This window comes from Panthera leo, chromosome C1 (genome assembly GCF_018350215.1).
Source record: "Panthera leo isolate Ple1 chromosome C1, P.leo_Ple1_pat1.1, whole genome shotgun sequence".
Classification (NCBI taxonomy): Eukaryota; Metazoa; Chordata; class Mammalia; order Carnivora; family Felidae; genus Panthera; species Panthera leo.
In genome coordinates this window covers 147626232-148756386 of record NC_056686.1, presented here as the reverse complement: position 1 = coordinate 148756386, position 1130155 = coordinate 147626232, and the positions used below count along the sequence as shown (strand labels likewise).

The following is a 1130155-nucleotide window of genomic DNA, read 5'->3' as shown; positions in this document are numbered from 1 at the left end:
GCTTCTGTGAACCCTCCCAAATGGCAAAGGGCAGCCCCCAAAGCAAACCAGCGTCTTCTGATTTGCTCTCTCCTTCACCTCTCTACACCCAGTCCTTCAAGTACTCCCAGTATTAGAGAAGCAAACCTGCCAATAACATTCTTTGGCTCTAGGAGAAGGCTGACCTCTCAAAAGAGTAAATGTATTTAAATGTTAGGGATTCAAAACAATTTTGTGTCATCTTCATTTTATAAATATCTAAATGGGGAAAACATTCCCTATTCAGAGGAATTGAATGACATGTGATAAATAGAAATTCTCCCTTCTGTTAAATGTCATCATTCTGCAATGGACTCAAGTAAACGCAACTAAAAAGCATGGCAATTTAAGTTCAGGACTTCACAGTGGCTCTTTTAATAGGTCAGTTGGGTCTGAATACTCTGGTAGTAAGTGAGAGAAGTTCTGGATGATGCTTCTGCAGCCAGGAGGGTGAGCAGCAGCCAAATAGTTCCACAGCTTGGGCCAAGGCCTTAATTCTCTGGTTTGTGGACCACAGTGGGGTTATATGCTATCTCCCTGTGCCTTGGAGACATCCAAATGTGAATCAGAACTTCACCTTCTGTTCTCTTGTATTTGGTTGCACAACCAGCAAAGAGAGAACAGCTCAGGCATCCCAGGAGTTTCTCATCTTGTAACCCTGTCTCAGAGGTAGACCCTGGGCACTACCAGTCACTTCCAGAGACTGGGCTCTGGAAAGCACAGATTTGACCCAAACACACTCTTTGGTGTCATTATCAACTTCAAGACTTCAGAAATCCCATGGAACTTTAAATTCAGTTTGAAATTTCAATCTGATCTTTGTAATATCTAGGTATGTGTTTTATGAGGAAACTTACTGCTCAAATAGTTTTGTTTTTTCAGCCTGAAATGTATTTACATTCATGGTCCTTGCATAGCAGCCAATCTTGTTTCAGGTCAACATCTAAAGATGGTACATCATGAAACTCCCTTATTTGTCAATAACTGATTGGGGAAAAAGTCACTAGGTTAATTTTTTCATCCAGTTGGCTTTGCTATACCTAATACAGGGGTGTGTGTGTGTATTAAAAAACAACTTCCTATTAAATAATTTTTATTTGTGTGTGTGTGTGTGTGTGTGTATATATACACACACACATATAGTACATATATAAATACAAACACACATATTTCCTTCTTATTTTAATAGATATATCTACTAGATTTATTTGTATATATTGCTTATTGTTTATATCTATTGCTATTTAAGATGTATCTATTGTTTCCAATTTTAATAGAGGTGTCTTATTATCATGAAATAGTTTGCACTGTTAATAAAAATAAGTAACCCCTACTGTTCAAGGACTTTATATATGCTAACTTATTCAGAGCTCACAACCACCCAATGGGATGTTATTATTAGCTTCTCCTATTTTATAAATGAGGAAACTGAGGCACAGGATCAGAAGTAGCATAAACACTGCAGTGACATCATGAAAATTTAAATTAAGCTGTTACATGTATTTTATAGAGTGTTAGTGTATTGAATGTCTATCGCATTGATTTCAAGAAATGTTTCATATTTTTGAAACTTTTTTATTAAGAAGATGGAATTGGAGAAGAAAAAGATAAATAAGATTTAAAACGCTGAGCATAATAAAATATATGAATCTGTCATAGAGGCAGAAAAGAAAATGTAAAATGTTTTTCTCTGGGGCTTTTTTGATCATGTTCACTCATTGTTTGATTTAATCAAATCTATTCATTTTAAGAGATAACTAATTCATGCTTTAATAGAATTCTATGATTCATTCAAAAATCTGAAAATGACTTCAGTTCCAGATGGACACAAGAAAGCACACATTATCATTTTTATCCTTTCTTAGCACACAAAGCCACCATTTAATATCCCAGGCTTAGATTTAGGCACCAACAGGATGTGAATATTTGTGTCTTAACTTTACCTGCTGAGAAGTTCATAGGGAAGAGATAACAATCTGATAGATACTCCTGTCTTCAACCTGGTTCTGTGTTGTAAATTTAGTACTTATATTCCCCGTATTTTCTAGGGTTCTTGTGAGAATTAAATGAAATAACATATTAAAAAGTTTGACATATTTGCTTAATAAATGTTCAGTAAATGGTAGTTGTTTTTCATTAACTGAGTTCTGCCATCCAATAACTGCCCACTTAGTAAAAGAGCAGAGTATCCAAGGTTGGGGTCTAGATATGACTGGAACACTAAAGACAAATTTCAAGGAAGAACCATGAAGTTATGAAGAAGAATAACAAAGAAAGTCCTCTGATATCATGAGTTAGAATAAGAATAACCCAGAATAAGGGTCAAATCATAAGAGGAGAATGCTATTTCTGGGTATATGTGGTAACAGCTTCTTAGCCCTTAAAAGAATTCTATAGAAACTGAAGTCTAAACCTGTTAAACTCTTGGGGCCCAGGCCATTCTATTGTGGTGCTGTGAAAGAGTGGAACACAGAAGAGAGGAGCTGCTTGCAAATGGCAAAGAAATATGGGCTCTGAAGGCAGAGCCTAAGGCTCTCGAGTAGAGGTGAGTGACAGCAACTGAGCAGGTACCTGCCAGGGCTGTAGGTTGAGCAGAAGCCTAGAGATAGGCAGCAGCAGGGAACTTAGTGGGTGACAGGAGCCTCAGGTGGGGCCTGGAGGCAGATGCTCCGCTCAGGCAGTGGAATGTGAAGTGTTCTGGGCCAAGGCATGGTTCCACGGAAACACCAAGTTGCCATAGGGTATGTAAGGCACCCCCTAAAGATTCCCAGATACCAGACATGAGTTTAAACCTCCTAAATGGTTCTTTAAGTCTTCCAGGTACCATAGTGAGGAATCTAGCCAACAAAATTTAGGTCTAAATGTTAAAAAGACTTACTCATACCTTCTGGGTGCTAACATTTCACAAGTGTTAAGTGTTAACACTCAAAGGATAGACATATTTGATAAGGATGTAGATGAAAGAAAAGCCACTTGAAGCAACATTTCTCAAGTTAACATTTGTGGCCCTTAGAGGACATTACTCAGTTCTAAGAATAATTTCACAATAATGTATCTTAGTCCTTTCCCTAACCCATCCTCCCAGAGGGATAGCCCATAAAAACAAATCACAGGCTTTTCTTAGAAATAGGAAAGTGGTGGGAAAACTGGGGGAAGGAGTGGAAGAATAATGTAGGTCATGAGGACCTCCAGGCAAAATTAACAATATTAATGGAAATAAGGCCACAACTATTTATGGCAAACAACAAACACACAAGTGACAGATTTCAGATTTTGTTTTTAAGAAACTTGAGCTAACAAGCTAAGACCAGCTCAGATTTGGGCCCAGCCTTTTTTGAAAATAATTGCTCTTACTAACAAGCAGGAATTTGCCTGAATAGAAATTGCAAGTCAAAACATAGGAAGATCTAGTAAAAAGAGATGCACAGGTTTTCTGCATCTCACATAGGTTAGTCACACAATCCCTCAGGGAATACAATTAAAGTCAAAGGACTAGGGAAAATCCAGGAGGATTTTCATCAAGTGGGAAGGAGTAGTATGGTATACAAAGTATGGCCATGCCACCTGGGTGATCCAGTTTAAGCACAGCATACCTTTAGTCAGCCCATAGACAGGAAGCGTGCCATCCCCAGAGTTGAAAATTAAATAGCTCTGAAAATGAAACTAGTAAAAATCAGCACAAATGGAGATGATTAACCCCTTGTAAAAAAATAATCCAAACGACTATCATGAAATAAATGATTTAGGAAGATGTGAATATCTACAAATAGAAGTGAGACAACTAGAATAGGGCTGGCATGTGATTTCTGTAAAAAAGCCATAAGATGACATTTGATGGTATTTTCTACTGTATGGTGTGAGGAAAGACAGTGTTAATGGAAACAACGATCATCATGGAGTCTAGGAACAGAAAGGTGAAGGAAAGACCCAGTCACTGTTTTTCTTATATTGCCTAAAATGAATAGGAAGCTTCGAACACAGGTGTGCCCTGCCCTGGAAATGGATAGCTGCTGGAGTGCAGAGATTGCTAAACAAGATTCTCAGTGAGAATGCCTAGTCAAATATCTTTTCTGTGCATTTGGATTAACACCTTATATCCCATTGTTAGAATCATTTATAATGTAAGAGTGTGGGTCTGAAGTATTCTTCTCAACTAAAACACAGACATTTTAGCCCAGAGACTTCAGTAACATGCTTCTAAGATTTTGTATCTAATTTGGCTACTCAGATTTGATTTGTTTTTTAAGTTTACTTTTTGGTTCTGAAATGTGGTCTAGCTAAATATGAAATGTATTTATGTACTAACAGTACACACACACACACAAACACACACACCACAAACACTCCTTGGGAAAAACCAAGCAGAGTCATGGGCTACTGAAAAAAGTGTTACAGTACAAATTTCCAGAGTTCCTTATGCTTCTTCCCTTTCCTCATCAAAAGCAAGTTTGGAGATAAAATGCAGATGTGATTAAAAAAAATCCCTAAAAAATGAATAGGAGATTTCTGCTTCCAAAAAAGATGAAATAATAGGAACCAAATTTGTTCCCCCACCTGTAACAACAACACAAACAAACAAACAAAATACATAGAACAATAGTTTTCAAGACACTGGACATCAGGCATTAAAGGACAGTCATCCCTGAGACACAGAAAACAAAAAGGTGAGTCCTACATAGTCCCAGCTTATCTAATTGACAGTTGTAGAACATTCTACCCAACAATGGCAAAAGCGATTATCTTTTCAAGGACATACGAAATATTTAGCAAAATAGGCCATGCTCCAGGCCAATAAAACAGATCCCAATGCATTTAGAAAACCTCAAGTCATACAGAGTATATTCTTTGACCATAATGGAATTTTATTAGAAATCAATAGCAAAAAGATATCTGGTCAATTCCCAAATATTTGGAAACTAAATAACACACTTCTAAGTAACCCATAGGTCAAAGAAGAACTCAAAATGAAAATCAGAAAACATTTAAAACTGAATAAAAGCACAATACATCAGAATATGAGAGATGCCACTAAAGCAGTACATAGGGGTAAATTTGTAGCAATAAATGCCTATGTTAGAAAACAAGAAAAGTCACAAATCAATGACCTCAGCTTCTACTTTAAGACACCAGAAAAAGAGGAGAAAAAAAAAAACCTCCAAGTAAGTAGAAGAAATAAATAATAAAGATCAAAGTAGAAATCAATGATAAAGAATACAGAAAAACAAAAGAGAAGATCAATGACACCCAAATTTTCTTTAAGGTAAATACAATAGGTAAACCTTTAGTCAGACTGACCAGCAAAAGAAAAATAGAAAACACAAGTTATCAATATCAGGAATGAGACAGGTGACATTACTATAGAGTCTACAGATATTAAATAGATAAATAAGGGAATATTATGAACAACTTTATGCCTATAAGTTTGAAAACCTATATGAAATGGACAAATTCCTGGAAAGACAAAAGAAATTGTTCAAAAAAATAGGTAATCTGAATTTTCCTATATCTGCAAAAGAAACTGAAGCATAGTGAAAAACCTTCCCACAAAGAAAACCTCAGGCCCAGATCGCTTCAGAGATAAATTCTATCAAATGCTTAATGAAGAAATAATACCTACAAATTCTACATAAACTCTTGCAGGAAAGTGAAAAAGGCATACTTCCCAATGCAATGTTTGAGGCCAGCATCAAGCTAACAAAACAAAAGACATTACAAGAAAACTAAAGACCAAAATCCCTCATGAAAACATAGATGGAAAAATTTTTAAACAAAACATTAGCAAGTCAAATCCAATGCATAAAAGGAAAATACATCATAGCTAAATGGGGTTTATCCCAGTAATGCAGAGTTCATCTAATATACAAAAATCAATGAAGTTATCCACCACATAAACAAACTACAAAGAAAATCATGATCACCTCATAAATGCAGAAAAAATGTTTGACTAAATGCAACACCCATTTCTGATAAAACCTTTCATCAAATTGAAAATAGAAGAGATCCTCCTTAAGCTGATAAAACCCCTACAAAACCCCTATATTTAACATGAAACTTAATGGTAAAAGACTGAATGCTTTCCACTCATAACATTTCTATTAAACATATACTTTTAGTGTATGTCTTTATTCACAAATGACATCATTATCTATGCAGAAAAATCTATGGAATGTATGAAAAGTTAGTAGAGCCAATAAATGAGCTTAGCAAGGTTGCAGGATACAAGATCAATATACAAAACCAATTGTAATTTTATATACTGGCAAAAAACAATTACAGATTGAAAAATAATTTTAAATGCTATTTACAACAGCATCAAAAATATGAAACATTTAGGGATGAATCTGATGAAAGATGTAAAAGAACTTTACATTAAAAGCTATAAAACATTGCTGAGGAAAATTAAAGATCTAAATAAATGAATAGATATTGATTGTTCATGAGTCATAAGACTCTGTATTATTATGATGTCTATTCTCCCCAAATTGACTTATAGATTCAATGCAATCTCAGTTAAAATCCCAGCAGGATTTTTGTAGAAGTTAAAAATCTATTTTCAAAATCCAAACAAGAATGCAAAGTATCGAGAGTACTCAAAATAACTGAAAAAGAAGGACAAAATTGGAAGGTTAAAATACCTGATTTCAATACTTATAACACTACCATAATTAAAACAGCGTGGAGGTACTGGTGTCAATATAAACAAATAATTAAATGGAACAAAAGAGAAAGTCTACAAATAGACATAATGTAGAAAACTCATTTTTGACCAAGGTGCAAAGGCAATTTAGTGGAGAAAGGATAATCTGTTCAATAAATGTGCTGGGAAAATTGATTATTCACACATTAAAAAAATGAACCTCCCAGTTTAAACAAATTTTAACTCAAAATGAGCCATAGACCTAAAAGTAAAATCTTAAAATATGAAGCGTTTAGAAGAAAACATAGACTATCATTGTAACCTTGAGTTAGGAAAAGATTTCTAGATTTCAAAAGCATAATCCATAAAAGAACAAATTGATAAAGTAGACTTCACCAAAATCTAAAACTTCTGCTCTTCAAAAGACAGTATTAACACAATGAAAAAATAAGCTACAGACTGGGAGAGTAAATTTGCAAATTATATATCTGATAAGAAATTTGTATACAGAATATATAAAGAACTCTCAAAACTCAGTAATAATAGAACAGTTTTTAATTTTCAAAAATTTTTAAAAAGTTTATTTATTTTTTTAAGAGACAGAGAGAGAGAGTGTGTGCGCACAAGCAGGAGATGGGCAGAGAGCAGACAGAATCCAAAGCAGACTCCACACCATCAGCACAGAGCCTGATGTGGGGCTTGAACTTATGAACTATGAGATCATGACCTGAACCGAGATCAACAGTCAGATGCTCAACCAACTGAGCCATCCAGGTGCCCCAAAACAGTCAATTGTTTTAAATGAACAAAAGATTTAAACAGATACTTCACCAAAGAAGATATATGGATATCAGGCAAGTACATGATGATTTTCAATACCATTAGTCATTAGAGAAAAGTAAATTTATTTATTTTTCTTTTTTTGGTGAAGTATAATTGATGAAATTATATCTATTTTAAGTACACAACATGATGTTTTTATATACATATATATTGTGAAATGACTTGCATAATCAAATTAACTCACACAGCCAACACCTTATAGTTGCATTTTTTTTCTTTTCTTTTTTTCCTTTGATAAAAATACTTAAGATCTACTCTTAGGAAATTTCAAGTATACAATACATATACTTATTAATTATAGCCACCGTGCTGTATGAAAAATGCACATTTAAACCACAATAGAATACCACTATACACTATTAAGAATGACTAAAGTTTAAAAGACTGTCCCCACCAAGTGTTGGCCAATATATTAGTTTCCTAGGGCATCCAGAACAAAGTACCATAAAGTAGGTGGCTTGAACAACAGTAATTTAATGTCTCACAGTTCTGAAAACTAGGAGTCCAAAATCAGTGTCAGAAGGGTTGATTGGCTCCTTCTGAGGGCCGAAAGGGAGAATCTCTTCCATGCTTCTCTCCTGAGTTGTGGTGATTTGCTGGAAATCTTTGGCATTCTTCGGCTTATAGATGCATCACTTCAGTCTCTGTCCTCTTTTTCATATGGTGTTTTCCCTGTCTGTGTGTCTGTCTCTGTGTCCCAATGTCCACTTTTCATAAAGGCACCAGTCACGACAACCTCATCTTAATTTGATTGTCTGCAAATACCTTGTTTCCAAATAAGGTCACATTCACAAGTACTGAGGGTTAGAACTTCGAGATCTTTGGGGGATCTTTGAGGGAGAGAATACAATTCCAACCATAATGAGATCTGGAGGAACTGAAATTCTCACATATGACTGGTGGGAATGTCAAGTGGTACAACCACTGTAGAAAACAATTTGGTAGTTTCTTTAAAAGCGAAACATATAACTACAATATCATCCAGTTATTCTACTTAGAGATATTTACCCAAGAAAAATGAAAAGATTTGCCCACACAGGGATTTGTACACAAATGTTCATAGCAATTTTATTTACAATAGCATAAAATTGGAAACAACCCAAATGTCCATCAACAGGTAAATGGATAAACATATTATCGTATAGCTGTGCAATGGAAAATTACTCAGCATTTTTTAAAATGAACTATTAATGCGTGCAACCACACGGCAGTATTTCAAAATAATTATTCTGAGTGAAAGAAGCCAGACAAGAAAAGAGCATATACTGTACGATTTCATTTATATAAATGCTGGGAATTTCAAACTAATCTATCATGACAGAAAGCAGAGCAGTAGCTGATTGGGGTCTGGGATGAGGAAGCATGGCAAAGAAGGCTTACCAAGGAACACAGTGAAATTTGTAGGGATTATAGATATGTTCACTACCTTGATTATAACAACGGTTTCATGGATATACAGATATGTCAAAAATTCTCAAATTGCACATTTTAAATTTATGCAGTTTATTGTTTTTCAATTTTATTTCAATGAAAGTACAGCAAAGGCCTTTTATAATTTTATAACTGGGGTATTCACTAGGAATGTATTTAAAATGTTATTTAACCCATCAGTCTTAGGTTTCTGGCCTTGTATTAATAAATTGCTCTTTTCAAGTAACAGAATGCCAATAAACTCATTATGCAAGAATACAACTATATGTTGATTTATAAATAAATGCAGGAAAAAATTAAGGTATATCATGGATTCCTGGTCATTTAACATCCATATCTTTCCTGGTTACAAAAATCCATACATTTAACAACACTATGATTCCTGTTTCAAGCTAGAAAAGTAGTTAAGCTATGGAAAAGTCAAGTAGCATGCTTCGGATGACTCCTAGAAGAACTAGCAAGATCAGATTTTTCAATTTCCTAGTGTTCTATTCACTGAGCTTTTCAGGCTTTCTTCTTTGAAAGTTGCACTAAAGTCTAATATTTAAGCAATTAAACCTAAAAAGGGTAGGTGAAGACCTTTGTCAACAAGTTTATTTTCATAGCCCCATGACTATATCCTGTCTAATCCCAATGATCTTGTCTTTTCTACCCTGAGGTTTAGCATTTTAAATTGGCTTAGAAATAAAACTTGACGATCTCCAACCCTATGCGTGTACATGATAGGGCAAGTATGAACATACCAGAGACTTCTTTGTCCCTGATCCATTAGGATCATTTTCCCCACCTCAGAATGCCTGCTGTGGCTATACTTCCGGAGGCCCTGTTGTGCCTGGCACTTGGCTCACATTCTCATTACAATCCTGTAAGGTAGGTTTTTATTGTTCCACATTTAGGGACGAAACTCAGCAAGATTATGTAATTTGACCAAAGTAACACAACCAAGAAATAATGGAAGAAGGATTTTTAACCCATCAGTTCCACCCTGCTCTCTAGCTGCCTCCTTCTCCCCTTACCTACTCTTTCAGGATGAGAACACACTCACAGACTCTGCCTGGATTTATCTGGGGAGTCTTTGGATAAAATTAAAAGGTGCAGCAACCCTCTTTTTGTTATTATCTTTGTTTAAAAGGAGCATTGGTGATGACAAAAACTATCTTATATACATTTCAGAATATCTAAATTACCAGAAAATGATTAATAGATGTTAAATAAACATTGATCACTCATCAGCCTTTCTGCCAAAGTTCTAGGAAAGTTATAGCCCACAGGGTGACAACCAGAGCTTCAAGGCTTTGAGAAAGTCCTTCGGTAGTTCTGGTTCCCAAATGGGAGCTCCTAGGGTCAGGAAGTAAAATTCCCCATTCTCACATGACAGCCAGGCCATATCTGCTAAAGCTTCCTCATGCCTTGCTCCTCCCTTCCTTTGATTACAATTGGAAATTTTACCTTCAAAACCAGCCTCTTCTCCCCCAGCTGAGAAGTTTATTATAGATTTCGCTTCCTTTTTGTATCCCAAACATTACCTCCTGCCCTCCTCCATTCAGAACCCAACAGCAGTTTAGAACATAAACCCAGAAGTTCTCTACCCTAGCTGCACAATACAAAAACTTGGGAACTTAAAAACAAACAAACAAACAAACAAACAAACAAAATAGATGTTGTGGTCCCACCGCAGACCACTTGTATCAGAATCTCTAGGGACGGGGCCTGCATATTGGTTTTTAAAAACTCTAGGGGTGCCTAAGTGGCTCAGTTGGTTAAGTATCATACTTTGACTCAGGTCATGATCTCCCAGTTCATGAGTTCAAGCCCCGCTTCAGGCTCTGTGCTGACAGCTCAGAGCCTGGAGCCTACTTCGGATTCTGTCTCCCTTTCTCTCTGCCCCTCCCCTGCTCGTGCTCTGTCTCTCTCTCTCTCTCTCAAAAATAAATTTAAAATGTTAACAATTTTAAAACAACAACAACTCTCTAGGTGGCCCTGACCACCATGAGAACTGAGCACTCCTGGACAAGCTAGGTTGCAGAAAACATGTGCTGCTCGTGAACATTCTTTCTAGAGGGTTCTCCTCCTGTTTCTACGAATGTACATCCCTTTGCCTGCTTTCTCTGCACATCCTCTCCAAGGTTACATGCAGGAGGCAGAAGGAAAGCATGAGCATGCAGAAACCAGGCTATGCACTGATAGGGCAGATTTCAGACACCCTGTGCAGACCCCATGGAGACGGACACTCAGCGGAAACTTCCACACGAGTGGAACTTCCTTTCTGGCTAAATACCACACACTGGGAAAGCCATTAATTGAATTAAATTGATACAAATTGTTGCCTGGACTAAGGTGAAAAACTAGTTCATTAACTCACTCCTGAAATTGGCCCTTAGCCCAGTGAATTTTCACTTATTTTCCCCCCTTAGTACTCCAGCCACTGCGCATGTTATTAGTTAAAATACCATGCTGCTGCTAAATCACAACATAAAGTGATATTTTGGACACATCCAGAAGACTTTAATAAATAACTCAGGGAAAGCTGCTAAAAATATATATTAAATAAGGTTAGAAAACTTCTGCCTTATATAAACCGATATTCCCTTTCATCCACAGTATGGTTTCCTCTAAATGAGATAGGGTCTCACATGAAGTTAATGAGTAGCTCAGGGTAGGGCTTTAACAATAAGTCACTTAAACTCAGTGTCCTCATCTGTATATAATGACCATAATAATGGCTACCTTGTGATGTAACTGTTGTGGGTATTATCTAATAATTGTAGTTACATTTTATGAGGATTCATTATTTGCTAGATTATGGGTGCTTTCCACATATTAGGTTATGGAGTGGACACTCTTATGACCTTATTTTACAGAAAAGACACAGAGGCTGGGTGAGGCACAATGACTTGGCATAGTCACAGAGCAGATTTCCACACAGGCAATGTGACCTCTCAACTATGACACCCCAAGCAAAACCTGGCACGTAGAAAACACGCCAGAAAGGACAGCTACTAAGAAGAAAGAAGGACAAGAATATGGCTCTTCTCTCCACCCAGCACGAAACCGAATTAATACTCATTCTTGGCCCAAAAATATCTTTTATTTGTTTCGAGTAACAGTAATTAATAATAAAAATGACTTTGCTGGGTACTCTGTGACAGTCATTGTTCTAAGCACTTTTCAGGTATTAACTCATTTAATCTCTTGATAAGCCAATGATATGGTACTCTTTTTATGCCAATTGTGCAGATGAGGTAACTAAGGCATGTAGAGTTCATCAAAGCCAGAATCCGAAACTAACAGTCTAGCCCCAGAATCGCTCCTGCATACCTCTGCTTGCCCATCATGAAGCCGAGTCCTGTGTGACCCCACCAGCATCATCAACCTTTCTCTTGCCAATGTCTTCAACTCCGTTGTATGCAACATCCTAATTGAGTAGCATCACTCTAGATGAAGCCCAGGGCCCACCTTCTCTCTGCATGTACCTAGGCTGCTGAGCATTGTTACGAAAATACATGGTCCACTATAAATTCATGGTCCTTGGCCACATCTAGGTCCCTGGCGATGCCCAGATTTCCAGATATCTTTCCACAGCAGCTCTCTCTGTGGACACCAGAACTAGCCCCACCTACTTTCTCTGACTTGAGCTCTCTCCTCATTCTCACAGATGAATTCCCCTACTACATCACAGAGAAACTAGAACCTAGCAGATGAGAGATCTCTCTACCCTCAGCTTTCAGACTTCAGACTTAACCTGTGTCTACAACTTAACCTGTGTCTACAACCAATTTCCGCTATGATGGGAGGCATTGCCTTACTTTTTAAAGTGAATCCTTTTACTTTTTGTTCTGGAAACTTCTGCCTTCTCAGGGACCTCACTCTGACTTTTTCCAACAGTAGGTATCTTTGACTTCTCCCTCTCTACTGGATCCCTCCCACTAGCATTCAGACATGCTCAAGTCTCTCACCTAAAAACCAACATAATAATAACAACAATAACAACCACATTTGCTCTCATCCCCGAGCATGTATCCATAGTCCATGCAGTTATCTCTCCTTCACCCAACAACCACAAACTGCTTGAAAGAATTGTCTATACTTGGTGTCTCTGTTCCTAGGGATCCCCAAACCACTAATGTGTCTTCTAGCTTCAACCACTAGAAGCACTCTCCCCAGGGTCATAACTTACCTCCTTATACATAAATCAGGTGGACTTTTCTGTCCTTGCATCCTCTGACCTATCCAGAGCACATGAAGCTGTTGATGGTTCTCTCAGTGAAATACTCCTCCCCAGCTTCTAGACACCTAAGTCCTTCTCAGTCTGCTTCTGTAGCTGACCCTTAAATTAAATGTTCTTGTTCCCTGTGATTCTTTTCTGGCATCTCCACTTCTATCCCAATCTCCAACAATCGTATCTATGCCCATGGCTTTAATTATCAACCACAGATAACCTCTAAATCTATGTTCCCATCCTATTCCTGACTTTAATACACATATTTGCAACTGCCCCCTGGACATTTCCACATGGGTTTCCCATAAGCCTCTCAACATATTGCAAACTGAAATCCTATTCCTTCCCTAAATTGGTTTCTCACTGGATTGAGCCAGCAGATTGGTCATGCCAGAATTGGGACTTCATTCTTGATAATTCCTCTTTCTCCCCAGTACACCTGGTCTTGATGATTCTTCCTCTTAAATATCTTGCAACATGTGTTCACTTCTCTCAATCTTCTACTATCTCCTTTCTAGTCCAGACAAGAGCCATCTCTTTATCCAGACTCCTGCAGCAGCCTCCTCATCCTTATAAAGCACACTCATGTCCAATCCATTCTCCATTCTATAGCAGGGATGTTCTCTCTAAAATATAACACATGAATCTGGTCACAGTGAAACCCCTTAATAGCTTCCTGTTGGCTTTAGCATAAAGGTTTTTAACATGACTTTGGACCTAGCCTCAGCTTTCCTATTTAGCCCCAATGATTCCAGAACCTCCCATCTCCATACCCAATCCCTCTGCTCCACAATTTTCTCAAGTACTTTATGTCCACTCTTACCTCTATTCCTTCTGTCTAGAATACTTGTCCATTCCCTTTTAGCTCAGCTAAATATCTCTCACTAACCCCCTATTTCCATTCCCATCTCCAGACAATCACTAATCTGCTTTTTGCCACCACAGATCAGTTTGCATTTTCCAGAATTTTATAAATCCAATGATGGATGTCCTTATAAGAAGTCCATACAAAGACACAGAGACATACACAGGAAAGAAGGCAATGGGACAATGGATGTAGACTTTACACTCATGCGGCTATAAGCCAAGTATGCCAAGGGTTGTCAGCAACCACCAGAGGCTAGGAAAGAGGCCTGGAAGCAATGCTCCTTCATACCCAAGAAACAACCAACCTTGCCAATACCTTGATTTTAGACTTCGAGCCTAAAAAACTGGGAGAGAATAATGCCTGCTGTTTTAAGCCATCTAATTGTGGCAATTTGTTATGGTAGCTCTAGGAAACTAAGTAGTTATGCATTTTTTAAGACTGCCAAACTATTTTCCAAAGTGATTGCACCATTTTACAGTCCTATCAGCAGTGTGTAAGAGTTCCAGTTTCTCATTATCCTTGCTGACACTTAGTATGGTCAGCCTTTTTAACTTTCACCACTCTAACAGGTATAGTAGTACCGCATTGTGGTATATATTTTCATTTCCCTAATGTCTAATGGTCTTGAAAATCATTTCATATATTTATTTACTGTCTGTATATCTTCTTGGGTGCAGTGTCTGTTTAAAGCTTTTGCCTATTTGTTATTTAAGTTGTTTGTTCCCTTGTTATTGAGGGTGACGGCTCTCTATATGTTCTAGATACAAGTTCTTTATAAGATATATGATTTGCCGTGTTCAAAAAATATTTTTTAATTTTGACTTTCACTGTAACGCAAACATTAAGTGAGTTTTAAATCCCTGAATCTTCTCCCATGTTTTCATTCAACACAATTCAAGTTCTAATATTTTTCTTGAGTTTCAAATGACTCCAAAAGCTATATTCCTTTCAATCTCATTCCTACTTCCCTTCATTCATTCACTCATTCGGTGAAAACTTTTTGAGAACTTACTAAATGCCAGGACATGTGCTGCCCTGCAGATTCACAGAGAAGGAAAATATAGTCAACCCCCCAAGGAACTCACATTCAAGTGAGAGATATAATCAAATAGCTAATTCTTTCTTTTTAAAAAAATTTTTTAAAGTTTGTTTATTTTTGAGAGAGAGGAGACAGAGTGTGGGTGGGGGAGGGCCAGAGAGAGAGGGAGACACAGAATCCGAAGCAGGCTCCAGGCTCCGAGCTGTCAGCACAGAGTCCAACATGGGGCTCAAACCCACGAACCGGGAGATCATGACTTGAGCTGAAGTCAGATGCTTAACTGACTGAGCCACCCAGCACCCCTCAAGTAACTAATTCTAATTCTAAATGATAAATTGAGCAATGGGAAGATGTACAAAGGCCTGCAGGCACAGAGCTCCAGCCACCCCATTCCTAGCTGGGGTCAGGACACAGGATTTTATATCATTACAACAGGATTGACTCTCCCACAAACAAACATTCTCAGGATGCCAGACTCTGTGCTAAGCACTGTACATACTTAGCTCATTAAATACAGCAACACTATGAGGCAAACATGACCATCTGCATTGTACACAGAAGAAAACTGAAGCTAAAGAAGGCTAAGTAACCTGCTGGTAAGTGGCAGAGCACCTTTTAACCATTACATTACCCTGTCTCATAGATCTAAACCACACACAAGACTTGACTATGGGAAAGAATACTTTTCTCAAGGCTAAAAAGCTCTTTGCCACAGATTTCCACCTCAAAGCCACAATACTTCAGGAAGAGATGAAAAACTAGCTCTTTTCTGAGTCTTCTAATTGTTGAATAGGAAATGTGGTGTTGGTAGGCCAGGAAGCTGTCATCACCATTCTTCATTACACTAATTGCCCTTAGATGAAATATGGCTTATTTCCTCTCTGTATCCTGCTCCCTCCCATTCATAGCTCTGCTACTTTGGAATATTGTCTGTGTTGGGTCAGGGAAGGCTTTCTCCTTTTTTCATCACACAGAGGGTATAACTGAAGTCCATGGCGGGTCACTCTCTCACCTGGATCCCACAGCCAGTGGGGGGTAGCCCAATGTCCCAGTGACTGACCTCATTTGCCACAGTGCCCCGGGAGCTGCCCTTTGCCCCACCCAGGCCCACCTACTCACTGTTGCTAATGCAAGCATTTCTCACTCAAACCTTTGTATGTTCTCTCATTACTTCTTTCAGTCCTGGCACAGCCTCTTGCGCCATATCAAACCCTGTACAATCGCTCTAGCTCCTCCTGGTCTCTCTTCCGTTTAATCTCCCTGCACTGCCCTTCACCAAAGATTGACATCGGTGTTGCACTTTGATACCTGATTATGCATGTGGATTGCACTTGACTGCTGCAGGAGATGCCAGCCCACTCAGGCCTGAATCATCTACTTTGGAGATATTCCCATAGCACACAATGTAGTCCTGAGGCCACAGAAGAAATACTTCATGATAAAAGTCTCTATAGTCAGTATGTTGAAAGCATCCCTCTTCTGCATGTTTTCAGGCAGAGATGCTAACTTTTACATATAATGATATGCTATTGACTCAGTACACACATTGGAACCTCTCACATTCTCTCAGCCTCACCTCACCCCAACTGCCTCTGCAGCAGCCAGCCCTGCCCAGGCTTCCTCCAGGTTCCTTGTGGGGCAATCTGACAGCGCCTCACCTCTAGCCATGCCATGCACCTGCTGCTGCCCACCCCTGGGCCTCTTAGATGCCTCAGCATAGGACTGTGCTTAAAGCTCACCACTGCCAAGCAATTGTGCAGGGGAATTAATAACCCCAGAATCACCACAACCAGAGGGAGCCTACAGATAAATGCTTTCTTCTTTTCCCCAGGACAAACAGATTGGAGACCTTCTGAGGTTCCTGCAGGACTGAACACATGTTGCTACTGCAGTTCCCTATTTCACTCTGGTCTTTAATCCCATTTCCTGCCAGGGATCTCATCCCAGGTTCTGCTTTCTGGGGAACCAGGCTAAAACAGTTTATTAGTCTAGTTGTGCCACAAGAACAAAACGTCATAGACTGGGTGGTTTAAACAAGAGATACTTATTTCTCACAGTTCTGGAGGCTAGAAAGTCCAAGATCAAGGTCCAAAATTTCAATTTTTGATGAGGATTCTCTTCCTGGCTTGCACATGGTTACATTCTTGCTGTGTCCTCAAGTGGCCTTTCCTACGTCACTACAGGTGGAGAGATGGCTCCCTCTTCTTCTAAGACCACTGATCCTATCTAGGACCCCACCCTTAAGACCTCATTAAACTTAATTAACTCTTAAAAGCCCTATCTTCAAATACAATCACATTGAGATTTGGGGCTTCAACATATGAACTGGGGGAGGGGGATACAATTCAGTCTATAGCAGACACCGTTACTCAAAAATATTGGTTTGGTCTTTGTCAATAGACAGCTGAGAAAGGACCTCCAAGATCCCACCACCTTCCTTTTTTTTTTTTTTTTTTTTTTTTTAAGCTCCCTCCCACCCTCCCTTCCCTTCTTATTTTTTAATGAGGAAGGTCAAGGTCCTATTTAGGAACCATCTTATGTTAGCTTGTTCTCACGGATATTAAATGTTTCTAGTGTTCTGCTGGTTATTTGAAAGACTACAGTTAGGAGAACTACATTCTAGGCTTTTCCTACTTACTAATTTAGCTAGATTAAGGGGTGACCTAGAGCAAATAATTTTGCCTTTCCCGACGGTTTTTCTCAGCTATAAAGTGGGATAACCCAGCTATTTTGCTGGGCTAGGGGATCCAAGGAGAAGGAAAGTGGGGGGTGGCATTTTAAAAAGGAAAGGAGCTCAACAATGGAAGAACCTTGAGGTACTTGGAGGGAAGAGCCGGGCGCACCCCAGAGACCTCCAATGGTTAACATTCCAGAGGAGAGGAGGTCCAGCGTGCTCCCAAAGCGCCTGGGTTCACAGCACAGCTCGATTTATTCTAAGCTGCTAGCTGCCAAACCCGTGGTGTTTACCAGAATCCGGGTGGTTTGCAAACCCAGATGTCAGACTTCCTGTCCCAGGGATTCTCAACTGCTCACCCCCAACTCCTATTCGGCCTCCCCCAGGAAAGAGAGAGGCTGCTGGAAGCAGGAGGAGCGTGCACGGGGTAGCCTCACCCCTCCTCTCTCCCCACCCCAAAGGCAGGAATTTCTGGGATGGGCAGATGGTCCACCTCCTCTTCCTCCTCCTTGCCCTAGCCCGAGTGGGTAGGGCGGGGAAAACCTCTGCAACTTCCCTGTCTCCGGCCCAGAGCCCCGACCTCCCGCATACGGTCGCGGCAGGGTCGACGGAGTGGGTCGCCGGGACGCAGGGGCAGCGAGGCCCCCGGAGGGGTGGAGCACTTGGGGGGTGGGGGTTGCGGTCCCGCCCCCAGCGCCGCATCCCCGCGCTCCCGCTGTGGAGCTGGCCGCCGCGACCGTCACCCCGGGCGCCCGGCGAGTCCAGTGGTTAGGGATGCTGTTGCTGCGGTCGCTGCCGCTGCTGCTTCTGCTGGGGGCGCCACGGAGCTTCACCGAGGGCGCGGCGACGGCACTTAACCCCGACCCGGTCCTCGAGTGGCAGGGTGAGTGTCCCCAGGGCCGGTGGGACCAGATCGGCACATCGGGGGGTGGGGTGGTTAAGGCAGAGGAGGGAGGGGTGAAGCTGGGGGCAGGGAGGCGTGAGCTGCTAAGGAGCTAAGGCGGCCGGATTTACACGGTAGCCGCGTCTCCGTAGTCCCGAGAAAGCCGTGTGGATGGGCCAGTCCTGCGGCCGGACGGGCTTTGCACCCCACTCTCGCCGCCCCACACCCCCCCTCCTCTAGCCCCCGCATCCTCCTGGCGTTAGCGGGCGGCGAGGCAAGGGGCCTGGCCTGGGCTCTCGGCAAAACTTGACTCAGCTCTGTCCCGGGACAGGCCGGGCACAGAGGGGTAGCAGATGTTTCAAAATGTAGTCTCCGAGAGTTGTTTATTTGAAAGGGTCACCTCTCAGATAAATGATGGCAGAAAGATGTCTCATTTCATCTCCTCCCAAAGCAAGCTTTCTGGATGTGTGCCACCACTTGCCCAGTGGCCCTAAGCCAAGGCCTCTACCCCACTGCGTCTGGGGAAAAGAATACTAAAGTCTTTTCTATTAATACCTTGCAGACCAAATGGGGGAGTGGAGCCTCTGTAGCCCCCATGGACCTTGTAAGCTGAGCAAATAACCCTCTTGGCTTCTCAGTTCCTCTCATCAGAGAAATGGGGTCTGTGATATCCAGAGGACCACCAAGGATTAAATGAGATAGCTTGTAAGGCATTTGGTGTGCCAGTGAGCCAGAGTTCCTTCAAAGTCACCACCCCACCCCCCACCGCCCCGCCAGCACAAGTGCACACTGGATCAATTCACCAAACATTTATTCAGCACCTAATATACATACGACTCATAAAAGATGTGTAAAGAGTCATGAGGAGAGGTTGTCCTGCAGGGAGGCCTACTCTGGAGAATAACTGCATGGGTGCTTCTGAGGCAGAGGGAAGCTAGTGTCCAAAAGTGGAAGCCCCTGTGTGAAAGGAGGCAGGCAGGGCGATAAATAAACCAGGAGAAGCCTCCAGACAGCCTCCATCCTCTCTGCCTTTGGCAGTAAATTTGGAAAGGAGATAAAACAAGGTGTGGTCAATGCCTGTGTTTTTTGTTTTTTGTTTTTTTCTTTCTCAACATACTTTGCATACGTTTTTGAGATAATCTCACCTGGACTGTATTCTCTTGTACTCCCACAAGGCTTTATCTGGGACAGATTGAGTAATTCTTATTCTAAAATGGCCAAAGATCAGAGACCTCTTAACCCTCTTGGGAAGTTCAAAAGAAATGGTCCTGTGGATGTATATCTGACCCCAGGTATGACCCATCTCCACGAAGAGTTTACCATACAGTGCTTATTACTTTATGTTTAAAATGTGCCTAGTGATAGGTATCTAGAACAGGGCAGTAGCCCATAGGACAGAAGCTGGACCCAAGCCACACAGAGAAAATGCACTGGTGATCCTCTGAGCCAGCGTTAGCACTAATGAGCTAATCCCTACTATATGTAGCAGACCCAAATCCTGGCCTGAGATAGTTTCTAATCAGTGCCTTCTTTTTAGTGGTCAAGGGCACTCTGAAGTTAAAACTATCTGCTACCTCCTGGACACTCCAAGTGACAGTTTGCATATCTGAAGGCCTTTGACATAGTTGGCAGAGAGATTCTTCAGATATGAAAACGCTGCTACTGGTGTTCATGGAATGTGGGTCTTGGAGACTGTGTGGCAATGAATGTACCAAACCTTGCACAGGCTCCCCTCCCTGACTTCAATCCCCCACATCAGTGACATTTCAAGTATAATCGGGATCGGTTTGAAATCAAGTGTTTCCTGTTTATACAAAGATGGAAAAACAAAATTTTAGCATTGGAAGGGACCTGAGACATTGTCTACTCCAGCTTTCCATTTTTCAGATGTGGAAGCTTTTTTTTTTAAAAATTTTTTTTTTTAACGTTTATTTATTTTTGAGACAGAGAGAGACAGAGCATGAATGGGGGAGGGTCAGAGAGAGAGGGAGGCACAGAATCTGAAACGGGCTCCAGGCTCTGAGCTGTCAGCACAGAGCCCGACGCGGGGCTCGAACTCACGGACCGTGAGATCATGACCTGAGCCGAAGTCAGACGCTTAACCGACTGAGCCACCCAGGTGCCCCCAGATGTGGAAGCTTTTACACCCTTTTTTAAATCATGTTTTGGAGGTGCCTCGGTTTACTGTTGTGTTCCACACGTGCACCAACCACACTGACTACTTCTAGCTATGATTGGTATCCACAAAGCAGCCAGGAGAAATATGCATGCATTTCAGTTTTATATTCACTAATAAGGGGTATGTAATAATGCAAGGCAGATTGCACATGTAGTACTTTTTCATCTGAGTTGTTTAATATGTATTACTGGTTGATCTGATATGTATTATAAGCATCTCAGCCTTGGGAGGCTATTGTATTGACTTTTCAATCATTTATCAAGAATTTTGTGTTCAAAAATCAGTAGATATAGTGTCATATAATAGTTAAGTTCATGGTCTCTATGCCAAATGGTATGGGTCCAAATCCTGTCTGTACCACTGTCACCTTGGGCAAATTACTTAACCTCTCTGTGCCTCAGTTTCCTCATATATAAAAATGGAGGTAATAATAGTACTCACTTACGTGTTTTCCTTTGGTTTCAATATCACCACAACACCATCATCTCTGGCCAATCCAGACTACTTTGACAGGTTGATAGTCCTTTAACAATTATATACTGCCCTGCACATGGCACTGTACTTGGCATGTCTGTGTTGGCTGTAACACAGGCTTCACTGTGGTTCTAGAATCTGAGCTCTTCTAGTAAGTGCTGTGACTTGGTAACTTCATTCACTCAAGTACCCCCAATACTGGGAGGGCAGGTGGGAGAATGAAGAAGGGAGTAGGCACTCTGGGGAAAGGTGGACATAGTCTCTGTAGAGGTTGCTAAAGGAAATGAATGGGGGCAATAAAAGAATTTTAAAGCTATGTCGAGAGCTGAAAATTATGTGAAATGGCCCCAACCAACCTAATAATAGGAGAGTTTCGTTGGCAGCACTTATCTTCCCAAGGACTGGAGGGGGCCCACAGCTGTGTTAGTCCTTGAGGATGGTCAGGGTAGGCTATTCTGAATGACCGGTGACCAGGGGAAGTGGGGGTGCTGTTGAGCCTGAGGTCAAAGTTCATGACCATGGGGCCTATTTGGAAGAAGGATGGGAACTGGGATAGAGGGGTAGGGTCAACTCTTGAAATCCTGTGCCAACAGGAAGAGGGGTAAGGTGCTGAAGGCTTCACCTGCTCATTCACTATTTGTCAAGCACTGTATGCTTTATCTCCCTTCCTGGTTTGGGTTCACCTGGAAGCAATCCCTGAAGCATGTATTTATCTCAATGTAAGTAGTTTATTTGGGAGGTGATTGTAGAAGACATGATGAAGGAGTGAGGAAGTGAGACAGGGAAGGGAAGAAAACCATTATAGGCAACTGGGGCTCGATTTCACAGGAGCTCTTCTGAGTGACTGTGGAGAATGCAGTGGACCCACTGAGGGGAAGGAAACCGAGGTATTTCTTCTCCACCCTCCACCCCTTACTGATGGAAGGTCCTTCCTGGGGGACTAATCTCCTCGTCTTTGGCCTGCATGGAGCAATGTCAGGGTAGGTGGTGTGGGTAGGGAACCAATGGAATCTGCTACTCACCTCCTGACTGGGGAGATAAAAATATGAGTAGGATATGTCCCCAAGAGGCTGAGAGTCCAGAGACAGATACAGAAACACAAACAATTATAAACCAGTGCAGTAGATGTTAAAATAATAAGGAAGGAGCAAAATTCTAAAGGGATACAGTGAAAGGACTGGCTTGAGGAGCTGCAGACTCACAAGAGGGCATTTATTTTCCTAAAGGATAAGTAGGTAGTTGCCTCGTGGGAAAAAGGAGATAGAGTATTCTGGAGAAAAGTACAGAATGTGTGCAAAGGCAGTAAGCTAAAAGTTCTTTCTTGGGCTTTTTTGGATGGAGGAAAAAGGGCCCACTGAAGGTCACTCAGGCAAGTGTGAGGCTCAGGCCTCTGGCAACTGAGAACTGACCACTGAAATGAAGCAACTACTTTCTCTGTTTCTCTCTCAAGAGCTGCTTGCTGGTCCTGTTTGGTTCTCTTTCTGTGGACTGTTTTCTTCTGCTTCAACCTGCAGGACCTTTCATGTATGGCTCCCACAGCTTTTTTGGAAGAGTTGCCTAATTTTCTAGGAGAGGGATCTGTCCACATTCATCATAGCATGCTGGCCAGTCCCTGTGTTCTGCTCTTGAATTAGAGGCCTTCCCATGGTTAGTAGGATGTGATAGTGGTGTGAGATGCACACAGGGATCTGCCCTTCAAGGGCTGTGGATGGAGCAGATCCCCAGAATAGGGGTGTGGCAAGACAAGAAGCTGTGACATATCTGTATTTGGATGCATGCAAGAGATGAGGAAATGAAGAGTTTGGTTAGAGGCACTCTGCTGAAAGAAAATAAATTCTGGTTGGGTGAGTTGGTTGAGCAAATTCTCTGCTGAGAAGAGCCTCATGAGTCTGGACAAAGAGAATCAGGTCGCACTTTTACGTTTAGGAATGACATGGTCAGTTTGGGACTTGAAGAGGGCAATTCTGGAGGGTAGCAGGGAGACCATCTGAGAGGTTAAAGTGATTGCCCATGAAGGAAGACATTGATGACCTGAGCTAAGTCAGTGGCAGCAAGAATGCTGAGGATGAAAAAGTTTGGATTCAAGAAATACAGGCTAAAAAGGAAGAAAAATAAAATTCATAAGCTTAGCAAAAGACACGAGAGAAATGGAAGAATAGGAGGGGCAGTGGTTATACAATGGGAATAACAAGTTTTGGAGATGGATCCATTCTTGGTATGACCAGGTCCATGGTCTGGTTGTAGGAGCAGTCGCTAAAGTGGAGAACAGGTGAGAGAAGGTTCTTGGAGCAGAGGAAGTTTAGGAACCCAGCATCCATGGCAGTACAGACATATGTGTCTGAAACAAAAGTTTAATTAAAAAAAAATACCATTACCTAATACAACGTGCTGCTACTCATCTACTCAGTTCCATTCCATTTCATTTTGTAATGTGGGTTATGACACACTACGTTGATATCATGACCCATTAATGAGCCATGATCTGTGGAGAAAACACTGGGTCAGAGTGTTGGAGCATCTGTATGGAAATTAAAAGCATTGAGGTGGAGAGGACAATGGGGAGACCACTGGCATCAAAGTCATAGCAAATGCAAGGAAGAGATTCAGGGGGTGCACCCTGGTGTTGAGGAAGGGAAGATGGAGTGCTATGTGAGAGAGACTTCTGAAAGAGGATGATGAGAAGAGCCACCACCTAGAGACAGCAGTGGGGAGACACTGTGACCCTGAGATTTCCCCCATAGCTTTAATTTCTGATACAAAGGTAACAATGGCCCCCTTGACAACTCCTAATAGTATCTTACATTTGGAGAGTGACTACTGTGTGCTATTTTACATACCTTAGCACACTGAACCTTCACCATAGTGAGGTAGGTACTAATACCCTTACTATTACCCTTACTATTACCCAACTATTCTAGGCAAATGTTCTAGGCAATTCCTACACCCCTGGGCAATGAGCCATTCTTCTAATCTGGAGATTTGGAATTTACATAAAAGCCTGATCAGATACTGGTTTAGCTGTCCTTCCCAGCCATCAGTCACTCCAACCCTCTGACTCCGTTTACCCATCTTCACTGTCTTCTCTCAGAATCTTTTCCACTTCATAGTTTTCTCATTCTAGCTTCTCTGACTGGCTGTTTTCCTTACTAGTCTTTGAGAGTCAACATAGACTTCCAGTTTTCCTGGTGCTTTACTTTTTCTCAGTAAGCTTCTAACAACCTGTTGCCATTCTTGGTTTCACAGTAACTGATATCACACAATGCAAGTTCCAAGCCAATGACCAGAACAGTTGAGTTGTGGAGAGCTCAGATATCTCATTTCCCCTTCTTTTATCTAACAATTTGCTTATTTATATCCAGTTTTCTGAAGAAATGATTCCTTTGTTTTGCCTCTTTTAAACTCATCCCTGTGCAATGAATCTTCATATAATCTATCAAAGTAATATAGTTGAGACATTTATAGATGCTTGCCTCCATTTTCTTTTAGTAATTATCCTTGAGGCACCTGGGTGGCTCAGTCAGTTTAAGTGTCCGACTTGACTCTTGATTTTTGCTCAGGTCATGATCTCACAGTTTATGAGTTTGAGCCCTGAGTCAGGCTCTATGCTGACAGAGTGGAGCCTGCTTGGGAGTCTGTCTCTCCCTCTCTTTCTGCCCCTCCCTTGTGTATGCTCTCTATCTCTCTCATTTTCAGAAATAAATAAATAAACATTAAAAAAAAAAGAAGAAGAAATTATCTTTGAAAGCCTTTTAGGAGATGTTCCAATTCAAAGCTAGGAACATAAATTATATTTCTTTAATTATTCAGAGTGAAAGGACATACAGTTCATAAAAGAAACAAAAGAATGAATGCCTTATAAATACTGTATTAAGTCATTTAGGGAAAAATATTTTATAAAGCTGTTCAAGAAAAATGGAGGAATATTATTAAAATTTCTGTAAATTCAGTCTGTGATACAGAGCTAAACAAAACAAACAAGAAGTTTCTGCTTTCGTGTGTGGCTACGTGATTTTTAAATTTATGATACTTTCCAGGCTACCACAGTTCCAAAGAAATATGTTAGCATGCAAAGCGAAATAAGTGAGTCAGAGAAAGACAAATACTGTATGATTTCATTCATATGTAGAATTTAAGGAACAAAACAAATAAGCACAGGGAGAAAGAGAGAGAGAGGCAAGAAACAGATTCTTAATTATAGAGTACAAACTGATGGTTACTAGAGAGGAGGTGGGGGGTGGGTATGGGTGAAGTAGGTGATGAGGATTCAGCAGGGCCCATGTCGTGATGAGCACTGGGTGTTGAATATAAGTATCGAATCACTAAATTGTACACCAGAAACTAATATTACACAGTATGTTAACTAACTGGAATTTAAATGAAAACTTAATTAGGAAAAAAAAAGTAAATGATTCACCTAAAAACATATTCAGCCTCCCAGGTAATAAACTAAACACACACACACACACACACACACACACACACACACACACAAAACAAGAAATATGCTAGTAAAAATGTTTTACTATTTCTGGCTTTTGGCATTCTGTTCTTGAGAACTTCCTTTTAATTATGAAAACATAAAGAGGAAATTCAGAGTGGTTATCTAACTGACAACATTGTCTTATTTGGCACTATCTGTGCTCAACGTCAAGATTTGCTTTGCTTTCCTTAGCATTTAGAAAGTGATCATAGTGACTGCGGTAATCCGTATCAGGATCCTATGAAGCCAGTGCTATTATTACACCCATTGTACAGATGGCACTTTAGCTTCAAGCAGTTCTACCCTAAAAGAAATGCTCTGTAGTTTGCCAAAGTCTTTCCCTCATGGTGTCAGCGTTGTTCAAGTAAGAACAGGGTGGGCTTCATAGGCAAGTAGCCAGTGAAGACACAGAGCCCCATGTTCAGCAGAGCAACATGGAGTTCAATGTTCTGTGGCTTGGGGTCTTGGAATTCTTAATAATTTTAACCTTTGAATTTGTGCTTTGGGCCTGAAGTCTCATGGGACAGTAGAGCATGAGCCAGAAGCTAGAAGCCTCAGCTTAGGCTCAGTTCCACCTGTGTCACCTCCCTAGATCCCCTGGATGGGTTCTAAGCTGCCTGCACACTCCTACCCTCCACCCACTGTGCCAACCAGATTGTGTTTGGGTGACAGGAGGCCCAGGGATTGGTAGTGAACAGCCAGTATCATCTCAGGGAAGGGCAAGGCAGCAGCTGTCCCCACTGGGCTGACAGCACCCGGCGAGGACTGAGAGTGGAGATTGACTTGACTTCCTTGCCCCAGGCAAGGCCCCACATTGTTATTTTACTCTTGGCCCTGCAAAGTAGGTAGTCAGCCTGAATCAGAAGCATGGGGACTACTATGGTTTTAATTGTATATTTTGAAAATTTGTATGTTGAAGTCCTAACCCCCATTACCTCAGAATGAGACATTATTTGCAGACAGGGCCTTTACAGAGGTAATTAAGTTAAAATGAGGTGATTAGAGTAGACCCTAATTTAATATGACGGTAACCTCATAAGAAGGGGAAATTGGGACACAGAAATATGCCCAGAGAGTAGATGATATGAAGAGGCACAGGGAGAAGACACCCATCTATAAGACGGAGAGACCTTGGACCAGATCCTTCTCTCACAGACTCAGAGGGAGCCATTCCTGCTGACACTTTGATTTTTTACTTATAGCCTCCAAATCTATGAGCCAATAAATTTCTATTAAGTCACTCAGTTTGTGGTACTTTGTTATCACAGCCCTAGTAAACGAGTACAGGGACTAACAGTATATCTACCATTAAAAGTTCCTTTTGTTTTTGTGTTAATTTCTGTCTCCCAGTTAAGTAAATGTATTTTTTTCCCCTAAATGGGTGTATTCTTAAAGCACCTAAGATGGAAATGCTTCTGATTCAGTAATGCCACATCATTTCCAGGGTTGTTTTGATTGTTGGTGGAGTTGTTTTCTGTTTCTGTTTGTTCTGATGACCTAGTCTTTGAATCATATCCCCAGGGCTTCAACATGCAGGCCTTTTTTTTTTTTTTTTTTAACATGTATTTATTATTGAGAGACCAAGAGAAACAGGGCATGAGCATGGGGAGGGTCAGAGAGAGGGGGAGACACAGAATCTGAAGCAGGTTCCAGGCTCTGAGCTGTCAGCACAGAGCCCGACGTGGGGCTCAAACTCACAAACCGGGAGATCATGACCTGAGCCAAAGTCGGATGCTTAACCGACTGAGTCACCCAGGTGCCCCAAAATGCAGGATTTTTTGAGGAAAGTTTAACTATGTTCTTACTGTGTCTTGCCTTAACCTGCTCTTTGTAGTGAGGCTCCCCAGTTACTGAGGTGGTATATTTTCAACACAGTATATAAGATGATAACAGAGCTGCTGTGAATAAGGATTTTTATACCAGCAACGTCTGTTAGGTACTTTTGAGTTAAAGACAAAACGATGGAGGAATAGACTAAAAGCTAAAAAGAAAAAAAAATGTTTTCAATTCAGTTGAAAAACTCATTGGTAACATACAGAGAGATACAGCGAAGAACTTCAGAAGAGATGAGATTTTTCTGTAAGGGTCAGCTACAGTTAGAGGAAGGGGCAGGAGGGAACCAGGGGAAGCAGGGAGTGGCAAAGACAATCTAAAAGGGTTAATCCACTTCACACAGGGGTTGGTAACAGGCAATTTGAATCCCTACAAAACTGGAGCCAAGCCAGCGGAGCTGATTAGCAGAGTTTCATGTTTCCCACATGTGAGAAAGTGTATTATGTGCCCCATGGAACGGGAAGTGGTGATTTGGGAAGATTAGAGAGAAAGGGGGAGAGGACAAGTAAAAAGATTTAGGAAGTGGGATCCCATGGGCCTGTGGAGGTGGTGATTATCCAGGTTCAGAAGCTGCAGGAGAAATAAAGAACGCTGAAAATCAAGGACAGTGCTAGGGCAGAGAAAGAGACAGAAGTTCTGAGACAGGATAAGGCGATATTTTAAAGTACATTTTACCTTTTAGTTGATTAATAGAAGGCAATTGAGAGGTAGCTACAGGCTTTGTTAGGTGCTGTCAGATTAAGAGACAAACACCAAATCTCAGATGATTTGGGATAAAATGCAATGTGCATGCAGAGAGAGCCAGGAAGGGCAGACACACCTTTAACTTTGTTCTCTGGGACTCTTTTTTCAAGTACAATGCACATGCTGCAAGCATCAGAAATTCCTTGCTTATTGGTTTGCAAAGTCATATTAAGAATCCAGATTTTCTGCACCATTCAGCCATGAACAGGACTGGATTCAGCTGCTTACCACATCCTTTCGTGCTACAGAGTAATCTAAGTAAGGAACATAATCAGATCTGAATCCATTGTTCACTGGACAGGACAAACCCATATTTGTGTAGCTGGAAAAGGTCAATACATCTCAAGAGAGAAGATGCTTACCTTCAGATTGGTTACAGGGGAGGAATGCCCTCCCCACTACCTTCTGGACCCCTTCCATGTCCAAACTGAAATAGAATAGGCCCCCTCTTATTCACGGGGGATACATTCCGAGACCCCCAATGGATGCCTGAAACTGCAGATAGTACCAAACCCTATATATATTATGGTTTTCCCTATACATATTTATGATAAAATTTAACTTATAAATTAGGCACAGTAAGAGATTAACCACAATAATAATAAAATAAAACAATTATAATAAACTATAATAAAAGTTATGTGAATGTGGTTTCTCTCTCAAAATACCTCATTGTGCTGTACTTACCCTTCTTCTTGTGGTGATGTGAGATGACAAAATAACCTGTGTGATGAGATGAAATGAGGTGAATGTCGTGGGTATTACAACACAGTGTTAGGCTACCTGTGACCTTCTGTTGATACCTCAGAAGGAGGATCGTCTGTTGCCTGGGCACGGTTGAGCTTGGGTAAATTGAAACTGCGGAAAGCAAAATGGAAGATAAGGGAGGAGGGGGGCTGCTGTACTGTCAGAAAAGAAAGGGACTAAACAGATTCAAGAGATGATACAGGGCAGGGAGTGCATGAGCCCGGCACCAGCTGTGTGGGTGGATACAGCAGAAGAGCTTTAAACCCAGGGAAATGGGGTGGGAGATTGAAACTGGATTGCATTTGGCAAGCTGTGGCTTCCCAATAGCTAGTTGTCAGCATTGCACTTGATGTGAACCATGTATGTGAACTTTTCCTTCCAGTTCCCTTGACATGGAGGAGCATTGAAACCAACTTTCTATGTGTAGTTGGATTAGGTGACCGCTATCATGGTGGGCTTTATTGAATACCAGAAAGCCCTTTGCTTGCCTAAAATCCACCAGAAAAAGAGCTTCATTTTAGGAATTGTTGTTTTATTGTTTGTTTCAAGTGTTTTTGTGTGAAAAGTACAGAAGCCTCACGAAGTCTTAACACTTCAAACCTTATCTTATTCACGTACTACTTCAAACCTTCAGCCATTTCTAAGAGCTGTCTAAAGCCAAAGGGGCACCACAAGGCAGGTGGAGGTCACGGGAAGGGGTGCTGAAAATGAAGTGGGGGGCCTCAAGAGAAATGTCCTACAGGTACCCTCAATCAGCACCGTTCAAACAGACAGATCAGATTATAATAGTAGCCCCAGGCTGTAGACTCCAACCTCATAGTGTCATAGAAATTGGCAGGCCTCTGCCAGCCACCTGAACACCTGAGCTAGAAAACAAGTCATTGCAACTACCTTTTCCAGAATCCTCCCATTCCATCGATCGCCAAATCTTGTCATTTCTTCCCTCCTTGAATTAGTTTTATAGTGACTGGAGTCTCACTACTCCCTCCTTTCCATTCTCACCACAACCAGCTGAATTGACGCCTCGGTCCCCTTGCTGGATCATAGCAAAAGTCCCCAGATTGTGCACTGGTTCCATTCATGGACTGTCTCGTCCCACCTACAGGAGAACTCCTCCAGGCCAGGAATTTGGACATTTGCCTCACACCTATATTCTTAGCACCTGAAACAAGGCTGGGTACACAGTAAATGCTCAATAAGTGTTTTTGCTGAATGATTCACCATGCTAATTCATCTACACCACAGCCTCAGTCATGCTTTCTATTATTCCCAATGCTCCCTCTCATCTGAAGAATAAAAGACAAATTTTTGAATAAAATTCAAGTTCTTCATAAAATGACCCCAAACCACCTCTTTCCAACTTTATATTCTATAACCACCAAATTCTTTTATATAGGTAGGCTCTCATCACCCTAGAGCTGATTATTTTTGTCACTTCTGAACTTTGGTGACATTCGCTCTGTGCCCCTTTGTCCCACTTAACCAGCTGTGCATCTATAGACCTCCTCCACTATTTAGAACTTTTTGTCTCTGCAGTGAGAACAGGTTACCATGTCTGGCCAGTTCACCAAGGTACCTCCGTGTGTGACAAATGTTACGTCCCTAATAAATGACTGGTGAATGAAAATGCGTGTGTGTGTGTGTGTGTGTGTGTGTGTGTGTGAGAGAGAGAGAGAGACAGAGAGACAGAGAGACAGAGAGAGAAATTGAGAGAGAGAGAGAGAGAGGGAGAGGGAGAGGGAGAGAGAGAGAGAGAGAGAGAGAGAGAGAGAGAGAGAGAGAGATTGAAAGAGATTTCTCTGATAGGCCAAACCTATCCCTTCTAGCTCTGGCTTCCATGTCATTGTGCTTATCTATACCTCTGATATCAAAATATATCTTGACATTGTTATAGTTCTTTCCGTATATTTCAAGATGTACTCCCGGGGATTACAGCAACTCCTTGAGGGCAAACACTATGACATTTATACCCTTTTTTCTGCAGGCTTCCTAACACATACCATACTAGGGACTGAAAAAAATGTTTGTTTGAAACTTTAAGTTTTCTACCTCAAATTGTTTGGCAACAATCTGCAGCAGTTTATTTTCTCCTTTATAGGTTATAAATTAATGTATGTAAATAAAGCTAGGCCTAGACCTATATGGTCCTCACTATGCATATGGATATTAAACTAAGACAAAATACATTTGGAAAAAAATGTAAAAGAATGATTTGATTACATAACCCTTTCAGTCCCAGCCAGCCTTAAAGTTCATGATTCTGGGTTTATGGATAGTCAGTCTCCTCCAGGGGGTGCTGAGTGGCTCAGTCGGTTGAGTGTCCGAATTCAGCTCAGGTCATGATCTCACATTTGTGGGTTTGAGCCCCATATTGGGCTCTGTGCTGACAGCTCAGAGCCTGGAGCCTGCTTCAGATTCTGTGTGTGTGTGTGTCTCTCTCTGCCCCTCCCTTGCTCATGTTATGTCTCTCTCAAAAGTTAAAATAAAATAAAATAAAATAAAATAAAATAAAATAAAATAAAATAAAATAAGAAAATTTAGTCTCCTCCAAATGGCCTCATTCCTTCCGGTGTTGTTCTCAGTCTCCTCCCTGGAAAAGGGGCAAGTGTGTGCAAACACACACACTCTCCCCACTCAGAATGATCTGATGACACTGAGGAGTCATGCCCACCTTACACATGACAATAGTTGAGGATCCAGTCAAGTATTCTGAATTCTGGGCTATTTTCTTGTTCTTATTTTTCACCACTTGCTTTAAAGGGCTATTTTTTTTTTAATTTGAGAGAGAGAGAGAGAGAGAGAGCACGAATGGGAGAGAGGGGCAGAGGGAGAGACAGAGGGAATCTTTAGCAGGCTCCACACTCAGCGGGGAGCCCAACACAGAGCTCTATCCCACAACCCTGGGATCAAGACCTGAACTGAAATCAAGAGTCAGATGCTCAATTGACTGAGCCATCTAGGTGCCCCAGGGCTATCTTAAATGTGATTACAATGTTTTCTTTGGCACTGATGGAACCTCCTTCTTTTCATTAACTAGGAGTATTCTCATGATTTCAGAAGAAATAGGTATACTTTTAAGGGACAGATACTTAGGCAAATAATTTCTCCCTCTATCTCTAGTGCCCTACACAGTGCCTACCACCCAATGAATGCTTGTGGAATGAAGTAATTTTCTATATGCAGTCAAAAAAGGATTACCTTAAACTTAAATTCCACACTTGATCAAGGAAGCATTCTCCTCCCATTCCTTTGAAAAGTACATGTTATCCTGTGGGGCAAAGGGTGGGTCTAAAATGATCTCCTCTTCAGAGGAACCCAGAAGTAGAAAGTAGAACTGTCTTCCATGGATTTTATTCCATGGAATAAAAAAGAATGAATATTAGCTTGTAAGTTACTTCTAGTAAATCAATCCTTTTTCTCCTCTTAAACTTATAATTATGAAGGGAAGTATAATAACATTTTACTGCAAAGAGATTTAGTAATTCTGGCAGTACTTCATTAATCACTTAATCAGTGTTCAAGCAGAACTGATGTCCTTGACATATATAATCAATCTTGATTCCTCCCACATTTGATTTTCATACTTTTTAAAACCTGACTATAGACGCTAAGGATTGGTGGCTTTTTTCACATTATGTGTTTGTTACAGACAGCCTATATATGCATATAATAATGATCAGAATATTGATACCCATATTGGGTCTCCTCAGAGTTTATTTGAAGGCAATTGTTTTCTCTTCAGTGAATTTATGGAGATTAATGGTGCCAAGACCAGATTCTATTATAGTTTAATGGGAAAATGGGATTGGGTCATTTTTTAGCTTAGTGTGGCATAGTATTCTTTTGGGGATGGCATATTTATTGTTATTGGTAAGCCAGAGCTACTTGTTTATGATACATTCTGAGGAACTTTTCCAAAGCTACATTCTAAAGGCAGCTGGGCATGAAAACATAATAACACCCCAAAAGTGAACAGCATGGGATTAGGTGTGTCTAATATCTTCTGCTTCAGGAAGGTATTTTTATGATCACTAGTGTAACTACAGAAGTTCCGATTACACCACTCCTTTTCTCTTAACACTTAATAATTTGAACATTTAAAAATATTTATTCATCCAAAATGTTAGTAATATATAATGTCCATGTTGACTTAAAGACCATCCATTTGCCTATCCATACACTGCTTGTCAACATTATGTGTTTTTCTCTTTCTTATAAGAGAACTGCAGTATAGACTTTACAGGTAGATACTAGTTTGGAAGATGAACAGATGGAGACTCTTAATTCATGATTGCACATATATTTGAACAAACAAGAAAAATATTTTGTTATCTTGATTTTGAAGAGTATTTTCCCTCCATAAAAGGTGATCTCAGGATCATTTAACACTAAAAAGTCTACACACACTGTGCTACAGAAGCTAGAGTAAAATGCATTTTTCTGCTAATGACAGAAGTCTTTGGGGGATGCTCATATTAGCACTCTTCAGGTGTTCAACCAGATCTGCAGTTGCATTTGCAGACCAAGAATCAGGAAGCCAGAGGGATAATAGTAACAATAATAATACTAACAACTTGCTGAAGTCTTCCCATGCCAAAGTGGTGTGTGATGTGCTTTGCATGGGTTATTTAATGGAATGCCCTTAACATCCCTATGAGATCAGTATCACACATGCTCCCAGTTCAAAAAGGAAAGGTGAGGCTTACTGAGATTAAAAAACTTGCCCAAAGTTCCAGACTGATCTGCCTGATTTGAGAGCCCTCAAACACTCGCCAGGTAGGCTGTCTACCCATCTTAGGTATATAAACTGAGGCCCAGAGAGCTGAGGTCTAGCCAGTAAGTAGGTGGATATATTTGAACAAGTAAATGAGATAGAAGCTAAACTCCAGAACAGTTATAGTAAAATGATTATCCTTTAGTAAAAAATTAATGAAACTCTGAGCTAGCTAGAAAGTAATTAGGAGATTACAACAGAAATTAAGGTTAACGTTCTACCCAGGCGTGAAAAGGTGAAAACAAGAGTTGGAGAGAAGGTTAATTATCAGAGTCTACATCACATTGGCAAGGGGCAGATTTGATCTTGAATGACTATTACTAATAACCATACAGACATGGTCTTCATTAGGAAAACAAATTTCCTGATCTAAATGAAATCTCCCTAAAACCATTCATTCTCTTCCCCCGCCCAAACACACACTCCCTTCTCTTTTGCTCTGATATATGATGATCAAAGCAATTTTCTGACAACTAATTCAACTCCTCAAATATATGGTTATAAGTAAGGTTATCAATTATTAAATGAGGTATAGCTTTCATTAATACATTGACATTCTTTTTTTTAACAATGTCTTAAGTGATTTTGGTTACTGTAAATCAATTCTCAGCCTAAGTAACTTAGGAAAAAACAAAAGAACTTTCCCCTTGTCCCCATGCACAAGGAAGCCCGTTCCATGCTGTTCCAAATCCCTAGAAGGCCTCTGCCTGTCACTTCTATACCCCTGCCATAGGACACGACTTGCCCTGAATCACAGTCATTTTAAAGGGAAGTTGAGGAGGTGGTTCCGGAAGATGGCGGCGTAGGAGGACGCGGGGCTCACAGCGCGTCCTGCCGATCACTTAGATTCCACCTACACCTGCCTAAAGAACCCAGAAAACCGCCAGAGGATTAGCAGAAGGGAGTCTCCGGAGTCAAGCGCAGACTAGAGGCCCACGGAAGAGGGTAGGAAGGGCGGCGAGGCGGTGCGCGCTCCACGGACTGGCGGGAGGGAGCAGGGGCGGAGGGGCGGCTCGCCGGCCAAGCAGAGCCCCCGAGTCTGGCTGGCAAAAGCGGAGGGGCCGGACGGACTGTGTTCCGACAGCAAGCGCGACTTAGCGTCTGGGAGGTCATAAGTTAACAGCTCTGCTCGGAAAGCGGGAAGGCTGGAGGACAAAGGGAGGGAGAGCTGCTGAGCCCCCGGACGGCAGAGCTCAGCTTGGCGGGGAACAAAGGCGCCAGCGCCATCTCCCCCGCCCATCCCCCAGCCAAAATCCCAAAGGGAACCAGTTCCTGCCAGGGAACTTGCTCGCTCCGCGCAAACACCCAACTCTGTGCTTCTGCGGAGCCAAACCTCCGGCAGCGGATCTGACTCCCTCCCGCTGCCACAGGGCCCCTCCTGAAGTGGATCACCTAAGGAGAAGCGAGCTAAGCCTGCCCCTCCAGCCCCCCGTGCACCTTGCCTACCCACCCCAGCTAATACGCCAGATCCCCAGCAACACAAGCCTGGCAGTGTGCAAGTAGCCCAGACGGGACACGCCACCCCACAGTGAATCCCGCCCCTAGGAGAGGGGAAGAGAAGGCACACACCAGTCTGACTGTGGCCCCAGCAGTGGGCTGGGGGCAGACATCGGGTCGGACTGCGGCCCCGCCCACTAACTCCAGTTATACACCACAGCACAGGGGAAGTGCACTGCAGGTCCTCACCACGCAAGGGACTCTCCAAAATGACCAAACGGAAGAATTCCCCTCAGAAGAATCTCCAGGAAATAACAACAGCTAATGAACTGATCAAAAAGGATTTAAATAATATAACAGAAAGTGAATTTAGAATAATAGTCATAAAATTAATCGCTGGGCTTGAAAACAGTATACAGGACAGCAGAGAATCTCTTGCCACAAAGATCGAGGGACTAAGGAACAGTCACGAGGAGTTGAAAAATGCTTTAAACGAATTGCAAAACAAAATGGAATCCACGATGGCTCGGCTTGAAGAGGCAGAGGAGAGAATAGGTGAACTAGAAGATAAAGTTATGGAGAAAGAGGAAGCTGAAAGAAAGAGAGATAAAAAAATCCAGGAGTATGAGGGGAAAATTAGAGAACTAAGTGATACACTAAAAAAAAATAATATACGCATAATTGGTATCCCAGAGGAGGAAGAGAGAGGGAAGGGTGCTGAAGGGGTACTTGAACAAATTATAGCTGAGAACTTCCCTGAACTGGGGAAGGAAAAAGGCATTGAAATCCAAGAGGCACAGAGAACTCCCTTCAGACGTAACTTGAATCGATCTTCTGCACGACATATCATAGTGAAACTGGCAAAATACAAGGATAAAGAGAAAATTCTGAAAGCAGCAAGGGATAAACGTGCCCTCACATATAAAGGGAGACCTATAAGACTCGTGACTGATCTCTCCTTTGAAACTTGGCAGGCCAGAAAGGCTTGGCACGATATCTACAGTGTGCTAAACAGAAAAAATATGCAGCCGAGAATCCTTTATCCAGCAAGTCTGTCATTTAGAATAGAAGGAGAGATAAAGGTCTTCCCAAACAAACAAAAACTGAAGGAATTTGTCACCACGAAACCAGCTCTACAAGAGATCCTAAGGGGGATCCTGTGAGACAAAGTACCAGAGACATCACTACAAGCATAAAACATACAGACATCACAATGACTCTAAACCCATATCTTTCTATAATAACACTGAATGTAAATGGATTAAATGCGCCAACTAAAAGACATAGGGTATCAGAATGGATAAAAAAACAAGACCCATCTATTTGCTGTCTACAAGAGACTCATTTTAGATCTGAGGACACCTTTAGATTGAGAGTGAGGGGATGGAGAACTATTTATCATGCTCCTGGAAGCCAAAAGAAAGCTGGAGTAGCCATACTTATATCAGACAAACTAGACTTTAAATTAAAGGCTGTAACAAGAGATGAAGAAGGGCATTATATAATAATCACAGGGTCTATCCACCAGGAAGAGCTAACTATTATAAATGTCTATGCGCCAAATACCCGAGCCCCCAGATATATAAAACAATTACTCATAAACATAAGCAACCTTATTGATAAGAATGTGGTCATTGCAGGGGACTTTAACACCCCACTTACAGAAATGGATAGATCATCTAGACACACAGTCAATAAAGAAACAAGGGCCCTGAATGATACATTGGATCAGATGGACTTGACAGATATATTTAGAACTCTGCATCCCAAAGCAACAGAATATACTTTCTTCTCGAGTGCACATGGAACATTCTCCAAGATAGATCATATACTGGGTCACAAAACAGCCCTTCATAAGTTTACAAGAATTGAAATTATACCATGCATACTTTCAGACCACAATGCTATGAAGCTTGAAATCCACCACAGGAAAAAGTCTGGAAAACCTCCAAAAGCATGGAGGTTAAAGAACACCCTACTAACGAATGAGTGGGTCAACCAGGCAATTAGAGAAGAAATTAAAACATATATGGAAACAAACGAAAATGAAAATACAACAATCCAAACGCTTTGGGATGCAGCGAAGGCAGTCCTGAGAGGAAAATACATTGCAATCCAGGCCTATCTCAAGAAACAAGAAAAATCCCAAATACAAAATCTAACAGCACACCTAAAGGAAATAGAAGCAGAACAGCAAAGGCAGCCTAAACCCAGCAGAAGAAGAGAAATAATAAAGATCAGAGCAGAAATAAACAATATAGAATCTAAAAAAACTGTAGAGCAGATCAACGAAACCAAGAGTTGGTTTTTTGAAAAAATAAACAAAATTGACAAACCTCTAGCCAGGCTTCTCAAAAAGAAAAGGGAGATGACCCAAATAGATAAAATCATGAATGAAAATGGAATGATTACAACCAATCCCTCAGAGATACAAACAATTATCAGGGAATACTATGAAAAATTATATGCCAGCAAATTGGACAACCTGGAAGAAATGGACAAATTTCTAAACACCCACACTCTTCCAAAACTCAATCAGGAGGAAATAGAAAGCTTGAACAGACCCATAACCAGCGAAGAAATTGAATCGGTTATCAAAAATCTCCCAACAAATAAGAGTCCAGGACCAGATGGCTTCCCAGGGGAGTTCTACCAGACGTTTAAAGCAGAGATAATACCTATCCTTCTCAAGCTATTCCAAGAAATAGAAAGGGAAGGAAAACTTCCAGACTCATTCTATGAAGCCAGTATTACTTTGATTCCTAAACCAGACAGAGACCCAGTAAAAAAAGAGAACTACAGGCCAATATCCCTGATGAATATGGATGCAAAAATTCTTAATAAGATACTAGCAAATCGAATTCAACAGCATATAAAAAGAATTATTCACCATGATCAAGTGGGATTCATTCCTGGGATGCAGGGCTGGTTCAACATTCGCAAATCGATCAACGTGATACATCACATTAACAAAAAAAAAGAGAAGAACCATATGATCCTGTCAATCGATGCAGAAAAGGCCTTTGACAAAATCCAGCACCCTTTCTTAATAAAAACCCTTGAGAAAGTCGGGATAGAAGGAACATACTTAAAGATCATAAAGGCCATTTATGAAAAGCCCACAGCTAACATCATCCTCAACGGGGAAAAACTGAGAGCTTTTTCCCTGAGATCAGGAACACGACAGGGATGCCCACTGTCACCGCTGCTGTTTAATATAGTGCTGGAAGTTCTAGCATCAGCAATCAGACAACAAAAGGAAATCAAAGGCATCAAAATTGGCAAAAATGAAGTCAAGCTTTCGCTTTTTGCAGATGACATGATATTATACATGGAAAATCCGATAGACTCCACCAAAAGTCTGCTAGAACTGATACATGAATTCAGCAAAGTTGCAGGATACAAAATCAATGTGCAGAAATCAGTTGCATTCTTATACACTAACAATGAAGCAACAGAAAGACAAATGAAGAAACTGATCCCATTCACAATTGCACCAAGAAGCATAAAATACCTAGGAATAAATCTAACCAAAGATGTAAAAGATCTGTATGCTGAAAACTATAGAAAGCTTATGCAGGTAATTGAAGAAGATATAAAGAAATGGAAAGACATTCCCTGCTCATGGATTGGAAGAATAAATATTGTCAAAATGTCAATACTACCCAAAGCTATCTACACATTCAATGCAATCCCAATCAAAATTGCACCAGCATTCTTCTCGAAACTAGAACAAGCAATCCTAAAATTCATATGGAACCACAAAAGGCCCCGAATAGCCAAAGTAATTTTGAAGAAGAAGACCAAAGCAGGAGGCATCACAATCCCAGACTTTAGCCTCTACTACAAAGCTGTCATCATCAAGACAGCATGGTATTGGCATAAAAACAGACACATAGACCAATGGAATAGAATAGAAACCCCAGAACTAGACCCACAAACGTATGGCCAACTCATCTTTGACAAAGCAGGAAAGAACATCCAATGGAAAAAAGACAGTCTCTTTAACAAATGGTGCTGGGAGAACTGGACAGCAACATGCAGAAGGTTGAAACTAGACCACTTTCTCACACCATTCACAAAAATAAACTCAAAATGGATAAAGGACCTGAATGTGAGACAGGAAACCATCAAAACCTTAGAGGAGAAAGCAGGAAAAGACCTCTCTGACCTCAGCCGTAGCAATCTCTTACTCGGCACATCCCCAAAGGCAAGGGAATTAAAAGCAAAAGTGAATTACTGGGACCTTATGAAGATAAAAAGCTTCTGCACAGCAAAGGAAACAACCAACAAAACTAAAAGGCAACCAACGGAATGGGAAAAGATATTTGCAAATGACACATCGGACAAAGGGCTAGTATCCAAAATCTATAAAGAGCTCATCAAACTCCACACCCGAAAAACAAATAACCCAGTGAAGAAATGGGCAGAAAACATGAATAGACACTTCTCTAAAGAAGACATCTGGATGGCCAACAGGCACATGAAAAGATGTTCAACGTCGCTCCTTATCAGGGAAATACAAATCAAAACCACACTCAGATACCACCTCATGCCAGTCAGAGTGGCCAAAATGAACAAATCAGGAGACTATAGATGCTGGAGAGGATGTGGAGAAACAGGAACCCTCTTGCACTGTTGGTGGGAATGCAAATTGGTGCAGCCGCTCTGGAAAGCAGTGTGGAGGTTCCTCAGAAAATTAAAAATAGACCTACCCTATGACCCAGCAATAGCACTGCTAGGAATTTATCCAAGGGATACAGGAGTACTGATGCATAGGGGCACCTGTACCCCAATGTTTATAGCGGCACTCTCAACAATAGCCAAATTATGGAAAGAGCCTAAATGTCCATCAACTGATGAATGGATAAAGAAATTGTGGTTTATATACACAATGGAATACTACGTGGCAATGAGAAAAAATGAAATATGGCCTTTTGTAGCAACATGGATGGAACTGGAGAGTGTGATGCTAAGTGAAATAAGCCATACAGAGAAAGACAGATACCATATGGTTTCACTCTTATGTGGATCCTGAGAAACATAACAGAAACCCATGGGGGAGGGGAAGGAAAAAAAAAAAAAAAAAAAAAAAAGAGGTTAGAGTGGGAGAGAGCCAAAGCATTAGAGACTGTTAAAAACTGAGAACAAACTGAGGGTTGATGGGGGGTGGGAGGGAGGGCAGGGTGGGTGATGGGTATTGAGGAGGGCACCTTTTGGGATGAGCACTGGGTGTTGTATGGAAACCAATTTGACAGTAAATTTCATATATTAAAAAAGAAAAAAAAAAAAATAAAGGGAAGTTGATAATGTCCCTTCAGATTTTTAAAGAATGGACAGGAGGTAAACTACAAGAAGACAGAATAAAAGAACTCTTGGGCCTGACCAGACATTCTGAGCTGGGTAACTCAGGAAGCCTAGGCCTACCTGCCTACACAGGCAGACCTGTACAGCTGCTAGCACATCTAATCAACGCCAAGCATTTACTCAACTTCTAAAACATGTTCAGTACACTCTGTGCTTAGACTGAAGAAAGTAGATGTGATTTCTACCTTCAGAAAACCTATGAGAGAACAAGTTCATAATTGTATAACCGGTATCTTCCAGGCCAGTGATGAGGTATAGTCAGATGGCAGGCAGGTAGCTAATACCAATTCCCTGGCTGGGCCCTTCCAGTTTTTCCACAGAAAATTCACCCAAATATCTTCAGGGCGTTAGAGGTTCAGAGGTGCATCACAAAAGCCTACTCTCTCCATATCTCCCTGTGGCCTGTGTGGTTTTGCCACTGCCATGGTGCTCTAGTACCTCCCATGTGAAAATACACATGATGCGGGGCCCGAGCGGGGGTCTTGGGCATCCACTTGCTGCTGGTACCACTTAACAAGGCTTCTCTAGTGAATAGGCCATCCCCACAGCAAATGTCCCCACTTTTTTACTCCACCTGGACTCAGCACAGAGAGCAAATTGGAGAAGCTTTTCTTCCCCACCAGCTTTACACCTTGTATCAAGACATAAAGCAACACTTTGCTTCTATCCTTTCGGTTTTCTGTAGGAATTTGATGGTAGAAGTTTTCATTTCAGTGGCCCTTGATTTGGCTGCCGTGTTACTAATATTCAGGCGCTTGTCTAAAGAAAACCAAAAGATCCCCATACCTCTGGGCATGCAATGTCCCTCCCATTTAGCCCTGAGTATTATTACCAATCCTTGCTCTCTCTCCAGTTGTGGTGAGCTCCTTCACCATAGTACCTCTCCCCTGTGGATTGATAGGCAGCCTTTGCTACTGGCCATGGAGGTCTTAGATCACTTTCTCATTAGTTCCAACAAGTCCATTTATATTTCCTAAGAAACGCTTCTGTTTTGTGCAAATAAAGCCCTTCTGGTGGACCCATCCATCACCTCAGATCTGTTCAAAATGGCTGTAAATTGTCACATACAACATCTTAGACATGCACACCAGGATCCTCATGACACTAGTTAATGATAAATGAAAGTTCCATGCCACGTTTCCTATTTTGTTGTTTCAGATAAAGGAATATTCGTTATCCAGAGTGAGAGCCTCAAGAAATGCATTCAAGCAGGCAAATCTTCACTGACCCTGGAGAACTGCAAACCAGCAAACAAGCACATGCTGTGGAAGTGGGTTTCAAACCACCGCCTTTTTAACATAGGAGGCAGTGGTTGCCTGGGTCTGAATTTATCGAATCCAGAGCAGCTACTAAGCATATATGAGTGTGATTCCACTCACGTTTCCTTGAGATGGCGCTGTAACAGGAACATGATCACCGGCCCTCTCCAGTACACGGTCCAGGTGAATCACAACAACGTGCTTGTGGCCTCATGGAAATATCTTCATAAGTGGATTTCCTACATGTCAGGTGGTGGAAGCATTTGTGAATATCTGCACAAAGGTAAAAAATAATTTAAATGAAAGTACTTATGAAATCATGTATTTAGAAAACTTATGCCTAAGTAAAGATGTGTAAATTATATGACAGCACCCAGAGCCTCAAGGGACTTCTGCTAAATACATTTTAGTTGCTACTTGCTTATCATAAAAGGATTATTGGAATCTTAGAATGAACTTGCTAAATTCAGCTAATGAAGCAAACTCAGAATTTAAAGGTTTTAGAGGAGAAAACACTTAAGTAACTCAATGGAAAGGGGACGAAAGAACAGAAGTATAGGAGACAAAGAGAAAATAAAGGTGGAAGATAAAGTCTGTGAAGTAAAGACTTGTCAGGATGAATAGAAGAACCTCTCCTGCCACGGTTTCTATTATTGTAGAAACTCAGCCCCAGGTATGAGCATGTCTACGGAGCACCTCAATGCCTCCTCATGCCTGCCTGGCATCCATGTGATGGTCACGTACAAGGCATTGAAAGATAAACCACACATGACTGTCAGGAACAATTGGCGAGTGTCAAGCGGTGGGAAGAATGGTTTCAGGAGTGGGGGCTTTCATCCTCCGTAGTTCTATAATACTTGACATGTTAAGCAGGAAAAAAAAAACATAAAATGGCATAAATTCTGAAACTGCAAACCTGTCTCTTAGATTCTGTTCTGTAGCTTTCCTCATTCATTCATCCATCCATCACATATTTATTGAGCAGTGACGGTTTCTCTGGTGTAGGGCTGGGCATTTAATTTATAAAAGCCAACAAGACAGATGTGGCTCCTGACCTCATGGTGCTCTGTAGAATTATGCCTTAACAAGAGCATAGTCCTGTTGAGTCATGCGTAAGGCCAAGGATGCCCCAACTCTAGGAAGGAGAGCAAGGAACTCCTACGATCCAAAGCAGGACTTTCTCCTATACCTACGAGAAAAGAATAAAGAGAGACAGAGCCAAGAGCAGGCCACTGGCAGGACTCACTACGATAAGCAAGGGCTGCAGGCCAGCACTCTGAATAGTCTACAGTCCTAAGGAAGAACTTAATATTTTGCTTTGTGTTAATTTTTTAGGCAGATACTCATATTCCTATGCACTCAAGTGAAGACTGAGCAGAATTCAGAGGACTGGAACAAGGGGATGTGTCCTGAAACACCTGTAATTCCTCAACAGCCCAAACTTCTAGGGCCAATGATGTGGGGTGCTCTTGGTCTAGCCCCTTGCCAATTGTGGGGAAGGAGTGGGAATCTCCACAGCTGGCCCTTCCACTCCAGGACCTGTTAACTTAATCGAAGGCAGTCCTTATCCCCCTCACCATTGAAAGCCCCTGCTGAGTCATGCTTAAGGCCAAGGATGCCCGATTATTGTAATACTCTGAGAAGGCAGCCAACAGGCCACCTCTTCACACTCCTCTCTCCTTGACTATGATAGAGGTCTCCTAGCTAGTCATCCCATTTTCCCCTCTTGCCATGTAGGTTCTGTTTGCTACCCTGCACCCTGAGTTAGTCTTTAAAAATGGAAATCTGATCATGTCATTTTCCCATTCAAAACTCACTTAGTGACTTCCCACTACCCTCAGGGTAAAGGCCAAAATCCATAATGTGGCAGAGCTGGCCATTTGTGAGCTGACGCTCCAGTACTTCCCCAGTTGCACTTCCTCTTGCACCTGCTTGCTCTTTCCATTCGCCCCACACATGTTCTCATTACAGGCCCTTTGTATCTGCTGTTCCTCCCACCAGAACAACTCTTCTGCAAAGACCTGCACCCTCACCTCCCCCAGTTCTTACTCAGAGAGGTCTTCACTCACAACCCTATCCAAAATAGGGCCCCTCCACCCTTCAAACACACACACAGTCATTCTGTCTTCCTACCCTGCTTTGTTTTTCTTCATGACACTTACTGCTACCTGGAATTATGTGTTTACTTGTGTATTTGCTTTCTCTTTGTCTCTCCCCAGTAGAACAGAAGCTTCATATGAAAGGGAACATCTGCAGGTTTGCTCATTAGTACATCCCCAGCGCTGGGCACATTAAATGCTCAATAAATATCTATTGAATGAAAAAAAGTAATAGGTGCCTATAAAACTCCTGAGGTTCAGATGCTGATCTCTGATGTATTTGGGGAGTGGAAGGTATTGTAAAGTAAAACTCAGGGCGGCTCAGTGGATTGAGCATCTGACTATTGATTTTGGGTCAGGTCATGATCTCATTATTGTGGGATTGAGCCCCAGGTCGGGCTCTGCGCTGAGTGTTGAGCCTGCTTGGGATTCTCTCCCTGCCCCTCTCTAGCTCATGTGCTCTCTCGCTGGCTCTCTCTCAAAATAAACATTTTTCTTAAGAAGTAAATCTCCATTTAATTTTCCTTCTCATCCATTAACAAATATGTGTGCTACTGTTGCAGGGGCACCACAGTAAATAAACAAGTAGATAATTATGTAAACAAGCCACTTATCAGCATGCTCTCTGAACCCTTGTACTTTTACATACACTAGACAGTAGGTCCTGAGTGTTCTCAGTGATATAGCAAGGGCCTCACCCATTGTAGGTTTTCAGTCAATAAAAAAGTGTATTCACCATATGACAGTTTCCAAAGATAAAGCTGACGTAATACTTATTTGACTTTGTCTTTATCTTTCTCCTAGATTTGTATACAATCAAAGGGAATGCCCATGGAACACCGTGCATGTTTCCCTTCCAGTATAACCATCAGTGGCATCATGAATGCACCCGGGAAGGGCGGGAAGACAACTTACTGTGGTGTGCCACGACAAGCCGATATGAAAGAGATGAGAAGTGGGGATTTTGCCCAGATCCCAGTAAGAACAAAATCTAGGCTTCTCCATATGTCATGAATGAATCAAGCATGATTAGAAAGTTATCTGTATCTAAAGACAGGCACCAGGATTGAAATATTGAAGTTTGAATAAGCACTCTGATTCCATTTATCCAGATTTTGATTTTGTGTTTGTTTTGCCTTGAAAAGACAATTCTGATGTATACTCTTTTTTTCCCTCCTGTGTTCAAAAGATGTTAATTAGCCTTTCTTCACTAAGCTCAGTGCATAAGGATGCTTTAACCAGAATGAAATTATAACACTCCGTATGCTCATTAATCCCAGCTTCCGGGCAGAATACGTCAAAACAAACCTAAATGCACATAAAACTCATTCTTTATATCTACTTTCAGTCCACCCCCCTCTTATAAGCTGCCTTAAATTTCTCCATGTCCAGACTGCTTGTCTTGCCCATTGTCAAATCCAGGCATCAGCTAGCTCCTTGATGACCTTTCTAAAATCGCTGTTACCCTCATTATTTCTCAACAATGAGTTCTCATCTTGATTCCCTTTCCTTATTACTCACTTTCTAGCTAGAACTTCAAAATCTGACAGCTGCAATGTTCCAACTTTTTTTCATTTAGTACTTATTTTATTTTTATTTAGCTAAAAGTTTTCCAATAGCTCCTAAATACTGAAGAATATTTATATATACCTTTTACTTTCTATATTCAATGTCCTTCACCTTGGTTCCTGCAAGTCAGAGAGTATTGCTCCTACTATCTCATCTTCTTGCCCCTCTCCTTCATATATATAACAAAATGCAACAAATAAATTTGAAGCAAAAGCAAATTGAAGAGATGAATTCCAAAGAATGTGATTTATAAGTTATCTGTAGAATTGTTTTGTAATCTAAGAACCAGTATGGTTTAGTGAATAAAAGAGAATATAGGCTTTGAAGTCAGACAGACCAAGACTGGGGTCCTTTTCCTTTTCCTTTTCAACAATGAGATCTTGAGTCTCAGTTTCTTCACCATAAAGTGGAGATCATAACAGTACCTTTTAGAGTTATTGAGATCCAATTAGATGATGCATCTAAGGCAATTATACTATCTGGCACATGGTAAGCACTCACCATGATTAGCCATCACCATCAACATGTATCATCATCAAAGATAACTTATCTTTTCAGTATGCACTTCTGAATCAATGACCCCTTCTCTTTATTGTCTGTCAACAGCACTAAGCCAGGCATAGCAGTGAATACCAAGAGTGTTAGGACTTAGGACCCTGCCTTCAAAGAACTTGGCGTCTAGATGTAATACAGTACAGATTTGCTCTATGCTGGAAAATGCAAGACTATATTTGATATGATATTCTAGAATCACCTATGGCATAGGTACAAATGCATATCCTGGCCCCTCTCTCAGAGATGCAGTGAGTCCAGTGTCTGGGATCCAAGGATCTGCATTTTTTTAATTTAACCTCAAGCTAGTTAACATACCATGTAGTCTTGGCTTCAGGAGTAGAACCCAGTGATTCATCTCCTACATGTGGCACTCAGTGCTCATCCCAACAACTGCCCTCCTTAATGCCCATCACGCATTTAGCCCATCCCCCTGTCCACCTCCCCTCCAGCAACCCTCAGTTTGTTCTTTGTATTTAAGAGTCTCTTATGGTTTGCTTCCTTCTCTGTTTTTATCATATTTTTCATTCCCTTCCCCTATGTTCATCTGTTGTGTGTTTTAAATTCCACATATGAGTGAAACCATATGACATCTGTCTTTCTCTGACTGACTTATTTCACTTAGCATAATACTCTCTAGTTCCATCCACACTGTTGCAAATGGCAAGATTTCATTCTTTTTCATCACCGAGTAGTATTGTATTGTATATAAATACCATATCTTCTTTATCCATTCATTAGTCAATGGACATTTGGGCTCTTTCCATAATTTGGCTATTGTTGATACTGCTGCTATAAACATCGGGGTGCATGTGCCCCTTCGAATCAGCATTTTTGTATCCTTTAGATAAATTCCTAGTAGTGCAATTGCTGGATCCTAGGGTAGTTCTATTTTTAATCTTTTGAGGAATCTCCATACTGTTTTCCAGAGTGGCTGCACCAGTTTGCATTCTCACCAACAGTGCAAAAGGGTTCCCCTTTCTCCACATCTTCGCCAAGATTTGTTGTTTCCTGAATAGTCCATTTTAGCCATTCTGACAGGTGTGAGGTGGTATCCCATTGTGATTTTGATTTGTATTTCCCTGATGATGAGTGATGTTGAGCATCTTTTCATGTGTCTGTTAGTCATCTGGATATTTTCTTTGGAAAAGTGTCTATTCATGTCTTCTGCTAGTTTCTTCACTGGGTTGTTTGTTTTTTGGGTGTTGAGTTTGGTAAGTTCTTTATAAATTTTAAATACTAACCCTTTATCCAGTATGTCATTTGCAAATATCATCTTCCATTCCATTGGTTGCCTTTTAGCTTTGTTGATTATTTCCTTTGCTGTGCAGAAGCTTTTTATCTTGATGAGGTCCCAATAGTTCACTTTCGCTTTTATTTTCCTTGCCTCCAGAGACATATCAAGAAGTAAGCATCTGCATTTTTGACAAGTACCCAAAATGATCCTGTTGCAGATAATTCTTCATCAGACAATTCATAGCATGCAGATAATCCTGTGCCACATAGATCCATATACATAGGTGATATTAAGACATTTAACCACTAATATGTTATGTGCTATTGACCAATCCAAGTAGAGACTTTAGCATGGAGGTTAGGAATCCCAAAGGCCCAGTGCTGGTATTAACCCCTCAGCTGCTGGAATGTGAGGAGGTGGGATGAAGGAAAAGATGCAGGAGAGACTGGCACAGCAAGGGGCCCTCAGGGAGCTCAGGATGGCAGCTATTCACCAACCAGCATGAAAGTGTTTCATTGTTTAATAACTGCTTAGTCATTAACCTTCTCTATCTGAATCTGAATATCTGTATGTAGGTGGATGTATTTATAATCCCTATGCTCCTTAGATTCTTGAGTCAGATGTCCTATCATTTGCATTGTCTTCTCTTTCCATTTCTATCTCTCATAGATGTCCTTATTAAAAGTACCTGAACCAACACCAACAGCATTAACATGTATTTCACTGTATTCTTGAGGTTCTGTGAAAAGTCCTTTACCATCCTCTGTCTCTTATGCAATTATTATTTCCCAGATGGAAGCCTGGGTGTAGTGGTGCTTGGGGCTTTTCACCCCCTGTGCCACCCCAGTCTTCTGATAGCGCAGAAGCTGCTTCTGCTTCTGCTTGACAGCCTGCTAGATTCCAGCTCTCCTGACCTTTACCACAACCAGTAGTGCATGTATATTTGTAAAGTGCTAAATTACAGTTTCAGTTTTCTTTCTTTCTTGTTACTTTTAGTTCCTGGTGACCAACATAACTCAAAATGATGTGTCAGAGGGTGAAATCTGAGCAAGCTGATGGCTCTTTCCACAGGAGCAACAAGTGGATAGAATAGGGAGGAGTGAGTGGAATAAAGATTTGTGCTTCTGTATATCATCTTTCTTAATGGAAGTTTTTAGTATCTCAACGTAAAATGATGCTTCCTTTTTTTAAAAAAAAAAGTTGATTTTAAGTGAGCAAATTTTAAATTTAATATTACTACATATACAAACACACTGGCAGTGAAAGATGCAATAAAATACCTATCACTATAAATTTTCAGGAACAAGGAGATATATAGAAATCTCTCTGGGTTTGTTTAGAGGCAATTCTTTGCCATCCTAAGTACCTCTTTTTTTTTTAAATTTTTTTTTTTTAACGTTTTATTTATTTTTGAGACAGGGAGAGACAGAGCATGAACAGGGGAGGGTCAGAGAGAGGGAGACACAGAATCTGAAATAGGCTCCAGGCTCTGAGCTGTCAGCACAGAGCCCGATGCGGGGCTCGAACTTACGGACCACGAGATCATGACCTGAGCTGAAGTCGGCCGCCCAACCAACTGAGCCACCCAGGCGCCCCCCTAAGTACCTCTTAATTGTGTGTTTTATACAGCTGGACAGTCATGTTTAGTTAGTTTGAGATATTTTTAAGATACTAACCTCTGAAATAGCCTGAGGATTGCCCTTGAACCTTATTCAGCTGATACAGTTTTTTTACCACTAACTTCAATGGTATAACAGAGCAGATTGGTACTAACACGGATGTATGACTCCAAACCTCACCTAAGCCTTCAACACTGGTTGCAATGCTATAGTCTTTTGTCATGCTGCTCACTTGCTCACCACAGTGACACTACCAACCTCTCTATCCTCCTCTAACTTCTTACCCTACCCCCGATTCTCCTTCCTGATTCTCCTGAAATGACCTCAATTCCTACTCATAATGAAAACAGGATCTATCAGAGGGGAAGTTTTGACAATTTCCTGTTCCCTAACCTTTAAACCTACTTGGGTCTGCACCCATCTTTTTTCCTCCATCCTGTACAATGGTGTTCCTCCTTCTACCCTAAGGCAAATTCTCCCCCACCCTTGGACTCCAGAGCCCCACATTCATCCTTCTCCAACCTGTATCTAAGTGTTTCTCAATGTGTGATCCCCATTCTGGCAGGATCACCATTCCCTGCAGGCTTGCTAGAAATGCAAATTATCAGCCATAGCCGCAAACAACTATATCAGAAATTCTAGAAGTGCAGCTCTGCAATCTGTTTTAACAAGTCTTCTAAGTAATTTCAGTGCACACCACTCTACTGGATCCTTCTCCATTAGCAGTCAAACATGCTCATGTCTTAAAATAACATCTTAAAAATAGTAGGACACCCTCATCCCCACTTATGCCTCCTGAAAACACCCATGTCTTTCACCACTCCCCAACAGACAGTTCAAAAGAATTGTCTATACCTCTTCACCTTGCTTTCATTTTCTCTGTCTCTCCTTTACTTCTATGACAATGCATGCCTGATCTCCACTTCCACAAATCATTCATTCATTCAGTCCCACAAATTTGTATTGAACACCTACTATGTGCCAAGCTCACTGCTGAGATTACAGCCATGAACATGAAAGATGAAAGTCATAGTGCCTGCCCTAATGAAGTTCACATTCGAGAATGATACCCAAATTAATATATAATTACAATTTTTGATAAGTACTACTTTAACAAAATGTTGTTATCAGTAAGAAATCTAATTTAAATTTGTGAGTCAAGGAAGGCGTTCCTGAGTATGTTGTATTTAAACTCTAGTCCAAGAGATGAGTAAGCGTTATCAAGATAGAAAGTGAGGGGATGAGATATCCATTCACAGGTGCATGGTGCAGCAGTGTACCAAAGAGGCAAGCTGAAAAGAAGCCTATAGGCCTGGTCAGCACTGGGTGTACCGGCAATAAGGGAATATATTGTTTGAATAGAACTGAAAAGAAATAATAAAACCAACTACAGGTTAATCTACTTTTGACTCACCGTGCACATGCACTGACAATTCTAAACAACGTCCGTGATAAAATACTGTTACCTGTCGAGGGTGACTGCTTCCCCACCATCACTCCCAGCATGCCACTAGCCATGTGTCTGAAGGCTTTGAGGAGGGAAAGAGGTGACTGCTACTATCTAGGAAAGGCAACGTGGCAAGAGCACAGTGAGTAAGGGAGAAAGGAACAAGACATTCTGGAGAGGTTGGCAGAGGTCAACTCATGCAGAGGCAAGATAATTCAAGGTGTCCTAGGGGTAAAGAGTTACCTAATTCTAACTATAAATGGAAGCTATAAAAGGATCTTAAGCAGTGATGTGATAATGATTTACAAAATTTTAAGGGTCATTCTGACTTCTTTATGGCAAATAGCTTAGAAGGGAGTAAGAGAGAAATCCTGGAGATCAGTTATAAGGTCACATCAGTAGTTGACCCAGGGATAGTGGTGACTTGGGTTAGGTAGCAGAAAGGGGATTGGAGAATAGATGTATTGAAGATCTAATTTGGAGATAGACTGAATAGGATGTGATTGTCAGGAACACAGCTGAGCTGGAGAGAAGGAGCTGAGCTGTCGGGTGCCTGAGTGGTTGATTCAAGCAACAAGCCAAAAATGAAAGAGTTAAAGCCTTTCATCACTTACTGTCAGATGTAAGCAAGAGCCTAAAGTGGGAGGAAGCACCAACTCCTCTTGTTCCATTTTTCCTTATGAAATGGCACACTGGTTGAGGGTCAAAAGGATCAGAGGGCTCTGAACAAAAGCTTCCTCAGTTTTGTGGACTCTGGGATCAAGGGTAAGGGGGGGGAGAAAAGCTAGTAGTGGAAAAGGACTGAGTGAGAGTCAGAGTGAGTAAAAGTGTCTTCAGAAAGTTCCCCCTCCTCCACCCCAACCTCAGCAGAGGTACATGAAGAGGATATCATCCCAAGGCCACAGATAAAGAGGCCTAGAAATGAAGGTTCCAGGGCTAGGAATGCAAACAAGTGAAGAGCATGATGGGCCAGGGGACCTGAGTCTTTGACTAAAACTCCCTTCAGAGACTTCAGTGCACTGGCTATGAGCCAAGTCTGATGTGGGAGTGCATCCTTCCCCCATGAAGTCTGCCAGGTAAAACCTTTGTAATTGCCTATGGTCAGGCCTGAAAAATCATATATAGATTTTTAACCAGGAGGTGGGACTCCTCACTGGTAAGGAGAGACTTAAAGGAGATAAGGGAGAAAATGAGATGTTAATTAAGACCCCAGGTTTCTGATATGCATAGCTAAGTTAATGGAGATACAGATTTGGAAGAGACAATCAAGCATTCAGACTGGAACTTGTTACATATCAGTCAATCATGTGAGATGTGGACTAGGCAGTTAGACGTAAAGGCCTCTAAATATCTGAGAGTTGTAGTAATGGATTAGATAGTCTAGAGTATGTGTAGAATAGAAAGAAAGGGGTTCAGGCCCAAGTCTTAAGACCTAAACACTCAGTTTGACCAGAGAAGAATGAACCAGCAAAGGAGACTGAGACTAGGCGGCCAAAGAGGTAGAAGTGTAACCAAGCATGTAAAGTCAAGAAAAGAGAGTATATCTGCCAAGAGAGAAAGCTCAACTTGCCAAATGTGGCTGACGGGCTTGATTTGACAAGATCTGAAACTTAAGTGTTTGCTGGACTTGGCAACATGGAGGTCATTGATGGGCTTAACAAGATGTGCTCTAGTTGCCAGACTGAGTGGGTTAGAGAGTAAATGGAAAAACAGAAGAGGAGAGAACACTTCCTAATTCATTCTGTGAGGCCAGTATTACCTTGATATTGAAACCAAACAAAGGCATTATAATGAAAGAAAACTACAGACCAATATTTCTCATAATGTAGATGCATAAATCCTCAACAAAATACTGGCAAACAGAACTCAACAACATACAAAAAGAATTGTATACCATGATTTATCCCAAGAATGCAAAAGTGGTTTAAAATCTGAAAACCATTAATATAATACCCATATCAATAGGAAAAAGGGCAAAAGCCACATGATTATTTCAATGAATGCAGAAAAAAAATATTTGACAAAATTTAACATCCCTTCATGGAATTAAAAAAAAAAACAACACACACTAAAAACCAAGAACAGAAGGGAATTTCCTCACCCTAATAGGAGCATCTATGAAAAACCCACAAACATAATTAATGGTGAAATACTGGATGCTTTCCTCATATGATCAGGAGTCAGATGAGAATGTCCACTGTCACCACCTCTATTCAACATTGTACTGGAGGTTCTAATCAGGTCAAGTAGGCAAGAAAATGAAATAAAAGGCATCCAGATTGGAAAGAGGAATTAAAACTATCTCTATTTGCAGATGACATGATCTTGTACATATAAAATTCTAACGAATCCATTAAAAAAAACAATTACAAGTAATAAACACATTCATAGGATACAAGATCAATATACAAAAATCAATTGTATTTCAGTACAGTATCATTGAACAACCCAGAAATTAAGAAATCAATTCCATTTATAATAGCATCCAAAATAATACATAAAATACTTTGGGAAACATTTAACAAAAGAAGTGAAAAACTTATACTCTTAAAACTACAAAATATAGTTGAAAGAAGTTCAAGAAGACCTAAAATGAAAACATATTCCATGCTCATGGGACCAAAAGACTTAATATTGCTAAGGCACTATTACCTCAATCTCTTTAAAATTCTGGCTGACTTCTTCGTAAAAAGTGAAAAATTTATCCTAAAATTCATATGGAAATTCAAAGAATCCAAGAGAGCCAAAATGAAATGAAAAAGAGAACAAAGTTGGAGGACTTATACTTCCCAATTTCAAAACTTATGCAGAGGTATAGTAATCAAGACAATGTAGTACTGTCAAAATTGACTAGGAGTAAAAACAAACAAAAAAAAATTGACTAGGAGTGCCTGACTGGATCACTTGGAAGAACATGCGACTCTTGATCTTGGGGTTGTAAGTCTGGGTCCCACGCTGGATGTAAAGATTACTAAAACATAAATAAATAAACTTTAAAAAACTGGAATAAAATTGCAAGTCCACATTTATGGTTCATTGACTTTGGATAAGGATGCCAAGATAATTTAATGGGGAAAGAATAGTCTTTCAGCAAATACTAAGGGAAACTGGATATTCACAATCAAAAGAATGAAATGGAACTCCTATCTCTCTCTCACCTTATAAAAAAATTAACCCCAAATAGATCAAAGACTTAAATGGAAAAGATAAAACTGAAACTCTTAGAAAAATATATAGGGACATAGCTTCATGCTCTTGAATATGGCAATGCGTTCTTAGATATGACATCAGAATTCAAGTAACAAAAAAATAGATAAATTGGAGTTCATCAATATTAAAAAAAATTGTGCTTCAAAGGACAGTATCAAGAACATGAGAAGACAACCCATGGAATGGAAGAAAATATTTGCAAATCATATATCTGATAAGGGACTTTATATCTAGAATATATAAAGAATTCTAATTAATTCAATAATCAAAAGACAAGCCAATTCAAAAATGGGTAAAGTATCTGAATATACTTTTCTCCAGAAAAGATTTACAAATGGCTAATAAGCACATGAAAAGATGCTCATCTTTAGCCATCAGGGAAATTCAAACAGTAGCCACGATGAGATGCCACTTTACAACCAGCAGGATGGCTACAATCAGAAAGACAGATAACAAGTGCTGATGAAGATACAGAGAAACTGAAGCTCTCATCTGCCACTGGTAGAATTGTAAAAGGGTACAGCTGCTTTGGAAAACAGTCTGTCAGTTCTTCAAAAGGTTAAACATCGAGTTACATGATCCTGCAATTCCACTCCTAGGTATGTATCTAGGAGAAATGAAAACATGTACCCATACAATAATCTATAAACAGATGCTCATAGCAGCATTATTCATAAAAGCCCAAAAATGGAAACAACCCAAATGTCTATCAACTGATCAAGGCATAAATAACATGTAATATAGCCATACAGTGGGATATTTTTGGGCAATAAAAAGAAGTAAAGTGCTGGTACATGCTACAACATAGACAACTCCTAGGAACAGTATGCTAACTGAAAGAAGCCAGTCACAAAAGACCACATATTATACAATTCCATTTATATGAACTGTCCAGAATAAGCGACAGTCTATAAAGACAGAGACAAGATTAGTCTGATCAGCCTTGGACTGAAGGTGGGGATAGGGATTGAGGGGGAAATGGAGAGTGACTACTAATGGGTCCTGAGTGATGAAAATGTTCTAAATCTAATTGTGGTGATGGTTGCACAATTCTTTGAATATACTAGAAATCATTGAATTATATACTTTAAGTGAGTTATATGTCATGTCAAGTATATGTCAATAAAACTTATTTTTTTGAATGAGTAAATGGGAGATGAGTAATTGAAGATAGTATGTGTATAAAAGGATTTGACTAATGGGGGTAGAGAAAAGGCAATGACTGGGATGGGGAGGTCAAGGGAGGAAGTATTTTTGTTTCTTATTGTTTGAGGATGAGAGACACTAGACCATCTTTGAATACATGTGGAAATGATCTAACAGAGAGAGGTTGAAGATACAGCAAAGTGAAAGCAATTGACTGTGTATATATGATCTCTCAGAAGACAGAGGAAGTAGGATCTAGAACATAGATGGACAGACTGGCCTTGCATAGATGTAAGGACAATTTCTGAAGAGGGAGAGGGTGGTACAGGTCCAAGAAGTTTGATTGATTAGGTCATAGGAGAAGATGAGGAAAAACTGGTCCAGTGGCTGTAGACTTTCTCTCTGAAGAAGGGGAAGAAGTAACAAAAAGTTTGGACAACAGAAAAAGTGTGAAATGAGTATTTTGGCTGCTGGAGAGCAAGCTTACTAGAGAAAACTAGCAGTGCTTCCAGGAAGTATTGAGGGTGGTTGATAATCAAATGATCAGAATGACTTTTCTGTGCTCCCCTGTTGGGTGCAGGCATAGAGAAGGCAAATGATTGGGCTCCTCTGTTGAAACAGTGCTCCATGCTCACTTATGGACTCAGTCCTCAACTTAAAGATTTAGCAACATGTAACAAAATTCACACCATCTCTTTTCTTGGGCTTCCAGGACCCACATCTACTAGCTCTCTTCTTTCTTTTGTGGCCACCATTTCTCAGCTTCCTTTGATAGTATATTCTCCTCTACCCAATTCCCTTTAAATGCAGATGGATATGCTTGGGAAATAGCATGAAAAAGATGGAACATGGTACCTACTTTCCTGATACTTACATTTTATCAGGAAAAACAGAGAACTAATGAGAAAAATTAAATACATCATTTAATTTCAGTTGTGATCAGGGCTACCAAGAAGCCCTGTAAGGCATTGGGAATGTACAGCAGGAGGTCCTGACTTGGTCTGATATTCTTTTTACATGAGATTTACCAACACTTTGCAGAGAGCAGATACCCACCAACTATATGATGAGTAAATGAAAGACTAGGGGCGCCTGGGTGGCTCAGTTGGTTGAATGTCCGACTTCAGCTCAGGTCATGATCTCACAGTTTGTGAGCTTGAGCCCTGTGTTGAGCTCTGTGCTGACAGCTCAGAGCCTGGAGCCTGCTTCGGATTCTGTGTCTCCCTCTCTCTCTCTCTCTGTGCTCCTCCCCCGCTTGCACTCTCTCTCTCAAAAGTAAATAAATATTTTAAAATAATAATAATAATAATAATAAAGACAAAATAGAGAGAAAATAATAACTTTATAGCTTGGAGTTGCTCTAATAATATGAGAATTAATTTTTTTGAAGAACTCAAAAATTTTTTAAAGTGGCAAGAGACAGTTGACTTGGGACAATGGCAAGGCTGTATCCTTAGGGAAGAAAAAACAGCCATGTTAACAGAGGAAAGGAATGGCTGCATCCCAGTCAAAATCCATAATAAAATCAGCGTTGACATGAATAGACTTCAGTTCATTAGAAGAGAGGTATACTTGGGGGAAGGGGAGAATCACCTATTTATAACATGGTGCAAAAATATTTTGTACTCTTTCATCAAATAGTAGGAGATACAAAGATATATAGGACACAGTTGCTTTCCTTAAGGAGCTCATAATTTAGTGACAGAAGAAACAGTATAAAGACAACCATAGATGCAAAGAAAAATAACAATATGATTCCAGCCCTTAGAATTTTTCAAGAATAATTAAATGCACCTGAGACACCAGCCTTCAATCTTGCGATTTTCAGTGGCTTGGGAAGAGAGACTATGTATGAAGAAGCAAGAAAAATAAGAATAAGTAAATGTTAATGCTCCAGGCCAAGGTGGGAGCCTATGCCAAGTGGGTTCCTGGGAAGCAGTCTCTGAGGCAGAGATGAACAGCAGGTCTCTTGGGGAATGTTCAAGGATCAATACATGTGGAAAGCAAGGGAAGAAAGTAGCATTGTGCAGGACTGTGATGCAGGCCTGGTGACCCCTAGACTGACTCTATGAGAAGTTCTCAGGCTGGAATTACTCCCAGTTGAGGGAGAGGAGGGACCTATAGCCCTGCACGGACCAGTCATAGTTTGCAGGCCGCCTTTGGAAAAGGAGATATTGGGGAAAGTGACTTCTGCAAAGGCAGTCCTTGAAAAAGGTCTAATTAATACTGGAATGTGTCTGCTGACAGCTGCAGAAATAAGGCCTTCGATCCTGAAGGGAAATCAGGACAGCACATCCCAGTGCCCAGGCCCAGGGTAGCACTTTCATCCCATTTGTTACCATACAACCTTCAAATAAGATCCGTGGAGTGACACACAGTCTACCTAGAGAAGAAGAGAGAAGACTTGTGTCTGACTGCACAGAAGTACAAATTCTTAATATTTTAGTTAAAACCAAATGTCAGGGACACCTGGGTGGCTCAGTCAATTAAGCATCCGACTTTGGTTTCCTCTCAGGTCATGATCTCCTGGTTCATGAGTTCAAGGTTCATGAGTCTGAGCCCTACACTGGGCTTTCTGCTGTCAGCACAGAGCCTGTTTCAGATGCTCTGTCCCCCTCTCTCTCTGCCCCTCCTCCCTCTCAAAAAAAATGAACATAAAAAAATTCAGTGACAAATGAACTTACTTGTTAGAAGAATATAGGCACCTGTTGCAAACATTTGACTGGAAGTTTCCTTTTGATTAACCATAAGAATTGGCACAGATAATCCAAACCAAGGACAATCTAACAAAACTGGGCTGTGTAATTTGCAGCAGAGACAGGATCACCTGTAAGCCTCCCATCTCAACTGTGCAATGTATGGAACTGATGCAGGTTATTGCAAAAAGCTGTGTCTACACAGCTCAGTCTATGTCCATTGAAAGGGCAGGCCCAACTCTTGGCAAAAATGGGAATGAGATCAATTGAAGTGTCCTTCAGACCTTTACATATCATGATATGGCTGTGGCCTGAAGACTTATAATTAGGATTTATTATCGAATCTTTCCTTATGGCAGGAGATGAGAGGCAGGTACCCTATGTCCAGATCTCTCTTCCTGACATCCTCCCCCAATTTCCCCTTCTGGTATCTTCTACCTACATCTCTCCCCTCTGACATCCTACTATCTTCTAGTAGTAAAGGGCTACTCAGACCTGCATGCACTCCTTGGGAAGTGCTTTAATTTTTTTCTTCCAAGTCAATATTTGCTGGTGTTTGCTTTGTGAACCACCTGGATTAGAATCAGGAATATGTTTAAAATGCAGGTTCCTGAATCCCACCTCAGACCTAATTCAGAATCCCTGGGACTGAGAACAAGGAATCTACATTTTCTGTACAAGCTACTAGATGATTTTTATGCAAATTGAAACTGTAGACACCACCCCCTACCCTTCTCTCATGGCCTCATGAGAGATGAACACCAGATGAACAGGGCTGAGCTTGTCTATTATTATGTCTATTAACACTTACTGTGTTGTTCATCTCAGGGATGATCTAACATTCTAACTGAAGACAATCTCTAAAAACCCATTCTCAATGGGGAAATTTCAGACACCAGAGAAGAATGATTACTGAAATATTCCTCCTTCCTTTCTTCTCCTTTCCTTAATTTTTACTTGATGATAGCTTTGTCTTCTGCCCCTACTTGATGACAGCTTTCTCTTCTGCCCTCCTTCAATCATGGATCCTTCTATAAATTCATGTATCAGTCAGAAGACTCTATAGACAGCTTTAGAGTTATATGTGGTTTAATAACGTCTACTTAACTAACTCAGTTCTGGGGAAAGCACATTGTAATCAGACATGAAAACAAATTTTCACATTCCCAAGGGAACCATCTAAGTATTATGGAGAAAAGAAACAAACAAAAAAGATTTCATTGTTAAGTAAGTTTGAGGTATAACCAAATTAAAATTGAGCTGTTTCTTTACTACAGACCTTCTCAGAGCCTTTTCTATGCTATCGTACATTTTGAACTTGGAGGTTATATATGCATTATGTCCCAGCTCTTCTTAAAGAGCTTGTGAAGTTGTATTACTCTGTGGATCACACTTTGGGAAATAATGTTCTAGATTTTAGCAGATTGCCTGTCCATCAGTTACACTCATGCTGTAACATGTTTTGCATTTTCTACATTTTCACATTTTCTTCAAATTCTTTGGCTGAATTTGATTTCAGGTCATCACTATGGCTGCTTAGTTCATCTTGGGGATTGATTTAAAATTTTAGCAAAATCACCCAAAGTAGGTCTTTATTTTCTGTTATTTCAATAAACTTTAGACTTCAGATCCACATTTCACACTTCATTAAATTTACTTTTAAGCATACTATGCAATGTTTCACAAGTGGATTTTACTTCTCTTCCTTTTGGCTGAAAGAATTTTATCTTAAATTGAGTATCAGTGTTCCTGTTCTCAGGGTTCATTTAAAAACTTATGTTCATTTCAGACTCATATTTCAACTGTATCTCTTTTATCCCACCTAGCATTTTGGTATTTGGGGGAAAAGGCTTTTTGATACAACATTTGCATGTGTCTCAAATAAACATTTAAATGCTTTCAGTATAAAGCTCTAAATGACTGCTTTTTAAGGAACTCAGATGTTATTTTCACAAATACTTCACATCTATTTCCTCCTTTTAAAAATGCCTTCTCTTATTTTCCCAGAAGGGATTGGACCTTCTTTATTGATAATTTCTTGAATTTCCTGAAATCTTGAAAGAGTTGAACCATAAAGTGCCAGTGGGATAACAATGTATATTTCATCATAAAGACGTAAAGAAGAATCAATAAGGCACTGAAGTTTTAGAGGTTGAAGTTGGAATCATTCCATTCAAATTCATTTTAGAAAAATACCTTGTTGTTTATATAAAATAGGATTATAGTTAATGTTGTAATGGACTTTGTTTTCAGCATCTGCAGAAGTGGGTTGTGATGCTGTCTGGGAGAAGGATCTCAATTCACACATTTGCTACCAATTCAACCTGCTTTCCTCTCTTTCCTGGAGTGAAGCACATTCTTCATGCCAGATGCAAGGAGGAGCTTTACTAAGTATTGCAGATGAGAACGAAGAAAACTTCATAAGGAGTAAGTAGGGGGATGATGCACACTGATATTAATGCAATTAAAATGACTTGTTAACAGTTATGTCCAGGTATGCAAAAATATATTCTGAATAAATAAAAAGTCCCTTAAAAATATTTTTTCTTTTATTAATATGGTGCCAACTCACACCCAGAATTGTGACCTGTATGCTGGGACATTCCATTTGCACCTGGGCATATATTCTTTATTTTCTCTCCCTTGGAAAAGAGGAATTGAAGCCCCAGCAAGGGACCCCGGAGAATTTGCAGCTCTAAAAGTGGATCTGGGAGACTTCTAAACTTACATACAGATTCCTGCTCTGCTGGAGATCTTAGCTATTCAGCTGCTATTAATGAATAAGTCTTTTATTAATTTTTTTCAATTTTTTAAATGTTTTATTTATTTTTGAGACAGAGAGAGGCATAGCATGAGCAGGGGAGGGGCAGAGAGAGAGGGAAACACAGAATCCAAAGCAGGCTCCAGGCTCTGAGCTGTCAGCACAGGGCCCGATGCAGGGCTCGAACCCACGGACTGTGAGATCATGACCTGAGCTGAAGTCAGACACTCAACCGACTGAGCCACCCAAGCACCCCTAAGTCCTTTATTAATTAAACAAAATCTCACCTGTCAGTCAGTATGCATAGGTACATAGGCCTTCTCTTACATGACAAAGAACTTAAATTTAGTTGGAAAAGCAAAAGCACACACATATTAACTAACAGTATAAGACAATAATATGTCAAAGAGTTATGCTAAAAGGCTGGATCTTGGGTTTTACCTATCACCTAAACTTTCCTCTTACTTCTCCTTTATAGGTGAAATATGTTTGTAGATGTATACACACAGCTTTTAAAAAAATTTTAGAAACATTTGAAAATATCACAAAATTAGTGACTCATAAGTTTCTGATGCTTTTTTTTCAAATTTTATTGCACATGTAGTACATGTTTATTCTAGAATAATTTTTTTTTTTGAGAGAGAGAGAGAGCATGAGTAGGGCAGAGGGAAAGAGAATCCCAAGCAGGCTTCATATTTAGCGTGGAGTCATGACCCTGGGATCATGACCTGAGCTGAAATCAAGACTGAATGCTTAACTGACTGAGCTACCCAGGCACCCCTAGAATATTCTTCAAATTTCAAGCATAAAGATAGAAAAGTATCCCATAATTCCATAATCCAGGAGCAATCATGTTTTTCTAAAAAAAAAAACAAAAAAAAAACAAAACCCAAAACATGTGAAGGCATGCATGCATATACAGTGTCTATGGAAAATAGTACTGAATAAATACAGGAGGCAGTTATTTCATGGTGGTTAGGAGCAGGAACCAGAGAACCATATGCTTGAGTTTGACTCCTGCCTCTACCACTTACTAGCAGAGCTCCTCCTACAAGTGACCTAACCTCTCTGTACCTCAAATCCCCCCCTATCAAATGGAAATAATAGCCATGCTACTTGTTAGCAGTACAGATTACACGTTATGATGCAGATGAAGTCTTAGAAAATAACAAACACTCAATGTGTGTTAACCATTTAACACCTATGCACACGGTTTGATAATACGCTTGTTTCATGCACCAGCATATAATGAACATCTGCCCATGTCTATAAATATAGGTCTGTATCATGGTTTTTAATGGTTACCTAGTATTATAGGTTACCAAGAATATATTTATCTAACCCCCTACTATTAGATAGTGATAGATAGGTAAAATTATTTATTTTGTTTTTATTTATTTGTTGCTCTTATAAACCATCCCTGCACTTACCTTTGGGCATAGATCCCCAATTATTTCTCTACAAGTTTGTGGAAGTGGATTCACTGGGTGGAAGAGGAAGCTTTTGAAAGTCATCAATACCTTCCAGAAGGAACGTAACAAATGCGTGAACAGGGCAGATTTGCCCCTTTTGCCCACAGACAGGCAAAAGTGGGAAATTATGATCAAAACTGATTTCAGTGAGTCATATTGCAGGGAAAACACCAGTTTCTAATATCATTATTAGCCTGTAATGGTTTTTACAGAAAAATTTTGCATACCCTTTATGAATTATACTTGTTACCTATCTTGACTGTCAGAATTTCTAATAAGAAGGTTTGGACTTACTCATCAAACTTGAATAATGATTAAAGAAGTAAGATATGTCAGAGACTTTGATTTAAATACCACAATTCTATAATTAGACTTCGGGGATTGTTTAGGAAAACAGAAGTCTATTCATAAAGACAGAACCCTGTTCTGACCATGGTATTTTTTTAATGATGAGAATAGTCTAGTTTTTTGCTAATTGCTGGTGAACATTAATAGTTATAAGGAATTATCTAAGCTGTCACAAATGCCAAGAAATATCCAAAATAATTTATGTTTGAGTTCATTATTACAGAACTGTGAGCCAATGTAGTCGTAAAGCTAAATAAACAGCTGTTGTAACCTTAAACACACATTATAAATTACCCAATGATTTTTGTGTGTATTGTTAAAACAACTGCACAGACGGTATTTGAAATACCTCTAAGATAAGAATAATTAATATTTTAATATTTTAATTAGGTTATTTGAAAATACTGCTTGGCATTTGCCCTGATATGAAATGGGAAAATTTCTCTACCTTGTCAATCCATCTTCCATGCCGCCTCCTGTCATCACAATGCCCACTATTTAATCCGATAGTGTTACTGAAAGGACTAATCAAAATGACGTTAGAAAGAGACTCTGTGTAAATGCCGCAGGAATTTGGAAAGGGGGGACCAGTGAATGGTATGCTGTTTCTGTTTAGGGATTTCTGGGGTTTCAGAATTACAACCCCATTTTTTCTCTTTCCTAAGTGGGTTAAGTTCTTCCAGTTTTCCACCATGTAACTGAAATGTTCAATCACAGAGGATGCTGCTGACTCATTTATTATGTGAATACACTGGTGTTTATACTTGGGGTGGTCATACAATTGATCATTCAAACTGAGACTCTTTTTAGAATAAAAGGGGATGCGATTAGTAATTATTCTGAAACTACCAGCATAAACCATGAGTTTTCCTGACACAAGTCTTACCTGCCAGGGCCTCAGTCTCAGTCCCCTGCATCTGGTTCAAATATATTGGGTTCTGATACAGATGAACCATAAGACAAAGAGAAAAGTGCTTCCTTTTATATATTAAAAGATTAAGTGGCAACATTTGAGAGTGTCACAAAATTAGTCACTTTCACTGAGTCTCTGTCTCTTTTATTTTTTTTTACCTCCATGATCTGATGAGAAATCAACTTTTACTAAGTTTCTGAGACTTGTTTAAAATGTATCCTATAATAAATTTTGTTGGATTTTAAAGGAAGTTCTTTTATTTTTTAAAGCAAAATAACTGAAATATAATCATAAACTATAATATACACTGTGTAGATCATTTTGAAAGTATTGTGGCTTTCCTTTTGGCATTGTACATGATCAGTTTGGTGAATCCATTCTCTTTTTGGGGAGCCATAATCCCCAAATTCAGAAATATTATTAATATTTTAATTTAGTAGGTTGCATTTTATTCTCAATGTCAGTAAAATCTCTAATTATTTTAAATACTTTAAAAGCATCATTTAAACAACTATATAATATTTTTATGCAGTCAAAAATATCCATCCCTTAATTTCCATTACATACTTCTCCCTGGTTCGCCTTCTACATTTTGGGCTGGCTTTTATTTATTTTTATTTCTTTTATTTTCTTTTATTCTAGAATAATTTTTTTAATTCAGGTAACAAAAGAAAAACCAAAGAAAAATTTCCCCTAATTCTCTAATTTTGAACCATGTTTTTCAGCATAGGCATACCAATATACATGTTTATACATAGCATCTCTAACAAAAATGGGGTTAAATTAAAATGTGAGGAGCTATGGCACAGCGGTTGGGAGCAGGGGCCACAGAGGCAGCCTGACAGAAAGCCTTCTCCCAATCCCAGCTGAAGATGCAACATTGTATGGCTCCAGCCTGCCTGGATACTCTGGTCCCTTGGATTATGCTTCTCCTCTTAGTCACACAACTCCTACTGGCTCTCACACTGGACAGCCGTCCCACCCCACCCCCATTGCTGCTTGCTTTGGCATACCTTCTTAAATTTGAGGACTCGTCTCCATTCACTAGCAATAATTATGTTTTCTCTTCCTTGCTAGATCCCGATAAAAAAAGTTCTTTACATTGTTTAATTTTTTAACTGTGAAATACTTCAAAAATATTGAAAAATACAGAAAATTTTATGTGCACACACATATACCCATTATACAGATTTAACATCACTTCTTCCTATTCCCCTTACTTGGAGCCTATGGTAACCTCAGCAAACTGCAGTCCTGAGCCTCCAAGCCAAAGCTGCTACCAGGAACACATAGCAAGAGAGGACAGACAGAGGGGCACTTTCTGGAGTGGACTTCCTGGACACTTCCTCCTCCCCCATCCAAAACCCTTAATTGCATGAGTTCATGCAAATCAGATGGTCTCAGATGTGCAACCATGCACTCTTGGGTGGACTGATGATCCTTTAAAGGCAGCACTTCTGGATGCTTAGATTAAGCCCTTCACAGCTCAAGAACTGCTGTTAGTGAGCCTTTATAAGAATGCGGTGTTTCTCAAGATGCCAGAGCCTGACTTTGTTACTCTGAAGCATCAGAGTGGGGTTTAGTAGCACTTAAAACCCTTCTCTGTCATTGACTGCAATTCATTTATGACTATATCCTTCAGGAATGAGAAAACAAGAAAGAATTGTATCATTGTGGGGAGGGGGGTGTTTGTTCCCTCGTGTTCAAACTCTTATTTTTCTCTTCATTTTAGAGCACTTGGGCAGTGAAGCGGTGGAAATGTGGATAGGTCTGAATCAACTGGATGAAAATGCTGGCTGGCAGTGGTCTGATAGAACGCCGCTCAACTATCTGAACTGGAACCCAGGTACCTGCAGTGTTTTATGTGCCTTTGATGGGTAGCATTATCCCACAGCCTTACACAGCAGCTATGTCCCACACATATAGAAGTCATGTTATTTTAAAAGTGGTTTATAAACATTTTTAAGCTTGCCTGAATTCCTATAAGGCAAGCTTTTCCAGACAAGAAAATGGAGGTCAAGAAGGTAAGCTGTTTCTCCAAGGTTGCAGGAGGGTTGGTTTAGAGCCAAGACTCTAGTCAGCTGCTTTAAAAAATAGCAACAAACTGCAAATATTTCTTTAAAACAAAATCAGCTATTGCTATCTTTGAAAAATCATTTCATTGTCATGTCTGGACTTCAACTGCAAAATCATAGATATAATATAGCATCTTCTAGGATTTGTCACACATGCCAGAGAAGGGCTATCTCCTTGATGCTAAAACACCACACTTAACATATGTCAAATATATCATACTTGAATAAATAAAATGACATCAATATATTTTAAACTAACCACTTTTGCCTCTAACATTAAACACACATACACTGTATTTTCAGAAATAAGTTTTGAGCCATTTGTTGAGTATCATTGTGGAACATTGAATTCATTGATGCCAAATGCCTGGCAGAGTCGGGATTGTGGGTCTACCTTGCCTTATATATGTAAAAAGTATCTAAACCACAGTGATCAAGAAGTGACTGGTAAGTGATTTTACTTTAAGTTGGCTTTATGAGTTGCTTACTTGTCATCTCAATGTATTCAAATTCATTTACATTTTTGCTAGTAATTCACAATTTAAGCAGCTAGGGCTGGGTTTTATAGTTACATGAATAAAAATATGTAAGCAGATAATATCTGTTATTCCAAAGGCACCACGAATTTAACAAATGCATTTAGGTTTTCACTAAAAACCAAAGCAAAGGACCTAAGCATAGAAGACAATTTCTGCTGCTTTTTCTTTAATTTCTTCTAATTTCTTTAATTGAGTTGTTTTGCGTTAGAAAAACAAGATATGCTTCCTTTTCTAGTCTAGTTTTGAGTTTTAATGATGGTTACCTTAGAAATTAAATATAAATTAGAACACAGTTTTATAAAATTCTTTACTTCATTGATCTCCTACCATACTCTGAGTCTCTTATAACCATCCTCCTCAAAATAACATACAAACTTTTATGTGCAACTAAGACTTAAATACTACCTAATTACAATCTAATACCTAAAGCCCAATTATTTGTTTTTAAGGTCTCCTGGCTCTTTTTAGTTTCTGTGGGAGTTAATGTCTTAACTCAGAAAGTAGACATAAAAACATAACCATATTTAGAAGAATCATGACCAGCATAATTAGGAACTCCAGATTTAAAATAAAAAGAATTATCATTTTTATTTATTTATAAATTTTTTTAATGTTTATTTATTTTTGCAGAGAGAGGGAGAGAGAGACAGAGCATGAGTGGGGGAGGGGCAGAGAGAGAGGGAGACACAGAATCTGAAACAGGCTTCAGGCTCTGAGTTGGAAGCACAGAACCCGATGCGGGGCTCAAACTCACTGACAGCGAGATCGTGACCTGAGCCGATGTCGGACGCTCAACCAACTGAGCCACCCAGGTGCCCCTAGAATTATCATTTTAAAATATTATTCCTTACAATCAGACGTTAACTTTCATTTTCCTTTAAGTGGCTAACCCTAAGTGAATGGTGGAATCAGGGTGTGTGTGTGGGGGGGGGGGGGGAAGCATTGTGCCATTTTTTTATGTAGAGTTTTCACTATGTCAAGAACATGCTGAAATTGCTATTGCTATTTATGTCCTTCCCTTCCATCTCTTCCTCTCTTACTCGTTTCTTTCTTATGCCCTCCTGCCATCCTTCTTTTCTTCTCTTTTATTTACTCTAAGGTTCTACTAATTGAAGCCCAAAGACCACAAATGAGGGTAATTAAGCTAAATTAGTTTGGATTCTTTGCCGTTGCTTCAGGTTTAACAAATTCTTTCAGTGACCTAGTCCAGTGTCTTCAAACTGTTTCTGGGATCTGAAGGTTCTTTGCTTGGCTCCACCCTGCTTCAATCAGAGAAATTTCTATTTTATCTTTTTATCTTACCCATAGAGCAAAGTTTATGGTTTTAATTTCAAAAGGGGTTCTATGACCCCTTGGTTGAAAACCACTGGGGTAGATGATATCTAAATATTTAGATATCATTTGCGCTCAGCATCCCAGAGCAATTTTAAAACAATGTCTCATTTCCCAAATAGCAGTGGAGCTATATCTAACTAAATTAGTGCTTAAGGGAGGCACTCAGTTGTAGTTAATAAAATAAAGTAAAAATGCTAATTACCAGGTTGGGGACAAACTTCTGGAAAGGGAGAGCCAAAAGTTCGTATGCATACCACTGCCTTCCCTATTAGTGCCAAAGCATCCTGGAACTGTTCTGTAAGTCTAACCCAGGGTCCATATGAACCCAGAAGGACAACACAGACACTCAGACATACCCTAAAGGTGAAAGCTATTTGTCAACTCTGCTTTGGAGGAAGTAACCAGAATTTCAGGCTTTTTTTCAGCTGAGGATAAATATCTACATATTGTACATAAAATCTTCGGAATACCATTTATATTGTGTGTCATAATACTCATTTTTGGTGTAAAAAATTTTTCTAAATGCAGAACTCTGACTGCTAAATTTTACATCTAGCCCTGACGGTTCACTTTGGCTTATGACCTTCACCAAGTCTCCTTACCTCTTTGTACCTTAGCTCATCTGTAAAATAAAGCACTGAGATCCATTCAATCTAGATCTAGATCCTATAGTGAATCCTTCTCAACTCTGAAGATGTAGATGATTTATATGTTATTGTTTCATATGCCTCTATTTTTCAAATTTTTAAAATAATCATATATTGATGGCAATTTCTATTAAGGCTAACAAGTAACATGTTAAAAATTGTGGAAAATGACATTGTTTTTCATTGTTTTAAAAAGAAAAAGATGCTTGGAAATATTACACTACCTACTGTGAGCCTGGCTGGAATCCCCATAATCGTAACTGCTATAAACTTCAGAAAGAAAAAAAGACCTGGAAGGAAGCTTTGCATTCTTGCCAGTGTGACAACAGCACATTAATAAACATTGCTTCATTAGCACAGGTGGAGTTTCTTATAACCCTCCTTGGAGATGGTAAGTGCCACATGTCTTTGAACTAAGAGGTATGAAATATAATACAGTCACTATCTCTATTAGTGGAGTTGAAAAGAAGTTAAGCTATGTAAAAGTGATGATTTATGGTATATATATCTGAAGTTCCAAAAACACTAAAAAAAAACAACATGAAACTTAAACCTGTAATTTAGCTTTATGGCCACTAGATAGCAGTCATGTGCTATGGTCATGTGATCTAAGTAGTAATGGAATTCCTTAGATAAATAATTGGATTTTAATAACTGTAGCCAGTGAAAGGTTTGGTGGTTTTCAAGCTGTGTGCCATGGTTCAGGAATTCTGAGCTCCTGGGCCTGCACCCACCTTCCGTGCATCAGAGCAGGCCTCCCCCTGTGTCTTGTATTTGACATGGAATTCTTCTAAAAAACATTGAAATCACTGAGTTAGAGTAAATTTTTTTTTAATGAAAAAAAAAAATCTACAGAGTCTACACTGGTGACCTTTTGGAAGTTAGGTTTTAGTTTCGAGTAAAAACAAAAATCCTCTCTGTCACTTTTTCTCACCTTCTGCATTTGAGATTAAAAGAATCCTGTGGCTGCCTCTGTCTCAATAGGGGCACTTGAACGTTTCTCTCAGCCTCCTAGGGTCTTTTCACCTTACCTGGGCTGTCAAACTTTATTTACTTTTCTGGCAACCCCATTGCTCCCATTTTAATACTTCTAAGAGTTTCTGCTCCTCTTTTTCCCATGGCAAAAAAAAAAAAAAAAAAAAAAAAGAGAGAGAGAGAGAGAAGTCAAGAAAAAATATATTGTAAAGATTTTTCTTTTAAAGGTCCTTTTCCTAATCCAATTGACCTTCCTATTTTTCCTTTATCTAGGCAAAAGCAAAACCATACTGATCAAATATACTTTTCAGACAGTAGCAGGAACTAATTAGAGTCCCAGCAATCTGACTTGCTCTTAAGCTTTGTCCTTGCATTGGCTTTAGCTCATACTCTGCCCCACTTACAAGGTCTGAGTCAAGCAGATGGGATAGTATAGGGGGAACAGGTTTCAGTAGATATTTTATACTGAGACTTAAAAGGTTTTATCACATGAAAAAATAAAGAAGAAATCATTTATAACAGGCCTGGTGCATTATCTCCTTTGCATTAATAGGATTCCTGTAGTTTACATTTCTCTCTTACAGAAAATGCATCAGAAACATGGATTGGTTTGAGCAGCAATAAAATTCCAGTTTCCTTTGAATGGTCCAATGGCTCTTCAGTCACCTTTACTAATTGGCACGCACTTGAGCCCCAAATTCTTCCAAATAGAAGCCAACTATGTGTCTCAGCAGAGCAATCTGTAAGTTGATTTGTTTGTTTAGTGCTCACTTTGCTGGATTTGTATTGAGGGCCACCTGCATCAGGGACGTGGGCTGTGGCAGAGACCAAGGCACAGTCCCTACTCCTCCTGGGGCTTCTACGCTAGGCAGTAAACATGCACACACAGGAGAAACATGGTAATTATAGTTGCGATCATAGCTTTGAGGAGATAGGTGATGTGATGGTGAACAACCTGGGTTGGGGCTGCTACTTCATACAGAACGGTCAGGGGAAGCTCTCCAAAGAGGTGATGTTTAAGCTAGAACTTAAAAAAAAAAACAAACCTCTGGAGGAGCAGAGGAAGAACATTCCAGCCAGGGGACAGCTACTAGTGTAAAAGCTCAAAGGCCGGCCAAGGCTTGCCATGTTTAATAATCAAAAAGGAGACCAGTGTGGCTTGAGGGGATCCTAGGAGAGGGGGCAGGAAGAATGCAAAAATGTGAAGCTTATAGTCCTGGTATAGAATGACAAAAGGACTTCAAGGAGATGAAGGGCATTGTTTGATTTACATTTTATTTTATTTTATTGTGGCTCAAACACACAAACCATGACCTGAGCCAAAGTCAGAAGCTCAACCAACTGAGCCACCCAGGTGTCCCTTGATTTACATTTTAAAAAATAACTGTGACTGCTACATAGAGAGCAGCTTAGAGAAAGACAGAAAATGGAAGCAGAGAAACCAGTTTGGGGGCTACTTCAGTGTTGAATTGGGGTAGTGAATATAGAGACAAGGAGAGAAATTCAAAGATCCCTTGGAGAATAGGAATTGTTGCTAGTAGATGTGGGGTGAGAGAGGAATAGGTTTTTGGCTTGAGCAACCACCATGTTTGTGGATGATGGTGCCATTGACCACCGTGGTGAAGATGTAAGGGGAAGATCTGAGGTGTCAGGAAATTACTCTAGAGACTGATGATTTTTAAGCTCCATTATCCTATTAACATAAAAGGATTTCTACAATGTGTGTAACCTCATTGAAAACTGTGAATCAATGGAAAATCTTGCTCTTTTCCTCACAAGAATGTAATGGTCCTGGTGGCCTTAACATCACACTTATTTCTATGCCCTAATCTCTCATTTATCTAAAACATCTGATTTAATCCGAAGTCATTTGAAGGGTTTATTATATGTTTAAAGTAGACTTAATCTCTTTGATCAGATAGTTACTAAACTCACTGGCTGAGTTTTAAGTCATTAGGATTTGGTAGGCATTCTCACTCTTTCTTACCACCAGGAGGACACCATGTCAAGTGCAGTTAATTAAATGTTACTTAAGTAGCTGGACAAAGTAATGGCACCAACCAAACATAGAAAATTTCTAAGCACCTACTTTGATGGCATATTTCATTGTTTCCCCTTTTAGGTTGTTATAGATATGCTCAGTTACAATTAAAATGCCAAGGTAGTTCTCAAGTCACATTTGAAAAGGGACAAACAATGACCTCTCTAAATGTTTATCTTGCGTCTAACTCTGCTGAAAGCCATCACTGTTTATTCTACAATATTTGACGCTTTATTGGTTCATTGGTTTTGAGATAATTAAGATGACCTTCATTTCCTACTGACATTCTCCTTTTACATTTGACAGACATTGGTTATTTCACTTAGCAAGTTCACAGAACAGGAGCCAACATTTGAACATAAATTATTTTTAAGAGAGTAAGAACAGGTATTAATACTATAGGATGTGTCAGGACAATGCTGCTGTAAGTGTGATACTTTGGGTCCTCCTTTCTGGCAGCTTAGTGGCTCCTTAAATAGTAAATGCATAAAAAGTAACATTCATTCCCATGAAGTAGAACTCAACATGAATATGATTATTGTAATTAACAAGTTACCTAAGCATGGTTGATGCCTAATTTGAATGTGAGAGCCTAGGAAACTTTCTCCATTCATCCATCCATCCAATTGTTATTAAGCAAATACAGTAGGCCTAACAGTATCCTTTAACTGGATGGCTTGCTAGAAGACTCCATGATGGTGGGCTATAGGGCTGCTCTGTAAGATGAAGGTGTCAGCCTCCTACCCAGTATGTATATTCCCCTAAAAACCTGCATGTCTGAGATACCACCTAAAATTTGAATTGTGTGGTTTTAGCCTAAAGGTCTGATTTGTGTTAACAAATCCTTTGGGAGGATAAAATTTTAATCTGTTAGCAGTTATTGTATTTCATTATTAATGTAGGTTGTTAGAGCAGCTATCTGCAGAACTAGAAGACGTGAAAGTATCCACCTGTCATATAAAGAAGAAATGGGGTGGGGCTTTGGAAACTTAGTGATAAAGAAGGACATTATGGCTTGAGCACAAAGTTCATCTATGATAATGTTATCTAGGGTGATTCATGGTAGCTTCCAGGCATTTCCCCAGCATTAGGTTTATATATGTAAGTAGCAAACATTCCACTTAATATTTAGAAGTGGTTGAAGAAAGGAAGCAGCAGTCTCACTTGGTCACGAGGATAGTTTCCAAAGTGTGGTCCCCAGACCAGCAGCATCAATCAATTGAAACCTTGTTAGAAATGCAAATTCTTGTGTCCTACCTGACCTGTGAAATGAGACACACTGATCATGAGTCCCCATCATCTGCACTTTAGTAATCCTTTCAAATAATTCTGGTGCACAGTAAAGATTGAGAATCCCTGGGGCGCCTGGGTGGCGCAGTCGGTTAAGCGTCTGACTTTAGCCAGGTCACAATCTCGCGGTCCGTGAGTTCGAGCCCCGCGTCAGGCTCTGGGCCGATGGCTCGGAGCCTGGAGCCTGTTTCCGATTCTGTGTCTCCCTCTCTCTCTGCCCCTCCCCCGTTCATGCTCTGTCTCTCTCTGTCCCAAAAATAAATTAAAAACGTTGAAAAAAAAAAATTAAAAAAAAAAAAAAAGATTGAGAATCCCTGCTCTAACCCATCTTTTTAAAAGAAAAATTGAGAGCAGCTTAATGTAAATCTAGGCTGAGCCTGGTATTAAATCCTAGTTTCCAGTTTTACTGACTATAAAACTTTGCGCAAAGTATTAAACCTTACCTTTAAAATAGGAATGATAATGCCTACCTCACAGAAATGTTGAAATTATACATGAAAATCACACAATATTAAGCCTGGCACACTATCAAGAAACATTAATGGCCCCTCCCCTCCTATCCACCACTCTGGGATTTCGCATCTTGTAATTGCTCACATGCTGGAGAGAGCAGGGCCTCCCACTCTCATGTAGAGAGAGTATCAACTCTTCTAATGATAACACAAGGTCCTGACTCATTACCCCATACTGAAACACTTATTATTAATCATATTTTTTATTTAAATAACTGAAACAATCCAGTGAAGAAATGGGTAGAAGACATGAATAGACACTTCTCTAAAGAAGACATCCAGATGTCCAACAGACACATGAAAAGATGCTCAACATTACTCCTTGTCAGGGAAATACAAATCAAAACCACATTGAGATACCACCTCATGCCAGTCAGAGTGACTAAAATGAACAAATCAGGAGACTATAGATGCTGGCAAGGATGTGGAGAAACGGGAACCCTCTTGCACTGTTGGTAGGAGTGCAAACTGGTGCAGCCGCTCTGGAAAACAGTGTGGAGGTTCCTCAAAAAATTAAAAATAGATCTACCCTATGACCCAGCAATAGCACTGCTAGGAATTTACCCAAGGGATACAGAAGTGCTGATGCATAGGGGCACATGTACCCCAATGTTTATAGCAGCACTTTCAACAATAGCCAAATTATGGAAAGAGCCTAAATGTCCATCAACCGATGAATGGATAAAGAAGATGTGGTTTATATATACAATGGAATAGTACTTGGCAATGAGAAAGAATGAAATCTGACCATTTACAGCAACATGGATGGAACTGGAGGATATTATGCTAAATGAAATAAGTCAGGCAGAGAAAGACAGATACCATATGTTTTCACTCTTATGTGGATCCTGAGAAACTTAACAGAAGACCATGGGGGGGTGGAAGGGGGAAGAAAAAAGTTACAGAGAGGGAGGGAGGCAAACCATAAGAGACTCCTAAATATTGAGAACAAACTGAGGGTTGATGGGGGGTGGGGGAGAGGGGAAAGTGGGTGATGGGCATTGAGCAGAGCACCTGTTGGGATGAGCACTGGGTGTTGTATGGAAACAAATTTGACAATAAATTATATTTTTAAAAAAAGAAAATAACTGATGTTGCCTATCAGCATCAATAATGAAGTTAATTCATCCATCTTGTAACATGTTTCCCCTTAGGAGGGGCACTGGAAAGTTAAAAATTGTGAAGAAACACTTTTTTACGTTTGTAAGAAAGCAGGTCATGTCCTTTCTGACACTGAATCAGGCTGTCAAAAGGTAAGTGCTGTTAACATTACATTTAGGTGTATTGAATGCATAACTAGAATAATTTATGCAACAGCAATTTAAACAATGTCTCCCTCTCATACCTACTTTTGCTCCCTCCTCCCTTTCTTTCCCCTCCCTCCCTATCACTTTTCTTTCTTTCCTTCCCTCCCTTTTTTTTTTTTTTTTTTTTGACTGTGGGCTACTTTTAACAAACCAAGCAGTTATCAGCTGGGAGCATATGAAGGGTTTACAGCCCTGCAAAGATTGTTGTCTTGCCATCCTCTTCAACCTAAACTACTTTTCTTTTGAAATAAAAAATATAAAGGTCCTGTTATCCCATCTGTACAAACAATGACTGTCATGTGATGCCCCATCTCACAGGTGGTTTTCATAGTCTCCCAGTGAGGACTGTCAGAGTGAAAAAAAAATGCATTCCTTTGATGGAGAGTGAACTTCTTCACTTAGACTCCTGACTTCCTTTTCACTCATCTTAAACTTAAATATTTGAATAGAATACAATAATGGTGAGAAGTGCATGTTTGCAATATATTTATTAGTTGGGAAAGAGATAATAAAAATACTTTAATATTTTAACTAATAAATTATTTTTGGTACTTAACATAATTATTCTCAGTACTTAAAGTAATAAAAAATACATAACACTTCAGGTTTAAAATTAAAAGGTAGAAGGTTATGTTTTAAATTTCTTCAAATATATTCAGTATCCTTGAGTAAAGTTCTCAACACATTCATTCCCTGCCTCTCTCTCTCTCTCTCTCTCTCTCTCTCTCTCACACACACACTAAACAATTAAATTTAAATATTGGATATTTGTATGCATCTCAAAAATTTCCCAAACCTGGATTTTTATGCAATTCTTAAATATTTTCTCTTCTAATCCAGGTATTTATGTTTCGATGAGGCAATGACCCATCTTTCCAAGAAACTGCATTTTATTCAGTAATCAGTGTAAACATATGAATTACTCTTCCTACTTTAGGTCAACAATACCTATGCCATAGCTGACATACTACCAAACATTTTATCTAATGATTACAGTTCCTGAAGTTAGAGCTGATCACTGATCTATAGCTGATCAGAAATATTGAAAAAAAATATTTGTCTTATTGTGGTTTTCAAAGCAACTCAACATGTTGTATTTGTGTTGAAAAGGAAATTAACTCCTTACACAGCAAAAACAGAACTGATCTTCTATTCAAACTTTTGTACACAGCTTCCCTTTTCTGGCCAGCATTACTAGTATTTAAGGTTCAGAGTAAAACTGGAGGTCAGATCCCATTCTCTAACTTTATGGTGAAACTCTCATTAAGTTCTTTATGAATCAATCTGTGAATGTGGTTTCAAAAGTTTCCTTTCCTTTAGCCCACTGCTTCACTGCACTTCTCTAAACAGTCTGTATGTGTAAAATCAACTTATAAAATATTTCTCACACCATGCACAAAAATAAATTTAAAATGGATTAATGAGCTACATATGAGACCTGAAATCATAAAAATAGTAGAAGAGAACAAAAGCAGTAATTTCTCTGACATCAGCAGTCGAAACATTTTTCTAGATATGTCTGTTAAGGCAAGGGAAACAAAATTAGAAATAAACTATTAAGACTACATCAAAATAAAAATCTTTTCCACAGTGAAAAAAAAAATCAAAAAAACAAAAAAGCAACCTACTGAGTGGGAAAAGATATTTGGAAATGGTACATCCAATAAGGAGTTAATATCCAAGATATATAAAGAATGTATACAAGTAAACACCAAAAAAACACACACAAAAACAAACAAACAAACAAAAAGGCCTCCAAATAATCTGATTAAAAATGGGCAGAGGACCTGAATAGACATTTTTTTTCCAAAAAAGACATACAGATGGCCAACAGATACATGAAAAGATGTGTAGCATCACTCATCATCAGGGAAGTGCATATCAAAACCACAATGAGGTATCACCTTCACCTGTCAGAATGGCTAATATCAATAACACAAGAAATAACCAGTGTTCGTGAGGATGTGGGAAAAATAAGGAGCCCTCATGAACCCATGCACTCTTAGTGGGAATGTAAATTGGTACAGCCACTGTGGAAGACAGTATGGGGGTTCCTCAAAAATTAAAAATAGGAACACCACATGATCCAGTAATTCCAATACTGGATATTTACCCAAAGAAAGCAAAAATGCTAATTTGAAAGGATATGTTTCTATGTTTATTGCAACATTATTTACAATAGCCAAGATATGGAAGCAACCTAAGTGTCTATCAATAGATGAATGGATAAGGAAGATGTGTTGTACACACACACACACACACACACACACACACACACATTACACAACCATAAAAAAGGATGAGATCGTGCCATTTACAATAACATGAATGGACCTAGAGGGTATGATGCTAAGTGAAATAAGCCTGAGAAAGACAAATACCATATGATTTCACTTATATGTAGAATCTAAAAGAGTAAATTAATAAACAAAAAGCAGAATCAGACCTATAAACACAGAGAACAAACTGATGGTTGTCTAGCAGAGGGGGTGGGGAATGGGCAAAATGAGTGATGGCTGTAGCCTTCAGTTATGGAATGAATAAGTCACAGGAGTAAAAAGCACTACACAAGGGAGAAAATTTTCTTGATACTTTCAAAGCAAAAAAAAAAAAAAAAAAACCACCCCCTGCTCTGAGTCATTTTTTGGGGATTGTATAATATGAGCAATTGTTTCAGTACTGTCATCATCATCATTTCATTTAAAATGAAATGGCACCTCATGTACAAAAGATATTCACAGATACAATCAATTATTCTTCCCACTTTCATTGTGTGGACAAAGGCGTGTAGTAAGGAGCCTTTGTTTTTCTGGTTATTACTATGCCACATCCCCCACCCCCTTTCCTAGAGTCTGTTCAGTTCTCAGATTTTTGGTTTTACTAAGCAGCCTGTGATCTGAAAACTACTAATGAAGAAGGAATACTTTGTTAGAAAGGTCAAATTGTCAGCCTTCCTCCGCCTGTCCTTCCAAATACAAAAGCAGTCTAACCTCCCACCCCATCTGGAGTGATCCGGGGGTTCTGGCTGGAGCTGTCAATTACTCACACAGATGAGGTTATGGGGAAGAAGATCAGGGAGTGAGTTCAGAGCACATTGTGGCTGGCTGGATGTGGAACTCCTGTGATCCACACCTCATTTAATAATATGTTTTGAAAAAAATAACTGAGTTCTAAAATAAGGTTTTCTTTAATTTACTGCAAGACAGAGACCTTTTCTAAGAAATATAGCAGAAGTCATTTTATATCTGATCAAAATCTGGCAAGTATTGGCATGACACAGACACAGAATAAAGTGTATTTTAAAACTGGCAAATACATAAAAATAGATAGATATAAGTGATGTGATTTTATAATATTGAAAGAAAAGAGACTAAAATAACTCAGTGAAAATATAGAAGACTAATGAATACATGTCTCCTGTACTGTATGATTTTAAAGAACAGAGATACCCTTCAATGCTCTCAGGGCGGAGGTATGGAACTACACATTTATCATTTTTGTCTAAGTGCCAAGGCTTGCTTTCTTTCTGTCTCAAAGGCTAGCCAGTTGGTTTAGGAATAATTTTTACAAATATATATATTTGTTTGTATATATATGCATATATTTATATATGTTTGTATTATTTATATTTAAAATATATATACAACATATTGTATATATACATATAAATATATTATATATACATAAATATACATATATGTATATATTTATGTGTATGCATATATATGTGTATATATATACATATATAAATACATACATATATGTTTATGTGTGTGTATATAATATATAAATGTATATGTAATATATATATTTATATAATATACATTTATATATTGTATACATTTATTTAGCCAGTCTCTATTTGGAAACATTATGATCTACCCAAGACCATCCCGGATTACACCAGAATTGGGTTCCAGACCAGCTTGTCCACTAGCTTGTGACTTCTTCTAGGTCTCTAACCTCAGTGAATCTCAGTGGGATAACATGAAATAAGCAGTATGAAACAAAGTTGAAAAGATGTATACACTATTATCTAGATACATATGTCCTCTTTGCTCATATTGAGTTCCTGGCTCTATTTAAGGCCTCTGCCTGCATTGTCTCCCTTTGATTCTCAGAACAACTCCATGGACACTATTATTATCTTCATTTTACAAAGGAGAAAATTAAGACATGTAGAGATTATATAAAGTTGCACACTAGTAGAGCCAGGATTCAAACCCATGCCTTCTGCCTTCAAACCCAACAGTCTTGGTTTCTACTATCCTGTAGGAAGCATTTGTATGAAACTCTGTAAGTCTGAACAGAGAGAGAGAAAGAGATCTTGAGTGAGTGCTCCTTTATTTCATTTTAGATTTTAAGATTTCCAGTTAATTAAAACTTTCAGGTTTTAATAATTAAATAAATATAGAAGTGGCTGTAGCTAATGGCATTACCAGGTAGAATACAAAGATTTCAAGACAAAAACTCAAGTTTTGAGTTTTGAGTGGGTCAGAGAAGGAAGTTATGTACAAGTAGTAAATAAGAATACACAAAAACACTATTTTGCTGTTTAAATCATTTATGTATTTAATTTTCTATTTCCTTTTCGAAGGGATGGGAGAGACATGGTAGATTCTGTTACAAAATTGATACTGTCCTTCGAAGCTTTGACCATGCCTCCAGTGGTTATTACTGTCCTCCTGCACTTGTAACCATTACAAACAGGTAAGATAGAAATTTTCTATCAGAGACATGACTGTACTTTTTTGACAGGAGGGCTCCTGGGATGATAAAATCTAGCCATAATCAGTAACTTGTCAAAATCTAAACTGTACAGTAGAATATTAAATTATTTAAACTATTGATTGAGATGAATTTAAATCACACAATGTTATTCCTAAATCAATTTTTGAGTAACCGAGTAAAATTTAAGATGACTTTTACCTTCCATAAAGATGTATTAATTATTTAGTTTTGAATATATATTCAGTCAGATTTTATCTAAATGCATATAATGGAAAAGAAATATGTTATTTAAAAACTATGTTTTTAATGTAATGTGTGTGAGTTATGTGAGGTTATTTTGAAGAACAAAAGTAAGTATAGCTAAACTGTGGAGTATTTTCAAATGCTTCCCCATTGCTTCTTAGCTCTATATTTGTTTAGATATAGACTTCTCTGTTCACAGGTGTCTTCTCCATAGTAACAGAGAAACTGCCCTTTTGACACTCCACAGAATTTGCAATATGCTATAGATTTGTAATAGGGAATAAAAGTACCAACAGCAGAAGTGACCTCAGTGTCACTATCAATGCCAGGAGAACAATGAGGGCTGGGAAAATGACTCCTCCAAACTGAAGACAGAAACAAGGTAGAACCTTCTGTGGTTGCTTGGAAAACTATACCTGCAGAGCTAGTCACTTGCTTTTTTACTGAGGCTATTGCCTTTAAAAATATACACCGAAGACCAGAAACAAGACAATTGATACTATAGTCTTACCTAGAGACTCTTACCCATAGGTCTAACCTGTAGGAGGAATTATGTGCTTTCTCTGCTCTCCCCACAGAGGAAGTCAACATGCAAAGCCACCGGTATTTCCCGTTTCCTCTTATTTTCTTTCCCAGTCTTTCCTCCAAACCATGCACAGAATGCGTGTGCATGCACATGCCGACACACACACCCACACACACACACACGCGCGCGCGCGCACACACACACACACACACACACACACACAATGACTGGATTGACAGCAGTTTCAAAATAAATTGCCTGGCAAAACATTCTGTGCTCAGGAGTCTCTTCCTTCAGCAGTAGTACCACCCTTGATGTATCCCAGTGTTGTTTTTAGTTCTACCTTCCTCCTCCCCAGAATAGCTGGCAGGCAGAAAGAAGCCTTTATCCTCAACTTGCTCACCCACCCAAAAGATTTCAAAAGCACCTTGGGGTAGAGGTCCTCCAGTAAGTGAGCCAACACTGGACTTTATTCAGGAGCCTGATCAGTGAAGCCATCTATGCTCTTTTGTTAATTATAACATAATTATGTTTTTCACTAAAGAAAATTGTCTAATTGTTTCACCTGTTTCTTATGTCTTATTCTTTCTTTCCTTTTTTTTGTGTGTGTAATATTCATTGAATACCTGTCACATACCTGGCACTGTGCTAATTACTTTTCAAATACTATCTAGACAATGCAAAAAAAGCAATAGTCAAGCATTTATTAGAAAATTATTTATTAAATATCTATATTGTGAGAGGCACCATATTAAACACTGGCATGCTGTACAAAAGAAATAAAAGGCATGTTATTATTGTCCTGGTGCCACTTGCAGGCCAGCAGCTAAAGAGGTAGAATATAGAAACATAGTGAAGAAGATGGAAGAACACACTAAATGGATAAATTCAAATGACATTACAGATAACCTATAATGCCATAGTGACTCAAGTAGGGCAGAAATCTGTTAACGTTCAAATGCTTCCTTTCCTTTCCTTTCCTTTCCTTTCCTTTCCTTTCCTTTCCTTTCCTTTCCTTTCCTTCCCTTCCCTTCCCTTCCCTTTTTTTTTTTTTTTTTTTTGAGAGAGAGAGCGCGTGAAAGCAGGGGAGAGGGGCAGAGGGAGAGAAAGAGAATCTTAAATCTTAAGCAGGCTCCATACTCAGTGCACGGAGCCCAAGGCAGGGCTCCATCCCATAACCCTAAGATCATGACCTGAGCCAAAATCAAGAGTGGGATGCTCAACCAACTGAGCCAGCCAGGGGCCCCCAGATACTTCATTTTCTAAGAATCCTGGAGATCTCATACAAATAAAGTGTCCGGAAAAAAAATCTACTTGGTTTCATTTCCCCCAAAACTGGATACAAGAAGATGTTATAAATAATTTGTTTCTTTGATAAACTATATTCAGTAGTCAATATTAATTGACTACTGTATGGTCTAACTCCACAACAGAACTATAGGATAAATAAGTTTGTTTTCATTCTATCCACAACCTTGTAGGCCCACTCAGGTGACTTTGTGCCAGAATGCTACTCAATGAACAGTCAAGATCCTGCATTGCTACCATTAGCCCCAGTGAGGCATCTCTCCTAGACAGTTACCACACATGTACACGGCCCTGCAAACATGTCTATATCCAAAGCAGTGACTCCAACACAGGACATGCAAGTTGAGGAAAGGAAGGGGCCCATGCTCTTAACTGTTATTCATTCAGATTCCATCAGGTAAGAAACAAAGCCTCACACTATACCCTACTCTTTGAGTGACAATGCACCACAAAATTTTTCAACAGCATCTTTTGTCTGAGAAGGTTGGGCAGCAGATGGAAAGTCTCCTCAAATCCAGAAGTGTCCACGAGCAGCCTGGATAATCATTTTCTTCCATTACTGATTTCCTGTTTGAGTTAAGACACTCCTGTCACTCACCAGTGCCCAACCTTGTAGTTGCTAATTGATTTTCCACTCTTCTGCACAATTGAGCCACAGATTCGATGGGCACAATTAGAACCACCTGCTACAAATTACTTATTTCTTTTGTTATCAGGCAACTGCTCCTGGTATTGGACTTTTTAACACTTTGTGGAATAGAGAGGGAAAGAAAAATAGACCCTTATTTCTGAATAACAGAATGTTATTTTCTTCCTGTTACAAAATATTTTCAGGCCTGGACACTTTACTTCCAGATAGGGCATGACTATAAATCTTGAGTTCCAGAGTTACCATGGATAATTGTCTAAATGCATGTGTATCTAAATTTTAAATCAATCAGCCATGGAATATTTAGTACAAAATAATCCAGGGGTGCCTGGGTGGCTCAGTTGGTTAAGTGTCCAACTTCGGCTCAGGTCATGATCTCGCAGTTTGTGGGTTCAAGCCCTGCATCAGGCCCTGTGCTGACAGCTCAGAGCCTGGAGCCTGCTTCAGATTCTGTGTTTCCCTCTCTTTCTGCCCCTCCCCTGCTCTCACTCTGTCTCTCTCTCTCTCTCCAAAAATAAATAAACATTAAAAAAATAAATAATAATAATAATCCAAATTATATTCAATTTTGTGAATTTTACCAATAGTAAGAAATCCTACAATATCTCATTTTCTGCTAGATTTAAATCTGCATTATTTCCAAGCAATTTTACAGCTCTGCTATTTTCCTGCAACCCCCACACCCTCTAAATACATTTGCAGTTAATTTTTTATTGTGATAAAACATAAAATTTATCATTATAACCAATTTTTAAGTGTATAGTTCAACAGCATTAAGTACAGTTTTAATAGTGCACAATCATCACCACCATCCATCTCCCTAAATTTTTGCATCTTTCCAAACTGAAATTCTGTGTCCGTTAAATAACCACTCCCCATTTCCCCTTGCCCCCAGCTTTGGGGAACCATCATTCTACTTTCTGTCTATGAGGTTGACTAAAGTTAGCTCGTAAGTGGAATCACATAGCAGTCATCTTATTGTGCCTGGCTTATTTCACTTAGTCCAATGTCCTCCAGGTTAATCGATGTGTCAGAATTTTAACGTGTGTCAGAATTTCCTTCCTTTTTGAGGCTGAATAATATTCCATAATATGTATATGTCACATTTTGTTCACCCATTCATATAATAGACATGAGATACTTCCACCTTTTAGCTATTGTGAATAATGCTGCTGTAAACATGAATGTAAAAATATCTTTAGAGTCCCTGCTTTCAATTCTTTTGGGTCATATACCCAGAAGTGGAATTTCTGGATGATACGATAATTCTATTCTTAATTTTTTGAGGAACAGACATACTGGTTTCCATATCAGCAGCACCATTTTACACTCCCACAAGCAGTGCACAGGGGGTTCCAATTCCTCCAGGTCTTAGCCATCCATCTGTTATTTTGTTTTTGTATAATAGCCATCCTGATGGGTATGAAATGGTATCTCATTGTGGTTTCAACTTGCACTTCCCTAATGATTAGTGATGTTGAGTGTCTTTTCATGTGCTTATTGGCATCTGTATATCTTCCTTGGAGAAATGTCTATTCAAGTCCTTTACCTTTTTTTAATTGGAGTGTTTATTCTTTGTTGTTGAGTTGTAGCAGTTCTTTATATATTCTGGATATTACTCCCTTATCAGATACATACTTTGCAAATACTTTCTCCTACTCCATGGGGTGCCTTTTCACTCTGTTGATGTCCTTTGGTGCACAAAGTTTTTAATTCTGATTAAATCCAATATATCCATTGTTTTAATTTATTTTTTTAATTTACATCCAAGTTAGTTAGCATATAGTGCAACAACGATTTCAGGACTAGATTCCTTAATGCCCTTTACCCATTTAGCCCATTGCCCCTTCCACAACCCCTCCAGTAACCCTCCATTGTTCTCCATATTTAAGTCTATCCATTCTTATTTTGTTGCCGGTGTTTTTGGTGTCATATCCAAGAAATCATTGCCACATTCAGTGTCATGAAACATTTCCCCTATGTTTTCTTCTAAGAGTTTTATAATTTTAGCTCTTGTGTTTGGTCTTTGATTCACTTTCAGTTAATTTTCGTAAATGGTATAAAGTAAGAAGAGTCTAGTTGCATTCTTCTGCATGTGGATATCCAGTTTTCCCAACATTAATGTTGAAAAGATTGTCCTTTTCCCATTGAACGGTCTTGGCACCCTTGTGGAAAATCATTGGACTATATCTACAAGGGTTTACTTCTGGGTTCTTTTCTCTATTCTATTAATACATGTCTGTCTTTATGCCAGTACCACACTGTTTTGATTTCTGTACTTTCAACAAGTTTTGAAATCGAAGTTGTGAGACTAACTTTCTCATTAGTATAAATTCAAGCAAGCCAGAAGAATATAAACTAAAAAATGAGAGTGCCCCCTCACCTGCACTCTTTCTCCCTCCAACCAATCCCACTCTTTTCCTATTAACAGTTAACAAAGGTAACTGCCATTAACAGTTTGGAATTTGCTCTTCCAGGTGCATTTCTTGTGTGTACGTTAAGTATCTTTTCTATCTCTTCTGTCTTTTGCAATAAATAATATCCAAAAACTTAAGACTTCTAGTTCTTGAGGCATGCCACCAAAAACTTCTTGTAATAATAATCATGATACATGTCTCCCATTTTAAAACAATGATATTCTATTTCTATTCTTGATTTAAAAGAAAGAGAAGGAATTTATCATTTTTATGTTCATTCAGCAATAGAGTCAGTTATTTGAATACGGTATTAAAAATGTTAACAATCATGTTATTAGAAGAAATCCCATTGCAATCACTCAGTTAAAAACTGAATACCTCCTAACTGTATCACTATATGTAAAGACTACCACTGTTTTTTTTTTTTAATTGTAGTAAGTTCTCTAGTAAAGTTACATCCAGTTCATTACTTTTTTCAATTTCTAGTTTTAGGTAATACAAACATAATCATTAAGTACTGCTGTCTGCTAAGTATAGTATTACTTATAGACAAGAAACATCTTTCTTTTCAAGTACATTGGCTAAATGGATGAAATATTTTCAGAGACTCAAATATAAAATATCTCCTTTGGGGGCATTAAGGAATCTACTCCTGAAATCATTGTTGCACTATATGCTAACTTGGATGTAAATTAAAAAAATAAAATAAACAAATTAAATTAAATAAAATCTTTTTTTAAAAATCTCATTTTGAAGTGTGCATTTTTTGAAATGCAAAATTTATTTTGAAATGAAAAAAATCATCAGTGTATATATCCCAAAAATATGTATTACAGTCTTCAAATTGCATTTTTTATTTAAAAAAAAATTTTTTTTTAACGTTTATTTATTTTTGAGACAGAGAGAGGCAGAGCATGAACGGGGGAGGGTCAGAGAGAGGGAGACACAGAATCTGAAACAGGCTCCAGGCTCTGAGCTGTCAGCACAGAGCCCGACTCAGGGCTCGAACTCACGGACCGCGAGATCATGACCTGAGCCGAAGTTGGCCGCCCAACCGACTGAGCCACCCAGGCACCCCAAATTGCATTTTTTAATTAAAATGTAATGTTTAGCACCATCAGTAACAATTTGTTAACAAATTGATGAAAATTCAAGATATATTTTTCTTATTTACATTGAAAAATGCATATTTGGTTTCTTAACTTTTTTAAGGAGCTGAATGGAAAAAAAATTTTTCCTGATTTTAAGAATTATTTCCCTAAAAATTTGATTTTATAAGTAGTTACACAAACGCAGAGTGTTTTATCATTTGCTTTTCTAAAAGACAACTGTATTTACTTTACTAAACTCTTTGGATATAATATATTATCCTGGTTCAAATAATAAACTAAAAATCTGTACTTTTTGTTCTTAAGTCATAACATTTGAATTAAATAATCTAGTGAAACCAGGCAAAAAGGCCAGATATAAAGAAACTCTGGAATATTCGCAAATGCGGAATTCTAAACACAAGGCCAAAAAAGACTTTAAAAGATCATCTGCTCTATTACTTTAAGCCAGAGTTTTCACAACCCTTTTAAGTGTTTGGAACCAAACAGTGAGTGGTAACAAGTACAAAATATACTCTTGTTTCTTTATTGGTTAGAAACAGACACTCAAATGGCTGCATGCTGTGATCCAGAGTTAAGTTCTTAGAGCACATAATTTAAAAGAAAGACATATTTGCTGAATTTCTATATTAACAATGCTATCTTCTAAACAGTACCAAGAGAACTAGAGTTCTGATTTGAAGGTTTTAGGATCTAATGTATGAGTATTATATGCAACTACTTAAAAGATACTTGCCAATTTAAAAAACACAGGGTTTCTATTGTTTTAAGCAATCATAGTGATAAAATAGCAAATCAGAGTGGACTAAATAAATCCAAAACCAACAGGGAACAAAAGGAAAATGTTGTCATGAATAACGATACCAGTGGCCAAGTTTACAGACAATGTTACATCTATCTCTCCATTATCCAATAAATGCCATAGTACAAGGTCATGGAGGAACCAGCAATGTCCCCTGGGTTTAGAACCAGCACAGTGAATAGTAGTCGGGCCATAGACTGAACGATGCAGTGCCATGCTAGCCTCCTAGGACAGCAGTTTAAGGCACCAGCTGGGCATGATAACAATGCTACTCTGTCTCCGAGGGGAGAAGGAAAAGCAGATTCTAAATTATGAGAGTATGAACCATTGGAAGCATAAGAAAAATTACAATAGCATCTAGACAATGTTTAGTTTTATGTACGGTCCTTTTGAAGGAGGTTTTTTTACATTTAAAACATTTTACATTTACATTTTTTTACATTTACATAAAATTCTGCCACTGCAATCTGGTTAAAAAAGAACTTTTCTAGTTTTAGATGTGTGCTATATAGATTATTAATAGAGCACCTACAGAAAATAGTTAGTAAAGCATAATAAAAATCTATATGTCCTGCAAAGATGAGTATCATAGATGCCTAAGATTACTAAATATTGCTAGTGATGTTTATAAGGCAGTTAAAAATTGTACGTCTCCCCCCATTTCCCTTGAAGCTTTTCTACTCTTGAATGACCCCATTGCTTTTGTTTCCTTTAGCAACTTAAAGATGCATGGTAATGAAAAACTTCCAGAACTGGATGAAAAAATTTAATTTGCTTTCTTTTTAGGTTTTCTGGGTGATTTCATCAGGCCTTCCCTTTCTCATTGACTCAGCAGTTCTGGCCAAAAGTCATCACTGTTTGAAATGTGTTTCTTTAAAACTTCATGTGTATTGAAAATAAATTTTTCAAGCTTAGCTTAAAATTTCAACGCTAGTTAAATTTTAATACTCACGTTTTTCTATTAGGTATTCATGTGGAAGCATATACACAAATTTTCCAGATTCCGCTTTTGATGCATTCATGTTGGGGAAGGAGCACTGCCACCAATCACTGAACACTAATTCATTCAGCTGTGTGGGGAAAATATTGGTGGGTGTACATCCTTGGATTAGTTCCTAGGGTTTTAAATCTATCTTCAGTGAACATGCCCATCTGAACACATTTGAATAAGCCACGGACTCCATGTGCTTATGAACAAACTGATTTGGGATACATAAAATTGCTACTCTAATCTCTGTTCCATTCTCACTAGGCAAGTGTGGTGGGGGAGGGGGGTGCGGTACATGTGAACTCCATGTTGGCAGACACTCATTTCTTCCCCCCACTGCCAGTTCCCCCCTGCACGCACATTAAAGCAAGGTATGTGCTGTGTGGCCTAATTACAAAACAGGGCACTTGCTGTGCCAAGAAATATATTGCTAACTTTATGGGCTTTACCACATATACTCTGAAACTGGAGCTGGACTCTATTCCTTGAAAGAATTAAGCCTTGTCTTTGAGACTCAAATTCTCCTCACTCATCTAATTCTGAGCATTGCAGTGACATTTGGCATGTATTAGTAATGCTCAGGGTCTATGAGTATTTTTCTGCTCCATGTTCTGAAGAATTCGTCAGAAATGCTTATTCTGGTGCCATTCTGTGCAGCTCATTATGCTTTAATGACAATTTTTTTATTGCCCAGGAACTTACTATAACCATTTCCTTTTTCTGTTTTTAAGGTTTGAACAGGCTTTTATTACCAGTTTGATCAGTAGTGTGGTAAAAACGAAGGGCAGTTATTTTTGGATAGCTCTTCAAGATCAAAATGGCACAGGAGAATACACTTGGAAGACAGCAGAGGGTCAGAAGTCTGAGCCGGTGCAGTACACACACTGGAATGCATATCAGCCTCGTAAGTAGAGAGAACTATAACATCACCCCTCCCTCCTGTTTCCTTTGCTCAAAATTCCTTCCACCCCGTGATCCAGCTCCTCTGGTGCTTCCTTAATGTTTTCTTAATGCCTAAATCAATTAAAACAATTACCACAGGTTCTCAGGGGGTGTAATATGGCTGGTCTTTTTTAAAAGTATGATGCATGTGACATTTGACAGGTCCAAGGTGTAAATTCATTGCTCAAGACCACACATGCCTTTATTAGCAGGAAGTCCAGTTTCTTCCTCCTTAAAGGCTTTTCCCCCTCCCCCTCCCCCTGCCCTTGATTGTCCAAGAATATCAGGGGCTTACTCAGCCCAGACTAGTCTGATATACTTCAAAGCACAGTGAATGGGCACATATAGGTACATCTAATCAGTCCACAGTCACAGCCACTTTGCCATGGAATGCTGACCCATTACTTAGGTAACACTCTTGTTAGTCCATCTCCTCCATGGGCTTCTGTTATCCTTAGCCAGGATTTCAGAGTTGCTCTATTAGTTCATCCTCATATGCTCAGCTCTGAATCCCAAAACGTGAAACTGTGCCAGGTTAGTCAGTTCCAGAGAAACGAATGGCTCCAGCCACAAACTACCCTAGAACTAGCCCCTTTGGAACAAGTTTTAGGCCCTTCTTAGGTGACCAGCCTAGACCCAACACACCTTTACATCAGCATGAATTCCTATTTGGATGCCTTGGTCCATTTCTTACTTACGGGCCTCAATCAGGGCTACCCTAAGAGATGATAGGCAATAAGATACCTCTAAATGTGTTCCTGGAGGAAATGGGTTAGGGGGCCTCAGGCTCTTCCCTGAGGAGAGATAGATATTATTATAATACTGTCAAAATAATTTTCTTATATCAAATATATAATGATAATAATTAGTCAAAGGACCAAATATACCAATTAAAAGACAGAGATTGTCAGAGAAGATCAAAAAACAGGACCCAACTGTATGTTGACTACAAGAAACCCACTTTTTATTTTTATTTTTATTCTTTATTTTTTTTATTTTTTTTTAACATTTATTTATTTTTGAGACAGAGAGAGAGCATGAACAGGGGAGGGTCAGAGAAAGAGGGAGACACAGAATCTGAAACAGGCTCCAGGCTCTGAGCTGTCAGCACAGAGCCCAACGTGGGGCTCGAACCCACAGACCGCGAGATCATGACCTGAGCCAAAGTTGGATGCTCAACCGACTGAGCCACCCAGGTGCCCCAAGAAACCCACTTTTTAAAAGAAAGAAAGAAAAAGAAATCCACTTTAAATATAAAGGCACATGTAAATTGAAAGTAAAAGGATGGACAAAGATATACTGTCCAAATACTAATCAAAAGAGAACAGGAATAGCTATATTAATGTCACAGAGCAGACTTCAGAACCAGGAAAGTTTTCAAGGATTAAAAAAAGTGACATTATATTATGGTAACGGAGTAGTACTCTAAAAAGACATAACAGTCCTTAATGTGTATGCACCTAACAACAGAGCGTCAAAATACATGAGCAAAAAAACCTGATAGAATTGCAAAGAGAAATAGATGACGCTATTATACAGTTGGAGACTGTAACATCCCTCTATCAGAAATGGACAGGGGTGCCTGGGTGGATCAGTTAGTTAAGCGTCAACCTTGGCTCAGGTCATGATTTCACAGCTCATGGGTTTGAGTCCTGTGTCAGGCTCTATGCTGATAGCTCAGAGCCTGGAGCCTGTTTTGGATTCTGTGTCTCCATCTCTCTCTGCCCTTCCCTGCCCACATTCCCTCTCCCTCTCTCTCTCTCTCTCAAAAATAAATAAACATTAAAAAAATTAAAAAAAAAAAAGAAAAGAAATGGACAAATCCAAGAGACAGAAAATCAGTAAGGACAAAGTTGAACTTGATAGTACTGTCAATCAACAGGATATAATTGATATCTATAGGCTAGTTAATCCATCAATAGCAAATTACACATTCTTCTCAAGCTCACATGAAATGCTCACTAAGATAGACCACATACTGGCCAAAAACCTCACCTTAACAAATTTAAAAGAATAGAAATCATATAATGTCTTCTCTTGGTCCACAGTGAAATTAAACTAGAAACCAACAACAGAAGGATAGCTGGAAAATCCCAAAATATTTAGAGATTAAACAACACATGTCTAAATAACATGTGGGTCAAAGAAGAAATCTCAAGAGGAATCTTAAAACATTTTAAACTAAATGAAAATGGTAATCTAAAATCAGCAGGGGCGCCTGGGTGGCGCAGTCGGTTAAGCGTCCGACTTCAGCCAGGTCACGATCTCTCGGTCAGTGAGTTCGAGCCCCGCGTCAGGCTCTGGGCTGATGGCTCGGAGCCTGGAGCCTGTTTCCGATTCTATGTCTCCCTTTCTCTCTGCCCCTCCCCCGTTCATGCTCTGTCTCTCTCTGTCCCAAAAATAAATAAAAAAATCGTTGAAAAAAAAAAAATTAAAAAAAAAAAAAATAAAATAAAATAAAATAAAATCAGCAATCTCTGGGATGCCTGGGTGGCTCAGTAGGTTGAGCGTCCGACTTCAGCTCATGTCATGATCTCATGGTTCATGAGTTCGAGCCCCACATCAGGCTCTGTGCTGACAGCTGGGAGGCTGGAGCCTGCTTCGGATTCTGTGTCACCCTCTCTCTGCTCATCCCCTGCTCACACTTTGTCTCTCTCTCTCTCTCTAAAAAATAAATATTAAAAAAAATAAAATCAGCAATCTAAGTATTAGAAGACAAAATTAAATCTGAAGTAAGCAGAAGAAAATAAATAATAATAATTAGAGCAGAAATCAATAAAATTGAAAACAGGAACTCCATAAAGAAAATCAACAAAACCAAAACCTGGTTCTTTTAAAAGATCAATGAAATTGATAAGTTTGTAGCCAGGCTAACTAAAAAAAGAGAGAAGACTTGGGGCACCTGGGTGGCTCAGTCATTTAAGTGTCTGACTTTGGCTCAGGTCATGATCTCACAGTTTGTGAGTTCAAGCCCCACACCAGGCTCTGTGCTGACAGTTCAGGGCCTGGAACCTGTTTTGGATTCTGTGTCTCCTCTCTCACTGCTCTTCCTCCACTCATGCTCTGTCTCTCTCTCCTTCAAAAATAAATATAATCATTAAAATTTTTTAAATTAAAAATAAAAAAAGAGAGAAGACACAAATTACTAACATCACAAATAAAAGAGGAGGCATCACTACAGATGCCAGGGACATTAAAAGGATAATAAAAGAATATTATGAACAACTCTATATCCACACATTTGATGACCTAGATGAAATAGACCAATTCCTTTAAAGATATAATCAGCCAAAACACACACAAGAAGAAATAGACTATCTGAATAGGCCTACAGCTATTAATAAAGAAATTGAAACAAAATTCATAACTTTTCCAAACAGAAAGCACCAGGTCCACATTGGTTCACTGGTGAATTCTACCACACATATAAAGAAGAAATTATGCCAGTTCTCTACAATTTCTTCCAGAAGACAGAAGCAGAGGGAATACTTCCTGTCTCATTCTGAGGCCAGCATTACCCTCATACCAAAATCAAAGATGTTGCAAGAAAAGAAAACTAACGACCAATGTCTCTCACAAACAAAATAGCAAAATCTTCAATAAAATAATAAATTGAATCCAACAATGTAAAAAAGAATTATACACCACAACCAAATGGGACTTATCCCAGTTATACAAGGCTGGTTCAACATTCGAAAATCAATTAGTGTAATCCATCACATCACCAGGCTGTAAAATAAAAGTCACATTATCATATCAATGGATGCAGAAAAATATTTGACAAAATCCTATACCTATTTATTTTAAAAACTGTTAGCAAACTAGGAATAGAGGGGAACTTCTTCAACTTTATATATTTAATTTTTTTTAACATTTATTTATTTTTGAGACAGAGACAGAGCATGAGTAGAGGGGGGAAGCAGATTGAGAGGGGAGACACAGAATCCGAAGCAGACTCCAGGCTCTGAGCTGTCAGCATAGAGCCCAATGCAGAGCTTGAACTCACAAACTGTGAGATCATGACCTGAGCCAAAGTCAGATGCTCCCTGACTGAGCCACTCAGGTGCCCATCTTTATAAAGAACATCTACAAAACCTACAGATATCATAATTAATGGTGAGAAACTAAAAGCTTTCCCACTAAAATCAGAAACAAGGCAAGGATGTTCCCTGTCAACAGTTCTTTTAAACATTGTACTAGAAGGCCTAGCCAATGTAGTAGGATAAAATAAAATAAAATAAAATAAAATAAAATAAAATAAATACAGATTGGGAAGAAAGAACTAAAACTTTGTTCACAGATGATAAGATTGTCTATTGACACTTGAACTAATAAGTGATTATGGCAAGATTGCAATATGAAAGATTAATGAACAAAAGTCAATTGCTTTCCTGTATAACAGCAATGAACAAATGGAGTTTAAACTTAAAAACATATTATCATCTATATTATCACCCCCAAAATGAAAAACTCATATATAAATCTAATGGAATATATATAAAATCTATATGAGGAAAACTATACACTTTAATGAAAGAAATCAAAGAACAAGTAAATAAATGGAGAGATATTCCAAGTTCATGGATAGAAAAACTCGGTATCATCAAGATATCAGTTTTTCACAAACTTCCCTATAGATTCAACACCATCCCAATCAAAATCCCAGGAAGTTATTTTGTGGATATTGAAAAGACTGATTCTGAAGCTTATATGGAAAGGCAACAGACCAAGAATAGGCAATTCAATATCGATGTAGAAGAACAAAGTCAGAGAACTGACACTACATGACTTTAAGACTTACTATAAAGCTAGAGTAATCAAGACAGTGTGGTATTGGGGGGGAAAAAAAGACAAGTCAGTTGAACATAAGACAGCCCAGAAACTGACATAAAACATAGAGTTAAATGTGAGTCCCAAAGCTGTAACACCCTAGAGGATAACATAATAGAAAACCAGATGACCTTGGGCAAAACAATGACTTTTTAGATATAACACCAAAGGCACAGTCCATGAAAGAAACAGTTGATTTGCTGGACTTCATTAAAACTAAAGACTTCTGCTCTGAGAAAGCCAATGCCAAGAGAAAGAGAAGACAAGCCACACACTAAGACCAAATATTTGCAAAAACCACATCTGACAAAGGACTGTAATTCAAAGTATACAAAGAATCCTTGAAACCCAACAATAAGAAAATGAAGGACAAGAATTAAAAATGGACAAAAGATCTTAAACAAAGATATATAGATGGCAAGCAAGCATATGAAAATATGTTCAACATCATATGTCATTAGGAAATTATAGATTGCAACAAGATACCACAGCACACCTATGAGAATGACCAAAATCCAAAACACGGGTGAGGATATAAAACAATGGGGACACTCATACATTGCTGGTGGGAAAACAAAATAGCATCCCACTTTCAAAGACAGTTTGATAGTTTCGTACAAAACTAAACATACTCTCACTATATAACCCAACAATCACACTCCTTGGTGTCTACCCAAATAAACTGAAAACTGATATTCACACAAAAATCTACACATGGATTTTTATCGAAGTTTTATTCATACTTGCCAAAACTTAAAATTAATCAAGATGTCCTTTAGCAGGTGAATGGATAAACAAAATATGGGACATCTAGACAATGGAATATTATTCACTGCTAAAAAGAAATGAGCTATCAAGCCATTCAAAGACATGGAAGAAATTTAAATACATATTACTAAATGGAAAAGGCCAGTTGAAAAGTCTACAAACTATGTGATTCAAACCATAGGACACTCTGGAAAAGGGAAAACTATGACACAGTAAAAAGATTACTAGTAAAAAGTGGTTTCCAGGGGTCAGGGGGAAGGGAGGGGTTGATAGACCGAGCACAGAGGATTTGGGGGACAGTGAAACTATTCTATATATACACAATGGTGTATATATGTAATTATACATTTGTCCAAACCATAGAATGTACAACACCAAGAATGAAACCTAATGTAAATCATGGATTTGGGGTGGTAATGATGTGTCACTGTAGGCTTTAACAAATGTACCATTGTGGTATGAGATGTTAATAGTGGGGAAGGTTTTACCTATTTGAGGCAGGAGGTATAAAGGAAGTCGGTACTTTCCACTGTTTTGCTATGAATTCAAAATGCTCTAATATACATAGTTTATTATTCTTAAAAAAAACCCTATACTTTAAAAAAATGACTGCAAGGTGAAGTTAAGACAAATCAGATTTTTTGCGTGTAAGCATCGGTTTAGGAAATGTGTATAGAAACTGGTGACTTGCATGGCTCTAAACGAGAAACATCATAATTCACTCAGTAAACAACCTTCTTATTCTACAAATCTGTGAATATTATTAAAATGCAGACAATAGTGAAGTTCCATGTCACACTATTACTGAAAAATAAAAAAAAAAAAAACCTCAGGCTTCATTTCTGATATACCTCAGAATTTTGTTAGGAATGTCTATACCTGTCAAAATAAATTAATACATTTTGAATAGACAAAATCTTGGTTCTTAATGTTACCTTCCTTGGGGCATATTTGGATGTCTAAAATCTGGAACTGAAGCAGAGCTCCTTGTCATTCATAAGTTTCTACTATAATTTATTTGAGTGGCACTACTCTTTTCCTCTTCTCCCTGAAGCAAAAATAATATCATGATGCTCAGTTTGGCTGCTCATGCTGACTGACATTGAGTAAATTGTCTCTGAATAAGATGAAAATGTAAATCTTTTTTTGAAGAAAATAGCAATATAAAAGCCTCTGTGTTTCCTTTTTTCTTTTAAATTGCAGTTTGCAGAAATGCCATCCTAAATCACATTTTTTCCCTGCCTGTCACAAAAGTATCCATTAACTTCGTCCTCATGTCAGAATCTTAATCCAGCCCAGACTGACTATATAAATTGACCACTGAATAGGAAGCCTGCAGTTTTTTTATAAACTTAGCCAAGACTCTGTCTTTATGTCATATCATCAAAATATTCAATCTGTGGGGGAATCACAGTTCTGCCACTTTTTTCAACATTGTATTATGTTCACCAGATAGTGTAATGACCCACCATATACCCATCACCCAGTGTCATCAATTACCAGCTCACAATCTATCTTGTTTCATCTATATACTCACCCACTCTCCCCAACACTTCTAATATTTTGTCATAGCAAATCCCAAACATCATATTGTTTCATCCACAAATATTTCAATATCATCTCTAAAAGATAAAGACTTCTTTTTAAAAAATGTGAATATAAGACAATTATTACAGCTAAAAGTAATTAACTATAATTTCATAATATCATAAGTCTTCAGTTAATGCTCACATTTCTAAATGATTCATAATATTATACAACAGATTTCACAGTTTGTCTGAATCAGGATCCAAAAAGGTTTATACATTTGCAGTTGGTTGATAGATCCCCTAAAGTCTATTTTAATCTCTACATTTCCTTCTTCTTTGCCCCCTCCTATTTTTAAAAAATTTTATTTGTTGATGCAAGAGGGTTGTTTGTCCTGCAGAGTTTCCTACAGTCTGGACTTTTTGATTGAATTCCTGTATGTTGTTTAATGCGTTACTCTATCCTCTTTATTTTCCATAAAATTGACATTTTTATTTTTAAGAAGGTAGAATCAAAGACATTATATAATTCAGATTTTCTTTTCTTTTGGAAAACCATTTCATAAGTAGTTGTGTGTTCTATCTTAAGGCACATAATGTTCACTTTTCTCACTTTTTGCTATGTTAGAAGCCGCTAATTATCAATGCCTAGATCCATTGATTCCTTAGGGGTTACTTCATAGCTTCCTATCTGGGATATCTTTATAAAGAGATAGTTTCCTGCTATTTTACTAAAACAACAACAGCAAAGAGACTGTGGCACTTGGTATTTTAAGAGAAGTAACTATTCAGGTAAAACAGGAAAACCAGTTTTGATACATACTAACTAGTACCAGTAATTAAAGGGAAAAAATGGGGACTTTCTTATTTAGGAACATTAAATGGGATAACTCCAGAACATTTACCCCAGTTGTCCCAAGTCAATAGAAATCTTCTGCCAGTGACAAAGAAAATGGGATGCCAGTAGAGTAAATCAGATCTCTTTTTCTTGAAAGTGCCCTTCACATAGCAAAGAAAAGTCTGTCCAGCCAGCAGGTAGATAGGCTGATCCATTTTAACGCTTCCTAGAGTTCTGAAATGAGGACAAACATATTCTCATTTCTGGGCACTCTTTGGGTATTTTCATATTTTTTTTGTAAAGATGTAAGTAACTGTCATACAAGGTAAAAGTGGGATCAGAGATCTTTACGGAAATGCTGAGATCACACACAGAAAAGAAACATGACTATAGAAAAGGAGGAACATAATTGAGGGGAAGATTCAATCATTGATTCAACAGCTATGTATTGAATGCCTGCCTATTCTGTACCTTGGCATTGTCTCATAGTAGACTTAGTTAAATCTGTTTTCAAATTCTGCATCAAACCCCTCACTGTGTGGCCTTAGGCAAGTTACCAAACCTCTGTGCCCCAATTTTTCCATTAGCAAACTGTAAATACTGATATGATATCTATCTCAGAGTTTTTGAAGTTAAATAAAGACCATATAAAATACCTAACAGCATTCCACGGAAGCTACCCCCATTGCATCACTTTTCTGCATGAAGATGGAGAAAAGGACAGAGAAGAAAGGTGGGTAGATCATATGATCATATGATTTTTTTTCTTTTAGTCTATTGATATGGTGGATTACATTAATTGGTTTTCAAATGTGGAATTATGTTTGCACACCTGGAATAAATCTCACTTGGTCATAGTAAAAAAAAAAAAAAAAATGATGGGAAAGGGTTATTGCAAGGAATGGGAAAATAACTAAACAGACTAAAGAAAAATAATTGTCCAGAGGCTCTGAAGGCCCAGCTACAGTTACCTCCTACCCTGAGGCCACAAATAGATTTTGTTTGTCTGCTTTCAGATATTTGACCAGAGAGGTGAAAAATGGAGGCTTTCTCACCTCAGTTCAATTTATATGGTTAGATAGCTTTGTCAAATGGAAGGGGCTAGAACAGTGAGTTGGAATTTCTTAATTGACCCAAAGTTATCCTATTCGTGTTTTTTTTTAATGTTTATTTATTTTTGAGAGAGAAAGTGCGCGAGCAGGGGAGGGGCAGAGAGATGAGGGACAGAGGATTTGAAGCAGGCTCTGTGCTGACAGCAGAGAGCCCAATGCAGGGCTCTAACTCACAAAACCGTGAGATGTGACCTGAGCCAGAGTCAGATGCTTAACCGCCTAAGCCACTCATTCATGTTCCATGGACAGAGTGAAGGGGGATAGACGGAGGGTAAGGCAGATAAGGAGAATCAGTTTAAATGTGAGATTCACCACTGAGAAACAGAATGATAATTTTTCTCCAATGGGAGATGAGTTATTGAATTTGAGAACAATATCTCTGGGAGAAAAACCCCCTCCACTCCCACCCATACCCTACTTTTCTTATTTGGCTTTTGCAAGCATGCCTACAATATAGGATTATAAATTCAGTTTATATCTCCCTTATCCCAGTCTCCCTTTATTACACTGCTTTACTGCTTCTTTGGGGCTGAGACTCCAAAATTCGGGTCAAATGTTCCGTTAAGTTAACCACTTTAGAATCCCAGTAACATTCCCACAGCATTTTCACCTTCATCGTAGTTCACAAACATCTCCTTCTCTACTAATGAAGATGAGTTGAGTATCTATAGTATCTAAAACCAAAGCTATTTAATCATTGTCTGATGTGAAAAAGTAAGACAAAATGCAAGACCAACAACAAAAAAAGTATATTACATTTTAAATTTGCTGAATCGAGCTTTTTAAAAATTCCTTGAACGTGCAGGCAGAACTCATGCCACAAAATCCAAGCTTTTGTAATAAACAGTCAAAAAAGAATAGAAGCAACATCTTAGGGCTGGTTTTAGCCCTTCCTATCTTTCAGGGTGCTTTTAAATACATTATTCCATTTGATCTTCATGAAAACCACTGAGGAAAGAAAGGAATTCTTATCCCCACATTTCAGACAAGGGTTTTTTTGTGTGTGTGATTAATTAACCTGTTTGAATTTTGAGTTACTACATATTTGTGCTAAGACTAGAAGCCCATACTTCAGGTTCCAAGTCAAGGATGCTGGGGAAGGATGATGGAATTGAGAGGGAATGCATGTACCCAGCTCTCTCAACTAGAGCAACTCCATTAGCATATTATGTTTGGGGCTTTCATGTGGATTTCCATAGCTCAATTTCATTACAATCTCATCACTGGGGAGTATGCAACATCCCCTCTATTGTTCAGGACCCAGCTAGATTGTGAGATGCATTCCAAAATTACATTGAACAGGACTGCAAAGCTCCATTCATGACAGATTGCAGTTGCATGCTATAATCTTTTCCCCTTGTGTGGCCCCCAATCTTTCATTCATCTTTAACACTACCTACGTGTTCTGGCCAATGGAGTCGACTAATGGCTTTTTTTTTTTTTTAACGTTTATTTATTTTTGAGACAGAGAGAGACACAGCATGAACGGGGGAGGGGCAGAGAGAGAGAGAGAGACACAGAATCGGAAGCAAGCTCCAGGCTCTGAGCCATCAGCCCAGAGCCCGACGTGGGGCTCGAACCCGCTGACCGCGAGATCATGACCTGAGCTGAAGTCGGACGCTTAACTGACTGAGCCACCCAGGCGCCCCGACTAATGGCTTTTGTATAGACCAACTCTCTTTTGACTTTCTTTGCTTCTATACAGGTCATACTAGTCATGTTTTCTTGTTTACTACCGGACATTTTCACCTTTGTGGGTCTCTCTGACATATCAGCACACACACACACACACGCACACACACACACACACACACACACACGACTGTAGGCTTCTTGTGGATGGCCATGATGCCTGGTGTCTAACACAGTGTGTACACTCAGGATTGCTGAAGACACAAACACTGGTTCTGTCGCCCCCTTATTCTTTCTCCTTTTCCACAAACTCTTCCATTCCTCTAGGAGAGGCTCTTTGTATGTCCTCCTCTGTCTTCTTTCTTCTCTCTTCCCCTCTTCTTCAACCCTCTCTTTAGTCTTTCTGTGAGTGTAAAATAACCACCCATGGCTGACAAGGATAAGTCCAGTTACCATATGTTTAAAAAAAAAATTGAAGCCATTCTTTGTGATGGAAATTAAGTAAAACACATATATAGTCCCAAGTAACTACATTTTTAAAAGTGCCTTTAGGTCCAGAGTCATCAGAGTCCTCAAATGCTCCATCTCTAATTGCTTGCTTTTTTTTCACAAGCATCCCTTGAAAACTCTTTTTCTCTTTTTCAGCCCTCAAAACACAGCTAAAATGTCAGTTGCTGCAAATACTTTACTGATATCCCGAGGCATACTCCATCACCCCTTCTGAAATCTTCCACAGAAATCTTACTATAGTACTTCACACATTATGTTCAATGCAATTAATGTGTCTATGCCTCACACTAAAATAAGGGCTGGGGGTTGCTTGTTTTATTTTGTTTTGTCCTCCTTTCTCTAGTAGCTAATATACAGACTACCCTGGTATGTAGATATAGATGCACAATTTTGTTGTGGTTGAATTTGATTTAGATAGATGAATGATCACTTTGGCTTCAAGAAAAAAGGTTCATTCTTACTCAATTTTTATTCTATTTTTCAAATGGGATTGTTTTCTATTATTCACTGAAAATTAAGGGGTATTTTTTTTAGCTATCCTACGAGTTGTATAGAGTTAACGACAAACTTGGCACCTTAACTCAACAAAGAAATTGTTTCTATGGAAAAACATGGTTAATTTTCCAAAATGTTCAAACATACACAAAAGAATAGAGCTTCATCCAGAACTAGATGGTCTTTCCCTTTTCCTTAATGTCTGCCTTTATTCCTGCCCCCAGTTTTACTCCATACGTAATTTAGCTCATTCTCTCCACTCTCCCATGGTTGGCAGTTTGGTTTTCTGTGGTGTATCTTGCAGTCTGCCTTGAATCCATCATTTATGTATTTTCCTGGTCAAATCTATTTCTCAGAGGGTAAGCACTATGCATTTTTCATTGTTGATTTTTCACAATGGGGTATGAGAGCATGATGTACAGAGTAAGTGCTCAGTAAATGGTGGGCTAAACTTTTCTCTGCTCAGTTAAAAAAAAGCACAATAATTGGAAGTAGAGGAATGTTGGCATTTGATTGAAATATTGGGGATTTGATTGGCTATGGGGGATATTTCAGTCCCAGGTTAAACAGTGCCTAGTTTTCTATCATTTATCATCTGAGCTCAAAATGTCCAAATTTCAGTCTTCACAGGCTCTCTTCCCTCACTTTTTCATCTTCTATTCTTTTCTCCAAAGATGAAGAGAAGATAGTCCTGTTGATAAAGCATTCTTTCTCATCTTTATTGTTCTTATGTGGTCTCTTCATTATGAGATGTCAGTTATGCAACACTCCAAAGACCAGTATTCCAAGACCAAAATGTTCTAGTCATTCTGGTATTAAAAAGTGCTGTTTTCAGGGTGCCTGGGTGACTCAGTCTGTTAAATGTCTGACTCTTGATTTTGGCTCAGGTCATGATCTCACAGTTGATGAGACTGAGCCCCACATTGGGCGCTGACAGCGTGGAACCTGCTTGGGATCTCTCTCTCTATCCCTCCCCAACTCACATTCATTCTCTCTCTTTCCCTCTCTCTCTCTCTCTCTCTCTGTGTCTCTCAAAATAAATAAACATTTTTTAAGTGTTGTTTTCTGCTTTTAGGCTACAGTGGTGGCTGTGTTGTCATGCGAGGAAGGAATCCACCTGGTCGGTGGGAAGTGAAGGACTGCAGACAATTTAAGGCAATGTCCCTGTGTAAGCAACCAGTGGGAAATCAGGAGAAAACGGAGCAGGAAGAGAGATGGCCCTTTCACCCCTGCTACTTGGACTGGGAATCAGAGCCTGGCTTGGCGAGCTGCTTCAAGGTGATGCCAAGGGTATCTAGACATTCTGAATGGAACAAACATTATTTCAGTTTTGTCCATGTATCTCAAATTCCTTTATTCCAGAGCAGTGCCTGGCACACAGCAAGTACTTAATGTTGTTGGCTGTCTCTATCTTTTCAATTATATTCCAAAATTTTAAGTTGAAAGACTGACATATCCCTGGTGATACTGAAGGCCTCTTCACGAAGATTGTTATCCAGGCCCCAGTCAATGTTATTTTTGTTGCAATGTACTCCTCACTGGGTATTGAAATGATACAATTCCATATCGTTTGTAAGAAAAAGAATAAAGTATTTATTATGGAATACTATCATTTTGCTGCTAAGAATAGCTTTTGCAGCTTGCTAGACATCTGAGGATCAAACAAATTAATACATATACTTGATATGTGTGTGTACCTATGTGTATGAAAAAAGTGTGTGAAGAAATGTCTTTTTGCAAATCAGCTTTAGATCCTAGATATAAATCACTACCTACAATCCTCTTATCATGAAATATCTGTGAATGCACTCAATTTAATGTACGCATGCACAATCCTACACTGAATTCATTGGGTAACAGTGACCTCACAAAGCAGTAAGTTAAACTTTACAAATGAATAAACTGAGGCAGCAGGATGAAGTGATTTGCCCAAGATCACAATTATTTGTTGACAGAATTGTAATAAATTCCTGGTCTTGGGAATCCCAGTTCAGTGCTTTTTCTACCATATATTACCCTGATGTGACAACAAATGTAAAGGTGTGTTTGATGGGCATGGTGGTAGGATTGATGAATTTTAAGTGATTCAAGAAAAGGTTCCCAGAGGAGCTGAGTTTTGACATATAATTTAAAAGATGGAAAGGCTGTGCTGTGGCCCAGAGGACTGGGAAAACCATTCATTCTGGTCTCAGCAAATCAGAGCTTGGCGAAGCCTGGCCGCAGGGTGCCTGCCTGGCTTCAGAAACTCGGGAGCAGTGTCAGGCAATTAAAAACAAGGAGGGCACAGAGGCCCAGGATTTGGAGTTCTGTGTTTTTGGGCCCTTACCCTTGATCTTAAATAAAGTCAGGACCAGACTCTCCATTTGACTGACTTCTTCCTGCTACTGCCAAGGACAGCTGAGAAACAGCAGAGAATTTAGGCACAGCTAAGACCCAAAGAACTTAGTAATATACCTGCCCTAGGTCCCAGGTCTCATTTCTCATTTCTTGCTGTGGGTCAGCCAGATTCATGATCCTTCAGCCAATTCTAATTTGTCAGAAGGCAATCTGGTGGGATGGAAATTCATGGGCTCCTGCAGGAAGGAGTGCTGGATGTAATCCTAGTCCTGCCTATTTGTAGCTCTGTGACTGGAAATTTGTAATCTCTCTTAGCCTGACTCTCATTGTCTCTTGACAAACATTTATTAAGGGACAAGTATATGCCAGTTACAGGAAATTTAGAAGAAAAAAAAAGGAACTCAAGGAGTTCCTTTATAAAACTGAGCTGATTCCTTCTATCGTTCTCATGAATTTGTTGTGAGAATAAAATGAGATAACAGTTTTACGATGAGTAGACACATTCTAGTTCAATAAATGTTATTTTCCCCTACTGGGTCAAGCTTTTAATACAGATTAATGACAATTATATTACTGTTATTTTCTTGTCAAGAATTAAACAACCTCACTTTATCCATGATAGTGTCAACTTTTCTTTGCTTCTTACTAAACCAGGTATTTCATAGTGAAAAAGTCCTGATGAAAAGAACATGGAGAGAAGCAGAAGCATTTTGTGAAGAATTTGGAGCTCATCTTGCAAGCTTTGCCCATATTGAGGAAGAGAATTTTGTGAATGAGCTTTTGCATTCAAAATTCAATAGGTAAATACTTGTTCATTTTGAAAAATGCAATCAAACATTCTGTCTCCCAGTTATGAGTTCTCAGGGAAGAGTATCCCAAATATTTGTTTAAAATCTCAAGTATTTAAGCCTAAAAGCAACTAGCCACTAGTTGTGAAAGAAAAATACGTACATATACAGTTTTATATTTATATTGCACCCAGTTCTCATTACATAAAACAAAGAACAAAGTGATGATTGTTTTGATATTTGAAATTTTTTCTGTGTACCTCAAATCAGAATTTTAGAGCTTCTCTGCCAAACTCAGTAATTGTCTAGCCCTGTGATTTTCAAACTGTTGCCTGCGAATCCCAAGAGTCCTGGAACTCAGGACTAGGAAGGGAACAAGGGACAGAAGTCCCGCTTCTGTGCTCACTGACCCACGAGAGCAGCTCCCACCAGCTCCTCTTCTATGTATTTTGTTATAATAGAGTCCATGTAAGATTTTACTTGGGGGGCGCCTGGGTGGCTTGGTCGGTTAAGCGTCCGACTTCGGATCAGGTCATGATCTCACTGTCCGTGAGTTCGAGCCCCTCCTCGGGCTCTGTGCTGACAGCTCAGAGCCTGGAGCCTGTTTCAGATTCTGTGTCTCCCTCTCTCTCTCTGCTCCTCCCCTGTTCATGCTCTGTCTCTCTCTGTCTCAAAAATAAATAAACATTAAAAAAAATTAAAAAAAAAAAAAAAGAAAAAAAAAGATTTTGCTTGGAAAAAAAAGAAAGCCCCATTGATTGATTCCCAATTTTACATTTGAGGAACCAGGCATTCACTTGTTGGCATCCACCTTGCAAGTTTACAGAATCTTGAACTGCATGGAGTTAGAAAATCAATTTAGTTTAAACTTGAAGAACCGTAAAAGGCTTGTACTATTTTCTACCCAATACAAAAATTCCTTCTGAGGTATTCCTGTGGTCATCTTCTGTCTGCACAATTCCTTTCAGAGTGCTTCTTATTTGGGAGAATGCCCGTTCCATTACTGGAGGGTGATTTCAAAGATCAACTTTCTAGTAAGCCAGAGCAATACAGATCAAGTCTACTCTATTTTTGGTTATTTGAGGACAGCCATTATGTTCTCTTTTAGTGAGCCTTCTTATCCATTGGCCTCTTTCTGTAAAATGTTCTTGTCAACTAGCATACATGTTTGGAATATCTTCTATGGAAGGGGTACTTTTATATGCATAGTTGGCTGGAGCATGCAATAGATAGGATGGACAAAATCTCACCCCTGAGAATGTTGTAGTCTAAGGGGGCCTGACTCCATGACTCCACACATTTATTTAGCAAAAACAAATGTAACACCAAGTACTATGCTCTAAGCTCTGGAAATCTGGAGTCTCAATGAAACACTTGCTTGAATCACAGAGAAAAATCCAGAACAACTTTTTGAGGAAAATCCTTGTCTTCCCATAAGTGTCCTTTAGGATATTCCACAAAAAGATTAATATGTAATATCTATCAAATTATTCACCTCCAACATCAACAGTAATGACCTTAATGGTAGGAGTCGTTGACAACATCTCCCAATGTGACTTTCACAGAGCACTGTTGGGGGGGGGGGGGAGTCAAATATGTTTGCAAAACAAGGCACAAACTTGGAAATTTGCCATATGCCTTAGCATTGTAAAGGCTTCTAGAAGGAAGCACTTTCTTTGACCATAAATCTCCCTCTTTTTTTTTTTTTTTTTGAGAATACTTATCAACATTCCATGGAACTGCTAGTGTCTGTGGGAAATGCTGACCTAAAAATCATGCTTCCCAAATTTGGCTGATTATCACACTCACTTGGGACACCTTATAATACAGAGCCCTCTGGTCTCACACCAGAGCTGCTGAGTCAGATTCTCTGAGACTGAAGAAAAGTTCAAGAAGCTTCCTGATTAATTGGATTTAATTGGATTGTTAGTCTGGTATGAGGCCACAGATCCAAGGGATATGGGATTATCTTCATCCTTCTAAGTTGTAACTTTGCTTCATGACTTTAGCCCCTTGCAAAAACATCCTTTCATACTTGAGTATAGTGAGGTTTGCTATGTGAAACAAACATGTGCAAACTGCTTCCAAATTTGCTGTGAGATCAAATATCATTATGTCATTTCTATTTCTATAAGTTCTCACACTTGAAATTACTTTAATATTAAGCATCTATCAAATTATTAATCTTTAGCACTTAATCATAAAAGCTATATAATATTACTTTGTGCCCAGACTGCCAGGGAGTTCAACAAAATCTCATGTTTGCTTAGAGCAAATAAACCAAATCTCATAGTTAGCATATATTCTCCTCCTTATGGCACCGATTTTCTATTTCTATTTTATTATTTATTATATTATTAAAAATCATACAATTTTAGGAAATGGATGAAGAGAAAATTAATGTCAGTTCATCACCTAAGAGCCAGGACATATCAGGAAAAATGTTGAACTCTGTGAGTAAAGGAACAAAAAATTCTCAAGGCAGGAGAGTGATATGAATTCCCAGCCTAGACCATTGATGTTAACGTACCTGGCTTAACCTTAAGGCAGCATCCTCTGCCTCCATAACCTTATAAATTGTAAATTGTAAACTGTAATCATGGCAGTTGCCAGCCAGGCCCCAGTGACCTCTCGGATTTCTAAGTCACATTTTACTTTCATTTGTATTGTTCAGGCACAGTAGCTCTCATATTTGAGAAGTGGATGCTCCAGAATAGTCTTTCTTCTCTGTACTAACGAAAATAAAGCATCTGTCATGATTTCTGAATCTTTTAAATCTTTAATTCTCCAAATTATTCTCAGAAAATTGTCTTAGTGAGATGGGTTATTGTACAGTTAGAATTTATTGGTTGATTTATTGAGTACTCTGTGGTTTGATGTATTTTTCCTCCACCTAATAGGAGGGAAGATGGTTCTCTGTGGGGTTTCTCACCACATCTAACCCAGTGGTGACTGCTGAAGTTAATCTACTGTGCCTCAGACTGATTTGCTATGAAATTATTTATGTTGGGATCTGAAAAAAACAAAAAACCAAAATCTACTGTGTACCTTCTATTAAAGGGGGTGGTGGTAATTAACCTTCAGAGAGTACATGAACATTTGACCAAAAAAAAAAAAAAAGCAACAAATCAAAGCATAGTAAAGTAATAAATACATAGTGAAATAGTAAAAAGTCCTCTAGGGAAAAGATGCTCCAAAATTTCTTACCAACTTGCTTTCATGTGTTCTTATCTTGATTGAAAGGTGTTGCCACTCCTAATGAACATGAGAAAGCAATGTTCTCAATATAGGTTGACTTTTCCCCCAACCGCACGTCACCAGTGAGCGCACCCTATAAGCCAAGAGAAATGGGAAGCCAGGCTAATCTTCTCTACATTCATTTCATAGCTCAGGTTTTGCATAAAGGAAATGTTCAATAAATGTTTGTTTGACTTGATCCATCCTGCCAGTAGTATCAGCTGTTTCCTACACACATAATTACTTTAAAATATTTCTTGAACCTTTTACATAATGTTATGAATTCAATAGGAAGAGCCAAGTTTTTGTTTTTCTATTCACAGGACAGAAGAAAGGCAGTTCTGGATTGGATTTAATAAAAGAAACCCACTGAATGCTGGCTCCTGGGAGTGGTCTGATGGGACTCCTGTAAGTTTTTCCAAACTGAAGAAAAGGAAATGAATTCAAAACAGGTGGCCCTGGAACACCTTGGTAAACCAGCCAACAGAAACTGGAAATAATGACTATATTTCCTGTGACTCAGACCCAGATCGAAAACTGCACCAGATCTCAGTACCATTAGAGTAATTTCTGCAAAGTCCTGGGAAACCTTTACTAGCCACATAGATCTGAGGCCAACTGTAGGATCTTATCCTGGAAAGGGATCAAAGATCTCTGAAATGTCCCCAGACTATCTCCCATGTGAAGTCTCAAGAAAGAAGCAAGTATTGTTTAAAATAATATGAGGCTTTCTTTACCCCACCCTCCCTCTCTGGCTTAGTACCTAATTATATGAATGTGAGACCCAAGTCCAGATTACAATGGAAAAAAACCATTTCAGTTTATCTCTAAAAGGACAGAAATGCCACACTTAGAAATACCATCTCCTCAACCAGAGCCAGTTATTCAGAAAGAAAAAATAATACTTTGCTTTTCATTCAGCCTCATGCTTGTAAAAACCTCTGTGAAGGAAAGAAAGAAGAAACTCCTCCCTATTACATTTTTTTTTCAGGCGCAATGAGGAAGTTTCACATTTCCCTCAAGATGATAGGGAAAAAATGGAAGCAGTATCCCAGATTGAAATGGGATTCATCTGAGGCCCATGCAAAATCAAGTTATTCAGTTTCACCTGTGAAATGGGGCTACTAGCAAGAGCCGGCAGTGAGCATTTAATGCAGCTGCTATTTACTGAACCTGAATTATGTTCCAAACACTGGGTTGAATGTGCCGCAGCATGATCTCATTTCCCCTTATGATGATTCAGTGCAGTGGTTATTAGAATGCTTAAATAGTTTGCCTAAAATAATGCTTCAGAGAGCCAGGATTTGTACACACGTTGTCTGCCTCCAAAGCTATGATGTTATCATGTCTCCCAGTTGGCAAAATATCAGCAGCCAAACTTTGACGTAGTAAAGATCAATAGAGAAATAAGATCTCTAGCCCCACTAGAGAAAATCTGTGGCAAGGAAAGGATCTGTGGAAAACTCTATGTGGGAAACAAAAATAATAAGGCCATGCTAGTTAAACATATATATATGTAACGTATTTTCACCTCAGTGCTGCTTCTCTGAGAAGGATATCGGGACCAGAGAGTAGGAAGAGATCTAAGAGATCACGCAGCCCCACCCATCTATTTTGCTGTCAAAGAAACTGAGGCCCAGAGAGTGGAAGGAACTTAGCAGAGTCCGCCTGCTACATAAATGGCAGCCACCATATGGCACACTTGGGTGATTAATGTCAATGTGGCACTTGAAAAATTAAATGTGCCGTGTAGAGGTTGAGAATGCTTCCTTTTGTTTTAGTAAAACAGTCTTATTAGTAATAGAGAGGAACAATTTGGTTCAGAATAAATGAGATAAAGCCATGAAGCAGTGCAATGAGTTCCTCACCACCACTCCCTACTAGACAAAACAAATATTCAAATGCACACCATTGCCTGAATCTGAGCTTATATACATGTAAGTTAGATGACTTATTGTATGATTGTGTACATGTTTGAAGAGGAGTATTACGTTTCAAACATCCTCTTTTTCCCAAATTTTTGCTCCAGTTTTACTTGTGGTCCATCCATTCTTCTGTCAGGTAGCCATTAAATCATTGAGAAGAATGAATCTTTACTTCATATCCCTGTACATGATCATTCATGAAAAGTGTGGATCGTTTCCTAATTAAAGCCAGTGATGAATTAAAATTTAGTGACTGAAGACAAAAAGTTTAGCATACATGCAAAAGAATCTACATCACAGAAGGGACTCAAATCTGACAGATCAGAGCCTTTCAGAAGTTTACCCAGGGTCCCAGGACAAGCCTCTTGCAGCCAGTGAGACAACAGTACAACCTCAGAAGGGAGCATGCACCTGATTTGTTCTCTCTGGAGAAAGGAATAGCATGCTTCTTTTTAGGAAAAAAGCATCCTTAAGGAAAAATGCTAATTTGGTTAGCTTGTTCTTTGCAAATGTGGGACAATCTTTAAATGCAATCCTTTTTTAAATTTTTTTTTAACGTTTATTTATTTTTGAGACAGAGAGAGACAGAGCATGAACAGAGAAGGGTCAGAGAGAGGGAGACACAGACTCTGAAACAGGCTCCAGGCTCTGAGCTGTCAGCACAGAGCTGACGCGGGGCTCGAACTCACAGACCGCGAGATCATGACCTGAGCCGAAGTTGGCCGCTTAACCGACTGAGCCACACAGGCGCCCCTAAATGCAATCTTATCCAGACATTTCTTAAGCTTCCTCCAGAAGCCTATTGTGATTTATTTACAGAGAAACTTTTTGTGGGGGATCATCATTAAGAAATAATGAACTTGATCTGCTGCAGGTTGTCTCTTCATTTTTAGACAATACTTATTTTGGAGAAGATGCAAGAAATTGTGCTATTTATAAAGCAAATAAAACATTGCTGCCCTTGCACTGTGGTTCCAAACGTGAATGGATATGCAAGATTCCAAGAGGTAAAAATAGTAATAAGATCTTTACTATGTGTTTGCTTTCTAATAATCCATAGCACTTTTCCAAGTGAAGAGTTACAGAAATCTAAAATGTAAGCATCCTGGTCTACAGTACCAACAACCCTCGTGATGAACCAAATTGCACGAGTTTAGCAAAGGATGCATCGTAGGGGAATGAGAAAAGGTGACATCACTGCAGTACGCTAATTTAGTTAATGGGAAACAAAGATAACCAACTGTATTGTGGAATATGATATTTTTCAAGTACAGTCTGGAAGAAATGTCACTGTGACATGACAAGCAAACCAAATCACTTGTCAAATGAGTAAGAGAAAACACCCGCCACAGTGTGTGCCACACAGTAGGCCCTTGACAAGTGCTCACATCGTTTCTTCTTTAATCAGAGGCCTCTCTTGAGCCTCCTTTTCAAGTTTGAGAACTAACCATATTTCAGACAGCACAAAAGTACCTGGTTTTTAAATGCTCTTTTAAAGAGCAAAGTCCAAGATGTTGTGTTTAGAGCTGAAGTACTTCAGAGATGGCGCACTTGTGAAGAAATGTCCCTCAAGGTGGCTTGTTTTCACTTTGCAGATGTGAGACCCAAGATTCCACCCTGGTACCAGTACGGTAAGAGCTATCCTGGCGGTTCTTCAGTTTCTAACTACCTGCTATCATATACAATTACTGTATTATTACAGTCCTCCAATCAAGTCTCTCTTTTCTTATTTCAATCCAGAACTAATTTGCTCAAAGTAACTAATAATCAATAAAAGTCATTAAATATGATTAAAGATTAGTATTATAGCTTAACACTCTTTTCATGACATGTGACTTTAAAATATGCATTTATCCCAGACCTTGGAATACAAATGTAGTTTTCTTAGACATACCAAGGAAATTAAGCAAATTATATGCTGAGTTATGTGTATGTAAAAATATTTATGTATATGTAAACGCACACATTGTTTTTAATGCTAAGCAACTGAATTACAAATTTGGGGTCGATCATAACATATCCTATTAAGTCTGCATTATATCAGTCAATAGTTTTTGCATGATTTGCATTGGTTTTTGTTTTTTTGGTCTTGTTGTTTTTCAGATGCACCCTGGCTCTTTTATCAGGATGCAGAGTATCTTTTTCATACCTATGCTGCAGAATGGTCCTCCTTTGAGTTTGTCTGTGGCTGGCTACGTGGTGATCTTCTCACAATTCATTCTGCACATGAGCAAGAATTTATCCTCAGCAAAATAAGAGCGGTATTTCAGTATAATTAACCATGAGAGATTCAGAGCTTAGCCCCTTCTTCAGTCTTTGGGAGGAATTTTTTTTTATTTCAGACATTTATTTAAGTTTCATTAAAAGCCACAGGTTTTTTAAGAATTGTTTTTCTTTTTCGTATAGGGATTAAGAGAAAATAATGGAAACAGGCTTACTATGTTGGTCGTCATATCACTTTTCTTGATTCTTGGTAGCATCAGTATGAGTAAGTAGGGCTTTATTGTTTTAGTGAGGGTCATTCAATCATTCTGGACATATTTATTTGGAGTCTACTCTTTGAAGGACTTGGGCTCTATCAGTGATTAAAACAGACCAAAATTCCTGCCCTTGTGAAGCTTATAATCTAGTCTGAGAAGAAAGACCATAATCAATATAAGCACATAGCATTAGAAAATAGTTTAGAAAAAGACAAATAGATAAATGGAATGGGAGAAAATAAAGCACAAATGAGAGACGTGGTATACTGGGGAGAGGGTGGGGAGAGCACATGGCTGATTTAAAGTTCTGAATTTTACTTACAAGAGTACAATATTTATAAGACTCTAAAGACTCAATATTCAGAAAACGATAGGGAGTGGTTTTCCCTTTCAACATAAAACAAAGACTTAGACAATCTTTGAGGAGCTAGGCTAATTGGAAAGGCATCCGAAACCTGTTAAATAATGAAACAGATTGTCAGGAATAGTATATGTTTTCCTTGTGTTTCTTCAACAAGCATTTATTAAGGTAAGTGTTTATTAATTATTTTTTAAGAATTACTTATTAAGTATTTATTAAGGTAAGTGTCGGGGATTGTGATATTTGTCAAAGACATAATGTCAAGAACACAAAAATGAGATACAGACTCTGTTTTTAAAAAAACTTGGGGCGCCTGGGTGGCTCAGTCGGTTAAGCGGCCGACTTCGGCTCAGGTCATGATCTCATGATCTCATGGTCCGTGAGTTCGAGCCCCGCGTCGGGCTCTGTGCTGACAGCTCAGAGCCTGGAGCCTGTTTCAGATTCTGTGTCTCCCTCTCTCTCTGACCCTCCCCTGTTCATGCTCTGTCTCTCTCTGTCTCAAAAATAAATAAAACGTTAAAAAATAAATAAATAAAATTTAAAAAACTGGAAGTAATAATAAGTGAAAAGGGAGCAATATGTAGAAATTACCAAGGGGACACTAAGGGGAGAAACCTCACTCCCAGTTTTCCTTAGGAAATCTTTGAAAGTAAGGAAAAGACTTTTTTTCTTTTCCATAATTTAACATTATTTCATGATCACCAGGAATCCTTTGTTGAGCTATCATCTTTTCATATGTTTGTAAGTTGATTGTTAAAATGAAGCTCTAGGGGCGCCTGGGTGGCTCAGTCGGTTAAGCGGCCGACTTCGGCTCAGGTCATGATCTCGCGGTCCGTGAGTTCGAGCCCCGCGTCAGGCTCTGTGCTGACTGCTCAGAGCCTGGAGCCTGTTTCAGATTCTGTGTCTCCCTCTCTCTGACCCTCCCCCATTCATGCTCTGTCTCTCTCTGTCTCAAAAATAAATAAACGTTAAAAAAAAAAATTAAAAAAAAATAAAAAAAATAAAATGAAGCTCTATATTTAAAGCATCCTTGGGTTGTAAGAGAAATGTCTTCCCTTACAGCTCATGGAGCTTTTCCATTTCTATAATCCTGTTTGATGCACAGGAGCCTGTGAGGTGTACGTAGGTCAAGACCACTACTGATTTGTGATGGAAAAAGCTGAACAGGGATATTCGATGACAACCTCACAGTCCCACAGACTCACGATAGACCAATCGCTAGAACATGATGTTCCCCACTATTTTGTGCACTATTTTACCACCGTTCCTCTCCCACAAATGGAACACTCAAGCCAAAACCATAATGTTAAGTATCAACATGATGTCATAAAATATGTTTGTTTCTTTAACTAGACAGCAGATTCCTGGTGGCAATAACAAGACATCAGGTCAATATCTGAAAACCAATCCATCCTTTGACATGACAAAGTGCATGTCTCACGGGGAACTGATATCTGGCCAGTACTTACTGTAACAGTGTCAGGCACTGTGCTAAGTATTAATGTTTAATGGCATTTAATCTTTCCAAGGACTATCTATGGGAAGTCTATTATTAGTACATTTTACAGATGAGGAAGCTGAAACTCCAAAGAGGTGAAGTAACTTGGTTACTTGCACAGCAGCTGAGTGGTGGAATCTGAAAGTGAACCCAGGCCATCTGACTTATGGTGTCATTTTAAAACCCTCTGCTTGCAGCAGAGCAGCGCCATGGGAGGGATATAAGCGCACAATGTCATTATATTAAAATGCTAGTTCTAAAATCCCTCTCCAAAAGATGGTGCCAGCTCTGTCCCAGACATGAGCAATGAAAGACTTCTTTGATCTTTCCAATGAGCTTAGCTCTCCTGGAAACATCTGCAGGTCTTCTACCTTCACCTTTCCCTTAATTCAACCTCCCAATTATTAGTGTTTGGGAAGCCAGTGGGGATGGCAGAGTTAATACCTCCCATAGAAGGGAATAATAAAACCCATCGGTTTAGCTGTTTGAGAAGTCATACCTAGCGCTATGATACTAGTTGAGGGCTAAATCTAGTGTGATCTCAAACCACACAAACCTTATGGTATCTTATGTGGCAAAACTGTTACCCAGCCTGAGACCGTGTTGTTATAAATTGCCCTGTCAGTATCATGGGTGAGTGGCTGACTGATCTAACACCACAAAAGAAAATTACTGGATGGTATAAAATGTGTAGATTGAAAAAGGGGCAAGAGAGGTAAGGGGAAAGAGTATCAATTTAAAAAGAAGAAAACTATAGGTTTCCAAAACAGTTCTTATTGCATAATATTGTGGCTGTGTTAGGCACTTTGTGGTGGTGGTGAGAGTAGTGGTATTTATGGTGACCATTTACAGTTCATGAGCGAGAAATTCCATATCTACAAAGGTCCTATTAGAAGGAGTCAGTTCAGAAGCTACTTTAATCCAGGATGGTGAACTAAACATGTCGAGGTCATACCACTCACTTTTGTGGCACACTCATCCTATTAGTGCAGGAAGAATCACAATACTAATTAAATATTTTTAATATTCCATATGTGTTGTATAGTTTCCCTAAAAGAGTAGTAACTTAGAAATGTGAAGAACAAAAATAACAATTGGAAAGTAAAAGAACTATTGAAAAAGAAAGCTGGATACAGTTTTTAAAATCTGAAGAATTTTTTTTTTTACAGTGTTTCTATCTTGGAAATGTGGTTAGTCAGTATTTTCTCTTTGAATAACGGAATACCACAGGCATGATGAGAGTGAATTTTTGAGTACTTCTTTTTTGAACCATCTTGTTGGGTTAGATTAATGCCAAAAAAGTAAAAAGCCATAGCACTGTGGGAATTGTTTAACATGAACTACTAGCCAAATAGTCCACTCAGCTAACATTTTATGCTGTGTTGTGCAATATTTGCATGTCAAAACTGAAATTTACTCTTATTTTTATAAGTTCATGTCTAAATACTTCTAACAAAAATATATCAAGTCTATTAGTCATCCACCAAAATATGATGTTTTAAAAACCTTAAAATAACTTGGTTTTGGTATTTTTGATGGAAACATTTGAAGAGATGACAGGCTATTCTTCCTTGTATTATATTGTAGATTAATTACTTAGTAGATTATATTAGCTGGTGCTGTATTTTTTTATAAGTATTCTTCCCATATGATGCTATCTATAATGGCTGTCACAAAACATAGTTGATGTTATGAAATCTGTGGTCATATCACATTTCTTTATAGGAAAGAATATTAATAAGTCTTCTATTGTTGTGAATTTATACCTAAGCTAAAATTTAAAACATCTATTTTTCACCATGCATTTTCACCCTAGCTTCTAGCTTGTCCTTCTTGCTTGCAGTTCTATGCCGTATCCCAACAGGTTGTGGTGTGCCATATAGAGGATTACCATGCTGTAATTGAAGTGGTAATAAATATGTCACTTAAGATGCAGTAGGTATAATTTCTCTTTAGAGGTCCCTAATTGGGGCAGTGAACAATCAGCCTGTGATTTCCACTATTGTTGCACGTGAGACCTCTTTAGATTGAATGAAATTGTTGTGGTTCTCCCACTGAGTTCACAGCCAGTCTCAATGGACCCATTCCAAAGCTTGACAAAAGGAATCTAAATTCAGCATGTAAGAACATGTCCATGAAACAACACCTCAGGGACCCCAAATTATAGTTGCTCCATCTTACATTATTCTCAAATTGCTGATATAGCAGACAGCCACACTATTCAAGGAGTAAAAATACCTGTTTATAAATTAGAATGCTAGAGAGTTGTTAGGTTCTGTTGTATGATGACCCAAAATTCTGTGGGAAAAAAAAATATATCTTAAAGTGTATTCTCCAATTTTTACAGAAGAAATGAAGTGCAAATTTAAATATGCAATGCCTTCAAATTAACAGGCTTTTAGCTTAAAAATTAAGTTACATTTCACACACACACACACACACACGCACACACACACACACACGCACACACACACACACACACACTGAGCACACACACAATACAGTATATTGATTTAGAAGTCTTATAGAAATTCTTACTGTCTCTTCCTCTTTTATAGTTAAAGAGGGAATTTCAATTTCCAGGGTCATCAGTCCGGTATTACATTTGCCATAATGTATGTACATGTCCATGCACACATGTGTGAACATGGGGTTTCATTTTAGACTTTAGTGTACTGGGATCTGTCTGATAAATAATGGTACAATATCATTAAAATATAGAAATAATTTTCTGATTGTGAAACACTGGAAGTTGTGTCAGATTCCTTTATCCTATATTGTGTCTATTTAAATGGGGAGCATGCTATGACTCAGTTTAAAAGCTTAACAATCAGACTAATGCCAAAAATTCAAAATTTTTTACTATTGATGTCTTTGTGCCTTGATTGTTTTCAAACAGCATGGCACAGGCAGTAAACTTCTATAAACTGCTGAGATGATAAAACACTAAATTTTTAGGGAAAAAAAGGAGTCCTATTTTACTTTACAATATTACTTTTTAAAGCCCTATTATTAAAGTTAGAAAATGTACTTTTAAATACGTAGGGAAAGTTGTAAGAAAGATTTTCAATATTTGATTCCAATTTCCCTTCATAATGAGGAGAGAATATTTTAAGATAATGAAGTTTCAGGTTCTCTGAAGATGCTAGGCCTAGTGTACTCTTCTTTAGATAATTGGGTAAAATACTAAAGAATAGAAAGCTATTAACAGCAACCCCATTAATCTTAATAGTGAAAAGGGAAAACAAGTAGAATAAACGCTGACATTTTCTTTTTTTTTTTTTTTTTAATAGCTATCAAAGTATGGTGTAAATTGGTGGATTGGACTTCAAGAAGAAAGAGCCAATGATGAATTTCGGTATGGACCTAGATCAATGTGCATTTTATTTTGTTTGACAGGTTTTATTTGCAGAATGATTGGACTAGATCTTAGTGATCAATGTGTTGAATAGCCTTCAAACATTATCTTTAACTCATAAATTTTCATTTCTCTAACCAAAGACATGAGTATTTTTTTAATTTAATAAAACATTATGCCTTTAGTCCATACCCCAGAACTTCAAGAATGGTGTTTGGAGACTGGACATACAGAAAAAGAGAAGACCCTAAATTTTTCCATTTTTCTACAGCTGGAGAGATGGAACGCCAGTAACATACCAAAACTGGGACAAGGGAAGAGAAGGATCTATGAATAATCAGAGCCAGAGATGTGGCTTCATTTCATCCCTAACAGGTTATTTTACTCATCCATTTTGGGGTTTATAATACAAACTGATAGTTTTCAGGAGGCTTGAAGTCTCCTTTTCATTGCATGAGTTCAGTGAAAAGGTTTTATTTGGCTAATTTGCTTTTTAGTTGAATGTGTTTCGTTTCATCAGTCTTAAGGTTTAAGGATGGTCATCCTTACAGTTAATTCCATGTGTTCATGTTCTTGAAAATGAATTACAACCAGATAAGTCATTCCTCATGAACCAAAATGGCACCAGAAATAGGCCCATTGACACTGATCAAAAATATACCTGACAAATACTATTCTCTATAAAATGTCAATATGGGCTCATTTTTAAAATCTCTTCCTAATATTCAGTTTATATTTGGCCAGAACTTTAACCTCTATGAAATTTACTTCCACTTTCCCATTTAAGAAAGATTTTCATTGAATTCAGTATTTTTTTAATGCCTGGCATTAACTGTTTCTTGCCATAGAATACCAACTGTCTCCAAGTTGGATTTAGAAATACATGTACGTTTAAGATGGGTGGGTTTTTTTTTAATTTAATTTATCAGTACAATGTTATTTGGGTTCATTGTCCACTCATATTCACCCCACTCTTTCTATCCTATAAAAGGTAATTATGTTCCTGACTCTTAACAGATTCATAGTGAACCTGTGCATCAAGGCAGGAGAGGGATAAGCACAGAAAGCAATCCTTGGTGGAAGGGTGTCTGCAGAGAAAGGAAAGGAAACACCATGTTGTTAATCAGCTCTCTTTTGCCAGCAGGTGTCACAACAGCCTACAGAAAGGCTGTTTTGTGATTCTGGAAGACTAGCAGCTACTCTGCATTGAAAATAGCATGCCAGCCCCTCCTTCAAAATGCCTTTTTTTTTTTTTTTTTTTTTTTTTTTTTTGGTTCATATCCCTCACTAGAAAACTGAAACCTGCCTTTGCAATTTACATGCATCCCTGCCCTATTCTGGGATTTATAACTTGAATGCTAATGAAATGCATTCTATAACCTTTACTCTGAAAATATAGCTCTTCTAAATTAAAATACATTTTACAGGAGGCTAAGGACTTTGGGATGTATCTTCCTGAGGGCATGTCTATGTGTGCCTGTTTTGTTTAAGGGTCCGTGTTGAAAAGTGCTTCTTTCTTAGAAGTTACAGAGTTAATTTTTCTACATTGTGTATTTTCTAAAGAATTAGAAATTAGAAATGATCATCTATTGTTTTAGAATCTTGTTTCTCTTTATATTGAAATTGAATATTTTAAAACAAAAATATTACTCTACATTCTTCTGTTAACCAAGTCAAATATTCTCAGCACTTTAATCAGTTCTGTGATTTCAACTGTAATATTTCAGTTAGTTGGGGCATTTTTTCTTTTTTTTGGCATTTGAGAAATTCCTACATTCTCAAATTAGAATTACTGATTTAGCACCCTGACCAGTTTGCTCTTGTCACGAGAGAACTCTGTTAGCAGTTTAGTCCAATTTCTAGATTAAAAAAATTATGATAAACCATTAGCAGTCATAAAAATGTGATACACAGAGAATGCTTACAAAGAGTCACCATTATTTCAGGTCATCTCTAACTCATTTACTCCTCCAGGACTCTGGGCTAGTGAAGAGTGTTCAGTTTCTATGCCTAGCATCTGTAAGCGAAAGAAGGTTTGGCTCATAGAGAAAGAGAAAGATATCCCAAAACAACATGGAACATGTCCCAAAGGATGGCTATATATTAACTATAAGGTAAACTCATTTTCAAAAAGTTGCCTGTGTTTCTCTTGTAGACATTTTAGAACGTAATTAAAAAAGTAGGTATATGGGGCACCTGGGTGGCGCAGTCGGTTAAGCGTCCGACTTCAGCCAGGTCACTATCTCGCGGTCCGTGAGTTCGAGCCCCGCGTCAGGCTCTGGGCTGATGGCTCGGAGCCTGGAGCCTGTTTCCGATTCTGTGTCTCCCTCTCTCTCTGCCCCTCCCCCGTTCATGCTCTGTCTCTCTCTGTCCCAAAAATAAATTAAAAACGTTGAAAAAAAAAATTAAAAAAAAAAAAAAAAAGTAGGTATGGCTTTGAAAAACCAGGAGTTGTCCATTGGACCTGGAATTTTTTTGTCACAGCTTTCAAGAGATTTGAGGTTTTCAAGGTAGGGGCAATCTCTTGGAATAAAGAAATAGCCTTGACACCACCCTTCATTTGTATACTGTTTTTGCTCACAATCCTTCATTGTGCTGTATAACTGTTTCATTAGGCGTGATGCATATGAGTGTGTGTAACTGGGCCCTGCCCCCAAATGAGCTGTCAACTCCAGAGGGCACAGACTCCATCTTCCCTTTCTTTTGTGTCTTCCCTGCCTGGAGCTGGCATAGAGCTCTGCCCGCTGTGTGAATTGACCCACTAATAATGTCATCTTGAGCCTCATAAAGCTGGTGCTTCCGTGCAGAATTGAAATTTAAAAAAAAAAAAATTGCCAGTGGGGATATTGTAAACCAGATTTATTATTTCTGATAATGCCTCCAATTAAGGCCAAGAATTTTTCTCCACTCTATTATGTTTTATAATAAAATAACTTTATAGGCCTTAGGTGTGGAAGTAATTAAAATGCATCCCAAATTATAAAAGTTTAATTCTTTGATAATGGAAAAACCCAAACTGTGTCATAATTTTATATGTTAATATGAAATTGCTCTTTGTTGACAGCCAGTTTTCAATCTGTATATTCAGTTATATTGGCAGAGCCTTCTCTCCTTTATGATCTTCCGTTCACTGTTAATTTGTGATATGGGGCCACTGGGATTTTACACGTATTTGTTGAACACTTACTACATATTTGGCACTGATTTTTTTAATTGTGGTAAAATTGACATAAGATAGAATTTACCATCTTAACCATTTTTAAGTGTTTAGTGAGGCAGTGTTAAGTATATTCACACTGTTGTGCAATGAATCTGCTGACCTTTTTCATCTTGTAAAACTGAAACCCTAAATCCAATAAACAACAACCCCTCATTTCCCCTCTCCCAGCCCCTGGCAACCATAATTCTGCTTTCTGTTTCTATTAATTTGACTACCTCAGACACTGAGGATAAGTAGAGTTGTACGTTATTTGATCTTTTGTGAGTGGGTTATTTCACTAAGCAGAATGTCCTCCAAGTTCATCCATGGTACAGCATGTGTCAGAATTTCCTTCCTTTTTGAGACAATAATATTCCATTATATGTATGTACCACATTTTGTTTTTCCACTCACCCACTGATGACATTTGGGTTTCTTCCACCTTGTGGCTAAGAGTTTTTGCTGGCTGATTTAAAAGATATATTTCTTGGGGCGCCTGGGTGGCTCAGTCGGTTAAGCATCCGACTTCAGATCAGGTCACGATCTCGCAGTCCGTGAGTTCGAGCCCTGCGTCAGGCTCTGGGCTGATGGCTCAGAGCCTGGAGACTGCTTCCGATTCTGTGCCTCCCTCTCTCTCTGCCCCTCCCCGTTCATGCTCTGTCTCTCTCTGTCCCAAAAATAAATAAATGTTAAAAAAATTTAAAAAAAAGATATATTTCTTATTTTGTTCAATTCTTTAAATACACAGAATTATTATCCCATCCTATACACAAGAAGACCAAGACTGGTAACATTGTGTGCTTTTTCTGGAAGTTCACAGCAAATAAGTGTCAGGTTGAGAATCAACCTCAGGTTTTCTGACCTCGAGTCAAGTAGTCTTGTCTCTTTCCTACAGTTGCCACTTCATATAAGAATTCTTAAATTACTAGCCAAAGCATAAGAGACTGTTAAAAACTGAGAACAAACTGAGGGTTGATGGGGGGGTGGGAGGGAGGGGAGGGTGGGTGATGGGTATTGACGAGGGCACCTTTTGGGATGAGCACTGGGTGTTGTATGGAAACCAATTTGACAGTAAATTTCATATATTAAAAAAAATTAAAAAAAAAAAGAATTCTTAAATTACTAGATCAGTTTAGCCCCATGATACAGTCAATCTGGTGGCACTGAGATATCTTCTAAAATATAGTGGTTTTCTAAAACTTTATATGGTATTGAGGTACATTTTTAATAGTTAATACTTTCTGCCTGATTCCTATTTTCCCAAACTATAAAATCTACCAGTTACAAGTAATTTATACATTTCAATATAAGAAACGTAGCAAGTATTCAATAGAACACTGAGTATAACTAAGTCTTTAATTAAAACCTTTGACAATTAGTTCTTTTTATAGCTATTCTACCATGGTAAAATATATTTAAAATAAAATATGCCATTTTTACCATTTTAAATGTACAATTCAGTGGCAATAATTACATTCACAATGTTATTCAACCATCCCCTTTATTTCTAAAATTTATCATCATCCCAAACAGAAACCCTGTAACTATTAAGCAATAACTCCCAATTCCCCATTCCTCCAGCCATGGTAAATTCTAATCTGTTTCCTATCTCTATGAATTTGCCTGTCTAGATATTTCATGTAAGTGAATTTATACAATATTTGTCCTTTTTTTTCTGGCTTATTTCTCTTTGAATAATGTTTTCACTGTTTATCCATATTATAATGTGTATCAGAACTTCATCCCTCTTTATGACTAACTAATATTCCACACCACATTTTGTTTTGCCATTCATCTGTTGATGGACTTGGGTTGTTTCCACGTTTTGGTTATTGTTAATAAATTTTCAATGACCATTGGCATACAGGTATCTGCTGGAGTCCCTGTTTTCACTTCTTTTGGATATACACCTAGGAATGGAATTGCTACATCATGTACTAATTCTGTGTTTAACTTTTTGAAGAACCAGCAAAATGTTTTTCACATACATGGCTGAACCATTTTACAAGCCTGCTAGCAACGTATGCTAGCAATCTCCACATCCTTAACAACACTTGTTATTATCTATCTTTTTATTATTGCCATCCTAGTGCATGTCTAGAGTTAATCTCATTATGATTTGATTTACACTTGCCTAATGGCTAAGGATGTTGAGTGTCTTTTCATGTGCTTATTGACCATTTGTATATTGCCTTTGGAAAACATGTCTATTCAAGTCCTTTGTCTGTTCTCATTTGGGTTGTCTTTTTATTGTTGAGTTGTAGGAGTTCTTTATATATTCTAGAAATTAAGCCCCTATCAGATACATGTTTTGCAAGTATTTTCTCCCATTCGGTAGGTTGCCTTTTCTAATATCTTCTGATGCACAACAGTTTTAATTTTAATGAAGTCCAATTTATCTAATTTCTCTTTTTACTCATGTTTTTGGTGTCATATCTAAGAATAGTTTGTCAAACCCAAGGTCATTAAAATTTACCTCTTATGTTTCTTCCTAGAACTTTATGGTTTTAGCTCTTAAGGTTTTGGTCCATTTTTAGTTAATTTTTCTACCTTGCAACTATTAAAACAGATGCATCCTGGAGTGCTCTATATGGGACAGACACAAAGGAATGCATATCTTGTCTCAAAGCCACATTTTTGATGCAGACAGTGAGCAACCCCAAAGCATGCGGACAACTGTTCCAGTTACTAACCATAACTTCTCCCATGTACAAAGGAGGGTATTTTAAGGAAATTAACAGCAAATCAAATCCTTGGCAGTAGAGAAATAATTCTTAGAAACTCTCAATATTTGTTTTTGGTTCAGCCCTTGGCTATTATCCTCCCCCCAAACTTCTTTATCTGCACAGCTTAACTCTAGTCAATGTTTTCTCCTGTGTAAACATATTGAGTGTATATGTACAGAGGCATGGTAGCAGTAACCGGGGAACAGACTCAGGGCAACAGAGTAAGTGAATACTTCCTTTGAAAGGAATAGAAGGGGAGTGAGTAAAGCACAAACACATACATGAGAGGAGAAAGGCTTTCTGAAGCAGGACTGGAGCAGGATTAAAACATCCCTGTGTAGCTCAAAGTTAAAAAAAAAAAAACTTTATTGATAACTAACAGTTAGATTAGTGGTTCACAGCCCTGATCAAATATTTAGAATTGCCATGTTAGCTTTTTAAAAATGTCAAGGTGCAGGTGACATCCTAAAGATTCTGATTTAATTGATCTGCATTGGATCTAAGCATCAGTGTTTTTTAAAAGTTCCCTTGGTTATTCTAATGCACAGCCAATATTTGCCCAGCAATAGGAGAGCTGCATGACTAGTCTTTGAATCATTCAGAGGAATTGACTAATAAAGATACTGTCACAGCAGGCTTCCTAAGAAAGGATCTTTTACAGAGTAACGTTACAGGGTGCTCAAGTGTCCCCACCCACCACACCTTCCTTTGCATAGTAATGTCTAAAATCACTGGAGTCTCACTCCTTTGCCTTGACTCTTTATTTTTTAATTTTCTTTATTTCTGAGATTGCCTCATTTATCATGTACGCCTTGGAATAAGTGGGCTTATCAGATCATTAGAAAAGCTGGCAATAGGAGGATTGATAATGGAGAGGAGGAGAGCCCTGTGGGGATGGCTTCCCTGATTAACAAAGTTACAGAAGGAAAACTGGGAGATAGCAATGACAGACATTACTCACTTCACAGTTCTGAATGAGCATCAATATGTTATATCTCATTAAATTTTGCTTCTTGTTTGTCAATTTTCTATGGCTCATTTTTATTGGTTATCTCTAAGAAAAAAAATCTAATTGGTTGGCTATCCACCTATAAGAGGCTTGTTTGTTTGTTTGTTTTACTTTTATTTGCATTTATTTTATGCAGAATTAACTCCCAGCCCATTAGTTTTTGTGTCTTCACTTTCTTCTGGGATATCTTTTTCTTTTGTGCAACCTCCTCTTCTGGTTTAGAAACAAACAATCTGCTCTTTTTCAATAAGGATCATCTCAGTGTGGCAGGGAGAGTGCATGTACGGGTTCATCCATGAGCCCTGTAAGTTCTATGCCACATCTTGGGGGCTTTGTTCGCCTGAATGTGCTCAATGACAAGAGAATCTACATCTAAACCCTTAAGTTCAGCATTCCTCTCTGCATTTTTAAGCATGCGCAGCAAAAATTCTTTTTTTGGGCCACTGACCCTGTGTCCAGCCACACTGTTTGGCCTGGGCACACCTACCAACTCCACAACTGTAGCATCGGAATTGAACACATTGCTTCTGCAAACACTTTTCAGATACTTGATGGCTTTTCAGATATGCATACCCTTGATGGGCTGGGCAGTTTCACGTGTGTTCTTAAAGTGAACATGAATATTTGAGCCTCTTGATTTGCATGATTTTGTCAGATTGTCTGGGTCAAGTGAATAGTCAACCATTTTCAAAGATCACCTCAGGCAGCTTACAGGAAGAGGAAGTCACCTTTAAGAGTTTTAAAACTGAGATACCAGAAGTTAAGCATCTTTTCTAATGTTTTATAAATTATTTTCTCTGTGTTTGATGATACATGAGTCCTGACCTGGGATTACTTCCAGAAGAGTGAGTCATCGAAGATACCTGTCACAGCAGAGCTATAGGCAGGAAAAATTCTAAGTGTGCATGTGCTTGTGTTTATATTAGATTAATTCTTATGCTTCTACTCACACATCTTTATCCAGGGATCTGGGTCGAGTACTAATGCCTGCTTTGCACCATCTACTTTGGAATTAGCCAAAATTTGATTTCATGCACAACATAGCTTTTCCTTTAAAAAAACACTCTCTTGATTATTAATATTATTAGCACTTTATTTATTCATTCACGTAGCTATGTTGGATGTTGGTAATTTTATGGTGAGGAAAAACAAACAAAATCCCTTCTCTTTTGGAGCTTACAGACTAGAGAGGAAACAAACATTAGTACATCACTCAGGAAAAGACCTCTAATTTATAACTGTGACACATATGATGAAGAAGACTTACATAGTTCTATTAAAGTATATAACAGGAGAACATGACTGACGTAGTCAGAAGGACAGGAAGCATTAAAAGCAGGGGAGTATAGCATGTGCTAAGGTCCTGTGGTGAGAGGGGATGTAATCTATTGAAGAAACTAAAGGAAGCATAAAGAACTAGAATGTGAAAAGTGAAATAAAAAAGAGTTTCTGGTTTTTATCCTAAGAACAATGAGAAATCCCTCAAGGGTTTTACCTAAAGAAGGACATAATCAGGAATGAGTTTTGAAAAAGAATCATTCATGCTGCAATGGCAAAGACAGACTGGAGAGAGGCAAGGATGATGAAGGTTCTAAGAGTGGTTGGGAAGCTATTGTAATAATCCAAGGTAAAATAGTGAAGGCAGAGACTGTGAGGCAGTAGGAATGGGGGAAGGACATTGAGAAATGGGATGTCCAAATGGTAGATTGAAGAGGGGCTGGGGTGGGAAGGTGAGGAGACTCCCAGGTTTCAGGCTTATATAAATGTATGACTGACTTTGCCATTCAATGTCAGTAAGAATACTGGAAAAGGACCAAGTTTGGGGGAAAGATCATAAATTCCATTTTCAAGTTTTGAACTGGAAATGATTTTAAGGTAAGAATTTTGTATTCAAAACTCATTTGGATTACAGTAGGGTATCCTTAATTCACAGTAATAATAAGAGATGCCTTAACCTTGATCACATTTTGCAAATTAGTAAGTAAATAAACAATTTAAAAGTGCTGTACGTCTTCTTGCTGCTTTGCTTTAATTACTAATGACAACCATTTCAAAGTGTGTTACTAATTTTTTTTGAAACAATGAAGTGTGGTAATAGGAGGCTACACTCTCATACTCAAGCTAGTAAATCTTGGCTGAGGCAAATGTGGGGGGTTGGATGAGTTGGGGGATGGGATAGGGGGCATGTGTGTGTGTGTTTTCTAGAAAGATTTATTGAGCTAACTAAACCAATGAGGTTCATTGGTATTTATGAATGGTTCATTAGTGTGACTATCTGAACGCAAGGTGAATTCACATTAAATGATAAGGCTGCCTAATAATTAGTGTGTGCCACTGTTTGGAATTTGTAATTAGAGAGAAGAGACAAAATGAAAGGGACCAGATAAAAGAATAGTTGCTATAAAATTAAAATCCTTTAAAGCCAATTCCATTTCTTTGTGAAGCAAACAAGGTGACGAGGACCAGAAGAATTGAAAATGTATTTCCTCTCTTATTTGGTAATTCAACTTCAGGCTACATCAGGATTTCTGGTTTTTATCCTAAGAACAGTGGAAAATCCCTTATAGTTTTTAGATTTTGATTTTGATTTTTTTTGGAAAATCCCTAATAGTTTTAAACTAAAGAGTGACATGATTAGGATTAAGTTCTGAAAGGAATTACCTGGGCACTATTGACATTTGGGGCTGAATAATTCTTTGTTATGAGGGGCTGACCTGTGCGTTATAGAATGCTTAATAACATCCTTATACTCTACCCACCAGATTCCAAGAGCAAAGCTCCCACATCAAGTTGTGACAATCAAAAATGTCTCCAGAGATTATTGAATGCTGCCCTTTGAGAACCATTGGACTAAATCTAGAATGCCTGAGAATGTTGTTTGACAACTATTTTGGGGTCTATTGGCTTTTATAATGTTCCATAAATATTTATTGGGGACCTTCTTTGTTGTGATGTTCAAAAAAAAGCAACATTTAGTCTCTGCTTTTTAATGAGTTTCTGATGATGGGGAAAGGATGGGGGACTGACAAATATAGAAATTAAAGAATGAGGAAGGATGTCATTCCAAAAGGGGATGAGGAAGGATGCTCTCTCAAGTGCAGGCTTCCACACTAGCCTAGAATTATCTTGTAACTGAGATTTTCTGGGTGGTGAAATCTTGAGATCTAACCTATCAATGACCAGGGTTGCCTATGTTCATTGACAAGAGAATATTCAACACAGAATATTCTTTGCATACAGTTTCTCCTGACGTCTCTGGAACATTGCCTGATCCACTATAGCCTTTCTTTTCTATCTCTCTCTCCCCCCTGACTCCAACTGGCCCTATTAACATGTTTAAATTTCACTGAGCTTTGGTTGCGGATGGGTGGTGTCTTCAACATTACCTGACCCGTGCAGTGGTTATTTCATTTCTCGCTCCATAATGAGTAGCCCTGCCATGCCACAGACATGATTCTCTCATGAGTAAAAATCAGCCCTCACTGCCAAATCCCATAGCCTTCTTTTTGTGTTCCATTGACCGTGCTGGCCACCGTCCCATCTATTTCTCCTCCCTAGGTTTCTTTGGTCCTGCCCTTGCTTCTTTTCCAACTGGGCTCATTTTTTTTTCTTTTCTGGCTCTTCCTCGTGGACTTACAAACCACATAGCTAACTCAAGTAATTAGTGAATTTAAGTCCCTGTTGTGGTTTGATTTCCCAGTATTCTCCTCTCACTTAAAGTGAGGAAATGTATTTGTAAATAAAATTGAACTAAGCTATTAATTGCTACCTACAGGATTTTTAAAAATTAAATCTACCACACTACAGGCTGGCTCCTTTTTAAAAGGAATACTGTTTTTCATTGAGCAAAAGACATCGTTCTGATACTTTACAGAACAAAACACATCCTTGTTTCTGTTCCTGCCTGATACAAATGCATGCAAGATATTGACTTACCCTAAAAGCTGGTCTTCTGTTTTACTCTCCTATCTTTGGAGCAGCTCAAAGAAAAAAAAAATGAGTCATTTCTGCTCAAGAAAATTATAAAGAATTCTAAAGACTGATCCTCAGTGTCTTTGGAAGGTTTTTAACTCGTTAAGAAAAATATGGAAATGAATGTTTTTTTGGCCTTTTTTTTTTAAAGTGCCTTTTGGTGAAAATCCCCAAAGACCCAAGGGATTGGAAGAACTGGACATCAGCTCAAGATTTCTGTGTTGAGGAAGGGGGGACACTGGTCGCCATTGAAAATGAGGTGGAGCAAGGTAGAGTATTCAATATTCAGTCGGGCAAAAATAACCATTTTTATTTCAATATCTATTAAAATGGGGGCACCTGAGTGGCTCAGTTGGTTAAGCGTCCAACTCTTGATTTCAGCTCAGGTCATGATCTCACAGTTTGTAAGATAGAGCCCTGCATCTGGCTCTGTGCTAACAGTGCTTGGGATTCTCTCTCCCCCTGTCTCTCTACCCCTCCCCCACTCACCTTTTCTCTCTCTCTCAAAATAAATAAATAAACTTTAAAAATGTCCCCCCAAAATGCTAACATTTCCAAATCAACATCATATGTATTATATAGCTGATGACACATACATTTTCAGTTTGACCTATAAGGTTTATATCACGACATCTGTAAAAGTTAGTACATTGCATTGCTTATAAACTGATTTTTGAAGACTTTTGTCTCCCCAGTAATAGTGGAAAAAATAGGGCAGATTTATGATCTTTATTGCAAAATGGCTGAAATAATCTGAGGTACACTCTATAATAATTGCATGGTATAATTTTTAGATCCCTTTAGATTTACCTGTACACCTTTATTTGATATTTAGGCAATTGTATACTTCAGTTTAAGTAGAGTTGATAAATCTTCTTTTGTTTAGAAAGGCATTGAATGAACACTGGAAATAGTTTTGTTAATGATACGATGAAATCCCAGGCTTAGCTAGCTAATGTCTATCAATTAAACTGAAACAAAAGTGAAAGAGACTGCATTACCTTAGTAAGAACAAATTCCTACAATTGATTCATAATTAAGTTTTGCTGTCATTTAAATAAAATCATAGCTACAAACAGAATTCGATGATTACCCAAATGGTTTATATGGTATTAAATTTGATAATGTATTTCTATTTTTTAGCTTTCATTACTATGAATCTTTTTGGCCAGACCACTAATGTGTGGATAGGGTTACAAAATGGTAATTATGAAAAATGGCTAAATGGAAAGGCTGTGGCATATTCTAACTGGTCTCCATTTGATATAAATGTAAGTTTTCAGATTTAATTTTTAGAAAAAATTTTAGCAAGAGATCCTATTTAATACTTACTAACTGAAGTGTTCTTTTACTTCCTATACTTTATAGGCATAAATTTTATTAGTCTGTTATTATATTAATTTTTAATAATGTAATTATGTCATTTTCATGTGTTCTATAAATGGAATTACTTATCACAATAATTATTTACTTGTCAGGTTATGAAGTGATCTGTGAACAGGTTTATTAAATGCAAATAAAGGGATAATAGTGCTTGAATTTTTAAATTGTCCTTAATAAAAATTTCAGTGTTATAATAATGTTATATGTTTCCATTTTTTTTGGAAAACATATGTATCTTTTTAAAGATTCCAAGTCATAACATCACTGAAGTTCAAAAACACATTCCTCTCTGTGCCTTGCTGTCGAGTAATCCTAATTTTCATTTCACTGGAAAATGGTATTTTGAAGACTGTGGAAAAGAAGGTCATGGGTTTGTTTGTGAAAAAATGCAGGGTAAGAAATATTTGCTTTTTTATTCCTTTCATCTCTATGACCCACTCTTCTCTTCCATATTTGTTTTACACACTGTATAACTGTCATTTTCATAGCTAACAGTGTCAGGCACTTACTTTTTGAGCTTTACATATATTTGCTCATTTAATCTCTACTACCCCAGGATTATGGCCTTTAGTGGGGTTCTAAAGACTACAGAGACCATCTGAGAGATGACCAAGTTTATGCATCCATTTTAGCCCTATTAAGTGGCTTTACTGCTTTCTTCTGAGTTTATGTGTGTGTTCAGGGAATAAAAAAGGCTTTAAGAAAATGTTGTAAAATAAAGAAATAAACAAACTAATATTTCCTACTTTCTTGGAAACCTAAAAATGCCCTCTGTGACTAGATATGACATGTAGCATATCTCTAGAGCTAATGATCAGAACCCCCAGTAACTTTTGGTGTGAAATACCAAAGCCATACTATTACACGTATCCAGTGGGATTGATGATCAGGTCAAATGCACTGTAAGTGACCTTGACTAATAAAAATAAAGATAGCAACAACAAAAACAATAGCTCCAACTTGTGCTTTCACCAAGTGCAAGGTTTCCCTGTATGACGCTACTCTAGAAGACCACAGTTTGTGTTTGGAGCTGGGTGCAACTCTGGGCAGCCTATTGTTTATATACTTACTTGGAATATGATTTATACCTCTCAGTGTTGCATGTATGTGAACACTTTAATGCACTGAGTATCTATCCATCCTCAGAATAGCCCAGGGAAGCTATTTCCCAATTCATAGTTATCACTTAAAAATAATAATATTCAGGAATTGAAAGAAGATAATCAATTATAGCAAGGGTATTATGAGAAGAGAAGAGTCTTGTAGGGAAAGAAATAATATCAATACACCATGTATTTGCATACTTATGATATACCTGGCCCTGTGCCTTGGCTTCATAAGCAATAAGGCATAAAAACCTCCCAACAATGCTAGGAAGTAGGTAAAAAAGTGTTATTTTACAGATGAGAAACTTGAGGCTTAGAAAAAATAAGTTACATATTCAAGGTCCCTCAGTTAAATACAATGATTCTATTCTGTGACACTGATGTTGATCTCTTCTTAAAATGGACTGCTCTCTTACCACTTTCTCTCTTTGAAATTTTTTGGGCTAACATTGTATATGGTCTTTTGGACATAGTCTAAAGTAGGGGTGGTTGGGAGCATAGGCACTGGAATTCATACCCCACCTGGGTTCTTTCCCCATCTCTGTAATTAAGTGTCAATGAAGTTTCTTAACTTTTTACAGATGTGATTTCACATCTGTAAAATGGGATAATAACTATCTCACTCTATGCACATACAGAATCTATGCATATATAATGCTTAGCAAGTTGCCAGCATATTAACAAATGACAGCTGTTCGTATTATTATTTCCAAAAAATATTATTCAACTACACAAATTTTCTTAGCCTACAATAAATGACCAAATTCTGCTCCACTTCTTTATTTGCCATATAAACAGGTGCTTACATTGGGCTTAGAGCGCAAACTCTCTTAACTGCCTGAAAGAATAAAGATACCGAAATAAAAGGGAGACAGGAACAAAATCAAGACCCCCAACATGGGGCTTGGTTTCCAACAGATCCTTCTTTTTCAGGTCAATGAGTGGCAAAATCATGTTGCTCAAAATCACGTATGTTTTGAAGTTTGATGGAATCAATTACATATGAAGAATTTTATGTGTGTAAAAGTACAGATATGTAATATAATGGGGGTAAATAGTAAAATTGGTATTCAGGTCACATATATGAAAATATTTAGTTGCCTTAATTTTACTAGTTATCATTTTTAAATATCTACTATGGTATTATATTGTGTTTTTTTTTTAAAAAATAACATTAGACTTGGTATATAGACTGGCAAGTGGCCAACAGACCTCTAGTAAAGAATAAACAAATGTAAAAGGGTAGTCCATCATAATTTACTTGGTAAATAGGTTAATTTCACTTTTGTTTTACAATATGTGCTATTATTATATTGAGGTAACATTTTCAGGCAAGAGTCAAATTCCCACTTTGCCATTTTTACTTGGCATAAAAAACCAACATTTATTGAGCACCTGCTGTGTTCTGGGTACTACATTCCAAGTACTGTGTTCCAGTAAGTGCTCTGTGTGGTTATCTCTGAATTCTAACCACACCCCTCCAAGGAAAGCTTTACTTATCTCTTAAAGACCAGAAATTTGAGGCTTGGAGAGATTACTTATTTTTCCAAGGTCACTTAGCCATGCATAGTCAGGACTGGGGTTGATTCACAAGTCTTCTGACCTATCCACACCTCACCATGCTCCTTTTCAACCCCAATTGTAATAAAACCAGTAAATAGAAAAATATCCCAGCCACTTTGGATAAGACAGTTCAGAAATTCTTACCTTGTTTTTCTATTTTAGGTTTGCTAAATTTAGCCTATCATAGTATATGATATAGTACAGAACAAAAAGGCAAGTGCACATTTTAAAGAGGAAATATCCTGGATGTAAAACAAGGGGTTGGCTGTCACATGACCTGTCACTCATGAACAAGAAGGCACCAGTCATCATGTCTGGGAAAACCTTGCCTTTTAATTTGTAAATCTTGACTCTGACAGATGACATATTAATAGAAACTATTTATAGAATGTGTGTATTCTGTTTATTAATGTAGTTTTTAAGTTTCTATTTAGAATTTATACATGTAAACATTAAACATGATAGCAACTATCATACAATCTCAAGTTTAATAAAGGGTGGTATTTGATTTAAAAAAGGGGGGCACCTGGGTGGCTCAGTTGGTTAAATGACTGACTTTGGCTAAGGTCATGATCTCACAGTTGGTGGGTTCAAGCCCCTCACTGGGTTCTGTGCTCACAGCTCAAAGTCTGGAGCCTGCTTCATATTCTGTGTCTCCCTCTCCCTCTGCCCCTCACCTGCTCATGCTCTGTCTTTCTGTTTCTCAAAAATAAATAAACATTAAAAAAATTATTTAAAGAAAGGGTGGTATTTGAGAATATGCACTTGTAAACTTATGTTTGCAACACAATATATGACTCCATAATATATGTCAATATTCTCTTAGTAAGTATTAAGTTCTGCCAGAGCAATGTGTGTTGGGCCGGATGTAACTAGTGGAATAAAATCTGTCTGGGGCACCTGGGTGGCTTAGTCAGTTGAGCATCCAACTCTTGATTTCTGCTCAGATTTCTGCCCAGGGTTGTGGGATCAAGCCCGGCTTTGACATCCATGCTCAGTGTGGAACCTGCTTAAGATTCTCTCTCTCTCTTTCTCCCTCTGCCTCTCTCCCCCACTCACACTCTCTCTCTCTGTAAAAGAATTCAATTAAGTTAATTAATTAATTAAACTTGATTTTCAAAAAACCTGCCTAAGAAGATCAGTTCCATCAAAAAGTGGTCCGTTTAAAAAGGGACAGTCAAAGGTGCCTGGGTGGCTCAGTTGAGTGTCCGACTCTTGATTTCAGTTCAGGTCATGACCTCATGGTTTGTGGGACTGAGCATCTTGAGCATCGTGTTGGGCTCTGCTGACAGCTGAGAGCTTGCTTGGGATTCTCTGTCTCCCTCTCTTTCTGCCCCTCCCCTATTTGTGTGCTCTCTCTTACATAAAATAAATACATAAACAAACAAACAAGTAAACAAACTTTAAAAAAAGGGACAGTCAAGTGGTATGCACAATTATTCAGCCATCAAAAAGAATGAAATCTTGAGAGAGCCAAAGCATAAGAGACTCTTAAAAACTGAGAACAAACTGAGGGTTGATGGGGGGTGGGAGGGAGGGAAGGGTAGGTGATGGGTATTGAGGAGGGCATCTTTTGGGATGAGCACTGGGTGTTGTATGGAAACCAATTTGACAATAAATTTCATATATTAAAAAAAAAGGAAAAAAAAGAATGAAATCTTGCCATTTGCAATGACATGGATGGAGCTAGAATGTATTATGCTAAGTGAAATAAGTCAATCAAAGAAAGACAAATACTGTATGATTTCACTCATATGTGGAATTTAAGAAACAGAACAGATGAACATATGGAAGGTGGGGGTAGGGGAACAAGAGGAGAGAGGGAAACAAACCACAAGAGACTCTTAATGATAGAGAACAAACTGAGGGTTGATGGAGTGATGTGGGTGGGAGATGGGCTAGATGGATTAAGGTATTAAGCTATATAAGGTATTAAGGAGGGACCTTGTTATGATGAGCACTGGGTGTTGTATGTAAATGATGAATTACTGAATTCTACTCCAGAAACCAATATTGCGCTCTATGTTAACTAAATTTAAATTTTAAAAAAAGGAAAAAAAAGGGAGTAAAAAATGGGAAATCTTCTAGAAATCTTCTCTATGTATGTATTTTTTTTTTTAAGAAACTCATGCATTAAACTTCCTAAGTTCTCATTCTTTAGCATCACCTATGCTTTCAGGTATTACCCTCATTTTGAAATAGTTCTGGGAAGGAAAACTGATGTTCATCACAGCATGGATCATTATGACATGGATCCATGCTAAGCTTTGCCTCTCCCTTTCTCAACCGGATGCTAAAAATGATTGTTGTTGTTGTTCTTGTTCTAGATACCTCTGGACACAGTGTAAATACATCTGATATGTATCCAGTCCCCAATACCTTAGAATATGGAAACAGAACTTATAAGATAATTAATGCAAATATGACTTGGTATACAGCAATAAAAACCTGCCTAATGCATGGAGCAGAATTGGCCAGCATTACAGATCAGTATCACCAGTCCTTCCTCACTGTTATCCTCAACCGGTTAGGACATCCCCACTGGATTGGATTGTTCACTGCAGATGTAAGTATCTTAAATCTCTTGGAACATCCCTGCATAACTAAGTTTCACATCTACTTCCTTAGTGGTATGGACACTGAAATTAACACAGAGAAAAAAAATTCCAAGAAATAATAGCAAATGTAACATTTAAGTAATTGGTTCATACAACAACTATGACCAACCTTACGAATAGCTTATGACTACAAATTAAAGGTATACACCTTTTTTAGAACAAACATCCACTTGCCTAATCTATGGAAAATAATGCCCTTCAAAGGTTCTCTGAAAATTTCTGAGTATCTCCAGATACTGCCAGTTCTTGCCTCCAAGAACCTGCATTTGGGCAATCTGCATTTAAGAAATTATCAAGAAAAATGGATCATGCTTCCTGTCTAGAAATGTGGTTATTAATTAATTCAGTACCACCTTGGAATTTAACACGTGGGTTTTCTCTCCCTCTAGGGATGTATTTTGGAGAGTAAGATTTTTTTCTTAGTTTTCTTTTTTTTTTAAATAAAACTATTATACACTTGCAGTAGTAAAAAGTAAAATCTGTTCTGTCTCAACCTCTGGTTCTGTACCCCAGAGATAATCACTGTAAATATTTCTTATGCATCATTTAAAAATTTCCTACACATATTTACATAATGGGTAAATATGTATATTGTTTTTTAAATACAAATGAGGTTATACTACTTGTGCTGTCCTTTAACTTGTTTTTTGTTTAATATGCCTTGTACAGCTTTCCATCTCAGCACATAAAAATCTAACACATTCTTTGCAGCACCACATAAAGATATACCATACCACTCTCCTGTGAATAGAAATTTGGGTTCTTCCCAGTTTTTCACAATTACAAGTAATACACAACAAACAACCCTGTGTAAGTTGGATAAATTCCTAGAAGTTAAATTGCTGAGCACACTTTACATTTTAAGAAATAGTGCCATACTGCCTGCCAAAAGTTTACACTAATTTACATGCAAACAACTATGATAACAGGTAGCTTTTCATATCCTTGTCAATACTGGACATTGTCAAAATTTTAATCCTTGTCATTGGGATAGGTGAGAGAATGTGTCTTATGGTTGTTTATTATACTTGTGCATTACAGAATGATTTAACTTCACGTAGTCAATTTTGCATTATGGCCTCTGGATTTTGTATCAGACTTGAAAAGATATTCCCCGCACCAAGAGTATAAAATATTTAGCCAAGTTTTCTCTAGCACTTTTATGTTTGCAATTCATATGTATGAATCTTTGACCAATCTGAAATTGGTTTTGGTGTAAAGAACAAGATATTAATCCAACTTCATTCTGATTGCTTACTTGGAAATTATGGTGGTAGGGAACAAAGGATTACCCAAAACTAAAAAAGATACTGTTGTGACAGCTATATCTTTTTGTCAGGCCACATTCACAAGCTATCCTAGACCCCCTGAAATATAAGTCTAGATGTGGAAATACAAATCAGTGCGTGAAGTAAGGGCTGCTCAAATAGCACTGGGTGATGCAGTGCTAGCAAAGAAATTATGGCTTCATTTCCCTCCACAGAATGGTCTTAATTTTGACTGGTCAGATGGCACCAAATCCTCCTTCACTTTTTGGAAAGACGATGAGTCATCCATCTTGGGTGACTGTGTTTTTGCCGACACCAGTGGACGCTGGAGTAGCACAGCCTGCGAGTCATTTCTGCAAGGAGCAATTTGTCATGTACCTACTGGTAGGTTCAATTCTATTCAACTCAACAAATATGTACTGGCACCTACTGCGTGTAAGGCACTGTGCTAAGCAGGAGCTTTGAGTAAGAGTAAGAAGTGTCTGCCCTCAAGAAGCCTCTGGTCTGGTAGGTGATGTTCAGACAAATAACTGTTATACCAAGCAGAACTACCAAATGATGGAAAAGAGGTAGTAAGTGTTGTGGGGTTAGCAAGAAAAAAGAACATAACACATCCACTTGAGGACAAGTAGAAAGACTTCTTGAAGGACATAACTGTGTGACTGGCCTTGAAGAATAGGTAGGATGCAGTGAGAAAATGATTGGACATGGAGAGGCAGTCTGAACAGAAAAGCTTGGACAGGGCACCTGGATGGCTTAGTCAGTTAAGCGTCTGACTTCGGCTCAGGTCACCACCTGACCACCTGGTTCATGAGTTCGAGCCCCGCGTTGGGCGCTGTGCTGACAGCTCAGAGCATGGAGTCTTCTTCGGATTCTGTGTCTCCTTCTCTCTCTGCCCCTCCCGCACTCACTCTGTGTGTGTGTGTGTGTGTGTGTGTGTCTCAAAAATAAGTAAATGTTAAAAAAGAAAAGCTTGGACAAAGACATGGAAGGAAGAAAGTTGTAAAGCAAAGCTAGTGTTGAAATTTGCCTTCATGGCAGTGTACCAGTAAGGAGAGGTGGGAAATCAGGCTAGAAACCTGCATTAAGAGCATGTGTGACCTTGAAGGCCAGACTGCAAATTCATGTTTAAGTCAAAGACTAATAAAATTCTAGAGATGATGACGATGATGATAGTAATAATATTTATATTATATGATAACAATGATAATAATACCTCATTACTCTTAAAGCTCACCTGGCTCTCCCAGTTGAGCCAGGTGAACTTTATTTTAAAAAGAAAACAAACTCAGAGCATGAAATAGCTTACTGAAGATCTCACAGATGTCCACCAATAGGACCAGGAGGAGAAGCCAAGCTTCCTTGCTCTTTGATGTGATGTTCATCCCATTACACCAAGTCCCCCTTCCCTTGACTGCTACATAGAGTTCTTTAACACCAGCTGGTGTCTTTTAAAATCTCTCATTTAGTAAAAGTGCACATATTTGCTTACATTCTGGATACTATAAGTTAAACAGCATACACACTATGTAACTTCGGATCAAAATAATTCAGGATAGTAATGTAAATAATAGCCACATACACTGGAAAAGCTAATTCTGCTACTAAAACACCATAAAAATTATTCTTCCCTTTTCAATAGCACTGCATTTATTGAGTGCTTAAGAAGTGTCAGGCACTAGCTCATTTAAACTCCTCACGCAGCAGTACCTGACTAGGTCATTTGGTAGAGCATGTGACTTTAGATCTCAGGGTCATGAGTTTGAGTCCCTTGTTGGGTGTAGAGATTACTTAGAAGGGAAAAATAAAAACAAATAAATAAACTTCTCATGTAAAAAAGATGTTGTTTAACTCTCTTTTATAACTTTTTAAAAAATGTTTATTTTGAGAGAGAGAAAGAAAGCACAAGTAAGGGAGGGGAAGAGGGGGGTGCGCAGAGAGAGAAAATCTGAAGCAGGCTCTACCTCAACAGTGGAGCCCAGTGCAGAACTTGATCTCACAACTGTAAGATCATGACCTGAGCTGAAATCAAGAGTCGGACACTTAACCAACTGAGCCACCCAGGTGTCCTGTTGGCTCTCTTTTTATTGATAAAGACACCAAAGTATGAATATGATAGGTAACATGCCCATAGCCATACACCTAGGATCTCATCATGGATGTGACCTCTAAAGCAAAGTCTACCTGATATTTCCCTTAGTTATGTGTTATGTTTTGCTATGCTATGTTACTTTACCAAATGCATTATTTTCTCTCACAGGTTGATTGGCAGGTAAGGATTTGCTAAATCTGTAATATTCAGCACTGCATAGAACACATTTTGTACATTTGGAAGTGCTTTTTGCCAACTTCATTCATTTCTATGAATCACATCCCCCAGTTTTTCCAACCTTTAGGACACCAATTATAAACATGAAAGACAGCCACCCTCACCCATGCAGCACCCAAACTAAGCCTAAGAAGCTATGCATGAATATACCCTGTTATGTGTAGGTAAAGATTATTTCTGCCAGAAATGCTACAAACCAGATTTGGTTTTCTGATCATTTATATTAAACCCACTCTTTCAGAGTATTATCATGAAAATCTCATTACACTATTTATCTTAGTTTGTCATAGAATTTAATGCAATGTTTATCCCAATAAATGAACCCAGTCACCACCCTAAAATCATAACTGATTTTTGTTCACAGAAACAAAACCATTTGGACACCCAGAGTTGTGCTCAGAAACATCTATTCCCTGGATAAAATTCAAAAGTAATTGCTACAGTTTTTCTACAGTCCTAGACAGTACGAGTTTTGAGGCTGCTCATGAATTTTGCAAAAAGGAAGGTAATTCTTTTGTGATGGTAAAATGCTTTCAATGCATTCCTTCTTGACGTTTCAGTAAACAATGTGGTTTTCTTCATTTGTCTGATTATTTAGTGACTTTAGGAGCAACAACAAAAAAAAGTAAATACTTTTGAATTGCTTGTTTGGGGATGGACTATCTATGAAATTCAGTGTCCGGTATAGAATGTGAAAACCTAATATGATATCTCAGAATACTACACTTTCACAGAAAATGTTCCTTTTGAATGCACCTGATTTATAAACTTTTAATGTTCTCTAAAATTAATATTCTATCCTTTAGCTTCTTAAGTACATGCTTGTCTCTTTTAATAAATGTAGTATAATTTTTAAATTTTTAATCAAAAATCACTTATTCACAATAGAAATGTTTGCTCTGCAAAGACTGAGTTTTACAAATTATTGTAGGGGCGCCTGGGTGGCTCAGTCGGTTGAGCGGCCGACTTCAGCTCAGGTCATGATCTCACGGCCCGTGAGTTCGAGCCCTGCGTCAGGCTCTGTGCTGACCGCTCAGAGCCTGGAGCCTGTTTCAGATTCTGTGTCTCTCTCTCTCTGACCCTCCCCCATTCATGTTCTGTCTCTCTCTGTCTCAAAAATAAATAAACGTTTAAAAAAAAATTAAAAAAAAAAACAAATTATTGTAAAGGAGACATTTTTAAAATTGAATTTACCCATAAACACAAATACTTGTTTATTTATTGTTTGTGTCTTTTATAGGATCTAATCTTTTAACAATCAAGGATGAGACTGAAAATTCATTTCTCCTAGAAGAGCTTTTTGCTTTTGGTTCTTCTGTCCAGATGGTTTGGTTGAATGCTCACTTTGATGGTGACAGTAAGTGATTTGGGTAAAGAGGAGACAGGATAAATAAATACATGGTGGCCAAGGCTAATGAAAATGACATCTACAAACGAGAAGGCTCTCCTTAGATATATTTGCAGTGAAAAAATAGCAGTAATCCGAAAGCCACTTCCTCCAAAGGCAATATTGCTAACCCTTTTCTATACACTTGTGTCCTTTGAAATAATCCCAGAATACCAAACATAAAAACAAGCAAACAAGTTTATCTTATACTTACCCTCACATCATGAAGGTTCTTGGAGAGAAATTTGTGTTCACAGACTTAGTCATAGACAACAAAACCCTATTTATTTGAAAATAGCCCAGATTCCTCGATGTTATAAAAGCACAACAGAGTTATAGAAACGTTTCAGTGATGAATTGTGCTTTTAGAATTATTTGCTTCTCATAAAAACCAGGGTCTGTGATCAAATGAGAACGTGGTATTCTTTTCTCTATGTAATTGGTGGTTATTGAAAGTACTTATAAAGAAAAATATTTTAATTGGTACGGAGAACTTCTTACAGTGGTGCCCCAAGGTGGAGGGTGGGTTCACTCTGACAAGGAGGAGTGTTTCAATCACAGACATTGTTTAGAATTTCTAGCCCATTGTGGTAATAAAAAGCTGACCGACTTTTAGGTACTTTTATTGTTGGTTTTAAATCCTTTTCAGACAATGCATCTCCTCTTATTGCTTACACCTGGAGGACTCTACCACTGTTCCCACCCCCTCAGTCCCCACTGGCTTGCTTCTTAAAGAAATTCATTGTAAAATTATTTTAGAAAGAGAGTCATTATGCAATGATATAGATGGTAGGACTTCAAATGATGTCTTTAAATTGATTACAATTATAGGGAATATTTCAAAATTCAAACTATTACGTTAAAAAAAAAGATGATATTTGGGGCACCTGGGTGGCTCAGTTGGTTGGGCATCTGACTTTGGCTCAGGTCATGATCTCACAGTTCGTGGCTTCGGGCCCTGCATCAGCACAGAGCCTGGAGCCTGCTTCACATTCTGGTCTCCCTTTCTCTCTCTGCCCCTTCCCTGCTTGTGCTCTCTCTCTGTCTCTCTCTCTCTCTCTCTCAAAAATAAATCAACATTAAAAAAAATTTTTTAAGATGCTATTCTAAATGAACTAAATTAGAACAATGTATCTAAAATAAATAGAGCTGTTCACAAAGCAACTTTACTAATACCTACCTTTTGATAATGACTTCATGACTGTACCTACTGAGTCGAATGTATCAGATAAAGAGACAGTCTCATTAAATTTAGGAGCTGCTTTTTTCAGAAAGAGAGAGAGAGAGAGAGAGCACGTGCGCACAAGCAGGCTCCACACCCAGCGCAGAGCCCAATGCAGGGCTCGATCTCACAACTGTGAGATCATGACCTCCACTGAAATCAAGAGTTGGATGCTTAACCACCTGAGCCACCCAGATGCCCCAAGAACTGCTTTTTGTGGTTCATTCCAGTCTTAGTATATTTGATAATCATACATATAAGTCATAGTAAGTCAACAATTTTTCTACAGATGAAACCATAAAGTGGTTTGATGGAACTCCCACAGACCAGTCGAACTGGGGCATTCGGAAGCCAGAGGCGGACCATGTCAAACCCCATCTGTGTATTGCCCTGAGGATCCCCGAAGGAGTGTGGCAGTCATCTCCATGTCAAGAAAAAAAAGGATTTATATGCAAAATGGAAGCAGGTGGGTAAAGTCAGAGGATAATTCTTCATTTTGATTCTACCCTGACTAATGTTGACCCACCTCTTTAGCATTTCAAGCGTTGAAAATGCAAGTATTCGGGGAATATTCAGATTCTGACATTATCATCTTGTTCTACATCAAACAAGTCAGAGGACATTTCAGCTCCTTCTTTCTCTGATATCAACAAAAAAATCATTATAAAGACTATGACTTTCCTGTGTCATCCTCCTTGTTCAACTAATGTGCAAAAAGCAGTTTAACCTCAAACAAATGGAACTAGAAATGTTAAAAGCAACTGCTACTGGTACTGCTAGTACCATTCTGGCAACTGCTACTCAGAAATGTTAAGATTCATCTTTGGTCCCAGGAAATATGATCAAGGCCTAGGTATTCTTGTTGTGGACTAATGGATGTGATTCTCTGTTGCTAGCCATAATATGTTATAAAAGTCATATTTTAACTTCATTGCGAGCTACATAGTTTGTGGTGATAAAAAGAAATAATCATTTTAGAAATCTAAGCCAGAAAATTCTAGTCAGTTGCCAATAATACAGAGATTTCTAAGATAGGATGTTAACAATGAACATTAACAGTGGAAAGGTGTTTTTAATAATAATCACAATATTTCTAGATGCCAGTGTTGCAGAGAAGGAGGAACCTGCTGATGAAGATTTCAGAGAGGAGATAAGGTTTTGGAATCCTAAAAGATGAAGAGGATAGAGGAGGGAAGGCATATTAGACAAAAGTCCCAGCATGACTAAAGCCAGTGATTGAGAATGAGCTCAGATTGGAGCAAAGGGCTCATATTAGGTGGTGATGAGAATAAAACTGGACAGTAATGTAGGATCCATTCACAGAGAGTATCAGTTTAGAGAGCTGAACTTCATGGTGAACCTGACAGGGAAGCCCTATGTGCTCTGTAGACACTTGCAGTGGAATCACACTCATATGGATATAAAGGGAAGCAGTTGTGATTTGAGTGACAGAACAAGGAACATGAGGAAGAATAGAAATAGGAAAAGAGAATCATCAGGATTTGGTGATCTGATTAGAGACTGGGTGGGAATGAAGGAGAAAAAACTGGAAGATGTCGGCACCAACATTCAAGCCCTAATAGTGTGGAAAACAGGACTGAGCCTAATAAGTAGTATGCCCAAGTGATCAATAGCATTTAAGTATCAAAAACAAATCAGAAACACCTTGCGTCTATACAAGACTTTAAAGCTTCCTGTAATATATAGGATACCTCTTTCGTCCCTCATAGAATTTTTTTTTAATTTTTTTTAATGTTTATTTTTGAGACAGAGGGAGACAGAGCATGAGTGGGGGAGGGGCAGAGAGAGAGGGAGACACAGAATCTGAAGCAGGCTCCAGGCTCTGAGCTGTCAGCACACAGCCTGATGCGGGGCTCGAACCCACGAACCGTGAGATCATGACCTGAGCCGAAGTTGGACGCTCAACCAACTGAGCCACCCAGGCGCCCCCCTCATAGCAATTTTTAAAGCAGTGAAGCAGATACAATATTCCCATTTTACAGATGAGAAATGTACTTGATCAAACTGAAGCCCACAGTCCAAGTTTTTTGACTCTACATGGTCCTTCCATATCTGCCTACTGCATGCATCTTGAGAATAAATATTCTTTTAACAGCTTCTCTTTAAAAAGTATCTTCACATGGGACACCTGGGTGGCTCAGTTGGTTAAGCGTCTTGATTTTGGTTCAGCTCATGATCTCACCGTTAGTGAATTAGAGTCCCATGTTGGGCTCTGTGCTGACAGCTCAGAGCCTGGAGCCTGCTTTGGATTCTGTGTCTTCCTCTCTCTGCCCCTCCCCTGCTCACGCACGTGCCCACTCTTTCTCAAAAATAAACCAACATTAAAAGCTAAAAATAAAAAAATAATAATAACTCTAAAGTTTCTTCACACACATATAACATATGTTTTTAATAGTATGATGAAAAATTATATAGTATTATTTTTAAATTGCAAAACAGGTTTTGTTAATGTGGTTTTGCTGTTGGTGACAATGTTAATGTTTTAAGTGTATAAGAATGAATGGGCCTAAGGACTGCACCAAGGCACTTTCTCCACTCACAAATCATTTACTGATCTTTCTCTGGGTCATTCAGAAATGGAGAATCATCCATTTCTCTGGATCTTTACCTAGAGGAAAAATAGCAGTGTTCAAACTTTGAGACAGAGTCTACTTGAAAGAGATACATTTTTACTGTAGAAAGTCGTCAAATGGGAACCCTCCAACTTTTTGAGTGGAAGAGCTATTTTTTATTCATTTTTCAAGATTCTTAAGATTGCAAAGGTGAGAAAGTGCTGAGTTTAGAATCCTTCCCTGGAGGTAAAGAGATTATCATTGCTGGACAAACTCCATCTCATAGCTTAACAAAACTGAGTTCCTTGCAGGCAGGGACTATATTTTATTCATATTTTTATTGTAGCGTAGTGCTGAGACTAGATGGAAAATTTTCAGCTTAAAAAAAAGAGCAGTGTATGTGTTTGTGAGCAATAATAATGATTATAATAAATCAGGGGTCAGCAAAATTTTCTTGTAAAGGGCCAGACAATAAATAGTTTAGGCTTTGGGGGCCATATAGTCTCTGTCACGCTGCCACTGTAGCATGAAAGCCGCCACAGACAATACATAAATGGATGAGTGTGACTGAGTTCCAATAAAACATTATTTATAAAAACAGGCACCAGATCTGATCCATGAGCCATAATTTGTTGAACTCTGCTACAAATAATAACATAATTTTGCTGAATTAAAAGAAAATTTTAATCTCAGGTGGGTTTTTTTTGTATTTGTTTTTAGATATTCACACAATAAAGGAGCACTCAAGAAAAGGTAGGTTTGAAAATTTTGATGTCTCTTAGAAATAATAAAACAGAAAGTAACTGTGTGGCAGTATCTATCTTAATTCATTGTCATTGAACCCTTCCTTTGTTTCATCTTCTTTCAGGACCAAGTCACAGCATTGTACCTCTTGCGGTAGCACTGACACTGATAGTAATTCTGGCAATTTCTGCACTTTCCTTCTGTATATACAAGCACAACAGAGGTATCTTCAGGAGACTTGCAGGGTTTGGGAATCCTTACTATCCTACAACCAACTTTAGTACAGTACATTTGGAAGAAAACATTCTCATTTCTGATCTTGAGAAGAATGACCAATAACAATGAGTCCAGAAAATGCCACAGCCATGAGGATAATAAGAAGACTATAAGGGGAGTCTCCCCTCATTTTCCTTACAGACCAGATGCCGCTATAATGTAAATTGTGTCACTATTTAATTACTCTTAAAGTGATTACTGGTTTTGAACTGTAACCAAATCAGATGTGTCTTGATTTACTCATTTCCCCAAACTGTGATCTATTCTTAAAAAGGGGAAGTTATACAATGGCTACTATTCAGAAAACAAGAACTATTAAAAATAACTCCCTCTTCAAGACTCTCAAACCAATGTGAATGGCTTACTGAAACTTTAAAAGAATTTTTAGCCTAATCTAGCATCTATTCAGACATTTACCCATACTCATTCCATTAAAAGAGAGAGAGGGGAAGTAAAACAAATTTCAAAACTCTAGACCTTATACAAGACAAAAAGTTAAAGGCTTCTGAGAGGTTTTCTTGTTGGTTTTTTAATTCAATCATTTTAACACAGGATTTAGAAAACTAATTTCTAAGCTTAAAACTCACACATTCTGGTCTCTAAACTAATATTTACAGTGATATTTGTTTTTATTAATTCTGAGTTCTCAAACTAAAAAAGAAAAATTACCTGTCTTTAAATAGGAAAGACCTTGGTTAGCGGCACACTTTCATAAGCAACCATATAATGTGGCTTAAAATCTTCAATTACTGAATGATGACTACATTTGATGTTTAAATATATAGATAAACTTAAAGGAATTTATCAAAATCTTACTATTGTTAAAACTCATGGTTTTTATTAAAAACTAAATGTTAAAATAATATATAACTCTCTTAACAATTGAAAGATATAAAATATAATTTGATTTTAAAGGGGAAAAAATGAAGATCTGAATTACAGTCCCATTAGAACCACAATATAGGATATATTGAGAAGTACTAAATAAATTACTCTCCAATCATAATCTAGATACCTTTGTTATATAAGTGAGTTTATTTGGGGTATTCTATTTAGTAAATTATGGTTCTTAAGAACGATCTCTGTGTTGGACTAGTTAGTGCAGTTGATAAATTATGGTTAATAGCATAACACTGTAAATTAAATATCACAGATTTGACTTTCCTACATGAATTTATGATATGGGAAAGTGCTTTCATAATCAACATTTAAAAGTTTACTGAGTACATAAATGTTTATTGCATTCCTACTAAGAACCAAGTACCATTCTAGAAACTAGACATATTGTGGTGAGCAAATTAATGAGAACTCTTGTTTTTATGTCACTTATTTTCTGAGAAAAAAGTGAGAGCAAGCCAGTAAAGAAATGCATAAGTACAAAATTCCAGGTGGTTATGAAAATTAAGTAAGGTCTTGTGATAGAGAGGAACTGGGGGAATCTCAGGGCCTCCCCTGAAGGTGCATTTTAATTATAACATCCAGTTGCCTTGAAACTAACTAGTAGCCACTAGTCATGAGGTGGAGCTCCAGGAGAAAGTGTGAGTGAATTGCTAAGTGAAAAACCATCATCATTAGAAATGTAATTTAACGAGCATACCCTAAGAAAGGAGTCCTTGTGGCCTGAAACAATTAATACAGCTTCCAAAAGCAGCTCTTTGTTACCGCTGTGTAACTTACACATTAGGACAATCTACTTCCATAATTTTTGTAAGTTTTAAGACTTCATTTTTTAAAGGATATTATATTGTGTGGCAGTTGAATATTTATCACTCATAAGAATAATTGGCTTGAACTAACCAGGTGGTATAAAAGCCCGATTTAACAATCTGTCAAATGAAATTAAAGTTCTGTTCTTTTCAGTGGGATTGGTAAAAACTGCTAATCAATTATCCTTCTAGTTGAGTTATATTGAAGTGGAATAGTTACACGTAACAATTTGACAAAGTATGTCATTAATAAAGTGCTTTTGCAGAAAGAGACCATACTTCTTGTCAATGCTCTGTACTTTGCTATTTAGTATTGAACTGCATCTCTGGGGAATCTGTCCCCATGGACAAGATCATGCAGTCCTTCCCATTACTGAAATAGAAAGTATTGAAATATTATGTTTTATTTATATATGTGCACTTAAAAAAAGTTTTTCCACATCTATTTTTAATCTGCACTAGATTTCATAGCTATGGCATGAAAAGCAAAGAAGCATTAGGGTCATAAACTCATTCACACATAATTAATGTGCCCCCCTCCAAAAAAATCAATTGTTATCCATGACTCTGGGTAATGGAAATCTTAGATTTTACAATTAAACATATCTTACACTTTTCCAATTCCAACAGTCTTCTTTGAGTTTAAATGCTTCTTCAATTGAAAGTTCCACTTCTTACCAGGGGTGGGTTAGATGGGGTCTTAGATAAACAATATTTTGGAGTTTCCTTTTCCTCCTCAAAATGGTGATGGATATATGAGAATTTGTGTCATTGTAGTACTTGGGGAAGAAAGTGATAACTTACTGTAAATGTGTGTTATCTCTGTCCACTGAGGGTAGTTGTCTGGCCCCATTCCTGGGAACAATGCAGGCATCAGCTATGAAGTCTGTAGTTGGCGCAACCTGCCCTCTATTCTCTTAGATTTGGCTCCATCCTGGCTCACTCCAGCACCGTCTTGTCCCTGGAGTACCGGCTGTGACTCCCATTCAATTCTCTACCTGAACACTGCTGTTATACAAGGCCACTTCACATCTACAGTAGTGAGACGTATATAGCACCATCAGTTACTCTATTAGGGGAGGCTAAATGCTCTAGCAAACAATCCCAAAACCTCAGTGGCTTAACACACCAAAGGTTTACTTCTCATCCATATCAACAATGGGTTTGCAGGAGACAGAGAGCGACAGAGCATGAAAGGGGACATTGAATATTTTTAAGGAGTTCAGTTTCCAGAATCTTTAGCCTTCATATATATTCTTTCTTAGAACTAACCTTCACGCGAACACCTGTGAGATCATAGTGTCATGCTGGTTCTTCCTTTCTACTTCTCTTGCACAATGCACAAATGCTTATCACTACCTAAATAATAATAATAAATAAAAAAAAAACAAACAAAACATGGCTTTCACTCCAAATCTTGCTATGATGCTTTATCTTGGAGAAAATCCTCCATGGCACCAAACAAAGGGAAAAAAACTTAAAGTCAATGAAGCTTCTTTTAATAAAGGAATTATAAAACCAGTGTAGAGCCTCATGTCTTTCCCTGTGTTCATACATTTTTCTGTGAAGGATGAAGTGATGAGTGAGAAATTCCATGTTGCAATATTCTAAATTAATATGCATTATATAGTGGAACAACAGGAATGATAACTACTTTTGTTTAAGACTTTATCTCACCCAGCCCCTAACTATTGTCAAAGAAGATATTTCTGGAAAGAAATTCTGGTGAAAGCAAAGAGAATGTCGATATATATAAGAACCTGACATCTTACTTTACCCTGATGAAAAGCTTATGACAAAGATGTGTGCTTTCTCTGTATTAGATTTCTAAGTGAAGGTAAGGTAGAGATATATATTTTTTTATTTTTTAATTTAAATCCAAGTTAGTTCGGGGCGACTGGGTGGCTCAGTCAGTTGAGTCTGACTTCAGCTCAGGTCATGATCTCATGGTTCATGAGTTCAAGCCCTGCATCAGGCTCTGTGCTGACAGTGCAGAGCCTGGAGCCTGCTTCAGATTCTGTGTCTCCCTCCCTTTGCCCCTCCCCCGCTCATGTTCTGTCTCTCAAAGATGAATAAATGTTAAAAAACAAAAACACAAACAAAACAAAACAAAAAACTTGCTCATTGAATTGAAAAATGGAATCAGATTTTTTCTGAATATTTATTTGTCTTATTTGGCTCAGGGATTTGACCATGAAGATTGGCCTCACCAATTAAGTTTTATGATGAATATTTTTCATTAACTAAATAATCTAATTTGCAACTCTAGTGTCATGATTAAATCACATATTAAGATAAAAACATTTTAATAGAAAAATAGTACTGACAAACCTATAATGATATTAACAGTATATCATTTTCCTAACTTTACTTGGTATATCAGATGAAACAACAGTGCCTATGAATGAACAAACCCCCTTTAATTCCTATCTACTTATATGAAGTTTATACGAAGAAAGTTTTTATATTAGTCAGGATAAGTTATGGGATGCTATGGAAACAAGTAAACCCTCTGTTAATGGTTCAAAACAAAACTCAAAAATTAATTTTCTGGTCATAGAAAGCCTGCTATGGTTCCATGGATTCTCCAGGGAAGTTCACATCCAAGCAATAACTCAGAGATCCAGACTGCATATTCCTGCCTCTGGAACATGGGGCTTTTTCATGGTAGGAAAAAGCAGTAGAACTGTTAAGTTCCTGGGTCCTTGAGCAATACATGGCACTTCCACTAATATATCACTAGCCATACTAGTCACATGGTCCCACCTAACTGCAAGGAAGTCTGACAGGTCTCCCAGTGTGCTCAAGAAGAAGAGGATAACCAACAACTATGAGCACCAATAATCTCTACCAGAGTTTCTCAGCATGTATAGCTAAAAAATAACAACAACAACAACAACAACAATAATAGAATTCATGCTAAACCCTGAGTTATTTTAGCAATTTTATTTTATTTATTTATTTAATTTTTTTTTAATGTTTATTTATTTTTGAGACAGAGAGAGAGCATGAACGGGGGAGGGTCAGAGAGAGAGGGAGACACAGAATCTGAAACAGGCTCCAGGCTCTGAGCCGTCAGCACAGAGCCCGACGCGGGGCTCGAACTCACGGACCGTGAGATCATGACCTGAGCCGAAGTCGGACGCTTAACCGACTGAGCCACCCAGGCGCCCCTGCAATTTTAAATTAATAATAATTAATTTCATTGTGATATATCCATTTCATTAAGAGATATATTACCTATAATATTTAGTTTGATATATGCTCATTATTAACTGTTGTAAATATTTATGTTGTTCTAATCAATTGTGTACTAATAAAAATTGACATGACAGCTCAATATAGAAGAAAATGTATAACACTTAGAGCCTATGTTCACATGGAAATTTTAAACATAATTTTAATTTGTATACATACTTTTTACTATAGGCCAATATGACATGGTGATGAGTAAAATATTTTTCAAGATTAAAAATATATTACATTAGGATAAAATTCTGTGGGCAGATTGGAATGGAAATATAAGACTAAGGAGAAAAACAAAACAATGTCTCTAACTGCCAAGAGCTCGTCTGTGTGTATTTCTGTTTTTAAATAGATTCTGATGGAATTCAAATCATTAAGGAATCTTCAGTCAAAGGAATTAGTGCTCCCCAGAGAAGTGGCTGATTCCAGGTCTGGGGCAGGAAAAATGCAAGATGAAAGTGGATTATCTTGTGGTCCCAGAAAGTAAGAAAATGCTCACAAAAAGATAAGGTCATGTCCAAAGGACACAGGAACTAACCTGACAGAGTTCCCAATGGCTAACATTAGAACAATTTCAGTATAAAAATATTGATAGTATTTGATTGTAACTCATAAAATATAAGCCCATATTGATAAAAATAAACAACTGAATGAATAAATAAATTAAGGGGAAAACGATTCTTTTCTTCAGAAGAAATACAACTCATAAGTGTAGTAGGAATAAGAGAAACAAAAATCACCATTAGGCAAACACAACAGTAATAATTTATATAGGCAAGATCCACCAGTGGGTGCTAGAATTAGTGGGTGACCGTTTGCGGAGAAACAGGAATTTGCATAGCCTTAAAGTATTACCCCCAAGATAGTCACTAATTATAATGGGAAAGTACTAACTTTACACTACAGAAACCGCTTTAATCAAATGATCAAGGTTAACATAAGCAGTAATTAGCCATTTCAGCATCAAGTACTCCCTAATATGATGTCCTCAGAAGGGCACATGACTTCCTTGGTACCCTCTTCAATAATGCATAATCTTAATTTAATAATAAAAAACATCAGACAAATCCAAATGGAGGAACATTTTACAAAATGACCACTTGCAAAGTGCCGGGTCATAAAAGTTGAAGGAAGACTGACAAAATGTCACAGCTTGGAGGAAAATAAGGAGACATGACAACTAAGTGCACGGTGGAATGCTGGATTTGATCACGGAACAGAAAATGGACATCATGGAAATGTGAAACTACAATAAAATGTATAGTTTAGTTAACACAGTATTATACTAGTACTAATGTCTTAGTTTTGATGATTGTAGTATGGTTATGTGAAATGTACCATTAGGGCAAGCTGGATAAATGGTATACAGAATTCTCTGTATTATATTGGCAACTTTTCCATAAACCTAAAATCATTCAAAATAAAAAGTGAAAAATCTGCTATGATATGAGAGCCCCTTGGAGTGTCATAACATTTTTACTTTTCAATGCCATTATTTATAATATGCTGTAAATTGCATCCTACTTATAAAACATTTTTAGATGTCAACTTGGAAATGTGGGAAGAGATGTACATCTTTTTTTCAAAATTCTTTTAGGAAGTATGCAAACACAAACATTGGAGGACTGCTACTCTTTGACGTTCTTTCTCTCCTGTCCCAAATAAGAAACAAGCAAAATCCATCTTTTCTTCAGTCTGTCTGATAACTCTCCTACTGGAGGTTTTGGACCGAGATATGCCTTGCTGTGGGCTACATTTACTTGCATTTGCTCTCTTTTTTCCACACTCTTCCTCACTCCAGATCTTTTCAGGACTTCTCATTCTCTCTCTCTCTCTCCCTTTTTTTAAATTTTATTTATTTAATTAATTAATTTATTATTATTTTTTTTAATTTACATCTAAGTTAGTTAGCATATAGTGCAATAATGATTTCAGGAGTAGATTCCAGTGATTCATCCCCTATATATAACACCCAGTGCTCGTCCCAACAAGTGTGTTCCTTAATGCCCCTTACCCATTTAGCCCATCCCCCCACCCACAACCCCTCCAGCAACCCTCAGTTTGTTCTCTGTATTTAAGAGTCTCTTATGGTTTGTCCCCCTCCATTTTTATATTATTTTTGCTTCCCTTCCCTTCTGTTCATCTCTTTTGTATCTTAAATTCCACAAATGAGTGAAGGACTTCTCATTCTCTTACTCCTGCTTATCCACTACAACCTCATGGTTTAGTCTTAATGACAGATATTTCATAAATGTTATGTCCATCATAATTCTCATTGTCAACATTTATAAGAAACTTGAAATATAGTATTTATTACAATACATGGTTGGAATCTCCAGTCCCTCTTCTTACACCTCTCAAAACAGTGATTGATAGCAGAGATGGGCAAGGCCAAATCCAGAATGATGCCTGTTGTTGTGAATAAAGTTATTAGAACACAGCCATCCTCCTTCATTTTCACACCATGTATGATCACTTCCAGGCTACCACAGCAGAGTTCAGTGGTTGTGACACAGACCGAGTGGCCCACAAAGTCTGCATTTACCATCCGACCCTTTATAGGAAAAGTTTGCTGACCCTAATATAAAGAATCAAAAACCTAAAATAGGTGATCCAACATACTTTGACATGTCCTAGCAAGCACTATTATATATATGGGCAGCACTTCAGCGTATCACTAAGCAATTCTGATCAGTAAACATTTATTGACAGCCTACTGTGGCCCAGAGAGGGTCTTAGGCTCTGGCACTGGAAATATGAATAAAATTGTCTCTGTTCTCATCAGACCTTAGGGGCAGAGGAATACATAAATAATAAGTGCAATACGATGTGATACAAATAGTAACAGGAGGACCAGAATCAGAAAAAAAGAACACTGATTAATTCTGTCAGATAAAGAGGCTTAACACGGAGAATAATGCCTATCAAATAGGAAATTTTAGATGAAAAAGCTTTCTTTGACATTTTTTTTGAATTAGGAAAAAAGTTTTCAGTTTGGGGCTAACAATGAAGAAGAAGTGGACCAAACTGCTGTATAGCTAACTTTTGAATCTTCAGAAAAAAGACAGTCACAAGAATGGCACAGGTTACTACCTCTATATTGTGGCTAAAGCCAACTTGTTTATAGTGCTTCCAAGCTATTACAAGAGTGAACTGGAAGATGTGAGTAAATATGCATTGCCCATCATACCACAGCATTCAAATACTAAATTCTGTAAACAATTTCAGGTTAAAAATCTATATATCATGTGTTATATGAACAAAATAATACCTACCATGGCTCTCATAATTCTTAGGCATAAAATTCATGGCTTACACTAAAAAAACCCTAAAGCTTTTATAATTGAACTTTAGAAATAAACATTTAAAAGTAATATATATTTTAGAAATCTTGACTTAGCTGTTAATGGTTCTCAAAATCCTGATAAAACTTATGATATCTTGGATTATTTACAAGAATTTATAGCATTTAGAGTTTTGCATCTGATGTTTACAACTGAATATAAAATGACTGAAAACTCAGATTTGTTCATTCTTTGTGTTATAAGTTTGAAGTACAATAGGGTATGTGGTTTTTTAAAATTCAGTTATGTTTATTGCAGCATTATTTACAATAGCCAAACTATGGAAACAACCCAAGTGCCTATCAATAGATGCATGCATAAAGATGTGGTACACACACACACACAAACACACACACACACACACACACACACTGGAATATTACTTAGCCATACAGAGAACAAACTTATGGGTCCCAGAGGGGGATTAACAGTACACTATCATGATGAGCACTGAGTAATGGATAGAATTATTGAATCACTATACCACTATATAACTATATAACACTATATAACACTAATATAACATATAGTATGTTAACTATACTGGAATTACAATTTTTTTAAATAACAAAAAAATTCAGCCACAATATTTAGTCTTACACAAATGGCCAATATTTTAGGTATACTTATAAATATGTTGAACCATATGTTTCATTTAAGTCAATTCCATTATTGTTACATTTTAAATCTTGTAGAGAAAAATCAACAAATGTTCCTAAATCTGAAATGCTAGATAAAAAAATTGAAAATCTACATGTGCTTATAATGCCTAATGAAGAATTATAATTGCAGAAGAAAATCCATGACTAAAATCTCAAAATGATTCCCATGTATACCAGTGACCTTCTTTACTCAGTTAATTAACACAAGCACTTGCTTCTTGCAGAGCACTTTACTGTAATTTAGAACAAATTAGGTAAAAAAAATCATTGAAATGCTGTTTTCTTCACACCATGAAGTGAACATGGTGGGCCCAAGTTAACTCATTTAAAATATTGTCATCCATTTCTTGTAATTATGAATAGCAATACTATTTTTTTGCAAAAAACAAAAAAAGACATTCTGATCTATGCTATTTTTAATTTGTTTCCTGTGCTTCTATTTAATAATGGAAATTGATTTTAAAAACTAATATAAAATGCCTTTCTCCATCTCTCCCATTAAGTGTTTCATTTACATTAAATTCAAGCATGTATGTTTTCCTAGGCATTTTTCAGATAAATATATTATGAATTAATACGGCAAATTATAAAGAATTTGCCCCTCTCCTAATCCTAAAATTGTGACTTTATTATTGTTTCCACATGGCATTTTGTGAATTAACTTGAGCTTCTTTAGCTCCAACTTAGGAGATGATGTCCCCAGGAGGTTATTTAAACTTTACTCTTTACCTTCTCAGAGAGCAGACCTGGGTGGAGCTGGAAACCCAACTCAGAGATGTAGGAATCAGTGGGATGTTTGCCCCTGTAGACTTTGAGGAGACAGTGAGACCCAGAGCCAGAAGGCAGAACCAGGGAAAACTCACGAAAAGGGGAAGGGAGGGCTAGGGACTTAAAAGGAAGCGTTACCTCACTGTCACCAACGACTTTGGATTTCCTGATTCAAAATGCGGTTCTATGGAGACTAATGAGAAATTTGTTCAAGAATGAGCATATCTGAAAGGATAAATGCACCTCTATGTTTATCGCAGCATTATTTACAATAACCAAATTATGGAAACAGCTCAAGTGTCTATTGATAGATGAATGCATAAAGATGTGGTACACAAAGCAATCTACATATTCAATTCAATCTCTATCAAAATAACACCAGCATTCTTCACAGAGCTAGAACAAAAAAATCCTAAAATTTGTATGGAATGAGAAAAGACCCCGAATAGTCAAAGCAATCCTGAAAAAGAAAACCAAAGTTGGAGGCATCACAATTCCACACTTCAAGATGTACTACAAAGCTGTAATCATTAAGACAGTATGGTATTGGCACAAAACAGACACTTAGATCAATGGAACAAAAGAGAGAACCCAGAAGTGGATCCACAAATGTATGGCCAACTAATCTTTGACAAAGCAGGAGAAAATATCCAATGGAATAAAGACAGCCTTTTGAGGAAATGGTGTTGGGAAACTGGGCAGCGATGTGCAGAAGAATGAACCTGGACCACCTTATACCATACACAAAAATAAATTCAAAATGGATGAAAGACCTAAACGTAAGACAGGAAGCCATCAAAATTCTAGAGGTGAAAGCAAGCAAAAACCTCTTTGACTTCACCCACAGCAACTTCTTATTCAACACATCTCTGGAGGCAAGGGAAAACAAAAACAAAAATGAATTACTGAGACCTCATCAAGATAAAAAGCTTCTGCAAGGCAAAGGAAACAATCAACAAAACTAAAAGGCAACCAAAGAAGATATTTGCAAATGACATATCAGATAAAGTATACAAAATCTATAGGGAACTTATCAAACTCAGCACTCAAAAAACAATCCACTGAATAAATGGGCAAAAGACATGAATAGACACTTTTCCAAAGAAGACATCCAAATGACTAACAGACACATGAAAAGATGCTCAACATCACTCATCCTCAGGGAAATACAAATCAAAACCACAATGAGCTACCACCTCACATCTGTCAGAATGGCTAAAATTAACAACTCAGGCAAGACAGATGCTGGAGAAGATGCAGAGAAAAAGGAACCCTTCTGCATTGCTGGTGGGAATGCAAACTGGTGCAGCCACTCTAGAAAATAGTATGGAGATTCCTCAAAAAATTAAAAATATGGGAATGCAAGCTGGTGCAGCCACTCTGGAAAACAGTATGGAGGTTCCTCAAAAAACTAAAAATAGAACTACCCTACAACCCAACAATTCCACTACTAGGCATTTATCCAAAGGATACAAGTGTGGGTTGTGGGGGGGATGGGCTAAATGGGTAAGGGGGACTAAGGAATCTACTCCTAAAATTATTGTTGCACTTATATGCTAACTAATTTGGATGTAAATTAAAAAAAAAAAAAGTTAAAATAAAATAAAATAACAGTTCCATATGGTGCTTTTGGAAATAGAAAAAAAATTAAAAATAGAATTACCCTATGACCCAGCAACTGCACTACTAAGTACTTATCCAAAGGATACAGGTGTGCTGTTTCGAAGGGGCACATGCACCCCAATATTTATAGCAGCGCTATCAACAATAGCCAAAGCATAGAAAGAGCCCAAATGTCTATCGATGGATGAATGGATAAAAAAGATGTGGTATATATATAAAATGGAGTATTACTCAGCAATCAAAAAGAATGAAATCTTGCCATTTGCAACTATGTGGATAGAACTGTAGGGTATTATGCTAAGTGAAATTAGAGAAAGACAGATATCATATGACTTCACTCATATATGGAATTTAGGATACAAAACAGATGAACAGAAGGGAAGAGAAGCAAAAATAACATAAAAACAGGAAGGGGGACAAACCATAAGAGACTCTTAAATACAGAGAATAAACTGAGGGTTGCTGGAGGGGTTATGGGTGGGGGGATTAGCTAAATTGGCAAGGGGCATTAAGGGGAACACTTGTTGGGATGAGCACTGGGTGTTGCATGTAGGGGATGAATCACTGTAATATACTCCTGAAATCATTATTGCACTATATGCTAACTTGGATCTAAATTTAAGATACACACATACATACATACATACATACATAAAAGGAAGATATGGTACACACACACACACACACACACACACACACACACACAGAATGTAATATCACTCGGCCATACAAAAAGAATGAAATCTTGCCATTGCAACAACATGGATGGAGCTAGAGAGTATACTGCAAAGTGAAATAAGTCATTCAGAGAAACACAAATACCACATGATTTCACTCATATGCAGAATTTAAGAAACAAAACAAAGGAACAAAGGAAAAAAGAGACAAAAAAGCCAGACTCTTACCTATAGAGCAGGATGATGTTTACCAGAAGGGAGGTCGGTGGGAGGATGGGTCAAATAGGTGAAGGGGATTAAAAGCACACTTAATCATGATGAACACTGAGTCATAGATAGAATTGAGTCACTATATCATGTACCTGAAACTAATAATACTGAATGTTAATTATACTGGAATTAATATTAAAAAGAAAAAACAAGAATAAACATGTCTGGATAAATGTAGTGTTTACCAAGGCCATAGGCACAAATAGTCCTCAAGCAAAAATTCATCTGCTCAGACAAGAAATCATTTTACTCCTGTTTTATTCCAGATGACAACTAAAAGTGCAAAGGAAAACCAGTGTCTCACATGTTGGCCAACAGGGGGTGATCCGAATGAAGTAGTGCGTCCTGGCCACAGAGAAGGATCAGAGAGCTAGTGACATTGGTACTCACAGTAGAAATTCCCTGGAGTTGATACTACAACTTATACTTCCCAAAGGAAGTTTAGAGAGAAATACTGAGAAAGAAGGCTTACTCGTTTATGTATTGCCTTAGAAGATAATCTGTTATTGAACTGCATATTAATAAGTAAATGTAATGTTACACTTCAGTAATAAACTGCATTTGTTAAGAAGTATACTTCCATGGATGGCAGCCATAATAATTATCCTATTGTTGTTATCATTACTCATAATCCATTGGAAGCATTCTCATCTAACTCGGTTGGGATTTAGTCAGGGAATCAAAAATATCAGTTAAAGCAAGGAATCACAGAAACTGATAGATGCACACTTAGCATAAACATTTTATTTTCTACTAGAATACATAAATACACATTTTCCACAGATCTTTTGGTGTAGACACAGTATCATTCATTTCAATATGGCTTCCTGTTGGTCTCATGCATAAAGCATACCCATAGGATTTTGTCCACAATCTCTAGTTTCAGTGTCTTTAGTGCAGTGAAAATTTAAAGATAGCTCTAGGCAAATCTGAGTGCAAAGCCTTAAATTTTTGTAACTTTCCACAATATTTATAATTGTCTTGTTCAACAACAGAATTAGCTATTCACCTATTTTGAGTCTCCTCAAAGCTTTAACTGAGTTTTCATTAGAGAATTTTCTTTTTACACTCATATTTTATACTTTTAAACTTAATTAACTATAAAATTACAATACCTAGCACCAATTGGCATAAACAGATTTGGGAACAAGCACAACCAATTTATGTTAAGCCAATGAAGGAACTGGTGGGAACATCAACCTTGCCCCCACCCGCCTTAAACAGCACATTTCACAGATGGCTTGGCTGATCCAGCACGGCGGCAAAGTAAGTTGCTTCTTCAGTGGTTAGTGACTGAGGTTTACAGCAGGCATAGGAAGACTTTCTCTCAGAACTTAACTCTGGAATCTACACAGAATGGATCTGAGCATAAATAAGCAAGTCATCTTAAAAGAGAAAATATCTTCCCAGGTTATCTGTCTAGATTGTAACTTGATTAAACATGTATGAGGAAAGAAAGCAAGAAGGTGCTGAGGAAAGTGGTAGGGAGGGGAGTCCGTCCCCTGTGTAACCAAGCTCACAGACAGATCTTCAGCAGTTTTGGGGAGAAAGGGACTTGGGTATTAGACAACGTGTATTTCTACTTCCAATGGCAAGGCTCCTGGGGTATGGCCCAAGAATTTTACGGTTACAAAGGCATCCCTGGGTGAGATGAATATATTATTAGACCAACTTAACTTGTGCTCTACACATAACTAACTTTATTCCATTTCCATGCCCAAAATCTCCAGTTAGGATTTGGGTCCTCAGTGTAGGTTTGCCTACTAAGGAGAGAATGTCTGATCTCCCAGACTTTGAGTATGTTAGGCCCTAGGAGAGGGGTTGCCTATGATAAAAGAAATGGCTTGTGACTATGAATAAATTCCCATGCACTTGAGAGAAGGTGCTAATTGTGCAAGTACTCATCTTAAATTTCTAATGGTAAATTAACACACTGGCATCGTGATAGCTACTTCAGTCTCCTGTATGATTTTGTAGGATCAATGATGGCTCCAGATTGTCACTGTTGGAGGTGTTCAGGTGTGGAAAGGGAATCTTGACCCAAAGGACTTATCCTGGTGCAATGATGGAAGGAACATGTGCACAGTGCTTACTTAGATGGCAGAACAACCCTAAATTGGTATTATGATTTCTACCTTGGTTTTTGTGGGTGTTTAGGGGGAACCAAGGCATGACATCCTCTGGTCCCAAACAAGAGTGAGTTTCTCTTAAAATCAAGAACCAGATCCTGGAACACAGTTGTGATCTTCAAGGTCCAACCCATCTCCACTTAGCCTCCATTTTCTGTGATGACAACTAGGAACTCTTCCACCAGCTCTCATTCCATTTATCTCATGGTAGTATTTGAAGGACCACAGACCAAATTCATGCACCTTGTTTATCCTGGTTTCCAAATGATGAAAATAGGTTTAGAAACATTCTTCCATTTGACCACTGAGTGATACATGGCTAATTTGTGGCAAAGTTGGATTCAGAGCCTGATCTCATGATTACTGGTTCTGAGCTCTTGTCAGTAGTTTGTGCTACCTGCAGTTTGATTAATTACAGAGTGCTACAAGAAAGGTGGAGGCTTAAAGGAACTGGGGGCATGGTAGACCAAGGACAACTAAAGAGGCCATGCTATTGGGCCGTAAAATCAGAGAAGGGCAAATAGGCTTCTCAGCTAACTCACACAACTGGGAAGGTGACACATAGTTGCAATTCTGCTTTGGAATCCAAACAGGTCTGTGGAGCAGGGAAGGAGCCCCAAGGAGAGCTCTAACAGTGGGGAGCTGAAGGAAAGAAGTATAAAAGAGGGAGAGTTAGGAACCCCAGAGGAGCGCTACAGATTACCTGACAAACAATTAAAAGCAAATTACCTATTTGCTTTTTCTGATGAATCTGACAAATGGCAAGACTTCCTCCTGCAGTCCTGGATAGTAGCAGGAATTGGGTTGTTTCTGTCTTGTTCCATGTTCCTAAAGACTAATGCATTCTGGTTAAAAGCTAGTAAGCTGCAATCCAAACTGATTAAACATATCAGACAAGCAGCTCTGAAAGTCACATAGCCCCAGGAAACAGAATTTTGGGAAAAGCCTTTTTATTAGTAATGACCGGAAAGCAGAAGAATGGGAACTGGAAGACCATTGAGAGTAGATTCTAATAGGTCACAACCATATCAGATACAAATGCAGTCTCTTAGCATCAGTCTTGTATGTGTGCTGGATATTCCTCCAAATCCACACCCCACCTGTCTTCACCCTGCTCTGTGCCTCAGCCTAGATCACTCAGACTTCCTTGTCCTGTAGCTTCTATGGGGTCCAGTTCAGTGGGACACTCCAAAAGGAAACTCAAAGGTAAGAAAAAAGAAAGGTTTGCATTTTAATCTCCTTGGCTCCCTCTTGTCTTGATGTAACGTAACAGTGGCCACATTCCTCCACTGAGGCCATAGCCCTCATTGCACTCTGCCCTGCCTCCCCCCCCCCCCCCCCCCCCCCCCCGCCCCACACACACACCTGTAGTGTTTTCCAGACCCAGGAATGGCAAAACTACTTGCTTCTCCAGGCCTCGGTAGTAGCAGCTCCCTGCTGCATGGAGTCCCTGGGTGCTTCCTTTAACCTTACCACACCTTTATAAATAGCCCCTTTGTTAAATTCTCTTCAATTCCACATCTCATGAGCCACCCATTTCCTGGAGGGCCCTGATACAGCAAACTTGCAAACATGGGCCATGCTTTTGATATTGTAGTGGCTCACACTTTAGCAGTCTTTATTCTCCACCTTTCAGTTTCATCTTTGTGTGAAGCTTTTCCAAGACAACAACATAAAATTCCAATTAAACACATGTTCAGCCCTACTAGACTCTAAAAGCAAGCATGGTAAATCACTCCCAAGTAAGCCATTCTTGGGCTAAAATAGGAGTGGACACTGTCAAGGGAAAAAGGGTTATTAGAAGCCCAAACTGTTAAATTATACTTTCATGACTGAACACAACTGTAATCCATATTATTATTTTAAATTACACTATAAAAAGCATTCATTTATCGCCTTTCCAAAACATAGTGATAATATATTACCAAATTATCAAGGGTCCTTTATTAAAGCTCTTGAATTTGATTTATAATGCATGAGGTAGCTTATCCTTGAGAAAGATCTACTAAAAGGTATACTTAGTCTTAAAGCTCGTGAAATAAAATCTCCCTCTAATCAGCCACCAGAAAGCTTCCGCTTCAATGCTTTGTTGATACTGGTGTCAGCAGGACATTAAAAGCTTGAAGCTTTTTATGTTTGATCAAACACCAACATTATGCTGAAGCAGAAATATTAATTCACAGAGTGAAGAGTGAAGCTTCCAAACCTCTACATTTCTCCTTCATCCTTTCAGACCTTCCCCCCACCAAAAAAAAAAAAAAAAAAAAGGTCACATCAGATCAGAGGGTTTGGGAACAAAAAAGAGACGGACATTTTGTGAAAGTTAGGTATACACAAAACCACTCTAGAACCCAAGGGAGAAACAAGCACTAAAATATACTTTTTGAAAATGCCAATCATATCTAAGAAAGAGGAAAGTAACTGGTACCGGGAAATAAGATGGTGACATGGTTATTATTCTCATCTCATAATGAGAATTGGAGTACCAGAAGGGGTCAGGCATTTGCCCCAAACTTTCAGCTAGTGTTTGGGGCATGTGGGATCACTGTCAATCAGATCGTAACACGACAGTCCCTTCTGAATAAAATCTCTCTCAACAAATAAATAGGAAGCCTCAGAGGTTAAAGGAAAAAATTATTTTTTTCCTCACAACTTTAATTTTGTTTCATCACTGTGATTCTGAGCCTTCCAAAGAAAGTTTTTATTATGCTGCCACATTCACAAAAAAACACTCAAGGGAACAAATTGAATTTTAAGTGTGTCTTAGAAGCCTGCAGCAAAGTGTCAACAATAAAAACAACGTTCTCAGAAGATTATTTACACAGAAGAGCCCAAGAAGTATTTACACTGACATCTATGCAGTTGCTATAAATACTAATCTCAATAACTTCCAATGGTTCTCTCCCTCTCTTAAATACACATACATCCCAAAATGTAGAATTACTGCTCTTGCCATAGTATTTGGACACTGTACAACCTGTCATATGCCTACCATTACTGTAATACTACTAAGGCATGCACATCCTAACAGATCAATGGATTTTTTTTGACAGATTGATTAGGAAAATAAGATTTGGCACCGTTGTTTCTAACAGGCATACAGGTAAGCTGGTGAAATTAATTGCTGACATGGAGGTACACATATGCACTGGGGAAAAGGAAGGAGGCACAAAAGGACACTTTTGTTTGTTTGAAAATAAAATTTAAGGGAGTTGAAAAAACAGAAGTTGTCTACCTCTTATTGCACAAGTCCTTATTGCCATAAATCTATTGGACGAAGCTAGGCATCACAGGAGTACTATACATCAGACCCGATGAGAAATGGAATTCACCATGACATTATAACCAAACGTCATTCTTAATGAAATATTGGATCTAACTGAATTGTCAATATTAGGGTCCTGGGGCAGATTTTTCCTCTGATCAAAAAAGGATTACAGCCCCCAAACCATACCTGGTAATTTGTTTTGCCATGCCCCTCCCCAAGTCAAAGAAAATGGTTTTCTAAACAGATGGTTTTCCTAGTCAGTAGATGCAAGGCTTGAAATTCAGTGCCCAAAACAACTATCAATGAGTAGCATCTCTTAGCCTAAAGATTTTGGCCCAAAGTTCATTTTTATGAAGTTTTAGAGACTGGTTTTGTTGATGGTAGACAAATATTTTGGCCACCTCTCATCTCTGAACACCTTTCCTGACAAGCTCACTCCTAGCCTCCCTTGCAGCTCAGGAGCAGGACTGTGACGCAGGCTCCACCAATGAGATGCACATGAGTGAGACTTCAATTCAGAAGCAAACACCATTGCCGTAGGCTGAGTAATGACCTCCAAAGATGTCAGGTCCTAATTCCTGGAACCTGTGAATGTTACTGTGCATAGTAAAGAACTTGTAGATGTAATTCAATTAAAGGTATTGAGATGGGGAGATTAACCTGCATTATCTGGGGGGCCCTGCATGAGTCACATGTATCCTTTAAGAGGAGGATGGAGGAAATTAGATATATACAAAGAGGAAAAGACAATGTGAAGACAGAGCAGAGGGGGATTCAAAGATGCTGACCTTAAAGACTAGAATTTTGCAGCCACAAGCCAAAAAATGCTGGTAACCATCGCAACCTGTAAGGGACAGAAATGGATTCTCCCGCAGAGCTCTGGGGGAAGCACTGCCAACACCTTTCCTGATTTCTACCAGTGATATTAATTTCAGACTTCTGGCCTCCAGAGTTGTGACAGAACAAATTTCTTCTCTTTTAAACCACTCAGTTTGTGTTAATTTGTTACACAACAGGAACTAACACCAACATGAAGGAACAGGCCCTACATGGAACCCATTGTGGTGAGACTGGGCAGCCACAGAGAGCTTCCAGAAGCAGTAGCGTCTGAAGTTCCAGGACTACCTTCACGTACAGGGTAAACTGCAGCACCGATGCCCAAAGAAGTGTGGATGAGGAGTCCTTTGGTACAACTTATGCACTGCCTTGGCTGTGTAGTCTCTGACCCTCTCAACAAGTCTGTGAGCTGTTTAACATGCTTTCATAAATTCCTTTTCTACTTGAACTAGAGTAGATTAGGTTGTTGGCACTTAAGAACCATAGATATAACAATAATTAAATGAGATTATCTTAAACATGCTGGGTTATCCTTACCTACAACAGATCACATATGAAGCACTCTCTTCTTTCCATGTATCTATCCATGTAAAATCCAGTTAAGCTAAGAAGTGAGGGGAACCACTGAGTAGAAAAGAAAAGGAGATGATACAAGGAGCACATTTAATTCAGTAAGAATAAATTGATTGAGTTACTGTACTCAACCAAAATAATGAGGAGCTAAACCCAATCCTTGTCTTTGAGGAGGCAAAAGATGTAGTTTAAAGATTATGGAATATTGTAAGTGAAATAACAAATATACAGTTCCTGCCTTGGTATCTTGCCCTATGGTTTAGTTCAAAAACATGCTTCTCTCTAGGGCCCTGCTACCCCAAGGGTGGTCCAGTACCCTCCAGCATCAAGGAGGAACTTGTTAGAAATATCAAATCCCAGGAGCTCCTGGGTGGTTTAGTCAGTTACGTGTCTGACTCTTGGTTTCAACTCAGGTCATCACCTCACGGTTCATGAGTTTGAGCCCTCCACATCGGGCTCTATGCTGGCAGTGCAGGGACTGCTTGGGACGTTCTCTCTCTCTCTGCTCCTCCCTTAGAATAAAAACAAACTTAAAAAAATACAGAAAGAAATATCAAATCCCAGACCTCAACCTTAAGCAGATTTAATGAATCAGAATCTGCATTCTAACAAGATGCCCAGGTGACTTATATGCATATTAAAGGTTGAGAAGTACTTCAAATGGGGACTAGGAGGAGGACTTCCTAGAGGAGGTGGCATTTGATTTGGCACTTAAGGTGATGCTTAGGTTGAACTATGGAGAAAGACACTTCGTACAAAGAAAACACAAGGCTTCAACGACATGGGACATGACTGTGGTCATTAAATGTTAAAAAAGAATCCCCCCTAAATGGGATAAAGGGGAAGTAGGTTAGAATCAGATTGTAGGTGGCTTGAGAGTCAAGTTCTAGGGTTTTCTCATTAGCCTGGAAGCACTGAAGGGATATGAAGGGGCAGGAGAGAGGATGATATAAGCAAAAATGTGTTTTAGGAAATTTAATCTGACCACGTGTCAAGTTGATTCAGAAGAACAACTAGAGGTACGAGCTCAGTAGGGAGCATGTGACAATTGTTCAGGTGACAACAAGGTAATGACAGCATCAGGGAAAGGAAGAATATGAAATACTGGTCTTGAAAAAAAAAGAACTTGGTACTGTTAATTTGGAGATGTGAGGGATGGCATAGATAGAAAAATACAAAGTCTGGGTGTTCAGCAAGAAAGAGAGAAATTTAGAGGAGAAATGGGTTTAGTAGCAACATAAAAGTTGGTGAGTCTGAGTTTCACTCTTGTTCACTTTGATGCATTAGAAGGACATGCAAGGGTGTGCATTTACAAATGTGAACTTAGATCAAAGCTCAGGAGAGAAGTTGAATCTGGAAAAAGATTTAGGAGAAATTGGCATAAAGGTGATTACTGACACACAGGCAATAGTTGAGCTTGCCAGCAAAAAGTATGGATGGTAAGAAAAGACAGACATGGAAAGAGCCAGGAGGAACACCTTCATCGAGGGGGTGGAAGGAGGAAGAAAAGAAAATGTACTCGCCGCAGATCTGCAGAGCAAACCACAGAACCCAACGAACTCTGCCTCATCTAAGCAGAAAAGGAGTCTGTTGACAGGATACTGGGCTTGCTTTCAGAGAGCAGGAACAGGAGAACTAGCCTCAGAAAACAAAAAGGAACCAAAGGAGGCCAGCAGCCGCTAGCCAGGACAAGCTCACGCAGGCCACAGCAGTAATCAGTAAGAACACCAACGCAGTGCTGCCCGCAGGGCATGCCCAGCAGTGTTTAGCTGCACCGTTGCTCTGGGTAGGAGACTTCTAATGCTACTTCCACCTGTAGAAATGATTTCTGACTGTTGCAGGCAGGAGCCTCTGATTGCCAAGGCACAGGCCATGAGCCAGCACACTAGCAGCTGGGGGGGTAGGGAGGAAGGGGAGAGTTAGGGCTTCCACCCCACCCTTGGGTTCTGCCTGCTTCCACACCCCTGCCCCAGCGATTTCTCCAAACAGACAGGGGTCAGGATGCTAAGCAGCCAAAAGCTGATGGATGTTCACTAGAGCAACCAGGAAGGAAAGGCAGCAGAGGAATCAGAAGTGCAGTCTCATACGACAAGAGAGAGCAGTTTTCACGTGATCACCAGTGGCAAACAACCAGGGATGCCAAAGAGGATGCGGGCAAACGGTTCCCGGAACAGGCTACTGTGGTCACCTTGAAGAGGAAACAAGCCAGACTTTAAGAAAAAAGAGGAGAGAGACAAGAGTGAAGTGACAACATGGAGGCTACATATAAACATATAAACTATTCTTGTGTGTGTGTGTGTGTGTGTGTGAGAGAGAGAGAGAGAGAGAGAGAGAGAGAGAGAGAGAGAGAGAGAGAAGATGGAAGGAAAGATAACCAAGAAAGGTAGTTGTAGAACAGGGGATATTTGAGCACATTTCAGACCACTATGAAGAAATCTGTAAAGAGGGTGATTGAAAATTCCAGAAAAAATACAAGAGCCAAATAAGATCCTAGAGGATGTGGGAGGGGTTGGGATTGAAGACAAGCTGGTGGTGATGGAGGGAGGTGGTTAGAAGAGAGAATGGAAACAGGGACAAGCAAATCTTGGTGCAGTTCCTTTACTTCAAGTTAACATTTATGATGCGTCTATCGTAAGTTAAGTGTCATTCTGGGAATTGTGGCTACAGAATATTGGGAAGGCAAGCCATGACCTCAAGAAGCGGATAAGCTACCCACATTAAATGAGCCGTTATGTTCATTCAATGTTAAATATGCTGTAACTTTAATAGTTTTAACTGCAAATATCAATGAAAACAAGCTGGAATTTAATAGGGTCAAACAAGATACAAATTGCTAGAGGAATTCAGGGCAGGAAGCAGACACTTCCAGCTGGGAATGTTTCAAGGAGGAAGTTGGCTCCTAAAGAATAAGTACACACAGCAGGAACGATGAGCATTTGGTGGGTCTGCCAGGCCAAAAAAAAAAAGGGGGGTCTACACCATAGCACACAAAAAACTGGATGTCAGAGTAGACATTTACCAATTATGAGGCTTCCCAGCTTCTGAATCTCTTATTTGAGGTTCCTTCACCTTACAGACAGAGCTGTCACTCTAAAGCTGGAAGTCCAGAGCCTCATTTTCCCTGCCACCTTTATATCTAGGACAGAGGGGCATGGATTCATCAGTTAGGCAAACTTGCCTCTGAGCTCAGCAATGGCACTGCACTTGACTTTGTGGCATAATTTTTCTTGTTTCCTCTCCACTGTCTAGATTGATTCCCAGAGCCTGGTTCTCCAGCCTTCCTAGCAAGTCCACAAGCTATCTGAAATCTTTTAAAGAAATTTCTTTTCTTTTAAAAGTAGCTATATTTTCTTGGGGCACCTCGGTGGCTCAGTCGGTTAAGCGTCCAACTTTGGCTCAGGTCATGATCTTGCGGTTCGTGGGTTCGAGCCCCGCATCGGGCTCTGTGTTGACAGCTCGGAGCCTGGAGCCTGCTTTGGATTCTCTGTCTCTCTCTGCCCCCCTGCCCCACTCATGCTCATATTTATATTTATAAATATATATAAAACATTAAAAAAAGCAGCTATATTTTCTTTATGTTTCTTGCAACCAAGAATCCTAATAAACAGCTATGATAATCCTGACTAATATTGATATGATCATGAAAAAGCTCATAACCTAGCTTAAATGAAGAATGGGGTGGGGTGACATATCAGCCTAGGTTATGTCAGGAAAACAGAAAGCTCTCTAGGCACAAGTAAAAGGGGATTTTATTTAAAAAAATACTGGATTATACAATCTCTTATGGTCCAGGGGAAAAAAGGAGAGAAAAGACACTGCTAGAATTTATGAAATTTAGAAATGCATACATTGTAGAAACCACCACTGAGGATGTCAGCACTCAAGTAGGTGGTTCACAGGAGGATGTATGCCTGGAAATCCTGGCAAGGCTGCCTAGATGTCTGCTGTCTGCAGATGCTCATATGCTTGTCTGGAGCAGCAGCTGAAGAAAAATGGCTTCTCCTCTTCTACCTGCAAATCTCAACCCAGTGCCTCTCACAGGATTCTGAATTGAAACTCCACAGGGAGTCTGAGAAATGTAATTTTCAAATTTCCAGTGCTGCCATGAAGGAGAGCATTTAGAAGGATGGTCATTGGGAGGATGGGAGCTAAGTGTCCCTGCTGTGAAGGTTCAAATGCCTAAGTGCAAGTCTTTTATCCCTTTGAGATTTGGAACTCTCCTACTCTCCTATATCTGTCAAGCCAGTAATCTCATTGAGACTTCCAGGACTCTGATCCCTCGATTTTCTTCAGTCTGTCAGGTCCCTCCACCTTTCTTGCAATCTTTGATTCCCTTGCCGCCTTGTCCACCTTGTCTTTGATTCCCTTGTCCGTCTTGTCCATCACTGTCTCTCTATACAGTATAAAATTCCAAAACTGTACCAGCTCCCATTCCCCACAGCTATTGCTTAAAGCTTAATAATAGTCCTATCAGGTCTGACTATTACCTGTTTTCTCTCCACCCTCCACATACTCTAAGCAATGGCCTTGTCTCCTACTTCACAGAGAAAATAAATAATGTGAACTTGGAATCTTCGCTGCCTATTCTTCCTCCTCCCCACATAAAGCCTCCATACTTATTTGCACCTTATTCCAATTCTTACCACCCTCCTCCCCCTGTAGCGGAGGCAACCTCCTGCTGCTGAACTTCCCCCCTGTGCTCTAGATCCTTAGGGGTTTTGTCATCCTTATTATCTCTCTTGCCTAAATGCCTCAAATTCTCTTTCCTGCCTCATTCCCCTCACCATATAAAAATGCTCAATTCACACCTTACACTTGGCCATTTATTTACTTTTCTTTCTGCTTTTATCCATAGGCAAGATACCTGGCTTCCTGCGACAGTAGTTCTCTGCCCTCAGACTCCATCTTCACTAATTTGCCTCATGCCAGGAGACATTATCGCATGTTATTTAAGAGCTCAGCTTTTAAAATGCTCAACATGGTTCATATTTTCCTAGGACCACTCAACTATGTGACCTGGTACAAGTCACTTAGATTCTACAAGTCTCTGATTATTGTCTTAAATTAGAGGCAATCATAACTTCTTCTCGGGATTGTCTGAGAAGGTCTTCATTAGCACAGTGTCTGATATATACTGAGTGTGCGTTTAATGTCACCTGTTGTCACTCCCTGAACTTCTGTGATCTGGCTGCCCCTCTTCCACTGTTGACACTGCCTCAGCAAAGCCTCCAGCGACCAGGTTGTTAAGAGTGATGAACATTTTCCCATTGTTTTAAGATAATATTTTCTTTAATCTGTTCAAGGTGTCCCACTCTATTGACCCTTCCCTCTTAATTTAATCCCAATTTCCAAAGTGGGGCACACAAGATGATTCACTTAGGTGATAGAAGCAAACATTACAACTTTCATTGTTTATAAAATGCATCATATTTCCTTCTGTGCATCATATGCATAGAAAGAGAGACATTGCCAATTAAATATGACACAACTGTCTTGTAATTTTGAAGTTCAGTTAATATTTATTACAAGAACTCTTTTAGATTTAAACTTAAGCATTTATTTAAACTTACAAATAATGGCAATATGATTTGTTGTGACTGAATTCATGTATGTATAGACAGTGATGTCATTTCAGCTCCCTGATAGATATTAAAATGGGGTGGGAGAAATATGCATCTTATTTTATGTACATATATGTATGTGTATGTATGTGTGTGTGTGTGTCTGTGTGTGTGCATGCAATGGAATATTATTCAGCCACAAAAAAGAATGAAATCTTGCCGTTTGCAACAACATAGATGGAGCTAGAGAATATAATGCTAAGTGAAATAAGTCAATCAGAGAAAGACAAATACCTTATGATCTCATGCATATGTGGAATTTAAGAAACAAAACAAATGAGCAAAGGGAAAAAAAGGGAGAGAGACAGAGAGACAGAGAGAAACAAATCAAGAAAAAGACTCTTCATTATTGAGAACAAACTAGTGGTTGCCAGAGGGGAGGTAGGTGGGGGGTGGATTAAATAGGTGATGGGTATTAGGAAGTGCACTTGTCATTTTGAGCACCAGAAGTGTTGAAACACTATATGGCACACTTGAAACAAATATATGTTAACTGATTGGAATTAAAATAAAAACTTAAGAAGACAAAATAAAATGAAATGTCAATATTATGTTGATAATTGTGGAAACTAGATGATAGCTATGTGCAGGTTCATTATCCTATTCTATTTTTGAGTATGTTTAAATTTTTCCATAATAAGTTTTTAAAAGTCGAAACAAAAGGGCACCTGACTGGCTCAGTCGGTGGAGCATGCAACTCCTGATTTCAGGGTTGTGAGTCTGAGCCCCACGTTGGGTGCAGAGATTACTTAAAAAAGAATAACTTTCGCTCAGGCTCACGGTGCCAGCAGTATGGGCAAGTGTCGCGGTCTTCATACTCCCAGGAAGCTCCACAGCCACCGACAAGATCAGAAGTGGCATGATAAACACTACAAGAAAGCCCATTTCAGCACAGCCCTGAAGGCCAGCCCTTTCGGAGGCGCTTCCCATGCAAAGGGAATTGTGCTGGAAATAACAGAGGTTGAAGCCAAACAGCCAAATTCTGCCACATCAGGAAGTGTGTCAGAGTCCAGCTGATCAAAAAGGGAAAAAATCACAGCCTTTGTACCCAGTGATGGCTGCTTGAATTTTACTGAGGAAAATCATGAGGTTCCAGTTGCTGGATTTGGTCACAAAGGTCATGCTATCAGTAACATTCCTGGAGCTTGCTTTAAGGTTGTCAAAGTAACCAGTGTCTCTCTTTGGGCCTTATACTAAGGCAAGAGGGAAAAACAAAGAACGTAAGTTTTGATGGTGACAAATATGACAAAAATAAGTTTTCATATGCCAAAAAACCATACTAATAAAATAAAATGCATTTTTTAAAAGACAAAAAAAGAAAATATGCATCTTCTGCTAAGTAAAACTTTAAGAAATTAAGTTTTACTAATAGTTATTACATGAGTTAAAATATTACACGTAATAATCCATAAGTAAATATACATATATGGGAATCATTCAAAAAATTACTGATTGAATACACAATTTAAAAGGTTTGGGAACTGGGGCTCCTGGGTGGCTCAGTTGGTTAAGCATCTGACTCTTGATTTCAGTTCAGGTCATGGTCTCAGGGTTTGTGAGTTCGAGTCCTGTATCAGACTCTGAGCTCACAGCATGGACCTGCTTGGGATTCTCTCTCTCTCTCTCTCTCTCTCTCTCTCTCTCTGCCCCTCCTACACTCCTTCTCTCTCTCTCTCTCTCTCTCTCTCTCTCTCTCAAAATAAATAAATAAACTTAAAAAAAAAGGTTTGGAAACCACTGACTTAAACCATCTCCCTGTAAGTAATATTTTCTCATTGTTTCCCTCCTCTACTTTTTCTTCTTGACTGTCTTCATGCCTCCTCTCTCTCCTCTTGCCCTGTACTCCTCCTTCCATGTTAGTATTCCCTACAGTTGTTCATTGTTAAGCCATTCCTCTAATTTTATCTACTCCCTGTACACTGAAGACTCTCAAACCTCTGGTTCCAACATAGATCTGTCCTGAGTTCCAGACTTAAAGGATTAGTAAATTTCTCCAAGTCCATACCATGGATCTCAAATCCATCAAATCTAAAAAGATATTTGTCTACTCCTTAAATCTGCCCCCTCCTCCTGTCTTCCTTATCACAGCACGTGGCAACATCTTTTTCCAGTCACCCACTTCAGAAGCCTGGAATTTATTCTTTCAACTCCCACTTCCAAATAGCTCAAGAATATGTCACCTGCTCTCTTTCTCCACGGTTACTACTCTAATTTAGGCTCTGGCTGCAACAGAAAATATGCTGCATTAAAAGTCAATAGCTCCATCTACAATGTAAAATTAAAATGAAAAAATAATTTGCATCACTAGTTTATCATGCTAGAGTTACTGAGATCATCAAAATTGTCCAAAACAAAGACATCTGCTGTTGGAGGGTATGCGCCAGGACTCAACACAGTATTGTTTTAAGCCAATAATTATCTGGGATGTGGAATTGATTTTTTTTATCCCATAATTTGGTGTCTAGTGACTTAAGTATCTAGCTGTTAGAGAAAATCCCATTACCATTTGGCAAACAATTTCAGACTGGATTGATTAGCCATGAAATGAATGCAAGTGATTTGCACAGCTTAAATATGCACTTAATAGTTTAAATATGAGATGACATTGACAGCTTTCCAAATACTACTGATTCTATTAGAGCAATTCACTAACATATATCAATATAATCCTTACATACTACCATTTCTATCCCATTTTTTTCTTTATACCTTTAGAATTTCCTATTTTTACGTTGACTATATTCATAAATTCTTCATTCTGACACCTTTCAGGGGCAAGGAGCTTCAGCAAACACAAGTTAAGTTACAAGGACCATCGCAGCTTTATCGCTGACTTTATTCTCTGTAAATGCAAACATTTACAATTTAAGTGGAGCCAAGTTTGGTTGGAAAGTACAAAACCCTATACAACAGTATACAGTTTGAAGAGAAATGCAAAGAATCGCAATTGTACATGGAACGACAGGCATTAAGTGAGAAGTTTCTTTAGAGTAATTGGGAGGGTCTAACTGTACCACAAATAACAATTATATCTCTAACCCGTTCAATAGCAGCTTATTATATTCTGTCTCCCTGTATGAGCTGCCTTATCTCTTATCTCCTTTGTCCCCATCATTATTGTCCTAGTTAACACTCTCCTGTCTCTTGCCTAGACTTTCCTAACAGCTTGTCCAGTCTCACCAACCTGGCATTTGTCCACAGCTGCCAGAGTCATCTTACCATCTTTTCAAAATGTAAACCTGATTTTATCTCTTTTGATGTTGCTTTTGACCAAACCCTTTCAGTGGTCTGCAGTGCACAGAGGATAAAGTCCAAGCTCCTGAATGTTACACAGAACACCTTTTTTTTTTTTTTTTTTTTTGATATGGTTCCGCCTTACCATCCAGTATCACCTTTGGCTGCTTTTGCAGACAGACCTTGCTCTACTCCTGGGTATCCACTCTAGTTCCCAAATGTACTGTACTGTGTCTCACTACTGGAAGGTTCTTCAGCCCATTCTCATATGACAGCTTCTATCAGTGCCCAGTATCAAATACTATGCCATGGCCTCCTAACTCTGGAAAATCTTCATTACCTACCCATGCAAAATTAACTGCTCCCCCTTTAAAGCCAGGACCCTGGCATTAACATGTCTCAATCTTGATCAAATCATAAACGCTTCTTTACATGTCTCATTTTCCATTAGGCTCAGAGCTCCTTGAAGAAAAGTACCATATCTTGTCCATTTTTTAATATCTTCAATACTGACTTTAGTACCCAATAACCATAATCATAATAAATATCAGTTATTGCACAGTAGTATGGCTTCCAGTGCTAATCTCAGTGCTTCCCTCATTTAATTCTCACTATACCTTTATGAAGTAGGTATTATTACTAGCCCCATAAGAAAAGTAAGACACAAGGTAAGTGCTTAATACATGTGAATTAATATTATTGCTTTTAAAAAAATTAATGTAGTCATATCACCATTACTCCTAAGAGTTCCCAGATATTGTTACAACCGGAAGTTGATACCTTGGTGCAGGGAAAGAGTGTGCAATGGCATGAGTATAGCTATTTGGTTGGAGGAGACATAGGTTGCCTGGCATTCTAAATTCAACTCCATGTATACAGACCTTCAAACTTAACTGCTTTGTTTTAGTTTTTATTTTTGTGTTCATATGTTATACTGACATTGTAAATCATTTCCCCATTCCCTGATCTCATTTATACCTAACCATCAAGTACAGAAATAGTTGGTACTAGTATTACTTCTACGTGTCCTTAAAATGTCAGATACGGAAATGAAGCTGCCAAGTCTGGGAAGAAAAAAATGCCCACCTCAATACCACTAAGTGGGCAGTTCTTGTGCTAATTTATTATTTATCTGGCTTAAGTTCTCTCTCCTGCAAGTCACACTACTAAGACAGATTTGAGAGTTATCCTAGATTGTAAGAAATAGTTTTTCTATGGAACTACAGTTTTGCAATTCTTTAACTGATATGGGTTATTTCCAGAAAACATTTTCATGTTAACAACTCCAATATGCTGAGTTCGAATGCATAATAAATGGTGGAATTTGGGACTGGGTGTGAGGTGAGAGGCTAAGGTATTTGTAGCTCAAGGATTGGTGCCAAATCACAGTTTATAACAGCTACCTACTGATCACCATGAAGCCAGTGAGGTAGAGAATTGTTACAAACACATCTTTAGTTTCCAGACTAATTCATCGGAGACACCTACAACCCAAACTGAAAATCACAGAAGGATGAGTTCTGTAAATTTTTGCATCTGTTCTTTTCGACTCTCCTGCTTCGTCTTGCTCCTGGATACTGCACCCTGTTGAATTCTTACTAACTCTTTGTGTATGTCATTTCCAGATCCCTAAGAGAGAGGATCTAATTAGCTCCATGAATCACCATAATCCCTGTTGAGCAACCTCTCACATCAGGCCCACTGACAGTGCTCTATGCAGATCCCCTCCAATGCTGTGTTATGTAAGTGTACTTCAGTTTTGGAGTGCTTTCACTCTCAACAACCAGCAACTGCATCTCACAATCAACAGGCTGCCCTCAGGTTGCATGAGGCCAGTTTCTTCTTCATGCACAAAGAGCATATAGTGCCTGGAAACTTATATACCCAGGCTCGGCCCTTAACCAATGACTGATGAATATGGGAGTATAAACATCCCAGCTCCCTCACCACTGCTAGGATTGCCTGTGAGGTGACCACCTCTCTTCAATCCTCTCTACAGAATTGTGACAGTTATCTTCTGTGGGGTTTTGTTTGACATCCCACCTCTGTCTGTCTTACTTTCCCTTCCCTGCCCCATGTCCCCACAACTCTACTTTTTCTCGGGAACACTTTATATCTCAAGAGTCCTGTGACAGCAATACAAATTCTAGATTTATTTCCGGATTCTTTTCGCCAGAAAAATCAAATCATCCCAAGATCTGCTTCTGGAGAACCCAACTCAGAAAAGGCCATTTCATATTCTGCTAAGCCACCTAAAGATTGGCTGTCTTTGAGGCAAGAGCTCATCCTTGATCTAATCAGCTATGATCAGAGTTACAGGGTCATATGAACAGAGGATCATAACCCGTGCTTACCCTTTAACAGGGGCTTTGGCCACGAGCCATGGCAGCCTCTGTGAGTGTGAGAAGTAGAAGCAAAGCCAGAGATCTCTCCTGAGAGTACACTCATATTCATTTGGGTAATGCCTGCTAGGCATAAATATGGCAAGGTGATAACAAGTGAAGGCAACAGTAGCAAACTGTGTAGGTCAAATCAAAGAACTCAAAGTGCTCTATACACCCAATGTGGAAATGATGATGTGTCATTTGCAATCATAAAGCAATATCTTAAAATATGTAAAGTAAAGATATAAGAAACAAACTTGGGAGTACAGTATCAATAGGGAAAATAAACCCACAGATACACATGCACACACACACACATACACACACACACCAAAGGCCCCAGAAATCAACTCTTTCCACTAAGAGCAATGTGAGGTTGAACCACATTTAAGAACCTTATGAGTATTTCCTTAGTTTTCTGTTAACTCACAAGGGAAGTCTGAACGCCCATGAGGCAAAAACTGATTACAGCTATTTACAAGGTAGGAAAGATACACCTTTATTTATGGTTGTATTGTTTTTAATTTTTGAATTGTTAGGTATCTATCTCTCATCTTGTAAATTGCATACAGCAACTTGTTAGATAATTTACAGACTATATTATTTTACTGTAAGAATAATAAAACACTAAAACATCCCTTAGACTCAATAACTACTTGACTCACACAGATGTCACAATATAACAGTAACACTACAAAACAGCCATACAATGAATGAAATCACAGAACATATAAGGCACCTTCAAAGGAACTGGAAATAGAAATAGCCATAAACATCCTACCCAAACTTTTTTGTGGTAACCTCACAAAACACAGGGGTCCACACTCTATCCACAAAAGGGAGGGGGGAAGCCTCAGTGTCCTTTATTAAACAAATGAAGGTTTTAAATTTTATTCTTGAATTGTCATCCATTGTTGCCTGACAGGATTCTTTTCTTTGCCTTAAAAGGAATTGTACCAGAGAGTAGGGAATACAAACCATTGAGACTTGGTACCTGCTCCAGGCTGGGGATGATGGCATGAACACAATTATAATACAAAGGAAAACCTATCAAGCACTCTCATTCAAAGTGAGGGATTGGGGTTAGCTTCAAGGAAGAAACTGTTTGAAGTATACTTCAGAGAACAATACAATTTCCAAAAGAAGAGGCAGGGAATAGAAAGCTCCAAGGACTTTTTGTTGTGATTGCCATTTTTCACTACTACAGGTTAAAGTAACCCCTGCAAGTCTTAGCATCTTTCTCTTTCGGAGCTTCCTACTGAACTGTCTTTAAGAAGAGAAGCAAAGGGGGACGGCCTGGGCGGCTCAGTCAGTTGAGCCTCCGACTTCAGCTTAGGTCATGATCTCACGGTCTGTGAGTTCAAGCCCTGCATCAGGCTCTGTGCTGACAGCTTAGAGCCTGGAGCCTGCTTCAGATTCTGTGTCTCCCTCTCTCTCTGACCCTCCCCCACTCATGCTCTGTTTCTCTCTGTCTCAGAAACAAATAAACATTAAAAAAAAAATTAAAATAAACAAAAAGAAGAGAAGCAAAGGGGAGCCTGGGAGGCTCAGTCTGGTTAAGTGTCTGACTTTGGCTCAGGTCATGATCTCACAGTTCATGGGTTTGAGCCCCGTGTCAGCCTCTGTGCTGACTCTCAGAACCTGAAGCCTGTTTTGGATTCTGTGTCTGCCCCTCTTTTGCTCATTCTCTGTCTCTCAAAAATAAATAAATGTTTTTTAAAAAAGTTGTTTGTTTTTTTTTTATAAAAAAAGAAGAGAAGCAGAAAGCCCAATTGGATCTTTTTCTTATGCAGTAAATTGGCAAAACAACCTTGGAAAATAGTATACCATTATCTGTTAATATTTGATGTAGGGGTGCCTAGGTGGTTCAGGTAGTTGAGTGTCTGACCTTCGTTTGGGTCATGATCTCACAGTTCATGAGTTCAAGTCCCATATTGGGCTCTGTGCTGACAGCTCGGGGCCTGGAGCCTGCTTCAGATTCTGTGTCTCCCTCTCTCTCTGCCCCTTCCCTGCTGGCCACTCTGTCTTTCTCTCTCTCTCAAAAATAAATAATAAACATTAAAATTTTTTTTAAATTTGATGTATGCATTCTCTGTGACCAAGCAATTCTAATTCTTAGAGTATACTCAAATGCATGCATTTGTACGTCAGAATATTTGTTCAGTGATCAAAGTGCCTTATTTGTATTTGTCAAAAACTGTAAACATGATCAAATGGATAAATTGTGGTGTGCGGTGTGTTCATACAATAAGATATATATAGCAACGAAAATGAAAAAACACAGGCATGCACAACAATGTGAATAAATCTTAAAAGTATAACATCAAGCCAAAGAACTCAGATACAAAAGAATACACAGATCATGAATCCATCTGTATGTCGTTCAAAAACAGGCAACACTAAGGGGTCTACTTGTCAGAGGTCCAACTGTACGTAAAGCAAGGACATTATAACCATAAAAGTGCAAACAGTGGCTGTGTTTAGAGAGGATGAAGGGATGTGTGATAAAAAAGGGACACAGTCGGGGCTTTTGGAGTACTGGAAATGTTATATATTTTCTGCTTAGGAGGTGGTTACATAGATATTCACTTTGAAAATTTTTTACTACACATTTATGCTTTATAAGCTTTTTTCATATACATTGTAGTTCAAAATAAAAAATATATATATAAGGTATCTCTACTATCAACAATATGACAGTATTCCTGGGGGACAAAAACATACATATGTGGAAAAATTATTGAAACAATACACAACATATGACCAAATACCAAAGATAAAAGGTACTACTATAGGAGGTGAAAGAGGATAGGCTTTGAAGAGTTAAAATCTGCACGGAAGAGAAAAGTCAGTCATGGTTGGAGGAACAACATGAACAATACTCCATATTCAAATTTTTATTTGGACCCGTACATTAACTAATGGATGATAAGGTCAAATAGGTAATGTTGGGAATGACTTGGATCAGATTATTGAGACCCCTCCACATGATAACATGCCTACATGTGTTAATGAAAACATTAAATATCAGTAGCTGCTATCTATTGGTTGCTCATTTTGTGCTAGGGAATTTAAGGCTTACAGTAATCTTAAGACTAAGTGTTGTTATTTATTCTTTTTTCAGTGAGAAAGCTGAGGCTCAAATTAAGTGTCTTGCCTAAGAACCCAGCTAGCAAGAGGTGGGGTAAGGACTCAAACCCACATGTCTGATTTCAAAACCCCTGATGGAAATAAGGGCCAACCTATCAGGAAGAGTACTCCTAGTACCCAGTTGTGGTCTCCACCATTTCCTACTAAAAAGAAGCAAACATCTTTAGAGAAGTGGCTGATTCCAGGTCTGGAACAGAAAATGTACATGTGGAGACTGAAACATCTTGTCATTCCAGATCACAAGGAAACTGTGAACACTTCTATGGTCATGTCTCCCCTGGCCAAAGTGGAGCATCAATATATATAATAAATGAAAGGGACTGAAAAGCACCAAATATTAATAAACCATAATTAAAAATTAAAATCTCATTGGTCACCTTCAGAGGATGTTATGAACCACCTCCTTATACTTTCAAAACTGATCAATAAAGGAAGAATCAAGTTTCTTACATGATCTGTAGTTCTGGGTAACCAACTAGTTGATAAGGAAAAGTTTCTCTTTAAAGAAGCAACCAACTAATAAATGAAGAAAAAAATGATAGAATTAGAATATCTTTATTTTCTAATGCTTAGTGATCCCAGGAATGATCAGCAATGGCTGATAACATCACTAAACAATGAGAAAAAAATATCACATTATGGCCCTCCAGACAGAAAAGCACAGCACATATGAAATAGTACCATCAAGAATAAATTGAATCTGAGTCTCATAAAGCCTACTATTAATTTATAAGAGCTACAAGGGATAATGGAACCTGTGAACACAATAGTGATGCAATAATCAAAATTCAGACTGAGAAATTCTACAAACGAGCCAGTTTTTTCTCACACAATTACAAGGGGAAAAAGAACGAAAAGACAGGGTGCCTGGAGATTAAAAGATACTTAAGAGAAATCTCAACCTGTGTCAATGTAAAAACCGTATTTAGATTCTGACTCAAACACATGGTAAAAATAAAAGAAAACAAAATTTATAAGATAACTGGGGAAATGTGAACACCGATTGGATATTTAACAGTATTAAGAAATTATTGTCCGTGTTTTTAGGTGAGATAATGTGTTGTGGTTATGTCTTTTATAAGATCTTATCTTTTAGAGATGCATATTGACATATTTACAGATGAAATATTTGATGTTCTGATATTTGCTTCAAGATAATCTGAAAGGAGTAGAGAGTGGGTCAAAATAGAGATGACACAAGACTGACCCTGTATCGGTAACTGTTGAAGAAGGTGATGGGACCTATAAATTCATTATACTATGTTCCCTACTCTGGGTGCAGTTTTTATATTCTATAGTAAAAAAATAAAAACAAAAAATTCAAACATGCTCAGAGTCTCTCTTACTCTGATTCATGGAGAGGGAGAGACTAAAAATACCAAGGAGGGGAAGATTATGGTCAGGAACACAGAAGAATTTATGTTAAGAAAAGGAAGTCTGGGGCACCTGGGTGGCTCAGTCAGTTATGTGTCTGAGTCTTGATTTCGGCTCAGGTCATAATCTCATGGTTTGTGGGGCGGAGCCCCATGTGGGGCTCTGTGCTGACAGCATGGAGCCTGCTTGGGATCTTCCCTGTCTGTCTCTGTCTCTGTCTCTCTCTCCCCTCGTCCCTCTCAAAATAAATAAACTTAAGAAAAAAAGGTGGGGGGGGGGGTGTGCTCACTTTTCCTCCAAAACTGAGATAAAGGTGAGTAACAGGAAATACAGAGACATGGTAGACTCACATTAGGGAGCCTCATTAGGTTTGCCTACCAGCAAAGAGGCACATTTTGCTCCCTGGAAGAAGTCTACAAGGACATGGAACTGGGTCCTAAAAAGTAAAAGTTTAAACCATCTGCATCATGGGGATATTAGTGAGCTGACAAAAGGTGAACAGATGGTACAGTACTACCTCTCAGTACTAAAAATAGCGTCATATCTCTCAGTACCTAAAATTTTTTTAGGATTCTCACCATTACACTTCAAAAATGTTTCTAAAAGTCAATCAGCCATCATTCTTAGCTTAACTAAGGTAGATATCTTAACCTTACCCTTAACTAACAAGTTAGGTGGTCCTGAGTTATGAGTCAGCTTTGATGGAGACTTACATCACACTCTGACTTCCAAAGCTGGAAAACTTGACATTCACTACCTTCTGCTAAAGTCAGGAAAATAATTGTTCTAAAGTGTAAACCTGACCAGTTTCCCCGAGGAGCAAGGACTCCTGGGCTTTGATTATTTATCATTTGAACTATTGTTTTCTTGGAACAGATTTTGGCAACGGATTTAGTTATTCTGAGGAAAGAATTTCCAATTACATAAGTAAAAAGCAAACATATCACCTTAATTCTTGCCTCTTTGACAAAACATAGTGAATGCATGCCAATATAAAAACCAAATCTTTCATCACATTTCCCACATCCATAAAGTCATCTGTACCATTAAAATTATTTCCTTATTTTCCAAAGAATGCACCATTGACAAAAATGATTCCTAGAGAATTCCCACCATGCTTGAGGTGTTACACTCCTGACACATTACTGATCTTTGCAACCACCAACTACACAAGTCTTACCAACACCAGCATCGTCTTAACCTATGACCCACTTTTTCATCATCACCTAGCACCTAAATTTCGCCACAACCACCCCCGCCTTCTATCAGAGGCAGGTAGCCAGCCCTAAGGTGTTCTCACTGTGTTTTGGAAGTCTTCCCATGAATCTCAAGGGTCCACGTTGAACCTCACTTATGCTTTTTATATCCACAAAGGTCACTGAAACCTCTGAGCTCCAGTTTCCTCATCCAAAATGTGAGAGGGAAGATGATGGACTCCAAACTTCTCTGTGAACTCATAATTCCATAGTTCCTTGGTGTCTGTGAATGAGGCTAAGCTGAGTAAGTGAATGAGTCAGCCATTCTGGCTCCTTTCCAGTCCCATATGTCAATGTTCTGTAGACATACTGATAAAACATTTCCTTATCTGAGAATTCTACAGTTTAAAGCCTGGTGGGGGGAGTGCCTGGGTGGCTCAGTAGTTTAAGCATACAACTCTTGATTTCAGCTCATGGCATGATCTCATGGTTCGTGGGATGGAGTCCCGTTGTCAGGCTCTGTGCTGACAGGGTGGAGCCTGCTTGGGATTCTCTCTCTCCCTCTCTCTCTCTGCCCCTCCCCTGCTCACACTCATGCATGATCTCTCTCTCTCTCTCTCTCTCTCTCTCAAAATAAATAAATAAACCTAAAAAAGAAGTCTGTCGGGTAAATTCAGTTTATTTTAACAAGAGGAGTTGTTTAATTTTGTTTTTTGTTTTTTAAGTGGATGAATTACAACCTTATATTGGTCCTTTGAGATCTATGTCCATGATTATATAGACCTCACGAGTTTAGTTATAACCAGAAATAAATGCAGATCTTTATTATCACAGTGTCATGGGAATTGTTAAAAATTTATTCTTAGACCAAGCCCTCACTTGGGCCTCCTGAGTCCTCCTTACTACACCAGGGACCATCTGTGGGCATCATCAAAACTGCAGTTTAAATGCATCCCACACTGGCTTTCTTTATGTTGCAACTCCTCATGCAGTTGAATATGCTCCATTTGTAGGTTTTTTTTGTTCACATCTCACTCTGTTTTGAATGTTGTCTCAGGTACAGTTCTTTCACATGCGTAATCAGTATCATCCAGGCCCAGTAAGGAGAACAAAATCCATAGAAGAAAAAATCAATAGAAATAGAAATAGAAGAATAGAAATAGGAGAAAAAAAAATCAATAGAAGAAATTTAATATAGGGAAATAACTAGTTACAGAGATGTTGAAAGACCTAAAAATAAGTGCCAATGAGGCTACCCAGAAAGTAGCAATTACAAGAAGCTACTACTACCCCTGGGACCTGAGGAGCAGAGAAGGACAGTGTTATCTGAATAAGAGCCCAGGCCACCCTGTGGGAGCTAGACCCTTGGAGAAAGAACCACTCAACCATGCTGGAATCACAGCACAGTTGCCTGGTAGGAATTGGACCACAAAGAATGGGGCTTCCAGACAGGAACTGAAACCACAGAAGAGACATAGCCACTGCTTGGCATGCTCCCAAAGCAGAGAGGAGAGAAAAATCTTGGATTCTCCCCCACCCAAACTTCCATGTCCTACTCCCAGTTACTCCCATTGGCTGAACCTAACCAGAAGGCAAAGGGAGCCTGAGAATGCAAACTAGGCCCTGGAGATTCAAAGCAGGGGAGTGCAGGGAATGGATCTAAGAGAAAACAGGCAAATAAACAGGCTATACACGAATTGGAAAAGGAAATACAAATAACCAATAAACACAGGAAAATATGTTCAACTGCATTAGTAATCAGAAAAATGCAACTTTAACCCACCCATAACTTTAACCCACCAAAAATGTTAATATGCCAAGTGGTGAAGATGTTCAGCAGCAGGAATGCAAACCTGGGAGTGCAAACTGGAAAGCATACAGGCATTGTCTAATAATGTTGATGCTGAACATACCCTGTGTTCCAGGAATGCCACTTCTAAGAATGCACTCTCAGGAAAACCTAGCCATGTGCACCAGGAGACATGTACAGCAATGTTCACAGAAGCATCGCTAAGTGCAGCAAATTACCCAGCTGGAACTTACTCCAATGTCCACCAGCAAGAGAATGGATAAAGTATGTTTTATTCTTATAATGGAATATTGCATAAAATGAATAAATTATAGCTACACACATCAATACAGATGAATATCACAGGCATAATCTTTTTTATTTATTTTGGGGGGGGGCAAACAGGGGGAGGGGGAGGGGGAAGAGAAGAGAGAGAATCCCAAGCAGGCTCCACTTGATCTCACAAACCATGAGATCATGACCTTAGCCAAAATCAAGACTTGGTTGCCTAAATGACTGAGGCACCCAGGTGCCCCTATCACAGGCATAATTTTGAGCAAAAAAGATAAGTGCCCAAAAAACCTTGAACTGAATCTACTTACATAAAATCCTAAAACATGCACAGTTATATAGTCTGTTTAAGGCATGAACTATATATAAGGAAGCTGTAAAGAAAGGAATGAGAAATGACTCCAAAGAGGTGTTACCTCTGTCTGAGAATAAGGCGGACATGATCAGTAGGAAGCCCACAATCCTAGCTACTCTTTTTCAGGTATGATGCATTTTATAATTAAAAACTTCACTTTGGAGATACCAAAAGCTCATGTTCCCACTTCCTAATTGCAACTAAGAATAAAATAATATTAATACTCTCATATATTCATGCAAGTTCTATAGTTAGATTTCCATCTTGGTATCCTCATTTATGGCTATTGACCTTGGCCTAGTTATCAATCTTGTCTATGTTGTCTCAGTTTCCACATTTGTAAAATAAGGATAATAATAGTTCCTTCATAGAATGACTATCAAATAAAAGAGCACATTGGAAACTGTCAGCACGATGGCCTGGCACCCAGTGGGTGGCAGATGTCTGTGATTTTGCTCACATCATTGCCTCAGCAATGGAGTATCCTCCCACCACCTCTATCTACTGAATTTCACTCATCAAAGGACATTCAGCTTGGTGCCTGCAGACCCTCACCCACCCACCACAGTTGATTTCTCCCTTTTTTAAATGCCCAGACCTCCTGTTGCCTGCACTAGGCATTTGCCATATATTTACTTATTTATTCATCCAGCAAATTAGGAGATATTTACCAGGTATTTATTTATTCATTCATCCTTTATGAGGCACTTACCATATATTTGTTCAGGCATTCATCCAGCAAATCGTGGGCCAGGTGCCAGGAACAGAGATGTGTCTAAACAGACAGAGTCACCGCCGTCAGGGGTCCTGCAGCCTAGAAAGGGAGACAGACATTCAGCAAGTGAGCAAGTGCATAATTGTTTAATCCAGCTATGCTAAGTGCTATCAAGACAAAGTGTGGGATGTACTCTGAACCAATCACAGAGGAAGTTGACCTAGACTGCAGAGTCAAGAAAGATTTCTTTGAACAAGTGACATTCAAGGTAAGACTTGAAGGATACACTGCTTTCTATTGTCACCATAGACAATAAATAGTTATTTAAGACATATAACCTAGGTGGAGTATCAGTACACATGTAACTGCAGAGCTTAATTTATAACATGTAACTGTAAAACTTAATTTATAAATTAGGTACACTAAGAGATTAATAATAGTAACTAATAAAAAACAATTATAACAATATACTGCAATAAAGTACGTGAATGTGGTTTCTCTTCTTTCTTTCTTCAAAATATTGTACTATACTCATCGTCCTATTGATAATGTGAGATTGTAAAATGCCTACATATGAGATGAAATGAGCCAAACGATGTAGTGATGTAGATTTAGGTTACTATTGACCTTCTGACCACACATCAGAAAAAGCATCATCCACACTGTGGTTGACTGAGGGTAACTGAAACCACAGAAAGCAAAACCACAGATAAGGGGGGATTACTCAAACAGCAAGAGGCACTACGTGTTAAATATGAAGTGAACAGAATGCATATTATCCAGATGTTTGGAATCCCCAAGGGTTAGGGTCCTTCTTAGAAACGTTTTATATAAAATGTGAGATTTGAGCACGGCCTTAACTGGAGGGGTAGAACTAAACCAAGGGAGAAGGAAAAGAAGCATTCTACATTGGAGAAAATATGGATATATGGGCAGAGATAGGAAAAGGCAAGACAGATTCAGACAGGTTGACTGAACCAAAGAATGACATAGGAAGGTCAATAAACATAAAGGGTCAGATCATAGAGGGGCTTGCTTTATCCTAGATGAGTTTTCCTTTTGTATCACAGGCTTCTTTGAGACTCTCAGGAAAGCCCTGGACCTCTTCTGCTCTTTCTCAAAAAAAAAAAAAATTTTTTTTAAGTGCATTCATAAAACTGTATATAATTTCAGGCATTCACAATCCTCCTGAACTCCCACTTAGCACTGAAAGGATGTGAGCAGAAGAAAGGTCATATGTTCCAAGCAGTGTTTAAGATTCCTTTGCCTAAGAGGACAATTGTTGGCAGGAAGGTCAACTGAGAAACTACTGCAACATAATGCAAGCAAGAGCTCATATGGCCCTATGCTAAGGTGTGGCTCTAGGAATTCATTTAGTAAGTAAACTATTTTTTTTTTTTTTTTTTTTTTTTAGAGCTTACTCTGGATCGGGTCTGTGCTCAGTGTAGGAAGGTAATAATGAGAAGATAAGAGCACAACTGTCAAGTAGCTCCAAGTTGGGCAGGATCAGAAAGGCAAGCAACCACAAATGCAGAGGGAATCAGGGCAGTAGCAGATAGTCTTACTCAGAACTTTGATTGCCCAGTTCTAGAGAATCAAGTCAAAGTCTTTGACATCATATTCAAGGCACTTCACGAAACTTCCACAAGTTACTTCTCTGCTGTCATTTTTCACTTAGGCCTCCACCACAACTACTTTTAACACACACACACACACACACACACACATGCACCCGGAAGGGTGGTCATACTGGACTGCTGTCCTCTGCCCCTGCCTTGCAATTTTCCTGCCATTCTGTTACTATTTTTCCCCAACCAGCTATGCATGGTCAAATTCCTACCGACTACCCAAGACCCAGGTTGAGGTGCTGTCTTCCTTGAAGCTTTGTCCAGTCTCCCCATTCATTCTGCCCTAAGTTAACTGTGTGTGCCTCAGTCTCCCCTAGTACTCAGTAAGCTTGAGCCTGCAGGGATGTTTTCTCTTTATCTTATCCTGGGAGGAGCCCCTCCCCATAATAGCAAGTGCTTAATATATTTACTGAACTGAAGGCCCAAGTCTGGGGAGAGACCAGAGTCAAGGTTAGGAGTCATCAGCAAAGCCTTGGCAGTTAAAATCAGGAGAGGCAACCTAGATGTTCTTCTCCTGGAAGCATTCACCCTCAGAGGACAGGAATGAAGGTGTTTCTGGGTACACACCATGTGCTTTTATGGGGTTTAAGAATATAGGACATTCACATCCAGGCAACTTAGGTCAGCCTATTTATAATGATTGCAGTTCCCACAGGGAGAGGATAAATATTATTCTCACACTGCTGGTTTGGGGTGCACACTTCCCATTTCCACTGGATTATTATTATTAATTTTTAAGAGAAGAGCTTACTTGCAAAGGTCAGATGGTTATAAGGCCTAAATCGTTGAAAGTATTGATTGTAGGTTCACTCAAATAGCTCTTGCTTTTTCATTCTTTAACAATTGTGGGTGAAACTGCAGAGTGCGATTACCCTGCCTTTGTTTGCACTATCCGAAAACACAAGACGCAACTAAGGACACCTGAATTCCTTGGCTTGATAGCAGCAGCAACACTACGGATGCAGACTTCCGCCTTTGGGGTATGAGAGGATGTGGGTGCCTCTCCAGCCTAGCCCACAGTCAAGAGGTCCTCCCAGACAGGTGCGCTAGGCAGAGAACAAAGTCCTAAACGAACCCAACCCACACACCAGGAAGTTGCCAAGTCCCGGCAACTGCCGCGTCTCCTCAACTTTACTGAAGAAGAGTGGGGGCCAGGACCCCCAAGCCCGGTAGTCTGAGCGACACTCTGCAGTCTAGCTCCGCGCTCACTTCCCGTCTCCTGGCGGGTCGGTCCTCCAGAAGGTGCGCGTAAGTTCGTCTTCCCGCCAAAGAGTCCACTCACTTGCCCCGCCCCGCCCCGCCTGATTGGCCGAGGGCGGAGGGGGCGGGGCCGGGATTCCCCGGAGGCTCTAGGCAAAAGCGCCGGCCCGGCCCGCTGAGCGCAGCGGGAGGGGTGGGTCCCGCGTGCGCCCGAGGACCCGGTTGGACTGCTGGGGCCGGCTCAGGATGAGGACGCGCTGGGCGACCCTTCGCCGCGCGGCGGAGCTCCTCTTGCTACTTCTCAGGTGCTGCGCACTGGCGGAGCCCTCTGGCCGCGCAGGTAACCGCGGGCGGGCCAGGTCGGCGGCGGCTAGGGCCCTCGAAGTTGTCAGGTCTGCCGACTTTCCTCGGTTGGGGTTAGGGCGGCGCCCCGGGTCTCGTCACCTCTGCTTTCCTCGGGGGTCTGGAGCCGAACATGTGAGCCGAAGGGGAATTCTGGGGTAGGAGGAGCTCCCTGGCCCTCGGGCGCCTGGAGGATGGAGGGGTCGCGGGGGGGGCAGGGCCTTTCTGGTGCTGAGAGAGAACAGTCCACCTTAGGGAAAGCGCATGACCTTTTCTGTGCCGGTCCCCCGCCCCTTCCTCGTCCTGAAGCCTCCAAAATCTTGCCTCCTTAGAGTAAAGGGCTCTTCAGCAACCCCCACACCCCATCCAGCGGGTCTCGCCCCTCCTTCGCCTCCTGGTCACCTTGGCCACTCAGTGTCTAGAGGAACTTTCTATCCATAGCGCCCAGAATGATTAATGATGCCCCAACTTAGCTGCACGTCCGCCAACGTGCACATCCAAAAGGAAGTTAGGTTAAGCCATGTCTTCTAAAGTGACCATGATCATAACTTATTTATGATGCCCTCCCCTAAAGCCTTGAGCGGCGATCTTTTCCCCTGCCTTATCAGCTCCAAAACACCCCTGCGAGGCTGACGGTCCCACGTTGAAGCGCAGGTGGCTTGTCCAGAGACCTTCCTGCCTCTAACTGCGGAAGCAGGACCAGGAATAGACTCCCTTCGCTGATGCTCTGGGTAGTGCCAGCCTCACCATGCCCCCTGGCAGCAATCGGAGTTTGCTTTTACTTTCTTTTTGCCTTGGCAAAAGATGCCCCCGAGGACTTTCTTAGTCGGGCTGCATAGCGAGTGGTCAGTGGGCCGTCACCACCTACCACTTCTGTTCACTTTTCCTGTATGAGGAAGTAAAAGATGGGTAAGAACTTTTTTGAAAACCGTAGGCTGCTTGTGGTTCTTATTTTCCTGTAACAGCTAAACTAAGTTACTGCCAGATTTAGACTTTTTTCAGAGCGTGATGTGAAGAAGCTTCCCAGAGTGTGAGTGACATCACCCTATCTACAACAAGGACCTTTTAGTGAATGCTGATCTGATTCACACTTCTCCATTCTCCTTTGACCCTCCCTGTTGGAAACTGCCAAAAGTCCTTTACTGGCTGTGAGAATTCTTTTCCACCTGCCCACAATCCAGGTAGAAATATTTCACTGCCACAACTAACCACAGTCAAAACACCCTGACCTTTCTGTCACCGAAGACTTGGTTTCCACCTACTTCTGCTTTAGTCTTATCTGTTTTTGTCTCCCCCACAGAACTCAAGATTTCCTTAATTTTTGCAATCTCTGCAGTCCCTGGCCTTTCTCATCACCCCAAAGCAAAGAGCATCAGCTTAACTCCATTCTTCCTGCACTAGGTCCTGACAGGTATTTGATTTCCTGAATCCTTCCTCACCCTTAGTAGCTGCTCTGGTCTGTTTACTACACCCTCAGACCAGACTTGTGGTCCCATTAAGGGAAGCACTGGAATTTTGAAACCCTAGCCATTTGAGTAATTTGTTTGGCAGCGTGTCAGCTTCACGATGCTGGTAATGGCATGCAGTCTGTCACATGTATGCCGTTAGGTTTGTGCAGGAGGCCTGTGTTGCTCAGGTGCTGAAACACCTAATTTCAACACCTAGTAGTTGCTCTGTGCCCTTGGGGAAATCCCAATTGCTTGGTTTACTTTTTGGCTTCCTGGGAGAGCTAATAGCTTGAAGTAAACCAATCCTTCTAGAACTCCTGAGGTTCTCACCAGCCCATAACACCCAATCTGAATGCCATGACTTCCTGACTCCTAGTAGATTGTCATGGACCCAAGGTCACTTCAGGACCTGTTTTTGAACTGACAAACCCAAACTTCTGATTCTTTCCTACTCCACATGTATGATCTGTATACATGGTGGTGACTCCATGAAATGCTTAACATTGTGGGCTCTAGAAGTTCCCCTGAAACTAAAAATACTGCAATCTTCATCCTTCTTGCCTCTATCTCCCTCTCCATTTGTCTGTGATTATAAAATGTTGATGTCCAACTTCTCTTTGGAATGTGCAAACCTCTTTTGTTTAGGTAAGACAATAATGATTAGGCAATAGGAGATAGTTTTCCTTTGATGAATGTGGAATACTAAAAACTCATTTTCAATATATGATAATACTACTTAGCCATTTCCTCTCAGATACCACTAGAATATTTCTATGAAATGAAGCATATAAAAATGCTACTAGGGATGATGAGACTTATTTTCATCAACCTTTGCCTTTTAGACTTGCCCAAATATTGTATGTGGAAGTAAACATTAAAATTCCATTTAGGATATATTATAAGATAACATGAATAAGATGCAACATAAGGTTGTCAATAAAGAATCTTTTATAAGTTGCTGTGTAATTACCTTTTCAAAGTGTAACATATTTCTGAAATATTTTATTTACCCTTATTTAACACATTTTATGAATAAGGAATTATTTTCACACTTCCTCAGTCCTTCCCACCCTTCAGTCTACCATCCCGATAGGGTCACAAGACTGAGGCAGACTGAACTGCTTCTGCGAAGGGTAAGGAATGATATGGGGAAACATCATGAAAAGACGACTCTCCCTACCTTATATATTATGTATGAATGCTTACACATACATTATGTATGAAGGCTAATGGCAAGTTTCCTTAAATCATATCAATAATTAATGTATGTGCTAAGGGAACACTATGGATGTCAAACATTGATTGTAAATAGTTAAAAGACAGATCTAAAATGAGGCAAGTATTTATGATCATAGATGTTACAATTAGGTAAGAAGCTTGGCAACTCCTCTTTTACATAGCTTTTCCATGCCATTCCATACCTCTCCTGTAGTCTTTCAGAGTTCCTACAAACTTCTTCAGTCTATGGGTGTCCCAGAAGTAAAACATACAGTAAATGGGAAAGGGTAATTTTTTTTTTCACTTCCAAAGAGTATTTATAAAGCATCACTGTTACCTAAGTGCACATACCTGATGCTAATGGGATTAGGATGACCTAAAATGCTACTAGCATTAACATGACATAATAAAGTTGTGGACATCTGTTTAAGAACAATATACAATGAACTTGGCAAAGACCAGTAAAACCTGAAAGGCTAGGAAAACTTATCTTGTGGAAGCATAGGATATTAGTACTGAAAGTGGCTAAGGTATCTTAAACTTCTCTGCTTTCATCTTACATTTGGAGATACGAAGACCCTGGGGAGATTAAGTGACTTCCCCAACATGTCTACCAGCTAACTGGTAGTGGAGGTAGGTCTTCAACCTAGCACCCCTAACTCGTATTCCACTGCTTGTGCCACTATACTAAGAGCTATAGCTAATCTATTGGATTCTGCAAAGGCAACTTGAAAGAACTTTGAAACACTGCAAAGATAGCAAAACTCCTGCTGGCCCAGCTCACCTATCTGGGATCAAAGGGCACAGAGCAGAGTGCCCACGAAAGAAGACAGTGAGACCACAGGACAACGGAGGGAAATGTTCCAGCAAGGGAGGTGGCAGCCTATTCTCCTGTAGAAGCAGACTTCTTTTTTTTCTCCAGTAACTCCTGATACTTTGGAATACGAGATTTATCTTGGAGAAGTGAGAGAATAGTTTGGGAAAAAAGTACCTCATGGGTCTGCGTCGATATTGAATATTTCGGAGAAGCGTACTGGAGAAATTGTGAGCGATAATCTTCTAAGACAGTATGTTTTCCTCTTTTTGTTAACTATCCTCCCAAATGGTGTCCATAAAGCAGAGAATGGCAGAGAAATGTCCAAGAAGGAAGGGTGAAGGATGGAAGTTGCTATGACCAAGACACCTAGCTGCAGCCTTACGTAATATTTGAAAATACAGAGTTGAAAGCAGAAGTAACTTAAAGTTTTACAGGATTTTGTAGTTGTTCCTATTCTTGTTGCTGCTGCTGCTATTTAAAGCAAAAAATTCTGTTCCTAGTTCAAGCTGAGATTTGACTTAATGGTATAGTTATTATTTATATGGTGAAATTTCCCCTCAAGTCCTTCGTATAAGAATTTTTAACTCTGAAAGCCTGTGAATTATTATCAGAAAAGGTATGTAGCGTTAGTAAAATCAATGGTTGTGAAGCTGGCATCAAAATGAAAGTGCCTTTTGGGATCTAAAAATTTACAGGTCCTTCTGCTGAACCCTTTGGTTCACTGACAATGATTGTTTAACTGTCTTTCAGCTTTCCTCTCAGCAACATGAACTTTTGTGCTATAACTTCAAAAAATTTTTCTTTCTAAAAGCACTGGCCAAATTGTTCAACTGTAAGTTGTTTTAACAGATGTGAATCCTGTTCCACAAGCTCAGGTGTGCAAGAAACCATGCATTACTTTATTTTCATAGAATCAGATTAAATTTTATTCTGAGGTCCCATTCCACCAAGTTAGCAGAACTTCAGTTTTTGTCATTACTCAGGTCTTCCCCAACTTATGCAAAAGTGGCAGGGAAGCGTTCAGGGAGGTCCCTTGGTTCGCCTTCAGCTTATGCTCATCACTTTGGAGTTTCCCACTGTCCAAACCTCCTGGCTGTTGAATTCTGAATCCCAGGTGATTTCTGGAGCTCAGGCTCAGCCTCAGCCTCCGTAGGTGATCCACACAGTCAGCACTTTCCCGACCCCTCTTCACGGCTTCTCATCACGTTCCTGTGGGTGCTAAGGTAGAGCTGATCACAGTCCCTCCTACCCTTAGAATCCAGATCTTCATTTCCTCTCATCCCTTTACCCCACTATTCTACTTCTGCCCCCTCAGAAGTCTCTGCATCTCCTCTGAGACACGTTCATGCCATGTAATAATTTACCCTGCCATAGTAGCTAATATAAGCAAGACAGAACTGTGGTCCTGAATAGGTTCAGGATACTTTTCATTGACTGTAGACCACCTCTCTAAGGAAGATGAAAACGAAGGAGTTTCTTCATCTCATTAAATAAGGGGGGCAGATATTTCACGGAACAACAATAAAAATATACATACCATTCTAAGTGCTTTACCTGTATAAGCTCATTTTAACCTAATATCTACCATATGGAAGTACTATTTTACAAAGGAGGAAACTGAGGCATAGTGGTTAGATAACTTGCCCTGATCACATGGGTAGTAAGTAGCAGAGGCAGACTATGAACCTAGGCAGACTGGCTCATGCTCTTAATCCACACTATACTGCCTCTCTGACTACCACTGTCCTCTGACCTTGTGTAAGTGCATTGCAGTTTATAGATGTTGGAGGGTGGGAGTAATCCCGGAGTGCTCAGACTCCCCTCAGCAAGCAGGGGCCAAGGCACACTAACCACACAGTTCAGAATCCTGAAATGTCTTCTTTAACTGTCTGTCTTGACTCAGGCAATGATCCATTCACCGTTGTCAATGAAAACATGGGCAAGTGCATCAAGCCACTGAATGACTGGATAATAGCAACGGACTGTGATGGAAGTAAGGACATGTTATGGAAGTGGGTGTCCCAGCATCGCCTCTTTCATTTGCAATCCCAGAAGTGCCTTGGGCTAGATATTACTAAACCCACAGACTCCTTGAGAATGTTCAGCTGTGACTCCAGTGTCATGCTGTGGTGGAAATGTGAGCACTACTCTTTGTACGGAGCTGCCCAGTACAGATTGGCTCTGAAGAATGGACATGCTATAGCAAGTACAAATTCATCTGACGTCTGGAAGAAAGGAGGCACAGAGGAAAACCTCTGTGACCAGCCTTACCATGGTGAGTATTGGGGAGGGACTTTACTCATTTGCTGTTGGGTTTGGTAAATGTGACATTGAACCTGCACAACTGATCACAAATAAAGTCATGCGTTGGTAAGGGCAGTGAGCTAGCATTCAATTTCAGGCACAGTGCAGTAACATTGAGCTACCCATGTGAGGTTGGTGCTGTCTTTCCTATTTTACAGAAGAGGTTAGGTACCTCGTCAGAGGTCACACAGTCACTCTGTAGTAAACCTAGGATCTGAAATCTCTCTGACGCTTGAGCATGTGTATTTCCTATGATTACACTCTGAACTCCAGAGGGAAAGAAATGGTAGAGTAACAGGAAATTCTTCATAAAGGGTAAAATTCAAATGACCTAGTAAAATCAAACTTTTTATAAGTTAAAAAAGAAGAAAGAAAAAGAAAAGAAAAGAAAGAAAAAAGAAAATGTATGTCTCCTTGGCAAATTTTTATGTAATGGAAAAACTTCAAGACCTCGTGTGAGTGAGTTTATTTCTATTTTTGGCATGGCGGTCACACTTTGATGTTTGTGTTTATGATTCAGCATTTTAAGAGTGGACTTTTTCTCAATTGCTTTCAAAAATAAATACAGTTCACCCTTGAACAATGTGGGGGTTAAGAGCACTGACCCCCATGCAACTGAAAATTTGACTCACCCAAACTTAACTACTAATAACCTATTGTTGACTGGAAGCCTACCAACAACATAAACAGTTAACACGTATTTTGTATATGTATTACATAATGTATTCTTACAATAAAGTAAGCTAGAGGAAAGAAAATGCTATTAAGAAAATAATAAAGAGGGGTGCTTCGGTGGCTCAGTCAGTTAAGCATCTGACTCTTGATTTTGGCTCAGGTCATCATCTCACAGTTGGTGACATACAGCCCCAAGTCAGAGTCTGCTTCGGAGTCTCTCTCTCCTTCACTCTCAGCCCCTTCCCCACTCATGCTCTCTCTTTTTCTCTCTCTCAAAATAAGTAAATAAACTAAAAAAAAGAAAAGAAAATCATAAGGAATAGAAATACATTTACATTACTGTACCGTATTTATCAGAAAAAAATCCACATATAAGCGGACCTGTGCAGTTCAAACCCATGTTATTGGAAGGTCAACTGTATATGAATATTGCCTATGACAGAGCTGATCATGAACTTTGTTCTGCATCTAGAAACTGGATTATAACAACTTTCCAAGTCAGAAGGAGTAGATTTATTTTTTTTAAACCTCTAAATGTAATTTGGTATCACCCAAGCAAATCTTTTTCATCATCTTGTTCTGAATTACATCAAATGTTTATATATAAATATATATTTAATTATCTTATCTAAGGCTTAACCCTTATCTCACCTTTGCTCTTCTTTGTAAATTTATATAGGTTCACAGGGTTTTTCTTTTCTCTTAAAGCTCACTTAAGCTAAATTTGGCTTTCTGTCCTTCCCATAACACACACACATTTTTCTCCTGTGGTAACCTATTTCTATTTCCTACTGAAGATGCATCTGCTTCTGAGATGTCAGGTTCTGCTCTTAACGGGAAAATATTGGAGAATTAGATATGGGGTTTTCCTTTTTTTTAAATCCTCGATCCTTGAGTCATTGAACAAGTCTGTTTTTGCTAGCCAGCTTCCTCCTAACATTAAAAAGCAATTGCTAGGGGTGCCTAGGTGGCTCAGTTGGTTAAGTGTCCGACTTCGGCTTAGGTCATGATCTCGTGGTTCATGAGTTCGAGCCCCGCGTCGGGCTCTGTGCTGACAGCTCGGAGCCTGGAGCCTGCTTCCGATTCTGTGCCTCCCTCTCTCTCTGACCCTCCCCCCATTCATGCTCTGTCTCTCTCTGTCTCAAAAGTAAATAAACGTTAAAAAAAAAAAAAAAAAAAAAAGCAATTGCTATTTGGGTACCACTTAATGGCAAGTTTAAATTTTGTACTTTGAAAGTGTTTCTCCAATTTGGCAACTAAGAGAAAACATGGAATGACACAAAATGCCTTTTGAACTGGATTTGACTTGTTTCATCAAATTTGTTCAAAGATCAGACAGTATTATTTTCTCGGCAGGGCTCTTTCTGTCTCCTGCTCCTGATTCTTTTGAGGGATGTAGTTGTAATCGTAAATTCCTTAAGTACCCCAAGACCTTAATTTCAGTCTAACTGATTTTCTTTGTAATCCTATGGGGTTTATTTTATGCATTTGTAATATTCTTCTGAGAAGGGCACCTGTGCATTTCATATAGCTGCCAAAGTTATCAGGAGCACAAAAAAAGTTTAAGAACCCACTTGGGGTACCAACCCAGAAAGAACTAAGCAGTGCCCACAGGCACAAAGTGTTTCTTGACCTTACCAAATACAATATTTGGAACACTGGATTTTCAAATAAGAACTTTAGAGATTTCTGAGGAAAGGCTCTCATAGTTCTGACTCATCAGCACACACCTCAAGTTTTAATCTGGACAGAAGCCAGGGTCAAACCTACTTCCTCTTTTCTATTCCTTTCCAGATGATTGGTACCATCCAAATCGTGTGTGTCAGGAATCTACAAGTCACCCTGGAATTGTCCTGCTTTCCTCTCTTACTAAATTTAATCACATATTAAGTCCTGGCAGTTTTACTCTTTTAAATGTATGTAGTCCCTTCCTGCTCTTAGATTAGAGACTACTGTCTTAAGTTAAGGGCTTTCTCTGGCACTACTCTGTCAGACTCTGCATATTGGTCTCTGCCCTGCCTTTTGTCTAGCTAGCTGTCTAGAGATAAGAAAGATAAGACTTAAGAGTCCCAATAGAGTGAAGTCCAAGGTTACCCAAACTTGTTACAGCAAAGCAGTGCTCAACACCATAATTGAATTCCCCAAATATAGCTTTTTTATTTCTCCCTTGTATTTGCAATATAAATGTTTTTACTTATAGTATGAGAAAAATTATTTGTCATTGTTTCCTGGGTTGCCTTCCTCCAACCCCCATCCCGTGTGAGAGTCATGTTCATCTCAGAGAAAACTTTAGTTGTATAAACTTTATGAATGAATTGCCTTTGACCAGCCTCCAGATAAACGTGTATATCATTAAGATATCTTTTTTTTTTTAATTTTTTTTAATGTTTATTTATTTTTGAGACAGAGAGAGACAGAGCATGAACGGGGGAGGGTCAGAGAGAGGGAGACACAGAATCTGAAACAGGCTCCAGGCTCTGAGCTGTCAGCACAGAGCCCGACGCGGGGCTCGAACTCACGGACCGTGAGATCATGACCTGAGCCGAAGTCGGCCGCTTAACCGACTGAGCCACCCAGGCGCCCCTATCATTAAGATATCTTGAGCTCACTAGCAGCCTTCAAATTTTGAATATTTGGTGAATCCAGAGGAAATTGAATTTAGTGGAGAACTGTCTGAATTTTGAACAACTCTTGCGAGCCTGCCAACCTTTTTAACAATTGAAGCTATTTTGCCTCATGTTGCAGAAGAAATTAATGTTAGTTTTCCATGTAAGTGATTCAACTCACCAATTTGTATCTATTTCAGAATAAGCTGTTGTTTTGAGAGTGCGATCATCATAAATTCACACATTCAGAGAAGATTCTTCTCAGGAAAAGGCTGTCTCTAGGGAAACCCATAGGATTTAAGAGGTCCAGCAGCAGTGAAAAATGTGTGAGAATAAACCTCTTTGTGAACATTTAGCATAAGTTAGCTGCTACTGATGTGGTGGTTGCTATATCCTTATCATTCTTCAAACGATATTGTGAATAGGAGAGTTTTTTAATTGAAACCCAGCTTTAAGCTATGAAACAGAACTTGAAACCTGAGAAGGCAGCCGTTAAAGTCACAAGTTGTGCTTAACATGTCAAGGACTCTAATGAGGGAGCCAGTTCCCATCCTTGTCACTTACAGTTTAGTGAATGTTTTATTTAACTACATTGCAAAAAATGGAGATTTCACAAAAAAGTGTAATACATGCCCTATAGATCTCATAGGTTTATGGTAAAGAGCAAGTAAAAGAAATGTATGTGAAAGCACTCTGTATTACAGAAACACAAGACTTTTTAAAAAGGAAGAAACTGAGGGTTCTACAAGTAATAGTTGCTGTGTTCAGGGACTCCTTTTAAGTACTATAATGTTGGAAGAGAAATTGTCATGAACTATTGGGAGCTTTGGTATCATTAGAAATAGAACACAGGTAATAAGCAGATTTATTATAAAATGTAAGGCCAAATTACTCTTTAACAGAAATATCCTGTCCAAAATCATTTATATGTCAGAGGAAAATAAAACCAGTGTCCCTTAAAAGATTGTTTGTAAATAAAAGCGTCTGGATTATTCTTACTTTTTGCTGTACTACTGCTTAATATATTCTAAACTGTTAAATCAAGTCTCATACTTCAGTTAACTGAATATTTGAGAATGATAAAGGACGTGGAATCAAATACTATCTTAAGTACACTTTTAAGCAAATCTGTGAGACATTTTGATGGACCCTAATAGCCTGGTAAAGGGTGATAAGATCTGACTATTATGCTTTACCTAATAGCCACTATTTGATCTGATAATGACCTTGGTTTTAAACAAATTAAGGGTATGGAAAAAGGTGACCAAAATAATTACATAGCTAGCTGTTCTATAAAAGCCCCTTTCCAAGAGAACTGTTGTCTGCATAAATATTGAGCACTTTCTTTAGTATTTCCAGGCATATTTGTGGTTGGAATAATTTTTCAGTTTTTATCCATGCACCAGGGCAAATTATTAAAATGGAACTCAACAGATGAACATAGGGGAAGGGAAGGAAAAATAAGATAAAAACAGAGAAGGAGGCAAACCATAAGAGACTCTTAAATACAGAAAACAAACTGAGGGTTGCTGTAGGGGAGATGGGTAGGGGGATGTGCTAAATGGGTGAGGGGCATTAAGGAGGGCACTTTTTAGGATGAGCACTGGGTGTCATATGTAAGGGATGAATCACTGGGTTCTACTCCTGAAGCCAAGACTCCGCTGTATGACAACTAGCTTGAATTTAAATAAAACAAAATGAAAACCTGGTACTAATACCTCTCTGGCCACCAGCCAGTCCCATGAATTCCCAGACGAAGCTGGTTCTTCTTTTATAACATGAATTACCGTGCCCCATTCTTCTCCAAGAACCATCTCAGAGATCTAGCTGTTCTTTCTCCCACTTCCTCAAAACCCACAACCTCAGTTCTACCACCAGTCTGTGAGCAATGGGCTATGCGTCCATCTGCCTAACTACACCTGCTTCCAAAGTCCACACCCACCCTCAGTGACTCCAAGGTATTTTTCTGGCCCCACTCTTACTAAATAAAATAATTTAAAATGTAAATTTAGTCTCAGGCAGAGATCCCCTTCTGGTGAATTAGTCTTCCACCCATGGTAATCAGTTGATCCCTGCAGGATCAAGCCAGGATCATTTAGCTCTTTATCACACCATAATAAATGATGCTTTACATGGATTATCTCATTGAATCCTCTTGAATAAACCTATTAGCTAGATACTATTATTCCTAGTTTGCAGATACAGAAACTGAGGCTAATAGAAATTAGAGAGCTTGCTACAGCCACACAGTCACTCAGTGGGGGAGCCAGTATTCAAGTACAGATCTGACCAGTCAGCTTCCATGCTCTGAATTTCCACACTGTGCAACCTACTTAGATACTGTATTCTCTTTTTTTATTATTTATTTTTTTAAGTTTATTTATTTTGACAGAGAGAAAGAGAGAGAGAGAACACAAACAGGGGAGAGGCAGAGAGAGGGAGAGAGCGAATCCCAAGCAACCTCCGTGTTCAGCACAGAGCCCAATGCCAGGCTTGAGCTCAGTCTCACAACTGCGAGATCACGACCTGAGCCAATATCAAGAGTCGAATGCTTAATTCACTGAGCTACCCAGGCACCCTGATAGTGTATTCTCTTAAGCGCAAACAACAATCTTTCTTTCACAGAAAATTTAGGAATTAGTTAAATGAAGGTGATTGTCCAGTTTTTAACTTTCCTTTCCTTCCTCCCCACACCACAGAGATATATACCAGAGATGGGAACTCCTATGGAAGACCTTGTGAATTTCCATTCTTAGTTAATGGGACCTGGCATCATGAGTGCGTTCGTGATGAAAATCATGGTGGGCCATGGTGTGCAACCACCTTAAATTATGAGTATGATCAAAAGTGGGGCATCTGCTTAATATCAGGTATGTATGGGCTAACAGGCTTTATATATAGAGAGACAATGGATACCATTTCTGTGAAGCAACAGGGACAAAAAAGAGTCCAAGAGGACTCACAAATGACTGCAACAAATATTATCCTAGAGAATAAATATATATTTGAGGGAAGAGGGAAGTAATGTGTAGCTATGAGCTTGCTTTTAGGAGTAGGCCAAGAATAGAACCAAGACAGAATGGTATCATGGAAGACAAAGAAGGAGGGAGTGTCTGTAGCATAGATACCTCAGGAATAGGAAGTGGAAAAGGCATGAGCAGTTAGGAAATTGCTGCTGACCTTCATTAGAGCAGTTTCAAAAGACCATTGGTCATAGAAGCTAAGTTATAGTGGACAGGTGTGAATAAGAGAGAAAGCCTCTTAAGGTTTATGAAATAGAAAAAGAGCAAAGATGGTGGTTTGTGGGGTAGATAGGTTAAAGAAACACTCTTAGGATGATAGACACTTAAGTATATTTATGGCCTGAAGTAGAGAGTAGGGGACAAAAGAGACCCATATCCCTGGCCCTCTCAAAATTGGTAACACTGTTCCTTCTGCTATTTGTGTGTGTTGAGCAGAGCATTTTTTCTAATTGCTTCTTACTAGAAGCAAACTATTCAGGACATGCTAAAGAGTTCACTGTTCTTTAGAAAGAGAGAGAGACCAAAGTAGCAGTTGATTCATTATCTGGCATATAACTGAGACATATTTTATCACCAGTCAGGTGAGAGTTACAGGTGATCACAATACCTGACATGTGATAAGTGCTCCAGAAATATTTTTAAGTGGTCAGTAGTTTGGAAGAATGTATAACAAAGAGAAAGGAAAAATCGCCAGACCTAGGTAATAATAGTTAATGCTTTTAGGGCCTTACCAAGTGTCAGATACCATTCTAAGCACTCAAACTATATCAACTCATTCAATCTTCACACAACCTTATAAGGTAGGCACCACTATTTATCCCCATTTCACAGATGACCAAAGTGAGGCACAGGGGAATTACAGCACTTGCCTAAGGTCACATAACAAATACATTTCAGAACTAGGATTCAAATCTAGGAAACCCAGTTCTGAATTCCTTGACTCAAATAACTATACTATATCATGCCTCATTCAGTAGCCAGTCTACTGGTATTAGTAATGCTGATTCCTCTTTAAGGAAGCTGAGCTTCAAAATGAAAAGTTCTAAGCAACTAGAAGAGGTTATACTGAGAAAATGGTTCTGCAGCAGAATCCCTTGGAAAGTTTGTTAGAACAAAGATTTCTGGAGCCCACCTTCAGAAATTATAATTTGGTAGCTTTGGAGTGGGGCCCAAGAATTCACAGTTCAATGAGTTCCCAGAGGATACTGGTCTGAGGACCACACTTTGAGAATTACTGTTCCAGGTAGAGGCATAGGCTTTTCAACACCCAGAACCTACTAAAAGATAAACGCTGATGTTTGCTTCAACTATAACTGATATGAGGCAGAGTTTGGTCAACTAGGCACTGATTTCATTTAAACCTCATTATAGTCTGGATCAGAAATTTTAGATGTGAAAGGGAGTGTAGAGGTTATCCAGTGCAATCCCTCAATTCTCAGGTGAGGGGCGGCAGACCCAGATTGATGACATGGTCTGTCAGGATCAGACCACATTCATACGGAGTCTGGTGGAGATTCCAGGATTCCTGACACTCATTCCCCACATATTTATTCCACTCCACCTTGCTTCCTTGACTGTTATGAGTATCAGTGTCTTTAGCTTCTTTTGGGTGGTGGGGTGAAAATGGGAGGTATTAATGCATTCATATACCTTTCAGAGTTCTTTTTAGGGACGAAGTAAGACTGTGAGTTTCTCAAAGCTGAGGATTCCTAAACCATGTAGATTATATTTTATAGCAGACATACTGCCATCCCCCGGAAGCTTCCGGATTTCAGGCATAGGGCTCCAGTGGTAATAAGGAAACTTGAGGCGATGTACTTGCAAATCTACCTATTTTGTTTTCACCAAATGTCACAACCACCTATATTGCTATTTAGGCCATTCAAAAGTGACTGAAGAAGCAGCATATGCTGTTCAAAAGATCAACAAGAGTAGATTTAGAGACCGGTGCTCTGATCACAGCTCTGCCACAAGCACCTCTAGATCTTTGTTCCCATCTGTGAAATGAAAGCATTAGACAAGATGACCTAGGAGGGCCCTTCCAGCTTGAAAGGCCATGAGTCTAACATGTGATATGTGACTGATGATGGGAGGCTCTTTGCAAAACCCCCAGAGTGGAGCCTGGGACACATGCGATATAGCCTATATTAGGTTTCCTCTTCTAGACAGTATATGGGAGTCTCTAAGTATGTTTTTGAACCAGCTGTATCAAGATCTATATATCTCATATAAGAAATAATTTGAAGGGTCTTTGTCTGGAATTGTAACTGCTTTTAGATATTTGGGTTTTTTTTTAACATTTTGAGAGAGAGAGAGACAGAGAGAGAGAAAACAGGGGGAGGGGCAGAGAGAGGAGAGGAAATCCCATGCAGGCTCCATGCTGTCAGCACAGAGCCGAACTCGGGGCTTAATCTCACAAATCATGAGATCATGATCTAAGCCGAAATCAAGAATTGGATGCTTCACTGACTGAGCCACCCAGGTGTGCCTAAGTATTTGTTGAAGAAAATAATATGCACATTATACAACGAACATGTACGTCTGTATACATATGCACACACGTGTACATATACATACGTAATATTGATTGTATACTATTAATTATATGTCATATATTAAATCCTCTGTTAATATATTAAGGAAAAATTCAGACTGAGTTTTTCAAATAAGGTAGTCACTTGGGTTCTACATTATGGGCATTTAAGCAACATGTCTGCACACACACATACACACAGGAGTTTTGCTGCAAACTGTGGCAAACCCCTCTGCCGTCTGCCGCTATCTGCAAGTGAACTTGTTTTTCATCAGCTCAGGAGTTTAACAATGTGAACACAGTTGAAGACTCCTACATTTAGGCAGAGGGCAGGCAGGGGCTAAAATATAGCATTATAATTGGTAGGGGATAATGGGAGAGTAGAGGATAGGAGAGTGGAAGCTTTCATCAGCCAAGGTTATTTGGTTCCTATGACTTCAAAATTTCTTTGTGTAACCAAAGAATCAAAACATGGTCATTTGAACAATAAAGTTCAATTTTAGTGTATCCTAAGAAGGTGGAAATTGAATTGCAGTATTGGTAAACATTCTTAGTAATATAAAACATTATGCCCTTACTTCATGATGGCTAACATATCTTTGTATCAACAGAAAATGGCTGTGAAGATAATTGGGAAAAGAATGAGCAGATTGGAAGTTGCTACCAATTTAATACTCAGGCATCTCTTTCTTGGAAGGAAGCTTATGTTTCATGTCAGAATCAAGGAGCTAACTTACTGAGCATCAGCAATGCTGATGAATTAACTTATCTTAAAGGTAGGTTTGCATGTGGTAGACCAAATTGCCGGGATTGTAAAGATGCCATCTATCTACCTCTATTTTCATACCCGGGTATGTTGATTTGTGTATATATCTTTCTGTCTTTTCTTGGGATCTAAACATCAACACTGAAGCCCTCAAGCAAAAAGGTATTAGTAGAATCACATTCTATCCATTGAAACTGCATTTCATGTTGGAGACCAAAAAGAAGTTATTGCTCAGAAAATGGAGTGAGGTAGCAAGATTAAACTGCTACCCTAAGCCTAAGAGAAAAGATTTTGTAAAAGGTGAACATTAAACAGTTTGAACATTGAAAAGTGGAGAACTCAAGGAAGGTAACGAACATGGCTGAGTCACACTAGATGGCCTCAGTGAAACGTTCTTGTGGTTGGGTAGAGGAGTGCCGTACTCCAAGGCAAGGAGAGAATTATGAAATCTGCAAATGGTTTAATGAATGGACACATAGAGTGGATAGGATTTTGTTTTATTTTGTCTGTGGGGTGATGGTGGTAATTTAAAAATTTTTAATTGTGAAAACTTGTACATACAAAAATAGAATATAACCTAAAAGAGACCTGTATAACCACTGCCCTGACTTTACACACTCGTTGTACACTAACATTTGTCATATTGCATTACATGGATTGATTCCGTCCCTCTTTCCTTGCTTCCCTCCCTTTAAAGAAATAAAATGTTAATAGAGTTGAAAACCCATGACCACGTCTCAAAATAACCATTCTTTGAGTGCTTTTATAACATATATATGTATAAATACGGCATATGTTTTCATTATATAGATCTATAATACACAGATATAAAAACATAGATTAAAACAGATATAAAAACATATCTAGGTTTTTAAATGATACAAATACTTATTTACCCATATGTAAGTTTATACGTTGTCAACTGCTGCTGTTACCTTGTATGAATAAACCACAATTTATCCATCCCCCTATTGAGAAACAGGTTGTTTTCAGCTTTTCCTATTACAAATACCACCGTAAGGAACATCCTCATATGTGTCTCATGGGGTAGACATGTATGAGATTTTTACTTGAGTAGGGATTGCTTAGTCATGGGGTGCACATCTCTTCACCTCTAATCAAAATTCCAAATTACTTTCCAAAGTGGCTGTATTCATTTACACCTCTGCAAGCACTTGATGTTGTCAGACTTAGTTGGCCATTGTGATTAATGTGAAATGGTTATTTCATTTGTCTTTTATATTTTCCTGATAATTCATGTGGTTTTGTGCCTTGTGTTTATTAGGCATTCAGGTTTTCAGCTTATAATCTGCCAATATTCAGCTTATATCCTTTGCCTTCTTTTTGAGTTGTTTGCCTCCTTTTTCTTATTGATCTATTGATTTTTCTTATTGATCTATAGTAATTCTTCATATACACTTATCTTTTGCTGTAGGATTACAAATATCTTTTCCTAGTCTTTGGTCTTTTCACTTTTGTTGCTTCTTATTATTTAAAAATATGGTACTTTTAATTTGGTCAGTCAGTCTCTTCCATAATGTTTTGTGCTTATTTATATTATTTAGCAAATTCTTTCTTAGCCCTAGTATGATAAACATAACCTCTCATTTTTCTTCTAAAAGTTTTTAATTTTGCTTTTCATGTTTACATCCATAATCCATTTGAAATAAAATTTCTAGAGGTGGGAATCTAATTTGTCTTTCTCCACATGGATGTTAGTTGATCAAGCACTATTTCTTTTACATTTTTCCCTAAAATTTATTATTCTACCTCTAATAAATATAAACTCCTCTATTACATGTGGGTTATTTCTAGGTTCTCCATTCTATTCCTTTGGTCTACTTGTCTGTCTATGTGTCTGTTCCACACTGTTTTAATTATGCCAGCTGCATGGTAAATATGGATGAGCAAGACCTCTCATTTTTTTTTTTTTTCTTGAATTGCCTTGGCTATTTTTTTTTTTTTTAATTTTTTTTTCAACGTTTTTTATTTATTTTTGGGACAGAGAGAGACAGAGCATGAACGGGGGAGGGGCAGAGAGAGAGGGAGACACAGAATCGGAAACAGGCTCCAGGCTCCCAGCCATCAGCCCAGAGCCTGACGCGGGGCTCGAACTCACGGACCGCGAGATCGTGACCTGGCTGAAGTTGGACGCTTAACCGACTGCGCCACCCAGGCGCCCCTGCCTTGGCTATTTTTTAACCACTTATTCTTTTCTATGAATTTAAGGATCAGCTTATTAATCTCAATGAAAAACTTTATTGGGACTTTGGAATTGCATTGAATTATAGATTAAAGAGGCACCTTTGTCACTACATTATTTATTAAGTCAACTCATCCATGAATATGGTATGCCTTTCTATTTATTTGGGACATCTTTCATGTACTCAGTAAACTTCTCTAACTTTTTCCATCAGAGCATTGCACTTCTTTTACTAGAAAGTTTATAAACAGAAACTTTTTGTATTATTTTTAAAAATCATGAAGCCAAAGTTATTAAGTCTCTGATTATTTGAATGAAAAAATAATCATAACATATGACAGCAATGATGCTTCAGACTGAGTACTAAATGCTTTTCATACATTATCTTATTTAATACTATATAACAATACTATGAGGTGTAGGTATTTTTATTAATAAGCCTACTTTGCAGATGAGGAATGTGAGGATCAGAAAGGAAATGTAACTTGTTCAAGGTCACCCACAAGTAATTAACAGAGCCAAAATTGGAACACAGTCAATGTGACTTGAAAACAAGTTGTATCTGGCATGTGTCTGCATTTACCTTTTTTTTTTTTTTTTATAAAGAGAATTTGTTTTTGTTTTTTTTAATTTCTTTTTAACGTTTATTTATTTTTGAGACAGAGAGAGACAGAGCATGAACGGGGGGAGGGTCAGAGAGAGGGAGACACAGAATCCGAAACAGGCTCCAGGCTCCAAGCTGTCAGCACAGAGCCCAACGCGGGGCTTGAACTCACGGACCGCGAAATCATGACCTGAGCCGAAGTCGGCCGCTCAACCGACTGAGCCACCCAGGCGCCCCTGCATTTACCTTTTTTAAGACTAGTTAAGTTCTTTGCAGGTATAGGTGGGTCTCATGGGTTGTTTTTTCCCTTTTGTGCAAAACTCTAAGCATTATTCCTATATATGAAACAAATACCTATTGACTAATTCAGATAAATCCCATCACACTGCTTTATAATAAGTGTTAATATTTGGTAAATCCAAACTATGAGCAAAACCCGCATGTCTCCAGACAAATTAAATAATTTAATTATCATTGCAACCTCATAAGGTATTTTTACCCCCATTTACAGATAAGGCAATTGATGCTTAGAAATAACATACCCAACATCACACACCTCAGAAGTATCAGAACTGGGATTCAAATATCAACATATATGACTCCAGAGCCCTTACTTTTTTACTATACTACTTAATTCTCTTATATATATTTTTTTCTCTTCATTTCTTTTCATCATTAAAAGTCTACTAGTCTTTTGTCCTGCTCTTTAGCTAAAAGCTTTCCTTTTAAAAGCCTTCCTTTCTTACTTCCTTAGCTTCACCCTTTTCCCATTTTGTTTGATACTTGAATAATCAGAGCTCTAGAATGGAAATCTATCAAATAAGCCTGATGGGTTAGTGGTTGTCAATGGAATTCCTTTTTCAGACCTCACTGAACCTTACAACAAATATTGTTGAAAGTGAAAAGTACCAATAAATTTAAGCCTCCTGGGATATTGACATTTGGAAACTGATGTTTTCGGTGAAGGAGAAAAGTATCCAAGTATGACTATCAAAACCCTAACAATCTAATGATGCATTTGGAGGAGTGAATGTTGCATGATTTCTTTATCTATCATTTTTATATTATAACTCATAAAAGTGAGATAACATATTAAATGACCCTGCTGTTTCCTAGGCCAGACTCTTCCCACATTTTATATATAGCAATAATTTTAGAGATACACCCTTTCTAATATTCCAGACTTCTCTTTCACTGTGAATGCTGTTTAAGCATAATATAATTATTATAGCCTAATTATAACTGATAGTTTCCCAAGACTCAAGCTGTACTTTAACATCTGAAACTCACAGTATCAAAATCTTGAAAGTTTCTTGAAGTTTCTCTCTTCACTGAAAACTATCACGTGTAAATATTAGGCTAGGAGAGGGAGGCCAACAAAAGTGACTCAGAGATTTTGTGATCCAAGTGCTTGATCTAATTGGGGAAAAGAATTGTACATATGCAGAGCATAATGGAGAATGTTATTCCCAAATGATTTCTAGTTTGGTAGCTAATGGTAGACTAGGGAATCTACTGCCAGAAAAAAAGCAGAAGCAGCCCCTTGAAAATAAGTCCCATGCAACCTAAAAGAGCTTTCTTTTTCCTTTCTGCTTGCCCTGCACTTAGTTTTGTTTTGATTTTGTTCTACTAATACACGGGCTTTGGGGATGGGAGATTCTGGATTTTGTTTGGGAATCAGATCTCCCATGGCTCTAGCCTTCCCAGGGAACCTCTAACCACAGATTCATCCCAGAGTTACAAAAGAAGACCCAACAGTCCATTCTTCCTCATTTGTCTCCACCCTGAGAGGTTGTTCACTTAGAGTGGCCTCAACAGGTGCCCCAAGGCTAGGCTACTTCTAAGTGAGGGCCCCTTGCTGGTTTGACCTTCCTTATACATTAGAAGAGGTTCTTTTCTGGCTCCTTCCACATGCAATTACCATTATCAGGCCTGTAGTCTCCCTTGTGGGGAGAGGAATAGAAATAGAAGGTCAAGTCTGAACAGGTTTTAAGGACAGTGACAAATATCGACTTCAGTGAACTCGCTTGTTTGATTTGATTAGGTATGGGGATTTATGCTATCAATCGTCTGTTTCTTGATGGCAAAGATGTGGTGAGCAAAGTCTCAAATTGGTCAGCTTCTTGCTTGGACAGTATGGAGAAAAAAAATCTAGCTTCAGATTGTCCAAGCCATAAAAGAAATACCTGCCTTTCATATTTGACCAACCCAGATTTTTAGAATCTATTTCCCATTCACATTCACCTGGCATAAAACACATAAAGAACATTCCTGTTTGTCAACACAGTCCATTTTAAAATCCTATAATTCTATTGAAGAATAAGTCACCAATACAGCTCACAAATAGGACAGTGTAATTAAGCAAATTATAGGAACTTACCAGCTTCCAAAGTTCATTTAGTATCTTCATAAATATGTACTTCCCATGTGCGGGTAAGCAATAGGATTATTCAAATATCCTTCTGGGGATATCTGAAAAGTCTTCATGGAAAGAAGGACATTGAACTTGGGAAGGATGGGAAGGATTGGTCCTCCATAGTATCCCCATTAAAAATTAATAAAGGGAATTTGGAATATCCTGTAATGGTTGAGTTGGAGTGCCATAAATATGTTCCAGGACTTCTTTAGGAAGGCTAGAAAACTAATTATCCTAATGAGAAATTTACATTGGATTAAATCCTCAGTTTGTTTGCCAGCACTTATGCTAACAAGGTGAAAGAAAAGGATGAATCCAAAGTTCCCTTCAGTATGCTCTTCAAGCCCTCTACCCAAATACCTACCTTTTCCTCCCTTAGAGAGTATCCTTACCATCTACTTCCTTGAGAAAAGTGAAGCAAACCCTTAGTTTCCCATCCTAGTACTTACAAACTTATCTGTACTGTCATCCCTCCAGTTTGTTCAAGGTTAACTCCTTCCCCAAAGCTGTTTGTATCCACATCAGGTGTTTCTTCTCCCTCTTACATTTTCATTGATTCTCACTTCTACTGACTCTTCTCCCAACAAGCCATAAACTTATTAAAATTTCTACCATTAAAAAATATAGTTAGATAGGTGTAGATACAGATATAGATACAAATACGAATATAGATATGGATACAGATGTAGATACAGATATAGATGTAGATACAGATGTAGATACAGATATAGATACAGTTACAGATACAGATATAGATACAGATACAGATATAGATACAGATATAGATGTAATACAGATTCAGATGTAGATACAGATATAGATACAGTTACAGATATAGATACAGGATACAGATACAAATAAAGATATAGATACAGATATAGATACAGATGCAGATTTAGATACAGATATAGATACAGTTATAGACATAGATACAGGATACAGATATAGATACAGATACAGATATAGGTATATCTCTCTTCTAGATCCCAAAGACCTGCCTCTGTCACAAATAAGCTCCTGGAAGACACAGGGTATCTTTGTAATTCACTGCTAACTTCACATCTCGTTCTCAGTGGAGTGGTAATTGGGCCTTTGTCCCTACCACCCTCTTTCCAGACTCCTGCCCATCCCTTTAATGCTGGTGTCTGGTTACTGCTCTTGGCCCCTTTCATCTTTGCTGTTGCTATTTCTGCTCTACACAGAGGATATTTTCCATTTCCTGAGTGTCAGTTCTAGTTAAGTCACATGTTTTAGGTATTCACATTCTCAAGGCTGCAGTAAGACAAAAATTGTGTACAGTCAAAATTCCCTCAAAAAACCCTTAAAATATGGATATGCTTTTCTATATGCAAATCATACAGATATATCTGATATATGTAATGGAACAAAATGATACATATCAGGTATATCTGTTTGATTTGCATATAAAAATCCATATTAGGGCACCTGGGTGGCTCAGTCAGTTAAGCGTCCGACTCTTGATTTCAGCCCAAGTCATGACCTCACCATCGTGAAATCAAGCCCCGCATCTGGCTCCACACTAGGCATGGAGCCTGCTAAGATTCTCTCTCTCCTTCCTCTGCTCTTCCCCTGCTCATATTCTCTCTCTTACAAAAAAAAAAAACAAAAAAAAATATCCATATTTTAAGAACCATTGCTTTGTATATAATATACATATACATCATATAAAATATAATTATATTAATATACATTTATTTTATAAATTTATAAATATTTATAATTTAAATTAAATAAATTAATTTAAGTATAATTTGAAATTACATTTTATAATTTATAAATTTTACATTAAAATTAATATTTTATGAATATTATAATTATAAATATAATTATATTTCAAATGTGTGTGTATATATATATATATATATATATACAGAGAGATCATTTATATAGTATAATAATGCATCATACATAATTCTCTGAGAGGAATTAAGAAATTGTTATCAAGTGTTTTACTGCTGAGAATATATCAACAAATTTATAGAGATTCCAACCTATTAACTCTTCCTATTGGTCAGCATCATCCTTGTTTTCTTAGGCCATTACATCAGTTCTTCTGTCTCTTCTATCAGGCCCTCAATATCTTCAAATTATTTTTTCATGATGTTGATGAAGTCTTACCAGGTTGTTGAATAATTTTGCTGACTTTCTTGATACTGGCATAAAAAGCCTTATAATCTTTTCATTCAGTTTACCATATGTTTATGGGCATATGCATATTGAGTGGCATATTTACAACTGGCATCACTACTTAAATTATCTCTGCTTCTCTTTCCCTTTTTTGCTGATGGCTTCTGGTTGTCAAATAATGAATTTGAATGATATATCTCCACTGTGGTGTGGGGTGTGTGTGTGTGTGTGTGTGTGTGTGTGTGTGTGTGTGTGTCCTGTTCTGTGTCTTCATCCTAAATGTCTCCTTTGGACTCTAGAACTACATAGTCCATTGCCTACCAAACAGTTCCTCTACATATTTCTGAAACAGTATGGGTAACACTTTACCTTTTGAGGGATCCATATCTCTTCTTGTCTACTAAATTGAAATCCTCAGAGAGGCAGGGACTTTGTATTTTTGGTTTTTATATTCTTAGTACCAGTTAAACAATATGTGCTTAATGAATTTACACTGTCAGTCTGGAATACAATCAGTTCTTCAAAACTGAGATATATAGTGGAAATTGTTTTCTTCTGTATTAGTACAACAGGGCTAAAAATAGTGGGACATCTGTTCTGAGAAGATTCTGTCCTTACCTTAGTAGACAGGGACAAGCTAATGGGAAAGCAGAATTGACTTAATGCATCACCTGCCTTTGTTGGATAAACAGCCTCCTGCAGGATTCCTGCCTCACAATCAAGGCCTTCAGATAATTTTGCTATTAGTAGAAGCTTAAGTCTGACTTAGGTAATAATTTAGGTAATTTTGTCACTTGTTAAAATTATGTGATTCTTACAGAAAAAGAGGGCATTCCAAGAATTTTCTGGACTGGCTTAAATCAACTATACTCTGCTAGAGGCTGGGAATGGTCAGACCACAAGCCATTAAACTTTCTCAACTGGGACCCAGGTAACTGCTCCTTCTTCCATCTATTATGCACAGAGCAAAATCTTCAAAAAAGTAAATAAACAAAAGCATCCCACTCACTGAGAGCTTATAAAAATTTCAAATCTTGGCAGCTGTTATTATGGTTAATTCTAAGAACAATTTTTTCCCCTCATTCCTTCTTTATTGTAATACCATGATAGCCAAGTTGAACCATACCATGGAGAAGTGAGAATTTGTCTGTAACCGTTATGGCAACCCTACAATTTTAGGTAACAGCAGAATGAGCTTCATCACATGGCCTGGCAGTTGTTCTGTATCCTTTAGGGGACTTGACATGTCTATGACGGACCAATGGTGTTTCATCTGCAGCTCAACTCCAATACAGAAATATTCTCTCATTTTAGAACTCTTGGGGTCTCCTATAGTAGTGCTCAAGTACTGACAACCTAATGGTTATATTATATTGCATATGTAAATACCTTAAAGAAAATTTTATAGTGAATAAAACAAACAAAACCCTAGTTAGCCAAAATATTTTTCTTCCCAAAAGAAGTTAGATACCTTTTTATTCTAATTAACTTTTTTGAGAGAGAAAAAGTACGAGCAAGCATGAGCGGAGGAGGGGCAAAGGAGAGAGAGAATCTTAAGCAGTCTCCATGCCCAGCACAGAGCTTGACACAAGGTTGGGACACAGGACACTCAACTGACTCTTGATTTCAACTCAGGTCATGATCCCAGGGTTGTGGAATTGAGCCCCATGTCAGGCTCCACACTAAGCGTGGGCCTTGCTTAATCTCTCCATCTCTCTCTCTCTCTAAAATTAAAAAAAAAAAAATTAAATTTCAGCTTCTGACAAGTGTAGAATCTAAAAGTTAACACTAGCTTCAGTATAAATGTATTCTATACACACATAAGAAAAATGAGTTAAGTGCAATACCAATAGGTCACTTTAGTTTAATGAAATTTCATGATCAGTGAGTAAATTCTCTATCACCTCAGTAAATAAAATCTTTAAAGATAATTTAACCTTTAATTCAAGGTCTTAAGGGCATTACTGAATCACAAATCAGTATATCTATTGTATAGAGTAGCAGATTAATAGCTACTGACCATAGAGGAAGACATGGATGTTGATTAGGGATAGAGGTTTGGTTTTGGTTTTTGAATTAACTATAGTGTATTAGAGTGTTTCACCCTGTATCCTGTATTTTAGAAGGGAGACAGATTTAAGCACATGAGTTTCCATGGAGGCTTTAGTAGAAGGTTTTAACTATTTTATGAGCTCCCATAAAAGCAGAAAATTAGGAATACAAATTATCTTTTCTAACCACCACTCTGGCCCTAACCTCCTCTTTCTAATCATTTAAGATATGCCTAGTGCACCTATGATAATAGGTGGATCAAGCTGTGCAAGAATGGATGCCAGGTCTGGTCTATGGCAGAGTTTTTCCTGTGAAGTTCAACTGCCCTATGTCTGCAAGAAACCATTAAATAACACAGTGGAGTTAACAGGTATCTTTCTCATTTTCTGTGCAAGTAGGTGCAAGTAAATCCATTTCAGATATCTATTTCCACCTTTCCTTCACCCTATACTGCCAATGCTAAAAACTACTTTATTTTGATGCAGTGGTTAGATGTCATCAACTATATATGCATAAAGCTTTGGTTTGATATATCCCCTTAAGATGGCAGAGATATCCTCAGTGAGAAATATATTTCTGTTCACAGGTGGCTCTTTTTTCTTTAGAGCACTGTTTCTCAGAGTGTGCTTCCTTAGACTAAGAGTATCGATATCAACCATACCTGTTAGAAATCAAATTCTTAGGACCCACCCCAGATCTACTGAATTGAAAACTCTGTGGACATCAACAATGTGTGTTTTAAGAAGACTTCCTGGTGATGCTGATGCACACTCAGGTCTTATATTTTACCTGCCTCTGCGAGAACTAAAAATGATGGATGTGGGAACTCTCCTCAGGTTTCCAGTTCCTACCCCATGATGCCCACCCCTGCTCTGTCTTTCTCTGCCGGGCTGCTTATTTAGGTTATTGTGTTGATAAATCAGGTAGAAAAGGTGGGGTGCAGAAGGACAAAATGTGTACAAGTATGGTTTTTTGTCAAGGGGTTTCAAGGATAAGAGAATCGCAGAACAGTTGAAATTTCTGAGGTGCAGAGAAATTTCAGAAGCCTTTGAAAGAATAAGAGGAGTGTCCTTACTGTCTTGCACAGGACCCATCGTATACTGGTATTTGATTAAATCCTCCTGAATAGGAAAAAGTAATACTCAAAACTGGGAGGGGAAGAAAAGGAGGTTTTAAAATGTCTTGCTTAAAGAATGTTGGGGGAAGGGAATAAAATTGCTTATCCATATAGGAACATAAAGCTATTTTTTAAGACTAGAAAATAAATATATAGAATAAAGATTGTTGGGAGATGTTTATAATCATAGATGAAAATGAACATTCATCTTCCAGGTTGATTCAAACCAAATTTAGTCCATACAACAAAAAGCGTAATAGAAAAGACAGCATAGATGAAAATAAAACAGAATGACTGATGATAGATCAAGTAAATACCCTGTAGCAGAGTAGAATTATTAAGTAAATCATGATGTTTCCACATGATTGAATAATATGCATTTATTAAAATAACTGTGCCAGCAGGAAAATACCATAGCAGAACAAAATGATATGCCTACTTATCATTTTAATCTTGTAAAAATATGTATTCATAGAGACAAAGACTAGAATAGGGAAACATTTGTTCTAAGTTCAATTATGGGTGTTTTTTTTCCTCTGTTCCTTTATCATAATTGTAAAATATAATAATAATAATACCATGTCTTATTTCAGAAACTGAAAATTAGTTCAGTTCTCCTGTGTTCTCTTGTTCTCAAGTGTGAGAAGCTAGCTTGACCTGAAGTTTATCTTTCAGTGAAGAACAAGCTGTTCACATTTTTTAAGATGCTGTGTTTTTATACGACAGACATTCCAAACAGTTCTGAATCCACAAAGTCCGAGTAATTCAACTTAATTTCTAATTCTATTAAGAGGAGTAGAATTATTTTGTATGGTTTTATACCTCAATCTTTTCTCCAATCTTTCTTGACCATCATTTGAGTGCGTTTTAACATGGTGAAAACAAAGAATCACTAATTCTATGAGGATATAGGTCTAGTAGAGGGAAAGAAAGAAGAGGTCCAGAGAGGCCCCTGTGCCCTTTCCCTCCAGTACTATCCTCTCTTTCATGTGGAGTTTATAAATGTTTTACTCTGTTTCTTAAATCTCTGTATGTCTTTGTTCAACAGTGAGCATTAATTCACATCCCCTTGCTAATCTGACCATACACGAAAGGAGATTGGACTAAATAACCTCTCAAAGTCAGAGACTGGAGGGGAACCTAACAAATCCCATAGCAAGGAAGAGATTTGTCAGCAAATGGCTTATCCCACACCATTCTTCTGTCTACTAGGACTAAGGGCAGTCCCTCCTCAATGAGTCAGAATCCAATCATGTAGCACATTTGTATCACAATAAAGTCATATCATTACCTGTATCCCTATAGTCACTCTTATGATGCTATGTAGAATGAGGCACCACATAAATCCATGTTCTTGTACTATTTGACATCACGTTCCCCAGTTTTCCAGAATCCTGATGATGTGAGAAAGAATTTAAAATGTTATTGATATATCTTTACTGGAATATATATGGATGCTTTTCCCCCAGATGTTTGGACATATTCAGATACACACTGTGATGCAGGCTGGATGTCAAATAATGGGTTTTGCTATCTTCTGGTAAATGAAAGTGATTCCTGGGATAAGGCACATATGAAATGTAAAGCCTTAAGCAGTGACCTCATCAGCATTCATTCTTTAGCAGATGTGGAGGTGGTTGTCACAAAACTTCATCATGGGGGTAAGTTTTTAAAATATCCTATTTGAAAGGTTTAAAACATTCTAAGGCACCCCTAATTTTCAGACTCTTTTTTTGTTTAATGTTTATTCATTATTTTTGAGAGAGAGAGAGAGAGAGAGAGAGACAGAGAGACAGAGTGTGAGCAGGGGAGGGGCAGAGACAGAGAGGGAGACACAGAATCCGAAGCAGGCTCCAGGCTCTGAGCTGTCAGCACAGAGCCCAACGTGAGGCTTGAACTCACAGACTGTGAGATCATGACCTGAGCCAAAGTCGGATGCTTAACCGACTGAGCCACCCAGGTGCCCCCTAATTTTCAGACTCTTAGTGGGAATGAAAAGCTTATAATCATCCCTACAGATCAGCACTGTCCAACAGAAATTTCTATGATGATGGAACTCTTTTATAATCTATGCTGACCAATACAGCAGCCAGCCACCAGCCATTTGTGGCTTTTGAGCCCTTGAAATGTAACTGAGGAACTGAATTTTTACTTTTATTTAATTTTAATTAATGTACAATTAGCAACATTAGCAAGTAGCTACCAATTTGACTGTACAGCCAGTGATTGAGTAATTTCCCTCTTCTCATAAGATAAATACTATTTAAGTTGTTCCAGATGCTTAAGTGATGATTATTTCACTTTTGTAATTATTTAAAAGCTAAACACTGAAGAACAAAAAATACACTAGACAGGCAATATTATATCCTCCTCTTAGGATTCACTAATCACTAATAACTAATAATAGATACCTATTCTGTATCAGCATGGTGCTAATTGTTTTACCTGGGAGGGCAGCATAGTCATTCCAGGGCAGTGATGGACATCACTCCCATTCTAACTGGAGTATCTATGAGTGTATTTGTAGAATTTCATTATAGGTTCCCTTGCTATCCAAAAGTAGACTGTTCTTATGAAACCTTTCATAAACCAAAATGGCATAAAACGAAGAAGCAAATACAATTTCATAGAAGTGAAAATCCTCTTCAGATTTCTTTCAGTTAGTGAAAACATGTACATATGTTTTTTGTAAAAGCGAAGTTGTGGAAATCTGTATACCCCATAAAGCAAGGTTTATCTAAACCTGATATCAGGAGCTCCTAACCTACAGATTATAGCATGGCTGTTCCACCGTGTGCTCTGCCTGCATAAGTACCCTAAAAAGCACTTGACTCCTGGCCTTCCTAACATCAATATTTTAATAGATTAATTGTAAATACCATCAAGGCTCTTAAAACCCCATTATCAGAATGTAAAAATCAGTAACAGTATACATACTGAAGTATGTAATTGAGTAAAACCAAATAAATAAAACATTTTTCTTTTAGATGCCAAAGAAGAAATATGGACAGGTCTTAAGAACAAAAATATACCAACTTTATTTCAGTGGTCAGATGATACTGAAGTTACTTTAACATATTGGAATAAGAATGAGCCAAATGTTCCCTACAATAAGACTCCCAACTGCGTTTCCTATTTAGGAAAGGTAGGAAAACTTCTGTGGTTTATTTATATTCTTATTATATACTAAATAATAATATTAAGATGACTTGGGTTAGGATATTTGTGTATAAGCTGGGAAAGAAAATAAAAGGTAAGAGCCCTGTAGATTGTCTTTCCAGTAGCTACTGGAAAAAAGAGGTAAGTAAAACAAAGAATAAATAAGCAATCCTCTTCCTGTCTAAGAGTATCTGCTCTGGTCTGAAACAGATGAAGAAAATCCTTTTAGAATTCAATTCTTCTTGTGTCATATTGGTTCTAATAAGCTCTTTCTCTCTGGACCATCATTATGATATTTAACATAAAGTCACATCGCTTCTCGGCCTTTTGGCTAAGATCAAGTGTAGTAACATAAAGTCACAACTTAAGCTGAGAAATACCATCTTCTGAATTCATGTTCAGATTAAGTTTTACATTAATCCTACTTTGAGAGTGAAAAAATATTTTTATTTAAAAATTAGGTCTAGGGGTACCTGGCTAGCTCAGTCAGTAAAGCATGCAGCTCTTGATCTCAGTGTGTGAGTTCAAGCCCCACATTGGGTATAGAGAATAGTTAAAAAAAAATCTTTACAATAAATAAATAAATGGATCAGTAAAATAAAAAATAAAAATTAGGTCTAATGTTTTTCAGAGAACATCTTCTGTAGAATGCTTAAATATTTATTGATCATGCTTTAGTTAAGGGTCCAAAATAGATTGTGTGTTGAGAGAAAAGACATGTGTATCTCTATACTTTGCATCGCTTTCCTGGGGACTCCTAATTGTTTAAGAGGTTTGTGTCACCCAAACTTCTAGAGAGACTTAAGTAGAAACAATAAATGATATGTATATTTAGAAGTGTTTCAAGAGTAAAGATGTATTGAGAAAGTTGTCAAAGATTAATTTAGAAGTGTGTCACATTTGGTGCTCTGTTTAAAAGGACATTTAAGATATCTTTGGTAGAGTGTCAAAGATAGAAGTGAGGTTCCATAGGCAAGAGTAAACTGATAGCATATCTAGATAGCATTCCAGTGCTTAAAACTGACCCTTGGGGCACCTGGGTGGCTCAGTCGGTTAAGCGTCCGACTTCGGCTCAGGTCACGATCTCGCGGTCCGTGAGTTCGAGCCCCGTGTGGGGCTCTGGGCTGATGGCTCAGAGCCTGGAGCCTGCTTCCGATTCTGTGTCTCCCTCTCTCTCTGCCCCTCCCCCGTTCATGCTCTGTCTCTCTCTGTCTCAAAAATAAATTAAAAAAAAAGTTAAAAAAAACTGACCCTTATCACAATTGACTTAATTGAAATTTAATTTGAAGAAAGCAGCAACTTAATAATTAGCAAAATTAATCAGAGTAGCATATTTGAAAGAGAACTTTGAAATCTAGGCTGAAGTAGAGTTGGAATAAAATTTTGATTCTGTAATTCTTGGAGAGTAGCTGTTCTAACTACCATTTTACACATGAGGAAACTGAGATAGCATGGGTGGTTGATATGTCCAAAAGTTTTTAACCCATGGGCAAACTTTGGCCATACATATGGAAGAAGACAAGAACACTGGCAACTGTGTGTAGGCTGAGTTCTTCTTTCCTCAACTTCTGTATTAAATGTGCTTTGATGGTTTTATTGTTCATCTTAGAAGAAAATGGAATTCATCTCCACTATGAACTTGAGATGGTTCTGAAAAAACAGACTGCAAGCCATAACCTTGCAGGCCTGTTCAGTAGCATTTCCTAGGAGTATGTTCTCAGATTTAGTCATTCATTTATAGTCATCTTCTCTTTCCCTCCCTCTCTCCCACCCCACCCCTTGCTCACAGTTTTGTGAGAAGAAACTATCTTGATTTAAAATGAGTTAGATTTCTCAAATTCCACATATGAGTGAAATCATTTTATATCTGTCTTTCTCTGGCTGACTTATTTTGCTTAGTATAATACCCTCCAGTTCCGTCTATGCTGTCGCAGATGGCAAGATTTCATTCTTTTTCATCACCGAGTAGTATTCCATTCATGTGGAATACTTTCCATTCATGTGGAAAAAACTTTATATCCATTAGGGAAGGGAAGGGAAAATCAGATAAAAACAGAGAAGGAGGCAAATCATAAGAGACTCTTAAATACAAAGAACAACTAAGGGTTGATGGGGTGGGGAGTTGAGGGGTGGGAGAAATAGGTGATGGGCATTGAGGAGGGCACCTGTTGGAATGAGCACTGGGTGTTGTATGTTATTGATGAATCACAAGAATTTACTCCTGAAGCCAAGACTGCACTTTATGTTAGCTAACTTGAGAATAAATTAAATAAATAAATAAATTTAGAGTTCAACTCTAAACATATGGCAAATAATTTCTCTGTGGAATTTTTTTTCTATTTTTAAAAAGCTAGGTCAGTGGAAAGTCCAATCATGTGAAGAGAAACTTAAATATGTATGTAAAAAAAAGGGAGAACAAATGAATGATACCACTTCTGATAAGATATGCCCTCCAGATGAGGTATGTAAAATCCCTGTGTAAGTTTTTCTAAGCAATATTACAATTTCTTGGCTAAGGATGGTAGGTAAAACTGAAACAATTCAGACTTGGAAAAATAGAAGAAAGGACTACCTTCTGTTCATTTATGTTAGAATAAATCAGAGGTCAGTGAATCATAACATTTTGGCATTCTTACAGAAGAAAAAACATTATAGGAAAAGGAGTTACCTACTCATGAATTTCTATAAAAATGTATGTGGTTACAATTCTTAATGCTGATATCTTTACTTTCCCCCCGTTTATATTTATCCTGTTCAAAAATAATGCGACCAACAACATTATAGTATGATGAGCTATGCCCTAGAGGTAAAGAGAATTAAGACACACTGTCTGTCTGATACAGGCTCACACTCTTGTGGGAATTCTCTGTGAAGTTGTATCCTACCTTCATCATGTGAACGAGTTTACTGGCCATGCCCTTAATTTCTCTAAGTGTGAGATTTTATTAGTGCGGCAGAACTTTGCTTGTCAGAGCAGGGACATCAAGTCTGAAAGACAGTGTGATGATATTTCTCCTTTGGTTTAGGACTGGAAAAGACATGGAGAAACCTGTTACAAGATTTACAAGGATGAGGTCCCTTTTGGAACCAAGTGCAATCTGACTATAACTAGCAGGTGTGACCATCAGGAAACATGTACTGGTGAAATTTTAACTCTGGGTCCCTTTGCTAAAGAAACTTCCCAAGAAAAAGATGCATCTTCAATTTATATAGTAATTCAGTCGTAAAAAACACCTACTGGTTTGACTCCTGTTTTGTAGATTTGAGCAAGAATACCTGAATGATATGATTAAAAAGTATACTAACTCTCCAGGAAAATACTTCTGGACTGGCCTGAGAGATACAGATTCACATGGAGAGTATAGCTGGACAGGTGTTGGTGGAGTAAAGCAAGCTGTAACCTTTTCCAACTGGAATTTTCTTGAGCCAGGTGAGTGCCTTAGCCTTTAAAGTAATGGAATCTGACGACTAGTGAAATGCAGTATCCCTCCCAGAGGTGTTCTTCACTTACCTTGGAAATGTGAGGAAAACGATAATCTTCAGGATGACAGTCTATCTGTGGAACTATAAATAGAAGGAGTGAATATGTCTTCCTTATTAAATTCTTGTGAATAATCTAGTAAAAGGAGCTAAAAAACTCAGTTCTTGGAAACTACCTCTAATGGCTCAAAGCTAGAACCATCAGTGTGAGTTTTTTTTTTTTATCTTTTCCATGTAAGTCTCAAACAGAATCTAGAAGCTTCATTTTGAAGTATTTTACATTTTCATCTCTCTGCTTATTTCTTTCTCCAAAATTGAATTTATGTTTCATAAAAACAAAATTGTGTTTGTTTCTATTATTCCCAATGTGTGGGAATTAAGGAGGCAATATATTGTACTTATTCTGAAAGTTAGTTCATCCTCCTTTAACCGGCTCAAAGCATTGAGCATAATTAGCCGTAGAATCAAAATGTTTTGAACAAGAAAGGACTTCGGAAGTCCCTTCTCATTTTATAGTTGAGAAGACAAGAGACTTAGAAAGGTGATTTACTTGACAAATGTTACCTGGTTATTGACTTGCTAAAATTCAGATCCCCTGATTTATAATCTAAAATACGTTTTTTAAATACTTTTTTAATGTATATTTTATTTTTTTATTTATTTTATTTTTTTATTTTTTAAATTTACATCCAAATTAGCATATAGTGCAACAGTGATTTCAGGAGTAGATTCCTTAGTGCCCCTTACCCATTTAACCCATCCCCCGCTCCCACAACCCCTCCAGTAACCCTCAGTTTGTGCTCCATATTTATGAGTCTCTTCTGTTTTGTCCCCCTCCCTGTTTTTATATTTTTGAGAGAGAGCGCAGCGGGGAAAGGCAGAGAGATTGGGGGACAGAGGATCTGAAGCAAGATCTGCACTGACAGCAGCAAGCCTGATGCTAGGCTCGAACTCACAAACTGTGAGATCATGACCTGAGCTTAAGTCTGTCACTCAACCAACTGAGCCACCCAGGTGCCTCTAAAATCCTTTTTAGAGGATTTTGGCTTTCTATAAGACTGGAATTATAAAGCATCCAACTTTTCTCTCTTTGGATTATTTGTATTTTTTTTGTTTTTGTACAGTGTGATCACTAAAATCACTCTTTATAATGCAGTAATTTGAATATACGAGTGTATAATGACACACAAAATTTGAAATAGATTCTTGCCACCATAAATGTGAATGGTATGGATAGCAAAGTCATCTTTTCACTTCTAGAAAATGGAGGATACAGGTGCCAATCCTGGTTAAATATCACCTTAAATTATAATGTTCTAATAAATAAAACACCTGGGATTTCTTTTATAGACATTCAGATATCTTAGGGTTGGTGTCATAATCTTCATAGATAAGCCTTAATGATTGGAGAGATGCTCAGAAAGTAGCTACAATGACATTCTCTCAGTCTTTTGGCCAGAAAGACTACCATTAAGCTCTCTTTACCATAATTACTCCCAGCTTCAGCCAGCTTGGTCCATCATGGAGAAGGCATGGGTGGTGGGCTGAACAGGGTGGGGAATAGCACATTCATTCAGGGCAACATAGCATTTTTCTCCCAGTCCCTTGTTCCAATTGCTGACCATGTATGGGACATTAGACAATGCCTGCTTCGTGGAATAGAAATTGGGCCTATTACTTTCCAAACTATGCTCTTCTTGTCTTCTGCCCACTTCAGGCTCTATGGTGTAATATAAAAGGGAGCATGGCACTTTTCAAGTGCTGACTCTACCACTCACTAACTATGGTTATGGCAAGTCACTTATTCTTTATTTGAAAAATGGATCTGATAATACAGACTGTTGCTTAATGTTGTGAATAAATAAAATTCTGGCTGCCATAAAATAAATAGTAAACAACTGTATGTTACCAAACACCTCCTCCTACCTTTATTATACCAGCTCTTCCTGTGGATCTGAATCTGAAAGAGTTCTGTTTTGAGGGTTACTAAGTTGCCTTAAAACTGTTCAAAGTTGTTAAGCTAATATGAATATGAGCCACTTAGGCTACCCTGAGCAGCATAGTGGTTTAGGGTACAGCTCCACATGCAGAACTCCTGGGCTTTAATTCTGGATCAACCACTTACTAAACATTTACTTGAACAAGTCACTAATCCTCACTGTACCTTATTAGGACAACAGAACCAATCCTGAGGTTTGTTGTGAGGACTGATTCATTTAATCCTCTTAGAATAGTACTTAGGAAGTAATATACACTTCTCTTTATTATCACCATTGTCATCATCATCATCATCATCATTATTATAAACAATACATTTCTTTCGCCCATTTTCTTTTATATTCTTTCTCCAAACCTTGTCTCAAATAAAGGGTAAGGACACTAGAAAATGTTTGGACTTTAATTTTCAAATGTAATGTTTAATTAAACTTTCTGTTAACCCCAGCTTCTCCAGGTGGGTGTGTGGTTATGGCTACTGGAAAGTCTCTTGGAAAGTGGGAGGTAAAAGACTGCAGAAAATTCAGAGCACTTTCAATCTGCAAGAAAATAAGTGGGCCCATTGAGCCTGAAGAGGTAGCTCCCAAGCCTGAAGCCCCCTGTCCTGAAGGCTGGCATAGTTTCCCCTCCAGTATTTCTTGTTATAAGGTAAAGTAACATTTTCATTCAATTCCTCAATGAGGTTATCTTTCTACTATCCTAGTCCATATCCTTGTAGAAATTATGTTCCTCCCCAGACACATATGTAACCTACCAAGATGTTTGGGAGCACCATTGAACCTTTGTTATGAGACAGCTCATCCCCACATAAACTCACATCCTACCCAAAAGAACAAGGCCTGGGTGCCTGGGTGGCCCAGTTGGTTAAGCTTCCGACTCTTGATTTCAGCTCAGGTCATGATCTCCCGGTTCATGAGATCGAGCCCCATGTGGGGCTCTGTGTTGACAGCGCAGAGCCTGCTTGGGATTCTCTCTTCCTCTCTCTCTCCCCTCTCACATGCTCATGCCCTCTCTCTCTTCCCCTCAAAATAAAATAAATACAGTTTAAAAAATAAAACAAAACAAAAACAAAAGAGCAAGGCCAGAGTCAGAACTGGCTCTTTCCTAGTGTTCTTTTGTTCTGAGAAGTTGAGTAAGCTACATGCCACCCTGACGCTTTGCTTATGATCCTCCTATCTCTCTAATCCTTGCTATCAAATGAAGAATTCTATCAGTTCTTACAATTAAAAAAAAATTATTTTAGGGCCCGTATCAGTCAGCTGATGCCATCCCCAGTGACTATGACAACAAACATTTAGTCTCATGTTCACAGATCTCTGGGTCAAAAGGGATTGATTGTTTTGGTTTAGGCTTGAATGGTCGAGCTCTGCTTTCAACTGTCGGTCAGCTGTGCTAGGTTCCAGACTCTGAGCTGGATATGCTGCCCTTTGATCTGGGTCTCAGACTTCAAGGGGCAGCAGCTGTCAGGGGCTTGTTCTTCTTATAGTAAATGGCTGGAGCCTAAGAGGCAAGCCTAACCATGTAAGCACATTTCAGGCCTCTGTTCACCTTACCTCCACTAATATGCCATTGATCACTGCAAGTCACATGGCCGGGCCCCAAATCAAGGTATGGGGAAGTATTCTTCCCCAACCAGGAGGTCAAGGCAAGAATGTACAGTTATATGACAGGAATGGAGACTGAAGAATTAGGACTAATAATTCAATCTACCATTGTATCATCTCCGTCTCTTTTTTTTTTTTTTTTGAAACGACTGTGGTTACTTTGCCATAAAATTAGTCATCACAAACCAAAGAAATAGAAATGGCAAGTTTTGTTTTGCTGACTTCTGTCAATGTTAGACCAGTGCAGTCGGCCCTTTGATTCATCTTCATCAGAAAATAGGCCTGTGCTTAGGCAGGTCTCAGTGTATTATGTTTATAATTATTATTTTTAGCACATTTCTCTGCAGAAGTCCACTCCCAAAGTATTCATATATACCCTTTATAGCCTTGCCTGCTGGTTCAATTTATTTCTCAAGGTCCTAGCAAAGCAGGAGACTATGGTGTCTTGTTGGAGCTGTTCCCCATACTGGCCAAGGAAGGTCATCCATCTGGCACCTGGGTTGGCCTTTAGTTGACATTTTCAGCGGGTCCTATCTGTGTCACAGTGTATGTTTTTTACCTGTTTTTATCACAGGTAAAAATGAAAACATTTTCCTTTTATTATTACGCCTATAAGAATCCATTTCATAAGCCTACACATTTGAATTTACGAAACATAATAAATGAGCAAAGGTAAAAAAAGAGACAAACCAAAAACGGACTCTTACCGATACAAGAACAAACTGACAGTCACCAGAGGGGAGGTGGGTGGGGAGATGAGTGAAATAGGTGAAGAGAATTAAAGAGTGTATTTATCTTGAAGAACACTGAGTAATGTATTGAATTATTGAATCACTACATTGTACACCTGAAATTACTATAACACTGTATGCTAATTATATTTGAATTAAAAACTTAATAAAAAAAGCCTACCGTTTGGCTATAATTAATTTTGAAATTATGAATACTTTATGATTATGCCACAAAACAAATTAACATTGTATTTTGTTAAGCTGTTTCATATAGAAAGAATTGTAAGAAAAAGGAACTGGGAAGAAGCTGAGAGGTTCTGCCAAGCTCTTGGAGGACACCTTCCTAGCTTCAGTCATATGGATGAAATAAAGGAATTTCTTCACTTTTTAATGGACCAGTTCAGGTAATACTTTTAGAATGAGATCTTCCATGCTAAATTTGATGTCCTCCAGTCAGAAGTGACATGTTTTATTTTCTAAAAGAGTCATTCAGTGCTTAGCAGTCATTCAGCATCAAACATTTTTATGTGCAAGACAGTGTGAATGATTCAAAGGTAAGGAAGATAGACTCCCCATCCTTTATGTAGCATGACCAAATCCAATAGTGGGGATAAGAAAAGTGTGGTGAAAAATCTAGCACAAAGGTAAGGACGGGCCATGGAAATGCTAAGGACAGATGAAGTGCTTTGGGGAGGTATAACTGGGAAAAATGTTATGAAGAAGGATGGATCTTGGAAGGTGAGGCAGTATTTTGAAAAATAAGATAGGAGAAGGTGTTAGAGACAACAAACATTAGCAAACTTACTGAGACCAAGGTGTACAGATACAGTCAAGGAGAAATGAGCCATACCACTTAGTTGGAAAATGAGATTTGGACATTAAAATGGAGCATCCTTGTTCGCCAGGGAAGGAATTTGACCTTAAGTCAATAAGCAAAAAAACCAGACAACAATGTGTGTGTGTGTGTGTGTGTGTGTGTGTGTGTGTGTGTGTGTGTGTGTGATACATATGTGCGAAGAGAGGAAGAGAGAGAGAGATTGAAAGATGGTAGGTACATGCAGGGCAAGTAATTCGAAGGCTATTACAGCCCTCATGTGGAAAACTACTTTGAGGATAGACAGTAAGAATGTGAAAATAGGAAAGTAATCAGAGGTGTTATAAACACAGAATCAATAAACCATTGCACTTTTGATGTTACGATGGAAGGATTTCAGGATGATTTTTCTGATATTCTAAGGATGATGTGGAGAAATATGGGCCAAGTGATGTTATCAAAGCAAAAAAAATTTCTCTGAAGCTTTGGGAGCAATCATGAATATGAGGGCCTTCAACTCCACAAATTTATTTTTTTTCTTCCCTAAATTTATGAACTGAAAAGAAGACCCAAATCTGTAAATCAAGGATTTAGGGTATACCAGGCAGAACCATGTCAAGATTACCACTTGGACATACCTTAGTGAATACTTGCCTTATTATTTTGACTCAAAAACCTCAAAGAAAAACAGCAAATAAATAAACAAACAAACAAAACAGGTACTAAAACACAAAATCCAACTAGCTGTCTTTTCTAGGACATTAAATGTAAGAAGGCATTTTAAAACTGACATCTATTGGGGTGCCTGGGTGGCTCGGTCGGTTAAGCGTCCGACTTCGGCTCAGGTCATGATCTCACAGTCCCTGAGTTCGAGCCCCGCGTAGGGCTCTGTGCTGACCGCTCAGAGCCTGGAGCCTGTTTCAGATTCTGTGTCTCCCTCTCTCTCTGCCCCTCCCCTGTTCATGCTGTGTCTCTCTCTGTCTCAAAAATAAATAAACGTTAAAAAAAATTAAAAAAAACCCTGACACCTATCCTGAAACTAACTTTATACTGTATGTTAACTAACTAGAATTTAAATAAAAACTTGAAACAAAAACAAAAACAAAAAAACACCTGACATTTAAAGAGTTTTGAGGTGGAAATGTTTGTAATATATTAATTTTAGTTCTCAACTACATTGCTTTTCATTTGTGAAGATTATAATTAATATAACACTATAGCTTCTTTCTTGAAAAAAAATTCAAAGATGCATTCCAGCTGAGAGATGAAAAAAAATCAAGAACACATGAATAGGTAATTTATTTTAAAAGAATTTGAAGGAAGAGTATATAATGTAAAAACAGCCCCAGTCTACATAATGCAATATATATATATATAATTATAAAAATAGGAAGAAATTATTCTAAATTCTGAAAGAAACCTAAGAATATTTTAACAAGACCAGGTGTTTAACTCTATTTATAAATAAAAACTGGGATATGCTGAGATAAATGGTGGTAAAAAAATGAAAGTATAATAAATTCCTCATTTACCTAGAAGTCATATTTAGAACCATAGATTATGTACATTTTTAAAACAAACTGTGTTCATCTACTGAATATGTAATGGATGAAAAAAGGTTTATATAGCAAACTGTAAAAAAATAAAATAACAAAGCATGAAATCCAATAAAGCCAGGTGACAGAAGACCACATTTATCCATTATCAGTTATATTTATGTCCTAGACTGCAAATTTGCTCAATAATGATATTCGATACTATGCTGTTGAAAGATACCTCATGCAACTCTTGCCATTCTACCCAGCCCAAAGAGTATAATGTTCTTTTCCTAGAAGGAAGAAGCTACAAAGTATTTCAAAATAGAAAATTTTGATAAAAATCTGTATTTTTAACACTTCTTTAAATATTAAACAATAGGACATGTCTTCATATTATAACAGCAATTAGTTAGTCCTGAGTAGCCAGTGACCCACCAAGATAGGGCATCACTCTCCAATTTGTGGTGGTCCCTAATTTATTACTTCTTGACTTACTTTACTTATATTCTTGTCCCATTTTAACCTAAATAGCAATTTAGTTAATGATCACGAACTTAATACCACAAATAAAATGGGAAAATTAAAAGAATGAGCAAAATTCTATTGTGTAAGTGTGAACAAAACCTAAAGTCACAGTATTTTTTTAAAAATTTTTTTAATGTTTATTTTTGAAGGAGAGAGAGACAGAGCATGAGTGGGGAGGGGCAGAGAGAGAGGGAGACACAGAATCCGAAGCAGGCCGCAGGCTCTGAGCCATCAGCACAGAGCCCGATGTGGGACTCGAACCCATGAACTGTGAGATCATGACCTGGGCCAAAGTCTGACACTCAACCGACTGAGCCACCCAGGTGCCCCCTAAAGTCACAGTATTAATATTAGATAAAATACACTTGAAGTAAAAATGCATTGAATGGGGAAATGAGATCTATTTTATCTTGAATGAAGTTACATTCTACAATGAAGTTATAGCAGTCAAAAACCATTACATATTTAAAAATAATAGCATCAAAATATATAAAGCAAAAATACTAATTATATTAGTGAAATTGTCCAACAGATAACAGTAATGGGAGACTTTAACATTTGTCTCATTCATTAACAAGTGAGACAGACAAAAAGGAAATAATGTAGAACATGTGAATAGTATAATTAAGGTTGATTTAATAATATCCTCTTTGTTTCTACATTACAAATTCCATATATACTTTCTCTTAGAGCTCGTTGACTGTATCACTTACAATAATTGATCTAATAGGCTAAAAAGCAAACCTAAAATTACTAAGTGATGAAATTATACAGGTAAATAAGAAGTGAAGTCAAACCCTTTTGTGGCAAAAAAATAAAAACTGTATAAATGACAATGACAACACTCATTCTGAAATTCATGGGATAGAGCCAAAGCTATAGTTGTAGGTACATTAATAGCTTTAAGAGCTTTAATAATTGGGGTGCCTGGGTGGCTCAGCCAGTTGGGCATCTGACTCTTGATTTCAGCTCAGGATGTGAGATTGAGCCCTGTGTCAAGCTCCCGTGTCAAACTCTGCATTGGGCTTTGCTCTGAGCACAGAACCTGCTTGAGATTCTCTCCCTCTCCCTTTTCCCCTGCTTGCACTCACTCTCTCTAAAATAAAATTTTAAAAAAGAGCTTTAATTATTAAATTAAAATAAAGAAAATAAGCATTCACCTAAAAGTAAAAATAAATTTCAACATAAATACAAGGAAACCATAAGAACCAAATAAGTAAATAAATACATAAAGAGAGAGAGAGAGATTTAAAATAAAACTTTAGTAAGGGATTATAAAACTTACTTCATGGAGAAATTTTTAATTGGTAAGACTATGCATAATTCTATGCTGTTACAAATGAAATTGTTAAAATAAATAGTCTCCAGGGAAATACAAATTAGTATACAATTGATTTGATAAGTAGAAACCCAATAATTCAATAGCCATGAAAGAAATGGAAAAAGCTGACAAAGAATTTCTTCTAAGAAAGATAGGAAGTATAACATATGGTTATATATACGAATTTCTTTACATTTTATTTTTTTATTTTTTTATTATATGAAATTTATTGTCAAATTAGTTTCCATACGACATCCAGTGCTCATCCCAAAAGATGCCCTCTTCAATGCCCATCACCGAATTTCTTTACATTTTAAAGCAGAGATCATTGCCTTGTATTTTAGGAGTATAAGCAAGAGCCTGTATTCCATTACATAGAAACTGATGCAGGCATCAGGTTTATTTAACAAACTAGTCTAATTCTGATATCAAAGACTATCAACAACAGCACAAAGAATTACAGACCAACCTCATGACTAGACTTGAAAAAGTAAATACTGGGGCACCTGGGTGGCTCAGTGGGTTGAGCATCTCACTCATGGTTTCAGCTCAAGTCGTGATCTCACGGTGGGGGGGTTTGAGCCCCACATTGGGCTCTGCTCTGACAATGCAGAACTTGCTTGGGATTCTCTCACTCTCTCTCAAAATAAATAAATAAATGTTAAAAAAAGAGAGGGGCACCTGGGTGGCTCAGTGGGTTAAGTGTCCAACTTCAGCTCAGGCCATGATCTCACGGTTTGTGGGTTCAAGCCCTGCAAGGGGCTCTGTGCTGACAGCTCAGAGCCTGGAGCCTGCTTCAGATTCTGTGTCTCCCTCTCTCTCTGCCCTTCCCCCTCTAGCACTCTGTTTCTCTCTCTCTCTCTCTCTCTCTCTCTCTCTCTCTCTCTCAAAAATAAATAAATGTTTAAAAAAAAACTTTTTAAAAATCAAACAACAAAAACACACACTATTGTGTTTTTCTCATTAAAGAAAGGGAATTTTCACTACTATGAGCTGGAAACCTGATGTAAAATACAGTACATGTGTTCCATAAATACTCACTTATTAAGCATCTGTTGTAGAAGTTCAGGCATTCTGGACTTCATTTTCCAGCATTAGGAATTAATATACAAGATTTCATTGCACACTAACCTGAGCTAATTGGGATATACAAACTCTTAGTTTCCTTTTGGGGTTAGTGCTTCTTAGCTACTTCCCACAACCTTGTGAGTAGATTTTAATGAATACAAAACTCAGACCAAATCTTTCCACATATATAAACATTTAGTAAATAAACATTCATTGAAGCAGGCACAAAACATTTCATAGAATCTGTTTTGTAACCTTCCAACATCCCATCCAGTCTGTCCTTGGTGTTCCACCCACCACCTTACAAGGAAAGTTCATTTGAGGTAGATTTGACAGTATTCCAGAGACAGAATTCTATTCCCATTAATAGCTGGCATCAGGCAGTTCCAATCACTCGACCCAATGACTGGACATGGGACCATTTAGAGATCAAGCCCCAGCTCCATTTCTTTTTTTAAAAAAAAAGGTTCATTTATTTATTTTGAGAGAGAGATAATGTGAGTGGGGGAGGGGTAGAGAGAGAGGGAGAGAGAGAATCCCAAGCAGGCTGAACACTGTCAGCACAGAGCCCCGCAGGAGGCTGAATCCCATGAACCATGAGATCATGACCTGAGCTGAAATAAAAAATCAGAGGCTCAACTGACTGAGACACCCAGGTACCTCAAGCCCCAGATCATTTGTTATGGTACTGGCTACCAGCCTCAGCAGAAAATAATAACCTTTTATGAAGGGTGAGAGTATCCCTAAATATTTTAGCTATTCCCCATATCTTACATAATTTAAATTCCACCAATGAGAGACCATTTCTAACATCATGCTGGTGAACAAGCTTCTAATTTCTGATCAGATATACACTCATTTCTGATATTCACTCTGCTAATAACCAAAACCTCAGGTGTAGCTTCAGATACCACACATCCTTGTGGTGGCCACCTCTAGAACATACTCTAATACCCTGATGATCCTCCCTGAAGTGAGAATTTTGATCAGGGCAACTTACTGACCCTATATCTCAAGCTTGACATAATACAATATCATACTGTCTAAGCTAAAGTATTTTTAAAGCAAAATATTGACATAAACAAACTGGGTTTTGAATAACACCAAGTAAGAGGTTAGAAACCTTTAACTGGAACAGGGAGCCATGGATAAGTAATAAGCAATGAGGTTATAGATATTTATGGGAATCAGTTGATGGAAAATGGAATAACATGTGACATAAGAGCTTCTAAATACAGAATAGATTATACTAAAAAGCAAAACTAAATGCCAGAGGTAATTAAGGAATTTTTTTGTTTCTGATCACACTTGCTGAGTTTCCTTTCAATTAAAATTAATACATGCTCATTATGTAAGATTTGGGGAATATAAAAAATAACACTGAAAAAAATAAAAATCATCTCAAATCCTAGCTCTGTAAACATAGTTATTAGCATTGAATGCTGAACACAGCATTTAATGTGAATCCTTTCTACTTTCTCTCATTCCCATGCATATAGCTTATTTTCCAAAGGATGTACAAGAATCAATGTGTAATTTTTTTCTGACCACAGAAGTAATGTATATTTAATTTAGAAAACAGAAGAGCACAAAGAAACCCCACAAATCACCATAATCCTTTTGTTCATAGGGACCGTATTTTATTTGTACTCTTAAGCCAGCAGCTAATACATGCCATATTAAGGCAGACCGTGTTGTCTGCTTAATATGTGCTCCATTAATAAAGAGATCATTTGCCCATGTTATACTTAAAAAGGTAACATATTCTAAATCCAATTCTGTAACCATGGGTTGAAGGGAAGGAAGGAGGCAAACCCATTTATATCAGAAAATGATTCTAAAGCTTACTCCTCGAACGCCTTACCTTTTTATTGCAGAAATTGACCTTTCTCAGATGTCCATTGCTCATATTGTGTGTTGCATGCCAAGGAGTTAAGTCAGATTACTGCTATACTTCTCACAATCTAAGTTCCACATCTCTATTTGTATTTCAGTGAAAAGGATTCATGGTGCACCAAGTCATTAAGGCTCTAAGATCTTTGTAACTCTTAATGGCAGCCCACCAGGGAAAGCCATTGTAGAGCAAAAATAGTTTTAGGATTAAAGGGGAAAGCCTTGTTTGCAATGCTGTTGCTGCTGTGTGTGCTACCTCCTGTGATGTGGCATGAATGGATTTAGATATAAATCTAAGGCTTTGCAGACTAAGCGCCCTCATCAAATAGTATTTATTGTGGTTTATAGCTGAGATACTGTTTTCCTTAGAAACCAGATGCAGCAGGAAATTTGATTGAGTAAGAATTTTAACACAGATACACATATTAACCTTTTGTGCAATGTCTTCTTAACCTAATACCCTAAAACCATATACTTAGTGCTTGTAGTAGAAGAAATTTATAAAGAGAGAGAGAAATTTTCCATTTGATTTAATTCTCCAGATATGATCCATTTTTTTCCCTCAAATTTTCTTTTTTTATTTAATTTTTTTAAATGTGTGTTTATTTTTGAGAGAGAGACAGAGTATGAGCAGGGGAGGGGCAAAAGAGAGAGGGAGACACAGACCAAACCAGGCTCCAGGCTCCGAGCTGTCAGTACAGAGCCTGAAGTAGGGCTCGAACTCACGAACTGTAAGATCATGACCTGAGCCAAAGTCGGATGCTCAACTGCTCAACTGACTGAGCCACCCAGATGCCCCTCCCTCAAGTTTTTGAAATCCGCATTGAGGTGTACAATAATTAATGTGATTTCCAATTTGTTCTCCTTATCTGCCTATGGATAAACCAGGTCAAACCAGGAATAAGTTACAATTGAGGAAATATGTTCCACCTCTTACCACACATGGAAAAAAAAACAAGTAGCTACTATTTTCTATATTTATAACACACTAATGAATCTCTTGAAGTGGTAGCTGAAAACTATAAATGTCTGGGTTGAAATGAAATTCAGTCTCAGAAAGTAGTGAATATTAAAATTTTTGGACAATGGGGCAAATTGTGTTTTCTAGGAAACTGTTTTCTGAGATGCTACTGAGGAAGCAAAAAGGAGCTTGAAAGGAAAGGTTTCTAAGTGGGAAAAGTTGGGGCTGAGAGAGGACTGGGTGGAAAGGTTAGAGATAAGATGTCTAAAGAGGATTTCTATGGGAGCTGACTATAGAGTAAATGCAGGTGCCAAGTGATCTTTGACCATCTTCCTGGTTGTACTGTTGATTGTGAAAAGAAGAATATCTAAGGCTTACTTGAGGGAAACACAAAATTTTGCACAAATCCCCAGCCTCAAATATATTATGTGCAAAAATTTGAAAGAAATAAAGTCACGTCTTTAAGTAAATAACAAGGAAGCAAACTTGACCTTCTCTTTTTGTTACCTGTCTGACTTTAATTATATTGTATATGGCAATTATCTAGTCTCTGTGTTTTAGAAATTCAACATTTGGTAGGGGTGGCTCAGTCGGTTAAGCACCCGACTCTTGATTTCAGCTTAGGAGTTCAGGTTATGATCTCACAGTTCATGGGATTGATACCCCCACCCCCACCCACTGTCGGGCTCTGTGAGCACAGAGCCTGCTTGAGATTTTCTCTCTTCCTCTCTCTGCCCCTCCCTTGCTCTCTCTCTCTCTCTCTCTTTCTCTCCCAAAATAAAGAAATAAACTTAAAAAAAAGAAATTATACTGTTGGGATGTATGATAAATTTGGAAGCCTGTTAGAAAGCTCTGAATAGTTGAAGACACAACTACAAATTCTTCTTATAGCTGCTAAATTCAAATAGGACTTAATTGTCTCCACTGGATTATCCTAAGTCTACAAATGTCTGTATGAAAGAAAACAGTATAACAATAAAGACTAAGGGGATTGTCCTCACATTCCACTGCAATAAGTTTAAAAGCTTAAGGCTGAAAAGACAAAAAGTATTTCTTTATATTAAAATATGAGGGACTCCCATCAGACGAGAGTCCAGGGCCAGATGGCTTTCCAGGGGATTTCTACCAAACATTTAAAGAGGAGTTAACACCTATTCTTTTGAGGCTGTTCAAAAAAATAGAGACTGAAGGAAAACTTCCAAACTCATTCTGTGAGGCCAGCATTACCTTAATTCTAAAACCAAAGACTGTACTAAAAAGGAGAACTACAGACCAATTTCCCTGATGAACATGGATGCAGAAATCCTCAACAAGATACTAGCCAACTGGATCCAACAATACATTAAAAGAATTATTCACCACAATCAAGTGGGATTTATTCCTGGGATGCAGGGCTGGTTCAATATCCACAAATCAATCAATGTGATACATCACATTTATAAAAGAAATGATAAGAACCACATGATCTTCTCAATAGATGCAGAGAAAGCATCTGACAAACTACAGCATCCTTTCTTGATAAAAACCCTCAAGAAAGTAGGGATAGAAGGATCATACTGCAAGATCATAAAAGAAATATGATCTTGAATATATGAAAGACCCACTACTAATAACATCCTCAATGGGGAAAAACTAAGAGCTTCCCTGCTAAGGTCAGGAACAACACAAGGATGTTCACTCTCACTACTGTTATTCAACATAGTGTTGGAAGTCCTAGCCTCAGCAATCAGATAACACAAAGAAACAAAGGCATCCAAATCAGCAAGGAGGAAGTCAAACTTCCACTCTTCGCAGATAACATGATACTTTATGTGGAAAACCCAAAAGATTCTACTAAAAACTGCTAGAACTGATCCATGAATTCAGCATAGTCACAGGATATAAAATCAATGCACAGAAATTGGTTGCATTTCTATACAACAATAATGAAACAGCAGAAAGAGAAATCAAGGAATCGATCCCATTAACAATGGCACCAAACACCATAAAATGCCCAGAAATAAACCTAACCAAAGAGGCGAAAAATCTATGCACTGAAAACTATAGAAACCTTATGAAAGAAATTGAAGAGGACACACAAAAAAAGGAAAAATATTGCATGCTCCTGGATTGGAAGAACAAATATTGTTAAAATGTCGATACTACCCAAAGTAATCTACATATTCAATGCAATCCCTGTCAAAATAACACCAGTATTCTTCACAGAGCTAGAACAAACAATCCCAAAATTTGTATGGAACCAGAAAAGACCCTGAATAGCCAAAGCAATTCTGAAAAAGAAAAGGAAAGCTGGAGGCATCACAATTCCAGACTTGAAGCTATATTACAAAGCTGTAATCATCAAGAGAATATAGTACTGGCACAAAAACAGACACATAGATCAATGGAACAGAATAGAGAACCCAGAAATGGACCCACAAACGTATGACCAACTAATCTTAGACAAAGCAGGAAAGAATATCCAATGGAATAAAGACAGTCTCGTAAGCAAATGGTGTTGGGAAAACTGGACAGCAACATGCAGAAGAATGAACCTGAACCACTTTCTTACACCATACACAAAAATAAACTCAAAATGGATGAAAGACCTAAATGTAAGACAGGAAGTCATCAAAATCCTAGAGGAGAAAACAGGAAACAACCTCTTTGACCTCGGCCACAGCAACTTCTAACTTGACATGTCTCCGGAGGCAAAGGAAATAAAAGCAAAAATGAACTATTGGGACCTCATCAAGGTAAACTATTGGGACCTCATCATAGTGAAGGAAACAATCAGCAAAACTAAAAGGCAAACAATGGAATGGGAGAAGGTGTTTGCAAATGACATATCAGATAAAGGGCTAGTATCCAAAATCTATGAAGAACGTATCAAACTCAACACCCAAAAAACAATCCAGTGAAGAATGGGCAAAAGACATAAATAGACAATTTTCCAAAGAAAATATCCAGATGGCTAACAGACACATGAAAAGATGCTCAACATCACTCGTCATCAGGGGAATACAAATCAAAACCACAATGAAATACCACCTCACACTTGTCAGAATGGCTAAAATTAACAACCCAGGCAACAACAGATGTTGGTGAGGATGTGGAGAAAGAGGATCTCTTTTGCACTGCTGGTGGGAATTCAAACTGGTGCAGCCAGTCTGGAAAACAGTATGGAGGTTCATCAAAATATTAAAAATAGAGCTACCCTATGACCCAGCAATTACACTACTAGGTATTTATCCAAAGGATACAAAAATGCTGATTAGAAGGGGCACATGCACCCCAATGTTTATAGTAGCACTATTAATAATAGCCAAAGTATGGAAAGAGCCGGAATGTCCATCAACTGATGAATAAAGAAGATGTGGTCTATATATACAATGGAATACTACTGTACAATCAAAAAGAATGAAATCTTGCCATTTGCAACAATGTAGATGGAACTAGAATATATTACGCTAAGCGAAATAAGTCAAACAATGACATGTATCATATGATTTCACTCATATGTGGAATTTAAGATACAAAACAGATGAACATAAGGGAAGGGAAACAAAACCAATATAAAAACAGGGAGGGAAACAAAACACAAGAGACTCTTAAATGTAGAGAACAAACTGAGGATTGCTGGAGGGGTGTTGGGGGGGAGTATGGGCTAAATGGGTGATGGGCATTAAGGAGGGCACTTGTTGGGATGAGCACTGGGTGTTATATGTAAGTGATGAATCACTAAATTCTATTCCTGGTATCATTATTACACTGTATGTTAACTAACCTGGATTTAAATTTAAAAAAATAAAAAGTATGAGGGAATATTGAATAGAGGAAAGAGGTAAAGAAAAGCAATTAGTTTATTAAAAAGTGAGAAATTACTTATAAAATAGTTTGCTCTACACTAGGTGTTGTATGGAAACCAATTTGACAATAAATTTCATATTAAAAAAATAAAAATAAAATAGTTTGCTCTAGACTTGATTCACTAGCAAATTCTTTGAATTGCAGACTTCTACTTTTTAGCTATACATTCCATATGTTCCATACATTCTATTGAGCTTGGGAGTAAGAATTAATTTTAGATTTGGATCCTATCTCTTCTCTAATATGTGTTATATTTATATGTATCTAACATTTATATGTATTATTATGCACATATAACATACACTCATATGTACTGATCATATATACTACATGCAATTAGAAGGTTAAATTATAAGGAAAGTAACCAACATCACCAAAAAAATTATATGTTTAGGTAATAGTCTATTTATTAAGGCCTAAAAAGTGTAACATACTTTAGATAATATTTTCAAGTGGGGTGAGAGGTGAAGAAAATGTTCTTATGGTTCTATCACTTCTATTTATATTGCCAATATCTTCCTAGCCAGAGAATAAGTTTAATTGAGGAAAAGGATATTTACAATGTATGTCCCTGCTTCTATGTATTATTGTATATATCCTTCCTTGGAATGTCTTTCCTTTCTCTTCTCAGTCAGTTGTAATATTCATATGTGCTAAACACTCAGATTATGACTCAAAAGAAATGTTAGCCATCCTTTGAAGACTATCTTTTGTTCTACTGACCTCACAAAATGTATTGTGACTTGCTGCAGTCCACAGTGACCCTCTTTTTCTGAACTTTCGTAATGCTTAAAATTTATACAAATTTTACGTCACTTGGTATCTTTCTAAATGGCCATTATTTTCTTTGTTCATGTATATATCATCCTCCTGACTAGTTTCTATGCCATTTGAGGATAGATACTAGGTCTTGTACTTCTCTGTGTCACCATGGCACCTAGCTCAATGCCTTGTACATAGAAGTATAATAGTAATGAGTATTAAATATAACCATTTAAATGACTTTAATTATATTGCTCTGGTATATTCATGGGTATAACCCATGAAGTTTGGCACTTAGAAGATACTTATACTTGATCTTTAAAAAAAGCACGGGGTACCTGGCTAGCTCAGTTGGTAGAGCATGCAACTCTTGATCTCAGGGTTGTAACTTTGAGACCCACATTGGGTGTTGAGATTACTTAAAAATAAAATCTTTGAAAAAAAGGGGCACCTGGGTGGCTCAGTCAGTTAAGCATCCAACTTCGGCTCAGGTCATGATATCACAACTCATGAGTTTGAGTCCTATGTCAGGCTCAATGCTGACAGCTTAGAACCTGGAGCCTGCTTCAGATTCTGTGTCTCCCTATTTCTCTGCCCTTCCCCTGCTCATGCTCTCTCTTTCTCTCTCTCTGTCTCTGTCTCTCTCCTCTCTCAAATATAAAGAAACCTTTTTTTATTCTTTGAAAAAAAAAGATATTTATACTTGTTTACTCTAAACTTAATGGGCAGTGGGAATAAAAATTTTTTTTAATTTAAATTTAGCCAAATGATTTATACTACATTAAAAAAAAAGATATCTAAATGTGTTATAAACATTTTAAGCAAATGCTATTGCTATCTTTGACTGTATCTGAAAACATTATCTAATATTGAAGCTCTCCAGTAAAAGTTTTAGATTATCATGCATTTTTTTTCCTCTGAAGTTCAAAATGGAAAGTTTTTACCTTTCATATGAAGAACATAACTTAAAATTTAGTTTTAAGAAGTATGGTACTTTTCCCATATTTAGGGTTCGGTTTCATTTCAAAAGATGTCTTTATAGAGCTTAAAATGGTGCTTTTCAGTTAGTGACAAGACAAACTTCTATGTCTTAAGCATTTTACTTATTTTTTTTATTTTTATTTTTTTTTTAAATTTTTTTTTTTCAACGTTTTTTATTTATTTTTGGGACAGAGAGAGACACAGCATGAGCGGGGGAGGGGCAGAGAGAGAGGGAGACACAGAATCGGAAACAGGCTCCAGGCTCCGAGCCATCAGCCCAGAGCCTGACGCGGGGCTCGAACTCACGGACTCATGGACCGCAAGATCGTGACCTGGCTGAAGTCGGACGCTTAACCGACTGCGCCACCCAGGCACCCCAGTATTCACATGTCTAAAATACTTAAGACATAGGGGCACCTGGGTGGCGCAGTCGGTTGAGCGTCCGACTTCGGCTCAGGTCACGATCTCGCGGTCCGTGAGTTCGAGCCCCGCGTCAGGCTCTGTGCTGACGGCTGGGAGCCTGGAGCCTGCTTCGGATTCTATGTTTCCCTCTCTCTCTGCCCCTCCCCCGCTCATGCTGTGTCTCTCTCTGTCTGAAAAATAAATAAACGTAAAAAAAAAAAAAAATTTAAACATGTGAATACTAAATATTTTTGCCAAATCTGTGCTCACATTGTTTTTTAATACTTTCTTTTTACATAGTGACCAGCGTTGGCTGTGGATAGGTTTGAATAAAAGGAGCCCAGATTTACAAGGATCCTGGGAGTGGAGTGATCATACACCAGTAAGTTTAAACTTTCTCGTTTGGGTTAATATAAAGGGATTATTTGTTTCAATATCAAGTGAATTGATGAATAATACACCCATAGACCATACAAGTGTTAAAGTTATGAAGAAGTATCTTTATTGAAATGGAAATCCGTTCACATATAAGAAGCGAGGGGAAAAGTTACTAATCTCATTTTTATTTTAAAAAATAACCACATAAAGGCACCTGGGTGGCTCAGTCAGTTAAGCACCCTGGCTCTTGATTTAGGATCAGGTCATGATCTCATGGTTCGTGAGAGCCAGCCCCTCTTGAAGGCTCCACACTAACAGCTCAGAGTCTGCTTGGGATTCTCTCTCCCCACCGCTCACTCTGCCCTTCCCCCACTCATACTTTTTTCTCTCTCTCTCAAAATAAATAAACTTAAAAAAATTAGAATTAAAATTAAAAAATAATTTAGTTTCTCTATAGTCCAAAAAATATGGATATATAGATATAGCGGTCATCTTTGGATAGTAAAGTTTTTTCTTTTTCTTTGTGCTGCTTTTTATGTCCTTTATTCACAATGAGAAGCTTCTATTTTTATTAGAGTTACATAAGAGTTATGTAAAAGAGTTTTACTAGAGTTATGTAAAAAAGAATATGTCTTTATTGGGGGAAATAATTTGTTTGGGGAAACCTTAAAGAGACCTTAAATACTATTTCAAATGTTTATATTATCTTAAAGAGAAGTTTTAGGTAACATTTATAGGAGCAAATTATTCTCAAATGTATTGAATATTGACTCCACATTACCATTGTGTCAATTCATTGTATATTCTTTCCAAACATAAAATCCCTTGACTTTCATTTTTAAATGGGTACATGTCTGAAATTAGTTAACTGAATAACTAGCATTTCAACAGATGCCAAAAAAAAGGTCTTTTGTAAACTCCTGATTCTCTGTGATCCCAGATGCAAACTTAATACACCGCTAACCTCCACTTCTGTAACTATAGCTTCCTTCGTTGGGAAACTGATGACAGTACGATATTTTCTAAGTCATCTGATGATTTAACATCCTGATATTAAAAAAAAGAGAGAGATGAAAAGTTTTCCTTCCATGGCATGTGAATGTGTTTGAGTTATTAAAGCTTCCTAAATTACATCTAAATTGCAAATATATATACATCAGTCTTAAGTTCTCAAGCCTCTCTTGTTCTTTAAGGTGTCTACTATCATCATGGAAAATGAGTTTCAGCAGGATTATGATATCAGAGACTGTGCTGCTGTCAAGGTCGGTACAATGCTGGAAAATCTGCATATTTAAAAAATAAATTTGACATTGTGTTCAGTCAGGCAACAGATCCACAGAGTGCCTTTTGTGTGTGGAGCATGATATTGGGTGCAGTGGAAGGTAAGAACCAAGCTACCTAACTTACACTTCATTTGAGAAGATAAAATTCATATTCAGGCAAGATGGCTTTTATTACTGTAATAGGCTCCAAGTGAATGAGCTGAGGAGCACTAATGAAACTCAGAAGAAGTGATTCCTATGGCCTATTTCCAGAAGGAGGTGGGACTTGAACTGTGCTGTTGCACAGGTAGGATAGGGTAAGCCTTTCCAATGGGGGATGACATGAGGAGGTGGCATAAAATCACAAGAGAGTTGAAGGGAGAGGCTAAGGCAGTGAGAACAGAATACAGATCAAGAAGGTTTCTTTGGTGCCGTGGTTGAAAACAAAGTTGAGGGGGGTGGTGCCTGGGTGGCTCAGTCGGTTGAGCCTCTGACTCTTGATTTTGGCTCAGGTCATGATCTCACAGTTTGTGAGATCAAGCCCCACAATGGGCTCTTCATTGACAGTGTGGAGCCTGCTTGGGATTCTCTCTCTCCTTCTCTCTCTGCCCTCTCCCTGTACTCGAGCCCACTCACCCTCTCTCTATCTTTCTCTCAAAATAAATAAACCAAAAAAAAAAAAAAAAAAAGAAAAAAAAGTTGGGAAATTAGATTGATGGTAAGCAACAGCATTATTAAGGATTTTTGACAAGAAACCAAGGAGGGCGAAGAAGATTCATATCAAGTCAGATTTCAAGATGCAGCAGATAGGATCAGAAGGCAATAAAAGACCAGTTAGGTATCTTCCTTTGCAACATTCGTTCACTTATTGATTCCACTAATGACAGTCCAAGCATTGGACTAGATGATTGACAGTGGTGATAGTGATGATGGTGGCAGCAGCTAATACTTGTGGACTCATGAGCCAGGCACAGTGCTAGGCATGTCACACTTATTATTTCATTTAATGCTTACATGACCTTGTGAGGTAGGTACTATTACCATATTCACCTTATGAGTTCTGAGAAATTTGAGTTCTGAGTGAGTATACATGATTATAGAACTGAAATTTAACCCCCCGTGTCTGGGTCCACCCTGCTATATGACTAGGCATTTATAGTAACAGTCAGAAAGGATACTGGCTTATGGAGAAAATACTACATTTTAGTTTAGATATTTTGAATTCAAGCTAGTGGTAAGAAATATTCTATAGTAAGTTGAAGTTAAGAGACTGGAGTTGAAGGAAAAATGTATATTAAAAAAGTATAAAGGGCCAAAAGTGGATTTAGGGGAATCATCAACGCATAGAATGTAAGATGAGGAAGTAGGAGACCTATAAATGATATCTTTGCTATGCACGCCCAAGAAAGAGATTCAAGAAGGTGATTGCCCAGAAGTGCTGCAGGAAGGTTGAGAAAAGAACTGAAAAGTTTATTGGAAAACACTAGTTTCTAAGCACCTGTTCTAGTAATAAACTATATAGTATCATGCCATTTTTATAGAATTCTATTTAACACATGAGAAGATGACAACTTCAAAGAAGCTTATAAAGTTTCCAGAACACTGATGCAATAAACTATGTTCTATGTAAGTAGAATCCCTATGTGCGAAGAGAGTCAAAAATCTACCAAAGAACTAAATAAAAGAGACACTGATGCTACCTGTGTCAGGAACAAGACCAGCCAGGGCAGTGTTCTGGAAGGAGAATCTCACCTAACCTGCCACAGTACCCACCAGAATCTTGGTCATAAGAGAGAGCAGTCCAAAGAATGGTGGCGGTTCCTCCCAGGTCATGCCCTCTCCTTTCCTTTCTTCTCTGCTTGCTGGCTGGGGTTTGTAGAGAGCGATCTTGGATCACATAGAAGAAGCTCACATCCTGGCAGTGCAGAGCAACACTACAGCAGGAACCTAGGCCCTTGATATCAGCCTCTAATGTCACATTTCACAGATCTGCTTTCATCACAGTCTGCTATTTGGAAGCCACGGAAATAAGCATCTTTTTCTAGCTTGACCTTTCTCAAATTTAAAGGTGCAACCTACAATTTCGTATCAACAAGAACAGAAAAAAAAAGCAATAATTTATATTTTGGACATAAACATGACCTTATCATAAACATGACCTTATTTCCTTTATCAGCCCCTTTGAAGGTTCTTGATTAGGCTGTTAACCGTTTAAACACTGTGTTCATTCATTAAACAAATAACTTAGGTGCTAGAGCTAAAATAGATTAAACGCTATAGGGCCTAAAGTTTAGTGTTTTATAAACCTGCATTGACTTCAGAATTGTCTGCAATTCTCTTCCTCCTTTAGGTCATTCACAGGCCAGGGAGAAGAAGCTGGTATTTCTATGATGACAGAGAATTTATTTACTTACGACCTTTTGCTTGTGATACAAAACTTGAATGGGTATGCCAGATTCCAAAAGGTAAGTGGTAGTTATTCCTTTTCACAGTCTTCTCATGTGAACATTGTGAATGCTGAGCCTAAAGTGCCTAAGAGAGCATTTTAGTCTATAATCATAATTTTAAAAAGCCTATAAAGGCACAGTTAATACATTAAGCTGCATCCTGCTAGACTCCTACCCTGAGTACAAGGCTGGCTTATTGAGATTAGATGGTACCTTCCTCTTTTATCATGAAAGAATGTGTATAGAAAATAAAATTTAAGTTGAATTTAGAGAGATTAGATTTGGAAATGAAAGATTAATTCAACTAAAAGAAGATACATAGTGGAGGGAATCATTTCAATTTTTATTTTGATGCAAAATGAAGATAAACTTGGGAAGAACGAGGCAAGAATCAAGAAATCAAAATTTGGCAGGTCTCTGTAACATGTGGAAGCAATCTGCACTGAACTCCCATAGTGCTAATAGTTTATGGAATTCAAGTTCAAATCTAGGAGACCAGTTAGCTTGATAGTAGAGGCTTTGGTGACAAAAAGGAGAGAAAGGGGAATAAAGAGATACCTTTTTATTTAGCTTGTTACTAGGAAAATGTTAAAGAATATTAAGGAAAGTGTTAAGAAGATTTTTAACACTCAAATTGTTTTTCAATAATTTTAAAATAATTTTAAGTAGTTTTATTGGATATATTAAATTAAGTAGTGGTAAATTCACAGAAAGCTCTAAAGGAAATTTCTGAACTGAATGTAAATCATTGGAACTAAAGGTAGATCCTCTACTAAGCTCTCAAAGAACCCAGAGTGTCCCTTCATACAACTATCTATTAGAACATTGTTCTTTTTCCCTAAGAAGGCCACCATATTGCCTTTAAAAGAGCTTCAGACATGATATCCAGTACAGTAACTGGAGAGTCTCTTTCACAAAAGCAACTGGCAGGCCATTAATAAAAGAGGGAACTGTGTGTGTGTTGACAGGGTTTTTCCAGTAGAGAAATTATACCTGAGGTATTCCTGATTATTTGATTAAACCTGCAAAGGAACAAAAGGAAGCCAATCCGGATACCCTTTAAACAAGCAGAGAAGTAACTAACATATATGACTAATTTGGATAACTCTCTGGTTTGAAGCAGGAGTGGTGATCTTCCCATTAATCTTTAGTATTTGCTAACATGCCACAGACAGTGTCATTGCTCCCTCCAAACTGTGTCCTCACTGGTATCTACTACCCCACCCCTGTGCCTCCTATCTGAGCAGTGGGGCAAACCCAAGAGTTCACACCAGCATAACTAGAGAAATTACAAACGAGTAAGTACAGGAAATATTATGAAGAGCATGTAGTTGTCTTTTTGTCTTTTTTATATATTTTTTTATTTTAAATAAAAAAGAAGGGAATTAACAAGCTTAGCAAACATAAATCAATTAACTAACTAAATAAATCTTCTAAATAACAGTACCCCTGCTCTCCTCATGTAGAAATAAATTTAAAAACTAAAGAACTTCCTTAGTCTATTCACAATTGTCTGAAGAAATTAGTGATTGTTTGATCCAGAAGTTTAAATGTTAGGGAAACTTCCCTTTGATAACCCCTAAATTCTAAGTTATAATGTGTCATATTCACCTAGCTGTATGTTTTCTCAGTTAGTAGAGCAACTAAAGTCTGCTCAACTGGATATTTCTGTATCAATCTGTATTTTTCTGGTTTTGTTAAAGCAGTTTATAAACCTCAGTAACCTAAATCATCATACCTTTGCTCTAGTTCCTGCCTTTTTTTTTCCATAAAGAAGTTATCCTGCCTATTTTTTTTTAATTAATTTATTTTTTTATTTTGAGAGAGAAAGTGTGGGTTGGGGAGGGGCAGAGACAGAGAGGGAGAGAGAGAATCCCAAGCAGGCTCTTCACTGTCAGCATGGAGCCCGATGTGGGGCTCAAACTCACAAACCATGAAACCATGACCTGAGCCAAAGTCAGATGCTTAACTGACTGAGCCACCCAGGTGCCCCTGTCCTTTTTTAAATGTTTATTTATTTATTTTGAGCGAGAGAGTGAGTGAGCACACACGCACAAGCCAGAGACGGGCAGAGAGAGAAGGGGAGAGAGAGAATCCCACGCAGGCTCCACCCTGTCAGTGCAGAGCCCCATGCAGGGCTCAAATGCAGGAACTTCAAGATCATGACCTGAACCAAGATCAAGAGCTTGCACTTAACTAACTAAGCCACCTGGGTGCCCTTTGCTCCTGCCTTTTTTAAAAAGGTAAAAGATTTATAAGATCTGAAGAGAAACCAGAGTATTTGCCTTTTTTATTACCTGATCCAATTGTTTCTAATTAGTCCCCCTTCTCTAAAAGGGATACTTTGACAACCTAGAAATTTTAAATAGCCATAGCCGCTATAGATATACATAATTTTAAAATATTCTTTTCTTTAAATGAACAAATAGTATCAAAAATAAGACTCATAAAAATGTCTTTAGTAAAATCATCTATAATGCCACTACCCAAACACAACAAGTAGTATATTATACTTCTTTTTTTTTTTTTTTTTCAACGTTTTTATTTATTTTTGGGACAGAGAGAGACAGAGCATGAACGGGGGAGGGGCAGAGAGAGAGGGAGACACAGAATCAGAAACAGGCTCCAGGCTCCGAGCCATCAGCCCAGAGCCTGACGCGGGGCTCGAACTCACGGACCGCGAGATCGTGACCTGGCTGAAGTCGGACGCTTAACCGACTGCGCCACCCAGGCACCCCTATACTTCTTGATAACTTGCACATACATACGTAATCTTGTGAAGAAAAAAAATTTGCATTCTGCTTTTCTCACTAATTTAAAGAAATTTCAAGGTTAGACATAGCTTCCCCCAAGACACAAATGAACAGAACTTTTTGATGAGATTACAAACAAGAAACTATGTATATTTTTAATTGATTTGACCCATTGTTGATAGAAATTACCCAGTATGCAGAGAACGACTCACAGAGAGAAACCCAAGATGTTAGATACATAGACAGTCCTCTAAGTAGGGTCATCTGTCCATTAGGCCCAGATACAACAGCGAAATTAAGAACAGCTATTTTGCCCTGTAATTTATAAGATTCATCAAATTATATCTTTGCCTTGGAATGGCATGACATTTGACCGACTCTTGATCTTAGGGTCATGAGTTCAAGCCCCGTGTTGGGCTCCGAGCTGGGAGTGAAGCCTACTTAAAAAAAAAAAAAAAAGAAAGAAAGAAAGAAGTTGGGGAGAAGAAGGCAACAAGCATTCTGGGGAAGCTACTCTGCCCTGCAACTGTCTGGGTACTTTTGAAGGCGTGGTCTTAAGCTGATTTTCACAGTCTTTGTGAGTATGGTAGCAGAATCTTGTTTTTTTATTTATAGAGTAGAGAGTTGAGGCTCAGGGAGTTAAACAGCTAATCCAAAGTCCCACAGCAGTAAAGGGTCTGAGGGCATTTGGAAACTGACCCGCTCAACTTCAAAGACGAAAATTCTTTGTAATGTACTGTATTTTCTCTGTTTCCAACTAGGAATTCTGGGTGATTTTTATTATTTTTCTCCCAACTTTGTCTCTTAAAAAAGCTTCTTAAAAAATTCAGTACTGAATTACTCTACATTGTTTACAAGGATATCCTAAGACAATGAACTCAACTAACCCAGGTTTATGGAACAATTACTCAAATTGCGTTGGATGGAGAAGTAGTTAGCTTCTGAATAATCTCATCCTACAATAATTGTCTTGGTGCCTATTCCTTACTGCTCATATGTAATGTATATGATATACTCATTTGCTTATTTATACTTTCTAATTATTAACTGTATCTTATCCGTCTAGTCTTCCTTTGTGACTTAGTGATATAAGGTAGAGAACTGCTAGTAATACGTTAATAGTAATAGATCTGCTTTTTTGATTGCCACTGAAGCAGCTTTAGCTTAGGCCCCACGAAATTCAAACTGAAGCAATCATAATATGAAAGGTAATGGTTTGGCCATAAATGGTCAAACTCAGCAATTCTGCAAGTCCTCTTGAGTTAGATTAAAGGCACTTACTGACATTATCTCTAATTGGGTACTAATTTTAAGCCTTTTGCTTTCTTTCTTATATAGGCTTTACTCCAAAAACACCAGACTGGTACAATCCAGGTAAGTTAAGGAAACTAAAATTTAGCCAAAGCTGCTTTTACCTTCTCAATAATGTATTTAGTTAATTATTTAAGCCATGGCCTAAGTGCCAGCTTTTCTATCACATCTTCAATGGAGGTGAAGTATCTCCAGGCAGGAAAGGTGATTGGCTGATGTGGAATGAGACTTTGAGGCTGGATTTGTGCTCCTCTGTGAGTACAGAAGGCTGGCTGTATCTCTCACTGGCTCAACAATCCTTGGTGCCTTGCAGACAGCACTGCCCTGGCCAGAGAGAGCCAATAATCTAAATGGATTACTATTTATAAGTAGTTTTGAACATTAATTTGTGTTTAGAGGCTGCATTTTGATTTGTACATAATTCTGATATTCTTCTTCTTCTTTAGAGCGTGCTGGAATTCATGGACCTCCAGTTGTCATTGAAGGGAGTGAATATTGGTTTGTTGCTGATCCTCACTTAAACTATGAAGAAGCTGTGCTGTATTGTGCTAGCAATCACAGCTCCCTGGCTACACTGACATCTTTGACAGGACTAAAAGCCATCAAAAACAAAATAGCAAACGTAATTTGAGATAATATATTAATTTTTTTTTCTTATTTTCATTATTTATTCCACTAAAAAATATTTCAGCTTATTGGGGCGCCTGGGTGGCTTAGTCGGTTGAACGTCCGACTTCGGCTCAGGTCATGATCTCACAGTCCACGAACTCGAGCCTCGCGTCGGGCCCTGTGCTGACAGCTCGGAGCCTGAAGCCTGCTTCTGATTCTGTGTCTCTCTGTCTCTCTGCCCCTCCCCCACTGCTCTATCTCTCTCACTCTCAAAAATGAATAAATGTTAAAAAAAAAAACATATTTCAGAAATCTTGCCAAAATCTACAAAAGTTAAATGTTTCTTTCAAGTAAAATTTGCCTAACAACATCCAAATTCATCATTTCATGTTAGAAAAGTTAAATAGAACTGCACAATGTTTTAAAATATTCAAGATTAAATATAAATGTCAATTTATAAGATGAACATCAATAGATAATATAAATTACTCTAATTCTTTTGTAGTAAAAGTTAATTTTATAGTTGAGTTTCTGTTTCTTCTAATAACTAACTTTGCAAAATATCTTTGTGGGAAAAATAATTTTTATATTTTTAAATGTATAATTCCTTGTAGTATATCCTCTATATCCAATTAACATATGTCTGTTATTACAGTGACCATATTTTCTGTATGCAAAATAGCACATAGTGAATATACAGAAGTTTTCATCTACTTCTTTGGTGAAAGGACCTGGTGTATATAAGTTAGAGACCAAGGAATGTCTGGAAATTTTAGTGGTTGTGGTTATGGTAAGATAGGGTATGTAAATCAAAACTCTCTTAAAAAAGTCAACACATGTAAGGATGGGTGATTTTGTTGGTTGGTTGGTTTGTTTTTCAGATATCTGGTGATGAACAGAAGTGGTGGGTGAGAACTGCCGAACAGCCCATAGATCGTCACTTTCTTAAGTATGTGACACAATTGATGCTGCCTTTGTAAAGTCATTTTAAGAAGGCCCAAATTCCCTTTAGAAAAGGGATTGCTATTTGCAATTTGTTTTGAACATTAATCTGTGAACTGTGTAGACTAGAGAAACCAAGTCTTTTTGCATATTAACATTAAGAAAAAAGTGGTATAAAATAATGGCATAACATTAAATTTAGAAGTAAAATTACAGTAAAAAACAGAATGGAACATGTAACTACGTTATGAGCTGTGAAATCTCTCCTTTTCTTTCAGCTCACGATATCTATGGCATCACTTTCCTATAACATTTCGGGAGGAATGCTTGTACATGTCTGCCAAGACTTGGTTTAGCGGTAAATTAATTCCAAATCCTTTAATGTTAATTATGTAATATGTGAACTTCAGGTTCAATTACTAGCTTAACCTTGTTTTCCTTTTGATTATATGTTTGGTTGCTTCATCTTGTTTTGGCTTATTGCTAATGACTATGGCTCAAATTCCAAATGCAGATAAAGGTGCTTTTCACTGTGAATATTTTCCTAAAGCAGTTACTTAGAAATAAACTTACCAATTTCATAACTGATAAGCTTATAAACAAATTTGCCAAGATAAACAGGTAGCAATTCTAAATATAGTTTAGGTCTCTTTCCCCTTCATTAGCCTTTGCTTTCAACCTATTTTCTCGCCATCAGGAACTGTGGTAACAGTGGTCATTATACCAAATGGGTGCATTTTTATCAGCAACACTGGTGTACTATAACCTACTGATAATTATAGAAGATAGAAATGGCTAGAGGAGAAAAGGAATATAATTTAACTGTTTGGGAAAGATTGATTTGAAGAGATTTTCTTTACTACTGGATTGTTTTTAAAATTTGCTAAACAGGAAATTCTCACTACAGTAATCCTGCTTTTCATTTCTCAGACTTAAATAAACCTGCAGATTGTAGTACCAAGTTGCCCTTCATCTGTGAAAAATATAATGTCTCTTCATTAGAAAAATATAGTCCAGATTCTGCAGCTAAAATACAGTGCTCTGGGGATTGGATTGCTTTTCAGAATAAGGTAAAAAGAGAATTGCTACATTGTACAAATGATGATTGCTTTCATGCTGGTTGTATGGCCTGTGGCAGAACGCAGCCCATCAGATAACTTCACTAAGATAGCCTCTGCATATTTCAGTAACTCACCTGATCCCTCTGCATTTCCAAAACCAAGTTGACTCTCAAGTTAGGCATACCTACAGGTCTTTCCAAGTACTGTGTTCCTATTCTGTTGCTACTAAACTTAAATTGCTGATATTGATCTGTCAATGGATTGTAATACTTTAAATAGACTCTCTCTATAGCATGAAGGAAACTGACAGTTTCTGGCTGATAAATTTCCCCCCCTGAAAGAAAACATCCAAGCAGTATCTGTCACTTAAATTAGACCAGCATTCCCCAAACTACTTTTTGGGAACTACACATATGCTAACAAAATGCTCATCATTGATCTTGCTTCCAAAGGGGGCATTCTAGATCTGCCTCTTTTGAGATTCATAATCTGTATTGGTATATGTATCTCTTTGGAAATGCTAAGTAGAGAGATTGCTATAGTATGTTAAAACATCTGTTCTGTTACGTAAGAGAAGTTTCATGATAAGCAGGCTGGGGTTGGTGTGAGAGCCCCATGACATCTTCAAAAATGGTTCCTTTTGTCTTTTTGCTCTGCCATCCTTAGCATAATAAAACGTCCAAGCTCAAGTTCAGAGTGTTCTCTCTCGGGTCTTTTCTAGAAGCCACCCGATGATGATGATTTATATAGCTCATTGGCCACTGCAGTCTGTAAGGAAGATGAAAGAAAGCATTTTGTAGAATGTTTCAAGAAACACAATTTAGAGCATACTACTCCATACTAATGTGATCACGATATCAAAAAGAAAAAGGAAGATATGTGTCTGACAACTGAAAGCTCTGTACTAAAGCTAAGATATTAATTTTAAAAGTAGTACAATCTTTTTTCCCCAAGGTACTGGGACTAAATTAATTTACATAGTTGGTGTAATTTTGAATTAAAATATCCTGCCAAAAGAAACAGGGATGATTTCTTTTAAAATATCTGTTTTTATATAAGGAGGTGATGATTTGGAATGCAGCCTTTGAAGTCAGATGGAACACAATCTAAATGCTGACCATACCACTGTCTGGCTATTTCACTCATTGGAGAAGTTACTTAACTGCCCTGTGCCTCAGTTTCCCCCCATTTGTTGTGAGAATTAAATGAGATAATATTATGCAAACTGTTTAGCACATGGGAAGCACTCAATAAATGGGAGGTTTTGGGGCACCTGGGGGGCTCAGTCGGCTAAGCGGCCGACTTTGGCTCGGGTCATGATCTCGCGGTCCGTGAGTTCGAGCCCTGCGTCGGGCTCTGTGCTGACAGCTCAGAGCCTGGAGCCTGTTTCAGATTCTGTGTCTCCCTCTCTCTGACCCTCCCCTGTTCATGCTCTGTCTCTCCCTGTCTCAAAAATTAACAAAACGTTAATAAATAAATAAATAAATAAATGGGAGGTTTAAAAAAAATAGTTTGACTAATAGACCACTCTAGTTGTTTATATTGAGAGCAGAGATCTGCATTCATATAGTACTACTTTGTAAATTTCCATCTCTCAGAGACCAAAAATTAGCAGCCCTCTAAAAGATGAGGTGTTTATGGGACACCTGGGTGGCTCAATCAGTTAAGCCTCTGACCTTTGATTTCGGCTCATGTCATGATCCCAGAGTCATGGGATTGAGCCCCGCGTCAGGCTCTGCACTGAACGTGGAGCCTGCTTAACACTCTCTCCTCTCCCTCTGTCCCTCTCCCTGGCTTGTGCGCTCTCTCTCTCTCTCTCTCTCTCTCTCTCTCTCATTCTCTCTCTCTTTAAAAAGAAATAAAGAAAAGATGAGGCGTTTACCTACTATGTGAGCTTTCCTGTGTCTGGAATCTTATTCTTCATAAGAATATTCTTCATGTTTTTTGTTTGCAGTGTTTTCTAAAAATCAAACCCAAGTCTCTCACATTTTCTCAAGCAAGTGATACTTGTCATACCTATGGTGGCACCCTTCCTTCAGTGTTGAGCCAGAGAGAACAAGGTAGCAGAATTGTTCTGAAAACATGTTTTATTCTGATCTGGGGAGCCAAGATAGTTTGGGGAGGCCGTGGGGAATTAGCATATTAAAAAATCTTATTAGGGGCACCTGGGTGGCTCAGTCAGTTAAGCACTTGACTCTTGGTTTTGGCTCAGGTTGTGAACTCGCAGTTGTGAGTTCAAGCCCCACATCGGGTTCCTCAATGACATTGCAGAGCCTGCTTGGGATTCTCTCTCTCTCCCTCTCCCTCTCTGCCCCTCCCCTGCTCATTCTGTCTCTCTTTCTCTCTCAAAATAAATAAATAAACTTATTTTACAGAATAGGTAAAAGACTATCTTTGTAGATAAGCAAGAGATATTCATTAACATTTTTAATATATCTTTAATTTGAATAAGTCAAATGCTTTAAAAAAAATCTCTTTCTGACAGATTTTATTACATCCTTGCTTCCGGATATGGAGGCTACATTATGGATTGGTTTGCGCTGGACTGCCTATGAAAGGATAAACAAGTGGACAGATAACAGGGAGCTGACATACAGTAACTTTCACCCATTGCTGTCTGGTTGGAGGCTGAAAATACCAGCAAATGTAAGTTTTTTTGAATCAGAAATCTATATAGGTTTGTGACATACCCAAGTATTCCATAAATTACTAGATTAAGATAATAACAAGGGTCTATTGGGACACCTGAGTGGCTCAGGTGGTTAAGTGTCCAACTTCGGCTCAGGTCATGTATGATCTCATGGTTCATGAGTTCAAGCCCTGCATTGGGCTCCATGCTGACAGTGTGGATCCTGCTTTGGATTCTCTCTCTCTCTCTCTCTCTCTCTTTCTCTCTCTTTCTCTGTCCCTTCCCCATGTGCGCGCACTCTCTCTCTCTGTCTCTCTCTCAATATAAATAAATAAGCATATAAAAAAAGAATAAAGGTCTATTTTATGAGTCCACTTATATGAAATGTGCAGAGCAGGCACATCTTTAAAGATAAAATGTAGATTAGTGTTTGCCAGAGGCTAAGGAGGAAGGAAAGATTGGGGGTGATGCCCAAAGGGCATGGCATTTCTTCTTGGAGTGGTAAAAATGTTCTAAAAATTGATTGGGGGTGATGGTTACATAATTGAATATACTAAGAACTATAGAATGTGTGCTTTAAATGGGTAAATTATATCACCTATGAGTAATATGTCAATAAAACTGTCCCAAGAAGAACAGGAGCTCCCCAGCATTCAGGCAGATGCCCCTGTTTTTCACAGTAGCTTCAGACTCCATGACACTTATTTTACAACCACAATAAGCCATCAAGGAGTGAGATGCAAATAGAAGCAAATATAAATGTTTTATTAACATTTTGGGATTTGGGGGCTGTCTTCTGGGGCCAAAAGTACAAAATTGGTGATTAGTGATCATTCTTCCCAAACAGCTACACACAAAGAAGCTATAGAAGGGGAAAAAAGCATTGTGTTAACAATAGTTACCTTATACCATGATTCTGCTGCCCCCTGCTTCTGTCTTCCCTATTTGCTGGATATAAACCACCCTTTGCACAATGGCAAAGATTAAGAAATTAACTTTAAAGTCAAATTCCAAAGGTATGCCTAGACAACAGTTGATGTTCCTGATGCAGTATAACTTTGCTCAAGGTAGATGTTGGTGGCAAAGGGAACTCTGAGTCATATGTAATTATGTACAAAGTAAATATTAAAATAATGCTTGGTTATCATAGAAAATCTGAAAGTTGTAGAAGAGTAAATGCAATAAAGAAAACTGTCAACCTGATTCTACTTATACTTAGGCCAGTAGCTTTCAAGGTTTCAACCATAACCCCATAGTAAAAAATACATTTAAATTACTATTTAGTACATGAATATAAATATAATACTGAATTGAAACAGATGTTTCAAGAAACAGTACTTACCCTTACAGCATATACCCACTGATATTTTCCTTCTATTTTATTTTATTCTAGTCTAGTCTAGTCTAAGCTATTCTCCTTCTCCTATCCAATCCTATTTCATTATCACATATGTGAGTCAAGATCTACTGAATTGATGTCACAACCTACTAAATGAGTCACAGACTATATTTGAACCCACATCTAGGAAATCACAATAAGTATTTCAGCATTTTTCCTTCTAGGGCTTTTTCATATATTATCTTTCTGACATAGATAAAATCACAGTCTGTTTACCACTGTATACATACTATTGTATTCTACTTTCCTTATTTAGTATTATATAACAGTTTCTTATACCATTAAAAGATATACTTGATAAGCATTTTAATAGTTGCACAATACTTCAGGATAGATATGTGAGAATATTTAGGTTGTTTCCATTGTTGCACAATCATAAATAGTGCTATAGTGAACGTTTATGTGCATAATCTTTGGTTATATTTCAAATTACCTCCTTAAGATAGATTTTGGAAGTCATATAGCCAGATCAAAAGATGTAAGTAGTTATAAAGCTCTGATCACCAAATGCTTTCCAGAAATGTTTATGAGTTTATATTCTTATTAGCAATATATTATGATTGCCATTTTATCCATAGCAACATATTAACAATTTCTAACATTTGTTGAACATCTAATATGTGTCAGGTACTTTGCTAATGCATCATATACATTATTTCATTTAATCTGCATGACAGATGTGAAAAAGACTATTACCCCACCTCTATCTTAGAAATGTAAAAACAGAAGGAATCCTGTAACTTACCCCCAATTGTGCAGCCATGCACATTTAAATGTGTCAGAGTCACATTTAAATCTAGGTCCAAGATTCCACAGAACCAGTGTTCTTAGGTTCTTTACTACGTTGCTTGTAAGGGACATTGTCTTTTTTTTTTTTTAATATTAAATTTATTGTCAAGTTGGTTTCCATACAACATCCAGTGTTCATCCCAACAGGTGCAAGGGGCATTGTCTTTTAAAAATTCTTGCTAATTTGGTAATTTAAATATGTCATATTTTTATTTATATTTCTCTGATATCTAATAAATTATATATAATAAGTTCTATAAATTCAGTAGTAATTTGAATTTCATCAAGTATAAATGTTATGTTTTGCCAATATTTATCAAAGCCTTCATATATTTCTTTTTTCTTTCTTGCCTTCATGTATTTCTTATGATATTATAACTGTAAATATTAAACATGCTAACTCTCTATTTCCTGTGTTTACTAAAAATATTCCAGTACATTTTTAAACTCTGAATACCAAAAATATTCTAGAAATAAGTTTTGATTTTTTGCATATGTGTATATTCAAATCTGTTTATTTCCTTTTTTTCCTCCATTTCTATTAGATTACAAAGCTCATCATGTAAATGTTACTTAAATATATGCTTATATTTTCTTTGCCTTTTTTTTCCTGACAGCATGGTACAGCCATGGTATGTAGTGTATGTTGTCAGTGAATACTTAAGGCGTTTCCCTAGTCCTGTCTAACATCGTTTATTAAATACACTTACATTTGTTAAAGACAATATGGGATGCCTCCTTTATTATATATTAAATGTGTGTGTATGTGATATGCTCTTACATAGCTATAACATGGATCTAAATACTATAATTTTGCCATATTTAAAAAAATGTAATAAGAATAGTTATCCTTTATGTATACCTTTAAACAATAGTTTTAGCTATTCTTGTCCATTCTTCCAAACTGTATTATTTAGTAAATTTCCAACTAAACTAATTAAATTAAAAAAAACTTCTGATGAGAATTTGACAACATTTTAGGGAGAATTAACATCTTTTTATTAACCTTTCAATTTAAAAATATGGTGTACTATATCTCTCCATTTACTCAAGTCTTCCTTCAGAGCCCTCAGTGAAGTTTTTGTAATTCTGTCTCATTGCCTCTGAGAATGGCAGGTTTTTCTTGATTTTCTGACAGGCAGAAAGCTATTATTTGGGTATATTTACATATGTATTTCATAGGCATCCATCTTCCTAAAAGCCTCAGTACTTCTCAGAGTTTTTCGCTAGATTTTTTGGGGGGTTTCCTAATCAGATAATCATAATCTTCAAATACCTGTCCATGCTTCACCACATATGGCTGGACTTCCAGAACTGTTGTACTACCAGAAGTAATAACCACCAACCTAGACTTGCTCTGTATTTTCTGGACTGTCTGAAGTCTCTCATTGTTATATATGATGCCTACTCTTTGTTTAAGTTTTATCATTCTAGAACTAGCTTATTTAGAACTTCTATTCAAGAATAAGTACTGAATTTTCTGAAGCTTATTTCCAGCATCTGCTAAAATTGTGGTATAGCTATAGTAAACCATTTTCATCTTATCATAAAATCTAGTTGCTCAGAATGGATTATTATTTTACTAGTATACTGAATTGGATTTATTAGAATTTTATTTGAGAATGTTTTCATCTCTGTTCACAGAGTTGATTTTTTTATGCCATGTGGTCGGATTTTTTTTCCGATTACATCAGCTTCGTAAGATGAACTGGGTAGCTTTTTGCCTTTATGTTTTGAAATTATGACTCAGCCTGGAGAATTTTCTTTCCCTGAAAGTTTGAAGGAATTACCTAAAAAATCATGTGATGTTACTTTTCAGAGATCATTCTTTAATAATAAAAGGATTTGGTGTAGTGGTTGAGTGCTTAAACTCCAGAGTCACATTGTCTGCGTTTGAATTCCATCCAGCCATTTAGTGTGCCTTTGTAAGTTCACTTAATTTTTCTTAAGCCTCAACTGTTCATCTGTAAATTCTGACACTGTTACACCTACAATACAATGTGAGAATTACATAGACAATTCATTTAAAGGTTTTAGCTCTCTGACGCATAGTGTTTAAAATGAACTATTAATATTAATTTTCAGTTTCCTCCAAAGTTACTGGTACATTTTGGATTTTCTGTTTCTCCTTATAAAAAGTATGCTAATTTGTAGTTTTCAAGAAAGTTGCCTACTTCATTTAGATTTTTTTTTTTAAGTTTTTAAAATGTATTTAAGTAATCCCTACATCCCACATGGGGCTCGAACTCATAACCCCAAGATCAAGAGTCTCATGCTCTTCCAACTGAGACAGCCAGGTGCCCCTCATTTAGATTTTCTAATGTATTAGAATAAAATTGTGTATACTATTATCTTTTTAAATCTCCATATCTTAATTTGATTGTGTTTTTGCTTTTTCTTATTCAGATTTTTACAAAATTGGTGTGTTAATGGCTTCCTCTTCCCTCTTCTCCCCTCTCTACTCCTATTGCTTAAGATACATTTACAAATATTACTACATTTTCTATCCTGTTTTTCTTGGAGTTATATTTTTATTCATTTTCTAATCTCCTATATTCAATTCTTAGTTCATCTTTCCTTTAAAAACCAGAATACATTTAATAATATATATTTGCAGAATTCCACTATTGGGTATTCACCCAAATACCAAAACACAAATTCAAAAAGATATATGCACCCCTATATCTATTGCTGCATTATTTACAATAGCCAAGATATGGAGGCAACCTAAGTATCCATTGATAGATGAATGGGTAAGGAAAATGTGGTACACACACACACACACACACACACACACACACACACAGAAATACTACACAACCATAAGAATGGATGAGATCTTGCCATTTGTGACAACATGAATGGACATAGAGGGTATTATGCTAAGGGAAGTAAGTCAGACTGAGAAAGACAAATACCATTTCACTCCTGTGTGGAAAACACTCATGTGAAAAAAGCAAAACAAATGAATAAGCAAATAAAAAGGATAGTCAGACCTATAAACACAGAGAACAAACTGAATGTTCAGAGAACAAACTGAATGTTTGTTCAGAGAACAAACTGATAGTTGTCAGAGGAAGCGGAGTGGGAGAGTGGGCAAACGGGGTGAAGGGAAGAAGAAGTTATAGGCTTCCAGTTATGGGAATAAGTTACAGGAGTAACAGGATTATATAGTGACAGATGGTAGTTACACTTGTGGGGAGCATAGTATAACATATAGGGAAGCTAAATCACTATGTGGTATGCCTGAAACTAATGTACCTTTGTGTGTCAACTATTCTCAAATAAAACACTTAATAATAATACACATTTGCCTCTGTAAAAAAGTTTTACACACATCCCTGGTGATATTATTCTTTCCTATAATTATTTTATTTCAGTTCCATGTTTATTGTGTAACACGTGTGTATGTGTTTTTATAAAATTTGTAACTCCTGGGATAAGCCTACTTTTCTTATTTTTCTAAGTGTGTGATATGTTTCAAGCATACAAAAAATATAGGAACAATATACTTCGAAAAAATTTTTATACCTAGTATTATTGATTTGTGATCAGAGAATGAAATCTAAATAGATGTTTATGGATGTTTTTATAGTGACAGATACAGGATCAAAGCTTTAAGGTGAGTACTCTGTTGTAGTATACAGTTTGTCAACATAAAAAATTTAAAAACATCTAATAAATTAAATTATTCATCATTACTTTTTTTGCTTTGAAATATCAAGAATGATAGCAGAGTGTTAAATATTACTATAATTGAGTTTTAATCTTGTACCAGTTTTTCTTGATCTGTTTAAAATTTTTTTTAATGTTTATTTATTTTTGAGAGAGACAGAAACAGAATGCGAGTGGGGTAGGGGCAGAAGGAGAGGGAGACAAAGAATCCCAAGCAGGCTCCAGCCTCTGAGCTGTCAGCACAGAGCCCGACGTGGGGCTCGAACCTATGAAACTCTTCATAGAAGGAGTTTGGAAGTTTTCCTTCCATTTCTATTTTTTGAACAGTTTCAAGAGAATAGGTGTTAACTCTTCCTTAAATGTTTGGTAGAATTCCCCTGGAAAGCCATCTGGCTCTGGACTCCTGTTTTTTTGGCAGATTTTTGATTACTAATTCGATTTCCTTACTGGTTGTGGGTCTGTTCAAATTTTCTATATCTTCCTGGTTCAGTTTTGGTAGTGTATATGTTTCTAGGAATTTGTCCATTTCTTCCAGATTACCCATTTTATTGGCTTATAATTCCTCAAAATATTCTCTTACTATTGTTTTTATTTCTGTTGTGTTGGTCATGATCTGTCTTTCATTCTTGATTTTACTTATTTGGGTCCTTTCCTTTTTTCTTTTATAATTTCTAAAGTTAATTGCCCTTTTCCCATTCTTTGGAACTTTTGGAGGATTTTCTTGTGATTTCACAGTCAGCTCCTTAATGAAATTTTTATAGGACGAAAAATCCAATTTGGAATATAAAGTTCTCTTGCTGGGATCTTCAGACAGGTAGTTTCATGATTATTTGTACATATTTGCCTTTTCCTTTAGATTTTTGAGGAAGAGTCCCAATACCACTGTGCTATAATGCTCAACCTCGAAAAGTCGCCTTATACTGGGACATGGAATTTTACTTCCTGCAGTGAGCACCACACTCTGTCTCTCTGTCAGAGATATTCAGGTATGAATTATCATCTAGATAACTATGCTACTTTATGCTGTTAGATATATACACTACTTTTTCATGAAAATCTTATAAATGAATTAATATTAATTTGTAAACATATAGCTTCCCTAAATTTTCAACATGGCTAAACTCATATTGGTTCAGTGAGTCAGATTATCTCAAATGGAATGTGATTTTTTTTCAAGTGTCATTGCTTTACCTAATTAAATATCAAAATTAAGTATTGGTGCTGACAGCTCTGAGCCTGGAACCTGCTTTGGATTCTGTGTCTCCCTCGCTCTCTGCCCCTCCCCCGCTTGTGCTCTGTCTCTGTCTCTCAAAAATAAATAAATGTTAAAAAATGTTTTTTTTTTAAGAGGTCCATATTTTCAAAAAAGATGTTTTTCAAAAGTATCACATTGTTTCCATTGATCACAATGTTCTTAATAAATGATTAAAAAAAAAAAAAAACCTTTGGGGACGACTGGGTGGCTCAGCCACTTAAATGTTCAACTCTTGATTTGTTCTCCGGTCATGATCCCAGGGTCATGGGATTGATCCCTGCGTTGGGCTCTGTGCTGAGCATGGAGCCTGCTTAAGATTCTTATTCTCTCTCCCTCTGCCCCTCCCTCTCTCTCTCTCAAAAATAAAAATAAATAAACAAAAAAATAAATAAAATTTCTAAAAAGCTTTATCATGTAATGAGAACCTCAAGTAGATAATCCACGTGCTTCTAAGGAACTTTTTGTTTAATTAACCTATGGTCATTTGTCTCATACTGTTTAGTAACTGCTTTATTCAGGGAAGTACTGTAAAATAATAATTCAATATATCCTCTTGTGGGTTGTTTTGTACATTTTTTTCATGGGAGCTCTCCCAGATTAAAACTTTGTAAGGGAATACCTAACACCTCCTCTTGTTAAAGGAGTTCAAACAAAGGAGGTATTTGATACCAATCTGAAATGGTAATCTCATTGTAGCCTACTTTTACTTATGCCTTTTTTCCTTCCTAAATCAGATTAACAAAAACAATTTTGTTCCAATTTTAGAAAAAAAAAAAGATGCGGCTCAAACATATTTGCCTAAGGTATACACCAAGCCATACCTAGTTCTCCCAACGAAAATCTAAAATAAATGAATAGATAAGTAATATCTAAAGTACTTATGGAGAAATGAAGAAATGTCCCATGCCTTGCAGAGTGGGTGGTTTTTGTGTTTTTTTTTTCTTTTACACACAGAAATTGAAAGCAGACAGACCTTGCAGAATACTTCAGACACTATAAAGTATCTAAATAATTTGTACAAAATAATCCCGAAGAGTCTGACTTGGTTTGATGCTCTGAAGGAGTGTCAGAAAGATAACATGCACCTGGTGAGCATCACAGACCCTTACCAGCAGGCGTTCCTAACTGTGCAGACGGTCCTTCATAACTCTTCTTTATGGATTGGACTCTCCAGTCGAGACGTAAGTTTTCAGTCCCAACTGCCAGGATTGACTGACGAAACGTGAAATTTTTGTTGCGCGCAGCATTTCTCATACCAGACCAAAAGAACCCAGAGGTTGTAAAATCTTACTCCACTGAGTAAATTTCATGAAGTGTATAATTTTTAGTGGTAGTCATCTTTCCACTGTTGAAAGTTCTGATGCTTTATTGTTTAGATTAAGGAGAAGTTCTAGTGGACATATGTAGATGAGCACTTCTTTTTATTCTAGTAAAAGACTGAGCTAGAAGCAGGAACTGCCATCTCTCCCCAGCCAGTGAAAAGCAGAGAGGAAGAGAAGAATTAAATCAGATGAGGTCCAGTGTGTAGAAGTACTGTGGCTTCTGATGAAGAGTCTTTTTATCCTTTTCAGAATCAGCAGAGTACAATTAAGCCTCTCTAAAAGTGGATTAGAGTAGTGTTTCACCACAGTTCAAGGCCTGATCCTGGATAGATGTCTTAAGTACTTCTAGTTTATTTCACAGCCCAGCAAAGAATACTAGTCTCCTGCTAATTCTCAGTGCTAAGCTACAAACATGTTACATAAACAGGAACATTTATGCTTCTGAAGCATTTAGCTATAATTAATAAGCATTTTTCTAAATAAAGGTATAGTAAAAAAAATAATAAATAAAGCTGTAGTATTTCTGTCAGCATTGTAGGTCATTTTTGTCTCTGTTCTAGGCTCTCTATGTATGCCCACTGAGATGTATTGAAGGGTAAAATATAGGGCTGGTATGTGAGGCTGCATATATTATGCTCTGCATAGGGGGTGCCATTTACAAAGATTGTGATGTGAACTCTGCCCCCTGCATCTGCACAGTGCATGACTGGTGAAGCCCTTGTTAGATAAATGTCCCCTAAACCAGTATTCTTCACTCTCAGAAGGCAATTGGCAGAGTAGGACAGAAGAGTACCTTACATTGTGAAGTAAACCTAAGTTATATATACCTTGGGGAAACCCTCAATATACCAATGTGGTATATACCAAGATGGTTTTAGGACTGCATGGAAAAAAATGTGATTGAAAGTGATTTAGTCCTAGCACACACCAAGAGTTGAACTGGAGAATGGGTGAAAAAAACTTAAAATAGACTCAGAAGTAAACATTACCTTTGACAAATTTTGGATTCATTACCAAATGAATCTAGTACATTCTAGCATGTACTAGAAGCTCAGTTAAAACTAGCATTTAGAAATTGCTTGAATGTTTTCTCTGAGACTCTCAGAGCCAGATCGTCAGCTTGAACTAGTTTTTAAGACTTACTATATCAATTCTTTCATAACATTGCTTTTATTTATTTCCTCTTCAGTGTTTGGGTTTATGTGAAACCCATCATTGTGTCTCTTGTGAGGGTAGTAATAAGTTATTACATTTCCTAGTTTCAATCACCTTTAACCTTTTGAAACAAAAGCAATACCATCCCTGTGGAAAATTTGTAAATTTATAGTAAATATTTTTAAAAGAAAATTAAGATCACCTATAATCCCAGTAACTAGTGATAAATATGATTTAGTAATCTGATATATATCCCTCAAGTTTTTTCTATGTACACATGTATTTTTTTTTAATGTTTATTTATTTTTGAGACAGAGGGAGACAGAGTGAGAGTGAGGGAGGGGCAGAGAGAGAGGGAGACACAGAATCTGAAACAGGCTCCAGGCTCCGAGCTGTCAGCACAGAGCCCGATGCGGGGCTCGAACCCACAAACCGTGAGATCATGACCTGAGCCGAAGTCCGACACTTAACCAACTGACTCACCTAGGTGCCCACACATGTATATTTTTAAGATAATTAGAATCATACCATTTTGTAACTTTTTATTCACCACTTAAGGATTTTGGCCTTATTTCTTATCCTATTTTCAATCTGTACCTATGTTTCTCTTTTTTCTTTCACTCTTTAACATATTCTATGTAGCTGTTTATTATGTATTTGCATAAGCTGCCTTAAATCTTTAGAGCATGGACAGGATACATTTTATACTGAAAGCAATGGAAGGGTATTGAAAGATTTTAAACCTGATAGTGACAATATCAGATTTTTACTTAAGAAGAATTATACTGGCAGAGGGTGGGTAAGGAAGCGAGCAGTTAGGAGATTTCTTACAGAAATTCATGCAGGAAATGATGTTGGCCTGAAGTAAGGCTCACGGCAGTTCTGGTTTATATAAAGTTCAGACTGTGGTGGTGGCAGTGGGTCACTCAAGTACACAGAAGTGGAAATACATAGAAAGAGAGGAAGTCAAGAAGGCTTGGGAGCTGGATGAATTACCCACATGAACATTAATGTCTGTAAGTCGATGGCTGGACCAAGAAGACAGAGCAAGACATGGGGTATCTCCCCAGTGAATATCAGGGGGGAATAAGGAGGCAAGTCCTCAGTGAATGTCAGAGAGAGCAAGGAATCTGGGAGCTTGCATAAACCTCAAAGGAAATGACTGAAGGAGATAAAAAATAACCTGCTATCCCATTCTCATAGCCCTGCGGTATCTGAGAATGGAAAAATAAACAGCCTTCCCTTGTGGGTGTTGAAAGGAACTTATTCCCTTGGGAAAGGCAGGTTTTAATTAAGATCAATTAAGGTCAAGAATTTAGTAAAGAGACGCTTACAGTCGTAATAAAGAGAGATCACAATCAGCAGAGAGATAGAAGGTGCGGTGATTTATCTATGAGGAATAGAAGTTCCAAAGACCTGCTGTGAGTGCAACAAAGGTGAAGAAATCCAGGGTAATAACCAAGTGCAAGCAACATCCCATGGCCAAAGGGCACATTTGAGGTCAGAGGCTTAGGCCACAAGGTTACAACTGGAACTCTGGTGGAGAAGTTTTCAGAATGAAATAGTTGGTGGTATTGAAGCCTGAACATGTTTGTTATTTATGGTTCACTAAGGATACTGTGTGTGGCCTATGGTTCACTAAGGATACTGTGTGTGGCCTTTGCCCAGTATTCCAAATAAACCAGGGATGCAGAATTGCCTTGGGCCTCAGGACAGCTTAGTTCATTGGGTCAATGTATAAGGGCTGGTGCTCTGACAGCACCATGGGGAAGCCCAAACAGGTCTGTACCCTGGACTTTTGTACCTATTCTGTAAAGCCTCCCTCAAGATAGGTGGGTGGTCAGGCCCTTGTCAGGATGTAAAGATAAATGTTCATAGACTTTTAGTGCACAATAGAGTTTAGTGAATGAGGAAGCTTTTCTACAAAGACAAGTGTAAAAATAGCAGTGTGAGAGCCAAAAGGCCTGAGTCAGGGTTAGAGGGAGAGAGCCAAGATTTATGTAGCTCTTCCTGTGCACCAGCTGGCCATTGAGTTACATGTTTTATACGTTACCCCACGAATTCCAGCCCTGAGAGGTTAAGTGTCATATCGGTTTAATAGATAAGGAGATGGAAACTTGGCAAGGTAAACTCAAAATCAAAAACTAATATGGGACTGAGCCAGAATTCAAAACTAGATATGCGTAGCTCCAGAGCCCATGTTCTTTACACTACCACATAATTGTTTTTCTGACTTGCAACAACCAATAGTTCCAACTATGTGTGAGGCAGCCTAGCATAATGACTCGGGCCATGGACTCTAGCACCTGATGGCCTGGATTGGAATCCCAGCACTGCAGTATACATTCTATGTGACTTTGGGCACACTACATGCCTTCAGTTTCCTCATCTGTGAAAGAAATATAAAAGTTCCTATCTCATATGGTTGTTAGGAAGATTAAATAAGTTAATCTTTGCAAAGCACTTAGAACAGTGCCTGCCACGTGGTAAGTGCTGTGTAACTATGTGCTAAATATAAGATAAAATTAAAAGTTATTAGATTGAGCATGAGGGTTGAAATAATACAAAGGAGATATCATGAAGTATTGCCACTTGAACTGTATTTCGGCTGCTTACAGGATGAACTCAACTATGGTTGGTCAGATGGGAAACATCTTCAATTTAGCCGCTGGGTTGAAAATAATAATCAACTTGAAGACTGTGTGATGTTAGACACTGATGGTTTCTGGAAGACATCTGACTGTGAGCATCAGCAACCAGGTGCTATTTGCTACTATCCAGGAAGTATGCTAATTTTAAATATTTTAATTTATGCGGGGTGGTTTTGTAAAATCTGGTTTTGAAATTATAATCACGTTCTTTTTCTACAACAAAATTTGTTGTGAAAATTCAAGTACAATTATTATATATTAAATACTTTGTCATTGATTTGTTATTTTAGACATGTTGTATCTTTATTTTTGTCAGCTGACAATGGTACTTGACCTTTGAGTTTTAACTCCCGTTGGTCTCATTTTGTATGTATTTTGTGTTTATGTTCTATAGAAAACTCATATTTGTGAGAATTATTTTTTTGTAATTCTTATGATCAACAACTAATCTTTCTTTTTAAGAGTCACTGTTAAGATTCATTTGTTTGCCAGTAACAGTAACCAGCTCAAGCCAGCTTAAGCCAAAAGGGACACTTAGATCCTCAAAAATGAGGATATCGCTGAGCCTCATGAAGAATGGGAATCAGAAACTGAATGGAATCTGGAACCCAGAGATACTGTCTCCCACCTGTCCTTTCTGTTTCTCTCTGTAGACCCGCACTCTTCTTTTTATATACTTTATGCTTCTCTCTGTGCATGGTAAAACATGGCAGCTCTGTAGCTTTCAATGATAGCCATAACTGGAGATGGATTGACTATCCCTAAATTATACTTTCCAAATTCTTAGAATCTGATGTACCTCGCTAGAGTAAGGTGTGCAATCTCTAGCTCAGTCAGAGTAAAGTAGTTTTACAGCTGCCAGAGGCCCACATGTGTGTGTTTGCAGTAGAAAGAAAAGACTACTTCCCAAAGGGAGTTGTTGCAACCTGGGAGACATGCTGGATGGTCTCTACTGCATATTAAATCTGTTTGTTGACTTTGAGTAGAGTATATCTATATTTGCATCTCCTGGAGTATATGTCTTTTTCATAATAAAAGCCATAATCACATTTTCAACTATTTCTGTTTGCTTTCATTAAAGCAACAACTTAGAACATCACATATTTCATTAAAATGTACCTTTAATAAATAAATAAAAATTAAAATTTATCTTTAAAATTAGAGAAAAGGAGCACCTGGGTGGCTCAGTTGGTTAAGTGTCCAACTTCAGCTTAGGTCATGATCTCACAGTTTGTGAGTTCAAGCCCTGCATTGCGCTCTCTGCTGACGGCACAGAGCCTGCTTGGGATTCTCTCTCTCTCTCTCTCTCTCTCTCTCTCTGTCTCTCTCTCTCTCTGCCCCTCCATCGCTTGTGCTCTTTCCCTCTCTCAAAAATAAATAAACAGTAAAAAAATTAAAATTAGAGAAATACCAGTAACCAGAAACTTAAAGATGAGTTCCCAAAGTTATAGTTAGGTGCCTATTATTAATATCCTTGTGTAGTCTCTGAGGTTGCCCCTTGTATTTGAGGTTTGGTGATACAAGAATACAGAAACAACATTTAACCTAATAGGACCTATTGTTTTATATTCTCCCACTCACTCCACAGCAGGGGAAAGAAATTATGTTAAATAAACTCCTTCCTACAGAAACCCAGTTAAGAGGTCACATTATATTTGAGTATAAACAGAACAGGCATCATTAAGCTATTATTTATTGGCTTCCTGAATATTCCCTACACATCAAGCCTAATTACTCTGAACAGGATTTAACATTTACATCTAAGATTAGAATTCTTACCATTGTCATTTTTTTCAGATGAGACTGAAAAAGAGATCAAACCGGTTGACAGTGTTCAGTGTCCCTCTCCCATTCTGTCAACTCCGTGGATACCATTTCAGAACTCTTGCTACAATTTCATGGTAGGAAAGACTAAATATCATGCAGTAACACCAGATGAAGTTCATTCTAAATGCCAGAATCTGAGTAAGTATCTTAAGTGTTCTAGATAAGTGATTATTAAAATTATTGGCTATTTTTTATTTAATAGATCCAAAATCACATGTTCTGAGTATTTGAGATGAAAAAGAGAATGACTTTGTTCTTGAGCAACTTATGAGTAATCATTACATTTGTTCATTAAAAAAACAAGTCTCACCTGAGTGTGTTATAAATATTTTTAATTAGCACTAGCGACTAGATTTCAAAAATACTCATCTCGTAATTTCTACATTATCAACAAAAAATTAAAATTTGTGTTTAGTTAAAATGGAGAATATAGGGGCTACTCCTTTACCTATCCATTAGAGAACCAGTCTGTCTTTACATGTATGAACAAAATGAGTTCTACTTTAAAAGACACAGAAATGACACTAGCAAGCAGAGAACTGGATGTTCAACCAAGCGAGGCTACAGGCAAAGTGAAAATAGGCAAATTTGCATAGTTGAAAGCTCAGGTGAGTAAATGAAAGCAAAGAAGAGCTCTGCATAAAAGAAATGCATATTTCACACTTGTGGCTCTCAGGACTCTCCAGATATTGTCGGTGAGATCCACTGAGGCTTTATGACTTCTCAGCAGTGGACCTGGGAACTGTGGGAAGTTCTTATGGAAAATATCAAACCAATTCCCAAAAATGTAGAAACTAGTCTTGAGAGATAGTCTACAAAAAAGAATCCTTTGAAAAAGAGCAAGGTTGAGAAACACTACATGCCATTGTTTCCTGTTAGACATTATCAAATATATATTAGCATGTACTTTAAGAAGTACAGGCACAAATGAAGTAGTTTAACTTTGTTTAATTAATGTTTGTGACATTTTTATCCATCTAGTCTTTTTCTGAGAAATTCCTGCTAATTTCCTGAGGGACACCCTCTGGGAAATATTAAACTTGTATAATCCAAATATCAGAGTGATCTCTAAAGAAAAAGATCTAGCATATAGACCATCCAAGAGGTTATATTTATTATAGTTTTTGACAGTGTATCTTTACCAGTGTAAATTTGTACCAATTCGAAACAAGATTTAAATGGAGGAAAAGTGAAGCAAATCAATGTTTTAAATTCTCTACTCAGCTATAATTTTATACTAGGCTATAAGACATCAAAATGTTTGACATCAGAATGTCAAAATTTAACATCAAAATGTTTGAAAACTTATTAATCTATTCATTTTCATACAATGAGATAGTTTTAATTTACACATCTGTCTTATTTTTCAATATTGTTTTAGAGTTTATTAAACTAGGAAATAAAATTTTCTAAATCTATCAAAGTGTTCTAGATAAGTAATTATTAAAATTATTGACTATTTTTTTTAACAGATCCAAAATCACATGTTCTGAGTATTCGAGATGAAAAAGAGAATAACTTTGTTCTTGAGCAACTTCTGCACTTGAATAATATGGCTTTGTGGGTCACATTAGGTATAACTTATGAAAGTAAGTTATAAATCTACTGGTTTTCTTTATATTCATACTTCATTATAAATTAATTATCAATGGAGCGCCTGGGTGGCTCAGTCGGTTAAGCGTCCGACTTTGGCTCAGGTCATGATCTCGTGGTTCGTGGGTTTGAGTCCCGCATCGGGCTCTGTGCTGACAGCTCAGAGCTTGGAGCCTGCTTCAGATTCTGTGTCTCATCCTCTCTCTGCCCCTCCCATGCTCATGCTCTGTCACTCTCTGTCTCTCAATAATAAATAAATGTTAAAAAAAATTTTTTTAATAAATTAATAAATTACTTATCAAGCTACAGATGTATAGTTCTTCAACATATGTGTTTATCGATATACAAAATTATAATTATGCACTTAGCAGAACTTACATAAATACCAGACAGTTTTTGTATCTCTAATCTGCCATTAAAATGCCTTTACCACCAAGCTTAGAGTCACATGGTAGAAAATAATTTCCTTTCTCCACTATTCCTTCTAGCAATTTAAGACTAACTAAAAATGACCACACTGTCACAGAAACCTTCGATATTGACTTTATATCTCTCCTAAGAATATGGGATGAGTGAGAATGGAATTATACTTCTATTAATGTTGCACCTTTTGGTTTACAGCATTGGTTTAGAGTATACGTTAGAAAAATGAGAAACAGTCTGACAGTGGGATAGAATATTTGAAATTGGGACTGAATACCACAAGTCCAAGGTATAATTGCTATGAAATTTTTTAAAGCAGTTTTGCTTTAAAAAAGCAGTTTTGAACTGTGCCAGTTTTGAAAAATACTTACTTACAGATGTCCTGAAAATCATAGAAGTTTGGAATTAGGAAAAATGTCACTCTGGGACATAATATATCAAAAGCATACATTTACCCAATAAGGGGGTGGGGCTTAGTAGGAGACAAGGGACAGTGATAGCCATAGGCAGAAGCTAAATTACTCAAATATGACCTTTTTTTTAACGTTTATTTATTTTTGAGACAGAGAGAGACAGAGCATGAACGGGGGGGGGGGGGGGTTCAGAGAGAGAGAGACACAGAATCTGAAACAGGCTCCAAGCTCTGAGCTGTCAGCACAGAGCCCGACGCGGGGCTCGAACTCACGGACTGCGAGATCATGACCCGAGCCAAAGTTGGCTGCTTAACCGACTGAGCCACCCAGGCGCCCCTCAAATATAACCATTTTAAAAATAGTCTTCACCTTGCTATCTAACCTGACTCTTTCTTAGAGTTGCTGAAGTTTTTCTTAAATATTTATGGCTTACAGATGAGTTAACAAAAATCAAGCTATCAAGCAATAGGTAAGACTTAGCTTGCCAGTTGAAGATGAATTCATCATAGTAGGACTTCCGTGCCCAAATCTTTTCTCCAATGACACTTGAATACCCTTAAAATTAAGGAAGGGGGAAAAAATGGAGAGAAACTAGGTGGAAAGTTGCCAGCTGTACATGAAAATGACTGAGGAAACTGATGCCATAGGAACCAGTGGAGACCGTACCCAGGATACAGAGTTCAATTTTAGCTTTTGATATACCTTATTAGTTATATTATCAGAAACACCTGAAAATGTATTCTTTCTTCCAAAAAGCATTTTCAGATCTGTAAACTTCCTTTTAATAATCTTAACTTCTTTTATAAATTGTATGAGTAACAGGATTTCTGACTAAAATATGTAGAAATATGAGTGACATATAGAAAGATGTTTCAAGCAAACAGCAAATTTAGTTTAAATTTAATTCTTACTGGCTTGATTCACACCCATAGATTTGTTAAATTACTTTAATCTTAAATAATATTTAATTATATATACCACCTATACAAAGGATTTTGTTTTTTAAAAAGTTCAGACTTTTCGAAAATAGGGCCATGAATAGAAATTACTAAAAGAAGCCACTTGTCAACTAAAAGATACTTCAAGCCAAGTGAAAAAGTGATCCTTTTGTATAACAACTTTAGAAATATATCACTGCCCATCATATTGTCCAGAAAATTGTAACTTTAACATTTGGGAAGAAGGAAAGGGTGACTGGGAGACAGGAGGTGATAGAAAGCAGCAAGCAAGAACCAATCATATGTACAGTATTTCTAGTGTATCTTTGCTGCAGGCAGATATTTAGGTATCTCTCCTCAGAAGATGGTAATCAGGAAAGCTACAAACAACCAGGACAACAACGGGTATGCGTACCTTATAATTACTTCACTCTTTATGCCAATTTATGATTTTAATAGGCCTAGCAACTTGTTTTTCCAAAAGCATTAATAAGATATATTCCCATATCATACAATTCAGCCATTTAAGATGTACAATTTAATGGCCTTTAAGACAGTCACAGAGTTGTGCAGGTATCACTACCGCAAAAAGAAACATCGTACCCATTAGAACTCCTTCCTCATTCCCTACCCCTCTCCCAATTCCCAGCAACTACTCATCTATTTTCTGTCTTTAGAGATTGCCTATTCTACACATTTCATATAAATGAGATCATACAATACGTGATTCTTTTTGTGACTAGCTTGTTCTACTTAGCATTTATCCATGCAGTACTATAGTGTGTATCAGTATATCAGTCCTTTTTATGGCTGAATAATATTCTATTGTACAGATATACCATATTTATCCATTCATCAATTGATGGGCATCTAGGTTCTTTTCACTTTTTTGGTTATGAATAATGTCACTATAAGCATTCATGTACAAGTTTCTCTGTAGATGTATATTTTCATTTATCTTGGGTATGTACCTAGAAGAGGAATTTCTGGGTCTTTTTTTAATCCTTTGAAGAACTGACAAACTGTTCTTCTAAGCTGCTATACCATTTTCCATACCTTCCCATTTTTTCCATACGTATGCCAACGCTTCTTTTTATCTCTCTTTTTTATTGTAGCCACCCTAGTAGTTATGAAGTGGCATCTAATTGAGGTTTTTATTTCATTTCCCTGATAACTAATAATATTAAACATAATTTCATGTGTTTATTGGCTATTTGTATATCATCTTTGGAGAATACATTATTCAGATCATTTATCCATTGTTTATTTGTTTTAATACTGTATTTTCTTAAGTTTATTTATTTAGAGAGAGAGAGAGAAAGAGAGTGTGAGCAGGGGAGGGACAGAGTGGGGGAGAGAGAAAGAGAGAGAGAGAATCCAAATCAGTCTCCATACTGTCAGCACAGAGCTAGACTTGGGGCTCAATCTCCCGAATCTTCAGAGATCATGACCTGAGCCGAAATCCAGAGACAGATACTTAACCAACTGAGCCACTCAGGTGCCCCAGAACCTTTATCCATTTTTTAATTATTTGTCTTTTTTATTGTTGATCAATAAACATTCTTTATATATTCTGGATATAAGTTCCTTGTCAAATAAATGATTTGTAAATATTTTCTCCCATCACTTTACTTCTTTGAAGTAATCTCTACTCTCAATGTGGGGCTCGAACTCACAATCCCAAGATCAAGAGTTGTAAGTTCTACCAACTGAGTCAGCCAGGTGCCTACCCGCCATCACTTTCTAGATAGTATAATCTGTAGCACAAAACTTTTTAATTTTAATGAAATCAAATTTATCTATTTTTTATCACTTGTGCATATCTAGAAGACTTTGCCTGCCCTATGGTCATAAAGACACACGCCAATGTTTTATTCTAAGAGTTTTATAGTTTTAGCTCTTACCTTTAGGTCTATGATCTATTTTGAGTTCATTTTGTATATGATGAAAGGAAAAGGTCAAATATATATTAGATTGACATAAATGTGCACAATTGTGTATGGCTTAGGTCCGGAGAAGAGATTTCTGTCACTAGTTTTATAATATATTAATTTTTTAAATGAAATGATTATACTAATTTTCATTGCAATTAAACATATATACAGTAAAAATGAATATTTCGTTAAAAATAGTAAGCATAAAGTTATTGCAGGATGGTGAAATTATAAGTAAATTTTAATTTTTATGTTTCTAATTTGTAATTTCCAAATTAAAAATAAGCATAATTTACTGTTATAGTCAGAAAATATTTAAATATTTATCTCTTTATGTATAAAGAGATATACATAATTATATAACTTTTTAGAAAGCAGGTAAAGAAGAAAGAAAATTAGTTGAGTTTGAAATATTAACCTCATAACTCTAACTCAAATTGTGATTTAATCTCTAATTGTAGAAAAACTGTTTCTTCTCTAGATAATTCTCTTCTGTGGTCTGATAAGACCATGCTGTCATACACAAATTGGAGAGGAGGAAGACCAGATATAAAAAATGGCAATTTTTTTGCTGGCTTGAGTACTGATGGCTTCTGGGATATTCAAACCTTCAATGCTATTGAAGAAATATTTTACTATAACCAGAACAGCATTCTTGCTTGTAAAATTGAAATGGGTAAGTATGCTAATGTAGAATTTTCACTCCATAAGGCTAATTAGCTCCGCAAGTGGGAATCATGCAACTATATTTTTTGAGTGCCTCCTCTATTTTCAGTCCTGTGAGAGGTACTGTGGAAGTTACACAGGAAGGAAAAGATACAGTTCCTGGTGTCATGGTCTTGATCTCAAGGAGTAAAATGTAGTTGGGGAGACAGCATGAAATTCTTTATCATTGCTTCATGTAGGTTACTTTTAGGTGATTTGGTACTGACTTAAATTTGTTGGAAAGTCAAAAGGGATCAATGAAAACAAATAATGACAACAAAATGCTTTGAGAAGAAAGTAAAACTTGGTTGGGTCTTGAAGAATGGAGAAGATTTTTATAAATAAGAAAGTGTGTTTGGGTAGAGTTTTGACATTCTAGGCTGAAAATAAATTTCTCTTAAATTTGCCTAACTCCTTAAATAAATCTATTTTAAAATGCATATCAGTTTAAAATTTTTCACAGCTTAAAAACTGTTTTAAGACCTCTGCTAACATCCAGGCTGACCTTTTCCCTTCATAGTACCACAGAATAACTTTCTGGAACACCATTTCCATCAACAATCTCCAGGGATTCCCTACTACCAATTACTTTGGGTCCATGTAAGCTTTTAAGACTTTCTAGAAACACTGTCTATCCTAAAATTCTAGGCTTTCTTCCAACCTTGATTTTTTCCCCCCATTCTTGGCTCAATAAGGCTCTTTTTCTGTGAGGCTGATGTCTTAATTGTCCCATGTATAGTGTATGCTTATCCTCATTTGCACCTTTACTTATGGTTTTTTATTGACAAGAAGTCTTCCACCTTTGTTTTACTTCTTTAACAAACTTTTTATTTTAGAATGATTTTATGTTTATAAAAAAAGTTACAGAGACAGTACAGAGAGTTCCCATATATATCATAACCAGTATCCCCTATTGTTGACACCTTGTGTTGGTATGGTACAATTGTCACCACTAAGAAACCCAATATGATGGATTACTTATTCACTAAAGTCTATACGTTATTTAGATTTTTAACATTTTTACTTAATATCCCTTTTCTAGTCAGGATTCTATACAGGATACCATGCTAATATAGTCATCTCGTCTCCTTAGGTTTCTCTTGGCTGTAAAAGCTTCTTAGACTTTTCTTGCTTTTAATGACCTTGACAGTTTTGAGGAGCACTTTTTTGGTCATGTATTTTTTTGGTCACGTTTTTTGTGGAATGTGTCTCCCTTCAGGTTGGCTGATGTTTTTCTCATGATTAAACTAGAGTTGTGGGCTTGAGGTTTAGGAAAAACCACAGAATTAAAGTGTCATTTTCATCACATCATATGAAGGGTATATGCTATCAACACGACTTCCCACTGTTGATTTTAACCTTGATCACCTGGCTCTAGGTGTTTGTCAGCTTTCTCCACTGCAAAGTTATTCTTTTCCCCATTTCCATGCTGTACTCTTTTTAAGGAAGTCAGTATATTTAGTACATATTTACAGGCTGAAGAGTTATTCTCCACCTTCCTGAGAAGGGTGTATGTATGTAAATTATTTGGAATTCTACCACGCAAGAGATTTTTCTGTTCTCTCCCATTTTAAAATTTATTCAGTTATTTATATCAGTATCAGCTCATGGTATATATTTTATACTTTGGGTTATAATACAATATACTACATTATTTAATTTTTTTTTAATTTTTTTTTTTAACGTTTATTTATTTTTGGGACAGAGAGAGACAGAGCATGAACGGGGGAGGGGCAGAGAGAGAGGGAGACACAGAATCAGAAGCAGACTCTAGGCTCTGAGCCATCAGCCCAGAGCCCGACGCGGGGCTCGAACTCACGAACCGTGAGATCGTGACCTGAGCTGAAGTCGGTGCTCAACCGACTGAGCCACCCAGGCGCCCCCTACATTATTTAATATTTTATTAAAATTGTTCTAGTTTGGGCCATTGGGAGCTCTTTCACTTGGCTCCTGTGCCTCTTTCAAGTACCCTTATCACTGTGCTTTTGTTATTGTTGTTACTGTTGTCATTTTGTTACTGTTATGTTATTCTTCATTTGCTTTTAGCTTTCTGATTACTTTATTTCTTTTTGGTCCTAATTCACCTCACCTAAACTCTGGAAACCTAATTTGATAAGCAGGCTTTCTGACTCTCTTAACTCAGATGAGTCTCTCCTTCTCTACTCAGTCACACATATTAGAGTAGATAATTGTTTTGCCTGAATTTCAAGTATTGTTGTTTAATGTCTGCAATTAATATGTAAGTTCCTTAAATGAAAAACAATGTTTATATCTTTTTTTTAATCCACCAGGCAACTATACTATTTAAGAACCTATTATATGTGTTGTGGCAATACGAAAAATAAAGTATGCATTTTACCTCCCTTGTTAATAAGAAAAATCCAGTTTTATTTAACTTTAGAAATGGTTGCATGTCCAGTCTTACCCAAAATATGTATTTTAAATAATTTAAATTTAATCACTAATACTCTTAATTTAAATATTATAGTTGACTACAAGGAAGAATATAATGCTACTCTGCCACTGTTTATTCCATATGAAGATGGTATTTATAATGTTATTCAAAAAAAGGTAACATGGTATGAAGCATTGAACATGTGTTCTCAAAGTGGAGGTTATTTGGCAAGTGTTCATGACCAAAATGGCCAGCTCTTTCTGGAAGATATCGTAAAACGTGATGGATTTCCACTATGGGTTGGGCTCTCAAGTCACGATGTAAGTCTTGTCTTGTTTTCCAGAAATTTTCCAAATGTGTTAGAAGGTTGGAAATTTGAGCATAAGATATTAATTCAGAGTATAACATCAGAGTAAGTCCTGGGACTCAATTTGCATAGCATAGTGCTTTCTTATCTTTTTACAACAGAAACTAAATAGAAAATTGTATTTGTGGAATGTAGTAGAGCAAATGGCCTGGACTGCAGCCGCCCTAGACACTGCCAGGCCATCCTAAGGGCCCAGTAGATTAATATCTCAACAACACCTCTCTGTTACCTAGATGGGGCAGACTAATTGCAAAGCTGAGAAAAAAGAATAGCACCGAATCAGAAAAACCCGAGTTCTGGTATTAGTGGTAGGTCTTCCATTTATGTTTGGTGATCATGAGCAGGTCATTTAATCTTTGGAAGTTAATTTCTTCATTGGTAAAACTGGGGTGATAATATTTTCCTTAATATAGGATTATAGTGGGATTAACACAAAAATTTATATAAGATGTCAAATAAAATTCTTAATATTAGGACTAACTAATATGTGTATTTTCTTCTCACTTTCACCCTACAAATGAGCACTATTTGAGATAATGTTTTGGTAGTAAATACATCTTTTGTGCCACTATTTGAATCCTATTAATTAGTATATTCATGTACCTATAATAATGTCCAGTTCCTGCCCGCCCCCCCAAGAAATAGGCTACTATAGAGATTAGAATTGAAAACCTAATTTAAATAATCTTTAGAACAAAGTGGAGAAAATTTTAAAAAGCATGACAAATTAGGTTTATAGAATAAAGGAAAAATCAAAAGTAATCTTCCCATATGAGTTTCTTGGGAAGTATTTTCCTCTTCCAAACCCCTGCTGCTTGATGGCTTCTGTAATATAAAACATGTAGCCAGAGACACAAACCACAGAACTATAAAACATAAAAAACAATATTCAGAGTAATATGAAGGTTGCTAATATAAATCTGTAATTGTGACAAATGGAAGCCATTTGCACATCATTTAATTTCAAGTATTATATAAACTCATCCTTAAAAAAAATAAATAAATAAATCTAGGGACAGAGTATAGTAACTGTCTATAAATTTAAAGTCCTACTTAAATTGCACCAGAGTAAATGTCTCAAATCAATGCATCAAAAGTAAATCCCTGATTTTACAAATAGGTCCAGACCTATAACAATTGTAAGCAAATAATTAACAATCCATTCCAATATTTCTTAAAGTATATACATTCTTCTTACTGTTCTTTTTGAACATTCTTTTGTCTGGATTCAGGTTTTCTGTATTATTTTTTTTTAATTAAAAGCAATTCTTATGCTAAAAATGTGCTAAGCTTTTTTATCTCTATTATTCTTAAAACAGGGAAGTGAATCAAGTTTTGAATGGTCTGATGGCAGTACATTTGACTACATCCCATGGAAAGATAAAAAATCTGCTGGAAATTGTGTTGTCTTGGATCCAAAAGGAATTTGGACACATGAAAAATGCAAGTCTGTTAGGGATGGTGCTATTTGTTATAAACCTACAAAATGTAAGACTTGATTTTGAATAACTATATTAATTAAAATATGACATTTTGTCTTGTGCACATGACTAAATACTCAAAGGAATTTTTTGTAGGTTTTAAATAATGTTTATTCACACATCCTACAAAAATAAATTTGATACTTTGTGAAGAGAGATGAACATGATATACCCATTTAGGGTATGTACCCAAAGACTTTCAGTTCCTCTATCACCAGGTACATACTACTCTAGAATTTGTGAATTTTGGTTTCACTTAGCAATGTTCCTCAAAGGCTGACACTGCTTTTAAAAAAGAATTTGGGGTGCTTGGGCAGCTCAGTCAGTTAAGCATCTGACTTCGGCTCAGGTCATGATCTCACAGTTCATGAGTTCAAAACCCCGTGTCGGGTTCTGTGCTGACAGCTCAGAGCCTGGAGCCTGCTTTGAATTCTGTGACTCCCTCTCTCTCTGTTCTTCCTCTGCTTATGCTGTCTCTCTCTCAAAAATAAATATAAATAAATAAAAACAGTAAAAAAGGGTTCAAAAGCACATAAATTTGGGAAATACTTCAGGTCTGATTTATCATATTGACGGCTCTGATAGTTTCTGTAGTAAAGACAGCAGTTTAACTTTGTGTAACTCAGCATTTTCCAAACTTACATGATTCTTAAAATCTAAGGAAAGAGCCCCTTCCACCAGGGTTGGGCTCATCCTGACAGGCGGAGCCTTAATGAAGAACAGAAGAGCTAAGATGCCCCCCCGCCCACCCCGGAGCTGCAGGGCCTGCTGGACAAGCCAAGAGATGGTGGCGGTGGTGGTCTCTGAAGCCTCTGGCTCTCAGCGCTTGCCATGCTTCTGTTCCAAAGAATATTCTAGAGAAGATCCAACATTTGGAATTAAACAGATTCAGGCAGAAGAAAATGTGAAAACCTCATCTAGGGAAGCAAGTGAATACAAGAAAGGGAGAATGATATCAAGAATGAGAAATAAATGGATGATCAAAACCTGACATCCCAGGTGTTAGGTACAGAAAATGAATGTAATGTTTTAGAAAAACAATGAGGATACATGAGAAAATGGAAAGGACATCTGTGTTAGCTAAACAGACTTTATAGGATCAAGTTGAATGACATGAACAAACAAATTCAGTGCCATACTGGGTTGAATAGTGTCCCGCCCCCCCCATATTCACATCCACCCAGAGTCTTAGAATGCAACCTTATTTAGAAATAGCCTTTGCATGGGGCACCTGGGTGGCTCAGTCGGTTAAGTGTCAACTTTGGATCATGTCATGATCTCACACAGTTCGTGAGTTTGAGCCCCGTGTCAGGTTCTGTGCTGACAGCTCGGAGCCTGGAGCCTGCTTCAGATTCTGTGCTTTCCTCTCCCTCTCTCTCTCTCTCTCTCTCTCTGCTCCTCCCCTGCTCACACTCGTCTCTCTCAAGAATAAATAAACACTAAAAAAATTTATTAAAAAAATAAATTAAAAAATCGATTCAAGGGGCACCTGGGTGGCTCAGTCGGTTGAGCGTCCGACTTCAGCTCAGGTCATGATCTCACAGTCTATGAGTTTGAGCCCCGCGTCAGGCTCTGTGCTGACAGCTCAGAGCTTGGAGCCTGCTTCAGATTCTGTGTCTCCCTCTCTCTCTGCCTGGCTCACGCTGTGTCTCTTTCTCTCTCAAAAATAAATAAACGTTAAAAAAATTAAAAAAAAAAAAAGAAATAGCCTTTGCAGATGTAATTAGTTAAGATGAGGTAATGCTTGATAAGGATGGGCCCTAAATCCAATGACTGGTGCCCTTATAAGAGGAGAGAAGCAGACAGACCGAGAAGGCCATTTGATGATGGAAGCAGAAATTGCAGTGATGCAGCTACAAGCTAAGGATTGCCAGCAACCACCAGAAGCTGGGAGTTCTGACTCTCCCTCAGAGCCTCCAGAAAGTACCAACCCTGCTGACACTCACTTTTAGACTAGACTCCAGAACTGCGAGAGAAGAAATTTCTGTTGTTTTAAACCACCAAGTTTGTGGTAATTTATTATGGCAGCCCTGGGAAACTAATACAAGAGCAAACATTAAAAACTGAATCTTCAAAAAACAAAAAAGGAAAATAACAAGTGTTGGCAAGGATGTGGAGAAATTGGAGCCCTAGTACACTGCTTGTGGGAATAAAACATTGTGTGTAGCCACTGTGGAAAATGGTATGGAGATTTCTCAAAATTTTTAAATAAAATTACCATAGGATCCAGCAGTTCCACTTCTGGGTATATTCTCAAGAGAAATGAAAACAGGGACTGGAACAGATATTTGTACAACCCTGTTCACAAGCGTCATTATTCACAATGGCCAAAAGGTGGAAGCAGCCCAAATTGTCCATTGACAGATGAATGCATAAGCAAAATGTGGTATATACATTCTGTGGAATATTAATCAGCATTTAAAAAGCAGGAAATTCTAACACATAATACAACATGCATGGATGAATCTTGAGGATATGATTCCAAGTGAAATAAGTCAGACACAAAAGGACAAATGCCATATGACTTGAATTGTATGAGGTACCTGGAGTTGTCAAATTCATGGATTCAGAAAGTGCAATGGTGGTTTCTGGGGGCAGACAGGAATGGGGAGTTATTATTTAATGGGTACAGAAGCCATACTTAGACTTTTTGTTTGAGACAGATTTTGCTGTGCAGATACACTGCACTGTGTAAACAAATTACCAAATTTTCACTTGTAGATGTGATTTTTAAAAGTAGTTCTTTACATGGCAAGGTAAAACTCGTTATATATTACCAAGATAAAAAGAATTCAAGGAAAGAGTTTTAATTGTTTCAAAGTAGTTACAGGCCTACTCAGCCAGCCTGTCTTTGCTTCTTTTCTTATTCTGTCTCTCCAATTGTTTTTACATTAAGCTAATTACATCTTAGAAAGCTAAATAGTTTCTTCTATTTTCTAAGTTAAAAATGGTATTCCAAAAAAGCTAATTAGAATGTGTATTCTTAGGGGTGCCTGGATGGCTCAGTCTGTTGAGTGTCCGACTTCAGCTCAGGTCATGATCCCAAGGTTCATGAGTTCGAGCCCTGCATCAGGCTAGCTGCTGTCAACGTGGAGCCTGCTTTGGGCTCTCTGCCCCTATTCTGCTTGTGCTCTCTCTCAAAAATAAATAAACACTTAAAACAATGTATACTGTTAGAGTATGAGCTGTAGCTTTCTCTGGTGTGTGTATTGAGTTGAATGCTTTCTTACTCACAGGCACCACAGTTTCAAACAGGGTTTAGTGAGATTTTTAAAGCCAATCATTTTGTCTGTGCATGTTTACAGTCATGTCTAACATTTTTATAGCTAAAGAGGTGTCTTCTCATACATACTCATCAAGATGTCCAGCAGTGAAAGGGAACGGATCACAGTGGATCCAGTACAGGGACCACTGTTACGCGTCCAACCAGGCATTGCACAGTTTCTTGGAAGCTGAACTGTTTTGTTCAAAACTTGGTGAGTTAAAGTCTGTTGATTTTCTTGGACTCAATAATTTAATCATTGGAATTTTTCCCAAGGATGTAATGATTATATTTTTGAAAATATTTTTAGAACACTCAATATCTATAATGGCATTTTATAACCGAATTGCCCAGTGGTGGGGAAATAGATAAGTATTTTATGATGTATGAGTTAAGTGGAACATTGGAATAGCCATTAAAAGTGACCAATGTAAGAATAAGTACATGGAAAATAAAAGTAAGTGGGAAGAAGTAGAATAAAAAATTGCTATGTGAATTATTATGTGAAAATAAGGACAAATGAAATGGTTTTAAATATAGTTAGATATGCTTAGATGAAGGGATTAAAGGCAATTTTTTTTGAAGTTGGTTAAGTACTAAATACAAATTACAGATTTTCCCACTACTTAGTTATAAATAAGTAAGCTTATCACTGACCAGGGTAACAAAATCAAGGAAGCATGGGTTGTTCATCCATCCTGCAATAGAAATGGCCCATATCCTCTGAACATCATAAGGAACAGGACTTTTTGTCTTCAAATTTAACTATTTTAGAAAGAACAGCAATAATTGGATCTCTCCCATAATAAATTTACTCTATAGTCAAACTGTGAAATGACTTCTGGGGAGACCACCGAGAGTATTTCAAAGACCTGCATCCTTGGGTAGCAGTTTAGCCAGACTGGTGGCATATCTCTCATTTATTTTGCTAACTGTTGTGGAGTCATTTGCCTAATTTAAAAATCTCCTTGTTACTGCTTGACTACATGATGGAAACTTTTGTGTGGGAACTCCTGTGTGGTGTATGTGTACACACACACACACACACACACACACACACACACACACACATACGATGGGAACTATTGTGAACTATGTATGTGTTCGGAAAGTGAGACGCCTCTTGCTCCTACAGGAGAAAATAGGAAGGGTTACTGTCATTGTAGTGTGGGAGTTAAGTACTTAAGCCTTGGAGGCAGACAGGTCTAAGTTTTAAATCCTACTCCCATACTTACTACCTGAGTGATACTATAGATGTTACATAATTGCTTCTCTTTTCTCACCTGAACAGTGAGAATGAAAATAGTACTTATTTCAAAGGTTGCGTTGTTGTAAGAATGAATGAAATGAGATAATATATGCAAATGTAGCACCGTGCCCTGCAAATAGTGAGCAAATTATTCTTATTATTAGAAAATATTGAGATTGTCTCTCTAAATTTATAACTGGCTAGCTGTAAAAACCTGAATGATTAATCTCCTTGAGGCTCAATTTCCTCATCTGTAAAATAGTGATATCTTCCCTACAGGATTTTGTAATATTAAACAAGCATGTGCACACTGTGGTCTTCTATAAAGGAGTAAAGACTTGCCTTTGCCATTCTCCCAGTATCACCACCACGAAAGAAATGCTTTAGTTCAAGTGTAGATAGCCTTGTCACTGTTGGAGAGTATTTGATTCTACTTAGGATTTATTTCCAAGTCTAGTTATTATTTTATTTTTATCCCTTGCTTGATGATGGTGATAATACTATTTTCTCTGTGGGTTTAGGGCAATTTATCAAACTTCAAGAGTATTCAATTCCATACTATATTTGGGAACATATAATGGGCATAACCAAGTTCATTTATGTATAAAATAATATTAAAGGAAATGCTAATGCTCCTCAATATCCCAAACCTGTTTGCTTTTATTTTCATTTTAATAGAAGCGAATTTAAAGCTGAGCTATTATATGGAGAGTATGCTGATATGTCTTTTTACAATCACATACCCCACTTCTTCTAACTAGCTGTTCATATACAAAGGTCTCATTGGTAGGCAGTTCCAAGGTCAAATAATATTATCAGGTAAACATTTTAAAGAAATATAACATTTCTCTAAATAAAGGTTCAATCTAGAAATATGTCTAACTTTTTTTGGGATCTATTAATGCTATTCTTTTAAAAATATGGCACAAATATCAGATTTAAAAAGTATTCTCTGTGTAAAGCTTGAATTTCTCAATGATCTTTATCAAGATTGATTTTTTTTCTCAAATGGCTGTTTGAAAATAAGCCATTTCCCTAGTTTGCATAAAGCTCATTAGTTTAGGATTTGTTTTCCGTCAACAGATCATTCTGCAACTATTGTTACCATAGAGGATGAAGATGAGAATAAATTTGTGAGCAGACTGATGAGGGAAAATAATAACATTACCATGAGAGTTTGGCTCGGATTATCTCAACATTCTACTGGTAAGTGACATATTTGTGTGGACAGTGTGCAAAGAGAGTTCCAATTTGTCCTAAATACCAAGTCAACCTTGCTAAAGAATGTCAAGTGGTGGTTAATTCAAATGCTTCTTATTGATGAATAAGCTAGGTCTGCTGGCTGTTTTGGACATTTATAAAATCCTAATGAATATTCAAGTGACTTATTAGTACCGATGGAAAATACTAATGAAATAGAAAGTCAGATTAAATCAACTGGGATGTTCTAGATGCTTAAGGTACTTGGATCAATAGCATATTTTTTCTCCTACAATGATATTTGTGCCCCCCATGTCCCACAAAGAACCCATGACTTACTTTCCTTAGAGTTCTAGTGTCTATCAGTCATATTTTTATAGCTTATAACTCTGTTATTCAGAAAGTTCTCTTCTTATTGTTCTCTTCCATCTTGAAATATTTTTACCATAGAGAATAATTAATTCTTTTAAAAAAATTTTAATATTGGGGCGCCTGGGTGGCTCAGTCAGTTAAGCGTCTGACTCTCGGTTTTGGCTCAGATCATGATCTCACGGTATCGCATTAGGCTCTGCACTGACAGTGCAGAACCTGCTTAGTATTCTCTCTCTCCCTCTTTCTGTCCCTTCCCTACTCACACTGCCTCTGTAATTTTTTTTTAAGTTTATTTATTTGTTGAGAGACAGAGAGACAGAGAGACAGAGCACAAGCAGGGGAGGGACAGAGAGAGAGGGAGACACAGAATCTGAAGCAGGCTCCAGGCTCTTAGCTGTCAGCATAGAGCCAGAGGTGGGCTCGAACTCACTAACAGGAACTGTGGGATCATGACCCCAGCCGAAGTTGGACGCTTAACCTACTGAGCCACCCAGGCACCCCAAGAGAATAATTAATCCTTAATGATGATTTTGTCTTTCAAACCAGCTTAGTAAAATTGCACAGAATTAAAAAAGATTTGTGGAAGAATTTCTCAAGGAATAATGGATTAATCCAAGCAGTAATGGGTAAAAAAGATTTTAGTGAATTTGAAATGGATAAAGAATGAAGAGTACAAATTCAATAGAAGAATAGGAAGTGTGTTTCACATTTTATGCAAAGTTGAATTCTAAATAATTGAAATACATGTGAATTCCAAAATATTAAGCACTTGTCAAAATGAATGGATTCAAAGTTGGCCATCTAAATGAGTTCTAAATTGTGTTTACACTATCACCACAAGGTGGTGCTACCTCAGCTGGAAAATAAAAATGGAGTCCTGGTGGGGAAACCCTCCTGGACCCTCTAGACCCTTCTTCCCCAGCACATCTTTAATGATACGAGTTTTTTAGTAGGAGGTGAGGTTGCTGATGGAGATGCAGGTCTTTAGAAATCTATCCCTTCCACAATGAATGTGCAAGCATTCTACTTTTTAATCAAAACACCACATTTTATATCAGTGCTAATAGAACTTTCCGCAAAGATGGAAATGTTCTATATCTGTGCTGTGTAACAGAGTAGTCACTAGCCATATATGGCTATGGAGCACTTGAAATGTGACAAGTGCAACTGAAGGACTGATTTTTTTTAAATATTTTCATTTTTAATAAGTTTCATTTTCAACAGTGGCATAGCATAGTTCTATGTAAATGAGTTATACGAGCCACATGCCTTTCTACCTTAGAAATTTAGAGACAATAAACTTAATTTCTTTCTTTAGATCAGTCTTGGAATTGGTTGGATGGATCAAAAGTGACATTTGTCAAATGGGCAAATAAAATTAAGAGTGGTGATGGAAAATGTAGCATTTTGTTAGCTTCAAATGAAACTTGGATAAAGGTTGAATGTTCACATGGCTATGGAAGGGTTGTCTGCAAAGCTCCTCTGGGTAAGTATGGAACCTGCCCTTAAGGAATATTTTTGCAGAACAGGTCAGGAAGTAAATGTACAACTCAATTATGTGCAATGTTTTGCACTTGCCTCCTGAAGTCCTTATTTAGTCCTTAAAGGATAACCAAAAAAATTGCTTAAGCTACACAGATGCTTTCCCTCAGAAAAATGTATTGTAAGAGATAATAAATACCAAGATGTCTAAGACTCCCAGGTGAAACCACAAACAGCCTAAACTTTGTGTAATTATTTCCTAAGAAAAATAGAAGCTGCCAGAATATTAGGGAGCTCATTTCTTTGAATATGTTCTTAAGATATATTTGATTCTGTTGGTCAGATATGTAAAAGGTCAAAGGTCTAATTCTGTAGTTAGCTTGCTTCCTTTCTCCTCATTCCCATAAAACTCATGATTAGCTTAGCAACAGTGCAAAACTGGATTTAATTACTTAAAATTTCCTGGAAGAAACATCTGTAGAAAGTCATAATTTAAACTTAGGTTTCATCCTGAATTGATGCGTAGAATAACCAGAAAAAATCTTACCTTAATTTCATTTCTAGAGAAAGGAGCTCTAAGTTTTTCATGGCAACATCTTTAAAGATTTAGCATAAAAGCGTCCTTTTGGTGAATAAATATTGAAGATAAATCGCCAATACTAAGTGATTGGTATCTATATATTCATGCATTGATTCAGCAAATATTTGGAGTGTCTACTGTATGCTGGGTTTTGTGTGCTGGGTATGGGGATGGCTACACTAGATTAGGTTATCAGGGAAGATGTCTAAGAGTAGGAGACACTGAAGCTGAGATTTGAAAGGCCAGCCAAACAAAGATCAGGGGAAAAGGCACGCCAGGGAGAGGTACCAGATGGAGCAAAAAGCCTCAAGCAGAACAAGCTTGACGAGTGCTCAAGGAAGAGCAGAAAGGTAGGCGTGTACCAGCCACCTAGGGCTCTGGAAGCCAGGCTGAAGAGTTCAGGTTCTATGCTGAGTGAAATGGAAAACAACTGGAAGATTATGGGGGGAGCCCAGGAGCAGGGTTAGGGTGATGTAAGCCGAGAGTTCTGATTTGGCATTTTGAACTGTCCATATGGAGATGAGATATTCATATGGAATGTCTAGCATGCAGTTGGACATATGAAAGAGAAGGGAGGTCAGCTTAGAGATGATGTTTAAAAGAAGGGGACAGAATGAGTCCATCTGTGCAGCCTGTAGAGAAGGGGCCTGGAAGAGCATTTGAAATTGAATAGCTAGTAGCTAAATGAAGTCATCCTAAAGTCGTAAATTTGCTTTAAAGCAAATAACACTTTATTTGGCACTGGGTGAGTCAAACACAAAAATTTACAACTTACAGCAATTTGCTATCAAAGTAAGGTAATATACTGGGAGTAATGTTCTCAGAAAGGATGATGAGGAGGGAAAGTGAGAATAATGACAATGCTCTAAGTTCTTTAAAAGAAAATTGCTAAAACAATGAATAGGATTTGAATGAAAAGGAAAACGGTTAAATCTGTAAAGAAAATACTTGAGTGTTTGATGATGACTTTGAATTCTGTGTTAATGCTATGAAACAATCAAGTACTTATTGTGTCTAATTCATACAGAGTTTACAATGTGACACACAGCCTAATGTATTAGATCAATAATGATCGCTTTTATATTCTCTCCTCCAATGTCAAACCTTTCCCTATTCTAGGCTCTGATTACCGAGGAATAACTATCACATTCGCTGTGCTAAGTGTCTTAGCTCTCATCAGTGCACTGATTTGGTTCCTCTTCCAAAGGAACCGTTTGCACTGGGCAGTCTTCTCTTCAGTTCGATATGAACAAGGAATGAATGAAGATGAGATTATGCTTCCCACTTTCCATGAGTAAATTCTTCTAAAAGTTTGTTAATTTGCACTAACGTGTTAAGGAAAATGAGCCTTCTCAGATTTTCCCAGTGTCAGTATTTACTCTGTTCTAAAGTAGAAGTCATTAGTACTTTTTCAGTTGTTTAATTGCAGTCCTAGTATCCACAGTGAATTATCCACGAAATGCCATGTTTAAAACTTTACTTAATAGAATGGAAAAGAACCAAAGCTGGGACTAAAGTCCAAGTTATTTGTAGGGTAATAAATTTCATGTGCATTTTCTCTGTAAGAATGTAGTTAGTAACTAGGATATGTATATTTTAATGGTATTTTAACTTAAAATTGGCATGTTAATAAGTCACAAGTCTACCTTTTTGCTTTTAAAAATATCCAGCCTAGGGGTGCTTGGCTGGCTCAGTCAGTAAAGCATGCAACTCTTGATCTCAGGGTTGTGAGTTCAAGCCCCACATTGGGTATGGAGCCTACTAAAAAAAAAAAAAAAAAAATCTAGCCTAATGCAAAATTTGTACCTCAAGGTAAAAACATAACTGTAAATAATATCAACATTGTTTTAAAGTAGTCATTTGTAGCATTTAGGAGAAATTATTAATGAGATATGCTTACTTTTTTATACAGCAAAATAATGCTCTTGACAAGATGCTTCTTATACTATTCCAAACATATTTCATACTAAAATTGATTAAATGCAAATATTTTGTTTTGTCATACTTATTCATAAGATGATGGCTTTTAAAGAAGATTTAATACTTAACATTTTTCTAAAGTATACAGGAACATTGTTTTTAGACTGATTTAGGTATACTGTAGCAGTGTGGTTTTTGTCTTTTCTTATGTACAATATTTAACTCTTTCCCTCTTAAAGGGAATCAGCTAAGGATACAAGTTCTTGAAAATTTTGCAATTTTTATGCTTTATGTGACATGTCAAATTTTGACTAAGAAGTTTGTGTTACTTTAATGCCTTTTTCTGTGAGCTAAAGAGAAAAGGTGTCTATGTATACAAGAAATTGTGTATCTTGCATTTGTGAAACTGAAAATTTTATAATGAAACTCTAAACTTTGTGATTACTACTATTTTAAGTGATGAATAATTAAGGAAACACTGGTGGTTATCACTTTAAGTTTACCACCTAGAATATATTTTGAATGATAGTTTCCACTGAACATGGTGAATGTTTTATTCAGTGTTTATATTTATACTTTAGAATATTTTTGTATAATATCCATAGATTTATTTTAAAATTTTAGAGTGTTTGTACTATGATAAACTTATAAATAATTTTCAAAAGACAGTTTTAGTATAGTCTAAAGTATAGTATGGTTGTCCTGAAATATCTTTTACTGAATTTGTTAGACTAGGTCCTCTTACCCTGTGATCTGTACAATTTTAGTTGTTAAAGACTTTCTTCAAAGAACTAAACCAACTTGATGTGAAAACACAGCTATGTATAGTAGCGATGCTATAATAAACTTGTTTCATTTTTTTAGTGAAAGTGTTGTTGATCCTTGTTGAAAAAATGTATCTCAAAAACATCTCTAGATTGGGTTTTATTATGTGAGGCATGTAGTATAAGAAAAGGTAAATATACAGCTGTTGTAATGTGAGGTATCCTTAAGATTTTGTGTACATTTTTTAAAGAATAAATATCATCCTGTATCTCTGAATGTTTGACTTGAGTCTCTTTTTCAGATGCCATTGACTCAGCAGTTCTCAGCAAGTCTTTTAACTATTAGATCAGCAGAAATTCCATCTACGATCCACTCTTACTTCTCATAGTGCTCCCTCAGGAGATTCTCCCCTACCTCCCAGCCCAAGGCATTCATCAGCCACTTCTAAATCAGTAGATTACATATCAAGTTCCAGGCTCATATTTCTAACTCCCACTGGATAATCTACATGAAAGTCCTTCTCAGCATGACCACAACTGCCCATATGGTGTTCACTTCCTCATTTGACCAGTTGCAGATGGATCAATAGAAATGAAGACAGCCTTTTCCAGTCTTCCCTAGCTAATCCAACCCTCACATGTGGTCTGACAAAATTGATCTCTTGAAACCGGGTACCTAAAAAAGTAAGTAGATGCACCTAATGATCAGGTACAGGGGACAAATGTGGAAGTGATACCATTGATCATCCTCTTTTTCGTCCTTTCTCCCCACACACAGCATGTTCCCCTCCCCGATCCTGGGGCAGGATGTTGCCATTATCTGGCAGTTGTCTTCTGCAAATGACTACCATAATGTTGGTAACCCCAAATCCTCAAGCCACTGCTAAATTTATGCTATGGAAAGAGATTCACATTCCTTTATCTTAGGTTCATTTAATCCTAAAGCCCTCTTGGGGAAGTGAAGACTTAATTGTTATTAGTTCAATAATTTTATCTTGTTTAAGAAAACAAATTTTAGCTAGATGTCAAAGACTTATTTTGACTAGACCTCATCATCCATACAAAGTCACCTCTAATTCCCTGCATGTTCTAAATTAAAATGTTCTTACAATTATCTACATTTCAGCAAATTTAGTATATGTGTATTTCTCTTTTTTTTCCAAGCTAAATTAATCAGAAGCAGAAGTTTAGAAATTTTTTTTCCATTTCCCCTAAGTTTTCGTATATTCTCGTTCAATCAATATGAAAACACTACAGTCCTTTTTCCCCAAGCTAGAAATACAGAATTCATCCTCCAATCATCTCTTTCTCATCCCCCTAATTCAACAATTCAGTCAGTTTTATCTCAGGCTTCTCACAGAGTGGCTGTTTCCATTATCAGCTCTTTCAATTCAGGCCTTTATAATTTTTTTTTTTCTCCCCGGATTGTTTGCACCAGGCTCTTCACTGGTCTTCCTCATCAACCTTTCCTCTTCATCCCATTTTCCCCACTCCTGAGCCTACAGGAGCTGAAATACAGAGGAGGACTCCCTCTGTGTTTTGGTCTAAAATTATCTAGGCCTCCTACCTATCTCAGGCCAAAAGGGATCTCAGCAATGCCCAGCCCAGGGACCTTCCCCAGGAACCTTATGTGGACTGACAGTTTGGGAAGCCCTAGGGGGTAAGTTCACTGGCCAAGTTCACCCTTTCAATGCAATGTAACATCAAGTCAATCCAAACCCAGTTCCTCTTTCTATGGGCTTAGACCTGCCCTTCTCCATCTTCCCCAAGATCTTCTCCCAGGACTCCATCTCTCTTCCAATTGCTAAGCAATAGAGAAACAAAGTCAGATAAAACTGGACTCCAGAAATTAGCAAAACACTGGTGATCTAAGCCAGTGGAAATGTAGCAGAGTGGAGGCAGAATCCAGAGTGAGCTGCAAAGTGGAAGGGAAATTAGAAAATGGGGGACGTGAGATTCTGAAAAGTATGGTGGAAAAGGAAAGAAGAGGGAGAAGGTGGGTTGAAGAAGGTTTTTTTTCCAAAGAGGGAGGGAAAGAGGTTCACAGATCAGAAACTGAGAGGAACAAAGCAAAACAAATCGAAAGATCCACAAAGAGTGGTCAGAGAGAAATTAATGATGCAGGGAAGAAAGACGGAGTCATAGAAGAAAATCTTGGGATGGAGAAGGGCAGGTCGAAGCCCACAGAAAAAGGAACCGGGTTTGGATGGGACAGAGAAGACTGCCATCCTCTCTGAGGCCACACAAGGAAGACCTGTGTGGAAGAGAAAGGGAGAGCAGGAAAGTATTTGAAAATTTTTGTCTAGACCTGATGGCCCCCCTTTCTCTATGGAGTAGAAGGCAAGATCTTCTACTGAGAAACATGAGTAGCAAATTGGGTCTCAGTTTGAAGAGTGTTAATAAAACATTTTGCAATACCCGATTAGAGGAATGGGGGAGGACAATGACCAAGACAAATAAAAGGATCATAGAAAAGGCATACAGGACCCAGATAAAATTAAAAGCCATACATTTGTACTGATGACAACCAGGAAAATTGATCGATTTCCTCTACCTGTCCTCAGTTACTTCACTGAAGTTGAGGAACAGGAGCCTGTGAAGAAGAAAGAAGAGGACCCATCCTCAAAAAATTAAAAATAGGATTACCAGAGGCACCTGGCTGGCTCAGTCAGTAGAGCATGAGACTCTTGATCTTGTGGCCACGAGTTCAAGCCCCACATTGGGTGTAGAGCTTACTTTAAAAAGAAAGAAAGAAAGAAAGAAAGAAAGAAAGAAAGAAAGAAAGAAAGAAAGAAAAGAAAAGAAAAAATATATATATAATTATCATATGATCCAGCAATCCCACTTCTGGGTGTATAGTCAAAGGAAATGAGAACAAGATCTTGAGGGGATATCTGTACTCCCCTGTTCACTGCAGGATTATTTACAATAGCCAAGACATAGAAGGAACCTAGTTATTTGTCAATAAATGAATGGATAAAATAAATTATGTATAGATACCTGTATCACACATACACACATAGTGGAATATTATTTAACCACGAGAAAGAAGGAAACTGCCATTTGTGACAACATGGATAAAACTTGAGGACATTATGCTGAGTGAAATAAGTCAGCATCACAAGCAAAAAAAATATTTTTTTTTCTTAAGAAAAATATGTATAATTATATATGGCAATGGATGTTAAGTAAACTTACTATGGTGATCATTTCATGACATATACAAATATAGAATCATTATGTTATACACCTGAAATTAATATAATGTTATATGTCAATTTATATCTCAATACAAAAACAAAAAAGTAAGACAGAAAGACAAATGCTGTATGATGTCACTTATATATGAAATAAAAAATAGCTGAACTCATAGAAACAGAGCAGAGTTGTGGTTACCAGGGGCTTGAGGGTAGAAGAAATGGGGAGATGTTGGACAAAGGACAAAAACTTCTAGTTATAAGATAAGTTCAGAAGGTCTAATGTACAGCATAGTGATTACAGCTACTAATACTGTATTATATATTTAAGGTTCTTAGTGTCTTTTAATGACCTGATAGTTCATTTCTTTTTAGTGCTGAATAATATTCCATTGTATTAATGTACCACAGTTTGTTCATCACCTATTGGAAGACATCTTGGTTGCTTTCAGGTTTTGGCAATTGTGAATAAAGCTGCTATAAACATACGTATGCAACTTTTTGTGTGTGTGCAAGTTTTCAACTTGTTCAGGAAAATACCAAGAAGCACAATTGTTGCATTGTATGGTAAGGATGGATATAAATAGTTCTGTTAAGAAGCTGCGAAACCGTCTTCCGAGTGGTTGCACCATTTTGTATTCCCACCAGCAACGATTCAGAGTTCCTCTTGCTCCTCATCTTCTTCAACAGTTGTTGTCAGTGTTTTGGATTTTAGCCATTCTAATAGGTGTATGGTGGTATCTCATTTTTATTTTAATTTGCAATTCTTTAGTGACCTATGATGTCGAGTGCTTTCGTATGCTTTTTACCATCTGAAAATCTTTGGTGAAATGTCTACTCAGATCATTGGTACACTTGTAAATTGAGTTGTTTGTGTTTTTATTGTTGAATTTAGACTTGACTTTAAAGCAGTGTTTCACTGAAGACACGAGGCTATGTCTGGGGTTTAAACAAACAGTCTTACTTGGCTCTTGTTTGTGCTTTGTGTTATCTGGTTCTAGATGCCTCGCCAGTCAGTTCATAGCTGCTTAGATTATACTTACAGCAAGCACAGTTTTTTTGTTTTTGTTTTTTTCCTTTAAAAAGAGAAATTTATTGTCTCACAGTTCTCGAGGCTAGAAGTTTGAGATCAAGGTATGGGCAGCGTTCGTTCCTTTCAGGGGCTGTGCAAATATAGTTTAAAGTCCTCAATCCCTGAAGCTGATAACAGATGAAAGTTGTCTGAGAGACACAGTCCACTGGGAGGAGCCTTTGAAAAGGTTTCTGACCACTAGATCCAAAGGAGGAATCTGGCAGACACTTGGACCGAGTGTTCAAAATTAGCATCACCAGTGATAAGACATACTGACATGGTGTCTCTCCTGGGCAGGACACATCATTTCTGTGGTACTCTCGCCAAAGAAACAAAAACATAACCTGAATCCTGTTCTTCCAACTTCCTTCCAGAGGATACATGAGACACACCAAAACTGAAGGACATTCTACAAAATGGCCAGTACTCTTCAAACGAGATGGGGGAAAGACAAACAATGACAGAGGAACTGTCCCACATTAAAGGAGACTAAGGAGAGAAGACATCTCAATGCAATGTATCATGCTGGACTGGATTTTAGAACAGAAAAGGACACACACACATACACACATACGCGCGCAGAACAACAACAAAAAAGACCGTTAGAGGGACAATTGGCGAAAGGTGATAAAAGCTGAAGGTTAGTTAATAGCATTATACCAGTTTTAATTTCCCGGCTTCGACCATTTTACTGGAGTTATACACGTTGTTAACATTTAGAGAAGCTGGCTGAAGGGTTACGGAAATTCTTCGGACTCTTGCAACATTTTTGAGAGTCCGAAATTATTCCAGTTCAAAGGACAAGTTCCAAATACAACAGAGACTTCGCAGAGGCGGCGCACGGGCGGGCTCTCGCGGCCGGGTCAGCCCCCGGCGGGCCCCCTTCCGCCCCCTTGGCCTTTCTCCCCCGCCCCCTGAGACCGGCCGCGTGGGCGGGATTCGCCGCGCCCCGCACTTCCGAGGAGCGCAGCTGGGCGCCCGCACGCGCCGTCATGCCCCGGGCCGCGCTGCCGGCTCTCCTGCTCCCGCTGCTGGGCCTCGCCGCCGCCGCCGTCGCTGGTGAGCTGCCCCTTGCCGCGTCCCCTCCTCCTCCCGGCAGCCAAACCCCGGGCGGTAGCCCTCACCCCCGGCACGGTGGTGTAGCTCCAGCCGCTGGCCGCCCGAGGGTGGCCCGGAGGCGCGGCCTCCCGACCGGGCGTCTAGCCCTACCCTGCTCTGCGCGCCCACCCCGGGCGCCCTCCTGCCTGCTCCCCTGCTCCGGGGCCCTGCGTCCGGTCACCTCCCGGCCCCCGCCCGGCGCCCCCTGGTGCAGCGGGTTCCGAGAGCGCGCCCCAGGGAAAGGCCCGTCGAAGACCCGAGCTTGCCCTTTCTCGCCCACCGTGCGCACAGCCTCGGCGCAGACCCCACTATCGGGGAGGGGTTCCCAAACGGGGGTGCTGTCTGATGGCAGAGCAGAGGGACTTAGAGCCGCACGCCTGGGGAGCTTCAGGGCCATTTGGGGCCGAAATGAGAAGCGGGGAAGTCAGCTGCGGAGATTTCCCCTCTGCGCATTGCGGACGGAGGGTGGAGGCGGGAGGAAGCAGGCCCTCACGTGCTCGCCGCCTTGTTTGTCCCGCCGCTTGGTGTTCAAGTTGTTGAAACAGGAAAACAGTTCAGCCAGCTAACCCCTGGATCGCTGTGGGACGTGAACAGGCTAAGCTCAGATTCGTCTTACGTCGTGTGATTTTAAAAAGTCTTTAAGTCTGCTCTGCTGTTGTGCAAGGGTCATCTGTAAAAATCACACGTGATTAGTCAGTCATTGCCAAAATGACTACGGAGGAAAATAGACAATTCCGTTGAATATGTGGGGTGTTTGTTTGTTTACAAGCTTTTAGTTTACAAGTTTTTTATACAAGCATGTCAAAAAAATTGAATGGGGGGGGGAAGACTTCCATCCAGAAACACTATTGATTAAACAGTTCCAGGAATTAAAGAGCAAAATAAACAAGAACCAAGGGAATACTTGTGTGGGTTTAAATAAAATGCTTATGCAAGTGGGTTTTTTTTTTTTTTGGTTTTGTGTTTTGTTTTTTGTTTTTGTTTTTGGGGTTTTTCCCCCTGAATTTCTCTCCCATTTTGTAAGTTCTTCCTGGAAGCCTGCTGACAGAAATAGTTGAACGGATCTCAGTGTTGGAGGCAGCTAGAGTAAGCAGCTCAGAATCAAAGCTCCTTTCCTGAGAGCCCTTGTAGATCAGCATTTAGGACTAGTTATGCCATCTGCTGCCTTTGGAGGGGCAGAAACAAGATGTGCCGATTTTCATACTTCACACTGAGCCTATTTTTTGAGTAAGACAAGGCTGGACTGTTTCGTGACCCCGCCCTCCCCTACACACCCTCATTATGTTTGCCAGTAACATCTAAACGCCTGTGTAACCCACCCTCCGGGCTGCCATGCCCTCATACTTCATGTTAGTCAAAACATACTTTTCCTGTCAGATTTTTAAAACAATCTATTTCTAGATTTTGATATCTGTCTTTTCAGAGAAGTTGTTTTTGATCAGTAATAGAGGACAAGCTATCTTTGGAAAATTTTGTTCTTTTTTCCTTGTTAACTAGGCTTTTCCAAAGCTTAAGAAGGGGGCATGTTGAATAAATTAATGCTAGTAATTAACCAGCCTCTATCAGTCAGGAGGCTGTAAGGATTAACTTAGAGCATAAACTTTGGAGTTAGGTACAGATTGTATGGCCTTGATCAAGTTATCCAACTCATTGCACTTGGAGATAATACCCCGAATGACCATCATGAGCATTAAGTGAGAACTCGATGGCTTGTACCTATTGCAGGCATGGCAAATCTTGATTTCCTTCCTTCTGTTCTCTTCATACAAAATGAAGGGTAATTATTGCAATTAGAAAACATCATGAGTGCCACATTATGTGGGTTTGGATAGTTGTGGTTACTGATTACATTCACATACATGTTGATGATACAGGGCTGAAAAAAACATGTTTTTCATCATACTTCACAATCTTCTATCCAAACACCATCAGAAAATTACATTAGACTTAGAACTAAGTCAAGAAAGAGCTTTTCAAGATTATCACAGAATTAGCTGAATGGCAAGATCTTAACAGAAAAGCACCTTTCATATTGTATGCAGTATAAATTTAATGTTGAAGTGGAAATCATTGTTATTCTCTGTTATTTTGGAATTTATTAGTATAAGTGATCTTATGTTCTTAGTTATTATCTTGAAAATCAAAATAAATAACACATTGTGTAAATTCCTGAGTAAGGTCCCATGGCATCCCTTTTAGAAAGTTCTTCTATAATGGTGCTTTTTGCACACAGTATGTGATCAGTATATGTTTATTGGGTCAATGATTTCCCATCGGCGGTATGAGGTGAGTGAATAAGCATATTCAGAGTAAGTCCTCATTCTGTGGATCAGTCTACATTACTAAGTTTGAATTTCCATGGGCTACAAGCCCTAGATGAGGTGCCCGTGCCCCTGCCTTTCTTTTTGACGTTATCTTTTACCGTTCTTGCTGTTCACTCTGTTTATCCATACTGAGCCCCTGGGGACTCAACCACCTGCTGGCTCTTCTGCCAGACTGCCCTCCCCTTCCCCTATCCTTGGCATGGCTGCCCCCGCCCACGTCATTCAAATCTCTGTATGATCATATGTCACCTCCTCAGGCCTTCCCTGAACGCCCCACATTCTCAATATCACAACCCCATATTTTATCTTCTTCAAAGCACTTAATACTATCCAAATGCATCTTGTTTACTCATCATCTTCTTGCTTGTTGTCCCCTTACTGAAGAAAGATACATAATAACAGAGACTTTACTGTCTTGTGAATTTTTGTTTTGAGTTGTGTCTCTGTACTTTTGTCTAGTTTATAATAAAAGGACCAAAAGTTTTAAATGAATGCTTTTTAAAAAGTAAGGGTGATAATGGGATTTCAGTTTCTTTCAAATTACTTTACCTCTTTCCTGAACTGATCTCATAATTGAATTCAAAGCATGAAATCATCTTCATGTATTGATGTGACTTTTTGTAATCCTTGTAGATGGCACAGCGATGTTTCAGGGGAAATTATCTCAGGTATATTTTTGCAAATTTTGAAACATTAATAAATGTTTCTTTTTCTTCTAAAAAGAAGAAAGTGAAATTACAGTTAGGTATTATTTTAAGACTTTTATCATTGTTGAGAAGCATTTAAAAATGTGCTTGTGTGTTGAAAACCAGTTTTGCAACAGGGTCATTGTCCACTTTTTTTTTTTTTTTTTTTGAGAGAGAGAGCGCAAGCAGGGGAGGAGCAGGAAGAGAGGGACAGAGGATCTGAAGTGGGCCCTGCGCTGACAACAGTGAGCCCAGTGTGGGGCTTGAACTCACAAACTTGTGAGATCATAACCTGAGATGAAGTCTGATGCTCAACTGACTAAGCCACCCACGTGCCCCGTCTACAGTTTTTTATGATACGTATCAAGTATTTTATTTTTGTGTGTGTGGGTTATTTCAGATTTTGAGAGCAAATCTTGAAACTGAATCTATAAGAAAATGGACCAGTGATGCCCACCGAGAAAGGTGCACAGTAACACTGGCACCCCCATTCTATAAATAAATCTCATGACAGCTCTTCTGCGATGGGACTGGAGGGTGGATGATGGAGGTGGACATCTTGGAAGCTGGGTTAAGGGTGATATGGAGGCGGAGTCAGAGAAGCTGAATTTCCTTGTGATTCAGGGAGATCTTGCAGCCCAGAGTACAGCCACAGGCCCTCTGGGTTAGTCAGGGACTTGGAACCCCACTCCTGCCTTCATACATAATAAACAAACAGCTCCTCTTCTTTCTTTGACTCTACCACAGTTGCTCTTATGGAAGGTACGGAAGCACGACTCATATCCTAATGGAGAGGAGCAAAGGTCTTCTTATTGACCAGGGGGAAAAGTGCAGTCCTTGCCTTCACTTTGTTAATATTCAGAACAAGTATTTCCCAAGGATCACTTCCTCTTATGCTGTGCCTGGTTGCTTAAGAAGAGAAATTATAAGGGAACAGAGAGTTCTACTAGAACTGACTGATAATGCCAAATATTCCTGTAGATGTGCCGTTTTATTGTCTTAGCACATGGTAATTTTAGGTAGAGGATCTATGTAGAAACTTTTGGAATCATAAGTACAAGCTGCTCAAGTTTTCATCAGGCTCCTAAATTTCTGTATATATTGAGTCAATAGAATTATAAAGTTATAAAATCCATAAAGAGTCACATAATATAAAGTTATTAATAACCTATCTTTCAAGGCTGCTGTGAAGAAGTAAGAGTAACAGAAAAGTACTTTGCAAAGAGCATTGTGGGCAGGCTGTGTGTGTGTGTGTGTGTGTGTGTGTGTGTGCATTGTTGAAATATATTTGTATAGAAAATATTACAGCATCTGTAATTGAAAACTTCTGGCAGTATTTTGGGGAGTCAGGTTTTTAATGATAACAGGGTTACTGCAAAGATAAACAGCATGGAAGAAGGCTTAGCTTAGCTTTCTGCTCATGAAGTGCTTAAACCTCAACAGCTTTCTGCATAAGAGCTATCCAGCCTCTGCTCGAACACCTTTCTTCTCAAAGTAAAAACATATCTCTTGGCGCTTAAAACGTGTTTCTGGGGCACACACTGACTTGTAGCACGAGAGGAAGGGTTCAGTGCTGAATTAACTGGGGTTACTGCTAATGCTGAAATGAGCCTGAGTAGGAGGCAGTTGAAAATTTTGAGGAAGTGAACAGTTTGTTTTCTATTTTTCTGTCTATAGCTTTCTAAATTTTTTGTTTTGCCATGTATTGCTTATGTAATTATTCAGCAGTGGTTTTTGAGTTGCTCCAGTTATCATTATCATTACTATACTCATTCCCATCTCAGGGGCCCATGTTTGCTATTCCCTGTCTGACCTAGATTTCCACATGGCTTTTTTTCCTTCAGCTCATGCAGACTTTTCATATGTCACCTTTATAATGAGATCTTTCTTAGACTCCTTTCTAAAATTTCTAACCCCTGACCTACATTCAGGATCTTACTTCTCTGGTTTAGCTTTGCTCCTCCGTGCTTATCACTATCTAGCTTCCAAGATGGCCCCAATGATTCTTTCCTCCTGGTATTCATAGTTTTGTGTAGCTCACCCCAGCACCGAATAGGGCTGACCTGTGTAACCAATAGGACATTGCAGAAGTAAGAGTGTGACTCCCAAGGCTGAATTATAAGTTATTGTACTTCTCCCTTGTTCTCATTTGAATCATTTGCTTTGAGAGAAACTATCTGCCATGTCATAAGGAGCCTCAAGCCACCCTGAGGCCTCTTCCCCACAATGAGCATCAACCCACCATGCATATAAAGGAGGCTTCTTGGAGGCGTATCCTCTAGCCTCAGTTCAGTTTTCAGATCAATGCAGCCCTGGCCAATAGCTTGACCGCATCTTCATGGCAAACTCCAAGCCAGAATCACCCAGCTAGGTAGCTGCTTCCAAATTCCTGACCCAGAGAAACTGTGTGAGATAATAAAGGTGTTTTGTGTTTTCTTTGCCATTTTAAGCTATTGATTTATTACATAAAAATAGATTACTAATGTATCCTCTAAGTATAAAACATCATCTAACATATCTTGCCTTTGTGTATCTGCCTCAACTACCAGGATGGAAGGATTTTTTCTCCTTTTTGTTCACTGTGGAATCCCTAGCACCTAGAACAACTTTCCCACAATAACCTCCTGAGAGTAGGTACTGTTATCATCCCCGTTTTTACAAAAAAGGAAACTGGGGCACGGTAAGGTTAAGTAACATATCCAAGGTCATGCAGTCAGAACCAGACTTCTCCACAGCTTAATGTGCTTAATCAGAACCCTGCACCGTCCTAGTTCCTTGCATGCTATCTTGTGTTACGTACAAGACACTATGATAGTTATTATTAAGGGTACAGTTAGATTTAAGAAGTGATCTCTGTTGGGCCCCCTGGGTGGTTCAGTCAATTAAGTGACTTCGGCTCAGGTCATGATCTGGAGGTTTGTGATTTCGAGCCCCACGTCAGACTGTGCTGACAGCTCAGCACTTGGTGGTGTGGAGCCTGCTTGAAATTCTCTCTCTCTGCCCCTTCCCCACTTATACTCTCTCTCTAAAGAAATAAACTTTGGGAAAAAATAAAGAAATGGTCTCTGTTGTCATGCAGTTAACAGTCCAATTGGGAAAACAGGGTAAATATCAGATAACTATCATACAAAGTAGGATTTGATCAGTGCTATATGAATGAGTGTCGGTCATCAAAGGGTAACAGCCCCTTTTCCAAGAAGAATGGCTGTCTGTGGTTCTTATGCATAGGTCCCCATGTTTTGTGCCATTTTATCCTTACTGCCCTAACCTCAACTAATCAAAAGAGGGATGAAGGATGACTATTCTAGGCTGGGTAGCAGCTCAAGGGAGTTCCTGGTATAAGAACCCTATGAAGCCTATTTGCTGAGATAGAATCTTCAGATTTCTTATTATCCCGTGTATCCTTATCATGTCTATCATTTGGGGTAACCTGAACAAGTCTTTCGTTCTTGAAACCAAAAAGGCCTCTCATATGTAGTGTAGTGCAAAGTCCTGTAGAAGTTCAGAGGAGAAAGAGGCTACATACAGGAAGATGAGGGTTGGACACTTCACAGAGAATTCACACATGAGCTGCCTCCGAAATGAGAGTATACTTTAATCAATAGATGATGTGGAGAGCAGAATTAGCATTTATAAAGCATAAGAACTACAAGTGTACAAAGAAATAATTTGTAAACTTACATTACTAGGTGTTGATTATATTTTTGTGTACTTAATAGAGTTCCTTTATTCCATATAAACAGTATTGCAAAAACTATTTTTATATTCTTGAGTTACTTATTATCAGTAGAAAATACTATGTGTAGCTTTGACTAGAAATAATACAACAGCATTTCTCAACCTGTGATCCAAGAACTTCCAGTGATAGGTAAAGATCTCTCAGGTGTCATCAAATAGGGTAATGGAGTCTGTTTCCATTTAAGGTTGGTTTTTTTTTGTTTTTTGTTTTTTGTTTTTTTTTAATTTTATAAGGAGAAAGAAAGAGCAGCAAAAGGAATCAGAAGAAAATAGGAGAAGAAAAAAAAAGGGAAAAGAAAGTTAAAATTTGCATTTGATAGTACCTGCCCTTGTGACTTTCTATTTGAGTTTCATTCTGGAAATGACTGTTTTGTCTCTCATGTCTTAATACATGAAATATTATCTGGTAGGAGGGAGAGACCTGCCTACTTCACTAATACAACAAATATTTCACTCCTTTACTGGGTGCTTTTTATGATATTCCCTTTATTTTCGAATTTCTTTCTCTTTTTATTTTTGTATATGGCAAACTCCTTTATCCTGTGAGTTGTAGCTCAAGTTATTTCCTTCTTTTTAAAATGTCAATACCCAAGCTTCCCACTAGAGTCCTTTCTAGAGGAGAATAACATCATCTAGAGCCTCTACTTTTTTTCCTACACAGTGTCTGGTAATTGATTTAAAAAATAAAAAACAACAACAGCAACAACAACAAAACACATCCAGTCATGTACCAAGGAATAAGAAACAGGCCAAAAGGGAAAAGAAACAAAAATAGACCAAGAGGCAACCCAGAGATTAATCAGAAATGGACTTTAAAATAACTGTAATAAGTTTAAGAATATAGATCATAAAATTGAGAATTTTAACAGAGACCCAGAATCTATAAAAGTATAAACAAATTAGAATTCTATAACTGAAGAAGCATTGACATTATGAACTGAATAGATGAGTGTTAACAGCAGATTTGTTAAAACCTAAGGAGTAGATTAGTACACCAGAAAGAACAAAATTATAGTATGGAAAGCCAGAAGTATTAAAAATATAGAAAAGAGCAAAGGGAACATATGGGACATGGTGAAAAGTCTAACATAAACATAATTGTAGTCCCAGCAAGAGAGGAGAGAGAAAATGGAAGCATTATCTGAAGTGATAGTGGCCCAGAACTTTCTGAAAGAGACCATTGAAAATAAGCCATAGATTCTATAAATGCAATGAAATGTTAGCAGGATTAAAAAAAAAAAAAAAAAAAAGAGGGGATCCTAGGTGGCTCAGTCGGATCAGTCATGATCTCACGATTTGTGAGTTTGAACCCTGCATCTGGCTCGCTGCTGTCAGCATGGAGCCCACTTTGAATCCTGTCCCCTTCTCTCTCTGCCCTTCCCCTTCTCACACCTTCTCCCTCTCTCAAAGATGAATAAGCATTAAAAAATAAATAAAATAAAAATGAAGCATACCACTGTCAAACTGCTAAAAAACAAAGACAAGATCTTGAACGAAGCCAGGAAGAGCAACAATCAGCTGATTTCTCAATAGGAACGATGGAAGCCAAAACAACAAAATGACATCTTAAATGAAAGATAAGCTGACAATCTAGAATTCCGTATTTGCAAAAATATCCTTTAACCATGAAGGCAGTATAAAGATATTTACAGAAAACCCAAAAACTGAAGGAGTTTGTAATAGACTTGTAGTTAAATAAACACCAAAGGGATTTCTTCAAACAAATGGAAAATGATTCCAGTTAGTAACACAGAAATACAAGGAAAAAAGAGGGAGGAGGATCAAGATGGCAGAGTGGGAGGATCCGGAGCTCAACTCCGCCCATGGACCTGGCCCGGCTATAACGATCTACAGATCAACTCTCTTTGAGCACGACTAGAGTTAGCAGAGCAGCTCTTCCACAGATAAAGATGGAAAGAAAAAGCCACATTGGGAAGGGTAGGAGGGGCAGAGATGTGGTCATCACCACTCAACCGGCCTTAAAAGAAACCTTAAAGGGACTCCGTTAGGCAGAAAAAAAAAAAAACATAAATAGAAGAAGATTTTGAAAGAAAAAAATGCACTGGTAAAGGGAAACGTCTAGTATGGGTAGTGGATCAACCACTTATAAAGCTAGTATGAAGATTAAAAGACAGAAGTAGTAAAGTCAGTTATATCTACAATAATTAGGTAAGGGATGCACAAAATAAGTTGTAAAATATGATGTCAGATATAAAATGTGGAGAGAGCAAAATGTAGTGCTTTTAGAATGTGTTCAAACTTAAGCAACCATCAACTTAAAATAGACTGCTGTATACATAGGATGCTCTATGTATGAACCTCATGGTAACCACAAACCAAAAACCTATAACAGATACACAAAAAATAAAGAGAAAGGAATCCAAACATAACATTAAAGAAAGTCATATCACAAGGGAAGGAGCAAAAGAAGAAGGAACAGAAAGAACTACAAAAGCAACCAGAAAGCAATTAACGAAGTGGCTGTACATACATAGCTATCAATAATTACTTTAAATGTAAATGGTCTAAATGTTCCAGTCAGTAGACAAAGGGTGACTAAATAAATTAAAAAAAAAAAAAAAAAAAAAAAAGACCCCTAGGGTACCTGGCTGACTCGGTAGAGCATACGACTCTTAATCTTGGGGTTGTGAGTTCAAGCCCGCATTGGGCATAGAGCTTCAACAAAAACAAAACAAGACTCATTTACAGTCTGCCTATAAGACTCACTTCAGACCTAAAGAAACATATAGACTGAAAGTGAAGAAATGGAAAAAGATATTACATGGAAATGGAAAGAAAGCTGGGTAGCAATACTTAGACAAAACAGACTATTTATTTACTTATTTATTTACTTAGAGCACACAAGCAGGGGAAAGGGGCAGAGTGGGGGAGAGAGAGTCACAAGCTGATCCAGAGCCTGACATGGGGCTTGATGCAGGGCACAATCCCACAACCCTGGGATAATGACCTGAGCCAAAATCAAGAGTCAGATGCTTAACCGATTGAGCCACCTAGGCACCCCTAGACAAAACTGACTTTAAAAGAAAGACTGTTAACAAGAGACAAAGAAGGGCATTACATAATCATAAAGAGATCAATCGAACAAGAGAATATAACAGTTACAAATATCTGTACACCCAACATATGAGCACCTAAATATATAAAGCAAATATTAACAGATATGAAGTTAGAAATTGACAGTAATACAATAATAGTAGGGGACTTTAACATTCCACTTATATCAGTGAATATATCATCTGGACAAAAAATCAATAAGGAAACAGCAGCCTTAAACAACGTATTAAACCACGTGGACTTAATAGATACACACAGACCCAAGGGAAGAATACACATTCTTTTCAAATGCACATGGACTATTCTCACTTTAGGTCACATGTTAGGCCACAAAACAAGTCTCAATAAATTTAAAGATTGAGATCATATCAAGCATCTTTTCTTAAATGTTTATTTATTTTGAGAGAGAGCATGTGTGTGAGCAGGGGAGGAGCAGAGAGAGGGAAGGAGAATCAATCCCAAGCAAGGTCCGTGCTGACAGTGGGGCTTGATCTCAGGAATCTTGAGATCATGATCTGAGCCAAAATCAAGAGTCAGTCGCTAAACTGACTGAGCCACTCACGCACCCCAAGTATCTTTCCTGATAACAACATAGCTAGTATGAAACTCGATATCAAATACAAGAGAGAAAAAAAAGTAAAAAATCCCCAAACCCCACAAACATATGGAGGCTAAACAACATGGTATGAAACAATGTCAATGAAGAAATCAAAGAGGAAATTAAAAATACCTTGAGGTATTATATGATTTCACTTATATGTGAATCTAAAAAAGTTCCTCTAAGAACCCGACTTTCAAAGAGGGCAGCAAAGGTATATAACGAAAGTATGATGGTTGAGTACTGTTTCGTAGGAAGAGGATCTCAGAGCGTTGCTCCTCCACCTACAGACTTTCAACCACACATTCTGTTTTCAGGTCCTCCCTGAACGCTTCCCCTACAGATGTGTGTCTGGCCTCTCCAATTCTTAAACCTTTCTGGACTTCTTGCTTTTTAACTCCTGAGATCATACTGCACATACAGTTTTACAGCCAGATTTTTTTTTTTATACTTGATGTTTCATTATGTAACTGTTGCTAAAATACCCTACCAACTACCTTTAAGCCACCACCATGAGAAAGTTCTAGATTCCTACCAGAGTTCAAGCCAAGGTAGTCACAGGTGTCATGCAAGTACTTACAGAACAGCAGGAAGGAAAAAACCTGTATATAAAATAAATTGTATCTTGAGACACCTATCCTTATGCTAGTACATCTTGAATGATTTATTTTTTATTTTTAAGTAATCTCTACACTGAACGTGGGCCTCGAACCTACAACCCCAAGATCAAGAGTCACGTGTTCTACCAACTGAGTCAGCCAGGCAGGCACCCCCATCTTGAATGAGTTAACTACTAAATATAGCAGTATGAGGCCAGGAAAAATTCAGGTCTCACCATGGAGGCAATTTTAAGTAACCTGTGGTATTATTTAGAATATTGACCCAGATGCTGTACAGTCACCTGAATTAACAATGGCTTACCAAGATAGAAGTTTGTTTTCTGTCTCGTAACAATCCAAGTGTGATATGATGGCTCCATGTAGGATCCTTCTGTCTTGTTGCTTTCTTCTTCTTAGGCTGTTTCCATTGTTCATATGATTAAAGATGGCTGAGTACACGTTAGCCAGTGGGAAAGGGGAAGTATAATCCAGGGAACACACTTTGAAAGTACTTTTAAAGGCAATTTTGCACCTTTCACTTCAGCTCACAGCTCATTATCCAGAAGTTACTAGAAGACTGGAAAACAGGTTAGCTTGGTGGCCATGTATTTTGTGCTATATAAGAAACTGAGGGAAATGAAATGAAATGAAATAATGAAATGGAAATGAAATGAAGTGAAATGAAATGAGACAAAATAAAAATAAATATACCAGAAAAGAAACGCTGAGGTTAAGTACTGGGGACAGCTAATGGTCTTTGCTATATTCTGAGCTTAGTAAAGTCAAGTTGTTGAATTTAAATTAACATAGGTCTGAGGTTAAGTCCTGATCTTTGTAGTAAGGGATTCTTTTACTTGTGTATACCAAAATTACAAACAAAACTTAAAAATAAAACCAGGAAAAATCATAGTGATTTTCCCTATAGAGGCTTAAGGAAATAGGGAAGATTAATGCCTTATGCTTCTTTTATTCACTGGAATTCAGTAAAATCCTCCTCCGTTTTCCCCATTCTGGCCAGTGAAATCAAGCTCTTTTACTTTTGCTTCTAATACTAATGAAATTCCAGAGCCAAGGTTCACAGATGTATACATTTAAATTTTTTTTTTTTTAACGTTTATTTATTTTTGAGACAGCATGAACGGGGGAGGGGCAGAGAGAGAGGGAGACACAGAATCAGAAGTAGGCTCCAGGCTCTGAGCCATCAGCCCAGAGCCCGACGCAGGGCTTGAACTCACGGACCGCGAGATCGTGACCTGAGCTGAAGTCGGACACTTAACCGACTGAGCCACCCAGGTGCCCCCAGATGTACACATTTATAATGAACAAGAAGAGATCAAGAGACAAAAGAGGTGCCACTCCCCTTTGCAGCAATGGAGGAAGAGAGATGGTTCTGTTTCACAGAACTAAGTTCAACGAATCTGCTTTGATGAGGTGTTAAACTAAAAACATTCATAAGAACATCTATCTTGTTTTCCTGTGCAATATGAAAACGTGTCTGAATATTCATAATCTAGCAATTTGTTCTCTGTTCTTGGAAGTATAATTTTTAAGAAAGGTCTTATAAACTCTTGAGACTTTGAAATTGTTACTACATACTGCAAAGACAACCTTCACAAAGAGCTTGTATTTCTATTGGTTGTCTTTCTTGATAGTTCGTTGCCTTGGTAATAATGCTGTAATCTACATGTCTGAATTTCTAAACACCCTAAAGGCTTGTAACTTTGTTCTGTCAAATCAGAAGAGAATCATTGGCACATTTCTCTTCTCCCATATATAGAATGGAGACAAATAAATTCCCATCACAGTAGTTGATTTCTTTTGACAAAGACTGAGAGCTTTGTTGCTAAATTAACAAGGGGTATTGCCTTTCTTTTTCTCTTTGAAAATTTAATATCTACTATCTTTAGGAATTCATGGAATTCTTTTCAAGTTATTTAACAGGGTTTCTTTTTTCCCATATAGACTGTCCTTCATCTACCTGGGTTCAGTTCCAAGACAGTTGTTACATTTTTCTTCAAGAAGCCATCAAAGTAGAAAGCATAGAGGACGTCAGAAATCAGTGTACTGATCATGGTAAGGAGTTCATTCCTTTTTTTTTCACAGTCTTTAAATAGTGTTCACTAATTCCTTGCAAAAATAGTTTTGTCAGGGCGCCTGGGTGGCTCAGTCGGTTAAGCTTCCAACTTTGGCTCAGGTCATGATCTTGTTGTCTGTGAGTTTGAGCCCCACATCGGGCTCTGTGCTGACAGCTCAGTCTCTGGCCTGCTTCAGATTCTGTGTCTCCCTCTCTCTCTGCTCCTCCCCCGCTTGCATGCTCGCTCGCATGCTCGCTCGCTGGCTCTCTCTCAAAAATAAACAGTTTTGTAATATCTTGCTTTTACCTGGGTCCCTGTAATAGATGGACCATTTTTATTGTAGAATACATAAGCCATAAGTGGAATTGGGCATATACTTAACCTTTGAGTTGGGAGACAGCTGTTAGCCAGTACTGTCCAAAGCTTTGTGCCAGAAACTTAGCAACAGAAGTCTCCATTTAATGTGCATACTCTGTGCCAGGCACTGTGCTTAGGCACACCATATACTTTACCTGGCTTTAATGAACGTAACAAACCTATCAGGTAGTTTTTTTATTATCCTCCTTTTATCAACGGGACAAACTAAGTGCAGTTTATTTGTTTGAGGTCACACAGGTAGTAAGTGACAGAGCCAGGATTTAAACCAGGGTCTAGCAAGGTCTAACAGAACACTCTGTTATTCTGCCTTGAAAGTGCTGTTTCAGGTATGTAGTGTGGGCAGAAGTCAAATGGGACCATGAGGTGAAACTGTGGTAAAGAAATGTATGTTAAAGAAAAAGGAGAAGGGCGCCTGGGTGGCTCAGTCTGTTGACTGTCTGACTCTTGATTTCAGCTCAGGTCATGATCTCATCGTTCATGAGATCAAGCCCCACCTTGGGCTCTGCACTGACAGCTCAGAGCCTGCTTGGGATTCTCTCCCTGCCCCTCTCCTGCTCATGCTCTCTTTCTCTCTCTCTCTCAAAATAAAAAAAAAAAAAAAAAAAAGAAAGAAAGAAAGAAAAGAAAGAGAAAGAAAAAAGAGAAAAAGGCTATTTGCTAGCAGATACATTCAGTGTTCTCCAGAAAATATATTTACAACTTCACATTGTGAAATATTTTAAATAAAAATGGTATTTTTAAAAAGGTGTGCTTGGGTGTTCTTTATATGTTTGGCTGTTTGGCCCAAAGTGCATCCTTGTTGTTGTCTCTAACTGTTGTGATACTTGTAAGTTCAAACTGAAACTAGGATGTGAACTAGCAACTTTTTCAACTGAAATACCTGTGATGGTGATAGGAGAGTCCTTGATTCTTTAGAGGTGTTTTTTATTACTGCATGAGATCTAAAATCTCTTGATCATTTCATTAAATTTTATCTTAGACTTATCAGTAACTCCAGCATTTAGAAATGCCCTTTACCTTAAAAAAAAAAAAAATCTAACAACCGACCAATACAACATTTTGGAAGAATATCAAATCATATTCACTTATCATAGAAGGAGTGAATGTAAGCATAGAGGTTTTTAATCCTGGTAAGTGCCATGTAGTACTCAATGCATATTGTTTCCCTTTGAAAAACCCATACCTGCCAAATGGTGTTGAACATTGGCTCTTTGAAAACAAGACATTTCGAATCTACCAGTATGGTTTCATTTTAAAGAAATTGAGGGCTGCCTGGGTGGCTCAATCGGTTAAGCATCTGACTCTTGATTTCAGCTCAGGTCATGAGCTCACGGTTTGTGAGTTTGAGCCCCGAGTCAGGCAGGCCCTGTTCTGACAGCGTGGAGCCTGCTTAGGATTCTCTTTCTCTGCCCATCAGCTGCTCACACATTCTCTATCAAAATAAATATTTTTTCAAAAATTGAATAATAGGCATTTTTTCAAATGGGGCTTCCCCTATAACAATTTTCTATCTTTTTAAAAAATTACTTATATTAGGTATACTTAATGTAGATTTCAATAACAGACATTATTTGGGAGGCTGAGAGCCTAGAAAAGACCTATTATACTCTTACTAGCCTGTATGAACCACTATGTCAGAATTCACTGTCCAGTTTTACTACTTATCTTTAGCAATTAAGCAAATGCTTACTTTACAGAGGCAAAATTACTACTGGTTGACTTTTTCTACGACTCAACTGCAGTTGAGTTGTATTTGCCATTTTTCTTTAGCAAAGCAAAACAGAATTGGAAACAGCCAGAAACTTTGTGATTTGACCTTGATTGCTTGTTCTGGAGTCCATTAACTCTACTTGTTCAAGCAGGGCAGCCACTAAGGAATTTTAAATGCTTATTTATTTTTGAGAGAGAGAGAACACAAGCAGGGAAGGGGGACAGAGAGGAGGAGACACGGAATCTGATGCAGACTCCAGACTCTGAGCTGTCAGCACAGAGCCCGATGCGGGGCTCGAACCCACAAACCATGAGATCATGGCTTGAGCTGAAGTTGGATGCTTAAGGACTGAGCCACCCAAAGGCCCCAGGAATTTTAAATTGTTATATTCAAATTTGCTTATAAAATTTATCTTGTGTCTAAAGAAAAATATAACTCTTTTCCCCAGTTAAAAATCTATAAATTCAGTTTGTCTTACTGATTGGATTTTTAAAAATTTCTCATACATTTCTCTTTACCTTACCATTTATTTGAAAATCCTCTATATTTGTTTCTACTCTGGAAATACCCAGTTCATTAATGAATCAGAAAATTAGCTAAAATTAGTTAATAACACTGGTATTTATTTTTGGCTACACCAGTGTTTTGGTTAAGAGTCGTAAGTAGACATAAATTCAGTGTTTGCTATGTATGAAGAAGAAAAAGCCTAAGGTATAATACTACAGTATTTACATTGGGATTTATAAAATCTTGCCAGCTATACAAAATCATATGTAAAACCTGTCATTAGGGGTTTAGAAAACAAGTGACTTGTTACCTTTTGTGCTGCAGTGAGCTATCTTTAGAAATATTCCCAGTGTTTTGTATAATTTACTTCATATTACCTCTCCTTATTTTTGGTATCCTTATTCATTTAGGTAAATAATTGTGAGAGGCTAACATTTTTCTTATTTTGCAACATTTACCTTTAATTTATGTTATCATTATAATAGAAAAAATAAATATTTTCAATATTTCTTTTTTGTGATTTGTGAGATATGTCACTAGCTATAAAAAGAATTGAAGACCCATATTATATCTCAGCAGGTAGTGTCACTGGTAATGCACTGTAAAAAAATTTTTCTTGAGCACATGCATTCTCCAGGGACTTACGCTGTCATTTGTTAAAGAAAATGAAAGTGTGACTTATTTGCCTGACACAGTAATTTAAGTTTATACAATATTTAATTAGATTACAATGTTAAGAATCATTAAAGTTCCCTTGGCTTCCACAAGGTCAAAGAAAAGGATGAAAAACTCCTCTCTGAACACTTAAGCCAAAACTATAACCTAGTTAAATACTTCCCTTGAGAGTTTTTCTAGAGTGGTATTTTGGTCACATTTTACAAGTGAGTACAAGTATCAGGGTGAAACAAATTAAAAGTCTGTGCGACATTTAACAGGCAGGCAGCTGGAAATGATAAGAAAACCATCATAGAGTTTTTCAAAATGGAGATACGACTCAGAGAGCCTTGCTGAATCCTAACTTTGGATTAAAGTATTGTTATCTGATTTTTCTTTTAAAAGTTCTTTGTAATATGCACAATCACTATTAAAAAACTTAGAAAAATACATGTGCAGATATTTTAAAAATATAGCAAAATCACCCTAAATTGCACCACCCTAATAAGGAAATGTAATGATTGTTAACATTTTGGTTAAATATCCTAGACATTTCACCCCAGGCAAATTTATATTAATACTTTTTTTTTTTTTTTTTTTTTAATGCAGTGTGCCTTTTAATGTTTATTTTTGAGAGAGAGTACCAGAGGGGGAGGAGCAGAGAGAGAGGGAGGATCCGAAGTAGCTCTGTGCTGTGTGTGCAGAGCCCTATGCAGGGTTTGAACTCACGAACTGTGAGATCATGACCTGAGCCGAAGTTGTGTGCTTAACCTACTGAGCCACCCAGGCGTCCCAGCTATTTTTTTAATATATAAAAAAAGGGATATTTGGCAAACTGTCCCGTAATTTGCATTTTCCATTAAAGATGTCTGTGGCAGCAAAAATGTAATGCATATTTCCTAATAACTGTGTATTAATCCAGTATATAGAAATGCCATAATTGATTTAATTAATCCTTTAATATTGGCTGTTGAATTATTTGCAATCTTTCAGTGTCACAAACATGCGGTGAACATTAATGGTCGTGTCTATTTGAGCACAGAGCCAATGATTATTAAGGATTGCTGGGTCAAATATGTGCCCTTTTAAGGGCTTTTGACACATCTTGCCATATTGTTTCCAAGAAGGTTGTACTAATTTTTACTCCACCTAACCACTTACGAGTTTCTATTTTGTTATACCCAGGGCCAACACTGTTTAATCTAGAAGTCTGAAAGGCTGCTTAATTTAATTTTCATTTCTTTACCAGTGAGATTGCATTTCTCACACATTTCTTTTGTTAGATTTCCTTCTGTGAGGGTGAACTGTCTTTTTTACAGTCTTGAAACAATTATTTTTCTTCCATTAAGGTGTTGGCTTCTTTATTTATAATAGAGCTGCAGTCTGCCTGGTTTGTGATTTTAGACTTTTTGGCCCTATAGTAATTTTCTTTTCCCCTATTGTTAAATTTATTGGGGTTTTTTTGGTAAGCTTCTTTTAAGGTATAAAAGTAATCATTTAAGGGGCGCCTGGGTGGCGCAGTCGGTTGGGCGTCCGACTTCAGCCAGGTCACGATCTCGCAGTCCGTGAGTTCGAGCCCCGCGTCAGGCTCTGGGCTGATGGCTCAGAGCCTGGAGCCTGTTTCCGATTCTGTGTCTCCCTCTCTCTCTGCCCCTCCCCCGTTCATGCTCTGTCTCTCTCTGTCCCAAAAATAAATAAATGTTGAAAAAAAAAAATTAAAAAAAAAAAAAAAAGTAATCATTTAATAAAAATTTTTCTTAGTATGTCAGTACATAGTAGCTCTGTCTTTTCCATTTAACTGTTAACTTATTACAAAATATTATCAACTTTAGAGTGAGGTCATAAATATAGTAGCCTACAATTTAAGCCACCTGTAATTCTCAAAGGATGGTCCCTGGATCAGCAGCATCAGCATCACCTGGGAACTTGTTGGGAATGTAAATTCTCAGGCCCCATCTCATTCCAGTTGGAAGCCCTCCAGATTTTGATGCATGCTCAAGGTGGAGAACCACTGAACTAAGACAATATTCTGGAATTTTCAGGAGACTTTGTTAAGTTTGGATGATTTTGGAAGAATGTAATAGTAGGCAAAAGTACCGTATTTCTCCATGTACTTGCATTAGTTATAGTACAGAAAGTCTCCACACTGTAAAATATACGTAGGATCAACAACTTATCATTGGAAAATGGGAAAATTGTTACTTCTAAATTACTGAGGCTGAGAAGTCCTATGTTTATTATTTTTGTGTTATATTCCATATTTAGCTGAGTACACCTGAAAGGCTGTTACATTATTATTATTATTATTATTTTTTTTTTTTTTGTCTTACACCCAGGGATTAGATGTATCCTCCCTGCCAGCTTTCTGGCTGCTTTGAGCACAAGCCTTGATGTCATCATTTATTCAACTGTCTTCACTTGAAAAAACAGAATATCATGAAAGGAACTAACTCTACTAGCATTTTCTCTAAAGTATTATCCAATTAAGACAGTGAAATTCTTTTTAATTTGCAAGAGAATCTTTGTCTAGGTAAGGAAACAGGGTTAAATATCTCTTGGAAAAGTAGTTACTCCTGATATTTATAGGATGCTTGTATGTATATGTAGCTTATAGACTTTAAGAACCACAAAAGCTAATGTATGGGAGATATAAAATATAGATCGCTGCTGCTCTTTACTCTTGAATCACATGAAAGTGTGATTAACTATCCAATGATAGACCTCTTTTATTGATCATTTTCCTTAACCAGGAATTTTCTAAAGACCACAGAATATGTACATGTAAGGCTTTGGGCAGCAGGCACACGAAGGCCAGTTAAATGAGGCAAGTCAGACTGTTGCTTAATTTCACGTCTTGCAACTGTTCTGGCAAGTTGACTTCATAGTTTACAGTTCTCCTAGATTTGGTCAGAGCTTCTCCTCACTACACTAGTAAACAAAGGGAGAAACCATGGTTGCTCGAGGAAGAGGTGATGGGAAAAAGGAAAGTTGAGAGATGCAGAAAATATGTTCTATTGCTGAAGCCTCCCATGATGTTTTGTTCCCTTGTGTGTAAATTACCAACTCTACATAAATGAAATGAGAATATAAAATTGTTGTGCTCAATTTATCACATCACTTTACTCATGAATATATTGTCTCTTCAAAATTGTGCATATTCTCAAGCTGAAATTTAAAAAGGTGTGAAAGTATAATACATTACGGTAAATGTATTATAATGCATAATTTTTATATAATTCCTGTGATCTGCATTGATTCTGGAAACATGGTAACTTTATTTCTACCTAAAAATAATTTCAGGAGCAGACATGGTAAGCATACATAATGAAGAAGAAAATGCTTTTATACTGGAGACTTTGAAAAAGCAATGGAAAGGCCCAGATGATATCCTACTAGGCATGTTTTTTGACACAGATGGTAAGTAATATTTACCTTGTAGGAAACCACTTTTTTTTTTTTAATGGTAATAAAACTGGTAACTTTGAGATTCTTCAGTTCTGTAGTTCAAGTTGATGTTTCCTGTAGTCTCTGGGTATTCTATTTTCAGTGTGCACCTATGACCTATACTGCAACTCTTTCCTGAGCAGCTGTGTTTCTTTTGTCCGGATTAAAATATGGTTCTAGGCTCAGCATTTTTGTAATATGGTAGTGTCATAAATGTGTCAACTGTAGGATATCGCTAGATTGAACTATCAAGGTTATATTATGTAAATGTATTTATTGTCCCTGTAGGAAACAGAAAGTACATGCATTATTAATGAAATGAAACTACTAAGGTTACTATTAATATTTTAATTTTCTTGGCTATTTCCCCCAAGAAAATGTTACTTTATTATTTTCAAAAACAGGATCTTCCGTAGAACTTCTTTGAGCCAATACCTTTCATTTGTTGGTACACAAGATATATTCCTCCTAATTTAAATCCTACAACTAAAAGTTTTGAGCAGACATATCTTAGTAATTTTCCACCTTTAATCCCAGATCCTTTTCTTAGGCTTTCTTTTTAACTCCATTTAACACTGTCATAATGATAAAAATATTCTTAACTGACAGATGCAAGTTTCAAGTGGTTTGATAAGTCAAATATGACATTTGATAAATGGACAGACCAAGAAGATGGTGAGGATCTAGTTGACACCTGTGCCTTTTTGCACACCAAGACAGGTGAATGGAAAAAAGGAAATTGTGAAATTTCTTCTGTGGAAGGAACCCTTTGTAAAGCAGCTAGTAAGTATAACTGAAAACTTTTTTCCATTTCTAGAGGGGTGGGGAAAGTAGGGCTGGTTTTAAAATAAAAATTTTTGAGACAAGTATGCCTCAATAAATTAGAGGGAGTAAGAAAGACTTCAGAATATATTAATTAGGATGCTATGCTCCCAGATCTTTTGGAAGTCCAATATAATTCTCATGTGAATCAGGCATACTTTCATTCTATCTGCTTATTCTTAGAGCCTGCAAGAGGTCAGAAATTTCTTCTCTTGTTCAAAGGAATTATCATAGTCTCCTTGCATGTTATTGGATTAGCTACTCATGTCTGATTCCAGAGTTCTAGCTAATGTTTAAAGAATTTTACCTTGTACACGTACTAACATCCTTTGTTTAGGCAAATGAAGAAAAACTGCATTGTAGTCAATAACTTATTCTGGACTAAAATGTAATTTTTCTTCTGACCCATCAGAATGCTTTTTCTCCCCACCGCAACCCTGAGGTGCAAGCTCTGAACCTGGCCCCTGCCCTTCCAACCACCACCCCTGGGCTCTGGCCGTCCCTTCTTCCCCTTCAGAATGCTTTCTAATGGACAAAATTATTATGTCCCACAACAGTATTTTGATGTTATTGTTAAACATCAAAGCATGTTCCAAGTTTCAGAAAAAATTTTGTTCTTATTAAAAACACTTAAAATTTCAAAATATGATTTTGGGATACTTGAAACATGACAGCCATTTCTCCACTTTGCATCTTTAGTATTTCCCCCCTTCTACTTCAACTGTAAACCAAAATTATTTTCCCCTTTTGATTTTTTTGTATGCCTCAGCAGGGTTCTTAACTACAGTTGATTATATTAAATTTATCATAGTTTTATGGTAGTGGAATTCCACTTCCAATATTTATTAGATTAAAAAAATTTTTTTTTCATGTACTAAGTCTCAGGGCACATTTATATAAACCAAATTTTTAATTAAACTATAACTGAAACATCAGAAATAGTGAGCAAATCCATACTAATGGGGTCACAGTTGTATACTTCAATTTTATTGTTTGTTTTCTATAGAGCCTCTAACAAAAATTATTTTCCTCACCTCATCACTTTGAGTTTCCTTATTCTTTCTCCACCAACCAAGCTAATACACTGTTAGACCTCTACATCTTTAAAAAAAAAGAAACAAAAAACAACTTTGTTCAAAATGGAAAACAATTGACCAAGCAATAGAAATAGGGATATTAAGCTACTAAATTTCATTTTCAACTATTTTGAAAGTGTTTAAAGGCAAACTTAGAATAAAGTATACATACTTGAATTTTAATTTTCATTTTCTTTTGCATTTTAGTCCCATATGAAAAGAAATATTTATCAGGTAAGTAATGGTCTTTTGTTAAAAATCTTCCCACAAGTAAAAATACATTGATTCTAATGTCAAAATATTACTAAAGACCTCCTTAAAATTAATTATATAATTTTATAAAGTGGAACAACTTTTATAAGAATTTAGAAAGGTCTCAACTTAGTAATAAGAATTGACATCCTAAATATGGTAACTGCAAATATGTATGAATTTTTTTAAATACCAAATTGTATTTTCCCATTGAATTCCCTTTTTTGTGGGAAATGAGTCTGCAATCTTTTGTTTAAAAGACTTTGACCTTTAATAATTATAGTTCTTTAAGGATCTGTCTTAAGGGTTTACTAAATGCATTTTTTTTAAAGTTCATTTACTTTGAGAGAGCCCGTGTGCATGAATGGAGGGGCAGAGAGAGAGGGGAGAGAGAATCCCAAGCAGGCTCTGCTCTGTCAGCAGAGCCAGATGTGGGGCTTTATTAGGAACAGTGAGATCATGACCTGAGCTGAGATCAAGAGTTGGACACTTAATTGGCCGAACCACCCAGGTGCCCCTAAATGCATATTTTTTTGAAAGAACAGGTAATACATTAACATGGTTGAAAAAGCAAAATAGTAAGGCAAATGCTGAAAAGTCCGTCTCCCATCTTGCCCCTGTCTACATTATTCTACTTTTATCCTTATTGGGCACCAGCTCAAGTTTCTTAACTGTGTTTCTTTTGCCAAGATCAGCAAATTGTATATAGGACTTACTTTGCCCTTTTATTCACTAATAGATTCTAGGTATCAACAACGCATACTCTTCCGTATATGTCTTTATGGATATAAACCAGCTCCAGACCCTTACTGGCTGGTTTCCAAACATTACAGTGCTGCAGTGAATGAATCTACTTGCACAAATACATTATTTAAAGATTAGATTCCCTGAAATGCAAATGTTGGATTTGAAAAGTGGATGTAGAACTTTGATCGATAACATGGTTTTAGAATTGTACTATTTTGCATTCCCAGAAACATGTCTATTAAATTTTTTGTTGTTGTTGTTGCCAATTGGTAGCATAATTTTTAATCTGAGGTTTGAATAAGATGCACAAATCTTAAGTGTACAGTTTGATGGTTGCCTCTGGATATACCTGGGTAACTACCTCTCAAATCAAGATAAAGAACATGTTACACCAAAAAATTTCCTTCATGCCCATTACCAATAAATGTATCCCCTACCATCATCTCTCCCAGAGTTACCCACTATTTTGAGTTCTATCACCATAGGTTAGAGTTGCTGGTTTAGAACATAGATAGAATTCTACTGGCTTTTTTCACTCAAGAATTTTTTTTAGATCCATCCATGTTACGTATATATTGTACTTATTCTACTGTTGTATAGTACTTTGTAAATGTATCACAATTTGTCCAATTTCCTATTATGTATATATGCATCATGTCTAGTTTGGTACTAAAATGATAGAACAGCCTATGAACATTCTCATTTGGACCTATTTTCTCATTTTCCTTGTGTATATTCCAAAGAGAAGAACTGCAAGGTCAATAGGGTAGCTAATATATTTGGCTTTATTAGAAACTACCAAGTAATTTTTCAAAGTGGTTGAACTGCTACATTCTACTGCATATCCATCCCATGGAAAGTCCCATCTAATTTCAGCCATTCAGGTGTGTGTAATCATTTTGATTTTCATTTCCCTGGTGAATAATGTTGAGCACTTTTATTAGCCATTTCATTGTGTCTTGCGAAATGCCTATTCAAGTCTTTTGTCCTTATTTTTTATTGGGTTGCTTTCTAAATTGGTAGTTGTTTTTAAAAATTCTGGATTGGCATGGTCAGATGTAGATTTTCTAATTTGGGGATTGCTGTAACTGTGATGGAAGAGGAAAGGAGTGTTTGAGAATTCGTGTGTATATTGGAGAATTAAGTTCTCACTCTTCAACAGAAGGAATAAATACCTTCAAGTATCAACCAAAGGGGCATCTGGCTGGCTCAGCTGGTAGAGCACTTGGCTCTTGATCTCGGGGTAGTGAGTTGCCCCATGTTGGCACAGAGCTTAAAAATAAAATCAAGCAGAGTGCCTGGGTGGCTTAGTCGGTTGAGCGTCCGACTTCGGCTCAGGTCATGATCTCGCGGTTGGTGGGTTTAAGCCCTGCATCGGGCTCTGTGCTGACAGCTTGGAGCCTGGAGCCTGGTTCAGATTCTGTGTCTCCCTCTCTCTGCCCTTTCCCTGCTCATGCTCTGTCTCTCAAAAATGAATAAACGTTAAAAAAAAAAAAACTCAAAAATAAAATCAAGCAGAGTACCACCTCACATCCATTAGGTTGGCTACCAAAAAAAAAAAAAAATATATATATATATATATATATTACACACACACATATATACATATAATAACAAAAAACAAATCAAGTATTGACAAGGATATGGAGAAAATGGAACAGTTGTGCCCTATTGATGGGAATTTCAAATGGTACAGAAAACAGTAATGATAAATTCTCAAAAAACTAAAAATAGAAATACCTACGATGCAGCAATCCCACTTCTGGGTATATACGCAAAAGGAATGAAAAGAGGTATCAAAGATTTGTACACTCATGTTCATAGCAGCATTATTCACAATAGCCAAAAAGTGGAAGGTGCCAACCCAAGTGTCCATCAACAGATGAATGGGTAAGTAGAACATGATATATACACTATGGAACATTATTTAGCCTTAAAAAGGCAATTCTGACACATCCTACAATATGCACAAACTTGGAAGACATTAGTTAGGCTAAGTGAAATAAGCTGGTTACAAAAGTACAAATACTTGGTGATTCCAATGATCTGAGATACCTGGAGTAGTGGACCTACAAAAGGTAGAATGGTGGTTGACAAGGAATAAAATAAGGGAAGAATGGGGCATTACTGTTTAATACATAGTTTCTCGGGTTTGAAAGATGAAGAATTCTGTGGAGAAAGTGGTGACAGCACATCAGTGTGAACGTACTTAACGCTATAAAACTGTAAACTTAAAACAGGTTAAGATGGTATTTTGTTATGTGTATTTCACATTAAAAAATTAAGAAAAGCCGTGTAAGTATGTTATTTATAAGTATGGAGGCAAATAATCTTAAAAGGAATGGATTTGATGAATGGGAATTCAGGGTGAGTGGCAGTGGGACAGGAGGAGCACAGTATTTTCTGACACATATCTTGTAGAACATTTGCACGTGTATATTTGGGTGAGGGGGAAGGATATTTACCGATTGAGTAGAATATAAAAGGATACATAGAGATTTAAGTACAAAAGTGTATGTAGGTTTATGATGGTTCTCAAAATCTTATCAGGAGTTGTTGAAAGAACTAGCAACAGAGTTGTCTTTGAATTCATTAAAAAATAATATTTCATAAGACTGTGCAACTATTTGCCTGGCTTTCTTGACACGTTTTCATCTAAAGGTCCAACAAATAATACACCCCAAACCTTACCAAACTGTGACTGCTACAAACTTTAAAGATCAAAAAGGAGAGAATTTTCCTTTTAGTGGCCATTTTCTTCCTCCTAACTCCTAAACTGAGTTAATTTCCCTGGACTCACTGACTTATGGAAAGTTTATGAGGGTTTTCAGTAGCCAAGGACTGCAAGGTTGTAATTACTTCAGGAATACACATATATATAGTTACTTGAATAAATAGAAAAAGGGAGATAATTCACTGCCATTCTTGTTTTTTCTCAGTGATAACAAATTTTAAATGCCAAAAGCCAGATGAACCAATAAGTTTCATTAATGTAAACAAGTATCTAAAGACAACTAGTCTTGAAAAGAGCAGTAAATAGGAAGTCTTAGACTAGGAAGTAAAATCCAAGGAAGACACGTAGAACCGTGACATACCCTGAGTGTAGGTAATTTCCATTTTAGGATGGAGAATTGTAAAACTTAAAATCTTAAGAATGGCAGTCATTCAAGCTAACAAATACAAATCTGAATAAGTGTAATTTTTTATTTTTCTCATCAGTGTGGGAAATTCTAATAGGCAAATATTTACATGATGAAACTGTATTTATGCCCCCCCTCGCCCAAGTGCAGTTCTAGCAACTGGGTGTCCTGATTTCCATATATATATATATATATTTTTTTTTTTTTTTTTTTTTTTGTCTTTTTCTTTTCAGATAACCACATTTTAATATCAGCTTTGGTGATTGCTAGCACAGTAATTTTGACAGTTTTGGGAGCAATCGTTTGGTTCCTGTACAAAAGAAATTTGGATTCTGGTTTCACCACAGTTTTTTCAGCTGCACCCCAATCACCTTATAACGACGACTGTGTTTTGGTTGTTGCAGAAGAAAATGAGTATGCTGTTCAATTTGACTAAGATCTTGGAAATTTCAGATTAAGACATCAAATGTTGACAGCGATTTCCTGTACAGGATTTTAATGTAAAATTTGACAATGAAAATCAGTTTTCATGGTATATTTCCTTATTCCAGTAACATTATTCTCATATAATCGTGACAAAAACTGATCTTTAGGTTTATCATAAGTTTTTAAAAAGGAATGATAAATACAATTTGGTAGTTTTAACCACCTCCCTAAATGTACCTTTCACTTAAAAAAGTTTAAATAAAGTCTAAAGTAGTAAAGTAGATAAAAATAAAAACCCAAGTCTACTGCTCTATCTTCCTTCCCATTTGGTTGAACCACCTTAGGTTAGAATTGGGGAAAAAAACAAAAACAAAAATAACTCTTACCTACCACTGTAGTTTTAGTAATCACCAGGTCTTAACCAATTTCTAGGTCTTGCTCTTTTATTAATAAACATGAGAAAACATACCTTTAAAAAGATCCTATACATTAAGACTTCACACATTACAATTTACTGTGGCAGACGATTCCCCTAATATTTTTATCTTCCCTTTTGAGTTAGATGTAGAAAATTTTTTAGATTTTAACCACCCCATATCCTACATTTTAAAATTTCATTACTTTTAGAACATCACTTTGGACAAGAAATCTTATTTTGTACTAATAACAAATGGTTAGAATGTCAATGAAATTTTATAAATTTTTTGAAGCAAAAAGGATTACAGCCATACCAGGAAGATGTGGAAGTGGATGGCAGTGAGGATAATGCTTTGATCACAGAGCCCCTTTATTTAAGAATATTTCTTCTCTACCTCCAGATCTGTTCCTATATAAGGTGTGTCAGTGCTCCCCGAACACTGATGAACTATCATTCAAGGACATGAAAACTAGGGTAGCAAAAACTGCAGAAAAACACTACATACTACTGTAGTTGTGATGCTCAAAGTTGTCAGTAAAGGTGAGAAGAATCTTTTTGGGGGTAAAAAATGAAAACGAGAGCTGAATCAAGAGTGATTTTCCTTAGCATTCTTTATAGCTTAAAAATACTAGAAAAGATAAATATATGGAGTTCACATAAAATTATCTTTACTTAGAAACCCTGAAAGCTCAAAGTAGTAGTCTCTCTCCCTAACCAATGTCTCATCAATTATCTTATGGGAAAAACTTTTCTTATGGGGAGATACACTATCTCAAGCTTGACCAATGGCAACAAAGTCCCAGCTTACACGATGTGTCCACTGGCATTACGAATAACCTCCTTCATCACAATTAATGGCACTGTTGTTTAATGACATAGGAAAAACTACAAAGTGCTGACAAGACTATATGGTATGGCTGTGTGGTACTAAAAGAACAGATGTTACACTAGCCTTCTTACACAAAACAACTACACTCTGCAAGAGCTTTACATTTCTAAGTTTTTGGATACTATTTTATTCCTGGTAAGTTATTAATAGTGAACAGATTGGAATTCCTTCCTTTTTCTATTCAAATTCTACCAGTCATTTAAAAACTAAGACAGATCTTAACTCTTCCTTAAAACGTTCTCTAATAGTCACAGATTTCTACAGTATCCAATATAGTAGCCACAAGCTACATGTGGCTATTTATGTTAAAATTAAATATAACTTAAAGTTCAGTTTCTCAGTCGCACTAGCCACACTTCAAATGCTCAAACACATGTAGCAGCTACCGTAATAGGCAATACAAATTACAGAGCATTTCCACTTCCATCATCACGAAGTTTTACTGGACAGTGCTGCTCTAGAATCTCCCCTTCCACTTAACTCCCATACAACTAATTTTCTTGTTCATTTTGATCACTTCTACCCAATGGCAGCTCTTACAAAACAGCTACATTAAACTGATTTAATTTTCCATATTTGATTTCACCTTTCAAGTAAGTCCTTAGAGGTCCCTGGTTAGTGAAGTGTTAAATCTTAATTTTCTTCATACATCAGAACATCTGTAACAGGGCCTTTGCATCTATTCAGTGGTCAACAGCAAACTGGGTCATTCAAGTCTGTATGTATATTTTTAATATTATCAACATAACCATGCTTATTTATATTCAAAATGTATAAATTGCTTTCTTCAACATCTTGGTTTTGGTTAATAAGGACAGTATAAATTCTTACGTTTGGCAGGTATCTAGAGAGAATAACATTAAACTGCATTTTCCTAAGAATTTGCATTCTCTGTAGTGAGTGCTCTATGGTCTATTTCTGTTTATATGGTTTTAAAAGTAATTCACACGTACAGGGTATCAGAAGCTTATGCAATATTGAAATATGAAATAGTAAGCGGTACTACGGAACTGAAAGTATACTAAGCTCAAGCCACTGTGTATCTCTGGCATTAAGCATTTAATATGACAATAAACTGCATACCAATGGAATGTTTTCTACTAAATTAAAAAAAAAAAAAACATTTATTTTTGAGAGACAGCGAGTGAGTGGGGGAGGGGCAGAGAGAGAAGGAAACACAGAATCCAAAGCAAACTCCAGGCTGAGCAAGCTGTCAGCACAGAGCCCGATGCGGGGCTCAAATGCACAAAACAGGACATCATGACCTGGGCCGAAGTTGGACGCTTAACCAACTGAGCCACCCAGGCGCCCCCTACTATTTAAATTTTGAAGTAAGTTTTGTGGGTTAAGTAGAAGATACTTAACTTTCATGCTGAGTCTATTAAAAGTGTAAATGTTTGAAACTCAAAGCACCCCTTAAGGGCCCACAGAATAGTGAAACTGGTATCCTTAATTTTGTATTTTTCCTTTAAGGCAATGCAGAGATAACAGGTAAAAATTGAGCAAATGTTTTACATTTAGGGGCACCTGGGTGGCTCAGTCGGTTAAGCGGCCGACTTCGGCTCAGGTCATGATCTCGCGGTCCATGAGTTCAAGCCCTGCGTCGGGCTCTGTGCTGACAGCTCAGAGCCTGGAGCATGTTTCAGATTCTGTGTCTCCCTCTCTCTGACCCTCCCCCATTCATGCTCTCTGTCTCAAAAATAAATAAACGTTAAAAAAAATTTTTTTTTTTAAATTTATATTTTTGTATGAATTGGGGTTTTACTTCTTAAAAAAGCTTTAAGGTTTGAAGTCTACTTTGAGCACCACCAGTTCAAAAGGAAACATTTCAAACTATAAAGTAAATCAATCAGTATGCATTTTATTTCCAGCCAAGGTTTTACATTAAGACAAACAAACTAAGTGTGGGCAAACTGTTGATTCACATTTGAGAAATTGCATGGTTTCTATTTAGGTTCTGAAAATGTAGTTAGTTGCCATAACATAAGACTATTTAATCTGAAACCACCTGAAGGTGTTTAAAAGTATATCCTAAAGGGTGTTGACAGAGGAAATATATACAGTGTTATGAAACTTTATACACAACTCCTGACCATGGTGTAGATCTATTCATGGTGAATAGGTGATGTTCATCTGTTCTCCAAAAGTGGTGAAAAATATTAAGTCAGTAAATAAATGCTCAGAATTACCAAGGAACAGTTAAAAACGACCAGGATCCAAACAGGTTATTTATATCGTATTTATCTATAAAGAAGTGACAACACTAAAAAACACATTGAAAACCAGTGTTTTAAACTTTAAATGTGGGATTTAAAAATATTCCATTAACTTGAGATTGCAGTAATTTTTTTTCCCAAATAGCATTTGATGGGCAATTCCAATATAATTTACAGCTGTAATACTCCTAAAAGGAATATCTACATACTATGGCTTATCAAATATAATCTGCATTTTGCAAATCAATACAAAAATTTATCCATCATTTATACATTTTATATTTATATACTTCTTAAAAATTAGATTTTATTGCTAAGTGAATTTAGGATTCGTATTAACTTTGGGAACCTAATATATAATGCTTTCATAACTTCCCAATTATTTTTTTTATAAACACTGGAAGCAAATGATCATGAAAATGAGACTGTAACTTAAGGCATTTTTGAAAAGAAAAATAATTAGGTGCCATTTTATTTCAAAAGCATATTTTGTCCCACTTTTTTCACTAGCAAGAAACTAAAAACATGAACCATTTTTTTTTTTCATAAATATGACTACAGTAATCAAAACACAAAAAAGGGTCATCAGCATTACTTAGATATTTAAAACAAGGATAACATTTTCCCACTCACCGAAAAGAAAAATACTTTTGATGACCAGTTTATAAACATCAGATTCATTGGCCATGTTAAAAGGTCCAGGAGAATTTTTAATTCAGCAATACTTGAGAATATATATAGATATATCTAGATATATCTATCTATAGATAGATATATCTAGATATATCTATGTATATCTCCAATAGGCATTCCCCACAAAATTAAATCATACGTAATTGCCAGTTTTAATAAACACTTGTTCACAGATCATCCATTTGTCTTATATGAAGTTAGGCAATATCAAATGTTCTGTTATGGTCTCCATCTTCCTCGGAATCATCCTCTGAAGCTGTTGAAAGAAAACAGGATGATCAAGAATGATTTTAAGGGGGATGAGAATGGATACGTATAAATATGAAGCCAGAACAGCAATGACTTGTAAAATAAAAAAACCCAATTTAGTATTCTGTTTGGTCAAAATGATAAGTTATGACAGGGTTAGGGGTGGTTTGACTGTGGGTGATGCCCATCCATAATGCTCCCACCCCAACATCTTTTTATGTTAGTTTTTATAAAAATGAGAATGCTTAAAAATGTGCTTCAAGAACGTCTTCTAAAAAGCTTCTGAGATCAGCCTGTGTTCACAGTAGCTAATGATTTAGACACTAGAGAAAAAAATGAACTTAAGGCAAGTGCTCTCACACACCTGAGTAGAATCTGGTTTATTACCGCTGCATGTTTGATGCATCCGATGAGAATGAAAAAAAATGTACACAGAATAGGTTATGGGTATTCTTGCAATTTACATCAAAGCTATGTCTATACAATGCCAAGAAAAAGCTCTATTTAGTCCAAAAAGCTTTTATATAGACACAGCCTAAGTTAAAACAATTGGATTTAGTAAAAAACTTTTGAGATTATTCCTATGCCTCTACATTGTCAGAAACATCATGTTTGTAACATTTCTGACTTCAATTTAAGAGCCATTGTAGTAGCTCAGAAGTTTAAAATAAACATCCTGGAATGTCTATAGGAGGGACCTAAGTATAAAACTATGGATTCTCTAAACTGTTACGTGTTGAGGAAAATGGAATTCACTAAAATAAACACCCAACCAGCATTTCCCCTATTATCAAGGGCAGAAAGGTTAAATGTATACTCTTCTTGTATTAATATTAGACCCAATATTTAAGAGCACCCAACAAATGGAATCAACAAAAACATCCTACATGTATGGATGAAACTTAAGTTTTCATGTTTCAATTTATCTTGCAGAAATCTTCAATCCATTTTTAGTAAATGATAGCAAGCATATACTTGGCTCATGAATGAGTAAATCCTATGGTTAAGTTTTATGCTATATTATGGAGAAATATCAAACTAAGAAATAAAACAGTTTTTCAGAGAACTTCTCATGTTTTCTCTTCAATTAACTCCACAAGAGAAGAAAATTCAGTGAGAACCAACTTTTAGAATACATTAATATTCTGGTACTTAGGAGTAAGCTTGTAGCACCCACAACAGCTTTTACTCTCAGCTGAATCTGGGTATATTTCACCTCCGTCTTTCTTACATGTTGGCAGTAGACATTGCTATGTTTAGGAAACTACTAAATGTTAGTTTAAAAAAAAGTAAAGCAATCTGGGGAAAATATTACTATCATCTAAAACAAATTACTACCATCACATCTGGCAAAGTATGAATTATAATTTGCTAAAAGAGATCTTTGTGTTAGGTAACATAAGGGATGTGAAGAAGTTTATATAAAAGAAAAAAAAAGATGTACACCAAATGAATTCCCACTTTATATACCAGACTCCTTTATATACCATTTTCACACATACTAAACTGTGAAAAGGCATCTGGTTGTACCTCTAATCCTTTCAAAACTTAAAAATAGTACAAACTTAATGACAACAACCCATGTCTTAGAATATTCTAGGAATTAAAAGGCTCTCATGAAGACCAAGTCCTTCTCAAACTTTACTTCAAAGGGTAAAAAAACACGCACACTACAGGTAACACTCCACAAGTGTTTTGAAGATGAGTACAGAGAATAATCAAGTGGAGAATATATATTTTAAAACACTTCAAAGAGTGTAATGGAATCTGATCGTGGGGAGCCAGTTGCTTTGGGTGAAAAAGTACAATAGGTAGGGTAATCTTGAATTCCCAGGAACTGTTTCAGAGCCACCAATATCTGTGCCCACCTGGTACGAAGCACCCTGGAGGTTGTAGGACTCTGAGGTTAAGCTGTGCAGATGCCTGTAAAGATTTGGGCATTAAGTGCCTTCACATAGGAGCCCAGGCAGAAGTCCTAATGCTGGAACGTGATCTTAAGAGATTGGAGTTGCTGTCGGAGCTGGCTGCCTATTAAAGGTCCATGAGGACCTGAACAAGGAGCAAAAAAAAAACTATGGCTTCTGTTACGGACTCAGAACTAGGAATCTTTCACCCCTATTTTCCTAGAACTATACACAAACCCAGGGAAAACTTTTAATGATCTAACAAAGATGAATAACAAAATTTCTCTCTCTCACACACACACACCTAACAGATTTAGAAGTGTGGTTTGACCAGAAGTTTTCTTTTTGATTAAAATTAAGGCGATCAAAAATAAAAATTTTAAATAAAACACTAGTTAAAATATATCCTTCTGTACCTTAAAATTGTTATTTTTTAAAAATATGCTTTGAAAAAGGTCAGTTGCCCAACCCATCTTTCCCAAATCAGTTATTATGGTATTACTACGCCTATAAATGAAGCTCTAATTTGGTAGAAAGCGTATACAGTAAGGTTTTGGTCTGTGGATTTAATTTGCAAAAGAAATTCAACAAGTCTGGGAAGGGGAAATTCCACCTACTTTCGAGATCTTCCATATGTGCCTGAAGAGTTCTTGCAAGGTTAATAAACTAGAAACAATGCAGAAAGAAATATAGTAGTTTAAATGTTGCAAATTGATCTAAAAAGAGAATCAGTATAGGAGATTCATTTCTACTTTAAAAAGTCAAACACCATTTAAGCCTTTAAAATAGGGGTCTTTCTACCCCCACATCAAAAATTACAAGCTTAAAATATTTTTTAACTGTTGTATATAATCACCATTATATAAATGGTCATGTAGAAATCATGAATCATGTAAAAACTGAAAGCTGCTATAATAAAATAATTTTATCTAATGGCATTTCTGTCTTGCATAAATACAACACTTCAAAAAATTATGGAGAAAAAATTAAAACCATTACAATGTGGACACAAATGAACACTCTTAGGGGTCAAAAAAACAAAACAGGAACAATTTTATCTTCCTGTCTAAATTTGATAGCTCCAGATGTATTACATTTATTTCGATACTTAAAAAAAATTTGTGAAAATGACTTCCACTTTAATAATTTGTACCTTTTACAAAGGCATGAATTATATGCTTTATATAAAGGTTTATTCATTTTGAAAAGATAAGTTACCTTTTAGGAAATCATCTTATGGCATCTACTATATTTAGGTACTACGATTTCTAAAGTACTTAAAAGTCCAGAGATCTTCGCTCAAATTATAAATGCTCGATAGTTCATTCTCTTTTCTCTCAATGATAATAATCTATCAAATGGCTTACAGGAATGTTCACATGAGGATTACAGAAAAATGTTTTACCAATTTCCAAACTATATATATTTGGTAATTTTGATTATTTGGTAATTTTCAAGATAAAACAAAAACATTACACCTCACCAGAAATTTGGCTCCATTTTTAACAAAGTGAATATTTAAAAAATAGTCTGAAGTATATGTTTATGAACACATTTCAAGATATGAAGTGTTCACAATACTACAGTACTGATGCAGACCCTAGCCCCTGCCACACAAATTGGGCGAGGCAGAGAGTATAAATTTCCTATGGTACACTGAGGTAAGTAGCATCCTATACTCATAAGCACCTAAGAGACAGCTAGCTCAAGTGTTAACATTAAGGTAAGAGTGTACAGAGTAAACACACAATAGTCCATATCTTAAGTAGTTTCTAGTAATATGAATACTTAAAAATTAGTACACTGCTAATCTTTTACAGGATAGTAACAAATGAAATTGAAGTTAATTTCCCATACTCTTTTGGTTTTTGGAGTTCAATTTAATAATGAGTTGTTTTTTTCCCTCCCAAATGAAAAAGAGCATTTTCCCTAGGTATTTTCAATTCCATCCCTGTTTTTCACTAAAATATATTCCAATTACCTTCAAGAGCTAGAAAATTACTTGTTTAAAAATAGCTTTTTGAAAAAATTAGCCTGCTTGATAAAGAAGGAAGAAAGCAATTCCCATTAAATCTACATTATCTTTATTTTCAAGGCACATTTTAATATAAGAGCTCCCTAAAGAAAACTAAATGTAAACATGTAAGACAATCTGCTTTCCAAAGCGAACACTTGCTGCATCACACCCTCCCTGCTCCCCCAACTCCAATATTACTTACTCGGACACGTGTGCTTGGTTCATTTGTATTTCCCATCATATCAGAAAAGCTTTGTTCGCACAAGTGCAATAACACAACTAGGTAGAGACCAGAGCTGATAAACTCATACTCAGCCTTCAACAGGAAAGCAAGCGAGAAAAAAAAAAATGAAGAATGAAAAATTAGTAGAATTGAGATTGATACTTATAGCATACCGATAAACTAGAGGAAATGTATTTACATCCAGCTCCTAGGAAGAGTATAATGCCAATTATTGAAAAAGAAAGAGCTGTCTTTCATAGTTTCATAAAAGTTCACTAATTGCCATATAATGTATTCAAATAGGTGTATGAATAACCTTTTCATTCTCATATAGTCTTCCTTTATGTAATGATTTATATAAAAGTGGGAAAAATCATTTGATGGTGGAATGAATGCTCTGGTTCTACATAAAGCTGAAAACTGATTTCATTACACAGATAGCTGTAACTATTTGCTTAAAAATTACCATTTCATCTACAGCAAAAATCAATACATTATGTGACTAAAATCCTATTCTGACAGGTTGTTCATGTAATTTAATTAACTTAAAGGCAACACTAAATATAAAAATGAACTAAAAAAAAGGTAGTAAAGTAACTTCCTCATATCATTCACATAGAAATTTGCAATGGGTAAAAATAGATCTTTGGTTCAATGCTGTTCTGTTGGTTTTGAAGCTAAGAAAACAAATCATGAATATAGTGCTATTAAAAAATCTAATCTCTTCTGTAACTGTTACACAGTGATCTCTAAATTGTATCATATTTTGATAACTTAAGAAATCTATGTTCTTAGTGGCAACTTCAGCAAGTAACTGGTTATAGATTCTTCAGAATACTCAACAAATTTGAAATTAAAAGTTTCTCTAAATGCTTCACTTCATTAACTTTGTTTTTAACTTAAAAGGAAATCATGCATCCAGAAGATTAAAATGTATTATAAACTAATCATTTAAAATGAGGGTATCTGTCAGACCACTAAAATCCATGATTCACCAAGAACAAAGATGTTAAAGCCAGAAAGCTTCATCAAGACTGTCATTTTCCACCTAATATTTCTCAATGCCTCTCAATTATTTAAGAGGTGGGTCATTAAAATCCTTGAAGAACAATAAAAATACTCTTGGCTGTACTGAAAAGCCAAAGAACCACCTTCAAGAGACATGATGGAGTACCTACAGAAAGAATGGAAGAAAACCATTCTTTGAAACCTACTCTGATTTTGAGGAAAAAAATAAAAATTTCTTTGCATCTTTCCATACTCTTTCTTCTTGTTCTTTAAAATACCACTGTCTAGGGACGCCTGGGTGGCTCAGGTGGTTAAGCATATCACTTCAGCTCAAGTCATGATCTCACGGCTTGTGAGTTTGAGCCCCTGGTCGGGCTCTGTGCTGACAGCCTAGAGCCTGGAGTCTGTTTTGGATTCTGTCTCCCTCTCTCCCTGCCCCTCCTCCACTTGCGCTGTGTCTCTCCCTCTCTCAAAAATAAATAATAAAACATTTAAAAAAAATTTAAGGGGGCGCCTGGTTAAGTTAAGCAGCCGACTTCGGCTCAGGTCATGATCTCGCAGTCCGTGAGTTCAAGCCCCGCATCGGGCTTTGTGCTGACAGCTCAGAGCCTGGAGCCTGTTTCAGATTCTGTGTCTCTCTCTCTCTCTCTGACCCTCCCCCGTTCATGCTCTGTCTCTGTCTCAAAAATAAACATTAAAAAAAAACTTAAAAAAAAAAAACTTAAAAAACTTAAAAACTTAAAACTCTAGCTGTCTAGAGAGACTCCTTAAGAATTTAAGACAATTCCTTATTGAAAGTGGTACTCCTTTTGGACAACTGGCTTCATTAAGGAATAAAACAATAACCAGTATTAGAGTAGCATCTGTACTATATCAACTAATTTTTTTCATTCCTTAGATCAGTGATTCTTAACCTGGATCTAGGCAATTAGCTTCAAGAGATCTGGGAGTCCCTTAAATTATATGCAGATTTTGTGTCTATGTATATTTTGTAAAGAGTGTTCCTTGGTTTTAATCAGATTTTCAAAGGGTATCTATATTCGCACATTTAAAAAGAGTGTCCACAAAAGATCATATATTGCATGTTTCAATTTATATGAAATATCCAGAATAGACAAAGTCAAATAGAACACAGATTGGTGGCTGCCAGGGGATGGGAGAAGGGGGAAATAGGGATCCCCTACTTAATGGGTACAGGATTTTATTTTGAAGAGATGAAAATGTCCCGGAACTAGAGAGAGGTAATGGTTGTGTAGTGCTCAAGTGTACTAGTACCAATAACTGTTCACCTTAAAATGGTTACATTACATAAACTTCACTTTAATAAAAAAGGGAGAAAAGTGTCCAAACACTTCATTTAAAAGGTGTTTTTCAAGCATTCATGCATTCTGTCACCATCACCTCTCTTTTTATCACAAATATGCTAATAAGCACATTTGGATAGTATGGCCCTAGAGTTATCCTCATAATCTTTCAACATCTCCCACCTGAATTTTCCTTTAAAAAGGAAAAAATACTGAGCTCTAAATTTCAAGAAAAATTAGTGATCCAATCAATGGGGGGAGAAGGGAAGGAGAGATCAATACATACCAAAAAAATCTGAGACATGAGAGGATAATACATGAAATAAAATTTTAGAATCATCAGAGAAATCCTGACATTATGTATTTGTAGTGATACAAATACCAAAGGAAAGAAAAACAATGTGAACTTGGAATAAATGATTTCACATAAGATAACTCGTTCAACATATAGATGGAAGCGGAATGGGGAGGGTAGAGGGAATCAGACATGAGGAAGAACAGGGGATTATATAGGCACATAAAAAATTATTCCTAACATAAAAAAAAAACAAAACAAAAAACAGGATGCAGATCTGGGGTTTGGTGTTTCAATTATTTTCCAGTACTCAGAGGCATTCACAATTGAGACAGCTCTGGGGAGAGAAGGTTGGCATGCCTACTTTGGGACCCATTTCCTAAGCTTTCCTTATTTTTAGGTTTATTTAGGAAGCATATGATGAATTTTACCTTACACTTAAAATTTGTGACTTTGTTATGTGCCTTGTGCTTTAAAAAGTTAGGGGGAAAATGAAAAATTATAGAATCATATAATACCTAATGTGGTAACAGAATTATATTAAAAACATTATTATTATTATTATTTTAATGCAGGTTTTCTGACCATGATTTAATCTTTTCTTCAAGAGTTGTCCTTTAAGCATAGAACAGACACTTACCAAATTAGGCAAAATATACTAACTTGTTCATTTGCATGAGCTCTATGTAGTTCATGAATATCAAAATCCTCCAGGTTAAGCTGCAACTTCTCTTTACAGAGTTCACAGGTGGTTACAGCCTCTAATGAAGAACCTGGTAAAATTAAAAGGAAAACTTAGTTTGCTATGTCTCCACAAAATACTATTCCTTGTAAAGTTTTAAGCTTAGAATATAGAGAATCAAAAGGGAGAAAGGAAGGAAGATTGCATTACTGCCATAAACCTGGTAAGGTCTCCTAAAATAACAACTGGTTAACACTAACGTGCTTGTCAGGTCCTAAGCTTATGCCCATTATTTAGGTGTCTGTTTTTTTCCTTCCAGAAATGCATGCTACCCCATCCTTGATGGTGGGAAGCTGACAATGGAACATCATCTGTACTTCCCGCTTCTTATTTAAGTACCTTGGCACGATGCCATGAAAACAATGTTAAATAATGTAGTATCCCAAACAACTAGTTACCTATATCCAGGCCAGTATCTCTGATGTGACAATATATACCTAAGACGTTTTGTCCTCTAAGAAATGTGCATTCCCTGTAAGCTAGGAGGGAACAAAAGGAATCCACCTTTGTCTAGGTAAAAACAGCTCCATTCAGTCATAAAAGGAACAAAGTCTTGATACATGCTACAACATGGATGAAAATAAGTAAGTTACCAGGGATTCAGGAGAAAGGGAGGTGGGAGCTGCTGCTTAACGGATGAAGAGTTTTTGTTTTGGGGTGATAATAAAATTTTGGAAGTAGATAGTGGTGATGGTCACACAACATTCTGAACATACTCAATGACACTGAATTACACATGTAATAATGGTCAAAAGGGAAATTTTACTTTATATATATTTTATCACAAAAGGAAAAACAGTTCTTTCTGTCCAATATGCAGTTACTGGTTACTCCTAAGCTTCTGGCTCCAATTAAATCATTGGTAATTTTGTCTAATTAAACATATAGCCATTTTCCCCCATGCTTATTTTTAGACAGCTTTAAACTAAAATATACATATACATATACATATATATCCTAAAAGTGTGTGTATATATATGTATATATATCCTAAAAAAAAAAAAAAATGTATATATATATATATATATATATATATATATATATACACACACACATATCCTAAAAGCAGAGAAGTCATGTGATTAACAGGGTAGAAGTTTAGATTCAATTAACATTTGTTGACTGTTACATGCCAAGATTTAGAAGGAAAAAGAAAAGTAGTAACCTCTGCCTTCAAGCTCTTAAAGCTCTTAAACAGTAAAATCTGGCATAAAGTCTAAGACAGCAGTAATTTATATACATTTTCTTTTGAAAATAGTTGGAACAGAAAGTGAGTGCTATTCTAAGGTAGTATGTTCTCTGTTGTCTCAAAATGTCCTGTAGTCAAATTACATTAAGATAGTCACTGTATTTCCAGTATATGATTAAAACCAAGCTGTTGTTGCTGTTTTAGGAGTCTAACATACATAGAGATACTGAAATTAAAATGCATCTGGAATATTTTAATTAAAGACAATTAATATTGTACCACTGAACTAAATTCAGGATAAGTCCATACTATGACTGATGGAAAACAAAGAACGTGAAAGAGATTTATCAGACATTTGTTTTTAAAATTTTTAATGTTTATTTTTGAGAGCGAGAGAGACAGACAGACAGACAGACAAAGAGGGAGACACAGAATCTGAAACAGGCTCCAGGCTCTGAGCTGTCAGCACAGAGCCTGAGGTGGAGCTCGAACTCACGAATGGTGAGATCCTGACCTGAACCGAAGCTGGACACTTAACCTACTGAGCCACCCAGGCGCCCTACATTTATCAGACATTTCTTAGAACTATTCTCTGATTCAGAAGCAGGAGAAGTGTGATTATAAAATACGGGCCTCTGAGATCATTTAGTACAAATTCTTTCACGTTTTAGTGCTTCATGTTTTTTCTTCTAGGAATTAAGTGACTTATAGAACAACGTTCAGTAGATCATATACAGCTCAGAAAAGCCCATTTATCCCTACATGTTTAATCTAGGGCTCTTTCCATTAAGACCCCACCTCATTCAGTAGGCCCTGACTGCCCTGACTGCATTCGCCTCAACTTGTACTAGACTTGCTTTATTCATTTTCGCATACCCTGAGAGTTTAACAGTCCATACGTGGCAGCTGCTTAATAAATGTTTAAAATCAATCTCTACCAGAATGAATCTTCTACTAGATGGGGTCTTTACGTAAGTATGAGAAAGCCTTTGTGAAAATTTATCAAGAAGGTTCAGTTCTTGAGATCTTTATATTCATCTGATCATATCTTAGAAAGCTTATTAATAACCTGGTAACACCCATCTAATTGAGTATTTACCACATGCCCAGTACTGTGAGAAACTATTTATAAACGTCATCTCATTTGACCTTCACAACAACCTTATGTGGTAAGAATTACTCACTTTTACTCATAATGGATCTGAGGCCCAATCCCAGACCTACTTAAGAACATTCAAAAGTAGATCTAAGGCATCAATGTTTTTTAAAACTCTAAGGGATAATTTTGATCAGCAGCCAAGGTTGAGAACCAATGTTAAAAAAACTTAAGATCCTTCAGTTAAGTTTTAGTGCCATTATTCCAATCTAGGCCTAACAATGTTCTTAACACACTGTATCAACTGTTTTCCTGCCTACACAACGCTAAATGTCTAACTGCAAATGTATTAGAAGGTGAGTCAACTTGTTTCTCATTTTGGTAATGGCTAACATTGCTGGGCCCTTACTAAGTGTCAAGAACAAATGCTACCATGCTGAACATTCATTTAATCTTGATAACGGCCCAGGACATGATAAAGCCAAGAAGCTATCATACCACCGTACAGCTAAGAAGCTGCAACAGGTGAGATGGGTCTTCCCCCACAGCACTGGGATCAGGCTAGTTTAAAAGAAAACATAACCTCCCTACCCCAAAGGAGGCCTTGGTTACCTAGCTACAAACAAATTTTTCCCAGGAGCCTCATAATCTCCAGCTTGAACAGGTTACCCAAGTCTTCCAAAATGATGATTAAAATCAGTATTAACGGGGCACCGGGGTGGCTCAGTCGGTTGAGCGTCCGACTTCGCCTCAGGTCATGATCTCGCGGTTCGTGGATTTGAGTCCCACATTGGGCTCTGTGCTGACAGCTCGGAGCCCAGAACCTGCTTCTGATTCTGTGCCTCCCTCTCTCTGCCTCTCCCCTGCTCATGCTCTGTCTCTCAAAAATAAATAAATGTTAAAAAAAAAAAAATCAGGGCGCCTGGGTGGCGCAGTCGGTTAAGCGTCCGACTTCAGCCAGGTCACGATCTCACGGTCCGTGAGTTCGAGCCCCGCGTCGGGCTCTGGGCTGATGGCTCGGAGCCTGGAGCCTGTTTCCGATTCTGTGTCTCCCTCTCTCTCTGTCCCTCCCCCGTTCATGCTCTGTCTCTCTCTGTCCCAAAAATAAAATAAACGTTGAAAAAAAAAAAAAAAATTAAAAAAAAAAAAAAAATCAGTATTAATGCCATCCTACCTCACAAATTATTTTCCTGTCACCAACTATTATTAGACCATCAATCTCATACAATGGCATACACTGGTGCGCCTGGGTGGCTCAGTCAGTCAAGCATCTGGCTCTTCTTATCAGCTCATGATCTGACGGTTCGGGCCCGTGTGGGGCTCTGTGCTGACAGCATAGGGCCTGCTTGGGATGCTGTGTCTCCCTCCCTCTCTCTCTCTCTCTGCCCCTCCCCTGCTTGCTCTCTCTCTCAAAACAAACAAATTTTTTAAAATTGTGCACATTTACTAATCTCATCTAATTTCCCACCCTTCTTACCTTAGGAGTCATTTTTACTTATATCCTCTGGTACTCATGGTCTAACAAATTTCTCTCAACTTTAAAATTAAATTTCACTCTCTCAAAATAAATAAACATTAAAAAAAGAGGGGTGCCTAGGTGGCTCAGTCAGTTAAGTGTCTGACTCTTGATTTCAGCTCAGGTCAAGATTTCATGGTTTTGAGTTTGAGCTCTGCATCAGGCTCTGCACTGACAGCTCAGAGGCTAGAGCCTGCTTCTGATTCTCTGTCTCCCTCTCCCTCTGCCCCTCTCCAGCTTGCACTCTCTCTCTCTCTCTCTCAAAAATTAATTATTTATTTATGTTTATTTACTTTTGAGAGAGAGAGAGAGAGAGAGAGAGCGCGCGCGAGCGGGGGAGGGGCAGAGAGAGAGAGAGAGAGAGAGAGAGAGAGAGAGAGAGAGAAAGAAACACAGAATCTGAAGCAGGCTCCAGGCTCTAAGCTGTCAGCACAGAGCCGGACACAGAGCTCAAACTCACAAACTGAGATCATGATATGAGCCCAAGTCAGACACTTCATCGACTGAGACACCCAGGCGCCCCAAAAGAAGTAATATTTAAAAAAAAAACCACAGTACAATACATTAAATTTTGAAGATTAATGAAGTTCATTAATGCTTTTGCTTCAAAAATTAATTACCATACTTTTGATAAGAGTATAAATTTGACAATCAGTAAATTATAATCAGATTTGGTAACTAAAACGTATATGTACGTGCATCTCTTGGAAAGATTGCAAAAACAAAACACACAAAAAGGCAAATCTTACCAGAGTTAATTTTGGCCTGTAACCACTTTTTCATACAATCTTGGTGAACATACTGCAAGCTTCCTGTGCACTTGCACGGCTCTATCAGCAAGTTAGATGATGATGCAGCTGCCATCTGACAAATTCTACATAAGTCACCTTCTTCTTCTTCAGAGTCCTCTAAAAGGAGGCTAGAAAAGAAGGAACATCTTGTAAATACAGCTATCAAAACTTATCCTGGTTGGTCATTTCAAATCATACATAATCTCAAACAATATTTTTGTTATTTCTATTCATGTTCTAAGTAGAAAAAAAGCAAACAACCATAAAAAGCTCCAACCACCATTAAAAACCAATTCAATGAGAATGAAAATGACAATAACTGTTTTAAAGGTAAATGAAACAGGATATCCTATTATTTACCTTCAAAGGATTTAAGTAATTTTGTCTTTGATATCACACTTATTTCGTATCACACCTTATTTTTCACAATCACTTTACAAATATGCCAAGAAATTTTAATTTCTACAGTGTCGTAGACTACTTCAGTTCCAATGGTATAAAGGTAATGTACTTACATACTTAGCACTTTCCTCCCCCATCTCCGAAAAAACATTTAGGACAACTTCAAAAAATTAAATCCGGGCTTGTGTTTTTTCACTTACATGCTATCAGAACCACATAGGGTTAAACTGATAAACTTTTTGTGCTAAATCACAGTAAAAGAACAAAGACTTTTATTCATTTCCCCCACCCCTAGCAATGTTATTTATTTAATCATCCTCATTTCAACAGAGTAGGCTTTTAAAGTGTGAAGCAGTTTTCATTAACCTATGTCCTCTAACAGGCCCACATGTACTGCTTAATTTAAATGCAGAATGATAGCCATTTATATATATATTTTACAAATATTTAATGTTTGTTAAAGTGCTTATTGCCTTAGTCCATTGCTGGCATGAAAGAAGTAACTCAGTAAATTACAACTGAATGCTAAACTGTTACTAAAATACAACCTGGATGATACAGGTTCCTAATGAATTCAGCAAAAAGATGTATGGAAAGAGGATTAGATGTACAACTGTTAGGTGATTATCATGGTCTGGTTAAGCCAGAGATATAACCTCAAGCATAAATATTTATGTTTTACCTTCAGATTTAACTTTCTCTGGCTTATACTTTCAATTATTTTTACTTAAGAGTTTCAATTTTTTAGACTTGTATTAATTTACTTGTGGAGTGTCTTGAAATCACATATTAGCAAAAAATATATAATGAAGGAATACCCACACACTATTTCTATGACAAAATAACCAACAAATACTGCTTTATAATCTAACCAGACACGGTGGTGCTGGCTTAATTTGTTTCTCTTTGGAAATTACCAAACTAATGCTTTGCCCTCTGTTGAACCACTGCCCTCAAATTAACCTAACTTTGAACACAGGAAATATAATAGTTACTACATTTATCAGCAGACAGCTTATAATCAGAGGGAGTTACTATGACATTAAAGCTAAGACTACCAGGGTATCTTTTATCAAGAAAGGAAAAATAGCAAACTTCAAATGTGAGAAGAGAATAGTCCCATGCTACAATTTGTCCTACATAAAGAAAAAAGGGAATGTAGTAGCCTAATATCCAACAACCCAGACTCTCTTTATGCCCAGAGAGTTACATTTTAATGTATTTCTTCTTAAAAAAATAAAAAAATCTAAAATAGTAAAAACTATGCTTCCCAACAATCCCATTACATTAGTTATTTATGAAGAAGAAAAAGCAACAAGTTAAAACACCCCACAACCTTAGCTTTACCTAAGTCTTGTCTTCCTATATTTTACATGAACTATCCTAATCCATTTTACAATAAAAATTATTTTAATAGATGGAAAAACTAAGTACACTAAAATGACAAAATAAACAATCAAGTTGGGACTGAAATCTCTGATCTTTCATCTCTTCACTCTTACCAGAGATTTTTAAATAATCAACTGTACAAAGATTGTATTTGCTTATAAAAAGATTCTAAGTCCTAAATTTAAACTACTATTTCTGTCAAATCAATATACAAAGAATATTCTGTGTACATGTACACGTCAAAAACAAAATCTGTGCAAATGATTTTATTTTATCTCATTCCAGAAGAGTCTGAGATGAGATATACAAATAAATGGTAAATAAATCTTACTAAAGGGTAAGACAGATAGTTTTGATAATTTATAAACCCCTGGGGTCCCTTATCAATTCTACTTAGCAATGGTCTACCAAGGAACAGGGTGAGACATTAAGATTTTTTGCCTTTTTATGCAAAAAGCTGTATTGAAAGCTGGTTAAAAATAATCTTCAGACTATTTCTTGATGCAATCTACACCCCCAGTGCCTATCTTCATTACTAATTCTCATCCACTTTACCTCTGAGAATTTAACATCTTAGTGGGTATAAATTTTAAGGAAAGAAATTTCCGGTATGTTTCTTGTTATGAGAAGCCATTTTAGAAATAAAGATTTCTGGGGCACCTGGGTGGTTCACTTGGTCGAGCATCTGACTTCAGCTCAGGTCATGATCTCACAGTTCACAACTTTGAGTCCCACATCAGGCTCACTGCAGAGCCCCCCTTCAGATTCTGTCCCTCTCTCTCTCTCTGCCCCTCCCCCACTCATGTGCTTTCTCCCTTCAAAAATAAAAAAAGATTTCTTCCTCTAATCTGCTCTTGCTTTACAGACTTATGACAGGTATTCAAATTTACCTCTCTTTTATTTTCTGCAGTTTTTCTGGGTCTCTTGAAGGTGCACTTTTAGTTTTATCACTTTTTCCATCAGATGAACTCCAACCTGAAGGAATAATATCTACAGTGATCATGACATTGTCGGTCAAATTATTTCCAAGTGCTGGGGGGACTGCGAATCGAAATAAAGAACCAGGAAGGATCCCTGTTATTCCTGTATTTCTTCCACTGTGAGCTGAATCTGATGTGGAGCCACCCGTAGCAGCACTACTCGATGCTGCAGATGCTTGTGATCTGTTGGCAGTAGCCCCAAGGGGATCACTCTGTGCTTCAAGGTGAACCACTTCATTTGATTCTCTTCTAAAAATATGATGAGATCTAGGTGGTATATCAGAGGTAGGTATCCTTGAAGATTCATCTCGTCCCTCTCGTCTCCTTCTAGAGAACAAAGGTGTGCATCTATTTCTAAGTGAGGAAGATAACCATGGTCCTGTATTTCTACCTTCAGATTCTTGGTTAAAATTTTCTGAATCAGGCTCAGAGCTATGATTTTGGCTAAGAGATGACAAACCCCATCTTCGCCTAAGAAATCGAAATCCCTGAGAAGCTTCAGATGCCCTATTATCGGGAACATCAGAAGCTGACGCTGCATTGCTACGAGACTGTGAAGCTGTCAAGATTCTTGGAGAAACATAGGAATTTTCAGAACTCAATGATCTTGTATTCAAGGAATCCTGACTAGATCTTCGGGGAAAGAAGGTAGATGACATACTAGAAGCTATACGTGACAGCAATCTTCTGGTTGAACGTCTACCTTCGTTGTCAGAAGATTCTTGAAATGATCTTTGAGATGAACCAACCCTATCTGAACTGCTTATGGTTGAGGCTTCATCTCTATTTGAAAGATAAGAAAATCCAGGCTGTGTACTGCTTTGGGGAGATTCCAATTCTCTTGGAGAAAAATTTGACCTTAGAGAATTTCTATTAGAGTCCCTAGAACATGGTACAGTCTGATGTTCAGAAGGCATCTGGTGGTTTGTGGATGATGTATTCAACTGTAAAGTGCTCACTGAGTTATCTTTTGGTCTTGCTCCCTGTGAATATGAAGAAGGAACTCTGTCTTGAATATCTATTTTTGAAAGAAAAGAAAGATAACCAATTACATGAAATATTTTGAGTATTAAATTTAGAATTATTAACTAATATTTGCAAAATGAAACACTGGATTCAAACCAATACTGCTATTATTATGAATACACAGCTTAACTACTATTACAGAAAAAAACATAAATGTATTTCTCTTTTTATACTGCTAAGTCAACACTCCAAACTGAAAAGAAAGAAATGTATCATGGCTAATGAGACAAACATCTAAATCTACTAAATTAATGAAGGTATAACAGTCTGAATCTGTTAATCAGAAAATGATATGGTAAATATCTAACATCTAAATGGATAAGGAATTTTATTTTATTTTTAAATGTTTATTTTTGAGAGAGAGTGCGTGTGTGTGTGGGGGGGTATTTTTGAGAGAGAGCGTGTGTGGGAGAGAGAGCGTGTGTGGGAGAGAGAGGGAGACAGAGGATCCAAAGTGGACTCTGCGCTGACAGCGGAGAGAATGATGTGGAGCTCAAATTCACAAACCATGAGATCTTGATCTGAGCCAAAGTCGAATGCTTAACCGACTGAGCCCCCCAGGTGCCTCTAAATGGATAAGAAATTTTCAATGAGCCAAAGAATTCACTGTAAAGGACTCTTACAATAAATAATGGCAAAATAATCCTAGGAAGACAGTGTTTTGGAGATTCTTCCTACACTGCAAGAAGTATAAAAGTTATTTCATACAAATATTATCATCCTTAAAATTTTACGGCAAACCTTGGTTGACAGCTAAAAATTCCTCCAATCTTTTTTCTTTCAAGTTCTTATCTCTGTTACTTATCAGACATAACTCTATTTTTCAACACTTGCTAGAAGCTAGGAGTCAGAATAGAGCCCACTAGTGGTGGTTCTACACCTTAAAATGAGATGAGAAATACTACAGCATTCCTTTATAAAGAATTCTCAACCACACACTTAGCTTAAAGAGTGAGATTGATACTGTGCTAACACATGGACCTTTGTGAAGGGATAAACTGTTAGTGGCTAAATCTACTCTACCCTATACTTTTAGACATTCAAACCTGGATGCCACTGATACTATATACTAGAGCTCATACGCCTAAAACCAAACAAATAAAAAGAGGTCTTCATTGATCATTGGTCAAGGCAAAGACTGCCCCAATAACTTTATTTAAAATAACCTACACAGGGTGTGCCTGGCTGGCTCAGTTGATGGGGTTGTGAGTCTGAGCTCCAGGATGGGTGAAGAGATTACCTAAAACAATTTTTTTTTTTTTTTTTAGTTTATTTATTTTGAGAGAGAAAACACAAGCGGGGGAGGGGCAGAGAGAGGAGACAGACAGAGCCCCAAGCAGGTTCTGTGCTGTCCACACAGAACCCAACACAGGCCCTCGATCTCAAGAACCCTGAGATCATAACCTGAGCCAAAATCAAGTCAGGCACTTAACTGACTGAGCCACGTAGGTGCCCCAAACAAATGTATTTTCTTCTATGTAAATCAAACTCCACTTCTGCCTGCTAGATCTCTCAACTTCAATAAGCACCTTTTGTTTTTTAGTATTACTATTTTATGACATTTAATTTTGAAAACCTTAATACACTGACAGAAATAGTGTGGGTCTTTATTTCAACTGAATGAATAAAAGCACATTCATGTTAAACAAAAGTAATTCTAAATTAAATGTTGATTTCAAGCTTTAGTTAGGTCAGAAATTTACCATTAAGTAGTTATTATACTATACAGTTAATCCCTGAACAACATGGATTCGATCTGCATAGGTCCACTTATCCACAGATTTTTCTGGTAAATACAGTAGGCATTATATATGTATTTCTCTTACGATTTTTTCTTTTCTTTTTTAACATTTTTAATGTTTATTTATTTTGGGGAGGGCGGGTAGGGGCAGACAGAGAGAGAAAGAGAGACAGACAGACACAGAATTCGAAGCAGGCTCCAGGCTCCAAGCTGTCAGCACAGTGCCCAATGCGGGGCTCGAACTCACAAACTGCGAGATCATGACCTGAGCCGAAGTCAGACACTTAACCGACTGAGCCACCCAGGCACCCATTATGATTTTTTTAATGACATAATTTCTTTTCTCTAGCTTACTTTATTATAAGAATTCATTATGTAATACATACAAGTATATGTTATCTAACTGCTTACATTTTTGGTAAGGCTTCCAGTCAGCAGTAGGGTATGAGTAGTAAAGTTTTGGGGGAGTCAAAAGTTATATATACATAGATTTTCAACTGCACTGGAGGAAGGGGCAGATAGGGGCCAGTGCCCTCACCCCTGCATTGTTCAAGGGTCAACTGTATAACGCAAATGATATTGGGGTATGCTAAAATTATTTAGTATACTTTACGACATAGTTTTTAATAAAGTATTTTTCAATATTTATTTATTTTGAGAGAGAAAGAGTGGGGGAGAGTCAGAGAGGAGAGAATCCCAAGCAGGCTCCAAACTGACAGCACAGAGCCCAATGCAGGGCTTGATCTTACGAACCGTGAGATCATGACCTGAGCTGAAACCAAGAGTAGGAAACTTAACTCACTAAGCCACCTAGGTGCCCCAACATATACTTTTAGAAAATTATAAGCAGGCAGAATCCAGATACGACTGTACATCTATTTTAAGCTTTTTATTTTTTAAAGTATAAAAATAAATAAGCTAGTATACAGTATAAAAACATACTAAGCTATTTTGAAATCTCCGTAAGATGCGCTTCATGTATTCGCTTGTACTGTCATTTTAATAATACATACACAGAGGAAAATGTAACATTATTAAGCTATACATAATAATACAATTTATACATACATGATGAATTTGTGAAATCACCACTTCGGTGGCTATAATCCATAAGATTACTAATGGAAGAATCTGTTCTTCTCTCTAAATCTCTTCTCTCTCTCATCAAGTCAGTCCCAAATGATCCAAGTACCATTGATGAAGATCTAGGAACTTGATTATGCCTCCAAGAAGATTCTTAAAATAATGGAAGAAATTTTAATTCAGAAAATGCTTTCAAGATTTCTGATGACAATTCTGTGGTATTATACAGGGAGGTTATCATGATTTGTTACATAGATGTAATCAGAAGCAAAATTCAGCAAAACATAAAATTATTCACTAATGAACTCATCACTTATAAAATTGTTTCCTACTCAAATATTCTTCTCTAACACTACAATTTACCACCCATCCATGATGCCAATGTCTCAGTCACCTTCTAGAACACCTGACCATACCATGTGAGCTTGATGTAAAATAATTCCAGAACAAAATGCAAAGCTGGTCAAAGATGCAGAATTTCCTGAAAAGTCAATGAAACTGATATTGGAGAACAGCCAAAATTAAAATCAAGCCATGTCAAAATGGAAGATGTTTTACTATAGCCACTGAAGATATTTTATCAGAAATATTATCATTGCCATCACACTTGCTTCACTTATTGTAAAAATTAACGTACTGTTGCAATCATAATCTAAATTTTTAAATGAAATCATTATCTAACAAAATAAATTAAAAATAAGTCTGATAACTTTCCCCCCTAACTATTTACCTTGAAATTTTGGTTCTTCCTTTCCTAGTCCCAATAGCCTTATTGATTCCTCCTCATTAAGGGAAATGGCCCAGGGTATTTAATGCTATGCCTTCACAGAGTAGAAGAGACCAAAAGTATCTGTGCACAATGGTGTTTGTCTACAATGTTAAGGACAGTCTGCTCTTCCCCATCACACTACTCTTAATATTCTTCAGATGGGCAGTGTCTTTCCCCAGGCGGTCCTGCCTATCAAAATAGAAAGGAATCGCTTACACTAATTCAAATGATAATACAAATGCATTTCAAGAATTTTATCTCCAATTGTGTCATCACAAACTCTGTCTCACCTTAAAACTATCTCAGGCATTTCCTAGTGTTTCATTTGAAGAGGAATCTAAGTGAGGAGGGAGCCTCATCTGCCCCCTCAAGGAAAAGAAAAGATGTTTTCAATTTGTGCAATAAATGTATGTCTGTGAGTACAAAATACCATGCATGGAACTTTATGGATAAGGCATCTAAATCCCAGAATGGTTAAGTGACTTGTCCAATGCCATACAGAGGTCTAGAATTGAATCATCGCTTTCAGATTCCTTATATATAGAACTCCAAATAGAATACCATCAACTATTTTTGTTCAAAGAATTTCTATTTTTTCTCAATATAAGTATATAACACAATATTCACCATTTATAAAAGATACGCTTAGGTTAGGGAATGTTAACGTATCAGTAAATTTGGCTTCCCTAGTATAACAATTAAAAAAAAAAAAAAAAGTGACCTCCTATACAATAACCAGCAAAATACATGTCATTTTTACCAATTTGATTACCAAACAGATCAGCTATTCTAATTAACCAAAATATGTTAATCTTGTTTGTACAGGAAATTTGTATCAAATTTAGAAAGAAAATCCAAACTGAGTTAATTTTAGTTTCAGCACTAATAAGATTTTGAAATCTCCACTACATTTTTGACCCACTCTTGCATGCAGAACTTGTTTAATAACACTAAGTTTTGGTAAAAGGGCTTTAGTCCATAATGCATATATAATAACCCTTACACAAATTTAACTCTTACCTGATACGGCATTTAAACCATGTCCAATATTTCTCCCAGCAGAGGTAGATGCACAGTTTGTACAGGAAAGTTTAGGTCTTTTTGAATCATGATCCCGTTGCTGGTTTTGTGATCTTGAGCGTGCTCCCTGAGTTATCTCAGATTCACTATACCAAGTAGACTGAAATGGTGATGCTGATGCTGATGTAGACTATCAGTAAAAAAAAACAACAACAAAAAACGGTTGTAACGGAACAAAATGCTTGTATTCAGTCTACTAATTTATTCTGAATTCAATTCATTCCTCACAAGCATACATTTTTCTACTATGTAGGTTTTTCATAGTTTTTTGTTCCTTTCTACTCACATGTCCCTTTACTTTATACTGTAATTATACTCTGCTAGGTAATCAATCTGATATAGATTAAATCTACTATGTAACTGTATATAAATACTTGTGTTAGAAAAAACTGAGGAACAAAATTCTTACAATCATTTTTTTTCCTGGTTTAATATTTCAAACTCCTGAGAAACCTATGTCCTTTCCTAAAGGTGAACAGAACACCAAAAAAATAATATATAAATTATGAAAACTCTACTATAAAAACAAGATTTTTCAAATAATAAAAAATGTATCCTGGATCTAATGCCCAGAAATATTCTGTATTTTTCTCAGAATGTAAATGGTATTAAAAAAAAAATCCTAGTATCTGGATTTTTTTCATCAGTGAAGCAAGAAACAGGTAAACATATACATAGTAAACATAGTATATATTAAAACTCTTAGCTCAAGGTTTTCTCTTTGAACACAGAAATATACACACACAAGTTATAGCAACCTGTAATACAAAAATTACTCAGAATGTACAAACTATTTCACTTCCTCCTACTTCTTTAATTGGTTAAAGCAGTTTATTCTATGCAAGGCATAAAAAGAAAAAGGATTAATCTATCCCTTTAAATATGTAGACTTAAATAATAAGAACATATTCCAACATAATTGTTGAAAGTGTCCTTTTCGCGGCGCCTGAGTGGCTCAGTTGGTTAAGCAGCCGACTTTGGCTCAGGTCATGATCTCGTGGTCCATGAGTTTGAGCCCCGCATTGGACTCTGTGCTGACAGCTCAGAGCCTGGAGCCTGCTTCTGCTCCTGTGTCTCCCTCTCTCTCTGCCCCTCCCCCATTCGCATTCTGTCTCTGCCTTTCAAAAATGAATGTTAAAAAAAAAATAAAAAAAAAAAAAGTGTCCTTTTCTATTATGCTTCAATTACAAGAAGCATACTGGTTTCAGGGAACTATGTATTATTTGTTCAGGGTACCTGTACAAAATAAGCCTTGCACACATGGAAAAGTAGAAGATGCAAAGCTGAATAAGTAGGAACAGGCCAGATCCAGAGTTCATCCATCCCTTGCCCATCCCTACTGCAAACTCAATGTGGCTTCAGCTTAGTACAAATTTGGTCTCACAAGCCTTCTGCACCAAGTCCTCCACAGAGCCTCAATGAATGAACTGGAGTAGCATTAGAGACGAAATTCATTAGATATTTCACAACCAAACTATTATGTGCCATCATCAGGGTATTAGGGACCATGTGTTATATAGACCACTGATTCTAAGACCTTTGGATTTCAGAGACCAAAATAAAGATGTTTTAATTTAAAATTTAGAAAGAATTGCCAGGTTGACAAGCAAGGAAATCTAGATTAGCAAATACCATCTAATCCCACTCCAACTTTTAAAAGGGACACTTTATATACTCCTCAAACATGACAACATAATAGAATAAAACAGACTTTTAAAGTGAATAAACTTTATTCGTATAATATCTTTTCCTTATTTTTCCCCTCTTGCATGGACCAAATTGTTACTGAATGGCACTTCTGCAAATTGGACTTTGGTAACTACTAAAGGAGAAAATACCATCGGATCAACCACTTCTTAGATCCTTAGAGCATTGTGGAAGATGAAAAAAACGGAATAACAGAAAGTAGGAAAATCAACTATGAAGTCATTGAAATAGCAGGAAATAAGTGCTTTCAACAAAAGCAATGAGAACAGAATAATTATAAGAGATGAAAACTCATCAAATTTAGAGACATTGTGAGAAATGAACAAAAAGTTGAGTATCAATTCTGTTTTCAGGCACTGGCTACTGGTGGGTAAAGACACACTCACTGTTCAGGAAACAATTTTCATGACTTCCCACTCTAAAATGCAGCCCATGCAGCCTATATGTCATCCGAGAGACAAAAGTGCTTGTTAATATCAATATATGGAAAGGAAAAACAGAGGTTCTGACCAGTATTTCTGCTGGTTTAAAATCAAAATCAAAACTGTTTTGGGCTCCTACCAACTTGGTCCACCGTTCAAATACCTTTAGTCTGAAATTTTTACCATTCTTAATTATTTTAACAATTTGGAACTACTGGTGGGCAAATAAAATAGGAAATTAGTCTATCTCCAAAGCATACTGCCCTTCAGATAATGGATGCTTTAAAAGTAGTTTTGGGGTTATTTCCACTTTTTTGACTATTATGAATAATGCGAAAAAAATTTTTGTTCAAGATTTCTAAGGTCTAAAAAACACTGCCAACACAACTGATCTTATTACTAAGATGGTGCAGTAAAAAAAGAACATTAATGAAAACTTATTTGTAAATCATAGATTTAATAAGAAACTTATATCCAGAATATTTTAAAAACTCTCACAACTCATAAATTAAGTCAATACTTAAGTTTCCAAAACAGGGAAAACAAGGCCCACATGGGTTCACTGGTGATTTCTACCAAACATTTAAGGAAGAAAATACAACAATTCTCTCCAATCTCCTGCAGAGGACAGAAGAGAAAATACTTCTTTATTCATACTATAAGGGCAGCATTACCCTAATACCAAAACCAGACAAAGACATAATAAACAACAAGTAAACTATAAACCACTATCTGTCATGAAGACACACAGAAGTCCTCAATAAAATACTAAAGCACTGAATTCAGAAAGTACAAGACAAATCATATACCACAACGAAGAGGGATTTATCCCAGATATGTAAGGCTGGTTCAACATTAAAAAAAAATCAATCCATGTAATCCATCACATTAAAAGGCTAAAGAAACAAAAATCATGTGACCAACAGATGAAAAAAAAAGCATTTAATAAAATCCAACATCCCTTTCTGATAAAAATTCTCAGCAAACTAGAAATAAAAGGTAATTTCATCAATTTGATAAACAATTATCTATAAAAAAAATACAGCTACAAAGAGAAACTTAAAAAAAAAAAAACCCATTTACAATTACACCCAAAATAATAAAATACTTAGGAATAAACTTAACCAAGGAGGTGAAAAACTGTACAATGAAAACTATAAAAACAATGATGAAAGAAACTGAAGAGGACACAAAGAAATGGAAAGATATTCCATGCTCACAGACTGTTAAAATGTTCATAACAATCTACAGATTTAATGCAATCTCTATCAAAATGCCATTTTTCACAGAACTAAAATAATACTAAAATTTGTATGGAACCACAAAATACCCAGAATAGGCAAAGCAATCTTAAGAAAGAAGAACAAAGCTGTAAGAATCACACTCCCAGATTCCAAACTATACTACAAAGGTATAGTAATCAAAACACTATGGCACTGGCACAAAAACGGACAAATAAATAAATGGAACAGAATAGAGAACCCAGAAATAATCCCATCTTTCAGGTCAACTGATCTATGACAAAGGAGGAGAGAATATACAATGGGGAAAAGACAGGGGCACCTGGGTGGCTCAGTCAGTTAAGCATCCGACTTTGGCACAGGTCATGATCTCATGGTTCCTGAGTTTGAAACCCACGTCGGGCTCTGGGCTGACAGCTGGGAGCCTGGAGACTGCTTCGGATTCTGTGTCTCATTTTCTCTCTGCCCCTCCCTCACTTATGCTCTGCCTCTCAAAAATAAATAAAAGTGCAAAAAAAAAATTTTTTTTAAGAAACAATGGAGAAAAGACAGTCTTTTTAACAAATGGTGCTGGCTAAACAGGTAAGCTACATGGGAAAGAATGAAACTGGACCACTTTCTCACATCATACACAAAAATAAATTATTTATTTATTTATTTATTTATTTATTTATTTTTATTTATTTTTGAGACAGAGAGAGACAGAGCATGAACGGGGGAGGGGCAGAGAGAGAGGGAGACACAGAATCGGAAGCAGGCTCCAGGCTCTGAGCCATCAGCCCAGAGCCCGATGCGGGGCTCGAACTCACGGACCGCGAGATCGTGACCTGAGCTGAAGTCGGCCGCTTAACCGACTGAGCCACCCAGGCGCCCCAAAAATAAATTATTTAAAGACCTAAAGGTAAGATCTGAAACCATAAAACTCCAAGAAAAAAATACAGGCAATAATTTGACATTGGCTGTAAAAACATTTTTCTAGCTATGTCTCCTCAGGAAAGGGAAACAAAAGCAAAATTAAGCTATTGGGACTCTACCCACCCCTGCCCCCAAAATCACTTCTATACCTCAACAAAACAAAAAGGCAACATACCAAATTGGGTATTTGCAAATGATGTATACAATAGGGGGTTAATAACCAAAAATTATATAAAGAACTTATACAACCCAACACCACCACCACCAAATTAAAAATGGGCAGAGGACCTAAATAGACCCTTCTCCAAAGGAGACATACAGATGGCCAACAGGTGCATGAAAAGATACTCAATGTCACTAATCATCAAGGATATGCAAATCAAAACCACAATGGGGTATCACCTCACACCTGTCAGAAGAGCTAAAATCAAAAACACAAGAAATATGTGTTGGGGAGGATATGGAGAAGGAACCCTAGGGCACTGACAGTGGGAATGCAAACTGGTTCAACCTCTGTGGAAAACAGTACAGAGATTCCTCAAAAAATTAAAACCAGAAATGCCATTTGATCCAGTAATTCCACTACTGGGTATTTACTGAAAGAAATGAAAACATTAATTCAAAAAAATGTATGCACCTCTACTAGAACTGATACATGAATTCAGCAAAGTTGCAGGATACAAAATCAATGTACAGAAATCAGTTGCATTCTTATACACTAACAATGAAGCAACAGAAAGACAAATAAAGAAACTGATCCCATTCACAATTGCACCAAGCATAAAATACCTAGGAATAAATCTAACCAAAGATGTAAAAGATCTGTATGCTGAAAACTATAGAAAGCTTATGAAGGTAACTGAAGAAGAATTAAAGAAATGGAAAGACATTCCCTGCTCATGGATTGGAAGAATAAATATTGTCAAAATGTCAATACTACCCAAAGCTATCTACACATTCAATGCAATCCCAATCAAAATTGCACCAGCATTCTTCTCGAAACTAGAATAAGCAATCCTAAAATTCATATGGAACCACAAAAGGCCCCGAATAGCCAAAATAATTTTGAAGAAGAAGACCAAAGCAGGAGGCATCACAATCCCAGACTTTAGCCTCTACTACAAAGCTGTCATCATCAAGACAGCATGGTATTGGCACAAAAACAGACACATAGACCAATGGAATAGAATAGAAACCCCAGAACTAGACCCACAAACGTATGGCCAACTAATCTTTGACAAAGCAGGAAAGAACATCCAATGGAAAAAAGACAGTCTCTTTAACAAATGGTGCTGGGAGAACTGGACAGCAACATGCAGAAGGTTGAAACTAGACCACTTTCTCACACCATTCACAAAAATAAACTCAAAATGGATAAAGGACCTGAATGTGAGACAGGAAACCATCAAAACCTTAGAGGAGAAAGCAGGAAAAGACCTCTCTGACCTCAGCCGTAGCAATCTCTTACTCGACACATCCCCAAAGGCAAGGGAATTAAAAGCAAAAGTGAATTACTGGGACCTTATGAAGATAAAAAGCTTCTGCACAGCAAAGGAAACAACCAACAAAACTAAAAGGCAACCAACGGAATGGGAAAAGATATTTGCAAATGACATATCGGACAAAGGGCTAGTATCCAAAATCTATAAAGAGCTCACCAAACTCCACACCCGAAAAACAAATAACCCAGTGAAGAAATGGGCAGAAAACATGAATAGATACTTCTCTAAAGAAGACATCCGGATGGCCAACAGGCACATGAAAAGATGTTCAACGTCGCTCCTTATCAGGGAAATACAAATCAAAACCACACTGAGATACCACCTCACGCCGGTCAGAGTGGCCAAAATGAACAAATCAGGAGACTATAGATGCTGGAGAGGATGCGGAGAAAAGGGAACCCTCTTGCACTGTTGGTGGGAATGCAAATTGGTGCAGCCGCTCTGGAAAGCAGTGTGGAAGTTCCTCAGAAAATTAAAAATAGACCTACCCTATGACCCAGCAATAGCACTGCTAGGAATTTATCCAAGGGATACAGGAATACTGATGCACAGGGGCACTTGTACCCCAATGTTTATAGCAGCACTCTCAACAATAGCCAAATCATGGGAAGAGCCTAAATGTCCATCAACTGATGAATGGATAAAGAAATTGTGGTTTATATACACAATGGAATACTACGTGGCAATGAGAAAGAATGAAATATGGCCTTTTGTAGCAACATGGATGGAACTGGAGAGTGTGATGCTAAGTGAAATAAGCCATACAGAGAAAGACAGATACCATATGCTTTCACTCTTAACGTGGATCCTGAGAAACTTAACAGAAACCCATGGGGGACGGGAAGGAAGAAAAAAAAAAAAGAGGTTAGAGTGGGAGAGAGCCAAAGCATAAGAGACTGTTAAAAACTGAGAACAAACTGAGGGTTGATGGGCGGTGGGAGGGAGGGGAGGGTAGGTGATGGGTATTGAGGAGGGCACCTTTTGGGATGAGCACTGGGTGTTGTATGGAAACCAATTTGACAATAAATTTCATATATTAAAAAAAAAATGTATGCACCTCTATATTTACTGTACCATTATTTACAATTGTTAAGATACAGAAGCAACCCAAGTGTCCATCAATAGAGATGTGGTGTATATATACATACACCCATACATACATACATACATACATACAGGGGACTATTAACCATAAAAAAGAATGAGAGCTTGCCATTTCTAACAACATGGGCAGACTAAGTGAAATAAGTCAGTCAGAGAAAGACAACTATATGATTTCACTCATGTAGAATTTAAAAAACAAAAGGGGATCAAGAGTACACTTATCTTTTAATTTTTTTTTTTTTTAACGTTTATTCATCTTTCAGAGACAGAGACAGACAGAGCATGAGTGGGGAAGGGGCAGAGAGAGGGAGACACAGAATCCGAAGCAGGCTCCAGGCTCCGAGCTGTCAGCACAGAGCCCAACGTGGGGCTTGAACCCACGAACAGCAAGATCATGACCTGAGCCAAAGTCGGACGCTCGACTGAGTCACCCAGGTGCCCCACGAGTACACTTATCTTGATAAGCATGGAGTAATCTACAGAACTGTTGAATCATTATGTTGTATACCTGAGACTAGTAACACTGTACAAATAAGGCAAGAATGTCCTCTGTGATAATGTGGATTACACTTTCAGTCCTACGTCACTCCCCAACCTCCAGAGAGAACGGTGAAGGTTTAAGTATATAATAGCAAATAGCTTAGGTAATTATGACTATGTAATGACGCCTCCATAAAAACCGAAAAGAACTTGGTTCAGACAGCTTCTAGATTGGTGAACATGTGGAGATGCAGTAGAGTGGCATGCCTGCAGAGGGCTTACAGAAGCTCTGCACCTTTTCCCCATCCGTTACCCTATTTATCTCTTCATCTTACTCATATTATTTAACAAACCGGTAAACATAAAAGAATTCCCTTGACTTCTGTGAGCCACTCTAGCAAATAAAAAACTTAAGATGGGGGGCACCTGGGTGGCTCTGTGAGTTAAGCGTCCAACTCTTGATTTCAATTCAGGTGATGACCTCACATTTCGGGAGTTCAAGCCCCCACATCAGGCTCTTTGCTGAGAGCATGGAGTCTGCTTGGGATCCTGTCTCTCCCTCTCTGCCCTTCCCCTGCTCTCCCTCACTCAAAATAAATAAAATAAAAAAGCAAAAAAAAAAAAAAAAAAAAAAAAAAAAATCTAAAACCTAAAAGCTCTGGTGGATGTTGATAGAACCTACAATCTGTAGCCTGTGACTGGCATCTAAAGTGGGGGAGTGGGTAGAAGGCAGTCTTGCAGGATTTTCACTAATCTGTGGAAATCTGATGCTATCTCCAAATAGATAAGTGTTAGAATGGAACTGAATTCTTAGACACACCAATGGTGTCCAAGAATTATGTGGGTTGTGTGAGGGATCCCACCCTCTCCCACTTTGGAATTGGGTTGGAAAACCCAAGGCCCCCTAACATCAGGTATAAGGCAAAGATTTACCCCTCAGCACTGCTTATCTTTTTATATCCTCTTAAGAAAAAAAACAAACCTTAGATGTAACTGCCATATAACATTAGTTTCAGATGTCTCACATGATTCTCTGTGTATCATAATGATAAATACAGTCATTCTAGTCAACATCTACTACAACACAGTGATAAAATTTCTACCCTTGTGACTGAGAACTTCTAAGATCTACTCTCTCACCAATTTTCAAATATACCCCCTGGTATTATTAACTATAGTCAATATACTGCCCATTATATCCTGAGGACTATTTTATAACTGGAAATTTATACCTTTTGGCCACCTTCACCCACTTTGCCCAACCCTACCTCCCAGACTCTGGCAATCACCAATTTGTTCTCTGCACCCATAAATTCAGAATTTTCTTTAGATTCCATATAGAAGTGAGATCTAATTAGGGATTTGTTTCTGCCTGACATATTTCACTTTGGCACAATGCCACCATGCTGTTGCAAATCGTAGGATATTTTTAATTTCTATGGCTGAGTTATATTCTACCGTAAATATACACACAACATTTACTTCACCCATTCATCCATCAATGGACACTTGTTTCCATGTCTTGGATACTGTAAATAATGCTCAATTAACATGAGGTGTACTTATCTTTTTGAATTAATGCCTTTCTTTCAGATAAATACACAGAAGTAGAAATGTTAGATCATATGGTAGTTGATTTTAATTTCTGGAGGAACCTTCATGTCTGTGATAGTGATTACACCAATTTACATTTCCACCAATAGTGCACAAGGGTTTTCTTTTCTCCATACCCTAGCCAACACTTGCTAATTCTTGTCTAGCTATTCTTGAGGTGATAGGTCATTGTCTTCTCTAATAAGTGATGTTGAATACCTGTTCAATGTACCTATTGGCCATTAATGTGTCCTTTTTGCGAAAATGTCCATTCAGATCCTCTGCCAATTTTTTAAACAGTTCTTTTGTTTGCTACAGAGTTGTATGAAAATTTCTTTATACATTTGAGGTTAACCCCTTATAAGGTATATCATTTGCAAATATTTACTCCTGTTTGGTAGACTGCCTTATCATTTTGTTTTGATGATTTCCTTTGCTATGCAGAAGCTTTTTAATATGATGCAGTCCCACTTGTTTACTATTGTTTTGGCTGCCTTTGCTTTTGGTGTGAAATCCAAAAAATTGCCAAGTCCCCTGTCAAGGATCTTACAGTCTATATTTTCTTCTAGTTTTATGGATTCAGATCTATCGTTCAATTCTTTAATCCATTAACTTGATTTTGTGTATTGTGTAAGATAGTGGCTCATTTTAATTCCTTTACATATGGCTTTCCCGTTTTCCCAACACAATTTATTGAAGAGACTTTACATTCCACACTGCACATTCTTGGCTCCACTGTGGTCCATTAATTGACCATATATGCGTGGGTTTATTTCTGGACTCTTTACAGTGCTCCACTGATTTAACTGCTTTTTACGCCAATATCATAGTGTTTTGATTAGTCTTAGGATTGTAATCTAGTTTGAAATCAAGGAACACAATGCCTCCAGTTTCATTATTCTTTCTCAATATTGCTTTAGCTATTGGGGCCTTTTGAGATACCAAACTTTAAGACTGTTATTTCTATGAAAAATACCACTGGAATTTTGGTAGAAACTACACCCAATCTGTAGACTCTTTTGGGGAGTATGGGATTTTTTCTTTCAATGATTATTTATTTTTGAGAAAGAGAAGGGGGAGGGTGGGGAGGCAGACAGAATCCCAAGCAGGCTCCGCGCTGTCAGCACAGAGCCTGACACGGGGCTCAATCTCACAAACTGTGAGATCATGACCTGGGCCAAAATCAAGAGTCAGACACTCAGTTGACTGAGCCACCCAGGCACCCAAAGCAGTATGGGCATTTTAACAACATTAATGCTTTCAACCCAAGGGCACAGGATAGCTTTCCATTTATCTGTGTCTTTTTCAACTTCTTTCATTAATCAATGTCTCATAATTTCAAGTATACAACATTCACCCCCTTGCTCAAATTAATCCCCTGTAGGTATTTTACTTTTTGATGCAGTTGCAAATAGGACTGTTTCCTTAATTTCTCTAATAGTTTGTTATAGAAATGCAACTGATTTTTGTACTGACTTTGTATCACACAGCTCTACTGAATTTTTAAGTTAGTTCTAACAATTTTCTGGTGGAGTCTTTAGGGTTTCTCTAAGTATTATGTTATCTAGAAAAAGGAGGCAGTTTTACACGTTCTCTTTTGATGCGAAAGCCTTTTATTTCTCTTTCTTGACCAACTACACACTGGCTAGAGCTGCCAATGCTATGTTGAACAAAAGTGATAAAGAGTACGCTTCCTGTCTCTAGTTTGATCTTAGAGGAAAAGCTTTCAGCTTTTCACCATGGAGTATGATGTTCCCTGTAGGCTTGTCATATATGGTCTTTACCATGTTACATTCTCTCTATACCCATTTTGCTGAGTTTTTATCATAAATGCATGCTGAATTTTGTCAAACACTTTTCCTGCATCTGAGATGATATGATTTTTAGCCCTCATTTTGTTAATGTGGAATATCACATTGACTGATATGTGGATGTTGAACCATCCTTATATCCTAGGGATAAACCCCACTTGACCATGGTGTAGGATCTTCTTAATGTATTATTGAATTTGGTTTGCTAATATTTTATTGAGGATTTTACATGCGTGTTCACCAGGGATACTGGCATATTTCTTTTATTATAGTATTCATGTTTGGTTTTGGTGTTAGGGTAATGTTGGCCCCATAAAGTAAATTGGGAATCTTACTGTTTTTTTGAAAGTTTGAGAAGTTTGGTAAAATTTGTACAAGTGAAGTGATCTGATCCTGGACTTTCATTTGTTGGGAGGTTTTGATTACTGAGTCAATCTCCTTACTCATTATTGATCTGTTCAGATTTTCTATTTCTTTATGATTCAGCCTTAGTGGGTTATGTGTTACTACGAATTTATTTCTATAGGTTGTCCAGTTTTTGGCATATAATTGTTCACAGTTGTCCCTTATGATCCTTTGTATTTTTTGGTACCATTTATTTCTGATTTTGAGACCTCTTTTTCTCTTGGTGAGCCCAGCCAAAGGTTAGTCTATTCTGTCTAACTTTAAAAAACAAAACAAAAAAAACCCCAAACAGCTCTTAGTTTCACTTATTTTTTTCTATTGTCTTTTTAGTCTCTATTTTTTATTAATCTTTTTAATTTCTACCCTTTTAACTTTGGGCTTAGTTGGTTCTTCTTTACACCACTCTTTCCTAACAGTGCACTAGAAGTTTTAAGTAGTGCAATAAGGCAAGAAAAGGAAACGAAATGTACAGATTGGGAAGGAAGACATAAAAGTATCTTTATTTGAAGATGACACCCTCAATGTGGAAAATCTTACAGAATCAACAATAACAAAAAAATACCTTGTGGAACGAAAAAAGGATTACAGTAAGGTTGTAGAACACACGATTAATATGAAAAAAAAAAACTTGATCACTTTCCCATATGCTAGTAATAAAAAAGTGGAATTGAAAATAAAAAACTTTTACCACTCAATAATAAAGCAACAAATAACCCAAGTAAACAATGAGCACAGGATCTGAATAGATGTTTCTTCAAAGATATTAAAGTAGCTAATTATAATTAGCAAAAGATACAAACATCAAGAGTCATCAAGGAAATCTAAATCAAAGCTGCAATAAGATACTTCACACAGGATAGGATGGCTAGAATCAAAATGTAAGATAAGTGTGTAGGCAAAGATGTAGCAAGATCAGAACCCCATACTTAATTGCTGGTAGGAATATAAAATGGTCCAGCTGGTTTGGAAAATAGTCTGGCAGCTCCTCAAAAAATTGAACAGAGTTATACCATATGACTGAACAATTCCACTCTCAGGTATATACCCAAGGTAACTGAAACCGTAAGTCTGTACAAAAACTGTACATGAATATTTATGGCACCATTATTCATAATAGCCAAAACATGAAAACACAAATGTCCATCAGTGGATAGATGAATGGATAAACAAAATGTGACATATCCACACAATGGAGTATTATTTATCCATAAAAAAAGTATATCCAATTCAATGGAATATTGCTCATTCATAAAAAAGGAATGAGGTACTGATATACGCCACAACGCAGATGAACCTTAAAGGCATGCTAAGTGAAAGCTAATACAAAATACCATAGCATATGCTTCTATTTCTGTAAATGAAAGTCCAAAATAAGGAAATCTACAGAGACAGAAAGTAGACCAGTGGTTGCTTAGTGCTGAGGAGGAAGGGCAGTGCAGTGATAGCTAAAGAATCTGGGTTTTTTCCCTAAGGAGATAAAAAGGTTCTACAATTGATTGTGGTGATGATTTGCACAACTCTGCAAATATACTAAAAACCACAAAATTGTAGGGGTGCCTGGGTGGCTCAGTTGGTTAAGCGTACAACTTCAGCTCTGGTGATGATTTCACGGTTTGTGGTTTCAAACCCTGCATCGGACTCTGTACTGACAGCTCAGAGCCTGGAGCCTGCTTTGGATTCTGTCTCTCCCTCTCTGCCCCTCTCCAGCTCATGCTCTGTCTCTTCTCTCAAAATTAAAAATAAACATTAGAAAAAAATTAAAAAATAAAAACCACCCAATTGTATACTTTAAATGAGTGAGTCATATGCTATGTGACCTATACCTCAAAGAAGTTATTCTTGAAAAAAAGAACATTAACAATTGCTGCAAATACAATCAGTGTCATCCACTGGACAATGCTTAATCATTTAATGCACTGTACCAGAACCAAGTCCAGAATGAAATGCTCTTCCTTGGCTCATCATTTCCATGAATCAATGCTATGACTGGGATGACTGCTAATTCCTGCTTTGAAAAATTTCCAGACCAAAATTATCTCAGCCATAAGTAACAACTTGGAACTTTGACCGCTTCTAAATATTCATGTGTTAAGAGTATACATTGCCACACTAATGTGAAATCTTACATTCCAGTTTGTATTCCGAAGGAGTAGTCTTCAATTTTCATAAAAAAGACATTAGATGATTTTAAGATTTATGAACTAATTCATGCCCAACTTTATGATAAATCCAGGTAAGAAATCTTACAGAATACAAAAAAGGATTTGGAGTCCACTGATCACTCAAAATTCCCCAATACCTATATGAAGACTACCAGAAAATTGGTATTTAGATCACTCTGTTGTCCCTTTATGGAAGTGATTTCACTGAGCTGTACTGTAGCATCACATCCTTTGCTAATGCTTAGGTTTACCATGAAACAACTTGACTAAACTAGGAATATACTAATAATATGAACACTAAAGACGTGGTCCACTGTATTATTCACCGTCCCCTTCCAAACCAAATTGCCAAGCATTGCTTTGAGGAATTGGTTACTTGTCCTTATGAACAAAACACCTTAAAAGCTGAAAGCTGACTGTATTTCCCTGTGACCTTTCTGAAGCCCAAAACAAGAGTCCAAGTTTAACATTAAAACACTACAAGACTTACAAATGCCTGCAGTGTTACAACTTTGATCCACTTTCAGTATTTTATCTGTATTTTTCCTGATTCCATTTTAAAACTATTTTCATTTTCTTGACTGATTATATGCATACTTGCATGCATTTAGTTCTCTGGAAGTGAACCCTGTAGTACATAAACACATATTAATGACCATTCTTTTAATTCTTGAGATAACATAGTATGCAAAATATGCAAATGGTACTGAGCTCTCTAAATTGATCTACAAACTAGAAAATATGTAAACAGAAAGCCTCTCATTTTATCGTTTCACATTAAAAGTAATCTCAAAGCTGGATGTTACAGGGGATGAATCACTAGAATCTACTCGAAATCATTATAGCACTATAGACTAAGTAACTTGTATATAAATTAAAAAAATAAAAATTTTAAAAAATTAAAAAAAAATAAAAATGAAAAAATAAAAGTAATCTCAAAGTAGAAGAGAGAAAGTGTAGTGGGATTATGGTCACTTAAATTGAGTTATAGAAATATACGTAAAACTGAGGCTCCTGGGTAGCTCAGTTGGATAAGTGTTGGACTCAGTTTCAGCTCAGGTCATCATCTCATGGTTTATGGGATCAAGCCCTATGTTCATCTCCTTGCTGACAGCATGAAGCCTGCTTAGGATTCTCTCTCCCCCCATCTCTCTTGCCCTGCCCCCCCCCACCCCCCCGATCACATACCTGCTTTCTCTTTCAAAATAAATAAAAATAAAATAAAAAAAGAAATGTATGTGAAATAATTATTACATATTACAAAATACTACCAAATTCTTATTACAATATGAATTATAGGAATTATATTTTTTCAAAAATATTTAAAATTCTACTTAACTGTTACCAAAGAAATAAGATGATCATTCAAATTGTTAACAAAAACTTCAAGATGAAGTAACAAAAATTTCAGCAAGATTCGTAAGAGAGGAAGCCCAGCTTACAAATGGCTGAAAACCAAAAGATCTTGAGAAAATCAATTGTTTGGAACTTAGAATCTATATTTTCCCAAAGAAACAATGCTATCCCTAAGTCTTAGATTTTTAGGTACACTATCCTAATCATGTGACTGGGGAAACCACTTCTCTTTCCAGATTGCAGATCTTTATGCATGAAATGACACAAGTATCCACCCTACGTAAATAAAGTTAAAAGGAAACATTATTCTATAAAATGTTAAGCACTATATAAGGTGTTTCCCTATTATTTAGTCTGTAATGTAACTGAAATTGATCTATCATGCCTATCTTTTTGAAGCTTCAGCTTTACCAAGTGTCTGAGATAAAGGGAATGGAATGCTAGGTTGCTAACAGGTGTGAGAAAACAGGAGTAATTTTTAAAAATATTCCCTTTGATATTTAAAGGGAATGTAAATGTAAACATTTTGTTGAGTAGTATTAAGATTATATAAAACTAAATATATAATATGTAATTTAAATATTCTGGTAACATATTACACTGTACCTTAAGGGTATTATCTATTTAAACCAAAATAAAGCCAGGAAATAATGAATACAGTAACAATCACAAATATCATCATAAAATGGAAACAATAATCATTATAAAATGGAAACATTTGAACCCTAAGCTCCAGCCACAGTTGTTGTAAGTGCTTTAATGTGTTATTTCTTTCACTTAATCCTAGTAATAACTGTGTGAAAAGCTATTACCACCATTTTACAGAAGAAACCCAGATAAAAAATAATTTACACAAGAACACAGAAATTTCAGTTTCTAAATCAAAGCTAAAGAGCAAAGCAGGCTAGGAGTAGTTGATTTAAGACTGGAAATGTTCCTATAATCCATTAGAAAAAAATGGATGCCACTTAAAGCGATTGAAAAACATTAAGAAAAACTCCAAAGCTGATTTATCTTATTAACAATCAATGAAAGATATAAGTGATTTTTCACGCTTGCATTTGTTGAACTTCCACCATGAAAACTGAGACTTTTAGAGTAATCTAGTAGGACATTAAGAAAAAGAAGAAAAAGCCAGAAGGAATAGTATTGTAAATATGTTTTAAAGTGGTTGTCAATAAATTTTCTAAATGTAGTTAAGACTTTACACTTAATATAATTAGCTATGACAATTATAATGAAAACAAATGTAGCAGCTAACACTTACATAGTGTTTATCATGTGGCAGGCACTATTCTCATTCAGTTTAATAATTCACCTAACACTAATAACCCAACTGACTGATATGGAAAATAAGAAAGAACAATGTAAAGTAACTTGCCTAGGTTGACACAGCTAGCAAATAACAGAACAGGACTCCAATCCAGGCAATACAGTATGGTTTCAGAGTCTTTGTTCCTTACTAACAAGCTATATGAAAAACTGGAAAAAAAACAAATCTGTGCTCTTAATCAGTAACAATCATTTAACCCAGAACTTTTCTATAGAATGAAAATATACAATTCTGCACCTCTGGGCAAGTGTCCTTTTTGTCTAGCAACAGAATAAAAAAATACATTATCAACCAACATTTAAAATGAGACTAAGTTGGGGTGCCTAGGTGGCTCAGTCAGTTGAGTGCCTGACTCTTGATTTTGGCTCGGGTAATGATCTTACAGTTCCTGAGATCAAGACCTGCATCGGGCTATACAATGACAATGTAGAGCCTGCTTGGGATTCTCTCCCTCCCCGGCTCATGGGTGGTGCTAGCTTCTCCCCCCCCCCCACTTTCTCTCTCAAAATGAAAAAACAAACATTAAAAGATAAAATAAGGGTGACTGGGTGGCTCAGTTGGTGAAGCATCCAATTTTGGCTCAAGTCATGATCTTGTGGTTCATGGGTTTGGGCCCTGCAACAGGCTCCATGCTGACACTGCAAGAGCCTGCTTGGAATTCTCTCTCTCTGCCCCTCCCTCACTTGTGCTCTCTCAAAAAATAAACTTTAAAAACACAAATAAAATAAGAGTAAGTAAATAGTTCGTAAAAAGTGAGGAAGTATGTAATAGATTAGGCACTTTAAAGAAATATTTTACTTCAGTCTTTCTCGGAATATTTTATAAAATGCTTATTACTATGTAGAAATATTTTAAAATGAGACTCTCTCATATAATACACATCACATGGTATACATATTTTTAAATAACTTAAATGGAAATTCTCACTAAAGGATTTTTAGATTCTAGTTACCCAAACAGACTTTTGCACATCACTTATGATTTCATTAGCTGTTCAGACAATAATGCAATAAATTTAAATTTGAAAGATCAGCCATATAAATTGCATTAAACCTAGAAATCATGGCTTTTGAAATTTATACTGTTTTATACTACAACTACTGTGTTTATATCACTAATAAGCCCTTTCAAAACTCTGCTGTCAATCTAAAGGAAAATTAACTACATAAGAGTAGCTTATGTAGGTTTATGTAGATAATGAATCTGCAAACTCCTAACTAACCATAAAAATAAAACCCTAAAGTTCGTCTAAAAGACAGTCTGTTAACAATCACCTACTAATAAAATCAAAATATTTAAAAGCCATACTGTGAAATAAAAACACTTAACAATCAGGGGTGCCTGGGTGGCTCAGTTGGTTAAGCATCTGACTTTGGCTCAGGTCATGATCACACAGTTTGTGAGTTCAAGCCCTGCGCACAGCTTTGTGCTGGCAGCTGAGTCTCGACCCAGTTTCAGATTCTGTATCTCCCTCTCTGCCCCTCCCCCGCTCACACTCTGTCTCTCTCTCCTGCAAAAATAAACATTAAAAAAAAAATTCATTATTCCACCACTGCTTTGCATACATGCAGAGAAAAGTCAGATGAATTCATAATATAATGTTAAAGAAAGGATGTAGTTTTTGGTCCTTTGACCAAGTCATCCACATTGACAAGTTAAACTTACACTTAAATGATACTTATGTTTCTAAGTAAACAGGTTTCCAAGTCTTTGAAATACAGTAAAATTATTTTACATAAGAGCATCAAGGCCGCCTTTATTTTTTTTGAGGGGGCGGACACAAGGGCAGGCATATGAGAAGGGGAGAGGAGCAGAGAAAGAGAGAATCTTAAGCAGGCTCCTTGCTCAGCACAGGAGCCCAACCCAGGACTCGATCCCACCCATGACCTGGGATCATGACCTGAGCCAAAATCAAGAGTTGGATGCTCAATTGATTGAGCCATCCAGGTGCCCCAAACCACAATGTCTTCTTCATAATTCTGAAGTCCACAAAGCTGGAAAAACACGGAGTTTTTAATACTTGGTGTAAATGGTCATTCACTTTCCTGCAGATATATTAATGGGTTTTATTACAGGATGTCTCAGATCCAGCTGAAGATCTTAAAATTACACTTTTCTAAAATCTAAAAAACATGTGGCCCCAGGAGATTTTGAAAAAGAGACTGTATACATATATTCTAAGTTGTTACCTGATATTCAGAATCCAGTCTAAATGAAGAGTCTCTGGAGTGATAGGTATCATTTAAACTATTTCCTCTGCTTCCAGACATCATCCTAGCACTTAAAGAGCCGGATGGTTGAACAGAAATTCTTCTTGGGATCCTTGAAGGTTTAGACTCCATTCTTAAAGTTTCCTGCAAAATGTAAATTTTGATTAATTGTCTTTGGAAAATCATGGAAATCTTAGGTTCTTTCTTTCTTTCTTGGGGAGGGGTGGGGGGTGGGCAGTGAAGGGCAAAGGGAGTGGGAGAAAGAAAATCCCAAGCAGGCTCGACCCTGAGCCTGATGAGGAGCTTGATCTTACGACCCTGAGATTATGACCTGAGCCAAAATAAAGAGTCAAATGTTTAACTGACTAAGCCACCCAGGCGTAATCATCAACTCAAATCAAGAATTAACCATGCAAATTAACTGTATCAGGCATGGGGAATTATGAGACTATCAAAACTCTTCTTCTACAAGGCAGGAATCTAAAGTCCATCAAAGGCTTCCTATTGCCCATAAAACGAAGCAAGCTGATAAAAGTGGGATGAGGAACTCAGGTTGTTGCCAAAGCTTGGGCTCTTTTCCTTAGTAATTTCTCTCTATAGAATCCTACACAAATTTGTAGGATTTTTCAAAAATGAGGATAACTTCTAAATTTTCTTTACTAAATATTCCTTAACCTACACCAAGAGTCCCAACAGCTATGCATGATCTTTTAACTATGCAGGTATCTCCTACTTTTCAAAAGTCTATGTTATGCTACTTCACCTGTTTTCACTAACCAGAAGAAATCCAAAGAGAATTTTTGCTTTTATAAAAAGAAGGCAATGAGGTACCTGGGTGGCTCAGTTGGATACACATCTGACTCTTGATTTTGGCTCAGGTCATGATTTCAGGGTCCTGAGATCAAACCCTGTATTGTGCTCTGTATTGGGGTGGAGCCTGGGTGGGATTCTCTCCCTCTCCTGTGATGCATGCACACAGGCACACTCTCTCTCAAAAACAAAAAAAGGTGAAAAGTGAAAAAAAAACATTCAGTATTTGTTTTGCAGCAAGCCATTATAGAGGCAATGTGTACTGAGTAGCAAGTGACAACACCAACCTCCTTTCCCAGGAACTACATTCCTGGCCTTGGCATCAAGTTCCCATAACTTTAAACTGTGTCTATGAGTTTCTGTGCTTTACCTCAATGTATTTTATGCAACCATTAACAAGAGGCTGCCTAAGGTGCCAGAAAAGTCTGGCAACAAGAGGTTATTTTTTGGGCTGGGAACATTCAATAGTTTTCTCACATAAACTAATGGTATTTGCTTCTTCTCTTTACACCAATTTCAGCTTACAAACAGTTTCACAGAAATGCTCTACTTTTGGACAGAGGTGGACACCTGTGTCTATATGAACAGAAACATACAACATGTACTCTTCTATGTCTGGTTTTATTTGCTTAATATTGTATTTGTGAGAGTCATTTGTGTCGCTGTATGTAGCTGTTGTAAGTTCACTTTAATTGGATTGTACGGTCTTTTACTATATCAATACACGTAATTTATTTTCCTATTCTACTGTGGATGAACACTGAATCGGTTCCAGTTCTAGGCTATTACAAGTAGTACTGCTATAAAGACTTCCAAACATATTTTTTAATATTTATTTTTGAGAGAGAGAGAGAGAGAGAGAGAGAGAGAGAGAGATACAGTGTGAGCAAGGGAAGGGTAGAGAGGGAGGGAGACATAGAATCTGAAGCAGGCTCCAGGCTCTGGGCAGTCAGTACAGAGCTTGATGTGGGGCTCAAACCCACGAACCATGAGATCATGACCCAAGCCAAAGTTGGATGCTTAACTGACTGAGCCACCCAGGCGCCCCTCACATTATTTTTATAAATTAATAAACTTTAAAAATTTTCTGGGGAAAGGATTTAGAAATCTAAATCCTCATTTAGAAATGAGGCCACTGGATAACTGAGAAACCACCAGTCTTGAGAGGAGAAAGAAGAGAAGGGCAAAAGAAAGTCGCAAATAAAAAAGAAATAATAATCTCAACTTTTCCCTCACTTTCAATGTCAAAAATTCCCTTACTGTTCTGGTAATGGATTGAAATTAAAGCAACTACAAACAGATGCACTTCACTTTCCTGGCATGCTGCTTGTATTTAAAGAATGTGCTTTACCAAAATATTCAAATTTAAACATTTAAAGTAAAAATACCTAATTTATTTTTGGCATGTAACCTTATTAACTTACCTACCTTGGATCAATCACAACTTTCTACCTTAAAAGTTACTACAAAAGAACTATCAACAATAGCCAAAGTATGGAAAGAGCCCAAATATCCATCGATGGATGAATGGATAAAGATGTGCTATATATACATATACAATGGAGTATTACTCGGCAATCAAAAAGAATGAAATCTTGCCATTTGCAACTACATGGATGGAACTGGAGGGTATTATGCTAAGTGAAATTAGAGAAACACAAAAATCATATGACTTCACTCATAGGAGGACTTTAAGAGACCAAACAGATGAACATAGGGAAGGGAAACAATAATATAAAAACAGGGAGGGGGACAAAGCATAAGAGAGACTCATAAATATGGAGAACAGAGGATTGGGAGGGTGGGTGTAGGAGGGGGGATGGGCTAAATGGGTAAGGGGCACTAAGGAATCTACTCCTGAAATCATTGTTGCACTATATGCTAACTAATTTGGATGTAAATTTTAAAAAAATAAAATTAAGGGGAGCCTGGGTGGCTCAGTCAGTTAAGCGTCCGACTTCGGCTCAGGTCATGAACTCACAGTTTGTGAGTTCAAGCCCCGCATCGGGCTCTGTGCTGACAGCTCGGAGCCTGGAGCCTACTTCGGATTCTGTGTCTCCCTTTCTCTCTGCCCCTCCCCTGCTCATGCTCTGTCTCTCAAAAATAAATAAATGTTAAAAAAATTTTTTTTAAATAAAACAAATTAAATTAAAAAATAAAAATAAAATAAAATGTAACAGCACACAGAAAAAAATACTACAAAAGAAATTTCCTTTGCTGATCATATTTACTTTAAAAACATGGTATGAGGCGGTAACAGAAAAGATGAAGAGGAAAAAACAGTAGGAAATATACAACAAACATGAAAACACAAATGCATGATCAATTAAAATCATTCCACTAAGAATATCTAGCTAATGAGAAACCACAGTAAAAATTATACTGAGATATGATTAGATCAAAGAAAGCTTATCAAAAAAGGTCAGTTTTGAACTTTCTGTTAAAACATGACAGGTTATCCTAGGGGCGCCTGGATGGCTCAGTAGGTTAAGCCTGCACTTTGGCTCAGGTCATGATCTCAAGGTTTGTGAGTTCGAGCGCCACATCAGGCTCTGTGCTGACAGCTCAGAGCCTGGAGCCTGCTTCAGATTCTGTGTCTCCCTCTCTCTTTACCCCTCCCTTGCTCACACATTCTCTCTCTCTTTCAAAAATAAATAACTATTAAAAAAAATGACAGGTTATCCTTATGCATCTATTTGCCCCTCTTTCCAAAACCTTTATAAGACAATAAGTGAAACCAAAGGCTTTAACCATGAAAAAAGAACAGCAAGGGGGCCACACAAAGCAAGAGATCTTTTTTTAAATTTTTTTTAATGTTTATTTACTTTTGAGAGACAGAGCGGGGGAGGGGCAGAGAGAGAGAGAGACAGACAGACAGACAGACAGACACAGAATCTGAAGCAGGTTCCTGGCTCTGAACTGTCAGCACAGAGTCCAATGTGGGGCTTGAACTCACCAACTGTTAAGATCGTGACCTGAGCCGAAGTTGGAGGCTTAACCAACTGAGCCACCTAGGTGCCCTGAAAGCAATAGATTTCAATGTGTATTTGGAAAATCTAGAGAAGGAGAAGTATAATAATTAAGCAGAGAAGATAAAACTATACCCTAGGCACTTAGAAAGAGATAGAAACTAAAAACAAAACATTTGGCCTTAGCACACTAAAAAGAACCAAGACCTGAAAAGTACCATAAAAAAAGATGCATGGGGTTGAAAGTGAGCTGAATTAAAATCTGTAGCTGGAACGGTAAAACTCCAAATTCTTCCCCTAGCTTCATTCTTCCAAAAGTCAGAATAAGGCTTCTTCAGAATAAGGATTTCACAGGCAATCCACCTCACTTAAGCATACAATCATCTTTACAGGGGTAAATGTAAAAAAAATAAAACAAAATCTATACATGTTCAATACGGAGACCTGAAAACTTTTTCCTGGTCCTATTTCTACAATATTGCCATAAAATTAAGGCATTTTTACTGTTGGATCACCAAACAAAACACCAGAGGAGTAAGATTTCTGGACACTGACATTTGGACTGCCCCCGGTTACAAAGCTAGTTTGCCACATAAACATCCTACTCCACAGCAAAGTCTACTAGTCACCAAGAGTTTCTAATCAGTTTTTTTTTTTTTTGGAGTGAGGGAGTGGCAGAGGGAAAGGGACAGAAAGAATCTTAGGCAGACTCCATGCCCAGCGCAGAGCCTAATCTGGACTCTATCTTACAACCCTGAGATCATGACCTGAGCTAAAACAAGAGTTGGATGCTTAACCAATGGAGCTACTCAGGCGTCTCTCTAAACAGTTTTAGTGTTTCCTTCAAACAGTAACAATAAGGATCACTAAGTAAGTGTCCAAAGAAATCCTCCAATTTGAAAGAAAGACCAGAGTAAAAAAAAAAAAAAAAAAAAAAAGGAACTTAAAGAAAATTTAAGGAGATAACTACCCTCCTCAAAGGGATCAAAAGACATCTATTCATTAAATAACAGTCCTTAAGAAAGCAATCAGATGATAATAAAAATCTTGTGTGGCCCATTTAAAATGGGATATGCTTTTTAAAAAATGTGATACATTCATCTAAATTCAATATAACTATTAAGAATAAATTGAGAAATCCTCTTAGAAGTAGAAAATACAACCTTAAATTAAGAGAATTAACCAGGCAAATTACTATCTGACTTTAACCATGGTGAAAGAGAAGAAAAATTACCAAAGAAATAGGAACCTTTCTATTAATTTAAAGATATAAATCTCCACATTGAAAGGGCTCTAGATTACCCAGCAGGATCAAAGAAAAAAAGACCAACACTAATCACAATTTATCATCTTGAAATTTGAGAACACGAGAAATGAAGGGAAGACCCCCTACTGGCTTCTTAATTACAACTTTAAAAACGCTTAAGACAATTAAGCAATTGCCTGTAGTACTGAGAAAAAGGTTTAGCCTTGAATTCCCATCTAGCAACTAAGTGTAAGGTGGCGAATAGGACACATTTTCAGACATTCAAGATCTTTAAAACAAGATAAAGAAAAAAAAAAAAACAAGAAAAAAAGTCAAAGGAAGCTAAATGAAGAACATATCCTAGAAAAATGAGAGTGTAGGGGCGCCTGCGTGGCTCAGTCGGTTGAGCGTCCGACTTCAGCTCAGGTCACGGTCTCGCGGTTCGTGAGTTCAAGCCCCGCGTCGGGCTCTGGGCTGATGGCTCAGAGCCTAGAGCCTGGAGCCTGCTTCCGATTCTGTGTCTCCCTCTCTCTCTGCCCCTCCCCCGTTCATGCTCTGTCTCTCTCTGTCCCAAAATTAAAAATAAACGTTAAAAAAAAAAATTTTTTTTTTAAAAAAGAAAAGAAAAATGAGAGTGTAAAGAAACAGACATGGAACCCAGGAAACTTAAGTAAAAGAAACTCCAGACACAGAACACAGGAAACAGTTCCAAAGATATATAGGAAGCACAGGGAACAGCTAATCCAGACTGGAGCAGGATCCCAGATAATGAAAGCAAAGTTCTAAGGGGGGTGGAGGAAATCATAAGGAAACTATTTTGGCATGTGTCAGAGACCATTATAAAATTGGGAGGGGCGCCTGGGTGGCTCCGACTCTTGCTTTTGGTTCAGATCATCTCATAGCTCCTGAGATGGAGCTGGGTTGACAGCGCTGAGCTTGCTTGGGGATTCTCTCTCCCCCTTTCCCTTTGTCCCCCCACCCCCAAATAAATACATAACTTAAAAAAAAAATTGGGAAAAAAATGCTGAGCACAAAGAACAAATGGCAAATTAGTTTTCTGTTAGGAAAAGTTATTTTTCAAAAAAGGGGGTGTTTGGCAAAGTGAACCTTAAAATTTACATAGTTATAATAATGTAAACAAACTACTGAATCAATAATTTTGCTACAAACATGCTGTGGAATACAGGTGATTGGAGAAGACAAGGGTGAATAGGAAAAATACATATAATAGTGAAAAATTATTAAATAGTATAATAAACACATTATTTAGAAATATGAAGATAAATTCTAGAACAGCTAAAAAGTTGAGGGTCAGTGCCTTTGGAAAGAGACTGGGAATGAAGGGTGGGGCAAAAGACTTCTCTCCTTTTAAGTAGGATGACCATATTTCCTGGTTTGCCTGGCATGGCCAGAAAAGTCCTAATTTGTGCTCATTATCCCAAGACAACTATTAATAGTCCTTGGTTTGTCTCTTAAAAGTGGCCTGGTTTGGATGATAAAGCATACAGTCACCTAACAAATCTTTTCTACCTTCAGTTTTTTATAAACCATTTATAATATACTATACAAAATTTTTTTTTATTAAAGAGGATTATGAATTTGACCTTTAAAAAAGGTTTGCATTAGTAGTAAGAATATCACTGGTTAAATACAGACATTCAAAAACCCATAAATGATTTAACAAGTACCAGATTTATCATTTAATTAAGAAGTCTTAAAAATACTAAACAAGGGATATATTTGTGATAAGTATAGAGACACAAATTTTGTTTTAAAAGATACAGGCCTGCAGCCAGTTCTTTAACAATTATGCTTCTTAATCATACCTTATAGTTACTTTGTATTTATACCAACCTTACTTGCAGAATGAAACTAACCTAGTAGGAAATCTGCTCAAAACAAACCTCTCGGGAGAAGGCAAAGAGGCAGAGTCCTCTGAGATATATAATTTATACTGCATAAAACTATTTTTGGCAACTCCTCTATATAAATTGATTGAATTCTGACAATGTAGGTGTTACCAGAAAACTTACATAACTTGGTTGCATAAGATGTAGGTTGAAAGCACAAAAAAACTGTAGAAAAAAATAAAATGTGCAGGTCCTTGGAAGACTTCTACCAGACCACCTACAATGTGGACTGCTACCAGACCATATACAAAGTATTATGGAGGCATCTTTTCAAGCCTAGATGCTTAGTGTGTGTGCTAGGCACATTAATTAACACTAAACAAAGGTATGCGGTCAGAGGATAACATTGAGTATGAACACTGAGATAGTGACTAAGAAGATGTTGTAGACAGGTAGAAAACAAACCACATAAATAACCATATAACTTAAATTGTTGTTAAGTGCTATAAAATAAAGGTGTAAACAAGAATGGACTATCGGAAAAAAGTATTTGAAGCTTTAACCAAAACTTAAAGAGTACAGCACAATAAAGTTCATGTGTCAGTGTAATAGTTTCTCAGGTTTTTCTAACACTATTATGCCTTTAAATCTAAATTTCTTTAGATTTGATTCCAGAGTTACACAGCTCTCTTTCTGTATGGTAATAAAATAAACATATCACCAAGGTGTGAGACACCTTTGCACAAGTATAGGACCCTGAAAGCTCTGATGCTGACACACTGAAATTCTTGATAATTTCATCCTTGAACTCCTGTTTTATAAGTGAAGTCAGGAGAGCAGAGCATGAGCGTGAGCCGAAGGGGTATGTAACTATCTGGAATACCTTCCTACTCAAGTTGCATATAGTACTGATGACTACTATGAAACTTCCACAACACAATTTATACTCTCTTTAAGCCCCATGCAAGTCCTAGGCATCACGGGTCTACCCACATTATGTGTTCATGTTCCTTATCACCATATTTGACTAGTAAGCTGAAGCACTGCTAGCTCCAAGGGGCTGATTTTCCATTCTCCAGACTTGGTTTGAATGCAGAAAGAAGGAAACGAGCCACAAAAATCTTTTGATCAATTTGAGAGTTTTACTTTATTGAACTTTTCAACTTTGGAAATCAGAGGTCTCTTAGGTGAAGACTCTCTGGAGCAGATATTTAACTGCTAGTCTACCTAATTAGTTGTGATTTTACCCTGTTAAGTGTACCCTCACCTTGAGGCATTTTAATAATGACTGACATAAGCAACAGGAGTGGAATACAGGTGTTCATATCAACTCCACAATTTATATAGTACGTTCATCTCATAAACCTGTAACTTGTTAGCTACTAGAAAAATTGATTATTTTTTTTTGTAGATAATATCATTCTGCTAGGTTTCCTAAGAAACTCTCTGAAGAGCTCTTTAAAACAAGTTCATGTTTTCCAGTGACCTGAACATTTTAAAAGATCTTTAGATTTAAAAAAAAAATGTGTTTTCTACCTATAAACAGCACAATTCAAATCTATTCTGTGGCAAAAATAATTCCTTACACCTTCTCTTAGTTCAGATAAAAAGCCTAAAAGAATTCCATGTCATCACCTGACATGCAAAATTCTGTAATTCTGCACCTTGATGTTATCTGCAAATTATCAAGATCTCATAATCACATGTTAAATGCAACTAAAAAATTTTCTCACAACACTGGAATACAAACAAATTAAAATTGAATTTTACAATGTTTACCAGCAAGACTTTACTTGGACATCAAGGGTACTCTGGGTAAACCAACAAAGTTAGTCTCTAAAAATACCATACTAAGATCTGTCTAAAGCAAACTCATCATTAATCCACACACCTTCTTTTGTATTTCATTCTACTAGTAATACACCATTTCCAACCAAACTTTTTTTTAATACCTTAAAAAGAAAAGCCTAAACTCTTTGGCTCAGCATCCAGAACTCTAACCTACTGTTTCCAGTTAATTTCCAATTACTACCTTAAAAAAAAAATTCCTAGTTCCAGTTCATTCAACTTTTAAAAGTTACTGACTACTGGGGCGCCTGGGTGGCTCAGTCGGTTGAGCGTCCGACTTTGGCTCAGGTCATGATCTCACAGTTTTTGAGTTCAGGCCCCAGGTTGGGCTCTGTGCTAACAGCTCAGAGCCTGGAGCCTGCTTCGGATTCTGTGTCTCCTTTCTGCCCCTCCCCCACTTGTGCTCTGTCTCTCAAAAATAAATGTAAAAAGGGGCGCCTGGGTGGCGCAGTCGGTTAAGCGTCCGACTTCAGCCAGGTCACGATCTCGCGGTCCGTGAGTTCGAGCCCCGCGTCAGGCTCTGGGCTGATGGCTCGGAGCCTGGAGCCTGTTTCCGATTCTGTGTCTCCCTCTCTTTCTGCCCCTCCCCCGTTCATGCTCTGTCTCTCTCTGTCCCAAAAATAAATAAAAAATGTTAAAAAAAAAAAAATAATAAAATAAATGTAAAAAAAGAATTTTTTTTTAGAGTACTTTTTTTTCCCTGAGTACTTTCAATATGCCAGGTGGGGTGCTAAATTCTCAAAATATAAAAAAAAAACTATCTCCTGAACTCATACTTAAGGGGTACAGGGAGTGAATAGAATAAAAATAAATAAATACATAAATAACTCCAATAAAATACAAATACCAAAAATATACAAAATGCTATGGAAGAGAATCATACGTTCTTGATAGATTATTCAAAGCAATCTTCCCTCAAAACAATGAAAAATATTAGACTGAAATATAAAGAGCATCCTCTTAAGAGCAATGAAAGGTTGACAAAATAAGGAATTACTAGGTCAACAATGAAGGGGAAATGGGACTCTAAGAGATATGAAGATACAGAAGCTACTTCTGCCCCTGGGAGCATTTGTAAATTCCCCAAAATTTAAATTTTCATTTTACCACTCTTGTGGAAGAAATCAAAGCCCAGGATATGCACAAGGCATGGTTGTACACATATTAATTTCACTAGTCTCCCAACTTTTCTGTTTATTTTTTAATAAAGTTTATTTATTTGGGGGGAGGGGGCAGGTGGAGAGAGAATCCCAAGCAGGCTCCATGATATCAGCATGTGCCTGACACAAGGCTCGATGCCACGAACCTTGAGTTCATGACCTGACCTGAAATCAAGAGTCTGACACTTAACCAACTGAGATATCCAGGCACCCCTCTGCTTGAATATTGTCAAGAAAAGTCAAACTAATCAAATAAAATTGGGATTAAGTGTCACCCCACTGCTTCATGGAAAGCCACAAGAGACCATCATTCCAACACCTAACATATCAAGAATGAGCCAGATAATCTATAAAATCATTTTTCTTGAGTCCACCAAAGCTGAGGCTACAAGGCAAACAGACGAATTGAAATACAAAGAATGGTAAGCCCCTCCAAAAGAAATAAAACAAAGGAGGCCATCAAAAAAGCTGGTAACACAATAGCACTGCTAGGAATTTACCCAAGGGATACAGGAGTACTGATGCATAGGGGCACTGTACCCCAATGTTTATAGCAGCACTCTCAATAATAGCCAAATTATGGAAAGAGCCTAAATGTCCATCAACTGATGAATGGATAAAGAAATTGTGGTTTATATACACAATGGAGTACTACGTGGCAATGAGAAAGAATGAAATATGGCCCTTTGTAGCAACGTGGGTGGAACTGGAGAGTGTTATGCTAAGTGAAATAAGCCATACAGAGAGGGACAGATACCATATGCTTTCACTCTTATGTGGATCCTGAGAAACTTGGCGGAAACCCATGGGGGAGGGGAAGGAAAAAAAAAAAAGAGATTAGAGTGGGAGAGAGCCAAAGCATAAGAGACTCTTAAAAACTGAGAACAAACTGAGGATTGATGGGGGGTGGGAGGGAGGGGAGAGTGGGTGATGGGTATTGAGGAGGGCACCTTTTGGGATGAGCACTGGGTGTTGTATGGAAACCAATTTGACAATAAATTTCATATATTGAAAAAAAAAAAAAAGGCTGGTAACAGCCAAAATTTATCAAATTCTTAAATACACAAAGACAAATATTTGTTAGTGTAAGACACTTTAATAACTCTGGGAGCCTCAATACAAGGTAAGTCTTTTACACAGGCCTCCACTGAGTGCTCATAACAAAGAATGAGGACAGACAGGAGACTGGAAAGTCTTACTCTCTGCAGCATGACGATCCACGACCTGCCTATGTTTAAGAAAAGAAAAGAAAAGGAGAACTTGAAGAAGCTCGTCCATGCTCCAGATCCTGCAGGAGTACAAGGTGCGAGTGGCTGTTGCTAATAAAGGGTATGAAACCCACTTCCAGCACAGATTCTAAACTGATACAAGGCTGTGGTCTGTATGTAGCTACTACAGAAAGACTATGAAACCTGCTTGCCCAAGATCCTCCATCAATACAAGGCAGAGATCAGTTGCTTTTGGGGTGGGGTAGGGGAGATGGCAGAGTTTTGCATGCACTCTACACTCTAGAAGGCAGCAAGAAGGACAGAAATCTGAGGACCAGGCACAGAGAGCTTGCCTAAGATTAGAGAAAGATGTACAGAACTAAGTACACTTCCTTTTGCCCCAAGCTTTGTTCCAAATAAGAAAGGTAGCTTACTGCTGAGAGAGTTGTAACAAATTGAGACCCCTTAATGCTAGATGTGCAGGGCCTGAAGGAAGTTGAGGCTACTGAAAGAAAACTTATATCCTCTAGTATCCAAGGCCTCACACTAAGCACTATGTAGTGACAGTCTACTACTGGAGTACTCTAAAGGTAAATAAAGTGATAATAAATTTCAAACCTGACCCAACTACAGACTAAACCAACACAACCCATCACACTGTCTGACAAAAGTGGATTATGTCCAATGTCCACATTCAGGCTTAAATATTATTTATTTCAGTCTCTTCTTTTACTTACAATGTTCGGCATTTAAACAAAAGTTATAAGACACACAAAAATACAAGGGAAAAAAGAATCAACCCACCGCTAGGAGATAAGAGAGTCGGGCAGAACCAGATGAATATGGCTCCAATGTTAGCAAAGTGGAAAACTGATGCATTTAACAGTAAACTAAGCAAAACTAAAAACTAGGGAACTGGAAAATAGGCTAGAAGAAAATTATCAAGCATGAAGCAGAGAAAAACAGATGGTGGTAAATATAGAAGAGAGGGCTTCAAAGATACTAAAAGAAGACTAAGGAAGTCTACCATATGTTTAGGTGGAATTACAGAAGGAAAGGACCAGGACAGAGAAAAAAAAAATTGGAGATACTGGCTGAAAGTGTTTCAAAAGTGACAAAGGATTAGAGTCAGAAAGCCCAGCAGATATCAACTAGAATAATTAGCAATTACATCAATACTCACTGAAAATTATGCTTAAACTGAACATATTATGCTCACTAAAAATTCTGCTTAAAAACAACAAAAACCTGAAAATGCCATGGGAGCACTGATTGGAAATAAACAAAAGTTCCAGATGAGAAAGACTTCAGAAAAGGGAACGTCTGTCTTGACCTTTGAAGAATAATAGAAAAAGGAGGATGCATAAAAATGCTAAAGCATGTTGAAGAACTGGAAAATAGAAAATGATCTGAGTGCCAGAGTGAAAGGGATGGTATGGGAGAGATGAACAGAAAGGGTGCTAAAGGGAATTCGTAAAACAGGTTATATCCATACTGTAAAGGCAACCTTGTGTTCTCTGCTCAGGAGTTCGTACTTTAACAATACAATGGTTTTCGGGGAGCCTGGATGGCTCAGTGGGTTAAGTGTCCGACTTTGGCTCAGGTCATGATCTCCCAGTTCATGGGTTCAAGCCCCACATCAGGCTCTGTGCTATTAGCTCAGAGTCTGGAGTCTGCTACAAATTCTGTCTCCCTCTGTCTCTGCCTGTCCCCTGTGCACATACACGTGCTCTCTCTCAAAAATAAACATTAAAAAAAAAAATGATAGTTTTGAAGCTTTTACCACTAGTAATTTGTATATTATTTTTCTCTTAGGACCCCATAAATTATGTTCCTGACAAACAGAACTTTCAAAGATGAAACAATTAGTAACCCAACAAAACTCTGTCTAGTTTTGCCTAGTCTTAATAAACACATAAACATCTTCCTGCATTTCTTATAATACTGAAAGTAATTAATTTTAATACCTTTGTGGAATAAGGGAGCACAATCTAATACTATGGACTACAGGCTCGGGAGCTACTGAAGATTTTGAAATACCATCAGCTAAAAACAAACACCCCCCCCCCCCACAAGTTTCTCCCCAATTAAGGACAAGTTATCAGAAAGAAACATACTGGCTCCAAGGCAAATTAAAGAGGATCCAAAAGTAAATGGATAGAAGGCATATTCAATACATCAAATAGAAAAGAATTCTATGGGGGGCGGGGGGGATGAGAGAGATTATTCAGAATGATGAAAAACAAACATATTTTTCTTTTTTGGCAGGGAGCTGGGAGTGGTAGACAAAAAAAAAACAAAAAAAAAAACAAAAAAACACAAGCTGAGTTTTAAAGAAATGAGTAGCCTGAAATATATGTAAGAGATCTAGAAGCACATTGGAAATAGTTTTGAAAACACAGGACAGCAGCCTGGGGTGATAAGAGATTTTAAATCACTTACACACTGATCTACTTACTTTTCCTCATACACATAGGCTATCTCCCTGCCCTTTGATTTCACTGTACCTTCTACATGGTAAGCCTAAGTGCTTGCCTCCACTAATTATGTCTAATAAGTAGAATTTGGGGCACTATGAAAAAGTAAACTGAAAAGCTTCAGGCAGTATAGTTAAGTGTTTTACTTAAGACCAAAGGAGTCCTACCTATTACCCTACTTAACATAAAGTTTTCTTTGAGCACTACCACAAATTGTTTACCAAGCAGGGCTTGGATTTTTGGTTACCAAAGTTGGAAAACTTACTAATTCCTAAGATCAGAGAAATGATAGCATAATGTTATAGTTTTTCACTGATTCTGCCTATAAAGGAATCTCTTAAATAGCATGTATTCTTTGTCACCACTCTTAAGATTATGTTAACAGTCTGTTCAGGATCTGTCAAAAATCACCAAGTTTGGGGTGCCTGGGTGGCTCAGTTGGTTAGGCGGCCGACTTCGGCTCAGGTCATGATCTCGCGGTCCGTGAGTTCGAGCCCCGCGTCGGGCTCTGTGCTGACAGCTCAGAGCCTGGAGCCTGTTTCAGATTCTGTGTCTCCCTCTCTCTGACCCTCCCCCGTTCATGCTCTGTCTCTCTCTGTCTCAAAAATAAATAAATGTTAAAAAAAATTAAAAAAAAAAAAAAATCACCAAGTAGTCAAAAACCAAATAACCAGACTAACATAAAGGCCCCAGCCTGATCTATATCAACAAAGTACAGCCCACACCTAAGACTTTTCCTTTCAGAAATCAAGATTAAGATACTAATTAAGATAGAAATAAATAGGAACCTGAGGCTAAGCACAATAAATTAAGCATTGCCCAATTTTTAGTATAAAAGCCAATTTCTAACTATTTGCAGAAATATGGTAGTTAAGGGGCCTCTGGGTGGCTCAGCTGGTTAAGTATCTGACTCTTAATTTTGGCTCAGGTCACGATCTCATGGATTCTGAGTTTGAGCCCATATTTGAGCTCCAGATTCTGTCTCACTCTATGCTTCCACCCCCAACTCGCTCTCTCTCAAGAAATAAACATTAAAAAAAAAAAAAAAAGACAGTTAAGAATGCAAGCTATGAGGTCTGTCCTTGGTGCGACTCTAAGCTTAATTTCTCTAATGTTTAATTCTTTACCTACAAAATGGGGATAATAATAGTACCAACTTCAAAGGTATATTGTGAACTTTGCTGGACATAATATGTATTCAGCAAATACTCCCTATTATTGAGCAATGCCATCGTCTTTAAAAGATTTTCATACAGCTTTGTAGACATTCTGTTGGCTATTTCATTACTTGAACTTTGTTTTTAACACAGTAAGACTTTTAGTGTCATGCGGATTTATTACAGGAGGATAACTGCTACAGGATGAAGAAATACACTTTGCCCACTGGAGTATGTACATAAATATTGGGAAAAATAAGCATTATTAACATTTTTTCCTGTTATCTCTAACTGGATTTTGTTTTCTTTATATTTAGTTTTCGAAATTTCTTTAATGTACCTGCTCTTCCTTTTGTAATTATGGGAAGCAATTATTTAAAAATGAAAGACATATTTCTTTTTTAAATATAATAAACTCTAGAGAACTCCTAAGAATAATTCCCTAAATTGCAGCACTACTGGTCTACCCTCTTTAGTATCTACTAACCACAAAAGAAAATAAAAAAAAATTAAAGTACTATTCTAGTAATTACTAAGTAGAAAATAAGGTTAAAATCACTCCACAAAACATTTAGAACACCTGAGTATGCTTTAAAATTTTTACTATAAAAAATTTCAAACATATACTAGAGACAATAAACTTCCACATACCAATCAACAGTCTCCAATAATTATCAACATCTGACCTATCTTATAGTCTGTTTTACCATCCTCTATTTCTTTAAGATTTTATCTTTAAGTAATCTCTGCACCCAGCATGGGGCTTGAACTCATAATCCCAAGATCAAGAGTCCCAACGTCTACGCTCTACCCACTCAATCAGCCAGGCACCCCACCATTCTCTATTTTAAAGCAAATCCCAATCAAGATATCTATAAGAGTGCCTATTCTTAAACTGTTCTAAGCAACCTGTGGTAAATTACAAAACATGGCTCTAAATCCCTCCAAGTATGCATACATACCTCCTTGCATTATCATGTTGCCTGTCTGCCCAGAAGAGGCAGACTCTTATTTTCCACATCCCTTGAATATGCGCTAGTCTTGCGAGACTTACTTTGATTAAAAGAATGTAGTGTAAGTGACATCATATGATTTGCAAAGCTGTAAGCCTTACAACTTCCTCTCTCTCTCTCTCTCTCTCTCTCTCTCTCTCTCTCTCTCTCTCTCTCTCTCGGAATGCTGTCGAGACCCCCATGCCATTAAGATGATGACATGGAGCAGAGCCTACATGTTAACTGATACCAACTGTCAGAAATATGAGTGACACCATCTTGGACCTTCCAGTCTGAGAAATCCTACAGCTAAATACTGGTATGTAAGTGAACCCCAGAAAAACCAGAACTGCCCAACAGGCACATAGGGCTGTAAAACAGTAAACAGTAATTTTAATCCACTAGGTTTTGAGGTGGTTTGCTATGTAGCAACAGAGTAAAGCTTCACAATTCATCCTAATTTCTATTTTGCCATAATTATCATTATGTACCCAGTTTCTATGAAAAATCTGATTCTATTACAGGGTCTAATTTAGAATTTGTCTTAAATATCTAGGGGAATTGAAGTTAATGAATTATCAAGAGCACAGTATTACTACACAATAAATTCATGGCATGAAGGCCAAAGTTATCACACAAAATACCAATGTATTTCAATAGCCAGTAGTCTCACAGAATTGCATAGTTATAATTCCATTATTTACATCTATTTGGTATAGTCTTTTAATCAATCTGCTTCTGGGGGAAAAATAATTTTTTTTTGTAAGTGGGAAATCCTAGTGTTTTATGGGTTCTAGTGAACATGGAAATGTGGAAGCTATTTCATTCACACTGGGTGGTCACATCAGAAAGCAGAGAACTCTTTGGGTCTTTAAAAAACAAAACAAAAAAAAAAAAACTGCCTCTGGGTTTGTAGCTGACAGATACTTAGGACAAACATACCCACGTCTTAAAAAATAATCAGAAAAAGGTTTAACATCCTCACGAGAAAACGACTATAGTCTATATACTACCTTATGAGATAATCTGTTTTCCTTTAAAGTATGTATTTAATCTGCTGGGGTACCTAGGTGGCTCAGTCGATTAAGCATCCGACTTCAGCTTAGGTCATGATCTCATGGTTCTTGGGTTCCAGCCCTGCATGAGGTTCCATGCTGACAGCTCAGAGCCTGGAGCCTGCTTCAGATTCTGTGTCTCCCTCTCTCTGCCCCTCTCCCAATCATATTTCTCTTTCTCTCTCTCTCTCTCTCTCAAAAATAAACATTAAGAAAAAAATTAAAATGTAAATATCAAGTTTCAATCTTTAGAGTGGCCACCATTTTAGTTAGTTTTTTTTTTTTTTTTTCTGGAAGGTGAGAGACACATTATACTATAGTGCAATAATAATAGATGAGAACCTAGCTTTTAAAGTTCAGAAGTTGCCCTCTTTTAAAACTGTTGACAAAACTAGGTGGAGAACAGTAGGTGATTTCAAAACCAGGTATTCAACTTATGTAGTCTAACTGGTAGAGCCACAGAGAAATATATTTGAGAGCAAGAAAACCCAGCTTTGATCGATCGCATGACTTCAGACCAGAATAGAAAAGTTAAGATCAATGAAAATTAAACCACAGCCAACTCTCAAATTATAATTTTATCCCTTGCTCTTGGGTTCATCTTACTATCAGCAACTTTTTAAAGACAGTATTTCTATAAAATAATGATTTGTGAGGAGATAAATTATTTCACTATAACAGAATTTTGCTTTAGTGAATTCAATAGATGTTACAAGTAATTCAAAATCTTACTCATTTCACATTGTAATCCTAATGGGATCAGTTGTTAATCTGTTATTTAGGAGTTAAAAGTTAATTAGTTAAGTTTAATTTGCTGGTTAAAAATAAGGTTTGATGCAAACATTTCACTGCCTTCCACTTAAGCATTTCCCACTGTTCTTTATTACTGACAATTATCTGCAGTAACAGAAAAGATGCTGTCAGTAAAGGCAATCTTAAAAATTACTTTTATTGGTCTTAGGGACATAATAGCTCTCCATTTCCAAAGACACAGAGCACTTTCTCAAACAGTAGAGGTTTTTCAAGTCATCTTCCATTCAATTCGTTGCAGCTATGGGAACAAACTGTCCATTCCTAAAACAAAATGGGATACCATGACTTTGCAGTTTCCTTATCAAACTCCTATAGTCTTCTCCACATCTCAGTTCAAGCAATACTTTCTGTACAAATTTCCCCAAAGATTAAGCACCCCTCTTCTGTCCTCCCACAGTACTACTATGTACCTACACTAAGATAATAGCAGTAGTTGTTTATACATTAGTCTCATGACTAAACTGTGAGTTGTAGAAGGCAGATGAGGTGTCCAGCTCATTCTCATAATGTGAAGCCCTGGTCTAGTAGCTGGAATGCAATAAGTTATCAAAAAATGTTTTACATAATTTGATAATTCTGCACTACCATTTTCGTAAAACATAGTATTAAAATGTGGGTAACTCTTGAACATAAGCCAGATGAAGAGTTGTGTAAAATGGATATAGAGCTCATTAAAGATTGGCTGCATGTGAGCCACGAATGAGGTCTCACTTGATTACCTGACATCTTCATGTAGAACATATGTGCAAGTCTATCTATATAAGGGAATCTTTGTACTTTATCTTGGAAAATAAGCACTCTTACCAGTATAGCAGAAAGAGTAATCACTTGTATTTAAGTAGGAATTTTTAATCATTCTTATACAAGACATCTGACCCTGTGTGCAACTTTGAGAAAAGCCAAGACTATGCATATCCACAGGCTGACATCTGAGGCATCATTTAAAGCAAAGGAAAAGCTGTAAAAAGTTCTTATCTAAAAACACTTGCAGCCATTTGCAACTACATGGATGGAACTAGAGGGTATTATGCTAAGCGAAATTAGAGAAAGACAAATACATGACTTCACTCATATGAGGACTTTAAGACACAGAACAGATGAACATAAGGGAAGGGAAGCAAAAATAATATAAAAACAGGGAGGGGGACAAAACAGGAGAGACTCTTAAATATGGAGAACAGACGGTTGCTGGAGGGGTTACAGGACAGGGGGATGGGCTAAATGGGTAAGGGGCACTAAGGAATCTACTCCTGAAATCACTGTTGCACTATATGCTAATTTGGATGTAAATTAAAAAAATAAAAACATTTGTATTATAGAATTTATATAAATACAGGTTACTGGGGGGAAGGAGAAATTACAGGCAGAGTAATATTTTAAGGTTATTCTGACTGGAATATAAACTGGACTTGTATCAATTCCAATTGCTTTTATATACATGAAAAATTCACTTTGAGAGTATTATGTCCCCTAGGTGTTGACTACTACAGGCGACCTCATCCACTTTGGTCCTCACATCAACTCTAGGAAAACTGCCGTTTTCAAGGAAATCTGAAGAGATTTAAAATCGGCAAAATTAAGACTCAAATCCAGGTCTTCGGACCACAACTGTTTCACAAAAGGCTGTAGACCTGTAAAGGAAATACTGACCTCATTTCTGAAACAAAATCTTTATCTTCACCAAAAAAATCTCGTTACACTTTTTGTCTGCCTTGTTAACAACATACTGTTTGGTTTTTAAAACAAAAATTCATTTTTAACCTTACCTCTTAGTTGTAAACAGAAAGGGAGGAAGGGGAGGTTTAAGTAAAAATAAATAAAAGTCCTACAAAAAACAAACAAAAGACACCTTACTAAATTCAGTTTCACTTTGGCACATTTACTCTCAATAGTGCCAAACGACACTAGTGAGGAATCCATTACCAGGGTAGATTTCCCCCGTATATTACTATCTATCTGTGTACGTACGAAAAAAAATAATTGTAGTATTTTATGGTGTGTGTTTGTACATGTTCATCTTCACTACGCAGTTCCATCAAAATGAGGGAATATTCTACAAATCGTGCCTTCCATATTTTTACTTCTTCTACCAACAGGTTCGTTTTTATACATACCACCAACTATTTCAACTCGAAGAACATACAAATTTATCACAACACAAAGCAACTCTCAAAGTATCACGATATTCAAGAAACAGGGCGATCAACGAGCAAAGCGCCACCGCAACTTAAGGGGCTTAGCAAAGTCCCTTCAATTCGAGACCGGGTTGGCAGAGGCCCAAACTTCCCCGCCTTCCACACCGCGCTCCTTAAATACTTCACTCGTGACACGCCCGGCCCGCAGGGCTCTGGAGGACCCTCCTTACCCCGAGTCAAGAGCAGGCCTCCAAAGGCCAAGATAGGGCCGAAACCCCCAGCCCTTGCCAACAACACGTCCTTAAGGAAGACGTACAATCTGCCCCTCCACCCGTCACAAACTCCACCACGAGATGAAAGGCCACCGGCAGAGGCCTGCGCCCAGTCTCCCTTCGTACCCGTGACTGCGTATCACGATCCTCGGCGCCAAGTAAAGACGGAGGAAGCAGCCTCCGCGTCCCCAAGCCTGTACTTCGTTTTCTCCCTTCCCCCACGCGGCCTAGGTTAGAACCAACTCCCAGAGAGAGAAAAGCCCGTGCGCCGCAGCTTATTACCCCTGCTCCCGAGCTGGCAACGAATAAGGCGCGTCCCTCTCGCAACGACCGCAGCACTGCCTTCCTCCTCGGAGTTCTAGGCCTCTAACTGAGGCAAAGCAGTCCGCAGAGAAGCACAATGGCGACCGCCCCTCTCTCAGATCCGGCGCAGAACCAGCCGCCACCGTTAAAAGCCCCTCCCTTCTCTTCCCCCCACTTCACGGACTCCGCCGACATCTCGCGAGAGGGGCGGCGCTGCGGGGGACCCGAGAGCTGCGGGCGGGCTCGAAGTACCCTACCGCGGGGTGGTGCTCTGACTGCGGCAACCGTTGAAGGGCTGCCCCCAGGGAGGCAGCAAGGCGCCACCGGTAAGCAGCTGCGGCTGGTGGGCCGGCGGGCTGGCGGCTGGGCCGGCAAGGGTGCGGACGCCGGGAGAGGGGTGCTGGAGGCCCAGCCCTAGTTGCCGCCTCGCTTACTTGGCTAGAGGCTCTAATTCAGCCTTGCCGGCCCCGGCGCCCGAGTCCACGCCATCGGCTCTTGCCGCCTCTGGCAAACCAGTTGGACCCACTGCTCGAAATACCGCCCAGTTCCTTTTTTTTCTTTTTTTTTTTTGGCGCTTGGTAAGTGGCGCAGTGAATGTTTATTGACTTGAATCAAGCACTGCCTCTCCCGACCTCCCCTCCTCCCACTCTCTGCCGGTCCTGCCCGTGGTCTGAGAGCCCTCACCTTTCAGGGTAGGAGCCAGTTGTCCAGGACCGTTTCTTGCTGGTGGTCATTCAGGCTTGGTGGTGGTGTACTTTTACAGTCGTGTCTCCTAAAATCGTGATACTGATCTTTGATAGTGTAGCTACAGATTTTGCAGTAAAAATTCACTTGGAGGAAAATTTTAAGGTAAATGGTCCTGTGAAAATTAGGCGAAACATTTAAAAACCCTGTAATGTGGTAAGCTTAGTATGTAAATGATTAGTAAAAAATAAAAAGGAGTAAGAGAAAACTGCAATTGATGTGGATTTAGATTACATTACGTGGATTCAGGTGATATTGTACTTATTTTGAATAATGTATCAAACATAAAAGTTCTTTAACGGTAAAGATAAGTTACTGAGACTTGTAGACTTACTCAACGGCATCTGTTAAAGTGACTGTTTTATTAGGTTTTAAGCGATGCATTGTATTCAAATAATTCCAATAAATGAAGTATGAGGTTTCTATGAATATCTTTGTCATTTCATCTGAAGGGAATGCACTATCACTTCTCATCCCCATTTCACTCTGGGAGACTAACAGACTATCCATGCTTCGTTCACTATTATAAATTGTAAAATATTATAAATTTTAAAGATTCAAAGTTTATTATTTAAAATTGTCATATAAATGCCAGTCTAGCTTTTTAGGATTTGAGTTAAAGATTAAGCATGTGGTATGGGATAAAGTGAACATATTAGAGGAAATTAACTTGCCCTTTTTAGAAAACACATTTTTTTTTTTTTTTTTTGCAGCCAGGTTGAGTATACTACTAGCAATGTAGTTATGGATATGCACATGTGAAGCACCAGATTGCATGAGTTCATATCCTAGTTCTGCCTCTGTATTACTACCTTTGTTGTGTTGAGCAATTTTTTTTAATTTTATTTAGGACTTACTTATTTTTGAGAGAAAGAGAGCGTGAGTGGGAGAGGGTCAGAGAGAGGGAGACACAGAATTGGAAGCAGGCTCCAGGTTCTGAGCTGTCAGCACAGAGCGCGATGCGGGGCTCAGACTCACAAACCCTGAGATCATGACCTGAGCTGAAGTCTATCGCCCAACCAACTGAGCCACCCAGGTGCCCCAGCAATTCTTTAACCTTGATAAGCCTGTTTCCTGTAAAATGGGATTAATAACAATACCTGTACCCCACAGAGCTGTTGAAAATATTAAATGGGTGGGGATGGGAGGGAGGGGCAAGTGGGTGATGGGTATTGAAGAGGGCACCTGTTGGGATGAGCACTGGGTGTTGTATGGAAACCAATTTGACAATAAATTTCATAATAAAAAAAAGAAAATACTAAATAAGATAATGCATTAGTTCCTGGAACATAGTAAGCATACCATAACTGTTAGCTATTATATTCCATGTCTAAGCCACCACTAATATTGTCTTTCTGGGGCTTAATATTATATAGGTCCCTTAAACATCTTCTCAAGTATATTCTACACTAAGAGGAATGACTGCACCATTTTTCTGAGCTATGGCAGTCAGACCTGGTACCAGTAACTTCTCTACAGAACCCCCAAACCTGGCAAGAATGGATCAGATTTTGACAGATTATGGCTTCATCCACACCCAGAACTGATGATATCAGCAGAGGTGAGTGTGACACCAATTTTCTATGCTAAACATACTTTCCACACTCTATTACTGATGCTAGTAATTGCATAAAAACCACTGATAACTGTGTTTTTATTCCTTAAGAATGGTTAGTTTTCATTGTTTTTAAAGTACCTTCTCTGATTTGAGTTTCCATGAGTTTTTAATGAGTTTTCATTATCAAAAATTTTTTGAAATTTTCCTATGTTAAAGACAATTTGATAGAATTGTGGATACAGATGGGTAAAATGGTGACTCTATTTTCTGATCTAAAAATCAGTACAAAATGATTTGACAGGAAAATATTTGAAATCAGAACTGTTCTGATCAATTTAGACTCCATAGTTGTTTTTTTGTGTGCAAAATTCCCCTAATTAGCCTTCTTTTGCTAAGCTTTTTATCCTTATGACCAACTCTGACGTACCTTTTTTTATCTAAATATCTTGGTTTACCACTTGCCCACACCACTTAAATTAGTTTCCATACTACTAGTAATTTTTCCCCTTCTACTTTGTAAATTTGCCTATCATTTGGTCATGGTCATAACAGTCCTTTCCTCTTACGTTAATAGTTCTTCAACTAGCTGATAGCTTAGAGAATTCTCTTTCAGATACTGAATTTCCAAGTTCCAATTTTTCTTCCTTTTTTGTCATCCCACACCCTAACTTTCTAAGAAGCTTCTCTATGTAAAAGCAATCTTATAGATATTTTTCACTTTGCATAAGCTATGTGGTCTTTAAAAGGTGTGGTCATATTTGCTTTTTGTAAATCAAATCATTTTTAAATGCATTTTTAAAGTTTATTTTGAAAGAGAGAAAGAGAACGTACAAGTCGGGGAGAAACAGAGAGGGAAAGAGAGAGAATCCCAAGCAGGCTCTACACTGTCAGCATAGAACCCAATGCTCTTAACCAACTGAGCCACCCAGGTGTTCCTAAATCAAATCATTTTTAAATGTAGGTTATTTCTTAAGCTTTGGCTAACAGAAGGTAATACCTGGGATGAGAAAAGAGTGGCTATAGAGAGGTCCCTGAGTTGCAAACAAAGGATGCCAATTTCTTCTCAGATGGGAATCTTATTAATCCCTGGAGAAGGGAACATTGTGGCATCAACCAAGTTTAGGATCTACTATTTAAAGTTATAGGTAATTTTAAGGGCACTTGAGTGGCTCAGTCAGTTAAGCATCCGGCTCTTGCTTTTGGCTCTGGTCATGATCTCACAGTTTGTGAGTTCGAGCCCTGCATGGGACCCTGCGCTGACAGTGTAGACTCTACTTGGAATTCTTTCTCTCCCCCTCTCTGTCTGCCCCTCCCCTGTGTGCGCATGCGCACACACACACACACTCCCTCTCTCTCTCTCTCTCTCTCTCTCTCTCAAAAATAAATAGTTACAAGTAATTTTAAGTATGTAATAATAATAATAATAGTCTACAGATTGAGGCCTCTTCCTTCTTAAAGATCCTTTGCTTTAAATCTTTGATATAAAGAATTCCATTCATTCCAAAAATGATAAGCCCCAGATTTAGTGATTTTTGTGAATTTTTCTCCTCTAATTGAATGGAATTTTAGAAATTCGAGTTTAATTAAAAGGTGCCACATTTAATAAACATCCACGACACCCGGTTGACTTGTGCTGCAATAATTTTCAATCCCCAGAGCCAATAGATGAAACAATATAAAAACAAAGAGAATACCATCTTGAATCCCTCTCTGAGAAACACTTTCTTACACCTAAGCTCATGGTCTAGAACTCATTAGTTCTAGGAATATCATTCTTGCTCATTTAGCTCTGGAATACATGAGCCGAATAGGAGCAGTTCCCAATTTACAAGGCACTTGGAATCTGTATGTGAAGCGCATTTCACACTGCCTGAGACATAGTTTTAAATAAAAGCAGCTTTTATTATTAATAATACTAGGGGTTGGAAAAATATCGTACACAGGCCAAATCTGGTTCACTGTCTGTTATTGTAAATCGTTTTATTGGAACACAGCCAGACTATGTTTATGTATTGTCTGTATATTAGAGTTGGCCAGAGAAACAGAACTCTCTATCTAGAGAATTGGCTAACATAGTTGTAGGGAGTGTTAACATTGAAATTTGTAGAGCAGGCCAGAAGGCTCGAAACTCTGATAGGAGTGGATAGTGCAGTCTTGAGGCAGAATTTCTTCTCCAGAAACACTGTTTTTGCTCTCAAGGCTGATTAGATGGGGCCCATCTTATTATCAAGGATAATCTCCTTGACTTAAAGTCAGCACATTGTAGATACTGAGCACATTTACAAAATATCTTCACAGCAATGCCTTAAATTAGCATTTGATTAAATAACTTGATGCTCTGCATTGGCTAAGTTAACACTTAAAATTAACCATAACAACCTATGAATGAGTGCTTTTACCCAACAGTGGTGACTAGTTGTGATAGAGACAATATGGCCCCAAAAGCCTAGAACATTTACTATTTGTTTTTTTACAGAAAGTTTGTTGACCCTTGGAGTAAACTGTGAAACCAGACTGAACTGACCTTGTTCTTTTAATAACAACCAAGCTAAACATACACACACATCAGAATGATAATAATTGGCCTCCATGGCCACTTCAGATTACATTTTATGAGACTATAAGCAGAAAAACATCCAATTACTAATAGAAATTCCTTGGGTATTCCCTCTGGCAAGTTTGGTTACTATGCCTTTCTTAACTTAATTTTTCTTCATGTGTATGCTTTTATAACAATGTAGGTATGTGATTATTCATAGTAGCTATTTTAGTATTTTTTCCCTTTTCCTTCATAATTTGTCTCTCTTACCACTATACAAATATCCTTGCAAAATCAGTATCTTTCTGCACTTTTTTCTGGACAACTACACAGTCTTAAAAGAATAGTTCTATAATACACATATACACATGCACATACATGTGCACATGCACTCTCTTTTTCTCTACACACACACAGAACTACTTGGAGGTTTTTTTTAACCATTTATTTTATAAAATAGCATCATATGCATCTGGCTTTTTTCAACCAAAAGTACCTCTTACCTAAATCCCTATTTGTATTGATTATTTATCCTTTCTTTTCAATTTGTGATGGCTATTACCACTCTCTCCTGTCTTCACAGTGTTTTTTCAACTCTCTGATCTGTCTGTTGACTTGCCGTTTAGTATCTTTTGCCAAAGATATGTTCATGTTAAAATGTATCTGTGATTTCTTTTATGACTTTTGGGTTTCTAACTTAGTTTAATAAATCTTAACCTCTCCCTGGATTGTATCATGTAGTATCCTACATTTTCCAGATTATGTTTAATTAAACTCAGATTGTGTGATGGAATAAGATCATAGGATCCAGTTTCATGTTACATTCAATGGATAACCAGCTGTGCTAGTAGCATTTCTTAAATAATCCTGTCTTTATGTATGACCTTTGTCACACACTGAATTTTCAAATTTATACTAGATTTATTTCTGGATTTTATATTGTGAAAACTAGACTGTTCCGAACTATATAGAGTGCTATCGTTTGGGTCCCTTTTGAATCTTTTTCACATATTGATAATGTTCTGCATTTCAGTCACCTGCCTATTTCAGTAATAAGAAATGGTAACTGTTTCTTCCAGAATCCCCCAATACACCTAACTAACTTTGTATTATACAGTGCATGTTATGCTACTAGCCTGCCTAGGAATTATCTAATTTTTTTCCCCACTATTCTTACTTCCTTTTATCAGCAGTTTGCTAAAACCATTGAATATACTTAATTATTTAAAAATACCGTATTAATATTTTTATATATCATAATAATTTTTTTTTAAATTATACACATAAATACATATATACTACTTAGCTTCTTTACCCTGTTCCCTATCCAAGAGTCTTATCTCAATTTTCACTGTGTAGCCTTGTCCACTCTTGACAGCAAGTTGGCCATTTGTACCAAGGACAATACAGAAGAAATTCTACATTTTCCACTATTATGTCATCATAAATGTTATGATAATAGTGACATACTTTAAGTATTTCATTTATAGTAAATGTTTGTAATTCTTAACTTTAGTATAGTATGCAAACAGTGGTGGTAGTTGTCGATTTTGTTGTGGCTTGAATATTATTCTCTTCAAAGCTGAGAACCCTCTACTTTAAAAAATTATATTTTCAGTTTTTAGGGATACTAAATCAGTACTTTTTGTTTGTGTATAGCCAGTTATGATAAATTATGGAAAGGCTTTTCTCAGGAAAGTGATTGTTGTTTGGAACTCTATTAAGGTATTTTTTTAATCTTATGAACTTTGTCTCAAATATTCTTGAATTGAAAGTTTTAAACATGTGTTTTCATATTAGGGTCTTAGGATGTGAATGAAAATAAATACAATTTTAAGAAATATTTGGTTTCCTTTAACAGTTTTATAAATACATATATTGACATGACTCTTTTGTTTTAGACATTGTTTCCTTAGGTTGATAACCAAATGTTTTCTTGGTACATAAATTTTGCTGTTAGTCATCCTGTTACAAATTGCTAGAGTACTTCTAAAATACAATTATTTTTATGAAATTATATATCAGGATTTTAATAGGCCTTATTAACAATCTTTAATCTGAATAAATAAAACACTAATCAAATTATAGCATTAAGAAATTAATTGGGTAGATGAAAATTTATATCTAAAAAGTTTGAGTAAAGAGTTTAAATTTTAATAATTCTTTCTTACAATGTCCAGAAATAAAAATTGCTAGTGTTTAGTCTTATCGATGCTTTGAAGTAAGCCATATAAAAAACTATTATCATTTATTCTCTTTAATGAAAGAAAAATGTGTAGAAAGACCTAAATACACTATTGCAACACTGCTTCTAAATCAAAGTGAGAGAAAATCAACTCTTAGGTGCCAAATAGAAGTTTTTACACCCTTTTTAGAAGACTTTTGTTTTCTTGCTATCAGAACAGTGTGTAGAGTTTAAGTTTTATTCACAGCAAAATTGGCATTAACTATATTTGCAATATTTCTAACTTATTTTGTTCAGAAAAATGTTGTGGAAAAGAAATGAACAAAAATTAATATAAGGTAGATTAAAAAATGCTTTTAAGAATAAAATGTAAATTTTTAAAATACAGAGTCAACTATTAAACATTACAGTGTTGCTTTTAAAGTAGGAATAAGGGAACATTTCCCTTTTTTCCTGAATTTACAAAAAAAATTTATTTTTTTTTAACATTTATTTTTGAGAGAGAGAGAGAGAGAGAATGCTTGCAAACACAAGCAGGGGAGGGGTGGAGAGAGAGACACACACACACGGAATCTGAAGCAAGCTTCAGGCTCCAAGCTGTCAACATGGAGCCTGACTCGGGGCTCCAACACACAAACTGCTTCCAAAGTCAGACACCTAATGAACTGAGCCACCGACACACCACCCCCCCCAAATATTTTTAAATTAGCATTCCATCAATTCATACAGATAAGTAAACTACCTTTATTTATGAAAAAAATCAATGATACAGGCACTTAATGCTAAAGAATGGGACCATCTGTTCCTATTAAAGATCAATGACTAGTGGTTCCACTTTCTGGTTACACATTGAAAGAGCTTGGAAGTCCCTATTCCATCCTAACAACAAGTAAAAAGCTAAACAGACTGAAAAATCAGCAGCTGCTCTTGAATTCATAAGAGAGAGGAGGACACAAAACAAACACTATCCCCAAGATTGGAGAGACTAGACAGACAAATACAGTGAGCTGTGGCTTATAGGAGTGGAGAATCAGGAGCTGACCACAGGAACCAGTGCCTGGGTAGGGAAACCTGAACTATAATTGATGAATTGCTGGAGGCTTAGTGTAGACAATTTTGGGACTTAAAAACTCCAGTGAGACCTATTCATGGGGTGGGGGGGCACCACAATATTGTGAGATTCACTTTCAGGAACTAGACCAGATTCCCAAAGTAAGTATCAAAGAAAACTCTCTTTGGACTTCTGGCAAGAGAAGGAAGAAAGAAACCACTTTGAAATACACCAGATTATTCTGTTCCTAAGAAACCCGGCCTTCAGGGGAAACTACTTAACCAAAACCTAACCTGCTGAGGTATTATCAGAGCCTAACTGGTCTGGGTAAGAGAAGTCCCCAACTAGAGCAAGCTCTATCCTTCCTTGCAGAAGAAGAGCAGTGCCCAACTGTAGCCAACTCTAACCATCCTGTCCCACCTAAGGCAGTAGGGGAAAAAAAAAAACAAAACCTGAAAAGCTATTGTGAAGTTCATAGTCCATAGGCATTGGCTCACTAAAAGACTGAAACATAATCATGGGATTATACAATGCTTCCCCTCCCCCCATATCTCACCATTATATCACTAAAAGTCTATTTTTAGCAGTTCCTTTTATCCCAATAAATTATGTCTGGCTATCAAGAAGAAATTAAAAGGCATAACAAAAAGGAAAAAAACATAATTTCAAGAGATAAAAGCAAGCATCAGAACCAGACATAGCAGAGATGTTGGAATTTTTTTGTTGCTCCCATCATATATTTATTTTTAACATAGCACCCCAGTTTAACACCGTGCACATTTTCCCATTGGAGATTCTTAACATACTATGTTCTTCATAGAATAGGAATTTGCAACAACTATAATTAATTAATATGCTAAAGGCTCTAATGGATAAAGTAAACACACAAAAATAGCTGAGCAATGTAAGCAGAATCATGCAAATCATAAGGAAGAACAATAACAAAAAAATGCTACAGATAAAAAAAAAACCACTGTTACAGAAATGAAGAATATCTCTGATGAGTTTATTAGATTAGACATAACTGAGGAAAGAATCTCTGAGTTAGAGTATATGGCAATAGAATCCATGAAAACCAAAAGTCAAAGAGAACAAAAACTATCAAAAAACAATACATTTCCAGGGGCTGTGGAACAACTAGAAAAGGTGTAACATAGGTTAATGGGACTATCTCAAAGAGAAGAAAGAAAAGAACAGAAGAAATATTGGAAACAATAATGACAGAATTTCTACCAAATTTTTGTTAGACACCAAACCAGATATCCATAGAACACCGAGCAGGATAAAATGTCCAAGCAAACTTACACTTTAGCATATCACTTTAAAATTACAAAAAAAAAGCAAAGACAAAAGAAAAAATCCTGAAAGAGGCCAGAGTTAAAAATGCCTTATCCAAATAAGAACAAAGATAAGAATTACACTAATTTCTCCTCAGAAGCCATGCAAGGAAAGAGAGTGAACTAAAATATTTAAAACGCTGTGAAAAAAACCACTAATGTAGAATTCTGTGCCATATGAGATTCCTTTCAAAACTGAGGGAGAAATTGACAAACGGCATTTGAGAAAACTTGCTGACAGTAGACCTGCTTTACAAAAATGCTAAAAGAAATTCATTACAGAGAAGGAAAATAATATAGTTTAGAAATTCAGATATATATGAAGAAAGGAAGAACACCAAAGAAGGAAAAAATGAAGGTAAAATAAGAACTTTTATTTTTCTTCTTAATCTAATAGATAGCAGTTTTTTTTTGTTCAAAATAATACCAACAATATATGCAATTATGTATATGTATATGTGTATATAAGTGCTTCTGTATACTTATATATAAGCAAAATGACTAACACCAATGATACAAGAGCGGGAAGGAAAAAATTAGGATTATTTTGTTATTATAAGATACACTACTTGTGAAGTTGTGTAATATTATTTGAAGGTGGATTTGGATTAGTTGTGAATGTATAGTGAAAACTCTAGGGGCAGCCAGTAAAAACAGCAAAAAGGAACTAAGATTGATATGCTAAGAAAGAGAAAATAGAATCATATAAAACATTCAGTTAAAACTGTAAGGCAGAAAAGAGTGAAAGACAAAAATAGGAACAGAGAACAAGGGCAACAAAAAGAAAACAGTAACAAATGTAATGATAGTAATCCAACTATATTAGTAACTAAGTTGAATATCATTGGTCTAAATGTACCAGTTAAAGGACATCATCAGAATGGATGAAAAAATAAGATTCAACTCTATGTTTTCTACAAGAAACTCATTTTAAATATGTATGTATAACGTATATAGCAGACTTCAAAGTAAAGAAAGCTAGTAGGGATAAAGAAGATCATTACATAATGATAAAGGGATCAGTTCTCCAAGAACACATAACAATTTTTTAAATGTATGCATCTAACAGATCATCGAACTACCTGATACAAAAATGATAGAATTGCAAAGAGAAATAGATGAATTCACTATCATAGTTGGAGACATCCATACTCCTCTCTCAGATGGGTTAATTCAGCAGATAGAAAATCAGTAAGGACATACTTGAACTCAACAACGTCTTTAATCGACTGGATATAACTGACATATATAGACTCCATCCAAAACAGGAAAATTAATGTTTTCTCAAGCTCATGTGGAGCGTTTGCCAAGATAAACTATATTCTAGGACATGAAACACACTTTAACAAATTTAAAAATAGAGATACAATGTGTGTTCTCAGATGATAATGGAATTAAACTAGGAATCAATCACAGAAAGACAACTAGAAAACATTAAAATACAGGAGATTAAACAATACCCTTCTAAACATAGGGGTCAAAGAAGAAATCTCATAAGAAATTTTAAAATATTTTGAACTTAATGAAAATATAACTTAATCAAAATTTGTGGGAAGCAGTAAAGCAGTGCTTAGAGGTAAATTTATAGCACTGAATTCATATGTTAGAAAAGAAGAAAAATCTAAATTCAATAAGTTTCCACCTTAGAAAGCTAGAAAAGGAAGAGAAAATTAAGTCCAAAGTAAATAGAAGAAAAGAAATAGTAAGAATTATGACTAAAATCTGTGAAATTAAAACCAGGAAGTCAATAGTAAAAATCAACAAAACTAAAAGCCAGTTCTTTGAAAAGATTGATAGAATCAACAAATTTCTAGCCAAGTTAACTAAGAAAAGAAGAAAGGATACAAATTAATAATGGCAGAAAACAGAGGACATCACTACAGATTCCATGGAAACTAAAAGGATTACAAAGGAATACTATGAACAACTTTATGCCTACATATTTGATAACCTAGATGAAATGAGCCAATTCCTTTAAAGACACAATTTGTCGAGGTTTGGCAGAAGATGGCGGCGTAGGAGGACGCTGGGCTCACCGTGTCCTACTGATCACTTAAATTCTACCCACATCTGCCTAAATAACCCAGAAAACTGCCAGAAGACTAGCAGAACGGACTCTCTGGCGCCAAGTGTAGACAAGAGGCCCATGGAAGAGGGGAGGAAGGGCGGAGAGGCGGTACGTGCTATAGGGACAGGCGGGAGGAAGCCCGGGTGGCGGAGGGGCAGCCTGCCTGGTAAGGCAAAGCCCCCGAGTCTGGCTTGCAAAAGCACAGGGGCCAGATGGAGCGTGTTCTGACAGCCAGTGGGACTTAACATCTGGAATATTAATAAGTCAACAGCTCTGCTCTCAGAGCAGGGAGGACGAGAGGACATTGGGAGGGAGAGTCGTTGAGTCCCGGAGGACAGAGCTCAGCTTGGCGGGGAACAAAGGCGCTGGGAAGTGCCATCTCCCTCACCCATCCCCCAGCCAAAATCCCAAAGGGAACCGGTTCCCATCACAGAGCTTGCTTGCACCGAGCAAACACCCAACTCTGTGCTTCTGTGGATCCATCCCTCCGATGGGTCTGCCTCCTGCCCGGTACCACAGGGCCCCTCCAGAAGCGGACCACCAAAGGCAAAGTGAGCTGAGTCTGCCCCTCCCGCCCCTGTGCACCTTGCAGATACACCCCGGCTAATATACCAGATCCCATAGAAGCAGCACAACAAGCCTGGCAGTGTGCTAGTACCCATACAGGGGTCACACCACTCCACAGTGAGTACTGCCCCTGGGAGAGGGGAAGATAAGGTACACACCAGTCTGACTGTGGCCCCAGCCGTGGGCTGGGGCAGACATCAGATCTGACTGAGGCCCCACCCACCAACGCAGGTTACTCCAGACAGCACAGAGGAAGAGCCCTGCAGTTCCGTGCCACTCTAGGGACTATCCAAAATGATGAAATGAAAGGATTCTCCTCAGAAGAAACGCCAGGAAGTAGCGACAGCTAACGAACTGATCAAAAACGATTTAAGCAATATAACAGAAAATGAATTTAAAATAATAGTCATAAAATGAATTGCTGGGCTTGAAAAAAGTATAGAGGACAGCAGAGAATCTATTGCTACAGAGATCAAGAGACTAAGAAAACAGTCAGGAGGAGCTAAAAATGCTATAAATGAGCTGCAAAATAAAATGGAGGCGACCACATCTCAGATTGAAGAGGCAGAGGAGAGAATAGGTGAATCAGAAGATAAAATTATGGAAAAAGAGGAAGCTAAGAAAAAGATAAAAAAATCCAGGAGTATGAGGGGAGAATTAGAGAACTAAGTGATGTGATGGAATGTACTAACATACGCATAGTTGGGATTCCAGAGGAGGAAGACAGAGAGAAAGGTGCTGAAGGTGTACTTGAAGAAATCATAGCTGAGAATTTCCCCGATCTGGGGAAGGAAAAAGGCACTGAAATCCAAGAGGCACAGAGAACTCCCTTCAAACATAACTTGAATCGATCTTCTGCACGACATATCATAGTGAAACTGGCAAAATACAAGGATAAAGAGAAAATTCTGAAAGCAGCTAGGGATAATTATGCTCTAACATATAAAGGGAGACCGATAAAGCTAGTGACGGATCTATCTACTGAAACTTGGCAGGCCAGAAAAGAATGGCAGGAAATCTTCAATGTGATGAACAGAAAAAATATGCAGCCGAGAATCCTTTATCCAGCAAGTCTGTCATTTAGAATAGAAAGAGAGATAAAGGTCTTCCCAAACAAACAAAAACTGAAGGAATTCATCACCACTAAACCAGCCCTACAAGAGATCCTAAGGGGGATCCTGTGAGACAAAGTACCAGAGACATCACTACAAGCATGAAACCTACAGACATCACAATGACTCTAAACCCATATCTTTCTATAATAACACTGAACGTGAATGGACTAAATGCTCCAACCAAAAGACATAGGGTATCAGAATGGATAAAAAAAAACAAGACCCATCTATTTGCTGTCTACAAGAGACTCATTTTAGACCTGAGGACACCTTCAGACTGAAAGTGAGGGGATGGAGAACTATCTATCATGCTACTGGAAGTCAAAAGAAAGCTGGAGTAGCCATACTTATATCAGACAAACTAGACTTTAAATTAAAGGCTGTAACAAGAGATGAAGAAGGGCATTATATAATAATTACAGGGTCTATCCATCAGGAAGAGCTAACAATTATAAATGTCTATGCGCCGAATACAGGAGCCCCCAAATGTATAAAACAATTACTCACAAACATAAGCAACCTTATTGATAAGAATGTGGTAATTGCAGAGGACTTTAATACTCCACATACAACAATGGATAGATCATCTAGACACAGAATCAATAAAGAAACAAGGGCCCTGAATGATACATTGGATCAGATGGACTTGACAGATATATTTAGAACTCTGCATTCCAAAGCAACAGAATATACTTTCTTCTCAAGTGCTCATGGAACATTCTCCAAGATAAATCACATACTGGGTCACAAAACAGCCCTTCATAAATATACAAGAATTGAGATCATACCATGCATACTTTCAGAACACAGTGCTATGAAGCTTGAAATCAACCACAGGAAAAAGTCTGGAAAACCTCCAAAAGCATGGAGGTTAAAGAACACCCTACTAAAGAATGAGTGGGTCAACCAGGCAATTAGAGAAGAAATTAAAAAATAGATGGAAACAAATGAAAATGAAAATGCAACAATCCAAACGCTTTGGGATGCAGCGAAGGCAGTCCTGAGAGGAAAATACATTGCAATCCAGTCCTATCTCAAGATACAAGAAAAATCCCAAATACAAAATCTAGCAGCACACCTAAAGGAAATAGAAGCAGAGCAGCAAAGACACCCCAAACCCAGCAGTAGAAGAGAAATAATAAAGATCAGAGCAGAAATAAACAATATAGAATCTAAAAAAACCTGTAGAGCAGATTAATGAAACCAAGAGTTGGTTTTTTGAAAAAATAAAATTGATAAACCTCTAGCTAGGCTTCTCAAAAAGAAAAGGGAGATGACCCAAATAGATAAAATCATGCATGAAAATGGAATTATTACAACCAATCCCTCAGAAATACAAGCAATTATCAGGGAATACTATGGAGAATTATATGCCAGCAAACTGGACAACCTGGAAGAAATGGACCAATTCCTAAACACCCACACGCTTCCAAAACTCAAACAGGAAGAAATAGAAAGCTTGAACAGACCCATAACCAGCAAAGAAATTGAATCAGTTATCAAAAATCTCCCAACAAATAAAAGTCCAGGACCAGATGGCTTCACAGGAGAATTCTACCAGACATTTAAAGCAGAGATAATACCTATCCTTCTCAAGCTATTCCAAAAAATAGAAAGGGAAGGAAAACTTCCAGACTCATTCTATGAAGCCAGCATTACTTTGATTCCTAAACCAGACAGAGACCCAGTAAAAAAAGAGAACTACAGGCCAATATCCCTGATGAATATGGATGCAAAAATTCTCAATAAGATACTAGCAAATTGAATTCAACAGCATATAAAAAGAATTATTCACCATGATCAAGTGGGATTCATTCCTGGACTGCAGGGCTGTTTCAACATTCGCAGGTCAATCAATTTGATACATCACATTAATAAAAGAAAAAATAAGAACCATATGATCCTGTCAATCAAGGCAGAAAAAGCATTTGACAAAATTCAGCATCCTTAATACAAACCTTGAGAAAGTCAGGATAGAAGGAACATACTTAAACATCATGAAAGCCATTTATGAAAAGCCCAAAACTAATATTATCCTCAGTGGGGAAAAACTGAGAGCTTTCTCCCTGAGATCAGGAACGTGAGAGGGATGTCCACTCTCACCGCTGTTGTTTAATATAGTGTTGGAAGTTCTAGCATCAGCAATCAGACAACAAAAGGAAATAAAATTCATCAAAATTGGTAAAGATGAAGTTAAGCTTTCACTTTTTGCAGATGACATGATATTATACATGGAAAATCCGATAGACTCCACCAAAAGTCTGCTAGAACTGATACATGAATTCATCAAAGTTGCAGGATACAAAATCAATGTGCAGAAATCAGTTGCAGTTTTATACACTAATAATGAAGCAACAAAAAGACAAAGACAAAAAAAAATCCCATTCACAATTGCACCAAGAAGCATAAAATACCTAGGAATAAACCTACCCAAAATGTAAAAGATCTGTATGCTGAAAACTATAGAAAGCTTATGAAGGAAATTGAAGAAGATATAAAGAAATGGAAAAACATTCCATGCTCATGGATTGGAAGAATAAATATTGTTAAAATGTCAGTACTACCCAAAGCTATCTACACATTCAATGCAATCCCGATCTAAATTGCACTAGCATTCTTCTCGAAGCTAGAACAAGCAATCCTAAAATTTGTATGGAACCACAAAAGGCCCCGAAGAGCCAAAGTAATTTTGAAGAAGAAGACCAAAGCAGGAGGCATCACAATCCCAAGCTTTAGCCTCTACTACAAAGCTGTCATCATCAAGACAGCATGGTATTGGCACAAAAACAGACACATAGACCAATGGAATAGAATAGAAACCCCAGAACTAGACCCACAAAAGTATGGCCAACTACTCTTTGACAAAGCGGGAAAGAACATCCAATGGAAAAAAGACAGTCTCTTTAACAAATGGTGCTGGGAGAACTGGACAGCAAAAGGATGAAACTAGACCACTTTCTTACACCATTCACAAAAATAAACTCAAAATGGATAAAGGACCTGAATGTGAGACAGGAAACCATCAAAACCCTAGAGGAGAAAGCAGGAAAAGACCTCTCTGACCTCAGCCGTAGCAATCTCTTACTCGACACATCCCCAAAGGCAAGGGAATTAAAAGCAAAAATGAACTATTGGGACCTCATGAAGATAAAAAGCTTCTGCACAGCAAAGGAAACAACCAACAAAACTAAAAGTCAACCAACGGAATGGGAACAGATATTTGCAAATGACATATTGGACAAAGGGCTAGTATCCAAAATCTATAAAGAGCTCACCAAACTCCACACCCAAAAAACAAATAATCCAGTGAAGAAATGGGCAGAAAACATGAAGAGACACTTCTCTAAAGATGACATCCAGATGGCTAACAGGCACATGAAAAGATGCTCAACGTCGCTCCTCATCAGGGAAATACGAATCAAAACCACACTCAGATATCACCTCACACCAGTCAGAGTGGCGAAAATGAACAAGTCAGGAGACTATAGATGCTGGCGAGAATGTGGAGAAATGGGAACTCTCTTGCACTGTTGGTGGGAATGCAAACTGGTGCAGCCACTATGGAAAACAGTGTGGAGGTTCCTCAAAAAATTAAAAATAGACCTACCCTATGACGCAGTAATAGCACTGCTAGGAATTTACCCAAGGGATACAGGAAAATGATGCATAGGGGCACTTGTACCCCAATGTTTATAGCAGCACTCTCAACAATAGCCAAATTATGGAAAGAGCCTAAATGTCCATCAACTGATGAATGGATAAAGAAATTATGGTGTATATACACAATAGAATACTATGTGGCAATGAGAAAGAATGAAATACGGCCTTTTGTAGCAACGTGGGTGGAACTGGAGAGTGTTATGCTAAGTGAAATAAGTCATACAGGGAAAGTCAGATACCATATGTTTTCACTCTTATGTGGATCCTGAGAAACTTAACAGAAGCCCATGGCGGGGGGGGGGGGGGGGGGGAGAAAAAAAAAAGGTTAGGGAGAGAGCCAAAGCGTAAGAGAGTCTTAAAAACTGAGAACAAACTGAGGGTTGATGGGGGGTGGTAGGGAGAGAAGGGTGGGTGATGGGTATTGAGGAGGGCACCTTTTGGGATGAGCACTGGGTGTTGTATGGAAACCAATTTGACAATAAATTTCATATTAAAAAAATAAAAATAGACAATTTGTCAAGATACATACAAAAATAGGGGCGCCTGGGTGGCGCAGTCGGTTAAGCGTCCGACTTCAGCCAGGTCACGATCTCGCGGTCCGTGAGTTCGAGCCCCACGTCGGGCTCTGGGCTGATGGCTCGGAGCCTGGAGCCTGTTTCCGATTCTGTGTCTCCCTCTCTCTCTGCCCCTCCCCCGTTCATGCTCTGTCTCTCTCTGTCCCAAAAATAAATAAAAACGTTGAAAAAAAAATTAAAAAAAAAAAAAAAAGATACATACAAAAATATAGATTTGCATAGACCTATACGTGTTAAAGAAATTGAATCAATAATTCATTACTTTCCGACAAAAATCATATGACTTCACTCATATGAGGACTTTAAGAGACAAAACAGACAAACGTAAGGGAAGGGAAACAAAAATAATATAAAAACAGGGAGGGGGACAAAACAGAAGAGACTCATAAATATGGAGAACAAACTGAGGGTTACTGGAGGAGTTGTGGGAGGGGGGATGGGCTAAATGGGTAAGGGGCACTAAGGAATCTACTCCTGAAATCATTGTTGCACTATATGCTAACTAATTTGGATGTAAATTTTAAAAAATAAAAAATAAAATTAAAAAAATAATAATTCACAACTTTCCAAAACAGCAAGCCTCAGGCTCACATGGGTTCACTAGTGAATTGTACCAAATATTTAAGGGAGAAATTACACCAATTCTTTGCAATCTCAAAGGATAGAAGCAGAGGGAATACTTCTTAACTTCGGATCTGTGAAGCTAGCACTACCCAAAACCAAAGACATTACAAGAAAATAAAAACGTGACACCAGTATCGCTTATGAATATAAATGCCAAAGTCCTGAGCAAAATATTAACAAGTCAAATACACAAATGTGTAAAAAGAATTATACATAACAAGCAAGTGTGGTTTATCTCAGGTATGTAAGGCTGCTTCAGCATTAAAAAATCAGTTACTGCAATCTATTATATCAACAGGCTAAAAAATCACATGATCATATCAGCAAATGTAAAAGAAACATTTGAGAAAATCCAACACCCATTCATGATAAAAGACTCAGCAAACTAGGAATATTGGGGAACATTCTCACCTTGGTAAAAAGTTTACAGTCTACAACTAATTTTTTTTTAAGTTTATTTTTAAGAGAGAGTGTATGTGCACACATGGGGGAGAGGTGGGGTGGGGGGGAGACACAGAATTGGAAGCAGGCACCAGGCTCTGAGCTGTCAGCACACAGCCCAATGCAGGGCTCAAACTTACTGTGAGATCATGACTTGAGCCATAGTCAGACGCTTAACTGACTGAGCCATTCAGGCGCCCCTACAGCTAATGTTCTTAATGGTGAGAAATTTGGAGCTTTCCCACTAAGTTTGGGTACACTGCAAAGATGTCTCATCTCACCACCCCTTCTCAACATTGTACTGGAACTCATGGCTAATGCAGTAAGGCATTAAAAGGTGTACAGATTGATTCACATTATATACATATATCAAATCACCATGATGTACACTTTAAATATCTTACAGTTTGGGGCATCTGGGTAGCTCAGTTGATTAAGTGTTCAACTCTTAATATCAGCTCAGGTCTTTACCTCAGGGTCATGAATTCAAGCCTTATGTTGGGCCCTGTGATGTTCATGAAGCCTACTAAAAGAAAAAAAATCTTAAAATTTTATGCCAATTATACCTAAATAAGGCTGAAATTTGGTAAAAAAAAATTAAGAAAATGTAATATAGATTAGGAAAGAAGACATAAAACTGTCTTTATTTGCAGATGATATGGTTGTCTATGTAGAAAATATGAAAGAATAAAAAAGAACAAAAAAACTTATGGAACTGGGAGGAGTTAAGATAGCAGAAGAGTACGAGGGCCCTAAGCTTGTCTCATCCCTTGAACACAGCCAAATATATGTCTAATCATTCTGAACACCCAAGAAATCAATCTGAGGACAGAGAGAACAAAACTGCACGTCTACAGGTAGAATCATGGAAGGTAGGAGTTGTGGAGAGTTGATTTGGGGGAGATAAGAACTGAATGTGCTGCAAGTGCTCTGGAGGGGAGGGAGCCCTGCTTCTGGAGACTACCATTAGGTACTATAAGCAGTGGAACACAAAATCTGAAGTTTTAGAAGCCCACCACCACTGGGGTTGTGCCAGTCTTAGGGGAAGGAGGGTGGAGGCCTAGGAGCAGACAGCACGGCCTAAGGATCCCCTGGGTCACATGTGGAGACACAGTTCCCCTGCTTGGAGTACATTTGGGAGTGGCAGTGAGGGCTCTTTAGGGACAGAATAAAGTGTGGCACCAACATGCTGCAGTGTTTCCAGATATAGGAGTGGGGACACCAATTGAGGGCAGTGAGTCGTGGTGCCGGCTTTCTGCTCTGCTTTGCCATAACATCCAAGCTGCTGCATGGTTGTGCAACTGCTTTCCTGGCATGGGATGGCAAATGGCAAAAGTGCAGTGAGACCCACCCCCCAGAGGATCAACACAGGGCTGTGCTGCATAAGTCCCTAAAATTTGGAGTGTAGAAACCCAGCCACACACTTGATCTAAAACAGGTTGGACACAGACAGGGTGAAGGCACGAATCTGATAGAAGCCCAGGACATAAGAGGGGTTGTATGAGGGCTTTCTAAAGAGTGGTGAGTGTGAGCTTTCTGCCGTAGGGATGAGAGAGCAGGGTAAAGTCGTTTTGCCCTTACCCATCAGCACTGACTGACCTGAGTGAGATAAACAGCACTGCCACTGAGTGGAGGCCAGAGCAGCTTGCACCAAACCCCACCTCCCTGTGCCTGGCAGGTGCATCTCTAGAAGGGCAAACCAGCCCAAGAATCAGTACAACAGGCACTTCTTCATGCAGAAGATCAGCACAAACCTCTTGCACTTACTCTTATTATCAGTAAGTCTATCTTACTCTTATTATCAGTAAGTCTACTGATAATAGAGTGCCACAAAGCTTCAGCTTTAGGGGAAATAGGATCTAGCTTCCTTTTTGTATTTACTTTTTAAATTTATATATATTTTTTATTTTTTAATTTAAAAAATGTACATATATATTTTTTTTTACTTTTATTTTTTGGATCTAGCTTCCTTCAACAAGCAGACGAAAGACACCCAGCATCTAGGTTTTTTTTTTCCTATATGGTAGAATGACAAGATGGAGGAATTTACCCCAAAAGAATAGGAAGTGAACTAACGGTAGCGACTTAATCAATACAGATATAAGATGTTTGAACTAGAATTTTAAAAAGCAATTGCAAGAATACTAGCTGTGCTTGAAAAAAGCATAGAAGACAGTAGAGAATCCCTTACTGCAGAGATAAAAGAACTAAAATCAGGAGTGCCTGTATGGCTCAGTCAGTTGAGTGTCTGATTCTTGATTTTGTCACAGGTTGTAATCAAGATGGTCATGGGATTGAACCCCACATTGGGCTCCATGCTGAGCATAGAGCCTGCTTAAAATTCTCTCTCTCTCCCTCTGCCCCTCTCCCCTGCTCATGCGCTCACTCTCTCTCTAAAATTAGAAAAAAAAATACAACTAAAACCTAGTCAGAATGAAATTGCAAATGCCATAACCAATATGCAAACCTGAGTGGATGTCATAACAACAAGGATGAATGATGTAGAGGAATGAATCAGCAATATAGAAGATAAAATTGTGGAAATTAATGAAGCTAAGAAAAGGGAAAGAAAGGTATTGGATCATGAAGGTAGATTTAGGGAATTCAGTGACTTCTTAAAGTGTAATAACATTCTTATCATAGGAGTCCCAGAAGATGAAGAGAGAGAAAAAGGGACAGAAAGTTTACTTGAGCAAATTATAGCTGAAAACTTCCCCAATCTGGGGAAGGACACAGACACTGAAATCCATGAAGCACAGAAAACTCTCATTAAATTAAAAGCCTGCCATTGCCTAGACATATTATAGTGAAATTCACAAAATAAATACACAAGGAAAGAATCTTAGAAGCAGCAAGAGAAAAGAAGTTCTTAACCTACAAGGGAAGATAGATCATGTTTGCAGGAGATCTGTCCACAAAAATTTGGCAGGTCAGAAGGGAATGGCAGGATATATATATATATATATACATCCAGGATATATATATATATATATATATATATATATATATATATATATATATATATTCAATGTGCTGAATGGGAAAAATATGCAGCCAACAATACTTTATCCAGAAAAGCTGTCATTCAGAATGGAAGGAGAGATAAAGAGTTTCCCAGACAAACACAAACTAAAGGAGTTCATGACTACTAAACCAACCCTGCAAGAAATATTAAAGGGGACTCTTTGTGAAAAAAAAGACTAAAAGCAACAAAGACTAGACAGGAACAGAGAACATCACCAGAAATCCAGCTTTACAGGTAATGCAATGGAACTAAATTCATATCTTTCAGTAATCACTCTGAATATAAATGGACTAAATGCTCCAATCAAAAGACATAGGGTATCAGAATGGATTAAAAAAACAAGATCCATCTTTATGGTGGCTACAAGAGACTCATTTTAGAACTAAAGACACCTGCAGATTGAAAGCTGAGGGGAGGGGCACTAGGGTGGCTCAGTCAGTTGAGCGTCTCACTTCAGCCCAGGTCATGATGTCACAGTTCGTGGATTCAAGCCCTATGTCGGGCTCTGTGCTGACAGCTCAGAGCCTGGAGTTTGCTTTGGATTCTGTGTTCCCCTCTCTCTCTCTGACCCTTCCCTGCTTGCACTCTGTCTCTTTTGCTCTCAAAAATAAATAAACATAAAAAATTAATTAAAAAAAAAGTTGAGGGGATCGAGAGCCATTATGCTAATAAACATCAAAAGACAGCTGGAGGAGCCATACTTTTTAAAAATTTTTTAAATGTTTTTATTTATTTTTGAGAGAGAGAGAGGCAAAGCATGAGCAGGGGATGCACAGAAAGAAAGAGGGAGATACAGATTCTAAAGCAGGCTCCAGGCTCTGAGCTGTCAGCACAGAGCCCAATGCCAGACTTGAACTTGTGAACTGTGAGATCATGACCTGAGCTGAAGTCAGACACTTACCAGACTGAGCCACCCAGGCACCCCTGGAGTAGCCATACTTATATAAGACAAACTAGATTTTAAAGCAAAGACTGTAACAAGAGATGAAGAAGGATATTATATCATAATTAAGGGGTCTATCCATCAAGAAGATCTAACAATTGTAAATATTTATGTTCCCAAATTGGAAGCACCCAAATATATAAGTCAATTAATAACAAACATAAAAAAAGTCATTGACTTTAGCACCACACTTAACCACAATGGACAGATAACCTAAGAGGAAAATCAACAAGGAAACAATGGTTTTGAATAACACCCTGGAACAAATGGACTTAACAGATATATTCAGAGCATTTCATCCTAAAGCAGCAGAATACACATTCTTTTGAGTGCACATGGAACATTCTCCAGAATAGATTGCATACGGGATCGCAGATCAGCCCTCCCAAGTTCAAAAAGATTGAGACCATTCCATACATATTTTCAGAATACAATACTCTGAAACTTGAAGCCAACCACAAGAAGAAAATTTGTAAAGACCACAAATACATGGAGGCTAAAGAACATCCTATTTTAAAGAATGAATGAGTTAACCAGGAAATTAAAGACGAAATTAAAAAGTACACAGAAGCAAATGAAAATGCAAACACGGTAGTCCAAAACCTTTGGGCTACAGCAAAGGCAGTCCTAAGGGGGAAGCATATTATAATAGAGGCCTACCTCAAGAAGCAGGAAGTGTCTCAAATATAAAACCTAATCTTACACCTAAAGGAGCTAGAAAAGGAACATCAAATAAAGCCTAAAACCAGCAGAAGAAGGGAAATAGTAGAGGTTAGAGCAGAAATAAACAGTATAGAAACAAACAAACAAAAAAGCCATTAGAACCAAACAACAAAACTGAGAGCTGAGTCTTCAAAAGAGTTAATAAAATTGATAAACCCCTAGCCAGACTCATCAAAAAGAAAAGAGGAAAGACCCAAATAAATAAAATCATGAATGAAAAAGGAGAGATCACAACCAATACCACAGAAATACAAAGAAGCACTTGTTACAAGCATTGTATGTAAGTGATGAATCACTGAATCCTACTGAAACCAGTATTGTACTCTATGTTAACTAACTAGAATTTAAATGAAAATTTGAAAAGGAAAAAAAAAACCTCCTGGAACTAACAGGCAATTATAGTAAAGTTCCAGGATATAATGCTAATATACAAAATATGTATAAGATCTGAATGAAGAAAACTTTAAAATTCTGGTAAACAAATCAAAGAAGAACTAAATAAATGGAGAGAAATTTCATGTTCATAGATAGAAATACTCATTATCAAGATGTCAGTTCTACCCAACTTGTTCTATACATTCAGTAAATCCCAGCAAGTCATTTCATAGACGCTGACAAACTGATTTTGAAGTTTATTCAGAAAATTAAGAATAGCCAACACAGTATTGGAGGAGAAGAAAAAAGTTGGAGAACTGATGGCTACCCAACATTTAGACTTACTATATAACTAAAGTAATCAGAGTAGTGTGATATTGGCAAAAGAGTAGACGTTGATGAATGGAACAGAATACGGAGCCCAGAAATAGACCTTTGTATGTATATGTATATGTATGTAAATATTTACATGTGTGTATATGTTTGTATATACTTACATATATTTATACACATATACATTTATAGTCAACTTAAAAAAAATTTTAAGTTTTTTTAATGTTTGTTTATTTTCGAGAGAGAGAGAGAGACAGAATGCGAGTGGGTGAGGGGCAGAGAGAGAGAAGACACAGAATCTGAAGTAGGTGCCAGGCTCTGAGCTGTCAGTACAGAGCCCAATGCAGGGATCAAACTCCAGAACCTCAAAATCATGACCTGAGCCAAAGTCAAACAGACACTTAGCTGACTGAGCCACCCAGGTGCCTCTGTAGTCAACTGTTTTTTGACAAAGTAGCAAAGGCAACACGATGGACACAGTCACTGCAACAAATGGTGCTGGACCAACTGGATATCGACATGCCCCCCTCCCCACCCCCCCCTACGAAAAAAAAAAATGAAACTAAGTAGACTTTACACCCTTCATCAAAATTAGCTCAAAATGGATCATAGGCCTAGTATAAAATGCAAGACTATGCAACTACACAAGCTAAAACAGAAGAAAACTTAGAGACCTTGGATATGGTTATGCCTTTTTCAAAAAAAGATTTTATTTTTCAGTAATCTCTACACCCATTGTGGGGCTCGAACTTAGCAACCCAGAGATCAAGTTGCATGCTCTCCCTGTTGAGCCCACCAGGAACCCCTGGTTATGCCTTTTTATTTTTGTTTTTTAATTTTTTTTTTTTTACATTTATTTATTTTTGAGAAACAGAGTGAGACAAAGCATGAGCGGGGGAGGGGCAGAGAGAGGAGACACAGAATCTGAAGCAGGCTCCAGGCTCTGAGCAAGAGGTCAGCACAGAGCCTGATGTGGAGCTCGAACCCACAAACTGTGAGATCATGACCTGAGCTGAAGTCTGATGCTCAACTGACTGAGCTACCCAGGCGCCCCTGGTTATACCTTTTTAAATAAAACACCAAGAACATGGTCCATGAAAGAAATAATTGTAAGCTGGACTTCATTAAAATAAAAAACCTTTGCTCTGTGAAAGACAGTCAAGATAGTGAGAAGTCAAGCCACAGAGTGAGAGAAAATATTGGCCAAAGACACATCTGATAAAAAACTGTTATCCAAGATATATAAAGAACACCTAAAACTCAGCAATAAGAAAAAACCTAATTTTAAAATGAACCAAGGGCCTTAACAGACACTTCACCACAGAAGATGTACAGATGGCACATAAGCATATTAAAAGATGTTCCACATCATATGTCATCAGGGAACTGCAAATTAAAACAGTGAAGTACCACTGTGTACCTATTAGAATAGCCCCAATCCGGAACACTGACAATACCAAATGCTGATGAGGAAGTAGAACTCTCATATAATGCTGGTGAGGATATGGTATACCCACATTTGAAGATAGTTTCTTACAAATGAAAATGTTTTTTTACAGAATGAAACATACTCTCACCACAATATCCAGCAGTTGCATTACTTGGTATTTACCCAAAGGAGTTGAAAACTTTTGTCCCTTGAAAAACCTGAACATGAATGTTTAAAGCAGCTTTATTCTTGGAAGAAACTAAGATGCCCTTTAGTAGGTGAATGGGTAAATAAACTGTGGCACATCCAGGCGATTGAATATTATTCAGAGCTAAAAAATAAATGAGCTTCAAGTGATGAAAAGACATGGAAGAAACTTAAGTGCATATTGTTAAGTGAAAGCCACCATTCTGAAAAGGCTATGTCCAAGTATATGACATTTTGGAAAAGGCAATACTGGAGTCAACAAAAGGATTGATGGTTGCCAGGAGTAGGATTGGGAAGAGATGAATAGGCATACCACAGAGGATTTGTAGGAAGTGGAAATACTCTGTATAATGTTATAATGCTAAATATAAGTTACTATGCTTTTGTCCAAACATAGAATTTACATAGCAAGAATGAAATATGTATTTGTGTGTGTGTGTATATACCCACACACACATATATACGTACATGTATGTATGCCATTTTGGTATCTGATGTTGATAATGGGGGAAGGCTATACATGTGTGGTGACAGGATACATATGAGAAATGTTTGTCCTTTTCTCTCAGTTTAAATCCTGAAACCAACTTAAAACATAAGGTCTTTTTTTTTAAATTCAGGAATATATTAGAATAACTTTCATCAATCCTTAAAAAATTATTAGAGAAAAAATTGAAAAAAAACCATTCTATGTATCTGTAAGTGAATACATTCTCTTAATATTTGCTCTCTAAGATGTGTACATAAATTTTATTTTATAATAGATGTGTCTTTTTCATGGTGGCTGATGACTATGACATTAATCACATTTAGATTTAATTTATAGAATACTTTATTTTTGGTTTTTCTTTTTTTTTTAATACTTCATAATGTTCTTTTGGATTACCATTGATTAGAAATGTTTTAATTCTGTAGATTTTACTGAAAACTAAGCATGGCTCTATTTAGCTCATCAAAATGAAGTTTTGTAGTAATTTTTTTTATTTTTATTTTAGAGAGCTAGGGTGAACAAGTGGGGGTGAGGGGCAAAGGAAGGGAGAGAAAATCCTAAGCAGGCTTCACGATCAGCGCCGAGCCTGATGCAGGTGTCAATCCCACGACCATGGGATCACGACCTGAGCCAAAATCAGGAGTCAAACACTCAACCAACCAAGCCAGCCAGGCACCCCTGTAGTATTTTTCTTTAATCAAACTTTGTTTGCCAGTTAAATTTGCCCTAACATTTTTCATGATTAAATCGTGTTTAACCATGAAATCTATGTAACACATAGAATATATATAGGTAATAAAAATTCTACTTGAAAATCGTTTTTTTAAGAAATATTAGACTGTAACACTTTATGAGATTGAGAAACTTTTCATCCTGTCCATTAGTGTTATGCATTGAAATAAACATGTTTCCCCACCCCTCGCCCCAAATTCATATATTGAAACCCTAATCCCCAAGGTGATGATATTAGTGGTGGGAACCATGGGAAATAAACAGGTTTAGTCTGTGTTATTATGGTGGGACCCTCATAATTGGATTAGTACCCTTGTAAGAAGAAGGAGTGAGCCATGTGAATACACAATGATAAGACAGCAGTCTATAAACCAGGAAGTGGAGCCTCACCAGTTACCTTGATCTTGGACTTTCTAGCCTCCAGAACTGAGAGATATATGTTGTCTGTGATATTGTTATAGCAGCCCAGGTAACTAAATAAGATGTTATAAAATAAGTGGTAATAAGTACTAGTAATAGAAAATAAATAGTATAAAAAATTAGAAGTGGTATTTATAATTCGTAGAATTTACTCTTTTATAATTGCTTTGCGAATTCATGCCTGATATTAGGAAAGTAGTATCTTTGAATTGCCAGACTTTATTATTTATTATTTTTTTTAAATTTTAATTCCAGTATATATAACATACAGTGTTACATTAGTTTCATGTTACAGTAGGGTGATTTAACAATCCTATATGTTACTCAGTGCTCATAATAATAAATGTACTCTTAATCCCCTTCACCTATTTCACTCATCCCCGAACCCAGCTACCTTCTGGTAACCATCAGTTTGTTCTCTATAGTTAAGAGCATTTTTTGCTTTGTTTCTTTTTGTTGTTGTTGTTGCTCATTTGTTTTGTTCTTTCAAGTCCACATATGAGTGAAATCATGTGGTATTTATCTTTCTCTAACTGACTTTATTTTGCATTATACTCTATAGCTCCGTCCATGTTGTTGCAAACAGACTTTATTATTTAAATGATTAGTGTTTATGGTAGAAATTGTCATCTACAAATAAATTGTTGAGTTTAGTAGCAAATAAGATAAAATAAAATTATTCAAATATTTATATTCTACATGTTTGAATAGGAACTCATTGAGTTAGTTATGTTATCTTTCTATAATTTAAAAGGAAGAAATTGACATTTAAAATTTTTATAGATTGAAGAAGTATTTTAAATAGACTTGAAATATTTTCTATTTAAAAAGTCTTTTAATTGTTAAAAAATTAAAAATGGGAAGTAATTAAAATGTGACCACTTTCACATTTTCTCTTGATTTGGAAATATATAAGCTGTCAATACTATCTCTCATTGATAGTATAAATCACTAAACAAGTTATCCTAATAAAATTTTGAAAGTGTTTAAAACAGGAAACTGGTTTTTTTTAAACAGTCTTTTAAAAAAGTCTTTTAAATAGAACTGAAGATACAGTTCATACTCTAAATTTCTTCTAAAAAGCCATTATTATGGATTGATTTTTTTTTTTTTCAGACACACTATTGCTTCTTTTCCTTTCTTCTTGGGAGAACTGTACAGTATTTTCACTTTATTTCTTTCTTTGTTTGTTTATTAAAGTAGAGTTAGGGGCACCTGGGTGGCTCAGTCGGTTGAGCGAGCGACTTCAGCTCAGGTCATGATCTCATGGTTTGTGAGTTCGAGCCCCGCGTCGGGCTCTGTACTGACAGCTCGGAGCCTGGAGTCTGCTTCAGATTCTGTGTCTGCCTCTCTCTGACCCTCCTCCGTTCATGCTCTGTCTCTCTCTGTCTCAGAAATAAATAAACATTAAAAAAATTTAAAAAAAAATAGAGTTGGCATACAATGTTGCATTAGTTTCAGGTGTACAACATAGTGATTTGGAAAACTCTATACATTATTCTATGCTTACCACAAATGTAGCTACTGGCACTATATGATGCTATTATATAGTTAATACCATTAACTATATTCTCTTTCATCCCTGTGACTTAATTCATTCTATAACTGGAAGCCTGTACCTTCCGCTCCTTGTTTTTAAATACAAAAGACAGACTTTTCAAAAATATATGAATAAAACTTTCTATATGTCCTTCAAATTTTCATAGATGTTAAAATATGAGAAAGAAAGATAGTATTAATGTCAAATTCTCAAAGCTTTTTAAAAGAACATTTATCTAAAAGGTGAATAGCCAACTCTTCTAGGATTGCTTATATTTGTGACTTATTTAAAATAAATTCATTATTTTGAGGCAGTTGGTAAGACAGAATTTGAAAACTTTACGCTCATATTCAGTGTTGTGTTGTAGTTTCATAATTTATCATAGACATTCAGTATGCTTTTCATTAATATTTTAAAAGTATCTTAAAATAGTTTCCTGTTTTATTTTATTATTTTTTTAGTTTCCTGTTTTAAACACTTTCAAAATTTTATTAGGATAACTTGATTCATTTATTTATACTAGCAATGAGAAATAGTATTGACAGTTTATATATTTCAGAGTCAAGAGAAAATGTGAAGGTGGTAACATTTTCATTACTTCCCATTTTTAATTTTTTAACAATTTCTAAGGATTCTTACATGTTTGACTTTTTCTACCAGTAAGGCATTTGTATTGTAATGCCATATGAGTAAAAGTCCCAGGACTATGGACTCCTATAGTGGAGATAAGTAGCTAAGATCAATACATAGGTTGGAGGAATTCTAAATTCATACGATGCAGTGTAATACAGGATGAATAAAATCCATTGGAGTATTTGTGGATGTGGTATTACAACTGGACCCCGCCATAGGGATAGGATTCAAATAGAAGTGAGGGGTGCCTGGGTGGATCAGTTGGTTAAGCATCCAACTCTTGATTCCAGCTCTGGTTATGATTCTACGGTTCCTGAGGTCAAGCACCAAGTTGCTTGAGATTCTGTCTCCCATCTCTGCCCTTCCCCAACTCACACTTTCTTCTCTCAAAATAAGTAAATAAACTTCAAAAAAATATGTAATTGAGGGGGACCTGGGTGGCTCAGTAGGTTAAGCATCCGACTTCAGCTCAGGTCATGATCTCGTGGTTCATGAGTTTGAGCCCCTCATTGGGCTCTGTGCTGACAGCTCAGAGCCTAGAGCCTGCTTTGGATTCTGTGTCTCATCTCTCTGCCCCTCTCCTACTTGCTTTCTCTCTCTCTCTGTCTCTCTCAGAAATAAATAAACAAAAAATTTAAAAAATACATGTAAGTGAGAAGCTATATTTGGGGTGACTGAATAATCAAAGCACAGAGACAAAATATTAGATTTTCATCCACTGACATTTATTCTAAGTTCCATGAAGAATGAGAATTCAGGGGTTTTTTTTCTAATCATGGCTTTTTAATAGTGTTAATGTGCCTGGGCCAACTTAAATATTGATTTAATCTATAAGATCCAGCAATGTCCTTTGGAATGGCATGCTCCAAGGGATACTTGTTCTTCAGCTGTGTGTCATTGTCCCTTCTGAGGCTACTGGGTATGTCTAACTCCATCCTGTATTCCTTGCTCTGTCACCACATGCTATTTCTAATATCTGAGATAACTAGAGACCATATTTGCAAACCTGGGCACTCAGTAAATGTTTTTGTTTTTTTTTTATTTTAGAGAGAGAGAGAAAGAGCTCAAGCAGGGGAGAAGGGAAGAGGGAGAGAGAAAGGAAGAATCTCAAGCAGACTCCACACTCAGCACAGAGGCAGACTCATTTAAATGTTAAACAAAGGAGCAAACAAGGAAGTTTTGGGATTTTGTTTTTTGTAAGTTGCTTAAAATAGTTAAGTGGTAATTATATGATAGTAGTGTATATTCACTAAATATGTTTTGGACAGGTAGAGTAAATATTGTTGCTGAGAAATCTTCAGTTTAAGACACTATTTAATTGTGTAAGACATGATTATACTCATTAGAAATATAAAAATTGTTAGTACTTTTGGATACTATTATATGAATAGAAAACTTTTATTGAAAAAATTTTTTTAATTTTATTTTTGAGAACGAGAGAGACAGATCATGAACAGTGGAAGGGCAGAGAGAGAGGAAGACACAATCTGAAGCATGCTCCAGGCTCTGAGCTGTCAGCACAGAGCCCGACACAGGGTTAGAACCCAAGAACTGTGTGATCATGACCTAAGCTGAAGTTGGATGCTCAACTGACTTAGCCATGCAGGCACTCCTGAATAGAAAAATTTTGATTCCAAGAGCTATTAAGAAAGAAAACATTGATTCAGGGCAATATTAAAAGTCAACTGACTGTTATATGGAAATATGGTGGAAAGGACTAATTTTATTTTTATTTATTTATTTATTTATTTTTAAATGTTTGTTTATTTTTGAGAGAGGGAGAGACAGAGTGCAAGTAGGGGAGGAGCAGAGAGGGAAACACAGAATCTGGAGCAGGCTCCAGGCTCTGAGCTGTAAGCACAGAGCCCGACGTGGGGTTCAAACCCACAAACCGTGAGATCATGACCTGAGCTGAAGTCGGATGCTTAACTGACTGAGCCACCCAGGCACCCAGACTAATTATTTTTATTACGTGAAGTAGCAGTAGCTCCTATTAAAATATTTTTATATATATATATATATATATATATATATATATATATATATATATTTTAGAGAGAGAATGCCCACATGAGCAGGGGAGGGGACAGAGGTGGGGAGAAAGAGAGAATCTTAAGCAGACCTCACGCTCAGTGTGGAGCCTGACATAGGGCTTGATCCCAGCACCCTGGGATCATGACCCAAGCTGAAATCAAGAGTGAGACACTCAACTGATAGAGCCACCCAGGTCCCCATAAAATATTTTTATGTTAAAAAGAAAAAGACTTTATAATAGTATGCCACGTATAGTATTTGATAAAAGGGCTAAACGTTCTTATATGTATGGTACAGCAATACCTGTTAGTAAAATGATTTTACCAGAAGGAATGAAATCTTTCAATTTGTAACAACATGGATGGAGCTACAGTGTATTATGCTAAGTGAAATAAGTCAGTCAGAGAAAGACAAATACCATATGATTTCCCTCATATGTGGAATTTAAGAAACAAAACAGATGAACATATGGGAAGGGAAAAAAGGAGAAAAGAACGAGGGAAACAAACATAAAAGACTCTTAAAAATAGAGAACAAACTGAGAGTTGATGGAGGGGATGGTAGGGGATGGGCTAGATGGGTGATGGCGTTTAAGGAGGACACTCGTTAGGATGAGCACTGGATGTTGTATGTAAGTGACGAATCCCTGAATTCTACTCCTGAAACCAATATTTCACTGAATGTTAACTAACTGGAATTTAAATAAAAATTTGAAAATAAAACAAGAAAGAAAAAAAAAGTAAAATCGTTTTATATTGAGGGGAATAGTAGGTTTTTGGGAGATATACTTAGTTTCCCAAGATACTGCAATGAGTGTTCTGGCAATGGTGGTTAGTGGAGTAATGTGTACTAGCCAAACTGATAATTATTGGTAATTTGCATTGACTCTTTTTCATTTGAATATTTAAAAGGATTTTGGAAACACTAATTAAACCTTTCACAACCTCTCATAATAGATATTATCAAATAATTACGTATTTCATATGAAAAAAACAACAGTTGAGAGAAGCAAAGTTATTTACCTAAGATCACATATTGTTTAACTGATAGAACCTGAATAGTTTCAAATTCCCAGTAATCAGTTCTAACTCCTATGTAAAGTAAAATTAGTATAATAACACCTAAGTAATGCTATTGCAGCTCCAAGAATAAAAATAGTAAGTCACAGTAATTTAAAGAAACCTCTTTACTGGGGCACCTGGGTGGCTCAGTCAGTTAAGCATCCGACTTTTGGTTTCAGCTTAGGTCATGATCCATGGTTCCATGAGATCAAGCCCTGCGATGGGCCTATGCTGACAGCGTAGAGCCTGCTTGGGATTCTCTCTCTGCCACTCCCCCACTTATTCTTTGTCTTTCAAAATAAATAAATAAACTTAAAAAAAAATTCTTTACTAAAACGAAGTATCTTTTACTAAAACTAATTCCAGGTTAATTTCTATTAAGTATAGGTAAACATTCTTTAAGATATAAGGAGACAGTAATTTCATTTGATATTTTTAATATCGTGTTCATTAGGTTTTTCATGTGGGCTGTATTCTGGTAAGCAAAGCTCAAGAAAAGCCAAAAGTAGTATGGACTGTGAATCAAATGCTCTCTTATATAGACATTATGATAAACCTGTAATTTATTAAACCTGACTATTTAAGGAAAAATAATTTTCTAGTAGAAAAAGAACCTTAAAAGAATTTCCTTCTGTATGTAAGACTGTTGTTTTATTTTGCATTTAGTTAACAAGTTTTTTCTTCTACAGTTGTCATTACTGATTAAATGCCACATAGTTTATGAATTATTTTAATGCCATGGTAGGAGTACAGTATCTATAGTAATTACCTTTATACTATATTGACCATTGAGTCGGTGAAGATTAGTCAGTTGCAATATTGCTCTGGAGCAGTATTACCGTTGCAATACTAGAGTAAACATACCTCAGACCATTAAGAGCCTGACAGTTCTTCATCCAGGAAAAACAAACAAAATATTCACAAAAATGTTAAAAGATAGACTGGATAACTGAAGTAACCACAAATGCATGAATCTGAATCTCCCTACACATCCTCCAAAAAACAATAAAGAACAAATAAAACTATACATAATCCCATGTTTTAACATAACTAGAACAAAGAGAGTATTCAAACTTCAGATTATCTGTAATAGAAAAATGAATATCAAATTATAATAAGCCATCATTCATGCCCCTGTGGAAGCCACCACAGCAAGGGTGGTCTGGGAAAAATTGCACAGAACGAGAAAGGAGCTAGTGACATGCTTACGATTGATTAAAATCACTTTCAGGAAAGGAAGTTCTTCCCTAAATACTGAAGTTTTGAGAAAAAAAGCTTACTTATAAATCAGAGCACACTATAGGAAAGGGACTTACATGTTTGTAAAGGACACACAGAAGCAATTTTGGAAAGGCATATCTTTTGGGGAAGAAAGGTAAAAAATGATGGGAAATTGCCCTTTGGAAACTAAATAGTTAAAAGGAAAAAAAAAAGCAGGAGAGGAAAATTTAGGATCCTGCAAGACAGAAGAATATTTTTAAAAACAGAAGGGCAAATCCCTTCATATTGCCCTGCCCCCAGATCCAATCAGTAAAGAAATCATTCTTTACTAAAAGCAGAGGATATTCTATCCTATGTAAGATACAGGGATCTTATAAACTGCCCCAGTCATTCCTGTTCACAGAAATGCAGAAGTGACAGGAACTTGAACTACATAAAACTAATTTCTAAAAGGAAAGAGAAAATGAGGATAAAAAGTTTTGTTTCAGTTGATGAAAATGGCTATTACCCCTCACTCCCCCACCAAAAATAAACGGCCTAAAGATAGACATAGTTCCATGGAATAGAACTGAACGTACAAGAATAAACGTCTTTATGGTCAGCTTATTTTCACCAAGGATGCCAAGAAAACTCAATGGGGAAAGAAAAGTATGTTCAACAAATGGTGCTGGGACAAATGGATATCAACATGTAAGGAGATAGAGAATAGATTTAGTGGTTGCCAGGGACTGAGGAAAGCAGAAATTGGGAGTTACAGATAATGGGTACAGGGTTATGTGATGAAAATGTTTTGGAAGTAGACGGTGGTGATGGTTGCATAAATGTGAATTGAGTATTTTATGTAATAGTTTGCTAGGATTGCCATCACAAATACCACAGACTGGGTGACTTAAACAATGCAGTTTATTTTTAACAGTTCTGAAGGCTAGAGGTCTGAGATGAAGGTGTCAGCATGGTCGATCTTATTCTGAGGCCTCTCTTTGGCTCACAGATGGCTGTGTTCTCACTGTGTCCTTACATGATCACCTTATGGTCTGTGTGTTATCTGTGTCGAATCTCCTCTTCAGATGAGGACCATTCATAGTGAATTAGGGCCCATCCATATCTCCTCCTTCTACCTTAATTACTTCTTTAAAGGTCCTGTCTCCAAATATAGTCACATTCTGAGGTACTAGATGAATTCAACATATGAATTTGGGATAGGAGGGTACACTTTATCACATATCAGTGTAAAAAGGTAAATTTTATGATATGGGAATTATAGCTCAATTAAAAAAATATTATAAGAACCTCCTTTGCAAACCTCTTTTTAAATACAATTGAAAATCTAGTTGATAAAGGTAATTTCCAAGGTAAATATGGTTTTTTGAAACTGTTGGGGCACCTGGGTGGCTCAGTTGGTTAAGTGTCTGACTCTTGATTTCAGCTCAAGTCATGATCTCACACTTTGTGAGATCAAGCCCTGCATTGGGCTCTGCACTAACAACGCAGAGCCTGCTTGGGACTGTCTCTCTCCCTCTCTCTCTGCTCCCCACCCCCACCCCAGTAAATAAATAAATAAATATTTAAAAAAAAAAAAACACCTGACACATTTGACATTTGAGATACTCTAATTTCTGTAGAAGACATAGAAGATAAAAAAGAAAGAGAAAGATAAGAGAAAGATAAAAAAAAAGACCTACTTTTTAAAAAAGCACCAGGCCCATATAGTTCCACAAGGATATTTTATGAAATATCTAAACACCAAATAGTCTTAGTGCTCTATAAATTATTCCAGACCATTGAAAGTGAATAATACCAATTCTTAAAGATAGTGCAAAAAAGAAATTATAGACTGATATCAACTATAAATAGATAAAATATTACTTAAATTCCTGTACATTAAGAAAATAATATGACAATGTGGGATTTATTCTGGGAACACAAGGTTGGCTAAATATTAGGAAACCCATTAATAGAATATGCCATATTGTGTGCATATATTTATATTTTATTTATTTATTTATTTATTTATTTATTTATTTATTTATTTATTTATTTATTTTTGAGAGAGAACGTGAGCCAGGAAGGGTAGAGAGAAAGGGGACAGACAGGCCCAAGCTGCCCGCATCAAGCCTGATGTGGGGCTCAAACTCACATGAAATCATGGCCTGCGCCAAAGTTGGATGCTCAACTTACTGAGCCACTCAGGTGCCCCTGCCATGTTGTACATAACAAAACAAATCATATATAGACACTTAAATGACCTTCAAAAATAAACACCTAGTAAAAACACTCAACAAAGAGGAATCAATGAATATTTTCTTAACATCTTCTTAATGCGCAACACTAAGGGCATTTTCACTACTAACATTAGGAACAAGGCAAGGGTATCCAGTAACACTATTAAACATTTTACTGGAGATATTAGGCAATGCAATTAAACCAGAGCAATCAGTAGAGTCATAACAGTTAGAAAATAAGGCAACAGTCTCTATTTGCAGTTAAGGTAGTATACCTAGAAAAGCCTAGAGCAGGGATCAGTAAAGGAACCCAGTAACCAAATCTAGTGATATCATTTTGTTTGTGTATTGTGTGTAGCTACTTTTCCTTCCACTGGCCTGGTTGGAGAGTTGTGGTAAAAATGGTCTGGCCCAACAAAGCTGAAAACATTTTAACGTCTTACAGAAAGATTGTGTACTCCTGACCTAGAGAATCATTAAAACTAACTCAGACAAAATAATTCAGTAACCACTAAGCTATAAAATTAGGATTCAGTATAATTCAATAGAACCTAAAATCCTTTACATATACAACCACTTATCAGTTAGCAGATATAATGTTAGGGAAAACCCCAATTTAACACCAACAAAGAAGATAAAATACTTAGGAATAAATATAACAAGAATTATACAAAAGCTATTTGAATAAATCTTTAATATACTTCTTAAAGATACACAACTAGATTTGAACCAATGAAAAGATAGTTCTCCTTAATTTATAATTTTAATATAATCTTAATGAAAATGCCATCATGCTTTTTTATAGAGCTAGATGAGTTGATATGGAAGTCATCTATGTAAACATAGCTGGGAAATGTTTCAAGTACTTAGCATCTATGGATCCTACAACTAATACATAAAGAGTTGACAAAGGAGGGTGGTTTTACAGTGTCAAAATACCTCCCCACAAGACCCTTACTAATCACTGAAGGAAAAAAATTGCAACTTTACAGTAGAGGCACCATATTTACCAAGTTGTCAACATTGTTAGTAATGGGACAAATAGACATAATATATCCTGATAGTATGTACTGAGAGGAGCATAATATCACTTCCGTGGTATTACAAAATATGTAACATGTCCCACAATTCTCTGATCAATTAATCATTAACAATGGAGGAAAGAATATGCAATGGGAAAGAGATAGTCTCTTCAATAAATGGTGTTGGAAAAACTGGACAGCTACATGCAAAAGAATGAAAATGGACCACTTTCTCACACCATACACAAAAATAAACTCAAAATGGATTAAGGACCTAAATTTAAGACTTGAAGTCATAAAAATCTTGAAAGAGAACACAAGTAGTAATTTCTCTGACATCATCCATAGCAACATATTTCTAGATGTGTCTCCTCAGGCAAGGGACACAAAAGCAAAACCAAACTGTTGGACTACATCAAAGTAAAAAGCTTCTGCACAGTGAAGGGAATAATCAACAAAACTAAGAGGCAACCTACAGAATGGGAGAAGATATTTGCAAATGACATATCTGATAAAAGGTTAGTAGTAAATGAAATATCTTATAAAAGGTTAGTATGCAAAATATATAAAGAATTGATACAACTCAACACCCAAAACACACAAAAAATCCAATTAGAAAATGGGCAGAAGACATGAGACATTTCTCTTCATGACAGTTTGACAAACCGATTGTCAACAAACACATGAAAAGATGCTCAATATCACTCATCATCAGGGAAAAACAAAACTACAATGAGATACCACTACCCATTTGTCAGAATGGCTAAAATTTACAGCATAGAAATAAGAGGTCTTGGAGAGGATGTAGAGAAAGGGGAACCCTCTTACACTGTTGGTGGGAATGCAGACTGGTGCAACCACTGTGGAAAACAGTATGGAGGTTTCTCAAAAAGTTAAAAATAGAACTACCCTATGATCCAGTAATTGTACTACTAGGTATTTACCCAGAGAATACAAAACTACTAATTCGAAGGAATACAAGCACTGCAGTGTTTATAAAGCAGCATAATCTACAGTAGCCAAATTATGAAAAGAGCCCAAATGTCCATCAAGTGCTGAATGGATAGAGAAGTGGTGTATATATATAAAAAGGAATATTATTACAGCTATAAACAATAATAAAATCTTGCCATTTGCAATGACATGGATGGAGCTAGAGAATATTATCCTAAGCAAAATAACTCAGAGAAAGACAAATAACATATGATTTCACTCGTGTAGAATTTAAGAAACAAAACAAATGATCATAGGGGAAAAAAGAGAAAGGCAAACCAAGAAATAAACTCTTAACTGTAGAGAACAAACTGATGGTTACGTGGGGGGGGGGGGGGGCGTCTGGAGGGATGGGTTAAATAGGTGATGGGGACTAAGAAGTGCACTTGCTGTATTGGGGCACCTGGGTGGCTCAGTCAGTTGGGTGGCCACCTTCAGCTCAGGTCATGATCTCACAGTTGGTGGGTTCAGGCTCCGCGTCGGGCTCTGTGCTGACAGCTCAGAGCCCGGAGCCTGCTTAGGATTCTTTGTCCCCTCCTCTCTCTCTGCCCCTCCCCCACTTGTGCTCTGTCTAGCTCACTCAAAATAAAATGTTAAAAAAAAAAGTGCACTTGTTAAGATGAGCACTGGATCTTGTATGTAAGTGTTGAATCATTAAATTATACACAGGAAACTAATATTATACTGTATGTTAATTAACTGGAATTTAAATAAAAACTTTTAAAAAAGACATGAAGACACTTTTCTACAAAGAAGATATACAGATGGCCAACATGAAAAGATGTTCAACATCATTCCTCATCAGGGAAATGCAAATCAGAACTACAATGAGATATCACCTCACACCTATTAGAATGGCTGACATCAACAAGAAATAAGTACTGGTGAGAATATGGAGAAAAAAGCCTCTTGCACTGTTGATGGGAATGCAAACTGGTGCAGCCACTGTGGAAAACAGCATGGAGGTTTTTCAAAAAGTTAAAAATAGAGTGCTTTCTTCAGCAGTGCATGTACTATAATTGGAATGATGTAGAGCAGATTAGCATGGCACTCCTGCACAAGGATGACACTCAAATTTGTGAAGTTTTCCATGTTAAAGAAAAAAATTTAAAAATAGAACTACCCTACCTCTGTAAATCACACTACTGGGTATTTACCCAAAACATACAAAAATGCTAGTTCAGAGGGATACATGTACCCTTATGTTTATTGAAGCACTATTTACAATAGCCAAAATTTGGAAGGAGCCCAAGTGGCCATCAGTAGATGAATGGATAAAGAAGTGATATGTATATACAATGGAATATATTCAGCCATAATAAAGAATTAAATCTTGCCATTTGCAACTACATGGATGAAGGTAGAGATTCTTATGCTAAGTGGAATAAGTCAGCCAGAGAAAGATAAATGCCATACGGTTTCACTCATATGTAGAATTTAAGAAACAAAATAAAGAAGCAAAGGAAAAAGAGAAAGACAAACCAAAAAACAAACTCTTAACCATAGAGAACAAACTGATAGTTCCAAGATGTGTGGTGGGTGGGGGAATGAGGGAGCTAGGTGATGCCGGTTAAAGAATACATTTATGATGAGCACTATGTAATGTATAGAATCGTTGAATCACTAAATTGTACACCTGAGACTTGTATAACACTGTATGTTAGCTATACTGCAATTAAAATAAAAAAAGAAAGAAAGAAACTCTGGGCAGCTGGAAATGTGGGAGCCTTTGCCATATTGTCATCTGATTAGACCAGCTTGGCAGCAGAAACAAACACGTGGGCCATACAGCGACCTCCAAAGGGGTCTTTCAGAGAGAAACCAAAACTGAATGACTCACCTGGAACACCTGATGAATGGTGAAACTCACCCAGCCAAACAAATGCAAAACCCTTCTCATCCAGACCATGGAAGTGGAAACCCTGGCCCATCCTGCTAGTAGCACTGAGTGGATATCACTCTCATTTTCAGTGGATCTGTTTTCTTCTGTGTATACGTGTGTGTGTGTGTGTGTGTGTTTTATTTTTAAAGAGAAAATAAAATGCAAATGAACTTATAAAAAAAAATGTAACCTGAATTTAAACATGAAAAAACTTCAATTAAACCCAAACTGAGGGATAGTTCACCAAAAATGGCCCATTGTTTTAAAAAAATGTCAAGGTCAAGAAAAACAAAGAATGAGGAACTTGCTTCAGATCAAAGTCTAAAGAGATATGACAGTTAAATACAGTGTATGACACTGGGCTGAGTCATTGGTCAAGATGGAAAAAGTTACTTTTATTTTATTATTCTATTTTTGTCGTAAAAGATAGTAGTGGAACAATTGGCAAAATGTAAAGGTCTATAAATTGGATAGTGCTATGTTAATGATAAGTGCCTTATTTTAATTAATGTACTTTTTGAGGAACTACATTGAAATATTTATAAAGGGGAATGATGTCTGCAACTTGTTTTCAAATTCAGAAAAGTCTGTAGAGGGGAGAGAAAGACACTGATAAAGCACATGTTAAGTTTGGGGAATCTGAATGAAGAAGGGTTTATGGAAATTGTATTGTTTAAAAAATAAACTTCTAAGTTTTGGAATAATTTCAGAGTTACAGAAAAGTTTAAAAGATAGTACACACTTCGTCCAATTTTAGTTTTCATTTTAAATTACCATGGTACATTTTGAAAACTAAGAAACCAATATTGGTGCATTACTATTAACTAAACCCCTAAATCTGACTTTATTCAGATTTCATCTGTTTTCTACGAATTTTCCTCTAAACTTCAGACCTTAATCACATAATGTCCTTTTTTTTTTTAAGTGTATTTTGAGAGAGAGAGAGAGAGAGAGAGAGAGCGCGCAAGTGTGTGCACAAGCGGAAGAAGGACAGAGAGAGGAGTTGGGGGGAGAGAGAGAGAATCCTAAGCAGGCTGCACACTGTCAGTGCAGAGCCCAATGCAGGGCTCAAACTCTCCAACCATGAGATCATGATCTGAGCCAAAATCAAGAGTCAGGCCCTTAACAGACTGAGCCACCCAGGTACCCCTTAATGTCCCTTTTCTATTCAAAGATGCAGTCCAGTGTACCACATTGCATTTGTTTGTCATCTCTCTTCAGTCTCCTTTGGTCTGTGACAGTTTCTCAGCCTTTTTTAAAAAAAAAAAAAAATCATGACATTGACAGTTTTGAGGAAACTCAAATATCTTAGAAATATTTCTTAGAAATAATCTTAGAAATATTTCTAAGAATATCCCTCAGTTTTGTTTTTTGTATGTATTTGTCATGGTTAGACTGGGGTTATGGCTTCTTAGAATACTACAGAAGTGAAGTACCCTTCTATCACATCATATCAGGAGTAGATGCTATCAACATGGTATCTCTGGTGATGTAAACCTTGATATCTTAAGGTAGTATCTGCCAGGTTTCTCCTCTGTAAAGTTGCAATTTTTCCTACTCTGTTTGGGAGGGAGTCACTAAGTCCAGCCCAGTCTCAAAGGCTCAGGTGGGGTGCAGGTTAAGCCTCACCTCCTGGACAGGATAGTTTCTATGTTATATCATTTGGATTCCTTTATAATGGATATTTGACTCTTTTCTGTCTATTTATTATTTATATTTCTATGGACTCATCTGTATTTATTTCATTCTTTGAGTTAAATCTAATACATTATTTATTCTATCACCGAAATGGTTCCAGCTTTAACTATTGGAAATCCTGGTGATCTCCTATGGCCTTTTGATATATCCCCATCCTTTTGGTTTGTGAGCTTTGCCTTGCTTTTTGATATTTCCACATGCTTCTCTTTTATCTTGTATTTTCCTTGTCCCTGTCCTAAATGGGCTATTTCTCCAGAACCTTGTTCCCTTTATTGAAGAATAATATTTAGAAACCAAGATCTTGGTGCTGAGTGGTTTGTACTATTTTGTAACTTTATTATTATTATTATTTTAACTATTTAGTTTTAAGAGAGAGAGGGACAGAATCCAAGTGGGGAGGGGCAGAAGGAGAGGGAAACACAGAAACCGAAGCAGGCTCCAGGCTCTGAGCTGTCAGCACAGAGCCTGATGCAGGGCTCAAACCCATGAACCGTGAGATCATGACCTGAGCCGAAATCTGGCATTTAACTGACCAAGCCACCCAGGCACCCCTAACGCTATTATTAAATCTGAAGTCACTTCAACATAAAAAGTAAAAAAAACCCAGAGTTAAAAGTTGTAAGAAACATACCCTATTTGTTATTCTTAAGTGCAATACCTTAGTTAATTATGTCAGTTACCAAATGTTACCATTTAAAATTGGTTGATGCTTATTCTTTCTAAATAAAAATTATAGCTTACTTGGTATCTAGAAATTATTAATAAAATTATACAGCTGCAGTAGGACATTTTTGTACGTTTTATTTGCACTTCTTAAAGTGTAAACACTTTCTCATATTTCTCACCTCTTATGAAAAGCATAAAGGTCTGTGATTAAATTCATGACACTATTTACATAACAAAACTAATAACTAAACAGTCTAGCTTAACATGCATACATAAAAGGGCATAGCAGGGGCATAAAGGAGGGAGATCTTGACATTACTCATAACTCTTTCAAGCAATAATACCTCCACCCTCAAATTCCACTTCAGTGAGTAAGAATGATGTAGACAGCTTGGCCTGTTTGACAGGAAATTCCATATAAAAATATAGGATTTCTTGTGGAAGTTTGAAAATATATCTCTTTGATCTGTGACATAAGAAGGTTACTACCCTACCGGATACTTCTGTTCTATATCTTGGAAAGCCGTTTTATTTTATTTATTTATTTTTAAAGTTTATTATTTATTTCTAATAATGTCTACACCCAATGTGGGGCTTGAATTCATGACCTTGAGATCAAGAGTCTCATGCTCTTCCAACTGAGCCAATCAGGCACTCCCTTAGAAAGTCGTTTTAGAAAATATTTTATTTTGTTTTATTTTACTTTGTTTTATTTTTAAATGTTTATTTACTTTTGAGAGAAAGAGAGCGATAGAGAGGGAGAGAGAGAATCCCAGGCAGGCTCTGCACTGCCTCAAACCCACGAACCATGAGACCCTGACCTGAGCCAAAAATCAAGAGTCAGACGCTTAACTAACTGAGCCACCCAGGTGCCCCAAGAAAATAATTTATTGCTTCCAGAATACAATTACAAGTAAAGAAAGTGCAAATGAGGATATAGGTATGCTTTAGCTCTTAGTGACACTAAGAACATATTAACAAACAGTGTAAAAAAGACTGAATAAAGATAGCTACAATGTCTATTGACAATAGCATGGATGGAGCTAGAGAGTATTGTGTTAAGCAAAATAAGCCAGAGAAGGACAAATGCCATATGATTTTACTCTTATGTGGAATTTAATAAACAAATGAGCAAAACAAAAGAGAGAGAGAGAGAGAGGCAAACCAAAAAACAGACTCTTAACTATAGAGAACAAACTGATGGTTTACCAAAGGAAAGGTGTGGGGGTGGGGGGTTAAATAGGTGATAGGGATTAAGGAGTGCACTTGTGATGAACTCTGGGTGTTATATGTGAGTGCTGAATCACTAAATTTTACACCTGAAATTAATATTACATTTATGTTCTCTAACTTGAATTTAAATAAAATTTTTCTTAAAGTCAGCTACAATGTAACAAAGATATAATTTATATGGTCTTATCACATTTTTACATAAAATTTGTATACATGCATAGAAAATTTCTAGATCATTTTTAGGCTACAGGTTGTTACCAATTGGTGTGTCATGAAGTCAGTTTAGTAAGTCACATTGTTTCAAGTTGAATAAAACAATAGAAAATGCCAGTACTAGTCACATAATATAATTACTATTACAGAAACTTTTATTACAGATGTTTATGTGTGTGAGCAAGTGATTTGTGTATTGTAATGTAAAATACATTTCTTATTTTGAATCTAGGTCAAAAAAGGTATTTTTAAAAATACAGTTCTAGGATTGTAGACCAAAAACATTTTAAGAGTGGACCTCCAGGGAGTAGGAGATGGATTTTTGCAGGAGAGGGATTTCAGAAGAAAAGATCTGGAAACTAACTTACTTATTTTATATAAACAATACAGAAAAAGGTAAATCCATGTAAAGTGGTGATTTAATTTGCAGTGTCCAAACAAACTTAGTATTATTCTGCCCAATCTTCTCTACTGTGATGTATCTCTTCATATCTCTGTAGAAGCTTCTGGAGCCTAACATCTACCCCTTTCACCTTGCTACTTAAGCATTATTCCTTGGGGTTGGCTAAATGTGCTAATGGAAGTCCTATGTAATGTATAGGAGGATATGAACCATATTAATTTTCTAACATCCTTCTTCCCCCATAAAAATCCGAATTCTGAAATATTGTTGGTCCCAGTATTTCACATAAAAAGTTGTAGATTTTTTCATTGTTGTCTAGCTTCTGCTATTGTTGGTTAAATATTTTATCAATCTTAATTTTCATTCTTTTAGGTAATCCGTTTATTCATTATGGTAGATTTAAGATTTTCTCTTTGTTCTTACTATCCTTACTGTTTTTATCATAGTGTGTCTGGGTAAGACTATTCTGTTTATGCACTATCAATCTGTGGATTTAAATATCTCCAGAATTTTGGAAAATTTTCAGCTGTTATTTATTGAATATTATGTTCTCTTATTCTCTTGAATAATTTCTGGAAATATTCTTAGATATATGTTAGAGCCTTTAGAAGTATCTGTCCTGTCTTTTAAATGTATTTTCCTATTTTTGTATCTATGTCTTTCTCTATTGAGAATTCATTGTTAGCACTTTGGTAAACAGTGTTGTCTAATCAAAAACTATTTCCTTAACTTTTTCTTTACAAACACTTTTTCTTTGTTTATGCAGTGGTTAACTATATGTGCATCAGAAAAGATAAAGGGCGTGGTGTGCGCCTGGGTGGCTCAGTCGGTTGAACATCTAATGCTTGGTTTCAGCTCAGGTCTCACAGTTCATGAGTTTGAGCCCTGTGTTGGGCTCTGCTTTGGCAGTGTGCAACCTGCTTGGGATCCTCTTTCTCCCTTCCCTGCCCCCTCTCTGTTTACTCACTCTCTCTAAAAATAAATAAATAAACTTTAAAAAAAGATACAAGGGGTAGAGGTACATTGCAGTGCAGTTTGACAGTTTCTTAGAACGTTAAACATGCTAACCATACAAACTAGCATTCTTATTCCTAGGTAATTACCCAAGAGAATGAAACTGTGCTCCCACAAAAAACTGCACATTAGTGTTTTTATCAGCTTTTTTCATACTTGGCAAAAACTGGAAACACAAATATCCTTCAACAAATATCCATAAACAAGATATGGTATGTCCATGCAATGGAATATTTCTCAGTAATGCAAAGGAATGAACTGATTGATGCGATGACATGGATGAATTTCATATTTATTATGCTAAGAGAGAAAGAAGCCAGACTGCAAAGGCTACATGCTGTAGTAATTGCACTTATATGAAATTCTGGAAAAGGTAAAACTACTAGGGACAGATCTATCAGCAGTGGTTGCCAGTGGCTGGGTAACAGAGGAGTTGACTACTGTGGTACTCACATTCTAATTTCAAGAACCAAAAAGTGTCAACTTATATGACAAAAGGGACTTGCAGATGTAATTCAGTTAAAGATCTGGAGATGGGCAGTTATCCTGGGTTATCTGGATAAAACCTTAAATCTAATCACAAGAGTTTTTATAAGATGGAGGCAAGAGAAGGTGGCAATGGGACAACAAAGCAGAGATTGGAGTAATGTGGCCAGGAACCAAGGTATACGGGTAGTTTCCAGAAGCTGGATGAAGCAAGAAACAGATTCTTCCTTGAAGCCCTCAGAAGGAATTAGACCTGTCAACACCTTAGTTTTAGTCCAATAAAATTCATTTTAGGAGTGCCTCGCTGGCTCAGTTGGTAGAGCATTCAACTCTTGATTTCAAGGTTGGGAGTTCCAGCCCCATGTTGGGTGTAGAGATTATTTAAAAGTAAAATCTTAAAAAAACTCACGTCAAACTTCTTATGTGCATAAGTATAAACTTGTGTTTTTAAGGCATTAAGTTGCCGTATGTTAGCTATTGTAAATAATGCTGTACTGAACATGATGGTACAGATAATCTCTTTGAGAGCCTCTTCTCATGTCCTTTAAATATATACCCAGAAATCAGATATGGTAGTTCTATCTTTAATTTTTTGAGGAACTTACATACTGATTTCTATAGTAGTTGTACCAATTTACATTCCCACCAATAGTGCACAAACATTTGCTTTTCTCCACTCAGTGACAGTCTAGCTAATGTTTATCAATTCTATTTATCTTTTCAAAAATGTAGGTTAGTTTCATTGATATTTTATATTATTTTTTCTTGTCTCTCATTTATTTCTGCTCTGATATTTTTTATTTCCTTTCATCTGCTAATTTGGGACTTAGCTTATTTTTCTTTTTTAGTTCCTGAAGATGTTAAGTGAAGCTGTTTGTTTTGAGATCTTTCTTGTCTTTTTTCTTTCTTTTCCTTTCTTTTTCTTTTTTGAGATTTTTCCTGTTAATGTAGGCGTTGACTCTGTAAACTTCCCTCTTATAACTGATTTTGCAGGGGCATCTGGCTGGCTCAGTCAGAAAATCGTGCAACTCTTGATCTTGTCATGAGTTTTAAGCCCGTTGTTGGCTGTAGAGAATACTAAAAATAAATTAAAACTTAAAAAAAATAAAGAACTGATTTTGCAGCATACCGTAGGGTTTGATATATTGTGGTCCATTTTCATTTGTTTCAAGAGAGTTCTTGATTTCTCTCTGATTTAGTTTTTGATCCATTGGTTATTCATGAGCTTGTTGTTTAATCCCCACATATCTATGAATTTTCCAGCTTTACTCCTGTTAATTGATTTCTTTTTTTTTTTTTTTTTTTTTTAACATTTTTTATTTTATTTTTGGGACAGAGAGAGACACAGCATGAACGGGGGAGGGGCAGAGAGAGAGGGAGACACAGAATCGGAAACAGGCTCCAGGCTCCGAGCCATCAGCCCAGAGCCTGACGCGGGGCTCGAACTCACGGACCGCGAGATCGTGACCTGGCTGAAGTCGGACGCTTAACCGACTGCGCCACCCAGGCGCCCCTGTTGATTTCTATTCTCATAGCACTATGGTCAGAAAAAATGCTTGGTATGATTTCAGTCTTAAATTTGCTAAAAGTTGTTTTATGGCCTATCATATGATCTATCCAGGAAAATGTTCCTTGTGCATTTGTGAAGAATGTGTATTCTACCACTGTTGGATGGAATTTTTTGTGCACATCTGTTCCATTTGGTCTAAAGTATGGTTCAAGTCCAATATTTCCTTGTTGATTTTCTATCTGAATGATCTATTCATTGTTGAAAATGGGGTATTGAAGTCCACTGCTCTTACAATACAATGTCTATTTTTCCATTCAAATCTGTTAGAGTTTACTTAATATATTTAGGTGCTCTAATGTTAAGTGCATGTATATTTAAGATTGTTACAGCTTCTTGATGAATGGACTCCCTTATCATTACATAATGACCATCTTCACTTCTTGTTACCATTTTTGGCTATAAGTTTGTTTTGTCTGATATAAGTACAGTTGATTCTTTTTTTTTTTTTTTTTTTTTTTACTTAATATTTCTTTTTTTTTCTTTTTTTTTTAATATATGAGATTTATTGTCAAATTGGTTTCCATACAACACCCAGTGCTCATCCCAAAAGGTGCCCTCCTCAATACCCATCACCCACCCTCCCCTCCCTCCCACCCCCCATCAACCCTCAGTTTGTTCTCAGTTTTTAACAGTCTCTTATGCTTTGGCTCTCTCCCACTCTAACCTCTTTTTTTTTTTTTTCTTCCCCTCCCCCATGGGTTTCTGTTACGTTTCTCAGGATCCACATAAGAGTGAAACCATATGGTATCTGTCTTTCTCTGTATGGCTTATTTCACTTAGCATCACACCCTCCAGTTCCATCCACGTTGCTACAAAAGGCCGTATTTCATTTTTTCTCATTGCCACGTAGTATTCCATTGTGTATATAAACCACAATTTCTTTATCCATTCATCAGTTGATGGACATTTAGGTTCTTTCCATAATTTGGCTATTGTTGAGAGTGCTGCTATAAACATTGGGGTACAAGTGCCCCTATGCATCAGTACTCCTGTATCCCTTGGATAAATTCCTAGCAGTGCTATTGCTGGGTCATAGGGTAGGTCTATTTTTAATTTTCTGAGGAACCTCCACACTGCTTTCCAGAGCAGCTGCACCAATTTGCATTCCCACCAACAGTGCAAGAGGGTTCCCTTTTCTCCACATCCTCTCCAGCATCTATAGTCTCCTGATTTGTTCATTTTGGCCACTCTGACCGGCGTGAGGTGATGTCTGAGTGTGGTTTTGATTTGTATTTCCCTGATAAGGAGTGACGTTGAACATCTTTTCATGTGCCTGTTGGCCATCCGGATGTCTTCTTTAGAGAAGTGTCTATTCATGTTTTCTGCCCATTTCTTCACTGGGTTATTTGTTTTTCGGGTGTGGAGTTTGGTGAGCTCTTTCTGGATTTTGGATACTAGCCCTTTGTCCGATATGTCATTTGCAAATATCTTTTCCCATTCCGTTGGTTGCCTTTTAGTTTTGTTGGTTGTTTCCTTTGCTGTGCAGAAGCTTTTTATCTTCATAAGGTCCCAGTAATTCACTTTTGCTTTTAATTCCCTTGCCTTTGGGGATGTGTCGAGTAAGAGATTGCTACGGCTGAGGTCAGAGAGGTCTTTTCCTGCTTTCTCCTCTAAGGTTTTGATGGTTTCCTGTCTCACATTCAGGTCCTTTATCCATTTTGAGTTTATTTTTGTGAATGGTGTCAGAAAGTGGTCTAGTTTCAACCTTCTGCATGTTGCTGTCCAGTTCTCCCAGCACCATTTGTTAAAGAGACTGTCTTTTTTCCATTGGATGTTCTTTCCTGCTTTGTCAAAGATGAGTTGGCCATACGTTTGTGGGTCTAGTTCTGGGGTTTCTATTCTATTCCATTGGTCTATGTGTCTGTTTTTGTGCCAATACCATGCTGTCTTGATGATGACAGCTTTGTAGTAGAGGCTAAAGCCTGGGATTGTGATGCCTCCTGCTTTGGTCTTCTTCTTCAAAATTACTTTGGCTATTCGGGGCCTTTTGTGGTTCCATATGAATTTTAGGATTGCTTGTTCTAGTTTCGAGAAGAATGCTGGTGCAATTTTGATTGGGATTGCATTGAATGTGTAGATAGCTTTGGGTAGTATTGACATTTTGACAATATTTATTCTTCCAATCCATGAGCAGGGAATGTCTTTCCATTTCTTTAATTCTTCTTCAGTTACCTTCATAAGCTTTCTATAGTTTTCAGCATACAGATCTTTTACATCTTTGGTTAGATTTATTCCTAGGTATTTTATGCTTCTTGGTGCAATTGTGAATGGGATCAGTTTCTTTATTTGTCTTTCTGTTGCTTCATTGTTAGTGTATAAGAATGCAACGGATTTCTGTACATTGACTTTGTATCCTGCAACTTTGCTGAATTCATGTATCAGTTCTAGCAGACTTTTGGTGGAGTCTATCGGATTTTCCATGTATAATATCATGTCATCTGCAAAAAGCGAAAGCTTGACTTCATCTTTGCCAATTTTGATGCCTTTGATTTCCTTTTGTTGTCTGATTGCTGATGCTAGAACTTCCAGCACTATGTTAAACAACAGCTGTGAGAGTGGGCATCCCTGTCGTGTTCCTGATCTCAGGGAAAAAGCTCTCAGTTTTTCCCCGTTGAGGATGATGTTAGCTGTGGGCTTTTCATAAATGGCTTTTATGATCTTTAAGTATGTTCCTTCTATCCCGACTTTCTCAAGGGTTTTTATTAAGAAAGGGTGCTGGATTTTGTCAAAGGCCTTTTCTGCATCGATTGACAGGATCATATGGTTCTTCTCTTTTTTGTTGTTAATGTGATGTATCACATTGATTGATTTGCGAATGTTGAACCAGCCCTGCATTCCAGGAATGAATCCCACTTGATCATGGTGAATAATTCTTTTTATATGCTGTTGAATTCGATTTGCTAGTATCTTATTGAGAATTTTTGCATCCATATTCATCAGGGATATTGGCCTGTAGTTCTCTTTTTTTACTGGGTCTCTGTCTGGTTTAGGAATCAAAGTAATACTGGCTTTATAGAATGAGTCTGGAAGTTTTCCTACCCTTTCTATTTCTTGGAAAAGCTTGAGAAGGATAGGTATTATCTCTGCTTTAAACGTCTGGTAGAACTCCCCTGGGAAGCCATCTGGTCCTGGACTCTTATTTGTTGGGAGATTTTGATAACCGATTCAATTTCTTCGCTGGTTATGGGTCTGTTCAAGCTTTCTATTTCCTCCTGATTGAGTTTTGGAAGAGTGTGGGTGTTTAGGAATTTGTCCATTTCTTCCAGGTTATCCAATTTGTTGGCATATAATTTTTCATACTATTCCCTGATAATTGTTTGTATCTCTGAGGGATTGGTTGTAATAATCCCATTTTCATTCATGATTTTATCTATTTGGGTCATCTCCCTTTTCTTTTTGAGAAGCCTCGCTAGAGGTTTGTCAATTTTGTTTATTTTTTCAAAAAACCAACTCTTGGTTTCGTTGATCTGCTCTACCGTTTTTTTAGATTCTATATTGTTTATTTCTGCTCTGATCTTTATTATTTCTCTTCTTCTGCTGGGTTTAGGCTGCCTTTGCTGTTCTGCTTCTATTTCCTTTAGGTGTGCTGTTAGATTTTGTATCTGGGATTTTTCTTGTTTCTTGAGACAGGCCTGGATTGCAATGTATTTTCCTCTCAGGACTGCCTTCGCTGCGTCCCAAAGCGTTTGGATTATTGTGTTTTCATTTTTGTTTGTTTCCATCTATTTTTTAATTTCTTCTCTAATTGCCTGGTTGACCCACTCATTCGTTAGTAGGGTGTTCTTTAACCTCCATGCTTTTGGAGGTTTTCCAGACTTTTTCCTGTGGTTGATTTCAAGCTTCATAGCATTGTGGTCTGAAAGTATGCATGGTATGATTTCAATTCTTGTAAACTTATGAAGGGCTGTTTTGTGACCCAGTATATGATCTATCTTGGAGAATATTCCATGTGCACTCGAGAAGAAAGTATATTCTGTTGCTTTGGGATGCAGAGTTCTAAATATATCTGTCAAGTCCATCTGATCCAATGTATCATTCAGGGCCCTTGTTTCTTTATTGACCGTGTGTCTAGATGATCTATCCATTTCTGTAAGTGGGGTGTTAAAGTCCCCTGCAATTACCACATTCTTATCAATAAGGTTGCTTATTTTTATGAGTAATTGTTTTATATATTTGGGGGCTCCGGTATTCGGCGCATAGACATTTATAATTGTTAGCTCTTCCTGATGGATAGACCCTGTAATTATTATATAATGCCCTTCTTCATCTCTTGTTACAGCCTTTAATTTAAAGTCTAGTTTGTCTGATATAAGTATGGCTACTCCAGCTTTCTTTTGGCTTCCAGTAGCATGATAAATAGTTCTCCATCCCCTCACTCTCAATCTAAAGGTGTCCTCAGATCTAAAATGAGTCTCTTGTAGACAGCAAATAGATGGGTCTTGTTTTTTTATCCATTCTGGTACCCTATGTCTTTTGGTTGGCGCATTTAATCCATTTACATTCAGTGTTATTATAGAAAGATACGGGTTTAGAGTCATTGTGATGTCTGTATGTTTTATGCTTGTAGTGATGTCTCTGGTACTTTGTCTCACAGGATCCCCCTTAGGATCTCTTGTAGGGCTGGTTTCGTGGTGACGAATTCCTTCAGTTTTTGGTTGTTTGGGAAGACCTTTATCTCTCCTTCTATTCTAAATGACAGACTTGCTGGATAAAGGATTCTCGGCTGCATATTTTTTCTGTTTAGCACACTGAAGATATCGTGCCAAGCCTTTCTGGCCTGCCAAGTTTCAAAAGAGAGATCAGTCATGAGTCTTATAGGTCTCCCTTTATATGTGAGGGCACGTTTATCCCTTGCTGCTTTCAGAATTTTCTCTTTATCCTTGTATTTTGCCAGTTTCACTATGATATGTTATGCAGAAGATTGATTCAAGTTATGTCTGAAGGGGGTTCTCTGTGCCTCTTGAATTTCAATGCCTTTTTCCTTCCCCAGGTCAGGGAAGTTCTCAGCTATAATTTCTTCAAGTACCCCTTCAGCACCTTTCCCTCTCTCTTCCTCCTCTGGGATACCAATTATGCATATATTATTTCTTTTTAGTGTATCACTTAGTTCTCTAATTTTCCCCTCATACTCCTGGATTTTTTTATCTCTCTTTCTCTCAGCTTCCTCTTTTTCCATAACTTTATCTTCTAGTTCACCTATTCTCTCCTCTGCCTCTTCAATCCGAGCTGTCGTTGTTTCCATTTTGTTTTGCATTTCGTTTAAAGCGCTTTTCAGCTCCTCATGACTGTTCCTTAGTCCCTTGATCTCTGTAGCAAGAGATTCTCTGCTGTCCTGTATACTGTTTTCAAGCCCAGCGATTAATTTTATGACTATTATTCTAAATTCACTTTCTGTTATATTATTTAAATCCTTTTTGATCAGTTCATTAGCTGTTGTTATTTCCTGGAGATTCTTCTGAGGGGAATTCTTCCATTTGGTCATTTTGGATAGTCCCTGGAGTGGTGAGGACCTGCAGGGCACTTCCCCTGTGCTGTGGTGTCTAACTGGATTTGGTGGGCGGGGCCGCAGTCAGACCTGATGTCTGCCCCCAGCCCACCGCTGGGGCCACAGTCAGACTGGTGTGTGCCTTCTCTTCCCCTCTCCTAGGGGCGGGATTCACTGTGGGGTGGCGTGGCCCGTCTGGGCTACTTGCACACTGCCAGGCTTGTGGTGGTGGGGATCTGGCGTATTAGCTGGGGTGGGTAGGCAAGGTGCACGGGGGCAGGAGGGGCAGGCTTAGCTCGCTTCTCCTTAGGTGATCCACTTCAGGAGGGGCCCTGTGGCAGCAGGAGGGAGTCAGATCCGCTGCCAGAGGTTCGGCTCCGCAGAAGCACAGAGTTGGGTGTTTGCGCGGAGCGAGCAAGTTCCCTGGCAGGAACTGGTTCCCTTTGGGATTTTGGCTGGGGGATGGGCGAGGGAGATGGCGCTGGCGAGCGCCTTTGTTCCCCACCAAACTGAGCTCTGTCGTCCGGGGGCTCAGCAGCTCTCCCTCCCTTTGTCCTCCAGCCTTCCCGCTTTCTGAGCAGAGCTGTTAACTTATGACCTCCCAGACGCTAAGTCGCGCTTGCTGTCGGAACACACTCCGCCCGGCCCTTCCGCTTTTGCCAGCCAGACTCGGGGGCTCTGCTTGGCCGGCGGGCCGCCCTCTGCCCCGGCTCCCTCCTGCCAGTCCGTGGAGCGCGCACCGCCTCACCGCCCTTCCTACCCTCTTCTGTGGGCCTCTCGTCTGTGCTTGGCTCCGGAGACTCCGTTCTGCTAATCCTCTGGCGGTTTTCTGGGTTATTTAGGCAGGTGTAGGTGGAATCTAAGTGATCAGCAGGACGCGCGGTGAGCCCAGCATCCTCCTATGCCGCCATCTTCCCCGAAAGCTTTTTCAGTACAGTTGATTCTTGAACAATGTGAGATTTAAGGGTACTGACCCCCAACAGAGTTGAAAATCCACATGTAACGTTTGCCTCCCCGAAAAGTTAACTAATAGGCTACTGTTGACTAGAATACTGTTGACCAATCACATAAACACTCAAGATAATTTTGTATGTTATATGTATTATATACCATATTCTTACAATAAACTAAAGAAAAGAAAATGGTAGGAAATCATAAGAGAAACATATTATATACTGTGTGTGTAAAAAAAAAAAATCACGTATTAAGTGGACCTGCACAGTTTAAACCTGTGTTGTTCAAGGTCAGCTCTATAGTCACCCCTGCTGTCTTTTGGTTTCCACTTATGTGGATTTTTTTTCCCATCCCTTCACTTTGTGCCTATAAATGTCCTTAAAGCTGGAGTGAATAAGCAGCATATAATTGGGTGTGTGTGTGTGTGTTTTTGTTTTTTATTTTTTTTTGTCCATCCAGCCACTCTATTCCTTTTGATTAGAGAATTCAGTTCTCTTATATTTAGAGTAATTATTGATAGATGTGGACTTGTTAATGCCATCTTACTGTTTTCTGACTGTTTTTTAGTTTTGTTATTCCTTTTTTCATTTCTCACTACCTATTTTTGTATTAATAATTTTCATTGGTAGTATGCTTTGATTTTCTTTTTATCATTTTGGATATCAACTATAAGTTTCTGCTTTGTGGTTACCATGAAGCTTATGTATCATTTTACAGTCTATTTTATGTTGATAACAACTTAACTTTGATCACATACAAAATCTCTTTTTACTCCCTCCCTTTTATATTTTTTGTCATCATTTATATCTTTTTGTATTGTGTATCCCTTAACAACTTGAAGCTATGCCTGTAATCCCTTTAACAACTTGTTGAAGCTATACCTGTTTTAAATGCTTTTGTCCTTTAACCTTTATTCTAAAATTAAGAGGTTAATACATAACTATATTACAGTATTAGGGTATCTAAATTTGGCTGTATGCTTACCTTTACCAGTGTATTGTATATGTTCCTGTGTTTTTTTTTTTTTAAGTTTATTTATTCTTTTTTAGAGGGAAGGAGGGAGGGAGGGAGGAGGAGGGGCAGAGAGAGAGGGAGAGGGAATCCTAAGCAGTGCAGAGCCCAACATGGGGCTTGAACTCAGAAACCATGAGATCATGACTTGAGCTGAAATCAGGAGTCAGACGACTAACCAGTTGAGCCAGCTGGGCACTCTTGTTCCTGTGTTTGCTTGATACAAATTAGCATCCTTTTTTCTTCAGGTTGAAGACCCCCTTACAGCATTTCTTGTAAGGTAGGTTTAGTGGTGATAAATTTGCTCAGCTTTTGTTTACTAGGGAAAGTATTTCACCTTCAATTCTGAAGGACAACTTTACTGTATAAAGTTTTTTTGGTTGGCAGTTTCTTTCCTATAGCACTTTCAATATGTCATCCTGTTTTCTTCTGGCCTACAAGGTATCTGAAAAATCCATTGATAGGTTTATGGGGATTCCTGTATAGGAGAGAAATTTTTTTCTCTTACTGCTTTAACACTTTTCTTTTTCTTCAGTTTTAGACAGCTTTATTATTATGTATCTTGGAGATAATTGTTTTGTATTCAAATTTTGAGGCCACCTATTAGCATCATGAACTTGAATATCTAGATAAAACCCCAGATTTGGGAAGTTCTCATCCATTATTTCTTTAAATAAGCTGTTTGCCCCTTTATCCTTCTCTTCCTTTTCTAGCACTCTACTGATACACACATTATTTTACTTGATAGTGTCCCATTAGTACCAGAGGCTTTCTTCATTCCTTTTCATTATTTTTTTCTTTTTCTCCTTTGAATGGATAATCTCTCTAAATCTCTCTCCTGTTTGTTCAATTCTACTATTGAAGCTCTCTACTTGAATACTTTAAGTTTAGTCATTGTATTCTTCAGTTCCAAAGTTTTTGTTTCATTCTTTTTGTGTTTTCTCTTTGTTCAACTTCTCATTTTGTTCTTTTATTGTTCCTTTGATATTGTATAATTGTTTCTCTCTTGTAGCTCTCCAACCATCTGTAGAACAATTACTTTGAATTCTTTGTCAGGCAATTCCTGGAGGAATTTAACGTATTCCTTTGGGGAAGATAGATTTCCCTGATTCTTCAAGGTCCCTGTAGCCTTGCATAGGTATTTGTGCATTTGAAGAAGCCGTTTCTTTTTCCAGACTTTATGGCCTGACTTTTTTAATTTTAGAGAGAGAGAGAGTGAGCTGGGGAGAGGGGCAGAGGGAAAGAGAAAGAGAGAATCTCCAGCAGATTCCATGCTCAGCCTAGATCCTGACATAGGGCTTGATTCCATGACCCTGGGATCATGACCTGAGTCGAAATCAAGAGTCAGACACTCAACTGACTGAGCCACCCAGGTGTCTTATATGGACTGACTTTGGTAAAGGAAGTCTTTCACCTTTGGGTGGGGACTTGCTGGATCATGTTGTCACCTTGATTCTAGTGGTACAGGCTGCCAAGTGTGGGGGTATCTGCCAGTTCCAGGTCCAGCAAGGGCATGATGTCTCCTTGGTTCATTGTATTGACAACTGTGATCCTTGGTAAGCAGTGGCAGCAAGGTCTATTGGAGTCCTGAGAAACCCTGATTTTGTTTATTTGAGTCCTCTTTTTGTTCTTTGATGATTTTGGCTAAAGGTTTATGAATTTTGGTGGTCCTTTCAAAGAACTAGCTCCTGGTTTCATTAATTGATTTAGTATTTAATTTATTTCTACTGTATTCTTTATTATTTCCTTCCTTTTATTGGATTTGGGTTTTGTTTATTCTTTTCCTAACTCCTTTAGGTATAAAGTTAGGTTTTTTTATTTGATATTTTTTTGCTCCTTGAGGTAAGGACTGTATTGCTATGAACTTCCCTCTTAGAACAGCTTTTTCTGCATCCCAAAGATTTTTGATCATTGAGTTTTCATTTTTATTTGTCTCCATGTATTTTTTGATTTCCTCTTTGATTTATTGGTTGATCCATTCAAACATTTAGTAGCATGTTACTTAACCTCCACATGTTTGTATGCTTCTGGTTGATTTCCAGTTTCATAGCATTGTGGTCAGAAAAGATGTATTGTGTAACTTCCTTTTGTTTTTATTTTTTTGAGACTTATTTTGTGATCTATTCTGGAGAATGTTCCATGTGCACTTGAAAAGAATGTATATTCTGCTCTATTATGATTGAATGTTCTGAGTATATCTGTTAGATCCATCTGGTTCAATGTGTTATTCAAAGCCACTCTTTCCATCTTGATTTTGTTTGGATGATTTATCCATTGATAAAAGTGGGGTGTTAAAGTCCTCTACTATTATTGTATTACTATCAGTTATGTCCTTTATGTTTGTTCTTATTTGCTTTATGTATATTTGGGTGCTTTCATATTGGGTGCATAAATATTGTAACTATTATATCTTGTTAGATCATTCCTTTTATGATTATATAGTGTCCTTCATTGTCTCTTGTGACAATCTTTGTTTTAAAAATCTATTTTGTCTGATACTAGGTATTGCTACCACAGTTTTCTTTTCACTTCCATTTGCTTGATAAATGCTTTTACATCTATTCACTTTAAATCTGCATGTGTCTTTAGGTCTGAAATGAGTGTTGTGTAGGCAGTATATAGATAGGTCTTGCTTTTTTTAATCCATTCTGTCACACTATGTATTTTGGCAAGAACATTTAGTCCATTTACATCTGAAATAATAATTTTTTAAATGTTTTTTTAATCTTTATTTATTTTTGAGAGAGAGGGAGACAGAGTGTGAGTGGGGGAGGGGCAGGGAGAGAGGGAGACAAAATCCAAAGCAGGTTCCAGACTCTGAGCTGTCAACACAGAGTCCGATGTGAGGCTGGAACTCACAAACCATGAGATCATGACCTGAGCTGAAGTCGGACGCTCAACCGGCACCCCCATCCAAAATAATTATTGATAAATATGTACTTAATGCTATTTTGTTAGTTATTTTATGGTTGTTTTCAATGTTCTTCTCTGTTCCTTTGTTCTCTTGCTGTCTCACAGTTTTCTGGCTTTCTTTAGTGATATACTTGGATTTCTTTCTCTTTATTTTTTGCATATCTATTAATGGTCTTTAATTTGTGGTTACCACTAGGTTTATATGTAACATCTTATGCATATAGCAGTCTATGTTAAGGTGATGGTCACTTAAGTTTGAACCCCTTCTTTACTCCTTTCCCCGTCACATTTTAGGTACATGGTATCATACTTTACATTTATTTTGTGAATCCTTTGACTGATTTTTATAAATATACTTAATTTTACTGCTTTTGTACTTCCTACTTTTTTCTATTCCTACTTATGGTCTTTCCTTTCCACTCAAGGAGTCTCCTTTAACATATCTTGTAGAGCTGATTTAGTGGTGATGTATTCCTTTAACTTTTGTCTGAGAAACTGCTTATCTCTCTTTCTATTTTGACTGATACCCTTACTGGGTAGAGTACTCTTGGTTGCAAAGTTTTTGCTTTCAGCATTTTTAATAATTGTGCCACTCCTTGTACTGCAGTTTTTGCTAAAACATCAGCCAGCATTCCTAATGGGTTTCTTTGGTATGAAATAGTTTTCTACTCTCTTTATCTCTCTTTTAAAATTCTCTCTTTATCACTATCTCTTTTATCACTACTTTCTGCCATTTTATTTAACTTTGTTTTTAAAGTATTTTTCTAAAGATTTTATTCTTTTTTTTTTTAAATGTTTATTTTTGAGAGAGTATAAGCAGTGGAGGGGTGGGGAGTGGGTAGAGGATCCAAAGTGGGCTCCGCCCTGGCAGCAGTAAACCTGATGGGGAGTTTGAACTCATGAACCATGAGATCATTACCTGAGCCAAAGCTGGATGTTCAATCAACTGAGCCACCCAGGCACCCTTTAAAGATTTTATTCTTAAGTAATCTGTACACCCAATGTGAGGCTCAAACTCAGAACCCTGAGATCAAGAGTTGTATGCCCCACAGACTGAGCCAGCCAGGTGTACTTACTCTCTGCTATTTTAATTACTGTGTATCTTGATGTTGTACCTCCTTGGGCTGACTTTGTTGGAGGCTGTCTGTGCCTCCTAGATCTGGAGATCTTTTTCCTTCCCCAGATTCAGGAAGTATTCAGGTATTATTTCTTCAAATAAATTTTCTGCTCCCTTTCTCCCTCTTTTCCTTCTGAGATCCCTATAATACGAATGTTATTACACTTGATGGGGCCGCTGAATTCCTCTAGTCTATTTTCATTTTTTTTTCCTCCTGTTAAACTTGATTGCTTTCAATTACTCTGTCCTCCAGGTTGCCAGTCTGTTCTTTTTCTTTCTCTAATCTACCACTTATTTCATTTAGTGTATTTTTCATTTCAACTGACTTCTTCATCTCCGATTTTTTAAAATATTTTGTTTTTGAGCGTCTCATTGAGGTCCTCCACTCTTTACTCAAGTCAAGTGAGTATCTTATTTTTAAAATTAAACTCCACATCCAACATGGGGCCTGAACTCAAGATCAAGAGTCACATACTCTACTGACTGAGCTAGCCAGGGCCCCCCAGTGGGTATCTTTATGACCATTACTTTAAATTCTCTATCAGGTGTATTAATTAATCTCCATTCATTTTGCTTTCTTGCTGTGATTTTGTCCTGTTCTTTCACTTGGGATATATTCTTCTGTCTCCTCATTTTGTCCAACTCTCTATATCTGTTTCTGTGTGTTAGGAACATCAGCTACATCTCTTGCCTTTGAAAGTAGTGGATTTATGAAGAAGAGGTCCTATAGTGCCTTTCAGTGCAATGTCCCTGGTTCATGAGAACCTGCCACTTAAGGGGTGCCTCTTATGTGTGTTGTGTGTGCCTTACTGTTGTGGCTGAGCCACATTTTCCCTCAGTCCAGTCAGTCATCTGCAATGGCTCTCTTTTGCCTCTTGTGGGCAGTGTTTGGTTCCTGTGTTGTTAGTTGAGTTTCAGTTGAGTCAGACCAGATGTTTACCAGAGAACTTCAGTGCATTTTCCCTATGTTGGAGAAGTTTTCTTTGGTGGGCAAGACCTGCAGTCAGACCAGGTGTCTGCCCCAGTGAACTGCTAGGGTTCACTGTGAACTGCTGGTGTTGTAGTTGTACTGTTATGAGTGGTTGTCTTCCCCTTTCCCTGGGGCAGGAGCGCTTTGGAGTGGTGTTGGCCCCTGTGGGCACTAGTTGCACACCACCAGGCTTGTGGCAGTGTTTTGAGTGGGCTCTGGCCAAGGGCAGTATTGCAGGGAGCAGATCTACAGGAGAACAGGTACAAGGCACTCAGTACCAGCACGTTCCACACTGGTCTATTGTGGGAGTGGACCTGCAGCCCATACCTACACTGCCCATACCCACAAGAAGGGGTGGGGTGCAATGTTAGCAAGCTAATTGGAGAGGGTAGCACTGTGCTTTTTCCTACAGGAGTATTTAGACCAAGGGATGGGAAAGAGAATTGGCATGCCCCAGCTCTTTTTTTCTCTTGGAGAGGTCTCCCAATGATCACTCCTCTTGTAGCACAGGTTCTGAGATTAGTGAATAAATATTCCTCCCATATACCCCAGGCATTTTCCAAACTGCTAATTCTATGTTGTATCTCAGCAAGTCTGTTTATTGTGCTGTCTCTTAATAAGCTGCCCTCCCAGCTCTGCCAGAACTGAGTCCACTGATTTTTAAACTTTCAGATGTTAAGTCCCACGGATTGTTGGGACCCTCAGGTTTTCAAATCCAAATGTTATGGAGATTTATCTTCCCAATTCAGATTCTCTGTGCCTGGGATGCTCAGTCTGAGGGTCAGTTTCTTTTTCCTCTCTGCACCTACGGTGTTTCTCCATCAGACAATCCCACTGGTCCTTTAGCTCCTGACCACATCTTTGCCCTTCCTATGTTTTTTTATGTGGCCTCTTCTCTATATTTAGCTGTAGAGAATCTGTTCTGCCATTCTTTGGATCACTTTCTGGGTTATTTGCACGGATGTGGGTATTATCTAGTTGTATCCCTGGGTTGAGTTGAGTTTAGGATCCCTCTACTCTACCATCGTCCTTGGAAGTCTCCCCTTTCTAGATTTTTTTAAGTAAATTATGACATATACTCTTATTTAAAAGAAGTTTAATTATTCATCCTTTCTATTTTACTTTTTTCATATATAAGCTGAAATAATTGTCTTCTTAATGCTAATTCCTAAATAGTGATGAAGTAATCTAGGCATTGAAAATATTTATTTAGGAGCACCTGGCTGCTTGAGTTGGTAGAGTATATGACTCTTGCTTGGGGTTGTGGGTTCAAGCCCCATGTTGGGTGTAGAAATTGCTTCAAAATAAAATCTTTAAAATATGAATGTTTATTTAAATTCTTACTTTTATGAAAGTTGTATTTTCATGTCACATTCTTTATAAATAGTTGACTTACAAAAGTCTTCTAATAGTAAATCACCTACATTTGTAAATTAGAAAAGAGCCTAAACACAAATGTTTATGAACTCTATTCACATTCACTCTGAAATAGAAACAAGCCAAAAATTCTTTAGTGGCTGAATGTGTAAACAAACTATGGTACTTCTTTTTATACCATGATATACTATATCATGATATATATGAGATATATATATATATATATATATATATATCTCATATATATCTCATATATATATATATATGTATCTTTTTATACCATGATATACTATACACTATCCCATATATTATATAGAACTATTCAACAATAGAAAGGAGAAGGGGGTGAGGGATGGGTTCAATAGCTAATGGGGATTAAAGAGTGTAGTTGTCATGATGAGCATTGGGTGATGTATGGAATTTTGGAATCACTTTGTTGTATACTTGAAAGTAATATAACCCTGTATGTTAACTGAAATTAAAATTAAAAAAATTTTAAATTAAAAAAAATAAAATAGGACTAAAAAATTTGTTAAAAAAAATCAGGGCACCTGGATGGCTCAGTCTGGAACCTCCGACTCCTCTTGGTTTTAGCCCAGATCATGATCTTACAGTTCTTAAGTTTGAGCCCCACAAACTCTCAAAATAAATAAATAAACTTTAAAAAAAAGAAAAAAAACAATTGAAAGGAATGAACTGAAAGTTAAATGAAGGGAAAAAAATTGAATGAATGTCAAAGGGAACCATGATATAAAGACACCATTCTCAAGCGGTTACATTATGTATGATTACCTTTATAAACTGTTTTTGGAAAGGTAAACTTATATTAATAGAAAATAGATCAGTGGTTGCCAGAGGCTAGGGATTGTGGGAATGTGTGACTACAAAGATATACTAAAAGAGATTTTGAAGGTGGAAGGTGATAGAAGTATTCTCTATCGTGATTGTGCTGATAGTAACATGAATGTGTACATGCATTAAAAATCATAGAAGTATCTACTTCTTCCAAAATTCAATTTAATATTAAATTTTTAAACAAATTATAAAAAAGAGTCTAGAATAGGACTTTTGAGTTGACCTTAGGTTGTACATGTGCTATGATATGAAGTGAAAGGAAAATTCTGAAGACTAGAATAAAAGAGCTAAGAAATTATATATACACCCCCCCCCCCACACACACACATATTGTATAGCAGTTTGGCAGTTGGAATTAGTATTTCGTGTCTCATGAACTTGATTTCTATTTTGTAATAGAAATGGTATAAATAAACATTTTACTTCAGGATATATGTTTGCTTTAATACACAGCATTAAGTAAACTAGACGTTCTAAGAAAATGCTCCATTTTTTTTTTTCTGATGGCTTCACATAGTTTCTGGTATAGCAATACATTCCCTAACTGTAATAACATGGAATTAAATGATCTAATAATACCTTTCCTAGCTGTAAAGTTTTGTTCTAATTTTAACCAGATAACTTTATTTGAGTTTTCATGTTTTAAGTATTCATTTTTTAATAGCTATGATGAACAAAACTTTAGGACCACTAGGTGGGGATGTAAACAGTACGGCATTTGTTATTTCTCTTGTTCTTAGAAGTAACTTGATAGGTACAGCCATAAGGGTGATTCCCTGAAAAGAGAGAAGAAAACAAACAAACAAATCCACAAAAGTACTTGTTTTTATATTTCTAAATGTTATGGTAATCAGGATTTGGGCAAAATTAAGCTTCTGAAATAAAAATAAAGTTTATCTGTGCTCAAATAGCATATTCTGAAACCACTTTCTTTGAATGACTCTTCATTGCCACAATATGTGATACTTGTTGTTTATGGGTTTATTTTGTCCTGATATATGTTTCATGATAGATATGAAATCAGAAATAAAATTTAACAAGTAAGATGTATTTTAATTTGCTGTTTTTTTAAATTAAATTTATTTTACATATTTTGAGAGAAAGACCATGCATGCATGGAAGTGGCAGAGAGAGAGGGAGAGAGAGAGAATCCCAAGCAGGCTCCACACTGTTAGCATCAAGCCCGATGTAGGGCTCGAACTCATGAATCGTGAGATCACGACCTGAGCCAAAATCAAGAATCAGACCCCCTGAGCCACCCAGGAACCTCATTTCCTCTGTCTTTTTTTTTTAATCCTTTTTTTGACACTATAAGAAAGAATGAATATCATTTATCTCTTTTTAAAGGTATGTTTAAAATTATGTTAATTTCATGGCTTATTATTGATTTTTAGTCTTCTACATATAATTATCAAAAACATAGCTACATTAAGAATATCTTTAGAAAATTGCTCTATAACAAAATATTGTGTTGTGTTGCAAACGGTCTGTTAAAGAGTACTTAGAAAAAAATAGGAAATGAAAAGGAATTTTTTTTTTTTGTCTCTGAAATGAGGAGAGCTGTATATATTCAAGAGTTAGATTGTCTTCTTATTTCTTGAGGATTTTCTTCTCTCATACTGCATGTTTTTATTACTTTTCAGGCAAATACACATGATTTCTGATAATTATGTGGGCTTTGGTATGTATACATTGTATCACTCTTAAAGATTCCCTTTCAGCACGGTGCAGAACTTCTATTCAAAAAGGGCTGACACCTTTTTTCTTTCAGGAGTCCATCTTAGATTTTTGGTTGCTAGGTGCTTTTCATCAGTATTTTGACTCAACTAAAATTAAAAGGCTTACCATATGTAGTATTATAATTAAAATGATTTATTCAACAAGGAAAATATGGCAATTTCTAGCATAATGGGGATGAATTATAGATTATTATATATCTGTGAAATTTTTAGGTAAAGTCTACCTCAGAAATGGAGGTGTGAGACTATGATATATTTAACATTTATATCAAATGTAGCAGTTTTTAAGGGAATAAACGTTCTTGTAAATGAATGACCATTTTTTTAAGATGGTGCTTAAAATATATACAACATAAAATTTACCATTCTAGCCATTTAAAAAATTTGTAACATACATAAGTTTTACCATTTTCTCGTATACAATTCAGTGGTATTAATTACATTCATACTGTTGTGCAACTGTCTGCTAGTTTGCAAAACTTTTTTCATCACCACAAACAGAAACTCTGTAACCATTAAGCAATAACTCCCCAGCTACTGGTAACCTCTAAGCTACTTCCTGTCTTAAGAATTTGCCTTGAATAGCTTGATTTTAATATGATTTTATATTTTTAAATTTTTCCCTTAGTTGAAAAATATTTAATATGGTAAAGATCTATTATTGTCATTTGGAAGAACTAAAATATAACACTGAACAGTACTATGTACACATACACAGACACAGAAATAGCTGTAAATCATCACAAAGAAACAAGTTACTCATATGAGTAAGTTTACTAACCATCTTATTTATTCTTAGGATATCCTCAGTATTTTCAGGAAGAAGAGAGCTCATAACTCTTTATTTAATTCTTATGATGGGCTTTATATTAGAACAAAAGTCAGGGAAAATACATACATACATATATAATTAAGATCCTCATTTTATTCACACCAAAGTGACAAACGAAGTAAAACAGTATGACATAGAAAATACATAGAGGTATATGAATTAGAAGGAAAAAAGTCTTTCATTTTAGAGGTTCTGTTTAACTGTTTCAAGTTCTATACAAGACATATTAGTTCATAAATATCAACAGAAACAGCAAATAAATGGTATAAAAATATTTTTACTAATCTTAAGAAACTGCTTCTCAGATAAAACTATTTTTAAAGAAAAGGTTTGCTTGCACTATAAGCCAAACATTGCCACTGGAGTTTTCTGAACAAGAGTAAATAGAGAATTTTAATGAGTGGTGTCAAATATTAACTGTCCACACCTAGAATTTTCTGAAGAGGACATTTAGTAGACATGATTCATAATTTAAGAAAAGGCTTCAGATTTTGGTGTTGGTGAGTGGGAAGATACATGGTTAAAAGATAAATGGGCAGAATCCTTGTAGAAATTTCTGTACTGAAGTTAAGAGTTTAGTGGGTGATGGGCCTTGAGGAGGGCACCTGTTAGGATGAGCACTGGGTGTAGTGTGGAAACCAATTTGACAATAAATTTCATATTAGAAAATAAATAAAAATAAAATTAAGAGTTTGATTCATGTCATAAGTAGGTATATTTAACAACATTGATACATAGAGATAATTGGAGCCTTTCATTTAAGAAAGCTAAAAATTTTTTATATTCTCTAATAAGTCGATATGCTAGTAAATATAAAAATATAGTGGATAATAATTAAATGCATTGAGGAAATTTGAAGAACCATTTTCTGTACATTTAGAGAAAACTGTACCTTAATTATCCCAGAAAAAATAATTACTTGATCTAATTTTTAATATCTCTTGAGAAGGCCTTTCTTGGATTTCATAATTCTATAACTGGAAGGGTTTTTCTTTTTAATGTTTTACTTAACGTTGCTAAGACATTCTTTACCTTGAACTTACTCCCTCATATCCTGAGTAAAAATAGAGAATAATTCACTAATGCACACAAAATTTTCCTATCCCTGAGTGAGGAACCAGAGGGATTTTAGAGTTATTTAGCTCATTCACCTTCCCTTCAATTACATTCTATTTTGCCATCTTTTTTTTTTTTTTTGAAGTTTATTTATTTTAAGAGAGAGAAAGAGCATGAACGGGAGAGGGGCAGAGAGAGGGAGAGAGAGAATCCCAAGCAGGCTCAGTGCTGTCAGCGTGGAGCCTAAAGCAGGGTTTGAACTCAGGAACTGTGAGATTGTGACCTGAACCAAAATCAGGAGTCCATGGTGTAACCAACTGAGCCACCCAGGTGCCCCCATTCAGTTGTGCATTCTTGCATTAAGGAGCTTTGAAACTAAAAATTGCATTTCCTGAATCTTTTGTTTCGCAGGTTCTGGATGCACATCAAGTCCCTCCTATAAAAATGCATTCCTGCAAAATCTGGAAGGAAGAAGTTAAGTGAAGGCTACTTTTCTCTTCCTCTTGGCTGTCACTACCAGGCAGCCAATTCAGGAAGATTTTTAGTGATTTTGTTCTGGAAGTCATTTTTAAAAAGTCTTTAAAGAACCTGTTCCTCCTGCCCTTCTTGCAGTTTTATATTCAGCTAATACCCTGTGTTTAAGGTCTTTATTCATAGACAGTATGGGGCATCTAGCTGACTTTGTTGGTAGAACATCTGACTCCTTATCTCAAGATCATGAATTCAATCCCCATGTTGGATATAGAGCTTATTTAAAACAAAAAAGCAAGCAAAAGCAACAGTAACAAACAATAGAAGCATTGCCACTAAGTCAGGAAAAGATAAAGATGGTTAATATTGCTATGGAAGTTTTAGACAAGACAAAGAATTTTCAGTCATAAAAATTGGAAAGGAAGAGGTAAACCACTTCTCTTTGCAGATGGTATGACTCTATATCCAAAAATATCTAGAAGAAATGTGAAAACTAGTAAAAGCCATAAGAGAATTTAAATAGCAGATTATAAGTTCAACATAAAAAAATTTACATCCTCACATAGACACAAAAGTAAATAGAAGATATAATGGAAGATAAGACTTAATTTTCAATAACAAAACAAAAATAATGCAAAAAAAATCTAGGCATAAATTTAATATAAAATGCCTAAAACCATCTGAGTAAAAACATAAAAATTCCAAAAAGATCCCAAAGAAGACATAAACTTAGCATTATGAAAAGGTCAATTCTTGGGGTGCCTGGGTGGCTCAATTGGTTAAGTGTCCGAGTTTGGCTCAGGTCATGATCTCATGGTCTGTGGGTTTGAGCCCTGCGTCGGGCCCTGGGCTGACACCTCAGAGCTTGGAGCCTGTTTCTGAGTCTGTGACTCCCTCTCCTCCCTCTTTCTCTACCCCTCTCCCCTTGCCTCTGTCTCTCTGTCTCTCTCTCTCAAAAATAAATAAACATTAAAAAAATTTTTAAGGAATAAAAGAAAAATGATCCGGTTTAAAAATAGGCCAAAGTTTTGCACAGGCACATCACCAGAAAGATACATGAATAGGGAAATAAATAGTCAAAAGAAAATTGTTCAATATCATTAGTCAACAGAGAAATGAAAATTTAAATCAAAATGAGACCCCTTTTATACTCATTAATATTGTTAAAGTTTAAAAGGTGTCAGTACTAAATGTTGGTTAGGATTTGCAGCAAATTCTGGTAGACACATAAAATGGTTTAGCTTAGCCACATCTGAAAATGGTTTACGGTTTCTTTACCTTTTTTTTTTTTTTTTTTTTTTTTTAGTTAACATACAGTGTAGTCTTGGCTTCAGGAGTAGAACCCAGTGATTCATCTCTTACATTTGACACCCAGTGCTTTTCCTGAAAGGTGCCCTCCTTAATGCCCATCAACTATTTAACCCACCTACCCACCCTCCCCATCAATCCTCAGTTCTCTGTATTTAAGAGTCTCTAATGGTTTGCCCCTGTCTGTTTTTATCTTATTTTTCATTCCCTTCCCTTAAGTTCATTTATTCAGTTTCTCAAATTCCACATATGAGTGAAATCATATATCTTTCTCTGGTTGACTTATTTCACTTAGCATAATACCCTCCAGTTCCATTCACGTTGTTGCAAATGGCAAGATTTGATTTTTTTTGTTGTTGAGTAGTACTCCATTGTGTGTGTGGGGTGTGTGTGTGTGTGTGTGTGTGTGCATACACACACATCTTCTTAATCCATTCGTTAGTTGTTGGACATTTGGGCTCTTTCCATATTGATAGCACTGCTATAAACATTGGGATGCATGTGCCCCTTTGAATCAGCATTTTTTTTTAATCCTTTGGATAAATACCTAGTAGTTCCAATTGTTGGGTCATAGGGTAATTCTATTTTTAATTTTTTGAGTAACCTCCATACTGTTTTACAAAGTGGCTATACCAGTTTGCATTCCCACCAACAGTGCAATAGGGGTCCTGTTTCTCCACATCCTCGCCAACACCTTTTGTTTCCTGAGTTGTTAATTTTGGCCATTCTGACAGGTGTGAGGTGGTATCTCATTGTGATTTTGATTTGTATTTCCCTGATGATGAGCTATGTTGAGCACCATTTCATGTATCTGTTTGTCATCTGGATGTCTTCTTTGGAAAAATGTCTATTCATATCTTTTGCCTATTTCTTCACTGGATTTGTTTTTTGGGTGTTGAGTTTGGTAAGTTCTTTATAGATTTGGGATACTAACCCTTTATCCGATATGTCATTTGCGATATCTTCTCCCATTCTGTTGGCTGCCTTTTAGTTTTGTTGATTGTGTCTTTGTTGTGCGGAAGCTTTTTACTCTGATGAGATTTTTACTCATTTTTGCTTTTATTTCCCTTGCCTTCGGAGACATGTCAAGTAAGAAGTTATTGGAGCTGAGGTCAAAGAGGTTCTTGCCTGTTTTTTCCTCTAAGATTTTAATGGTTTCCTGTCTCACATTTAGGTCTTTCATCCATTTTGAGTTTATTTTTGTGTATGGTATAAGAAAATGGTACAGTTTCATTCTTCTGCATGTTGCTGTCCAGTTTTCCCAGCACTGTTTGCTAAAGAGACTACGTTTTTTCCCTTGGATACTCTTTCCTGCTTTGTCAAAGATTAGCTGGCCAAATGTTAACTAACTAGAAAATAAATTAAAAAAAAAAAAAAGAAACAATAAACCATTTTCAGATGTAGCTAAGCTAAACCATTTTATGTGTGAGTCCATCTCTGGGTTTTTTATTCTATTCCATTGGTCTATGTGTCTGTTTTTGTGGCCAATACCATACTATCTTGATTATTATTGCAACTTTGTAATACAGGCTAAAGTCTGGATTGTGATGCCTCCAACTTTGGTTGTCTTTTTCAACATTACTTTGTCTGTTCAGGGTCTTTTGTGGTTCCATACAAATTTTATTATAGTTTGTTCTAGTTGTGTGAAAAACGCTGGTTCTATTTTGATTGAAACCACATTGCATGTGTAGATTGCTATGGGTAGTACTGACATTTTACCAATATTTGTTCTTCCAATCCATGAGCATGGAATGTTTTCCCATTTCTTTGTGTCTTCTTCAATTTCTTTCATAAGCTTTCTATAATTTTCAGCATACAGATCTTTTACCTCTTTGGTTAGGTTTATTCTTAGGTATTTTATGGTTCTGGGTGCAATTGTAAATGGGATTGATTCCTTGATATCTCTTTCTGTTGCTTCGTTATTGATGTAAAGAAATGCAACCAATTTCTGTACATTGATTTTATACCCTGTGACTTTGCTGAATTCATGGATCATTTCTAGCAGTTTTTGTGGAGTCTTTCAGGTTTTCCATGTAGAGTATCATGTCATCTGCAAAGAGTGAAAGTTTGACTTCTTTGCCAGTTTGGATGCCTTTTATTTCATTTTGTTGTCTGATTGCTGAGACTAGCACTTCCAACACTATGTTGAACAGCAGTGGTGAGAGTGGATATCCTTGTCATGTTCCTGACATTAGGGGGAAACCTCTCAGTTTTTCCCCATTGAGAATGATAATAGCTGTGGATCTTTCATGTATGGTTTTTATGATGTTAAGGTATTCTCCTTCTGTTCTGACTTTCTTAAGGGTTTTTGTCAAGAGAGGATGCTGTATTTTGTCAAATGCTCTTTCTGCGTCTTTTGACAGGATCATATGGATCTTATCCTTTCCTCTTAATGTGGTATATCACGTTGATTTATTTGCAAATATTGAACCAGTCCTGGAGCCCAGGAATAAATCCCAGTTGATCATGGTGAATAATTCCTTTAATGTTATGTTGAATTCACTTTGCTAGTATCTTATTGCAATGTTTTGTATCCAGGTTCATCAGGGATATTGGCCTGAATTCTCCTTTTTAGTGGGGTTTTTGGTTTTGGAGTCAAGGTAATGCTGGTTTCATAGAATGAATGTGGAAGCTTTCCTTCTATTTCTGTTTTTTGAAAAAGTTTGAGAAGAATAGATATTATCTCTGCTTTAAATGTGTAGTGGAATTCCCCTGGGAAGCTGTCTGACTCAAGGCTGTTATTTCTTGGGAGATTTTTGATAGCCGATTCAGTTTCTTTGCCGGTTATGGTTCTGTTTACATTTTCTGTTTCTTCCCGTTTGAGCTTTGGTAGTGTGTGAGTGTATAGGAATTTGTCCATTTCTTCCAGATTTTCCAGTTTGTTGGCATATAATTTTTCATAGTATTCTTTAATAACTGAACTTCTGTGATGTTGGTTGTGATCTGTCCTCTTTCATTCGTGATTTTATCTATTTGGGTCCTCTTCTTTTTGAGAAGTCTAGCTAATAGGGGTTTATCAATTTTGTTTATTCTTTCAGCAAATCAGCTCTTAGTTTCATTGATATGTTCTACGGGTTTTTTTTTGGATTCTATGTTGTTTATTTCTGCTCTAATGTTTATTATTTCCTTTCTTCTGCTGGCTCTGAGCTCTATTTGCTGTTGCTTTTCTAGCTCCTTTAGGTATAAGTTAGATTGTGTATTTGGGGCCTTTCTTGCTTCTTGAGATAGGCCTGAATTACAGTGTATTTTCCTCTTAGGACTGCCTTTTCTGCATCGCAAAGGGTTTGGACTGTCATATATTCATTTTCATTTGCTTCTGTATATTTTATAATTTGTTCTTTAATTTCCTGGTTAACTCATTCATTCCTTAGTAGGATGTTCTTTAACCTCCATGTATATGGGAGCTTTTCAAAAGTTTTTTTGTGGTTGATTTCAAGTTTCATAGCAGTGTGATCTGAAAATATGCATTGTATGATCTCAGTCTTTTTGCACCTGTTGAGGGCTGTTTTGTGACCCAGTATGTGATCTGTTTTGGAGAATTTTCCATATGCACTTGAGAAGAATGTGTATTCTGCTGCTTTAGGATGAAAAGTTCTGAATATATCTCTGTTAAGTCCATCTGGTTCAATGTGTCATTCAGAGCCCTTGTTTCCTTATTGACTTTCTGCCTAGATGATCTGTCCATTGTTGTAAGTGAATAGTCTCCTACAGTTACAGTAATATTATCAGTAAGTTTGCTTATGTTTGTGATTAATTGATTTATATTTTTGGGATCCTTCACGTTGGGAGCATAAATATTTACAATTCTTAGCTCTTCTTGATGGATAGACCCCTGAATTATGCCTTTCTTCATCTCTTATTACAGTCTTTGTTTTAAAATCTAGTTTGTCTGATACCAAATATTGCTACTCCAGCTTTCTTTTGACGTCCATTATCATGATAGATGGTTCTCCATCCCCTCACTTTCAATCTGTAGGTGTCCTCAGGTCTAAAATGAGTCTCTTGTAGGCAGCATATAGATGTATATTGTTCTTTTATCCATTCTGATACCCTGTGTCTTTTGATTGGGGCATTTAGTCCATTTACATTCAGAGTAATTATTGAAAGACACAAATTTAGTGCCATTGTATTATCTGTAGATTTCATGGTGCAGTGATGTCTATGGTCCTTTGTGGTCTTTGATGCTTTCCAGTCACAGAGTTCCCCTTACAATCTCTTGCAGGCTTGTTTAGTGGTTACAGACTCCTTTACTTTTTGTTTGTCTGGGAAAGTCTTTATCTCTCCTTCTATTTTGAATGACAGCCTTGCTGGATATAGGATTCTTGGTTGCATATTTTCCCCATTCAGCACATTGAATCTTTCCTGCCATTCCCTTCTGGCCTGCCAAGTTTCAGTGGACAGGTCTGGTACTCACCTTATTTGTCTACCCTTGTAGATCAAGGACCATTTGTCCCTAGCTGCTTTCAGAATTCTCCCTTTATCTTTGTATTTTGCCAGTTTCACTATGATATGTCATGGTGTTGATCTGTTTTGTTGATTTTGAAAGGAGTTCTCTGTGCCTCTTGGACTTGAATGCCTGTTTCCTTCCCCAGATTAGGGAGGTTCTCAGCTATAATTTGTTCAAATAAACCTTCTTCCCCTTTCTCTTTTCTTCTTCTGGAACCCCTATGATACAGATATTTTTTTCAATTCATGGAATCACTTAGTTCTTTAAATCTCCCCTCATGATCTAGTAATTTCCTTTCTTTCTTTATTTCAGCTTCATGATTTTCCATAATTTTATCTTCTATTTCACCTATTCTCTCCTCTGCTGCTTCTATCCTCAGTGTCACTGTATCTAGCTAATTTTGCATCTTATAGCATTTTTAAATTTATTTTTATTCGTTCTTAGGTTTTGTTCTCTGCAGCAATATATTCTCTGCTGTCTTATATGCTTTTTCAAGCCAAGTGATAAATATTATGACTGTCACTATAAATTCTTTTTCACCTACATTGTTTATATGTGTTTTGAGCAATTCTCTGGCTATGATTTCTTCTTGAACTTTCTTTTGGGGAGAATTCCTCTGTTTTGTCATATTGGCTAAGTTTCTGTCTTTTGCGTGTTTTAAAAGCTTGTAATGTGTCCTGCACCTGAGAGTACTACTGTGTTAAAAAGGGGTCATACATTGGGGCACCTGGGTGGCTCAGTCCGTTGGGCATTTGGCTCAGGTCATGATCTCATAGTTTGTGGGTTCGAGCCCCACATCAGGCTCTGTGCTGACAGCTCAGAGCCTGGAGAATGCTTTGGATTCTGTGTCTCCCTCTCTCTCTGCCCACACTCCCTGCTTACACTCTCTCTCTCTCTCTCAAAAATAAAAATAAACATTAAAAAAAGGTGGGGGGCCATACACTGTCCAGGGCCTGGCACTTCAAGAAGTGTTTTTGGTATATGTTGTGTGCACTTTGTTGTTGCATTTTGGCTGCTCTATCCCACTGATCAGTCCTCTGCAGAGCCCCTCTTGCTTGTAGTGGTGGAGTGTTTGGATCTTCAGCCAGGTGTACTTTGATTTGTTTGTTGAAGTAAACCTAGGGAAAAAAAGGAAGGTGGGGGAAGCCTGATACCATAAAAAGAGAAAAATGAAAGGGGAGAAAAGAAGGCCAAACAAAGACTAAAAAAACTATAAGTCTTAATCCAGAAAAAAGAGAAAGGAAAATAAAGAAGAAGAAATAGAAAAGGTAGGAAAAGAATAGAATAAAAATTCCTAATCAGAAAAAAAGGGTGTGTGTGTATATATATATATGTGCATGTGTATATGTATATGTATGTGTGTATATGCATATGTGTATGTGTGTGTGTGTGTGTGTATACACACACACACACACAAACACGAATTGACCAAAAACAAGTCAGAAACTATGAGCCTGATTCCAAAAGAAAAAAAGAAGCGGGAAGAAAGAGCAATAAAATAAATAAAATAAAATAGATTAAAAAACAAAAAACAATTTTCTGTTGGTGCCTAGGACCGATGACTGTGATGCTCTGGAGGAGAGGCCAGCTGCATTGGGTCAGTCAGTCTTGTCCAGTAGATAAGCACTTGCCAGGCATGGAGGGGCAGGATTTGTATAAACATGTCCTGTCTCCACTGCTGGCTGCTGTGCTGCTCTCTAAAGTCCCTTCAAGTTGGTGTTGGAGAGAAAAATGGTGACACCCTAATCTCTTATTCCCGGACTGTGTATCTCAAACCACGCTGTTCAGGCAGCTCTCACAGAATAACGAGGTTAGTCAGTTTGCCCTGCTCCACAGTTCTCACACTCCTTCTAGGTCTTTGGCTGGTATTCAAAACCTCATGTCTTAAAGGACCCCACACTGTATGGACGCTGTTCTGAAGTAGAACCACTCTGCCCTTCTGATAAAGATCTTTGGCTGGCACCTGCAGGGTCTTTTGTCCTTGGGAAGACAATATACCCTCTTCCCAAATTACTCTTATAAGGGGACTGTTCTTTCCCAGTGGGCCTCTAGATCGCTACACTGGGCTGTGCACTCTGGGGCCAGCTCCCTCCTCTCTAGGAGGGTGTGCCAAGGCTCAGGAGAACATTGTGCACTTCTGAACCTCTGAGTTTCAGCTCCTAAGGCTGTTTGCAAAAAAGAAACTGGCACTCTCTATTTTTCTTTCCCAGTCCATGGTGCAGAGAGGTTTTCCTCTTATGCTAACTTGATGCTGCACTTTTACAACCCCTCTTTCTCTACCTTTTGTCTCTGCACAGAAAGGTTTCTCTCCTCTCCGTGCATATGCCATTTTATCTCCCCCAATTCACATACATGCACCTCAATCCTGCCAAGCTGTCTCCCTCCAACTGTGGAGATCCTACAGCCATTTCGCAGATCGATTTCCTGGGTGTTTCAAGTGAAAACAATACAGCTGTGTTTGAGGGACAAGGAAAATCCCAGTCCCCCTACTTCTCTTCTATCTTAACTCTGTCCTCCTGGTTTATAGTTTTTTAAAAGTTAGCAGCAAAATAAAAACAGATAAATTGGACTTCATCAATATTAAAACTTTTGTACTTCAAAGGCCAATATCAAGAAGGTAAAAAGACAGCCCACAGAATGGGGAAAATATTTTCAAATGAAATATCTAATAAGAAACTTGTATCTTGAATATGTGAAAGCCTCTTGCAACTCAATAATAAGACAAAAACCCAATTGAAAAATGGGCAAAGTATCTGAATAGACATTTATCTAAAGAAGGTGTACCCTTCCTACTTCAGCTCAGGTCATGATCTCATGGCTCGTGAGTCCAAGCCCCATGTCATGCTCTGTGCTGACAGCTCGGACCTTAGAGCCTGCTTCAGATTTTGTGTCTGTCTGTCTATCTCTCTCTCTGCCCCTCCCCCACTCATGCTCTTTCTCTCCTTCAAAAATAAATAAACATTAAAAAATTTTTTAATAAGGTGTACTCAATGGCTAATAAGCACACAAAGATGATCAGTATCATTAGTCATTAAGGAAATACAAATCAAAACCATAATGAGATACCATTCATATTTACTAGGTTGGCCTCTGAACAAAGGATTAAGAAAAAAGCATTGGTGAGTTTGTGAAGAAATTGGAACCTTTCATATATACATTGCTGGTGGGAATATAAAATGGTTCAGCAACTGTGGAAAACAGTTTGGCAGTTTCTGAAAAACTTAAACATATAATTACCATATGACCTAGTAATTTCACTCCTAGGTACATACCCTAAAGAAGTTAAAACAGATACTCAAACAAATACTGTACACAAATGTTTATTTTTATGTTATTTATTTTTTGAGAGAGAGGGTGCAAGTAAGCGAGGGTGGAGAGAGAGGAAAAGAGAGACGATCCCACAAGGGGCAGACAGAGATAAGCAGGGCTCACCCAAAGCAGGGCTCATGCTCACCCAAAGTGGGGCATGAGCTCATCCGAAGTGGGGCTCGAGCTCACCACATGTGGGACTTGAACTCATGAACCATGAAATCATGACCTGAACCAAAGTCAGATGCTTAACCAACTGAGCCACCCAGGTGGCCTTGCACACAAATGTTTATAGCAGCACTATTCATAGTAGCCAAAATGTAGAAATAACCTAAGTGTCCATCAGTGGATGAATGAATAAACCAGCTGGGGTATAGTCATATGATAGAATATTATTCAGTCACTTAGAAGAAATAAAGTAGTTCTCCTGCTCACACTCTGTAGCTCTCTCTTTCAAAGATAAATGAACATTAAAAAAAAATGACGTAGTGATACATGCTGCAATGTAGATGAGCCTCAATAACATTATGCTAAGTGAAAGAAGCCAAACACATAAGGCCGTATATCTACTGTATGATTCCAATTATGTGGAATATCCAGAATGGATAAATCTAGAGACAGAAAGTACATTGGTTGGGGGGAAGAAACAGATTGGTGGTCACCAGTGGTTGGGAGAAGGAGAGAATATATAATAGCTACTTGGTATGAGATTTTATTTTGGGGTGATGTAAATGTTTTCCAATTAAATAATGGGATGGTTGCATGATATTGTAAATGTACTGAGTACCACTGAATTATTCCCCTTAAAATAATTTCATGTTCTGTGAATTCCCATAATAACACAAACATGTATAGAGATACCTCTATGGATACCTCGAATATACTTCGAATGGATAAAATTTACAAGCTTGACCATAGCAAGTGCTGACATGGTTGTGGAGGAGTTGGAACACTCATTCCCTGCTGATGAGAATGTAAAATTGTAAAGCCACTTTTGAAAACAGTTTGACAGTTTTTTAAAGAGTTAAACATACACCTGCCACATTATTCAACTATTCCACTTTAGGAATTTACCCAAGTGACAAGACCGTATGTCCACATAAATTCTAGTACTGGAATGCTCCTATCAGCTTTATTTGTAATAGCCCCAAATTGGAAACATCTGAAATGTTAGTGGATAACCAAACTGTGATGTATTTATAAAATGGTATACTCCTCAGCAATACATAAGGATGAACTATCAACACACATATAACAATATGAATGCATCTTAAAATCATTTTGCTAAGTGTACAAATCTGGAGGTGGCAGGAAGGGAATGAATATATAAACTCTGGCCAAATCATTGGCTGACCACTAAGTTATGCCACAAAGGACACATCATCTAGTAAGCCACATTACAAAATAATAATAATAGGAATGAAAAAAAACCTAGCAGCATTCAAGGAATATTATACAAATGCTGTATCATCTCTGCCAGAAGACAGAAGCAGAACTAATACTGCCTAACCCATTCTGTGAGGCCAGCATTACCCAAATACCAAAACCAGACAGATACGTTACAAGAGACGAAATTGCAGGTCAGTATCCCTGAGGAATATAGATGCAAAATACTACACAAAATATTAGCAAATTGAATCCAACAATGTATAAAAAGAATTATTTAGCATGGCTAACTCGGATTTATTTCAGATATGTAAGGGTAGCATCAGTATTCAAAAATCAACTAATGTAATTCATCACATCAACAAGTGAAAGAAGAAAAATGATATGATTATATTGATAGAGGAAAAGAATTAGAGACAATCCAGCACCATTCATAATAACTTACCAACTGAAAATAGAAAGAAATCTCAACTTCAAAAAGAAAATGTATTAAAAAACAAACAACCTACAGCTGACATCATACTTAATGGTGAGAAACTACACTTTCCCACTAACATCAGTAACAAGGCAAGTATGTCCATTCTCACTACTCCCATTCATCATCATACTGGACAGTCTAGCTAATGCAATAAGACAAGAAAAGGAACTTAAATGTATACAGATTGGGAAGAGAAAAATAAAACTGCTTTTGTTCTCAGATCTAAAGAATCAACCAAAAAACTTTTGGAACAAATAACCAATTATAGCAAGATTGTAGAGGAGCACCTGGATGGCTTAGTCAGTTAAGCATCCAACTCTGGATTTTGGCTCACGTCATGATCTCACAGTTGTGAGATCAAGCCCTGCACTCAGTGCAGAGCCAGCTTGGGACTCTCTCTCTCTCCCATTCTCTCTGCCCCTCCCCCATTTTCACTCTCTCTGTCTCAAAATGGATAAAGTATTAAAATAAAGATTATAGAGTACAACCCTAATATACAAAAGCCAATTGCCTTCTTATACAAGCAATGGATACTTGAGCTTGAAATTGAAAACACAATACCTTTTACATTGCTACCAAAAAAACATGAAATATTTAGATACAAATATAACACAATATGTGAAAGATGTATGTGAAAAAAACCTATTAAACTCTGATGAAAAAAATTAAAGATGGAATTAAATCGAGAGCTTGTTTATGTACATGGATATGAAGACTCAATATTGTCAAGATATCATTTCTTCCTAACTTGGTGTGTAGATTTAATGCAGTCCCAATCAAAATACTACCCATTTTGAGGATATTGACAAACTGATTTTCAACCTTAAATGGAAATGCAAAGACTCAGAATAGTCAACACAATATTGAAGGAGAAAAAAGACTAAAGGAATGATACTCCCTGATTTTAAGATTTTACTATAAGGCTGCGGTATTCCAGACAGTGCAGTATTGATGAAAGAAAAGATAAATTGAGGGGCACCTACCTGGCTTATTTGGTACAGCATGCAACTCTGGGTCTTGGGGTCAACTCTTGTTCTCAGGGCTGTGACTTCAAGCCCCACATGGGTATAGAGCTTACTTTAAAAAAAAAAAAGAATAGATAAATTGGCAAATGGAAGAGAATGAAGAACCTAGAAATAGTCCCACAAAAACTTATTTAACTGAGTTTTGAAAAAGGAGCAAAGAGAATTCAGTGGAGGATAATCTTTATAAAAGATACAGGACAGCTAGACATATACATGCACAAAATTTAATCTAGACACAAACCTTATAACTTTCACAAAAATTAAGTCAAAATGAAAAAAAAAGAGCTCAAAATGGATCATAAACCTACATGTAAAATTCAAAAATGTAAAATTCCAGGAAGATGACATAGGAAAAAATCTATGTAACCTTGAGTTTTTAATAAATTTTTAGGTACAACAACAAAAGCATAATCCATGAAACAAAAAATTGATAAATTAGACCATATTAAAATTTAAAAGACATTGAAATTTCATTGAAAATGAAAAAGACATTGTTAAGAATATGAGAAGACAAGTCACAGACTGTGAAAAGATGTTTATAAAACACATATCTGATAAAGTACTGGTATTCAGAGTATACAAATAACTTACAAAAACTCAACAATAAGAAAACAACCCAATTAATAAATGGGAAAATGCCTGAATAGAAACCTCATCAAAGAAGACATATATATATATATATATATATATATATATATATATATATACACACATATATATATATATGTATATACATATATAGTGGCAAATAGGTATATGAAAAGCTGCTCAATATCATTTGATTAGGTGATTGTAAATCAAAACAATAGGATACCACTACACACCTGTTATAATGGTCAAAATCCACAACACAAAGCAAATGCTGACAGGTATGTGGAGCAAGAGGAGCTCTCATTCATTGCTGTTGGGAGTTCAAATGATACAGCCGCTTTGGAAGATAGTTTGGCAGCTTCTTACACAAAACTAAACATACTCTTAATGTATGATTCAGCAGTCATGCTCCTTTGAATTAGTTGAGATTAGTTGAAAATTTATGTCCACACAAAAATCGGCTTTCAGATGTGTATAGCATTAAAAAAAAATGTTTGAGAGAGAGAGAGAGCATGCAGGGGAGCAGCAGAGAAAGAGGGAGAGAAAGAATCCCAAGTAGGCTCCACACTGAGAGAGGGCTCAAACTCATGAACTGTGAGATCATGACCTGAGCCGAAATCAAGAGTCAGATGCTTATCTGACTGAGCCACCCAGGTGCCTCTAGAATTTTTACTTATAACTGCCAAAACCTGGAAGTGACCAAGATGTCCTTTAATAGGTGAATGGACAAACTGTGATAAATTCATACAATGGAATGTTATTCAACACTAAAAGTAAATGAGCTGTCAAACCACTAAAAGACATGGAAGACACTTAAACACAAATTGTTAAGGGAAAAAAAAATCTGAAAAGACTACATACTATATAAGGACAATTATATATGACATTCTGGAAAATGCAAAACTATAAAAAGATTAAACAAAAAATTAGTGGCTGCTAGGGTTTAGGGAAGGAAAGCAGGGATGAATAGGTGGAGCATATGAGATTTTTAGGGCAGTGAAATTATTTTGTATGATACTCAAATGGTAGATACATGTCATTATACTTTGTCAAAACCCATAGAATGAATAACAGAAATTGTGAACACTAATGTACTCTATGGCATTAGTTAAAAATAATGTATAAATCTGACTCATGAGTTTTAACAAATATACAATAGTAATTCAAAATATTGGGGTGCCTGGTTGGCTCAGTTGGTTTAGCATCTGACTTTACCTCAGGTCACAATCTCATGGTTTATGGGTTCAAGCCCCACATCAGGCTCTCTGCTGACAGCCCAAAGCCTGCTTAGGATTCTGTCTCTCTCTCTACCCCTCCCCTGCTGGTGCTGTGTTTCTCTCTCTTAAAAATAAGTAAACACTAGAAAATTAAAAATAATAGATAAATTTATATATATGTATATATACATATATATAAATATAAATGTATATATACATATGTATATATAAAAATAAAAAGTAGATAAATTTATGTATATGTATATATGTGTATATATATGTATATGTGTGTATGTATATATATATACATGTATGTGTGTATGTATATATGTACATATATGTATGTATATATATATATAATATGGGAAATTATAGAGGGATATGAGAGGGTATATGAGAACATGTGTACTTTATTTTTCTTTAAAACTGCTCCAAAAAATTAATTTTTTTCTATTTGAGCAAAGTTATCAATGATATCCACTGATGCAGAGACAGATTCTGCAGTTTAAATCCAGGCAAGTTACCAAAACAAAACGTGTCAGTAAATAGAGCAGAATCCAGAGTTGACATATGCTCTCTAAAATGTTTTCAAAACTACTAGACATGCAAAGAAATAAGAAAGAATGACACATACCAGGAAATAAGTCAATAGAAATTAACGCTGATAGACCCAGATGTTAGGTTTTACAGACAATGATCTCAAAGCAACTCTTAGACATAGCTTTTTAATATTTTGAAAATTATGTTTAAAGAACTAATGGAAAACATAGTAGAAATAACTCAATAAAAAGGGAATCTAAATAGAGAAATACAATCTATAGAAAAAGAACCAATAGAAATTCTAGCACTTCAATGTATTGTAACTGAAATTAAAAATTCTCTAGATGGGCTCAATAGCAGATAGAATCCGTGAACTTGAAAATCATTTGTAATTACCCTATGCATGGAATAGAGAGACAATGATTGAAGAAAACGAACAGAATCTCATATAACTATGGATGTGTGAAGTTCCCTATGTACATGTAATGGGCATCCTAAAAAAACAAGACAGGTGAGGGAGGCAGGAAAAATTAAAGAAATAACTAATGAAAATTTGATAAGAATATTAATGTGTAGGTTAGAGAAGCTCAACAAACTCTAACTGTGAAAAAGACATGGGGCCACACTTGGATATACTGAATGAAACTGTTTAAAGTCAAAGACAAGAAGAACTCTAGAAAGAAGCAAGAACAAAAACAACAACAAAAAACCCCAACAATATACAAGGGAGCAAGGATACTACTAATAGCTGATTTCTCTCATCAGGAACAATGGCATTGAAAAGACAATGTAACGACATATTCAAAGTCTTGGGGTTGAGTTTGGGTGGGGAACTGACAACAATAGAATTCTATATGCAGTAAAATTATCTTTCAGAAATTAAAGTAACATAAAGACATTCCTAAGAAAACAAAATCTAAGATTTTGTTGCCAACCGACTGGCACTACAAACATTAAGAAAGTTATTCAGGCTGAAAAGAAACAATACTTAACAGCAACTCAGATCCATATGAAGGAATGAAGAGCACTAGAAATGGTATATATGTGCCTAAACATAAAACACTAATATTTTTCTTTGTTTTCTTAACGTATTAAAAAAAACCTTCAGAAAAGTAGTTTCAAGCAGTAATTTTAGTATTTTGTTGTTGAGTGTGTAACATACATAACAGTAATGTAATTGACATTAATAGTACTAATAATGATGGAGGAAATGGAACATATAGAAGCAATTTGCTGTAATAGAATTAAGTCAGTATTTATCTGAAGTAGATTGTCATAAATTAAAGATTCATTCTGTAACCCCTAAAGCAATGACTAAAAAAACCTTAAACAAAATGTGATAATTTAATCAAAAGTGGAATTACACTGTCACATTTAAAAACATACTTATTTAACATATAAGACCTCAGAGGAGTAATAGAAGACCAAGAAGGACATTTAGAAAACAAATATAATGATGAAAAAAGTACAACTGTGTCAATAATTATAATAATTGTGAAGGGACTTCATTCAAAAGGCAGACATTCACATTTTTTTGTTCCTATGGAACAGTATTTTTTCTTCCATTTACCCTTACAAATCCATTCTTCTTTTTTGTCTACTTTGCTTTTTACCCTAGGATGCTGATTTTTATGCATTATATGGGTTAAAAAAACAAACCCTCTGGCACTTGATCAATTTCCACCAATGAAGAGAGCCCTTCAAAAATACCAGAAGAAGGGTAGAGTATGTAGCCAAAGTATTTATCCCTGTGGCTCTCTCCCTATTAGGACACCTTAGGCTATCTATGTCTGTATACTGAAGATGGATTTTTTTCTACTCTCTTCCCTTCTAATTACAGTATCTAACCTCCCTACTCAAACCTGTGACTATAGGGACAGTAAAAGCTCTATTGCTGTTAGCCCTGGGTTATTGTACTGTTCCTTGTGGTTTCTGTTCACTCTTACTTTTATGAGTAGTACCTTTGTACATTAAATTTCTTTGAATTATCCCAAATTGTGCCATCTATGTACTGAGAGAAGAATCTTGGCTGATATATAGAGCTATTTTAGGTACGATATTCATTCTCTTTCCTTCATATCAGCCATCTTCTCTTTTCCGGATTGTTCCATATTAATATTTTTCTTCATTCTAAAAAATATTTCAAACTATGTCTTTCACATCTTCAGATTTAGTCTGCCTGTAATGCATATTTTAATTATTTTTGTTACTTTGTATTAGGTAATTCCTTATATGGGCTAATTGCTTCTGAATCCATGTTGTCTCCCCCACCCCTACCCTTCCCTGTTGTCTCTTTGTCTGTGTTTCCTGTTGCATCCTCTTTGAGGTAACCAAGCAAATGAAACTAAATGTTTATGTTTTGTTCAGAGGAAACTATTTATAGAATGTATACATTTAACATGTCTTTTACTTTTGCTGCAGTGTCTTTTTTCTTTTTTTTAAAAAGTGTCTTTTTCTTTTCTTTCTTTCTTTCTTTCTTTCTTTCTTTCTTTCTTTCTTTCTTTCTTTCTTTCTTTCTTTCTTTCTTTCTTTCTTTCTTTCTTTCTTTCTTTTTCTTCTTGCCTGCATACTCATATAAGGCTATCTAGCATTCTTTTCAACAGATAGCAATGAAGAAAGACCCCTAGGCATCCTCACTTAAAACAGTTGCTGGAAAATAGCCCTTTGAGCATTGACTTTGAAGCCAAGATTCTACTTCATTTTGCAATACCTATTGATACTTATCTTCTATGGATGAGTTGGCCTATCTTGTGTTTTTTTCATTAATTATTTATATATTTTATTTTATTTATATATTTTTAAGTTTTTATTTTAATTCATTAGTTAATATACAGTATATGTATTAGTTTCAGGTATATGATGTAATGATTCAACAACTCCATACATCACCCTGTGCTTGTCACAACAAATGCATTCCTTAATTGTCATCATGTATTTAACTCATCCCCCACCCACCTCCTCTCTGGTAATCATCAATTTCTTCTCTATAGTTAAAGAGTCTCTTTCTTGGTGTGTGTCTCTCTCTTTTTCCTTTTGCTTGTTCTGTTTCTTAAATTCCACATATGATTGAAATCATACAGTATTTGTTGTTCTCTTACATTTCACTTAGCACTGTACTCTCTAGTTCCATCCATGTCATTGCAAATGGCAGGATTTCATTGTTTTTCATGGCTGTATAACATTCCATTATGTAATAGAATATTTATATATATATGGATATATATTATATATTTATATAAGCATAGACATATATATTATATATGAATATATTATATATAAATATGGATACATATTTACATATATATGGATATATTGTATATATACATATGGATATATATAAACATCTTTATCCATATGTATATTATAAACATATATCCATATATATGTTTGTATGTATATGTACACACACACACACACATACACATCTTCTTTATCCATTAATTAATCAATGGACATTTGGGCTACTTCCATAATTTGGCTATTGTAAATAACACTGTTATAAACTTAGGGGTGCATGTACCTCTTTTAATTAGTGTTTGTGAGGAGCCCTGATTGGCTCAGGCAGTAGAGTATGTGACTCTTAATCTCAGGGTCATGAGTTTAAGCCCCACATTGTCATAGAAGTTACTTTAAAAAATTATGAATTAGTGTTTTTATATTCCTTGGGTAAATCCAGTGGTGCAATTGCTGGATCATAGGATAGTTCTATCTTTTACTTTTTGAGGAACCTCTATACTGTTTTCCAGTAGCTGCACCAGTTGGCATTCCCACCAGCAGTGCACAAGGAAAGGTTTCATTTTCTTCACATCCTCACCAACATCTGTTGTTTCTTTTATTTTTTATTTTAGACATTCTGACACGTGTGAGGTGATATCTCATTGTAGTTTGGATTTGCATTTCCCTGATGATATGTAATGATGAGTATCTTTTCAGTGTGTCTGTTGGCCATCTGTATGTCATCTTTGGAGAAATATCTCCTGCCCATATTTTATTTTATTTTATTTTATTTTATTTTATTTTATTTTATTTTATTTTATTTTATTTTTTTTCAATATATGAAGTTTATTGTCAAATTGGTTTCCATACAACACCCAGTGCTCATTCCAAAAGGTGCCCTCCTCAATACCCATCACCCACCCTCCCCTTCCTCTCACCCCCCATGAACCCTCTGTTCTTAGTTTTTAAGAGTCTCTTATGCTTTCCCTGCCCATATTTTAATTGGTTTGTTTTTTGAGTGTTGAGTTGTATCAGTTCTTTGTATAATTTGGATACTAACCCTTTATCAGATATGTTATTTGCAATATTTTCTCCCATTCTATAGGTTGCCTTTTAGCTTTGTTGATTGTTCACTGTGCAGAAGCTATTTATTTATTTAGAGAGCGAGCAAATGGGAGACGGGCAGAGTGAGAGGGAGAGAGAGAGAATCCCAAGCAGACTCTGCACTGTCAACACAGGGGCTGGGCTGTGATACCATGCGGGGCTGGAATTCATGTATCATGAGATCATGACCTGAGTCAAAGTTGGCCATTATAACCAACTGAGCCACCCAGGCACCCCAGAAGTTTTTTATTTTTCTGTAGTCCCAATAGTTTATTTTTGCCTTTGTTTCCCTTGCTTCAGGAGACCTATCTAGAAAAATGTTGCCATGGTCAATGTGAGAAGTTACTGTCTGTGTTCTCTTCTAAGATTTTTATGGTTTCATGTCTCACATTTGGGTCTTTAATCCATTTTGAATTTATATTTGTGTATGGGGTGAGAAAATAGTCTAGTTTCATTTATTTGCACATTGGCTGTCTAGTTTTCCCAGCATCGTTTATTGAAGAGATTTTTTTCCCATTAAATATTCTTTCTTGCTTTGTCTAAGATTAATTGACCATATAATTGTCGGTTTATTTCTGGGTTTTCTATTTCATTCTAGTGATCTGTGTCTGTTTTTGTGCTAGTACCATACTGTTTTGATTACTACAGCTTTGTAATATAATATAACTTGAAGTCCAGAATTGATACCTCAACTTTTTCCTTTTTCATGGTTGCTTTGGCTATGTAGGCTATTTAGGCTATTTAGGTTTGGGTTTTCTGTCTAAACTGGTGTCAGACCTCATTTTACAATGCTTTGGATATATGTGTTATATTCAAGTACACGTTTCCACCCTTTTTCTACTCCCAGTATGCATAATTTCATATATTCCCACCCTGTGCCCTGCTTCTTTATATATTTTATTCTGGCATTTACAGACTCTGAAGATATTACAGAGAAAAGAAGCTAAGGGGAAACCTTTGGCATGCTTCTGATTCCGGCTGCCTCTGTGCAATTGGGAAATATTATATATTACAACAGAGTGTGTGTTGAGTTCTTTTCCTACCTGTGGTAGTCTGTGCTATTCTTGTTCAAGGAATGTACTTCTGATTCCATTCCATTGCTATAACAGTGACAGTTCGACAAAGGTTTTGGCTTTTATTATTTAAAGTTCCTGTACTCTTTTTTGTAGGTTAACTCCCAAATTCAGTTGTTAATGCTCTTTTGTACTCTACCGACTCCCAAGGAATTTCAGATGTGGAAGAATTTGCTAGATATTATCGTTAGAATTTTCCATTTGAGGGGTGCCTGGGTGGCTCAGTCAGTTGAGTGTCCGACTTCAGCCCAGGTCATGATCTCACAGTTGTGAGTTTGAGCCCATATTGGGCTCTGCACTGGCAGTGCGAAGCCTGCTTGGGATTCTCTCTCATTATCCTCTATCTCTGACCTTCCCCCCGCTCATGCTTTCTCTCTCAGAATAAATAAATAAACTTAAAAAAAAAAAAGAATTTTCCATTTGGTCAAGATATGTCCCAGAGGTTAAGATAATATTCCTCCAGGGGCACCTGGGTGGCTCAGTCCACTGAGTGTCTGACTTTGGCTCAGGTCATGATCTCACAGTTTGTGAGTTTGAGCCCCATGTTGGGCTCTGTGCTGACAGCTCAGAGCCTGGAGCCTGCTTCAGATTCTGTGTCTCCCTCTCTCTCTCCCCCTCTTCTGCTCATTCTCTGTCTCTCTCTCTCTCAAAAACAAATAAACATTAAAAACTTAAAAACAAAATACAATTCCCCCATGAAAAACCAAATGTAATAAAATATATGCAGGTCTTCTGATTACCAGTCAATTGCCCTTGCCATTATTTTGTGCTACATCTTTTACTGTTTGAGCTTATTTTTCAGTGAACCCCATTAGAAGGAATACTGATATAGTGGTCAATATATCTAAATTTTAATTACAGTTGTAGCACTAATTAAGTGATTTTGGAAGTCACTGAATTTTATTTATAATTACAACATAGAGCATATAAGCTGGTTGATCCAGGTTTTCTTTAAGTTTTAAATTTCAATTCTAAATTGTTTTGATTTATAAGACAACAAGCAAAGACTACTTTATATTTTGGTGAGAGGTACTAGGTGACATGAAGCCTGTAAACTATGATTCTTTACGATTTTTTATGTTTTTTAAAGGAATTACAGAATATCTATTTCAGCTGTACACAGCTGAGTTTATGTACACATTTGAACAAATTGAAAAATAGTCTAATAGAAATCTTATAGAAGTGACATTTAAAAAACTAATGTCAAATGTTTATCAGGTTTTTGTTGAAATTCTTATTGAATTTTTCATAAGGGGTTATTGTAGGAAGTTAGTTGAAAATGACATCTTGCATACTCAACATCATTAGTCATGGGGAAATGCAAATCAAAACTACAATGAGATATCACTTTACACCCTTTATACCCACTAGATTTGGCTGTAATAAAAAAAAAGACAGAGACCAGGAAGTGATGGTGAGGATACATTGCTAGTTGGAAAGTAAAATGTATAGACACTTGGGACAGCAGTTTAGTAGTTGCTTAAAAAGTTAAACAGGGAGGGGCACCTGCGTGTCTCAGTTGGTTAAGTGTCCGACTTTGGCTAGGTCATGATCTCACCATTCCTAAGTTCGAGCCCCGTATGGGGCTCTGTGCTGACAGCTCAGAGCCTGGAGCCTGTTTCAGATTCTGTGCCTCCCTCTCTCTCTTGACTCCCCCGCTCATGCTCTGTCTCTCTCTTTCTCAAAAATAAACATTAAAAAATTAAAAATAAAAGTTAAATATAGTTACCATATGACTTGTCAATTTTACTCTTAGTTATATACATCCAAGAGAACTTAAAACATATGCTCATACAAAAACCTGTATGCAAATATTTATAGCAGTAATATTCAAAATAGCCAAAAGGTGGAAATACTCCAAATGTTTGTTAACAGACAAATGGAAAAATAAAATGTCGTATATCCATACAATAAATATTACTCAGAAATAAAATGAAATGAAGTACTGATACATGGTACAGAACGGGTGAACCTGAAAAACATAATGCTGTGTGAAAGAAACCAGTCACAAAAGACCAAATTTTTGTATGGTTCTTTTTCTATGTGATGTCCAGAATACACAAATCCATAGGGGGAGATCAGACAAGATCAGGTGCGTTCAGGGTGGTATGGCCATAGACACAAATCTATAGGGAAAGTCAGCTAGTGGTTTCCAGGAACTAGGGGAGATTTGGTAGTGACTGTTAATGGCTATGAGATGTCTTTTTAGGGTAATGAAAATCTGGAATTATATAGTAGTAGGGATTGCACAAATTAGCAAATATTCTAAAAAACACTAAATTGCACATTTTAAAGGGGTAAATTTTATGGTAAATGAATTATATCTCAATAATAAAAAACATCTTAAAAATGAAATCTTCCAAGCAACCCTGTCATACCTGATCACACAAGTATAACTGTGGAAATAGCAATAAATGAAAACCTACACTTCTGCCAAAAATTAAGATTGTCATTAGAGTAATTATGAGAATGTACAAGGCGTGTTCACTAAATCTAAAGGTAGAGCTAGAATGGGAAAAACAACTCACATACATCCTTTCATAAAATAAAAATAGTTGTAGTCATTGGGGAAAAATGTAAAACTTTTTCTCTCTACTATTAGTTCCCCTGCTTGCAGTGAGGTTTTTATTAACCAGAAGGCTATATTGGGGCACCTGGGTGGCTCAGTCACTTGGGCTGCCGACTACAGCTCAGGTCATGATCTCACAGCCTGTGAGTTCGAGCCCCACATTGGGCTCTGTCCTGAGCGCTCAGAGCCTGGAACCTGCCTCAGATTCTGTGTCTCCCTCTCTCTCTGCCCTTTCCCTGCTTGCTCTCTGTCTCTCTGTCTCTCTGTCTCTCTCAAAAATAATAAACAATAAAAAAATTTTTAAAAATCAGAAGGCTATACAACCATTCCATTACTGTTTTCTGAGATCGCCATTATAATGCACCAGCCCTTTCCCATTTTTTTTCCCATTATTTACAAAGTAGGTGACTGCTGGAATAAATGGATTGAATTTTTGGATATATGGTTCTCCACAGATATGAAGAAAGGTAGTACCCTGATGGCATTATGTGCTGGGGATTTAAATTCCTATGGTTTTTAGCAGGAATGTTTTAATAATTAAAAATAAATTAATAGGCATTTCTGTTCCTGAACAAGATGGAGTCACTGAACAAGATTTACCTCACAACCTGAAATAAATGGAAAAAAGAAGGAATATATGAAACACGTGATTTTTGGGGGCAGCTGGCAGTTTCAGTCAGTAGAGAATGTGGCTCTTGATCTTGGGGTCATGAGTTTGAGCCCCATGTTGGGGATAGAGATTACTTAATAAAATAAATAAAGTTGAAAAAGAAGAAAATTACTGGGCATGCAAAGACACAAGAAAATATGATGAATAATAAGGAAATCAATTAATTGCAAATGATTCAGAATTAACACAGATGGTAGAAATAGATAAGGAGATCAAAGTTATTATAAGTATATTCCATTTGTAAAACAAAGGTAGAGGAAAGATAAGCATGAAAATGAATATTTTTTCCATAGAATAATGGAAGATATAGAAAAGACCCAAAATGAACATCTAGTGCTGATAAATAATTCCTGAGATGAAAAACACATTGGATGGAATTAACAGCAAAGTTTATGTTGCAGAAGAAAAGATTAATGAATATGATGATACAACATTAGAAACTATTAAAAATGAATCATAAAGTAAATTTTTAAAAAAATTAATAGAACATCATTGAGCTTCAGAATAATCAGATAGCCTAATAGTATATTTGTAATTGGACTTCTCCAAAAAGAAAGATGCAGAAAAAAATATTTGAAGAAATAATGGCTGAAAATTTTCTGAATTTGATGAATGTTATAAACCTGGAGATTGAAAAAACTCAATAAAGCATAAAACCAGGAAATAAGAAAACTGCATCAGGGTAGGTCATCATGAAATTAATCAAAACAAGTAAAATAGAAAATCTTGAAAGCAATTTGAGGGAAAGAGACACATGACCTACATAGCAACAAACAGAAGACTTTTAGGAGATTCATCATCAGAAATAATGTAAGCAAGAAGACCATAGATTGATATCTTTAAAATACTTAAAGAAAAATAACTGTGAATTCTATAGTTTTTATTATAGAATAGTAGAGAATTCTATACCCAGCAAAAATCTTTCAAACATGGAAATGAAGTCTTTTCTAGAAATACAGACAGAAACTGAAAGATTAATGATTTTTATAAAGGTACAAAGTCAATTTAATGGATAAAGGCTATTCCTTTCAACAGATGGAATTGGAAAAATCGGATATCCTTGTACCAGAAATGGGTTTTCATCTGTACTTTGCATGATACCTAAAAACTAACTCAAAATAGAACATAGGCCTATATGTAAAACCTCAGCTATAAAGCTTCTAGAAAAAAAACATAAGAGAAGGTGAAATTCATCATGATTTTCCATGAAGTTTTCCAAAAGCTGGATCTATAAATGTAAAAATAGATAATTGTTTTTTATCAAGAAGAAAATCTTAGCTCTTCAAAATATACTCCTAAGGGAATGAAAAGACAGACTACACTCTGGGATGATACATTTGCAAATCTGATAAGACTTGTATCCAGAATGCATGAAGAACTCTCAATATTCAGGAATTAGAAAATTTACAACCCAGTTTTAAAAAGGGCAAATGGGTGGCTCAGTCGATTAAGCATCCGAGTTAGGCTCAGGTCATGAACTCAGGAACTGTGAGTTCAAGTCCTGCATCAGGCTCTGTGCTGACAACTCAGAGCCTGGAGCCTGCTCTGGATTCTGTGTCTATCTCTCTGCCCCTCCCCTGCTTGTGCTCTGTCTCTCTCTCTCTCAAAAATAAATATTTAAAAAGGGGCGGGGGGCAAATGATTTGAGCAGATACTTCATCAGAGTAGATACAAGAATGGTAAATAGGCATATGAAAAGATATCCAACATTATTAGTTGGAGGGAAATTCAAATTAACACAGACACCATATACTACCAGGCAACTATAAGAACGACCAGAATTGAAAAGACATACCATCCCTGTGTTTTGGCTTGAATGTAAAAGATCTGGAGCACTCACACACTGCTGGTGGGAATGTAAAATGATACAGTCATTTTGGAACTTCTTACAAAATTGAATATATACCTACCACATGATCCAGTCATCCCACTCCTTGGTATATATTCAAAAGAAGTGGTTAAAAAAATGGTAATGTACATCTGCATACAATTTTGTATATGAAACTTTATAGCAGCATTGTTTGTAATAGCCAAAAAGTGGCTATTACAATCCAAATATTAACTGATGAACAGATAAATTGAACTTGGTATCCATAGAATGAATACAACTTAGCAGTAAAGGGAATGAATAGTTGATACATGCAACAAAATTGGTGAATATCAAAAGAATTATACCGAGTGGAAGAAGCCAGACAAAAAAGAGTACATACCATATGATTTTATTTAGATAAAATTCTAGAAAGTGCAAACTAATCCATTGTGACTGAAAACAAAGCAGTGGTTGCCTGGGTTCCAGAGTTGGGTAAAATGAAATAATAGAAGGGAGGTATTATAAAGGAGCATAAGGACCTGGTATATACAGAAGGCAGAGTTTAAATGCAGGTGGTCTAACTCAAGGACATATGCTATTAGAATTAAAGGTAACTGATAGCAAATCTAAATTAAATTATCAACTATTAAAACAAGTAAAGGAGCATAAGAAATCTTTTTGAGGGTAATGGATATACTCACAACACTGATTATGTTGAAAGGTATAAACATATAACAAAATGATCTAATTATAAGTATTAAATATGTACAACTTATTGTATGTACAAGAAGTCCTCACTTTGCATATCTCCAATATTTACAAAATTTTGCATATTTAATTAAATTATACCCACTCCTTAAAAATATGGTCCGAATTTAATTCATTACAGACTATTTCTTTTAAATAATTGCATGGATTACAAACTTTGCTCCTAACCCTTCAGCCCACAAATCACCATTTATTTAAATAACAGATGTGGGGTGGCTGTGTGGCTCAGTTGGTTAAGCATCTGACTTTGGCTCAGGTCATAATCTTGTGGTTCGTGAGTTTGAGCCCCACGTCAGGCTCTGTGCCGACAGCTGGGAACCTGGAGCCTAGAGCCTACTTCAGATTCTGTCTCCTACTCTCTCTTCCCCTCCCCTACTTGCACACTCTGTCTCTCTCTCTCTCAAAAAAATAATAAGTAAAAATGAATAAATAACAGATGCATGTCATGATAGTGACTAGTCACACTACTTTTTTTTCAAAGTCTGTTGATGATTATTCACTGCATATATAATATTAGTTCATGGACAAACAGCAAAGCACATAGTTGTGTTGCCTCCCAGTGATCAACCCTCGTTACAATTTATGAAAATGGATAACTAAAAGAGGGAATTAGCTGACTGATATAGTTAATTTTATGTGTCAACTTGATAGGGTCATGGAGTGCCCAGGTATTTAGTCAAACAGTATTCTGTGTGTATCTGTGAAGGTGTTTTTGGATGAAATTAACATTTGAACCAGTACACTGAGTAAAGCAGATTGAACGGCTATGTGTGTGGCTCTCATCAAGTCACTTGAAAGCCTAAATAAAACTAAATGGCTGACCCTTGAGTAAGAGGATACTCCTTCTGCATGTCTGATGCACTGTGACTTAAGTCTTTTCATGCCTTTGGCTCTTCTTGAGTCTTGATCCTGTCAGCTCTTGTAGAGAAACTTACAACAAAGATTCTCCTGGTACTTTGGACTTCGGTATCAGTGTGGAACTACACCATTGTCTCTCCTGGATCTCCAGCTTGCCTACTGTAGTTCACAGGACTACTCAACCTCTATTATTACATGAGTCAATTCGTAATAATAAATGTCTTTCTATATATATAGTGTTCTGTTTCTCTGGAGATCCCTGACTAATACAGATTTTGGTACCAAGAACAGGTACCAAGTGGGCTGCTACTGTATCAAATACCTAAACATGTGGAAGTGACTTTGGAACTGGATAATGGGCAGAAGCTAGATGAGTTATGAAGTGCATGCTAGAGTATGAACATTAAAGACCATTCTGATGAGGGCTCAGAAAGAAAAAGAAGAGCTGAAGAGAAGGTTTTCATCTTCTTAGAGAATATATAAATAATCATAAATACAATGTTGGTAGAAAAATGGGCATTAAAGACCATTCTTGGTGAGGTCTCTGACAGAAATGAGGAACAGGTTATTAGGAACTGAAGGAAAGGCAGTCTCTGTTGTAAAGTGGCTGAAAGCTTAGCCAAATTTTGTTCTTGTGTTTTGTGAAAGATAGAGTTTCTGAATAATGAAATTGGATATTTGGCAAAGAAGATTTCTAAACAAAGCATTACAGGTGTTGCTCTAGACTTTATTGCTTATGGTAAAATGTGAGAAGTGAGATAAATTGAAGACAGAATTGTTAAGCAAAAAGGAACCAGAATTTGAAGATTTGGTAAATTTTCAGGCCATCCATATTGCAAAAACTGAAAAGCTTGTTCTGAAGAGAATACTAAAGGTGTGGCTGAACAACCATTTGATAAAGAGATCCTGGGTGCAATTTGTGGATTCAATCAGCCATCTAAGCAGAAGCCAGGAATAGAGAGGAGATTGTACTAGGAGAGACTCTATCAATTTGAATTCAAGGGGACAGGGAAAGCAGAACAGAATGAAAGAAGGCTGTAGGACTTTTAGATTCTATAGGACAGGACCATAGACCTATTCAGCTGTAAATGTATGCTATTCTTAAAGAAAAATGAAGAATGACCCCAAAAGAGACTCAGAGTTTTTAAGGCTGCCACTCTCACTACAGGCCTAGGGAGCAAGGTTCTTTTCTACTTAATTTAAGATAGAGGGGCTCTCAAAGGGAGTCATAAGATTAGGGATTCCCTGCAGAGCTATCAGAGTGATTCTTGCCATTCCAGTGGGCCTAAAAGGTAGAATATTGAGCCAAAGATGATTATTTTCAAACCTTAAGATCTAATGGAATTTGCCTTGTTAGATTTTGGACTTGCTTGTGACCTATCACCTCTCCTGTGTTTCCCGTTTATTTCTTTCGAAATGGGAGTGTTTATCATCTGCATGTCCCACCATTGTATTTTGAAACTTGTCTGGTATCACAGGTTTACAGCTGAAGAATTTTCTTTCATGATGAATTACCTTGACTCTCACCCATGTCTAATATACTTGATATTTAGATGAGACTTTGGACTTTAAAGTTGATGCTGGAATGAATTAAGACTTTTGGGGGTTGTTGGGATGAAACAAATATATTTTGTATATGGGAAGGGTATGAATATTGGAGTGCCAGAGGTGGAATGTTACAGATTGGATGTTTGTATCCCACCAAATTTCTTACGTTGAAACCTTAACCTCCAATGTGACTTTTATTAGAGATGAGGCTTCTCAGTAATTAAGATTGAATGAGGTCATAAGGGTGGACCCTTACCCAATAGGATTAGTGTCCTTTTAAGAAGAGATACCAAAGGGGGCTCCTGAGTGGCTCAGTCGGTTGAGCATCTGGACTTCAGCTCAAGTCATGATCTCATGGTTTGTGGGTTTGAGCCCCACGTCAGGCTTTGTGCTGACAGCTCAAAGCCTGGAGCCTGCTTCAGATTCTATGTCTCCCTCTCTCTCTGCCCCTTCTCTGCTCATGCTCTGTCTCTCTCAAAAATAAATAAACTTAAAAAGAGAGAGAGAGAGAGAGATACCAGACATGGAGGAGAGGAGGCCTTATGAAAAAGAAAATACAAGGGATGCCTGGCTGAGTCAGTCAGTGCAGCATGTGACTCTTGATCTTGAGGTTGTGAGTTCAAGCCCCATGTTGGGTGTAGAGGCTACTAAAAAAATAAACTTAGAAGAAACTAGAAAGCTTATTTTCTCTCTCTCCATTATATGAAGGCACAGAAGATAGCAGCTACCAATAAACCAAGAAAAGAGAATTCAGAATGAAGCCTACCTCATTAGCACCTTGACAAGGACTGAACTTTCCAACATACAAAACTGAGAAATAAATTTCTGTTGTTTAAGCCATCCAGACTGTGCTATTTTGTTATTGCTGAGCAGACTAATACTGACAAAGATGAAAGTGCAGCCAAAAACCCAAACTGTGATAATGTTGTTAGTGAAATTCAAATCTATCTTAATTGGAGTTATAGATGAAATACTTGACCATGGGAATGTTGACACCACTGTCATTCAAAAGACTCTAGATATTAAGTCAGAGGAATTTAGTGAAAGTGAAGTCATCCACATAAATGAGGAAAGTGGTTGTGACGAAAAGGATTAAGATGTCCCAGAAGAAGTCATCCAGTAAAATTTTTCCAAAATAACTCTTAGGGATATTTCATGACATTGAAAGCACCAGGATGAAATGTTGGAAGCTGATCCTGACTTAAAATGCGGTATAAAATACACCAAGGCATAGAAAAGCTGCTCATTCTCTACCTTAAGTTATAGAAGGAAGAGAAAGCAAATACTGTTCAAACTACTCTTAATAGTTTTTTTTTCAAAGAAGTGAGAAAATACTTTAATCTCAATGTGTTTGATGTTTAAAATTTTAATGCACTATATAATGTTGGTTTTAATATTTTTTTCATTTCCCTATAAATTTGTAGTTAGCAGTAAGAGAGTTTTCCATGTTTTGACAAAAGTTTGTAAGGGTTATGGAGCTTTCATAATTTTTTCCATTAATAAAAATCTTTACATGCTTCAGATTACACAGTCATTTTTACTCTCCTGCATTATTGTGCAAAGTGTAGATTACTTGTATATCTCAATAAAACCACTAAAACTAGTAATAATTTAAATTTTTTAGTTTTAATTTAATTGTATTCAAAGGCATCAGAAGGAAGTATGAATGTATAAATTCACCTAAAAGGTTTCATTCAATTAAATTCAAGAGCTTTCAAAAAAATCACAGCAATAAGATAAAGACCATATGATTATTTCGATAGATACAGAAAAAGTGTTTGACAAAATACAACATCCATTAATGATAAAAACCATCAACAAAGTACATTTATAGGGAACTTATCAACATAATAAAGGTCATATATGAAAAACCCACAGGTAACATCATACTCAACGGTGAAAAACTGAGAGCTTTTCCCCTAAGATGGGGAATAAAACAAGCATGTCCACTCTCAATACTTTTATTCAACATAGTACTGGAAGTCGTAGCCACAGCAATTACACAAGAAAACAAAAGGCATCCAAATTGGTAAAGAAAAAGTAAAATTCTCACTATTTGCACATGGCATATTACTATATATAGAAAACCCTAAAGACTCCACCCAACAAATACTATAGCTGATTAATGAATTCAGTAAGGTCACAGGATACAAAATCAATGTACAGAAATCCATTGCATTTCTATATGCTAATAATGAAGCAGCACAAAGAGAAATTAAGAAAATCCCATTTACAACTGCACCAAAAATAATAAAATAGGAAAAACTTAACCAAGGATGTGAAAGACTTGAACTCTGAAAACTATAAAACACTGATGAAAGAAACTGAAGACAACACAAACATATGGAAATAAATTCCATGCTCATGGACTGGAAGAACAAATATTGTTAAAATGTACGTACTCCCCAAAGCACTCTACAGATTTGATGCAGTCTCTATCAAAACACCAACAGCATTTTTCACAGAACCAGAACAAATTCCTAAAATGTGTTTAGATCCTGAATAACCAAAGATCCTGAAATAGCCAAAGTAATCTTGAAAAAGAAGAACAAAACTGAAGGTATCATAGTCTAGATTTCAAGTTTTATTACAAAGCTATAGTAAACAAAACAGTATGGTACTGGCACAGAAATAGACACATAGATCAGTAGAACAGAATAGAGAGCCCATAAGTAAGCCCACAATTATGTGGTCAATTAATCTTCAACAAATGAGATGAGAAGATGCAGTGGGAAGAAGACAGTTTCTTCAACAAATAGTGTTGTGAAAACTGGGCAGTTAACATGCAAAAGAATAAAACTAGACCACTTTCTCACACCATACACAAAAATAAACTCAAAATGGATTAAGTACTTAAATGTAAGACCTGAAACTATAAAAATCCTAGAAGAAAGCACAGGCAGTAATTTCTCTGACATCAGCCATAGCAGCATATTTCTAGATATATCTCCTGAGGCAAAGGAGATAAAAGTAAAAATAAACTATTAGGACTACATCAAAATAAGAAGCTTCTGCCCAGTGAAGGAAATAATAAGACTAAAAGACAAGATATGTAATAGAAGAAGATATTTGCAAATAACCTATTTGATAAAGGGTTAGATTCTAAAATATATAAAGAACTGATAACAATTCAGTACCCCCCCCAAAAAAAAACACCCAAATAATCCAATTAAAAATGGGCAGAAGACATGAAAAGACATTTCTTCAACAAAGACATACAGATGGGCAACAGACATATGAAAATATGCTCAACATCTCTAATCATCAGGAAAATGATCATCAAAACCACAATGGGATATCATGTCACACCCATCAGAATGGCTAAAATCCACAACACAAGAAACAATAGGTGTTGGTGAGGATGTGGAGAAAAAGAACCCTTGAGCACTATTGGAAGGAATGCAAATGGGTGCAGCCACTGTGGGAAAAGAGTATGGAGGTTCCTCAAAAAGTAAAAAATAGAACTACCATAGGGGTGCCTGGGTGGTTCACTTGGTTAAGCATTTGATTCTTGATCTCACGTCTTGATCTCAGGGATGTGAGTTCAAACCCTGCACTGGGCTCTGTGCTGTGTGTGAAACCTACATAAAAAAAGAACTACCATGTAATCCAGTAATTCCACTACTAGATATTTATCCCCAAAATGTGAAAACACTAATTCAACAAGATATATGCAACCCTATGTTGATTGCATCATTATTTACAATAGCCAGAATATGGAAGTATCCCAAGTGTCCATCAGTAGATAAATGGGTAAAGAAGTGGTATATATATACAATGGAATACTACTCAGCCATAAAAAAGAACTACATCTTGCCATTTGCAACAACATGGATGGATCTATGGAATATAATGCTAAGCAAAATAAGTCAGAGAAAGACAAATACCATGTGGTTTCTCTCATATGTGGAATTTAAGAAACAAATGAACAAAGGAAAAAAATAAATGATAGACTCTTAACTTTAGAGAACAAACTGATGGTTATCAGAAGGGATGGGTGGATGGATGGGTGAAAGAGTTGATGGGGATTAAGAGTACACTTACCTTGATGATCCCTGAGTACTGTATAGAATTTTTGAATCACTATATTGTTCACTTGAAACTAATATAACACTGTATTTTAACTATACTAGAATTAAAATTTTTTTAAATAAAATAAAATTAAAATGTTAAGCATAAAAACAAAAGCTTTGAAAAGAAATAAAAATTAGCACAAACAATCCCAAATCAAAAATTTGTTAAAAGGAGTGCCTGGCTGGCTGGGTTGGTGGAGCATGTGACTCTTGATCTTGGGGTTGTAAGTTCAAGCCCACGTTAGAGATTACTTAAAAATAAAATCTAAAAGAGAATGTTAAAAAAATTTTTAAATATGTAAAAATATTTTTATGTGAAACACTGATCTTTTATTTTCTGAAATTTCATTATATTTTTATATGTTTTTTTAAAATATGTTAAAGCCTTTACCTTTGTTACTTGTGAATGAGTTTGATATATTTAACAAATCATTTAGTAAATTGAAGGTTAGCTCTTAGTAAATTGATTTTTGGTAAGGTGGCCTGATATCTAGAAGATTCTCACCACTTGATTAAGACATGTTTGATACTGGGAATTAAGTGATAAACTATATACACTCATAAACTAAGATATACACATATAGGTATAATATATATACATATATCCAGCTGTAAATCTGAGAACCTGTATATCACTGAAGTGTGCACAAAGAAGGTCTATGCTATAGCCTATGACAAGCTCTAAGTTGTTATAGGTAACGCTTCATTAAGGTGAAAGAAAACAGAAAAAAGTCATTAAGCAATGGATGAAAAACATGTTACAGAAGAGGAGCAAATGTACATTATCCTCCAAATCAAGGAAAGAATATAACACTAAAACTTAAAAGAAAATTCTATAAACATTTTCAATATCTGCTATAAGTTAGAAAGTATGATTTTGATAACAGTTGAGCAGAAAACCCAAAGTAGAATAGAAAAATGTTAAGATTGGGTAAAAAGGGAGTTAAGTAATATCAGGAAAGATTTTGAGGAAATTAAAATTTCTCTGATGGAATTTAAGTCTTTATTAGTGGCAATATGTACCCAAATGACCATGCAAACAAATCATTGATGTAATCTTGAAATTTCCCTGTAAGCAGAAGAAAAGAAGAATATATGCAATGATATTATTTTTTAAACATATCCAACTTAGGTATGTTACAAAATAAGCAACTAGAAAATGAGCAAAAATCAAACATATTTATGAAGATTTTTAAATCTAAGAATTCCAGTTAAATAATTCAGCTAATCTAAGAAGAATCAACAGAGAATCATTCTTTTTAACTTTTTTTAAAATGTTTTATTTACTTTTGAGAGAGAGAGAGAGAGAGACTAGCAGGGGAGGGGCAGAGAGAGAGGGAGACACAGAATCCGAAGCAGGCTCTAGGTAGGCTCTGAGCTGTCAGCACAGAGCCTGACGCGGGGCTTGAATCCACAGACTGTGAGATCATGACCCAAGCTGAAGTCAAGACGCTTAACTGACTGAGCTACCCAGGTACCCCTAACAGAGAACAATTCTTAAATCCACCTGACTGTATTTTTGAATTATAATAAGAATAGACACTCGGAAGAGTCATGTTACCTATAAGGAAATAAAATTTAATTTCCATTAATTATTAAGCAGTCTTAGAGCACCTGGCTGGCTCGGTCTGTAGAACATGCGACTCTTGATCTAGGGTTGTAAGTGTGAGCCCCATGTTGGGTGTAGAGATTACTTAACAGTAAAAGCGTAAAAAAATTTTACATGTTTCAGGCTCAATTGAATGGACTCAATTTTTTAACAGTAAAATTCTGTAAGAAATAGAAAATTTTAAGGGGAAAAGATTGATTTAAGAATTTTGTGTTCAACTGATTTGTGTCTCATTTCTAAAAGAAACATAAATATATTCCCAGATTCTTTAAGAGCTTAGAAAATACTTCCCAAACCCCTGCGTTGTCGGGGGCGGGGGGGGGGGGGGGGGACTTTAAAAGACATACTCCTTAACTGAAAGTTTTTAAAAAATCTTTCTAACCACTTCAGTGAAACAGCTATGATGCTTTGTTGTAAACCCAATTGTCGATATGTAATCTTTAGTTGACTTTGAGATTTTATTTTTATTTGAGAGAGAATCCCAAGTAGGCTCACACTGTCAGCACAGAGCCTGATGCATGGCTAGATCCCACGAACTGTGATATCATGACCTGAGCTGGGATGCTCAACTGACTGAGCCACCCAGGCACCCCTCCTATTTACTTTTCTTGAACAAACTAAGCATGCTTTCACTACAGGACCTTTGCAAATCTCGTTCCCTCTGCCTGGGAAGCTCTTCCCCTATATGTCTACATGCCTTATTCACTCACTTCTTTTTAGGTTTTTGCCCAAATATCTTATTAGTGGGCCCTTTTTCACTATTCCTAGACCTACTTATACATCTTGCCTCTACTATATTTTCTCCATAATACTTGTTATAGTCATATATAACAGGAATCTGCAAAGTATGGCCAGTGAGTTAAATCTTACTTACTGTCTGTTTTTGTACGTAAGATTTTCTCAGGAGACAGCTATGCCTGCCTTTTTAACATTGTCTGTGGCTGTTTTTTTTAATTTTTATTTTTCACTGTAAGAGTTGGGAGATTGCAACAGAGATGCATGGCCCACAAAGCCTAAAACATTTACTGTTTGGCCCTTGATAGAGGAAGTTTGCTGACCCTGGTACATACTGTGTTTGCTTGTTTGTTTATTGCCTATCTCTCCTTACAAGAAAGTAAGCCCTATAAGGCAGGTTTACTTTTTTCATTGCTGCATCCCTAGCATCTATAATAATACCTGACATATAAATAGAATTTCAGTAAGAATTTCTCAATTAAACGACTGAATGAAACAAAAGACCTGGTATAGTATAGTAATTAAAGGAGGTATGAAAAGATTTTAGTAGAGACAAAAATTCCTCTAGATATAAGCTTTGGTATTATGTGTCATACCATCTAAATATAACAAATATGCTTTCAATTAACTATGTTTTCAGTTAAGAGGCTTTGTGTAGGGGTCCTGGGTGGCTCAGTTGGTTAAGCATCCAACTTAGGCTCAGGTCATGATCTTCTGGTCTGTGAGTTTGAGCTCTGTGTTGGGTTCTGTGCTGCCAGTTCGGAGCCTGTAGCCTGCTTTGGATTCTGTGTCTCCCTCTGTCTCTGCCCCTCCCCTGCTCACACTCTGTCTCTCTCTCAAAAATAAATGAACATTAAAAATTGTTTTAAAAAGAGGCTTTTGTGTAAAGATGGTAGAAAGAAGCTACAGAATTTCATTCTTCTGATAGTTAATGATATGAGCTACAACAATTAAAAAAAAGCGGAGGGCACCTGAGTGGCCCAGTCAGTTAAGCGTCAGTTAAGTCCAACTCTTGATTTCGACTCAGGTCATTATCTCGTGATTCATGAGGTTGGGCTCCACGCTGACAGTGCAGAGCCTGCTTGGGGTTCTCTCTCTCCCTCTCTGCTCTTGTGCCACTTGCTTTCTCACTCTCTATCAAAACAAATAAATAAACATTAAAAAAATGAAAGTAAGAACCAGAAGAAAACCCAAAACAAAACAAAATGTTCACTAGCAGTAACCAGAAATGAGAAACAGGGTGGAATCTCATATCATACATTTCAAAAGATGATAGCAAGGGAAAGAAACAAAAGATTTGTTGAAGCACAGTGTGGTGCCCAACCTTACATCTACTCCCTAAAAGCTTCCCTTAATCTCAAGATTAATGATGATCTTGAGATTCATCACTGATAACACTTATAATAGTAGAGAATAGATGTATAGTGTCTCAATATATTATTCTCTTTCTTAGTAAGCAGAAATAGAAACAGCTGCTGGGAAGAGATGACTGAAAGGTGAAACGTGAAGGGTAGGGTAATTTTGAGGCAGAAACAGAGGCTTCAAGACTCCTAAACTAAAGGAATATTCTGAATCCTAAGGGCTGTGTCCCTCAGAATAAAGATACGTTTCCTCCCCTCAGTAGTTAAGGTGAACTTCCAAGAAAATCTCAGTGAACTTGACTTAATTCCTCCAACAAAAGCTGCACATAAAAGCTGCAACAAAAGCTCTAGATGAGGAACACCTGGCTGGCTCAGTTAGTAGGCCATGTGACTCTATATTGGAGTTGTGAGTTTGAGCCCCACATTAGGTATAAGAGATTACCTTAAAAAAAAAAAAAAAGCTCCTTCTGAATTGTCTCCCTCTCCTTATAGTTTAACCATAATAAATACCTCAGTGTTCATAATTTTTTTCCCCTCTTTTAAAAGATCCAGCTTGGGGCGCCTGGGTGGCTCAGTCAGTTAAGTGTCCAATTTCCACTAAGGTCATTATCTCAGGATTCATGAGTTTGAGCCCATATTGGGGCTCTGTGCTGACAGCTCAGAGCCTGGAACCTGCTTCGGATTCTGTGTCTCCCTCTCTCTCTGCCCCTGCCCTCTCTCTCTCTCTCTCTCTCTCTTAAAAATAAACATTAAACAATTTTTTTTAAATCCAGTTTATATTACCTTGTTTGCAGGTGATTTCTGTCATTTGTTTTGTATCTCAGGAGGATAATTTTTCTCTCTCTTTTGGATTGTCTTTCTTCAATAAAGAATGGAAGAAAGGTTATAAATATATAGGGGGAAAGAGTGAGATCATAAAAAGTAATTTGAATTCATTTGGGCTAGGGATATTTTAATATCTTTGACTCTTTTTAAAGAAAAAACAAACTAATGACATTTTTTGTAAACTATTCTGGTAAAATAGTAAAAGCTTCCCAGAATAAACACAAAATATTACTTTCCAGTATTTTTGTCTCTAAAAGTGAAGACACTAAAGCTAAGAAAGTATTAATTAAGTGTTGCACTCCTCAGAGCAAAAAAGCAGTTATAAGCCACACATTTTCCAAGCTTATTAAACAAGCAACAAAATAATAAATATTATGTCTGGGAATAAGTCAGAATGAACTTTTGGCAATATTCCTTTAATGTGATACATTTGGACACTATACTATTAATGATATACAGTATGAATGCACAGTTACTCTAACATGTACATGCTAATAGATACTTGGCTTTACAGTTGGATGAAACCTTTTATGTGAAGAGTATGAATGAGCTTTTTACCTATGTGCAGTTCACTTATGAGAGTGAAATGCTTGACAACTTTTTTAAGGTCAGTGAAAATCCATGTTAAAGAGGAAGAAATTGAAAAAAATTTGGATCACAATTAGATTTTGAGCCAAAAAAATGTCCTGGAGAAGGTGTGTTGGAATCTATATTGATAGACTGAAAGCTGTAGGACAAGGAACAACATTACTATACTAAAGAGTTGACACTTGAATATTATTTCTTATATTGCATTATTCCCAGGGCACAATTGTCTGTAAACAATATGGACTGATCTGATTCTGTTTTTATTTTTTTTATTTTTTTTATTTTTTCTTAAAGTGAGTTCCATGCCCAGCATGGGGCTTGAAGTCACAATCAGGAGATCAAGAGTCATATGCTGTATTAACTGAGCCAGCCAGGTGCCTGTTGATTCAGTTTTTAATAGGAGTGAAGGGGACACCGGTTGGCTCAGTAGAGGATCCAACTCCTCATCTCAGGGTTGTGAGTTCAAGCCCTATGCTGGGCCTGGAGTCTATTTAAAGAAAAATAACAATAATAAGATGACTAACAAAATATAAGGGAAGTAGTGAAAATTATGCTTAGGATTGAATTTTGGTCCTAGAATATATATGTTTCAGGATGCTGTGAAAATAAATGAGGGGCGAATATAAAACCCTGGTTTTCAAACTTGAAACATGTTGACCATAAGTTGGGAAGGGAGTCACATGAATGTTTGAAATCAGATAGGATATAAAAATATTTCTTCCTGGGGCGCCTGCGTGGCTTAGTCGGTTGAGTGTCCCAACTTGATTTTGGCTCAGATCATGATCTTATGGGTCATGAGTTCCAGTGTCATGTCAGGCTCCACACTGGTGGTATGGAGTCTGCTTGGTATTTTCTTTCTCTCTCTGCACCCCACCTCAAAATAAATAAAAAACTTAAAAAAAAATTTCTTCCTGATCCAGAAAACACTACTTCTGTGATTTTTAGAGGGCTTGCCCAAATGGCATGTGTCAGTACCTTGAATACTTTGAAACTATCCTTCAGAGCTAAATTATAAAGTTTAATGCTGTAAATTATACATCAAGATAAACTGTAATGCAAAGAAGGCTTAATTACTATGAGATTGACTCATACACATTTTTCTTCCCCCATCTCTACCCAGAGAAAATATCTAATGTGCACTTATTTTACTTTGAATACCTTTGTTAGATTATTTATCACATTGTATCAGATATTTTAGATTATTGATTCTCTCAATTGGATTGTGCATTCCTCAAGGGCTAGTAGCTATTATGGTCCTCTCCAACAGAGATGTGGTGGTAAATCTGGGAAAATTATTTGAATAAATTTCAAATAATAAAATATATAATACTGTATTGTCAAATAGATATAGCCAGTTTATTTTCACAGAATGCTCTCATTGATTTTACCAAACTCTTGTGTCTGTAGCCAACCTGTAGTTGAAATTGCTGAAGAATGTAGTTCTGACATAAATGGCCGTTGATACTTTTGTTTAAGTGAATAAGATTAAAAAAAAAAAAAACTTGTTCATCAATGATGTGAGTGACTTCTTGCTAACTTGTTAATAGGTTTCAAATATTAGAAGATTGTTATTTTCCCATTTTTTCTGTTATTCCAATGTAACATGTAAGTTTAATTTGCATTAACATTTTTCCATTAACTTCTTAAGTCTAGACTTAGCAAAAAAAACACATTGTTACGCACTGATATGTTGTGTTTGCCAGTTTCCATTGTGTAAATGTTCCCGTCATGGTCCATCTCAAGCTACCAATGTGCCATCACTGAACACAGAGTTGGGAAGAGATGAGAGGTAGCACATAACTACCTGTAGTTTTTGTTGTTGTTGTTGTTGATTTGTTTTTGCTGTACTACAGCAAACATAAATAACCTGAAGTACACCTATGATAGTAAAGCATAATAAAATAAGAAGTGATGAGTTTTGAGTGTTTGTGTTTAATATTGTTTACTTGATTTTTAAGTTTGAAAATATTTATTTTTGGTAATGACTGTGTTGAAAAACCAACTTGCGGGGCGCCTGGGTGGCTCAGTCAGTTGAGCATCCAACTTTGGTTCAGGTCACGATCTTGCAATTTATGAGTTCAAGCCCCATGTCAGGCTCTGTGCTGACAGCTCAGAGCCTGGAGCTTGCTTCAGATTCTGTCTCCCCTTCTCTCTGTCCCTCTCATGCTCATGCTCTCTCTCTCTCTGTTTCTCAATAATAGATAAACGTTAAAAAAATAAATAAAAAAAATAAAAAAAAAAGAAAAGCCAACGTGCAAATTTCCTGAAAAGTTTACTTTGATTGTCATGAGTTGGTATGAGTTGGATTCAACATGTGGCGGCCCCTGGAGTGCTGCTGGGCATAATATATACAATCTTATATGATTGACTTGCATGAGCAAGAGTCTAACTGAATAAATTCAATCAACTTAATTATATTTATCACTACACCCTTGGCCTTCATGGAGGACTGCTATGGAAACCATATAAATATTGTTTATACATTCGTTATAAAATTTTGTTTGATGTTATTCCATTATTTTAAGTTCATCTTACTAAATTGGTAAGAAACTAGAACAAACAATCCTAAAATTTGTATGGAACCACAGAAAACCCCAAATAGCTAAAGTGATATTGAAGAAGAAAACCAAAGTGGGAGGCATCACAATCCCAGACTTTAGCCTCCACTACAAAGCTGTAATTATCAAGACAGTATGGTATTGGCACAAGAACAGACACATAGGCCAATGTAATAGAATAGAGAACCCAGAATTGGACCCACAAATGTATGCCCAACTAATCTTTGACAAATCAGGAAAGAGTATCCAATAGAAAAAAGACAGTCTCTTTAGCAAATGGTACTGAGAGAACTGGACAACAACATACAGAAAAATGAAACTAGACCACCTACACCATACACAAAAATAAACTCAAAATGGATGAAAGACCTAAATGTGAGACACAGGAAACCATCAAAACCCTAGAGGATAAAACAGGCAACAACCTCTTTGACATCAGCCACTGCAATTTCTTACTCAACACATCTCCAAAGGCAAAGGAATTAAAAGCAAAAATGAACTATTGGGACCTCATGAAGATAAAAAGCTTCTGCACTGCAAAGGAAACAGTCAACAAAACTAAAAGGCAACCAATGGAATGGGAAAGATATTTGCAAATGACTTATCGGATAAAGGGCTAGTATCCAAAATCTATAAAGAACTCACCAAACTCTACACCCAAAAACCAAATAATCCAGTGAAGAAATGGGCAGAAGACATGAATAGATACTTTTCTAAGAAGACATCCAGATGATCAACAGACACATGAAATGATGCTCAGTGTCACTCATCATCAGGGAAATACAAATCAAAGCCACACTGAGATACTACCTCACACTGATCAGAGTGGCTAAAATGAACAAATCAGGAGACTACAGATGCTGGAGAGATGTGGAGAAACGGGAACCCGCTTGCACTGTTGGTGGGAATGCAAACTGGTACAGCCACTCTGGAAAACAGTGTGGAGGTTCCTCAAAAAACTAAAAATAGAACTACCCTATGACCCAGCAATAGCACTGCTAGGAATTTACCCAAGGGATACAGGAGTGCTGATGCATAGGGGCACATGTACCCCAATGTTTATAGCAGCATTTTCAACAATAGCCAAATTATGGAAAAAGCCTAAATGTCCATCAACTGACGAATGGATAAAGAAGATGTGGTTTATATATACAATGGAATACAACTTGGCAATGAGAAAGAATGAAATGATGCCATTTGGTATTATGGTAAGTGAAATAAGTCAGTCAGAGAAAGACAGATGTCATATGTTTTCACTCATATGTGGATCTTGAGAAACTTAACAGAAGACCATGGGCAAAGGGAAGGTGAAAAAAAAAGTTACAAACAGAGAGGGAGAGAGGCAAACCATAAGAGACTTTTACATATAAGAGAACAAACTGAAGGTTGATGGGGGTGGGGGAGAGGGGAAAGTGGGTGATGGACATTGAGGAGGGCACTTGTTGGGATGAGCTCTTGGTGTTGTATGTAAGCCAATTTAACAATAAATTATATTTAAATAAATAAATAAATAAATAAATAAAATAAGTTGTAAGTTTCTTATTTACCAGATAAGGAGAATGGTATTATATTCCCTCTTTGTTTTTTCTGCCTTGAAGCTCACAGGTTAATTGTGTACTTGAACAGTAACCATTAGTACAGGCCAATAACATTTTTTAACAATGTTTATTTATTTATTTTGAGAGAAAGAGTGCAGGATGAGCAGGGGGAGGGGCAGAGAGAGAATCCCAAATAGGCCCCATGCTGTCAACATGGAGCCCAACATGGGGGGCTCCATCCCAAGAACCGTGAGATCATGACCTGAGCCAAAATCAAGAAACAGATGCTCAACTGACTGAGCCACCCAGGCACCCAGACCAGTAACATTTTTAAGCTTCTTTTGTAAAAAATGAAATCTAACGTTGAAATCTTTGTATATATAGACACACACATACATGCAGATATATAGCAGTATATATTGCAACACAATTTCAAATTAGATTCCCAAAGGCACATTTGGTAGGAAATGTTGAATAAATTCTTGTTTCCTTTATTTACCAGTTTTCAAAATTATGAGTTGGTTCCTGGCATCCTTCAAAGATGAAAAATGAGATTTTTAAAAGAGTATCATTATAAATTTATATATTAAGATATATTTATGTTTCATTCCATTGTAGTTGTTCAAATTGTCTCATCTTTGGCCAGTGGGAGTCACTTCTATTTGTCCTCTTTAAATTGTTTCTCTAGTCCTTTTAGCATGAAGCCAGTAATCTGGATAGTTTCCATGCTTAATGGTGTAATAGGGTATTCTAGGCTTATCTTGGACATTTCCTATCCTGAACCTGGAATCAGCCTTGACATCAAGGAATTCTTTTCAGGGCAAATGGTGTTTAGAGACTATAATATGGGTACACAGGTGTGTGCTTGTTGCTTCTGCAATGGTCCCTGTTTTTAAGGCTTTTACAGTGAGCAAAACTAAGAAGTATATATTTTTAAATATAAAATATGTAATGAGTTCATTTATATATCCTAATTCAGGATCAGAGTTCAAATTCAGGATCAGAGAGTTCATGTAACTCATTCATTTTATATGTTTCTTTTTTGTCCCGTAGCAAAAATTAATTTTTAAAAACACTAACTTTGCTGTTTGCAAAACATCCATTTGCTTTATCTCAGACTGTGCATGCAACAATATTACAGTAACAACACCAGTTCATACCACAAAAATATGGTTAGTGATAGCAATTTAAGTTCCTGTTTTGTTGCTGCTTTCAAGTTATTTTTTAGTTTATATCCTATGAGGGATATGCTGTTAAATTACTGTTTGTGTGTGGTTTTTAAAAATTATTGTATGTAGGGGCACCTGGGTGGTTCAGTCAGTTAAGTGTCAGACTTCTCTCAGGTAATGATCTCATGGTGCATGAGTTTGTGCCTGCATCAGGCTATCTGCTTCCAGCACAGCCCCTGCTTTGGATCCTCTGTCCCACTTTCTCTCTGCCCCTCCCCCACTTATTCTCATTCTGTCTCTGTCTCTCAAAAATAAATAAATAAACTTAAAAAAATTATTGTATGTAAAGGCATTTGAAATATTCTCTGTATGGAACTCCATATGCAATCAAGTTCATTCATTTCATTAACTTTCATTTAATGGGAGTGTTTTTAAGTTTAATTTGTTTTTGTTTTCTAATTATGTAAATTACTTTATATGGTTCTAAAATCACATCTACAAAACAAGTCTTATGTGAAAACTTCCTACTATTCTGTATTTTCTACCTTGTTCCTTTTCTCCTTATAGGTGATCATGTTTTTAAAGTTTTGACTTTTTTCCTTTCATTTAAAAAATTAGGTAAATATATGTAAGAATGGTAGCATACCGTTGATGTTTTTATCCACCTTGCTTTTTTTTTTGTTTTACTTAATATATTCGGTAGGTGTGAAATACTTCATACTATATACATTCCTTCCTTATTTATTTTTAAAAATTGCATGGGGCACCTGTGTGGCTCAGTCTGTTAAGTGTCTGACTTCAGCTGAGGTCATGATCTCACAGCTTATGGGATTGAGCCCCACCTTGGGCTCTGTGTTGACATCTCAGAGCCTGGAGCCTGCTTCAGATTCTATGTCTCCCTCTCTCTCTGCCCCTCCCCCGCTCATGCTCTGTCTCTCTTTCTCAAAAATAAACATTAAAAAAATTTTTTTTTAATTAAAAAAAATTGCATAATACTGTGCATGTACCATAATTAACTCAACCATTTCCCTATGATGAACATTTGGGTTATTTTCCACACTTTAGCAGTAACAAACAATGCTTCAGTGAATATCTTCTTATATCTATTTTATATTTTTGTCAGTGTTGATCAGATTCTTGGAAATGGGTTTTGCTAGTCAGAAAAGAAATGCATATGTTACTTTGCTAGATACTGTCAAATTCTCTGTTGTTGGGGATTTTACGTCTTTCACTCCAATAAGCATATTTTAGAGGGTCCTTTTCCCCACAAGTGCCTTTCTAACAAGTTGTGAAACTTGGATTTTTGCCAATTTGTTGGGTGAGAAATAGTATCTCGGTGATTCTTCTTCTTCTTTTTTTTAATGTTTATTTTTGAGAGAGAGAGAGAGATGAGCGGGGAGGGGCAGAGTTTCTCTGCTGCTGACAGCAGAGAGCCTGATGCAGGGCTCAAACTTAGGAACCATGAGGTCATGACCTGAGCCAAGTCAGATGCTTAACTGACTGAGCCACCCAGACACTCCTATCTCAGTGATTCTTAATTTGTGTTTCTCTTATCAGCGAGGTTGAGGATATTTCTGTGTAAGGGGCATTTGCATTTATTTTTGTTAAAATATCTGTTCATATCTCTTGCCATTTTTCTATCAGGGTGTTGGTCTTTTATTCATTTTTAGATACTCTTTATATATAGGGTTATTCCATTATCTCATATAAGTTAAAATATTTTTTTAAGCTTCTCATTTGTCATTGTTCTTAACTTGTGGTATTTTTTCTTTTTTTTTTTGCCATATAAAACCTTTTTCTTTAAGTGCCATATAAACCTTTTTAGTTTCATGTATTTGAATGTATTTTATGTATTGCCAGTATTTCACATTATTGCATTTAGTTTTAACCATTACTAGAGATGTTTTCCCTACCCTCCAATTATAGAAGGATTGACCCATAAATTCTCCTAGTACTGATGTGGTTCAAATTTTTATATTTAAGTATCTGTTCTTTTTAAAATTCATTTTTAGAATAGATCCCAATTCATCTCTTATGACTACCCAGATATCCCAATACCACTTATTAAGAAGTCCATTTCTTCCTCACTGCTTTGAGATTCAGCTTTTATCTATGTTAAATTTCCATATGCACCTGGGTCAATTTCTCAATTTTCTATTACGTTTCATTGGTCTTTTTCTCAGGTGCCAAGGCCAAATGTAAATTATAAAGGCCACATATATAGCATATTTTAGTATCCGATGTGGGACCTCCACACACACTTTCAATGCTCTTCTTTTTCAGGGCTTTTTTTTTCTTCCAACTGAATTTTATAATCAATTTTATAATACTGTTCTTAATTAGGAGTGTTTATCTGAAGCACTGTCAGAGTTCTTTTAAAAAGGAAAAGAAATACTTGGTTTCCACCCTAGACCTACTGAATCTCTTGATATTGTCCCTGGGTATGTACATTGAAAAAACAACAACAAAAAAACCTTTGCAATGGATTCTGATAATTCCATTAAAAATGGCCTTACAAATGACTCTACCATTTATCCGGTTTTTTAAGCCAGAAATCCCACTAGTCTTCCTTCAGTCCTTCCTCTCCTTTAACTCTATGTGTTTTCAGTTGGTCACCAAATCCACATTTTCCTCAAAAATATCTGACTTTGAATCTCTAATGCCACTGTCTTTTACTGTCTTTCTCATGGACCGTTACATACTACAGTCTATCATTTGCACTAGACAATGCACCTAGACAGTTGCTGCTCCCTAAAAACAAGGTTGATCATGTCACTCCTTTCCTCACCTTTGTTGGCGCTCAGAATAAATTCAGCCATCTTACCATGGTATGTATCAGGCCTTTCACTCTCAGATCCTACCCTCCTTTTCCTACTTCATCCCTGATACACCTCACACTGAAATTCCTGTTGCACTGGTATTCTCACTAGTGGATGGGCACCAGACTTAGTAGCTCTTTGTATTTAAACTTATGGTTTCTTTTACTTAGGATCTGCCCCTTCCCAAATAGCTGGTAAGCTGTCAGTTTTTGAGATGCAGTTCAAATGGCATCCCTTTGATAAAGCTCTTTTTTAGACTCACAGTCAGAATTAGTTGCCCCATCCTCTTTATTCTAACAAAACTTCATTATTTGTATCTTTATAATATGATTTATGTGAGTCTCTAATCTCCCAGGAATTTCACACTTTCAACATCAACCAGAATATGAGCTTTTCATGTTTTTCCAGCCTGTAGCAGAGCGCATAGCATATAGCGAGCACTCAAATGTTTGTTCAATGAATGAAAACAAATAACTCTTCATTAGTTTGTACTGATTGAAACTGAAACAAGACATGACAGTGGCCAGCTTGTTCCACTATTGAGATCTCTCATTCGTTTGGCTTTTTGTAGTCAGCCTTTATAGAATTTGTTCTCTGTACATGTCAATTCCTTACTCTTTGAAGATCCATGTATTATACCCATAGTAATAAATTTGATACCTGACCATCTTTATCTCTATATCTACCTATTTAAGAAGTTCTATTTTGATCCTAAAAATAGATGCTACTTTACAGAAGAAAGTGCAAAATTTACATCTAGTGGTGGCATATAGTGGTAGCATGGGTTAGGTATGTATCATAGATAGAATTTCAGAAATAGTTATCAGTAATATTAGAAAAGATGTGTTTTAAATTTATTTTAGAATTCTGAAGATGAAGTACTAATTTAGATGATGATCTTAGGCAAAGAACTAAGTGCTACTGAAGCCAAATTATTTTATAACTATAGTAATTATCTCCCCACCCCCCAACTCTGTGACTGTGTTGTAATCTCTGAAACAATCAAATGCGATAACATAAAACAAGGAAGGAATCATTAAAAATAAGCACAACTTCATAGTAAGAGGGTATCAAATACTGGCATAATCCAGTTTTAAATTTCTAGTATGCTGTTTTTTAAAAAATCAGTTTTAAATGTATAAATTAGATAATATATTTGAACTCCCAAAAAGCACCAAATTATTTTAAATATATACTTAAATATATAAATTGAAGCTTTTTTTATTGAAATGTAGAAATTCACCTTATGAATTTTAGATGTTAATCTGAGTTTTTCGTTTATCCACTGTTTTGTTAATTATTGATTTACATTTAATTGCATTTCAACTCTGAGCATTGCAAAAATATTTTCCAAATTATATAATAAATATATATAGTTTTGATAATAAAATATAAAATATATAGTTTTTAAATATTTTGTAGGCAGTAAAACCAAGTTCTGTATTATCATTACTTTTATCCTTTTTTCTAACATTTTGACAACACTTAAGTCTTATTTTGTGTAAGTTACTTCCATCATTCAACCAAGGAAAAGCTTTGTGTTGTATGTGATGGCAACTTGAGATTATATATACATAGTCTTAAAACTTTTTTTTTTTGGATTATGGTTTTAAAATCACCCAGAGGAATGATAGGAATTTTTAATATGAGTTTTGATTTTTATATAAGTTAGTCATTTTTATTAGAGATGTATCAGTCTTTTCTGTTGATTAGATATATATTCAAAGTAATAAGTGAATTATATCAAATGTTTTTCCCACAGGTTTCTTCTCTAAAAGCAGGCAATATAAATTACATATCCGTATAAAACCTATTGTTTGGAAAACCAATGTGCCATCTTCAACCCAGTATCATTTCAGAATATTACTGTAACCTAAAATTGAAACGTACTTTGCTGTATATTGTTCTTGAAGTATTTAAATATCCTTTGTTATCCAAATTACTCAAGTGTGCCATTTAACTTTAAGAGAAATGTTTAAGAGAATTCTGTATGAAAATTGAGGCAACTTGAATATAGCCCTTTTTAAAAAAATGTTTTCAAAATTGAATACTTTCTCAGTAGTAAATCTAGTGATTAAACTGTCAGAAATGGATTGTTTTGAAATATCAATATTATAATTCTTTATATATAGAATTAGTGAGTTGCCTGGTTTCCTTCCACATGTTTTAAAATACTGTTTATTTGAGTAATGACCACTATTATTTAAAATTCATGAACTTTTTTGCATATTAATTTGGCTGGAATATCTAAATGATAGCATTCATACTTGTATTTTAATCTATGTTTTTCTTCTGGAACATTATTGGTAAATTTTGAGATTGTAGAACTCTTGACCCAGTCATACATGTACAGAGCTTGGCCTCTGAGTTAATTAAATATGAGTTAATAATATATTATAAGGAAATTATTGTCCTTATTACAGTTATTAGGTAGTTACTCAAATTATAGCTTCAAAGGAATGCAGAGCATGGAAAACTCAGGATTAAATTATGCATTTGAACCTTAGGCCAGCTTTTACTGTAGAGACAGTTTTCTGCTAAGAGAGAAATTGTATGTCATTGAAATTAAATGCTTTTCTGGGGATGGAAGGTTCCAGTTTTTAATGAAATTACTGAGTGTGGTGTAGTGAAATGATTAAAATCTGTATTCCGGGAATGTGGCAGGGAAAAAAAATCAATAAGTGCTAGCGCAGCTTTGCTGCTCAATGTGAATCCTGAGAACGAAATAAACTACTACAAAAATAATAATTAAAAACATATCAGCACATTAATTTATTTAGCATCAGTCTCCTGAGACATCATCTTCACTAATTTTTAGCATACATTTTACTGTGTAATGAGCAGCCTTTTTTTCAGATATCCCTATTAGACAGGCAGTATTTCTGCCCTTCCCCCAGTGCTCCTGCATTGCAATCATTGTACTTGCACTTATTATGTTACAAATGACCGAGGTAAGGCTGACATTCTCAGTGCATGCAAAAAGACCTAGTCTGCCAAGCTTTTTTTTCCCTCCTAATGAAGCAGCTTTGTGAAATCTCCCCATGTGTTAATACTAATGAAGATCCTCCAGCACAATTAAAATCACAGCCAGTGGCTGAAGAGGAAACATAAAACAATAGCATCTTTTAAGATACATTTATCCACAAATGTATGGACAAAATACACATATATGGTCAAATTATTCTTCCGTAGCTTGCCTTTCACTTGCTCTTCATCCTGAAAATTAACTCATGAAATTTTTTATTATATGAACTTTGAGATTTTAATGTGTTGTGGGGAAAAAACACTACCTCAGTGGGAAAAAAAAATTATATATCTTCCTGTGTAATAAAACATTAGCCAAAGTTAAGGCTTTTTAAGAATCATTTTTAGGAAGCTATGGGGTGGTGTATCCAGGAGGGAATAGGGTGTGCTTCACCTTTATTTCAACTTTATTGGTTTCAGGATGTTGGAATTGAGGGGTGAGGGAGAAATGGAAGGGTAAACAGAAAGTTGGGAGGAGATTGGGGGGTAGACAAAAAGCATACCTCCTGTGTAGTTTAAAAATGGAGCAATGAGTTACCAGTCTTAACTTGATTCTTTAAAAAATGCTCAATTCCTACAATTAGTTCCCTCCCCCTCCACTTTTTTGACCTCAGAAATTGGAGGGAAAAACTACAATTGAGATTACCCTTTACAGTTTTAATTTATAACTTTAAAACGACTTACTGTTTTAACGTTTTATTTAAATTTGTTTCAGTGCATCAACACTACAGCTAGTTTAATTTGCCCGTGTTTGGGCAATAGCGTTTTATCCCGGACCATCTTGCGTCCTGCTTTTTGAGTTCCAAACATCCATGAATTCTTGGCATATTAATTTAGTTGGTTTACAGACTTCAACCGAATTATGAGTTTACGAGAAAAAAAGTTTAGGTGAGAATGATTAATCTATGCTCCCTATTTTCCAGTTTACGTTTTTTAAAATTAGGTTTTCAATCCTATTTTCTGCCCTACTTTTGAAAGCAAAAAAAAATTAGTTTCTTAACTTTTTTCCTGGGACAAGGAACGGTTGCAAACTCGAAGCTATAGTATTCTTGGAGAAAGAAGTAACCCCCCTCCCTCCCTTGGCTCCTTTAGGAGCTGATAGGTCATTTATTATTGGAACTGAAATGGTATAAACAATTCTCTCTCTTTTTTCCCTTGTTAACAGCAACTTTCATTGTTAGAGAGAGGAGAGAGAGAGAAGCCTTGTTGGTTGACGTCACTTGGTTCATGAAGCCTTCGCCTAGAAGTGAAGCTGCTGAACAAACCTTGAGAAGAATCATCTCCTGCTTCAATCTGCTGCTGGATAGGAACTAATCAGAGAGAGGCGGAAGGCGGAGAAGGAGGGAGTCAAGGGCTTTCCCGATCACAAATCTCACCTCCACTCCAACTCTCTTTATACTTTTCTTGCAAAAATAATAATCGAGATAAGGAGGTGGTAGGGTTTCCAAAAACAAAAATCGTAACCTTCAACCATCTGGGGAAGACAAAAATCCCACCCACCGCAACTCTCAGTTCGAAAGTAAAGGTGAGTTCAAAATGTTCGGGTGTGAGGGGTGCGGGTGAAGTCGAAAATTGCAAATGTTACCGAGCCGGCGGCAGCAGAACAGGAGAAACTACGCTCCTGCGAGCGGGGACTCTGGAGTTGCTGGTCTCGCGGCGCTCGCCCTGCCCGCCCTGCTCGCCCTTAGCGGCTGTTTACCCTCGCCGGTCGGTGTGTCTCTTTGTTGTGCTGGCTGGAAGGCTGGGGCGGTGCTCGGGGTCCCGAGCGGAGTTTGGGGGAGGAGGACGCGGTCCTGGGTGGGAGGTGGGGGGTGCGGTCTCCGGAGAATGTAAACTTTATTCCTGGCTGCCGGTGCGGGACTTCGGTGCAGCAGGGCCGCGGGCCGCCGCCGCCGCGAGTCCGCTTCCTTTGTGCCGGCCGCCCAGCCTGGCCGCCGGGGCTGCGCGCCTCCTCCTCCTCTCGGCTTCCAGAGCTCGGGGGGCCGCCAACACTTTTGCTTCTCAAACGATAACCTCTGGCACTGTTGCGATCGCCGTTCCTACGAGGGAATATACGCTGCTCCCCCAATCCCTGTCGGGGTAGTTTCAATATACCCCCCCCCCCCGACCCCAGTCCGCCTACTGCTGCCCCTTTTTGCCTCCGCCCCCTCTTCCCTTTAGGACTGATGAGCTGCGCCCCCCACTCCCCAGTTCGGGCCTCTTTAGCTCTCTCTGGGTAGCTTGGAGCTCCAGAGTTTTCAGAAAATGGTCTTCGGGCGCGGGGCGTGTAATGGGGGCAGGTGGGACTGGGAAAGGATCTGGATACTTGGGAAGATGCACGTCTGTACACAGAGGTTAGAGGAGCACAGCTTTTCCTACAGTAATGTCTGTCTCCTAGCAGTTCTCCCCGAGAACAGCCGCCAGCCCTCAACTCTTCCTCGCTTTTAATCTTCTTGTCGCTCCCCTCCCCCCTTTCTCTTTCGCGTCAACCCTCCCCTTAAAGTAGTTCCATGAACCCCAGAATTGGGACTTGGGAAAGGAAGGAAGTGTTTGCAGAGTAAGAGCTGGCCCTGCTATTTGGGAGATTTTTCTCTTCTTTCTCTCCCTCTGTATTTATCTTTTGTGTGTTGCTTCCTTATAAAGAGAGAAGCAGCTGCAGTCCTTGGCCGAGTTGTTGAAATTTATCCCTTTGTGTATATTACAATATCCTCCATTTTTTCCCCTGCCCTCTAAACAACAAGCGTTTCGCCATCTTGGGCAATTTTTATTCCCAAGTCTCCCCTTTTTTATTTTTGAGAAAGGGTAAGAAGGCGTAGAAAGGCAAAAAAGTGTGTGTGGAAAAGACTCAAAGTTTAGGGAATGTTCAGGGGGCCCAGTGACGTCATGTAAACTTTATCGAGAAATTTTCCCAAGAGTCAATTTTTCGCTTAATTTTTTCCCTGTTTTAAAGGACCGTGTAACTTACTGGTTAGAGAAGTTGTGCTGCTTATTTTTGGGTTCTGCTCTCAAAATGAACCCTCAGCGTCTATACGTTTTGTTTTGGTAACAGGTGGAAAATGTGTAAAAAAAAAATGGTATAAACTTTTATAGTGTCATTGATACTCACCTAGCTTTTGTCTACGTGTTGGTTTTTTTTTTTTTATTCTTTAAAGGTTTCAAATGTTATTTTTAATCAGCACATTCCCTTTCTCATTTACTCCACTCTGCTGTCGATTTTTCTTTAATCAGCTTGGTTAACATTTTACGTATAATGACTTTAGATTACCTAGATCCCCTTTTGTAATTAAATTATTTTTTACATATTTCCTTGCATTTTGCAAAAACAACTATGAAAATACCTGGAGATACTGGATACTTTTAAAATTTAGTAGCAGATATTAAATCAAACGATTGGTAAAAATGTAGTTAGTATTTAAAAGACAAAATTTATTTTAAAATATATTTTATAACCTCAAGCTGTAAGCTCCTTGTCAGCCATTATGAAAAAATAAATAATGAAAATAGTGTTGTTTTAATTTGCTTGTCTAACGTAGTTTTTCACCTCACAGAAGTTCGGTGGGTCACATGACCAAACTTAATGATACACTGACTGGTATATAAATAAAAGCACTGTAAATTGAATGGGAAAGTGGAATTCTGTCTCCTGTAGTCATTTTCAGTCAGCATATTTACTTCTCTTCTAACAAGGACATGAAACTGTCTGTATTTAATTTGCATTCTCTTTGTCTTCTGGGTTGGGAAAAAACACTGACTACAATTAACTAAAAAAAAAAAAAAAAACAAGTAATTGAAACAATTCTGAAAAGGTTTGTCTAACACATAAGAACTTACATTGTATGTAGTAGTATGTTTTTATCTCTGTAGCAGTCGTCTTTGGTGTTGTTTGCTATGCTATTTATCTTGGAATTTGCTTTATGTAAAACGCTATATAGAAAGCCTGACTGAATTGAATGTCTGCCATTTATGTGAATTGTAGGTAGGTGAAAAATGTTTAAATAGTTAAAAGCACATAGAACAGATGGTTTTAAATTATACATGCAACAAAGGACTAGAAGATTTGGCAGATTATAAATGGCAAGCAACAGAGGATAAGTAGTTTAAGAAAATGGTAGTTAAGTACATTTGATGTCTCACACCTATTGTAAACACTGTACATATTGTCACTGTGCTGCATAATCAATAATTTAGACAACATTGAGGCACTTATAAGTTTCAGATAGAAAAAAGTAAAATTTTACAAGTGTTTGAAATGAATGGCTGTAATCAAAATTATTTTCAGCCTGTAATGGCAAACAAGAAGAGTCTTTTGGGAGGGGGGGAGTGATCAAATAGTATGCGTTTAAAAGAAAGTTATTTATCAGGACTTAATATTGTTGTCTTCATATAATGGTTTGGAGAAAAGTAGGAGTAGGTACATATTTTAAAATTCAGAGAATAGTATCTTTACTGGTTTTATATGTTAAGCTAGTGCTGAACTGTAGTGGCATTTACTTTTTCAAACACTATTTAAAATATTTTTTAGAGTATTCAGTCTTGGAAACGCATTTGACATAATTTATTAAGTACTAATTGAATGAAGGATATATTTTGGTATTTTTTGAGTTTTGTACATAACATTATGATAATGATTTTTCTTGGTGAACAAGTTTACTCTCAATTTTTAAAATGAAATGATTTTTCTGTAGTTTTTGCCTTTCCAGAAGAATCTGAGTAATTATGTTTAGCATTTTTCGAGATTTAAAATAAAAGTATTCAAGTTGGCAGAAATTTGTTTTTATTTTTATGTCATTTATTTTAAATGCGTTTAAGACTGTAATGGAAACCTTGGAATTTTAATTCTGTTGCCCTTTCTCTCATTTCTTTGTTTGCATGTTTATTATAGAACTGCAGTGTAAAGGAGCAGATGTTTTGCCAAACATCCTGATGTGTTGCTTTTTCTTATGGGAGTGCATAACTGTTCCTTCTGATGCATCAACTTGACAGCTGGTTGATTTCATGGAGCTGCTAAGAAGCCATTAGTGGTGTCATTGAATTGAAACAGAACAGTCACTCCCAGCTTGAACTGCAATTGTTAATGTCTTTGTTGCTACTTTTGTGTTACTATACAAGATGTAGGATATCACAGTTGCATGAAAGTTTCTGTTTTCTGTCTTACTTCCTTGAATTAGTGAAAGAATGTGTTAAACTTGAATACTTTTGGTTTAAAGATTTCTCAAAGAAAAAGATTTTAAGGTGTAATTTCTGAGTTTTGGACCTACTCCTAGCTAGGACTACTAAAAGAAGTGATTTAGCACGAACAAAATAATGTGATTTTGATCCCTAGTTGAGATTATATCATCTTAATGATTTTTAATATACTTGATATCCTGAGGGATTAATTAAATTACCTAGTTAGGTATTTTAAGAGGTTTTTGATTATATAAAATTAAGTATTTCATACCACAAGGTTTTAAAAGATTGTACTTTATTTAATAAATACTGACTTGTTTGATTAAATATTTCTTTAAACTTTTGTTGCAGAAGGTAATCAGAAGAGAAAAGAATTGCTGAGGAAAAGGCAGTTTTATGTTTAATTTTCTGTATAAGAAGGTGAAGATAATAAATAATTGGTGATCATCTAATGATTTTTAAAATGGGAATTATATTTTTATTGTACTAATAACTTTTATTGATAGTTTCAACTATCAGACTATGGTACTAAATGGTGTCAAATCATCCCATTGGTGCCTAAGTGTTTTCTACTTCTTTTATTTATTTGTTTGTTTATTTGTTTATTTATTTATTTAGTGGGAGAAGAGATAGAAAAGAGGAAGAATAAAGTGATTATTCCAAAAGAGAAAACATTTTTTGAAAAATTGTGTAAAAAATCTTTAGGATAATAAGTTTAAGGATATAATATACTTTATTCACTATGTCAGGAGATCTTTTGTAGTTCCAGTATTTATTCATTTTTAATTTTTAAATCTTTAAAACAGTTTTTCAAAGAGCATAAAATTCATAACATTTAAAATAGGATGCCTTTAAAAATATTAAAATGTGAAATTGATGATGCGAATATATGATTTGCTAAGTTAAATAGCCTTAGAAGGATTTCCTATACAATATAAACAAATTGTAAGCACTTTTAGTACATGCTGAGTGATACCAGAATTATGATTTCCTGAAATTATAAGTTTATAGAGATGTTTTCCTTTTAAATAGATCACACATTACTAAGATTTCTTTCAGGTAATATGCTTTCTCAACTCTTTTTATGTAATAGCTTTACAATTCCTTAAAAAGAAAAGTATTCTGTTAACCTTAGCCTGTGATTCAGTTTTTAAGAAATACACTTACTCATAAGATGTTTGTGTCAAGGCAGATACTCATATAAACTGGATTAAGGTAAAGATATTAAATGTCAACTTTTTAAAAAAGGAATCTCAATGCTTAACTCATTTTTACAGGTAATGTAGTCTTAATTATAGTGTAGTGCAAATCAGCATTCCATTGTTTAAGCAGGAATTTTCCTACATTGGGTAGAGGGCAATTCTAAACAGAAGAATCATAAAAAATTTAAACTTTCATTCATGAGTTTTTCTGTTGACCGTATTAGCTTTGAAGTTACGGGCAATGAGTATAATTTATAATTACATATGGAATTATAAAATATTGGCAATATCTTTGCTGAGAGAAAACCAAAACAATTTATATGACTTTTAAATCTATTTTGAATGTTATGTGAATTGTGGCAATTCATAATACAGTTTGAGGTGTAAAATATTTAATGGTCTTGATATTTGTAGATTAAACATTGAGTTTTTTAAATGAATAGGCTTTTATAAGAGTATGAGGTGAAAATAAAGTTTTTATCCCACATATCTAAAAATTTACTATATAAGATAGGGTGTTTTCTATCTTTTTACATTAATGCTTTTAACATAGTTGTTTTTATAATCTATGAAATTTGACTCGTACTTTGGTTTTTGAATGTCTTTCATTCAAAAAAATGTTAGATATAACAATGAAAGTAATACAGATAAGAACCTTTACTAATTTTGTGTGTGCACATGTGTGCATGTGTATGTAAGGAAAAAGGAGTATTTGTTTTGAAGATAATTATTGCATTGGTACTTCAGCTATGTGTAGACATAATTGTGTGTTTTTCCTCTGTTTTCTCCTCTTAACACTTTTCCACAAGCATGCACTCATTAATCAAAGACGGTGCACTCCTGCTGAGGGCAGAGAGGTTCATCAAATTGGCAGTCAGTTTGGTGTAAAGAACGGTGTACTGAAGCTCTTAACTCACTGGGACATAAATAAATCTAAGGTCTTTGTATGCAAACCCTGGAGGTTAATACTGTATAATTCAATGTCCTGTCTTTGTTTTTATGATTGATGTTTTTAAATGTTTCAGGCTTGATGCAAGTCTTCTAGTAGGTCAGGTCTGACATTCTGATTGGCTGAAGTAAGAAAGCATTAGGTTGTCAGAAGGACTTTGAGTATGCTGCAGAGATTTTGATTTTTTTTCCTACGAGATCATTGTCATATTGCCTGAGCTGTTATAGGAATGTACCAATGATTGACATCCCCTGCTGTGATAATGGACCCAGTGCATGAAATGCCAATAGTTTGGTCCTATTTGTTCGGAAGCTTACTGCTATTTGTATCCTTAACAGAGCTAACATGTAGAACAAGCAAAACTACTGGGATTTCTCTGTAGAAATAGTGCAGGGATTTGGCTTTAACATGAATTGGTTGCATATTCATAATTTAAGAACAGCTGGTTACAGCAAGCACATAGTCATTTGCAAGCTATTATAAACCATTCCACTCACACATGGAGCCTGTGCTTGGTGATTTTTTTTTTTTTTTTTTATTGATCTACCTGCATTTAAAATCTGGTCACTGCTGCTACAGAAGCTCTTCATTTTAGCTATGTCTGCAACATAGAACAGCTTCAATTTTAAATATTTAATTTAAACTAAATGCTGAATAAAATGAAGAAGCTTTGAAAGAACCAAGTGTAAAAGGTCAATAATATATTACCCATCATATATCTCATCTTGGCCAGAAAGGAAACAAAGCTAGATTACACCACCATTGTAATTTTTGGAAAATATGTTTTATAATTTTTGTTCATAGATGAGTAACTGAATTATCTCTGATTTGAAAATGTTGTTAATTATATTTTGCTAGTTATATATAGATTTAGGTAACAACACATGCAATAGATTGTGCTTAATTAGCCTGTAAAACAATTTCACATAATACATAGAAAAGTGACAATACTTTTAGTTTATGAGTGGTGTAAGACAAGATAGGAAAATCAGCAAGACATTATGCTTTGATTAGAGTAATGCTAATCCTAAAACCAGGAAGTTACTTTAATCTTTTTTTAGAAGAAATCTAATGAGTCTTTTCTGCTTTTTGGCTCACTTCTGGAATATTAAGCACAGCTGCACTCCTACAGTATTTAAATGATATGTATAAACTAGTCCACCTGTAATAGTTTCCCGCAGGTTGTGCTGCCTGGTAGTGACTGAAAGGAGAGGGAAAACCTGTGAATCCCAAGTTTTCAATGAGAAGAGTGGGAGGAGAGGTGTTAAATGTGATTTCCGCTCTCCTTGTAGGAATCACAGGGAGCTCTGCCTTGATTTGTGTATGTTAAAATAAGTGGATACCTGAGTGATTTACAAGGATGGTGATTATATTGAGCCTTCTACACAACATAGTGTTATGTTCACATGTGCATGCATGTGTTTGTCCCCATGCTAGATGATGAAGTAGCTTTCAGCACTTCAAGGTTGAGTACCACTCCTAAGAGTGCATTTTACTCTTTCTTGGTTTCACAAATGGCTGGATGTGTTGGTAATATAACAGAATATATGGCCAAATTTAATCTAACAGATAGTAGGCTGTACTTTTTTCTAAATAATAAATTCAGAGGTTATTAAAGGACGATGTGTTATGTTTTAGTTTTGAGTTGCATCGGATAATAACTTTATATACGCAGTTAATTTGCCATCATTTGAGGTTACATTGATCATTTCATGAATTATTATAAATCTTCTTTTTGTGTGTGTGCCTTTTGACTGTTGTCTGTTGTGTCTTTTGACTGTTGTCTGTTCAGTTATTTTCCTGTTTGGAATCTCATCACAGAATAAGCTGAGGAAATAAAAGGAAGTAAAATTCAAATAAGTTTTCTTTCCCTTCCTCTCCCACTTCTTGATAAATCAGAAGGAAAGAAGTTCTTACATTTTCACCAGAATGAATGGGATTTTATTTGTCTACGTTTTTTGGCTCTCATTGCAACAGATGATTATATTTAGATAAAAAGAAAGATGAGGAAATGGAGTCAATTTTTAAAATATTAGTAACTCAACAAAACAGTAGAAAATGTAGCCATTCCTTGAAAAATGAGTTGACTCAGTAATGACAACCACAGGGGAGTCAGATATTTGATACACTTTTATTGTCCTAGTACTAATAACAGGGGGAAAGAGGGGAGAACTACCTTCATTCATCAAGTTTATACTGAATGCTGTATTCAGTATTCTTAAAAAGCTATGGATGACAGTTTGTGAAAGCTTAGAATAGGGGTGACATGACTTCTGGTTTGGAATCATTAGAAAAGATTCTTTGGTTAGGTAGCATTGAATTTGACCTAGAAAAATGAGTAAACTGAATATTTAGGGATTAGGAAGAAAGCATGCAATAAAAGAAGGACATTATGAGCCCCACATAGAACAAATAAATTAAAGCTAGGTCTATTAGGTGTCTGGAGTAGTTGGGCAACCTTCTTGAGGTTACCCTGAAGAAAAGAAAATGTTTTGGAATCCTTTTCCTCCATTGCTTTCAAAAATGACTGCTCTGCTTTTTCTGGAGAAGATGGGTTAATCAGTTTCAAATCATCCCTTTCAATGATAGGCTTGTTGTTTGTGGAGACCAGTTTAAAATTGACAAAACTGTCCTTTCTGATCAGAGTTATTGAAATACTGTGTTTCTTGTGAGACTAATCAGAACCATTCCTTTCTCCTTCATTCTTTTCCGCTGCTTTATAAGTGGTTTTTGTTTTTGTTTTGAAACATAATGCATGATTATACTTGCTAAGAACATTGAGCAAGAGAGGGCATCTGTTTTTCTCTTTTCTCCATTTACTGGTGAAGAACTAGCTTTCCAAGGGGATTTGATAACCGACTCAAAAAACACTTTCCCCTCTTGTAGTTACTGTGGATGAATAAAGAAGGTGGAACTGTCTGAACTGCCAATAATAGGAATATCCATAAGGACAAAAAGAAATTTATAACCCCTACTTGTAATTACATCAGTAGTGAATTACACTAATAGAAATACCATTAAAAATAGAGAGCATGATTGGGACGCCTGGGTGGCTCAGTCGGTTAAGTGTCTGACTCTTGATTTTGGCTCAGGTCATGATCTCAAAGTCATGAGATTGAGCCCCAGGTCAGGCTGGGCGTGGAGTCTGCTTAAGGTTTTCTTCCTCTCCCTCTGCCCCTCCTCTGCTCGCATGCTTGTGCCTATAAGAGCTCGCTCTCTCAGAAAAAAAAAAAAAAAAAAAAAAATTAATGTATGAAAAGGAAAGATTCAAAAAACTTCACGAATGTATAACCGCTTAATTTTCAGTGGTTAGACTTTTCCTAACTTCATTATTGCTGCACTAAGACCATGACATTTATTTCATTTTCCTTATTTACAATGTTGTGATGAATATTTACTTGCAGGAGACAGGTCAGAAGAAAACCTTAAAACTTTTACATAAGTATTTCTTGTACGATGATGTGTTTTGAGATAAATTAGAGGTGGAAATGAGTGGAAATAAAAGGCTGTCTAGTGACTGAGTTTAGAGAGAAGCCGCGCTTAACCATCTTTTTGTGGTTTCCATGATAACATGGTTATTGAAACATACTTCTGGACTTCCTTGGGAAAAGGATTACTATTGACATAAACCATTATGGCAACATATGAAGCAGCAAAGCCAATCTTGAGCATCTGAAAAAATCAGGGAGCAGCCCGTAAGTCACAGGATGATATGTTTCTCCTTTTATGGGTTAGTGTAGCATAGTGGAAGAAATAGGGTCTGCCAGGCAACAGTAACAGACAGAGGTTGTGGGTCAAAACTCTTATTGTAAAAGAGAGGTTACTGCAGAGCTAAAGGAAGTGTTGTTAGGAGGTAGATAGTAACAATATCAAAGAGAGGAGACAGCTTTAAAGAAGCTTTTAAATGGGGTTAAGAGAAATGGAGCATTGTTATGCAATTGAGTCCTCTTGGAAAGTCTCAAGATTTTCTCCATTGTGGCCTCTGTACTGTAGCATTAGATTCTTGTGCAGTGTCATTAGTATTTTCAGCAGCTTATTGAGAAAATAACTCTTACCTATAATCATACCTTAGGGATTTGAAGTAGGAAGTTGAAGGGTAAGGGAAGGGCTGTGTAAACAATAAACATTCCGTCCAGGAAGAGAGCATGTAATACTTTGGCCAGTTAGGTGAAAGCTTTCTTTTCCCTTTCCTTTCCAGAAAGATTGTTCATAGATGTACAGCCAAAATTCAAAAGAGAAGAATTGGCTTAAAGAATGTGTAAGTGCTTTTGTACCACGTGTGAAATGGGAGGATAGGACTAAAGCATGCTGGGGATCAGGGGAAGGAGAAAGCCAAATAGAATGTGACTAGAATTTTCCAGATTTTGGGGGTTTTTTGGGTGGTTGTTTTTAATGAAATGTTCTATTTTTTAATTTATTTTATTTTATTATTTTTTTGAGTGAAGAGTGAGCAAGCAGGGGAGGGGCAGAGAGAAGCGAGAGAGGATCCCAAGCAGGTTCCATGCTCTGTGTGCAGAGCCCCATGTGGGGCTCAAACCCACGAACTGTGAGATCATGACCTGAGCCAAAATCAAGAGTTAGATGCTTTACCAGTTGAGCCACCCAGGCACTCCTGAAATGTTCTATTGACATAGTACCTTGAATTTGACCTTTTTCATCTTAATGAGGGACACTTTTTGTGAAATAGGTAATTTTTTTGCAATTTATTGCAAATATTTTATGCTTAGTAGGTAGTATTTGGTATGTTTCAGCTTCAGTCCAGAGGTACCAACTAAATTAATTACATGTACCCAGACAAAAATGCATGTTTATTTTTGTATTTGTTACTCTCAGGACTTCACAAGAGACCTAAAAGTAATCCTGTAATTGCCCATGGAAACAAATAAAAATCACTTATTTTTTCATGTTTCACACTATTGTGATGTGCTAATAGTCTCATATTAGGCAGTAGTTATTAGTGAAATAAATTGATCATTAAATTGAAAACAAGAATTAGGCCAGCATCTATTTCTTAGTAACTAGAAACAATTCAAAGTGCTCAGAAATAAAATGCATATGCTCAAGGAGGTCATAATTTACTCAGAGTGAAAGGATGTACATAGAGTACAGTCTCATCTTTTGTGGTTTTAACCCATTGAAATTCAACTGTTAGGAAAAATTGAGGATGGGAAAGGAAAAACAATTTCAATAACCATCATTCATTCAGTAAAGGTGTCTCCAGGCAGGATGCCAGAGTCAGGTACTCTCTGTTCCTGGGTAGCTGTCATAGTGTGGCATCTTACACTAAGTGTGGCTCTTATATCTTAATAGAATTTTTTTTTTTTTTTTTTTTTTTTTTTTTTTTTTTTTTGGTATATCGTAGCTCCTAAAATTCAGGCCAGCTATGTGTTTCTGGACATCTGTTCGAATGCTGGCAAACTGGCTGTGTTGTACTTATTGAAGGATCATGTATCTGTCTCCAGTATGGTTAATGTCAAAGATAATGTTTACTATATTTTGATACAGCTTACTGACTAGGACCTACCCACACTCCCCAACCCCCAATAAGATGAGTCTTTAGTATATATTGAAGGTAGCATGGTTCAAGATAGTTTATATACTTAAGTATTGCTATTGATACACCAAAATGGAAAGAAAGAAAGGAAGAAAGAGAGAGAGAGAAAGAGAGAAAAGAAATAATTGGTCTAGAATTAAAAGGGTTCAAGGAGATAGTGACTCTTCAGTTGGGTTTTGAAGGAAGTGGTAGATATTTTAGAACAGCAACCTGAATGAAGGAGAGGATGGAGGGAAACCTAACTAAAATTCGTTTGAAAATAGTGGGAGATAAAGTTACAAAGGGGAGTTTGGGTTAACTAATTGATCTTTTTTTTTAAGTTTGTTTATTTTGAGAGAGAGCACGTGAACAAGAAGGGGCAGAGAGAGAGAGAGAATCCCAAGCTGGCTCTACACTAACAGTGACATGTTTGTGAGATCATGATCAGAACCACAATCAAGAGCTGGACTCTCAACCGGCTGAGCCACCCAGGCACCCTGTTAGCTAATAGATTTTTAAGCAGAGATATGATATGATTAAAAATTTAGAAAGATAGATTTGGAAGAAATCGGTTAAATGTACAGAAAGTAGAGACTATTAAAAGAATGACCAGTGACTTACTGCAGACATTCCAGTGTCAGGTGGTAGTGACTAAACGAATAGAAATAGAATGGGCAGAAGGATAAATATGAGGTACATGATAATTTAAAGGAATGGAGTTGAACTAGTTTGGGGAAGTTGGAGATTGTATTACCTTCATGCAAATCTATTTCTTATGACCATAACAGTAATTTGATGTAGTTGAACTCTTATTTCCTCCATGCCAGATAGTAAAGGTAAGAACAAAAGAGATTGCCTGTAGCTTATCACTTGACAGTAGTTAGATATTGTTTCTAATATCATAACACTCTCATGATGAGTTTAGCTTAAGATAAAGTCTCATCTGTTTTTAAATTTATTTTTTTTTTTTCAACGTTTTTTATTTATTTTTGGGACAGAGAGAGACAGAGCATGAACGGGGGAGGGGCAGAGAGAGAGGGAGACACAGAATCGGAAACAGGCTCCAGGCTCCGAGCCATCAGCCCAGAGCCCGACGCGGGGCTCGAACTCACAGACCGCGAGATCGTGACCTGGCTGAAGTCGGACGCTTAACCGACTGCGCCACCCAGGCGCCCCTCATCTGTTTTTAAAAACCCTTCTACTTTCCTCCTGGTGTATCACATTATATGAAGATGAATACTCATATCCAGTTAGCCTAATATTTTTCATTTTTGTTTGTATTTATTGTTCAGTATGTGGTTTATTTTTCACATCTTTTTTTCAATGTGAAATTTATTGTCAAATTGGTTTCCATACAACACTCAGTGCTCATCCCAACAGGTCCCCTCCTCAATGCCCATCACCCACTTTCCCCTACCTGCCACCCTCTCATCAGGGAAATACAAATCAAAACCACACTGAGATATCACCTCACGCCAGTCAGAGTGGCTAAAATGAACAAATCAAGAGAGTATAGATGTTGGAGAGGATGTGGAAAACGGGAACCATTTTGCACTATTGGTGGGAATGCAAACTGGTGCAGCCACTCTGGAAAACAGTGTGGAGGTTCCTCAAAAAATTAAAAATAGATCTACCCTATGACCCGGGAATAGCACTGCTAGGAATTTACCCAAGGGATACAGGAGTGCTGATGCTCTGTATGTGTTTAAACCACTGCTAAACATCACTTTCTGAAAACTACTGGGAGGTAGGAAGCAGCAGGCTCTAAACATACTACAAACAAACCATAGTTTTTATGGATCCCTGAGGATAGACTTTCATGAATCCACGATTTTGTACATGATGTTCCCTGTATGCAATTTTTTTTTTTTTAAATTTTTTTTCAACGTTTTTTATTTATTTTTGGGACAGAGAGAGACAGAGCATGAACGGGGGAGGGTCAGAGAGAGAGGGAGGCACAGAATCAGAAGCAGGCTCCAGGCTCTGAGCCATCAGCCCAGAGCCCGACGCGGGGCTCGAACTCACGGACTGCGAGATCGCGACCTGGCTGAAGTCGGACGCTTAACCGACTGCGCCACCCAGGCGCCCCTGTATGCAATTTTTATTCCCTCTCTTTCTGCTTGGTAAAATCTGCTTCTTTTCTAAGACTCTTGTGAAGAGTTATGTTTTTGAAATCTTCTCAACCCTCTGCCTCCTCACATGGTTATCTGATTCTTCCCTTGTGCTACAGTGGAATGCTAATAATGGAGCACATGGTTGTGCATACAGATGGATTGATTCACTACTTCCAACCTTTATAGATGATGCTTCAATGAACATTTTTATGCAGAGTACTTTTATTTGTGGCTGTGTGACATCATTTCATAAGATAAATTCCTAAAAATGCAATTACTGGATCAAAGGCTGGGAATGTTTTAAGGCTCTTAATATATGTATTGTGAACTTGGCTTTTAAAAGGATTGTATGGGTTTACAGTATCTCACTAATGGTATATGACTGTGCCTGTTTTACTAACACCTTCATTGGATTGGGTTATATTCATCATTATTAGCCATTGCCAATCCAATTGCAAAAAAATTGTACCTTATTTAATCTGCATTTCTGTGACTGGTTACAGTGAGCATTTTTTCAGTACTTTAACCTGTTTCTCTTTTGTGGTTTGTCTTTGACATTGCCTGTTACCGCCTAGAGGTCTTAATATATTTATTATAACCTATTTATAAATTCCTAATATTAATGATATGCTTTTATTATATTTATTATAATTCTTTTGCTTTTTAATAGTTTTTATTTACAGAAATATGAAATACTGATTACTTCTTCATATATTTTAAACATTGTTTCCATTTTAAACTTAAAAAATCCACTCTTCCCCAGAGGTTGTTTTTGTTTTTTGGGGTGTGTGTGTGTGTGTGTGTGTGTGTGTGTGTGTGTGTTTTAGTTTATAAATATATTTATGCCATCTCTACACCCAACATGGGGCTCGAACTCACAACCTCAAGTGAAGAGCCCCATGCTCTTCCGACTGAACCAGCCAGGCACCTCCGGAGTTTTTATAGTAACTTCTCATATATTTATTTTGTTTTTTGACATATAATTCTTCCCATTCTTTTTTTTTTTTTTAAGTAAATTCATGCCAATGAGGCTCGAATCCTGACCCCAAGATCAAGAGTTGTATGCTCTACTGACTGAGCCAGCCAGGCACCCTCTTCCCAGGCACCCTCTTCCCCATTCTTTTTGTAGTAAAACTACCCTTAATGCCCAAGGTAAGGGTCCAACTTTCCTTCAACACTTAGAGTATAAAAAAATCTCTATTATAAGGAACATTGAACTAGATAACTAAGGAGTAATAGAATTCCTTCTAAAAATATTAATTTTATTAGATAATACTGAGTGTATTAAAAATTAATTTTCCTTGATAAGGTAGGGTTATCATCCTGGTACATAATTCTGTTACACTTATCAGATGTCTGAATTATGACTATTTGAGAATACAACTTGAACCTTTAAAAACCAAACAGATCTTCTATTATATTTGTGCTATATACTTATTTATGATAAAAGTGAATTGTACATGCAACTCTACAACTTGCCTGTTATTCCTTCTTACATTTTAATTGTCCTTTGATTATTTTCTTTATATTCATTTTGTTGTTTATTTGGTAACATTTTTTAAAAGTTGAGGGTCAATTGGCATATAATTATGTTTTAGATATATAAGGACTTTTCTTTTTCAAAATTAAAAGTGTAGTTTTCACTAATAACATTCTTAAAAGTTTTGAAAAATACAGAAAAAGTATTAAGATAAAAATTTCAAATGCCCAAAACTCTATTACTTGCATTTTTATTTTATTTTATATTGAAGTTTATTTAATGAAATGAAAGTCTTCATAAATGAAAAAACAGCAAGTGTGTTCCATGAACCTCACTTCTAAGAAAAAAATGACGGGAGCGGACATGGAGTGAAATGTTTTTGTGGTAACGAGTAAGAACAAATCAAAAAAATCCTATTGAATTAGGCAAAAAGGACATTGGTGACTTTGGCCATAATAGTTTTAGTCAAGTAGTTTGGACTAAAGCTAAAGAAATAGGAACATGGAGTTTAGATAGTTTTCTGGTTTTTTTGTTTTTTTGTTTTTTTTTAAGAGAAAGGAAAAGAAATTGGGAAGTTTCTAAGAAGGAAATGTGGCTTGAAAATGACTTTTGTAATGATAAGAATGAAGGTCTAGGGGCAAGGGATATAATTCAGAAATTCTGTGAGAAGTGGAAGACATGGGTTCCTTACCCATATGATACTGATTAACATTAACTAGAAGGAGGGGTCGCTCTGTAATTAGAGGGAATGAGAAGATGTGGGTATGTACAGCAGTGAGACTGGAGCTTTGACAGAAAGAAATTTCAGAGTTTAACTTACAAATATCAGAAATTCTTCAACTAGAAATGCCTTTTTGCTGTTTTTTTCATAAAACAAAGTTTTAATTTCTGATTTTTTTAAAAAAATGTATTTGTGTGTGTATTTTTTTCTTTTCCAGAGTAGCTATTATACATGTAGATTTTCATTCTGCTTTTTTTTTTTTTTTTTTTTTTTTTTTTTACTTCATTAGCTCTTTTTTGGATTATATCATGAGCATTTTTTCTCATGTCATTAAATATTTTCAAACAGTATATAATAATTTATTCAACTACCCAAGTTTGGGGCATTTAGATTGTTTTTGGTTAAGATATATATAATGAAATAATTTAACCTCAAACATCACTAAGCCTTTTTTCATAATCTGATATATTTCAGTAGGAAACATTCCTGGAGATTTAATTGCTGGGTCAAAGTATAATGAATGATTTACATATATGCAATGGTATTCTGGTAAATATTAACAACCGGTTTGTGTGCCTGGTGGTGGGAGCCTTGATTTATAGTGTGTGCTCTTTTCTCTGGTGTTAGAACTCGTGACATGGCCTATTTCATTCCAACAACTTAATACCCCTGAGCAGAGTTGAGAAGTGCAGGCATACAATTATTACACAGTATCTGTATCAAACTGATACAATAGGTGTAAATAACCTCAACAGCATAGAGATTAATAAAATGTGGTAAGACAATTAGGAAGTGATAAGTTTTGAGTGCTTATTACCTTATTTTTATTAAAAAAAAGTTTTTAATGTTTATTTATTTTTTGAGAGAGACAGAGACAGAATGCGAGTGGGTTAGGGGCAGAGAGAGAGGGAGACACAGAATCCGAAGCAGGCTCCAGGCTCTGAGCTGTCAGCACCGAGCCTGACACGGGGCTCAAACTCACGAGCTGTGAGATCATGACCTGAGCCAAAGTGGGACGCTCAAACAACTGAGCCACCCAGGCACCCCTACCTTATTTTCAAAATAATTTATTGAATGGTAAGTTTATATAATTTAATTTTTAATAATGACTGTGTTTAACAACTGCAAAATTCCTGAAAATTTTAACAGTTGACTCTTGTGAACTTCTATGAGCAAGCCCTAGCACATTCTGCTAGGTTAGTTTTTTCTTTCTCCTTTCTTCTCTTTTTCCTTTCCTTCTTCTTCCTTTCTTTTTTGAAATTTATTGTAGAATTTTCCCCCCAAGATTGTTGTTTTCAGGACAGGAAGAAGTATAGGTATTTAGAAGACCAATGTTTCATTCCTTTTTATGTGTAGCTTCAAGGTTTGTTTTGCTTTACACCAGAATGTTTATTGTAGATGGAATCTATTTAAGTGAAAATAAGGTGTGAACTCCGAGCTTTATTTTTTTTTCCCACAAGACTATTCAGTTTTCCCCAAACTATTGTGGAGTAATTCCTACTGGCTATTGATTGAATTACTCAACTTTCTCTTTTTTTTTTTCCTTCCTTCCTTCCTTCCTTCCTGCCTTCCTTCCTTCCTTCCTTCCATCCTTCCTCCCTTCCTTCCTCCCTTCCTTCCTCCCTTCCTTCCTCCCTTCCTTCCTCCCTTCCTTCTCTTCCTTCTCTTTCTTTCTTTCTTTCTTTCTTTCTTTCTTTTTTGAGAGGGAGCGAGAGCATGCATGAGGGACAGGGGGAGAGGGAGAGCAAACCCATGCTGGGCATGGAGCCTGTCACAGGACTTGATCTCATAGCTGTAAGTTCATAACTGGAGCCAGAATCAAGAGTCAGATGCTTAACTGACACAGCCACCTAGATGCCCCTGAGTTACTCAGTTTTCCTATTGTTTCTAATAATTTTTCAGTTGATTCTCAAGGTTTTCCAGATATGTAATCATATCTTATGCAAATAGTTTTGCTGCCACACTTCTAATATTTATAACTTTATTTTTCTGTGTAAAGAATAAAATGAAGTTGACTAGTATCAGTGTTAACACTGAGCACACCCTTATTTTCTTTTTCTGAATTTTGAAATGCTTCAAATACCTCATCATTGTCTGTGATACTTTTGGTTTGTTACATATGTTCTTGAAAATCATGCTAAGCAAGTATTCATCTATTTTTATTTTATTAAGACTTTTAAAAAATTCAGGAAGGAAGTTGAAATTTATTTAAATGCATGGGCAATTTGGTAATTCTTGATGGCTTTCTCTGTTTACCTTAGTGTTTTTTAAGTTTGTTTTTCATTTTATAATTGGGGTAGATAGAGGTTTAGATGTTGATGGTTTTTAACATTTCGGATAAGCAACAAGATGAACTGGCAACAAGATATATAGTTTTCTCCTAGAGCTTTTTTGCTGAACCTCTTGAGATCTGTGTTGTGGGTATACCTGTGATCCTATGTTTGAGAGTCAACCTTTGATTTTAACAGTTCCCCTGCTTCAGGGAGAGCCTGGCATACCTGTGGATGGGGAATATCAGCACGGGGATAATGGCTACCCTGTAGTACTGTGGATTATGAGGTTTGTGTGGCGAGTTAGCACTTGTATCTGCTTAGTCAGATTTCATCATCACTTTAAAGCTGTTTCCTTTTCAAACCTAATCACAGGTTGAGGAAAATTAAAACCATGAGGCCAAAAGGTAGCCCTTGATGTCTTTCTGCAATGTGAACCTGAGTGTCAAACTCTGTGATTCCCACTTCTCTTACAGGCCTTCCATATCCCTAAACTTTGATTCTACAAGTTATGGGTTGGGACATTTCAGAATATTCTTATTTCCTAAAATCTCCACCTTTTATTCTTGGGGCATATGTGTATAGATTCAGAGTCATCTTATAGTGTTGGTATTTTCCTGTACTTCTTTGATGATGGCATTTTTTGTACTGGTTTTAGTCCTTTTGGGTAGATTTTTGGGAGGGATTATGTGAATGAATGCAATTTTATTCAGATTTTAAAACTCTCTTTCACATATTCATGAAATGCTCCTCAGGAGAAAATGTACTATTTTATGCTCCTTGCACTGGACTTTGATAATTTTTTTTATTCTTTTTTTAAAAGTTTATTTTTTGTCGGGGGGGTTGCTGGGTGGCGCAGTCAGTTAAGTGTCTGACTTCGGCTTAGGTCATGATCTCGGGGTTCATGAGTTTGAGTTGTGTCGGGCTCTGTGCTGACAGCTCAGAGCCTGGAGCCTGCTTCGGATTCTGTGTCTCCCTCTCTCTCTGCCCCTCCCCTGCTTGTGCTCTCTCTCTGTCTCTCAAAAAATGAATACATGTTAAAAAAAATTTAGTAGAAGTTTATTTTTTTTTTACTAATCGTTATACTCAGTGTGGGGCTCAAACTCACAACCCTGAGAACAAGAGTTGTATGCTTTTCCCACTGAGCCAGCCAGCCTCCTTTTTTTTTTTTTTTAATACTTATTTATTTTTGAAAGAGAGAGAGAGAGACATTGAGATTGTGAGCAGGGGAAAACAGAGAGAGAGGGAGACATAGAATCTCAAGCAGGCTCCACGCTGGCCAGCACAGAATCTGACACAGGTCTCCAACTCAAGAACCACAAGATCAGTACTCGAGCTGAAACCAAGAGTTGGACGCTTAACCAACTGAGCTACCCAGGCGCCTCCAGGCACCTATTTTTTATTGTATTCTTTTATCCAATATTTTTTATTTTGAGAGAGAGAGAGAATGTGCATGAGCATGGGAGAGGGGCAGAGCGAGAGAGAGAGAGAGAGAGAGAGAGAGTTGGAGAATCTTAAGCAGGATGCATGCTGAGAGTGGAGCCCAATGTGGGGCCTGATCCCATGACCCTGGGATCATGACCTGAGCTGAAATCAAGAGTTGGACACTCAACTGAATGAACCATCGAGGCTCTCCTTACTGTATTTTTAATGGGAATAATTTTAATTTGTGTATTCTTAATTTTTACAGATAATCATGTTTCTGTTTACTAGGGAATCATATTTCTATTTGAATTGTTTAGAAGGAATGGTTTTGCTAAGATTTTTGAAGGATGATCATAATAATCTTAAAGATTTTTCTTGATTTCCCCACAAGTCTGGTCCAGCCTCCTTGAGTTTATTTGGTAGCGATAGTAGTTGGACAATAAGTGTATAGACTTTACTAAGACATGCAAAAACAAACTCAAAGAGGCTGGTTAACATTCTTGCCTGCTCCTATGAAAATAATCAGCCATACCTCATAGTAAGACCAGTCTTTTGGGGGTAATCAAGAAAAATCTTTAAGATTATTATGATCATCCTTCAAAAAGGATACCTGGATGCCTGAGAAACAGTATTTGGTTATCTATTTAATCAAAGTAGCAGTAAAAATAAACATAGAAAGGGTGCCTGGGTGGTTCAGTCAGTTAATTATCTGGGTCTTGGTTTTGGCTCAGGTCACGATCTCACAGTTCATGGGTTTGGGCCCTGCGTTGAGTTCTGCACTGACAGTGCAGAGCCTGCTTGGGAGTCTACCTCTTTCCCTCTGTCTCTTCCCCCCTCCCCCAAAAGAAATAAACTTTAAAAAAAGTTAAAGAAATAAACATAGAAGATAATACTTTTGCTGATTCATAAGTGAGGAGGAATCTTTATTTTTTTAATTTTTCTCTATATAATCAAGGACTTAATAAAGTCAAATAATGCACAGAAAATTATTCTGGTAAAACATAGCATTTCTGATATAGAAGGTGTAAAATAGCCTTTCATATGAAGATGAAGATATTAATAATTACCCCAAGGAGGCAAGTCCATCAACATTGAATGTAATTTACTAAAATTTAAAATGTTTCATATCTGTTGTTCTGAGTTGGCTATTATCGATCAAAACCAATAAGGTTCACTTTCCAATTTAGATCCTTTATTTATTGTCTTTCATATTCTGAAATAAATGGACACTTTACTACAGGTCAGTGGTTCTCTTTAAGGGGATCTATGAGCTCAAAACTGTCTTCATAACAATACTAAGATGTTATTTATGTTAATATACAAAGCATTCATCATTGCTGTCTTCAAATATGTCAATAAATATTTAAAATTATTTCTCATTTTTAATTTCCAATATGGTACATTTCAATAGCTATATTCAACATAAAATAAAAGTTCTTTGAAGTCTTCAATAAGTTCTACGAGTAGAAAAGGACCAGGAGACCGAAAAACCCGAGAATCCCTCCTTTAGGATAAAACTTTTTTTTTCTTTTTTTTTCTTTTTTTTGAGAAATAAATGCACATACCCATTTGTACTTCTCTGTCACTGTTACTCCTAATGTAGTCTCAACTACTCATTATTGACTGTACCTTTTAGTCAAACTAAGTGATTTCTGTTTCACAGTGAAAAGTTAGGGGTGAATAATTGAGACCTGTCTGCCGTGCACCAGCATTTTAGCAGACTAGGCAGAGCTCATGAGCATGTGCAACACAACTTTTTACAGCCACACATTCATCTGTTTTACACCTCAAAGTGGCAAAAATGAACAGTTTCATTAACATGACTCAAAACAATAGCTTATCAATATTAAAATAAGAAGCAAAAATATGTAGGGGTGCCTGGGTGGCTCAGTCAGTTAAGCCTCCGACTTCGGCTCAGGTCGTGATCTCACGGTCTGTGAGTTCAAGCCCCGTATTGGGCTTTGTGCTAACAGCTCAGAGCCTGGAGCCTGCTTTGGTTTCTGTGTCTATCTCTCTCTCTACCCTTCCCCTGCTCACACTCTGTGTATCTCTCTCTCAAAAAGAAATAAACATTAAAAAAAATTTTTTTTTAAAAGAAGCAAAAGCATATAAGCATACAACTATGCTTAGTAATTGATGTTTCAGTATTTTACTTTAGAAATTATGTATCTAATAATCATTCAATCAACTGAAAAATTTTTTTAAGTTATCTTGAAAGAGAGAGATTTTGAGCTGCGGAGGGGCAGAGAGAGGAGAGAGTGAGAATCCCTAGAAGGCTCTGCACCCATACAGAGCCCAACACGGGACTCAAATCCACTAACCATGAGATCATGACCTGAGCCAAAGTCAGACACTTGACCAACTGAGTCACCTGGGCATACATAATCAACTCAATTTAATACCACTCCGAGGTTTTTTGATTACCTAAAGATCTTGAAAATTACCTTCATGGGAATGCAAACTGGTACAGCCACTCTGGAAAATAGTGTGGAGGTTCCTCAAAAATCTAAAAATAGAACTACCCTATGACCCAGCAATAACACTACTAGGAATTTACCCTAGGGATATAGGAGTGCTGATGCTTACGGGCACATGTACCCCAATGTTTATAGCAGCACTTTCAACAATAGCCACATTCTGGAAAGAGCCTAAATGTACCTCAACTGATGAATGGATAAAGAAGTTGTGGTTTATATATACAATGGAATACTACTTGTCAATGAGAAAGAATGAAATCTGGCCATTTGTAGCAACATGGATGGAACTGGAGGGTATTATGCTAAGTGAAATAAGGCAGTCAGAGAAAGGCAGATATCATATGTTTTCACTCATATGTGGATCTTGAGAAACTTAACAGAAGACCATGAGGAGGGAAAGGAGGAAAAAAAAAGTTACAGAGAGGGAAGGAGGCAAAGCATAAGAGACTCTTAAATACAGAGAACAAACTGAAGGTTGATGGGAGTTGGGGGAGAGGGGAAAGTGGGTGATGGCCATTGAGGAGGGCACTTGTGGGATGAGCACTGGGTGTTGTATGGAAACCAATTTGACAATAAATTATATTAAAAATTACCTTAAAGCTGCCAAACTACAAAGCATAGTTACTGTTGAAATAAAAATTTGCCAGAATAATGATTCAATTTAGTTGAACATAGGAGTTTATATTTTTCAAAATTATAAACATTGTATGGGATTAATGTTAGCTTGTTTGGTTAACACCATAACTTCTTTTAAAAACCAAATTTATTAAATTAGTCTAATTTGCCAAATATTTGCCTTAATTATACAAACTGGGGTCTTAAAACGTCCTGACTTTGTGGCACTTTGTGGTCCTGAGATTTGGGGCACCTGGATGGCTCAGTTGGTTAAGTGCCGACTTTGGCTCCAGTCAAGATCTCACAGTTCGTGATTTCAAGCCCCACTGTGTGCTGACAGCTTGGAGCCTGGAGCCTGTTACAGATTCTGTATATCCTTCTCTCTCTCTCTGCTCCTCGCCTGCTTGTGCTCTGTTTCTCTCTCTCTCTCTCTCAAAAATACAATGAACATTAAAAAAAATTTTTTTAAGTAAATAAAAGATTACAAGTTTAATTTCTTTATTCTCTGGAAATTTTACAGACGGTAAAAGGCCTGAAAATGGGTGGTGGTAATGGTTACACAACATTGTGAATGTACCTAATTTTAAATGCTTAAATGTACATTTTAAAATGGTTACAATGGTAAATGTTATGTATATTTTACCACCCCCCCCCCCCCCCCCCAGAAAAAAAGAAAGGCACTGATAATTTATTATGATGTCCTGGATAGGCCATCTGTAACCCTTTTTTGCTTTTGCTAAAAAGTCTTATACAATTTTTTCTCTTAGGAACACTTTTTTTTTTTTTTTTAGAATCTGATACTTTTTACAACTGCAAAAGTACACATCTGAATGATACAGAAGTTCCCAAATTTAAAGGGCATTGCTGTACATGGTGAAAACAAACCTCTTGTCAACAGAATGCAATTTCTACTAACCCTAAAATTTGATGGCACTTTTGAATCTGCCTATTTTCAAAAGTTATATATTTATGTATAGATTATACATAAAAAGCCTAGAATGACATGCAGCAAAATGTGAAAATGTGCTTATTGGTAGTGAGCTTATTTTGTGATTAACTACACCTTCTGACTTTCCACAATGTGCATGTGTTACTTGAATAAAAATATAATTTTTATGTTTTCCATGCTTCCATATTTGACCTTCTTTGTTTCTTTTTTTCTTTTAATTTAATTTATTTTTTTAAATGTACATCCAAGTTAGTTAGCATATAGTACAACAATGATATCAGGGGTAGATTCCTTAATCCCCTGTACTCATTTAGCCCATCCCCCCTCCCAGAACCCCTCCAGTAACCCTCTGTTTGTTCTCCATATTTAAGAGTCTCTTAATATGTCCAGTTTTTATATTATTTTTGCTTCCCTTCCCTTGTGTTCATCTGTTCTGTGTCTTAAAATCCTCATATGAGTGAAGTCATATGATATTTGTCTTTCTCTGACTAATTTCGCTTAGCATAGTACCCTCTAGTTCCATCCACGTAGTTGCAAATAACAAGATTTCATTCTTTTTGGTTGTCAAGTAATACTCCATTGTGTATATATATATGTATACACACACACACACACACACACATATATATATACCACGTATATATATATACCATATATATATATATATATATATATGGTATATATATATACCACATCTTCTTTATCCATTCATCCATTGATGGACATATGGGTTCTTTCCATACTTTGGATATTGTTGATAATGCTGCTATAAACATTGGGGTGCATGTGTCCCTTTGAAACAGCACACCTGTAATCCCTTGGATAAATACCTAGTAGTGCAATTGCTGTGTTCATAGGGTAGTTCTATTTTTAATTTTTTGAGGAACCTCCATACTGTTTTCCAGAGTGGCTGCACCAGCTTGCATTCCCGCCAACAATGCACAAGAGATCCTCTTTCTTCGCATCTTCACCAACATCTGTTGTTCCCTGAGTTGTTAATGTTAGCCTTTCTGACAGGTGTGAGGTGGTATCTCATTGTGGTTTTGACTTGTATTTCCCTGATGATGAGTGATGTTGACCATTTTTTCATGTGTCAGTTGGCCATCTGGTTTTCTTCTTTGGAGAAGTGCCTATTCATGTCTTTTACCCATTTCTTCACTGGATTATTTGTTTTTTGGGTGTCGAGTTTGATAATTCTTTATAGATTTTGTATACTGACCCTTTATCTGATCTGTCATTTGCAAATATATTCTCCCATTCCATTGGTTGCCTTTTAGTTTTGCTGATTGTTTCCTTCACTGTGCATAAGCTTTTTATTTTGATGAGGTCCCAATAGTTCATTTTTGCTTTGTTTCCCTTGCCTCTGGAGATGTGTTGAGCAAGAAGTTGCTACGGCCAAGATCAAAGAGGTTTTGCCTGCTTTCTCCTCAAGGATTCTGATAGCTTCCTGTCTTCATCCATTTTGAGTTTATATTTGTGTATGGGGTAAGAAAGTGGTCCAGAATCATTTTTCTGCATGTCACTGTCCAGTTTTCCCAGCACCATTTGCTGAAGAGACTGTCTTTATTCCATTGGATATTCTTTCCTGCTTTGTCAAAGATTAGTTGGCCATATGTTTGTGGGTCCATTTCTGCATTCTCTATTCTGTTCCATTGATCTGAGTGTCTGTTTTTGTTCAATAGGAACATTCTTAATAGAGAGGTAATATTTGGATGCATAGAACTAAACAGAGGTACATTCCAAATTGTCTGTAGATAAAGATGAAAACATTTGGCCAAAGTTTGTATGTTGACTCTGGAAAATAGTGGTCAAAATGTAGATTTTGGACATACTTTGTTTTCTGATGTTTACAGGTTAGCAGTTGACGTATTTTATAAATGAACATTTACTTTTTATTATTTAGTTCTCTCATAGAGGTAGGGGCTTAAAGTTTGTTTCCCTTAGCAGTAAGAGCAAGCCCATTAGGTATGAATTTTGGCCAAACTGCATTACATCTTAATGCTTTACTTTGTCCTTTACTTATTAAAAGTATTTGCTGTAGGCAAGGAACTCACAGAGTTGGGGTGGGAGGAAATAAAAAGATGAATAATATCCTATTGATTATCAAATTTAGCAAAATACTCATGTTTAGTAGCATTATATGGCATGTTTGAAAACCTTACATATCATTATTCTGTATGTATCATTTTCCAACCTGCTTTTTCCACTAATCTTTGTATTTTAATTTCTGTGGCTCAGGAAACTGGGATTGACTTAGGTTGTTTTAACTCAGCATCTCTTTTGAGGTAGCTATCAGGCTTCCAGCTGGGACAGCAGTTACCTCAAAGCTCTACTGGTGCTGGAGAATTGGATGCCAAGCTCACATTTTTATTGACAGTTCCTTGTTGGCTTTTGGCAGGCAGCCTCAGTTCTTTGCCACATGGTCATTTCCATAGTGCTCCTTCTGACATGGCTTTTTGCTTCCCCCAGAGTAATGAGAGAGAGACAGAGACAGAGACAGAAATATAGACTCTTTGGAGTGAAAATGTTTTGAGAGAGGAAAAAGAAAAATTTGAACTTAAAGCAACTTAGAAAAGAATAAACAGTTGAAAGGATTTAACTAATTCAGGATTTTAGATACTCAAACTTAAGATGATCCCAGAAATATTTAGAAACTCTGCTAGAGAAATTCGTATTCCAGATAAATATGTATTTCATTATATGCATATATATGAAAGATTCATACCAGTATTAATAGGTTTGTTTTCATTCTTAAATATAGTTGCTTTGCTTAAAAATAAAAGGTCATATTAGAATCAGCTGTTTCAAAGAAAATCACAGTCTAAAATGGAGCCCTAGTTAAGATCACAAAATACGCTATCATATTTTAAAGCCTTCATGCTAGTAGTATGAGTTTTGTGTTAGAAAGTAAATATGGACACTTGGTGAGTTTAGGGTTTTGTTTTTTTGGCCACCCATAGTGGGAGTGGGACCAGATTTTTTAGAGAAGTTAAATGAAAATGAAAATATTTTTCTGTGAAGATAATCAAGGAAAAAATACTGGACTGGCAGACTCCTCCTTTTGAGTTGCTTTTAGATTAAATGAACTGTGATTCCCTTCTTCCTTTTCATAGTTTAGATTATTTCTTAAAATTAAATTACTGTATATGCCATTCAGTACTTGACTCTCCCCACATAACTGTTAACTTAAAATATTTGCTTCTGCTTCTTGAGTCTACCTTTGTTACCATAGAAACAGAAGTGGACTAGGGAAATTGGCAAAGCAGCCATCAACTGAAATTAATGAGGAGTCTAATTCTTTACCTGTAGTTGTGTTTAATTTACAACTCCTGTTTTAAAGATATGCAGTGTAAGGTCGGTTGACTAGGAGGAAAAATAACCTGAAAACTTAACTCTCATTTGCTTCAGACTTGTTCATTTGCCTAAAAAGCTATTGAGAAAGAGCCTTTCTTTTTCTTTTTTTTTTTTCAACGTTTTTAATTTATTTTTGGGACAGAGAGAGACAGAGCATGAACGGGGGAGGGGCAGAGAGAGAGGGAGACACAGAATCGGAAACCAGGCTCCAGGCTCCGAGCCATCAGCCCAGAGCCTGACGCGGGGCTCGAACTCATGGACCGCGAGATCGTGACCTGGCTGAAGTCGGACGCTTAACCGACTGCGCCACCCAGGCGCCCCGAGAAAGAGCCTTTCTAACAGCTTGGAAAAGAGCTTTTCATTCTTGTGAATGGTTAGACTACTATCTATTCTGTGCTGCTGTATCTTTAGATGTTTATAATGTGCTTTTCATTCATAGGTATTACAATAACACATGTTTTCTAGGGAATGAGATTTGATATTATGTGATATAAGCCTACTGTGGTCAATATATTTTCACACATACTATTTAAGTGAACCCTGAAAAATACAGATCTTAAATTCTGAGAAGGTATTGAAAATATTATTAGATGTAGTTAAGACTGTTACTTATCATGTCAAGAAATAAATGTTTTAAAATAAGCTTTTATTTTAATTTAATTTTTTAATGTTTACTCATTTTTGAGAGAGAGAGAGAGCATGAGAGGCAGAGGGGCAGAGAGAGAAGGAGACACAGAATCTAAAGTAGGCTCCAGGCTCTGAGCTGTCAGCACAGAGCCCCACGTGGGGCTTAAACTCATGAGCCGTGAGATCGTGACCTGAGCCGAAGTCTGATGCTTAACTGACTGAACCACACAGGTCCCCCTAAAATCAACTTTTAAAATGTAAAATGTCGGGGTGTCTGGGTGGCTCAGTCAGTTGAGCGTCTGACCCTTTTTTCTTCTCGAAGGTAAGCGATTTATTTATGTTTTTTAAATGTTTATTAATTTTGAGAGAGAGAGAGAGCATGTGAGCGAGCAGTGGAGGGGCAGAGAGAATCCTAAGCAGGGATTAACTTAACTGATTGAGCCACCCAGGCACCCCGAGCAACTCAGCTTAGGTCATGATCTCATGGTTCGTGGGATGGAGCCCTGAGTTGGGCTCTATGCTGTGAGCTTGGGATTCTTTCTCTCTCCTTCTCTCTCTGTCCTTCCCCTGCTTGCACACTCACGCTGTTTCTCTCCCTCTCAGAAGAAATAAACATTAAAAAAAATAGTAAGACTTGAATGTCAGAATTACTCCTTGATCCATTGGCTACAGAATGGATATTGTATTAGCAAGCATGACAGCAGCATGAGAGCTCTGTAGTGACCAGGTGCATGGTCAATGAGCAGTAATACTTTGAAAGGAATCTTTTTTTTGAGCAATAGTTCTCAACAGTGGGCTTAATTCAGTACACAATGTTTTAAACAGATGTGCTATCATCCAGGCTTTATTGTTTCATTTATAGAGCATAGGCAGAGTAGATGTAGCGTAATTCTTAAGGGCCTAGGAGTTTGGGAATGGCAAATCAGTATTGGCTTCAACTTCAAGTCACCAGCTGTGTTAGTCCCTAACAAGAGTCAATCTGTCCTTTCAAGGTTTGAAGCCAGATATTGACTTCTCCTCTCTAGCTGTGAAAGTCCTAGATGACATCTTCCAATTGAACGCTATTTGTCTACATTGAAAAATATGTTGTTTAGTGTAGGCATCTTCTTTAATTCTCTTAGCTAGATCTTCTGGATAACTTGCTGCAGCTTCTACATCAGCACTTGCTGCTTCACCTGATGCTTTTATGTTATGAAGATGGCTTCTTTCCTTAAATCTCATGAGCCAACCTCTGCTAGCTTCCAGCGTTTCTTCTGCGACCTCCTTTCCTCTCTCAGTCTTCATACAATTGAAGAGTTAGTGCCTTGCACTGGATTAGGCTTTGGCTTAAAGGGATTTTTTGACTGGTTTGATCTTCTGTCTAAATCACTAAAACTTTCTCCATATCAGCAATAATGTAGTTTCACTTCTTATCATTCATGTGTTCTTTAGTGTAGCAGTTTTAATTTCCTTCAAGAACTTTTCCTCTACATTTACAACTTGGCTGTTTGGCACAAGAGCCCTAATTTTTGACCTGCCTCAGCTTTCAACATGCCTTCATCATTAAGCGTAATCATTTTTGCTTTCAATTTAAAGTAGGAGACATTCCTTTCCCTTTAACACTTAGACACCATTGTAAGGTTATTAAATGGTCTAATTTCTATATTGTTGTGTCTTGGGGAATAGGCCCAAGTTGAGAGAAGGAGACAGGAGATCTGTCCATCAGTGGAGCAATCAGAACACATCCAGCATTTATTAAGTTCATCATCTTGTATGGGCATGGTTCATGGCACCTCAAAACAATTATAATCATAACATCAAAGATCACTGATCACAGATCACTATAACAAATACTATGATAATGAAAAAGTTTGAAATAGGGTATTTACAGTGGGGCGTGGGCTGGGATCTTCCACTTGGGTCATCCTTTGTGCCCACACGTGTCTATGGCCCCGATGTTGCCTCTGCTGTACTGAGTGCCTCATGATCTGGGCTCCCTAGCGTTCCCAGCTCTTTGGTGGGGGGGGAGCTTCTGTGACCAGCCCAGCCCCTCTGCCTTGGCCTCTGCTGCAGCCATGCCTGGCCTTGTATGGGGCACTTGAGGCCCCCTCACCTGCAGATGGGCTGGATCAGCAGGGCCTCCTGAGCTCTCGAGGGCCCTGTGGCTGCAGCTGCCGCATGCTGCACAACCAGGAAGACAAAGCTTTTGTTGCATCCCTGGATGATGAAATTAAGGAGAAAAAAGATACAGAAGCATTAAGTCCCTCCCCAAGATGTCTGGAGGTTAGGAGCTGGAAGTGAATGGGACAGAAGTCAAATTAATGTGGAAAGTTGCTGAAGAAGAGATCAGTGTCACTTTCAACATTAACAATAGCATCCTGCCAACATCTGATGGGGAGGAGGATCCTTCCCTGAGGGAGAAGGTTGAAGAACAGGAACCTGAATTGTCCACTCCTAATTTCATGGTTGAAGTTAAAAGAATGCTGGTAAGAAGGCCCTATTCCTGGACTGTCACTATCCAGAAGATGAGGTTGGGCAAGAAGAGGAGGACGAGAGCGACATTTTCTCCATCAGTGAGGTGAGCTTTCAGTCCATTGGCGAATCTGCATGGAAGAACACAAATTACACACTCAACACCAGTTCCTTGGGCTGGGCCTTATATAACTACCTGATGGATTTTGTGGCAGCCAGAGGGGTGGATAACACTTTTGCAGGTGAGTTGGTGGAGCTCAGCACTGCCTGGGGAGCACCAGGAATACATTGCTTTTCTCGAAGGTCTCAGAAGTTTTGCCAAGAGCCAGTAGAACAGACAAGACGTTGAACATCTTAGATTTATAGTAGGCTTTGGCCAGGAAACAAACCTACTCTGAAGTCAGACACACACGTATTCTGAGATGGTTTTCATCTCATTCATTATCACTGAAAATAATTCGAACTTAAACAGTCTTGTAAATAATTACATTAGAGGATGATAAATGCATCAGAAAAATTAGATTTAATGTAAAGAGGTAGCTCTGAAGAAGGTAACTGTGAGATGGGTAATATTTTAGGGAGAAAGTCACCATATTGTTCTACTCTGAAGGCAAGGGCTGCATTTTATCATCTAAAAGTTACATATTTATAACACATAGCCCTGGACCTTAAAATTGGTAATATAGTTGGGGTGCCTGGGTGGCTCAGTTGGTTGAGCATCTGACTTCGGCTCTGGTCATGTTCTCATAGTCTGTGGGTTCGAGCCCTGCATCGGGGCTGTGCTGACAGCTCAGAGCCTGGAGCCCGCTTCGGATTCTGTGCTCTCTCTGCTCCTCTCCCACACATGTTCTGTCTGTCTGTCTGTCTGTCTGTCTCTCTCTCTCAAAAATGAATAAACATTAAAAAAATACTGGTAATATAGTCATAGTCAATAAATATTAGTGATTAAACAAGTTGAAATCTTAGCAGATTTTTGAAGAATTAATTGAAATATGTTCACGTGGGCAAAATGGGAAAGCACAGTGCTAGCAAATAATATTGGAAGATCAGGCTAGCAAGTGATGAAGAGTCTTGCAGGTGATGGGACATTAGTGAGGGTTTTTTTTTTTTTTTCGTTAAGTTTTTTGAAAGGAGGAGAGGGACATGATTAGATTTAGTCAGGTTTAGGCTTTAGAAAAGGATCTCTACTGGCATTGTGGAAGATGTAATTGAGGGAAAAGAGAGAGAGAGAGAAGTTATCTTTTCTTAGTAATGAATTTCAACACGTAAAACCTTGTAGGATCAAAATTTAACTGAGCATCTAAATTCAAGCTTTTACACATTTATATTATTTAGTTTTAGAGTTTATATTATCCCAGTCTAAATATATTTTATGTTGAATAGTTTTAATTTTTCAATATATTTTTAGTTATCCTTATGATACGTTTTAATATTCAAAATGACCAATTCATATATACTAGTGGTATTTGGATACATATCAGGGAGAATAGTTAGTGAACTTGCTTAATTTTTTTTTTTTTTTTAAGTAGGAAATTTATAAGCCTGAAGTTGATGAACTTGTTCAACTGGAGATTAGTTAACACCTTTAAGGTAGCTTAATAATAAGCTTAGCAGCAATTTGCCAAAAAAAATTCTGAATTGTATGTAGAATTAGGTGATTTGATTACTTCCATTCAGCAGATTTGTATATAGTCCAGCACCTTCCACACACACAAAAAACAAAACAAAATGAAGGCAGATATTTTCAAGGTTTAAGTAATACTTTTAGTCTTGATCTTTACAAATCCTTTTTTGCTGTAGCAGACGTAAACTTCTAATCATGCTATAATTACTACAAACTCTAGATCATCAATAAATTAACAATTCGCAGTGGGTTTTCAAGTTTAATATGATATTTTAATAATAAGGCTGTAATTGTGAAATAAGTATAGTATCCTAAAAATAATAACCTGCATCTTTACCACACATAAAATCATTTATTAAATACATTTAAATTCTGAGTATTAAATCTGCTTTACTCATACTTAGTTGAGAAGTTTGTGAGTGAACAACATAAGGGTGACTTTTGCTAAAAATACAGAATGAGTAGGCATGCAAGGGAAAAAGTCATTTATTTAGGCCAAGGTTTTGAAAAGACAATTATTTTTTTTAAGTTTTTTTATTTTTTTAAGTAATCTCTATACCCTATGTGGGACTCAAACTCACAACTCCAAGATCAAGAGTCACATGCTCTTCAGACTGAGCCAGCCAGGCACCCTTAAAAAGATTAATCTTAAGTAAGCATTCAGGTAGCAAGCAGGTCACAAGTGGTAAGATTTCTAATAAGAGAGAGATGAGGAAAACTGAAAGAAGTCTTATTGCTTCCATTAAGCACAGGGACAAAGTCTAGTTCATTTAATGCGGACATCACTTGTACTACAGTTACAAAACTAATACATAGGAAATACCTAATTGATTTTTTTAGATGATTCTGAGTATTAGGAAAAAAGACAGAGTCTTATTGAAGGAGGAAGGGAAAGTATGTTAACCATTTTATCTGGAATATTTCTAATATGGATACTTAAATTTTAAAAAATGATTTCTAATTATTATTTGCTGAATTTACAGTAACAGAAACTTCTTATCCAATGCAAGTTGGAGGTGATAGCTATTCATTTAATCAAAACAGTCAAAATGGGAAATCATTAAAAATATATATATACATATATAATAAACATTTATTTTTTTGAAATTTTGTTTTAATGTTTATTAGTAAGAGACAGAGTGAGCACAAGTGGGGCAGCAGCAGAGAGAGAGGGAGACACAGAATTGAAGCCTGATCCAGGCTCTGAGCTGTCGGCACAGAGCGCGACGTGGGGCTCGAACTCACGGACTGTGAGACCATAACCTGAGCTGAAGTCAGATGCTTAACGGACTGAGCCACCCAGGCGCTCCAAAACATTTAGTTGTTTTTTTTTTTTTTAATTTTTGTTTTTAGCATTTATTTATTTTTGAGACAGAGGCAGAGCATGAACAGGGGAGGGTCAGAGAGAGAGGGAGACACAGAATCCGAAACAGGCTCCAGGCTCTGAGCTGTCAGCACAGAGCCCAATGCGGGGCTCAAACTCACGGACCGCGAGATCATGACCTGAGCTGAGGTCAGATGCTTAGCCGACTGAGCCACCCAGGCGCCCCAACATTTAGTTTTTTTAATGTAAGCTGTTAATAACTCAAACTTTCACATTCATTTGTGATTTTAAAAAAAAAATATTTTTTAATGTTTTTATTTATTTTTGAGACAGAGAGAGACAGAGCATGATCAGGGAAGGGGCAGAGAGAGAGAGAGAGAGAGAGAGAGAGAGAGACAGAATCCTAAGCAGGCTCCAGGCCCTGAGCTGTCAGCACAGAGCCTGACACGGGGCTGGAACTCAGATCATGACCCTACTGACTGAGCCACCCAGGCGCCCCATTTGTGATCTTTTTTTTTAAATCTGTCTGTTGGGGGGGAGGAGAGGGAGTAAATTTGTACTTTTTATTTAAGGATTGATTCCCTAAGTGGAAATCATTGTCTTTCCTGAACCCACACTTCCAAAATAAAAATTTATTATCAGATTCTTTAAAGTAGAAAGAACCTAGATACTTTTTTTTAAATTTTATTTTAGTTAACATAGAATGCAATATTGGTTTCAGGGGTAGAATTCAGTGATTCATCACTTACATATAACACCCAGTGCTCATCACAAGTGCCTTCCTTCATACCTGTTACCCATCTAGCCCATCTCCCACCCACCTACCTCACTCTATCAACCCTCAGTTTGTTCTCTTTTATTTTTTGTGGTTTGTTTCCCTCTCTCCTCTTTTTCTTCCCTCTTCCCATGTGTCCATTTGTTTTGTTTCTCAAATTCCCCATAGGAGTGAAATCATATGGTCTTTGGCTTTCTCTGATTTATTTTACTTAACATAATGTTGTTATGAATGGCATGTCGTTATGAATGGCAAGATTTCATTCTTTATGATCACTGAGTAATATTCCATTGTATTTGTATACCATCTCTTTATTCATCAGTTGATGGATATTTGGGCTCTCTCCATAGTTTGGCTACTGTTGGTAATGCTGCTATGAACATTGGGGTGCATGTACCCCTTTGTATCTGTATTTTTTGTGTTCTTTGGGTAAGTACCTAAGAGTGCAATTGCTGGATTGTAGGGTAGGTCTATTTTTAGTTTTTTGAGAAAACTCCATACTGTTCCCTAGAGTGGCTGCACCAAGAACTTACATTCTTACAAAGCTTTCTGGGTGCACAGTCCCTATATATATTTATGATGTTTTCTGTAAGTATATATGCTTATCTTACCTTGTCTAATTAACAGTAACTTTAAGAAAACAAATATTTTTATCAAGTTTTTCAGAAGCATTCAATTTTCAGAGAAATAACCTTTTTTTTTTGCACTCATTTCATTGTTTTATGTTGTAATTAATGAAATAACATAAATACAGTATCAAATATTACTAGCCTAATACAATTCAGAACAAACAAGATTTCCTAGGTATGCAAATCAAATAGTGGGAGCAAAAATACGGCCAACTAGAAAGAGAAAGAAATAGTTGCCTGTAAGATTTTTGCTTTTGCAAAGCTTGTTTGTTCCATGTACCTAGTATTTATTACCCAATCCATCATCAAATCAAATAATCTTTGAGACGTATCTCAAAGAGATCTGCCCAGAGGTAGGTACACTTGCCTTTCCACTCCCCCATAATCCCTCTTGTTTTCGTATAGTTGCTTCATATTACTCACATGTCTCCCTCTTGAATCATCATCTTTTCCCTTCTTGGATTATTACTACAACATACCAGGGAAAAAAGATGCTTCTTTTCATTTCTTTCATTATTTCCATAAATTCTCTGCTTGTCACTCAGCTCTCTTGAATTTGCTACCTATAATGCTCGCCTGCCATTCTTCCTTATTCTGGCCTTAATCATGCTTTTGCTTCACATCAGCTCCACAAAACTGTTATTGCCAGTGTTCATGATGACTTCTGTGACTTCAGTCAGTTCCCAGTTCTCACTTTTTAACAAGACTTGTAGGATTTAACAAAGTTTGTCACTCTATCCTCCTTTAAATGTTCTTTTTCTTTTGCCTTCCACAATTTTCTTATTTTGTTTTTCCTCCTAGTTTTCTGTTTTCCCTTTCTTTGCTGGTTTCTCTTCATCTCTCCACCCATGCCCCAGGCCTCACTCCTTGCACAACTTCTGTTCTTTCACTGTAATCACTTTCTTGGTGAAATAATTCAATCCTTGGATTTAGATAGCATTGAAATGCTAATGACTCCCAAAGTTGCTTATTCCATTTTTTGAGGGGAGTTTTCCTATTGAAATATAATTGATGTATAATGTTATATTAGTTTAATGATACTTATGTATGATGTGAAATAATTACCCCGTTAAGTCTGGTTAACATCTATCACCGTACATAGTTACAAAATGTTTTTCTCTTGTGATAAAAACTTTTAAGATATATTCCCCTCGCAACTTTCAAATATGCAATATAATTTACTATCTATAGTCACCACGCTGTATTACATCTCATGACTTATTTATTTTGTAACTGCAAGTTTGCAACTTTTGACTTCCTTACCCATGTCACCTATTCCCCTCCTGCCACTGGCAACCATCAATCTGTTCTATCAGCTTGTGGGGTTGTTTGTTTTTAAGATTCTACATGTAAGTGAGATGATACCATATTTGTCTTTCTCTGACTTATTTCACTTAGCATAATGCCCTTGAGGTCCATCCACTTTGTCACAAATGGCAGTATTTCTGTTTTATGGCTGAGTAATATTTTATTGTACATACGAACATTTTCCTTGTCCATTCATCCATCGGTACATACTTTGGTTGCTCCTTGACTATTGTAAGGAATGCTGCTGTGAACATGGGGGTGCGTATATCTTTTTGAGTTAGTATTTTTTACTTTCTTCTAATGAATACCCAGAACTGGAATTGCTAGACCACATGGTAGTTCAATTTTTCATTCTTTGAGGAAGTTCCATACTGGTTTCCATAGTGGCTGCACCAATTTACTTTTTTTTTTTTTTTTTGTAAAGTTTATTTATTTATTTTGAGAGAGACAGCACTCGAGCAGGGAAGGAGCAGAGAAAGAGGGAGAATGTTAAGCAGGCTCCCTGCTATCAGCACCAGTCCCACACAGGGCTCAAACTCACAGAACCCTGAGGTCATGACCTGAGCTGAAATCAAGAGCCAGACTGTAACAAGGCCACCCAGGCGCCTTGCACCAATTTAAATTGTTAACCAACAGTACACGAATGTTCCATTTTCTGTTCATCCTTGTCAATACTTATTATTTCTTGGATTTTTTGGATAATAGCCATTTTTTTAAATTTTGTTTTTTAATTTTTTTTTTTTGAAGGAGAGAGACAAAGCATGAGTCGGGGAGGGGCAGGGAGAGAGGGAGACACAGAATCTGAAGCAAGCTCCAGGCTCTGAGCTGTCAGCACAGAGCCCGAGGACGCGGGGCTCTAACCCGTGAACTGTGAGATCATGACCTGAGCCGAAGTTGGAGGCTTAACAGACTGAGCCACCCAGGCGCTGCTCCCTTTTTTTTTTTTTAATGTTTGTTTATTTTTGAGAGAGAGAGAGACAGAGACAGAGACCCAGTGTGAGTGGGGGAGGGGCAGAGAGAGAAGGAAACACAGAATCCAAAGCAGGCGCCAGGCTCTGAGCTGTCAGCACAGAGCCTGATGTAGGTAGGGCTTGAATTCAGGGACCACGAGATCATGACCAGAGCCAAAGTCGGCCGCTTAACCAACTGAGCGACCCGGATGCCCCTTGATAATGGCCATTCTAACAGATGTGAGGTGTACTTCATTTTGGTTTTGATTTGCATCATTCTGATGATCCTTGATGTTGAGACACCTGTTGGCTATCTGCATATCTTTTTGAAAAAAATACTCAGATCCTCTGCCCATTTTTTAATTAGATTTTTTTTTTTTTTTTTTTTTTTGCTATTGAGTTGTAGTTCTTTATATATTTTGGATGTTAACTTCTTATCAGATATATGATTTGTAAATATTTTCTCCCACGCAGTAGGTTGCCTTTTCATTTTTTTAAAAGTTTATTTATTTATTTTGAGAGAGAGTGTGGATGGGGGAGGGGCAGAGAGAGGGGGAGAGAGAGGGTCCCAAGCAGGCTCCGCTCTGTCAGCATGGACGAACTGCCGAGATCACAGCCTGAGCTGAAACCAAGAGCCAAAGGCTCAACTGACTGAGCCACCCAGGTGCCCCCTCTTTTTTTTTTTAATGATGGTTTCCTTTTCTGTATAGAAGCTTATTAGTTTGATTTAGTTCTATGTGTTTACTTTTGTACCTGTTGCCTTTGATTTTGGTGTCAAATCTAAAAAATGATTCCTAAAGTCAATCTCAAGGAGCTTACCACCTATGTTTTCTTCTAGCGCTTTTATGGGTTTAGGTCTTATGTTCAAGTCTTTAATCCATTTTGAGGTGATTTTTGTATATGTTGTAAGATAGTGATCCAATGACTTTCTTTTGCATGTAGCCATCCAGTTTTCCCCATACCATTTTTTGAAGAGATTGTCCTTTCCCCATTGTATATTCTTGCCTCCTTTGTCATAAATTAGTTGGCCATATATGCATGAATTTATTTCTGGGCTTTCTATTCTGTACCATTGATCTATGTGTCTTGGTTTGTTTTTATGTCAATATTCTACTGTTTTGATTTCTATAGTTTTGTAATACAGTTTGAAGCCAGGAAGTGTGATGCCTCCAGCTTTGTTCTTCTTTCTCAAGATTGTTTTGGCTATTTGGAGTCTTTTGTAGTTCCATATGTATTTTAGGATCTGTTTGTTCCATTTCTGTGAAAAATGCTATGGGAATTTAAATAGGGATTGCATTGAACTGCAGGTTGCTTTAAGTAGCATAGAACATTTTAACAATATTAATTCCTCCAATCCATAACTATGGAATATTTCTTCCATTTATTTGTGTCTTCTTCAGTGTCTTACAGTTTTTAGTGTATAGGTCTTTCACCTCTTTGGCTAAATTCCTTGGCTTTTTTTTTTTTTTCTCTTTTATGTAGTTGTAAATGGGATTCTTTTCTTAATTTCTTTTTGTGATAGTTTGTTATTTGTGAATAGAAATTCAACAGCTTTTGTATATTGATTTTGAATCCTGCAACTTTACTAAATTTATTTATTACTTCTAGTAGTTTTTTGGTGCAGTCTTTAGTGTTTTCTATTTATAATGTCTTGTCATCAGCAAATAGAGACAGGTTTACTTTTCCATTTCCGATTTGGATGCCTATTATTTCTTTTTCTTGCCTAATTGCTCTGGCTAGAGTTTTCAAACTATGTTGAATAGAAGTGAGGAGAATGGGCATACTTGTCTCTCTTTTGCCTTGTTTCTGATCTTAGAGGAAACAGTTTTAGCTTTCACCATTGAGAATGATGTTTGCTGTGGGATTGTCAGATATGGCCTTTATTATGTTGAGGTACATTCCCTTTATACCCATTTTGTTGAGATTTTTTTTAATCAAAAATGGATGTTGAATTTTATCAAATGCTTTTTCTACATCTATTAAGAGAACCATGATTTGTATCCTTCATTGTATTAATGTGGTGTATTATGTGATTGATATGTGAATGTTGCAGCATCCATGTATCCCAGGGTTACATCCCACTTGATCATGGTGTATGATCCTTTTAATATATTGTTTATTTTGGTTTGTTATTTTTTTACGTTTATTTACTTATTTATTTTTATTAATTTTATTTATTTTTTTTAAATTTACATCCAAATCAGTTAGCATATAGTGCAACAATGATTTCAGGAGTAGATTCCTTAGTGCCCCTTACCCATTTAGCCCATCCCCCCTCCCACAACCCCTCCTGTAACCCTCTGTTTGTTCTCCATATTTATGAGTCTCTTCTGTTTTGTCCCCCTCCCTGTTTTTATATTATTTTTGTTTCCCTTCCCTTCTGTTCATCTGTTTTGTCTCTTAAAGTCCTCATATGAGTGAAGTCATAGGATTTTTGTCTTTCTCTAACTAATTTCACTTAGCATAATACCCTTCAGTTCCATCCACGTAGTTGCAAATGGCAAGATTTCGTTCTTTTTGATTGCTAAGTAACACTCCCTTTGTGTGTGTGTGTGTGTGTGTGTGTGTGTGTGTGTGTGTGTGTGTGTATACACCACACCTTCTTATCCATTCATCCATTGATGGACATTTGGGCTCTTTCCATACTTAGGCTATTGTTGATAGTGCTGCTATAAACATTGGGGTGCATATGCCCCTTCAAAACAACACACCTGTATCCCTTGGATAAATAGCTAGTAGTGCAATTGCTGGGTTGATTTTGGTTTGTTATTGTGTTGAGGATTTTTGCATCTCTGTTCGTCAGATATATTGGCCTATAATTTTCATTTCTTCTAGTGTCCTTGTTTGATTTTGTTATCAGGGTGATGCTGGCCTCATAAGATGAATTTGGGAGTGTTTCCTCCTCCTCTTCTATTTTTTTGGAAGAGTTTAAGAAGGTCATTTTCTTTTTTCTTAATGGAATAAATTTATAAGCCTGGAGTTTTTTCCCCCCCTAAACTGAAACTCTCATACCAACTGCTTTCTTGGCACTTATGCCTACATTTTTATGAGGCATCTCAAACTTAAGATTCTCAGTGTTAAAGTTGGAGGACTGACATTACCCAACTTTAATATGTATAATAAACCTACAGTAATCAAGGCAGTATGGTATTGGCACAAGAATAGACAGATCAGTGGGACAGATTGGAAAACCCAGAAATAGATCTACATCAGCATAAGCAATTGATGTTTGACAAAGCAAGGCAATAATAAAATGACGCAAAGATAGTCTTTTCACAAAATGGTGCTGTAATAACTGGACATCCACATGCAAAAATGAATCTAGACACTGACTTTACATCCTTTACAAAAATTAACCTAAAATGAATTACATACCTAAAAATTAGAAGGCAGAACTGGGGCACCTGAGTGGCTCAGTCAGTTAAGCATCTGACTCTTGATTTCTACTCAGGTCATGATCTCATAGGTTTGTGGGTTCATGCCCTACATCAGGCTCTGTATTGTCAGTGCAAAGCCTGCTTGGTATTCTTTCTCTCGCTCTCTCTCTCTCTCTCTCTCTCTTTTTCTCTGCCCCTCCTTGGTCTCTCTTTCAAAGAAATAAACTTATAAGAAAAAAGAAAAGAAATGAGTTTGAGTCCCATGTCGGCCTCTGCACTGATGGCACAGACCCTGCTTGGGATTTTTCTCTGCCCCTTCCTGGCTTGCTCTCTCTCTCTCTCTCTCTCAAAAAAAAAATAAAAATAAAAACAAAAAACAAAACAAAATAAAAAACCTCAACAATAAGAAAACAACCTAATTTTATTTTATTTTTTGTCAAATGTTTATTTTTGAGAGAGAGAGTATGCGAGCAAGGCACAGAGAGAGGGAGACAGAGAATCCAAAGCAGGCTTTGTGCGATTAGCACAGAACCTGATGCAGGGCTCAAACTCACAAATCATGATACTGTGACCTGAGCCAATGTCAGACACTTAACCAACTGAGCCACACAGGTGCCCCTAAACAACCTAATTTTAAAAGAGTCCAAAGATCTTGAAGCTCACCAGAGAAATCATGGTGGCAAATAAACACATTAAAATGCTCTACATCATATGTCATCAGGGAAATGCAATCTGAATCAACAATGATATACTACTACACACCTATTAAATTGTCCAAAATCTAAACACGGACAACATCAAATTATGGAGAGAATTTGAAGCAACAGAAACTCTCATTGATTGCTGGTGGGAATGCAAAATGGTACAGCCACTTTGGAATACAGTTTCACAGTTTCTTATAAAATTAACCATATTCTTACCATACATTTTAGCAATCACTCTCCTTGGCATTTACCCAAATTTGTTGAAAACTTATGTCCACAAAAAAGCCTGAAGTTTCGTTCATGATTGCTAAAACCTGAAAGCAATGCAGATGTCCTTTAGCAGGTGAATGGATAAATAAACTGTGGTGCATCCAGAAATGGACTGTTATTCAGTATTACAAAGAAGTGAGTTATCAAGCAATGGAAAGATATATATGGAACCTTAATTGCTTATTACTGAGTGAAAGAAGCCAATCTGAAGAGGCTGCAGACTGTATGATTCCAAATATATGACATTTTGGAAGAGGCAAAACTGGAGATAGTAAAAAGATCAGTGTTTGCTAGAGGTTAGAAGAATGGGAGGAATGAATTAGGTGCAGCACAAAGGGTTTTTAAGGCAGTGAAACTACTCTGTATGATGTTATATTGGTAGACACATGTCATTATATATTTGTCCAAACCCATACGATGCATACCAAGAGCAATTCCTAATGTAAACTGGACTTTGCGTGTTCTTAGGTTGTAACAAATGTACCACTTTGAGTATGTTGATAATAGGTATGCATGTTTGGGGCCAAGGAAATCTCTGTACCAACCCATGAGTTTTGCTGCGAACCTAAAACTGCTCTAAAAAATAAAATCTGTAAAAGCAACTAACCAATCAACGAACCCATACATATAACCAGAGTTTTTGCAGTGGCCTACAAGGCCCAACCTGATCTTCCTTACAGGGCCTCATGTCACTTCTTACTACATATACTCTGTATAGTATACTCTGGGCCTAACTACATTAGCCCCCTTGGTATTTCTTGTATAGGTAATAGGTAAAACATTTGCATTTATGGGGCTTCTGGGTGGCTCAGTCAGTTAAGTGTCCGCCTCATGGTTTTGGCTCAGGTCACCATCTCACAGTTTTGTGAGTTTGAGTCCTGTGTCAGGCTCTGTGCGGACAGTGTAGAGCCTAGTTGGGGTTCTCTCTCTCTCTCCCTCTCTCTCTTCCCCTCCCCCACTTGCATTGTCTATTTCTCTCAAAATAAATAAATAAACTTAAAAAAAAAAAAGAAAAACATTTGCATTTGCTATTCCTTCATATAACCATATGGGTTGTTCTCAGCTCTTTCATACAATTGCTTCAAAGTATTCTTCCACATGATTCTTTTCTTTAACACCCTAATCCACATTGCAAACTCTCCACCCTGCATTCCCTATCCCTTTTTTGCTGTATTTTTTCCTTTGGCACTTAAGGCTTTCACATATTTTTATTGTAGTTTTCTCTCCTGAAGAAACCAGAATTATTTTTGTTTTTCTTTCTACCAAAAAATAGCATCTAGACAGCATTTGGCATATCTGAATATGTTTTGTGTGTGTGTGTGGGGGGGGGGGGAGTACATCAATCTCACTGTACGATTACTATTGATTTACTCGTCTTTATTCCACTTGACTAAAGCTTCCTGAGAGGCCAGTGCTGCAACTTCTGTGTCTATTTCTTTAGTGTTTAGCACACATTGTTGTATTACATATGTTCAGTTATTAAAAGAATATACTTCTCACTTTACACAGGTATAATCATAACAGAATTACACATTGGATTTTTTTCTTTATGTTATAGGTACATTTTTGGTTGTTATGTGTTCTGCATAATTATACACATTATTTTGTTAACTTTCAAAACTCGTATGAAATCATGCAGGCAAGTCATAAAATAGATAACACTGAAAAATTTTCTTGGGTTGATAGTCATTTATTATTACAAGCATTTAAGTTTTCTAACTTGTATTTTTAAAGGCAAGGTCTCAGTGAATATCCTAGTAAATCTTTAATTCAGTGACCTAGAGATACATCATGTTATAAAAAAAGGCATGAAGTTTAATATTTACAAAAGAACCAATATATCTCCATTATGAAAAGATCCACTTTAAATAGTGTGAACTACTCTATACTCTAGTGCATCTATATTTTTTTCTTGGCTACTTGTTTTATTTTAGAAAGGTATGTTTGTACTGGAAAAAGTTAAATCTGTGAAATGTATTCCCCTTCACCCTGCCAATTGCCATTTCTAGAATCACTCTTAAAAACTTTGCTGTGTGGGGTGGTGCCTGGGTGGCTCAGTTGGTTGAGCACCCAACTCTTGATTTTGACTCTGGTCATGGTCCCACAGTTGTGGGATTGAGCCCTGCAGCATGGAGCCTGTTTGGGATTCTCTCTCTCTCTCTCTCTCTCTCTCTCTCTCTCTCCCTCCCTCTCTCCCTCTCTCCCTCTCTCCCTCTCTCCCTCTCTCCCTCTCTCCCTCTCTCCCTCTCTCCCTCTCTCCCTCTCTCCCCCCCTCTGCGCTTATGTGCTTTCTTTCTCTGTCCTCCACTCCTGTGCTCTCTCTTTCTCTCTCTAAAAAAATAAAAACAAAAAAGTTTGCTGTGTATTCTTTCAGAACTTTTTGTATGCATGTGACTACATATATACAAGAACTAAAAAATCTAACATATATATGTATTATTCTGTAGTTTATCTTTTTTATCTTGTGTCACAGAAATCTTAGTTTATCTTTTTTATCTTGTGTCACAGAAATCTACCATATCAGTATATAGAATGTCTTCTTTATAAAGATCACACTATGCTGTATAATTAATTATTCCTCTATTGACAGACATTTAGTTTGTCTCTAATTATGAGACATGGTGGTTATACAAAGTTACATACTTTCTTTTCTGCAGTACAGTGCATTATGATACTTCAGAGAGGTAAGTGGTGTGCAGAATTTCCTGAACTTACTTCACCAATAGAACCTTTATTTTCATGGAGCATGTAATTCTTTCAAAGAGCCTGTCATATCACTGATGCTCCATTAAATATATTTGGAGCTCTCGTCAATCTTCTCATTTTACTTATAATGAAATTGAGACTGAGTAAATGGAAAATTGGAACCATACCCTCAGTTTCTTGACTGTTGTTCCGTGTTGCTCCTGATGCTTTAAATTTAATCATCATTTAGTACTTTTTCCTGAATTCAAATAGGAAAGTTAAGCACTAGAATTTTTTGTAAGGGAAAAAATAGTTTTCATGTATTGATACTAGGAAAAGTTAACATTTGTATGTCCTTAGGCTTTTCTTTATATCAGCATGGGATATCTCAGTAGATAATTAGTGACAAGTGAAGACAGGTTAGATTTCGATCAGTTTGATACAGGTTTTCTTAAATAACTTAAAGTCCTCTGACATAAATGGACTAGTTCCTTTCTCATGTTTGAATAATTCTTTCAATTACTTGAAAAGTAAGAGTCACTTGAAAAGCAGTGTTAAGTTTGATTGTGCCTAGTAAATTTCTTAGCTCTTTCTTTTGCCTTTCTCTTCCTCATTCAGGTTCCTAGTTTTATTTCTTGTAGTATATAAGAAGACTGTAGTCATAATGTTGGAAATGTTTTATGATAGAGATACTGTTGAATCTTTTTGCCATAATTGGTCTGTCTTTTCCTTTCCTTGAGTTGTCAGGTTCCTCTAATCTTAGGGTACATTCAGAGTATGTTTTCTTTTCCTTATGTAATAGTGTTTGTTTGGATCAGTTCTTTCGTGCGGTAAAAACAATCATTGGAGGAGGAATTTATATTCCTCTTTCAGTAATTGTTTATAAAATTATTTGAATAATGAAAATAGATTTTTTTTCTGATTATAAAGGTAATGAATACTCATATAGAAAGTTTAAGTAATACATGAAGAATTTATGTAAGATAGTTAAGTCACTTAAAATCCTATCTGGAGGTAAGCACTTTAACACTATAATATTGAACTTTCTTCTCTATAAGAATACATAACACATTTATAAATATAAGGTCATACTCTGTTGGCTTGTAATTTTCTCTTTTACTCAAGAAAGTATGTTGTGGAGCACTTTGCTTCTTATCAATATAGAGAATATAAATCACTTCTTAATGACTACAAAGTCACTTTATGGATATACCCAAATTGCATTAATGCTCATTAATAGACATTTATTTATTTATTTATTAATATGAAATTTATTGCCAAATTGATTTCCATACGATACCCAGTGCTCATCCCAACAGGTGCCCTCTCAGTGCCCATCACCCATTTCCCCCTCCCTCCTACCCTCCATCAACCCTCAGTTTATTCTCACTTTTTAAGAGTCTCTTGGGGCGCCTGGGTGGCTCAGTCGGTTAAGCGTCCGACTTTGGCCCAGGTCATGATCTCGCGGTCCGTGAGTTCGAGCCCCGTGTCGGGCTCTGTGCTGACAGCTCGGAGCCTGGAGCCTGTTTCAGATTCTGTATCTCCCTCTCTCTGACCCTCCCCCATTCATGCTCTGTCTCTCTCTGTCTCAAAAATAAATAAAGGTTAAAAAAAAAAAAAAAAGAGTCTCTTATGGTTTGCCTTCTTCCCTCTCTGTAACTTTTTTTCCCCTCCCCCTCCCCCATGTTTCTCAGGATCCACATAAGAGTGAAAACATATGGTATCCGTCTTTCTCTGTATGACTTATTTCACTTAGCATAACACTCTCCAGTTCCATCCACGTTGCTACAAAAGGCCATATGTCATTCTTTCTCATCGCCAAGTAGTATTCCATTGTATATATAAACCACATCTTCTTTATCCATTCATCAGTTGATGGACATTTAGGCTCTTTCCATAATTTGGCTATTGTTGAAAGTGCTGCTATAAACATTGGGGTACATGTGCCCCTGTGCATCAGTACTCCTGTATCCCTTGGATAAATTCCTAGCAGTGCTATTGCTGGGTCATAGGGTAGATCTATTTTTATTTTTTTGAGGAACCTCCATACTGTTTTCCAGAGCGGCTGCACCAGTTTGCATTCCCACCAACAGTGCAAGAGGGTTCCCATTTCTCCACATCCTCTCCAGCATCTATAGTCTCCTGATTTGTTTATTTTAGCCACTCTGACTGGAATGAGGTGATATCTCAGTGTGGCTTTGATTTGTATTTCCCTGATGAGGATGACGTTGAGCATCCTTTCATGTGCCTGTTGGGCATCTGGATGTCTTCTTTAGAGAAGTGTCTTCATTAATAGATATTTTGAATGGCTTCAAAGTTTTCCAAATTATGAGGAGTTCCCTCTTGAACATTTTGTAGAATTGGCTTTATGCTCTTGTGGTTATTTTTATAGTGTAATTCCTAAAAGAGAAATGGCTGGATCAGAATTTTGGTTATTGTTACCAAACTACTTTCCGAACAATGGTAACAACTTATACTCTCTCTAAAATTGTATGAGAGCATACTTGCTGCTACACCTTCAAAAAAACACAAAACAAAATACTTTTTGTGGGGGTGTCTGGGTGGCTTAGTCAGTTAAAGTGTCTGACTTTGGCTCAGGTCATGATCTCATGGGTTTGTGGGTTCAAGTTCCGCATTGGGCTCTGTGCTGACAGCTCAGAGCCTGGAGCCTGGTTCATATTCTGTGTCTCTCTCTCTTTCTGCCCCTCCCCAACTCATGCTGTGTCTCTCTCTCAAAAATAAATAAACATTAAAAAAATTAAAAACCAAACAAAAAGCTTTTTTTTTTTTTTTTTACCCTTTGATGATCTGGTTAGTCCATAATGATGACTCAAGATTGTTCAAATTTGTATGTCTTTGATTATTAGTCAGATTTAATATATTTGCATGTAATGGACACTTTTTTTTTTTTTTTTATAAGTGAACTCTACATCCAATGTGGGGCTTGAACTCACAACTCAGAGATCAAGTGTCCCCTGCTCTACTGACTGAGCCAGCCAGGTGCCCCTTAAAATGGCTGCTTTATTTTTTCTGTATATTATCTGTTAGCATCTTTTACTTATATTTGTATTATACTATTAGGACTTGGCATATATTTATTTCATCCTCACAAGAATTCTTTGAGGTAAGTTCTATATCTGTTCTGTTTCACACTTCAGGAAACTGAGATGTGGTTAAATAACTTGCCCAAGATGACAGAGCTAGTGTATGGTAAATGCAGGATTCAAATCCATATTTTCTGTACTCTCAGTAAGGTCAGCCAGATTTACTTGAGATTCTGAATATATTTCATGATTATAATTTAATTTATGAATTGGTAATAATTTGAAGCTATTTGTTTTTCAGGAATTTAGTAAGCTTCTAGATCTTAAAGGAAAAATATTTTACTAATGTTTGTAAGTTTTGGTCCTAGCATTTTAGGCTGCCATTTGTAGATTTAGCTTAGTGTCCTCCTAACTTTATATGGTCTAAAAACAATTCCTATGAGGGGCGCCTGGGTGGCGCAGTCGGTTAAGCGTCCGACTTCAGCCAGGTCACGATCTCGCGGTCCGTGAGTTCGAGCCCCGCGTCAGGCTCTGGGCTGATGGCTCGGAGCCTGGAGCCTGTTTCCGATTCTGTGTCTCCCTCTCTCTCTGCCCCTCCCCCGTTCATGCTCTGTCTCTCTCTGTCCCAAAAATAAATAAAAAACGTTGAAAAAAAAAATTAATAAAAAAATAAAAATAAAAACAATTCCTATGAATGAAGGAAGATGTAGAGATTATTTTCCTAGATCTGGATGTATTTTTGAAGCTTTTGTATCTAAAATACATATTACATATCCATATTATAATATTTTTTTCTTTTGAAATTTTGATACCTTAAGTACATACTGGTTCACTATAAGGGTTTCATAATCATCTTTTTATACTTTTTGTAGATTTGGATCTACTGTCCCAATTTCTATTCTGTTAACGTGGTTTTAAGTCTTAGAATTTTAGAAGTGAAGGATCTTGAGTCTGCATTCCTCATTATACAGATTAGGAACCTTAGACATAGATTTGTAAGTTAATTAGTGGCAAATGCTGTGGTTCAACTCTAAACAGCAATTTTACTTATCTCATTTGGGGCTTTTGGGTCCTTGCTTCTTTTTGGCTAAAGACTTATTAAGCATTACCAAGTTAATTAATACTTCAATCTATTTGTATTCTTTTTTAAAGTTTTGATTTATTTTGAGAGTGACAGAAACACCACAAGTTGGGGAGGAGCAGAGAGAAAGAGAGAGAGAGAGAGAGAGAGGGAGAGAGAGAGAGAGAATGAATCCCAAGCAGGCTCTGCACTGACAAGGAGCTTGATCCTACCATTTGTGAAATCATGACCTGAGCTGAAACCAAGAGTTGGACACGACCAACTGAGCCACCCAGGTGCCCCATATGTACCTTTATATTATTTTTTTTTTAATTTTAGAACATGAGTGGGGGAGAGGGGCAGAGAGAGAGAGAGAGAGAGAGAGAGAGAGAGAATCTTAGGCAGGCTCCACACTCAGCATAGAGCTGGACACAGGCTCACTCCCACAATCCTGGGATTATGACTTGAGCCAGAATCAAGAGTTGGACATTCAACCAACTGAGCCACCCAGGGACCCCTGTTTACCTTTATATTCTTAACACATAACTTCATGCCTAGAATATGAAAAGCACTTGGTAAAATGCCTATTGAATTGAGTTTTTTATTTTTGAGAGAAAGGTGAGGGGAAAAGGGAAGAGGGGCAGAGGGAGAGAGATTCTTAAACAGGTTCCATGCTCAGCGTGGAGTCTGATGCCGGGCTCAATCCCATGACTCCCGGATCATGACCTGGGCCAAAATCAAGAGTCAGATGCTCAACCGACCCAGCCATGCAGGTGCCCCTGAATTAAATTTATTTATGTTTTTTTTTGTTTCCATTTTTATTTTATTCTCTCTCCTCTTGAATAATTTAAATTTGTTTTCTACCACATTTTCTTTAGGTTTTATTGTGATCACTCCTTTTATTTCATAGCTGATAGGTACTCGTATACTGAACAAGAACATAGGTGTTCTTCCTGAGTCCAGTGTCCTTCTGGAATTCTTTGCTGAATTAATAAATGCAGGTGAAAACTTAAATAGTATTGCATCAAATTATAAACATGTAGATTTTTAGAATCTGAACTAAGATGCTATTTAGTTCAAAGGTCTCATGTAACAGTATAGGATAGAAGTGACAAAATGGCAGAAATGTGTAAATTTGTTAAGATTAATTTGGCAATGATTATATAGCTTTGTAGCTGAACGAAATTTCTCAGAAATTGGTTTAGGCAGGCTTCAAGAAGGAAGGCAGTTTATAATTTCTGGAAATATAATATAACCGTTCAGAACTTTCTCATGAAGATCAATGCTGGTGGTTCAGGAGCTTTATACAACGATAGTCTATGTAAAACACCATGAAGTCAATATCAGGGGTTTTGGTAGTTTGCTTAGTCTCAAGTTTTAAGAATAGATAGATAACTAAGCCATATTCCAGTGATCATTCACTCATTGTTAGTTTTTTAACTTCATTGCCAAATCACGCATGCATACTATTAATTGAATTCTTAGGAATACACAAAAGACTGAAATGCTGACAGCCAATCATGGAAGTTGACTACCTGTGTGCAGATAGTCTTGAAGTAGAAACTAATAGCCAATAGAAAACGTAGTCATTCTTTGCTTAGTTCTTTTGAATTCACTTTCTGAACTTGTTCTTTTTGTTTTAGAAGTGGTTCTGACTTATCAGTGATTTAGAATCACTGATTTAGTGACTCTAAATCACTTTGTCACTAAATTCAGAGTTGTAGGTAGTTAGCTGGTTCCTAGGCTCTATGAAAGATACTATGCTTATGAGTCTTGAGAAACAGGGGCACCTGGGTGGCTCCTTGGTTAAGTGTCTGACTCTTGATCTCGGCTCAGGTCATGATCTTGCAGTTCATGAGTTTGAGCTTTTGTCAGTGCAAAGCCTGCTTGGGATTCTTTCCCTCTCTCTCTACCCCTCCCCTGCATGCACACATGTGTGCTCTCTCTCTCTCTTAAATAAACTTTGGAAAAAAAAAGACTCGTAAGAAACAGACATGAATGACTCTATGCTTGATAGCAAAAACCATATAACATGATGGACGCTATAGAAATATAAACAATACACTATTTATATAGACACATAAATAATAACCATAAATATCCATAAATAGATATGCTAAGTATTGCAGGATGCCAGAGAAAGGAGTGGTTAATTTTGACTGGAGTAAATGGATGCGTAGATGGATGTGTAGACTTAGACTGTGGTCCATGATAATAGTCCTGAGGAATCTTGAAATCCTGTTGAAGGTTGTAATAGTAGTTCCTAGAGTTTGGAAGGGTTTAGGGATAGAGATGCAGGAAAACTTGAAATTAATTGTTGCTAACCCACTCTATTACAGTATGTCTTTTACTCCCATCACTCCAGTGAAACTGTTCTTCTTGAGGAAGATCACTAACAATTGTTCATTGCTAAATTCTTTGTGGGAATTTTTCAATTCTCATGGATGATTTCTCTGTAGAAATTGACATATTGATATGTCATTACTTCTGTATTTTTGTTTATAAGTGAAAATGGCTTTTTTCCTTCTATATTTAGGAGTCTCTTATGTCCTTTCTTTAAAAAAAAAAGTTCAGGTAATACAGAAATCTCACCATCCAGAGATAATTACTAAATGTGTTGGTGTAAATTATTACACTTATTCCTGTACCAGTATATACAAATATTCTACTGAGCATTTTATTTTGGGAACCTGTTTTTCATTCAACTATATGTCATGAATATTTCTGTATCATAACATATCAAACTATATCATTTTAATGGCAGCAGAATATTCTGTTTTGTGGATATACTCTAATTTGTTTAACCAACCTCTTATTTCAGGAAATGGAAGCTTCTAGTTTTTTACTATTACAGAAATTGTTGAGAAATATATGTGTGTGTGTGTGTGTGTGTGTGTGTGTGTGTGTGTGTGTGTGTGAGTGTGACCATTTTCTTAGAAAATAGTTATTGGATCAAAGAGTATGTACATTAAATTTTATCAATTTTGGTAGATTATTCCTGTACAAAACTTGCACTAATTTGTATGAGAGTTCCCTTTTCCTGATACTTTTTTGTATTTATTAGGTAAAGTATTAGAGGTAAATAATAGGGCTGTTTTTTTGGTATGTATTTTCTCTGGAATTGTCCACACATATATTTTGTCTACTTTTCTTTTGGGTGCGTGTCCTTTTTTTATTTATTCATAGGAATGAAACTTTTACCACATATGTTGAAAATATATTTTTAACAATTTGTTCTTTACTTTTTAACCTTGTGTGAATAATTTTGTGTACATTTAACTATATACATTTTCCATGTGAAAAAATTTTATTTTTTAAGTGCTACGATCTCTTTCTTTTCCTGTATGGTTTATAGCTTTGGTATTAGAATACAGGCCAACCTGCTAGAACAAAGAGACCAAAGCTGCAGTGGCTTAAATGAGATAAAACTTTATTTCTCTTCCATGTAACAGTTTAATAGGGAGTGGTCCAAGAATGGCTTTGACACTCCTACTATGTGAATTCCATCTGTGAATCCAAGGGGATGGTATTAGTTGTCACTTTCTTCCAGCATCAGGAAGGGAGAAAGAAGTGGAAGGTAGACCTGTTTAAAGAATATAACTGGGAAGTTGCACATATGACTTTGTTCATATGTGCTTGTTTATAACTTTGTCACAACATTGCAAGAGAGCATTGGGGAATGAAACTGCTAGCTGAGGGGGAGGTTCCCAGTGAAATCTGGGTTTTTGTGTGATTCTATCCTCCAGCTAGAAATAAGAGAATGGACACTGAGGGATAATGAGCAGTGTTTGACACAGATGCCACCTCTAGAAGGAGGCCATTCTCTGTGCTAAGGTGATAAAAATATTCCTGCTGATATTTTAAAATGTCTTTTTTGGTCTGATTTGGAAATCTAGAATTGTGAGTTATAGATCATTTAATTTTTCTCCCAGATTTTTAGCCCATTATCCCAATATTATTTATTGAATGCTTGTTCCTTTTTTCACTAATTTGAAATATCACTTTAAAAATACATATTAAGGGCATAGCACTGGGGTGGCTCAGTTGGTTGAATGTCTGACTCTTGATTTTGAGCCAGGTTATGATCTCATGGTTCGTGAGTTGAAGCCCCATATTGGGCTGTGTGCTGACAGTACAGAAAGTGCTTGGGATTCTCTGTCTCCCTCTCTCTCTGCTCCTTGCACACTTGCTCGCTTTCTCATAAAGAAATAAATAAACAAACGTAAAATATATATAATATATATACATATATTTGGGGTGCCTGGGTTGCTCAGTTGGTTGAGTGTCCGATTCTTGATTTTGGCTGGGATCATGATCCCAGGGTCATGGGATCGAGCCCCACATTGGGCTCCATGCTGAGGGTGGAGCCTGCCTGGGATTCTGTCTCTCCCTCTGCCCCTCCCCTGATTGCCTGCATGTGCACACACACGCACTCTCTCTAAAATTAAATAAATAAAAAAATATATATTAAACTCATTAGGACTCATTTTGCATTCTTTGAATTATGTCTTTCATATTCTTCTGTTTTTAAACATCGCAAATAAGATTTCTTATTTCTCACCATTAAATGTCTAAATTTTGAATTCTTGGAGTGATGGCTCATGTTTATCAACATGGTCAAGTGTAGCACCAGTCTTATAAACAGTAGCTTTTCCAGAGGTACTACCTTCACAATGAAGTGCCATAAGCTTTCCCAATTCAAACTTAGGCTTCTTTAGCATTTTTACTTCTCTAACAAGGACATCATGGAGCAGATAAATAGACTGACAAGCCTTTTCTTTCCTTTTTTTTTTAATGTTTATTTATTTTGAGAGAGAGAGTGAGCCGGATTGTGAGTGGGGAGGGGCAGAGAGAGAGAGAATCCCAAGCAGGTTCTGTGCTGTCAGTGCAGAGCTGGACACGGGGCTCGATCCCACAAACTGCGTGATTATGACCTGAGTCAAAACCTAGAATCAGATGCTCAACTGACTGAGCCACCATGGTGCTCCTGGCAAGCCTTTTCTATGTCTTTTCCAATTGTTAGGGTCAGGCGTAAGGCAGGGTAAAGATAGGAGTCAGAGGCTAAAAAATTTTAGCAGTCAAAGGCTTTATTTGGGAACTAAGGTCTTGGGCGAGGTTTTGTGACTCAGGGAGAGAGAGAAGAGTCAGGGAAGTCGCCCCCAGGTGTGGTGGGGTGGGGTTTTTAAGCTGCAGCGGTTCAGGGTTTAGGTCCGGGTGGGCCTTTTTCCCCATCAGGTCGTGCTGTCGCTCGGTGATTGGTTGACCTCCAATTCGTTCTGGCAACTACTAGGGGCTTTTCATTGGGTTGAGCTGGCGAGATGGCCATCCCCTCTACTGTGGTTCCAAGGACATCCTAACACCAATGCTGTCTGGAATAGAGTTATTGACCATTTCTTTCAATTCACCTGTCTGCACCTCTTAGGTCATGATTTCCATCATCTTTTTCCAAATTTGTTGGTGCTGAGCATAAAAAGTCTTCTGAATCTGATTGTTGCATTTTTTAGTAAAACCAACACAAAACAGACAAAATAACTTTTGGGAGTATTGACATCAAAACATGACCTTCAGTCATGTAATGCCATTTTTTGACCATGGAACACATTTTTTTATAGGTAAGATCCATGCCATGGAAATTAGGCAGTTTTTGCCCTGAACATCCTCAGTTCTAAATGTACCTTCATCATTCTGCAGGTAAGCAAGGCTTAATTCATAAACATGACACTCAGGGCCATCAGATGCAATTTTGGTTCCTTGAGCTTTTGTAATTAGTGTTTTTTCAATGTTACTTTATTGAACATAGCTGGTGCTTTCACATCATACCAATCTTTCTTAGAAGATGGATCAACCACTTTTTTCTTGGCTCCCTTTTTGCTGCCTTTTGTAAGGTGCTTTTTCTTGCCAATTGCCATGGCACTGCTCACGGAGGCAGAAGGGTTTCTTTCATATTCTTATTTCTTCCTCAATACCTTAATTTTAATTGTTAGCTGTATAAGTTTTCGTATTTATTTTTTTTTTAAGATTATTAACTTATTTTGAGAGAGAGCTAGAGAGTGCACGAGGGACAGAGAGAGAGAATTCCAAGCAGGGTCTGCACTGTCAGCACAGAGCCCACCAGGGGGCTTGAACCCACCAAATGTGAGATCATGACCTGAGCCAAAACCAAGAGTTGGACGCTTAACCAACTGAGCCACCCAGGCGCCCTAAGTTTCGATATTTCTTAGGACAGACCTCTCATCTTTGCTCACTTATTTCAGAATTCTTATGTTAGTTGCTTTTCTCAGGTATGTTTTGACCATTTTTGTCAAGTGACAGAAAATAATCCTGTGAGTTTTGACTAGAGTTGAACTAAATTCACAAATTTTGATTCATTCTATTTTTATTTCATTTTATAACTTACTTTACAGAGAGAAATTTTCCTGGGTGTAGAAAGCAGTCTTTCATTCTTGTTTCCTGGTGTGTCTTCTTCATTAATCTTTTACCTACTGTGTTTATTTCATACCTTTTAATGACAAAATTTTTGCCTGGGGTTTTCGTCTAGATGAGTTGTCTTCATATAAGGGCAGATTTATAAAGAATTACTATTTGCTTAACAATATATAGGTAGATTCTTCTTGACTTCCTTCTCTATTTATCTGTATACTGTCTTGTATCCTGAAGGCTTTAATACTATAGATTTATTCAGTCATTTAGTTCATCATTCAAAAGCCTGAGAAGTTAGGGAGGGAACTGGTCTTTGTTTTTGTTGATTGTTATTTTGTTTTCTTTGTGACCATTGCATTCATATGTAGACTCCTACCTTTGGTAAAACTGTCTGCCCAGGTCCCAATTCTGTTTTTACTCCCATTTTATTTTCTTTTTAAAAAATATTTTATTTTAATTTTTTTAAAAAAATGTTTATTTTTTCATATATATTATTTTTGTTTTAAGGAACTTTGTTGTTTTTTTAAATAAATTTATTTATTTATTTTGAGAGAGAGAGAAAGCATGAGTGGGAGGGGGCAGAGAGAGATGGGGAGAGAGAGAATCCCAAGTAGGTTCCACACTGTCAGTGCAAAGCCTGATGCAGGACTCGAACCCATGAACTGTGATATCAAGACCTGAGCCGAAGTCAGATGCTTAACCAACTGAGCCACAGGTGCCTTTTTTTTTTTTTTTTAATTCTCAAGTTAGTTAACATACAGTGTAGTCTTGGCTTCCAAAGTGGAACCTAGTGAGTCATCACTTACATATACACCTAGTGCTCATCCCCAGAAGTGCCCTCCTTAATGCCCATCACCCATTAAACCCCCCCCCCATCAACTCTCAGTTTGTTCTCTGTATTTAAGAGTCTCTTCTCTTTTGCTTCCCTCTCTGTATTTATCTTATTTTTCCTTCCCTTCCCCTATGTTCATCTGTTCAGTTTCTCAAATTCCACACGTAAGTGAAATCATGTGATATCTGTCTTTCTCTGGCTGACTTATTTCACTAATTATTCCTCCAATTCCATTGTGCAAATGGCAAGACTTAATTCTTTTTCCATCGCTGGGTAGTATTCCATTGCATATATATGTATACACACACACACACACACACACCACATCTTCTCAATTGATTCATCAGTTGATGGGCATTTGGGCTCTCTCCATAATTTGGCTATTGTTGATAGCACTGCTATAACCACTAGGGTGCATGTGCCCCTTGGAACCAGCATTTTTGTATCCTTAGGATAAATTCCTAGTAGTGCAATTGCTGGGTCATAGGGTAGCTCTACTTTTAATTTTTTGAGGAACCTCCATACTGTTTTCCAGGGTGCCTACGCCAGTTTGCATTCCCACCAACAGTGCCATAGGGTTTCCTTTTCTCCACATCCTCACCAGCATCTGTTGATCTGCAAGTTGTTAATTTTAGCTATTCTGAGCAGTGTGAAGTGGTATCTCATTGTGATTTTAATTTGTATTTCCCTGATGGTGAGCAATATTGAGCATCTTTTCATGTATCTATTTGGCATCTGGGTGTCTATTATGGAAAAGTGTCTATTCATGTCTTCTGCCCATTTCTTCTATGAATTATTTGTTTTTTTTGGGTGTGGAGTTTGGTTAAGTTCTTTATAGATTGTGGATACTAACTCTTTATCTGACATGTCATTTGTAAATATGTTCTCCCATTCTGTCAGTTGCCTTTTAGTTTTGCTGATTGTTTCCTTCGCTGTGCAGAAGCTTTTTATCTGGATGAGGTCTCAATAGTTCATTTTTGCTTTTACTTCCCTTGTCTTTGGAGACATGTCAAGTAAGAAGTTGCTGTGGCGAAGGTCAAAGAGGTTGCTGCTTGTATTCTCCTGTAGGATTTTGATGGTTTCCTGTCTCACATTTAGGTCTTTCATCCATTTTTGAATTTATTTCTGTGTATGGTATAAGAGAGTGGTCCAGTTTCATTTTTCTACATGTTGCTGTCCAGTTCTCCCAGAACCATTTGCTAAAGAGACTCTCATTTTTCCATTGGATATTCTTTCCTGCTTTGTTGAAGATTAGTTAGCCATGTATTTGTGGGTCCATTTCTTGGTTCTCTATTCTGTTTCATTGATCTATGCATCTTTTTTTTTGTGCCAGTACCATACTGTTTTGATGATTACAGCTTTTAATACAGGTTAAATTCTGGGATTGTGATGCCTCCAGCTTTGGTTTTCTTTTTCAACATTTCTTTGGCTATACAGGTCTTTTGTGGTTCCATACAAATTTTAGGATTGTTCTAGCTCTGTGAAGAATGCTGGTGTTATTTTGATAGGGATTGCATTGAATATGCAGATTGCTTTGGGTAGTATTGACATTTTAACAATATTTGTTCTTCCAATCCATGAACGTGGAATGTTTTTCCATTTCTTTGTGTCTTCTTTAATTTTTTAAATAAGCTTTCTATTGTTTTCAGCTTACAGATTTTTTTTAGCTCTTCCTTTTTAAAAATTTTTTAACGTTTATTTATTTTTGAGAGAGAGAGACAGAGCATGAGCAGGAGAGGGGCATAGAGAGAGGGAGATACAGAATCCGAAGCAGGCTCCAGGCTCTGAGCTGTCAGCACAGAGCCCGACAGGGGTTGAATGCATGAACCATGAGATTGTGACTTGAGTGGAAGTCAGACGCTGTTTTATCTCCCCCCCCATTCACATACATGCACCTCAATCCCACCAAGCTGTCTCCCTCCAACTACGGAGATCCTAGTGCCACTCCGCAGATTGATTTCCTGGGTGTTGCAAGTGATCTGACCTCAATACAGCTGTGTTTCAGGTATGAGGAAAATCCTAATCCCCCTACTTCTCCACCATCTTAACTCCCTGTTTGTTTAGAGCATGAGTGGGGGAGGGGGAGAGAGAGAGAGAGGGAGGGGGAGAGAGAGAGAGAGAGAGAGAGAGAGAGAGAGAGAGAGAGAATCAATCCCAAGCAGTCTCCACACCTTCAGCCCAGAGCTTGACGCAGGATTCAATCCATGAACCATGAGATCAGTACCCAAAGTCAAGAGTCAACACTTAATTGAGCCACCCAGGTTTTCCTAAAGATTTTATTTTTAAGTAATCTCTACATCCATCATGGGACTTGAACTCACAACCCTAAGATCAAGACTCTCATGCTTCTCAGACTGAGCTAGCCTGGAGCCACTTTACTCCAACTTTAGATTGCCTACATGATGAAAGATAGCTTTGAATATTTGCCTCACTGCTTAAGAACATTTTATCTGGTAAGACTGTGTATCCTTATATACTCCCAACTCCTTACCACCGCCCCCACACCAATTGCAGCCTGCATTCCTATTATTGTATAGCTGTGAAAAAGCCCTAAGAAGATTGGTGTTTATCTTAACCTGTAGTGTTTCTCCTTATATATTACCAGTTTGAAATAGTCTCCCTCCAACCACATACCAAAATCAGAGCAAGCCTTGACCACTCTTTGGAATCTGAGTCAGAGGTTAATTTTGAGGAGTGTCTATGTTCATTCTCTTCTAGCTGTGCTTTTGCAACAATGCTTTTGATCAAAGTTTTTGCAAGGGTAAGAATATCCCCGTGTAGTGAACCAGTCTTTTCCATGGCTCCCTTCAGTCTTCAGTCCTTGTTTCTAACACATTTGATCCTTTATTTTATTGGTTCTGGATTATAATTACAATGATTCAGGCTAAAAAAAACTTCTCAGTGAAGGGATTATCTTGAAAAAATCAGAACTGATGTATATTATAACATTATATACTATTTGCTCTCCTGTTGGTTCTTTTTTATACCTGTCCCAAACAAAAAGCTTATATATTTTTTTTAATTTTTTTTATCTTTTTAAAATTTTAATTCCAGTATAGTTAACATACAGTGTTATATTAGTTTCAGATGTAAAGTATAGTGATTCACGATTGCATATATCACCTAGTGCTCATCACAACAAGTGCACTCCTTAATCCTCATCACCTATTTCACCCATTCCCCCTACTTGCTTCCTCTCTGGTAACCATCAGTTCAAAACAAAAAGCTTTTAAAATCACTGTCTGAAGGCTAAATGTACACTGACATAGGCCTGAGTAGACAGCATGCTCCTAGAAAAAATCTGGTACAACCACTGGCAATGGGTGTGGGCAAGACAAAGAAAGAATCATCAAACCACTGAACAATAAGATCTACTGGGGATATTCAGCAATTTTGGTTGCTGGTTTATAAATGTAAAATATACACACTATCTTCTATAGATAAATTGCTCGGGCAAGAAAGCTGGTTTTTGCCACATTTTATTAAAAATAAATCTGCCGTGTGTGTAAAAAATAAAAAAATAAATAAAATAAATAAAATCACTGTCTGATTCAGTGGTTCTGGTATAGAAGAAATTTTGGAAGTAGGACATATTTGCTCATTGCAGAGCAGACAAAATAAAGTGCTGAGGTATTTATGGTTCTATGAAGTGTCTAGCAGATATTATAGAGATAATCTTGATGATTTAGATCAATTCACACAGTGCTGCTTTTGGTTCTGCATAGCCACCTTTTGTATTTCTTTTCACTTGCTCCTGTGACATGACCAAGAGAAGTTCTTCTCATTCTTTAGGCTAGGGACATGTTAGTGTTTACATCCTCTAGTCTGCTACTTTGCTGTCTATGTAATTTTGGTAAATCATTTAATCTGTCTATAAACTTCAATTTTCCTTTCTGTGATGATACTTTCTCTGTGATTTATGGTTATGTTACAAGTATATATCTTATAGTGTAAGATAGCTTAATGCATTGATACGTTAAGAAATATGAAAAAATACATAAATTATCTTTATAAATTATAAAATTTCATAAAGATAGGCCAGATTTGAGCTAGTATACTCTAAAGCAATCATAGGACACAGTGTTGGATTTCTGTCAGAAGATTCTTTCCTACCTGCATCATTTCTGTAATAAGCAAAGGACATCAAGCCCTTCCATAAATATAAATTCTAATTTAACTTCTTGTAATATATATTGTATTGTTTATAGAATTATTAATAGTTATATAAGGCAAAAATCAATGATGGTAAATAATGTGAGAAAGCAACATTGTTTCAGCAGTCTAAATATGATATCTGCACAAGTATAGTAATATTGTAGAAGTGAGTTTTTGTCTGAATGTATAACTTCTGATATACTAAATCTCAGATTTTGTAGAGACTTACTATAGAAATGGATGGAAAAAAAGGATTCCAATTCGTATGTTCATAATCTGTGTTATCCATATATAATGCTTTCTTCTTATTGGTGTAAACTGAGACTCATAATAATAATAAATAAGATAAAAATGACAATTGAAAGGAAAATTAAGATTAAAAAATATGAAAGATAAAACAAAGAGTCTACTGAAAAATTAAAACAATGAAGCAGGGGCACCTGGGTGGCTCAGTTGGTTGAGCATCCAACTCCTGATTTCAGCTCAGGTCATGATCTCACCATCATAAGATAGAGCCTCGAGTCTGGCTCTGTGCTGGGCATGTAGCCTGCTTAGAATTCTCTGTCTCCATCTCTGTCTCCCTCTCCCTTGCTTATGTGTGCACATGAGTGCTCTCTCTCTCTTGCAAAAAAACAAAACAAAACAAAACAAACAAAAAACAACCCCAAAACAACAACAACAAAAACAGCAGCAAGGAAGTAAATCAGAAGTAAGAGAAAATAGTTTTAAAAGGATAGAATAAAAATAAAGCATTGATAGAATCTTGTAAGTATCAGACACAGAAGTTGACATTTTATTCTTTCTGGTATTATTGAATTATGTTTGTCAATCACTGCACTGGCTGAGTCAACAGAAAACTCATTCTTTTTGACCCGTTAAATGTTAGTCAGTGAGGACTGAATTCAGTGATGCACAAAAACCTGTTTTCAGCATTAATAATATTAATAAACATTGCTAGAGGTAATTTCCACAATTTCTGAATCTTAATTGAAATTACTGACCATATACAGAATGTCCTGATATAATTGACCCCATTATATTTACCCAGTTTCATGAAAGACACAGATCTGTCATTGTTTACAATTTGGGTGTGATAAACTGACAGTGCTTTGAAATTACATGTATTTTTGTATTTTTACATAATTACTTGTTAATAATTGCTTGTATTCTTTAGTGTTATCAATTAGAATTCCATATGTAGCTTCTATGTCTTAGGCACAATTTTTAACTGTTTATTTACATAAATTTCAAGCTGCAGTCAAGCTGCAAGAATAAGAATAGTGTAGAACATCCAGTATAGCTTTTATCCCTTTTTCAAAATTCACCGTTTGCTTTTTTGTTCTGAACCATTTGAGAGTAAACTTTATTTTAACAAAATTTAAAAATGGGGAGAAAAAAGAACATATGATAGACCTAGGTTTTATATTTCTTATGAACACAGTTGCCTAGAAAAAGTCCTATACATATAATATGTCCTTTAAAAAGATTTGGTAATTGTTTTATAATTATTAGCATCATTATTTTAATTAGTAAATAATGTAGTACAGGGATAATTTTTTTTGAGAGAAAGTGCACACCTGTGGGTGTAAGTAGGGAAGGAGCAGAGGGAGAAAGAGAGAGAGAGAGAGAGAGAGAGAGAGAGAGAGAGAGAATCTTAAGAAGGCTGAATGCTCAGCACATGGAGCCTGTCGCAGAGCTCAGTCTCACAACCCTGGGATCATGACCAGGGCAGAAATCAAGAGTTGGACGCTTAACTAACTGAGCCACCTGTGTGCCCCAGGAATAAATTTTATTCTGTGTGTGACTTGCTTTTATGATGGTGTACTATTACTCTTGTTTACTTCTCACCTACCACCTTGCACCTTGCAGTTTGGAGTTTTAGTCCTCAACATTCTTAAATTGTTTTGATATTTTCTCTTGTGTCACGATAAAAATCAAAAGAAAAGTGATTTAATAAATTGCTGTACTTTAAAATAGAATTTATCCTACGGTACTGGGCTGGCTTAGCCAGTAGAGCATGTGACTTTTGATCTTGGTGTTGTAAGTTCAAAACCCACATTGAGTGTAGAGTTACTTAAAAATAAAATATTAAGAAACAAGCAAACAAAAAACTCATCCTGCTCTTAATGTTCCAGTCTTATCAAAATGCATATGAAATATAATAAACTCAAGGCGACTGAGTGGCTCAGTCGGTTGGGCTTCCGACTTCAGCTCAGGTCACCATCTCCTACTGCGTGAGTTCAAGCCCCACTTTGGGAGCTCTGCTGTCAGCACAGAGCCCGCTTCAGGTCCTCTGTCCCGCTCTATCTCGGCCCCTTCCCCCTCTCAAAAATAAAAAATAAGCATTTAAGCAAAAAAAAAAGAAAGATAGTAAACTCAAAATAGTTGATAACTTACCTTTGAGCGTGGCCTATATTATATGGATACATAGGATTTTTTTGAATTATGCTTGCTCCTTTGTTGTGGTATTATTCCTTAGTAGAATCAGCCACATTGTCTCTAAATATAAGAAATCTAAACTAGATAATTATTATCATATTTATAAAAAGTAGTTTGTCTTCTGTTCCTACCACTGTACTGAAATAGTTCCTTTGTGCATCATGAGTTATATTCTCCTTTTTTTTAAATCCAGTAACCTTGCTTAGTCCTCATCATCTCATTACCTGTAGTATTAGCAGTGAATCTTGGCCTCTTGAATCATAATTAGTCCATGAAGTGTGAAATTCCCATATATAAAAATATTTTTATTACATTTTAAAGAGCTGTCTGTTGGTCTTCTATCTTCAAGAGAATTTTAGATCCAAATGATTGGCTTACTGCCTGATATATTAGGGGAGAAGTATTAAAAGTAGAGCTCCTGAGGATAGTAAAGTCTCTAAATAATTTCCAGAATCTTAAGCTGAATGAGCTAGTTGGTCTGACCCACGATAGTTGCTTTGGCTGTGCAGTCTGTTGCAGAGCTTTTGAGACTGTGTCTGTGCTAGGGGCTAGATTCATTTCATTCATTTAACAAATAATTATTTATTGAACATCTCTTATGGATTAGGTATTGGGAAAACAGTGATGCATAAAACATTTCCTGCTCTCAAAAAGTAGGAAGGGTTACTCAAAATACTTAAAAAACCAAGTGATAACTATAAAGCTTAGACTCCAAAAGTCAGAGAGATGAGGTACAGGTTCTAGTTGCTATTTAAGTGTAAGGCTATTACAAAAAGTGGAATTTTGTTTTTTAATAACTTCTAACCATTTTCAATAAAGCGTAAAGTTACACAATAATTTTGGAGTCTAGAGTTTGAAGGACCTAAGCAGGTTTTTACCGATCTCCTTTAAACTGTGTTAGTTAATAAAGTCAAAGCATTTTCTATTCAGATATGTATATATTCAGAATCCTCTGCATTTTAATTACTATATCTTTGACAAGAGAAATGTCTTCTAGAATAGAGGTAACTGTAAAAGTTGCTAATGGAAACAAAATATTCTTTTGTGTAAATTTATATTATGGTTTCATAGATTTTTGGTTTTTTTTTAAGATTTTATTTTTTAAAGAGTCTCTACACCCAACGTGGGGCTTAAACCTACAACTCTGAGATTAAGAGTCACATGTTTTATCGACTCAGCCAGCCAGGCACCCCCAGAGATTTGTTTTTGATTATTTGATAACTGTCTCTTTATTTTGTAGGGCAGAGAAATTCAAGTAGAATGTTTCATAAATAGACATTATTAAATGTATTAAGGGAACATCTGTTTAAAATGGCACTGTTTCGAATCTTTTCATAAATTGCTTCCATGTGATCCAATTACTGTATTTTTACTGGCAATTGTATCACTCATTTCTAATAAACTGAACTTAGTACATTTTCCACAATCAAGATTCCACATCTTTTCACTTTCTCAAGCCTCCAACCTCTCCATGGTCCCTTGCAATGTTTTTTAAAACTTAAAAAACATTTTAAAACATTGCAGACATACAGACTATAAAATAATACAATGTTTGTACTGTACCTATCACCTTACTTTAATAAATGTTAATCTGTTGCCACATATGTTTCAACTTATTATACATAAATAAAACCAGGTACACTTGAAACCTTATATGTAACTACCCAATCCCATTCTTTCTCTTCCTTTTCTTCATAGAAGAGAGATTTGTGTCAATCACTCCTAAGAAACTCCTAAGAAAGTGTACGGATTTGTACCATATATGTATATGATATGCAGTATTGTTTGGCAGGTTTTAAAACCTTATTATATAGCATTATACTGTATGTATCATTTTCCAAACTGTTTTTATCACTAATCGTTGTTTTTCAGATTTATCCGTGTTTATTCATGTACTGTAAGGTATTCATCTTAATTGCTGAACAGTATTTCTTTGTATGAATATAATGCAGTTAATTTATCTGTTCTCCTAATAGTTGATATATAGGGTGTTTATAGTTTTTTACTATAAGTGTTGAAAGGAATATTCTTCTGCCTATCTTCTTAGGCATAGCTGTGGGAGTTATGAAGGGTATATATCTAGAATTGTATTTGTACCTTGAAATACTTATCTAATGACAAATTGCTCTCTGATAGTTGTACATTAACATTCCACAATCCCTAGGTCTGTGTTGTGATTTGGGAAAGCTCTGGCCTCATGGCTGGCAGCAGACCACATCCACCTGTCCCTCAGGGTGTCCCCTTCACTGCTCCCAAGTGATTGCTGAGGAATGATGTCTGTACATCTGGAGAGTGGGTTCTGGGAGCCGCTGTCCCTGCCATACATCCTTGGCTTTTCTGGATAACATCATCATGCAGGGGACAGTTGCTATGACAAAATGCATGCCAGATTTCCATATTTTTGATCCTTAATGAATTTGATATTATTAGACTTAAAATTTTTACCAATCTGACTGGTTATTAAGTGGTTCCTAATTGTTATTTTTATTTCTCCCATTGCCTGGTTAAATATCTTTTATATGTTTATGAGTCATCTAAGTTTCCTCTTTTGTGGTTTGTTCCTATTCTTGGCCCATTTTTCAAACTTAGGCTGTCTGTTATTCTACAGTTATATGACTTGGCGATATCTTCTCTCAGTGCCTTGTCTTTGGTTAAAACGTCGTTGTATAGAAATTTAAAAATTGTTAGTTTTTTCTTTTATGATTATGTTTTTTTAATTTAAAAATCTTTCCCCATTGTTCCAGTGAGTAACCCAAAATTTAGTGACTTAAAACAACACTTATTTTATTATATTTTACGGTTTCTGTGTGTTAGGAATTCAGACAGAGTATAGCAGGGTTTCTTTGTGTCTGCTCCATATGCCTCGGATGGAGTCTAGGGGTGGCTTCCCAGCCGTAAGCTGGAATAATCTGGAGATACCTTTGCTCATGTCTTATGGTTGATGCTGATTGTTGGCTGGGTTTTCAGCTTGGCTGCCAGCCAGAAATCCTATACTCTTAACTTTCTTTGTTGATTAGGAACTAAAGGACAATATTATATAGAAGTGGTAACAACAAACATTTAGTTTTTTTCTTGACCCTATTGAGAATGCTTCTTCATTTTAATTATTATTTGTTACTACTAATAGTAAGTTGTCATGTTAAAGAAATTTTCTACTTTTTAACTAAGTTGGTGAAGAGTTTTTACTCAAAACTTATATTTGGATTTTATTGAATACTTTTTTTGCATTCTTGAGGAGATACTGTAATTTTCTCCTTATAATTCATTATATTGTGATTAACATTAATAGCTTTTCAGAAATAGAGCTATCCTTGTATTCTCTGAATAAAAACTGCTTAATCATGATTTATTAATAGTATTTTCATATTTTGCTATATTTGATTTACCAGTGTGTTTAGGATTTTGCAACTGAAATTGGTTTGGTTTTACTTTCAAAATTAAACTAGTTTCATAAAGTGAGTCTTTTCCTCTTTATCTTTTCTCTTTTCCATAATAAATAAATAAATACTTAATCTAAAAGAAGACAAGTAAAGAAGGAAAAGGAAAAAAGTAGGATTGATAGAAAACAACTATCATGATGGTAGATTTAAATCCAGCCATATCAATAATTATATTTAATGTAAATGGTATAAATACTTCAATTAAGAGAGACAGATCAGATAAAAATGTAAGAACCAATTATATGCTATTGAAGAAAAACTCATTTTAAATATAAAGACATAGGTAGATTAAAAGTGAAAGGGTATAAAAGGTATACTTGACAAATAATCAAAAGAAAGCTGGATTGATTATATTAATTTCAGGCTGAGTAGATATCAAAGCAAGATATATTATCAAGGACCACAGAAATTAATAATAAGGGATTGCTTTCATCAAGAGTTACCAAAACATAAAAAAAATCCTAAAATCACAGGCACCTAAAAAGTAACAAAATAAAATGAACAACTTTGTATGAAATTTGAAATCTTATGTAAAACAGATAATTTTCTAAGAGAACTTAAAGTATCTATACTTCAAAATTGCTTCAGGATTTTTAAAAACCCGAGTAAATGAATAATCAAGAAAGAAACAGTATCAACAATTAAAATTGCCCTCCCCTAAAATACGAAAAAATAAACAAGCTAATCTTTAAGGAATGATTGTATTTTGTATACAATTTCTCAGTTTTGAAGCTATTACTTCATTGTGTTTTGTTTTCTCTTGTTGCTGAGGAATAGTCTGTCGGTATTCCTTATGAGATAATATATGTCTTTTTCTCTTTGACATCTTTTGTGATTTCCTGTTTATCCTACCTAATGTTCTGCAATTTCATCTTGATGTTTTGTCTAGATGTGGATATATATTTTTTTATCCTTCTTGGGACACAAACTATACTTTGAATGTGAGAAACGAATTCCTTCTTCAATTCTAAAAGATATTCAGTTGTTAACTCTTCAAATGTTGCCTCTTTATAACTCCATCCATTTTTTAGGACCTACCTATTAGTTACATGTTGGAGCTTCTCAGTATTGCCTACAGATCTCTTAACTGTTTATTTATTTATATTTATATATATTTTTTATTTGAGAGAGAGACCGTGAGTGGGGGAGAGGGGCAGAGGGAGAGAGAGAGTATCCCAAGCAAGCTCCATGCTCAGGATGGAGCCCAATATGGGGCTCAATCTCAAAACTCCAGGATTATGACCTGAACTGAAATCAAGAATTGATGGGGCCGATTGGGCCGCCCAGGTGCCCCTTAACTGTTTTTTTTTTTTTTAAACTAAGTTTGTTGATACATAATTCACCTGTAAAATGCACCCTTTTAAATAAATATACAATACAATTCAATGGTTTTTAATATATTTACAGAGTTCTGTACCATCACTACTATATAATTTTATGACTTTTTTTTTCACCTCATTAAGAAATCCCATATATAAACTAGAAGTCACTCTCTATTTCCCACTACCTGGAAACCAGCCCCTAGAGACCAGCAATTTAATGGTTTCCCACTGCCCTGGGCCCTAGAAACCAGTAATTTCCTATTCTGGAAATTTCATATAAAAATGGAAATTTACAGTATTTTGCCTTTGTGATTGACTTCTTTCACATAACAGTGTTTTATATTTAGGTTCATCCATGTTGTAGCATGTATCTGCACTTCCTTTTATTTTATTACTGAATGATCTTTCATTGTAGGGATTACCACATTTTGTTTGTTTATCAGTGATGAACATTTGAATAATTGTGAATATTAAACAGTTATGAAAAATGCTGCTATGATCATTCATGCACAAAACCTACACTGTAAACATGTAGATTTTTGTGTGACATATATTTTCAATACTCTTGGGTACATAGGAAAGGAATTACTGTATGATATGGTAATTCTGTTTAACTTATTGAGGAACTACCACATATTTTCCAAAGTGGCTGCAACATGCAATCGCACCAGCAATATTTAGAGGCTTCAGTTTCTCTGTATCTTCACCAACACTTGTTATTTTCTGTCTTTTTCATTTTAGCCAATCTAGGGGTATGAAGTAGTATCTCATTGTGGTCTTGATTTGCATTTCCCTGGTGGCTAATGTTGTTGAGCATCTTTTTGTGTGTTTATGGTTCATTTGTATATCTTCTTTAGATACATTTCTATTAAAATTCTTTGTCCATTTTAAAATTGCATTATTCGTTTTTAACAAATTGAGTTTTAAGAGGTATATTTATATATATAATACAATTTCTTTATTAGACAAATGCTTTGCAAGTATTTTCCTTCATTTCTGTTGTCTCTTCACTTTCTTGACAGTGTCTTTTGAGGCACAAAAATTTCACCTTTAGATAAAGTTCAATTTATCTATTTTTCTTTAATTGCTTGTGCTTTTAACTTTGATTGCCTTCACTTTTGACATCATATGTAAGAAATCATTGCCTAATCCAAGGTCAAGAAGATTTACACCTATATTTTCTTCCAAGAGTTTTATAATTTTAGCTTTTTTTTGGATTTTTGATCCATTTTGAGTTAATTCTGTGCATGGTATGAGGTAAAGGTCCAACTTCACTCTTCTACATTTGGATATCTGGTTGTCCTAGCACTTTTTTGTTTTAAAGGCACCTGTTGTATTTAGGCACTCTTATCAAGTATCCATCAACCACACAAGTAAAGGTTTGCTTCTCGATTCCCAATTTCATTTCATTGATATAGTATTCATTTCAGTATCTAGTATTGGGGCACCTTGGTGGCTCAGTCAGTTAAGCATCCAACTTTGTGCTGACAGCTCAGAGCCTGGAGCCTGGTTGGGATTCTGTGTCCCTCCCTCTCTGCTCCTCCCCTGCTCGCTTTCTGTCTCTCTTTCTCTCAAAAATAAATAAACATTAAAAAAATAAATAAATATCTAGTATTAAGCCATTATCACACTGCTTTGATTGCTGTAGCTTTGTAGTAAGTCTTAAAAAAAATAAGTGTTAACTTTCCAGCTTTGTTCCTCTTTTTCAAGATTGTTTTGGCCATTTTGGGTCCCTTCCAAATTTCTTACAACAAGTTCTCCTTTCATGACTTACCTCTGTGAGGGCTTGTTAAAGATTTTTTATCTGAAATTATTTTCTTGAAGATTACTCAAAATATACTTTGGCCAAATTCAGTATTCCTCTCTCCTGTTATGTATTCCTCTTTTTTCCAGTTTTCTAGGAAGATCTTTTCCCTCTTCCTTTCCAATTAACAATCCTTTTCTGACCTTTTTTTCCCCTTACAATATTTCTTTTTCTTTTTTAGCTCATGAGTACACTTCATGTCCTAAGCACTCTGTTAATCTCTGGGAAAGAAAATTCTAATTAAACACAATCTTTATTCTCAAGTTGCTTATGATAAATAAAATAAAATAAGAGGCACGTAAGTCCATGCTAAATTCTCAGTCTTTCATAAAGGAGAAATCAACTTTTTGGTTTTGATTTTGATTTTGATAATATATTTTGGTTTAAGTTTTGGCAAACTTGAAAGCAGTATTCAGTTTAAAAGAGAGTACTTATGTTAAAATAATTATAAGAGAAAAAAAGCAAGCATTGTCTATGTAGAGAAATTAAATGTAAATGAATAGCAATAAAGGAAAAACAAGCTCTAAAAATTAATGTAAGAATGACTATAATGTGAATAAATTAAATATGCTTTTCTTCTTTTTATTTTTTATTTTTTTATTTTTTATTTGAGAGAGCGAGAGAGAGAGAGAGAGAGAGTGAGCAAGCATGAGTGAGGAAGAGGGGCAGAGGGAGAGAGAATCCCAAGCAGACTGACATGGGGCTCAATATCGCAACCCTGGGATCATGACCTGAGCCGAAATCAAGATTTGGATGCTCAACCAACTGAGCCACTCAGGTGGCCTGGTTTACTTCTTTTTTAATTAACTTTTCACTCATTTATTCATTTTCCCAAAATAAATGTATTGAGTATTTTTTCCCAAAACAACAAATTCATCAATTTTCCAACACCCAGTGAGTCTCTGGCAATTTAATTCAATTCTGACACAGTGCAGATCCCACAGGTTAAGGGCTCACTCCCACAAGACTGCTGCCTGCTTCCAGTGCCAGCTGCAAATGGGGTCCCTAGGCTACCCACATTTCTGCCTGGCCAACTATAAATCATGGGTTCCCACGACCCCCTCCCTGAGGACTTAATAGAACTCAAGAAAGTGTTCTACTTACTGTCACAGTTTATAATAAAGGATACAGATGGACAGGCACAATAAGAAGTATATTATAGGGTGATGTCTAGAAAGGTCCTGAGCACAGGATCTTCTGTCTCCATAGAGTTAGTATATATGATGCTTTTGGCATATGGATCTGTTCACTAACTTGTAAGCTCCCTAACTCCTATCATTGAGGGGTTTTTTTGAAGGTTACATAGGTATCGTTGATTGGCCCATTGTTGACAAATTCAATCTCAAGTCCCTCACCTGTCTTCGGAGGTAGTGGAGCTGGAAGTTCTAACCCTCTAATTGAATGGTTGGTTTTTCTCTGGTGACTGACCCCCATCCTGAAGTTATCTACCTACCTTCCCCATGAGTCCACTCACCAACATATAGACGTAGTAAATTTAAATTCCAGAACTTTTTGGAGCTCTGTGTCAGGAACCAGAGATAGAGACTAAATATTTATTTTTTATTATACTACAAGTATCTGTTATATATTAGATTATTTTTTATTGCACTACAAGTATCCGTTATATATTAGATATAACCATTACTTTTATGAAACTTGGAGTCTAGTGAAAGGAAACAGATTAATAAAAAGAAGATCCTAACAATAGGAATAAGTTAATTAGTGATAAAGATATGCACAGCATCTGATGGGGTGTTAAGATCACCACATTTATCTACAGGGTGTAGGGAGTGCTGGAAGTTGGCACTGGGGTCAGAGGAGAGATGGCAGAAGTTAGGAGAAGTTGCTCTTTTCTAGATAAAAGGAGAGAAGACAGAGAAAGGGTAAAAAGTGTCTTGGGGCTAAAAATGACAGGAAAATGTCATTTAATGGGGATCACTTTTTCCTCAGGATGATATATTGGAGAGACTTTCAAATTGAGTATTACTCTGCTTTTTTATCTATTGCCCTCTTCTATACAGTGAAATCATATTTAAATACTGGAATGAGGGGTGACTAGGTGGCTTAATTGGTTGAGCAGCCAATTCTTGATTTCAGCTTGTGTCATGATCTCAGGATCTGTGGGATTGAGCCCTGTGTCAGGCTCTGCACTGACAGCGTGGAGCCTGCTTGGGATTCTCTCTCTCCCTTTCTCTCTGTCCCTCCCTCTCTCTCTCTCTTAAAATAAATAAACTTAAAAAACTCAAGTGTCCTTTAAAAAATTTTTTAAGAAGTAAAATACTGGAATCAAATTGTCCATATTCTAAAGTGAAATTGATTTCTAAGTAAGAACATTCTAAGTTTTTTTTTCTTGTTTCAATGTTTATTTATTTTTGACAGAGCACAAGCTGTGAAGGTACAGAGAGAGGGGGGAACAGAGGATCCAAAGCAGGCTCTGTGCTGACAGCAGTGAGCCCGATGTGGGACTAGAACTCATGAACCGTGAGATCATGACCTGAGCCAAAGTTGGATGCTCAACTGAGTCACACAGGTGACCCAGAACATTTTAAGTTTTAAAGTTTCAACTAAAGATCAGAATCTTTATTCTCTACATTCTGGTATTGTATATCAGAGGAAGTTAAAGCACAGATAAAATATACAACTTAGTTTAGTAGACGTACATTGAAAACCTATGTATCAGACACTCCACAAGGCTTACTGTTGTATCATGGACCTTCTTTTTTTAAGATTTTAGTTTATTTTATTTTTTAAAGTAATCACTACACCCAACACAGGGCTTGAACTTATTTACAACCTGGAGATCAAGAGCTGCATGCTCTACTGACTGAGCCAGCCAGGCACCCCTGTCATGGAACATTTTTGTATCTTAATGAACTGACCTGCTTTCTTTGGATTAAGTTAAAGCACAAAAAAAGATAATCTCCCAGGTGAATTAATTGCTGAAAATGGTGAAATTTTAATTCATATACATTTTTGAAATACAGTGACTATAAAGCAATTAGAAAAGTGAAGTCATTTTTAACATATAGAGTCAAAAATATTTTTATCATGAGAAATGTAAGCATCTTTTTTATGTATTTTTGTTTTAAAAAATTCTAAATCTACCAACTTAAAAAAATGCAAACATTTGCATCTTTTCATACTATTTCTGCTTAATATTAGAAAACTTGTTGATCAAGTGGGTACAGCATTAAACCTGTTTTCATGTAATGAAACTTTTTTACCTATTTTGTTTAAGTATATGATAAGAAAGGAAGAACACAGTCTGCACATTTTGTAGTATGTTGGTTATTCTTTGGGTTGCTGTAAAAACAATCATTGTTTAATCTTGAATAGCTCACTTCTCAATATTTTTTAGAAACTGAAGGCAGGTGTTCCCTTTGAAATATTCCAATTTTTATGTTTGTTTAATTCATTAACAGTTTGAGAATTAGAATCATTTTTTAAATTTAAAGCTTTATGCATTGTTTTGAGAACAAGGCTGGGTGACATTAATTCTGTGTATCATTGATAATATCACACATATAGATTGAAATTATAAGTCAGGACATAATTGGTTATGGAATAGATCACATACCTTAATTGTTGCTTGATAAATGCTGCCTGTGCATCACTGGATAGAACAGAGATCATGCCAAGTAATGTTAGGGGGTAGGTCACAAAAATCCTATAAGGAAAAAAATAGTAAATGGAATAATAAAATTCATTTACTATGGCAATAGTGAATTAAAATTATATCTAATATAACTTAGATATTGAAGTGGTGAAACTTATTAGGAGCGCTCATGTTCTTGCCCTCTTCCCCCAGCAAAGGCAGTATTATATTTGTTTCAAATTCCATCCATAAGAATTGCATTCTTAAGAAACTCAGAAGTGTTCTTTTCACCATCCTTCTTACCATAAATTTAAGCTTGTGACTGCATTTGGTTAACTAGCTTGATGGTCAGTATCTTCCATTCCTAGAACTTTAAAGAAAAGTGTTGCCTATTCAGACCAGAGTAATCCAGACACTGGAATAAAATCTTTGGTCACTATTGAAAGAGTCAAACTTAGCATTGCCTTTAAAGCTACAAATAAGAGCTATTAACTTTTTTTTTTTAAAGCTTTTAAGTCTGCATGGAGAACTCAGTGAGCATGCAAATATTATATGCTTTACTTTTTCAAGCTATAATCTATTTATTTGTTAGTTTCTTTTGAAATGTTTCAAGCTGTCTTAATATCCATCTTTTTTTTTCTAATTATTTGACAATTGCCAGTTTTTGTTGAAATGTTAAAACAATATGCCTCTTTATGGATACCAACTGTTCATTAACTAGGCAATACATTTGGTATTGAGGAAGAAGAAAATAAACAAGCAGTGCAAGGATTTGTGTTGATATTAGTAACTATTATACAGTAGTTCCATGTAATATGGAGATGTGTTTTCTGCCTCAAAGTAGTTTTTTAAATGTTTATTTATTTATTTTTGAGAAACAGAGAGCAAGTGAACAGGGGAGGGGCAGAGAGAGAGAGGGAGAGAGAATCCCAAGCAGGCTCCGTGCTGTCAGCACAGAGCCCGATGTGGGGCTCGAACCCTCGAGCTGTGAGATCATGACCTAGCTGAAATCAAGAGTCGGACACTTAACCAACTGAGCCATCCAGGCGCCCCTGTCCTAAAGTAGTTTTGATCTTCTATCTTCATTTGCACATATTATAATTTATTTTATTTTTTCACTCCTAATCTGACAACTGGTAATAGATGAAAATCCTTAAAAATTCATTGTGAACAAAACTTTACAACAAAATGATAAGTAAGCCAATTAAGGAATAGGCAAAGGATTCGAACATTTCTCCAAGAAGATGTACAAATGGCAATAAGCACGTGACAAAGTGCTCAACATCATTAGCCACCAGGAAATGCAAATTAAAGCTCTAATGAGATAATACTTCATATCTACTAAGATGACTATAAAAAATAATGGAAAATAACAAGGGTTGGCAAAGATGTGAAAAATTGAAAATCTCATGTACTGCTTGTGGGAATGTAAAATGCTACAGCTGTTTTGGTAAACATTTGGCAGTTAATAAGTTAAATATAGTCACCATATCACCCAAAATCTCTGTTTCTAGGTATTTATCTAAGAAAACTGACACTTTTTGTACACACAAAAATTTGTATATGAATGTTCATAGCATTATTTATAAGAGCCTAAAGGTAGATACAACCTAAATTCCTATTAACCAATGAATGGATAAAAAAAAATGCATGTACAATTGACTATTATTAATACATATAAGAGAATGAAGTACCAATACATGCTATAGTATGGATGAGCCTTGGAAACAGTATGATAAGTGAAAGAAGCCACACAGTAGAGGTCAGATATTATATGATTCCATTTATGTGAAAATGTCCAGAATAGGCAAATTCATAGAGACAGAAAGTAGATTAGCGGTTGCCAAGGCCTGAGAAGGAGAGTGGGGAGGAGAATGGGCAATGACTGCTTAATTGGTATGGTGTTTCTCTGTGGGATGATGAAAATGTTCTGGAATTCAATAGTAGTTGTACAACATTGTGAATCTATTAACACCACTGAGTTATATACTTTAAAATGGTGAATTTTATGTTATGTGAATTTTATCTCAAGTTTAAAAATTAATTGTGATTTCTAACAATATATTTTGGGGAGGAATACCTGTAATAGGTAGAATACTGCTCTGGATATTCCATATCTTATCCTTGAATTAAAGTTGTGTGTGACATACTTGAACCCTGTTTAGCTGCTGAAAGACTCTTAAGTACTATGCCATTGGCCAGTCTGGGAGGAATGTTAAAGAAATCCTTGTTCAAAAATGATTAGTTATTGCTGGAATATTTTTGACAACTCAATAGAATGACTTTTCTTAGGTCTCAGTAACAAAAAGAGCTTTCTTCAAGAAAATGATTTAATTTTATGAGTACTGTGAATAATATAAATCAGTAAAAGCTGCCTATGACAGTCATTTCTTCTTTGCATTTGGCTATCAGGAAACTGAAACCCCTATCTCTTTGGTTGCCCCTTCCCCCTACCATAACTAAGAGTACAGGGCTTTGTGGCATGCATTTTTGAAACTAACTTTATTTTTGGCCTAATGTTATTTTTCTCTCAATTTCTTATTTTTATTTTGTTTATTATGTACGTAAGTGTATTATCTCATATCTTATGTTTTAACGGGACAGAATATAAAAATAAGAAGGAATAGGGGCTCCTGGGTGGCGCAGTCGGTTAAGCGTCCGACTTCAGCCAGGTCACGATCTCGCGGTCCGTGAGTTCGAGCCCCGCGTCAGGCTCTGGGCTGATGGCTCGGAGCCTGGAGCCTGTTTCCGATTCTGTGTCTCCCTCTCTCTCTGCCCCTCCCCCGTTCATGCTCTGTCTCTCTCTGTCCCAAAAATAAATTAAAAAAAAAAAAAAAAAAAAAAAAAAAAAAGAAGGAATAAAAAATCTTACAATTGGAGGGAAAAAAGCTTAAAATGCAAATGTGTTTGAATAACATATTAATTTACACTAATATGTCCTCAATGGTCTTTATAACTGTCGAATTCTTTTTATTTTAAGTTTTTATTTAAATTCCAGTTAACATGCAGTGTAACATTAGTTTCAGGTGTGCTAGATAGTGATTCAGCACTTCTGTACAACAGCCGGTGCTCATCACAGCCAGTGCACACTTTCATCCCCATCACCTGTTACAACTATCTAATTCTTAACTTTTTTAAGGAGGCAAGGGAACATTACAGAAAATAATGAGAAATGATGAAGATTTGTGTCAATGATTGATATGAGTATTGCTTTCTGTTTTGAGTAGAGTGGTGAGTTACAGAAGAGGGTGCTGGAAGTCCAAAAGTGGAAATGGGTCAATACAGAGAAGGAAAAAGGGAAAGTACAATGGAGATGTTTTTAAAAATTGCTGGCTTTACTCTTTATCTAATGTTGATCCTATTTAAGCCCCACTGTGCATAATCAAATAAAAGCTGTGTATGGCATTATTTTTAAATTGTGCAGCTGCATGTGTATAGCTTAGAAGGACATTGCTGTCACATCATAAAATGATCAACATTGCTTTGCATAATCTTTTTAGCATGACAGCCTCTATTATAAAATAATACTGTTTCTAAGGGATTTTTAATTTAATTATGTATATACTATATTCCCCTCTGATTTTCAATATAGTTTCCATATAATCCTTAGATTAGTTACATGTTGTATATTTATTATCTTTGCATTTCTAGCGGCAAAGGACAGATTTATGCATTTATTTGATGCTTAGTAATCATTGATTTTGCTTCTGTAATTTTCCCTATCATCATTCATTTTTTTTCTCATCTCATCAGCATATATACATGCTGTACTGTTCCCTCATTTTAATACAAAAGCATTTCAAGATCCCACATCCCTCTTTAGCTATAGTACTATTTCTGTAGAGTCCTTTATAGCAAAACTCCTTCAAAGAGTTGTCCGTATATGCCACTTGCATGGCCTCGTCACACTTTCTTTGCTTTACTTGTTTTATTTATGCTTTTGTCTTCATCACTCGACTGACAGCAGTCTTGTCATGGGCACCAATGAATTTCCCTCACTAAATCCCATGGTCATTTGTCAGCCCTCAGATTAAGTGTTGTCCAGCACCATTTGTCACAGTTCACTGTGTCGTCTCTCCTGAAACTTTTCACTTGTGTACTTAACGTTGCCAAAACCAAATTCTTGGTTTCTTAATACTGTCACCAACAACACCACCAAACCTATTCCTACCCTAGTGTCCTCCTCCTCAGTGTTTGGCAGCATTGTTCACCCAATTGATCTAACCAAAACCTTGGAGTCATCCTTGACTGTTATGATGCTTTTTTTCTCAGTCCATCAGCGACAAATATCCAACCACTTCTACCATTGACATGGCTACCATGATTGTCATCTCATTTCCACAAACAGTTGTTCTCTAAATTGATCTCTGTGTTTTGATTAATCTCTCCCTCTCCTATCTCCAAGATTATTCTGTATAGAGTAATTAGGGTGTCTTTGCTTGTTTTAATCAGATCACTCCCTTAGTGAAAGCATCCCATGTGGCTTTCAGCACACCTGGAATAATATTCAAACTATTGCTGTTGCTTTTCAGGCCCTCTGTGATCTGCGCCTAACTCTCTTACCACTGACTTATAACTTACTGTGCACCAGCACTGTGCCTTCTTGTCATTTTTTTTTTAATTTTTTTTTTTTTACATTTATTCATTTTTGAAAGACAGAGAGAGACAGAGTGCGAATGGGGAAGGGGCAGAGAGAGATGGAGACACAGAATTTGAAGCAGGCTCCAGGCTCCAAGCAGTCAGCAAGGAGCCCGACGCGGGGCTCGAACTCACAGACCGCAAGATCATGACCTGAGCCGAAGTCGGCCTCCCAACCGACTGAGCCACCCAGGCGCCCCTCATTTTTTTAAAACACCTAAGCCTTTCCGCTTTAGGACCCTTGCACTTGCTATTGTCTCTACCTGAAGTGTTTCTTCTTACTGCATTCTGGTGTCTGGGCAGTAATCTTCTCTGAGAGGCCTTCCTTGCCACCACTCCATCTCTTTACCCTCCATTGTAGTACTTGTCACTATGAGAAAGGATAAAATTTGTCTTTTTTGTTGTTTTGTAGGCCTTTGCTATTTCTGCATAAGTTCTGTGAAGACAGAGATTTTGTATTTTTCACTGCCATATTTCCAGCACAGAGAAAACACTCAATAGTTAATGAACAAGTGAATTGCTTGATTTGATTAATGTTTTAATGTGTGTATTAGTGAAAGAAAAATTTTAAGATTGGTTTATGATTTATATAAGATTTCCACTTGTTAATTTTTTATTATTGTGGCAAAATATACATAACATTAAATTTAATGTTTTAACTACTTTTAAATATACAGTTCAGTGGCCTTAAGTACATTTACATTGTTGTGCAGTCATCACCACCATACATCATTCATCTTCCAAAATTAAAACTGTGTACCCATTAAACAATAACTTCCCATTTGCCCCTCCCCTAGCCCCTGGCAAATCACCATTCTACTTTCTGTTTTATGAATTCGACTATTCAGTGTACCTCTCATATACTGTCTTGTTGTGATTGGCTGTCTTAGTCCTGTTTGGATTACTATAACAAAGTACTATAGACTGGGTGGCTTATAAACAATAGAAATTTGTTTCTCACAATTTTGGAGGCTGGGAAGTCCCAAGATCAAGGTGTGGACAGCTTCAGTATGTGGTTAGGGCCTGCTTCCTGGTTCATAGATGGCTGTCTTTTTCTATAATTTCACATGGTGGAAGGAACAAGGAAGTTCTATGGGTTCTCTTCTATAAGGGCACTAATTCCATTCAGGAGGGTTCTGCTCTCGTGACCCAATCACCACCCCCCCCCCCTCCCAAAATCCCCACCTTCAAATGCCATCACATTGGGGGTTAGATTTCAACAAATGAATTAGGGGACAGGGGATGGACACAACCCTTAAAATAAGTCAATAAGCATTGCCTTATTTCATTTAGCATAGTGTCTTTAAGATTCATTCAGACTGTGGCTGTTAAATGTTTGTAAGTTGCATTTTTTCATTAAGTACATGCAGTTAGATATATCAGTGCCTTATCCATGTCTTTCATCTGTGTATGTCTAAAAATTTTATAAGCATAATTAACTAAACTTCACAACCTTGGTGTAAAGTAGATAATTGTGCTATGGCAAACTAAAGTTGTGAGATTGCCCAAGGTATATAATAAATATATGCCAGAATTCTAAATGAAGATGAAGGTTATGTAATGTATTGTTGAAAGCAGTAGACCAGATTTCTTGTTAATGATGAAATCATTCAAGGTTTCTAAGAAAAAATAGCAGTAATAATTATTTAAACTCCCTTAACATTCATGGAAAAGTTTTAACAGAGGAAAATATATGCTATCTGAAACCTAGTTTTTGTTATTAGTGATAGCATGTTTAGTTATTGGATCTAATTTTTTTTAAGTTTATTTATTTTGAGAGAGAGAGTGTGGGGCGGTGGGGCGGGGGGTGTGCGGGCAGAGAGTGAGGGACAGAGAGAGAATCTCAAGCAGGCTTCGCATAGTCAGTGCAGAACCTGATGTGGGGCTCAAACTCACGAACCATGAAACCAGAACCTGAGCCGAAATCAAGTCAGATGCTTAACTGACTCAGCCACCTGGGCACCCCAAACTTATTTTTTTTAACTTGTTACATTGCTAACTGCCTCATCAGTCTTCATAGCCTGCATTGGATATTTGAAGGTTTGGATGGGAATAGTTTCATTTCAGTCTTTTAGCTATGGAACATGAAACCCTTAAAAAAAAAAAAGCTGTGAACTTAGGTGCTTGTCTTAATTATTGGCTTGTTCAAGTGAGATGTTTCTGTTTTGCTTTTTTTAAAGGCTATCTTGTAAGTGGCAAATTTTCGATTGGCATTTGTTGAGAGGACTAAGATGCACTCTGATTTTGATGAAAAGTAAAATCTCCCCAGGGCGCCTGGGTGGCTCAGTCGGTTGGGCGTCCGACTTCGGCTGAAGTCATGATCTCACAGTCTCTGAGTTTGAGCCCCGCGTTGGGCTCTGTACTGACAGCTCAGAGCCTGGAGCCTGCTTCAGATTCTGTGTCTCCCTCTCTCTCTGCCCCTCCCCTGCTCATGCTCTGTCACTCTCTGTCTCAAAAAATAAATAAAAAACATTAAAAAAAAGTAAAATTTCCCCATAATTATATTCAGATAACATGTTTTAATTTGGTTAATAGTAATTCCTAAAAGCTTTGTCTCTTTGTGTTGCTACAATTTGAGTTGAATTTCCTAAAGAATTTAGAGATATAAAAGTACAGCCAAAACAGCATATAATTTTTCTCAAATGAAGCTCTTCTTTATGTTACTTCCCCCAAGTGATTAGTTCATTTTTGGATATTGTGTATATATTAACCTCAAGAATGTTTCAATACCGACTAGCAGTCTACCACTTTCTTCCTCTGCTGGGTGACCATTTATGGCTCTAAAGCAGAAACCTATGAACCAGTGAGTAAAGATTTTGAGAAGTGCTAATTAGTGTTGAAAGAGTGGGGTGGTAAAGTTGGGGAAACCATGCAGCTTACATATACTTACATTTTTAAAATATTTCACCAAGTCTAACAGCCGGTTGTGCTTCATTTGCCTGGTTTTTATTATCAACAGAATTACGAGCTGTAGGGAAACTTCATGTAATCGGGCTTATGTTCGTTGTTTAAAAATTTTGTGAGTTGACTGGATTAAAACTTTTCTAGAGAAGTTTCAATCATACATAACAATAAGGACAAACATTTCAAATAAAGTAATTCGTTTTGAGGGGGTGATAGTTTTGTGTGTGTGTGTGTGTGTGTGTGTGTGTGTGTGTGTGTGTTTTGCAGTAAGGAAGGTGAAATTATTGATACATTTTAGTAAGTTATGGAAATGTAAATTTGTTTTATAAGAAATGTGAAATCATTGACCATACAAGAAGTGCTTTTTAAATGACCTTTGTTTTATTTGGTTTTATCTCAAGTAGTAGTACTGACAATGAGTTGTTTAATTGAAGAGAGTAGTGACTTGGAGAGGGTGCCGAAAAGTTAGAATCCTGGTAATTCATTTTTAAGGCTTTAAAAGATTATATATGCTTTTTTGTTTTTGCTTTTGGTTTTGTTTAGCATTTAAGGAAGCTCTCTTAAGGGAAATCTCACTTCGGCTCTACGTTGTATATGACAAAGTGAGAGGTTTTAAACTGAAAAACTGTAATTTGCTTTATTCCTAGCCTTCATCACTTTCTAACTTTCTGAGTTTCTCTGGTGTAGATAGGGGCCTTCTGATTCTAACAGCAGGGATTGAAATAATCAACAGCAGGTATTGAATTAGAGGTCTACTTAACCTACCAGAAAGCCTGATGAGATCTCCAAAGCCAAACAGTGCCAGCATATAGAACCTAGGCATTAATAATCTTGCTTTTATTGATCAAAAAATTATAAACATTCGGGGCATCTGGGTGGCTCAGTCGGTTAAGCATCCGACTTTGGATCAGGTCATGATAATGCGGTTCATGAGTTCGAGCCCTGCATCAGGCTCTGTGTTGACAGCTCAGAACCTGGAGACTGCTTGGATTTCTGTGTCTCCCTCTCTCTCTGCTCCTCCCCCACTCATGCTCTGTCTCTCTTCCAAACTAAATAAACATTAAAAAAATTACAACAGTCAAAATAAAAACTGATGACTTTGAATTGGTGAACCTGTAGGACTCTTTCAGTTCTGTAAGTTGTGTGAACACTTTATTTCAGGGAGCCTGTCAGTTGTCAGTTTTAAGGATAGGAAGTTCCATCATTTTTACTAATTCCAGTGTATTTTAGCATGGATTAATGTGCAGTTGCAGAATAATTACAGCTACTGCCTTCATATTCTCTGTGAACAGCAAGGAAAGAAGCACATCAGGTATTTTACTGCATGCCCAGCTTAGACGCAGTTGAAACCGAGGACAGGAGCCATTCAGTGAATGCGATGCACCAAAAATACTGCTTGGGATTGGAATCCATATTTATTTACGCTGCCTGTTTTCCTTTCTTTTTCTACCTTGGATGTAGAAATCAGGAAAACAACTTTTAGCCCGGATACCAGTGTTTGTACAGATCAGGAAATTATTTCTATCACTTTATTTGCATGTAAAGTAAAAGTAAATATCTAAATTCATCAGTGCCTATCCAACTTGAGAAAGCTGCTTAACGAAGTTTATATTAATGTTATATAATGTCTATTTTTTTTAACTTTATTTTTTAATTAATTATTTTGAGAAAGACAGAGACAGGGTGGGCAGAGAGAGGGGGAGAGAGAGAATTCCAAGTAGGGTCCAAACTGTCAGCACAGAGCCTGATGAGGGGCTTGAACTCATGAACTGTGAGATCATGACCTGAGCCTAAACAAAGAGTCAAATGCTTAGTTGACTGAGCCACCCAGGTACCCCTAATGTCTTCTATTTCTATACTCACTTTAGACTAGATAGCAGGCTTTTTTCATATACATTATATTACATGCTCAGTAAAAACTTTTTTTTTTAAAGTATGTTTATTTATTTTTGAGAGAGAGAGAGAGTAAGTATTTGAGTTGGGGAAGGGCAAGAGAGAGGAAGAGAGAGTATCCCAAGCAGGCTCTACATTGTCAGCTCAGAGCCTGATGCAGGGCTCGAACTCACAAACTGAGATTGTGACCTGAGCCAAGATCAAGAGTTGGACACTTAACTAACTGAGCCACTCAGGTGCCCCTACATGCTTAGTTAAAATTTTTGTCTTGCTATTAAGGCTTGCTCATTGTTTTTCTTAAAATAATAAACAAAAACAGTTGATAGCAAAAGAGGTTTGTAAGGATCAAGACTATCAAAGTTGTTAATAAAATAAATTTCTTTTTTTCCCTATCTTCTGTTGAGGTTTTAGTTATAATAGTACATGTTCTACCCAGCTGAACAAAGTAAAGTAAATTGAAACTTTTAAATAGCAGGCAATATCAGTGCAATCTGAAAATGTTTAGAATACAGTTCTCCAAAACCCAAGACTGTTTCCTTGTATAAGCCCTATGATACATTAAGGATGGTAAAATAAATCTTTCTTTTTTCCCCCCACCAAACATAAACTTGAAAGTTACTCAAAGATAAAATAGTTCCCCTCCAAATTTGGAGCAATTTTTCTGAAATGAACATACCCTATACAACACAGTTGAGGGTTTTTTTTTTTCCATTTCTTTTTATTTTTTTTAATTTTTTTTATGTGTATTTATTTTTGAGAGAGAGGGAGAGACAGAGCGTGAGCAGGGGAGGGGCAGAGAGAGAGGGAGACACAGAATCTGAAGCAGACTCCAGGCTCTGAGCTGTCAGCACAGAGCCCGAACTCACGAACCATGAGATCATGACCTGAGCCGAAGTCAGAAGCTCATCTGACTGAGCCACCCAGGCTCCCCTTTTTCCATTTCTAAAAACTAGAGAAGAACATTTTCGAATATTTAGAAGAATCACTTACAGTTCAGTCTTGATATGGTGCTCTAATATGGTAGCCGCTATCTACCAGTGGTTATTTAAATCTAAATTAAAAGTAATTAAAATTAATTAAAATTTAAAAGTCAGTTGCTTAGTCATAGTAACAATATTACAAGTGCTCAATAGTCACATTTGGCTGTGGGCTAGGTATTGGACAGCACAGATACTGAACATTCCCATCATTGCAGAAAGTTCTATTGCACAGCACTGGATAAAGTATTCCATTGGTGGTGATGACATTTTTACCAGTTTCCTCAGTAGTTTCCTCGTATTTACAAGTATTTTGTCATTACCTTCTAAAAAAAGGTATTATTATCAAAGCCTGTGGATTTTTTTTTTTTTTACTTATCAAATAATTTCCCTAATTAAAAAAATAATGGTCAGGATTTGAAATAGCTAGATGATGGTAGAAACATGTTTAGATTTTTAAAAAAGTTTTTGGTAAACCTTAAAAGTACATGCCAAAAGATGTGTAGTTGTGAATCTTTAGAAAGAGAATGATAGAAGCAGGCTTTCCATGTGTGCAGTCTAAGACTGCCAAAACTGAAACGGCCTACAAGTAGCCGTTTCTTCTCTAGTTTTTTCTTTTTCTTTCCTTTTCTTTTCTTTTTTTTTTCTTTTTTTCTTTTCTTTTTTTTTTTTGAGAGAGAGCGCATGTGTGCACACAGGGGAGGGTCAGAGGGAGAAGGGAAGATGTGGGGCTCAGTCTCACAACCCTGAGATCATCACCTGAGCTGAAATCGAGAGTCAGATGCTGAACCAACTGAGCCACTCAGGCTCCCCATGTGAAATTATTTTTCTTACGTAAATTTTAGAAATAATTTTTTAGGGGCACCTGGGGGGCTCAGTCGGTTAAGCGTCCGACTTCAGCTCAGGTCATGATCTCGCAGTCTGTGAGTTCGAGCCCCGCCGTTGGGTCCTGTGCTGGCAATTCGGAGCCTGGAGCCTGCTTTGGATTCTGTGTCTCCCTCTCTCTCTGCCCCTCCCCAACTCATGCTCTGTCTCTCTCACTCTCAAAAATGAATAAATGTTAAAAAAAAAAAAAAAGAAATATTTTTTATTGTATGAACCACACCTTGAAAACAGCATAGAACACAGCAAAAACATTAAATATTTAATGACTATTGTTTAAGTGAATTTTAGAGTTAAGCAGCATATATTTCTATCTTCAGTTTGAGTGAAGGGAGAAAAAGTAGGTATTGTATCCATTTATTCCTTTGAATCTTTTCAATACGCTGGGTAGGGATAGGAATCCTTACTTTGTGTATGTTGAGACTTTTGTGGTGCTGTCAGGTGAAGGTTAAGACTTGAGTGTGTTAAAATCAATTATATAAAGAAAGACTGTGTTTTGGGGCAGAAGAAGAGGAAAAATAAAGACAGTTATATGCTAATTACTTGAAAAATGTTTATATAATTGTATATCTTGACTTATCCCACAGTTTAACACTGGCAGGTGTTTTCTGGGGGTAAATTTGGTTGAGATTTTCTGTGCATATTTACTGGAATGGTGACTTGTGGAGAAAAAGCACATAACCAATATATTAGTTGACTTATGTTTTCATAAAATTTAATATTACTTTTTATATATGAATATGCATTGAATATATTTCCTAGTTTCAAGATGAGTTTAAAGAACTACCTTTCCTTGTAAAAGCCACTTAGGGTTTGTATGAGAAGCTTTAAGGTTTGTCTGATTTTATCTGGTGTTATTTTAATTTCATGTATTTTTTTTTTGCATTTGCAAGTACCCAGTAAAACGTATATATTTTTTAAGACACTTTTTTTTAATGTTTATTTATTTTTGAGAGAGAGAGAAATAGAGATAGAGTACAAGTTGGGGAGGGACAGAAAGAGAGGGGAGACACAGAATTCAAAGTAGGCTCTAGCTCTGAGCTGTTAGCTCAGAGCCTGATGTGGAGCTTGAACCCACAAACCATGAGATTATGACCTGAGCTGAGGTTGGATGGTCAACAGACTGAGCCACCCAGGCGCCCCTACTAGTTCTTTATAGATAGTCTTAATTACCTTGTCTTTTTTCCCCCAAGAAATAAAAAATAAAATGGAACATTTATCTTTTATTCAATCACAAATATTGTTTGAATGTAACTTTAAAAAAACTTTAATACCTTTTTGAATTACAGAGTTTTATAGAAAGTATAATTGCTTCTTTCATAAGACTTTTTGTGTTGACACATTATCATCACAAGACTGTCTTGGTTTTGGTTTTGTTTGTTTGTTTAAAGTGGGGCTTGGACTCAGGACCCTGAGATTAAGAGTCAGTTGCTCTACTGACTGAGCCAGCCAGGCTCCCCATAAGACTGCTTTTTATATTGATTTAAGTTGAGAGCATAATGCTAGGAAGTAGCTCCTTGAAGGCAGGTCTTTGGATACAGAGGGTAATGTGTTTGTTGGCAGAATGGAATGGATGAAAGGTGTGAGATAAAAAAGGAACCAAGGGAAACTCAGTTCTGTGTACTTGGACAAATCATGTATACTGTCTACCATCTATTTTCCATGAGTGTATAATAAAAAATATCTCTTTCCCACTACTTTGAAGGAATTGTTATGAGGATCTGATGAAATATTATATGAAGGCCCGTTATGAATATTAGAACACCATAACATTGTGTTATTTTTAACATGAAACATTTAAAAGCTTGCCTGGGGCACCTGGGTATCTCTGTCAATTAAGCGTCCAACTTTGGCTCAGGTCATGATGTCACATTTTGTGGGTTCAAGCCCCGTGTCAGGCTCTGTGCTGACAGCTCAGAGCCTGGAGCCTGGTTTGGATGCTGTGTCTCCTTCTCTCTCTGCCCCTCCCCTGCTCTTTCTCTCTCTCTGTCTCTCTCAAAAATAAATAAACATTAAAAAAAAAACAAAGCTTACCTGAAACCATGCCTTACTAGCTGAGAAATTTCTAAAAGCTTTGATTTTACAGAGATAAGAACTCTAAGCTATCTACAGTTCAGGAAATAGTTTCACTTGTAACTTCCTTGGGATTTATAGTGTATAGTTCTTTCCCAATGATATTTTCAGTCTTTACTAGTTTTGTCACTCTTCATAAGGATGAGCATAAAGCTCTTTCTCCTATTAATTGATAATAAATTGATCACATTCTAGCCATAAAATGAACTGCTAATCTGATCATAGAGAAAAAGTTATCTATAAACAGTACCACTCTTTTGTTTGTAGTATATTTAACATACTGTGATTCTCTTCTTAGTAAATATTTGAAAACAAATAAAACTAACCCAAATGTCCTATAGGGTATTACTAATATGTTACATTATGGTAACCCTGGGGTGTTGCTGATTATAAACAGAACATAATTTACCATGCTATAATAAATAATGACCTATAAAAAAACCGCAAGTGCTTCATGCTTTATTTGTGCCATGCCAATTGTACTTTCCCTGACAACTTTAGATTAATTTAAATATGACTTATGGCATCAAGGAAGACAAAAATACTAAACTAACATTTTAGTTTCTGAAATTACTTACTCAAATATGATTCAGCTGAATGCTATTTCTGTTTTCCTATTGCAGATTTCTCAACAGTGATGTCACAAGATTGACCACATTGATCACAGTAAGAATAAAACAATAATTAAGCTTTTAAGGATGTTTTGTTTTCTCCAGAATAACACTTGAGTTGGAAATTATTTATAATTTTAAATTATGATTCTTTCATTCAACAGCCAATTGAATGTTTACATTTTCAATGAACCACATCTCATGCTTGTAGTTATTTAAATACTTTTAAAATATTGCTTTAAATGATTTAAAAACATTTAAAATGAAAACTACTTTTAATTTATACCTGAAACTATGTGCCTAATTATATTAATGTATTTCAGTGTGAATCATAATCTGAACATCATCTTTTAACATTTTTTTTACTAAAAAATAGCAGAACATTTAAGGTGACTCCACATTAGGAAAAAAATTACAAAAATAAAGTTACTTGAGATTGTAATCACAAGACTGTGAAAACAGCCTTGAAAGGATTCTTAGGGTTGCTTAAATTTTTCATTGATATTTGAATGATTTATAGAGAGTCTTCCAAATATGGAGAGTTGTTGAAAACAGATCTCATAAGTAACTGACACTTTTCCTCTTTAATTTTAAACTGTTAATTTCTACTATATATAAGGAAATATGTTTCTTAATGAAAAAACTTTATCCAAGGCCATGATCCACATTATTGTAAAATTCTAAATAGTAAAATCTGAATTACAGTAATGAGATTTTATAGTATTTTTGAAAAATTCTTTTAAATGACAGAGAAATAAATTTAGAGTAAATCATTTATACAGTCTGCTTCTTTAATCCTGTTCTAATTGTTCACTAATTATAGAAGCAATAATTATCAGAAATGTAAATTCATGTGTAATCTTTGTGTTTATGTTTTAGCACTTATTTTGAAAACTGGTTTATTTTTTAAGGTTAACATTTTTCAGAGGCCAGGGAGAATTTTATCATATTTTTAAAGACTTTATCATCATCGAGTATACAGATGTTCAGATGTTTATGGAATGTTCATTTATTTTCCTAGGGGATCAAGTTAGCTATCTCTGATTTGTAGCTCTTTCCTTGTTTGTTTTTTCTTAATCAGAACTTTATTATCCTAACTGAATAGTTTACAACAAGATATTAACATATTTCTGTAGTAACCTTCTGTTTATATCTAGTACTTTACAATCAAGGAGATTAACATTAGAATCAGATGAAAAAGGTTTTCAATTTGAAAATGCTGACTTTTACTGTACATTTTTAGGGTAATATTAGGAGAGTATGTAATTGCAGCTGTTCTGAATTCAAGAATTTCAGGAAAAGAGGTACTATCCAATATTATCAAATATTAAATAAGTTAAAGACTAAGAAGTATTCATTTGAGATGTTCATAAGTGACTAATAAGAGGAACCCTTACTTTGTAATAATATCAGGACTTTGAGGCCTTCTCCAGCCCCTTGAGTCAAGAAAAGAGGGTAGATTTCAACACTGATTCAGGCTTAGGGAACTATGGACAGAGTAGTTCAAGTATTGACCATGGGGTAGAAATAAAGTGAGGCCGGGGAAGGGCTGATATGTTCAAAGAAAATGGAGAGGGTAAGGGACTAGTCAGAAGTAGATAAGCTGATGAAATCAGATGATAAAGTAATAGCTAAAAGAATAGAATATTGTGGTTAGGGAGGGGTATATTACAGATTGTTTCAGAGTTGAAGCTGTAATGAGTTTTTATATATTATATAGTATACATCTTTTATACTTTTTTCCCCAGAGAATTTCTGTTTTTCCCATGTTGTAATTCACAGAAATGTCCAAATCTAATCTCCCATCTTCCTGGCCATCATCAATTCCCTTGAAGCCTATACATCTCAATTTAATTTACTAAAACACTGCTCTCTTTCATTTCTCTGGTTGAAGATGTTCAGTGACTTCCCTTTTCCTACAAGATCAACTCTAGATATTCTAACTTGGTATTTAAGCTTCCTCCTCAATTTGGCTCTAGCATATTTCCCAGCCAAATATCCTATTATTCAAGAAGAAGAATCCTACACTCTACCCTGTGTGGACTCTACTCCATGTTGAATATTCATTTTGGTTCCATACTTCCTTTTCCCCAGAATATTCCTTTTGTTTTTTTTATTTTATTTTTAAGTAATCGCTACACCCAACGTGAGGCTTAAACTCACAACCCTGAGATCAGGAGTTGCATGCTCTACCAACTGAGCCAGCCAGGTGCCCCTCCCTAGAATATTCTTTTCCTTTCAGGCTTTTAATTTTTTCTGATGATTTCAAACTTCTCTTCTAATGCCCTGTCCACATGTAACCATGTGTTCGAGGCCTTCCCTAATCTTCCTAATTGAAAGTGATTCTCTCTCCTTAGTAGTTTGGTAATGCTTAATTTTTTATTCCTATGTTACTGATGATATATATTCTCTTGTATTTTACATATTTTAATACATTTATTCCAGCTGTGCTCATTAAATGAGTATTCAGCAAATGTTTGCCGGTAATCAAAAATGCCTAAGAAAGAGCTAAGTTAAATCGTATCTTTAGTTTTCCTATATTAAAATAGAAATAAGTATATTAATGCATGGATATCCAAAATTGAACCACAGGAAGCAGGGTGGATGGGAAAGAATGTAGATTTTAGAACTAGAAGGAGTTCAAGTACTGATGCAACTGTATACTAGGTATGTGACCTTCAGCAAATCAGCATCCTTGTGCCTCAGTGTCTTCACCTCTAAAATGTGTTACATTTAAAAGGATTACTATGCAAAATGTAAATATAATGTTCATTAACTTTCCTCCCTCTTAACTTTATATATGTCTTCTTGACATTTAGATAAAGGTGCATAAAATCAGCTGTAAAGATCAGGGATATACCCCAAACATCTGAATTTATCTTACATATTGTGGTCCTTTTTTTTTTTTTTTTTTAACTTTTTAAAGCTTATTTATTTATTTTGAGAGAGACAGAGAGAGTGCGAGCAGGGGAGGGGCAGAGAGAGAGGGAAAGAGAGAGAATCCCCAACAGGCTTGGCACTGCCATCACAGAGACTGATACAGGGCTCAAATCCACAAAACCATGAGATCATGACCTGAGCCGAAACCCAAGAGTCAGATGCTCGACTGACTGAGCCACCCAGGTGCCCCAATATGGCGGTCCTTTTTATCTGTAAGTAAAAAAAAGTTTTTTAAATATTTATTTTGAGAGAGAGAGAGCGCACACAGGGGAGGGGCAGAGAGAGGGGGAGGCAGAGAATCCCAAGCAGGCTGTGCACTGTCAGGGCAGAGCCTGATGCAGGGCTCAAACTCATGAACCGTGAGATAATGACCTGAGCCGAAATCAAGAGCCCGAGGTGTAACCAGCTGAGCCACCCAGGAGCTCCTTGTCTATAAATTTCAATAAATGAATTTCTACTTTCTATGTTATATATATTTATAACTTAATTGACATATAAATTCCTGGGAAGAGGTTGATTAGATGTTTTGATATGATGTGGTTTTATTTAGGGAAAGAGAGTCAGACCTTACAGGATACCAACATCTTAAAAGGCCAGAATGCGCTTGAGAATGGTTCAGATTGTGCTACATTCCCCTGATACACAGTTGAGAAAACCAAGGGAGATAATATACGAAATGGTAAAGAACATGAACTGTGGTCAGAAAAACCTTTGTTTAAGTTTGCGCTCTGATACTTATATAGCTGTTGTGATCTTGAGACAATTACACATGCTTAAGATCTAGTTTTTTCCTCTCTAAAGCAGAGATAATATTTATATCTCTAGGACTGTTGTGAATATTAAGTGACATAATGCTTAGGAAACATAGCACAGAGGCTGATACGTATTAGATTCTTTTGACCCCTCATCATAGACATCACCTGTGAAGTTACTTTACCAGAGTCACCTAGTGTGACATCTTGGCCTAAACCTGCTTTTGCTTTCTTCCACCATACTTCTTTAGTGTTCTGTTTTGTGATCACCATTACTTGATTAAAAAATATCTGTAAGCAGCATTTATAGGAAGTAAGATAAAATAACTCATATATTTTTTTCTTCTTGTATCTTTCCAAATTCTCCCTCCTCTTTGGGAGTATTTATGCAGTTTCACTTACATGCAGTTTTGTTCATATGTACTTTCACTAATACAGTGGCTTCATTTTACTTTTCACTTCACATTTTACTACATATTTTAATCTGTTACAAAGCAACTTTTAAAATAATTGAAATGGCCTTTTCTGTTTTTTATTAATATTCCTGTTTTTCCCTTGGTAATTTTATTATAAATATTCTTTAAATTCTATAGAGACAAATATCTACTAATAGAAATGTTTCATTTAAAAATTAAAATTTAGAAGGAATTATTACATAATTTTTAGTGTACACACTGTTAGAAATATTGGTGGTAGATAGCAAATTTAAAATGTCAGATACCTATGACAGATAAGATAAAATGAAATACAGTGGTGATTGTTAGTTGTTCCCTAATGTTGGTTCCCCTCCCCGCTTGCACTAATGTTTTCCCCAGAATAGCAATACCTGGAATAAAAATATCTCCCAATTTCCCTTGCATCTTACTCATGTGACTAAGTCTTGGCTAGAGATAAGTAAACAGCAGTAATGTGTGCAACTTGAAAAAAATAGTCTTAAAGGAAGAGGTACATTCCCTCTTTTTCCCCCCTGTCCTCCTTGCTGGCTAAAATGTGGACATGATAATTGGAAGTGAGTGGAAACTACAAACTAAGAATAGGCAAAGCAAGGACACCTGGTTGGCTCAGTCAGTTAAGCGTACTACACTTGCTTTTGGCTCAAGTCATGATCTCACAGTTCGTGGGATTGAGCCCTGTGTCGGGCTCCGCACTGACAGTGTGGAACCTGCTTGGGATGCTCTCTCTCTCCCTCTTCCTGCCCCTCCCCCAATCTCTCTCTCTCTCTCTCAAAATAAATAACAAAAAAAGAAACAAACAAAGAATGGGCAAAGCAATAAGATAGAACGTTTCTAATATCTTCAGGTTGTCACTGTGTCTACACTAGCCTGTCTCCATCTGGGCTTCCTTGACATGACAGAGATATGCTTTTTTTTTGTAAGCCACTGGTTTTGGATTTTCTGTCAGACATGGCCAAAACTAATCCTGACACACCAAAATAATTTGACAAAGTTCATGCCGTTTTTAAATGTCTTTGATTTGTTTACATTTTATTTATTTTTATTGAATTCTGCTGCCTTGTTAAAAAAATTTTTAATGTTTATTTATTTTTGAGAGAGAGAGATAGAGAGACATAAAGTGTTAGTGGGGGAGGGGCAGAGAGAGGGAGACACAGAATCTGAAGCATGCTCCAGGCTCCAAGCTGTCAGCACAGAGTGGGTCGTGGGGCTCGAAACCACGAACCGTGTGATCATGACCTGAGCCAAAGTCAGACGTTTAACCAACTGAGCCACCCAAGCACCCCATTTTTGATAGCTTGATAGAAAATGGAATTATTCACTGTGTCTAGGAGACTAAAGAAACCTTTACAGAGAAGGATGACATAGGGCTAGATGTTTGAAGTATGAATTAGAAGAAAACACTAATTCCAAAAGATATATGCACCTGTGTTTAATGGAGCATTATTTACAATAGCCAAGATACAGAAGCAACCTAAGTGTCTATCAATAGATGAACGGTAGAGAAAATTGTGGCATATGTGTGTGCATGCACGTGTACACACACACACACACACACACACAACACAACACACTCCACTGGGCTATTATGCACCCATAAAAAGGATGAGATTGTGCCATTTGTGACAACATGGATAGACCTAGAGGGTATTATGCTAAGGCTGAGAAAGACAAGTAACGTATGATTGCACTTATATGTAGAAAATACTCTTGAAACAAAACAAAACAAATGAAAAAACAAAAAGTAGATCAGACCTGTAAATACAGAGAACAAACTGGTGGTTGCAGGTGGGGGGTTGGGGGGGGAATGAGCAAATGAGAGAAGTGTAGTGGGAGACATAGGCTTTCAATCATGGAATGACTAAATCACAGGAATAAGAGGCACAGTTTAGGAGTATAGCCAGTGATGTTATAATAGTGTCGTATGGTGACAGGTGGTAGCTACACTTTGGTGCATAATGTATACACTTGTTGAATCGTTATGTTGTACACCTGAAACTAATGTAATATTTTGTGTCAACTATACTCAAAAAAGTTTTTTTTTAAGGAAGAGAATCCAGAAAGAGGAAATATGCATATATATTTGGAAAGGGCATATGTTCAGGGACACGCAAATATTTGGGTCCAATACTGTTGAAATGTAAAATTTGAGGAAGTAAATGAGCCTAAAGTTTAGATCTTGTAGGAATTTACTTACCAAGATGTTTGGTAAATGCCAGGTATCTAACAAAGATTTCTTTTAATATTAATCATTTTAATATTATACATGGTTTTTCCAGGAAATATTTTAAGATGTTTTAAGTAATCTCTACACCCAACATGGGGCTCAAACTCACAACCCCAAGATCAAGAGTTTTATGCTCTACTGACTGAGTCAGCCAGGTACCCCTCCATTAAATATTTTAATGATAAATATATTTTATGTATGTGTTGAAGAAGGAAGACCAAAACTAATATTTCTTTATTCAGTGCTTTTTAAGATGGTAAGTGCTTTCTATTTGAGCCTTTAACAATTTTACAAGACCTGTTATTACGTTTTACAGATAACTAAACTATGACTCAGAAAGGGCAAGAGTCTTTCCCAGTGTGATTTATTAGTTAAGTCATTGTTTGCAAAGTACAGAAATCAACCATTTCTAGAGCAAGTCTGGTATGTATTAAGTGACTTTTATTTTTCTACTTTTTTAATACCAAAAGTAGATGTATGTTTGGATAAAAGACTCCTCCCCCAAGATGCATCTCCTGCAAACTTGTACCATTATACCATTAATGGAGCTAAAAGCATGCATGATGTTCCCCATGTGAGTGACTGCAGGTATAAATGACACCATGCTGCAGAGACCCAACTCAGCTTCTTTGAACAAGAGGAAGTGTGCAATGTTACACACTCACTTGGTTTAAAGATCAGTTCTCACCTGAAAATTCTAAATGAGCTACTGCTTAATTTGCCTAAAAAAAGAAAAAGGCAGTAACTTAACATAGTCTAGAAGTAATCATGGAAGCATGAGAGAATATAAAAGAGTTTTCTACTTTGGTTTGGTGGGTTTTTGCTATAATCAGTAGTGAGTATAGAACCTAGACTAGGTGAATGTTTTCTGAATGGAAGTGACTTTAAATTTAATCTTGTTAGTACATCATTCTCTTCACTCACACTTTCTAGAACACCAGTGAAGACTTCCAAATGTTAGTCAAGGAGCAGATAAAATACAAATATAATCTTCAAAAACTTCTTAGATTTGAGAGAGGACTGTTGTTATAGACTGGATTGTGGAATTATAAAATTGATTCTTATTATTTTTGTATACATATACAAATAAAAAACTGTAGAAGAGAAAAGATTTTGATAAAAATGGAAAATTTTTATTGTATATAGCATCAAAAAGGCACCTAGTTAGCATGTCAGGGATGTTAAGAAAACAGTTTAACTCATACAAATATTCCTGATGCTGTCCTTATATGATTGCATTTTTCAAACGCATTTTAAATTCATCAATAGGTGTATTTCCATCATAACGTAAAGTAGTACAAGTAGTACTGCGTGCAAAGTATGCCATCTGTTTTGTGAATAGCACATCTAATATTTATAATTTTATGCTCTGATTTGCTTTCCTCTCAGGAAAAACTACTCAACTTTTGTTCATACCACTCATGGCTTTTGTCTCTTTATTGTCCTGATTACTGAATATTTCTGGGTGTCTTTTTTCTTCTTCACTCTAGTTGTTTCATAGTTTTAGTGCCAAACCTACAGAAAGGACATTTGAGAAAACTTACACATTTGGCACTGATCTCAAATGTCACGGTTCCCCTCAAATGTTACCTCCTCCTTAAAACCTCTGGATCCATTTGCAGTTGGAATTAATATCCCCATCGTTTCTGCCTTTCTAGTATTTGTTATTTCTGTCACAGCATTGTTCTGCAGCACTACCTTGGACCTGAGTATGTAGATATATTTTCTGTGGAGAGAGAGAGAGTTTGCTACAATAATTTACAAATGTTAATATAAAAGAAATTAACACAAGCATTTTTTTTTTTAATCACCTGGGATGCTTACCTTATAACCAATTACTACCAGTACTTTCAGGACTAGGACTGTCTTTAATTATGTCAGTCTAATGAGAAAAGAACAAAAATATATTTGACATGTGCAAGTGGTTTGTTTGTATCAAGTGAAGGCCAGATGACATCAGAGGGAACTAAATTAAAGCTTTGTAGCAGTTTGAGTAGAAAGAAATGGTGGGAATATTAAATCATTCAGGGAACACTAGATTATAAGATAGGCATGCCAAACTCAAATGTAACTAGAAAATAATGGAGAAGCAGCAGTCAGTACCATATTCCATCATGTTGAGTACAATGATTTTATTTTAGAAAAGACATCATATGATGACAGTTAGTTTTATAGTTCTTATGGGCACACTTTGTAAATTTGTTTTGGTACTATGTTGAATTAGATCTAGTAGCAAGAAGAGTTTGTGCTTATTCATAGTTTTTGTTTTCTGTGTATTTCAGTAATATAAGATTTAGTTAATTTCAGTCTACCCATGTGTTCAGAAAGCATTTTTTCTCCCTTTGTAAGGGTCTATACATAACTTAAGCTTCAGAAACATTCTTATAAAGCTCTTACCTGCCTTATGAGTTGTGTGTTTGGCTATTTCACCTGTTAGACTGTAAAGTCCTTACCATCTGGTAAAGGCATCGATTTTTATTCATTCTTGCAGTTCCCTTAGAGTCTGTTAGAATGCTTTGCTTCCAGTAGTGGCACGGCAAAAATGTATTCAGTAAACTGTCCTATGCTAGTGTGTCTCTTAGTGTGATCATTTCAGATTGAACTGGAATGGATAAATATATAGAAAACATATGGAGACCATGCACTTTGACAATTTGAAAGTCATACAAGTTAGTAAATTCTTCTTTTTAAATTAAATATCCCCTAGGATTTTGATCGCTTACCGTGTTGCATGAATTACTTTGATTTGACAAAGGATCTCTAGGGTAGTAGGGGGAGAATGAAAGATTACATGGCAGGTTAGAACTGAATGTGAAGATGTAACCAGCATGCTTCAAGGAATAAGATGATGCATCATTGCAAAAATGTAGTTTTATGTAGTTAGGGCAGCTTGAGAACATTGGTTTCCCAAGGAAGAGGAGACACAGGAGAATGGAATGGAAAGGGATATGGGAAAGCACTAAAGATGCCATCTTGCACTTTTGGGGTACTTCCTGAAGCCACAGTACCTAGGCAGTGTTCTCTTTAGCTTAGGTGGAATTAAAACTGGCATAAATTTTAAATCCTCTAGGTTAGTATAGTAAGTACATTTTCTACCTTTCTAATTCTCTTATAGTAGATTTTTGCATCATGTTGCCACAACAGAGTTTAGTCATCTTACTAACATCTTAAGCATCTTCCCATTTTCTACTTAAATTGAATTACCTATTCCTGAATTTTAGAGCCAAAGTTAGCTTTGTTCTGTCTGTGGAACTTTCCAACACACAGATTGTTTTCTATTCAGAACATTCTTATGACCAGAACATACAGTGATGATTTTTTCTGTGTGCCTTTTTCCATACATCATTTCCTTTGCTTGAAGTGTTGTTACCTCTCTTTATCCAATGCCAATTCATTCCAGGAGTGGTCTTCTAGTCTTTTATGACAACTCTGACCTTCACTGAGCTCCCTTTCCTCTCAACATTTTATCTTTATTTCCTGCTCACAGACTTCTCTTTTAAATTTTAGAACCCCTGTTTCCAGTTCCTTGCTATCCCACAGGCACTAAATTTAACACTTCTAAACTTGAACACATTCTCTTCCAATTTCCCCAAAACCTTTTCCTTTTTATATACTCCCTGTATTGGTCAGTGACATCAACATCCACTCAGCCACCCAAGCCAGAAATATTAGTTATTCTTAACTACTTCTTCAAAAATTCCTTAAAAAAATTTTTTTTTAATCTTTGTTTATTTTTGAGAGACAGAACATGAGCAGGGGCGGTGGGGCAGAGAGAGAGGGAGACACAGAATGTGAAGCAGGCTCCAGGTTCTGAGCTGTCAGCACAGAGCCTGACGTGGGGCTCGAACTCATGAAACATGGGATCATGACCTGAGCCAAACTTGAACATTTAACCAACTGAGCCACCCAGGCACCCCTTTCTTCAAAAATTCTTATCTTGTTTAATATCAAATCCTATGATTGTCTACAGGCAGTATGATAATAAGAGCCAATGTTTATGGAGTGTTTGCTGTGTTCCAGGTACTAATTTAAGAATTTGATATGTAATAACTCATTCAGTCTTCCTAACGACTTTATTTATTATTCCTATTTTATGTAAGAAAGACATCTATTAGCTAACAAAAGTACACACCACCACCATGAAGCTGTCCATCCAATTTAAAACAATAGAAAAAAATATTGAATATGATTAAGAAATAGTAAGGGCCACATGACATATTAAGTGACATCAGGGAGATAAAATTAGAATAAGTTCACACTGGCAAACTCTAAAAGACAAAATACCTATTTTCTTCAACTAAAATATTAATGGCTTGGAGATGTGGTGGGAGCAGTTACAGATTAACAGAGTTTGAAAGACATATCAGCCAATTCTAATGTATAGATTATATTTGAGTCCAAATTCAAACAAATAATTTAAAAATATTACAAGACAAAGAAATGTGTATACTGATTCAATATTTAATATTAAGGAATTATTGTTAGATAGTAGTGTTGGGCTGTTTTTTAAGCAAAAAGCGTAAGTCTATCCCTAAAGACATAAACATCTTTGTCAGAGGCTTGAAAAAAAGTGCTTTAACCAATCACTTTTTTTTTACTTGGCCTCTGAAAAAGAGGGTAATAAAATATTTAGTTCAATACCATTTATTAGAAATAAAATATAATTTTGTGATTAAAAAAAATTATCTTAGAGAGAGAGAGAGAGAGTGTGCAAGTGGTGGAGAGGGGCAAAGAGAGAGAGAAAGAAAATCTTAAGCAGGTCCCACACTCAACACGGAACCTGACACAGAGCTCCATCTCATGACTGTAAGATCATGACCTGAGCTGAAATCAAGAGTCAGACGCTTAACCAACTGAGTCACCCAGGTGCCCCAATAATTTTGTTATTTCACTAATGCACAGTTCTACAAAAATTTTCACTATTTTATCATGCTTTCTCAATATTCAGTATTTGTTTTACAAAAATATAGGTGGTTGAAAAAAATAAAAATGAATATTTCTAGAACTTCTATAAAAATGATGATGATGATGATGATGATGATGATGATAGTCAACATCTGAGTGCTTAATTATGTACCACGTACCCTTTTATGAGTTTACTGTTTTAACTTCTTTTATCCTAACTTCATGAGGTAGGTATTGTTATTATCCTCATTTAATAGTTGGGAAACTGAGCTGTAGAGAGGTTAAACAATTTGCCCAGAGTTACATTGTTATTAGGCAGTGAAGTTCAGAGTTAAAGCCAAGGCAGTTGCACATGGAGCCTGTGTCTTTACTGTGCTACATTGTTTCTCTTTTTGCCATGGTGCTCTTAATATTTATCTCCTTTATTTCATTTATTTGGGAATGTTTTAATTTCTCCTTCATTTTTAAAGTGTAGTTTTGCTAGATATAGAATCCTTGGTTGACAATTGTTTTTTAATTTTTAGTTTTTCTACCACTTCACATATATCATCTTACTGCCTCTGGCTTCTATACTTTCTGATGAGAAATTGGCTGTTAATTTTATTGAAGACTCCTTATAAATGACGAGGTGCTCCTGTGTTGCTGCTTTCAAGATTCTATCTTGTCTTCGTCTTTCATCAGCTTGGCTGTGTGTCTCAGTGTGATTCTCTTTGTGTTTATCCTATTTGGAGTGCACTGAGCTTGTTAGATGTGTAGGTTCATGTTTTTTCCCCCCAAATTTGGGAAGTTTTCAAGCATATGTCTTCAAATATTTTTTCTGCCCTTTTTTCTCTTCTTCTTTTGAGACATCCATAATACATCTGTTCACTTCTCCATACTTTTTTTTTTCTGTTCCTCAGACTAGATAATCTAAATTGACCTATCTTCAAGTCTGTTAGTTCCTTCTCATGTCTGCTCAGATTTGCTTTGAATCCCTCTAGTGACTTTAATTTCACTTCTTGTACTTTTTAGCTCCAGCATTTTTATTTAGTTCCTATTTATTTATTTATTTATTTTAAAAATGTTATTTATTTTTGAGAGAGGGTGAATGGGGGAAGGCAGAAAGAGACGGAAATGGAGAATCTCAAGCAGGCCCTGTTAGCACAGAGCCCCACGTGGGGCTTGAACTCACAAACTGTGAGTTCATGACTTGAGCCGAAATCAAGAGTCCAGTGCTTAACCAACTGAGTCACCTGGGTTCCCCTACTTCCTCTTTATAATTTCTATGTCTTTATTGATATTTTGCTCATGTATTATTTTCCTGGTTTCTTCTTATTCTTTGTCCATGGTTTTCTTTAGCTCTTTGAGCATATTTAGGAGTATGTTGGGCTAGTTGACCTGCCCTGCAAGAAATGGTAAAAGGAATTCTTCAGGCTGAAATGAACAGACATAGTAACTAAAAGCCATACAAAGCAGTATAAAACTCCAGTAAAGTTAACTACTGGGGTTCCTGGGTGGCTCAGTCGGTTAAGCATCAAACTTCAGCTCATGTCATGATCTTGTGGTTTGTGAGTTCAAGCCCTGCGTCGGGCTCTGTGCTGACAGCTCAGAGCCTGGAGTCTGCTTCAGATCCTGTGTCTCCCTCTCTATCTGCTCCTACCCCACTTGTGCTGTGTCTCTCAAAAATAAATAAATGTTAAAAAAAATAAAAAGAAATAAATAAAAGGTAACTACATAGGTAAATAGGTAGGGAACATAGTGCTTTGAAGGAAAAAAAAAAAGGTCAGTGTAGCTAGAGTACAGAGAACAAGGATTATGGTTTGAGACTAACAACCAGAAGATAAAGGGCATTGTAGAATAAGATGAGGTGTTTTCCCCCTTTACCTTAAGAGCAAAGAGAAATATTTGAAGTGTGAATTAAAGCTGAATTGTCAATAACCCAATATTAATTGAGGCTTACAGAGGTTGAACAAGTCACCTAAGATTGTACAGTGATCAAGAGGTAGAACAAGTAACATAATCTAGGATTGCCTTGATCCAATACTTTGACTACTGCATTTCTTATAAATACAAATGTAAGAAATATTTAAGAAATTTATAAGCTTGTGGGACGCCTGGGTGGCTCAGTCGGTTGGGCGTCCGACTTCGGCCCAGGTCATGATATCACGGTCCGTGGGTTTGAGCCCCGCGTCGGGCTCTCTGCTGACAGCTCAGAGCCTGGAGCCTGTTTCAGATTCTGTGTCTCCCTCTTTCTCTGACCCTCCCCTGTTCATGCTCTCTCTCTCTCTCTGTCTCAAAAATAAATAAATGTTAAAATTTTTTTTTTAAAAGAAATGTATAAGCTTGAGATTTCTGTGACCTGAAATTGTTCCTTGTTATTTCAATAGATGATAACAAAATGCTGACTATGTTTGAGGGATATGATTTTACTTGTTTCAAACGCAGTCATGGTTATATTATTTTTTTAGCTCTGCTTGTGACCTGTTGCTTTTCAGTAAATAGGTGAACCCATGATGCTCAACAGTGACCATTAGAACAAACATATATTTGATCTGTTGCTATGATTTCTTCTATTTTCATCTCCAGCCCACTAACAGAGAGTTAACAAAGGCTAATTGTGTGCCAGACAGATTCCAAGTTTCATTTTATCTTAGTCTTACTGATAATAAGTAACTGTTCCAAGTTGACATAATTAGTAATTGGTGTAACTGGGATTCAAATTCATACTTCTCTAAAGACAATGATGTTTCTACTATATAATGTATTGCTTCAGAAAATATTCCCTATGAAAGAATTGTGAGCCATTCATTCAGTCAATCAGTGCATTATGTGCTTCACATTCAGTCACTCATTTATTCATTTATTTAACAAACATTTATGGAATATTGACTTACATGCTTCCCCCATCTAGCTATTGTAGATACTATGTAGATACTATGTCAGTAAGACAAATTTCTTACTGTTTACTTTTATTAAGTTTACTTTTCGGTAAGAGAGCAGAAGTAAATTAATACATAAAATATTTTGGGGGTGCCTGGGTGGATCAGTGGGTTAAGCATTGGACTTTGGCTCAGGACATGATCTTGCAGTTTGGGAGTCTGAGACTCTCATCGGACTCTCTGCTGTCAGCCCAGAGCCCACTCTGGATCCTTTGTCCCACTGCCCCCTCTGGGCCCCTCCCCCACTTGTGCTTACTCACACACATGCTCTCTCTCTCTCTCTCTCTGTCTCTCAAAAATGAATAAACATTAAAAAATATTTTTAATAATTGATAAGATCTCCTAAGGAGGCTGAAAGGTAAGAAAAATATGATAGCATATATGGGGGCAGGGTAGAATTGAGGGCAGTATACATATAAAAGTTGGAGAAGGCCTCTGTGAGGAGGCAACACTTGTATCGAGAAATGCATCACCAGAGGGAACCAGCTGTTCTGAGGAAATAGGAATCACAGTGCTGATGAGACTAGACCGTTGCAAACTGTGGAGAAGGGGAAGGCATATGTCATCAAAACTAGTTAGAACTTCTTTCCAATGTGGAGAGAAGCCACTGGAAGTTTTTTTGGTTGGCAGTGGATTTTATTTTCCTTCATCTCATGTTTAATTTGAAAATGTTCCAAACTCAACTTTTCTCCTATTAGAGGCTTTTAAAGAGGAAGTCATGTATATATAGTACATTGGTGGCATTAAAGTAATAGTATAAATTCTTTGTGATTTGTATGAATTTATATTTTTGGAGGTATTCTGTTTTCTTATTCTTAAATTATATACTATTGCTATCATAGTTAAGAAGTTTCCATCATCTTAAAAGAAATTCATGGATATGCATTCTCAATAAACATTACATTGTATCTTTTGAATTACTTAGTAAATTTATAAAGATGGGAAATATACTGATTGTATTCCCTTCTTTAGGAGTGTAAGATATAGTGAAGAAACAGACACACAAACCAGTCATTATGGATGTGATAGATGCCATGACAGAGGTATATATACCATGTTTTTTGAATATAGAAAGCATGGTGTAATCCCTGGGGGTGGGAAAGGCCTCATCAAAATTTTTCATTCTACAAAGATTTCCCATCTTGCTTTTGTTTTTGTTTTGTTTTGTTTTGTTTTTTCCATCTTGCTTTTGAAGCATAATAGGGGCTAGGTATTACTATTTGAAAACAGATGCTTATGCTGCAAAAAATCTTTAGGATTTCCAGCTATATAGCAAAATAAATAAGTGGTACCTGACTTCGTATACATGAGAAAGTTGAATTTCTTTTCACAGTAAAGCATGTAAAAACATTATGATGCTCTTTGTTACTGCTGCCCTTTTCCTGTTCTGTTCTCTCTCACCCTTTATCCTCCAGTTTTGTAAGTGTACTTGAGGTGGGAACAAGACGAAATGTTAAAAGTTTTGAAAGAAGGCTTCATACTCATAGCAAATTTTGGGAGTTGTTTTTGAGGGGGGAGGTGTGATTGTAAAAAGGGACCTTACTTTTTTTTGAGCTGGTGATAGCATTTGCTGATGGCCCTGTACTGGAAGCTTAGATCTTTCACCCACTCAAAATCCCAGCTGGATGTATAAGGTTTCCCACCATATTAAGCAGGCCCTCTTAGAAATAAACTGGCCAGAGTGCCATGGGATGAATGTGAGTACAATGGGAATGAGCAACAAGTCTATAGCGAAAACTATGTGCTTTGTAAGTCTGTTGGTCAAGAATTAGAGGAAGGATTCTTAGAAAATTAAATTGTATGAAACCTAGGGAGATGCCTAAAGAGAAAGTACAAACTTAAAACAAATGCAGAGTACCCACATGCCAGGATATGAAGAGAAATGAAACCAGCACAGTGTGATTTAGAACATAAGTATACTGAGAGAATTGAAGGAACTGAAGGAGGCGGTGTTATTTCCTCCTTAGCAGTTAAATGTTCAGTCAAAACAGACAGTGCGGTGTTGTACAGAGTGAATATAAAAAGAAAAGTTAAAAGAAAAATACAGCAGAACTTCAAGAAAGGGTAGCCAGCCTTTATCTAATAAAAAATGACCTTTAAAATTAATTGCAACAGAGTAATTCCCCCTGAAACCAGTATCTTCTTATAGAAGATGATTTTTAACATAGAAAAAACTTCATAAGTCTGAGGGAAGACGACAATAGGTAGCTTGAACACATATAATATACTTAGCTTGCTGAGCACGGGTGGGCTAATTGCTGAAGGCCCACTAATTTGATAGAAAAATGCATTTTAAGAAAACATAAGCAAAGAAATAGGAGAGGGATGAATAGCAACAAAATTCTGGGATCTGGAAAGTGGACAGATGAGTAGTAACCAATTTAGCAGAGTGCGAGAACTGAATAATCAGCTAACAATGAGGAGAGCTGGGAAAAAGTGCAGTTTATACCTTTGGAAAACTTGAACACTCAGAAATGGTCAGTTCTAGGAATCTCTGGAAGGGGCAGCAGTAGTGGTGGGGTACAGTTATAGATACAAGTGAATCTTTAAATACAAAGACTCTATGAAAATATAAAATGTTTATTAAACATTCATTAGACATAAAAAAGTCCGTTTAACCAGTTATATTCCTCAGATCTCCTGTACTTAACACAGTTGGGTGCCTCCTTTACTCACTAGAAGATTGGAGGTTTATTGTTTATCCTCTGGGGTAGATAAAACTGAGGGTCTTTGGACTTAGGTAAATGAAACACCTTTGTGGGCAAGGGTATTGTAACAAAATTGAGTTTGAGTAAAGGCTTATTATATACTGAGTATTGTGATCTCCTAGTCACCTTTGCTAACTTGGGTCTTAAAAACCTAAAGATGAAAACATCAAAGGGATTCTCAAGTGAAATGGCTTAACCAAGTCACCCTATAGTGAAATCCGCAGTTGATAAGCCTCATACAGCTTGACAGAGTTTCCACTTAAGGTTTTAATGTTTCATTCTATGATTGGATAGGCAAGGGTCATCAGACATTTGAGGAAAGCCTGTGTTAGAAATGACAGACCTAAAAAAGATAAGTAGGAAAAAAATGAGATGAAACAGAAACTCTACAAGAGGAAGAAAAATTAAATAATTATTATAATGAATATTTTTAGAGAAGTAAGAGAAAACAATGTATCCATGTTACAAGAGTTTGCTATAAAAAAATGAATGGGCAAAACCCAGAAAGCTCTCAAAAGTTAAAATATCAAATGAAAAGCTTACTTAGAAGGATTAGAGGATAACATTGAGGCCATCTCATAAAAAATAGATAAGAGGAAGTAGAAAACAGCAGAGAGATCATTGTAGGACCAAGACAGAAGGTATAATCTGAATTATAGGAGAGAGATAGAGAGAAAATAAATAATTTACATATAATATGTACACACATATATAGAGAGAGAGAGGGAGAGAGGGAGTAAGAGAAGAAAAAAAATTGAGGATGATATCTGTAATAAGTAATTACAGATTTTTTTCCCTCATACTAAAGAACTTTGGCATTTTTATTATTTTTTTTTTTATTTATTTTTTTATTTTTTATTTTATTTTATTTTTTTATTTATTTTTGGGACAGAGAGAGACAGAGCATGAACGGGGGAGGGGCAGAGAGAGAGGGAGACACAGAATCGGAAACAGGCTCCAGGCTCCGAGCCATCAGCCCAGAGCCTGACGCGGGGCTCGAACTCACAGACCGCGAGATCGTGACCTGGCTGAAGTCGGACGCTTAACCGACTGCGCCACCCAGGCGCCCCAGAACTTTGGCATTTTTAAAATGTTCTTAACCCTGGTGTACTTTTCTCTTTTCTCCTTGGAAAAGAACTTGATTAAGTCCTGTTTGCCCTTAAAAAAAAAAAAAAAAACACAAAAACTTTTCTTTTTATTGAAGTGAAATTCATATGACATAAAATTAACCCATTTAAAAGTGGACAAATTAGGGGTGCCTGGGTGGCTCAATCGGTTAAACATCTGACATCAGCTCAGGTCATGATCTTGTAGTTCACGAGTTCGAGCCCCACATTGGTCTCTGCTGCAGTTCGGAGCCTGGAGCCTGCTTCAGATTCTGTCTCTCTTTCTCTGCCCCTTCTCTGCTTGTGCTCTCTCTCTTTCTCAAAAATAAAAAATAAATTAAAAAACGTGAACAATTTAGTGCATTCACCATGTTGTATCCTGTCTATGAATTCACCTATTTTGAAGATGTAAGATAGAATAATACATATATGAAGCCTTTGGTTTCTGGCTCTGTTCACTTGCCTTGAAGGTTCATCTACCTTGTAGTAGATATCAGTTTTGATTGTTATTTGTATCTGAATAATATTTTATTGTATGTGTATAGCACAATTTTTCTGTCTGTTCATTGATGGAGATTGGAGTTGTTATCACTTTTTTGAGTACTGTGAGTCATGCTGCTGTGAACACATGCATATACTTGCACTTGAGTGCCTCTTTTCAGTTCTTTTGAGTATATATCTAGGAATGGAATTGCTGGGTTAGATGTTAATTCTTTGTTTAACTGTTAGAAAATCCACCAAATCGTTTCCCCCCAGCTTTCCTCCCAGCAATGTATGAGATTTCCAATTTCTTCATTTCCTTGTCAATACTTGTTATTTTTATTATTTATTTATATAGTATTACAGCTATACTAGTGGGTGTGAAGTGGTTTTGATTTGCCTCATTGTGGTTTTGATTTGCATTTCACACATTGCTAATGATTTTGAGTGTCTTTTCAAGTGGTTATTGGCTATATATATATATATATATATATATATCTTCTTTGGATGTTTATTCAAATCCTTTGTCCATTTTTAAATTGGGTTGTTGTCTTTGTGTTGTTGTGTTGTGTCTTTGTGAGTTGTAAGATTTCTTTATCTATTTTGGATATTAGACTGTTACAGTTATGTGATTTGCAAATATTTTCTCCTATTCTGTAGATTTTTTTCACCTTTTTAAAAAAAAATTAATTTTTTTTGAGAGAGGGAGACACAGAATCTGAAGCAGGTTCCAGGCTCTGAGCTGCCAATACAGTTATCAATACAGGCTCAAACTTACAAACCATAAGATCATGACCTGAGCTGAAGTCGGATGCCTGACAAGCTGAGCCACCCAGGTGCCCTATCTTTTCACGTTCTTAATAATATTTGATTTATCTCCCAGATTTTAATTCTTTAAAATCCAGTTTATCTATTTTATTTCTTTCTTGTTTGTGCTTTTGGTATCATATTTAAGAATCCACTGCCAGATCCAAGTTTGTGAAGATTTACCGCTATGTTTCTTCTAAGATTTTTTTTTTTATTATTTCACTTATGTTTAGGTCATTAGCCCATTTTTTATATAATTTTACTTTTAAATATCTCTACATCCAACGGCGGGGGCTCAAACTCAAAACCAAGAGTCACATGTTCTACCAACTGAGCCAGCCAGGGTCCCCAATCTATTTTAAATTAATTTTCATATATATTATGAGATAGGGGTCCAACTTAATTTTTTTGCATATAGATATCCAGTTTTCCCAGCACCATTTGTTGAAGAGACTCTTCTTCCTCTCACTGAATGGTCTTGATGTTGTTGTCAAAAATCAGTTGGCTGTAGATATTTGTGTTTACTCAATATGTGTACTTTTAGTTTTATGCCATTGGGTCTATATGTTTGTCCTCACACCAGTGCCACACTGTTTGATTGCTGTAGCTTTGTAATAAGTTTGAAATTGGGAAATGTGAGTCCTTCAACTTTGTTCTTCTTTCATAATATTACTTTGGTTATTTGGGGCCACTTGCAATTCCACATAAATTTGAGGATTAACTTTTCTATTTCTGTAAGAAAAAAAAAAGGTTGTTGGAATACTGGTAGTAATTGCATTGAATCTGTACATCACTTTGGGTAGTGTTGCTATCTTAAAAATACTAAATCTTAAAATCAAGCATCGGATGCTTTTCCATTTATTCAGGTCATCTTTCATTTTTTTTTAAGCCATGTTTTGTAGTTTTCAGTGTGGAAGTCTTTCACCTCCTTCGTTAAATTTATTTCTAGGTATTTTGTTCTTTTGGATGCTATTGTAAATGCTTTCTTAATTTCTTTTTTGGATTGTTCATTGTTGGTCTATAGAACCCAGCTGATTGTGTGTGTGTGTGTGTGTGTGTGTGCGTGCACACACGCATGTTTGTGTGTGTTCATCTTGTACTCTGTAAAATTTTACTGAGTTTGTTTATTAGTGCGAGTAGTTTTTTTTTTTTTTCTTATCTTTGGGGTATTCTGTCTTTGGGAACATGTCATCTGCAAATAGCGACAGTTTTACCTTTCCAATTTGGGTGTCTTTTCCTTCCTCCCTTCCTCTCTTCCTCCCTTCCTTTCTTCTTCTTCTTCTTCTTCTTCTTCTTCTTCTTCTTCTTCTTCTTCTTCTTCTTCTTCTTTTCCTAATTATTCTGGCTAGAACTTCCAGTTGTGAAAGCAGTCATTCTTGTCTTCTTCCTGATCTTAGGGGGAAGGCTTTTGGTCTTTTATCATTTAGTTTGATATGAAAAACAGGATATGAAGTGGCCTCTGTGCTGATGCCCCCACCTAAAAGACATCTTTTTTTTTTAATATGAAATTTGCCATGCTAACCATTTCTAATTGTAAATTCAGTAGTGTTAAATATATTCACATTGTTTGTGCAACCAGTTTCCAGAACTTTTTCATTTTGCAGAACTGAAACTCTGTACCCATTAAAGAAATTTCCATTTCCTCCTCCCTCCATTCCTTGGCAACCACCATTCTACTTGCTGTTTCCGTGTTTTGACTACTCAAAATACCTAATATAAGTGGGATTATACAATGTTTTTGTTTTGCTGAATTATCACTTTATGCCCTTATTTATGGTGTAAGAAAGTGGTCCAGTTTCATTCTTCTGCATGTTACTGTCCAGTTCACCCAGCACCATTTGCTAAAGAGACTGTCTTTTTTCCATTGAATATTCTTTCCTGCTTTGTCAAAGATTAGTTGGCACTTGCTTGTAGGTCCACTTCTGGGTTCTCTATTCCATTGATCTAGGTGTCTGTTTTTGTGCCAGTACCATACTGGCTTGATGATTACAGCTTTGTAATATAGGTTAAAGCCCAGGATTGTGGTGCTTCCAGCTTTGGTTATCTTTTTCAACATTGCTTTGGCTATTTGGGGTCTTTTGTGGTTCCATACAAATTTTATGACTATTTGTTCTAGCTCTGTGAAGAATGCTGATGATATTTTTGATAGGGATTGCATTGAATGTGTAGATTTCTTTGGGTAGTATAGACATTTTTACAATATTTGCTCTTCCAATCCATGAGCATGGTATGTTTTTCCATTTCTTTGTCTCTTCTTCAGTTTCTTTCATAAGCTTTCTATAGTTTTGAGCATACAGATCTTTTACCTCTTTGGTTAGGTTTATTCCTAGATATTTTATGGTTCTTGGTGCAGTTGTAAATGAGATCAATTCCTTGATTTCTCTTTTTGCTGTTTCATTATTGATGTACAGAAATGCAACCGATTTCTGTACATTGATTTTATATCCTGTGACATTGCTGAATTCACATATCAGTTCTTGGTGGAGTTATTTGGTATCAGTTACTTGGTGGAGTCTTTCAGGTTTTCCATGTAGAATATCATGTCTTCTGCAAAGAGTGAAAGTTTAACTTCTTCTTTGCCAGTTTGGATGCCTTTTATTTTGTTTTGTTGTCTGATTGCTGAGGCTAGGGCTTCCAGTACTATGTTGAATAATAGTTATGAGAGTGGCCATCCCTGTCGTGTTCCTGACCTTAGGGGGAAAGCTGTCAGTGTTTTCCCCACTGAGGATGATATTAGCTGTGGGCCTTTCATGTATGATTTTTATGATGTTGAGGTATGTTCCTTCTATTCCTACTTTCCTGAGGGTTTTTTTTAAATTAAGAAATGATGCTATATTTTGTCAAGTGCTTTTTCTGCATCTATTGAAAGGATCATATGGTTCTTATCCTTTCTTTTATTAACGTGGTGTATCACATTGATTGATTTGCAAATATCAGGAGCCCAGGAATAAATCCCACTTGATCATGGTGAAGAATTCTTTTAATGTATTGTTGAATTCAGTTTGCTTGTGTCTTGTTGAGAATTTTTACATCTGTGTTCATCAAGGATACTGGCCTGTAGTTCTGCTTTTTAGTGGAGTCTATGTCTGGTTTTGGAATCAAGGTAATGCTGGCTTCGTAGAATGAGTTTGGAAGCTTTCTTTCCATTTCTATTTTTTGCAACAGTTTGAGAATAATAGGTATTAACTCTGCTTTAAATGTCTGGTAGAATTGCCTGGGAAGCCATCTGGCCCAGGACTCTTATTTGTTGAGAGATTTTTGATAACCGATTCAATTTCTTTCCTGGTTATGGGCCTGTTCAAATTTTCTGTTTCTTCCTGTTTGAGTTTTGGTAGTGTGTGAGTGTCTCATTGTTTTTAATCCATTTGCTTTGTCTTATTTTAAGCATTTTATTGTGGTTATTTTTGAATACTGAATATTGGACTTACTAGGCAAAATAAAGAAGGTTTATTTTTAGTCTTCATACCCTTCAAGTAAAATAAAGGTGTATTTTTTAAAAAAAGATGTCATCTTGGAGATCAAAGTCTGTGAGTACATGGAAGTATTTTTCCAAAGAATAAAAATTTATCATACTCTAATATGTGCAGTACCTGCTAATTATATTATATCTTCAGTTGACTATAATGTTAAGTATTAAGACTAATAAATTCTGGGGGCCCAACTGGCTCAGTTGGAGGAGCATGCAATTCTTGATCTTGGGATCGTGAATTTGAGCCCCACGTATGGTGAAGAGATTACTTAAATAAATGAAACTTAAAAAAAAGACTAAGAAGCTCTGATATGCTGTTTTAATTATTTTTAAAATTTATTTATTTTTTAATGTTTGTTTATTTTTGAGAGAGATGGAGACAGAATGCGAGTGGGTTAGGGGCAGAGAGAGAGGGAGACGCAGAATCCAAGGCAGGCTCCAGGCTCCCAGCTGTCAGCACAGAGCCCGACACAGGGCTCGAACCCACGAGCCGCGAGATCATGACCTGAGCCAAAGTTGGATGCTCAACCAACTGAGCCACCCAGGCGCCCCTTTAATATTTATTATAAGCACACTTAATGGAAGAAATGAGGCAAGTTACTAGAAATTAAGTTCTCTCTTTTGTATGTTTGTTAAATTTAACTACTTTCTTGAAAAAATTAAAATTGTTAGTAAATTTTAAAATTAGTTTTGGAATACAAAGTATTTTAGAATTTGATATAAATTGTAATTTAATGTTTAGAGAAAAATTTGTCTCTTTTGTTTGTTTGACACCTTCTACTAGGAGTAAATTTTATAAATCCTCCATATATTTTGAGTCATGACATCATAATAAATATGAAGTTTTTATTGAAATTAAAATAATTGTTGTGCAAAAATAACTATGAAAAAGGAATAAAAATTTTAATTTGATTATGGCCTCTCTTGTTAAAGGAAACATTCTAAAAATATTTTCTCCTTTAACCAAATTTCATATCCATTACATCTTTCTGTTTATGCTTCAGGATTTATCTCCCTTTGAATTGATGTTAAGGAATGAATTTTTTGGTATGCGGGTTAGTCTGCATCAAAAGGCAGTTTTTAATTGTTCACACAAGTTCATTTTATCTCATTAATAAAGTTATTACATGCTTAAACGTGGAAACTGTATCTTCTTTTGCCTTTCCCTTAGTGCCTAGTAAAAGGTATTTAATGAATGTATTAGCTAATTATTAATTCAGGATCAAAACTGCAGGGTTAGTTCTGAAATTGCTTCTTCTGTCTTTGGTTTTGGGGTGGTTGTGTCTGGGGTTGTGGGGTTGTAACTCTTAGGTGGAAATAACCATTCTTATTATTTTTGTATGAAGTACTTTTATTTCATATGTAAAAAATGCTAAATCTTCAATCAGTTAGGATTAATACTATTACAAAAGATTGCTTGCCTCTACAACTTCAAGTTTGTTCAGAAATTAAGATGCATATTATATACAAAACTGAAAAGCATCTTAAAGTCATATTAAGTCTAGTGCTTTCATTTTGCAAAACCAAACCTTAGAGCGACTGGCTCTATGTTACACGGCTAGTTCATGGCAGAATCCAGCGTCAGTGTGTAATTCCCAGCTCAATGTTCCTTTTCAATAATTAGATGACTTTATTTCTTTTTAAGGTATTCTATTTTTTTCACGTTATTTTAGAAAGAGGATCACATTTCAGGGTTATTTCTGTTAATAGTATCACCATTTTCCACATCATTGTATGAATCCTGGTATCATGTTGGACCGTTCTCCTTCCTCTGACTAAATCAAAACTTGAAAGTGACTGTGCTCTGGCTTCATTATGGCCTGTACCCTTTTGCCTTTTTTGTTTTCCTTGTGTTCCCACCACCACCCTATTAGGTCATGTTTAGATGTTTCTCTAGCTTTTCTGTCTCCAGTATCATGTCTCCTCTTCTCACTCATTGCAGGGAACATTGCTACATTAACACATGGGAAATCATGATTTCTTTGTCCACCTTTATTTATGCTGTTCTTTTTTGGGGAAGTTTCTAAGTCCGCATATATAGTTAAATATTGCACATCCTTCAGTACCAAACCCAAATCTTATTTCCTTTTTGATATGAGCCACATCTACCTAAATAGAGTGCCACTGAAAATCTTGGGCCAGTTAGTGTCTGTAATCATTTGACATCTAGACTCATGGATCCTGATATAGAGTGCTAGAGCAGCAAGAGACTTTGGGTATCACCTAGTCTAGTCACCTCACTTTACAGTTGGGTAAGTACTTTGTCTAGAGTTAAATGGTTAATATAAGCACTTGGAGGGTTCAGAGCCAAGATATAAATAGACTTCAGTCTCCTAACCTGTAATCCAGAATTCCTTCCTGTGTATCACACTTCCTCTCACTCTAAAGTACCTTGTCTTCTTAGACTATTTTTTATGAGTTCATTTATAATTTCCCCTTCTTGAGCCCAAGAATCTTACTTGAAACTTTTTTGTACTCCCCTTAATGTTTTGCGTATAATAGGCCTTAACACAATCTTTGTTTTATAGAGAATTATATTCAGATAAAAGTAATATTGTAAATAAGGTTATTTCCATTTTTATACATGTTAATGACCAAGGATTATACTGCTTTTATTTAAAAGGGATGGAAGAAGAGTTTTGAATAGTTCTTGGAAGTTTGCATCTATTTCTAATACTTCACTAAACAAAAATAGTAAGAAATAGCAAGATATAACTGAAAAATTCTCTGGGTCTCTTTTAATTGTTACATAGATGGGTTTCACTTGTTACAATGTGAAGAACATTGATTTAAGTACAAAACTAGAAATTTTATCAACATTTCTTCATTGCTTTAGTGTTTTCAGTTTCTAAGGAAATATTTTATGTGAAGCAATTTTATAGCAGATTGTATTAGGTGTAAATATGATGTAGTTTTGTTGTCTTAGTTAGTAAGCCATTACTGAACACTCCCTAGCACAGCCTTTTCAGGTTTTAAAGTTTTATGAATATATTTGATTTAGAACAGGTAAATAAAGCAACAAAAATTAGAGCAAATATATACACTTTAAAATTCTCTTCAAGTCTGCATAAATAAAAATGGTACATTAGAGGGAAGCTTAAATACCTATCAGGTGAATAAAGCATGGGCTTCATGCTTACAGTTGGGGATATATGTATCATTTGCTTTAGATGTATTACAGAGGTGATGTCAAGGTGAAAGCAGGCTTGCAGAATAGTCGGAAATCATTGATATTCTGACTTAGAGGCTGTAAATGGCTCAGTGGCAGATGGAGTCTTTGTCAAGGAAGAAAAATGGCAGCTTTGGAGCATCATAGATGTTTTGCTAGCAGCTCAGCACACAGGCTGTGACCTTCTAGTGCTGAGGCGTCTTTCTTATGCTCTAATAAATTGTCCTCAGCTCTTATTCACCTAAAGTAGATAAACAGTACTTATCACATTTCAGTACAAATTGAGGTGTTTAATTATAGAGAGACATAAATATGTTTTATTATCTAGTTTTTAAAGAAGTAGCTTTTAAGGGAATGTGCATTTCTTGCTATCAAAAGTATTTCTCAGTTAACAAGAAGAAAAACAATAGAGATTAACAGGAAAAACAATTTTATAGGGTCATAGAATATTAAAGCTAGGAAGTATATTAAAAATCCTAGACAAACTGTCATTTTACAGATGAAGAGACCAAGTCTCAGAGACTGTGATTTAACCAAGGTAACCAAATGAGTTCATTAAAAACACTAGGTAACTGTTAGATTATTTCTTGTATACATATAAAATGCCTTTAATTATGAAGGTGAAAGAAACTACTCTCTTTGAAGAAAACTTAGAATACCACAACATAGGGGCACCTGGGGGCTCAGCTGATTGAGCCACTGACTGACTCTCGATTTCAGCTCAAGTCATGATCTCACGGTTTGTGACTTCAAGCCCTGCAATGGGCTCTGTGCTGACAGTGTGGAGTCTGCTTGGGTCTCTCTCCCTCTCCCTCTCTTTTTGCCCCTCCCAATGTTGTACCTTCTCTCTCAAAAATAAAATAAATAAACTGAAAAAAAAAATCACAACATACACCTATTTACTCATGACAGCTGCGTAAGAGTACATAATTTCAGAGACTTTTATTTACTATTCAATTGCACATGTTTTCATTGGAAAGAATTCAAGTTTTGTGATTTTTTAAAAAGATTTATTTTGAGGGAGATGGGGAGAGCGTGTGTGCGCAGGAGGGAGGAGAGGCAGAGGGAGAGGGAGAGGGAGAATCCCAAGCAGACTTCACCTTGACAGTGCAGAACCCAACCGTGGGCTCAGTCTCACTAACCGTGAGATCATGACCTGAGCTGAAATCAAGAGTCGGACTCTTAACTGACAGAGCCACCCAGGCACCCCTATAGTTTTTTATGTTAGTCTGCATCACTAGATTGCAGTATAGAAAAATTTTAATTGAATGGAGAGTTTATACTGGGTTATAAAGTTATATATGCATGAAATATCTTCTTAGTCCTTAATAAAAACACATTTAAACAATATTTTGTTTAAACCAGAACCTATTCAAATATATTTTTTGTGTTGAGTATTTTTAAAAGTCTGTTCTGTTAGAGATGTTGCATTTGATATTGAAAATATTAATATTATATTAAATATTAAATATTTAAGGTTTTTATAGATTTTTTAATTGAGATATTTTGAAAAACTGTTGCATGTATCCATAAGAATTTCTTCTAGTTTTAGTGGAATATATATACCAATGAGAGTATTGTCATGTATAGTGTGTTCAATTGGACAGCTGGCCTATATTAAAGTGTACATCATGACTAAAATTACAAGTGGAAGCATCACACACTTAAAACTTACCAAAGCATTTGACAATTGCTAACGTTATAGAAATGAATTACTGTATATTACAGCAGAAAAGGACCCTTTGCTTTAGAGGGTCAAGATTGCTACATTCAGTGCTTCCAGTTATAGTCTTTTCTAAGCCAGTATCTAAAGAAACACAGTTAAAGAGAAATTTGACAACAATTATACAGAATGATGCTTGTGCATTTTCTAATGATAAAATTATACAACTTTACAGATGTGTTTGGTTAGTAGAAAATTTTTAAAGGTTAGTGCTGAAAGCTGTGAGAATTTTGAATAAGTGTTTGGTTTTCTTTGTAAGTTTTGTTTGGATAAAACTGCTCAGACCTTGTAGATAAAATGTGGACATGAAAAATATTAATTGTTAACATCATAAAGAAGAATACTATTCCTATTTTTTTCAATATATGAAGTTTATTGTCAAATTGGTTTCCATACAATACCCAGTGCTCATCCCAAAATGTGCCCTCCTCAATACCCATCACCCACCCTCCCCTCCCTCCCACCCCCCATCAACCCTCAGTTTGTTCTCAGTTTTTAAGAGTCTCTTATGCTTTGGCTCTCTTCCACTCAAACCTTTTTTTTTTTTTGCTCCCCTCCCCATGGGTTTCTGTTAAGTTTCTCAGGATCCACATAAGAGTGAAACCATATGGTATCTGTCTTTCTCTGTATGGCTTATTTCACTTAGCATAACACTCTCCAGTTCTGTCCACGTTGCTACAAAGGGCCATATTTCATTCTTTCTCATTGCCACATAGTACTCCATTGTGTATATAAACCACAATTTTTTAATCCATTCATCAGTTGATGGACATTTAGGCTCTTTCCATAATTTGTCTATTGTTGAGAGTGCTGCTATAAACTTTGGGGTACAAGTGCCCTTATGCATCAGTACTCCTGTATCCCTTGGGTAAATTCCTAGCAGTGCTATTACTGCGTCATAGGGTAGGTCTATTTTTAATTTTCCAGAGTGGCTGCACCAATTTGCATTCCCACCAACAGTGCAAGAGGGTTCCCGTTTCTTCACATCCTCTCCAGCATCTATAGTCTCCTGATTTATCATTTTGGCCACTCTGACTGGCGTGAGGTGATATCTGAGTGTGGTTTTGATTTGTATTTCCCTGATGAGGAGCGACGTTGAGCATCTTTTCATGTGCCTGTTGGCCATCCGGATGTCTTCTTTAGAGAAATGTCTATTCACATTTTCTGCCCATTTCTTCACTGGGTTATTTGTTTTTCGGGTGTGGAGTTTGGTGAGCTCTTTATAGATTTTGGATACTAGCCCTTTGTCTGATATGTCATTTGCAAATATCTTTTCCCATTCCGTTGGTTGCCTTTTAGTTTTGTTGGTTGTTTCCTTTGCTGTGCAGAAGCTTTTTATCTTCATAAGGTCCCAGTAGTTCATTTTTGCTTTTAATTCCCTTGCCTTTGGGGATGTGTCGAGTAAGAGATTGCTACGGCTGAGGTCAGAGAGGTCTTTTCCTGCTTTCTCCTCTAAGGTTTTGATGGTTTCCTGTCTCACATTCAGGTCCTTTATCCATTTTGAGTTTATTTTTGTGAATGGTGTGAGAAAGTGGTCTAGTTTCAACCTTCTGCATGTTGCTGTCCAGAGTTCCCAGCACCATTTGTTAAAGAGACTGTCTTTTTTCCATTGGATATTCTTTCCTGCTTTGTCAAAGATTAGTTGGCCATACGTTTGTGGGTCTAGTTCTGGGGTTTCTATTCTATTCCATTGGTCTATGTGTCTGTTTTTGTGCCAATACCATGCTGTCTTGATGATGACAGCTTTGTAGTAGAGGCTAAAGTCTGGGATTGTGATGCCTCCTGCTTTGGTCTTCTTCTTCAAATTACTTTGGCTATTCGGGGCCTTTTGTGGTTCCATACAAATTTCAGGATTGCTTGTTCTAGTTTCGAGAAGAATGCTGGTGCAATTTTGATTGGGATTGCATTGAATGTGTAGATAGCTTTGGGTAGTATTGACATTTTGACAATATTTATTCTTCCAATCCATGAGCATGGAATGTTTTTCCATTTCGTTATATCTTCTTCAATTTCCTTCATGAGCTTTCTATAGTTTTCAGCATACAGATCTTTTATATCTTTGGTTAGATTTTTTCCTAGGTATTTTATGCTTCTTGGTGCAGTTGTGAATGGGATCAGTTTCTTTATTTGTCTTTCTGTTGCTTCATTGTTAGTGTATAAGAATGCAACGGATTTCTGTACATTGATTTTGTATCCTGCAACTTTGCTAAATTCATGTATCAGTTCTAGCAGACTTCTGGTGGAGTCTGTCGGATTTTCCATGTATAACATCATGTCATCTGCAAAAAGTGAAAGCTTAACTTCATCTTTGCCAATTTTGATGCCTTTGATTTCCTTTTGTTGTCTGATTGCTGATGCTAGAACTTCCAACACTATGTTAAACAACAGCGGTGAGAGTGGACATCCCTGTCGTGTTCCTGATCTCAGGGAAAAAGCTCTCAGTTTTTCCCCATTGAGGATGATGTTAGCTGTGGGCTTTTCATAAATGGCTTTTACGATCTTTAAGTATGTTCCTTCTATCCCGACTTTCTTGAGGGTTTTTATTAAGAAAGTTTGCTGAATTTTGTCAAAGGCCTTTTCTGCATCGATTGACAGGATCATATGGTTCTTATCTTTTCTTTTATTAATGTGATGTATCACGTTGATTGATTTGCGAATGTTGAACCAGCCCTGCATCCCAGGAATGAATCCCACTTGATCATGGTGAATAATTCTTTTTATATGCTGTTGAATTCGATTTGCTAGTATCTTATTGAGAATTTTTGCATCCATATTCATCAGGGATATTGGCCTGTAGTTCTCTTTTTTACTGGGTCTCTGTCTGGTTTAGGAATCAAAGTAATACTGGCTTCATAGAATGAGTCTGGAAGTTTTCCTTCCCTTTCTATTTCTTGGAATAGCTTGAGAAGGATAGGTATTATCTCTGCTTTAAACGTCTGGTAGAACTCCCCTGGGAAGCCATCTGGTCCTGGACTCTTATTCGTTGGGAGATTTTTGATGACCGATTCAATTTCTTCGCTGGTTATGGGTCTGTTCAAGCTTTCTGTTTTCTCCTGATTGAGTTGTGGAAGCGTGTGGGTGTTTAGGAATTGGTCCATTTCTTCCACGTTGTCCAGTTTGTTGGCATATAATTTTTCATAGTATTCCCTGATAATTGCTTGTATCTCTGAGGGATTGGTTGTAATAATTCCATTTTCATTCATGATTTTATCTATTTGGGTCATCTCCCTTTTCTTTTTGAGAAGCCTGGCTAGAGGTTTGTCAATTTTGTTTATTTTTTCAAAAAACCAACTCTTGGTTTCGTTGATCTATAATGCTCTACATCTATGATGCTCTACAGTTTTTTTAGATTCTGTATTGTTTATTTCTGCTCTGATCTTCATTATTTCTCTTCTGCTGGATTTAGGCTGTCTTTGCGGTTCTGCTTCTATTTCCTTTAGGTGTGCTGTTAGATTTTGTATTTGGGATTTTTCTTGTTTCTTGAGATAGGCCTGGATTGCAATGTATTTTCCTCTCAGGACTGCCTTCGCTGCATCCCAAAGCATTTGGATTGTTGTATTTTCATTTTCATTTGTTTCCATATATTTTTTAATTTCTTCTCTAATTGCCTGGTGACCCATTCATTCTTTAGTAGGGGGTTCTTTAACCTCCATGCTTTTGGAGGTTTTCCAGACTTTTTCCTGTGGTTGATTTCAAGCTTCATAGCATTCTGGTCTGAAAGTATGCATGGTATGATTTCAATTCTTGTATACTTATGAAGGGCTGTTTTGTGACCCAGTATGTGATATATCTTGGAGAATGTTCCATGTGCTCTCGAGAAGAAAGTATATTCTGTTGTTTTGGGATGCAGAGTTCTAAATATATCTGTCAAGTCCATCTGATCCAATGTATCATTCAGGGCCCTTGTTTCTTTATTGACCATGTGTCTAGATGATCTATCCATTTCTGTAAGTGGAGTGTTAAAGTCCCCTGCAATTACCACATTCTTATCAATAAGGTTGCTTATGTTTGTGAGGAATTGTTTTATATATCTGGGGGCTCCTATATTCGGCGCATAGACATTTATAATTGTTAGCTCTTCCTGATGGATAGACCCTGTAATTATTATATAATGCCCTTCTTCATCTCTTGTTACAGCCTTTAATTTAAAGTCTAGTTTGTCTGATATAAGTATGGCTACTCCAGCTTTCTTTTGACTTCCAGTGGCATGATAAATAGTTCTCCATCCCCTCACTCTCAATCTGAAGGTGTCCTCAGGTCTAAAATGAGTCTCTTGTAGACAACAAATAGATGGGTCTTGGTTTTTTATCCATTCTGATACCCTATGTCTTTTGGTTGGCGCATTTAATCCATTTACATTCAGTGTTATTATAGAAAGATATGGGTTCAGAGTCATTGTGATGTCTGTAGGTTTCATGCTTGTAGCGATGTTTCTGGTACTTTGTCTCACAGGATCCCCCTTAGGATCTCTTGTAGGGCTGGTTTAGTGGTGACGAATTCCTTCAGTTTTTGTTTGTTTGGGAAGACCTTTATCTCTCCTTCTATTCTAAATGACAGACTTGCTGGATAAAGGATTCTCGGCTGCATATTTTTTCTGTTCATCACATTGAAGATCTCCTGCCATTCCTTTCTGGCCTGCCAAGTTTCAGTAGAGAGATCGGTCACGAGTCTTATAGGTCTCCCTTTATATGTTAGAGCACGTTTAGCTGCTTTCAGAATTTTCTCTTTATCGTTGTATTTTGCCAGTTTCACTATGATATGTCATTCAGAAGATGGATTCAAGTTAAGTCTGAAGGGAGTTCTCTGTGCCTCTTGGATTTCATTGCCTTTTTCCTTCCCCAGATCCAGGAAGTTCTCAGCTATTATTTCTTCAAGAACACCTTCAGCACCTTTCCCTCTCTCTTCCTCCTCTGGAATACCAATTATGCGTATATTATTTCTCTTTAGTGCATCACTTAGTTCTCTAATTTTCCCCTCATACTCTTGGATTTTTTTATCTCTTTCTCAGCTTCTTCCTTTTCCATAATTTTATCGTCTAGTTCACCTCTTCTCTCCTCTGCCTCTTCAATCCGAGCCGTAGTTGTCTCCATTTTATTTTGCAGCTCGTTGATAGCCTTTTTTAGCTCCTCCTGGCTGTTCCTTACTCCCTTGATCTCTGTAGCAAGAGATTCTCTGCTGTCCTTTATACTGTTTTCAAGCCCAGCGATTAATTTTATGACTATTATTCTAAATTCACTTTCTGTTATAGTGTTTAAATCATTTTTGATCAGTTTGTTAGCTGTTGTTATTTCCTGGACTTTTTTCTGAAGGGAATTCTTCCGTTTTGTCATTTTGGATAGTCCCTGGAGTGGTGCGGACTGCGGGGCACTTCCCCTGTGCTGTCTTGAATAACTTGCGTTGGTGGGCGGGGCCCCAGTCAGACCTGATGTCTGCCCCCAGCCCACCGCTGGGGCCACAGTCAGACTGGTGTGTGCCTTCTCTGCCCCTCTCCTAGAGGCGGGATTCACTGTGGTATGGCGTGGCCCATCTGAGCTACTTGCACACTGCCAGGCTTGTGGTGCTGGGGATCTGGCGTATTAGCTGGGGTGGATCGTCAAGGTGCACAGGGGTGGGAGGGGTAGGCTCAGCTTGCTTTTCCTTCAGAGATCCGCTTCCGGAGGGGCCCTGCGGCACCAGGAGGGAGTCAGACCTGCAGAGGGATGGATCCGCAGAAGCACAGCTTTGGGTGTTTGCGCGGTGCAAGCAAATTCTCTGGCAGGAACCAGTTCCCTTTGGGATTTTGGCTGGGGGATGGGCGAGGGAGATGGCACTGGCGAGCGCCTTTATTCCCCGCCAGGCTGATCTCTGTCGTCCGGGGCTGAACAACTCTCCCTCCTGTTGTCCTCCCGCCCTCCCGTTCTCCGATCAGAGCTGTTAGCTTATAACCTTCCAGATGTCAAGTCCCGCTTGCTCTCGGAACACACTCCGTCCGGCCCCTCCGCTTTTGCCAGCCAGACTCGGGGGCTCTGCTTGGCCGGGGGGTCGCCCCTCCGCCCGGCTCCCTCCCGCCAGTCTGTGGAGTGTGCACTGCCTCTCCGCCCTTCCTACCCTCTTCCGTGGGCCTCTCGTCTGTGCTTGGCTCCGGAGACTCCATTCTGGTAGTCTTATGGCGGTTTTTTGGGTTATTTAGGCAGGTGTAGGTGGAAGCTAAGTGATCAGGAGCATGCGCGGTGAGCCCAGCATCCTCCTAGGCCGCCATCTTCCAATAGTATTCCTATTAATGGATATGTTGATAGGTAGCTATTTTACCCATTATCTATTTTTAATTTTAATTTAATTATCATTATTTTTAAATAATCTCTACACCCAACATAGGGCTTGAATTCACAACCCTGAGATCACAAGACATCTGTTCTACCAACTGAGGCAGCCAGATGCTCCCCCATTATTTTTTTTGTTATGAAGTAAATAACCTATGGGAGAGGTTAAATGATGATTAGTGAATTATTCAATAGTGAATTATTGAGTGCTTAGTACATGCAAGTGCTGAGGGTAAGGCAGTGAGCAGAACAGACTCTGCACTCATGGGGCTTATAGTCTATGAGCAAAAGGGATAATGGCTAATAAATTGATATTTAATATGTGAGATGACAACCAACACTGAAGAGAGATGAAGCAAATAACGGGTCATGAGTGCAAGGGTTGTGGAATTAGTATTTCTTTCAGGGTGGTCAGCGAAGCCCTGTCTAATAAGATGACAGTTTAACAAGGATCGTAAGAACGTTTGGGGAGCAAGTCATGCATATATCTAAGTGAGGACTATTCCAAGGAAAGCAGTAAATGCAAAGACATTAAGGGAGACTATGTTGGGCATATTTGAAGAGCAATAAGGAAACCAGCATGACTGAAGTGGTGTGAGCCAATGGAGAATAATAAATGAAGTCATAGAAGTTTCACCTAAACTTACATTTGAGATTTAATTCTTTTTTTAAGGGAAGACTTAAAAAAATTATGTTCTAAGCTTAACCAAAGCCCACATTGTTGCTAAACCAGCAGTCCCCAAAGTAGTCTCAGTAGAGCATTGGTTGTATGGAGTGAGCATTGCAAGAAAAACAGTTCCATGGTCAAATAAGTTTAGAAAAGATAGGGTTAATGTTAAAGTTACAAAATTCATTTTAAAAGCTGTTTCTGTGCATCTTTTAATATGCTAATAAGTTTTGTGAATCTAAGGGGTGCTTGGGTGGCTCAGTCCTGAAGCTTCCAACTTTAGCTCAGGTCATGATCTCATGGCTTGTGGGTTTGTGTCCCACATCAGGCTCTATGCTGACAGCTCAAAGCCTGGAGCCTGCTTCAGATTCTGTGTTTCCCTCTCTCTCTGCCTCTCCCCCAGTCATACTCTGTGTCTCTGTCTGTCTGTCTCTCTCTGTCTCAAAAATAAATAAACATAATGTTTTTAAATTATGTTTTGTGAATCTCCAACTCATTTGACCCTCCCTTCAAAGATCGTCTTATGGTACTAGTGTTTTTCATGCCCTGGTAAATACTGTGTTATCTAATACTACAGGTTAACTATGAGTTAACTAAAAGTTAATAAAAGCATTTCTACAAAGCTGTTTCATAAGTTCTCTGTTTACCTTAAGTCAACACCTCTCCCTGCCTGCTTTTATAATGAAGACTATAGTTCTTTTTTTTTTTTCTTTAAATATTTCTCAAATCCATCCTTTCTTTTCTATTTACGATGCTTAAATCTTTATGTAGGTTTGCATCATGCCTTACTTAGGATGTCACTATCGCCTTCCACCTGGTGGTTCTGCCTCTAGTCTTGCTGTGTCCAAATTCATCATCCTCTCAGTGACAATTTAATTGACATCACAAATCTAACTAGATTATTCACCTACTTAAAATAATTTACTAGCTTCCCATCAAACAGAATAAAATTTAATCTAATTTGCATGGCATATGAAATCTTCCATAATCTGTCTCCTGCCTACATCCAAAATTTTGCCTAAATCTCCCATACTTAGTGCTCTCTAACTTTAAGACCATGTATACTTCCTAAAGCATGCAGTGGACATACAGTTCTTTTGCCTTTGTTCAGTGCTATTATGTCTTCCTGACACAGCCTTCTTTTGGTGAGTAGACTAATTTTTCCACTCTTAAAGGTTTAGAACAGCTGTAATTTTCCCCCAAGAACACGTACAAGTTCTTCCTAAGTCAGGTGCACTGATGTATAATTCTGACAAAGCACTTGTAAGAATAAAATAAAAATATATGTTGTATCCACTCTTTAGATCCTATACCTTGTATGTATCTTAAGTGTTTTGCTGTAATAGGATACCAAATAAATGTTGAAATTATTTCTATTAAGTAGTTGAAAACCTTCTGATAGACAGATTTATCATTTTCTCCTTTTTCTAGTTTAAAATCTGTTTGGATTATAAAATTAAATGTAATATATAAAACTTTTAGAAGAAAACATAAGGGAAAATCTACGGGACCTAACTTGGTGAAGAGTTCTTATACATGACACAAAATCCACAAAATCCATAAAAGAAAAAAAAATCAGTGGAGATCAGTAATTTGGACTTTATAAAACTTAAAACCTTTTGCTTTCCAAAACACAAGCTACATACTAGGAGACAATATTTGAAAACCACAAATCTGACAAAGTACTCATATCTCAGATATATAAAAACTCTCAAACTCAACAGTAAAAATGCCAACAGTCCAGTTAGAAAATGGCTAAAAGAGATGAAGAAACATGTGACCAAAGAGAATGTACAGATATCAGGTGAGTACATGAAAAGACGTTCAACATCACAAGCCATCAGGGAAATGCACAAATGAGCTATCACTACTCACGCATCAGAACAGCCAAAATAAAACATAGTGACATACATCAAATGCTGGCAAGGATGTGGAGAAAAATGGAACTTTTATACATTGCTGCTGGGAATGTAAAATGGTACAACCACTCTGGGAAAGAGTTTGACAGTTTATTTAAGAAAAAAAAAAAAGAAACAAACAGCTAAACATACCCTTACTACATGACCAAACCACCACCACACTCCTGAGCATATATCCCAGCAAAATGTACATATTTGTTCATTGCAGCTTTATTTGTAATAGCCAAAATTGGAAACAACCAAAATGTCTTGCAATAGGTGAATGGCTAGGGGTCCCTGGGTGGCTCAGTCGGTTAAGCGTCCGACTTCGGCTCAGGTCATGATCTCACAGCTTGTGAGTTCAAGCCCCGCGTCGAGCTCTGTGCTGACGGCTCGGAGCCTGGAGCCTCTTCAGATTCTGTGTCTTTCTGTCTCTCTGTGCCCCTCCCCTGCTCACACTCTGTCTCTCTCTGTCTCTCAAAAACAAATTAAAAAATTAAAAATAAGTAAAATAAATAAGTGAATGGCTAAAGACAGTATGGTATGTCCATTTTGTGCAGTACTACTCAGCAATAAAAAGGTTCCAATTATTGATACACATAACAATTGGATAGATCTCAAGGGCATTAGGTTGAGTGAAAAAAGCCAAACTGAAAAGGTCACTATGATTCCACCTATATAAAGACGAAATTATAGAGTTCAAGAACAAATTAGTGGTTATCAGGATTTGGGATGCTGAAGGAGAGGTTTGGGTGTGACTGTAAAAGAGTGTCATGAGAGAGATCTTTGTGATGATGGGATAGTTCCATATCTTGATTGCATTGTTGGTTACATGAATCTACACATAGGATAAAACACAGAACTATACATACATATTGTAGTTTACTGGTTTTGATATTGTGCTATAGTTATGTAAAGTTTTGCAACTTTCTATACATATATAGTTATTTCAAAATTAAAAGTTAGAAAACTATGTTTTTTTTCTTCTTCTACCTCTCCACCCATCTCTGAGAAAAAAAGTTTGCCTGATACTCCCACGTTCATTGCAGCATTACTTATAATACCCAAGACATGGAAATAACCTAAGTGTCCATCAATGGGTGAATGGGTAATTATATACAATGGAATATTAGCCACAAAAAGAAGGCAATCCTGCTATTTTTGACAACATGGATGGACCCTGAGAACATTGTGCTAGGTGAAGTGAGACTGAGAAAAACCAATACCATGTGATCTCACTTACACGTGGAATCTAAAACAAAAAAAAACAAAAAACAAAGAAAACCCCAAAACACACACAAAAGGAACAAAAATTGGGACTCATAGATACAAAGCATAGATTGTTGGTTGCCAGAGGTGGGGGATGGGCAAAATGAGTGAAGGTGGTCAAAGGTGCACACTTCCATTTGTAAAATAATAAGTCCTGGTAAAAACAAACAAAAAACCTATTTCCCCTCCACACTAAACCTAAGAATTTATTCTTTTTTTTTTTTTTTTTAACTTTTTTTCCTTTTCATTGTCCTCCAGAGACTGGTTTCATTGATCATTCATAAAACAATTCATCTTCTCTTATTAAAGATATATATGTTAAAATGTGTAGCTCTAGGTCATTTAATTGCTCTATACTATTTCATTATATAAACATTCTACAATCTTTTAATTTATTCATTTTCCAATATTTCATTATAAAAATAGTGCTGCAAATTACATTTTTGTATATGCCCCTTTATGCACATGTGTGAGTTTTCTGGGTTATATATGTAGAAGTGGAATTACTGTGATATAGACTATGTACAGCTTTGATTTTATTACATACTAATTTTTTCTAGCTGGTCATACCAGTTTACACCAGTAGTGCATAAGAGATTTCCTGTTTTACATTCTTGCAAACTTTTGGGATTTCTTTACTTTTTCCCTTCCCACTCCCTCTATATAGAACCTGCTATGAAGTCCAACAGGTTTTACTTCTATAATATAAATTAAAAAAAATTTTTTTTAGTGTTTATTTTTGAGAGAGAAAGAGAGCATGAGCAGGGGAGGAGCAGAGAGAGAGGGAGACACAGAATCCGAAGCAAGCTTCAGGCTCTGAGCTGCCAGCACAGAGCCTGACTTGGGACTCAAACTCACGAGTGGTCAAACTCAAGAGAGTGAGATCATGACCTGAGCCAAAGTTGGACGCTTAACCAACTGAGCCACCCAGGTGACCCTATAATTTTTTTATTTCTTGCTCTACTTTGACTGCCTAACAGAAAAAAAATTGATTATTCTTGTCTTTCATACTCATCTTTGTATTTCTGATTCTACTCCCACAACCTCTTGCCTAAACTATTGCAACAGACTGAACATTTCAGTATCCCTATTGGAACTCTCTTCCTGTCCCAATCCATCCTACTTGACACTGCCAGATCAATATTTCTAATGCAGGTAGCTTACCATTGTTTGCAGCATTAAATTTAAGTACTTAATATAGTATTCAAGGTTGTCTCCAATAAGGTCATAAACTACCTTTTCAGCCGTATCTCCCACTATTTTCTACATATGCCATATATACTAGCCATAGTAGATTACATTCATTCATTGATTGATTAATTCATTCAAACAGGTATTTAATGCTCTTACAGGACTATACAGGTATATTAACACTTGAGTTCTATGGGTGTTACTGTCATAAAATGAACAACTCATGATTCTTTTTTTTTAAGTTTCTTTATTTATTTTGATAGAGAGTGTGTGTGCACCGACAAGAGAGGAACAGAAAAAGAGGGAGAGAGAGAGAGAGAGAGAGAATCCCAAGCAAGAGAGGGAGAGAGAGAGAATCCCAAGCAGGCTCTGTGCTGTCAGCACAGAACCCAACACAGAGCTTCAGCTCACAAACCATGAGATCATGACCTGAGTGGAAATCAAGAGTCGGGCACTTAAATGACCCAGCCACCCAGGCACCTTAGATTCTGGTTAGGGAGCGTGCAAGCTGCCTCAAGCTGTTCTTCAAATATACCCAGACCTTTTCAGCTTCTGCTTCTCAGCATATGTCTTCTCTCCACTGAAGATGCCATTTTTTCAGGGCACCTAGGTGGCTCAGTCGGTTGAGCGACCGACTTTGGCTCAGGTCATGATCTCACAGTTCGTGAGTTCCAGCCCTGCATCGGGCTCTGTGCTGATAGCTCAGAGCCTGGAGCCTGCTTCAGAGTCTGTGTCTCCCTCTCTCTCTGCCCCTTCCCCGCTCATGCTCTGTCTCTCTCTGTCTCTCAAAAATGAAAAAACGTTAAAAAAAAAATTTTTTTTAAATGATGCCATTTTTTCTGGTTCCTCCAACACAGCCACCTTTGCCTTTCAAAATCCTACATACTTTTCAAAGTCTGCTTCAGATGTCACCTTTCATGAAGCCTTTTCTGAGGTCCTCAGTTAATTATGCTTCCATAGTTATATTGCTTTTATGGCACTTGTTATATCCCATATATTTGTCTTAACCCTTCCAAGGTGATCAGTAGAATACTTGGTCCATTCATCTACGTTGCCCTTGTAGCACTTCACATAATGTCTCGTATAATGGTAGGCATACTATTAACTAAAATAATTAAATTAAAATCTCATATTAGTGAAAGAAATCTAGCTTGCGCCAATTAGAACAATTTGGGGAAAGATCAATTTGAGTAACAAAAAAATGCTTTATTATGTAATTCAATCTAGGGTTCTTAGTTTAAAACACCACAGAATAAAGTAAACAGGTTTCTCTATAGTATAGTGATCTTTAAGATTTTACTTTGATGAACAGCAAATTTTATTTGTGATCAGTATAACAGTTGTTTAGTTTGTTTTTAGGCTCTCAAGTTTCTTTAAGTCAGAGTTTTTCAAACTGTACCCTGAAGAAACATATGAGGTAGTTCTGTTGAGATGCCTTGGCTACTGCTGGGTGCCTCCTTGGCCCCAAAGAGTAGGCCTTCATTTATTTTTTACTCTGTGGGGCTTCCTCACAAGATTCTATTTAAGAAAGAACTCTTCTGTTGAAAAATTTAAAATAATTGCTAAGGATATGTAAATGCTGCTGTTTTACTATTTATTTAATATTTTCTAAGATCTTACATAAAAGATATTATTCTTGCCCCCTTATTCTTTTATCACCACAAATGTCAAATCAGTAGTCAATAGAAGTATGAAACTTATTTTTTTATATTAAATATAATTTATTGTCTAATTAGTTTCCATATGAGTATGAAACTTCAAGTCATTAAGCAAATGCTAGGTAATGGACTTTGAGTATGACAAGTAAATTGTTCATCCTCTGAATGTTCTGCATTTTACTGTGGATTTTTGTGGAGTTGTTAGAATATCAGAAGTCACTGGAATTGGTATACAAATTCTTAGGTAGGCTGAAGAATTTTCTAGACCATGGCTTCTTCACTTTTAAGGTACATAAGATTCTGATTCAGTAGGTTTGGGTGGGGGCTTGAGAATCTTCATTTCTAAGAAGCAGCTGGAATGTTGGTCGTCTGTGGACCACACTTTTAGTAGCAAGGAGCTAGATGACTTTCCAAATCCCATCACTACATTTTAGGATTGTATCCCTTGCCCCTTTGCCTGAGTGAAAGTAGGTTTTCAGTATTGCCATAAATATTTGTTTCAACTGGCTGTTTCCCTATGGTCGGCTTCATATTTTGTCATTTTAACAGAAATTTCTGGGTTTTTTAAGGAAATACCTTGTGTGTATGGATTAATGATTGTTCTGTGATTATGTGTTTCTTTGCTTAAAATCATCCTTCATGGCTTTTAAAATAGTCTGGAGAACTCTTAGACTGTCAGTAGCAACTTTCAGACAGTTTAAATTATAAGGAATATTCAGTTTACTTTTACAACAGATATTGAAGGATATTGTTTGAGGTTAGATATTAAGGTACTACAAAAATAAAAACAGAGAACTTAATTTTGTTTGACTAAGGCTGTTTTAATTGGTATAAGTATTGCTATTTTTAAAAGTTGTTATTATCATGAATTAGTAGCAATTATATACCACAGCAGGTTAGTCTGTTCATTTTATTTGTAGCACACATGAATTGAAAAACCTAATTGTGTAAACAGTCAACCAATAGGACAGTCATTTAGTTAAATAGCTTATACTAAAAAAATAAATTAATTAATTATGAGGGACATTAGTGCTTTTTTAAAAAAGATATATAATATCAAGTACTTTCATAGTCTTTTGGTCCTTTACAGAAATATGTAATAACTAAATCATAAAATAATAAATTTTTAAGAAAATTGTCAGAATTATTTACTTTTGATTAATGGAAATTGGTGATTAACTTTGTAGACCAGGACGGCAGAGCATTTTTGGGGAGAAAAATTATGATTTTAATCTAAAAGCATTAGAATAATTTGCATGTTGATAGTTATTCTATCAGCCCCACATTATTTCACTTAATAACTCTCTGTAGTAGAAATTGCTGGAGGATTTATATCATTACAAAAATGGCTTTAAAATATATTCTTTTTTAAATTTCTTATTACATAAGCAAGCACTAATATTGCTCTAAAAACTGTTATGTGGAATTTTATGTCAAGTCTTGATAAAAGTTTTTTTCAGATCTGATCCAACTATTTTGTATAGAAATAAGCCTCCTTTGTTTCTTCTGGTAGCATCCATTGATTTTTTTTTTTCGTAAGGTACATTAATAGTGCTGATAGAAGCAGAACAATTGGAATTTACATTAAAAATAAATGTGATGAATAAAAAGCATTACACTATGATATTATAGTCTTGATTTTGCTTTACCAAAGTTCCGAAATCTAAAGGACAAAAATACTGACAAGGTCAAGAAGAAAATGAGAGAAAGAACAAACGATGCAAAAAGAAAATGACACTGAGGTCTTGGTTTAATACATATGTATTCCAGGTTGATGGTTGATTTCATTAGCAAATCTCATTGTTATGCAATGTCTGTTCTTCTGCAGCAAAATGAATATTGTATTCTCACTGGCTCTGCGTGTATCTATTATGTGGCAATAAATGAAAAAATATATATTTGTAGCTTCCTTTGGTTTCTTCTTTCCAGTTTGCTTTTTAGGAAGAGAGAGAAAATTGGATTATATTCTTTCTTTTGTTGTTTAGTTGGTTTGAAAGCTTTTCGATTTATTTTAGACATATGTTTTCTACTTTTGTTCTTTGAGGTAAACAATTATAAGGCGGTTAATATTGTGACCATTTTAATTATCCTATAACTTTTTAAATGACTAGAATATAATCTTGATTGATTTAAGCTGCTAATTGACATGAGCTTCTTAAGCATATGCTTTCTAACATTTTTAAATGTTAGAAGTGCTTTTTATTATCGCAAGAAAAATGTTAAGCAAGTGTACACATTATGCCAAATGTAAATACCGCTACCTTTTGCAATAGCGAAAATTGAACATTGAGATTAACTATATACTTAGATTGAATTTTCATAAAAGAGGAAATTCAGATATAACACATTTTAGTGGCTACACATTGAAAAAGTTCATTTAATAAGGGAGTAGGCTGCCTAACTCTTTGGGTTATGTATATGAGTTCAAATATGGACCAAACTATATTAGACACAGTTGTTATTTAATTTTGGTCATTTTTAGGTCTGACAATTTTATCAAATATGTTTGATTTTTGGCAGTGTTCTCAAAAGTTGTTCTTACAACTAAAATTCCTTAGACCATCTTGAAAGTAGAAAAGCCTAAGGTTTGATTTAATATGGGTTGACTGTGTACACCATTTAGAAATTACCTATATAGTAAAAAATGGCCTCTGGCTCACCTGATGCAATCTTAATAAATATCTTGGTCATGTTGGACAAACATGAGCTGTAATAAATATGTACAGCAGTTTATTAATGCGTAAGTTAATTTGTACTTAAGGTGTTTGCATCTTATGATTCACAGTGAGTAATATAGAATAAGGAATTTCCAAATTTAGTAAGGGAGATTCCTAAAATAATTAGAGAATAATATAGAGCTAAATCAAGTAGAGAAAGAAGGTTTCATGGGACCAAATAGGCTGTGAGAGAGGAGAATGCTGAAAGTGATAAGGTCTAAGCTGATAATGAGAAGGAAAAGCAATGGGAAACAGAACATAAACTTGGCATCTTTGGGAGACTGAGAAGCAACCAACTCAGCTGTAATGGAAGATGTGATTTGCTACTACTTATTTGCCACATGTGAAAATCAGGTTGTAACATTGTTAAATTTTAGTGGTATTCAGTCCAGATATGTGGTATTTTGAGATACTACCATTGCCAACTTTGTTTTTCTTGTATAATAAAATGAGAGATAGGAATTCTGTTTGTATTAATTTCACTACTGTCTTCCATTCCTCCCCCAACCAAGAATATTAAAAGCAAATGCTATAAAAGCACTCAAAAATCATGCTCTAAAATGAATCTAAACTGGTGCAGACTGAATGACAACTTAGGAATCTAGAAACCCTAAGTTAGATTTCTTTACCCTAGTTAGAAATACCAAACTAAGGAGGAATAAAAGTCATCATAGATTGGGCTCTCAGGCTGTTGGATTGAGCAGGATTATGGAAAGTCACTAACAAAGAAGAGAGGAACTATTGTAAGTAAAAAAAAAGACAAGTTCCCTTTTAAGTATCTAGACTTACCTAACTACCAGTGTCTTCCCTTGTCTGATGTGGAACCACAGTTAGAGCTTGCATGCCCTGTTTTTACTTGCTCATCCAGCAAAAGAACCTGAATTTAGAAAATAAAGTATGAATTTGGAACATGAGAGTAGACTGTGAATTTAACAAGAGGTCCTTGGGGATGGTTAGTGTTTGTTTAAAAAAAAAAAAAAATAGATTAGACAAATTACAGAAGCTTTCCTAGCAAGATGGCTTATTTTCTGGGTAACTTTTCATTGTGTTATGACCTCAGCTTGTGCTAAGGAAATGTTAAAAGAAAGTTTCATATGAAGTTTGTTATTTAATTTCTGTAAAGATGCTGTGGGAAAAAAATTTGAATTGTCCAGTGTTACTTTATTAAAAAGTATAAAAGAAATTTCTCTCAATTCGGAGTGCTAGGAAAAACCTTGGTGCTGGTTTGTAACACATATTACAGAGAATTAAAATTTTGTAATTTGATCTTGTTTCCCACTTTACTTCCATAGCTAGGAAGCTCAGAGCTGAACCACCCACATCTTAGAATTGTGTAAGGCAACTGTGATAGGTGTTTCTGTGTTTCAAGTTTACCTTGTGTTTCATCTTCCTTCCTCTTATTTTTCCCTTTATTCATGTTAATTTATATTTTGAAAGCATCTGTTCTACTACTCATATTTCTGTAAGTCACATTAAATTATTTTGGAATAAAATGGGATATAAATAACCAATAAAAGCTTATTTATTGCCAGCAGAAGACAAGCAAATAAAAGCAGGAACCTTTCTCCCTGGTGTCCCCTCCCCTGTCTCCTCTTTTCTTTCTGTATAAATTTCTTAAGTCATGGATGACTAATCTCCTGTGTGGTTTCTTAGACTTGCCAGGCGGGCAGGGGAATCCTTTCTGAAGCTTTTTGCCTGTACAGGGCTACCAGGTATAGCTAGCTCATTGTGCTAAGTGTGCCTACACAAGAGTGCCTGACTTGAGAGAAACAAGTAAGGCTGAAATACATCCTAGAGGAGGAAAGGGTGCCTTTTTCTCATATGTGAGCTCAGAGGGGTCTTTTTCTAACTCACAGAGGACCACATATATTACCCTGGTTTTAGCCCCAGCCCTTTCAGCTGAATTGTAAATTCTTAATACCAAAACTTGCTGCTTGTTGGTAACAGCTATCTTGAATGAAACAAAATTTCAAATTTATGTTCGTTACTTTTATATTTTTATTTCATTATCCTCTAAATTTGACTTATTATAGAAAGCTAAGATAGTCGTGGATCTTTGAAATAACTGAACTGATAATTTTCTAATTTAAACTTTACTTTTGTTTTGGTATATGAATCACAGTCAAAGCTACATATTTAATTATGAATAATATGTTAAATTTTCTATAAAGGGAATAAGTAAGGGCTTTGTTTTGTTTTTCAGGTAACTGTAGAATAGTTGAATTATTTCATTTGACCAAGAAATTCAGCTGGACCTGTTAACTCCTTAGTCATAGTTTTCTGAAAATTTGCTGTCTATTTCATGTGTCATTGTAGTAAAGGTGGTGATTAGCGACTTGTGTTAATGTTTAATATTGAATACACACTCCTTTCCAATGACACATATTGTTTGTAAATGAGACCCATTCTGAGTTTCTGTACTCTCGGCACAATTTTCTATACTTGGGTGTTCTGTTATTAATTTCTTTTGTTTTCTATTTCAGTACATTAGAATTTTATTTGCAAATAGAGTAAATATGATTTAAATAATATAATTTAATGCCGTGATATGATTATATTGTTGTAAAAGGGTCATTAAGAGCTTTTTGCCTTAAAATCAAAACAGTCTATGTTCTTAGTAGTTACGAAATAGATGCATGCATGGCCTTGGTATAAATAGAATTAAGATAAATGCAGTTTTGTAGATTAAGAAAAAAATCGCCTAAATATTTTTAAAGTAGTGAATTAGTTTATCACATTGACAGAGTATGTGTTTGTTTGTTTCATACCCTTAGGTAATTTAAACCAACCCTCGTTCACCTATACTAGAAATTTCAGACAGGGAAAAAAACAGCAGTTTTGGGGGGAAAAAAACTAGGGACAAGAAAACTTAGTCTTCAAGCTAACAATATTTTTTTGAGATGCTCACAGATAAATATTTTCAGTTTTGTTTTCTTTTTGAAATATGAATTTTAAAGGATGCTGGGAATAGCTTCGAGTTGTGTAAACTTTTTGATTCAGATAATTGAGATAGTTTTTTTTCAAAGACTGCCACATAAATTATAAAGTAATATTTTTGTAGGAGCTTGTCCTGATAAAAATAGGTTTATGCTTTGACTAAAATTTAATTATAACTCAGAAACTTCTTTTATCTACTTTCTTGAAGCAGTTGAAATTTAAAGACTTTTCTTTATATTTAGCAGGTTTTTGAACAGTTATTCTTAGTTGTTTTTTTTTTTTTTAATATACCTTGTTAGCATTGCCTTGTCTTTTACAATTTACTTGCCAGAAGTAATTTTCAAAACCTACTTAAACAGATTCATTTTCAAGCATTCCTTATTATAAACTGTGCCTATGCATGTCAGGAATAAACCCTCCTTAGAAAAAGGAAGAAGGAACTCCTTATTGTCTGTTTTGACGTTAATAAAATTAAGAAGAGCGATTACTTGAGACATCCACTTTACCTGGCTTAGTTTTGTCACGTGAGCATTCACGTTTACTGGTGATCTAAGTGCTCCACCTGCCTTTCAGTTTGTTTACCAGGAAATCAAGATGTGTAAACTGCAGGAAGTACTATTTGACCCTCTCCGACAGTATCTCATTACAATAATTGCTAATCTCTGAATAAGACAGCCATGTTTTGTGAGTAACTGAGGGAAGAGAGGTTGTGTTAGGTAGATTTTAGGTGTTTCAACAAATAGAGCATTGTAAATGCTTACTTGGATTATGTTTTCATGATAGCTTTTGATTAAAAGACATGTGGTGACCTTTGGGGTCAGCAAAGCTAGGACACAATAGTAGGTATTCTTTCATTCCTTTTAACTGAAAAATACCACGGCTTGTTGTTTTGGAGTGCTGTCACTGCTCTGAATCGAAAGGATAATGGCTACTTCCTGATTAAACCCACTCTCCACAGTAAGCTGTTAATGTTATACTGTATGTCTTTTTCTCTTGTAAATGCAGTAGTATTTGGTGTTTTCTTTACTTTTTAGCATTGTCTTTTCATAGATGTATGTGTTATAAATATATCCTGAAGTTTAAGTTTACAATTAGAGTTGAAACTAGTGTTTTAAGTTTGGAGAATTGTTTTTTAAATGAAGAGTATTTCTGTGTGGTCTCATATACTCATTGTAGATTTTGGTTCAAGAAATTGGTTTTTTAAAAAGACATTGAAATGATAAATTATATTCGACTGCCACTTTCTTGGCTTTCTAAGGAAAAATTTAAAAACAACTTATGTGGTAAATCAGGTTTTTTCAGGGAATATTTGGATAAATTAATTTTACTTTTGTTTACTAGATTTCATAAATCTGTTTACATTTGTCATAATTATTGTTGATAATTGTTTTAATTATTAAATTATTGTTTTTAGATTAGTTAAGAGATCCTTGTGATGTAAAAACAATATTAAGTACTCGCAATATAAGAAGGGAATAATGAGCTTCTTAGTTTTAATCCTAAAGCTGGCAGTCACTCCATCTGTGTTCTTGGGACAATCATCTAAACTGCTTACCTCAGTTTTCTTGTCTACTGCCCATATGAGTGTTTAGTAAAATGTGTATGTTTGTTTATTTCTTTGTGTCAGTACAAACTATAAAGAAAATTAGTTTTCACAAGTATTTTGTAAAATGGAGAACTGACTCTGGAGATAGAGTAGGAAAACATTTAGGAGTCACAGTAGGCAGGGAAATAATAGGAAAATTATTTCTATTATAAAACAACAGAAACATTTTTATTATAAAATAAGAGAAAATAAGGTTTAAAATAAACACCATAAAATTGGTCTTTTAATTTGGACTGAATTGTTAGTTTTGCTCAGTTCTTAATACAACATTACCAAAAGATTATATTTATTGTTGGATACATGACTAAAATGACAAGTGAAAACCTTGGAGGTGATTTAGTAAAGAGTCACAAATGTACTTAAATCTTTTTCTCAAAAGTCTCATATCTGGAAATGAGATTATTCAGAGTAGAAGGAAGAATGTGCATATATATTAAAGGCCTATAAGCATAGTTTATCTAAATAGTAAGATATTTGATTAGAAAAAAATTTTTTTAATGTTAATTTATTTTCAAGAGAGAGAGACAGAGACAGAGCATGAGCAGGGGAGGAACAGAGAGAGAGGGAGACACGGAATTAGAAGCAGGCTCCAGGCTCCGAACTGTCAGCACAGAGCCCAATGCAGGACTCGAACCCATGAACCATGAGATCATGACCTGAGCTGACTTAACTGACTGAGTCAACCAGGCACCCCAAGTTGTTTTATTTTTAAACTCTAGTAGTAGGTATCCTGGCCATTTAAAAGAAAACATTATGAAATTATTAAACATTAAAGGCAATTATTGAATATAGTTTAGAACCTAACATCTAGAAATACTTAAAAATATTCTGGGATAATATAAATATAATTCTACTTTGTTGAGTTAATGTATTTTCTTTTCCAAAATGCTTATCAAAATTATTTTAGGTAACTCAATAATTTTTAATATATATTATTGGTGCTTTCTAGGAGATTCTAAAGATTATATTTAGTGAATATTTTAGCTTAGTCAAGTTATTGAAATAGGACTTATAATAGTTCCTCTATTTAATTTGTGATAACAAGTAATAGATTTCAATTATTGACTGCTTAATATGTACCAATCACTGAGCTAATTCTGTTGTAGGAGATAGAAACATTTACCTTTACTCTTTTAGAGTTCTTTTTGTCTGGGCCTGAAAATTAAATGGACTCAAAATAGATCAACAGGACAAAAGCATACACATGTATTTAATAAAAGTTTTGTGTGACATGGGAGACTGCATAAGAAATGATGACCCAAAGAAATGGCAAAACCTACTTGTTTTATATTAAGTTGCACAAAGAGAGGCAATTGTGGAAAAGTGACTAACCTATGTGCAGAGGCCAAAGGGAGAGAATAATTATTTTTAACAAAGTCTGTTTGTGTAGGATTAATTTAGTCTCAACTTTTTGTCCTTGATGATAAGAGTGTTACTTTCCTTCTGGTATAGGGAGGACATCTTTAATACAAGAATTTCAGTTTTTGCTTTTAAGAAAAAGAAGGAAGGTCATCTGCTTTCCTTATATTTACTGTTTTTCAAGTGCCTTTGACTCAAAATAGTCAATATGCTAGTGTTGCATGTTCTGAACTCCTTCACTATTACCTGTATTTTATATTCATGATAATCACTTGAGGTTTAGATACCATCATTACTCCTATTTGTACTGATAAGGAAATAGTGGTAGGGAATTTAAATAATTTCAACAGTGTTCCTTAGCCAGTAAGGGCCAGATTCAGACCAAAAACAGTAACAGAATCCAGAATCCAGAACTCAGTCTTCGGTGTCATGCCTTTAAGCATTGTGTTTATATTTTGGAGATAATAAGGTGCTTACACCTTGATTTAGATAGGTTTTTTTTCCCATCAGTTTATTAAATAATGCAGAGTACTTACTAAGTGTCAGGCACTATAAGGAAGTACTAGCAACAATAATGGAAAACAAAATAAAATTCTTTGTTTCAAGAAACAGTTTAGTTGAAGCGGCAGAAAATTAACAGGCTATTACATATTACAGTACAATGTGATAACCTATAATACTAGTCAGTGCAGGATGCAGGCAGCACAAGAAGTATCTAATGTATTCTTTTTTTTTTCTCTTTTTTTAAAATTTTTTTAACGTTTATTTATTTTTTGAGACAGAGAGAGACAGAGCTTGAATGGGGGGAGGCTCAGAGAGAGAGGGAGACACAGAATCTGAAACAGGCTCCGGGCTCCGAGCTGTCAGCACAGAGCCCGACGCGGGGCTTGAACCCACGGACTGAGAGATCATGACCCGAGCCGAAGTCGGACACTTAACCAACTGAGCCACCCAGGCGCCCCTCTTTTTTTTTTCTTAATATTTGTTTATTTTTGAGAGAGAGTGTGCGAGAGTGGGGGGAGGGGCAGAGAGCGAGGGATACAGAGGATCTTGCTGCGGGTCTCAAACTGACAAACTGTGAGATCATGACCTGAGCTGAAGTTGGATGCTTAACCGACTGAGCCATCCAGGCATCCCTCTAATGTATTCCTTTATTCACATATTTAATTTGCATTTGGTGTGCTGTTCTAGGTACATGGGATATATCAGTAAATAAAACTTTCAAAGCTCTCTGCTCTTGTGGAACATACAGTGGGGTAGATAGAAACAATAAGCATGATAAATAAAGTGTATAGCATGTTTAAAGGTGACAAGTGTTATGGAAGATAGAAAAAGTAGAGCAGAATAAGGCTTTGGTGGTGATGGGTAGCAGAGGCTGAAGAGGGATTTACAGAGAAGGTGATATTTAACCAAAAACCAAGGAATTGGTTAGCTATGTGGAAATCTTTAGGAAGAGCCTTCCAGGTAGAAAGCTTGAGGCAGGAATATATGTCAATTGTTCAGAGTAATGAACAGAGACCATTGTGATTAGAGCAGAGTGAGGGGGGAAGGAGAGTAGAGGAGCTATTGACACAGGTAATGGGTAGAAGGGTCATTTCATATAGGACTTTACAGAACACTACAACGACTTTGAGGAGCCATTGCAGGGCTGTCAGTAAATCTGTCTTATATTTTTAAAAGATCACTCCAGTTGCTGTTTTGAGACTAGTGGCATTGGCCACTAGTTAGAAGGCTAATAGAATAATCTGACTGAAGTTGGTAGCAAATTCTGGATGTTGTTAAGGTACAAGCAAAAAGGTCTTTCAATGGATTGGGTGTGGGATATGAGAAAAAGAAGACAAATGACTCTCAGGTTTTTGGCTGAGCAACTTAGAGGATGGTGTTGCCATTGGCTGTGAGATGGGGAAGGGATTCAGATGGAACAAGTCTGGGATAGAGATGGGCATTCAGGACTTCGGTTTGGGATGTGATCGATTTTTAAGTGTCTGGAAGATATGCAAGTAGAGATTGTGGGAAGGCTTTCCAGAAGAGATACTATCTAAACTGAGGCTAAAGAATGAATTGGACTTACCTGGTCAAAGAGGTGCATTATGATGAGATTTGAGAGCATTCTTCATACACTTAAATGAATCTTGGCATTTTCTACTTTATGTATTTACAAACTCCAGAGTAACATCTAAAAAGTTATAATGTTTGGGACGCCTGGGTGGTTCAGTCAGTTAAGTGTCTGACTTTGGTTAAGTGTCTGACTTTGGCTCAGGTCACTATCTCCCAATTCAGGAGTTCGAGCCCCGCATCGGGCTCTGTGCTGTCAGCTCAGAGCCTGGAACCTGCTTTGGATTCTGTATCTCCCTTTCTCTCTGCCCCTCCCTCACTATCGCGCGCATGCTCTCTCTCTCTCCCTCCCAAAAATAAACATTAAAAAAATTTTAAAAGTTATAATATTTTGGAAAGCAATAAAATTGTTTATTTCAAAGAACAATTTATTCTGGATAGTTAAATTTTCAGAGTATTTCAGTGGCTACTATATTAATCAGTTGTACTGGGTGCTATTACATATGTTAATTCCCAGTATAGTGCCATAAAATAAATATTATCCCACTTTACACTTGGAGAAACTGAGTCTGAGGGAGATTCTAATTGCCTGAGGTCGTTGATATATTAAGTGATGGGTCTGGGTTCAAATCTAAATCTTTAGATTCTATTGCCTATGCTCATTTTAAAAAAGTCTGATATATTAAACTTCAGACATTTGTTTAAGGTTTCATGGAGTTGTCTTTTTTTGTTACCCTGTATTGGAACATAGGGATACCCTTGGGACATAAGGCTTATGGATTCTCCATCATAGAGTTAAAGCCATTTGTTGATGCTGTTTTGGGGGGTTTTGTTTTGTTTTGTTTTTCTTTTTAATTTCTGCACGACTTTCATACAATTACCTACTACTGACAGTCCCTCCACCCTCAGCCCTGTCCCCCTGCGTAGTGCTTAATACACGCTTAGAAAAATTACAGCTGCTATCATTATCATCTTTATCCCTCTTTCTAATATGCTGTGACCTTGAAATCACAATCCAAGTTTGTTGGAGTCATGTGTAAATTATAAAACCTCAGAGATTAAGGGCATGAGGACTTTTTAATTAATATAGAATGAGTTTAACTCATGTATTTTATCTGATGGAAACCTATTTTTGTTTCCTTCCCTTTATTGGCTGTTTTATGGGGAAGTGATTTGATAAATAGCTGTGTTTCTGACTGGAAAAGCAATATTCTCTGAGATGTCAGTGGATATTTTCACTGTAAAAGTGAATATAAGTCATTCTACTTCAGTAAAGAATAGAAGCATACTTGTTCATTGGAACAGATTTACTTTTGAGGTACTGATGCTATACTTTAAAAGCTTAAACATTTGCCTTTAGATCAAAATATAATTTATAGAATTTATGATATGTTTTTAAAAGCACACTTAAGAGAAGGTCATTCAGACATTCTGTAGAAAAGAAATATTTTAACAAAAGCATTTTGCACATTTTTAAAAGTACCAATTAAAAACTCCACTGTGGATTAAAATAGTCTGTATGCCTAACAGGTTATTTTAAGCATATACTAAAGACATATGTAGGAAATTTACCTAGTCTTTATATTTCTGTTCTATAACTATATGACTTTATTCCAAGTGCACTGTTTTATATATTTCCCAAATTTTTATGCTATTTTTCAAAGGAACAAGAAAAAAAAGATATTTATCCTTCCTATTTCTTTTTCTAAAGTCTACCTTCTTTTTCATTTTATACCCCAAAATACTTATGTATAATTTAAGACTGCTATAATTGTTTTTTAATTTTTTTCTCATTTATTTATTTTTTGAGAGGCAGAGAGAGAGAGAGAGAGAGAGAGAGTGAGACAGACAGCACGAGTGGGGGAGGGAAAGAGAGAGGGAGACAGAATCTGAAGCAGGCTCCAGGCTCTAAGCTGTCAGTGCAGAGCCCGACATGGGGCTCAAAATCACAAACCATGAGATCATGACCTGAGCTGAAGTCGGCCACTTAACTGACTCAGCCACCCAGGTGCCCCAAGACTGCTGTAATCATTAAATGAGCTTTTTCAGTAAACAAAAATTTTGGTTGGCTGTTGTAACTTAATTATCTGTATAATTTCATGTTTTAGTTAATTCTTTTCAGGATTAGAAGTATATATCCTAAACACATCTACTTAGGCATAAAAAAATATTAGCGTATATGTTAAATGTTTGTATATTCCTCACCTATTTTGTTTTATTTCTTATTTGTATAGTGTCTTTGGGGAAAAAGAAAAATGGTCAGTCAGAAAATTTTCTGGTGAAAGTATCCTATTGCCTATTTTTAATAATTGTACTGAACTAGGGGCGCCTGTGTGGCTCAGTCAGTTCAGCGTCTGACTTCTGCCTCAGTCATAATCTTAGGTTTCATGGGTTTGAGGCCTGCATTGGGCTCTGTGTTGACACCTCAGAGCCTGGAGCCTACTTCAGATTCTGTGTCTCCCCCTCTCTCTGCCCCTCCCGCTCTTACTCTGTCTCTCTCTCTTTCTCTCTCAAAAATAAATAAAACATTAAAATAAATAATTACTACTGAACTAAATCTATTACATCCTTGATTAATTGTGGAGTGCCCAGCAAATGAGTATTCCAATCATATTTTTCTGAGACTGCTTTCTCTTAACATTTGTAACTGAAATTTTTACTCTCTATATTTGTGCAAATGTAGTATTATTTTTTTGAAGATTAGAAGATGGCAGAGAACTACTGGGTCCTAATTTGACAATTTGAGCTACTACTAATCTTGTTTGGTAAACAAAGCACAAACAGATATGAAATATCGGTCTTAATTTGATAATATGAGCATCTAATCTTGTTCTATAAACAAAGCATAATCAAATCTTAAACGTATAACAGTAATTTTAAAACACTAGTGATGCCAAAAAGAGGATAGGGTTAATTGCTAAGTAAGTAATATAAACAAGTGAAATGTGATTTGAGAACAAGACAAAGGTCACTAAAATGACCAAGGAAGTCTGGAAAAAGGAAAAGGGACCTGAACTTCAAGCATTGAAGAAAGACTTCAAACATTAATTTTATAACATATTTCCTGAGATATTTCACATACTGCAATTTACAATTTATCCATTTAGGGTGTATAATCCAATGATTTGGGATATTCAGTAGTACTAAGTTTTTTAAGTTGTGGAAAAATATATAACATAAAAGTTGCCATTTTAAACATTTTTAAGTGTACAATTCATTGGCATTAATTACATTTACAATGTTGTCTGACAGTCACTGCTTTATTTTCAAAACTTTTTCATTACCCAAATGGAAACTCTGTAACCATTAAGCACTAATTAATTCTCCATTTCCCCCTTTCCCCAACCCCTGATAATCTTGAATCTACTTTCTGTCCCCATCAATTTGTCTATTCTAGATGTTTCCTGTAAGTCAAGTCATGTAATATCTGTCCTTTTGTGTCAGGTTTCTTTCACTTAGTATAATGTGCCAAGATTCATCTATGTTATATCATGTATCAGAGCCTCATTACTCTTTAGGGCTCAGTAATATCCCATTATCTATCTATCTATCACATATATGACATACATATGTATGTATATATTTATGTATATATCACATTTATCCATTCATCTTTTGATGGATGTTTAAATGTACAAATATCTGTTCAGTACTCTGCTTTCAGTTATTTTCAGGGTATATATGTACCTTGGAATGAAATTGCTAGGTCATGTGGTAATTTGATGTTTAGCTTTTTGAGGAATCTGTTGTCTGCAGTGACTGCATCAAGCATTAATTTTTATTCTATCATACTATATATAGAGGGGCATCTGGGTGGCTCAGTTGGTTGAGCCTCTGACTTCAGCCCAGGTCATGATCTCACGGTTTGTGGGTTCAAGCCCTACATTGGGCTTTCCACTGACAGCACGGAGCCTGCTTCAGACTCTGTCTCCCTCTCTCTACCGCTCCCTGCTCATGCTCTCTCTCTCTCAAAAATAAATAAACATTAAAAATAACCTTTTATTATGCTATAGAGTATGTAAAAGATTAGACTGAATACTGGCTTCAGCACATAACGTATGCTTTTCTTAAAAGGAGAAGAAAAGAAATGTGTACGTGTAAAAAGCCACCTCTTAAAGTGAATTTTAATAATTAAGCCTACTGGTAATGTAACTTCAGTGTAATTCTGCCCAAGGCTAAGATATTTTTTAGTTGCCTTTTCACATTATAAAGTAAAATCCCACTTAATTATATCTAACTGGAAAATACTCCCAATACATTCTTTTTAGTCATTTTATATTTATTTATTTCAGTTATATTAACATTTTATGCCTTTAAGTATTGAGAGAGACGACTGGTTTTTGAGATGACTTGTGAAAGTATAAATTCTAGAATTCAGTGTGAGTTAGTAGAACAGTGTTTACCTTTTTTAGATCAGTGAGGAGCCACTAAAGCCAAAAGACAGACTTATTTCACTGGCTTGATAAGGTCATGTAACTGAGGAAATGGGAAGGGGTATTGGAATAGGGAAACTTTTTGACCTAATTGCAAACTTCCCTAGGAAGTATGTATAATATAATAAGCACATAAACAATAATGAATTACTTGTGTATTCAATATGGTAATAGTAATAACAGATATAATTGGTCACCCTAATAATATTGTTTAGGACATTAGAGAAGTAATTTCTGGAAATAAAAGGAAGAGCAATCAGAAGGTTCCTTTAAATTTCTTATCAAAGGGTGTACGTGAGACTATTTGGTGAATAGGGAATTTGAAATAGCCAGCAATTTTGAGAAAAGTGACACAGGAGAACTCACAGAATCTTCTTTTTTCCTTTGTTCAAACCTCTGAGGAAAGTTGCCTTAGTAGTGTTTTGAGCCTAGAGTCTTTCCACAATTAAATAGGAACTGAGAATGAGATTATAGAGTCTCTAAGTCATCAATAAAGGTTAAACTTAGAGATAGCTTTTCGGAAAAAAAGTTTCCATTTGGTTAAAACCAAAAAGACAATACTTAAGTGAACACAGAATTGTGGTAGACTTAAATACTTTGAATAAGCTAGTGAAAATTAAATAATTAGATAAAATATTTTAAATGTTCTTATTGTGGCATTGTCAAAATGCTAAGAAAGTAAAGAATTTAAAACGATCAAAAACTAAGTGAAACAGAAAATTTAAAGAGGAGGATTAGAAGGCAATATTGTTAAACTTTCCATAGTATTCAAAGTGGTCCACAGATTCAGTACAATCGCTATCAAAATCTCAACAGCACTTTTTACAGAAATACAAAAAACAATTCTAAAATTAGTGTGGAACCGTAAAAGATCACAGATAGCTAAATCAATCTGTAGAAAGAAAAACAAAGATGGAGGCTTTGCACTTCCTGATTTTGAAATATATTAGAAAAACAAAGATGGAGGCTTCGCACTTCCTGATTTTGAAATATATTAAAGACACAGTAATCAAAACAGTATAGTACTGGATTGACAGACATATAGACCAATGAAATAAAATAGAGAGCCCAGAGATAAATCTATGCATATATAGTCAAGTAATCTTTGAAAAGAGTGCCAAGAATACACAGTAAGGAAAAACTAGTCTGTTCAATAAGTGGTAATGGAAAAACTGCATATCGACATGCAAAAGAATGAAATTGGACAACATACATGAAGTATACTACACACAAAAATCAACTCAAAATAGATTAAAGACCTCAATGTAAGATGTGAAGGTGTGAAACTCCCTAAATAAAACTGAGTGGGAAAGCTTCGTGACATTGGTTTCAGCAATGATTATCATGGATATGACATCAAAAGCATAGGCAACAAAAACAAAAATAAATGAGACTACATCAAACTATGAATTTTCTGCACAGCAAAGGAAATAGTCAACAGAGTGGAAAAGCAATGTATGGAATGGGAGAAAATACTTGTAAACTATATATCTGAAAATAGGTTAATCTTTGAAATATACAGTTGACCCTTGAACGACACAGGTTTGAACTGTGTGGGTCCATTTTCACATGGATTTTTTTTTTCAATAAATACAGTACAACATTGTAAATGTATTTTTTCTTCCTGATGATTTTCTTCATAATATTTTCTGTAGTTTTTTTGTAAGACTACAATATATATAATACATATACCATACATATGGTATATGAATTACCATACTTCAGAATTACCAAGGTATTTTCTTCATCTAATAATAGCTAATAGAAATGTACATCATTACTCTCTGAAAGCTGTTCTAAGTCTTTATTTAAGTAGGATCGGTTTGTTGTAATCTGTTTATTAATCATTCCTTAGACATGATATTGAAGGCGAACCTTGTGGACATCCGGTATCCAATGTGGCATATTACAACTCTGAGAATGCAGAGTTGGGATGGTGGGTCCATTTTTAGGTCCAGTTCTGCTTTCATCATGCTGCCTTCCTCTGTGCAGGGGTGAGGTGGAGCCTCAAATAGTGATAGATCATTGTAGGGGTTACCTGGTAAGGGATTTCTGGCTTGGTGGAGGGCTTTACTCAGGTAGTCACATGTCCTCATAGAAACTTTTTTGGAGGTATAGCAGTCGTATTTTCCCTTCTGGCTCTCAGTATACCTACCGCATATGTAAACCTTGGTTTCGACAATCTACTTATAGTAGCCCTTATAAGAGTTCTTTGGGAAGAGGCAGAAGACTCCTGGAAAGTACAGATCTTTGGTTCAGATTGCTCTGTCCTTGTTATGACAAGAGGATGACAGAGTTCTCACACCTGCCCTTATTACCAACCACCTTGAATGCTATGAGTTTGGAGTGATAGATGAAAGGAAATGTGTAGGCCATGCTGGCTAGCATTTTTCCACTTCAGAAATTGAAAATTGATAAGTAGCTTGTTTAGTTATTGACAAGTGTGTTTATGAAGGCTTATTTTAAAGTTATTTCTTCGTTAAAATTTTTATAGGAAATAGAGGGTTTTTTCTATATCTTAAGTTTCTTTTTCATTCTTTTAAACTGACAATTGGTGGTAAATATTAAAGCGGAATTCCTCATCTATAAAATTAAAATAATACCAAAACTACCTACTTCAAGATTTGTTCTTAGGGTAAAATGAGAATATGTGTGCAATGGTTTTTTGTTTGGTTTGGCTTGGCTTTTCCAAATTACCAAGTTACATATAAATTTTAATGATTATCATGCACTTTGATTCAAAGCCTTTTATTAAGATCTTATATTCTAGATTATAAGGGTTTAAAGATGATAAACAATAGTCCATGCTTTCACAAGGATCTCACCATTTAGTAGGAAATAAGATATCAAAACAAAATTGTTGCACAGTACAGTGTTATAAGTACTTTAATTAGTAAGTATATAAGAGCAACAAGAAAGGAGTACCTGTGACTTCTTCAGTGAATCAGACTGGCTTCCCAGACTAAGTAATTAATGAGATGAGACCTAGAATATGTATAGGAGTTTGGCAGGGATAAAGGAAGGACATGTGAGGAACAGTGAACGTCATATACCAGATACATGGCATGGATGCAGGGGAGACGTGGGCATATTTGGGAATGGCAAGATGTTTGGCCGCTGAGTGTATGAGAGGAGAGTGAGACCAGAGAGGAAGTCAGAAGCCTCATTAAGAAGAGCTTCTTGTGCCAAACAGAGGACCTGGGATTTTACCATACATATGATTCAGAGATACTGAAAGAGTTTTAAGTAGGGGAGTAGTAGGATCAGGTTTTTGTATTAAAATGATTACTATTTTTTTGGTAAGATTACTGTGGCTGTGTAGAGAAGGATTGGGGAAGAGAGAAACAGATCTCTTAAAGAAGGCTATAACAGTATTTTCAGTAAGAACTGATTTAGGATTGTACTAAAATGATAGTAGGAATAGAAAGAAGGTATTTAGGAAGCAGGATCAGCAGAAGAGAGTGAAAAGTTTATGTGGTTTAGAATCTCAGGCTTATTTTTCTTTATTAAATCCCTCTATTATAAAAATCTAGCTAGTCACATGACCATTGGAATGAAGTTGTACAACAAGTCTGGTAAGTACTTAGAAACTTAATAATGTTGGATAAACCTGTTCAGTTTCTAAACTGAGTTAATATAGAGTTAGCAAGTTTATATATATGTACACATACACATGCATACACACACACACACACACACACACACACACACACACACACACAGATGAGAAATTGACTAAATGGTGAGCTCCTGAGAGAATTTGATACATGAAAGGTCATTCTAGGGACAATTCTACATTCAGTCTTAGATATAGAGACTGAAATTGAAAATACTAACTTTAAAATTTCAGTAGAGAATGCATTATGTCAAATAGCATCTTATCAACATGAGACCCAAATAGTCTCTTTTTTTTAATAACCAGCTTTATGGACATATAATTCACATACCATACAATTCATCTATCTAAAGTATACAGTTCAGCTTTTAGTGTATTCAGAGTTGTGCAACCATTATCACAATCAACTAAAACATTTTTATCATCCCAAAAAGAAACTCAGTACTCGTTAACAGTAATTCCTCATTCTCCTCTAACCTTCCCACAGCCCAAGGCAACCACTAATCTACATTCTGTCTCTACATATTTACCTTTTCCAGACATTTCGTATTAATGGAATCATGCATTATGTGGTCATTTGTGACTGGCTTCTTTCACTTTGCATGTTTTCAAGGTTCTTCCATGTTGTAGCATGTATCAATATTTCATTCCTTTTTATTGCTGAATAATACTTCATTGTGTGGGTCTACTGCATTTTATTTATCTGTTTATCAGTTGATAGTCACTTGGATTATTTCCACATTCATACACAAGTTTTTATGTGGACATATGTTTTCATTTCTCTTGGGTATATACTTAGGAAAAGAGTTGCTGGGTCATATGGTAACTCTATGTTAGCCTTTTGAGAACCCAAGTGTTCTTAACTTTTGAACATTTGAAGTGGAATATTTAGATAACCATTTAAAGCACAGTTTTGTAGTCCAAATAACTATATATGGTTCTATCATTAGATTGCATTTATTTTAGTAATCAGTGAGCTATTTCAAAAGAATACTTAATTTTATCATTTCAATGCTCACTTTTAGAGTGATTTTATTATTGAGTTGACACTTTAACTCTGCAGAAAAAAGTCTCGTAGTTACATTCATTATATCACTATATTTAACTGTTAAGTAATATTTTCATGTATTTAGCACAGGTCATGTTGAGACATGTTTGAGATGTATACTTAAGGCCTTTTATTATGAAGGTAGGCAGTTAAATTCTCTCTGAGCAGTATTTTGAAGGGTCTTGATTCTTCAAATACAAACTTGGAGTATTAATTAATATTTTGACCTGTTGGTACAGTAAGAAATGTAAGAATTATATGCAATACTGAAAATAATAAAAAAATTAAGAGGAAAAGGGAAGATACCTATTTGAGAAGATATTAGTACATAATTTGACTGAATTTTGTAGTTAAGAAAATGGTGAAGGGAATTATTGTAACTACTTATGAATCTCTTGACATTATCTGTGTCATAAAAGAAAAATTTGATCCCTCAATTACTGAGAAAAGGGAGTTATAGTCTGAGCAAATTAATTTTTTTGAATAATGAAAGTTACAACATTCTTGGGAAATCCTTAGGTATTCTTAGGAAAAAGCAGTTTTACTATTTGGTTATCTAAAAACTAGAGGCGTCTGGATGGCTCAGTTGATTAACCCTCTGACTTTTGATTTTGGCTGAGGTCATGATCTCGCGGTCTATGCTTCGAGCTCTGCGTCAGGCTCTGCAGTGTCACAATTCTTGGCGTTCTCTCGCTCTCCCTCTGCTCCTCCCATGCTTTCTCTCTCTCTCTCTCAAAATAAATAAACAACAATAACAAAAAAACTAAACTGAAAATGTTATTGTCACCAAAACCCAAAACTTTAAATTATACTATTATCCATAGGTAAAGTAATAATAACACTGTTTGAGGGGCATGTAGACAGGGGATACCCAATATATTTCAACATCTATTCAGGTTTACCTGTGAAAGAAATGTGCTTAGAAGTGAAAATGCTCTTGACGGTTTTCACATAGTTTTGTTCACATTTAATTTATGAAAGAAATAGTATTAAGTTTTAATCAACTTTTCCCCCACTCTTGTATATTTAGTTTGAAGAAAATAAAGATATTTTCTTCTGAATTTTGGCCAAACACAGAAGAACAAAAGACCTAGCAGGAAGTGTGCTAGGCACTCTCTTTACAATAAGTCTTTGAAGTAGGTGTAATTAATCCCATTTTACTGATTCAGAAACTAAGACTCAACAGACATAATGGCTATGTTTTGAATAATACAGTGAATTTATAACATAAATACAGAGCAGTAACAAGTCAATATAATTAGCAGCTTCCTGGGTAGAAGCTAAAGTGCTCTGTACTTCAAAGATGGGAAGTTGTGATCTAGGGTTAGTCAGAGACAGCTTTATGGATAAAGTGACTCTTGGGCCTATATTTGAAAGAGCACAGCATTTGGATTGTTGGAAAGGAAAAACAGAATATGTCTCAGTGGTATAAGTAGGATGAACAAGGATGAGAAAAGACAAGACTAAACGTGACATTTGTTAGGAGGTTTTCTACCAGTGTCTTTTGGTTGCAAGTAACAATAACCCACTAAAACTCATTAGAAGGATGGGTATTTAGAAGGCAAGACAGGAGCATCTGGGTGGTTCAGTTGGTTAAGCATCTGCCTTTGCTCAGGTCATGATCTCACGTTCATGAGTTCAAGCCCCGTGTTGGGCTCTGTGCTGACAGCTCAGAACCTGGAGCCTGCTTCAGATTCTGTGCCTCCTTCTCTGTCTGCCCCTCCCCAGCTCACAGTCTGTCTGTCTGTTTGTCTCTCTCTCTCAAAAATAAATAAACATTAAAAAAAATTTAGAAGGCGAGAGAGAAGTCATAGGGAATACAAGAAAAACAAAAAGGCAGGTCTAAAGAAAAGAACCTGAGATTGGTAATAATTTCATTTTCTCTCTCACAGTACCACTTCGCTTCTCTGTATACCTGCTCTCCCAACATTTTTTCCAACCAACTTTTCTTTAGTTTGTATGTTCTTAGGGCTTCATGATTTCCCACTCAGCAACAACTTCTGTTTTTATTAGTTAAAATGTCTATATCAAAGATAATCTGATTACATTGTAGAATCTTTTAGAGGCAGCTAACACATGTCATAGATTTCTGGCTAGCCATTGTCTCCTCCAGGTCATTTCTGGTTCAGACAGCTTTGACCATGGGAGTGGGGTCATGAGGCCCACTGTTGAGGGTTAAGGATTATATCAGTAGCAAGAAGTCTTATTTGGTGAATTAAATGTTTTTATATGGGAGAAGCATGAGAAAAGCACAATGCGGCATGGACCTTCCTACTTCCTGGATGGGAGTGAAGGCTAGAATGTTACTTTCATGAAAACTGTCATCATTTAAAAATTACTTCAAGGCAAAGATCTTTTTTTTTCTTCCTGGTAGCCTAGTCTACCAGTGATGTCGCATCTCTTCAAATTCCTAGTCTCCTTTCAACCTCCTTACCCCTCCCAGCCCCTAGCTCTTCTTTCTGACTCTTCCTCGTTTCTGGTCCTAAAGATGAGGAAAGATTGGATAGAAATCTTCAGTTATTTCAGGGTTAAGAGAGAACAACAACAAGACGCACCTTATTGCCCAACACAGGTTTAAGACTTAGACATTATATGTGAGGAGGTGGATTTTTAAAAAAAATTTTCTCCTGTATTTTTAAAATACTTTCTGAATTTAGTAAAGTGAACATATACATTTCTGTTTACTACAAAAAATTCTTTAAACTTTGTAGTAATTTACGGGGGTGCCTGGGTGGCTTAGTCATTTAAGTATCTCAACTCTTGATTTGGGCTCAGGTCATGGTCTCACAGTGGTAGGATCCAGCTCTGAGTAGTTGGGCTCTGCACTGGGAATGGAGCCTGCTTAAGATTCTCTCTCTTTCTCCCTCTGCCCTGTCCTTGCTTGCACATGTGTATGCACACGCTCTCTTAAAAAAAAAAAAAAATTAAAAAAATTTGTAGCTATTCAGATTTGCGTTAAGTTGTGGCAAGAACAGGATGAAATGAAAAAAATTGAGAGAAAATTAAAAAATGAAAATTATTAGATGATGAACTTCTGTAAGGCAAAGACTGTAACTTATCTATATCACAAATGTAATCATTAAAGAATAATTAAAATTATGTAATGTCTTATGTATTATAAAACAATATAAATCTGTCCTTACATTCTAAGATGGGAATTTGTTTTCAGACGCATTTTAGTTTTTCATACTAGATGTTTTTATATATTTGACTAGGAGAAAATGTGTAACTTTTAATATAGATATCCCTAATCATTAACAAAGTAAAGAATGAATGTAATATCTTTCCAATGTATATAAAACTTATTTTCTACTTTGTTTTTGCTCATTTACATATACGTCTCCCCAAAAGGCCACTCAATTTCCTAAATGAATACTATTTTCCAATACCTGGTATCACCATGACTGTCACTTAGCTCAACTTCCTTAGCAAGGAAAAATCTGTTTAACTCAGTTTTGATCAAGTTTTCACCATTGCTCCAGTCTACTAAACTATGAACCCTTGAGATAGACTACTTAACCTACTTGACTTATTCATTATATCCCAAACACCTAGCATGCTTCATGGTTTAATAAATGTCTTCTGAAAGGTTGAACATATTATGTTTTCATACATGGTTAAACTTTGTATAATTGGTGTCCTTATAGCGTCTGAGTGAAAGAAGTTTGATCTATCTTTAATTAGCTGAATATTCAAAATTAAGAATCTAACATTTACGTGCCATCCCAGGTGCCCAACTAATATAATGTCCCCTATTTCTTTGTCATAGATTGGAAAGTTAGGAGTACAGGTCCCTGAGTTCTAGAGGAATTCTAAGAATTTTGTACAACTGCTCTTACTTTAGTGGACTGTGTGCAAAAAGCATGGATTCTGCTAGTGTAGCAGTATACACAATCATGTGTATGTGTGTGTGTGCACACGTGTGTGTGTAAGAGTAGTAGTCCTAGTAGTAGTAGTAGTAATCATTCCAGTATAGCAGGTAGTATGGTTAGTTTTTTTTTTTTTTTTTTAATAATAGTGCCTACCTCAGAGGGTTGTTCGTATTTTTTTTTTTTTTAGTTTTTATTTAATTATGTTTGAGAATGAGAGAGAAAGGGAACAGGGGAGGGGCAGAGAGAAAGGGACAGAAAGAGAATACCAAGAAGGCTCCATACTGTCAGTGCACAGACCAATGCAGGGCTCGAACCCACAAACCATGAGCCAAAACCAAGAGTCATATGCTTAACGGACTGAGCCACCCAGGCATCCCGGGTTAGGGATTATAAAATCCTTCTGTGCTTCCCCATAAAAAATATACATTACTGGGAAACCAAGGAAATCAAAAAAGGATATCTTGTTTTTTATGACATTGACATGTTGATTTCATGACCTTCCAATAAATGAGTCACAGTTTTGAAATTTTTCTGTAACTGGGACTAAAGAATTCAGTATCATAGAAGTGACTTAAAATTTTAGGGTTCAGGGGTGCCTGAGTGGCTCAGTTGGTTAAGCGTCCAACCCGATTTCGGCTCAGGTCATCATCTTGTGGGTCGTGGGTTCAAGTCCCACACTGGGCTCTGCTCTGACAGTTCTTTGTCAGTTCTATGTCCTTTGTAAAAGGACAAAGCCTTGGGATACCAAGACTTTAGCTTTTTTTTCACCCTTGAAATACCTATAGAGAGAGTGTTGTCAGCATCAGTAGAGGGTCAAAGGGAAACCTATGCAAAGAAATTCTGTATCTACTTCTGTTTTCTGAAGCCACCCTTTTTTTTCTCCTATTAAATTCTAACTAAATGCATTGAGAACGTATAGTAAGTTTATGTATATGGTCTCTTCTGATAACAGTACCTGAACCTATAATATTGCAAATAGAGCAAAATTTGTGATTTGTGCTAGGGATATTTTGATGGAAATGTTAAGAAGAAACACAAGTTATAACAATAGAGTTATTTGAGATTACCTCCTAAATGAATAGTGCAAGCTTTTAAGTGAATAGTTTACAAATAGCTAACCTCCACCTTAAACAATCTACAAATGATTTTAATGATATTCCCATTATTTTGGTAATGGTAAATATACTCTGTGAAGCACTCATGGTAGCGTGATAATAGTTTCAATTTCTTCATGAAGGTAACTGCTGTCCCAGATAACTTCTTACACATCAGCCTTCCTTAAAAAAAAACTTTAATAGGGTAGTATCTGCCCTAAAGCTGCCAACTCATGCTTTAACAGTTTCAACAGCTCAAATTACTCAATATGAAGCAGGCTACCTCAGTAAGCAAGAAAATTTCAATGTCTGAGAGAAGAGTATTATTTAGACCCGTGCTATACAATAGAACTTTTGTAATGATAATGTGATAGCTGTTGAACACTTGAATTTTGGCTAGTGTGACTTTTAAATTTTATTTAATTTTAATTAATTTAAATTTAATTATCTGCATGTTGTTGGTTAATAGCCACCCTATAGGACTGTGCAGATTTAGACATTGCTTTTGATACATTGGTCTTTGGTTCATCAAAATTGCTTGCTGTCTAGTTGAATGCTATCCTTAAAAATTGGAATGAAATGTAATGAAAAGACTTGATTTTTTAAAAATGTAATTGAAGATGTAACCACACAGAGAAGAACTATTTTTTAAATATTGTAATTTGGCTGTATATCCCTAGCGGACTACATGCTAAAGACCAAATTAATTGTGTTTTCAGTAACCATATTCTTGTGTTAGTGTTCATTTTGTTATTGAGGTTACTGTTTGTATATTGTGTCATAAATTACATGAATAATTCTCTGCTGCGTACTGAAAGTGTCAAGAACTGATATTTGGTACAAGGACTGAGAATTTTTGGCAAGTGAAAAGAACTACAGAAGTAAAAGTGGATATGGTATGATAAAAATCCTGTACTCTTAAGTTTAACTTTAAAGGTCATGTTGACATGACCTTTGTCTTTATTTATTTATTGTGTTTTTTTTAATGTTTATTTATTTTTGAGAGAGAGACAGAGTGCGAGCAGGGGAGGGGCAGAGAGAGAGGGAGACACGGAATCCAAAGCAGGCTCCAGGCTCTGAGCAATCAGCACAGAGCCTGATGTGGGGCTTGAACCCATGGACCAGACTGCAAGATCATGACCTGAGCCGGAGTCAGATGCTTAACCAACTGAGCCACCCAGGTGCTCTTACATGACCTTTGTCTTTAAAGAATGAAATACAATTATTTTTAAAATTTATTTTTTTCTATATTCCAGGGGGCCTGTTACCTAACTTCTTATACTCACAAGTACAGCACTCTCTGCTAAGCCTTGCACTTCCCTCATGAGGCTACATTCTACCTTCTCACTCCCCACAGTTATGACTATATTCTTGACCCCTTATTATGTCTGGCTCCCTCCCCCTTTTTTAAAACCTTTGACCTCCTTCACGGAGTTTTCCCACCCTCTACCTCCTGCCTCTGGCAATCACCAACTGTGCTCTGTGAGCTTGGTTTTCTTTTTTTTTTCTTTCTAATTTTTTAGATTCCATGTATAATAGAGATCAAACAGTATTTGTCTTTCTCTTTATGACTTACTGCACTTAGCATAATGCCCTTAAGATCAATTCATGTTGTTGCAAATGGCAAGATTTTACTTTTTAATGGTATGTACTATTTCTTTATCCATTCATCACCAGTGAACAGTTAGATCATTTCCATATCTTTGCTATTGTAAATAATGCTGCATTGAACATAGTGGTGCACATCTTTTTGAGTTACTGTTTTTGTTTCCTTTGGATAAATACAAACATTTTTAGTGTTTTTGAGGAGCCCTTCATACTGTTTCACACCAATTTATATCCCCATCAACAGTGCACAAAGCATTCCCTTTCCTCCATATCCTCACCAACACTTGTTGTTTCTTGTCTTTTTGATAATAGCTGTTCTAACAGGTATGAGGTGATATGTCATTATGGTTTTGATTTACATTAACCTAATTATTAATAATGTTGAGTATCTTTTCATGTACTTGTTAGCCATCTGTATGTTTTTTGGGGGAAAATGCCTACTTAGATCTTTAGCCCAGTTTTTAATTGGATTGTTTTGGGTTTGTTTTGCTGTTGAATCATATGAATTCTTTATATATTTTGGATATTAGCCCCTTATCAGATATATGATTTACAGATATTTTCTCCCATTCAGTACGTTGCCTTTTTACTTTATTGATGGTTTCCTTTGCTGTTCGAAAATATTTTAGTTTGATATAGTCCCACTTGTTTATTTTTTGTTGTTGTTGCTATTACTTTTGATGTTGGATTCAAAAAATCATTCCCAAGTCCTATGTCAAAGAGCTTACCTACGTTTTCTTCTAGGGCTTTTATGGATTCAGGTCTTAAGTTCAAGTTTTTAATCCATTCTGAATTATTTTTTTGTATGTAATTTTGTGTATGGTAAGATGTGGCCAGTTTCATTATTTTTGCATGTGGCTGTTATTTTCTTGACACCATTTATTGAAGAGACTGTCCTTTCCTATTGTATATTCTTGCCTCCTTTTTCATAAACTGATTAATCATGTATGTATGCATGGGTGTGTTTCTGGGCTTTCTGTTCTGTTCGACTGATCTATATATCTGTTTTTATGCCAATCCCATACTGTTTTAATTGTTTTGGCTTTGTAATAGAGTTTGAAATAGGAGAGCATGATTCCTCTAGCATTGTTTTTCTTTTTCAAGATTGCTGTGGCTATTCAGGGTCTATTGTGGTTCCATGTAAATTTTAGGATTGTTCTATTTCTGTGAAAAGTGCCATTGGAATTTTGATAGAAATTATGTTGAATCTATAGATTCTTTGGGTAGTATAGTTATTTTAACGATATTAATTCTTCCAATCCATGAGCACAGAATATTTTGCCATATATTTGTGTCTTCAATTTTTTTTCATTAATGTCTTATGGTTTCCAGTATACTGGTTTTTCACCTTCTTGGTTAAATTTATTCCTAGGTATTTTTTCTTTTTGATGCAATTGTAAATGGGATTGTTTTCTTAATTTCTCTTTCTAATAATAATTATTATTGGAAACATAGCAGATGGGGCACCTGGCTGGCTTAGCTGGTTGAGCATCTGACTCTTGATTTTGGCTTGGGTTATGGTCCCAGGGTTGTAGGTTGAGCCCCACATTGGCTCCGTGCAGAGCCTGCTTGGGATCCTCTCTCTCTCTCTCTCTCTCTCTCTCTCTCTCTCTCTCCCACCTCCTCCCTCCCTCTGTCCCTCTCCCCAACTCACAAGCTCATTCTCTCTCTCTCTCTGTCTCTCAAAAACAAAGAAAAGAAAAGAAACAACAGATTTTTGTGTATTAATTTTTATATGCTGCAAGTTTACTGATAATAGTTTTTGATGGAGTCTTTAGAGTTTTCTATATGTAAAATCATGTCATCTGCAAAGACAGTTTTACTTCTTCCTTCCAATTGTATGCCTTGTATTTCTTTTTTCTTGCCTAATTGATCTGGCTAGGATTTTCAATATTATGCTAAATAAAAGTGGGGCAATTAGGCATTCTTGTCTTAATCTTAGAGGAAAAAGCTTTTAGTTTTTATCATTGAGTATGACGTTAGCTGTGGGCTTGTTATGTATGACCTTTATTATATTGAGGTACATTCCCTCTATACCTGCTTTGTTGAGAGTTTTTATCATAAATGAATGTTGAGTTTTGTCAAATGCCTTTCCTACATCTTTGAGATGATCATATGATTACTTTCCTTCAGTTTTGTTAGTATGGTATATTGCATTTACTGATTTGTAGATGTTGAACCAACCTTGTATCTCTAGAGTAAATCCCATTTGATCATGGTGTATGATCCTTTTAACATATTGTTGAATTTGGCTTGTTAATATTTGGTTGAGGATTTTTACATCTCTGAACATCAGGGATATTGGCCTGCAATTTTCTTTTCTTGTGGAATCAAAGTAATGGCCTCCTAAAATGAGTTTAGAAGAGTTTCCTCCTTTGGTACTTTGTGGAAGAGTTTGAGAAGGGTTGATATTAATTCTTCTTTGGATGTTTGGTAGAAATCACCAGTGAAGCTATCTGGTGCTGGACTTCTGTGTTAAAAAGTTTTTCAATACAGGTTAAATTTCCTTACTAGTAATTGGTCTTCTCAGGCTTTTTGTTTCATCATGATTCAGTTCTGGTAGCTTGTATGTTTCTAGGACTGTATCTGTTTCTTCTAGGCTGTCCAATTTGTTGGCATATAATTGTTCATAGTAGTTTCTTATTATCCTCCATGCTTCTGTGGCATAATTGTAACATCTGTTTCATTTCTGACTTTATTTGATGCTCTCCCTTTTTATCTTGGTGAGTCTAGCTAAAAGTTTGTCAATCTTGTTGATTTTGTCAAAGAACCAGCTCTGTTCATTGATCTTTTCTATTTTTAGTCTCTTTTTCTGCTTTAATCTTCTACTTCTACTAACATTGGGCTTTGTTTATTCTTGTTTTTCTGGTTACTTCAGGTTTAAATTTAGGTTGTTTATTTGAGACTTCTTGTTTCTTGAGTGTAGGCATTTATTGCTATGAAATACCCTCTTAGAATTGCTTTTGCTGCATCGCATAAATTTTGATATATTTTCCATTTTCATTTGTCTCAAGGGATTGTTTTTGTTTTCTCTTTCAGTTTTGACCCATTGGTTGTTCAGTAGCATGTTGTTTAGTCTCCATATACTTGTGAATTTTCCAATTTTCTTCACATAATTCATTTCTAGTTTTATTTCATTGCAGTTAGAAAAGATGCTTGATATGATTTCAGTCCTTCTAAATGTATTAAGACTTGTTTTGTGGCCTAGAGTATGAATTCTGGAGGATGTTCCATGTGCGCTTAAAAACAACGTATATTCTGTTGCCTTTGGATGGAATGTTCTGTGTAAATCTATTAAGTCCGTCTGATCTAACATGTTGTTTAAGGCTGATGGTTTCCTTATTGATTTCTGTCTGGATGTTCTATCCATTGATGTATTGGGTATTAAAGTCCTGTACAATTATTGTATTGCCATCTATTTATCCCTTTAGGTCTGTTAATATTTGCTTATTTACTGAGATGCTCCTATCTTGAGTGCATAATACAAATGTTATATCCTATTGTGGATTGAATTCTTTATTATTATGTAATGCCCTTCTTTGTCTCTTATTATAGTCCTTGCTTTAAAGTCAATTTTGATTGATAAAAGTCAATTTTGATTGATATAAGTATAGCTGTCTTAGCTTTCTTTAGGTTTATATTTGCATGCAATGTCTTTTTCCATCCCTTCACTTTTAGTTTATGTATTTTCTTACATCTAAAGTGAGGGTCTTGTAGGCAGCAATACAAATTGGGTCTTGTTTTATTTATTCAGTTAGTCATTATAATGAAATACAGTAACTTTAATGAGTTATTTTCTTTGAATTGTAAAATCTAAAATGTGACCACCTACTGTTTTTCTTTTGGGGTAACATTACAATAAGATAGAATTAATACTTTTTAGCTGTATTATCTTCACTCTCTAAGCAAGTTACTCTTAGGTTAATAAAGAAACATTTTTATAAATATGAAAGATCTTTTTTCTTTGCGTATAATGTTGGGAATATTACGTTATTTTAGTACCAATTAAACTCAAATCTGTCCCAGTGTTTCCAGGAGTACCTATGATTTCTATGCTAGAATTTTAAAATATTATTTTAATATTCCTTGTGATCATTTTGAAACAAATTTGATATAGAGTGCTGGCTCTAATATCCAGGTAATACAATTTGATAGTTATAGCATTACTGTTTTTCTTGCCATATCTTTGTGGGTTTTATTTATTTATTTATTTACTTACTTACTTATTTTGAGAGAGAGACAGAGAGAGCAAGGGGAGAGGGGCAGAGAGAGGAGGAGACTGAATCCCAAGCAGGCTCCAACCTGTCAGTTCAGAGCCTGATGTGGGGCTTGAACCCGCAAACTGTGAGATTATGACTCAAGCATAATGATGAAGAGTCCGAGGCTCAACCTAAGAAGCCATCCAGGCACTCCTCTTTATTTTCTTTTTGAATAGGACCCATCAGTTTAGGTATATAAATAATGAATTTTCATTTATTTGACAAATATTTAATAAGCAAATATTTTGGGCAAAGTACCCCACTGAGGCTCTGTAGGAACTGTAAGATACTAGAAACCTGATTTCTGCTACCATAATCTTTTTTTTTAAGTTCATTTATTTATTTTGAGAGAGAGAGAGAGAGAGAGAAACAGGAGTGGAGGAAAGGCAGAGACAAAGGAAGAGAGAGAATCCCAAGCAAGCTTCACACTTTCAGTGTGAGATTATAACTGCATAAAAGTAACTGTAGTACATAATGTATTACTGTAATGAATTTGTAGCCACCTCCTACTGCTATCACAGCAAGCTAAAGTTTTGTGAGTATCTGGTTAAAACGCTGAGTGATGCTAATCATATGTGTGAGCAGTTTGTCTCTCTAGTAAATTGCATATCGCAGTAAAAAGTGATCGCTCTTGGTTCTTGCATACTTTTCATATTGTTTAATGCAATACCATAAATCTTAAATCACATCTTGGGACCCATATGAAGTGGATGATGGAAGTGCTCCTAAGAAGCAAGAGAAAAGCCATGACATTACAAGAAAAAGTTGAATTGCGTGCTGTGTACTGCAGCTATAGTTGACTGCAATTTCAAAATAAATGAATCCAGCATAAGGACCATTGTAAAAAAAGAAAAGGAAATTCCTGAAGTGGTTACTGCAGCTACACCCACAGGCATGAAAACTTTGCACTTTTTGTGAAATACCTTTTTAATCTGTACCAAAAATGTAGCTTTTATGTAGGTGCAGGATTGCTATAAGAAAGGCTTACTATACACCTATAAACTCCAATACGATTTGAGAAAAAGCAAAATCATTTTGTATGGCAAAGTAAAAGGAGGGTGAAGAATATAAAGGTGGAAATTTTCGTGCCAGCAAAGGATAGCAATAATTTTAGAAAGAGGTTTGACTTAAAACATGTCAAGATAACAGGAAGTAGCTTCTGCCAACCAAGAAGCCTTAGACAGGTTCCCAGGTACCATTAAGAAAGTTATTGAGGAGGAAAGATACCTGCCTGAACCAGGTTTTTTCTTTTTAAGTTTGTTTTGTTTGTTTGTTTGTTTTGAGAGAGAGGGAGACCATGCAAGTGCATGGGGCCGGGCTGGGGGGGGGGGGGGGCAGAGAGAGAGAGGGAGTCCCAGGTAGGTTCTGTGCTGTCAGCACAGAGCCCAACTCAGGGCTCAGTCTCACCACAAACTGAGAGATCATGATCTGAGCTAAAGTCAAAAGTTGGTTGTGTAACCAACTGACCCACCGAGGCACCCCTGAACAAGTTTTTAATGCAGATAAAAGTGCCCTATTCTGGGGGGAAAATGTCACAAAGGACATTTATTAGTAAGGAAGGCAAGCAAGCACCAGGATCCAAGGTAGGAAGGGATAGGCTAACTCTACTATTTTGTCCAAATGCAGTTAGGTTTTAAGATCGGGACTGCCTTTATTTGTAAAGCTGCTAACCTTTGGTTAAAGGAAAAAGGTAAATTCTAGCTGCCAGTCTTTTGGTTGTACAAGAAGGCCTGGACAACAAGAACCCTTTTGCTGGGTTGGTTCCATTGATGCTTTTGTCCCTGAAGTCAGGAGGTGCCCTGCCTTTTAAAGTTCTTTTGATATTGGACGATTCTCCCTGGCTACCCACAGCCCCATGAGTTAAACACTGACGGGTGTTGAAGTGACCTACTTGCCCGCAAACACAATGTCTCTAATTCAGTTTCTAAATCAGAGGGGTCATAAGAACCTTTAGGGCTCATTACACATGGTGCTCTATGGAAAGGTTTGCCAATGCTATGGAAGAGAACCTTGTTGGAGAAAAACACCATGAAAGACTGGAAGGATTATACCATTGAAGATGCCATCATTATAGAAAATGCCTTGAAAGCCATCAAGCCTGAAACAAATTCCTGCTGGAGAAAATGTGTTGTGCTTGACTTCACAGGATTTACAACATAGCCAATCAAGGAAATCATGTAAAGATTGGTACAAGGGAGGTAAAGGGGTTTCAAGGTATGGATCTTGGAGAAATTCAAGAGCTAGTAGACACCATACCAGACGCATTAATAGAAGATGACTTGGTAGAAATGAATGCTTCCAAACCAGTGCCACGTGATGAGGAAGAAGACATAGAAGAAGCAGTGCCAAAACGACATTAGATGATCTGACAGAAGTGTTCTAATTACTTAAGACTGTTTTTTTACTTCTTTTATAATATAGACTCTCCTGGGGAGCCTGGGTGGCTCAGTCGGTTGGACATCTAACTCTTAATTTTGGCTCAGGTCATGATCTTACCATCTGTGGGGTCCAAGCCCTGTGTCAGGCTCTGAGCTGACAGCATGGAGCCTGCTTGGGTTTCTCTCTGTCTCCCTCTCTCTGTCCCACCTGTGTTCTTTCTGTCTTTTTTTCCTCTCTCAAAATAAATAAGTAAACTAAAAAAATGGACCCTTCAGAGATTATGGGCACTGAAACTAAAACAAATGGTAGAAAGATTGGTATTGTACGGAAGTGTTTCTAGAGAAATTGAAAGCAAAAGAGTCAGAAATTACAATGTACAGTATTTCTATAAAGTTACACCAGGTGTGCTTGCCTCTCCTGCCTCCCCTTCCACCTCCTCCACCTCTTCTACGTTTATCACCCATGAGACAACAAGAGCGAGTCCTCCCCTTCCTCCTCCTTCTCAGCCTACTCAATGTGAAGATGGTGAGGATGAACACCTCGTGGAAGTGGTGATTTACTTCCACTTAATGAATAGTAAATAATCATCATGCTGTACAGTTAGTAAGCTTACCTGGTTGTGTATGTCTTGATGTGAAAATCTAATAACTGTATAGCAAGAACTGAATGTTTTTGTGTTATTACCATCATTACCCCCTAAGTTTTCATCACGTAGAACATTATGTGAAAGATTTGTATGGAAGTGGATAGCCTATACTTAACATAGGCATAAGGTGAATGATATTTACTATATAATCAGTGTATGGGGCACCTGGGTGGCTCAGTCGGTTAAGCATTCGACTTCAGCTCAGGTCATGAACTCACTGTTCGTGAGTTTGAGCCCCGTGTCGGGCTCTGTGCTGAGAGCTCAGACCCCGTAGCCTGCCTCAGATTCTGTGTCTCCCTCTTTCTCTGCCCCTCCCTGACTTGCGCTGTCTGTCTCTCTCTCAAATATTAAAAAAATTTTTTAAAATATATATAATCAGTGTATTCATTTTCTTACCATTATGTAACCTTGCTTTCAAAGAATTACATTACTATACAATATGCCTGTCTCTTATAATTGGAGAAACTGTGTATCAGCCTATCTTCACAGGTGTTGTTTTAAATGTAACAGTGTTTCTAAAACTGTATTACAAATGGAATTGCAATACTATGGAACCATTAAATTTTATAACAATTTACTCATTAGTGTGTGGGTTTGGTTACTTGAAGCGATTGTATCCATTATACTAGGCTATCATAAAGCATTCATATTGCTACTTTTTCATTACCAATGCATGAATCATTATACTTATAAATAAACATGAATTTTTTTACATTGTCTTTACATTTTTGATATCTAGTGTTAATAAAACATGTAACATCTACATAGGGTTTTTTAAAAATAATATATGATTTTTTTATAACATTTTCTTTTCTCTAGTTTACTTTATTGCAAGAAGACAGTATATAATACATATATAAAATGGGTGTTAAACCACTGTATGTTATCAATAAGGCTTCTGGTTAACAGTAGGCTATTAATAGTTAAAATTTTCATGAATCAAAAATTATGCAGATCTTTGACTGCACTGGGGTGGGGGGTCAGTGCTCCAACTCCTTCATCATTCAAGGGCTGACTAATATACTTGCTTTCTAGCACATAGGGACATGTTCAAGTTTTAGAAAGCATTAAACATCAGAAATGCACATGATTGCTTACATTTGGGATGTTTGAAATCACCTTTTAAACCTGTCTATAAATATATTCTGTAAGCAATTTGGTTAGATTTATATATTTTAAGCTTGCTTATTGATATCAATACCCAACTAAAGCAGAGGAAGACATGGTATTAATGTTGGTAGGACGAAGCTAATTTTTTGAGGGTGTTTTTAAAATTATTTTAAGGTTAATGTGGCCCTAAGACATATTACACAGATATAAATTGTATAAACTTAATAGTGGCCATGAATAGATTCCTACAAACTTGTGGGTTTTTATAGATCATATAACAAGCTATGGAAAAGCTATTTTTTGAAAACTTTTCACGCATACTGAGGAAGGACAATATTATAGGTGCAGTTTTTTTCCTGATCTTGTCTTCATTTATCATAAACCTCAGAAAGTGAAATCTGATCAAGCATACATATTAGAGCTCTAGAGGTTAGCATTGGGCTAGCCAAAGGACTGTTTAGTGTGAAAAATGTGAATTGCTTCATTTGTCTCTTACAGACTCTGTGACAAGGATTGTCAATATTAACTTAAAATTCCTCAAGGTATAGGGGCACCTGAGTAGCTCAGTTGGCTGAGCATCTGACTCTTGATTTCAGCTCAGGTTATAATCTCAAGGTCCTAAAATTGAACCCCACATCAGGCTCCATGCTAAGCGTGGAGCCTGCTTGGGATTCTCTCTCTTTCTCCCTCTGCCCTTTTCCCCCACTTCTACTCTCTCAAAAAACAAAAATTCCTCAAGCTGTATTTTTGAACTTATCAGTCTTGCAGGAATTAATATGAAATAAGACTATAATCCTAACATTGGGTTTAGGTTAGATGAGTCACACCCATGCTAGTAAACTCCCAGGAAGTTGGACAGATTCTATTGCTGTTTTGGACTTGTGTAGTATAAAATGTTGTATAAATTAGTTGACCATTCTCTAAGTCTTGTATTAAAAAGTATAATAAGATTACACATGATTAGTTTACATGTTTTATGTATATATTTTGTGCATGAGTTGATCCAGGTTTTTTAAAATTTGTTTTTTAATGTTTATTTATTTTTGAGAGAGAGGCAGACAATGAGTGGGGTAAATGCAGAGAGAGAGGGAGACACAGAATCTGAAGCAGGCTCCAGGCTCTGAGCTGTCAGCACAGAGCTCAATGTGGGGCTCAAACTCACGAACCGCTAGATCACGACCTGAGCCAAAGTCAGACACTTAACTGACTGAGCCACCCAGGTGCCCCAATCCAGACTTTTTTCATTAAAGATTCATAATCATAATTCAGTATTCACATGAAGAATCAAAGCATGGGTTTTGCTATATTCTGTTGGACCTTAGCATTAATAAAATTTTGTTATAAATTTAGGAAAAAATAATTAGCAATATAGTAAAATAGTAATCAGAAGCAAAATATATCTTTCCAAGAAGTCAAAGCTTTTGACGCAGACTAAAATGAAGGAATAGGAAAGAAACAATACAATATAATTAGAAATTTCAGCTTTCAGGAAAAGTGTTTTTCTGGTACTTTCCTAAGAGGGAATTCTTAAAACTTGAATTTGTTTGGTAAAAGTGGTATACTTAGTTGAAATGTTGTCCATTTCTATCTAAATCCTGATTTTTCTTTGAATTTATCCAGTTTCGAGTTTGCTCAACCTCTTGAATCTAAAGTGTTATGTCTTTCATCAATAGTGGAAAGTTTTCAGGTATGATTTCTTCCAAGTAATTTTTCAACACCACATTTTCTTACCTCTCTTTCCATGACTCTGGTGACACAACTATTTAGACCTTTTGTTGCTATCCCACATGTCCCTGAGGTTTCATTATTTGTTTTTAATGGTTACTCTCTCTGTTGGTCAGATTGGATAATTTCTGTTGATCTGTCTTGAAGTTCATTAATTCTTTTCTCTATCATCTGCATTCTAGTGCTGAGTCCATCCAGTGAGTTTTTAAATTTTGTTAATGCATTTTATAATTTTAAAATTTCCATTGGTTCTTTATATCTTCTATTTCATCATTTAGTCTTCCTGTTTTTCCATTTGTTTCAAGCATGTTCATTATAACTTGTTCAATGATCAGCAGCTCATTTATGCTATGTAATAGGCATCTAGAAATAAGAATTTGTCTATGGTTAAGTAAACTATTATAATAGTGAATACTATAGCTGACAGGAAATTGGTTTTATGACTTGATCTAGAATCTTGCATTTGGGTTAGTGAACAGTTAAGTAGTCTAAGCCAATAACAGTAATATAGCACTTTTCAGAATACGTGTGGTTCTTTATGGAATAATTTTTTTAGTACCCTTTGTAATTTTGGACTCTTGGTTAATGGTAACTGGAAATGTGGAGTTTGTGACTAATTTATCTCTTGAACCATGGTAGGGCAAATGGTTGTAGGTCATCTTCCTAAAGTACCCTCAAGGACAAATTTTGCATCTATAAAATTACTTATTATATTCTTGATCAAGAATTTTTTCTATACCAGACTTAAATTTTAAGATTATACTTGACCCTTGAACAATGGAGGAGTTAGGACCTCCCACCCCCCCCATGCAGTTGAAAATCTGTGTATTAGTTTTTATTCCCCAGAAACTTAGCTGCTTATAGCCTACTCTTGGCCAGAAGCCTTACCAAAAATATGAACACTCGTTTAATGCATATTTTGTATATATATTGTATACTCTATCCTTAAAGTAAGCTAGAGAAAGGAAAATGTTATCAAGAAAATCATAAGAAAGAGAAGATACATTTAAAGTACTGTTCTGTGGATCATCTGGGTGGCTCAGTTGGTTGGGTGTCCAACTTCAGCTCTGGTCATGATCTCAGGGTTCATGAATTCAAGCCCCGAATCAGGCTGTCTGCTGTCAGCTCACAGCCTGCTTCAGATTCTTTGTCCCCACTGCTCACAGCCCCTCCCCCACTCATCTTCCTCTCTTCTCTCTCATTAAAAAAAATAATAATACAGTATCCAAAAAATCGCATATAAGGGAACCTGTGCAGTTCAAACCTGTGTTGTTCAAAGGTCAGCTGTATTTCTACCCCTTTAAAACAAATGACTGTTTAATTTTTATGTAATAACTTTTAATGTAGAGATTAGAAGTAGAAGTCACTCAAAATTCCACCATTCTAAGATAACTATTAACATTTTGGTGTATGTCCTTTCATTCTTTTAAAAAATTTTATTTATACTTATATATCTGTACTTTTTTAAAGTTTATTTATTTTTGAGAGAGAGAACGTGTGAGCAGGGGAGGGGCATAGAGAGAGGGAGGGAGACAATCTTAAGCAGGCTCTGTGCTGTCAGCATGAAGCCCAACATAGGACTCAATCACACAGACTGTGAGATCATGACCTGAGCTGAAATCAAGAGTCATGCACTTCACCAACTAAGCCACCAAGTACCTCTGTACTTTTTTTAAACAAAATTAGATCATACTTTATGTTATATATATTGCTCTTTTCACTTAGCATTATACCATGAATGTTTTCTTGTGTTAAATAGCATTAGAAAATAAGATTTTTAATGATTATGTAGTATATACTTTACTAAATATTTGTTTCCTTATCTCTTCATTTTATTTTGTTGCAGTATAGAAATTCTTTCCAGATTTTGATAGGTCATCAACCCTCTTAATTTTTTTTATGCTATTACATTTTCTTTTTCTGGGTTTTATAGATATTTAGGAGGGAAAAGAAAAAGGCTGAATCAGAGACTTTTTTAGATTCTTTTTTTTCCTTTTTATTTCATTCTTTCTTTACTTTTAAGTGTGTTTCTAATGTATTTTTTTTTTTTTAGCAATCTCTATGCCCAACATGATGTTTGAACTCACAACCCCACAGTCAAAACTTACAGGCTCTTCTGACTGAGCCAGCCAGGTGCCCTTACATGCTTTTTCTAAACCAGTAGTTTTTAAGACTACAATTTTCATTCTTTAGTCTTCTTATTTTGGACCTAAAACTTTTTTTTTTTTTTTCATTTTTAAAATAAAATTTATTTTTTGTCACATTTATTTCTTAAAGTATAAAAAATATAGTGTCCACAACTTAACCTGTTCCTTATTAGTTCAGATCATAATGAAATGTCTTAAATACCAAGAGTGAGGTCAGACTTTTGTCTCTGACACTTAACACCTTTGCCAATGGCACGTTACTTAATTTTTCTATGCCTGTGTTTCCTCATCTGAAAATTATTGTTAATGATGACAATAATACATTTGGAGAGTACTCCAAAGAGAAAATACTTATTAACATAGTGCCTAATATAAATACTGGGCTCTCAAGAACTAATACGATGATGGTGGAGTTATAATAGGATTATAAGTGGTGATGATACTGTCAGTAATAGTAGAAATGTATTTAATAAATTGTCTCAAGTTTTCCCACCCTGATGTTCAGTTTTAAGGTAACTTACTTGCTATGTAATCTGACCACTTCATTATTATTATTATATTTTTTTGCTCTGTTTCTTTTTAGTGGTTTTTTTCAATCTTTTATTTGTGGTACTTTCGGTTGTTTATACAACTTTGAACCTATTCCTTTTGAACGGTGTGTTTTACAATATATCTGTTATCAATTTTATTTTGCCTACAATAAAATTAAGTGATTTCACTAAAATTGTTTTACTAAAAATTTGGTGAATGTATTTTTAATTCCTTTCCAGATTACTAAATATATAAACAAAAATTTAAAAGGGTAACAACAGGGTCAGCATTTAAATATCTTCCTCATCCTATTTTTTTTCACTTCAAACTAGTTTTTCACTTAACTAAGTTTTATTAGAGTTTAATGATAAGAACGTCAAAGAAAACAGTGGTGACTATGAAAAACGTCTCTATAATTTCCCCTCATGTTTTATATTTAGCTCATTCAGCCAAAAAATACTGAGCATATACTATGTATGAGGCTAAAGGGATAGACGGAGGAACTTTGTGGAGCCTGTCAATGATTTTATACTTTATCTTAAATATAACTACAATGTTATTGACTACTTTAAGCAAGGAAGTGCCATACTCTGTGAAGAATGGATTTTAGCAGGAATGATTAGGGTATTGGGACAAGCTTGTTTCTAGAGGAAAACTATTAGTGACATGGATCAGGGTGATACTGTGGAGATGGAAAAATGTAAATTGATTTCAGATTATGGTGGAAGTAAACTTGAGAAGACAAGGCGATGGACTTCATTCGGGTGTCAGGAGGATAGACACATACATGCTCATCCCCCTGTATGGTACATAAATTCCATGCTTTGCATACAGGGTTTCTCTCATGACTTGGCCTCCAACCTTAATGATACTGTTGTCCAAATTTTTCCATTGATTTCTTTGCATTACCCCAGTCAGATTGCTGTCAACTTTTACTATAAAATTCTCTTTATCTCCTGGTTGATTTCTGTATTCTTTTTATAGTCTTTCTTTCTGCAGGGCCACAGACTCCCCCAATTAGATTTTGCTTAGCTTACATGTGTTGTTTTGGCAGCGGGATCCCAGCACTCAAGTCATACTAATGATGGGCCAGACTAGTGTGAGTGAAGTTATGAAGGGCAGGTAAAAAAAAATGGAAGCCATAAATATAGACAATTTCATTGTAAATAGTCTTGGTTGAAAGTAAGAGTATAGGGGTGCCTGGGTGGCTCAGTTGGTTGGGCAACCGACTTCAGCTCAGGTCATGATCTCACAGTTCGTGGGTTCGAGCCCTGCGTTGGGCTCTGTGCTGATAGCTCAGAGCCTGGAGCCTACTTCAGATTCTGTGTCTCCCCCTCTCTCTGACCCTTCCCTGCTCAAACTCTGTGTCTCTCTGTCTCTCAATGATAAATAATTGTTAAAAGAATTAAAAAAAAAAAGAAAGTAAGAGTATAAAATATGAGATGGCAAAATAGGGATGAGTGGTCAGAGGAGAGTTTTTGTTGTTTTTAAAGATGGAAGATAATGGAGAAGAATCTAGTAGAGGGGAGATATAGAAAAGAGAGGGAAAGATCAATTGAGCAAAGTTCTTGAAAACTGCAAAAAGGTGATGATAAGTTTAAGGGAATGAAGGAAGTCCACCTCCATTTTAACAGGAAGGAAGGAAAGGATTAGTCATTAAGGTTTAAAATTTCTTTTTTTTTTTTTTTTTTTTATTTTTTTTTATTTTTTTATTTTTTAATATATGAAATTTACTGTCAAATTGGTTTCCATACAACACCCAGTGCTCATCCCAAAAGGTGCCCTCCTCAATACCCATCACCCACCCTGCCCTCCCTCCCACCCCCCATCAACCCTCAGTTTGTTCTCAGTCTTTAACAGTCTCCTATGCTTTGGCTCTCTCCCACTCTAACCTCTTTTTTTTTTTTTTTTTTTTTTTTCCTTCCCCTCCCCCATGGGTTTCTGTTATGTTTCTCAGGATCCACATAAGAGTGAAACCATATGGTATCTGTCTTTCTCTGTATGGCTTATTTCACTTAGCATCACACTCTCCAGTTCCATCCATGTTGCTACAAAAGGCCATATTTCATTTTTTCTCATTGCCACGTAGTATTCCATTGTGTATATAAACCACAATTTCTTTATCCATTCATCAGTTGATGGACATTTAGGCTCTTTCCATAATTTGGCTATTGTTGAGAGTGCCGCTATAAACATTGGGGTACAGGTGCCCCTATGCATCAGTACTCCTGTATCCCTTGGATAAATTCCTAGCAGTGCTATGGCTGGGTCATAGGGTAGGTCTATTTTTAATTTTCTGAGGAACCTCCACACTGCTTTCCAGAGCGGCAAGGTTTAAAATTTCTAAGAGGAAGAAATTGTTTTATTACAGTGTTGTAAATCCATCACTTAGTTCCCCCTAACCTCCAATGGACAGGTTACTAAATATTAATGTCAGTTGAGCCAAGCATTCTATTCTACAGTTACCTTATTTTGTTCTTATTCTTTTTGATTTCCTCTTTTAAACAAATGAAGATAGAAAAGAGAGGACTGAGTATCCAGAGGGATATTGACAAGGAGATAGTAGGTAGATAATAAGCTATGTCACTTACAACTTCCCCAAATGGGTGAATGGAGTCAACCTGCCAGAATCAGGGTATTTGGGATGCTAAATTAGGTGGGTATTCTTCATAGGGGAATGAGATCTAATTTGAGGACAAATTGTGCAATGGCTTGAAATTAGGATTTAAAGACCAAACAAGAATGACAGTGCCTCCTACCTCCGGTTGAGGACTCAGATTTTAAAGTCACAACAAATAGGATTGGACAGATGGCCATGTTGTGAAGGAGTGATATGAGACATATCCTTTAGACCAGTGATTTGCAAACATTTTTTAAGGCAATAGGATCCTTTTTTTCAAACAAAATCTCATGTGGAATCTCAATATACAAAATAAATGAGAGGACTTTTGACAGAAGCCAGTAGCATATGGGCGAGAGCCATAATCTCTCCTTCCTCTTTGTGCCATATTCCAAGACACTTAAAAGATACATAAGACTCTGCAGAACATTTTTAAATTCAAGTTATTTAAATCAAAAGAAGACAGAAACAGTTCACCTTTTTCTCTCACCGCCCCCCCCACCCACAGTCTCTGGTAATCACCAATCTGTTCTCTGTATCTATGAACTTGATTTTCTTTTATTTTTAGTTCTAAACTTTTATTTTAGATTTATACACATGAGAAAGATCTTATAGCATTTGTTTTTCTCTTTGGGACTTACTTCATGTAGCATAATGCCCTCGAGGTGCATTCATATGATCACAAATAGCAAAATTTCATTCTATTCTATGGCTGAATAATATTCGATTATATGCATATACCACAGTTTCTTTATCCATACATCAATTGGAGGTTGTTTCCCCATCTTGGCTATTGTAAATAATGTTGCTATGAACATGGAGTTGCATATTATCTTTTTGAGTTAGTGTTTTTGTTTTCTTTTGATAAATACCCAGAAATATAATTACTGGATCATATGGGCATTATATTTTTAATTTTTTGAGGAACCTCCACACTGTTTTCCATAGTAACTGCACCAATTTATACTCCCACCAACTGTGCACAAGGGTTCCTTTTTCTCCATACCCTTGCCAATACTTGTTATTTCTTATCTTTCTGATAATAGCCATTTTTACATGTGTGAGGTATTATCTCATTGTGGTTTTAATTTGCATCACCCTGATGATAAATGATATTGAACATCTTTTCAGGTACTACCAGAGCCAGGTAATCAAGAGGTGTTCCCTGGGTGACAGCTAGAAAAACCAGGCACCAGACATAAAAACCAGGATACCAGATGCGTGTAAAGTCCCTCTGTAAGAGACACTAGCACTCTGGAGTGTGACACATGGTGAACTCCAAGATAGCACCCACCCTCCAAGGTATCTGGAAGAGATTACAGCCCCTCAATGTATGTTTAATTAGCTGCTTGCCGCTCAAGTCAAATTAATGATGACTAGCTAATAGACCCCCTCACAGAAAGATCAGTCTGTGGGTCTGTTGCCTCTTGCTGTGACCTGGAGATGGTAGCTGGTTAAGAACCTTTCTCTGCTTGTAACAGTCCCGTGGACCCACGAATGTAAGCCCCACTAGCCAGCAGAGCCGAGTGATGTACAGGTGCCCCTTGAAAGCAGTTGTAAAAATTGGTGTTCTAGAGAGGGGTATGATGATTACAGTCTGTGGGACCAGGAAGACAGTCTCCCCTGGCCTCCATAGCTAGGCAATCAAGAGGTGTTCCCTAGGCAGTGGCCCTCAAAATTGGGGCACTAATTGTATGTAAAAGCTTCCTTCTGAAAGGCACTGATGGTCTGGAGCACAGCAAAAAGGAAAGCGTGAAGATGACATCTTCTAGTCTCCATCCCAGGGGAGCGTTCCAGCAGGCTCCTGGATGTGTGTGTGAAATTAGATGCTGCTCCCTCTTGCCAACGCTTTAACTTAAGTAGGTGAGCCTTCTTCACATTAGGTCGGGGCACAATTGGCTGCCTCTGAGTTGCGTCCTGGGGTGGGTGAATCTGAGCATGAGTCCCTTAAAAGAAGTTTCTCGGATCACTATAGTCTTGTAGGTCTTGGGGTGCAAACCTTGTTGTTTTTCAGAGTTCATTGTTTTGGGGGCTCATCTCTCAAGTGTGTGTCATAAAAGTTGGGGTGCCCAATGTGGGGCTTGAGCCCTTTGCTCCTCATGGAGAACTTCTTAGATTTTGAGTTCCTTCCTGGTGATGAGTCTCCATGCCGGGGAGTGGGATTTTATAGCAAGACTTTCCCAGCCTCTTAACTGCTTTGATGTGGTTTTCTTGTTTGCCTGATATCTAGTCATTACTCAGACAGACTTGAGGTGTTTTTTTGAAAGTAAATTGTTTCATAGGTAGCTGTAGACTTAGTATGTCTGTGGGAGAAGGTGGATTAAGGATCCTTATGCACCACTATCTCGAATTGGAACTCACTGTAGAACATATTGGAAGGTAATTTTGAGTAATACCACATCTTTAGAAATCTTTTTTTTTCTATTAAATTAATTGTCATTAATACTAGCATATAGTAAAAAATATTCAGGTGGTAGAAAAGATACATGGTGAAAAATAATTCACCTATCCTAGATGCCAATTCCTTAGTCCTTTTACCTAGGTGTAAATAGTTACTAGTTTCTTACATATTTTTTAGAAGTATTTTGAGCATACAGACATAAGAATATACTCTTTTTTCTTCATCACACATGAGATCATTCTATTTCTATTCCTCCCAGTTAACTGTTTTCATTTAATTAGATTATCTAGTATAGATCTACCTCATTCTTTTATAATAGCTGTATAATATTCTATTAAAATGATGTAGTGTAATTTAACAATTACTAATTGATGGAATATTTTGCTCTTAAAAGTCATTTACAATTAATATGTGTGAATATATTTCTTGGATAAACTGAAGATTTTGAACAGGAGAGTGATAATATAGAAAGACAAACCTAATGTTAGGATTACCAGAACAAAAGCATGATATTCACAAACTCTGAACCTCATTTTATTCTTTAAGAAGTATGTTTTTCCCGCTAGGTTAGCTCTGCTTTTTCCCCACTAAAAGGGAGTTTTTATTCTACTTCATCAGACATGTAGTACTTGGCGGCTTTCTTTCTTTGTATGTGGATACACTTCTGTTTGTTACCCTGCTTTATTTTTCTCAATCTCTTATTCATCAGCCCCAGTTACTCTCCAGAAATATCTTAGAAATTTGAGTTAATGTAGTTGTATTTCCTAGGTAAGCAAAGCTTTAGGTCTTTTGCTTGTGCTTTGGGACGCCTTGCATTTGTAGATGAAAGGAACAATTAACTAGATCTTGCCTCTCTTTTTATCCTTCCAACTTTTGTATCCTTGTTAGAAATTTGTTTTAAAATTTTTTAACATTTATTTATTTTTGAGGGAGATTGAGATACAGTGGGAGTGGGAAGGGGCAGAGAGAGAGGGAGACACAGAATCTGAAACAGGATTGAGGCTCTGAGCTGTCAGCACAGAGCCTGACATGGGGCTTGAACTTGTCTGAGCTGAAGTCGATGCTTAACTGGCTGAGCCACCCAGGCACCCCAGAAATTTCTAATTCTAGTCAATATTCAAATTCATATACTCTATATATAGTTTAGCTGATCTATACATGTTAAATTTTATTCAAATCTTCTACAATATTCTTTTATATCTTAGGATAACCTCTTCCTCACAGACGACTCCTTGCAAAGGAACACTTAATCCTTTCTATGGAAAAGGATACTCTGATTAGATATTTACTGAATAGTATGAAAATCAGTGCTTCACTCTTGAATAATTTTCTTATCAAATCTCTTGAGGTACAAATAAGATGAACAAATCTTTAAAAATTTATAATTTACATTTTAGAAATTTATAATTTAGCATGACACACGTTTGGAGATGGAACCAAGGCCAGTGAAAGGGAGGATAAGGAAAAAGTGGAATTAAATTGTTAAATATTTTAACACAATGTGAACGTTTTGATTTGTTTTGTTTTTTTTTACCATCAATTTGATAAAACTGTGATAGGGACTTGAGGGCTAGTTTATTAAAACCTATCATTTTTCAGGTAAGGAAACTAGTCTTTAGGGTGTCTGGGACTTGCCCTGATCACAGGTTATGACACAGAGCACCTGATTGCCAGCCCCCTTTTGTTTGAGGATATAACTGTTTGACATTTACAGTGGTAGTTAAAATGTGTGTAGCAGCAAAAGAAATTGATTCATTTTATGTATTCATTTTTTAAATCACAATATACATACTTAATGATTCAAAAGAACTATTTTTTTAAATGTAGGCAAATAAAAGTTTTGTAAATAGAATGATTTTCCTTCAAACCATATTATGTTTGGAGAATGTTTGAGGTCTAATAAGGTGTTTCTGCCTCATCTCCTCTTTCACAAAATCTCTTACCAGAAAAATGTTTGTGTATTCTTGACTTTGTTTTTGTTTTGCTACTTAATATCTTGAAATATTATTTGTCTACGTGTTCAGTTACCTGGAAGTTATATAAAGAAATAGTTATAGGGGCTTCCGGATGGCTCAGTCATTTGAGCGTCTGACTCTTGATTTTGGCTCAGGTCATGATCTCGCAGTCCTGAGATCGAGGCCGCTGTCAGGCTCTGCACTGGGCTTGGAGCCTGCTTAGGATTCTGTCTCCCTCTGCCTCTCTCCCACTTGTGCGTGTGCTCTCTTTCTCTCTCTTTCAAAAAAATAAGTAAATAAAAGAGTTATATGAAATCCTTTTTCAAAACTTTTAGAAAATGATGGACGTGTAAATCTACAGTTAGTGGTTCTACTAAACCTAAAGAAGCAGCATAGCGACTTCCTCCTGATACTATTCTTGATGATTGTGTTTCACTCGAGTTTATAATGCATTGAGAAGTAAACTTTCGCCAAATCTACTTATGTGTTTTGAGTTCTCACAGAGAACTTTTGGTGTTTTTGGCAACAATAAAGGCAGAACACCTCTCCGGAGAAAACCTACATCTGTTTTTATGTTTACTATCTGAATATTCAGTCTCTTCTATCCCTATGCTTTCAGTACTAAAGAATTGCGTAGCTGGAACAAGAGGCAGCTGATCACGTTTGCATTTCTTAGCCAACATGTCTTGCCCTTCCCTATTAGCACCTGTTCAGGTTTATGCCTAGCAGCTGTCAGTGTTCATAAACTCAGGTTACACAAAAGGGAAGTTTGATATGCCTGAATTTGAACAGTATTATCAGTAACAAGCGATCATTGAATCTTTCTGAAGCATAGAAAATCATCATTCAGGGAGGAATTTGTTTGTAGTAATTTTGATTTTTGTCTATTCTCAGAATTGTTACTGGTAAATGTCACATTTTTTTTAAGTTTATTTATTTTGAGAGAGAAAGAGAAGTGGGGAGGGGCAGAGAGAGGAGAAGAGAATCCCAAGCAGGCTCTGCACTATCACCATGGAGTCTGACTCGGGGCTTGATCTCACAACCATGAGATTGTGACTTGAGATGAAATCAAGAGTCAGATATTTAACTGCCTGAGCCACCACCCTGGCACCCTAGTAAATATCATCTTAATAAAATATAGTAAATTCATGTTATCTAGGATGACCAAATATTCTGATATCTGTTAATTACATATCCTACATTATCAGTTTTAAACAATTAGGACAAAATGTAAAATATAGACCAGAGTTTGGCACAAAACCTAGTTGAATATAATGTTAAATCAGCTTGAATCATCTTATAACAATTACGTATAATTACTACTTCACAGAAAGTCTTAGTTAATTGAATTCCAAGTTATACAATTTTTGATACTTTAGATCAGGATTTCTCAGCCTTAGCACTGCTAACATTTTGGGCCAGCTAATTCTCTGTGGAGGGGATGTCCTTTGCATTGTAGGAGTTGAGCAACATCCCTAGACTCTATCTCTGCACTGTCAGTAGCATGCTCTCAGATGTGGCCATCAAAAGTGTCTCCAGACTTTGCCAAATGTTTCCTAGCGGCCAAAGAGGGCATTATGAAGTCACTCCTGGTTGAGAGCTAGTGCTTTAGACTATGGGAAAGATATGTAATAAATCAAATCTTTTATAATCTCTTCATCACCTTCTGCACGTTTTTCTTCCATTGTTCACATCAACAAATTTATTTTTTACTGTAGTATTTTATGTTAATTTTCAGTTGTAGTAATCTTTACCTTACCTTGGTTATTAACTTTGCAAATAAAGAATTCTGAAGTTATACATTAAAAAGTATATTCATAAATGGCCTTAAGCTAGAAGATGCACCTACTAATTGATATTCTTCCATAGCTGAGTGTGTGCGATGGCAGAGTCATATTATTATATAGCCCCTTCATTTTGATCGTACGGTATTTGGGCTATTTTTGGTCACAGAGAAGTTTGTTGGTAGTGGTTTGAACCTGAGATGAAGGTGGTATCCTTAACACATAGAGTCAGAATGAGAGGCTGTTATAGGATTGCCAGTATCAGATCTGGATGCTCTGGCCCTAATAGAAATCTGAAAATAGATGCTTCTGGGACACCTTAACCATTTTTATTTTAATGAATATATTTTTCTTTTATTTAAATTATTATTATTTTTTTTTATTTAGAGAGAGAGCATGGGGAGGGGAGCACAGGTTGAGAGAGAGAGAGAATCTTAAACAGGCTCCATGCTAAGCATGGAGCCCGAGGCAGGGCTCAATCCCAGGACCCTGGGATCATGACCCAAGCTGAAATCAAGAGTTGGACACTCAACCCACTGAGCCCCCAGGAGCCTCTGAATATATTTTTCTTAAATGATTTGAAGAGATGGGTTTCTACCATTTTTGTGTAATATGCTTAAATAATGAATAACAATTTAGTGTAATCATAATTATATTTTTTCAACTGAAAATGAATGTATTCATTTTCACATATATTTGTGTTCCACTTTAGTTTGAAAGTTTTAAGGCAAAACACTTCACCATTCATACTTATACAATTGCAAGACATTTATTTTAAATTCTTTTTTTTTTAATTCTTAACACAAAATTTATCTGGCTAAAAAATGTAATAACATGCTAAACATACATATAACCTTAAAATAAATATGACTCTGAAATATTTACTTGAAATGAATAAAATACCTTAAGGTTTCTTTTACTGCCACATATACACATGGGTAATTATATACACAGATATTCACTTATTAAAAACAATAGCTAATAATTATTAAATGGTAGGTATTCAGCACTTTACATGCATTATCTCAGTTAATCCTAATTATATCATCATCATATTACTCATGAGGGAATTGAAAGTTCACTGAAGTTATATAATTGGTACAAGGTCACAGCTGATAAGCTCCAGATACTGTTTTTGAACTCAAATAGTGTCTGTTATCAAATGTCTTGTTGACGTAATGCTGTAATCCCAATGTAATCAGTGTCTTCATTTCTTCAGTGTTTAGATTTATATTCCTCAACCCCAACCCATATGTATTTTTTTGAGTGCCTACTATGTGCCAGACTGTTTTTTGTTTTTCTTTACTTTTCATTTAGAAATAATCTTAGACTTAAAAACAGTTAAAAAACAAATACAGAGCATTCATATATTTTTTTTACCCACATGTATATATTTTACCCACATATATATTTTCCCCCTAATTTTCATAATTTATATAACCATAGTACAGTTATCAAAATTATAAAAATCAGAAAATTAACACTGGTACAGCACTATTAACTGAACTATAGACTTTTTAAGGATTTCACTAGCTTTTCCATTAATGTTCTTTTTCTGTTCCAAATTTCAGCCTAGGATCCAACATCACATTTAACTGTATCTGCTTTAAGTCTTTAACCTTTGGCTGTTCTTTCGTCTTTCCTTTACTTTCATGAGCTGGACACTTGGTGAACACTAGTCAGTTTTGGTTTGTCTGATGTTTTCTCATGATTCGACTGAGGTTATGTGTTGTCAGGAAGAATGCCACAGAGGTGGTATGTGCCTCTAAGGGCATCAGAGGGCACATGATATTTTATTACAAGTTGTATAGTTTCTCCACTGTGAAGTTAATTTTTTGCCATCTGTAATTAGTAAAAACTTTGGAGCAGATACTTGGAGACTATGCCAATATCTTGTTTCTCCTCAGACTTTCTCCTCCTTTCTCTGCTCTCTCCTGCTTTTTCCAGACTTTCTACTGCTATTAGTATCCCTCCGTGCACATGTATTTTAAGGCTTCTTCTCTGAGTAGTTCTAAAGACCTGTAACTACCAGCTGTAGTTCCACTCTTTCTTATTGCCAGGTTTAAATTTTATTTTTAAACTATGTTATAATAAAGAACCTACTAGTATTTTATTACTACAGAATAGATTCTCAAAAATAGATTGTAAGATCCAAGTATATGTATATTTTTAATTTTAATAAATATTTCCAGGAAAAATGATCTCCAATAAGCAATATGTAGAGACTGCTTGTTTGACTTTCTGGATTTTACTTGCTTTAGTCCCAAATCAAGTTACAGCAACAGAAAGAAATACACCTAGAGCTTATAATTTATTATCCTAAAAAAAGTAACAACTATTATTTATTGAATTCTTTTATGCCAGATACTCAACTAAAGTGCTTATCTATGTTATATCACCAAATTATATAGTACAAAAGCAAATTAAAAAAAAAACAACTTTCCATTTTTTTAAATGCATTTAGGCACAGTGAAGTTACCAGCTATAATTTTTTTTAAATAGCCTTTTTCTATAAACTCTAGGTAAAGGATTCCTATTTTTTGCATTTAGTAAAACGAGACTTGTTGGTGAAAATAATTTGTAGTGAAAGATGTCAGTAGGGTCCTCGGCTCAAACCAGCCTCATGTTTCAAAGTTCGTTGGTGACTGCTTGATGACCCAAAACCTGCCCTGTAAGCATTAGTTTCATGTAACCATTGGTACCAGCTATGCCTTTCCATGATGAATGCTGAAAAAAAGAAAGAGAAGTTATTTAAGAATATGAACATACTCATTATGGCATTATCATCTATAAGGTGATTAACAGCAATACCAGAATATGAACAGAAGGTTTTGAATTGTGTATGGTTGGAAAACTTATTGAACTTGTTACTAATGATGCTATGTGTCAACCAGAGATGATAATCTTTACTATATGTATTCATCTTAAGAGAAAAATCATCTAGATACCATATGGATGAAATCAACATTTAAACATTAACTCTGCATTATTTTAATTGGACAGTATTTTTAAAACAAACTGTTTTTATTTGAATTGCCTGTAGAATTCCATGCAGAAATCTTTTTTTTATGGTTACATTATTTCCATAGTGAAAGTTTGTGGTGGATTGTAAATTCAGTTTTAAGTGAGCAGTGTCTTTATTTTGTTTCTTCCTGTAAATTGTGTACTTATTAAAGCAGTTGTGAAGGTCATGATTTTCTAGCTTCCTTGTAGGATCACTGTATGCAGAAAGTATTAAAATAACCATTTTAATATTCTATATTTTTAAAAAAATATTGGGGTATAATTGACATATAACATTTTATATTCGTTTCACATATACAACATAATGATTTGATAATTTGTATGTATTGCAAATATTTGTATGTATTGCATAATATTTGTATGTATTGCAAAAGGATCATCATGATAAGCATACTTAACATTCATCACCACACAGTTACAAATTTCTTTTGTGATGAGAACTTTTAAGATCTACTTTCTTAGCAACTTTCAAACAAAACAGTGTTACTAACAACAGTCACCATGGTGTACATTATATCCTATGACTTACTTATTTTAACTGAAAGTTTGTACTTTTTGATCCCCCTCCACCCATTTCTACTCTAAATTTTTAATATCAGCATTAACTGTTACAGTAAGACCAATGTAAGATTACACCTGAAATAGCTAAGCAAATAAGTATAAATACATATAAATGGCTCAGTTATTATAAATGGGTCATATTAAGGCCATTTTAATTGTAGTTCATACTTGACATGATTAAAAACTGTAAAATGGATTTATCTTTTTGGTGAGGGAGGAGTGCTTGCTCTGTTGGGGATTACCAAGTCAGATTCTTGGATGTTTAAGACTTACAAGACTTGGGTTTGGAAGACAGGGTTACAACGCATTCAAATGTGGTGTTATTTTGGGGGCACCTTGGTGGCTCAGTTGGTTGAGCATCCGACTTGGTTTTATCTCAGGTCATGATCCCAGGGTTTCCGGATCAAGTCCCACATCAGGCTCCATGCTGAGTATGGAGCCTGCTTGGGATTCTCTCTCTCTCTCTCTCTCTCTCTCTCTCTCTCTCTCTCTCTGCCCTTCTCACCCACTCGTGCATGCTCTTCCTCTCCCTCTAAAGTAAAATTTAAAAACACACACACAAAAAATAAATCTGGTGTTATTTTCTTGATTCGTTAAGATAATATGGGTGTTATGTTGTAAGTGAATAGACAATGAGGTGATTTAGGAAGAATAAGAAGTTAATATGTTAATTTTTCTAAGATTGTGGCAACACATTTGTATGAAGATATATGCAAACCACTGTTAATGTTTTTTTTTTTTTTTGCTATAAGGAAACTCTGCAAGTCTATTAAAAGAGGATTTGGTATACTAAACATTAAACTTATTTCATAAATTGGTGTTTTAAATTATACTTATTTTGTTTTTATGTATTCCATATTTTATCTTTCTGAAGAACATGTATTTTGAAACACTTTCATATTTTAAAAAATATGCCTAAATGTTTGAATTATTTAAATATGTTTAGTTCTTTGAATAATGCCACCATCAGATACTGAGAATTAATGTTTTTCTCCCTCTCATAGATATGGAGTCTGGAGAACGGTTACCATCCTCAACAGCCTCCTCTACTACACCTTCATCTTCAGTACCTTCTGTGGCTTCATCAGTTTCAAAAGGCGGCCTTTCCACGGGAGCTGCTTCCCTGAGCTCTACAATCAACCCATGTGGTGAATACCCTTTATTGACTCAGTTTTAGAATACCTTCCATTTATTAATTTGCATTCATAGTGTTTTACTGAACTCTGAGTAAAATGTTTTCATCATCTCTCTTGACCTGTTGAACAATAACTAGGTTTCTGCTTTTCCTGGATTTTGCCAGCATACTGAGGTGTCATGCTGGATCTTTCATGCTTTACATGCTTATGAGAAGCTCTCTTCATCTTGTCTTAATTTGACCATTTCAATTAATAAATGAGTACATGCAAAATATTTTTAAACAATAAACCCATGAAGAAGTGAAAGAAATACAAAGGAGTCCTTGGTGGTAAGATTAGGTACCAATGCCATGGACCTTTTGTTCTAAATTTGCTTCTGCTATTTGAAATATCTTTCACCAAACTCCCAACTACACCAGTTCATGATGTGTACTAAAGGAGATCATCTACTCGATGGAAAATAGTCTAAAAATTAACAGCATGACAAGTTTCTCTTAAACATGAACAAAGTTCAGACTGCTAAAAAGACAATAATAAAAATTCGATTTCAGAAGTGAAAATATCATAAATTTTGATTAATTTTATAGAAGGTGTTTTTAATTACTGACCAAAATCATTCTTTGCCCAAACGCAGATTTGGTAGAATACCTCCTTTTTTTTTAAAAGAAAAAAAGGAAAATGCTAAAGGGTTAACTCATTCCTTTATCACTAGGAAGGTTTTAAAGTTAAATATTTTTTTATCATATAGATTATTTCATATGTTTATAAGCCAAAGAACTAAATGATATCTTTTTCAAAATTAGATTTATAATTTTGGATAAATATGGAATGTTTGCTAACAAAATACCTTAGTAAATTGTCAAATATATACTTATTCAATTATTTTGATTTCTTTTAATCAATGGAATGATAAGAAGGATGTCATTTTGTCATTGATTTATCAGAACAATTTTCTAGAATTTTCTTAGGGATTACAAAATAAGTAAGATAAAATAGCCTTTTATTTAAAAATAATAAATGAGGGGCGCCTGGGTGGCTCAGTTGGTTGAGCGACCGACTTCGGCTTGGGTCATGATCTCGCAGTTTGTGAGTTCGAGCCCCACATCGGGCTCTGTGCTAACGGCTCGGAGCCTGGAGCCTACTTCGGATTGTGTGTTTCCCCCTCTCTCTACCCCTCCCCTGCTCACGCTCTGTGTGTCTCTATCTCTCAATAATAAATAAACGTTAAATTTTTTTTTAAATAAAAAAAAAATAAAAATAATAAATGAAATCCCTATCCTGCATCCTGTACATTCTTGGTTGAGTCAGTTCACAACTTCATGCACACTTCCCTTATATATAAAATGATGAATGCCTTTGACAATATGCTGTGTTCAAAAATAGTGATGCTATGATTGGCATTTTATCTTAGTTTGTCTAAATGATTGTACACAGTTGTACTTTTGTAATTATTCTTTCCTGCGCTTTATAATTCTTTTTATTTCCTTTGTTGTCGGCTCATTTCAGTGTATCTTCCAATCTGCTTGTCTTACTTTGTATTAGTCTTTATATAGTGTTTCTAGAGATTTTTTTTTTTTTTTTTTTTTTAATGTTGAAGGTTTCAATTCTTGAGTACAGGGCTATGAGTTTTCTGGACACTTTGCTGTTACCAATTTCTTAGTTTTCTGAATTAGTGACACTATAAACTGCTTATAACTTTGGACACTTACAACATGTTGGGCACTATTTTTTGTTAGTGGTGGTTGAGAGTTGCAAAAGGGGTGGGGTATGCTGAGTTGCAAAGTAACATCAGAAATTCCCTTATCTAGGAAAGAATTCACTTTTTACATTTATTTGCCAACTTGAAAGTGTCATAGACTTTTTATGTTGAGTTGCTTATGTTGAATGAAGGCATATTTTATTTCTATATTTATTCAGAAACATATTCGTTATTAACACATTATACTTTCCGTATATGCAGCATGAATTTTTTTCATTTTCTACGTCAGAAATTTTGTTGTCTAGAAAAAAAAATCATTTTTATCATTTATTTACCAACTTGAAAGTTGTAGAATTTTTATGGTGAGTTGCTTATATTGAATGAAAGCATATTTTACTTCTATGTTTATTCAGACATATATTAGTTATTAACATATCATACTTTCAGTATGTGCAACATGAGTTTTTTCAGTTTCTAAGAAAATGCTTTTTTGTTTTTAGCTTTCACAGTGTTGTGGTTTATGTTTAAAGTAAAGCCTTATATTAACTTACAACCGATGGGTTGCATAAGAGAATGCTCAGTTGTCCTGCATAGCTCTATTTATCATATTTTCCTATCTTCCCTTATTTGATTCATTGTTTTTGGCCCATTCATTCTGATAACTCTCTTCATTTATAACAAGATCATAGAATGTTAATGAATCTAGACTCTTTGTCTTAAACAACTTGAATCTCAATTTATTTGATGTATAGCGACAACAAAACCATTTTCATCTTTAAAATGTCAAAGCCTCACCAGTTCTTTAATGGATCCTTTGAGGACATTCTGTTGATTTAAACAGTTATTTTAATTGGCCTTTCTCCATCATCTTCATTAATGGTATGTCTGTAGGAATTCCTCTGAGTTACAAAGGATGTAATTCAAACCTGCTTTCAAACTTTGAATGATCAACTAATTTTTTTGAGTGAATACCTTGTTGGGGGTTGGGACTAAACCCACCTCCAAGTTAGCCTGTCCCTATTGTGCATGCTGGCAGAAGACATGAGACTCCTGGGTTAGACATTTTATTTCTTTCGCAGCAAATAGCATGAGTATCATGTTGGCCTTGGCTCCCCATGCCTCCCAAGTCCTAAAGAGGCAACACAATGGCCCAGTTGAATCTTATAAATCTTATAAGTGTGTTTGTGTTGCAGCTGAGGAATACCAAACTTGAGGAATCCAATGCTTTCATATTAAATGAAAGCAAACCTGCTCTGTCTTGAAGAAGATGCTGCTTCATCCTTCAGGGTTGCTCCCTGCAAATGCAATCCTGAGAAATGGTCTGCTTACAGAGCAGTCAAGGCTTTGCATTCTTGGCATACCCAGCAATAATATGCAGAAACCTGGGAGGATTGCCTCTCACAACACACCTTCAATTTTATTACAGTAACTATGATAGAAAACAACATCGCAATAATTATTGATTAATCTAAGGGTATCTGCATATGGGTTTTTGTTGGTCATATCAGAAGAGTAATATTTCTTTTTCCTTTAAGTTATAATTTTTAAAAAAGAACTTACCTATTTCTAAAAAATAATTTGAAACAGCTTTCAATAAATGTATTGGCACAATAAGCAAACACAAAATACCTAAAATATCAAAGAATAGGCTCTAAAAGGTAAAAAGGTGTTAGCCAAACAAAGCCACTGATATTGGACCAAAAAACTTACCAAACTAGTCGCTAAGAATAAAAGGAATACATAATGTGTTACATGACTCATACACCACTGTTAGTAAGTATATCAGTTCTTCAGAAGAAAAATAAACCTTTTTTTCTAGCCCTGAGTGGTATGTGGAATATGTCACCAGAACTTTTGTATAAAAAAACCAAATAGTACCTACATACCAATTTCACAGATACTCAGATTATTCCACATATTGACTCTGAGTAAAAGCTAAGAGAATAGTTCCACAATTAAACTTTATCAAATTTGTTTGAGATTTGTGGTCATTGACCTAACACAAAGGTAAAACTTTGAGAAATTTCAGTAATAGTTGCTGAATTTCAACCCATTTTTAAGGGTAGAAGCTTTAAACAAAAGCTTATAAAAATGCTGAATACACAAAACAAATAAATGGTTTAAAAATTCTCTGGCTTAAGCCAGAGTATTACTTTTCCTTTAGAAATTAAAGACTGGTTTATATATGTGTCTTACTTGCAGGCCACCTCCCTCTACAGAAGTGTACCAAATCATAATATATCGAGGAAATTGCAAGTCGACCAATAAATACCTGAACTTAGGGTATATGTCAGTTATGACAGTGCTTAACTGTGAGTAGGAAAACATGGCAATTAAACATGCAAGCCCATAGAAAGGCAGTCCTGGAGTGGGTAATGCCATCACAGACTTGGGCTTCTAATTTTATATTCTGTCTTTTAGAGTATGGGGCTTTCATGCTCACATGTATATCCCATGGCTGTAAGAGAGCTGATTTCTGTACAGCATAATTTTCTAGGAAGGAAGAAGATGGGGTGAGGGTGCAGCAAAAGTTGCATACTAGCTTGCTTTGGCCCCTGTTAAAGAGCTTTCCCAGAAACCCCATCCAGAGATTTCCACTTGTATCTCTTTCCTCTGAATCATAACCTCAGCTTCCGGAAGGTCAGGAAAACAAGTTTTTAGCTGAGGATACTGCTTTGCTGAAGAAAATAGAGGTTACTAGTAAGGGATAGGCAATATCTACCATGGTGAAATGGAAGCAAGAGGGACAGGAAGTCAAGCTGGGGAATAGGCTACTGTCAGATCATTTAGAACTTCATGTGCGATGCTTAGGAATTTAGGCAGAGTCATGATTAAAAGCAAAGATTTTGCAATCGAAATAACTTGAAATTGAATCTTGGCTTGTTCACTTATTAACTGTGTGAATTTGGGTAATTAACTTATCTTTTTATTTTTTTTAAGGAGAGAGAACATATGTGAGGGAGGAGAGAGGCAGAGAGAGGGAGAATGAGAATATCAAGCAGGCTCCATGCTCAGCAGGGAGCCTGATGTGGGGCTTGATCCCATGATCCTGGAATCATAACCCAAGTTGAAAGTAAGAGTTAGACATTCATCTGACTGAGCCACCCAGGGGCCCCATTTTACTCCTTTCAAGCTTTAGTTGCCTCATCTATAGAATAGATATAACATCACCCATTTTGCAGCCTTATAGGGATAAATGAGATAATGCCTGACATACAGTGGGTGCCTAGTAAATTATAACCATTATTTTTATTCATACTTCATCCAAGTAGAAGGGTTTTATCATCACATGGCTTTGAAAATGAAAGCTTTAGCAACATTTGAACATCAGTTTGCAGTGGGAATGAGACTAGAGGCAAAGAAGACCTTTAGGAGTTAGTTATATTTATCTGGGTGAGAAATTATATGGGCTCAAATTAAGGAGTTAGAGAAGAAGGGACATATGGGACATAATGACTATTCAAATTTGGCAAGGCAATGTTTAGAGAGAGAGAAGCCCGGACATGACTCGAGTAACTGGGTCAGGAGTGAGGTAATGAGAAATGTGGAGGAGGAATAAGTTTTAAAAGAGAAAAGGCTCAGTTATCTTTTTGTTTGCATGTTGCACTTAATAGAATATACATCCATATTCCTGTTGGTGGACATTTGAGTTGTTTCCAACTTTTGCTAATTACAATGCTAGGACCAATAAACAAGGATCCCAGTGTATAGAAGCATACATTTCTGAAAATGTCTTCCAACTTTACCAGTAGTACTAATTTCTTTTTCCACCAACTGTGTATTAGAATCCTGAGGCTTGTCATCCATGCTAACACTTCCCATTGTCAGCCTTTTTGATTTTTGTCAGTGATGAATATGAAATGTCTCACTGAGGTACCTTTTTATGTTTTTAGCCTTTTGGATCTTCTTTCTTGAAGTGATTATTTAGGACTTTGGTACATTTTTCCATCAGATTGTGTATCTTTTTCCTATAGATTTAGGAGTATTTTATATTTTGGATGCTGGTCCTTTTGTTAGTTATATTTGTGGGACCTATCTTTACCCAGTCTGTGGTGTGTCTTTTTTTATTCCAAATTGTCTTTTGATTAATAGAACTTCCAATTTTAATGTAGTCAGATTTCTCAATATTTTTATTTATGGTTATCCTAGTTTAAGAACTCCTCTTTAACCTTCAAGGTTATACATACATTTTTAAGGATTTCATTTTCCTTTCCTTCAGTATTACTTTGAAGAGTCCTTGGTAATCAGATAGCAGACCAGTTGTGATAGACTGAATTGGCTTTTTGGTTTTGAAATGGTCACCGGTTGGGGTTGTTGGTTGATATTTCAGCCAGTTCAGCTCATGATAACACTAAAGCTGTTTTCAGCAGAAAGAGACTTAATATAGGGAATTGGGTACTTATGAAATTATTGAGGAGCTGGTTCCCTCGTCGTCATGCATGCTTTCAGGGCGTTACTACTGAATTGGCCTGCTTAAGGGTCAATCAGGACACCACTGTTCCAGCTAATGTCTCCATGGATCATACCACCTCAGCTGCAATCCAGTGTTTGGGAACCACTGACATAACTGCCTCCAAGGTTGTTCTGTGTTGCCTCCTAGGTGTACACCCACCTCAGGCATGCACATTATGTGCTGCTAATGTGCCAGATTAACTCAGGTTTTAATTCTTTTCAAACATATCTGATTGGCAGAATCTAAACTGTATCCATCCTGGCTGCAAGAGACACTGGTAAATGTAGTTTTAAGCTGCCCAGCTTCTGTATCACAGGAAGGTACACTGAAAGGAGGTTAGAACTAATGTTAAATGAGCCAATTGTCTATGCACATCAGCTCATCTGGTGATAGGCCCTCTGCCATATCTCTCAACCTGTGAAGTGTAATAAACTCCTGATGTATATATAGATGAACTTAATACCAATTTCAGCAGTTTTTTTCTTCAGAACATCTAATAGCTCATGTGTACTTATTACAAATTTCTTTTGATATATTATTCCATACAACAATGTAAATTAAACAAAATAGAAAAAATGCTTCACTCAAAAGATATGGCTCTTAGCCAAAGCATAAGAGACTCTTAAAAACTGAGAACAAACTGAGGGTTGATGGGGGGTGGGAGGGAGGGCAGGGTGGGAGGGAGGGCAGGGTGGGTGATGGGTATTGAGGAGGGCACCTTTTGGGATGAGCACTGGGTGTTGTATGGAAACCAATTTGACAGTAAATTTCATATATTAAAAAAAAAAAAAGCCATTTATTGAGATCAGCAATAAAAAAAAAAAAAAAAAAAGATATGGCTCTTAAGCATCACAGACAATAGCAAATACCTATTGCTTTTTAAAAAGATGTTTAAAAGACTTTTAAGGACTTCATTCCTTCTATACAATATCATTAATTTTTCTGTATTTACTGGATCATGTCCCTCAATATAAAAGTATGCTGTTAGTATCTCCCATCCTAAAAAAAAAAAAAAAAAAAACACATACCAAAAACCTTCCTTTCATCTCAACTATTCTTCTGGTCATTGCCCTATTTTCTGCCTTGCTTCACAGGCAAATTCCTCAAAAGTCAAAGTTGCATATGCTTTCTCCTTTTTCTCATCTCTTATGTACACATCAACCCATACCTGTTACTTTTCTATTCTCATCTCAGCCTCTTGGCAGAGTTTACATAGTTGACCTCTTCCTCCTTCTTGAAAACCTGTTTTTTGGGAAAAGTTTGTATCGAATTGGTATTATTTCTTCCTTAAATTTTTGGTAGAATCCACCAGTGGAAGTCATCTGGGCTTGGAAAATTTGTTGTTGTTTTAATTGTTGTTGGAAGATATTAAGCCATGAGTTCAACTTTTTACATATTGATAGAGAATATATTCAGCTTATCGTTTTTCGTTAGTGAGCCTTGGTTGTTGATGTCTTTCAAGGAATTTGTCCATTTCATCTAAATCATTGACTTTATGAGCACAAAGTTGTTCCAAATAGTAACTTATCCTTTGAATGTCCTCTTTCATTATCGATATTAATAATTTGTGCCTTTTTTTTCTTTGTGACTAGAGGTTTATCAATTTTATTAATCTTTTTGACAAACTAGCTTTTGGTTTCATTGGTTTTTCTCACTTTTGTGTTTTATTTATTTCTGTCCTTTATTATTTCCTGATTTTTTTTCTTTTGTGTGTGTAATTTCTTTCTTTCTTTCTTTCTTTCTTTCTTTCTTTCTTTCTTTCTTTTTGGTAACTTCTTAAAAGGAAAGCTTCGGTCATTTATTCAAGACCTTTTTCTTTTTCTTATGTATGCATTTAATGTTATAAACTTCTTGGTTAACTACTTGTAACTGTATCCCACATATTTTGATGTTTTCAGTATCATTCTAGTGAAAATATTTTGTTGCCTTTTGTATTTTTCTTCCACCAATGGGTTATTTGGAAGTCAGTAATTTGACATCTCAAGTTTTTTTAATTTTATTTTTTATTTTTTAAAATTTACACCCAAATTAGTTAGCATATAGTGCAATAATGATTTCAGGAGTAGATTCCTTAGCGCCCCTTACCCATTTAGCCCATTCCCCCCTCCCACAACCCCTCCTGTAACCCTGTTTGTTCTCCATATTTATGAGTCTCTTCTGTTTTGTCCCCCTCCCTGTTTTTATATTATTTTTGTTTCCCTTCCCTTATGTTCATCTATTTTGTCTCTTAAAGTCCTCATATGAGTGAAGTCATATGATTTTTGTCTTTCTCTGACTAATTTCACTTAGCATAATCCCCTCCAGTTCCATCCACGTAGTTGCAAATGGCAAGATTTCATTCTTTTTGATTGCCGAGTCATACTCCATTGTATATATATATATACCACATCTTTATCCATTCATGCATCGATGGATATTTGGGCTCTTTCCATGCTTTGGCTATTGTTGATAGTGCTGCTGTAAACATGGGGGTGCATGTGTCCCTTTGAAACAGCACACCTGTATCCCGTGGATAAATGCCTAGTAGTGCGATTGCTGGGTTGTAGGGTAGTTCTACTTTTAGTTTTTTAAGGAACCTCCATACTGTTTTCCAGAGTGGCTGCACCAGCTTGCATTCCCACCAACAATGCAAAAGAGATCCTCTTTTCTCCGCATCCTCGCCAACATCTGTTGTTCCCTGAGTTGTTAATGTTAGCCATTCTGACAGGTGTGAGGTGGTATCTCATTGTGGTTTTGATTTGTATTTCCCTGATGATGAGTGATGCTGAGCATTTTTTCATGTGTCGGTTGGCCATCTGGATGTCTTCTTTGGAGAAGTGTCTATTCGTTTCTTTTGCCCATTTCTTCACTGGTTTATTTGTTTTGTGGGTGTTGAGTTTGAGAAGTTCTTTATAGATTTTGGATACTAACCCTTTATCTGACAGGTTGTTTGCAAATATCTTCTCCCATTTTGTCAGTTGCCTTTTAGTTTTGCTGATTGTTTCCTACGCTGTGCAGAAGCTTTTTATTTTGATGAGGTCCCAGTAGTTCATTTTTGCTTTTGTTTCCCTTGCCTCTGGAGACGTGTTGAGTAAGAAGTTGCTACAGCCAAGATCAAAGAGGGTTTTGCCTTCTTTCTCCTCGAGGATTTTGATGGCTTCCTGTCTTACATTAAAGTCTTTCATCCATTTTGAGTTTATTTTTGTGTATGGTATAAGAAAGTGGTCCAGGTTCATTCTTCTGCATGTCGCTGTCCAGTTTTCCCAGCACCACTTGCTGAAGAGACTGTCTTTATTCCATTGGATATTCTTTCCTGCTTTGTCAAAGTATAGTTGGCTATATGTTTGTGGGTCCGTTTCTGCAGTCTCTATTCTGTTCCATTTATCTGAGTGTCTGTGCTTGTGCCAGTACCATACTGTCTTGATGATTACAACTTTGTAGTATAGCTTGAAGTCTGGGATTGTGATGTCTCCTGCTTTAGTTTTCTTTTTCAAGATTGCTTTGTCTATTCGGGGTCTTTTCTGGTTCCATACAAATTTAGGATTATTTGTTCTAGCTCTGTGAAGAATGCTGGTGTTGTTTTGATAGGGATTGCATTCAATATGTAGATTGCTTTGAGTAGTATTGACATTTTAACAATATTTGTTCTTCCCATCCAGGAGCATGGAATCTTTTTCCATTTTTTTGTGTCTTCTTCAATTTCTTTCATAAGCCTTCTATAGTTTTCAGTGTGTAGATTTTTCACCTCTTTGGTTAGATTTATTCCTAGGTATTTTATGGTTTTTTGTGCAACTGTAAATGGGATCGATTCCTTGATTTCTCTTTCTGTCACTTCATATTTGGTGTATAGGAATGCAACTGATTTCTGTGCGTTGATTTTATATCCTGCAACTTTGCTGAATTCATGAATCAATTCTAGCAGTTTTTTGGTGGAATCTTTTGGGTTTTCCAACATCTCAATTCTTTATCGATGTCCATTTTAATGTCATTGTGGTCAAAAACATACTGATGATCATCTATCCTCTGTTTTTTGACTTTCCACTGTTTTGTTTTGTTTTTGTTTTTTTTTGTAGACTAACCCCCTGCTGGTTTCTTCTGTGCCTGTGAAAACTGTTGGGTCAACCAAGTACTTAGGCAGAGATGAGTCTCTTTCTCTCTGTGGTTTCCTTGCTTCTAAGATTACCCTCTACTTTCCAGCTACTGTGCTAGCTTTGGACTCTGTACTCTGACACTTCAGGCTTTCTGCTGTCTAAGCTTATCATGGTGAGGGATTGTACTCAATAAAGAAATACATCAAACTCAGCTGATCTGCTATGTGTAGCTCTGTCTTTCAGGAGTAGATTTCTCTGCATTCTCTGCTAGCTATTTCACAGTGCCCTGGAATCCTTCCCTATTCATGTACAGTGTACTTGTAGCTAGGCATTTGGATAATTTAAGCTCTGAATTTGGGCCTCATTCTTTCTGTGGTTTGCTCATTGCCAGAATTTCCCCTTTAAATTTCCTGATGTTTTCTCAGCCCTGGATTCTGACCTCTGGCACCTTTAGTTGATAAGCCTGATGTGTTTTCTTCCGCTCTTTTCTGTAGTTATACCTGTGAGGTTTAGGCAGCATATCGGACCAGAAAGCCACAAAGTCATGCTTCTTACCCCCTTCTCATTACGATTTTTCTAGATTAAACTCTCCCTTGGCTTTTCTTAGCTTTTGGTTGCTTTTCAGTACCTTTAATTTTGTTGTTGTTGTTTTAAATCCGATTTTTATAATTATTTTCTATGGATGGTTCATGTGACCTCTTCACTACTACTACAGTATTGCCTGAAGTTGCCCCCCCAAAACAAATCACTTTAAAAAAATTCGCCTAAGACTCCAGGGGTGGTGTGTTACCCAGTCTAGCCAATCCAAATATATTTCTCAGGCAGTAGTGATTGGCTAAGGAATAAGGGCCACATGATGTAAGTCAGAGTAATCAAAGACAAAGGGATTCCATTCTGGGATTGTTATTCGTGAGAAAGGATACCCTTTTGTCCCACAAACCTAGGAGGAAGGGCCCATTTGAGGAAGTAGAACCAAACGAAGAAAGAGAAATTAGGTGATGGTAAACTTTCAATCTTCCTTATTTAAAGTGAATATTTTCCAAAGCTTTTACATTGTGTGAGTTAATACATACACTTTTTTACTTTAGCCATTTTTGAGCTGGGTGTTTGGTACCTTTTGACCTAACACCTAACACCCTATACCCTCCATGATCAAATCTCTGACTACATCAAATTGATCCGGTACTGTTCTCACTCTGGTCTCATTATGTTTCAGCCTCCTAAGCCTTTCACTTCTTCAGATATAAAACATTCTTTCCCAAATCAGGATCTCAAACATGCTTCCCCTGTGTCTGGAAGATCTTCATGTGGCTGATTCTTTCTTATGGTTTGTCTCAGGTTAAATGTCCTAAGACACTAATTGGAGAATTCTCCTCTGTTCATAGTGTCTATGTAATTGTTCCACTATTATATATTTTTGCCCCTAATAATTTCCTCCATCATACTCTTCACAATCTAATTATACAGTTGGTGTTATTTTACTTACTTGTCCTTTTTCTGTGTTTAAAGGACAGGAACTATATCTGCTTTTTTTTAATCCACATTTATCCATTCAGGGATTGGCACAAAATATATGCTCAAGAAACAATTTTTGAAGAAAGGAAGGAGATGAACTTGCAGGACTTGGACATGAAAATTAGATGATGAATCAACTTTAATTAATACATTTTCTAGATGATGCTATATTTTGTTCGGTAATACCAAATGGCTATGCAGATTTTAGCTGGGGATGGGCATTATAAGCCACATGGTAAAGAATCTTAAAGTATCAGCTGACCTTGCTGAAAACAGAAGGAATAAATAAAACCCTGCAAGTTCAAAGTTGTTATTTTATTCGAACTTCTTATTTAGAAGATACCCAGGGCTTAAGTTTACATCACTAGTGAATCATCAAGGGAATGAGATAGACCTATTTTTGTGGGTTTAGGGATACAGCCAAAGTTTTATCCCAGTTTCTTTGAATATTTACATTATAGTATAAACTACCATTATTTTCCTTTTTAGATGATTTGTATATGTTGTAGATATCTACAAATTTCATAAATAAAGGCCCTCAAACTTTCAAGTATCTAAACTTCCTCCAACTTAGTGTGTTTATTTAATGATGGATTTGATCACAAAGCACCCAATATTTTTGAAATATTATTTTACCTAACTTTTATGAGTAGAACTTTGTAGTTTTAACTTAGAATTTTAACAGTAAATTACTAAAGTAAGGTAATATCTTAAAATCAATTAAGTACTCATAAAAATAAGCCCAGTGCTATAGATTAAATTTTGTCTCTTCCCAGAAAACATACTCGAGTCCTAACTCCCAGTATCTCAGAATGTGACCTATTTGGAGATAGAGTCCTTACAGAAGATCAAGTTAAAATGAGGTTATTAGAGTGGGTTTTAAACCAGTATGACTGGTATCCTTATGAATGAGGGAAATTTGGACACATGCACAGAGAAGCCCATGTAAAGACCTACAAAGAACACCTAGGTTACCAAAAGCTAAGAGAGAACCAAGGAACAGATCCTTCCTTAGAGCCACTTTGATTTCTGACTGCCAACCTCTGAAACTGTGTGATGATAAATTGTAATCAGAGGCACTCAGTTTGTGGTACTTTGTTATGGCAACCCCAGCAAATTAATACACTTAGTACGTTTTTCAAAGCTGATTTAATAATTTTTGCTCATTGTAAGTATTTTTTATTTATTAAAACATAGGTAAAATAAGATTTTGGAATTCGATTATTTTTAGTTTTCTATTTCATTACTAAAATAAGTACAGTTGGATTTGAAGATAAAAGTATATATAAAATATTGTATATTTTTAGCATTTTAATCCATGAACTCTAAATCCTTTCGTCGTATCTAACAAAAATGCTTATTACGAAAGAGGAACTGCTCCTATCTTTTAACAACAGTCATTTGCTAAACTGAATCAAAAGCTGTTTACCATGTTCAGTGTTAGAGAGTGGCAGCTTTTGTTCCCAAGGTTACCTAGGCTGTTAATGACTTGTTTTCTAATTTTATAACACCACAACTATTTGAAAGGAAAAATAGTAATTTTACATAAAATCCAGGCAGATCACAACTTAAATCGAGTGATGGAATTAGTCTCTCTGGTACACATAGCAACATCTTGGGCCCCAGATATGTTGCACCAAGAAGGGCACATTGGTTACCCTACCCAATGATGCATAATCTCTTCAAATTGAGAGAAAGCATTAAAGAAACCACATTGAGAGATGTTCTACAAAATACTGAACCAGTACTCTTGAATGTATCAAGGTCCTGAAAGACAAGTCTGAGGAACTGTCACAAATCAGGGAAAATTAAGGAGGTACAGCAACTAAACCTTAAAAGATCTGAATAAATTTTTAATTTTAATTAATTAATCAAGGTTAATTTCCTGGTTTTGAAAATTATTTTTTGTCACGTAAGATGTTAACATAGGGGAGGTTGAGACTGCTGTTTTTGCAACTCTTGTGAGTCCTAAAATAATCTCAAAATAAATACTTAAAAATAAAGACTTTATTTCCATGCCATGCATCATTTTAAATGTTAAAATATAAGGGTTAACTGGCTAAAAACGTTTTGAGACTGCAGGAATGAAATGAAGTTTATTTGGGGAAATGTTTTATCACCATTAACTATAGAATTCTGTTCTCTAATCAGAGATCAAGTTTATGTAGTTTACACACTTTGAGTTCTAGAATATTTGAAGATTAATATATTTAAGGATTTTAACATGTGAGCCAATCATTTGGGCATTTCTTGAATTTACAGTGATTTTGATGATGTTCAAGTTGTTTTTACACTTAGTCATTACTAGTGTTAATATACGCACATAACCTTTATTTCAATGTGCTGCCAGTTTTGATGATTATGCAGAAGTAAGCCTACCTGTATAGCAAAGGCTGATTTTGCAATGCTGTAAAATTATGCTTATAATTTTAAGTAAGTGGAGACAAGAGTTTGAAGACATGTTGCAACAAGTTTGGGAAGCAATGAAAGATTAAAGACATTTTTATTTCTAGTGCACAAAAGGCAACATGTGGAGTTCTCTCACAGTAAGCAGTCTCCTTGATTTTTAAAAAGATTAAATGCTTTAGCATACTTTTTGTAATTATTTTTAAACTATTTTTTTAATATTTATTTATTTTGGAGAGAGAGAGAGAGACAGACAAACAGACCGAGTGTGAGCAGGGGAAGGGCAGAGAGAGGGAGACACAGAATCTGAAGCAGGTTCCAGACTCTGAGCTGTCAGCACAGAGCCCCACGTGGGACTCGAACTCATGAACCATGAGATCATAACCTGAGCCAAAGTCGAATGCTCAACCAACTGAACCGCCATGCAGGTACCCCTAATTATTTTGCTTCAATTGGCTATCTGGACTTTTCTAGTAGATAGGAGATTTTATTCAGTGGTAGTTTAGGTTCAAGGCATTAGTACAGTGTTTATACTATTTTGTTCTCATGGGGGGAAAACCCTTATTGTGTTCTGGCATGAAATTCACCAACATTAATAAAGACACTTGCAGTTACCATGCCTTGTTAGTTATCATGCCTTGTTAGTTACCATGGCTTGTTAGCAAGACACTGGCATTTTGTGTAACTTCTTTAAATTACTTTAGATTGGCTAGCAGAATTTAAAAAGCTCTGCTAAAAAATATTGAGCTTATTATAATGGAAGTCAGAACTTAGGTATTACAGATGTATATTAATTTTTATTCAAGATGTGCGCATTATTATCTACCACTTAAAATAGAAACTAAAAGTTGCATTCATAATATTGAAACTATGTTTGAATATTAGTATCTGTTAAAAAGAATAATTGTAGTCTTCTAAAAGTATGTTCATCTTATGACATGATTTATCAGATTGCAAATGTTTTCTCAGAGCAAAATTTAAGAATTTTAATCATAACAAGTGTTTATTTTGGAGGATCTTCTGATATCAGGTATATTAATGTAGAAAAAAATTACTTCTCCAAAAATGGAACATTCTAATATCCAAATAACTTTATTTTGTAGTCATGAGGTTAACAGAACCTGTTTGACTCATGTTGTATTTTGCTTCATGTAAGAAAATTATTGTGTTATTTTTATTAATACAGAATATGCTTTGTTTTAAATGTAGTTATGACATTCATTGAGCCACCACCAGTCCCTGATAAAAAGTCACTTTATGAACAGAAGCTTGAAATTTCAATATAGCTAAAGGCTAAGGATATTGTTCTGGTGATGGAATCAAGGGTGTAATATAAACAGCACCCCCTGCTGTATAAGAAGATTAAAGCCATAACATAGAGTCCTTAAATCAGCATATAATTTCCCAAAGAGCTTTGAGTAACTTTGTGAATGCTTTTTATAATTGGAGGATAGAAAAAGTGAGATATACAGTTGTTCCTTGAACAACACGGTTTGAACTGTGTGGGTCCCCTTATACAGACGTTTTTCCCCCAATAAATACCGTTTAGTACTATAAATGTACTTCTCTTCATTATGATTTTAACATTTGTAATATTAAAAAATTTTTTTAATATTTATTTATTTTTGAGAGAGACAGAGACAGAATGCTAGTGGGTTAGGGGCAGAGAGGGAGGGAGACACAGAATCCGAAGAAGGCTTCAGGCTCCAAGCTGTCAGCACAGAGCCGGATGCAGGGCTCAAACCCACAGGCCGTGAGGTCATGACCTGAGCTGAAGTCGGACACTCAACCGACTGAGCCACCCAGGTGCCCCTTAACATTTGTAATATTTTAATTGCAAGAATATTTTATAGAATATAGATAACATACAAAATATGTGTTAATTTTGACTATTATGTTGTCAGTAAGGCTTCCAGTTGACAATAGGCTATTAGTAGTTAAGTTTTGGAAGGAGTCAAAAGGTATAGGTGGATTTTCACCTGCAGGGGGTTCTATGTTGTTCAAGGATCAACTGTATTTTCAGTCATTCAAATAATTCCTGGTTGTTCTAGCCTTTTAAAAGAAGAAGGAAACAAAGAAAACGACCATTTTAGCTGTCTGTATGCAGGTATTAGGAAGCATTGCCCTTGCAACTGATAACAGTTTGTTTTATGCAATGTTTTAAAGACAGTAAAAATGATTAAGAGATGGCTTTTTTCTTTATAACTTTACATTCTAGAAATGTAGTATGGTAAAAGATTGCAAATAATCATGAAAGTTCAAAAAAAACCCCAAAACATGTCTGGGAAATTCAGGAATACTTCTTGGGCAATATGTTTTTGAAATAGTTAAGATAGATAAGATTATAAAAGGCAAAAGAAGTAAAAAAAAAAAAAAAAAAAACCCGTTACGTAGGTGGGGGATGTGAAGTAAAAGAACGTGACCAAAAATATAACATGGGAAACATTTGTTACTTAAGTACCAATTATGTTTCACACATGCCAGGTATTGGGGATGCTGAGATAAATCAGATTCAGTTTTTGTTCTCAAGGAGCTAAAATCTTAGTTTACCAATTATTTGCATAGAAGTGATAGTTAAAACAGTGAAAACACATGAATAACTGAGAAAGAAAGAATACAGGGGAAAAAAAGATAGCTGGACAAAATCTTTAAGAATGCTTAACAATTAGAAAAGAGAATCCAATAAAGCAAACCAGAAATATTATTAAAAGATACAGTTAAGAAGATGATCAAGACCGTTCCATGACCTGGAGCTTAAGGGTGAACATGGATTTTGTGTGTGTGTGTGTGTGTGTGTGTGTGTGTGTGTGTGTTTTAAGTCCCCCTCACTCCCCTGAATGTGGGTTTTAATAAGGAAGAGGCACTCAGAAAGGCCAGATTTATACAGAGAGGTTAAAAATGAGACATGTCAAGATTAGACATCATCATCATCCTGATGATTAGGAAAACTTTAGTAACTTTATAGACAAAATGGAAGAGAGGCTTGAGGTTTGGCACAAATAGTAAAGATCCCAAGAAGTGGGGAGGGAACAGACATACAGGTAAGACTTTTATTTCAAGGTTAACTCAGGAGAGATGGCAATGAGATTGAGAAGGAAGAATAGATAGGGTCGGTATGGTAGGAGATTGGGGGAGTCATGCTAAGAAGTAAGGAAATGGAAATGTGGAAACTGTGGGTAGAGTGCAACTTAAGAGTTTAAGATGTTTTGAGGTGGTAGAGTTTTGAATGATCAAAACCAATATGAGACCTAAATGGAATCAAGGAGGAAGTGGTAATTAAAAAAAAAAAAAAAGTCAGGGTTAAGTGTCCGACTTTGGCTCAGGTCATAATCTCACAGTTTGTGGGTTTGAGCCCCTCATTGGGCTCTATGCTGACCGATCAGAGTCTGGAGCCTGCTTTGGATTCTGTGTCTCCCTCTCTGTCTGCCCCTAATCCCTGTCTCTCTCTCAGAGAGCTCTGTCTCTCTCTCAAAAATAAATAAACATTCAAAAAAAAAAAAAAAAAAGTCAGGACCAGGGGTTGGTGAAGTAAGGCAAAAGAAAGCTAGGAAGTATACTTCCTGTTCTGATTGAAGGTCTTTGAAATAAGTCCCATGGATGTACTTTTCATGAGTAGTGAATTAATTTGTTCAACAGATATTTACTGTATACTTTGTATGAAACACCATTTTTGGGTGTTTGGAATCTATTACTAGCTCCTATATATGAAAGTACCAGTTTAAATAATACTGAAATATTAATTAACTTGTTTTAGACAATGTGGTGTAAAAAATAGTTCAATAGTATTTAAGTTATGTTCAACTATGAGTTTCTTGAGGTCAGGGATTATGTCTCATTCTTCCTTGTATGCCAAATACTAAACATAGCACCTGACACTTCATAGGTATGTTTATGAAATGCCTGAATTACAGAAACTTTTGAATAAAGAACAGAATAATTCTGGAAGATTTTTACATGGAATTAGTATCTGTGTATTTTAAAAGGTGGTACAAAAACAATACTGAAATTATATATAGTGTTAAGAGATTTTAATGAGAAAGCTATTTTTTATATCATTGACTTCTAGATTCTTGCTATAAAGGCAAAAATACAGTAAAAAATATGAAATGCATTATGAAATCATTTCTCTTCTGTGTACAACTGTATCCATATATGGCAGAGGAAATCTCTAATGTGTATTTTTGATAACGCATGGCATCACTATAATCATTATAATGTGGTCCTAGTGTTTTTTACTAAATACAAAAGTGATAGGCCAATAGGGAATAAACCCTAAAGATTCCATTGTCACCTGGGTGTTTTCTATGCTTTAATTATCTTCACCAAGAGTTTTACAAGAAAGAGTAAAAAAATAGAATAAGTTAGCTTCTTTGTAATGTTGCTGGGCATAAATGTAACTCTGTGTACAGGACTATGCTTTCTTTTTTCCATTTGAATCTATGGTGAGTGAAGCTCATATTTTGTTGAAATTCTAGATTCACTTCCTTCTAGATATCCACTCTTTTTAGAGTTAAAAAAAAAAGAACATTTTTGTTATCAAATTGTGTATGATTGGTTCTTGATTACTGCTGCAAGAGTGACAACTTCATTTAAGTATTGTTCATGTTTTCTGTTCACGAGACTCCAACATTTAGCTCATTTACTTCACAAAAATAAAATTGATCTTTTAACTATGCATCTAGGAACGTTTACTACTAATTCATTAGCTGTTATGAAAGTATTTCGAGCAGTTTCTGACCCTTTATAATTTCAATCTGTTCTGAATTTTTATAATATTTGTGTAGTTTTGAGTTTACCCCACAGATTTTTTTCATATTAAATCATTTTTACATAAATAGAGTTGACAAATATAATTTAAGAATTATTATTTTATAAAATATAAATGAAAAGTGATTCTAAAATCCTCAAACTGGAGTGGTTAGTTTAACTTGCTTATCAAGAAAACTGATGTAGAAGGAAAGGTAACTGATCATAGTATGTTTATAAATGAAACATTTGATTAAGGGCATCTGATTGATGAAGTTGAAATGATTGGTAAGAACCAGGGATTTTACCTGTGAAAATAAATAAATACTATTTCTTGATGTTACAGTTCATTTTTTAGAGAAACTAGCTGGGTTTTTGAGACTTTGCAAAAAAAAAAAAAAAATTTACACAATCTTTCTGGTGACCTGTTGCTACTCTTAGTGATTTTGAATGACCTTTTCTTATAGTATGCCCTATTTTTGTTTTGACTCAACTTTAGTGCTAATGTGGTCTAGAATTCTGATAACACAAAAGTACCAAATTCACAAAATTTCTGTTTAGGCTGTGATGAACAGAAACAGAGATTGGCTGACTTAGAAAGGATACCCAAGTCTGTCCTTCCCTTGTCCTCTCCCTTACAGTTTGTTTGTGGGCCTTCTTGCAAAGGCACTTTGAGGATCTTCCCGTGAGATCCAGTTACTGCGTTGTTATAATGGGAAATTCACCCTCAATTGGAACTTTTTACCTGATAAGTTGATATAAGATATAGTTGATGCAATTTATTTAAATCTTACTACTTCAGTTAAAAAGTGTTTTGTTATTTCAGTAAATAATGCAGAGTTTATATTAATCTCTGAAGGTGGACTGTGACCTTTTTGATGACTTCCTCTTGGTTTTCAGGAATAAAAAAAGCAGAGGAGATATTTCCTTGATAACTAAATGACAACAAAAGTTTATTTATTTTTTTTAACTTACATAATTACATTTCTCAAATGTATTATGTTAAGCCTAAATTGCAGTACACAGTTAGGTATGGTATAAGCAGGAGATAATAAGGAAGACTTACCCTTATTTTGACACAGAGCATAATAGTACCTTTTACACAGTAAATTCTTAAAATAGCCTAGAGTGTGGGATTTGTTATTCTGTTTTCATAGTATCAGGCCAAGGAAACTTAATTATTTCCTGGAAGTTAAAGGAAGGTTTCCAAGTATTAACAAATTTCCTGCTATGTCTCTTACAAAATATGAAAAATAAGTCATGGTTTTGATTGTGTAACATTTCAAACTGGAATCATGACACTCAGAACTGGATTCTCTTTAGAGTGGAAATTGAACAGTCACACATTTGAATTGAACATGATCTTTCCATCACAAAGTTCAAAAAGACTTTTGTATTGATAACCACCCTTAGATACATTTAGAAATATCTTAGTAGGTTTATTTATTAAATCTTTACGTTGTCTTTTACATTGCTTTATTAGGCCAAAATATAATCTGTTTTTGGTATGCACACTCCTCACCTCAGAGGTATTGGACAGAGACCATAGCTTCACTTCTAGTACATGGAACTGGGAATGCTTTGCCCAGAGTGTATGAGAATCTGAGTAATGGTTGGTGACAAATCCTGGACTGACTTCTTTGGTTTTCAACCTTATGTTAATAGAACGTTTTTATTTTCATTCTTATGAGTGTAAAATTTTGCTAAGAATGTAATGCATTAACAGAAAGTTCACTTCAGCAGGTCAAACTATATAATTAGTGAAAATTATGTACCTGAAACATTATTTTTCCAATCTCAAATTCAAAGTAAATAAGGTTATACCACTCATTTTGATATTTAGAGTACTTCAGTATTTCTAGAAATATTCTATAGAGTGTGAAGAGCAAAAATACAAAAGAAAAAAGTGTAAAATAGAAATTTAATGGATAAGAAATTTTAATTATGAACGCTGAAATCAGATAAATCTCATCTGTTTTTATAGTACAACTTTAAGTGTGTTTTTTTCCCTCCCAGGACATTTATTCAGAGCAGCTGGGGATCAACCGTTTAACCTGTCCACAGTGTCGAGTGCCTTCCCAATGGTCAGCCACCCAGTCTTTGGTCTACATTCAGCCAGCTCAGGGCATTCAGAATTTGGTGGTTTGGGGACACTTGGTACACCCACAGCCTTAGCCGCACATCCCCAACTAGCATCTTTTCCAGGTAAACATCTGTTACAAACAGTGTTCAAGGAGAGGAGGAAAGCTTGAAAATGTTCAAGCGGTAATTTGTTTATTAAATTGAACAAAAAGAGTAGTCTAATGCCTGGTATATTAAAACTCTTGTACAAGAATTGGCTCTATCCTATTTACCATGTGCAAAAAACCCCACACGATTTGTGCTAGGTGGTAGTGCAATTATAGATATTCAAGTGTTTAGAGAAGGGGGCATCTGCCACAAAAGTGAATAATTAGGCCATGTTTTTCTCATGCCTTTTATTGAAATATAACATGCAGGGAGGTGTAAATATCTTAAGTGTAGAGCTTGATGAACTTTCCTCAGCTTTATTTAAATTTTTAAAAATTATTTAACTCAGAGTGGAAAGTACATTCCAGTTCTTACAATCAATATATCTATACTTTTATTTTGAGTTCTCACTTCCTAAGGAAGATGAACTTGGCTCTTAAATTTCTATATTTTTCCATATTTGATAAGAACAACTATAGATTTGCACCACTTGCATAGCAGCAAGACCAGAATTATCCCAATTCTATAGATGAGAATTCAGGAGCTCCGTAGGACATCAGTTAAAGCTTAAATTGGACAAACATGCTATGATTTGTCTCATTATGTTATTTTGAAAGTCTAAACTTTAATGTGTTTCTGGTGATTGATTTTACTTTAATAAATTTTAGTAAGGGACGCATGGTTTAGTGTTACATAAAATAGCTTAAAAATTAGAGCATAATTCTAGAGACAAATAGACCTGAATTTAAATGTGACTGCTACCTTGAACAAGTAATATGACCACTCTGCCTCAGTTTTCTCATCTGAAAAATGAGGATAAATAATAGTACCTGCCTCTTAGTATTCTTGTAAAGATTAAGGATAAGCCATATCAGTACTGATTGCAAAGTTTAGCATATATAATTAGTACATAATTGTAGTTATCATTATTATTTCCTCTTGCCCACTTTAATGGGTAATAAATTGTCAAGTGCTCCTTTAAAAGGAAACAAGTATCTCATTTTAACTATATACAGAATGGAAAGATGGTTAGATGTATATTTCAAGTACTGTTTTTTGAGTCATATTATTCCTTTAATTCAGTTGTTTGGGAGAGAGGAGCTGAATGGGAGGGATAATGTGACTGCAAAGTTAAAATGAAGTCTTAAACTAAGTTTTAGCATTTGCTTTAAAAATACTGATAGGAATTTATTTTGGCCAGTTTCTAGCATGGTTGCTTGGCAAGATGATCAATTCAATAGATATTTGCTGAAATCTAGGATTTCTGAACAAAAATCAAAATAGATAGTAGTAATATAGTTACTAATTATCTTAAAATTTTTTAAATCATTTTATCGTAGTTATCAGACCCAGATTTATCTGGTATGTAATTTGAGGAAATTCTTAGATGGTAACTTAAATTATCATACCATACATAGCTTTTGAGTATTACTAAGCCACGATATAATTATTATATTATTAAAATCAGATACTATCTGCACTGATAGTTACCAGTGATAATGAATAGTTTATCACAGTGATAAATGATAGTTATCAGTTGTAAAGAGTTACTCATCTGGATTTAAATACTGTTGATAACTTCCACTGTACAGAAAAAAAGTTAATAACTTCTCTAGCCTACCTGGACTATTCACTCATTCATTTATTGTACAAAGTTCTTTGAGCATCTGTCATGTTCTGTGTGTTGAGGAATACACTCACATTGTATGTGGTGTTTATAGTTTTTAGGAGGTAGATAAACAATTACAAGCAGTCTTTGATGGTGAAAGTATTGTCTATATAAGCATACTGTTTTTGCCAAATGAACAGAGACTATGTCCAGACCCAGAGGACTCATTTTTCAAGTTGTAGATTTGGTATAATTTAAATTTAAATTCTCTATAATTGCCTTTATTTAAAAGAGTAATCATTTAAATGCCAAATTTTTGAAATCACCTTAAAAAATAAGACACACAAGGAAGAAATTACTAGAAATTTTAAATAAGGAATAATTTATTTCAGATGATTGAATCAATGATGCAAAATAATTTCATGGATATTAGTGTGATATTATTTCCTTTTTATATTGAAATAGCCTTTCACAGTCATCTCTTTTAAAATATTTATGATTTTTGATAATTATATTTTTGTATCATCATGAATTCTGTGAAGCATCTGGCTGTATCAAGCACAAAAGATTTTAAAAGTCTGCTATATTTTCTAGGTTCAATATCATCTAAAATATTAAACTCTTACAGTTGAATATGACTAATATTGCCAATATGCTGTTACCTCATTTAAATACATTTGAAAACTCATCATGTGCTGGGTTATGTACTCCCTATTTTGTATATTTTATCTTATCAACAAGCTAGTTTGTGAGTGACTAAATTTGCTTTCTATTTTCTTAAATTTGGAAGATAAATAAGCTTGTCGCTTAACAAAAATTATATTATTTCTTATGAAATATTAGACATTTGCAAAGTTTAGTCAGAAGCTTTACCATCTTCATATTTTTATTTGATTTATTGTATTTACTTGTTTGTTTGTTTGTTTGTTTGTTTTACCTGTAGTGTCAGTTTAAATATACCATATTCATTTTCCAATTTTTTTTTCTATTCCCCATTGTGTACATATTTTATAGTAATGCTCTAAAGTACAGTGTTATGGTTATGTTTTTTTCTGAGGTTATATGTAAAGTATTTGAATCTTATACTTTGATTACCTTACTGATTTGTTGGTTATTTATAAAGTCTATACATTCAGCTGTAATGCTTTAATTATAGACTCTATATTAAATAATATAAATGCCTTTAGGAAACCTCAGTCCCTTTTTATTATCTATCTGGTACCTAGGTTTCAAACCTATAAATAATAATAGATTGCAACTGTGCTGATACAAGCTCCAAATACACAGTTTTTCTTCCCACCTACATGCACTTCTTTCATCTAAACAGTGGATAAATGATTAATGCCTTTGTATAGTTATTCTTGGTTCAGTTTCCGTCATTCAGGCACTGCTAAATATGCATTGGTGTCATTTCACTAGCAGCGCCTTCCTGCAGTGCGGAAGAATAGTTTTTGCAGTTTTCTGCTTATGCTGTCTCTTAGACCTTTTAGAATAGCAGGTACCATGAACATTTCACTTGGCAAAATCTGATGATGACGGTGAATATTGCATTACATTCTATTTTTAATGAAAAGATATTCCTGCAAAAGATTTAAAGATCACACAATACCCTGACGAATATTGAATGTTTCTTATACTATATTATTGGGGTTTTTTTTTTCTATAATTTCCTTCTGGTAGTTACAATCAAAGAAAAATATAGCATATCTCTTTGATGATTAGCCTCAAAGGTAATAAATGATTTGTTACTCTGGTAGGTTAGCCAAGTGGAAAGATTATTTCTGAGATTTTAAATGGGGTAATACAAGACTTTCTTTTGGATTATTTTCAAATCTCTTCTTAATCTTCACCTTTTTTGGAAAATATATTCTATAAAATTTGGCTTCTCTCCTTTTCTAAAAGTTTAAACTAAGAGCCACTGTTTGAACATTTAAATTGCATTTGATGATTTTCTACCATTGAGTCATTTTACATTATTAAAACAATCATCGTAATTATGAGAGAAAATATAAACAAAATCCAAGTTTTCTTCATTAAATTTATGGAGAGGAATTTTATAAACCTTTCATATTTTAATATGACTTGTTTTGGAAATCTTTGAATGCTTTTCATTTCTTAGAAAAAAACCCACGCTGATTTTGATATCTTTATGTTTTTGTTTGAGTATAGAATATTTTCTTTCATAAATGCATTTGAGGTATACCAGTTTACAGTAGCAGTCTTTGTATTATTATTTATGATTTATCAGACCCAGATTTATTAATATGTAACTTGAAGAAATTCTTAACATAGGTTGTAGATGGTAACTTAAATTCTAAGGTTTTAAAATAGATTAGTGTATTCTTAAATATTGTTTCTTTGCTAATTTTGAAAATTATGGTTTAAGTTATCAAAGAGTCAAATAGTTCTTTAATATTCCAAGTTTTCCATTTTATTTTTAAAACCATAGACTACCTTTATTCTTCATAAACTTGAACTCAAGGAGCTGCTAAGTGAAGATCCTTGGATATTATCTTAATGAGAGGAATGATGAGTGTACAATATCTAATCAACTATCTTATAGTTAGATGATCAGAACTATGTGTGATTCAGCAATTTTGTTCCAAGATGAAACTTGAAAATTACAAGAATTGTTACATCAACTAGAAAGTTAATTCACGTACTTTTGTTTGTTTGTTTGGTGTTTGGTTTTGAGGTGCAGAATGGTGGCGAACAACAGATGTTCATACTCGTACAGGGGCGACCTTCTTTCCACCATTGCTGGGAATTCCACCGCTGTTTGCTCCTCCAGCCCAGAACCATGATTCTTCTTCCTTCCATTCAAGGACTTCAGGAAAAAGTAATAGAAATGGTCCTGAAAAAGGTATTTATATTAACTTAAGTGAGGTCCTACAAGTGCTCCATTTCAATGCCTATTTTCAGTAGAGTTTAGATTTAATGACATTTATATAACATTGTACTAGACACATTTTTCATACTGTCTTGCTTAATCTTACAATGATGACTCTTAGAGATTGGAAGTATTCTCATTTCTCATCCAAGGTTAAATAAGTGATTCAAGGACCACTTACATGTAAATGTGGCATGGGCAGGATTTGAACCCAGGCCTTCTAACTCCCAGCTCCACTGCTTTTTCCTCTGTATCTCATTACCTCTTTTGTGTAACCCAAAATAAGATATTACTTCTTCTGTAATTCAGCATTAAATTCATCAAAATTAATATCCAAGTCCTCCTTTTTTCTTTTAACTGATTTTTAATATTGCTGTAGTTGATAACTGTTGCTAGAAGAGCATCTGCAAATTATAATAGCATTTTAGATGGTTTATTATTATCTTTTTTTACTTGAGTAAGAGTTGTCAGTGGGTTTGCTCTGAAAGGGGAAATATTTGCATTTAATTATATTTCTTTTTTCTTTGTTTTTAATTTTATTTTTAATTTTTTAAAAATTTACATCCAAATTAGTTAGCATATAGTGCAACAGTGATTTCAGGAGTAGATTCCTTAGTGCCCCTTACCCATTTAGCTCATCCCCCCCTCCCACAACCCCTCCTGTAACCCTCAGTTTGTTCTCCATATTTATGAGTCTCTTCTGTTTTGTCCCCTTCCCTGTTTTTACATTATTTTTGTTTCCCTTCCCTTATGTTCATCTGTTTTGTCTCTTAACGTCCTCATATGAGTGAAGTCATAGGATTTTTGTCTTTCTCTGGCTGACTAATTTCACTTAGCATAATCCCCTCTAGTAACATCCACGTAGTTGCAAATGGCAAGACTTCATTCTTCTTAATTATATTTCTAAACGTTATTTTAATTGAAGTGAAATTCAGATAAATATAAAGTTACCATTTTAAAGTGAATAATTTAGTGAAATTTAATGTATTCACAGTACTGAACAACCACTACCTCTATCTAGTTTCAAAACATTTTCATCACTCCAGAAGGAAACTCCATACCCCTTAAGCAGTTTCTCCTCATTCTTCCCTCCCCCAGACCCTGGCAACCACTAACTTGTGCTCTGTTTCTATGGATTTACCCATTGTCAATATTTCATACGGATGGAATCATCCAATATGTGACTTTTTGTGTCTGATTTCTTTCACTTAGCATAATGTTTTAGAGAGTCCTTCATATTGTAGCATATATCATTACTTCATTCCTTCTTATGACTGATTAATATTCTTTTGTATAAACATGTTTATTTTTATTTTCAAGGTGTAAATGGGTCAATAAATGGAAACACTACATCATCTGTATCTGGTATCAACACACCTGTACTATCCACTACTGCTTCAAGTTCTGTGGGACAAAGTAAAAGTATAAGCTCAGGTGGAGGAAATCGAAAATGTAATCAGGAACAAAACAAAAACCAGCCTTTGGATGCTAGAGCTGACAAAATAAAAGATAAGGTAAGTTACTCTTCCTTCTAGGACAAATATACAACAGATCATTCTAAAGGTCAAACCACCTGACTCCGTGGAATCATTTCTTATGAATTACCAACTCTTATTTTTACACGTTTATTTTTATGGTGTGATGCTAATATTATGTCTCTTAAAAATTAAAACTGTCAGCACCAGTATAAATAATACAAATAGCAATAATAGCTAAGATTTATGGAGAACTTACTACATACCAGCTCTACTCTAATCATTTTGCATATCACACCTATTTTAATCCTGTCTATACCTCTAATGAGCTAGGTATTGCTATTACACATGGGGAAACAGAGCCTCAAAATAGTTGGCTGGTAAGTGGCCAGGATTTGAAGTCAAGCAGGTTGACCCCAGAGCCTATGTTTTTAGGAAAACAAAAATAAGAAAACATTATGGGAAGTTTCAAATATATAGAATAGACAGAATAGCATAATAATCTTGTGCACCTATTACTCAGTTTCAGCAGTCATCCCCTCATGGCCAATTTTATTTCATTTTATCCCCAACTATGCAGGTTATCAATTTATGCCTTTCAGCTCTATAAATTCACCCTCTTCTCCTTTGCCAATTGGCACAATGTTAGACTTTGTCAGCAGAGGATCTTGGAGAATCCCTGGAAGAGGAAAGGGCTTCTGTTTCTGTTTCTGGTGTTTTCTTCTTGCTCTTATGCCGTGGTTGCCAGTGGGTAGCTTTGTCACCAGCTGGCTGCTTCTCCACGGGCTCTGTTCAGGAGAACTAGTAGTACACCCATTCTAGTGGGTTTCATGGGCATCCCAGCAGGGACCTTATTAATAAGTTTTACCCAAACAGCAGTGGGTGCCTTTCTAGCTAATTTTACTGGCACCCTAGCTCGGAGGTTTCCAGCAACTTTTCCTGGCACTCCAGCTGGCATGTTTTCTATTTGCCAGCCTGACCTGTGATACCTCAGTTAGCTTTTCTGCCAGACACTGGGCAACAGCCACCTCCTCTCCAACAAAGTCTGAAGTTCAGCCTTGGGTGAATGAGGTTGGAAGAGAGAGACTGTCTTCCAAGTTTACCTTTATTTTAGTACTGTACCTGTGCCCTACAATAAGTGGCTACTCCATACATCTGCTATTTCAATATTCTTTTTTTTCCCCTGTTAGGGCTGCATTATTTAATGTTCGGATAAGTCAAATAAGCCAGTGCAATAGGGCATGAATATTAAAAAGGGGATATAGTGATGGAGAGGAAGACAGGTTTATCATTATTTGCAGATGACAGTATCTATTATTATTGCTTTGCTATTTGATAGTTGCAATGCCTCTTTTATATAGTTTTGTGATTTAGGTCAATTTTTAAGGAGGTCTTCAGGCATTTGTTAAGAGGCACAGACATAGGGAGGTGAATATAGGCAACATTTAAACTTTGGCAGCTCTGAAAGTTATTTTTATGTGCTCACTGCAATAATCCTAACTGGGGGGAATTTTAGCCAGTGACTTACAGAGGCCATATTTATTTAAAGGGTGGGCTCCTAGGATGCCAGGCAGTGATGTGGGTGGAAGAGGCCTTTTTCTACCTGCCTGTCCATGAGTTTCTTCCACCTCTAGAGGCTTTCAACAAGCTGGGACCCTAGTATTATATGCAAGGCAGTCAGCTATAATTAACTGCACAACATTGGGCCCTCACAAGGCTGCCTTGCCAAATAACAGCAAACCACATTGTGGTAAACTCTCTCCTTTCGCCAACTCTGGTTATGTGGGACTAGAGCCCTTCCAACAGTGGCCTGCCCACAGCCAGAAATGCATCAGCAGGCTGCACAATGAAGTGCCCTCACCAGGGGAGCCCTGGCCTGGGAAGAGAGTGATGTGCCAGCTCCCTGTGGTTTCTGTATCCTTGCTCTCCCTACACCCAGCCATGTAAGTCCCATTTTCTTTTTCTTTTCTTTTCTTTCTTTCTTTCTTTCTTTCTTTCTTTCTTTCTTTCTTTCTTTCTTTTAAATATTTATCTAATTTATTTTTTAAATTTATATCCAAGTTAGTTAGCATATAGTGCAACAATGATTTCAGGAATAGATTCCTTAATTCCCCTTAACCATTTAGCCCATCCCCCCTCCCACAACCCCTCTAGTAACCCTCTGTTTGTTCTCCATATTTAAGAGTCTCATGTTTTTGTCCCCCTGCCTGTTTTCATATTATTTTTGCTTCCCTTCCCTTATGTTCATCTGTTTTGTCTCTTAAAGTCCTCATATGAGTGAAGTCATATGATTTTTGTCTTTCTCTGACTAATTTCACTTAGCATAATCCCCTCCAGTTCCATCCACGTAGTTGCAAATGGCAAGATTTCATTCTTTTTGATTGCTGAGTCATACTCCATTGTATATATATATACCACATCTTTATCCATTCATGCATCGATGGATATTTGGGCTCTTTCCATGCTTTGGCTATTGTTGATAGTGCTGCTGTAAACATGGGGGTGCATGTGTCCCTTTGAAACAGCACACCTGTATCCCGTGGATAAATGCCTAGTAGTGCGATTGCTGGGTTGTAGGGTAGTTCTACTTTTAGTTTTTTAAGGAACCTCCATACTGTTTTCCAGAGTGGCTGCACCAGCTTGCATTCCCACCAACAATGCAAAAGAGATCCTCTTTTCTCCGCATCCTCGCCAACATCTGTTGTTCCCTGAGTTGTTAATGTTAGCCATTCTGACAGGTGTGAGGTGGTATCTCATTGTGGTTTTGATTTGTATTTCCCTGAGGATGAGTGATGCTGAGCATTTTTTCATGTGTCGGTTGGCCATCTGGATGTCTTCTTTGGAGAAGTGTCTATTCGTTTCTTTTGCCCATTTCTTCACTGGTTTATTTGTTTTGTGGGTGTTGAATTTGAGAAGTTCTTTATAGATTTTGGATACTAACCCTTTATCTGACAGGTTGTTTGCAAGTATCTTCTCCCATTTTGTCGGTTGCCTTTTAGTTTTGCTGATTGTTTCCTTTTGTTTTGTTTTGTTTTTAAATATAATTTATTGTCAAGTTAGCTAACATACAGTGTATACAGTGTGCTCTTGGCTTTGGGAGTAGATTCCCATGATTCATCGCTTACATACAACACCCAGTGCTCATCCCAACAAGTGTAGTCCTCAATGCCTGTCACCCATTTTCCCCTCTCTTCCATCGCCCCCTCCCCATCAACCCCCAGTTTGTTCTCTGTATTTAAGAGTCTCTTATGGTTTGCCTTTGTCTCTATTTGAAACTATTTTTTCCCCTTCTCTTCTCCATGGGCTTCTGTTAAGTTTCTCAAATTCCGCATGAGTGAAAACACTGCTATTTTGTATTCTTTAGAGGTCTGTCTCTCTTAGCAGTTCATATTCTGTTACTAGTTAATAATTCTTTTTTTTAAAGTTTATTTATTTTGAGAGAGAGAGAGAGAGCACACATGTGAGCATGAGTGGGGAAGAGGCAGAGTGGGTAAGAGAGAATTTCCAAGCAGACTCCTCACTGTTAGTGCAAAGCATGCTGAGGGGCTCAATCCCACAAACAGTGAGACCATGATCAGAGCTGAAATCAAGAGTTGGGTGGTCAGTCCTGTAACTGAGCCACCTAGGCATCCCACTAGTTAATAATTCTATATAATAAAATTCCCCTGTTCAAATTGCTGATGTGTTTTCTGCCTTCTGACTAGACTTTATCTGCCATAGAAGTGATGTTATTAGGAGTAGGGTGGATATGCAGATTGCATATGGTAAATTTACTCCAATATTCTCGTTACTCAAAGCCTTTAGATTTCTTCTTCCATATCATACCAGGGAAGCTGTGACATTTCCATGTTATTAAAGGTAGGCAACCACTGAGTCCAGGTTTCATGCATCCAAGCAAGTAAGCTGAGATAACTCGAGCTATACAAACTAACACATTATATCTGGAAGTTCTAGTAAGTGCACCCATATTAGTGAATTTGGTCTGCTCTCATTTGTATTTCCTCTTCAGTGAGGGGTCTTGGTTTATTTTGAATTAAAGTCTTAGCATCAACTGCAAACATTTTGGAAACAAAGATAATAACTAGAGTGGTGTCATCTCTAAATTTTATAAAAACCACGTTCAAGGCCTGGTTTCTGGGGGAAGAGTCAACAGTTTGTGATTGTGCACACATCACTTTCTTCACCCATTCAGCTGTAATATCAAGGGGACTAGGAAGTTCTGACACCACAGCAAAATATAGGTGATATTGGTCCAACCTTAAATCTTCAGATTTCAACATGCCTCCCAGGTTCCAACTTTAATATTAAAGAACTATTTTATAAAATTTTCTTTTGTCCTTTTTCAATACAGCATCAAGCCCCGTATGTTTTCCAGGATCAATTGAACAAACAAAGATTTCTTTCCTTTTGCCCAGAATATTTCACAGAAATATTTCCTCTAGATCTTTTAGTTCCCTTTTCAACAGAAGATAAATGTTTTCCAGAATAAAGTAAAACATATGAAGGTCTGGAGAAGGTCATATGGCAAAGCCAAAAGTCTAATGGTACTCACCACAAAACTCAACAGAACTGTACTTAGGCCCCAAACAAACATTTTCTTTCCTCTTTTAAGCCACCCCACTGAGCAATTGTGATAAAAGACTCTTGGTTGTTTCCTTCCAGGGACACAGGTTTCAGGGTCATATTCTCTACCTGTTGCTCTTTAACTGCTCTTCAATCTTCATCTTATGATTTGTTTCATGGGCATTCCCATTAGTATGAGCTCCAAGGAGCTATGTCCACACTGCTGCCCCCTTCTCTGCATGCACTCCTTACTCCCATAGTGTTTTTTTTAACATATAAAACTAGTATTTTTAATTGAAAAATATGTAATAAAGCTGTTTTCACCTTTTTGGAGAAATGTTCTTTTTTAAATTCAAGTATCATTAACATACAGTGTTATATTAGTTTCAGATGTACAATGTAATGATTCAACAGTTCTATACATTACTTAGTGCTCATCAGGATAAAGATACCCTTAATCCCCTTTATCTATTTCACCCAGCTCCCACCCATCTGCTTTCTGGCAACCACCAATTTGTTCTCTGTATTTAGGAGTAGATTTTTAAATTTCTCTCTTCTTTTCTTTGTTCATTTGTTTTGTTTCTTAAATTCCATATATGACTGAAATCATATGATATTTGTCTTTTTCTGACTGATTTCACTTAGCATGATACTCTCTAGCTCTATCCATGTTGTGGCAAGTAGCAAAATCTCATTCTTTTTTATGGCTGAATAATATCTACTGTAATATATACATCACATCTTCTTATCCATTCATATATTGATGAACACTTGAGTTGCTTCCATATCTTGGCTATTGTAAATAATGCTGAATAAACATAGGGGTGCATATACCTTGTTGAATTAGCACTTTCATTTTCTTTGGATAATACCCAGTAGTGCACTTACTGAATCATATAGTAATTATATTTTAACTCCATGCTGTTTTCCAGAGTGGCTGTACCAATTTATATTCCCACCAATAATGCATGAGGTTTTTTTCTATATGGCCTTGCCAGCACATCTTATTTCTTTTATTTTTGATTTTAGCCATTTTGACTAGTGTAAGGTGATAATTTGTTGTGGATTTGATTTGCATTTCTCTGATGAGTGATGAGTGATGTTGAGTACCTTTTAATCTGTCTGTTGGCCGTCTGTATGTCTTCTTTGGAGAAATGTCTATTCAGGTCCCCTACCCATTTTTAAATCAAATTATTTGGGTTTTTTTTAGCATTGAGTTGTATTAAGTTTTTTATATATTTTGGCTATGAACCCCTTATCAGATGTACCATGAGTAACTATCTTCTCCCATTCAGCAGGTTGCCTTTTTTGTTTTGTTGATGGTTTCTTTCACTGTTGCAAAATCTTTTTACTTGATAAAGTCCTAGTAGTTTAATTTTGCTTTTGTTTCCCTTACCTGAGGAGACACAGATAGAAAAATGTTTCTATGGCTGATGTCTAAGAAACTACTGCCTGTGTTTTCTTCTAGAAGTTTTATGGTTTCATGTCTCATATTTAGACCTTTATTGAGTTTATTTTTGTGCATGGTACAAGAAAGTGGTCTTGTTTTATTCTTTTGCTTGTAAGTGTCCTATTTTCCCAGCACCATTTGTTGAAGAGATTATCTCTTACCCATTGTATTTTCTTGCCTCCTTTGTTGTAGATCAATTGACCATAAAAGTATGTTTATTTCAGGCTTTTTATTCTATTCTGTTGGGCTATGTGTCTATTTTTTGCCTGTAGCACTCCGGTTCTGTTTAGTTTTTGTTGTTGTGTTGTTGTTTTGTTTTGTTTCATTTTGTTTTTTAGAGAGAGCGAGAGCATGAGCAAGGAGGGGCAGAGGAAGAGGGAGAGAGAGAATGTTAAGCAGGCTTCATGCCCAGCAGGGAGCCCAATATAAGGCCTCACAGCCATGAGATCATGACCTGAGCCAAAATCAAGTCAGATACTTAATTGATGGAGTCATCCGGGTGCCCCAGTACCACACTGTTTTGTTTACTACAGCTTTGTAGTACATCTTGAAATCTGGGATTGTGATACTCCAGCTTTGTTCTTCTTTTTCAAGATTAGTTTGGCTATTCAGAATCTCCTGTGGTTCCATACAAATTTAGTAGTATTCTAATTCTGTGAAAAATGTTGTTGATATTTCGATAGAGATTGCATTAAATCTGTAGACAGCTATAGGTAATATGGACATTTTAATAATATCAGTTCTTCCAGTCCATGAGCATGGAATATATTTGTATTTGCTTGTGTCCTTTTCAGTTTCTTTCATCAATGTTTTGTAGTTTCCATATACAGGTCTTTCACCTCCTTGGTTTATTTTTAGGTATTTTATTATTTTGGTGCAATTGTAAGTGGAATTGTTTTCTTAATTTTTCTTCCTGCTACTTCATTGTTAGTGTATAGAAATGCAACAGATTTCTGTAGATTAATTTTGTATCTTGCAACTTTACTGAGTTCATTAATCTGTTCTAGTAGTTTGTTGGTAGAGTCTTTAGGATTTTCTATATATAGTATCCTGTCAACTGCAAATAAGGAAGAAGTTTTACCAATTTGGATGCCTTTTATGTATTTTCCCCCCTTCGGTAATTGCTGTGGCCAGGACTTCTAGTACTATGTACCAGGACTTCCATTATAAAAGTGGTAAGGATGGACATCCTTGTCTTGGTCCTAATCTTAGAGGAAAAGCTCTCAGTTTTTCATGATTAAATATGATGTTAGCTGTGGGGTTTTCATATATGGCCTTTATTATGTTGGGATATGTTCCCTGTAAACTTACTTTGTTGATAGTTTATCATGAATGAGTGTTGTACTTTGTCAAATACTATTATGGGTCTACTGAGATGATCAAATGTTTTCTATCTTTTTTCTTATTAATATGATGTATCACATTGATTTGTGAATATTGAACCACCCTTGCATTTCTGGAGTAAATCCCACTTGATTGTGGTGAGTGACTTTTTTTTGATTCAGTTTGCTAGTATTTTGTTGAGGATTTTTGTAATGTTCATCAGAGATATTGGCCTGTAGCTTCCTTTTTTTTTTTTTTTTTTTTTTTTTCCTTTTTGTAATGTCTTTATCTGGTTTCGGTATCAGGATAATGTTGGTCTCATAGAATGAACTTGGAAGCTTTCCTTCCTCTTCTATTTATTGGAAGAGTTTGCAAAAAGTAAGTATCTCTTCTTTAAGAGTTTGGTAGAATTCACCTGTGAAGCCATCTGGCGTTCGTTGGGAGCTTTTGATTATTGATTCAGTTTCATGACTAGTAATTGATCTCTTCAAATTTTCTATTTATTCTTGATTTAGTTTTGTAAGATTATATGTTTCTGGGAATTTATCCATTTCTTCTGGGTTGTCCAGTTTGTCGGCATGTAATTTTTCAGAGTATTCTTTTATAATCCGTTGTATTTCTGTGATACCAGTTATTATTTCTCATCTTTCATTTCTGATTTTATTTATTTGAGTCCTGTCTTAATTTCTTGATGAGTCTGGCTTAAAGGTTTATCAATTTTTTTTTATTTTTTCAAAGAACCAGCTCCTGGTTCTTTTAGTCTCTTTCATTTATTTCTGCTCCAATCTCTCTCATTTATTTCTGCTCCAATCTTTATTATTTTTGTTCTTTTACTGGCTTTGAGCTTTGTTCTTTTTCTTTTTACTTTTGGTTGCAAGTTTAGATTGTTTATTTGAGATTTTCTTGTTCCTTTAGGTATACCTGTATTGCTATAAACTTCCTTCTTGAACAGCTTTTGCTGCATCCCAAAGATTTGGGACTGTTATATTTTCATTTGCCTCCATATATTTTTTGATTTCCCCTCTGATTTCTTAGTTGATCTATTCATTGTTTTGTAGTGTGTTATTTAGACTTCATGTAGTTGTGTGCTTTCCAATTTTTTCTTGTGTTTGGTTTCTAGTTTCATACATTGTGGTTGGAAAAGATGCATGATATGATTTTAGTCTTTTGGAATTTATAGAGGCTTCTTTTATGGGCTAACGTGATCTATCCTGGAGAATGTTCCACATGTGCTTAAAAGAATGTGTTTTCTGCTGTTTGGGGATGGAATGTACCTCTTAGAAATAGTGCTAAAATCTAATAACATCTGTACTCTCCAGTGCTTCCACGGTATACAAGGCATTGAGCAAGACTTTAGCAGCATACGTATGAAATAGATTCTGTCCTTAGCTTTAGTAAGGAATCTACATCGACATTTCTAAGCAAAATCGGTGCTATTAAAGTAAAAAATATTTCCTGTAGCAAGTAGTAAAAACTTACAGGGGCACTTTTTTAATGATATAAAGTGTTGGATTCTGAGGTACCGTGGTGGTGTCTATAGGCATCTATGTTGAAATGACACTAGAGAGAGGTTGGTTATCAAAGTGAGGGATACTAGAACTTAAAATTTCAGAAAAAGAGCGCTTCTTCCTCTGGGTAAGTCATTGTCTGGCATGAATTTGTGGTAGTAGGTTGTCAAGTAAAATGGGAATGAAGGACATTGGAACTAAGGAAGAAAATTTTATATATTTGTTTTGCCCAGTGTTTTTCCTTTTTAAAAGCTTTTTAAACATTGCTTCGGTAACCTTTTTCATGTGTAGTTTGAAAAAATGTTCTTCAGCTAATTTCAATAATTCCTTCTGGGAGTTGCTATGTCAGTAGTGTTCATTGACAATCATTAAGTCCAATTCCCTCATATAGAATGTGTGATTATTTAGAATAAATGTAGATATTTCAAATTAAACAATATAAGTCACAGACTAAAATACATATATAGCCTGTTGGGGGGGGGGGGGAATAAAACAATTCAAGTTTAAATAAGTTCCACTCCTGCTATTACAAGTCAGTAACAAGCTACTTTTTACATGCAGACAGTCTTCTTAAAAACATAAGTGAGTTTTTGTGGTTTTAAAATAATTTTATGTTATCACTCCTTCCAGTGTTTCCTATCCCCCTCAGACTAAAATCCTTGTCAAGTCTTATAAGACCCCATATGATCTGACCCCTGCCAGTCCATTCAACCTTGTTTCCTGTGGCTCTTTCTCTCTCTGGCTTCCTGTGCTATAACTGATAGCTGACCTTTCCAGGTCTTTGAACATATCAAACTTATTTCATGGCTGTTGCCTTTGGTCTTTCCCCTGTGTTGAAAGGCTCTACTTTTATCTTCATGTGAGTGTCTCTCACTCTCCATTTAGGTCTCAGCTCAAAACGGTCTTACCTGATAACTGCATCTAAATCTTTATGCCCATCCTCACCCCCAGCACACACAATCAATCCAAGAATCCTATTTTAGTTGTGGTATATATCACTAAAAACACCTAATTATATTGTTTGTTGATTCTGTTCTCCCTGTGACCACTAGGGCAGAGTTGCTGTCATACCCTTGTATCACCAGAGACTAGAGCAACTATGTCTGGTACATAATAGCCTTGAATTTGTTTTGTTATTGAAAGAAAGAAGTATACAATGAAATGAAAGTTCAAGGAGAGGATTCTTAAAAGCTTTCCTAGCTTGGAATAGGGTGTGAATGGTGGTTAATAAGCTCTTTTTTGATCACTTTTTGATAACCTAAGAAGATTCGTTTTTAAAATGTTTAAGTGACAGGAAAGAGACTTACTACTTAATTGTGTACTTAATTGTGTGTGACTACAAAAGACACACACACACACACACACACACACACACACACGTAATAGAGATTAAGGAGATGAAATTGATAGTACTGAAACTTATTTTTTCTTTTCCTCTAATACCTCGACTTGTCTATTAACTTCTATATATTTTTTTAATATGGGGACTAAATTTGTTTCATTATAGAGGCACAGACTCTTTGTATACTGTCAGTGTATGGTCTGCGAAGACCACCTGCACCAGAATCACATTAAAGTGCTTGTTAATGTAGATCCCTGTGTCCTGTTTGGAATTGGGACTCCGGAATCTGCTGGTTGTTGCAAGTTCAGCAAGTAAATATTTTGCACATTAAAACTTTAGAACCCACACCTCTAGACCCACTCTTGAGGCATGTAGACTCCCTTTCTTGTGCCACCTTTAAATTAAAAACTATACAGATTACTTGGGTATTGGAATAGGAGTTTATTTTTCTCTGGTAAATTACTGTATCTCACTTTTTCCTTTCCTTTCTTAGCCTCTAGTAAAACGCAAAGTGATAACTTCTGTTTAGACTCCATGATTTTCATAATCTTGCTATACATGCTTAGAAACCCCTAATAGATTTTGGTTACAATGAAGAAGCTGTTTCTCTGCCAAATAAATGGTAGACTTAATTTTTCTATATTACTATTGTTTCCCTTTAATCTCTACTTTGGTCTTTTTCATTCCGTGTTACCCACATTATTTCTCATCACTCTTGCTTTACTCTGAGGGAAAGAGATAGTTCAAGGAATAATGGTAGCCAGTATTTGGCTTATTGTATTTCCAGAGGAAGCATTATGGTTGCTAATTTGGAGCAGTTAATACAGAGTATCATTGCATGCAGAATACCTCAACAGGAGTGACTCTCTTCACTCATATGCATTTTATTTTATTTAACTTAAATTTCAGAAAGCAAAAAGGAAAGAGTCCTAATTTGCAGTCTATAACTATCACTTCATCCTGGCTTCTTTTTGTGGAAGTGTATTATTGTCTTTCATTCCCCAGACTCATTAGTCATGACAGAGTATATTTCCGTTAAGACCATAACTTTTGTAATTCATTACTTTTGTAATTTATTGCTGATTTTTCTATATTTTTTCTTTATTTTATCTATCAGCAAATCCTACTGAAATGTTCCTATGTAACTTTGAATTATACTCAATCTATTCCTGTACCTTGTTAATATTTCTTCTTTTCAGTCTTCCTGTTGGCAGACTTTTAACTTTTCCATTGTTATATAGTTGTTTAGTTATAATTCATGTCATGATTTTCCCTCCTTTTTATGCACTACCATTGTCTGTCCTTTAAACACAAAACTTTTTTAATGTGACCTAATGTCACTTTGTATCAATTTTGGATTTTCTTCTTCCTGTAGAGCCTTAAAGGTTCCAGAAATTAATGTCTTTATCATATTTTCTATCTTTTGTGAAGTGAAATACAAAAATTAAATTCCTTGCTAGAGCAGCTCCCTAAGTCTTTTGCTACCTATTTTATTTTCTCTACAGTACTTACTACTATATGGAATTTTTTTGCTTTTATATTAGTCCTTTATTTATTCTACCACCGCCAGCACTAGAATGTAAGTTTCTTGAAGGCAAGGGCTCTGTCTTAAACATCATTGTTGTCCAGCACCTGGAAGGGTATGTTTGGCATGTTATATGTAAATATTTGGCTACTGACTCACCATCTGCATAAAAAAGAAGACTAAAGCTAAATAGAAACTTCAGTGTCTGTAACCCTTACAATAATTGGAATTATTATTTTGTAAATTTCTCTTTTTAATCTGTCATACATTTTGAAGCATGGCCATCATATGAATAGATCTATATATATGCTAGATGTTTCTAATATCCCGTACATGCAGAGCCTGTATTTTTTATTGGAGAATTCCTATCAGATAAGTTACTTGGATTCATTTATTGAATAATTGCCCTTACAACATGTGACTTTTTCCTTTTTTCTAAAGTGATATTTTGAAATTGAAATACCACTTGAAAATTAAAAATCATAGCTCTTACTGAACTTTGAATTTTTTCCAAAAATGAAGTCTTGCTAAAAATTTGTCTTTATCCAGAAACCAAGGAAGAAAGCTATGGAAAGTTCTAGCAACAGTGATAGTGATTCGGGTACATCATCAGACACCTCAAGTGAAGGCATTAGTAGTAGTGATTCAGATGATCTAGAGGAAGATGAAGAAGAAGAAGATCAAAGTATTGAAGAAAGTGAAGATGATGATTCTGATTCAGAGAGCGAAGCACAGCATAAAAGTAACAACCAGGTATAAACAGTTTCATTGGCAGTATCCACACATTATGCATATTTAGGAATTAACTGCTTTATCTTGACTGTCAGAGTCCCTAAAGTTTAAAGTTAATCATTGCTGTTAGTTCTTATATTTGCACAAGAAAGAATAGGAGATGGAGAAACATTTTTAAAGGGACATTTGGTGTATTTTTTTAGTGAGCTTTATATATCTATCTAAAGTCACTAGAAAAACTTTTTAATTTTTTTTTTTAATGTTTATTTATTTTTGAGAGACAGAGAGAGACAGAGTGTGAGCGGGGGAGGGGCAGAGACAGAGAGAGAAAGACACAGAATCTGAAGAGGTTCCAGGCTCTGAGCTGTCAGCACAGAGCCCGAGGCGGGGCCCGAACTCACAAGCCAAGAGATCATGACCTGAGCCGAAGTTGGACGCTCAACCGACTGAGCCACCCAGGCGCCCCAAAAAACTTTTTAAAGTACCCTTTTTCTTCAACTGCTTGATGTTCTTTGTTTTAATAGATATTGAGAAGTTGCTTTTTTATTTTTATTTACAGGTGCTATTACATGGTATATCAGACCCAAAAGCAGATGGACAGAAAGCAACTGAAAAAGCCCAGGAAAAAAGAATACAGCAGCCATTACCTCTTGTGTCTGAGTCCCAGACTCACCCATCATTCCAATCCCAGCAGAAGCAGCCTCAGGTTTTGTCACAGCAGCTTCCATATATTTTCCAAAGCTCTCAGGCAAAGGAGGAATCTGTGAACAAACACACAAGTGTAATACAGTCTACGGGATTGGTGTCCAATGTGAAACCTTTATCTTTGGTAAATCAAGCCAAAAAGGAAACTTACATGAAACTCATAGTTCCTTCTTCTCCTGATGTACTTAAAGCAGGGAATAAAAATACCTCTGAAGAATCTAGTCCTTTGACCAGTGAAATGCGATCCAAACGGGTGAGTTAAAAATTATTTATAAAATAATTTTATTATTAGAAAAAGAGCTTTTACATAGTCTTACAATATGCTAGTTTAAATGAAATTCTACTCTTATTTTCATACTTTATTAGTTACCAGGAATAGCATATGCACATCAGATTTCTCTGATTTTATATTTACATATACATCTGCTTAATGTATTTTTGGCACACAATCGTGTCATTTTTCCTGAGGTTTAATGATTTAGCAGAAAGGGGAGAAATACATTTGAATAAGATATACTCCAAATTACTTTTCTTTAAGATCAATGTCCTTTTTTTCTAATATCAATATATTCTTCTTTAAAGAAATGAACTTGAGTCATTTACCTCTGTAGCCCTATACCTTATCAACCACAAACATAAAAATCCTTTATGAAGAATCACTTATTTTAATGTTATTTATTTTTAAGAGAGAGAGAGAACGAATGATTTTATGAAGAATCATTTATTTTAATGTTTATTTATTTTTGAGAGAGAGAGAGAACGGTTGACTGCCCAAGTGGGGAGGGGCAAAGAGAGAGGAGGACAGAAGATCTCAAGCAGGCTCTGCACTGACTGCAGAGAGCATGATGCAGGGCTCAAACTCAGGAACTGTGAGATCATGACCTGAGCTGAAGTCGGACACTCACCTGACTGAGTCTTTACTTGTTCTAAATAACAAGTAAAGAGCAGAAGGATTTTAAACCAAGATCATTCTTGTATCAAATCCCATGATTAAGATGAAATAATTTGGTGTTTCTGAAATGATAATGGTAGTTCATGGGAAATATTTCATGTGAATGGACATTCACATTAGACTCAACTATATGAAATATAAAATATTTTGAGTAATTTTTATTTATACAAATACCAGAACCAATAATCAGAGAATTTTTTCATCTTTATTTTCTTGCTATTGATTTTATATTTCTACATAGTCTACATTCATATGTCTAGTAGAATTCTAGTAATTAAATGACCAGTGCCTTTTATTCTAGAACCAATCCAGAGTAGAGACAAAATATTATGTTTGAACAAAGTATCCTGTCTTTTGATTACAAAAATTATCATTAGACCTCTTAATCCCATTAGATAACTTGTAAAGCTCTTGCTGTTTGCCAGCTGTTGTTTTAAGTGCTGAATATGCATTTACTCATTGGACACTAACATCTGTAAATGCTACTAATATTATAATGCCCATTTACAGATAATCAAATTGAGATTCATAAAAAATAACTCTCCCAAGATCACACTGCTAGTTAGTGACAGAGTTAAAATTCAGATCTAAGCAGTAGTACTAGAATCCTTGTTCTTAACCTCTGTGATAGCTGCCTTTCTCAAAAAAGTTACAATGTCCTTGTCCATTAACTCTTACTGCACTGAGAAGAATTTAAGAACAGGGTCAAAGTAAAATTACGTGAACAAATCAGGCTTTGTTGAGAATCTAAATGCATAGTTCTCAAGCCTAAGGATACATTAGAATTACTTGGAAAACTTTAAAAAAAGGAATAATACCTTAGAAGAATTAAATCAGAATCTCTTAGTCTGTTGAGACCAAGGTATTGCACATATCAAAAGCTTTCAAATGTATAGCCAGATTTGAAAACCACTGATCTAAACAGAATGACCAATGGTATAATATCATGCATATGATAATTTGTGATGCTCAATCAGAAGGAGGTATTATTTCTGGCATCACATTATTGCCTATGAGTAAATTAAGCAAACTAAAATTTACACTGTTTGGGTTATTTTAATTTTTAATTAATGTGTATCCTACTTTAAGATAAATTATAGAGCATATTAGGAGTTATTTGTATTTTGAAAGGTTTCTTAATTTTCAAAGAGTTTCTTAAATGTTTCTTATTTAAAGAATTTTATATGACTGCCTGTTAGAAGTCACTTATTAAACACTTGCTTAATAAATGTGGCCAAGCCAGACTTCCTACACATATGATCTTATGTGATGCTTACAAAATTGTGTGAGGTAAAGAAACTAAAGCTTAGAGAGATTAAATCCCTCACTAACATTGCATAACAATTAAAGAACAGAAGGATTTTAAACCAAGGTCATTCTTAAGGTCATTCTTAAACCAAGCCCATGATTAAGATGAAACAATGTGGTGTTTCTGAACTGATAATTGTAGTTCATGGGAAATATTTTATGTGAATGGACATTCATATTAGACTCAACTCTAAATGACTTTGTGTACTTTTTCTTGGTACCTAGCATTGAGTTAAAGGGTATTTTATAAATATTTTTCTTACATCAGCTCTCTTTCTTTATATGACAGTCTAACATACAGAATTTTGGTTTATTCCTATGATAGTCTCAATTATTTCATGTTACCTGCCATGTATCTGCCTCCCCTACTAGTCTATGATTTTTTTTTAGTATTATTTAATCATTGGCTCTTTCTATACCCTTATAATATAGACATTTAATTCAAATCAATATACATTAATTGGATATAGATACCAGTAGTGAATATTCTTTATCAAGTTTTGCTTAGATTTTTTATTTTTATTTTTATTTTTATATTTATTTATTTATTTATTTATTTATTTATTTATTTATTTATTTATTTATTTATTTTGTGGACTGCAGACTCAGGTAAGGGCTGGGGGAGCAAAAACTTGGAGGAAGCACAGAGCTTCAAACCTGCCTTCCCATACTCTCGTCATCTAAGTGGCTGTCTTAAAGCAGCAAGACATTTGCTGTTGTGCAGTTCTCAATTCCCCCCCCTTCCCTTTTTATGTACCACCTCTAGTATCAAAAAGGACAACATGTTTGCTTTAAAAGAGTAACTGATACAAGTCTTAGGGTGAAATACAGTGATCTTTGGGGTTTTTTTGAAAACCTTCAGGTGTCAATATATGGAAAGTGATTCTTTAGAATTAAGTCAAAATGAATTTCAGAAAATTAAAATATAAAACTAAAGGACAAGGTTTTGTTTTCATGACTGTTTTGATCCTATGTTTAGAAGGAAAATTTACTACCTATAAAAAAAGAGTGCAAAATGATTATATGACATAATTTTGTTCTAAGAAATGAAAACATACTAAATTTTTCAGCTGAAATCTCAGTACATATAAATACTTATATATAATATACAATATTTTTATATTGAAACTATTAAGTAAAATTAAGTATATTAATGCATTTTTACATAATGTATTTTATACAAGAATTTTGCCATGAAGTTATTTTTAAAAGGTAAATGCAATTTAGTATAACTTCCCATATTTAATCACTGAATAAATGCTAATTAAGCATGTTCTTTTTGTGAAGCATCGCCTTAGGTATGAATATTATGTGACAGTCTTTGTTTACAAAGAATTAACTTAATTTTCTAAACTAATACAGTGAGGATATTAAATAAGATAAAGAAGTTTATGTAGGAATTGCATACTGCTTACTAGCACTGCTGCTGTAAAAGATTTAATACATTATTCTATATTGCATTCCATCTGCATTTATACTCTGAAATGCCCACCACAAATTTTTGCTGGCTAGAATGTTCAGAGCCCAGGTTCAATGCTGACAGTGCTACCGATTTTAATTCTAAGGCAACCATTTTCGTTACAGACTTTGACCTTCTGAAATTCAACACTAGACTTAAAATACTTTAATCATTCTACTTAAGTTTTTTAATTTTTTTTAAATGTTTATTTAATTTTTGAGAGAGAGACAGATCATGAGTGGGGGAGGAGCAGAGAGAGAGGGAGACACAGAATCTGAGGCAGGCTCCAGGCTCTGAGCTGTCAGCACAGAGCCCGACACGGAGCTCGAACCCACGAACCGTGAGATCATGACCTGAGCCGAAGTCGGACGTTTAACCGACTGAGCCACCCAGGCGCCCCTCTACTTAAGTACTATTTTAATTATACAAATTTAATAAAGTTCATGTGGTTTTATTCTTATCAAGATTCTGAGAGCCAAATAAGTTTTTATTTCTTATTTACAGATGTAAATTTTATAGCTTAATGGTTTACAAATCGTTTTTTTCCAGGTAAAGTGTACTTTTTCTAAACTGTTTTATTATACTCTTTCTAATGTTAATGTGCTAAAGGGACTCCAAGGTAGACTCCACACAATGTTGAGCCAGCAATCCCAGCAGCTTCATATCATGCATACTGCAGGTAGTATCCGGTAACAAATAAGAGGTAATGGGGTTCAAAGGATAGAAGTCATGAGTGCTTCTGGCTGGAACAAACATGGAAAGCATTTTGGGATGGATTTTGAAGGATGAGCAAGATTTTGTCAGCTTGCGATTTAGAAGAGGAGGACGTTTCACACAGAGAAAAGGATTATAGCAAAATGCGGAGGTGGTGGAAGTATGACATGAACAGGGCATGGCAAATAGTACAGTTTGACTAGAAAGTTATAATTTGAAAAGTAACTTGAGGCTCAAAATTAAGTATTTAGGCCTTACAAAGTTGTCAGTGACAGAGGAGACACTAAAGCTTTTGACCAAGGTGCTAAAATAGTTTAAATTAAGATAAAAATGACATGAGGATATAGCATATGTTGGGAGTTGTGTGGGAAGAAATGATGGTATGGCTTATGTATGAGCAATATTCTGATGAAAGAGTCCAAAAGACATAGGAATATGGCTGACTTGGAAGAAAGAAAAGTAAAAGATGTTTTCAGCATTTCAAATTTAGATTATTGAGACACAGGGGACCATAGTAATGAGAGAGGGGAAACCTATATTTTGAAGGGACAAAGACTAACTGAATTTTAAATATATTTTATGTCTAGCCAAGTTTCAGCAACCAACTAGTCATCACTGCCACTAATTTTAAGCACTTGTATATCATGATTTAAATTTGTATATGAGTACCCGTTGTCAGATATGGAAGGCAAATACAAGTAATCTTTGTTTTTATGGTACATTGTTGTTTTGTTTTTTAACTTTTGTTTTCACAGGAACAATATAAACAGACATTCCCAGCACAGTTAAAGAAACCAGAGTCATCCAAGAGCTTGAAGAAGGTTATTGCAGCTTTGTCAAATCCGAAAGCAACCTCTAGTTCACCAGCACATCCAAAACAGGCGTCAGAAAACAACCACCCTAATCCATTCTTGACAAATGCACTTTTAGGTAATCACCAACCAAATGGAGTTATTCAGAGTGTCATTCAAGAAGCTCCTCTAGCACTTACTACCAAAACTAAAATGCAGAGTAAGATTAATGAAAACATCGCTACTCCAAGCAGCACCCCTTTTTCCTCACCTGTAAATTTGAGTACAGGTGGGAGAAGAACCCCTGGCAGTCAGACAGCTGTAACCCCCTCCGCCTCTCCCATACTGCATAGTCAAGGGAAGGAAAGAGCAGTTAGCAATAATGTAAACCCAGTGAAAACACAGCATCACCCCCACCCTGCAAAATCTTTAGTGGAACAGTTCAGGGGAACAGATTCAGACATTCCCAGTAGTAAAGATTCTGAAGATTCAAATGAGGATGAAGAAGAAGATGATGAAGAAGATGAGGAAGATGATGAAGATGATGAATCTGATGACAGCCAATCAGGTTATTTTTTATTTTTAAATTTGAAGTATTTCTGTAAATGCTATCTGAACCAAAACATTTTAAGGAGGATCTTAGTTCACAGACTTATAATCATTGTCATTCACTGTGTTTCCCACAGCTATGTGCCTTTCTGTAATGAGCTGGTAAAATATAGGAGGAACTGAAATTGGAAATCCTAGTTAAATTCTCAGCTTTGTTATTCATTTAACATTAAACAAATAACTTTAAATGAATATAAATGATGCAGGAATTAAGAAATCACAAACTTGGCTTAATTTTCATTTAATTCATGACCACTCATTTGTCTTTTCTTTTTCATCTCTTCTGCTACCTGTTTAAGTGTTGCAGCAGGTATTTTCACTGAGGTACAATTGTAGTCACAGTCATTTAGAAAGTGCTAAAAACCTAAATCCCTATGATTGTCCATTAGCAACACAGAATTTGTATAATAACAAGTAGAGTACTCCTTGATTTTATTTTTTAATTCGCTTTCTAGTATTTTTTAAAACTTCTTTCTGTTTTTCTTCTCCTTAACTCTCCTCCTTGTTCCACAGAAGATTGGAAGCATAAAATATAAGATAGTTTAAATCTTAAATACAAAAATGAAATACATATTATAAAAAATATTTGGACTTATTACTGACCCTCCACAAGTCCAATGGTAAATTTTTTAGCTACCAATATAAATAGGAAAATATAGTCAGTTATACAACTTAAAGTATCTAAAGTCGCTCAGTGTAAGAACAGCTTTTCCTGATAATATTTTTTCCTGGGATTCCCATAAACACAACTTTACATGATAGAATATGACTACCATTATTAATAACTTTTGAAGACAGTTTTTATAACAAATTTCAACATAGGCAGATTCCACAAAAGCTGTTATTCTGGGAACCTTTAAGATACATTCCAAGCATCAGGCCTGCGTTTATCAAGTTTAATCCAGGAGTAGAATATATATATCTATAGGAAGAGATACTTTTATAGAACTACATTGCTAGAACAAACTTAAATTATTAAACCATTAAGTGATCACACATAATTATATCTGTAACCTGGTCTTTGGTGAAGCCTGATGAAATCGTGCACCTAAATAGAATAACTGCAGCCTGAAAAGTCAAGAATCTCTAAGAAAATGGTTTTCTTTTACCTCAAAGTCCAGATGAAAGAATGATGGTAGTTCCAGACTTCTCTTCCTCATACTGAACCTAGTATACTTCTAAAGCTATTGGAATCTATTAATTTAAATAATCAATTCTATTCCCTCTATACCTTAGTTTCTATATTAAATTAAAAGTTATTTTGAAGCCACTAAGCAGAACTCATCATGTGAATAGTGCCATGTGAGAAGAACTGTTTTATGATTAAAGAGTTGAGTAAAGCTGATACTTTTAATGAATTTTGAGGATTTGTAGTCTGCATACATTGTACTCAAATAGATTGTTAGATAGTAATTTTTACATTAAGTCTTTAGGAAAGTTGCTCAGTTGAGTTCAATCACAGATTCTGATTCCTAAACTATCCCATTTAGATACAAACTGCAAATGTTGGTGATTATCTAGTTATAATATACGAATGCTTCTTTTACTTCCCAGAATCAGATAGTAATTCAGAATCAGATACAGAAGGATCAGAAGAAGATGATGATGATGATAAAGACCAAGATGAATCAGATAGTGATACTGAAGGAGAGAAAACGTCAATGAAACTGAATAAAACAACTTCCTCTGTCAAAAGCCCTTCCATCAGTCTCACTGCTCACCCAACACCTCGTAACCTCCACATAGCAAAAGCCCCAGGCTCTGCTCCTGCTGCCTTATGTTCTGAATCCCAGTCACCTGCTTTTCTTGGCACACCTTCTTCCACACTTACTTCAAGTCCACACTCTGGTACCTATACTTTATTTTTATTATTGTAAAGTAGAAGTCAAACCATAGCAAGAACTCTTATTTATACAGTTTTCTGGGGATGATCTCATTGGACTCAAGCGTGACAGCTAGATTTGAGGTTGGCTAAGAAAGGTCCATGTGTATTTTCAAAGGATATGACCCATTACCATTTTTTTTTTCTGTGTTTCCAATTTAAGAACACGATTGATGACAGTTCTTGATTTTGAATACTTTCCTGCTTTGGTATTCAGTTTATGCTTCTAGAATTTAGAATTTGATGGATAGTTGGACTTTTTTTGTACTTTATAAAAATGAGCTCACTTGGTTACTTAAGATACAATTGCATATCTGTCCAACATATAGCCAAATATCATTTGTATTAGTGAGTAGCATTATTATTTCATTAACATGCCACATCTTTTTTTTTTTCTATTTGATCTTTTATAAACTTCCAGAGGTCTTCATTAAAAGTTTTTACATGAATTCCAAAAGGACTTTTTATTTCTATTTTGGTAGCTAAGGAAATATAGAGATATATAGTAAAATATCATGTTGTTTTATTTATTTCACTCTTTTCTTACAAATGTCTGGTTTTGCTTTCATTTGCCACAGTCCAGTATGATAGTCTGCTAATTTAAGAGGCGTGTATTTGCATTTGTGAAACTTAGTCATTGTCTATAAAGAATTTTACATGTAATCATAATCCTATTTGTCCCTTAGGTTTAAAGACCTGGTAGTAGTTTTGACTATGGATTTATACGAACATAGATGTATAGTATTTTTAAGTGTATGAGCCAGCTGTTGAAATTTTTCAGCATCTTAAAAAGTCATATTCTCAAAGAAAACAACTGTATCTGGTTTTCTGAAACCTCTGTCTTCTATTTTCTTCCTCCTTCTTTAGCTATTTCTTTAAATACAAAATGAGAGGAAAGCTACGTATTTTTGTCTTCCATTGTATTTTCTTTAGAAAGACCAGTTATTCTGTCATGCAGACCAAAGAAGGAAAAAAGGCCTCTATTTGATACAGTGTTTTATTGAAAATCATCTAAAAATAACCTACAAGTTGCAGAAAGACATTAAATGATTCAAGTCATTAAGATATATTATTTAAAGAAAATTTTCAAAACTATCAAAAAATTATCATCTGTACAAGCTAATCTGTTATGTTAACTGGCTGAATTTTCTTGAAGGCACTTCCAAAAGGCGAAGAGTAACAGATGAGCGCGAGCTGCGTATTCCTTTGGAATATGGGTATGCAAAGTAGGATTTCTCTCGTTGCCTTTCCTCCACATATGTGTGCATGTTTGATTTCTCACTCTCTGCTGTTAGTAAAAGAACTGAATAGACTGCATGGTATTCATTAGAGCAGAAGAGCCAGAGCAAAGGGCAAAGAAGTTAATATATTAGAAAACTGAAATTCAGCCGAACTGCAGTGTTTAGGTATGGCGCATCTGGAATGGAATCACACAGTCAGGTGGGACTAGGACTGAAAAGAAGCAAGCAAGAGAGAGTCATTGGCAAAGGGCTGGGACACAGTTAAGAGTATAAGAGGATTTTGTGAAGATGGGGTTAAAGGACAGTAAAAGCCACTGTGGCAAAACTGGGGGGACTTGCCCAGAGTTTGGCTAAAATGGTTTAGGTGGAACTGAGACTGTTTACATTAGAAGTACATGATCCCCGAGGAGCAGAGAGCCAAGTTCACTTTACTCTTTCCACTTAAAGCTTTTCAGGTGTAAAACATCAGTACACCTTGACACATTACTGAATTGGTCTGAAAACCCAAAGTAATACCAGTTAACGATTTCTAAGAAATTTAATGGAGTTTAATATTTGTAAATTGGGTCTGATTAATTTTTCATTGAATTACTTAGTTAATCAAAATAATGATAAATGTATCTGAGTCGTATGATTAGGGACTTATATTTCTTTTATTTGTATTTTTCCTGCTGTCTAAAAAGCATGTGTTCTTAATTTTTTTTAAAAAAAGCTTTCTTAAAATTAAATATGTTATAACCCTCATTTCTGTTATGTGTAGCTGGCAAAGAGAGACAAGAATAAGAAACTTTGGAGGGCGCCTTCAAGGAGAAGTAGCGTATTATGCTCCATGTGGAAAGAAACTTAGGCAATACCCTGAAGTAATAAAGGTACATACTTTTCACCAAATAACATACATTTGGTGCCTATTACGCATGTTTATGGGAAAGAAAAAGTGCTCTCCTTTCTCAGAAAATATTCTCTTGTATGAGACTAATGTACTTAACCTAAAGTGATCTTCTCTAAACCCATAGCCCCTTGCTAGAATATGCAAAACATTAGTGTCCTGAAGAAAGCTATACATCAAAGCTGGGTTGTAATTATTAAAACCTGAAGTGGAAAAATATGTGATTTTTTCAGTATCTCAGCAGAAATGGAATAATGGATATCTCAAGGGACAATTTCAGCTTCAGTGCAAAAATAAGAGTGGGTGACTTCTATGAAGCCAGAGATGGACCGCAGGTATCCACTTTTTAAAAAGTACAGTCTTTAAAACAAAACGTAGTACCATAACCTAAATGAAGTAAATTTCACTACACTCTGGAGCATTGCCTTTTGTTAGTTAATTCATACAGCTATACATATAACTTTGTGGTTAACACACACCAAGGCTTCAATCCACTGTATTCCAGTAACAAGGAGCTTTGACATAACAGATTTCTTTTTCAAATTTTTTAAGTAAAATTTTTCCTGTTTATTAATTTTGTCAACAGTTTTATAATTTATACAGGTATAAAAGTATCTGCGTGTTCACATGAAATATAGGAAAACATTAGTTCCCTGAAAGGTAAACTGACTGAAAGGTAAATTAATTTGAATAGGAAAAACATGCTGTTGGAAGTCAGTCCAGAAGGGCATAAAAATATGCCTTAGTTTTTTTGAAAGATCTTGTCCATCTGATTATGCCATGCTACATGATCCATTTTTACGGTGGGGGGGGTGGGCAGAGGGAGGGAGGGAGGTTCCTTAATATTAGGGATGTAAAATTTCTGCTTTTTACAGAAATTTAATTTTTTAGTTAATTATATACATTTCTGAAAATATCACCATAACTCCCTTTTTGCTTATGAGTTAAGTATACAGCCTTACCAATCAGCACAAAGAACCCACTGTAGAGACTTCATTTCCTATATGTTTCCTTTATTGTTTTGCTTTTGTTTCTTACTTGGATTCAGCTGCATATGGTTAACTTTTCGCTTTAACTTTATCGGCTCCATTGTAAGAGGTCCTAGTTAAGGAGTGAGGAGACCATACTTGTTCACCCATGAAATAGTTCTGTGATTTCAAACAACATCAGAATAATGCCCCCTTTTCCTCAATTTCTTTGTCCGCAAAATAAAGGCAATAATAATTTTACTTCTGCCTCCTAGGATTATGGTGAGGTTAAATGAGATCATATGCATGAAAATGTTTCAAAAGGTTAAATTGCTCAGCCAACTGCAGTTGATATTTTCTTTCTTGATTGAATCTTTCTCCCTTTTGGCCCATTATAATGCACAGAAAGAAATTTTTTTCTGGCAATAAATATTTTCTAGTGTGAGTGGGCAGTTTTTCCATCATATCTTACCCTCTAATTTTATAGTTAGAGAAATAAGAAAGGCCTTCCTAATTCTGCAGGAGATTTATTTTGAGAGCTCAAAGATTAGGGGAATTTTCCAGGATCATAGTCTCAACCAGGCAGAGACATAACTAGAACTCAGGGTTTCTAACAGTGTTCTTTTACATTCAACCCATTACCTATTTTTTATTATTGTCCATGACTTTTTAAGGGACAAGTTATGTCCAAGTCCACTTGTTTCTTTCCTGGTAATTCTAAAATGCCAAAATAGATTTATTTGAGGTTTAGCTTCTTTCCTGAAATATATTCTAGAATTTTTCTCTTTTTATTTTTTAAACTTAAAAAAATGTTTAACTTAAACTAAATCTGCCACCAAACAGATTTTCAGAATTTTGGAGTTATTTTACCCACTTCCATATATGCTGGATCAGTTTCTTGTCACAAAAAAATGTTAGAAGACAATAATTTATTTAAAAATTCGAATCATTCTTTAATCTTTTGGCTCATGTTATCAAATCTTTACTTGTCTTATTTCTGCCAAAGATATCCTTATGTTTTTAAGTTAAATAGATTTTTGTTCTGAGAGAAAAGCTAATTACTGTTCAATACATAAAGGATTTTTAGTTTTGTATCAGTGATAATTAGACTTAATCTATAAAGCCTCATTAAGCAGAGTAAAATGTTCTTTGACATCCATTCACTTTTTATTAAGCATAATCAGTGTTTTCCAAATGCATATTGCTTTGTTGAGAGATCAATTCATCAAGGAAATATGATGAATTACTAAATCTAGAATATGTTAAGCTGCCAACATTTCAGTAGATTGCTCAGGGAAAATATTAGCAATTTTGAGAGCACTTCTGTCAGTTTAAAAAAATTAGGAAGTTGGATTCGTTTTAAGATACTTTCAGAGAACAAAAATTAAAGGTAAGTAACCCAAAAAAGTTTAGTTAATTAGAGATACATATAGTACATACAGTTGTAGAACCGTATACATTTCCATATATGATCAAAATGTATAAGATATAGGTAATTAGAAATGTATATAATTATGTAAAATTTTCTATGAAAATGAACAAAGATTATAGATTTTTGTTAGAGAAACTATGATCTGTAATAATTTGATATGCCTAAACTTTGTAGAAGATGTAAAATATAGTTTGTCCAAGCCACTGTTGCTATGCAGAGATGATCTGTATGTGTTTACAATATGTCTGCCTTTATACAAATTCTAGAAAGGGAATGATGACTGTATATATACTGAAAAACAAAACTGCATATTGGAAAGACTGAGAAGAAATTTGTCAAAATTTTAATGATAGATGTAATGATTGGTGATACAATGGATCATTTTTTTTCTTTTTACTTCTTACAAGTTTCACATTTTCTAAATTTGCTTGTATTACATACAACGTGAAAAGCAACTTTCAATTAAATAAATACATATGGTGCGCCTGGGTGACTCGGTCAGTTAAGTGTCCGACTGTTGGTTTTGGCTTAAGTCATGATCCCGTGGTTTGTGAGTTCGAACCCCACGTCAGGCTCTGTGCTGTTAGTGTGGACCCTGTTTGGGATTCTCTCTCTCTCTCTCTCTCTCTCTCTCTCTCTCTCTCTTTCTTTTTTCTTTCCTTTTTCTTTCTCTGCTCTTCCCATGCTCATGCTCTCTCTCTCTCTCTCAAAATAAATAAATAAACTTAAAAAAAATAAATAAATACTTCAATCCCTTCTAATAAAGGTAAGCATTCAGTTTTCCAAAGGCATGGAAGTTGTACATAATGATTTCAGATATTACTGCTACAGTTTTCCAAGCCCCATTTATCTATTTTGGGTGTTTAATATTTGCAGATTCATTGCTATTCTTAGTCCCTTTCCTAAACATTTGCATTGGAAAAATAAACTTTCTCCATCATATTTTTCCTTTTCCTCTTAAACTTATCAAAAGTATCCAATATTAGTTCTGTAAGTTGTTATTTTGCTCAAGGCATTTCAAAAATTTCAACAGTGGTAATGCAAAGCTCTATATTTTTTTTACAAATGAAATTAATGGAGTTTCTACTAGAAGATAATTCGAGTCTGCAGTAGAGAACCATGGTTTTTTTGTAGCAGTTATTTTTCAACTCAAGATTATTTCTGAACTTAAGAGAGAGTATGCATATATTTATTAACAGCAAGCATCTGAAAATATTGACTAACTTTGGATATAATACAGTGGGATGAGAGGTATGAGAACTTACATTTATTGAAATTTAAGTAAATTCATCATTAAAGGACAATCTAATGATTACTTTCAAAAATAAGAAAGCAGGGTGCCTGGGTGGCTCAGTCAGTTAAGCATCCGACTTCAGCTCAGGTCATGATCTCACTGTGAGTTTGAGCCCCATGTTGGGCTCTATGCTGACATCTCAGAGCCTGGAGCCTGCTTCGGATTCTGTGTCTCCCTTTCTCTCTCTGCTCCTCCCCCACTTGCACTCTGTCTCTCTCTCTTAAAAATAAATAAATGTTAAAAAAATATTTTTTTAAAGTAAAGAAAAGCCTTTAAATCAGAGTTGACACAAGAGATGGTGAGAAAAGACTCTATTCATTATCAGTGTTATTTATTTCAGTCTATAAATGTGGTAAATATTTATAGAATCAGCTACTTGTCAGTATCTATTGATACTTACATGTCAAACACTTCCTACAGGCTTCTATAAAACTGTGATTTTAGGGATAATAGGCTTCATGGAACAAAATGAACAATATTATAAGGCCATGGTTTACTAGCTGGCTACCTTCTATGTTAGTCAGTGAAACCCTTTTGAAAAGAGTATAAGGTAAATAAATTTTTTATAGATTTCTGCTTCATCACATTATAAAGAACTTATTGAACCTAACGTTTGTCATTGTTTTCATTTTATTTTGGTTTTGGGTGTCAGGATAATAAAAAGTAAGGATGAGCTAGGCATACGTTGGTAAATATAAAATAAGATTTTTATTTACCTAAATATTATATTTAGGTAAAAGAGTATTCATATTTTATTAGGAATATATGAAGGCTTCACAATAAATTATTAATGACATAGATTATTTGAAATATATGATAATCTACTTTGAAAAGTATTGTTGTGAACTGCAGAGAAAAAACATTTAAGCATAAGTATAATGATAAAATTATTTTTCAACCAGTATGTTCACATGCATAGACTAATGAATGTTTACTGTATTCAGGCTGTAAAAAAAAAAAAAGAAAAGAAAAAGAACGATGCACAGAAGGAACGAGTTAAAAGTGACTTAGAAAATATTGCTTTTCTATTTGAGATGTATATATTTTTAAAAGATATATATATATATATATATATATTTTAATGGCATAAGACCATGAGAAAAGAAAGATATTTATTGTTCTTACTGAAAAGAACCATTTTTCTTAGTCATTTAATCAATAAATATTTGTGGCAAATACTTAATGTGCCAGGCATTTTTCCCCAAGGTAAATTTTCCTTAAAGGCATTTACCATAAAGAAAACGGTGAACACATTTCACTACAGAAGTGAACTTGAAGGCCTGGCTTTGAAAAAACAAAACAAAGCAAGTGTTTGTAGAGAAACTAAAAAGTACAAAAGAAATAAAAGTTATGATTACTGGCTTAAAGAGGTAAAACACTAAGTACAATGCTATCAAGTTAAAATCAGGGTTTTATTAGTAAGGAATTTAGGGACACTTCACAATAAAGCAGACAACATACAGTCTCTGGCAAAGATTATAATGCTGGTAATTATTTCATATAGGTAAAGAACAAAAGATTGGGAGTCAGCAACCAGGGTTCTAATTCAACTCTGCTGTTAACTGTCACACCTAATGCAACATAGCTGTGGGGCTATATGGACACTGAGAACATGAAAGATCAGTACCAGAAATCTAAAATACTGAAAATTTATGTCACTAATCTACCAGGTAGGATTTCTGATGGCTAGGCAAGGGCCTATACTAGGAGGCCAACCGTATGAATCCAAGTGTGGAGTTAAGGAAGTATTTGAAGGTCGTGACTCTTAGAGGGTAACCTACTGTGAGTAACTGGAAAGCAGGGCCAGCCTTGTGGAACAATTGTATCAAACCACATCTTTCTCACTGGTTTTTAATAGGTGATACCCATCTCCCAGGAGATAATCTTACTCTTTCACATCTTTGAAATGCTATTTAGTATATGATATTAATAAACTGTATGATTACAGTGGATTAAGAATCCCTAATGCTATAAAGTTCATGGTACATAAAGTTCTCACTACCTGCTTCTGGCACCATAAAGTAGCCAAATATAGACATAATGCTAAATTATGAAATAAGCATAAGGAAATTCAACAGAACTTTGATTTTTCTCATGATACTAGCTTTAGTGTTTTCTTAAAATAGGAAGTCCTGTCAAAAATATTTGATGCCTCACTTTGCCTGTGCTCTTAAGATTTTTTCTTAGACTCCTGTCAGGATAATTCAGCATCCTATGTTGCTTTGAAAAACTGAAACCTACTTTTCTAGGCCTTAGTATCCTCACCTGTGATGTGCAGTATATATACCATAGGTCTTTAAGATCAATTCCCTTTTAGGTATCACATTCTAAAAGCTTTTTTATAAACTAATTATTGGGAAGTAAAGTATTCTGAAAGTACACTTACAAAGAAAAAGTAGTGAAAACATCAGTTTTGTTTACTTGAACTGTGGTTAAATTTACTGAAAACTAGCCTGAAATCAATTTGGTAAATGATCAATTCACTGAATGACTAACAAACCTAAAATTGACAGATCAAATATCTTACTCCAGCTTTAAAATCTTCACCTCAGCTGTTTTACTACCAGAGTCAAAGACTGGAATAGAGAAATAGGTCCCAATCCAGAAAAATAAGAGTAAAATTTATCCATTCACTTATATAACATTGAGCATTGGAGAAGTATTAGGCATCTCCAATATTAACATGGGAAATTGACTTTTAGTGGCCCAGCACTGCAAATCCATGCCGAAATTGCTGCAGCAAAGTCTTGGTGATATAAAAACTTAAAAAAAACAAAAACAAAAACAAAAACAAAATCAGTGACTTGGCAAATAGATTACTCAGTGAATTGACTTTTGGTGGACTGGTTTTCTTCTTTTACTTACATATTCTTTATCCCCTAAATAAGTCAGCCTACAAGTATGTAAAATCAAACACAATGGGAGCAACAAAACAAAAATAAAGATAAACTCTGATATAAAATTGAAGCAGGAATGAGACTTGAGAATACATTTCATTAAAACTTGAACATATTGCTGGTAAACCACAAATTGACATTAGCTGCCAGTAAAATGTAGGATCCTAGTTAATTACACAATTCAGTGTAAAGGAAAAAACGAGTAAATTGCTCATGAGATGTTCAATAATACTTTGGAGTATCATTTATGAAGAATAATGGAAACGTTGAAATACAAAATCATATGTAGATTCAATTTCATATAATTTTTGAATTTCTGAATATAGAAAACATTTTTAAATTATTCATTTAAAATAAATGTTTTTTTTAAGCTCTATTTAGTTTTTAAGATGTAAAATACCTGAGAGTAATGATTTTATTTGCAGGTTTTCTCAAGTATTTTTTCATCCTGTATCTTCAGTTTGTTCAGGATGAAAAAAACCTCACTATCATTTCCCTTTTCCATGTTACCTAGAGACCCCTCCCAACTTTAATCACCTCTCTGGTCTCCATTCAGACTTTTCTCTTTCATATACAGGTAGTCCTCCCTCCTGAAAGACCAGTGTAATCACCTTTCTTTCCAACTCTAATTCTCAAGCCCTAATTCAGACCATCATTATTTTTTTTAAGTGGACAATTCCGACAACTTCTTGTCCCAACCTCTAAACCCTTTTTCAAATTTATTACAACTCAGCACGGTACATTAGAAGATTCTCATTTACCGTTAGAGACTGTTATGTCTTGTACAAACTAGGTGCCTCAACACAAGTTTATAAAACCTTACAGCCTTTTTAAAAAAAAAATTTTAATGTTTATTTATTTTTGAGAGAAAGAGTGAGACAGAGCATGAGTAGGGGAGGGCCAGAGAGAGAGGGAGACACAGAATCGGAAGCAGGCTTCAGGCTCCGAGCTGTCAGCACAGAGCCTGACCACGAACTGTGAGATAATGACCTGAACCGAAGTCAGATGCTGAACCAACTGAGCCACCCAGGCACCCCAAAACCTTACAGTCTTATATTTTACTTTTATAGTGCAGTGCAGACAATATGGTGTAGTATGCTTATTATTTTGTTTAGTCTTCTGAAATAAAACATAAATCTTTTTTCTTCTCTCTGTAGTATTTATAGAAATGAAGGTGTTACTGCTAAAGTTTGAAATTAGTAACTCTTGAAAGCAGAATAATGTAAAATAGGCAATCTGTCACCATCCCCATCGTGTTGATCATCTGTTTTCTTTGTATCCATTTTCTTTGTATCCATGTCTTAGTCAAAAAAGATTATTTTCAGGAGCCATTTACTATGTTAGTCTTAGAAATTAAGAAAAAATAATACGCTAACTCTCTTGATGCATAATTTTTTATTGACAAAAAAGCTTATAGCATATGAATCAAGTGATATAAATTCTGTTTCCTTTTTCTAAAGAAACATTCATCAAGAAAAATACTTTTTCTTTTTCCTTCTCACTTATTTTGACTACTCTATGAATTAAGGATGTATTTTAAGCTTCAGGTTTTCCTTACAGTCTATTTCTCGTTTTCTGAAACCCAGGAGTCAGAAGACTGTATATGTAGCACAATATATGCAGTTCCCTTAACAAGTATTTACTTTATAAATGCCGAGGGCAAAAATGTAAATGAAAATGTCACTATATTTGGTAAATTTTGGACACCAACATAATCTATTCCTTTCTTGACGTAGGTATGTTTTCCTAGCTGAATAAAACATAACTATGTAAAAATTGTAACTGAATAAAAAAATAAATTGATAAAACCCTTTAAATTTTGGCTTAAGTTGACTTTATGATTAATAAGATAGTTTAAAAACTGAATGTAGATTCCTTTACAGACTCTTTTATTAGTCTCTCTCTTCTCCAAGTGTCACAAATGTCACTTCTCTATTTTTCAATTTATGTGATGCATACTGCCTTGGTGCCTAAAAGCATAACAGAAAAATGAAAATCTAAATGAATCAAAAGCTTCCCATACTGGTAAACATAAAACTGTTTTGATGACTTTCTTCTCAGTGGTTTGTGGCATTAAAATGCAGTTCATAGAACTGTTGTTCCTATTGACTTCATTTGAAATCTGAGGAAAAAATTTTTACTTCCTTCAGAATTACTTTGTAAAATTAGGGGTGCCTGCGTGGCTCAGTTGGTTAAGCATCCAACTTCGGCTCATGTCATGATCTTGAGGTCCGTGAGTTCAAGCCCCACATCGGGCTCTGTGCTGACAGCTCAGAGCCTGGAGCCTGTTTCAGATTCTATGTGTCCCTCTCTCTCTGCCCCTCCCCACTCACTTGCTGTCTCTCTCTCTCTCTCTCTCTCAAAAAATAAACATTAAAAAAGATTTTTTAAAATTATTTTTCACATGAGAATTACTGAAAATAATTAGTATAGATATTATTTTTAACATACAAATATGGGTTATATGCATTTGGGTTTTTTGACACAATTCTTCTGTGACACAATCTTGGTCATGCATGCTTTCGTAGCTGAATATTGTTGTCAGTCACTTATCAAATATAAAAACATCTTTGTAACATCAATCAATTACATGTAGAGGTTAAGAGCCCAGGTTTTAGAGTGAGATAGTCCTAGGTTCAAAATACAGTTCTATTCCTTGTTGCCTCTGTACCTCAGGAAATTATTTAACCTTACTGGGTGTGAATTCCCTCAGTTGTAATGTTGGAATAATAAAACCCACCATATTAGAAGTGTTGTGAACATTAATGTATTGAAAATGCCTGGAACAAAGCACAGTGCTTGCAATGTGGGATGTAACTTTCATCCAGGATGGTAGCAGGAGTAGTATTTGTATTTTTAATGCCCATTGAATGAGATAATCAAGATTTCTTGCCCCAGATTAGGAATTATGGAATAAAAAGTAACTCAACAACTTTTTATTGTTTTTGGTTGCAGAACTGACTACAGTGGTTCAAGCTAAATTCCTAGTTTAACATTCTTTTAAGAAGAAAGCACATTTTGAAAATTTCCTTAACCTTCATATTAAAGGAATTATCTCTCTCTCTTTACGTTTATTTATTTATTTTGAGAGAGAGGGAGAGAGCATGTGCAAGTGGGGGCAGAGCAGAGAGGGGGGAGAGAGAATCCTAAGCAGGCTCCACACTGTCAGTGCAGAGCCTGATGTGGAACTCTGAACCCACAAACTGTGAGATCATGACCTGAGCCAAAGTCAGAGCTTAACTGACTGAGCCACCCAAGCGCCCCTAGAGAAATTATCTCTTAAAAAATTACGTAACAGGGGCACCTGAATGGCTCAGTTGGTCAAGTGTTCAACTCTTGATTTCAGCTCAGGTCATGATCTTCGGCTGTGCTGACAACACAGAGCCTGCTTGAGATTCTCTCATACTCTCCCTCTGCCCCTTCCACACACACACACACACACACACACACACACACACACACTCTCTCTCTCTCTCTCTCTCTCTCTCTCTCTCTCTTTCTCAAAATAAATGTTTTTAAAGAAGAAGTAAGAAATAAAACTATTTTGAAAGGGTGCCATTCTTCTATCTGAACGTATTACTTTAGACAATAAGAAGGTAATATAACAGTGTATTTGTTTTGATTGACATATTGAGGATAATAAAAACCAGACTCAGATTGTATCTATGCACTGAGCAGGATTATTCCTATAATGCATTAGCATTATGGTAGTTTATGTGTTTCTCTTGGTGACTTATAATGGGAAATCTCAAATATGTAATATATACGATGTACCCATCATCAGCTTTAGAAATCATATAGCCAGTATTGTTTTACGTATGTCCCCATCTGCTTCTACTTTTCCATTTGCTGAAGCAAATCTTACACGTCTTGTTTTATCTGTAAAATATTCAATATGTATCTCTAGAAGATAAGGACTCTTGTTTTCTACAAGAGTACCATTATCACACTTTAAAATTATGATTTCTGGATACCATCAAATGTTAGGCATTGTTCACAGTTTCAGTTCTTTAATTATTCCAATTTTCTGAAGGTTTTATATTTGAATCAATATTTAGATAAAATGTATTTGATACATCTTTTAAGTCTCCTTTAATCTTACAGTTTTTTTTCCTTAAAATTTATTTCTCAAAAAAACTGAGTAATTTGTAGAATTTCCTACAGACTGAATTTTGCTATGTAGTTTAACATACACTTCTTATCCTATTTTTCCTGTAAAGTTATAGTAATTAGGTCCAGAAACCTCATCACATTTAGGTTTGATTCATTTGGTAGAGGGCAAGATGAATTTATAGATGATGGAGTGAACCCCCATTAGAGGGCTGATGTTTACCTAGTGGTCTCTCTTTCTAGTGATTGACAACCATTCAGGTTCAATGCTTAGATCCCTGAATTCATCAGGTATTACACAATGCTGGTATTCTAACTCTTACATTCCTTCTTGATTTATTATCTGTAATATTTCTTTTTTTTGTTTAATGTTTATTCATTTTTGAGAGACAGAGCATGATGGAGTTGGGGGGGGGGGTGCAGAAAGAGAGGGAGACACAGAATCTGAAGCAGGCTCCAGGCTCCTAACTGTCGCACAGAGCCCAACTAGGGCTCGAGCCCATGGACCATGAGATCATGACCTGAGCTGAAGTCAGACACTTAAGGACACTTAATCAACTGAGCCACCCAGGCATCCCTGTAATATATCTATAAAGAGAAACTTCCTTCAGTTATTTGGATAGCTTCATGCTTGGTTGAACTGATAATACATGAAAACAATCCATAGGGGTGTCATCACACAACTAATATTTTCAAATATCTGCCAACTTTATGGTCATTATAGTTTGGAAATGTGATTGGTATATCTCTATTTATGGGTTTATGGATACATGTGTTTATAAATATATTTTTATAGATCTAGATCTCTATTTAAAGTTGAACTCATTAAAGTAAGAAAACCAAAGATATGCCAAAGGCCATGAACAATTATAGATATAAATTTAATTAAAAATTAAAATTTCTAAGCTTTATACTAGCTTTATAAATTTCAGAATATCTGAATTTATATAGAATTTTCTGACATGTTGATCACTTGTGTTTATTTTTCTTTTAATATATTATTTCTGTAAAATGTTAATTAAAAGGGAATGCAGTGGTGTCTTTTGAAAGAAGAGGATGTCATTCCCCGTATCAGGGCAATGGAAGGCCGTAGAGGAAGACCACCAAATCCAGATAGACAGCGAGCAAGAGAGGAATCCAGGATGAGACGTCGGAAGGGTCGGCCTCCAAACGTGGGAAGTGCTGAGTTTCTAGACAACACAGATGCCAAATTGCTAAGAAAACTGCAAGCTCAAGGTAAGAGATAGAATGACACTGTAATGATCATACTAATATGTCTCCGCATTTCTTATGTTTTTGAATATGAATGATACTGCTCTCACTTTCTGAAAAGTAGATATTTGTGTTAGAATAAAACTGAGAAAATAAGGAATCTCACTGGTAACTGGAGTTCTTTGATTAGGTAAGCTCCTTTCAAGAGCCATACTCATAAACACATCAGATCTTGTGTGTTTAGAATTACAAAGGTGGGGGATAAGCTTTCAAGGCTTGCACAGAAAGGGAATCACCCAGCACTTGGCACATGCCTTAAGGTGGTGCCAACCTTCTGGAAATTCTCATTTTAACAGCTCCCGATTCCTTGAGGTGGTACAAGGGAATAACTCCAAAATATGTGGATCTGTGGAGTAAATTTTCAGTCAGAGAACTCCAATTACTGGTAAGTAACCCCAGTCTTTTTAGTTTGGGTTCTTTGTAGTCTGGATATATCACATATATTTTCAAAATGGCCAACTGATAGATTTAAATCATAATTTATTTTAAGATCACCAGAAAGTGTTACTTTTCAAGCACAAAGTGCTCATAATAACCTCAAATGTATTGTAACTGAAAGCTACACATAAATTATCAACATGAAGTTACCATGCTATGTCTGACACAGAAAGCTGACTAAAATAAAAGAGTTCTATATGAGTTTGAGTAACTAGGTACAAATGTGAAGCCTCTTAAGGCTATCTGAATATACATCAAAAGAGATGTATTGGTGTCTTATATTCACAAGCATATATAAAAACATATAAATCAATATAAAATAAATGCTTAATAATAAAAATTGACTTGAAAGACTAACAGGATTTTACTTCTTTGCATGGTTTTTTTTTTCCGGAAGAAAAGCTTGACTTATTTCTCTTTATTGTAAACACTATCATAATATTGACTTCTTTGGAGCTGTTTTGTTTTTATTATAAAATAAACACCCACAACAAAACTCAAAGAATAGAATGCTTTACAAATAAGACACTCGTTCTCACTCACTTTAAAATAAAAGACACTCATGAGCGGCATCATTATTAACAGTGTTTTATAAATCCATCCAGAAATGTGTATTCACACTCCTACATACACACAGTCATGTGACACAATATATGTGTACATATACATATGTAATATATTGTATCATATATATCTTTTCATTTGTAAAATAGATGGGCTTATGTACATCCTATTCAACTTGCTTAATTTATCCACTTAATTTATTCCACCTAATTTATCTCGAACATATTTCCATATCTGCACTTAAAAATCAACCTTAGGCTTTTACTAGCTGAATAGTAAAGTGATGCCACATATGGCTCTACCATTACTTCAGTTAATCAGTCTCTTTTGATGACTATTTGAGCTGCTTCCCAATCATTGCTACCACAAATGGTCCTGCAATAAACACATATTACACATTTATTCATATCCTTCTATAGGTATGGCTATTTCATAGTATAAAATTGTAGAGATAGAATCTTTGAATCAAAGGGTATGTGCATTTTCAGTTTTGGAAGCTAGCAGGCAAATATTGTCTCCAAAAAGGTTGCGCTGATTCATAGTTCCACTGATGGCATGTAAATTAACTATCTGGCATGTAACTTAATGTCATATAAGTTTTTCTCTCTTGTATGTTAATGAATTTTTTTGGTTTGCTTGTTTATGTATATATGTATGTATGTATGTATGTATGTAATCTCTATACCCAATGTTGGCCTCAAACTCATGCCCCAAGGTCAGGAGTCACATGCTATTCTGACTGAGCCAGTCAGGAGCCCCAAGAGTGAAAATTTTTTATGTTATTTTATTTGGTTTCTGTTATGATTTTTATCTCCCCTAAATAGTTATTAGTGAAGGTTGATAAAAAGTTAATATATTAAGAGATACAGCTATAAATGATGGGTTTTTAAAATTAACATTGTCAATAAACCACTGACTCTTCTGATGAATGTATAAGTGATGAGTGTGCATTATTTGCATAAAATAAGAAAGCTTGAAATTAACGGATACCCAAAGCATGGGCTCTTCATGCATGTCTTGAATATCTACTGCAAATACTATTAATACTTAGTATCTAAAATGGCAGCTTTATATATGGAAAATTAACTAAATTTTATTTTAAGAAAATAAAAGGAAATTATTTAACTTTTACCCAAATTTTTTTTTCTCCCTTGAGATTTCAAATTGGTTTGTATTCTGTTACATAAGTCTCCCTTGTTGTATTATGTTGCATTTTGCAAATTCTGTTACCTTTCACAAGATGATGTATATGTTTTTTCCTCAACATGTATATAAATGTTAAATATTTAAAAGTAAATTATTAATATTTACCAGCATATATGGTAAAATATGCATATTTTTTTCTTGGGAAGAAAGGAATGAATCACTTTATCACTCCTTTTATTTCTGAAAGGCTTCTACATTAACAGGTTGAGGGAGTTATTTGAAGGTATTCTAGAAGTTTCTGTCATATTATCCTACTAGGCCTCACCTAAACTGAAATACTGGACTTAATTTGAAGTAAAGTTCAGAACAGCAAAGTAAATGCAAATTTTGAATGTACACCCAAGCATTATGACATGAGAGTTCTCTAATTTCTCTAGAAAATAAAGATAAGAATCTGGCAGTTTTGATATGAAAAGGACTATTGACCTAATAAATAAACCTGCCAAAACTATTAATACTTTAAATTTTCTAAGATATGAAATAGTACCTCTCCCTTTCATATGTCATAGAATCTGAGATGCCATAGTCATTGCAATGTACCATTATTTCAAGATGTACCACTACAAAAGCAAAGTACTGCCAATTGTCACACATATTCTGATTTTAGAGTGTGTTTAAAAATTGCATCTTAGAACCAAAGAAATGTGGTGTATCTAAAATATTCCTAATTCTGTGTGAAAATAAACTATTTCAAAAGTAAACTTTTATCTTTAAATGGATAGGTAATTTCTTAATCCATAAAAGATCTTTTTCAAATTAATATTTCAAAAGTTATTTATGAGTTATTGGAGGATTGGAGATATATTTTAGCATCATCTTCCATTAACCCTTCCAGTTTACTAGATAAAGTTAGACCCTTTACATCCCCTCCCCTGTGTTAAAGTCTTATTAATAGAAAATCAACCATAGTAACCAATGTCACTTCTGCTGTTACAGGACAGAGGGTTAAGTTCTTACCTAAAATCTCAAGGCACTCAACTTTTCTTAAAGGTTTTTAGAACTAGGATCATATAGACTGTGAAGTCAGAAAGACTTGGGTTTGTATGTTGGCTTTGTTATTTAACCTTTGTGAGCCTTAGTTATTTCTTTTGTAAACTGGGCATAATGTTGCCTATCTCATAATATTGTTATGAAGATTAAATAAGTTTATGTAAATTTAATACAGCAGTTCAATAAATGGTGGAAAAAATTAGTAGAACTCAAGTAATTAATATTCATTATTCAATATAATATATAGATTTCTTAAAACTTATCTGCTACAAAGTTTAAAATAATGTCTAATGTAAGGTGGTATTTTATGAGTGATACTATGATACAGCACTTTATTTATTATTTATTTATTTATTTATTTTTAATGTTTATTTATTTTTGAGACAGAGAGAGACAGAGCATGAACGGGGAAGGGTCAGAGAGAGAGAGGGAGACACAAAATCTGAAACAGGCTCCAGGCTCTGAGCTGTCAGCACAGAGCCTGACGCGGGGCCCGAACTTACGAACTGCGAGATCATGACCTGAGCCCAAGTTGGACGCTCAACCGACTGAGCCACCCAGGTGCCCCATACAGCACTTTTATAGTTAAAAATATGCTGACCAGGTTTACCAGCAGAAGAAAGCATGACATGCTTTCCATGTCAGTTACCTGTTGCCATAGTAATGTTGGAAAACAACCAACCACACAATTTCAGTGATTTATAACACTAAGCATTAATTGTTGCGCAGATCAAAGCAGCTGGAGGTAAGTTAGGCAGCTCTGCTGATCTTGGCTGGGTGTTTTCACACATATGAAGTCCTCTGACTCCATGTGTCCCAACCTTCAGCAGCCTCGCCCAATCATGTCTTTATGGTAAAGGGCAAGCAAGGCACAAGCGAAGAAATAGAAATAGTACAAGTATATTTTCAACCTTATATGTGTATCACAACTGCTAACATCCTATTAGCTAGTGAAGATCACATGTCTGAACTCAGAATCAAGGGACAAGAAGATAAATGTATGTCACCTCTTGATGAGAGGAACTGCAAAGTCACATTGCAGATGACTTGGAAGAAAGAAGAATGAATAGTTGGGGCCACTCCACTATATAGACTGACTATAGATGTCAGTCTATCCCAGTTTCATGCATTTGTCCTTAAAAATTATGAGAACTAAGTTGTCTTTAAAACTCCTTGACAGGGGCCCCTGGGTGGCTCAGTCGGTTGAGCGGCCAACTTCGGCTCAGGTCATGATCTCGCGGTCCGTGAGTTCGAGCCCCGCGTCGGGCTCTGTGCTGACAGCTCAGAGCCTGGAGCCTGTTTCAGATTCTGTGTCTCCCTCTCTCTGACCCTCCCCCGTTCATGCTCTGTCTCTCTCTGTCTCAAAAATAAATAAACATTAAAAAAAAATTTAAAAATAAAAAAATAAATAAAACTCCTTGACATTCTGTACTCTTTATTTAGGAGATTTAGACCCTCTTCTTCATAAATGAAAATGTCACTGGATTCAGAAACTACCATTTATATAGCTGATTGTGATACTGAGTTTTGGAGGCTTTGCATTTGTTCTATTTTGAGTCCTTTTTCCTTTTCATGTATTTTGTTATTTTTAAGACCAAAGCTAAAGCACTATTTTTGCATACTAGCTACTACTTTCCTACAAAGTGGGGATTACACAAAATGTGAAAAAAAAAACAAACCCAAAAACCGATGTGCTCAGATTACCCTTTGTGAAGAGAATTAAAAGAAGTATCATTTTTGTGTAGTTCTGTGTGTGGGATCTTCTTTGGTGAAATAATTTAGCAGTTTCTAGGGGAAATAAACATGAAATTTGCTGCCACACCATTCTCTCAGTTGGTATCTAACCTTAGGCGATTTTCTTAAAAATTATGTCCTTCATGACGATACCAGTTTCACACAGTCATTGTTTCTAGGTTAACAGTTATGTCAAGTTGTTAATAATATTTTTTGAAATGTTGTGTTTTTCAGAAATAGCCAGACAAGCAGCGCAAATAAAGCTTTTGAGAAAACTTCAAAAGCAGGAACAGGCTCGGGTTGCCAAAGAAGCTAAAAAACAACAAGGTAGGTGATTTAAATGAAAACATAAACATCAAGAGTGAGTGTTGGGGAATTCATAAGAAGTTTCTCCTCTTTGTTTCCTTGTTGATGATATCTGTGCTTCGGTTTTTACCACAGCAATAATGGCTGCTGAGGAGAAGAGAAAGCAAAAAGAACAAATAAAGATTATGAAACAACAGGTACGTTTATGCATTAGAACTGATTTTTAAAGCACAAGTGTTATATTGAGGCTTTATTGGCATATGTAGATATGTACATTATTTTCATCTTGATTTCTGAAATAACCACATTTCACATTAATATTATGGATCTTACTTAGAAAGTTGTCATCTTGCATTAATTAAAATTCACCTCATTTTTGAACCAAGTCTCATACTTCCAAGTTTTTAAAGCTTACCAAATAGTAGATTTGTATAAGTATTTTTAATATCCTGATAGACTTTGAATATAGGTTGACATCTGAACAGCTTTCAAACTTTTAAAATTAATTATCAATAAATGAAGGCTATTGCTTAAATGTTTAGATTTTAGTAAGAGAAGCTTCTTCTTCTGAAATACATAAAATATACATAGAAAGTTAAATTCAAGTTTATAGAATAAGGTTTGTGTCCACTGCTTCTGAATGCTTAAATATTCTTAGTGCAAAAAAAAAAAAAACACAAAAAAAATAAAACCAAGAATGCACTATTTCAACATATCCAATATTCTATCTTCTATCTATAATCTCTCTCCCCTATGTAGTTTTCAAAATTAAGTACAGGTAGGTGAAATGATTTTTAAATTTTTATAAGTGAATTAAGAATTCATGCAATGGCATGACAAGATATTGAGCATTTAAGATGTGAGGGTGTGAGCTACTCTCCCATCTCCATGTATTCGTATAATCATTAAAGCAGAAAGGAAATGAGGGAACTACTATTCATTTAATATTTTGAACAGCAAGTAGTTTTTTCTGAGTATGAAACGAAGTAAATTGTGTTATTATATAAATAGCTGCTAAATAAATGGCTTGGGTTGGATGTGATGTGGGATTAGAGAGAGTTGATGTGGAATGGGGAGTCAGAACTTAGTCTGTAGTCAGGCAGCCAAGAGTTGAATATGGGCTCTGCTGCTTAATATTTTTGTCATCTTAGATGAATTATCCTCTTTGTCTCTATTTCCTCCATGGTAAAAGGAAATAACCTCATTATCTAATGATTAAACGAGATCTTGGAATGTAGCGTATATACCACAATGCCTGGCACAAACAGATGTTCACTTTTTAAGAGACAGATATCAAACACCAGACTATATGGTATACTCCTCACTGTAATTTAATGTGGTCAATTGTAAACTCAGATTCATTCCTTAGTTTGTTGATTGTGACTGCTAAAGGCACTGTATATATATATATATATATATATATATATATATATATATATATATATATATATTTATCAAAATAACATAAATATTTATTGTATATTCCATGTATATGTAAAAATAGTCTATATTTTATTTTAAGTGAAATACTAATTTTTTACAGCTTATCCTACTTCCTAATGCCTAGAGACGCACCAGATTTCATCAGCCTCTGAAGTTCAGTTTTGTGTTCCTAAGCTCTTAAAGTGGCTACACCTTAAGCCTACATAGTTTTTGCTGCTCATCAAAAAAGCATTGGGGTCCCAAGGTTCCAGCAACATGAATACAAATGAACTAATCTTAGATATTCATCAAGATATTTGTCTGAGGCTAGTCTTTTAATACCACTTGACTTATTTGTTGTTGCCAATAGGGTGAATCAAAGTCTAGCATGGGTTTACTCACATAGTCACAATGCCTATTTTATTTTATTTTTTTTTTCAATGTTTTTTTATTTATTTTGGGGACAGAGAGAGACAGAGCATGAACGGGGGAGGGGCAGAGAGAGAGGGAGACACAGAATCGGAAACAGGCTCCAGGCTCCGAGCCATCAGCCCAGAGCCTGACGCGGGGCTCGAACTCACGGACCGTGAGATCGTGACCTGGCTGAAGTCGGACGCTCAACCGACTGCGCCACCCAGGCGCCCCCACAATGCCTATTTTAAAGTCAGCATTAGATCTAGGATTAAATGGTATCACATGCTTCTTATCGTCTGGATTCTTTATTCCACCTAGTAGGCCCCTATATATCAGCATATAGTCCTCAAAGCAATTTTCAAGAGACTTGCAGAAGCATTATTATGAAGCAGAAGGAGCAAAAGCATTGGAATCTAACCAGGTCTCTATATTTAGTATTTGATGTTAGGCAAAATATTTACCCTCCAGCAATTTCAATTTTCTCTTAGGTTAAAAAAAAAAAAAAAAAAGATAACCTCAACTCCTGTGTTTTTGTTTTTGTTTTTTTTAAATATTTTTACATTTATTTATTTTTGAAAGACAGAGAGAGAGTGAGCAGGGGAGAGGGAGAGAGAGGGTGACAAAGAATTTGAATCAGGATCCAGACTCTGAGTTGTCAGCCCAGAGCCCAATGTGGGGCTCGAACCCATGAACCGTGAGATCATGACCTGAGCAGAAGTCAGATGCTTAACTGACCAAGTCACCCAGGCGCCCCGTTGTTTTTTGTTTGTTTGTTTTTGTGGGTTTTTTAAATTTTTTTTTAACGTTTATTCATTTTTGAGACAGAGAGACAGAGCATGAATGGGGGAGGGTCAGAGAGAGGGAGACACAGAATCCAAAACAGGCTCCAGGCTCTGAGCTGTCAGCACAGAGCCTGACGCGGGGCTCAAACTCACGGACCACAAGATCATGACCTGAGCCAAAGTCGGACGCTCAACCGACTGAGCCACCCAGGCTCCCCATGTGTTTTTTTTTTTCAATGATCATTAAGATATTTTAAGTAAAGTGCCCAGTTCAGTGATTGGGTACTCAATATTATAAGGTGAACTTATAATAATTTATAAACAAGGTTTATCTCTGCTAATGCTAATGACAGCACTACCAAATATATGTACATATATATGAATCACTTGGACAGCTAAGATAAAGCTCTGAGTTGAACTTAAGCCCAAAATTCCATACCTATCTCTGTGCCTAAGAAAATAATAAATCACTTTTGCTGACTTGAGAATATACCATTTTATAACCTTATGATTAACAAGAGCACGAAAATTAAATCACAAGTGTGCTTTACTTGGGTCTCAAGTTCTAAACTAAATAAATATATCAAGTGTGGATCAAGTACAGCCTTCTCTAAGACTGGAATGAAATAAAAGATACTCTTGGGTTTTTATGTTTGGCAAGCTATAATTAATATTCAATACCAAGTAGGATCACCAAAAACAAAATTATGGAATGTGATCAGTCTTCTAAAATCAGAACAGTAATTTCAGAAATCTCCTTTTCCTGCAGTAGAGAGCCCTGCAGGGAATCAATAACATTAGTATGAGGAAAAACAGCAGTAAGTTTAAAAACATGTTAAAGCAGCCATTCACAACTATGTGGATGGAACTAGAGGGTATTATGCTAAGCGAAATTAGAGAAAGACAAAAATCATATGACTTCACTCATATGAGGGGTTTAAGAGACAAAACAGGTGAACATAAGGGAAGGGTAACAAAAATAATATAAAAACAGGGAAGGGGACAAAACAGAAGAGACTCATAAATATGGAGAACAAACTGAGGGTTACTGGAGGGGTTGTGGGAGGGGGGATGGGCTAAATGGGTAAGGTGCATTAAGGAATCTACTCCTGAAATCATTGTTGCACTATGCTAACTTGGACATAAGTTAAAAAAATAAATTAAATAAAATTTTTTAAAAAAGAAAAGAAATTTAATAAAAAAACAACATGTTAAAGCATAGCTTCAAAAGATACACTAGCATCCGGAGATAGGAGTAGGTATTGTAATAGAAAGCAGTGTAAAATGGGTTGGTTCTAGAAATCCTAGGAACAGTGCAATTTGCAAGCAGTACAGTTGGGGTTGGTGGGGGTTTTTTTTTGGGTTTTTTTGGGTTTTTTAAAACTACGTATTCTTATCAGTGCCAATTTGGGAATTTCAAAGGGATTTATGAACATGAAATTGTTAACAATGTGCTTATAGCATATGGCATCATTTTTAAATCAGCTATAAAATTCTTATCAAAATTTACATGATCATTGAATTCTAAAACAATAACTAGAACATTAAATTTAGACAATGTGAATACCTAGTATGTTGTGTGAATTATTCCTTACAATGTTAAATTGTAGTTGACCCATTTTAAAATAATGTTAGATTACTGCTGAATTTAGCTTATTGTAATGTGATGTTATGTTATTCACTATGTGAAATAAGAAATTATGGTATGGAAAAAGTTGTTAATCTATTACAATTGTATAACACTATACACTTTTTTAAGAATCGTAATTTTGTCATGACATAGTGAGTAAAGGGTAAGCACTTCTCCCTGTTTTATACAAGAGTAGTTATATGTTCGAGATCATGTAATGAATGATAGTAACTCAGAACTAGCTTTAAGTTTTCTGATTCCTGATGTATTATTTTTTCTGATCATTCTGACCTATATTTATTTCAAAGTAGGTATTACTTATGCTTGCAAACAGGCTAAATGAGTTTAATTACCTTGGTTTACCTGGCTTCTATATACTTAGTTAGAATTTGTATTTTATAAATTGTTTTGAGAAATTTTGTAAAATCCTATTAAGTAAGACATGAATATATATATATATATATATATATATATATATATATATATATATATTGATGCTAAGCTAAATCATTAAGTTTTAGATCCAGCATGGGCAACCTTTGGTAAATGTGTACTTACCTTAAATTAATTTCATTCCGCTTAAATCATTAAGTTTTAGATCCAGCATGGGCAACCTTTGGTAAATGTGTACTTACCTTAAATTAATTTCATTCCGCTTAAATGTGTTCATCTACATATTTATTGTCTTAAATTATCATAACTTTTTCTACAGGAAAAAATTAAAAGAATACAACAAATCAGAATGGAAAAAGAACTTCGAGCCCAGCAAATTCTAGAGGTAGAGCTCTTAAATTTGATATAATATATCTTAAAGTTTGCAAAAATAAAAATTTTACCCACATAGTCTCTCACTCATACAAATTAATACATTCATCAGAAATTCTCTTTAAAAGTAACGCAGAGTAAGATCTTATCTGAACCTTATTTAAGTAGCAAGCTAATCTAATCCTAATTAGTCTAATAAAAACCCAGAAAATAAGACAAAATAAAGAGGAAACCTCTGAGCAGACAATATAGTTGTCATAAAGTTCATGTGCTAAAATTCATATTCTTTACTTTTAGAAAACTCATTAGGACATATAGTTAGATATTTATTTTTAATTTAGAAATAAAACATTACAAAAGTAAAAGTAAATTTTAAATGTAGAAACAGTTTAACTAGCTTGATTTTCTGGTTTCTAATATATCCTTCCCCTGAAGCTACTGGAATAGGGCTAAAGACATATGTTGGCAACAGCAGAAGTAATAGCCAAAAGACAGCAAGGGAAAAATGCAGCAAAACTCCAACCCGCATATATAGGAATTCAAAAACCTAGCAACAGCATGTAATTTTTAGTTGAATAGCAAGCAATTTTCAACACCTTAGTGGCCAAAATACATTACTCTATTGAACTGTGTAGTATAATAACTGATGTTCAGAACAATTGTCCTGAGTCATCAAGAAAAAGCTAAATTATGTTTAGTGGTACTATGTCTAAACAGGCATAGGTCTCAAAATTATTTTCATCCATAATTGTAAAAATAAACTTTTAATGTTTAAAATTATTATAACCTCTCAGCTATTCAGAAAACTATTGCTATGTAAAACAATTCTGAGGACCCCAGATAATTGAGGTTTTCTGTTTGTTTTTTTCCATCCAGAAATATACAGATATTTCCTTACTGCCTTCAAATTAATTTTAAAACCTCCCAAATAGTAAATATGCTTATCTTAAAGTAAACTGATAATAACTACTGGATAGTTATAAAACTACAAGATAGTTAAAGACTTTAAGATTGTGAAGCTCAAATTTGATGGCACAATCTTAATAATCAAAATATGCTTCATGAAATATGTTTCCATCCTATTTAAAAAAAAAAACCTTTAATTAACCACATTGCACAGCTAGGGAAAATGAGATTTAATGTGTCATTTAAATCATCTGAGGAACAGATTTATCTCATTTCAAGTGTTGAAGAAATTTCAAATAAAGTGGACGGACATGTGCATTTTTATGTTACTGATTTATTCATTAACTTTTTTATCAGTTAAAATCCACCCCATTTTCTAAACTTTCTACAGCAATCATGTTTTACTTTTAAAAACTATAAAAAAGACAATACATGCCACAAAATGGTTTTTTCTGTGTTTAAGTGTTAAGTTAAAATAACATCAATGCTTAGTTATTTCAGACTTTTAACAGAGTTTGAAGAGGGAAAGCTGACATACTTTTATACATTTTAAAACTTTTTGTATATCTTAATGCTAATTATACATTAAAAATGAGATTAGTATGTTAAATGTAATGTTAACTGGTGGGGGGTATGTAATTGTCTACATATATGTTACATATTGTTTTGTACCTGTGAGGCATGTAACTCCATTTTTAAGTCTGAGATTATTTTCAAGTTGTACTGGTGCTGTTGCATGACTTTGAGACCTGTTTTGCATGCACAGGCTAAAAAGAAAAAGAAGGAAGAAGCAGCAAATGCCAAATTATTGGAGGCCGAAAAACGAATAAAGGTTAGTTTAGATGAGAACCAGAGTTTTTATTTTTCAAAAATAAAAACTATACGCTATTACACCAGTATTAATTATACAAAAATAATAGCTCTCCTCAAAATAATTATTTTAAAATGTTTAGCACAGATACAATATGTGTATAATGTGTGGTTTTATTGTATGTATATTGTATGTATGTTTTTTTATTTCCTTATACAGGTTTTATGTGATGCTTTGAGCTCTTACTTAAGTAGCAAACATCAAATCAGAAATGCAAACTATTACATAATACCTGTATATAGTTTTGCTGAATCAGAATGATCTTCCCAAAGCTATTTTGTGTTGTTGATGTTTATGTTTTAAATTGTGTTCCAAATCTGATTCTCTACTTAGATTACAAGTTTATCTTGGTTAATATCCAGCAACTATTTTAACTATTAAAAAGTGAGAAGCCTACAGAAATAAAAATCTAATTTTAGCAACTGTTACTTACCAATAATAAAATTAGCCATTGTTAATTACTATAATGTTTTGGTTTTGACTTTCTGTTGTGAAGCATTAGAGAGTTGAACGCCGCCCCCCGCCCCCGCAACCCTCCCCAAGACACACATACAAACATACACATTCCACCCCTCACCTTCCACTTTTTCTCATAATTGATTACTGAAAGGACTGCTGAGTGAAATGAGGCCCTACTGGTTCCAGGAGCAGACACAATTATATCTTATAAAGCCAGGGAACTATTTGTTACCTTTTCTACATGGACTCTGTTACTTTTTTCTTTAGAAAAAAGATATTAATATCATGTAGATTTTTACCTTTATAAGAATATTTAAATTGATGATATTCATAGAATGTTTGCATTAAGCCTGACCCCCTTGGGGTAGTGCCCTGCATTATAGCTGAGCATGAAAATCTGAAACTGATCTCTTAGTCTCTTGTTACTTTCATAAATAGATAGTGTATAGAAATGATATAGATGCTTTTAATTATAGAGTATATTTGGGAATTTATGTTCCGAATGGACAGAGTTCTAATCAGCTGGATTTGAAGGTTGCACTACATAATGTATTAAAGTAATTTTAAAAGTCCACGTGCCAGTTGTATCTTATATGATCAGACCATCTAGCTAATCAGTTCAGTGAATATGCTATTGAAATGTGCTATTAGGTTATTGTATTTTAAGTTTAAATGGCTACTGAATAATATCCTTGCTAATAATAATATCCTTGCTTGTCATATAATCTTTCTGTATTATGTAGAACCATATGAAATTGCCACCACATAAGTAAAAAATGATTAAATATTTGCAATTTCATATGGTTTGACCTAAGGGAGGACTATAGAACCTCAGAAGAGAAACTTTTAATATTTGTACTGTGTTCTAAATCTTCCCTAAAAATTGCATATTAAAAGTTTCTTATTTTTAAGGAAAAAGAAATGAGAAGACAACAAGCCGTTCTTCTGAAGCATCAGGTCTGTATACATACAGTTATGCAATTGTCAAAATGTACATTTTATGATTTTTCTTAAATCTGATTTGGGGACAATCTTCAAAATATTTTCTTAAAAATTTCCAATTTAATTCCTGCTTAAGTTTTTCCTTCATCTTACAGTTTATTGCCTTGCTTTGGTATTGGTGTCTTTTGGGGGGTTAAAAATTGGTTTCATGACTCTGTGATTTCTGTTTCATAATGTTGTGCCAACTCTTTCTACCAGGAGTTGGAGAGGCATAGACTAGATATGGTATGGGTATGTTTATTTTTGTACATCTAACACCGCATTGTGATTTGGTTGTGATATGGTTGTCATAGCAATGCATAAAGTGTAGCACTGGCTGCTGTCATATTACATACTGCTGCATGGCTTTACAGCACAGTGCATTGCATACATCTGCTTGTCTGTCTATAAAGAAGTATGATACATCTCCAGGATTTTTAATTGATTTGTGCAAGCCTTATATAAGGCTGCTGTCTAAAAATTTACATTACTGATGTCACAATGAAAGTTGGATCACTATACAATTAGATGTGATAATGACCCATATTCTCCCATCAATTCTAGATGCAAAACTGCCATTGAATACAATGGGAATTTTGAGTTAGGTTGATGAGAGAATATGAAATATATTCTGGTTTGATAGACAAATTTTAGAAATAATTTTAGAAACATCCCTTTGGGGGGACCAAATACTTTTAAACAAAAAGAAATGATTAGATATATAACTATCTGATTTTTTATTTTAAAATAAAATGAGATTATCAAACAAAACTAGTGCTTACCTTGTTTTCATACTGTGCCTTTTAGATTCCATTTATTAGCCCATGGTGCAGCTTTTATGGTCTTACCTAGCGCATCAGGTGGCAGACATCAGTAACCAGGAATACCCCATTTCATTGGTGCTTGTATATGAACCACGACTAGTTTAACTAAATTGGTATAAAAGCTTTAAAAAACTCTTTCTAATTTGTCGGTGGCTTATTGAATTTACAAAATGATAGCGTACTTGAAATAAAAATAACTAATTCTAAAACCATGAAGTGAAAGTGATTATAAATTTCTGCCTGATCTAAAAATTTAAGAACAATACAACCTTAGTTTAATTGGCCTCTAGTACATATTTGTGGCTTTTCTAATAGCAGATGTAAGGTAACTGACCTGTTCCAGCCAACCATTATGCTTTTTGTTCTGCCAGCTTTTGAAGGAGCATCACAACTGACCATAAGTAAATCTTGTATGCTTCTGTTTACACTGTCTCCATGTTCATTGCTTTACCTTTTTGCTTTTGATTGTTCTTGTATTTGCTTTCTAAACCTGAACTAAAACATGCACAGACTGGCCATTCTTGTCTTATATTTAGTATTTACTGTGACTTGTCTATAAATGCTAAACATGCTATACTGAGTTTTGTTTTGTTTTGTTTTGTTTTTCCATTTCAAAATCAAACCATTAACTAGAGTTATTTTCCTAATTTTATCTGGCCTAATAGGAACGAGAGAGAAGACGACAACATATGATGCTTATGAAAGCTATGGAAGCTCGTAAAAAAGCAGAAGTAAGTTCATGTTTCTAGAAAAATATTATCTAAGAATAAAACCTATTTTTTCCTAAAGTAATGGTCTTTCTAAATGTGAGTTTTTCAGGACATAGGTTTGTCGTGATTTAATGGCTTTCATAAGCAAACCAAATGTTAAATAATAACTGTTAGAACGTGAAAGAACGTAGGCAGGATTCCGATGTATGTGTTCATTTCCTCAGCTGAGATTTTAATTATCTTTTTTTAATGTAGTGACCGGCATTCGTTTGGATAAAAGTAGTTATTTAATACTGTAACTAGAGTTTCACAAAATTAATATTACAGCATGCCTAAACAAGTCCTAACGCAAACCCTAGTCAGATCAACCGTGGACTTCTGCTTTCAGAATTATTCTTTACTCTTCTATGTGTAAAATTGGACCTAAACTTTCCTTATTTTTTTAAAGGTTTATTTATTTAAGTAATCTCTACAACCATGGTGGGGCTCGAACTCATGACCCCAGGATCAAGAGTCACATGCTCCTCTGACTGAACCAGCCAGGTGCCCCCAAGTACTTTCCTTAAAATAGACGTTTAACAGACAATTCAGAATAAGAAAAGTATTGAAATAAGTCAAGATGAGCTTATTTAGAACATAATAGAAATCAGTTAAAGGTTAAAATATATATTACAAAGGAATGCATTGTATATTAAAGTAGTTAAATAAAGGTATGGCCACTGTATCCAGGGCTTTGGAGTATGAGAGACTCAGATTTCCCATGCCAACTCTGAACCAACTTGCTTTACCTCTTGAGGCTATTCTTTAAAATTGAGATAATGATACCTACCTCCTAGGATTATAAGATTATCGAGTGAGATAAGCATTTAATAAATGACAATTAATTAAAATGACACTGTTTGATCTAGAAGTTGAGATGCCTGTATTTCAGTATTTTGTCCTCAGCTCTGGCTTAAACTATCATTATAGATTTCTAATATAGAGAGGCAACATGCCAAGAATAATATACCAAGAATAATATATATTACTTTATAAATATAAAGTACTAATATAAAGCACAATAATGCAAGAAACCTGCCTTCCCTTGTTTTCATTCTTGGTTTCCTCAGTACTCTCTAATGTATTCTCTACAGAGCAGCCAGAGTGATCTTTTCAGAAAGGAAACCAGGTTACATCTTAACACTCTCCAGTGGCTTCTCATTGCCATTGTAATAAAGTCCAAATTCCTCACCATGACAAAGCAGTCCCACATGTTCTGACCTCTCATTCCAACTTTACCTCATACAGTTTGTCTCTTAAGTACTGTATTTCAATCATTTTTGTTTTTTATTATTCTAGACAAAGGGTTTTTACCATTGCTGTTCTTGCACCAAATATTCGAGTGGTTCTTATTTGCTGTTTATTTATTTATTTATTTTTAATTTACATTTATTTATTTTTGAGAAACAGAGTGAGACAAAGCATGAGTGGGGGAGGGGCAGAGAGAGAAGGAGACACAGAATCTGAAGCAGGCTCCAGGCTCTGAGCAAGCGGTCAGCACAGAGCCTGATGTGGGGCTCGAACCCACGAACTGTGAGATCATGACCTGAGCCTAAGTTCTCATGACCTGAGCCGAAGTCAGACGCTCAACTGACTGAGCCACCCAGGCCTTCCTTATTTGCTGTTTAGTTATAGATCAAATGTTAACTTGTCAAAGAGGCCTTCCTGGAACACCTAATGTTGCCTTTTTTATACCCCCTTTCTGGACCTCCGTTCCATCATCTTACTTATTTTGCACTTGTTTATGGTCTGTTTCCTCCCAGGAGGGTAAGATCTGTGAGGACAGGAATCTTGTCTGTCTTGTCTGCCACTGTATATATTTGTATATGTTTGGAGCTTAGAAAATTATAGTTGAATGAATGAATGAATGAAATAAAAATGAAAGTAGCAGTTAAAGAAAACAAATTGATGATAAAAAAATCATTAAAGAATGAATACATTATTATGTTTTCTGTCAATATAATTCTCTTTATGTAATAACAGTAAAATCTTTTATTTTACTCTAGGTGATTTTCCTTCTTAAAGCTAAACATCCAAAGAACCATTATTTAAAATAGCAATAGAATAACATATATCACAAATAGTCCTTTATTGGAATATATGAGAGAATCCCATAGGTAAAACTGAGCTCCTAAAATGTTGTTATCCTGGGGCACCTGGATGGCTCACTCAGTTAAGCCTCTGACTTTGGCTCAGGTCATGATCTTGCACTCTGACTTTGAGCCCCACATCAGGCTCTGTGCTGACAGCTCAGAACCTGGAGCCTGCTTCAGATTCTGTCTCCTCTCTCTGCCCCTCCACCTCTCATGCTCTGTCTCTGTCTCTCTCTCTCTCTCTCAAAAATAAATAAACATTAGAAAAATTTTTTAAAAATGTTGTTATCCTCTGATAACTATAGACTTGTGAACAAAACTAGATAATTTTACCACTTATTCTGATTTGTTCCTCTACTGAATGGTACCTATAGATCTGCGATCAACTAAATATTTTTTTGAATTTCTTAAACTATTATTTTGTGGACAGCATTAGATTAGATACTGCAGGAAAAACAAAATAAATATTAATGATTTTTTTTTAGCATATCAGAGAGATAAAACTTTACAGTGTTAACAGTTAAGCATTAACTAGGCATATGTTTTTACTGGCAATCCAAATCTTCGTCACATCTTTACAAGAACTTGCCACCTTAGTGAATATTAACAAAATATTCCTATAGGCACTTGTCCATTTCCTTATTATTACTTAACATGCAAAAGATGTAACTTTAATGCCAATAATGGTCATATCTTGGCCTCATATTCTGTCTCCTATTACCTATATATTTTTTTCCATTTTTAACTATTAAAAGAACAAACTTTTTACAACGTTAAAGTCATATGATACCTAGGCAGGGCCAACTAAAAATTCTCAACTGGAGGGCATCTTGATGGCTCTATCAAGTGAGCGTCCAACTCTTGATTTTAGCTCAGGTCACAATCCCAGGGTCATGGGATCGAGCCTGCCTTGGGCTTTGTGCAAGCAAGGAGCCTGCTTAAGACTGTGTCTCTCTGTCTCTCTCTCTCTCTCGCTCTCGCTCTCTCTCTCTCTCTCTCTCTCTCTGCCCCTCTCCCCTGCTTGTAATCTGTCTAAAATAAAAATATAAATAAATAAATAAATAAATAAATAAATAAATAAATAAAATTTAAGGAAATATTAAAAAAAAATTCTGAACTGGCCAATATGTAACCCTTGATTCTAACATTTAATTATTACATTTGACATTTAATTATTGTGAAGAAATAAAAATATAGAGGATAAACAAAATTGCAAATGCTATGATTAATGTTTAAAGACTTGAGGTTAAAAAAATGAATTACTTTCACCTTGTTAGTTAAAAATCTATAACATCTGAAATTATTCCAAGAAATTCCCTATATCCATCAAAGTAAGAAGGTAACACAAACATCACTTTTATGTTTCTCTGTGTACACTACAATGATCTTACTTTTAGATTTAGTATTAACTCAATAAATTTTTACTGAAGTAATCCCAATTTCTATAGATTTTCCTTTATATACATCTGCAATTAGTAAGAATATTCAGACTTCTGTAAATTATCTTACTTGTTATTGCTCTCTTATTAATTTTAAAGGGTCATGAGCATATCATCACAGTTTATAAATATTTTATAAGAAAATGTAAGAAAGAATAGTCTCATGAATGAAAAAGGCTTATTTCTTAGTATAATTCAAGTATCATATGAGACCCATCTGCTTTCATTATTACTAAGTACCAGAAAGAGGTTGATTTAAGCAATGTGACAAAGTAGCTCAAAATCTCCTGTTTCATTTATTAAAACTTCACATTATACCAGTCACAAATTTATAAATAATTTACTCATATTAACTGAATAATCAACCGTAGTAATTATTAGTGTCTTTTGTATGTCTCCCTCCAAGGATCAATAAACTACAAAAGGTTGTTAAACATACAGCTATCACAAAATGACTATGTCAGCACTTTAAGAAACAAAACCATAAAATAGAAGAGAATAGTTCAGGTTTCAGAAGTTACCTAATAAACAATTTAAAAGCAGAAAACAATGTATAACCCCTCCCTACCCCCTCCTCACCCATGATTCAAGTCATGAGACTCTTTTATAATCCTATATTTATATTAATCATGAGTTAGTGAAAAATGAAAATAAAAAGTAGAATTGTATATGCAGGTGGGTTTGTTTAAGCAAACCCATTTTTCAGTTGAAGACATTGTAAATATATGGTATAAGTGTATATTGTACTTATACAATGTACTTATAATGCACTTTAATTTTAAAGTTAATTAGTCTAAAAACAAATGTGAAATGATTTTATGTTAACTGCACAATAAAATACTAAATGTCATATAATGAATTTAATTTTTGAGAAATTATTATCAGCTTTAGATATATTGAAATCTGATTATCTGACTCAAGAATTATTAACAATTTTGATTTTAACTTAGGGGACATTGGTATAACAGAAACTATTCTATACAATAGATACATAATCTAAAGTAAGTACAGACTTTTATGTAATACTGTGGTGGATTTTGAGAAAATACAATAACTGGGAGGTTTTATTATTTTTAAATATCATTATATTACACATATAAAGTAAAATTATTATTAAAGTATAAAATGTAAGAGTCTCTTCAGTCATATGATTCATAAGTTTTTCATTTGCTTAAACATAATTTTCATAATATTTTAAATGTAAATTAGTCCCCTTTAAAAAAAAATTACCCTGATTGTTCTACTCACATTCCATGTTACCATAAAACAATATTCTTTTTAATCTTTATATCTGTCTTCTATAAATGGCTTGTATTATTAATCTTATTTATACTTGTATTCTTCTTGCACCCTGAGGTAAACCTGTGTCTCTTAAATTATATTTATATCTTTGAAACTTAAGTGCAAGTTGCTGTCAAAAGAAATGTATTCTCCCAATTATGCCCAGAACAAACACCTAAGAGACCCAGTAGCATCGTAAAATGCAAAAAAACATAGGCATCTTTGCAACATGGTCTCTTAAAAATGTCCTATTTTGCAATCTGATAAGTTGTAAAAGTTTACAATAGCAGGTCATTCTACCACATCCATTGTTTGGTTTTTAAACTTCTATAATACTAAAATAGAATAAATTTATTTCATACATTTATTGTGCTACAGATTTCTGTAAATACTGTCATTTATGCCTTGAGAGTCCAGAAAGTAATCTTTTTATGTGAGTGAAAAACTGATTTTGAAATTTTCACCCTATGTATTTTGGGCTATTTAGGATAATCGAAATTTAATGCGTTTGCTATGAAAAGGTGTTTCAACTTTGAAATGAAATTTAAAGGACTTCTTAACTAAGATATCAGTAATATTTTGATACAGAAAATTCTATTACTATAAGATGAACAAATTAATATTTTATTATACATTATTTATATTCCAAGAATTCATTTACTTCAAGAATTTCTACGTCTAGGGGCACCTGGCTAGTCAGTTAAGCATCTGACTTCGGCTCAGGTGAAGATCTCACAGCTTGTGAGTTCAAGCCCCTCATCGAGTTCTGTGCCTGGAGCCTGCTTCAGATTCTGTGTCTCCCTCTCTCTCTGCCCCTCCCCTGCTCACACTGTCTCTCTCTCAAAAATAAATAGACATTAAAAGAAAAAAAAAAAAAGAATTTCTACATCTAGAAAACTAGAGGGGGTAGGAGGATGAAGGCCAAAAAAAATTAAGAGAAACCATACTAATGTTTATCATCATTGACAGTCAATCTAAAATATAGTCAGGAGCTATATTTTTTAGTCATTTGTAGGCAATCTAAGTTATTTCCCTAAAGTCTAACCAAAATATAAAATACGTTTTACCATTCCTTTCATATTGTGATAGGTGTATTAAGTCTTCTCTGCTAGGTCAAATGGTTTGTTGTGAAATGTCCTTGCAAAATCAGAAAGTTCCATTGTGAAATCCTAGTATTTGACATAGCAACAAAACATAATATTATATCATGAAAAGGCTTAGGTGAAAAGTTGGTAAATATTGCTCTTTCAAACAGTATATCAGTTCTAGAAGAGAGAATACTACACAAGTTTAAACATCTTTAAATTTGGCCTAAAATAGCACACCCGCTTTAAACTTTAGTTTCTGGAAAAAAGTATCAGATAATAAGAAATCTATTTAATTTTGATATGGGGAAGGTGTATTTGCAAGCACATCCAATCATAATGTATGCAATTAAAATAATTAAGAAATTAATAATTTTGGAGTAGATGTGGGAAATATGTCTTAGATATTTTGAAATTTGCAAATATAAGTAGAATATTATTAATTTGTATTAAAATCTGCTTTTGTGTATAATTGAAAATAGAAGACATCGATTATGTTTGTCCACAGAATGAAATATAAAAAGTAGAGGAAAAAATTGGCTATCGAATATGTTTAATGACTAGTACAAATGTTAACATCATTATTTATATGGCATTTGTGGAATTAATCATTCAGCAAATTAATCAATGTTTAAATAATTTTTATTTGCTAAGGCACACTGAATATTTCTGTTAAAGACATATGACAACTATTGTAGATGGAAATAAGAACAATATTGAGACCAGTGGGAGAGGAAAGTTGAACTCATACAGGCTTGATAGGGAGAAAGATAAAATCATTAAAAACTTCCTTGAAGTGTCTGGCAGATTGTACTCCTGGGAACTGAATAGGTCCATAAAGAAATAGGTGAATAAGTTTGTTCCTCTGACCTCTAGAAGCTTACACTAAAGTGGAAAAGATAACTTTAGACAAGTAATTGTCACACAGTGCAATAAATGCTAAGTTATATGGGAGCCCCCCAAAACAGAAATATTAAAATGCCTGAAGTAGTTATGAGGAGAGTAAAAAACAGGCTTTATTTCTGTGTTAAGGAAGAGAAGTTCTATATTCCAGGCAGAGGAGATGGCGTATACAAAGGTACAGTGTTGTAACTCAAAATGACCTGTGGGGCAGAGAGGAGGAAGGTGCAAAGAGGGAGTTAGTTTTCACCATATGTATGCACCTACCTTGGCTTTGTTTTTCTCCTTCTTCTCCTTCTCCTCCTCTTCTCTTTACTTCTCCCCTTCCTCCCTGTCCTCCTCCTTGTCCTTTTTCTTCCTCCTCCTCCTCCTCCTCCTCCTCCTCCTCCTCCTCCTCCTCCTCCTCCTCCTCCAAACAATACCTCAATCTGGTTACATTATCTTCTCAACACAGGTGTATCACACAATGTAACCAGAGCATGGGAAATGAACTGGGAATCATGACATAGGAGACCAAAACTTGTGTGGGACTAGATCGTGACTGTCTTTATAAACCATTTTAAATATTAGTTGATTGTTGAGGGGACCCAGAAGCTCTAGTTCTTTGAAAGTTATCTTGTATCTGAACCACAGGATTTATATTAGTCTTATACAGTTCGTTAAGGTTCATTAAATAAATTAGTGAGTAAATTCACCAAATTCATTGCATTTAGAAACTTCATGTTTCCTGAGAAGTATCCCTAATACTTCAAGATAAGAATGGATACCTGTCTTTAAGTAATAAAGGCCCTACAAATTTCTAAGATTTCTTGGAAAGCTCTGTTTTATCTCAAAAATTGATGTCATTTTACTCTCTATTCCATATTATAGCCATGCTTTTGACTGGAAAAAATACTGCCTATCACTAGCTAAAACTGGTATTCAAGAATGTCAGGCATATTTACCTCATGACATGAAATGCGCTCTAACTCATTGTTGATGTATCATTGAAGTGTTACATACCCCCATATTGCCACCAATGTGAAGTTGGCACAACAAAGAGAGCATTAGTGTCACACATGCCCTTTCTCTCTTTTTGAAAAGAAATGGTGACCATTTTCAACAGTTTTTAGTGAATTTTAGTCTCAATTTTTAGTTTTGTAATTACTGTTATGAACATTAAGATTCTTAATGATTAGAATTCTGGGTTAGTCCTATATAGTAGAAAATTTTGCACCAGCCACTTTGAAATCTATGGGACATTTGTTTTTTCTGTTGGTGGTTGTAATTCATTATTCTGTTGAGTGACCAAAAAGTTTTCCCTTCCCTGGAAAAATTCTTAGAGCAACATTTCATGTGTTTATAAATTGAAAATCCAACTCTGGGAAAAAATTGTTCTACCAATGATAATTTGATTTGAAAAATCTATACTGCATTGTGGGAATGTTGCATGTTAATTGTGTATATTTTATGTCATTAGACCCTCAGAAACTTTCAGTTATAATCAATAAGATTAGTTGTAGCGCTTTTTTGGTGTCAATAATCTCACAGAGTAGCTTCCTTAACATTTTCCTTCCAAATGCCTGCTTGAACCAGTAACCCAGAAATTTAGAGGCAGTATAAAAATGAGCAGTGACGTGAGCATATCATATAAAAAGGCTCTCATGACCCAGCCTCTGGCTCTGTATCATGATACTCAGCAACTGTTCAACCTGCAACCTACACTCCACCCTGGAAACTACTAGCAATTTCTCAGATACACTGTGCTTTCTCTACTCTGCCTGGAATATATCCTCTCCAGTCCTCTCTGTCCCCCACCTACCCCTATTCCTTGTGGCATAGCACTCAATGTGCTGTCTTAGCCATGATAATGGAAACAGAGATAGCTAGAATATGGGCAAAAATGCCACTATCGAATAAGAAGCAATAAGTGCAATGTTAAAATTATAGGTTGGGCTATGAGAATTAAGATAAATTGATAATGGGGAAGAGGTGGTAGTGTTTAACTAGGATTCAGATCCACTAGGTGGGAGTAATGACCTTGCTGATTGGAGCGCACCAATATAAGGAGGTAAGGAAACAAGATGTTCATCAGGAATAGCAAATAGTTGGACTAAATCCACATAAACTACAAAAATGGGAGATAAGATTGAAAAAGAAGAGTTTTAATTCAAAAGTAAAGAGTTGGACTTTATTTTGTTAAAAATTAAAAACAAAATTGAAAGATTTTAATGAAGAAAGAGACATGACCGGCTTTACAAAAGTAAACCCATCATTAACGTGTCAAATGTGTGAGGTAGTAGGTTAGAACCGCCTGATGATTCTACTGTTATTTCTCCTCTAAATAAGAATTGTATTTGAGGCATGGCAATAAAATAATGACACTAATACTATTAAAGAAAATATCGTGACTTCTTCTTCCAGCAGAGTGTCATCTCCTACAACAGGGAGACAGGACAGTTATTTCCATATTATTGTCATTACTGAAAATATTTTTTGAATGCTTTTGGAATTGCCTTCAGAATCCATTTTACATTCCCTTAAGTGTTGTTTATAGTGGCAAATAATATTTTGATTTTGTTACAGGTGCTATCTTAAGACTAGCTAATGCACTTTGAAAGAACTGCTTTTGCAATTCAAGCATGTTGCTTCTGCTTTCATGCTGTAAATCCTCCCTTGCTTCCTAGAGCTACACAAAAACTTGTATTAATACTAACTAACCGTATTTTATGTTTATTTAGCCATGTGCATTTTATATATCTGCTCTTATTAATAAGTATTTCATTCTCTTATTGTAACCTGGGGAAGGATTGAATAAATTCTGAATAATGGAATAATCTGAGTTAAACTAGTATTGATAATATAAACACACACACACACATAGTCATAAGACTATTTGAAATTCAAAGGGTGAAAACACTAAAAAGCAAAATAAGTCATTGTTTCTATGTAGTTCAAAGTCTATTCCTAAATCTCTTAGGGGAATTCTGTTTGTGGAAATAATAACACTTTGTTAACTTTTTAAATGTTAACTGGAGATTTTTCAGACACATCCAGTGATTAAAAAGACTTTTGGACATGGTTTTATTTTCAAGGAAAAAGAACGGTTGAAGCAAGAAAAACGTGATGAGAAAAGATTAAATAAAGAGCGTAAACTGGAGCAACGAAGATTAGAATTAGAAATGGCAAAGGAACTAAAGAAGCCTAATGAAGACATGTGCTTAGCAGACCAAAAGGTAATTTATTATGTAACCATTTCATTAATAAATTTAATTTTTCTGTATCCCACCTGATTCCTTTGCCAGAGTTGCCATTATGAAAGCCTTTTGTTTTTAACCAGAGCCGTAGATTTCCATGTCTAGGTCAATCTGTGTTTCCTGGATGGCCACCAATAAACCTCTCTAGAGCTCCTATGCTAATAATGGTACTTCTTAGTACGTAAATGGAGCACTGTAAATCTTTTTATTTTTATTTTTGTAGGTTTATGTATTTTGAGAGAGAGAAAGAGAGCATGCACCAGGGAGGGGCAGAGAGAGGGAAAGAGAGAATCCCTGAGGTGGGCTTGAACTCACAAACCACGAGATCATGACCTGATCCCAAACCAAGAATTGGACACTTAACCCACCAAGTCACCTGGGCACCCCTAAACCTTTTTAAATTTAAGTAGAAATACTGAAGAAATCCGTAAAGATGAATTATAGAAGTAGATAGGATTTCTATGTGTCATTTGATTCTTTCCAGGCAGTTAGGTACAGAAATCTCTAACTCCTCACCACGCCCCTATAGATATTTACATAAACTAAGGTTTATAATCTATAATCTCCTTCAATGCTTTAGTAATTATAGCTAACTTTTGAGTATGTTTGCTACATGTCAGGCAGTGTGCTAAGTGCTTTAAATAAATTCTCTATTTAATCCTCACCATAGTCCTGTGGAACTGGTATTTATTATGCCCATTTACAGATGGGAAAACTGAGACACAAAGAGGTTAAGGAACTTGCCCAAGATCAAACTTGCTAATAAATGGCAACTTGGATTCAGTCTCTAGTTTGTTCAATTCCAGAGTTCATACTGTTTATTACACTGAAAGCCAGGAAGTATATCCAGCCAAAATACCTCATATGTGTTTTCTCCTCTATCATGCTTCACAGACATGTAATGTGGCTATGATATATTCATATATATATAATAAAGTAAACATATATAAGTAAACATGTGGAAAGAGCAAAATAATCTTGGTATCAGGCATGATTTCACATGTTTATGAATAGAGATCCATTTTGTTTGACTATAGCTAAGAAGATGGTATTTCTAGAGAATTGTATCGATACTGCATATCATCTCTACAATATTATCTTAATACTATTATACTTGATCAGTGGCATCTATATTTACTTATATGCCATAGTCATCTGATATACAAATAATGATTGTCTCTTGATTTGTGCAGGCTCTCTTCTCAAGTGCTTAAAGTGGGGCACCTGGGTGCCTCAGTCAGTTAAGTGACCGACTTTGGCTCAGGTCATGATCTCACGGTTCATGAGTTTGGCCCCTGTGCTGACAGCTCAGAGCCTGGAGCCTGCTTTGGATTCTGTGCCTCCCTCTCTCTCTGCCTGTCCTCCACTAGCACTGTGTCCCTCTCTCAAAGATAAATAAATATTAAAAAAAAAAAAACTAAAAACAAAAACAAAATAAAGTGCTTAAAGCAAACTTTTAACACTCTAGTGAGGATTTAATTGTATTAATATTCTATTTATTTACTTAGCATAAATGCTTGTAAATAAAAGTGAAAGTATACATACTAGGTTTACTCAATTGGATGTTGAAAATTTCCTAAGCCCAGAATGGGAATATACAGTAGTTAACACATTTAATAAGCTTCATAGTGAGTAAATATTTTTTAACATCAAATGAGCTTTATCTTTCTGCATCTTTCTTTTTATTTAAATCCATATGCACTGTATCAAATATATGTTCATTTTAAGCCTTACTTTTGTTAGCTTTGTCATATACATTTTTAGAATCCTACAGAAATGTGTGTGTATGATAAGTTTCAAGAAAAAAGTCTCTGAATTAAATGTTTCTTTTTTTTTAAGTTTATTTTTATTTGTTCTGAGAGAGAAAGAGAGCAAGTGGGGGGAGGGGCAGAGAGAGAGAGAGAGAGAGAGAATCCCAGGTAGGCTCAATGCTTTCAGCACAGAGCCTGATGTGGGGCTCAGACCCATGAATCATGAGATCGTGACCCAAGCCATGATCAAGAGTAAGTTGCTTAACCAACTGAGCCACCCAGGCACCCCCAAATTGTTCCTTATGTTATCTAATTTTTGTTCCAGCTATATAAACTATGTTTTATAAATATGTAAGTTAATTAAAGTTAGTGTTCTCTTTTGCAGACATCTAAGTTCATGTTGAGTTCAACCAAAATTTATTGTTGGTTATTTGCAATCAAGAACCTATCTATACTTAATACCATGGGGTTGTAGAAATGCCCCCAGGGGATTTAAAATCCAGAGGGAAAATCACTGGTATAATACAGGAAAAAGAAAGATAGCAACCTGTTTTCCTTCAGAAGGTATAAAACCATGGCTTTTAAATTATTTATTATTTATTTTATTTTATTTTCAGCCTTTGCCAGATTTGCCTCGTATTCCAGGACTTGTTCTCTCTGGAAGTACATTTTCAGACTGTCTCATGGTGGTGCAGTTCTTACGAAACTTTGGTAAAGTTTTGGGCTTTGATGTGAATATTGATGTTCCAAACCTGAGTGTTCTTCAAGAGGGATTGCTAAATATAGGGGACAGCATGGGTGAAGTACAAGACTTGCTTGTGAGGCTCCTCTCAGCTGCTGTATGTGATCCAGGTCTAATTACAGGATACAAGGTAAAAAAAAACAAAATATAAATTTTTTTAAAATTTGTACTATCCATGAATTGTTAGCTGGTGTTAGCATATTAGCAGAAGGTTGTATAGACTGATCCAGTTTTTTTCCACATGTCTCACCGAGTTAAATGTAGATTTGCTTCAGGTTAAATTGGTACAAACCTAGAAAAATCTGATTCATAGAACCTAAGGAATATAGATCATTCCCAAATTCCTCTTTTTCTCTAGCTGACCGCAAAAACCAAGTTGACTTAAGGAAATACCCATGTGATATTAAACAAAACAGGATTCATAATTCATAAAGCAATTAGAACTTATGCGTGCTTTCCAAAACTATACTGTGTTCTCTCTGAATCACTGTGAATAACTCAGGCTAATCAAAGCATCTACAGACCAGCACATGAAAACTCTGTAGTGCTCAGTGGATACCCAATACATTAAAATTTATCTTAATTTCAACTAAGATACACATTTGATATGTTGTACAGTGAGAAGCTCCCAGATGTGCCTGTTAATTACTCCTCCATTTCCCTATCCATTCAGTATAGCAGGCAATAGAACCCGTGACACCACAGTACTAGTGCTCTGGAGCCTACTCCCCACAGCGCTACTGATCGAATGTGAATAAAGTCCTTGTCAGTAATATCTATATCATGTGATATCGATTTTTTAAAATCTTACTGTTTTTATGTTACGAATGGCTACGATCAATACTGATAAAAATGCCAAACTTTTATAGGCCAAAACAGCTCTTGGAGAACATTTGCTGAATGTTGGTGTGAACCGAGACAATGTTTCCGAGATCTTGCAGATTTTTATGGAAGCCCATTGTGGACAAACTGAGCTTACGGAAAGCCTGAAAACCAAAGCTTTTCAGGCTCATACTCCAGCACAGAAAGCCTCAGTCTTGGCTTTCCTGATCAATGAACTGGCATGCAGTAAGAGTGTGGTGAGGTAAGCATATACCCAGACTTTTCTGTTGGTGATTCTTTTCTGTCTTGAGTTTATCTAATCACAAAGTAATACAAATTTTCTTACAGAAAGTTTGAAATTACAGAGTAACACAAAGAAAACAATTACAGTTAGTCTTACCATTCAGAGATAATTACTGCTAATAATATCTTCATGTATTTCTTTGAAGTCTATTAAAAAATTGGGATCATACTGAATATAGTCTTTGTTTATATAATAAACTATATTTATTTTAAACTATATTTAAAAGACTATAAATATAGTCTTTTGTTTATATAATAATTTTGTTAATTATATATGGAAATGTAAAAATGTTTTGTTTTGCTTTTTTATTTTTGCTGTGGTGCCAGAATCCAGCACCAATGAAAGAATCCAGAATTTTTCTTTTTTTGACATCTTTCAATCATAGATGACTGCCTGATTTTCCTTAGTAAGGCATTCCTAGAATTACCTGGCTACTTTTTATTTTATTATGTGCTAATTCAATATTAATAATTTTAGTTTTTCAATTTATTTGTGCTTTTTTTTTAAAGTACTTAACCTCATTCAAGAGTCAAAGTAAGTTCTCCACTCTAGTATTTCAAGATTTGGTGAATGAATCCATGTTCATCTTGTTCTTGCTATTTGTTATTTACAGATTTAAATATGTTAGTTTTAGTCTTTTACCTTTGTATGAAAAGGATCAATCAAAATATTTTGGAGCCATGCATTCCTACCATTATTGGACATCTTAAGTTTCCTATATGTGTCTAAGCTATGATAATATGTTAATATAATTTTCAATTATTTTTGCTATTCATAGGCAATCATTATTTTTACTAACTGAAAAACTATCAATTTGCTTATTACCAAATCAAATTATCAAAGTGTCACATAATTGATTAATTTATGTCTTCTAATAAATTTTTGCATTGACAGTGAAATTGACAAGAACATTGATTATATGTCAAACTTGAGGAGAGATAAATGGGTAGTAGAAGGTAAACTTCGCAAGTAAGTCCTGTTTTATTAAAATTAGTTTACTGTTTTTCATTTGTACAAATTCCCCTGTAAAACATAGAAATTGCAAAGATAGAATTTTAACTTCATCTAAGAATTAGAAAAGTTACAGCTTAATTAAGATGAGATGTGAAATTAATGAAACTCAGGGTCAGAATTTACAATGGACAAGAGATATAATGAGATTCATTAAGCTCATATTCTTCAAACTTAGAAGACAGTCCATTTATCTTTATTTCAAAGAAGTCAAACAATCACATTTTCTAAGATTGTTGTTGCCATCCGGTTGCTTTTGTCATAAATAGAATCTGTTTGGAACTACTTCTTTTTAAAAATTGCTTTCTAATTAAAGTTTGCTTTTACAGCGCGTCTAACATATCCAAATGTATTCAGCATTAAAACCTAATTAGCCTCCTGCCAGGAAATTATGCAACTTCTATGTTAAAAGGGTAGTTTCTTTGCAATAATTTGAATTGAAATTTATTCAGTCTGATAGTATGAGATCAGGAATTATCACTTGGCCATTGCTAGAGTTAATCTTTTCAGCCTTCTAAGTTTTATTTTTTTAAATGTGTTCTAATTCCAAAGGGATATCCTGAATAATTCTTGAAAGTTAATATATTCTATAATTTCAGGAAACATATTTGTTAAATTTCCTTAATTCCAATCTTCACTGTCATTGATTTATTCCTTACTGGCAAAAATACCTTATGGTATTTTTATTTAAAACTCATGTTTTTTAAAAAGTACAGAGAGAAGGCTTTTCTTCCATATCATCATTTTTTTTCATATTTAAAGGCTCAGAATCATTCATGCTAAGAAAACAGGCAAAAGAGACACGTCAGGTGGCATTGATCTTGGAGAAGAACAGCATCCATTGGGCACCCCCACACCAGGACGCAAACGAAGAAGGAAGGGAGGAGACAGTGATTTTGATGATGATGATGACGATGATAGTGATGAACAAGCTGATGAAGATGATGAGGATGAAGAAGATAAAGAAGACAAAAAAGGAAAGAAGACTGATATCTGTGAAGATGAGGTAATCAAATTAGGTTGATTTTAAACTCAACTAATATTGCACAACATATTGGAACAATAACACAGAATTTGGAGTCCAATGGATTTGTGTTCAAACTCCATTTTGACAATTACCGGCCTCAGTTTCTTCCTCTGAAAACTGTATGTTACAATATTCACCTCACACAGTTTTTTGTGATAATCAGGTCGCTATTGAATACAGTGCCTACACATAGAAGGCACTTATACTGAATAAAAGAAGTGAAGTTTTTCTTTTTATATAATGACTTGAGCATTCTCCAGAGAACTAGGCGGATTCTTAATTTCAGGTATTCTCTTTTATCTCTTAGCATCATATCTTACATTTGTAAAATTCTTCATGCCTTAAAAGTGTTGTCAGGTTTAGTGAGATTGATGTATTTCTTAAATACCAGTTTATTATGTGCCTAGCTCTGGCCACTTTTGACCAAAGATGATTAAGACACTGAAAATCCCCTCTCATTTTATGTTCTCATTGAGGAAGATTTGCAGTAACCAAATGTAATGTGTTAAGTGTTCACTGATTTGATAGCAGTATTTACAATGTACTATACAGTACAAAGGAAGGGCATTTAACCTTTGGAGGACTAAATTCTCACAAAGGCTTTGTGGACTCATTAGCTGAGGCTACAAAGTGGGCTCCATGTTGCCTGGGGAAGAATCTGTAGAAATGTTCCAGGCAGAGAGAACAGCATGAGCTATTCAGGCACAGAAGCCTGAAACCACAACATGCTTTTTGCTTTAAGGGAATTACAAGTGCTTCAATGGTACTAGACAGGCTCCTATCCAATAGCTGTGAACTAGGCTTTTATACTTTTTTTGGAACCATTGAAGGGTTATAAGTGAAGCAGTTGCATAGTCAAACTTGAGTTTTAAGTGACTATATATAGTGGAATATAGATATAGATCTGGGTAGGGCAAGATCAGAGGTGGGAAAATCAGTCAGGAGATATTGCCATAGTTTAGATGAATTGTGAGGGGGTCTGAAACTAGACCAATTGTAGTTGGGATGAAGGAGGAAAGGACTCAATAAATACTCAGTGGGAAGAATGAGTAGTATTTGAAGATGGGCTGTGTAGATTGACAGAGGGGAAGGATTGATTCCCAACTATCTGGCTTGGGAGACTGCATGATATTGTTGCCATTAACTGAGAGAAATCAGGAGAAGCAGAGTAAATAGATGATAGAGAAGGAGGGGAGGAAGTACAGATAGTTGAAGATAGGAAATGATGGTAGGCTTATTTTAGATATGTTTAATTGGAGGTGCCTATGCAGAACTTGAGAAGTCAGTTGGATTTAAGAATCTGAAGCCCAGGGGTACCTGAATGGCTCAGTCAGTTGAGCATCGGACTCTTCATTTCAGCTCAGGTCATGATCTCACAGTTTGTGGGTTTGAGTCCCATGTCATGAGGAACCTGCTTGGGATTCTCTCTCTCTCCGTCTCCTCTCTCTGCCTCTTCCTCTCTCTCTCTCTCTCTCTCTCTCTCTCTTTCTGTCAAATACATAAACTTAAAAAACCTGAAGCCTGAAGAAGTTAGTCTTTAAAATATAGATCTGGGAGTTATTAGCATTTAAACAATAATTTAAAGTCATAAGGTAGATAACTTTTCACAGGAGGATTGATTTAGTGAAAAGAGTAGTGGACTGAGGTTGGAACCCCAGGGAATGTCAATATTTAAGATCTCACAAGGCTTTTTGCTGAAGAAGGAATAGTCAGTGAGGTAGAAGACTTCTATAGGGGGTCAAGGATCCCCAAGACCACCTCCAGAATCTGTGATTCAGTAGGAGAGCTCACAGAACTCAGAATCTAGTCATGCTATGCCTATGAATTCTTACAGCAAAAGGAACAAAGCACAACCAGCAAAGAAAAAAGGCCATATGGGCCAAAATCCAGAGAAAACCAGGCTCAAGTTTCTAAAAGTCTTTTCCTAGGGGAGTGACACAGAATGGGCTTAATTCTTCCAGCAATAAGTTGGGACATATGAAAAATATGTTATATACTAGGGCAGCCCATTAGAGACTTGATGCCCAGTGTTTTTACCGAGGCCTGTCACATGGGCACCCCCTGCATAGCATGTGCCAAAATTCCAGACTCACAGAAGAAAAGTATGACCCACATTGTTATATCAGTTTAGTGAGCCAGTCTTATCAGAATGAAGGAAACCCTTTAAAATCCAAGTTCCCAGACACCAAGGGCCAAACTTGTGAGCATCCTTTCAAAGGATAGCAGGCAGACCCATAATGTTAACTCTTTTCTAGTCATGTAGTAATAAAAGCCCAGAAAATTAAGCATTTCAAAAAGGAGGGAGTGATAAACAGTGTTAAGGCAGCAGGAATCTAGTGCTATGAGGACTGAGCGTGTTCTCTGGATTTGGTAACATAGATGCCATTGGTAACCAAAGCCAGCACAGTTTCATTAAAGGAATGGGAGCAGAAGCCAGGCTGTGACTGAGAAAAATTAGAAAGTGAGAAAGTGAATATGACTGCTTTAAGCATTGTGACTTAGCAGAAAGGGTAGTTCCTAAGACCAAGGATTCTTCAGATGTGAAAGACGTGAGATAATTTTTGGTTGAAGGGAAGGAGTCAATAAAATGAGATGGGGGGTTGAAGAATAAAGAGAAGAAAATATTTAATGGTGTAAGGTCCCTAATGATTTTGGAGGGGATTCAGTCAAGGTGGATGGGCTAGCTTTGAAGAGTTGCCTACAGAAAAGAAGGCAAGGCCATAGAGGTGTGTGTGTGTGTGTGTGTGTGTGTGTGTGTGTGTGTGTGTGTGTGTGTGTTTAAGGGAAACTACCATAAGCCACAGAAATTGACATGTATAAGAGGAAGATACAGGTTGAGGTTTACCTGTTACCAGTAAGGAATGCTAGAAATATTGATAAGGCTGCAGAATGGCACTCAAAAAAGAATTTACTGTCAACCTTGCCTTCTGCCCTCAATGTCAGGAGTATTTAGCTAAGAAAGTCTAGAAAGAACTATTTTCCTTTCCTGCATCAACTAAGTACTGCTGGAGAATTAAAGAAAAAAGACTTAGAGGGATGAATTTATTGATGGAATGTGTGAAAATAATGTCTAATCAAGACCAATGATAAATTACTGAATCAAAATTTTGACTGCATCTGGATAATGTGGAGGAATTAACAAGATGATGTGCTATACAATTCCCTTAAGTAAAAACAGCATACATGCAAAATGTTTTCATAAATTCTTCTCCATCTTATATTTAAACCAAAATGATAAAAATCACTAGAATAAGCTTTACTTCTTTGAGTACCAATCCGGAAAAGAGACTGCATTGAGATTCCTTGCATAAATCAATTATTTCATAATGTTGTAGTTTTGAAACCACTTGATCGTATGTTTCATGCTGTGGCAAATAATGTGAAGGGTATATAATTTGGATATCAGAATTGTAATTACTCAAACAAAAGATACCATTTATAACCAATCTGCTTCATTTGCCAAGTGGAGCTGTGTCCATAGCAGGAATTAAACCTTTCTGACCAATATTAATCACCTTTTCATAGAATTAGTATCACTCTTCAGCACTTAATGGTATAAATTGCTTTACAATGTTAACTCTCATAAATTTTAAAATTCTCTAGTGGGATTTCAGTGTATTCTACTGGGTAGTTATCCCACTAAATTAGAGTTTATTTACAGAAATTATTTGTTTTGTCTAGCTTTCTTTTCTCACATGGAAAATTAACAAACTATACATTTCTTTTTTCTTTAAAGGGGGATTTAAAAATCATTATTAATTATTTAAAAATCATCATTAATGTTTTTTAGACCAGATGTATTATTTAAAGTAGTACTTTATTTTTTTATGAGTGTTGAATTATAGAGTTAATTAGATAGTAAGTTTTCATTGATCACAACCCTGGAAAATGTATATCTTGTTATTCATGTGAGAAAACAGTTTAAAAGCTTTTAAAAATAATAAATATTTTAGGACATAAGAAGCCAAATTAGCATTTCCTTTAAATGATTTGAGAGCTATTCTTTATATTGAAGAACTGGCAGCCACTTATCAATTTCCTATTTAATAAAAGTTTAACTATTTAAGTGAATCTGACTGATAGGCACATTATTCCTCCAAAAACATATGTGGCCTCTTATTTAAAGTATAGTTCATGTCAGTAGTTATACTCCTTAGAGGATTAATTGCAGAGGCCCACATGACCTCTTTCAGTGAGAAAATCCTGCCCTTGACTAAGTCATAGAAAATCCTGCCTTTTGTCTCAGCTATGATTCCCTTTTCTCACTCTTGATTCCTTCAACACATGGAATATCCCTAATACTTAGATTTGTGTTGAAACCTTTGTGAACTTTAACGTCACATTTTAGGATGTAAGGTTATGTGGACAATTAACCTTCAGTATACAGGGACAAATAATGGCCCTCTCTTTGGATAAAAAACCATGGAGAACCATGGCAGGGATAGATTCTGTGTTCTTAATTTTGTCATCGCCTTTCTCTCTGGTCTTTCAAGTTCCTTCGTGTCTCTTAAAATTATAAGGACTATTAGCCAAAAACTCCTTTAAGTAAAACTTCAGTAGACAGTTTACTCCCTTTTCATCATAGGAAGAGTCTTAGAAATAGCAGTTAGTTAATTTGGCTGACAGCTACTTCGATGTCTTATTTCAAATACCTATTGATTGAATTGTATTTTTACATAAGCACATTATCAAACATTTATCCTCTGGTCAAAAGATTGATTTAGAATTATATAGATATGTAAATATGTCTCTGAGAGTCAAGATTTAAGGATTTTAGGTTTCTTTTAATCCCAAATAGAAACCCTATTACTATTAGCACAATTAATATGCCTAAATGCTTCTATAATTTGGTTCACTTGATTTGGATAAGGGGTGGATAAATGATGGGTAATGGTAAAACTAACGTGATTTTCCTTTCACTTCCTTGTATTGGGGAGATAACCATACTGGTCTAGAAATATCTGTTCATGAGTGGTTGGTGACGGTGTACCTTTGTAAAAATGCTTATAGAAAGTGAATATCAAAGTGGTTTTTTTTTTTGTCCTAAGATGTATCTGCATCTTCTCATTAAAGTACAATTTTCAGAAAGAAGGAAAGTAACTGTATTTATTTATTAGATGCCAGGAACTATGCCAGTTGTTTCAGATCTGTTTCTTGTTTAGTTCTCACAAAAATCCCATATCACAGGTAATGTTATCATCAATTTACAGATTACAGAATAGTCTTTGAAGAGTTAAGTACTTGGCCTACATGAAGTAGTGCAGCTGAGATTCAAAGAAGCACATATACCTTCTATTATTTCATGCTTTTCCTCTCAAACATATAATTTGGGGCAAGTTTTCCTATATTTATTTTCTAGAATGAAAGAAATTCATAGTCACATATATACTTCCCATTTATGAAATTATAGTAGAGATTATTTTTCTTCTAAAAGCTCAATGTGTTCAAAATGTAACATGCCTTCTTTGCTCTAAAAATGACTTGATTAATGGTACTAAGATTTTTGCAGTCCCCAGATGTAAAGCCTGAACATCATAGTTTACTCCTTTCTTCATCTCCCTCACCCTTCTCTGCCTCCTATCCATGACTTGTCAGGACTTAGCAGTGTTAATTATGTAATGTCTCTTATATCCATTTGCTTTTCTCCTTTTCTATTTCCTTGACCCTAGCAAGGCCCACATTCTCCTTCCCTCTTGAATCATTGCAGGGATCTACTAATGAGATTTAACAGTTCTAGTCCTTTCCCTGCTCTAGGCTATCTCGTAACTGTTATCAGATTAATCTTTATAAAACATAGTTCTGATATTTAATGGCCCTTGAGGGATATCATTGTCCATTGACAAGCATTTACAGCTCTGACAGGTTAGCCCTAAACTCATCCTTTCCTCATCTCCCACCTTATGTCTTGATGGACCTTTGAGGTCATGATATGCCAGACTTTTTCTGGAATGCCCTGCCCTTTTTTCTCTGATCAATCAATTCCTAAGCATTCTTCAGTAGCTGATTAAAACACAACTTCTTCATTCTTTCTCATTGCCAAGTAGTATTCCATTGTGTATATAAACCACAATTTTTTTATCCATTCATCAGTTGATGGACATTTAGGCTTTTTCCATAATCTGGCTATTGTTGAAAGTGCTGCTGTAAACATTGGGGTACAAGTGCCCCTATGCATCAGCACTCCTGTATTCCTTTTGTAGCAACGTGGATGGAACTGGAGAGTGTTATGCTAAGTGAAATAAGAAAGACAGATACCATATGTTTTCACTCTTACGTGGATCCTGAGAAACTTAACAGAAGACCATGGGGGAGGGGAAGGAAACAAACAAACAAAAAAGTTAGAGAGGGAGAGAGCCAAAGTATAAGAAACTTATTAAAAACTGAGAATAAACTGAGGGTTGATAGGGTTGGGAAGGAGGGGAAGGTGGGTGATGGGCATTGAGGAGGGCACCTATTGGGATGAGCACTGAATGTTGTATGGAAACCAATTTGACAATAAATTTCATATAAAAAAAAACACAACTTCTTAGTATAGATTCTAAGTATAGATTCTTAGTATAGATTCCCACTAGAATAAATCTCTCCCTCCCCTGAACTCCATGACTCTTAATCTCTACCTGTCTTGAGAGCCTCATAGCTCCCTACTATTTGGTGGTTTTCATTTTTTAGTGTTAATGTTTTATTTGTCTCCCTACCAGATTATTAATTTATAAAGAACAACAACTGAATCTTACTCATTTCCATATGCATATTATAGTACCTTGCATATAGAAGACTTTCATTATATATTTGCTGACTGATTGATTAAATAAATCTTAAAAACAGGTAAATGATATGTATTTTGTTATGTATAGGATGAAGGTGACCAAGCAGCAAGTGTTGAAGAGCTAGAAAAACAGATTGAAAAACTGAGTAAAGTAAGCACTTTTCAGATTACAGTTAACATCTTTTTTGCAGTGTTTTAAAGATCCACCTTGTATGGGATTAGTTTTTCTGGCTGCTAACATAAAAATAAGTTTTTTATAAATAAGTAAAATGAGGAGCTCTAGAAACATTCTCACAATTAAACCTTAAAAGTTTAATAACAAGGTTAAAAGCCTAAACTTAACCAGGGCCTATATTCTTCAGCTCTTCATTTAAATACAAAATAGCATAAATGCATTGTTTTATTTCTTGAAAGTAATTGTTTTTAAAATTCAGTCAAATGTCATGGTAATAGTTTCAGCATCTTATGTTTTATTCTACATTACTATATTTGTGGATTATATTTGCACTGGATTTATAAATTACATATTTACATACTTATGATTTTAAAAATTCAATTGAAAATTGAATTTCGGTAGTATTAGTGAAGTTTCAAATGGACTTCTGTAAAAAAGATGTATTTTTAAAAGTATTAGTATTATGAGATTAATGTTATGAGATACCTGTATATTATATCAATGTTAGATTCATCCCAAATTTATCCCAAAATTTAGCAATTTGTTGCTTAGGTTTACAGTATGAGTATAAAAATAAGCAAATACAGATACCGTCAATTACATATGTTGTGAAAGTTATTTGTTATACACTATATACTCAATAGAACTGAGCCAGTTTGTTCTGGCCAGTAAAATAGTTGATCACATTGTTTACTACCAAGCTTAAGATTTGCTTTACTATAAGATAACTGGTAAAATAAAACATCTTTTTAGTCCATGGTAACAAGACTATTCCAATTACTTTCAAAATAATTACTAACTATATTAAGTGTTACTGAAATTGAAGTCAGGCATAGAATATTTAGCTCTTTTGCTGTCTGTTCCCAGTAGTGAAATTTATCTGCTTAGTAAAGGCATAATAAGTGTAAAGTCACTTTTATATTAATTTTTAAAGCACTTGACACCCATAGCTTAATTATATGCATCATTTTTTAACAGCAACAGAGTCAGTACAGAAGGAAGCTCTTTGACGCTTCTCACTCTTTGCGTTCGATGATGTTTGGCCAGGATCGTTACAGACGCCGGTACTGGATTCTTCCCCAATGTGGGGGGATTTTTGTAGAAGGCATGGAGAGTGGTGAAGGTAGGAACTATTAATCTGTTACAAAATAATATCAAAAACCATACTTTGAAAAACCGTGTTACTTCTTCACTGTAGTTTGTGCTTCCACAATCAAATTTGCTTTATGGATAAACAGTGTAAAACCTTGATTCCCCTTCCTTTTGAACTCATGCCTCTTTCACTGATAAATATTTCCTCTGTGTTCATGATTTCTCTTCTGTCACTCTTTCTGACATCACACATAAACTGTTCTTTTCTTATTTAGTGGACAAAGATCTTTCCCTGTATTTTCCTTTATAGCTGCTTCTCTATTTTTTCTCCCTTCCCATTGTCAAATTTTTTAATATGTGGTTTATTCTTTAACCTTTGCAACAAGCGTCCATCCTGCCAGTATCCCTGGAAATAACTTGCTTAAAGTAAGACCCTTATCGTAATCTCATTCATCTTGAAATCTTGTTCATGTCCGAAATTTATGATCACTTCCTTCTCCATTAAACCTTTTTCTTTCTTGAGTTTTGTATTAAACTACACAATCCTTGATTTTTATTTTTTATTTTTTATTTTTATTTTATTTATTTATTTATTTACCTTTAGGCTATTTTCTTGCTGTCTCCACTTGTGTTATATTAACTAACTCAGTACCTAGTGCATTTATGTGCTGGATAAATGGTCTTGAAGTGAACTTTTCAGAACTATATGTTTGAGTGTTTCCAAATGTTTAAATTCTGATGGCACTGAGAGTATTATGCCAGTGCTTACAAGTTTCAGGATATAGCTATGGTTCCATGGTGATGCATGCAGGCCAAAACTTCTTTTAACACATTTTTTTTGAATACCCATTTAATGCCAGGCATTTATAGGCACTGCAGGAGGTTGAAAGATAGATAAAACAAAATCCATGCATTGTAATACTTTAACAGTCCAGTGAGTGGAAAGAGGGGTTTGATTAATCACAGCAATGTCCAGACCCAAAATTTTATAAAGTAGTTGTTTTTAGAACAACTTTTTAAAATAAAAATCTTTTGCAGGAGAGCAGTTAATAATGCGTGTAAAGTACTTAAAGTTGTAGCTGGCATTTAAGCATTGTTGGCATATAGTAAGCAGTGTTTTACACAGTAATATATTTCCTATGGTTTCAAATTACATGAAGTAAGAGTATAAAATCATATATTGGAATTATATGTGAAAGTTACCCCTTGCCTTTCCAGAGCAGGAGTTGCTAATGGTATCAGGGAGAGTACATGGAAGCTTCAATTGCATTGTACTTGTTTTTAAAAATTGATGTAGATGGGTCAGCCTGTTGATTTAACAGAATAGTGTGATGGGTTCCTTTTTTAACTGTTTGCATAAAATATTTTAAAATAAAAATATTTTAAGCATGGAAAAAATAGTAATAAATAAGTAAGTGGGACTACATTGGTCTAAAAAGTTTTTGCACTGCAAAGGAAACCATCAGCAAAATGAACAGGTAATCTGAGTGGGAGAAGATATTTATAAATCATATATCTGATAAGATACCAATAACCAAAATATGTAAAGAACTCATGTGACTCAAAGCAGAAAAATGACCTGATTTAAAAATGGGCAGAAGATCTGAAGAGCCATTTTTCCACAGAAAACATGCAGATGGCCAAAAGGCATATGAAAAGTGCTCAACATCACTAATCATCAGAGAAATGCAAATCAAAACCACAATGAGATCTCACCTCACACCTGTTAGAATGGCTAGTATCAAGAAGACAAGAAATAACAGATGTTGGTGACAATGTGAAAAGAAGGGAACCTTATGCACTATTGGTAGAGACGTAAATCAGTGCAGCCACAATGGAAGAGAATATGAGGGGTCTTCAAAAAATTAAAAATGGAACTACCATATGATGTAGCAATTCCACTTCTGGGTATTTATCCAAAGAAAATGAAAACACTAACTCAAAAAGATATATGCACCCCTATTTCACTGCAGCATTATTCACAGTAGCCAAGATATAGAAACAACCTAAGTGTCCATCAGTGAATGAATGGATAAAGATGGTAGGGTATACACACACACACACACACACACACACACACACACACACACACCTCATGTAGAATATTACCCAGCCATAAAAAAAGAATAAAATCTTGCTATTTGCCACAAGATAGATAAACCTTGAGGACATTATGCTAAGTGGAATAAATCAGAGAAAGACAAATACCATATGATCTGTCTTATATTTGTAATCTAAAAAAATAATAAAAGGAAAAGAAAACCAAGGTTATAGATACAAAGAACAGATTGGTGGTTGCCAGAGGTTAGGGGGGAGGGGTGGAAGAAATGAGTTAACTGGGATTTTATTTTTGTTTTTGTTTTTGTTTAAATAAATTGTTTAAAATTTTATAAATCTTATGCAGAACCCCAATATCTAACAAAACCAGAATTGTTCTGGTTGATGTATTTGGGGAACTCCTAGCCTTTACAGTTAGACCTATATCCTATACACTTGCTTTTCATTCCAGGGGTGGCCCCAAAGGCAACTCTAAGAAAAGTTAGGACTTTGCAAACCAGAGAGTGAATGAAGTTGGAGGTAGTCAAAGGAATAAACACAAAGTGCTTAAAATACTCAAACCAGGAAAATGTTATATAGCCTACTTTAATAATTTACAATTTTTGGCATACATGGCCATTCTGGCACTAGACTGTGAGGTCTTGAAGGCAAAGAGTAATATAGGCAGGGGAACTATGCTAAAATAAATAATCTGGAGCAAAGTACACATTGGATTGAGGAGAAAGGGGGCAGAGAAATCAGTCGTGGGATCACTCTAGTAGCCTAGAAAAAAAGTAGGGAGGCCCTAAGCTCAAGTACAAACAAGAAACATGGGAAGACCATGATATCTTTTTTTTTAATGTTTATTTCTTTTTGAGAGAGAGAGTGATAGGGAGGGGCAGAAAGAGAGGAGGACAGAGGATCCCAAGACAGCTCCGTGCTGACAGCAGGGAGCCCAATGTGGGGCTTGAACTCACAAACCGTGAAATCATGACCTGAGCTGAAGTCCAATGCTTAACCACCCGGGTTCCCCCAGAGTGTGATATCTTGAAGGTAGGATCGCTATAAGAAAGATTTAATGTGATGTAAGAAAAATGAAATCAGAGAAAAATTGGATGAATTAATCCTTAATAGAAAAATCGTGATATTGGGGTAACTCGGTGGCTCAGTCCATTGAGTGTCCGACTTCGGTTCAGGTCATGATCTCGCAGTTCTTGGGCTTGGGCCCCGCGTTGGGCTCTGTGCCAACAGCTTGGAGCCTGGAGCTGCTTTGGATTCTGTGTGTCCCTCTCTCTCTCTGCCACTTCCCCACTCTCATTCTGACTCTCTCTCTCTAAAATAAATAATAAACATTTAAAAATTTTTTAAAAAAAGAAAAATTGTGATATTTTAAACTGAATCAGAAGAGTCAAGAGGAGGATCTTGTTAAGTATGAAAGTAAGTAAAAGGTTTAGTATAGAAATCTATTTTTTTATTTAAGTATAATTAACATAGTGTTTTTAGTTTCAGGTGTACAATATAATGATTCAACAATTCTATAAATTACTCAGTGCCCATTAAAATAAGTGTACCCTTAATCCCCTTTATTTCATCCATCCCCCAACCCACCTCCACTCTGGCAACCACCAGTTTGTTCTTTCTATTTAAGAGTCTAGGTTTGTTTGTTTGTCTGTTTTTTTCTTTGTTCTTTTTTTTTTTTTTTTTTTTTTTTTGATTCTTAAATTCCACATATGAGTGAAACCCTATGGAATTTGTCTTTCTCTGACTTATTTCACCTAGCATTGTACCTTCTAGGCCCACCCATGTTGTTACAAATGGCAAATTTTCATTCTTTTTAAATTTTAATTGTAATGTTTTTTTTTGAGAGAGAGAGAGAGAGCACAAGCAGGGGAGCAGAGAGAGAGAGAGAGACACACACACACAGAATCTGAAGCAGGCTCCAGGCTTTGAGCTGTCAGCACAGAGCCTGATGTGGGGCTCAAACTCATGAACCGTGAGATCATGACCTGAGCCAAAGTCAGACACTTAACTCGACTGAGCCAACCAGGCACCCTAGATTACATTCTTTTTTATGGCTGAGTAATATTCCTGTGTGTGTGTGTGTGTGTGTGTGTGTGTGCATGCGCACATGCATGTGCACATGCGTATGTATGCATAGCATATCTTCTTGTCCATCCACATCTTCTTGTCCATTCATCTATTGAAGGACACTTGGATTGCTTCCGTATCTAGGCTATTAAAAATAATGCTTCATGTAAAAGAATGAAACCGGACCACTTTGTTAGATCATACATGAAAATAAATTCAAAATGGATTAAAGACCTAAATGTGAGACTGGAAACCATTAAAATCCTAAAGGAGAACACAGGCAGTAACCTCTTTGACATCAGCTTTGACATCAGCTTTGGCAACTTCTTACTAGATATGTCTCCTGAGGCAAGGGAAACAAAAGCAAAAGTAAACTATTGGGACTTCTTCAAAATAAAAAGCTGCATGGTGAAGGAAACAATCAACAAAACTAAAAGGCAACCTACAGAATGGAGAAGATGTTTGCAATTGACAGATCTGATAAAGGATTATTATCCAAAATATATAAAGAACTTATAAAGCTCAACACTCAAAAAACAAATAATCCAATTTAAAAATAGGCAGAAGACATAAATAGACATTTTTCCAAAGAAGACATACAGATGGCAGATAATGAAAAGATGCTCAGCATCACTCATCATTAGAGAAATGCAAATCAAAACTACAATGAGCTATCACCTCACACCTGTCAGAATGGCTAAAATTAACAAGAAACAACAAGTATTGGCAAGGATGTGGACAAAGGGGAACCCTCTTACACTGTTGCTGGGAATGCAAACTGGTACAGCCACTGTTAAAAACAGTATGGAGTTTCCTCAGAAAGTTAAAAATAAAACCACTGTGCAATCCAACAATTGCACTACTAGATATTTACCCAAAGAATACAAAAATACTAATTCGAAGGGATACATGTACCCTGATGTTCATAGCAGCATTATCTACAATAACTAATTTATGGAAAGAGTCCAGGTGCCCATCAACTGATATATATATCACTTTATACATACACACACACACACACACACACACACACACAATGGAATATTAGTCATAAGAAAGAATGAAATCTTGCCATTTGCAATGATATGGATGGAGCTAGAGAGTATTATGCTGAGCAAAATAAGTCAGAGAAAGACAAATACCATATGATTTCACTCTTATGTGGAATTTAAGAAACAAAACAAACGACCATGGGCGGGGGGGGGGGGGGGGGGGGCGGGAAAGAGAAGCGAACTAAGAAACAAACTCTTAACTATAGAGAACAAACTGATGGTTACCAGAGGGAGGTGGTTAGGGGGGTTGGGTTAACTAGGTGATGGGGATTTAGGTGTGCACTTGTGATGAGTACCAGCTGTTGTATGTAAGTGTTGAATCACTAAATTATACACGTGAAACTAATATTACACTGTATGTTAACTAACTGGAATTTAAAAAAAAAAAACTTTAAAAAATGCTGCAATAAACATAAAAGTGCATATGTCTTTAGAGATTTAACTTAAAATTAGAAAATTACAGAAAAAAATATTATAAAATTGTGAGTCACTGAGGTGCACAGCCTTGGTAAAGCTTAAGAGCAATAAAGTGCCCGATGACTGACTTGACCTTAGCTACAAGAATCAAATGAGAACCTTAAAAAATCACAAAACCTGAGCCCTACCCCAGACCAATTACATATTGTTCAATTTGACTAAGGTCCACATTAATCTCAGTCACCTGAGCTTGTAAAGTTGAAGTTATCTAGGATGTCCGCTTTCCCTTCAAAATGTCTAAAGTCAATCTCTGCAACACTGCTGAAATCAGTTCTTTCTTAATATATATGTGGATTATTACAGCTGCCCCCAACTTCTCTCTATACAATCTCTTCCTTACATTACATTCTGTCATCATATCATGTCTCTGCTTCAAAACCTCGAAGGACTTCCTACTGCCTGTAAGATGATGTAATAAGTCTTTATAAAACCTGGCATACAAGCATTCATGGCCTTCTATAAATCTGACTTCAAAATGTCTTCATACTGTTCCCCAGTATGAATTTACATAGACCAATCTACTCACCACTGCTTAACACATGTGCATTCTTCCTACTTTGCATACTTTGTTTTGCTGAGTTCTGTTCAATATAACGCTAATTTGCCTTTTCTTTAATCATTTTAAATTTCACCTTTCTTGATCCAGCTCAAGTTCTAGCCTTTTTATAAATTCTTCTCCAGCTTATCTGTGAACTCCTAGAAAACCAAATAATTGTATCATTATCTTGGCAATTGATATACATTGAGTTTATTTATATTATTTAAGTTTTATAGCCCTTATATGTACAACTTTTGATTCTACATAGTGTGAAACATTGTACTTTATATATCACAGGCACATTAAAAATACTTTAAGAAAGTAAGTAATTAAATGTCTTTATCAGGTTTATAAGAATAGCTTACAGGAAACTTTTTAATTTGAGGCCTCTCAAATTAAATAACATTTATTGAATTTATAGTTACTGGACCTCAGTTTCTGTTCAGGTCCCACAATTTAACCTCTCTGGACCCTGATTTTTCTTTCTACAAGAGAATTGTAATAGGCTCTGTATAAATTCTTTGGTTATTATGATGTCAAATAATGAATTTAAAAGAGCTACAAAGTGATATATAAATATTAATCATACTTTATACTATTATTTGTGGTCATTGCATAGTACAGCGGAAAAGGAGGAATAAATTTTCACTTAAAGGTTTTCTCATAAAGGTTTTATTAATTCGCTGATAAATGTGCATCTGCTATATTATTCTAAGTGCTATGAAACTTATAAAATAAATAACAGATGTAGATTCCTTCTCTTTATCTTACAGCTAATTAAAGTAGAAAAAAACCTTTATGATTTTAATCAAGTGTTTAATCTGCACTTGTATAGTGCCTTGTACTAAGTACTATGGAGATACAAAAGAATCAATTAACCTGTCTCCAGAAAGAGCTCACAACCTAATTGGAAAGATATACCATATATGAAGACAAAGAACAAAAGCATATTAATATGTAATATAGACAAGTACTATATCTGGGAGGCAAGGCTGATAAAGATGAATAAGTACCAACTAGTAGAAATGACCATAAAATATTGGATATTAAAAGTTAATACAGGGGACACCTGGCTGGCTCAGTCAGTAGAGTACATGACTTTTAATCTCAGGGTTGTGAGTTCAAGCCCCATGTTGGGCATGGAGCCCACTTGAAAACAAAAGTTAATACAATATTAACAATAGGCAATATTCTATTCCTCTCATTTGTCACTTTTTAAAAGTTATCTAACCATCTATTCTTAATAAAGTTAGATTTAACAACATTCATCTATTTAAAAGTATAAATGCACAAGCTTTAAAAAATAAATGTCCAAGTTTTTTTAAAAATCCCTAAAATTATCTTTATCCTCAACATTATAACAAAAAAGAAATCAGGTCTGGGATTACCTCCAAAGAAAATTATTAATTAAATTCAGGGTGTTCGTGCAAGATAACCCACACCATGAGTGAAACACATGGTGCTAATAACAAAGTTTATCAGTATGGTAACTCAAGAGTAGAGCACATAACAAAGCACACAGGATCTTCTAAGCCCCCATGTTGGTTCTACAAGAGTGTCGTCCAGTTGCAGCCTAGACAGGCAACAAGAACACCCAAAGAGAGAGATGCCTTCTTTCACACTCTATTTTTTTTAGCTTAGTCCAAGAGGGGGTAGAAAACCCTTTGTTTCTCTAACGAACAACATATTATGTAGGTATGTATATATGTGTGTGTGTGTGTGTGTGTGTGTGTGTGTGTGTGTGTGTGTGTGTGTTTATATATATATATATATATATATATATATATATATATATATATGTATATATAAAACATTTATATAGGTCCTATATATATAGGAATTCTGTACCTGGGAACAGCAATAAGGAGTATGACTACAAAGGGCAGGTTCCACATACTGAGGGCCTTGGGAACAGTGCCAACATCAGCCAAAGGCCCTACTGTCCATCTGCCAACCAGCTCAGTGACTAATCTGGCTTTCTGTTGGGCCTCTGGGAAGACAGAAGGAAGAGAGCCCCTGTAGCCATTTAGCTAAAACTGAGGGTTTATTCCCCTTCAGTCTACCCTCTGACCCTTGTGACTCAGTAGGTATATGCCTTCACTAGGTGGAACAGTTATCAGTTGGATTTTAAATGGTGCCTTCTGAAGGAGAAATCAGATAAGCCAGAGAAATTCCAAAACAAACAATATTGCACAACATCAATTACCCTGAGGAATCTGCCTATAGTATATTCAACAAATGGTCCAAAGCTATGCATTTATAATATTACTCGGGTCAAGGAATCAATGCTATTTTTGTTCAGTGATAACAGCCCAAGCCTTCTCAGTGGTAGTGTCCCTCAGTGTAGATGATTTGGGGTCATACCCTCAGCTTCATGGGTGCCTATTCAAGGAAGGAGCCCTTGTGCAAAGTAATGAAAGCTTGTATCCCTACATACTTGCCATCTTGCAGGTAGGTTTGATGCTGACCCTAGAGATCACAGCTGGGAAAGTTGCCAGTGCCTTTTAGATTTTTAGTCATATGACACCACACTCTAACCAAATGAGCTAACCAGCCAGTTGGTGCCATTATAAAAGGTCTCATAGTTATTCCCAAAGAATGTAGACAGTGTTATGTCCAGATAGGAAGCAGGAAGGCCTTGCTTTTCACATAAGAAAACAAGTTCCCCTGGATCGCAGAGAGTGCCAGCCAGTCTGGTTCAATGCTACATTTTGTATCTATGTGGCATTTATGTTTCCCTGGGGTTAGCACACTGCCAGTGTGCTGTTAGCCAGACTCAACTGTAGGTCTGAAGTGGGGAAAAGTGCTACCAGGTGGCCCTGATGGATCACTGGGAGCTGAGATGTCAGGATATGAGTGTCCTTCTGCCTCTAAGAAGATAAAGGGAGTTTTACACAGCATAATTAGTAAGGACAGAATTATGGATAGCCCGAACAAATAAGGACTCTGGAGTAATGAGTAATTCCTATGACACTGTCTGGGAGTGGAATGCACAGAATATCCTCCATAATTAAGAAGGTTGAGGATGACAAATACAACATCCTGATAGCTTTGAAATAAGTGTCATTGTGTGGGATAGCTGTAGAGGATTATTCAGTATAGTTTGTTAATATCTGTAAGAAAGGCAACAGGAGAATTATTCATGCTATATTCACCCTCTCACCTTCTGTGGTCAGTTATGTTTATGCCCATGCCAAGTCCATCATTATCTTCAGTGGTGATCTATATGGACTGTCCTTTTTTTCTGGAACAGTAAGTTCCACACAAAACCAGGAGGTGCCATTTTCCCACCAAAGATGTCCTCCAGACAGAATATATTATATGGGTAAAAGGACTACAGCAAAATCTCCTGCCTGTAGAGTGAGTGCACAACAAAAATTTAAAACTGTTGTAACAAAGAGAGAATAAAAATTACCATTCCTCTGGGTGTAACTTGCAAATGTCATCTGAAAAGTAGGAGAATATTGACATTTATGTCCATCCATTCATCTGTAATAAGAACAACAGGAACTTCCCAGCCACCTGTTGAAAGGTGCCAAAAAAGGAGAGAAATTTTGAGGTATAAAAACTCAGGGTCCTGGCATACCAAGTATATTCTCCATTTCTGCTCTTCAACTCCAATATGCCAAGGAACTTCACCACAGTGTAAGGACCTTTATGAGGTATGAGAAGTGCTCAAAGTATAAACGGAAGAGGACAGCCAGACTGGACAATGTACGGAGGTCACCATGGAGGGGTGTTGGTGCACCCATCTTTTAGAATATCATTCCAGCATTCTGTACTGCCTGTAGAGAAGAGGGAACACGGACAAGCCAGCCACTCAACACTATGTTGGCAAGCTTTGGCAACAACTGTGAAAGGCATTCCAATTGTTTGTATTATTTCTGGAAATCTTACTATGTGATAAATATGCTTCAGTCTTAATAGTATTATATGGTCCACACATGGAGAGACACAGTATCTCTATATCCAGAAAAGGTGTATATACCATTCAGTAGCTAGAGGAAGTGAGATACTCAAAACTTAACAAATGTCATCAGAGTGTCTTGACTTCAGTCATAGACACTTACAATGCTAGTGTCAAACAGCGTCGTTAAATAGTGTAATGGTGTTGTTCAGTACCCCTATCTGAATCTATTCTTGCATGAGAAATGCAATCTTTCTCCTCCAGGTATGTAGCACTCTTGTACAGCCATGGCAGGCCTGGTCAGTGCATCTGGGTATTGACAACATGCCTGGCCAACAGTTACCAAAACTGCCAGTAGAAGTCACAACAAATATGTCCCACTGATATGTGGACATACTTGTGCAGGAGTTAAATACCACAGTATTTTCATGCCAGTTACGCAGTCTGATAAAGGAACAATTGGAGTTCACACAAAAAGGTTCAAAAGCCTTTACATGGGTTGCGATTCTGGGCTTTGAGTCATAGGTAACACCAACTTGCAGCCGCAATATGGGAACTTGTTTGCCCAGGCTGTTTTGCATTCTAGAACAGTAGACACTTGGGCCCTCATTTCTAGCAAGCCCATAAATATTTGAGGCTCTTCTTTCTAGCATAGTGAACTGAGAAGTGTGGTTAGCAGTCCTTTAGAGGGGGACACAGGGATAGAGCCCAGCCCTGGTCCTTCTTAAGTTTGAAAGAGCCCAGATCAGGGAACAAAGAAAGCCTGGCTTCTGGAGTTGAATCAATTTCATAAAGTAGAGCTGATGACTGTGAATGTTCCAACCCATAATCCCATTTCAAGAGTTGAGATGAAACAGGGTATTTCCCTTGGTTCTATTCTCCAAATCCTTTCCTGAAGAGTCTAGAGACTATGAGATCTTACCAGATGGTGAATGTGGTGAGGCTCAACCGCTGTAATGTCTGAGGGATAGTCCTCTGCAGGGACTCTCTTCACCTAATCTTCTGGCAACTCCCCCTCTCCTAACAACTCCTCAAGCCAGTGGCCATTGGATCTTCTGTGTCTCATCCCATGGGTCTCTTTTCCACCTTCTCAGATTTTTGAAGTGGATAACACTTCCATACTCTAAAATTATACAACACATCACCTCTGTCTTATCATTGCTTCTCTCTATGAGCAATACCAGAAGTCTAGCGTATCTTCTTCCTTTGTACCTTTTTTCTTTTTATTTTGTATAGAAACCTGTGCCACATTTTAGGCTCTCACTTTCCATTTCCTTCCCTGAAATGAGGCTTGTATGACCCAAAAGAACTATTTCATTTCTAACATTGCCTCCCAGGTGAAGGAGTAAAATCAAAGCCGTTATCCACATACATGGACCTGTTCTGATTCAGTCATTTAACATTCTTTATACCAAGGGCATGTTGTCAGGCCCATCCCCTCGCAAGCCCTGGGTTTTCTTAGAATTATGGTAACGTAGCTAGTGTCTACATCTGCTGTGGATCAAGTCCAGTTCACATAAAGAGTCTCGGGAAAATCACCCCAACAGGGATCTATTTTACCAAAGCTACCAAGCATCCAGTTTGAAAATGGTGACAATGCCTGTCCCAGCACTACGAGTTAACCCAGACTGCTTATTGTGTAGCAAGGGCATTCCCCCTACTCCACTTGTTTTAATACCACTATTGTCTCTTCATCATGCAAACAAGCAAGCCAAGCCTCTAAGGATCCTTCCAAGTGTTTATGGTAGTTTGAGAACCCAGCTCTTACTTTGTTTATTGATGGATTTCCTTCTGCTGGGATTCCCATTCAGGTTCCTATGGAGCATGCCTCACAATAACTGGCTTCATATCATAGGGGATAGTTCACATCATAACAGGGGAGTTAACATAATAGTGGGAGTTTGCCCCACTCTCTCTTCTAAAGGGGCTCCTATCACTCTTTCTAGTTCACTCTCCCACTTAGGGCTCATGAAAATCTCTAAGCTGGTAAGGAAGGAAGGAAGGACAGAACTGAATTTCAAACCACCTTATCACCACAAGTCCCCCTCTTTAGTATACACTGTAGTGCTTCTTTCATCCTTGGGCATAGCTACTGAGACCTTCCTAAGTCCACTAAGTGAATTACACTGACCCCAAGGAGAAATTCTTCCACCCCTGCATGCTTCCCTTCCAAATATCCATGACATTAAACTTTGTTGGACACCAACTGTTGTACAAGATGCACAGTTACAAAACCACTAATGACACACATAGTGCTAATAGCAGCAAAGTTTATTAGTAAAGGCAACTTACAAGCAGAGAAGGAACAGTACAAAAGATCTCCCAGCTCCCATAGTGGTTCCATAGGACTTGGATTTGTGACAAAAGCACTCCAAGAGATAAAATACTATATCCTATGACTTGCTCTGTATTTATGGGTTAGTGTGAGAAAGGGTATAAAGCACTTTGTTTCTCTAACAGTAAATGTATCAAGGGAACTTCGGGTCTAGGAACAGTGCTTGGGGGTATGCACACCAAAAAGCAAAGTCTACACATGTAGGACCCTGAGAACAGTGTTGATATTAGCTGCTAAAAGGCTGTAGTGTCCTGCTGTCCCTCAGCAAAGTGGGAAGGAAAAAAGTCCCCATGGCAACCCAGCTAAAACCAAAGATGTGTGTGTGTGTGTGTGTGTGTGTGTGTGTGTGTGTGTGTGTGTGTGTGTAGGGGTATGTTAGATTATAGATAATTTATTTGGTATTGTAACAAAAATGAAGCAAGTTTGTTGTTAATTATATGTATATACTATGATGTGAATGTTACGCTTCTATTTTGTATTAGGATATGATTACAGCATTTGATCTAGAAGTGTAAATAAAACATAATTCCTGTTATGGATATGTGGGGGACTCTCATATGAAGGGAAAGGGTATTATGGTATCAATCATCTTTTTTTTTAATTCCTGAATCAGACTGGGAAGGAACAATCCTAGAGAGACAAATGATGAGAATCTGCTTCCTTTAGTCTTCTCCACAGTAATAATAGCAAGCAATCTCCTGGATGCTGGGTAATGGGAGCTCTCTCAACATGAAGACAACTAAAAATCAGTGAGACTACTTCTGGGGAAAAGTGCCTTTGAGCCCTGGGAGGAAGCCACTGCACAGGGACCTGTATTCTAAATGCCAGTGTCTTTACTTTTCTTATGTTCTCTATCTGTGTTTTACTTACAGTGTAGTAAAATTTATTTGAAAATTATAGTTTGCTTCAGCCTAAGTAAAGAGAGCAAAGGAAAATTTTTTCACTTGAACTCAGAGTGGTGGACAGCTAGTGTCCAATGACAACTGTTAGGTGAACTGAGAAGGTTCAGTGTGATTCTGATAAAATTCAAGAAGACATCGTCTCTTTCCAGTAGGAAGCATGTTATTTGTTTAGGATTTGTTTTAATGCGAAATGGTATTTTCTTGGTTATGATGCACTGGCATTTACTACCAGGGAAATGAATCAAGTGAACAGCATTCCCTGTTTCATCTCTTGCCTTCAGTCTGTTTTGAAGATATTTATTAATACTTATTGACACATGTCAGAAAAGTAAGAACTGGAAGGAACCAGGGGGGTTGTATGAGATAGGAGATAGAAAATTATTTAAAATTTAAAAATCTCTTTATGCTAAACATCCTGTGTAAATTAAATAATTTACATTAAGATAATTTTACATTTTAATAAGAGGTTTAACTGTTCATAATTAAGTAATTTGAATACAAAAGTTGAAGACAATGATGAATGGGCTATTAAAATGTATCATCAGCTCCATCTACTTTATTAGATATAAATGGGACATCATCTACTAGTCTCAAGCCAGTAAAGATTGGTTGGTTGGTTGGTTGGTTTTTTGGTTTAGCTAATCTGTTTGTTTTGGGACATATGACAGCAGTCGTTTAAGATACTAGTTCTCAGAATAGATCAAGAACAAGTAGTAGTACTTACTAAACAATAACTTGAATAAAGCACAGTGACACTTTCCACATGTGCCTAATTAGGGTGATAAAGTAGGGTTTTCTTAGAGTAAATGTGTACAAGTGCATAGAGATTATATGAGGCATAAGATATTTTGTCACCTGCCTTTTAGATTTTCTGTATCCGTTGGTGTTAAACAATTTGATTGTATGTCTTGGTGTAGTTGTCTTCATGTTTCTTTTCCTGGGAGTTTGCTGAGTTTCGTGGGTCTGTGTTTTATAGTTTTCACCAAATTTGGAATTTTTTCAGCCATTATTGTTTCTTTTTTTTAATATAATTTATTGTCAAATTGGCTAACATACAGTGTGTAAAATGTGCTCTTGGTTTTTGGGGTAGATTCTCGTGATTCATCACTTACATACAACACCCAATGCTCATCCCAACAGGTGCCCTCCTCAATACCCATCACCCATTTTCCCCTCCCCCCACCCCTGCCATCAACCCTCAGTTCTCTGTATTTAAGAGTCTCTTATGGTTTGCCTCCCTCCCTTTCTGTTTGTAACTATTTTTTTTCCCCTTCCCTTCCCCCATGGTCTTCTGTTAAGTTTCTCAAGATCCACGTATGAGTGTAAACATATGATACCTGTCTTTCTCTGACTGACCTATTTCACTCAGCATAATACCTTCCAGTTCCATCCACGTTGCTGCAAATGGCATGATTTCATTCTTTCTCATTGCCAAGTAGTATTCCATTGTATATATAAACCACTTCTTCTTTACCCATTCATCAGTTGATGGACATTTAAGCTCTTACCATAATTTGGCTATTGTTGAAAGCGCTGCTATAAACATTGGGGTACATGGGCCCCTATGAATCAGCACTCCTGTATCCTTTGGATAAACCTAGTAGTGCTATTGCTGGGTCATAGGGTAGTTCTGTTTTTAATTTTTTGAGTAACCTCCACACTGTTTTCCAGAGCATCAGCCATTATTTTTTCAAATTTAATGTCCTTGTCTGCTAATTCTATTATCTTGTTAGTTTGGGGTCAGTTTTTATGATTGATTTTTTTTCTAATTATGCATCGTGTTTTCCTGTTTCTTTGCATGCCTTCTAATTTTGATTGGATGCCTGACATTGTGAATTTTATCTCATTTGGTACTGGATATTTTTTAATTCCCACAAACATTTTTGAGCTTTGTTTAACTGAAATATTGTTAAGGGACTTGGGAAAAGTTTGATCCTTTCAGGTCTTGGTTTTAAAATTTGTTAGGCAGGACTAGAACAGTGTTTATTCTAGGGCTAATTATACCCTAACTACTGAAGCAAGATCCTTGAGTATTCTACCTGATGCCTGTGAGTTTTGAGGTTTCCAAGCCTGGCTGGTAGGAATGGGTCCATTCCCAGCATGTGTGAGTATCTAGCACTTTCACCTCTAATCCTTTTCAGGTGGTTCTTTCCTTGGTCTCAGGTGCATTCCTGACACATAGGCACTTATCATTATTTAGCTGAACACTCAAGGGGTCTGTCCACTCATCTGTGGAGTTCTCTCTCCAGGCAGCTCTCTCCTCTCCAGTTCTCCTTCCTGAGCACTCTAGCCATTTGGGTCTCCCCTGGACTCTCAGTACCATCTCCTCATCTCAGGAGTCTTCCAGCTGTGTCTGGGTTTCTCTCTCTGTGATGTAGCCTGGAAACTATCCCAAGGCAGTAAACTAGGGCAATCATAGGGCTTCTGCATTTGGTTTCTCTCATTGTCACCTGATGTCCAGTTTCTTACAAACTGTTGTTTCATATATTTTGTCTGTTTTTTGGTTGTTTCATGCAAGGAGGTAAATCTAGTCCCTGTGACTCCTGATTGGCCAGAAGCCTAAGTCTGAGTTATAGACTTTTAATTTGGGGTAGAAATGAATTTCAAGAGAAGCATAGAAGAGCTATTTCAGACATTAATAGAATTAGTTAAATAAGTCATGATATACCTAGATAATAGAATATTATGCAGCTGATCAAGTATAATTATGTGTTCTGCCATTGAAAGCTGTTGAAGGTATATATATAGTGAAAACATTAAATTCATTATTTCATCATTCAAAAAATGTTTATTGAGTTTCCATTTGATAGTAGCCATCATGTTAGGCATTTGGGATCCAATAATAAGCAAGATAGACATTGCTCTACCTTTAAGCAAATTTGTTGATTTAAATTCTAGTTTGTGGGTGAGGGGGTGTAGAATAGAAAATAAACAGATTATTGTGTCTAATGGTAAATTCTGCAAAGTAAATATACAGAATGATATTCTAAGGTGAATGGGATGGGGCCCCTGCTTTAGATAAGGTGATCAGAGTGTGGCTCAGTTGGTTAAGCGCCGGACTTCATCTCAGATCATGATCTCACGGTTCATGGGTTCGAGCCCTGCGTCAGGCTCTGTGCTGACAGCTCAGAGCCTGGAGCCTGCTTCGGATTCTGTGTCTCCCCCTCTCTCTCTGCCCCTCCCCCGCTCCCGCTCTGTCTCTCTCTCTCTCTCTCTCTCTCTCTCTCAATAAATAAACATTTTTAAAAAATTAGATGATCAGAGAAAACTTCACTGAGAAAATGACACTTAGTTTGAAATATGAGGATAAAGTTACAACAGTATTCTACTCAGAGGAAATAGCAAGTGTAAAGGCCTCAAGACAGGTCAGAACTTAGCATGTTTGAGAAGCAAAAAAAGGGAGAAAGGAAGAACAAGGACAATAGTGGTCAGAGGTTGTGGAGTTTTTCAGGAACTAGATCATACACTGTTGTAGACCTTGTGTAGGAGTTTGGGTTTTATTCTAAGTTGCAGAAAAGTGAAGAGTAGTATCTCATTTATGTAATAGTGTAAAATGATGGTCACATGTATGCATGTAAGATCTCCAGAAGGATCTACAGGCATAATTGGTTAACCATGGTTACCTATGAAGAGTAGAAATAGGGATTGAGGGAGTAGGACAGGAACGGTTTTATCTTATACCTCTCATTACTAAATATTTTACCTTGAGCACATATTACTTCTCAAATCAAATAAACTAGTATATTTATATTTTTAATGTTTTTTTAAATTATTTTTGAGAGAGAGAGAGAGAGACAGAGTGTGAGTGGGAGATGGTGACTGGGGAGAGGCAGAGAGAGAGGGAGACGCAGTATCTGAAGCAGGCTCCAGGATCTGAGCTGTCAGCACAGAGCCTGATGTGGGGCTCAAACTCATGAACTGCAAGATATGACCAGAGCCAAAGTCGGACACTTAACCAACTAAGCCACCCAGGTGCCCCTGTATTTATACTTTTAAAAGAGTGTTTATGAATTATTTTTTTAAAACATTGGTCAGATATATGAACCAGAAGTCCACCAAGGAGAAATACCAATAAACCTATGAAAAGATAATCTTACGTAGTGATCAGAAAAAAAGTACAATTTGGACTTTCACCCCCCAGATATTGGAAAAGACAAAAAATATGAATAGTATTCAGTTTATTTGAGGACTAAGGGAAATACATGCTTTTGTGTACTTCTGGTGTTAATGTGTATCAATTTAGACTTTCTAGAGGGGAGTAAGACAATTATACTTCAAAAATTCTGAAAAGTACCTATCTCAACATTCAATAAGGTTTTTTCTAGAAATTTATGCTAAGGAAGTAAATCAGAAAAAAAAATTTTAAAGTACAATGATACAGATACTAGATCATTCACCATTTACAGCATTGTTTATAATAGAATAATTAGACCCTAATAATAGCTATCAGTAGAAGATTGATTATTTAAATTAATTGCATTCCATTGAAGATAGCCATTAAAATTTATGGTGCAGTTATATATTTATTGATATATCAGGATGTTTACGGAGTATTATTCAGTAAAACATGTAGGTTTAATAGGATTTCCTTTTTTTCTTTTCACTTACAGGCTTAGGTGTATATGTGTTTGCATATAGAACTCCTAGAAGGATTTACAAAAAAATGTTAATAGTAATTTTTGTCATGTATTAGGGCTTTTAATATGTTAATATTTTAATTTTTTGTAATGATTAGTTACAAAATTACATTAATTTTCCAATGAGCAAACAAATCTAGCCTATAAAAAAAGGGAAAAAAATGGAGAATATTAGTAATCTAGAAGTTTGTTTAGATATTTATGCATATAACTTGATAAATAGTAATAAAATTCAATTAAAATACTGGTTTGATAGAATAACTGACCTTCATACTTTTCAATTTTATAGGACTAGAAGAAATTGCAAAAGAAAGAGAAAAACTAAAAAAGGCAGAAAGTATCCAGATCAAAGAAGAAATATTTGAGACTTCTGAAGATACTTTAAATTGCTCAAATCCAGATCTTTGTGAGCAAAAGGAAGATCCTAAAGAAAAAGATAACACAAACTTGTTTCTTCAGAAACCTGGCTCTTTTTCAAAATTAAGCAAGCTTTTAGAAGTAGCTAAAATGTCTCCTGAGTCAGACATAATAACCCCCAAACCAAATAGTAGTGCAAACGGGTGTACATTGTCTTATCAAAACAGTGGAAAACATTCATTGGCCAGCATTCAATCAACAGCAACACAAAGCAACATGGAGAAGACAGACTCTAATAATCCATTCAGTCCTGGTTCAAGTGGTCCAGGGAAGTTCTACAGCCCTCTACCCAATGACCAGCTGTTAAAAACACTGACTGAAAAGAACAGACAGTGGTTCAGCCTTTTGCCAAGAACCCCTTGTGATGACAGTTCACTCACCCATACTGATGCATCAGCTGCTTCTGTGGTGACTCCTCAGTCTCAGCCACCATCCCAGTCCCCCTCCCCTGCTCCGGCTCCCCTCTTGGGGTCATCTTCTGCTCAGAATCCTGTTGGCCTAAATCCATTTGCTGTATCACCTCTTCAGGTTTGTACTGGTCATTTTTATGTTGCTTTCTTTAATCTTTGACCCCATGAAGATGGGGAATCCATTGAATATTTGTATGATCACTGCCACCGTTTGAAAACTGGGAAGAGTCAGAATTGCTATTACCAAGCTTCATTACAAACCTATGCACTTCTAGTCTAATGCAGAGGCGTATTTAATAACTTTGTTTTCAGAATTTAAAAAATAATTTAAGATGCTAAACATTTTTCCTAACTTTTTAGATTATTCTACTTATGAAATGTTTTGTTTTTTGTAGATGAAAAGTGGAGTATCTATGATGGGACTCCAGTTTTGTGGATGGCCCACTGGCGTGCTTACCTCCAATATTCCATTTACGTCACCTTTACCTAGTCTGGGATCGGGGTTGGGATTATCTGAAGGAAATGGTAATTCGTTCTTGACTCCCAATGTTGCTTCAAGTAAAAGTGAATCTCCAGTCCCACAGAATGAAAAAGTCTCTTCAACTCAACCTGCAGCTGTTGAAGTAGCAAAACCAGTAGATTTTCCTAGTCCAAAACCTATTCCAGAAGGTGGGTACATTGAGATGGTGTTTAGTCACTTACATTATTTCACTGTTAATAGAATCCTGTATTATAACTGAATCTTTGATGGTTATATATGTGGTTATAAATCTTTTGATTTGCATTGTGCCATTAATTTGTATTCAAGATATTTGTAAAAGTTCTACATATTCATCTTGACTTAGAAATGCAGTTTGGTTGGTGGAGAATTATTGACCCAGAGGACCTAAAAGCTTTGCTCAAAGTGCTGCATCTCAGAGGAATAAGAGAAAAGGCATTACAGAAACAAATTCAGAAACACTTGGATTATATTACCCAAGCCTGCATCAAGAATAAGGATGGTATGTATCTAAAAGAAATTTCTGCTCTTTGCTTACTTATGAAGATTTTACTAATTCTTTTACCTTAGGATATATTTTAGTATGTCTTAATTTATTACTAAAAGGCATCTTTTTTTCCTATTTTACTCAACAAACAGTAACTATTTACATTTCTTGAAGTGGTATTACTTATAATTTTTTACAACCTGCAGACATATTGTGTTGTTTCTTAAAAAAGAATATTCCTGCTTTTAAAAATAAGCTGCCTGCATATGCACAGGTGCATTTGTGTGTGTTTGATTACATGCATGAGTTCCCATGGAATTTTGTTTACTTTCCGAGAGAAATCACTGAGGAGTAAAGTAGATTTTAAAATTAATTTCTTTTCAAATGTAGTTGCTATTATTGAATTAAATGAAAATGAAGAAAACCAGGTAACTCGAGATATTGTGGAGAACTGGTCAGTAGAAGAACAAGCAATGGAAATGGATTTGAGTATTCTTCAACAGGTAGAAGATCTAGAAAGGAGAGTTGCATCAGCAAGTTTGCAAGTAAAGGTAAAATTGGCTTGGAATAAAATCTGTTTTTAGGATAATGGAAGGTAACTAACATTGATTATATGCCTGATATATGCCAGTTCCTGTGTTGAATGTTTTCATTTTATCTCATTTAAGTCTCCATACAATCCTGAATTAATTTCTCCCATCGCACAGGTAAGAAAACAGGCTCAGAGTAAGTAACCTGCCAGTAGTCTTAGAGTAAATGGCTACATGTGGGTTCAAATCAAGTCACTCTGTCAGTCTAACTCCAGATCATATGCTCTTGTTATTAAACCTCACTGCGTCCTTAATGACAATCAAAAATCTCATTTCTGGTATGCAGTTCTTTACTGCAAGCAGACTTTCACAGTTTTACCCGTGATAATATAATGCTCTATTAAACTCCTACTGTAGTGTTTCATATAGGACCAGGAAGAACCTCTATACAAGCCATGTTCTGTGTCAGACTTTCACTCTATATAATGTAAAATTGGAGAATGTAGCTGTATCTGAATGTATGTTATATTATGGTACTCAGACACGCATAACCTACATATTATGTAAGCTTTTAATATATGTATTTATCTACTGGGCATTACCGTGTCACAAACAATGATCAGAACTGGTTTCCAGTGGAAGGGCAAAAGAAAAGCTTTATCTCTGTGCAAGACTTTTTTGGTTTTGTAAAGAGTATAAAGGTCCTCTCAATTGATAATAAGGTGAGGTCTCTGAAGATATAAATGGATTGATGATGAGTAAGTGTGAGACATACACCTGAAAAGGTTTGGAAAATGTAGTTTCCATGTAATTCGATTTGATATTTCATGTTTTATCCGGAATGAGAAGCTTATGCCATAATACTATCCTATCCGATAATTAAAATATTTCTTCAAAATTACTTTAATGCTGGCATTCAGAAACTTTCAGGGATCTCCAAAAAATATCATTTTCCAGAGCCAATAAAATATCCTTTTCTTGCCACAGACATAACTACCATAACTACTTTGGGAAGCAAAAATTTATCATTTACTGTAACCATTGTCCTAGCCAACTATATGAATCTTCTTCCTGGTACTGTAATACAATATAAAACTGACTCATTTATCTGGCATCTTCAACAAATGAACTCTTTTACACAAATTAATTTTCTGGAGAAATTATAATTATTCCTTTTAGTGGCATAATTTTTTAAACATGTTTGTTGGGTCACTTATGTTATGCATTACACTACCTTCTTAAATTGAGAATAATGAGTTTGGTTTAAATTATATTGGTGACATAGTATCTTCAGTATGAAGACCAATTATTAGATAATGATTCCCTCAGGAAATGTGAAGAGGTTTTACCCCTACATTAAATGATCCTAGTGTGCTTTGCTTTTTAAATGACAATATCTGCTTTCTATAGTCTGTTTTCTCTCATGGTCAGTTGTTACTACTTGCTGGTTTAAATTTGATTGGCTCTAAAATCACGAAAACAAAAACAAAATAAATAGATAAATTCGACTGGTTCTAATAGCCCTATTTTCCTCCAACTTCCCTCCCTCTATCTAATTTGCCAGTTCTGATTGGCTATTGGTTGGAAAAGCATATCATCATGCTTTTCTAACTTATGTATAAAGTCAGAACATGGACCTGAAACATTTTCCTGGAGACACACTCAGGTTTTAGTGCACTGACCCTTTCACATTATTGGCTGCTTAGATGTGTTTGGCTGTGTTTTCAGTAGCTAAGTGGAAATTTTTTCTTAAGTTTACTTATTTATTTGGAGAGAGAGAGAGAGAGAGAGAGAGAGAGAGAGAGAGAGAAAGCGCAAGTGGGGGAGTGGTGGACAGAGAGAATCCCAAACAGACTCCCACTGCCAGCAGGAGCCCAAGGGCTGGAACTCCTCAATCGTGAGATCATGACCTGAGCCCAAGTCAGACACTTAACCGACTGAGCCACCCAGGCGCCCTGGAATTTTTTTTTTTTAAGTGGGATGTAGGGTCCCTTTCAAACTATAAGAATGAGGCCATTTGAGGAGCACCTGGGTGGCTCAGTCAGTTCAACGTCCGGCCTCGGCTTAGGTCATGATCTCGCAGTCTGTGAGTTTGAGCCCTGTGTCGGGCTCTGTGCTGACAGCTCAGAGCCTGGAGCCTGCTTTGGATTCTGTGTCCCCATCTCTCTCTGCCCCTCCCCCACCCTTGCTCTGTCTCTCTCTGTCTCAGAAATAAATAAACATTAAAAAAAATTAAAAAAAAAAAGAATGAGGACATTTGACACGAGTTGTACCTAGTGCACTTATGTGTACTATTCATAATTTCACCCTTTCTAAATATAAATGTCCTTTCTAAATATAATGAGGAAGAATTCATCCCAATATATAAGACAAGGTAATTATCTCTAAAGAGATTTAATAAAAAGGATAGTGTTCATTTTGTTTTTTATTTACTATGTACCCATTCCACATTAGTCAGTGGACATCACAAAATGGGATAAAAGGTGGTTTCTGCCCTCAGAAAGCTTGTCATATAATAGGGAGACAAGAGATGTATACATCTCTGCAGAATCTAGTAACTGATTGCAGGGAAGTATACAGTCATACATGAATTTAGTAAAAGAATATATGACTTCTGGTGGTGATATGGGAGCGATCAGGGAAGATTTCATGTAGAAGTTGAGTTGGAATTTGAGATGAGGAAGCTTTTGACAGTCCCAGAATAGGGAATGCCATACCAGGAAAAGTGAACAGCATGAATGGAGCGCAAGGATCAGGAAGCTCAGAACATATTTGTGGAGTGACAGGTCATGGATTTTGACTGCAGTGGGGGATGCATAAATGGGAACATGAAAGAAAGGGTAGCTCGAGGTACTTGAATGTTGTGGTAAAAATATAGGGAATAGTTAAATAGTAGGGAATCTTTGAAGGACTTAGAGCTAGAAGGTTGATATAAGCAAGCTGAGTTGTAAGATCATTTATTCAATCGACATCTCTATATTAAGTGCCGTCTGTTTGCCTTCACTATGCTGGAGATAAAGTGACTAAAAGCAGACATGGCCCCTGCTCTCATAGTGTAAAATTGGGACTATCACAAGGCTATGGAGTATTTTGTGGTTCTGTGAGAGCCTGTAATGGGGAGACTTCACTTCCTAAAGGACATCAGGGAAGAATTCCCTGAGGAACTAAATTTTAACATGAGAGCTACAGGATGAGTAGAGTTAGGTAGGTAAAGAGAAGAGGGAGAAGCCATACAGACAAATGTAACAGCTTCAGCAAAGCTTGTGTGGCTGAAGCAAAAATGGTAAGTACAAGGATCTGTATGGAAGAGTGGTGGAAGGAATGAAAATGGAAAGGAAGAGCAAAGTTTAGAGACTACTGAGAGCTTTTCATTTAAGTGGTCCCACGAAATCAAAAGCATGTAAGTCCTTTGGAATATTTGCTACTTTTCATTATACCTTGCATATCAAAAGTTACTAAATTTTCTTCTTCAATCCTTCCTTACACCTGTTTCTTTTAATTTTCTGTTCTTGTCTCTACCTAGCATTAGGAAACACAAGGTAAAAATTTTCAGTAAAGATCCTTGAGATCAGCTGGTGTCTGCTGCTGTATTTTAAGTACAGGTAATTCACCCATCAGGCATTTTAAGAGGAAACCATAATAACATTATTCTCTTGATATATAGGGTTGGATGTGTCCAGAGCCTGCATCAGAAAGGGAGGACTTGGTATATTTTGAACATAAGTCATTTTCTAAGTTGTGCAAGGAGCATGATGGAGAATGTACTGGCGAAGAAGAAAGCAGTGCACATGCACTAGAACGGAAGAGTGACAACCCCCTAGATATAGCTGTAACCAGGCTGGCTGATTTGGAGCGGAACATTGAGAGAAGGTATCTGAAGAGCCCCTTAAGTACCACCATTCAGATCAAACTGGATAATGTGGGCACAGTTACTGTCCCTGCTCCTGCACCATCCATTAGTGGTGATGGTGACGGGTAGGTTATTGAGATTAACTTGAAAAATTATTGTGCTTCTTTGCTAATTGGAGCCTATTTTCTATTGCCTGTTATCTATGTATCTTCTTGTATGTCTGTGATCCATATGGATCATGCTATTTGCATGGTGCTTTGTAAAAACATTTTTTTTTTGTTATGTGCGTTGATAATCCTGCAAAGTGATCTTACATTTACCTGGTTGTGACTAAGCTTTGAGGCACGTAGCCACAGTCTGTGCACTACATCAAATTTAGTTGCTTAAACCTTATTCTTATTGGCTGTTACATGTTTTTGTCATTGCTTGGCTTTCAGTGTGATGATTGTTTCACATTCAGTGACCATAAATATGGATATGACCTACTTAATTTTTCTATATTTCAATGCAGAATTGAAGAGGATATTGCTCCAGGGCTCAGGGTATGGAGAAGGGCATTGTCAGAAGCTCGCAGTGCTGCACAGGTAGCTCTGTGCATTCAGCAGTTACAGAAATCAATAGCATGGGAAAAATCAATTATGAAAGTTGTAAGTGTTTTCATTTAAGAAATACTATAACTAATTTACTTTGTCCTGTTTTTCCCAACCTCTAAATCTTTCTTAACTGTACATTACTTATTGTCAAAATAATGTATGCTTTACTTGACACTTTGCTTAATTCTTAAATACTGTATTAGTGTGATACTTTTTTCCTTATTTTGAGCTCTCTGAAGGAACCTACCAAATGTGTTCTCTTATTTTTTTTAAATCTTGATTCGCATTCCATTGAATATTGTTTATAACTCTGACTGAAGTTGTTTTCTGTATTCTGTCAACATAATAGCTGTTAATCTAAATATTTTGAGGACCCTTTCACACGTTTAAACATTCCAGTTGCTAACATTATCTGCTACAGACATTCACGGCATTCTTTAATATTTTTTTTAAAAATTTTTAATGTTTGTTTTTGAGAGAGACAGACAGACAAAGCATGAGTGGGGGAGGGGCAGAGAGAGAGGGAGACACAAAATGTGAAGCAGGCTCCAGGCTCTGAGCTGTCGGCACAAAGCCCGATGCAGAGCTCAAACTCACAAACCGTGAGATCATGACCTGAGCTAAAGTCGGACGCTTAACTAACTGAGCCACCCAGGCACAGCCATTCACTGCATTCTTAAAATGTCTTTATATTTCTATCAATTTTCTTTTTCTTCTTTTGTAATGCTGAGAAATGCTTAGATTAGTAAATACACGATAAGCAAGAGCTCTTAGTTTGTGCACTTGATGTTGTATATTTGACATGGGATATAGCTGATGAGAAGAATAGATGTTTTATTTTTTCCACTCACAGTTAAAAACTAGTTTTTCACCTCTTTGCTCAAGCCCAAGTAGTTATTATCCTGTAGTGGCCTCTACTTTGTACCAGGCACCAAATACAGTATACTCAAAATAAAAGCTATATTCCATATATCCTCCAGGGAGGTACTTATTTTAAGTCATGTTCATGTCCCTCTTGCTTCTTATATATCGTATATAGAAATATTTATAATATGTGAAATTTTATGGCTTAATTTATCATTTGCTTTTGAATTACAGATTAGCTTTAAAATCCAAACATTTGAGATATATTTTTATTAATGACTTCGAAAGAAAAGAAGTGATCCTGAAATAATTTAGCATTCCTGCCCTCATTTTCATCTCTAAGTTTAGACTACTTAATTCATTCCTACAAATAAATATGGTTTTTCTTTACTTCTGTGAAGAAAAAAATGTGGTTTTTTTTCTTCTGTGGTTTTTCCCTTCTTCATAAAATATCCATGGAATAATGAATCTGCAGTTTTCACAATCTTCTCATTTTTAGGTCTTTTCCAATCCATATTATGATTTACCATAAATTTTAAGGCATTGTTCTGTTCATCTGGTAGCATTTTTACCAGGCAAAAAGAATTTTTCTTCTAGAATTTAATATTAAAACCAGTTTTAAAATCACCTTGGAGAAATCTATTCAGTGAAATCTAGGCTGTAATGATTAAAAACAATTGAATTCCTACATCAAACCATTATTTTTCTCATACCATAATAGTCATTGCAGTGTGGTCAGTTTTGTTGTAATTTATATATAGAAACCCAGAGCTTGTTACCAAAATCTGCCTTTACATTAGTATACTTACTGCAATTAAAAGCTTTATGTCATTTTTAGCAAATTCGTAAACTGTTTTGCATGTTATTAATATACATTTATTATTTAATTTCATGTTATAATCTTCATTTTTTAATATTTAATAATACATTATTTTCTATGAAACGATCTTTGAAAGAAGGCATAGTTTCATTTTCAAAGATTAATGAGCACTTTTTAACTGTTAACTAGTAATGTAATAGTGCCTATACTAATCCTCATAACAAATCCTATCAAAATTAAAGTATTCAGTTACCCTTAGATATTCCTCATTTGTCAGAGATCAGGCTTACCAAGAAAAGAAGAAGCTATCATAATCTGCCTCTAGATAATTCTCTGTCCACAGTTTGCTTTATATTGTTGGTAATGTTAAGCATACGCAATATCTACTGTTATGCTCTACATTTGCTCTAGCATATTATGAGCTACTGCTGTGATTTTTCAAGTGTTATAGGCTTGATAACTGCCATCCTTTCTTAATAAGTATCAGAAAATAATTTTATTTTTCAATCATAAATGTGAGATGTAAGACACACTTTATAGTATTTTTAGTTATCTGTTATAGAAACAGAATTTACTTAATGTTCGTGAATCTGATGTTTTCATTTTACTGTTATAGGGATTTAAATATAACCTTCCAAATGTTATTTCGCAATGAATGTTTTTACAGTGGAAGTTTTAAAGCTGTAGTTTAAATTTGGAGAAATAATACCATGCTGAGGTATTTAGTGATACGGTGTTAGGAAAGGTCATAAAATAAATACTTACTGTTGGAATGTTAACTTCTGCTGTTTTTGCTCCTAGCACACATGCCAATTTTAGTGTTATGTATTTTACATATATTTGATAGATTTTTAAGCTGAAGAGTGTGTATCTGCAATTTGATAAAATTTTTAAGCTATCATTGTACATATTGAGTTATATAACACTATTTTAGACTTTCCCAGTTTAAGGTTTACTGTTATATTGAAAATTTTAAAAATAAGTTTGAGCAGTTAAGCTATTTTGTTTTTAAGAGGATAAATATATAACTTTAAATTGGTATGCTTTAAAGTTTAAATGTTTCCATTTTTTAAAATATTGATTACAAGACATTTACTACAAGACATTTACTACCGTGACTGAGAATATAAACTAAAGGTCAAAATACAGTTTATAAAGCCATCCTGAAAGTTTTTCTTATCTGACTTTGTTTCTTTCCCTTTGTGAAACTTGTTATACAGAGTATGCATGCATGGGGGGAAAACTCTCCTTATAGATTTTAAAGTTCTTAATGACATTAGAAACTTTTTCACAGAGAAGTAATTTTATTTTGTTCTACAAAATAAATCATAACTAATTAAATTATTTGATTTAATTTATTGTATCACTTTTCTCCTCTTTACATTTTGTGGGATCCATTTTCTGCACTTGTGACACATTTGTTTGATTTGGGTTGAATTCCAAAGTTTTCTGGTTTGGACACATTTTTTAATCAATCACAAAAAATAGATGGATAACTTAGTCAATATATAGGGTCATCTTTTTATTACCATATGTAATTTTGATACTAATACAAGTTTCCTATTTTTTATCTTAAAAATTACTCTAACTCTTACTTATTTCTTTCTCAGGATATCATGAGGATACTAAGATAAGCAAAAGATGAAATACATTAAAAATTAAAACACCATGTATTAAAGCTACTCATTGCTTTATGTGCTCTAATGTCATGTTAATTATTTCATATGTTAATGTGTACATGCTTCTGAAGTGTGTGCAGGCATTCAACCTCTAGCTTTGTTCTTTGCAGTGTACCCGAAATGTGCATTTACCCCAATTGAACTGCTCACCCGTCATGTGGTCCATATCTGTGTAATGAGAGATACATAGATGTGTATGGCTACTGTATATTTGTTAGCAAGCGGAATGTTTGTTACTAATATAAATTAGGAATTATGGTGTGTTTAATATCCCAGTAACTCTTCTTCATAGCAGAGAGTTAATTTTAAATGATTTCTCATGTATTATAGTATTGCCAGATCTGTCGAAAGGGAGATAATGAAGAACTGCTCCTGCTTTGTGATGGTTGTGACAAAGGCTGTCACACATACTGCCATAGACCCAAGATTACAACCATACCAGATGGGGACTGGTTTTGTCCAGCTTGCATTGCTAAGGTAAGACTGATCTAACACTAAATTTTTTAATTGCCAAATCAAAATGCAGAGTCGTATGGAGATTTTTTAAAGATATAATTCGTAAGTCATAAAAATCACCTTTTTAAAGTACACAATTCGGTGGTTTTTATAATATTCACAAAGTTGTACAACCATTGGCACTATTTAATTCCACAGCATTTTCACAACCCTAAAAAAGTATATCTTTGTACCCATGAGCAGTCACTCCCCATTCCTCGTCTCCCCTTAGCCTTTGGCAACCACTAGTCTACTTTCTGTCTCAATGGATTTACCTATTCTGGTCATTACAATATACTGCCTTTTGTGCCTGACTTCTTGCATTAGCACAATATTTTTGGGGTTCATTCATGTTCTAGCATGTAATAGTACTTCCTTTTTATAGTCAAATGATAATCCATTATATGGATATACCACGTTTTGTTTATCCATTCTTCAGTTAGTGAACATTTGGGTTGTTGCCATGGTTTGGCTACCATGAATAATGCTGCTGTGAAACATTCATACACAAGTTTTTGTATGAATAAATGTTTTCACTTGGGTATATATCTAAGGAGTTAAGTTGTTAGGTCATGGTAACGAGCATATATATTTTAAGTCACTTTTTTGGTCACATTTAAATTAGAAACCTGTGGACACTCATACCGATTGATTAAAGAGAAGCAACATGATAATAGAATTAGAAAGTAAGAAGTAAGAAGTGTGAAAGTGTCAGTGTGTACTGAGGGCCAGAGTCTTTGTTAGGTGTTTCCTAACTCGGGCACTCCCTTCCCGTGTTTAATCTCTTGACCACTAGCTATCATTAATCATTACCAGTAACTGCTGCCTCTCCATAAAGTAAATTCCAGACACGCATCTGTTCACCACATCCTTTCTCTTCTGTCTACCCCCTTTCTCACTCTAACTCCAACAGTCCTTTGGCCTCCAGTCCGTTTATCTGAAGACCTTTTCACCGTTTATCTGAAGACCCCCTCCCCTTCAGGTCCTTTCTTTTCTCCTAACCTAGCTTGTAATGTGTCAACATTTCATTATCATAATCACTGTATCCACCTTTATCCTCTTTGCCGCTCTTTCACTTAGGAAAACCATGATTCTGGCTAATCCAACTTTGACTTCTCCAGCACCTATATTTTTATATCTGAATGTGGTTGGAATAAACACCCAGCCCTTTAAATTCAAGTCATTAAGAAGGCCTTTAATGGTGCCTGATGATTTACCTCCAGCTCTGTCTCCTCCATCTGTATTCTCAACTGATGACCTTACTTCCATTTCCCTGTGAAAATAGAAGCCGCCAGAAGAAAAGATCGTAAGAATTTGCCACTACATCCACCATCCTTCCTGTATGTGTGCTTACATACTCTCCCTTCTCTCCTGTTTCCATGAACTACTAGTGGCTCTAAGTTGGTTTGAGGAACCCATCCCCTCTCTCTTCCTCCTCCTCCTCCTCCTCCTTCTTCTTTTTCTTTTTCTTCTTCTTCTTCTTCTTCTTCTTCTTCTTCTTCTGAGAGCAAGAGAGAAAGAAAATGTAAGCAGGGGAGGGGCAAAGAGAGGTAGAGGGAGAGAATCTGAAGCAGGCTCCATGCTCAGCTTTGAGCCAGTGTGGGGCTCAATCTCATGACCAACTGTGAGATCATGACCGGAGCCAAAATCAAAAGTTGGGTGCTCAACCAACTGAGCCACCCAAGGCACCCCCCCCCTCACTTCCTTAGGAGTATGACCAACAGTTCTCTCTTCTCCTGCACCATCATCAGTTTTTCTTTCTCCCCTGGGTTCTTCTCATCAGCCTACTAACATTCCATCCAGCCTCCTTCCTTCCATCTTGAAAAAACTAAACAAAAACCCTCTTCTGGCCTCACTTCTTCCTTGTTCCACTGCCTCCATTTTCCCCCTTTTCTTTATAGAAGAACTTGTGGAAAGTTTTCTGTTCTGGTTCTCTCTGTTTTTTCTCCTCCAAATCACTCTTGAACTTACTCCAGTAAGATTTGTACTTCCACAGCTTCTCCAGAAGTGCTCTTATTATGACCACAAATGACTTCCACATTGCTCAACTCAGTGATCAGTGCTTTGACCTCATCTAACCTATTAGTTACATTTAATAGAGTGGAGCACTTCCTCTCCTTAAAACCCCGTTTCTACTTGGCTTCTAAGATACCATACTTAACTGGTTGTCTACCTGCCTTTGCTCTTTTTCGGTCCCTTGGTGGTTTTTCTCACCTCCCTGATTTATAAACATTGGACCACATTCTTAGCTTCAGGGTTATCTGTAAAATGGGATAGTATCTAATTTATAGAGGTTTTAGAAGATCAAATATAGTCATGTGTGTGAGAGTTTTTATGACTTTAAAGTTTGGTGACATATGTATATAATACTTTATTACGTTTTATTTGTATTATTTATATTTTATTTTTATTATATTTTACTTTTATAATATATAATATCTTTTCTTTTATTATATGTTTATATTTTATAAAATAGCAGATGGTTCTGCCTTGCATTATATTCGCTAGTAATCACTTCTTAATTTTTCATTACTTGATTATTTTATCCTATCTAGTTAAGTGTAGTTCAATAATAATTTTCACTGGTTGTACATAAATTATGTTTTAGCTTCTTAACTGTCAACTTATAGAAATCTTCTTTAAAGCTTCACAAATTACTAACAAATTGGTGTGTTAATTCTTGTTAATCATCTGGTAGACTATAGGAGGTTTATTTTCAGTAAATTTGCTTAAATTATATCACTCCCTTCAAGCAGTGGTCTAAGAATCCTAAACCCTGTGATCTAATCCAAGTGCTTTTATGTAATGCAGATTTCTAAGCCTCTGCTCTCTTTGTTTATTTAATGTAGTGAATTAGATGTTACATTTCTTATAGCAATAAAAATATTAAACATTTGATTTTGATGTAAAAAGACTTTTTTAATGTTTATTTATTTTTGGGACAGAGAGGGGTACAGAGGATCTGAAGTGGGCTCCACGCTGACAGCAGAGAGCCCAATGAGGGGCTCAAGCTCACGAACCATGAGATCATGATCTGAGCCGAAGTCAGTTGATTAACTGACTGAGCCATCCAGGCACCCCATAAAAAGATTTTTAAAGTTAATGTTATTAATATACATTTATCATTATTTAATTAATTTAATTAAAGATTCTCTCTCTCCCTCTCCTCTGCTCACTCGCATACTGTCTCTCTTTCTACAATGAAAATATAATATATAGATATATGTGTGTGTGTGTGTGTATGTGTACAGTGTAATGAGGCAAGCTGATAAACATTATTTATTAAAGAAATGTATAAACTTCATTGTCTTTTTGAAACATCACAAAAACCTTTTGATTCTGTGATTTAAGTTTCATGTTTTCCTACTGTAGTTATGAGTTTATTAGAAAATTATCCCAAGTAATAATTTAGTTCACATAAAGAACTAGAAGTTTTGGCCCATATTCATGAAATATTGTCCTTGTTAAGTGGCATAATTATTCAATCTAACTTAATTTAATCTTCATTAAATGGACTTTTTCATCATTATATTAAGCATCCTCTTTCTGTTTTCTTATGATTTAAGAGTGCTAGAAGGTCAGGCTATATGAAAACTCAGAATATCAGATATTAGTGAATAAAAATTAATAAACTAAATGGAAAGGAGACTTAGTAAAACATTTTAATTATTTTAGTGACAAGGGGGTAGTGATTCTTTGATATGATATGGGGAAGGTATCAGATTGATAGTTTGCTTTATTATTTCAGGCAATTAAAATATCTCCTTAACTATATTTCTAACTTCCCAATAGAGAACAAAATAATTTTAATTGCTTAAGAGCAATTATTTTAAAATGTTAATAGCAGAGTTCATGAAATTGTCAAAGAAATTAATATGAAATACTCCAAAGTAATGTTTTCAGCCAACTCTTTCAAGAATAGAGCCAACTTTAGATTAAGCCTAGACCAAATATCTGACTCTGCGGTCTAAGAACTTTTAACAGTCTGGGTAGGAGAAAAAATCATTTTTTGAAAGAAGGTTAGCACTATTCTGGAAAACCAAAACAAAATCGTGCATTACCAGTGACTGCCTATCTCTCTCCTAGGATCCATTATATTTATTATAACATTTAACTCTCAAAATACAGACTTGTTTCCCTATTTCTAGATGAAGGATGGGGGCTCATTGTTACATCAATGTGCTGTCTACAGTTGTAGTTACATTGCAGAAGGCCACACTGAGATTTTTGTTCATGTAATTTTAGAGCTAGAATGACCTTACCAATTGTGTGGCTTACTTTTCTAATTTTACAGATGACAAAATAGGGCCTCAGACATTTTTGTGCAAATTCCATAGCTAGTCACTGACAGAGCTATAGCTAGAATTCGTAACCTTAAATTTCAAATGTGATCTCTTTTATACTATGTCTATTGTTTTCTGCAAAAACAGACATTCTCTCTCTCTCTCTCTCTCTCTCTCTCTCATTTTTCACCATTGCTTTATTCACACCTGAGAACCACAATTTTATGGAACTCTCTTTTCATAGCAAATGTTTTTTTTTTTTCTTTATCTTAAAAAAACAGAGATATATCAATTTCCAGTAGATTTAATCACATATAAAGGACTTTTCCTTTATTTGACACTTTCTGAGCTATTTTTCATGTTTTAGCCTAGCTTTTCAACTACCTCTTCAAGTATCTTATTAATAAGGTCTATATTTTTGTTCATTTTCACCTTTGTTCCTAACTGTGTTCTCAAAGATAGTCCTTTTGTACCTTTAAACTCGTTTGGTTAGTGACTACACTAAAGGAATACTGCTAAGTTCTTTAGTACCAAAGATAGATTACCATAAATCAACATCTTCGAATTTTAAGAATTCTTAAGATAGATTTTTCATGCTTTATTAGATTTTAACCTTATGGGAAAACAAATTCATAAATCTCTATTAAAAATAAAATTATCAGCCTTCTAGATCAGAGATAATATTCTTTTTGTCCTGTTAGACTTACATAATTAAAAAAAAACTTTAATGTTTATTTATTTTTGAGAGAGAGAGGGAGAGAGGGAGAGAGAGCGTGAGGGGGGGAGAGGCAGAGAGAGAAGGAAGCCAAAGCAGGCTCCAGGCTCCACACTGTCAGCACAGAGCCCGACACGGGGCCTGAACCCACAAACAGTGAGATCATGACCTGAGCCAAAGTCGGATGCTCAACCAGCGGGGTCACCCAGGTGCCGCTAAAGTAATAAAAGGTCTGTAGATGGTTATTTTCTTATTTATTTTTTTTTTTTAATTAAAGGCAAGTGGTCAAACTCTAAAAATCAAAAAACTTCATGTCAAAGGAAAAAAGACTAATGAGTCAAAGAAAGGCAAGAAAGGAACTTTAACAGGGGATACTGAAGATGAAGACTCTGCATCTACAAATAGTTCACTGAAAAGAGGAAACAAAGACCTGAAAAAAAGAAAAATAGAGGAAAACACTTCTATTAACTTGTCAAAACAGGAAAGTTCTACTTCTGTTAAGAAACCTAAAAGAGATGACTCCAAAGACCTCGCTCTTTGCAGGTATTAATTATTTCAGACACACGTACTCATTTTTTTGTTTAGAAACTTCCCACTGTGTTAAAGGTGACTTTTGGACAACTTTTGACAGATAGGAAAATGTACAGTCTACAATATCAGTAAATGTATTTCATCTCTTTTAATAAATGAATTTGCATTGTTTTTACTTGAAGGATTATAAAAGCTAAGTTTTTAATAAAAATAGATAATTCTAAAGCATAGATACTGACTTCAAATATTATTATTTTTTTTTTTAGTATGATCCTTACTGAAATGGAAACTCATGAGGATGCGTGGCCTTTTCTACTTCCTGTAAACTTGAAACTCGTTCCTGGTTATAAGAAAGTTATTAAGAAGCCTATGGATTTTTCCACAATTAGAGAGAAATTAAGTAGTGGGCAGTAAGTAAATCATTTCAATTCAATATTTATTGAATGCTTAATATGTGTTGGGTAGTCCTCTAGTGAGCCAAAGACACATTAAATAAAAGCCCTACCTTTGGAGGGGTGTGTGTGTATATGTCTGTCTGTATGTGTGTTTGGTTAGACAAGTCAATTAGAATTTTTTGAACAATGGAAAAGCAGTGTGATAAAGCTGCTTTTGACATTGAAGGCCACCTGACCCAGCCTAAGAGGTAAAGAAAAGTAACAGGGAAGTCTCCCAAAGTAAGTAAATAAATAACATAATTGAGAGCTTTTATCATACATCAGCGGAATATTGATAACATCTCGTGTGGATTTAATAAAAATTGACTGTAATATTTTCAGATTGTTATAATGTAGAGAGAGAAGGTCATTGGAAATTTTAAATATTAAAAGTTTTCTTGTGAGGTCTTGGAGAATACTAAAAATTTACTTCTTAAAATGTGAAAGAAAACTACTATTTGCTCTTCTCTACCACATTCTCTTTGTGATCCTACCCAAAGAATAAAGTGACTTCCTGGCCACAGTTAATGATATTGGTTAGACTACTTCAAATTCCTACCAGCAAGTAGCAGCTGTTAGTGGAATTGAGTTGGTTCTGAACAGTGGCCCATTTTGGAGCCACAAAAATGAGGCTGTTCACTTACCAAATAAGCCCACACAAAAGCATCCCCCATGTAAGTGGCCAGGAGCTGGGAGCTTGTGTGTTCTCTTCTCCATTCTCCTCTGTTCCTCTTACTCCTTCATACTGGTTTAGCTTAATCTACCCTGTGACCGTAATTTCAGGCAAGGTCACAAAAAATATGGAGAAAGAAGGAATTTTACATTGAAGAATAACCGTAAGATAGATTTTAATCACATTATTATTGGTGGTGGTGGTGGTGTTGTTATCCTTACAATGCAGTATGTTGTTTAGTTCCTCTTAAATGTTCTTTTGGTGAAAATCACTGTGCTCCATAATTTACATTCAGTGTAGAAGAGTTAAGTAGAATTTAACTCCTAATAATCAGTGTCCTTCTCACATGTATGAAAGGATTTGAGAGACTGATCAAATGATTAACTTATTTCTTTGGAGACTGAAATGTCAGCCTTTCAAAAGATTATGTCTGTTTTGTTTTATTTTTTAAAAAATTATAGAAGGGATCTGCCCCAAATCAGAAAACATTTAAAATTATTAAAACTATTGGTTCTAATGTGAACCAAAAAGCAATGGCTGCTGTCTGGATATAAACTAGTTCTCTAGCTTTTTTCTTTCAAAACAATGAGATGTTTAGGTGGGCAGCATCATGGGCTCTATGATCAACATGGCCACGACAAGACTTACACAGAAAGACTTGACATGTGTCTCCAATTCCTGGATGGAGGATCAACCTAAGCCTCCAGATCCCCAAAATAAACACCAAGGCAGAGCGTAGACATTACCAAACATTAGCACACCCTTTTGAGAATGAGGCCTGGTGAATGGAGGAAGTCACAGCAGAAGCAGGCAGAGAGAGGGAAGCAGTTCTCTATAATCCTGTTCGTGATGCCAGCTGTGTGGGAGGCAAAATTTAGTGGATTCAAACCCTTCTAAATCCAAGTTGTTTGATTAAACCCAAACTAATAAGTTGGAACCAAAACTCATAAACATTATTTCAAATGTTTAAACTAGAAATGTATAAAGTAGAGTGGAGGAAGTACCTACTTTAGCGACTCTTTCTGGGTTCCATATACTGCTCCATCCTTCTGTAAAGGAAGAGGGACAAGACATAAGAATAGTATTTGTTTCACCAGAATTCTAGTCTCCCCAGCAAAAATCATTAACCTTCTCTTACAGTAAGGAACAGTCTAAAGAGGTAAATGTTTCTCAAAGTAACCTTAAAATATTTTATAAAAATTATTCCCACACATGTTGTATGACTCCGTTTATATTAAACTTCCAGAGTAGATAAATCCACAGAGAAAGACAGATTAGTGGTTGCCAGAGACAAGATAGGGAGGGATGGGGGTTAACTGCTTAATGGATACAGGGTTTCCTTTGGGGATAATGGCAGGGTTTTGGAACTAGATAGAAACGGTAATAGTAAATGTCGTGAATGTACTAAATGCCATCTTAAAATGGGTAACTTTATTTTATGTGAATTTGCCTTCATTAAAAAATAATCCCCAGAAGAACAGGAAAATAGGTGAGGTGACATAAGTTCTGAATTAATTTGGTGAGCCCATTGCAGATAGAGAAAAGTTACTCCTTTTATTACGGCACATAGTAGAATGGAAGTGGGAAGAAGGGGAAGACTATACAAGACAGTCCATCAAAGAAATAATTCTACTTTCCCAGGTCTCAGAGCTTCAGTGTGTACTTCATGGGTATTTCTAATAGGTAAATTATTTTAGTATCTAGCTTACCGTAAGCTAGAATTAATTTAAATTTCCAGAAGCCGTCTTGTGAACTGTATTGGTTTGGCTTCAGTTGGCTTCAAACAAACCACTCTTTTTTTTTTTTTTTTTTTTTTTTTTTTTTTAACTAATGAGTTTAGGCAGATTCATTCACCTTTCTGTTCTTTTCTCCATGTTCTTACAGAGAAAGAGGATTGGACTTATTCTGCCAAAAAAGAACTTGAAGCCACAGTGCTTCTTATGGAAAGGCAGGTCCTCATAATGTTACCTCTGATGAAGGGATAACACGTACTTTTTTTTTTTTGGCTTGTTTTGGATTATCACACTCCAGTGCTTTAGCAAAAGAGCACATTTGAAGAGAAAAGAACAGAAATGGGAAATGGGGCTGATTTAACACAGAGCAATATGTCCTGAGATGTATGTGTGTAAAGGCTACAGGGCAAGTATAACGTTTACAGTGCATAGGAAGTATTTACATTATTGCGACTAAATATTTTTTTTATGTTTATTTATTTTTGAGAGAGAGAGGGACAGAGCGTGAGCAGGGGAAGAACAGAGAGAGAGGGAGACACAGAATCTGAAGCAGGCTCCAGGCTTGGAGCTGTCAGCACAGAGCCCAATGTGGGGCTCGAACTCACGAGCTGTGAGATCACGACCTGAGCCAAAGTCAAATGCTTAACCAACTGAGCCACCCAGGTGCCCCACAACTAAATATTTTTGAATATGAATGATAGGGTACCACAGTTGGTCAGAGGAACTAATAAATCAGTCAAGTGGGATGAGTCTTGGGACGGAGAACTGTGTACAGGTCAGACAGGAAATTGGATGTGGGAAAAAGGCTAGTTAGTTGAAATATATCTTGATCTTCAGAGAAATGGTTTTTTTCCATTTAATCTTTTTAAATCTTAACTACATGGTTCAGAACACATGCAATTTTTTAAATGCATATCTATAAGAAAGTACAATATGTTTTCTGTCAGTTTAAATGTAGTTATCCTAATCTTTTTTTCTTTCAGTTTTATTTTTCCTTTTACCTTTTATTACATCTTCATTTGTTGATAAAAGAAAGCCACCCTGTAAACACAATCTCTAAATCATGTGTTTTCTTTCAGATATCCAAACCTTGAAACCTTTGCTGTAGATGTCAGGCTTGTTTTTGACAACTGTGAAACATTTAATGAAGATGATTCTGATATAGGCAGAGCTGGCCACAGTATGAGGAAGTATTTTGAAAAAAAGTGGACAGATATTTTCAAAGTGAGCTGAAGTTATAATAACCTCTCTTTTTTTTTCCTTTTAAACAAGGACAAATGAGACCAGCAATGTGAACTGTATTTACATAAATGTGCAAGGCACATACATAATGACTTTTTTTTCCTTAAAATAAGCATCACAAAAAAACAAAAAAAAAAGTATCAGAAGAATGATACCATTTTTAAAGGCTTCATTCCTACAACAACCAAGGCCCTTGGTTATTGGTTTGTGTGATTTATCAGCTAACTTAGGTAGAACAGGGAAGCACACCCAAAGAATTTTCAAAGGAAAGGGTGTTATAGTGCAATAGCAATTAAAATATATCAAATCGCACTGAATATTCAACACCAGAGCTCTAATGTGGGAAATGGTTCTCCTTTCCCTCTCAATAAATATCTATTTTTCATTTTTTTACTTTGTAGTTTATTTTTTAGTGAATGTATTTAATTTTATGAATTATTTATGATTAAACCACATCCAGAATCTTCGTTTTCTGTGAAAAGGAAGAACTAGAAAATTGCTTTAAATCTTGAAAATACAACAAGGAATGTTTTAAAATATAAAACAAAGCCAAGTTAAACTGTTTACACTGATGTGCTATAAAGCACCAAAAATAAACTTTACTGTAGAGTTACAAGTACATTTATATATATATATATATATATATATATATACATATATATATATATATATATATATATATATGTTGCTGCATCACTTGTGTAGTTAAATTGTATTTCAAGACAGTGAAGAAAAATTGACATGTATATACTGTTCATTATTGTTTATATTAAGTCTTGTTTTAAATATGTATTATGTGTATATATTGTTTGGAGACATTATTGTTTATGCCTTAGAAGGATTGTAGCATTTTATTTTAGTCTGAAGGTAATTATAGCTATACAGCTTGTACAGTAATTATCCTCTACCAACACTGTGGCGTCTCCTTGATCTTGGTAGTGCCTGCCTTTGAAACAGGGTGTAGGGGATATTAGTTTTCCATTTTTCTATTTTGTTATATAATTTTAAGCCACCAGGGCCTAAATTAAAGTATAATCATTTGTATCCATGTGGAATAAAATTGTGACAATTTCCTACACACACAGTATTTTTTCATAGAAACATTTCCTTCCCATTTGCCTTGCCTCAGAAATAAATTTAAAAGACATTTGTAACCACTGTGTTTTATCTACTGTGTGTTGTGGTGGCCTGTTGGAGGCAAATAGATCAGAATTTTTTTTGTACCTATGTAAGAGTACTTGAAGTTTTATTTAAAATAAAATGTTGTGAAAAAGGTAGCATTCTTTTTTTTAGGAGTGTTATTTTTCACTACTATGTGTGGCACGGATACAATAAAAGACTTTTACAAACTAGTTTTTTAGTTTTTCTTAATGAGCCTGAAAATGTTCATTTAAATTTGATTTTTTCAAAATCATAAAGGAGGAACAACAGACTGTAGCTCAAAGGACAGTGGGCTGGATGGAGGAGGGTGGTTTTAAGTCAAATGTTGTGACTTGCATCTCTGAACAGCATTTTATTGTTTGTTTTTTTCATATTTTCAATATGAAAATTTTAGAATACATTTTAAAAGTCTTGTTCTGAATGAGAAATGTCTCTACTGGTAGACATATAACCCAGTTGTCAATAAGCAAAGTTGATCCTATGAATTAGTCTAATAAGTCGTGAGCTACCAATTCAAGCATTCTTGAAATATGATTTGATGCCTTGCTGGGCTCTGAGGAATCAGTGGTGAACGAGACAGGCACAGACCCATCGTGGAGCGTACAGCCTAGTGAAGATGTGGTCCTGAGACGATGTCCTTAGAGAATGGTTTTAATAGTGAAGGAAGAGTAGAAAAGTTTTGAAGAAAATATTACTAACTTTAAAATGCTTCGAAGCCACTGAGTATTTTCCAAAATTTCTAGATTGTTTGTGGAGACTTCTATGAAAATCAGCTGTTGTTATGTAAATATGTCAGTTTTTGTTAACCATATACTGCACTGATGCCTTAAGGGGCTGGTGCTTCATCAAAAAGACTATGTGAAGAAAAGAACAAGGTGGTGCTGTGAATAAAGTGTCTGGTTTCTGTGTTTATTGAACTGCCAGATGCTCCATGGGGAGTCTTCTTCATGGGGGTGTTGTGCCTTAGGGATGATACATGCTTACATTAATTTATATTAGATGGTATATAAGCAGCTTGATAATAATATGTCTGGTGTCTGAGGAGCTCATAAATGAGAAATAAAATACTTAAACACACAAAGTACAATTTTTCAAGAGTGATAATTTTCTTTTAAAAATAAATGTCCCTGAAAAAAAAAAGGAAATCTTGGTAAATACTGGCTCCTTTATTTATTTTTTTAATGTTTATTTACTTTTGAGAGAGAGAGACAGAGAGAGAGAGAGAGAGAGAGAGAGAGAGTGTACCAGCAAGAGAGGGGCAGAGAGGAGACACAGCATCCAAAGCAGGATCCAAGCTCTGAACTGTCAGCACAGAGCCTGACATAGGGCTCAAACCTGCGGACTGTGAGATCATAACCTGAGCTGACATCAACCACTTAACCAACTGAGCCACCCAGGCGTCCAATAGTGGCTCCTTTAGATTAGTGTCTTCGTTATTGTTACTCACCAAGGGTAGGCGTTCAAGAAGTGGACATGATTGGAAAAGGGCAATTGGTCTGGGTAACTATTGTTACTATAAATTTGTGGATCCTTTGTTTTGTGAATGAATCTTGCACTGACAGTACCCTGGGTTGGGTATATCTACAATCAACCAGTATCATTTTTCACTTTAAATATAATAACATTTTCCTTACCCTCTGCTGTCACACAACAAGTATACGCAACATACTTTAAACTAGGCTTTAAACCTGAACACTCTCCACTTTAGTTGTTTTTTTTTTTTTTTTTTTTTTTTTCAACGTTTATTTATTTTTGGGACAGAGAGAGACAGAGCATGAACGGGGGAGGGACAGAGAGAGAGGGAGACACAGAATCGGAAACAGGATCCAGGCTCTGAGCCATCAGCCCAGAGCCTGACGCGGGGCTCGAACTCACGGACCGTGAGATCGTGACCTGGCTGAAGTCTGACGCTTAACCGACTGCGCCACCCAGGCGCCCCTCTCCACTTTAGTTTTGATGGCTCTGTAAATTATATGTGGCTTCCCCACATATTTAGATTTAGATTATCACTCAAGGAGTAACCAACCAAGAATAACTGAGTAATAGAAACACAGAAAACACAGAAAATAGTCATCAGTTTGAAATATGTAAAGAATAATTCAATATTTATTTAGTTGTTAACAGTAGTGAAAATTGAACAGTGAAAATTTATCTATGGGTACACGTTGAACTCATAACTAACTTACTGTAAATGCAAGGTGATTGTTTTTTCTTGTTTCAAACCCCAAACGAAATTTGTTAAAATCATCAATTTAATCAAAATTATGAGGATCTAATCTGTCCTTGGTACCTTATGCACCCCCTCTGTGTTCCTTCTCTTTTCCATCACCTCCAACCTCATCCCCTTTCAAGAAATTTAAAGTCCTATTCATTTAGCCACCCCGTAAACACATTCTCAACCAGGAAATCTGGTATCAATCATTTACTCCTCCTGTAAATTTTATTTGTGGGCTCCCTCTCTTCAAGGTTATTTGTATCTTAAATATGTCCATTTGAGAAATGAAGGAAGTTTGTGTTCTGTTAAAAGAATTTCATGCCGGGGCGCCTGGGTGGCGCAGTCGGTTAAGCGTCCGACTTCAGCCAGGTCACGATCTCGCGGTCCGTGAGTTCGAGCCCCGCGTCAAGCTCTGGGCTGATGGCTCGGAGCCTGGAGCCTGTTTCCGATTCTGTGTCTCCCTCTCTCTCTGCCCCTCCCCCGTTCATGCTCTGTCTCTCTCTGTCCCAAAAATAAAAAAAAATAATAAAAAAAAAACGTTGAAAAAAAAAAAAGAATTTCATGCCAACAAGGAGACAGAGTAAGTATTTTTAAGAGAATCAAAATTTCCCTTCCATAGGATTATGACTCATAAAAAAAAAAATACAACACTAGGAAACTAATAGAGCCTTATCTACTAGGAACTTGGCTCTAGTGAGAGATCTCCCAAACCTGAGAGGGCTACACTACTATACCTTAAAGAAAAAAAAAGTTAAGCCTCAACTGTATACAATTGAGGTAATTTCTCTCTCGATTCATGTCACATTCTTCACATTGTTCTTGCAAAGACTTTCTTTTATTTTTCTAGTTCTTCATTCAGCAACTCTTCGATTTCCTTCCCCCCACGTACAAATACTTTGACGTGTCTTTCCAATTAGCCTTTTATATATTTATTTAGCAACATGTGTATCTTTACAAATATACAGTGTGCAAAACTGTTTTTTTTTTAACTTTATCAGTTGCATTATGCTATAAATTTGTTTTTCTTTCGAGTTTCAAAAAGTAATGTGTACATCTAGTTCACTACTTTTGATTGCTGCAAGGTATTCCGTCACAGGCTCATACCATACTTGGTTTCAAATTTTCTGAGAATGAAAATCTAATATTGCAGTGAATATTGTCATACATATCTTCTATGGGCCTATGTGTGGAAGCCGGTTTCCAGGATGTTTCCAAATGATCTCCACTTTCTGGTATTCATGCTCTTGTATAATCCTTTCCCACATTGTATCAAGGTTAGCCTGGATGACCAACATAATATGGCAGAGTGATGGCCTGTGCATTCCCAGACTAGGTCATAAAATACATTGCTGCTTCCACCTTGTTTTCTTGGATCACTTGCTCTGGGTAAGCCCAACTATTGTGTTATGAGGATACCCATCTGGAACAGCCAATAGCTAGCACCAGCTTGCAAGCCAAATGACTGCAGCATCTTAGAAGTGGCTCCTACAGCCCGAGTTAAACTTTCAAATGACTGGAGCCCCAGCCAACATCTGGACTACAGTTTCATTAAAGACCCTGAGCCAAAACTACCCAACCAAGCTACTTCTGAGTTGTTGCTTTTTTTTAATTAAAGGATAGTTTACATATTAGCGTCAATTGTACATCATAGTGATTTATTTTGTATATACTATGAATTGATCTCCATGAGAAATGTAGTTACTGTCTACCACCATATGAAGTTATTACAATATTATTGACTCTGTTCCTATGCTGTACATTATATCCCCATGACTTTATTTTATAGCTGGAAGTTTGTACCTCTTGATTCCCCTGCCTATTGCAGCCCCCTTCAAACCCTTCCTCTTCTGGTAACGGTGTGTTTCCTGTATCTATGAATCTGTTTTGCGTGTTTTGTTTCTCCACATATAAGTGAAATCATATGGTATTTGTCTTTGTCTGACTTATTTCATTTACCATAATACCCTCTAGGTTCATCTATGTTGTCACAAATGGCAAGATTTCATTCCTTTTTTGTGGCTAATACTCCGTTGTGTGTGTGTGTGTGTGTGTGTGTGTGTGTGTGTGTGTGTATGCACACAACGTATCTTCTTTGTCCATTCATCTGTTGACAGACATTTAGGTTGCTTCTATATCTTGGCTGTTGTTACAATGAACATAAGGGTGCATACATCTCTTCAAGTTGGTGTTTTTGTTTTCTTCAGATAAGTACCCAGAAATGGAATTGCTGGATCCTGTGGTATTGTTTTAATTTTTTGAGGAAACTCCATACTGTTTTCCATAGTGGCTGCACCAATTTATATTCCCAACAGTGTATAAGGGCTCCCTTTTCTCCACATCCTAGCCAATACTTGTTATTTTATGTCTTTTTGATAATAACCAATCTAATCAGTGTGAAGTAATATCTCATTTTGGTTTTGATTTGCATTTCCCTGATTAGTATATTGAGCACTTTTTCACATGACTATTGGCCATCTGTATGTCTCCTTTGGAAAAATTTCTATTCAAATCCTCTGCTCATTTTTTACTTGGGTTGTTTTTTGATATTACATTGTGTGAATTCTTTATATATTTTGGATATTAATCCCTTATTGGATGTATGTCTTGCAAATATCTCCTCCCATGCAGTAGGTTGCCTTTTCGTTTGTTAGTGGTTTCCTTCACTGTGCAAAAGCTTTTTAATTTGATGTAATCCCATTTGTTTATTTTTGCTTTTGTTGCCTGGAAAATGCTCCAAAAAATATTGCTAAGATTGATGTCAAACAGCTTACTGGCTATGTTTTCTTCTAAGAGTTTTATGGTTTTAGGTCTCACATTGAAGTTGTTAATCCATTTTGTAAATTTTTTTGTATATGGCATAAGATAATGGTCCAATTTCATGATTTTTCATGTAATTGTCTAGTTTTTCCAACACCATGTATCAAAGAGACTGTCTTCTCCCCATTGCATATTCTTGCCTGCCTAGTCATAGATTAATTGATCATATATGCATAGGTTTTATTTCTGGGCTCTCTATTCTATTCCATTGATGTGTTTGTTTTCATGCCAGTAGTATACTGTTTTGATTACTATAGCTTTGTATTATAGTTTGAAATCAGTAAGTGTAATGCCCTCAGCTTTGTTATTCCTTCTCAAGATTGCTTTGGCTCTTCCGGGTCTTTGTGGTTCCATACAAATTTTAGGATTGTTTGTTCCTTTTTTGTGAAAAACGCCATTGGTATTTTGATGAGGATTGTACTGAATCTGTAGATTGCTTTGGACACTATGGTCATTTTAACAATATTCTTCCAGTCTATGAGCACAGAATATCTTTCCATTTATTTGTGTCTTTAATCAATGTTTATAGTTTTTGGTGTACAAGGCTTTCACCTTGGTTAAATTTATTCCTAGGTTTTTTATTCTTTTTTATGTCATTATAAATGGGATTATTTTCTTAATTTTTGTTCAATAGCTTGTTATTAGTGTATAGAAATGGAACTGATTTCTACATGTTACTGAATTATTACAGAAACTATGAGATAATAAATACTGTTTTAAGTCACTCAGTTTTGAGTAATTTGTTACATAACAGTAGAAAACTAACTGCGATAAGAATTTCTCTAGGATCTATACAAGTTAGGTATGTGCACACTTTCCACGTTTTTGCCATATTACTCTCTGGATGATTGCACCAGTTTACACACCTACCAGCAGTGAAAGAGGACTCTTCTTCCCCATCCTCCAACAAATGTTCAATTTTTGTGTGTATTATTTTTCACTAACAATTTATTATAGATATTGAATTTGAATACCATGTTTTGAAAAGTATCAAACAATTTATCTAAATCATATTAGTAGCTTCAACTTTGTGTATGTTTGAAGTTTTTTGTTTTTTGTTTTTTTGGTTTTTTTTTTTAATGTAACTGTCATATCTAACCCTGTCTGCTTTCTAGGGATGGTAAAAACTGCACCAAATTTTATTTCAACCAAATTTTATTTTCAAGTTGATATTCAGGAGATGAAACATTTGCATTTGCTCTAGTTAGTTGGGACAGCTGATATTGCTAAAGAAAAAGCTTAGGTATATTGAACAGAAAATATTGAAAGTTCTTAGGTATTCCTGGGCCCTGTATATACCTATGAGTTAACTACAGCAAAAGTAGTGCTTGGAGGTGTGGTGGGTAAGGAGTTGGCTACATGCAGGGTTACAGGAAAAGCTAATTTGGATCCTCTGTATCTTCAGTCGAAGAGAATTTTGCACCTTAGTGTTTAAATCAAGAGAGAGGCAGTAGCAAAATTAATATGAGATCTGTTTGTAGTTTCTCTACCTTGATCATACACGTGAAAATCATTTGGGTTGTTCTCATTGGATGACTAAATAAAAGTGTTGTGGGGTATAAATTGTAGATAGTTCATTCTTGAACTTAAAAAAAAATTCTAACTTTTTAACTAAATTTTTCTAAATGTTTATTTTTGAGAGAGAGTGAGCAGGGGAGGGGCAGAGAGAGAGGGAGACAGAGGATCCAAAGTGGGCTCTGTGCTGACAGACAGCCAGATGCAGGGCTCAAACTCAGGAACCGTGAGGTCATGGCCTGAGTTGAAGTCGGAGGCTTAACTGAGACACCTAGGTGCCCCAAAATTAAAAACATTTTTTTAAAAATAAGTATCAAGCTCGATTTCTAAGGGTATTCTTTTTTTTAAATTTTTTCTTTGACGTTTATTTATTTTTGAGACAGAGAGAGACAGAGCATGAATGGGGGAGGGTCAGGGAGAGGGAGACACAGAATCTGAAACAGGCTCCAGGCTGTCAGCACAGAGCCTGACTCGGGACTGGAACTCACGGACCGCGAGATCATGACCTGAGCCCAAGTTGGCCACCCAATCGACTGAGCCACCCAGGCGCTCCCATTTCTAAGGGTATTCTTATGCTCCCAGAACAGATTCCTTACCATCCCCTTTAATTAAAAAAAAAAAAAAAAAAAGAGCCCTAATAATCATGGTAGTGGATATCAAAGAATATGGTGAATATTGAGGGGGAATTCAGTAGCAAATGATAGAGGACTAAGGCTTAGAGCCCTTTGGGAATAAATCTTGGGCTCTGAAGTGAAAGGAAAGCTCAATGAGTTCATTAGATTACCAAAGGTTAGTGAGACACTTACATGAGGTAGGTTTGTATGGGAGACAGTGTGATGCCTTGAGAAGCTATCTATATACGTATTCTAGTGACTCCTCCAATTGTCAAAACATGTTTACAATTTCTTTTTTAATATTGCTTTCAGCATTTGTGATACGCTTTTCTGAATATTTTCATTGTAGCAAAGCTCAATTCTTTTGAATATAGAAGTGACTTTTTAAAAATAGGTTCTATTCAGCTATTAAAAACTATCACATAGATCTATATCAATATTGGTAAATGTAAAAGGTGATTATACTATAGAATGTATAGTAATTCTGTTAAAATATATTTAATGCACTTAGTGTGGGGAAAATTCTGAAGGGATGTATAAAAATGTTCACAGTGGTTTCTTCTCTGGTTGGTAGAATCTAAGAAGACTAACATCTCTGTCATCTTCCTTATCCGTATATCATAATTATCTTTGCAACAAATGTGCATTATTTTCATTTTCACATTTAAAAAGACACAACCAAGTATGGTAGATTTAGGTGGTAAATACAATGTGAATATACTGAGTAATACCATTTCAGGATTAAAGATCGAGGCATAACATAATTGAGATGTGACTTTCACATCTATTCTCTTAAGTTAAATACATTTCTATTGTATAGATATTTTCCATGTGGAAGACACTTTAACTGTATTCATTAGCTGTCTCCTTATTTCCTTCCAGCATCCACTCTTGTAGATATTGGTTGGTCATGTGCTTCAGGGGAAAGTGGGCCCTTTATCAGCCCCAGGAATGTAAATCTTAATTAGTACACCAAAGTGGCAAGTACACACCTCTTGAAAGTGCTTCACAAATGGGCAAGTGATACAATTCTGGGCAGATGAGAGAAAGTCTACTGGGGGACTTCTGGAGAATTTTCCAGAGGAGTACTGTCCATAAGGGTCATCGTGTCCATCACATTTTCTTCTTATGTAATAAAAAAACATGAATCTGAAACCAAAAATGTGGTGTTTTTTTCAAAAATGCATTTTTAACATCTTGAATTCTCTTAAAGAGCATTAATAAAAAGACATTAGAAAATAAAGAACTGAGAAAATGACACAGGAGAAATAAGAACAGTTTTTAATTAAATTATGGTACTTAGAATTTAAAAATCCATAAACAAGAAAAATACTTCTTGTACTAAAGAAGAGGAAAGGGCAAAGTGAAACAACCCTAATACATTCCTGAGTAGTTACTGTGGAACTGGGTAATTTCCCAAGCTCATCTCTCAGCTGGTCCAAACTTCAAGCTAATTTAGGACCCATTCCTATGCCCACCTGTTCTAATCACTCCAGCTCCTAGCATGTCTCCCTCCTTTGAGCTCTTGGCTACCCTCAACCATATATTTTTGTACTCACTAACTGATTCACACCCATTCCATTGCCATTGCAATTGTATTTCGAGAGCATGTATTGCTAACTAATTGCAAAGTTAGTTTTTCTTTATATCATTTTAAAAGTTCTTCTATATTCCTTAAGTAGCATTATTACAAGGAACAACTAGAAAATAAAGATAAAATAGGATTATTGCTCACAGTTACATAAGTAAAGAAAAATGCATAAAATTTGAATCTTTAAGATTCTAAGTTGAAGTTCCAACTATTTTGAGACTCTATCTGTCCTGTGAGAGAAAATAACCAGTCACTTATGTGATCAATGATCTCTACGAATTCTTACAATGTTTCTCTAGACTATTGGCAAGATACTTTAATATCTCACAAAAGTGCAAACTCATAGACTAGAGAACAGCTACAGCAAGGCTTCCCTCTCTGAACTTGCCTTTCCCTGCAGCTAACCATATTGGCCTCAAGGTCTCTGTGCTGTACTACTGTCATGTGTAGGCAGGGGGTTGTTTTACATATTTTACTTACAGAATATTATAACCAATTTGCTCATCAAATTAGTGAAGATTAAATATTACTCAAGTCTGTCAAGAGTGTGGAGAAACAGACACAACCACATGTTGCCTAAAGTGCAAACCATACAGCCCCCCTGAAAAGCAATATGGCAGTATCTATTAGGAATTTTTACACCCTTATGCCCAGGAATTCTATTTCTATTTAACAATTTCCTTAGTAAATGTCCGTGAATGTGGATAAAGATTTATGTACAAAGCCGTCTAATCCAGTACTGTTTATAATCACAAAAATACTGAAACAGGGAAAATGTTAAATAAATTGTTGCTGGAAATGTGAACTATTATACAGAATAATAAGCTACTGGAGAAATTTTAGGCATGGAAAATACTCAGGATATAAGTTTAAGTTTAAAAAGGAAGTTTGCAGGACTTTGTAAAATTATTGATATTTATATGAATGAAAGACTGAAAGGAAATAGTATCTCTGGGCTTTTTCTTTTCTTTTTTTGAAGTGTTGTTGACACACAACATATTAGTTTCAGGTGTACAACAGTGATTCAACGTTTATATACATCATGATCACCATAAATCTAGCTACCATCTATCACCATACAAAGCTGTCACATTTTTACCTATATTCCCGATGCTTTACATTGTATCCCTGTGTCTTATTTTATAACTAGAAGTTGTATCTTTTAATCCCCTTCCTCTATTTTGCCCATCTCCCACCTTCCCCCACTCTCTGGCAACCAACAGCTTGTTTTCTGTACCTGTGATTTGGTTTCTCTTTTGTTTCTTGGATTTCACATATAAGTGAAATCATATGGTATATGTCTTTCCCTCTCTGACTTCTTTCACTTAGAATACCCTTTGAGTGGGTAATCTTTGAGTGATGCAATTATTAGCTATTTTTCTTATTTATATTTCCTTTGTTTCCTACAAAGAGCTCTATTATTCATACAGTCACAAAGTTGTTTTTAGAAACATACTGTTTTGGCAATACTTTGGCATGTAATTAGGTGTCCAAAATCTCAGTCATGATGCACCCCTTATTTAAAAAATCACAGGAGCATCTCAAAATCATGAATTTTGATTGCCCCTTTTCTGTTTGTCTTTCTCATTACAAATAATTTCCAGCGATCTCAATTTCATCTTTAAAATGAGCATTTTAGGGGGGACTCGGTGGCTCAGTCGGTTAAGCGTCCGACTTCGCTCGGGTCATGATCTCACGGTCCGCGAGTTCGAGCCCTGCATCGGGCTCTGTGCTGACAGCTCAGAGCCTGGAGCCTGTTTCAGATTCTGTGTCTCCCTCTTTCTCTGACCCTCCCCTGTTCATACTCTCGCTCACTGTCTCTCTCTCTCTCTGTCTCAAAAATAAATAAACGTTAAAAGAATTTTTAAAAAAATAAAATGAGCATCTTAGGTGCTAGGTCAAATATATGACTTTGGTTTCCTCATTTTCTTTTTATAATGTTCCCTCATTAAACTCTAAAGTTGCATGGATTAAAAATAAAAGCTATCTCCTGATGGCTGATTTTATAAAACAATTCTTAAAGTAGACTGTATTATAGAATACCTCTCTCACATAACTGCAAACTAGGTATGCTTTTATTTTTATTTTTTAATTTTATTTTTTAAAATTTACATCCAAATTATTAGCATATAGTGCAACAACGATTTCAGGAGTAGATTCCTTAGTGCCCCTTACCCATTTAGCCCATCCCCCCTCCCACGCCTCCAGTAACCCTCAGTTTGTTCTCCATATTTAAGAATCTCTTCTGTTTTGTCCTCCTCCCTGTTTTTATATTATTTTTGTTTCCCTTCCCTTATGTTTACCTGTTTTGTCTCTTAAAGTCCTCATATGAGTGAAGTCATATGATTTGTCTTTCTCTGACTAATTTCACTTAGCATAATACCCTCTAGTTCCATCCACGTAGTTGCAAATGGCAAGATTTCATTCTTTTTGATTGCCGAGTAATACTCCATTGTATATATATACACCACATCTTCTTTATCCAGTCATCCATCGATGGACATTTGGGCTCTTTCCATACTTTGGCTATTGTTGATAGTACTGCTATAAACATGGGTGGATAAATGCCTAGTAGTGCAACTGCTGGGTCTAGGGTACTTCTATTTTTAGTTTTTTGAGGAACCTCCATACTGTTCTCCAGAGTGGCTGCACCAGCTTGCATTCCCATGGATATGCTTTTAATTTAAAAACAAAACAAAAAAGTCTGATCAACAGAAAACAAAAGACTTCTCTTAAAAGCTATGTTTTGTAGTATTACTTCAATGATTTACCAGAAGAGAAGCTTCAGTTAGGTTCTAACAGCCTCATAACTCTATTCAATATGTAACTAATCTTCCTTTTAAGGAGGATAGTCTCTGTATTATAGCAATAGCAATAGCCAGTGTAAGCTGATATAGGACTGGATAAGTACCATTACAAAAGGCAGCATGTATTTTGAAACAAGAAGGTGTCCTGTATATGCTGCTTAGTTTGAAACTGATCTAAGTTCTAGGATTATAGTAGTTTATTTACAATGTGCCCACAGTGTCACTGGCATGAAATTATGTGTTTTGATTGATGTTACTACAATTAAGTTATATAGCAAAATTATATTTATTTGACTAAACTATATTGACTTTTTTTCTTAAAGGTTGCTAATTTGCCAATATATACTTACTAATAACTAGCAAAATCATTAGCAGCTTTCAAAGTTTCAACAGTTCACTATATTCCTTAAATATTAGTTTTAAAATCTTTACAAAGAAAATTTAAAAATAAAAGTTGTCTGTATCTTTGATTTTGCATCTGGGAGCCCTATAATGTCACGTACTTATCCTGTACTTGCACTTGGTTAACAAGCGTTAGCATGCTTAGGAACGTTTTTCTGCACAACTTTTTAATCTCAAAAGTGATTGGCAGGACGACTTTGTAGTCAATTACACGCGAAACCATGGTTCATTCGTGAGCCCAGGAGACACACTCAAAAAGGTCGGAGGAATGAACATCGGCTTCAAGGTGATACCAGGATATCCACAGGGGCCTGTCCAGTGAACAGCAGGAACAGCAGGAATCGCAGGAACCGCAGGCTGCCCTGAAGAGATGTAGGAAACCTGAGCACGAAGACGATGACAGAAAACACCAAGTCATGGACCGCTGAGAGCCGAGCTAGCCTAAACAGAAAAGACAATCACGGAGGTCAGAAGAGAACAGACAATACACACGAGAAATGAGAAAGGAAGAAGCTTCAAAAACCCCGAACTGCAATAACCAGACAGTTGATACAATCCCACCTTTAAAACCATATTTCAGGCACTCGTTAGGCCTTGGGACTTCAGTTTCCTCAACTGGGAAAAAAAAAAAAAAACCCTGCAAATAAAGGATCTTCCCCAAACTGAACTCATCTGGAACCGGCGCCAGAAGTAAGGGACGTCCGCAGCGAAGGGAGGGAATGCACGCATGCGCCGCGGTGAGGGGCGGGCCCGGGGGGCGGGGCCCGTTTCCATTCTCTTTGGATTTCCGCGTTTGCCAGCCCCGCCCGCCTCACCTGCATGTCACGTGGTCCGCGCCGCTCCGAGGGCACCTGAGGGCGGATTCCGCAGGTCCTGGGTCTTCCAGGTGGAAGTGGCCGCTTCCGTGGACAGGTTTAGCAGCGACAGAGGCAGGTGGGGGAGCATGGCTGGGGTCAGCCGGCGAAGCCTCCCTACTCGGGGTGTCTGAACCTCTGGTCCTCGGAATCTGGTTCCTAACGCGCGACAGGGGCCAGCCAGCACCTGGACCGGAGCAGGGCGCGGCCGTGCGACCCGGGCCGGGAGCCGGGCGGGGCCTGCGGGCGTTGCGTGGAAGCCGCAGCTGGGCCGAGTCAAAAGCCGCCTTGCGCCCCGGAAGGCCTGACTCCCCGCCGGTCAGCCGGCAGCCCTCCTTCCTGGGTGGCTCAGTCCGCTAAGGCCTGGCAGGCTCTCAGATTAGGGCACACTCTTGGTCCCTACGTGCAGGGGGAGTAAATCGCGGGCTTTATTTGGGGAGATTTGGGGCAAATCCCCGGTTTGCTTTGGATTAGATAGGGATGCGTGTGTTGACATTGGCGAGTTCACCGGCCGACTCGGGGATGGAACCTCTGGAGTGACAGCTGAGCCCTGAGTGGAGACGCCCACACCCGGAGGCAGGAAGCGGTAGGCTTGAGAGAGCTTTTCCAAACAGGCTGTTCTTTCAAGTGGTAATGTCGCTATTTGGTCTGGAACTGCAAAGGGAGCTGAGTGCCACAAGGGTGTGGAAGCCAAAGTTTATTTGCAAGATTACCTATGTGTACCTGCACAGTTGGGATTTGGGAGTTCTCCCAGAAATCACCGCCTGATCTTGCTTGTTTTCAGTGCGCTAGTACAGGTGACAATCTATCAGGACATAATGTGGTTTGCTTTTTTTTTGTTGTTTTTTGTTTTTTTGGTTTTTTTTTTAAGACTTTATTGAAGTTTATGTTTGGAAAAAAGAGGCTGAAGTTTGGGCTATGATAAATATTGGTAAAGCTATGCTCCATATGTTTGTAAAGAATTCTGTAAGTAACATTTTAACAAGGGATCATGAATTACAATCTAAGAGTATTTCAGCGCCGATTATTGTTTCATTTTGCATTATTTTTTCCCCTGCTGGATTTTTTTTTTTTACTATTGGTAGATTTATTTTAAAATTTCTAATAACTTTATATTGTGTTCATATATGATACTTAAAGGTAAAACTCAAATGGATTTGGGAAAAAAATATGCAATAAATATTTATTTGAGCATGTTAGGTGCCTGACACTGTTTTGTGTGCTATGGATATAGAAATGAGCAAGATGGACAAGATCTCTACTCCCTTGGAATTTACATTGAGAAATAAGATCCCAAAAGCAAAGGGAAGAGAATTTCAACATGGAAAAACAACTTTATGAAGAGCTAGGACCAAATCCATTTGATCAGGGAGGCTGGAAGGAAATGAGGGCAAGGAGGAGTGGCAGGACTTGAGATCTGAGAAGCAGGCAAGAGCCAGATCATATAACATTTTATAAGCAGTGACAAAGGGCTTGGATTTCATTCTAAATTTGTAAATTTGTTCTTAAGCGCAGTCTGGCTAAGTCCTTATTACCACTCTTTCTCTTTGGTTTCCTTCTCTTGGTTTCCTTGACTTATTAAATTGTTTCTTCACCTCAAGTGTTCGATATCATTTTATTCTTTATTAAGCAAGATGGTGGACCACGAGAGCTTTCAACACTCCCAGTGAAATTTTGAATGAAACCGTTTGTTAGTTTTTATGAGTGAACTGTGCAGTTAATGCATCTTAAAGATAGAGCTTTAGCCTTGCCTCCCATCCTCTGCAAGGAGCAGCCGAAACAGTTTCTTAAGAATGGAAAATCTTTTTGAGTTGAGAGTAGCCAATCTGGAATGAGGCATCTTTGAGAAGTAATTAGTTAAGGGAAAGGCTTCAGAGGTGAAATACATACTCAAGGTTTTGGATGTTCAGTATCAAATCAGTTTGAAGTTACACAACAAGGTTCTTTTTCAAGAGTTATGGAACTTTATTGGTGTGCCGGTTGTGACTGTGATCATCATTAGAGTTTATAGTCTTATTGGCATTTTCTCTCCCAATTATTTTCATCTCAAGTATAATAGTTTGTCCTGTAAAAATATGAATGTAGGAGCCATCTCTGAGAAAACTCTTGAATTGATTTTGACTCTTTTATGTGGACTTGAGTTGTATTTATTTGATTCCGACGATGAAGTAATCTTTATTTAAAAATTGCAGGACATTTTACTTCCAATAAGAAACATGGTGAAACTAATCCACACATTAGCTGATCATGGTGATGATGTCAACTGCTGTGCATTCTCCTCTTCCCTCTTGGCCACTTGCTCTTTGGACAAAACAATTCGCCTGTACTCCCTCAGTGACTTTACTGAACTGCCCCACTCACCATTGAAGCTTCACACCTATGCTGTCCACTGCTGCTGTTTCTCCCCTTCAGGACACATTTTGGCTTCCTGTTCAACAGATGGTACCACTGTCCTATGGAATACTCAAAATGGAGAGCCTTTGGCAGTGATGGAACAGCCCAGTGGTAGCCCCGTGAGGGTTTGCCAGTTTTCCCCAGACTCCACTTGTTTGGTGTCAGGGGCAGCTGATGGAACGGTTGTTTTGTGGAATACTCAGTCATACAAGTTATATAGGTATGAACGTTTAAATCCTTTCTGCTTTAATATTTAAATTAAAATATTACAATGCTCAGTCGTACAAGTTGTATAGGTATGAATATTTAAATCCTATTAACAAGTCTACCAAAAAAATAAAAATAGAAAGCAGAATATTTTGATGACTTGAAGAAGCAGATAATTTTCAGACACCACAAGGAATAACATTTTGACTTGATTTCTGAAGGACATAAAAACAGATGTTTAAGTGGTTCTTATAGATCTGCTTGGCTCTGAGAGTTTTATATTTCCAATCTTTCTCTTGTAAAATAAGGATTAATCTGTTAGACTTTTATGGATTTTGACTTTAAGAGCTAGACGAAGAAAATGGTCTTTTGAATAAGGTTCAGTAATCTTAGGCTTTATTTTTGTCACTCATGACCCAGGTGTTCTCAATAATAGACCAATGGTAGGTAAGTCTCACCTAAAGAGACACAGCTATTTTCCTGACTAGGATTCTTGCTGGGTGAATAATCAACCCCAACCCCAGATAAAAGAACCTTGTGATTAGTGTAGTGTTGTGTTACATTTAAAAAACAAGCAAACGAAAAACAACTGAAAACTCCTTTTAGATAAAAATACATCAATTATGTTACACTGGTAATGTTCTGTTGCAACTTGCCAACATGAAAGCTATGTATTTTTATGTACATTGTGGTGAAATACAGATAACAAAAAGTTTACCCTTTGAGTGTTTTTTTCTTTCTTTTTTAAAAACATTTATTTTGACAGAGAGAGGGAGAGAGCTTGCATGCACTAGCTAGGGAGGAGCAGAGAGAGAGACAGACAGACAGAATGCCAAGCAGACTCCATGCTGTCAGCACAGAGCCAAAATCAAGTCACACAGATGTTTACCCGACTGAGCCACCCATAAACTTTTCAATATTACCAAGTAAAATAGCCCAGTATACTTTCTCCTCCCTGCCCCCCAGCATCATTCAGAGCACATGCCAGCTGGTAAACAACTGTTGCTCATTAGATTTAGGTCTTTTGACTGAACAAGGTCATGTGTTTTAAACAGTGTTAATGAATAGTTTAAAGAGAATGCGCAGGAGGAATGACATCTTTTTTTATTTTTTATTTTTTTATTTATTTTTTCAATATATGAAATTTATTGTCAAATTGGTTTCCATACAGACATCTTTTTTACATGCGTGAAATATAGAGGTCAACTAAGGAATTTTCCTTTTCACTTATCAGATGACGACTTCTGGCCCTCTGGCATTACGACCCTAATGTATGTTGTAAAATGATACACTACAGATTTAAGTGCTGGATGGGACACTGCACTAATTGTTGGGCTTTTACCAGTTTTTTTCCTAATTGAGAAAATAATATTGTCAGCACAGTGCTTCTTTTTCTTCCCAAGATAATTTTCTTTTCATAAAGAATTCATACTTGAAAATAAAAGATTTCACTGTTGCTTCTTTTAATACTAAAGTTGAAAGTACTTTTGACCCTAATAACATGTTTTTCAATAAGAATAGGTTTTTAAGAATTATGTGGCCGTGGTTGATAGTGGTGGTTGTCAGAGCTTTTTTTAAGTTTTGTAGATTTTAACCTGTTCATACAGACCTGCCATTTGGAAAAATACGAAGATACATGGACTTTGGTTTAGATCTGTATAGCTTAGGCTTGAATATGTTAGTTAAGATAACATTTAGAGCCTCTTTTTTTTAAGTGTATGATTTTTTATTTATATAGACATCTGCCCTTTCTAGTTCTCAGATAGCCATTTTTCCTGTTTTTACTATATCAAGCTGTTGTTAGAAATTGCAATATAAGGTAAAAGATACTCTGAAGTGAAAACCTTCCCCTTCTTCTTCTTTTTATTTATTTATTTTTTTGCTTTTATTTCAGGTGCGGTAGTGTTAAGGATGGCTCCTTGGTGGCCTGTGCATTTTCTCCTGATGGAAACCTCTTTGTCACTGGCTCCTCGTGTGGAGATTTAACAGTGTGGGATGATAAAATGAGGTGTTTGCATAGTGAAAAAGCACATGATCTTGGAATTACCTGCTGTGATTTTTCTTCACAGCCAGTTTCTGGTTAGTTATTTTACTCTTTTAAGCACTAGTGGTTCCTATTTGTAATTTGTATATGACTTCTGGTTCTTTATTCATTTTCATTTCACCTTTAGTAAAATGAGAAGCCTCTTTAATTCATTCCTTTTAAGGAAATCATTCTCCTTTCTCTTGATCAAAATGAAATCACAAAGAACATGATAGGGGAAAATCAGGTTCTTGAATATATGTTGGGGATGACTCAGCTTTGTACAGTACATCTGGATTCCTTGGATATGGTAATTTAGAGGACTTGACCCTATTTTAAAATACAGTATGTTAATATTCAAAGAGAAATGTGAAGTTAAAAAAAAAATTGGAAACAGAAGCTAAATTTTCAAAAGTTTACTAATTTAATCTTTGAAGCAAAAGCTAAATTTATGACATGTTTGACAACACAATTAGCTTTTAGAAGAAGTACAGACTCCTGAATATAGATAGACTCTTGGTTTTAAATAGATAGCAGTGAGTTGGGAAGCTTTCTTCTTCTGTTTCATCCCCTGTGTTAGGATGGGAGTTCTGCCTTTGTTGCTTCCAGTCTTGTTACACCACCAGTGCTGTCCTATTAGCAGTATAATGGGAGCTACGTTTGTAAATTTAAAATTTTTTAGTAGTAGGTGACATTAATTTTAATGATATATTTTAATTGTATTCAATATATATTAAATATTTCAGTAATCGATAGTAACAATAAGATATTTTACTACTTTTTGGTGCTAGGCTTTTGAAATCTGGTGTGTGTATTATGTCACATTTCAATTTATACTAGCCACATTTTAGGCATTCAGTAGCCACATGTGGCTAGTGACTACCTTTATTGCACAGCCCAGGGCCAGGAGGTGGGTAGGATCATTTTGGCACTTCCCTATTTCAAACCTATCAGTGAATGGTTAAAATAAGTTTAAGGTAAGAGAAAATGCCAAATCCAAAACATAAAGCCTGACACACTCTGTTTCCCTGCCTCTTAAAGCACACTTGGCCTCATGCATTCTCTTGCCACACTGGCCTCCTTTCATTCCTTGAATGTTTGTAAGATTTTTCCAAGAGTTTTACATGTGAACCCTTCACCTGGTTACTCTTAGATATCCTTTAGATTTCAGGTAAAAATCACTTCAGATGAACCTCCCCTGTGCTTACCCATTTAATTGTATCTTAATACATATCCGTGCCCAAACTTCCTTTGATGAAGCTACATGTGTGATGATGTTGGGTGGAACTTATGTAAAATTGAGTTGATTTCAATATTTACATTACCAACAGGTATTTAGGAGCTTACCTAGTGTGTATGTAATTATACACTGAAATTATCTCACTAAATATTAAAAACTAATGGATTTTTTATGACACCAAATTTACTGATTACTTTCCCTAATTTGTATAATTTCCACCAAATAAAATAGACTGAGTTAATGTTATTTTGGATTCATATAATTCCAGCATTTGTCTTGATTAAATCAAATGTGGGGAAAAAATCTCATTATTTCATGTGAATTCTAGACTAAGCTTTTAAGAAATGGGTATGTTCTTGGGGTGCCTGGGTGGCTCAGTCAGTTAGGTATCCGACTTCAGCTCCGGTCATGATCTCAGGGTTCGTGAGTTCGAGCCCTGCATCGGGTTCTGTGCTGACTGCTCAGAGCCTGGAGCCTGCTTTGGATTCTGTCCCTCCCCTACTCACACTCTGTCTCCCTCCATCTCTCAAAAATGAATAAATGTTAAAAAAAAATAAAAAATAAAAAAAAAAGAAATGGGTATGTTCTTTAAAAAAAAGTTAAGTTGGAAATAATTAAACATTTAACACTCATAACTTTTCTTCCTAATTTTTCCCATCAGTGCTAGCTCATAGACTCTAAAATTGGGCTGGAAAATTGTCTAGGCTTAGTGGCTCAATATTGGCCCATGGAACCTTGAGTTACCTTAATGGAAGGTAAATAAAAAAAGGTATTTTGTTGAAGCAACTTCAGGGGTTAGAGTCCTAATCTTCTGAAGTACCTTGTTGAAAATAAATTCTTATACCAATAGAATGAAATGTTGGTTAAAGTTAATATCTCTTGTGAATATGGTTTAAATGAATAGAATTAACATCTCGATATAGGAAGTTGAAAATTTTTTGGTTTAAATGTTTGATCAATTCTTGTGTATTTATTTTTAACAAATTTTACGTTTTTAGATGGAGAGCAAGGTCTTCAGTATTTTCGATTGGCATCATGTGGTCAGGATTGCCAGATCAAAATTTGGGTTGTTTCTTTTACCCATATCTTAGGTATGTATTAATTAGTAGTTCTCTAAAATTATTTGTAGTCAAGATAGAATTTCTATATGAATGATTCTTTTTACTTAAGGAATTCTGGATATCTAGAAGTGATTATAAAAATATGCTTTAATAAATTTTAATCAGAGAAATTGCATATACATGATTTAAAAATTGGATGCTCATCACTGATGATGACCTCAACACCATCACCACACACATTTCTGCTGACCAGAGGTAACCGCTTTGCGCTTTATCTGTTTGCAATTCTTGGTGGTTTTCACAGTTTCTGTAAATATTGTTATACCACTATATTTTAAATGTATTCACTGTAGGGATTGTTATTTGATAGTGTGTGGGAGGTCGTTCCTCCCTGTATTGCACTATTCCTTCAGGTGACCCTTCAGTCAAGAAACTTACATTATTCAGTTTTGAAAAAGTGTTCCTTTAAGTTATTTCTTTAATAATTTCTTCCCCATGTCCTCTCTTTTAATAACTCTCATCAATAGAACGTTGGACCTCCTAATTTCATTCCCTATGGAATTTTTTATTCCATCATATTTTCAATTTCTATTAGCTCATATTATTTTCTGTTTCTTTCTCTTACTGTTTTTATTTTATGAAAGCAAGATCATCTTAAAACTCTCAGGGTATTAATTAGAGGCTTTTTGTTTTGTTGTTCCCTTCGGTTTCCTGATTATCTTTGTTTGCTCTTGGGCCTTTTGTTTGTTTACTCTGATCTTTCTCTTTCATATGGTTACCTTCTTCAAATGTCTGGTGATCCTTGTTTTCCATTTACATTTAATAACTAGGCAAAAATAAGATATTTAGAGGGTCTATGCACACAGTGGTTTGTTGTTGCTGGCTTCCCTTTCGATTAAAGGGGTGGGTTGTTGGCCCTTACTGAGGAGGATTTAGGGGCTTAGGGAATTGCCCTGGAGCTGCCAGGGAGCTCCCCAGAAAGCTGTTATTTTCCCTAGAAATATTTTGCTCAGAAAGCAGTATCAGGCTTTCGTTCAGTATGCTATGGGTGGGACCAGGGAGGAATTAAAGGTAGACACTGTTTCATAAACAGGCTTTTCACTAACTTTTTTGTTTTCAGGTCGATGTCTGTGTCATTCTGACTTTCCTTTTCATTAGCTTTTGATAGTCCTAAGTCTTTTGGGGTATTCTTGGACATAGCCCCTCCTTTTGCACTCTGGGCTGTTACTTTTTCCTCCTCATTAGTTAATTTGCTTTCTGACTTTTCAAAATTGGTTTGAATTTTGGATTGTTGATACCTCTCTTTCTATTCTCTTCATTGATGTGATTTTATATCTTTATTAATTCTTCCACTATCATTTCAATGAGGACTCTGAAATTATATGGTCATTTGGCCATCTTGCTTCAGATGCCTAAAAATATTCTTATTTGATTATTTGTTACCTAATAAGCTTCAGTTAAATAACAAACTGCAAATATTTTTTCCTACTTGTTGAAACTTTTACCTGCTCTAATGACTTTTTGTTTAATTAAATGCTTGTTATAAGAGCCATTAACACTTCAAAAAAGTTTTCATTGGGTCTGAGAAAATTAATAGATTTCACTTATTTCCTTATCTCAGGTCAACTTCCTAATAATTTTTATAGCTTGTCACTAAAATGTATTGAATTCCCTGGGTTTACCTTTAAAATAGTTGTGCTATTCCTTTTCAGTAATTATAGAAGGTATGAAAAGGATTTAGTGTTCCCATACTTTGTAGGAGTATTATATATTAGAATTATAAGATGGATAAATTACCATTGATTATTTTTATTTGTGGAATGAGAAAATATTTTTTTAATATCATATTTTGAAAACTGATCTTTGTTTAGGCATTTGAGCAATTTGATTCCTTTTTAGGCATTTGGGCAATTGTGTGTGTGTATATATACATATGTATGTGTGTATGTATTTTTTTTTTTTTTTAACATATATATACTTTATAAGTAGGCTCCATGCCCAGCATGGGGCTCAAACTCATGACCCCAAGATCAAGAGTTACATTCTCCACTGACTGAGCCAGCCAGGAACCCCAATATGTGTATTTTTTATATTTTTTAAAATTAGATGCCAAGATTGTCTTATACTGTATTTTAAAATTTTATATTAGTTTACAATTTCATATTTTTATGTATTTTATAGAGTTTAATATTAAAAAATTTTTTTTAATTTTTTTTTTTTTAACGTTTATTTATTTTTGAGACAGAGAGAGAGCATGAACGGGGGAGGAGCAGAGAGAGGGAGACATAGAATCGGAAGCAGGCTCCAGGCTCTGAGCCATTGGCCCAGAGCCCGACGCGGGGCTCAAACTCACGGAGTGTGAGATCATGACCTGAGCTGAAGTGAGACGCTTAACCGACTGAGCCACCCAGGCGCCCCAACATTAAAAATTTTTAAAGCATTTGATCATTACAATCCTCTGCACCTTTGCTGAGTGCACCATTTACTTTATCCATTACTGAACTTCTGAAACCACTTAATCACACTGCATTCCAGTACCTGAGTTGCAGGGGGAGTTTTTTTCATTTTTGTATTGTTTAGGCACTTAAAGATTTATTAAGTTTATTATTTAATATTTATTTAATTCATTATTTATTTAATTATTTTTAATTTTTTTATTAAAATGAATAAGTGAAATTGTTTTGACTTAAAGATAAATTCTAAGCACAGTCAGCTTGCTAATTTTTCTCACCTTGTTATTTGCAGGTTTTGAATTAAAATATAAAAGTACACTGAGTGGGCACTGTGCTCCTGTTCTGGCTTGTGCTTTTTCTCATAATGGGCAGATGCTAGTCTCGGGGTAAGCTTTTTAGTTTAATTTCCTTACACCATTTTCATATGAAATAGGACATACATAAAAGTACATAAAACATAAGAGAATAGCTCAATAAAGTTATACAGACCTGTGTAACCACTACTCAGGTCAAGAAATAGAACATCACTGGTTCTGCTCTGAAAATCCTCCCCTTCCAGGTACCCCTGTAGGGTGACAGCACCTCAAGTCATATACAATATTGCTTTTTTCTTTTAAACTGATTTAAAACAAATCATGCAATGTGTATTGTTTTGTGTCTGGCTTTCCTTAGTCAACGTGATGTTTATGACATTCATATTAACGCATACAGCTGTGGTTTGTTGATTTTCATTGTTTATATTATATATATTATACATATATATAATATGAATATATGATTTTATATATATATACATATATATATTATATATATATGTATATATATATATAATATATATATATATGCTCTCTGTATTTCAGTATATGAGCCACTTATTGGTTATATATGTTACAAATATCTTTTCCCTTCTGTGGATTTGCCTGTTCACAGTTTATAATTTTAGTGTACTTAGTTTTTTATGTTCTGAGTCATAAAGGTATTTTCCCATGTTATCTTCTAAAACCTTCATTATTTTTCTTTTCTCAAATGTGATATGTGGGCATCATGTACAATAGGAATCCAATATTATTTCTTTCCATGTGGATAGCCAGTTGTCCAAGTACTATGCATCGAAAATACCGTCTTTTCTCCATGTTGTTCTGCTACCTTGTGAGAAACCACTGACCATGTGTGTGTCGATCTGGTTCTCAGCCTGCTTTTTTTGTTCTAAATAATAAACTTACTATTTTTTTCTGTTTATCTATCCCTTCTCTAAAACCATTCTGTCTTTCCAAGGCTTTGTATCTTAGCTATTCCTGAATTTTGACACTTCCATATAAATTTTAGATTTAGCTGGTCATAGTGCCTCTAGTTACTCTCTGTACAGCCACAGACCTGTTTGGATTTTGATTGTGGTTGTAATGAGTCTGACAAAAGCAGAGATAATTGACCTCTTTACGATATTGAGTCTTCTAATCCATGAATGTGTTATGTTTCTCCATTTATTTTTGTTTTGATTTCTCTCAATAATTGTCTTCTATGTAGAAGTCTTCCTCCTCTTTTATTAGATTTATTTCTAAGCACTTAATTTTTTTGTTGCTATTATAAAAGAGATAGCAAATGTAAGGAAGTAAATATGGGAAAACCAGAGATTTACCTGTAAAGATCTTAAATTTTGTGTTTTTGATAACAAAAATCAATCATATCACATTAATAATGATGATTTTTGTTTCTTCCTTTCTAATCATTGTACCTTTGATATCATCTATGTGCTGCTGAACTGGCTGACACTACCAAGATAATGGAAACAGTGATAACAGCCATCCTTTGATTCCTTTTTGCAAAGGGAAAGCTTTCATTATTAAGTATGATCATATAGGTTTTGGGGAGATAAACTTTATTAGCCCCTCTGTTCCTTCTAGCTTATGAGTTTCTTTTTTTTAATCACGAAGAGGTATTCTGATTTTACCTGTATCTTTTGAAATAATCATATGATTTTTCTTTTATTCTGTTAGGTGGTAAATTATATTGGCTTTTCAAATGTTAAACCAACCTTGCTTTGTTGGAATAAAAACAGTTTACTCAGGACTTGTATTTTTGTGTATTGCAGTAGAGAAGTCTGATTCTAATTGTTACTTCTTTGTAATTTGTATTTTTTTCACTGGCTGCTCACAAAAATGTTCTCTCTGGTTTTTTGCACTTACTTTGTATTTAGATTTGGATTTCTTTTTATTTAGTTTGCTTTGGAATTCACTGAGCTTGTTAAATATGTAGAGTAATAATTCATCAGTTAAGGGGAAATTCTTATTATCTCTTCAAATATTACTTCTGCCCTTTCTCTCCTCTAAATCTCGGACTCTAATTAAATGCAAAATATACCTTCTTACTATAAACTTTATATCTTTTTTCTTCTGCATTTTTCATTCTCTTATTTCTTGTGCTGTATTCTGAATAATTTCTCCTTTGCTGATGCCCTCCTTAGCTTTATCTGATATGTTACTTTAAATTGGTCCATTGATGGATCTTTAATTTTGGTTATTTTACTTTTTGGTCCTGACATTTCTATTTGGCTAGTTTTTCCAGGTCCACTATGTCACTTTTTATGATCTCTAGTTCTCAGTTGAAAATTTTAATCTTGGCTTCTATTTTCCAAAACTTTGTTCTATAAAGCAATTGGTTTGGTACACAGTGGTATGATTCAGTTACTTTATATTCTCCTATTTGTGTACTTTGGTATATTTTCTCCTTGCTGCCATTGGATTTTTGCAAACGTGCCTGTCTGATCTCACAGGTCATAGCACTGAAATACACATTCATAGCTCTTCACAGCAGCTTTTGCTCCAGCCAAGATATTTAGGCTCCTAACATTCACTTAAAATATTCTGGACTGAACCTGATAGTTCTTTTCCCATATTCTCTAATCCTTGCCAGATAAAAGCCAAATAATTAGTTATATTGCCATCATTTTAGATTGACTCTTTCATCTCAAACGATGAAAATGGCTCATCAAAAAAGCATTTATAGTAATTCTCCTTTGACCTAGGATTGAAATCAGTGGAAAGTTTAAACAAATAAAGTTGGATTTCCTTCTGTTGTTTGGGGGGGATATATCGTGCATTTCATTTTTGAGAGGTTAATTGACAAAATGATGGTATGAAATTCAGCAAGTATTTATGACTCTCTTATGTACCCAGGTCTCTGCCAATTGCAATAGGGCATGTAAAAGGAAGTATAAGACAGTGTGCCCTTAAAGACGTTTTGATTCTCTATCTTGATGTTCACGTGATAACCTAATAATATTACAAGATCTAACATGTCTTTGCTTTCTGAATCATGAAAGAAGTATTAAGTGATATTCAGTATAGTTTTTGTGTTACTATTTGTGTTATAAAAAATGGCATTTTATAGCATACTTCCTTATATATATGTGATTTATAATTAATATTTTATGTTAACTAAGATAGACCTTTTCAGTCATTCTAGATTAATGGAATTTTACATTGTTAAATACTTTTTGGCATATGTGCTCTAGGTCACATTGAGATATTTTTCTGAGTATTCTTAGTTCATTTGGATAAATATACAGGCAAGTGAATTGTTTGGAAATGTAAAGGATGGTGAAAGATAAACATTTAGTCTTTTAGGAGAATTGGAACATATGTTTTAACTATATTTCATGAATAGATAAAGAACAAGTTAATTGGTTGATGATAGATTCCATCTGCAACTAAGAATCATTGGTAAGATGGAATGGATACATCTGCTAAAGAGAGAGTAGGAAAAAAGCGAGTAGGATAAAAGATTTTTGAATACAAGTGGCTACATAGGAAAAATGAATTGACCCCAGAATGGGATTATAGGTCAGGTGTGCTAAGGAAGTTGTATAGGGGATAGATACAGGGTAACTATGTAAAAGGCATTATGGAATTTATGCAGATATGGGAGGATCGGGGAAACAGGGCATTCCAAGAGGCAGGAAATTCTTGAGTGAATTACAATGTATTATAAATGGAGAGGTGCCTGGGTGGCTCATTTGGTTGAGTGTCCAACTCTTGATTTTGGCTCAGGTCATGATCCCAGGGTTGTGGGATCTAGCCCTTGTCAGACTCTATGCTGAGTGTGGAGCCTGCTTGAGATTCTCTCTCTTTCTGCCCTTTAGCCCCTCCCCAGCTTGCTCTCTCTCTCTCTCTCTCTCTCTCCCAAAACGAAATAAATCTTAAAAAAAAAAAAAAAGTATGATAAATGTAAAAAGGAGTAATGGGAATTGAGGCTGGAAAAATAGATTGTAGAGATGAAAGAGAACTAGGATGTTGTTATAACTTTGTATGGATTTAGGAAAACAATTGAAACTTTGAAAGCATTTCTAATAAGCATCTCCTAGCTATAGGAGAGATGGGTGTTAAAGGTTAAAGAAATTAAACTATGATTTAGGTCAATGGTTCTCATACATTTTGGTTTTAGGATTCTTTGACATTCTTAAAAGTTATTGACCTCAAAGAGCTTTTGCTTATATGGATGATATATATCATATATATGCTATATATATGATATCTATATATGATATCTATATATGATATCTATATATGATCTATATGTATATATTACATGTATATGTGTGTGTAATATATATATTACATGTATGTGTGTGTATATATGTGATATATATATTACATATATATACATACATATATGTATATTGCTATTTACCAAAAATAAAACTGAGAAAATTCTAAAATATTTTTAATTCATTAAAAATATATACTCATTGCATGTTAAGATTTTTTTTCTTAGGAAAAATAAAAAGAGTGGCATTGTTTTACATTATTTAAAATCTCTTCAATATCTGGGCTAGCAGAAGATACATGGGTTCTCATGTCTGCTTCACATATTTCATTAGTTCTCAGAGCTATGATGGCATCACCCACGATGGAACAAAATACGTAGGAATTTATTCCATCTTTCTCTGCATCTCTCTTCTAATAATTTTCCTCTAGGCCTTTGGCAGAATTTGTCTTTTGTTCTACCCTACTTCTCTTGATCAACCAGATAAAACAAACATATAGCTTTTGTTCAGGCAGGAAAGATCAGTCTTCCTAATTCAAATAGGGCTGCCACTTTCCATAAATTCTCAGTTCTAGTAGGTAGGATTCCTTGGAAACCAGTTTTAAAATGCTCATTGTTGTTAGAGTTCAATAGATAAAACCCTCTTTTCTTCTTTTAAAAAAATTTTTTTTTAATTTTTTTTTTTTAACGTTTATTTATTTTTGAGACAGAGAGAGACAGAGCATGAACGGGGGAGGGTCAGAGAGAGGGAGACACAGAATCTGAAACAGGCTCCAGGCTCTGAGCTGTCAGCACAGAGCCCGACGCGGGGCTCGAACTCACAGACCGCAAGATCATGACCTGAGCCAAAGTCGGCCGCTTAACCAACTGAGCCACCCAGGCGCCCTTCTTTTAAAAAATTTTTAAAATGTTTATTTTTGAGAGAGAAAGAGCATGAGCGTGGGAGGGGCAGAGGAGAGAGAGAGAGAGAGAGAGAGAGAGAGAGAGAGAGAGAGAGAGAGAGAGAGAATCATAAGCAGGCTCCGCACTGAAAGCAGAGCACCCAGTGTGGGACTCAAACTCATGAACTGTGAGATCATGACCTGAGCCAAAGTTGGATGCTTAACCTACTGAGCTACCCAGGTGCCCACCCTTTTCTTCTTCTTGAGTCGGAAACCAGTGACAGAGAACTACAGGACAGACTGGATGACATGTCTGTAGATTTGCAGCTGACTTGCTCACTGCTCTTGGGCAGCCAGCACCACTGCAGACTTCCCCTGCAGAGGCAGATCAGGTAAAAGAGAAAATCCAGAAGGGGCTGGGCCAAATGGCCTAATGTCTTCCCCCAAACTTTCCAGTCATCTTTCATTCTTTTTCTGCTAAGCAGGAGAGGAATAAGACCAGGAACCTTATTCCAGAAAGGCTGAGAAATGTACCCTTTCATCCAACAAGATGTTTGTTTATATTTTATCTATTTTGTAAATGTAAAGGATAGAGTTTTATTGTCATGAATTTGGAGTGGCTATAACAAACAACCTTCTCTTGCTCAGTAATGACTAGAATAAGGCTTGAGATCACTCTTCCAAAATCATCTTTTCCCCTCTATCTCTTTACAACATTGTTTATAATCCTATAGAACAGGTCAGTACATTTAGTAGCCTAAAAGTGCATGATGGCGATTTATCAATAGATAAAGATAAAATTAGATATTGCATTGCTTTAAATTAGATGTCTTGTGAAAGCTTTAATGAAATATGAATGGCCATGTCATCTGCCTTATGTGTTTTTAGGCTAAAACCATCCCCATTATGAATCAATTTTAATGTTAATACATTCATGGGGGATGATGTTCTAGGAAGTAAAATGCAAAAAGTTGGGTTTTGGGATCACATAGAACTAGTTTTCATCCCAGTCCTGCCATTTACTAGCTGTGTGACCTTGAACAGTTTCTAATTCCATATCTTATCTCAACTTCATTTCTCTGAATTATAAAATAGAGAAAATAATAACACTTTCCTCATAAGATTGTTATGAAGCTTAAATAAGAAAATGCTGGGGGCACCTGGGTGGCTCAGTCAGTTCAATGTCTGACTCTTAGTTTCTGCTCAGGTCATGATCTCCTGGTTCATGAGATTGAGCCCCGTGTCAGGCTCTGCACTGATGTGGGATTCTCTCTCTCCCTGTCTCTCTGCCCCTCCTCTGCTGTGTGCTCTCTCTCTCAAAATAAATAAAATAAAAAAAAAAAAAAAAAAAAAAAAAAAAGAAAATTCCAGCAAAGCATTATTTATTTTGGGGGCATAATAATTGTTTATTAAACATTATGTATATTATTTTTTGTGTAATGTAAAACATTGGGCAGTTACATAACATTTTACTTCCTCATTTTCTGACTTCTGCTTGAAGTTTCAACCGTTGGCCTATACTGAGGGGTATTATAAAATAAATGTTTGAAATTAACCATGTGTCTTTGAAACAGTTGTTGAGGACTTTTTGTCATAGTATCCTCTCTGTAAACACCTTGGGGAAAATAGTTCTTTCAGGTCTCAGTCTGAGGAATTGATGTCTCTTTTCCAAACTTTGAGTTTGTGTTTCTACATTTTTTTTAATTGCTAAAGAAGCTCAGAACCAAACTTGCAGCCCTCCTGTGGCAAGGTGGACTGGATTTTATGACGTATATTTTTATTTTTAATCTTTATCTTTATTTTTTCTTCCTCACCTCATCTTTGTATTCTCTTCGTCTCCAGTTTCCTCATATAATTTTTACCTTGTTTTTGCTGCATCTTGTAAGAGACTTCAAATACTTTATGAGTGAGAAGAAACATAGATAATTACCCCTCCCTTTTTTTTTTTGAGAGAGAGAGAGAGCAAGCGAGCATGATTAGGGGAGGGGCAGAGAGAATCCTAAGCAGGTTCCACATTCAACACCGAGTCCAATGAGGGGCTTGATCTCACAACCCAGAGATCATGAACTGAGCCGAAATCAAGAGTCAGATGTTTAACTCACTGAGCCACTAGGCACCCCCATAGGTAAATACATTTAAAATAAAAATGCTTGAGTGTAAAATAAATCTTTAAAACTTAGGAACACACTTGACCTAAAGAAATGTTGGTAATTTCATTTGATTAGGGTTTGTTTGTTTGTTTGTTTGTTTGTTTTGCCATTGTATAAAGCTAGTTTAGATTAAAATGCTTTGGTGATTTCTGATATGGGTGGCTGTACGTCATAGTGTCACTGATCACCCATGAGTCTATGTATGCTCTTCAATATCAAACACATAACAATATGTAGTATTGCTCTCACCCAGTAACCGTCTAGATATAATTGATATGTTTGTCTTGTAGTCTTGAGTGAGTGGAGTTGAGGTTTTAGAGTGCCACAAAACTGAAGGAATGCAGTATCAAAAGGCTTGAAAACTAATACTTCTTTTATAAGGAAACCTGGGCGTAAAGTGACAGGGCAGATTGTGGTGGAATGTAGATATGAAAAGTTGGGGAAAGAGTTACATAAAGCAGGCAGGAAATGTATAACCAGGGGCACCAGACAATTGGACTTCTTGTTCAGTGTTGGTTCAGGTTCAATTTAGGGAATATTTTGAGGTTTTATATTGCTTGAGTGATTTCAAAGTATTTTATTTTGTGTCTGTTTACAGTGGTTCTGTTATTCTCCTGGTCTTTCCAACTCAAATCTCAAATATTAAAAACTATTATTTTTTTCCTAACTCTAATTTCCTTCCACTAAATGTAATCAGCTATCAAATCCTATGGTATCTTTCTTTGAATCCCATTAGTCAAATTAGAGGTTATAGGAGGTGAGTTGACAATCTTTTCTATCTTCCTAAGTCCACACATCTTCATTCATAATTTCTATTCTTCTTGGTTGGATGTTTAGACTCTTAGGAGATCTTAATGTTTGGCCTTTTGCTTCTCAGATTCACTTTTTTTTTTTTTTTTTACCTCAATATCAAGTGAACCTATTCCATTGCCTTCATGACTGACTATCTGTTGCCTACAGGATTGCCTACATTTCTTGGGTACTTTGTATTTTTGTTCTAGTCTACATTTTCGGCCTTATTTCATGCTGTTCTCGTATGTGAACTCTTGCTTGTTGTCCTTATTTCTGTCTTCCCAATATAAGATGCTCATAAAGATTACTAATGATGATCCAACTTTTCAAGTGCTATAGTATTAGGATGAGTCAGTTTTAATTGCACTATGTGTAGTTAAGAAGGTGGAATTTCCGGGGCACCTGGGTGGCTCAGTCGGTTAAGCGTCCGACTTCGGCTCGGGTCACGATCTCATGGTATGTGAGTTCGAGCCCCGCGTCCGGCTCTGTGCTGACTGCTCAGAGCCTGGAGCCTGTTTCAGATTCTGTGTCTCCCTCTCTCTCTGACCCTCCCTCGTTCATGCTCTGTCTCTCTCTGTCTCAAAAATAAATAAATGTTAAAAAATAAAAATTAAAAAAAAAAGAAGGTGGAATTTCCTTTTAGTTTTCTTTTTTAGGCTGCTCAGAAGTAAAAGTTTTCCCTAAGAATTTTATATATTCTGATAATCATACCTTGTACCTTGAGGAATTTAGGACTCAATAAGAGTATCCACAAGTTATGTTTAGTATATATGTACTCAAATAATGTTAGCTGCTAATTAATATTTTCAGTGTTTTTTGGCTGGAATTTAACATTTAATGCTGTAACTGTTTTTTACATCCAGAAAGCATTCTGTGTGCTTCCCACTTTCTTGTATTTTATTTTACATTTGAACATTTAAAGTGTAATTCTTATTTTGGACTTATAACAAAGATTCTGCAGTCAAAATCCATCCTCTACCCTGGATAACTTACACTAAACAAGGAATTTTAAGCCCTCCAGTAGGTATGACTCCTGTGGTCTCTTATCAGCTATCTTTTAATAATAATAACTATAAATATTATTAAAGTTGTACAGACATTAGTAACACTTATATTGTTGTATTATCTTACCTTGTAGCATATATCATGGTGTAGCATGTAGCATATATATAGCATCATATATATTTTTAAAGAGGGAAGATACTATGCAGAAACACATTTATCTATTGTTAATTATGTACTTTGTTACAATGTTTGCATTTTTATTTGTTTGATGATTTTCTTTTTACCACCAGAATAATCCCAGATGGCTGTTTTTAATTTTATACTATTAAAAGAAACCTTGCAGAGCTCATACCAAGTTTAGAATTACAGTTTTCAGAAATGAGTCACAAGACGTGTGTGTGTGTGTGTGTGTGTGTATGTGTGTGTGTAGAGAGAGAGGTTGGTAATTAAGTCATGGCTATATTAATGATAAAGAACAATGATGTTTGAAACAAAAACCAAGTAACAAGTATAGTTTACCATTGAACAACATGGGTTTGAACTGCATGGGTTTACTTATATGCAGTTTTTTTGGTACAGTACAGTATTTTCTCTTAAGATTTTCTTAACATTTTATTTTTTCTAGCTTTATTGTAAGAATACAGTATAGAATACATATAACATACACAATATGTGTTAATCAACTATTTGTTGTTGGTAAAGCTTCCAGTCAACAGGAGGCTTAGTAGTAGTTAAGTTTTTGAAGAGTCAAAAGTTATACGTGGATTTTCTTTTTTCTTAAATGAAATTTGAATTGTAGCTCATAGTATCATTTTTGACAAGAATATTTTTGTGATTCATACATGTATTTATGCATATATCCATATAGCCTGATATACATTTGCACAGTTTTTATTTTTAAATTTTTGTTTTTTATTTCAAGTCTTTATTTAAATTCTAGTTAGAAATTAACATATATGGTAATATTGGTTTCAGGTGTAGAATTTAGTGATTCATCACTTACATATAACAACCAGTGCTCAACACAAGTGCCCTCCTTAATACCCATCACCCATTTAGCCCATCCCCTGCCCACCTCCCTCCATCAACCCTCAGTTTGTTCTCTATTGTTAAGTCTTTTATGGTTTGCTTTCTTCTCTCTGTCTCTCTTTTCCTTTCCCCTATGTTCATCTGTTTTGTTTCTTAAATTCCATATATGGGTAAAAATCCTATGGTATCTTTCTCATACATAGATTTTCAACTGCATGGGGAAGAGGAGAATCAGTGCCCCTATCCCTTCATTGTTTGAGGGTCAATTATAAATAGCTTTCCCTTATAGTGGTTTTTCCCTTTGAGTTATTAACTTGATATGGGATTATGTCTTATTTATACATCATAAATGCTTACTCTGTTTATGGCTAGATGGTATAAATAGCATATACTAGTGTTAATAAAGTATTAATAAACTAGTATTTAATAAAGTTTATAATTTTCTGAAAAATTTTATATGTGGCAAGTAGTCTTGAATAAAAGTTCATACATATGGACAAAAAGCTTGCATTCTAAATGTTTGTATATCAGTATCTCAGCCTTTTCTAAAAAAGTTATTTAAATGATTTAAAAATATTAATAACTACCTGGTTTTTATAGAACTTCTCACCCATAATTTCCTTTTTCTTTTAAAGATCAGTGGATAAATCTGTCATAGTGTATGATACTGTAAGTATTTCAAAATCTTGCATGTGTGATATGCGTAAATTATGTTTATTAGGGTACTGAACTTCAAGTTTTGTTAGGCAAGATGGATAAAATACTTTCTTTTCTTTTTAGAGTGCCTAAGAATATACATTTTCAAAAGTGCTAAGATAGTTATGCAAGTTATTGGTTCTGGGACAGGCCCTTAAATATTTCAGTAATGATTTTAGGATGGATAGATGTCTAAGATAGATGATTAATCTGATCAAAGAAAATACAGATTTAAAGAGCACCAATATCCAAAAAAAAAAAAAAAAAAAAAAAAACCACTTCAAATTGATTTTTCTTAAATTTTTCTACCAGGTTTCCGTAATAGCAAAGAATGAATATTTACCCCAGGGTTGTGGATGGGTGTGCTGAAAGTGGCCTACCACTGGTAGAGATCTGGCTGGCTTTAGAGACTGATAGGAGGAAGAGTAAGTTTTAATAGACTTGGGAAAATGGCAGTTTTTGGTAGAGCCATATGAATAAAGACCGAGTTGCATGAGTATGAAAAAAAAAATGAACATTTTACATGTAGCAAAGATGTGGTTGATGAAAATATTCTTCAAGAGAAATCCATGTTGAATGGAGCCTTACAATGATGGAATTCAGGCTGCAGCGTGCTAGCAAATGAACCAGAGATGTTAATCATCAAAGTGTAGTCGGTCAAGCAAGGAATCTAAACTAGTCTTCTATGTGGGAATTCAAATCGCGGAGTGCTCTGGCAGGAGATGGAAAAGAATACAAACTGGGTGAAGTAGATCCTGAATGTTTCTCAACAAATTTGCTTAAGATTTTACATTCACAAGAATAGCTAGAACACTAAACTTCCTCCATAAAATATGTATATGAATCTCAGCTAAATACAACTAATTGTACATTTGAAACTAATATAACACTGTTAATTACACTTCACTTTTTAAAAATTAATAAATACATCTAGATGCTAGATGGCCAGCTAAGTGTACTCAAAATCTAAGTGACTAATTTCTCTTCACCGGTCCTGCAGTTGGGTACAAGTCAAATGCCATAGCAAAAATACAGGTCATTTCATGTAATAGATGTTTAGGCTACTGTTAGTAAATTCAAAACCATCAGCAGAAGCCCAGGATCTATTATACTAAAAATTTCTAGGAGGGTGGTCAGCAGACAACAGTGCTAATTACTGAGAGTGAAATAAGTACCTGATAATATTATTAGTTATAGAGGCTGTTCTCTTTTTTTTGGGTAAAGTTTCAACTTACATTAGTGACTAATTATAGTAAAATACTGGTATCATATAAACTATTTATGTCAAATGAGCCTTTATCAGTAACTTTACTCCTGCCTGAGCAAATATAAAGCTGTTTTTATTGTTTTTCAGAATACTGAGAATATACTTCACACATTGACTCAGCACACCAGGTCTGAACTTAACCTTATTTTGTATTAATATAATAAAAAAATTAGTCTGAGGATACATAATAGTTGTTTTTATTAATTAGGTATGTCACAACTTGTGCCTTTGCACCCAATATCCTTTTACTTGCTACTGGTTCAATGGACAAAACAGTGAACATCTGGCAATTTGATCTGGAAACACCTTGCCAAGGTTAGTAAGGGCATCATATTTAACCCAGTTCAATCCCATTCACCATTAAATTTAAAAATCCTGTAATTTTTGGGGGCACCTGGGTGGCTCAATCAGTTAAGTGTCATGATCTCATGGTTCACGAGTTTGAGGCCCAAGTCAGGCTCTGTGCTGACAGCTCGATGCCTGGAGTCTGCTTCAGATTCTGTCTCCCTCTTGCTCTCTGCCCCTCCCCCATTCACACTCTTTCTCTTTCAAAAATAAAAAAACATTAAAAAAAATTTTTTTTAAATCACATAAATTTTTAACAAATTACTCACTTTGCTTTTTCTCAATATGAAGTGTATATCCGAATGTATAATTTAAAAATAATTTTAGAGAATCTAGTGTTTCAAGTAGTTTATATATGTTAAACCTGTTGGTAAATCCTTTTAGGAGCATATTCATGGAAATCATACCTCCCAATTTTTTTATAAGCTATTTATTTGTACGTATACTGTTTTTTTCAGATAAATATAGCCTGAGAACAAAATAGAAAGCAGAGTTTTACTTTGTTCGTTTTATTTTTGGCCTCATCAAGCAATGTTGACACATAATTTAGGAATTTTACTTTTATTACTGTCAGAATTAACTGAATAGTGGTGCTGATATGCAGACGATAGAGCAGAGTACTTTTGCTGATATGAATTTTATATAATAAAAAATTGTTTTTCTAGACTGAAAAGTTCCAAGAGAGTAGTATTTAATATAGTATTAAATAATATTGTAACTGTACATAGTGTTATTTGATTTTTTTGAAATTTCTTAAAAGGTTGTTAAAACACAGCTTTAAGGAAATTTTATTTAGTTTTTAATTCTCAGTGAGAATATTCATAAGGGCAATACTTTCCTTCATTGTTATTTTACCTGCCTTTCTGTTTGTGGGTTTGTTTTTAAGCAAGGAGCACAGAAGACGAGGCGAAGCAATTTCCTGAAGACTGGTCAGAGGATGATGTTTCAGTGTGGCTTTGTGCCCAAGGTTTAAATGACCTTGTTGGTATTTTCAAAATGAATAACATTGATGGAAGAGAATTGTTGAATCTCACCAAAGAAAGTCTGGCTGATGATTTGAAAATTGGTAAGATTAGTGGAAGATGGGCATTCTTAAAAGCGACTTTTAATAATTTACTCTGAAATTGGTTTCAGTTGTATTAGTGCTTTCCTCTTACTGTTCTGGCACAGTAATTATGCTGGTATATTTCTTTGTAGAGAAGGATTATGTAGGTTAGATTATGGAAAAGAAATGTTATGTGGTATTTCTTTAAGTAACTAAAGCCACCTTGTAATTAATTTTCAAAATGTATTTATTTTAGAAATTGAGATGTAATTCACATGATAAAACTCACCCTTTTATAAGTGTACAATGCAGTGATTTTTAGTATATCCACAGAGTTGTATAGCCATCACCACTGTCTAATCACACAACATTTTCATCCCTTCAAAAAGAAACCCCATGCTCATGAGCGGTCACTCCTCTTTCCCTTTCTTTCTAGCTCCTGGCAACCACTAATCTGCATTTTGTCTCTAAGGATTTGCCTCTTCTTGACATTTCATAGAAATGGAATCATACAATATGCTGCCTTTTCTGGCTTAGCATGTTTTCAGAGTTCATCCATGCTATAGCATATATTAGTGCTTCATTTCTTCTTACGACTAATATTTCACAGTATAAATTTATCACTTTTTGCTATCCATTTATCAGTTGATTGAATTTAGATTGTTTCCATTTTTGACTATTGTGAATAATGCTGCTCTGAACATTTGTGTACATGCTTTTGTGTAGTATCTGTTTGCAGTTTTCTTGGGTGTATAATTGGGAGTGGAATTCGTGGGTCATATAGTAACTCTGTGCTTACATTTGAGGAACTGCCAGACTATTTCCAAAGCAGCTGTGCTATTTTATGTTCTTACCAGCTATATATGAGAATTTCAGTTTCTCTTCTTTTCTCTTTTTTAAATTTTCTTTAATGTCTGTATATTTTAGAGAGAGAGAGAGGGACAGTCAGTGCGAGCAGGGGAGTGGCAGAGAGAGAGGGAGACACAGAATCTGAAGCAGGCTCCAGGCGCTGAGCTGTCAGCACAGAGCCCCTGATGTGGGAGTTCAACTTGTGAACCGGGGATCATGACCTGAGCCAAAATCAGACACTTAACTGACTGAGCCACCCAGACACCCCAAGAATTTCGATTTCTCCACATCCTCATCAACATGTGTTTTTTTAATTATAGCCATCCTAGTGGTTTCTCATTATGATTTCAGTATACATTTCCTGATGACTGGTGATGTTGAACATCTTTCCATATGCTTGTTAGCTATTTGTAGATCTTCTTTGTGGAAATGTCTGTTAAGATCCTTTGGCCATTTTAAAAACTGGGTTATTTGTCTTTTTATTATTTTTTATATAAATTTGGGTATGAGGCTCTTATTAGATATGTGATTTGGAAATATTTTCTCCCTTTCTGTAGGTTAGCCTTATACTTGCTTGATAGTGCCCTTTGAAGCACAGAAATTTAAAAATTTTGATGAAGTCCAATTTATCTTTTTTCCTATTGTTGCTTAGGCTGTAGGTGTCATACCTAATAAACTATTGCCTAATTCTAAGTCTCAAAGATTTAAACCTGTTTTTCTTCTATGAATTTATACGTCTAGCTCCTACATTTAGGTGTGTGATCAATTTTGACTTAATTTTTGGATATGGTATGAGTATAGGGGTCCAGCTTCACTCTTTCAGATGTCGATGTCCAGCTGCTGTCCTAGCACAATTTGTCGAAAAGACTATTCTTGCCTTTTGGGATTGTCTTGGCACCCTTGTTAAAAATCAATTGACCACAAATGTGAGGATTTATTTCTGGATTCTCAATTCTATCATTGACATATTTGTCGATTCTTACACTCACACTGTCTTAATTACTGTAGCTTTGTAGTAGGTTTTGAAATTGAAAAGTGTGGGTCCTCTTTTTTTTTTCTTCTTCAAGATTGGTTTTGTTTTTCCGGGTCCCTTGCATTTCCATATGAATTTTAGAATCAACTTGTCAATTTCTGTTTAAAATCAGGTGGATTTATTTAATTAACTAATTTATTTATTTTTAAGTTTTAATTTAAATTCCTGTTAACACAGTATAATATTAGTTTCAGGTATACAATATAGTGACTCAACATTTCCATACAACACCTGGTGCTCATCAGAAGTGCACTCCTTAAAAAGCCACTTATTTTGCTGTTGCATGGGTGGCTCAGTTAAGTGCCCAACTCTTTTTTTTTTTTTTAATTTTTAATGTTTATTTTATTTTTGAGAGACAGAGAGAGAGCACAAGCTGGAGAGGAGCAGAGAGAGAGAGAGAGACACAGAATCCAAAGCAGGCTCCAAGCAGCTCTGAGCTATCAGCACAGAGCCTGACGTGGGGCTCAGACTCATGAGCCACCAGATCATGACCTGAGCTGAAGTTGGACAGTTAACTGACTGAGCCACCCAGGTGCCCCAAGTGTCCAACTCTTGATTTCAGCTCAGGTCATGATCTCGTGGTTTGTGAGTTTGAGCCCCGCATCAGGCTCTGAGCTGACAGTGCAGAGCCTGCTTTGGATTGTGTTTCCCTCTCTCTGTGCTCCTCCCCCACTTGCTCTTTATCAAAAATAAACATTAAAAAAAAAGCCAATTTTGATAGGGCTTATATTGAATCTGTGAATTAATTTGGGGATTATTGTCATCTTAAGTTTTCCAATCCATAAGCACAGGACGTTTTTCAGTTTATTCAGGTCTTCTTCATTTCTTTTAAATTTTTTTTTTTAACGTTTATTTATTTTTGAGACAGAGAGAGACACAGCATGAACGGGGGAGGGGCAGAAAGAGAGGGAGACACAGAATCGGAAGCAGGCTCCAGGCTCTGAGCCGTCAGCCCAGAGCCCGACGCGGGGCTTGAACTCACGGACCGCGAGATCGTGACCTGAGCCGAAGTCGGACGCTTAACCGACTGAGCCACCCAGGCGCCCCTCTTCATTTCTTTTAAAAATGCTTTGTCATTTTCAGTATACAAGTCATTTTTCCTTAAGTGTATAATTCAGTGGTTTTTAGTGTATTCATAGAGTTTTATAACCATCAACAACACTGTCTATTTTCAGAACATTTTTATCCCCTCAAAAGAACCCCATTCTCTCTCCCTAGCCTCTGGCAACCACTAATCTACTTTGTCTTTATGGATTTGTCTGTTTGGGATATTTCTTGTAAGTGGAACCATACAGTAGGTGCCCTTTGTATCTGGCTTCTTCTATGTAACATAATGCTGTCAAGGTTCATCCATGTTTTGTATGTGTAAGTGCTTCAATATGTAACGTTTCCAGTTTCTTCACCTCTTTCTCAGTACTTGTTATTACCTGTCACCTTGATTATAGCCACCCTTGTAGATGTGAAGTGGTATTAGATTGTGGTTTGGGTTTGTGTTTACCTAATTATATGGAGTATTTTTTCAAGTTCTTATTGACCATTTATGTATCTTCTTCAGAGAAATGTCTGAGAATTAAAATTGTTAAAAATATTTTTAAACTGGTTTGTCTTTAAGTTGTTGAGTTGTAAGAGTTGTTTATTATGTTCTGGAGACTAGATCCTTATCAAAAATAGTTTGAAGTCTTTTGTTTTTATTTTTTTATTTTTTACGTTTATTTTTGACAGAGTGAGACAAAGCGTGAGTGGGGGAGGGGCAAAGAGAGAAGGAGACAGAATCTGAAGCAGGCTCCAGGCTCTGAGCAAGCTGTCAGCACAGAGCCTGATGCTGGGCTTGAACCCACGAACTGTGAGATTGTGACCTGAGCCAAAGTTGGGTGCTCAACCGACTGAGCCACCCAGGCGCCCCTAGTTTGAAGACTTAATGTCATGCTGTAATAAAACTAATAACCAGACACTACTATTAACATGCTATAATGAAATCCTACTGAGAAAGCATAGAAAATAGGATATCCTTAGTGAGATTTATTGTTAATGAAGAGTCAAATAACAAAAAAAAATATTAAAACCATTTTGGAGTATAGTGTTATACTTTCCTTATATGGTAAATATAGCATATGAGTGTATTTAAATCTCTTGAAATCTTACGGCCTTTAAAAAGTTAACATAATGATGATTTGTGAAAATACTTAGGGTCAGATGGTTTTGTACTCCGGCCATATTATGAGAGCTATTTTTGTATTTCTAATGACTTATTGCCTTTATAATTTATTCTTTCCTCCTGAAAGTTGGTAACAGAGTGTAGCGTTGTTTGTTTGTTTGTTTTTCTGCTGATTTTTGCATCTTCATTAGTTGATTTATTATTACTCTCTCACAATAAATCTTAACAGTACCTTATCATTTAGAAGCACTTAACACTATAAAACAATAATTTCAGATTTCAACCAAGGATGTTTGAAAACAAAAGAAGCATAGTAAAAACAATAGGAATAGAATTCTATTCTGATAGATAAATAATATGAAATTCTTATAGGATTTAATTAATGATTTGAAATAGTTTTTGAAGGATGAGTCCCAGGATTAGTAGTTACAATCATTTTAAACTTCAGTGAAATAAGTTTCAGAACTATCAGGTCAGGCCCAAGCCAAAACTGAAATATAATTTAACTTCTATAGTGGTCTAATAGTGGAATTAGGAAAATTATTATTATGAATGGAGACAAAAATGTTAACATTTTCTAGTAAATAAGGAATCTATTCTGTGTGTTTAAGATTTGGAAAGTTGGCAAATTAAACAGAATAAATTAGTAAATGGGCTAGGGCATTTATTTTTTCACATAATTCTACAGTATTTGAAAGTTTTTATAGAATTATAAAGAATTATAAAGGATCAAGAAGTTAACTTTAATCTTCTACAAGTACTACTTTAAGCTACAGTGAATTTCTTTTAGTCTTGAATTTTAAGAAAAGCAGATTCTTAAGATAGTATATTGGCATAATAGAGAATTGAAATTGAGTCTAAGAAAAAATGTGCTAAGAGGCAAACTGATGAGTAAATGATAATGAATTTTATTCTTTAGATGCATAACTCTCTTACTTGCTTTTGACTTGTGATACAATTGTTAGAACAGTTCCTAAGTCAATACGTAAATAGGAATTTGTGTATTCGTCATACGGAGGAATTGTGCAGTAAAGCACATTGGGGTGTTAGAGACCAAAGTATGTGTATCTATTATGTTTGACACTTAAGTTACTTTTAAGGAATCAAGCAGTCTATGAAATTTTCTAGTGAGCCTTTTATAAATATATAATAAAGGAACTTTCTATAGACTTGAATATCTGCTGGAGTTTGATGCTTTAATCTAGGATAACCATCCTTTCTTAGGATTGTGTTAATGGAAACCAGGGTATACTAGCCAGTTGTAACTAGAAGATAACTCTTTATATTTAGTCCCATGTTTGCATAAGAAATGTCCAGACAGATTACAGGTACAAAAGATCCTTGACGTTGAGAGAGAGAGCTGTCTTAAGACATTTGTGAATCCACGAATTTGTGAACTCCACTATAGTATTTAATCTCTCATTCAAAAGTCATTAAGTATGACTTTTATCACATCTCGCTTCTGAGATGTGATAGTAGGCAAGCAGTAAATCTGGCCACATGACTTTCATCTGCACCTTGGCTTCAGTTTATTTTTGGGTCTCAGAAATTTTAAATTGCTGCCTGCCTTGGAGTGTGGAATTGCTGTAGATGATATAGTGGTAGAAACCTGGAATGACAAATGCTGAAGAACTCTTCTATATCATGTCAGTCCTTACACCTACATTCAAATAATTATCAATCATAGAGTCCTAATTGGGAATGAAGTTTTTTCAAAAGGCTTCCTCTACCGTTTGCTCTTGTCTTTCCAAGAAACCATAAAGCACATGAGACATTTTTATCATTTTCTAGCTTAAAATTATAATATGAAATTGTTCAATCAGATGCTTTTTCAAACTTTATGCAGCAACTGAACATCCTTAGATTTTGAGTTTCTTCAATTCCTAGAACTACTTCCTTATGTAGATTTTCATTTGTTGCCTAAGTGAACTATCATGAACTACTGGAACATTCACTGTTTTGTTGTTGTTGTTGTTGTTGTTATACACGATTAAAGTGACACAGTCCCTTTAGTTCTGGTCTAGTTACTGTGAGCCTGTGCATGGACCTGCTGCTGGACTGGGCAGTTCAGTTGCTGCTCTTAAATTGGCCCACCACACTTTCCAGTGGGAACTTGTGGGCATTTGAGGGGGGCTCCTTTCCTCAGGCCGGTCAGATGTCCTGTTACTTCCTTCCACACAGGTGTCAACCACAGGTCTGTGGAGGTTGGTGGTTTGTCCTCGCCTGCTTATACGGTGGGGTTTGTGAGACGCCTCGCCACTTTACTTTGTTGCGGAGATTGTCTGTGGGATTTGATTTTGCTCTCTCACTCTTTTTTTATGTGGAGATTCGGAGAAATTAAAAAACTATACTGCTTCTACCACCGACTTATCCAAATCCTTTTGAAAAAAATCCCTACTTGTATCTATCATCATGTTTCCCTTTTCTTTTCCTATCGTTTGTACGTCTTTGTTTTCCCTTGACCATTCTAGTCAGGAGTTGGTTTTTTTTTTTTAATAGTTTTTTTAAAAAATATGTTTTTGTTGTTCTGTTCTTTCCTGAGAAACTGGCTTCTGGTTTTGTTGTTCTCTCTCTCTGGGCAGTGGAGAGGTGATGGAGTGACCAGCCTGATGAGCTGTGTTTCTTAGTTCTGGGCTACAGCTCTGTCTTGTTATGGTGCCTTCAGCCATTGCTGGCCTTGCTGCTTCAGCAGTGATCCATACAGGACACAGCTGGTAGAGAGAACGGTAGAGGTATCAAGGTCTCTCTTCCATTCGTGTACACATATCTCTGCTGTAAGTGGCCATCTTCCATCCCTCACTCTGGAACCCAGTTACCTCTATTTTCTTAGGGGCTTTTCAGAGTTTTATTTTATATCTTTGGTTGTTATTTGTGTGTAGACTCCATCAGTTCTCAATTATGTAGCATTTTCAGGGTTGGAGAAGAGAGTACAGGAATTGTTGTCCTATTTAACTTGACATCTTATTAAGAACCACATGCCTTTTCAGAGTTACAATAAATATATCCAGATAGTTCCCATTACCCATACTAAGGGTTTACTAGCCATCAGCTGGTAAGGGTCTTTTCTTCCTGAGCAATTAAATTTAATACCACCCACTCCCAACCCCCAGTCACAAAAGGAGATATTTGTTTCTGGCTAAGCTCTGGGGATATCACTTGGTAATTGCTTCCCTGAGGGCAAAGTGATCTGATTCCATTTTTAAATGACATTAAAATTGGACACGGATAACACCCAATTTAACTTTTTCTTATCTGGGGGCATTTTGAAATAGGTTTTCTGTGTTCTCTATTATAAAAATCATAAGCATTCTAAATATTAGCACCCATATTTTTGACAGGGAAATATATATTTTTCATAATATTAAATGCTTCTATATCTTTTTCTTGTATGTTGTATAACTATCCCTTTAAATGAGATGACTTCTAATTGTAAACATGTTGTGGTACTTTTAAAAAACTGTTTAAAAACTCTTCAATTTGGTTTCGGTGAATTACATAGGAAAGAATTCCTAGGAAAGCAGTGCCGTAGTCCCTAAGAGGCAGGCGGCTGCTAGGTTGACTTGCCACACTTCCGTAGATTGTGGGCAATGAATCCAAATAGATTTAAACAGTGTATTCCTCAGGGCACAGCAAGCAGCGTGAGCTTCAGGGTTTTTCTTTCCCCCCGAAGTCTTGTGAGGGCAGTTTGTATCTGTGTCCTAGCGGAGATACCCTGAGCTCACGAAACTCTTTCATCTTTTGAGGGGATTGCTAGCAAACCTAGCCCAAGAGTCATTTTATCTTTGTACCTATCACAGAACAAATCTGCCCTCTGACTGGGAGGGACACAAATTACTGCAAAAAAGTCATCATAAGGGGTGTATAAACACCCTGAAGAATTGCCTCCCAACAAAATAAAAAGCTGATTTGGCTTTTCATGAAAACTGTGAGGTGTTGTGAAATGTAATTTTTTTCTTCTACCCACCCCCCTACCTTCACATGTCTCTGTCTAAAGTAGAACTGTCACTGGGGCACCTGGGTGGCTCAGTCGGTTAAGCGTCCGACTTCGGCTCAGGTCATGATCTCGCGGTCTGTGAGTTTGAGCCCCGTGTCAGGCTCTGTGCTGACCGCTCAGAGCCTGGAACCTGCTTCAGATTGTGTCTCCCTCTCTCTGACCCTCCCCCGTTCATGCTCTGTCTCTGTCTCAAAAATAAATAAACATTAAAAAAAATTAAAAAAAAAATAAAGTAGAACTGTCAGTTCTAAAATGGTAAACAGCTAATAACACTAAGCCTCCTACAATTAATTACTCTCAGCTTCCAGAAGCTGAAAATGAAGGTAATTTTTAAAACTTGATAAAGTAAAAATGCAAATGAGTGAGTTTAACTTGTGTGTACAGTCTGGGACAAACAGATGAGCTTCATGATTGTGTTTCATATGAGATTGGCCAATAATATTTCCAATTTCAAAAATGTTTTACATATAAGATGGAATTTTTCCATTATTAAACTGAAGATGTTTAAAAATTGTTCTTAGGAAATTTTTTGCTTAAATACATAACCAATAACAACAAGCCTTTTCTAAGGTTGTATGGTGTATTACTATTCAGCAGTCTGAAATTCTCAAACTTTTAGAATCTAAGCTTGTTTAGAATAAACTCACCATTAGTTGCTGATTTATTTTAACCACACGATATTCTGTACTATAAATATTGGTTAAAGAATTTATAAAGAAAACCATGCCGTGCAGTCAAACAGTATGTGTGAAGATTTTGGGTTGTAATAGATAACTTCTCTATTTGCTAAAGACTTGCATAAAGGTTACCAGAGGTTCTCCCACCTAACAGAATAATTTCTTTCCAGAATCTCTAGGGCTGCGGAGTAAAGTGCTGAGAAAAATTGAAGAGCTCAGGACAGAGGCGAAAACCCTTTCTTCTGGAATTCCTGATGAATTTCTATGTCCAATAACTAGGGAGCTTATGAAAGATCCTGTCATTGCATCAGGTATGTGTGATGCTTTTGTAAGTTTGAGGGCGTGTTGTGTGCTAAATGAATAAATGATGTAGATAGTTTACAGAAGTTTGTTTAAATGTGGAAAGTTTTTTAAATCTCTGTTTTATAGCTCATAAGTTTTTTTAAGTCATTTAATCTGAAGTAAACTGTTGAACATTATATATTTCTTTTGTTTTTAAATGTTTATTTGAGAGAGTGTGTGTGAACCAGTTGGGAAGGGGCAGAGAGAGAGGGAGAGAGAGAATTGCAAGCAGGCTCCACGCTGTCAGCACAGAGCCTGACATGGGGCTCCAACTCATGAATGGTGAGATCATGACCTGAGCCGAAATCAGGAGTTAGATGCTCAACTCACTGAGCCACCTAGGTGCCCTGAACATTATATATTTCGTAATAAAACTGGATGGAGTAGGTTAGAACAAAAGGAATAAGCTTTACAAGCTTTACTTAAACTTGTGAAATGCGTGTTCGGTTACAAGAATGCAAGTTAAAATACTGTTTTTGAGATAGACTGTTGAGATCTCTTATGTTTATTTTGTCTACCATGAATTTAAACAACCTTACAGGAATAAGATTTAAAGATTATGAAGTTGCATCATTCCACATTAATTTCTAATCTTTGTCGATAGACATAGGCATACATACTTTATCTAGTTGTAATCAGTGAATCCATATTTTTTTTTATCTTTGTGTAAAACTTTATACACTTCTAAATATTGACTTAGCCTAAATAACTTTATTCCACTGTGGCTGTATGCTACATTTTGACTCTTGCAAACACATACAGACACCAAACAGTAGAAATCTTTATTTTGTAAATATCATTGCATTGATATCTTAGTACTTATTTTTTTCTATTATTACCCATTACTTAGGGTTATTTTTATGGTATGTGTGCTCCAAAGCAGAATTAATCAATGAGAATATTTTATGAACATGAAAAAGAACAATTTTGACAGTTTTTGTTAGGATATTCAGTGGACATTTGAAAAGTGTGTGGTCTTTCCCCATTGTATGGTCTTGGCATCCTTGTTGAAGATCATTTGACCACATATGTGAGGATTTATTTCTCGGTTATTTCATTCCATTGGTCTATATGTTTGTCTTAGTATAGTCAGTACCATACTATTTTGATTACTATAACTTTGTAATATGTTTTGAAATCAGGAAGTGTGAGGCCTCTGGCTTTGTTCTTTCTCAGGATTGTTTTAGCACTTTAGAGTCCTTTGGGATTCCATGTGAATTTTAGTATGGATTTTTTTCTATTTCTGTAAAAAGTGTCATTGGGATTTTGATGGAGGTTGTGTTGCATCTATAGATGACTTTGGGTAGCATGGAATTTTAACAACATTAACTCCTCCAATCCATGAATACAGGATGCCTTTCCATTTATTTGTGTCTTCTTTACTTCTTTCCACAATGTTTTGTAGGTTGCCAGGAATTTGTGTAAAAGCTTGCCAGGAATTTGATGAGAATGGTGTTTAATCTATAGAGCAATTCAGAATCGACATTTCCAACTCATGAATATCACACAGCTCTCCATTTATTTAGGTCTTTATATTTCAGTCTATAGGTTTTGCCCACACTTTGCTAATACTGTCCTTAGGTATTTACTATTTTTATGACACTATAAATACTAGTTGTGGGGTGCTTCAGTGGCTCAGTCAATTAAGCATCTGACTCTTGATTTTCACTCAGGTCATGATCTCACAGTTCATAAGGGTAGCCCATGTTGGGCTCTGCACTGACAGTGAGGAGCCTGCCTGGGATTCTCTCTCTCCCTCTCTCTGCTCCTCTCCCATGCATGTGCACATGCACACCCTCTCTCTCTCTATCAAAGATAAATAAACTTTTAAAAAAGTAGTTTTTAAAAATTTTCAATTCCCAATTCTTCATTGCTTGGTATTCCACAGTTGATTTTGTAGACTGACTTTGTATTCTGTGACCTTGCTTAGTTTATTGGTAATAATAGCTCTTTCATAGATTTTCTTCATACGTGATCATATCATCTTCAAGTAGGGATTTGTATTTCCAATTTGTATGCCTCCTTCTGTCCCCACCCCTTTTCCTGTTTCTTGTTACACTGGCTAGGATTTGCAGTGCAATGTTGAATAGAAGTGGTAAGAGTAGATAGTCATACCTTAATCTGCTCTTGGGGGGCGGGGGGGGGAGCATTCAATCTTTCGCCATTAAGTATGATGTAAGCTGCCTTCTATCAAGTTAGAGAAGTTTTCTTCTGTCTCTAATTGCTGAGAATATTTAAAATGTTTATCCACTGAAATAAGATGGTTTTTCTCCTTTATCCTGTATTATGATTGATTACTGTATTCGTTTCTTGTTGCTGTCATATCAAATCATCACAAAATTAGTGGCTTAGAACAACATTTCTGTAGGTCAGAGGCCCAGTACATTCTCACAGACTAAAGTCAAGGTATTGGCATGTTCTGTTCCTTGCTGGTAGCTCTAGGGAAGAATCCATTTCTTACTCATTTAGGTTGTTGGTAGAATTCAGTACCCTGCGATTTTAGGACTGAGGCCTGTATGTTTTTGCTGGCTATAAGCTGAGGGCTGTTTCCAGCTGTGGTAGGCAGAATGTCCATGTCCTAGATCCCCAGAGCCTATGAATGTTACAAGGCCAAAAGGGTTTTGTAGATGTGATTAAGGATCTTGAGATGGAAGCGTCTCCTGTATTATCTGGGTAGACCCAGTGTAATCACAAGGATCCTTATAAGTGAAAGAGGGAAGCAGAAGAGCTGGGCAGAGAAGGAGATGTGACAGGATAGAGGTTATTATCTGATACCAGACAATGAGCTAAGGAATTTAGGCAGCCTCTAGAAGCTAATAAAGACAAGGGAACAGATTTTCTGTCCCCTGGAGCCTTTGGAGAGAATGCCACCCTGCTGACACCTTGATTTCAACCCAGTGAAACTGATGTCATATTTCTGATTTGCAGAACTGTAAGATAACAAATTGTGTTAAGCCACTAAGTTTGTAGTATTTTGTTCTAGAGGCAATAGGAAACTAATACACTGGCCTCTTGGACTGTTTCATTTCTTGGCTTGGGGCCTTTTTCCATCTTGAAACCTAGTGACAGTATCTTTCTTGTATCACATTGCATCTCTTTGACCCACCTTCCTACCTTCCTCTTTGGCTTTTAAGAACTCATGTGATACGATAATTTCCTGTCTTAAAATCAGCTTATTAGTGACCTTAATTCCTTTGCAACCTTAGTTCTCTTTTACCATGTTAACGTAACACAGTCATAGGTTCCAATTAGGATGTGGACATATTTGTGAGTCATTATTCTACTTAACACAATTAGATTCATTGATTTTTTTTTTTTATTGTGATGATATACATATATATATATATATATAAAACCATTTTAACAATTTTTGAGTGTACAATTCAGTGGTATTGAATTTGACTATTTTGGATACCTCATAGAAGTAGAATCATGGAATATTTGTCCTTTTGTGTTGACTTATTTTACTTAGTATAATGTCTTCGGGGTTCATGCACACTGTAGCATGTGTCACAATTGCTTTCCTTTTTAAAGCTGAAAAATATTTCATTGTGTGGATATACCATATTTGGTATATACATCCAGCCATGGACATTTGGGTTGTTACTCCCTTTTGGCTATTGTGAATAATGCCACTGTGAACATGAGTGTACAAATACCTGCTCAAGTCCCTGCCTTTAGTTCTTTTGGGTATATACCCAGAAGTGGAATTGTTAGGTCATATAGTAATTCTATATTTAATTTTTTGAGGAACCACCATACCATCTCCACAGGGGCGGCACTATTTTACATTCTCACCATCAGTGCACAAGGGTTCCAAGTTTTCTACAGCCTTGCCAGGACTTGTTATTTTCTGGTGTTTGTATTGTTTTATAATAGCCATCCCGATGGGTGTGAGGTGGTAGCTCATTGCGGTTTTGATTTACATTTCTCTAGTGATTAGGATGCTGACCTTCTTATGTACTTATTGACCATTTTATATGTCTTCTTTGGAGAAATGTCTATTTAAGTCCTTTGCCATTTTTCAATCTGTTTTTGTTGTTTAGTTATAGGAGTCATTTATGTATTCTGGATATCAATCCCTTATCAGATATGATTTAGAAATGTAGCTCCCATTCCACAGGTTGCCTTTTCACTTTGTTATAGGGCCCTTTGATACACAAAAGTTCTTAATTTTGATGAAGTCCAGTTTATTTTTTCTTTTACTGCATGTGTTTTTGGTGTTATATTTGGGAAATCATTACCAAATCCAATGTCTTGAAGCATTCCCCTGAGTTTTATTATCTTTTGTAAATGGTCTACTTATCCTTTTGTATGCAGATACTCACTTTACCAACCCCGTTTGTTAAAGAATGGTCTTGGCACCCTTGTTGAAAACACTTGACTATGTGGGGGTTTGCTTCTCTTATATTCTATTGGTCTACATAGCTGTCTTTATGCCAGTACCATACTGTTTTGATTACTGTAGCTTTGTATATAGTAACTTTTGAAATCAAGAAATGTGAGTCTTCCAACCTTTTTTTCTTCAGGATTGTTCTGGCTCTTTAGGATCTATTGCAATTCATACACAAAATGTCTTTGGGATTTTGAAAGGGATTGCAATGGGGATCACATGGACTCTGTAATTTCTTTAGGTAGTATGGAAATTTTAACCACTGTCTTCCAGTCCACGAGCACAGGATGCCTTTTTTGTTTAATTTCTTACAGCAATGTTCTGTAGTTTTCAGCATACAAGTCTTTCACCTCTTTAAGTTTATGACTAAGTATTTAATTCTTTTTGATGCTATTTGTAAATAGAATTTTCTTAATTTCATTTTTGGATTCTTTATGGTCAGTGTGTGGAACCACAGCTGATTTTTATATGTTGATTTTTGTATCCTGCAGCTTTGCTGAATTGATTTCTTAGAACTTTCTTTTGGAATCTTTAGGGTTTGAATTATCTTCTTCACTTATTGCTGGATTTGACATGCTAATATTTCCAGCATTGTTGTATCTGTGTTAAGAGATATTGGAGTTTTCTTGCTTTATTATAGGAAAGTTTCTTTTAATTATAATTCCAAATCTAGCTTTTAATACATAATTTCATCAAATTAGATTTCTGAGTATTCTCTCTTCTTGGAGGTTTGCATTTTCTGTTACCTTAAAGTATACTTGTTGGCATCATTTAATATATTTTTTGTTGAATTGTATCTCATTTGTTTTAATCTTGATTCTTTTTGTTTATAGTTGCATAGTATTTTTCTTTCAATCTACTTTTAAAATAAACGTAGTGTACATCTTGATGTAACTTTATCTAAATCAAATCATAAAGTAGGTCTTTCTGGAGTTCTTAAGCTTCTGAAGCATTGTTTGATTTATCCATGTTGTTGTACAAAGCAGTAATTTGTTAACTTTTATGTGTCAATATACTATAAATTATCCATTCTGTCATTGTTACCTGACATGAATCTTTATTCATGTTTTTTGGTGAACACACATGCATTGTTATTGGGTATATTCCATAGAGTAGATATGCACAGGTTATTATCCAGAGTGGTTGAAACAGCTTTACCCCCTCCAGCAGTGTATAAGAATTATAGTTCCTCCATAGCCTTACTTCTATTTGGTATTGCCTGTGTCTTCCACATGCAGTTCTAAAAAATGACAGGTCTGTACACTTGGTCCAGTTACCCCAGTGCCAACATTTTGCAAAATGATATATCACAAGTAGGATATGAACACTGATGCAATCTACCAAGCTTATTTAGATTTCCCCAGCTCCATGTAATGTGTATTAAGTTCTGTAAGTTTGTCCCTTTTGGAAGTTTGAGCATCAGCCACCAGTCAAGACAGAACAGCTCCAAACCTACACACCTTCTTCTGCCTTTTTCTAACTATATCCATCACCTGCCTGCTCTCTCCTCATTCTGTTCTCCATTTCTTTCAAAAAAATTTTTTAAACATTTATTTTTGAGAGACAGAACACGAGTTGGGGAGGGGCAGAGAGAGAGAGAGAGGGAAACACAGAATCTGAAGCAGGCTCCAGGCTCTGAGCTATCAGCACAGAGCCCGACATGGGGCTTGAACCCACAAACCATGAGATCATGACCTGAGCTGAAGTTGGAGAATAGAGGGGTGCCTGGTTGGCTCAGTCAGTTAAGTGTCCATTTCTAAACTTTGTCATTTCAAAAGTACCTTATGAATGGAATCATATAGTAAATAACATTTGGGGATTAGGTTTTTTCAATTAGCATTATCCAGGGAGAGTTGCCATTCATTTATTTTTAGTCTTCCTGTGTTACTTTTAGAGGTGTTCCCTGTGGAAAACATACAAAAACATACATATAGTTGAAGTTGAATTAAAATCTCAGTCTTCATCTTTAGTGGAATTGAACTGATGGCTTTATATTGTGATTGATAAATTTGGGCTAATTCCTGCCAACATATTTCCACTTGATTCTGCTTTCTTCTAGCTCGTTTCCCCCTTCTTTCCTGAATTTTTCTGAATTAATCACATCCTTTTTGGTGTTTTTCCCTTGATGTTTCAGAAGGCCTCTATACCTTATCTGTTAAACTAACTGCCTCAGAAGCATTCTTACAGAGTATTTTTAAAAAGCAGCATTCAGGGGCGCCTGGGTGGCTCAGTCGGTTAAATGTCCGACTTCAGCTCAGGTCACGATCTTGCGGTCCATGAGTTCGAGCCCCGCGTCAGGCTCTGGGCTGATGGCTCGGAGCCTGCTTCCGATTCTGTGTCTCCCTCACTCTCTGCCCCTCCCCTGTTCATGCTCTGTCTCTCTCTGTCTCAAAAATAAATAAATGTTAAAAAATTTTTTTTTTAAAAGCAGCATGTGATTGGTGAAAAACAAGCAATAGAGAAATATATATTTTGAAAATGTGGAGGCTTTGATATATCCATCCAGATATTTTTCTATTTATAATTTCATCCTGTGACAAAGCAATATGATACAATCTTTTAAAAAATTGCTTTCATTTACTTAATATATCTGAGAGTATTTCATGTTAGTATATTCAGAACTACCGGATGTATTTCATGGCATGACTGTGCCATAAAGTTTTCCAAGTAATTCTGTAGAAAAAATCCTTAGTCATGTAGTATATACAGGTACACTTATTTAAATGTAACTATTGGATAAAAATCTTAATATTGATAGGTACTGCCATACTTTAATTATGCTCATCTTTCATTCTTTTTAAAAATTGCCTTGCCCAATTTTTGCCCATTCAGACCTCCTGATGAATTTTAGAATCATCGTATTAAACAAAAGAAAATCTAATTGACATTATTATTAGAATTACAGAAACCTAAAATCAAACTTAATTTGGGGGTGGAGTGGGTAGTAGAAATGAAAACATTACACTAGTCAGATATTCCTGACAATGCTTTTGAACAGTAATTATACACAATTAGCTGTGTATTAAATACTTCAGAAGATATTGTTTCTTAGGTTCATTCCTTAGAAATATTCAGAGCTTGTATCTGTTTTCACTTTCTGATGTTTGTGGGATCCTAATTCTGTTCTTTGTTGTCTGAGTATTCAGTCAAGTATTACCTGTGGAATTTCAGGGCAGGAAGAGGGCATTTAGCTCCAGAGAGGTGTTGGAGAGCAACAGGGGACAGAGCAAGCTTTTTTCTTGGACAAAGACAATATAAATTCAAAGCCCAGGCCAGTTAGCTAATATTTTTCACTTGAACTTGGAAGTCAGCTATACATGTAAAAAGATGGTTCCTTTTTGTCACATTTCTAAGTATAATGTAGCAAGAAATATAAGGGCTCACTTAATCTGCTTTGTTACCAGAAATAGAAGTCTAAGAAACAAATCTTAAAAAGGTATTGTTACTTTGGTATTTTACCAGAACCTCTTCATCTGAGTATATTAAATTATGAAATAAAGTTTTGTGAGTAGAACTTATTAAATATTGCTTACCTCTTAGAACTAGCTGGTACAGTTCTTGATTTGTCAACTTGACATCCTAATTTATAGCAAAAGTCAAATGGTACCATTTGGACAAAAAATATTTTATTGAAGGTTTTAAAATTTAAGTCAGTTTTAAAAAGTAGTAAAAATAAGCAAACTTAGTTAATACTGAATATGTACATATATTCTTTTAAATATTGTCATTTGGCCCCCTGGCAACATATTTGATTTCAAATAAGCTAACTCTAATTGTAGTAAACTTCATGCATGAATTTTTCAAAGAAACCAGGAGTGTCATTAATACAAATTATAAGCTGCAAATGTTTTTAGTTATAATAATGCTTCAGTGACTTTTCATTAATGAATGAAAGGCTCTATGTATATGTGTGGGTGGGGATGTGGCCTTTGCTTTGTAGCTCTAATAATCCCTCTGCTCTGGGATGAACTTCAGAACAGTCTGAAACCTTATTAGCAATGCTATAGATCCAACCCAAATTCCTGATTTTTCTATTTATCAAGTATTTGTTACCAGTAGAAAACTCTTGGTATTATAAAATAGTGATTCATTAGAATAACCATGAAAAGCTGATATTGAACTTTAGGGTAAACTATGGCCAGTGTAACTGACTTAGTTACAGTAGGAAGCCTGTACCTCCATAGACTGAATGATTTGACATGTTACACACTACTACCACCCAAGCAGGCAAGGAAAAATTATTCACCTAAGAAAATTCAATTAAAGGTGACAAAACACCGTGTGATAACATTTTCTAACAGTGCAGATAAAATATATATTAAAAGTGGAGAGTAGAGAATATGAAAAATTGAATATGCTCACTAATTATTAACTGATGGAAAACGTATTTGAAGTTTTGAGTACTACTTACTATAAAGAACCAGGGGATGCTAATAGTATTCTTGGTCTCTTTTTAAAAGATATTAGTGTAGGGGTACCTGGATGGTTCAGTCGGTTGAGTGTCCGACTTTGTCTCAGGTCATGATCTCACGGTCCATGGGTTTGAGCCCCACAGGGGGCTCTGTGCTGACAGCTCAGAGCCTGCTTTGGATTCTGTGTCTCCTACTTTCTCTGTCCCTCCCTGGCCTGTGCATGAGTTCTCTCTCTCTCTCAAAAATAAATAAACATTAAAAAAAAAAAAAATTACGTGTAAAGGTAACCAAAAAATCAAAAATACAAACCTCCCTAAGCATTAAAATTGGTGAAACTAGCTCCTATAGTGAAAGTTTATTTATGTGATATATAAAAAGAATGATAAGTCTTACCAATTTATTGCTCAGTAATTCTACCAGTGGATTTAACTCCTCCCTAAAGAGAAAAAAGATTTGACATAAGCTAACAAAGCATAATCCAACCTAAAAGCAAGGATTCAGAGAGGGTAGAAATAAAAGGATAGGCAAAAATGACACAGTTGCAAGTAAAAGTAAAGAAGGGTTACATACTTGTCTGCAAACATAGACCTCAGACCAAAAAACAAATTTTAAGACACACAAAGATACCATGTGATATTGAAGATCAAAGGTCTCAGTGAAGATAACCATTATGCAGTCTCAAACAGCAACAACTTTCTTAAAGTAGAAACTACAGTGTGAGGAAAAAGCACAGTAATAGGCTTGATCGTATCTCTCAGTTGAAAATAGATCTGTGTATCAAACCCTGAATGTTCAAAATAGAAAGTACGCTTTTTAAAACAGATATGGGACATTCATAAATATTAAGCACATTTAAGCACCGAACACTATCACTACCAGAAGTAACACAAACAGCATTATCTCTCCACAATGGAACATAACTAAGAAATTAATAACAAAAGTGGGCCTCTTTCATCTGGAAGGTCAAAAACATTCTATTATCAGATTTATGTAGCCTCGTGACACATGAAATAGCTGTTAATGAACTCATAATGTTCCACATAGTAATAATATTAACATGCACATCATTTATCAGTAATAGGCCAGCGTGATGGTACTACATAAGATTGAGGTTCATTATACTCAATTTTTTTTGGTTTTTTTTTTTTTTTTTTTTTTTTTTTTTAATTTTTTTTTTAACGTTTTATTTTTGAGACAGAGAGAGACAGAGCATGAACGGGGGAGGAGCAGAGAGAGAGGGAAACACAGAATCTGAAACAGGCTCCAGGCTCTGAGCTGTCAGCACAGAGCCCGACGCGGGGCTCGAACTCACAGACCGTGAGATCATGACCTGAGCTGAAGTCGGAAGCTTAACCGACCAAGCCACCCAGGCGCCCCTTTGGTTTTGTTTTTAAGTCGGCTTCATGCCCAGCATGGAGCCTAACACAGGGCTTGAACTCACAACCCTGAGATAAAGACCTGAGTGGAGACCAAGAGTCAGATGCTTAAACAGCTGAGCCACCCAGGTACCCCCATTATACTCAGATTTTTATAAATAAAAATGGAATACGTTTTCCTGTCAAACTATTCCTACAATTCAACAGTAAGACAAATAATCCAGTTAAAAAATAGGCAAAGGATTTGAATAGACCTTTCTTCATAAGAGATCTACAAGCGGTCAATAAGTATTAGATGTCCAATATCATCATGGAAATGAAAATCAAAACCACATTGGGGCGCCTGGGTGGCGCAGTCGGTTGGGCGTCCGACTTCAGCCAGGTCACGATCTCACGGTCCGTGAGTTCGAGCCCCGCGTCGGGCTCTGGGCTGATGGCTCAGAGCCTGTTTCCGATTCTGTGTCTCCCTCTCTCTCTGTCCCTCCCCCGTTCATGCTCTGTCTCTCTCTGTCCCAAAAATAAAATAAACGTTGAAAAAAAAATTAAAAAAAAAAAAAAAAGAAAATCAAAACCACATTTAGATACCACTTGACACCTACGGCAAAAACTAGAACCTAACGTGTTGGAAGCATGTGCAGAAATATTGCTGATGGAAATGTAAAATGGTACAGCTGTTGTTGAAAACCGGCACTTCCTCAAAAAGCTAAACACAGTCACCATGTCTAGCAATTGTAGATCTATATCTGAGAGAATTGAAAACATTCATACACAAAGTTTACGTGAATACTCACAGCCTTATTGATATGCCAAAACATGGAAATAACCCAAATGTCCCATCACTGAATAAATGAATAAAATGTGATATGTCCATACAATGGAATACTGATCAGCTAGAAGGACAAATACTTCTACGTGCTACATGGATGAACCTTGGACACATGCTAAGTGAAAGAAGCCAGAAACCAAAGACTACATATTGTATGATCCTATTTATAGGAAATGTCCAAAATAGGCAAATCTACAGAGACAGAAAGTAGATGAGTGGTTGCCAAGAGAGGGGAGAGTGAATGCTAAGGGGTACAGGATTTTTCTGAGTGATGAAAATGTTTCGAAGTTAGTATAATTCAAAGTTAAGCAATCATCACCACCAAGAACCATTAAATTGTATACTAAGGGTGGATTTTGTGGTGTGTAAATTATATCTCAAAAAGGCAGTAACAGTATCTACAGAAAGCATGTACCATCTCTAGGACTCTGGGGAACATAAGCAAGTTGAGGTTATCAGAACCTCACATAGGTCTCTCAGAACCAGAGTTCAGGCCTTTAAAGAAGGGGTACTACCCAACTGGTGCCTCTAAAGGGGTAGGATAGGACAAATTTGGGCATATACCTACAAAGAAACAAGCAAAAAAATCTGGAGAGTATAACCAACTACCCCTGCCAGATGAAGGGCCATGGCCAGGCACAACACTGATAGGAGATTTCACTCTGTTTTTGTCTTCCTCTAGAAGATTCCTATTGTAAGATCTAACAAGGAGTCAACTGACAAAAGCAGAAATGTGGTTTGCATTATCCTGGCTCCAGCATGCTGAATCCCCAGTATTGTGCATGAATTTGGAGCTTAGCAACAATAGCTTAATAAGTCTAATCAGCATTTAGCAAGTTAAATCAAAGAGGAATCAATAGCCTTTCACTTGTGTGTAAATATATGTAAACAAAAAGCAGTTAAAAGGCATAACATTGCCACAACATGGGACTGAGAGGATATTATGCTAAGTGAAGTCAGACAAAGAAAGACAAATATATGATTTCAGTTGTATGTGGAATCTAAAAAGAAATAATAAAAAGCAGAAACAGATCCATAAATACAGGGAATAAACTCATGATTGCCAGAATGGAGGGGGGTAGGGGAATGGGCAAAATTGGTGAAGGGGAACAGGGATACAGGCTTCCACTTCTGGAATAAGTCAGGGGGATATAAGGTACGGTATAGGGAATATAGCCAAAGAGTATTGTAATACCATTGTATGGTGACCAATGGTAGCTACACTTGTGAGCATAGCACAATATACAGACTTATCAAATCAGTATGTTGTACAGCTGAGACTAATGTAACATTGTCAATTTCAATAAAAAAAAATAACAGAGGACAATGTACCAGATCAACATGAAGAAGACTATAACACATCCCTACAAAGTAAACTTGGAACAAATGGAAAGCATACCCCACTAATTTGAAGATACAATGTCAGCAAGATGCCACTATTAGATTTTTTTCCTAGTGATACAGATGATGATAGATTCCATTGGAAGGACCACACAACAAATAACCTAGAAAATAAAACAGTATCACTTAGTCCTATCAAATATTAAAACATGTTTTAAGCCTCTATATAACACAGTACGAGATTGGCACATGAATAAACAGAATGGAAATAATTTTTTTTTAATCGAGGAATTGATACAAGTGCATTTGGAAATCATTTAGTGAATGATAAAAATGGCGTATGTTAAGTCAGTGGTAATAAATACTTTTAACAAGTGGTATTCTTACAACATAATAACCATATGGAAAAGGGTAAAACTGGCTTCATCTCTTATACTGTACATGTAAATTTCAAATGGATTAGAGATAAACAAGTCCCAGAAGAAAATGCAGATAAATTCCTTGATAATCTGGAAATAGAGACATTTCCTAACCTGGACTCAAAATCCAAGAGAAATATCTGAAAAACTGATGAAGTGCCAATATTCCAAAGGTACAAAAAACATTCATGGAATACCAATCCTTCTCAAACTTCCAAAAACTAGAAAAGGAGGGAGCATTTCCAAACTCATTTTATAAGGGCAGCATTACCCCGATAGCAAAACCAGACAAGGACATTACAAGAAAATTACAGACCAATATCCCTGATGAACATAGATGTAAAATTCCTCAATTTTAGCAAATCAAATTCAATACATTAAAAGGGTTACACACCATGATCAAGTGGGATTTATTCCAAGGATGCAAGAATGGTTCAACCTCTGTAAATCACCATCATATATCACATTGACAACAATGAAGAATAAAAATCCTATCTCGATGCAGAAAAAGCCTTTGACAAAATCCAACATTCATTTATGATAAAAGCACTCAACAAAATGGGTATAGAGGGAATGTACTCCAACATAATAAAGGCCATATAGGACAAGCCCACAGCTAGTATCAGTGTCAGCAGTGAAAAGTTGAAATCTTTTCCACTAAGATTGGGAATAAGAGAGCCTAGTCTCATTACTTTTATTCAACATAGTACTGGAAGTCATAGCTAGAGCAGTTAGGTGAAGCAAAGCACAAAGAAAAGACATACAAATTGGAAAGGAAGAAGTAAAATGATCTCTGCAGATGACATGTTATACATGGAACAGTGTAAAGACTCCACAAAACCACTGTTAGAACTAATCAACAAATTAAAGTATTAGGATACAAAATTAATACATAGAAATTTGTTGCATTTCTGTACACTAGTAACAAGCTGTCAGAGAAATTAATACTCCCATTTACAACAGAATAAAAAAGATACCTAGGAATAAATTTAACCAAGGAGGTAAAAAATCTATAGACTGAAAATTATAATATATTGAGAAAAGAAAGTGAAGAATACATGAAGAAATGGAAAGGCATGGATTGAAAGAATATTGTTAAAATGTCTATACTACCCAAATCAATCTATAGATTCAGTGTAATCTCTATCAAAATTCCAATGGCATTTTTCACAAAAATAGAGCAAACAATCCTAAAATTTGTGTGGAAGCACAGAAGACCTTGAATAGCCAAAGAAATCTTAATGAAAAAGCTGGAGGCATCACATTTCCTGATTTCAGACTATATTACAAAGCTATATATAGCATCAAAACAGTATGGTGTTGGCATAAAAACAGACATATAACAGAATAGAGAGCCCAGAAATAAACCCACACATATATGATCATTAATCTACAACTAAGGAGCCAGGAATATACAATGGGGAAAGGATGGTTTCTTCATTAATTGGTGCTAGGAAAACATTAGCCGTGTGCAAAAAGAATGAAATGGGACCTTACACCATATACAAAATCAACTCCAAATGGATTAAAGACAGTGTAAGACATGAAGCCAAAAAACTCCCAGAAGAAACATAGGTGGTAAGCTCCTTGATATCTGGCTTGGCAATGATTTTTTTTTTTTTTTTTTTTTTGATTTCACACTGAAAGCAAAGGGAACAAAAGCAAAAATAAGTGGGACTACATCAAACTGAAAAGCTTCTGCACAGCAAAAGAAACCATCAGCAAAGTGAAAAGGCAGCCTACAAAATGGGGGAAAATACTTACAAATCACATATCTGATAAAGATTAATATCCAAAATATATAAAGAACTCCTATAACTCAATAGCAAAAAATGAATAAAAGATGAGCAGAGGATCTAAATGTACATTTTTCCAAAGATGACCTACAGAGGGTCAGCAAGTACATGAAAAGGTGCTCGACGTTACTAATCATCAGGGAATTACAAAACCACAATGAGCAGTCACCTCACACCTGTTAGAAATGCTTATTTTAAAAAAAAAAAAAAAAGTCTGGGATTGTGATACTTCCCGAGTAATATTGAAGATGACCAAAGCGGGAGGCACCACAATCCCAGACTTCAGCCTCTACTACAAAGCTGTAATCATCAAGACAGCATGGTATTGGCACAAAAACAGACAGACCAATGGAATAGAATAGACTCCAGAATTGGACCCACAGAAGTGTGGCCAACTAATCTTTGACAAAGCAGGAAAGAATATCCAATGGAAAAAAGACAGTCTCTTTAACAAATGGTGCTGGGAGAACTGGACAGCAACATGCAGAAGAATGAAATTAGACCACTTTCTTATACCATTCACAAAAATAAACTCAAAATGGATGAAGGACCTGAATATGAGACAGGAAACCATCAAAACCCTAGAGGAGAAAGCAGGAAAAAACCTCTCTGACCTCAGCCGCAGCTATTTCTTACTTGACACATCTCCAAAGGCAAGGGAATTAAAAGCAAAAATGAACTATTGGGACCTCATGAAGATAAAAAGCTTCTGCATTACAAAGGAAACAATCAACAAAACTAAAAGGCAACCGGCGGAATGGGAGAAGATATTTGCAAATGACGTATCAGACCAAGGGTTTAGTACCCAAAATCTGTAAGAACTCACCAAACTCCACACCCGAAAGACAAATAATCCAGTGAAGAAATGGGCAGAAAACATGAACAGACACTTCTCTAAAGAAGACATCCGGATGGCCAACAGGAACATGAAAAGATGCTCAACGTCACTCCACATCAGGGAAATACAAATCAAAACCACACTGAGCTATCACCTCATGCCAGTCAGAGTGGCTAAAATGAACAAATCAGGAGACTATAGATGCTGGGGAGGATGTGGAGAAACGGGAACCCTCTTGCACTGTTGGTGGGAATGCAAACTGGTGCAGCCACTCTGGAAAAGTGTGGAGGTTCCTCAAAAAATTAAAAATAGATCTACCCTCTGACCCAGCAATAGCACTGCTAGGAATTTACCCAAGGGATACAGGAGACGATGCATAGGGGCACTTGTACCCCAATGTTTATAGCAGCACTTTGAACAACAGCCAAATTACGGAAAGAGCCTAAATGTCCATCAACTGATGAATGGATAAAGAAATTATGGTTTATATACACAATGGAATACTACTTGGCAATGAGAAAGAATGAAATATGGCCTTTTGTAGCAACATGGATGGAACTGGAGAGTATTATACTAAGTGAAATAAGTCATACAGAGAAAGACAGATACCATATGTTTTCACTCTTATGTGGATCCTGAGAAACTTAACAGAACACCATGGGGGTGGGGAAGGGAAAAAAAAAAAAAAAAGAGACCAAGGGATAGAGAATACAGTAACTATGGGTCCACATTCTCTCAAGGGAGGCAGAATAAAAAAAAATAAAATATATAAAAACAAAAAATGTAGTGTTGGTGAGGATGTGGAGAAAAGGGAACTCTTATGCACTGTTTTGTTGGAATGTAAGTTGGTGCAATCACTATGAAAAATATGGAGATTCCCCCCCCCCCCCCAAAATTAAAAATAGAACTACCTTATGATCCAGCAACCCCCTTCTGGGTATTTATTCAAAGGAAGCAAGTCACTAACTTGAAAAGATGTCTGTACCTCCACATTCATTGCCAATATTTAGAATAGCCAAGACATAATAACCCAAGTGTCCACCAGTGGATGAATGTATGAAGAAAATATATATGTACACAATGGAATGTAACTCAGCCATTAAAAAAAAAAAAAAGAATCCTGACATTTGTGCCATCATGGATAGACCTTGAGGGCATTGTGCTAAGTAAAATAAGTCAGAGAAAGAGACCCATTGATCTCACTTACATGTAGAATCTAAGACAAAACACTGAATTCATGGATAAGGAGAACAAACTGGCCCCCTACCCCCCATCTCTGACAACCACTGAAATGTGAAGGTAGTCAAAAGACACAAATTTCCAGTTATAACATGAGCAGTCCTAGGGATATTATGTACAGCATGGTGACTATAGTTAATACTGTATTGTATATTAGAAACTTGCTAAGATTTTTAAAAATTGAAGTCTACCTGACACAGTTTGTGAGGCATAGTGATTTCAACAACTGTATGCATTCATTATGCTCTGCTCACCACAAATGTATATAATATATATTAAACATAATGTATATATAATATATAATGTATTACATATATATTATATAATGTATTTACTATACAAAATGTATAGTATATTATATACATGTGTGGTAAGTAGAGCATAATGAATGCTATACCATATATAATATATACTATATTCCCTGTGCTGTACCTTTCATCCCCATGACTTATTCATTCCTGGAATGAATTCATTCATTCATTCATAACTGGAAGCCTGTACCTTCCTCTCCCCTTTAACCATAACAGAAATCTTTAAAGTCTCCCATCACAAGAAAAAGGAAAAAATTGTAATTGTACATCATGATGGATGTTTATGAGACCTATAGTGATCATTTCACAATATAGTGAAGAATTGTTGTGCATCTGAAACTAGTATGTCAATTATATCTTAATGTTTAAAAAGGAAAAAATCTTCCTAAGTAAAGGTCAACTCGATGGAAAAATGGGCCAAAACCAAAAATATTAACAGTTCACAGGACAAAGAAAAGCAAATGGCTCTTAAATGTAAAAAAAAAAAAAAAAAAAAAAAAAAAAATTCTAGCTCCCTCAAAATAAAGCTACCTGACATCCTATAGCAGTGTTCGTGAGAGACTGGTAAAAATCTGATTTGACAATGTATTCTTTTGATGAAGCTCTTGGGGGAAAAAGCATTCTTATTAATGTTGCTAGCGAAATTATATATACTCTTATCTAGTGAATATCTAGCAAAATTACGTATACCCTGTAATGCAGCAGTCCTACTTCTGGAATCTCTCCAAAAACAAGACTGTCCATCGCAGCACTATTTGTACAAGGCAAAGGTTGGAAACAACCGAGATGCCCATCAATGCCTCCATACAGTCCATCCATACAGTGGACTACTGTGGGGGGAGGGGAGGAATAAAAAAGCAAGTTACAGTTAAGTGAAAACGAAGCAGGTACAAAGTAGTGTACAGTATGCTAGCTCTCATGTAAGAATGTTTGTATTGTGTGTACGCATACAGTTGCTTATATTTTCAGAAAACAAAAGGATAAACAGAAGTGTACATAGTTCCCTGTATGGGAAGGCAGGGAACAGGTGTTGAACAGAGACTGATTAGACTCCTCCGAATGCACCTTCTTTTATAGTTTTTACTTGGAATTCACTTAAGTGTTTTACAGAGATAAATCATGAAAGACAAACCAATCTAAAAAGTGAGAGGATAAAGAGGGAAGCAAATGAACATAGTTGTATGTCAAAGTGGTGACATAATGAAATGGAAGAATTTTTTTTTACCCCAGTGATTTTCACAGTATTTCAGTTAGAAGCCCTACGGGATCTATTTTTGGTGACACAAAGAGCCAGAAAGAAATCCGCAATTTCTTTCAGTCTTATGTTAGCAATATATTGGCACTGTTAGTTTGAAACTGTTGTACGCATCATAAATTAAAGCAAATAAATGTGTAAATGTAATTAGGAAGGAAGATTTTGTGAAAGAGCTAAAAGTATATACATATATAAAAACAAAGCTTTACCTTTGCTATACATATAAAGAATTTTGCACAGATGTGGTATTAAGCACATGGATTAGCCAGTGGAATTTTTTTTTTTTTTTTTAATCACAAATCCCTTTACTGTCAAGTCCTTAGTGGGGTGAGTTTTATAATCTCTTGGTATCTGGTTCCCTGAGTTTTCCGTATGTCAAAGTTTTGCTGAGTTACTCCTAAGGCTCTTCTCTTTAGCCATATTAATTTTCACACGTCGCTAACAGCTCTAATGAAGCCATTTATCATCACCACCACTCACCTTTCCCTGGCTCTTTTCCTTTCTTCCTTTCTGCCATATCTGAATTTTGGACAGGGTCTCTCTTTTTTTCTTTAATACTTTTTGTGTTCAAAATTATCCGTAAAATATTGACACTATTTAAGGTAATTTATACAATCTCAACGCATCTTCTAAGGAATATTTAGGGTGTTGTGGCAGAAGTATTTTAGGAGTAGTGATACAAGACTCCCACTTAAATCACAGTGATGGCCTTGGCAGTGGAGCTGGTATACCCAGCTCATTTTAGTAAATCCCAGCCTCCCGAAATTGCAAATAATTTGTGTTGTTGTTGTTTTTTAGATGGCTATTCATATGAAAAGGAAGCAATGGAAAATTGGATCAGCAAAAAGAAACGTACAAGTCCCATGACAAATCTTGTTCTTCCTTCAGTGGTACTTACACCAAACAGGACTCTGAAAATGGCCATTAGCCGATGGCTGGAGACACATCAAAAATAAAATAGTTTATATTGTATATATTTTTCAGTGATCTCATTTGAATGATTTCAAGGTAAATACTAATCAGATATTAAAGCAAAACAGGAGAAAAGTGAATTTACTTACCCGTAAAAACTTATTCTTTGAATTATATGGACAAAATAACATATCTGACCTCCTTTCCTACTATAAAAGCCTTTTTTGTACGTGAAAGATAATCTGTGGAGAAATAAAGTTTTACTTTGACTTAAAATTGCAATACGCAAAATTGATTCTTGCTAGATGTAGGTCATATTCTCATTAAAACCAAACATCAGAATAATCTAGAATATAACATTAAAATCCTAGTTAATAGCCATTAATTTGATAACTCTTTGGAATCCTTCTAGAGAGAATTTGTAGCAAAATAACTAGATTTATGACTAAACTGGGAAAATCACCTGGACATGTTTAATGAGCAGTTTTATTGGATTCTAAATTTGCAAGGTGGCACTGATTTTTCCCTGCAGTCCAAACCTGTGTACAAGTTAGATGGAATCAATTATCATGAATATGTCAAGTTGACTTTGTTGAAATAAAGTACTAAATTGGCCTCCTTTTAAAGTTCAGAATCCTTGAAGTTCTCATATATCCTAAGCTAGGGTAACTATACATTTTTACACAATAGGTTGATATTTAATACGACATCCTGATAAGCATTCACAAGAAGAAAACTTCCAGTTCACAAAGCTGAGGTGGTATTGACTTCACATACCTTTTGTAAGTTGTTTCCCAGAATGAAAGCCATTAGTGGGAAGGCTGGTCAGAACTCAACTGGAACCAAGGCAGGAACCAAGATTCTGTGTTTGCCCCCAAAACCCTCATTTTAGCTGTTCTAAAATTCAAAAACTCAGAAATGAGAGGGGAAGAGTGATGTAATTATGTATATATTCTTTTCCTATATTTTATAAATTTACAGCTAATATGCTACATGTTTACAGACGTGGAAAGCTTAGCTACCACAAAAATCTCCCAATTATCTTTTAACTGCTTTGTAAAATTTCTGTCATCCTAATGTATTACTGAATTTTATTTCCTTTGTGTCATAGCTGGGATTTACAATCTGTGATTCTACAAGAGGATTTTCTTTTTCATACCACCCATGCTGCTTATGTTCAAGTGAAGACCAAAAAAAAGTTGGAACAGGCATTAGGTGCTTTTCTATTGTATTCTATAGAGAAAGTACGTTAACCTAATTTTAACAAAAGATTTTAATTCCTAGAGTCCACTAATGGGCCAAATATTTGTTTTGGTAGACTTATTTTCCAAAGGAGGCACACTGGTTTTTTACATAAAAATTACTAAAAATTATTGACGTCATTGATAGAAAACACAATAAAAGACTGGTTATCTCTTAAATGTGTTAAAGGTGATTTTCTTTTCTACATTTCACCATCATGGTTTCCTGTGGCTGAAAACTAAGATGCCAGTAACTTACTAAAGTGAAGTACTTCTAGTCATGTACACAAACCAAAGCCAGACAGCGCCTCCTCCCCGCTCCCACACCAAAATCCAAACCCATCCACAGGAAGGGACACCACAAGGCCCCTCGGCTACACTCCCAGGCCCAACTGTTCACTCAGGTGTTCGTGGGAGCAGCGCTCACTGGCTCTCAGGACTGACCAGAGCTTCCCAGGAAGACTTCACTTCTTTCTGGGGGAACTGGACCAAATATCTTTAAGACTATGTCAAAATCATAACGTAGTCTATAATAAATTCCCATAGTCACATCAGCTTCGTAGCAAAAGTCATTCAACATTTATGGGCCAATAATGCTTTTCCTCCCACCTGTTTTTGTTTTTGCTTTTGAGCTAGTTTAATATTTAGCTTTAAAGAAGGGCTGCAGATACCCAGCCTTGCTGTAACAGCCACACCCAGACAGTACCTGAAGCAGTACCGGATTGCATATCAGGGTTTTATCCCAGTACAACCCAGTTTGATGTTCATTTATCCTACCCTGATACAGAACTATGTGGGTATAAAGACTAACTGAATGATGATACAAACGTGAAGAACTTTCATCATCAACACAGAGTTTGGTGTCTGACCAAAGTGTTTGAGAGTGACTGACAGTACTAAAGGGATCCTGTTCCCTGTCAAAACAGACACCAAGATTTCTGGAACAGAGAATTACAGAATGCTCTTCCTAGTTCAGGCAAAAAGATTCATGTTAACCATTGAGTATTCTGGGATCTCTTGGAGCTGTCACCCTTGTTCTGAAATTATTATTGAATGACATTTAATATGCATGTGGTAGTATTACTATAAAAATAGACTTTTCACTCTTTTCTTGAGGGTAACCAGATCCCCCAGGATTAAACCAAGGCAAAGCATTGTCCTCAGGATAGTCTCTACTTATCCACTGTTTCATTTAATACAAAACAAATTCTATTAATACTCTTTATTCCATATGGAAAAGTACAGTAGTTGTGCAGAAACAAAACTACATAACAAGAGTAAGACTTTCACAAATATTAAAGAAAACAACAAACAATAAATAAGCCAAAGTACTTCTAGCAGAACTCAGGGAAAGCCTAGAAAAATGATAAAGCTGTACAAAGTACACCGTTCACACTCAGGCACAAATGTTGAAGAATGACACCAGATTTCCTGTTCGTACAAAACCATAATGATGCTCAGAGGAACGTTACAACGATTCATTTTTAAAACTTTCTGTAAATATAGAACTTACTTCTCCCCAATTCTAGAAAATAAATTTCACATCCCACCATATAAAACAACTATTCTCCTACCTCTCTCAAACTAGCATTTTAACATCCTCCAATAGCACACCATTTTCATATAAAAATACCTTTAAACCAAAGCTCATTGCTGTACCTTATCTTTACAAATGAATAATACATCAGTTAGGACTTAAGTAGCACCTCAAAGGTGTTCATATAAATGAGATAAAGTGCTGTTACTGGTATACTGTTAACATGCCATAGTAATATATCGTTCAGTGCAACAACCAGCATGAATGAAGCTTACAAAGAACATGCAAAATATATGAGGTTTTTTTATGATTAACTACTTGAAATAGTTATATTTACAAGTCAGAATACAACTTGGCTATTTAATATGTACAACATGTGACTATAAAGTAATGATTGTATAATGAAACAAAAGCAACAACTAACCATACCTTAACTATCCAAATTAAATACTGTCCTTAAAGGACCCTGGAGGGCTTGTTCCAGGAATGGTATCATTGTTAAAAGCAGTTTGGGAACCAGCTGAGAGCAAATTTACATATCGTAAAGAAAGCTGTATCCTTAGTTTAGTCCAAATCCAACCTGACCACCAATCCTGCTTCCAAATGGCTTTATACTATTTCCAAATATTATAAACACCTTGAAGTGGAAATATAATTCCAAAAAGGTGCTATAAAAATGTTTTTAGTGAGAACCCTAACATGGAAATAAAAGAGAACTACTATGAAGGTAACAATACTTGGATATTCTTGCATTTTGCTTAAAAAAAAAAAAAAAAGAAAAGAATCAGCTGTATAACATTTATAGTCACACATGTTCAGCCAGAAATTTGTATATATTTATATGTAAAAACTGGGATTTGACTCAATGGAACTGAAACTTGAAGATTCCATCTTTTCCAGAATACATCATCTGGATATTTGTCATAAGTTAAACCTATCACTTAGACATTTACATTCTCTAAGAAATATTATGATTTTACCACATAGCAAACGCTAGGAGAAAAGTGGTAAAAACCAAACAATTTCATAAGAGAAAACCATGAGTTAATGTCTTCTTGGTGGTCTTAAATTTTTTAACTTAATAGGCATAACTAATTATAAATTTTCATTCTGGTTAGCATTCTTATTTATGGTGACTCCTAGCTATTTATTAAAGAAATTTTATCCCATATTTTATATATATCAGTGGCATCTGACCCACCCCCAAGGAATAAAGAAAAAAAAATACATGGCTACAAGGTAATTTTTCTCACGAAAAACCTCTGAATCACCACCAGGAGCTGGCACACGGTTTCCCCAATCCCACATATGCGTCTCTCTTAAGGCTCACACATTTGACTCTATGAATGATCGCTTTGGTTTTGCTGAAGGGAGGTGACTCCTGTGAGCTTCATTACTGACATGAGGCTGCTGTTTGGAGATACTTTCCTGATACAGATGAGAAACAGTCTTAGTGATCCTGCTATCTTGACAGTGGACCGGAATTTGGCATTTCTTTTCTTCTAGCTCCTTCACCTGTGACCCATTATGGACACTTCCACCCAGGGTAGAAACAGCACAGGTTTTGGCTTGGCTACTATATCCTCCTGCTTGTTTGAAAGAGGGCTTCTCAGAGTTCAAGGATTGCAAGCCGGCTGCAGAGGACGTGTTCAGCAGTAGCCCCTCCGGCACCTGACAGTGCCAGGTACGGTTTGGAGGATTGTTCTGCTGCTGGAACCTTGCAGTCTTATCCATGATGCCCATGAACGGAGTACTGCGTGGTCTGTGCTCGGCTGTCCCACTTTGACTCTGGCTAACAACCTTGTCTTTAATGCGAGCATCCGGTCCTTGGACTTTGAAGCCATCTGAGAAACTGCTGCTTGAAGTCAAACTACTGGTTGAACTTGACATCTTTATGCTGCCAGACGGAGAACCAGAAGAGCCTGAGCTGGTGAGGGAAGCCGGGTGTCGCCCGTCACCGCAGCTCACTGGCCCGCCCTGGTTGAGAGGGGCTACATCCACGGCTACGGAGGCGTGAGACAGAAGCCTCTCTGCAGTCTTTACCTTGCTCGGTAAGGGGTAGGCAGCACCGCCCTCGCTGTGCTGCAGCTGGACACCGTGGCTGGGGCCCAGCCTCTCTCCAAAATGGCCAGACCCGGCGCCCACAGTCAAAGTGCCCGTGCCCTCCAAACGCTGGGTTCTGCCACCACCGGGAGCTGCAGGGATCCCACCTGGCATAGGGCTCGGGGGAGGATTCTGAGCAGCGACCTGCATTTTTGTGCTACCGTTTCTCACGCCGGCCTGTCCAGCACCCAGATGTTGGTTGGTCTTCACGATCTGTGCCTGCCGGGTGGGCTGCAGGACAAGCCCGGGCGGAGCTACAGCTTCCCTCGGGGCCTTACCGATGCCTGGCCTGTGCTGCGGGGACACCGGCCTGACTTTGGACTGTAACCCTTCTTGAAGGTTTCGGATATACGGAGAGGGGACACAGGAGGATGGCTGAGACCTGGGCGGTGGGGAAATAGACTCTTCCTGGGAGGAAGTTTCTTCTTCCCCAGCCTCCTCAAGATGGAAGTGGTCGTTTAACCCAGGGGTCGGAGCGTCCTCCTCGTTGTCGGAGTCATTGGGTGGGGCTGGTGCTGGGCACTGCTGTTTCTGCTGCTGGCTCCTCTGGAGCTGCTTGCATTCCTCCTCGACACGGGCCACCAGCCTCCTGATTTCCTGATTGGTGGGACAGAGCTTCACAGCTTCCCGGAGGTCAGCCAGAGCCGCGGCAAACTGCCTATACGTGAAAGCAGAGGATACGGTTAGGAGCCACGTGAGAGCATGCTCCCAATGTAACTGTTCATAAAACAGTTCTGCTGAAAAGAAAGAGAAGGGGAGGGGGGCGCCTGGCTGGCTCAGCTGGTGAAGTACTCAACTCTTGATCTTGGGGTTATGAGTTTGAGCCACACATTGGGTGTAGAGACTACTTAACAATAAAATCTTTAAAAAAAAAAAAAGGCAGCTGAGTGAGTTTGGCACACCTACTGTGGTGGACAGGAGCTATTCTACACGAGCTTAGAGCTACTCCACTAGGTGGGAGTGAACTCTGACCCACACCTGCACCATGCCAGGACCCATACATCTCTAACCACCACTGGCCCAGGAGCAGGAACAGACATAAACCAGTGGGTGTTAGAATCCTCTTAGTTTTCTTCACCATTGCTTCTCACCGTGTCCATCTCTAACCCAAAAGCCTTATAGGATTCTCTTCCCTTCCCCACCTCCCCTGCTCTAATGTCTCTAGCTGGCAGGTTCCCTGTGAGCACAGACTAATACAGATTCTGTGTTGCAGCAAGTGTGCAGGGAAGGAACAGTTACTGGGATGTTAGGAGAAAACAAAAGTCTAGCCATCACTGATAATATCCACTGCTGTGCCCCTTGGAAGCTACCAATTTAGTATCAAAAGGAAGGAGAGTCATTAGAGCAATGCTGGTGAATCAGAAACTCCCAAAGTCAACAGCAGCTTTGATACCAAACAGACACAAGAAGGCTTCCTTAGTCATAGATCAGACCCCAGACAGTACCTGCTATTTCTCTTCGCTCTTGCCCTGGCATAAAAGGCTTCATAGGACTTTGGTTTCAATTCGAGAGCCTTGGAAGCAAATTCTTCTGCCATGCCAAAGTCCTGGTGTCAACATTTAAATACAGGAGTCAAAAGAAGCACTGAGACATGAGTACAGACATCTTTTTAACAGATTTCCTCTCAAGGTTAGCAGAGAACTGGGACATAACTGAATAGGTAAAGGGCAACATAAGTTTTATTTATTTTGTTTTAAAGTTAAGGAGTTTAAAATGAGTAAAGTTAGGAGATAGTTAATGCTTATTCATATTTTAAGAGAAGAACCCAGTAGAGAAGTAAAAAACGGACGACTCGGAACAGCGGGTAGAAGCAGCGCACCAGAAGGCAGGGGAGCATGCAACGCGCAGGCGCACGGAGGGTCAGATTCCAAGAGGGACGGAGACGCCCACACACTGCAACGGCAAGGTGGGCCGCATTCGCGGGCACAGAAGCAGGCGGTCAGTGGATTCAGTGGTGAGAAGATGAAATGAACAACAATAGCAACAAAAAGCAGGAGAAAGAACTACTGAAGCACATCTATAGTTTCTGTTTACAAATTAACTCTGAGTTAACTACTGAGAACTACAAATTAACCGGTTACTGGCATACGGATTATAACACATCCGTGTTGAACTTTACAGCACCCTTTTGAGTCTGGGAAGGGTGGCCCGTGACAGAAGTGCATGCTGGCAAGGGGAGGAGCGGCAGCCGGCTCGCCTGTCACTGCTGAGGCCGAGGAAAGTGCCTTCCAAGTGCATTCCCTCAGCACTCTAAGGACGCAGTGACGGCCACCTAAGGAGAAGCAGCCCCCCCACACGCCAAGTTCACAGCAACGTGCAAACAAACCACACAGGAGGCTCCGTGACTCGGTCTGCATAAGGGCTGGCCTTCACTGCTAGAAAACACTCTACCGCTAAAGGAACAGACTAAGGTTAAGGGCCCACAGCTTACATTTGTTTTTCTTCGGCAGCGAGACAAATTGAGATAGAGGGAAACTCTTAGCTCATTGAATGGTCTCATGTCCTCTCCAAATCCTTCCCGAGGAAACTTCCTTAAGGCATACTGGTACCTCTGGGCTGCCTCTTTCATCTTCCCTTTCTAGGAATCAAAAAAGGCACAGAAATTGATCCTTTCCCGGATGCTTCAAGATGAACAGCCTCCCGCAACTTGAAGACCCTGGTGAGGTTTCCGCGTCCCTCTCATCCTGCAACCGAAACCATCCGAGCACATGGAAGGGTCCTGCAGAGGACACAGTGCCCTGACCAGCATGAGCCTGCACAGACTAGCTGTCCGCACGGACTTCTGCACGACGTGCTTCACGGGGAAGGCACAAACTGGTTTTCTAGGAAACAGTCTGTAAACTGCCTAATTGATAACCATCAATCTTAATACATCAGATTATCCTGTTATATATTTTTGAAAACCATTTCAGGAATGATCCTTCCTCGACAAATACTTTAATGCTAACTGTAACGATAGAAATCAGATAAAGAAATGATGCCCTTCCCAAGGCAAGTACAGTCTTGTGGAGACACCTGGAGCTTGCTGTAGAATAATCATTTGTGAGAGGAACTAAAGTATGGGCTTTAAAAACTGGAACAGCACCGCACATCATTTTCAAGGCTAAAGAAATCAATTTGCTCAGTCAGTTCCATAGCACAGCAGGTGTGAAGTCTGCTGAAAATGGCTTGATATTTCTAACATAATTGCCTACCAAAATTCATATTAAAACCACTTCAAAGCCACAACAACATATACTCTGAACTCAATTTCAAACGGATTACAAGTCAGGAACCCCGCTGGGTCGTGCTTTTGCCTACATATTTGTTATTATTAAAAAAAGAAAAGGGAAAAACTAAATGCAGTCCATGCAGCAGCCTCCTGATAAAAGGATTAAAATGGTCATAATGCAGTTTTTTGTTTTATTTTCAGAACTTTTACTTCTGTCTAATTACAGACCTGAAAAGAACAGTGATCTAGGTCTATGGCCTAAGCATCTATCTAAGCCAGGGGTGGGCACACTACAGCTTCTGGCCCAAATCTCACCTGCCACCCATTTTTACAAATGCACTTTGACTGGGACATGGCCACACCCATATGTTCTGTATCACCTGTGGCTGCTTTCATGCCACAGCAGCAAAGCTGAAGAGCAGTGACAGAGACCATATGGCAAAGCCTATTTCCTTGTCTGGCATTTTACAGAAAAAGTCTGCTGACCTCTGATCTAAACTAATGGCTTATTTTGGAAATTTTACTTCAAATTTTATTTAAAATGTTTACTTTTATTAATCTTTATATTTCCATTTCTAAGGGAAAATGGGGAAAAAATCATCTCCTCAGTAACTGAGTATTATATATTCCTTGACTATCTTAAGTAAAAATATCTCTAGAAACGGTTTCAAATTGCAGAAGCTTACAACTATTAAAAATAAGATAATAAAGTCTTAGGAGACTTAATGATTCTTTTCTTCAGAAAATGTCTCCTGAGTGGCCCTTTCCTGAATTAAGGAATGTCCTGCTTGAGGCCACTCTACCTTCACACCAAGGCTTCAGGCCATATGTCACAGTCATAGCTGTGAGGATTCATTCAGAAATAACAGTTCTCAATGACAGAATAGGGCCTTCCACCTTGAAGGCTCTGCTGTGGAGACATGAAAGCCTGGGCACGAGGCCAGGTGTGCATCTCCCAGAGCATCCACGGAAGCCTGGCTACAGGTGTGGTGGGCAGGAGCATGGTCCTGCCCGGTCCACACCAAACTAAGAGGTTGCTCGTAGGCGGTCACATCCCAGAAAAGGGCGATACCACTTACTTTGTACATCACGTTTCCTTCCTCCATCAATTTCTGTAAAAGTATAATCAAAATATCAGGTTTGGAAGTAGCCATCGCCCAGGCGGCATTTCCTGCAAAACAAACATGCATTCAGAGGCACGTCAGTGCTCCGGGAGGGAAGGAGTTTACTGCTGCTGGGGCCAGATGGCAGCCCAGGTCACAGACGGCAGCATACTGTGTCCTGCAGCCTCCAGACAACAGTACAAGTAAGGACAGGGAGCAGGACCCCCAGGAGTTGGTCTCTCTTCCAATCTGCCTCACGCTGAATGAGGCTCCTGGGAGGAGGCTGTACCCCGTGCACCTGTTACTCTGATGAAAAGAGTGCTGGGAAACCAAGGCGTCAGAGCAACCAGGCCCATCCCTCCCTTCTGCTGGGATTTTTGGGGAAAATCAAACATGGCTTCTGAATAATCTCCTTAGCTTCCTGCAGGGCCCATGTCTGCTGGTAAGTGAAGGCACATGTTCTTAGTAGCCTCTCGCTCTCTGCTGCAGTCTATACTGCATCTGCCCAGACAGGTTGGCTCTGTCTGGTTGGTCCGCCCTCTTGTCACAGCTCATGTTTCTCCAGCCGCCAGCCCCACTTCTGAGCACGTGCAGGGAATAATGCTTAAGAGAGGACAGTCTCAGAGTCAGACTACTCTGCTCCACTGACTCTGCTGATTACCATGACCTTAGGGAAGCTATTTACCTCCACTTTGCCTTGGTTTACTCCTCTGCAACATGATGGTGTTATCTCTACCTACTTAGAGGGTAGGTGAGGATTAACTATGATAAAACATGAAACTGTTCAGAATAATTTCTGATACTGTGAACTGCTTAGTAACATCAGATCTGTTCATCTTTGCCACAGTCCCCTCCTGGGGGCTGCCGCTGGCTGAAGGTCTGATGTATTAAACTACGAGAGCCATGTTCTTGTTGCTCTTTACCCACACATTGTGAGTGGGGGCTCACGCTCCGACCAAGCACAGAGAACAAGGCTCTTCCTACTCTGAGTCCCCTCTGCCCTGTCATTATCCTTCAGTGACACCCCTCCCCCATCTAGTTTCCAGTAAAATCCCATGAACTTTCCTTCACAGAAACTGCTGGAGTTGTGGCTACCCTACCCGACTAGGACTACTCCAGAACAGTGGTTTGCCAATTCAGCTGCTCAGCAGAGCCACCTGTGAGCTTTCTTAACCACATAACCAGCCTCCCCCGAAGAGCTGAATGGAGCTGCTCAGTGCTGTGGCTCCCGGGCATCCCTAACACCCTACAATTCTAGACTGGTCTTCAACATTGGCCACTGCTTTCTACCCACATTGCAGTGATAATGTAATGAGTTATTTAAGCATTCTGAATGACTGTGTTTAAATGAGCCTTGTAGAGGACAGAAAAGAAATCTCTAGGCACCTGACATCTTCTTAACCTGGGATCAGGTAAGTCTTTATGGCCCCGGACATACTCTAGAATTTGAAGTGAACCTCCCTCTCCCGCTGCTGAGATGAGGTGTTCACTGACCTAATTTGGCTCCTTTTCTCAGCAGTGTAACCACTACAGATGTATTTCGACAACCAATGGCTCTATCCAAGGGGCGCATGCCGCTGTGGTCCACGTGCTCAATCACGGCTCCCTTCTCAACCAGATACAGTACCTGCAGGGAGAGACAGAGCCCTGAGGGGTGGCTGGTGGCAGAGGTGTCACACCCCACCCACCTCTGCATCCTGGGGTGGAACTGGCAGTCTTAGCTTTACTGTGATCTTCAACGCCTCTGGCCATGAAGGGTCCTAATGGAAATGAAGCCAACGGGTAACCGAAAAGAGGGCTATAATCCATAGCTAAAGTCCACTCTACCATCAGCAATGAGGGAGGTGGGTGAACACTCCTAGGGAGGGACATGTTATGTACATGCATTCATATACCACAGAGGAGTATATGTATATCAACTTCCCAGACCACAGGGATGGCCACAGTCATATTTTCATCTCCAATTACTTAGGAGGCAGACTTCTACAACAGCTCCTACATACTGGCAGTCTACAGCAATGGGACCTCTGGAAACACTCAGACCCACACAGCCTGGGTATAGCAAGCTAGAAAAACTAGCAGCTTGAGATTAGAAAAAACCAATTATTACTCACTTTAAGGCTTAGGAAAGAGACTCAAATATTGGGTATGTAAAGAGGCAAGGTTTGAGACCATGGTACATAGCTTGATTTGACGTGGTATGACAGCAGTCACTCAGAAATGGAACACAGAGGAAAAATCACTTGGGCTACTCAAATTGCTGAAAAGAAGTCACCTTAGATTTTCATGTGAATCTGACAGTCCACCAATTATTCAAAATGACACTGGAAGGATTAATATCCATCATATATAAAGAACTCCTACAACTCAACAATAAGAAACCCAAATAACCCAATCTTAAAAAGGATATGAATATACATTTCTCTAAAGGTGATATACAAATGACTAAGAAGCATATGAGAAGATGCTCAACATTATTAATCATTAGAGAAATGAAAATCAAAACCATGAGATTATCACCTCACATTATTAGGATGGCCACTATCAAAAAAAAAAAAAAAAAAGTGTTGGCGAGGATGTCAAGAAATAGGACCCCTGAGCATTGCTGGTGGGAACGTAAACTGGTGCAAACACTCTAGACACAGTATGAAAGTTCCTCAAAAAATTAAAAATATAACTACCACTTGATCCAGCAATCACACTTCTGGGTATATATCCAAAAGAATATAGATAAATCTTGAAGAATCTACAGGATCCTGAAGAGATATCTGCATAGCCACAGTGGACTATTGTAAATTGTGACTATTCACGATAGCCAAGAGGTGGAGTGAACTCAAGTGTTCACTGACAGATGAAATGATTGACACAATGTGGCACAGACATACAGTGGAATATTATTCAACCTTAAAAAAGGAAATCCTGTTACATGCTACAAGGTGGATGAACCTTGAAGACATTATGCTAAGTGAAATAAAGCCAGTTTATAAAAGGAAAAATATTCTATGATTCCACCTGTATGAGGTACTAGAGTGGTCAATTCACAAAGTAGAATGGTGACTGTCAGGGACTGGAGGAGAGAAACAGTCTTATTTATTGGGTACAGAGTTTCGGTTTTACAGGATAAAGTGTGGATATTAGTTGTACAATAATGTTAAGTGTACTTAGCACCACTGAACTCTTCACTTAGAAATGGTTAAGATGGTAACTTTTATGTTATGTGTTTTTAAATCACAATGAAAAAAAATTACCCTAGAATGCTAAGCTCCTTCACTCTTCCTAATGCTGACAAACTAGGATTTGGTAAGGTAATAGAAGCTGAAAAATAAAAGTATGGATATGTGAGGTTTAAACAGCTGTTTTTGAAAATCAACATTAAGTACAATTTACACTGTCCAGGAAATTGAGACCATTTAACACGAACATCACTGCCTTCTAAAAAGCATCAAGGCCCAGACATGCAGAACAAGGATGGCTTTTGTTCTAAATTTCATGGTTTCCAGAAACACAGTATCTCTCTGGCTAATTTGCACATTAGACATATTTAATTCTTCAAAAATGGTAAGTCTGAAGGAGCTGAACATTCCTTTAACACCTGCTTGGTGCCTGGGATGTGGAACTTGACAAAGACATGGTTTCTGCCCTGAAAGACATTTTGTAGTTCTTATATTACTAATATTTTATCCCTTCTTCTCTCAATTAAACATTTGGCAAAGGGATGAATATAGTGCCCTAAATATTTTATATTATTTGTATATTATTTATATATATATATTTTATCTATATAAATAATGTGACATTATATCTATATGCATCTATATAATCTATATAAATAATGTGGCATTGTCTAGAAATAATATAAACATATATATGAGCAGTTACTAATCAGATAATTATCTGGTTTATTTTTAATAAATAAAAATCAGCATTGTCTAGAAATAACAAATAATATATAATCTATATATATATAATCTATAGATTATATATATTTATATATAAATATTATATATTTATCTCTAATATATAAATCTATATATAATATATTATATATTTATATCTATATATTTATGTTATGTTTTATTTGTTATTTATTTTTTATTTATATTATTTACATTATTTATGTTATTTATGTTGTCTAGAAATATGTCTATAATATATAGATATAAATATATATAATATGTATATTATATATAGAAATATATATGTAAATATATATAATATAGATATATTTATATTATGTCTATATGTCTATTATGTCTATATTATAGACACCATATAATCTATAGATATATATCTCTATTATATTTATATATATTATTTATATTATTTCTAGACTGCCACATTTTTATTAAAAATAAACCAGATAATTATCTGATTAGTAACCGCTCATATATATAAAAAAGTGATTTTTAAATGCTCTGTAGAGGAATTCTATTTATATGGGTTACTAGAAGAAAATAAAACTACACACACATTTGTGTATATATATATATATATACACACACACACACACACACACACACACATATGTTCAACATATGTTTGAAGACACAGTTTGTAATCATGTATCTTGAAGGTTTTAAGAGTCTATTAAAATCTTTACTAAAATTCTGCCACAGACTGAATGCCAGAGAATTAGAGAAAAATGAAAGCTACCCCACAGCACACAAGTCCACACTGACCACACTCAACACGGCCTCACATGCACTCTGGGAATAATTCAACTCCTGGGTTTCTCTGCAGCACTGGCCTGGTGTGCAGGTGGAGTGTGTGACCACCTGCGGGGTACCTACGGTCTCTGCGTCACCGTAGAAGGCGGCCAGGTCCAAGGGAGTGCGGCCATTCTTGTCCGTCTGGTCTATCTCGGCTCCTTCCTCAACCAGAAACTGGACCACTGCCCTGTGACCCTTCAGACAAGCCCAGCTTAATGCTGACAGTCCCTCTTTGTCCAGAGAAGAAAGGGCAGCACCTGAAAGAAAAGCCCATTCGCAAAACATGAGCTCAGTAAGACAAAGCCCAGAAGCCAATCGATTCACATCTGCAAACACTTGGCCTGACTGGTGGCAATCAAGCCTGTGATATCTGAAGCTGGCAAAATGGTCACCACTGCTGAAGCTGAGTAATAGGTATATATGTCTACTACGTATTCTTTCTACTTGTGTGTGAATCAGAGAATGTCCATAACAAGAAGACTTTTCAAACTTGAATTGAAAAGCACTGCCAGTGGGTCTACCAAAGCTCTTTTCTTTGTCCATTCCGAAGAAACCTCTGCAGGGGCTCCCATGCTGCTACCTTTTGAAAGGAGAAATTCCACGGTGCTCAAGTGTCCTTCACAAGCGGCCACCATGAGGGGCGTCCGGCCCTGCTTGTCACTTAGGCTCACATCACAGCCACGGTCCAAAAGTAATCTAACGATCTGAAAGAAACATTGGAATTACAATCTCCCTGCTCCACTTTCAATCATGTGCTCTCTACCCAGGCAGGTTTTCCACACTTAAAAGCAATAAAGGATTCCTTCTTCAAATGCCTCTTTACATGTGTGATTTGTAGGGCCCGTGCCATCTTTCCATTGTATTCCTTTGAACAGAATCTTCTTCCAAATATGTACTTTTTTTTCACATACTCAATTACTATAGCTGTAAAACATGCACATACAAGGCATGAACAGTAGTAATGTGGAGAAGGGGAGATACCAGTCACAATCAAGTCATGACCAGACAGCCACAATGCGGCTTATGGGATCACTGGGCAGAACTAAAGGAAGGGGCAAAGGTCCTGGGTCCCAGGGTGATGATCCTGCAGCTACACTCCCGTAGGAGGGTGGGGGCTGCAGGAAAGCATTCACCCACCACACCCCCAAGCAATCTGCTTTTCTAAGCCTCCCAGCTTAGTGGATGGCTTGACCTTCACAGAAGATAATTTTTAGCAAAGCTTCCTGGAAGACATTCCCAGCCTCAGCTCTGTGCCTTCAACCAGTGCATGGCAATAAGACTGGGGAACACAAACAAAAAACCAGAGAGGTGTCTCCTACAAATACCATCACAGTGAGTGCCCTCTGGCACAGCATTAGTTATATGGCGACAACAGAAGGTGGAGTATTCCCATTGCTTTCTTGTTCTTGAGACACTGACAGATGCTTTCCAAACCTCCCCATGACTTAGGAAGTACTGAGACCAGGAGAGAGGATTAGCTAGGGCATCAGATAGACATTATGAGGAGGACAGGACGCAGATGGTACAAACCAAGCTCTTGGAAATGGAACTGAAAAGCCAATCTTGGTGGAGAGCACTGGTAGCTCCTAACAATTGCACTAGCATCATGATTCCGTGATGTAAACTTGGGTCTAGAAAATTCTTCCTATAATGTATGTAGTAAGATCCATTTGTGTGCAGCTTGACTGTAACCTCATACCAGGCATGGGGTGGGTACGTGGCTACTATTTGCAAAATGAATAAATGAATAAATGACTGTTCTCGAAGATCTCCTATGCCCCTAAATTAGAGGCAATGGGCCACTCCTCACAAAAGAAACCAGGCTGAATCACAGTCCTAGACCAGAGAGAAAATGTTTCCTTTTCTAAAGAGCATAAGAGAACCACTCTTCTTCCAAGTGTGCTGGACAAATGGGTCACAAAATCACGACAACAAGTATGTTACAGCAAGTCTTCAGTTCTCATGACAGAAAACTAACCCTCCCTGGTTAAAAGGAGGCAGCCGCTGGTCTCCCCTGGTCACCAGCCTTGCTCCCAGTTAGGTTACCAGCCTACAATGGCTGACTGCACTAGCCCGTCAAATGTTGGCGGTTATCGAGTAGAACTGACAGCACAAGCAGCAGCCAAGAATGTGAAAAAGACAGGGTCAGGGGAGCCGCATGTGGCCCCTGGGGAGATGGGCGCTAGTGAGCTCTATCCCACCCAGTTTCCGAAGCCTTCGGGGGCCCACCGGGTACCTGCCAATGCCCCTGGCGTGCTGCACAAAACAAAGGTGGGACTCCTCTCCTGTTAGTCTGAGACACAGCAGCTCCGTGCTCCAGCAGCAGCTCGCACACCTCCAGCTTCCCTCTTCCAGCAGCAGCAGTCAGGGCTGAGGGAAGGTCACAGGGCAGAGGGAGTCTGTTAGTGTGTGGTAGCTGAAGGGGGCCACAGATTCTTGGATAGTCCTCCCACTGCCAGGAAGGCGGTTCTGCACCCTTCCCTGCGTCCCTGGATCTGGGTGGGCTCTGTGACAGCTCTGACCAATGCAACACAGAAGGAATGACGACATGCCAGTGTCTGGGCCAGGTCCTGAGATGGGGAACTTCTAGTTCTCCTCGGAACACTCATTCTTGGAACCAGCTGCCATGGTGGGAGGAAACCCAAGTGGCCCTGTGGTGACACTCACAGGGAGAAGCACCCAGGCCTGTGTGTGGTTGACAGTCCCAGGTGAGCTCCCAGCAGCCAGCCAGCAACAAACTGGCAAGCATGGGTGTGCACCATCCTGATAATGGATCCCCAGACAGAGTCTCGCTGCACCAGGTAAAGCAGGTGAGCAGAGGTGAACCATCCCTACCAAGCCCAGTCCACACTGTAGATTCAGGAGCCACTATGTTTTTATTTCATTGTCTTGTTTTGCTTTTTTTGTCCCTCCACCCACAGCAAGAGATAATCAGAATATAATCAGAATATAGTGCAACACACACACACACACACACACAATCAGTAGTATTATCCAGTCCAGCCTCTTACCTTAAAGTCATAAATTTCAATCAGCAAGAACTAGTAATTACTGAGGCAGTCAAGGGCATATCAAATCATTCCTGTCTATACAGAGCTTAGAATCTCTATAACCAGTCAAGATGCTGGATTAAGAATGTCAAGAAAGCAAGAAAAGGGAATCTGATTGTTGGGGGCCTCGAGTGCTCAGGTAAATAGCCTAGTGCAATACTGAGCAGCAAGTGGCCGCTGGTAGTAGCGATGTTCTAGGAAAGTCAGCCAAGGATAAAACAAAAATAGAATGGAGGGAAAGAGAATACATTGGAAAGATTCTCATGATGCCCCCACTTCAGTAATTATGCCTCCTCACCCCCGTCCCAGGCCATGATCCTGATGAAGAGTAGTAAAAAGAGGGGTTTAATTGGATGAGCGTCCTCTGCTATGTCACGTGAATGATCATCTAGAGGAAAGGATGCTCACAGATTCCAGGGACGATCCCAAGCCAGGACAACAAGACAAGTTTCAGTGGAGGACAGGACAGGAAGGCGCTGGGGAGGAACGACACCTCAGGAGGGAGCACTGACAATTCAGATGAGGAAGGAGAAGGCTGAGTGTGGTACTGTGGCTCTATTCCTGCTGCCTGCCTAAGACAACGTTGTCTCAGCCTCACACTTACACATGCCTGGCTTCCAGAACAGATCCAGTGTTGCTACAAATCAGTAAGACCTCTCAGTATGAAAATCAGGAAAACACAGTACAAGGCCCTTCACCAAAGGTGAAGTCCAAGTGATAATGAACTTATGAAAAGTACCCAGCCTCGTCAGCAATCCAAGTAATTGAGAAATGGATACGCTCACACACACTGCTGGTTGGAGTAAAGATATCCACATCCCATCGCACAGCAACCCCACTTGCAGACACGTGCCTGGAGATGCCCTTCTAGGGCACTGAGAGATGTAGTGACAACAGCCACAAACTGAAAGCAGCTCACATGGCCATCAACAGTGGGGTGCATCGAAGTACGGTGCAGCCCAACAATGGAACACAGTACAGCAAGAACAACAAACGCCACACCACTGAAGGCAACACAAGGCACCAGTATCACAAACTTGTCATCAGTTCAAAGAAACAACACACAAAGGAACATGCACGGTGACTTGGTCATACGTAGCACACATACCCCACCGCAGCAGGGCACCTCCTTTTAGAGGGCAGCCTGGCTCCACTGCAGACCGCAGGGTCTGTGTCCCATTCTCCTGGGCACCTAAGGGAGTCAGGCCTAGGGGACCCAAGTGCTCACAAACCCTGCTTTCCACATGCACATCTCCATCCTTCTGTCCTCCTCAGACCCCTCTCGGGACAGACAACCACACCTACTCCACCTCCAGTCAGCCTGACCACAGTTCAACCCCAGGAGCCACATGTGCACAAGCATGTAAACCTGACACCTGGGCCTGATCTGCCTGTGAGAAGAACAGTTCTTCCAAGAAACAAAGAAGTCTCCTCGGACTGTTCCCGGGACACAGTGCAGTGGGGCCAGAGACTGTTCACACAGAGGTGCCACAGCTGCTCAGCAGATCACCTGAGTTTCCCATCCATCCCAGGGACCTGTGCCCTAGGAAAGTGAGGAAGATGGCAGGACTCATGAGCAAGTGAGTGAATGTGCCAGGCCGGGGCCCTAAAGATGTGAAGGTCAGGCTGTGGAAGGTGGTGTAGAAAGCAAGCCCTCTCCTTCTGGAAAGGCAGTGAGCGCTCACTTTGCTTCTGGCCCTAAGTCCCCTGAGGCAAGGAATGTGTCACCAGAGCAGCTTGTCACTGGGCAATCTTAATAATGCTTCCCTGTCATCATCTATCCAAAGAATTTCTTACAACTCTAAGAAGGGCCACAGTTAGCAGCTGCCATCTGCACTGCTGATTTTCTCAAGACAGAGACGAGGGTCTCGACTGCAGGTGCCATTCTTACCCGGGTTACCCTAAGAGGCTCACTGCCACTGACCATACATCTTAACTCGTACGGAATTTGTAAACAAACACCATAAAGAGAACAGTATTTGTATCAGTTTTATATACTGATGCCCTGGGGTGGAGGTGAGTGTTCCCATACCCAGAGTATCTGAAAACCAGTGGCCAAGGGGATCCTGTCTATACTATAGAGTCTAAACTAGCAGGCCCTGGCCCCAGCTGTCCCAGGCATGCCCAAGATAGTCCGTTCCCGCCATGGTGTTAACGTTAATGATTCCTAAATAACACAAGCTTTGGGGCACTTTTTAAGAGTGTTATCTGGATGGATCGGAACACGACCAATGAGCAGCTCAAGAGATGGAAGTTCCGGGCAGTGAGACACCTCTTGGACCTGCTGACCTCTGTAAGCCTCCTCCAATTAGGGATCTCCTCCTCTCCCCTCCTCTGGTCACAGCTGACCACTGCAAGGAAAGAATGAACGAAGGAACGAATGAATGAATAAATCCACACACACACTGCAGGCAGGGTCATGGCCAGCAGATATGCAGGACAGCCTGGGAAGGAACAAACTCAAGGCACTTCTGTTTGATGAGGTCCTGAAGCAGCAGGGCCTCACTAACATTCCATTATCTTCTATTTAGTAAACAAGTTTCATCTGTATTGTAAATGGGGCCTTTAAATCCGGATGTCTGGTGCAGCTGCTACTGAATTTTTGCAACAGCAGCACATCAGAAATGACAGCCCAGCACTAAAAATAGGGCCGTGTGTTTTATGGAGGCGCCAGAGAAGCCAGAAGTTGGAGCAGCTGATGAGCGGATGAGAGCGCCACCCCAGGCCTGGCGACAGAGCTGGATTCCCTTCTCTTCCTTTACAGCCAGACCTGCTGTGCATTTGGTGATTAACTTCCTTTTGAGATAAAGCACCTATATGCACAGGCTGAAAGAGCGTCACACAGTCTGCTCTGGCCTAACACCGCCCACGCTGTGCACATCAAGTCCTAATGAGGCGCTCTCCTTTTCAAGTGATGTAGGTCAATAGGACCTGTGTTTCCCTTTTTTACTCCTATGAATACTTTTGGCCTCATCACTCAAAACCCCTGAGGCTAGAGGGCACCTCAAGTTCCAGCAGCCACAGATTTAAGGACACCAGATTGAGAAACAAGCAAGACTGAAGAACAGTCAACCACATGCTGAAACAAACAAAATCAGGCAAGACTCTGCTCAGGAATTCCAACTATTCTGCTGAAAAGGCTGACCTCTGAGCTGACCACCAGACTCTAATGAGGGTCAGTGCACTCTGTGTGGCCAGAAGAAAAGAGGGGTGGGGGGAGACAGGAGGAGCGGGTGAGGCTCTGGCAGTGGGGAAATGCCTGTCTTCCGGCCAAAGAAATTCGGAGACGAAGGTGCGAAAAGACCTGGCACGAAATGGAGACTCTAAAATCAATGTGAGTGAACACATGGCACTTTTTATGACTCAAATTGGACACAATTTCTTTTACTTGCAAATTCCTTAACAAGATGGCACTTTTCTAATTAAATTCCCATGAAAGCATAGATCGTTTTTGGAAGATTCTGAATAATTGTACCTCAGCAATACTGTCCTGTCTTCAGAACAGGAGATTTGTCACAGCAGACATTCCTTTTAAGAAGACCCAGTTGACACCCAATATTACGAGCTTCCTGAAAACATCAGTTAGATCTGGTTCTTTGTAAAATGGATCATTTCCAGGAATCTTTTACATATTCAAGTTCTCTGGGCAAAGGTCTGATTTACAAACACTCAATTGTCAACTTGCCAGGAACGCAGTCATTCCACAAACAGGGCTGTTTATAACATTTTATGGCAGATCTGTCACTCAAATACACAGGCACAGGATGGCTGGCTTGAGGGTTTTAACAATGGATCATTATTCCCCTCCTCAGATGTTTCTGTCCCTAATTTAGAGACCTTGAGAGAAGGGTGACAGGTCAGTGCACACAGTGGCGGCTCCCACTTCCAGACATCGGCCTTTTCAGACACTCCTTACACATTGCCATGCCACCCTCCGAGGCCGGAGCGGAACACGTGAGCCCGACCGTCTGCACCTGCGAAGGGGCAGTCATGCTGGCCCAGATGGCTGACAGAGGGACATGGGCAGAGTGGCTCTGCTTTGCTTATATATTTATGTTTACTGGTGCAATTTATTTCCTAATATATTGACTTTTCCTGTCTGTCAGAAAAGTGAGTGGGGAAAAAAAAAAACCCAAAGTGCCAACATTTATAATAAGCAGCAGGATTCTCATAAATGTCATCTAGTTGCAATCAAGATGGGAACCATTAGATGTGCCACAGGCAGTGATGTTTGAACCTCAGCTGAAGGCTCTCTGGACAAACCCCACCCAACTGCAAAGGAGGAGAACAAAAGTAAAGAGTGTGCATGAAATGCTGGAAAATTCTCAGCTATTTTATCTAAGAGGTCAAATGTAATCAGGAATTTTATGATTTAAAAAAAAAAAATTCTTTGGGAATGGCAGCCTCTCTCCCTTGATTTCCAAAAACTGACTGGTTTAGAAGTTGTTATGGAGGAAGTTGACCCCTGCTGTGTTTGGCTTTGTTTTCTTCTGAGTATGGGCTGGGCTGGGCGGCCACCCTGAGGGCATCTGACAGGCTAGCCCCAAAGTTCTCTGCCTGAATGAAAGTAGCACTAAACCCCAAACAAAAGGCAGGCAACACCCCCTTATCCACCTGCTAGGAGTAGGGCTAAGATTTATAAAAGCCAAACCCCACAGCCTTGCTCTGTTAGGCATTTGCTTCCTTTGTTCAGGGGATGGGAAGGCTTCCCTTAGACAGAAAAACAACTTCCTACAGCTATAAATTCTTCATCTCCACAGGGACCAGGCAGTTACTTAATGTAATTCTCAACAACATAAAGAGTAAAATGAAACACAATAAAGAGTGATTACTCTTTACTCTTACATCTCGAGATCTCTTAGAGATTACTCTTTACTCTTACTCTATTACTTACTAAAAAATATCACTGCATTGAGGGATGAACCCCTCAAAAGTCTCTAGCACTCCCAGCCCTGAACAAAGCCCCGCTGGGTGGGCTCCGTGACCTTATGAACGGGAAGCCAGCACCACCCAGATGCTCAGAGAGTCTCCCAAGTAATGGCTGGGAACACCGTCCTAGGTCTGACCCTGCCTTAGTGTTCTCCATTTGGCAGAAGTCCCCCAGGAGGACCTGGGGGATGGAGGAAAGGATGGATGTTACCAAGCAACCGGCAACAACCGAGCATCACATGAAACGGTGACTCCCCATCACATCACGCCAGCTCCCAATGACCTACCTATGGAGGTTAAAACAAGGCAGGGGCCAAATCTAAGGAACCAGGACATTCCTGACGTGTGAAAAGTTCTGTAAAAACATGCTATCAATCTCTGTGTGATAATTAAAGACTAATTAAAGATGAAACATGAACCTCAAATTGCCAAGGAATTCATTACAGAAATAAAATTTATAATTGCCACTAAACAGGACTTCGCATGTAACCAAAAGTCATTGTTGTCCTTCGTTTCTGTAAAGTAACTGCAAACTAAGGTTCTATCACTTAAACATCCATTTCAATAATCTATCCAGACCAAATGTATAGTATAACTAAGTAACATTCAATAATTAATACTAATTTATCACAACCCTAGCAGCATACTGCATCTGTTGAACACTTAACAACTGCCAAGCTCTGGCTAAAATACTATGGGTGAATTTTTATTTAATCTTGATAAGAATCCTTTGAATTCAGTGACTGTCCATTTTATTGAGGTGAAGGAATTGAGTCACAAGAGTTACATGATTTTCCCCGAACCCACAGCCAATCAATATCATTCAGGAATTAAATCCAAACAGCTGAATGAATGAACCTGGATTCATGCTCTCAATCAAAACAGGAAAATCCTAACATATTTTAATATTATATCATGATACCTATAAAATGCTTTCTACACTGACACTTCATGGCCCTTTAAGTTCACAAATTCATTTAATATACAACTAACTTTTATGAGGTAAGTATTGCTCATCCTGGTTTTATAGATGAGGAAAATAAGGCCCAGAGAAGTTAATCAACTTGCCTAAGGTCACACAGTTAGTGGGAGGCAGAGGTAGGATTGAAGTTGGAGATCCTAACTCCTATGTTGTTGCCTCTGGGATGTTCCCCTGAAAAATATCCAACTAGGGGCACCAGGGTGGCCCAGATGGTTAAGTGTCTGACTCTTGATTTGGGCTCAGCTCATGATCCCGGCGTTGTGGGATCAAACCCTGCACTGGGCTCTGTGCTGTGCATGGAGCCTGCTTGGGATAGATACTCTTTCCCTCTCTCTCCACCCCTCCTTGCCCCTCCCACCACACCACACACTCGTGCATGCACACTCTCTTAAAAAATATATATGTGTCCAACTAATCAGACTATGAATGTTGTTTTAGATAAGAGTACCAGAAAACACTTTTCTTCTCCTGAAGAACTGTTAAGCCTTCTCCCACAGACAATAAGAATAATCTACAATGATTATGTTCCCTTCCAACTCTGGTCACATGGTATCCTAAGACCAAAACAGCTCAATCTAATGAACATTTAGGACACAGGAGCAGGAATATCTGTGCAAATTCTTGTGTCCTATTTCTGACATTATTTTTTCCCTATTCTTTTATGTATTATTTCAAATAAGTCTCTGCAAATCCTTTGAGGAATAATATGTACTATAAATAACAAATTCAATTTAGGAACAATTTCCTAAAACACGGACAACATAAATCACATTTCATACAGACTTTGTCCTAAAAAAAAATCAGAACACAGCTTTTCACAGCTGTCATTTCTAAAGTGTGATGAGAATGCTCACATTTTTGATAGACCCTCTTACACACCACGTTATTTAAAGCATATGTAATGTGTGGTTCTTCCTTCTCTCCTTAAAGGGCTGAGCATGCCCGAAGGAGGACAGTTACGTGCAGGACTCCATGCAAGGGGTCAGGGTTAAAGAGGCTATTTCCACAGATACACTCTATGCAAGTTCACATTCAGCCCAGAGGATGGAAGGAAGGAAGGATCCAAACACTTCAATAAGAATTTGAAAGAAACAATTATGATTTTTCTGAGGAAGTGCAGATGAACCATACATAGTTCTTCCAGGAGTGACTGAAATAACAAGCAACAGTGTTTGTAGGTAAAGGTGCTCTAAGCTACTTATATGTAGATGAGTACAAGTTTTTAATGCCAAAGGCATCTGTTGTCTTTTAAGGAACAGTAGGGAATTAACACAAGAAGGATGGACTCTATGCACAGCAAAAGCACCATGAACAGAGTTCCAGTAGGTAAGTGGCCAGGTTACCGGTTCATTTGCAGCGAGATGCACTCTGTGGGTTTTCAACTTGCCCCACTTCTTGCCCCCGCCCCACGCCAACCTGTCCTGCAGGGCAGGCACACACAAGTCAGCTGATCTCTGCTGTCTTGTCAGCAGAGAGGAATGGCTCTCCATAGCACACCTACGCCGGGGCAGCGAGGTGGGGATGGGTGGTGCAAACCTCAGCGGTCTGCCAGAACAGTAAAAAGACAGGGTGCAGACAAACCCAGCCCCCTTAGTTCTTACCCCCAAATCTGTCTCTACTTGAGGGTGACCCTCACGCCCATCTCCCTTCTTGCAGAGCCTGGGTTAGCCCCTCCTCCCTACATTCCCCCACTTTGTTCTTCCCCTTACAGGGTCCTAGGTTACCCCACCCCTTCTGCACCCCTTCCCCTTCCCTTCCAGGTCCTGAGCTACCCCCTCTCCCATATCCTCCAGGATCCTGTATTACCATCCTCATCCTGAGTTATCCCCTCCCTCACATCCTCTAGGGTCCTGGATTACCCCTCTGTCATGTTTTGAGGTCAAAGACAATCAAGAACTACTTTTGTTTGGATTGGCAAAACCTGGATTTCTACTCATCTTAGATACTTTCTTAAACACCAGTAGAAGAAGGGATGCCTTGACAAGGATTTTCCAACAACAGCACTGGTGAGATACAGAGGATCTCCAAAAATTGAATATCCTAGGATACAATAATAAGTCACTTTGCTTTCCTCAGCAGGATACGTTTAGCAAATTCCTTAACATAAAAGTTCTCCACATGCCCCAAAAAGCAATGGACAAATGCTTTTTCTTCCAGTCTCTCATCTGAAAATCTGTTCTGAGATGCCCATACATCTCAGAATGTAGTCTGAATGCCAAAGTCAATACTTACTGGAGTAAGTATTAAATTTGCTTTAAATTGTTACCATGTGATAGCCCTCCTCTCTCTAAAAAAGCAAAGTAAAATCTGACCAAAGGGTCATTTTTCAACCAACAATAAGTCATCCTGTTTCCTGGGGTGCATGCACCATATTCTGTGGCAGCCTTGAGTGTGATAGGCTCAGCCGTCCATGGCCTGGGTCCACCTGCAATTCAGAGCTGAAGGACACCCCACCTCCGGGAGGGTGGGCAGAACCACAGAGTGGGAAATTAAAGCAGTTCCATGGAGACAAGAGGGCAACATCAAGGATGCAATACGACTCATTACCCCGGCTGCACGGTCCAGTAAGGAAATTAGTGTGAGCACCACCCTCCTCCAAGATGGGCCTGGAAATGCTGCACCCCAGCTGACAGGAACAGGCCTCAGATTCAAGGTCCAGAGGCAGCGAGGTCCTACCCAGAATTCTGTCCAGAATTAAGAAAAATAGTGAACTTTGATTAATACACATGTAGAACTAAACTGCCCCCACCTGCTAGGAAAAGGGAGGGCCATGGAGCTGAATAATCTACTCAATTTACAGTGAAGTAGATTCTGCTCTTCTTAGAGAGGAAACTAAGGGGTTTTAAATAACTTTGACATTAAAAAACCATGGTATTTACAATGACTAAACTTCTTTAGGAAGTACTAACTAGCCAACTAAAGTATTTTGCCAACTGCAATAGCATGAGCAACATAAAAGACACTTTAGAGGAGGTATTTCAGCCAGACTTCTCACTCCCCCTGACAGAGCATCATCCCCTTGCAGAAATTAGGGCAGGGGAGCCCTGGGAGCAGTCAGCCCATGGGCATGACAGCATCCTGTCTGGGCATGAAGCCCAGGGCCCCAGGCCTGCTGACAGACCAGCCAGCGAGCAGTAAGAAGGACTTCCCAGGGAATAACAGTATGAGGACACAGCACATCTAGGGTGAGCAGTTGGGCTGGCAGTGCAGGGAGGGGGACATTAAGCATGGGCTGGCACAGGCCACTCTGTGCTATCAGCCATGCCCACACCACGTCTGGTTGTTAACAGCTATGTCCCCAAAGGTGCGATCCAGCACCCAACTACACCCTCAGCACACCTGCGGCACCAGTGACTCAGACAAGAGTTTCTAAGCCAGCCTGGAATCCAGCAGGACACGGTCTCTGCTATGACAGACACAAGGAAACCAGAAGATTAGTGCCTTATGAGCCACCAGGCTCCTTACCCCTCCCCACCCCAACAACAAAATTTCTCCCAAATTATTCTGCAAGGTTAATGTTACTTGCCCGAAGACTGTATGTTTTTTAAAAATTTTTTTAAATTTTTTTTTTTTTTTTTTGAGAAAGAGACAGAGAGAAAGAGAGAGAGAGACAGAGTGTGAGTGGGGGAGGGGCAGAGAGAATCCAAAGTAGGCTCCAGGCTCTGGCTGTTGGCACAGAGCCTGATGCGGGGCTTGAACCCACAAACCATAGCATCATGACCTGAGCCAAAGTTAGATGCTTAATGGACTGAACCGCTCAGGCACCCCTGGTTTTGTTTTCTTTAAACCCACTTGTTCACTCAGCCAACACCCATGTGACAAGCACCCAAAAGGCCAGTATCTAGTGGCTACCAGGTTTCAGGGCACAGAGTACATTTCCAACATCACAGGAGGTTTGGTTAGACAATACTAGATTAAATAGTTGCTGTTCACACAGGTAACCACAAGAGACAGAAAAATTTCTGCTCTCCTAAAGCCTACCATTTGGGAAAACCCACCTCTGACCAAACCAACATCAATAATCAAATTTATAAATGGTCAACTGTAAAGTGACCCAAAAGAGTCACGGCTGGGGAAGGCCCTGCTTACCAGACAGGCACATCTGCACATAAAATGGCAAATGCTAACATAGAAGAGCCTCTATCTCCCTATAAAGAATAAGAAATTCCGACCAGAAACACAGACAGTAGGCTCACAGACTTGAGAGTTGCCTGCAGCTTGGAAACACAGTTCCTCTGACAATTTGCAACAGCATGAGGTCACCAGTTAGGCATCTCTGATCATTTCAGTTTGGGCTAATCCACAACAAACATGGATATGGAAACAGTAACTTAGGCCGGGACTTCGTGGGAGCGATTACTTGTCATGGCTGAGGAATGCCTGAAACAGAGATAACACAAGCATCTGATGGGTTCTTGTCATCTTCCAGGCCGCCCTGGAAGCAGGGCCCTGAGATGGCCTGGCCACGCCTGGGAATGTCATGGAGCAAAGGGGCTCCACAGCCTGGAGGGCAGAGCTGTGGGTGGCCTCACGCGTCAGCAGCCCCCTCCTCGGTGGCTTGGTGCTTTCTGACAAGTCCTACCACTTCTTCCACCGGAGGGGAAGTGCTAAGAAGCTACCAGACTACACAGCAGTTTTCCAAGGGCTGGACCCTATAAATAGCAACCAGACAGGAAAAGCAAATGGCCCCAGATGCTGGTGAAAGGGAGACCTACATAAGTTAAGCTCTCTATTCTCTAAAACCAGTAGAGATATCCTTTAAGTTTTCTAAAAACTGTGGGTTTACTACAATAAACCTCCAAATTAAATATTGTTATTATTTTAGATGAGCATCTTTAAAATCTGTTATACTTTCTTGTCTCTTAAAACTCAAGATAGAAACCACGGGCACCTGGGTGTCTTGTCCCGTTAAGTGTCAGACTTTGGCTCAGGTCATGACCTCACGGTTTGTGGGTTCAAGCCCCACCTCGGGCTCTCTGCTGTTAGTGTGGAGACAGCTTTGGATCCTCTGTCTCCCTCTTTCTGCCCCCCCCCCCCACTCTCTCGCTCTCAAAAATAAAGATTAAAAAAAATAATAATGCTAAGATAGGAACCATCCTCTTCTGTGATGACATTTGAGGACTCTAGGTCATCAGCAGGGAGATGCTCAGGGTACAGAAGGCATAGGACTGTCCCTACTCCCACCAACCCCACAGGGACTGGCCTGAGTGACCAGGGGTCTCTATGGGTCTGTTGTTCCCTGTGTTCCCTCCTCTCTGGCTGTCAGCTGTCATCACCTGTCACCAGTGACATGCAACTTCTAGTCAGCAAAAGGCATAAAAATGACATTTTTGCAATATAAAGGAGATACACAGGGAGCACAAGGGTCTCTTCTGGCAGAAAAGTGGGGAAGGATTTTGTGCACAGATTTAGCCCTCCCACTTCTAGAACTGGCTGTGAGAGAAGGACAGGTAGCTGCATCTGCAAACAGGGGGGTGTCAGTGCACAGAAATAGAATGGGAAGGGGAGCCAAAAACAGACCAAGGAGACCCTCCCTGGTTACCCCATCAGCTGGTATTTTAAAGCCAAGCTGTTCAAACTAAATGTATACTCAACAGACCTGTATAAGCTTCTACAAGGGTTCAAAGAGAAATACTGAACCACTTTATTCATACGATGCTTCCAGTTTTTCTGTCATCTTCCCACACCCCTGACAGGCTCACTCACAGGATCCTGCCCCTGGGCTGTGGCTGGAGACAGACAAGCTTCACACTTGGTGCTTTAGACACAGAACACCACTGACGACACCCAGGAATAGGACCAAACAAAACCAGGAAGCAAAATAACTGCTTTTACTTCCGAGGGTCCCAGCAAAGAGAAACAGTGCACACAGTGGGGCAGTCCACACAGTCTGGGGACCTGCCTGGTTGCTGCTTGGTAAGAACAAGGAACAGGAGTGGACCCACACACTCATGCTATCGTTACCAGGGCCTTCTGTTCCAGAAGGCATTCGGGGTCAGGTACTGTAGACACTTCGTGGCCAATCCCAAACACAGACCACCTAATCTGGACACGTGCAGATGTGCCCTCATCTAAAATATCCTCTGCGAGATTCCAAAGTATTCTTTTGACAAGCACAGACCTGGAATTGGGAGGACCTGGGGTAGGAGACATTAATGGTCATTTTTGAAGGAACACAGGAGAAAGATACCAAGGAGAAAAATGGAGCAAAGGCAAGACTGGTTTTATTGACACACAGTCTACATACAGTCACAGGGTCCCCCTGAGCCTGAGAAACAGTGCTTAGCTTTTTCTTTGGTTTAAATTTAGTTTTAAAAAGTCTCTCAAACTTTTGGCTGATGAAATTTCCCCTAATGCCCGAGGAAGAGCGTGAGCTGCTTCTCAGGCTGCAGAGTGATCTGAGCGCGGGGCACCAGCCTTTGGAAGACACTGGCTGAAACATTACTCATCTTCTCATCAAGGCTGATGGGAGAGCTGTTGTTTCTCTTAGGGGTCTCCCCTCAGAGTCCCACGGGGGAGAGCAGAGCGGGGAGAATACTGAAATTCAGGACTGGTCATCAGAGACAAAACAATGTTCACACAGCACCCTCAAAGGCAGCCCTTCTCAGGAAAAAAAAAAAAAAGTCAACGTTAAAGATCACAGATTCCGTTTCTCCTAAGTGAGTGCCACATCGCCATCATGGGTACTTCTCACGTGTCCCATCCCCAAGTCAGGCCCTTTAGACAACGTTCTACAGACGTTCTCTTCTTGCCCTGAAGCCATGTCACCTCAAACACTTGTTTGAGAAAACAAGAAAAAAGAGTCCCAGTCTCATCCCAGAACTAAGGAACCAGAATTTCTAGATGCAAGTGAATCATGTCAGGCTGGGGGGTGTCTTATCACTGTGTACATTCATTTGGGCAAGACTGCCTTATCTCCTTTAGTCTTTGCCTCAATCCTAGAAAGCGGGTACTATTTACCTCATTTGACAAGGAGGCAAAGTAACTCGTCCAAAGTTATTTAACCAGGCAATTGAAGGGCAGGGATTCAGACGTTCTGGCTCAGCACAAAGCAGGGTCATGCACTGACCTGGTCTGTTACCCACAACACAATATGGAAGTGGATGGACACTTTTCTTTTGCCAAATTACAAAGCAACCTGTGCTATTTAAATGGGTGGAGGAAAGACTCTGTGGAATCAAGAGTATTTAATTTTAAATTATTTTATATATATATATATAAATAATATGTATATAAATATATATATATAAATAAATTTATTAATATTTAAATCTATGCACGTTGAGCCCAAGCATAATTGAACCCCATTTGGGGTCCTGCCCTCTCCTTGGAACCATGGCGCAGGCCACCCCCTCCCGACGTACCACAAACTAGCTTTATAAACCATGCACACGGCAGCAGCCTCAGAGAGAGGGCACCAGGAGGCTCTGAAGTGCAGGCCTGTACTTCCTGCTGGGGAACTCTGAGTATGAGTTACCTGATAAACTCGACACACTACCATTTGGCTTGTTAGGAATAATTGAGAAGCATTTGGAAATAATTCTATGCAGGCAGAAACAGAAGTCATACGCAGCCATCCTTGTTTTATTGTACTCATTTTATTGTACTTCTCATATACTGTGTTTTTTTACAGATTGAAAGTCTGTGGCAACCCTGAGGTGAGAAAGGTTTGTTTTCATAGCAGTTGCTTAACTTGTGTCTCTGTGTCATGTTTTGGTAATTCTTGCAATATTTCAACTTTTTCATGATTATATTTGTTATGGTGACCTGGGATCAATGATTATGACTCCCTAAAACCTTAGAGGACAGGTTTTTTTTTTGCATAAAGTATTAAAAAAAATTTTTTTAATGTTGATTTTTGAGAGAAAGAAACAGAGTATGAGTGGGGGAAGGGCAGAGAGAGAGGGAAACACAGAGTCTGAAGCAGGCTCCAGGCTCCGAGCTGTCAGCACACAGCCTGACACGGGGCTCGAACCCACAAACCAGGAGATCATGACCTAAGCTGAAGTTGGATGCTAAACCGATGGAGCCAGCCAGGCGCCCCTCAAAAAATATTTTTAAATTAAGGTCTGTACATTTTTTTTACGACTTAATGCTACTACACACTTAGCAGACTACAGTCTAGTGTGAATATAACATTTTATGGACTCGGAAACCAAAAAACTCATTTGACATGCTTTATTGTGATATTTGCTTTATTGTGGTGGTCTGGAGCCAAACCTGCAATGTCTCCGAGGTATGCCTGTACACTAGGCGTGCGCATGCACACACACACACACACACACACACACACACACACACACACGACACAGCCCAGAAATGCATTTAGCACTCTTGGTTACATCTATTAAACAACAACTCATAACTTAAAGTCTTATATTTTGAATACCAATTCGGTCAAATGGAAAATTTCAAAGCAGCGTTAGCTGTGTTAATCTGACAAATAACCAACTCAGATCTTCATTATGATGCACTCACCTGGGGCTCCCCTCCCACACTTCAGTTAAATACATATATCCACGCCAGCGAAAAGGGACCTGGCAGCTTGTATTCAGGAGTTGAGAGAGGCCCCGCAAGGCTGGAGTCCTGCTCTCATTCTATAAGGCAGGCTGCAGCCTTCCTTGCTGAGCAACTTTGACTCATCTGAATGTGAGGCTCCTGTCCTGCTCATAGTGCATTGTTCATAGGAAGACCACGTCAGGGAGGATACAGAAGACTCCACAAAGCGGAAACTACCATCTTATTTAGGTACTTCTAACAGAGATTCATCAGAAGTGCAAGAACTAATAGTCAAATTCAAAACTATTCTGATTTGCTTCAAAAAAAGTTTTACCATATTTGGGAAGTTTTAAAAGCTCTAAACATCAAATGCCTTGTGATAAAATAAGAATAGGACTAACATGTATCTCAAGTAATTCTTAAGATAACTTAGGCCAAAATGGGGGCTAAAACATCAAGAAAGCTGGCCCAGACTACAAGCAGTGGAACCATAATTACCTGTTTCTCCCCACAGCGTGTCGGTGCCATTGACGTCTACCTCATGTTCCTTCTCCAGTCCCAGCAAGCACTGGACCACCTGTCAGAAGTGGCGAGGTGATTTAATGAGTTCTCACAGCCATATGTGCTTATTATATCCCATGCATCAAAGGAGAAAGTGTGTTGTTTTTTTAACCATAATTATCTCATGCTACACAAGGAGACAAAATATAATGAAAACTGTTTTCAAGCATAATTCATATGCTATTCACATTTTCACTTTGAGAAGAATAAAAAAACCTCAGTGAATTTCAGCAACATTGTTCAGGATTACTAGGTACTCAGAATTCTAATGAATTCCAACATGACCCAAATATGCCAGCCTAATCAACAAAGGACACGGGAGATCATACAAAGTGCAGTTTCTGCATAAATCGCAGGAAGATGGTGAATCCGTTTTTTCACAAAGATGCAAAACAAAGCAATATATACCTTTTCAATAAAATAAAATAAATAGTATTGTCCAGAAGATTTTTCTACTGACAGCATCATTCTTCTTTTCCCTAGTTCTTTTCCCTTCTTCCCCATCAAAAAGAGCTTGAGATCACAAGTATGGAGGCAAGAGTGCTGGCTCGTGGGGAAAGAACACTATGTGAGCCCGGAGCCAGCATCCACCCTATGCAACAGCAGCAACAGGAGAGCATAATGAAGCCATTTCCCAGTCTCCCAATCCATACCCTATGGGTAAACTGCATAATAGCCCCAAGTATGATCACATCGTCATCCCCAAAAGCTGTGAATGTTACCTTATAGGACAAGAGGGAATCTGCAGGTGTGATTACGAATCTTGAAATGAGATGATTATCCTGAATTACCCATGTGTTCATCTCATATACACCTGACATAATCACAACTGTCTTCAAACGAGGGACAAGAGGAATCAAGGTCAGAGGAAGAGATGGAATGACAGAAGCATAGGTTAAAGTGACGCACTTTGAGGGGCGTCTAGGTGGCTCAGTCGGTTAAGTGTCTGACTTTAGCTCAGGTCATGATCTCACAGTTTGTGGGTTCGAGCCCCACGCCGGACTCTGTACTGACAGCCGAGCCTGGAGCCTGCTTCGGATTCTGTGTCTCCCTCTCTCTCTGCCCCTCCTCCACTCACACTCTGTGTGTCTCTCTCGAAAATAAATAAATGTGAAAAAAAATTTTTAAGGTGACGCACTCTGAACATAGAGGAAGGGCCATGAGCTAAGGAATACAAGGCTTCTAGAAGCTCTAAAAAAAACAAGGAAACATTCTCCTATAGAGCTTCCAGAAGGAACACTGGCTTTTGGACATGTTAATTTTAGCCTTCTGGCCTCCAGAACTGTAAGAAAATAGATGAATGTTGTTTGAGCCACTGGAGTTTGTGGTCACTTGTTATAACAGCATTAGCAAATGCATACACCCTTCAAGGCTTCTGGTGAACAAGCCCTGCCCTTTTCTAGGAGACAGTTACTGGCCCTGCTGAGGCTGCTTTGGCACAGCATTCCTCCCAGCCAGCTTTGAAACAGGTTGAGTTTAACAGGAGTTGAGAAAAAGGTCACATATGAATGTGGCATTCACTGTCCTCCCTGTGATGATTTTTCACACTTTGCGTTCCCATGCAGATTTAGGGAGCACTTTAAAAAAGGAAAAACATCTCCATTTGCTTATTTGTGTATTTAACATGCTCTCTGTATATGAGTATTTAAAAAACACATTTATAGTTCTTTTTTAAAGAAACAATAAACCTATTACACAGTAACATTTAACATACTGTTATGAAATATGTATTTTTTTAAGTGAAATTACTATTTTTTCCAAAACTAAAACATATAGGGAGGTTGGCTGGCATTGTTTCCTATTTTTATAAATCTCTTTTATGCCTGTCTTAAGAGAAGACAGCTGCATTCTCTTATGTTTCTGCAATTAACTTGTTGCAGTATATTGTATTGGCTTAAATATTGTATATGTGTACTTTTAATGTTTTAAATGCCAAATTTAAGCCAGCTTTCAGTATGTATGTATACATGCACGTGTGTGTGTGTGTGTGTGCGTGTGTGTGTCCGTGTCTGCCCTTGTGTTTTAAATGCCAAAAAGTCAGCCAGCTGGCTCTGTACCCAAATTCACTATAAATCATTGTGGGTTCCAATCTTACCAAATACTGGCAACTCTAATTGCTTGAAGATAATACAGAGTAAGAAACAGGTGGAAGAGAACAGGTAAAAATGTTATTAAATCCTCAGACACATGGGTCAGGAGATTACAATTAAATCCTCAAACTAAGGGGACGCCTGCGTGGCTCAGTCGGTTAAGCTTCTGTCTCTTGATGTCAGCTCCGATCAGAAGATCCGGGTTCATGAGACAGAACCTGGTGAGGGGCTCTGTGCTATCAGCACTGCTTGGGATTCTTTCTCTCCCTCTCTCTGTGCCCCTCCCTCGTTCGCTCTCTCTCAAAATAAATAAACTTTAAAAAAAAGAAACTTAAAAAAAAATCCTCAAACTGAGAAATACTGACATCTACCAAAAATATGTGCTCTATTTAGCTACTGCAAGAAGCTTTCCTTCAGCACAGGAACTGTGAATGACAAGCATTCTTACATGCTACCAGAACTTTGAAGTCCTATTTTTAAAAATCCTTCAAATACTCAAGAACAATTTTAGCATTAGTATTCCACATGATTATTTTTAAAAGATCACAAGGACAAAAGAATGAATCAAAGAGAAAAAAGTGCAAGACAGCTGAGCTGGAGGGTAAACGTGGAACAGAGGAGAAACTGGGATACTGCCAAGAGAGAGCCCGCCCTCCCCCCCACCAACTGCAGGAGTCCACATGCGCACCAAGACCCTGGACACCGAATTATCTCACACAAAGGGTGGGATGTCAACAGAAGACCTAGACACGTGGTCAAACCAACTTCCATTTCTTGAAATCCTCCTTTTCTTTCATTCCTTAAGTGCATCATGGGCTAGCAACTAAGATAACTAAAAAAAAGCACCTGAGGGGCACCTGGGTGGCTCAGCAGGTTAAACGTGGGACTTCGGCTCAGGTCATGATCTCGTGGTTCATGAGTTCGAGACCTGTGTCGGGGTCTGTGCTGACAGCTCAGAGCTTGGAGCCTGCTTCAGATTCTGTGGTTCCGTCTCTCTCTGCCCCTCCCCCGCTCGTGCGTGCGTGAGCGTGTGTGTGTGCGTGTGTGTGTGCGCGCGCGTGCACGCACTCTATCTCAAAAATAAATAAACATAAAAAAAATTTTTTTAAAGACAAAGCACCCAACCCATATTGGGCTGTGGCTTCCAATTTCCCAGGAGTGTCCTCTCAGCGCCAACTCACCGAGCTGTGGCCCATGCTGGCGGCTGCTGTCAGCGCCTGCTGCAGGGCTTGGCTCTTCCTCAGTGCACCTGGCTGGGGAGGGCCTGCTGACCACTCACAGGTCAGCAGGTACCGGAGAATGTCACCATGGCCCCTCAGTGCGCTGTGCACCAGTGCGCACTGGCCTTTCTTATCCAAGTGGTCCACCTGGAGGGCAAGAGAAGGTCATGGTTTAGTATCACATCCCAAATGAAGTGCGCAACAAATCCAGTATCACTGCAGATGCTTGGTGGGGGGTGGGGGTGGGGTGTTCACATTCCAATGCAACTTTCTCTAGTGCACCAAATATCCATCTGAATTACTTCCTTGTAGTGAATGAGCCCTAAGGCCAAGGGAACCCTTTGTAGATCCAGCAAACACAAGGCACCCTCAATTCCTGTCTCTTTAGCAAAGGACTTAAAGCTCCAAGTTCTCTGGGAAACATGTGTGGGGACACAGACCAAAGCCTCAGCCAAAGCTCTGTGCTTCCCAACGCTGCTGGTGAGTAGAACACTCTAAATCTGCTGTGACAAGCTAGGATTTGGGGAGAATAAAGCAGTTCTTTAGTCATTGAAATAGGGGAGCCAGCAAAAGGCAGGGATCTGGAAAATCTAGCTATAACCAAGAAAGGGCAGGAAGGGACTCTGAAGGCCTTCTAACTGGGGAAGGAGGCCATGCACAGTCAGGTGACCTAGGACATGTCAGCATGTAAAGTGGGGCCTCAAAGCCAGGAAGGCCAGCTGGCCACAAAGTTAGTGTCTAAGGGCTGCTTACCTCTAAAGGTCCAAGCAGCAACAATGGGTCATTCCCTGTCTAACCCCAGGAATACTGGACTGGAAGAGGAGCTCAGGGTCCACCCTCACCTCACTTGCAAATTCTGGTGATACTCTGCACCCTCACCCAGAAGCTTTGCAGGAGACACCTGCATGACACCCAGCCTCCTCCTACAGAGCTTTTAGCGGTGATGGGAGGGGGCCTGCTAGCCTCCACAGAAAGCTAAGCCACCATTTAGATGTAGAAATGAAGGCATGGAGATGTGCACTAAGGCACCCGCCGGGAAGGCTTAATTGCAACATTCCCCTTCTTCCATGAGCTGAAGTCCCTTTACCCCAAATATTGTATTTTTGAGGGAAAAATTAAAAGGCTCTCATAGTTTCTATAAACCTAATTAATGTCTTCCTGTTGAAATTTAAATATCCTAATTAACTATAAAGACAAATACCAGCGATTTATTTCTATTTTTATTCAAAAGCACATCCCCTCTCTCCCAAAGAAATGCTTACAGCAAACCTAAAGAGAGTTTACTGTGAGCTTGGCACTGTTCTCATTTAATCTCTCAACATTAATGGTCCTAGAGTAACTTGTTTAATAATATAGTTACATTTATTTAATGCTCAGACAACAGCCCTGTGGTAGATACTGTTGTCATAATCATTTTACAGATGAGAAGCCTGAGGCACAGACTGGACAGTGTGCCCAGCATCCTAGCTGGCAGGTGGAGAAATGAGGATTGTGGGCTGTCCAGCTCCTGCAGCCATATGCTCAAGTACATGGCTTCTAAGACCCATGGAACTCATTTTATTGTTAAAAAAAAAAAAAAAAGACATGAAATGAAATAGGATAGGGTCTTTTAAACCAATCTAGTGCTCTGTTAAAATCTGTGATTGATGGAGTTCTAGGTCACCATTTCCAGGCTTTTGAAAGGATGACCTCTACTCATGCTGCTATTGGCCTAGGGTCTCCTTGGTGTCCTGCCTCCCCATGGGTAGTATTAAGGAGAGTTAAGAGCTTATGAGCAAAACACATGACGCCTCCTCTCCAAGGCCGCACACCTGACCACCAACATCAGGCACCATCACGCCCTGACCGAAGCAGGCAGCTCACTCTTTCTGTTTAGGTGGCAATTTCTATTAGTTGCAATTCGACAAAGCAGAGACAAAAGGGAGGCTGGCCCAGCTGATGACAATTCTAACAAGGCTATGAAGACATCCTCCCCCTCTCCCCACTGGGGAATGCTACCAGCTTACCCTCGCCCCCTTCTTGGCCAGCAGACAGACCAGCTTCATATGGCCAGCAGCTGCAGCATAGCAGAGGGCGGTCATGCCGTTCTCTGACATTCCCTCCAGGCAGGCGCCAAATTCCAGGAGCAGAGTGACCACTTCCTCATGGCCAAGGTGAGACTGGACGCACAGGATTGGGGCATTATTTAACACTTCTGTTCTGTAGTTCACGTTGGCCCCTCCCAAAATCAGGAGACGGCTGACCTGTTGAATAATATCCCCCAACAAGATGAATTCTCACATAAACGTCAGTCACAACAGCATTTGGGGAGACGGGCAGTATCCTCATTCTAATCCAGGAGTTCCAAAACTAGAGTGTGCAACAGTACTATCTGCGAATGCACTGAAAATGCACATTCTTCATAGTGGAAAGCTAAAAGGGCAGCTGCTTGGAAAACAGTGTGGAGGTTCTTCAAGATCTAGCAATCCCATTTCTGGGAATATATCCAATGGAAATGAAATCAGGATCTCGAAGAGATACCTGCACCCCCATGTTCACTGCAGCACTATTCACAATACCCAAAAGATGGAAACAAACTAAAATGTCTCTCGACCCATGAATAGAGAAGCAGAAGCGGTATGCACATATACAATGGAGTATTATCCAGCCTTTAAAAGGGAGGAAATCCTGTCACATGCTGCAACATGGATGAGCCTTGAGGACATTAAGCTAAATTAAAAAAGCCAGTCACAAAAAGACAAATGTAAGATACCCCTTACATGAGGTACATAGAGAAGTGAAATTCAGAGAGACGAGCGGAATCGTGGTTACCAGAGGATGAGGGAAGGTGAAAAGGTTTTCTTTAACGAGGGTAGTGTTTTACTTTTATGAGAGGAAAAAGTTCTGGAGAGCTATTGCACAATAATGTGAATATATTTAACGCTACTGAATTCCGCACTTAAAAATAGTTAAGATGATAGGTGGCTGGTTGGCTTAGTCGGTTAAGCATCCGACTTTGGCTCAGGTCATGATCTCATGGTCCGTGAGTTCGAGCTCCCGCGCATTGGGCTCTGTGCTGACAGCTTAGAGCCTGGAGCCTGCTTCAGATTCTGTGTCTCTGTCTCTTTGCCCCTCCCCTACTCGCACTCTATCTCTCTCAAAAATAAATAAATAAATGTTAAGAAATTTTTTTAAATAGTTAAGATGGTCAATTTTATGTTTTTTTTTTTAAACCAAAATTAAAAATTTTAAACACCCTGAAAAAAAAACCTTAAAATGCACATTCTCCAGCTCCACTTTCAGATTTCTGATTCAGCGGGTCTGGAGTGAGGCCTGAGACTGCTTTTTAATAGTTCCCTGATGATACGGATACTGTTGGTCAGTGGACCACACTTTGAAAAATCACTGTTTAAATAAAAATAGAAAATTCATTTTTTATGGCAATGAAATAATCACAGGATTAAATAATTAACAGTGAGCTAACAAAGACAAAAGTAAATGCAAATACTCTTTTTTTACAGGACATGTTCCTACAAGAAAAAGTAGAACACGTTAAAATGTTCCTGTGCCTCTGGGATTGTCAGCAGCACAAGACTCCCAGAAAATAATCTGTTTTTTCTGCTGATTACCACATCCACCACCCACTAAACTTGCTGTGTGATTTTCAGAAAATTACTCAGTCTCTCTGTGCTTCAGGTACCTCCTAAGAAAACCCAGCGGAATGCCATCCCATGCTACCCAATAGGTACTCTTGGTAACAACGTTGGAAGGTGTACTTTTAGTACTTCCTTGCCGACCACCTTACAAGACTTTACCTGGAAGGTATGTGCTTAGAGGCAGAACTTTCCTAAAGATGTCTGTCGTTAATTAATACTTCGTCTGCTTCTTGGAAAAAAACATTTCCTTTGTCAGTGTAATGCTGCTGGTATTTTTACCACTTAACCCCCAATCGGTTTGTGGCTCTTCCCCCAGCCCACAGTTCTTAACCCTGCTGCACACAGAAACCACCTGGGAGCTTGAAAGTTTCCAGTGCTGGAGCCCCACCCTTGGAGATTCTGACTTGGCCATGGTACCAAGAGCTCCCAAGTGACTGCCGTTGGCAGCCAGGGCTGTAAACACATCAGGTGATAAATGCAGCTACAAAGCATGGGCTTGCTCGGAGCCAGGCACCCTCCAGCTGTGTGATTTGGGGCACGCTTCAACTGCCCTCGGCCTCAGTTCCCTCATCTGAAAAATGGAGATAACAGTTTCACTTCACTGAGCTGTTGTGAAGATTAAAAATGAACATGCCACACACACATACATAGCACTTAGCACAGCCCTCAGCATCTCGTAAGTGTTAAATAAATATTGTCATGGTCACAGTCATCTTTTGTAAAATCTTCAGAAGGGACAAGACCCCAGGCCCCTGACAAGCACAGTAGGGAGCTCTGCCCCGGTGTCTGGCAACCCAGGTCTCCCTACCACCTTCCCCTGCCCCTGCTATCACTAGCACAGAGCAGCAGGGAGATCTCCCACTTATTTGAGGGGAGACATAGGCAGCTCCTGTTAACAGCCACCAAATGGCACATCCAGAAGTTCTCAGGTACCTACAGCAAAGTCTCAGCTCCCTGAAAGTAGGTAAAACCTAATAAGAACAACTCCCTTGACTGTTGTGAAAAAGAAAACCACAAGCCCAAAATGGTGTTACTTGGGCCAGGCCCGGTCACCAAACTGGGGCTTTTAATACCTAACCTGACTGCAGTTGCAACCTCTTCCAAAGATAAGTCTTAGTCTATCAATAGGGGATTTTCTGGTCAGCACCAAAGAGTTAATTTGTCACAGGGCCCTTCTCTACCCACCAAAAGAGAATGTGCATAGTAAGACCCTCTGCCCTTTCCCCTCAGGGAGGGTGATCTTGTCTGGAATAATCCTTTCCTTACTTCTGCTTATAACTTTCTTGCCCCACCCTCCTTCCTATAAAGAGCTTCCATTTTGGGGGTGCCTTGGTGGCTCAGTCAGTTAAGCATCCCACTCTTGATTTCGGCTCAGGTCATGATCTCACGGTTCTGGAGTTCGAGCCAGCCCTGTGTGGGGCTCTGCGCTGGCAATGTGGAGCATGCCTGGGATTCTCTCTCTCTCTGCCCCTCTCCATCCCCTCAAAATAATAAGCTTAAAAAAAAACAACAAAAAAAACCCTTCCATTTTGTACAACTCCTGAGGGTGCCCCTCTACTTGCTAGGGGGGATGGTGCCCAATTCATGAATCCCTTAATAAAGCCAATTAGATCTTCAAACTTACTCTGCTGTATTTTGTTTTTTAATACCATGCAGAAGATGCCAAGTGTTTTTCCAAAAGTGTTAACATCTCAATGAGGTTTCTGATCACTCTAGGAGACAGGCTCTTTTGTGACCTCCATTTGGCAGGTGAGAATACAGAAGCTCAGAGGGGTAAAGCACAGATTAGCTCTGGGCACAAAGCTAATTACTGTTACAGCCCAGCGGCTGCAGCAGCTCTAGCTAACATTGCTCTGCCTTAAAGGAAGGGGTTAATGGTTCATCCCGTACATTTATTCCTAACCACATGGAAATTTCCTGATTATCACCACCGCATAAGCTCTCCCTGGATAACATTTGGAAATGGCAATGTTATCTATAAACTTCTGGGTTTAATGAATGCAAGAAAATTTAAAAAAGGGGGTCCAGGGAGACAGGCGAAGCAATGTAATCACGAAAACAGAAGCGACACTGGAGTCTCAGTTTTCCAAGCATACTGGAGGTTCATAGCAACACAACCGTTTCAAATGTGTATCGCCTATCATGTAGAATATGACCGGATCCTTTCCACCAAGGGAAGTCAGGCCAAAGTCCACGCCTAGTTCCTGTCTTCTCCCCTCCCTGCCTTTGGCTGAGAGAAAAATTCTCCCGAGTCCACAGCCTTGGGAAGGACGCCCACGGCCGGCATGCACTCCGATGGTACAGTGTGAACAAAACAACCCGCTGGGTGGGAGCCTAGAGGCACTGGCAGCAAAGACCCTAGTGGGCCGGCATGACCCTGGCCTGGTGAGGGGAGACGACAGTGTTAGAAATCACTGGCGTGCCAGTAAAATTAAAATTCATCTACCAAAGTCATCATTCTGGAGCAAGTCACTTTAATTTACCAAAGTGGCAAACTGCAATTGCTCAAAATGACATTCATTCCTGTATGACAACATTTAATACTCTCTAAAAAAAGTTCCCTAATTGCATGCATAATTTTAAATTACTGTAATTTGTTCAAGATTCTGTGAAAACCTTTTTTTTTTCCTTGAAAGATAAAAGAAACAGAAGGATAATGGAACGCCTTAAAATTCTATAACCAAGTTATAGAATTTTGAGCACAGTGTAGAAGCAGATGACACTGGAGTTCTATAAAACAAAGTAAAGACAAATAACTCTTAGAATTGAAAGTATGTTAAAAGTAAAGTCTATGATCTCAGGAGGGTCAAGCTCATTACATTCTTATGCTGTACCTTTTAATTTACTGTCTTAAAAACATTTGTATTTAAAAACCCTGTATTTGACAGGGTATAACGCTTTCCATTTACTTTCCTCCACTTTAAAAGAGGAACTTCTGGGCCCATAATGCACTGGTGAAAACAGATATTGCCGCATTTTTATTATTTCTTTCTTCCTCAACATTATAGAATTTTATTAATTATGGAGAATTCAAAAGATATACTTTTAGCTGAGAGGAAAGATGAAACCATGTTATTGTAGTAACCTCAACTCTCATTTCTATAAAATCTAAGTAAAACAAAAACTCTTAATATGACTTCTTCACTATGATCAACCCTGTCATCAGCAGGAGAAGTTCTTCTTAACTACTAAAACCAGCTTCTCTGTAAAACATGCATATGGGTTCAGCCTGGACACAGCACTCACACCGAAAAGTCTGGAAACTGGGGGAGTGGGACAAAGCACAGGGTTCTTATGAGTGGCTCTCCACTGCTGCTTTGCTGCGAGGTGCCCCGCCAAGAGGGGAGTCAGGCTGAAATCCATTAAGCCTAGGACCCTAACAGTGGGCTGAGTCTGCCCGCAGAAGGCTGTGCTTTTATCCTTGCAAAAACCCCGTCTGCATCCATGGGGGAGCAGTGGCCTTTCTCCAACCAGCACCAAGGCCCTGCATGGAGCACCAGGGCTCTAGGGGAGCTGCTCCAAAGTCGGGGGACTCCCATATCCTTTATGACATAGGGGCTCCTCTGTGTGCTCATTCTACCCTCTCTACCAGGAAGCCAGAGGAGAGAGAAAGGAAGCAGAACTACGTCTACCAAGGAAGCGCTCTGCAAGGTCCACACTCCCAGACACACAGCTGAGTGGCAGGTGCTGAGGATGGGGTGTGCATACAGTGGGGGAGAAGAGGTGCAGGAGTCCCCCAAGGGCACTCTTTCCAGGTGGGTCTGATGAACTGAAGTGAGGAATAGGGAAGAGAGATGCCCAGAAACCTCCAGGGCTTCGAAAGTCCTTCCCTGTATGACCACTTGCTTATACTCACCCTTGATGCTGCTGAGCAGGCAACAGGTATGATTGTGTTCATGGAGGTGTTGGAAGGGGAGGACCTGGCTCCTTGGGAAACTGCCTCAGAGGTTCTGTATGCAGCAGGGCACGTCAGGGCCTGGGCCTGAAAGGCCTGGAGTCCAGCTGACATATCGAGTGGAAGGCACTTGTGATCTTTTTACTACATTGCATTGGACAGGATGGTTGTATGCTGCTGGAACATAAACCAGTAATTCCCACAATCTTTGTGGGAGTTAACCCTCCTGTGTTGCCTTAAAAGACACTTGGCCTTCATGTGTTTTAGATTCTCAGACTTGCTTAAAGGAGGAAGGAAAATTGACTCTAAAAAGCACAGCAGTGCACTGTGACATGACAGCCACTGATCAGGAGGGAAGAAGCTCCCGGCCCAGTAGCAGGTCGACCCCCCTTACACTTTCCACAGTCATAAATGCACACGCACACACAACCTTTAGTTAACACATTTTCTCTGTGCAACCATCGCTTTGTTGTCACTCATCACTGCTTAATTTCCTATGAACCATAAAGAGATAGTCCAGATTAGAGACCCAGGACAGTTTAAAAATCAATTTTCCCTAGAAATCTCCCTTTGACCTTTGGTTTCCTTTGTGAATTGCTTCCTTATCACATCCTCTCTTAGACAGTCCCCACGTGCTCACATGGCAGCCCACGTTTCCCTGCCCAGGAAAAAGCTAAACTTCTACAAGAAAACCAGTAATAGGGCATTCAAGCCTGTGCGATTTATATCGGGGGGAAAAGCATCATTAGAAGCTCCACCAGCTCCTGTGGCTGCCACATGGTACAGGGGACAGCAGGGCTGCTGGAGGAAAGGTGGTGGGGGCTGGGGCCCCAGCTTTCCGGGCACAGGGTGGCTCACCTTCACATTGGGGGTGTAGAGATTCCTGAGAGAGGCGAGGGCGGCAGAGAGGCCCTCGGTGCTGTACCCGATCCACAGGGCTTGGAGGTGGCTTGAGGAGATTCCTGTCTTCTTACTGAGGCCCTGAAAGTAATCAGAGATAAGTGGGCCTCATCCTCTCCTTTCCCAGCTGTGTCAGGCTGAAAGGGGTAGGCCCGGGAGGGTGCAGACCTGCACTAACTCAGGGAAATGCCGAGGCACAGAGAACGCTGGACATGTAAGCCGTCCTTCCCACCCTAAAATCAAGAATCAAGGAACTAGCCCACCCTTGCTACATACACGATGCCTGAGGAAAGACATGGCAATGAAGACCAAGTTTCTTCTTATAGAAGTTCTCCAGTCAAAGGAAGAATAAAATTTGGAATATCACCATCCTGTAACCCTTAATGTAGAGTCCAGGCAAACATCAGTAGTGACTGATAATACCCCACTAAGAGAAGCTAGCATGAATTCCTTACCTCCTGATGGAAGAAAAACCCTACAGACGTATAAAGAGTTAAGTATAACTCTAAAGTAATTGTGACACCCTGCAAAAACAAAACAAAACAAAAACAAGCAACAACCAAACCCGAACCTGATTAAGCCTCTAGATACAACTAGCAAATGACATGGGGCGCCTAGGTGGCTCAGTTGGTTAAGCATCAACTCTTGATTTCAGTTCAGGTCATGATCTCGAGGTTCACAGAGCCTGCTTGGGATTCTCTCTCTCTGCCCCTCCCCAACCTGCACTCACTCTCACTCTCTCTCTCTCTCAAAAGAAATAAACTCCAAAACAAACAACTAGCAAATGACAGGAAATCCAGAGGAAAGAGAACCATGTTAAACTAGACCATGAAAAATAAGACCGCGATCAGAAAATCCAGGCTGTATGGAACTACACAGGTCACGTAGCTCACGTTCTTCAGCAACTAAATAACCGAGAAACAAGGGAACGAAACAAATGGAAACTTTAGGTGAAGAGGAACTTTTCAAAACAGATGTTAAGGGGGAAAAAAATGGGGCTCATGGAAGGCTCTGAGAGGGTTGATAAAGCTGTTGAAAATCTCCAAAACCAAACACTCAAAATGACAACAAAACTCTTCTTCAAGGTGGCGCGTCTCACCTTGAAAATGTGTGCCTTCAGGATGTGATGGCCAAGCTCCATGGTTTGCTGGCGATTCAGCTTGCCCTCTTGTCGAGAGAACATGAATGCCAGGAGAGCGTGCCCATTCCTGGAACAAGAAACACAAAGCTTAGGAACAAAAGACTCCATTCCACGAACTGTAGGCTCTCAGGTGTGAACATCTCCACACGACTCTGGACTATTCTCCTGGTGCTTCAGCATCGCCAAACAAAATGGGTCAAAAGTTGCCTCTTTATAAAAGATGGCCAATGCTATTTATTCTTCAAGTCATTTTAGGGCTTTCTCTGGATTCCCCTATCTCTGTGGAGTGACCCAGAAAGAAGCTCTAGGACAAGGCAGGTCTTTACCTTTGGAACCATCCACTCTCTGTCCCTCATCCATCATTCTTCACCTTGTTTATTTATTTATGTCTGTCACAAAAATGTCAATTCCATGGGATTAAGGGTCTTGCCTATGGCACATCAATAGGCATAATACCTAGCAAATGCCTAGCCCTTAGCAACCACTCAAATATGTATTTCTTGTATGGATGGATGAACAGAGGGACAGGTGGAGCAGAACCATCACTGGACCTGGCATTCAGGTCTCCCCCCTCAGTGTAATCACCACTGGGAGTAGACCTGGCCAAAGGATAAGACCTGACAAAGAGAACAAAACAAAAACCAAGCCATGCAAAGCAACAGCACATACTCAGAAATACCTAGAATTCTAGGCTTGGATGGAACACAGTTCCTTACTGGGTGGAGAAAACTAAGATGTACAAGCAGACTTGCTGTGTCTGGGCACATGGTGGACATTCAACTGACACCACCAATTAACCCCTCACTAACCCTTTCATGAAGAAGCCATCCTACCCATCACCCTCTCCACATCTGCAAGACTCATTCCGTCTCCTGTGGGATCCATGCCTCTGTCTGAGCCAATTTGTTTGGGAAAGATGTTAGGGGCTGCTTATTCCAACAGCAATGACTTCTGTACAACGTGAATTCTTTTCATTTCTATCAATCTGACAACTCTGAGGTGCTGGATTTTCTGTTTTGTTTTGTTTTGGAGGGAATGCAGGTAATGGTGGAGAAAAGGAAGCATTATGGGAAAAAAATGCACTCTCCCAAATGTTTTCTGGGAGTTACTAATCTAGATGAGTAAAATCATGCATCATTTAAATAGTGTTTAGCTATCCAACTGCCTGCCTGTTTTTCAAATAGGTCATAAACTATGTTAGAGATGAAAAAAATCAAGGCAAGTAGAGACCAAGAGATTGCTTTTTATACTTCAGGGGAAGGCATGACTTAAAAACATGCTGACACCGAGTGCCTTGTCCAACATCTCATAAGGGATTAGAGCTCTTCCACAAGCACACAGTCTGTACTTCTTTGTGCACATTCCACCTCCCATACCTCAAGCTTGGGTTTTCCCTCTCAGATGAGATTCTCCCATGTTCCCACCCTTCCTGCTCCCTCCCACCTACCAGTGGTCCAGGCTCTATATCCTCCCTAGTTCCCTAGTCCCTAGCCATGGGCAGGTCCCAGGGTTCAACCTGGCTCACATCTCCCAGCCATAGCCTAAGCCATCCTTAGTCTCCCAGTCTGCTGAACTCAATGGCCACACCAACTGTGTCCACCACAAAGACATACTAGGCTAAGTACCATGGCTACACCCCTAATGGGGAAATGATCATGCATCCTTCAGTGGCTTCTAGTGATCTCAGCTAAGCACGTGGCCTCCTGCCTAAGGAGACAATTCATGTAATCACTAGATAGCTACATTCCATTCCTCTATATCCCATTTACTTTTCTTCCCTTCCTCCTAGATCCTGCAGTGCTTTCTAAGGCTACGTGCACTTATAATTCTGTTCATTATATACCAGATGCAGAAACTTAGCTGAATTGTTTCACTAAACCGTACAATCCCGCAAACCACTAAACAGTTTGTTTACATGAGGAAACAGAGGCCTGGACAGGTCAAATGATTTGCCCAAAAGATCAAATAGCTGGTGAACAACTGAGAAGAGATTTGAACTGCAGTCTACCTAATGCAAGCACCTGTGCCCTTTATCAGTGCACCATGATTTCTCATTCATTCACGCATTAACATCCACCTTGTAACTAGCACCATGCTTGATATGGAGGATTCCACAGGGAACAATGTGAGGTGCTTCCCTGGAGGAGCTCTCAGCTACCAGAGGACTATAAACAACATTCAGCAGAATGGTGCCATGAATCACCTCAATGGGAATACAGAGGAGACAAGTGGCCTGTGCTCTCTGCCCCTATCCCCTCGCATTTCCAATGTCTCCTTCTTCATGGATCAGGTTTCCCCACATTAACCCCACACTTTCCAACAACACCTCCAACTCCTGTGTTTAAAACAAAACAAAACAAAACAAAACAAAACAAAACAAAACAAAACACCCTTTCCCCACAAACAAACCCAAACCTCTCCACCCTTACACTTCTTATCCCAGAATTTTGGCGCTCTCCTCTTCCATCCCTCACAGCTGGATGGAAGGAATCTCTAAGAATGTGGGACCTTCCTCCTCCACTGGGAAGCCAAACTCCCTCTTAGTTATCATCTTCCTTCACCTCTCAGCAGCTCTTGCACCCCAACCTCCTTCCTGGAATTCTGCTCCATACCCCAGAAGTCAGAGCTCCCTTTCTGCTAACTACACTCCCTCATCAGGCCCCTCCATCACTTCTCCATGAATGATGCCACATCTTCACCTCCAACTTCCCCACCATCAGACTTCCCCCCCACTTGAACAGGCAGTTCTGCCAACCCCACCAGCTCAAGCTGCTATAAGCAAAAGGCATCTCATGTCCTGCAACACGTGCTCCACACCTCCTGCTTTCTTACCCTTCCTAAGAACAGTGCCACTCCTAGCTTCTATAGCTTAACACCCTGATGTCCTCTACAGCTCCCCCTTCTCCTTGACTTTGCTTATAAGGCCAAGCTGTACCCACCCATCTCATGTTATCAGAGCCAGTCTCAACCCCTCTGCATCCCGAAGCCAGGTCCACCAAGTCCCTGCTGCTGTCACACAGGTTCTCATGGTCCAACCCTCCACACTCCTGCCAATGTAGGTAGTCTGCACTTTCGACCTGCTCAATTGAGGGCTCTCCAGAGATGACTGATTAAAGTCTATTCTCCCTAGCACATCCTTCTGTTAAGTCTTCTATCCCATGACAAAAGCTCCAGCCAAACTAGGTTTGTTGTTGCCAAAACACAACCTGCCATTTGACATGATGACTTGGACAGCTCCTTCTGTCTGCAATAGCCTCTTTTCCACCTACTAAAATCCTATCTGTTCATTCCTCAAGTCCATGACATGACAGCAGACAGGAGGCTGCTCAAGATTTTAAAACTCCTGATGCAACCCTAATGAACTGGTGGATCCGGGAAATAATCATCAGGCCTCCGAGAGACATTAAGACATTGTGTGCCTCCTGATGGAAGCAGACCTACTACCTATTAAGTATCCTTGCAAAAATTATTTTAAGATAAAATCTGACCAATTTCAGGAAATAGAGGTGATAAACACAGTAAATACCATGAGAATGCAATCAGCAAAATTCAGATTATGGGAAACCATATAGGACAAATTACTCAGTTATTCTTTTCAAACAAATAAAATGCAAGGACAAAGCAGAAACAGAAGGAGAAGCAAATCTATAGATTAAAAGAGGCACTGTAAAACGCATTTTCATGATCTTATCTGGATCCTGATTCAAACATACTAGAAAAATATGAAGGAAGTAAAGAAATTTGGTCACAGCTAAATGTGTGATAATACTGATAAATTAGTCTTAACATTTTAGGTGTGGCAATGGTGTTGTGGTTAAGTGTGAAAATGTCTTTTTGAGGTACATAATCAGTTACTTGGTAAAATGTCGTGGTATCTACAACTTGTTATCGGCAAAAGATGACAGATGTAGTAAATATTGCAAAATGTGAATTATGTTTCAGTCTAGGTGATGTGCATGAAGACTTTAAGCAACTTACTCCTCTTTTTAATTCTGCTCCTGTAATTCTAACATAAGGAATAATGAAAACAAAGAAGAAAATTCTATTCCTTTCCTGAAAAGCACCAAGACATGCACAATAGGTTGCTTTATTTATAAATAACCCAGAAACAACTGCAAGGCCCCACAGTAAGGGTAAAGTACATCATTATTCGCCTACTAGAAGATTTGCACACCCATGAAAAATGATACTTTGCTAAGATTTCCAAACTGCTTGCTAAGCTATCCATGATGTGTAAGCAAAAAAAAAAAAAAAAAAAAAAAAAAAAAAAAAAAAAAAAAAAAGCAGGATAGGAATTTTAATATAGAAAAGATGATTTGGAGAATGTTTAAAATGCATGGAAAGAGACAGAAATAAAAAGTGAGATGTCATTGACTCTGGGTATTAGGTTCTTTTTGCTGCTTTTCCCTAATTAGGGCAAAATTACAACTAATTAGGGTGGGAAGAGAAATGCTACCCATCGTTCAAGGCCCAGCCCAAATGTCCTCATGTATGTGAAACACTTTCCAAAAACGGTCTTCCCTAGCTGGAAGCCTCCCTTTCCTAAAGTCCACGTGCGGTGCTTTTAGGTGTGGCAAGACCCACATGGTCACTTCCTCCCTCATTTGCCCCCTTGTGTGGGAAGCCCTTGAGAGCTGGGCCCTTATCCCAGGACTCTCTGAATCTGCCACAGTACCCTGCATGTGGTGGGCCTGCAGAGACTTCTGCTGAAATGCATCCAGTAGTGTCCTTTCACCAGCCTTGTCTGCTGAATGAAATTCCAGAACTAAAGGGGTCTTGGGTAAATACTGATGTGCACAATGCCAAATAGGAACTCCTTATACTTTGCACCCTGGATGTCTCTCTTGTCCTGGTCCAGTCCTGGTCCTACCCTGGGTAATTCCCCACACATGCTTCTTGGAACACATCAGCACTCAGGAGCCCAACATTTCGGGTACACGTCTGCTAGTCACTGCACAGTGAGCTCTGCTCCAGGCTGCATTACCTCAGTGCTGCCCACCACCCAAAGCAGAGCGAGGCTTTACAGTGACTACAGTTCAACTTCCTCTGCTTCAAACCCTAGTGACAAATCTATATCCCCTGTTGAAGTTTCTCAACTTGTTTTTATGTTTCTACAAACTCGACTGTAGCCTATCTTCCTAGAAAATGATCCAACTTGGCTAAGTATGTCAAATATATGGTACACATATCACCTCGTTATTTACAGTCTCGCTAAATAACCTGGGAGTTACAGTTTGTTGCCTCAAACCAGACTCAAAAGAACACATTTTTAGCCTGGTGTTACCTCAGAAAACAACAGTACCCACAACATGAAACAGCCAGACTCCCATCTGGTCAATGTCAAATCAGTACTCATGGGGAAGAAGGTGGTACAGCTTACAAATGCTTATTTCACCTCTTCATTCCTGGACCCCAGCATCTGGTCACCTGGCCAGTTCAGCTCATAGGGAACAGTTTAGCAGCTTGCTGGACCTGGTACCGAGTCGGGGGCAATTATGACTCACAGACAGCAGAAACCATTCAAGACAACAGTGATGCAGGCCAAGGCCAGGGCCAGGCAGAAGTAGTAGACAAGAACCCACCCTTATAGAAACAAAAGCATCTGCACCCTCAAATTCCCTGACCTCTCACTCTGACTAGCATGAGGCCACATGAGAGGCAGGCTTACCGCCTTCCCTCCCCTGAGCAGTGCAGAGAGCGGAGTCTTGGCCCCACCCTGCTGAGACTCCTCAGTGGAACCTTCCACTCCCTAGATGCAGCTGCCGCAGGACCATCTCATAAATGGGGCATCTGAGGTCTGAATCTGAATCCTGCTGACCCCAAGCCTGTTACACTGCACTGAAGCACAAATGCAAATAATCACAACCAGCTGTGATCACTGCGCTCCATTTGGGGCCTACAGGCATATCTGATCCCTGGGACAAGATTCTGTATGCCCAAGAGGGGCAGCAGTGATGCTAGGGGTCCAAGACAGTGCACAGACTCAAGGTGAGGAAGCTGAGCTGAGAGTGGCTTCTGGAGAAGCCCACTGTTCCCTGGAGCATGTACCACACTGTGACTCCCATAAAGGGGACCAAGGTCTAGAAGAGAATGGACAGCGAAGAAAGGTCACCAGGCATTGCTCAGCTTCTCTCTCACTGGATGTACTTGCATACAAATTTCTAGCAATTAAAGGATGGAAGTTTTTGTTTAGCAGCAAGGTTTTCCACGGCCCTCCTGAATTGTTCATCATGTGTTGCCTTTCCATTGAGAAGGGTGAACTGGAGAGGAGGGGAAAAAAGGGTGAATTGTGTTTGGAACCCCTTCTCCAATCGCACGTTAGACTCCCTGCAAACAGCAGACAGGAAGCGGCCTGCCATACCTGGGCTCGCATAGGAAGGCCGTGTTTTCACCATCTGCTCTCCAAACGAGCCACTCCCGGAAGGACGGGTGGCAGAACATGCGGGTTTTGTCTCGCCTCTTAATGAGGAAGCAGGAGAGAGCATCCATCCTCTGCTGGAAGTCCTCCCATCCCTGCTCCCCTTGTACGTGGCCCGCGTTAATGGCCTGAAAGATCTGCTCATCCGTCATGGGGTGGAGGGATGCGAGGGCCACGTTTAGAATCGGAAGTGCTCTCTCGAAGGCGGACTGGGTCATGAACTTCATGTTGCACTGCAGCAGATAGAGCTCAGACAGAGACACGGGGACCACCTTGTAGCTGGCACTTTTGATGACCAAATGTCCCCTCTGGAAGAGGTCCAAGGTGAGTTTGAGGTACAGGTAGGAGCCAAGGCTCCGCAGCACCAGGTGGCTGCTCACTTTCCCAATAAGGGCGGCGTCGGCCTTGCCGTTCAGGGAGATGTTGCTGAGGATGTCCTGGCTGCTGTGGACCCTGTGCTGGACGTAGGCATGCAGGTCACTGTGAATGTCTTTGTTGTCCGGAAAGTCATCTAAGGAAAGCTTGACGAATGGCAGCGTGCTCACAATTTCCTGTGGAAAAAAAAACGCCAAAAACCCACAGTGTCAGTCCACAGAGATTTCTTTTTTATGTCAGCTGCATTTCAAACTAGATTCACTAGTTTTCTTTCAAGGAGGATTTTCATGGATTACAGGGACTCATTGTTTTGTATTAAAACATGTAATAGGATAAGTTGAAGATAAAAAGCTTATGTGAAAGAAATCCTGATGCGAGATCGAATCAGTAATGGCTTTCCCGAGGCCCTCATCTGAAGACTCAGAAATGAGCAAGATGTAAGAGCCCCGGGCAGACAATGGCAAGCTGGCCATTCCAGCACAGGGGCAGTGAGACCCTGAGGTGACCCAATACTCATAATCCTTACATTGTGCAGAGGTTACATAACAAGGACAGACACAAACCAGCACTGTGTATCTAAGAACACGGCCAGACACCGAGATAAGAGGCATCCCTCTCTGTGCATCAGATACTGGGACTGTATAACCGACAGGAAATCTGAAACGGCCCCTGCCCCCCGGCAGGCTATACCGCAGCCACAGCATGCCTTAATGAAGGTGCCGTACTTCAGGATAGCCTGCTAGCTTTTTTTAACTGCTGTTCATTCCAAGTAAACTTTTAAGTTCAAGTATAACATACAAACCATAATTGCACAACGTCATTAATTTTTACAAAGTTAAATACATCTGTGTAACCAGCAGCGAGAAACAACGTCACCAGCTCCCGGAAGCGCCGTGTCCCTTTCCATCCCACCCCCATTCGAAAGATAAGCACTCTCCTCACACCTAACAGCAGAGAGGAGTTTTTGGTTTTTTCTTTAAGCTAACCACTATCTGGGGCGCCTGGGTGGCTCAGTCGGTTGAGTGTCCGACTTCGGCTCAGGTCATGATCTCTCGGTCTGTGGGTTCAAGCCCCACGTTGGGCTCTGGGCTGACAGCTCAGAGCCCGGGGCCTGCTTCATATTCTGGGTCTCCCTCTCTCTCTCTCTGCCCTCTCCCACTCATGCTGTCTCTCTCTGTCTCTCAAAAATAAACACAACCACTATCGTTTCTGAAGAATTTGACCCATGTCCTCACTGAATATAATAATTGCAGGGGGCAGGCTGAGTATAATCACTCCCATTTTACATGGATGGTAACCGAACCCTGTGAAAATTTAAACAGCTAGTACAGAAAATATAGGACTCCTGTTCCTTTGCTCTATCGATTACCAAATTCCGCTTACTGTGTGATAAATGACTGCAAAGGGTATAAATCAAATGGCCATAAAAACAAATGTCAAGTGAGGCTGAGGCCTAATGCCACTTTTAATGAGAAAAGAAAAGAACCCAAATGCTATTTTTAAATAGACATCATCACAAAAGGGCAAAAATCAAAATCTAAGAGTAATGTCTTTACTAAAAAAGGACAGGGGTAGAGGGAAGAAGTCAAAGGTTGGTAAGATATAATTTGGGTTCAAATGAGGGGAAAGATGAGGAAAAAAATTTAAAAAAAAAGCATTTCATTTCACTACAAGTGGAATCTTATGTTGAAGTTTTATGAAAAAATAGACCTTATTTCAGAATTGGCCTTAAAAATCTTTTCTTCCTTGAAAGAAAGGAAGAAAGAAACAACAAGACAGAGAAGGAAGGAAAGAAAATAAAAGAAACAAAGTCCCACTGCAATTCCACACAAATAACTACAGGAATAACTTTAAACTCCAGTAGATAAATTGAGTTACTTCCAGGGCTGGACTCTTGTATTTTGGAAGTGCAGGGACAGTGCAGTGCTAAGAGGAGACTTTCCTGACATCTTGATTCATGGAAGGTAAAAAGGTCAGAGTTTCACTCATTTGGGGCTTTGTGGACTAAATATTTCAAAGTCCTAATGTAGTTTTCAATTAAGCAGCTAAACGCTTTTTAACAGTTTATGTTGTTAATCACTATAAATTCTGGGTATGAGGTCTTGGAAAGAGACTGGAGAATTCTTTCTCACCTGAAAATTTGCTCTTACAGTCACAATCAGCTTCAACCAGGCAGGAAACTTAGAAATAATTTTGGTAATAAATGAAGAAAGCGTATCTCCATAATCAGGCTTATGAAACTCCGCTTCATTTAAGCCATCTATCAAAATAATATATTCTTCTTCAGGAATTTTCTGCTCTAAAGGATAAAATAATTTTTTAATTAAGAAATTATACATTTCTAGAAAATGGCACCACCCAGTGAATTTTAGTGTTAGGAAAAGCTAAAAAGGTTTACATATTGCAGAAGAAATGGTTTTCAGAGAAGCACATTTTCTATTAAATTTATAATGAAAACCAGAGCAGACAGCCAAGAGAAAAACAAATCTTATAAAACAGTTTTCAGAAACATATTGCATTACACACATTAGCAGGATCTCACCCATGGATATGATACAGTTAGCTCTTCATACACTCCTTTCACTGGGGTGAGCTATAGCTAAGATAACTGGCATATATGGAGATTAAATCTGGAAAAGATGCTAGGTCCTCCCCATAGAATCCCCCCTGCCCTGCAATGGATGTCCGGGAATGAAAAGGGACCCTCAAAAGCCAAGCATCTGGCCCAAGGCACGCAGCCAGCCAGTGGTGAGAACCTCACTTTTACAGACTCCTAGAACAGGGCTCTTTCCCACAAGACTGAATCTAGTTTTCCATTTATTAGCACCAACTTTCTGTCCAAGAAACTGAGGAGAAATGATGACAGATCTGTTTCCATCCCAAAGTGCTATGGAGGCAGGTAAACTAGCTTAAAAGGTGAGGAATGAGGAGGAGAAAGGATAAGAAATGAACAGCCCATAATAGCATTAATGTCCCCTACCTTGTCGAGTATTTCAAGGGCAAAAAAAAAAAAAAAAAAAAAAATCAAATGAACACTTCTAGAAAAGCCTTTAGGATCAACTCAACTGAGCACGGCCCCTGAAAAAAAAATAGCTGGCAAGTTCTCCAATCAACCAACTTGTTCCCCTACTAGGTAGGAATATAAAATATGCAGGCAACAGTTTCTAGGGCATAAGTCATCTGTATAACCTATGGTTACAAATTAGCTACTTTGGAAATATTCAACGGGGAGTGAATTCTTTATTGGAGGCATTTCTTTCAAAACTACACCATTCAAGAAGCAAGCAGGGACGCTAGGGAGATGGTCCTGAGTAAGGGAATGAGCAGTGCACAGATCACCCACATCCTTGCCTGGTGCCCACCCTCGCCCCCATCCAAGTGCTTCTGAGGACCGTCCCGGGGACTCTGGACTAGAGAGAGAGGGTATGGGTGGCTGCTCGGAAGTACCGTTTCTCAGGCTTGTGAGCGGTTCCAGCACTCCTCTCCTGAAGGCGGCCACTGGGTCCTGCACGCAGGACCGGAGGCTCAGCATGCTCTGTAGCTGGGGCTCCCTGATCAGTAGGTCCCTGTAGGCGGTCAGCTGGTGGGACCGGCACAGCAGAGCTGCAATGCTGTGCACGAACTCGGGCACCAGGCACGTGTACGTGTTGTCAGCTTGGCAGTAGTGGTAGGCCACGACCTATGCGGGAAGCAGAGCCGTCAGCACCCCTCTTGAAATGCTCCCTCCGTGATCTCAAACACATGCGATGCCCCCTCTGCCACGGGAATGAAATACGTTGTTTCCATTCCCCAACACTGAGTCATTATTTAGCTTAATTGTTTCAGTTATTCTTTCATTCATTCACACGGTTTGCCAAGTTCTGGGCAGACTCTTAATTGCAGCCGCAAATCCATCTTGATTAGCACTAAGATCAGCACAAGGTACTCTGTATCAAAAATAATGAATAAGCCTCATTCATAAAACCTAAAGCCAATCCTGGCTTAGAGCATCTCTGAATAATCCCAATGTACTCAACATCCAGAAGTGCCACATTCACTTCATTCCTACTTTCAAAACAGCAGCACTTCCTTGGGAAACTCATGTGCTGCTCCCCAAAAGCAGATAAAGTTGTTGGCTAGGAAAGTGGCTCAATCAGTTGAGCATCCGACTTTGGCTCAGGTCATGATCTCAAGGCTTGTTGAGTTCGAGACCTGCCTCATGCTCTGTGCTGACAGCTCAGAACCTGGAGTCTGCTTCAGATTCTGTGTCTCCCTCTCTGTCTGCCCCTCCCCATCTTGTACTCCGTGTCTCTCTCAAAAATAAATAAACGCTGGGGTGCCTGGGTGGCTCAGTCGGTTAAGCATCCGACTTCAGCTCAGGTCACAATCTCACGGTCCGTTAGTTCGAGCCCCGCGTCGGGCTCTGGGCTGATGGCTCAGAGCCTGGAGCCTGCTTCCCATTCTGTGTCTCCCTCTCTCTCTGACCCTCCTCTGTTCATGCTCTGTCTCTCTCTGTCTCAAAAATAAACGTTAAAAAAAAAAATTTTTTTTAAATAAATAAATAAATGCTAAAAATTTTTTTAAACATTTATTATTTTTAAAATGTTTTTATTGGGGCGCCTGGGTGGCGCAGTCGGTTGAGCGGCCGACTTCAGCTCAGGTCACGGTCTCACGGTCCGTGAGTTCGAGCCCCGCGTCGGGCTCTGGGCTGATGGCTCGGAGCCTGGAGCCTGTTTCCGATTCTGTGTCTCCCTCTTTCTCTGTCCCTCCCCCGTTCATGCTCTGTCTCTCTCTGTCCCAAAAATAAATTAAAAAAAAAAAAAAATTTATAAAATGTTTTTATTTATTTTTGAGACAGAGAGAGACAGAGCATGAACGGGGGAGGGGCAGAGAGAGGGGGAGACACAGAATCTGAAGCAGGCTCCAGGCTCCGAGCCGTCAGCCTAGAGCCCAACGCGGGGCTCGAACTCACAGACCGTGAGATCATGACCTGAGCTGAAGTCGGACGCTTAGCCGACTGAGCCACTCAGGTGCCCCAAACATTTATTTATTTTTGAGAGAGAGAGAGCACAAGCCTGCACACACATGGGTGCATGCATGCAGGGGAGGGGCAGAGAGAGAGAGAGAGAGAGAGAGAGAGAGAAAGAGGGAGGGAGGGAGAGAATCCCAAGCAGGCTTTAGCACTGTCAGTGCAGAGCCCTTGCGGGGTTTGATTCCACAAAAGGTGAGATTATGACCTGAGTCAAAATCAAAAGTCAGACATTTAGCTGACTGAGCCTCCCAGGCACACCCACAGCTGCTTCTTTTTCCCAGACAGGAGGGCCAGCAGCCTAGCTCAAACCTTTAGTCTCCTCCCCGCACACACACCTGACACCGGAGATATTCAACAACACCAGAGTTTGAAGGACCAAAATCAGAAATTACCAAACGTCTGCTTATAGCGTGAAGAGACACATAGGAGAGAGGTTCCTTCCCAAGCACTGAGGGGTAAGGAGTGTTGCCTTTGTTGGGATGGATTTGAAGGGGCAGCAGGCTACTCGTTAGAGTCCAAGGAAAGTGCCAGGTGCAGAACTGTCCTGGGAGAAGAGCTCTGTAGATGTATGGAAACTCTGATACATTCCCACATGAGAATACAAGGAGGAACAGGGAGTATGAGAAAAGGAAGGTGAAAAAAGTAAAAATGTATGTGTGCAAAGTGCTTTCTGTTCTCCAGAAGGGTCTGAGTGCCTGCTGTTCCCAGAGCTCCTCACAACCCTGCCTCACCAGGTGTGGTTCACAGCTGCGGACTGCACACAGGTTAAATGCCTCACCAGGTAACAAGGGCAGGCAGTGGAAGCTCTGGGATTAGATTCCAGGTCTGTAGACTCTTAAAAGCAAGTGGCAAGAGTAGACATGGCCAATTTGGAACTGTTGTGTGACTTCTGTTTTAGATTAAAATTATCATCCACACTCTGAGGAAAGCTGATTGCTCTTCCCCTTTGCCCTGGAAAGATGAGCTGGAACACAGGAGGGCCCCTAAGCTTGTAGAAACCACCAATAAGACAGGCAGCACCCCGGTCTATGTCAAGCACCGTGTCTGACCGAAGAAGTCTGTCAGCCCAACAGTGGGTCATGAAACCAGTCTGGAGCCACAACAACTTGTTTTCATTTCATAATGTTGGTTATATAAGGCTGCGAGAATACCGTGATGCTTTTGCTTCAGTTGTGTGTTGTGAGTACGTGCACAGGTCTTCCGGGTAAAATATATCTCTTACACAAAGTGGTTTGAAAAATCACTATAGCAGGGTGGCTTTGAAGTCTGCACTATACTCTTCATCTCAGATCACTCATTTCTGACTAGAGGACTGTCGCCAATCAGTGGCCGGAGCTGCCTACGCCAGTGAGGAGCAGCTCTCACCCGAGAAGGAGAAGCAAGGAGCAAAGATCTGGGGCAAAAAACGCCTTCTTTTCAGTCCCCTGCACCAAATTCACCCTCAGAGCGTTTCCTCTGAATCCAGGGGCATTCCTAGATGCCCCTGGCACCATCCACCTCATGCTCCCCAGCTCTGCCTGCCCCACCACTGCTGCCCAGGGAGACCCCAGCAGGTCACTAGGAGTGAGAGACGTAACTGTTCTAATGCACAGGGTGGCTTATGAACTTGTCACAGATGCTGAGCAGATGGAAAATTTCAGAAGGACCCTGATGACCATGAATCTATCAAGAGAAAGTCAGCCAAGTCTCTTTTTTAACCTCACAAGAAACCTCTGACAGAGGGATGCAGGGAACCAAAGTCCCCAGGCAACAGAGAACAGGCGTGGTGAACTGGATCACGTTCAAGGCTCCCAAGTGAAGGACAGCACATGCTTGTAAGGATGGATTTGTGGCACCCGTGATACCACCTGCTACTTTGAGGAATTCTTTCAATCCATTGTTTTTTTAATTTTTAAAAAATTTTTACAATGTTTATTTATTCATTTAGAGAGACAGAGTATGAGAAGGGGAGGAGCAGAGAGAGAGGGAGACACAGAATCCGAAGCAGGCTCCAGGCCCTGAGCTGTCAGCACAGTGTCTGAGGTGGGGCTCGAACTCACAAACCACGAGATCATGACCTGAGCTGAAGTTGAGCGTTTAACTGACTGAGCCACCCAGGCGCCCCTCAATCCATTGTTTAAGATGAATCAAAGTCCCCTGCCAGTGTCTGGAGATATTTATTTTCATTAATACCTTTTACTTGGAGTACTTGATCACTATTTTATCAAAAGCTACCTTTTTACATTAAAGAACTATCTCTGTTTCAAGATCCCTTTTTCTATTCCTTTCTCAGAAGCCAAACTAACAAATCTTGTTCTCTTTCTAGAAGAGTCCCCTAGAGCAGGAGCAGGTTACCTTAGAAGCGAGGTATTTCACTGCGTCCTCTCTTGGTCTCTGGTTCTCAGGAGTATCAGACCCAGACCCAGGGGGTGTTTTGGTCATGTTGGTAACAACTGCAGAAGAGCTCGGTGAAAGCAACGGAGTGAAAGGAAGATCCTGGGAGGAATCCGAAGCTGCCGAGAAAGAGGCCAATTTCATCATTACAACATCAGAATAGGGGTATGATGAGATAGTGAACGGATTGCTTGAGTAGACCCAAAGAGTACTTTAATAGGTAATGAGTGAACAGCGTTCCAAATGCAAAGGTCCAAAGGAGAACACAAAGTGTCCCTCTCAGCCCTGCCCCCCATACACCCAGATACCCTCCCCAGGAGCAGTGCTCTTTCTGGTTTCTTTTATTTTCTTTATATAAAGTCTTTTTGCCATATATATATATATATATATATATATATAAATAAACTTTCATGGCTCACTGTTCCTGTTCACCATGTTAGAGACACTTTCTTTTAATGGGTTTATTATACATACAATAAGATGCAATTACTCAAATATTGGCTTCTATTTTAAGTTAGTTTTTATACTATGAGTAAACCCAGCACAGAGGACAAAGGCTGTGGAGAATAGGGTACAAAAGAATTGTGCACAGACTCCTCCTGGCTTTTTCTGCCAGGAGCCGAACCCCCTTGATTTTAGGACCCGAACTCTCCAGGGCACCTGATCAGGCCTCACAGGCCCTACAGCTGAGACAAGACCAGAGAAGGCTGTTCTCATCCCAGGTGATGGCTTCCTGGGTGCCAGGATAGATGGAAGGGTTCAAACAGGTCTCCCAATGTGCTGGCAGACCAGGTACGGCAGCTAGAACAACTTGAGGAAAATGGGGACTGTTTATCCCACAGCAATGTCCCCCCATCTACCTGACACGAATATCATAAACTAGATGAGTGGTTAAATATGCACATACTTTTTGGTGGTGAACTGGGGCTGCTGGAAGCAATCTGCCTCATGCGGCTTCCGTGGCAGCTAAGTGCCACCAACTTAGAAATGATTGCGGTCTTCCCAAAGCCCACGTTTCCAACCACCACGGCTCCTCTATTTTCTGTCAGTTCTGTGTTCCTCAAGTTTTCTTCTATCTGGTGAAAGAGCCAATCCCTTCCCACAAACACAGAGTCCGTTGTTATGCTTGGTACTTCAAACAACAGGGGTTTCAACAAAATGTCCTGTGGCTTGTATGGAGCAAATCGTGCTTAGAAAAAAAAAAAAAACAAAAAACAAAAAACAATCATTATTTTAGAAGAATGTCATAATTTTATACACTGATATACTTAGTATTAGCCTAAATTTAGGTTTACCCTACAAGGAATCCGTATTTCCAGTCTGGTTCTATGAATACTTCTGTAATACCTCATTTATAATCCCCTGTTGGTTTTACAAAGGGTCCTATTAAAATGACTTGCTACTTCTTTAATCATGACTCAGGGCAGACACCAGAGGATTAGGAAAAGGGATTCAAGTGGCCAAACCAGGCCTCATCGGTTTGTCTGAAACAGTGTTTAAGATAGGCTCCTTCTACTACTGTGTTAGTAAAATGGAAATGTTTTCCTAGAGACGGGGCCCCAGCTCTCATCTTGGTGTGATGATGATTGGCCCCTTTGGCAAGGTTCCCAACCACCCGACTGTGTGTTACAGGTAGACTTAAGAGGTGACCAACAGCCCAGGGAAATGAAACAAAGCTGACTCTTTGTTGGTCACAAAAAATATCCAGTGAGTGTTAAATTACTCCTCATTCCAAAATAATATACTGCAGAATTATTTTCCAACTCCAGAAACGAGTTCATCACATATTTTAAGGAAGAAGTCCCAAACCACTAAAGGACGGCCTCCTAGCACATTTAACAAACTTTTAGCACACACACACAATTCACGTCATGGTTTTAAACGAGCTGGCTTAAACGCTGGTTATCCCAGATCCTCAATGTTGAGTGAATGTGCTCATTATATCCATTATCCCAGCAGATGCAAAGATAAGTACCTTTAACTTCCTGTGCCCTACCTCCGGCTGTATTGTGCCACGGCAATCTAATTGACGTTCGAAGAGGGGCATTTCTCTGCCCGTCTAAATAACTCAGATCCTCCAACTTGGTTGAGCTTGTTGCTGTAATATTAAACTGAAGTTTAGTCTTTTCAAAGTTGATTTTAATATCATACCCAAACTACCACAAATTATAAATTACTAAGCAATTCCGTTCAGGCTTTCCATTCACTTCAAAGTAACTTTAGTTTTGTTTGCCCATCCCAGCTTATTTTTCCAGCAAGGAGTTCACCGAAAAGTGGCAAAAACAAGTGTTCCTCATTCTTAAAATTGTGCTGCTATGGTTTCCAGAATTCTCCATTATTCCTGGAAAGACACAGACTTCACCAACAATTTTTATGAAGAAACTTGACCATCACGTGTCACTCAATACAGCTGCAGTACATACTGCAGACACAGAGCACGGTCCCAGAGGTCTTTCCCCGCAATTCTGGACAGCCTTCTGCTGTTGCTGGAATCCCAACCTTGTTAATTCAGGGAGCAGATTCTGCTGTACAATTCCACGGTGCTCAGAACACTAACAGTCAGCTCAGGACAGTGAAAGGAGCCATGTGGATTTCATCAGAAATAAACATTCCTAAGCTTTACATTTTTATGTATATGTTATATGCTATTTTATGTGTATTTTTAAAAATTCTAAAAACAAGTAATATTTACCTCTGATCAAATCAGTAAGTCACACCACACAGGTACCAGTTAAAACGCATTAAGGGTCTATGCGAGCATACATACAAGTTCGATTATAAGAACAACCAATATGGGAGGGGAAGGAAAAAAAAAAAAAAGACGTTAGAGTGGGAGAGAGCCAAAGCATGAGACACGCTTAAAAACTGAGAACAAACTGAGGGTTGATGGGGGGTGGGAGGGAGGGGAGGGTGGGTGATGGGTATTGAGGAGGGCACCTTTTGGGATGAGCACTGGGTGTTGTATGGAAACCAATTTGACAATAAATTTCATATATTGAAAAAATAAATAAATAAATAATTTAAAAAATAAATAAAAAATAAAAACAACCAATACAAAATAATGTTGCTAATTCTTAGCAAATCTTAACAAATACACAGTATGTTTTTACCCTAAAAGAAAAAAAGAAAAAAAAAAAAAAGAGCCTCCTCTTATTTACATATATATCCTAGGTCACAATGAGAGAATTCTAAATAGGATTAACCTAATTTGTTTGTGCGTTGAGTGACCCAACATTAAGATACTGCTGATCCTACACGTACAATTCTCTTCCAGGATAATAAAATATAGGCATCATTTGAGGGCAAATGAGTGGGGAACAGGAGTTGCATTCTAAGGGCTAGGGCTTCTAAGGACTGGTAAAATCATTAGCGGGACTAAGTTTTGAGGGAGAGAAGTCAAGTTGGGCCATCTGTCTGCCGAAAGCCTTCTGGCTGCACAGCATCCAGCCATTGACCAGCACCATCTGACCAATCTGGGTCCTCCCCATTTCCCCTCCTGGGGCTTTCATCACTGTTAGCACCACCCCCTTCATTCCATTCAATAAGCACCTGGGTGGCTCCAAGGCCTGGCTCTGTGGTGGCATGTCCCCTCTTGCCACGTTCCCCAAAGAGCAATCCACCCCATGCCCTACTCACTTTCCCAGTCCCAGGAGAGACATCTGACGCCTTGACTTCACAACAACATACACGTATACTCCTGGATCCTTCTGGTGTATATCCACAGCCTAGGTACACATCGTGTGCACGCTAATGTCAATATTCCACACCAATCTTTCCCATTAGAAAGATTCGGCTAAGTCCTTATGTAGGACTCCCACATAAGCCTAATTTATGGGAATCCAATGGCAGCCTCTAGCTTCAATCTCAGTCCTTCACAAGTAGGGTGTGTGAAACTTCCAGGAGGGCCACCAGGACCAAACTCATTACTCTGGCTCCCTACAGTAATATCGCTTGGAACATATAGTTCTAGGTTCCTGCCTGGGACCTGGGACTCTGACCCAGGCCTCTGCAAATGCCCCCTTTCCTCAGCATGCCTCACTGTGGACACACCGCATGTTGGAGGCTGGGGGGGAGAAGGATCAGCCACAGCTGTAACCCATAAGCCAAGTTGGGTTTGGAGCTGGAACAGCCACAGATATCTGGCCTGCTGCTTCAGCCCTAGAGAACTCAAAGACACTTGGAGCCTCCAAAGGGTTTCCTATTTCTCTTCTTCCCCTAACCCCTTAGAACATGACATTCAGTTTATAATTTTGTGACAACTAAAAGGACTAAGAATAGGAGAGTATACAAAGGGCATTCCAAAGAGAGGATTGCAAATAAAAGCCCTAACTTGACACAGATGCAGGAGATGGTGAGGCTTCAAACACCTCTGTTTTCAGATTTACTGTCACTATAGCTCTCGCTCCAAAGTGTGCAACAAAGTGGCCTCACCCTCTCCGCAGCTCTGATTCTCCATTGCAAATGGGATTAAGATGCAGCGAAACAGACTGCATCTCCTGGCTCAGTGGGGCTGCAAGACAGGAGCTGCCAGCTACCACCGCTTCCTACAGCGTTGTCACGGCCACTGAGAGAGACTTGAGTTGGGGCAGTGAAGCTTTAGGTGCTCCACACCTACCAGAGCAGGCGACCTGGACCAAATGTTGCCTTCTCACACATGTGTACAGTAGAGTCTCAGATATTACCAGCACAACAGCTAGACTCACTTCCAGTATTTAACGATAACTGTTTTCAAAAATCCTCAACACAACTCAGGGCTGAGAAAAAGCAGAGGGAAAACAATAATTTTATGCTGCCATAAACCTACAGCTAGTAGCTCTATGGTTAAATTACACACTTGTTGCATACACACACATCACATCGACCATCTGAGAAGGGTATTTTAAGATGCTGCAGGAGAGTTTTTTGAGGGGGTGGAGTGGGGTGGAGGGAGCAGAAGGAAAATTCTCTAATTGGAACAAAAAGAAACATCAGTTGAATACCATGGACTAACCTATCAAAGGTAAATACTATTAAGTCGAGGCAATGACCGGTTGGAATTTCAAGAAAATTGGCTGGTAATTCTGTTTGTTGGTATTCTAGAAAACTAAATACAGTGTCTGCGATCCACTTAGCAATTCAAAAGAAAAAGAAGTTAGTCAAAAACAGTGGAACCTAATTACCCAATTTCTAGATTATCTAAGATATCATGTTAAAGGCTTCTCCTCCTGTTTCCTAATAAAGGAATGAGGTGCCCATGCCACACATTTGATGTAGTATAAAGTAATAACCTGACTGCAGCATTTTAAACCAATTCCGCTCCAACAGATACCTTTACAAAGAAAATCTCTGTACAGTGAAACAATCTCCAAACCTAGCCAACTTATTTTTATAGTCTTTGACGTAAGAATTTTACTGATTTCATTGTATTGGACACAACAGTGAACAGACAACCACAGTTCTTTGTAACAGGCTCACTGACAGTAAAGGCTGGCAACCTCAGGAACTCACTTCCATAGGCTCACTCCCTGGGGGAAGGGGCAGGCAGGTCCCTTGGGGCAGCTGCAACCAGAAGCCTGGTATTGCCTTTCCTTCATCTGCCAGCCCTTACTCTTGCCCTCATATGCCAAATGTACTCACTTGATGTTTCCCAAATGGCAATTTGTGTTTGCATGGATCTTCAGATGCAAATAATTCCCAGGAATTGCAATATATGGTCTGTGACATATTATTTAAGGCCTTCTAACATTGAGGGTTGTTTACTACCCTGTTTGTAACAGCTGGCCTTCTAATCACTAGACAAAGTGCTACACACAGTCTTTATGACCTGAATCTTTTCTTTTCAATGATACTGGAAAAGTCTTGCCATTACTTTTTATTATTATTATTATTATTTTGTTTAATATGAGTTGCCATTACTTCTTAACTAAGGTCCAGCTTCAGGGGTAGGAAGGCAGGCAGTGAAGTTTCTCCCAGACTCCTGCTTGTTAAAAGGTACCATGAGGTAAGGAACTTGCTTATTTCCTTCCAAAACAAGCTTTCAGTTTATAAAATTTGCAACACAGAAGAAATGAGCAAACCCATTAGGCCAGGCAGCCAGGCTCAAACCCAGAGGTAACACCCTCCCATTCCACAGGAGGTCTAGCTCAAGTGCGTACAGAGACGCTAATGAATAAGCACAGCAGAAATCAGAAAGCGCTGCTCTATAATCACCGCAGTCTCCTGGAAAAACTCAGCTCACACCCACTGTCACTCCACATGCCAGGAGATCACATGAAAGAACATCAGGCAGAAAACATAACCCTAAATGGGGTGCTTCCAACACTATTAATGTATTAATGCATTTACTAATTTTAAAATAGCTTGATTAAATTGAATGCAAGTTTGCTATTCTGTTGAAGTCAATAAAACTATCAGGTTCTGGGATCATATAAATGAATCGTTCATCATAACTAGGTAGATAGACACAGTCTAAAAGTCCTTGGGTGTAACACACTTTGCTGTATGTAGCAGGATAGTGGTGGGAGGGCATAAAAGCTTTCGGAAGAACCATCACTCAATACGCATAATGCTCCCCAGTATTTCTCTCTGGCAGACGTGCCAAATCCCTCTTCTGGAACAAGGCCATTTACTTCCTTTGAAAGTGAATTAGAGCTGCGCCTCAGAACTTTTCCATTAGGGCCATTTACGTATCAGCTGCTTCAGAGTTCCACCGAAAAAAGAATGCCCAAGAACAACCAGTCTGGCTGGCCACATCCCCAAGGAACAGTAGAGAAAAATCGTTTGATGCAGGGAGACAGAACCTGGGAGTGTTAGTAGAGGGGGAATTTTCAGTGCTATATTGGTAACAGAGAATAACTGCAACAAGGTCATCTTCTAAATTCAACCCAGGAGCGTGGAGTTTAGAAACTCGGGACCGTCAGAGCAGGCAGGACAGCTTGGACACAGAGTTCCTGTCTTCGCCCATCCCAAACTGCTCTCCTTGTCTGAGGACCACCGATTGTCAACTAGCAACAGTCACCCCTTTTGTATCCCCTTCTTGTTCCAGCTGACCCCATTCCACTAAGGAGTGCCTGTCTTTCCCGTTTTCATTTCCTTGACTGACAGGCCACACTTGGGCTGCTTATGGTTTAAGCTGTGAGCTCCCTTATAACTGAAGGATACAGAAAGAGGACCTCCTATCTGTATGATGAGCCTCGATTATAAAAAAATTAGTTTGAAAGTTGGATTCAAAATTCTTTGAGTTGGTATTAACAAACTCACTGTAAACGACCCCTGTTTACCAACATATAATAAGAAGGTACAAATTCACTCAAGCTTCAAGTACCAAAAACAAGGACAAAATTTTTGGTACTTTCTTCCTTCATACACGAAGTGCCATAGAGTCTAAATATTAGATTTAAAGAATTCCAGAGTGGAAGGATCAGTTAAAGACCATTAAGGGCAGCCTTATCATGTTTACAGGTGGGTAAACTGAGGCCTAGACAAGGTAAGTGCCTGACCCACGATCACAAATCTGGCTTGTGTCTGGACCAGATTCCCAAGTGGAGAGAGTGAGCATGGGGCACCTCAGACCCAGTGAGATAACCCTTCTGGAGAGAGGCATGACCTTACCTGCAACTGAGTTGGGCCGTGGCATTACTAGCGAGCTGGAGCTCTGAGAATAAGGGACTGGACCATCTCCAACTGAGGCTTCAGTTTTGGGCAGCACGCTCTCCGCTGACCCAGGGGGCTCCTCTTCTGCCACTGGGGAGCAATTATCTGCCCTGCGATCATGAAGCACTCCTTTCTGTACCCCTAACCTTAGGCTTCCGTCCTTATTCCATTCCAAACTGGAGCCACTCCGGTCATCATTTTCGGATGAACTTGTAATTGTGGCTGAAATGAGAGACCAAAATACTTTGAAGGAGGCCAGGCACAGCTGGGGCTGCTGAGAGTTAACACAAGCATACTGCCCTCCCCGTGATCAATGAAACTTTTCCGGTCCACACAGATTTTTATCAAAGTTATGTTTCATACAATGTATTTTGGTACATTAGAAGAATGTTGCTAATCACGGGAAATAAACTAAGTCATTCTACCAGGGAACAAAGGCTGGTAAGATAATGAAAAAGCTGTCTAAAAGTATCTGAGAGTTAACAGTAAACCTATGTAATCTAGAGATGATATATCCCCTCTTAACAAAGATAAATTGCTCACAAAAGAATTCATATCTCATTAAATTCCTTTGAACCTACAAACATTTTTTTTTCCAAATTAACATTTGTATATGGGGCAGAGGACACGGTGATACAATGGTTAATGCAGAAAAGATGCGGGAGAGATTCTAGAAGAACAAAAATACAATTATAAAGTCAAGCAGAGAATTTGATCCTTAGAATTAAACTTTATAGCATCTGTTCAAGATGAATCAGAAAGAATGACGTGATTTTATTCTCCTTTAGCAGCATAGAGTGGAAAACCTCCCAGCACACAGAAAACACAAGCATAGGAAGCGATGCTTGACTACAGAATTTAACCTTGAAGAAAGAAAACCAGCATGGAAAACCATCTTGGCAAAAGAGGAGGAACATGATGTAAGAAAACAGCAATATTCACCCTACATGGCTTCTACCAATAGCCACTTCTAATTTAAAGACCCGAGCCCCTTGCGAGCACAGGTTACCACAGCCCCAACACTGGCTTGTGTCCTAGAGAACAAGGGCCATGTCCTCTGCTCCCTTTGTGTTTCCTGTTTGGATCTACACAGTCTAGGCCCATAAGTGAGAGATTCAATGGGATGTGGCAGATCAGAGTGTGGTACAATAGAACTCAGCCACCTGGATTAAGTTACTTCATCAATATAACCCGGACAATACATACTATCAGCAGGCTGGTGAATGAGCTGCAACAGGCTTATCTAGGATCAAAGGGTCTGAGAGAGTTTTGTTTATTTTTACAACACTCTTTAAGGTTTAGAAGACAAAATAATTTCCTCGCTGTGACAGAGGACATTCTGTCACGATTCTAAAATGTCCTTTAGTCCTGCTGCTCCAGTGTGGACTCATTATCCACTGCTTGTCTCCCTATTTAAAAACCCCTCCTACACACTGGAGCCTCAGAGTATCTACCTCCCTTTTCTGAAGAGCACAGCCCCTGGCACATACTAAGCGCTCAATGAATAAGCAAATGAACAAACTTCTCCTCCAGCTGTGCTCAGAGACGCTACATTTAATCTTACGGTTATTGATTCAGGACTTGATTTTCTGTCTCCAACAAAAATCTAAGCTGATTTGGGACAGGCCCACCCCAGGGTGTCTGCCATTATTCCCAACATTTCCAAGTATTCTATCCACAGTATTAAAACTGGTATCTCCATCTATTTGGAATCAGTCACAGCCCTGTTTTTTTAAATGGACCATTCATATGCACATAAGTATGGCAAGCATGACTCTTTCCACCCTGAAAATGCTGGTGATGATCGTAATAGCAGCCACTAACATTTATTTCAGGTTACTATATGGCACGAAGTGTGCTAATGCTTCATAGGAATACTCTATCAGTGAGATCATTGCTTATTAATTATTATTAACTGTAATCTTGTTAATAAGCTGTGATTGTTACAGGCCTTCCTTTGTTAGCCCACTGTTTGGGACTCAGAATGCTCTTGCTGCAGACATAATTAGTTAGGTTCCCAGGCTACCCCAATATCTAAGTTACAGGAACAGTGATGGGGTGGGGGGAGGGGGGCAGCAGGGGTGGAGGTGACTTGTTTGGTTTTATTTTGTTGCTGCTTTATTTGGGGGCATATACTCTTAAGGTAAAAAATACAAAGAAAGTCAGAGTGAGGTTTCTCCTCATTTGCTTTCCCTAAGCACAACACACATCAGAGTCATACCCCCAAAGGTCTGAGTCCTAACTCAGTCCACAAGCAGTGTGATCAGGGACTGGGACTTCCCTCGTTCCTGCTACCATGACAGCACCAGAGGCAGCAGAACAGAACACAGATGACCTGGTCAGGGGTCCTAGATTGCAGGGACAGGCTGGCAGTCCCATTCTCACTGTTCAGCCACAGGTGCCCAGGTACTGATGAGTGGCAGGAAAGTGGGTGCAGGAGGAAAACACTCAGCTGCAGGAAGAATAGCTGAAAAGGGAATTCCAAAATGGGGTTGCCATTTCAAAATGAGGGTAAGTTCATAATGTATTTCTAAGTAGGAGACTCTCCCAACTGCCCTCATAGTGTTCAGCTAAGACACACATTCTGCTGTGCAGGCAGGCAAGAAGTTCTCCAGCCACAGGTCCTCCCACTAAGACTGCCCCCCTTCACAGTATTCCTCCCTACGTTGCAGTACCAGATGCAGCCCACACAGCTTGAAGCCCCACAGTGTAGCCCCACAATGAAGCCCTGACACAGAGACAATGGGGCAGATCCAGGCCCAACAAGAGCAGTTTTCCTGTATGACCCAAGAAGCACACCGGATAGGGCAACAACAAAGTCGCCAAGAAAGAGAAGCTGGTTCTTACAACAAATGACAGTCTACTCAAAAATACCTATTTTTCTTCCAGGCTAACAAATTCAAATGCCTTATTAAGTTAATCAGGCACTTTCATGTTAACAGGCACGCACACACACACACACACACACACACACACACACACACACCCCTATGGCAGCATCTTCACTCTGATGACTTTACTTATTTTCTTGAGCAGCAAGCAAAAGTTTATTAGAGTAAAAGATTAGAAAGGAAGAATAGTAGGAAAGCTCTCTTTACAGAGAGTGGACACCGGGAACTAAATGCCCACTATGATGACTTAAAAAAAAAAAAAAAAAAAAAAAAAAAGCACCACCTGAAAAAAAACTAAGTGACATTTGATATTTTCTGGAGATCTGGATCTTTCAAGTTCCCTAACAACTCAAAACTTCTAACATTTTATTTCTTCAACTCGTACAGATGCCAGCTTTTGTCAATTAAGACTGGCCATTATCATTCAGACAGGGTCTCTACCATTCTTCCAACACAGAGTATTCTGTTAAATGAGTGACTTCACAGTATTCTGTTAAATGATTAAACCTCAAGTTTTATCAAGCTAGGAGATTAGACTTTGCTTCTCATAATTTAGTATTAAATTCGGTTTGGTCCTGCTCACTGATTCACACGTGCTACTTCTGACTCTGCACACCATTTGCAAACGCCTTTTAACCAGGGACGGCGTGTTCTCATTCCTATGTAGTAATGGCACTTTTAACCAAACCTACTAGCACAAAGGGCTACTTCAATGCACACTCAAAACATGTTAGGACATATACATGATCACCAGTGCTTAAGAAGGGGTGGACAGGCTAAGAACCATCAACCCACTTTACAGATATGGAATGCACTTGGGAAAGACTAATCTCTCCCTCTCCCCCCACCCCCACCTCTCTCACACACAAACACACACATGGTTAGTGGTAGGTCTAACACCGGCCTTTCTGACTGCCTACACAATATGTATTGAAACTCCCCTTGCCTTACACAGCTCTCAACAAGCAAAAGTTCTCTAAGTGTGTGTGGCTAAAAAGTACTTTGCAGTTCATGAACTTTGCCTTGTTAAAAACAGTAGCCCTCAGGCAGGGGCTCGCGGAGAGAAGCCAGTCATGGGCACACAGCAGCCAGGAAGTGGAAGAGACATTAAATGTTTTGCTATATAAAGTACTACAATAAAACTGTATTCCTTTCCTTTCCCAGCTTTCCTGCACCCACCCTTTTCTTTGCCTATTGAAGGTTCTTTGATATATTGAATGTACACTTAAAATAGAATTTTAAAAGATCAGTGTTAAGTCCAGGGCCCAGTAAGTAGTTCAGATGGATCTAAATCAAGTTACAGTTTAAAGGAACAATAAGAAGAAAATTAAAATGACTATAGCATTAGTCCAGAATTGTTGAGGAACTAAAGGCCATATCAAACAAGTGTCCCAAAGAGCAGAATTTGTCTCCCTTTGAGGTGGAGAAAAGACAAGATGTGAAAAGTGCAAAAGGCTTCGGTTCAAATTCTCCCCTTCCGAGGACCCATAAGGGGTAAGCACCTCCAGGCAGAGTACTAGTGATGGGCACATTTTTGTCTTTACCTTACAGACATCATAATTAGGTATCTGACTGTGTCTCTTTGTACAGGCTGCTAGGAATCCTAAACCTTTCTGCCCACTGAGAAGCAAAACGAATCAAGTCTTATGAACCTGACTCCTGACCTCACCCTTGTTTTGCATTTTTATTTTTTTAAATTTAAGTATAGTTGACACACAATGTTACATTAGTTTCAGGTGTACAAGGAAGCAATTCAACAACTCTGTATTATGTTGTGCTAGCTGCAAGGAAGCGTGGCTACCATCTGTCTCCATATGCTACAATATGATTGCCTATATTCTCTGTGCTGTGCCTTTCATCCTCATGACTTATTCAGTCCTTAAATAGAAACCTGTATCTCCCATCCCCCTTTATTCATCCCCCCCCTCACCTTCCCTCCCTTGCGCTCTTTCACTTGCTTTTATTTTCTTTCCTCAGCTCATATCATCATGGGGAAAAAAATCTTATTTTACTAAATGTCTATTTGTAAGCATTTCAAATCCACTGGGGAGGGATTAAGTATAAAGGAGCCTCAGGAAATAAGAGCAGTGGCTAACAGAAATATAATAGTGCTTACCATGTATGGGTTCTAAGACCTTATCATATGTCAACTCACTGAATACTCCTAACAGTCCTACAGGCAGGAAGGCTGCATACAGCCTGAAGCCTTGTCATGGTGCCCCACGCCGTTCTGATCATGCCACACTATCAGAAAAACTGGAGCATGTATCCCAAACCCATGTATTTACAAATTATGTACAGGCATCACCCTAATTTATTCTAATACAATCATACACCACAAAATATATTTTGAAGAGACTTTTTATTTTTTTATTTTTTTATTTTTTTTAAATTTTTTTTTTTTCAACATTTTTTATTTATTTTTGGGACAGAGAGAGACAGAGCATGAACGGAGGAGGGGCAGAGAGAGAGGGAGACACAGAATCGGAAACAGGCTCCAGGGTCCGAGCCATCAGCCCAGAGCCTGACGCGGGGCTCGAACTCACGGACCGTGAGATCGTGACCTGGCTGAAGTCGGACGCTTAACCGACTGCGCCACCCAGGCGCCCCTGAAGAGACTTTTTAAAAAGCCCACAAATTGACATTTGTTTCAAGCACTCCACAGACGGTCTTGTGTTCTCCAATTTTCAAAGCCAGGGCTCTATAAACAGAGTCCTTTGTCCTTCCTTGGGTTGTGGACGAAATCAGATATAAGGACATGTATGTAAAGTGCCTCACATATCATGAATACCCAAGAATGTTTTCCTCCCTACACAACTGAAAATAGAGTAGCATTGAAAAAACAAAGAAACATTTTCAACTCCTATATTCAGTATGATGATTGACACAAAGTTTAAAAGTTAAAACGCTCGACCAATGAATTAAAGATCAAACAAGAAAAAGACATAATGGTTGCTTAGAAAAGTGGGAGACAGGAATGAAAAAAGAAAATCCCAGCTATACTATAGATACACCACCTCCTTTGACCTGCCAGCATAAAGATCACTAACAACTTTGGAAAGAGAAACCCGAGTCTAAATGAGACTGGGTGAAGGGCAGAGAGAAGAGTCGAGGAAGCACACGGTGCCCAACGCCCTGGTCCTCCTGGCCTGACAGGATTCGCTTCTTCCCTCGCTCACCCCCAACACCTTACACAGTTCGAGGCTGCTGTGCCGTATTTTGCATCTCCCCAGGTGACAAAGGGAAGGATTGCATGGATGAAACCAGCCTGCCTGAAACCTTCGGACCAGAAACACCAGACTGGGCTTCTCCCTCAGCCCCACCTGCAAAGTAACCAACCACACAGCGAACAGAGGCAGCTCACCTGGAGTGACTGCTTTTACCTCCCTCAGCCCAGCAAGGAGAGGACTCCAAGGAAGGCACTCAACCTAACTCGTCCTTGCCTGGAATGCCACAGGGAAGGTGGCCTGAGTTACCTTTGGCTCTCAGGGACTTTCTGGCGTCTCCTTCCACAACTTCCAATGGACAACGGCTTGGCCTGTATAAAGCACTGCAGAGCCCTGCTCCCCTTCTGGATTTGCACACCGGCACTATGCTTTGACTTGTGGCAGACAGATCTCTGTACCAAATCTCCAGCTCAGTGCTCATGGCATTGTGCAAGGCATGCTCTGTTATGACATGCAGGAAGGCCAAGGACCCAAGCCATGGTTCACAGCTGTATTTGTGAAGTCCCTTAGACTGTGGAAACACCTAAAGGATCAGTGGGCGCAGGGCACTGGCAGAGTGGAGGACAGGCCACACTGCCTAAACACAGTCTGACACAGCAGGTAACAGACTCCAGAGAGAAGCCTGTGGATTTAAACACCATGAAGTTTTCTAGTGATAACACCCAATGCCATGCTTAGGTAAAGCTTCACCTAACCTGCATACTGAAGGCACAGACACTGGAGCTTCTGACATAGTCCAGTGACTCCCCAGAATTGTGGACTCTTCCAGAAAAGAGCACAAGGCACCACCAGTAGTTGCTATTATTACGTACCTACAGCATACATCTTCCATCAAGAGGTGTCACTGCCATGTTTTAAACCCTGTTTCCAGTAATTGATAACTTGCCCAGGTCTCCAAGGGCGGAAGACCGCTCTTTGGTTCCACAGGTGGACAAGTTTGGAAACAGATACTGTACCTGGGCTTTATTGTAACAATGCTGAAGAAACGTGCTCCTGGTACACAGTAGGTGCCAATAAATGCTTGCTACACCAACAAAACAGCCTGAAGAATCCAACTACACTGTGAATACAAGTACTACGGCAGGCATTCTGCTGCCTCGAATCATCACGAAGGATTTCTTTCCCACATTAAGTATATTACCAAATTATACATGTAAAGGCAAATTTTCCTCCTTCACCCAGGAGATTAAAAAGAAAAAGCTTCTATAATTAAGCATGATTTTTTAAATTGCAGGCAATGTAGCAAAATGAATATTAACACAGATCTCAAACACTCTAAATAGTTATTACCAAATCAATTTCAAAGCATTTCAATTTAGTAGCAAGCAGGGCAATACAGGTGGCAACAAAGCAGTATTAGCATAAAATCAAAAGGGCAGGATTTACAACAGGTTAAAATGAAAATAAAATACAATTAATTCCTCTTTGTAGGCCTCTCTATGCATATGATCATCTCCCTTGGGACACAAAGTCCAGGAAATGAAAGGAACAAAAGGTCTCTAGCTACCTCTGGAATCACTCTCATTTTACAAGCCTAGGAGGGAGTCGAGTCACAGGAAGATAAAAGTCAGCCCACGAGAAACTTTTTTTTTAAATATACTAAGCTACTGGGCAGAAAACAAATATTATCAAACTCTAGCAAGCACCAGCAGGATACTAATCAAGTGCCCAGTATTTCTTGCAAGCACGTTTGCAAAAGAAATGTTTCTGTGAAGGTATGCCCCTGCCTAAATTTACACCTGCCTTCTAGCTTCAAAGGGAGAAAGAGCAAAAACAAGCTGCACCACACCTCCCCGCCAGAGAACGGGGAAAGGCAGCAGGAAGAGCCTAAGTTCTTTACCCTTTTCATATTCTGAGCACTTAATCTCTTGAAAGCTATCTGGCCTGGTGGAATGTGGTGGCTCAGGTGTTGGGAAGCTGGGCAGGTGAACAACACACCTGCTCTGTGTGGGACACATGCCCAGTGGGGGAGATGTGGATGCGGTCCACTCAGAATAACCCTCCTCCTTCATGGAGCTGTCCTAATACCAACTCTCAACAGGAAACAGATCTGGGATACTACGAAAGTAATTCGGAGACAATAAATGTCAGCAGGTACAAGGAGACAGCAGAAGAAGGGCCTGGAAGGGACAGATGACTAACTTTTAATGGCCTCTTACTCAGCCAGAATTTTTCTAATTACTACCTATAAGTCCTTCTCCTGGGCACATCTATTATTAACACATAGGAAGGATTATTATTTTGTTTTTAAATCGTGATAGGAAAGCTGGGTTTTGTTTCTCCTCATCCAATATGCATTCACTTTCTTCCTAAAGAGAGAAATACCTATTTTCTTGAAATACACACACACACACACACACACACACACACACACACACACACACTACTGATCATGATGTGGGCACAGACAAAAACTAAACAGTATGTTTAAATCAAACAGTGCTTGTTAAAAAAAAATAAAAAATAAAAAATAATCAAACTGGTATTCACACGCATTCCAGTGAATACACCTACTTAATTTTTTTCTGAGCTGAAATTAACACAGTTTGCAAGTTCCATTTGTTAACAGTGGAAGCAAGTTTATTCAAAGGAGTGTCAGTAAGAAAAAATGTTTTCTCAGGCACAGAAGAAATCCCTTTAAAAGCCACTTCTTTACAGAGTTTTCCCTTTAAAGCAAGTTATTAAAAAGCTATCTTATTCTGATTGAGTATAGTTTCACATTTAGAAGGTCTTCACACTGCAAATTTGAAAAATCAGACACTAATCTCTAGGTAATGCTAATGATTTTACTATCTACAGAGTAGGAAATTTTACTTTAAAAAATATATGTGTTTGTAGGGAATTCAGTTACTCCCCATCCAGCTGTCAGAGACAGGATTTGTGCATGACAGAATTATGATACTTCTAAAAACTTCTAAAGAACATCATAAGAACGCGGGGCACCTGGATGGCTCAATCGGTTAAGCATCTGACTTCTGCTCAGGTCATGATCTTACGGTTCATGGGTGCGAGCCCCACGTCAGGCTTTGTGCTACCAGCTCGGAACCTGGAGCCTGGTTCAGATCCTGTGTCTCCCTCTCTCTCTGCCCCTCCCCTGCTCATTCTCTCTCTCCCTCTCTTTCTCAAAAATAAATAATAAAGATTAAAAAAATTAAAAAAAAAAAAAGAACATCATAAGAACTTGGACCTCGTCAAAGTAGGGTGAAGTGAGACTCCCCTCTGTAGGACACAATAAAGCTGGAACAGAGGGCAGAGGATCTGCTACCCTCTGACCTCCACACAGAAGGATTGGAAGGGGTCCAAGAAATTCTCCTAATGGTCATTATTCTGCCCTCTCCCCCACTAAGCTGTTCCCAAAAAGAAACTTCTCTTCACCTGCAACATGTCAAAACCAGCAGAAGCAGAAGTAGGACACCCCACGGCAGCCCTCACAAGGCTGTCTGAGCATGTGGGAACGGAACCTTCCCTTCATGGCATCTGCTGAGCAAAAACATGTAGATTAAGTATAATCGGCAAGATGGAAATCAGCTTACATAGTAAGAGGAGGGCCAGGAATTTCTAAGGATGGGTTAAAACTATTTGAAATTTCCCCTAAGTGCCCTATATAAACCATGCTAATACTGTGCATACAATTCTGAGCTCCATATGGGCGCCTGCAGCTACCTTAAACTACACAATCCCACAGCAACTGTGTGCACAGGCTGACAAATCTTAAACAATTTAAAGTGGAAAATTAAATGGAAATTTCCTCCCTGCTCTCTCCAGGGCCTATGGAACTTTAGAACAGGGATCCCAACCAGCCCATGACAAGCAGCTGCCAGGCCTTCCAAAGCAGGAAGCCAAGGTAGCTCACCTTCATCATTACCCATTCAGATCACTGTGTTCTTGAATATTTTACTCTGTTGAACACTTAAGATGCCTAAAGGCTGCTGTTCCCAGGCTACACCTTATAAAAACAGTCATGCTCCTCAGGTAGATAAAGCACACACGCCACCCCCAGCAATCACAAAACCACAACTGAGTCACAGATCCCTGCTCTGCGACGAGGCCATGAAACCTGCATACCCTGAATTGATTCAGAAGGAAGCACTCTGCCTCCTCTGGCCCCACCAATCCTGCCTCTTCAAAGAGGTGTGGCTAGTCTGCCTAGAGAGGAAATACTTGCTTTTTTCACCCCTTCTCCTCCCTACCACACCCTCTCCTATATCCCTTGGCAACAGGTTCTAGTTCTGCAGGTCATGGAAGGAGAGTGAACAGAGGAACACTGTCCCCAGCAGTGTTTCCCTCTCAGCCGCCTACAGTCCTCACTCCCTGCAGAAGATCAGCTAAGGCAGTAAGAAGCACAATTTCCAAAGCTGGGGGTCTTCTGTGAAAAATGGATGTACACTGCCTAATGACTAACACTTCATCTCAATGGTCACCATTTTTCAAGGAAAGCTGAGTTAAGGGAACGTGTCTGACTGGAGCCAAGGAATGAAGGACAGCCTCAGTGACATGAAACGTGTCATTTAACTTTAACGACAAGACAAACATTAAAAGATGTGACAATGCCAACTTGGAATGGGAATACTGCATAGCTTCTTTCAAAACCAATTAAACATTCCTTCCTTTGATGCAACTTGATAGTGGCAACAATTCTTCCTTAAATTCTCATTCCCAACACCATGCTAGGAGCCCAGTAGACAGCCGGGATAACATAAATGAGGACCGCTCTCCATCCATATGGAGACAAAAATAAACAACAAAACCAGAACAAGTAAATTAAAGGAAAATACTGAGGTGCTATGGAAAGCATATGATAGGAGGTCTAACCAGTCTGGGATTGGACAGAACTGTACTTTTGCAAGTACTAATTAAGAGCCTTGGTATTCCTGCAGCTCAATCTCCCAATGACACGACAGAAAACAAAACCAGCAACTTTTCTTTCCACTCTTTACAACACTTTTAGGGGCACCTGGGTGGCTCAATCAACAGAGTGTCCAACTCTTGATTTCAGCTCAAGTCATGATCTAACAGTCCTGGGATCGAGCCCTGTGTGCTGGGCTCTGCGTTGGGCGTGGAGACTGCTTGGGATTCTTTCTCTCCTTCTCTTTCTGCTCCCTCTCCTGCCCACATGTGCATGACCCCCCACCCCCAAAATAAAAAAACAAAAAATAGAACACTTTTAAAATTGCAGCACTGTATCTCAACAAGAGAGAGAGACAGAGAGCAGGAGGAATGAATAAATGAATGAAGGTCATTTTCTGTCACTGAAAAAGTTTCTGTCAAAACAAGAAACTGGCTTGGTTATAATTAGAGGCATGTAAGGCCAAAGGCAGATCATTTCATGAAAAGAGAAAGGTTATCCCAAAAAACTGTAGCACTGACCAACTCCTCTTCTGAAGGAAGGTAAACTATGGATGAGAGGACATTTCAGAAAGGTGAAGAATGCTGTAAAGGAAGTCAACTGGCTACCGCAGAATACCAGAGACCCATTAGTGATGGACAGCGCAGAGAGGGCGTGAGGACAGAAGTAACACTGGGGAAAATTAGTTGACCTAAACAGTAGGTGGGGAAGTGGAGTGAGGAGAGAACAGGAAATCAGTAGAATAAACTCACTGTAAGGGCTTAAAACTGAGTGAAAGAATTTAAATTTGCTACAGAAACCTCAAGCCCCCATTTTTTTTTTAATGTTTATTTATTTATTTTGACATAAAGAGAGAGAGAGAGAAAGAGAGGGAGGGGGAGAGGGGCAGAGAGAGGGAGAATCCCAAGCAGGCTCTGCATGGTGCATGGGAGCGCAGAGCCCAATGCAGGGCTCAAATTTGTGGGATCATGACCTGAGCCGAAACCAAGAGTCGGACGCTTAACGAACTGAGTCACCCAGGTGCCCCATCAAGCCACCATTTTAATGAAATGTCCAGAACTAATCAGAGACAGAAAGCAGACTACTGGACAAGTGAGGCTAGGGGTGTGGAGGAAATGCAGTGTGACATCTAATGGCTACACGGTTCTTTTTGGGGTGAGAATGTTCTGAAATCAGATGGTGGTAATAGTTGCACGCCTTTGAGCAGACCTAAAACTGTTGAGTGGTCTAAATGGGTGAATGCTGTGACATGTGAGTGCATCTCGGTAAGACAATTAAAACTGCAGAAAATGAAAACCTACTGGAAAGCCTGAAACAAGTGAAGACTGAGGGCACGGGCTGCCATCCTTATGCAGAGGGCCCCTCAGAAAGCTGCAGTGAGGTCTACATCGGGGATCTCACAAGTCTTCTGGGGCAATCTCCAAAATATACAGTGCGTGAACCTGCAACTTGGTTTTGCAAATTACACTTGAAAGAAATAGAAGGTGACTAAAGAAAATAAGGAGCTCAGATGTCATTCCCTTTAATTATATTCTAATGTGGAAGTAAGTGAGGTTCAGTCCACTTACTTAAAATGCAAAATACTCCTCAAAGACATGTGCGTAACTCAGAAAAAGGGAAGGAACTGAATGTTCAGTAGAGCTGAATATTGTTCAACAGCAGCACAATGCTGGAGCACAGGAGGGCCCGGACAATCCATCCAGTGGTCCCACATGTCTGTTATCTGAAAGGCACCAAGCTGGACACCTGAGACACACAGGTGTCCAACCCCAACTGCAAAAACATAAAGGCACACTTGTCTGGGGTAAGATGTAAAAACAAGGGCTCTTAAATTCCCAGTTGATTCTAATGTGCATCTGGGACTAGAATCTACTGAACTAATCAGAATCCTTACTTTTACAGAGAAGGAAAGAAGTGTGCAAAGAACTCAAATGTTATGCAAGTGATTATCCAGCTAAGCATCCTAAGAGTCAGTACTAGAATCTGTGTCTCCTGACCCACAGTTTAGGACACCCATACCTACTGTGTGGGTGTGTGGGGCACAGGATGGATATCCTTACAAAATTCTGGCCTCAAAACAAGCGGTCAGATACCATTAAAAGAAACTAAAGAACAAACGCCTGGACATAAGTGAGGAAATAAATGACCTTGAGATTGAGGTAGGACGACGCCTCAATATGCAGGGATTTTATCGCCCTGGTGTATGTCTTCGTGGGATGAGATCCCCAACAAATGGAATTAATTGATGAAGAGGTAAAATTTTGTAACTTCACAGGCCAGATCTGATCTGGAAATTTTTTAACCAAATGAACCCAGTGTTATGAAAATAAATAAATAAATAAATAAATAAACACCAAGGAATGTAAAAGCTGATGCTTTATCCTCTCGGCTGCACATGGAGCCAGTGCGGTCTGTGAAGAACAAGGCGGGCCCTGGCAGACTGACCTTCACAGACCACGCTAAAATCCTCTTAAGAAGTGCCCGGTGAATGCTCTGGCTGACGTACATGGAGCCATTACATTACCGAGTCGTGTGCTTCTTACCTATAATTCCACTGTCCTTGCTTTCCAGGGTGGAACTAGGGCTGCTAATGGTCTCACAGGGACTTTTGTTGGCTGCGGTCTTGCTGACACAGCTATTCAAGGTTGAGCAGGGGCTATCGGTGCTAGGAGATGCGGTGCTGCTTGTTAGTGTGGAGCAAGGACTGATGCCTTGGCTTAGAGCTGTGCACTGCAAGACGAACGGAAGGAGGAGTTAGCACGGCTTTACACAGGATGCTGCTACACAGTCTTTTGTTTCTGGTGCGACAGCGATAAAACTCAAAACAGGAACACGGAAAACAGCTTTTTAAAACTAGGGAGCTTAATATGTATGTGGTCTTCCAAATTTTAGAAGAGAAATATCCTTGTTCTGTCCCCCTCCCTTGCGATTTCTTTTTTTTTTTTTTTTTTAATTAAAAGGGCAGTCTCAGAAATAATTTAGTGGGAATGCACATTCATAAAACAGAAATAGCAAGCAGGCAGACTTCCTTTCATTTAAAGTCTGCAGAAGACAAATGGGTTCTTTGACCTCTGTACGGAAAATCTGGGAACTCTGTTTTTGTAATGTTTCACGAGCACTGCAGCCTGATTCAATTCCTGAAGATTTATGGGCTCTGCGGTCAGGGCAAGGAGGCTGATGGCCACTGCAATCTCAATCAGTGTGTGATACCCTGGCAAAGACCCTCCCAGGGGGCAGAGGCTCTGGCCCCTCACGGCCATGCAGACATATACATCTCAAATGGGAAGCGGCAGGCTGCCATTCACTAGGATGCAGTGTGCTCTCCCATGCAGGAACCATTTGATCTCCTCTTATTTTGTCTCTGCCTCATCTCCTACAAATCTTTTCCTCACCCCGCTGACCCTCCAAAACCCCCACCACGAAAAAGCGCAGGAAAGCACATCCCAAAGCAGCCAGCTGAGAAGAATGGTGTTATAAAGATAAAAGTAGTATCATGACTAGGAGATTCTTGCAGCCACTTAAATTCATTTAGCTACCCTTGCCTGGGTAGTGACCTGAAGGTTAATGTGGACATTTTCTTCAGTTCTGCGCCCTTCTGCCTCTTCCCACCTCCCCACTGCAGAAATCACAAACTGTCGAAGTAAACTTCAATACACAACAGCCCAGACTCATGGACTGAACAGGGACTTCCTCACTCAGAGAGGGGGAGAAGACGGTTATGCCTTCGTTCATCCTCTGAGCAGGTAGGACATGCAGGGTCTTCCTCAGGCATTACCATGGTTTCATTTTTTTCTTCAATGGTTATGTGTGTGGCACTTGGGATCCCTTCTCCCAGTAAAAATCCCAGCCTTGTCAACAGTTCTTGAGCTGCCGGCGAACAGCTCGGTTCATTATCGGCCTTTGCTTCTGGAACAAAGAGAGAAAACAATGAAGATGCCCCTCTGGGGAATTTCAGGTTTGCATCTGGAGGAGTCCGCGCTGCAGCTGCTTGTCTGGGGCTTTTGTGTATTTTTATAAAATGCACAAAGTTTGACAATGCTGCCTGTCCTCAAGCAATACATTCTAATTAAGAGGCTGTGACAGGTTAAGAAAACAGTAAAAGAGAAACTCCAAGTGCAAAGAGTGAAATATTTGACCTGAATCAGAACACAGTGTGATTATAGGATAGCAATTCCTATTTCCAGGTCCTGTGAAAAAGGGATACATCAGACACTAAAGGCAGAAAGAGGCCTGCCCTTCATCTTAACTCTTTAAAAGCATAGGGTGGCCAACGCCCACAAGAGGCTGAAATAAAGTTAAAGCCCAGTGGCATACTGGCAGAGACCTCGGCTACTTAAATGTTGGGGTACAACTGAAAGCTCAGCTCTCATTAACCAAGACAGGGGCATTACTACTTTGGTGGAAATGTCCTGTGCATACCCCATTCCCACTGTAGTCAAAAGTCAAAGCCAGAACTCCAACTCAGGGGTCAATCGTCAGGAATCCACTCTGAAACAAAGATTTTAAAACCCAGCAAAATGTGTCCCAGGGGACCAGGCCCAAGAATACACTCTGCTGTTTACATGGGGATGTAGAAAAATCAGGCTGTGTTCTCAGCACACTCCACAGTAATGCTGGAAGCACAGTTAACCTGAAGGTTACAGGGCATGCTTAGAACCTGTCCTTCCTCTGGCCTCCCTGACCGGCTGGCCATCTTATTTTTCCCACTTAAACACATTCTGTTGTTGGGTTTAAATGTTGAGCTACAGGTTAACCTTGTATCCAAAGGCTTAAGGGAACTTAATTAAGGGTGACGAAATGATATTCACACCATTCTAACACCTTTCCTGTATTTTTAAATCAGCATCCATCAGGGAATTAAAAAAACAAAAAACATATAAAGCAAACTCTGCTTACAGATGTTAGAACTTAAAAAGCAATATGCAACCTGTAATACTCTCACTCAATGTTTTGTTCTTTTCTGTTAATTGTCTAGAGACTCAGACCTATACATTCATGAACCAATTTTTCCTAGACGTGGAAATCTGCAGGTGAGTCTTAGAAAGATAACATGAGGAAAGAACAAAACAGCAGTGTTACCTTTGAGCTACAATTCCACCACCAAAGTTCAATGCTAACTTTGCTTTCTTTAAGGAACCGCAAAAATCAAAACAAGTAGAGCTGAGAAGACCATCTGTATTATCCTCACTCACATATCAGTTTTGCTCAGTCATGCTCCCAGGATAGCAGCTACAAGGAAAACCAGGCTGGTCGTATCTTCAAGGAAGGAAAAGGATCCCACCCCTTGCTTACTCTCAAAACTCCCAATGTGTGTGGTAAGAATTGCTGTTTGCCAGCCTAGATGTTTTTTAGTTGCTCTAGAAAACCACAGGGGTAAAAGAACCAAGGCTGATTGTTCTGGGTTAAGAGTGCCCGCATGTTTCTAGATCATTTGTGTTAAACCTGTAACAGGAAGGGGTAGCGGCCACAAGCCAACAGAGTAAAAGAGCACCCCAGGGTGGGTCAACCACACCCAGAAGGCCACTCTACAAAAGGCCCCTTCCCACCAGAGATTTCCAACCACATTTTGATTCCCAAGGCACTTGGGCATTTGGGAAAAGGCGGCAGGAACTAAACCAAATCAGTAAAACCCAGGCACACCCAAGGGCTGAACCACTTCAGAACAGGATCAGAACACTTCAGAACAGCCTCGCCCCAAGGCTCAGACAGGGCAGCTATTTTATCTCAGGTGGCAGCTGGACCAAAGGGAGAGAACAGGATGCAGATGGAAAGGGAAAGAAGAGGGTAAGGGGCCAGAACTCAGCAGTTTTTCTACTACATGTCCCCCTTGCCTTTCAAAACAATCTCTATACGGCTACCAAATTGTGACTGTGCCCTTGAATGTCTGAATGTCTAGCTTCTGGTTCGACCTGAAACTCCAGGGAAAGTGCCAGAAACTACTCCCAGTTGGCAGCTGCTGTGGAGGCACAGAGAACAGCTGCACAGGCTTGGCTGCCACAAAATTTACCCTGACGACAAACAAGGCCACGGCCTATCACTCACGTGGGGCTCCTTCCGAGACCCTGTAACCCATGTAGGTCCGTGGCAGGGGGGGTTACCCCCCGAGGAGTCAATGCTGCCTCCACACTGTGTCTGTAGACAGACACCCCAGACTGTCAAGGTTTTCATTAAAACATATGTATTTATGCAAAGACAATTAACTCCTCATCTAAACCTTGCCCACAAGCTGGGAGCTATGGCAATTCCAGGTTTAATGTCTAAATTGACAGGACACCTCCAAATTCATGAACAACTTGTTCTCCTATCCATTCAACCTGGATTTGAATGCCCCTAAAGTTCTCAAACCTGACCTGGAATCGGGATGAATAGATGTCCTTTATTTCAGGTTTAGCATCCAGTAAGCCACTGCAATTTCATTTCGTCCAAAAGCTTCCCAACTGTCTCTTCATATAATTCTCTCTTCTCAAATGTCATTCTAGTGACCTTCCCCTCAGAAGCCGTCTTCAGTCTGAATTCCTCAATCCATGTCAAGCCGTCTGCATTTTCCCCTCCCTAATGCACAGAGCTTTCTCTCTGGCTGAACTTTTCATTCTGGCAGAAGGACCCCTGGGTGAAGAGTGATGGTGCCATTTTTGGAGAGATGAGTTGCCTGGGAACTCACGCTGGTATACTAGACTGTGAAATTAAAATGAATTTCTACTTCCACAGCCGATCACCAAATACTGAGATCTGAACAGTAAGATAAGATGTTCTTGGAACTAATTCTTACTACAAAATTATCTCCAAACCAAAATCCAACGGGATACTCTAAATGGCAAGTATTTTCATTCATGTAGTTAATACTAAATCACTCATCAATAATAGGTGTACCTTACCCAAAACAAGTGGGATAAGTACTAGAGAGACATCATCTCTTAGCAACACTTTATATCTCACAGATTTAAATATCCAAGGAATTTATGATGGCTGCATTTGGAGTTGAAAGGATAATTGGCCTCATACTTCCTGGGACTCTATTAGACAAATGGGGAGTGATATTCCTTCCCAGTAATGTTTTCATGGAATCTTCAACAGGACACCATTATGAAATAACCAAGTGGAGGAAGGCAAAGAGAATTTTTCAGGTCACTTCTTGTCTCTTGTTAACTACCCACACCTTGTTGGACTACGTTTGGGACACCAACCCTCAGGTATGGTCCATAAATGGACCACCTTCCCAATTACCACCATCCTCACTTCAAATCCACTTGTGCCCCTTATAACCATCCTCTTATCCTTCCCTACAGTCTCAGAAGAAAGGACTTCTCCTGGCCAAAACTATTCTGGACCACTTACAGCGTGAACTTCTGTAACCCTCAATTTCTTCATGAGGGAAGTAGCCATAACCCACTTCTTATAGGTTGTGAGCTTAATAATAATAACAATAATAATAATAATAATAATAATAAAGAAGATGAAAAAAATGAGAAAATAGCTTACACAGCAAGCATCTTTGAAATAAGATGTGATATCAAAGTTGGTCATTATTTCTACCAATTTTAACACCAAGAGCCCACTTTCTCACTATTATTTCATTTTCTGGTGTCATGGACTCCTATCTATATTCAACGTGCTTGTATTTTTCTTACCTATTAAACATAGTTTTTTATGATTCTTCTGCCTTATTTAACTTTCTATGAACTCACTATTCCTTCATGACAACAAATTTCCTTCCTTTTTCTAATTATCAAACTGTTCCACGTTGGCCCACACTTAACTGCTTTCATTTTTATTTTTAAATTTATTTCAGAGAGCGAGAGAGAGCGAGCACACGCATATGCTTGTGTGTGAGCAGAGAGAGAATCCCAAGCGGACTCCACATTGTCAGCACAGAGCCTGACATGGGGCATGATCCCACAAACCACGAGATCATGACCTGAGCCAAAATCAATTTACAAAATTGAATTTACAAAAACAGTTATTTATAGAGGAGCATCTATCCGTGAACCTGAGCTGACTCTGTCAATAATTGGCTTCTAGTCCTTAATACAAAAACATAGTTATTGCACAAGTTGTCTTTAAGCACTCCACCTCATTCACCCATTGAAACTGTCACCAAATCTTACCACTTCCTCTTTCAAAATGTCTCCTGAATTAGCCTTTTTCTTTCCAGTCATACCGCCACTTATCAAGTCCTCATCCTCTCAAGTCTAGATAACTATCGGACTCTGGATCAATTTTCTCATCTTTTTAAAAAATTTTCACCGTCTTCTTTTCCTTCCTCACAGCCAGTGGTTCTCAAACTTTTTGTCACACTCTTAAAAACGAGGACTCCAAAGAGCTTTGGCATATATGAATTATTGATGTTTATCACATTAGAAATTAAAACTAAGAATTTTTAAGAATCAATGTTAATCCATTCTAAGTTAGTAAAACTTACATGCTAAACATTTTTAATAAAAAATATTTGGGGGGGGGGCACCTGAGTGGCTCAGTCAGTGAAGCATCCAGCTTCGGCTCAGGTCATGATCTCGTGGTTGCTGAGTTCGAGCCCCACATAGGGCTCTGTGCTGACAGCTGAAGAGCCCAGAGCTTGCTTCAGGGTCAGTGTCTCGCTCTCTCTCTGACCCTCCCCTGCTTGTGCTCTCTCTTTCTCTCAAAAATAAATAAAAACATTTAAAAAAGTGTTTTCCCAAAGATTTTAATCTCTACACTCAACGTGAGGCTCACACTTATAACCCCAAAATCAAGAGTCACATGTTCTACTGACCAAGACAGCCAGGCACCCCCAAAATATTTTCAAAGTCAAGAATGGCAGTGTTTTACACTTTTGCAAATTCTTTTTCATGTCTGATTTAACAGAAGACAGCTAGATTCTCACGTTTGCCTCTGCATTTAATCTGTTGTGATATGTTCTTTTGGGTGAAGCATGTGAAGATGTGTGGCCTCAGAGAGATATGCAGCTGGGAAAGGGAGGAACCTTCTCAGTTAATTACATTCTTCTCTGATACCTCACCAAAACTTGACAAGTAGCAATTTCTTAAAGGTTAGTTCTAGTTTTGACTTTGAATCCGTATCAATATACTTTTTGCACTCTGTTACAATAAAAGTCCATGATCTGTTATAAGCTTCAAATGGACTTGGTTAGCCATGCATGATTTCTTAACATCATGCATCGGATGATTTGGAAAATATTAGTTTTGCAGATCCTATAAGTGCTGACACATTTATTATACAATACCAAAATATCACATTCATTAATATCTCATCTCAAATGAAAAGTCCTGAGAAGCCATCAAACTCAACGTGACCAGTGCAAATCCCAAAAACCTGATTTTTCACTTGAAAGGTCAAATTTTATCATTGGCAACTAATCCCTGTCAGTTTTATTTTTTAATTGAAAGGACGTGCTCATTTTGTTCTTTTTTGAGAAAATGTTGTGTCAAATACCCAATTCTGAATAACTCTGGCTTGCCAGTCATTCTTTCAAGTAAAAATGGTGTTCCATTAAAAAAAGTGGCTAGGTCAGCTTGCAATTCAAACAGCCACACAAGTGGTTTTCTCTGGGACAACCATCATACTTCAGCATGCAGCAGACTTGCTTTATGGGGACTTCCCATTTTATCACACAGACTATTAACAAGATCAGTCAAGGTCAAGATTTAGTAACATTTGTTATTTTCAGTACTTTGTCAGGGATGTTACCCAGTGAGTTGTTATTTTTAATACTAATGCATGGTGGTGAAAAATACCACTCCTAGCTCTAGTACAGCAGATGGCCCTACCTCGATGCACACTAAGGCATCAGAAGTCTCACCAATAATTGCTTCTGTACCATCAGTGCACATGTCAATGCAAGAGAAATGGAAGTATATTCCTAATATCATTATGGAAAGAGTTTTGACTTCATAGACCCCTGTAAAGGTCTTGGGGATGCTCCTAAGTCCACAGCCCATACCTTGAGAACCTCTACTTTAAGTCTTCAACTATACTAAGTTCTCCCTTTCCTTTAAAATCATTAAAAACTAGTGTATGTACGTCTCTCAACCTATTAACTGATCTCTCATCTTCCCTTACTTGCTCAAAGCCTTGGGGTAAAAAGGCAATGGTTTATCCTCACCAATTACATTTCCCTTTCACCTACCTGCAACTTAAATTCACTCACCTTCACAAACCTCCTGAAACAGCCCTGTAAGGCACAGTGATATTTTTCTTTTTAAATGACCAATCTCCTCTTTTGACTTTCCTATAGTTTTTGACCTTGCAAATACTCTGTCCTCCAAGGAGGAAAGTGGCAACTGTCGTAACAGACACTCAGAGAGGAAATCCATGGTTTTCAGAATTACTGTGTGGTCCTGAGGATTCTTATCCTACCCTTTTGCTGGTGCCTCTTTCAGCCAATTCACAGCTCATGAATAAAATACCAAAGTTTCTCAGTCCTCTCCTCTCAGTGGCCTTTTTCCCAGTCTAACACATCTCGTTCCATCACATTCCCTCCAAACAAAAGGAAGTCAAGCTCATACCCAGAACTTTTCCTTCACACCCAGTTTGAGTTTCCAATCGTTCAGTGGGCACCGGTGCCTACATGTTCCACCAGCATCTCAAACTCAACGTGCCTGAAACTGAACTCAAACCAAAATGGATGGTTCCCTCTCTTTCAGTGCCATCTTAATGTCACCTCAAAGCCTTGAAATCATCATCTTTGTGTCTTCAGCTCCCAGGTCCATGCAATTTCTCAAGAATCTTCCTACTCATCACCCCTTCTTTCCTGATCCTGTTCTCATTTGAGATCTTACTCTGTCTTACCTAACTACTGACATCTCTTCCTAACCATCTCCCCGACCCTAGTCTCTTCTGTGCCCCACTGCATTCTATACTTTGTTGCTAGGTAAATCTTAAGGCAATCAAGTCTTTCCCAGCTCAGCTCCCCCACCGGCACCCAACACCAGCTTGGATTAGTCAACACTACTTCCCTCTCCTGTTACAGTCACTCTGCATATATAGGTCTTTAAACCCCAACCAGACTCTAAGGCTCCATGAAATAAGAACCTATGCTTGATAGCCCATCTCAAAGAGCATCCATCATAGTGCATTTCACAGCATCAGAATTTAATTAATATTTATTTAAGGAAATGCAGAATGAATGGATACTCTACCTCTAATCTCTCTTCCATAGCACATACAAGGCACATCTTCCTTCTATGCTTTCATCTAACTAAAACCTTATTCAACTATTGGTCAAATGGCTTACCACTATTCTAAGAGGCTGAAAATTAAATTAGCAGAAGCAAGGTTACCTCCCGGTAAAGGAAGGGGAATATGATCAGGAGGAAACATAGTTATGTTTTATTTCTTAAACTGAGTAGTAGGTAGATAGGTGCCATGTTCTTTATAGCTTTTCATTCTCTACATCTTTTTGAACATCTGAAATAATCAAAAACATCAGGCACCAGTATTTAAACAAATCTTAAAAAAAGCCTTACTCCCCCCAAGATAGTTGTGCATGTAATTATTCTGCTGTTTCATACGTGCTCATTTTACTTCCTAACTATACTGCCAGGTGAGAAGTTTCATCATGTTTTGAGATTGATCTTCACCAAGCAATGACTCATTAGACTAAAATTTTCTCACCCCTCCCCATCAAAGCTTGCTCAAGTAGCTAATGACAGTTGGAAGCAAACCTAAACGGATTATGGTTGCCCCTAATTCAAAGAAACATAGCTGCGAATCCTATTATAATTTAATAATCCTCTCTATCTGGGTTTTTTTTTCCCCCTTAAGGCAGAAGTATTGTCTTGTGGGTAAATGACATTCTCCCCGTAAACAATATGTTGGTTTAGCAATAGGAAGCTTATTTGTAAAGACCATATTCTGTATGACACACACAGGTTATTAGAACCATTTGACAGGAAAAAGGGGATTGTATTCTGTTTGAGGAGCTCATTAAGTCACTCTTTTTTCCCAGAGTAGAAAATGCTATTTTTCCAAAATATTTTAAAATATTAAATAAAGTATCTTTTTCTAAAGATGTTTCCAGGTGAATGTAAACTTTAATAGATTCTTGGTATATAATAAAAATATTCATCTGTCCATATCATATAACCCACTCCTCAGGTAGCTAAAATATGCAATTTCACATAATCATAATTACTTACAAGTTAATGAACAAATTCAAAGTGCTCGTTGGTTTTGTTTTACTTTGATTTAAATTTCAAACAGCTAAGAATCAAGAATTTATGTAGCTAAACCATAAAACGAGGCAACTTAGTCTGGGAAGGGTATTTCAAATATTCAGTAGTAACCTGATATTTCATGAGCCTACGGGAAATTTCAAAACCATTTCACAAAGAGCTGTTTGTTATTAACAGCATCCAAAAACGCATTTTAAGATATTTAAAAAAAAAAAATCCCAAAGAAAATATGAAAAGTGTAAGACCAAGTTTTGAATTAAAATTTAAGTGATGATGTTTGATATTAAACCCTAGAAATTAGGGTTTGTCCACCATACATCAGTACATGCTTGGGTTAATACCCAAACTCAATTAGTTTTAGTTTGCTCCAGCCTCTCCTTTAGGTTCACTGACCTGGACATAAAATTTACACTTTAATATGGCAGACTTAATTAACGCTATTGAAATGTAAAGGATTCCACGGGGATTACAAAATACACCATCCTTTACTAATTGCCAAGCTAAATTGTGTTAAGCGACCACTTTCTCAGGAACCAACAGCTAACTGCTGGGGCTTCCACCACCTTCATGGCTATCCACACAAGGCCACATGATTACAAACATCAACTTTACCTCTTTCTCTTTTTCTGGACACTTAAAAAGAAGAAAATGTATCCTACCTGTAGACAAAACTTCTGGTCCATGTTCACAGCCACTTGGTATGTCAAAACTTCAGCCCACTAGGAGACTGACGATGCTGAATCTGAGAGCTAGGGTCTCAGCAGTGAGGGCACATGCAAAATGCAGGCTGCGGGAGCAATATCAATCTTTACGCTTGAATTAGCTCACCTGGCAGCCAGGCACGAGAATGCCTCCTCCCCCCCAAGAACGACAGCCAATTCTGCCTTGGGCAAGAGGAGAAAAGTTGACAATGGGAGCTATTTATAACATCTTTTCTTTGCCCAATACAATTCTTAAATTTCTCCTCCATTCGTATCCCAGAAGGAGTCCTAAACTCTCAACAGAACAGGACCTCCGCGATATTCCCCCCCCAGGGAGAGAAAGGTAACATCATGGCCGTGTTTGGCCAGCCAAAACACCAAGGGCGTTTACCAGAACTTCAAAGACTCTGGCGGGTGGTGATGAGGGTAACGGGAGGCTTGTTCTGAAATGGGCAAACAGCTTGGCAAATTTGATTATTGATATTCACTTCAAAGGATCAGGTTTTTATTTTCCTTTCAACCCCCAGAACAGAAATGACAGAACAGATCTAAAAGTAGACACCCTGCACACGTGAATTCACCACCAAGAGAGTCTTCATGTCTGTAGGATGGCCATCCTAACCACACACCACTGGGGACTCTCCCCTCTTTACCACCACTCCCGTGGCACCCTTGTCCCTCCTCAGCACAAGTCTTAGTGTAAACCTCTTACCCAAACCAAACAGCTAGATACCTGGACAGAAGGGAAAGGGTAAAATTTCTCATGCTAACACACAGGCAGCAGTATCTCTTCCCTGCCCAGAATGCCCAGCTCCTGGCCCTGTCTCATCTCCCACCCATCCTAAACTCTTCTTATTTTTATCTTCTGCCAATTCCTCCTCTTAGCTCATTTTTAGGTTTATTTTCACCACCATCCTATTCCATTTTCCTACCATATCCTCCTCTGTACCACTCCATACTATATATCAGCAGAAACACAAAATGCACACACAGCAGTTACAACATCAAAGAGCTATATTCCTGACTACCCACAACTGGGGCAAGGAAAATGCCAGATGTCCCACAGTAGAAATATGGGGGAGTTTTCTCTTTCAGCATTACTACACAAACTATTGATGTTGTTTGTGACATTGTATGACAAAGTATTGACATTGAAGATAGAATGGGCTTCTCCAGATGGGCCAGGATTCCTAACCACAAGTTTCTGCAGGAAAATGAGATACAAGTTCAAAACATTCAAATTAAAGCCCACAGAGTTGTGACTTGGGGAGCCTCTGCTAGCCCCAGAAAAGAACAAACAGGTAAATTCCCAAACTGATTAAAAAAAAAATAAAGAACTCTGGATACATTTATGAAATGCTATCATTTGTAATGTCTGTTAGACATGTTTCCAGATCTAGGAAAAAAGAAATATATAAAATATCTCCACTAAAGATTTCAATTAATTTGGATTTTTTTTTTTTTCGGCTCTTACTTCAACATTCCCTGAAGAACAACTTTAGATCTAAAAAACAAAACAAAACAAAACAAAACAAAAACCACAAAAAACAAAAAAAAAACTTTCAAAAGCTATCAAATGCTTTTAAGAAAGCTAGTTATCATAAACTTGTCTAGTGAAAGTGCTAGCTTTTCAGCCAAAGCCTGTTGAATACTCTAAAATGACAGAGTAGCAAAAAAAAAAACAAAAACAAAAAAGCACCGGAAGCAATCTTCTGGCGGGCTTTCCTTATTCCCACCTACCCCCCCCCCACCCCCAAAGCCGGGGAGGTCAAAATTGAGAGGAAAGAAGACTCAACCCTTAAACAATGCATATGCAACCACTCAACTATTCCTATACTGTGTATATAACTCCAAGAATTTACATTAGCTAAACAGGTCTGTATAACTGCCCAAGGGGAAAAAAATCTCCCAAATACATTCAGTTTGGCAAAGCTTCCTCCTACAAGAGGCACTCAAGTTTCACTCAGAAATGGAGTATCATTATGTAAAATCTTTAGGAGGGGGGAATTATTGAAAACACATTCTTACCATTCTCATTGGGCTCTGCTGCCTTGGACACTTCTCTGAACGGTATTATAACTGCATCTCCAGGCACTCTGGGGCTTTCCACATACTTGGGCTTCCTGACGGGTCCTGCAGTGGAAAAGATCTGAGTGTGGCTAATTTTTTCCAGACGCAAACAAAGCTTCAGAATGTACAGTGTGTGTCCTCACCAGGACCCAAATATGCCTAAAGGAAGAGCCGGCCCCTTCTCCTCCCTTGAATACACACACGGTCATTTCAGTACAGACACGGGAATGTCCAGTCTGAGCTGCCAAAGAAGAAATGGGTAAGCTCAGTTTCGAGAACGTAAACTCTGACAAAAACAAAAGCTGCTCTTTTGCTATGAAGTTTCTACAGCTGTCTTTGGTGTACATCAAGTGAGTGATTTTGACATGTTCAAACCTGGACAGCTTTTGGCAAAGGGTTTTTTATTTGGAATTTGTCTCTAACTGGGACAAAGACGGTTGGGTTGCTTGGTATCTCCAAAGTCAGGAGGCAAGGATTACTAACAGCCAGCCTGAAAGATCAACACGCTCTGAGCGACCACAGAGAGCAGGCATTTTATCAGACTGGTGACGCACGGCAATTGTGTGGGGCACAGAAGGCGATGGTTTTCTTGGCACATGACAGAGGCACCTTCAGGAAAGCACAGCGGCCAGTGCAGCAGGCAACTGGGGACACAAGAGAGCCCGTAAGTCCAATCTCTTACCTCCCCCTCAACCTCAACTTATCATCAGAAAATCTGGAATTCTCAGTAAGAACGGATAGACCCCCTCACACACATTGGTGGTGGCAATGTATAGGTGCAGCCACTTTAGAAAACAGTTTGGTAGTTCCTCAAGAAGTTAAACAGTTATTGTATGACCCAGTAATTCCACCTCTATGTTCACACCACGTCCACACAGAAGTTTATATACTTGTGCGCACAGTAGCACTATCAATAGCCAAGTGTCCATCAACTATTTATAAAATGTGATATCCCATACAGTGGAATCTTATTGGGCAATAAAAAGGAATGGAGTACTGATTCATGCTACAGCATGAAACACTATGCTAAGGGAAGGAAGCCAGTCCCCATAGATCACATATTGTAGGAGTCCACTAGTGTGGAATTATCCAGAATAGGTAAATTTATTTATTTTTTTAAACTTTTTTTTTAAGTTTATTTATTTTGAGAGAGAGAGAGAGAGACAGAGAGAGAATCAGTGGAGAAGGGGCAGAAAGAGAGGTGGACAGAGGATCTGAAGCAGGCTCTGTGCTGACAGCAGAGAGGTTGATGAGGGGCTGGAACTCATGAACCACAAGACCTGAGCTGAAGTCGGATGCTTAACTGACTGAACCACCCAGGCACCCCTGAATAGATAAATTTATAGAAACCAAGTATGAATGGTTTTCAGGAGCTGGGGGATATGCAGGCTTGTGGGCTAATGACTAAGGGGTATCAGACTTCTTTCTGGAGTGATAAAAATGTCCTAAAATTAGTGGTGATGGCTGCATGACCTTAGGAATATACTAAAAACTTCTACAGGGTACACTTGGAGTGAATTGTATATGTGAATTATATTTAAATAAAGCAACTTAAAAAAAGAGCACCTATTTTATTCCTTTCAAACATCACATTTGTTCCAGAATCACCCACTTTACTCTCATTTTCCTTGGTTGCCTTCAAGTGTGCTTTTAACAAGGCCACAAAGGCAGGGAACATTTCACACCAGTAAGGGACTGGATGGTGGAAAGAGTGGCATATGGGTCGACAGCCCTCCCTCCTGCTCAGCCCTGAGCCATAGCCCCGACTCTCTGGGGTCTCGGCACACTGAGGTGGTGAATCGGGCACATCCTGAGCACCCTTCTGTGTCAAACGTCTTAGGAGTCTGAGGAGTTCCGGTCAGAATATGGTTTGTGGTGAGAGATGCTGCCATCTAAAGGCTTACTGCAAGAGCATCTACATCAGTATAAAAATAATCCAACTCCCCGCCACCTACAGTGTACTACAGATTAAAACAGGCTACGTTATCAAAGAAGCTTATGGTACTTGACAAATAGGGCTATTATTTCAAACTTTAGAAACCATGGTTTTTAAATGGCTAATGCAGCATTTAATCACATGGCTATCTCCATAATTTATGTAACCCTGTCAGAAAGAGGATTTTTCAAAGGTTAAAATGGAATGCTTATGGGGGAAGAGGGAGGACCTGTTCACAATCTGAATGGAAGATGTAGGCTATACAACAGAATACAAAGCATCATTCAGATTTTATCTAAAAATACACATATCTGTATACAAATATGCATGGAGAGAAGACTGGTAGGGGAGGAGGGCGGGGAGGGTAAGGGGATACTAAAAAGTATTTGCTGTAGAGGAGCCAGAAATTAGAAGAAAGGGCCTTAACAAGGCAGGAAGAAATGGAACCAGGACAAACATGAGAACCTTTCTACACTTTTGGTTCCTGACCTATTATCTATGGTAAAAGAGATGGCTGGCGTCTCTTCCCCTATCATCTGCCCTAATAAAGAAGTAAAGCCCTTACTATTATTGTCCACTGATTCAAACTGCCCCAACCAGCATGCCATTGCTCAAGAGACACCTATAAATTTCTGCTCACCTTAACTCTTCAGAGTATAAGGAACAGCAAATCTAATCAGATCTATTTCCAGGCTCCAATCTACCTACCCTGCATATCCTTCAAAAATATTTTCTAACAGTAAGTACTCTCTTAAAATGTGGTCTATTTCACATGGATGAAATATGAATGGTTTCACATGGATGGTTTTATGACTGATTGGAACATCGAACCCCAACGTCACCCAGAAACATCATCCAGAGCCTTCAGAAAGCATCAATGCCCATCCTTTCAATTGTCTAGGACTGTATTTTGTTCATAGGTCAATTGCTAATGATAAGAAATACTCAACATTGAGGAGTGAGGGTATTAAGAGCAGAGTGTCTGGAATTGGGCAAACCTGGATTCAAACATGGTCCCTAGCCTCCCCCAACTTGGACCTCAGTAATACCCCAGAGCTAAAAGATGAACACGTAAGCCTCCTGCTCCAAGGGGAACATCCATGAGAGCAGAGACCAGGTGGAACGGATTCCCAGGATTGGAACAGTGCCTGGCACAGTAAACAGGGATGCAAGATAGGAAAGGAGACATAGAATATACCAAAGGAAATAAAACGTGTATTCGGTGGACCCACAAGGCTAAGCACTAACATCCATTAATTCATTCAATGGTAATAACTTTGGGAGAAAAGCACTATTTCCATTTTTAGGTCAGGAAACCGAAGCTCAAATCAGTTAAACAAGTTGCTCAGAGCCCACACATGGCAAAACAGGAATTCAAATAGTTCTGTGGTCCATGCAGGTTCGAAGCCCATGTACTCAACCACCACTCAGTACTTATAAAAGTGGGAAACCCAGATAAAACATGCAGTCCTACAAAAGGCCAGAGCAGGGGAAACTTCTACCATCACCTGGTCATCCATGGACTTAGCAGAGTCAACAAATATTTTATTCATATTTATTTGTCTCTGATCACCCCTTTTACTAGGAGTTGAATATTATGAAATGAATACAGGCTTACGTGAGATAGTGCAGATCTTGCAATAAATTGAGTCAAATGAATTTTTTGTTTCTTAGTGCATATGAAATTATGTATACACTGTAGTCTGTCACATGTGCAATAGCATTATGTCTAAAAAACAATGTACATACCTTAATTAAGAATTACTTGGGATAAGCACTGGGTGTTGTATGGAAACCAATTTGACAATAAATTTCATATTAAAAAATTTTTTTTAAAAAAGAATTACTTTATTGGGGTGCCTGGGTGGCTCAGTCCAAAGCATCTTTTGATTTCAGCTGAAGTCGTGATCTCACAGTTTGTGAGATCCAGAGCCTGCTTGGGATTCTCTTTCTCCCCCCCTCCTCTCTCTCTCTGCCCCTCCCCGGCTCACACACATGCTCTCTCTCTCAAAATAAATAGTGTTGTTTTTTTTTTTAAAGAATTACTTTACTGTTAACAATGTCAACTATCATCCGAGCTTTCAGTGATTAGTAATCCTTTTGCTGGTGGAAGGTCTTGCCTTGATGTTGATGGCTGTGGACAGATCACAGTGGTGGTTGCTGAAGGCTATGATGGCTGTGGCGATTTCTTAACACAAGACAACAATGAAGTTTGCCACATCAATTGACTCTTCCATGAATGATTTCTCTATATGTGATGCTGTTTAATAGTATTTTACCCACAAAGTTTCATTCATAATTAGAGTCAAACCTCTCAAATACTGCTACTACTTTATCAACTAAGTTTATGTAATATTCTAAGTCCTTTGTTGTCATTTTAACAATATTTACAGTATCTTCATGGGGAGTAGAAACTATCTGTTTATCCATAAAAATCAACTCCTCATCCATTAAAGTTGTATCATGAGATTGCAACAATTCAGTCCCATCTTCAGGCTCCACTTCTAATTCTAGCTCTCTCGCTGTTTCCACCACATCTGTAGTTACTTCCTCTACTGAAGTCTTGGAACTCTCAAAGTCATTGCTGAAGGTTGGAATCAGCCTCTTCCAAACTCCTGTTCATGTTGATATGTTGTCCTCTTCCCATGAATCACAAATATTCTTAAGGACATCTAGAATGGTGAATCCTTTCCAGAAGGTTTTCAATTTATTTTGCCCGACCCATCAGAGGAATCAGTATCTGAAGGATTGATAGCCTTACAAAACATATTTCTTAAATACGACCTAGAAGTTGGAATTACTCCTTGGTCAGGCTGCAAAATGAGCACCATGTTAACAGTCATGAAAACAACATTAAGCCTGTTGTACATCTCTATCAGAGCTCTTGAGGGACCATGGGAATTGTAAATGAGCAGAAGTATTTTGAAAGCAATCTTATTCTGAGCAGATCTCAACAGTGGGCTTAAAATATTCAGTAAACCAAGGAGCCTGCGTGGCTCAGTTGGCTGAGTGTCTGACTTTGGCTCAGGTCATGATCTTGTGGTCTGTGAGTTCGAGCCCCGCATTGGGCTCTGTGTTGACAGCTCAGAGCCTGGAGTCAGCTTTGGATTCTATCTCTCTCTGCCCCTCCCCAGCTTGTGCACACTCTGTCTCTCAAAAATGAATAAATAAACATTAAAAAAATATTCAGTAAACGATGTCGTAAACAGAAGCAGAAGTCCTGTCATCCAGGCTTTGTTGTCCCACTTATAGAGCACAGGCAGAATACATTTAGTATAATTCTTAAGGACCCTAGGATTTGCAGACTGGTAAATGAGCACTGGTTTCAACTTAAAGTCACCAGCTGCATTAGCCCCTAACAAGAGTCATCCTGACCCCTTTGAAGCTTTAAAGCCAGGCATGGACTTCTCTTCTCTAGTTATGAATGTCCTAGGTGGGATTTTCCAATAGAAGGCGATTTCGTCTACACTGAAAATCTGTTGTTTATCGTAGCCACTTTCAGTAATGACCTTAGTTAGATATTCTGGATAACTTGCTGCAGCTTCTACGTCAGCACTTGCTGCTTCACCTGATACTTCTATGTTATGAAGATGGCTTCTTTCCTTAAATCTCATGAACCAACCTCTGCTAGCATCAAACTTTTCTTCTACAGCATCCTCACCTCTCTCAGCCTTAACAGAATTGAAAACAGTTAGGGTCTTGCTCTGGATTAGCCTTTGGCTTAAGAAAAGGTGGTGGCTAGTTTGATTTTCTATCCAGATCATTAAAACTTTCTCCCTATCAGCAATAAGGCTGTTTTTGCTTTCCTTTCATTGATGTGTTCACTGGAGTAGCACTTTTAATTTCCTTCAAGAACTTTTCCTCTACATTCACAGCTTGGCTAACTATCTGATGCCAAAGCTAGCTTTCTCGGTTTTTGATATGTCTTCCTCACTAAGCTTAATCATTTCCAGCTTTTGATTTAAAGTGAGAGACATGTGACTCTTCTTTTCCCTTGAACACTTAGAGGACATTATAGGGTTAAATTAAGTGGCCTAATTTCAAAACTGTTGTATTGGTGCAACATTCAGAACACACCCAACATTTATCAATTAAGTTTCTGTCTTATATGGGTATGGTTCGTGGCACCCCAAAACAATTACAATAGTTAACAAAGATCATTGACCACAGATTCACAGTAAGACAGTAATGGAAAAGCTTGAAATACTGTGAGAATTACCAAAATGTGACACAGAGACATGAAGTGAGCAAATGCAGCTGGAAAAATGGTGCCAACAGAGTTGCTGGAGATAGGGTTGCCACAAATCTTCAATTTGCAAAAATGCAACATCTCCGAAGTGCAATAAAATGAGGTATGCCTGTATAAACAACTGCTCTCAACATGATCCTTTTATTTAAAGTGCTTTCCACAAACAGCTGAACCTCAAAACGCTATAAAATAAGAAAAATTTATAACTATAGAGGTTTTGTTCCTTCCTCCTCTCAACTGCTCATTAGAGAATCTTTGCACACTTTCCATTAAACATAGCAGATGAACACTCCTTTTCAAAATATCATTAAAGTTGCAGTAAAGGGATCTGAGAGACCAATGGGAAAAGGAGAACACCATAGGCAAGAAACCAAACTTCTGAAAGTGGGAAACCATTTGCCAAGGAGCAGTGAATTGAGCAGACTAGAAAAGGTTAGCACTGGGGGAGGGGACAGGAAGGCTTAGCCTCAGGGACACAAGGCACCTCTGAAGGCACACAAGATCAGGTCTTGAGAATCTACTGAAGGGAGAATTAGACCCTCAGAACTAGGAAGCATTCTCTCTCTCATCCTGGAGGCTGAGGTTTTCCCTCTGGAAAGGCTGAATGCCAAGACCATAGAGACTCGAGCTAAACTCTTAAGTGCTAAACTAAAAAACTGGGATTAAGAAAAATTCCACATGTGGATTGGTAGGCCCCAGATGCACCCCTGCGTTTAGCCATGAAAACACAGGCAGTGAGCACTCACACCATGACAGAGAGAGACATTAGAGGATTCTTCTCTGGAGAAAGTCACCAAGAGAAAAGACCTGTAGGTAACCAGTTGGGGACGTCCCCTGAAAGAAATGGTAGATCCCTGGGGCTCCTAGGTGGCTCAGTCAGTTAAGCAGCCAACTTCAGCTCAGGTCAAGGTTTGTAGGTTCAAGCCCTGCATTGTGCTCTGCGCTGACAGTTCGGAGCCTGGAGCCTGCTTCGGATTCTGTACCTCCCTCTCTCTCTGTCCCTCCCCTGCTTGCACTGGCTCTCGCTCTCTCTCTCAAAAATAAACATTAAAAAAAAAAAGAAAGAAAGAAAGAAAGAAAGAAATGGTAGATCCCTGACCACTGTATTACAAAGCCTGTCCTCAATACCTCAACACCTATCCGGCACTTTCAATCAGCTTCTTTGTTCCTCCCAACATACAAACTAGAATCAGAAGGTCAAGGAAAGGTCCTGAAAGACACCAACTGAAACAAGAAAAGGACTCTGAGGAATCAGACAAACCAGGAGGAACACCCTCCAGAATGAGGAGAGTTACTGCCTCCACTACCCAAGGGGCTACCATGACAAAGGGCACCTAGGATCCATGTGGTGGGCAACTGATAAGAATGACTGAAGGATGACGAGAAGAGAGGCTACCCCACTAGGAGGCATTTGATCACCAGACACCCATCTTACACCTGAATTGCTGTCTATTAAACCACAATGACACTGATTTCTATGCCACTGAAAAAAAAAAAAACTCCCCCAAAATGAAGTGGCCGCATTCCTTATCAACAGATCCAAATTGAGAATTCCATCTCCCTACTACCCTCTTACTCAAGGATATTACTATCCAGCTGCCTTCTACACACAGCTTTTTAAAAATTTTAATTTTTTTTGGGGGGGGGGGAGAGAGAGAGAGAGAGAGAGAGAGCGAGCGTGCGCTAGCCCAAGTGGGGCAAGGGGCAGAAAGAAGGGGACAGAGGATCCAAAGAAGGCTCTGGGGTAACAGCAGACCTCGAACATCCAGGTGCCCCTACACACAGCTCTTTGTTTAAAGTAAAATGCTCAATGTTCCCAAGCATAAACTACCTTAAAGTAATCTCCCTTGCCCTTCCCTATCAGGTTAATCCCTGCAAATTAGCCAGAATATAATGCTACATACTAATTATGCAGAAAGCATGGTACTTTGGCTACTATGTTTTAAGGCAAGAGTTCCTTAGAAATGATATGATACAAGACTGTCAGGTATTAGCTTGAAAATCAGCTAGGGGTGCCTGGCTGGCTCCGTCAATACAGTATGTGACTCCTGATCTTGGGGTTGAAAATTCAAGCCCCACATTAGGTGTAGAGATTACTTAAAAAAAAACAAAAAAACAAAAAAAAAAAAACAGTAGGAAGGGTGCCTGGGTGGATCAGTTGGTTAAGGTTCAACTCTTGATTTTGGCTCAGGTCATGAACTCATGGTCTGTGAGATCAAGCCCCATGTAAGACTCTATGCTGCCAGTGTGGAGACTGCTTGCGATTCTCTATCTCCCTCCCTCCCCTCCCTCTCTCTCTTTCTGCTCCTACCCTACTCACCCTCTCAAAATAAATGAACTTTTTTAAAAATACATAATTTATTGTCAAATTGGCTTACATACAACACCCAGTGCTCATCCCAACAAAATGAACTTCTTTAAAAAAATGAAGATTCCGATATACTTACTAGGTATGGCTGGGACCATGGCCATGCTTTGGTACCAAGAGTATCAAGTAGAAAAGCATAGGCTACCATGGGCAGGGCCCCTAAGGAGGACCAACCACCCTTCTTCCCTCAGGTCTAAGCAGAGTCTAAAGGGTCATGGTTGGGGTACCAATGGAGAATGTTCTCAATCATAAATGGGAATTGTTCTCAATTATAACTCATTTCATAGTAACTATGGATCCTTTACCTCATCCTGATTCCCCCACCCCCCATTCCCATTCTCTACTATGTGATACAAGGGAAGGGTCCTCGACTTTAAAGATAAAGGGCTCTTCACTTGGGTGTTGTATGGAAACCAATTTGACAGTAAATTTCATATATTAAAAAATTAAAAAAAAAAAAATTAAAAAAAAAAAATAAATAAATAAATAAATAAAGATAAAGGGCTCTTAAGACAAAGAGACACAGATTGTGCCCTGAAGAGGTTAAACAGGCATCCAGTACTCAGCTTGCACAAGAAGAGCTCCTGCCATCTCCTTTCACAGTTCAGCAGGACCTGTGTCAGCCTGGGAGGGGGATCAGCAGCCCACCCTTAATCACTTCAGTCTCCAGCCTCAGAGGCAGGCATGCTTCCCATTCAGTCCTCTGCCTATGGAAATCTCCAAATGTACTTTTCCCAGCGGCCAGTTTTCCTACTCTTTTTGACATTTTAATCACATAGCTGACTATTCTGCTGCTTAGAAACTGCCATATAAGGAATATTTTTAAAAAGGGATGGCAGAAATAAACCAAACTGGGCTTTATCTCCAGGCAGTGAAAGACAGAAGGGCAGGGGTTACTTTACATTTCTGAGTGTTTCAGTTAAAAATAATTATATATATGAAAGCAGTATTTGGGATGTGGAACACCTGAGGCTATTTATTGCATTTAAAGCAGTCTTACATTTTTCACAACATCTGGAGACTATGAAAAGTGGAACTTTGTATTATCAATCATTTTAGAGGGTTTTGTTTTTGTTTTCTTTTTTAAGCATCTTGAACTTTTACAGAAAAGGTTCCTTTCAATTTTATCTGGTCTGGGGTTTTCATATTACATTGGGAAATGTCCACAACAAGAGGGGAATGATAAAAAGGATAAGTAAGAGAATCTCCTTTGGGGGAGGGAAGCTTTATCACGTAAGCAAATGTCATTAATTAGTTCCCAAATGGTAAACTCTGGTAAACGATCAGATCACAGTCGGGATTTTTAAAAGGCACAATACTTAGCACTTTCATTTGACCCTCTCCCTCCTGTGCCCCAAAAGGAAAGTGTTGGAGGGAGGAAGAGACACAGTCCGAACTGAGAAAGGGAGGAATTTGGCCTGAGGGCACGATGGGAACACCAAACACTGTAAATGGGATGAAGGTGTCCTCTCTTGTTGCTTTGTCCTGTGCTGAGTTGAGGCAGGGCAGGTGAGCTGGTGGGACTGCTCACAACCCTACCTGGGAGGAGTGAGAGCTTCTTGGGAGGATTCACTTTGAGGGAAGGAGCCAGACAATGAACCAACCCCAGTCAGGAAGCCTCCACCCAAAGTGAGGGCAATTTCAAGCACAGTGTGCTGTCCATCACTTGGATTTCTCCTACAAGAAGCAGGGGAGAGACTGCATATAAAAACCTAAAATGCTGCTGGAGATGGCTCTACTCCAGGGATGGACAAAGGCAGCAAGAGGCTCCCCAGCCAGCTCTACATCTTGGGTACTGGAAGCTGATGAAAGGCAAGGCTTCAGGAGAAGTGCATCAGCAAGAGCTTCTCTGGTCTGCCCCTTGGGGGGGGCTTCCAGAAACTTCTAGAAACACTTTTATGACTGCCTGGGGCCTTGTGTAGGGAGAGGAGGACAGTAAGTCAGTGCAACCTGAGTTGTTACTACTGTATATAACCTCCTCTAAAGACAGGTAAGGTCTGGGAAAATGCAGGCTAATTCTACGGAAGAAAAAACTGGTGAGAGGAAAACAATGGGCCACCTGCTAATGATGATTGAAATACAAGAGTTACCTAACATTACTCTCAATAAGCCTCCTTTTTCTTATTGCAAATACCTTATTTTTTTAAGAGTGCATTGAGAAGGGTAGACAGCCTTTATTTATTCACCCAATGCACAAGGCACTGTGTGATATAAACGTGCATTGCCATTCAGGCACTTAAATCTAGTAGGAAAACAGTGTTTCAAGATGGAGCCATATTCCTTTCAATATATCAGCTTTAAAATAAATGTTGACAAAGATTTTCAAGTCTCTATAGTGTGCATGTTTCCAGCACTTTGAGTACAATAAACCCCAAGCTCAACAAAATATGTACCCTGAGTAATGTTGCCACTTTCTTCCAATGCAGTTTGCTGTTCCTACACTGTACTGTCTTTATATACCAAAGCATGGAAATGCATTAATTCATAAAAATTAATAAAGTAATTAATTCTTTATTTACTCAAGTATCCACTGGCATCCACTGCATGCCAGGCCCAGGGTGAAAACAAGAAAGATATCAACATGCTCTCCTAAAGCTCTCAGATGAGGGAACAAAACTCTTTATCACATTGCCTAAATTTTATTTCCAAACACTTCAATATAGTTAATGTGATATAAATGTATGTCGGGTGCCTTTAATCTACTGCCTAAAAGCAATTAGTTGTCTTAATCTGGAATACAGACCCCAGAGGTTAACTAGCCTTTAATCATAAGGCCACACTCAAGAGCAGACCATTCACTACTAGTCAGTCAGCTAGCTATCCCTACCACAGCCACCACAGTAACACAAGTTAGCACGCTTGAGGTCAGAAATGGACTTCCACACTGGTGAAGTTCCTGATCTTGGTAAATCATTATTATGTAGTTGGAAATTTATCTGCAGTGGTAAAAGTCCTATTGAGTTAAGAGGATTAACCAGAAACATCCCGGAAACTCTCTAGCCCTTGTATGACCCCAGTAGAAACTCTAGCAGGCCTGCAGAAAGGTGTCCTAGCTTAATAAGGAAAAGGTCCAGGTCTACCTGCTGATTCCAGAGAATTATTTGGCCCCAAGGCAAAACGACAGGATAAGTGAAATTCTGTCTGTGGTAGGTGGAACCTTGAAAGATGTCACTCCAAGATTCCTGTCCCCTGGTTACCAAATGAAACACAATCTGGGTACGGCTGTGAAGGGGTCCTGCAGATGGAATTTAGAATTAAGGCTACAGGATGGCAACACACAAGGCAGTGAATGTTTCTTGGGAAGAAAAAGCCTGATCCTTCACCCCCTACTTGGGGACTGTGTCGCTTGGATTCTTCTTTGTACCTGTTCCTTTCCATTCGACTTGACCTTCAGCCATCTTGCCCTTTCCCTGGCCAGATAACCCTCTCGAGCCCAAATGTTCCTTGTACTACAGTCTTCTGGAAAGCAAACTCACCTCCTGCTATGTGATCTCTAACATTTACATGGGATTGTTTTTGCCGTAGCTTAATCTTCCCGAGCCTGCTACCACCGTGGTAGTAGGTTTTAGGTGGGGTTGTAGTGCCTTTGATTAATGTAAATATCTCATTTTCATCTTTCTCCCATTGATTTGGCCTCTCCAGTGACCTGAGATTTCTGTTAAAAAGGTTGATGTTACTGTTTACTGTCTCTTGTAGAGGAAACTAATAAAGTGTCTTTGTGTGGGGGGAAAAAAAAATAGAATTAAGGTACTAATCAGCTGACCTTAAAATAGCCTTACAAAGGATAGACCCAATGTAATCACACGAGCCCTTAAAAGCAGAAGAGGAAGACTGAAGAGTCTGTCTTCAGCTCATCAGCACATGTGACGTGCCCCTGGGGGGCTTCCAGAAACACTTTTACAAGGGCCCAGAGCCTTGTGTAAGGAAAGGAGGGTACAAGTCAGTGTAATCTGAGTTAGGTATAGATAAAATCACATTAGTAATAAAGAGTATGAGGTAAGGGGCGCCTGAGTGGCTCAGTCGGTAGCGTCTGACTTCGGCTTAGGTCATGATCTCATGGTTTGTGGGCTCGAGCCCCGTGTTGGGCTCTGTGCTGACAGCTCAGAGCCTGGAGCCTGCTTTGGATTCTGTGTCTCCCTCTCTCCCTCTCTCTGCCCCTCCCCTGCCCACACTCTGTTTCTGTGTCTCTCAAAAATAAATAAACATTTAAAAAAATTAAAAAAAAAAAAAAGAGTATGAGGTAAGATAAGGCAGAGGTTGGGGGAAGCGGTCAGAGAGACTCAAAGCATAAGAAGGATTCAACCCTTCTGTACTTGACACATTGTGAGCGGTAAAGATGGAGGAAGGGGGCCACAAGCAAAGGAATGCAGCCAGCCCCTAAAAGTTGAGAACAATCCCAGCCAAGAGCCAGCAAGGAAGTGGGGACTCAATGCTACAGCCACATGACACTGAATTCTGCCACTATAAATGAGCTTGGGAATGTTTCATCCTCTCAGCCTCCAGAAAGGCTGAAGCCTGGCCAACATCTTCAGTGGGTCTTGTGAAATCAAAGCAGGGAAACCAATTTTGCCATGCTATGCCTGGACTTCTAACCTACAGAACTATGAGTAATAAGCTTTTGGGTTTTTTTTTAATTTTTTAAATGTTTATTTATTTTTGAGAGAGAGGGAGAGACAGAGCATGAGCAGGGGAGGAGCAGAGAGAGAGGGAGACACAGAATCCGAAGCAGGTTCCGGGCCCTGAGTTGTCAGCACAGAGCCCGACGCAGGGCTCGAAATCACGAACCGCGAGATCATGACCTGAGCCGAAGTTGGCCGTGTAACTGACTGAGCCACCCAGGCGCCCCAATAAGTTTGTTTTAAGCTTATATGTTTGTAGTAATTTCTTAGGGCAACAATGGAAAACGAATGTATTGTCTATGAAATCCTGGAATACTTGCTACCGGTAACACTAAATGCAAGGTGCTGTCAGGGCACCGACCCCCTAAAAGAACTGAGCTGGAACTTTACTGGGCATACAAAACAGGTTATATGGTTGCACTGAGCTAGCCTGCTAATGAATCTATGTATAGACAGAGAACCCTGTCTGAGCCTTGTTTTCATTCACACCTGAGTTTATAGGGGGACCTCTCTAGCCCTTACCTCCTCTATTGGTAGTAATTATAATTTACCATAAAGATCTAATGCCTAAAGGTTGTTTTGTCATGCTGGTAATAATCATTAACCAAAGCATCACAAATAAATGGCTAACCACAGCCTTGGTTTTAAGATGTCCCCTAGGGGGGAAAAAAATTCTGACTCCTTCCTGGAATGGTAATTTCAGAGTTTCCCTAAAGAACTAGGGAAGAAGCCCATAAGGGAAAGGGTTCTCCTGTTATTCACACAAGCAGGAAACAAACCCTATGCTCTGCTGCATGGTGAAGTAATGACTTCGAAAAGAGAGAGGGAGCATCCCTGAGAACTTTCTTTCCCTGAAGGTTCAGATCAGTATGCTCAAAGTAGGTCCCTAGACCAGGAACAACAGCGTGACCAGGGATCTGGTTAGAAATGCAAATTCTCAGCCCCATCCCAGACCAGAGTGATTCTGCTGTGTCCTCAGGTTTGAAAATCACTGGGTTACCCAGTCCTGTGTAGCTATGTAAGACCTTGCCCATGTCCTGAAACAGCTTACCATCAAGTATAAAGATTAGACAGAAAGAGCCACCATGGCCAGTGTTAAGTGACTTGGGGAGGACAGCAGCAGTAGAGGCAAGAGGCAGGACCTAAGCTGGGTGGGAGGCAGGGGGCAATCACACCAGAGAGTGCACAGAGGTGGAATGAAAGCAGCTTGAGGAAGAGAACTTTGCCTCTTGTTGGCTCCCTTAGAGCACTGTGTACTTAAGGGGTGCACAAATACTAACTGTGACAACCAAGAGTTTCTGCTCTTTAAATGAATTACAACTATTGGCTTTAATCACTTTTAAGGAATTTCCTGATTTGGGGCTATTTTTCAAATATTCAGCACAGTAGCTATTATGGAATCCTGTTCTAACCTCCATTCATTCTTCCTGTCAAGGGTGGGAGATTTAGGGGTAAGGGAAGAGGTGGGAGGGAAAAGCATGAGTCCCAGTCTATCCAGAGGTCCCACCTGTTGGCGGGACTTAACTATCTGGGAGAGGGCAGGAGACGAGAGGTCCCAAGGCCCACTCATCAGCTCCCCTCCTATTCCTCCACAGTGACCAGGCCAAGACTTCTCCATTCTCCTCAAACCTCTGATGCACACACATGCACACCCCCCCCACCCCCGCCAAAAGGAAACTTCATGGCCCACATCAGAGATAAGGATATAGAAGGAAACACCCGAAACTTTGTTCAGCTCCATCCTTACACCTACTTGCAGTTATACTAATCCTGTCACACCCACATAAAACTAATCCTTCTCTGCTCATGGTGACAAGATCAAGACCAAGAAAAGGCAAGAATGCAGACTCCAACAGTTTCTATAGAGAAATATCAGAACTGTTGCTCTGGATAAGAGGGTTTATAAGCTTAATAAGATTAGATCGAAATATTAGCAATGGATATTGTTACAACCTAAGTTGCACTGGGACCAACAAAAAGGGCCTAACTTGGGCAATGGGCCACCACTACACACATAGTAGAATAGTAAAATTTAAGAACAACAACAACAAAAAAAATGGAGGAGTAAAAACTGATGGCAAGCACGCAGATCAACGGGAACTCTCCTCTGTTGCTGGTGGAGATGCAAAACGGCAAATCACTTTAGTAAAGAGCTGACATTTGGGGCGCCTGGGTGGCGCAGTCGGTTAAGCGTCCAACTTCAGCCAGGTCACGATCTCGCGGTCCGTGAGTTTGAGCCCCGCGTCAGGCTCTGGGCTGATGGCTCGGAGCCTGGAGCCTGTTTCTGATTCTGTGTCTCCCTCTCTCTCTGCCCCTCCCCCGTTCATGCTCTGTCTCTCTCTGTCCCAAAAAATAAATTAAAAAAAAAAAAAAAAAAAAGAGCTGACATTTATATATAAAATTAAACATACCATGTGACCAAACAATTCCACTACTAGATACGGACCTCAGAAAAATGAAAATGTTAGCCCAAAAACCTGCATGTACATGTTTATGGCAACTTTATTCATCATCACCGCAAAGTAGAAGCTACTGAAATGTCCTTCAACTGGCGAATGGATAAACTATAGTATATCCATGCAACAGAGGGATACTCAGCAATAAAAAGGGGTACTGATACCCACCACAAAGTTTTGAATTTCAAACGTACTTATACTCAGTGAAAGAAGCCAGACTCAAAGGTTGAGTACTGTATCGTTGCATTTATATGACATTCTAGAGAACACAAACCATAGATTTAGTTGTTCCCAGGAAGTAAGGGTTGACTGCAGAGCAGCAGCCTGAGGGAATATTTTGGGGTGAGGAAGCTGTTCTGTACTTGACTGTGGGGGTGCTGAAAACAGAACTCTATGCATTTGTTAAAGCCTATAGATCTGTACAACGAAAAGTGAATTTTATTGTAGAGCTATAAAAAGTGAAAAAAAAATTTTTAAAGGATGGCCTGACTTAGGGTGTCCATCTGTGTAGGGGAGTATCAGTAGTTGTAGGACACCTCCATTCTAGGCAAATATCTCTGACCTACTGAGAGGCAGAAATAGCTGGAGGCTAGTCCCAGCATCCACCACATCCCCTTCTACCCTGGTGTTAAAAAACAAAACAAAACAAAACAAAACAAAACAAAACCTAATTTTTAACTGGTCACTATTTTAAAAAGTACCCAATACTTAGAGGCAAAGAGGGGTACCTGGGTGTTTCGGTCAGTGTCCAACTCTTTCTTTCTTTCTTTCTTTCTTTCTTTCTTTCTTTCTCGCTCTCTCTCTCTCTCTCTCTCTCTCTTTCTTTTTAATGTTTATTCAATTTTGAAAGACAGAGAGAGAGAGAGTGCAAACAGGGGAGTGGCAGAAAGAGAGGGAGACACAGAATCCGAAGCAGGCTCTGGGCTCTGAGCTGTCAGCACAGAGCCCGACGCATGGCTCAAACTCACAAACCGTGAGATCATGACCTGAGCTGAAGTTGGACGCTTCACCAACTGAGCCACCCAGGCGCCCCAAGGGTCCCACTCTTGATTTCAGCTCAGGTCATGATCTCACGGTCTTGACATTGAGATGGAGCTCCTCGTCAGTCTCCAAGCTGAGCATGGAGCCTGCTTAAGATTCTCTCTCCCCTTCACCTTCTGCTCCTCCCTCACTAGCATGTGTCCATGTGTTCTCGCTCTCACTCTCAAAAAAGAAAAAAAAAAAAAAAAGAGGCCAAGAGATTATAGAGTATCCCTTGAGTGGGGTGGTGGGGGTTGTTTTATGTAAAGCAGACTCTCCAGGACCATCTCATTCTATATTCCTGACTGGCTTCCTAGTAACTGGACTATTTTACGGCTCTGCACGTTTCCAAGAGCTTAATAGCAATGCAAATGATTCCTGTCCATAGCAGTGTAAATGAATTTTGTGTGGCAGAGAATATAAATCTCTGTAATCCAAATTCTCATTTAAACTGGTCTTAACATCTTACTCGCTCCCTCCTTAATTAATGAGCTAAATAAAATTGTTGACATATGACCTTTTATATTTGCATGTCCTATTTTTGCTTTCTTGAAAATTATACTTTAGCAGCACAGGGCATTAAATAAATCAAAGAGTGCATTTTCCAGCCTCCTTGGCAGCTAGGTAAGTGCAGTCAGAAAGGAAACTGAGTGTTAGGTGGGATTTCAAGGATGAGTGTTTAAAACTAGCCAACCCAGCTGAGAGGGGCCCCTTATTACTCTCCTCACTCTCTTCCATCTGATAGGAAATCTTGACATGCTAGCTGGTACTCTAATAATCCCATCGGACCATGAGGTGACCTTGTGGTAGGAAGGTGTCGCAGGCTGATACTGGCACCCAAAAGTATGCCCATGACCTAATCTCTGAAACCTGTAAATGTTCTTTATTTAGAAAAGTGGTTCACGTGGATGTGATTAAGTTAAGGATTCTGAGACACAGGAATCATCCTGGACTATCCAGCTGGGCCCAAAATGTCATCACAAGTATCCTGACAAAAGAGGCAAGGAAAAAGGAGACCAGACGGCCACACAGAGAGAAAGCCATGTGAAGACAGAGACAGAATGGAGGGATGCAACCACAAAAAAAATGGTCACGGGTAGCCCCCCAGAACCTAGGACAAGCAAGAGCCTCTGGAGGGAGTGCAACTCTGCTCATACCTTAATTCCTGAATTCTGGTCTCCAGAACTGTGAGAATGAATTGCTATTGTTTTAAGCTACCAAGTTTGTGGTACTTTGTTACAGCAGACCCAGGAAACTAACACAGAGAATGGACACAAGTCAGGGGCCTGGTCCCCTGATGACAGACAGGTTGAAGTCACCTCAGCCCTGCACCATCTAACTCCATATTACTAACAGGAGAGAAATAAATTTTTATTTTGTTGAAGCTATTATGTATTTGATTGTTTTTCCTTGAAGCCAGACCTAATCCTAATGTAGCAACGTACTGTGATTATGAGTTATTGGCCCTAACCTCAATTTGCCTAAGCTGATCAATCATATTGGTTCTCCACAGCCTCAGCAAGGTTGAGAATTAAATGAAGAGCTGAAGAAGGAAGTCAGCCCCAAATAATTGATACAACTGTGTTACATTTAGAAATAAATTTGTGTAGAGGCACCTGAGTGGCTTAGTCCGTTAAGTGTCTGACTTTGGCTCAGGTCACAATCTCATGGTCTGTGAGCTCAACCCTGCCATCAGGCTCAGTGCTGACAGCTAAGGGCCTGAAGCCTGCTTCAGATTCTGTGTCTCTGTCTCTTCCTCTCTCTCTCAAAAATAACATTAAAAAAAAAAAAGGAAGTAAGTTTGCGGTCACTGGGTATAATCAGGAAACATGTCTAGTAGAGAATTTCTTGTATTTTTTAATTTTTTTTTTAACGCTTATTTATTTTTGAGAAGAGAGAGACAGAGCATGAACGGGGGAGGATCAGAGAGAGGGAGACACAGAATCTGAAACAGGCTCCAGGCTCTGAGCTGTCAGCACAGAGCCCGACACAGGGCTCGAACTCACAGACCGCAAGATCATGACCTGAGCTGAAGTCGGACGCTCAACTGACTGAGCCACCCAGGCACCCCTAGAATTTCTGACATTTTTTAAATGTAGGGGCACCTGGGTGACTCAGCTGATTAAGCGACTGACTCCTGATTTTGGCTCAGGTCACGATTTCAGCAAGTCCCACACTGGGCTCCACACTGACAGCACAGAACCTGCTTAGGATTCTTTCTTTCCTCCTTTCTCTCTGTCTCTCCCGCACTCAAGCGTGTGTGTGTGTGTGGGGGGGGGGGGGGTGTGGGTGAACGTGTGCTCTTTCTCTCTCTCAAAATAAACATTTAAAAACTAAATAAAACAAAACATGGCCTATTGGAATTTCTGACTGATTAGCTTGGTGATTCCTATTCAAAATATCTAATTTTTAGCTTTAAGTGAAAATCATTTTAAATGTGTGACTTTAAATTAGATTATAAACGTAAGATTTGTAAACTGAGTTTAAAGGCTATGGAAAGCCATGTTTAAAATTAACAACACTACCTTGAACAGTAATTTGAAACTCTTATTATCATCTGTATACAAAACGCTGCTCTCAGACATCAAAAGGCTCATTTTAACAATGGTCTCTCCACAGTATAGTCAGTCTCTCACTTGTAAAATGCTCAGAGGAAGAAGTTCAAGATGGAAAGAAGGAAGGAGGGAGAGAGGAAAAAAGGACCCCCCAAAACTCCCTTAACTCTGTTTCCCACAGCCCTTAGCCAGCCAACAAAGATAGCCACTTCATTTCTGGTCCTTCAGCTGAATTCTAGAACCTTCCATGTGCAACCACAGCCCCAATGGTCATCGTGGTATACTTGTCAGCATCCCCCAGAGGATTCACTCCTCCATGTTCCTGCTGTCTGTACAGAGGGAGACACTCTCTCTGAGGAGTCAGGAGCAGCCCATGGTGTTGCTGTACACGGTCAGAGGTTGGTGCATCAGGTCAGACACAAGTGGCCTCTAATGATCCAAAGAGTCCCAGCACAGGCTCCTTGGAGACTAAAAGCAAGAGGAGAGCAGAGGTTGGGCTTGTGAGCCGGAGGCAAACATTCCTCTCTGACCTCTTGGGTGAGAAGCTCACACTCTGAAGCATGTGATTGCCATTATCTGAAATACCTCTTGGAAGCCTCAGGAACCTAAGAGAGCAGCAGCAGACTGATATCTACAGGCTTAGCTGTTATCTCCTTCGAGTTTGAATAGGACAAATTGCACTCAGAGATGACACAGGTAACCCATGACATCATTGACAAGGAGCCAGCTGAAGAGCCACTGGCAGACCATATCTCTGTCATGGTCACAGGCAGCCCCTGCAGTGACCCAGCCAGTCAAAACCCTCCTCCAGCAACATCTGACTTTCTGTGCCCTGACCTCAGGGACTGGGTTTGCACACGGAGTTATAGTCTGGTCCTTTAGCATTTTTCTTTTCCATCAAAGCAACTACAATTTTATCTCACTCTCAAAAGCAGATCAAGATTAATCTGCAGCTTATAATTCCTGATTCCATAATGACTTATTACAACAAGAGTGGCTGCTTGATTTTTTTCCTTTAAATCAACTCTAACAGGCTGTCACGCTGACCTCCAGCTTACCATTTGCTACCAGTCACCAGGTCAACCACAAGGCCCTACGAATTACCCAACTAACTCCCCGACCTCTCTGGTCCCGAAGACTCCTCCTCCTGTAAACGTTCCAGTCATCCCAGCCCACCTCACATTCCCACACACCATGGTGGGTGGGACTGTCTGTCTGCTTTCCACACAGGCTCAAACATCTTTAAACCTTTGAGCAAAGAAGAATGAAACTATTAAAATAAGTCCCCAACCTGACTAAGCCAAAGAAAAACAGCTCCAGAAGTTCGAGTTTTCAACCTGTTGCACTTTTACACCTCAGCTATTAAACAATTTTAAATAATATGAAAGAAAGTTTACCTTAAGATACCTAGACACCTTTTGGTCTGGGTGACCAAAGTTAGCAGTTACTATGCCAAAAAGAAAACAACAACAACAAAAAAGAACTATTGGGGATTTCAACCTTCCAGTGTCTACTTTTATGTAAACCTGGACATGTACAAAGCTGAAGTCAGAAGGTAGCCTTTTAAGAATGTGGATCAGAAGAGTCCCAGAACTGCACAGAAACTATTCCTAGAATACACTGATCCTTCAGCATTTACCACACGGTGGCGCTGCTTCAATATAGATTTCAGACAGAATCCACAATGCATTTCTTCACCATCAGGACAAAAATGCTTGCACCCATTAGGAATTAGAAGCATGAAGCATGAAGCCCATGCTTCTTCTTGACGATTTCAGGGAACATGGTTCAGGAATTAAACTGCGGGGACAGCAACTCTCTGCTCACGTTTTATGCTACACCTAACATGAATTCTAATAACTTTTGGCCCCTTGCAAAGAGCTTCACTTCACTTATAGCCCACAAGGCAACATGTGGGGCAGAAAACTGGAGTGTCTGAGTTGGTTTGTCTCAGTGCAACCTAAAATGTCCTCTACCCATGAATCTACACTGATACAAGTATCTGAATGGGGAAGAAAAGATGAATCTCTCATGCAGAAAATCTCACATCGATGCAGATACTCCGCTGTCAAGGAGGGGGAGGAGAACACCCCACCCTGCATATGTGGGCTGCTCATAGCACCTTCCCTCCAGAAAGTAGGACGTGGAGAAGGGCATAAGAGAAAGAGTAACTTGACTATGGAGAAACCTGGAAACCACTACCTTGGCCGGGTGACCAAAGTTAATGTAAACTGTGATAAGTCACATTGTTATTTTTCATCATCAACACAATGTGGTAAGAAGGGCACTTTACCAGGGCGCCTGGGTGGCCCAGTCTGTTAAGCATCTGATTCTTGATTTCAGCTCAAGTCATGATCTCACAGTTCATGAGTTCGAGCCCCACATCAGGCTCTGCACTATCATTCTCTTTCTCCCTCTCTCTCTCTCTCTCTCTGCTCCTTCCCTGCTCACGCTCTCCCTCTCTCTCTCAAAATAAGTAAACTTAAAAAAAAGGGGGGGGCACTTTACCTCTATAGTCTTCCTCCCCAAAACCCCTTAAATCCAGTCTAATCATGAGAGAAGTATCAGACAAATCCCAACAGGAGGACATCCTACAAAACACCCTAACAGTAAGCATCAAAACTGCTGAAGTCATGAAAACCACAGAAAGTCTGAGAAACTGTTACCGCCAAGAGGAGCCTAAGGAGACATGACAAATAAATGTAATGTGGTATCCTGAATAAGATCCTGGATATTCGTTATAAGCTAAAGAAATGTGAATGAAGCATTGACTTTACTTGATAATAATGTATCAGTATTAGTTTATTAATTGTGACAATAATGTACTATGTTAATAATACAAGAAACGAGGTATGTGGTATATGGGAACTCTGAACTATCTTTGCAACTTTTCTATAAATCTAAAACTAAAGTAAAAAGTTTATATTTTTAAAAGTTCATCCAACTCTCAAATGGTAACTAAGAGACACCTTCACATACCGGAGAATGCCTTTATCTTCTACATTAAGGAATTTAGGCTCTGTTCCTGATAGTCCCTTGATAGCCACCACAGAAGAAGAGGGTTGTTACAAGCTGAATGGGGTTCTCCCAAATTTCATATGTTGAAAGCCCAACTTCCAGTATCTCAGAATGTGACTGTATTTGGAGACTAGGCTATTTTAAAGCTTATTTATTTTTGAAAGAGAGAGAAAATGTAAGCGGAGAAGGGGCAGAGAGAAGGAGAGACAGAATCTCAAGCAGATTCCACACTGTTAGTGCAGAGCCCGATGTGGGGCTCAAACCCACCAACCACGAGATCATGACTTGAGCCGAATTCGGATGCTTAACGGACTGAACCACCCAGGTATCCCAGGAGACTAGGCTTTAAAGAGGTAATTAAGGGACACCCGGGTGGCTCATTCGGTTAAGTGTCTGACTTTTGATCTCAGCTCAGGCCATGATCTCATGGTTCTGAGATGGAGCCCCACATAGGGCTCTGTGCTGACAGCACAGAGTTGGCTTGGGATTCTCTCTCTCTCTCTCCCTCTCTCCCTCTGCCCCTCCTCTGCTAGTGTTCTTCCTCTCTCTCAAAATAAATAAACTTTTAAAAAAAGATTTAAATAAACATTTTTTAAATAATAATAAATAAAAATTAAAGAGGTAATTACGTTAAAAGAGGCCCCTGCTGTGGTCCCTAATCCAATCTGAGTGGTGTCCTGTTTAGATGAAATTTGGACACACAGAGACAGGAGGACAAACACAGGGAAAAGACCATATGAGGACACAGTGACAAAGAGGCCATCTGTACACCAAGGAGAGAGGCCACTGGAGGTGGTAAACCTGCAAGCACTTTAATCTTGGAACTTAAGCCCCCCAGAACTGTGACAAAATACGTTTTTGTTACTTAAGCCACCCACTCTGTGGTACTTTGTTATGGAAGCACTAGAAACTAATAGAGGGGTGAGGCAAAAAAACATGACACCACTGAAGGCCAAGGGACTAAAGAGCCTGATGATTTCTGTGCCATCTGCACCTACTGAGAGGAACCTAACCTAAGGCTGCTGTTCTGGTCAGCAATGAGGTGAAATGGAAATGTCTAGGGCTTTGCAATCAGGCTGATGGAAGTTCAAATCCCAGCCAGGCAGTAACTAGCTATGCAACCTTTAGGCAAATTATCTAAACTCTTGGGTCTCTCCATCAACAGTAAATGGGGTTGGTGCCTATACCTCAGGGTTAAATATATTTATAAGATATCTAGTACACAGTTAAGTACTAAACAAATACTAACTTTCCATTCCTCACTTCCTTTCCTTTAAGCTGGCAAACTATGGTCTAGGGGTGAAATCTGACCCATTTCATGTTTTTATAAATAAAATGTTAGTGCAATATAGATAGCCATGACCATTCATTTATGTACTGTCTATGGCTAATCTGTGCTACAATGAAAAGGCTGAGTAGTTACAACACAGACCGTATGGCCCTCAGAGCCTAAAATATTTACTATCTGGCCCTTGACAGAAGAAACTTGTAAATTCTACTCTGTCAGCAACTACCCTATTTCCAAAAGTGAACACTTTCCATTCCTTATTGTACTTGAACTTCCCAGTCTCTCCCACAGATGCCATGTCTTGAAATTCTTCTGAGCTCAGGCTCTGCACTTCCAACTCCCCAATGTTCTTCACAAACAAGGCTCTGTGGAACATCCAAGGTTCAAGACATTCAAAGTCAAACTTTGCACCCCTCCCAACCAACCTGTTTCTGTAATCCACACCATAGTTAATTACACAGCACCTACATCCATGGCAGGACAGAAACAGCATGACCTGAAATCCCACAACTGGAGTTGAAATTCCAATCATCAGAGCCTTACCTAAAATACGAGACTAATAATCACCTTGGAGACACCCTGATAATTATATAGGAGGGGAGGGTAAAACCAAAAGAGCAACAAATTTTTTTTTAATCTGAACCCACCTAGAAAACCAAGCTAGAGCCCCTGGCAAGCTTCCCAACTGGTTTGCAAAGAATGAATGAAGTGCGTACAGAGATATGGATCCCTTAGCTGTCAGGACTGCTGGGAAGTCTGGGGCAGCACCCCAAGGGACAGTCCATTTACCCTCGTGGCTGGACAAACATCTCCTACGTGCCATGATATGAAAAGAGATAGCAAGCCCTGGCCCAGAGCCATTCTGCATTTGTCTTCCTTCCCTCATTCCCATGTACAAATAGGTCACCGCAACCTATAGATTCTTTTTCCTACAACTTTCTTAAGTAGATTTCCCCCTCCCTCCATTCTCTCATCAGTGCAGAGGCTTCAGTAACTATACTTCAACTGAATCATTACCAAAGAGACCCAACCAGTCTCCCCAATTCCAAGATGGCCTCTATAAAAGTTACCGTCCTAAATCCTTTATCTATTCCATGTCTCTACTTAAAGACTAAAGGACACCACTGCCAAAAGACTAAAATCAGTCCTGGCTCCCACTGAATTTCCAGACTTTTCTCTAACACTACCTGCTGCCCCACAATGCCTTGTGGGCTCCAGCCAGTACCTTCCAGTCACTCACCTGCCTGCATGTTCTCCAGATTTCAGAGGGGGCTGTCCCTTCCCTACAGAACAGTCCTTCTGCCCAGCTCAAACCCCATTAGCTATGGACCTCCTAATTCATGCGTTAAGAGTGCCTTCCAGTGTCACATGCACTTGGCACATTATCAGCTGCCCCCAGAGATTCTTGCTCTTTTCCATGGCATCACAACTTTGTAGACACCGTTAAGCATTACAAGTTAGCACCTCTCTCACTAAACTGGGAGGTCCTCAAAGCTTGGAGCCAAGTATTTATTTACCTTCCTATCTACCTCACCTCTATCCCAGAGCCCAACATACAGCTCATGCTCAATAAACCTTTAGAAGACAAATGTTTATGGAGCCTCATGAAATCACCAACTAAAAGAAAGACTGAAGCAACTCAGAGTGCCTCTGAGGCCATTCAGAAAAATAAAGGTCACCACCAAAAAAAGTCACATCCACCTACACAGTGTCCTCTTACGATGAAAGGGATCCTGGAAAAATCTCTTGCCAACTCAGCTGCCAGTGAGTCCAGGAGAGCTGGGGGAAGCGGGAGCTCAGAAGAGCAGTAGTACATAAAGAGGGACTATTTTTAAAGGCCAAAGGGCACACGAACTAAGAATTTCCAGTTTGAAAGGAAGAAATGGAAAGTAAACCACAAAAATAAGAGTATCCAAATGCAAATTAAAAATCATTCTCTTAAGCAGTCTGCTAGGTTTCTTTCTCATTTCAGGGAAAACATATTGGACTCAAAAGGTTTTATTTTTTCCTTTCACTATATCTTTAAGAAATCTACAAGCAACAGTGAAAAAATCAAGGTGACTCATGCGTATGAAGCTATAGTAAGGTTTTTCCTGCCCTAAAAGGACCTGTTCTTCCTCAATTGCTTATTAAAACACCACAAACTTTTGGGGCACCTGGGTGGCTCAGTCAGTGAAGCATCTGGCTTTGGCTCAGGTTATGATCGCATGGTCTGTGAGTTCTGGCCCCACGTCAGGCTCTGTGCTGACAGCTCAGAGCCTACAGCCTGCTTCAGATTCTGTGTCTCCTCTCTCTCTGCCCCTCCCTGGCTCTCACTCTGTCTCTTTCTCTCTCAAAAATAAATAATAACATTTTAGAATTTTTTTTTAAAAATTTAAAAACACCACAGACTTTTTAAAAATATTCAGCAAAACCTAGTATCAAGTAAATATCAAGTCCTCAGAAAGCATTTAACGTGTGCTTCCTTGACCTGTCTGTTGACATCATTTCTTCCTGAGAGTCTCACATGGCTCACACTGTGAGGGATCTTTCATAGCTAGGCAGAATCAACCCTCCCCTCAAGATGCTGGGTGGTTTTCCTACCCTCACCCCCAAAACTTTGGTATCACCTTGCTTCCTTGTGAACTGCTTCTCACACTCCTCCAAATCTTGGCTACTTGCATTCTCACTGTTTGATCTTTACCGCTTTCAATAAGAACTACAATAGGACCAAGAATAAATAAACAAGGCATGTGACTGGGAGCAATACCTACTACAGGAAATGAACAGCAACGAGAGAACTGACCAGACCCTTCACAGAAGCTGTCGGCAGGTCAGCTCCCGTGCTTATAGACCCAAATCCAGGTACCAACAGTAAGGCTTCAGCGGTCCTTGCACTGAGGCAGAGGTGTCTTCCTCACTGTCCAGGTCAGACAAACTCAAGTCATAAGAGGAGGAAGTAGGAGAAGCCAACACATGGAAAAAGGAGCAAGTTACCTAATCTCAGAAGTTATAGGTGGCAGCAAACTTCTTGAGTGTGTTTTAGGAGACAGGCATTTACCAGCATCCTCTCCATCCTCTCAAAGAACTATATGGTAGATCATTCATTCTCCAGTTCAGAAGAGGAAATCAAGAATCAAAGAGCTTGTCAAGTCACTTCCAAGGGCACAGAGTTGCTAAGAACAGGGACCTTGGATTTGAACCTCAGGTCTATCCACCTTTTAGGGCTAGAAACTAACCACAGCACTACATGCTTGGATAGAATTTCCCCATTTAGAAGACAGCAAGGGAAACAAAGGATATACAAGTTCATTTTCCCTAATGTACATAAGATCTGCTTAAATCACACCACTTCTAAAAAAAATCATGCATTCTCAGAATCTTTTATATGCATACACTCAAATTTTAATGCATGTATGAGTACATAGATACATTCATTCAAATACAGTACATACACTTGGCTCTAATAAGAACTCTAGAACTGGAAAAAAAAAATGCTGTAAGTTATTTTGTAAAAGTAAACTACTTTTAAGAAAGAAAATTTCTATTGAATTTTTGCTAAAGATCTCAGTCTACAATCTTCTGATTAAAATAACAGGAGATTCCTAGCCTGTGAGCCTCACTTCAAGACCTCTAATTTCTGTATCAGATATTAACACTAGACCCTAGGATGTGCACAGCAGGCACATAATTTCTTTTGTGTACTGAAGCCTCACATCCAGAGTCCTTGTGAAATATCAAAATGCCCAAGAGAGAAGTGCCCATAATATCTCCTATACTCTCAAAATGACAGTGTTACAATGGAGTTGTAACCTGGGCATAATTATTTCACTTGCATTCAACCGCATGTGCTCTGCAAGGCAGGAGAAGAATTCTGTGGGAGGAGACACACATACCTACTGTTCCCTCAGCCACTCTCGGCCCTACACACCCTCACATAATGGGATTCTGTGTGTAAGGTACACATTTCTGGTACCAATCAGACATGAGTACAAGCTTCCTACTTCATCTGGTACATCCAAATAAACAACAATCTGTGTCAATGGCAGAAGAAAAATGTGTCATCCAGAGGCAGTCTGTCTGCATATGGCATTTAGGAGCAACTTAAGGGGTATTCAAGGGTAACCTGGCACAAAGACTTCTGTCTTAAATCCCAATTTTATCACTTACCTGCATAAGGAGCGACTCTGTAACTATGCTTGCACGCACACCTTCACACGAGTAACTGTCTGCTCAACTTCCATTGAAGTTCTGCTCTCATTGCCCGGTGAGCAAGTGTGAACCACTTTGGAGCACTTACTCTCCATCAGCTTCAGGGACCGCTTCTCCTGTTTCATAAAGAGCTCACAGGAGCTTCACAAGTCATTGAGGCAGGGGACCACCAGCCATCCTACCTTTGCTTCGCCCAAATTTCTCTTTTCTGCTCAGAACTTCTTAAACCTTTGCACTTGCATCACAGTTTACAAGGCAATTTTACAGACATCATTTTAATCACTTCTCACAAATCGCATGCAAACCAAGAGATGAATAATACAAGTAGTTGGTGGGAAAGCTGGAATTGGAACCCAGACAGTGGGCCAGCCACTGCATTATGCTGCTTTCATGTCCTGTTCACAGACAATAAAGCTTTGCTGCACATCAAAAAGACATATGCTTGCCAGAAAACACATATGTCTGAGGATGAAATCCCTCTGGGGGGCATCTGGCTGAGGATGGGGAACTGAGAAGACAGATACTGTGGGAATCCATTCTAGGCCACTAAGTCAGATGAAGAAAGAAGAAGACCGGCTCCACGACTGATGGCTACACTAAGACAGCAACCACCACAGAAAAGCTGTATATTAGGCCCTATACTTCACCATCTACATCTCATTTAAACTTCAGTTACCCTATAAAGAGAAGCACCATTATTACTCCCATCTCCCAGATGAGGAAACACCTATAACCTACCCAAGCACACCAAGTGGGAGGTGAATCCAGTTCCAATCTGCCCAAGACTGAGACGGATGGAGACGGTTGCACCTATCAAGATCATTAATATTTTAGTTAACTAAAACCAGGGTCTCACAGATTTCTGACTTCTGATGGATAATTTATTCTCCTAGGCTTTTCAAACAGTGAGCTCAAGGTGAATAGGCCTATATCTGTTAAAGAAATTGAATCAACAAATAACTTTCCAAAATAGCACCAGGCCCAGATGGGTTCATTGGTGAATTCTACTAAACATTTAAGGAAGAAATCATACCAGTTGTCTACAATCTATTTCAGAGGATAGAAATGAAGGGAATACTTCCTAACTCACTGAGTTTATGAAGCCAACATTATTCTAATGCCACAACCAGGCAAAGACATTACAAGAAAACTACAGACCAAAACTCCCATAAATACAGATGCGAAAATCCTCAACAAAATATTAGCAAATCAAATTCAAGAATGTATAAAAAGAATTATATATGATGGTCAAGTGGGATTGATCCTAGACGCGCAAGGTTGGTTCAATATCAGAAAATGTAATTCATCACATCAGTAGGCTAAAAAGCAAAATCACATGATCATATCAATAGACATTGATAATTCATGGCAAAATCCAACACCCATTAATGATAAAAACTCTCCGTCAACTAGGAATAGAGGGGGAACTTCCTCAACTTGATAAAGAATATCTACAAAAACTCTAATATCGTACTCATGGTGAAAACAAGTTTTCCCACTAAGATCAGGAATAAGGCAAGGATATACCGTGGAAGTCCCAGTTAATGCAATAAAGCAAGAAAAGGAAATAAAAGGCACATAGATTGGGAATGAAGAAATAAAACTGACTTTCTTCACAGATGACATGCTCATGTATATAATAAATCCAAAATAACTGACCAAAAAATACCTGGAACAGGGATTATGGCAAATTTGTAGGATACAAGGTTCATATATAAAAGTCCATTGATTTCCTATATACCAGTAATAAACAAATGGAATTTAAAAATTAAAAACAATACCATTTGCATTTGCACTTCAAAAAGTGAAATCCTTTGGTATAAAAAAAAAAATATGTAAAAGATCCACATGACAAAAACTACAAAATGCTGGTGAAAGAAATCAAACAACTAACTAAATGGAGAGATATTCCATACTCATAGAAGGGAAGACTCTACCTTGTCAGGATGCCAATTTTTTCCCAACTTGATCTATAGGTTCAATGCAATTTCAATTAAAATCCCAGCAAGTTATTCTATGGATATTAACCAACTGATTCTAAAGTTTATGTGGAAAGGCAAAAGATCCAAAATAGCCAAAATAACTTTGAAGGAGAAGAACCAAGTTAGAGGACTGACACTATCTTACTTCAACATCTACCATAAAACTAAAGAAATCAAGACCATATAGTATTGACATAAGAACAGACAAATAGCTCAATGGAACAGAATAGAGAGCCCAGAAACAGACCCACATAAATACAGTCAACTAATCTTTAACAAAGGAATAAAGGTAATATAATGGAGCAAAGTCTTTTCAACAAATGATGCTGGAACGATTGGACATTCATCACATGCAAGAAAATAAATGTAGACACCGACTTTACACCCTTCACAAATATTAACTCAAAATCGATCTCAAACCAAAATGTAAAAGGCAAAACTATGAAACTCCTTGAAGGTAAGAGAAGAGAAAACCCAAAGACCTTAGCTATGGCAATGACTGTTTAGATACAACCCCAATTTATGAAAGAAGTAACTTATAAGCTGAAATTCATTAAAACTAAAAACTTTTCCCCTGAGAAATACACAGTCAAGAGAATGAGAAAACAATCCACAAACTGGGAGAAAAAAGATACATCTGATAAAAGACTATAATCTAAAGTATGTAAAGAACTCTTAAAACTCAACAAGAACACAAAAAACCTGGGTTTTAAAATGATCCGAACCTTAAGAGGTAGTTCACCAACAAAGATATACACATTGAAAATAAGCTATGAAAAGATGGTCCACAACATGTAATCAGGGAACTGCAAATTAAAATAAGAGACCACCATTCACCTATTAAAATGGCCAAAATCCAAAAAACTGACAACACCAAATCCAAGTAAGGATGTAGAACAACAGGAATTTGTTGTTGTTGTTGTTGTTTTTGAGAGAGAGAGCATGCGTGCCAGCATATGTGAACAGGGGAGGGGCAGAAGGAGAGGGAGAGAGAGAATCTTAAGTAGACCCCATGTCCAGCACAAAGCCTGACGCGGGACTTAATCTCACGACTGGGATCATGACCCGAGCTGAAATCAAGAGTCAGATGCTTAACTGATGGAGACACATAGGCGCCCCTAGAACAACAGGAATTCTTATTCATTGCTTGTGGGAATGCAAAACGGTACAGCCACTTTGAAAGTTTGTCAGTTTATCTTAGAAAACTAAACGTATTCTTATCACATGACCCAGCAATCATACTCCTTGGTATTTACTCAAAGGCATTAAAAACTTATGTCCACACAAAAACTGGCACACAGGTGTTTACAGAAGGTTTACTCAAAACTGCCAAACCTGAAAACCAACAAGATGTCCTTCGGTAGGTGAAGGGATAAATAAACTGTGGTACATTCAGACAATGGACTATTATTCAGCACTAAAAAGAGATAAGCTATCAAGCCACGAAAAGATGTGGAGGAACCCTAAATGCATACTATTATTAAGTGAAAAAGCCAGTATGAAAAGACTACATACTATAGGATTCCAACTATATGACCTTCCAGCAAAGGCAAAACTATGGAGTTTGTAATTGCCAAGGTGAGTAGTTGCCAGTGGGTGGGAGAGATGCAATGGAGCACAGAGGATTTTTAGGACAGTGAAAATACTCTGTATGATACCATAAAAATGGATACATCATTATACATTTGTCCAAACTCACAGACTGTCTAATACCAGAATGTAAACTTTGGACCTTGGGTGATAACGGCATGTCAGTGCAGGTTCACGGATTGTAACAAATGTACCACTGTGATGAGAGATGTCGATAATGGGGGAGGCTGTGCATGTGTGGAGGCTAGGGGTGTATGAGAAATCTCTGTACATTTCACTTAATTTGGCTGTGAACCTACAACTGCTCTTTAAAAAATTCTATTAAAAAAAAAAAAAGTGGGAGGGGCGCCTGTGTGGCTCAGTCGGTTAGGCGTCCGACTTCGGCTCAGGTCATGATCTCACGGTCCGTGGGTTCGAGCCCCGCATCGGGCTCTGTGCTGACAGCTCAGAGCCTGGAGCCTGCTTCAGATTCTGTGTCTCCCTCTCTCTCTGCCCCTCCCCCGTTCATGCTCTGTCTCTGTCTCAAAAATAAATACAAAACATTAAAAAAAAAAATTAAAAAAAAAGTGGGCTCATCAGTTGCCACGTAGGACCTCTAACCAATAAAGGATGACTTACTTGGTGATGGAAAGGATAAGAAAGTCACACCTCCTTGGAAGGGTTTCCTAAATTTTATTTCTCAGAACACTTGTGCCAAGAAAGGGTTCCACGTGCGACTGTTCACTAGCTACTCTCAATAAGTCCCCAGAGACAAAGCTTACTGGTTTAACATTCCAGGTCTGGACAATGAAGATTTTCCCTGTGGTCCCAGTTCTCCCTTTGTAAGGCACTCTGGTTCTTACTGAGCTCTCCTCTAGAGATCACCATTCCGTGTTCACTTCAGCTTCCCAACTCCAGGGTTTGCACACCCTTGCCCCTCCACCTGGAACACAGCCAGCCATTCCTGCCGACACACAGACTTGTTTCACAGCAAGCTTGAGGATTCGAGCTGGAACATCACTCTTTTCCTCCTGCTGACTTCTACTTTTCAGTGATGTTCATCAATGTTACTTACAAATACAGTAGGTTCCATGAGCTTCTGTGACTTCTGTGTTTCTCTGAGAATCAGAAATGATCAGAAAGAAGAGATTCCCACCACTGCTGTCCCTGCCCCCATCTGTTTTCTTGAGGTAAAAAGACTCCTTTCTGAGCATGGCACTGGGTTTGTTCTAGCTGCCATCTGACACCACCACAGGGTGCAGCTGACGCTGCTATAAAGTGTGACTGGATAAAGCCTCCAGTCATCATTAACTGCAGGCAGTGGGAAACATGCAGCAAAAATGCCAAGAGCCTGAAAAAATGGAAGAGTGACAGGAGGGAGCACAGAAAAGTAGGATTGAGAAGGCCCCTGACAAACCCAGCTTAAAACCTACTCACTGCCTAATGATAGCAAAGACCTGAGAGAGAGGTAGGGCATTCATTAAAGAATCAGTTCTCTGTGGATATGGGGGAAGGTATGTTTCTAGCCTTATAAACATAAGGTCATTACACTGAAATTGCTTATTAGTATTTTCAGCCAATCACATGGAGCTGATGACCACCAATTACTAAATTCCTACTCATTTTAACCAGTAGATACCTATGCCCCCTCACCAGGGTAACCAACGGAAGTGATTACATCCTGTTTTCAAGGCTTCCATGGGGAAACAAAGACAAGAACCAAAGACAAGGAGCTCATGGACTGTCAGGGCAGAGACATGCAATGAGAGGCTGTGCACAGGGAGGAGAAAGCACAGGGCTACAGGTATTTGGAGCGTGAAGTTTTTTCTCACACAGCGAAAAGGAGAGACATGAGGGAAGTCTGGATGAAGCAAAAGAAGCAAGTCATACACGAGGTCAACTCTAACAGAGGAAGTTCTGACCTTGGGCATGGGAAGGAGGGACTAAGCAAAAGGGAAAGCAAAACAACAGGGCTGGTTTAGAGCATAGAGATGACTTGGTCAAGGCCACTCACCGTTTCAGTAAACAGTGCTGAGACAATTGGATAACTACATGTAAAAGAATGAAGTTGGCCCCTACCTCACATCATGCATAAAATTAACTCAAGGGTGTCCCGGGTGGCTCAGTCGGTTAAGCATCTGACTTCAGCTAAGGTCATGATCTTGCAGTTCCCAAGTTCGAGCCCTGCATCCGGCTCTGTGCTGACAGCTCAGAGCCTAGAACCTGCTTCAGATTCTGTGTCTCCCTCTCTCTCTCTCTCTCTGTCCCTTCCCTGCTTGTGCTCTGCCTCTCTTTCTCTCTCAAAAATGAACATTAAAAGTATTTTTTTAATTAACTCAAAAATCGGGGCACCTGGGTGGCTCAGTCATTTGAGCATCCAACTTTGGCTTAGGTCATGATCTCGCAGTTCCCGAGTTCGAGCCCCACACAGGGTTCTTTGCTGTCAGCATGAAGCCCACTTGGGATTCTCTGTCTCCCTCTCTCTGTCACCTTCTCACATGTGCACACTCTCTCTCAAAAATAAACATAAAAAAATTAACTCAAAAGGGATCCTGATCCCTTTTCTCTCTTAGGAGAAAATATAGGCATAAACCTGTGTGACTTTGGATTAGGCAATGGTTTCTTAGAGCATCAAAAGGACAGCAACAAAATGAACTGGATTACATCAAAATTAAAAACTTGCACTTGAAACAATGTTATCAAGAAAGTGAAAAAGACAACCTGAAGAATGGAAGAAAAGTTGCATACTACAGAACTTGTAATTAGAATAAAAAAAGAATTCTTACAACTTAGTAATAAAACTATGGTAAGACACCAGCTCACATGCACTAGGATGGCTATAATCAAAAAGACAGACAATGACAAATGTTGGCAACAATGCAGAAAAACTGGAAATCTCACACTCTGCTGGTGGGAATGCACAACGGTGCAATCACTTAGGAAAATATTTTGGTAGTACTTTCAAATGTTACATATACAGTTGTCGTATGATCCAGCAATTCTACTCCTAGGTGTATACCCAAGAAATGAAAAGCTACATACCCACAAAAATGTACACACAAATGTTCACAACAGCATTATTCGTAAGAGCCAAAAAGTGGAAACCCAAATGTCCATATACTGAAGAATGGATTTTTTAAATGTGGCACACACATACCACAAAATATTGGGTAATAAAATGGAACAAAGTACGGATACATACTACATACAACATGGCAAACCTAAAGAACACTGTTCTGTGAAAGAAGTCGGTCATGGAGCCCACATGTTACAAGATTCCATTTATATGAAATGTCCAGGAAGGGTGATTCACAGAGATAGAAAGCAGATTACTGTTTGCTTAGGGCTGCAGGATGGTGGATTAGGAAGAGGGGGAGGGAAGTAGGGAGGAATGTGGAGTAATTGCTAATGCAATTTTTTTTTTTTAAGGCAGATAAAAAGGTTCTAAAATTAGATTGTGGCAATGGCTGCACAACCCTGTGAAAATGCTAAAAATGTTGAACTGTAAACCTTAAATGGGTGAATTATAGGGTATGTGATACATCACAATAAAGCTGTGTTTTAAAATGCAACGGGATAAATCACAATGGAAAAGTATGTAAATTTGAACGGAGAGAACAAAAAACACTTTAGTGGGTCATAAAACACTATAAACCTAATTAAATGGAAAATGATCATCTGAGAAAATGTTTTAGTGACATACAGGACTGATGGCCTTAAAACAAACAGCAAGAAAGCTGTGATGATTTGATAAGAAATACCTATCACCCAAGTAGAACAGAGGGCAAATGCCACAAAAATCCCCCCCACCACACACACACACCAGAGAGCACAAATGACAAGTATAGAATAAGCCACTCTCAACATTCATTATATTTTCACCCCGTAATCCCACTTTCATAGTCTATGCAATGAAAATATCAGAGATGGCCTTTAAATACTAATATACGAGAATGTTCTTCCACTGTTCTTTATTTAGTGGAAAACTGGGAGCTTCTCACATGTCCAGTGCTCAGGCAAATGGGCAAATACATCACTGTCATTTAGTGGTACACAACAGGGCAGGAAAGACATTCAACCAAGTGTCAGAAGAAGTTGTCTTTCTGGGGGCATGAGGAAACCAAGATTTACTGTATCTTCAGTACATTTTTGTAATGTATTTCCCTCCTCAAATACGATTTCTAAAATTTAGAAAATAAAGATACCTGTGTATTTACCTTCATTAAAAAAGAATATGTGATTATCTCATCTAATTCCTTATCAGTGGTTCTCAAACTTTGCTACATATTAATTAGAATCATGTGGGAAGCTTTTTCTTTTTAAATCTTAAATCCCAATGTCCAGGCCATACCTCATATGCATTATATCAGAATCTCTGAAGGTAGAATTCAGGCATCAGCAGTCTTTAAAACTCTGGGGTGAGTCCAAGGTACGGACAAACCAGGATCAAGGGTGGGTTAGTCAATGGCACATAAAAAGGTCCGCAGCTTCACACAGGGGAGCAAAGGCATGCACGTGAGTTCTATGTGTAAACACCGAACAACAGAAAGTGTGTGTCTGGGTCACAGCTGGGTGTGGCAGTGAGGCACAGGCAGCCACCTACTTCTAGGAGAAGGCTATCAAATAACAAGTCTCCAGGAGGAAACAAAGAATGTTTTCCTATTCACACAGCAGGAGGAACTGTCCTTGATGAAAGCCAGAGCACTGAATGTGGCCCTGACCACTTAGGTGAAAGCAGAGCCTAGCACTCGCTGGTTCTACAAGCAGGCTTGTACTGGGACTGTGCATTTCCTGTCACAGATGCATGTGGGCACATAAGCTTATGGCCTCCCTGTGTGCACGCAACCAGAACACAAAGCCACGTCACTTACAGCTCATGTGTCAACAATGTACAGGCAGAACAATGCAGACTGGACTAGGAGAACGTACTGGGGACAGAGCAGGGGACCTGGGCTAAGGCCAAAACTCTATCAATAACTTGCCCATTGGGGCAAGCTCTATACCTTCCATCCCTTCCATATCTACAAAGAGGCCTTGCACAGGTGGCCTGGCGGCCTCTCCAACTCTAACATGTCTATCATCTTCCCCACATAACAGAGTGTGGCTGTAGCTAAAACTGGAAGCCAGCTTTATGTTTTTCTGACCATGAACTTGATCTGACTCAGCTGTGATAATTCCCCTGACACAGTATCGTGGAAGGAAAAGAAAGTGAGAATTTCCTGAGAGATGCCAACAGAGGGGAGTTCAAAAGAGGAAGGTGACAGGAGGGCTTCTCTCAGCCCCTTCTAACTAATTCTGAGTAGTCCACAGCTAGCCTGGACAAAGCACCTCACCAGCAGTATCCATCTAAGACAGTTCCCAGAAGACATTAACTTCAAAAAGCAGCCTCTCAAAGAATGCTGGAGGGAATGTGAAATCAATACAGCTTTTCTGGAAAGTGACTGGGCAGTATGTATCGAGATTCTTTAAAAATGCAGTCCATTTTGTTCAATAATTACACTTCTGGGAACTTGCCACTCTTATGAGATTGGATATGTGTAAAAATTACTGGACAAAACATTCACATTAGGAGTTTTAGAGACCGGCTGCACAACAATGTGAATGTACTTAACACTATCGGACTGTACATTAGAAAATGGTTACAGTGGTAAGTTTTGTTATGTGTATTTTACCGCAATTAATAATTTTGAATCCATAGGCATTTGACAGCAAGAACAAAGCAAAATGTCTGGGCTTATGCTACAATTTAAAAAGACCTGGGGGCACTTCAGTGGCTCAGTCAGTTAAGCGTCTGACTCTTGATCTCGGCTCAGGTCATGATCTCACGGTTTGTGAGTTCAAGCCCTGCACTGGGGAGCCTGCTTGGGAGTCTGTCTCTCCCTCTCTCTGCCCCTCCCCTGCTCTCTCTCAAAAATAAATAAACTTAAAAAAAAAAAAAAAAACCCACAGTAACAAAGTAAATAAATAAATAAGCCTGAAAAATAACAAATATCCAACAACTGGAAATTAGTTAAAAATCAATCATAGAGGGGCGTCTGGGTGGCTTAGTCGGTTGAGCATCCCGACTTTAGCTCAGGTTATGATCTCGTGGTTCATGGGTTCGAGTCCTGCATTGGGCTTTCAGTGCTGACAGCTCAGAGCCTGGAACCTGCTTCAGATTCTGTGAATCCCTCTCTCTCTGCTCCTCCCCCACCCCCGCTCTCTCTGTCTCTCTCTCTCTCTCTCTTTCTGTGTCTCTCAATAAATAAAACATTAAATAAAACATATAAAAAAATTTTTTAATCAATCATGGGATATTGAAACAACAGACATTAAATCTCAAGTTCTTCAAGCAAATTGGAAATTGTTCATGATATAATATTAAGCGAAAAAAAGCAGCGCGAGTGTGGTTTCAGGTCTAGATGGAATAGGTAAAAATAATTTTTTTAATAAAAACGCTAAGAGTAGTTCTGTTTCTATCCTGGGATCTCCAAATTTTCTACAAGAAACACTCTTAGAGGGTGAGGGCCTTGGCAGAGAATTAACTTACGGTCCAAGAATCAAAGGGTAGAATGACTTCCACTTTACAGGCTGTCAGCTTTGAGGTTTCTCCCTTAAAGAAACAGACAGCCAGAAGGGTTTTCACAATTGCTACATCAGCTCTGTCAACGGAGACAGAACTAGAACCGGAAGCAGCACAGGTGCAAACAGCCAGCACCATCCAGTCTCCCCGTATAAGTGAGGATGAAAAAAGCAAGATCACCCACTTTCCACCATCTGCTGCTGTATCCCCATCACAGTATTTTAAAAGCTTGCTTCTCGTTCATGCCCTACCTTTTGAGTGTTTCATAATGGGCCCAAAGTGATCTGGGAAATATAATCCAAATATAAAGTAACTAATGATATTACTAATAAATAAACCACAGGAAATGGGCTTTGCTCTTCTCTGGAAGACAAAAGGATACATTACAAATATTAATGACTTCTTAGTCCAAAAAGGCTTGCAACCACCACAAGACTATAAGGGATACTGGTCCTTGTTTTCTTTAGCCACAGTGTAGTTATCATTCAGAAAAAAAAAAAAAAAAATTGCAACAATACTCAAAAACTGCAGCTTCAGACTAAATAATAGAAAAAATATAAATATATGGAGCAAGGTAGTAGGAGAGTAAATAATATTAACTAGCAATATAAGTGGAATGTAAGAAACTCAACAATGAAAAGTGCAGGGTCACATTATTGCAAGGTTAATGAAACTCTCTGGCCCAGAGTTCCCAAGGCCCAGGAGCTAATCACCTATTGTATTAAAATACAAACTTTCATTAATACAGGCTATGCTGAGTGCCTATTACAGGGGTTTATAGTATTTGACCTTTGCCAAAATAGTTTCAGTCCCTGACAGTTTCTTGATTAGCATCAATTAGTGAAGAGTTTCTATCCAAACAAGTAAAACAGGTTTAGGTTTTCTTTCCTTCCTTCCTTCCTTTTTCTTTCTTTCTCTTTCTTTTTTTTTTTTTTTTTTTTTTCTTTCTTTAATGTACCTTCTTAAGAGAGAGAGAGGGTCTTGTCTTAAAAATGAGAACAGAAGTCATCAAGGTAATTTCAGAGCTAGGTCTGAAAGATGACAAGATCCTGAAGCATAGCCCACTAGTGCAGGCCTCAATACTTAGGGGTGTGGCACACACAATGTATTTACTGTATCATTAGCAACAGTGCTAGCTTTTTAAATAGAAGGCTATTTTTAAATCCAGTGCACGTTCACAGCCATATGTCAACTTATTTTACAGGCAGGTAGAACAGTAGGTCTCTGGGTACTTTTCTAACAATATGGCTTGAACAGAAACCTGCCTGTGTTAGACACTGTAGAAAAACATTGTTTATTGTCTGATGTACTCTGAGTCACGCCATTTTTAAGCAAGCATCTCTGCCCTTAGCTTCCCTTTTGAATTAAAATTGCCAAGATAATGAAGCCAAATTACCACTGTGAGACACTAATTTGCTGCACAAATTTAGGCAACGCACAAGCATGGCTCCATTAGAGGAGAATCTGCTTAGTGTATTAAATTTGGACCCAAAGCATCTAAATGGAGAGTATTTTCTTCAATCCATTAAAAAGCTGAATGTTGCAAAACTACTCTCTTCTATTCATAAGGCCTTGCGAAGAGTTTAGCAGAAATAAATTTTATTCCCATGGAGAAGAAACAAACTATAGGATATTTTCTCAACACTAAGGATATCAAATTTGGTCAGGACACAGGAGACCAGGCCTCGTCAGGGATTTCTGGCCAGTGAGCCTATAGACTCTGAGACACTTCTGGATAGCCATACTTCCCATGCTTGCCATGCCATTCATTGCTACCTAACATCCCACTAAAACCTCATAAAATAAACAAATTATAACTATATGAGGTGATAGATGTGTTAATTAACCTTAATGTAATCATTTTGTAATATACACATGCATATTCAAAATCACTATGTTATACACGTGAAACACACACAGTGTTATGGGTCAAGTGTATCTTCATAGAACTGGAAAGAAATCAAATTAAGAAAAATTAAAAAGAAGATTGAAGTTCCACTAAAACCTTTAATTTGTTAATAATAAAATCCTATCTGAAATGCATATTCCCTACTCTCTTAGGCATTCACCAGGCCTAAGGCCCAAGAAGCATCAATTCCTTTGCAGCAGCACAGGCTATATAGGAGGGCAAATTCTCCTAAAGGTCGTATCTCTGCACTTGGCACTTGCAAGTACTATTCCCTTAGGAATCCAGATAGGTTCAGAATTCTATTATCTGTTTTTTATAGATGAGGTATACTTAAAGAAGACATCGTGCCTGTCCATGCCCACCAGACACAGGATGCACATGAACACACTGATTCAAGGAAAAAGGGCAAATGACGTGGCTGATACAGAAAAAAGTATAACGCTACGTACAATTTGCAGAGTCATTCCAATGGGGTAACCAGCAAGAAAGGCAGTGTGGGAACCAGGATTTGAAAGAAGAAGAGAAATCTGACAGAGATACAGTCGTAGGGAAAGGCAAAGAGAAAGAAGGACATTCCAGGAATTTCCCCAAATACTGATAAACAGGTCAAATTCCTTGGCACAGGAAATTGCTTCATACCAAAAAGGTTTCCAAGTTCCAGCTAATGACTGGATTGTAAACAATGTTGTCCAAAATAAGAAAGCTCTAGGACAGTAAAAGATTTTGGACACTTACCAATTCATAGCATCATTTCTAACATTCAAAGCGTCAAGGTTTGTCCTCTTAATTTTGTCACCACACAAACTGCAAATATCCACTAAATGATTCAGAAATCATGCCTATCACATCTCAAATAATACAAACATTTAGGAAACCAGAAAAACAGATACCAAGTTTATAGGCCCAGGACACAATGTAGACCAATCCCAAACACATTCATGGATAAATGAGAAGAATCCTTTCACTGGCATATGATTGATCAATAAAGACCCCAAACTATCCTACCCTCAGAAAACAAATGCTCAGCAAACATAAAAGAAGATCAAAGAACTTTCATGATTGCGGGTATCAGCATTCTGGAAAGGCTTTCCTCACGTCTGATTCGTAACCTCTCAAAGTTAACTAACGCTTGTGTTTTCATTGGTAATGTTAAGTGCAAAAAGTTGGTAATGATGAAAGAAGCCAAAATACTTTAAACAAGTAATCCATGAGACCCTTGTTCCCACCCTTTACAAATCTGAATTTTCACAAATTGTATATCTACTCAAATGCTGAGTGATGTAATCAAGGAAAGTATATCAGTATATAACACTTGGCAGTAATAAATGAACTGCTGTCAGATTACACTTGCCAAAATCCAAAATCTTTAAATGCGCTACAATGAGTTTAGATTATACCATTTCCTAATTCACCACCAAGAAAACAAGACCAATGACTAACATTGATACTGATAACAAGATCCTGAATCTTGGTAAAAGTCTAACCTAAGCAATCAAAATAGTTTGTATATAGGCTGAACTAAAGAAATTCGTCTAAATTCAAATCAAAACTTTGTTTTTTAGAGATTTTCTTCTTCCAGAAGTTACTGTAACAAAGAAAAAACCTCCCAGGAAATTTCTTACAAGCACTAGTTTTGCTTAATCTCAATACATGCCTTACATATATAACGAAGACAGTTAGGGTGCTGTTTTGTTGCTTACTTACCTGGGGATTTTTTATTTGATCTTGATTGCACCGAATGAGACTGTCGAGGCAGCAGAGGTGATGAAGGCAGAGACATTGAGACACCTTTGGCCAAGCTCACCCTGTAGGTGTCTTCTGCCACAGGAACGCTGCTCACAGACAAGTCACCACCATGGCCAGGGGGCAGGACTGGGGGAGAAGTCTCTGGACCAAAGTCACCTCCTGGAGTGAAGAGAAAAAACCATAAATTAGGTCATCTATTACAGGTAGATTAATTCCTAAGAACTACATCCTTAGAATATAATTCTCATATGTCACCTATGTATGTTGTTTTTTTAATGTTTTCTTTTCTTCTACCACTCATAACTTCTTCTATGTGAGAGAAAATTCAAGTTTCACCACTCAAGTATCAATGAACTCTGCCTCATACACCATTCTGGACCATATCAACTGGCCCAGTTTCGCTCCTAACAATGGGTCCAGAAAGCCATCAATCTCAGATTAGATTAAGACCAAGTATGAATGATTCACAAGAAGCTGTGATTTCAGATTTCAGCTGAAGAAGGGGAGGGAGGTTATTGGTCTTACCCAAGTATCTTAGAGTAGATTCGAACACCCAGATTCATTCCAGAACTCCGACTTCACTTCTCTCCAATAAAAGACTCCAAGAGAGGGTCTCTCTACTTCAACATTCCTCCCCAGCACTATATCTCTTCTCTCATTAGATCCACTCCATACTACCCATGGCACAGGGTCCACCCTCCTTCAATTCGACCAGCCCAACCCTTAGTCATGAGACTAGAAATATGGCTTACTGATGAAGCTGGTTCTTCTTGGTATTCAGCTTAAGAATAAACAAGCTTACTATTATGAAATCAGACATTCTAGGGTAAGCAGATCCAACAACAAAATACAGAGGATGCAATTACAGTATAGAGAGTACAAAAGGAAGGGAGTATGGTGGTGAGGATTAGCCTCTCTGAAAAAGATACAGCTGGTCCTCAAGTATTCCGATAACAAGCTCTCCTCTTATTGTTCCTCCCCTACCCATTACTTCCCCCCCTCTAGTGTGTACTATGAAGCAACTGAGGACAGGCAAAGAGGGAAGGTAAATCATTACCCTGATGATTAAAACATCTACAAGCTCTAATTTATATACAGAACTGGAAAGATATAGAAAGTTTTCCATAAGCAAACTAGTCTCTCTGATAAATACTACCCAAATGGTCCTTATCAGGCCTTCCTGACTCTGAAAACTCAAGGCCTGGATTTGAATCAGAACTCAACTTGTGTAGATCTTTGTGCGCAAGACTCAAAAGGGATGTGATCCAAACCATCAAGTTCAAATTGCATCGCTGTGCTTGTTTTTCATGTTAGGAGGCACGGTGAAATATGTAGTCACCCCCTCCACACACTGGGAGTTTGGGGGGTGGGGGTTAAAACTGGCAGACAGGCTCATGCTTGATCCTCAAAGGCAGCTCAAAACCAGTAGATCTGTGAACAGAAAAGCCGTGGGTCCCACAATGGATAAGTTGGCAACATCAGAAAGGTAATTTTAGTCACACCTGGGCCAGCTATGCTTGAAGGATTTTAACAAACTTGGACATTTAGTGATAAATCTTGAGTTTCCCAAGTGACTGGTATTTGAAGAAGAAAACAATTACCAGGAAACCTTCACCAGAATTTTCAAAAAAAGGAGCATTCACACAAATGTTCTGTCCCTGAGGGAAGGAAGCAAGAAGGAATTAGTGGAAATCTTTACATCCTAAATCTATGTGAACAGCGAAGTCACCCACTCTGGTCCTCCTATAACCCTCGTTCACCCTGCTTTATGATGTGTACCGTGAGATACCACCAATTCCCAGGACCCAGGAGCCACTCTTACACCACTGTGGATAAAGCCAGAAATCTTTCTGAAACCACTTGTCCTTGAGGTCTTGAGCCAGGACATGAAGTTTCCCAGGTGCCTCTCCTTTGACTATCTGTCAATGAAAGAGATCTTAAGGCAGAGCTGGGGGTATACTGCAATGCCAGTGCCCATTGGGGCTAAGTGCCTCCCCGACTAAGGAGATTTGAGAAGATAGAGGAAAAGAGAGCTGTTTTCTCCGGTCCTATATCTGGTGCTCATGACCAGTCCCCACCACCACATTGGTCTCATCTAGGGAATGCAAGCAGGTGCTATGCCTACAAGAACGGTGCCTGGTCACCTGACTCCTGGCTATTTGGCAACAAAACTAGGAGAGGCAGAACTTGGAAAGCGCTGAGGCCACAGCCCCAAGGGGTACATGCACAGGATGTGCAGGGGACCTTGAAGAGGTTGTCCATGTGGTTTGAAAAGAGCTGCATTGCCCTGTGGCTGGCGCTTACACCATCCCAATCACCAAGCTGGTAGTCCAATGTCTAGACTGGCCGGATAGGAGCAGGCACTGTGACAAGGTATGGTCTTCCCTACTCATACAGAAATATTTCTAACCTTTACAATAAACAAAACAAAACAAAACCCAAACCAGACTTCAAGTCCCTTAATTTGGATGGGGACACAATATTAGGGAGAAAGGCATCTAACAACACCAGAAATAAAAAATAAGCTCCTTACTGAGAAAGGGTTTATTTTCTTAAATACTTCATATTCTCCAATGATACAAACAAAAGAGGGGAGTTAAGGATAAAAGAAAATTAAAGGGTTTCCTAATTATAAAATGTGCCCATAAACTTTGTTTATATCAAGCAAAGCAAATATTTTCATTAACTCCAAGTATGGTGGGGATGAGTTTCCAAAGCAGGCTGTAACCATGAGGACCTTCAGCCTTCTGAGCAGCTGCACTCTGACACTCTGGTTTTATGTGGTCTGCAATAAAAAGGGACTCGGAGATGGGGCTCGGGAAGGAAGGGTTTCTATTTCAGGATTACTTGAACATCTTACTATATTATCATTCCCAAACATTTTCTGTTGGTTTGTCCTTCAGACACAAAGACCCCTAACTTCCAGTTTCCTTTTATTAGAAAGGCACAAAGCAGGAAGAGAAATTTTATGTATGAACAGGCAGCATGAAACAAGTGGGGTGATTCAGCAGCTTAGAAGCTGGAGGCAGCATTCCGGAGCCTGGTGCTTTAACTACATGTAGGCAAAGGGGTTCAGGTCAAAGTAAATCCGAGAGCATCACAAGGATGCAGACGACGCCAGGGGCAGAAAGTGAAAATCTCCTAAGGGTATCCACAAGAATTATACAATACTGGTTCTGGGCAACAGGACACCAGAAATTCTCTGGTTGATTTAACATTCCACAGCAGATGCTTAAAGAGGTTTTAAGAGGAATTAAAAACATTTCACTGCAATAACCAGCACTGTGGACACATTTCCTTTAGCTCCAAATAGTTGGTGTCCTTTGAACTGTGACCTATTTTATTCCCACCTCAATTAAGTGATAAGATACACTTTGATCACCATTCCTGCTACTCCAGAAATGCCAGGCTAGGTAGGATGACCATGTTATCAACCACCAATGATCTATCAGGTCCCCTCCTGTTCCACTGGCAGGTGTTTCCCATGAAACATTCATACACCACAGATAAATGCATCCACCCCACCATGCTTTTAATCTCGGAGAGTATCTAATTCAATCACATTGTTTCACAGACAGAAAACAATGGGACATAGGGGTTGAAATTGACGAGCAGGGGTCAAACACCTAGAATGACCTTCTCTCCCAATTCCTAAAACTGGCCAGCTCAGGCTCTAACACACTACCCCACACGTCTGAGGGGTGCCCAGATGGCTCAGTCGGCTGAGCACCTGACTTCGGTTCAGGTCATGATCTCACAATTGTGAGTTTGAGCCCCATGTTGGGCTCTGTGCTGACAGCTCAGAGCCTGGAGTCTGCTTTGGATTCTGTCCCCCTCTCTCTCTGCCCTTCGCCTGCTCTTGCTTGGTCTCTCTCTCAAAAATAAACAAACAAAGAAGAAAAAAGACCTGTACTTTGAAAAAAAAAAATGGAGGTACCCAAAACAGACATATTTTTAAGTAACAAGTCTGTAAAGGGTCAGCACAGTTTTGCTTTTAAAGTTTAGGCTTTGCAGGTCACATACAGCCTCCATCACACGCATGCACACACACACACACCACAAACCCACACATACTTTTAAAATCACCACTTCTTTGAATTCCAAAAATAAAAGACCATAAATGGCATGGGGGCATAAGGTTCTTCCTATTTGTAATACATATAACTAAATATGTACATACGCACATATGTATGACACAAAGGAACTATAAGTCCCAGTCATAGTTTGCCAAGATAATAGAATTATCAAAGGGGATAAAGCCATCCAATAAGGCATTTTAAATTGGCAGAAATGGCTTTTGATAACACTTCTTTATTTTAAATTTTTTTTCTACTGTTATAGACTGTGAAAAGGGATTTAAGTTCATAATGGAAGAAAATGCAAATCTGGGAGATGATGAATGTTTAAAGGTGTCTATGCAGAATGGCAATGTCCAACATTACAGATTAAAGTAAATGGAGTGCAGGATTAGAGAAGGCTTAAAAAACGAGGGCAAAGAAGCCAGGGAGATGAAAGCAAAATCGCATTTCAGAAAGAGCAGACCTGAGAAAGGCAAGGGTGAGCTCAAACATTCAGGTAAATAGGTCTGCAGATGCAGGAAATAAGATTTCCATTTATTGTGCCATTGAAATCACTAGGCGGGGGGGTGGGGAGGGTCAGGTGGAGGGGGGAGGGTGGAAGCTCAGAATAGAAAGAAAGAATGTTCTGTTTATCCAGTTCCAGAAAACGGGACTTGTGCAGTACATTTAACTAGGGCATTAAATGTGTTAGGGCATCTTTTGTGCAGTCCCCGCCTGGGAGTGCATTAATGTTTCTTAAACATATTTTCCATCATAAAGTTTTATAACCACATAACTCATATATATTTACAGAAACCTAGAAAATTGGAAGATTTCCTCCCACAAGATCCAAGTATCATTTTGGGAGCCTTTGGAAGGCTCCCTCTGCAACCGAAAGCATTTTAAACTGTTTTATGTCTTATAGGATCTCCCCAAGTAACCAGCCAAAGCTACTGATTGTTAATGTACATTTTCAAAAAGAGAATCAAGATAAATGTATCCAAGAAAGCAATTTTCCAGAACATTATTCACAGAGTCGTGACTAAGACTCAAACAATACTGTTAGGAGGCAACAAGGCAGCTAACTTCCACCCCCACTCCCCAGTACAGAAAAACCTGGTCAACAGGACAAGTTTATCCTTTTGTCTTCAAAAATCCACGAAGCAGATTCTACATGGAGATCAGTAAATACTATCCTCACAGTTTTATTCTCAATACTCAGTGGTTACAGAACCAGACATACTTTACCCTGACACAGACGATGAGGAAAGAGACTGGCATTTCCTCTCTTATTGTCAAAATTCTCCTTTAAGGCAGGTCCACCAGGCAAGAGTTTCTAAGCTTAAAGAATACAAGACCTCAGAAAAATTCCACCCCCAAGCCCTAGAGGGGTGTATTTCAACACAGTAAGTGCCTTCTTTGACGTACTATGTGTTAGGACAGGGTTCGTTGGAGACACTTTATACCCATTATCTCATATCCTCACAACGACCTCATGAAGTGGGTGTTGTTTTTAATACTCCTCTGACAAGGAGTCTACCACACAGAAAGTACCCAGCATCTTGCCCAAGGACACCGACCAATGGCAGGGCTGACTCTGAATCCAGGCAGTCCAATCCAGAATCTATTCCACTACCCTGAAAAAAGGGTACTGAGCTATGCCTTTCAACATTACGTCATTTTGAATACTTAATAGGGAATGCCAAAAATAGTATATGTAGGTCTATGCACAGTACCAGGCCACTGTGAAAAGAAACCTGTTCCCTCATCTATTTTCACTTTTCGTGCAGGCTGGTTAATTAGCTCCACAGCACTCCTGGACCATTCCATTTGGGAGGCACCCGGGCTCAGATCATTAATTTTCTTTCAGTCAGTCACACCTTATGCTGTCACCACGCAAGCAAAGTGGATCTGAGTTAGAGTTTAGTAACCAAGCACCTTAAATAGTTTCTTCTCCTTTCCCTTTGCACTGTAAATTCATTTAACTCTTGCAGCATTTGGCCCTGCTCTCTCTGCCCAGGGTGGATGTGCTGAGTGTCATTCTCGCCTCATCGAACCAAGAATGTGGCCACTCTATCCGGCCCAGAGGAAGAAGAAAGCAGTGGGCTGGCTGTGGTCAAAGCAGCCTGGTAGGATTCATCCTCAATCTACATGGAATCCGTTATTCTGTATTTCCTTGTCAGGTACACTCAGTACTCGGGTCCCTGAGTCCACTGGGCCTGCTGCTCCTGCACACGACTAAAGCTGTAGTGCCCAATCCCTGCACACAGGGAAACCTGAGCCCTTCCCAGCGAGGCTGTTGTAACTAGTCTGGGGTATGGTTCAGGCACTGACAGGTCTCCCCCAAGTGATTCTCAGGTGCAGCCAGGATTGAGAACCACTGAGGCAGGAAGGTGGTCAAAGAGATCCAAAATGTTTATGCTCCTATTCCAAGACAGAGGTGGGAGAGATGAAAAGGGAAAGAAATTGGAGAACACCATACAGATGACTGTAACACAATGTACATTCCTTGAGTGTGTGTGTGTGTATGTGTATATGTGTGCCTATCTGTATACACATCTGTATATACACTATAAACTTATGTATATAAATCTGTGTAAACATACACAGTTGTACATGTGTGGGGTCTCTAGAAGGACACACAGGAACCAGCAGCAGTGGCCGACTCTGGGAAAGGGAAATGACCAGTTGGGAGCATGGATGAGAGGTATATACTTTTATATGGTTTACATTTTATGTGCATATGTTTCCTGTAAATATTTTATATTTGCATCCCCTAGGATTGAGCCTTGTATGGACATGAAGATCTTAAGTCTAAATGGGCCACCCACCATGGCCTGACCTGGCAAGTGGATGAAATGAAGATCTGTTCCACAAAGATCATCCAAAGTGACCGTGTTTGGGGCTGACCACTAGAGGAGCTTATGTTCTACTGACTGAAGTGGACGCGGTACAGGACCCTGCTCTGAAGAAGGTCGGATTCTCGGTAGCACAGAACACACGTGCTCCCATCATCGATGGGCTCTGTGTAGGCACACATTTCATTTCTTTTCTGCCCACCCTGCATTCCGGCTCTCTTCCAGGTCCTGGGCATCTCTGCTGCTGGTGGTGGAGTGTGTGTGGTAGTTGCAGCACACACAGGATAATCCAGAGGTCTGCCAGGAAGAGGGCAGGAAGAGAGACAGGCTTGGCAGGGGGGTAGAGGGGATGGGGAGGAAGCAGAGGCTGAAAGGGCTAGGAATGAAACAGGCAGGACCAAGAACTATGGAAGTACAAGGAAGAGGGGGGACAGCCCATAGTACAGGGGGTGGGGTGATGGTAGGCTAAAGGTGGTAATTCCTGTTTCACTTAAAACATCTCCCAAGACCCTGATAAAATACTTGTAACTACAAAGTAAGAGGCAAGCTCATAAATGCAAAAAGCATATGGAAAGATAAGGGAGTGTCAGAAAAGGAAAGAACTTCCAATAATGTAAGGATAGTAACAGGGCATCTTTTGTTGTTATTGAAACAACCAGGGGCCTAAGCACACTTAGTCCACCAGGTCAGAGAGCTATCCAGGCCCTTTCCTGGGCATCTGCTCCTGTCTTTCCCCCACACCTACCAACAGGAACCAACAGATCAATCCATGTAGGTAAAACAGGGCTGACTAGGGGCACCCGGGTAGCTCCGTTGGTTAGGAGTCTGACTTTGGCTCAGGTCATGATCTCACCGTTCATGAGTTTGAGTCCTGCGTCGGGCTATGTGCTGACAGCTCAGAGCCTGGAGCCTGCTTCATATTCTGTGTGTGTCTCTCTCTGCCCCTCCCCAGTTCGTACTCTATGTCTCTCTCTTTCTCAAAAACAAAACAAACAAATCAAAATCAACAACAACAACAACAACAAAAAAACAGGGCTGACTATACCTTTTCTCTTTGATGAAAAGCCTCCCCTACAAACACCCCCAAAATAATAAATGATGGCAGAATGAGTAAACATATAGCTTATGAGAGAAAGGAAAAGAGTATCTTCTTGAACACTCAAAAAAAAAAAAAAAAAAAAAAAAAAAAAAAAGACAGAGAAAAAAAATTCAGTGAATTGCATGGCACCCTCAGTAGAATACAGGATAATATGGCCTCTATACCCTTCATATGCTGTGTTATTTTGATTATTTTATCTATACACTAGATTCACACTAAAAATAAGGGAAGACAAGCAAGGAAATTTAAAAAGCAGTAACCAGATTTCGATCCACATTTCAGGCATAAAGAATAAAATTAACACTATAGAAAATCCACTCGGTGATAAAGAACAAGCTTGAGGAAGTCTCCCCAGAATCAGAGGAGAAGGGCAAACATTTTAATGATGTGAGTAAAGATTATAGATATGAAAAACAAAAGGTGTTTTTGAGATGAAATGAGGACATGATATTTTAAAAACTAAAAACAAACAAATCTTGGGGCACCTGGGTGGCTCAGTGAGTTAAGCATCCAACTCTTAATTTCAGCTCAGCTCATGAGCTCACAGTTTGTGAGTTCGAGCCCTACACGGGGTTTCATGCTGCTAGTACAGAACCTGCTTGGGCTTCTCTCTCCCTCTCTCTGCCCCTCTCTGCTCATGTGTTCTCTCTTTCTCTTTCTCAAAATAAATAAATACACTTTAGAAAAAAAGGAAACAAACCCAACAGGGTACCTGGCAGGCTCAGTCAGTTAAGCATCTGACTTTGGCTCAGGTCATGATTTCATAGTTCTTGAGTTCAAGCCCTGCATAGGGCTTTCTGTTGTCAGGACAGAGACGGCTTCAAATCCTCTGTCCCCCTCTCTCTCCGCCCCTCCCCTGCTTGTGTGCACACACACACGCTCTCTCTTTCTCTCTCAAAAATAAACAAACATTTAAAAAATATCTTTTCTGAATTAAAGTATGCAGATAAAAAGAACCCACCATACCCCAGGTTGTTTCCCTGAAGGGACTGCACCTTGACTCACCTTGGCAAAACTAAGCTGATAATTTTTTCTTTATCACAAATATCCAGGTAAGGATATAGGAAAAAAAAAAAAAAGAAGAAAGAAAGAAAGAAAGAAAGAAAGAAAGAAAGAAAGAAAGAAAAGGAAAAAGTAAAAAAAAAAAAAAAAAAAAAAAAAAAAAAAGTTTAATGGGCTACAAAACCACAGAGACTTTCAAAGGAACCAGAACCCAACTCCCCTCAGACTGCTTATCTTAGTTTCTCAGGCTGCTGTAACAGAGTACCATAAACTGGGTAGCTTAAACAGAAATTGAAGGCTTCAAGTCTACAATTTAAGGGTGTTGGGCAGAGCCAGGCTCTCTCTGAATGCTCTAGGGGAGAATCTAGTCCAAGCCTTTCTTGGTTTCCGGTGTTGCTTGTTATCTTTAGCTTGTAGACACATCAATTTCTGCCTGTGTCATCACATGGCCTCCTCCCCTATGTCTGTGCTTCTTTTCTTCTAAGGACAGTCATAGTAAATTAGGGCCTACCCTAGTCCTATATAATCTCATTTTACCTCAATTATGTCTACAAAGACCCTACTTCCAAATAAGGTCACCTTCACAGGTATTGAGGGTTAGAACCTCAACATCTTTTGGCGGGGACAGAATTCAACCCACAACACTTCTCCTCTCCAACCAATACCAAAAAAACAGAAGTCAAAAGCAACACCCACAGAATTTGAGGGAGGGAATAGCAAGACCAAACCTTATAAAACTATACCAAGTTTTCCATTAAGTACAGTATCAACCAGAAAAAAAAAATTATCTGAAACTCAAAGGCTCAGAAAATGCCCAGCCCATTTATCCTTCTTGAGAAAAAAAGTTACTTAAGAACCAAAATTAACTACTCAATACTGAGGACATTATCATTAAAAAAAAAAAAAAAAAAAAAAAAAAAAAAGACAAGACAAGACAAGACAAAAGGAAAGAAAAGAAAAGAAAAAAAAAAGAAAAGAAAAGAAAAGAAAAAAAGGCAATAAACTCTAGCCCAAGCCCAGCCTCCAAACACCTCATTCAGCTGTCTCCCTCTTCTGCTTCCAGTCCCTGCTCATTCAGGAAATGTGGTTTTTGAACCATATCCTTCACCCCTTAGTGCAGAAACAATCTCTTACCTTATCTGGCAAGCTCTTAGAACAATAATGCCCTGTGCCAGAACTTGCTAACAATGGCTAACATTTTTTGCATGGTTGTGACACTGGGCAGAGAGAGCTCTCCCACACCACCGCCCCACCATTTCCTAAACAAGCAGAGGAGTGCAGAACACCACAACAACCATTTTCATTGCCAAGGAACTGAAATTATGAAAAAGAAAGATTTGAGTTTACCATATGATCAACTTTAAAAAAAAAAAACAAAGGGAGCAACATTTAAGCCAGTACACACAATTTTGTATATGCTGTATGCCAATGGGAAAAGAATATGCACAACCAAAAGCCAGAAGAAGGTTTGATAAAATGTTGATGGTTATTCTTAAGGGGGTGGAAGCAGCAATGGTTTTTCCCTTTTACATTTCTCGTTTGACATATCTTCTGACATTTTTATAATGAGAATGTTTTATAAGAAAACACACTTGGGGCTCCTGGGTGGCTCAGTCAATTGACTATCTGACTTCAGCCCAGGTCATGATCTCACGGTCTGCGGGTTCGAGCCCCACATCAGGCTCTGTGCTGACAGCTTGGAGTCTGTGGAGCCTGCTTCAGATTCTGTGTCTCCCTCTCTCTCTGCCCTGCCCTATGCTCTCTCTCTCTCAAAAATAAACATTAAAAAAGATTTTTTAAAAAAAGAAAACACAATTTATTTTCCATCAAACATTTATTTGAAACATAAATTTGTACCTATCTCTTTCTACTTCTGGAGGTTTCCCAGTAAGCCCCTGCTGGATACCTGCCAAGTTATTGCTCTTATGAATACCCTTCCCCAGGAACAGAGACTCACTTTTCCCTTATCTATGCACCTCCAACTATGCCTACTCAACCACCTGGCTCAGACTTGCCCTTGTCCATGTAGCTTAAACTGTCTATGGTCCTCTTTTCCCCAAGTCTTACAGACATCAAAAAGTCTTCCTTATTGGTTGATCTCACAGGGAAGGTCTGTTCTGGCTGTATTCTATGGTCATTGTGCAGTCCAAGATCCAGTTCCTTGTTCTATATACTTCGAAGTACTTAATAGAACCTCACTGCCCCAGCTCTGTCTACACTCTGATTTCTCTGCTTACAACTTCCAATCTCCAACCAAACTTCTCTTAACATTAAACTTTCTCAAAAACAATATCCTGAATATGACTTCTTATAACATAGAAAACTCCACTTTTTCTGTAGGTCTTGAGTGTGATATGAGGAAGAATGACAGTAGGATCACTGTGCTGCATGTCTCACATCTATGTGAATGGTGCCTTGGAACTGCAAGGAGGCAGCCCTGAGGACTGCAGCTACCCATTGAATATCCAACTCCTCAAGCTATTCTCCATCCCAATTACACGCTTAGCCCCACTATGACTGCTGGAGCTCACTTACCCTGGAATTTCACATTGCAGGAAGTACCCAAGTAACACATCAGGATTTACAGAAAGTTCTCTGCTCTAACTAGATATACATGTTCATCAAATGTAACTGTCCTAATAATAATGAGGGTGATTAAGTTAGCAGTAAAGGCCTTACTTTGTGTACCAGACATCTTGCTAAGCACTGTATACACATTAGCTTATTTATTCATCCTATTCCATTTGGTGGCATTGCTCCTGGGCTATAGCTGAGAAAACTATTGCTTAGGGAGCCTACTAAGTGAGCTACCTAGGGCCCCACAGCCTGTAAGTGGTACATGTGGATTTGAACCCAGGCAGTCTGACCCACAGAGTTCTGCATCATGGCTTTACACTGGCCTGCTTCTGTGTACACCATGGATCTCCTAGCCAAGGTGTGTACCAAGCATGGAATGCTTTTCAGTGCTTAAGAAATTCTGACTGTCATCCACAGATAATTTAGCAAGTCATGTTTCCCTGAACGATAATCACCAGGAACATTCTGTCATATTGGACACGATGACATTTTGGGGGTGGAAAAGTAAGTGGAGGGAAAAAGACTTTTAGAACAATACCATAACCAGCACACCACCCCCTCACTGACTACTCAAATCCAAACCCTGGCAGGCCCATCAGCAATACTCCTGCCAACAGGCCTTGTTACAAGAGAAAGGAAGGAGAAGAGGGAGCTGCCACCATTTATCTCATTTCAACTCCTTACAAGGAAAACGGGATCTATAAACATTTGGGGGGAAATGCCTCCAAGTTTCTAGGCAGCCCTGAAAGTTTCTTCCCTACAAAAACACGTTAAAAATGCAATGTAACCAATTCAGCACACATCCTAGAAAAAAGTAGACTAAATCAATTGTGTACATGTGGCTGTTTAACAAGATCCTTTTCAGGCCTGTACTGCAGGGCAGGGAGTGGGAGAATGAGAAGACATTTTCTGCATCTGTTATTTTATTTGCTATATTCCTGCTTCACCAGCACCACCAGCACCACAAATTGGGGCAGGGGCGGGGGGGTGTTGGGGGGGGGGGAGCATCACTCAGTTTCGGAAAAAAAGCAGCCTCAATGACATGTCTGGTACAATATCTTAGCAACAATGTCAATATTGTCTCACCACAGCTAACCATATTCACATTCCACTCTAATCATGATTTCTCGACTATAAAATGGAATGTGAGCTACTCCATTCATTCTCTGAGCACTGCACTGGGAAACACAGCCCTCTAACAACTTCCATTAAGCTGCATGTAAATTAAATATCAAAATTACATTCAATAGCTATTACTTCCTGTGTATGTAACTTCGAAGCATGAGAATAAGCAAATATTGATGAGGCATCGACATAAACACAAGACCCAAATAAAATATAACTAACAAATTAATTTGATGAAATCCTGTCCCTGGTTATTTCTGGAATGGAACCCTTATCACTCACCTGCTTGTAGACCTGTATTTCCAATTCATCTTTAGAGAGCTGCCAAGAATGGGGTTGATTAGATAATGGGGAAGTTCCTTCTCCCAAGACTTTTCAAAGTCATACACACACACACACACACACACATACACACACACACACACACACTTCTGCCATGGCTGGCTGGGGGTGGCCCTGCACAGACTCAGAAACAAACAGCATCCTAGTGGCTCTCAAACCTGGCTAACCATTCAAAAGCCATTATAGGGGCACCTGGGTGGCTCAGTCAATTAAGCATCTGACTCTTGATTTCAGCTCAGGTCATGATCTCATGATTCATGGGATCAGGCCCCACGTCGGGCTCTGTGCTGACAGCGTGGAGTCTGCTTGAGGTTCTCTCTGCCCTTCCCCACTCACACACATGTGCACACACACTCTCTCTCAAAATAAATAAATAAACTTAAAAAAATTACAAATACAGATGCTCGGGTCCCACCACTGAGGAGTGATTCAATACGCAGGATGGGAATTTAACTCACAAATCCCTCCAGTGAATCAGCCACATTTGGCAATTAATGCACTAGACAATTATACTAGAGCACACTCTAATAAAGGCAAGGTGAACACCAAATCATGCAGGCACTACACCTTTGAGTGCACACACATCTTCTCTTGGCAGATAAAGACGCTTCTGGTGGCGGGTCCTTGTGTTTGGGGCTCAAATCCTTTCCCCCTTCCCTGTCCTAGCCAGCACATGCCATCTCAGACTATTTACAGCAACTGCCCCCACAGCACTTCGCTAAGGCCAGGCCCATCACCACGGCTCTCCTCCATCTGCACCAGATGAAACGGCCAGGGCTGTGTCTGCCACACAGGCAAAGAAATAAAAATATCCAAGAGGCTGCCACTTATTAAATGCTAAAGGAGGAGATTAAGGGGTGGGGGGAAAAAAGAACCAGAATGATACAGAAAGTACCATCAATTACAATAAGAGCAAGCCTAAAATGCTCACTATGGTCCAGGCACTGTTCTAAGCCCTTTAACTCACTGGATCATCAGAAAAACCAACACCCCTAGAAGACAGATACTGTTATCTCCATTTTGCAGATTTTAAAACGGAACTGAACTTAGGCAACCTGGCTATACTAAAGAGAACATAGCCTTTGGAGACAAACTGGGTTCGAATCTTGGCTCTGCCACTTAGTAACTGCACAGTCTTAAATCAGCTCTTTAAGCTCTACTTAATACCCCATCCATGATATGGCATAACTGTTTATAAGCATTTAGCAGACTGTCTGATACATAATAAGTACTCAAAGAGCAACTTTTATCAGTGCCACCATATCCTCTCCCAGGGGATTCACTTCCTAGTTTCTTTAATATATTTGAGGAAGAAAAAGAGGTATTGCACCCCTCCCTCACAACACTTGGGTATCAAAAACTCCTGATATAAGTTTAAATATTCATATGAGTGTATTTTATTTTCTCACTTAATGGGCATTTCCCCCAAACCAAGAATACCATGTGGTTAAAAACAAAACAAATTCCCCACATCACCAATATTACTGTGCCAGAAGTTAAAACAAACAAAACTACACAGCTTCATTTGACCTTTACAATTAGTATAAGACAGACGATTACCTTCATTTTACAGGCAAGGAAACAGAGCTTCAGAAAAGTGAAACACTTGTTCACAGAGAGCTAGTAGCTACAATAAACCAGAACTCCAAGTTTCCTGAAGCCAAAGCAGCAGAGCGTTGTTCTTCTTGGAGACGCCGCTTCCACAAAGCACAAGGGATTTGAAGTACGGTTTGCGGAGTCCAATAACCATGGAAACCATTTAATGGATAAAGGGGGAAAAACTCGAGAACCTCTAATCTTAACAATCTTAGAGCTAAGGATGTAGCTTTAAAAGGTTTAATCAGATTAGCGCATCAAAACTCTCACACAAAGCAGGGAAAGAGAGAGAGCTGACCTCCCTGAAATAATGATGTGTAACCTCTCAGTCAGTTTTCAACACTGAACTTACAGAATTAAAACAAAAGCCTTCACTTAATCCTACCAAAAACGAAGGATGACTTGTATGAATCCTTTTAGGGTTTATAGTTCAAAATTAAACAGGACACGTGTGACTTGCTTAGAACTCCAGCTGGTAAACAATTAATGGTTCACCACTTACCAAATTTTAAAACAAATTTAAAACAGTGAACCCAACAGAAAAATAGGTAAACATACAGGCAAGAGAGAAAAAAACTTAAATCTTTATGACAAATACTCATATAACATATACTATATGTCAAGCACGGATTTAAGCCCTTTATAAATATTAACTCATTTAATCCTCATAAGTGACCCAGGAAGCAGAGAAAGGTTAAGTAATTTGCTCATGTTCACACAGCTGGCAAACTACGGAGCTAGGATACAAATCCAGGCAGTAGGATTTCAAACAGCCAATAAATAGAAAAATGTGTATGAATTCATTCTGAAGAACTGCATAATTAAAACAATGAGATACAATTTTTGCCTATCACACTGCAAAGATGAAATAATTTGATTATAACCCATGTTAGTAAGTGTATAAAGAGACATTTTCATATATTGAAAGTGGAACTATACATTTTTATTTTACATGTTTTAAGTTTATTTATTTTGAGGGAGGTGGAGCATAATGAAAGGGAGAGAAAGATACCCAAGCTGGGCTCCACACCAAGCCCAGATGATCTCATGATGGTGAGATCATGACCTGAGCCAAAACCAAGAGTTGGACACTTAACCAATTGAGCCAGCCAGGAGTCCCACAAGTGGAGTTGTAAATTTAATGCCATATTTTTGAAGGGCAATTTGACAAAAATCTAGGAAGTTGATAAATGAACAAACTTGTTAACTAACTTTTTCTTATAGTTATTTTTATGAGAGCGCAGGCAGGTATGTACAAGGAAGTTCAGTCTAGTACTAATGATAATGATGACAACAAAAGAGATACAACCGTCAACAGGGGAATAAAGAAACCACAGGCTACCTGTCCAATGTAATAAATACTGAGCAACTTTTTAAAAGCCTATATATTAGTGTGTGCTGATATGAAAAAGGTCTAAAAACACAATCAACAAATCTGCAAAATAAAACAGTGTAAAGTCTGGATCTTCTTAAGGATCTACACATGCACATATGTGTGTACATATACACATATATGCATAGAAAATACTTAGATCAGGGGCGCCTGGGTGGCTCAGTCGGTTGAGCGCCGACTTCGGCTCAGGTCACGATCTCGCGGTCCGTGAGTTCGAGCCCCGCATCGGGCCCCTGTGCTGACAGCTCAGAGCCCGGAGCCTGTTTCAATTCTGTGTCTCCCTCTCTCTGACCCTCCCCCATTCATGTTCTGTCTCTCTCTGTCTCAAAAATAAATAAACGTTAAAATAAAAAATTAAAAAAAAAAAAAATAAAAGAAAATACTTAGATCAAATAACCTATGAATGTTAATTGCCTTAGGGAGTACAAAGGAAAAAGCAGAGAAGAAATAGGAATGCTGTCTATTTCTAATATCATTGCATAGCTTTTTAAAAAATGATTGCATTATATTTAACTATTACATTTACAGTATTTTAATGGCTTTACAAAAACTAAATAGGGCTGATTTGTAACAGTCTCAAAGACACCAAGCAGAAATGGTCCTTAAGATAAAGAAAAAGAAGACATATCACTCACAGTTACTGGGTCTAGATAAAGACCACGTAAGAAACTCAGAAATAATCCTTTGGGGCTGGGGCAGGGTGGAAATCAAAATAATCCCTGTAGAGAGAAATTATAAATATATAGGAAATCTATCTTCTATCTCAGGGACAGGTTTTCTATTTATTCAGTGCTAGAAACAAAAATAATGCAGCTAGCCAGAGACATAGAAACTGAACTAGTCTGGAGTCAGAAACTACACTTGGACTCCATGTTTGTTTTAACTAGCTATATAATGCTGGACAGTTGCTCAGTGCCTCTTTTCCAAATATTCCTCAAAAAAATGAAGACAGTGAATTTCTTAAGACTCCTCTAGATCTAAATCCTTTCATTATTTTACCTTAGTTTGAAAAAGAATCCCTACACATAACAATCTAAGATTTTGAGCCATGGATAAAAACTTTTACACTTGAGAATACAGCAATTTATTAAGGAGATGCTAATTATCTGGAACTATCCCTGCCTGCTGTTAGCAACTCACCGGGAGTCCAGCTTCGGGCACCTCCAGGTGGTAGGAGGTATTTAGACTTTTTGACTGTGCACAGAGACAGAATGCTATCAAGTACTGTGAAAAACTTGATGATTCATTTTGAGTTGGTTTTATGCTTTTATTTTGGTTTCTCTATAAATTTATTAAATAGAGCCAATCAGACTAACATATCTCCAGCCTCAGCACAAACTGAAACTTCAACAATGCAGGGGACACTTCTACCAATGGAACACAGGCAAGTTTTAGTAAGTTCAATAAAAATTCTTCGGTGAGTGACTTTATAAAGAAACCCCATTCTGACATACCAGGGGCCATACTAGGAAAAGGGAAGAACCAGAATGAAGAGCCTCTCACATTCCCAACAGATAAAAAAAATAAACAGTTGATTCTTGAACAACACGGATTTGAACTGCATGGGTCCGCTTAAGTGCAGATTTTTTTTTTTTTCAGTAAATACAGTACAATATGTAAATATTGTAAAATTTTCAGTAAATACAGTACAGATATTTTTTCAGTAAATACAGTACAATATTGTAAATATTGTAAATATTTTCTCTTTATGATTTTAACTTTTTCTCTAGCTTATTGTTTTTTAAGAATACAGTAATAAATATACAAAATGTGTTAATGTTTATGTTAACAGGAAGTCTGGTCAAAAACAGGCTATTAATTAAGTTTTGGGGAGTCAAAAGTTATACTTGAATTTTTGACTGTGGTAGGGAGGGAGGTGGAGGGTTGGTGTCTCTAACCCCCATGTTGTTCAAGAGTCAATTAGACACGGGCATAAAAAGACAATAACGAGAAAATATAAATGGGCACTAAATACTTAAGAGGTCTACCAATCTAAAAAAAAAAGCTAATTAAAAGCAAATAACATGTTTTAAGTTATAAAATTGGCAAAGATTGTTAAAACCTACAAATACCCAATACTAGTAAGAGTCACGCAAGCAGGCACATGCACATACTGCTTACACAGGTGGCAATCAATACAATCCTCCTGGAAAACAATTTGGCAAGAGGTACGACCAGCTTCTGAAAAGTTTGCTTACTTGCACTATTAATTCCTTGCCTAGAAACATTCTACTAAAATAATCAGAGATTTGTATACAGATACCTATTTTCCAGAGGTTGTTTCTGTTTTGTTTTCAATGAATGAGAAAAGCACATACCCAAGCAAAATCATGGTATATGAGTTCAATAAAATATTAGGCATTGATCAAAGACTAATGGCATTGGAGAGGTAAGGCAAAAGACAAAGAATATCCTGGGTTTTTTTCTTTATTCTTACTAGTATTTTCCAAATTTTTTACAATAAACACATGCTATATTGGGCATAGATTCAAAGACCTATATTTGTTTTCACTACCAAAATGTATGTTAACAGTCGATGGCATCTTAAAAATCACTATCAGCCAAGCAGTGACTGTAATGTGGAGGCCACTGACCACAAACCTAGGGTGACTAGACAATTTTAAGCCTTTCCAGGTTTCAGTCAACAAAGCACTTAAGATTAACTGTGGAATGAAGAAGAACCCTGGATTCTATCTGAAAACTTTCCATTAAAATCTCCTTTGGAGATCATGAAAGGATAGTATCAAATATGCAGAATGAAGATCTTCAGTTTGGAAGAAAGCCCTGGAGAATATAGTAACCGACTCAAAAAACACTCTATCATTAATGCTCTCAAAGGCAGATAAGATAATGTAGTGTGTAGAAAAATGGATGGTGACAACTAGGTTAAAAAAAAAAATAAGGACTTACAAAAATAAGGCAGTGAATATAAATTAGAAATGCCTTAACCAACCTGTTTATATTTTCTTTCACTTTTATGAAAAAGATTAAGATATGTAAAAATAACTCTCTGAAAAAGGGAAAACTTAAGTCAAATGAACATTTTAATTAATAAAGTATTATGTCAGCAGGTCAGTAGGTCTTTCCTTAGAGGTACATGAAATAACGGTGTGTTTAGGGGCGCCTGGGTGGCTCAGTCGGTTAAGCGTCCGACTTCAGCTCAGGTCACGATCTCACGGTCCGTGAGTTCGAGCCCCGCGTCAGGCTCTGGGCTGATGGCTCAGAGCCTGGAGCCTGCTTCTGATTCTGTGTCTCCCTCTCTCTCTGCCCCTCCCCCGTTCATGCTCTGTCTCTCTCTGTCTCAAAAATAAATAAACATTTAAAAAAAAAAAAAAAAAAATCCAAAAGTAATTTAAAAAAAAAAAAAAAAAAAAAAAAGAAATAACGGTGTGTTTTATAATCAATGAAATACAATATTACATTTGTAATTAGAATAGAGACAAGTGCTGTGGGCTGAATTGTGTCCCCTGAAAATTCATTTATTGAAGCCCCAAATCCCCATATGATGGTATTTGGAGATGGGGCCCTTGGGAGATAATTAGTTTTAAATGACATCACGAGGGTGGGGCCCTCATGACGGAATTAGTGTCCTTCTAAGAAGGGGTACCAGAGAGCTTGTGGTCTCTCTCACCATTTGAGGACACAGGAAGGCAACCGTCTACAAAACAGAGTCTTACCCAGAACCCAACAATACTGGTGCTCTGGTATCAGATATCTGGCCTCCAGAACTGTGAGAAAATAAATTTCTGTTTTTTAAGCCACTCAGTCCATGGTATTTTGTTATGGCAGCATGAACTAAGACAATAAGAAAACACACCATCAAACAAATATATATATTTTTAATATCTGACACTTGGAAATAAATTTTCTATATAACTCAAAAGTTATCTACAAAATTTTCTTGGGGGGGCGGTGAGAGGTAGGGACAAAGAAGCCCCTTTTAAAGTTTATTTATTTAATTTCTGTGAGAGAGAGACTGTTAGCAGGGGAGGGGCAGAGACAGAAGGAGAGAGAATCCCATCGTGACTGTCACTGTCAACACAGAGCCCGATTTGGGGCTCAAATTCATGAACCGTGAAATCATGACCTGAGCTGAAATCAGACACTTAACCAACTGAGCCACCCAGGTGCCCAAAGACAAAAATTATTAACATATAAATAGTTCAATTTTGAGAACTGAAATAGAAGTGCAATCATCGGAAATCAGCAGTATACAGGTAGCTCTCTCCCATCCTTAGTCAGGAGTTTGCATCCAGGCTCCTAGCCTCTGCTGCCGGTCGGCTCCTTATCTATAAAAACTCCAGACAAGTGCTCAAACTATTACAGCCACCTATGTATGTATCCCCTATCAGAGACATCATCCTTCCTAAGTACTCTGTGTTCGTTCCAGGACAGTCTCAGGTCACAAAGACCGTCATTATATACCAAATCCAGCAGTTTGGTGTCCCCAAACTCCCTTAAAGATGGGAAACTTTTGGGGCACCTGGGTGGCTTCGTCGGTTAAGCGTCCGACTTCGGCTCAGGTCATGATCTCACGGCCTGTGAGTTCGAGCCCCGCGTCGGGCTCTGTGCTGACCGCTCAGAGCCTGGAGCCTGCTTCAGATTCTGTGTCTCCCTCTCTCTCTGCCCCTCCCCTGTTCATGCTCTGTCTCTCTCTGTCTCAAAAATAAATAAACGTTAAAAAAAAATAATAATTAAAAAAAAAAAAAAGACAGGAAACTTTGACATAAATAAACTTGAAAGTAAAGAATTAAAAACCAACTGCTCATGTCTTATTTTTACCCCTAAAATAGTGCTGAGGTCGCCAAAACTTAAAAATTCTCCAACTCTAGGGGCACATTTGGGTGGCTCAGTTGGCTAGGCATCTGACTTCAGCTCGAGTCATGATCCCACAGTTCATAGGTTCGAGGCCCGCATCAAGCTCTGTACTGACAGCTCAGAGCCTGGAGCCTGCTTCAGATTCTGTGTCTCCTCCTCTCTCTGCCCCTCCCCCACTCACACTCTCTCTCAAAAATACACAAACTTTAAAAAAAAAAAAAAAAAAAAATTCTCCGAGTCTACACCAGCACCTTTAATGGCTGTTTCACAACTAGCCTGCTACCAAAGCAGGGAGAAATGTGGGATAGAGACCTACTTTCCAATGCCATGATTTCAGATGTGAATAAAGGTTTCTCAATTTAAAGCTCTACACCAAGGCTAGGGCTACCCAACTGATTACCCCTAGTGGCCATCCATCAGCTGCAGGACAAATGCAAGGTCAAAGCCTCATCCTCCTAAGAGGAATAATAAGTTCATATCATCCTTCACAGAACAAAAAGAAAAAAAAAAGTCAATCTAGATCAAATCTTTGGTAGCTTACCTCCCCCCTCAGAAACTATATTTTCCAGTAGATTATATGAAATCAAGATTTTTATATTCCTGTAGAATAGAAATAAAACCTTGGAATTCTCCTAGAAAATGCAAATTGGTCACATAAAAATTCAAATATAGAGCTTCTATGAGAATTAAGAAATTACACATGACAAAGTTCTTTGAAAACTCGATATATAGAAAATAAGACCATTGTTTGGGGGGGTTTATTTGTTTACAGAAAAGCAACTTTATTTTTTAAAAAGTATTGATAGGGGCACCTGGGTGGCTCAGTTAGGTATCCAATTCTTGATCTCAGGGTCATGAGTTCAAGCCTTGCATTGGATTCCATGCTGGGCATGATGCCTACTTAAAAAAATAAAAACCAGGGGTGCCTGGGTGGCTCAGTCAGTTGAACATCTGACTTCAGCTCAGGTCATGATCTCACAGCTTGTGAGTTCGAACCCCGCATCAGGCTCTGTGCTGCTGGCTCGGAGCCTGCTTCCAATCCTGTGCCTCCCTCACTCTCTGCCCCTCCCCTGCTCATGCTCTCTCTCCCTCAAAAATAAATAAACATTAAAAAAAATTTTTTTAATAAAATAAAACAATAAATAAAAACCAGGGGCGCCTGGGTGGCTCATTCGGTTAAGCAACTGACTCTTAATTTCAGCTCGGATCATGATCTCATGGTTGGTAGGAATGAACCCCATGTCAGGCTCTGCTCAGACAGCGCGGAGCCTGCTTGGGATTTGCTTTCTCCCTCTCTCTCAGCTTCTCCTCCACTTGCGCACACACACTGTCTCCCTCAAAGGAAGTATTTTAAAAAATTAAAATAAAAAAATAAAAAATATTTAGGGGCTTCTGGGTGGCTCAGAAGGTTAAGCATCCAACTTCCACTCATATCATGATCTTGTGTTTGTGGGTTCGAGCCCAGCATCAGACTCTGTGCTGACAGCTCAGAGCCTGGAGCCTGCTTCAAATTCTGTGCCTCCCTCTCTCTCTGCCCCTCCCCCACTTGCACTCTGTCTCCCTCTCTCTCTCAAAAATAAACATTAAAAAATTTTTTTAATATGGTATTTATAAATGAAATTAGATTTGACCCAAAGAACTGGACTCTGAGTTGTTACTTTGTATTTCTCTATTAAGTTTCCTACTACATTTACACATATACAGTTGGCCCTTGAACAACACAGGTTTGAACTGCATTGGTCCACTTATACGTGGATTTTTTTTCTTCAATAAATACAGTCAGTACTGTAAATATATTTTTTTCTCTTAGGATTTTCCTAGCAAATTTTTTTCTAGCTTACCTTATTTTAAGAATACAGTATATAATACTATGTATAAAATATATGTTAATAGACTGTTTATGTTATCGATAAGGCTTCCAGTCCAACAAGTTATTAGTAGTTAAGTTTTGGGAAGTCAAAAGTTACATGTTGATTTTCAACTATGTGGGGGTCGGGAATCCCTAATCCCTGCATTGTTCCGTGGTCAACTAGGGAACCCTAGTTGAATCCCTGCAAAGAAGGACCCAAGTAAATAAGTGCTGTTGTTTGAGAATTCTGCCACAAACTTTATGAAGGAAGTCTTGGAAGTCTTACTGGCCAAAAAATAAAGAAGATCCAGGCAGTGTCTTGATTTCACTTTCTGTGTCCAGAGCTTTCACTAATTATGCCCTTCACAGGAAACAGGCTGTTCAGGATGAACCAGCTTGGTCCATTATGTGTAGGCACCTAACACATGATAAATGCTAAGTATCTGTTCTCTTCCTTCTCTCTTTCATCCTTTATAGTTCCCTAAAACATATGGAAAAGGTACAAAGAGGATGGAAGGCAGAGCCTTCTAAACAGGAAGACCTTCATTAATTAAGGATGTGTTGAAATGAAACATCTCAGAAACTACATAAACTGTACTTAGAAATCTATTCTTAAAGCTGCTCGCTGACTCCCAAAATCTCTTTAAGCAAAGGAAAGAGGCTTTTCATTTAATTTCACAAAGAAAAAGGATAAAATGGCAGTACTTGATATAGGCTAAAAGGTAAAGGACTTCTAAAGAATAGACCACCATACAACAGAAAAAATGACTCAGCTTTCTCAGTTTTATTATGAGGGAAAGGGTAAAGATGGCACAAAAAGACTTCAGTATGCAAAGACGATGGCAGAGTATTTGGAAATGGGAAGTCGTGGAAAGAAGCTTCTAGAACATCACTCCTGAGAGCAGTCCCACCTTCTCTTAAAGGGAAGAACAAGAAGCTTTACAAGGGTTTTGTTTGTTCTTAAAGGCACCACACAGTGTTCTAAGGAAAGCAAAGCTCTACTGAATATTTAGCAGAAGCCATGTGTCAAGTGAGACTTCTGCAAAAAGGTCCTTGTATTTAACCCTGACAACATCCCTGTAAGGTAGCTTAGTGAATAAATTTGTCCAAATTCAAGTAAACTAGGAGGTGATCAAGCTGGGATTTGAATCTGTGACTTCTAATTCCAAAGTCTGTGCTTTTTATAGACTTTGAGACGTGTATAGACAACAAAGAAAAAATGGTGAAGGAACCAATCAAACCAGAGGGAACAGCATTCCTGACTTTACCAAAAACCAACCTGGCTTCTATTCTGTTTTTATATCATGTCCCAATATTTTACAGAATTTTCTTAAGTGCCCTGGTAAAGAGAAATACAATACCTTTAGATTGAACTATTTCTGCCTGTTTTGTTGCTTGGGAAACATTTTTGGAGTCCGTTAACAACACGATACCATATATCCATAGCTCAGCAAGACAGTCACTGCACTAAATTCCTAAATAATAGTCCACAACCACAGAAAATGGGCAATGCAGCACAGAATAATCAAAAGCAGCTTCATATTTTCCGGATAAAACAAAGCATCGTTTGTATGGAGGCATTTTTAGAAGGTACCACTGAAAACCAGACTGCAGCCTGGAATGGCTTAAAATACCACATTTAACAATCACATCAGTGGCTTTTAAACTTTAGAGGCAAACAGCTTCCTTTTACTACAAATTCAAAGTGAAGGATTAGATGCAAAGCTAACAGATTAATTCAATACACATTCAAGTTTACAGACTATCCAATGCCTTAATTAACACCATTACAAGTGCACTTAGCCGACCAGCTGGGTTTTAACGATGAAAAGGTGAAGGTCAAATGTGTTTTTTTTTTTTAATAAATTGCTTCAAACTAAGCCTCCCTGCTGAAAAAAAAGAACACAAATAATTAAACTGAAAGGAAAAGGCTAATAAACAATTATTTGGGCATATTAAGCAACCCTTCTTTACGCAGTCTATATTTTAATTGAGGCAGTGCTTCAATTAGAAGTTCACCAAACTTTGTTCTTCTTCCTCAACTTGGAGCTTCTTCCCCACCAAAACAGAACAATTGCAAAAGTTGGATAGGGCGAAAGACTATGGTTTCAAGCTTAGCACAGAGCAGAAGGGAGGGATACAGAGAGAGGGACGAACCCTCTCTAGGAGGGCAACAGGTCTTGCCTATTGCTTCCAGAAGGATGCCACTATCTCCAGGATTAAAAGAAAAAACCCAAACTGCTAGCAACTGTAAGCTGCAATTATATCAAAGATGTTAGCAAAAAATTAGGTTTCATTTCTGGGAGCCCAATAGGCAAAAAAAAAAAAAAGTCCAAAAAACTAGCCAACTCATTTATTCACTCTGGAAGTGGCAGCTATTCCAATGAGCTATCCTACAGATTTGTGCTTGGTTTCTGAAGTGGAGGGGACCTGCCAATGTCTAGGACAGAAGACTCCTCTTCAATGCATGTCTCAGTGGGAGGTGAAGTCCACTTCACCCTGTAAAATTAAGAAGTCAAAATACACACCTGTCCCACTTCTGCAGCTAGAACCCAGCATGGGAACCAGGCTCAGTCATTTAGATACACTTGCCCCACACTTTCAGTTATTCCTTGGCTATTTTTAACCATGTTTTCTCCCAGACGAATTTTTAAATCAATTGGCTATTTGTGTTAAAAAAAAAAAAAAATGACACGATTTTTTTGAGCAGTGAAAATACTCTGTAGGATACTATAACAATAGGTACAGGTCATTACACATTTGTCCAAACCCATAGAATGTACCACATCAAGAGTGAACCCTAATGTAAACTGTGGGATTTGGGTGATTGTGATGTGTCAGTGTAGGTTCATCTATCGTAACAAATGTACTACTCTGGTGGGGGCTGTTGATCACGGGGGAGGCTGTGAGTAAGTGGGGGCAGAGGATATATGGGAAACCTCTGTACCTTCTGCTCAATTTTGCTATGAACCTAAAACTGCTCTAAAAGAACCATGTCTTTAGGGCACCTGGTTAAAGTATCTGACTTCGACTCTGGTCATGATCTCACAGTTTGTGAGCTCAAACCCTGCATCAGGCTCTCTGCTGTCAGCACAGAGCCGGCTTCAGAAACTGTCCCGCTCTCTCTCAGCCCCTTCCCAACTTGCATGCATATGCTCTCTCTCTCTCTCTCTCAAAAACAAAATAAACAATGTCTTTAAAAATAAAATAGGATTTCATTAGTGATTAAATGAAATGTATAGGTAATTCTATGAGAGTTAATCGGTTTAAAATAACGCTTTTGTCCACTTGGAAAGCATAGTATTTCTTTCCATTTATTCAGGTCTTCCTGTAAGTGCTTCAGCAAAGTTTTATTTTATTTTATTTTTTTTCAGTGTAAGGCTTGTACATTTTTTCTTAGGTTGATCTATGAAAGTTTTTGTTTCTATTATAAAATGGGACTTTTCCCTATTGGTTTTCTAACAGTGCTGTTCTATAGAAAAAATATTAATTCCCTACATTGCTCTTTTATCGACTCTAAACTCTTACTTGGTCCATACTTATATCAGAATACTCTCAATATACTCACAGCAATTATTTCATCTTTAAATTAAGTAGGTTTAATAATAGTAACATGAAAGTTTTTTGATAGCAAAGGTCACTTAAAAAGACGTGGTCTCTCCCCTCTGGAGAGCTTCAAAATAAATACATTTGCTTTAGATCAAGTCCTTAACATAAGAGCAGGGAAGGGAAAAAAAAAAAATAGATGCCCTCATCTAGCTCTCCCCACGTTGTGGTTTAATATTGATTTTTGCTCCCTCGGGCCTAACTCAAGGTCAAGAGAAATACAGTACTCATTTGCACTGATGGAATGGTGGGGACAAAGCAAATGTACTTTCCCAAAAAACATTTTCAAGTTTTTAATACTGCATTCTCTGACACAGTTCAACAGCCTCCAGAAAACACATTTTGCTTAGCTATAAGCATTCCCTACATTATAAAAAGCATAATTAAAAAAAAAAAAAAAAAAAGAATTTCACCATTTTTAGAGTTCACCCAATGGCTTTTAATAGTTTAATACTCAACATACATTATTTCAAATACCATTATATACATATAAATTTCAATACCTAAAATTTTACCAATAATTTAAAGTACACATATGTGACATTTTCTTTTAGGGATAGGAACTGAGGATGTAATGACTTTTCAATACATATTTCTGAAAAAATGTCTGCTTTCTTTTGAAGAATACTAAATTTAACTCAGTGATTATGTTTTCCAAATTCTCAAAGCTGATTCGATTAAAAAAAAAAAAGTTTCAAGATTGTAAAAACAACCTACAAGACATGTATAAAAAGCGAAGCTCAGTACTTTAGACATAAATATTTCCTAAATTTCTATAATTGTGAGTTCAAGTACATAAAAATGAATTTTCCTTTGTCTTTGCAACAAAGATTGGTTTTAATTGGAAACAGGAGAGCAAAATTTTTCCACTTGTAGGAGATATTATTACCCAAGTCTCAGAGCAGTCTCCATAGATTAACCAGCTTTAATTTACAGAGAAACTTAGCTATGATCTACTTATATAATGAGAGTTGGCACTGAACTTAACATACGAATGGTCAAATTCCAAGTATTTTCCTCAATCATCTTGTGACATAACTTCATCAAGATTTAAAATTCCATCTGCTTTGTTCCCCAACTACCACAACCAGATTCTAGTTAAGAGAAAAAAGGCACATACCATACAGATGTTTTATGAGAAATGTTCCCATTGCTTTTTCAAGTTGGTTTGCATTAGTGAAAAGCCATAGTGTGGGAATTATTATGAAGAAATGATTCAGAAAAAAACAGTAGTTGCTCTTAACAACCAGAGGGGGAAATGAACCCAAAATCACATGCTCTAAAACTGGAAAAGTTACAAATGCAAACTATGTTCACGGTCTGGCCCTTCTGAAAGGCAGGGTGCCCCACATCATTACTGTACTGTTATTTTACTGGCACTGGTCAAAGAGCATCGTGGGTCTGCTGTGAAAGACTCCATTACAAAGCAGGGAGTTTTGGCTTGGAGATCCAGGCCAGTGGTTGGGCAGCTCCAGCTAGATAGACAGCTTAGGACCCAATTTAATGCTGAAAATTCCAAAGGCATGTAAAGAAGCAACTAACAAAGTCCCTAGCATGAGTGTCAGACAAGCCAAAACTGGGGAGGGAAATTTTTTTAAACAGCTTTCAGAGAAATCAAAAGAAGGATATTTTGGCCTTGCCCCAGCAGAGGGTGAATATCCTCCTGGACAGAAATCATGTGTACTGAAAAATCTCTATAGTAACCATTCTAATTAATTATTCAAAAGGTAGGGATTGGTTTTTTAAGATTAAAAGCAGAATATGGTCTCTTGTTTCTATCGTTAGAAACTGGTTTCTTTTTTTGTATCTGCTATACAGGTATTAATGAGAAGCTTCTAATAGAATCTTAACAGTAACTTTACAATAAAGGGTATCTTTTTTTAAATATTTATTTGAGAGAGCGAGCAGGAGCAGGGGAAGAACAGAGAGAGAGAGAGGGAGAGAGAGAGAGGGAGAGAGAGAGAGGGAGAGAGAGAGAGGGAGAGAGAGAGAGGGAGAGAGAGAGAGAGAGAGAGAGAGAGAGAGAGAGAGAGAATCCAAAGCAGGCTCTGCACTGACAGCAAGAGAGTCCGATGCAGGGCTCGAACTCGCATCCGTGAGATCATGACCTGACCCAAAGTCAGATACTCAACCAACTGAGCCACCCAGGCACTCCTAAAGACTCTACTTTTAAAGTAAGTTTGACATTTTGCAGACTTTTTGGTTTAAGGGTTAATTAATAACAGAAAATTTGTCTAAATTCCATATAACTAAAAAGTTTAAGCCCACCTATTCTCTTAAGCACAGAAACAACACATATTAATATGATCATTAACATTACATAACATACATTATGAATCTCACACACACATTACATAGTAACATTATGTAATAAAAGCTATTGCAACATCTTTTCAATTGAAGAGTTAACTATAATTCAGTGATGTTTTGGTAATAAGTGTACTTATTTATACTTTAATAGAAATTACAGGACGCCTGGTGGCTCAGTCAGTGAAGCATCCAACTCTTGATCTCAGCTCAGGTCATCATCTCACCATTCGTGCGTGAGACCAAGCCCCGTGCTGGGCTCTGCACTGTGAGCATGGAGTATCCCTGCTTAGGATTCTCTCTCCCTCTTTCTCTCTCTCGCTCTGCCCCTTCCTGGCATGTGTGTGCGCACACATGCTCTCTCTCCAAATAAATAAGCATTAAAAAAATAGAAATTAAAACTGCAATGTTATTCAGTATACAATAACTCAGAAAACCAGCCACTCTCCAACTCCAGATCATCGTGAGTTTGCAGAGTGAAATAGCACATCTTGGGGAAATCAATCAATGCTAACAGATTTTTTTATTGTACAATAATGGTAAAAAATATGTAATTTTCCTAGCAAGAGAAACAGACCACTAGTGGCCACCAAAATAACCTTAGAGGAGTTTATCACATGGAATGCAGTGAAGAGTCACAATGACTACATATGCACCAGAACTCTATCAACAGGAATGAAATCCAAGGCAAATTAAGTAGCTCTCATCATAATGAAAACTAGCAGTCTGGCACTGAGTGAGGCTACACCTGTTAGGCGGAAAATTTGATACTCAAAAGAGGAGGACCAGTCAGCCAGCAGTTGGTCAAACACATAAAATGAAATCGTGTGTGGGAAAAGGGAAAGGGCTTTCTAGAAATCAAATTCCTGGACACACCTGCTATCCCTCCATGTCTTAACTCTGACTGCCTCTGGATCTGAATGTTCTGTTAAAATTATGAACCTTCCAAGCGTTCTGCGGAAAGGATTTGGTTCGTAACCCAAACTCAGTTTTCAAAGTCACTTCCCATAAAAGAGCTCAGAAATGTATTTAATTTCTCATGGCTTCCAGGATTATGTGCATTCTCACCCAGAGCACTCCTTGGGACCCATTCCCGATGCAAGGGCATCCGTTCAGCCTAGAGTGAGCAGGTGTTGATGTCCCATACCCACCTGCTTGTTCAGCTCATTCCTGTACGTACCTGTCTCCTTCCTGCTCCCCTTTCCTCCCTCTCGGCTCTTTTTCAGCACAGCCTTTAACATTTTCAACACTCTTTTGCTTCTAAAGAGAAAAGGAGGGGAGGGAAGAGGAATTAAGGGTTATGAGTTGGAATATAACTTGCATACTGACACAAAAGATAACCTGTGCTCTAACACATTGCTTAGGAGAATATAAAGGTACCTTGAGTTTTACATTATTTTTCTCTGAAGAGACTAAGATGGGAAACTAAATGCTAAAGACACAAAGAGTATTTTATAACATTTAATGAAGTGATCAGAAGTTCACTGTCTTGTTATAAAAGTTAAAAAAAAAAAAAAACTCACACCAGGGCATTCTCAGCATTCCACATCTAATTAAGGTTACGAGGCTAAATCTGGGCACGTTACTGTAAGATGTTTGGCACAGGAATTCAGGTCTCCTAACCCCAGTTCATCAAAAGAAAACATTAGAACAGAGAATCAACAAGATAATGGTTAAGAAGAAAGCTACATGTTTAAAGGCACGTTTTGCAGATGCTACTGATTATATAACCACAAGGAAAACATTTTGTAAGTTTATCAGATTAAAACATAACCTTATAAACATTTATAAAATAAATACAATGGAAACACATTTCAAAGCTGATGTCAGGGGACCCAATCAAACAGCATACATTACAGTGGGTTTTTACTACATATAGTTAGGACTTGGGGTAGGGGGTGGGAGGGTTGGGGATGGGGAAGAAAGTAGAACCTTCTGTGGTGCTACAGCTGAATCCTTTAAATGATAAGCTGCATTTTTAAACAGGGTTGTACTGAGCATGTAAAAACACCACAATGGCCCAGGCCTAAGATGAAACCTAAAACCATCCCTATAGCAAAAGGCAGACAAAGGGCCATTATTTCATCTCTGAGTCTCCAGTAGCTCTCTCCCCTCCAGGAACTCAGAGGAGATGGCTGGACAACTCCCAGTGGTAATGAATCCGAGTAGGTTGTGTTACCCATCACAGCGTTGTTAACGCACTAAGGACAGGAAGGTGGAAGGCAAGCAGGTTGCTCTTGGAAAAAAGGAGAGAGAGAGAGAGAGAGAGGAGAGAAGGGAAGGAAAAGAGGGAGAAACTGCTGGGGAGAAGAGGGTTCCACCTGCCTAGTGAGGTTGAATGCTTGAAATGGCCTCAATGTAACTAACACCCCACACAACTGCTCAATCCCAGAGTGAAACAGAGCCTTTGTAGGGACCAGAGAGAGCCAAGAGTCTCAAAGTGCTGCCATTCACAGAGTCACACAACATAAGCACACAGCGTGACCTTCTATCATTTGGTCCAGGCCTGTATTTATTTTTCCAAGCCCTTTGTTTCCCTGACGAAGAAACAGAGACCCTGGAAGGCTGACTGCCCAGGGTCACACAGCTAATTAACAGCAGGGCCAGAATCCAAATCTGCAGGCCCCCAACAAGGGTCTTCTCCTTCCAACACACTGCCTCTCCTCTCAGAAAGTGAAAGCTTTGGGCAAGAGCAATCAAACCAACAAACCAAAATCAACAACAAATCAACCCACCCTAGAGATACCAGGAAGACAGTATTTTAAGCAGAATTTGGAGAACGTTAAAGTTTAATGGAGTTAAATCACTTTACAAAACAAGTGTGCACACACAAAAGGCTTACAGCCTAATTTTTTTAAAAAAGTCTGCTTCAGTGAGGGGTGCCCGGGGGGCTCAGTTGAGTGTCCGACTCTTGGTTTTGGCTCAGGTCATGATCTCACAGTTTGTAGGTTCATGCCCTGCGTCAAGCTCTGTGCTGACAGCATGGAGCCTGCTATGGATTCTCTCTCTGCCCCTCGACCCCACTCAGGCACACCCATGTTCTTTCTCTCTCAAAATAAATTTAAAAACTTAAAAAAATTAAAATGCTACTTCAGTGAACCCTGGTGCAAAGATTTGGGCTTCACCTGAAGGGCAAGCACTGAACCTGGGAAGACCACCAAATTGTGGCAACACCAATTTCTATGATCATGCTTAAAAGAAACACTGAAAAATGTTGTGTAAAAAATGGTGGACAAAATTCAATAATAGATGCCTGCTAAGCTTAGATTTTTTCTTTTCCAAATCAATCAACCTTTAAGGTTTGTCATTTAACAAAGACAACATACTTCAAAAATAAAAGAAAATTATTGATGGAGTCGTGCCAACAGAGCTTGGCTATGGTCCCTTAGTGAGCTCTCCCAGAGCCCTGTACTTCTCTGGACCACAGACTGGCTCAGGCCCCACCATGGCAGTGAGGCTGCCCCTGATTAATCACCCTGGTCATCTCCAACCCACAGCATATCTGCTTTGCCATGGGAAAGACATGTCCCACAGGGTGAGGACTAGGAGACACAGGCTTGGGCATCTCATCCCAGACTCCCTGGATGCCTACTTTGGGGAGCTCAGCTATTTTCAGGATAGTCACATCTTCCACATCAGTGGTCTTGAGTTAAGTGAAAGAGGCTATCAGATAGCCACTGTAATTTTTCTTTCCAGTTCCTGCTTTCCTCCATAAACAGCAAGTCAAGGGGAAAAGCTTAAATTTATTTTCTAAGACTTATTCGAACTATGACCTGGAGAAACTTTAACTGAGTGTACCTAGTACAAAAGTAACTTCAGCTTCTATTTATTTAAATTATATACTTTCGAGGAAGAGAGAAAAGACTAGCCCCTAGATCAGGCTCTGAAATTCTCTAATGGGGGAAAGTTGCTATAATTTTCATTTAAAAGAAAATAAAATGTGAATAAATAATGTTAACCCTAGACAACCAATGAGGAGAGGAGAGGAGAGGAGAGGAGAGGAGAGGAGAGGAGAGGAGAGGAGAGGAGTTTCCTTATTTTCCTACTATCATTCAACATCTAAGTTTCCCAAATACCATAGGTTCTTTCTTTTAAAATGCCCAGAAGTTAAATAAACTACCAAGCTTACTTTCACTTTTTGGATTTCTCCTTTAACACAAAGTCTTTGGGGATAGGCACATCATCTCCATGTTATGTGTTAGCATTCTACACAGTAATTACAATGATATGCAAATTATAACAAAGATCACCCTAAGTAAAACAGGGAGGATTTAAATGCAAGACCAAATCTGTTCTGGTTTGCAGTCACAATGGCAGCATCGTAACCATGACCACCTTGTCTGAAATCACAGAGTAACATAGTGTTAAAATTCTCCTCTTCTGGAGTGCCATACTGCCTGTTTACACAATTCCAAGTGGAATCTGTGAGCTGAGGGCAGGGACTATGCTAATTCTTTAATACAAACAGAAGCCAGGACACAGGCTCCGTAGGCACTCTGTTCTCCGTATTTGTTGACAGATTTAACTAGGCTGCAATGAACACAGATGAGCGACTTCCTCCAAATCAAGCAATTAGCCAACATTTATAGCAGTTTATAAGTTACAAGGAACATTCCTATAGATTTTCATTCACAAGAAACACAGAAACAGAAAACACAGTTAAATTCATGTGACATCAGGCAATGAGACAGTAGGGAAGGAATGCTACATTTCCTAATACCCCGTCAAGTCAACACCTGAATTAACCTTAAAATCTCCTGGTAACAAAATCTTATTATCCAGTTATCCTGAGTTTGTATGCACTCCACTAGAAGGAGCATCTCCCATCAAACCATATATCTGACCTCAAAGCAACGCTGTTTCTGAAGGTGGCTCCCTTTTGCCAAAATTAAGCAAATCAAAATAGCGATATTTACAAGTGAAACACTGAAAACTAAGTTGTACATAATTAAGGATTTTTTTTTCCCCAGAAAAGGGAGAGACATCAAAAACATCCTCATCTTTAAGGGTTTGAAAATATTTTTCCACCCTACTAAGGTCTGACTTATCAAAATAATAGCCATGTCCTCTGGTATGACTACCTGTGGAACTTTCTTTGCATTAGCAATCCTCAGTGTTTATTAAAAGAAAGGAAATGTGTGGTGGCAGTGGGAGGTCTGAAGCACCCTTCAAGATAAATAATATATAGAACAGGGCAAATTAAGAAAACAAAGCAGCATAGAGACCACAAAAGGAAACAAAGGGGCCTGCTAGCTGGGGCACTGGCCCTTGGCTGGAAATTCACGGAAAATTACATTATAGAAGCTTCCTGAAAGCAAGAGCCACATCTCAACATTCTTTTAGAGCTCCCATGAAGCTGGGGAAAAAACAACCCCTGATGAATACTTGAAATTCCAGTAGGTCTCTCTCCCTGCTCTGGCTCCTGGTGCCCCGTGCCCCATAACCCCAGCCTTTTTTTGCCCCTCTTAGAGTAGAAGCCGCCTAAGAATCAAGAGACCTAATCCCAGCTGTGGCCCACACATTGTAACTAGGAACAAGTCACTGAACTTCTCCAGGATTCAGATGCGTCAGCCAGAAAAGGTGGGGGAGACACTGGGCTATAATTTATTTCCCAAGACACACAGGCCCAATCATTCACTCTTCTTTATTCAAAACCACTCTACAAACTGTACCTCTAATTCTGCTGTTCTTTTCTTTAGTTAGGCTGGTCATAAGCAAAAAGACTTCCGATTTGAGTATGAGTTATTAAATGCATAGTAAATTTACAGTCCCACAGTGTGAATTTAAAAGATCTATTGGCATGAAGTCTCAACTCATATGTTTAAATTCTGATGCACAAATTAAGTGGAAACTATCAATTAGATTGAAATCACTTTCAACCCATATTTTACATATTCTGTAGGAAGGTATACATGTTGTTTGGGGAAAAGTTTCTTTAAAAACAAACAAACAAACAAAAACAAAAACAAAAAAAACAAAAAAACCTGACTCTCCTAGAGCACCTGGCTGGCTCAGTCAGTAGATCATGTGGCTTATGATCTCAGGGTCATGAGTTCAAGCTACACATTAGGTATAAAGATTCCTGAAAAATAATAAAATCTTTTACAAAATTAAGAAATTAAAAAACCTGACTCTCCCAAGCTGGTATTTCAAATTACTAGACAATTACTATATGCAAGTTTGTTTAAAGAAGTTCTCATTTTGTGAACTAGTTGGCAAAAAGAAATTTTCACTTTAGAAGCAAAACAAGACTAAGCTACTTCCTTCTGACTGCAGGAGCTTTTTTATTTTGTGAAGAGATTTGTTCAGCCCAACTTGTCTACCTCTTCCATAAAGCCTTCCCAGGCCATAGCCATAAAAAGTTATCTTTAGGGTTGCCTGGGTGGCTCAGTCAGTTAAATATCTGACTTCAGCTCAGGTCATGATATGTTCAAGTCCCACGTCAGGCTCTGTGCTGACAGCTCAGAGCCTGGAGCCTGCTTCGGATTCTGTGCCTCCTTCTCTCTCTGCCCCTCCCCTGCTCATGCTCTCGCTCTCTCTCAAAAATAAAGAAACACTAAAAAAAAATTTTTTGGGTTATCTTTAATTCCACATCCCACTTTGTACTGATATATGGTTATGACTCAAAATCATGCTGAAAAATGTTAATTCTACAAATCCCTCTCAGCACCTTGTAATGTACCTAATACACAATCAACACTAGGTACATTTTTTAAATGAATGAACAACAGGTTGTCATGAAAGGGAACTCAAAAATCAATGGCAAGGGGTGTGGACTAATAATTTAAGATTTTTTCCAGTACTAACCACTGGTTTCCAAGTTTATGGTCAAAGTTATACATTTCCACAGCAGGATCTGTTCTTTTATCAGGCCTTCAGAAGGTCACAGGGAGGTTTTATTTTGGTATTTCAAATATGCATACAGAAGGAAAAAGTACAATGACAGAAAAATCAAACCCTGAAATCAATACATTCTCCTCCAACCAGGAAAAACTCAGATGGGAAGATAACCAAGGGCAGCACTTCTGGCAATAATCTTTATGCCTCCCGGGCCAATGGCTGTTGTACAAGATTGAGCACCAACCTTACAGAAACCCCCTGCTCACCCAGAAGCTGCCATCAGGTTGGAAGCTCCCCAACCAAGCACATACCTCCCTACTCCAACAGCAATGCTCCTAACTAGAGCTCCTAACTAGAAGACAAAGTAACCACCATATTGCTACCACCACCACCAGCCAGACATTCATAGATATGTAGATCTATTTGAGAAAGCATAGGCATTTCCCCCCGAGCCCACTTCAAAAGCTACCTCAAAGCCCCTCCTACTCCTGAGGCCTTCTTACCCACCTGCTTCCTCCTCTAGGTCTGATGGTCAAACCCTGCCCCACTCCCCACATCAGCACAGAATTTGTATGGTCACTCCAGTACCACTGGATACTTTGGGGAGGAACAGAATTTTATTCCATCTATAATTCTCCAAGGGAAGGGTTGTATCTCAAAATAGACTGCCATCCCTTAATAAATTTAAACAAACGTAATAGTGTCATTTAGAACGCAAGTCCTGGGGCGCCTGTGTGGCTTGGTTGGTTGAGCATCTGATTTTGGTTCAGGTCATGAGCTCACAGTTCGTGGGTTCAGGCCCCGCATCCGGCTCTGTGCCAACAGTGCCGAGCCTGCTTGGGATTCTCTGTCTCCTTCTCTCTGCCCCTACCCCGCTCACACTCTCTCAAAGATCAATAAACATTAACAAAAAACTTTTTTTAATAAAATGCAAGGCTCTGAGGATTAGAGGAAATTGTTCTGACTCTCCTGGGCCAGCTGGCAGCAAAGAGAGACAGGGTTACAACCTGATTTTCCAATTAAGGAATCAGCCCTATGCTTGGAGTTTTTCATTTTATACACTCCTAAGTATTTGTACCAAGCAAAGAAGGATGCGAAGTCAAACATAATATGATGGAAAGGGAAGAAAATGATATTAACAAACATGGGCAGGAAGCTAGGAGTTCATGCCTCCATTTTCTCTATAAAGTAAAAATAAGGTATGAAAGGAGCAGTGAAGGTTGAAAACAGCCCTTGCAGAAGAGAGGAAGGTAAGCACAAGATTAAAAGGACAGCTGAACAGCTCTGACTGCCCAATCTAGGCTGCAGAGCAAGCCATGGCACCAGATCAGAGTGTGCAACTGTATCCTCATGCTCAGCCCTACGGACCACCCAGAGGAGGAGAGGAATGAGCCAGCAAATGAATGGCCAGCACAGGAGCTCCAAGACTGAGAAGGGTGCTCTTGTGATGTGCTGAGAGTGGTACGCCATGGAATGAAGGCTAGACAGGGAGGGAGGGAGGCCCCGAGAGGTCTGATAGCCAGAGAGAACAGGGACTGTGTCTCAAGGAGATCAAAGAACAAAACAGTCACACTAAGTGAATGAGGAAGTTGAAAAAAAGTCCAGTCCTTCTGAATAAACTTTTAAATTTTGGATGTGGAACAATTCCAGACAATGATAAAGATCACATGATGGCCAACAGCATTGTTTGGTAAAGTGGAATGTCTTCAAGCCCAGGTTGCTGGAAGCAAAGAAATCACGGAACTTGATTCCTGGTGTATGGAAGGGCCATTCAGATGCTTATTACAGTAATGGAGGCAGCATTTGGGACATCAACCATCACCCGAATAGCTAGTATTTACTAAGTTTTACTATATATCAGGTAAAGTGAAGAGTTTTACATACATATATAATCTCCTTTTATCCTCAAAAAAAAAAAAAATCCTGTGAGATAGCTTACTGATTTTTTTTTTTTTTTTATAACCAAAAGAAGCAGAAAGGCTTAGAGAGATTAACAACTTTCTCAAAGTTACACAATGTGTAAAGGTGGAACTAGAACTTGAAAGCTCAGGCACTGACTGGCTGACTCCAAAGTCCTCAATGAACTGGGGGGAGGAGAGGAGGGGGACAGGGAGGTGACCAGGAGAGTGCATAATACAAGCTTCAAAGACAAGGTGGCTTTTGCATAAGGGTGAAAGTGTAGTTGTTATGGATCCAGCCAAGGAGAGCTGGGAGAAGGCCAACATCAAGCGTGAGCCCCACTGGCCATGAGGTCAAAACCCACGGAGGACCACCCAGGGTTTGAATATGAACCACAGTCTTTGAACATGCTTCCTTCCATCCTCTCTCACACAACTCTGTAGAGGATATAACTAGGGTCACAGGATGCTCCCCTGTAAGGTTTACAGCAACTGGAGACCCAAGCCCTGTTCCTCACAATGGCAGTTAGCTCTATAACAACCACACTGATTACATTTTCTTCTCTTTTCCCTTCTCCTTTCTGGAAGTTTTCCACTTGTGTCATTTAACAGATCTGTGAGCTCCCAGCTTACACTGACTACCTTCTTGATGTATAGCAACTACAACTCCCTTAATAAGGATAGAAGGCATTATGTAAACAAAATAACTTTGGGCTAGTTATTTCCCCTTTTATGGACTCCTGTATCTAACAGGAATACTGCTCCCTTTCTGGCTCGACTGGACAACCAGGCCTCTTCCACCTACAGGTGCTATAATTTCACAGGGAACATTTTATTTCTGGTTCATAAGACCACTGTAATCATAGTAGCTGGTAAACCATCACTGCTAAACCATCACTGCAGATGAAAAAAGAGCCCCTCAGTGGAGTCTATGGCATGGGTGATAAGCCTTTATAGGAAAGGAGAAGAGACCTTGAAGACATGTCAGAAAGTCCATTTTTCAAAAACTGCTAAAAGGTAATCAATCAATGCCAGCTGAATGAAGTCTGGTATTATAAATCTAAAGAAATTAAATTTTTTAAATTGCACTGCATCTGGCCTCAAAGTGAAAAAGGTCAGACAACTTCAAAGATGCCGTGAAAGGCAGCTATTCATTACACAAAGATCTCTTGCTTATGTAGCTGACAGATGGATCCTTCACTTAAAGCCCTACAGAAGACATCAAAATCCCTCCTCCACTCCTGTCAGTGATGTGCTAGGATGCTCCAAACAAGGTTATAACCTCCCCTCCACCAGGTCCTAATTTCATTAGCATGGGAGTTCCCAACACCCAGTGTCATTTTTTTTTAAACTCCCCTAGGTGATTCTAATGTGCACCCAGCAACACTTATTTCACACTAACTACATACCAGGCCTTGCTCTAAGCACTTAGCCTACATATATTGTTATTTAATCCTTACCACCACCATCCACAGAAGGTACTATTAAGATCCCGATTCTACAAAGGCAGAGAGAAGCTAGTGATTTGCTCGGGGTCACACAGCTCAAGGGAGCAGAACCAGGGTGTCCATCCAGATTGTCCTGCTCTAGAGCCTAACTATATAGTCCCTCCTATGCCTCCTTTTTTAATTAAAAAATGAGACAGACTAGCTCCCAGAGGCCTGATGAGGTGGACAGACAGAAAAAAACTGCCAAATAGGAGGAAAAAAAAAATCATCGTTGGTCTCACACACACACACACACACACACACACACACACCTCCATCCACAGAGCAGCATCCCAGGTCTCAAACCTATACTGAAAGAGTCTGGCTCTATTGAGAGACACCTACTGTCCACTTGCCCAAGTTCTGCTAGGCATCCAGGAGTTATTTCAACCATCAGTGTTGTCAATATTTGTGACCTGGAGGTGTCATGCTACAAAATACATGCTAGAATAAGCAAGTTCTTCAATTCCTGAGCTCACAAAAGAACAATACTGGAAGATGGGCCATATTGCCAATGGGGGAGAGTATTTGGGATAGAGACCTCCAGGTCACACGGGCAATGCTTCCCCTATTCCTAACATCCAGAAGTTAGGAACGGTGTATTCAAAAGGATCTCAAAAATCCCACCCCATTTCTCACTGAATGAATTTCATAAAACCTGTTAATAGGAGATGGGGCAAGGAATGGCCTGGTGCCCAGCATTTCTCTGGGCAGTTTTACACAGTCCAAATAGACATAATAAGGTTTTAACTTTGGATAGAAAGTTCTAAAATAAACTAGGGTATGCCTGCCACAATAATGCAGTGGAAAACTCACTGAAACTAATACATGGCTACAGCAAATATCATCTTTTCCATAGCTACAGCAAATATCAACACATGGAGCACTGTGTATTCTTTTCTGAAATTTGTAAGGGAAACCATTGTTGGCCATAAACACTCATTGTAGTAAGCCGTCTTAAGGGGGACTGCTACAGTGGGCCCTAAGAAAGGTCACCTGGAAATAGGGGATGGTCTTATTTTATCATTCACCCCAAGAGCCCCAAAATGGGGGGAAGTCAGAGCTCCAGATGATAAAAGTCAAAGACAACTAGGAAGCAAAAGCCAAATATGTTAAGACTTTTCTTTTTTTTTTAAGTTAACTAATCTAGTCTCAAAGCAAGATGAGAAAGACACAAGGATGCCATCCAAGGCAGAAGCTTATGACCTTTTAAGGGACACGGACTGCTTCAGCAATCTAGATCCTCTCATGAGAATGTTTCTGAATGATTCTGATGAAGAAAATACGCTTACAAAGAAAATCAGTTACACTGAAATGCACATATAAAACTATTTAAGAAGCAAAGATGTGATAATAGTGATGTGTGCTTAACACATACATAACAAGACACAGCAGCAGGGCTAACAGCTACTGTAGTTTTCTCAGCAATGATGGGCATAAACGATGGTTTAAACTATTTCCCACAATGTGATACCAAAATCTGATTTCTACTTGCCAAAGCCACAGGTGCTACTGTATGCTGCATGTTTTCATGACTTAAGGAAAAGCCACATTCTGGTTAAAGGTTGTGAAAATAAAGATGTAAATTTTTTTCTCCATCCATCCACATTCACAGAACCCCTGAAGTGCATCCAATGATCTCAGGATTAGGAACCCTGACTCAAAGAATCAGAGTCAGACAACAGGACAATTACTCAGACTTGCTAAGTGGTCTGCTAATAGCCCAGGAGCTTCCAGAGAAACAGTAGCTCAGTTTTATCCCACTAACAGAACCACTGAAATTCAGAAAATTAAACCGCAATTTACTGACTGGCACACATTAGCAAGATGGGGTATTTCACGTATGCACCACTCCTAGCAATTAAATGCCAAGTCCCATGATTAGTGTTCATAGTAATCTATAAAAGTTCTACTTAACAAGAAAGTCCATCACCACCAAATTACTAACCCACCCACAATAACCAGCCTGGCATTGCAGGAGAAAAAGACCTGTGGGGATTTACACCGTGAGACAATATACAAAAACAGGAAAGCCAGGTTGGATATATGGGACAAGTGTATTTTATTATGGTGTTGTTTTCTTGGATGCTCTCCTTATCCTTTTTAAAAGTGTTTAAGGTCCAGCAAGTATAGTCTTCCAATTAACTGGATCAGGCTTCCTAGTTAAGGGTGATACCCAAGGCTTGGCCTCTCCCACACGCACTGCCTCATACGGTCAGGCCATTCCCCAGCTGTGTGCCCTAAATCAGGGGATACCCATATGAAGATAAATATAATTCAGAGTCCAAAATACATGGACTTAACATTGGGCTATTGCCAGTTTCTCATGGATCCCGGGTAACTGAGACGGTTTTTGTTTTCATGGCTAGGACCTACAACAACAGCTGCAGGAGCGTAATACTTTTTCTAGACTAATAAAATTACCTAAGTCTGGCTCACAGTTTCAGCTCTGGCAGCAGCCAAATTTCCCAGGAAGATGCAAGCCTTGTGTAGCTGTAGAAGAACCAGGAGGGTAGCGCTGGGCTAAACTGGTAGCATTCAAACCCGACCCAACAGCAAACACTTTGGCTAAACTGTGAATTACAGAGTAATTCCCTATGCATAGAGATCACAACTGTTACTATTTTTAGGAGTCCCACAGAAGTTTAATCAAACCTATGAAGTTCAAGCTTTACACGTGAAGTTATGTGACAGGCTACGTATGAACATCAGATTGTTTTCCCTCTAAAATGCAGTGAAAGGTTCAATTAAAGTCCTTAGTAACTCTGCAGTGAAACCTTTGATCGTGGATTCTGTCGCCACTTCTTTTAACACATACCAACAGTATGAAGCATATCTGAGACCTAAGGAACAAAATCACTATTGTGAAGTCACACATGCACATACCTATATATACACAGATAGATCCCTTTTCTTTGAAGCTGGGGGAGGTGGGGTGGGAGGGTGAGTTTCAGATTCTACAGTCTCCAAACTGAGAAGGTTCCTTGTAGTTGCAGCACAGTTGACAAAGTTATTTCCTAAATAGAAGTGTGTGGTCCCTTTAAGGAAAAACATCCCAATTAGAACCCAGTGAAAAACAGGAACACATGTTTCTTGAATGACTCTGAATTAGAAACAGTGGATGTGAAATTGTTCTAGATATAATGAAGATGTTGCACAGATGTACTAACTTTCCGTGGTCTCAGGGAAACATCTTTCTCGTACAGAAAAATATTTGAGTCTACAACAAAGCTGGATATAGCTTTTTAACTATCTGGTCCTTGTTTTTATGCAAACTTCCCAAGCCGACTCCCTTCTGCCTTCTCACAAACCTAATAAAACACATATTTCAATGTATTGATAATTCACTGAAAACCACAAAGCCATCCATCTCCGATTCAGACTTACGACTTTTTAAATTTTTTTTTTTTAACGTTTTTTTATTTTTGAGACAGAGAGAGACAGAGCATGAACGGGGGAGGGGCAGAGAGAGAGGGAGACACAGAATCGGAAACAGGCTCCAGGCTCTGAGCCATCTGCCCAGAGCCTGACGCGGGGCTCGAACTCACGGACCGCGAGATCGTGACCTGAGCCGAAGTCGGACGCTTAACCGACTGAGCCACCCAGGCGCCCCCAGACTTACGACTTTTTAAAATTATCTCAGTACTTAAACCAATACTGTAAATTTGTTACAAACATAAGACCTTTACTCCACAAATCCAACAAAACGTCATAAAAACCACAGCCCAGGTAGAGACACAAAAGCACCCTTCAGCAGGCACGGTTAAGTTTTTCCACAGTGAGGGGTCCTGTTTCGTCCTCACAGCAAGAAGGTAGAACTCTCCTTGTTCTCTTTGACACATAATGAGGCTGAGATAGGGAAACTCAGCGGCCTGCCCCAGGCCACCTTCGCTCTGAATCTGGACTCCACAAGAACCTTGCCTTTGGCACCCTAAACTTTAGATCCCCAGATTAAATGATGTCCAAGATCAGCCTCTATTGCCCAGAATGGGGCCTCTAAAGATAGCATTATGAACTCCAACGTGTTTGCGATCATCTGGTTTCATTTAAAACTATTATCATAATGTATTCCTCAATATTTCTACTTATACTGCCGAAGGAGAAACTGAATGCTATTATCGCAAACATCCAATTCCAAACCCATCAATCTCAGCTCTTTTCTGTGCACCATTTTCCTCGGAAAAATTATCTGAATACCCACTTCGACAGCTACCTTCACTCAGGCAGCTCACAAATATGGTTTCCCCATTGTTTTACCTGTGCTGTGGTTCCAGTACTCTATTTCCAACTTGCTGACATCAACCCTGGCAACACAAACTCAAAGTGTCCCAAACTAAACTCACCTTTCTCTTCCCCTGACCTCCAACACCCACTCACCAGGCTGGGCTCCAGGTTCCTGTTGATAGCACCACCCCCGCTTAGTCTACCAGACTCAAGCCCCCTACATCCTCATGGCCTCCTTCCTGGTCTGATCAATAGCCAATCAAATTACTAAGTCTCACCAGTTCCAGCCCCTCCACTCCCACAATTCTGGGGAGGTCTTCACTATATCCCCCCCACTGGACTACTTGGGGAGCCTGCAGCCTAATTTTTCTAACTTCAGGTCAGTTAAAGTGCATCAAAATCCCCTCTAGGGCTTGCTAATAAGGCAAATTGTGGAGTCCCACTGCCACTGATTTTTAGGTCTGGTTTGAAGCTGAGACATTATATTTCTAGTAAGTCTGAGCTTGTGAAGACTCTGTTTCTCAAGGTCCAACGCCTGGGAACCACTGCCTTAGACTCTCCTGACTCCCTTCCCATCTCACATCAATCCTTCCCAAATTTTTTCTTCATGGACCAGCAAAAGCCTTTTTAAATCTGAAACTGTAGGCTTCTGATAACTAAGTGGGTACAATAGGAGCTACTATTCACCGAGGACCCACTATGCTTTAGGTTACCTCTGTTATATTCTAGTTAAAACAACCCTACAAAATACAGCATTGCCTCCAAAGTTACAGGGCAACTTTGTTAAAAAAAAAAAAAAAAAAAAAAAGAGACTTTGAAATGTTAAGCAATTTTTAAATTCTACAATGACAAATTGGTTTTATGTATTTATTAAAGGGGACACTCTCCTTAGAAAAACTTTTGTTATCAAAATTTGATGCAAAAGGGAGAAGGATGATGGAAAACAAGGAGTATTTCCTTCTCAGGACAGGGCAAAAGGAGAGACCTATGAGGATACAAAGTATAGAACCTCCTCTCCTTGATTTGGAGTTTGCTTTAGTATACCACAACCCATGTTCAAATCCATCCTCCCAAGATCAATTTAACTAAATAAAAAATGTCAATAGACTCTGTTTAATTCACCTGCCTCAGGGTGCCTGGGTGGCTCAGTCGGTTAGGTGACCGACTTCAGCTCAGGTCATGATCTCCTGGTTTGTGGGTTCGAGCCTCACATCAGGCTCTGTGCTGAACACTTGCTGGGAGCCTGAAGACTGCTTCAGATTCTGTGTCTCCTTCTCTCTGCCCCTCCCCTGCTTGTGCTCTGTCTCTCAAAAATAAATAAATGTAAATCAATCAATCAATAATTCACCTGCCTCTACTTACATACATACTCTCTCTGGTTTTTGTACCCTCACCTGTTCTAACACAGCTAAGCTTGAATAACCAGATCTATGTATGCTATCCTTATCCACAAAGTCTTTACTTGAAAGGGCTTTTTCTGCCTACATTATGACCAGCATGTGAATGAGTCAAACAGCATGACCAGAGATTCAGAAGAATCTACATTTTCACATGCTGTTATTTAAAAACAAAGATAAAAGCTCCAAGGCTCTACAAGAGATTCATTTCAAACCAACAGGCACCTGCAGATTGAAAGTGAGGAGACAGAGAAATATTTATCATGCAAATGGATATCAAAAGAGAACTGGAGTAGCAATACATATATGGGACAAAATGGACTTTAAAGCAAAGACTGTATTTAAAGACAAAGAATAACACTATATAATAATAAAGGAGATAATCTAACAAGAAGATGTAATGACTGTTAATATTTACTTACCCAAATGGGAGCACCCAAATATTTATTTACCCAAATGGGAGCACCCAAATACATTAAACAGTTAATAACAAACATAAAGAAACTAATGGATCAAAATACAATAATAGAAGGGGACCATAACATCCAGGACAGATCATCTGAGCAGAAAATTAACAAGGAAACAACGGCTTTGAATGACACACTGGACCAGATGGACTTAAGAGGTATATTCAGAACATTTCATCCTAAAACAGCAGAATACACATTACTTTCAAGTGCACATGGACCATTCTCCAGAATAGAACACCTACTAGCCCACAAAATAAACCTCAACAAATTCAAGATCAAAATCATACCATGAGTACTTTCTGACCACAATACTATGAAACTAGAAGTCAACCATGAGAAAAAACCTGGAAAGACCACAAATACATGGTGGTTAAACAACATGTTACTAAAAATGGATCAACCAGGAAATAAAATTTAAAAAGTACATGGAAACAAATGAAAATTAAGATGGTCCAAAATCCCTGGGATGCAGCAAAAGCAGTTCTAGGAGGGAAGTTTATAGCAATACAGGCCTACCTCAAGAATTAAAAAAAAAAAAGTCTCAAATAACCTAACCTTACACATAAAGGAGCTAGAAAAAGAACAAACAAAACCTAAAGCTAGCAACAGGAAGCAACTAATAAATATTAGAGCAAAATAAACAATATAGAAACTAAAAAAGGACAATACAACAGGTCAATGAAACCGGGAACTAGTTCTTTGGGGAAAAAAAAAATTCAATAAAACGAATAAAACCTCTAGGCAGACTCACCAAGAAAACAAAGATAAAGTACTCAATAAAATCACAAATGAGAGAAGAGAAATAACTGCCAACACCACAGAAATACCAATAATCATAATTATTCAAAATTATATGTCAACAAGTTGGATAACCTAGAAGAAATAGATCAATTCCTAGAAACATACAAACTACCAAAACTGAAACAAGAAGAAAAAAAAACTTGAACAGACTGATGACCGACAAAGAAATTTAATTTTTTAATTGAAAAAATTCCCAGATGACTTCATGGCAAATTCCACCGAACATTTTAAGAAGAGTTAATACCTATTCTCAAACTACACTAAAAAAAAACAGAAAGGGAAGGAACACTTCCAAATTCATTCTATGAGGGCAGCATTATTCTGATACCAATACCAGATAAAAAGTCCACCAAAAAAGAACTATAGGCAGTGTCCCTGATGAACATAAATGAAAAAATTCTCAATAAAATACTAACAAACTGAATTCAACGGTACATTAAAAAAAAAAAAAATCATTCACCACAATCAAGTGGATGTACTCCTGGGTTGCAAGGATGGTTCAATATTCTCAAATCAACGTGATACACCACATTAGCAAAAGAAAGGATAAGAACCATGTGATCATTTCAACAGATGTAGAAAAAGCATTTGACCAAGTACAACATCCATTTGTGCTAAAAACCCTCAAAGTAGGTTTAGAGGGAACATACCTCAACATAATAAAGGCCATATATGAAAAAAAGCATAGCTAACATCATCCTATAGGGGGGAAAACAGAGCTTTTCTCCTAAAATCAGAAACAAAACAAGGATGTCCACTCTCACCACTTTGATTCAACATAGTAGTGGAAGTCCTAGCCACAACAGTCAGACAACAAAAAGAAGTAAAAGGAAACCAAATCAATACGGAAGAAGTAAAACTTTTAACTATTTGCAGATTACAGGATATTGTATATACAAAACCTAAAAGACTCCATCAAAAAACTGCTAGAACCAATAAACAAATTTAGTAAAGTCTCAGGATACAAAGTCAATGTATAGAAATCTGTTGCATTTCTATACATTAAAAATGAAGCAGAAGAGTAAGGAATCAATCCCATATACAATTGCTCAAAAAAACAATACGATACCTAGGATTAAACCTAACCAAAGTGGTGAAAAGACCTATACTCCGAAAAGTATAAAATACTGATGAAAAAAACTGAAGACAAGGCGAAGAAAATGGAAAGACGTTCCATGCTCAAGGACTGGCTAGCTCAGCAAGTAGAGCATGCAACTCTTTATCTCAGGGTTGTTAAGAGCCCCCACTTGGGTGTAGAGATTACTTACAATCTTTTTTTTTTTTTAATTTTTTTTAATGTTTATTTATTTTTGAGACAGAGAGAGACAGAGCATGAACAGGGGAGGGTCAGAGAGAGGGAACACAGAATCCGAAACCGGCTCCAGGCTCTGAGCTGTCAGCACAGAGCCCGACGCGAGGCTCGAACTCACGGACCGCGAGATCACGACCTGAGCCGAAGTCGGCCGCTTAACCGACTGAGCCACCCAGGCGCCCCAAGATTACTTATAATCTTAAAACAAAACAAAACAAAACAAAAACAAAACAAAACAAAAAAACCAAAGTTGTAGTAATCAAAACAGTATGGTACTGGCACAAAAACAGACACACAGATAAATAGAACAGAGTAGAAAATCCGGAAATAAACCCAAAATTATATGGTCAATCTTCAACAAAGCAGGAAAGAATATCCAATGGGATAAAGAAAGTCTCTTCATCAAAAGGTGCTGGGAAAACTGGATACCAACATGGTAGACAATGAAATTGGACCAGTTTCTTACCCCATACACAAAAATAAATTCAAAATGGATTAAAGATCTAAATGCAAGACCTGAAACCATAAAAATCTTCAAAGAACACAGACTTAAGTAACCTCCTTGACATCAGCCCTAGCAACTTCTTTTTAGATAGGTCTCATGAGGCAAGAAAAACAAAAGCAAAAATAAACTAATGGGTTTACATCAAAATGAAAAGCTTCTGCACAGCGAAGGAAACAACAAAAATAAAAGACAACTACAGAATGAGAGAAGATATTTGCGAATGACTTAATGCAATACAGGGTTAGTATCCAAAATATATAAAGAACTTCTACAACTCAACACACAAAAAACAAATAATCCAGTTAAGAAATGGGCAGAAGACAGGGTGCCTGGGTGGCTCAGTCAAACATCCGACTCTTGGTTTTGGCTCAGGTCACATTTCGCAGTTTCATGAATCTGAGCCCTGCATCATCAGGTTCTGTGCTGGCAGCACAGAGCTCGCTTAGGATTCTCTCTCTCTCCCCTTCTCTCTCTACCCCTCCCCAACTTGTGCTGTCTCAGTCTCTATCAAATAAATAAACTTAAGAACAAACAAACAAACAAAAACAAAAAAAGGAATGGGCAGAAGACATAAACAGACATTTCTCCAAAGAAGACATACAGATGGCCAACCCATGAAAGAATGCTCATCATCACTTACCAGGGAAATGCAAATCAATAAGCTATCACCTCACACTCGTCAGAATGGCTAAAATCAACAACACAAGAAATGACAGGTGTTGGCAAGGATGTGGAGATAAAGGAACCCTAGTGCACTATTGGTAGGAATGCAAACTGGTGCTGCTACTGTGGAAAACAATATGGAGGTTCCTCAAAAATTTTTAAATGTAACTACCTTATGATCCAGCAATTGCACTACTGGCTATTTACTCAAAGAGTACAAAAACACTAATCCAAAGGAATACATGCACACCTATGTTTATATCAACATTATCAACAATAGCCAAATTATAACTGATGAGTGGATAAAGAAGATGAGGTTATGTATACACACACACACACATATATATATATATATGTATATGTATATATACATACACCTACATATGTATATGTATATACATACAACAGAATATTACTCAACCACAAAAAAGAATGAAATCTTGCCATCTGCAACAACATGGAGCTAGATATTAAAATGCTAAGCGAAGTAAGTCAGAGAAAAGGCAAATATCTATGATTTCACTCACATGTGGAATTTAAGAAACAAAAATGAGCAAAGGAAAAAAATGAGAGAGACAAACCAAGAAACAGACTCTTAATTATAGATAACTGATGGTTACCAGAGGGGAAGTGGGCAGGGAGGGGTGAAAGAGATGATGAGGATTAAGGAGTGCACTAGTAATGATGAGCACCAATCGGTGTATGGAAGTGTTGAATCACTATATTGTACACTTGAAACTAATATAAATACTGTATGCTAACTAAATGTAATTATAAAGTAAAAACTTAAAGAGAGGCTCATCTGAGCAGTCAATTATTGACATCCACAACTAATCATTTCCCCCAAAACGCACCCAAATTTTAGAGCACTTTTTCTTCTGCTATCCCACCTGTTTCTCATAAGAACTCTGGGAGGATAAGCAGCATGATCCCACCATCCTAACCTTGGCTACCTAGCTAATGCACATCTAAGAACCAGGAACTGAACCCAGATAAAGCCACAGAAGACATGGTCCATGGCTTTGCCATTAAGAATCTTGTCTTTACAGATACCATATGGTTTCACTCTTATGTGGATCCTGAGAAACTTAACAGAAACCCATGGGGGAGGGGAAGGAAAAAAAAAAAAGAGGTTAGAGTGGGAGAGAGCCAAAGCATAAAAGACTGTTAAAAACTGAGAACAAACTGAGGGTTGATGGGGGGTGGGAGGGAGGGGAGGGTGGGTGATGGGTATTGAGGAGGGCACCTTTTGGGATGAGCACTGGGTGTTGTATGGAAACCAATTTGACAATAAATTTCATATATTTAAAAAAAAAAAAAAAAAAAAGAATCTTGTCTTTAGCAGTGCCTGGGTGGCTCAGTTGGTTAAGTGTCTAACTCTTGATTTCGGCTCAGGTAATGATCTCACCATTCTTGGGATCAAGCCCTGTGTCGGGCTCTGCACTCACAGCACAGATCCTTCTTGGGATTCTCTCTCTCCTACTCTCTCTGCCCCTTCCTCGTTTGTGTGTGCACTCTCTCTCTCAGGATAAACGAATAAAGACTTTTTTAGAAAGTCCCCATTTAAAAAAAAATCTTGCCTTTAGCACCTACTATTATGAAAAAATATAGGACACACAAATTTGAATAACACCCAGTTCCTCAACAAAGTCAACCTACCAACCAGAGGTCTACAATGGCACTGTGGCATTATGGGAACACAGCAAGACATGGTGACATGGTGTTAAAGGCTTTGGAGTCAGGCAGACCAACCCACAGGTTTAAAATCCCCCCATCCCAACCCCACCATGCTTTACTTGCCCTGTGATCCTAGGCCAGTAATTTAATCTCTCTGAACCTTAGAGTCCTCATTTATAACAGAGATAATATGCCACAGAATAGTTGTGAAAATTAGAAATAACATGACAACATATGTAGGCCTACGCTGAGCATAAAATGTGTATTATATAAATGGTCACAATTGTCTCATGTTATTCTATCTGCTTATACAAACCAAACTGCAACTTTTAATACCTATAATATTTAAATGTCAGTGGACTGGCCTTTTCCTTTATTATTTAGGTTATTAAAGTGATAGAACTTAATTGCAAATTAAGATATGGGCTGACTGAGGGAGGATGAAGGATGAGTCACATTTCTGGCTTGAATAGTGCCAATGACCAATGTGGGAAAAGCAGACAGAAGCCTAGAGATGAGGTGCCTTGTAGAGGCAGGGGAGGGGGCAGGGATGCAAATATGAGAAATGGTGCAAAAGGGGCACCTAGGTGGCTCAGTCAGTTGATCATCCGACTTCAGCTCAGGGCATGATCTTACAGTTCATGAGTTCGAGCCCTTCATTGGGCTCGCTGCTGTCAGTGCAGAGCCACCTTCGGATCCTCTGCCCCCACTCCTGCCCCTCCTCCGCTCATGCTCTCTCAAAACTAAATAAGTCAGTAGTATCAAGTGCTACAGAAAAGTCACGCCAAGAGTCCTAGCAGAGGTCATTTGTAACCTTAACAAGAGCAGTTTCCATGAAGTTGAGGCAATAAAAAACAGATAATAGGCCATCTGTGAAGTCCTACTAAACAGTAAGATTCTTTGATCTTGAAAAGAAACCTATTCTCTGTCAAATCAATTAAACTATTAAAACCTCAAGTAACAAATTGCAAGGTTTTCTTCCAGAGAAAGGGAATTTGCAAAGAAGACATAGTTAAAAAACATTTAACTTGATCTTTGCTATTAAGCTCCTATCTACTTCCTGAAGATGGTCCCAGGGAAGGAATAAAGAAAAATTAGCTAATTCTCTACCACCAAGAAACGTCCCGGAAGGGGAAAAAAATGTATACCTTACTAAATAAATTTCCTGTCAAATAAATCTCTAAGGGCAATATATTTAAATTGCTATTTCAATATTACTTTGAAAATGGTGTCACCACAGGTCAAAAAGCTTTGGTTTCAATATGCAAATCTCTGCATACTTTGGGTGAAATTCCATTTAAGCAGATTTCCACCTGGATTTCTAAATAAGCCCTAACTCTTATTAAATTTAGAAAATTGTTCTTCAATGTCATTTTTTCTCGTTCTTTGTACACTTACAACCATAGAAAGTGTTGTCTCCCAGGCAATTTTAACTTAAAGTTATAAAATGGTTCTACAATACAAATTATGGCACAACAAGGGAATGTTTGGCTTGGCTGTATAAACTGGTTAAACTAGTTAGTAGAGTTCAAAAATAATTCCCCCAAACATCTGCTCAGCCTAAGAAAGAACTTCTTTGTTTTTAAGTCTACTCCACATACAAATATTTTTCAAGAAGTTATACACTATCACCTCTTGAGGAGCTTTTAAAAAAGCAAACATAAATAGTAAGGACTCCCTCCCCATCCTCAAAATTCTAGCTTAGCACACCTGGGGGCGGGGGGGGGGGGGGGGGGGGGGAGTCCCGGTATTCTAATTTCTAAAGCTTCATGTTAGATTCTGATGTGTATTCCCCAGCCATGCTCCTTCTGACAAGCTTTACTTTTTGTCAGGATCCCCCAAAGTTTTAGGGGCAATGTGACCACTGTGTTCTTCATGGAAGAGTGAGGCATGGCAGGAGGGGTGAGTACAGGATATGAAATCCTGCCAGCAAGCCACACAAGACAGATGGCATAGTGCACCTGCACGTTGCATGCACGTTTCGAGAATTCACGGAAGTTTGGAGGCAGCTTTAACCTTGACCCTCATCTCCTATGGGGGCCCCTTCCACCACTCAGAGAGGAGAAGGAATATGGAGTGGTCTTCAGAACCCTCAGTCAACCACTCTGTCCTGGACCTCCTAGGGATTCCTGCTCCACGGTCTCAACTGTGAGCAGTGGAGGATAAATAACAACCCTCCAAGCTGGGCTCACTTAAGATGGGATTGAAGATTCTGTTCTCAGCCAACTCTCTTCTTAAAGGAAAGAGCGAATATTTGAGCCCTACTAACTGTTACACATTAGAGATAGGGAATATAACAATGTGAACAGAACGAAAGTTTTATGTATTTTTTTTTTATCATTTGTTTATTTTTGAGAGAGAGATTGAAAGAGAGTAAAAGAGGGGCAGAGAGAGAGGGAGACAGAGGATCCAAAGCAGGCTCTGTGCTGACAGCAGAGAGCCTAACAAGGGGCTTGAAATCACAAAGATTTCATGCAAGATCATGCCCTGAGCCAACATCAGACGCTTAACTGACTGAGCCACCCAGGTGCCCCTGAAAAGAACAAAAGTTTTAGCCATCGGGAGCCTCCAGCTTCACCAAAACCCTTGAGGTAGGTATTTTTGTTTCAAAATTTACAGGGGCGCCTGGGTGGCGCAGTCGGTTAAATGTCCGACTTCAGCCAGGTCACGATCTCGCGGTCCGTGAGTTCGAGCCCCGCGTCGGGCTCTGGGCTGATGGCTCGGAGCCTGGAGCCTGTTTCTGATTCTGTGTCTCCCTCTCTCTCTGCCCCTCCCCCGTTCATGCTCTGTCTCTCTCTGTCCCAAAAATAAAAAAATAAAAAAAAGTTGAAAAAAAAAAAAAAATTTACATATAGAACTGCAGTACAGGAAAACAATAGTACAGAGTTCCTAAAGGAGCACAACTAAACAATCCTCCTTGAAACCCAGAAAAGAGAAGAGACACAACTCAGAATAACTTAACAGGACTTCTGTATTTGCAAACTGTCAGCACTAAGGTATTAAGCTATTCACACAACACGTACTAAATGTTTTCACTGGAAAAGTACCATGCTAGGAACCATAAAGAGAGACCCAAAAACTCAGAAAAGTTCTGGAAAAAAATGTATTGAAGCATCCCTATTAACAAGAGTGTTTTCACCTAGTAATTAAGACACCAATTTTAAAAATTTCTTCTTAAATTTGACTAAAAAGCCAATTTACTTCCAAAGTCCTCAAAATTTTCAGAGAATAACCAATCTTGGAAAAGGTGGTCTGTCAGAGGATGGGTTTGCCATGGATCTCACTCACCTTGCCTCACCCTAGACTCCACTTGTTTGCAACAGAAAGAAGCTGGCTCACTCGGGGTGCACCCAGAAAGTTCCTCGGGACAAGTCAACCACAGAAAGCTAGAAAGAGAACTGGAAAAAAGACAACATGTGAGCACATTCACCCTAGGAGATGAGAAGCAAAGAGTTTACAAAACCAGCCACAACCTCCCTGAAACTCCCAACCAAGCCATGATGGAGACAAAAGAGACGTCAACCCATATACATACTCTTAACAGAGGAGAAAGCAGGTTGAGGGGATGGCAAAACTGAGAAAATTTGTTCTTTCTTCTGATGCCCTCTATCCAAGCTGACCGGGGACATTTACTGAAAGTTCCTTGTCTTGAGCAAGGTACTGAAGTATCTGTTTACTTCTCCTAGCTCAGGTTTTAAGTGAGGCTAATCGGTTTGCAACCCAGTACACAAAGACATGTTTCAAAGGTTTGAGATAAGGAGCCCAGAACCTCTCTAAAACACTCAGGGTGCTGAAGTTCCCACACTTCCTGCCTCACTCTTCACAGATCCCAGCTCTGGACACAGCTCACTCTGAACATACCGCTCAATTTCACACCTCTGCTCTCCCAGGTCCCTCATCCTGAAGCACCTCTCTTGCACTTTGGAAATTAGTCATCCTCCACACACAGCTCAAACACCCCCACTGCATGCCCTGCCCCACACCTACAGTATCCCACCAGACCGTCCTCTGAGCTCAAAAAGCCTCTCGGGGATCTGAGTTCTAGCATCTGTTTCCTTCTGCCTTGACCTCCCCTCCTACCAGTCTCCCCAGGGCTGGTGTTACCTGTCACCCCCTATCCCAACCTCCTGCTCTTGTCACAAGAAGATGCCAACCGCAGGCTTGTTGAAAGAAGAACTCCAATAAGAGGTTCCCCATGACTGACTCAGTCTCTTTCCCTGGGAAATGCTCTTCTACAAGGGCGCTATCCATGCTCAACCACACCAGCCATCAGGCTCAGTCCAAGTCAATGCCTTCGAGGCTTCACTGCCTAATAGGACAGAATCATGTGTAGTCACGTTTAGGCCAACAAAAGCACCTTGGCAGGGCAGCAGAATATAATAGGTTTGTGCATGCAAAGGCTGGGTGGAGGCCTTTTCTCCCCTTTAAGTCTGTTTAATGAGGAGCTCTAAAAGACATGCCCCCCTTGCCCACCAGGACTTCAAAGATGAGAACGGAGCACAGGAGCCTTTCTCTAGGAGGAAACCAGGGACAGAGGCAGGGCACAGGTTCATGTCTTCCTCCGCTTCAGAGACAACAGAGATCTCACTGAAGCAGAACGTGGAGGAGAAACCTACACGAACCAGGTGATCGCGCTTGGGTCAGATGTTTCCTCCAAAAGAGTCTCATCTCACGTCTAGTGACAGCCAACAAATGCTACCAAGTCTTCCAGGCACCCCAGACCTTTCTTCCACCAGGTTGCTGACCTCACTTGTAGTATTTAAGCATTCACTGCAGGACAGCACCACCTGGTGAACAGCAGCTCAAATATCTCAGGGCGTCTTCCTATTATTTGCCCATAATAGGGATCACCTGCCTCTCTACGGAGGGTTCTGGCAGCTAGGGAGGGAATCCATCTCACAGCTGGTGTGAGTACTTCAGCCAACCTCCTTTCTTAAAACACGCCTCAGCAGAAAAGGCAGGCTTCTCATCTGTCCCAACCACACCGACACACAAGTATAAAAGAATATCCATCACAGCCTAGACATGCCGGCTGTCAGGCAGACCTGCCCAGAGGACCCACAGATGTGTGGGCACCCTTAAAATTACATCTGTAACAGGTTATGCACACACTTTCCCTCTGGCCCCTTCTCCACCTAGAACAACCCATCTGTTACACAACTTCTGTAAGGACAGGGGGAAATGCCCTTTCTAAGTTCAAGACCACAAAGGCACCACTATAAATTATGGAGTTACAGTGGTCCCAAAGGGAGGCGGCTTCCGGTGAAAAGGAGGACTGTCCCTATAGTCTGTTTTTGTGGTGATGAGATCACAGAGTTTAGATTCTGTATTTGGCCCTACATGGGTTTTCAGGGCCATGTTCAGTAATTACAGAAAGGAAAAAGGGAGGTCAATGAGACCAGAGGAACTCTGAGTGGTGTTTGAGAAGTTACTTATAACTGCAGTTACATCACTCACCTACCCAAACTCAGAACAGACCCTATGCCTGGACTTTTCACCTTTTGTCCTTCAGAATCTGTATTAGATTAAAGTGGAACTGTCTACTTTTTACTTGTTTTTGTTTCATTATTCCTCCATTCAAAGGGATCCATTCATTTTCAATGCATAATCTGAAATTTGGGCCCAAGAAAGTTTTGAAAACCAAGCATTATGTGATAAAATATTCTCACGTAAAATCCAAAAGACCACAAAGTACACTTATTGGGAAAATTTTTATGGAACATAAAACATAGGAGTTTAGAGCCCAGGTGAATGATAACCCTCACCTGCCAATCACTAGTTTTTACTTTGCAGATCTAATCTCCAATTGGCTCCTAAAAAAATCAAACAAAAATAAAACAAACAATAAAACTTAAAATGCTTTTGAGAATTTTTAGGGTCTACTTCCTGCCAAACTTTCTTACTCGCTTTCAAGGATGAACAAAGAGACTCCCAAGTTGTTCATCCAATAGAAGTTAAGTATTCACCAAAAAATTTTCTTTTTTACCTCTCAAGTTTCTCCCTCAACGCTAGCAGTGGGCCTCTTCAGCCAACAAAACAAGGACTACTGTATGTGTTCATGGACTAAAGTGTGTGGCCACTCGTTCGTGTGACAGTCCACCAGCTCTGGTTGTACAGGGTTCTGCAGCACCGAATGCTGCTCCATTAGAACGTGAGGCCCAGAGAGGTGATGAAGGTCACAGCCTGCTGGGTCTGAGAGTTCACAGAGGTGCAAGTCACAATCAGCTAGCTGCATGGACAGAATGGAAAACAATACCACAGAAATGCTAAAGCAAGGAAAAGAATGTTCTCAGTTTTTTTTGTTTTGTTTCATTTTGAATGCTGGTGCTTAATAGAAAGCAGGCTTATATAAAGGAGGAAGACAGGGGGAAGGACAACCTGGGGACTCGACATGCATTTGAAACACGAGCAGCAAAAAGCATTATTTTAAAATACTACCTATGTTCATTCTAAATCCTGCAGCTTCCATTTCCCTTAAGACACATGTACAGCTAATATCATTACATCTAACTTACAGTGAGGTGGCCACCAGATCAGAATCTCCTGGCAAGCTTTAAAAGTTCTGACGCCCGGAAGAATGGAAACGGAATCTCCGGGGATGAGGCTCAACTGTTGATACTTCATAAAGCTGACCAGCTGACCTTAATGTATAGCCAGGACTGTGAACCACCGCCCCTGCCCTATCCCCAGAGTGTTTTCTTTTTTCTTGAAGGTATGGGGGCAGCAGTAAACATTTATGCCTAAAATAAGGGGTGGCAGGACAAACAGATGGACCGAGGAGAGGGCTGGAGGAAGCTGAAATGAGTAACAACTTGCAGCTGGTGATCACTAAAGTGAGTGCAAGGTGTGCCTGCAGGGCACACTCTCTCAGGGAGAAGACATGGGGGGGGGGGCGGGGAAGCCTGGGTCATTCCCCAAGTACGCTCTGGATGGCCCTGCCATGGGGATGACAAGAGGTAACAATTCAAAGCTCATCTGTAAAGAACATCCCTAGGTTAAGTGTCTGGTATGTAAGAAGTGATTATATAACATGATGGTTTTCATATGTGAAGAATCAACTAAACTGTATTTACCGCTATGATTTCTCCTGGTCCTTTTGCTAACAGTATTAACAGGTTTGTTGTTGTTTTTCTTTAACTGATGATGCATATTTCCTTGCTCACCAAATTTAACAATGCACATACTCATTAAGAGATAACGCCTGGAGTTACAGCACCCAAAAAACAGAACTGCCCTAGACATAAAACCAGCTGGCTCATAAGGGGCTGAACCCAGATGTGATTTCAATTAGCATCATTATGTTCTATGACGTGACAGTGACTGGCTAGGGAGGAGAACGTGGGTATCAGGGTGAAGGGTGAGGACGGCAGGAACTGTCTCCAGTTGAGGAGCTTATTCTCATGTCCATGTTCTTTAATTCTTAGGGCAACCTGCTCTCCATTCATCCTTCTGAAATGGTGACAAAAATCAGGCAGCCCAGCTTGGATGCCTCCTTCCCAATTCCTGTGTCTCATGGAGGAATTAATCAGCTTTGCCTAATTCATCCTTGACCAATATTTCCTAAAATATGTCCTGCAGGCCAGTGTACCCGAATGATCTGGGCCATCCCTGGAGACCACCCCAGACCACATAAGAAGGGGATCATACTATCTGGAGTAGTGCCCAGAAGTCTACATTTTAATCAACTACACAGACACAACAGTGAACCAGTCAAAAACTCTCCTCCATTTCTCCTTTGAAATGGGTTTACCAGATGCGCTGCTAAACCTCTCCATAACCTCTGCCACTTCCTCACTGGGGTTACATTCTCCCAGTGTGGCTGTTTTCTCCAATGTCACTGCATGGCCACTTTCTCAGATACCGCTTGGACCCCAGCACAGCCAGCTCAAAGTTCCTGACTCAAGTCACACCCAACGCAAAACTTCTCTAGTACTTTCACTTTAGGATTTCGGGTCTGTTAGTTCTCTCTCCCAACTACACATTCAGCTTCTTGAAGGCAAGCTCCACATAATCCCTCGGTATCTTCCACAGAGATCAGTCCATCTTAGGTTTCAAGAATAATGGTTGACAGACAGACCAATGGTTGACAGACCAAACCCTTGCCTCAGCCCTGGGTTTTTCCTTCATTCACCTTCTCATTTTCCCTGAGAAAAATTCATCCTCTCCTCTCCACAATAAAATTGCTTCAGGCACAGGTGGGGGGAAAATTTTACACACTATTGGGGGTAGTAGGAAAGGGACAGAAGTCATAAGCTAACAATCTCAACTATCCAGCAAATAGCTACAAACCAAAATTTAGTCTTTGCTGCTGCCAAAATCTGTGAATAAATTCACACACAGCTCAAAAGAGAACTCCCCAGCCTCTCCCCACCTTGATCCAGCAGCACCTTTTTCGCAGGCCCTCCTGAGAGCTATTTTACTCCTCTTTTAGATAGGATTCTAACAGGAGGAAAATATTTGGTTTCCCCGACCACCGTAAATTAAGAGGGTGGTTGGTGACTGCTAGATCAAGGCATAATGACAGCCCTGAGAAATTATGACTGACAGGAGACAATTTATAAAATCCCAAATAGTAGATTATAATTTAAATATAGTTATAGTTTAAATAGCCTTTCAATCCCCAAAAGTGTCCAAGGACACCAAAACAAGGCATTCCAAAAAAACACAATCAGTGGCCCTGAAAGATTATGCTGGGCACTAGGAAAAGGTTATTTCACTTTTAGTGGGTCTACAAGATACTCTGTCGAGGAGAGAAGATGCTCACATGGCCACCCTCTGTCCCTAAGACCCATGTGTTCTCAAAAATAAGAACGGGCACTGTATCCAACTGCAATGCACTGTCTCTATGCGGTCTCCAACAGCACTGAACACCAGGACAGACTTTCAGAGGCAGGAACACAACCCTCAGCATTGCCATTCTGATCAGAAACCTTCCATCTGGCTACTCCCATACTCTCCACACACTAGTCACTTCCCATCTATCTTTTCTTGTATTTGTAAGCTAAGCACCTTACCAGATTTAAGCATCCTTGAACAGGGGAGTCTGGGTAGCTCAGTTGGCTGAGCGACCAACTTCAGCTCAGGTTATGATCTCATGGTCCATGGGTTCAAGCCCCGCATTGGGCTCTGTGCTCACAGCTCAGAGCCTGGAATCTGCTTTGGATTCTGTGTGTGTGTGTCTCTCTCTCCCCCTCCCCACTTGTGCACTCACATTCTCTCTCTCTCTCTCAAAAATAAACAAGTCTTAAAAATTAAAAAAATAAACATCCTTGAGCACAGGAACACCATGTATGGACACCATGCCCCCCATCTCTGCATCTCACAGCTGATGCTCCTGACCCTGTGTCAGTTCACTTAATCTAGAAGCCCTATAGGCCAGATAATCTTAAGGAAAGAGGGATTTAAGTAAGTGTGTTTTAAGATAGCCCAAGCATCTCTTCCTTTTTTTTTTTTTTTTTTTTTTTTTAATTTTAATTCCAGTATAGGTAACATAAGCCCTAGCATTTCTACGGTCTTTAAAGATACAGATTTTCCTGCTCTCTTAAGGAGCTAAAAAATAAAAGTTTAAATGTTAGGATTCAACAATGGGACAAGCTTTGGTTTATCTTAGAATCTAATCCATATGGGATATGGAGCCAAGGAATAAATTCTGCACCACTGCATGTACCTATCTGAACCACAAAGGTGAGGGTGAGTTTTTCCTTCATCTAAAAGCAACCCAACCTCAAATGGCTTCAATTAGTTATCTATTCAGAACTGATCATTGGGTAACTTCCCATTTTTGTCTTGATAAGTAATAGCACTCACAAGTACTGATTTGTTTTGGGATTAGTAAAGAGAGTACTTTAATGAACTTATTTTGTAGTTCCATAAATGAAAGGTCATGATTTACACTTTGTTCAAGGAATTTTTTTATCTAAAGTTAACTATCTACACTTAACTCTAAACTGAGTTAAAAACTAAATCTTATTTCCAGATTCACAAAAACAATTCTCAGTTTTGTTTCAGGCTCATTGTTGAATATGTCCCTTACATTCAGACCCATTCATTGTACAAACAGGCTACAATGACCTACCAGGGTACTGAGGATCTATTTTAGGAGGGTGGAGGTCAAGGTTGTCAGGACATCCAGGCCTAGTCTGCTGTTTTCAGCTTCTACAGCCCTTCCTTCCCACAGCTGAAGCCTCTTGACCCTTGCCCCACCCTCCCTGGCTGGCTCAACCCAGCGGGAATTTCTAGAATAGAGATTTAAACAGTTTGGGCCAAGTTGCTTTTGCTGCTTAACAGGCCCTGACCTTGTGTCTAGTGACTCGACTTCTTTCTCCCGCATTCCACAGGCCTAACTCACCCTCTAGCTCAGTTCTGATAAACTGCAAGACTCTGGGGGCTGAGGTGCTTCCTTGCTCTTAGCAATCATCCAGGGGACCAGAGGTCTTCTCTAAACCCACGGGGGGCATGAGTACCCATGTCAGGAGACTCTGATGTTCTGGGCCACTCTAGACCACTGTCTCCCAGACCACTAGCACTAAAGACCCCTGTTCTTTCCTCCTGGTACACTAGACTTCCTCCCAGCTGCACAGTAGGTCTGTTGCCCCCAATACATGTCCCCCACCACTAGGCGTGGAGTTTCAGGCCCAAACCGGGCCTCAGAAGGAAATTACTCGGATCACACAAAGCTGAGGGTCCCCTGGCCAGAACACAAATAAGTCACAAGATCTGGATCTTAACCTATCAGAAATTAAAATCCCAGCAACAAAACATCAACAAAGCAAGAGAAAACAGAACATGTCTGTTTCTATTAAAATATAGAATAAATGCATAAAAATGCCCCCATGCTGACCACGGGTATGCTGAAGCCATAACACCCTCATTCACTAATTCTAAGGTGAAACCTGAGGAAAATCAGAGAAATGGCATCAAACTGCATCTTCCCTGGATGGAAAGGAGCGAAAAGGCTTCTACAAACCACTCCAAAGCTAACACCGGTGGCTACTAAAATTACAAATACAAAAACAATGAGGTAGGTCTTCTCTCCACAGAAATCAAGTCCTGTTCTAAAACCCTGTTAACAAAGCTAAATTTATATATACATTTTTATCAACATCTGAAAAAAAAAAAATCAGACATTAAAAACTCTAGCTAGCTAAACTGTATTCCAATTCAAAATAACATGAAAAACAGCAACCTTCATTTTCTGGTCAAAGCTTATTTTTGTAATACCTATCATTTTCTACAGAATTCTAGCATTTTCTGCTTTCTGCCACCATTTTATAGAAAGTCTTTTCCCTCTTGGCTTTATATCTTTGCTTTTTGATCTTGTTAACAATCCTGAAAATTCCAACCTTGCAATTTTTTCAGTCCTGGGAAGGAATAACACACAGTCATTTAAAAACCAAAAGCAGTGTCAACACTTCCTCAATGACACAGCTGCTGTGACTGACCAGTGAAAAAAAGCTTGTTTTTCTTTTTTTCTTTTTGGAAAATGATGACTTTGCCTCAAAATAATTCTCAAAGTTACTGAACACATGATCAAAAACAGTAAGGCATTAGTAAAGCAAAAAGTACTAACTACCTATGATACAACACAGTTAAATAAATACATGAACAAGAGGGACTGTGGAAGGGAACAAAATTGTGTGTGTGTGTGTGTGTGTGTGTGTGTGTGTGTGTGTGTATGTGTGTGTGTGTGTGTGGCATATATTCCAGCATTCCAGCAACCCCACTTCCAGGTATTTATCCATAAGAACTGAAATCAGGACCCCAAAGAGAGATCCATACTTCAGTGTTCATTTCAGCGTTACTGGTAACAGCCAAGACTGTAGAAGCAACCTAACTGTCCCCTGACAGATGAATGGATAAAGAAACTGAGGTACAGACACACATAGACTATTATTCAGCCCTAAAAAAAAAAAAAAAAAAAGGAGGGGCACCTGGGTGGCTCAGTCAGTGGAATGTCCTTCACTCAGGTCATGATCTCACAGTTTGTCAGATCAAGTCCTGAATTGAGCTCTGCACTGACAGTGTGGAGCTTGTTTGGGATTCTCTCTCTCTCCCTCTCTCTCTGCCTCTCCCCCACTTGCACACGTGCTCTCTCCCTCTCTCTCAAAATAAATAAAATAAACATTTTAAAAAAAGAAGGAAATCCTGTCACATACTAAAACATGGATGAAACTGGAGGGTTATGCTAAGTGAAATAAGCCAGTCACAGAAGGCCAAATACTGTGTGATCCCATACTAGGTATCTAAAGTAGTCAAACTCACAGAGGCAGAAAGGAGAATGGCTGGTTGCCAGGGGCTGAAGGGAGGGGGAAACAGGGAAATGTTGCTCACTGGATATAAAGTTTCACTTGTATGAAATGAAAAAGTTGGAGAGATCTGCTGTACAACATTGTGCCTATAGTTAAAAATACTATAAAGCACACTTAAAAATTTGTTTGTTTAAAGAGTAGATCTCATGTTATGTACGTGTGGGTGTTTTACCACAATTTACAAAAAAAAAAAAAAAGTAGAAGAAACAAGCTCAGCAATTCAGATTATGCTGGCTTCAAAGTTCCCATCCCTTCTACTGCTTCATACTGCCTTCATGCAAATGAAGTATATAGGATATAGATTAGCATATAATTAAAGGCCAGGAAGAATGGAGAGGGGACAGAGAACCAAAGAAGGCTCAAGTAGTTGAGGAAAGCATCAAAATGGAGGGTAACTCAGGCCAACCCCTGGAGGATTAAGCTGAGCATGTGGAGCCTGCAACGAGCCTGGCATGTGAATCTGGACAGACACTAAGCTGGTCCAAGCCAAGAAGGCATGCTAGGAAAGAGCTTTCAAAGGCTGCGAGGGTAATACTATGTAGCACGAACTCCACACTTGCAGCCCATAAATTAGTCACTGACAGCTAGAAATTGAAGCAAAACCAAAGGAACTGGTCAGAGTATCCTAAGCCATTTATAATCTAGCTCTCAGAGTCTGAGTTTTTCCAAATCCAGGAAAAGTACGTAATATAAAAAATCATAAGACACAGCTCTCCAACAGGGCCAGTCTGAGTTAAAATGATCAGAAGACCAAATAAAGTGTATGACATTTCTTAAGAAAGGAATAAAAATATGGTATTAGAGTAATGCCCCATTTATCCAACATCTCTGAAAAATTAGGTATGCTAAATAAAGTCATCTTTTAGATAATGAAATGGCTCCCTTTAAGTATAAAACCTGTATTAACAGGGAACATCTGCATGTGGACTGGTGTTGAACAGATATTATGGAAATACCCTTATTTTATTGTGTGATAATGGCATGGGAGGATCTTATCAATTAGAGATGCATACTGAACTCTTTACAAGTAAAATTATATAATGTCTGGAATTTGCTTTTAAAACAGTCCAAACATGGGCGCCTGGGTGGCTCAGTCGGCTAAGCATCCGACTTCGGCTTAGGTCATGATCTCTCGGTTTGTGGGTTCCAGCCCCTCATGGGGCTCTGTGCTGACAACTCAGAGTCTGGAGCCTGCTTCGGATTCTGTGTCTCCGCCTCTCTCTCTCTGCCCCTCCCCTGCTCACACTCTCTCTCTCTCAAAAATAAATATTTAAAAAAAATTTTTAAATAATAAAATGGTCTAACCACATAAAAAACAGTGAAGGGTTAGTAAAACAAGACTGGCAAAATAGTAGTGTTTGTGAAGCTGGTTGATCGGTATACAGCAGTTCATTATATTCTCACTACTTGTATGTTTTTGATGATTTTTATAATAACTTTTAAAAGCCCCAAGTTACGCATTTGGAATAGAATTTTCTCTAACATTTATAACCCTGACTCCACCCACCTTATTAGTGTACACAGGTCTCTCTCAACCTGGGGTATCTTTTTATTCCACTTGGACAAATCCTATTCACTCCCCAAGACCCCATCACCTTACGTTTACTCCAGAGAAGAGGTCTCAATTTTCCCTCTGCTCCCACTATATCCCATTCATCTCTACTCTGTACCCCTTATGATACTGTCTTGTATTCACAGATGAAACCATCCACCCTCTTAGCCTGTCAGAAAGGGATCCTAGGGGCGCCTGGGTGGCTCAGTCGGTTAAGCGTCCGACTTCGGCTCAGGTCACAATCTCGCGGTCCGTGAGTTCGAGCCCCGCGTCAGGCTCTGGGCAGATGGCTCAGAGCCTGGAGCCTGTTTCCGATTCTGTGTCTCCCTCTCTCTCTGCCCCTCCCCCGTTCATGCTCTGTCTCTCTCTGTCTCAAAAATAAATAAACGTTAAAAAAAAAAAATTAAAAAAAAAAAAAAAAGAAAGGGACCCTAATTTATCATCATACGCCCAGAGCTTGGCACATAGTACACACCAAATAAATATTTGGGAATATAACAAGACCTAACCTGGAGTCATCACAAAAACCCAGTTACCATCCTGCCAAGGGATCTCAGAAAAGCCTGGCAGGCTGCACAGCATGTGTTCTTCCCAAGCTGATGTCCTTACACAGCCAAGCATGTCTACAATTTCCAGACTGTCATTTCTATGGAAAGAATCCTTGAACACATTTCAATGCTCACAATTCAAATGACCTCCAAATAAAAGAGCTCCTGGACTCAGGAGATAGGTGCACATAAACTCACATGAACTACGTCTTCTGGACTGCTCGAGGGCTTTTCTGCTTAATTCCAAAAGTGTAACTGTGTTCAGGATAACTAGATTGCCAGGTGATACATAACTGTTCCTATGCAGTATCTACATCTCCTGCCTGAGTGTAGACCACTAAGAATGCCAAGCTGAGAGAGGGTGGTACTCTAGCCACTCCCTTGACAAGCAGTATCACCTCAATGGAGTTGTGTCATCCCCATCACCCAACCTCCGCCACCAGTAGGCTTCAAGTCTTAATGATCCAAGAAGAAATACCTCCAAAGGCTGTTGTGAGCAAGTAACATCACATATATCCAACCAGGGTTTTCAAACCCATTTTGACATAGCAGAACTCTTTTCTTCTATAATCTTGAAATGCCGAAAAAAGACACCGATTAATTTATCTAGGAAAAATTTTCAGCTTAAGTTTTTAAGTTTAAACATTTAAAGTTTAAACATTTAAAAATGTTTATTTATTTTGAGAGAGAGAGTGTGCACGCGCGCGCGCATGAGCAGGGGAGGGACAGAGAGAGACAGAGAGAGAGAGAATCCCAAGCAGGCTCCTCACTGTCAGCACAGAGCGTGTCGCAAGAGATGCTTGAGATCACAACCTGAGCTGAAACAAAGAGTTGGACGCTTAACCAACTGAGCCACCCAAGCACACCTCAAGTTTTTAAGTTTTTTAAATGGGAGTTTACAAGTCCCCTTTCCAGTCCTCAAACTTTGACCCAAGGCCTGTATCACATACTCTAGTCCTTAATTATATGCCACTCCATAGTGTTTATCCTTCTCTTGCATGTGGACCATCTGGTAAAGTAGAAAAGACAGGAATTCTGAAGTCAAAGTAATCTAGATTCTTGTGCTGGCTTGTCAATATCCTTCATATACTCTTTTTTTTTTTTAAATTTTAGAGCAATATCGTTGGGGTGTGTGCAGGAGACATTAAATTTGAAAAAAACGTTTAGGTTCGGCAATTCCTTCAGTTTTAATTTCAGTTGCATTTTGTTCCATTTAAATAAAACTAAATTTACCGTCTCATTTTAAATGTGTGCAGTAAAGCTCTGAATGGTAAAAATTACTCTTCTGTCTTTCTTTTTTTTTTTTTAATTTGTACCAAAAGCATAAATTACTTTTGTCATCAGGAAAATAACTTAAAAAAAAAAAAAGCCTTAATATTTTTCAGTTGAATGAGAGAAGTATCCAAGCCCCGCCCTCCAGCTTCAAATGTAGACTTGAAAACCAGACACCTACCAAGTATGGGCAAAGGATCAAATATTAGATTAATGTGATGAATACTGTATCATCTGTAAATTACCTGTTGTAAGTTAACCATTCTCCTTACATTCTCATTTACAGTATTCTCTGTGGGATGATCAGATATTTCAGTTTAGGGTTCTGTGCTAATTAGGTAAGGACTTGGGTATCTTTTCTTTCTTTCTTATTTTTTTTTTAAGATTTTATTTTTTTAGTAATCTCTACACCCAACTTGTGGCTCGAACCCACAACCCTGAGATCAAGAGTCACACGCTCCACCAACTGAGCCATCCAGGCAGGCGCCCCCTTGTGTATATTTTCTTAGCCTCATGTAACTCCAGACTCCAGGCATCTCACAAAGGCACAACAGATGATCCAAAACCACACCTGTACTAACAAACCATTTCAAATATCCTAGTAACATTCCATAGCTCAGAAGCTATTTATAGGAATGATAATACATTACACTTTAAGTTAACAAGCCCTACTTTCCCACAGATGACAGAAAGATCCAAGTAGCAGTACTATGGTGTCTAGAAAAAGACCATGGAACCAGAGGTCAGGAAAAAGGAGACACAGGCTACAGCCACTCAACAGACATTTATGTCCGAAAGGGTTCTGGCTATACCACTCAACAGATGTATGATCTTGAACTAGGCTCTTAAATTCACTGGCCCTAATCAGCTTCATATGCAAAGTCAGCAAATTGGATTAGGTGTGTACAACCACTTCCAATTCTAAAATTCAATCTAAATCCAAATTCTTAACCGACTGAATGTAAAGAAATAGGCGTGTACAATCCTTAACATTTTGGCTAGCTTACAGTAAGCATGTCAAAAATGCTAGCAGCTGTTGTTAGAATAAGGAGGTTTAGGTTTATGTGTGTTGTACACAGCATATATTTGAATTTCTCTGGTGTGATTTTCTAAAGGAAAAAAAAAAAAAAACACTTTAAAGTCTTATTTTAATCAGCACTGTTAAGTCAAAAAAGCCCAAAATGAAACAATAAACTATGAAGCTCTACAGGAAAGGACATGAACCTCTCAAAATCGACTGGCTTTGTTTTGTTTTAAATTAGACTTTCAGTGAACTCTTGCGGCACGCAGGAAGAAATCATGAGTGCTGTAGAGACTCACTCAGTGCACATTCACTAAACATTGCTCTGTGAAAGCTGTGGCTGGGGAAGCAAAGATCAGCAAAGACCTGCCTATGGGTCCAAACGATGGCAAGTGTTGACAGTGCCAGAGACACTCTGTTGAGGGGCCTGGACAAGTAAAAGGTTATCCAGAAACTCCAGTAGCAGGCTACAGAAATTCTGTTCCGCCCACATGCTTTGTTTTTGTTTTTAATCAAGTTAGGTTGCCGAGACCGAGGAATAGCAAGGTCGTACCTAAAGAAGGGATTCTGGCTTCTCTCGGAAATTTAGAAGTGCCAGCAGTACCGAGCTCACATTCCCACTCAGCAGCATCTCCACATCTACCACTCCCTTAATTAACCCCAACACAGGGGTTAAGAATCAGATGCCATCTATGGTCAGCTCACTCTGTCCCAGGCTCAGGATTCCATTTTCCTTTGTCCATGCCACCTGCACACAACAAAGGAGCTTCTTAGGAGTCCAGGCTCTGGCACAGAGACTACTGAGCTGAATCTCCGCTCTGCCATATACGAGCCAGGTCATTATCTCAGACAAATAATTCATCTCTCAGTTTCCCTCTGCAAAACTGGGATATGAATAGTAGTTACCTCATGGCGCTGGGGTGAGGGGAGATATGTAGTCACCTGCAAAGTGCTTAGAGCTGTACCTGATAGACAGCAACTGCTTTATAAATATCAGATGTTACTACTGGCTGGCCCCTGAAGGCATATGAGTTTTGAACTTCTGTCCTACAGCTTTAATATCCTCAAGTTATCTACTATATTATTTTATGATCAAAGAGAGAATGGCATATAGTGAAAGCTATTCAGATACAACTTAAGAATTACCAAACCTGCCAGATACAAAGGACAAATATTATACGATTGTACTTACAAACGGTACCCAGAATAGAGTCAGAGAGTCAGAAAGCAGAATTCCTATTAGAGGGGCATGGAGAAGGGGGAAAGGGGGGAATGAGGGCTTAGTGTTCAATGTCACAGCAATGTTAGAGTTTCTCTTGGGAATGATGAAAAAGTTCTGGAGATGGAAAGTGGTGATGACTGGGCAACAATTTGAATGTTCTTGATGCCACTGAAGTATATACTTAAAAATGGTTAAAATGTCAATTCTGCTGTGTATATTTTAGCACGATTTTTAAAAATTAATTATTAGAGGGGTGCCTGGCCAGCCCAGTAGGGGAAGAAGCATGCAACTCTAGATCTCAGGGTTGTGAGTTCGAGCCCCATGTTGGGTGTAGATATTACTTAAAAAGAAAATATTAAAAAAAAAATGAATTAGCAGAGCCTACACAATTTAGTCTGCTGCTATTTGTTAGAATTAAATTGTTAATGATCTCAAAGACCCCAAATGCACTCTAAGTTCATGTTCTCAAAAGCCAGATACTGTATTTCCCATAATAGTTTAGGAAGAACAGCATTAACTATTTTAACAGCTGTACTGCACAAGAGTGGGCTTTCTCTCAATTTGGTGACCTCATGGGAATGCATGTGCAGCACATACAGTATGAGGCCGGTGGGATAGGCTTTTAGTACCTGCCTACAGCAGTCGGGCTGGTCTTCCCTCATTATAAAATGCTCCACACAGACGACTCGCTCTCTCTCAACAAATATACAGAATGGGAGGCTTCCTGCCAAGCACTATGTTACTGGCTGCCTTTGAACTCCGGGATGCTGGGCAACAGTGACAAGAGGTTTTGATCTCCACGCCTGTTCTATAACAGCATTCAAAACACACACACACACACACACACACACACACACACACACGAGTCCTGCCAGGTTATAAATCAACATGCAGAAGAGAATATCCTAAACTGTTTCAATCAGGGTCTTATTTTTAAATTTCAACATGCTGGTATCTGTTCTTCATTTAAAAAAAAAGATTTAAAATATAAGCAAACTTAAAACTACTTTGAGAACTGCATTTAACCTGTGTGTGCATACACAATACATCCAGTATGTGTTTGTAGTTGTCTGATTCAGAACCACTCAAAATAGTTATTTCCTAACATTTACAGGGCCATTTCCTATGAGTTTACAACCCTGAGTCAGACAAACTGGGCCTAGCTCTAAGGAGAAACTAACTGCATGACACTCGGAGATTTCTTAAATAAACTGATACCTTTTGGGCAGGAAAGATCCCTGGATTTTTTAAAAACTGTTTAATGTTTATTTATTTTTGAGAGAGAGAGAGTCAGAGCACAAGCAGGGGAGGGGCAGAGAAAGAGAGAGACACAGAATCTGAAGCAGGCTCCAGGCTCTGAGCTGCCACAGCACAGAGCCCAATGTGGGTGGGGTTCGAACCCACAAACCGTGAGATCATGACCGGAGCCAAAGTCGGACACTCAACCGACTGAGCCACCCAGGTGCCCCTGATCCCTTTAAATATTACTGAAAATTTAAAGTGAGAGGGTATATTTTATCTTTTAGATATAATATTCTGAGTACCAACCCAAACTTGGAGTGGGAGAACTACCTGAAACCTTGATTTTTACTGACACCTGGTAGTTAAAAGACCAACCATCCAGGTGGCTGCGTGTCCTATATATAAACCCTCAAACACTGGCAACCATTTTCCCCTGCTAAGAGAAGAAGAAAAAATAAATAAATAAAAAATAAAAGATCATAGGCAAAGTGCACATATATTGGTTTGTATGTCTTAAACTGATGTGTACATTAAATGACAAGAATTTTATATTCCAGGTATCTAGAGGGAGAAGATATATGTGTTTAAAACACATTAATAAACAGCCTCAAGCAAAACTGCTGTGATCTAAGAAATGACTTCTATCTATAAACCAGCATGTCAGGGAACCACTGAAGAAGTGGCATTTCTGTGAGTAGAAAATTTGGCTTTCCCTGTCCAAACTGCATACAAGCCAATCAACAAATATTTATTAAACAGACTGAGAAAGTTGCTGGAATTCGGAGACAAAAGGAAAGTGTGATCCCAAGATGTGCTGCTGTTATGAACTGAATTGTGTCTCTCCAAAATCCACTATAGTCCTAACTCCCAGCACCTCAGAAGATGAATTTATTTGGAAACGGGGTCTTTATACAGAGGTAATCAAGTTAAAATGAAATCATTAGAGTGGGCCCTACAACGTGACTGGTGTCCTTAAGAAAAGGAGAAATTTGGACACAGAGACAGAGATGCACAGAGGGAGATGACATAAAGGCACACAGAGAAGACAGTCCTCCATAAGACAAGCAGGGACGGCCAGGAACAGATCCTTCCCTCCTCACAGGCTTAAAAGGAGGAGGCTTAAAACTGCTAGCACCTTGATCTTCAACTCCCAGCCTCCAGAGCTGTGAGACGATACGTTTCTGTTGTGTAAGCCACCCAATTTGTGGTACTTTGTTACGGCAGCCTTCTCACACTAATACAGCTAATACAGACTAATACAGCTACCCACTGTGTGGCCTCAGACTTCACAGAACCCAGTCGTCGGGAGCATCTCCATTCAGGTGCACATAAGACAACATCCATGGGAGTATCCTGCAAATCTGCAACTGGCTATGTAGCTAGTCAGCGCTGTGTCAGGCACAGTGGGTTATCTAGAACTCTCTCTACCCTCTTCTGCAAAGATCTTACCACCTCACTGGCACAACAGGATGTATAATGCATTGTAAATTGACCATACTGCTATAAATCAAAGCCAAGAATGCATTTTTTAAAAAATCAAATTCTTTACTTATCGGCTAACAACCAAAAAATAAGAGGTAATTTTTAAGACCAGATTTTTACCCAGGACAAATGGCAAGCATGTTATAAAAATTCCCATGTTCTGTGAAGTTTGGGTACATCAGGATGTGTTATCCTTGGTGTTTCACCCCCTTGGGACACAATCTTACTGCAGGAATATGACGTAACTGCCCTGCTTTGTCCACCAAACAGAATACAATATGCCTTCAATATGTCAGCCTGTTTCATCTTCCTAAATACATAATTGATTTTCAACATTTTATGCTCCAGTTACTGCCCAAAAGCAGACTGGGACAAGTTCACATGTCAATGCTCCTTCCTTTAAAGTACAAAAGGAGTGATCAGAACAATTAACAAACGGTCTTTAATTTTTCTGGGAGGAGTCATGTGTTTATTATTCTCTACAGTTTCTTTCTCACTCACACATATACCCCTCATGTATCAGAAAAGATACAGAACTTACACAACCTGGCTAAAAATCAGAGCCACATATACCATGAGAAACGACCAAAAAAACACAAACAAACAAACAAACCACACACATACACACACAGAAACAAGAGAGGAAGGAATTTTATTTATTTAGAACACTGAAAGGCTAGCTTCTTACATTCCCAATAGAAACAGAATTAGGACCAATGTCAAGCAAAAATTAAAAGCTTAAACTTCCCTTAAAAAAATTAGAACTATATATTTAGGTCATTTTATTTTTAACCACAGTCTTCTAGATGACCTGAATATCCTAACATCCACTCTAAATGACAAGTTTTATAATTCCTATGAATAATTTAGTTGGGCAAATTTGTTTTACTTGTTGAATAAAAATGTTACTTTAGAAAATGGCAAGCCAGTTGCCCACAATAATTTTCAGTCTGAGTATGTTCCATTACTCTTAGGAAAAAAATAGTGTGTGAGGGGGGAGAACATTAAAACTGGGACTCTTGCACAGCAGAGACTTTGACAAGCCATACGGAAAAGGGTGGCTTTTGTTTACCTGAAGTTTTCCATCTATTCACCATCTCCCAAAAAGAATAGAAGCACCAAAGTGTTTTAAAGTTCCAAAGGCATGTGTTTGAATTCAGTTTCTGAAAGATACTTCTATTAGCACGATTACAGGGACTTAGAACATGGAGTGAACAATATACCGGACAACAGTTTACTCTGACTCCTACTAAAATGGAAACCAGAGCAGCTTGCCTCAGCAACAACACAGGTAGGGGTTTTTGTTTTGTTTTGTTTTGAAATCCAATTTCACTTTTACAAAAGCCAGTATCTCAAGTAGAAGAGAACAATTTATCCAGAATGTTGTTGACTTTGGGAAACAAAACAGCATTTATTATGGGGGGGATACCTGGTTCCTATTTCCTTTCATGTGGAGAGCAGGCCTCCAGCTCCCATCTGGGCCTTCCCACTGGCCCCTCACTCGCCCCCTCCTAAAAGCCATGGTGATTTATCTAATCCTTGTGGTTTGGAAACAGTAACTGGGGATGATTACCCAGCCCCTCCCCTCTTCCTCTCCTTGAGTGCCAAGCTACTCTCTGGAGACACACAATTAAGTCTTCTTAAAATTCTGGCTACATAGGAGCAGGCCTCCATGTCAAGGAGCCTCAGTGGTCCAACACATATTCTCCAATATCAGTTCTATCAGTAAAAAAGGGTGCAGTGTGAACTCCCAATGTCTTCTTCCCTCTTGTCCCTGTCAGAACTGGGTCAGCTCTCAGACTGACAGGAAAAACTGGGATGATGCTTATTGCCCCTCCCCAAATCCCAACAATCCAAAACATGAGCTTTTCCTCTTTGAGGGGTGGAATTTCAGATCTTGCTGTTTTGTTTTTTTTTTTAAGTTTTTACTTTTTTCTAAATGTTTATTTATTTTTGAGAGAGAGAGAGAGAGAGAGAGACAGCATAAGCAGGGGAGGGGCAGAGAAAGAGGGGAACAGAGGATCTGAAACAGGCTCTGTGCTGACAGCAGAGAGCCCAATGTGGGACTCAAACTCACGAACCGTGAGATCATGACCTAAGCTGAAGTTGGACACTTAAGCAACTGAGCCACCCAGGTGCCCCTAAAGATTTTAGTTTTAAGTAATCTCTACACCCAGTGTGGGGCTCAAATTTACAATCCCAAGATCAAGAGTTGCATGCTCCAACTGACTGAGCCAGCCAGGCACCCCAAGATCTTGCTATCTTTAAAGAGCCTGTTTTACTTCCAAGTAACCTCTGAGAAAATAGAACAATTCCAATACCCCACTTTTTTTTTCATTTCATTCAAAACTTATGATGAATCACTGTTACTATTATTACCACCATTTCTCTCTGTATTCTAGCTCAGCCACATATTAGTGGTGGCCGAGTGACCTTGTCCACGTGACTCACACTCATTTGTAAACTGGGAATAATGATGTCACTACCTCACGGGTAGGATTTAGAATGAATCAAGGATGAGGATTAAAGGAACTTTTATATATAAAGCACCAGGAACATATGTAGTAGGTAGTGTTAAATGCTACCTCTTGCCCTCAGCTACTCAAAATGGACACATATTTAGAAGCAGAAGGGGCTTTCAGAGACTATTTCAATAAACCTCTCTTTTATCTTTAGAGGAGGAAATTGAAACCCAATGTAAACAAGTGATGTACCTAAGGTTACTCAGAGAAAAATTTTAAAAGCTTTTCATTCATTTCCTCAAACAGTTCTGAATGTTATCCCCTTCCCACATCCTTGAAATAGTGTTTGGCAGATTACAGAATCTGTACACTAGAGCCACACGTTAGTATGAATTCCGTTACTGTCCGAACAATGGGTTTATGGGCACCCCTGCGGTAAGAAAGGATGCTCCCAGGAATTCTCATTCAGAGAGGAAGGACTCGGTTGCATTGCCCTAATGAGTAATGTTTCTGGAATCAATATAACTTTCCTTGATTCACTTCTTTAGTGAGGTCACCTTTCTCAAGGACTCCCAACAACCCCAAATCCTTATTTTATCAGTTTCTAATTCTATTCCTGGCACTAAGTAGTTGCCAACTATCACAGTTTCTCATATTCCCCATGAAACCACAAACACACCAACCAGTAATTTATGAGTGACTAAGCTTTTTTTATGTAACATTAAGGACAGGAATGTTCTAAGAATGTTTTATGAATGATACTGGGTTTTTGTTTTTGGGTTTGGTTTTGTTTTGTTTTTTGTTTTGTTTTTGTTTTTTTGAGAGACAGAGAGACAGAGAGAGAGAGAGACAGAGTCTGATGCTGGGCTCCATGCAGACTCTATCAGACTCTATCCCATGACCCTGGGATCATGACCTGAGCTGAAATCAAGAGTCAGATGTTCAAACAACTAAGCCACCCAGGTGCCCCTAAAAATGATATTGTAACTATCATTTTAAAAAACTTCTCCAGAGCCGAATGCTGCCAAAGACTGGGTCCCTCTATTTATTTTGTCTTTCAAAGAAGTTCCGAAGGGAAAGGAAGGTACCCTTCAGTGGACTAGGTTGCCTTTTCTTCTGGTTCTTTAATATCTGGCCCACCTATTTCCAGAAGAGGCTTTTTTCTCTCTTGTTGTAGAATGCCTCTCCTGAAAACATTCCAGTAATACTCAAGTATTTTATTTGTAGATAATGAATAAAAGAAAATGAAGCTTTGGGTAATCAATCAGTTATTTCTCCAGTCTGCTTTTAGTCCTTCAAGAAACAATTTGAATTCTCTGTCTGTATTTCCCCACTTATCCCAGTAGTGAAACCCAGTCCCAGAGATTAACAGAAAACTAGGTGATCAATCTGCCTCAACCATCATCTCAAAAAAATTCATATTCATTACCACTTGTTGTTGTGAAGCACTTACCAATGTTGCCAGGCTGACGACTTCTGCCATGGAATGCTACTACAGGACTCTCCCCAGATAAGCAAACAACAGTTTGTTAACTTGACAGCCTCCCTTCCCTATGATCTTTTTATTTCTTTTATTTGAGAGGGAGAGAGAACAAATGTGTGTGTGTGGGAGGGGGGGGGGGGGGGGGGGGGGGGAGAGAGAGAGAGAGAGAGAGAGAGAGAGAGAGAGAGAGAGAGAGGATCTTAAGCAGACTCCACACTCAGCATAGAGCCCAATGCAGGGCTCCATTCCATGACCCTGGGATCATGACCAGAGCTGAAATCAAGAGTCAGTCACTCAACCGAATGAGCCAGCCAAGTGCCCCACCCCACCTCCATGGTCTTTAAATCCAGAAACAGGTAAGGTATTTGACAATCTTAGAAAATGTTAATTTGTGGGGAAACTACGACTAATTTACCAGCAGATATTCCATAATAACCACAGTAAGTGCCCCACTCTCTGCTCTACTCCTGCCTTTCCAGAGGCCTCAACACCCTCCACCCTGATCTCTCCTGGAGCCACAATCAACACCTCCTCACTACCCCTCTACCCACCCACACCTCTTCCCAAAGTCAGGTCCAGTGATTTCATCTTACTTCACTTGCTCACTTGCAAACAATTAACTTGACTTCCATACTACTCCATTCAGGTCTATTCCTTTCAAATAGTTGAAATACCTTTCAATGAGGGGTGCCTGGGTGGCTCAGTTGGTTAAAAGTCCAACTTCGGCTCAGGTCATATCGCAGTTCATGGGTTCCAGCCCCTCATTGGGCTCTGTGCCGACAGCTAGCTCTGAGCCTGAAAACTGCTTCAGATTCTGTGTCTCCCTCTCTCTCTCTGCCCCTCCCCAACTCGCACTCTGTCTCTCAAAAATAAACAAACATTAAAAAAAAAATTTTTTTAAGCAATTTTGCAAACCTTAGCGTATGAACTGTACTTTTTCCCTCTAACTCAGCGAGTCTAGCATAAGCAGTTATGAGGAAGTGATGTGACCATTCTAATGGGGACACTTTAATCCTCAGGAGTTTAGTTTGTGACCACCTCACCAACATTTTCAAGCAGATGGCCAGGCACAGTGTTCTGGTTCACTCTGCAAAACATCCTACACTCAATCTGCCTGACAGTTTACCTCTCTGTCAATTGCTCATCCCCACACCACTCCATCCAACAGACCCTCCTTCAGACAATGCTATGTGCTTTCTCGTCTGGATGACTTTCAGTATTTCTAAACCGGATCAGATGTGGAAGGTACAAGGTGACCTCCTGGACATAGAAAGAAAACATCAGAATGTTTAATCATGTTTATTTGTCTCATTCTTTTATTTTTATTTTTGTGTGTTTTATAATGACTATAATTCATAAATATACAAATGTTCTAGCGTGACCAAAAGTATTTTACTGATAGGTCTCTGTGTCAAAAATGTTTAGACTATCAGGCTCAACAATGACACATTCTTCTAAAATACCTTTCTTGGTGCTCTACAGACTACTCCTACTAAAATACTGTATTCTAGTTGTTTGGCTAAGAAAATATTTTGTATTCATCTTGTGTTTGGCTGGTAACATAACATTGTTATTACTAAACTCAGACCTCACTCCTGGCTTTCCTATGATGTCTCTGAGTTATATTTTCTCATGCAGATCTACCTTTAAAGACAGTCCCCATTGTGAAAAAAAAAAAAAATTTTTTTCTTTACTTCAAAATTAAAACCAAGTGAACCATCAAACATCCTTTAAAAGATAAAGGATCCTCAAGGCAAATTTTCAAACACAATGAGCGTGTATAGTATAGGCAGTGTTCCAAGTTCTTTCTCGTGTAATCTTCATGTAAGCATTATTACAATTATAAAATTATATAATTACATTTATTATTAATAAAATTAATTATAAAGATTAGTTTTTAATAGATGGATAAATTAACTTTTGTAAAACCCAAGACACCTCTGTGACCATAGTAAATAATATTTTCAATCAAGAGGTTTCAAAGATACATTATTATTTTCTGTGCCTTCCACACTATCAACTTATTCTCAAAGAATCTCACTTATTAATGGTGTGGCCTTGGGCAGGCAATTTACCCTCTCTGTGCCTCAGAATCCTTATCTGTGCTAAATTCATCCACTGGAGTGCTTCCTCTGTGCCAGGCACTGTTTTTGGCTGGAGGAATATAGCTGTGAACAAAAGACACGATCCTGTTCTCAGAGAGGCTTTTAGATAATACCCGGAAGGCACTTGGCCCAGAAGATAACCGCTCATTATAATGTCAGCCATTATTATTTCCCAAACTAAGGGCTACCATCGTTATTGTTATTTTAGTCCTATTTTCATTCTAAGGTAAATCCCATTTGCCTTCTTCTACCTGGCCCCCAAGTGTTTCTTAGCCAGAGAAAAAGGGCAGCAAAGAGGACATTTAAATGATTCATCAGAGTTTGGCACCAGCAACCATATAAACTCTCTTACTTCCCTTGAAAAGAATTGTTGTAAAGCTCTATAGATCCAGCCAGCTATTGGGCGTAAAACATATCACAGCCAGGAACAAGGTTCTGCAAATGACTTTGGATGGATAGCATCCTGCTGAGCGCAGAGCCTCCCAGCACTTTTCAACGATGCTGATGAAGGTCTGTTTACACCTGGAGGTTACAGTTGACATGCTGCAGCACCTCTGACAGCTGCAAATTTTAACTGCAGTGCAACTTAATCCCTTATGATGCTGGCTTCCAGGCTGCCCTTGCAGGACCTGTCATGAGAACATCTCTTTATTTATTCAAAATTATTATATAATCACAGGCCACGCTCTCCACAGTCACCACTGTTACACAGACAGCATTGCTCAAGGAGCCTGTCTCTCAGCACCAAATCGAAAACCACCAGCAGGAGAATAAAAGAATTCTGCTGAATCCAAAGTACGCGCGTGAAGTAAAATAATAACAGGAACTCTCAACAGAGCACTTCCCTTATAAACAGCTCAGATCACCTCACAAACACCTCGCCAAATCCAAATATCTGAGATAGAGTCACATCTCCACCCTGGGATCACAAATGCCACTGGCCACCACTGAAGCCAGGATACACGTTAGGAGTTTCAGGTTACAACCTCCAAAACTTCGTGAAGAGACAGGTGTCTCTATTTCCTGCTATATATATTTCACACCATTCTGTTTCAAAGAAAGAAAAGCTGCAGCAAAACTTTTGCAGTTTGCTGATCAGCTACAAAGACAGAGAGCTGGCCATGATTTGACCTCACCCTTGGTATTTGCTCTGTCAGCATTAGAAATATAGCCAATCCTTTCCCCTGTCTCCACCACCTCCTCCTCCCTGCATTCATGCACCTGAATTCAACATCAGGCTGACTTCAGATTCAACAGGCAGTGTAAAGAAGAAGTTCAGGAGGAAAACGGTAAGTTCAGAAAGAGGGTACAGGCTGAGCCCCGTCTCTGCACTTTCCACACCTCCAGCCCCTCCTCCTGCAGGTCCAGAAAGAACTTTCTGCCAGCAAAACTGCAGATGGCAGACACCTCCCCCCACACTCTGCTCTTAGCACTCTCTGTAGTCCCAGCCCCTTCAGAGACAAGTCAGTATTGGCCGGCCTTTCCACAAGTTCTATCAGGGCTCGTGCCCAATCTAGACACAGGAGTCCTTGCATCTAACCTCCCATCCCCATGGTCCTACTGCTCTCCCTCCTTGCCCAACCTCATCGTCCAGCATTTTCCTTATTCCAGTCCCCCTCTGCCAACAACCCGGCCCTCACCCTCTCCACCATTGCCTCTGGAACCATCTTTCCATTGTTCAATTCCCTAGGGGTTAATGGCAAGGGCTTTGGAGTCAGGGGGATCTGGTAGTGTCTGGCCTCTGCCATTTTCTGCATACATGAACTTGGGTGAGTTGCCTAATCTCTTCAAACCTGAGATTCCTCATCTGTACAACAGAATTTACCTCATCTCTGAAGTTGGATTAAATAAAACTACACGTAGAGCACTTAGCAGAATCCTCAGCATACATTCAAATATTAAATGCATCCATCTTATACTGGGAAAATCGTTAAGTGGTAGCAATTATCATTTTCTCCTTTCACCATCTTTTTATTTTTTATTGTGACAAAACATACCACAACAAGAAATTTACCATTTCAGCCATTTTTAAATGTACACTTCAGTGGCATTAAGTGCCTTCACATTGTTGTGCAACTGTCACCATCATTCATCTCTAGAACTTTCTCAGCTTCCTCAACTGACACTCTGTGTCCATTAAACACTAACTCCCCAGCCCCCTCCCCGCCTTTGACAGGGCCCCTCTCCACCAGGAGACACTGGCCAAACCCATTTCTCTTACAAACTCATGTTAAAAATACACCCTTCTTTGAGTCTGTCCCCCTCTTGGAGACTCACTACCCACAGTCACACCACCCTCCACTCCAATTCTCAGCTGTCACCTACCTGGTTTTGGTAACTTCTCATATACTAGAAAAAGGAGGAAGGGATTTGGCTCTTTGGCCAAAGGTCAGCTCCTAAAGGAACGACAGCATAGGAGTTTGGGGGTGGAGGACAGACAACCTACATTAGAACCCCATAATCTATTAACTGTGACCTTGACCAATTACTTATCCTCCTGGGGGCCTCCGTTTCCTATGAGTGGGTATAATAATGTGCCTACTCGCAGAGCCAGCATACAGCACTTAGTAGTTGACCTGAATTACCCTCACTGTTACTGCACTTGGGCTTCTAATCCTTGGCTCCTGACTCTAGTCAGCCATTCCCAGGACCACAGTTTAGAGTCAGAGGTCACAATTCAATGCTCTGGCATGATGACCACACCTCCTATCCTTCCAGTTCTTACATCCCCTCACTCCCAGGAACACGTGTTCTTTGATGCCCTGGAGTGTGTCCTCTTCTTCCTTCCTTGATAGCATGGACCCCACCGTTGATCATCTGACTTACCTCCACAGCCACACCCTCTGTTCTCTACAACCCTCTCCTTTTACCACATCCACGGGAATCAATACCACAGCTCTGCTTCCCCATACCTAAACTCTGGGCCAGAAATCCCTGAAGAGAACTCACACCACTCACAGAAAGATGCCACCAAGTGCATCAAGCGTCTTTGACCCCGAAAAGCTCTCAGCGGCTTTTTTAAAAAGTCCCAACCAAGTCCCCTCAACAACTATCTCAAACTGTTATCATCATTCTCCTCAGTCCTGCTCTAGCAAAAGACCTTGCCTCCCACTTCACCCAGAAAACGGAAGCTGGCAGGCTTGACAGGCTAACACCCCAATTTCCTGTCCCTGACCTTACCCACTGGCATCTGCATGCAACTCCCTGGCTTTTCCTCTTGGCTCCTTTTCCAAAGCAACCTTACATGGACCTCTCCTGAACTTCCCACTGAACTCCATGTTCCCTCCACTTTGTTCCTACACACCATTTACCTTTCTCATTTCAGTCCTCTCCATTCAACCCACACCTCACCTGACTACTCCCCTGAGCTGTGGCTCAAGAATCATCTCCTCCAGGAAGTCTCCCCTCACTCCTCCTCTGACTTCTTCAATGGTCCACTCATACCTCTGCAAACTTCACTTTGCCATTTCCTCTGTTTGTGTCTCTCCCTGAGAGCAGAGGTTTCGTGGTCCACTGTGAATCCTCAGTGTCTGGCACATAGCTGACAACTCCAAATAAATCAAAGGATGGGTACAGGAGACTCTGCCTTCTGCTCTCAAGTGTTTCATTAAATGTTTTATTAAAATGTTTTCTTGAAAACATCACCAATTAAGACTCATAATCAGCCACTTACATATGGTGCCGTACATTTTCTTCCTCTGGTCTAGACTGAGAAACATCCCCTCCCCCTGCTTTCCCAGAACAAATATTCCTTTGATGAAAGAAAAAACCAGAAACAAAAACACTACTTCCTCCTCAACCAAAACAGAAAACCCAAAATAGCAAGGCAGTTTATGAAAAATATCCAGCTGACACTGGCTTAGGTGGGGATAAGTGCAGTTGTCCGCACTTAAGAGGAGAAAGGGAAGTTTACTTTGGATGGCTATTGGGGGAGGCAATGATATTCAAGTACTAAACAAGAAAGTTGACCAAATAATAAGTCTCAGGTCTATTTATAAGGCAAGGGAGGAAGAGGGAGTGGGTAACTCCAGTGGAAATTTCCTTCCTTTGTCTAGTTTTACTACAGGTATGTCTTCCATACTAATTTCTCAATAGTGACTTACAATGATTTAATTTATAGGAAGCAATTTCGAAGGGTCCCAGGGAGCTGCAGATGGTACCTCGGGGGCCCATCTGTTTAAGGATGAAAGCTTGGCACACACCATTACATCACCCTGACCTTCCTCAGCAACTTCCTATCCAACAAAATCTAGATGTTTGCTCTGTCAACAAGATATTTGTGTTTGTCCCCCCTGCCTCCGGCTTTGGTTCCTGATTAGTTTAAAAATCATTATGCACCCAAGCTGAATAGGGCTACTGTTAGCAGCTGTAAGGTCCTCTTCTGGGCAAATCCCCAAGTCTGTGGCCTTCAGGGAGTGATTTCTGTCCTTTCCACATAATTACACACTCTCCTGATTGATGAGCTGATCAGTCCTCCTACCCCCGTTCAGAGCTAAGCCTCTCTCTTCCCGCTCTATTTATTTTCCCAGGGGACCAGAGAGAAGGGAAGAATGGCATGGGCAGGGAGGCCTTGGGCTCTCCCCAAATAAATGCTCAGGCGCTATACATTCCCACCTGAGCATTCAACACGGTCCCACTCCAGACCCGCCTTCTCCTCTAGCTATCCTGTGAGCCGCCCTCTAGCTATCCTGTGAGCTGTGATCTTGGTTAAGATCATGTGAGGTACTGGAAACATGTAGCAGGAAAACAGCTGCTATTTCCTGGATACTCACAGGCCCCACAACGCCTCCGTGCCCACAAGCACAGATCCATTTCAGTCCAGCATGGCTTCCTAATCATACGCTACTGTGATCACCTCTGGAAAGCGCCTACATAACCTACAACTTCTCTAACCTTTCATCCCCCTCTGGGCACAACCACAGACATAATGTCAACTGTGAGTGCTGGTAGGTACCGGACAACAACCTTGGCAGAAATTACATTCTCACCAAGTTTGGGGGTTTTTTTCTGTGGCAGAGTAAGGCGGGAGGAGGTCACGTGTACTGATGTTTGCAACTTACTGTGAAATACTTTAAATTGGTGGGTTAGGTATGTAATAAAGCAAAGACCACAAAATCTTAATTGTAGAATCTAGTTGTGGGTATGTGGCTGTTCACTGTACACGTCTTTCAACTTTTCTTTACATTTATTTGAATGTTTTTATAATTAAATGTTGAGAAAAAAATTTTAATATCTTTTGAAAAAAATTAACCAAATTCCAGACCTCATTTGGGTTTTTCTAATTTTTCCACTAATGTCCTTTTTCCACTCCGCTTTGTAATTACTCATGCTATCTACTTAGTCTTGTCTGTTCCATCACAGTTTCTCAGTCTTTCCTTGTTTTTCATGACTTTAACAGTTTTGAGGAATACTGATCAAGTACTGTGTATTAAGACCCTAGTTGAGATTTCCTGATGTTTTTCTCCCAATGAGACCGGGGTTCGGAGGGGAAACCACAAAGGTAAAGTGCCCTTCTCATCATACTATAATAAGGGCGCATGCTAACACTGGTGATGTCAACCTTGATCACTCGGTTAAGGTAGTGTTTGTCAGTTTTCTTCACTATAAAATACCTTTCACCCTTTCCACACTGTGTCCTTTAGAAGTGAGTCACTAAAGTCAGCGCACATTCAAGGGAATGAGGAAAATTAAGCCGCAGCTCCTAAAGGGATAAGTGTCTACATAAACTATTTGGAATTCTTCTATGAGGAGGATGTCTCTTCTCCCTGTACAAACTCATGTTTATTTATTTATTTTATACTCTGGGTTAGAATGCAGTACTACACTATTTTGTTGCTCAAAGTATTCCAGCGTTGGCTATTAGGGGCTCTTTGAGTAAGGCTCCTAAGCCCTTTTGACTTTTCTGAGCACTTCATAATTTTCTGATAATACAAGATGCTCTAAACCTATAATTATCCATGTTTCAAGGAGCCCTGGTTACTTTTATTAAAGAATGGTATTTAGAGGGGCGCCTGGGTGGCGCAGTCGGTTAAGCGTCCGACTTCAGCCAGGTCACGATCTCGCGGTCTGTGAGTTCGAGCCCCGCGTCAGGCTCTGGGCTGATGGCTCGGAGCCTGGAGCCTGTTTCCGATTCTGTGTCTCCCTCTCTCTCTGCCCCTCCCCCGTTCATGCTATGTCTCTCTCTGTCCCAAAAATAAATTAAAAAACGTTGAAAAAAAAAAAAAAAAAAGAATGGTATTTAGAAACAAAAATTTGGGAATGTTGCTACTACTGGAATGTCATTGCTTTCAAGCCCTTGCAGTGGATCAGATCTAGGAAATACATGCATGTATAAAGGTCCGCATGTGTATACACATCTATAATTTCTGTGTCCATATTAATCTAAACATAAGTTCATACTGACATCTCCAACTCCAATCCAGTACCACACGGTTCACTGTAGCCTTGTGCCCCTGCTTATCTGTAACTTCCCTCTCCAACAGCAAGAAAATCTGGGTCCCAGCATCCACCATCATTTATTTGTTAGACCCCTGAACACATGTAAAGCAGTTCATAATTGCTAACCTGTACTCCATGAGAAACAATCTTACCAACTACAATAGTGTCTACTCAAAACACCATCTTCCAAAGCTGTCAGGTCTATGCTTTTTGTCCCTCATTCCTTTCAGTGAGGTTATATCATACAACTATAATACAGGTAGATTCTTTTGTCAAAGTCTGCATTCACACTGAGACACATACCCGCACACACATGCACAGTCCTCTTTTTGTTTTTTAATGTGCATACAATTCCTAAATAAAATTATTTTTCTTTTCTAGCTGTACTGATACCTGACAAAACTGTAAGACATACATTGTACACAATGTGATGTTCTGATATACATAAATTATGAAAGGATTTCTCCCAAGTTAATTCATATATTTGTCATCCCAGGAGCGTCTGGCTTCAGCTCAGGTCACGATCTCACAGTTCGTGAGTTCGAGCCCTGCATGGGACTCTCTGCTGGCAGCATAGAGCCTGGAGCCTGCTTCGAATTCTGTGTCTCCCTCTCTCTCTCTGCTCCTCCCTCCGCTCATGCTCTCTCTCTCTCTCTCTCTCTCTCCTTCAAAAATAAATAAAAACATTAAAAAAATTAAAAAATAAAAAAATAAAAGGCCCCTGGGTGGCTCAGTCAGATGAGTGTCCGGCTTTGGCTCAGGTCATGATCTCACAGTTTGTGGGTTCGAGCCCCGCATAGGGCTCTGGGCTGACAGCTTAGAGCCTGGAGCCTGCTTGGGATTCTGTGTCTCCCTTGCTCTCTGCCCCTCCTCCTCTGACGCTCTGTCTCTCTCTCTCTCTCCTTCAAAATAAGTAAATAAAAACATTAAAAACATATATATATCTGTCATCCCACATAATTACCTCTTTTTTTTTTTTGGTGAGAATTTTATGTTCTACTTTCTTAGCAAATTTATTTCATTAGTTTATGCAGTATTACCAACTATAGTTGTCCAACTTCAACTTCAATTACCAACTTGTGTCCTGAAGATCCATGTTATATATCAGATCCTCAGACTTTATTCATCTTATAACTGAAAGTTTGTACTATTTTACCAAACTCTATCCCTCCCATCCCCCGTTCACTATTTTTCTACTTTCTTTCTATGAATTAATTTTTTTTTGAAATGATTTCACATATAAATGGTATCATGCAGTGATTGTCTTCTTCTGTCTGGCTCATTTCACCTAGCATAATGCCCTCCAGTTTCCTACATGTTGCCACATAGACTACAATTTCCTTCCTTTTTTAGGGCTGAATATTATTCCATTGTGTGTGTGTGTATATATTTTTTTCTTTATCCATTCATCCACTGATGGACACTTAGGTTGTTTCCATAAGTTCTTTAGTGTCTATTTTATATAAACAGTCTATTTAAATATGTGACATCCCTTTCTATTAGTATATATGTTTTATTTGATCCTTCATTCTTTAATACTTATTTCTGAGTGGACCCCACAACAACTAGAACAGTCCCAGGCCATGGAGATTACTCAGATACTAATACAATAAGCAGATTCTACAAATGTATCTTCTTAAACTACTATATTGATGTTAACAGAGGGGAATGTTCACTACAGTGTTATTTAAAATTCAATAACAAGTGGGGCGTCAGTGTGGCTCAGTCGGTTGAGCAACCAACTCTTGATTTTGGCTCAATTCATAATCCCAGGATCGTGGGATCCAGCCCTGTGTGAGGCTCTGAGCTGAGCACGGAGCCTACTTAAGAGTCTCTCTCTCTCTCTCTCTCTCTCTCTCTCTGCTTCTGCCCCTCCCCCATTCGTGCACACTCTCTCTCTCTAAAATAAGTAATAAGTAGTTTAAAAAATTATGTTACGCCTATAGGCTGGAATACGACCAACACACAACCATTACAGATCATTGGTAAAATACATATTAATATGAGATAATATGCACCATATGTGTACATAAAAACAGCAAACTATACAAAAAGTACAGCATGTAATTTAACATATATATCATGTGCATGTATGCCTATGAAAAGAAAACACTGAAGGAAAGAGCACACACCAAAAAATTATTTTTTAAGTTCCTTGTCTTTTTTTTTTTTTTTTTTTTTAATTAAAAGTAAAGAAGAGAAGACTTTGCTGTGTGAAAAACTTTAAGGAGGATTTTTCCAAGACACAGGTGTTGGTCCAAAGAGGAAGAAACAAAATCAGCAGCTGTGTCCTGAAGGTCCACATTGCATCCAGGTAGGAGATGTAAATAAAGAAAAGCAAGTAAAAGGCATGGCTGTGGGTGTCCCCAGGTCAGTCATAATCTCAGACTAACAAATAAAAGGCAGGGACAGTGGTGTTTGCACTAATATGTTCACTTACAGGCAGAAGTACAAGAGTGGAGATGGAGAAGTCTGGGAAGCATCCTGAGAAATGTGGGTGCTGGATGAAGCTTTCAAGGGCAGGAAAGATTTAAGTGAGAGGAAGAAGGGAGGTGGAGTGTGAATGGAGACAGGTATTAATAAGTGCACCTATCTGGAAGTTTTCTCATTATCTCATTCTATAAAAACCCAAGGAAGATCCTAAGCAATGGCAGCCATTTGGGGAGCTTCAGTTTCAAGTGTCTGACCCTCTGGCTACCCGCCATCTGGCCAAGTGCTTGGGGGTGGGTGGGGAGGATTACCCAATAGGATCTGGTTAGCCTGTAGCAGATTTGATAACACTCAAGTGGCTGATAACAGGAACCCAGCTCTGGGTTTTCAAAGATTAACATTTTTACATTGGAATTTACACTCCATCCCTACAATTTTTGCTTTTTAAAAGGGAGTAAGACAAATAAACACTGGTAACCAGCCATTACACTGGAAAGCTCAATGGCAATAATGACCGAATTTCAGCTTGTCATAATTCTTCAGTGCACCACACTGTGCCCACCACCTAGCCACCTCTAGGGCCGGATCACACACGGCGTAAACACAGGGAGAGAATCTTCATCTCAACTTTAAGAGCTCAGGAGGAACTAGTATGTGCCGGACGTCTAACTGGACAAGGCAGCAGATGTTTCACACATTGTCCCTCAGTCTTCACAACCAGTGAGGCAAGGATTAGTCTTGGAAATTGCCACTCGGTGTGGAAATGGCAGAATAAATTCACACTCAGCTCTGTCCAGCTCCAAGCCTGTCATCTTTCCACTTAGACTGGTGTCAGGTGTTTCAACAAACTCAAAAGCAGACTTAAACACACCTTTAGTAGCACTCTTTAAAAAAAAGAAAAGAAAAAAAAAAGTTTTCCAATCCATTTTTCCCTCAAAATAATAGTTGTTTTACAATATAATTCATATACAATGCAAAACATTCAATTTTAAAATCTAAAGCATATTCTCAAACCCCAATAAAGCTAACCAGTTATGATTTAGCAAAATAATATTTTACAAAGTCCACAAATAAGTTAACTTGATTACAAGTTTTTTAAATGATTGCAAACCTAAAATATTAAAAAGTCAACATTTTTCAATATGAAGGTCTCAAATTGAGCCATGAACATCAGCACTGATGTTTTCTTCCTTCTCAGTAAGAACTAAGGTAGTTTTGGGGCGCCTGGGTGGCTCAGTCGGTTAAGCGTCCGACTTCAGCTCAGGTCATGATCTCACAGTCCGTGAGTTCGAGCCCTGCGTCGGGCTCTGGGCTGATGGCTCAGAGCCTGGAGCCTGCTTCCGATTCTGTGTCTCCCTCTTCTCTCTGTCCCTCCCCTGTTCATGCTCTCTCTCTGTCTCAAAAATAAATAAACGTTAAAAAAAAAAATTAAAAAAAAAAAAAAAAAGAACTAAGGTAGTTTGTGTTCTAAAATATATTACCCAATTCCTCTCTTTACCCTTTCTTCTCCCCTTCCACTCACTCTCCCCTCCCCACAAAAAGAGATCCTGCTCCTACAGTTAACTGCAAAACAACCAATCTATTCTGTGATCCATAAACCACAAAATAGGGACTCCTGAGTGGCTCAGTCGGTTAAGTATTTGACTCTTGATTTCGGTTCAGGTCATGATCTCATGGCAATGGGGTGAAGTCCCATGGCTGGCTCTGCGCTGGGCATGGAGCCTGCTTGGGATTCTCTTTCTCTCTGCCCTCCCCACCACCACCAGTAAATAAAAAATAAAAAAAGTAGGGGTGCCTGGGTGGCTCAGTCGGTTGAGCGTCTGACTTCAGCTCAGGTTATGATCTCATGGTCCATGAGTTCGAGCCCCGCGTCGGGCTCTGCGCTGACAGCTCAGAGCCTGGAGCCTGCTTCTGCTTCTGTGTCTCCCTCTCTCTCTGCCCCTAACCCATTCACATTCTGTCTCTGTCTCTCTCAAAAATAAACATTAAAAAAAAAATTTTTTTTTAAATAAAAAAATATAAACCTGAAATAAAAAAGGCTAGGACCCACTGATAGTTTAATCTCCAATGTCCTGAGACAGAAACCTCCCTAGAAAGTTTAAACGAGGTATGTCAAGTACACTAGAGTTCCTTTGTCCAAATCACCTGAAAAATTTTTCATAGTAAAATGATTTAATTTCTTAAGCACTCTTTAAATGATCAAGAGTGATAGTGTCAAACACACACTATAGACGTTTGGAATATCACTGCCAAACCATAGCACATTAATTCACACAGGAGACAGCAAATCCTATTTGTTATGGAGTAAAGTGCAATTCAGGACAAAAAACAGTGTCTTCTCTTTAGACAAACCAAAGGAGAACTTTAGTAACTAACTTTCTAAAAGTTTAAGAAAAAAGTTTAAGGGTTCAAATTTGGAGATGGAGAAAAGGGCAATGCCTGTGTTTTTTATTTTTTTTAAGAGCAGAGGAAAATGCTTTAATTTTTTTAATATGGTTTATTAAAGTAATACATAAATGAGGAAAAATAGTATAAAAGTATTTTTTAAATAGGGAAAACTGTTCAATCTTACCACCCAAAGTTCTTTAAGACTTTTCTACGTACACAAACCTATTAAAGGAGCCTACAACCTCCACATAGAGCCTTAAGTGTGTCAAACAGTTACATAATGCATACTTTGAAGAAAAAAAACATAAATGCAATTACAGCATGCATACTATGCTGTAACCTGTTTTTCAACGTCACAGTAAATAGAAGACCCCTTTCCACATCACCCCACTCAGTTCTCTCTCACCCTGTACAAAGCTGCTTATTATTCATTGTATGGGTAACCAAGTTTTTCACCAAGCACCTTTTCAGGTAAATATTTGGTTTCCCCACTTTTTTGCTATTAACCAATATTGTAATGAATATCCATGTAATGAAACTGTATTTATACAATTATTTTCTTCATTCTAATTTCTAGAACTAGATTTTCTGGGTCAAAGAGCTGGCATGTTTTAAATTAGCACATTGAAAGGCTGCCCTCCAGAAGAGTTGTCCCCATTTATTCTCCCAACACTGTATGAGAGTATTCATTTCCCCATCACTCTTACCAACACCTCAAACCATAAGGGAAAAAAAGTTATATTCGCATTGAATAAGCCCTTACCATGTGCTGGGCACCATCTTAAAAGCTTTACGTGTATTCTGATAGCCCTATGGAGGTAGGTGCCCACACTCTTTATACCTGCCTCCCTAATGGGAAACTAATGCCCACAGATGTTAAGCAACTTGCCCAAGGTCATACCACTTGTCAAACAGGCTGCTGGGGCTTGAACCCAGTTCACCCATTGCCAAAACACACACCAGAGCAATTAAATATCTCAAAAAGATCAAAATCCTCCTCACTCATTCTAAATGGAACCCAGCCATCTCTTTCCCCAGCAAAACCTACTGAAAACTCTGACTTCAAGAAAAGTGGAAAGGCAGCTGAGATCAGGAGAACCGAATTCAAGACTGAATTCAGCCACTTTACAGGTTGCTGCTGCGTGAGTCTGGGAAGACTGCTTAACCTGAATCTCTTTCTTTGGCTGAAAGCTGCACATATCTACCATCTCTACCTTCACCGCTGTTGTAAAGCCCAAAAGGAACATTCATCCTTTCATAACTCCTGCTGAGACCTCTCCTTGGGCAAAGGGACCATCCTACCTCTGAGGGTCTAGGAAGAGACGAACATCAACTCAGAAAACCAACACACCTACGCTAGAGAGCACTCAAGCAGGAGTGAGTCACCGGGGTCACAGGGAAAGGAACCACAGCGTTCCACAAAAAAGAGCAGCTATTCAAAAAGATAAGAAAAACACAACACCCAGGAAAATACATGAAATCGTACAAACAGAAAATCCTCTAAGTAAATGCACATTTTATTTAGTCGTATTTTTTACAAAGGCATATACAAAGAATAGAAGGGAATCAAATCCTGGACGCTGCATCAAGCAAACAGTATTTATTCTTTTCTTTCCTCTTCCAAACTTTAGCATTATTTAACATTTATAATCCTTAAAACATTTTAATTGCTGTGAGAACAGATGAAAGTGATTAATTCTGACTGAAATAATGTATGTAAAAGTGGGAAACTCTAAAACGCCCCATGAATGGTATTATTGTCAGAGCATGAAATAATCTAGCATTCTGCATAATAGCATTACAGTGCGGTAGCCCAAGTTATTTTTACACTGCCGCTTGGTTTCCGGCTCACCTGATAATGTACATTAGTCATTTCTTTACAGTATTTTTCTTTTTTAAAGAAATGCATGCATGTGGGAAAATGGCCCAACGGTACAAAAGGGTCTGTAGTAAAATGTAAGACTGTCCTCTATTCCAGACCCCCGCATCCCTCCCAAAGGCAATCACCACTTCTATATACTGATATGTACTTCCAAAGATACTCAATGCATACATACCTTTTGCATTTAACAATATTCTTGGAAGTTTTTCCTTAAGAGCACATATAAACTGACCTCATTCTTTTAACATCTGCAGATCACTCTCTTATGTGGATACACCATCATCTATTTAATTCAGACTATGCGCTATAAAAATGCCTGACTGGGGCGCCTGGGTGGCTCAGTCAGTTAAGCATCCAACTCTTGATCTCAGTTCAGGTCTTGATCTCAGGGTTACTGAGTTTGAGTTCAAGCCCCGTGCTGGTCTGCACTCAGTAAGAAGCCTACTTAAAAAAAAAAAGAAAAGAAAGAAAAGAAAAATGCCTGACAATGTTATTAAACACTATTAACGTAATTCTTTCTCCTTATATTTTGATTTTTCATCCTAGCAAATTTCACATCTTCTAAGTTTTTCAGCAAGGCCCATCAGGCCCACCAGCACCTTCCCAGACACAGGTTCTCTGGGCTCCTTCCCCAGTATTTCCTGCTTCCAGCCAAACCCAGGCTGCATACAGTTCTCCCAAATGCTCCATGCATTGCTCATGCTGTTGCTTTAGCTGCCACCCATTGCACCTTCTTTTGCTTGGTTAATTCTTATTTAATCCCTTCAAGAGAGGCTTAGGTATAACCTTCCAGAAAAAAAGGCTCTCCCACCCCTCTGGGCACCTTTTCTGGCCTCCACCACAGCCCAGGGCTTGCACTTAACCTCCTCGTGATGAATCTGTATGTGTCAGCCCTGGCCACTAGCTTTTAAATTTCTCCAGGAAAGAAACCATTTTATTAATCCTTGTGCCTGCCAGAGTTTAACATAATATCTGGCACATTAAATATAGTTAATACTGTTGATTCAAGCTAGAATGAATAAGGAAGCTCCTTAAACCCTGTTAGGTGCCAAGCCCTACTTTAAATGTACTGCACAAACATTATTTCTCCCTGAACACAATGATACCCAGTTTACAGATGAAGAAACCAAGGCCCTGAAGTTAAACTTGTCCAAAGGCAATAAGAGAGGGCTGAAATGTGAAGCCAAGTCTATTTTATTCCAGAGTCATTGATCTTTCCATTATGCTGTCGGCCACAAGATCTGATGCTGAAAGTTCAGTGAGGAGGTGGAATATGCAGTCCTGAAGGGCAGGACATCTTCATAACTGTTGTGGGTAATCCAAGGGCACTACAGTCCCCCCAAAGAAGCCAGCCAAATGGCACTAAACGGCAGAAAACAAAAAGGAAGTTATGAACAAGCAAATCTTGTCTATAGCATCCACAAATGTGCCCGTAGCACACCCTGGCAGTCTCTTTCGGGAGCCATTCAAAATAAAGAAGACCAGCCGACTTAAGCAGCCGCGATATCCCTGCTTAATCCCACCAGCTCGCTCTCCCAGTGAGCACTGTCTGTCACAGTACATGTTTTTCTTCCCACCCCCAACTCCACAGCATCCACAGTCCTCATACCACTTGCTAAAACTGATCTTTGGGCCTGCACCTGTAAAGGATTGAAAAGCTCACCAATCCTGCACAGACAGAGCCACCCCTGGAAAGGCCCAGGAGTGGGCGAGGGGCAAGACAGAGGGCAGCACTACAGGAGCAGTTACCAGGGCCCTATAAACCTGCTAGGCAACCTACCGTCAGATACGGACCCTCATCTGCAAGGTGAGCAAAGTAAGAATGCCTGCTCCTTTCTTACAGCCTTTGAGAGTATGAAATCAGACCATCTAAGAATAACCACTTAGCACAGAGCCTGACACCTATTCCATGAATGAACAAACCAACCAGGGAACAAGCCGACCCCCTCCTGTCCTCCGCACCAGGACAGGGATAAGGAAAAGCGGTGGGGAAGCCCTGTAACTAACACAGGAAGTATAATGGCATTTAGCAAAGGTGGGGACACAAGAGGAAGCTGTTCCTCCCTCTCACACATGATAAAAATGAACCTTCAGCAGCAAGCAGTTAATGAACCCAAACCTTACTCATTAGGTGAGACAAAGCAACAAGAATTATCCAAGGACACAAATTGTGCCCAATACAAAAGGCACACGGGCTGAAAACAAAAACCAAAAAACCCTTTCTCTCCTATTATAAGCCACAACCAAACAAAAATGCCTCCTACCTCTTTAGGAAAGGTAGAATACGGTAGGTAATGTTGTAAAGAAATGCACTGCAATCAGCCCTCAATACACTGCGGAGTGGAAGAATTAGGCGCTTAACGTGTGACGAATAAAGCACATTCCCAGGTCTGACTCTCCCTCCCAAGATTAAGGGAGTAAGGCTGGGTTTAGACCTAGGTGTTTTGACCTTATATCTCTCATTTCCCAAACAACCTTCAGAAGTACTCACATTCCAAAGTCACAGAAAACAAGGTCATGGAAGCTGGGTAGCATGCCAGGGTCACACTGAGATAATTCACAGTCAGGTCACACTGAGGTGGGACCCAAACCCAGTCTGTTTGGCTTCAAAGCCTTCACTCACCCCAACACACATGACTCAGGGGATGGGCAATGTGAATTAAAGGGGGTCAAAAGGTACAAACTTCCAGGTATAAAATAAATAAGTCCTGGCGATGAAATGTACAGCATGGTGACTATCGTTCACAATACTGTACTGTATACCTGAAAGTTACTAAGAGAATAGATCTTAGAAGTTCTCATCACAAGGAAAAACTTGTAGCTATATATGGTGATGGATGTTAACTAACTAGACTTATTGTGGTAACGATTCCACAACGTATACAAATATTGAATCATTATGTTGTATACCCAAAACGAATATAATATTGTATATCAACTATATCTCAACAGAAAGAAAAAAGACACAGTGACAGAGAGGAAAGAGGGAGGAGATTAGGCCAGGGTCATGACCAATAACAAAGAAATGGTCTAATGACCAGTTGGTTGACCATGTTTGATAACATTTAAGATCCACCCTCTTAACAATTTTCAAATATGTAATTTTACAGTCACCATGCTATACATTAGGTCCCCATTCAGTGACTTTCTGATCTGTGACCACCTAGGCCATTCCCAGGCAAACCAAGAGCCCCAAGGCATTATTCCTCACTCTCTACATGGCCAGGTTCCCTCTTCCAACCTCGTTTTCATAAGCAAGGAAAATACTCATTATCTAATTTCCCTAGAAATCTCTTGCCAAAAGTCCACTTAAAAGGCAAGCCAAACCTAATATTGGGGGCTTGCTACTTTTGAGCATTAATCCAAAATACTAAATAACTAAAAAATGACCTTGGCAAAATTAAATATGAATGTTAAGTTCCTAAAAACAAGCAATTTTCCAAGGTGTCGGTTCTTACTAGAGAGAAACATCATATTAAGGTGCTATCGAAAGCCCCCCTGAAAGAAATGAAGTTAAAAGACAGCCTAGACCACACACAGCCAAACATTCTCAACAGTATGATGCTCTTGTTACCTGTCTGGCTCAATCCAGGATCCCAGGATCTTACTATAAATGCAGACTGCCAACTCACTCCAGACCAACTGAAACACCAACAGGCAGGGCCTGGAAAGGGCCCTTCAGAAGAAGGGCAATACAACACACTTTAGGACTAGGGTCTATGGGAGGAAGGGCTCATTACCCATCCCCCCTACACAAGTTCTAGTCCAAGCCTACCCGGAGGACTTCAAGGAGTTCCTACAGGGAGGCTGGGAAGGGCTTCAGGAACCAAATCTCCAACTGGCTACTGGGAATTTCCAAATGGGTATCCCAGAGGGGCCCCAAACCCTGTCCATCCCCTCCTCAGAGAGGCCTCTGAGGGGTATCACCGATCGTGCACACCTCGATGCCGGGCCTAGAAACAGCCTTGCCCTCTACCTTTAGTCAGCCGCCAAGCAGCCCTTTCTATTCTGGAAGGAGCTTCCACTCTGCTGCACAAAGCAGCTCCCATGAGCACCCTTCTTTGTGTTCTCATTCCCTCTGTCATAAAAGCACAATGGCACTGGACTGTCCAGCTGAGTTCAAACCTTGGCTGAGCCAGGTTACTCTGAGCCCCTTTCCTTCTCTGCAAAATGAGGGTGAGGACAACAGGACTCTGTGAACAGAGTTCTGCGACAATGAAATGAGCTAATGCATCCTAAATGCACAATAAAAGGTGCTGAACTGACATTAGTTCTCTTCCCCCACTAACGCAGGCCCCAAACATCATCTCTCACCTGACCTACTTCAAAAGCCTCCTAACAGAGAGCCCTGCCGCCCATCTGTCCCCAATCCAGTCTCTCCTCCATACCACCGCCGCCAGAGCTTTTCTCCAACACACAGCTCTGATTACATCATCTCCCTGCTTTCAAACCTTTGACAGCTATCACTTGCTTTACAGGATCAAGTCCACACTTCTTAGCCTAGTATGCAAGGCCTTTTGCAATCTGGCTCTCTCTCCTCCCTGCCACTGTACCCAAATGCCAAGCACCATCTGTTCTAGTAACAATACTCCAAACATGACTTGTATTTTCACGCCTCCCTGCCTCTGCCGGTCATGCTCCCGTCACGGAGAGCCCCTCACCCCCTTCCCGAGTTGGCAAAGTGCAACGCATCCTTCACCCCCTCCCTGAAGTCTTCCTCAGCCACCAGCTCCTCATCTGCTTCCTCCTCCTTCTCCCCCTCCCCTTCCTTCTCTACTCTCCTGCTCCACACCTGCCTTCTAATATTTGTACTATGTATGCACTGGCCTCCTCAGACTGAGGCACAGAGCTGGGCTTCAACCTCAGAAGGGCACAACGGCAGCCCTCAAAAAGTATTTGTTGGAAAAATTATTGCAAGCCTTCCACCAAATGAAAACAGTTTCTGATTTGTCAGTTAACACCTTCATGGTAACTTTTTACTTCTAAAACTCATAAGGATATTATATTCCTTGAGCTAAGATTGCTCTTAATGAAGGAAGCAAAAAAGTGCTGTGTAGATGAATGTCTTTATAAATTCCATCTGCTTAGAGCTCAATCACTATCCCTCTAGAAATGATATCTCCTCCCTTTTGCCATGATGGGAGAGGGAAATCACATTCTCTGATTCTTCCTGGCTTGACTTTCAGTATGTGGAACTGGACAGCTTAAGGAGTCCCTCTTACTTAAGCAAAACATTTCAGAAACGAAGGGATAAACAAAACTTACTTAATGGTAGGAAAAAAAAGTGTAAGAAGTTCAAGTGCGCTGGACCTGTGTGCCCTTGGGGAATCCGGTTCATTCTCAGAGAACAGGTGTCACCTGGGCAGAGAACAGTGTGAGTACTGGTCTTCCTGGGACCTGCTCTTGCACAAGCCATTAACAAAGTCACATGTCCCAAGACTCAGAAACAGCTGACTGGAAAAGAACACTTCTTGGTTCACCCAAAATGCCAAGGAGTCAAGCCCCATAAATGTCTATTTATGCTGCCTCCAAAATGTGTTCCTTGACTACTTTCCATTTGAAAGTTAAGATATACTAACTGTCTCTTTACGTGAGTCTTTAACAAGGCACAAGCCAGGAAGGAGAATCTCTCCTCCTCCCCACTATGAGGCTCCTGAGGCCCTTCAGGGAGTCAGGGAAGCACTGACCCCTCTCCTCCGCAGGAAGGCTGTTCTCCTGGTTTGGCAACAGCCCTGTTCATAAACACACACAGATGACTTGAGTGTGGTGCTACAGGCTTACTTCATCTGGGTAAAAGAAAGCGTATTATTCTACCCGACACTCAAACAACAGTCTACACAAGTTCGCAGAGCTTCTCATGTTCTCACACACCTTAGTAAATAAATGGATTTTTAAAATACTGATTTTCATTAAAACCAGTTTGTTAGCAACAGCTTCATGCCAATAACAAAATATCATTTTTTCTCTGGTTCCTTCTCCTAGATTACCACCTAAAAATATCCCACTTGTTTGCTGAAAACATTTCATATAAACATCTAATTGTTTTAATACAAACAACGAACCAACTTATAAAGATTATCTTGAAATTGGTGTGTTATCTGGACTTCTATACCAAGTCCCTTAAAATTAGCAATTTTAAAAATACTCAGAATAAGCAAAAACTTCCATTCAATTACTGATCCAGAATGCTGAGCTTAAAAATATGGTTAAGAGGAAAAGAAGGAAGAAGAGGACGTGTTTTCGGCACCTATAAGCCAAGCACAGTGCTAAGCGTGTTATATAGGTTCTCACCTGCATCTTAGGAGGAAGCCTATGAAACAGGATTACTACCCCATTTTACAGGCAAAGAGACAGAGGTCAAGTAAACTGTCCAGAATCACACACAAAACCACAGTTCATCTGACTTCAAAGATCATGCTTTTTTCACTATACCCTATTTATTTGTATTTTTAAAAGAGGTGGAGAAAAAAGAGAGTGCTATGTGTCTATTTTTAGTATACTACTATAGTTGCAAAGTACTGTCCAAGGCACCTCATTTACAACAAGCATATTTCAATATATACAACAGTATTCCTACCCTCTAAGGGATTAAACACAAGAATGTGCTGGGAACTACCTATGATAGCTATCATTCTTCACACAAAGTTACTTTATACATGCCAAACTATTCTTCATTAAGACACACAAAAGTTCTGATTTTAATTTTTCCCAGACATACAAGCACTTGGAAGGATATCAAGGGAAAAAACTTAAATATCAAATTAAGTTAGCAAAGTCAGCTACAGTAGGAACTTTTATTTACATGTCCGAGTTTCCAAGACAATGTATGTATAAAATTATTACCCTGAGAGTGTCCTTAGATTTATGGCTGTACCTGAAATTAGCATAAGCATTTATCAGAAAGATATTGTTAAGATTTATCCAACAGAAGTAGAAGTAATGCATATTCTTAATTAATGGGCTTAGAATAAATTTTTATAGAATAGTGTTTTACAATTACAACTCAGATACCTTGTCATTCTGAATAAAATCCAACCATCAAAATGTTTAACACTCAAGCCATTTTAGCCAATAGGCTCATGGTTTATAATCTTAAGATACACTGAAAACTTACATCCATTTAACCAGACCAACTATTCAGAATACCACCACGTTTCCAACCACAACTGGAATAAATTAAATTTGCATCCACTTGTTATACTAATAAAATTAATTTCCAAACAAACTCTAAACCATTATATATATGTGTGTGTGTGTGTGTGTGTGTGTGTGTGTGTGTGTGTGTATGACCTACTTATGAATTGCTAAATTAAAATGCCTGTTCTCAAATCATAGAGAGGAGAAAAGCATAGTTTAGGACCTGTTCTTGCCCAAAATATTTAACTTAAATTTAAACCATGCCTTGAAATCTAACCTCGAATTTATAAGAAATACAGAGGGCAAAGGACAAGGTACACAACACCACAAGGAAACAAATTCAGATATAGGACGTCCTACAAGTTATCTTCTAAAAGTCAGGAGGGAGAGGGAGGGGGTAGTGAAATAGCATTTTTCTACATTTAAAAAGACTAAAGGTGGGGGCACCTAGGTGGCTCAGCTGGTTAGCGCCCAACTCTTGGTTTCAGCTCAGGTCATGATCTTATGTTCATGAGATCCAGCTCTACATTGGGCTGCACACTGACAGCACGGAGCCTGCTTGGGATTCTCTGCCCAAGGATTCCCTGCTCCTATGATAACGCTTGCTCTCACTCTCTCTCTCTCAAAATAAAAATAAATAAACTTAAAAAAAAAAAAAAAAAAAAGACCAACAGGCCAAATCAACAAAAACACACAGTGCTATATGTAAACTTTATCTGGCTCTTGATTTCAGCTCAGGTCATGATCTCACGATTCGTGGGTTCCAGCCCCACACTGAGCTCTGTGCTGACGGTGTGGAGTCTGCTCTGGATTCTCTCTTCCTCTCTCTGTGCTCCTCCCCCGCTCACTCTTGCTTTCTCTCAAAATAAATAAACTTAAAAAAAAACTGACACTAAGAAATCACTGTTAATTTTATGAAAAGTGATAACAAGGTGGTGGGTTTTTTTTTTTTTAAGTCCTTAGTTAGAAATGCATACCAAAGTTTGTCAGGTGAAATTAAATGATGTCTGGGATTTGGTTTAAAGCTATTTGACCATATCAAACAACCCAACATTGTTCTCTGGCAAAGATGCTTTGCAAAAAAAGTTTCTACAACTCAATGCATTTGGGAAATGCTTAAAACTCTGGTTCCCTCCAAGGAGATTTACAATAAATATTTAAAAAAATGGTGCTCAAAAGTCCTGCAGCTAAAAAGAAAATTACCAAGGCCCTTGGTAGCTCAGTCAATTAACCATCAGACTCTTGATTTTGGCTCAGGTCATGATCTCAGAGTTGGTGAGATCGAGCCCCACTGTGGCCTCTGCACTGATAGCATGGAGCCTGCCTGGGATTCTCGTTCTCCCTCTCTCTCCGCCCCTCCTCCGCTCGAGTTCTCTCTCTCTCTCTCTCTCTCTCTCTCTCTCTCTCTCAAATGAGTAAATAAATGTTAGGGGAAAAAAACAAAAATACCTATTTTACTTTGGTTAACCCCAATCTTCCCACTTATTTGAACACAGAACCTTTTTTCAGTGCATTAACATCTACTAATTTCCTAAGAATTGCATTTTCCTTGGAAACTCCTTTGGGAATTGCTGCTTTATCTAGCTAAATCACTCTGAGGTAAGGCTCTCTTAAGTCACATGCATGTTCTAAGAACACTGAATAATTAAAAAACTCACAAACTCCAATAATAAAATAATAAGAGTAAATAAATAATAAATAATTCACAATTTTATTTGCAACTTAAAAGCCTCTCGCTTTCTCTGTCTTTTGCATCCGTAAATAAGTACATGTGGACTCTTTAAGTTAGCATGTTTTCATTTCTAAATCGAACTCTGATTTTTTTAGTGTTTATTTATTTTTGAGAGGGAGGGAGAGCGAGAGAAAATGTGAGTGGGGGAGGAGCAGAGAGAGGGGGAGACAGAGGATCCAAAGCAGGCTTTACACTGACAGCAGAAAGCCCAATGTAGGGCTCGAATTCACAAACCGTGAGATTATGACCTGAGCCAAAGTCTGATACTTAACCTACTGAGCCACCAAGTTGCCCCTAAATCAAACTCTTTCTACAATACAAAATTGCCACTACAAAATTTCCCTCAAGTGGAGTTAAATTTTACTTATTCAAATCTATTTCCTTTTGAAATCTACAACGGAAGAGATTTCAAATTCATAAGTTGTCAAACCACACCTAGTTTTTTTCACTTTCAAAATGTCCCTGAGATATTTCTTTTTTTCTTTTAAGTTTTTATTATTTATTTTGAGAGTGAGTGAGAGTGCACGGTGGGGGAGGGGCAGAAAGAGAGAGAGAGAGAGAGAGGGAGAGAGAGAGAGAGAGAGAGAGAGAGAGAGAATCCCAACCAGGCTTCTTGCTGTCAGCACAGAGCCCAACATGGGGCTCGATCTCATAAACCATGAGATCATGACATGAGCCAAAATCAAGAGTCAGCCACTTAAACAACTGAGCCACCAAGGTGTCCCTGCCCTGAGATATTTCAAAGGCTCCTCAAACCCTCTCCAATGACTCCTCAAAATAAGTTAGTGGTTTCACAGTAACAAAACACAAACCAAACCAAAACCAAACAAAACAAAACCTGAAATCAAAACTCTCTGACAGTCTTTCAGGTAGTTCCTAAGGGCTTCTAACAATTTACCTCAAAGTCCCCCAGATTCCCATCTTTCTGCACCAGACGTGGTCCCATTCTTATCAATGATCTTTTGAGTACTTGAACAACTAGATCCCTAGACAGATTCACCTTACCACAAATTCTATCTACTCCACGGCCAAAAGTTTAAAAGCAAGCTTTCAACTAATATCTGCAGTTCATTTAAGAAAAAAACGTGTCCCATTCCATTTAAGAGCCTCCACACTTAAAAAGTCTTTGGAAGTACACTTAAAAGAAGACAAAAATTGCTAACACAGAAATCTGAGCTAGAAGTCACTGCTATAAGGAAACAATAAAATTTGATGTATCCCTTGCATCTAGGAGGCAATTTACAATGTTCAAAAGCCTTTCATACACATTCTGTCATTTGACCCTCAAAACCCTGGAGAGATGTCTGTTTTCCATCATGATAGCATATATCTAACATGGCTCAACTTGAAAGCCGACAACTTGTCAACCTTCAATTATCCTTACCACAGAGAGAATAACGGCATATGCAATCTGACTCAGCTGAACCACGGAGAGGCCATCACCTCCAGCTTCTCAAAGGGGACACTGAGGCCAAATCCTACCGTGGGAGTTCCCCCATGATTTTGTTTGGTGCTACTTGCAGACAGCTAACTGTCCACAGGCATTTAGGTTGTCACACAACCCATGCTCCAGGCCTTGCCTTTACTCCACAGGAGAGCAGACTCTCCTTTGAACTGACTGCACCTGCCTAGGATTGTCCAGGGAGGTTTCTACAGCATCAGCCCACCAACCTCCCCATTTTTACCCATGTCAGTGTTTCCACATGAAAGAAGAACAATGTTTAACTGTGCACAACACATGAGAGGGCAGACAAAAAACCTCTGGAATAAAAATGTCCTGGGTTTGGACCCTGGATCCTCCTGTCTTGGCCATGTGCATTCCTTACCCTCAGATCCCTTACATGTATATGGAGCACTCAACCTCCTAAGCCTGTTGAGAAGTGGAGGAGAGAGAAGCTCCCTACAGTAACTGGGTTCTCCACCTGCCTCCCTTTTCTCCCCGGAAAGGGAAACAAGCAATTTAAAAAGCTGACTCAGGCAAGACAGGACTCCAACCATCAAGAAGCTATAACCCATAGGCAAAGTAAGCAGGCCAACAACTTAATAATAAAAGGCAAAAAGAAAAAAAACAAAACATTGTAATTGTTCAAGTAATGTGCTGGGGACTAAACAGAAGCAACCATGTAAATGCAGAAGGGGGAGATCAGAAAAATATTAACAAGGAAGCAGTATTTACTTGAGCTAGTTCTCGAAGGACAATGAAAATGTAGTGGGGGGAGGGGGGGAGAACAGCCTCCCCAGAGGCAAAATTTATAGAAAGGATATGACAGTTATGGAATGGGCCCCTAGCTGAAGTGTCATTTGCAGAGACACAGAGAAGACAACTGGGTCTGGAAAGGAAAGTTATGAGCCAGATCATGGAGAATCTTGAAAGCTATGAATAAAAAAGGAACAACCATGTCTCTCACCTGACCTTGAATGGGTTATGCCTTCAGCTACAAGTAACAAAAATTACATAACTACAAGTGGCACGAAAACATGGTCTCAAAACTTTTTGGATCATGCAGCCCTAAAAGTAAAAAAAAAATTAAACATGTACCCCCAACATGTTATAAGTTGCATGTAATTTATGCATAATTAAAACACTAGACTTATGAATTACAGGTGTATGTAGTATGTACATTATAAAACATCTATTAAAAACTTTTTAAAGGATGAGAATGATTCAAATAGCATTTGCAAGTTTATTTTTATTAATACAAATTCATATACAATTTTTGTACCAATTTACTAATCTGATTTAAAAGTCATTTCCAGGGGCGCCTGGGTGGCGCAGTCGGTTAAGCGTCCGACTTCAGCCAGGTCACGATCTCGCGGTCCGTGAGTTCGAGCCCCGCGTCAGGCTCTGGGCTGATGGCTCGGAGCCTGGAGCCTGTTTCCGATTCTGTGTCTCCCTCTCTCTCTGCCCCTCCCCCGTTCATGCTCTGTCTCTCTCTGTCCCAAAAATAAATAAAAAACGTTGAAAAAAAAAAAATAAAAAAAAAAAAAAAAAAAAAGTCATTTCCAGGACGCTTGAGTGGCTCAGTCAGTTAAGCATTGGACTCTTGATTTTGGCTCAGGTCATGATCTCACCATGAGTTCAAGCCCAGCATCAGAGCCTGCTTGGGACTCTTTCTTCCTCCCTCCCTCTCTCTACCTCTGCCCCTTCACCACTCCATCTGCCTCTCTCTCAAAAATAAATAAGTAAACTTTAAAAGTCATTTCTTAATCTCACAATAAGACATTTTCTTGTTCCTATAGCCTCAGATCATTATCATTAAACTTTCTTTGCAAGAATCTTTTTAAGCCACTTGCCCATTCTGTGGGAGTCGATTTACTTAAAAATAGATAATATAATCCATAAACCCATTTACACAGATAAAGTACATCAAAGGCAAGAATGAGAGTACCACTGGCAATTCCACCAGGTTGTAAAATGCCAACTCATCCCTCATGTAACCTAAGAAACAGGAGACTTTCAGATATGGCAAACAGTGTCAATCCATCTATTAAATATTAGTAAAGCTTTTTCTTTTCTGGATAAAGTTCTAATATTTTCTTCCTTTCCATACGGGATGATCTAGCACACTCTACTTGGAGATAACTGCCTCAAACAATAACAATAATAAAAAATAATGCTCACATAAGAAGTTCTGAGTCACAGTGGTTTTAGGGTTAGTAAATTCAGCAGCTGAAAAAGGTCACTGTGTTCTTAGGCACCATCTATCCTTGAACTCTGTGATCCTCACAGTATCAACCTGTTCTATTTTGCTGACCACCTTTGGTTCCTAATATGGTGGTACCCAAAAGGTGTCACACAAGTATTCATTAACCAGTCACTGGCAACAGGTATATTACTAAAGTTGACTTAAATCAAGATTCACTCCCTCAGGCAAAGGACACACCCAACTTACCTTGAAGTGAATGGCCAATGGAAAATTAATCAAAAGCAAGATTATGATACCAAGTAATGTGGAAATTATTATAGCAGTGGCCCTCATAAAGAATCATGTAACCACCAGGGCATGAGTGAGCCTAGGCCCAGGCGGAAAAACCACCCAGCTGAGCCCAGCTCCAACTTCTGAATCCAAACCAACTAAACAGTAGTTGGTTTAAACCATAGGAAGGAAAGGAGACCAGGATGGGGAGTGCTGTGGTTTAGCCATCCCTGGTATAACAATCTGCATGCAGGATAATGGGGGAAGAAAAAACTATACTGTTTCATTGCCACAGATTTTTTTAAATTCAAACATCTAGTTCAGTGTAAGCAAGCACTCAATAAACATTAATAATTGACGTTACTGACCCCCAAGTAATTTAGAATAAAGCATGGCAAAGAGAGGGGAGTATAATGGGATACATGATAATAATAACCAATTCCCGACTTTTTTGCAGTAATTCACTATCCTGTTACACAAGTGCCTGTATATGCAGCAATTCAAATCTCCACAGAATGTGGAAAAGTCTCAGACTGTGGAGTGTATATCACAGGAGCATTAAAAATGTTCTTACCCTCTGACACATTGGTATGTTGTTATGACCAGCAATACCACTTTTGGAAACATATCCTACATTAAACAGCTAGCTCTTTTTGTTTAGCCGGTTCCCTCCCTCTTCCATTAACAATAACCTCCTTCTTTGTGGGACACTTTGTCTCCCCACAGTCCCATCTTGTGGGTCTAAATGGAGACTGCCGACCGTAACTCTCCTTTGGCTGGCATCAGGCCAATCTGAGTTCTCTCCAGGGTTTTCCCAAATTGGAATTAAGAGCAAAGAGTCAGTTTCTTGATGATGGGAGGTTCTGAAGCTACCAGCAGCCAGGTGCCCCTATGTGGGGCAGTGTGCTGGACCCTATAATTTAATGAGTAAATCAGATCTGAGCCAAAGGGCTCTTAATGCCTAAGAGGTATTTCTTTTCAACACACCTAAACGTCCAAATGGACTGGCTAAATAAATTATGGTAATGTAGGTAATGGATTTACCAAATAGCCATTAAAACAGTGCCAAAGAATTTACTGATATGACAGGGGGAAAAAAAGCACACTATACAAGTATATACTGTACTCTAAACTGTGCAGATATATGCACCCTTGTATGTCAAATCTTTTTCACATCTCTTCAAAAGCACATGTAATAAAGGACCCTGTTTGCATGAGTAGGTATGCATGAAAAGAATATAACCAAGTGTTTCTTAGAGACTGCCCTACCCCCACCTGGACTTACAGAGGTAATAAGCCACTGTTCATGATAGGTAAGTAACCCTCAGTGTGCTGGGGTGGGGCAGGAAAGGTGGTGAGTCACTGTGGCTCTGGGCTATACAACTGAACATACTGGGTTCACATCTACATACAACTGTAGCCAGAAGATTTTTACTAATGAATTCCTTCACAGTAGTGGCAAATATCTGTACTAAAATCCAGGGACCATGCCATCCTTCTACAACAATCTTTTAGTCCTTGACATTCTTGCCTATGGGACTCTTCTTTGCAGAATATTCTTCTTGATTACACACACCTGCCAGAGCCCTTAAAGACAACGTCTACTGTAGAAGAGCAAACCCCATCAATACCGCAGCCTAGCCAAACCAGAACCCCTTTCACTCTCCACAAGATAATATTTCCTGATAGCCTTCTTTATCAAAAGTCTTCCCCTATCATTCAAAACCCAGTCTCCTGATAATAAAAAACCAGAAGCTATTCTTCTGCTTTGCTGCTCCTGTCCCCTTCTAGTACACTGATAACAAAGTCTCCCAACTTCACTAGCAAATACGGGTTCATAATGCTCTCTCTGCTCACACACACAGAAATGGCAGCCTTTACAGTCAGGCAATCGAAACTTCTTGGTACACACTCTTTTTTGAGGTTTAAACCCCACTGCTTAACTTTCTGAAGAGGCAGTCTTCGGAGAGTAAGTTTAAAAAGCTAAAGATGGACAGGCTGCTCAGACATAAAAGAGCCTATAGCTTAGCACATAATTTTATTTTAGAACCTTTTAAAGAAAATCCATACCAGCTTCCAGATGAGTGTCAAGTTGCACTCAGTGCTCTTAAACAGGCAAGCAAGACACAGTACAAACATTTAGAGTCACGGTGAAAACGGGTCACCTGCATCCTACTACTTACTTCTTTACCATTAAACCAACAGCATAAGGGAAGAATTTATGTAGCACAAAAAGAGCTGCAAAATTAGACTTATCCAGACATCAGTAGAAAGAGCCCAAAAACGATGACACCAAAAAAGGGACATTTATATCCAGGCTATATTATTCCGCTGAGAGATACCAAGATGAAAAGCAAATGATACGTTCATTTCTTATTTTAAAAAAAGACATACAGATTTGAGGATTGACTTCCTTAAGAATGCTGTCTGGGTTACTAGTCTGGATTATAAATCACACTAGACCCTGAAGCCTACTTAATAAAAGAAAAGTTGAAAATAAACAAATGATTAATTTGAGGTATGTGAGTTTCCGAAACTCTCTTGGGGAGAAAGTTTTATTACCATTATTACTGGTCTGTTTTTAATCTCTGACATCAAAGCATAGATGTTAACCCTGGAGTTCTGAAACCAGAATAACCTATAAATGAAATACTGTGAGAAACTGCCACATATTAACATTAGTCTGTTTGTCAAGTTTTGGCCAATTCTCAGGTGTCTCCCTAAACAAAAGGGGTGGAGAGGAGGGGGAGAATCCGAGAACCTAGGTTCAAGTTCAACTCCACTGTTTGTAGATGACATCTAGCAAACTGATCTAACTTGCTCAGCCTCAATTTCCTAACTTGAGAATTAAGGGTTAAAATTATTTAAGTAAAGCCCTTTGTAAATCCCAAAACACTGTGCTAATATTACAGCACAGGTTCCAGAATGCCTATATTTCTCAAACTCTTGGAAAACTTTAGGGCTGAAAGATAATCCCATTTTAGAGATGATAATGATGAGAAAATCAAGACCCAGGAAGGTGTTAGAGCCTTGTACAAAAACACTTTTGTAAACTGGTTGGGAGGAGGTTCTAATTTTCCTCCACTGAAAAACACATTTAAAAGACAATCAAACAGGGGTGCCTGGGTGGCTCAGTCAGTTAAATGTCCAACTCTTGATAGCAGCTCAGTCATGGTCTCCCAGTTCATGAGTTCAAGCCCTGCATCAGGTTCCGACTGACAGTGCGGAGCCTGCTTAGGATTCTCTCTCTCCTCTCTCTCTTTCTCAAAATAAATAAGCTTAAATATTTTTTTAACAAAATCTCTCCCCAGCAACACACACACACACACACACACACACACATATATCCTCTGCTTCATTTTGTCTTTGTAAACTTTACGCCTATAACAAGTTAAACTAAACTTTCCATCAGAAAGATAAAAATAAAGCCATTTCTCTTACTGTGAGGCTCACAGACAACTTTCACCCCAACCTAGACAAAACCTTTACACTTGGGTTAGAAATGGCTAGAAGAAACATTGACATAACATTATAACCTCCAGCTAAGCTGACAGGCATCATTATAATATGGATTATAGGGGCGCCTGGGTGGCTCAGTCGGTTAAGCGTCCGACTTCGGCTCAGGTCACGATCTCGCGGTCAGTGAGTTCGAGCCCCGCGTCGGGCTCTGGGCTGATGGCTCAGAGCCTGGAGCCTGCTTCCAATTCTGTGTCTCCCTCTCTCTCTGACCCTCCCCCGTTCATGCTCTATCTCTCTCTGTCTCAAAAATAAATAAACTTAAAAAAAAAATTATAATATGGATTATAGTTATACCAGGCCAGAGATACTGGTTTTAATGTTCCCTGGGAGATAAAGAATTAATCAGCAACTCTGAAGGGGCTGTTGCCTAAAAAAGGACAATTTAATGGAGACAATTTCATTGTCTTTAAAATTGTGCCCTCAATCACCCAGTATCAAAAACCCACTATGGCACCAAATAAATTGAGTGTGGTGAAAGAGACAAAATGTTCTTTTTTCTACAGGCTCTTATGGGAAGCAGAAAAGGGCTGACTATGAATCAGTTATGCTTTAGTTCCACGATGGACATAAATTATGATGATTTGGGCGTTCTGGTGGTTAAACCAGGAAAGCAGGAAAAACAGTGCTTCCAAGTCCCAGCAAAAGTTAACTTTGTGGCATCACAGCTGAAAGCCAGGGTCATGAAAAAGTAACCTTACATTTATTTCTGGACTTTCCTGCCCCACTAAAATGGATGACACTATTTCCCATCCCTTATTGTCAAATCACAACATTCCGGAAGCCTGGACCAAGTTCACTTGGCAGGTAACAGGAGCAAGGCTAGGAGGAAGTCCTGAAGGATGTCAGATACCACATTTCCTTTACTGCTGCATACTTTTCATCTCAGTACCACCAGGATATATTTACCATGAGTTCTGACTAACACCCACCAAACATTCTGGCTGACAAACTCTGCAGAAGCTGGCATTGTCTCAGGAAGGTCCCTCCTGAGATCCTTAAGTAGATTAGATGAGTAAAACATTCAGACTACTACTATAATGACCATCTCTCAGTCACTCATAAATTCTCTCATTCCCAGCAATCAAGAAGCAGCTGTTAAAATCCAGGAATCTTCCTAGTAGCAGATCTAAAATACCTCCAAGCTGGCCAGTGGAGCTTCACAACTGCTGCTTCTCCTTCCCCTCCCCCATCCGGGAGTGCCAGCCTGGCAGGAATAAAGATGACCCAGGAAGGAAAAAACAAACAAACAAACAAACAAACAGCCAGAGTAACGGATCTGGTGAAAGCAGAGATGCAGACTCCCCTCATTTTCACTACAGAGAAATACTAACTTTCTGTACCAACTAACCAGGTTTCCCCTTTCCTCTCCCATCCCCACCCCCTCCAAACACATCAACTTCTGCAGTCTGGTGGTCTGGTATTTCCAGAGTTAGTGAACTCAGCAGTCCTAAACCCTTTCTCAAAGATTCTGAACAAGGCACTTCCTTTCCGTGCCAGAGTTCGAGGCCCATCCACGGTTACATTCAGCTTGCCTTTACCTTGCAACCTGCCCAGACGGCGCTGCTCCTAGGGTCAAGTTCAAGATGAAGGTGCCCTTCCACCTCCCCTAGTTGACTCTAGCGGGGACAGCGCGACCGTTACGAGTCACCGGAGGCACAATGATCTAGGGCTGTCAAGAGTGGGCTGGAGGGGAAGACTGTGGCCGAGCCCAGCGTCCTCTCAACTCCTGGCCACGGCGCGGTATTTCTACCCGGGCACCGCCGCATTTCTTCCCCGAGCCTTACACAATAAATCAAGTAAGTTTTGAGACTGCCGATCCTTAGACCTTTCTGTCTGCAAATACGCCACACAATGCCTAGGGCTTCCTTCCTCGCCAGCCGTTCCGGAAAGCTGCCGCGCCAAAGCGGGGAGCCCCCCAAACTCCCAGCGCTGAGCGCCCGCACCCCCAAAGTCTTCCAGTAAGACGCGAGCCTTGCCGTAAGTCCCCCCAAAAGTGACCACTCTCCACTATCCAAGAACCGGGGGATTCACAATCCTGATACAATCATCGTCTTTTTCAGCTCCCCCTCAATGTCTAATCTTACCCTCCCCCCCACACACACACAAAAAAGAACGTAGATATGCTAATCGCGGTGTTTTGGAAAGGAAGCAATGGACTTTTAGCCCAGACTGGGGCAATACCACAGCACCCCCCCCCCCCCACACTCCGCTCTCCGGCTTAAGTTCACCCGGCAACTTCGCGACTCGCGCTCCCCTACACTCCGGGGGGCGCCCTGGACCCCGAGGTGCCAGGCGCGCTTCTCCTCCGCCTCCCCTGCCCCAGGTACCAGGCGCAGCCCAAGCCCTTGCCAAGCCCGCGGGCTACAGAGGAGGCGGGAAAGGGGGCGAGGAGGCGCGCCGGGCGGGGGTGGTCCCGAAACTAGCGTGCTGCCGCGCGTTCCCGCTTGCCCCCGCACCTCAGTCCTGCCGGGGACTACTCGGTCCGGCACGGAGGGGACCGCGAAGGGAAGGCGCCGACTTTCCCGAGCCGGCAGGACCAAGGCCCGGGGCGCCCAACATGTCCAAGCCTATCCCCGGAAAGCTCCCGGGTGTGCCCAGCCAGAGAGGGGGTGGGGAAAAGAGGCTCCAGAAACTTTCCCACATGCTTTTCAACTCTCCCCATCTCCCTCTCCTCCTCCGCGGGACCCTCTTCTCCCCTCAGCACCGCAGCAGCTGGCGGTGCCCGGGACGCATGGAGTCCGGCGGCGGCGCCAGGGCGGCGGGAGTTACCTGCCGGGAAAGTTTCCAGCTCCTCGGCGCGGTTCCCTACCCCAGGGCCGGGCCTCGGGGCGCGGCCAGCTCGGCGGTCCGCGGTTGCCTCTCCTCCGGCTCCCGACGCGGCCAATGCTCCCGCAGCTGCCACAGCGAAGGCTGCGTTCTGGCCCGTCCCCCCGCCTCGCGCGGCCCACACCCGGGCCTCATTGGCAGCGCGAATCCCCGCCCTTGCGCGTGTTCCCGAAGGCACCTTCCTCTCGCGCGCCCGCCCGGGCCGCGCCTCCCGCGCCCCTCCCCGCCCCGGGCTGCGGCGGCTCCCGGGACCCGCTGGGGCGCAGCGCGCGAACTTTCCGCCGGGCGCGGGCGCAGCGCCTTCCGCCCCACCTCTCCGGGTCCGGTCTCCAGCGCCCCGCCAGGGGGCTAGTCTCCTGAGGCTGCGCCTGGGGCCCTCTGGGCCTGGATCAAGATGAGTAGTCGTTTTCAACTTCTTTAAAATCAGTGACAAGGCGTCCCCCTCCTTGCTGCGTTTTGAAAACAGTCGAAGACGACATATGGGAGCAATTAACTAAGTGAAGTTTTGGTGGATGCTTCACGGTGACTTTTGTGGCTTTCTTGAATTCTCTCTGCCTCACTTAATACACACACTCAAACACTCGCTTTTTGGGTCAAGAATGAGCTAGGGAAGATGGAAGGTGTAAAGAGCATATCCCCTGCTGTCTTTTTCTTTCCCAAAAGCGAACTAGGGACGTTCAGGGACTGGTGATTGCCCCGGGGGTCTCCAGGGCCCGGTGTCGTCAGCCTCCTCCTACCGCTGCTGCAGCCGCCTCCTACCGCTGCTATATCCAAGGAGGGCCAACATCATGTTTCTGTCGGTGGGAGGAGGGAGGTCGGGAAGGAGGAGAAACAAAGATGTTATTATTGTTTCGGTTGGTAGCAGTAAATTAAATTCCCGAGTTCCCAAAATGTTTTGTTATTTCCCAGCAGAGTGAAAGCCAGGATAGGGCCTACGGATTCTGGGGTCCTGGGTTCAGCCAGCACCCCGCAGGAATCTGAGGCAGTCAATTCAAGCCAGGCGCGCGCGGGGGGGGGGGGGGGGGGCACATCTCAGCCCACTCCACACCCCAAGCCCTTTGGACCAGCCTTGGTCACAGAAAGATCAACTAGGACTGCTGCTGCCTTGTGTGTCCTGCGGAAACTGCACAAGTCACCCCAACTGTGTGTCTGGAGCTGTGAATACAGAAGTTGCTATAAATGGATTTATTGGCAACCCCTAACCTTGCTGTGGCAAACCGGCCTTTAAAGACAACTGTGTTTTAAGCAAGTTCCCCATAAAAATTTCAACCTCATGCAGAGCTTCCCAATATAAAGATACCTCTAGAGATGGGTGTCCATATTTAGAGTTCTTATGAACAGGGACAGGAAGCAAAATGCCAGACAATCTTCCTACATAAATAAAAGACAACTGAAATTGGCTGGATTTTTCACCCTAACTTTCAAAGGCCTGATTATTACTGTCCTGATATTTGAGCAGTAAACATATCAGCAGCCTTGAGGTCTTCCTCAAAGAAATCAGGATCTGAATATTTACGATAAAATGTTAACTTATTAAATCAGAAATTTATTGACTTATTTCTTCCCTCTGAAATGTCTCATCGCTGAAAAATATGGTAATATGCTTTATTTAATTTCTCTTGAAATGAAATGCATAAAAGTTACCAATCTTTCAACAACAGATGAAAAGGCAGACAGCCACCTTAGAAATAAAAGACTGACACAAAAGAAAAAAACTCCATAGTAGTTTAATCTGAAATACTGAGATATAAAAGAAGCAATCCTAGGGAAACACACTGGTACAGTTCCCTGCCTCAGACAAGGGGTGAAATGTATAATGGATGAAATTTACAATTTGTATCAGGTTCTTCTGTCTTTGGCTCTTTTAAGCTATATTCTCCAAGTTTTTGATGAAATTGCTTAATTAAATTGGGCTTTAAAGACAATGAAATTTATTTCCCCCCCTCTATCCCCAAAGCTCCCTAAGTAGCAACTAGAAAATCACATAAAGTAAATATGTTAATTATCAGCATCATCTTTAAATTATTTTCAGTTGAAAAATTTTCGTCTCTATAGTTTCAGAAGTCGCAGTCACTAAAGAAGTAACTTCATCACTGCCTAGTTAGGAGTGTTTAACATTCTAAACAGGCATACAGCTAGCAATCTGAGATTTGTACACAGAAGGGCCCTGTCTCCCCTTCTTCCTGTAGTGTTTATATAATCCAAACTACATATGTTATTATGCACAATCTGATCTCCAGCTTTGAACAGCTAACATTACATACAGTATGTCATACTAAGAACATCAAAGCTGTCTTAAGCTGTGAGTGAAAATGGTACATTTTCTAGAAGACGAGCCCCCAAACACATAGTAATCACAATTCATGGGAGGGGATGAAGGGGGGGGGGGCATTAAGTCTATAAGAGAAAGACTTAAAACATTTTCTAAGAATCTAAAAATGTGAAGTATTAGTTGAAACACACGTTCAAAAAATGAATTTCGATGCTTTTTAAATCTCTGCCTTTCCCTTAAAAAAATAAAAGATATTTTTAGTTAGTTGTTAGGTGATTGCTTTTATTTTTAGGGGTGGGGGGTGAGCAAGAATCACCTCTTGCTTTCCTTATGGTATTTCTGCTCATCCCATTGAATTTTAAAAGCTCACTCACTACATTTCTATGAATTCCAGCTGAAAAAAATAATTAAAAGACAAATATAGATCACATTAGTGTTGTATGTTTGAACATATTCACCAAACATACATACAATATATTGGATTCCGTTTTAAAATTTTCTGTCAGTTTGCCAGCAATGTAGCTTTTCTCAGCAGAGTGAAAGAAAACAGCAAATAATAAACTGGCTATTTTAATGTACAATTTACTGCCCAGGGCAATAGGCTGAGGAAGGCGTGAGAAAAGAATGTGTCTCATGAGTGTTAGTATGCTTTTTTCCCCTTGCTCAGATTCTTAAGTACTTCTATTTTAAATCAAGCCTAAGTTAGGATCAGAGCCAGTGTTTATTATGGTATGCCTAGTATAGAATACATAGTGAGAAGTGAAATGTTTAAAACAGTGTAGTAATTAAATACAAAAACTGAGAAGGGACCAAAAAAAAAAAAATTAAGGCCAGGTAGGAAATCCAGACTCCAAATAATTCAGCCCACAAAAGCTTTTTCGCCTATCTTGGAGTGTCTTTTCAAGTTTACATAATTCATTCTCCTTTGGTCCATTCATTCTTCCTTTCCCTTTTAACATTTTCGGAGGAAAAGCATTTTTAAGGGCATGGGGAATACTGAAATAAATTGGGTTATAGTTAGAAATCTGCTGGGAAAAGCAATTAAATTACATACCCTACACAGTTCCTGGGTATGTAACAATTCATGGTCACACACTTGTATCAACACCATGGTCAGAGGTAGGCTAACAGCAGACATTCATCCTAGGATGTCAAAAACTGCAGTTGTATACAGTTAGCCAGGCAGTCAAAGTAAAAGTCATCTAATGGAACATATAACCCCCTCTGTAGATCTAGCACATGCCCTGCCAATATTGTAAAAGCTCATCCAATAGGGGCGAAGCAGTGAATTATTTAAACTGATAAGGAATCCACAGAGGGAAGAAAATAGGGAAATAGATTCAGGGGGTCACATTTCCCTATAATAATAATGGAGTAACTAAAATCCCGGGAGAATTTTTTTTAAGATGGTACGCCATCTGATTAACATTTTAAACATAGGTTTAGTTCAGTCTTCTGATGGTGAAATGGTCTATAGGGGGAAATAGAAATTTTCCATGTTTAGGAAGGCTGAGGTAATGCAATCAGGTAGTAATCCCTCCAATAAATGTTGTTGAGTCTGGTTAAGATGGCTTAAAAAGAAATGTGCTGTTAACTTTAGGTATAACAAATGCATTTTAATATTCTCTACCTTGGAGGGGCGCCTGGGTGGCTCACTCACTTAAGCGTCCGACTTCAACTCAGGTCATGATCTCAAAGTTCATGGGTTCAAGCCCCGCGTGGGGCTCCTGTGCTAACAGTCAGAGCTTAGAGCCGGCTTTGGATCTGTATCCCTCTCTCTCTCTCTCAAAAATAAATAAACATTAAAGAATTTTTTTTTTTAAATATTCTCCACCTTGGGAGTGGTACTTTCCCTCTTCTCAGCAAGTTGTATAAAAGGCACTGACATTAGAGTTATAAAATCTAGATCCCAGTGCTGACTTTGGCAGTTACTGTTTGTGATTCCTGGCAATTCGTTTAGTCCTTTTAAGTCTCTGGCCTCTCATCTATGAAATAAGGAGGATAGAATCTGTGCCTCACAGGTTTGTGGTGAAGATTAAACAAAATATGGTAAAAAGCACTTAATGAATTAGAAAATGCTCTACAGAAAGTAACTTTTATTTAGTAGACAATAAGCTATGCTTTTGACTGCCCCCCCCCCCCATTACCTGGGACCGCTTTGGTTGGAATAACAACCTAAAGTCTGATCAGAGAAGTCCAGAATGCCCACATTTGCCAAATGTGAAGAAAGAGTGCCTTAACTATGATTTAGTAGCAGATAATAACTCCAATTAAGCTCTCAGAGGCTCATCTGGGGGTAAATTGACAATTCTTTTCTCAAACAGAAGCAGTCAGGAGCCATCTACAGAGTTACATTTTTCTCCTGTGTTAGTATTAAAGAGGGAAAATTGCAGTATATATACAATATAAGAGTACCTCACTTTATGCAAAAATATATGGAAATTATTTTTTGAATTGTTTTAATGTTTATTTAGTTTTGAGAGAGAGAGAGAGAGAGAGAGCGCGCGCGCAAGCGGGGGAGGGGCAGAGAGAGAGGGAGACACAGGATCCGAATCAGGCTACAGGCTCTGAGCTGTCAGCACAGAGCCCAATGCAGGGCGCAAACCCACAAACTGTAAGATCATGACCCGAGCTGAAGTCTGACACTTAACTGACTGAGCCGCCCAGGTGCCCCTGGAAATTCTTAATTACACAATGTATTGATTTAAAGGAAATGTTTCCTTCAAAAAAATTCTTGCTCAGATTCTTCGCAATTACCATTACAATCTTACTTACATCATTAATTACTGCACATCCTTTCAATTCTATGAAAGAGTACTGATCAACACTAATGAAATTATGAGCTCGAACCCATATAAATATTTTCTGTAAGACCAAGCACTAGTCAAAACTCCCTTGCAGGTGCATATTTATTTGAAGAAATATAAATCAGGAAATAGCACCTACCAAAAGATGTGGTTTAAGCTGGGGAAGGGGAGGGGGCATAAATATGGAGAGACTAGCCAAAATGGAAAGTTTGGTTTTACTTAAAAATCCGTTTGCTGTTTTCCCTTTGATGATCAGACAACCTACTCCAGAAACAGATGAGGAATATTGATGATGATGATGATGATGATTAGGATGATTAGGATGATGATGATGTTGACAATCAACTTTCTAGAACTGAGAGAGGTTTCTCCCCTAAAAGACAATACAGAATAGGCGGACTCGCCTTCCAAGACAAAATGTGCTTAAAGCAGGATTCCTGCATTTAGGAAACATTTTTAAGCTAGTCTTGGGATTTTAATACAATAATTAGAAGCTCTATCTAAAACAGTCTATTAAAGATCTGAACATTTTAGATTTGGGGCAGAAATGTTTAAATATAAACTTTTGCTCTATCTTCCGTGTGTGTCATGTCTAAATGTTTCAGTGGCTGTGACGCGAGTCATGTCTGCCTAAGAGAAAATAGGGCACAATGTAATTATCACAAGAAATTAAACCACTGGGCTTCATTAGAGAAGTCACCTCTTACCTAGAGCATTTGCTCTAAAAACCAGCTACTTAGTAAAGATTGATTTGACTACCTAGTGAGCTGTAGCTAAAGCCTTGCTACCTTTCAGTGGATTCAAAGCTCTTACTAAGCCTCTTTTTGCTTTTACAGCTCATCTGTTGCCTCTCTTCAAGGTTTTCAGTGCCTTTGAAAAGACCTCCTGAAGGGAGAGAGATTACTGATACAATTACAATAGAAACAGGTTAAAACAAGACATCAGCAACCCAAAATAAGACCACAATCACTGAGGGTTAAAATTAGATGGTGTCCTCATCAGCTCTCCATCTTCTTTCTAATTCTTCATGCCCTCATCCTACCCCTAAGGGCCAATCAAAATGCTAGACGCCTAGGGGCACCTGGGTGGCTCAGTCGGTTGAGCGTCCCACTTCAGCTCAGGTCACTATCTTGCGGTCCGTGAGTTCGAGCCCCGCGTCAGGCTCTGCGCTGATGGCTCGGAGCCTGGAGCCTGCTTCTGATTCTGTGCCTCCCTCTCTCTCTGCCCCTCCCCCGTTCATGCTCTGTCTATCTCTGTCTCAAAAATAAAAATAAATGTAAAAAAAAAAATTAAAAAAAAAATGCTAGACGCCTAAATCTTATTGACAAAGAATTGGTACCTGCAATGGGGGAAAAATATTTCTAATATTTATCTGGAAAGCTATATTTAACTTACCATTCAAGATGAGGTGGCATGTGGAGAAACTGAATCACTCATACATGACTGATGGAAATATAAAATGAAATAGCCACTCTAGAAAACTGTTGGGCAATTTCTTTCAAAAAAAAAATAAACATGCAAATACCATATGACCCAATAATTGCACTCCTGGATATTTATCTCAGATTAACGAAAACTTGTGTGTACACAAAAACCTATACACAAATGTTCATAGCAGCTTTCTTTGTAATAGCCAAAAATGGAAATAATTCAGATGTCCTTCAACAGAGGGATGGTCAAACTGTGAAACGTCCATAGAATACTAGTCAGCAATAAAAAAGAATGAACTATTATTGATGCACACAACTTGGATGAACTTGCAGAAAATTATACTGAATAAAAGAAGCCGATTCTAAAAGGTTACAGAATGAAAGATCCATTTATATGACATTCTTGAAATAACAAAATTATAAAAATGGAGGGCAGGTTAGTGGTTGCCAGGAGACAGGATGGTGTGAAGGGCAGGGAACTATTAAAAAAAAAAAAAATCAGAAGAGATCCTTGTAGATGGAAATGTTCTATTTCTTGACTGTCTCAACATCAATATATATCTTTGTGGCAGTACACGATATAGCTTTGCAAGATACTACTATTTGGGATAAACTGGGTAAAGATACAAGAGAGTTCTGCATCATTTACAACTGCATATGTTATTAACAATGATCTCAAAAGAAAAAGTTTAATTTTTAAGAAATCAGATGGGAAAAAATACTCAGGAGGTTGAAAACCAATACTTGTAAACAATAGCCATTATAAAAAGGTCCTGTGTATCATCAGTTAGAATGACAAATGTATCAAAAACAAAGAATGGTTCCAGATGTTGATTGAAACATAACCTCCAGAGGCCCTTGAAAAGAGCAATAATGCCTGTAACCAAATGGCAGAGTGGCTTAAAAGCTGATAGCTTTTTCTGCTGGAATGTGAGCTCCAAAAGGACAAGGAACATGTTGCATGATTGAGTGAATATAAATTCTGCATTTTTCCAAGTTGTCTAATGCTGTGTGAAGAACCACCCCAAACTCAGTGTCTTTGTACAATAATGATCTATGGTCTGACTGAGTTCAACCAGGCAGTTCTCAGGATCCCTCAGGCAGTTGCAGTCAGAATATAGCTCAGTGAGTTCTGGCACTTGGACTGGGAAGACCCAGAAGAGCTAGGGCTCCTTAGGCATCTATCTGTCTCTGTGGTTTCTTCACATGGTGGCCCCAGCATAGCCAAACCTCTTAACATGGCAGGGAGCTCACAGAGCAAGTTCCCAAGAGCAACAGCAGAAGCTGCATGGCCTTTTCTAAGACTCAGAAGTCACACAACCTTTAATGCTCTTGTTGAGAGTTGCCATGGTGTAAGAAAAAGGCCTTAGGGGACTCCTGGGTGTCTCAGTCCGTTAAGCGTCCAACTCTTGATTTTGGCTCAGGTCATGATTCCACGGTTCGTGGCGTGGAGCCCTGGGTCAGGCGCTGTGCTGACAGTGTGGACCCTGCTTGGGATTCTCTCTCTGCCCCCTCTCTGCTTGTGTGTGCACACACTCACATGTTCTCTCTCAAAATAAGTAAATAAACTTTAAAAAAATAAAATAAAAGGCTTTAGGCTTTAGAGACAGGCAAACCTGTACTCACATCCCAGTTCTGCTCTTTTTAGCTGTGAGCCCTTGACAAAGTAATTTAACCTCATTGCAACCCAAGGTGAAACTGTTATCTTAATAACTGGCATCAGAATTCCCCTTTAGAAGATCTTTACTGGGAAAACATTTATTGGGTCAGTAAGTGAGACCTTTGGTCCCATGTATGAGTTAAGCAGCAAGGTATCACAGACAAGGGCCAGACTGCTCTGTGACAGGGAGAGCAATTTGTGTTTGCTTCTAAGAAGAGGAGGTAAGAGGAAACTGTAAAATAGCAAAAAGTATGAAGCAATGTATATAGGAAGGACCACACCCACTCCCACCAGAAGTGCCCTGCAATGAGGGTATGAAGGAATTTTTTGATTTTATTTTTTTTATAGAACCCCTACCCCCAGAGTGGGGCTTGAACTCACAACCCTAAGATCAAGAGTCGCATGCTCTACCAACTGAACCAGCGAGGTACCTCCCAAAGAACATTTTAAGGAGAGTGCCTATTATTAAATGTAAAGTCATGGCGATGTGTTGCTTCTGTGTGTCCTTCTGTGTCAGTCTACCCCTCTCTGCAGCTGACATAGCTGTACTCCTACTGACTGTGATTGTAACTACTTTTCTTTTTGTTGTTGTTTTTATTTAAATCCCATTTGGTTAACATACAGTGTAATATTAGTTTCAGGTGTACAATATAGTGATTCAGCAATGCCATACAACACCCGGTACTCATCATGACAAGTACACTCCTTAATCCCCATCACCTATTTCACCCGTCTCCCATCCCACCTCCCCTCTGGTAACCATCAATGGCTTCTCTACAGTTAAGAGTCTGTTTCTTGGTCTGTCTCTCCCTTTCTCCCCCCGCACCCTTTGCTCATTTGTTTTGTTTCTTAAATCCCACCTATGAGTAAGAT

At 37.7% G+C, this 1130155-nt stretch overlaps 7 protein-coding genes, 2 long non-coding RNA genes, 1 other non-coding gene and 4 pseudogenes across 58 annotated transcripts; 10 read left to right on the top strand and 4 right to left on the bottom strand.

Annotated features, from left to right (window-relative positions):
- Positions 1 to 18471: 18471 nt before the first annotated feature.
- On the top strand, positions 18472 to 143586 carry PLA2R1 (phospholipase A2 receptor 1). The gene is made up of 30 exons (XM_042948930.1): positions 18472 to 18612; positions 41806 to 42189; positions 44810 to 44983; positions 59735 to 59908; positions 64708 to 64821; positions 65354 to 65497; positions 67768 to 67962; positions 69131 to 69288; positions 73544 to 73642; positions 78294 to 78406; positions 87201 to 87373; positions 100198 to 100400; positions 102114 to 102259; positions 105808 to 105892; positions 108284 to 108416; positions 109005 to 109040; positions 109513 to 109670; positions 115042 to 115106; positions 115378 to 115481; positions 117081 to 117220; positions 126164 to 126281; positions 127156 to 127283; positions 127641 to 127788; positions 132392 to 132630; positions 134166 to 134334; positions 136644 to 136784; positions 137520 to 137636; positions 139178 to 139354; positions 142182 to 142214; positions 142330 to 143586. Exons 1-30 carry the CDS (start codon positions 18504 to 18506, stop codon positions 142542 to 142544), a joined length of 4392 nt encoding a protein of 1463 aa, XP_042804864.1. The 5' UTR covers positions 18472 to 18503; the 3' UTR covers positions 142545 to 143586.
- A 24411-nt stretch (positions 143587 to 167997) lies between these two features.
- LOC122227815 lies at positions 167998 to 168429 on the top strand (annotated as a pseudogene).
- Positions 168430 to 184693: 16264 nt separating this feature from the next.
- Positions 184694 to 318072, top strand: LOC122226167 (lymphocyte antigen 75). 4 transcript variants are annotated; one of them, XM_042948929.1, is made up of 39 exons: positions 184694 to 184861; positions 190250 to 190621; positions 196631 to 196801; positions 200099 to 200263; positions 208445 to 208555; positions 209903 to 210046; positions 212263 to 212454; positions 213781 to 213938; positions 216303 to 216413; positions 216979 to 217067; positions 217213 to 217382; positions 219876 to 220075; positions 222024 to 222166; positions 236177 to 236258; positions 237448 to 237516; positions 239867 to 239981; positions 244055 to 244090; positions 244474 to 244649; positions 245518 to 245585; positions 245857 to 245936; positions 246509 to 246648; positions 248594 to 248699; positions 249125 to 249285; positions 255988 to 256117; positions 257341 to 257567; positions 261482 to 261647; positions 263312 to 263479; positions 264814 to 264930; positions 269124 to 269318; positions 271836 to 272062; positions 273429 to 273597; positions 276917 to 277066; positions 279185 to 279307; positions 280992 to 281159; positions 302769 to 302879; positions 309432 to 309548; positions 310185 to 310358; positions 311681 to 311707; positions 315846 to 318072. In XM_042948929.1, the coding sequence occupies exons 1-39, from the start codon at positions 184768 to 184770 to the stop codon at positions 316046 to 316048; spliced, it is 5625 nt and encodes a 1874-aa protein (XP_042804863.1). In that variant the 5' UTR covers positions 184694 to 184767; the 3' UTR covers positions 316049 to 318072. The 4 variants fall into 4 exon arrangements, with proteins under 4 accessions (XP_042804863.1, XP_042804859.1, XP_042804862.1 ...); XM_042948925.1 differs by lacking the exons at positions 302769 to 302879; positions 309432 to 309548; positions 310185 to 310358; positions 311681 to 311707; positions 315846 to 318072 and adding an exon at positions 282855 to 283457; XM_042948926.1 differs by lacking the exons at positions 184694 to 184861; positions 302769 to 302879; positions 309432 to 309548; ... (1 more) ...; positions 311681 to 311707; positions 315846 to 318072 and adding exons at positions 184868 to 186044; positions 282855 to 283457.
- LOC122228865 lies at positions 214264 to 214467 on the top strand (annotated as a pseudogene).
- Positions 318073 to 319186: 1114 nt separating the features above from the next.
- Positions 319187 to 380111, bottom strand: MARCHF7 (membrane associated ring-CH-type finger 7). 15 transcript variants are annotated; one of them, XM_042948910.1, is made up of 11 exons: positions 379574 to 379727; positions 359279 to 359443; positions 340999 to 341188; positions 339604 to 339690; positions 339195 to 339362; positions 335270 to 336377; positions 332547 to 332716; positions 327918 to 328027; positions 324627 to 324740; positions 323025 to 323073; positions 319187 to 322552 (listed from the first exon to the last, which is right to left on the bottom strand). In XM_042948910.1, the coding sequence occupies exons 2-11, from the start codon at positions 359429 to 359431 to the stop codon at positions 322479 to 322481; spliced, it is 2223 nt and encodes a 740-aa protein (XP_042804844.1). In that variant the 5' UTR covers positions 359432 to 359443; positions 379574 to 379727; the 3' UTR covers positions 319187 to 322478. The 15 variants fall into 15 exon arrangements, 13 of the variants coding, with proteins under 13 accessions (XP_042804844.1, XP_042804845.1, XP_042804843.1 ...); XM_042948911.1 differs by having other exon boundaries at positions 319187 to 320510; positions 379574 to 379726; XR_006205498.1 differs by having other exon boundaries at positions 320383 to 320510; positions 322372 to 323073.
- BAZ2B (bromodomain adjacent to zinc finger domain 2B) lies at positions 379836 to 814333 on the top strand. 20 transcript variants are annotated; one of them, XM_042948879.1, is made up of 40 exons: positions 379836 to 379920; positions 381715 to 381899; positions 494788 to 495147; positions 580685 to 580727; positions 673802 to 673945; positions 694839 to 695027; positions 699356 to 699523; positions 700871 to 701064; positions 713286 to 713489; positions 714028 to 714426; positions 719362 to 719965; positions 721561 to 721854; positions 723045 to 723105; positions 723890 to 723998; positions 724249 to 724350; positions 735742 to 735952; positions 741155 to 741247; positions 741362 to 741423; positions 746187 to 746252; positions 747912 to 747977; positions 749388 to 749432; positions 749676 to 749708; positions 750946 to 751011; positions 760902 to 761042; positions 763432 to 763686; positions 764426 to 764640; positions 765577 to 765651; positions 766456 to 766699; positions 773575 to 773637; positions 774640 to 774784; positions 793016 to 793671; positions 793949 to 794222; positions 794399 to 794554; positions 794930 to 795090; positions 798734 to 799044; positions 799431 to 799566; positions 803206 to 803352; positions 808646 to 808911; positions 809166 to 809309; positions 812819 to 814333. In XM_042948879.1, the coding sequence occupies exons 5-40, from the start codon at positions 673804 to 673806 to the stop codon at positions 812970 to 812972; spliced, it is 6651 nt and encodes a 2216-aa protein (XP_042804813.1). In that variant the 5' UTR covers positions 379836 to 379920; positions 381715 to 381899; positions 494788 to 495147; positions 580685 to 580727; positions 673802 to 673803; the 3' UTR covers positions 812973 to 814333. The 20 variants fall into 20 exon arrangements, with proteins under 20 accessions (XP_042804813.1, XP_042804815.1, XP_042804814.1 ...); XM_042948881.1 differs by lacking the exons at positions 379836 to 379920; positions 381715 to 381899; positions 494788 to 495147 and adding exons at positions 548191 to 548378; positions 581916 to 581976; XM_042948880.1 differs by lacking the exons at positions 379836 to 379920; positions 381715 to 381899; positions 494788 to 495147; positions 580685 to 580727 and adding an exon at positions 627320 to 627921.
- On the top strand, positions 418453 to 418559 carry LOC122228974. The gene has a single exon (XR_006206855.1). It is a non-coding gene; the product is annotated as a U6 spliceosomal RNA (small nuclear RNA).
- LOC122226162 lies at positions 523717 to 525655 on the top strand (annotated as a pseudogene).
- LOC122226163 lies at positions 548019 to 548718 on the bottom strand (annotated as a pseudogene).
- A 1148-nt stretch (positions 814334 to 815481) lies between the features above and the next one.
- WDSUB1 (WD repeat, sterile alpha motif and U-box domain containing 1) lies at positions 815482 to 878470 on the top strand. 6 transcript variants are annotated; one of them, XM_042948921.1, is made up of 12 exons: positions 826876 to 827032; positions 829150 to 829571; positions 831453 to 831637; positions 833820 to 833912; positions 834048 to 834137; positions 836628 to 836721; positions 847370 to 847403; positions 848785 to 848825; positions 848906 to 849012; positions 849929 to 850108; positions 858966 to 859106; positions 878142 to 878470. In XM_042948921.1, exons 2-12 carry the CDS (start codon positions 829174 to 829176, stop codon positions 878297 to 878299), a joined length of 1521 nt encoding a protein of 506 aa, XP_042804855.1. In that variant the 5' UTR covers positions 826876 to 827032; positions 829150 to 829173; the 3' UTR covers positions 878300 to 878470. The 6 variants fall into 6 exon arrangements, with proteins under 6 accessions (XP_042804857.1, XP_042804855.1, XP_042804853.1 ...); XM_042948919.1 differs by having other exon boundaries at positions 826876 to 827036; XM_042948920.1 differs by lacking the exon at positions 826876 to 827032 and adding an exon at positions 827223 to 827543.
- LOC122226020 lies at positions 825599 to 829175 on the bottom strand. The gene is made up of 4 exons (XM_042948668.1): positions 829160 to 829175; positions 827466 to 827611; positions 826919 to 827313; positions 825599 to 826544 (listed from the first exon to the last, which is right to left on the bottom strand). The coding sequence occupies exons 1-4, from the start codon at positions 829173 to 829175 to the stop codon at positions 826385 to 826387; spliced, it is 717 nt and encodes a 238-aa protein (XP_042804602.1). The 3' UTR covers positions 825599 to 826384.
- Positions 878471 to 880703: 2233 nt separating the features above from the next.
- On the bottom strand, positions 880704 to 1121167 carry TANC1 (tetratricopeptide repeat, ankyrin repeat and coiled-coil containing 1). 8 transcript variants are annotated; one of them, XM_042948898.1, is made up of 28 exons: positions 1121057 to 1121167; positions 1065436 to 1065545; positions 1053985 to 1054136; positions 1042054 to 1042133; positions 1012202 to 1012402; positions 970734 to 970838; positions 959610 to 959740; positions 958378 to 958564; positions 944829 to 945092; positions 939214 to 939336; positions 938146 to 938427; positions 937200 to 937357; positions 933302 to 933533; positions 931987 to 932153; positions 929423 to 930030; positions 923020 to 923128; positions 921879 to 922001; positions 915497 to 915733; positions 913452 to 913637; positions 910118 to 910196; positions 894396 to 894529; positions 892740 to 892863; positions 892241 to 892416; positions 888945 to 889077; positions 887427 to 887518; positions 885568 to 885714; positions 884582 to 884682; positions 880704 to 883794 (listed from the first exon to the last, which is right to left on the bottom strand). In XM_042948898.1, exons 4-28 carry the CDS (start codon positions 1042112 to 1042114, stop codon positions 882360 to 882362), a joined length of 5595 nt encoding a protein of 1864 aa, XP_042804832.1. In that variant the 5' UTR covers positions 1042115 to 1042133; positions 1053985 to 1054136; positions 1065436 to 1065545; positions 1121057 to 1121167; the 3' UTR covers positions 880704 to 882359. The 8 variants fall into 8 exon arrangements, with proteins under 8 accessions (XP_042804832.1, XP_042804831.1, XP_042804835.1 ...); XM_042948897.1 differs by lacking the exon at positions 1053985 to 1054136; XM_042948901.1 differs by lacking the exon at positions 1053985 to 1054136 and having other exon boundaries at positions 939235 to 939336.
- Positions 887460 to 892269, top strand: LOC122226166. Its single transcript, XR_006205502.1, has 3 exons — positions 887460 to 887892; positions 888524 to 888862; positions 892191 to 892269. It is a non-coding gene; the product is annotated as an uncharacterized LOC122226166 (long non-coding RNA).
- On the top strand, positions 920225 to 939811 carry LOC122226165. Its single transcript, XR_006205501.1, has 3 exons — positions 920225 to 920880; positions 937250 to 937403; positions 939481 to 939811. It is a non-coding gene; the product is annotated as an uncharacterized LOC122226165 (long non-coding RNA).
- Positions 1121168 to 1130155: the final 8988 nt, after the last annotated feature.

Bases quoted from the DNA above. Each gene is read 5' to 3' on its own strand.
- LOC122226167 (XM_042948929.1), top strand. From the start codon at position 184,768: ATGAGGACGCGCTGGGCGACCCTTCGCCGCGCGGCGGAGCTCCTCTTG. The intron at 200,264-208,444 runs GTAGGTTTGCAT...TGATTCTTACAG, and splicing joins TGAATTAACTTATCTTAAAG to AAAAAGAGGGCATTCCAAGA. The intron at 269,319-271,835 runs GTAAGTATGCTA...TAAATATTATAG, and splicing joins TGCTTGTAAAATTGAAATGG to TTGACTACAAGGAAGAATAT.
- LOC122226020 (XM_042948668.1), bottom strand. The intron at 827,314-827,465 runs GTGAACTCGCCA...GCCAGGCCTTAG, and splicing joins TTCCATCCCCGAGTCGGCCG to CGGACTGAGCCACCCAGGAA. The intron at 826,545-826,918 runs GTGAGGCGGGCG...TTTTCTGTTTAG, and splicing joins GCGGACCACGTGACATGCAG to GCTAGCTCGGCTCTCAGCGG.
- MARCHF7 (XM_042948909.1), bottom strand. From the start codon at position 359,431: ATGGAGTCTAAACCTTCAAGGATCCCAAGAAGAATTTCTGTTCAACCA. The intron at 339,363-339,603 runs GTGACTGAGACA...CATTATTTTAAG, and splicing joins ATGGTCAGGTGTTCTAGAAG to AATCTTCTTGGAGGCATAAT. The intron at 323,074-324,626 runs GTAAGTAATATT...CATTGTTTCTAG, and splicing joins AACCAAGCACACGTGTCCGA to TTTATTAACCTTGCAAGAAC.
- WDSUB1 (XM_042948921.1), top strand. From the start codon at position 829,174: ATGGTGAAACTAATCCACACATTAGCTGATCATGGTGATGATGTCAAC. The intron at 833,913-834,047 runs GTATGTATTAAT...AATTTTAATCAG, and splicing joins TTCTTTTACCCATATCTTAG to AGAAATTGCATATACATGAT. The intron at 849,013-849,928 runs GTTAGTAAGGGC...TTTGTTTTTAAG, and splicing joins TCTGGAAACACCTTGCCAAG to CAAGGAGCACAGAAGACGAG.
- TANC1 (XM_042948898.1), bottom strand. From the start codon at position 1,042,114: ATGTTAAAGGCTGTGCTGAAAAAGAGCCGAGAGGGAGGAAAGGGGAGC. The intron at 922,002-923,019 runs GTGAGACGCGCC...GATTACTTTCAG, and splicing joins TGAAGGCACACATTTTCAAG to GGCCTCAGTAAGAAGACAGG. The intron at 885,715-887,426 runs GTAAGTGGTATC...TTTGATTCCTAG, and splicing joins AAGGAAACGTGATGTACAAA to AAAGGGAAGATGAAAGAGGC.
- PLA2R1 (XM_042948930.1), top strand. From the start codon at position 18,504: ATGCTGTTGCTGCGGTCGCTGCCGCTGCTGCTTCTGCTGGGGGCGCCA. The intron at 115,107-115,377 runs GTATGGACCTAG...ATTTTTCTACAG, and splicing joins AGAGCCAATGATGAATTTCG to CTGGAGAGATGGAACGCCAG. The intron at 136,785-137,519 runs GTAATTCTTTTG...TGTCTTTTATAG, and splicing joins TGAATTTTGCAAAAAGGAAG to GATCTAATCTTTTAACAATC.
- BAZ2B (XM_042948879.1), top strand. From the start codon at position 673,804: ATGGAGTCTGGAGAACGGTTACCATCCTCAACAGCCTCCTCTACTACA. The intron at 699,524-700,870 runs GTATTTATATTA...TTTATTTTCAAG, and splicing joins TAGAAATGGTCCTGAAAAAG to GTGTAAATGGGTCAATAAAT. The intron at 713,490-714,027 runs GTATAAACAGTT...TTTTATTTACAG, and splicing joins AGCATAAAAGTAACAACCAG to GTGCTATTACATGGTATATC.